The following is a 1,153,433-nucleotide window of genomic DNA, read 5'->3' as shown; positions in this document are numbered from 1 at the left end:
ACAGTGCTGGGAAGAATGGACCCTCCTTCCTATTGTCACAGCCCTAATCCAAACAACAACAACATGCTTATATACCATGCTTATATACCATGCTTATATACAACATGCTTCTAGACAGATTAGTGCCCCACTGAGAGCAGTGAACAAGTTAGTGTTATTATTATCCCCCCAATACAGCTGGGGGGATGGGGCTGAGAGGAGTGGCTTACCCAAGGCCACCTGCAGAGCTCATGGCAGGAGTGGGATTCGAACCAGTAGAGTGCTGATCCACAGCCGAACCACTTAACCACTGTGCTACAGCAGCTTATTGACCTCACAGCTCTTTTAGGGACAAATGATACATCTAGAGTTCCAGAGTCAAGGGTAATTTTGGTCTTAGGTTTATATGTGAACACCAGACCAGCAGTGGAGCCAAACACAAATGCCTACAGGACTGGGGCCACCGTTGCAAAGGGACTCTGGGAAACAGTCCGTGCAAGGTGATACAAAGAGGGCTGGAAAATGTCTACAAAGACGCTGGTGGAAATCTTGCATTGAATCTGATAGAGTGTGCTGTAGAGCCCATTGGAAGACCTACGAAGCCAAGCTGCAATGATAGGGGCAAGGACACATTCTTTCTCTTTAGCCATCGTATCTGCTGGTTCATGATGACCATCTCAATTATTTAAGATATCTCAACGTCTTCTGACTCCCAGATCTGAACCTTTACAGGCTCAAGAACAGTTAATTAGCTGTGACACCTTTGCCAAGATTTTTTGTTAACAAAGTTCGAATATGCTCTGATTGGGATACCAACTGTAATACAGCCGAGACAGAAGAAATGCTTAATACACCACTTGGACTGTTCATGAACCGTTTTGACCCAGTTTCAGTGAGAAATAATGCTGTAATTCTGGGATCTGTGAAAGCCCCTACTTGTGCCCTGGATCCTTGACCATCCTGGCCGCTAAAATCTTGTCAGGACCACTTCAATGTGCCCTTGATGTCTGCCATAAACCAGTCACTAACTCGGAGCCCCTTCCTTTGGCCATTCAAAGAGATGGCTGTCCACCTTTAAAAAAATCACTAGACAAAAATGATGCAGCCAATTTTTGTCCCTAACTTTCCCTTTCTGGGCAAAGTGGCGGAAAGAATAGTAGCTGACCAACTCCAAATCTTACAGAGCTCTGGTGCTCTGGACCCCTTTCTAGTCTGTATTCAGGCTGGGCTAGGGGATGGAGAGGGCACTGGTGGCTTTAGCTGATGACCTCCGTCTGAATAAGTCAAAGGCCGTGCTTCCTTTGCGCTCCTCCTGGCCCAACCTGCGGCATCTGATACAGTAGACTGTGCCATCCTCTTAAGGTGTTTGCAGCAGAAGCAGATATCAAGGGATGTGCCTTGGATTGGTTTAAATAGTTTCTCCGAGAATGGACTCAAAGAGTGGCTGTTGGTGACCGGCTGTCTTCAGTGTGGGAATTGTCTTTTGGGGTTCCACAGAGCGTGATCTTATCCATCATGTTATTCAACCTTTACGCAACCGGGCTCAATTTAAGGATTTGGCTATCACATACAAAGCCCTTCACGGCCTTCTGAAGAACGGCCTCCCTCCCTATGTTCCACCGTGGCAGCTTCTGAACAGCTTCCAACAGGGCCTTCTGCAGATACCATCCTGCAAACAGGCAAAATGAACAGCGGCCTGTTATTCTTTGTGCCCTGTGGAATGGCCTACTTGAGGAGGTTAGGAAGGCTCCTACTTTCTTGGCTTTCCACAGACTGCAAAACTGAATTATTCAGGAGAGATTTTTTTACTCGCGTAATAGACTGTATTGAAAGAAATGGCTCAGAGAGATGTTTTGGTAGAGGGATAGGGACTGTAGAATATACTATTGCCTACTTTTGGGGCAGGTTTGCTCCTTCTGGGAGGCTCCATGTCTTTCTGTATGTCATGTCAATTTACCTATGTTTTGTTTCTGCTGTGTTGAAGCTATTGACGCCATTGCTCCTTGTCAATCCCTTTGGCCCTTGGGACGAAAGCCAGCCCCCTGGTTTACCACAGAGCTGGTTGACTTAAAGAGGGTTGGAAGATGTCTAGAAAAATGCTGGCGAAAAACTTGCATGGAAGCAGACAGAGCACGCTACAGAACCCGCTGGAGGACCTATGAAGCGGAAATGAAAGCGGCAAAGAAACATTGTGCCGACTAGTTCACGACCATCGTAAAGCAAAAACGAATTATTCAAAAAGACCTTTGGATTGTAGGGAGAGGGTCTCAGATGCTTCGCTAATGAGTTAGGGACCACAGACTATGTTGCCTTATGTACTCTCTGTCATCTTAAATATGTGCTCCTATGAGCTACTTGTGCTTCATGTGGTCTGATGTCAGCCCTAGAATTGCTATGTTCTGTTTCAGCATTTCTTCAGCTCTTTATTGGATCCTTGCTAATGCTGTGTCTTTGTAAAATTGTGTTTATTTCCCCTATGGCATTGTTTATAGAAATGTCCTTGATGTTGACTGTACTGACCTCACACTGAGTAATCTGCCTTGCGTCTCAGAGAGAAAGGTGGACTATAAATGACATTAATAACAACAACAACAACAATAATGGACTTGTTCTTGTTTCAAATTCCTGTGCAATCTGTCTTGAGTCTTAGTGAGAAAGACAAACTATACATTAAAAAAATAAAAATAAAAATTCTTGCAGAATTGGTCTGTTATTTGCTTGCGTGAGAGTCATTTGGTGGTCAGGATAAAAGCCAGTGTGTCAATCCAAAGGAAGTCAAATGCAGTTGAACAGATGGGCCGCTGATGTCCAAGAGAGCCAGAAACCCAAGGCATAAACTAAACTCCTTGTCATGCCTGCCTGCCATTCATCCACGCCATTCATACGTTCTCTGCTCTCTGTATTGATCTGATCAATGTATTGATATCCTGTGCGCTTTCATGTCATGCTCATATACGGTAACCGTTATGCTCAAGCCATCCTTGGCCTGCCTGAAAACCAAAGTACTAATGCTGAGCCTGTTATCTCTGGAGTCTGCTTGTTGGCCTTGTACTAGACTGTACCTTTTCGCAAGAGACAGAGGGAGTTGCATTCCTTGCAATCTTTTACCTTTCTCTGCCCAGACAAAGCTATTGTGTTTCTCATGAGACTTTGGGATTTTCGCGTCCAGTTGTTAACTGCTCAAGGGGAGGGGGGAATCATGCTCCTTATATCAAAGTGCCTTTGCTTGTAACCCCATTCCTGCCAATTTATCCCTCTATGGATGTACTCATGAACTTACTGGATCTCTATAATAAAACCTTTTCATCCAATGCACTGGAGTGCTTGCTGTGAGGGGTTTGGGGGGTCTATCTGCCACGAACTGCCGTCCCTAGAACTGACACTCCTTCACAGACTGAACCTGGAACCACTTATCTCTTGGCCAGGTCAGGGACAGCTGATGGACTGTCTTGGAGTGGATTGATGTTGCTGGAGCCCAAAAAGGATAAGAAGCGCTACCTTGTCCTTCATTCTGTGATCCTGAGCGCCATCTGAGGAACGCTATGGCTTTTTGAGAAAAAGACAACAATGTTGTTGTGCAGCGGTAGAGCACACGTGTGCCTTGTTCAAGGCCCCCAATTCAATCCTTGGGGTCTTCACTTATAGGCTCTTAGATAGCAGAAAAGACTTCTCTGCATGAGATACTGGAGAGTTCCTGAAAACATTAACTATAAATACAGTGTACACTTGATTTTTAAAAATATGTGCATTGAGTAATCCTCATGTTTCATTCAATGCATGTACAAACCCCACATTGCATGTACAATGTACATTCAATGTACATTGGATAAATGTACAAACCCCACATTTATCCAGGTATTGATCCCTGGTTTCAATTGCAAAGGGTATGATGAGCATTGGCTCTTTCTTGACAACAGATTTATGCATGATGTACGTATGTGCATGTAGTGTAAGATGTGAACAGGGCTTCAGTGCACAATGTACACTTGATTTTTCGTTATACGCGTTGGGTAATTCTCATGCTACATTCAATGTGACGTGATTTAAACCCCACATTTATCCAGCTATCAGTCCCTGTGCAGGATGTATATGCTTTTGTACAGACAGATGTACAGATGTACATGCATGGTATACATGCATGTAGTGTAACGTGAACTGGGCTTCTTCTGTGTAATCTTGATTTGTCTCCATATGTGTGCGAAGTTATTCTCGCGTCATCTTCAATGGGTTAGATCAAGCATAAGATTCCTGCATGCACTGGGGTTCTCACACAATCAGAAACGGAAGAAAAAGACGGCAGCAGCTGCTGGCACAAAGTCAAACTTAACGTATCCCCATTTGCATTTCTCCTTGCACAAGATCCTGGGCAGCCACTTTCTGGGGACTCTAAAATATAGGGAAGGGAAACGTGAGGGATGGTGCAACGTCTTGTTCAGGGGGAGCTGCAGTGAGTCCACTTATGTTTCAGCTTGTGCTCTGGCGGATCCAAGTCAATGCATGTACACAGGGCTTTTTTTTCTGGGGAAAGAGGTGGGGGAACTCGGTGGGTTGCCCTCGGAGAAAAGGGTCACATGGCCGGTGGCCCCGCCCCCTGATCTCCAGACAGGAGGGAGTTGAGAATGCCCTCCACGCCGCTCTGCGGCGCGGAGGGCAATCTCAACTCCCCTCTGTCTGGAGATCAGGGGGCGGGGCCACCGGCCATGTGACCATTTTCAAGAGGTGCCAGAACTCCGTTCCACCGCGTTCCTGCTGAAAAAAATCCCTGCATATACAACTGAATGTGTAATTTATACTCCACATTTCTAGGGTCCAGGCTGGGAAATTCTTGGAGATTTGGGAGGTGGAGCCTGGAGAGGTCAGGGTTTGGGGAGGGAAGGGGCCTCAGTGCCATAAAGTCTCCCATCCAAAATAGACGTTTTCTCCAGAGGAACTGATCTCTGTGGCCTGGAGATCAGTTGTAATTCTGGGAAATCTCCAGCCACTACCTGGAGGCTGGCAACCCTATTTATCCTGGTACTGGTTCCCAGTTTCATTTGTAAAGTGAATGAGCAAAACTCCCTTCACTGGCAGTTTTCAAGAAGAGACTGGACGAATATTTGTCATGGATGCTTTAGGCTCATCCTGCCTTGGGCAGGGGGTTGGACTAGAAGGTCTGTATGGCCCCTTCCAACTCTGTGTGATTCTGTGTGATTCTGTGAGCATTCGCTCTTGCAAATAGATGCATGCAAGATGTATGTGTGTTCACTGTAATATGGTAACAGAGTTTGTATGCTTCAAATAGTCATTTCACCATGTTATGTTTGGGAGGGGCCACAACATGCTTGGCATGTTCCCCACAATCTTCAGTCCTAGGAACTCAGGTTGCTGTTGGTGGAAAAGCCCTTTCTGAACCCGAGGCCTTGGAGAGCCATTGCCGGTCAGATTAGTCGAGATCACTACAGCCATTTCCACACACGTTGAATAATGCACTTTTAATGCACTTTAGCAATCCTTTGGAAGTGGATTTTTTGTTCCACACATGGAAAATCAGTTTCAAATGTTCACTAAAGAGTATTGAAAGTGGATTATCCAATGTGTGTGGAAGCAGCCTACCTGGACTGGATTCATTATAAAGCAGCTTTAAATTGCAAAGGGTTATAAATGTGTACTTGCCATGGAAAGAGATTTTTTTTCTCCCTCTATTTTAACTGTAGGATTCTCTCTCTCTCTCTGGGTGTGTATCAGAGAGTCAGACAAACAGAGAGAGCAAGAGAGAGGGTGCCAATTAAACCAATTCAGAATGTGAAGAAAGGAAACACAATTCACAAATAACTTTTGGAATTCATTGTTATAATAATAATAGTAATAACAACAACAACAACAACAACAACAACAACAACAACTGCACATAGACCGCTCTTCTAGACAGATTAGTGCCTCACCCAGAGTGGTGAACAAGTTAGTGTTATTCTTATCCCCACAATACAGCTGGGGGGCTGGGGCTGAGAGGATCGGTGTACCCAAGGCCACCTGCTGAGCTCATGGCAGGAGTGGGACTCGAACCAGTAGAGTACTGATTCTGGCCAATAGTTTAGATGGTTTTAAACGAAAAAAAAATGGTTAGGACCAGGAATGGAGCAGAAGGCTACCAAGTCTCCCAGTGGGGGCAGGGGATCCCTTGCTCCCCCCCTCCACCTCCCGCCACTGACTTAGCCAGCGGCGGAGGTGGGGAGAAGGTGGGGGAACAGGTTTCTTGGGCGTGCTCCTGAGCGGCATGATGACATCACTCCTGAGCTGGGAATGACATCACTGCACCACCGCAGGAGCACTTCCGCACTTTGCAGTGGGCTGATTTGGGCCTGCTGTGAAGCACAGGAGCGCTACCAGGTCCTGTTTGATGATGTCACTTCCCAGAAGTGACATCATCGTGTCCTCCTGGGATAGCGCGTGTGCAAAGTGCACATGTGAAGACAGCAAGGAAAGTGAGTGCTGGTTCCCTCCGCTCCCTCTGGGAGGGTAGGGGGACCGGGCAACCCTGTGTCGCTCTTTGCTAATGATATGTAGATGGAACCTCCATGCTCAGGGGCAGTGTACACGTCATTATTGGATGCTGGAGCCATGCAGTAGGGAAGGTTTGTTGGTTCCCTGCCCTGCTTGAGGAATTCCCAGAGAGAGGATGCTAGACTCGATGAACCATTGGTTTGTATCCTTACCAGAGGAAACCCAAAATTTGTACTGTGTTGGGAAGCCCAAATCTCTTGTCATGCTGTTTTATTCCATGTTGGAATCATGGTAAGCCAAGGGAACTTGTCCCTCCCTACAACAGAAAGACCTCATTTGAATCCAAATGCCATTAGCATTCTCCACGTCATTGGGGATGAACGGGACATATTGGGAGGGGTGGGGGGTGGAACACTGTCTAATATCAGCAATGACATTTGTCTTCATGAGCAAGGAGGGGAGGAGGGGGAATAATTTAGGGGGATGGAATTGTGCCACTCTTGAATTATCCCCCCCTCCCGATCGCTCTCCACCCATGAGTGGAGCTAATTGCCATAAAAAGAATTTGCATTTTAATGGCCCCGCTCCGTGGAAGACCCCAGGCATTGTTCACAGGGGTTTTTTTCTGGGAAAAGAGGTGGTGGAACTCAGTGGTGGAACTCAGGACTGCACAATGATGTCACCGGGTCAGCTGGAACAAGGGGGGAGTTTTTTAAAGTTTCAATTGCCCTCGGCGAAAATGGTCACATGGCCGGTGGCCCTGCCCCCTGATCTCCAGACAGAGGGGAGTTTAGATGGCCCTCCGCACGGAGGGCAATCTAAACTCCCCTCTATCTGGAGATCAGGGGGCAGGGCCACCGGCCATGTGATCATTTTTAAGAGGTGCCGGAACTCCATTCCACCACGTTCCCACTGAAAAAAAGCCCTGATTGTTCAGATGATCAGGACTTGAAGGGTAGAGATGGCCAGCTTTTGCATCTGTGCTCAGCAGCTAGTTTTCTTGAAACAAACCAAACGATCGGCAGTTGTTCCCTCCTGTGTCCCAGCATGCATTGGGGCAACCTGAACTTTTTTGCCCTGAACATGAACTACTCTAGTGACTCTCCAAAGAACTTCTGGAAGAATCACTGCTGACCTCTTGTGCCCCCCTTCCCAGCTTTTTCTCTCCCTCTTCACTTTCTCTTTTCATTTAATATCCAGTTGGAGGAAGAGCCCTATGAAGCCTGAAAGTGTGCTTATAATGTTGGGATTTTCATTTGATCCTGATAGAGTTGGCTCCTGTGGTTAGAGTATTGTACTACGGTTTGGAAGACCCAAGTTCGAATCTCCACTCTGCCATGGAAGTTTGCTAGGTAACCTTGGGCCAGTCACGCACTCTCAGCCTATCCTGCTTTATCGGGTCGTCGTGAGGATAAAATCGAGGAAAGCAGAATGATGTAAGCCACTTTGAGTCCCCATGGAGAGTAAGTAAAATGAAGTAAAATAAAATAAAACAAACGCTATTTGGTGTAGTGGTTAAAAGCAGCAGGACTCTAATCTGGAGAGCCGGGTTTGATTCCCCACTCCTCCTCTTGAAGCCAGCTGGGTGACCTTAAGGCAGTTACAGCTCTCTCAGAGCTCTCTCAACCCCACCCACCTCACTAGGTGATTGCTGTGAGGATAATAATAACACACTTTGTAAACCACTCTGAGTGGGTGTTAAGCTGTTCTGAAGGGCGTTATTTATTTATTTAGGTAAGGTAAAAGTAGTCCCCTGTGCAAGCACCAAGTCATTGCTGACCCATGGGGGCATCGCATCAAAATGTTTTCTTGGCACACATCTTTGTTACGAGGTGGTTTGCCATTGCCTTCCCCAGTTATCTACACTTGGCCCCCAGGAAACTGGGTACTCAATTTACCGACTTCGGAAGGATGGAAGGCTGAGTCAACCTTGAGCCGGCTATCTGGTCTTGAGCAGAGCTTGGGCTGAAGTACTGCAGCTTACCACCCTGCGCCACAGGGCTCCTCATCTATCTATCTATCTATCTATCTATCTATCTATCTATCTATCTATCTATCTATCTATCTATCTATCGATCGATCGATCGATCGATCGATCGATCGATCGATCGATCGATCGATCGTCCGCCTTTCTCACTGGGACTCAAGGCAGATTACATAGTATGAGATGAGTACAATCAGTATCAAGGGCAATTTCCATACAGTGTCAAAGACATTTCCATAAACAATGTCATAAGATTTTACAAAGACGAAGCATTAGCAAGGATCCAATACAAAGTTGAAGAATTGCTGAAACAGAACACAATCAATTGTAGGACTGACATAGATAACATGAAGCACAGGTAGTATATAGGAGTACATATAAATTGAATGTTGTTGTTATTATTATTATTACAATCAAAGGGTAGGGCTGGAGGAACAAGGTTCCAGCCTCCATGATTCAAGTTGGCTCATCTCATGAAATGTCTGAACACCCATCGGTAGCGTTGCCCGGTGCACAGCTACAACCACTCGGAGATTTGGTGAGCATGGCATGGGGAAAATATGTCATGTACATGTTGATGTCACTTCCAGCTATAACCTGGAAATGATGCAACCAATGCTCCAGTATTTCTCTGATCTTTATGGCAAAACCATTGTGATAAGCAAAATCCTACACTGTCAGTGACATCACTTCTAAGTCCAGAGGAGTTAGCCGTGTTAGTCTGTAGTAGCAAAATCAAAAAGAGTCCAGTAGCACCTTTAAGACTAACCAATTTTATTGTAGTATAAGCTTTCGAGAATCAAGTTCTCTTCGTCAGATGCATGATACAAACTGTATCATGCATCTGACGAAGAGAACTTGATTCTCGAAAGCTTATGCTACAATACAATTGGTTAGTCTTAAAGGTGCTACTGGACTCTTTTTGATCACTTCTAAGTGTTAGCTTAGAAGTTAGCTGGAAATGATGTCAACACGTACACTGCAACTTACACCACCAAACCCCCTTCCGCACATTCGAGCAGTGTTGGTAGCTGGGAGGTAATGGTGGAGCGTATCTCCCCATCGGCCGTTAGATAGCCATCATACTCATTGGCTCAGCTCACACAGCAGCAGTTGGGCTCGGGCGCCTGCCTTCTGTGAGGTTTGCGGCATCCCTACGTATCTTCCTTTTAACTCTGAGGGGGAGAGCAGAAGGGCTGGTGCGAAGGGCTGGTTTGGCTGAGGCCCAAAGGCTCTTCGCCAGCCAGAGCCCATCAGCGCTCAGCTGCTTCCTGAAATCCTTTCATGTAGCTATGTTGAGAATTGAACGAGAGACCCTGCATGTGCAAAACAGGTGCTCCACCACTGAGCCATGTCCCCTCCCTGACTGGCTTCTCCTCCACAAACTGTGAATTGTGACTTTGGTGCTGTTGCCAAGAGATCTTTAGCCCTCAGTAGATGTTATGCTGGGATTCTGTTCACGCAGTGCGGAAAGTTGAGCCGTGTGTCTGGGAAGCATGATGTGTGATCGCCATATTTTGTGAAAAGGGCAACCAGGTGGATTTGCCATGTAGCTACACCTTCCATTTTCACAACAGTCCATTTTCATTTACCTAAGGGGGAAACTAGATGCTATGGCAGCCATGGGGTTGACCTATGGCCACTGACGCCATTTTAGAGAATTTGACTGTTTAAAAATGCTGAGAAGGTTGACTGGGCCCTTGTGGCATTTTTAAAATGGTCAAATTCTTTTCTAACAACAACAACATTCAATTTATATACCGCATTTCAGGACAACTTAACGCCCACTCAGAGCAATTTACAAAGTGTGTTATTATTATCCTCACAACAATAATCACCATGTGAGGTGAGTGTGGCTGAGAGAGCTCTGAGAGAGCTGTGACTGACCCAAGGTCACCCAGCTGGCTTCAAGCGGAGGAGTGGGGTATCAAACCCAGTTCTCCAGGTTAGAATCCCACCTCTCTTAACCACTACACCAAACTGGCTCCCAATAATAATAACATTCGATTTATATACCGCCCTTCAGAACAACTTAATACCCACTCAGAGCAGTTTACAAAGATCTTCACGACAATCACCCTAAAAGGTGGGTGAGGCTAAGAGAGCTCAAAGAAGCTGTGACTAACCCAATGTCACTCAGCTGGCTTCAAGCGGAGGAATGGAGAATCAAACCCGGTTCTCCAGATTAGAGTCCTGCTGTTCTTAACCACTACACCAAACTGGCTCTCTAAAGTGGTGTCAGCAGCCATGGTGTCAGGCTATGGATGACAGGATACAGCAGACAGATCTCTGGCCCATTTGCAGTAAGACACAAGTACTTAGTCAAATGGATTTTATTCAGAAATCAGATCATTTCCATATGCAGGTCCATAAGGCTACTTAGAAGCAAGGCAGGCATCTCAGCAGCATGAGTAGAAGTTGACAGGAATGACATCATGAGAGAGAGACTTCTCTTTTACCCTTCTGGTTTACTCCTTTCTCCCCCCTCCCAACTGTAAACAATACCTTAGTGCTCTCTTGGTGTGAGAACATTTCACATATTTGTGATATCACGATGAGTTACTAGGAGGCAAGACACAGCACTGTCTGGGAATGAGCACAAAGTCATAAACACTGGAAGCTGCTGCAGTTCAACAGATAACCACCCGTGAAAGCCTGAAAGAGAATAGTGATGACACTAGCAAAGTGACATGGAGCTATAGCTAGATACACTGTATTCAGCAGAACAGAAACAAAGTTGGCATGGGTGGGGCTCAGACATGACACATGGGTTGAACCCGTGGCTGCCATAATGTCTAATTTGGCCCATCCCATCCTCTTGGGAACACCTCCTGCTTTTGTTTTTGGCATTCCTTGGCTAAAGGCTACATTGGCTTCCTCTGCAATTGGCTGTCCTCTGTTGGTTTGAAAAGCCTCGTCCTTGCCATAGTTCTTTCTGTTAAAAATATATTTTAAGAACACAAATTGTCCTCCGATGCATTGCCTCTCAACAGCTCACAAAATCCCTTGACAGCTGCCAGTATGTGGAATGGAAGGCTGCACGTTGCACGGTGCGTCTGTGCATGTGTGTTGAGACGAGAGTCATCTATTCCCTACTCAAAGATTTAACTTCTAGAGACCCTGGGGAGGAAGCTGAACTTCAAAGAATGAAAATGTCACCATTTTTTCAGTCTTCCCAGATACAAAATAGGGGGCAGCTTCATATCAGTTTGGGGGATTCATCATGACTGGTTCTCATGATCTTTGGTGATGGTAGAGAGTGCCCTCAAGTTGTAGCTGACTTATGGCAACCCCTGGAGGGGTTTTCTTGGCAAGAGACTAACAGAGGTGGTTTGCCATTGCCTGCCTCTGCAACCCTGGCCTTCCTTAGAGGTCTCCCATCCAATTACTAACTAAGGCCAACCCTGCTTAGCTTCTGAGAACTGACAAGATTCGGCTTGCCTGGACTATCCAGGTCAGAGTTCTCCTGATTTGTAATTTAGCAAAATTTAACAAAAAGTAGCTTCGGATGTGTGATCCAAAATAAGTATCTGGCTATCTATTACATTTTTAGCCCACCTTTCCTGAGGGTGTTATACATGTTTCTCTCCTTCATTTCATCTCTTCCATAACCCTGTGAGGTAGGCTGAGCCAAGAGAGACTGACTGGCCCGAGGTTACCCAGTGAGATTCTTGGTGGAGTAAAGATTTCCTGTGGCTGCTTTAAGCTCCAACAAGGGGGAAAAAAAAGATAAGTACCCTTATTGTGCCTGTTGTTTTCCCCTTACTTGGGCTTATTGCAGCAGTTCCCCTCCTTGGAACAGCAAAATGGCAAGGGACCAGGGCTTTTTTTCTGGGAAAAGAGGTGGTGGAACTCAGTGGGTTGCCCTCGGAGAAAATGGACACATGGCTGGTGGCCCCGCCCCCTGATCTCCAGACAGATGGGAGTTGAGACTGCCCTCCGCGCCGTGGCCATGGCGTGGAGGGCAATCTCAACTCCCCTCTGTCTGGAGATCAGGGGGCGGGGCCACCAGCCATGTGACCATTTTCAAGAGGTTCCGGAACTCCGTTCCACCACATTCCCGCTGAAAAAACGCCCTGCAAGGGACTAAGAAGTGTCACCCCCCTCTTTCATAGTACCAAAGCCCTGACTCATATCAGGGCTCTGTGGCTGCTCTTTGGGGCAGAGAGTCACACCTGGGGAGAGGTCTCTCCAACATCAGGTGTGCTTGGGCCTTGATTTACCGTGATCAAGACACAGAAAACAGAGGGAAAGTTTTTGAGTTTATCAAAATGCTTCATTGGGATAAATATTAAGAAAAAATTAAATGGAGAGAGGAAGGACAATTATCCTTCCTCTGCTATGTTGAACACAAGCCACAACCAAGGTGTGGGTCTTTAGGGTGCCCAATGACTCCTTGTTTTTCCAGAGCTAATAGCTGATTGCCTCTGAGCCCGGGCAGAAATCGCCTCCATTTTCCCCAGAGAAAAGGGGGGAGGGGAGGGACTGGCGTGAGCTCTTTACAGTGACCACCATACATTATGGCTTGTCGGAAGGACCTTAACCGTCCCGACAAGGACGAGACTGTAAAGAGATGGAGCACCTGAGCCCCTCCCCCGCTTCGGAAGACCAGACCCCAGGTGTGCGATACGGAGCAGTTAAATTTCATCATTACCCTTTCCTCCATGGTCTCTCTTTTATAGTTCTGTTTTTACTACGGGCACTAAAGGTGCCGGATACATCCCAAGACCTAAGAGAGGGTATCAGTCGTCAATCTGACACGTACACACACAGACACACACACACACATTTTTTTAAAGCCCAAGCTTAATATTTCTGATAACTGTGTTCCGCAGGGGTCATTCATCTCTGCGAAAGAGGGTGGTTTTTTTTGGTGTAACTGGAAGATGAGAACAACTCGGCATCTAAGAATGAAAAATTAAGTGTCCTTTAAAAGCACAGTGGGCTGCCTATTAACTGTATCGGCCCTTTAAGGGAAGCTGTGCCTTCTGTGCATGTATCGGCTGCCTCTGCCTTCCACGTTGACTTCAACCTGTTTCACAGCAGATTGAAAGGGGTCAAAGGTTACTCCCTCCCCCCCTTGGGGGAGGGCAACCGCACCTGAATGATCTCTAGTGTGCAAACGTTGAAATGCATGCAAATTTAGTGTCATTCACTCACTAGCCCAGAGTTTTTTTTAAAAAGGTCAGATGAGGGGTGTGTGTGTTTTTAATCCATCTTCTCCAATCTGGATAGATTTCATCCAATCTGGCCATAAAAGCATGCTTCTCAAAGGTTCCTGACTTTGAAGAACAGCCTCGGTTTTAAGCTATTTTTTAAACAATGTTCCCCATTTCCCCATTGCAATCCCCTAATCCTAATTTTACCAGTCGTCATGTTTTTCCAAATATATTGATTTACTTAAAGATTTATATCCTGTACTTGGTCTTCAAAAGTCCTCAAACTGAATTTTCCTGTGACTATAAAGTACATTCTGCAAAGGTCTGACGTAATTCTATCTAAAAACGATGAAGGTGTGGTCATGCTCAGCTCCTGGACAAGGCTGGCTCCAGGTTTTGGAGGTGGGTTGTTGAGCAGAATACCTTCCAGGGACCTCCTTAAGCACCCCAACCCACCCTTGTGGAGGAGGGAGTGGGATATTGCTTCTTGCGCTGCGTTAGCCAAAGACGACAAGAGAATTGTATCGCACTTCCTGTGGGCAGCTCTAGGGTTGCCAGGTCCCTCAAGTCTCCCAGCGGGAGACCGGGACGCTGGCTCGTACCTCCTTGGTGCTTTTCTTGTTGCGTGCGCGTGCTCCCAGTGTGTGTGATGATGTCACTTCCAGGAGTGATGTCATAATGCAGGGATGACGTGTCATGCACACCGGGGAGGGGAGAGCGGGAAGCTCTCTCTCGTTGCCACCACTGCCGCTGCTGCGCCCCTTGTCCCTGCTGGCGTAGGCAGCACAGTGGCAGCAACAGCCACAGCGAGAGAGCAAGCTGCAGTGGCCACGGCCTGCTCTCTGTCTCGCCACGGCTGCCCCTGTGCAGCCGGCATTGGCAGGGACAAGGGGTGCGGCGGCGAGAGAGAGAGCAGGCCGTGGCCACCGCAGCTTGCTCTCTCGCCGCCGCCACTGTCGCACCCCTTGTCCCTGCTGGCGCTGGCTGCACATGGACGGTGGCTGCTGCGGTGAGAGAGTGGGCCGCGGCAGCTGCAGCAGTGGTGGTGAGAGGGCGTGCTCTTACAACCACTGCTTGCTTTCTCTTTGCTGCTGCCTGCTCTCGTGCTGCGGAAGCACGCCCTGCACCCAGGGGCGCACCACACCACGCGGGGAGGGGGCGCCCCAGGGAGCCCGCCCACCACTGGCCAGGTAAGTGGGCATGGGGGGAGGGAGGGTGGGATCGGGAGATCCCCCGCCCCAAATGGGGGGATGGGAACCCTCGGCAGCTCTCAAGTGGAAAAGTGCCCCTGGGGTGACATTGCAGACAATCTCCTATTCCTGGTGGAAGAAGAGGGGGGGGGCAGGCTTTTCTAGCTGGCAGTTGGCCCTTCACCAGCCCATGGATGTCAGTGGATTCCCCACCATGTTGACTCCTCCTCAGCCGCAACGGGAGACTCTCAGAGAACCAAAAGTTGGCTCTTGGCTAGAATGCTAACACCCTGGGTCACATGGCTTCTAAAGTCCACTGTCTTGTCCCCCTCTCTATTAGAAAAACATCCCAGCAGTCTCCCACCCTTCCCGTGCTCCTGGGATGGCAACCCTGGTTCATGGTAAAAGCACGATGTCTACAGGGGATTTCCTGATTTTTAAAGCTCAGTTTCTTATTTGGTGCACACACTCTTCTTTGACTGAGAGCTAAGCTACAAGTAACGAATAACACTTGAACAGCAAGTGAACAGACTCACGTGTATTCAGGGGCGGTGCCAGGGTTTCTGGCGCCCGAGGCTGCCTCTACACATGCGCACAGAGTGCACGCATGCGTGCCCCAGACTGCGTGATGATGTCACTGCGTGTGATGTCATCACACAGCAAGCTGGCCCCATTGGCCGGCAGGCGGGTAAGACAGTGCACAGAAGCTGCCCGCACTCCCAGTAGGGCATGGTGGGTGGCTGGGGAGGTGCACGTGCATCCTCCCAGCCCTCCCGCTTCATTGTTCCATACGCCGCCCTGGACGCCTGCTGCGCCTGGCTGGGGTCGTGTGTTGGCGGTGATGGCAGCTTGGGCTGGGAGGGCTGGCAGGCTGCAGCAGCTGTGGACCAGGCATAGCAGGCAGCCGGGGCGGTACGTGAATGGCTTCCCATCCCTCCCGCTTAGCCACCAGCACTGCCGCCGCCAGCTCCGTGGCACCCCCCTACCCCTGGTGCCCCCTCCAGCGCCCCCTTCAGCAGCTCAGTGCTTGAGGTGGGGGCTGGCCCTGCCTTAATGGGCGTGCTGGCCCTGCATGTATTCCTCCCTGTTCACTTGTACTCCACTTGCGCTCCACTTGATCACGTAGTGGAGCGCAAGTGAACAGGGAGGAATACATGTGAGTCTGTTCACTTGCCGTTCAAGTGTCATTTGTCACTTGTAGCTTGACCCTCAGCTGGTCATCTGGGCACAGGAAAAAGCACACAGCCCAGCCATGCTGACTGAACATCAAAATCCTGTCCAACTCTGATCAACTTGCAAATCTTTTTCTGTCCCCATGTATGTTATATTATAGTAGTGGTGCAGCAAAACTAAGGGCCAAGCTACAAGTGACGAATGACACTTGAAGGCAAGTGAACAGGGAGGAATACACGTGAGTCATTCATCACTTGAAGCTTGGCTCTAACTGGTTGATGATGTGGTAGTCTGTGACGTCACAAACTTAGATCCTAGGGAAAATTTCTGCTTATGGGAGGAAATGCGTGATGGGGGAGTCTGACTGTGGAATGAGGAAATGGGCAAAAATTACCTACCTGGTTCCATCAGAGGAAATCCTCCACTGGATTCAACCATAATCTGTAATTTTACTTTGTGATCTTAGTTCTTCCAGCATTTCTGTGTTCCTTAGGGAAGATAATGCCAGAAAGCAAGAGAAACTCGCTTGGCACAACAACAGATGCATTTGTTTGTTTGTTTATAGTCCGCCTTTCTCACTGAGACTCAAGGCGGATTACACAGTATGAGATTAGAACAATCAGTATCAAGGACATTTCAATACAGTATCAAGGACATTTCCATAAACAATGCCATAGGGTAAATAACTACAAGTTTAAAAGACATAGTATTGGCAAGAATCCAATACAGAGTAGAAAAAATACTGAAGCAGAACATAATCAATTCTAAGACTAACTTTAGACAACATGGAGCACAGCTGGTACATAGGAGTACATATTTAAAGCAGCAGATAATATGTGAGGCAACACAGTGATGAAGTCTACGGTCCCTAACTCATTAGTGAAGCATCTGAGACCCCATCCCTATGATACAGCCCTCCAATTTGAGTAAAAAGCCTTTTTGAATAGTTCGGTTTTGCATCGTTTACGGAAAGCCAGGAGAGTGGGGGCTCTTCTGACTTCTTCAGGCAGGTCATTCCATTGAGTAGGGGCCACCACAGAGAAAGCCCGTGTACGGGCTGCTGCTGATGTTGCCATTTCGTCTGAACTGGTTGGAGAGTACACTCTAATCTAATTAGCAAAGAGTCCAGTAACACTTTCAAGACTAGCCAACTTTATTGTAGCATAAGCTTTCGAGAGCCACAGCTCTCTTTGTCAGATGCAATAAAGTTGCATCTGATGAAGAGAGCTGTAGTTCTCGAAAGCTTATTCTTCAATAAAGTTGCATCTGATGAAGAGAGCTGTGGCTCTCAAAAGCTTATGCTACAATAAAGTTGCATTTGATAAAGAGAGCTGTGGCTCTTGAAAGCTTCTGCTACAATAAAGTTGGTTAGTCTTAAAGCTGCTACTGGACTCTTCTGCTATTTTGCTACTGCAGACTAACATGGCCAACTCCTCTGGGTCTAATCTAATTGTTATATTTTTGTGGAATCTGGAACCTCATCCCCTCTCACTTGGTCTTGGCAGGCTTCTGCAAAAATACACAGCAGAAGCCAAAATCGATCAGCTCGTCTGTCTCAGAAGAATCACCTAAACCTGGCGAACCAAGAGAGCCTTCGCTCCCCCCACAGCCCCTGTGGGAGAGACACCTTGGATGCTGAATCTGATGAACGATGCAATAGCTAGACCACACTGAGAGAATGAGAAAGCCCAAAAATAGATCCCGTAAATTGGTCACTGTTTCTGCATTTGTTTATCACATAACAAACAATTTCACATCTACATCCACATCTCCCAACTCGGTAGAAAAGTGGGATATAAATGAATGAATGAATGAATGAATGAATGAATGAAGAGAGCTGTGGTTCTCGAAAGCTTATGCTACAATAAACTTGGTTAGTCTTAAAGGTGCTACTGGACTCTTTTCTGTTAACCATTACATATGACCATTTCGCTAGCATCTCATTTTCTAGGGGTACAGTTCCACAGGGCAAATTCACACATGACAGTTTGGGTCTGTGGTCTCTCTACCTTGTGTAACAGTAAGATGCAAATGGTGGGTTTTCCTCAAGTCTCAGGCACGTGGTGTCCAATTTGACTGTAGTGTGCATGGAGAAGAGGATTTAGCCTCCCCTCCCCATGCTGTTTTCCTGACCTGAACCAACTGTATGTGTGTAGGGATGCTATTTGGCCCATTGGAGAAGTCCATATATATCCTAGGGTTCACGTGGGTTATGGTCATTGCGATTTGGCTTGAGCGCAGGTGTGCCTGTTCTGCACAGTCCTCCCTTCACTCAGGAAAATCAGGTTCAGTGGCACAAAGCTGGAGCAGGGACTCATACAGAGATGCGACATGGCAGCCTCTTTGGTGGATGGCTTTTTTGGCTAGGAATGACACCAAATTTTGGCAAGATTTCTCTTCTGATTGGAATAGTCTTAGTCTTTCTCCCGCATGAAATTCAAAACCCGCTATTATCTTTCCTCATGCTGAATTTTCCCCTTAAATGATTACATTTTTCAATGTTATTAATGCAATGGTGGCGATAATAGGGTGTTTAAATGGCATGTAATGGCAAAATGACATAAAACTGGGCGAAAGAAACCAAAGAATCATTGGGAAGCAAACAAAAACGGGCAGCAGACAAAACCCCAAAGCCATGAAAACATCCCGATAAGCTCCTTCGTGGCTTTGGCTGGGCTTGTGGGCGCTTCCGGTTGTGCCATCATTTTCTTGCTGCTCCTTTAGAAGATTTGGGAATCTTCGAATCAATCCCTGAACAATCCCTGAACAAGCTGCATTTACAACTTCCCCAAACGACATTTGTCTTTGGAGCTGGGAAGCCTCATCTGCCCCCTCCACCCCCAGCACAAAACTGTGATTCTGCCTGGGGTATAATCTGTTCAGCTCCTGCCTCTTAATCTGCTCACTATGGAAACCTTGTCCTTACGAAGCCACACGGAGACGGCATTATCATGTGCCAAGTGGGGTGTTCAGGAAATCGAGAAGCCCAGCCATAGAATGGCATAAACACTAAGCTTGTTTAGTTCTGCTGGGCAAAGGAGCAAAAGTTTGCAGCTGAGTAAAGTAATAATTAAAAAAAGAATCCCTAGATCTTATTAACTGTCAAGCTCAATTAAATAATAGGAATAACCATGCTGGATCATGTCAAAGCTTCCTAAAACAGCCAATTACCTGCCTTTGGGAAGCCCCAAAGACTGCATTCAGTCAACCGCTTTCATCTGCATCTGGCATCAAGAGGTAGAATGCCTCTGAGACTGGAGGTCCCATTTAGCTACCCTGGACCTGCTGAATTGGGACAAAGGTCCAATGAGTCCAGCATGCTGTTTACAAGCCACCAGCTAGATGACTCTGGGAAGGAGGCCCGCCTAGCCTCAACTAGAGCCAGGGCCTTTTCGGTCCTGGCTCCCACCTGGTGGAACGCTCTGTTGGCTGAAATCAGGGCCTAGCAGGACCTACTATCTTTTCGCCGGGCCTGCAAGACAGAGTTGTTCCGCAAGGCATATGGCTGAGGCTGGGCCTCCGCCAGCCTGGAAAAAGGTGTGTAAATCTTAACCCTCCCTGTGAAGGCTGTCCACCATCCTGTTTTAAATGTGTTTTTAATAAACATGAGTTGTTAATTGTATTTTTAATATATTGTTATCCGCCCTGAGCCCACTCGTGGGGAGGGCGGAATACAAATTTGAAATAAATAAAATAAATAAATAATAAATATGTCCATGAATGAGTAATGGCCACATCTCTTGTTTATTCCCATCACCCTACTTTGAGTGGAAAGGCAGCATATAACAACAACATTCGATTTATATATTACCCTTCAGGACGACTTAACACCCACTCAGAGCAGTTTACAAAATATGTTATTATTATCCCCACAACAATTACCCTGTGAGGTGGGTGGGGCTGAGAGAGCTCTGAGAGAGCTGTGACTGACCCAAGATCCCCCACCTGGTTTCAAGCAGAGGAGTGGGGAATCAAACCTGGCTTTCCATATTAGAATCCTGCCACTCTTAACCACTACACCAAACTGGCTCTCTTTTTTAAATAAAAAAAAAATTAGAAGGCAACCTCATCTGAACATGGAGTTTCCATTCTTAACTATTATGCTTGTTAGGCATTGCTAGACCACCATAAATTAATTTTGTTTTTTATTAGAACTGCTTGGCTGGATTAGAGCAAAGGTGCAGCTGTTCTATTTCCATCAGTGGACCAGCTGGATACCTCTGGGGAAATCAAAAAACCAGACAACAATCTTGCCCCTTTTATTTATTGCAGCATCTGGATTCAAAAATAGAGTTGCCACTAAACATGGAGGTTCCATGTAGCTATTAAGCCCAATTGGCCTGTGGACAAACTTCTCCTCCTTCATTTATTTATCTATCCATAATACAATAAACTATCTAAATAACAGGCTGTCGCTTCATCTTGGAACAGCGAGTTGCAGAAGGTATAAGGAACAGTGAGTAGCAGAAGGTATAAGGAACAGCGAGTAGCAGAAGGTATAAGGAACAGCGAGTTGCAGAAGGTATAAGGAACAGCGAGTTGCAGAAGGTATAAGGAACAGAGTAGCAGAAGGTATAAGGAACAGCGAGTTGCAGAAGGTATAAGGAACAGTGAGTTCCTGCGAGTTGGGTTAGGCTGAGAGAATGGCCCTAGGCTACCTACTAAGCTTTTATGGCAGAGTGGGGATATGAACCTGCTTCTCCCAGATCCTAGTCCAACTTCCTCACCATTACTCCCCTCTGGCTCAGAAAATCTACAGATTTACTTACTTTTGTCACCCAGTCATGTGCTTTACAATCTATCCTCAAATCCTTAGCAGAGTTAATCCAGCTTCCAACTGCTGGGGACTATTGGAGGAAGCAGCGCAGCCACGAAGTTTTCTGCTGTCCTTCTGAGGGTCCTGCTGACAGGAGTTAAAGGTGTGTGTGTGTCTGAGGGCCAAGCTACAAGTGATGAATGACGCTTGAACGGCAAGTGTATTCCTCCCTGTTCACTTGCCCTCCACTTGCACTCCACTCGATCCACTTGCCGTTCAAGGGTCATTCGTCACTTGTAGCTTGGCCCTGAGCTGGATCCTGGAACCATGGAGGGTCGGGCTGCCAGATGTCCAGTGTTCCTGGTTTTCTGGTATTTGGCCAGACTGTTTGGGGAAACAGTTCAAAAACTGTAAAGAGTCTAGTAGCTAACCAACTTTATTGTAGCATAAGCTTTTGAGAGCCACAGCTCTCTTCGTCAGATGCATGGAGCAAAAACTGTTCAAAAACTGGACACCTGTGTGCCTGTGCCAGGGGTGTGCCTGGAGAGGCATGCAGGCAGCCTGCCACACACCTAGGGAGTAGCTGGCCAGCCTGCTTGCTTACCTGCCCAGCCTCTTGCTCTCCAGTGATGATGTTACGGAAGTGATGTCATCACATTGGGGCTGGGAAGGGGGAAAAAAAGTAAGTGCTAGGGAGGGACCCCATCTGGTTGCGGGGGAACCATCTGGCATACCTAATGGAGGGGTGCCTGGCTGCTGCCTCCTCTCCAGGCCTGCTATTACCCAGTTGCAGTAGGTGATCTCTTGGTGGTGGCAGGAAATGGGGAGGGGGATGTCAGCAGCTGACGTTACTCCCTGGGCATGACCTGGTAAGTTCTCCCTGCCCTGGTTGTCTGGGGGACCCATTCCTCTCCCTGTGAGTGGCAACTTCACATAGGTCAGTTGGTAGCCTAACATACACACATGAACATATGTCATTGCCTTATACTGAATCTGATATTTGGTCAAACAAGGCCGGTATCATCAACTCTGACTGGTAATAGTTCTTTGGGGCCTCAGGCAGAGTTCTTTCATATCACCCGCTACCTGATTCTTTTTAGCTGGATTTGTCAGGATTTGAAACTGGGATCTTCTACAGGCAGAACAGATGTTCTACCACTGAGGGCCAAGCTACAAGTGATGAATGACGCTTAAATAGTAAACAGACTCACGTGTATTCCTCCCTGTTCACTTGAGCTCCACTTGCACTCCACTTGTGCACGTGATCGAGTGGAGTGCAAGTGGAGTGCAAGCAAACGGAGGAATACACGTGAGTCTGTTCACTTGCTATTCAAGTGCAATTCGTCACTTCTAGTTTGGCCTTGAGTTACTGCTAAGGTTACCAACATTAATGGAGTGCTGGAATAGGGTGGATAACTCCTATTTGGGAAATTTCTGGAGGTTTGGGGGTGGAGTCTGGAGAGGGCGGAATTTGAGGAGAGGAGCAATCTCAGCAGAGTATAGATATCAACTCCCAAAGTAGCCTTTTTATCCCAGTGAACTGATCTTTGTAGCCTGGAGACAAGTTACAATTCTGTGAGATCTCCAGGCCACACCTGGAGGCTGATCACAGCTAATCTCCTGCCTACATAGATCAGCTACCATGGACGAAACAGCCACTTCAGAAGGCAGAATCTATGACATCACATCAACAATGTAGTCCTTCCCTTCCCAGACTCCGCCCTCCCCAGGCACTGCTGTCAGGGCTCGCCCCAGGCACTGCTGCACTGAGCACCAGGGTGCTTGACTCTGACTCTGGGGGGACGTCAGGGATGCCGCAGGGCCCTGCTCTGTGGAAGGAGGGGCGGTATACCTCACCCAGGCTCCCTCTCAGTCCGCTCGCCGGCCTGCTCAACCTGACCCAGCCACCACTCTCCCTTCCCTCCTCCTCCTCCTCCTCCTCCTCCTCCTCCTCCTTCACCAGCCTTCCTTTTCCCCCTTGCATCCTCATACTTCCTTGCCCCCAACCACTCCCAATACTCTCCATCACTCCTCCTACACAACCCACCTCGAGCCCTCTACTGAGCCTGCTTTTATAGGGCTCCCTCTAGCCTCGCTGCCCGATGCGCGCCAGCTGGGTCTTCCCTCAGGTGTTCCCATTCCGGCCTCTCCCTGTTCCTCTGCCTTTCCCTGCAGGGCGGGGCTGGGTGTCGCCCAACTGGGGAGGCTCCCAGGTGTTCCTCCCCTCGTTCCAACTCTTCCCTGCCTTTCCATGGGGCTGGCAGGGCCTTTCCAGGTGATGCGCTTTGGCTGTCTCTGCTCACGAGGTGTCGGCCAGTAGGTGCATGCGCTGTTTGCCCATTGGGGCTGGGTGGGACTGTGCTTCCCTGGCTGGCTTCCCCAGCCGGCTCTTCCCCCCCACCCCCCACTTGCTGCTGGCTGGAGCTCTGTTGCCTTCCCTGGGTCCCCTGAGTCTGCCGTCGGGGTGTCATCGGCCCTCAGGTAAGGGGGCTGTGACAAGTCCGGGCTGTGCTCAAACCCTGGACAACTGCCTCCAAACCTCCAGGAATTTCCTAACTCAGAGTTGGCAACCTTAGTCATGGCCCATCCCAAAATCAGGGCTTGCAGAGACAGAACTTTGATTATATGTCCACTTTGAAAGAGAAAATTCTAGGTATTGGTCACCTGGGACAAAATCCAACTGTTCTCAGCCATTCTTGGATGTCCTACAGCAAACAGCTTCTGAGCATCCATTGCTCCTTTCTCTCCCTTGCCTTGGCCACACCTTTCCATTCTTGCTGATCTTCAAAGCTCCCGGCTGTCATCGGATCCTTCAGCAATGCCCTTGTCCAGCCTCCCCACCCTCCGTTTCTTTTTGATTGCTGCCGGGGAAGATTTTCTGCTTCGCTCTCCAATAAAGAATCCCCCTCCCGCTTGGCATTTTGACACAGAGGAGTATGATTAACGAGGAGAAGGTCCGGCGCTGTATGAGTCCTGGCAAGGAGTGGGACTTATTAATTACAACCAGCTCTATCAGCACATTTAAGATGGGGGGCAAGGAAATGGGGTGGGAAGGAAAGGTGCATTTCCCTACCCTTTCTTCTCTTTCCATTTCCCATTTTTCTCTTTCTCGCCTTCCCTTCCTCACCCCAAGTGCTGATAAATGAAGCTTCGGCCAGTGCTGGGTGCCACTGTGACCCAGCCAAAGGTCAGTTCCGGCACCAACTGGTAAGAAAACAGCTGTTCAGCTCCGCACTCCCTGAGCTCTGCTGCTCCAGTTCTCACATCCTCTGATCAGCGTTGGCAGTTTTGAATGTCAATTCCCAGAAATTCCAGCTGAGCAGCTTGGAGGGCTTCCTGTGCACGAGGAGAGAGCACAGGCTCTTCCTGTGGGCCTTGCTTCTTCTTCATCATCATCGTCCAACACCAATCCCCTTTATTAGTGAACATTTATATGCAAGAGAGACTCTAGAGAAGTGGTCCCCAACTTTTTGGGCATGGTGATCCACAAGTCTAAATTTACTTGGTATGGTGACATACTTAAACCAAAAAAGAGCAGGCTCAAGTTAGAGTTTCTCTACACGAGACACATTGGTGCGTGTTCCTCAAGTACAAGGAGACACAATGATATCCAGGAAATGTAGTTTAAAAAGACAGAGCTGGCAGAGATCACTCCTCAGAGGGTTTGTCAATTTCATCTTTGCCTCCTGGAAGGCTCTGTCAATTTCACCTCTCAGATCTAAAACTGTATGCAATTGCAACCAGAGGGCAGCACAGAATGGAAAAGGGCTGGAGCTGCCTTCCAGAGCCAGGCTTGGACCTGGAGAGGTTATAATGGACTGAAATTTCCCTTCTGGCATTTCACAGCCCCTTCACACAGCTCTGCCGCCAGCTCTGTCACTTTAAACTACCCTTCATGGCTACCATTGCATCTCCCGACACGTGTTCTTCACATGCTGGATGTCTCGTGTAGAGAGACTTTCTGTGAAGATGCAAAAACCTGGGACCCATTTTCACAGGCTTCAAGACCCAATTTGAGTTAGGAGGACCCAGAAACTGGGAGATGCCGCTTTAGAGGACCAAAACTCGGGTGGGACATCAGCGACTCCACAGAAGTTTAAGATATAAAAGAGGCTTCTGTTTAAATGTTGGAGATCCAGAAAGAGGGCATCTCAACAGGGAGTGCATTAGCGATGTTGAGTCTTTGGAGGCTTCAGACCTTGAGACGCAAGGCGTGGAACCTGAGACCAAAGGGGAGGCGCTTCGGAGGTCAAAGAATGGAGCCTGGAGGGTTGGGGGGCTGGTGGGGGCAAAAGTCATCTCTTTGCAGGTCAGGAAGGGCCTTGTTGTGCTCATCTCCCAAGAGCAGAGCCATACAGCCAGAGAGGGAGGAGCAATTCATCAAAGCTGATTTGGGCCCAGGAAACTGAAGGGACTGCTTGCTATAGTCGAAGCCTCCGCAAAGAGGGGCAGATGGTGTTCGGCATGCTGCAGGGGCTCCATGGGTGGAGCCTTGTGATGGATCCTTTTTGGTGGTTTCTCTCCTCGGGAACAAGTGGACCTGGCCCATTCTCATTTACCATTCGGGAGGGTCAAAATTTCCCTTTTCCAGCCTCATTTGGGCTAAGTTGATTGAGGATTGCCAAGTAATAGTGCCACTCTTCTGGTGCATGCTTGGCCCAGCAGCTCCTGCTAGAAATAGGAGAAGAAAGGGCTGAGTGATACTGCAGGAATCTCTGGGATGCTTGCCAAACCTGACTGGAGAAATTCCCGGAGAGTGGTGCCCAAGGAAGGCAGAATTTGGGAATGGGTGGGAGCTCAGCAAGGATGTGACAACAGAGAGTCTGCCCTGCAGCTCCTGGAATTAAAACTGATCTCTACACTACAGAGCTCAGTTCCTTTGGAGAAAATGGTAAAGAGTCCAGTAGCACCTTTAAGTACCCTCCATGCATCTGACGAAGAGAGCTGTGGTTCTCGAAAGCTTATGCTACAATAAAATTGGTTAGTCTTAAAGATGCTACTGGACTCTTTACTATTTTGCAGCTACAGACTAAACGGTGATCTCCTCTGGATCTATGACCTTGGAGAAAATAGCGGCTTTAGAGGATGGACCGAATGGGCAAGAACTTTGTATGCACAATATTGGAAGAAAGAAGAAATACCGAAAACTGAAGAGTTCAGAAATTTCATTACCTGGAGCTGTCAACCCTACCAACCAGTTGCAGAACCTCCAAAGAAAATATTAACTGGCCTAAGAACATCAGTGATAACCTGGTGGATCTGCCATGCGGTCCATCTAGTCTAGCAACCCCTTTTCACACAGTAGCCCACCAGTTGCCCTGGAGGACCACCAAACAGGGAATCAAAGCCAAGGCCTTTCTCTGATGTGGCCTCCCAGCAGAAGTTTACTGCCTCTGGGTATGGAGGCTTTGGACGCAGTTCTGCCTCAATCCAAAGTCTGGGTGATTCAGTACTCCATACTGGAGAAATTCAGAGGAGTTGAATTCTGGAAATAATTCACAGCAATCCACATCTTAGCGCACCAGCAGCAGCGAGTAGAGGGGCCGTTGTGACAGAGCAAACAGCTCCAGTAGCGTTTCCCCTTCGAGCGAGCCGTTCAACTTATTAGATTCCAGTTAGACACTCATTTGCCTTCTGCGTTCTTCTATTCCCGCCCCCCTCCAAAGCAGCAACGTGTTGAGAATGATGTTTATGAGATATAAATCAACACTGTGATCCAGCCAAAAGGTTGATGCCATCTAAAACATATCCTATGTATCATTGGTAATATGATTTCATAGGCACCATCCATCAGCCACCAAGTGGCTTTTGTTGCCTTCAGATAATTAATTACAGGTAGTAAAACGGCAACGGAGGACTATATTATTATTGTTATTGTTTCAGTATTGCTGTTAAGAAATCATCTCAAAATTGCACACAGTTTTGTTGTTCTTACAACTAAAATGAAGAAAGTGGGATTGAAAAAAGAAACTTGCAGAGCAAAACCATTTGCTGTTGCTAAAGTACTTTTCAGCCTGTAGCCAGTTGGTTTGTCAAAGACACAAAGTAAGGCCGTTTCAACATGCCCTTAAAGGGGCAGCCAACTCACAGAAGACTGGTGATGTCTCCATTTGCAAAATGTTGGTGGGCCGTTTGGCTTCCGTTTTTTCGGCACCTTTTCTGGGAACGTACTTTCCACGGTCACAGAAAAAGCACCGAAGAAATGGAAACCAAACAGCTCGCAACCGTTTTGCAAATGGAGATGTCTGGATTCCTGGGGGAAAGCTGCCAGTGTTTGGTGAGTGGGCTGTCCCTTTAAGGGCATTGTAGAAACGATCTAAGTGAGGCCCCCGCCCAAAAGACTCAAAATCAGTACGTGTTTGGTATTTCTTTTCACATTTTGAGACTAGGCCTGGATCTTTCAGATAATTAGGAACTATTTATTCACAATTTCCAACCCCAACAAGGAAGGATAGAAAAAGTTGTTGATTTTGCTGTTCTCTCAACCCAATGAAGATGAGGAAGACTAGCCTGATTTTTGAAGTTGGCAAAAGCCCCTCCTAGTAGCAAATACAGAGCACAATTTAAAGATGAAAGGGGTTTCTCCAATATATGCCGGTTGGGACCGGCATATCTTTGGGACCGCCTCTCCCTGTACGTTCCCCGGAGATCGCTTCGATCAGCAAATAAATATTTACTTGTGGTCCCCGGCCCTAAGGAAGCCCGCCTCGCTTCAGCCAGGGCCAGGGCCTTTTCAGTCCTGGCCCCAGCCTGATGGAATGCTCTGTCAATGGAAACCCGGGCCCAGCGGGACATATTATCGTTCCGCCGGGCCTGTAAGACAGAGCTGTTCCGCCAGGCGTTCGGTGATTGAAGGGGGCGGTGCCATGTCAGCCTCCCACCTTTAGGGTGGGGGAGGGTTCTCCTCACCACTGCACTTTGTTAATTGGTTTTATTGTTTGTATATTGATTTTAGTTCTTGTTTTATCGATTTTAACTGTTCACCGCCCAGAGCCCCTGGGGATGGGTGGTATATAAATTGAAATATAAATAAATAAATAAATATGCAGCTTCTGGGATGTAACCCCATTGGATTCATTTGGGAAAAAACATCGACAACCTGGTACTTACTGTATGCATGCATGTATCCTTCGTCTAGTAGGACGTTAAAGCTCAACCAAGTTCTCCAGGATATAAGATTTTTTACATTTATTTATGCCATTTACAGTCTGCCTTTCTCACTGAGACTCCAGGTGGATTACATAGGACCCACATTCAATAAACAATGCAATAGGGTATTGGATTACAGAAAATTTTGAAACAACCAGAAAACTGAGACAAAGCTAAAACAGTGCTGAAACAAAGCATGAACAAGTAGAAATCTGATACAGAACGAAACGATACGGAAACAAAGCAAAAGGCAATTTAAACATGACATGTTAAATGATTTTGAAATAACCGAATAGGAATATACTTACAGCAATAGATAGTACACAGTAATATAGTCTACAGTCCCTGTTCCTTTACCAATGCATCTTTCAGAACTACTTCCTCACAGTACGGCCCTCCTATCTGTAGAATGGCAATAATATGCATGTCCCGCCTAGTGCCTGATGATGATCAAGCTGTGGTGTTCTATACTTACTGGAGTCTCTGAGAGCGGAACCACAAGTGACAAAAGGCACAGGTTGGACACTTGTCAGCGTCCCTCAAGTTTTGATGGGAAATGTAGGCAGCTTGGCGGAATGTTGGACAAGTGACAGTTGAAAAGTCCATTGGACAGCAGTCAGAGAGCGAAGCTGCGAGACCAGGATGCCTACATTTCCCATCAAAACTTGAGGGAAGCTGACAAGTGTCCAATCTGTGCCTTTTGTCACTTGTGGTTCTGCTCTGAGTTGACTTTGAGGGGAGACATATGAAAAGTGCATTATAGTAGTCTAGTACTGATGTTATCCAGGTGGCCAGATCAGCCACATCAAGGTCGGGGGCCATCATCTGGGCTAGGCTGAGTTGGAAGAAGGCATTTTTTTTTGCAGCTGTATTTACTGGCTTATCTAGCAGCAGTGCTGAGTCTAGTATAACTCCTAGCAGGGCTTTTTTTTTCTGGGAAAAGAGGTGGTGGAACTCAGTGATGGAACTCAGGACAGCACAATGATGCCACTTTGGGTCAGCTGGAACAAGGGGGGCGGTTAAAGTTTAAATCACCTTCGGCAAAAATGGTCACATAGCCGGTGGCCCCGCCCCCTGATCTCCAGGCAGAGGGGAGTTTAGATTGCCTTCCGAGCCAAGGAGGGCAATCTAAACTCCCCTCGGTCTGGAGATCAGGGGGTGGGGCTACCGGCCAAGATACCATTTTCAAGAGGTGCCAGAACTCCGTTCCACCGCTTTCCTGCTGAAAAAAAGCCCTAACTCCTAGGCTCTTTACTGAATCAGCAAAGGTCAATTCAACTCAATCAAAAGTGGACAGCACAATATTCTTCAAGAGTAGGTTTGCCGAACGAGCGCTGCAAAAAACACTGGATGCAGGGGAAAGGAGTGAATGAACTATGGACCTAATGAGCTCTGCTTTCCCAACCAGCATCACTTCCATCTTGTCTGACAAAGAGAGCTGTGGTTCTCGAAAGCTTATGCTACAATAAGGCTGGTTAGTCTTAAAGGTGCTACTGGACTCTTTACTATTTTGCGACTCCAGACTAACATGGCAAACTCCTCTGGATCTTTGTCGGATAGGAATCTGATGAAATGAATTTTGACTCACCAAAGCTTATACCTTGGAAAATATTGTTGGGCTTTAAGGTGCTGCTGGACTAGAATGCTGTTGTACTATTACAGACTACTACACCTACCCCCTTAGACTGAATCAGACCACAGGTGGCTCCACTTGGTTCAAGATGGTTCCACCCAGGGCTTTTTTTCTGGGAAAAGAGGTGGTGGAACTCAGTGGTGGAGCTCAGAACTGCACAATGACCGCTTAGCTGGGTTCAATTGGCGCGCCAGCCCTGCATGGGACTCAGAAAAGTTTTTTGTCCATCTTTTCCTCTTTTTTTTTCCTGTGCACATTCCATGATTTTTTTGATGCTGCTGCCCTGTTGCTGCTGGCGAGTGTTATGTCTGTGCAGAATCAAAAATTCTCATTTTGCTTCTCATGTCCCCGTCTTCCTTTCCCCCTGGAGCTGATTGGTCTGTCTGCCAGTAACCACTCCCTCTCTCCTCAGCTCTCTGAACTCCTTTTCCACCATTTTTATCAATAAAGCAAGGTAAAGTTCACAAGGCTGCTTCTCCATTCACTTTCTCCCAGGTATGCATGTACTCTCTTATTTTTTCCCCAAAGCTAGGAATGAGTCATAACGCTACTGCTCATTCCTCCTGGCTTTAAGAACCAGGAAAGGGTTAAATGGCTGTTCTGCCCCCCCCAAAAAAACATTTCAGGTTTTTCCTAATGCCGAAGGGGGAAAAAGCACAAGTATTTTGCACAACCGTTTGTGAAACAAAGTGGCAGGGAATGAAGCAGGTGCATTTTAACCCTTTCCTGGCTTGGTTTAAAAAATGAGAGTGAAACAAGCATGAAAAGTATAGTTTTTTTCCAGAATTCCTCCACCAATTGCCTCTCCAGTGGGCATGGGACAAACCAATCAGCAAATACAGAGGGGTGGGAATGGGTTCTAACATTGCAATATTACCATGCATGCAATTTTTTTTAAAAAAAATGACATTAGCTCTAGCCCTCACAAAATGCGGCTCCATCTCAACTCATCAGCAGACATCGAATTGCGAGGCTGTGCAGTGCAGAATGATGGGACCCCGAGCGGTTTCAGCACCGACGGGCATGAAGGCTCAGCATCACCATCTTAAAGTGAGCCGTACGGAATGGGCCTGTGTCTCAGGAAGCAGCTTCTGGATGCTGTGGAACCCCAGCAGCTTTCCATTTCCAAAGTCCGCCCATCAGTGAAAGCAACTTCCAGACGATGCTGAGCCTCTGCAGCTCTCATTTCTGAGACAGTAACTTAAAGAAAGCAACTTCCAAATAATCTTGAGCTGCAGAATCTCTCAGTTTCAAAAATGAAGTCCACGAAAACAACTCTCAGATGATGTCTTTGCGCTTCCCAATTGAAACAACTACAAGTCAGAGAAAGCAATTTCTGCATGATGTTGCAGAAATGAAAGATGTGATCCCTACTTCTTGGAGAAGACCCCCCCCCACACACACACACACTCCTCTTCCTCATTATTATGATCTGCACACAGTAGGCCAGGCAGCATCTCATAACTCACCACCTTTATGACGAAGCCAAGCAGTTGTTTGGGAGACAGCCGCGGTGCTCGACCGCAGCCCCAGAGGCGATGTCGTGGTGGACCCCTCCTGCCAGCCACTCGTTAACGGGCCAATTTCCCCCACCCCCCTTTCCCTGAGCAAGTCTGAAGGAAATTTATGGCAGCAGGTGACTGCTGGGGGCAAACCCTAATAAAGTGCTCTTTTGTTGCCATTTGTTTAATTGACCACAAAAGAGAAGAAGCCGTGTGTGTACACATCGGAGTCCCCGGCCAGGGATGCTTCCTGCTCCATCTGCAGATGTTCACGACAGGGAAACTGACACAGGGACTGTATTTATGGGGAAAGAGCATGGAAGACCCTTGCTCAATTCTCTTGCTAGTAGGTCTCCCCCATAGGGAAGATGGGGTTTGATTTAAGGCACATTTAAACAGCTTGCTTATCTATCTATCTATCTATCTATCTATCTATCTATCTATCTATCTATCTATCTATCTATCTATCTATCTATCTATCTATCTATCTATCTATCTATCTATCTATCTATCTATCTATCATCTATCTATCTATCTATCTATCTATCTATCTATCTATCTATCTATCTATCTATCTATCTATCTATCTATCTATCTATCTATCTATCTATCTATGTGTCCTTCTACCACTACATATATTTATTTATCCCTTTGTCTTACCTACTTATCTATCTACCTCTTTCTTTCCCTTCTCTCTCTACCTCTTGCCTTATCTGTTGGTCTTTCCATCCATCCTTCTACCACTACCTATCTTCCATTACTCTTGTCTCACCTCCCTCCCTCCCTCCCTCCCTCCCTCCCTCCCTCCCTCCCTCCCTCTCTTTCTTTCTTTCTTTCTTTCTTTCTTTCTTTCTTTCTTTCTTTCTTTCTTTCTTTCTTTCTTTCTTTCTTTCTTTCTTTCTTTCTTTCTTTCTTTCTTTCTTTCTTTCTTTCTTTCTTTCTTTCTTTCTTTCTTTCCACCAGTTTGGTGTAGTGGTTAAGAGCATGGGACTCTAATCTGGAGAGCTGGGTTTGATTCCCCACTCCCCCACTTGAAGCCAGCTGGGTGACCTTGGGCTAATCACAGCTCTCTGGAGCTCTCTCAGCCCCACCCACCTCACAGGGTACTTTGTTGTGGGGATAATAATGGCATACTTTGTAAACCGCTCTGAGCGGGCGTTAAGTTGTCCTGAAGGGCGGTATATAAATCGAATGTTATTATTCTTCCTTCCTTCCTTCCTTCCTTCCTTCCTTCCTTCCTTCCTTCCTTCCTTCCTTCCTTCCTTCCTTCCTTCCTTCCTTTCTCTCTCTCTCTCTCTCTCTCTCTCTCTCTCTTTCTTTGATCAGAGTGGGCATTAGCAATCGGCTGTAAGCAAAACAATTGTTTGTGGGAAACAGGTGTTCTTCTTCCCCAACTGCCTTCACCCTGTTTTTCCCTGTCTTGTTCTGTCCAGAAAACATTTAGCAAAATGTGTGGTATTTATGTTTCCTCCTCTGGGCAGGTGGTTAATATTCAAAACTGAAAGATAAAGCTTCATGTTGCCCGGCCTTTCAATTTGTGGCAGGCAGACATACCTACAAGTCAATCTCCATGTCATTCTTCATCATCCTTAACAAAGAAGACAAAAAAATTTGCAAACCTTTAAAAATGATCTCACAGGGATTAGCTGTTCCCCATTCTAGCTGAACCCTGTCAAAAACTTCCAAAATATCCCAACCCCCCTTTACCCAGAGAAGAAGTATATTTGTTTATAGAGCACCACCAGACCAACTTTGACACTTAGAATGTCTGCAGTCAGAGTCCTTGTGGTTTATGTGCAAGTTCTGTGATCCCCCCTCCCCCCGTGCCTTGTGTAAAAGAAAATTCCAAAGCTCCCAACACAACTGCAAGACTCCCCAACCTGGGAAAGGCACTCCCCCCCCTTTCGCTTGGGAGCAATGTTGCTTTCTGGATTCAGAAAGATGTATTTCTCAGAGGTCTGCATGACAGAGCCAAAGATTTAAGGCCCAAGCAAGGACGCCGTCTCTCTCCCTCTAACTCCTTCATCCCAGTGACATTTCCTCGTATGACGGTCTCTTGTGTTCTCCAATGGTTTCTGATAATAAAAACAAAATTTAAGAAAGTTATTTAGGAGAATGGAGAGGCCATAAAACCCTCCCTGCCCACCTATATTTATAAGGCTGAATGGAATGTATCTCTAGCAGGTGATGAACTAGAACCCAGAATATATATCTATATACAGGCTCAATGCTCTTTGCTGGAGTGTCTAATACAGTGTAATGATGGAGGTGAAACAGGACTTCCCAGCCCAAAGATATCCTAAACAGTGATTTGTACACATGGAGAATATTATGGGTCTCCAAGGATTTTCCTTGATACTCATTAAGTTTTCTCTTTGCCGCATATTTCAAAGATTTTAGGCACGGGAGCTATAAGACTCATTTAAACTGAATTACAGCCCCACTTGTAGGGAGTTCAGACACCATCTTACTTTCACCGTCATACTTTTAAATTGCAGGGAGAAAGGGAACAGAGAGTGCAGTGGCAGAGCACATGTCTTGCATGTATGAGGCTGGGTAGCAGCAAAAGATATGTGTACTCAGTGCTAAACATGGCTTAGAATGATGTTTAGAGTAGACCAAGTGGTTTTGAATCCCAGCAGTGGTAGGTAGGGATGGGCACGAACCGAAATACGAACCAAAACTAAGCACGAACCAGGCCGGTTCGTGGTTCGCAAACTGCGGTTCGTCAGATCCCATTTCTGACAAACTGCCACGAACTTCAGGCTGGTTCGTTTGGTTCATTTTTTGGTTCGTGACTGCAGACAGTTTGGTGCCAATCAATCAGTTTCCTAGGCAACAGGGGATGGACTTCCTGCAGACCTTCTTCTGGCCCGGAAGTGACCTTCTGCTGACCCGGAAGTGATGGTTTTCTAACCCAGATGTGACGTTTTCACAAACCAAATGAACCGGTTCGCAAATCAGGGGCAGGTTTGTGAAAGTTCGTGGTTCGTGAAATTTGACGAACCATGAACCACATGGTTCGGGTTTTTTTCGGTTTGTGCCCATCTCTAGTGGTAGGCTTCCTTATGTATTTCTCCCTCCCTAGAACAAATAATTCCTTGTGCTATACCAGACACCCATATCAAAGGGCCACACCAGAGGGTACATGCCCTTGTATGTTGCTGCCTGTTAACTCACAAGAGTGCATATAAAAATATATGTTAAGGTGTCACTGGAATTTTAGTTCTTGCAGATAGCTGTACTGATGGCAATGAATCCTCATAAGAAAGGGGCTAGAGGGAATGGCCCACCTCCTCATTGAAAAAAATCATAAGTCCCCAAGCCTTGATGGTAGCAGGGCAAAAGTCACATCTCCCCTGGACTAGGTGGGGAGCAGGTAAAGTCTGGGTAACCACTGCCACCTACAACACACCCGTAACATTCTAAGGCAGCCCAAATTTTGCCCCAGCTGAATGACTATGCAGCTGGCATAAATTAAGCAAAGCGAGCAGACTTGGATTGATCTGTTCCTTATTTTGCCATTTCCAGGGAAGGTGGAGGAAGCAAACAGGCCAAGGAAGCCTATTCCACAGCTACTGCCAATCATATTCGTCCATCCCATGCATTTCGGCCATTTTGCCAGGGCTTCAAGCTGCTGCTTTCAAGGCCTGTAAAGCCAGTTTGGGAGCCAGTTTGGTGTAGTGGTAAAGACGAGAGCGCGGGACTCTGATCTGGAGAACCGGGTTTGATTCCTCTACAACTCCACTGGAAGCCAGCTGGGCGATCTGGGGTCAGTCACAGCTTCTCGCAGGTCTCTCAGCCCCACCCACCTCACAGGGTGATTGTTGTTGTGGGGATAATAATGACATACTTTGTAAACCACTCTGAGTGGGCGTTAAGTTGTCCTGAAGGGTGGTATATAAATCGAATGTTGTTATCATTATTATACACTTTTTTCTTTAAAAATGAAAGCTAAGTGTAATATCTGGAAGTCTATTCCATGTATACATAGCTGTAGAGTATCAGAATGTGGAGAAATTCCAAACAATATTTTATTCTCTCTCCCCCTTTCTCCTTCTAAGCCAGAACTAGGTGAGAGTGTCTCTACACAGAACATCTTATCCCGGGACACTCAAGTGATTTACTTACTGTGTGGTCTTATATTCACCGTACTCAGTCTTTCATGTGTATCCACAATGGGAGAACAAGTGTTAAGATCTTTCACTTGAGCGTCCCTGTGTAAGATGTCTTGTGTAGAGAGACACTGGGTTCTGGTGGGTCTGCTGTCTTGGACCTAATTCTCACCAGCAGGGAAGAACTGGTTGATGAGATGGAAGTAGTGGGCACCCTAGTGACCATGTAATTTTGGAGTTTAAGATCTTGGGGAAGGGAAAAGCGGAACGTAGTCAGATATATTGGTTAGATTTTAGAAAAGCACATTTTAACCAGCTCAGCCTCAGAGTTGTGCTGGATAGAATCCCATGGTCAGAAATGCTCAGGGAGAAGCCATAATCACAAACAATTCCAATGAGATGGAAAAATGGGAGCAACCTAAAGAAGCCGGGTGGCTTCATGTTCTAAAGATCTGAGCATTTATAAAGACATATTTAAGAAATGGAAAGAGGACTGTACAACCAAGAATGAATTAATAGAAACAAATTGCCGGTGCTTATAGTAGGGTTACCAGCCCCCTGGTGGAGTGGAGGGCCCCCTTGCTCCCAACCTCTGCTTGACCACCTCTCACCTAGCCCCCAAGTGGTGGGGGTGGGAGGGGGAAGTTGCAGGCCTACAAACTCTGCAGCACACTCCTGTGCGCTCCCGAGCACTTCTGGATCACTCCTGTGCGCTCCCGAGCACTTCTGGATCACTCCTGTGCGCTCCCGAGCACTTCCAGATCACTCTGGGAATGACATCATTCTCGATGTGACGTGGAAGCGATGGGTTGCATGCGGGGATGATATGGTAAAATCAGCCCCAAACATTAGTAGGTCATACACTGAGCATGAGTCAGCAGTGTGAGGCTGCAGCTAAAAAGGCAAATGCAATTTTAGGCTGTATCAACAGAAGTATACCGTCCAGATCTCACGAAGTGGTGGTATAGCTGTACTCTGCTCTGGTCAGACCTCACTTGGAGAACTGTGTTCAGTTTTGGATACAGCAGTTTAAGATGGATGCTGAGAAGCTGGAACGTATCCAAAGGTGGGCAACGAAGATGGTGAGGAGTCTGGAGACCAAGTCCTTTGAGGAAAAGTTGAAGGAGCTGGGCATGTTTAGCCTGGAGGGGAGGTGACTGATAGCCCTCTTCAAGTACTTGAAGGGCTGTCACATAAAGGATGGTGCGGAATTGTTTTGCGTTGGCCGAGGTCAGACCAGAACCAACAGGTTAAAATTAAATCAAAAGAGTTTTTGGCTAAACATTAGGAAGAACTTCCTGACAGAGCAGTTCCTTGGGGGAACAGGCTTCCTCAGGAGGTGGTGGGCTCTCCTTCCTTGGAGGTATTTAAGGCCAAATGGCTCCCTGATAGCTATGATGAGTCTATGACTCGATATGAATGTACACAAATAGGGAGATGGAGCGCATGAAGGGATGAGCTGGCTGCAGCCCTGTTCTTTGCTGGAGGTCTCCCATCCAATTACTAACCAAGGCCGACCCTGCTTAGCTTCTGAGATCTAAAGAGAACAGGCTCTCCTGGGCTATCCAGGGCAGGGCTACGCCTACTTTATTACATGGGCCCATTTTGTCTACAGCAGCCCTCCCTCCAGGGTGCTGAACCAAATGGACCCCAGTCCGATCCAGAAGGGCTCATCTCATGTTCTTATGGTCCCAGATAGAGGAAGATCTATTTCACACAAATTGGAGTGAAATCTCTTTTGGAGTAGTTTTGGCAGAGAGTTTGCAACCGAAAAGTAATAATATTTCTCCCATGTGGTGTCCAATGGAAGACGTCATTTTAAAAGTTATTTATTTCCAACAATGGACATGATACCTCTTGCTGAAGGTTACTGAAAAGTTATGCTTAGCTAGCCAATTTATAACCATGTGGTTTTTGGGCATTGACATGAATTGTATGTTGAAAGAGAGAACTGCCTTTATATAGGCAAAAATAAAATCAGATAATAACAGCAACACAGACCTGTGGCAAACTGCAATTAATGACCCGCACCCATTTCCCTGGAATGAAAAATTCAACGGCTCCTCGAAGGACACACGGCCTAAGCGCAGCAAATTATTCACCACCCCGTACATAGAGTGTCACCATCAAGCCCGTTTACCTGGCAAACAAATGGCTGCCCCTGAGCAGCAACCTCTCAGCTCCTCCTGTACCACCGGAACCATTCTGTCTCTCGCTTCCTCGCCAGTGGAACTTTGGAGATGGCAGCACAGAGGAAACGGATCATCCGTGGAAGTCAAGCCAAGCAAAACAGGAGCATACAGGCCTGCGGTTCCTAGTATGTCTGTATGGTATGGCCTCTGCATCTGGCATTCAAGGGTGCAACTGCAACCAGAAGGCTTGTAAAGTAGGCACTTGGTTGTTCCCCTGCCTATGCTGTCAGAACTTCAGGTTGAAGAAAGCGTGGACAGTGAATGGGTCAGATTGCAATACTAGGAGATCCAGTTTGGCGTAGTGGTTAAGAGCGGCAGGACTCTAATCCGGAGAGCCAGGTTTGATTCTCTGCGCCTCCATTTGAAGCCAGCTGGGTGACCTTCTAGAGCTCTCTCAGCCCCACCCACCTCACAGGGTGGTTGTCATGCGAATAATAAGACTTTGTAAACCGCTCTCAGTGGGCATTAAGTGGGCGGTATATAACTTGAAAGTTGTTGTTGTTATTATTATTATTAGGATGTACTTTTCAATAATACTACTTCAAGTGTCCTGAGCTCTGGAGGATGTGTCCCTCCCACAATCAAATGTTCTGCCTCTTACGATTGCTGCTATGTACCCTGAGCTTTGGCTCCCTTGCTGTACACAGTGCTGCCTTGCATGGCAGATTTCATGGGGTTCCTTCTCTGGATCTTCCCCTTGGACTTTTGCTTGGACTTGGTCTGCCTGCCAGTTATGCAAGCTTGTTCAGCAAACCCAAAACATCAACCATGATCTCTCAAGACATTTTTTAAAAAGTTGTGAATATGCACAGGTACACAAATAACATTCCATTTTTTTTAACCTCCAACATTTTAAACTGCCCCCAATTTGGGGTTTCTTCCAGGTTTGTAGAAACACTTCCCCTTTCTGTACAAGGTCCCATCATGCAGGTTTTTTGATCTGCATTCTGGCTCTAAGTTCAGAATTAAATAAGTGTCGTGGAAGGCTCAGGCAAGGAACTGGGCATGCCTTTGGGCTCAACTCCGAAATGTTGGAGGGCATAGCTTGCTTTCTTCCAAGGGATACACACACACACACACACACATATACACCCAAAGATAGTGTTACCCACAGAACTGCATGATGTGGGCTTCTCTAGAGGAAGTGGTTCTTTCTCCCACTGTAAACCTTATAGGAAAAGTTCCTATTCAAGCATTTCCCTGCAAAGCTATTGACAGTCAGGCAGGAGCCTGCATGAGACTCGGTGGTACTGTGGGCTCTGCAGGAGCTGCTCAGCTGGGATCTGGCCTGTGAAGAAGATGACAGGTGTCACTTTACCATTACCTCCTGCGTTCAGGTGAGCAAGCAACAGGTGAGCAGATGCGGTTGGCATTGCCACTGGCTGGGTCTGAACGTAGCAGTCCCCACAGTTTTTTCAGCTCCTCAGGGGCTGCTCTGCTTCGCTTATTCCTGGGTTGTTCTAACTTCTCAAGCTACTCCTGCATGTAAGAGTGGAGGCAGCCTCTAATTTATCTGCAAAAAAAGAGGAAAAGCCTGATTTAGCCACCAGAAGTTTAACCCACAGTCACACGCACGCACGCACATTCTGCAAATCTATGTAACAGAGAGCGGAAGAAACGAGCTCTTCCCCTCCTACGTCTGTGGCAGAATGCAATTTACACATAAAATAAGACGGGAGGCAAGTCGGAGCAACGCTACGCTTCTCAGGCTTGATTTACAAAAGAAAGGGCATCTTTCAAAATATTTATCTTGTCCTGTCCCAGTTGGATTGGCTGTAAGCCGGTGAAAATCTTCAAGGAATCACACCACAGTTAATCACCCCAAGCGATTCTGGGCTGAATTTGCTATGCAAGCTCCATCTGACTGTTTACAACAGAAGGAGCCGTGAGTCAAGGCGTCCTGGCGAGAGATTCTTTTCTTCGTGGAAAAGGATAAGAGAAGGTGGCCAGAAGGCTTAAGAGCGCCCTGCCGCCCTCCTCCTTGTAATAAGCGCATTTGGATTCATCTGGTGAACCTGTAAAAAAGAAGTGAGGTGGCTGAATCCTTCCTCCCCCCCCTCCACTGCCGCACAAATTAATTGCCCCAAACAATGCAACTACCAAATGCTGGAGGCCAGGGCTTTTTTCTGGGGAAAGTGGCGGTGGAACTCAGTGGGTTGCCCTCAGAGAAAATGGTCACATGGCTGGTGGCCCCGCCCCCTGATCTCCAGACAGAGGGGAGTTGAGATGGCCCTCCGCGCCGCTGAGCAGCATGGAGGGCAATCTCAACTCCCCTCTGTCTGGAGATCAGGGGGCGGGGCCACCAGCCATGTGACCATTTTCAAGAGGTTCCGGAACTCCATTCCCCCGCATTCCCTCTGATAAAAAGCCCTGCTCTGGATTAATGTTGGAGGGTCTCTGATGAAGGGAGCTCTGACTCTTGAAAGCTGACACTCTAGTTGGTCTTTAAGGTGCTACTGGACTCGACACTTGCTCATCCAGAAGATACGGAAAGTACCCGTCACTCAGTCTGCCAGTTTTTCTTTTCAATGCCTAGAGGCGAGGCTGGAGCACAGGCGGCATGGTGGGAAGCAGGGCGGGGACGGGACGGGACCTGGCACTGGGCTTCCATTGGCGTTAGCATTACTGAGTAATTGCTGAGGCTGGAAAGCCTCAGAGGGGCCCACTGCAGACCCTTGATCTATCACAGCGTATTTATTTCTGGGCCAAATTCAGGATAATGACTTTGTAATTTAAATGATTTGGGACCAAAGGCCCTAAAGGATCACTAAAGGTCCCTGTCTCCATTCCCAGGCCTTGAGGTCAACAGATAGGTCCGTGCGTAGAATCAGGGGGTTGGACTAGATGGTCTGTAAGATCCCATCCAACTCTATGATTCTATGATCAAACTCCCCCCCCCCCCGCAGGAACAGCCTAAAGCATCCCCAACAAGTATTTGCCCAGCCACTCCTTCAAGATTGCCAGTGAGGGGGAGCCCCCCACATCCCTAGGCAGCCAATTCCGCTGCTGAATTGCTGTTAATGTGAAGAAGTTTTTCCTAATGGCCAGCCAGTACCTTCCCTCCTGTAGTTTAAACCCATTGTTTCAAGTCCTATCCTCTGTTGCCAACAGGAACAGCTCCCTTCTCTCTTCTAAGTGACAGCCTTTTAAATACCTAAAAAGACCAATCACGTCTCCCCTCAACCTTCTCTTCTCCAGACTGAACATTCCTGTGTCCCTCAGTCTTTCCTCGTAGGGCTTGGTCTCAAGGCCTCTGATCATCCTGGTTACTGTCCTCTTCACCCGTTCCAATTTGTCCCCACATCCTTTTTGAAGTCAAGCCTCCAGAAATCCATACAGGGGCCCGAACAATGCAGTATATAGTGGGATAATGACACCTTGTGATTTGGATGATATGTCTTTGTTAATACACTCCAAGATTGTGTTCGTCATTTTTGCTGCTGCATCACACTGAGTGCTCATATTTAGCTTCCTATCCACCTGCATCCCCAGATCTTGTTCACACGCACTGCCTCCCAGATGTGTATCCCTCACCCAGTATGCACGCTTTCCATGTTTGTTGCCCAGGTGGAGAACCTGGCACTTATCCATGTTAAATTGCATCTTATTCAAATCTGTCCACCTTTCCAGTGTGTTCAGATTTCATTGAGTTCTATCCAAGGGTGTTTGCTTCTTCTCCCAGTTTGGTGTCATTTGCGGGTTTAATGATTAATCCCTTGTCCAGATCATTTATAAAAATATTGAAAAGCTCTGGGCCCAGGATTGAGCCCTGTGGCACTCCGCTGGACACCTCCCTCCATTAAGACAACTACACTTTGGGTGCGGTTATCCAGCCAGTTCCCTATCCTTCTCACCATCCTAGAGTCCAGTCTACAGTCCTCCCATTTACCCATCAGAACATCATGAGGAACCTTGTCAAAAGGAGGTTTAATTTGTGGAGACCCTGGGGAGAGAAGAATGAGAAGTTTAACATCTCACACTAGCGAAAAAACAAATAAACATAATTCTCCAGAGGCCAAAATAGGGAGAGTGGCTGACCAGGGACAGGTAGCCAAAATAGTGTCCTGCAGGGCTTTTTTGGGGGCGGGGAGAGGTGGTGGAACTCAGAGCCTCACTACAAGTGACATCTTACACACGAACGGCACTTGATCATTTTCGCAAGTCTTTTTGGGAATTGAAGTCCCTCTCCCCAACCCCTTTTCTTTCTGTCCCTTCCCCTCTCTGTTAGAACGCCTGCCTGAAGAGACGGAGAAAGCCTGCTTTTGCAAATCGCTCCTCCAGTCACAAGCCTGCTCTCAATGATCTTTGGGGGTGGGCAGCTGCGACTTTCTCAGCTTTCTCCAGAGCATCTCCCCCCCAGCAAGACGATTAGCAAGGTTGCCGCTGCCCGCCCCCAAAGATCACTGAAAGGACACTAGGACTTCACCAACATGTCAGCTTTCTCCAGAGCATCCCCCACCCTCCAGCAAGATGATTTGCAAAAGCTGCTATCGTAGGCTTTCTCTGTCTCTTCAGGCAGCCATTCTTTCAGAGAGGGGAAGGAACAGAAAGAAAAGGGGTTGGGGAGAGGGACTTCAATTCCCAGAAAGATTTGCGAAAATGATCAAGTGCCGTTCGTGTGTAAGATGTCACTTGTAGCGAGGCTCTCAGTGGTGGAACTCAGGACCACACAATGATGTCACTTTGGGTCAGCTGGAACAAGGGGAGAGTTTTTTAAAGTTTAAATCGCCCTTGGCAAAAATTATCACATGGCCTACACTCCCCTCTGTCTGGAGATCAGGGGGCAGGGCCACCAGCCATGTGACCATTTTCAAGAGGTGCCGGAACTCCATTCCACCACGTTCCCACTGAAAAAAAGCCCTGGTGTCCTGAGATGTGGCATTTCTACCTTTAGCTGTGAGTCAGAGGCAACTCAAGGCTTGAGGAAGAAAATCCAATTTTTGTAACCATAAGGTGATCAAATATGGCTGAAACTGCTGCATGTCCTTAAATGATGCTCCAAAGTCTCTTTCCTGAGGTTCACCCCTTAAAGAGCTTTAAAGGCCAGCTTGGTTGTGCTATTAATATTAATAGAAACATGCCAGCCCCCATCCTGAATTTCACACGGAAACAAATACACTTTAGCTTATTTATCAAATGTTTAGGAATCAAACGTCCAGTCCTTGCAGAACTCCTAACTGTTTAATATCTACCAATCTCAAAACCAAGTGATCCTTCATTATATAAAAATCTCAGTGGATTTTCTACTTAAGCAACTTGCCCATCTGAATCTTAAATCACAAGAATCTCACTGATTTTTCAAGTAGAGATATATCCAGAGTGCCAAAGCGGATCTTGATATCCCCTCCCCAAATTTGAGATTTTTTAAAGAATATGAAGGGAGGAATTTACGAAGACATGAAATTTGGATTGCCAGATTGGGAAAATCCTGCAAATTTGGGGTAGAGCCTGGGGAAGGCAGGGTTTGGGGAAGGGAGAGAGCTCAGCAAGAATGCAATGCCGTAGAGTCTGCCCACCAAAGCTACCATTTTATCTCCGGAAACTGATCTCTAGTTTAGAGATCAGCTATAATTCCAGGATAACTCTGGGCCCCGTTGGGAGGTGGACCGCCCTATATAAAGTTGACTGAAACAGAGAGTCTCAGACCTCTTACCCAAAGATGCTCAAGTGTTAGCCTGGAAGCGTAGTTTAAAAAGACAAAGCTGAAGGCTCTGTCAGTTTCACCTCTCTAGAGCTGGCAGAGATGGCTCCTCAGAGGGTTTATTCCCTCTTCCCCTCTCAGAAGGAGAGGTGAAACTGACAGAGCCTTCAGGGAGGCAAAGATGAAATTAACAAACCCTCTGAGGAGCAATCTCTGCAGGCTCTGCCTTTAAAACTACGCTTCCCGGCAAACATTGTGTCTCCCTTCACTTGAGCATCCCTGTCTCGTATAGAGGGACTCTCATTCAGGTCATTGATAAATCTATCTAGTCTGCTCTGACTGATAGTGGCTGCCCAGGGTCTATGGCAGAAAAAGGTGTTTCCAGAGTCCAGAGTCCTTTTATCAGAGGAGACACCTGGGCTTGGCCCAGGAAGCTTCCTGGTGCAGACTGTACCAGTGAACCTCAACTACCGCTCAACCCCCCCCTCCTTTCCAAACGAAACGGCAGTCACAGAAATGGTATGCGCATCCTTCTATTTTGCACCAAGGTCAGTCAAAAAAAAAAAACACAAGCAATCTGCTCTAAAAAACTAAGGTGTGGTCTTGGTGAATGCGGCAAAAGGATTGAATAAATTCTGGTTTTCTTGCTGGTTGCTGGTTATTCAAGAATTTTTAAAAAAGGAGTCCAGTGAGCAGTGAGCAGACTGGAAACCATTTTCTGAATGCATTAAACCGAGCAAGGCAGTGAGGCTCCAGAGGGAAGTCTGGGGAGGGGGTGAAGAAACCTGAGTGTTGACATATGAGGATAATGAGTGTTGACATATGAAGATACAGCCAAACCAAAAGCTACATCCTATTTAGCTTTTAATTTGGATGTTCATAGAGTACATTCCAAAAGCCTTCCCACTTTCATCAGCGCATTTAAAATGGATCTGACTGATAGGAAATGACCTGATGTGGAACTGCATTACTTATGAACTTGACTTGAATACCATCTCTTCCCCTTAAGGAGATGCATTAAGAAATTCAACAAGGCATTCCAGGCTGGAAAATACTTTTCGCTGGCCCTCAAAAACTCATTTCCACCTTGAAAACTGCTGGAAAGAGCCAAAGCCTGAGGTCAAGTCAAAGAAAAAGTAGGTCGGTCTGACCGCTAGAAAGGCAGAGCAGCAGTCGTCACTTGACAGACTGGACATTTAGGGGCTAATGGTTTCATCTTCTCCTTCCTGTTGTTTTGACCCTCAGATCCATTGTTCAGTTTTGTTTTGCTTCTTTCCAGTTTGAATCAAACCTACAATTCTTTATTATCATGCAGTTCTATTCTTCACTCCACCCCCCCCCCCCACCATTGACTTGTATACATTTTTTGATTAGTCTAAGATCTGGGAAACCCCAATTCAAATCCCTGCTTACCATGAAATGTACTTGGTGACCTGGATCCAGTTATTCTCTTTGTTGGGATTTTAGCAAGCTTCTTCTGCTCAGTGAAAGAGTTAAATTGCTGTTCTGTTTGTAGTTAATATAGGACCATTTAGGCCCCTACAGACAGGACTGAAAGCTGGAACGCGATGGAACAGAGTTCCGGCACCTCTTGAAAATGGTCACATGGCTGGTGGCCCCGCCCCCTGATCTCCAGACAGAGGGGAGTTTAGATTCCCACCAGAGAAGGGGCAAGTATTATGTTTAATGAAGAGATCGAGGATTCGCCATTGGGTAACCAGTTTATTGGGGGGCAGCTAACTAGCAACATATACCAATGAACAATTTTATTGCTCTTTGTTCAGTTAACCATCAAGATGTAGAGACTAGAGAGATAGCTTTTCTTTATTTTCTCATCAAATGTACCCTTTTCCCTGGTATGTATTAAAAGTATTTTTCTAGAGTTAAACGACACAGGAGTCTGTCTTTTTATTCCACTAATATTAAACCCTGCAATTTATCTTCCAACAATCTCTCAGCCAAAGTTCAACAAGCTGAGCTAAACATGCCCCTCCTCTAGTTTATTCTTGTTTTTTAGTATGTTTTTAACTGCCCTTTTTCGGAGGAGTTGCTACATTTTATCTTGATGATGACCTCATGGATAAAGTTAGGAGGAGACCAACCATGTGAGCTTCATGGAAAAATGAGGACTTGAATCTAGAGCTAAGACAAAAAGGTGGATTGGATACCCCCCCACCGCCCCCAACACATACTCTGGACTTTGCTGCCGTGTCTCTGCCTTTGATGCATATGCTAAAGTTGTCACCGAGTGGAATTCTGTTCCTTCACTCAGATTGCAGGAGTAATTGCTTCTTCACAGCCATTAAATGCAATTACCAGGTAATCTTCCTGCACGTAGAATTGCTATGCAGTTTTAAACTAGGTAACACAGGCATGCCGTTCTCTTGAAAGAAGTAGGGAACTTGCCGTGAGATCCTAAACTGAGCCAAACCCTTCTAAGCTCAGTGAAGTCAATGGGCTTAGAACGGGAGTAACTCTGTTTAGGGCGGCACTTTTACGCATATTGGGAAGACATGTGTTCAGCATTTAAAGTGAGCCAAGGACCAAATCTGGAGCAAACCTAATGTGCCGGCAGGATTCCAAGTAAAAACTGACAAAAGTTTATTAAACAAAAGTTATTCTGAAATCATTCAAAGGACAGATTTCTGAATCCTGTGATTTCAGCCCCCCAATCTCCATTTACATTTTGCTTCTTCAAAACCACAATTCTTTATTTTCATGTCATTTTCTGCTTCTTGAAACCAAATTTTTCACATAAAATGTATGCGTTTTTCACTGTTATTTGTGAAACAAGACGATAGCTTTGTACATTGTATGTATATTATAAATGGCATACATTGTACACGGAAATACTATATAAGTATTGTGGTATGTAAAGTATAAGTGGTGTATAAAATGTGTACACAATAAAACTGATAGTGAAATCCCAAGCAGAGTTGGGATTTCTGCTTGGGATTTCATTGTGAGTCTAGAGAACCAGCGAAATACAGAGCACCCAAGCCACTGATACAATGAATTTTTAAAGAGAAAGAAAATAGAAAAAATTTGCTCATTTTTTGTTTATTCGAAAGTTATCTATTTATTTAACCAAATTTCTACCCCACATATCTGAATTTACAAGTGTCACCAAGGCAGCTAACAAATTAAAACATACACAATAAAAATCACATTTCAAAACCATTAAAACCACCCCCAAACCAATTAAAACAATTAAAACTGGAACTAAAATACATACAGACAGGGCTTTTTTTCAGCAGGAACGCGGTGGTACAGAGTTCCGGAACCTCTTGAAAATGGTCACATGGCCGGTGGCCCCGCCTCCTGATCTCCAGACAAAGGGGAGTTTAGATTGCTCTGCGGCACGGAGGGCAATCTCAACTCCCCTCTGTCTGGAGATCAGGGGGCGGGGCCTCCGGCCATGTGACCATTTTCTCCAAGGGCAACCCACTGAGTTCCACCACCTCTTTTCCCAGAAAAAAAGCTCTGCATACAAAACATAAAAACGACAATTAAGGCAGGAAGAAGGGGATCACTGAGGGAAAGCCAAGTAAAATAGAAAAGTCTTCATCACCCACTGGCTGGTGATGGGAACAGAAGATGAGTTTCTCTGGGGAGCGAGTTCCAGAGTTTTGGTGCCATTACCAAAAAGGCCAACTCTAGGTTGGGACATCCCTGGAGATTTGGGGGTAGAGCTTGGAAAGGACGGGGTTTGCGGAGGAAAGGGACCTTTACAGGGTATAACGCAATATACCGGAAGAGAGTGTAGAAGGGTCAAGTCTGGAGAGATAAAGTCCCTACAACCCACTCCAGTCAACATCCTAGTAGCAGCATTCTGCACCATCTGAAATTTTCGAACACATCTCAAGGGCAGCCCTATCAGGGATGCAAAGTCCCTTGACTCCCACGGCGAGAGATGGGGAGCCTGGCACCTACCTTGCTGGGCCCTGGGTCCTGGTTTTGTGTGTGTGCGTGCAGTGTGCATGCTTGCTCCTGGCTTGTGCGATAACGTCACTTCCAGGAAATGATGTCATCACGGGGGGGGGGGTCAAAGGGCAACTCCTGTGGGCTAGATCAGCCCGCTGCGGGATGATTTGGCTTGAAATGAGGCCACTGGGGGCACAATTCAGCTTGAAACGGGACTGCCGTGGGGCGCATTTCGGCCTGCATCAGGCTGTTGTGGGTGCGGGAGCGCACTGCACTGCCCGGGGGCACACCACACTGCCTGGAGGGGGTGTCCTGGGGAAAGCGCCCCTCCCGCCAGCCAAGTAAGTGGCCATGGGGAAGGGAAGGGTGGGAGCAGAGGATCCCCGGCCCCAAGTGGGAGAATGGCACCCCTAAACCCTATGCAGAGTACATTCCTGTAATCTAACCTAGATTGAGAGCTGCTGCAGCATGTGGTTAAGTGGCTGGGCTATGAATCAGCACTCTGATGGACTCTCACTAATATCGTGAACTCTGTAGGTGGCCTTGGGAAAGCCCACGTCCTCCGCCTACCACCACGGCCTTTTCTCCATTAGCCTTGCACTAATAATTCATCCCAGAGCAATCAGAATGCCATGAACATTCCATGGCATCATCGTGACAGTCTATGCTATTGGCAGAGTTTTTTAAGTGGCACTCCACTTATACTTCCTCCGCAGGTTTTGTCATATTTTTCCTGCAGTTTCCAACACTCACACATTTATGTACGTTTTCCAATCTGTAATTTTTTTTTTCCTAGCAAGCCTATCTTGCCTATTCAAATTGATCTCACACTTCCTCCAAGTACCTCCAGATGGCATATATGGCTTTCTCCTCCTCTGTTTCATCCTCATATCAACCCTGTGAGGTTTGTTGGGCTGAGAAAAAGTGCCCGGCTGCAGGTCATCCAGAATGCTTCATGGCAAATTGAATCCGGGTCTCCTAGTCTGATATTCTTAGTGCTATAGCAGGAGGTGAAACCAGGAGATGAAAAAGAGTATATACATTAGAGAGAAAAATTGTACACAGATACGATAACTCTTAAATCATGGTGACTAAACGTTCTAAGGCAGTGCGTCTCCGAATTCCTGTTGCGGGGGGGCTATGCCCTGCTTGTAATAATAATAATATTATAATAACATTTGATTTATGTATTACCCTTCAGGACATTTTAACACCCACTCAGAGTGGTTTACAAAGAATGTTATTATTATCCTCAGAACAATCACCCTGTGAGGTGGGTGGGGCTGAGAGAGCTCCAAGAAGCTGTGACTGACCCAAGATCACCCAGCTGGCTTCAAGTGGAGGAGTGGGGAATCAAACCCGGCTCTCCAGATTAGAGTCCTGCTGCTCTTAACCACAACACCAAACTGACTTTCTTTTAGTGGCATCCGATTGGCTAGTGTGAAGGACAGGATCTGGAGTTATATGGACTTCTGCTCTGAATCAGCTTGGCTCATGGTCTTATACAAACTTTCAAAGTTTCTCTGAAAGTCAGTGTGACAGAGTGGTTAGATTGTCAGTTTAAGGTCTGGGAGACCCTTGTTCAAATTCTGAGTTTCACATGGAAGCTCAATGAGTTACCTTAGGCCAATCACTCTTTCTTAGCCTAAGCTACCTCACAGGGATGTTGTGAGGATAAAATATAGCAGGAGAGAATGTTATAAACTGCTTTGGATCTCCATTGGGGAGAAAAACAGGGTATAACATAGCTAAGTAAATAAACAAAACAGTGTTTGGGTCTTACATGCGTTCCTGAGCTGTCCAGGTTTGTACAGTTGAGCTTAAACAGAGACTTGCAACTGTAGTCTCTCAACACTCTAACCACTGCACAACACTGCCAGTTTTAGAAAGTGGTTTCTATTCACTTCCTTTCAGCTGTCAGGCCTGGCCCTGGCATAGATAATCACCATCCTTCTTTCACTTGGAATGGGGCAGCGGCATCATAAAATGTTCTTATCGCCAGCCCAGGCTCAACTTGCTATTTTATTATTTTTTTATTTTTTAAATTGATACTTGGCTTGCAGGGTAGCGAGAGAAGTCTATCTCTGATCTCTTGGGTAATGGCATGCCCTCTATGCAGAGTGAAATAGAGTTTAAACGGATGCTCCAAGAAACCCTGACAGGCTGTTTAACAAGATGTCCAACATCCTATTTCCTTGGCGCGTCCTCTCGCCTTAATCCTTTTATGCTGAAACTCACGCAGGAGTAAGCACGTGTGAAATTGAGGCCTCTCTCATACACACACAGAGCACAACAGCGCCTGGATGGAATAGAGTGTCTCTTGGCCTCGTTCCGTCAAAAGGCGCCGGGAAGCATGCCGGCTTTAATCAAAGAGTCTTTTCGACAAGGCCGAGAGATTCCTGTACTCTCACAGCCAACGTCTTTCTCAAAAATCTCTTAGGCTTTTAAGAAACCCAATATTCTTAGGCTTCCCAGTTGCCCACTAGTCATGGGCAATCTCTTGGGGGTTTGACCCCTTGCCCACCAATTGCTGGAGATTGGCAGGAGGTGGCAAGCCCCCCAGAGATTGCCTGCCACTAGCAGGCAACCCAAAAAGCATGTATCAGGCATGCTCCTGGTGAAGTGCAATGATGTCACTTCCGGAAGTGATGTCACTTCTGGAAGTGATGTCATTGTGCTGGCCACAGGCATGCTCCTGTGCTTTGCTGGAGCCAATATTGGCTCCAAACAGGCTGAATTTGCCCCGTACAAAGCACAGGAGAAGGCCCGTGGCTGGCATTACAACGTGACGTCCATGATACTGGTGTGATGATGTCATTATGCAGGCCCTAGGGGTGCTCTCGGGCTTTGTGACGGGCTGATTTGGGTCCCCAAACAGGCCAAATTGGTCCGGCAAGAATTCTCCCCAGGCCTCCTTCATTACTCACTCCCAGAAGTGATGTCATCACGCCGTGCTGGGAGCATGCCCCAGGAGGACCATTCCCACGCCTTTCCCCCCACTGGCCAGGTGAGGGGGGGTAGAGGAGGCTGGGAGCGGGGGATCCCTCACCCCCACCAGGCGTCTGGCAGCCTTCTTCCCAACCCAGACTTCTCAAGCCTAAATCTGCTCCTCTCCAAATCTCCATCAAACAAGACATTTTCAACACTATGTTAACTAGAATATAGTAAACAGGATAAACATTACCTTCAAGCATCAAATAATTAGTCTACCTGTTTGGAGAGTTTGGATCACCCCCACCTTAAAGATCAGTTCAAATTAGCCCACCAGAATAATGGTCCAATGGATTTCAAAGAAGAAGGCATAGAATAACATTAACCAATCACAGGCATCATAGGGGTGTGGCCTCGCCATAGCAATTTAGGAAAAAAACACTATAGCGGAAATCTGATGAAAAAAAGGGGGGGGGAATGAACGTGATGTCATCATCAGCGACGTCGGATCTAAACCCGCCCCATATTGCGTGATCGTACCAGGGATGTGGACGAAGTATAGCGCGAGGCAGCAGCAGCAAGAGAAGGGATGTGAACACAGACTGGGACATTGCGGGATAGAATCCAGCGCGATTAATGCACATGAAAAGCGGAAGGTAGGGAAGTGTGGATTCGGCCCATGTTCCCACCCCCACACCTTTAGCTTTCTACAAACAGTTGTGAAGGAGGTCATCACATAAAGTGCAAGGGCGGTGTGTGTGTGTGTATCTCTATGTGTGTGTCACATGTCCTTTTTAGCTCCGCTTGAAAATTCAAGCTTTGGCCAGTGCTGCCCCAGCCTCCCCCCTCCCTTCAACTCATAGACATTCTTTTCATGTTATTCATCAAGTATCTTGCAATTCCCCTGTGTAATCCTCTCGCCTCCCCCTCTTGTATAATTTTGACACATCTTCCCCAGAGGAGCCCCTTTGAGATGACGTACAGCACACCTCGCCTTTACCCTAGCAAGATCGGCTCAGAATTTAGAAGCTGTCCTGGGGAACCGTTTTCAAACACCAGCCCTGACCCTGACAAGGGCCAGCAATCTGAGCTAGAGAGCTGGAGATTTCTCAAGCAGCTCAGAAATGCAGATATTTCGTTTTAAAGCCTCCATTATTTAAAACAAGCCGGGCATTTGTTTGCTTCATCATTACCATGATGTTGAATGTGTTATTAGCATTTTATATTCCCTCCTTCAGCCGGTTTTAAAGGTTTTATCTTTACAGTGCCCTGGCCTTCATAAGTCTATGCTGCGAAGGACAATTTCATTTACAAGGTTTGATGAGAACACAGAAATTTTAATCACTCCAGTTTTTTCTCTATATTGGATAATTTTTTTTCAACAAAAAAAAAAGTCGCTGGATTTAATGCATCATCAACCGGTTGGCCATCAAAATGGCTTCTGTACGAATTCAGTGTTCCTTTTGCATGGCTGCAGAAAAATGTGTTGCTTAACCTTTCTTTAGTGGACGAAGTGATGCTCCCCACATTTTTTCAATGCAAACCAGGAGTACCATCTCAGCATTCTGTAGGACAACAAAGAAATTGGGGGTGGGGGGATTCAGCGAGGTCCACAGGGAAGCGCTAGTATGGAGGCTTCTTCACACAGTACAGAGCCTGAAACAGTCCCTGGAGGTGGTGGAGAGGGGGAACGATGAAACTCTTGGGCCGTTTAGAGAAACCCATGTATATCCCATGGAACGAATGGGTCTCTCCAAACAGCACCCTGTGAAAACTCTTTCAGGTTAGTAAAATGGTGCATTGGCGGGCGGGGTGAGGAATGGAGTCCCTTCTCCATGTGTACGTGGGTGCTATTTTAATTGGGCGCCACAAATGTCGACATTAAGGAAAAGCCACTCCTCATGTGTGTTTAGGGAGGTCACCAGCGGTGGTGAGCAATCTCCCGGGGGTTTACCTGCTTGCCCGCCGGTTGCTGATGACTGGCAGGAGATTTTCAGCAGGCCGGAGATTGCCTGCCATTTGCAGGCACTCTGGAAACACATGCAACACGTGCACTCCCAGCAGATGTGATGACGTCGCTTCTGGAACTGACTTCATTGGGCAGGTCATGGGGCTGCTGCTGTGCTTCATTTGGGGTTGAAATTGGACCCAAATGGGCCAATTCTCAAAGAATCGGCCCCACGCAGAGTGAAGGACCTCTCCCCCAGTCTGTGTGACAATGTCAGTTCCAGAAGTGATGTCATCATGCAAGCGCCAAGAGCATTCACGCCCAATAAAACACACACAGAAAGAACGAGGTAAATGCCGGGTCCCCTCTCCCAAGGTTTCCAGGCCCTCTCAACCTCCCGTCGGGGGACTTACCTTTGTTGTTGTCCCCCCCCTGGGTGCGCATGTGCGAAGCATGCACGCGCTCCTGAAGCACGATGATGCCACTTCTGGGAAGTGACGTCATCACGTGGCTCCGCAGGGGCTTGGATTGGGGCCGCTGCAGAGCACAGGAGTGCTCCTGCCCTCCACAGTGGCCCCAAACACACCCATTTTGGCCCAAATTGGGTTCATTTTGGGCCCGTTTTGGCATGGATTGGGCCCGTTTTGAGCCACTGCAGAGCGTGAGAGTGCTCCTGCCCTCCACCGCGGCCCAAAACAGGCCCAATATGTGCCAAAATGGGCCCAATTTGGGCTGAAAAGGGCCCTTTTTAAGGCACTGTGGAGGGCAGTAGCACTCCCGCACGCCACAGGGCCCCCCAATCTGGGCCAAAACGGGCCCAATCCTGGTGGCTGCTGCGCACGGGAACACACAGCACCACAGGAGAGTGCGCATGGAAAGTGCGTGCCCCCCTGCTGGCCAGGTAAGTGGGGGTGGGGGTGGAGGCGGGGGTGGGGGGGCGGGGATCCCCCACCCCTGCTGGGGTCTGGCATCCCTACCTCTCCCAGCAGAAGGGTATATGGACTTGACAACCCTATGTGTGTTATGGTATGAATGACACAACCATACCATATGTGGAGTGCTCCTGTGCTTCATTTGGGGCTGAAATCAGATCCAAAAGGGCCCCACTCAGAACTCAGGAGTGCTCCCACGGCCTGTGTGACAATGTCACTTCCAGAAGTGATGTCATCATGCAGGCGCCAAGAGTGTGCACACACAAAAAGCACAAGGTAAATGCCAGGTCCCCTCTCCTACTGGGAGGGTATATGGACCTGGCAACACTTTGTGTGTTATGGTGTGTATGACACATGGTGGAAACTCGTACCCAACCTGTGTACTCTAGAATGCATGAATGCATGTTGTTCTCAGAAAAAGAGCATTAGCTTCACAGGTCCAATATTCCAGGTTCAGGCCTCAGCATTTCCAGTTATAAGAATGCCAGGTACTAGAACTGAAATGTTGGGGGAATGTATATTGCCAGTTAGAGAACAGCATGGGTAGGAGAGATCCACATAAGTAGGCTGCTTCATTTGCATGAACCACTATGCTCTCAGATATTCTGGGGAAAACATAATGCATGTGTTATCTATTTAGGATATTCAAGTTAACAGGTGCCCATAGCAGGGCCTTCAGAGTGGTTGCACCTTGTGGCTGGGTGCTAATGTATTAATTTTAATATTTAAACCCTGCCTTTCTCTCCACTGGAGACATGCAGCAGCTTATATTGTTCTCCTCTCCTCCATTTTATCCTCACAACAAACCTATGAGGTAGGTAAGGCTGAGAGGTAGAAAACTGGCCCAAGGTTACCCAGCGAGCTTTCACAGCAGTGGGGATTCGAAACTAGAGATGGGCATGAACAGCAATACGAACTAAAAAAAGCCACGAACAGCCCAATCAGCTGTTCACGAACAAGCTGTTGGTGAGGCCCCGTTCTAAATGAACAGGTGGTCGTTGCAAGCCTCGTTTGTTGCTGTTTGTTGCTGTTTGTCAAGCCAGACAGTTTGGCACCTGCAATCAATTCCCTTGGCAACTTAAGCAGGGATTGTCTGAACTCTGCCTGAACTCCTGCTGTTGCCCTGGAAACCCCAATCTAAGCCCAATTTAGCTTGATAGGCAGGTCTTCCTTCCAAGTGTGGAGCTCCAAATTTGTTACAAGAAAGCAAAAAGCAGGGGGGAGGGGGGCTCCCAGCTCTGGTTTTGCATACAGTGAGGGAGAGACAGTTGCTGTTGGCATTTTGAGAGAGAGACAGGGAGAGTGCATTGGAGCTTGAATTTTCTTTTTGTGTGGTGGGATAGGGATCTACCTCTTCAAGTTCCAGGGCTGCTGCCAGGCTCTGGGCTAAGCTATTATTTATTACTGGTACCTTTCCTGCTGCCTGCTCAGGTAGAGTTTCTGGGAGTGGTGCAGTAGGGATCTTGATGGCTGGAGGAGAGTCTGCTGGCCCCCATGAACAATGAACAATGAACATGTTCGTGAACAGGACATGTTCGTCAATGTTCGTTGTTTGTTGTTTGTGGATGGCAATGAACAATGAACATCATGTTTGTTTTTCTGTTCGTGCCCATGTCTATTCGAAACTGGGTCTCCCAGATACTAGTGCAATATTTTAACTACTATTCAACACTGCCTTTATAATAATTAAGTAGAGTGAGATGATAGAATTTTGGATTATAACAATGGGGTATGATATTCTGAGTACTTCTTTTACATTAAGAGCAATGCATATTTTGTAAACTAATACATCAGAGACATGAGTTGAACATTGCCTTCACCCTGATATGTTTGGTTTTTTACACAGGGAAGCACAGAAAAATACGTTGTCCTATCTGCATCTGGTCCAGGATGCCACCAGCTCACTCTACACCATTGTTTTGCAGATCAGGTCTCTAATTCATTTCCCCCAAAAACTTTCTTTTACCCCCCTCCCCTTTCAGGGAAGTCAAGGCCACGCTACATATGAAACTGAGCATCTGTGATCAATTGAGCATCTAGTTGTCAATGGCGTCACATCTGATTAAAGGGAGGTGTCCAGTGGAGCGCCACAGGGTTTGGTTCTGGGCCCAGTGCTTTTCAATATTTTTATAAATGATCTGGACAAGGGTGTGAAGGGATTAATCATTAAATTTGTAGATGACACTGTGGAGAAATGCCCTTTTGAGTTCCCTTTCTATGGGCTGCAGAGGGGAGGGGTGAGTTCTGGAGTGGAATGTGATTGGAGGGAGAGCGAGTCAGTCGGTGGAGGGGAGTTGGAAGTTGACAGTTGGTGGCTGGAGAGTGGAGGGAGAGGTGGCTCTGAGGGGAGATGGAGATCTAGTGTAACCCCAGGTATCAAAGGATTGGGCCTGCCCTACACAACATCTAATTAGGGCATGAGGGAGATAGAGCAGGGGTTTCTTTTTAGGTTTTATTAGTCCTTCTGTTCACTATTTATTTACCTGTGTATAGTTAGCAGTTCAATAAATGAGTTTTGGAATTGATGACAGAGGAAAGCTCTTCTGTTCCACATAGTCCCCCAACCGCTTGGGCCCACTAGCAGAGGAGGGGGGTTAGGAGGCTGTCCCGCCTAACCAGGACCCCATACAGGGACAGTGGTGGCAGCAAATGCCCAGAGACAGGGAAGGGAGACAGCCCCTTCAAGTGCCAGGCCAGAGGCGAAAAAGGGAGGGGTAGGCAGAGCGGGGTCTACCAGTGGGAGGAAAGGCCCTGTTTTGCCACAGACACCAAACGGGGAGGAATAGCAACTCTTGAAGACAGGAATAGAATTCAATGGGATCTGAGACCCTGGGAAAACGGGCAGATTTGAATAAGATGTGATTTAACATGGACAAGTGCCAGGTTCTCCACCTGGGTCACAAAAATATGAAGCATGCCTACTGGATGAAGGATGCACTCCTGGGTAGCAGTGTGTGTGAACAAGAGCTTGAATAGGAAGCTAAATATGAGCAGTCAGTGAGACGCAGCAGCGAAAAAGGTACACACAATCTTGAGGTGTATCCACAACGGCATAACATCCAAATCACAGGTTATCATTGTCCCATTATATACCATGTTGGTCAGTCCCAACCTGGAGTGTTATGTGCAGTTCTGGAAGCCTCACTTCAAACAGGATGTGGGCAAATTGGAACTGATGCAGAGGAGATTAAGCCCTACAAGGAAAGATGGAGGGACCGGGGAATGTCCAGTTTGGAGAAGAGGAGGTTGAGGGGAGACATGATTGCTCTCTTTTAGTATTTAAAATGCTGTCACTTACACAGTGGCAGACCTACATTTGGGGGACCCTGAAGCTTGCACTGTTACAGGGGGCCCTTCTCAACCAGCAACAATAGGGCAACAGCCGGGGGGTTGGGTGCTGCAAGCCCCCGAGAAAATTTTGAAATTTGGCCAATTACAGGGACATTTTGAGGACATATGAAATGGGTATGAGAGCATATTCTAAGGTCAATATTAAGTACTTCAACCCGTTGGCTTATCACTCTGTCCCTAAAATAGCTTTATTTTATTAACAAACATAAAAAAACTTCATCAATTTTGTTGAAAAATTCACTCATTAAAAAAAAAGTTGCTTCAGGGCCCCTCCGGAATTAGGGGCCCTGAAGCTTAAGCTTTATTAGTTTCATAATAGACCCCCCCCCCTGCACTTACAGGAGGGAAGGAAGCTGTTCCTGTTAGCTACAGCGGACAGGGCTCGAAACAGTGGGTTTAAAAACTACAGGAAGGAAGGTACCACCTGGACAGTAGGAAAAACTTCTTCATGTTTAGAGGAAACCAGCAGTGGAATCAGCTGCCCAGGGATGTGCTGGGTTCCCCTTCGCTGGCAGTATTCAAGGACTGGCTGGACAAATACTTGCCGGGGATGCTTTTTGGTCTATTGTTTAGAGGGTGTATTAGGCTTTGGGATCTATTGTTTAGAAGGGAGGACTGTCTTCCGAGCTTTTTTGGTCCCATTAACTGCAAAAACAGCTGCCCCAAAGAGCCTTGAAGGTCTCATTGCAAAGAAGGAGGCTGAAACTCATGAACACAGAAATCCGCAAACAGATTAGATCGGAACCAGCAATTTTCCACCCTGGGAAAAATGATAACATAGTTGGTTCGGAAACCCCAGATTCAAAACTGAAATGGAAGTTTTCTTGGTGCACACTCCTAATAAGCAAATCCCAACAAGCCAGTCGATAATTGTGCCTGCTCTCAGAGAACAGAGCAGAGAAAAAGCCATTCAAAATGCCAGACATTTTAAAAAGTGAACAAATAGTCACTGTGGGTGAATGATTCAAGAGACAATGGGGAGGGAAGTTTGATAATCAAGCGCATCCTTTGACTCTGGGAATATTCAGGGCCCTCTGGTGCTACTCTTTGGGTAATCACTACGTTTGGATAAGCAAGCATTCCAGACCAATTGCCGAGGAGTGGAAGTTTTGTGGATTCAACCAACAAAAAAAGAAAAGAGAAAAGTTACTGAATAGCGCATGTGTTCATGTTTATAAGCCAGTGGTGCAAGGGATGTATGACTCTGGTTTCAGTGGGCTTGCTCCCTTCAGAAAGAGGGTGCTCTTGAACAGGTTCAAAATGGGTTAAACATAAGAAGAAAACACTTTGTGGGTAGGGAAGGGCTGTTGGGCAAATCAAGAGTCCCATTTCCTTTGTTGGAGTGATGAGGAATGTTCTAGACGTAGGTTTGTTGAGTTCCAACTTGAACAATGTGCGTGAAGGTGAAAGGACTAGAGAGGAAAAATGCTGAGCTTTTTGTTTCTTTAAAAAGCCCAACATCTCCTACTTTGGTCTTACCGTGTATGTATCACAAGTCCTTTCTGATGGGCCCATCTAGGCCGAGATCCTTCCAAACGCCCCAGGAAATGTACAGGTCTTTTGATCTTCTTTGAGGGAAGTGCAGCTGTAATTGGATGTAGTCATTTCCCTTTCTTCTTCCCTTACAGCATCATAGATCATGGCTCCCCCCTGCCCCCAGTGAATAGCATCCTGAAATCTATATGGGTCTTGCAATCATGGAAAGTCGAAGGCCCGGTGGGGCGGACAATTAAGTTATGCAAGGGGGTGCTTCTTAAAGGCAATTAGTTTGTTTCAAAAAGCATGAATTTAGCAATCAACAGTTAGGGATGGAGAAGGGCCCATGAGAGAGAGCAGAGGGTTTGCAGGACAAAATAAACACAATTCTTTCTGGCAAAAGGATTCTGAAAAAGCTGGCTTAGCAGACTCTTTAATCTTCCTCAGTTGTGAAAGGACAAACAACCTCAGCATGAGAAAGTGACTCTAGGAAGAGGCTCGTTTAGATAGGGTGAATGAATGAAAGTTTCGGGCAATGTTGTTTGTTTGGACAAATTTATCATTGCGAACATGGGTCTTATCAGGAGGAGCTGGGGGGGGGGGTGAGATGGGGACGTCAGCTTTTCTTTAGATCTCCTCTTTCTGTCTGTCTGTCTCTGTCTTTCTCTCTCCTTCTCTCTTCATTTATTTCCCTGCGGCTGCCAGTGGAAAATTTTCAATTTGTGTTCCACGACAAGCTCAGAAGCCCTGCTTGTCTTTCTCTACACCTGTTGTAGCATCCATCCGTCTCGATCTGTATTTTAATTCCACCATCCAAACAGGCCGTGGCTTTAATCAACACAAGCATGAAAGTTAATGAGTTCAATTGGTGTACAATTCTGCCGTGAGGCTATTAACTACTGGGGCGATTCTGGGGGGAAATTAGTTTGGGGGAGCGAAGGCCAAAGACCACTTCCTGGGGAGCAGGAATTTCACTACACATATTAAGGCACACATTAAAGAATGGAACTAAATGCATATTTAATTCCTGCTACAGGCCACCAAGAGAGTGACTCTGGCCATGTCGTGCATGTCCTCGATGTGCGTCGGTTTGGGATCTGGGGGACCCAGGTTTTGGAAGTTTGCTGGGTGACCTTAGGCCAGCCAAACACTCTCAGCTTAACCCACCTCATAGGGTTGTTGTGAGGGAAAGTGGAGGAGAGGAGAATGATGTAAGCCACTTTGGGCCCTTATTAGGGAGAAATGTGGCACACAAATGAAGTAAATAGATAAAATGTTCAATTAAGGAAGATCTGTGGGTGCTGGGAAAGATCTTAGTCTGTGGAGAGTTGCTGCCAGTCAGAACAGACAGCACTGAGCTAGGTAAACCAATTGACTTGGTATAAATGAACTTTGTATACTTGGCATACCAAAGTCTGTGAAGCAACAAGAGGAAGTATTTGTAGGTTTGGTATTGTGGTCTTGCTTGCTGTTCTTTGGGGTGCTCCCCGTTGAACTGGAAATAGTAGAAAGTACATTTCTAATGTACCAGTTTGGTGTAGATGCAGAGGAGTTAGCCGTGTTAGTCTGTGGTAGCAAAATCAAAAAGAGTCCAGTAGCACCTTTAAGACTAACCAATTTTATTGTAGCATAAGCTTTCGAGGATCAAGTTCTCTTCGTCAGATGCATGGTACAGAAACTTTCTGTACCATGCATCTGACGAAGAGAACTTGATCCTCGAAAGCTTATGCTACAATAAAATTGGTTAGTCTTAAAGGTGCTACTGGACTCTTTTCAGTTTGGTGTAGTGGTTAAGAGCGGAGGGACTCTAATCAGGAGAACCAGGTTTGATTCCCCCACTCCTTCGCTTGAAGCTGGCTGGGTGACCTTGGGTCAGTCACAGCTCTCTCAGAGCTCTCTCAGCCCTACCCACCTCACAGGGTGGTTGTTGTGGGGATAATAATAACACACTTTGTAAACCACTTTGAGTGGATGTTAAGTTGTCCTGAAGGATGGTATATAAATTGATGATGATGATGATGATGATTACATTTTCAAAATCTGCCTGCACTACCACTATTTCTTGGTGCAATTCAAAGTATGGATCTCAACCCACAAAATTATAAGTGGTCAGGGACCAGGGTGTCTAAAGAACTGCCAGTGAGATGGTTATGGTCTTTAATGGAGACTTTGTTCCTGGTGCCTCCATGCTCAGAGTTGGGTAGCCCTCATGAACAGGGACTTTTCTGTGGAGGCCCCTTGTTTGTGAAAGTCCTCCCTGAATCTGTTTGCCAGGCACCCACTAGATTACTCTTTAGTCCCCTGACAAAACTTATTTCCCTCCAAGGTTTGAGTGATGTTGGATTGATTGAGAGCTGTAGATTTTATATGGTTTTCACTTTTGATCTCTATTTTTTTCATTTAACTGTTGATGACCGAAGAAGGTGTTTTATGCTGTTCGTCACAAACTGCCTTGGGAATATTAAGATGGAAAGATGAGACAGAAACATGTTAAGATTCTAAAACAATAATTCTTCCTGCCAAACTGTGGCATGGAGGTATATTTGGGACTGTGTTTTAGTGATCAAACTTAGATGTTTTCTGAGATTCCTCCTGTGTTTTTTAAAAAGGGCTAAATGCAGCTGGGGTGGGGCATGTCTTAAGATTGGAGCTGCGGTGGTAGCAGGGCTTTTTTCCAGCTGGAACGTGGTGGAACGGAGTTCTGGAACCTCTTGAAAATGGTCACATGGCTGGTGGCCCCGCCCCCTGATCTCCAGACAGAGGGGAGTTTAGATTCCCACCAGAGGGCAATCTCAACTCCCCTCTGTCTGGAGACCAGGAGGCGGGGCCACCAGCCATGTGACCATTTTCTCCAAGGGCAACCCACTGAGTTCCACCACCTCTTTTCCCAGAAAAAAAGCCCTGGGTAGTAGAGTAGGGTTTTTACCTTTTCCTGTGTGCCATTTGGGGTATTTTACCTTTTTAACAACAGGGGACGATTTTTGACAGGAAGATTGTACTAGAAGAGCAGATTGAATAAGCCCCATTCCTTCTGTACTGGTCTCCCTCACGCCTGAAATCTCTGAGTTTGATAGAAGGAAAAGAGTCTATGGAAAGAAGCACAGTATTTCACAGAAGGTATACTTTTGCCCTTAACCATTATGCTTAGCCATTATGTTTGCTCTCGCTCTGTGCCATTACAGGATTGCAGAATCCAAATTGTTTTGTTAGATATTATTGATGCTGTATCTAAATTTTGCAGGGGAGGAGAAGGGATGGGGAAAGCAATATCTAGGGTTACCAACCTCTAGGTGGAGCCTGGAATTCTCCTGGAATTACAATTGGTTTTGAGAGATTCGTTTCTATGGAAGAAATGGTGGTTTCTGAGGGCAGACTCTATGGCATCTCATGCCTGCTGAGCCCCAACAACAAACGAACAATAACATTCGATTTATATATTGCCCTTCAGGATAATTTAATGCCTACTCAGAGCGGTTTACAAAGTATGTCATTATTATCTCCATAACAATCACCCTGTGAGGTGGGTGGGGCTGAGAGAGCTCTGAGAGAGCTGTGACTGACCCAAGGTCACCCAGCTGGCTTCAAGCGGAGGAGTGGGGAATCAAACCCAGTTCTCCAGATTAGAGTCCTGCCACTCTTGACCACTACGCACCAAACTGGCTCCAGCCCCTCCCCACTGCACTGCACCCAAACCTCCAGGAATTTTCCATTCTGGAATTGGCAACCGTAGGAATATCTGAAAGGTGAATTCAACAACGTTGGTCTCTGCAAAAGCCACAGAATTTCTTGGATGCATCCAGGGCTGATTCTCGATTAATAGAAGAATTGCGAGGGATCAATGTGGTTGCTGGCACAGTTAGGGTGCTGGGTCTCTTGAGATCAAGAGGGTGGAGCCTGGGAAATAAAGGGTTGGACATGCTGGAAAGGGGCGGTGCTTAAGAGTGAAGGTTGCACCTAGCCAATCAGGGAAGAACCAAGCTGTATCTAGTTGCTCAAAGGTGGACCCCGATGAACCTAGGACAAAAGGGGGAAGCTTTCCAGCTAAGCAGAAAATAGTCCACTTGCTTTTATTCCGGTTGATTTCCTCATATTTTGCTATTTCCTCTGGAGTCCTCATGAAAGAGGATAGTGCCCGGAAATTCTGGCCAGCCTTTTGACACCTGGCAATGCTCGGTACAACCCACCTATCAATGGGTTGCCGAAAATCCTGGGTTCTGATAACAGATTGGAATCTAGGATTAATTTTATTGTCCTTTCCTGAAAAAAAAAACCCTAGTTTTTTAAATAGTTATATGAGTCATAACTATCAGGAATGTCACAGCAAGAGGCCAAAGTGGGTCAGGCGATCAACTCCTAAAAAAAATTTCAGGGCAGATTTGTTCACCTTTTAGTCTACAGAAAAATTCCCAAGGCAGATGAAACCTCTGACTCTTACAAAACATCTCGATCAGACGGTACCTCCTGATCCCTATAAAAACTTCTGGACCTGATTTGCTCACTGCTCTGAATGACAAGGTTATAGACCTTGCTTTACTTTAGGTTACAGACCTCCTTTCGTTTAGGTTATAGACCTCTTTTCCTTTAGCTTCAGCTAGGTCTGGGTCTAACACCAATATTTGCCAGAAGGTTGAACCCGAAAGGGGCAGCAATGGCTTAAACAGTTCAAAAGTTAAACAAGACCCTTTTCTTAACCAGAATGTGTTTGTGTTTGTGTGTGCGCGTGCATGTTTGTGTTGGGTATGTGTGTGTGAGAGTGAAGTGTCTTGGTCCACAAACGTCACACACGTTGTCTTCAAAGATTGATTTTGCTCTGGTAAAAATGATCTATGCTCTCTCTCCTGTCTTCCCCGGACTGCTCTGTCAAAACGGAGAAAATGGATCTTTTAAAGATACAGGCATCCATCTACCTTTATTTACATCGTAACTTCCAAGCACACCGATGTGGCAGTGTGCAGGGGAGGGGAGGGGGGGAGGAATATAACTCAGATGGCCGTTGTGCCCCCCTCCAAAAGTCTTAAAGAGGTCTATTCTCTCCCCCGAGCTAGAATCGAAACTGAGAGTTTCTTCCTCCTCCCTTTAAAAGAGTAGCTTGAATATGTAAAAGCTGTAAGATCCAGACTCTAAATAAGCCAAACTAGAGTTGCATGGCAAATCTTGGCAATGAGGGACAGGTGAGATGGGAGCATCTGACCCTAAACAGCTATTTATATTAATGCAAAGGAGGCCTAATGTTCCTTTTTTTGATATATGCTGCTCTGGGATCGAGTTTTATCCCCAACAGTGAGAATAAAATGTACAGATCATGATAGGAAAGTGTCACGTGGACGAGATAAAAAAGCGGAGTCAGTAATGTATGTCTGGGCAATGTATTCTCCCCAGACTTTTGCTCAAGATCTGGCAATGACAGCAGGGAAACACTTACTCAGGCAAAGACAATTCTGCTGGCTTGAGCTCTTTCCTTATAGCCAGGGCTTTTTTTCTGGGAAAAGAGCTGGTGGAACTCAGTGGGTTGCCCTCAGAGAAAATGGTCACATGACTGGTGGCCCCGCCCCCTGATCTCCAGACAGAGGGGAGTTGAGATTGCCCTCCGCGCCACTGAGCAATCTCAACTCCCCTCTGTCTGGAGATCAGGGGGCGGGGCCACCAGTCATGTGACCATTTTCAAGAAGTTCCAGAACTCCGTTCCCCCGCGTTTTCCCTGAAAAAAGCCCTGCTTATAACACACACGCATGTTCTGAAAATAAAAAGCGAGGATTTTAGAACCTGGACTTTTGGGGACCAGGGCTTCCAAATATTCTTGCTTCCAGGAAGGCTGCTCGGAAGGAAACAGTGCCCATCTGCCTTGGAAGACCCACATTGTCCACAGGATTCTTGGCAAATTCAGCAGGAGGCTGTGATTAACATAATACGAGCTGCGAGATGAGGGGTCAAATCCCATTAGGCCATGAACACTGACTTGAGCCCAGTCATACTTTCTCAGCCTAACCTACCTCACAAGATTGTTCTGAGGATAATATAGACATTCTAGTAGATGCACTAAATCTGCAGAGGGGCTTGTTGGCAAGGATGGGGAGTGAGCCACAAAGAGGGATTATTCCCACATGACACTGCCTTATACCAAATCAGATCATCGGTCCAACTCACTCAGCATTGCTTATGCTGCGTGTCAGGGCTGTCCAAAGTCTCAGCGAGAAAAAGGTCCTTTGCAGCATCTCTTACTGAGATCCTTCAAGATGGGTAGCCGTGATAGTCTGTCTGCAGCTGTAGAAAAGAGCAAAAGCCCAGTAGTACCTATAAAACTAACCAGGACTTTTTTTCTGGGAAAAGAGGTGGTGGAACTCAGTGGTGGAACTCAAGATCACACACAAGTGATGTCACTTTGTGTCAGCTGGAATAAGGGGGGAGTTTTTTAAAGTTTAAATTGCCCTTGGTGAAAATGGTCACATGGCCGGAGGCCCCGCCCCCTGATCTCCAGACAGAGGCGAGTTTACATTGCCCTCTGCACTGCTCAGCGGCACGGAGGGCAATCTAAACTCCCCTCTGTCTGGAGATCAGGGGATGGGGCCACCGGCCATGTGACCATTTTTAAGAGGTGCCAGAACTCCGTTCGACTGCGTTCCCGCTGAAAAAAAGCCCTGAGACTAACACAGTTTGTAGGAGGGTATGAGCTTTCGTAAGTAGAGATGGGCATGAACCAAAATACGAACCAAAATTAAGCATGAACCAGGCCGGTTCATGGTTCGCGAACCGCAGTTCATCAGATTCCATTTCTGACGAACCGCCATGAACTTTAGGCTGGTTCGTTTGGTTCCTTTTTTTGTTCATGACTGCAGACAGCCTGGTGCCAATCAATCAGTTTCCTAGGCAACAGGGGATGGACTTCCTGCAGACCTTCTGCTGGCCCGGAAGTGACCTTCTGCTGACCCAGAAGTGATGATTTTCTGACCCGGATGTGCCATTTTCATGAACCAAACGAACTGGTTCACAAACCAGGGGCAGGTTTGTGAAAGTTCGTGGTTCGTGAAATTTGCTCACTTCTTCAGATACCATACCAATATGCTAACATGACATCTGAAGAAGTAAGCTGTGACTCACAAAAGCTCATACCCTACCACAATTTTTAAAAAATCCTTCAACTAGAGAAATCAGGGATCACCTTCTACAGACGAGTGGAGAGCTATATGAGGCAGGGAGGGGACCACTGCTTTGCATGCAGGAAATCCCAAGTTTTGTCTTTGACAGTTCTGATTAACAGATCTCAGGTGCCGGGAAAGACCTTCCTCTGTCTGAGACCCCAGAGAGCAGCTGCCAGTCAGAAGAGGTAGTGCTGAACTACATGGACCAAGGGTCTTTAAAATACCTTCGGCTGTTCAAAGAGCAGTCTGTATGCTATGAAATGCTAAATCCTGCGTCCTGAGCAAATTCTGACATCGTTTCCCACATTGTGCTAATCACGAGGGGCTGTAGCTTTGGAGGGCGCTGAAGTGCTGGAAATCTTATTCTGTCACCTCTCCGGCTTTTTGAAATGTCACCAGCTTCTGTCTATATGCTTTCAGGCTCACTTATATCAAGTTGTCAAGCTCATTCTTGTCTACCGCTGCCGGGGATTGAACCTGGGACCTTCTGCATACAACATGAATGCTCTACCACTGAGCCACAGCTCTGCTCTTAATTAGCTCGAACAAAGTACATTTTCTCTCTCTCTCTGAAGCATGGCCATGCTGTCAATTCATGCTGACAAAATTTTAACAGGACACCCTCAAAAGGCAAAAGTAGAAAAGAGGCTGTCTCTGGAAAATGGGGCTAGTCTGAGAACATGATGTGCCCAAACATGATTTCTTGTTTGCCCCTCCCCTCCCAATCCCATTCCATTAGGATGTCCAGCCTCTAGGTGGGGCCCAGAATTACAGCTGACCTCCAGATCAGAGCTCAGTTCCCCTGGAGAAAATGGCTGCTTTGGAGGGTGGGCTAGATGGCATCACATCCCCGTTGAGGTCCCTCTGCTTCACAAACCCTGCCCTCCTCACGGTCTACCCCAAATCTCCAGGAATTTCCCAATTCAGAGTTGGCAACCTTACATTCCATACATAATGTCTCATGAGTTATGAAATAATTTTAAAAAACCGACTTCATTTTGGGAATGACACAAATACCCCCCTATGGCAATAAAGGGCTTGCAGCTCAGAATGAGCTCATCTGGGTATCTGCAAAGTATGCCAGCTTCTCTCGTGCCTGACATTTTGGACTTGGATGTGCCTGGAACAGCCCATATGGGTGTTTCCTGAAATGGGATACTGTTGTTCTCAGACTTCTCCATTAGACCATAATTTTGCTTGTTGGACCTTCAACTGGCCTTTCCGAAGGAAAGCTCTGTCTTCTCCCAATGGACTGGAAAACAAATCTATGGCGTTGAATCATCATATAACCCAAACAGACATATGGGCCATTTTCACATGTCTTACTGGCCGCACAAAGTCATGCAAAACTCCCAGAACGACAACATCTTCCTGGAGCGATTTCCCATCATGACTCCGGTTTGTGGCGTGATTCGCCACAATTAAGATCATATTTCCACACGGAAACAAAAGAACAGGGATAAACATGATACACACAAACCCCAGATCTTGCCTGCTCCGCACATGATGGACTCGCCGCTAGATTTCCTAAGCAGCAATGAAACGTCATACCTGAGGAAGCATTTGAAAATGTTTGCTTAATTTGGTAGAAACAGTCCAGACGAATCGTCTGAAGGAGAAATGAGCCTGACCTATGTGAGTTTTAAGAAATGGGAAGCGTTGATGTTCTCAGTGATTTCTTGAGGGTCAAACTGAACTTGGAGTGGAGAGATTTGGTGCTGGATTTCATGAAATAGGCATGAGGCATGAGGCCTGGGCCATTTCCCCATGTCCTTATAGGGACAGCCCACTCACTTAACGTGGTCCCAGAAAAGGCACTGAGAAAATGGAAGCCAAACAGCCTGCAGCTATTTTGAAAACAGAGACATCCGGAGTCAAGGGGGAAAGCCGCCAGCATTTGGTGAGTGGGCCGTCCCTTTAAGGACATGGGGAAATGGCCATGATTGGAAGCCCTAAGGGTTTGGGGGGAGATGGGGAGGAGGAGCAGACCCCCTGATTCCAAGACTCCTAAACTGTCATTAAAGAGCCTGAAGTCTTGGGTTCAGAGTAGCCCACTCTGGTCTAGAAAACTCCTGGACTGGATTATGTGCTACCAATGAGCACAGCTGGCAAAGTCTCCCCCTCTCTTTCTCCAATCCCCATCCCCAGCCTCTAGATAGAGGCCGGAAATGGCAAGCCACCTCTGTTAGTCTCTTGCCATGAAAACCCCATCAGGGGTCGCCGTAAGTCAACTATGACTTAAGGGTGGGATTTTATTTTTCAGGCTCCAGATACCAAAACATTGGCCTTTCCATCTGTTAGTCAGTTTCATTGTCTCTCATTGTCTAATTCAATGCACAGAGTTTGGGAAATTCACTGGGGCTCCTGCCACTCAGAAGTTTTTCTTCCAGTGGGATTTCACATTCTTTTGATGATTTTTCTTTCTCTGAACTGTGTATTTTTAGCTGTCTTAGACTGTACTACTGCTTTGTAATTTAACATTTTTAAAGCCTGTATCTGTCAAATCTTTGATGTATATTAAAGGTGTTTTTTTAAAAAAAAAACTCCTGGAGATTTGGGGGCTGTGCCTGGGGTGGAGTTTGGAGAGGGGACGGAGCTCAGCAGCAACAGGATGCCACGAGTCCCTCCCTCCCGAGCAGCCATTTCCTCCAGGGGAACGGATCTTTGTCATCCAGAGATCAAGAATACTTCCCAGTGAACTCCACGCACCGTTAGGAAGTTGGCAACCTTACTTAGGCTGCCAACTTTTGAATAGGGTCATTTTTGATTTTCTTTTCTCTGCTCTTCTGAGAAGACAATCACTGCTGTGATTTTGATCAACACTTTGGCAAGTTATATCTGTGATTCTTTTATTTTCATGCCATTTTATTTTTATTTTCACACCGTTTCCTGCTTCCTTGCATCAAATTTCCCCTGTAAAAATACCCCATGTTATTACTGTGTCAGTAAATCAACATTATACATTACATACAAATGACATATGTCCTTCATGTACTTATCAGAAAAATTATTTTTAAAAAACACGTAAACTGCAAACTCACGTACAAAATCAACAGCAAAAAGTGGAGAATTAAAACTGGTGTCCAGTTATTTGATTATTCCTGCTTTTGAACTAACCTCAACAGCCATACTTTTAACAAGTGTTTGATCTGCAATAGTCCCATTATTTATTTATTTCCTTAGAAAGAAACTCCTCCACTTTAGCCCACCCCTCTACTGTAATGTCCAGGCAGGCAAAAATTAATAAAATATATTACTAGTAAAATATTACCAAACAAAACATCAATTAACAATCATAACCAGACATGCAACAATTCAGCTACATAAAACTCTATAATTCAGCTATATAAAATTCAGACTTGGAAAGAACTCAGGGAATGGGGGAATCAAACATACCCCACACAGTAAACAAATCAACCCCAAACGTGGATGATTAAAAATGGTGAACCTGAGGGCACTTGGCTGACATGAGAGGCTCTTATGAAACACTGAGAGGCCAATCACCCTCCAAGGATGTGGACAGATATTTCTGAATGGCTCAGGTTGGCCCAATCTTGTCAGATCTCAGAAGCTAAGCAGAGTCAGCCCTGGTTAGTACTTGGATGGGAGACCACTAGAGATGGGCATGAACTGGGATAATTGTGGTTTGTTGCAGTTTGTGGTTCTTAGCATTTCACGAACAATGAACTGACATGAAATTGCCCAGTTCGTGAACTGATTTGCTTGGTTCATGAATACAGCAGAAGGTCTGGAGAAAGCCCATCCCCCCCCACCGTTGCCTAGGAAACCGATTGACCGGTGTCAGGTTGTCTGCAGTGACAAACCAAAAAATGAACCAACCAACCTGGGCCAAAAAAATCATCGTGGTTTATTGCAGTTCATCAGAAATGCCCTCTGACAAACCGCTGGTTTATGAACCGAGAAACGGCCTGGTTTGTGATGAACTTTGGTTCGTATTTCAGTTTGTGTCCACGTCTAGAGACCACCAAAGAAGACCAGGGTTGCTACGCAGAGGTAGGCAATTGCAAACCACCTCTGTTAGTCTCTTGCCTTGAAAACCCCAGCAGGGTTTGCTACGAGTTGACATTACTTCACACCCACACTGCCTGTTAACTCAACAGTGACAACAAGCACCTTCTGTTCCAATGAGGTGAAGGAAGCCTAGGTTGGCTCTTTGTTTTGGAGAAGAGGTGTCTTGGGGGAAAGCAAGTAGACACCAGGAAGCACATCACTGGGCTGCATCACAGTGCCCATGAATCCCCTTTTGGGGATCACTGTGTTACAATACGCTGACTCTTGAAGAAAAGTGTATGTGTTTGTTTTACAGCATGATACTCAAACCCAAAGTTGCAATGGCAGAGAAAAAATCAGCAGGACATATACATTTCAAATAAGGAAATACAGTGTTTTATAAGCATCTTGTCTTAATGTGAACAGTGTGCACCTGCCTGCTGAGGTTTACACAGAAAGAATCACAATTTATGCTGCCTATTACTCCTTCCTTTCTTTCCCGACCTCAAGTCAGTACTATGTTTCAACGTGAAACAGACAATCTTATCAAGAGGGAATAATTTACCATAAGAGGGAAATAAACCTCCCACCAGAAACCTTAAAAAACCGTCTTTAAGTTGTTTCCTTCCTTCCTCCCTTTTACACAGAAGTCTACATTTTTAAAGTTCATAAATTCTACTGGCAGCTAATTGCGGGTTAAAAGAGCCCAGGAGACCAGCCTAGGCTCCTTTTTATCCACACATCTCAAAATGCAGAAAGGAGATCCAGATAGAGATGGTTTTGAATTTTTTTCTCCCTGCTGTTTTAATTCGAAACCCCCATTTTGATTTGGGCAAAATAATTTGTGATTCACTGGTTTTACACTATTTTCTCTTTCCTTGCACCATATCTTCCATGTATAATGTATACTTTTCTCAGCATTATATGTGCATCAACAAATTAGCAGGAAATGTATCAATGATGCTTCTTGCAAGTATATATAATGTATAAAATGTATATTAAAATTTATAGTAGACAAATATAGTGCCAGGAAGCCTACAGACCCAACAGGAAGCAGTCAAGAATTGCAGAGAGAGAGAGAGAGAGAGAGAGAGAGAGAGAGAGAGAGAGAGAGAGAGAGAGAGAGAGAGAGAGAGAGAGAGAGAGAGAGAGAGAGAGAGAGAGAGAGAAGTGGAGCAACAAACTGCTAAACCACTCAATCCAATGGGAAGATGGTTGGGGGGGGATAGGTTTCCATTTCAATTTCGGTTCTGGGGATTTCAAAATCATTCTGTTCCATTACTAGATTGTTCTGGTTGAGCTGGGCTGGGACAAACTCAGAACTGATCTGTTTGGGTTTTTTTGTTTCAGTCTGTTGCATGCACATTGGCTGCACATGCACAAACACATGCTGTTCTTTTCAGGGTGGTGGGTGAGGAAATGATGCTCTGGGCAGCTGTTCAAGCGCTTAACCAAAAACGGCGTCAACCATTAGTCTTCCTCCTAGTCTAAACCATTGATCCACTGAGTTTTTCCTCAAGCACAATAACACACACACATACACAACGACGGGCCCATAGAAGGTGAGTGTTGGGTGGATTAGCAGGGCGTTCCCAAGTAGGAGAGTGCTCCAATAAGTGCAGTGCAGCAATGTTAAAAACAAGCCTGCTTTCTTTTCCAATAATGCTAATAACATTACTTTTGCATTCTGTTGTCGCCTGCTGGTTTCACGTCTCCTTGTGCTTTGCAGTTTTGTTTCCAACTTCCCACAATGAGAGGCAAATCCAAATCCCTCTTCTTAATGCACGGCATCACCCGGCAAAAAAGGGCATTTTCGCTGCCCATCTTCAACATCAGCCAAGGGCAGGCAGGCAGGCAGTCAGGCAGGCAGAAAGAGTGATTGGCTGAATTCCCCCCTGCAAACAGTTTTCATTTTGCTGGGGCAGGCAGGTTTGTTTTTGAAAAGCAGGAGTTATGCATTTGCCATTTGACTCAGAAAAAAAGAGAGCTCCGAAAGACTATGGAAGCAATCCTAAACAGGTCTACTCAGATCTAAGTCCCATATTATTCAATAATGTTTACTCTCAGGGAAGTCGCCTTAAAATTGCAGCATATGATCAAAGTTTTCCAGAGCTTTTATCAAGTTTGATTGATTGAACAGATCCCCCTCCCACCGCAGCACTTTTCCTCACACCGATTCCAAGTGCCTTGATGTGGAGTCTGGGGGGGGGGGGGAGACCAGTGCCTGGGTATCAATGCAAAACAAACCAAGGTGTATCCCAGCAGGTCTTCTCAGAAGTATGTCCCATGTTAATCAATAGTGCTTACTCCCAGGAAAGTGTCTTTCAAATTGCAGCCTGTGATTGAGGTCTTCCTTCCAAATGTTTCCATAGCCGATAGGAAGGAATTTCCCTTTCCAGGACTGGATTGGCAGGGTGGGAGACCTATTTCCTGGGTAGCTATGGTATGGGGAGAGGGGAGATACACTCATGCCACACACATTGGTCTCATTTCCCCTTCCAGCTGACAGAATTAATTAATAACATAAAGTCTCTTTCCCTTTGGGATCCAATTGGCACTGTTCAGGAAAATGAGTGAGCCCAGTGCCTCCCTGCTGCTGAAAGGTATAAACCAAAATGAAACACATAAAGTTTTTGGTAAGAGAAACTCATTACAATTTAGTTTCCCAGATTTGGTTCAGCGTTCTGGAAGCTGCTTTAATGAGCGGAACCAGTGAGTTCTGTGTGTAATTTAGCTCATTTTTTCCGTTATGCATACCCCTAATTTTAAGCCCTGACCTGGATGGCCCAGGCTAGCCCAATCTAATCAAATCTTGGAAGCTAAGTAGGGTTGGCACTGGTTAGTACTTGGATGGGAGACCACCAAGAAAGACCAGGGTCACTACGCAGACAGGCAATGGCAAATTACCTGTTAGTCTCTTGCCTTGAAAACCCTAGCATGTGTCAGCTATGATTTGACGGCACTTTATACACACAATTTTAAAACTATCATTAGTATGTGCACTCACGCCCTAGTGATCTTCAGAGTTCAGCTTCCTCCGTCTCGGTTTCAAGAAGTTAAAAGTTACATTGTGATTGTATTGCCCATGCATGGAAAGGCATATCAAAATACTATGTCCCAACCCCAGACAATTGCTTATCTAGAGCATAAAAAATTGTGAAGGTCTTTTGGTTGCAGCAATTCTATACATTGAGCCAGTGCGTGTATGCTGGATAGATGGATTCCTGTTGGCTCTAAAGAGTAGACAAATGTAGATCAGAAGTAACACTATAATGCTGGTACCAGGGTGGAAGTTGGCTTCCACCAGCCCATGGAGACATAACTTTCTGATTCCAGGCTGTCAGCCAATTGCAAAGCATGGTTTGCCAATTCAGTCATCATGTGGAACTATGGTTAAGCTTAACCCTGGTTTGTCATGATTTTAGTGTTGTGTCAGTGGCTTGGTTCAAGCATAATGCAAAAACATGGTTTATTTGAAGTATGGCTGAACACATGAACATGTGAAGCTGCTGTGTAAGAACTGAGACCACTGCTCTCTTGAGTATTGTGTCTACTCCAAATGGTTAGTTTGTGAAACCAGAATTTGGCTCACAGACAATCATTCAAATGCTTGTGTGCCTCTACTGATATTTTCATCACCTTCTCTCTTTCCCCTCTCTCTCTTGCAGAGAAATTTGGATAGTATCCCAGCCTGCATTGCTGAGATGGTGACACCAGCGAACAAACTAGAATGTCCCCATTCATACACTGTGCAAAGCCGCAGTTAAGACTAATGATGGCTAACAAATCAACTTTGAACCATGGTTTCACATCCTGGTTTAACGTACACTAACAAACCACACTAACAAACCACATTTGGATGATCACACGAACTGTAGCTAGTTTAATTAAATGTGTGGTCCTCCTCAACCTTGTTGAATTGGCGGACGCTAATAGAATTTTGAGCAACAGGTACTACCATGAAACAGCTGCTATGACATGGCATGGACAATCACAAAATGGCAGCCATGGGATGTTGACGCCAATCATAAAATGTTGGAAGATTGCAAGCCAAGCAATAGGGACAGCTTTTTTCTGCATGGATGCTGCCTGCAGACACAAAGGTGATGCTTTCTGAACTCTTCTGAAGTACCTCCTATTCCTATGAAATGGAAGGAACGAAGGATTGGCTGTTTACTTTGGGGAAGAGGTGTTTTGGGGAAGGAGGAAGTGGATACCAGGGGGAAATATTGGCAGGTGTCATGGTGCCCATAGACTCCACATTGGGGATCACAGCATTAAACTGTGGTTTTTGTGGGATGTCTAAACTGAGCCAGGGTGTGTGAGACAGAGCGTTGGTTGCAGATGTGTGGAAAGATCTTTTCTTCCTTGAAATCAACCTCTAGTATTCAAAAACATGCCGGGTGGGGAGGGAAACCTGTTTGGATGCATCTGGGAGCACTAGAACAGTTAGATCTTCATAGAGTCATAAAGAAGTAAACAGTAGGCCTCTATGAAGATGTATTGGGCCCTGCAGTGCCGTTGTCTTCAAAAGGAATTAAAAACAAATTGCTGTGGGCCAGCACATAATTTAGAGACTCACGGCAATTTTATGACTTGCTAATGTTCCTAATTACATGCCCGTGAAAGGCTTAATTAATTGGGGGGATGTAGCAAAAAAAGAAGAAGAAGAAGAAAAGAAGCGGTTGCCTTGTGTTTGTTATCGTGGTTCCAAGGCATTGATTTTACTGCCTACGGAGAATTTAAGGCCTCTCTATTTGCACAAAGAAAAAGCTAGTCTCTCTTTCTCTCTCTCTCCCTCTCTTGGAAAAAAAACACATTAAGATCAACCCCTTGCTGCTATCTAATATACTTGCCTCTACTTAACCGAAAGCTCGGGTAATCATATTTTTTGTAAATGTTGGTGCCGTTAATTGCACCGGGGAGAGAAAATAGGTTCCGCTCGGCTGGTCGTGGAAAATTTTGAAATCTTTTCTTCCCCTTCCTGGGCCATCATCCACTCACTCACCCCACGTTCCCAATCTGGAGGACTCCAAGAAGGGAAGTCAAGCTGGAAGAGACAGCCAGGCCAGCAGGCTGACAGGCCCATGAGCAAAGGCCATTCAAGGAACAGACAATGCTGGGCTTCTACAAACCAAGGAAGTTAGGACTACACTTGCTCAACCTATGATCATAAACTTGAAGGTAGGTCTTGATAGTCCAAGGTTTTGTCTGCCAGATTTTGGAAAGAGTGCTCAGCTTCTCTTACTTTTCATGTACGGAGTTTCTTTAAAGTATGAGGGAACGGTCAATATTTGATCCCTCCGACCTGCTAACTTAATTGGTACCATCCAGTGACAGATATGTCATGTGATTCTGATGGTGGTGTGGCTCACCAGTCACCATAGAACAAACCACCAACTTGAGTCCAAAGAGTTAAGGAAGGATAGAAACGTTTTAATAAACAAGTTAGGTAAACCTTCCATATCCTTTCCTAATGAAATGTTACTCTGGCCTAGTCTATGTATGACAAGGTTAGGGTTGCCAGCTCCAGGTTGGGAAATTCCTGGAGATCTGGGGGGAAACCTGGAGAAATCTGGAGAAAGTGTGGTTTGGGGAGGGAAAGGACCTTGGCATGGCATAGTTCCATAGAGTCCACCCCCAAAGTAGCCATTTTCTCCAGGTGAACTGATCTCTGTGGCCTCGAGACCAGTTGTAATTCCGGGAGATCTCCAGCCACTACCTGGAGGCTGGCAACCCTAGACAGGGTAAGGAGGCAATAGACTGTATCAATTAAGATTTCAGGTGATGGAGGTAGGTCATAATTTTTCAATGCTCTACTATGCCAAAAAAATCCTGCAAATAGAAAACAAGCACAAATATGATAGAGTTATCTTTGCAAGAAACCAATTGTGAGACTCCCACCCTGCAATCTGACGGTATTTTTAGCATTTAATGAGCTGTTTGTATACAGCACCTTAAAACTCTGCTAGATTTCATCTCAGCAAAGTGCGATCTGTTACACCCAGCTCCATCATGTTACACCCAGCTCCATCAAGATCCAACCAACTTGCATGGAAGGGACTGCTCTGTTGGTGTCCATGTTGGGTTGTTGGCCAACAGGGTCTCAGGAGATAAAGAACAAGCCAGGGACCAGAGCTTGAGAACATGATGATATACCAAGGAAGACATGTGTCATGGGGAAGACAAAGACAGACATGAGCAAGGGTATGGATAGAATGGGAAAGTGATCCAGTTAGGGAGACCCAAAGCTGAGGTGATAGTAGGGTGCCTACTTTTCAAGTGAACAATCTGGTATTTTCTTAGACTGCCCAAGGGAAATGGAGTAAAAATACTAGACCCCTGGCTTCTCCTTTGCAATTATCTGAGGGGGCAGAGCAGGGGGACAACCATAGAAGAAAAGCAGAGTTTGCAAAGACATGAGCAATTGCAGACCTCATCAAGCTCAAGAACATAATTTACAAGCTCCAGAGCAGTTGCTAAGCAACCAGCTCTTTGCATGAATCAACCTCCCTCAGCTTCTGCCAAGTATATCTCAGCCAGGGCAAAGCATAGCTCAGCTCAGCAAGCTCAATTACAACCTGTGCAAGGTTGTACTGGGGACCGAACCTGTGATCTTCTGCATGCAAACCAGATTTTTCCAAGGAGGGGTTGTCAGGTTGCCTTACCCTCCTGGTGGTAGGGTAGGTACCTGGTACGTGTGAACTCCCGTGCCTGCATGAAAATGTTACTTCCAGTGATATTACTTCTGGGTGATGTTATCGCCCAGGCACCAGAGTGTGCGTGCACTTCACAGTGGGCCAATTGGGGCCTCAAACAAGGGAATTGGTAACCTCATTTCCAAGGGAATAGACAACGCAAACCAAGAAACACTGGCTGGTGAAGTGGACTGTTGCTCAGGCAAAGGGCGAGGCCTGACCTGTAAGATGCTGTAGACAAACAACTCATTACATCAGGTGGAGTCTGGAGAGCTGATGGAATTACAACTGATCTCTAGACTACAAATAAAAAATTCCTCGGAGAAAATGGCAGCTTAGGAGAGTTGAGCCTGTGGCATTTTACCCCACTGAGGTCCCAGAACCCCAGCCTTCACAGCCTCCATGCCAAGATCTCCAATCCAAAGTTAAGACAGACCAGGGCTTTTTTTCTGGGAAGTGGTGGAACTCAGTGGGTTGCCCTCAGAGAAAATGGTCACCCGGCTGGTGGCCCCAACCCCTGATCTCCAGACAGAGGGGAGTTGAGATTGCCCTCCACGTCGCTCGGCAGCACGGAAGGCAATCTCAACTCCCCTCTGTCTGGAGATCAGGGGGCGGGGCCACCAGCCATGTGACCATTTTCAAGAGGTTCCGGAACTCCATTCTACTGTGTTCCTGCTGAAAAAAAGCCCTGAGACAGACTCTGAAACAGATAGCAGCTTGGAATGCCACTATCTGGACTGTCTGGTGTGGGGACACTGAGGCGACAGGCAGGAGGGAGCAGAGGGCAGGCCGAGGTCACACGGTAGTTCCCTTATTTCCCCCAATGGACCAGCCTCCACTGTACAGAGTCACCAACCTCAATGGAGATCTCCAGAAATTACAAGTGATGATCTCCAGGCTACAGGGATCCGTTTCCCTGGAGAAAATGGCAGCTTTGGTGTTAATATATTTTTATTTAAACAGTAAACAATATCTAAGAAATAAAACAAAATCATCCAACAAACAAACCAAACTAACAATACATATAAACAAAAAACAAAACAAAAAAAATAAGAAGGTAGGACATGGAGAAAAATACGAAGACGTAGAAAAAGAAAATAATTAAAAGAAGAAAAGAGAAAAAACGAATAAAACCACAAGTGGGGTTCTGATTATCTCCGTGACAAATATGTATCAGAGAAAATGGTGGCTTTGGAAGGTAGTCTCCATGGCATTATACCCAGCTGTGATCCCTACCCAAACCCAACCACCCCCAGGCTCCACCCCTAAATCTGCAGGAACATCCAAACTCAGGCTTGGCAACCCTTTCCATATCCTGGTCTGGTCAAGAGGAAACAAAGGCCGTTTCCACATGGCTTACCTTCCCTCGGAATGATCCGGAACATCGTGCAAAAACCGCGGAAGATCGCGTTTTCTTGCGTGACATTTGCGCGATGTCGCATAAATCTCGTGCGAGAAAATGCGATCTTCTGTGGTTGGTTTTGGAGGGCCATCAGGACACTGAGGCTGGCAGTTCAATTTGAGCTTCTAATGTCACCTCCAGCAGTGCTTGAGGAAGCCACACACAGCAGCTCCCAAGCTATCAGGAGAACATCTTAAAGGGCCTTCAGATCCCACTCAATTGCCCTTTGGAAAAATATTTGTGGCTTTGGGGATTGAACATGGTCAGAGATCAGTTTGGTGTAGTGGTTAAGAGCGCAGGACTCTAATCTGGAGAGCCGGGTTTGATTCCCCACTCCTCCACTTGAAGCCAGCTGGGTGACCTTGGGTTCGTCACGGCTCTCTGGAGCTCTCTCAGCCCCACCTACCTCACAGGGTGTTTTGTTGTGCGGATAATAATGACATACTTTGTAAACTGCTCTGAGTGGGCATTAAGTTGTCCTGAAGGGCGGTATATAAATCGAATGTTATTATTATCGTTATTATTAGATGATATCCTGTCTTCTTGGGCTATTGCCACATGTCCTTAAAGGGACGGCCCACTCACTGAACGCTGGTGGCTTTTTTCCTTTACTCCACATGACTCTGATTTCAAAGCAGTAGCAGGCTGTTTGGCTTCTGGGTTTTTTTGGTGCCTTTTATGAGAACGCAATTTCCCACACTTCCCTTTATCCACGAAAAGGCGCCAAAATTTAATTTAATTTAATTTAATTTAATTTATATTCCGCCCTCCCCGCATCAGCGGGCTCAGGGCAGATGACAACAATTCAACATATTAAATATCACTAAAAACTTTAAAAACTCTACATCTAATCATTAAAATTACAACTATGCAAATATACAAATTTCATATATATACATATAAATAAATAAAGAGGCAGCACATAGTTTGAATTTGACGTTCCGTACAGCGGTTCTTCCCAGAGCAAATATATGAAGCATAAAGTATGGACAACAGCATCTGCATAGGAGGGCATATGATTTAACCCCATCCCCCTCAACTGGGCGGGGGGCACCGCCTGGCATCAACCATATGCCTGGCGGAATAGCTCTGCCTTACAGGCCCGGCGAAATGCTAGCAAATCTTGCCGGGCCCTGGTCTCAAAAAAATGGAAGCCAAACAGCCTGCTACCGCTTCGAAATCAGAGATGTGTGGAGTGAAGGAGAAAAGCCACAAGCATTCGGTGAGTGAGCCGTCCCTTTAAGGATATTTGGAAATAGCCTTGGACTAGGACAGCAATTAGGGGACATGGGGATAAATCCAGGCAGTGGTTAGCACAGTACCCTGTAAAGGAAGGGATGAATTGTGGAGAAAATCTATAATGTTCCAAGGTTGTCAACTTTCTCCATCAAGTCTCACAAACAGATCTTCCTGGATTTAGGGGCGGGGGGAGGACGGAATGGAGGGGAAACCAATTGTCCCATGTGAGATAAAAGAAACCCATCGTTAATACATTTCGAAGCAGAACAAGGACGGCTTCAAAGGAAGGTAAAATGCTAATTGTGTATGTCCTTCTGAAAGGAGGAGAAATAAAGAGCAAATTAACTCCCCCACAGTCTTCTATCACTGATCCGTGTGTGTTACAAATATATTATAGCATGTCAGATCAGAGATGGCCAAGCTTCTAGTGGCTGTTTAAAGGGGCTCCACGCTTTCTGTGCTCTGACAGTTATTTTGATCTTGTACTGTGTGTGTGTATTTGTCTGTCCTCAAAAGACTGATGGTGCTAGAGATTAGAAGAGTTATTTATTTTTGTTGCTTTGCTGTACCAGCAGTAAATCAGTATTTAACATCTTCGCTCTTTAGAATCTACAGCCGTCCAAGGGTGACTCTGGCCTGGGGAAGACACCTTAAACATTTCTTTGAGTGGAGAGGAACTTTTTAGAGAAGGAGACGGGAGACTGTTTGACCCAAGAGAAGCATGCTGTGTTTTAGGTTCGGGTGACTGCCAAAGCAGGTGAGGCACCTTACTGGCTTCCAGACTTCATGGGAAATATGCAAATGAACAGTAGTCTGGTGAGAAAGACCTTTGTGAAGTACAAAAGAAGTGTCAGTTCCCAGCTTTATTATTTGTCTCATTGCACCTACTTTTGTACCCCCCCTCCCCCAAAATTTGACAGACAGGAAAGCGCAACATTGAATTTCACACTGAACTGAAGAAGGACGTTATAGAATAAATGCTTTGTTGGGTCATCTAGTCTTTAAATGCATCAGGGTTCCCTCTAGCTAAAAGAAAACTGGAAGCACATTTGGGGGGGGGGGGTTGTTGCCAGTAAACACATTGTTTTATAATTTTTAAAATATTTCTATCCTGCCTTTCCAGAAAACAAACATGGAAAGAAAAGCTATGTGCCAGCAAAGTCCATATTATTCTGAGACCGATGAGAGAAGAATTGTCAGTGTTACAGACTGACAAGTTCAGCCAGTCAGTTAAAAGGCTGTCTGGAAAAGGACTGCCTCTCCGACTTTTCTGAAGGCAGGCCGCAGAGGAACCCTGTGGAAAAGGCCTGAGACTATGCTGTGAAGGTGTATCTCATCCTAAAGGAGGGCATGACAAGCGAGGCCTTATGCCAGGAACCCAGCTGCTGCAGATATATGGTGGCCCACCAGGGACTTGGAGGTCCCTTCCAACCCTATGATTCTTTGATTCTATGACTTTGTATCAAACATGTGATGGGAGTGTTGTGCCCCCCCCCACCGAGGTATGTGGACTTGATTTTGATCATGACTGCAACATTTGGATAGAAGTGGCTTCGGCCCTCCCCCCCACCCACACTATTTTCACATCCTAAAATGGGCTCAGAGAACTGGCATTGGCTCCAGTGGGAAATCCATGCAGCCATCATTACATGCAAAAGTTTTCCCAGTGCAGCAATTGGCAACTCCCGGGGCTGTTTCAGGTTGGGAAAACATCATAGAGGGAAGGCTGAAGCTTTAATTTTTTTTTAAAAAAACCTCATTTATAACCCACCTTTATCCCCAGTGGGGACCCAGAGTTTCTTACTTCATTCTTCATTCGTTCCTCACAACAACCCTGTGAAGTAGGTTAGGTGGAGAGCATGACTGGCCCAAGGACACCCGTGAGCTTCCATGGCAGAGAGGGGATTCAAACCTGTGTCCCAGATCCGAATCTGGCACTCTAACCCCTCCCCCTCTAACTATTACAACATGCTGGTTCTCACAATGACCACTTCTACCCATTCAAGATCAAAACTAGGCCAGCTTGCATCTAGGAGACACAGTACCCCAATTGCATCCTGATATAAAGTCCTTGGGGTAGCTCTGGGGACCTTTCATTGCGTGAAATGGAGTTCTGGTGCCTTTGCATTAGGTCAGCCTGCAGTGGAGCAGAACGGATCCTAACCCTTGATGAACAGGGCTGTTCTTCGGGCCAATTGGAAGCTCCGTCTATTAGGCCAAACACATGAGAAAAGTCAGAGTGGACGTTCCCTGCTGGTTTGAAAACAGACACCTCACCTCCCTTACATCTCTCCCACAGCTGGAGTCTACTCAACTGAAACACATTTGGCTACAGTACAGAAGATTAACGGCACTGAGTTTTCCCTTTGTCCACTTACACACTCATGGTTGAGACTCTCAGTGAACTCGGAGAAGTTATGTGGTTGCAAGGAGACCATCAACCAAAGATGCCAAGAAGGCTGTTTGCTGGGGGATTAGCTTACTGTCCCAGAGTTTTGGTCTCACGAATTATGGATTAGACCAATTTGAGTGCAGAAGCTTTGCCTAGAGAATAGTGTGGGTGCATTTGAGAGGGTTTTGCGGGAGATCCACAGGAAAGTGAAGAGATGATCTCAACAAGCTTTATTGCATTTATTTACTTGGTTATAAGCCACCTTTCTCACTGAGACCCAAGGCAGATAACACAGTATAAAACAGTGCAACCAAATAGCACAAGGTAGTGCAATAAGACTATGGCAAAATTTTGAAACAATGAGAAGAAATAGACATGATATGTCAAACAATGCGGAGAATGGAATCAGAGACAGCATGTCATAGGAGCAACATGACAGACAGATAATACATACCATAAACAGTGGCGAAAGGCTTAAATAGCAGTCAGCCAAGAATAATCATCCAGTGTTATTGCGAGCCCGTAAACCTCTTCATCAGGAAATCTATATTTTTACTTGGTTTAGATGTTATTTGCCATTGTGATGTACATGATGCCAATTGCCACCGAAACAGTGTTAATTTTAGCAAGAAAAAATTGGCACGAGGGAGCAGAAAATGGTACAAAAGCAAAGACTTGCAGGTTTGATTAGCACAAGGAAGAAGGAAAATTGAAATTTTAGTTCAACCAGCAGGGATGAAAAATTTGATAGTGCCTCTACTTGGAAGTAAGTTCCACTGATTGCTTTGCAAAGCACATGCTCTACCTCTGACCTATGGCCTTGGCCAGATTTTATTTTTCAAGGGTACCGGAGCATTGTTCTTATTTGAATGGCCTTTTGGGGTTGGAACCTGGGGAGTGAAATGGGACCTTAGCCAGGCAAAACTCTTAAGTTTTGTACCAAATGCAAACATGCACACCAGGAAAAAAAACCCTCTCCATAAGAAACGTAAAATGTGCTTGTCGATAAGGTAATTCCCCAGCAATCAGGCGAAATTAATTGTGTGAACATCAACTGATCAAATCCACTTAATAGGTGGGGGTTTATGGAAAGCCAGAATGTAATTTCATTAGCAATCTGTTCCATTCTAATGAAATTTTCTAATAACACTCTAATTTTGATTTCTGTTGAAGAGGTGATGGTGGGAGGTGGGTTTTCTCCTCCCCCCCTTTACATTCTTTGCCTAAGATTTTTCTGGAGTTATTAGTGGGGTCTTATATGCACATTTCCATCTATCTTTTAATTCAATGCTTTAATACCCAAGATTTTTGTAGACAACTTGGAGAAAAGAAAAAAAATTGCAAAAAGGTTGATAAATGTAAATAAGTGGGAAAGTAAAATTGTAAAGGCTAGTGGCCAGCCTAAAGGTTGTACTGGAGATCTATAACTGACTTCCTGAGGTTTTTTTAAAACTCTGCAAAGCAGCCATAGGGGCAGGGGTGGACTGACCATTTTAGCCATCAAGAAATGTCCTGGTGGGCTGATGGTCTCCCCCACAACCTGAGCTGGTCCAGCCCAAGATAGAAGGGCCAGAAAGGTAGTGCTTGATGCTTGTTCTAGCCAAGCCATATGCAAGCACAAGTTTGATGGTGAGTTGTTGCACCGGCGAACCTTTGCTTTCACATCAGATGTACTGCTTGGAGAAGGCAACTCCTACCCAGTACAAACAGTATCTGGCCTAAGGGTTGTGACTCCTAGCCCAGGCTGAGCCAGGTGGCAAAGCTGTGGAAAGTGCTCAATAGAGGTGTGCACTGAGAAAGTTTTCATTTCAGTTTTTAAACAAACTATTTACTATTATTGGTGTTTTCCGGCTGGGGTATTGCTAGTTTGGCTCAAATCTGTTTCGTTGGCCCTGTTTTTTGTAATGAGATCTTTGAGGCTTTTTGGGGCAGCTCTTTTTGCAGTTAGCAACACCAAAGTTGCACAAAACACAGTCTTCCCTCTACAGCATTGACTCACCGTGTCCGAGCACATACAACAACAGGGTTTGGTGTTTACAGATCCCAAGGGATGCTTGGGGAAAACATCAAGGTGAGTGTTGGCTGTGCACATGCACACTGTTCTTTTCGGGGTGGGGTGGGGGAGTTAGGGAAATGAGGATCTGGGGCTGCTGTTTTCACACTTAACCAAAAACACCATTGACCATTAATCCCCCTCCCTCTAAAACATCGATCCACTGAGTTTTTCCTCAGGTACACCACACACAACAACAACAACAGACCCTGAAGAAGGCAATTCTCAGTGGGCACACATGATGGTTGGAAACTGGCAAAATGGTAGTGGGGTGGTGGCAGCAGGCTGGCACTCAATCAGGAGAGCACTCCAACCAGCACAGCAACATTAAAAAAAATCCTGCTTTATGTTCACTTTTTCTTTTTCTATAGTGCCAATAAATTTTCCCTTTGTATCCCACTGTTGCCTGTTGCTGCCACATTTCCTTGTGTTTTACAGTATCGTCCCTATGATGATGCAAATCCCTTCTTTTGATGCTCAGCATTCTGCTGCAAAATGATATGTATGTGTTCTTGCATTAATTGTTACCAATCTCTATTGCCTAAGTGCAGGCAGGCAGCATGATTGTCTGAATTTCACCCCCCCCTCCCCCAAGCAGACCTCTTTTTCCTTTTGCTGTGGGCAGGCAGGATTGTTTTTGAAAGGGTAGAATGGGCCAATGGCTCACAGGAGGCTCAACTTAAATCTGATATGGAGAATTTTTTTAATGTTCTGGTAGATGCTGGTTCAGGGAGGGCCGGTGTTGCAGTAGGATGGACAATCCTGAATAGAAACCTAGATAGTTTGTTGCATAGGTGGGAACTGTGAAATAGCTGAAATTCCATTGGGGTACATGTTTGCCATTTGACTCAGAGAAAGAGAGAGACCTGAAAGACTATGATTGAAGCCTGCTAGGCTTTTGTCAAGTTTGATTGATTGAATAGATCACTGGCACCCAACACAGCAGCACTTTTCATTACAGTGACAACTGTGACCAACTGTCCTGATGGGTGTGGGGAAGACAGACCAGTGCAATGGTGCTGGAGTAGATCCTGCTCTGACCTGGATAGCCTGATTTTGTCAGAAGCTAAGTAGGGTTGGCCTTGGTTAGTAATTGGATGGGAGACCGCCAACAACGACCAAGATCGCAGAGGCAGGCAATGGCAAACCACCTCTGTTAGTATCTTGCCATGAAAATCCCACCAGGGGTCACCATGTCAGCTATGACTTGACAGCACTCCCCACCACACCTCCTAAATCATAGTCCTACACTGTAACCGCTATACCACACTGGCTCCTGCAATATACTTTTAGCTTCTATATTTATTTATTTATTTATTTATTTATTTATTTATTTATTTATTTATTTATTTATTTATTTATTTATTTATTTATAGTCTGCCTTTCTCACTGAGACTCAAGGCAGATTACACAGTGTGAGATGAGTACAGTCAGTATCAGGAACATTTCCATACAGTATCAAGGATATTTCCATAAACAACGCCATAGGTAAATAGATATATAAGATATAGTATAGTGTTAGCAAGAATCCAATACAAAGAAAATACTGAAACAGAACATAATCACTTCTAGGATTGACATTAGGCAACATAAAGCAATCATAAAGCACAGGTAGTACATAGGAGTACATATTTAAAGCAACAGATAATATGTAAGGCAACGTAGTGGTGAAGTCTACAGCCCCTAACCCATTAGTGAAGCATCTGAGACCTCATCCCTACAATACAGCCCTCCCATTTGAGTAAAAAGCTTTTTTGAATAATTCAGTTTTGCATTGTTTGCAGAAAGCCAGGACAGTGGGGGCTCTCCTGACCTCTTCAGGCAGACGTTCCACTGGGTAGGGGGGCCACCACAGAGAAAGCCCATGTACGCGCTGCTGCTGACTTCACCCATGTGCAGCATGGCTGTGTGCTTCATTTAGCCTTAGTGTTCATGTGTATGCATTGCTGCTCAGGGTGACACATTTGATCCCCTCTTTGAGATTTCGCTTTTAGCGGTTCTAGGGAGGGAACGGAATGCTGAAGAACATCAACTCCAAGAACTGCGAAATTTTAACAAGGTGTCCATGAAAGGGAAAAAGAGCAATGTGATTTACCTGGGACAGAGGCCAGAAATAGAAGACTATCTCAGACAGAGAAGCATTTAGAGCTTATGTAGATCTTGTCCTGCAGAATCTGGCCTAAAAAAATCTGAGTTTCACTGTCAAGAATACTAGAAACTGGGACAGAAAAGCTAAATTGGATCTTCATTGATGGCTAAGAAGGGAGTTAGAAAAATATGCCTCATCGCCAGGGAGTCTTTCTAGCATAACTGATTCCAGGGAGACAAGAAGACGGCGTGAGCAAATGCCTTTGAAACAGGCTCCTATCAATGACATTGCCCATTCACGGCATTGTTTTTCCCCCGCTGTAAAGTGCTGACAGGCTCAAGTTTGACGGTGAGTTGCTGCACCGGGGCACCTTTGCTTTCAAGTCGGATGTGCTGACACGAACAAGAAGCAATTCAGACGGGTATCCCAATACGCAAAGTCCTTGCCTATTTCCATAAAGTGATTGGCAGGGTGCCTGCTTCCACTACTTCTTAATGAATGCTATAAAAAGATTTCTTTAAAAAAAATCATTCTTGACAAAAAGGGCGGGTGAAAATATGTTTTTTAAATGGAATCATTTCCAGGCAATCACTTGCAAAGACTTTTGTCCCACTTTAAGAAGGACAAAGAGATCCATTTTTTTAGCCTTACAGCAACCACAAAAGGTAGATTAGATACGGAGGGAATGACTCGCACAAGGATACTCCTACAGCTTCATTACAGAGTGGAAATCTGAGAGCGAAACTACAAGAGACGAATTACACGAGGACACTCACGTGAAGGGAGTTGCAATGTTAGCTGGGAAAGTGAGTTTTAAAAGAGATCGGAAGGCTTTGTCAATTTCCCCTCTCTACAGAGCCATGGAGATAGCTGCTCAGAGGGTTTGTGAATTTCATCTTTGCCTCCTAGAAGGGGAGGGGAAACTGACAGAGCCTTCAGGAGGCAAAGAGGAAATCATCTCTTGGAGCTTAGCTCCAAGTCCAGAGTGTTGTCTTAGCACAGCATTTGTAACTGCCGCACCAGGAATCGGCAACCATTGGCTCTGGAGTCAACTGCAGCTTAGCACAGAACCAAATGTGGCTCTTTTAAAAAGAAAATTAAATATTAATGTTAAGGTATCTATAATGCTAGCAAAAGTTGAAGGCAGTAAGGAAGGAGGAAGACACAAAATGAAATGGGTTGACTCAGTAAAGGAAGCCATGACCTTTATTTTACAAAATCTGAGCAAGGCTGTTAATAATAGGATGTTTTGGAGGTCATTAATTTACAGGGTTGCCATAAGTCAGAAGTGATTTGATGGCACATAACAAACGTATCTAGCTTGTCAGGGCTTCGAAGCTAAGCAGGGTTGGCCACTTTTTAAAATATTTATTTGTGCAAAGCATAAAAGAGAATGAAAAAGAAACACAAACAATAAAAAACAATGGTGGGAAGTTATACAGAGAGTTATATAAAAGATCTCCAAAGATCTGAAGATAAGTCCATATAATATATTCAAGTGCTGATAAATTTATAAGGTCCTCAATCTAATGAGTTATGGGAAGTGAGCGTTTGTCTTTCCAATGATGTAAGTCTTCTAGCAACTGTAAGGGCACAGAAGGTCCATTTCTCTTGACTGTTGGTTAGATTTCATGAGATAGGTAAATAGTTTAAAAGCAAACACCCTCAAAAATAAATGAGTATTAAATTAATATGATTAATTTGTAGGTTAAATGAGCAGTATTATTTAAGTAAGTAAGCAATATGAGTAAAGTGTGACTTCCTCCCAAAAGGACTGAATAACTGAACATGTTTCAAGAATATGCTTAAGAGACACACCTTGTGAGTTAGTAAAGAGTTCAGTAGCACCTTTAAGACTAACCAACTTTATTGTAGTATAAGCTTTCGAGAACCACAGCTCTTTTGGTGCTACACCTCTGAAGATGCCAGCCACAGCTGCTGGCGAAACGTCAGGAACTACAATGCCAAGACCACGGCAATACAGCCCGGAAAACCCCCAACAACCAACCACAGCTCTCTTCGTCAGATGCATTATCAGCTTTCGAGAACCACAGCTTTCTTAGTCAGATGCATGGTCAGCTTTCGAGAAACACAGCTCTCTTCGTCAGATGCAACTTTATTGCAGCATAAGCTTTCAAGAACCACAGCTCTCTTTGTCAGATGCCTCATCAGATGCATCTGATGAAGAGAGCTGTGGTTCTCGAAAGCTTATGCTACCATAAATTTGGTTAGTCTTAAAGGTGCTACTGGACTCTACTATTTTGTGACTACAGACTAACATGGCTAACTCCTCTGGATCTTGTGAGTTGTAACACCAACAATTGGATACTGGACAACGCCCTTTTGAATATTTCCAAAGCTGATAGGCAGCAAGGTGTCCCCTCTTGCAAGGACTCCTCCAGGTGGGAGAGAGACAATGCTGTAGCCCAGGTAGCACTGAAAAAAGATGCACCCATGTGCATTGCACACATTCCCCTTTCCTGTCAATGGAGTCTGCAGACTGTGATGGCCCAGTAGTGATGGGGGGGGGGAGCTGCACTCATGCACGTTGCCCTCCTCCTGCCAACAGAGTTAAGTGAGGGCTCCCCTCTCTCCCCTTGGGATCCAGTTGGTGATTTGCTGTTGAGTAAAACAAGATGATACCAGTGTGGGATCTGTAGTCTTGTTGGTCAGCTCGCCAGTTGTGCAATCTGCCCATTGGTGATTCTTGCTGCCTGGCCCCTGCTCTGCCTTCTGGACTTGCTTTTGGATTATGTTACCTGTCCTTGGACTGTGACATGAGAGCCACAGCTGTTGGAGACCCTGTCAGTTGCTGGGGCTTGTCTCCCACCTGCTGAACAGGACATTAGAACATGAACTTTGCTTTGAAAACAGGCAATTGTGGTCTTAGCCTCGAGGCATTTAGTGCCGCTGTGCTGAGTCCTGCACTGGGGGGGGGGGTGCTGGAGCCCCCATTGCCCTGCAGCCAGCTGAGCTACTTCAGTTGCTGCCCTGAAACCCTCACCAGTGATCCCTGTGCACTGCCTGAAACTCAGGCAGTGTGGTGCCAGAAGCCCCTGTTGCCCATCACTGATCCAGGTGCTGCTGGGAGAATTTTTTTTAAGTCAGCATCTTGTGTGCTGTGATGTCATTTCCTGGGAAAGCCTGGACATGACATAGGGTATCTCTAGGTATAGCTGGGATCTTTATGGTTTTACCATAGAGTTTCCAGTGATTCCTAGAAATACCCGATGCCTGAGTGATCCTGAGCCCCCAAAATCACTAAGACTGCTCCTAAGAAAAGGAGTAATCCATCACTACAAAACTGGTGTGTGTGAGTAAGAGAATTTCAGAAACATCCCAAGAAGAAGGTAAAAGATTAGAGGGTCAGGTGTAGAGTGCTTCAACCAGTTCTTTGACTTGCATCTGACAAAGAGAACTGTGATTCTCGAAAGCTTATGCTACAATAAAGTTGGTTAGTCTTAAAGGTGCTAGTGGACTCTTTTTGATCTTTCTTTGACTGGAGCCTTCACTGCTCATCGGTCGGCTGCAGTGGCCTCCTCTGTATTCACCAGGCGCTCTCTTTGCACGCCCGTTTTGAGTTGAGCATCTGATGTGCAAGCGCATCAGAGGTTTTCTGTTTATGAGCTAATGTAAAAAGGATGGTGAGGGGCCATCGCGAAGACGCCACCAGCTTTATGAAGATGCTGCTCCTTGACTACTGAACTGGGGCCTAGTGCTGGTCTTTCCATTTGCAGCAATCTGATATGTTTTGGTGATTTATTCATGACTGCTGTAGTGAAAAATTGGAAAAGGCTAGAGGGCCAGCCGTGGTGTCGAGATCCCCGTGTGAGATGTGGGCCTACAACTGAACGCGGGCGGAAGCTGTCACAGGCATCAGGCAAGGATTACTTCAGCGGGTATGAAGTGGAATCTTTTTATTAAGTGGAGATGAGCTCTGAAGGGAGAGGCTGCCTCGTGCTCCCAGGGACTGCTCCACTGGTGGCAAACCAGGACCGGCTGAACACAGAAAAGAGCTCCGCATGGAAATGGCTCCGCTTGCACCACGGCCACAGTTCTAAGAGCGGCAGAGGATGCTTCTCTGCTTGGGCACAGCGTTTTGCTTCCTGACGATCTGTTTCAAATAGCAAAACTTGGTCTCTAGCCCCCATACCCGAGATGTGATATTTGCAAGCCACAGTGCTTTGTGACGGGTCAGAACCGAGAGGGGTGGCTACATTAGGGATGATCTTGAATTTCTCATTATTGCGCCTTTGACCCCAAATTGCCAAATTCTGATTTCACTTCTCTTTTTTGCAAATTGAACCAGCGATTATTTCTGTACCGTCTTCTGCTTTCTTACACTGAATTTTTCCTATTTGATGTGTACATTTTTCAGTGTCATTTGTGCATCAATAAATCAGCATTATATGTCTGTTGTACATATAAATGATGTTGATTGTATATAACGTACTATATCAATTACCTATAAAAACCTCATGACATGCAGACATAATACAGACAAGCCTCCAAAACTAGTAATGAAGCTGTTGACAAAAATATAAATAAAATTAAAACAAACCACATTGGGAAACATTTGCTCATCTGTAGGCCAAATACTGTTTCCAATGGTGGTGGGTAGGGATGTGCGTTTCGGCATTCAGAATGCCGAAAGAATGCCGAAACAAAAGTGTTTCGGCTTCTTTAGGGGAATGCCGAAACGTTTCGGGGAATGCCGAAACGTTTCGGGTAGCCGAAAGAAAAAAGCCGAAACGTTTCGGGATTCTTTCGGCTTTCTTTCGGCTTTTCAATGGGAAAATGCCTCCGTCTTCCCGGACGTCTGGGGGAGGCATTTTCCCACCGAATAAGCCCAAAATTGGTGGGGAACTTCCTCTAACCCTTCTCTAACAACCAGCCAAGTTTCAGACAGATTGGACTTTGGGGGGCCATGTTATGGCCCCCCAAAGCAGGTCCCCCCATCCTCCCATAAGAAAGCGAAGGAGCAGCATATTGTTAGCATGCTGCTGCTCATCTTTCTTCATTATTTCCTATGGGGAAAAAATGAAGAGGCAGGCTTCCTTTGCCAGGGGTGGCATTTTGCATGCAAAATGCCCCCTCACCCTCAGGGGCCCTTCTCCCACCCCTCCTCCCACCCCCCACCAAGGCTCAGCCTGCTCCCACTTGGGGGGGGGCATTTCATGGCCTCCCCAAGTAGGTGCTCTGCTCTCATCTCTACCACTGACAGCTGGGGGAGGCTTGTCTTGCCAGGGGTGGCATTTTGCATGCAAAATGCCCCCCAGCCCTCTGGGGCCCTTCTCCCACCCTTCCTCCCACCCCCCACCAAGGCTCAGACTGCTCCCACTTGGGGGGGGCATTTCATGGCCTCCCCAAGTAGGTCCTCTCAGCCCCTAAAGTCCACCCCTTACAGCCCCACACAAACCCAATTCCCCCCCAGCTGCCACACACAGACCCAAATCCCCACATTAGCCCCTCACAGACCCAAATCCACCCCCACCTGCCCCACACCCATAACCCCAGGAACAGGCTGGCAAAGGCCAGCCCTCTCCCTTTGTTCCCTATGCTGGGAACTTCTAAACTCTCTTTCCCTGGGCAATTCTGCACAGCCCAGGGGTGCCACAATGGTGGGCACACTTCTGAGTGCCAGCTGGTCCCTGTGAAAGAGCACCTGAACCACAGACACCCTCCCTCAAATTCCCCCACCACCTACAGAGATGGCTGGCCAGCCAGCCCCATTGTTCCCTATGATGGGAACCAACTGCACAACAAAGAATAAAACAAGAACAACACAAAATAAAGTTTTAAAAAAATTATTTTCTCCCTTCCAAAGTACAAGTAGGCAAAGCATTATGACACATTACACCAGCAGTCCCCCACACAGAAAAATTAAAACAAAACTCACTTAACATCAGAGAATCACAAAGCACGATTCCTGTCAAAAACACTTTATTTCTTGAACAGCTTTAGGTTACACAGCAGGGGGGAACACCAAAGGGCATGGCAGCACTATCTTACACAAAAATAACACAACTCACTTAACATCAGAGAATCACAAAAGCACAATTCCTGTCAAAAACACTTTATTTCTTGAACAGCTTTAGGCTACACAGCAGGGGGGGAACACCAAAGGGCATGGAAGCAGTATCTTACACAAAAATAACACAACTCACTTCACATTAAAGAATCACCCCAAAAAATTGCTGTCAAAAGCACTTTATTTCTGTAACTGCTTTAGGTTACACAGTAGGAAGGCACCACAGAGAAGGAAAGCAGTGTACTACACAAAAATAACACAACTCACTTCACATCAGAGAATCACACAAACACAATTGCTGTCAAAAACGGTGAAGTGGGTTGTATTATTTTTTGTAGTACATTGCTATCATGTCCTGTTGTGCCCTCCTACTGTGTGACCTAAAGCTGTTCAAGAAATAAAGTGTTTTTGCCAGGAATTGTGTTTTTGTGATTCTCTGATGTTAAGTGAGTTGTGTTATTTTTGTGTAAGATAGTGCTGCCATGCCCTTTGGTGTTCCCCCCTGCTGTGTAACCTAAAGCTGTTCAAGAAATAAAGTGTTTTTGACAGGAATTGTGCTTTGTGATTCTCTGATGTTAAGTGAGTTTTGTTTTAATTTTTCTGTGTGGGGGACTGCTGGTGTAATGTGTCATAATGCTTTGCCTACTTGTACTTTGGAAGGGAGAAAAAAAAATTTAAAACTTTATTTTGTGTTGTTCTTGTTTTATTCTTTGTTGTGCAGTTGGTTCCCATCATAGGGAACAATGGGGCTGGCTGGCCAGCCATCTCTGTAGGTGGTGAGGGAATTTGAGGGAGGGTGTCTGTGGTTCAGGTGCTCTTTCACAGGGACCAGCTGGCACTCAGAAGTGTGCCCACCATTGTGGCATTTCTTGAACAGCTTTAGGTCACACAGTAGGAGGGCACAACAGGACATGATAGCAATGTACTACAAAAAATAATACAACCCACTTCACCGTTTTTGACAGCAATTGTGTTTGTGTGATTCTCTGATGTGAAGTGAGTTGTGTTATTTTTGTGTAGTACACTGCTTTCCTTCTCTGTGGTGCCTTCCTACTGTGTAACCTAAAGCAGTTACAGAAATAAAGTGCTTTTGACAGCAATTTTTTGGGGTGATTCTTTAATGTGAAGTGAGTTGTGTTATTTTTGTGTAAGATACTGCTTCCATGCCCTTTGGTGTTCCCCCCCTGCTGTGTAGCCTAAAGCTGTTCAAGAAATAAAGTGTTTTTGACAGGAATTGTGCTTTTGTGATTCTCTGATGTTAAGTGAGTTGCGTTATTTTTGTGTAAGATAGTGCTGCCATGCCCTTTGGTGTTCCCCCCTGCTGTGTAACCTAAAGCTGTTCAAGAAATAAAGTGTTTTTGACAGGAATCGTGCTTTGTGATTCTCTGATGTTAAGTGAGTTTTGTTTTAATTTTTCTGTGTGGGGGACTGCTGGTGTAATGTGTCATAATGCTTTGCCTACTTGTACTTTGGAAGGGAGAAAATAATTTTTTTAAAACTTTATTTTGTGTTGTTCTTGTTTTATTCTTTGTTGTGCAGTTGGTTCCCATCATAGGGAACAATGGGGCTGGCTGGCCAGCCATCTCTGTAGGTGGTGGGGGAATTTGAGGGAGGGTGTCTGTGGTTCAGGTGCTCTTTCACAGGGACCAGCTGGCACTCAGAAGTGTGCCCACCATTGTGGCACCCCTGGGCTGTGCAGAATTGCCCAGGGAAAGAGAGTTTAGAAGTTCCCAGCATAGGGAACAAAGGGAGAGGGCTGGCCTTTGCCAGCCTGTTCCTGGGGTTATGGGTGTGGGGCAGGTGGGGGTGGATTTGGGTCTGTGAGGGGCTAATGTGGGGATTTGGGTCTGTGTGTGGCAGCTGGGGGGGAATTGGGTTTGTGTGGGGCTGTAAGGGGTGGACTTTAGGGGCTGAGAGGACCTACTTGGGGAGGCCATGAAATGCCCCCCCCCAAGTGGGAGCAGTCTGAGCCTTGGTGGGGGGTGGGAGGAAGGGTGGGAGAAGGGCCCCAGAGGGCTGGGGGGCATTTTGCATGCAAAATGCCACCCCTGGCAAGACAAGCCTCCCCCAGCTGTCAGTGGTAGAGATGAGAGCAGAGCACCTACTTGGGGAGGCCATGAAATGGCCCCCCCAAGTGGGAGCAGGCTGAGCCTTGGTGGGGGGTGGGAGGAGGGGTGGGAGAAGGGCCCCAGAGGGTTGGGGGGCATTTTGCATGCAAAATGCCACCCCTGGCAACACAAGCCTCCCCCAGCTGTCAGTGGTAGAGATTAGAGCACCTGCTTGGGGAGGCCATGAAATGGCCCCCCCAAGTGGGAGCAGGCTGAGCCTTGGTGGGGGGTGGGAGGAGGGGTGGGAGAAGGGCCCCTGAGGGTAAGGGGGCATTTTGCATGCAAAATGCCACCCCTGGCAAAGGAAGCCTGCCTCTTCATTTTTCCCCCATAGGAAATAATGAAGAAAGATGAGCAGCAGCATGCTAACAATATGCTGCTCCTTCGCTTTCTTATGGGAGGATGGGGGGACCTGCTTTGGGGGGCCATAACATGGCCCCCCAAAGTCCAATCTGTCTGAAACTTGGGTGGTTGTTAGAGAAGGGTTAGAGGAAGGTCCCCACCAATTTTGGGCTTATTCGGTGGGAAAATGCCTCCTCCAGGCGTCCTGGAAGACGGAGGCATTTTCCCATAGAAAAAAGCCGAAAGAATGCCGAAATAATGCCGAAAGAATCCCGAAAGTCGAAAGCCGAAAGAGATTCTTGTTTCGGCTTTCGGCTTTAACGATAGAGAATCTTCTTTCGGCTTTCTACTTTCGGCTATAGCCGAAAATTTTTGGCTTGCACACCCCTAGTGGTGGGGAGTGGAGCTTCAGTGCCCTACCACAGCTTCTTGCTCCTCCCCTTGATTAGGAAACCCAGAATAAATTATGCAAGTTAGAAAGAATGGCTGAATAAATTATGCCAAGTTAGACAAAGTATGTAGACTTAAATAGGAATGTGCACCAAAACAGCTTCTGTTTCAGTTTTGGTTCTGCGGTGTGTGTGTTCCGGAATAATTCTGTTTCATCACTAGTATGTTCCAGATCAGCTGGTGCCAGCTCAGAACGGATCCATTTGGGTTTTTTTGTTTTCATGAATTTCAGTCTGTTGTGTGTTCGTTGGCCGCACATGTGCACACACGCTATTCTTTTCAAGGGGGATGAGGAAACGAGCTCTGGGGCAGCTGTTTTTGTGCTTAACCAAAACCAGCATCAACCATTTGTCCCCCTTCTAGCCTAAACTATTGATCCACTGAGTTTTTCCTCAAGCACAATAACACACACACATACACAACAAGGGATCCATAGAAGGTGAGTGTTGGGTGGATTAGCAGGACGTTCCCAAGTAGGAGAGTGCTCCAATAAGTGCAGTAGCGACACTAAAAACAAGCCTGCTTCATGTTTGCTTTTTTCTTTTTCTATTGGGCTGATAACTTATTTCCTTTGCATTCTGCTGTTGCTTGCTGGTTCCATGTTTCCTTGTTCTTTGTAGTTTTGTTCCTAATTTCCCACAATTGGGGCGAATCCAAATCCTTCCTTTAGATGCTCAGCATTCCGCTGCAAAACAGGGTGCTCTCGCTGCCAATCTTCTCCATTGCCCAAGGGCAGGCAGGCAGGCAGGCAGGTGAAATCCCCCCTGCCAGCCCACACAGACTTATGTTTTCCTCACAAATTTTCTTTTTGTTGTGGGGAAAGGTAGGATTGTTATTGAAAGGGTTTTGTCATTTGAATCAGAAAAAGAAAGAGCCCTGAAAGACTAAGGAAGCAATCCTAAACAAGTCTACTCAAATATAAGTCCCATGTTATTCGTTAGGACTTACTTGCGGGGAATTGTCTTTCAAATTGCAGCCTATGATTGAAATCTCCATTCCAAACATTTCCAAAGATGACAGGAGAAGAGAGGTCTTCTCTTGCTAGGACCTGATTGGCAGGGAGGTAGAAAATGCCATTTTCCAGGTAGCTATGGGGTGGTTGTGGTGGGGAGATGCATTTGTGAGCATGCATCTCATTCCCCCTTCCCTCCAACAGAGTTCGTGAATAATGTAAGGTCTCTCTCCGCTTGGGATCTGATTGGCGCTGTTCAGGAAAACAAGTTACTGCCCTGCGAGTCAAGCCCAGTGCCTGCCTGCTGCTGGAAGTTACGAACCAAACTGAAACATACAAACTTTTTGACTGGAGGGACTCATTCCGATTTAGTTTCCTGGATTTGTTTCAGAGTTCTGGATGCTGCTTTAATGAGCCTAACCAGTGAGTTCTGTGTGTATTTTCAGCTCAGTTTTTTCATTATGCACACCCCTAGACTTGGACAATAGATCTGTGAATTTCCTTTACAGCTGTTGCTAAGGCAGGGGAAAGGCAAGAAGCAGATTGGGACACAGATGTGGGCTACCAGTCCATGATCTGTAGACTATGAGGAGAGGGGATTGTGGAAAGATTGTGGGAAGATGTGGGGAATTGTGGGAAGATGGCTGTAACCTGTAACATCCATGCCGAATGTTTCTTCTGCTGCAGGTATTTAAAGCCGTCTCCCATCCTGTGGGTTTTGGCCTTGATGGACCACCTCAGTAGACACCAGGGCCCTTTTTTGTTCATTTTTTTGTTCATTTTTATTGTAATTTGTTTCAATTATATTTTTGCAAGCTGCTTTGGGTCTCCACTGGGGAGAAAAAAGGGATAAAATACACTAAATAAATAAATAAATAGACCATGGAAGGAGTTAATGAAACAGTAGGGAAACTGAGTGGCTTTAAATCTAGTACACCAATTTTGGGGTCCGTTGGCCAACTTAGAACTGAAGCAGACTTTCATCCAATACTTAGGTTATGAATATAATGCATATGAATAAAATCTGGAAACTAAAGCCTATGCCATCTGTTTTTAGATGATGCATGGCGTGGCAATCAGCAGGAGACTGGGGGGCAGGGACATGGGATGTGGCCATAGAGTTTCTAACTATTTCTTGAGAGGGATGATGTCATTTCCAGTTTTCTTCCTGGAAATGAGGTCACACAATCTGGACAATGGCCATTTTTTTCCTCTTGCTGCTGCTCTGAGTGGTGGCAGGAAACAGGAGCTGGCGGAGGGTGATCAGTCTTGTGCATGCTGCATGTTAAATGAGGCCTTCCTTCTGTGTGAAAGAGAATGAGAAAAGGCCTCTTCTAAGACAGTGCTTGTGACTTGCAGTTTTTAAAAGTACTTGAATGCCATTTTTTTAAGCAACTGTTGCCCTTTTATTAATTCCAGAGCAGTGGCCTTATTCGTCTGTTGTAGCAAAATTACACAGGAGTCTGGTTGCATCTTAAAGACTAATGACATTTATTTCAGCATGAAATTTTGTGAGTCAGAGCTGACTTCCTATCTGAGGAACTGAGCTCTGACTCATGAAAGCTCATGCTGAAAGATGTTTTGTTAGTCTTGCTACCAGACTTCTGTGTAATTCTGCTGCCCTATTAATCACCCTTTTAGTTGATCCCAGAGTTTTAATTGACCCAATAAGCAAATTAATTGATCAAATGAAGCATGAAGTTTTATCTTTCAACGATTTTCAAATATTTGTTTTTAAACCTAACAGTGTGATTTTGCAAAATGAAGTTCTTGACATCTCGAGCGGGAATGAGCTATATGTTTCAATCAATAAGTAAAAGAATAGAGCTTGGTGGCATATGAGTAAGATTTCATGCCAACCAGGCCATAATAGCCAGATCAGGAGAGATTCCTGCTTCTGTAGAATGGTATCTGGTAGCATCACAGTGTTCTTGACCTCTAAACCCAATACTCTGCTGAAGAAGCGGTCAAGTCCAGACAGCCAATCAATTATCTTTATGACTCTTCTGCAGCCAGATAATTTATCCCTGGTTCTGATGCCACGGAACTAACCACTGGATTCAAAAATGCTTCTTCAACAGGAGTTTTTGTTAAGTCAAACCCAGCTCTTTATAATTGTTGACAAAATCTCGTCTCCTTGTTTAAAACTCTTGACATATTCCGATCAACCTCCCTGTCTCTAGATTTCCCTTGTTGGTTACCATCGGTCTGTGTTGCGAGCACAGGAACAGAAATCTGACCAAAAATAAAAGTCTGCTTCGGAGATCCAGGGCAAAACATAGACTGTGCAGACACGTGTTTATTTGTAACTTTCTGAAGCCATCTCATGAATATTTATACTGAGAGACAGAGTGTAAGTAATCTAAACAAGTAAATATTTCCAGCTTTTGTCTCCAGGCTGAGCTCCCTCCCAAGAGCACCTGGCTACCACTTGAACTGACTGAGGCCAAATTGCCAGTGCTGCAAAATGCTGCAAAACTGTTAGAAAATTCAACAGGGCTTTTTTCGTGGTGGGCTCACCTTGCTCTCTAAGTCCTGAGGGGGGAATTGGTGGAAATTGGTGCACCTATGAGTACCAGCACCTTTTTTTATACAAAAAGGCGCCAAGAAAAACACAACATTGTTGTCAACATTTTCAAAAGGAATCAATGTATGTTGTAGTTACTAGTTCCACATCAATTATGTGTTTTTTCATGGAAAGGCACAGAAAAGGGTGCTTGTGTTGGTCTTGAAGCCAGTGCTAGGTCTGTTTGTAGGGTTGCTGACTCTCTCTTGGGAAATTCCTGGATATTTGGGGGGGGGGGGGCTTAACAGAGCAGAATTTGAGGAGGAGAAGGAATGCAGTAGGGATGTGAGGTAATTCCAGGACTGCCGTTTCTCCTAGAGTCTCTCTACATGAGACATATTACATTGGGATGCTCAAGCGCAGCGAGATGCAATGTTAGCCGAGAAGCCTATTTTAAATGTCACCTCTCTACAGAAGGGTAGTTTAAAAAGACAGAGCCTGTGGAGATCACTGGTTGGAGGGTTTGTTAATTTCAACTTGACCTCTGGGAAGGCTCTGTCAATTTCACCACCCCTTTCAGGGACACGAAGATGAAATTAACAAATCCTCCGAGGAGCAATCTCAGCCGGCTCTGTCTTTTTAAACGATGCTTTCCAGCTAACACTGCATCTCCCTACACTTGAGCATCCCTGTGTAAGATGTCTTGTGTAGAGAGACTTCTAGACTCTGTGATATACCATAGAGCCCAGCATGAGAAGCTGCCATTACCCCCAGGGAAACTAGGATCGCCAGTCTCCAGATGGTAGCTGGAGATCAAGAATTACAACTTATCTCCTGATGACAGAGTTCAATTGCCCTGAAGGAAATGACAGCTTTGGAAGGTGGACCGTATGGCATTATATCCCATTGAGGTTTCTTGCCAGCCCAAACTCCATCTTCCCCATGCTCCACCTCCAAAGCTCCAGGAATTTCCCAACCTGGAGATGGCGACCCTAAGGGAAACTGTTATCTGTAGTCTGGCAAAGAATCATATTTCTGTAAGAATGTCAGGCCCCGCTTTGAGGTTAGCATGTGCGTGTATGCTGCAGTGCCCACTCTGTAGATAAGGCAACCACCATAGGAAAGTCAGGAAGAAGCAGGCAGATTACATCGTCTTTCTCACCCCTATGCCCTTCTGTGATGGAAGAAGGCTCTCTGGCTGTCTTGGCAGATCTCATGGTTTGACTTGACCTGGGAGAAGGATTAGAATCTCAGATCTCGGGGCCAGAACCGAGGCAGAAGGATATTTTCTGCTTCAGAGCTTTTGCCATTCAATCTGCACCCAAGCCCACCAGGAGCCACCCTGGAAACATCAGGCGCCCTCGAGTCTGACTCTGCCTCCTGATCCACCAAGCGCCAAACAGGCTACTCCTTGCTTGAGACTCAGAGATGGATTTTTAAGAGACCTGGCAAATAGGTTTGCCACCTATGGGCAAGGAGATTTGTGGGTGGAGCCTGGGGACAGCAGAATTTGGGGAGGGGAGGGAGATCAGCAGGGATTTGATGCTATAGAGTCCGCCTTCTGAAGCTGCCCTTTTCTCTCCAGCAGAATTGATCTCTGAGAACTGGAAAGCAGTCATAATGCCAGAAGAACAGTAGGCCTCACCCAGAAGGTGGCAACCTTACTGGCAACTCTAGCAGGAGCTCTGTGCCTAAGCATCTCTAGGTGGTTCATTGGACAAGAGCCTAACCTCACACCATCAAGCTTCTGGTTCAAGTTGCAGAGTGCTGGTCTGCCATGCCAAAAATCGGGGAGGGGGTTGACTATTGACTGCAGTGTCTCTCTTGGGCACAGCCAATAGGGTGAAACCCAGGAGAACTGGAGACTAGATCCAATGTTAGGTGATGCGGTGACCTTCATGTGATGCTTTGGAGCAGGTGGGCAGTAAAGACTAAGGAGCCAACAGCAGACAAAGGCTCTAAGGGCAGGACTGGATGTCCAGCAGCAAATAGGGGATGCTCAGTCTCCTTTTTTACTTCATACACAAAGCAGAGGAAGGTGACATTAGCAGGAAAGAAATGTCGGGAAAGAGGATATTTTATACCTCCCACTGTTTTTCTTCTCCTTCCACTGTTGTTGTCTCAATCTGGATTTCTTTCTCAAATGGCGAAAGGCAACTATTCCTACGAGGGTTGCCAGGTCTCTAGTCCCTCCCGGTGGGAGTGGAGGAGGCCCGGTACTCACCCTACAGATGCTCCCAACCTCAGCATACTCCAGAAGTGATGTCATCACTTCTGGCTATGGGAGTATTCCTGTGCTTCAGACATGGCTGAAATGGGCTTCTGTGAAGTGCGAGAGCACTCCTGCAGCTGGTGTGATGACATCACTTCAGGAAGTGATGTCATTGCACCCTGCTGGGAGCACACTTGCCAGACACTTGCCTGGGTTGTTGCTGGTGGGGGATGATCTCCAGGTGGCTTGTTACTGCCAGCCGATCGCCAGCAATTGGTGGGCAATGGGGCAAACCACCAGGAGCTTGCCCACCACTGGCAGGCACCTGGGATCCCTAATTCCTACTACCAGAGACAGAAGCCATATCCAAATAGTGAGGATTCTCTTTTCCCCATCATTAGTGCATTTCTCCTGCATTTTCTCCCATTGTGCCACTTGAAGGATTTTTGAAGGCTTTTTAACAATCAGTAATTGCTATCGTGCTAATGTGCAATAATGTTATAATGATCTATTGCCACAATCTGCAACTTTCTCTGAATTCTCAGGCTCCTTTTTAAAAAAAAGTAAGTCTCATTGGAACAATTGGACGCATCTGGTGGTATGCAGGGAAAATGGTGAGAGTGAGAGGGGCTGCCGGAAAGAAAATGGCTCTGATTTGGGAGGGACCTTTAACAACATGCACATTCCCATCCTGATGGCTTGCTAAACGGGCTCCGTTCTTTCCAGAAAGGCCATATCAAACCACGTTTAAGAAGGAAACTAAAGATGGAGAAAGGCTGGTAGATTAATGATGTCATGTGGATCGTCCAAAATATTTGCTGCAGTTTGGAAGCCATAGTGGAGAAAAGCTTCCATGTGGATGCAGCCCAATTTTCACTTTCTGGTTAATTGTTCTTGGTCTTTTAAAAAAATTTACATCATCTCTAGTTTTAACTTTTAGAGATGCTCTTTAAAAATAGTTGGTATAAGATGCGGATGTTATCTTTCATCTAGGTCCAGCCCCCTTCCCCTGGTCTCTAGAACTAAAATATTAATGAAACTTGGGAGGCCGTTGGAGGAGGGTTGGGAGAGGGTCCCCTGAAGGTTTGGTGATTTTTGCTTCCAAAATGCCACCCCAGCCTCCCAGAACTGCCCACTTGGTTTGGGCTGAATTCAATGGATGATTCTCTGGAGTGAAATTGATACCCTTTCACCAGTTTGGCTGTATTGAGGAAGGCTGATCATTTGTTCACTTCTAGTTGCCCACTCACTTGCTTCATATAGTTTTGTGTATTTTTAATCATTTTTTTCTTATTGTGATTCCCTGGTGTGAAGTTAGTCCTCATAGGGATTATGCGGCTGGGGGGGACCTTCTTTAGGGGGCTGTAACATAGCCCCACCAAGTCCAATATCCCTGAAGCCTGGAAGGCCATTGAAGGAGGGTTGGGAGAGGGTTCCCTGAAGGTTTGGAGATTTTTGGTTCCAAAATGCCACCCCCAGCCTCCTGGGAACATTCCCCCTGGTTTTTCCCATAGGAAACAATGGAGATAGGTGGCGGCTGAGGAGCCATAACATGGCCCCCCGAAGTCCAATCTCCATGAAACTTGGGTGACTGTGAGAGGAGGGTTGGAAGAGGGTTCCTTGAAAATTTGGTACAAATAGGGAAGAAAATGCGCCCCCAGGCCCGTGGATAGACAGGAGCAGTGTTTCCTATTGGAAACAATGGCTGAATCTTCCCTAATAAACCTGAATCTGCTTGAATACCCAAATACTGAGTAAACCAGAAGCAGGAAACCCGAATCTTTTGGGGGTGCACAACCCTAGCAGGTCCAGAAGATTGATAGTGTCCAAGGGAGAGCAACTTCAGTGACCAGTACTTCATGGCAAGAGGGAGAAGGGCTCAGACATGCCATCTGAGGGTGTGTGGAGGGTCTAGAACACACACACACTGAGCACATGGCAGGAAAGTTATATATACTGTGTAACATGCCCTGAGGCAGGACTGAGAGTCTTTGCCCTAAAACAATGCCTTAATGATGGTTGTTGTGGATTTTTCAGGCTGTATAGCCGTGGTCTTGGCATTGTAGTTCCTGACGTTTCGCCAGCAGCTGTGACTGGCATCTTCAGAGGTGTAGCACCAAAAGACAGAGATCTCTCAGTGTCACAACAACCATCATTCTCTGGCCTTAATGGATCTTCCCAGGGTAGGAAACTGTCTCCAGGGTGAGACAATAAGGCTAGTGAACTGTCTCCAAGGTGGGACAATGAACTAGGAAGGTTTGATTAGGTCTTCCTGGGAGGAAATATAGGTGTAAAAAGATTATTTGATGACCCACGATGGCTGAATGGGTGAGGCTATAAGAGGAGAGAGTGTAAAGGGTAGAACTGGCAGGGTGAGTGAATGGATTCATCCAAGTACCTCTGGAGACCTCCGTTGTTCTATGGTTATGCACAAACTCCGGGGTGTGGGGCTAAGTTAGTCTTACTTCTCTTCTCACATTCTAATACTTATCCATCTCCTGCCTAGCCAGGCAGCTTATCTGTGTTTTAAACACATGAGCAGAGGGGCTTATGATATTGTGATATTCATAAGCCTTAATATCATGAGAGCAAGTATGACTACTTACACAGTCACCTGCATGGAGTGTGCCATGTTTGTTTTCCTCCAGGAAGAGAAGGCAGACGTCACTTGTCAGATGTGTCAGCTGGTCAGGCTTTTGGAGGAGAAGATTCAGAGCCTGGAGGAGAGGATCACCACCCTTCAGGAGATCAAGGAAGGCATCAGACATACTATCCACTGTACGACCATATTGCTTTTCTGATGTATCTCACAACTGTAGTTTTCCAGAGTTGTTTGTCTGCAGGTTCACAGGAGGCAGCTGTGTTCCCAGAGCGACTTTATCTATCCGAACTAACCACTGACCTTGGAGGAGCATCCCTCGCCTTCCCAGGCCTCTGCTTTGACTGGGCAAATGGGGGGGAATGGAAAGGAGGTTTTGATATATTGCAACATGTAACTAACACATGTTACATATTGTTACATATTGCAACATGTAACTAACACATGTTAGCTCTCTAGCATTTGGATTTATTATGGACACCTGTACTTTGAACATAATCTTTCAATAAAGACCCTTTTGACTCAAGAGACCTTGGAGTTCTTGCAGCAAGGGGTGGGAGATGAAATCAGAGTAACTTGAATTCCATAAACTGACAGAAGGGGAGGATTTTATTGAGAAGAGCCTGGGGGGCTCTGCACAAGCATGAAGAAGTAAGTCCAAGAGAAGAAGGAAGAGTCGATCTCCTGTATGAGCTTCCTCTCAGTTCTGCAGTACAAACCAGAAGACATGGACTAAAGTGACGCTCTGGTCCATTGGAGGTCAAGAATTGTTTTGAGGTGCTTGAGATGGTGATGGAGACAAGAGTAGAAGGAGAACCACAAAAACCTGGAGGAGGGAGTGAGGAGGGCATGGGGCCACACGGAAGTGGAAGAAAATGGAAGGTGGTGGTCATCGGAGACTCTCTGATCAGAGGTATGGAACGTCACGTGTCTAGGCCAGATCCCCTACTCCAAGAGATGTGTTGCTTGCCAGGAGCCAGAATTCAGGATATTACAAGACAACTGCCAAAACTTATCAGACCGACTGATCAGTACCCATTGGTACTGGTTCACGTGGGAACAAATGACATGGCCGCGAATACCATCGCAAGAATTGAAGAGGACTATGATGCTCTTGGAAGGCAGTTGAAGACAACGGGGGCACAGGTGGTATTCTCTTCTATCCTTCCTGTCAAGGGAAGAGGAATGCAAAGGGAGCAGACCATACTCGAGGTGAATCGTTGGCTGAGGTGGTGGTGCCAGCAGGAGCGCTTTGGGTTCTGGGACCATGGGATAAGTTTTCTTAGAGAAGGCCTTCTAGCACCTGATGGGCTTCACACCTCTCAAGGTCAGGGAAGAAAATGTTTGGAAAGAATCTGGAGAGCTTTGTCAGGAGAGCTTTAAACTGATGCCACAAGGGGAAGGGGATGATCAACATGGGGATTTAAATGAAAAAGTGATAACAGTGACGGCCCACCTGGGTAGGGCAGATCAAACCAAGGTACAAGGCTACAAATGCCTATATACCAATGCCCGGAGTATGGGTAATAAGAAGGAAGAGCTGGAGCTTCTCTTGCAAACAGAGGGCTACGATATAGTAGGAATTACTGAGACTTGGTGGGATGATTCCCATGACTGGAATGTGGTAGTGGATGGGTGCGAGTTGTTCAAGAAAAACCAGAAGGGTAGAAGAGGGGGCAGAGTGGCATTGTATGTGAAGAGAAGGCTTGATTGTCAGGAAGTTCTGGAGAATGTGGTTGACAACCCAGTGGAAAACATGTAGGTGGAAATAAGGAGAGGGAGGACACAGGGTATTGTTGTTGGAGTCTGCTACAGACTGCCTGACCAGGGAGAGGAAATGGATGCTGCCCTCCTTGAACAGATTGGTAGAGTATCCAGACATCAGAACTTTGTAATTATGGGTGACTTCAACTTCCCCGATGTGTGCTGGGAGACAGGCTCAGCAAAGTGACAAGAATCACACAATTTCCTGACCTGCCTGGCCGATAACTTCCTTTTTCAAATGGTGGAGGAAACTACAAGGGGCTCAGCCATACTAGACTTGATATTAACCAACAGGGAAGAACTGGTAGTAAGAACTGGGGTAAAGATGGTGGGGACCTTAGGGAGAAGTGACCATGTCCTCCTTGAATTCCAGCTGCTGTAGAGGGCCAAGAAACTTCGTAGCCAGACTCGTAGTTTTGATTTTCGTAGGGCCGACTTCAATGAACTCAGAGGCTTGATGAGAGTCATTCTGTGGGGGAGTGTGCTGGAAGAGAAAGGAGTGAGTGAAGGGTGGGCTCTTCTCAAACATGAGCTTTTGCAAGCTCAAGCCCTCAGTACTCCAGCAAGACAGAAACATGGTAAGGGCTCCAAAAACCAATGTGGATGAACAGCTCCAGAATAAGCTAAGGGAGACAAAGGAAATGTTCAGGAAATTGAGAGAAGGACAGACCTCTAAAGAGGAATATATGAGGGTTACTAGGTACTGCAGATCAGCCATCAGAGAAGCCAAAGCTCAGTATGAGCCGGGTCTGGCCAGAGGGGATTCTACAGATATGTGAGAAGCAAATGCAAGGTAAAAGAGGCAATTGGACTGCTGTTGGGAGTGGAAGGGGAAACTCTGATGGAGGACAGAGAAAAAGCAGACAGGCTTAATGAATTTTTTGCCTCTGTTTTCTCCCTGAAGAACTTGAGCCCATCTAGAGATGGTAATAGACATACAGCTAGTTGATATTGACTGGGTGGCTAGTTGACATTGACAGAGAGGTTGTGGAGAGGCACCTGGCTGCACTGGATGAATACAAATCCCCCGGGCTGGATGGTGTGCACCCAAGAGTGCTGAAAGAACTTTCTAGAGAACTTGCAGAGCCTCTGTCCATCATCTTCAAGGCCCCCTGGAGGACTGGGGATGTGCTGCAAGATTGGAGAAGAGCGAATGTTATCCCAATCTTTAAGAAAGGGAAGAAGGATGACCCGGGAAACTACAGGCCAGTCAGTCTGACTTCTGTTGCTGGGAAGATACTAGAGCAGATTTTAAAGGGATCGGTCTGTAAGCATCTGAAGGACCACTTAGTGACCCGGGGAAGTCAACGTGGTTTTGTCCCCAACAGATCTTGTCAGACCAACCTGGTTTCCTTTTTTGATCGAATGATGAGCTTACTGGATCGTGGGAAATCTGTTGATGTGATTTACTTGGATTTCAGTAAAGCTTTTGATAAGGTCCCCCATGACATTCTAATGGGTAAACTGGAAGACTGTGGACTGGACTATAAGACAGTTCGGTGGATAGGGAACTGGTTAGAGGACCGCACCCAAAGAGTAGTGGACAATGGCGTTTCATCAGATTGGAGGGAGGTGTCCAGTGGGGTGCCACAGGGCTCAGTTTTAGGCCCAGTACTTTTCAATATTTTTATCAATGATCTGGATGAAGGGGTAAATGGGCTACTCATTAAATTTGCTGATGATCCCAAACTGGGAGGAGTGGCAAACACCCAAGAAGACAGAGTTAAAATTCAACAAGACCTGAATACTCTGGAGAAGTGGGTGGTTGTGAACAGGATGCAATTCAACAAAGACAAGTGCACAGTAGTACATCTGGGCCACAAAAATGTGAAGCAGAAATACAGGATGGGGGATACCTTTCTGGGTAGTAGTGTATGCAAAAGAGATCTTGGGGTAAGAGTGGACTGTAAACTACATATGAGCAGTCAATGTGATGAAGTAGCAAAAAAGGCTAATTCAGTCTTGGGTTGTATCAAAAGGGCCATTGCATCGAAATTGCAGGAGGTCATAGTCCCAGGGCCCGATCGACAGGGGAGGGCAGGGGGGTAGTCTGCCCCCGGCGCCGCCAAAGAGGGGGCGCTGGGCGCAGCTGCCAGCCCCGGGAGCGCACCTGGGGAAAGGCGAACGGCGCGGGTGGCCTTCCAGCCACCCGCACTGCCTTTTGCCTGTCTTGGGAGGCTGAGAGGCTGCCCGCGCCGTTCGCTGTTCCCCCCCGCCCCCGCGGCAAGCCGGCTGTCCTGGCGTGCCGTGGAGCTGGTGGCGGCAGCGCAAGTGGCTGGGAGGCCGCCCGCGCCGTTTGTCTTTCCCCAGGACAAGGGGCGCGCGGCAAGCCGGCCGCTCCTTGTCCTGCAGGGCAAGTGAACGGCGCAGGCAGCCTCTGAGCCACTCGCGCTGCTGCTGCTGCCAGCTCCACGGCGCACCGGGACAGCCGGCTTGCCCCGGGGGCGGGGGGGGGGGGTACCCCAGCGTGATGATGTCATGGGAGTGACGTCGTCACGCAGCGCCAGGAGCATGCGCGCACTATGTGCGCACGCACACCTAGCCTGACTACAGTTTCCCTGGGCGTTGGCAACCGTAGATCCGGCCCTGCATAGTCCCTCTCTATACTGCCTTGGTCAGGCTGCACCTGAAGTATTGTGTGCCGTTCTGGAGGCTCCACTTCAAAAAGGATGTGGACAAAATCGAGAGGGTGCAGAGGAGAGCGACGAGGATGATCAGGGGTCTGGAGACTGAGCTCTACGAGGAAAGGCTGAGGGCCTTGGGAATGTTTAGTTTGGAGAAGAGGAGATTGAGGGGGGACATGATTACTCTCTTTAAGTATTTGAAAGGCTGTCATTTGGAGGAGGGCAGGGAGCTGTTCCAGTTGGCAGCAGAGGGTAGGACCCAAAGCAATGGGCTAAAACTACACTCACAAAGGTACCAGCTGGATATTAGGAAAAACTTTTTCCTGGTCAGAGTAGTTCAAAGGTGGAATCAGCTGCCTAGGGAGGTGGTGAGCTCCCCTTCACTGGCAGTTTTCAAGAAGAGGCTGGACGAATATTTGTCATGGATGCTTTAGGCTGATCCTGCACTGGGCAGGGGGTGGACTAGAAGGTCTGTATGGCCCCTTCCAACTCTGTGATCCTGTGATCTTGACTCTAGTCAAGATCTCTGATTTTTGTTCTCTGAGCCAAATCTCTGAGTGAATACATCTCATCTTCAGTTAGGATTGTCAGGTCTCCTTTCCCTACCGGCTGGAGTGAGGGAACCTGGCCCTTACCAGGATGCTCTTCTGGAAGGGAAGTGATTGTGCCCCATAGGAGTGCGCCTGCTGCGTGCTGAGCAGGAGGTTTTTTGCCTCATGGGTCTGATCCCTGAGCCTTTCCGCCTGCCAGCAGGTGAGTAGCAGCAGGAGGTGGGAGAAGAGACTTGGAACGAGGGCTCCCCTGCCCCCACCAAGGGCCTGGCAGCCCTATCTTCAGTGCACATCTATATAAATGCACACATCTATCTGTCTCTGTCTGTCTGTCTGTCTGTCTGTCTGTCTGTCTGTCTGTCTGCCTGTTGGTTGGTCGGTCAGTCGATCAATCGATCTATTTGGCTTCTATCCTGCCCTCCCTGCGAGCAGGCTCAGAGCGTGTTATAGGGTTGCCAGCTCCAAGTTGGGAAATTCCTGGAGATCTGGGGGGTGAAACCTGGAGAAAGTGGGTTTTGGGGAGGGAAAGGACCTTGGCATGGCATAATTCCATAGAGTTCACCCCCCAAAGTAGCTATTTTCTCCAGGTGAACTGATCTCTGTGGCCTGGAGACCAGTTGTGATTCCGGGAGATCTCCAGCCACTACCTGGAGGCTGGCAACCCTAGCGGGTTACAGCAGTAAAACATATAATTTACATTAAAAATTCAAAATAAAACCACAGAATTTCCATAAAACACCACCCCCAACCAGCAACCGTTACAACCCACCACTGCCAGTAATACACGGAGGGGCGGGGAAAGGAGGGAACAGGCCATTCAGTTTAAGTTGTAACTCATATGGGAGGGCAGATGGTCTTACGGCTCCCCCTAGCTAGAGGCTGGCTGGGAGGCTCTCCGGATGACTGTTGGACCAGCCTCAACCATATGCCTGGTGGAACATCTCCGTCTAAGAACACTCTAAGGCCCTGTGCAGGGCATAGCCTGCAATTTTCCACAGTATAGTTGCTGAAATGAGAGGGAAGGTGGCATTAGATCTCAGAAGTTAAGCAGGGTCAGTTCTTGAATGAGAGACCACCACAGAAGACTCTGCAGAGGAAGGCCCTGGCAAACCACCTCTGCTTCTTACGTGACTGAAAGCCCCAGCAGGGCTTGCCATAAGTCAGTTGTGACTTGACTGCACTTTGCACATAACTTCTGAAGTGCGTTTGCAACTTTTGATCAGCTTGTATCAATCGATTGTATCTTCCTTGTCTATCTTCAAGCAAAAGAACAAAGGTTCTCTTGGCTTTTAAATCAGGATAGGGCAGGGTATTTCAAGAGCCCCGTGGCGCAGAGTGATAAGCTGCAGTACTGCAGCCCCAGCTCTTCTCATGACCTTAGTTAGATCCCGGCGGAAGCCAGGCTCAGGGTTGACTCAGCCTTCCATCCTTCTGAGGTCAGTAAAATGAGTACCCAGTTTCCTGGGGGTAAAGTGTAGATGACTGGGGATGGCAATGGCAAACTACCCCATAAAAAGTCTGCCAAGAAAACTTCGTGGTGCAATGTCCCCCCCATGGGTCAGTAATGACTCGGTGCTTGCAGAGGGGACTACCTTTACCTTTACCTAGGGCAGGGTATTGCACATAACTAGGGCCCAAGCATCAAGGTACACTTGATTGGACAGCAGACCTTCAGAAATGAAATAAACATTCTTTTCATGTCTCATGAGATTGTATGTCAGGGGTGGGCTTATGTGTGCATTTGGACCCAAGTTATATGTTGGTATGGGGCCCAGAGAAATGATCCATGGATTCTGCATATGTCAAGTGGACTAGCACCTTTAGCAGAGTGCAGTAGAGGGGAGATTTGGGCAAACATGTTTGGTATGAGACGAGCAAGCAAGTCCTTATTCTTATCAGTGAAATGTTTGGAGGGTGACCCAGTGCAATAGCGGCTGCAGTGTTCAGCCAACACCGCAGGGCTGGCAAAAGCTATACGATTTCCTCCTGTTTCCAATACTTAATAGTGAAATAAGCAGTCTTCTCCTCCATCTTTGACTACCTGAATTCTAAACCACCTACAGTGGAGATAAAAAATCCTTCCTCTCATTTTTTTTAATTGCCTGACTGGGCATTCATTTCTGCATATAGTGCAATAAGCCATTTTGCCACTTCCCTTTGAGGGCACCCTTGATTCGCCTTCAGAAATGGAAAGGAGCCCCAGATCATTCAGAGGCATTTTACTCCTTCCTGTTTGCTAACTCTGAAAAAAAGATGGTGATTAATCCAAGGGGAAGGGTGGAGACAGGTCTGCGGAGAGTAGGGAAAAAAATGAAGCATTAAAGGCAGGATTACTGTAACATCTAAGGTTTTTTTCATAATTACACTTCCAATTCCATATCAAGCCTCCTCCCTCATTACCACCCTGCCGTCGGTGCATGCCGATTCCGGATCAGCAGGACGCTGAGTTTGGCTCCGAGTGATTGTTGTTCTTTTCTCATTACTAATAGTTCACTTGTGGGATTATTAACCACTCCCCCCCTTCACTCCCCACACTCCCTGTGAGGGAGAACAGAGACTCCAAATGCTCTTAAGACCCGCCTGCTCCATTTAATTCCCAACTGGTGGCTCAGCATTCCTTTTCCTTGTGCATATTTTATACAATAAAAGTCGATGGCTGGAGGTGGGAAGCAGGACGCCAAACCTGCAGCCTTAGAGAGATGGTCCTCCAGGACAATCCTAGAGCAGCAGTGTAAGTTTCCAAGTAGGAGGAGAGGAATAGATTTTTGTAGGGGGAGAGAAGAGATTCATAGCAGCAGGGCTTTTTTTCAGCTGGAACGTGGTGGAACGGAGTTCCAGAACCTCTTGAAAATGGTCACATGGTTGGTGGCCCCACCTCCTGATCTCCAGACAGAGGGGAGTTGAGATTGCCCTCCGTGCTGCTCAGCGTGTGACTAGCAAAGTTGGGGGGGGGGAGCACCAGCCATGCGACCATTTTCTCCAAGGGCAACCCACTGAGTTCCACCACCTCTTTTCCCAGAAAAAAAGCCCTGCATAGCAGGATTCAAACTCATGGATCTATTCATGATTTAAATGGTTAAAAAACAGCTCACTTACATATTGTGTTTTTTTCTCCTGGATATCTTGTAACAATCCAAATATGAATGTGCTCCTGAGGAAGTCAGATGTGGTCTGAAACAGTGCAGTGTTCTGTGTGCTGGTTAGGCAATCTCCTGCTTCCAACTTCAATCCTCAACCCTCACTGATTTGAGGAGCAGGAGAAATGAGGTGATGGGCAGCATTGGTGGTGATGCTCCTGGAATCTTCCCATTCTCTATGGTAACAGCCATAGAGGTTGGAGGGATTCTTAGAGTGTCACCCATAAGTGATGTCACAGCCTCCAAACCTCCACCTGGAAATAATATCACATCCCATGTGATGCACTAGGAATTTCTTCAGTGTCTACTGACTTTACCATAGAGACTGAGAGAATTCCTAGGACATCGTAGAGAATGTGATGTCACATCATCTGAAATGCCAACCTTCCCAGAGATTGCCCTCCCCCCCGCAAATATCCAAGCAATTGTTGGCACAGGGATGACAATCCTAGTTGTGATGGTGGGTCAACTGGTGACTCCGAAAATCCCTGTGACTAGCAAAGTGTTTAACAAACAGTGGCTACTCAAATTGGCAGTCTCAGGCAGAGACAACGAAGATGGCGAGGGATCTGGAGACGAAGTCCTATGAGGAAAGGTTGAAGGAGCTGGGCATGTTTAGCCTGGAGAGGAGACAAATGAGAGGTGATATGATAACCGTCTTCAAGTACTTGAAGGGCTGTCATATAGAAGATGGAATGAGGTTGTTTTCTGTTGCCCCAAAAGGTCAGAACAGAACCAACGGCTTGAAATTAAATCAAAAGAGTTTTCAGCTAAATATCAGGAAGTGGAACAGGCTTCCTCGGGAGGTGGTGGGTTCTCCTTCTTTGGAGGTTTTTAAGCAGAGGCTACATGACCATCTGACAGCAATGCTGATTTGTGCAGATCAAAAACGGGAGGGCAGGAAGGGTTACATCAGTGCTTAGTTCTCATGAGCCCTTCTTACTTGCCCAGGGTAATGCCGATTGCCACTTTGGGGTCAGGAAGCAATTTTCCCCAGGCCAGTTTGGCTAGGGATCCTGACGGTGTTTTGCCATCTTCTGGGCATGGATCAGGGGTCACTGGGGGTGGGGCGGGGAGGTAGTTGTGAGTTTCCTGCACTATGCAGGGGTTGGACTAGATGACCCTGGAGGTCCCTTCCAACCCTATGATTCTATGATTTGCGGAAAGAGCACGAAAACGGCAGAGTTTGGGGAGTGCAGAGAACTCAGCGGGGAAATGATCTCTATCATATACCATAGAATCCACCCTCTGAAGCGGCCACTGTCTCCAGGGGAACTAATCTCTGCAGCCGTGAAATCAGCTGTAATCCCAGGAGAATTTCAGGCACCACCTGAATATGGTTTGTAACCCTGTTAATTTTGGTGCAAGGAAACGAAAGATGGTGTGCAAACAGACACCTGTAGGTTTCATTCACACAATGGATGAAGAAGTTCGTAACAGGAAGTTCGAGTTGAAATGGTGAGTCTGCCAAATTTGGTGGCATTACGAGCCTGATTGACTCGTCTAATGTGACCATGAAAAGCACCAATAGCTCCAGTTTGAATCAGGGGCCATTGCACCAAGAGACGAGAGACAAGCCCTTCCCACCCGCAGTAACCACACCTGAGCTGATATTGGCTTCAGTATGGAAGAAAGACACTTATCTTCATTTTATCTTTCTTTTCTTGCTCCTGCAGCTCACATTGACTTTCATGGATTGTTTCTAGAGGGGTTACAGGGCTAGGGGAAGGGGGAAAGGGTTAATCTCCCTCCCCCGGGGTGCTCCTGATTCAAATTGGAGAGGAAGACGGCAGCTTTTGAACACTAAAGAAAACTTTTGGAAATCTGACGCAGGGTTCTTAGTTCATATACAGTTTGTCCCTTAAACCTTCTCTTCCCTTGCAGGGAGGTTTCCATGTGTTTCAGCTAAGGACAAATGTGAAGGTTGAACAGGAACGTTCCTCCCTAGACTTTTGGAACTCATCCATCACTGCCTGTGGCAGGCAGCTGCTGAACTTCAAGGTGAAGAAAGTCCGGTGATGTGTATCCCTTGGCAAAAAAAGGGGACCTCCCGCTTAGGCAGCAAAATGTATGACCCAAACAATTTGGATTTTGCATGGTACGACACCGGGCACTTCTGCCGCACCCCAACTCTCAGAAATCTCATGGCTCTTTCTTTTTGTCATTAGCCACGCAACAACCTCACTGGGGGCCACGCGCCAAGCTTTTGAACGGAAATGGAAAGGAAGTGTTATTCACAAAAGCGTCTGAAGCTTGCTCATGTCTGTTGTCCCCCTGCCTGATAGTGAATAGGTTTGCAGCAGTGGAAAAGAGCAACAGTCCAGTCGCAGCTATAAGAACAGGGCTTTTTTTCTGGGAAAAGAGGTGGTGGAACTCAGTGGGTTGCCCTCAGAGAAAATGGTCACATGGCTGGTGGCCCCGCCCCCTGATCTCCAGACAGAGGGGAGTTGAGATTGCCTGCTGCAGCGGGCAATCTCAACTCCCCTCTGTCTGGAGATCAGGGGGCGGGGCCACCAGCCATGTGACCATTTTCAAGAGGTTCCGGAACTCCGTTCCCCCGCGTTCCCCCTGAAAAAAAGCCCTGTATAAGACTAACAAAATTAGTGATCGAGTCTGAGCATTTGTGAGCCAGAGCTCACTTCTTCAGAAATAGGTTTGCAGTTCGGGCACTCTGTAACTGGCTACTCAGCTGTAAGCCAATGTCCTCTTCATAGGGGATGGAAGGGTGGGACGCTAGGACCTGAGGAGACCCTGAATCAGTTCCTGATTCTTGGTGGTTGGAGGGGCTCTGACCTGATATATAAAAGCTGCCTGTAGAACTGGCTGAACGGCAAAGAGAATTCAAGCTGGAGAGTTTGTAGGAAAGTGGCCGAGGCAGTCACCTGGTGGGGGTTGTGGTTAGAGGGTAGTTCTCACTTAGCACAGAGAAAGATTTTAACCACCCCATCTTTTGCAACATTAAGAGTTCAACTTATTTTTAATATCCAGCCTAATACAGCTTGGAGAGCATGAAAACTTGCACACTGATCTGTGCCAGTAGTTTTGGGCAGAAGCATCAGTCTGAGCAGCAGGATAGGAGTCCAGTGGTACCCGAACTCTGTAGCATAATGTCTGACTTGCAAGCCCTTCCCATCCCATCAGGTAGACAAGGGCTGGCTAAGGCTCTGCAGAGGTGGGGAGAGGCAATGCTACATACTCAAAGGTACTCTGGTAATTTAAAAGGTTGTAGTTATATGCATTTAATATGAATCTTACTGGATATGCATGTAGGGTGGGAAGGGCACACACGGTTATGTGGCTTTTCTGGTCAATGGGACTTGTGAATGTGACTCGCTCTGAAACGTGGAATGAGTACCACTGTTCTAACACTTTACTGACATTATAATTTCCAGTCTTGCATGGATGCTATTATGCCCCAGCGGGGGATTGCTGTAAGTCCCAATAAAATTTTCCTCTCCTTCTTTCCACTCAAGATGCTAATTCTCAAGTTCTGCCCTTGAGAAGCAGGTTCTGCATCCTGGGGACCAAGGACTTGAGGCGAGGGAGAGGAGCTGGGGTGGATTATTGTTATTGTGGGTGAGTGCACTATTATTATTATTATTATTATTATTATTATTATTATTATTATTATTATTGTGGATAGCCACTTGGACAGGCACTTTACAGTGGTAGCAGCTCAGCCCTAGAACTTCCTCTTCACCTTGTAAATCACCCGAAGAACAATTACAAACGCCTTCCTCATAATAGCCAGCACGGTGAGATTTTGGTGTGCATGCACTGGAGGAAAGAGATCCTACGGGACTCCCTGCTGCAGGCCCCACAGCACCGCAGAAGGCTGGATCCCTTCCGAGTCTCCCCTAATGGTGGTGGTGATAGAGAGTATCATCAAGTTATAGCTGACTTACGACAACCCCTGCTGTGGTTTCAAGGCAAGAGATGACCAGAGGTGGCTTGCCTTTCCCCGCCTCTGCAACCCTGGTCTTCGTTGGAGGTCTCCCATCCAATTACCAACCAAGGCTGACGCTGCTTAGCTTCTGAGATCTGATGAGACCAGGTTCACCTGGGCTATCCTGGTTAGGGTATCCAGGGCAGGTACTTCTTAGTTACTGTGTCCTAATACCAGCATTTAGATGGCATTGACCATGTTACATCCTGCACATCGGGATGTGTTTACGTTTGTCCCATTTTGGAAAGGCAACTGATACCTTTTTTTTAAATCATATGACGAGAAGGATAGACCACTATCTTCCAGAAGAAATCTACCCTCCAAAATATTTTGCTTTAAAAGTACAGTGATGCTTGGCTGGTTGAGTTGCTGAAAGCGCATCTCCATGAATTTGATGGATGTTTGCAAAGCCCGCAACGCAGTGGGCTGCTCTGGACCCCGCCATCCTTAGAGTCCCAAAATTAATGCTCTGTAAGCCTCCATGACAAGGAGCTCCTACCGAATGATTGCGGGGTCTGCTGTATGGCAATTTTCTATCACAGTCATTCAAAAATTCTTAAGTCCTTGCCACTCTAATGGTGCATTTTGAAAAGGAGAGACTTCTCCCCACCCCCACCGGTGACTTTGATCGTGCATCGCCAGTCAATAAGGTCGTCCATCTTGTTGGCCCCTTGCAATCAAGACTTCATTGTTCTCTGTATCTACAAGCGACACTTGACTTTTTAAAAATGTATGACTTGGATAAAGTTGCAGGCTCGCAAATCGGGTGGGAGGAGGGGGGCGATGAAAAATTATTTGCGGAGCCCAATGCCCCGAAGACACTTGTAGTGGACAACAATTACAGCCCTTTAATTAACTGGAATTTCGGTTCTCCCGTCGACCGTGGCGTGTCCGGTGCTAAAGTTATGCCACTGGTGATGTCTGGGACTGGTTAATGAATATAAATCAAATGGTTTATAGTTAGTGAACCTGTAATAGGGTTGCAGTGAACAGAATTCCAATGTAAAATGCCTGAGGACAGGAACATGCCGTCCATAATATATATTTAGATACATTCAGGTACGAAGTTTCTTGTTTCTAGGACTATCCAAAGACATAAGACTGGTCCATGGCCTTTGGCAGATGGCTGTATAAAGACCAGCAGAAGTTCCATGAGACAATTTGAGGTGAACCACAATCCCAGTGCGGCTCAAAGGAACCGGGGCTTTTCGAGACCCTCCATAGCAAGCAGTTTTTAAAAACTCTGTTGGCTTTCCCTCACAATTAAATTCTTGTTGGTTCAGTCATGTGGCTGCTTCATGAGCCGCTTGGTAGCACACCCCGGAGGGAGAAGCAGGCACTGAAGGTGACTCTTGGAGTCGTAAGTCACGTTGGACAAGGTAACCAGCAAAAGCCAGAAGTCTTGGCAAAGTCCATGCAAGTACCACTTTAGCTAGGGAGAGGACAGACCTAAGCAAGGAAGTCTTTTGTGTTTCTCTCCATGATTGATTGATTCATTTATACCCCAACTTCTCCCAATGGGGACCCAAAGCAACTTACAGCATAATCTTCTCCCCTCCATTTTCTCCTCACAACAACAATGCTGTGTGGTAGGGTGGGCTGACAGAAGATGACTGGCCAAGGCCATCCAGCAAACTTCTATGGCAGAGCGGGGATTCAAATTCGGGTCTCCCAGATTCTAGTCTGCCACACGAGCCACTGTACCACAAGGGCTCTGACCTACCAATAGATGTTCACCTTCCATTCATGGTCCAGCTTGTGAATTCTATCATCCAACTTGGGAAGCTTTTAGAACTGGCTTGTACAACTTGTGATACACCAAGCACAGTAGATACCACCAGCTGTAGCCAGAGCTAGGGCTTTGCATAGTTGAGCAGTTGATAGGCCTATGGAGCCCCAAAAAGGTCCAGCACCAAAGCATTACTGCCTAACCTCCCTCTCAGTTCTGGCAGTTGTGGACGGGCTTTCCTCCCTCTCTCCCTGGACTTCCTCTTCCCAGAGGATTTCCTGTTCTGGTGCATAAACGGCGCCACAGCTACTGCCCAGACAAGCATGTGACAACGATTGTAGCAGTGCTATACCTGCCACCTCTATGGCCGTTTCCACACGGCTTACCTTATTCTGCAAAAAAGCAAAATCTCGTGCGAAATCTCGTGAGAAGACGCTGTTATCATAAGAGAAGATGCCGTTATCACGCGAGAAGATGCAATAACAGCGTCTTCTCACGAGATTTCGCACGAGATTTCGCTATTTTGCAGAATAAGGTAAGCCGTGTGGAAACGGCCTAAGTGGAGGGGAGGATGGAGGAAAGGGGAAGAAAGGAGATGGGTGGGGGCTGTGACAGCATCTTGTCGATGGTCCTAAAAGCCTGAAGCGGGCTCTGCCACCAGCCATGTCTTGTAGACTGCCAAGTGCACTCCTTCATTCTGAGGTGAACAAAAGGAGTTTCTTCCATTCCTGGTGGATTTTGTTACATGGTTGCTGCACTGTGTTCAACTTGCTAGGATGCTGCAGATATTTTCATTGACCCCGCTTCCTGTTTTGAATTCCCAGTTCTTTCCCCCAAAGCAGAAACTATAGATCTGGAAGACCCCGGTTCAAATTCCACTCTGTCATGGAAGTTCGCTGGGTGAACTTGGGCCAGTTACTTTCTCTCAGTCTAACCTACCTCACAGGAATGTTGTGAGGATAAGGGAGGAAAGAAGAATGATGCAAGCTGCTTTGAATCCTCATGGGGGGAAAGATGGAGCATATATGAAGTAAACACATAATTAAGTAAACTCAGAGTCCTTCACTGTTCCCTTTCTCTTTCTTTCTGGATTTGGTGAGGGGCACTATTACTCACCTTTGGTCCTGAATTGTGCAAGAGAAAGGTGGACACACAAAAATTTAAAATAAATAAACAATTGACACATGTAACCAGGAAATCAACTAAATAATGCCGGGGGGGGGGCAGGGTTGTTGGAAAAAATTGTGCTGACGCAGATGCTGAAAGGGGAAGTGAATAGACATGACAACTCCAAAAAAGTGGAAAAGAGCAAGAGCCCAGTAGCACCTATAAGACTAACAAAATCAGTGGTAGGGTAGGAGCTTTCACGAGCCACAGCTCACTTCTTCAGATACCCTGTAAGCTTGTGAGGTTTATTTAAAAGGGCCTGAGTCAACAATCATTTCATGATGGTTGCATTTACTTTCTGCATGGATGACGGAAGCTATGCAAGGATATGACTTTCATGGGGAGCATCCAAACGACAACATTGGGAGTACTAAATCCGACTTTCAGAGGCAAAAGGGGGACCTCTCAGGAAGGACACATTCACTCACGTGAGGGGGTCTGGAGACCAAGTCCTCTGAGGAAAGGTTGAAGGAGCTCGGAAGGTTTAGCCTGGAGAGGAGACGACTGAGAGGTGATATGATAACCATCTTCAAGTACTTGAAGGGCTGCCATAGAGAGGAAGACGCAGAGTTGTTTTCTGTTGCCCATGAAGGACGGACCGGAACCAACAGCTTGAAATTAAATCTAAAGAGATTTTGGCTAAACATTAGGAACTTCCTGACAGTTAGAGTGGTCCCTCGGTGGAACAGGCTTCCTCGGGAGGTGCAGGGCTCTCCTTCTTTGGAGGTTTTTAAGCAGAGTCTAGAGGCCACCTGACAGCAATGCTGAGTCTGTGAACTGGGCAGATCATGAGAGGGAGGGCAGGAAGGGTTACGTCAGTGCTTAGTTCTCATGGCCAGGGTAATGCCCAGGGTAATGCCAATCGTCACCTTGGGGTCAAGTAGCAATTTTCCACAGGCCAGTTTGGCGAGGGATCCTGGAGATGTTTTTCCATCTTCTGGGCATGGAGCAGGGGTCAGTGGGGCAGTCGGGGGTGGGGGTGGGATCTAGTTGTGAATTTCCTGCATTGTGCAGGGGGTTGGACTAGATGACCCTAAAGGTCCCTTCCAACCCTATGATTCTATGAGTCTATGTGGGGATTGCGCTATGCTGCATATCATGCCATGCCACTGGATGAGTACTGCACTGGCATCTGAAGAAGTGAGCTGTGGCTCACAAAAGCTCCTACCCTAATTTTGTCAGGGCTTTTTTTCAGCAGGAACACGGTGGAATGGAGTTCCAGAACCTCTTGAAAATGGTCACATGGCTGGTGGCCCCAGCCCCTGATCTTCAGACAGAGAGGAGTTTAGATTGCCCTCCACGCCACCAAGCAGCGCGGAGGGCAATCTCAACTCCCCTCTGTCTGGAGATCAGGGGGCGGGGCCACTGGCCATGTGACCATTTTCTCCAAGGGCAACCCACTGAGTTCCACCACCTCCTTTCCTAGAAAGAAAGCCCTGAATTTTGTTCGTCTTCTAGGTGCTACTGAACTCTTGCTCTTTTTCACTGCTACAGACAGACTAACACGGCTACTCATCTTGATCTAACTCAAAAAAAGGTGTGCATTTATGAAACTTGGGGTGAGGAGAATAGCATTTTGTGCCAGAAACAGCGTTGTGGAAATATTTGGCACCAGCCAATGGCATACCTGCTTGAGGGTAGTTCAGGATCCCAAATCCGTTCCACGAAGACATTTTTACCGTATATTGAAGTGAATGGGCTTTGAAGGGGTTAAACTGTGCTTTGGCTTGCACTGTTCATTACTGGCTTGCAGAAGAAATAGCATTTAAAAATGTAGGCTGTCTTTCCGCCTTAAAAAAAAGGATTTTATGCAATGTGGAGATGAGAAATCGTGTGCCTTATTTACTGTCCAAATTATAGGCAAAAAAATTATTTTCTTAATGTAGGATTTGATGGATGTTCTCAACCCTCCTCCCCTCTAACAGTGAGGGAGACACTGTTTCTCTCTCTCTCTCTCTTTCTGTGTGTGTGTGTGTGTGTGTGTGTGTGTGTGTATACGGTAGTTTAACAGCGGAAATGATTGAGCAAAGAAGACTGTGTGGTACCCTGCAGGGTTATTTATTCAGGCAAAGGAGGATTTCAAAGAGTTTGTTGACAAAAAAAACCCAAATGAAATTACAGTGGTGGTTTGAGGAAGTGGTTCTTTCTACAAACACTTTAACAGGAATCTCATTTGGACGTGGCCGGATGCTGCCTCTTGGAAGGATTGGGGAGAACGCTCTCTGGGGTACCATCAAGATCTAGGTGTTAGAATGTTAAATGGTACGGATGATATGGGCAGGGCATATCCAGATGGCGAAACAACACTGGAAAATCGCTCCAACCGAGGGCATGGCTACCAACTTAATTACATGTTGCGTTTTCCATACATTGTCCCTGGTGATCGGACATGCACGATGTGTTCTGGTCCTGGAATTCAATCCCCAGGTCTGAGCGCCAAGCTACAAGTGACGAATTACACTTGAATGGCAAGTGAACAGACTCGCGTGTATTCCTCCCTGTTCACTTGCCATTCCCTTGCGCTCCACTTGATCACTATGTGGTCAAGTGGAGCGCAAGTGAATGGCAAGTGAACAGAAAGGAATACATGCGAGTCTGTTCACTTGCCATTCAAGTGTAATCTGTCACTTGTAGCTTGGCTCTGAGAGGAAGGAGAGGATTAGAGTTGCCAACCTCCAGATGGGGCTGGATATAGGGTTCTCAGGCCCATCTACCCACCCAGCAGGAGGGGGGGGGACACCTGGGACTTACTGGAAGTTGTTTTCTCACACACATGCTTTGTGCAGGTGAGCTCCCAGTGCAGCACGATGATGTCACTTCCAGGAAGTGACATCATCAGCCCGGCCACAGACATGCTCCTGTGCTTCACATAGAGCCAGTTCATCCCTTTTGGGGACAAAATTGGCCCTAGTGAAGTGCAGAAGCATACCTGCAGCTGGTGCAATGTTGTCACCTCAGGAAGTGATATTGTTGCCCCCTGCTGGGAGCACACCTAGTGCGCACTTTCTTGGGTTGCCTGGTGGTGGCAGGCAATCTCCAACAGGATTTCCACCTTCCACTGATCGGCAGCGATCAATGGGCAACAGGGCAAACCCCTAGGAAACTGCCCGCCATTGACCAGCAACTGACCTGGATATCTCCCAGAATTACCACTGATCTCCCCCAAAGAAAATGGTTGCTTTGGAGGGTAGACCACGCTGAGGCCCCGAACCCCACCCAAATCCTGCCTCACTCAGTCTACTTCTACCAAACTTCAGGAATTTCCTAACCAAGAGTTGGCAACCTTAGGGAGGATTCTGATGAGGCCCATGGAACACAGGGAAAGGGGGCTTAAGACTTCCCTCCCACCCCATTTTGGGACTTGAAATGGCCCCAAGGGGGTCATATTTGCTCCGTTTGAGAAGCTGTGTGTCCTGATGGGCTGCCTTGAATTTCTCCAGTGGGAGTGCAATCCTTGAGTTTTGTGAGGTGCCTGTCTTATTCTTTTTTAGATGCCAGACCAAAAATACTTCATTTTTACTCAGGCTTTTAACTAAGGGGACTGGCAACCCTAAGCCATGAAAGCTTGCTGTATGACCTCCTCCTTGTCACACACTCTCAGCATAACCTCCCTCACAGGGTTGTTTCGAGAATAAAAAAAGATGCCTTGGGTCCTCAGAGAGGCGGAGTATAAAGTAGAGAGAATAAAAATCAAATCATTCAATTTTTAAAAAGCCATTTTACCACACTGTTTCAACCTAACAGAGAAAAGCTTGGACACCCCGTTAAAAAAAATCATCCAAAATGATCACTGACACCACACAGTGCTTTGTGAATAGATTATGTTCTCAGAGGGATTCCTAATTTGGTGCCCATTAAGAATCTCTTGTTTTCATGCTGGTACAGTGCAATAAGATTAGAAATTTTGATCTAATTGATTAATCCTGTCAGGGCCATTCAGGTAACTCCTGCCTGCAGTCTTGTTGCTCTTGTGGTGGCGCAATGACGTCACTCCCAGGAAGTGACATCATCATGCAGGGGAGGGGAGCACTCCCGTACTTTGCAGAAGGCCAATTTGGGCCCCAAATGGGCCCAATTCAGCATAACATCACTCGCGAGCATAGGCCTTCTGGACTGCGCTCAGGAGGCCTATTCCCTCGCCCTCCCCCCCCACCAGCCAGTTGAGTGGTGTTGGAGGGTAGAGGTGGGAGTGGGGAATCCCATGCCCCACAGGGGGTCTGGGATCTATACTTCAAACTGAAGAAGTGAAGCCCCCCCCAATTGGCACTGTGTGTGTGTAAGTAAGGGGGAAAGGGATAAAGAAAGCCTTACAAAGAGACATCAGCAAGGGAATTTCATCTGATGCAACTTCTCTCTCTCCCACTCTGCAAAAGAATCTGCAACTGCCAAGATTCCTCCTCTGACACAACTGCTGTTGCCCCAAGACTGCCAAGTAAGGGAAGGGATGCTTGGGCCTCTGTTACTAACAGTGCAATCGTAAGCAGAGTTACTCCAGTCTAAGCCCATTGAAATAACTGAATTCTCCCTAGAAGCTAAAATGGCAAAAATGAGGCTATTAGTTCTTATAGTCACATTATGAGAAGGCAAGACTCGCTGGAAAAGACAACAATGTTAGGAATGGTGGAAGGCAGTACTAAAAGATGAAAACCCAGAACAAGATGGCTTGACTCCATAAAGAAGCCACATCCTTCAGTTTGCAAGATCTGAGCAAGGCTATTAATGATAGGATGTTTTGGAGCTTATTAATTTATTGGGGTTGCCATAAATCGAAAGTGACTTGACAGCCGTGAGTGACACATCCGGGAGGAAGGAAGTGCTTTGTTTCTATGTATATTTTGTTGGGCTATCAGTCCTGACTAGACATGGGCACGAACCAAAAAAATTTAACGACTCTGCAGTTCATGGTTTGGTGCCACCGCCGATCCCGAGATCGTGAACCGCAACGAACATTTTCCGTTGCCGAACTGGTTCACGGTTCGTGGGGCACAGAATGGCCCCTGTGGCACTTAGAGAGCCCATATTCCCGGGATGTGTTTTGTAGGCTTTCCTACAGCCATCACCCAAGTTTGGACAAGATTGCAAAAGGGATCTTGGAGTTATACCCTCTCCAATCCAAGGCCCCCAGGAAACACCCACAAAAATCCAAACTCAATTATACTCTCAGTCTCTCCCCCCAAAGGCTAGCAAGTGGCAAGCAAGAGCTCTGTCCCACTCCACTGCTCGCTGAAAGTGAAACCCAGCCTGGGAGCCCACGGCTATTTATAAGCACAGGTCCCATTGAGCAACGCAGGAGGTCTGTGTTTGGCCGTCAGAGCTGCCTATTAGGGTTTGCAGGGATGAGATTGGAGTGCCCATGGCTACAGAACACCCTCTTCCCCCTCCCTCCCCTGGGTGTCTTCTCCCAACTTATGAGTGCTCCGTGGTTGGAAGGAAGACCTGCCGATCAAGGTAAGCTGGGCTTCCATTCGGGTTTCCAGAGCAACAGAAGGAGCGCAGACAGAGTTCAAGCATTCCCCTGGCTCCGTTGCCAGGGGAATTGATTGCTGTCGCCTGACTGTCTGGCTTCCCGAACCACGGCCGAAAGCACTGAACCAGGCTTCTTCCGAACGCAGGTTCGTTGGCTGAGGACAATCACGAACCGCTGGATGGCGATCGCCAATTTCATGGGTTTTTGAAGTTTGTAATGCGGTTTGTGCCCATCTCTAGTCCTGACCGTTGTGATGTTTTTGAATTTGTTTTGGTCTTAGTTCTGCTACTAAAGTGCAGGGCCGTTTCCGCACGGCTTACCTCAACTTGCACGAGAAAATGCAATCTTCCACGTTTTTTTTGGCATGTTCCGCAGCGTTCCAGGTTGAGGTAAGCCGTGCAGAAATGACCCTGATTTTACAAAATTTTACAGAATGTTTTATATCTTTTAAATAACCTACATTTTTATATATACTTATTCATACTCTGGTTTACTGCTGTGGAATCCTGTTATTGGATTGAGAGGCAGGACAGAAATACATTTACTTATTACGGAACAGTTTACATCTCTCCTTTTCTGAAAAGGAAATCCAAGGCAAGAGCAAAAGGGGACTTGCTGTCCCTCCCTCCCTCGTCTGCAGAACTGCTGGCTGCTGATGAAATGTCAGGTGGTTGGTCGTTGGTAAACCAGGCAGGTGGACTGAAAGAGCTCCCCATGCTCTCTCTCACCTCTCACACAAGGCACTGAGGCCAAGTGCAGAGAAAACGGCCCCTCGGAGGGGCTGAGCTTTCACTGAGCTCCGTGCATTGCGACTCCTCTGCCATGTTGGGAAATGAGCACGGCAGAGCAGTTGCTGTGCAGGCTGAAGTGAAGCTCAGTAAAAACCGCCTCCGAGGGGTGGTTTTCACAGTGCTCAACCTTAGTGCACACTGCGATTCTTCCATCGCTGGTGTGATGGGAGGAGTTCATGGATGCGCTTCTTCCCCAACCCAGTGCCTCCCCCCCTCCACTGGCCAGGTGAGTAAGGGTGGAGGGTAGCAGGTGGGGTGGGAGGATGGCAAGTGTGGCAGAACAGCCCCACTGACCTGCAAGCACTGCCTCTGGAGTGCCTAGGGATAATCAGTGGCAGTCTAAGTTTCCGCTTGGCATGTGCCACCCATGTGGCACCCCCTGGCACCTCCAAGCCTCAGAGGAGCTTTCTCTCTTTCTCTCTTGCACCCTCTGCCACCATTTAGCCTTTGAGGGAACTGCCTGTGGAGAGGGCTAAAGCTCCCCACTTCCCTGGGCAGGCTTCCACTCTGAGCCCGGCCTTGTGCCCAGTCTCCTGCTACCCAGCACCAGGCTATTGCACCTGTGCACCACTGGAGGATCAGCCACTTGCCAACAGACCTCCCCCTTCCTGTGCCACCTGTTTTAGGCAGCACGATTGAGTCGTGAGAGTCTATGTGGAACAGAGAACAGCTACCAGCACTTAAGAATTTAAAGGTGTCTATTAAGGAAAAGACAAAAAACGCTCATACGCTTTAAAGCACAGCACCAAAGCAAGCAAGGGAACACAGAAAGAAATGGGTAAAAACACATTCCTCTATCCCTCCCTTTGTATACGCCTAACTTTCATCTTCTGCTAAGGCAGGCGCTCTGTCTTAGAAAGTTCCAGCTCACTGAGATGTCCTCACCTTTCATGCTTCAGTCCTTCAGCCTCCACATGGTCAATGGCTGCCACCTGCAAGGGTCCGGCTCTCAGCTGCTTCAGCTTCCAGCTCAAGTCAGCCAAAGAAAGAAAGAAGTTAAAGGGGGGAATATGCCCTCAGTCTAGGCTTGCCAACCTCCAGGTGGGGGTTTACAACAGATCTCCAGGCATCAAGGATCAGTTCCCCTGGAGAAAATGGCAGCTTCCAAGGGTGGATGGTATGGCATCATTGCCAGGTCCTTCCTGCACATTTTTTAAAGTTAATTTTATTAGGACTATATAACATACAAAATTACGATATTATATAACAGTAAATAACACATAACGATATATTGCAGTAACTCAGATTATACCTTTCTAAAGTACAAGAAGTCATGCCTAGAAGGGAATCTTGATGGGAAACTGGACATGGCAGAAGGCAGAGCAAATGGCTAGAATACGCCTGGCTTTGATTGTGTCCATCTCTCACTTTTTATTTTGCCACCCTTGATTTTTATGCCATCCATGCATGGTTCTTCCTCCCCTTTTTATCATCACAACAGCCCTGTGAGGTAGATGAAGCAGATGGAGAGGGAGAGAGAGAAGGGGAGAGAGAGAGGCCCAATGTTCTCCAGTGAGTTTCATTTCCAAATGGAGACTGGAATCCAGGGCTCCTCAGGCCTAATACAGCAAGCTAACCACTACAGCCCACTGCCTCTCTGCTTCAGGCTCCCTCTTTCCATGGAAGACCTTCAGAAGACCATTAAAATCCTGTAATCTCTAGTCAAGCCCTTGGGGCCCATGCAGGGAAAGGAAAGCCCAACACAAGCATCGGAAGGGGTCCTCTTGTCGGGTTGTTGTAAATGCAGAGCTCCTCTACCTGCATGTAGAGGAAGAAGGCTCAATCAGAGCAGCATTTTTGTAAAACTGGGAAAGGAAATAAGGGGAAAGAGAGCAGAAATTTTACATTTTGAATTGGCTCCGTGCAGGAGATTTTGATATAAGCCCCCATAGCTGAACGACAAAGGCTCTCCAAGGACGCAACACGTGAGGAGGAAGCTCAGTCAAACCCCAAGTTGATAAAAATGATTTTTCTTCCCCACCAAGTATTAGAAATCCGGCTGGATTCCACTTGCCAGTCCCATCACTCACGGTTTCAACGCTACACCTGTTGTGATTTCTATTACTATGTTCCGAAGGACATAATTTATTCCAAGGAACTTGTATTTTGGCTCTCAGCAAGGAACGGGCTGAAGACCAAACCTCTGCCTTGTGTCAATCTCAGGCTGTGGGAAACTTTGGAAGCAAACTTTCTAGATGTGCTCTCTCTCTCTCTCTCTCTCTCTCTCTCTCTCTGACCCTACAGCTTGTATTCCTGCTCTGCATACCTTCCATCAGCCTTGTTCACATGTCACAGTTACCACATGTACATCCTGCATGTATATGCATACAGGGCTTGTTTTCAGCGGGAACGCGGTGGAACGGAGTTCCGGCACCTCTTGAAAATGGTCACAGGGCTCAAGGCCACGCCCCCTGATCTTCAAACAGAGGGAAGTTGAGATTGCCCTCCATGCCACGGATTGGAGGGCAATCTCAACTCCCCTCTGTCTGGAGATCAGGGGGCAGGGCCACCGGCCATGTGACCATTTTCGCCTAGGGCAATTTAAACTTTTAAAAACTCCCCCCTTGTTCCAGCTGACCCAAAGTGACGTCATTATGCGGTCTTGAGTTCCACCACTGAGTTCCATCACCTCTTTTCCCGGAAAAAATGCCCTGTATGCATATATTTGTTTGTAATTAAGAGCCAACTTGTGTTCTTGAAAATGAAACTGGGGACCAGTACTGAATAAACAAATGGTTTAAATCACAAGTTCAGCTGGGAAACCACTGGATGGGAAACCATTGGAAAACCATTGGATGTATAAAGAAAAATCAAGCGTATGCTGTACATGGATTGCATGTGTGTTCTCTGTAACTTGTGAATGGGGCATTGTTTCTTTACTGGGACAGTCCCAATTTCCCAGGACCTGTCCTTTGTAAATCACTAGGAATGATATGAAAATTCGCCACTGAACCTTTTCGGAATAGGAATGTGAATGTGTATGTGCTTGTATAAAGTTTTGTGAAAGTGTTCCCCCTTGCTCGTCTAGTTCACAATTTTGGCTCTCCTGCAATGGGGCCCTTCTTGGCAACACTACTTGTGCTCTCTGGCCATTGTTTCTGTTTTGAACAATAAGGTGTCACATACTGAGGAGATCAAGAAGCTTTGCCCACACTGTGTTTTAGTTTCAAGAAGGTGCATGCAACCAATGAGATCTGGCTAGGTGATGCTGATTGAATCCAACCTATCAGGCCCTCAAGCTCGCACGATTTGGTTTCAAATTGGCATTCACTAGTTGCAGAGAGTCAGGAGCCATCAACTGTACGTGTGTTAAAAACTTTGCCTCATCACAGCAGTTCCGGGAAAACTGCTGAAAAAAAATGGTTGAGGATGATTTTGTATTTCTCATCCTTGTTGCTTTGACCCGAAAATCCCTGTTTTGCTTTCCCTGCTCTCTTGTGCAAGTTGACCATGTGATTCTTCATTTTTGTGCTATTTTCTGTTTCCTCATATTGAACTTTGCCCACAGAATGGAAATGCCATTTGCACATCAATGAATCAGCATTGTAAATTTCATGATATTTATATGTACACTGGATATCATTTATGCATAAAATGAATGTGTGTAGATAACACATATCATATGCATAAATATCACATAAAGGACCTACCAAAACCATATATACATTCAAAATGCTATGAATCTATAACACTCACAATGCAACAGAGCAAACCAAAATCATTGACAAAATATTAATATTTTAAAAACAAAATAGGAAATTCATTCATCCGTAAAGTCCCCCCCCCTTTCATGGGTTAAAAAACAGGGCAGCAAAATGGATGTGTTCTCACTAAGCTTTCTAAAATTGAGAGTTGCCAACTCTGTGTTGGGAAATTCCTGGAGAAATGGAGATGGAGCCTGGAGAGGGACCTCAGTGGGGCATAATAATCATAGAAACTACCCTTCGAACTGGCCGTTTTCTTCCAGGGATCCCAAGATCATCTAGTCCAGCCTCCTACAAAATGCAGGAAATTCACAGCTCTCTTCCCCCCACCCCCAGTGACCCCTTCTGTATGCCCAGAGAAAGGCAAAAAAACTTCTAGGCTCCCTGGCCAATCTGGCCTGGAGGAAAATTCCTTCCTGGCCCAAAGTGGCTGTAATCTGGAATGCAGCTGTAATTCTCAGAGATACCCAGGTAGCGTTGCCAGGTCCCCTTAATCCCCTGGCAGGAGGGGGGGGGACCCAGCACTTACCTATCAGAGCTCCTTGCAAGTGTGCAAAGTGTGTGGATGCTCCCGGTGTGGTGCAATGACATCGCTTCTGAGTGTGACATCATCCCACAGGTTCTGGGCTTCATGCTGAGCCGATTTGGGCCTCCAAATGGGCCAAATTGGCCCAACATGAAGCCCAGAAGCACTCGTGGGGGCTCAGCGATGAAGTCACTGTTGGGAGTGACATTGCACCCATGCTGGAAGCTTGTCAGGGAGGCCTGTTCCCACTCCTTTTCCCCCACCAGCCAGGTGAATGGGGGGGAGAGGCTCAGAGTGGGGGATCGATCCCCCAGCTCCATCGGGGGACTGGCACCCCTTTGTCCAGGAGATTGGCAACCTTAATAAAATCACCATGCTTTTGTCTTCGGAAGAGGTTTAGGATCAGTTTGAGCTTCAGGAGGAGTTGCTGTTCTTGACCCCCCATGCTGGGCCTGATCCCATAACCCGTAAAAATCTTGGGCTGGAAACAGATGTTACAGCTGACATGGCAGCCATCAAAAATGTTAGCCCAGCATCTCCTCTTTGGTTGGTTGGTTGGTCCTCTCGAGCAAAAGTATTGCAAAAGATACAAGGTCCCTTCCCTACGTCTAATATTAAATTGACTGGCCCTTGTGTGGCAAAAGACAATGATGGGGCCACGCACACAGGCCAGTTAAGGGGAAATTGATTTTTAAAAACTGATCAAAATTATTAATAAGAAACCCCCTAAAAACCAGGCTGATGGGGACTGAGCATTCTCCAAAAGGAATGTTATGTTGAGAGCAGCTGAGAGCCAGACACAGCAGATACTGCTCATGCCCCTGAGTGTTTATTGGGTCCTGGAAGGGGAATTTTGAAGGTAGGATGAAATTTCCAATAGTTCCCCCATGTGCGATTTCTCGTGAGCCACCAGCTTATTGTTTGTTTGTTTGATTCATTTGTATCCCACCTGTCTCTCCAATGGAGATTCAAAATGGCTTGCATTCCTTTCCTTTCCTCCATTTTATCCTCACAACAACCCTGTGGGGTAGGTGAGACTGAGAATGTATGATGGGCCCTAGGTTACCCAGTGAGCTTCCATGGCTGAATGGGATTCAAACCTGGATCTGTCAAATCCTAATCCTACACTTCAATCACTATACAATGCTACAGTAAACTTATTAATTGCCATCAAAGTGCATGGCACCATATACATCATGTCACTGCCCAAGGATCTTACAATTTAAACTCTGACAGAGGAGGAGACAACTAAGAGAGAGGAAGATGGCAGAGGCATCAGGAAGAGAACATGCGCCTGTTCATTTGTTCATAGTAAGGTTTAATTTCGGGAAGGAAGGAGGACATTGCATTGAGAGAATAGCAGATTTGCCTTGTTCCATTTCTCTGTTCCAGAATGTCTCTCAGTTTGAAGTCAATGCCAGTTTAATTCCATTGAACTAGGATAATTTCGAAAAGTAATGTCTGGATTTGGAAAATGCCCCATCAAAGCTTTCCATTCTGCATTACTGATGTGTGTCGGCATTCTTAAAACAATGCATCTTTGATATGGATTTCATTGGGATTCTTCCCTCCCCCATGATGTTGTGGCAAGCATAGCAGCACATTGGTAAAACACATGGGAATTATGAAGGGATGTGCAGTAAATATCGGTTGGCAACATGGGACAAATTAGAGCAGAAAATGGGGTGGCAGAATGGATACACTGTACCAGAGTTGGGGAGGAATCCTTGTTTGGGTTTGCAGTTGTGACATTTTACACCTAAAATAGATCCTTTTTTTAATGACTCATGAAATTGCACTTTTGCAATAGGATCATGGAGGAGGGGACCCTGTGATGCAAGTGTGTATCCGGTGCAGACCAATAACCCTTCTTTCCAGGAGCACCTTTGATGTTTGGGAAACACCATGCTTTACTGTTCAGCCTTATTCAGCAATCTCTGAAATTTCCTCAGGCAATGCTTACACCCTTTCCAGCCCATCTTCATCACCTGAAGAGCTAGAAACCTGCCCTTTCAGTTTTAAAGACAGCCAAAGGGTTTCCCCCCCTAAAAACAAAGCATCATTCCATGGCCATTCCCACATCCTGTGGTTTTTCAGTGGTTCTACATAATCACAGCACAACATCACACGTCCTCAGGACAATGTTCTTCTTTAGCCATCCCTCTGAGAGCCAAGCTACAAGTGATGCCTGACACAGGATGGACACTTGTCAGCTTCCCTCAAGTTTTGATGGGAAATGTAGGCATCCTGGTCTTACAGCTTGGCTCTCCATTTAATAGAAGTTTACAGAACCACCCCCCAGCAGAGGGGAAGGGGGGCACCCGGCAAGAGCCTGATGTCTGCATTCCCCCCCCCCCGACCGCATGTTCTCCCTCCGATAGACTGCCACTCTGTAAACATCAATTAAACGGAGAGCCAAACTGCAAGACCAGGACGCCTACATTTCCCATCAAAACTTGAGGGAAGCTGACAAGTGTCCAACCTGTGTCAGGCATCACTTGTAGCTTGGCTCTGAGACAGATGGATACTCACAAGAGGCTCTTGTCATAAGAAAGATGACCTTTCGTGCTGTCCTCATGGGGAAATTAGTGATGGCAGGAACGGATGGGGGCGTGGGAGAGATACAATAAAACTCTTACTCTGGTCTCAGCTAATGATTAGTCCATTACAGATTCAGCTGATATCACGTCATTCAGTAGCTTTATAAACCTCAGCGACAATTAGATTGATGAGACCGAAAGTTCTCAAGAATCACAGAGTTGGAAGGGGCCATACAGACCTTCTAATCGAACCCCCTCCCAAGGCAGGAGACATCTGCCCAAAGAGAGAGATAAAACTTTACTCCTTTAGTTTATAGCCAAAAAAAAATATTTAAATTTAATTTAAAAAGGCTTTGAGGGGCCTGTTCGTGGGTGTCATGGTATGAGAAGGTTTTAGTGGTGTTCTTTAAACTTGTAGGGGAAGATTTCAAGATGAAGGGTCAGAATCAAGACTTGCTGAGGACCATTTTCTGTTCGATATGAAAGGTTTTGCTATTTGCTCCGTTCTCATGGCCATCAGGCTCCTCCCCTCATCTCCCAACCAAATTCCTAGGCCCTGCCTCTACCCTACCAAGCTCCATCCCAATCTGCTAGGTTCCTCCCTTTATTTCCTGGACCCAACCCTTGAATCTTAGGCTGTGAGCTTCAGGAAGCCTACCAACTCAATTAATTTTCCATGACCAACTGCCTTTGAGGAATGCGGCTGGTATCCTGTCCCCACATTTATCATTGCAGTGAAGTGAGGTCTTTGTTTTCTTTCACCAGCATGATTGTTTGGCATTCCGTTTCTTTGTAACACAATCTGCGATTGGAATGGAATTTGGTTTCACATGAGCTGGACACAATTTGACATTTCAGGATCAGGTACCTGCTTGGGGCCTGAGACCATAAGTCTCTCTTTCAAGAAGGGCTCTATTTAGCAAATCTATCAATTAGATTGACTGATTAAAAACCTTTTGATTGACTTAAAAGAGGGTCCCCATTCCACTGGACAGCAGATATTCTAAAAAGATTATTTGAAACTGAAGTTCTTATAGAAATTTCAGATGGTGAGCATCATCTCAGTAGAAGAATTCCCTCTTGAGAAAATGAGAAAAGGCCTCTTTTCAATGATACCTACTTCAGCATGAGCATATTTCCATCAAAAAAAGAATCCCCCCCCCTTTTGGGAGTATTTTTTCTCGTGTTTGCAGGTTTTATAGTATCACGAATTGATTAATTTCCTCTAATTTCTTTATTTGCTGACAGTCCTACTTTAAAGCTTGTCTATCTCCCCCCACACCCGCCCATTGTTAGGGAGAAGAGGAGGAAACACTCTGCAGCAATGTCAAAACTTGAGATGCAGATTTATAACATAATTTCCCAGTTGAAGTTCCACTATCTGCTCTCTCCCCTTCCCTGAACTATTAAAGAAGGGGCAGTAATGCAGTAATTTCTTCACTAGTTCACAAAGCTGGCCTTGGAACCAAAAATAGGAGAAGACTTGACCAGAGCTGATGCAACAGGTGTCGATCACCTGTTGCCATGACAAGGGAGGCAGGGCTTTGCCTGTTGCAGGGGATGCCATCAGAGGAACAGTGGCTGCCATTTGTTAGACAAACAAGCCCATGAGATGTGGTATATTCATATGCTCCAACTGGCCCTAGGGTTGCCTGGAAACCAGCAGGAGACCAAGGAGGAACATGGGGGGTGACTGTTGGCCAAAAGTGTGCCATCACCTGGTTAAACCCAGATATCCGGGGTGTGGGGCTCCGCCCCCAGACTCATCGGGAGCAGAGGGTGGGAGGTGGCAAGAAAACAGCAACCCAGCCGCCCCAACAGACACCCAGGTCCAGAACCTGCCAGCAACAGAAAGAGGGAAAGAGGCACCCAAGCCTCAGAGGGTCAGATGGGGCAGGTGGAAGCCAACTAGCCCCATCCTCCAGCAGGAGGCTAAGAGCCCTGACAGGGGGAGTAAGGACAGCCAGGGGGGGACCAGGGCAGAGGGAGAAGGCACAAGAGATAGAGACAGCCAGCCATCAGCCAGCCAGACAGCAACCTTACCGGCAGGGAAAGAAAGGCAGCAGAAGCAGTACTGGGCCACGCCCAACCTGCAAACAGGGAGGAAGGGTATAATAGGGACCAGCTGGGGTTGCTGGAAGCTCTGAACAGAGGAGGTTTGGCAGCCAGCCAAGAGAGCACAGCTGTAGCTGCCCAGGTGCCTGAAGCTCAGAGCAGAGGAGGCTTGGCAGCCAGCCAAGAGAGCACAGCTGTAGCTGCCCAAAGCAGCCAGACTAGCTACCCCAGGTGCAGCTGCTTGAGGTAGCCAAGGCCAAGGCTAGAGGGCAAACGAGGGGTGTGGCTGGCAGGTAGAGCCAGGAATGAGGGAAAGGATATAAGGGAAGTCCACCCACAGGGCAGTGTGGGTTATTGTGTAGGAGTGTGGTGGAGTGGAGGAGAGAGAATATGAGAGAGCAATGGAGAGGAGGTGGAGGAAAGAAGACAAAGCGGAGGACCAGGAGTAAGACTGACAGCTGGATGGGGAAAGCTGTCATAGAAGGAAGCCGGGACAATTTCAGGTTGATGGGATCTGCGAGTGGACTGAGAGGGTGTGAGGGTGAGGTATACCCCCCTCCTTCCACAGAGCGGGACCCCGCATATTCCCTGCAAGTCCTTCAAGGCTGAAGTCAGGCATGCTTGCGTGTCACAGGGCGGCACGCTTGGCAGAACCTGACACCAGAAGTGACATCATGCCTCTCTAGGAAACTGGAAAACCCCCAGTTTCTCCAGAAGTCCTTTCTAGAGTTTTGGTCAATACCTTGAGAGTTGAGACATAATTTCTGTCATGCCATAGAAGCACCAACTGGGGTTGGGGTATCCCCTGCAACCACTGCAGGGCTAGCAATTCTACCTGTTTACTAGGGATGGTCCCTATTTTCTGGCAATTCACTGTCCCTGTTTTTTTAGATCTGAAGGGTTCTTTGATTGAATGTTTTGCACTGATATAGTTGTCATTCTTTTAGCTTTAGCTTCTTCCTCATGCTTTCTAGAATTTAAATCTCAACAGGAAAGGATGCATCAGACCTTGTGCATGTATGCGTACGAAGTGGTAGAGAGTGCCATCAAGACATAGCTGACTTACGGTGCCCCCTGGCAGAGCTTTTAAGTCAAGAAGAGACTAATAGAGGTGGTTTGCCATTGCCTACTTCTGCAACTCTGGTCTTCGCTGGAGGTCTCCCATCCAATTACTAACCAAAGCTGACCCCGCTTAGCGTCTGAGATCTGATGAGATTGGACTTGCCTGGGTCAGGGCATGTATGCATATAAATGCATGTATATGTAAGAACTGAGGTGCCCTGCAGGTACAGAGCATGCCATTTCACATACTACTGAAGTATATTTTGAACTTTTGAGAACCCATTCCAGGATTTTTTTACACAGCAAGCCACAGGCCTGTGTAGAAAGGAAACTCAGTGATCCATCTGTGATAGGGGAATGAGCAGGGTGCAACTGAGCCTGTGTTTCAGTTTGTGACACACTGGAGGAGCCAGTTTAGTGTAGTGGTTAAGAGTGGCAGGACTCTAATCTGGAGAGCCAGGTTTGATTCCCTACTCCTCCGCTTGAAGCTAGCTGGGTGATCTTGGGTCAGTCGCAGCTTCTCGGGGCTCTCTCAGCCCCACCCACTTCACAGGGTGATTGTTGTGAAGATGATAATAGCACACTTTGTAAACCACTCTGAGTGGGCATTAAGTTGTCCTGAAGGGCTCTATATAAATAGAATGTTCTGTTATTATATGCAGCAATGAGGGATATGGGCAGGCAGCAGGAAGTGGTCATCAGCTGCGAAGGAAAAAGGAGTGTCTGTCTGCTGGGGAGGAAGCAGGAAGCCGGGAGGAAACAGGGAGCAGGTATCAGCTTGGAGGAAGCAGGAAATGAGGGTCAGCTGGGAAGCAGCATTTGAGGGGTAGAGGTAGCCAGTCCAAGATGGGTTCTCCTTGAGGTCAACTGGATGCTGCAAAATAAGCCAGAAAGGAAAAGAAGGAAATGGGAGGGGGTGTTTAACCATTTCCCCTTAGGCTTACAATTTGCCCACCTGCAGCAGGTAACCTATCATCTCTAGCTCCAGTCCTCTATCCTCAAGAAATTGAGCAGGGGGAGAAAAATGGTTGGGAAATGGGCCTCCATAGTGACACTAGGAATTTCTTCATGGGATTTACCGCCCTGGCAACAGGGGGAGATTGGTGTGTGTGTGTGTGTGTGTGCCTTACTTAACTGGCATGCATGCTCCACTGTGATAACATCACTTCCAGAAGTGTCATCATTGTGTGAGGGGGCAGAAGTGCATGTGCCCTTAAAGAACCACACACAATTCTTAAGGAATCAGCCCTGGCATGAAGTGTACACATGCTCCCACCCACCCCCGACGATGTCACTTCTGGAAATGATGTCATTGCACTGGGGGGGTGAAGGTGTGCATGCCTGTGAGCCTGGGGTGCCTGCCTCCTCCTCCCAATTGCCAGCAATCAGCAGGCAGAGAGGAAAAGTACTGGGAATTTGCCTGCCACTGGCGGGTACCTGGCAGCCTTGCTCATTGGTCTGGCCAATGACATCACGTTCGGCATGACCTGGATTTGACGGAAGCACAGCAGGGCCGACTCTTTAACTATCAGCTCCCCGGATAGCTTTTTTTGGCTATATTTTGGGCCAATTGTTAAAGAATCAGTCCTGGCATGATGCTGTCACTTCTGGGTTGCACTGGAAGTGATGGCATTGGCCAGGGACATCGGTGCCCCCATTTCTCAGGCTTGCCTCAGCCGGTGATCAGCAGACAGAGGCATGAATCATCAAAATATTATCAGGAGGCACCTGGCAGGGCTAGATTTACCGCAGAAATATGGGGAGATGCCTGATAGTGACGTCACATTCAAACTCCACCCTTCCCAGGTATTGTCTTCAAAATCTTCCAGAATTTGCCAAGGCAGCGTTGGCAAACCTTCTACCTGCTTGGGAGCCACACAGCCTGCATTTTCTACCAAGCCTTCCATGACCTCTGCTTTGCTGTATTTTTAACATGCTTGCAGAAAAAAAACCCTCAAAAATTCTAACTTTTGGCCCCAAGCCGTATTGCATCCTATCCTAAGCATTATGAACTCGAAAAAAAATGTGTGTGCGCACATACGGGGGGGGGGGTGTTCTTTCCTTCTCTCCCCTGCCTGGGTGACACAAGGAAGGAATGAGCAGCTGACCTGGTTTTTGAATTTAGAGTGTTCATTAATAGGATATTATACCATATGCTGAACGCTGGGGCTCTCCCCCCACCCTTCTCTCATGGAGCCACCAATTTGAGAGACTTTCTAATTAGTAATGGCATAATGAGAATATTCAGAGGCTAATGTGGTGGGTGGGGGTGTGAAATAGATCGCTTGCCCTGGACTGAAAATATTTCTGTTCAGAATCCTGGGGAAATAATGACACTGCTGTAGAAAGGCTGCAACTATATCTGACAGATGAAGGAGCCTCTTTCTTCTTTTGCTGTAGCCCTGGAGAAGTGTTCGGCAAGGAAGTGAGATGATGGGAGTTATGAAAGAAATAAAAAGGGAAATTCTTCAGGACGTAATGTCATGGTGCTTTTTTTTTAAAAAAAAAAACAAAGGTACACCTCTTTCTATGAATGCATAATTCCCATGTGGAACCAATTTATGACAAACTTATGCAGCACACTATTTGTTTATTGATTGTATTAATATCGCATATGCCATGGAACAGACGGGGGTGTACATGGGTAGGGAGAGAGGATCAAGAGGAGCTGGTTCAGGCAGGGTAGCCGGTGACCTTGTGCTGGTAGGGCAACTGCTGCTGGCTCTCCCCATTTCCCTGTTGGTGCTCAATGAAGCATCAAGGAGAAAACTGGAGGAGGCTGGCAGCCTGAGGAAATGGCAGCTTTGGAGAGTGGACTCTATGGTATACCACAGAGCCTAGGATTAGAGTTGCCAGGCAGTGCCTGACAACTGTCAAGAGGGCTGTGAGCAGGGATATGGAGTAGTAGTAGTTCTAGGAATTGCTGGAAACTCTATGGTAACCATATGTGACACTTCAGATTCTTACATTTTTTTCTCATGCCACTGCTCTGAACAGTGGCAGGCAATGGCAGCAGGGGGCAGGGCATCCCCCTCCCCCATTAGGCAAATGGGACCCCTATCTAGGACTATGGTATTCTAGGACTAGGGACTAGGACTATAGTATGCAGAGGCCCACGTTATCAATTACCCTCGCCCCCCAAAAAGTCATATTTATTTCCATCTCCAGCTTGAGGACTGTACCTCAGTAAGGCTCTCAGCTGGCTTGTTCCTCCAGTAGCAGCTGTTTCAAAGTGGGAACCAGCTGCCAACTACAGGCCCCACTGGCCAAGGGCCTTACCTGCGTTCCTGAAGCACAGGGCAAGCTCCATACTGGGAATGGAGATCAGGATAGTTCCCTATGGCTTCCAAGCCACTGAGTGAATATCACTGGATGAGGAGAAATGGAATCTTAGAGTGACATTACATACATCCTGGCTGAGTTCCTCTCCCAAGCACTTCCCCAAAATTTTAAGGAATTTCTTATCAGAGCTGGCTACACGAATCCAATATCCAGTAATGGGTGGATCCTCCCACCGAAAATTTCCTAGATCCAGCAACCATAGATTGAACCTCCTAGAGGAGAACGGCACAGAGAGCCGTGACTGCCAGAAGGAATGAAGATAGTGCACAGACACACTGGGGGAGAAATTACCCTTCGGGTCTCTGGATCTCAGGATGGGAAGGGCTTTAAGGCGCAAAACCAGAACTTCACTTAGAGCCTGGAAAACAAGCCTATGCAATCATTCCAAAACAGGCATAAGACAGTCAAAAGTATTTTTTTTTGTTACTCAAGGACAGGTTATTGTATATTAACTAACGGAAATTTCTGAGCTGTTTTGAAAGGCAGCAGGGGCCTCCACTATGGCAATCCCCAAAAATGTAATATAGTGCTTAAGGAAAGGAGCATAGAAACAAAAAAAAAATGCAGCCACTGGTGAGATTTTATGATCCTGTCCATTATGATCCTGTCCATTATGAATGGGTTATGCACCCCCTATCACTTCTGAGCAATTTTCAAGGGCAGCCCTCTGTATAGTCATCTCAGGGTGGGATTGACATGTGTAGCAGTGGCCAGGCAGGGGCAGACTTAGCTGTGGGGCATGTGGGGCAGCTGCGCTGAGTTATGCTGGAAGCTCCCACCACCCTGCAGTCAGCTGCCCCAGCTACTGCTCTGAAGCTGCCACCGCTGCAGAGTCACTGCTGATCCCCTGTGCTGCCTGAGACTTATTTATTTATTTACTAGCTTGATACCCATGCTTCGCTACAGTAATACTTATGGGTATGTAACATTTTTTTAAAGTTGGTTTTGTAGTATAATAGCTTAGTATCAGAGCTTCACGGAGGTGTTTGAATAAAGCAAAGCGTGTTATCCCTATTCAGGAATCATGTACTGTCTTTATTCAACTGTCTGCAGTTTTCTTTACCTAATTTTCACCTCAGAACACAGAGTTCCATAGCTGACCAATCAGAGACGGGGGTGGGGGTGGAGAGTGCAAGCAGGCAGAAGCCTGCCAGCCACACAGGAAAGCCAGGAGACTGGCAACCCAAGTGAACTGTGAGGGGAAGACTGGGAGGTGCATTTGACCTCAGGACACATTTGATGACTCTGAACAGCAGCTGCAGACTGTTTAGAATGTGTGAGGTGAGGCCCAATCAGGCCACATATGCAAATGACCTCTGTGTTCCAACTGTCTTGGAGGGGGGGGGGAATGAGGTGTGGAATGTTGTGAGTCCCAATCAGCCCACATATGCACATGACTTTGAAAGGCCTGCCCGATCAGAGAAGAGTGGCTAAGCAGGTAGTGGGGGGAGGGGGGAGCAGGCAGAAGGGGGCTATCAGCTTCGCTCGCCCTGCATGGGCTTCAACCCATGGGCTGAAGCCAGCGCGGGGTCTGTGCAACTGACAACCCCATTCTCCTGCCACCTGGGAGGCAGGAGAAAGGGGCTGACAGCACCACTTACCTCATTCCAGTTTCAGCCCATGGGCTGAAGCCAGCATGGGGTCTGTCAAATTAACAGCCCCCGTTCTCCTGCCACCCAGGGCAGCTGGAAAGGGAGAGAGTTTGAAGGGAACAAGGCTTGCAAGCTGCATGGGGAAACTTCTTCCCTTCAAACTCTCCCCCCATTCCTCCAGCCAGCTGGAAAGGAGAAGAGTTTGAAGGAAGAAGGTTCCCCGCACAGTTTGCAAGCGGTGTGGGGAACATTCTTCTCTTTAGACTCTCCCCCCCATTCCTCCAGTCAGCTGGAAAGGGGGAGAATTTGAAGGGAAGAAGGTTCCCTGCGCAGCTTCCTCCAGCCAGCTGGAAAGGGCCCTTCTGCGCTTCACCTGGGTCATGGGGGGTTTCCCCCATGACCCACATGGAGTTTAAAGGGCCAGCCACAAACCCTGCCAAGCAGCTGATCTGCTCGATGGAGTTTGAACTTCCCCCCGTGTGGCTTATTTCACCTGATGGGAGGAGAAGGAGGGGGTTCCCTCCTCCACCTCCCATCGGGTGAAGTAAGCGGGGGGGGGGGGAAGGAACCCGAATTTTTTTTGCACATCCCTAGAGCTGTCAGGTTCACTCAACCCGCACTGGGTTCAGCCGATGGGCTGAAGCCGGTGTGGGGTGAGTGAAGCTGTCAGCCCCCTCTGAAGCCGGTGCGGGGTCTGTCAAACTGACAGCCCCCTTTCTCCTTCTGCCCAGGGTGGCAGGAGAGTAGAAGCTGTCAGCTTTACTCAGCCACCCCCCCCCCCGGCCTCAGCCCATGGGCTGAAGCTGGTGCGGGGTCTGTCAAACTGAAAGCCCCCATCCTCCTGCCACCCACTAGAATGGGGGCTGTCAGTTTGACAGACCCCACGCCAGCTTCAGCGGGGGCTGACAGCTTCACTCAACCTGCACCGGCTTCAGCCCATTGGCTGAACCCAACACGAGGTCTGTGAAACTGACAGGCCAGTTCTCCTGCTGCTTGGGCCCACTGGCTGAAGCCAACGTGGGGTCTGTGAAACTGACAGCCCCGTTCTCCTGACACCTGAGCAGCAGGCGAACAGGGCTGTCAGTTTCACACACGATCAGCGGCACCAGCCTGTCTGGCTTCACAAACCCTGCCCAGGCAGCAGGAGAACAGGGCTGTCAGCTTCACTCACCCCGCACCAGCTTCAGCCCATCAGCTGAAACCAGCATGGGGTCTGTGAAACTGACAGCTCCGTTCTCCTGCCGCCCGAGTGGCAGAAGAACGGGGCTGTCAGTTTCACACATGATCAGTGGCGCCAGGCTGTCTGGCTTTACAAACCTCTAACAACTCGCACAAACCGGTTAAGAAAAGTTATGGAGTTCATGGAAAACGTGGTCCTACGAACCGCATTTTCACGAATCACATATCATTCTGGTTCATGCTTTTTTTTGCTTTGTATTGTGATTTTTGCCCATCTGTAGTCCAGACACGTGTCTTTATATAGAGATATTTATTTCCGTTATTTATAGTCTGCCTTTCTCACTGAGCCTCATGGCGGATTATACACTGTGAGTCATTACAGTCAATTTCAAAGACATTTCAATCAACATGTAATGGGTACATACATGCAAATTTGCAAAGATTTAAAAACCAGCAGAAATCTAATACAGGAAATTAGACAGGGAAAAGGGTGATCAGCTGTAGGGTGTGTGTGTGGGGGTGTGTGTCCTCTCTATGCCTGGGGCTTTAGAATCATTGTCTATGTCTCCAGGTGTGGAGCAATGGTTAGAATCTGGTGGAATCAGTTATTTATGGTAATTTTAGAGTTAGTATATAACATGTAACATACCTTTTCAGAGAGAAAATTGTTAGGTATTCCTATTCATATATTTTTTTCTTTTTTATTCCCTTTTTTGCTCTTCTTTTGCTTTCTTTTTAGAAATATGTCTTTTTTTCTTTTAAGGTTAAAAAATTTAATAAAACTTCGTTATAGCAAAAAACCTCAAAAAAGGATGTGGGGAAACCATATGTACAAAGGCACTGGGAGTGTTTTATTCCCTTCCTTGCATTGTTCGATCACTACATGGGTCTTCTACGAGGATGTGAAGAATGAAGGGCAAACTGTGGCAATACGCACATGATGGCAAGAATTTTGGAAATTTTCCTAGCTGGAATTAAGGAGGAGAAGAAAGCAGAGTAGAGTGAAATTTTGAAAAACAAACTATCAGTATGGTGGAAATCTTCACGTCCCCATATGGGCCTGGTGGAAGTTGGACCTGGGTCACAACCAAGCAGCTTGAAGTGTGCTAGCAGGTGCAAATACATTTGTATCACTGCACACATGCTATTTTTATAAAATAAAAGACACCAGCAATAGCCTGGGGGAGGGGAGACTGTTGCTTGTCTGATGGCAATAACTAAAAGCCAAATTATAATAAACCAAGGAAATAGGTCCATAAAACTACTAATGCTTGGCATTTATACAGCCTCCTTAAATCACAATATCTCTAGTGCCTGGCAAATATTAATGAGTGAAGATGCCTAGTCTTTCAACATGAGGAAAGAGACTGAATTAATTTTAGGGGGGGATGTGTATTCATACAGGTGGGGAGGGGGGTTGATGTAATTCTAGTATAAGGCACCGGAGGTCTTGAATCACATATTCTAAGAGTGGGAGTCAGCTTACTAGTATTGCTGTGGTAGCTTGTCAAAGTAGGGAGCTTCTGGACTGCTCGTCAGCACCACCATTATGGGTAGGCAGAATGTGGTATTGCAGCGACCAGCTCAGCACAGTCAGGAGATGCAAGGAACCAATCGGATTCCTCATCTGGTCCTCTAAACTTGCTGATTCCAGCCTGCCACCTCAGTGTGAACAAATTGCTGTATAAGTGGAGGCTGAATTTTCACTCTGCCTGTATTTAACTAATGGCTTCCCAGCTGGCCACATGCAGCTGAGACCCAAGGTTAGGCACCAATGAGGTGGCAAAAAGCATCATTTTAGGATTATGGGATTATGGATATGCCCCAGGCATGACTGAAGTGGGGCCACTCCAGATAAGGTGCCACTACTGGAAATGCCCTTTCTTTTTGAGGCACTCCTTTCCCAAACTACTCTGAATTGTGCCCAGAAACAGATGGGCAGGGCCGGCACGCCCATTGAGGTCAGGTAGGTGGTTGCCTCAGGGCATGGGGTGCCAGAGGGGGCGCCAGAGGAGGCGCTGGGGGCGGGAGCGCATGCCATGGAGCTGCAGCCTTCCAGCCCTCCTGCCCCGCGCTGCCGCCACCGCCAACACATGCCCCTGGCCGGGCACAGCAGCTGTGGGCAGGCATCTGGGGCGGTGCAGGACAACTTATCAGGAGAGCTGGGAGGTCACCAACGCACTGTCCCAACCACCCACCACAGCAATCGAGCCGGCTCGTGCGCACACCCGTGATGACGTCACACGCAACATCATCATGCAGGCTGGTGAGCGTGCATGTGTGCGTGCGCCCGGCTGGCTGCGGGCGCCGGAAACCCTGTTGCCACTCCTGCAGATGGGTAACCAGTGCAGATCTTTAAGCACAGAGGTGATACAATCCCCATATCCAACCCTGGCAATAGCCTGGCCACCATATTTCTTCAATGGATTTAAAGTGGCAGAAGTTTATTTAGCCCTGCCCTAGGGTTGGTAACAACCTTAATCTTAGAGAGCAAGCACAGGTGCTGCCTGCATTTCAGTTGTGACCCCAAATGCAATGCCTCACTTTTCCTGAGTCATTGATATGGGAGAAATTACAAGGATGCATGGTTCAATCCCGTTGCTCCGTTGAACAAGCTACAGCATTTCCTTCCATTCAAGCAGCCTACCCCTGATGCAAGAGCCCTCTTGCATCAAGGGAACACTCCTTACATCAGAGGAAGTCACTACTGCTAGACGAATGGATCTTTGCGATCCGGTCCAGAGTCTGCGTTTTTGGTGGGCCCCATAACGAGTTTGATGAGCCCAACTATTGGGAATGAAGTCTGTTTCTTCCTACAGAAACTTTCACCCTCATCTGCAGAGGCCAATCCTTACATCTGTTTCTTGGTCCCCTAAAGGTGGGAATGAATCATATGTATCACTACACACCACTATTTTATTTACCAGTTTGGTGTAGTGGTTATAAGTGCAGGACTCTAATCTGGAGAGCCAGGTTTGATTCCCCACTCCTTCACTTGAAGCCAGCGGGTCAGTCACAGCTCTCTCAGAGCTCTCTCAGCCCTACCCACCTCACAGGGTGGTTGTTGTGGGGACAATATGATATACTTCGTAAATCGCTCTGAGCGGGTGTTAAGTCATCCTGAAGGGTGGTATATAAATCAAATATTATTTATTTATTTATTTACTTACTTATTGCCTTTCTCTCTAGTGGGAACTTAAGTGGTTTATATCATTCTCCTCTTCTCCATTTCATCCTCAGATAACCTGGTGAAGAAGGTAAGTTTGAGAGTTTGTGACTCACCCAAGGTTACCCAGTGAGCTTCCACTGCAGAGTGGGAACTGAAACCTGGGTCTCCGAGATTCTAGTGTGATACTCTAACCGCTATACCATGCTAACTCAAAGGGCTGGTCCTCTTGAGAATACTCAAATCTTAGCAATAAGGCCAGCCAGAACTTTCACTGAAGGTTGTACAGAGCTGTGGAGTTTGCAGAAGAATGGCACTGTCTAAAAAAATATTCCAGTTTGGAATTAACCCCTCCCTCCAATGAATTAGCTTGTGCATTGTTGATGCCAAAAGACAACCACTGGAGTGTGGGTGTCATTTTATTCATCCCCAAACGCCACTCAAACACTGTAACGGTGCAAGGCCAGAATGAATAGTAGTAGTAGTAAGACATGAGGACAGGGGTCCGAAACCTTTTTGAGCCTGCAGGCATCTTTGGAATTCTGGCACAGGGTAGTGAGTGCACAACCACCAAGTAGCTGCCATAGACAGCAAAGCCAACCACAAGATGGCAGGAAGTTAGGTTATATATAACTCTAATAGTAACTCTGCATCATTTTGGGCAGAATTGTTTACCAGAATGTATTTTTAAATGAACATACTGCTTTAAAATATCTTTTTCAATATATACAGCTTACCTTTAGTTGCACCGTAGAAATCTTTATGCTGGGGTAGCAGCTGCTGCCAAAGCAACGTTTTTGACCTGCCAATCAAATTTCCAATAGCCAATCAGAAGTCCTGCTCAACCAAAGCCCCATCTGCCTCATTTATTTTTTTCAAAACACTTGGTGGGTACAAAGAAAGATGTTTGGGGGGGGCACCACGGCACCCACAGTCACCATGTTGGGGAACCCGGCACTAGGAGGAGGGGGTCTGGAGTTTTGAACATTTTTGATCTGCCAATCAAATTTCCAATAGCCAATCAGAAGTCCTGCTCAACCAGAGCCCCATCTACCTCATTTATTTTTTTCAAAACACTTGGTGGGTACAAAGAAAGATGTGGGGGGGGGGCACCACGGCACCCACAGTCACCACGTTGGGGAACCCGGCACTAGGAGGAGAGGGTCTGGAGTTAGCATTGAGGATTTCCCCTCTCTATGATTTCCCCTCTTCATAATTCCTTCCCCTCTTGTATGTCTATATATGTATACACATACAGTATTTTCCATTTGGGGATTGATTTTTATGTTGGAAACATTTGGGGGGTTAAAAAACAAATGTCTTCTTATGGGATCTGTCATGAAATCGTCTTCTATTTGAAATTTTCCAGTTCATTTTTTACCAGCTCTTCCAAGCCAGCATTTTTGAAACGACAGCCACAGTAGCAGCAGGAAGAAAAGAAGGGGGGGGGCGAGGGGGGGCAGGGACTCCAAACATGAAACGTTGAGATTGATCAAATAAACCATAATGAATGTTCCTCTTGGCTGGACCAATTAGCATACCCAGAGATAATTTTGCTAACTAACGAGTAACCCATTTAAATAGAAAAACCTGGGATTTCTCTCCTGTGAATTGATGTAAAGTTATCATTATTTTTACAAAAAGAAAGGCAGGAAGACTGGACCAAGCGGAAAAGCAAAATAAGCTTCTGTTAATTGTCTGAATGCGGACAAGATCTTGATGGGTGGCAGCCTACTTCCAGTCTTTCTAGCTCCTGGAAATATCTTCTGCATTGGCATGCCTGTCAAAGAACCAGTTGGTGCACATTGATAATGGAAGCCATATCCACTGCAGAGGATTCTGGGAGACATTCTGGGCCATCCATCTGGTAATGCAGGGCACTGGCTAACCAAGTAGGTCTTATAATTGCTTCCTATTCAGGTCATGCTAAATTGCACAGAATATTCCGCTACAGCTGCACATTTTAGAAGGTGGATGATAAAGATGGTGTGGTGTAGTGGTTAGAATGGGCACCCTCCAGTCTGCCAGAAAGCTTGCTGGGTGACTTTGGCTAGTCACGCTCAGCCTAACCTTCCTTGCAAGAGAACTTCTAAGAATAAAATGAGGATATGAGAAACATGTATACACCCTTAGTGCCTTGAAGAAAGGGCAAGATAAAAATACACCAGATAGATAACTTACTTCCACAGAAACTGTCTCGCCACTACTGATTTTTCTCATTGAATTCCTCATCTCTGTTGTTTCAGTCTGAAAGCTGATCTTTTGATTTTGCTTGCCCGTTGTGCCTACGAGAGGTAAGATTTTTTATTTTCTGCTTTCACAAAACTACATTTTCCCAGTCAAATATATATGTTGTTCAATGATATATGTGGTGGTAAATTAGCATTATACATATATTCGATATATAAATGACATGCATTATATGTATAAATATACTGAGTATCAAAACTATCCAACCTGCACACACAATATCAATTAATCACCATGTTAATTGCAATACAAATTAACCTGCAAAAATAAAAAGCAACAGAGAATCAAAGATAGAAATAAATAGAAAAAGAAATTACATAGGAAATATTTGCTCAGTCCTTAAAAAACTTCGAGCGTGCAACGTAACTTCCCAGAACAGTTTTGAAACCACTGTTCTAACACTATTGATGCATGAGTAACAACATAATAACTATACATACAAAACTGTGCTTTTTTGTTGGCATTTTTATTCCACCTTCCTCCAGGGAACTCAGAGTGGAGAATGTGGTTGTCCCCTTTTTCATTCTATTCTTAGCCCAACTCTGTGAGATAAGGATCCCATTCCCCCGGTGGGGGCAAGGGATCTCCTACTTCAGCCCTCTACCCTCTGCCACCACTTACCTGGCCAGCAGGGGATAAAGGTGTGGGAACAGGCTTCCCGGACATCCTCCCAGTGTGGTACGCTCCTGGGAAGTGAGGTCATCGCACTCCTGTGCTTCACAGCAGGTCGGTATGGGCTCCAAGCTGGCCTACTGTGAAGCATGCACGCACCTTTGTGCCTGCATGATCATGCCACTTCCTGGAAGTGACATCATCATGCAGGTATGGGGGCGCTGCACACAAAGTGCACACACAAAAAGCACAATGGAAGTGGTGAAAAGGTAAGAGCCAGGTCCCCCCGCCCCCGCTGGGAGGATAAGGGAACCTGGCAACTCTGCTGTGAGGTAATTTAGGCTGAATGAGAATGACTAGGCCAAATTGAGCTTCATGTAGTCTTCCCAATTGCTCAAGCCTGGCAGGAAACTCCCTGGCCCTGGCCCCAGTCTCTCATCCGTGAGAAACTGAGGAAAAGGAGAGAAAATGGCCTCCATAGTGATGGTCTAGAAAATTTCCCCGGGCTATATGGTTTTTGCCATTGAGGTAAAGGGAAATTCCTATAGCATCACCCAGAAGTGACTTCATATCTTCCCCAAACTTCATCCTCTGCAGGCTCTGCCATTTCCTGGCATTTGCCTATGTGGTAATGGGAACCTTCGCAGCATGGCTGCGTGGCTGAGAATAGGTGCTGAATTGGGCCTCCCTAAAACAAGTGATTCCCATGATTCCTTGAATGAAAGCATGAACATTAGAACTGGGGCCATGGTGTCTGTGTGGCAAATCCTGGGCTCCGTATGCATAGCTGAAATCTTACATTTAATCCAGGGCTCAGCTGCATCTGTGTTGCATAAGCATGCCAAATCAGGTTCCATGATGTACTGAACTAACTGATGTTAGAGGTAGGGCTTCCAGGCCCTAGTGGGAGGCCTCCCAGTAGCAGCCTCATTTGCTGAAAAATAAAATAAAATGAAATGAAATTAAAGAGAGACGTCTGCTACTCTGTGAGTCTTTCTACACGAGACACCTCAGCGCATGTTCGTCAAGTGTAGGGGGACACAATGTTGGCTGGAAAACATAGTTTAAAAAGACAGCGCCAGCAGAGATCCCTCCTGCAAGGATTTGTTAATTTCATCTTCACCTCCCCCAAGGCTCTGTCAATTTCACCTCCCCAGTCCAAAACTGTGAGGGATCGCAACCAGAGGGCAGTGAGGAATGGAAATGGGCTGGAGCTGACTTCCAGAGCTGGGTTTGGACCTGGAGAGGTTATAATGGGCTGAAGTTTCCCTTCTGGCATTTCACAGCCCCTTCACACAGCTCCAGTGTATAGCAAAGCCTTTGCCCTGCTGCCGGCTCTCTTTTTAAACTACCCTTCCCAGATACCATTGCATCTCCTGACACCGTGTTCTTCACGTGTCAGATGTTTTGTGTAGAGACTATGTGACATCACTTTTGGGGAAAACTAGGATATGATGTGTAATAGTTCTAAGAATTGCCAGAAACTCCAGTTTCCCTGCTCTCAGCCCTCCCAATGGCTGCCAGGCTCACCCCGGTAACCCTGTCACAGCTGCTGGCTGAGGCCCAGGGAAGCTCTCTATAGGCTGCCACCACTCTGGTGCAGGTTTCCTTGGAAGGGCCCAGAGCACCCAACCAACCCCTTCTGTTTACTCCTTCCCAGTAGGTTTGATTTATTATGTGACCGAATGAGGTGTGAGGACCCAGGCAGAATAATAAAGAACTTTATTTAAAATGTTTATTAATAACTGGTTTTCAAACATGGTAAAATGAAGAGAATAGTAAAGGTTGGTGAATAAACAAATGAACACAGCCTAATGCGTCTAACTAGACTGTTCTTAACTGTCTCCTGGCAACTGGCTTACAACAGTCTCCCCCCTTCTGGATGAAGGATCCCTCCGTCTGCAGCAGCCTCTCCTCAGCTCCGCTCCCTAGGAGTGAAGCCTTCCCACTGGGGTGAGGCCTTTTTATCCCTTCTCTCAGGCACCATCCCTCTACTTTCCTATTGGTGCAATTTCCCCCTCAGAATCCCCTTACCCAATCATAGGGGCCAAAGTGAACCTGAGAAATGTAGGCCCTGCAGTCACTTTAGTGCAGGCTTCCCCAGAGCCACTAGGCCTCACTAGGCCCAGGCTTGTAACACCCTCAATGGAAGTAGGACTGCTGAGCTAAGAGGGCAGGAGGTCAGACATTCTCCCCTTTCCTTCCACTCCTTTCTACATGGTAGGGCTATTGTATCATCCCAATGGGTCAATATATCAGAATCAGAGTTCTAATGTCTGAATCATATCCCAAACTTACTGGAACTTTTCAAAGTATTTTAATTGAGCAACCCAAAGGCATTTTAAAAAATCCATTTTCCATCCCCGTGTCGACAGGCACTTGAAAATGACGATGCTATTTGCAAGACCCGCTAGGCTGACCGATGGTCCGGTGGAATTATGTAAACCATGCTCAGAATATTAAATATTAATCACACCCATATTAAAATCCAACAACATCTTTTAGGAAAATAATTAAATGAGATTTGATTTTGCCTTTAAGAGTCAGGGGCCACGGAAGGCTACGTAAGCATCTCATAAATATTAAGGGATGTTTGAGCCAACTCTGAGCATCTGAAAATGTTTGGGGCCCAGCTTGGAGGAAAAAATGATGCATGCATCTCTTACTCCTCCCCACCCCCCAATCTTGGTGAAGGTGGATACTTGAATGCCATTTCCCCATTATTAGGATAATGATAATCATCTTGGGAAAGAGAAATTGTTCTTTGAAATGGCTTACTGTCCCCCCCCCCTCAAACATTTCACCATCCATTGCTTCCTTTTTTGAACAATTTTTTGCACTCCTTTTGAAAATGTTTGCCTGTATATTTACTTCGCCGTCTCTTGTGCTCCCTCTCACTTGACTTCACCTCCTCTCCATAATAATGGCTACCAAAATCCAATTGGTTGCATAGCATTGTGACCTATTATATTTGCTACAGGATTCTTTTTTTTTTTGAAAAATTTTTTATTGGGTTAGAACATTTTTATTTTTACATTACAATCAATTTTCCCCTAATTTTTCGTTTCTAACCCCCTCCCTTTCCCCCCCTTTTGTTGACTTCCAACAGCTTTCCCACCCTCTGTCCCTTTTCCCTTACTTCTATTAAATTCCTCTGTCTAAAACAGATATACATTCTCCGTTATATTAAGCAGTGCATCATTAACTCCTTTAATTATTATACACCCAAACTATACGTCTTTAGATAAACAATTTATCCCATTTTCCAGTTTTGAATAATTCTATATAAACCTATATATCATAAACCATAAAAATTTCCCACATTTAAATCAAACAATTTGATTTGTTCTCTATATATTACTCATTTCAACTTTTTATGGTAATTCTATATAACTCCTCAGATACTCAATCAATTTAACTCTTCTATACATTCAGTTTGGTGCATATAAATCTTGTCAAAGAAAGAAAATATTGTTAGTTAGTCAATCCTCATGTTTAAACCTTATCATTAATTATTCTCTATCAGTTGACCTATACATATCTATATATATCTCAATCAATTAATCTAACTGCTTATAAATTCACATTTCTCTTCCTCCCCCGGTAAAGTCACCCCTCTCTTTTATACTTTTATTATATTTCAGTAGTTCTCAAACTGCCACAGTTTTCCTCCCACCTCCCATTTCTTCTCCAGGTATTGTTTCAGCTTCTCCCAGTCTGTGTTGAACTGCCCTGAGTCCAGATCTCTCAGTTTTCTTGTCATCTTGTCCATTTCAGCCATATACAGCAATTTGTAGATCCAATCTTCAATAGTTGGTACTTCTTGTACTTTCCATTTCTGCGCATACAAAAGTCTAGCTGCTGCAGTCATATAAAAAATCAACGTCCTATGATGGGCTGGAATTCCCTCCATTCCCAAGTTTAGCAGCAGGAGTTCTGGGTTCTTATTTATTTGAAACTGTAAAATTTCACTCATTTCTCTTATTATTTCCCCCCAGAACTGCCTAGCTACCTCACACGACCACCACATATGATAGAGGGAGCCCTCATGTTTCTTACATTTCCAGCATTTATTAGAAGTATTCAAATTCCCTAGCGCAATCTTCTTTGGTGTCATGTACCAACGATAGATCATTTTGAAAATGTTATCTTTAATATTAATACATGTCGTTGTCTTCATTGTAGTTTTCCACAAGTATTCCCATGCCTCCATTGTTATTTCTTTATTGAAATTTATAGCCCATTTCACCATCTGTGTTTTAACTATCTCATCCTCAGTATACCATTTCAGCAATACTTGGTATACCTTGGATATTCTTTTCTTGTCTTCTTTAAGAAGGGTCTGCTCTAGTTCCGAGTTCTCTGTTCGTATGCCCCCTTTTGCAAAGTCTGAGTTGTATAAGTCTCTAATCTGTCTATACTGAAACCAGTCATAGTTAGGTGATAGTTCCTCTTGCGTCTTTATTCTAAGTTTAGATACTTCAATCTTAGTTATTTCTTTATACGTTAAACATTGTTGTTCATTATCCACAGCTCTCGGATCTATCACCTCATATGGAACCACCCACAAGGGGGTTCCTTCTTGTAAGTAAGTTCTATACTTCTTCCAGATTGTAAATAGACTTCTCCTTACAAAATGATGCAGGAACATCGAGTTGACCTTTACTTTGTCATGCCATAGGTATGCGTGCCATCCAAAAATTTTTTTATATCCCTCTAGGGCTAATAGTTTCTTATTCTTTAATGTCATCCACTCTTTTAGCCAAACTAGGCAGATTGCATCATGGTAAAGTCTCAGATTGGGCAGTTGCATTCCGCCTCTCTCCTTTGCATCTTGTAAAACTTTTACTTTCACTCGAGGCTTCTTGCCTGCCCAAACAAAATCTGATATTTTCCTCTGCCATTTTTCAAATTGTTTAGAGTCTCTGATGATTGGTATTGTCTGTAACAAAAACATTACTCTTGGTAACACATTCATCTTAACTGCTGCAATCCTGCCCAACCATGACAGGTTCAATCTATTCCATTTGATCAAGTCTCTCTCTATCTGAGTCCATAATTTTTCATAATTATTCTTGAACAAATCTATATTTTTTGCAGTCAGCTCAACTCCCAAGTATTTCACCTTACTAGTTACTTCACAATCCGTTGTTTCCATTAACAATTGTTGTTTCTGCTTAGTCATGTTTTTGCTTAATATCTTTGACTTCTTTTTGTTAATGAAGAAACCTGCCAAATCTCCAAACTCCTTGATCTTGCCTATCACTTTTGGCATGTTCTCCAGTGGGTCTTCTACAATTAACATTATGTCGTCTGCAAATGCTCTGACCTTATATGAGTAGTCCTTTATTTTTATTCCTCGTATTTCCTCATCTTGTCGAATTTGTATCATCAGAATCTCCAATACTAAAATGAACAACAATGGAGATAACGGGCAACCTTGTCTTGTTCCTTTACTAATCGTCAATTTTTTGGTCAATTCATCATTCACTACAATTGCTGCAGTCTGGTCTCTATAGATTTCCTTGATTGCTCTGACGAATCTTTCTCCCAGTTGTAGCTTTTCCATAGTGGCAAACATAAAATCCCAGTTTAAATTGTCAAACGCTTTTTCAGCGTCTACAAAGAAGAAACCAACCTCTTTGTCACAACGCTTGTCGTAGTATTCAATAGCATTGATCACTGTCCTTAAGTTGTCTCTTATTTGTCTGTCTGGCAAAAAGCCTGCTTGTTCCTCCTCTATGACTTCCGAGAGCCACCCCTTCAATCTCTCCGCCAATATCTTCGCAAAAATTTTATAGTCATTATTGAGTAGTGATATAGGCCTATAATTTTTCACGCTAGTCAGATCTTGGCCCTCTTTTGGGATCAATGATATATTCGCTTCGCTCCAAGTGTCTGGAATTCTTTGATCCCTAAAAACTCCGTTCATCACCTCTTTTAGGAATGGTGCCAGTTCATTGGCCATTGTCTTATAAAATTTAGCCGTAAGTCCATCTGGCCCTGGCGCCTTTCCTAGATTTGCGGATTGTATTGCCATATTTATTTCCTCATCAGTTACTTCACTGTTCAACTTATTTCTCCAAGCTTCCGAGATCTCTGGAAGTTTGGTTTTCTCCAAATATGATGCTATTGATTCTTTGTTTACTTCTTTTTTATTATACAGCTTAGCGTAAAATTTATAAAAGGCTCTGCTAATGGTAGTCTGCTCCAAATACGTTTTGTTTTCTTCACAAATTTTATTTATTATTTTCTTTTCCCTTTTCTTCTTTAATTGCCATGCCAAATATTTCCCAGGTTTATTAGCACCCTCAAAAGCTTTTTGATTCAGTCTTTTAAGGTTCCACTCCAATTCTTTGTTACTCATTGCTGTTAACTGTTCTTGAAGAATTTTGATTTCCTGATGTATTTTCTTTTTCCCTGGTCTCTTTTTTAACTGTACTTCTTTGGCCTTTATTTTCTCCTCAATCTCTTGTCTTTTCTCCTCTTTCTTTTTCCTTGCTCTACCATTTAAGTCCATTAGTATGCCCCTTACAACCGCCTTGTACGCGTCCCAAACTTTACTGGTTGGTACTTCTTTATTCACGTTGTATTGTATAAAAAACTTAGTCTCTCTTCTCAATGTTTCCATATTCTCACTTTCCTGTAACAGGTCCTCATTTATTCTCCAGGCTTTCCTTTTTCTCCTTTTTCCAAATTTCCACATAATTGGGTTGTGATCTGAGCCTACCATCGGCATTATTTCTACCTCCTTAGTCCGTAGCGCTAAGTCCTTTGAGGCCCAGATCATATCAATTCTTGATAATGTAAGATGCCTTGCAGAATAAAAAGTAAACTGTTTGGTTTTAGGATATTCTCTCCTCCATACGTCTTCGAGAGTCTCTTGTTGAATCAACTCAAAAAAAAGCTTTGGCAATAGTCCTCTTTTCTTTTGTGCTTTTGTAGTCTTTTTGTCTAATTCCAAATCTGTCACTCCATTGAAATCTCCGGCAAGAATTATCTGGTCATATACAAGATCGTCTAGGTGCTTCCTTAAGTCCTCAAAGAAGCTTTCCTTTGCACCGTTAGGTGCATAAAGTCCGACTACCAACACTCTCTTTAAGTTCCAATTACATTCCACTGCTACAAATCTAGCTTCCACATCTCTCATAACAAATTTTGGCTGCAGCTCCTCTTTTATATACAACACCACTCCTCTTTTTTTCTTGTTGGAAGCCGCTACAAATTCTTTGCCCAATTTTCCAGATTTTAAATATTTTACATCCTGTTTTCTAATGTGGGTCTCCTGCAAACAAACAATATCACATTTTTGTTTTAGTAGCCAATGAAAAATATTTTTTCTCTTATTCGGTGAGTTTAGTCCATTTATATTCCAAGATAATACTTTACACTCCATATTCATGGTTTTGTTGGTAAGTCTTTTTCATTGTCCTTGATAAATCTCTCCATCTCCCGCTCAGATCTGATACGTTTTTTTGCCCCTCCAAACTCAAAGGACACTCCTTCCGGTAACTCCCATCTGTATCTGATATTCATGTCCTTCAAAGTCTGAATTAGCACTCTATATTTTTTCCTGTCCAATAACACTGATCTGGGCAGTTCCTTCATTATAATAATCGTCTTGCCATCAATCTCCAATGGATCTTGAAATTGTTTGGTCACAATCCTCTCTTTCATATTTCTAGTTGTAAACTGCACAATCACATCCCTTGGTAGTTTCCTCTGGGTTGCAATTCTCGAGTTCACACGATACGCCACATCTAGGATAGCCACAATTTCCTCCTCCTCCTTCCCCAGGTAATCAGCCAACACCTCAGTCATCTGTTCTTGCGCTGACTTCCCTTCCACTTCTGGCAGACCACGAAAACGAAGCTGCTTCTCCATGTGTTTAGTTTCTGCAACTGACATCCTCCCCTTCACCAGCCTCATCTCTGTTTGTTGCGTGTCTATTAAATTCTCCATCGCGTCTTCTACTGTTTTAACTCTCTGCTGCGTTCCTTGTAATTCACTGCTAATCGTTTCCACACCTTTTTTCACTTCTGACAGCTCCGACTTTACTGTCTGTGTAACTTCCTTGACCTCTTTAATAAGCTCCAATTTCGTGTCCTTAAGTTCTTTCATCATGTCTATAAGTTTTTTGTCCAAGTTTTCTATTGCCGATTGCCACTCTTTTTTCGACATCGTGGGGCTTGCTTTAGCTCGCTCCCACGAATCTGCTCTCTTCCTCAGCTCCGTGGCGTATAATTAAACGTTTTCCTTTTTTTTTTTTTTAAATGTCCCAATCTTTGCCAAAATTAATTTTTTATATCCAAAATGTCGGGCGTCTTTTCTCTATGGTTTCTCTATGTTATTATAATCCAAGATGGCCTACTTCCTCTTCCGCTGAAGCCACGACCCTTCCACTTTCAAAGATGGCGATTCCCCACTTCCTGTCCTTTGGCAAGGGCCGCTTCCCTCCAGCCACTCTATTGTTGTTACGCACTTCCTGTCTCCCGTCTTCCCACAGCAGGTCTCGCGATGGTGTCTTTTTCCCACAGCTCCAAAACCACAGGTATTCAAAACAATAGTCCGATTTTTGTAATAACTTCTTTAAACTTAGTCTCTTTTAAAATACAACTCCTGCCGAGTCTTCACCTCCTTTTCGCTAGTCTGTTGCAGTTTAAAAGTCTACTTTCTTTCCTCTCTGTTTTTGTCAATCTGTCCCGTTTCAAGAGATAGCGATCTTTACCTTCTCTCCAGCTTTCTCGGGTTGTAATCGCTGTTTCGATCTTAAATTCTCCTCTCGACTTCCCTCCCCGATCGAAGCTTGGGTATGTAGGTCTTATGCCAGCCGAATTGGCCCCAAAATTGCCGCAGAGATTATAGCCGACCCGTCGCAAGGTGGGACCTCAAGGATCGGGGGGGAGACTCCTTGTGTAGAGCCCCCCCTCGTCCGAGATCTAACTCACCCTAGGGTCTTGAGCGTTCTTTGCCTGCTCCCCGCCTGAGAGCAGTCGGCCGCGGGTTATTTTCACCCCTCCGGCCGGTTAAAACGGCAATCCGGTCAGCTCCACAAATGGAGCTGCGTTAGACCTCCATGAATCCCAAACCGGAAGTCATATTTGCTACAGGATTCTTGATGGGCCGAGGGATGTGTTTTTGGAAATAGTTTACCTCTCTGGAACTAGGATTGGCAACTCTGGGTTAGGAGATTCCTGGAGATTTTGAGGTGGAACCCGGGAACAGCAAGATTTGGAGAGGGACCTGTGTGGGACATAATGCCATTTCATCACCCACCCTCTAAAGCAGTCATTTTCTCCAGGGGAGCTGGAGAAAATAACTGCACTTATATATCACTATATTCGTGATATATAAGTGCCCCACTCAGAATGGTGAACAAGGTCAGTGGTATTATTATTCTCACAATACAGCTGGGGAGCTGAGGCTGAGAGGAGTGGCTTACCCACGGCCACCACCTGAGCTCATGGAAGTAGTGCGATTCAAACCAGCAGAGTGCTAATTCACAGCCCAACCACTTAAACCACTATGCTACAGCAGCTTTCTTAGTCTGAAGATCTCAAGGCTCCACGTGGAGACTGGCAACCCTCTCTGGAAAAGCTATTTTTAAATTCAGAATTTGAAAATGGGGAATGTTTGGAGCATCCCTTACCAGAACGAGAGATTTTGGCGTGGTAGACATTTGTTCCTGTGAACATACACTCCCTCCTCTTTCTCTCTCTCTGCTGTTTTTGTGCTTGGCTAATGCACACTTAGTGCCCATAGCTGTTTTTTTTTTCAGGGCAAAGCAGAGTAAATGAAAATTAGGGAAACGGTGGGCAATTTAAATGAATAGCTAAAGCGTTCTGCAAGGAGGACTGAACCATTATTTTCTGGCTTTGGGGCTTCCCCAGACTCACCCGAATAGAAGCTGAGCAGCAGATGGTGACAAGAGGGCTCCATGGCCCAATGACAATGGTGGGGCCACAGCAGCACCACTGGCAGAGCCACCCATCCCTACCACTCGAGACCGTGGCCAGTAGCTGGCTGCCGACATCAGTGGCGGTGACAGCCAGAGACAGAACCCAGCCTATGCAAGGCCTAGCTGAGGCCAGATGAGGGCTCCACTAGACCTCCGGGCTGGCATGGAAGCAGACGGAGGAATTTTGCCACGAGCTGGGAGTGGTGGTGTCAGCCACACCCCTGGGAATACCAGGGCTTCTCACATTGGCCTGGGATACCCATTGGGTGTGCCTTGGGGAAGCCAGCCAGAGAAGCTAGAAGGGGGACTAAGTGGGTAGAGCAACCCTGATGGCCGATAGAAGGTATGCTGAAGAACAGGCTGGGGAGGAAGGAGTGAGCTGGCACTGTGAGCAAGAGTGCAGGTCGCAGGGAGGAGAAAGAACAAGGCAAGGTAGTGCCTACGGTTGCCAGCCTCCAGGTGGTGGCTGGAGATCTCCTGGATCTCCTGGAATTACAACTGATTTCCAGGCAACAGAGATCAGTTCTCCTTCCCCTGGAGAAAATGGCTGCTTTAGAGGTGGACTCTATGCTATTGTACCTGGCTGCTAGGGTTGCCAGGTCCGCACTGGGAAATTTCTGGAGATTTGGGGGTGGAGCCTGGAGAGGGCAGGGTTTTGGGGCAGCCCCACAATTTTCAAAAAGGGGAGGAGGCATTTTTCAGCACCGCTGAAAATGTTAACCAAAAAGATTAGTGGTCTCATGTCAGAACTCTGCCCTCTGTGGTAGAGCACCCGCTTTGCACAGACAGGCTCCCCAGATCTGTGCCTAATGTTTCCTCTAGCAGATCTGGGGGACCCTTCTGCCTGCAGATCTCGCCAACTGCAGCAGGCAGTTCTAGATTAGACGGACCAATAGCTTGACTCCTTTTTCTTACTCTTTTCTCATGAAGCCAGGAATAGTTCCGAGGCGAGCTTGAGCCCTTGCTAGGAAGGTACAAAAAGGTTCCCAGGCGAAGTCTTAACTGTGCCAGTTCCAACGTCTTAGCTACTCTGGCAAGTTGTTGGGCCTCTCTCAGGTGAAAGTTGCAGAGAAGGGTTTTTTGTGCTGCTGGAAATTACGTTGTAAAAACAAGATGTTGCAAAAGACTCCCTGGCTCTGTTCATTTTTAGGTTTGCAAGGAAATGTTCTTTGGCTGAATGCTGAGTGAAATAAATTTCAAAACCTCTTCTACAAATGACACGGCACATAAATATTCAGTAAATTAGCACCACACTTTTATAGATTTATCAGTCATGGCTGGCACAAAATGACAGGCAATGTTGTAGCTGAAATATTAATGCTGACAAATTAATGATTTCTGAGTAAATGATGTCATTTTTGCGCCATTTCATTAAAATTTACTCACTTTCAATATCAGCTTCATTCCTACGCCTTAACAAAAAAAAAATTAAAATTACTTGCATCCTTTCCCCCACTTTCTTTTGGGTGCTTCAGAATGGTCTTTAACATTTCTCACCATTGCCTTCCTGTCCCAGAACGAAGGACAAGATTTGGTTTGTCTAAAATCAAATATAGAAGACGTGGTCCGGTGTATCACTTTGTTTACCCCTAAGAGTAAATGTGGAGCGATGACTTCCATTCTGGCAACTGTAAGAGTACTCCAAACAGAGACACACAAACACACATATACACACCTGTCACTTGATGGCTTGAACATCAAGTGACAAATGTATGCGTGGACAAAATAAGCCATTGACAGAGCCTTAGGAGCCCCACAGTTGTCAACAGCTCCATCAGCCCGCCTGACTCAGGCACTCTTCTCCACCCTTTCAACAATGTCTAGCCGTTTTGCAGAGTACAGGGCTTGCCATTTTCCGTTTCTTTTTGCTATTTGGGCACATTGTGAGTCATTTCGTCCTATCTGTTTTCTTTGTGAGTTTCCTCGTATCATTCCTTTCTTCTACTACATTTCCCACAAAATTTTACAGAACTTTTAGTATCTATCTTTTTTTTAATATATATTATGCACCATTTAGATGCAAAAAGAAGTGTCAACTTCATTGTCAGTTTTCCTATTTAATTTCATTATTTGGGTTGGGGAAAAAAGATGACTGCAATTTTGAATTGAGCACCAATAATAATAATAGTAGTAGTAGTAGTAATAGTAACAACAACAACAACATTCGATTTATATACCGTCCTTCAGGACAACTTAGGGCCAAGCTACACATGACGAATGACACTTGAACGGCAAGTGGATTGAGTGGAGGGCAAGTGAACAGGGAGAAATACACTTGCCATTCAAGTGTCATTCGTCATGTGTAGCTTGGCCCTTAATGCCCACTCAGAGCGGTTTACAAAATATGTTATTATTATCCCCACAACAAAACACGCTGTGAAGTGAGTGGGGCTGAGAGAGCTCTGAGAGAGATGTGACTGTCCCAAGGTCACCCAGCTGGCTTCAAGTGGAGGAGTGGGGTATCAAACCCGGCTCTCCAGATTAGAGTCTCATGCTCTTAACCACTACACCAAACTGGCACTACACCAAGAAACTATTTAAGAAAGATCGACTTTCAGAGTAATCACAAAATCCGGAATATCCTTACATAAGAAAAGCAGGAGTCAAGGAGGTGAGATATATCCTGCAGTGCTTATTGGCTAGCATCACAGAAGCAGTCTTCAAAGATTGTGATACACTGCTACACACACATGCACAAAAGCACCCATGGTGTCCAGAAGTTCCTTCTGCTTGTCCAAGGCATAGTCGAGCAGTAGAAGTTGGTCTCAACTATCTGATCGTAATTTTTAATTTAATAATGCAATTAAAGGACGGTATTTCAAAGTGGAATGTGGTCAACACCCACAATTGTGAATGGATTATGCCACATCCCATGCCATTACTTGTGCAATGATTCTTGAGATAACAGAACATGGCTTAGTATGTAATGACCTTTGCAGATGTTTTGCTAGATACAGGCCAGAAGAGGTGGGCACAGTCCAGAAAACAGACCTAAATTTGACACGGTCCAACCCGGTTCATGATTTGTGAACACACAGTTTGTGGGACTCTCCTTTTTCATGAACTTTGGTCCATTTGGGCCTGTCCGTCGGTCTGTGGTCCATGAGTCCAAACATCCTGGCTCTGATCTATCAATTCTCTAGGCAACGGAAGGGACGTCCGCAGACCTTCTGCAGCCCTTAAAAACTTGATAGGTAGCTCTGCTAGAGAGTTCCCATTCTGCTATATGTGAGCATTCCCCTGATCCACTGCCTCAGCTCTCTCACCCACCATGCTGCTGCAATCTATTTCAAAGGTGGCTCAAGTTTTATGGTACTTCTATGATGATGATCATGATGTTAGGGCAATCATCTAGGATTTGCTGAAAATTCTCTGTTTTAACTGTATAGTTTTGGTGTATCGTAGAGCATCACCTCCAATATCAAGACATTACCTCTGGAGTTATTTGCTAGAAGTGTTGTGTGCCAGTGCCTCTGTCCCTGCCCTCCAAATCCTCCAAGGAGTGTCATTCTCATAACCCCTGGCATCTTTTTTGAGGGATCCTTCATTTTTCTGAAAAACTGGTTGGAACCAACTCATTCTGTTTTGACTGGCTAACAGACTCTAAAACCAGGCTGAAGTCCTGTAGTTGCTTTCAGTCAGACACCAAGGTGATGCTCTGTAGAGATTTTAATTGTCCATGTTCTGAACTGGGCCCACTCACAAGTAGCCAATTACACATGAACCTTGCACCAGGAGGAGCAGCAAACTCAAGCCCAGATGTACCTTAGAAGTTTCTAGAATTAAGGGAGGAGTTTTCTGAGGTGAAGAGGTGAAGGTTGGATCTATCACCTCTTTAATATAATCTCTTTGGCTTCAAGCCACTTGGCTCTTTCCCCCATCCTTACTTAGCTGCCATCTTTGACATTTGGCGGTTTGAAACGGTGGCAAATTACCACATCAGAAGCCATCTTGCCCTGTCCATCATTCTGGGCCGGATTGGCACCGTCCATGACAGGAGAGTGACAGAGATGGGCTGGAGTGGATTTAAAAGCAGAGAGAAAGAGAGAGAGGCAGAGCGAGAGGGAGAAAAGGTGTGAGAGAGCAAGAGCCCAGAGAACGTTCTACCCAGAATTCCCTGGCCTAAGCTATATCAGTCAATCTTAAGGCTAATTCGTGTCAGTGCTTGTTTTCCTATCTCTTTGAGTCTCCAGCGGAAGGTTGATAAAATTGAAGTGGAAATGAAGTTGGAGGCACAGGAGGACGCAGGCAACAATAGTCGGGCGAAATGGATTTGTAGGCCAGATACACTCAGCGGAGCACAGGGGTCCTTGGTGACCTTGACAACGTCCTTGGGAAGGGTGGGGAGGAAAAAGGGGAAATAAATAAGTGAGCATTTATGTTTATACAGAGACATTTACGTAAAGCACTCAATTTAGCCGTGCCAGGGCTGAGAGTTTTTCCACGCAATAGTCTTGGATGTGCTTTGCATCAGGCAGTTTACCTTTGATGAAGTAGATTTGATCAGGCCACATATGCATAGTGATAGCCTGCCAGGGCTGTGTCAGTGCGATCTCTTGTAAGGAAGGCTCATTCATGGTTATTGCTTCCCTTGGTAGAAAGGACAAGTTCACCACGTTACAGGCTTCCCAATTGCCTGGGCATGGTGGGACATTTCCTGCCCCCAGCCCCAATCTCCTGCCCTTGAGAAACTGAGGAGCAGGAGAGAGAAAAACGGCCTTCATAGTGACACTCTAGTTTCTATGGTCTTTACCAAAGAGATCAGGGGCAATTCATAGATCATTACTATGAAAGCCATTTTTTTCTCCTATGCCCTTTTTCTTTCCTACTATCACTTCACTCTCCATAGGTACCAGTGCTGGAAACGCTGCCACATGTGTACTGGCTTATGTGTTTAGGATTGCCATTCTCCAGGTGGTGGCTGGACATCTCCCAGAATTACAACTGATCTCCAGGTGGCTATCCTGAGATATTATTCAGGCAGCTATTAATAAGGCAGAGTGAGTTGTTCAAAAAGAGGGAACCAGTACAGGATGACAGGCTACATTGGGCTTTGGATTATATACCTTTCACATGAGGGATTAGTAATATAGTTAGAAGACACTGGCATCTGGTTGGTAACATTCCAGGTTACAGCAACATGCCAGAGATTGGATGCCGACGTACTAGAGGGCTTAGGGACATATTGGTACATGTGGAGTTTAAAACAACCAGACAGGACAGGACATCACAAATGTGGGCGGTGTAATGTGTGTGAGTTCTCAGCCAAGGGGAAGGTGTTTAAAGTCACCACCAGTAAGGGCAGGAAGATACAACTGAGACAGTTCTCAACCTGTAGTACAATTAATGTGGTGTACATTATTGCATGTTCATGCCCTCTGCTGTATATAGGTAGCCAGGGCTGGTGTGTCCATGGAGGCAGGTCCAGCAGCCACCTCGAGCGTTATGGTGCCGGAGGGGGCACAGGGGGTGGGGGTGCGCACTGCGGAGCTGGCGGCAGCAGCACTGGTGGCTGAGTGGGAGAGCTGGGAAGCTGCCCGTGCACCACCCCAGCCACCTGCCGCACCTGGCCTGCAGCTGCTGCACCTGGCCAGGAGCACATGCTGGTGGTGGCAGTGCAGGGCAGTCTGAGCGGGCAGCCTCCCAGATCACTTGCCCCATGCTCAGTTGCCCCATGCTGCTGCCTGCACACAGCTGCAGCCCAGGCACTGCAGGCGGCCAGGGCAGCACGGGGCAACTGAGTAGGAGGGCTGGGAGGCCACCTGCACGCTGTCCCAGCTGCTTGCCATGCCAATGGGGCCGGCTTGCTGTGGCATCCTGCGTGATGACGTCACACGCAGTGACATCACGCAGTCCGGGTGTGCGCATGCGCTTTGCGCGTGCTCATTGGGGCAGCAACAGCCCTGAAGCTGCCCCCGGCCTCAGGTACCAGAAACTCTGGCACCGGCCCTGTAAGTAGCACACGTCAGTCAATTAAGATACGTATACAAGACCACATTTCACATATCAGAAATAGAGTGATGAAGGCAGTACTTTGTGGAGTTCTATGATGGTGCCAGACAGTTTACATTCTCTGCTTTACATGTCTTGAAACTTATGGGTGGCCAGGATCCACATCGTGAATTATTAAGAAGGGAGACCTCTTGGACATAGCAACTCAATATGGTGGCCCCAAGGAGCTTGAATCAAATCATAGACTATTCTAGCTATTTATAAATGTAATGTACCTTTAAATAAGGAACTGTAGTTTTAAATCTTGCTAGGACATCCCCTTTCTTAATCAATCAGTCTTCATGTATTGAGTGCTTCTCATTCAGAAAAGGAAGGACAGAGGGAACTCCCTGCATGACATTGAATGAATATATACTGGTAAGTAGGATGAGACATTCTGTATGGGATTATTGTAGGATATACTGTACAGAGAGATGAAACATAGGAAATTTGGACCTTTTGCATACTTCACACAGCATACTTGATTTTGTATTTATGGCTGTGCTTGTATAACATAGGTAAAAGAATGATGGACTATGCAATCTCCTTGAGAAAGCAAAGCCAAAACATGAATAATTTAAGCTAGCATCCTGTTGGGATTACTGGCATCTTGAAATATTTTTTCCTCCTTGGGGGACCAGATGACTGTCTTTGGAGACTTCCATCTCATCTCCTTTGGACTGAGGAACCTGAAAAGTATAAATAACAACATAATTTATAGTGGATAACTTTACCTGAATAACTTCTGTAGGTGAGAGGACTTTAAATTGGTCTCCTAGAGGAGACACAGTTTACCCCTGGACTTTATATGTCAGGTATACCAGCTATTTTGCACTGTGTTGAACATTTATGATTGTAGCAAGGTCAGGTCTGGAACTTCCAGGCACAGAGCTACTGGTAGCAGGGAGTGGCAAACAAAGTTGCTTCCACACAGCTCTGCTGAACGTCTCCCTTTTATACGCTGCTGTAATGAGGTGCAGGTGTTGTGTCTTCCTCTGATAGCCTTGCCTCTTTCTCATAAGTCCATCTCACCCTGTGCTGTGCCTGCAAGTGAGCACTCCTCCATCTTTCCCACACAGCTGCCTTAGCCTTATTCTTCCTTTTCTCGGCTGGTTCGGGAGGCTCAGGTTTCTTCTTTCCTCTGTTGGAGTCTTCGTTTACAACAGCCTCCATAGAGTTCCCTGACTGCTCCTCCTGGGTTTCTTCTGGTGCTATGGCTGGCTCTAGTGTAGACCCTGCTGCCTCTTCCAGCTCCTCGTCCTCTGAGGAGGACTCTGTGGCAAGCGGCAAGACGGCAGGTCAAAGCTGATGCATGACAGATTCGATGGTGTTATACTCAGCGGAGGTCCTTCCCCTCCCAGTGGCATAGCGTGGGTTGCCAGCACCCAGGGCAACTCCTGAGAAGTGATGTCATTGTGCAGGGTGCACCTGCCCCCCAGGAGTGCTCTCACGATTTGGGTCACTCACCCCCTGCCCGTTACCCAGTCAGCAGCTGTTGCAGGAGGGCCAGCTTGGTCTCCAGTGAGCTAGCTGCCCTGTCGGCACGACAGGCAGCCAGGCCAGTGTGGGTGGTCTCCCAGCTCTTCTGCACAGCCATCCATGCTGCTGCCACCAGCTCCACATGCTCCTGGCCAGCAGCCGTTGCAGGAGGGAAGATTGGCTGCTCCAAGCAAGTTGGCCACCCTGTCAGCACAGCAGGCAGCAAGGGTGGCATGGGCGGCCTCCCAGCTCTCCCGTGTGCACAGCCACCTGAGCTGCTCCCGCCAGCACCGCATGCTCCCAGCCAGCAGCCGTGCCTGCCACCCTCTCTTTGGTGGCTCCTGGGGCAAGTGACTCCCCTGCCTCCCTAAATACGGCCCTGTCCCCTCCTGTGCTTTGGGTGTCCATCACATGGAGGGCAGGAAGCAGCTATCATGCCTGGATCCTGCTCCAGCTGAGATTCTGCTCCACTGTAACATCTGCTGCAGGGTCTGTCAGAGGCAATCAGACAGGCATGCCAATAAGAAGCTGCCTTCTGCCAAGTCAGATCATTGGTCTATAGAGCTGACTGATGTCTATCTGAATTGGTAACAGCTCTCCCAACACCTATTGCTGCCAGAGACCTTTTTAACTGGAGGTGGTAGGGACTGAACTTGAGGACTGGTACACACCAAACATGTGATCTACCATTCAGCCACAGCCCCTTTGCAGCTCAGCTGAGAATCTGTTCCCCCAGAAACATTTTATGTTGAACCCAAATTGTCACTTGCCTTCCATTTTGATTCCTATGAGTCACTTTTTGGCTGGAGAGTAGGCTCGATCGGTGAGAAACCAATAGTAGATGTGGAGAAATAAGCAGCCTCCTTGCCTCGTTTTTGTTTTGAAAGCTCATGAAAACGGTTGGATTAGAGAAAATAATGAGAAGGGTTCCTTCCGGACTTCGTAGACCTATCTTTAAGAGCTTGGGGGCTAGAAACTTATTTTTTCCACTTTAAATGAAACTTGAGATTCTTCACCAGCAGTGAAATACAGACCACACCTGGTCAATCCACCTGGCAGCGGCTGCATCTGTGTCAGGCTCCAACTGGTCCAAGAATCATCAAGCACCTTGGTCAGGCTGAGAAGGGGCCTGAAATAGGAAAGCTGGCCCCAGGAAGGCCAAAGACTGGAAGTCTGCCAGTATAAAGGAAGACTCCCGTGGCCTTGTGTTTCAGCCGAAAAGTGCCATTTTCTTTTCTTTTTAATTTTATACAAGTTGGGGGCCGGCAAGACTTGTGGAAAGGGGAATTCCATCCGTCCTCTCTGCTTGCTCCGTTGGCTGTCCAGTTGCATGCCAGCCCACCCAACTGCAACATGGCTGCTTTGCTCACCTGACCCATGTGGTGGCAGGAGTGGTGGAGATGGTTTCTGCTTCTCCTTGCCTGTTTGCTTGCTGGCACTGGCCGTGGCAGTATAGGGGTAGGGATCCCAGGTGGCACTGGCAGTGTAGGGGTAGGGATCTGAGGTTTATCATCTTGCCTACCAATCCCTGGAGACTGGCAGGAGGTTTTAGGCCGCCCACAGAGATTGCCCACCACCAGCAGGCACCCCCAAGAACACGTGTGGCCTCTGGTTATTGGCTCAATGGTCCAGGAAGCAGGGAGCCAATGCTCCCGGTCTGAATCTGGGATGAGCAGATGTTCCCTAACACATTTCTTCGACAGTTTTGTTTCTCCACCTTTCATTCTACGGTTCGTAGATTCTTTTTTGTATTGTGTCTCCATGATGTATGGATTGCATATGCAATTTATATGGTAGTTATACCTACAACATATGCCATGCATAGTACGATGTACAAGTGATATATAATATTGATTTCATGTGCAAATAATGTAGGAAAATATGTGCATTTTATGGGAAATACTTAACATGGGGAAACAGCAACATAAAGAATCACAGATGTGATTTACACGAAGGGAAAAGAGACACTGAAACAGGGATATTGGGGTCAAAAGAGCAGGGACAAGAGATTCAGAATCATCTTTGGTTTGAGACCCTCAACAGCTCTACTATTCTGTCATCCCCCATTGCCTTTTTTGGGCCTCTCTTCTGAGTAGCATGGCTTAAACCTCTTAGCTGGGATCCTGTCTTCTGGAAGGCTTCGGTCCTAGATATGAGACTGCAGCTGTTGATTGTGGTTACTCCAACTGATTTCATGAAAACCAGTTTACATAGTGCTGATTTCCAATAATTCATCCTTGCTGCTTTGACTTCCTCCCTCCCAAAAATCCCCATTTTGATTTTGCTTCTTACTTGTGAAAAAGAAACCCACTTTTTTGCCCCATTTTGTTTACATGCCAAAAACACAAATGAGCACTGATGCAGTGAACTAAATTCTTCACACAATGTTCACAAAAATAATTTAGTGAATTTGAAAGTAATATACAAGAGTGAATACAACATGTGAAATTCTAAAACATCATAATCACTATAATATCATCACAATCAATTACACACAGCAAGGTGTTACAACACCGAGTAGCATGTGTATCCTCAGAAAAGGGAAGAATCCCAAGAGTTCTCTTATGAGCTGTCTTCAATCAGTACACTGAGGATTCCCGCTGGAACCGCGGGGGCAGATGAAAAGTCCCTCCGGACAAAGTGGAAAGGAGCTGGAAGACTGGGAGGAGAATGGAATGTGCAGGTGGAGAACAGCAACCGGGAGCCCCCGAGGGGGACCTCCCCGCCCGACAAGCCTCCGGGTATCTCAAGCTTGTTTCATGAGCACTTCTTCACGGGGCGTGGTTTCTCCTACCACGATGGTATTTCTCTATACAATAAACAAAGGCAAAATGCAGCATCTGCCATCATAATCCTTACCAAACCAGGATTATGATGGCAGATGCTGCATTTTGCCTTTGTTTATTGTATAGAGAAATACCATCGTGGTAGGAGAAACCACGCCCCGTGAAGAAGTGCTCATGAAACAAGCTTGAGATACCCGGAGGCTTGTCGGGCGGGGAGGTCCCCCTCGGGGGCTCCCGGTTGCTGTTCTCCACCTGCACATTCCATTCTCCTCCCAGTCTTCCAGCTCCTTTCCACTTTGTCCGGAGGGACTTTTCATCTGCCCCCGCGGTTCCAGCGGGAATCCTCAGTGTACTGATTGAAGACAGCTCATAAGAGAACTCTTGGGATTCTTCCCTTTTCTGAGGATACACATGCTACTCGGTGTTGTAACACCTTGCTGTGTGTAATTGATTGTGATGATATTATAGTGATTATGATGTTTTAGAATTTCACATGTTGTATTCACTCTTGTATATTACTTTCAAATTCACTAAATTATTTTTGTGAACATTGTGTGAAGAATTTAGTTCACTGCATCAGTGCTCATTTGTGTTTTTTGGCAAGTTTGGGTGGGTGAGCATCTTTGATAGCCTCTTTTGGTTTAAGTTCCATTTTGTTTACATGCACCAAATTTCCCAGTAAAATGGATGCCTTTTCCAATGGTATTTAGGCATCAATAAATCAGGATTATATATTTATTTGTTTCGATTTCTATTCTGCCCTCCCCACATTAGCAGGCTCAGGGCAGTTTACATTTACATTACATTACATTAAAAATTACAGTTAAAAACACAATAAATACAATATAAATATTTACAATACAAATATAGCATAGCACTAAATTAATTCAGTTAAATCATTTCCACCGTCACTTTAAGTTTCTTTGGAGGTGAATGTTTTGATAGGGAGGGCTCCTATCCTATTCGGCCGGCAGGGGCCCGACCCAGCATCAACCATATGCCTGGTGGAACAGCTCCATCTTACAGGCCCAGCGGAACAATAACAGATTCTGCCGGACCCTGGTCTCATTAAACAGAGCATTCCACCAGGTTGGAGCCATGACCAAAAAGGCCCTGGCTCTGGTCAACGCTGGGGAGGCATCCCTGGGGCCAGGGACCGTTAATAGTTGTTTTTCACTAGATCAAAGCATCCTCTGGGGCACATATGGGGAGAGGCGGTCCCAAAGATACACGTCCCAGTCCGCATAGGGCTTTATAGGTTAATACCAAAACCTTGAATTTGATTCAGTACTCCACTGGTAACCAATGCAGCTGGTGCAGTACTGGTGTACTGTGTGCACTTCTCAGCACTCCGGTGATGACACGCGCTGCTGCATTTTGAATCAGTTGCAACCACCGAATCAGATTCAAGGGAAGCCCTGCATAGAGCGCGTTACAGTAGTCTAGCTTAGAAGTGACCATTGCCTGGATCACTGTAGTTAAGTCACGGATCGAAAGATAGGGGGCAAGCAGCCTAGTCTGTCGTAGACGGAAAAAGGAAGACCTGGCAACCGCAGAGACCTGAGCCTACATATATCACTCCCAGGCTCCTCTTGGAGCCAGAGTATTGCCCTCTGCGGAACACCGCATACTAGCAGGTAGTGAGAGGACAATTTCTTCCCCAGCGCCACCCTCTGTCCCCAACCATGGAGAAAAGGGACTAGCCACTGTAGTGCTGTCCCCTGTATCCCCACATCAGCAAGGCAGTGGATCAAGAGATCATAATCGACCATATTGAACGCTGCTGAAAGATCTAATAATATCAACAGTGCCGATCCACCTCGATCCAAGAGTCTGCGAAGATCATCCATGAGGGCAACCAGCAATGTCTCAGTCCCATGACCTGGGCGAAACCTGAACTGGAAGGTACCAGGGCTGAGGTATCCTTCAGGAAACTCTGCAGCTGTCTCTCCGCCGTCCGCTCAATCACCTTGCCCAGAAACGGAAGATTCAAAACCGGGCGGTAGCTGACCTGGTTGGCAGGATCCAATGATGGTTTCTTTAAGAGAGGTCTCACCACTGCCTCCTTCAATGCCCCGGGAAAAACCCCGGAGCTCAAGGACAAGTTGATAATGGCCTCCAAGGAATCCCGTAGTTCATCGCTACTGGCTTTCAACAGCCACGACGGACATGGGTCCAGGAGGCAAGTGGTGGGTCTCACTATCTGCAGAATCCTGTCCACCTCCTCCCCCGAGAGTGGGCTAAAATGATTGAATATCTATTCAGAAGGTGGCCAAGGGGCCTCTAGTTCACATACCATATCAACTGTGGCTGGTAAGTTGTGGTGGAGAGACTAGATTTAGTCAGCAAAAAAGCTCGCAAAAGCCTCACAGCTAATGTCCAAATTCAAGTTTTGACAGTCACTCTCCGATAGGGAGAACAATGAACGTACCACATTAAACAATTTTTCTGGACGTGAGCTCGCTGACGCAATGGAAGCTGCATAAAATTCCTTTTTCTCCGCTTTCACTGCCACTTCATAAGATTTCATAAACAACCTATAGGATGTTCTTGCCTCTTCATCCTGAGATCGTCACCACACACGCTCAAGCCATCTTAGCTCCCATTTTTTCTGCCTCAGCTCCTCCGTATACCAAGGGGCTCGTTGATTATGGGGGCGAAGAGGGCAATGGGGTGCAATATCATCGATGGCTTCGGAGAGCTGGCCTTGCAGTCCTCCACTAGCTCATCCAACAAACCGCTGTGGAGCATCGGTTCCCGCAGAGCATTCTGGAAACCAATTGGATCCATAAGTCTCCATGGGTGAGCGTAAAGTAGTTCTCTGCCCTTGGGGGGGGCACACCCAATTAAGCCTTCAGGACCGAGTGGTCTGACCATGGTACTGACTCTATCATATCCAGAACCACATCCAACCCCGCCGCGCAGATCAAATCTAGCGTGTGGCCTGCTTTATGTGTAGGGGCTGATACAAATTGGGAACATCCTAGTGCTGCCATGGCTGACACCAGGTCCGCAGCCTGGACAGAGGCGGCATCATCATCGTGGACATTGAAGTCCGCCAATACAATCAGCTTGGGGTACTCCAAGGCCCACCCTGCCACCACCTCCAGCAGCTGCGACAGGGTATCTGCTGGTGTTCTGGGCGGTTGGTACACCAAGCAGATAGCCAAACGTCAGGACCTCTGATGGTTTGTGGAAGTTGGGAACAATATGGAAATCTCACCCTCTTCAAAAACCTTTCCTTCCAGATTACCTCTAGCTGTCAAGGGTATGAGCTGGCTCATTTGTCCTCCCTTCTCATTTTTTTTCTTTTGACCCTCAGCTGGTCTCAACATTCTTTCTCTTCTGGAGCATATTTAGGCCTCATCTGGTGATCTTTAAAAAAAACACCTTCTTTTCTCTTGGTTAATTTACGTCATATATTTTTTCCCTACAAGCATAGGGAAGGCCCCCTGTGTGTGGGAGCAGGGGTGGTCAAGTTACAACTTAATAATACAGAATTACCTGACTCATGAAATATGACTAAGGTGCCATTGAGCTTCCCCTAATTTTAGCTCGGTGGTAGCAACTAACCTTTGCAGTAGGGCAGAAAATTGTTTCCAAAAAAAGTACGTATACAAATATTTGCATTTCACCCTTATTCCTTTTCAGCATCATTCTTTCCCCTCGCTCTTGCTCCTTCCTTGCTACTTGTTATTCTGTTTTTGATGTTCTTGGACTGCCTTTTACGACGCTGCTTACGGAACCTTTCTCTAGCTCAAGGAGCTTTCCTTCAACAGCTCTTCCTCCACAGCAAGAGTCTGTTCCGTTAATGGAAGGCTCCTTAGCCCTCAGGAAGAGCTTCATAGTAGGATGAATGGACTGGCAGGACATAAACCCTTGGTGTAACAATTTTATTTACAGAAGCCACCTCAGAAGCCATTTTGCTGACAGTTTTGTCGTAGGCATCCACTTTTTAAAAAGTAGGTAAGTAAACATCCTCCTTGACTTTTCCTTCTTACTCCTTATTAATCAGAGTTGCCTAAGCGATGCCATCTGTGAGGGTAAGTGAAGGTAATGGGGGAAAATGTGCAAACTGAGGGCAAGTGAAGGGAATAGGAATGAACTTTATTTTTAAAGAATACAGTGAATTCTTTGAAAAGATGAGGCATTGTTTTGGTGCTGTTAAAATGCTGCTAAAAACTGCCGCCTCAACTCTTCCTATAATGCTTACCTCTGGCACCTGACATTTATCCAACCCTCAGTAGCTTATAGAGAAATGGGAAGGTTAAGTTGAAGACACAACATCTGTGGAGTGTTGAGGAGAGGAAGATGAATTTTGGTAAAGACTGGAGAAATTTCAAAGGGTAGATTCTACACATCCTGCTCTGTCCATTTCTAAAACAGTTCATGGGTCTCATAATTTGGTAGGCCTCAGCATGCTGTTCCTCTCTGCCCCCTTCTCTTTTTACAGTGAGGTGGATTTAGCTAATAAGAACCAGCTGTTTTTTTCCACTCTGATAGCTGTGAGAAACTGATGACAACCTGTTTGACCTCTGACCTCTGAACTTGACCTCCTGCTAATACCTTCAGCTGCTGGTTGTCATGGGTGGCTGGCAAGGGGCTTTTGTCTTTTTGCTGTTTTGGAGTCCAGACAGATAAATGATTTCTATTTGTCCTTTGGCGCAACGGAAGAGCTGATCGATACCGTCCACGAATGATGTCAAGGATTTGTCGCCACAGCTTATGAATGACAAAACGCTCCCCCCCTCCACCACTGCCAAAAAACTCCACCTTTTGGGGGCAAAAGATTGAAAGCTGGAAGAGTTTATTGATTTCTGCTTTCTTAAATAGCGGCTCGGGCCACAAAAGAGGAAAGAAAGGCAAAGCTTTGTGTGGTAAAATACAGCAAAAAGCTTCCTTGAGCGCGACGATTAGATCAGCTATTGCATTTAAGTACCGTGTGCCTCAGCTGTGGACGGCTGCTCAATTTTCGCCTGCTAAAGCTCGCAGCAATTTCCCTCCATTTTCCCCTTCTTTCAAAAGCACTTCAGTGGTGGAAAAGCAAGCCCCCTTCACAAAAACACTTTCACTTTGCTGTCCATTCGGCCAGAGGTCAACAGTGGGCAAAGCTGGGGTCTGGAGGGTTTAAAAAAAAGTACTGTTAAGGGTTAGAAAGACTTTCCAAAATGGAAGATCTGAGTGGCTTCCATTTTGGAAAGCCTGAGTGGCTACAATGGCCTAGTAGCAGAATGCAGAAGTTCTGATTGTCTAGTTTCAGATAGGCTCAGTGCCTGTCCAGTGCTAGCCATAGGGAGTCCACTTTTGGTTTCAAATATGATTGGCTATTTGTGTGGCTCTAGGCAAAATCTGGACTGTCAGGAAGAAAGCAGCCAGACCCTTCAGGACACCAGAAGATAAGACTAAGAGACGTGATAGAATTAGGGTCCCAACCTCAAGGGGAGGAGCTGAATTACAACTGCTTTCCAGACTCTGGAGAGCAGTTGCCTTGGAGGAAATGGCAGCTTCAGAGTGTGGATTCTATGGTATATCATAGAGTCTAGGATAAATGGAAGTCCTGGAGTGACATCACGTCCCCACTGAGCGTCTGCTCCAAACTCTCCGGGCACTGGTGTTAAATCTCATGGGATTTCCCAAGCCACAGCAGACAATCCTAGATGGAATATGGAGAAAAGGAGTGGAGCTTGGAAGAACATCGCAGGTCATGGACAGAGCTTGGCTTTTCAGTAAAGATGTGATAGTAGAGCATTAAAATACTGGCTGATTGGAGACTGTAGGAGGGCTAAATCTCAAGAGAAGCAGCACGAAGAAGGGGTCAGTAAGCAAGAAAGCAATGCAAAAGTGGGAACTTCTAGTCTACTCGTCACACTTGGGAACTGCAAAGCATGTGAGTGAGTCTGAGTCAACAGGGAGCTGTTGTCTGAAGCTCAAGGTGTTGATAATGGCAATAAAATAGGAATGGTTAATAAAAGAAATGTGACATACATTATTTGGACACATGCACCTTGCATTCCAAGGCATGTGTTTCAGGGTAGCAGATGTGCTACACTTAAAATGTCATCACCTCCATCTTCGTCAAGCATGGCCAGCTGACCCTCAAAGCGATGTGCCGAGGAATATACAAGGGCAATTGGGAGCCATGTGTTGTGATTAGAGATCGGCACAAACTGAAATATGAACCGAAACTAAACATGAACCAGGCTGGTTCATGGTTTGCGAACCATAGTTCGTCAGATCCCATTTCTGATGAAACACCACAAACTTTTAGTTCGTTTGGTTCGTTTGGTTCGTTTTTTGGTTCATCACTGCAGATAGCCTGGTGCCAATCAATCAGTTTCCTAGGCAACAGGGGATGGACTTCCTGCAGACCTTCTGCTGACCCAGAAGTGACCACCTTCTGACCCGGAAGTGACGATTTTCTGACCTGGAGGTGACGTTTTTATGAACCAAACGAACCGGTTCACGAACTAGGGACAGGTTTGTGAAGGTTTGTGGTTCATGAAATTTGACGAACCACAAACCACATGATTTGGGGTTTTTCCGGTTCGTGCTCATCTCTAGTTGTGATGCTCTTGAATAGCTGTCCTGCTTCAGGATTCTAAGCCTGTTAGTTTCTTCAAGAGCAGGGACTTACCCTGCCAACTACAAGCACTACAACTACAACAACTACAAAGCAGGGTCTGGAGCACAAGCACAAGCCCTTGCCAACTGGTTGATCCAGCAAAGCTCCCTTCCTAGCCACAGCTTAAACAGGCTGGAGGAAAAACAGCCCCCTCTGTTGTAAAGGCAGCTTCTGGCTTTCACCTGGCTAGGTCCTAAAGGGGTAAATTGCCATTCTCCAGGTGGGACCTGGAGATCCCCCCGAATTATAACTGACCAGAAAACAGAGTACATTTCCCCTAGAAATTAGGGTTGCTTTAGAAGACATCTCCTATGGCATTATACCCCACTGAGGACCTTCCCTTCCCCAAACCCTGACCACTCCAGCCTCCACCCCCCAATTTCCAAGAATTTCCTAACCTAGAGTTGGCAAGCCTCTAAAGGGGCCAGAATCCGGCAGAGGATCACACTGACACAAGCAATGGCTGGAATATAGGGTGTTAACATGACACTGAATCTTCTGCCAGCTGCCGCTGTGTGAGCCGCCTGCCTCCTCTGTTCTTGCCAGGTGGGAAAGGATCCTGGAGAGCTAGTGGGCCAGACCCTGATCCAACATAGCCTACATGTAGCTGTCCCAGCATCTATGAAGGCAAGGGGAGGTTCTATTGGTTGAGCCTCCATAGCCAGATCCTTGAGATCAGCCCTTGGAGCCAATGGGTTGGGATCTGAGGGGACTACCAAAGAGTAGCAGTCTCTCCCTGACTTCCCTGCTCTACCTCAGGTGACGGTCCTGGTTCCTTGGGCTCCTCTTCTGAATATTCCATGTCAGAGTCCATGGACTGCCCAGCAGTAGAGATGGGCACGAACAGGAAAAAAACCCGAACATGATGTTTGTTATTCGTTGTCATCCATGAACAGGGACTCATGAACAACCACGAACATGGCCCTGTTCACGAACATGTTCATGGTTGGCTGTTCGTGGGGGCCAGCAGGCTCTCCTCCAGCCACCATCCAAGTCAAGATCCCTACTGCACCACTCCCAGAAACCTGACCTGAGCAGGCACCAGGAAAGGTTCCAATAATAAATAATAGCTTGGCCCCAGAGCCTGGCAGTTGCCATGGAACTTGATGGGGTAGATCCCTATCCCACCACACACAAAGAAAATTCAAGCTCCAATGCACTCACTCTATCAAAATGCCAACAGCAACTGTCTCTCCACTGTCTGCAAAGTCAGAGCTGGGAGCCCCCCTCCCCTCTGGTCTTTGCTCCCTTGTTGTAACAAATTTGGAGCTCCACACTTGAAAGGAAGACCTGCCTATCAAGCTAAATTGGGCTTAGATTGGGGTTTCCAGGGCAACAGCAGGAGTTCAGGCAGAGTTCGGACAATCCCTGCCTAAGTTGCCAAGGGAATTGATTGCAGGTGCCAAACTGTCTGGCTTGATGAACAGCAACAAACGAGGCTTGCAATGACCACCTGTTTGTTTAGAATGGGGCTTCACGAACAGCTTGTTTGCGAACAGCAGATTGGGCTGTTTTTGGCTTTTTTTTGGTTCGTATTGCTGTTCATGCCCATCTCTACCCAGCAGTAATCACGACAAAGTCTTTGAATTGTGTGAACACTTTTGGGCAGTTATTGGACTGATTCTGACACATCTCCCGATTTGGAGGTGGCAAATTAATTTTGCCTCAAGTGGAATTTTGAAGTGAATTCGGAAAATATTTTAAGGCAAATGTAAAAGAGTTCCTGACAAAATGTCTAGGTAGTAGGTGGGTTCCATACATTTCCATTGGGGCCCACAAAATATGATAACACAAGTTGTTAGGATAATCCAGGAATGTTAAATTGCCTTTCACTGGATCGGCCCTGGATGTCCAGAATAGCAGGACTGGTAAAGAAACTCTGAGTTCAGAGGCCAAAGTTGAGACGCTGCATGGTGGAGAAATGGAACGCCCATCTTCAGAGGGAGCGGGCCCCTAAATACCAGTTGCTGGGGAATAAATACCAGATATGTAACTGATCTCCTTTTGGACTTCTTGGAGACATCTGATTGGCCACTGTGAGAAACGGGGTGATGTATTAGATCAAAGATGGTTGTTGTGGGTTTCCGGGCTGTATTGCCGTGGTCTTGGCATTGTAGTTCCTGATGTTTCGCCAGCAGCTGCTGGCGAACAATACATCGATTAGATCAAACTTTGGTTTGATTCAGCAAGATTATGTTTTTGAAATCTTCCCCATGGGGATACTCAGATTCAGTTCTCCACGCACGTGCAAAATGACTGTGGGCTAGTCACTAACAGTGAAATCTTAAGCAGAGTTGCTCCAGTCTAAGCCCATTGAAATCAATGGGCTTTCAATGGGGTTAGACTGGAGTAACTCTACTTAGGATTTCAGTGTAAATCCCAGTGTAATATACCTCACATTTAGCGTATTTTGAAGAGTGTGATTTGACTTCAGTTGAACAGGGACCCAATTTCAAGTCCTGGTATCTGGTCTGCACATATACAAAAGGCAACTGGTAGATGGGCCATCAACTATGTGCCCTAGGAGCCTCAAGCCATAGATATGAGCACTGATGGAACTGGGTCTATGGTTCTTCTTGGTTCAATGCACTCATTACTTACACTGAGGACTCGAGAACTCCCCTCCTTCGGGCAACAATTGAGATTCCCTATTGAAGTGATTTCCTGCTCAGTACGTTAAGGAAGGAAGAATCAGCTCACAGAGTCAAAAACTGTGAAACCTTGAGGAGAGCTCCCATATTTCCCACAGGTTCCACCTTAGATCTCTGGCTTGTTTGAAGTTGGTTGAAATCTCCAGTCAACCTTGCAACGCAGGTCAAGGGTGGCATTATAAATGTCCCATGCCGCCCTGAGATGAAGTGGGTTCTTCCAGCTTCAAAGGCTGGTGCTCAATGGGCTGAAGAAGCAAGGGCTTGTCCTTAGGAAGGAAAACTGCTAGACAAGGCAAAGAGAAAAATTTGACGGCGGCTATAAGTGTGCTGATCGTGCATTTTTGTATCCGTTTAATGGTTTCCTCCCAAAGAATGCTGGGCATTGTAGTTTGGTGAGGTACTGAAAACTCTATTTTAGAGGGTGTCATGACAGAACTCAGAATATTTAGTGCCTCAGCTTTCCCACTCAGACAGCTTTGACAAAAGGAATGAAGGAAACCCGTAGGTTTCCTTCTACCCTCCTCCCTGACCTGGATGAAGCCTGCTTCTTCCCTAGCTTATTCTGTGCAAATTTCCATTTCCTCCCCGGTTCCCTCACAACTGCCATATTTTGTGAGACCTTAAACCCCATCTTCTCTAATGGAGCCTTACTTTTCTTGTCATGGTGACGGGGTGATTGACTGTAACAGGTGAGATCCTCTGATTAGGGCTGTAGGCCCAGCCTGGCACCCAGCAGGAAACTGAGTGGGGACATGGGGGGAGAGGCCATCAGCAACTGCATGTCATCACTTCCAGGGAAAAACTAGAAGCGACATTATGCCTCTATGGTAAAACCATAGAGTTTCCATTGATTCCCAGAGAGGTGTGAAATGATTTCTGGGTTTTCCCTGGAAGTGACATCACACCATTGTTCATGCCACACACACCCATGTCTCTTCCCTCATTTCCTGCTGTTTGGGAAAAAAAATAAAATGGTCATCAGGCAATTGCTTCTAGGAAAACCTGGAAGTCACATCATACCCTTCTAGGAATTGTTAGGAACTGTGGTAAAACCCTAGAGTTTTGTGCAAATCCTTGAGAACACTGACATCACTAAACCATCAGTATGGTTTTACTCTATGGTAAAAACCAGAGTTTCCAGTGATTCCTAGAGAGTTGTGATATCATTTCTGCATTTTCTGGAAGTGACATTCTGTTGCCCCGATGGTCAATTTTAAAGTTTTAATTAAAAAACATTTCTCTCACTACCAGGGTGTCTGGCAACTCTAGAAGAAAGAGATCCAAAGTTCTTGTTCTTACCATTGAGGTCCTAAATGGCTAAGTGCTAGGACACTCAAAGGACCATGTCCTCCATTAATGTCCAGCCTGCATGCTAAGATCTTCCTAACAAACTCTACTCTCTGTGCCCCCCCCATAGGTGAGGTGGCAGTGACTAGAGTCAAGGCTTTCTCAAGGGTGGCACCTCATTGTTGGAAAGCACTCCCCACTTGAGGCTCACCTGGCACCTACTCTGTTTTCTTTTAGGTGCCTACTCAGGCTTTCAATTACTTCTTTTTTTTTAAAAAAAAAAAAACATGTTTGTAGTCTCCTTTTTGCCAATTTACAGTGCACTCCTAAGTGTCATGTATGCCAGCATTCCTGCCATTATTGCATTTTGCATTTTGTACTGGTCATGGCTGTTTGCCAGAGTTATATTCTGTATACTATGTAAGTCATCTGTGAGCGTCTTAACTGCTAACATAAAATGTTGGAGCGCCAGTGGGGCATCTCCGTTATCTGTTGAAAATATATACTTTCACTTTTCCAGCAAATGTCCTTGAAGGCGAGCTGCTAGCAGAAAACATTGTAACTTTCCCAGAGACTGGGATATTTTGCTTTGTATTCCATCTAGCCCAGACTGGTCAGTTCCCATGTAGTTTCTTTGGGGTTTCGCGCCAAAATGTCAACGGACCCCAAAGGGCGGAAAGTTTCCCTATAACTAGTAATGCCTTTGTTCGAATTGTCACTTCTGCCAATTGCCACCTTTGCGTGAACACCCTGAACTGTATGGATCTCAATAACGTTACTTCAACTGGAACACCTGTGTGTTAACTGTGGAGGGATTGAGGGACCGGACTGCCAGGGACTGACACGAAGGAGAGTTCCTCCAGTCTAAGCCGATTGTTTTTGAATATTAGATTTTAGTAACTTTCAATGTGGTATAATCAGGACTTTTTTTCTGGGAAAAGAGGTGGTGGAACTCAGTGGGTTGCCCTCGGAGAAAATGGTCACATGGCCAGTGGGCCCTGCCCCCTGATCTCCAGACAGAGGGGAGTTGAGATTGCCCTCCACGCCACGATCAGGGGGCGGGGCCACCAGCCATGTGACCATTTTCAAGAGGTTCCGGAACTCCGTTCCACTGCGTTCCCGCTGGAAAAAATCCCTGGGTATAATGGTTAAAGTGTTGGTCTAGGATCTGGGAGACTCAGGTTTGAATCCCTGCTCTGCCATGGAAGCTTGCTGGGTGTATTTGGTTAGTCACATACTTCAATCCTAACCTACCTCACAGGGTTGTTGTGAGAATAAAATGAAGGAGGAAAGGAGAACGATGTAAGCCAAATTTATTCCCATTGGGGAGAAAGACAGGCTAAAAACAAAGTAAATAAATTTATTTGTAAGCTGCCTCAGGCAAGTTCCCTGGAAAGGTGTAGAAATTTTCCAAATAAATAAATAAATATACACAGAACTGCATGGTCCACATACAGCTCTTTATGTAAATACCAGATAAGCAGAGGAAATGCTTAGGAAGTGGGACAAGCGACTGGAGTATGGTAACGTAAGAGGCTGCAGGACTTTACACTGAGTCATAGCCCCGCTATGGGGTGGAGAGGGACCAACTGCTTTCCTCCCTATTGCCTCCTGTTTTAGGTTTGGGTTGGCGAAGGGAGATTAATTCCTAGGCCGGCATTTTTCACTCCATATGGTCTCTGAGGTAACCTGTCAATCCTGAGATAGAATGCCTGTAAAAACCAGCCTATTGTTCCTGGGCAGACAGATTCCACTATGACAAATGTAATGTTTTCTTTAGAGCTCTGTTTAATTAAATGTTATGCACTGATAAAATGTTTTGTGGAAATTTTACACTGTGGGGTTTTATAATAAAAAGCGAGCAAACTCAGTTCACAGGAAAGAGATGGTCTTTTTCTTAAGAGTGGATGACCAGAAGTATTTGGATTCTGCAGCTGTGGCTGACAGAAATCCAGACATTAATAATAACAGTATTAACAGCAAAGGGAGACAGAGGAGATTATCTCCTCAATTATGCAAAAAATGTATTCTGGAGCAAGACAGAACCTTTTTTCAGGCATTACATTCATTGGGTTTCTGGGTCTTGTTTGCCTTGTGCCACTTGCAGCGGTGATGGGAGAAATTTTTTTCCAAAGACATCAACTACATCGTGATGTCACTTCTGGGTAAATCCAGGAAGTGATGTATGGTAGCTCTAGGAATTGTTGGAAACACTCTGATTTTACCATAGCATAACTGATGAGTCCTAGAACCACCCTACATCACTTCCAGGTTTTATCTGGAAGTGACGTTGCACCATAGTCAATGTTGCGTGCCCCCCATGTCCCCGCAACCTTTGTAATGGTTGCCAGGCTTTGGGGGTGGGGCAAGGGTGCGCATGATGTTCAACTATATGCTGACGTCACGTTCAGGTTTTCGCATGGATGTGATGCTGTCATGTAGCAGAATGTCATTTCCGCTTCCCACTATTTTGCTGGCCACGGAGGCGAGGGCAGGAGAGGAATCCTGTGTCAGGAGAATGTCCACCTGAAGAAACCATATGGCACCCTTTCATCCAGCAACCAGGGCATGCCACCCAGTGTCCTCCCAGTGAACCCTGTCACAATGTTGTCTGAACAAAGGAGTGGGCACACATATTTTGCAAGTGTGTACAGCTTTAGTATATGTGAACCAGAGCCCTATCATAGAATCATAGAATCATAGGGTTGGAAGGTACCTCTATGGTACGGTCATCTAGTCCAACCCCCTGCACAATGCAGGAAATTCATGGTTACCTCCCCCTCCCACACACACATCCAGTGACTCTTACTGCATGCCCAGAAGATGGCAAAACACCGTCAGGATCCATAGCCAAACTGGCCTGGGGAAAATTGCTTCCTGCCCCCAAAGTGGTAATCGGCATCACCCTGGGCGTGTAAGAGGAGGCCACAAGAACTAAGCACTGATGTAACCCTTCCTGCCCTCCCTCTCATGATCTGCCTAGGTTCACAGAATCAGCATTGCTGTCAGATGGCCTCTAGCCTCTGCTTAAAAACCTCCAAAGAAGGAGAGCCCACCACCTCCCGAGGAAGCCTGTTCCGCTGAGGGACCGCTCTAACTGTCAGGAAGTTCTTCCTATGGTTGATTTGCACATGACGAATATACATGTTACCCCTGATCAGACAGCACAGCAACTGTTGGGAAGATCTATGTGCAGTTGCTAACCTCGTGGTACATGTGAATGTAACATTTTAAAAAGGTTATAATTGTTAAAATGGGCTTTGGTTTATTTTCAGTGCAAGGGAAATAGCTGGCAGTAAATAGGAATGATGTTGGATTCATTTGTGGCTGTTGCTTATTCCACGAGAACTAACGTTGCTTATTCCTATTGAAAATGCATGGTCAACCTTTTTTTTAAAAAAAAATATTTTTTAAAGTGGCTCACAAACAATATTAAAACAACAGAATTAAAGTACAAACTGGGTACAGTTTAATTAAGATAGGGATCAGTGACCAGTGCTCTAAACCTGGGACAGTGGTGGTGTTCTTTGTTGAACAAGGACTTTCAAAGCCCCCTAATTGAACGAAGAATGGCAGATTTTCAGGCTATGATGAAGTTTCTAATATTTGTGCCAAATGTCTTAGGAAATAAGAATGCCATTGCTTGCACACAAAAACCAAGGTGAGATGAACCCAGGTAGAGTTCCTGGAAGAAAGCAAGTCAAAAGACTCAACACAGCTACTGAGAAGGCTCCACTATAAATCCCGTAAGTCTTTTCCTGAGTAGGAGTGCAGCGGGAAAGAAATGAAACAGGGCGAATGAAGTCAGAAAAATGTACAATAATTCCAGGTTTCTCAAGTTTTCTTTGACATTTTAAAAAGCGACCTTAGGAATTTAACTTTTTTTTTTTTAGTTTTAGGAACTCTAGGTCTCAAAAACTAGGGACTCTTTCTAGAACTTATTAACACTGGATCATTTGTGGAGCAGAGATGACCAAACTGTGACATAGGAAGTGTGGTTTGAATCTCAGCACACTCTGCTATCGGCTGTCTAGCTGGCCTCCAGCAAGCCAATCTCTCACTCTTGTCATTGGCCTGCATGTTGGAAACTCTCCTCATCACAATTTGACCTGAATATTGGCCTACCTTACAAGGCTGCTATAATACAAAATAGTAAAGTGTCCAGTAGCACCTTTAAGACTAACCAACTTTATTGTAGCATAAGCTTTCGAGAGCCACAGCGCTCTTCATCAGATGCATGGAGGGCAAGAAGAAACTGGCCAGAGATGTATAGGTGGTGAGGAGAGAGGGGAAGCAGATGCAAATCAGCGCTTTACCTCTTTCATGACTTTTGCAACTGATTTGCATCTACTTCCTCCTCCCCTCACCACCTATACATCTTTGGCCAGTTTCTTCATGCCCTCCATGCATCTGATGAAGAGAGCTGTGGTTCTCGAAAGCTGACGATGCATCTGACGAAGAGACCTGTGGTTCTCGAAAGCTTATGCTACAATAAAGTTGGTTAGTCTTAAAGGTGCTGCTGGACTCTTTACTATTTTGCGACTACAGACTAACATGGCTAACTTCTCTGGATCTATAATACAAAATGCATTCCATGTATATAAATACTAATTTTTGTTAGTATTTGTAGTGATTTTTTTTCTTCCTCTCCTCTCTCCCTGTTTTCTGTCATTTTCCTTCCTTCCTTCCTTCCTTCCTTCCTTCCTTCCTTCTTGTCTCTTTCTCACACACCCACCACTTACAAAATCTTGGCTGCTCAGCTCGAGAAAAGTATCCTGGATAAGAATCAGAGTGCCAGAGCGAAGCCAATTAATAGGAGACATTTTCACCACCTGTTTGAATTGCTATGTTATGTAGGAAGGCGTATCAATTAACTGCTGTGATTAACCCAATCAGAGTTCCCATCTGACCAAACAGTCACCCCCTTTCAAGCTGTAATCCGGCTGCCCAAAGCCAACAACTCTGATTTCATTTGGTTCACCCTCAAAGGTTTGCTAAAGACAGAGCCTCCTTCTTCTCTCTTTCATTCCACCCCCCTCTCTCTCTTGGGAGATGAGCAAGCGTTCCCCGTTTTTGCCAGCCATGATGGCCTCGGCTTTTTTCCTGTGGGCTTCACAGATTTGTTCGCATTGTGTACACATATTGTACATTTTAATACACAGGTTGTATGACAATGCATCACATATATCATTTGCATGTGGAATATACTTACCATGCATAACTTTCTTTGATTGAATCGCAAACAACATTAAAGATCCACAAGATTTCCAGGGAATATGCTTTTGAGCATCCGAGCTCCCTTTGTTAGCTACTCTGGACATTTTGTGGGTCTTGGAAGTCCTTAAAGTGCTACTGGATTGAATCTTGCTCTTCTGTTGCAGACCAACAGGGCTAGCCACCTGAAACTACCAACAACGTTGATACAATGGTACCACCTGAAGCAGGCTTGCAAAACCTGGGCTGCTTTCACACACATTGGATGATGCATTTCTGTTGCATTTTTAGCAGTCATTTGCAACTGGATTTTCCTCTGTGAAACAGGAAACCCCACTTATAAACAATTGCTGAAGTGCATTGAAAGTGCATTATCCAAGGTGCGTGAAAGCAGCCCTGGATGACTTGGGAGAGCTGCTCGTGGGATGGAGGGTGTGCTCTTATTGGTAGGGCCTGTTTGAAATCCAGTGCTCAGGCAGCTGAGGAGGAGATGCCAAAAATCTGAGCTCGCACGCACTCCACACATTACTTCTTTTACAAATTCTGTCTGTCACACATCACCTCAGAGATTGGCTTCTATATTTAAAAAAAAACATGCAGATGACCTCAGAAAGCTGCTGCTGGGGGAGGGGAAGCTCTTACCTTTCTCCCAAGCTCCCCCCACCCATACAAAAGCAATGCAGAGGGGAGACATCCCCAATTTCTGCTGCTCCAGGTGGAGTCATTGTGTGTACATGAGGCAGCAGAAAGGGGGAAATTCTCCTTCCCCGCACTGTTTTTGAACAGGAGTGGGAAGAAGCTTGGGAGAAAGTGGCTCCCTGGCAAACTCGTAAAAGAAGTAAAGTGTAGATGCTTATCTCTGGTCAGAAGGAGGCAGATCAGAATGCCTTAACTTCTTCCCCTCTAAACAGAGAGGACAGCTGCAGCCCCAAGACCCAAACTAAGCTATCTGGATGCCAAAGGGCGCACTTGCCCAATTGGGCCAAAGTTTAGTTTTAAAATAGCTCCGCTGATTTCAGAGGGCCAGAGAGATGGCCCTGCATTGTTTCTATTTGCAAATGCAATGCATGTCTATTCAGAAGTAGGTCCTATGGTGTTCCGTTGAGCTTTTACTCTCAGGTAAGTGTATGCAGGATCTCTTCGTTGCTGTGTTTAGCAATGCCAACTGCAAGCAGAGCTACAGCCTTCTAAGCCCATTAACATCAATGGATTTAGAGCGGGGTAACTTTGCTGAAGCTTGCGCTGCAAATCTTTCCCATTAGAAACCAGCCGTTAAGGGGCTGGATTGTGTCCTTGGGTCTAATTTTAACTCCTCGAGAAACCTTCTGGCTGTCAACTGCATTGCACCAGCCAAAATGGGAAAGAGTTGAGAAGGGAGCAAAGCAGAGAAGGGTGGGGAGGGAGGGAGACGAAAGATCTGATTTCTAAGCCCCTTTGAAACCTAAGCTGCACTGTTTATAAACTCCCATAAATATTAATTGATATTTAATAAGGTAGGTCCACACAAGGGAGGGTATTGTTTTGGCCAGCTCCTCCTCTGCAGTTTTAGCGAAGTGTAAAAGAGTTTGTGTAACTTTCCTTGGGGGTTAAAAGCAGGTCAGGGAAGGTCCCCTTGGCTGGTCAGTGATCCGAGTTCTTCCTCGACTTTCTTTTTTTAAACCTCCAAGGGATCACGGTAGACTCTTGGGAACTTAACCCAAATACCTGGAGCCTGCAAAGTGAAACTGTTTTGCTTCAGAGAGCACGTGGGGATCATGATAGCAATAGGCTTAAATGAAAGGCGAAGGGCAGAGGAGGTGGGTCGGGGGGGGGGGGAGTGGTATTCAACCTATGAATACCCTTCATCAGATTTTTCTGTGTGTATGCAATTTTTTTCTTCCTGGAACAAAGCTCCCTACAGACTTAGGAACCTATTTTATGTATTAAAATGTACAGAAGATGACTGGGGCGATCTTCATGAGTTTCCAGACATATTGTGTGTGTGTCATTTTTAGCAGTTTGCACTTATGCTCCCGTACATTAGAACGTCATTCAAAAACAAGCCCTGTATGCAACTTATGTACAGTTGCCCAAAGGCGGCTTCTTTTGTAAAGTTTTTTTCCATTGAGTGTGTGTGTGTTGGTCATGTGGTGGGGGAAGACAAAAGAATAATAGAAAGCCACGGCTACCTATGCATGCGTCGTACTCTTGATGAAATTCAAAAGGCAAAATAAAAACAGACTAATTTGAAACTCAAAAACCTGGGTGAAATTTGGAAGAGGAGAATTTCAGAAGATTCTTCACAGTTGCTTTGTTAATGCACAGATTTGACGGAGAGGGAAGGAACTGAAACCTGCAGCAAACAGCATATGCTTCAATTCTGGAATGAATTTTGAGAAATGGACCTAGAATTCTGGAAGAGAGGAACACACAGCAATGCAAAAAGTGCTGGTACATCAAGCAGTGGACTGGGAGAACCTTTTAATGCTTATGTGTAACATCTAGGTACCACAGTGTGCGATGTGACGTCATTGTGCTGTGCATTGCCTTAGCTCACAACGTTAGCTGTCAGCCACAGATAGCTTTGTATGATGATATTATGTCACATGTTCCTTTATTTACCAATGGCAAGGAAGAGGGAGTGAGCTAATCTTCACGAGAGCACCAGCAGCTCCATGACTCTGGCAACATCTGGTGAATCCCAGAGGAAAGGCCATACTCGCCTTCCAGTGCAGTACAGATGCACAGCCCTCCCCTCCAAGAGTTCAAATGATAAGAAGAAATTTCCTAAGAGTAAGAGGAAATCATTAACCTGCATTTGTATGTGGGGGGGAGGGGGTACTCTTCCATGTTAGAGGTTTTGAAGTAGAGATGGGACAGCTGCCCTTGGAGGGTTAGTTTAGTTTAGTTTCATTTCTGAGATCCAGCTCCCACCCCTTGATGGGACGCCGCTGATGTTTATGCCAGAAGTGAGGAGTTTGGGCATGGTCCTGGATGCCAATGGAGACCCAGGTCACCGCAATTGCCAAATGTGCATACTTCCATCTTTGTCAGATTAGGCAACTTGCTCCTTACCTCTCAGCCCACAACCTAGCTATGGACGGTGATCCATCCAGTCACCTCCAGGTTGGACTTCTGCAACTTACTCTTTGCTGGGCTGCCCTTAGATCTGTTCTGGAAGTTACAACAGGTCCAGAATGCAATGGCTGGTATTCTGACTGGGACTGAATTCCAGTCACATATAACACCAGATCAGATTCAAGGTTTTGGTTTTAACCTTTAAAGCCCTTAGTGGACTGGGACTAGCATACCTGTGGGACCACCTCTCAGCATATGTTCCCTGGAGACTGCTCTGTTTGACAGATAAACATTTACCCCTGAGATGTGCATAGAAGTTGCCAGGTCCTGCCACGGGTGCTGCTATGGCGGTCGTCGGCACACCTGACCTCAATTCTGGGAGGCTGTCAGGGACAGTGCAGGTTCTCGCCCTGTGGAAGGAAGGGGGTATACATCACCCTCGCTCCCTCTCAGTCCACTCGCAAGCCTGCTCAACATGATAGAGTCCCAGCTGCCTCCCCTTCCTTCTCACTCTCCAAAGCCTCCGCCCTCCTTGCCTCCTCCAGGCTTGCTTTTTCTCCTCTCCTTCATCTCTCTCGCTCTTCCTCTTTCCAGCTTCTCTCCCACTCTCCTTAACTCCACCACGCTTTTACACAACCCACCCCATCCTCTGGGTGGACTTCCCTTATATCCCTTCACCCATTCCTGGCTCCACCTGCCAGCCATGTCCCCCAGCACTCTAGCCACTGCCCAGGCTGACCTAGGCAGCCACAGCTGGTGTTGTTCTGCTGGCTACTCTGGCCAGCCACACCTCTGCCTCCTTTCCTGGCTGCTGGGCTCTCTTTGCTGATTGCCTCAGGAAGTCCCACCTGAGGCTGCCTTGATCCCAGCCTCACCTGGCCCTTGCTATTCCCTTCCACACTGCTTGCAGGTTGAGGCGTGGCCCTGTGCTGCCTCTGCTGCCTTTCTTCCCCTATCGGTAAGGTTGCTGTCTGGCTGGCTGATGGCTGGTTGTCCTTGTCTCCTGTGCCTTCTCCCTCTGGTCTGGTCCCCTCCTGGCTGTCCTTACTCTCCCTGCCTGGGCTCTTAGCCTCCCACCGGAGGGTGGGGCTAGCTGGCTTCCACCTGCCCCTTCTGACCCTCTGCAGCTTGAGTACTTCTTCCCCCCCCCTCTGTTGCCAGCCTAGGTGGGGCCTGGGTGACTGTCGGGGCGGCTGGGTAGCTGTCTCCCAGCTGCCTCCCATCCCCTCCTCCTGGTAAGTCCGGGGACTGAGCCTCAGACTCCGGACAGAAGTAAAGACAAAAAGATCTCAGGGAGTTCCTAAATTAATCACTCACATCCTGCCAATTTCCCCCCTCCCTCCTTCCTAATTGGAGTTAATCAGGAACCTGATAAACTCTTCCCTTATGCTAATAACTTTTCTTACCTATAGTTACCGCCAGAATGGTATAATCAAGTCTTTCCCATTTTATTGTCTCACCTCTGGAGACAGTCATTAAGCTGTTGTTTTCTGATCACCCTCCGACACATGCCTAAGCCTCCTTCTTCTTGCCACAAAGCACTGGTTGCTCAGCCGCTTTTCTCTATGGACATCCTCTATCTTCTAGTCTGGTAAATATCACCTGACCCTGCACTCCTCTCCACTTTACGCCTTGTTTTCTAGTCGGCTCTCTGTGTATGCTGTGTGAGATTTCTCATGTGTTTGCTTTTGCTGCCCCTTTAATAAAAACCGTTTCTGTTGAACACCTACCCGGTTCATTCAGAGAGTTATCTAAGGGAAGAATCCTGGTACACATAGGTGGAGATCCTGCTAGTAACCCCCTCTCACTGCCTCTCCTTGTATGCTAGTTCCCCAAACTCACAAGGGAACTCTTTATTTAGGATAGCACCTTGGCTCTGGAACTTTGCCCCCAGAAGCTTCAAACACAAAGGGTCTCATTTAGATACAAAGTATCTCATATTCTCAGGCTTTCTGCTGATTTCTGTTGACTTTGAAAGGTTTTGTTACGTGTTGATTTGTGAGATATTTTCTCTCTTTATTATTTTTCCTTATCTGTGTTTCCTCCCCACCCTGTTTCTTCATCAATATTGTTTTTATGCTATGGACTTTTGTTTCATTATTAATGGCTGTATTGATGTGTGATTACTGGTTGACTTTTATTGACTTTTGAAAGGCTCACCAAGGAGGTCACCAAATAATGATGGTTGCTTTGAAAAATTTGAGTTTCTGACATGAAACTGCAGCCATCTCCCTCCCCACCCACCCCCATACATGTTAACAAAACCTAGTAGATGCATGTCTTAAAACTGACACCTTATGCGTCAATTGCATAAAAGTGATCTTTAATGTACAAATTGTGTATAAAATGAAGAAACAAATACATTGGAAACACCCACAACAAAATGTGCAATTTGAAAAGACCCCTAACAACAACACACAAAACAAAAAGGAAAGGGAAAGAGCAGCTTTACATTTCCATGATGATTAGCTATTGTTTTGGATTGTTTCCTTGGACAACACCTCAAGATTATAAAGACTGAAAGAGCAGGGGTACAAAAATGACAGACAGGTACCCACATTAGGTGCTTTGGCTCTTTTCATTACAATAATATATCAGTTGCATGAAAAAAGCAGAAAATTGTCTGCTGCCTGATGCTGCATTCTTGTATTTTGTTCAGAGTTTTTATACTGTTCTTGCGTTTTGCTCAGGGTTTGATACTCTACAACTTTCTCTGCTGAACATCCATGGCCCATCTTTTGTTTTGATCATAATACGTTCTGCCCAAGGGAACTTCTTTTGTTTTCTCAAAGTCTTGTGGGGGGGGGGGAATCTATTGTGGGGAGAGCCGATACTGTCAGGCAAGCCAAACCCCCAATCTTGAATTATCTGGGCTCGCTATCAAAGGAGCCATCTGAAGTGGATTAGGCAAAAGTGTCAGGTTTACAGCATCAGATACAACCCGTGTGCTGTGCTCGATCTAGAGGTTGCAATCTGAGAAAAAGACAGCTTTGGGATGGATTATTTTCTGGGCTTCTGAAAATAAACTTCACTCTATGTTTTTGAGGCATCATTCATTAGAGCAAGCAGCAAGGTTATTACTAACAGATGATCCAGAGGAGTTAGCCGTGTTAGTCTGTAGCAGCAAAATAGTTAAGAGTCTAGCAGCACCTTTAAGACTAGCCAACTTTACTGTATCATAAGCTTTCGAGAGCCGCAGCTCTCTTCGTCAAGTGTAAAGTCGGTTAGTCTTAAAGGTGCTACTGAACTCTTTACTATTTTACTAACAGATTTATTTTTATATATTTTTTTATTTTTCAATTTATAGGGGCTCTGGGCGGTGAACAGTTTAAAATCAATAAAAACAAGAAAACAACAATACTAAAATCAATATACAAAACAATAATGGAATAAATTAACCAAGTGCAATGGTGGGGAGAACCCCCCCCCCGAAGGTGGGAGGCTGACATGGCACCGCCCCCTTCAACCACTGAACGCCTGGCAGAACAGCTCTGTCTTACAGACCCGGCGGAATGATAGTATGTCCCGCTGGGCCCGGGTCTCCATTGACAGAGCGTTCCACCAGGCTGGGGCCAGGACTGAAAAGGCCCTGGCCCTGGTTGAAGTGAGGCGGGCTTCCTTGGGGCTGGGGACCACCAGTAAACATTTATCCGCTGATCGAAGTGGTCTCTGGGGAATGTACAGGGAGAGGCGGTCCTGAAGATATGCCGGTCCCAACCTGCTCAGGGCTTTAAAGGTAAGAACCAATACCTTGAACCTGATTCGGAAGTTGATACCAAAGCTGAAGTCTGTCTTTCCTAGCCACTACTGCAAATCTGTCATTGTATACAGAATGTACATCCCCCTTTACGTCTTACTGCCGGGCAGTACCTACAATCAACCATGTATCACTTCTCTACCAGTTTAGCTAGCAAAAGAATCCCAGGAATTGTACTTTAGTACAGATGATAAATAGTCTCATAGACATCCCTGAATTCGCTCACCTCATTAAAACTACAAACGATAGGAAGAATCTTTTAATACAGGCTGAAACTAGATGTTATGGCAGACTCGTGGCTGCTGCTGAAAATGGTAGACCCGCATCACCATCCTTTCTCTCCCCAGTTCAGTAGAAGATGTGATGTCACACATCCAGAAAGCTCAGAATGTGGAGAGCAGCTGAGAGTCAGTTGAAGAATAACAGAAGAAGGTGGAGGAAATTGTTTATTTGTACTGTGGCATCCCCAGCCCTGGCCCACTTCCTGGCTGCTGCTTGTGGGGATTACTTATAGGCATAGATTTGCCAGGAGGGAAATCCCCAGGCCCATCTAAAGCATGACCATCCATCATTGTACAAATGGGATGTTTGGGAAAGAAAGCTCCACTACCCTTCATTACCTATCCCAGGGCCAGATCGAGGGGGGGCAGAGGGGGTAGTCTGCCCCTGGCGCCACCAAAGAGGGGTCGCCAGGCACCGGTGGCAGCCTCCGGGAGTGCACCGGTGGCAGCACGGGCAGCTGAGTGGCCGCCCGCACCATTCGCCTGCCCAGCAGGACAGGGAGCATGCGGCAAGCTGGCCACCCCCTCAGCCAGGCAGGTGAATGGCACGGAGAACTGAGAGGCTGCCCGCACCACTTGCCTGCCTGGCTGAGAGGGTGGCTGACTTGCTGCACGCTCCCTGTCCTGCGGGGCAGGCGAATGGTGCAGGTGGCCTCCCAGCTCTCTGTGCCATTCACCTGCCTGGCTGAGGGGATAGCCAGCTTGCTGCACACTCCCTGTCTTGCTGGGCAAGCGAGTGGCACGGAGGGCTGGGAGGCCATCCGCGCCATTCACCTGCCCCGCAGGACAGGGAGCGCATGGCAAGCCGGTTGCCCCCTCAGCCGGGCAGGTGAGTGGCGCTGGCAGCCTCTCAGCTGCAACCGATGCTGCGGCTGCTCCGCTGGTGGCATGCCATCCCGAGTGATGACGTCACACAGCACTGGGAGCACGCACACACACAGCGCGCACATGTGGGTGGCCAAGATTGGGTTGTCCCGGGCACCTGGAACCCAAGATCCAGCCCTGACCTACCCAACTATTTGTCTTCTACTCACAGCAATGACACCGTATCATATGTTTTTAGGGTTACCACCAGTCCTCCGGTGGGAGCAGGGGATCACCCTCTGCCACCTGACACCATTCGCCTGACTGGTGGGGGGAAAGTTGCAGGAATGGGCCTCCCAGGCATGCTCCCAGGGCAGCGCAATGATGTTATTTCCCAGAAGTGACATCATCACGCCACTCCGAGAGCACTATCATGCTTTGCAGCGGGCCAGTTTGGAGCCCAAATAAGACCACTGTGAAGTGCTTGCTCGTTCTCCTGTGCCTACGCAATGACGTTGCTGGAAGTGATATCTTCACGCAGACACAGGCGCATGTGTGTGAGAGGGACAAACAGAAGGTGAGTGTTGTGCCCCCCCCCCGCCCCAGGAGGGTAAGGGGACCTGGCAACACGTTTTACATCATTAGATATCATTCAGGGGAGACATGGTAGCTCCCACACCTAGCAGAACTAGGCAAAAATGTATCCAAAAATGAGGAAAGTGTTATTTAGTACCTAATCATCCAAGTTTTTTTCCCAGTTGCTTTAAAACATTATGTATTCTGAAAGTCCAGGCACAGAGCAGCTGAAAAGGGAAATCTGATTGGATATATTGTTAATTTATCATCATTATGGCTAATAAAATTGAAGTCCAGTGGCACCTTCAAAACTGACTACATTTCATTCATTTATTTATTTACATTATTAATAGTCACCCTTTCTCCCTGAGACTCAAGGCAGATTACACAATGTAAGTCAAGGCAGTCAATAGAATGGAGAATCCAATAAGCAATGGAATAGGATTAGGATGTGGAAATTAAATGGTGGAAATTCATTGGTCTCCCTTCCAGGTAGAGATAAAAAAAAAAATTGAATTTGGCCATAAGCTGTGAGGCTTTTGCGAGCTTTTTTGCTGATAAATATTTGTCTCTCCGCCGCAATTTACCGGCCACAGTTGACACAGTATGTGAACTAGAGGCCCCTTGGCCATCTTCAGGGGTGATTTTTGATCACTTCAGCCCTCTTTTGGGGGAAGAGGTGGACAGGATTCTGCAGGGACTGAGGCCTACCACATGCCTCCTGGACCCGTGTCCATCATGGCTGGTGAAAGCCAGTGTTGACGGATTATGGGACTCCTTGGAGACCATTGTCAACTTGTCCTGGGCTCTGGGATTTTTCCCAAAGCGCTTAAGGAAGCTGTGGTGAGGCCTCTTTTTAAAAAGCCATCATTTGATCCAGCTAACCCGCTCAGTTACCGCCCGGTCTCGAACCTCCCGTTTCTGGGTAAGGTGGTAGAGAACCAACTGTAGAATTTCCTGAAGGAGACCATGGCCCTAGTGGGTGGTGGAGAACCAATTGCAGCATTTCCTGAAGGAGACCTTGGCCCTAGATCCCTTCCAGTCTGGGTTCCATCCAGGACACAGGGTGGAGACACTGCTGGTCACCCTCACAGATGATCTCCGCAGACACCTGGATCGAGGTGGATCGGCGCTGCTGATTTGATTAGACCTTTCAGTGACATTCAATACGGTCGATTATGATCTTTTGACCCACTGCCTTGCTGCTGTGAGAATTCAGGGGACAGCACTACAGTGGCTTGTCTCCTTTCTTCACGGTCGGGGACAGAGGGTGGTGCTAGGAGATAAGTTATCATCCTGCCGGCCGCTAGTATGTGGTGTGCCGCAGGGGGCGATACTCTCCCCTTTGCTGTTTAACATCTATATGCGCCCCCTTGCCCAGTTGGTGCGAAGTTTTGGGCTTGGGTGCCACCAATATGCAGATGACACCCAGCTATATCTGCTGATGGACGGCCAGCCTGGATCTACCCCAGATGTCCTGGAGCATGCTTTTGAAGCCATGGCTGGATGGTTGAGACAAAGTCGGCTGAAGCTAAACCCTGCGAAGACGGAGATCCTGTACTTGAGTTGCAGAAATGTGGCTTTGGGACCGCGGCTTCCTGCACTCAATGGGGCGGTGCTTACTCCAGCCCTGAGAGTCAGGAGCCTGGGGGTGATCTTGGGTGCCTCATTGACAATGGAGGCTCAGATCACGGTGGTCACCAGGTCGTCGTTCTTCTATCTTCGACAGGCCAGGCAGCTTGCCCCCTATCTTTCATCCCGCGACTTGACTACAGTGGTCCAGGCAATGGTCACCTCTAGGTTAGACTACTGTAACGTGATCTATGCAGGGCTTCCCTTGAATCTGATCTGGCGGTTACAGCTGGTGCAGAATGTGGTGGCATGTCAGCTGCACTGGCTACCAATGGACTACCAGATAAGGTTCAAGGTTTTAGTATTAACCTATAAAGCCCTATGCGGACTGGGACCAGCGTATCTGCGGGACTGCCTCTCCCCATATGAACACCAGAGGAATCTCTGTTCTAGTGAGAAACATATGTTAAAGATCCCTGTCCCTCGGAGGCCTGGCATCGACCAGGGCCAGGGCCTTTTCGGTCTTGGCCCCAGCCTGGTAGAACGCTCTGTTTGAAGAGACTAAGGCCTGGCAAGATTTGTTATCCTTTCGCCGGGCCTGCAAGACGGAGCTGTTCCGCCAGGCATATGGGCGGTGCTAGGTGGATCCCCCTGGCTGGTTGATGAGGGATTGGGCCCTCCCCACCACCAATACCCCCATTTTTAAAAACTCTTTAATGCAGAGGTGCTCTGAAGTTGTTTTAAATTTGATCAGTGGAATTCTGTGCCGCTATGTTGATATTTATAATTGTATTTTAACTGTGCAAATTGGATGTTTTTAGAATTGTTAACTATAATAACTGTTTTATATATTTTAACCTTTATGTATTTTGTAATCCGCCCTGAGCCTGCTGGAAATGTGGGGAGGGCAGAATAAAAATTGAAAATAAATAAATAAAATAATAAATAAAACAAAGTAAAAACCTGGAACAAAGCAGAATCTCTCCCTTTATTAAGCATTCCTCCTGGAGCATTCCATTAGAATTAAGTGCCGTTACCACTGTAAAAATGACCTCCTGGATAATTCAGTGTTGCATAGTTTGCAGAATGCCAGGAGGGTGGGAGCCTTCTCAACATCCTAAGGCCGGCCGTTCAATAAGGTAGAAACCACAACAGAGAATGCATGCATAAACTTTCAGGAGTTATTGGAGTAAATGCTGTCAGCAGGGGTCATTGTGTAGAAAAAGAGCTTGAGGAACGTATTAGCATAACTCATTAGCATAACTCATTAGCATATGCCACGTCCCTTGCTATCACCGGAAGTGGCTCATTAACGTAACTGATTTGCATATGCCACACCCCCTGACATCACCTATCCTGGCTGTTTTGGACCCAATCCTGGCCATTCAGGGCCGAAATTGGGCCCAAAATGGCAAAAAGGGGCCGAAAATGGTCAGGATCGGGCCACTGCTGAGTGGGAGAGTGATCTACCACCCGTCAGAGGCCCGATCCGGGCCGTTTCAGCCCCAATCCAGGCTGAAACAGGCCCAAAATGGCTGAGAGTCAGGTGGGTGGGACCACCTGACATGTGACCTCTTTGGGGAATTGCTGGAACTGCTTTCCTGCGCATTCCCCCTCAAAATGAGCCCTCACTGTTAGTCTTTAAGGTGCCTAGGGAGTAAGATTGCCAACTCCAGATTGGGAAGTTTCTGGAGATTTGGGAATGGATCGTGAGGGAAGTGGAGTCTGGGGTGGAGAGGGACCTCAGTGGGATATAATTCTTAAAAGGAGTGCATCCTGGGCACCAGAAACCTATTTAAAGGAATCCATAGTTCGGCCTTAGCAGAATAATATAGATTGCAGTGAAAACATGAAGAGTGGTTCGAGCTGGTGTGCTGGCTGGTGAAAATGTGTGAGAGAAAATAACAAACTTATGCTTGGTTTATGTTTAGAAAGGAAATAAGAGTTCTTTATTATAGGAACTCCATACTCTGATAGGAAAGGAGGAGAGATAGATTCCTATCTACCTATCTAAGAATAGACATGGATGACAGGACAAGTCCTGCATCCATGGTGGGAGAGAAGGGAGAGGTGTGTCAAAGCCAGGAAGAGAAGGCTGCCATGAAGAGGAAGTCCTGAGAATAGTAATCTACATATCAAAGGATAGTCAGAGCAGTAAACTGTAAACAGATGCCCTGACCTCTCTATCTTTCTCTTTGATTTGTCCCCCTCTGAAACCTGAGGAAAGGGGCAGTGTCAAGTCCTCCTCTTCTAACAATAATTCCACAGACTCCACCCTCCAAAGCAGCCATTTTCTCCAGGAGATCTGATCTGTATAGTTTGGAGATCAATAGTAATTTCAGAAGATCTCCAGGTCCTGCCTGGAGGCTGACAGCTCTACTAGGGAGCCCTGTTTTATTTTTGCCACTATGTACCAACACAACTATCCGTCTGGACCCAAAGAGAAGGCGAGACTTTAAATTTGGAGGCCTACTCACACATACAGGAACATATAACTTGGTAAATTAACAAAAATGAGAAAGATTCCCCCTAAACTACCTAATGAGGGCTGAGCATGTTCCAGGAAGCTGAGAAAGCAGAGGGCAGTTAAGAGATAGCTATAAGGAGAAAACAAGAACGAGAGGTGAACATTACCCTCCTCGAGTCCATGGGAGCTTGTAGAATCTTCAGGAGACTTGGTTTGGTGGAGGAAACGTCCAGACTATTTCTCTGCCCCACTCCCCTTCACCATTCCACACAGGGCTCCAATGTATAATAATGCAATCTTAAATTTAGGCCAAAACAGTGCAATCCTAAACTACGTTACTCCGGTCTAAATCCGTTGATTTCAATGGGCTTAGATGGGAGTCCCTCTGCTTAAGATTCCACTGTTTCAGTCTTGCTAATCAGCAACACTTCCCTTCCCCCCCCCATGTTCCTCTGTTTTTAACCTTCACATTTATTTTAGGAGAAGCTGGCTTCCACTTAAGCTGTTATTTATTTATTACTTAATCAGTAGAGAATCCCGGAGGCAGGGCGGCCTTGTTTGGAAGAAAGATCAGGTGCCAGCCACGGCTGCAAATTAACATGCAAACCAGTTTCTGTCGCCCTTTGTAAAGAATCGTTGACAGAAGATGCGCTATGTTTGCTCATGTGACTTAATCCGGTTAAACATACATTTTAAAACACAACAAACACATGTAAAGGGATTTAATACTCAGGCGCTGAAAAGCAACTCCACAGAGTACATAACAATGAAAATCTATCTCATATATATATATATATATATATAAAAAGAGAGATTTTTTCCAGAATGGATTCTTTGAATCTAAGGCATCTTATGTGTAGCTAAATACGGTCTTTTATGTAACTCTAGGTGCAGCATGTTAGAAGTTTAGGAAATACTAATATAATTCACGGAAAAGGTGGAGCAGACTGTTTAAGCAATGAAAAATATCCTGGTTGTTGTGGATTTTCCGGGCTGTATAGCCGTGGTTTTGGCATTGTGGTTCCTGACGTTTCGCCAGCAGCTGTGGCTGGCATCTTCAGAGGTGTAGCACCAAAAGACAGAGATCTCTCTGTCTTTTGGTGCTACACCTCTGAAGATGCCAGTCACAGCTGCTGGCGAAACGTCTTTTGGTGCTACACCTCTGAAGATGCCAGTCACAGCTGCTGGCGAAACGTCAGGAACTACAGCACCAAGACCACGGCTATACAGCCCGGAAAATCCACAACAACCATCGTTCTCCAGCCGTGAAAGCCTTCGACAAAAATATCCTGTTAAATTCTCGCTTTGCTTTGAATTTCACTCCTTCTGAATTCCAGTTTAGTTTGGAAAATTAAGAGAATTTCTCAGATTAAGTGTTGAAGTGGAGCACTCACACGTATGTTTTTAATGCTCTGGTTTTAACTGTTTTAATTTTGAGGTTAATTATTTTATAATGTGATTTTATTATGTATGTTTTCATTTGTTAGCTGCCTTGTTGGCTCTTGTCAGCAAACCAACAAAAGGAACCCCCTGGCTATACAGACAACTCTTGGCTCTTGTGACAGCAGAAAGGTGGGATAGAAATTTTGTTAAACAAACAAACTTGCTCTAGCTTTCAGTTCCTTCCATTTATTTGCACATTTCTGTTACTGATGTGCATGATGGCACTGCCAACATTTAATCTCAATGCAATCCCATGTACAAAGGTGTCAAGTCTGTGTAGGTGTGTGTGGATTGTTACTGATGCATACATGCACTTCTGTGCATTGGTAAAACACCCAATAAAGAAGCTTGTTACAACGATATGTTCCAGGAGAGACTTCTGGGGTCCTTGAACTGCACATCTCAGAGGCTGATTTACCATGAGGCAAAGTGAGGTGCCTGTCTCAGGTGGGTAGATTTTGAGTACCTTCAAGAGCTGCAAACTGGCAGATGGGAAGATTGCTTTTTTGCAGTGTTTAAAGAACGTGCAATTGTGTGCATCTGTATCATAGAAGATGGGGAAAGATAGGAATGCATGGATGGAAAGAAAATATGCAGAGAAATAAGCATGTCCAGTGTTTTATGTAATTCAGAAATAAAAAAGGAAACAAGGGATAATTCATTCAGAACTGCAGAACCTGGAGGAGACATTTGGGTGACTAGAATTTCAGCGGCATCCCTATTTAGGATGTTTGAATCTGCTCTCTGTCAGCAAACCTAAACCCCTGTGCTGGCAGGAGTGGCTTTCACCCACCAATTACTAATTTTTGGTGTCTGAAAATATTTACAGCCTCTGTCAGCGGTGGTGTTAACAACGTGACCAAACAGGGCTTGTTGTGTAATAAGGTAACATCTTCTCCCAAGCAGATTGTAAATTGTCCAAGGCCAGTTTCCTGTAGGAAAGAGGGTTTTGCGGTACCTTAGGGTTTGATTAATGGCCATACAAGCTCAGCTCTGTCACTTGTAGCTTTCTTTGCCACAGACCCTGTCAATGTTCTGGCAGTGTGTTACTGGCAGGGTTATGGCAGACAGTCATACTAGAATCTGGCATCTGGCAGTCTATCTGCCTGTCCGCCTTCCCACCTACCTACCTACCTACCTACCTACCTACTTACCTACCTTACCTACCTTACCTACCTGCCCGTCTGCCTGCCTGCCTGTCTGTCTTGGATAGGAGACTGCCAATGAAGCCCAGAGTTACTGTCTAGAGGCAGGCAATGGCAAACCACCTCTGGTGTCTCTTGCCCTGAAAACCCTACAGGGTCACCATAAGTTTATTTATTTATTTGTTGGATTTATATCCCAGCCTCCTTGCAAGAGGGCTCAGGGCGGGTCACATCATAAAACCACAGTTTAAAATACAATAAATAACAGTTAAAATCATAAAACAAAATCGTCAGATCTCATCAGACAGTGGAACAGAACAAAACAAAACAGGCTGTCTCTGTTGGCTGTGACTTGACAGCACTTTACATGCTTGAGGCAAGGTGCCTCCACTGGCTCCTCACGTTAAGAGCCCAGCTCATTGTGTGTGTGTGTGTGCGCACACACATCCATGCAAGCTCTGAAACGTTGTAGAAGCCTCTCATGATTTCCTAACAACAGCGCTGGGAGAGAGCTCCCTCATGTGAGAGCCACCTTGGTTGTTTCTAGGTTGCTCTCCCAGTGGAAAATGAACAGTTCTCGCAGGAGTCTCTGAGACTTTGCTGAGGTCATCTTGCATCCCTAGTGGGAGCAGGTGGGCCTCCAATGCCTGTTGGAAGATGTTCCCATACTGCCCCTTGGCAGATGCCTGACCATGCCAAGTCTCATCTCCAGCCCTGGAGAAAAGGGTTGCAAAGCAGGGATAAAAAATCCACAGCCTTCAAGCAACAGCAATCGGTACGCCATATTACTATGCAGAGCTCAAATGAATTGCCCAATTAGCAGCTACGATAAATTAGCACATTCAGATAAGCCATTCAAACACCTCCAACAGGACAATTACGATCCATTGGGAGAGAGACTAGGAACCACAGTCTTCGTTGGGCCTGCATTCCAAAGTGCCATTTTTTCTTGTGAATTGCAGGTCATTGCAAAGATGCCGAAAAAAGAGAAGCCAAAAAGCCCACAAACATTTTACAAACAGTGATGTCTGGATTCCTGGGGGGAAGCCGCCAGTGTTCAGTGAGCGGGCTGCCCCTTTAAGAGCGCGTGGAAATGGCCATATAGAAAACATCAGGAAGTCCACAGTAAAAGGACACGTGACTCCCAATTCAAACCTGGCCATCATGAAAGATTTCTAAAACGCATCATGTCAGCCTGGAAAACTCACGTTCATTTTCTTGTGCCCATTCTCTGGGCTGTGGCGTGCGTGCAAGTCTTCGTGTTTACCTCCCAGGGCCAAGCTACACATGACATATGGCACTTGAATGACAAGTGAACAGACTCACGCGTATTCCTCCCTGTTCACTTGTGCTCCACTTGCGCTCCACTTGATCACTACGAGCCAAACCACAAGTGACGCCTGACACTAGTTGGACACTTGTCAGCTTTCCTCAAGTTTTGATGGGAAATGGAGGCAGCTTGGTGGAATGTTGGACAAGTGACAGTTGAAAAGTCCATTGGACAGCAGTCGGAAAGCCAAGCTGCAAGACCAGGATGCCTACATTTCCCATCAGAACTTGAGGGAAGCTGAAAAGTGTCCAACTAGTGTCAGGCGTCACTTGTTGTTTGGCTCTGTGTGAACGAGTGGAGTGCAAGTGGAGCGCAAGTGAACAGGGCAGAAAGCATGCGAGTCTGTTCACTTGCCCGTTCAAGTGCCATTCATCACTTGTAGCTTGGCCCCCTGTAAGCACAGGTTTGTGATTATCTGTGTGGAACCAAAGTGTGCTGGAAGCTTATGCAGCACTTGGAGTCAGACCAGAAAAGCTTTGCTTTTCACTGGGGAGTGGAAGCAGAAGACCTAGCATTGCTGACCGTCCCTTTTTCTGTGCTTCTATGCACAATGCAAGGAAACATTGGCAGCCAGCGTCTATGCAGGCAATCATCACGCAGTTTGAGGAGAGGCAGGGCTCTGAATTCCAGGCTGCCGCAAAGGCTCATGTTATGCAGATTAGGGTGAAAACTGGAAATAATAAATAATTATTAAAGGAGAGCTACATTGAGGAGGACTCAGGCACGTCCTAAAGAAGTCCTCCAAAGATAACAGGTCAAGTAACACAAGGAGGAAATCTATCCTGCTCAGAAAGACTTCAGTTTTTTCTGGCCTCTTCTAATTAAAACTGTTAGCCCTGAGTTGAATGTTCAGAGATCGAAGGGCAGTGCGCAGTTGCATGCGCACACTCAAGTCTTTCCCGATCTGTGTTCCATGTGGATAACTGATCTGGTGACATTTTTTTTTAATAACGCATTGCAGCAGCATTGGGACTCCAGTTTGAGTTTCATCTAGGGATGTGCGTTTCGGCATTCAGAATGCCGAAAGAATGCCGAAACAAAAGTGTTTCGGCTTCTTTCGGGGAATGCCGAAACGTTTCGGGGAATGCCGAAACGTTTCGGGTAGCCGAAAGAAAAAAGCCGAAACGTTTCGGGATTCTTTCGGCTTTCTTTCGGCTTTTCAATGGGAAAATGCCTCCGTCTTCCCGGACGTCTGGGGGAGGCATTTTCCCACCGAATAAGCCCAAAATTGGTGGGGACCTTCCTCTAACCCTTCTCTAACAACCACCCAAGTTTCAGACAGATTGGACTTTGGGGGGCCATGTTATGGCCCCCCAAAGCAGGTCCCCCCATCCTCCCATAAGAAAGCGAAGGAGCAGCATATTGTTAGCATGCTGCTGCTCATCTTTCTTCATTATTTCCTATGGGGAAAAAATGAAGAGGCAGGCTTCCTTTGCCAGGGGTGGCATTTTGCATGCAAAATGCCCCCTCACCCTCAGGGGCCCTTCTCCCACCCCTCCTCCCACCCCCCACCAAGGCTCAGCCTGCTCCCACTTGGGGGGGCCATTTCATGGCCTCCCCAAGTAGGTGCTCTAATCTCTACCACTGACAGCTGGGGGAGGCTTGTGTTGCCAGGGGTGGCATTTTGCATGCAAAATGCCCCCAAGCCCTCAGGGGCCCTTCTCCCACCCTTCCCCCCACCCCCCACCAAGGCTCAGACTGCTCCCACTTGGGGGGGCCATTTCATGGCCTCCCCAAGTAGGTGCTCTTTTCTCTACCACTGACAGCTGGGGAAGGCTTGTCTTGCCAGGGGTGGCATTTTGCATGCAAAATGCCCCCCAGCCCTCTGGGGCCCTTCTCCCACCCTTCCTCCCACCCCCCACCAAGGCTCAGACTGCTCCCACTTAGGGGGGGCATTTCATGGCCTCCCCAAGTAGGTCCTCTCAGCCCCTAAAGTCCACCCCTTACAGCCCCACACAAACCCAATTCCCCCCCAGCTGCCACACACAGACCCAAATCCCCACATTAGCCCCTCACAGACCCAAATCCACCCCCACCTGCCCCACACCCATAACCCCAGGAACAGGCTGGCAAAGGACAGCCCTCTCCCTTTGTTCCCTATGCTGGGAACTTCTAAACTCTCTTTCCCTGGGCAATTCTGCACAGCCCAGGGGTGCCACAATGGTGGGCACACTTCTGAGTGCCAGCTGGTCCCTGTGAAAGAGCACCTGAACCACAGACACCCTCCCTCAAATTCCCCCACCACCTACAGAGATGGCTGGCCAGCCAGCCCCATTGTTCCCTATGATGGGAACCAACTGCACAACAAAGAATAAAACAAGAACAACACAAAATAAAGTTTTAAACTTTTTTTTCTCCCTTCCAAAGTACAAGTAGGCAAAGCATTATGACACATTACACCAGCAGTCCCCCACACAGAAAAATAACACAACTCACTTAACATCAGAGAATCACAAAGCACAATTCCTGTCAAAAACACTTTATTTCTTGAACAGCTTTAGGTTACACAGCAGGGGGGAACACCAAAGGGCATGGCAGCACTATCTTACACAAAAATAACACAACTCACTTAACATCAGAGAATCACAAAAACACAATTCCTGGCAAAAACACTTTATTTCTTGAACAGCTTTAGGTTACACAGTAGGAGGGCACAACAGGGCATGATAGCAATGTACTACAAAAAATAATACAACCCACTTCACCGTTTTTGACAGCAATTGTGTTTGTGTGATTCTCTGATGTGAAGTGAGTTGTGTTATTTTTGTGTAGTACACTGCTTTCCTGCTCTGTGGTGCCTTCCTACTGTGTAACCTAAAGCAGTTACAGAAATAAAGTGCTTTTGACAGCAATTTTTTGGGGTGATTCTTTAATGTGAAGTGAGTTGTGTTATTTTTGTGTAAGATACTGCTTCCATGCCCTTTGGTGTTCCCCCCCTGCTGTGTAGCCTAAAGCTGTTCAAGAAATAAAGTGTTTTTGACAGGAATTGTGCTTTTGTGATTCTCTGATGTTAAGTGAGTTGTGTTATTTTTGTGTAAGATAGTGCTGCCATGCCCTTTGGTGTTCCCCCCTGCTGTGTAACCTAAAGGTGTTCAAGAAATAAAGTGTTTTTGACAGGAATCGTGTTTTGTGATTCTCTGATGTTAAGTGACTTTTGTTTTAATTTTTCTGTGTGGGGGACTGCTGGTGTAATGTGTCATAATGCTTTGCCTACTTGTACTTTGGAAGGGAGAAAATAATTTTTTTAAAACTTTATTTTGTGTTGTTCTTGTTTTATTCTTTGTTGTGCAGTTGGTTCCCATCATAGGGAACAATGGGGCTGGCTGGCCAGCCATCTCTGTAGGTGGTGGGGGAATTTGAGGGAGGGTGTCTGTGGTTCAGGTGCTCTTTCACAGGGACCAGCTGGCACTCAGAAGTGTGCCCACCATTGTGGCACCCCTGGGCTGTGCAGAATTGCCCAGGGAAAGAGAGTTTAGAAGTTCCCAGCATAGGGAACAAAGGGAGAGGGCTGTCCTTTGCCAGCCTGTTCCTGGGGTTATGGGTGTGGGGCAGGTGGGGGTGGATTTGGGTCTGTGAGGGGCTAATGTGGGGATTTGGGTCTGTGTGTGGCAGCTGGGGGGGAATTGGGTTTGTGTGGGGCTGTAAGGGGTGGACTTTAGGGGCTGAGAGGACCTACTTGGGGAGGCCATGAAATGGCCCCCCCAAGTGGGAGCAGTCTGAGCCTTGGTGGGGGGTGGGAAGAAGGGTGGGAGAAGGGCCCCAGAGGGCTGGGGGGCATTTTGCATGCAAAATGCCACCCCTGGCAAGACAAGCCTCCCCCAGCTGTCAGTGGTAGAGATGAGAGCAGAGCACCTACTTGGGGAGGCCATGAAATGCCCCCCCCAAGTGGGAGCAGGCTGAGCCTTGGTGGGGGGTGGGAGGAGGGGTGGGAGAAGGGCCCCAGAGGGTTGGGGGGCATTTTGCATGCAAAATGCCACCCCTGGCAACACAAGCCTCCCCCAGCTGTCAGTGGTAGAGATTAGAGCACCTACTTGGGGAGGCCATGAAATGGCCCCCCCAAGTGGGAGCAGGCTGAGCCTTGGTGGGGGGTGGGAGGAGGGGTGGGAGAAGGGCCCCTGAGGGTAAGGGGGCATTTTGCATGCAAAATGCCACCCCTGGCAAAGGAAGCCTGCCTCTTCATTTTTTCCCCATAGGAAATAATGAAGAAAGATGAGCAGCAGCATGCTAACAATATGCTGCTCCTTCGCTTTCTTATGGGAGGATGGGGGGACCTGCTTTGGGGGGCCATAACATGGCCCCCCAAAGTCCAATCTGTCTGAAACTTGGGTGGTTGTTAGAGAAGGGTTAGAGGAAGGTCCCCACCAATTTTGGGCTTACTCGGTGGGAAAATGCCTCCTCCAGGCGTCCTGGAAGACGGAGGCATTTTCCCATAGAAAAAAGCCGAAAGAATGCCGAAATAATGCCGAAAGAATCCCGAAAGTCGAAAGCCGAAAGAGATTCTTGTTTCGGCTTTCGGCTTTAACGATAGAGAATCTTCTTTCGGCTTTCTACTTTCGGCTATAGCCGAAAATTTTTGGCTTGCACACCCCTAGTTTCATCTATGCAACTCCTTCTCCTTCCACCTTTAACTCTGGGTTAATGGTTTTAGTCAGAAAGGGAGGCAGGGCAACCTGTCCGGTCTCCCACATGTATTATTAAAAAATAGAGAAAAGACAGAGGACCATCCCTCAACTTCTCATAAATAAAAACAAAGAACCCCCACTCACCCTCTTCTCCCAATCGGATTCCCATCCCATGTTGACAACAGCGACCAACATTTGTCTGTCAATGGACTTTATCACATTTTAGGTATGATGTGAAACATTATGGCCCTGACATTAAGTCAAGATAGAGGATCAGATCGATGACGCAATGCAAAGCAGCACCGTATAGAAAAATTATGGACTGCTCTTTGGGCCCGTGTGGGGCCCAAATCGGTCCAGTGGAAAGCACAGGAATGCTCCTGGGCCCTTAGCAATGACATCACTTCCATGCCCAGGAGCATGCGCGGGAGACCTATTGTCCCCCTGCTGGTGAAGTCAGTAGTGGTGGGGGGCGGAGGGTGGGAGCAGGGAATCCCCTGCCCCCACCAGGGGAACTGGCAGCCCTACTTCGAGTTATGCTACCAGAAGTGATGTCATGATGGGATGCTGTCTTGATAAGTCTCTGTCAGGGCTTGCCGCCGCTGCCGCTGGGCGTGGCATTGGGCGGTCTGCTCCTGACGTCATAGGGGGGCCAGGGAAGCTGCAGGACCCTGCTCTGTGAAAGGAGGGGCGGTATACCTCACCCAGACTCCCTCTCAGTCCACTCGCTGGCCTGCTCAACCTGGCCTGCTTGCCCCCTGTGTCCTTCTTCATCCCCTCCTTCCAGAACTCTCCTCCAAACCTCCACTCTTGCATTGCACCGCTCTCACTCCACATTATCACTCCTTACTCACATCCACCACCACAGGGCTCTTCCCAGCCAGCTTTTATAGGGCTTCCTTCTACTGCCCCACCCCTCTTCCAGCCCAGTCTTGGGCTGCACCAAGCAGTTGCAGCTGGGGTAGCTGATCTGGCCCCACTGACCAGCACCAGCTGTGCCTTGTTCCCTGGCTGCCCAGCCTCCCTGCCTTGGCTGATTGCTGAAGGCCTGTCCAGCTGCAGTCCCCTGGCTAGCAGCTCGGCCTCCCTGGCTGAGCTGATGGCTGGTGGGTCCAGCTGCGGCTCCTTGGCTGGTTGCCCAGGGCTTCCTGCAGAGTGCCTCCAATAGCCCCACCTGGAGTGGCTTGGCTTCTGGCAACTCCTGGGCCAGGCTACTATTTTCTAGCTGGGGCGTGGCTTTGGGCTGTTGGGGCTGCTGCTGCTTCTCCTCCTTAGGTAAGGTCTTTGGGTGGGTGACTGCTGGGCCCCCAATCCCTCTGCCCTTGCCCCCTTCTGCCTTGCTTAGTCCCCTTTCCTTCCCCAGGGGAGTGGGACTCGCTGGCTTCTCTCTGTCTCCCCCTGACTCCTGAGGCCCTGGGCCTTTGCCTCTTGCCCCTGGCGCCGGCAGGTTCTGGCTCCATTTGCCCGTGGGAGGGGATGACCTGCTGTCCCCAGGCTGCCCCCTCTGCTTGCCAGTCAGACCGGTTGACCTACTGCCTGCTGGCTGACCGGTTGACCTGCTGGCTGCTGGCTGCCCCCTCTGTTTGCCCGTCAGCCCGGTTGACCTGCTGTTCCCTCTTGTCAAGTCTGGGGGCTGGGGCTCAGACCCCGGACACACCTCCCCGCTTGGCTTTGAGTTGTGGGGGTCCGGTTCAGCCTCGAACATGCGGGACATGAAGTCCGCGTCCACATGCCGCGCCCCCTGGCGGTATTTGACGGTGAATTGGAAGGGTAGGAGGGAGAGGTACCACCGCAGCACCCTGGGGTTGTGCGCCTTCATGCGATGGAGCCACTGCAGGGGTGCATGGTCTGTCAGCAGTACAAAGGGGTTGTTGGCCAGGTAGTACTGCAGGGCCCCAACCGCCCACTTGACCGCTAGGGCCTCCCGCTCCACCGTGGCGTAGCGCTTCTCGGCGGGCTGGAGCTTCCGGCTTAGGAATAGAATTGGGACATCCCCGCCATCCCGCTCCTGGGTCAGCACGGCCCCGAGGCCGGTGTCCGAGGCGTCCGTGGCCAGTGTGAAGGGCCGGTCAAAGTCTGGGTTCCATAGGGCAGTGGCATTGGAGAGGGCTGACCGCAGGTCCTTAAAAGCTGCCTCTAGTTCTGGGGTCCACCGGACTTGGTTGGGCAGCCCCTTCCTCAAGCTGTCTGTCAGGGGCGCCGCTCGGGAGGCAAAGTGGGGGATGAACCGCCCGTAATACCCCAGCAGTCCTAGGAACCGCCGAACCTGCTTCTTGGTCTTGGGCTGTGGGGCGTCGGCTATTGAGGCCACCTTGTCCGGTGGTGGCCTGACTCGTCCTCCCCCGACCACAAAGCCCAGGTATTGGAGTTCCCGGAACCCCAGGTGGCTTTTCTTTGGGTTGGCCCGCAGTCCGGCCTGTTGAAGGGCTCTCAAGACTGACTCCAGGTGCTGGAGATGGGTGGGCCAGTCCGGGCTAAAGACAATGATGTCGTCAATGTAGGCCATAGCGTATGCCCGGCACTTGCCCAGCACCTGGTCCACTAGTCGCTGGAACGTGGCTGCTGCACCATGGAGCCCGAAAGGCATTTTCTTAAATTGAAAAAGACCTTGGGGAGTGGCGAAGGCTGTTTTCTCCCGATCTTCAGGTCGCACGGGCACCTGCCAGTACCCCTTGGTTAAATCGAGCGCTGACAGGTAGCGAGCGGACCCCAGGTGATCCACCAGCACATCTGCTCGGGGCATGGGATAGGCGTCGAACTTGGCCACCTTATTCAGCTCTCGGTAATCGACGCAGAAGCGGGTGGTCCCGTCCGGCTTGGGCACCAAGACTATTGGACTCCTCCAGGCACTCTGTGAGGGCTCAATCACCCCCAGCTGGAGCATCTCGTCCGTCTCCTTTTCCACCGCCTCCCACCGCTTTCTAGGGATGGGTCGCCACGTAGCCCGAGCCGCCTGCCCTGGCTCGGTTGGGATGGCATGCTGTATCAGGCTGGTGCTACCTGGTCTGCGGGAGAAGATGCCTGGTACCCGGGCCCATAGAGCCTGTAGCTGGGCCCGCTGAGTTGGGTCAAGCTGGGGGTCCACCTTGGGCTCCTCGAATTCTGGGCCTTCTGTGGTCCACGGCAGCTCACTGGACGGGAGTTCCAGGGGGTCCTCCGCCAGCTGGCACTCCTCGCTGTCCCGCTCGTACCACCTCTTCAGCAGGTTCACGTGGAGCGTCTTCCTCTGGCGTCGACGAGGCCCACACTGGACCTCATAGGTGGTAGGTCCTAGTACCTTTGTCACCACATAGGGGCCTCGCCAGGGGTCCCCCTCCTCCCTGGGAAAAACTGTGCGGTGGACGAGGACCTTCTCCCCCAGCTGGAAGGTTCTCTGTCGCGTACCCCGGTCGTACGCGGCCTTCTGGTGTGTCTGGGCGTGGGCCAGCCGTCGGCCTGCTTCTGCTTGGAACTGCTGCACCCGCTCGCGGAGTTGGCTCACGTACTCCTGGACTGGGGGGGCTGGGGGGCTGGCTTGGGGGCCCCATTGCTCCACCAGGCGGGAGAGCATTCCTCGTGGCTTTCGCCCATACAGCAGTTCAAATGGGCTAAAGCCAGTGGAGGCCTGGGGGGTCTCTCGGAGGGCAAACATCAGGGGGTCGATATACAGGTCCCACTGGTGAGGTTTGTCATGCGTCATCTTTTTCAGGGCCTCCTTAACAGTCTGATTCAGGCGCTCTGCCAATCCATCTGTTTGGGGGTGGTAGGCAGAGGTGAACACCTGCCGGATCCCCAAGTTCTGACAGAGCTGACGCATGGCCTTTGCTCGGAAGGGCCCTCCCCGGTCTGTCAAGATTTCGCTGGGCAGCCCCACCATTGCGAACAGCTTGGACAACGCCCGGACCACCCCCGGGGTCTGCATAGTTTTCAAAGGAATGACCTCCGGGAAACGTGTGGCGTAGTCCACGATCACCAGGGCAAAACGGTAGCCCCGGGGTGTGCGTGGCAGTGGGCCGATAAAGTCCATCGCTATCCGCTGGAAGGGCACCCCCATCACTGGCAGCGGGGAAAGAGGGGCCTTTGGCGGGCGTCTCGCTGCCACCCTCTGGCAGGTGGGGCATGAGCGGCAGTATGCCTTCACGTCCGCATTCACCGAGGGCCAGAAGAAACGCTCGAGGATCTTCCTCAGGGTCTTGTGGTGCCCCAGGTGCCCGGCCCAAGCGTGCTCATGGGCGGTGCGGAGGACCTCCGGCCGATAGCCTGCTGGCACAAGTAGTTGGCGGACCTCTCCCTGGCCATTCGGGGCACGAGCTATGCGAACCCAAACCCCTCCTTGCTTCTCAATGCGAGGGAGCCGTTGGGACCTCCGTTCATCCCGCACCTGCTCCTCCTCACGAGCGGCTGTCTCTCGCAAGCGCTGCAAGGACTCATCTGCCCCTTGGGCATCACAGAATGGGCGATCTGCTGGGGGTCCAGCTGGGTCTTCAGTCCGTGGTTCTGCCCCTGGTCTGGTGGAGGGACCCTCTCCCGGGTCGTCGGCCTCCTCCACTTGCAGAGTGGTGGCAACTTGTGGGTCTGTCAATTCCCGTGCCGCCTCCCGCCGAGGCCTGGCGATCCCTGGGGCGTCTCTTCCCGATTTCTTCGCTGCCTGCTGGAGGAGCCTGAAGAACCCCGGGGCATCTCTTCCCAGCAGCATTGGCACGGGTAGGTGAGCTACCTGGGCAACTTCCATTTGGTGGCAGACCCCTAGGTACTCTACCGTGATTAGGGCCGTAGGGTACGGCTGGGTGCGGCCCATCACATCCGTCACTGGGATCCAGCGGTGCACTGGGGTGGCAGCTGGGAGGAGTTGGGGCCGAATTGCTGAGACTGCACTCCCGGAGTCCAACAGGGCTTGTAGGATCAGCTGGCCTATCCTCACGGTGGCGCATAGACTCAGCACCTGCTTGCCAGGTGGTGGGTTACTTTCCCAAGCCAACGCACATACCACTGGCGAGGAGGCTGTGGGTGTGCAGGCTTGCATCCGCTGCTCCACGACCTGCATTAGCTCTGCCTGAGCTGTTTGGAAGGCCGCCTCCAACTTCCTCCACATCCTGTCCAAGCATTCCTCCAGCCACAGTCTGAGGTCTGCTGGGGCTACGGCATTGGGATACATCCCTTCGACTGGCGCCTGCGTCGGAACGGCTTTCCCCGTACGGGCCACCAACTTGTCAGGGCTTGCCGCCGCTGCCGCTGGGCGTGGCATTGGGCGGTCTGCTCCTGACGTCATAGGGGGGCCAGGGAAGCTGCAGGACCCTGCTCTGTGAAAGGAGGGGCGGTATACCTCACCCAGACTCCCTCTCAGTCCACTCGCTGGCCTGCTCAACCTGGCCTGCTTGCCCCCTGTGTCCTTCTTCATCCCCTCCTTCCAGAACTCTCCTCCAAACCTCCACTCTTGCATTGCACCGCTCTCACTCCACATTATCACTCCTTACTCACATCCACCACCACAGGGCTCTTCCCAGCCAGCTTTTATAGGGCTTCCTTCTACTGCCCCACCCCTCTTCCAGCCCAGTCTTGGGCTGCACCAAGCAGTTGCAGCTGGGGTAGCTGATCTGGCCCCACTGACCAGCACCAGCTGTGCCTTGTTCCCTGGCTGCCCAGCCTCCCTGCCTTGGCTGATTGCTGAAGGCCTGTCCAGCTGCAGTCCCCTGGCTAGCAGCTCGGCCTCCCTGGCTGAGCTGATGGCTGGTGGGTCCAGCTGCGGCTCCTTGGCTGGTTGCCCAGGGCTTCCTGCAGAGTGCCTCCAATAGCCCCACCTGGAGTGGCTTGGCTTCTGGCAACTCCTGGGCCAGGCTACTATTTTCTAGCTGGGGCGTGGCTTTGGGCTGTTGGGGCTGCTGCTGCTTCTCCTCCTTAGGTAAGGTCTTTGGGTGGGTGACTGCTGGGCCCCCAATCCCTCTGCCCTTGCCCCCTTCTGCCTTGCTTAGTCCCCTTTCCTTCCCCAGGGGAGTGGGACTCGCTGGCTTCTCTCTGTCTCCCCCTGACTCCTGAGGCCCTGGGCCTTTGCCTCTTGCCCCTGGCGCCGGCAGGTTCTGGCTCCATTTGCCCGTGGGAGGGGATGACCTGCTGTCCCCAGGCTGCCCCCTCTGCTTGCCAGTCAGACCGGTTGACCTACTGCCTGCTGGCTGACCGGTTGACCTGCTGGCTGCTGGCTGCCCCCTCTGTTTGCCCGTCAGCCTGGTTGACCTGCTGTTCCCTCTTGTCAAGTCTGGGGGCTGGGGCTCAGACCCCGGACAGTCTCCACCCACCCCAGTCTACCAGGGGTTGCCAGCTAGGGTTGCCAGGTGCCCCTCTGCCAGCTAATCACTGGTGATCTGCAGGAGGAGGCAAGCCGCCTGGTAATCGCCTGCCAGTGGCAGGCAGCCAAGGTAAATGGGCATGCACATCTTCCAGAAGTGATGTCATCATAGTGGGTGCAGAGGCATGCATGCATGAGGATTACCAAGGTAAGTACTGCACCCTCACACCCCCATGTCCTCCCCATCTCCTACCAGCTACGAGGGAGACCTGGCAAACTTATCATCAGCCAAGGTCTGGCAACCCTACAAGAGACTGAGAGAAGAATGCAGTCCCTGTTGCCAGGCAACAGAGACAGGTTATCCAGTCTCACAGGAGATGAAAGTCTCGAGGGGGCTGCAGAATAAACAGGAAGTGTACATGGGCTGGGAAGGAAGCAGGAAATGGATTTGTCAGGAAGTCTGCACTTAAATACCAGCACCTTAAATAATTTGGGTACCAGAAAATTGAGCCAGGAAGGAGAAGGAAATCTGTCGCCTCTTTAATTGTTCTGTTAAGGTCTAACTAGGTTTTCCAACAGGCCTGAAGAAAAATGTCCCATCGTTTTAGAATAGAATTGCCAAGCCCCTAAGTGGGGCCTGTAGATCACCTTGTTTTACCACTGATTTCCAGATGACAGAGATCTGTTCACCTTAGACTTCTTAGTTGCTCTCTGCTGGTGAGCAATTTCCTGGGGGTTTGCCCCATTGCCCACCGATTGCTGATGATCGGCAGAAGTTAGCAAGTCTCCCGGAGATCACCTGCCACTGGGAGGCAACCCAGAAAATCATGCAACAGACGAACATCCAGTGGGGCAGGATGTTGTCACTTCCTGATGTGACATCATCATGCCACCTGCAGGCGTCATCTCGTGCTTTGCTGGGGCCAATTTTGGCCGCAAATGGTCCAGAATTAGTACTACATGAAGTGCGAGAGCATGCCCATGGCCAGCATGATGATGTCACTTCCTGGAAGTGACATCAACATGCAAATGTTGGGAGCAAGCACACACTTTGCACACTCATGAAAAGAACACATACAAGTCACAAGATAAGCACCAGGTCCACTAGGAGGGTATAAGGACCTGGCAAACCTAGTTCACCGGGAGAAAATGGCTGCTTTGGAGGGTAGAATCTATCCTGCTGAGATCCCTCCCCAAACCCTCGCCTGCCCCAGGCTCCCTCCTCCAAATTTTCAAGACTTTCACAACTTTAGAAGGGTAATGTGCAAAAATAGGAAGATGAAGCTTTTCATGGCATGGAAGTATGTAACATCACCTTTGTTACCCAGGGACCCAAGGGATGGGTAGGGGTAGGGGTAGGGGTAGGGGTAGGGGTAAGGCTTGCCAGATCCCCAGCTGTAGTAGGAGACCACCCCTTCACCGGCATCTGCCAGGCTCTCCTCCTGCTGCTGCTTATCTGACCGGATGGGGAGGAGAGGCACCTGGAAAGGCCGGAAACAGGCTTGAAGTACGCACAAAAAGCTTGTGCTTGTTCACCCGTAACACAAAAAAAGATGTCATTTCTGGCATGATGTGGAAATGATGGATTGAGCTAGGGGATGAGTGTCTAAAAATCAGCCCTAAACACTAAGTTTGGGGCTTACTTTTAGAGAATCAACCCCTATCACAAGCTGTAGCTTCCATATTGAGCTGGAAATGACATCATTTTCTGGCACAATGCATGGACATGGGAGCACTTGAGCTGCCTCTGATCCCAAACTCTACCCCAGTTTGGCCTCCAGGGAATCTGGCAGCCCTGCAAGGGTACCATTCCCCTGGTGGGGGTGGGAGAGCTCCACCTCCTGCTCCTGTAGCCCACAGCCAATCAGACCAGCAGTGGGGGAAAAACTTCAGCTAAAAAACAGGAAGTGACATAGGGTAGCTCTAGGAATTGCTGGATACTTTATATTTTTACCATAGAGTTTCTGGCAACTCCTAGAGCTATCTATGTCACTTCTGGGGGGGGGGGGGTTTGTAAGTGACATGACACACAACCAGCATTGTGTGCCCCCCCCCCATATCCCCTCTCACAACCATAGGAACAGGAAATTTTCTCTAGGCAATTGGGAACCCAATTTCCTGAAATCATTTTCGGCCCACCTAACAATTTAAAATTTCTGACTCTATCAAAACTCATCTTCAAAGGAATCTGCATGCAGGGTGGTGTGCCATGTGCTTTAATAAAAATAAAAATTCTGTGCACCCCCCCCCCCCCCAATTTGTGCACAGAAAACATTTGGACGTAATTATTGCTAACTCCCCCCTGTATTTCACATATTATTTCATGAAGTTTTATTTTTCAAGTAGTTGAAAGCAGTGTGGAAACCCACCTTGCTTTCCTTCTAGACTTTAAGGATTTCTGCAGGGATTGCCCATCTCCACAGCCTTGATGGCCAGAAACTTTACAAAACAAATTCTGAGGCACTCTGGATGCCGGATTCTTCGCTCACTACTGTATTGTGATAGTTGGAGAGAGATGGCCCTGATGATTACATAATGGACAATTACATGTAGTAATTTTAGAGTAATATTTATTGCATGCAGCCAAAGGCCATTACAACGGAATGAATAAAAGATATAAGTAAAACATGAACAATAAACGATAAAACTGTAATGATAAAATAGTAAAAAGTCCAGTAGCACCTTTAAGACTAACCAGTGAACGAAGACTACTTGACTACTCTCAACTAACAAAGAGAGCTGTGGCTCTCGAAAGCTTATGCTACAATAAAGTTGGTTAGTTTTAAAGGTGCTACTGAACTTTTTACTACTTTGCCACTACAGACTGACACAGCTAACTCCTCTGGAACTTTAATGATAAATACACATAAAAGTACTTTAAAACACATTAGCACTTTCGTTACACATAGGAGAAGGAGTTTCAGCTGTTAAGGGCAGCTTGAACCCAAATGTTCTTAGCTGCCTTGGCAAACTGTTCTACTCTATAAGAGATGTACAGATCCAAATCGGAAAGAAGGAAAGTTTTCCCATCAAAGTAGAGGAATCAATGCCTTTTAAGATTCTCCCAAGAAATTTATTTCTGGGTTCTGTATACAAAGGGCAGAAGTAAAGATAATGCGGATATACTTGGGCGACTAAAGTTCCACAAATACAAAAACAGGCAACAATTGGTATTTGTATGTAACAACTAGACATGGGCATGAATGGGGGGGGGGGGGAACCGAACACCCTGTTTGTCATTTGGTGCCATCTACTAACAATGAACATGGACAAACATGGACTGTTCCCGGACATGTTCGTTGTTTGTTGTTCGTGGGGGCCAGAACCACCCCCACCCAACCCCCCCTTAGCTCCCATCCCCTCAAACCCACTTACCTGCCCTTTTAAAGATCCTTTTAAACTATCAGCTGGCAGGCGGCAGGGGGGATTCCCCCCTGCTGCCTGCCAGCTGATAGTTTAAAGTGCCCTTTCCTGCCACGTGCAAGGAGCAGGGCCCTTTAAACATCCCACAAACTGACCTTCCCAATGTCCAATACCCACCAAATTTGCAGGGGACATAGTCCTCACTGTCCCCTGAAGACCCCCCCCCCAAGTTTCAGAGAGATTGCACCCTGGGAAAGGCATGATCCACGGGTCTCCCTGTTGGCTGTCATTTTCTCTTCACAGTGGCAAAAACGGGACTCTCTGCTGGAAGTACTTTGAAGGGTTAAAGCCAGAAGGAAAGCCAGAAGGAGTTCAGACAGAGTTCAGTCCCTCCTTGCCTTTGGTTGCCAAGGGGATTGATTGCAGCAGGTGCCAGACTGTCTGGCTTGCTGAACGGCTGCCTGCCGAAGGCAACGAACAAGGCTTTTAATGACTACCTGTTCGTTTAGGATGGGGACTCACGAACAGCTTGCTCACAGACGGCAGATTGGGCTGTTCGTGGGTTTTTTCTGTTCATAATGCTGTTCGTGCCCATGTCTAGTAACAAACCCCTAGAATGGCTGCGGCCATGGTTTGAAACCTCAGAGAAGTTAAAGCCATTCTAAGATTAGAACAGGTGATTTTGGTCAGATAAGAAGTTCTGCCATAGTCCTTCTTGAACAACTTGAACCAGGGAAAAAATAGGAACAAAGAATTGTATTTCTGTCCAACACAGCATCCATCTTAAAGATCCAATCTTGTATATTGAGACCAAGCAAGGGGACACCCCGAAAGCCATGCACCAGAGAATAACAATGAAAGATATTGTTAAAGCCAGCTGTGCAAACGGCATCTGAATGCAGCAATGCATTGCTCTGCCTTAAGATCGGTCTCGTGGAAAGATTCCTTTGCTTTCTCTAGAGTCTAAATAAGGCCAACTGCAAACAGACTCTGATAGAAGGTAACTCATGTTCAGCCCGCACTAAAGCTGCTGAAGTGATGTGAGGCAAACCTAAAAGTCCCTTTAAAAAGAGATTTTGGATTGGTTCTAGGGTTGAAATCAGACTTTCATTCCAACCCCAGATCTCTGTACCGTATAGAAGCTCTGAAATGGCCTTACACTGGAACAGTTTCATGGCTGGCTCAACTAAAAAGCCTCCTTTCAAGGTGTACAATTTAAAGATGGACCCAGCATTTTTCAAAACTGAGGTTTTTGTTGTCACCAGATGGACATGCCAGCTCCCCAGACTTAACTGGGGGCTCAGTCGCAGGCCGCGGGGTGGGGGGGATGGAGGGCAGGATGGTATGGGGGCCACCACATTGGAAGGGCGGTGTGGGCTCCCTGGGGTAGCAGGTCAGCCCTTGCCGCCCAGATTCAAACTGCAGCTGTCCAATCAGAGCAGGCCAGCTGGGGTGCGAAGAGGACTGCGGACCTGGGAGGCTCAGTCTCCTCTCAGGTCCGCTGCTGGCCCTTGTAAGAGTGGCAGTCCCTGCCTCTCAACACTTGGCTGGAGGCTGGCAATTCTAAAAACTTAGAAGTTCTATATTGTTCCGTGGGATTGTAATCTATTGACCATTTAGATCTTCGAGGTCTCTTTCCAAAGACCATTACTTTGGTCTTTGCAAAGTTGATGTTTAAGGCCTCATCCTTACAGAAATTGCCCAATTTGTGCACCATCACCTTTAAAGAGATACAAGTTAAGGACATCATCAATATTCTTCAACCCCGCAAGGATGGTGAAAAAAACTCAGGGCCTAACACACTTGGAACTATATTATTTAAATACGTATTGATGAGTGAAGAGGCCAAAACTCAGCCCTGTTTGACACACACACACTGAGTAATTGGGATCTCCTATGTTAAAGAGCTTGTGGGGCCTACCTTAACTCTCGCAGCTAAATTGGGATGGAATTCCCAAATCGGTAATTAAGCTTACAGGAAAATCTTAGTTGGGATCTAAAAGATGTTTATGTCACCCTTTAGAGTGACCAAGAAATGGAATTCAAATGCAGATAAGGATCAGGGTCAGTTCTTAGGGGCTTCCCTTAAGCTGCTATTACAGCAACCAGAGCCCGACCGTTGCAAAACCAAGAGAAACAGAGGGAGGAATCTTGTCCTAAGTGCTGAGGGCTTTGCTGAACCATCGGGATGTATGGCTTTCTGTATCCTGCGCTCTAACACTCTGTAATCATGCAAAGATCATTTGTGGTTAATTGCAGCGCTTTAATACAAACGTCCTTTAGGCCCCAGATGAGATTTGCTTGCGTGCTTAATGAAGACTTACCAAAGAATCCCTCTCCTCTGCGGAAAGCAACACTTTGCCCAACGGGCCACTGCCATGACCTCAGATGACGAAGGTCTAAAGGCGTCCTCTTAACCCTGGCATAAGAAGATGTCTGACACATGACCTGCCAATTGATTTACAGTTACAAGCAAGAGGGCAGTAGATTAACAGTGTGTATGGAGGCAGACCGAGGAGGTTAATGCTCCCAACAATGTGCGTGGGGACTGGAATCTCCATCTCTCTTCCCTATGTGTCTCTCTTTCCCATGGAGCGTTTGGGTTGTTATGTTAGAGAGAGGAAGGGGAGAGATCACTAGCCCGATAGGGGAAGTTCAGGCAAAAAGGCTTTGAACATGACTGGTCTATATTCCCCCCCCCCCCCATGTTTGTGTGTGGGAGGTATTAATTGATGTGCAAAAGGTACATTGTGCAAGCTAGGAGGTGCTCATTTTTAGCTTCTGGACTCCATCATCCCCATACACAGGATTCTTAAGATGTAGCTTGGATCCTGCGCATGGATGGTTGGTGGGAATTGCTGTCTCGGAGGCAAGCTCTGCCTCGATCTGGGTCCATTCATTTGAAGGAGAGTAAAAGTCTCAACACCAATGAGAACCCTGAAAAACTACACTTTATAGTATGCCCATTGGACCTTCATGGGGCTGTGCATAAATTGGGGTGGCGCTTGGCACCAGGATGCTGCGTCCTCCTCTTATGCTGTCTCCTTAGAGGGATGTGTGAAAAGTGCTCATACGTGTGCCACTTTTCAAGGATCCATCTCATTGGGAAGTGGGAGTGTTATGTGCCATCAAGCTGCCTCTGACCTATGGCGACCCTATGAATGAAAGACCTTCAAAATGTCCTATTATTAACAGACTTGCTCAGATCCTGCAGACTGGAGGATGTGGCTGCTTTGATTGAGTCCAGCCATCTCATTTTAGGTCTTCTTCTTTTCCTACTGCCTTCCACTTTTCCTAGCATTACTAACTTTTCCAGAGAATCTTGTCTTCTCATGATGTAACCAAAGTACAATAGTATCAGTTTTGTCCTTTTAGTTTCTAGGGAGAATTCAGGCTTGATTTGATCTGGTACCCACTTATTTGTCTTTTTGGCCATCCATAGCATCTGCAGAACTCTCCTCCAGCACCACATTTCAAATGAATCAATTTTCTTCCTGTCAGCTTTCTTCACTGTCCAACTTTCACACTGGGAGGTACCCAAACAATTTTGATGACCTACAGACATCAAAACCCCAATTGCCTTTATATTTATAAAGTGTAGAACTCTATCTGATAGTTCACGAGAGCACCTCCAATTTGGCTTTCGAGTCCAAGACAGTGCAAAGAGTATTAGTAGCTATTTAGTTGATTTTTATTCCACTCTTCCTTCAAGGGTGTGCACTGTCCTTGTTTTATTCTCACAACACAACCGCCCTGTGAGACAGTCAAGGTGGCCCAAGGGCTCCCAGCAAGCTTCAAAGCAGCATCGGGGCTTGAACCCTGGTCTTCCTCCACCTAGTCTGACCAGTACACTATTGTGGCTCCTCCTGCGAGGACTTCTTCTTCTTGACCGCCTGCATTCCACCTTCTGTCAGGTTGGGGCATAACTCAATCCAAAGCACTTCCCATCCCCCCATCCCCCAAGATGGTGTGCGCCTGCCATCTTATATTCCAAGGTGCTCTCTTGACCTTTGACCTCCCATCCCTCCATCATGGGCAATCTATACCATTTACAATCCAAAACTGAAAGGGGGAAGGGGTGGGGGAGCCAGGCTGTGAGTGAGGGGTAGAGACAGAATTCATCTTGTGAACTGACACCCACCATTAATTAATGACTTTAAAATCAATGAGAGAGGAGACTGGGAGCAAATGACACCTCGGTACAGACAGCCCGCCTGTCTTCAGGAAAAAGAAAGGGGAGGAAAATGAGAAAAAGAGGGAGAAAGAAAATATATCTGAGATTTGACATGCGGAATGAGAGGAAGACAGAGCTGAGTGGAAGGGGACCCTTCTCCATTGATTGCTGTCTATTAATCTAGTGGTTTTCAAATTCAGTCCTGGGGAGGCCCGGGATTTCTTGGGGAGCTCCTCACTGAGAAGATAAGGCATGATGAACCAACCCCTCTGAAAGACGGCTGGCTCCACAGTTCCTTTGCCATAGGGGTTATTTTGAGTTTCTCGTGCCTCTTAAGTGGATATACCCAAATCCCTTTTTTGATTTTTCCTCTCTCTTATGCACTCCAAACCTGTATTTTTGTTCCACTCTCTTGATTTCCTTCTCCCACCCTCCCCCATAAATGTGCACATTTTCCAATGTTTTTAACAGAGCTTTTTTTTTCCTTAAAAAAGGGGGGGGAGGTGCCTGTACTCCATGTAGGTTGTACAAATAAACATACACAAATAATGGCTGTTTCCACATGTCCATAAAGAGATGGTCCACTCACTGCATGTTGGCGGCTTTTCTCCTTCACTCCACACATCTCTGATTTCAAAGTAGTAGCAGACTGTTTGGCTTCTGTTTTTTCGGTGCTTTTATGAAAACACAATTTTCTGCACTTCTCTGCATCCCCAAAAAGACACCAAAAAACAGAAGCCAAACAGCCTGCTACTACTTTGAAATCAGAGATGTGTGGAGCGAAGGAGAAAAGCCGCCAACATGCAGTGAGTAAGCCATCCCTTTAAGAGCATGTGGAAATGGCCAATATACAATAAATATTACAAGGCCATACAATTGTATGCAATATATCTATGAAACTAATAGTGGAAAATGAAGAAAAAAATATAGACAAAAATATACACTAATATTAAAAGGAACAAAATAAGGAAGATTCATTCATAGCCCATCACTGTTCAATGACATCACTACAGGGCAAGTGAGAGTAATTAGAAAAAAACGATGGAAGTCTGGGAACCAAGCATTGCATGATGCCGCAGTTTGGATTTAAAGGAGGCTGTGACCTTATTGCTTTGTTGACCATCAAAGATCATGATGCACTTCTGTGACAGACCCACAGGTTTTCCTTTTTACAATTTGTCAGCAGTTGGGTGTGATCCACGCCTCCTCCAATTGGATCGTCTTGGTTAGACCTTGTTTCCCTCTCTGTTGCGCAATGTAATATGACACATCAATCTCTTGGATTATTTAATCTTTTGGCTTCTCTTTGTGCATGCCATGTGTGTGGGCATGTTAAAATATATGGCTCAAATTCATACAACACTATGAAAGTTGTGTCAGGCAGCTCAAGAATGAACTACAAGTTATACTTTCTGTTTATTTTAAATATCTTTTTTTTCTTTTGCAAATTTAGCTGCCAAGATTGTCTTATCAAGGATCTCTCCCTCTCTCCCTCTCCCTCTCCCTCTCCCTCTGTGTGTGTGTGTGTGTGTGTGTGTGAGAGAGAGAGAGAGTTAGACGGTCAAACAGATAGACAGGCAGACTTTAATTTAAACTTTTCCTCCCTTATTGGAAAAAAGCACTAACACACAGTTGTTACTTCTACTCAGGGCTTTTTTTCTGGGAAAAGAGGTGGTGGAGCTCAGTGGGTTGCCCTTGGAGAAAATGGTCACATGGCTGGTGGCCCCGCCCCCTGATCTCCAGACAGAGGGGAGTTGAGATTGCCCTCTGCGCCGCTCCAGCAGTGCGGAGGGCAATCTCAACTCCCCTCTGTCTGGAGATCAGGGGGCGGGGCCACCAGCCATGTGACCATTTTCAAGAGGTTCCGGAACTCCGTTCCACCACGTTCCAGCTGAAAAAAAGTCCTGCTTCTACTGAGGAAAACTTACCAGCACCCATATCCAGCCCCCTCCCATGGCGTTCAAAGCAGGCTAAGGTGCTTTCTTTCCCAGTGAGTAAATGATAGGGAGGAGAGGGTTAATTTCTTTCTTTCTTCCAGGAAGCTAAGTTTGCAAAAGAAAAAATGTTTGAAAAGAACACAAACCAAATCATAAAGGTGTAGCTGAGCCCTCAGACTAATTGACCTCACAGTGTTCTTGTGAAGGTAAAGCAGAGAGGGGAGAGCTTTGAGGAAGTAAAGTTGGGATAAAATGAGACCTCTCTCTCTATGTCTCTCTCTGTGAGGGAGGAAGAGAAATACACACTACCCTTGCCAGTTGCTTATTTATGTAATTAACTCTTGGAACTCACTGCCCCAAGATAGAGTAGTGGCTATTAACTTAGGTGGCTTTAGTAGGCAAATTCATGGAGAGCTATCCATCACAAGCTATTTAAACATGATAACTAAAGCAAAACTCCACTGCTGTGAAGAGATAGTGTTGCTCTGAATGTCTGTTACCAGCGGGCAAAACCAGAGGTGATCCTTACTCTTCGTGCCCTTCTTCTCAGCCTTCTGGGGGCATCTGTATAGAACAAGATGCTGAATTAGATGGACCATTCATCTGCTCCAGCAGGGCTCTTTTGATGTCCTTATCTCTTTTTTGCGATGTGGAGCGGGGTGGGGTGGGGGTCATCTTCTAGAAACGAGGGCGTGTTTCTAGATGCCCAAGGAGGCAAACGCTTTGCGAAGGGAAAAGCACCCACTCCAGGCCTTCCAGGTCTGCTATTATTTACGTAACATGATTGGGTGCTCATTGTGCCCAGCTGGCTTTGGCAACACTGTTAACAAAGGCACGTCCTGGAGGCGAGCTGTGTTGAGTTGCATCGAGCTGATGGGATAACGCCAGCCTCTCATGGCCCACCTGCTGGGAGGCACACTGCCTCACCCGGTTGGAAGCTTAGGCTGGCCACTTTTCACAGTCCCCCACCCCAGGCGAGGGATTAGCCACAGAGGGATACAATAGACACATATGCTCCTCTGTCCAGTCCTGTCTATTCAGCTGTATGTTACATCGCCTAATAAGGATTAGGCATAATGAATTGGAAGGAGTTAACAATATAAAAAGGCAAGAGGAAGGGGGGGAGAGAGAAAAGGTCTAAGCACTGGTAATTCCATTTCATGTCGCTTTGGCATTGCCTCGCTTTCAGCAAATAGGTGTAATCCGCTTTGAAATCAAAGGTGGTACAAAGTATGAATTTAAATTTGACATTTATAGGTCCTGACAAGATTATGGCGTCCAGAAAGGTTAGTGTGTGTGTGTGTGTGTGTGTGTGTGTGTGTACGTGTGCATGTTTGTGGCTTAAAAAGCCAAGTCCTCTGCAAGACAAAAGATTCCCAGTCTATGGAAAGTGTTGCAGATTCCCAAACTGCTCGGGTTTATCGGTTTGTCTTAGAAAAGCGGTGCTTTGATGAAAAGATAGAGTTGGAAATATAGAAATAGTTTACAGAACACATCGAAGAAGCAAAGTTCCAACACTGACTCAGAATATCAAGCCTATCCTACAGTGGGAGAGGAAAGAGGGGAGGGGGGAGGAATAGAAAGGAGGGAGAGGGAGTGGCTGGATAGACAACATTGGCCAATCACAATGAAATGGGCTGGCAGAGGGTGGGAAGGGGGCAGGAGAGGGTGGAACTCTGAAAGACGGGATAGAGAGTGTGCACAGAGAAACAGCCAACTGGAAAACGGATTTTTTAAAAAAAGGCAGGGTATAAGCGCTCACGGGAAAGTTGCAGAAAAGCTGCATAACAACCAGAGTGACTACTCATGGCATCAAATCGAGCACAGATTGTCATGAAAAAAACGCTGCAGTATAGGGACTGAACTGGAGATATTCGCCTCTGCAGAAAGGGTTATAGTGAGAAAAGACAATTGTCAGTCCTCTTTTTACAGATTTGGGAAATGAGGTCAGGAACAATGCCGTCTTCTGAAGGGTCGTGCTTAAATCAGCCACTCCATTGTACTTTTCTGCGAATCCAGCAAGAAGGTACATTGATGAGAAGGTAGGCAAGGTTGTTAGAAAAACTCATGAAAATTGATTGAATCCAAAGGGCCACAAGCAGAAAACATTGTGCGTGTGCGTAGGGGGGGGATTCTGACTGCCTTTTTCCTTTTGTGTCTCACAAAATGCTGTCCTCAAGGGACTCCCGGAGTGTGATGTTGGGGTCTGCAGTAGAAGGGATATCATCCAAATTGTCTCCTTCATTCACTGGCAGATAGACCCTTCTGCCACAGGAAAACAGGATTTGTATCTAAGCCAATAACCTGAAATATGTTATACAAATAACACCTTGATGGAGCAGACATACCACCCCTCCAAATCCCACCTTTGCGCTGGCTTGAATTTTCCTTGTAATATAAACAGACACATGCCGATGGAGAGAATAAGATGCACCTTCTAATTTTTAATTAGAGGTTCTGGAGAGGCAAAAGTTCATTTCTATTGTGCTGTAATCACTGTGCATTTCCTCCGGAAGAAATGCAGCTTTTCTTCTGACCTCTGTCTCACTCTCTCAGGACCTCGAGTGTCACTGGGACACTCAGAGAGCAACTTCTTAATTAATCGGGCTAATTAGCCGCCAAGATGACTGGACAGCTGGACGATATCGCCTTCTGCAATCTTGTCACAGAGGGAAGAATCAAATAACGTTTTGTTGGCTTGAGAGTTGACAAAGTCTTGGGACTCTCCATGATCTACTTCCCATTAATACACTTCCCAGGAGAGAAATGAAATAGAGATTATTTTGCCCCTTCGGGCTAATGAAAACCACCCGAAAGATCACAGGTTGGACATTAGAGTGCTGCCTGGTGGCCTTGCATGGTCCTGTAGAGCTCTGACTTTCCCCCGTCTTATTTATAAGAAGGGTTCTGGAAGCCTTCTTCAGTCTTCTCATCTGGCTGGACAATTCAGCATCCTTTAAAAGAAACAATACATTTTAAAAGAAAAAAATTGCAATTTAAAATCTTATTTATCATTAATAACAATAACAACAACATTCGACCTATATACAGGACAACTTAATACCCACTCAGAGCTGTTTACAAAGTATGTTATTATTATCCCCACAATAACCCTGTGAGGTGGGTGGAGTTGAGAGAGCTCCAAGAAGCTGTGACTGACCCGAGGTCACCCAGCTAGCTTCAAGAGGAGGAGTGGGGAATCAAACCCGGTTCTCCAGATTAGAGTCCCGCCGCTCTTAACCACTAAATCAAACTGAAGCGTTATCTTTCAGATGTCTCGTTTCATACTGTGAATTGCAATGTAGATTGTGTGTCTGCTTCCATCCCTTCCCACAAAATAAATGAAAACAAGGATCAAACTCAGAGTAAAATTTGACACTTGGAATTGTGTTCTGATCATGATCACCAAACTTCATTCTTGCATCTGGATGTTCAACAGAGATAATGTGTTACAAACAAAAAGAATTCTAAATGGATGAGTTAGACCAAAGACCATTCATTCATTCATTCATTCATTCATTCATTCATTCATTCATTCATTCATTCATTCATTCATAATGCACCTAATTTTGTGTTAGGTACTGCCTCAGCCTGCAACAAAAGCACAGATTTTCCCCAATATGTTTGTTTATTGTTTCAAAATTTCATTCTGCACTGTATTTGACTCTTTAATTTACTAGGAGAATTTCTGAAGTTCATTCTCAAATTGGAATATACACAGAGTATCAATTCCTTCGGTTTGTTTACCTCTTTTTTCCCTCATCAGTGCTACTAACATGCACATACATATTGATAAAACCCTGCACAAAAGCAACTTTGACTAGATCCACATATCATTGGGTACTGAAAAATTGCAATCCTTCATTGGAGTGGATATTACACTATTGAATGATTTCAATACCCTTTAAGCAATGCTGTGTCTAGTGGGTCACAAATCTTTCTATGTGCAGCTTTACTGTTCAGAAGTGTTACATCACATTAAAAAAGAACCTGTATTCAACCATGTATAGAAGCTTGCTTTTCTGCAATGTTTGTTAGCAAGCTGGCACACGTTGGTGATATGTTGTGGGGAGAGGGGGGATCAACTGGAAAGGGGTGGCAAAATAAGCACATGATGTGCTCTGTGTAAAATCTGGAAGTAAAAAATTGAACAATGGAATATTGCAAAAGCACTTCAGAAATGCTAGATAATTTGGGTGAGAAACTCCGAGGAATAATTCCTTACTGTTGCTGCTGCTTATGCTGAGGGAGATGGTTCAGCTCTCCATTTTTAAAAAAGGACTTTTTTTAAAACAGTGGTTGTTTCCACACATCCGTATAGAGACGGCCCACCCATGGAATGCTGGCAGCTTTCCCCCACAATTCCAGACATCTCCATTTGCAAAATGCTTGCAGGCTGCTCGGTTTCCGTTTTTTCGGCACCTTTTCTGGGACCGCACTTTCCCTGGCCTTTTCTTTTGCAGCAGGCTGATGGAGTGCTTCTTCTGTGTTCTTGGGCATGTGAATGATTAGAGCGCTCTGAGGAATCGTCCCATCACAGCCCAGTGATTGTGCATGTGCAGAGCAAAAAAAAAAATCGAACGGGAGGCAGGTGACAATAACAAAAATGCCCGACCTCCCCTCCCAAACTGCAAGGTAAGCGCTTTTGGGGAGTATGTGTGGAGGCTGAGTTTTCAGAGCAACTCAGCTAAACACACACAAAAAGCGGGCAAAGACTGGACACAACTGGCAGTGTGGAAATGGCCAGTCAGAGCTTGAAAGGAATGTGAAAGTGTTTATTTCCCCCCAAATATCTTGCTTAGAAGAAAACAAGTTTTTCCTATTGAATGAGATTAAAGGGCCTATCTAATCCAGCTCCATGTTGCTACATTTTTGGACGTTTCCATTTGAATGTTCCCAAGAAGCAAACAAGCAGGGCATGAAGAAAAGAAACACCCAGGAGCAGGTATTCAGATTAGACATGGGTACGAACCAAAAAAATTTAACGAACCAGTGGTTCCTGGTTCAGTGCCGATGACGAACCTGAACCAGCGAACCAAAACGAACATTTTCTGCTGATGAACTGGTTCGTGGTTCGTGGTTCGTGGGCATCAGAATGGCCCCCATTGGACTAAGAGAGCCAATATTCCCAGGGAGTGTTTCGTAGGCTCTCCTCAAGCCAGCACCCAAGTTTGGTCAAGATTGCAATAGGGATCTTGGCGTTATACCCTCTCCAATCTGAGCCCCCCAGGAAACTCCCATTCAATACAATTAGAACCACCAGTTGACATTGGCCCAGTGTACAAGGGGTTGGCCGTCAAAGCTGCCTATCAGGGTTTGCAGAGATGAGATTGGAGTGCCCATGGCTACAGAACACCCCCCTTCCCCCTCCCTCCCCCCGGGTGTCTTCTCCGTTGTAACCAATTGTAACCAATTTGCAGCTCCATGGTTGGAAGGAAGACCTGCCAATCAAGGTAAGCTGGGCTTCGATTCGGGTTTCCAGGGTGACAGAAGGAGTGCAGACAGAGTTCAGGCGTTCCCCTAGCTCCGTTTCCAAGGGAATTGATTGATGTTGCCTGACTGTCTGGCTTCACGAACCGTGGGCAAATGCAATGAACCGGGCTTCCAACGAACACTGTTTCATTGGCCATGGACCCTCACGAACCGCCAGTTAGCAAACAGACGATCAGGCGGTTCGTGGGGTTTTTTGGTTTGTAATGCGGTTCGTGCCCATGTCTAATTCAGATGCTGTAAAGATAATATTTCCGTCTATCTTGGCTGATAGATTGGTAGCAGGCCAATGGTACAGGAGAGACAAAAGGGAAGATTTTCTCACTAATTAATTAAATTGTGGGATTCAATGCTAGGGAACAGTGGCCATGAGCATAGATGGCTTTAAAAAGGGGGCTAGGAAGAAGGGGTTTAGAAGAGGTCCACTGATGGCTACTCGCCTGGGTGAGTAAAGGGAGCTTCCATCTCCAGAGGCAGTAAACCTATGAAATCCAGTGCAAGGAGGCAACTGCAGGGGGTAGTCTTGGCTTCTGTGCCCAGTTAGTTTGGTCCTCCAGGGCAACTGGTTGGCTGCTGTGTGAGACCGGATGCTGGAAGAGATGGACCACTGGTTTGATGCAGCTGAGCTTATGTTTCCAGATGCATCTGGCTTCCTGCAGTTCAGATCATGAACTCAGCAGATCTTAGGCTGATCTGTCAAGGCAATCCTATATTCTTCAAGTCAAGAGAACCAATTCTGAAGTTAAGACAGGAGATGGGAAATTGGAGGTCTCCTATTCAAAGTTGTGAAAATCTGCTGGTCTGTAACAAAGAACTCCCCAAAGGTCTGGCTCCCCTTCTGTTTTGAAAAAAAAATTCCTATAGTAACTTAGATCGAGATGGGTAGCCTTGTTAGTCAAAAATGTCCTTCCAGAACATTCCGTTGCTGACCTAAAAGTAGCAGTTATCTTACAGAGGAATTTCAAAGGGAGATTAGAAAGAGAGACTGCTGAATTGCAACTGATAACAAAGCTCAGGAGAATGCATTCACATGGATTGAATCGAGATTTAGGTTTGCTGTCTCATTACCAATGCTGATTTCTCCACACTCACTACCCCTCTGCATACCTCACCCTATTCAATCATGCCTGCTATTGTCGTTCACAAGCTATTGTCATTCAGCTTCTTCAATCACTCCACTCTCCAAGATATAAGGACAGATGGACGCACATTCTAGCTGTATCTGAAGAAGTGAGCTGTGGCTCATGAAAGCTCACACCCTACCACAAATTTTGTTAGTCTTATAGGTGCTACTGGACTCTTGCTTTTTTCTACTGCTATAGTAAATGATGGATGGTTCTCTTTCTCACCTCTAATTTTTTGACCCCTAAACCTCTGCTTCAGTTTTGCTCCCCTCTTGTGTGAAATGAACCTGTCTCTCTTCGTTTTTGCACCATTTTCTGTGTTCGTCCTTTGAATTCCCCCCACAAAATGTATGTGCATTTTCAAATTTATGTAGTAATAAATCAGCATTATATGAATAATTTGCACATCGATGATGTACATTAGATCTATTAATTGTGCATCTAAAAATATTCTGCATATGTGCACAATACAAACTAATATATAAAACCAAACAATAAAAAGTAGAGAACAGAAGCTTGTAAAAGTATAAACACATATACAAAGAAACAAAATAGGAATGTTCACTCATCCCTAAAACCAAGCCATTAACACTGGAATGTTTAGCTTGGTTTGGAAGACTGTCATGAAATAGTTACACAACTCCTGCTCGTTTGTGTTGCTAACATTATTAAAATATTGTCGGGCTCTCCCCCACAGTGTCCTCTTTTAATTTAAACCTAGACCACATTAGATTCTGAAAAATAGATACCGTTCACCTTTGTGCAGCAACACAGAAGAAGTGGTGTCACTCATACCAGATAATGGGTGGTTTTCGTTCTTTGTAGAATAAATTAGTGCACTTGTCTAATGGCCTTCTACCCAATGGCTTCCCCACTTGAGATACAGACTTGAAAAGAGGTCTGTTGAAACATGGCCTTTGGGGGATGATGTAAAAATGCTTTTGGCATATGATCTTTAAATTGTAAACTCCTTGGAGCAGGGACCTGCTTCATACATATTGGGTATGGCTGTAATGCTCCATGCACACCAGTAACTTTAGATATATGCAAAGTAACAGCGCTATGTATTGTCGAAGGCTTTCACGGCCGGAGAACGATGGTTGTTGTGGGTTTTCCGGGCTGTATTGCCGTTGTCTTGGCATTGTAGTTCCTGACGTTTCGCCAGCAGCTGTGGCTGGCATCTTCAGAGGTGTAGCACCAAAAGACAGAGATCTCTCAGTGTCACAGTGTGGAAAAGATGTTGGCAGGTCATTTATATCTACTCAGGAGGGGTAGGGTTGAGCTGAGTCATCCTGTAAGAGTTTCCCAGGGTGTGGAATGCTAATGGCGGGAGGCTTCACTGTAACCAAGGAAAAACAGTCTCCTACAGGAAAAGTGTTTTTGCCATATATCAAAGGAATTACTGATCAGATGGGAAAGCTTATGAAAAAGCATAACCTTCAAGCAATATTCAGACCCACCCGAAAAATACAACAGATGCTACGATCAGCAAAAGACAGTAGAGACCCCCTCACCTCTGCAGGAGTATACCGTATATCCTGCAGCTGTGGACAAGTTTACATCGGGACCACAAAGCGTAGCATCCAGACAAGAATAAAAGAACATGAAAGACACTGCAGACTTGGACAACCTGAAAAATCAGCAGTGGCTGAACATAGCCTAACTCAAACAGGGCACAGTATCTTATTCCAGGACACCAAAATACTGGACAACACTTCCAACTACTTTGTCAGACTGCACAGGGAAGCCATTGAAATTCACAAGCATAAGCAAAACTTCAACAGGAAAGAAGAAACCTTAAGAATGAACAGAGCATGGTTTCCAGTTCTGAAAAACACCAGGCTAACAAAACACTCTATACTCGACAATAGCCCTGCAGAGAAGATTAGCACATCAAGCACCAATCCATATGCAAAAGAACCTCCTCAGGATACAGTGAAGCCTCCCGCCATTAGCATTCCACACCCTGGGAAACTCTTACAGGATGACTCAGCTCAGTCCCACCCCTCCTGAGTAGATATAAATGACTTGCCAACATCTTTTCCACACTGTGACACTGAGAGATCTCTGTCTTTTGGTGCCACACCTCTGAAGATGCCAGCCACAGCTGCTGGCGAAACGTCAGGAACTACAATGCCAAGACCATGGCAATACAGCCTGGAAAACCCACAACAACCACCTAACAGCACTATGCTGAATATTCTCCAGATTTTATTCGGGGCAGTCAAAAAGAGTGGTTTCCACTGGGTATATATATATATTTTTTCCAGAAAAGCATTTTTAATGAATATTCACTTTTTCCAAACCTGTTTATCACCATGTTTTAAAATCAGCTATGCTGATCTGATACTGGGCTGAATCCACACACCTGCGGAGCGTCCCGGCGTTGCGTTAAATGTTTGCTAAACACCCAGAAGTGTAGCGTCTTAAAGCTGGCCGCCCCCTGTCCTGCGGGGCAGGCAAAAGGCAGCACAGGGGGCTGGGAGGCTGCCCGCGCTGCTGCCCCCGTGCTCCTGGCAGCTGGCAGCTGCTCCTGGCACCCCCTCCCTGGCGGCACCGGGGGCAGACTACCCCCCCTGCCCCCCTCGATCCAGCCCTGTCTGGAAATGACATCATAGGGCCAAGGTACAAGTGTCGAATGACACTTGTAGCTTGGCCCACAGTGTTGCCTGTTTGGAACTGACAATCCCAGATGAAACTTCCAGTAATTCTGGTCAGCAGCCTGGTGACACAGGGCGGGCAGAACCAGGGTCTAATCAAAGTACACGGCCAGTCAATCTGGTGTAGCAGTTAGAGTGTTGCTCTGGGACATGGAAGGTCTAGTTTTAAATCCTGGCAGTGAGTGCCAACTGAGTGACCATGGGTCAATCACCTTCTCTCAGACAAACCCGCCTGATAGGGCTGTTGTGCTGACAGGGAGGAAGTGCTATGTGAGCTGCTCAGAGCCCCTCAGAGAAAGAGCTGGATAAAAATAAGGGCCATAGAAGTGAACTGATGGATATTATTTATTATTATTTATTTATCATTTCATATTTATATCCTACCCTCCCCGCAAGCGGGCTCAGGGCGGCTAACAACATTTTAAAACAATTTAAAACATTACATCTGTATAAATCTTAAAACACCATTTAAAACAGCGACGTTTTGTATTGTGCGGCGGCAGCATCAGGAAGAAATGACACAAGAAATGACACGAAAAGACAAGTGATATCGGGGGAGTGGGATTGTCAGAAATATTTACCCCAAATAATGCAACTCCTTTTAGCTGATACGTTATCATCATTTTTTTAATTGTGGTTGTTGTTACTACTGCTTATGCCGTGACTATGGGTGATGGAGAGTGCCCTCAAGTCATAGCTGACTTATGGCAGCCCCTGCTGGGGTTTTCATGGCAAGAGACTGACAGTGGATGTTTCCCATTGACTGCCTCTGCAGCCCCGGTCTTTGTTGGAGTTCTCCCATCCAATTACTAACCAAGGCCGACCCTGCTTAGCTTTTGAGATCTGATGAGATCAGGCTCTCCCGGGCTATCCAGGTCAGGGCATGGTGACTATTATTCCATCTAAAATTTGTCCATTCATCCTAGGGTTGCCAGGTCTCCCAGGCAACTGGCGGGGGGGGGGGGGCAATCTTTACTGGGCTTCTTTCTTTGTGCTCGCTCAAGCACATGCACATTCTCAGCCAGCATGTAATGACATCACATCTGGAAATGACATCATAGTGTTGCCTGTTTGGAGCTGAATTCAGCCCTGTGTGATGTGCGGGATCTTGCCTGCAGCAGTGACATCACTGTGTTGGCTGGGAGTGTGTGTGCGCTTCCCATTTGCCCAGAGTGCCTGCTGGTAGCATTCAAGTGCTGATCAGTGGGCAGAAGGGCAAACCTCTGGGAGTTTGCCCACCATCAGTGGGCACCTGGCAACCCTAATTGTGCCCAATATCCACCACTCTGTCCCTTGAAACTAAAACCCAACTGAATGGTAGAGGGTGGTTGTCTCTTGAAAACAATGGGGGTCATTTTTGGTTTTGGAAAGGAGAGTTTAATTTTGTGTGTATGTGTGTGTTTCAAGGAAAACTTTGCCTCATTGTCTGCCAGAGGTCAAGACAGGGTTGCAGTTGCAAATGAGACAATTTGAACAAGTTGCTGTCAATTCCCCGACTTTGGAGACGCGCACTCTGTTTTCGCTGGCCCCAACTCACTCTCAACAAATAGGCCTGCCAAAGCAGATAATGGCATGGGGTTAACTGTCTTGCCAGGGTAAGTTTTTACTTACTCATCCCTTTCTCAGAAAACTAACACAGGAAAGCTCATTTTTAAAAAGGGAAAGGACTACAAAGTTCAGGATGGGCATCACAGCTAGCTGTCGCTGTATTTACCTACCATTTGTTGGATTCGCAAGCTAATTGGCAATGGACCCAACACTTGCTCCTGAAAATTCCCTTCTGAGCTGTCCTCTAAAGATTTTGACATCAAATATTCCTCAGCTGTTGGCTGAATTTCCCATATTCACCAGAATCAGTGTTGTCATTTAAGATACTTTATCAGAGCATTTGATTCTGCCATAATATCCCAGACCTCTTCTGTTTCTCCCAACAATCAAAATGTAGATTTTTGCAGGGTCCTTCTTTCCAGCCTGCCTGCCTGCCTTCTGTTATGATAGCGCTATACAAACAAAATGGTGGCATTTGACAGGGATGTGCACCAAAAAGGATTCTGTTTCCGTTTTGGTTCCAGGGAGTTCTGGAATAATTCTGTTCTATTACTAGTTTGTTCCAGGTTGTCTAGTGCTGGCTCAGCACAGATTCATTTGGTTTTTTTTTTTTCATGAGTTTCAGTCCATTGTGTGCATGTTGGCTGTACATGCGCAAATGTGCATTGTTCTTTTCAAGGGGAAGTGATGAAATGAGGCTCTGGGGCAGCTGTTTTCATGCTGAACTAAAAACAGCACCGACCATTAGTCCCCCTCCTAGTCTAAAACATAGATCCACTGAGTTTTTCCTCAAGCACAATAACACACAACAAAAATGGACCCATAGAAGGCAAAAGTTTTCTTGTAGAGTAGCGGCAGCAGAGCATTCACAAGTAGAAGAGCACTCCAACAAGTGCCATGCAGCAACGTTAAAATCAATCCTGCTTCACGTTCACTTTTTGTTCTTCTACTGTGCCAATAACTTATTACCAGGGGCCATTTCCTAGAAAAAGAGCTGGAGAAACTCATTAGCATAACATATTAGCATAACTCATTAGCATATGACATCACTGGAAATGTGTCATTAGCATAACTGATTTGTATATGCCACACCCCCTGACATCACCTATCCTGGCTGCTTTGGACCCAATCCTGGCCATTCAGGGCCGAAATTTGGCCCAAAATGGCAAAAAGGGGCTGCAAACGGCTGAAAAGGGGCCCAAAATGGTCAGGATTGGGCTGCTGCTGAGTGGGAGAGTGATCCACCATCAGAGGCCCAATCCAGGCCGTTTCGGCACCAATCCAGGCTGAAACAGGCCCAAAATGGCAGAGAGTCAGGTGGGCGGGGCCACCTGACATGTGACCTCTTTGGGGAACTGCTGGAACTGCGTTCCTGTGCGTTCCCCCTTGAAATGAGCCCTGCTTATTACTTTGGCATTCTGTTGTTGCGTGCTGTTTTCATGTTTCCTTGTTCTTCGTAGTTTTGTTCCCACAATGAGAGGCGAAGCCAAATCCTTCCTTTTCATGCCCAGCATTCCACTGCAAAATGGGGTGTTGTAAATGGGGTGTTGTTGCTGCCAATCTTCTCTAAGGGCAGGCCGGCAGGCAGAATGATTGGCTGACCCCATCCTCCACCCAAAAAGACCTAGGTTTTTCTCATAAGTTTTTTTGTACTGTTGGGGCAGGCAGGATTGTTTTTGAAAGGGAGGGATAGGTACACATTTGTCATTTGACTCAGAAAAAGAGAGAGCTCTGAATGAAGTAAAAATGATTCGCCCTCCCCAATCAGGCTAATTGCTAACCCTGTGAGGTGGGTGTGGCTGAGAGAGCTCTGAGAGAGCTGTGACTGACCCTAAGGTCACCCAGCTGGCTTCAAGTGGAGGAGTGAGGAATCAAACCTGGCTCACCAGATTAGATTCCTGCCGCTCTTAACCACTACACCAAATACCTACCTAAGAGAGGCAGAGCTTACTTATAAAGCCTCCACAAGCCAACCCCATTGGCTGTGTAATCAGCAGCCCTGCCAATAATATCCTATACCTTATTTAAACCAAGAAGAGGGTGGGACAAGATCCTTAACCTTAACGATGAGGACCCAGAAGCGTCTAATGATGCTTCCCTTCCTAAGGGGAGTGGCAGTAGGCACTCTTTTAGACTGTGGGCTTCAGCAGGAGCCCAAATCTACTGACCCTGGACAGTGGTCTTGTTGCTGAATTATATCCTAGAATCAGGATGGTTGTGAAGGTGAGGTGGGGGAGGGAAAACAAAGGGAATTAAGTCACTGGGCTTGCTTTTCTCATTCAATCGGTGCTCTCACCATTGTCCTCTGGAGAGGTGGAATCTGGTGGTTAAAGGGACTGCCAGTGAAAGGCAGCTCTTCTCGTCCTTGTGACTCCCTCAGCCATGCTTATCAGAATCAGAAATCACAGATCCACCTTTAGTCTTTCAAAAGATACAGGATGGCGGTGGCCGAGCTGCTTAGCGGGAAGTCCTGAGCTGTCGGATGTGTTGATTAGAACAGAAACGGAGAGAGGCTCAGCTTAGCAGGGTTCCAGCGGCTGTCCTGTGTGCTTGCGCACACATGTGAAGCAGTCAAAGTCAGAAGTGACATCAGAAAGCCCAAGAGAAAAACCTGACCTGCGATTTCTCTGGGTCAACACCCCCTTCCCCTTCTTCTCTCTGGTTTTCTTTTCTCAGATCTCACTCTGTGGGTTTCAAGCAGACTGGGGAAATAGAAGGCTGCAATGTTGTTTGCTCATGGTCTACTCTGGGTCACTCCACAGATGCCCCAAAGGCAATTGAGGTCCTGCCACTGCCTTGTCTTAGTGTCAGAGGGGTTTCTTGAAACTGCCACTGAAAATGAGACTGACGTTTCCTTTCAGCCACTGGGACTTGATTTGATTGGAAACTCCTTACTGCCCTCAACACAAACATTTTGGGCTGAATGAAAGTCCCCCCTTGACAATTTCTCAGCACTCCTTGTAGAAAATGTTGGTTGGTCCATGCAAATCGCCATCACTTGCCGTTGGGGATGTTATCACAGGGCTATACAGCATTGTACCACAATCCCATTCATGCAATGATCCCTGGCAGGGTAGGAATCAGTATGGGCCTGATGCAGGGAGAAAGAGCACCCCAGGACATGGGGCGGAGGGAAACTGGAGAAAGAGGTCTGCATGGCTGAAAGCTCCTTCAAATAGCAAACCTGCTTGCACATCAAGGCAGGACAGAAAAGTCATGGAGAAAGCTAGCCTGGGACCCTTTTCACAAACATGCTAATTTTCTAGAGGGAAGTTTTCTGCTTTTCTGTGGAGGAACATTTCATCTCATGAGCCTCCACCTGCAATCTGAGTAGCCCACCTGCAATCTGAGTAGCCCACCTGCAATCTGAGGAGCTGTGGCCCAGCTACAGGTTTAGTACCACAGTGGGAATTATAATTTGGTTTCTTTATATCCATGTTTATTAAACAACAACTTTTTGGGGGAGGGGATTAGGTTTATAACTTAGGGATCTTAAGGAACTTTGCTTAAAAACTGGGATCTTAAGGGATCTTAGGGATCTTAAGGGATCTTAGGGATCTTAAGGAACTTATGCTTAAAAACTGTCCAGATGTTCCTCTGTGAGCAGGTTTTTCCATGTGAAAAAAACATCTGTGGCGATAAACTAGAAGTGGGAATGGATTTTGTTTTTGGAAACTAGGATCCAGAACTTACTTGGGCTGTGAGATGCTCATACAGCTTCATGAGTGCAAAGTCTCCTCCTCCCTTGCACATTAGTACTGTGAAATTTTCTCCCTGGAATCCAACAATCCATTTCTTTCCCTCTTTTTAGGAAATTGGGATCCGTTTCGAAGCAATTTCATTTGATTCAAAGAGACATTCAAAGATAGGAGTAGCAGGAAGGGAGAGTCTCCAAAATTTCAGAATTTCATTCTGCTGACGCTCAAAGACAGGCAATATGTTCCCAGATCTTCCTATCTTAAGCTAGAGCATCCGATGGTGTGTAACAGCCAAGGAAGGAAGGAAGGAAGGTAGGAAGAAAGAAAGAAAGAAAGAAAGAAAGAAAGAAAGAAAGAAAGAAAGAAAGAAAGAAAGAAAGAAAGAAAGAAAGAAAGAAAGAAAACCATGCAAGGGATGAAGTTACAAAAGGTTACTTAGAGGTGTCGCAGAAACCTACAAGGAGAAATCAAAAAGAAATTGAAGAGAAATTCCTTTTTTCAAAGGAAAAAAAGAGAGTAAGAGATGTAAATGGCTATATTTTTAAAAAAGAATTTCAGAAAAAGAAATTCCACTACCCAAAACAATGGTAGTGCACACAGATTTCTGCAGGAAGAAAAACACGCTTCTCTGACAAAAGAACTAAATTAACTGTTCAGTACTATAGCTTATCCTGGGCTGTTTCCACATGTCCTTAAAAGGGCGGCCCACTCACTAAAAGCTGCCGTTTTTTCCCCTTCACTCCACACATCTCCAATTTCAAAATGGTAGCAGGCTGTTTGGCTTCTGTCTTTTCAGTGCCTTTTCTGAGAACACACTTTCCCGCGGTCCCTGAAAACACACTACAAAATGGAAGCCAAACAGTCTGCTACCTTTTTGAAAGAGAGAAGGGGGAAAGCTGGCAATGTTCGGAGAGTGGGCTGTCCCCTTTAGGATGTGTGGAAACGACCCTGGTGTACACAACTTCACATTCTAGGTACGGTGATTTTACATTTGATGGCATTAAAAAAAATCCTGCAAAAAGAAAGCTACCACACCAGGAAAACCCTTCTCCATCACTTACTTGCTTTTTACAGGAGAGACGTCTTGAATTGGAAGTAGCTGGTGCCAGATATGAACTCTGAATGGGTATATTCTTATAATCTTCAGTTTTCACTTAATTCTGCCAGCTAAGTTTATTAGTAATTTATGCAACATACTCATATTTAGTATTTATACAGGTGAAATAAATTGAACCCCACCTTTTTTCTATCAAGGAACACAAGCAGAAGGATATGGGATATGGGATATGGAATATGGGATATGAGATCTCCCGGATGCTGATTTGGGGTGGGGCATCTTGTGGGCATGCAGAAGGTTGCCGGCTCAGTCCTTAACATTTCCAATTTAGACACTCAGGTAGTGGGGGATATGAAAGACCTCTGCCTGGGAGGTCTTTCTTGGGAGGTTTTTTCCTTCTTTGGAGGTTTTTAAGCAGAGGCTAGATGGCCATCTGACAGCGATGCTGATTCTGTGAGCCTGGGCAGATCATGAAAAGGAGGGCAGGAAGGGTTACATCAGTGCTTAGTTCTCATGGCCCCTTCTTACATGCCCAGAGTAAGGCCAATCGCCACCTTGGGGTCAGGTAGCAATTTTCCTCAAGCCAATTGGGCCAGGGATCCTGACAGTGTTTTGCCGTCTTCTGGGCATGGAGCAAGGGTCACTGTGTGTGTGTGTGGGGGGGGTAGTTGTGAATTTGTGCAGGGGGTTGGACTAGATGACCCTGGAGGTACCTTCAAACCCTATGATTCTATGACTCCAATCAGAGCTTGATATAGCAGCATTCCAAAAATATTTCCAGTTTCACCTCTTAGGTTTTGAATGAGATTTTTTTTTTTAAAAAAAACCTCTTGAAATCATCAGGATTTTTTAGTACAATGTAGATCCAGAGGAGTTAGCCGTGTTAGTCTATAGTAGCAAAATAGTAAAGAGTCCAGTAGCACCTTCAAGACTAACCAACTTTACTGTAGCACAAGCTTTCGAGAATCACAGTTCTCCATGCATCTGAAGAAATGCTCCATGGAGCTCCATGCATCTGACGAAGAGAACTGTGATTCTCGAAAGCTTATGCTACAGTAAAGTTGGTTAGTCTTAAAGGTGCTACTGGATGGTGTACTGTTTCATGTCAGTCAAGGATTGGGGGAGCCAGGTTTGAACCCTCACTCTTCTGTGGCAGCTCGTTGGGTGACTTCTATTAGTGCAATGTGTTTATCTCAAAAGGGGAAAGCCAATCCTTCAGACTTGCTGGCATCTCTGTTGTGGCAGGCATCCAATATGAAATTCAAGAAGCCATCAAATGTTGGTTCCAGCTCCAGCTGAGCTCCCCGCATTTCCAGTTTGGTTGGACCATCCAAGGAATAGTGCTGGGCTCGTCCCCTTCATGCCTGGATCCAGAGGCGTTGAGAATGCCACCCACAAGGAACATTTGGCATTGAACTTGAATTATTAGTTGTATTGGGATTTAATTACTGACATGTTGTGGGAACCCAATTTGACCAAAAAGCAGAATAAAAATATAATGAATAATGCACACATTTTTTAAAAAATGAAATGCCAATTAATTTCATCTATCAAATGCCACGGATACTAAATACTGTTACACAGCAGCTGTCAAATGCTAAATAACACTATGGGTCAACTGAAGTATAATTTCAAGTATCAGCTATCCAAAAGTATGGTGTACTGTTTCATGTCAGTCAAGGATTGGGGGAGCCAGGTTTGAACCCTCACTCTTCTGTGGAAGCTCGTTGGGTGACTTCAGGCCAGTCACACTCTCTCTACGCCTAACCTACCTCACAAAGTTGTTGCTGTGAGGATAAATTGGAGGAGGAAAAGCACCGTGGATGGGCTTTCTCTGTGGTGGCCTGCCTGAGGAGGTCAGGAGAGCCCCCAGCCTCCTGGCTTTCCGCAAACGATGCAAAACCGAATTATTCACAAAGGCCTTTTTTCTCAGCTAAGAGGGTGGTATTGTAGGAAAGGGGTCCCAGACGTTCTGCTAATGAGTTAGAAACCATAGATTTCACCATTATGTTGCCTTACATATTATCTGTTGCTTTAAACATGCGCTCCTATATACTGCCTGTGCTTCATGTTGTCTAATGTCAGTCCTAGAACTGATTATGTTCTGTTTCAGCAATTCTTCAACTCCCTATTGGGTCCTTGCTAATGCTATGTCTTTGTAAACTTGTTTATATTTATCCTATGACATTGTTTATGGAAATGTCCTCAATACTGATTGCACTAATCTCACACTATGTAACTCACCTTGAGTCTCAGCGAGAAAGGCGGATTACAAATAAATAAATAAATATCTGGCAAAATTCACAGAGGAAAATTCCATGGAGCAGATTAATTTCCTGTGTCAATCGATTTATATTTGGTTGACAATTTCTTTCCAGTTGTCAAATTTGAAGCCCACACGAGGTCTTGAACCAGAGACACGAGGGTTAGAAAACAGTTTGCCCACAGTGCCCCTCCCCAGCTCTGACCAGAAGAAGGAACTGACGAAAGATTAGCCACACCAGTTGAGGTTACTTCCTTACACCAATAGGCCAGAGTAAGTCAGGTAGTTGTTAACCATTCCCAGGGCTTTTTTTCAGGGGGAATGCAGGGGAACGGAGTTCTGGAACCTCTTGAAAATGGTCACATGGCTGGTGGCCCCGCCCCCTGATCTCCAGACAGAGGAGAGTTGAGATTGCCCTCCGCGCCGCCATGCAGTGCGGAGGGCAATCTAAACTCCCCTCTGTCTGGAGATCAGGGGGCGGGGCCACCAGCCATGTGGCCATTTTCTCTGAGGGCAACCCACTGAGTTCCACCACCTCTTTTCCCAGAAAAAAATCCCTGACCATTCCAACAAAAATGTGCAATCAGGCAGGTTTGCTCAATTGAGTGAATTGGGGGCCTGTTATAGGTAAATGAGCCGCTAAGCTAAGCCCAGCTAAGCGACACACAGCCTCTCTTCCTAATTCTGCCTTGCCTTACCCTCCGTTCTGGGTCTGACACCAACTGCTGTCCATGTGCCTACCTGCTCCCTCCCTCTCCAGCAATGCTCCTAATATGCATTGCTAACTACATATTTGCACCTCTGATAATTTGTATGACAGAAAAGGAGACTAATCCTGAATCATGAAGGAAGTGGTGGGGGGACGCTCCTATGTGATGGAGGATTTACAGTCTTAGAAGGCAAACAGTGGCGGGTGTAATTAGGAAGAAAATTTGTCATGCTCTTGACTCTTGGAGAGAATGAAAGGTTTGGAATAGCAATCTCCCAAGTGTTTACCCAACACGAGCGCACACAAGATGGAAAGCGCATTTCCGACCATGGACAGATTAATATTTGATGCCAGAAAGAGAAATGCACGCTGTTCATGTTTATTTAGGATATTGTGAAATACAGTGAAATTTGCAATTTTATTGGATTCAGGGGTTTGCCGTGTGTGTGTGTGCTTTAAGTTCTAAGCCACTATATGTCATATAGGAAGTCGATATGCTTGCGGTTTAGGAATTCCAGTTGCAAAGCATAAAGAGAAAGATTTATAAATATACAGAGAGGCACATACATGTGTGGATGTGCAGATCCTTGGGAGGACTACAAAAACACTGTTAAGTTTGGCTCTTTATTAATACTGAAATGAGTACACTGGGATGAATTCAAGTGAAATTTATATTTTGGTGACTTTCTCAGATGTGAGATGGTGATATCATTGGTCCAGGTTTTTAATTTATTCACCATATAATCCCCCACCTCCAATATCAATTTGAGTGTTTTTGTTTGGCCTCTCAAACAGTTTGCTTCTTTTAAACAATTTTTACACCATTTATATATATTTACACCAGGGCTTTTTTTCAGCTGGAACGCAGTGGAACGGAGTTCTGGCACCTCTTGAAAATGGTCACATGGCCGGTGGCCCCACCCCCTGATCTCCAGGCAGAGAGGAGTTTAGATCGCCCTCTGTGCCATGGCACAGAGGACAATCTAAACTTCCCTCTATCTGGAGATCAGGGAGCGGGGCCACTGGCCATGTGACCATTTTCACTGAGGGTGATTTAAACTTATAAAAACTCCCCCCTTGTTCCAGCTGATCCAAAGTGATGTCATTGTGCAGTCCTGGAAGCATGTGCGCACTTTGCACGCGCTCATGTGATATCAGGGGCACCACCTCCCGCCAGCAGTTACTCCCTGTGCTGGCAACCCTCTGAGTTCCACCACCTCTTCTCCCAGAAAAAAATCCCTGTTTTACACCATTTCTATGTTGCTGACCTAAAACTGATATGGAAAAATTGCATAGAGTTAATGAGGAAACTCAGTATGAAGAAATAAGAGAAGATGATGAGAAATGCACTGGTTTAGTTTGCAGAAGAGAAATGGAGCTGTTCAACACAGTGTAGCTGCGACATGCATACTTGCACCGCATACACACTTACACCGGATTTTCTGGATATTTGGTCCACAAGAACTGGATCTGCTTTGGGCCTCTGTAATTCTGCAGCCCCGTGGTGCAGAGTGGTAAGTGGCAGTACTGCAGCCCAAGCTCTGCTCCTGATGACCTGAGTTCAATCCTGGCGGAAGCTGGGTTCAGGTAGCCGGCTCAAGGTTGACTCAGCCTTCCATCCTTCTGAGGTCGGTAAAATGAGTACCCAGTTTCCTGGGGGTAAAGTGTAGATGACTGGGGGAGGCAATGGCAAACCACCCCGTAACAAAAGTCTGCCAAGAAAACGTCGTGATGCGACGTCCCCCCATGGGTCAGTAGTGACTCGGTGCTTGCCCAGGGGACTGCCTTTGCCTTTAATTCTGCACTGGAGGTCGTCAAACTGAAGAAGCGTCTGTTTATTCTTTCTGCACTAGAAAATGCCCCGTTTCTGCTGCGGGCTTCCTATTTCTTTAATTGAATGGCTGAGGACTCATCAGTTTCATCGCTTGATCAGCTAATGGCAGGTCAGTTTCCTCAGCAGGACAGGCCAGTTTTGTCAGCTGATCAGCTGGGGAAACTTGCAGGTTTTTTTTTTTTCAGTGCACCGGTGCTGCAACATTGCAACATTATTGTTTAAAACAAATTACTGCTCAGTTTAGTGTGCACGCAAAATATACTTTTTAGTCTGTTCTTAAAAGTTCTCTGAGCCATATTGCAGCTGATAGGTTTAGGAAACTTGCAAGGTTTTTTGTAATGCACCAACCACCCAACATTGCAACGCTGGACCGTTGTTGTTGTTTTAATTAAAGAAAAAACTGGATTGATTGCTGTTCAACCAATCAGGACACAGGAGGATAAAGGGGCGGGTGAAAGGTAGGGCCAGGGGTTGCCAGTCTCCAGGAGGTAGCTGGAGATCTCCTAGAATTAAAGCTGATCTCTCCAGCCAATGGATATCAGTTCCCCTGGAGACAATGACCAATTCAGAGGATGGCCTCTGTGGCATTATAACTTGCTGAGTCCCTCCCCTCCCTAAACTCCACCCTCTCCAGGTTTCACCCCCCCCTCCAAATCTCCAGGAATTTTCCAACCTGGAGCTGGCAACCCTAGGCCTCACACTGAAGAAAGCATTCTGCACTTCATCAGGGTATGTGCACAGGTAGAAAAACCACAGAACCGCAGCTGATGTAGCCGTTCACCGTGCAGAATGCACAAAAGTATGTTTGGACACAGAACTGGGTATTTTGACACTCTGTGCAGCACTCTGGAAATAGATCCAGAAGAGTTGGCCATGTTAGTCTGTAGTAGCAAAATAGTAGAGTCCAGTAGCACCTTTAAGACTAACCAACTTTATTGTAGCACAAGCTTTCAAGAGCCACAGCTCTCTTCATCAGATCTGACGAACAGAGCTGTGGCTCTCAAAAGCTTATGCTACAATAAAGTTGGTTAGTCTTAAAGGTGCTACTGAACTCTGGAAAGAAACTGGTGCAGTATGGGGCCAAAACCAACGAAAAAGCCCAGTGCAGAAAAGACCTCCACAGCATCCCTACGGAGTTCAGGATATCATCTCTCAGGTTACCTGGCTTTGCTTATGCTCCAACTATTTACAGACCCTACTTCCTGGCTCCTGTCCCCGTTTTTGCCTTTTGGAGATGTCTTGCTAGAATTTTGCATTTGCTAGAGCAGTTATTCTTCATGGCCTAGCTTCTCTCCCCAGAATCCCTAAAATTTAAACTTCAGCAAGAGTGAATGGATCAACAAAGTCAAGTGCACAGTATTACATCTGGGCCACAAAAATGGGAAGCACAAATACTGCATGGGGGATGCACTTCTGGGCAGTAGTATATGTGAAAGGGATCTTGGGGTAAGAGTGGACTGTAAACTAAATATGAGCAATCAGTGTGATGCGGTGGCAAAAAAGGCCAATTCAGTCCTGGGTTGTATCAAAGGGGCCATAGCGTCAAAATCGCAGGAGGTCATCATAGCCCCTCTCTATACTACCTTGGTCAGGCCGCACCTGGAGTATTGTGTGCAGTTCTGGAGGCCTCACTTCAAAAAGGACGTGGACAAAATCGAGAGGGTGCAGAGGAGAGCGACAAGAATGATCAGGGGTCTGGAGACTGAGCCCTACGAGGAAAAGCTGAGGGCCTTGGGAATGTTTCATTAAGAGAAGAGGAGATTGAGGGGGGACATGATTACTCTCTTTAAGTATTTGAAAGGCTGTCATTTGGAGGAGGGCAGGGAGCTGTTCCAGTTGGCAGCAGAGGGTAGGACCTGAAACAATGGGCTTAAATTACATGTACAAAGGTACCGGCTGGATATTAGGAAGAACTTTTTCACGGTCAGAGTAGTTCAAAAGTGGAATCAGCTGCCTAGGGAGGTGGTGAGCTCCCCTTCACTGACAGTTTTCAAGAAGAGGCTGGATGAGTATTTGTCAGAGATGCTTTAGGCTGATCCTGCACTGGGCAGGGGGTTGGACTAGATGGTCTGTATGGCCCCTTCCAACTCTGTGATTCTATGATCTTGACTCTTACACACATGCACGTAAATGCAAGCACATGAATGCTGATTTACAGTTATTTATCTATTTAGCATATTTATATACTCCTTTTTTCCTAGAACTTATATGCTCCTTTAACTGCCCGGACAATGAAGCAGCGTCTTTGCTTATAGTAGGGAACAGTTTCTCTTTGAGGCTCCAGACCAAAAGCTCTTCACCAATGCAGTGTATGAATTTCTGGATGAACGAGAGAGTGAGTATCCAGTGGTTTTAATCATATTTATTCATATTTATTACAAATGTTTATGAATTGTTTACAGTTTTATTAGTATTGGACATGGACTATTGTATGAATGTTATGCTTTTTAGGATTAAAACATATGTCCCATGAAGACCTCTGAAATCGGCAGAATAAATAGCTAGCAAACCCGTTGGCCATTTTTCCTGTTTGGACCGGCCAATTTTACTGTTTGGATCACAAGCAACATTTGGCGTGGGAAGTCCCTTTGCCATGTCTTCACATCTAGAACAGAAAAACAGATCAGCGTTACTCATTTGGACTATATCATTATACAATACTTATCTTCTATTTGGCCTGGCAGGAACTGACTAATATACCCTGTTGATGAGAAAAGAAAATTATGTTACTGACACACGGCTATTGTGTTAGGCAATGATAAAAGCATTCTTGTTATGAATAACTATACTAAGATTTGCATTTATTTTGTTATTTGCACTTACAGCACTTGCACTTTAGGGATATAAAATTGTAAAAGAAGCATTAAGTTTATTGATCTAGTCTCTGAAGGGGGTTTCCCTCCCTTTGTGGTTACTTTGTTACTTTCATGGAGACTGCCCTCTTTGTAGTTTGCAAACCTCTAGTGAGGGCAGGGAATCCCCCACCCCAAGTTCCCATTGCCCACCACTGCCCCAAGTGGCTGTGGGGGGGATTTTTAAAAAAAGAAGTGATGGTGGGTCACGCCAGGAATCACTGGAAACCGATTTCCAGCAAATCCTAGAGCTGCCTGCTGTCGCTTCTGGGTTTTCCGTGGAAGTGATGTCATCGTGGCTGAGTGATGCCCCTTTATCATGTCCCTTCAGTCCTCTGGGCTGTTGCCTGGCTCAGCTGGCACCCTTGGCCGAACCTTGGCCATCCCCCCCCCTCCCCAATCAGGACCTCTTACCAAGGCCTGGAGATGACCAAGGTTGCTGCCAACAGAGATGTGAAGGAAGGCACAGCTGAGGTGGCCCTGAAAGAGGTGAGGCAGCCAGCATCCCCCTTGCCAGTGCCTGTGCTTGCAGGGGCAGCAAGGTAAGCAGAGCCAGCTGGCCCAGGGTCACCTAGTAAGCTTCCATGGCAGAGCTCGCATTCCATTCTGGGTCTCCCAGATATGGTTACCAGGTCCCCCAGGGGCCAAATTGGGGGGGAGGGGTAGGGACCCAGAGGTGGAAGTGCCAAGGTACTTACCTCCAGCACACGTGAGAAGCACGAGCATGCTCCCGAGGTCTCCCTGACCTGAAAATGCCTGAAAATGCCTGAAAATGATGTCATTTTCCGGTGCAATGGGAGAGTGCAGGAGCATGTGCATGCTTCCCTCCCCCCACCATGCCCCCCCCCCCCCGCTGGCCAAGTGAGTGGGGCCAAGCAACTGGTGGGAGTGGGGGATTACCCAACCGAGCCAAGGGGTTGACAAGCCTACTCCCAGAAACTAGTCTGACACCCTAACTACTACACCACACTGCCTCTCAATCTGGATATATCCAAACATATGTTGCTCACACCCCTGATACTTCCTTTCCCTTTCCCTGTAACAGCTTTCAAGCCATACATCAAGTATTTTATAAGTCGATTATAACTCCATGGATAAATCTGGCTAGATCACATGCACATTTTTTTTTATCTTGAGCGACAGCAAGATCTTTAGTTTCTGTTGTTCAGAAATATTCTGTAGATGTTCAGTTCAGGGAGTAATATATTGATTGAGAAGTAAATTCTAACTGGGGCAGCTAAAAAGGATATGGGCAATTGAATCAACTTGATCCGTACAATGAATACAATAGCACTTCTCAGGGGGAATTCTACTAAAGGAGCTCGTCATCTCAGCGGAAAGTAACACATTACATATGAGTAACATGAAAGAGCATCGATATTTTTGAACTATTAAGTAGAAGAGATATTTAGCTGGTTCAAACATTTTCTGGTAGAGTCGATGAAAATAAATTGGGGAGCAATTCTGATCAGCTTTGAATTTGAATATAGCCCAGTCTTTTTTAAATAATCAGTTTAGTACATCTTGCAAAGATTTTTTCAATGAAACCCTATGAATCAAGCTTGGGTTTAATGTGGCAAGCTTTGAATCAATTGGGCTAAGCCAAATTTTGAACCAAGAACCAGCTATTACTAATTGCAGTAGAGATGGTAAAGCAGAGAGTTGATCTGAAGTTAATGGCATGATACCACGCTAATGTCAAAATTTGAGGGAGTCTGAGTTCTAGTCGCGCCACAGCCGAAGGTACACTGGGAGGAAGAGAAAGAATCTTACGAAATAAAGTTTGCAGGCGCTTATCAAGATGGGGGTGGCATAGAGTAATTTGGGAAGAATGATGGCTTTGTATAACATTAACAGAAGTGGGATGAGTTTACCACCTTTGATATAAAAGAATTTCTTAAGAATAGTTAACATTGTTTGGAGAAATCTGAAAGTACGAGCTGTTGGAATATATGTGTGTTGCAAGGTCTGACATTCAGTCATTATGGGGTTAATGTGTTTACCTACCATGCTATTGTTTAGATTGACCTGGAAAGGGAACCTGGCACAGAGCCAATAATCTGCGAGCCCGGCAAACTGAAGAGTGTTTGTAAACTGTTATTGGTCAACAGGTCAGGTGACTTTCTTTCTAGGGTCAAGAAGAAGGAGGAGGAAGATTCTTCATTCAGTTATCCCAGCTCTTTGTTTGTAACAAGTAGTAAGAAAATGTAGCTCTAGGTGTTTGTTATTTTGTAGGCAACCTGTGACCGTTTTGCTTTAGAAGTAAATGTTTTTAAAAGCTAAACTTGTGTGCTGACTCTCTATTGATTCAAGATCGAGCCAGGCCCTAGATCTCCCGCCTGGAGGGCTGGGGGACCCGGCAACCCTAAGCGGCCCATACCATCCTGCAATGATGCATGGGGGAAGGGAAGAGGGAAGAACAGCCGTCTTGGTCAGACTATGATTCGTGGGGGGGGGGGGCTGAGATGATTATACAGCCCCCCCTGCTGACAGGAGACGAGTAGGGAGGCTCACTAGGTGGATTCAAGACCCCCCTCGACCATATGCCTGGCAGAACATCTCTGTCTTACACACCTACTGAAAGGATAAAAGATCTTGGCGGGCCCAAGTATCTGCAGACAGAGAGTTTTACCAGGTTGGAGCCAGGACTGAAAAAGCCCTGGCTCTGGTCGAGGCCAGTCAATCCTCCCTGGGGCCAGGGACCACCAGCAGATGTTGAGCACCGTCCGGGATACATATGGCGAGAAACGTAGGCAATGCCTGCAATTCAGACTTTCTGGTTTGGCTTTAGGAGAGGATGGAAGAGAAGTACTGTGCTGCATTCATACACCTGCATTTGCACAAGCACTCCCTGGAGTCAGGACAGGGAACATACAAACCGGCCCCTTTCATTTATTTTTATTCTCATTAGTTGTCGTTACAAGCCGTTTCGTTTTGCTTGTTTCTTTGTTGCTGATGTCCCTGGTTTGTTTGCTTCTTTGATGCCATTTTGAGCAGAGTGCCATCTGCTCACTTCTTTTATACACAATTGACCCCAAACTAATGTTGGAAATTGTGCTAAGTTAAATGGGGAAAATGCAAGAAAGCAGCCGATAGCATGAAAAGACACTGTAGGGTTACCAACCTCCAGGTGTAGCCTGGAGTTCTCTCAGAATTACAACTGATCTCCAGACTACGGAGATCCCGTGAAGAAAACAGCTGCCTTGGAAGGGAGACTGTAAGGCAGTTTGGTATAGTGGTTAAGAGCAGCAGGACTCTAATCCAGAGAATCGGGTTTGATTCCCCATTCCTCCACTGGGTGTCCTTCAGTCACAGCTCTCTCAGAGCTCTCTCAGCCCCACCCACCTCACAGGGTGTCTGTTGTGGGGAGAGGAAGGGAAGATGATTGTAAGCTGCTCTAAGACTCTGGGAAGTGGGTGGAATATAAAACCAACTCTTCTTCTCCTTCTCCTTCTCCTTCTTCTCCTACTGAGGTCCCTCCTCAAAATCCACCTTCCCCAATCACCGCCCCCAAATATCCAGGAATTTTCGAAGCTAGAGTTGGCAAGCCTCCTTGATGCGTTCAGCTGAAGCCAGGGAGTAGTGAAACCAAAGCAGGGATTTTTGAGCTGAACCTCCAGGAATGAGAAATTCGATCGTACCTGTAGTCAAGAGGTCTCTGTTCCCCCATGTAGATACGTGACACATCTTAAAATCTGGATGAGTGCTAGCTTAAACACGTGCATAATAACAACATTTTCAAAAAGCATCATCAACATTTCAGGAAGCAAAATAGGGAGAGTATTATATCGGGGCGAAGGAACAATGACCCTCCCTGGCTAAGATGGATAATTGGTGTGTTTGCAATGAAACCGTGAAACTTGCTGCGTGACCTTGGGCTACTGATCGTGGCCCGAAATAGATGTGGCTCAGAGTGTTCCGTGGCCGATGTTCTCAGGCATTCTTGTTTTATAAATAGCAGATATGTAAGACCCTGCTGTGGATAGGGATGGAGGGGGGAGAGAAGAGTTTTGAACCTTTCCTCTTGCCCCAAGCTGAACCATCCCTACAAAGCTGCTATCTGCCCCATTAGGGGCCTGTATCACGCGCGTGCATGCTGTCTATAGCATCCTGGCCAAAGTGCTGCATCATGGGGATGTTTCAGGTCATAATAATTGTGTGGCAATGCTGTGTTAAAGATAGGATTGTCAATGGCAGCCTTCACTTGGGGGCTGGAATTCTCCCAGAATCTCCAGGCAATGGAGATCAGTTCCCTTGGAGAAAGTGCAGTTTTGGAGCATGGACTCCACATCCCTGCTGAGTTCCCTCTCATCCCCAGATTCTGTCCTCCCTAGGGTTGCCATGCCTCGGGAGGCAGGGACGTGGGGGCGGGGTCATGGGTGGCTGGCCATCACCAATGGCGTGACATCACTTCCAGGAAAACCTGGATGTGAAATCACCTCTCTCTACGAATCAACAGAAACTGTATGATGAAACAATAGAATTTCCAGTGATTCCTAGAGATGACTGGTGGCAGTACTAGGTTTTCCAGGGGAAACCTGGTAGTGACATAGTCATCTTTAGGAATTGCCCAAAACTCTGATATTAACATAGAGTTTCTGGCAGTTCCTAGAGAGGCATGACATCAGTTCTGGATTTTTCCCAGAACTGACATCACACCATCGCAGACAGCTTAATTTTTTTTTCTGCCACCAGTTGCTAGACCATTGGCAGGCAATGCCTGCTTGCATATGACAACCCTAGTCCTCCTCAAGCACTACCCCCAAATCTCCAGGAATTTCCCAAGATAGAGTTGGTCACCCTAGTTAAACACCTCTTCTTCTATGCTGCGGCACTAAACTAGATTAAGGCTCCTTGTGGCTACCATTTACTACCATCCCCCAAGAAACTTTTGCTGGATAAGTCCAATCACAGATCTCCCTGCAATGTATCTAGCTATGCCTCCTCTAGTGATGAGCAACTCCTCAGTTCCTTGTTCTACTCATTTCTGGCTTCAGTTCTCCACTTTTTGCTGTTACTTTTGTAGATCCATTTGCATTGTGTATGCACAGTTATATGGGATTGTATACACAATAGATACTGCAAATAGATACTGCAATACACAATAGATACTGCAATAGATACTTTCGACCACAATGTATGACACTGATTTACTGACACACAAATAATATGGAAAAATGCATGTATTTTAGAGGAAATACGCTGGGATTTTAGCAAGTGTCCTACATTCAGTCATGAAAGAGTTAAATTGTTGTTCTGTTTGTTTAGTTAGATAGCTAGTTAGCATGGGACCACTTAACTGTTGAGTAAAAGTTCCTGTCATAGAAAGGAGAATCTTTAGTCTTAATGAAGGGATCTAAGATTGTCTATTGGATGAACCAGTTTTTGGGGGGCAATTAATTAGCAACATATCCTAAGGCTTTATTGCTCTTTGGTCACTCTAAGTCACTCTCAGTCTCTCTTCAAGTTAATCATCAAGATGCAGACAGCTATTTTTTATTTTCTCACCAATGTACCTTTTCCCCTGATATGTAGTAAAAGTATTTTTCTTGAGCAAAAACCACACAAGTCTGTCTACGTATTTCTACTGTACTAATATTAAACTCTGCAACATTAAACCCCAACAAAAAAATCAGTGTGAAGAAACACAAAATGGCACAGAATCTCGACAGGGAGAAACAAAACCAGTAGGAGGATTTGATGACCAGAACTTGTGGGGCAAGATCATTTCCATAATTTCCAGTTCACACACTACTGCCAGCTTGGGTCTGGATACTGGAGGCTGTTCACTTCTCATTAAGGTGAGTGGGATCCTACCCCACCATCTTAGGGTGCCTTTAGCTCTCTCTTGCCTCCCCACTTGGTTCACCAGGCAGCCCAGGGGGTGGCAGGCTGACAGCGAGGGAGGTGAGAGGGGGAGACCTGAGGCTCAGCATGGCAAAGTGTGACGTCGTATCACTCTAGGAATCACTGGAAACACTATGGTAAAACCATAGTGAACGGATATCATGTCTGGGTATTCCCTGGTTGTTTCCCCACACACACACCATGCTCTCTTCCCAATCAGGATCAGATTCTCAAGATCTTCACCCTTTTTTAAAGAAATCTCCTATGCCAAATTTCAAACAAAGGAGACACTGTCTCCATTTTAGAGGCAATGACAAATTGTGGCTTGTAGGAGGAGGAAGTTTCTTAGTACCACCTGTTAAAAAACAGCAGGTACATATAATACATAATAAAAAGTGGGGGATACTGGTGAACTCACCATTTCGCATACAAAGGAAGCTGGAGCAGAGGTCTTCTTTTAAACCCTAGCAGAGATAATGGGTATGGAGATCTGGACCCTGTCCTCTTCTGGGGCTCTTGATTAGAGATGGGCATGAACCGCATTACGAACTTCAAAACCCCACAAAAATGGCGATCGTGCGATCGCGATCCAGCGGTTCGTTATCGGACATGGCCAACGAACCAGCGGTCAGTAAAAGCCTGTTTCAGCGCGTTCGGCTGTGGTTCGGGAAGCCAAACACTCAGGAGCCAGCAATCAATTCCCCTGGCAACGGAGCCGGGGGAATGCCTGAACTCTGTCTGCGCTCCTTCTGTCACCCTGGAAACCCAAATGGAAGCCCAGCTTACCTTGATCGGCAGGTCTTCCTTCCAACCACGGAGCTGCAAAGTGGTTACAAGTTGGGAGAAGACACCCAGGGGAGGGAGGGGGAAGGGGGTGTCCTGTAGCCACGGGCACTCCAATCTCATCCCTGCAAACCCTGATAGGCAGCTCTGATGGCCAAACACAGACCTCCTGTGTTGCTCAATGGGACCTGTGCTTATAAATAGCCATGGGCTCCCAGGCTGGGTTTCACTTTCAGCGAGCAGTGGAGTGGGACAGAGCTCTTGCTTGCCGTTTGCTAGCCTTTGGGGAGAGAGACTGATTCAGCTTGTATTTGGGGGATAGGGATCTATCTCCTCTGGTTCTAGGGCTGCTGCCTGGCTCTGGGGCCAAGCTCAGTGGGCACCTCGGCTGAGGGCTCACATTGATTATCGATCAGTGCCTGTTCGGGTCAGGTCTGTGGGAGTGGTGGGCTAGGGCTCTAGTCCCTCCTTCCCTTTGGTGCCAGGGCTGCTGCCAGGCCCTGGGGCCAAGCTCGGTGGGCACCTGGGCTGAGGGCTCACCAAATGATTCTTATTATTATCACAATCCTAATCATTTTAATTATGATTCTTATTATTACTATTATTATTCTTAGTCTCTGTGCCTGTTCTGCTCAGGCATCTTGGTGTGCTGGGCTATGGCTGTAGCCCCAGCCTCCAGTTCCAGTGCTGCTGCCAGGCCCTGGGGCAAAGTTCAGTGGGCACCTCAGCGGAGGGCTCACACACTGTTATTAGTGTCCCATCTGTTAAGGTCTATGGGAGTGGTGGGCTAGGGCTCTAGTCCCTCCCTCCCTCCCTCCCTCCCTCCCTCTGGTGCCAGGGCTGCTGCCAGGCCCTGGGGCCAAGCTCAGTGGGCACCTCGGCTGAGGGCTCACACTGATTATTATTAATCAGTGCCTGATTGGGTCAGGTCGGTGGGAGTGGTGGGCTAGGGCTCTAGTCACTCCCTCCCTCTGGTGCCAGGGCTGCTGCCAGGCCCTCGCTCAGTGGGAACCGCGGCGGAGGGCACACAGTGTCATCTCCTTTCCTGTCCTCCTTAATTCTAGTTTGGTGGCACAATGAGTCTTCCTCTTGTGTTGGCTGCCAAGGGTGGTTGTGGGGTGAAGTGCGATGGCAGTCCTCCTGGTTCAGTTGTGGAAAGCAGTTTTGGGTGTGGCTCGGGGGCCGCAGAGAGTCCTCCCGCTCCCCCCAATTCACCTATGTGGGCTGTGGAGGAGGCCCAAGAGGTCTTTGTGCAGGGGGGAGAGAATCTATCTCAACATTTTGAGGAGGGGTGGGTGGGCGATGGATCCCTGGAGGAATGGTATGTGTGTTATGAAAGATCCCTCCCGTCCCCATCCCAAACTCTCGGTCATGTCCCCTCCTGCAGTCCACCCCTCACCCCGTCGTCCGTGTCCAGCCCTGAAGCACAGCCTGTAACCGTTTGTCCTCCTCTCCCTGGGACAGTTAGCGGTTGATGTTACAACGCCTCCATATGGAGGCACTTTGGGGCCCTTCCTGATGACCCCCTGTGGTGCCGTGCCGTGCCTGTGATGTCCTGGTGCGCAGGGGCAAAAACCCGAAGCACCTGTCTTTGACGGCCTTGACTCAGCACCTGAAGAGACACCACCCGAACCTGTCTCCCTCCTCACCCAGTGAAACATCCATTGGGGGGAGAAAGGGGGCCACCAGCTCTTCTGAGCGGGGGTCGGTGGGAGGATCACTTTGCCCTGAGGGTGATGCTGGTGAGAGCAGAGTGCTCCAGCAGGCTGCGCTGGAGGAGGTTGTCCCCTCGGGGTCCGGGACAGCACCGCTTACAACCTTGAGGCTGAAGGCTCAGGAGGCAGCCGCTGCCACACTGTTCCTCAGTGGGACCCTCGGGTGAGGACCCACAGTGGTTGGGGGATCAGGCCCCCGGTCCGAATGGCACGTCCTCTCCCTCCCACGCCAGGAATACCAGCACGCTCCTCTTTGGCCTGGTGGTTGCGGGGGGATCTTCCCACTTACCCCCCACATGACAGGTCCTCTCCCTCCCATCCTTACCAGCAAGGCAGGAAGGTGGGTGATGCCAGCCTCCTTTGGGCACTTGCGCAGCAGCTCAGGAACTGTTGCACATATAGTTAAGCCGCACGGTGCCCCCATCCATCGCAATCGCAGAGCCCTCTGAGCAGGGGGGAATGGGTCGCTCGACTGATGTCCTTCCTGCAAAGGCAGGAAGGTGGCCGATGTCAGCTGCTGCTGCTGCTGCTGTCACGTTTCTGTCTCCCCCTCTCAGGAACCACTCTGACCCGTCCAAGCAACGTCTCCTGTCCTGCCCATCCCCAACTTTTCTCAACGGAAGGGCGGCGGATCAGGTCAGCCCCTGCTTCACGAGGGACTATCCTGTTACTGCTCCCTCCTTGGTTACACAGCTCGGTTGCAATCGCGCAGCCGATTGTATTGTGTACGGATACAGTCAGTTGACAATGTGGTGGCACCCCTGTCAACAGGACTGACGGGACGCCTTTCAGCTGGGTGGGAATGTGTCCCGCAACTCCCGTCCTTTCCGTCAAGGCAGGAAGGTGGGTACTGTCGGCTGCCACCGTATTACTCCTCAGTGGGACCCTCGGGTGAGAACCCGCGGCTGCTGGGGGATCGTCCCCCTCCCCCTCCTCATGTCGGACAGAACAAGACAGAGAGACAAATAGAAAGATGTATTGAAAAACAAAAACAAAACCATTGGAAAAAGATGGACACACAAGCCTACATATGGATGATGATAGAGAAAGGAAAATAGAGAACAACATAGTTATTGAAAGAGAAAAAAAGACAGCTAGAGATGGAAAGAAATAATAAAGGACAGATATATACGTAGAAGGAGATAGATTCAGATAAGTAGTGGTGGAATCACATAGGAAGAGACAGAGAGAGATAGAAAGTTGCAAATAGACAGTGAGAGTGAGAAAAAGAGAAACAGATAGAAAGGGGCAGACAGATATCAACCGTTCTAGAAGTAGAAATAGAATGCGAATGCATCAAGGAGATACAGAATCGAACAGAACACGCCACATCCATGGAGAAAAGGATTGAAAATCAGAAACAGAGAAAGAGACAAACAGTACAGAATGGATTGGTATAATGAAAAAGACACTAGAATGTATGCACAAACATTAGAGAATGAATGTTAACAGTTAGAGAATGGTATATGGTTGGAGAACTGTATGTAGAGACAGATAGAGATTCCCAGCCCCTCTGCACCAGGAATACCAGCTCGCTCCTGTTCGGCCTGGCGGGCGGGCACATGGGGGTGCTGCCAGAGAGCGCCCAGACCCCCTGCCCCTGGAGGGGAGGCGGCGCACTGCCGCCTCCCCGTGCCCACCAGGCCCAGCGGCTGCCCCCAGTACACACCTTCCGGCCCTCGTCAGGAATACCAGTGCACTCCTCTTTGGCCTGGCGGGTGGACACATGGGGGGTGCCGCCAGTGAGCGGCCAGACCCCCTGCCCCCAGAGGGGAGGCGGCTCATCACCGCCTCCCCATGCCTGCCAGGCCCGGCGGCCGCCATCACCACCCACCCTCTGTATACAGGGCTAACGTCAACCGGTGGCTCTAATTGTATTGAGTGGGAGTTTCCTGGGGGCCTTGGATTGGAGAGGGTATAACTCCAAGATCCCTTTTGCAATCTTGTCAAAACTTGGGTGATGGCTGTAGGAGAGCCTTCAAAAGACTCCCCAGGAATATGGACTCTGTAAGTGCTACGGGGGCTATTCTGCACCCAACGAACCGGTTGGCAATGGAAAATGTTAGTTGCGCTTCGCAATCTCGGGATCGTTGTCGGCACCAAACTGCAAAGCGCTGGTTCATTAATTTTTTTTGGTTCGCACCCATGTCTACTCTCAATACGATCAGCATTTGTTTCCAAGTCAGTCTCACTTCCAGCATCAGAACTAGCCTATTTTTTTTATTTGTTTTTGATTTATATTCCGCCCTCCCCACATTTCCAGCAGGCTTGGGGTGGATAAAGCATAAAGATGCTTAAAGGAACAGGGTGCAGTGAGGTCAGATGTAGAAGGAACAGAGTTTAGCTTCCCTTGCATTCAAGAACCTCTCTGCACACACACACTTTCTGCATATGAAAGGGCAGACTAGTATATACTTCATTCAGTATATGAATGGCCTAAAAGAGATTATTTGTCTTTTCCCCATGGAAATTAGTAGCAGATGAGGGAGGTATGGGGAAAAGGATACAGGAGAAAGTGTTTAATGCCTCTGTCCCAATCCACATCATTCTTGCTGCTGTTTTTAAGGAAAACAGAAGATATTTGCAGATCTCAGAAGGATCCTCGTAACAAATCTCTAATTTGGTTTGTTCTAAAGTCAGGTGAAAAGAACCAAAGAAATTCCCCCTTCCCCTTCCACTCCTCTGAGCAAAGCCTGCAACCGGAGGTAAGGTTTCTAGGTCTCCATACCCTCCAGGCAGGGTCCCCTTACCTTTTCTGACGTCTTTGCATGCACACTTTCCCGAGACAGTGCAATGACATCACTCCCCAGAAGTGACATCATCGCTCAGGGACCAGGAGTGCTCCTGGGGTCCAAACCGGCCTGCTGCAAAGTGTGGGAGTGCTCCCAGGGTGGCGTGATGATGTCACTCCTCAGAATGACATCATCACGCCACCCTGGGAGAGTGCTCGGGAGTCCTATTGAAAAGGTGGGAGGACTTCCCCCCCCCCGCCGGCCAGGTGAGTGGTATCCGGGGGTGGAGGGTGGGAGCAGTGGATCCCCCGCCCCCACCAGGGGACCTGGAATCCCTAACTGGAGGCCCTTTCTCTCTCTTCCTTCTGGCTCTGACCTACTTCCTGTGTGGCTAGCCATGTGACTTCCAGTTTGGCACCTGATGGGAGAGATATGGGTTTGGCCCTGCCTACCTGTCCAGTTATCAGTACCTCCTCACATATATAAGAATATAACTCATTATTTTTGCCCTTTGTCTGTCTGGTTGTCCTCTTTAGTCACAAACTGCGTCTTCGGTATTAACGTGTTGGGCATCTTCCACCCATTCTTTCCCGTCTATCTCTCTCCTTTTTTTAAAAAAAAATCCTAACCTGTGTGGAAATACGACACTCTTTTCCTGTGTTGCCTCGGCTGAGGTAGACTTTTCCATGAACCCATCCCGGCTCACATCAGTATGAGAACGGTGGCATTTCATATATACACATATGAGTGAGTTGTGCGGCTTAGCTGTAAGTGCTATTTTATTTCTTGGCGAGAGTATAAAGTGTTTTTTCCCTTCATAATTTTTGATGTAAAGGCTAAATTGGGCCAGAGAAGAGGGACAATGCAACTTTCGAGCTCATTAGTATTCCTCCTCCGTCAGCCGACCAACGGCGGTTATGTATTTTTGCAAGTATGCATCTAATTTATTGTGGAGAACACAATTTACATGGGGTAGTCGATGCCTATTTTATGGCCTCACAAATAGATGTCTCAGCTCAAGCATATAATGGCTCAAGCAGCAGGAGCAAATACGTTCTAAATCTTCTAAATGTGCTTCACAAAAATGTAACTGAGGAATATAAAACAGATCAATTCTTGCATGTTATATATTGGTTTTTGATTTACAAATCTAATCTGGGGAAATTTCTTTAGAAATGGGGGAGGGGAATCTTTTTCTTCTGGTTCCATTTTGGGGAGGGGGGGGATGCCAAACTTCTTTTGGCACGGTTGAACCGTTGCAGAGGTTCGAGTCACCTTCCTTACCAAGCAAGACTCAAGAGTTGGGAGTCTTGCGTTTGCCAGAGGAAAGACGACACGATGAAAGGACATAAAATTATGAATGATGTGGAGAAAGAAGCCATTTCTGTCTCGTAATACTAGAAATCAGGGTCACCCCAAAAAAGTTTGATTGATGGTAGACTCAGACGAGTGAAAGGAAATCATTTTTCAATCAATGTATAGTAATTTTATTGTATTATCTAGCTGCAGATGTGAAAAGGCACTGATTTAATTTAATGAAATTTATATAATTTTGCTTTTCTCTCCACATTGGGATCCAAAGCGGCTTTAAATGTCATTCTCCCCTCTTCTATTTTATCTTCACAGTAACAGTTGTATGAGAGAATGACTGGCTCAAGGTAACCCAAGAGGCTCCACGGCAGAAAGGGGATTTAAACCTGGGTCTCTCTGACCATGCTCTGGAACTCTATCCACTATACTACCCTGATGCAGAGGAGTTAGCCGTGTTAGTCTGTGGTAGCAAAATCAAAAAGAGTCCAGTAGCACCTTTAAGACTAACCAATTTTATTGTAGCATAAGCTTTCGAGAATCAAGTTCTCTTCGTCAGATGCATGGTACAGAAACTGGTCAAATATAGAAGAGAAGGGGGGGAGGGGGGAGAGAAAAGAGGCAATTAGGGGGGGGAGGGGGAGGGTGCAACCTTTGCTAGTATGCTAGCCATACTAGCAAAGGAATGTTTTGGTTGCACCCTCCCTCTCTCCCCCCCTAATTGCCTCTTCTCTCTCCTCCTCTTCTCCTCCCTCCTCTTCTATATTTGACCACTTTCTGTACCATGCATCTGGCGAAGAGAACTTGATTCTCGAAAGCTTATGCTACAATAAAATTGGTTAGTCTTAAAGGTGCTACTGGACTCTTTTTGATTATACTACCCTGAGTATTTGTGAAACTGTGAAGGCTTTAGAAACATGATTAGACAAATGAGCAAAGGCCATTTCATGACAAAGATTCTATGTGATAGCCATGAAAGTTCCATGTGCAGTAGCAGTCTACCCGAGAATAACACATGCTGGGAGCAAACAGCAACATCAGTGCTTGAATACCTTGTTTGTGACTTTCCAGAGACACCCGAGTGGCCTCTGCTGGAAACAGAATTTGAGACTAGGTGGATCTTGGTTTGGTCTTGGAATGCATTTTTTTGTTTGAGACTTGATTGGAAAGTTTCCTCCCTTTGTACTGAATTGGCTTCAGAATACAATTTTATAGTGTTTGTTTTAAAAATAGTCACCTTGTTTTGTTGTAATGGATGAAACTGGTTGACCAGCTCCACACTTAAGGTATTTTGTTATTTGAAAAACTGTGAAAAATACCGTTTGTTTTCCAATGCATGCCCCCACCTCGAACTTGTGATATAGCTAATGCCGTCTCCTTTTCATTGGGGTGTGTGCTTTTTTCAGTATTGATCTGGAATGTCCAAGGCAGTTCACAGTAAAAGAATAAAACAATTCCTTAAGAAAATGATATAATTTACAAACAGCAAATATAGAACTATAATTTGTATGAATACAATAAAACAATCCATCAGATTTCATAGCAGCAGATTTTTAAAAAAAAATTGTGCAGAGAAGAAAAAATCAGACCAATCCAAAGCAAAAGCCAGTACAGAAATGACTAGTACTAATACTTAAATAATAATAATAATAATAACATTCGATTTATATACCGCCCTTCAGGACAACTTAATGCCCACTCAGAGCGGTTTACAAAGTGTTATTATTACCCCACAACAATCACCCTGTGAGGTGGGTGGGGCTAAGAGAGCTCAAGAGAACTGTGACTCGCCCAAGGTCACCCAGCTGGCTTTGTGGAGGAGTGGGGAATCAAACCCGGCTCTCCAGATTAGAGTCCCGTGCTCTTAACCACTACACCAAACAGGCGCCCGCCAGTGGTGGGCAATCTCCCGGGGGTTGCCCCATTGTCCACCGATTGCTGGCCATCCGCAGGAGGTGGAAAACCTCCCAGAGATCACCCGCCACTGTCAGGCACCCCAGGAACATGCACTACCTGCTTCCAATTGTGGCCCCAAATGGGCCAATTCTTAGAGAATCAGCCCCCAAATATGTTCTGTGATGTTTGAACTGCATGGAGTGCTGGAGCATTCGCAGTGCTGGTGTGATGACATCACTTCTGGAAGTGACATCATCATGCAAGCACCGGGACTTGCAAAAGACATGAGGTAAGTACCAGCTCCCCCCCCCCCCCCCGCCGCCGCCTATAGGGTATAAGGGACCTGGCAATTCTAGGCACAAACCTGCTTTGCTTTCTGGGGCTTTAGATGTTTTAATTTTGATTCAATTTATATTTCTGGGAGGCAGTCAGCAGCCAGTCAGGATTTAGAAAGAATGAACAATGAACAAAACTGACTCAATTTGATACTTTTTAGGAGGATGCAGTTGAATAATAGCAACAAATGAGCATGAGGGAAGAGACGGACATCTGGAGCGGGAGGGGAGAATTGGCAGAAATCACCTCCCCCTTTCTGTTAGTGGGAATTTTTCAGGGGATCCAGCCCAGCGTGGCAAGACAGAGGAAGCTTCAGGAAGGAGCATAACGTGGCTGTGTGGGGCAGGGGTGGCAAATGTTAAGTTTCTGGGAGCTACTTCATTTGTTTGGGATCTGCAAGCCACAAAATGGCAGCTCAACAGATGGAGCCAATCACAAAATGGCTGCTTAACACAAAGCAGGTCTGCTGTTGGGTGTGGAAACCTTTCCTCTGCTCTTTTCCCAAAGCAAATCTCCACACCCAAATTGTAACCTGCCATGCAAGGGGGAAAAAATATACCATTTTCACCATATTTTCTCTGGAATACGCAAGCAACTTTCACGCAGAGTGAAAGAGTCGATAGTATGTTCCTTTCCCTTCCTGAGCTAGGATGTATGTGTGCGCATGTGGTGGGGGAGGAGAAGTAGGTGGGAAAGGGGGCTGGTGCTGTTGTTTTTCCATCCAGAGCAAAGACTCATGCAGGTCATGCCTCTTTCTCCTTTTTCCCAGAAGAGCTGTTGGACTAGCTTTAAAGGGAAGGACAATTAAATGTTTATAACAGCATTGAAGGAGGATCCAAGAGCTACTTTCAATTGCCTGGTTGCTCCCAAGTGACCTCCTGTCCACCCTTGGTATGTAGACTAGAGATGGGCACGAACCCAGAAAAAAACTGAACCATGTGGTTCGTCAAATTTTATGAATTACGAACCACGGACTTCCATGAACCTGCCCCTGGTTTGCGAACCAGTTTGTTTGGTTCATGAAAATGTCACATCCAGGTCAGAAAACCATCACTCCCGGGTCAGCAGAAGGTCACTTCCAGGCCAGCAGAAGGTCTGCAGGAAGTCCATCCCCTGTTGCCTAGGAAACTGATTGATTGGCACCAGGCTATCTGCAGCAACGAACCAAAAAACGAACCAAACAAACCAGCCTAAAATTTTGTGGCAGTTCATCAGAAATGGGATTTGATGAACCATGGTTCACAAACCATGAACTGGCCTGGTTTGTGCTTAATTTTGGTTCGTATTTCAGTTTGTGCCCATCTCTAATGTAGACCACAAGGTTGTCCCCCACAATTGAACAAAGTTCCAAAAAGGCAGTATGTGAATTTGCATGCTACAATTATTTCTTTTTGCTTTTCCTCTTTAAAAAATAGTTTTAGGCTGTGTGTTCCCCCTCTTTGCACTGGTGGGCATAAATTCTGCTTAATAATCATTAGGGCTGTCAGCCAATTAAAGAATACTTAGTTGAGCAATCATCCACCTTTTCAATGATTAATTGATAGATTTATCAATTTAAATCTGCAAATTATTGAAAACTACAAGTCTTTGGAAGGTAACTTGCAACAAATAAAAGCTACCATTTACTATTAAGAAGGAAGGCACATTCTGAAAATTATTACATTTGACATTCATTGTTGAGGTATCATGTCTGATCCAATGTTTGAAAAAAGTTTTGAAGAAATGCTTTTGGTACACATTGACTCCCCACTAGATTAATCACCTAACAGTGAAATATTAAGCAGACTCGCATCCTTCTAACACACCTGAAGTCAATGGCCTTAGAAGAGTATAATTTTGTTTAGAGTTGCATGGTAAGTCTACCAGTTTGGTTAATCAGTGGATGTGTCAGATGCGCCCCGCTTATCTGCCATGTATGTTTATATTCTCTGTATTGTGGTCTGAGCCTCTGAGAATGTGTAAAGATCTATCTGTGAAACTGTCTTACTGTGTAGCTGTGAGTTGCTTATCTCACGGGTGGTTGCTTTCACTTTCTGGGCTGGCATGGGAAAGTGTCCTTGAGATGCCAGCCTGAGCCATAACTTCCAGAGACAAGTAATGAGCTCATCCTTCCCTCTCCTAACCACCCCCCCCATCCCCTGTGCACCTGAACTTTAATGGTCCTTATCCCAGGATGGGAACTTTGCCCTATAACTAACATTGCTTTCCTCCTCTACGTCACTTCTGCCAATGCTGTAGTCTGAGTGCCCTGATACTGATGGATCTCTAATAAAGAAACTTTAACTAGACTCTTGAAGTGTCTGCAGTGAAGTAACTGGGGATCGAACTGGCAGAGCCTGACATTATGAATTAGTGTTGATTCTAAGAAGAGCATCAAGTTATTCCTGCCCCATTTCTAGATGTGCTTTTATGTTGTTACTCTATAGGGGTGGCAAAATTTAGTTGGTACAATCAGGTCAGGTATGGAATACCTGCATAAGCTTTAGCCAGGAGAACCACAATATGCTTTACAATTTACCAGCATTGATGGATCAAGTTCTCAAGTTGTGCAGGGTCACAGGGTGGTGGAGGAGAGTGCCGTCAAGTCACAGCTGACTTGTGGCGCCCCCTGGTGGGGTTTTCATGGCAATAGACTAACAGAGGTGGTTTGCTACGGCCTGCCTCCACAACCCTGGTCTTCCTTGGAGGTCTCCCATCTAATTACTAACCAGGGCTGACCCTGCTTAGCTTCTGAGATCTGATGAGATCAAGCACACCTGGACTATCCAAATCAGGGCTGGGTCATGGGGGCGTCCATAATTTCTAACAAGAAAGTCGGGTCAGAGGTCAGGTCTGCTGTCTGTGCAGAAAGGAAGCGCTACTGCTTCATTGGCTGCAGTCACTCAGCGCATATGAAAAGACATGCACATGTTCAGAGACACAACTTTTTATTTATTTCTCAATATATGAAAAATAGTTCCACAATAACAGTTTTTTTAAACAATATGTATGAACCAACACTACTCTTAAAGAATTTTTTCTAGATTATCTCTAGTGAGAGACTGGGGGGGGGAATATAGAGAGGTGGCCGTCACTTCAGGGGGGGGGACAGAAGTGACATCACACCTCACTAGGAATCACCAGAAACTCTATTGTGAAACCATTTTTTTCCTGGCATTATGAAATAAGAGGTGAGATCCACTAGGAGACGATAAAAGAAGCCACATCATCCAGTTTGCAGGATCTGAGTAGGTCTGTTAGAATGTTTTGGAGGTCTTTCATTCATAGGGTCGCCATAGGTCAGAGACAATTTGACGGCACATAACACACACACACACACACGCACACACACACATGAAATAAGAGGGGAGATCCACTAGGAGACTGATACTCCTAAAAGTATCAAAATTTATTTGTGCTTCAATAGATTGATCTGCAATTATCCCAGCATTACTTCTAAAGTAACATATTAACTTAGACATAAATGTTCCCTTCCAGGTATTTTTTTCAGCCAATCAGAAATTTGCCAAGCTGAATAAGAAAATTTATAGCTTCAGCCAGGGCAATCTACTATTTCTTCCAGATAGTATAGAAAAATTATCTTTGGATCCAATGGCAACTGACAAACCACCGTTTTGTTATCTAGTTGAAGAAACTTATCCTAAAATATCTAAATATGGGTGCAAGTGGGGGGAAAATGGCCAAGATGTGCTTGACTTGACTTCAAGATTAATCCAAAAGTGAATGTCTGTTTGTCTGTCTGTCTGTCCACCTGTCTGAACGAATGAACAAATTGTTTATTATGGTCAAAGATCAGCACAGAAGTAAATATATTATCAGGAATGCTAAATAAAAACAGTTACATAAATGGGCCCTTTTCACACTACATACCTGCTTCCGGAACATCACGAAATGTAGCGCAAAAAACGTGGAAGATAGCGTCTTCTAGCAAGAGTTTTGTGCGATGTCACGCAAAACTCTCACGAGAAGACGCTATCTTCTACGTTTTTTGTGCGATATTTCGCAACATTCCAGGAGCAGGTAAGCAGTGTGAAAAGGGCCATGATTCATTAAATTACTACACAGCTATGATGGGCTGTAGCAGCTTCACAGAATCTGTCCACTATCTGTGATCCAAGGCCTAAGGCCCCGGAGGAGAAAGAAAATACATGATTCTTTTGATCTATTTGGCATTTTTTTTTTTGGAGAATATGAGTAATGAAATCATGTCTAAGATTGCAATAAAAAGGGCAATGCGGTAAAACATGCCCAAATGTTTCAACTGGACATTTGTCTATCATTGATAGAAATCACTGAGATGCTTTTCTTTATTTTGTAATATTATTTTATATCTCTTTAAGGAAAGACTGGCAGCCTCAGAAAGAGGGAGGGGTCTAAATGGGTGTGGTTAAATGATGAGAGACTAGACTACAAAGCTGAGAGAGAAAATGGGATATGGAAGAGATTCTCCCCACAAACATATAACACTTTTAAATTTGTTCCCGCTTGAACTGGAGGTATATGCTGAATAAAGAAAGCTTACCTAGTTAATTAACTGGAATGTGATTAATTGGTTAAACCTGCATATGTATGAAAACAGTCATTCATAAAAGGCATGAATAAGTTGATTCTCCCCATTCTCATCCTTAATTGTTCTGGATTTTTGCCTTGCTTGCCTTTCAGTCTTTCTCATTTTGGAAGAGTGGTCATCATGACTCTGTGTAGAGCCCATGACTTCCATGCAGGGTTGCCAGGTGTCCAGTTTTCACCAGGATAGTCCAGTATTTCCTTTGACTACCCAGGTGAAATAGAGTAAAAATACTAGACACCTGGCTCCTCCTTTGCAATTATCTGAGGGGGCCAGAGGAGGGGCACGACAATAGACAAAAAGCATAGTTTGCAAAGACCAGCGCAATTGCAGACCTCATCAAGTGCAAGAACATAATTTACAAGCTCCAGAGCAGTTGCCAAGCAACCAACTCTCTGTATGAATCAACCTTACCTCAGCTTCTGCAAAGCATATCTCAGCCAGTGCAAAGCGCAGCTCAGCTCAGCACGCTCAATTACAACCTGTGCAAGCAAGGGGCTCCGGGCTGCAAGAGAGGCCTGTGCAGAAGAAGAGTTTGAATTCTACAGGCATCTGAGCAAGCCAAGGCTTTTCTACTTTACAAAGGAAAAACACCTCCAACCCTCAAAAAGGGAGGGAAGGAGAATAGCAACTGGGCACAGTTTGAATTAGCTCGGAGTAGTGTTTGCCTGGAAGGGAGAAATGCCATTACCAGGAAATCAGTACAGAGAGAAAATGTACTCTTGTTGCATGGCTGGTAAGCAACTGGAAGAAAAACCAACAGATTTTTCTGAGGTGGGTTTTTTGTTATTGCAAGGATCTTGAATTTGCATTACTGTTCCAGATAATCAATGTAATGCTTTGAAACAGAGATTTCTATATATATTTTCAGCTCTAGTGCTTCCTTTTGCACTCCCCTACTGGTGTTGCCTTCTGGGAGTTGTAGTTCAGGGAATGAGAATGTGCTCCTTGTACCCCTTATGGACTTTAATATAATAAACTGGCTTCCCTTCCCATCCTTAGCTGAGCTCTAGGTTTTTTTAAAATAATTGTTAAAGCGTTTATATAGAGTTGACCTGAAGAACCACCACCATCCCATGTCCATTGGGATTTTTAGATCCTGTCAGTCCCTGGCAGTTAGATCCCCAAGTTCTCCACAGTTAACACACAGGTGTTCCAGTTGAAGTAACTTTATTAGAGATCTATTCAGTACAAGGTGCTCAGACAGTGAAATTGGCAGAAGTGACATAGGTAGGGCTATCAATGTTAATTGTAGGGAATGTTCCCGCCTTCGGGAAAGAGGACCGTTAAGGGGGGGGGGGTTGGAGTGAGACATGGTTTTAGAGCAGACAGTGAGAAAGATGAACTTATCTTTGGTTCTCAGGAAGAATTCATCTCGAGCCAGTTTCAGCTGGCAGTCAAGGACACTGGCTCAGCGGAGCGAGAAAGTAAACATTTGTGAGGTAACCTACTGGCATTGCAGCAATAAAGAACTTCCCATACTCTCACAGACTGGAGGCAGAGCCCATATACATTCATGGCAGGTATGCAGGGGGAGGAGGAGGCACTTACTTTGTTATTGTTCCCTGCTGCTTCTCACATGCATGCACTCCCGCATCTACTCAAGGATGTTAATTCTGGAAATTTGGCCCTTTGGGGGCAAAAATTGGTCCTCTGAGAAGCACAGAAGTGCTCTCAGGGATAGCGTGATGACATCACTCCCGGAGTGTGCCACCTCAGAAGCATGCCCCGGAGGCCTGTTCCCCTACCTTTCCTTCCCTGCCAGCAAGGTGAGTAGAGGAGGGGGACGGAGAGTGGGAGTGGGGGAACCCCTGACCCCAGTGGGGGAATGGCATCCCTACATGTCCAACCATCCTTACTCTTCAAGATTCTCTGCCCCTCAAAACAAGCCCCTTTTAAACAACCTCAGAGAGAGCTGGGCTGCTGCCTGCTGCCCAAACATGCATCTGGATGCAAAAGGCTCTGTTGAATCCTTGCAGCGGCTTCCTTAGACATGGCTCCAAAAGTTGTGCATGGGAGGGCCTCCTCCTGCCTCCCCTCCCTTCCTCCTGTGCTTCCAGCACAGCAAGGCCCCAGCCCAGCAGTGTCTATACCTGCAGAAGGCGTGATGATGTCACTTCCAGAAATGATGTTATGATGCCAGGAGTAGGGGTGTGCAAGGCCTGCCTGTTTCGGTAAACCTGATTCAGTTTTAACTGAATCAGGAAACCGTTTTGGAATACCGAGATGGCAAGCCGATTCGGTATTCGCGTTTCAGCTTGATTCGGCCATTGTTTTCAATGAGAAAACCTTCTCCCGGCTTTCAGGGAGTCTGGGGGAGCCATTTTCCGGGAGTCCGGGAGTCTGGGAGAGCCATTTTCTGTCCGAATCACACCAAACTTGGTGGAGACCTTCTACTAACTCTTCTAACTATCCCCCAAGTTTCAGAAAGATTGGACTTTGGGGGGCCATGTTATGTCCCCCCAAACAAGGTGCCCCCATCCTCCTACACTCTCCATGGTTCTCTATGGGGAAAAACAAGTCATCTTTCTAGGTGGCTTGGGGTGGCATTTTGCAAGCAAAATGCACCCAACTTTCAGGGGACCTGCTCCCACCTGTCCTTCCACCCTCCACCAGGTTTCAGACAGATTCCACTTTGGGGGGGCCATTTTATGGCCTCCCAAAGAAGGTCCCCCTATCCACCTCCACTCCACTATTCCCTATGGGGGAAATAAAAGAGGCTTGTCTGGCTAGGGGTGGCATTTTGCATGCGAAATGCCCCCAAACTTCAGGGGACCTCCTCCTGCCTGTCCTCCCACCCTCCACCAAGATTCCAGCATTTTATGGCCTCCCAAAGATGCTGCTCTTAGCCCCCCCTTTCTCAATTATTTCCTATGGGGGAAATAAGAGAGGCTTGTCTGGCTAGGGGTGGCATTTTGCATGAAAAATGCCCCCAAACTTCAGGGGCCCATCTCTACTACACAAAAATAACACAACTCACTTCACATCAGAGAATCACCCAAAACACAATTGCTGTCAAAAACAGTGAAGTGAGTTGTGCTATATTTGTGTAAGATACTGCTGGCATGCCCTTTGGTGTGCCCCCCTGCTGTGTAACCTAAAGATGTTCAAGAAATAAAGTGTTTTTGACAGGAATTGTGTTTTTGTGATTCTCTAATGTTAAGTGAGTTGCATTATTTTTCTGTGTCGGGGACTGCTGGTGTAATGTGTCACAATGCTTTGCCTACTTGTACTTTGAAAGTGAGAAAATAAAACTTTATTCAGTGTGTGTGTTTTATTCTTTGTTGTGCAGTTGGTTCCCATCATAGGGAACTATGGGGCTGGCCGGCCAGCCATCTCTGTAGGTGGTGGGGGAATTTGGGGGGAGGGTGTCTGTGGTTCAGGTGCTCTTTCACAGGGACAAGCTCGCACTCAGGAGTGTGCCCACCATTGTGGCACCCCTGGCCTGTGCAGAATTGCCCAGGGAAAGAGCGTTTAAAAGTTCCCATCACAGGGAACAATGGGGGACGGCTGGCCAGCCTGCTCCTGGGGTAGTGGCCGGTGTGGGAATGTTGGGGAGGGTGTCTTTGGGTCAGTGTGGGGCTGTGGGGGGAGATTTAAAAGGGGGACTGTGCCTGTGGCCATAGATGGGTTCCATGGGTTCCTGCTGTGGGAGATTTTCCCATAACAGGAATCAATAGAAAGTGGCTAGCCACAGGACAGGGGAGGTTAGGTTTTGGGGTGTGTTTGTGTGGTATTTGGCAGTTTGGGTGCAGGTGGATTGTGGCTGTGGCCATTGGCAGCCCCAATCCCATGTGTTTCTGCGGTGTGGAAGTCTTCCCCACAGTAGAAAGACAAAGTGGTGTGGCAGGGGAACCACCTTGGGGGGGGGGCATAAAATGGCCCCCCAAAGTGGAATCAGCTTGGCCCTTGGTAGAGAGTGGGAGGACAGGTAGGAGATGGGCCCCTGAAGGTTGGGGGCATTTTGCATGCAAAATGCCACCCCTAGCCAGACGAGCCTCTCTTATTTCCCCCATAGGAAATGATTGAGAAAGGGGGGGCTAAGAGCAGCATCTTTGGGAGACCATAAAATGGCCCCCCAAAGTGGGATCAGCTTGGGCCTTGGTGGAGGGTGGGAGGACAGGTGGGAGATGGGCCCCTGAAGGTTGGGGGCATTTCAAAATGCCACCCCAAGCCACCTAGAAAGATGACTTGTTTTTCCCCATAGAGAACCATGGAGAGTGTAGGAGGATGGGGGCACCTTGTTTGGGGGGACATAACATGGCCCACCAAAGTCCAATCTTTCTGAAACTTGGGGGGTAGTTAGAAGAGAGTTAGTAGAAGGTCTCCACCAAGTTTGGTGTGATTCAGACAGAAAATGGCTCCCCCAGACTCCCAGAAAGCCGGGAGAAGGTTTTCTCATCAAAAACAATGGCCGAATCATTTCAGCAATCTCTGTTTCAGTATTACCGAAATTTTTCGGTATTCAGAAAACGTTTCGGTAATACTGGAAAAAAAACCGAAACGGCCCTGTTTCGTTATCTTTAACATAATCAGAATACCGAATTGCACACCCCTAGCCAGGAGTATGTGAGTACTGTCCCTCCGTTTCCCCTTTGTCTAGTATGTTTTCCCCAAAGTATTGAACTCAGGGCAAATAACCCATGTGGAAGACCCCTAGGGGGATTTCTAAATTTAATTCCAGCATTGGAGCACATGCTGTTTGCAGCAGCTTTCAGTTCATTTATAATGTTTTACTCTATATGGACACTTGTATTGTTATGTGAAATAAGGGAACTATGATGTAATTACATATGATTGCATCAAGATTATTTTTGTGTGGTGTTTTACAGATTGCTTTTTTGCCGTGTTTTGTCACTGTAATCATAAACTTTGCTAATAGAGGTGGTGGAAAACACCGCTGAATGTGAGGTGTTACAACTTTGGCAAAGAGTAGATGCTCAGTGCTTGCTACCAGATTTCAAAATATATTTTTTATTTATTTAAAATATTTATAATCCCTTCTTTCTCCCAGATAACTGAAACTCAAGACAAGTAACTCAACAAAACTAAAGTCAGAGAATATAATACTCATTTATACACACCTTTCTCCGATCCTAACTGGCTCTAACACAATGAAGTAGCCCCCAATCTTTAAAAGTTCAGAATTCAGGAAGTTCACAAAGCCTTTAAAAGAAGAATGAAGAATTCTTTATGCATCATTTCCACTTCGGAAACAAGACCAGGTAAGCAACCGTAGAGGATTCATTCGGGCATCATCTTGGAGGAGGCATTCCCTCCTGTGTGGAAGAGAAGGGGGCGTGCCTGTTCGATGAGGGTAGCTTCCCTTCTGTACTTTAAAGAACTGCTTTCATTAATAATAATAAAACTGTTTCAAAACAATATTCTTGCTGATTTCCTGGAGACATAATTTCTATCGCCCAGAAAGCTTTTTAGTCACATACTCTAACTGATTGATTGAAAGAACTTTGTAGGTTGCAAAGGGGTACCTGTGTTAGTCTGTTGTAGCATCAGAAAACAAAAGTCTGGTCTCTGGTGGCACCTTAAAGATGAACAGCACCCTCACAGTAACCTCAAAATGGGAGAGGGGCGAATTTCAGGGATACAAAGAAAGGAATAACAATGGAAATATCCTGCCGAAATTAGAAGTCAAATGTTTGGAATCTGATCTGCAAATGGTTGTTGGGGGTTTTCCGGGCTGTATTGCCGTGGTCTTGGCATTGTAGTTCCTGACATTTCGCCAGCAGCTGTGGCTGGCATCTTCAGAGGTGTAGCACCAAAAGACAGAGACATCTCTGTCTTTTGGTGCTACACCTCTGAAGATGCCAGCCACAGCTGCTGGCGAAATGTCAGGAACTACAATGCCAAGACCACGGCAATACAGCCCGGAAAACCCCCAACAACCATCGTTCTCCGGCCGTGAAAGCCTTCGACAATACATTGATCTGCAAACTTTGGAATTCCAGTTTGGTAGATGAGGAGTCCCCCTGGTTAAATTGGAGCACATTTTCCTTTCCCATCTTCAAATCATCGGCGATCTGGGCATGCGTTTGAGTGTGTATTCATTACAGTTATAAATGTGTGCTCTGATAATTATCCAAAATGTGCAGTGGGTGGAGGGGGAGAGAATTCCACATCTTGTCATCTCACCCTTGCCTAATTAATAGTTTTAAATGTCATTATGATTGGGAATTCTCATCAGCTATGAAAAGCTGTTGGTGCCGCTTACTAGCCTGCCTCCAGCAGCTCTGAGTCATTGGCACCCTGGGATTAATGAGAGGGGGGGCACAGATGGACGGACGGACGGCTGGAGAGAGAGAGAGAGAGAGTGATCGGACAGACGGATGGATGGATCAGATGGACAGACAGACAGATGGTGTCATGTGTGCCTCCTGCATATCTGCCATGAATGTATGTGGGTTCTGCCTCTGGCTTCTGAGAGTGTGGGAAGTTCTTTATTGCTCCATGCCAGTGAGTTATCTTGCAAACGTTTGCTTTCTCTTTCTCGCTCGGCAGAGCCAGTGTCCTTGACAGCCAGCCGTAGCTGGCTCATGGTGTGCTCTTCCTGAGAACCAAAGATAAGTCCATCTTTCTCACTGCCTGCTCTAACTAATCTCTCACTCCAACCCCCCCCCCCAGGTTAATGGTCCAGGTTAAGGCGAGAATATGCCCTATAACTAACACTGCTAGCCCTACCTATGTCACTTCTGCCAATTTCTACTGTCTATGCATCTTGTACTGAATGAATCTCTAATAAAGTTACTTCAACTGGAACACCTGTGTGTGGAGAACATGGGGACCCAACTGCCAGGGACTGACATTTGGACTGACAGAGAGATCGGATGGATGGACGGACAGATAGTGAGAGAGGGACAGATGGACAGACGGAAGGATGGACAGAGAGAGAGAGAGAGAGAGAGATCGGCCAGACAGACAGATGGACAGACAGATAGATCAGACTGATGGACAGACAGATCAGACAGACGGATAGATCAGATGGATGGACAGACAGACAAACAGACTGGAAGAGAGGCAGGTCAGACGGACGGACGGACAGGCAGACAGGAGAGAGAGAGAGAGAGGGAGAGAGAATTGGTTATTCCATGCCCTGAAATATTCTGGTGCTGCGCACTCTCCTGCTGTCACTTCCTCAGCATGAGAAGTACACATGCGCTGGGGACAGCAGCACCCCCCTTCATAGGCATTCAGTTCGGAGAGGGTTAGTTGGAGGTTAGGTCCTCCCTGGCCATTTGTCAATGGATTCCTTGCAGACTGCTCTGTTTTGTGTGTTGCTGAGCAGCCGAGCCCTAAAGAGGGGCTCCTTTTACTCATCGAGTGCTCATTGTCAGACCGTATAATGTCAGTTGGGAAGAGGGAGCTGAGTGGCTGGGGCTCTGGGAGAGTGAATGGAAAGGGCCCTCCTAACCACGCGGCCTTCTTTGGAGGACCGTTTTGTGTGCATTGCCTATGCCGGGCCACTTTTCTTCCTTGTAATAGGCAACATTTAATCAATTAGCTAGCCAGTCCCCTCTTCTTCAGATAATTCCATGCTGTATTGTTCAGCTGAATTACCTACCCTAACCGTGGGTGCAGCTGAAGTGGTGAAAGGGGGAGGGCAGAAGAGCTACATCTTTTTGTGCCCGTGATCCTGGTTGCCAACTAATTATTTTAGACTGAGCAAGGTTTGGAGGGCCAGCAACACCGTGGCTCCTCCCACTGGTCCACTCCTGTATCAACAAAGGGGCTGCCAGAGACTCCCTTAAACCCATCTGCCCCCCCACCCCATGCTAACAGCAACAGAGTTTGCTCGTCATTTCAGACAAGTGAGTTTCCTGTTCTCTCTTTAGATTCTTTCATAGTTTCCTCATTGGTTTACTCTTCTCTTCTTTTCTCTAATAGTTTTGCAGCACTATGTACACACATTGTATTTTTTTTAAAGCAATATACTGTGTGTGTATAATGCATGTGTAAAATGTTGATGGAGAGAGGTTAATATAGAAAAATGCATGCGTTCTATGCAATTTTGTGCAAGGAGGCAAAAAAGACAGAATTGCACATGCAGTTTGTGGCAGGGAATGATAAAGGGGAACGGCTGTGGCTTACAGTGAAATCCTAAGAAGAGTTACTCCAGTCAAAGCTCATGAAATCAGTGGGCTTAGACTCGAGTAACTCTGCTTAGGATTTCACTTTCACTGTCTTAGCATGCAGAAGGTGCCAGGTTGAATCTCTGACATCTCTAGTTAAAAGGAGATGATGTGAAAAGCCTCTGCCCGAGACCCGGAGAGCTGCTGCCAATCTAGGGCTGCTGGTACCCTGGTGGGGGTGGGGGATCCCCCACTCCCAGCCTCCACCCCCCCGCCACCACTCCCCTGGCCATCGGGGGGGAGGCACAGGGAATGGGCCCAGGAGCTCCGGAGTGTACTCTGGAGCCTTCTTTGTCGCACTGGGAATGACATCATTCCCGGTACAACAAAGGAAGTGAAGGCCCCTGCCAGCGCTTTTTTGCTTAAAATCGGTCGATGTGAGGCCGTTCACGTCTTTTGTTGCACCAGGAATGACGTCATTCCTGGCACAAAAAGAAGGCTCCAGAGTGTGAGCATGTCCTATGTGCACGTGTGGGGTAAGGACTCCAGGAGTCCACCCCCCAACCCCCCATCTGCTGGTTTTGAGGCCAGGGGACCTGGCAACCCTATGCCAGTCTGAGAAGACCATACCAACCTCAAGGGACTGAAGGTCTGATTCAGTATAAGGCAACTTGGTGTATGTATGTTCATGTATGAATGAAATCAAAGAGAATTGTTCAAACAGCAAGGATGAGAAATCCAGAATGCTCCCGACTCCTCATGTCCGTCAGTTGGAGCTCACTCCCTGGAGAAAGGCAAACAGGAATGCTCCTCTGAAGAACGGCAAAAAAAAGCTGTCTTAGAGTGCCATGAGCACTTCTTTTCCTATGGGGTTCACTCCACTTTGGGGGCATTGTTGATGGTCTGTGTCTCTGCAGTCATCAGAAAGAAAAACAACAACTTCAGTCTCTGAAGATCCAGGTCTTTGGAGGCCCCGTAGAGCCCCGAGGTACAGAGTGGTGAGCTGCAGTACTGCAGCCCAAGCTCTGCTCACGACCTGAGTTTGATCCCGGTGGAAGCCGGGTTCAGGTAGCCGGCTCAAGGCTGACTCAGCCTTCCATCCTTCCGAGGTCGGTAAAATGAGTACCAAGTTTCCTGGGGGTAAAGTGCAGATGACTGGGGAAGGCAATGGCAAACCACCCTGTAAAAAGCCTGCCAAGAAAACATCGTGATGTGACGTCCCCCCATGGGTCAGTAATGACTCGGTGCTTGCACCGGGGGCTACCTTTACCTACCAGTCTCTGAAGCCCGTTCCTCCAAAGACCAGGGTCCTGGTAAACCTGCTGCAGAACTTCCTGTTGCTCTGGGAAGAGGGGGTGTGAGCAACCTCTCCATGCACTGTAGAGGCCTGTGAAACAGTCAACTGATGGGAAGGGCTGGCCGGTAGAATTCTTGCCTGTTTCAGTAAGTGTTGAGAGACGGTGGTGTACAGCCCCTTACAGTCAGCACCATGCCAGTGCACAGTCGCTGACTGGCTAGTATCTCTTGGCAGAGGCATGGGCTGCTGATGTCTGTGAGAGCAGCTAGCAAATGAGCTGCAGTAAACTTACACAGTGTTGACCAAAGACACCTCCTGCCTCCACGCACTCCTCCTCCTGTCAGGGAGAGGAATTCTCTGCAGTTCCCACTGCATAAACTAACTTCACCAACTGCTGCAGCCCAGTCAGCAGTCTCGTATCATTTCCATCAAGCCTCAATATGACTTGTATTCCTGTTGTGTGAGCAGAAGCAGGGGGCCCCAGCAAAAGCACGTCAAGTAGGGTGTAGTAGAAAGGATTTGGATGAAAGCAACAAGTATAATCACTACGAGAGCAGCCTGCCCCCCTTCTTCCCTTAGCATGGTAACATGCTTCTCACAAAAACTCTTCTTCGTGGCTCGAATTACACTATAGATTTTTTAACCAGTCAGGTCAGGGTTAAGGGCTACTGGATATGGCACATGCAAGCGTCTCTCCAGGGCAATTTCAGCACTAGAAAATAACACAGGGCAGAGGCTGAATTCCCTTCTCCCCAGCATTGTGGCCGTGACCCAAACCAGATACTTAAAATGATGGCAGGTTGAGTAGTGGAAGGATATTACCAAACTTTGCAGACTCTGGCAAGGGGGGCATCCCCCCAGCCACTGCCCATTCCTTGCCCTCTCCAAGGCTTCCATTCCCCCGGTGAGGGCGGGGGATACCCTGCTCCCACCTTTTGCCCCCCGCCACTGCTTACCTGGATGGTGGGGGGTAAAGGTAGGGATCACACCTCTCTGGTGCACTCCTCGGTCTGGCGTGATGACATCGCTGGTGTTATTGTGCAACCCAAGAACATGCTGGCGCTTCACAGCAGGCCGATTTGGGCCCCAAACGGGCCGAATCAGGCTTGTTTGGGGACCAAATCAGCCCGCTTGCGAAGCACGTGCATGCACCCAGCCTTGCACAATGACAGCACTTCCCGGATGATGTCATTGCACAATGACATCACTTCCTGGATGATGTCATTGTGCAGACGCGAGGGACATACCAGGAACAAGAAGATGATAAGCACTGCCCCCCCATCCCTCTGGGAGTGTAAAGGGACCTGCCAACGTTACCTCCAGTTTAAAGGAGTGAATGTTCACCACCCCCTACTCTTCTACCTTTCATGAACCCTTATGCAGCACAGCTTGAAGCAGATGGTTAGGCATTTCTTCCTTGGCCGTTATCCCAGCTATTTTAAAGAGATGGTGACAAGTTCCAGAGGCTTTCTTGGGGCCTCCACATTCCTGCAAGAACTCCCATGCTTCCAGGAAGTCAGATTCTCCTCCCATTGCTTCTAAAGAACCATCTGATCTTCGTCCTTGGCCACCACTCAACTGATGAAGCAGCCGTGCCTGAGGAGCCCCCTTCATTGTGGTGGCCTGTCCGTCCCCCCACCCAAGCAGTCAGTTGGGGTGGTTAAGTTGCCATCTCTGGGGAATCCACATTTTGATTTTGCGTGTCCCTCATGAGAAATGAACCCAAGAGTCTTTCTTTTGGGTCCATTTTCAGTGCCCCCAGATTGATATTTTCCCTGTTATATTTATGTAACATTATTATTATTTTTGCATCAGTTGCATAAATATGTCACATAACAGCCATCAAGCGGCACAAAGTACCCAAAAATAACCAAACAGGAACATGAGTAATAAAAATGGACAAAACAATACAAATACAAAAAGAAACGGGGAAGATCCGGATCTGCACTGAGCCCCAAATAAGCCTGATATTTGACTCCAGGCGTGCAATTCCAAACAACTTGTCTGTCTGTTTTGGCCCTGAGTTAAGCTCAGACAGTAACCTGCTGTACCTGCCGGGCTTTTGCAAAACGTATTAAACAAACAAACATTATATTCCCCACCTCTGGCAACTAATTCCCCCTCTTTTTCTTTGCACACAAGTATTTGCATAAATTAACTCTTTTATTCACAAGCTGGGCTTCTACAGGGGAAGAAACATTTTCTTTTTTCCCTCTTTCTGAATTTCTGTGGTTTGTTAGAAAGAAAGAAAGAAAGAAAGAAAGAAAGAAAGAAAGAAAGAAAGAAAGAAAGAAAGAAAGAAAGAAAGAAAGAAAGAAAGAAAGAAAGAAAGAAAGGTTAGCAAAAGAGGAACCCAATTCATGTCATTGTCTTTCCTTATTGTCTGCATTAACCTTCCCCATGGTTACTTGTTCTCTGTAATATTACACTTGTCTTACTGCCACACATGAATACCCGAGCCAATTTTGTCATGCAAATGAATTCAGTAGGATTGTAAATTGCGTGAAGGAGCACCAGTTTATCAAGAACCCTTTTGCATGCATGCGGTACCCAGCTGATTTCCCCTCTTCACACCAAGGGTGCAGTGTTTTCCTGGTGAATCTGAATGTCCACTTGGCAAAAAGATTCCCCCCTCCCAAAAAAACCCCTTAATATATGCAAGGTCTTTTCGATTTGCATGTCTTTGCCCATTCGGCCAATCCGCTGCTTTGTGCTCTTTTTCCATCTGGAAAACCTAATTAATACACTAAAGGGCCATTGCTTAGGCTGGCGGAGGTGGTGGGTAGAAAAGAGGGGGAAATACGATTGCCGCTCGCCTTGTGTTTATTATGATCCTAAATTAAAGCTTAGTCAACAAAGAGCAGATATGATAATATGAGAAAGCATCAGGTAAGATACAATGGTTGCCACTTGTTCTCTCCTGTTATTGGTGACAGAGATCTACACAGAGTTTTAAAAGCTTAGGGGGCCTCTGGTAAATGCGGGTAGTTGGGAAGCATTTCGGGATGCTTCCCAAGTCCTGCCTGGTAGGAATTGTCCCCAGAGGAGGCTGATGGGGTCAAGGAGTCCATATCATGCAATACAATGACTGAGCAGGGCTTTTTTTTCTGGGAAAAGAGGTGGTGGAACTCAGTGGGTTGCCCTCGGAGAAAATGGTCACATGGCTGGTGGCCCCACCCCGTGATCTCCAGACAAAGGGGAGCTGAGATTGCCCGCTGCAGCAGGCAATCTAAACTCCCCTCTGTCTGGAGATCAGGGGGCGGGGCCACCAGTCATGTGTCCTTTTTCAAGAGGTGCCGGAACTCCGTTCCCCCGTGTTCCAGCTGAAAAAAAGCCCTGTGACTGAGTATTTGTTTTAGGAAACAGCCGATATAACCATTGTTGATCCTATTTAAGTGTGAACGTTGACATTGCTTCATCTCATCTTTGTTGCTATTGCCAACTTTTTTTTCTTTTATTTGATTTCTGGCATTTTTATGCTGCTCTTATGCCTTTATATGCAATTAGTACAGGAATTACACTGAAAAACAAAAAATGATGTGGAAAATGAAGAGACGACAGGCTCATTTCTATACAACGGAGAAACATAATTAAAACGAGGCTATTTCAAGCCCTTTCTGCTCCGTGGACTTAACTCTTCCTCACTTTGCCTGAAGTCAAGCCGAAAGGCATGGAATTGGCTTGTATGTGGCCATCCGCACCTCTCATCAGAACAGCGTTATCTACATATTTAGCCCCCTATTCAATATTCCCACCAGCGCCAAAGCAAAAAGAATAAAAAGGGAACTGCCTTCTGCCTGCTTCCAAACCAGTGATTCATCCTGCGCTGGACTAAGAAAAAAAATTAAAAAGAAGGAAGAGGGGAGGGGGGACTAATGGAAAGGAGGGGAGAGGGAGTGGCTGGCTAGAAGAGAGTAGCCAATCACTATGCAGGGGGCTGGCAGGGGACAGGATCGGGGTGGAACACCAAAACCGGAATAAAGAGTATGAACAGAGAAATAGCCTACAGCAAAGTGGATTTTTTTTAAAAAAAAAAGTCGGGTATAAGTGCATCCAGGAAATCTGGGGGAAAGCCGCATAGTGGCTAGAGTGACTACGCATGGCGATGACTCTGGTGCAGGCGGTCACGGGAAAAACGCTGCGGTACGGGCACTGAATTGGCTAAATTGACCTGTGCAGACTCGGATTCAATCTAAATAGCAAGCTTGGGACCCCATCCCTAATTCTTTTCACCTGTTTTCTGTCCATCTATCCTGGATGTTTGGGGAGAGGGAAGTATGTATCAGACACACGTCATCTCTATGGGGACATACATTGCAACACAGAGAATACATACAAAAATGTGCAAAAGAAATGTGCGTCACCTGCACATCAACACAAAGTTCCCAGAAATCCACAGCAAATCTTTGGAAGGATATGGAATGGGATGGAATGCTTGATGCAGCAAAACTACAGGACAGGTACAGAATGGAACAAGAGATTCTACCAACGCTACAAATAATCGGAGGAACAGTGCTAAAAAGGTAACATGGCAGTTCTGAATTTGCAGGATTTCACAGTAGGATGTACTCTGGCAGACAAATTCAGAGATCGAGGACAGAGGCGAATGCAAAACATGCAAGAATTATATCCATGTTAATGAGAAAGAAGAACAAGGGTCCCAGGAACAAAGGTCGAACAGACCTTCGTCAGGGCGTCAGGCTGCTTGACTGAGTCACTGGTTCTCAATTCTGCAGCTTTGTAGGGCCTTCAGGAAAGGAATCAGCTTCGGAAATCAGATGAGCTGGTGGGGCTCGTTCTGCATCTTGGAGAGTGCCCTTGGAAGCAAAGGCCAAGCTTGTACGGCAACCTAGAGGGTACCTTCGATCTATCACATTCCTTATCCTGTTACATTTCTATCCCACTCTTCCCCCAAGAAGCTTGGGGCTACATACGTAGTTCTCTTAGGATTGTCAACGCTGGCGCGGGAACTTCTTGGAGATTTGGCGTGGTGGAAAGTGCTATCAAGTCATAGCTGACTCACGGCAAGCCCTGCTAAGGCTTTCAAGGCAAGAGACTAACAGAGGGAGTTTGCTGTTGACTGAGAGCAGAACCAAAAGTGACAAAAGGCACAGGTTGGACACTTGTCAGCTTCCCTCAAGTTTTGATGGGAAATGTAGGCAGCTTGGCGGAATGTTGGACAAGTGACAGTTGAAAAGTCCATTGGACAGCAGTCGGAGAGCCAAGCTGCAAGACCAGGACGCCTACATTTCCCATCAAAACTTGAGGGAAGCTGACAAGTGTCCAATCTGTGCCTTTTGTCACTTGTGGTTCTGCTCTGACTCTGCGTAGCAACCCTGGTCATCCTTGGAAGTCTCCCATCCAATTACTATCCAGTGTCAGCCCTGCTTAGCTTCCAAGATCTGATGAGACCTGGCTTGCCTGGGCTATCCAGGTTGGGGCCCTGGACTATAAAGACTATAAAGTCTATTCCCTGAAGCTGCCGTTTCCTGCAGGGGAACTGATCTCTGTAGTCTGGAAATTAAGCGTAATTTGGCCCCACCTTGTGGTTTGTACACTTTCCTCTCTGTCCATCTTATTACACAAACTTGTGGGGTAGATTATTCTGACAGACAGTGACTGGTCCAGTATCGCCAGGTAAGTTTCACGGCCGAGTGGGTTTGTCCGAACTCCACTTGGCCAGGCTTGCTGGGACATCAGATCACTAGGGGTATAGGAGGTATGGTATTTAATCTTGGGATCCCTGACTTGAGACTCCCCCTTTTTTTTCTGGTATAAATCTATATGCATCGAATTTGAAAGTTTAAACAAAATCTGAAACTCAAGGGTTTGGAAACTCTAAAAGCTGCTCGTTGTGCTTGCACATCATTTCTCACCAGTGATTAACTTTGCGTGGTCATGCTGAATGTGACAACCTGAGCCCTCAAAGAGCCTCAAGTCTGATAAGAGTGTTGCGGCTCCTGATTTCCCCCCTGCACTCCTTATTTAATTGATTGAAACATTTCCACCCTACTTTTCAGCCCCCCCACCCCAAAGTGGCTTACAAAATCTGATAGTAAAAAACAGTAATATGATAAAAATGATAGTGACCTTTTTAAAAAGATAGTGGAAATACGAAATACTAAGATTCAAAAATCCACCAAGATGAAACCATTTATTTGTACACATTGGCACAGTCGTCAAGCATTCAGTGCATACATGCAAATCTGTTCTAATCTGAAGACATTGAAGTTTATCTGGAAAGTAAAATCTTGGTCGCCCTGTTTGCATTTTGCAGCAGGAGCTGTGGGAAGATGTCCTTTAGGGCATATTGAATACTGGAGATTAACAGCTGTGTGGCGGCAGAGGCCACTTGGTCTTCTGTTGGTAAAGATGTGTCGTAAGCACGGCCATGAAACCAAAAGTGTAGATGTGGGTTGTGTGACTGTTGTGAGCTGCTGGGGCTTGAACATGTGACCTTGTAGGGGAGGAGCTTTATTGCCCAGTGGGAGGAGTTTCAGAGACTACAGACACGAGTATTCCTAGGAGTTCTAAGCCACGTTCACAGGCCACAGTTTTCCTGTAGCAGGAAGCATTACGATAGCCAATCTCAAGGATTCCAGTCCAGTCAACAGTCAGTCTCATGGTCTGGCAAGCTAATCCCCTTTCCTGCTCTTCCTCTTTCTGATATGGGCTTTCCCTGTGATGTCACTTCCCATTTAGAGACTTGGCTAAATCTCCATTTTTTGCTTCTCTTGCACTGACTACAGACTTACGTGTGCCTGTTTCCTGGTTAGCAATTCAGCATGCTCCTGCTTGGACGATGGAGGCAAATTTTAAATGAAGTATATTAAACGGTTGTAAAATTTCTGCTCTTGGTAAAGCCTGGACCATGTTCTTTTTTAAAAAAAAAAATTATTTACATAAGGGACTTACAAAACATAAAAAACATCATCAAACAAATGACAGGAACCTCCAGTGAAAAACATGTTGTACAATTTGGGCTGCTCAAACATCTACCATTTCCACTTTCATCTTGCTTACCTGTTCTGAACAGGGAATTGGTCTTCTGATAGACTGTATATTTGTTAGTCAACCCATTCATAGCAAATGATAACGAAGACAGTACATCCACCTGGACTGAATCGAGACCTAGGCTTCCTGTCTCATTACCAACGCTGATTTCTCCACACCCACGACCCCTCTGCATACCCCACCCTATCCAATCATGCCTGCTATTGTCATTCACTGGCTGTTATCATTTGGCTTCTGCAATCACTCCACTCTCCAAGACATAAGGACAGATGGATTCACATTCTAGCTGTATCTGAAGAAATGAGGTGTGACTCACAAAGGCTCCTACCCTACCACAAATGTTGTTAGTCTTCTAGGTGCTACTGGACTCTTGCTCTCTTCTACTGTTACAGACAGACTAACAGGGCTACCCATCTTGACCCATTCATAGCTGCTCAACAGGTTGCTTCAACTATTCCTTCCTAACAGTACAACTCTGAGCCCCCCAAATACCCTTGAATAGAAGTTAACTTGCATTTCTATGAAGTCTAACATTTACTATGCAACTATATTTAAATATATAGAGAAACACACAATAAAAAAAATGCTACCAGGTGACATTTATTTAATTGCAAATAAGGTGGAAATTTTTACTAGCCTACCAAGCAGTGCTTGCTTTCCAGAACTGTTAAATGCTTATTTTCATTTGAGCCATTCCAGACCTAAAATGTGCCCCCCATTCTCCTCTGTTCAAGCATTTGCTGAAAAGTCATCAAATATTTATTTGTTGTGTGTAACTATTTGATTTCAGTACATGAGTATAATGAGGGACGCTCCTGAAATTCTTTACCACCGAATTTCATTGCCAAATATGATCTGTCTACACAATACACCAAAACAGGCCTGAAGGTTTTTCTGTTTTCTCTGCTCATTTCGCTGGCTACAAAATGATGAAATAAAATATATATTCAGGGCTTTTTTTCAGCGGGAATGCGGTGGAACGGAGTTCCAGAACCTCTTGAAAATGTTCACATGGCTGGTGGCCCCGCCCCCTGATCTCCAGACAGAGGGGAGTTGAGATTGCCCTCCGTGCTGCTCAGCTCCTCAATCTCAACTCCCCTCTGTCTGGAGATCAGGGGGCGGGGCCACCAGCCATGTGACCATTTTCTTCAAGGGCAACCCACTGAGTTCCACCACCTCTTTTCCCAGAACAAAAGCCTTGTATATATTCAAATATAGGCTGCCAGGAACCATGTATGAGAAAATGCATAAGAAATACCATATTGAACAGCAAAGCCAAGTCCATATTTTGGAGACGATTTTTAATTTCTAATCCCTGCTTTTTCACTCGAAAATTCTCATTTCAATTTTGCTTCCCCTCGGCTGACAGGTCTTAATGTCATGCCTTTTTCTGTTGCCCTGTGCCAAATTTTCCCCACTAAATGGATGCAATTTTTAAACGCTGGTTTTGCATCAACAGATTATATAAAAACAGCACAAAAGCAACTACTGAATTGGGAGCATGGCCAACAAAAAAGGGCTGAATTAAAAAAAGGGCAGATTTGTACATCCCCAGTTCAAATGTACATATTTGGGCAAAATATCCCCCGCAAAGAAATTCTAAATTCTAAAGTGCGGAGGAGCAGGCAAGGGGAATGGAATGCTTGTGCACAGATAATCAGGGAAATGTTGATTGAGAGCAGAACCACAAGTGACAAAAGGCACAGATTGGACACTTGTCAGCTTCCCTCAAGTTTTGATGGGAAATGTAGGCGTCCTGGTCTCGCAGCTTCACTCTCCGACTGCTGTCCAATGGACTTTTCAACTGTCACTTGTCCAACATTCCGCCAAGCTGCCTACATTTCCCATCAAAACTTGAGGGAAGCTGGCAAGTGTCCAATCTGTGCCTTTTGTCAATTGTGGTTCTGCTCTCAAAGTGGGGGTTTGGCCACTCCCTAAGTATATGTCAATTGCACAGTATAGTATTTAATACTATTTAATACTTCATAACTATCAGTGAAATCCTAAGCAGAGTTACTCCACTGTTATTTCGCTGTATATGCAGTATCCATCGATATTAAGCAGTTGCCAGCTTATGAGATTCCATATCTTATATCCTTCCCAAAACAATAAAGTGATGCAAACCAGACTATCAACTGGCATTCACAAATATTGAGGGGTGAAACTGGAAATTTGGGGGAAATTTCTTCAACGTTTATTTCTCTCTAACTCTGTCAAAGGTGGACCAGTACCAAGTAGGCGACTCCAGCTATGGGAAACATGAACGTTCCAGCAAAGGCTTTGCTCCAGCACCTAATCTCTGTGGCAAGGCTTAGCTTCAGAAGACAAACAATTACACATCCACACAGGTGTACCAAGGGTGAATTGTGCTCTATCCAGTGCTTTTGGATTCAAAAGAATTTCTTGTAATAAGAAAACAGACTGTGCTTTCTTCCTGATGGGCTGATCCAGAAGCCTAGAGGGAAAGCATTTAAGAGTGAGTGAATGTTCACTATTTCATTTTTTTTTATAGCAACATACCAGGTGATGAATGTATCTACTTCTCAATGTGGCCAAATCTAGTAACGTCCTTTCCAGGTTCTTTTGGCCTCTGAGGAAGGAACTCCTTGGGGCCAGGGCTGGCAGCTACTACCAGGAGACTTACTACCACCCAACTCTAGGGGTTCCAGGTGTCCAGTTTTCACACGGACAGTCTGGTATTTGGGGGGAAATTCCCCAAATACTGGACACCTGGCCTGGCCTCTCCTTCTCGCTGTCACCCAGCCCAGCCATCCTCCTCTGGCTGGGCAGCACAATTGCTGGGCTGCTTGCCAGCCCAGGTGCCCAACCATCTTCTTTTGGCTGCTTGGCACTGCCCAGAAGTGGCCGGCCCGACCAGGCTGCCTAGAAGTACATCAGCAGATGACATCGCTTCCAGTAGTGATGTCATTGTGCCGGTTTGGGAGCACACACAGAGCGCGTTCACAAGTTTATTAAAGCAGTAAGTCCCATGACCCCCGCCCGAGGTCCGTTATTCTTCCGGACCCCATCTGGCAACCCTACACAACCTGCATAACTCACCCAGGATTGGCTGCTTGTTGCTATTCAACAGCAGCCACCCCACAAAAGCCAGTGTGGTCTAGTGGTTATACTTTCAGACTAGGAGCTGGGAGAGACAGGCTCAAATCTCCACGCTGCCATGGAAGCTCTCAGGGAGTGATTCCGCACACGCTGGATAATGCACTTCCAATCCTCTTTATAGATCATTTGGAACGGGTTTTTTTGTGTGTGCAACAAAAAATCCCCCTCAAACGATTGATAAAGTGCATTGAAAGTGCATTATCCGACATGTGCGGAATCAGCCCATGTGACCTTGGGCCTTCACACATTCTCAGCTTAATCTACTTCATAGGGTTGCTGCAAGGATAAAATGGAGGAGAGGGGAATGATGTAAGCTACTTTGGGTTCCCATTGTGGAGAAAGACGGGTACAAATGAAGCAAATAAGGAATATAGCGGAAGATAGAAGGGCAGATAGGTTGGTAGGTGGGTGGAAAGGAAAGAAAAAAGCAGGAAAGGCTGAGGGTATGGGGATTATCAGGAACACCTACTGGTGGTCCCTGGCCCCAGGGAGGCTCGGCTGGCCTCGACCAGGGCCAGGGCCTTTTCTGTCCTGGCCCCAACCTGGTCGAACTCTCTGTCGGAAGACACTCGGGCCCGCCAAGATCTTGTATCTTTTCGGCGGGCCTGTAAGACAGAGATGTTCCGCCAGGCATGTGGTTGAGGCCAGCACTGGATCCATCGAATTAGCCTCCCTGCCGGTCTCCTGTCGGTGGGGGGGAGCATGCTTGAAGAGTTAGAGGTTCAGCAACCCACACCTCCACCCTTTTCTTCCCTTGTGTATGGTGGGCAGGGAAAGGGGGAAGGGTGTCCCATTTGGAATGTGGATATCCGTGAGATGTCATTTTATTGGTTTTACTTATTGTATCTTATTTATGATTGTGACCTGCCCTGAGCCTGCTTGCGGGGAGGGCAGGCTAAAAATCCAATAAATAAATAAATAAATAAATAAATATAAATAAAGGAAGAGGGAAAGAGGAAGTAGTGGGGGGAAGGGAATCCAGGAGAAAACGAGGTGCCTTCTGCAACTCCTTTCTCAGTTCCCTGCTGCACAACTAGCACCCAGCACCTGTGCAATTGGATCCCTCCTAGCAGTGTACAACTGTGTCATAGTTTTTCTAGGCTGAGCATGCTTGGGGGAAGAGAAGCTGAAGATGGGGCAGGTAAAGGGAGGCTGGCTGTGGGGTGGGCAGGAGAGAAGGAAGCAGGAAAAGAAGGGAGGCTATGGGGGGATTTCAGGGAAATGAAAGAGGAAATAGAGGGGGAGGGGGAGTGAAATGCCCCCTGCAAGTCCTTGCAGGTCTCCTGCTTGTTCACGTACATTTTGGCCAAAATTTTTGTATTTTGGCAGTGGATTTTGTAGTGTTGGCATAGGATATGCATGTTGTACAGTTTTTTCTAGATGATGTATGTAGGATTATATAGTACTAACATGTACAGTGTATGCCTCTTAGTAGTATACATATAAGATATAAAACTTTTTGATTGGTGCACAAATAATATTGAACATCCCACACTTTTTACAATTGCTGTGAGGAAACTGAAAATGCACAAAACCAAAGAATCTTTGATTTGCACAAAGGAAAAAGCAAATCAGAACAGCGATTTTGCGGGGCAGTAGGGATAAGAAAGTGGAATTATCCCAAGAGGCCTATCTACCAGGCACAGTACCTGAATTCTCATACATTTTCCTGGCCAATCACTCCCTTTATTTTGTCCCAATATTTCTATTCTCACAACAGCCCTGTGAGGGAGGCTAGGCTGAGATCGTGTAACTGGCCCAAGGTCGGCCACTAAGCTTCCGTGGCAAAGTGGAGATTCGAACCTGGGTCTTACAGATCCTAGTTAAACACTATGAGCACTACAGCATTCAGCATCTTGCAACGTGCCAGGAGTGGGCTGGGGAAATGGTCCTGAAGTAAGTCAAACTGAGCAGCCCCTACAGCGCTATGAGACAGCAACTGCAGGTCTCATTCACCTGGGCAGCCACTGCTTTCTCCTGCAAACTAGTCACAGTAGGGTTGCCAGCAGGGCCGGATCTAGGGTTGCCGGTGCCTAGCGCAACCCTTGTCCGGCTCTCTGCGCACATGCACAACGTGCACAGGCTCCCGGCGCTGCATCATGACATCACTTCTGTGACATCATCACACAGGGGGGGATGTGCCACCTGCGCAGCAAGCTGGCCGCCCCAGTGCCCGGTGTGCTGCGGAGCTGGCAGCAGCAGTGGCATGTGCTGGGGTGGCCAGCTTGCCATGCGGGCAGCTGAGTGCAGGGCTAGGAGGCCCTCTGCATGGTTCGCTTGCCCCGACAGCCCACACGGCAAGCCGCCTGCCCCTGCACTTAGCCTCCCGTGTGGCAAGCTACGGCATGCTCCTGGCAATTGGCAGCTGCACCCGGCACCCCCTCTTTGGCAGTGTCAGGGGTAGGCTACCCCTCTGCCCCCTCAATCTGTCCCTGGTTGCCAGCTCCAGCTTGAGAAAATCCTGGAGATTTTAGGGGTGGAGCTTGGAGTATGTAGGATTTGGAAGGGGAGGGGCCTCAGCAGAGCATAATGCCGTAGTGTCCACCCTCGAAAGCAGCTATTTTCTCCAGGGGAACAGAACTCTGTCCGCTGGAGATCAGTTGTAATTCTGGAAGATCTCCAGCCACCACCTGGAGGCTGGCAACTCTAAATCATGGTGTGGGAGGAGGGGCTGTAGCTCAGAGGTAGAGCATCTGCTTGGCATGCCGGAAGTCTCAGGTTCAATCCACGGCATCTCCCAGTTAAGGATCAGGTATTATTAGGTGATGTGGAAGACCTCAGCTGCCGCCTGATTAGACAATTCTGACTTTAATGGACCAACGGCCATGATTTTGCTTCAGGTATTCATGTGAAGAGGCATTTGTTGAGCCGGCACCAATTCTGATTGCTGCTGAAGGATATGAAGGGTCTGAGCCCAGCGGCTCTACAGTCCCAGCAGAGCTATTGGCGCTTGGCTCTGCTCGGTTTGGGCGGGGCCGTATTATTCATAAGGCTGACTAGGCCGACAGGGGCCCGCCAATTGGTTTTTTTGCTGAGGCACACCCCCACGTAAAGTACGGTTGATTGATTCTTTTATATAACCTCTATTAATAAGACAATTAACTGCTTCTTTATTGAAGTGAAACAAATTGTTTCTTATATTAAAACAATTATCCATAAATTATATATTTTTAATAAATAAAAGTTTTATTCCCTTGGAAATATTACAATATTGAACAATTTTACCTAGGGTTGCCAGGTCCAGATTGAGAAATTCCTGGAGATTTTGGGGGTGGAGCCTAAAGAGGGTGGAGTTTGGGGAGGGGAGGGGCCTCAGTGGGATATAATGCCATAGAGTTCACCCTTCAGAGCAGCCATTTTCTCCAGGGGAACTGATCTCTTTGGCCTGGAGATCAGCTGTAACTCCAGGAGATCTCCAGCTACCACCTGGAGGCTGGCAACCCTAATTATACCTCCCATGTGCTTCCGTGGAGTTCTACTAGCACAATAAAAATATTTTTAAAATTGTGAATAGAATTCTTCAGGAGACCCTCAAAATGGATATAGGGCACAACAAGGTAAGGCAGACGGAGAAGACTTTCACTCATCTCTCTGGGCACTCTATTTTTGGAAGAAGAACTCCAGCCCCTGTCTGAGAATCCCAGGAACTGGAGGAGGGAAGACTGACTCAGTTGTCAATCATGGCAGCCTGTGTTCATTCCACAAGAGAGAATGTTAACGGGGACACTTTCCCCCACCTGTCTGACATTTAAGAGGAAGGCTCCCTCGGATGAACCTCATGGGATGGGAGAAAGGAGTTTATTCCGCTAACTGTATTTCCCCACTAAAAGTAACAGAGATGAGGGACTGCTTTTAAATTGTATAAACCGTATAATGAAATTTTATACGGTATATCAGTTGTAATCCGCCCTGAGCCTGCTGTTGTGGGGAGGGCGGAATAAATATCTAATATAAATAAATAAATACGCCTTAGCTTATAAAAAAATGGATATAGGGCAATGTACTGCAGTCTAGTACCCACTGTACCAGAGTCAGGCTGTCAGCTATAGTGGGGTGAAAGATTGAAGTGCCGGAGGGGGCCTGAAATACCTGAAAGCCTGGGGGCCCAGCCGTGGGTTAATATGGCCCTGGGTTTGGACCACCAATAGCTCACTAGATCAGTGGCCCACCAGGAAATGTCCTTGTAAATTAAATAGCAGACACAGTACAAAGAGGTGAAAAGGAATTAAAGAGTCAGGGAGGGTAGGCTTATCTCAAAAAGATTTCACAGAGATGGCAGCAGCTTCCCCATGACCACCTTGCACAAACATGTGAGTAGAGTCACAGGGAGGGTACATGGCATGAGGGAGAATTGAAGACAAGAGGCTAAGAGAAGAAGCTAAGAATATTGGAGTCTCCTGGCCACGAACTCCCAGGGCACCCTTTGAAAGGCAGCTCCTAGTGAACTATATGACACACTTCGACTTGCTCACAAATTTCTGATGTCAATTGAGCTGCTTTTTTGTTGTTTGTGTTTAGGTAATAATATTTGTAATATTGTTCGTGTTTTGGAATATTTTATTTTGTATACTGCCTTGAGTCTTGTTGAGAAAGACCACTTAAAAGTGTTTTAATAAATAGATATTTGCAATATTTTGTATCACCTTACTGCTATGAAATTCTCAAAATAGTTAGCAAATTTAATTTAATCATGAAAGCAATATATCCAGAAAGCAATATTCAGTTATTTGAGGTGCTAGGAAGATCCTAAAATGCTTAATAAATAATGGTGACGCCAGTGGGGGTGATGATTAATGATTGCAATGATTATATAAAGCAAAAGAAAACACATCATTAAAACAATTCAAACCTGAGCTAAAATAGATACAAAACATAAAAACAATAAAATGTTTTTTATAGTAACTCTGCTCGTGACCTGAGTTCGATCCTGGTGGAAGCCGGGTTACAGGTGACCAGCTCAAGGTTGACTCAGCCTTCCATCCTTCCGAGGTCGGTAAATTGAGTACCCAGTTTCCTGGGGATAAAGTGTAGATGACTGGGCAAGGCAATGGCAAACCACCCTGTGAAAAGTCTGCCAAGAAAACGTCGTGATGCGACGTCCCCCCATGGGTCAGTAACGACTTGGTGCTTGCACAGGGAACTACCTTTGCCTTTACCTTTATAGTAACAACAAGAACAACAACAAGAATAATAACTGCACACCTGTAAATGTCACTGCCACAATTGAAAAGGGTCCCAAAGTAGCCTACTTGGTCATGGTGAATGCTTGTACACAGATACAGAGTGCCTTTTAGTATACACAGTACATTGTCCATATAACTTCAGGCTCACATGTGCTCAGGGACAGTGGATCCTGAGGCTGATGTGATGAGTAGGCCAGCACATGGCAACCAACAATGCCATGCTAAGCAAAATTGCACCCTTCTAAACCCATGCACTTCAAGGGGCTTAGGAAGGTGTACTCTGCCTAGGATGGCCTGGCGAACTCTTTAGGGCATTGCTGCTCAGAAGCAGAGCTTTGAGTTGGGTGGGCTTTGTGGACGTCCCACCCCAAAATCTCGAATGCCACATGTCTTTGCACTCCCAAATGTGGGTAACCTGTCAAGATCAATCAGAGCATATATGAAAAGGGAGACAAAAAATTTTAGCAGACGTGAAAGGCAGAAAAGTTTGTGTCGGCCTTTCTGTTTTTGAAAAAATAAAATCCTGACTGTTTATTGCTTTCCTCCATATATTCGTGAATCCAGTCGTGCCAACAACATTACCTTCTCTCTCTCTCTCTCTGTCTCACACACACACACTAACCCCCCACCAACATTCAGGGAAAGGGAGGTTTGGCTGTCTTTTATTTTTAAGTGTAACAAAAAGATTAAATTGTTTACGAGCTACGAGCTCCGTCTGCCTGGATGAGCTGCCAGAGACAAAGACCGACATTGCAATTCTCCAGTGTACCCTGCGCATTCGTCCCCCAGCGTTGCCACTAATTCTTTTATCTGGCCTCAACACTCAAGGCATTATGCGCCTTCGTATGAAAAAGAGAGAGAGAGAGAGAGCTTCTGGCTGAAGCAGGCAAAATTACTGTTCTCTCTGCTGTACCTCCGATAACAATCTCTTGAATACTGATTAGTTTTTTTCCCCTCTACCCCCCTACCTCTTCCCAGCGCAAAGCGACCAACACACGTTGGTCTTTAACCCTTTATCTTTAGCAAGCAGAAAGACACGAAAACATCTTACTCAGTCGGAGGAGGGGGGCGGCCCCCAAAAAATAGCATACAGAAGAATTACTGTTATCTCCTAAGCAGAAGAGGAACAGCGGTGATAAGGAAAGCCGGAAGAATTAAAAGGAACGCAACATTCCGACTGTAAATTCACGCGCATAGCCGGCTTCTATTTGTCTGTCACCGGGGCCCATAATTTGCCGAGGTTGTTTTGATAGACTTATTGTGAAGACTGCATAGGAAACTCATCAGCATTTGTCGGCTGTGAGCGTTATTGTCAGGGCTAACCGCATGGTTATAGACTAGAGGGAGATAATGGTTGGGGAATAAAACAGATAAAGTCCAAACCTCTTCTCATTAAGAACTATCTGCACCTCTGCAGACTCCACAATATTGAATGACTGGTGGTGGCGGACCGGACATAAATTATGGCTCGGGGAGTGGGGGGAGCCAACCCCGAAAGTCGGCATCGTTCTTTCGGGAGGGGGGAGTTATAATGACATGCCACAGTCTTGAGACCCATTTACTCCCAAGAATGGCGATAAATATGAAGAGAAAGGGACTGCAGAGTGGCCGACGTTGGCTCCCAATCGATTGTTCCACGGGTCATACATCTGTCTGCAGCTGGGAGTTGAAGCTCTTCTTGTCTCTGTATTTTCGTTCTCGGCAGAACAAGTTTAAAATACCTGCGTGTTTATTTATTGCCATAGTTTTATTTCGAGGAGTTAGCCGTGTTAGTCTGTAGTTGCAAAATAGTAAAAAGTCCAGTAGCACCTTTAAGACTAACCAAATTTATTGAGGCATAAGCTTTCGAGAACCATAGCTCTCTTCGTCAGATGCATCATCATCTGACGAAGATGACAAAGATGCATCTGACGAAGAGAGCCGTGGTTCTCGAAATAAAGTTGGACAGTCTTAAAGGCGCTACTGGACTTTTTACTATAGTTTTATCTGTTTAGGAAATTTAAGTCCCGACTTTTCTCCAAGGGGTTCAGAGAGCTCTGTTTGATCCCTCCTTTTAACTGTACAACAGCCCTGCAAAGTATGTTAGATTGAGAATGGAAGAAGGTAGGTCAAAGTTATCCAGTGAGCTTCATGGCTGAAAGGGGATTTGAACCTGGATTCTATAAAACGCTCTAATTGCTGCACCATGCTACACTTATTTTTGATTGCTTATATCATAAATGGACAAAAAGGCTCTGAGGAGCATGCAGTTTAAACTGTTCGGCATGCTCTTGGCCCACCATACTGGATGCCTTGCCAAATAATCACCAAGACAAACATCCTACACGTCAAATTCAAGGAAGACCTGAAGTCATTTCAGATACGTTATGAGTTTCAGGGGCACATTAAAAACCAGTTTTGAAATTGCTAGAAGATAAAACTAAGGACATTTACGTTTTTGTGCAACTTTAGGATGCTACCAAGCTTCATCTGCAGTGAAATTCAAGGCAATTTTGAAGGTCCTGTTCAAAATATTGAAGTACTCCAGTACAGCTAACTCCAGCTGTACTCCAGTACAGCTAACAATATTTTTTTCTTTAAGAGTTTTATATAATAAAAACCCTTAAAATTGCAATTACACAAGAAACTAACAGACAAACCAAAATAGCAGATCATACAAACAAAAAAAGAAAAGAAACATAAAGGATAATGAAAAGCTATATAAACTAAAAGGAAGCTTCCAACTTTCTCTCAACAAGTTATTCGTATTTTCAAATTTTCTCTTACTGTACGTTAAAAAAAAGGCTCTCCTTTTTCTAATGTCCAAATTCCTTAGTCCATAAATCCACACATCGTCATTATTGTCTATTTCATGTAGAAAGTCTATAAGTCTATAAGGGGTTTCCATTCAATCAATCTCTCTAATCAATTAAGTAAGTTTTGCCATCATTGCAAGTTCCAACACCTTTATCAACCATTCCTCTATTGCAGGCAGTGTTGATCTCTTCCAACAACATTACTCAAGGAAGCTTTACAACTTGCTATCTGGTTCACTCATGGCTTGGTTGATCATTCCATTAACACTCTTACAGATTAACGGGTGAATCAAAACCACATTGTGTCGGGGATGATATAATTACACTCACGGTGGTGAATTGTTCATGCAGCTCATCAGTTGATCAGGTACTCATCAGGGGCTAAAGAGGCATGCATGAACTAGCCTGTAAGTTGTCAGGGACATGACCAGATTGCAAGGCCTGATAGAACAGTGGAATATTGGAATGCTCAGGGCTTTTTTTCAGCTGGAACGTGGTGGAATGGAGTTCCGGCACCTCTTGAAAATGATCACATGGCTGGTGGTCCCGCCCCCTGATCTCCAGACAGAGGGGAGTTTAGATTGCCCTCCGCACCGCTGGAGCGGCATGGAGGGCAATCTAAACTCCCCTCTGTCTGGAGATCAGGGGGCGGGACCACCAGCCATGTGACCATTTTCACCGAGGGCGATTTAAACTTTAAAAAACTCTCCCCTTGTTCCAGATGACCCAAAGTGACGTCATTGTGTGGTCCTGTGCTGGCAACCCACTGAGTTCCACCACCTCTTTTCCCAGAAAAAAACCACTGGGAATGCTAGATCCAGCAATGAGTGGCTCACAGTGCATCACTGGGAATATCCCACCCCGCAGTTGTGTCTGCAGGATATTCAATGCAACTTGTTCTGCAAACTGCTGCCATCATATCCTGAGGCAAGGGAAAAGAGAGTGTGGATATCACCCAATACCTCTAGGGGGCCTCCGAGTCACCCTTGCCACTACTGTATCCAAGGGCCCAAACAGAAGGGGATGATTGGAAATCTGAGAACTGTCCTCCCATTTTTAAAAACGGTTACTAGAACCAGACAGTGCCACAATTTGGACTATGAGCCAAGTATGTAGAGAGGGTTCTTTATCCCTACTACCTGTGTTGTCATGATTACAGGACAAGCATAAGATCACAGTCACATTTAGTTTGGCCCTCCGTTTTTTCATCATAGGGCAAAATTATAAATATCTGTATGTTTTTCTAGTGGGATAAAAAAAGCAGCTCTGCTAGAGGGATGGTGGTGATGGAGAGAGCCCTCAAGTCAGAGTTGATTTACGGCAACCCCTGGTGGGGTTTTCATGGCTAGAGACTAACAGAGGTGGTTTGGAGATGATATCATTTGTAAATAATGGCATGGGAGCATTCCTTTCCCCTTATAACTCTGCAAGGAAAATTGCAAGAGACGTACTTTTTTAGAGAAAGCTTGGACTTCAGAGATTGTGGCAATAAATCATTACAATATTAGTGTGTGCTTCAGGAACAGCAATTGCCAATTTCTTTAAAAAGCCCTCCAACGGTATGACAAGGGAAATGGTGGCCACAGCTTCAAGAAGAGCCATTTGTGCTGTCCTGCACTGTTTGGAAGGAATACAGGGAGGCAACTTGCTGAATGAACAGATTGACAAAATGTCATCGAAACACTGGATCCCTGTTTGCATCAGTGAACAGGTCATGTGCCAAACCGGCATGTGTTTGAGACTCTCTGTCATGTATTCAGCAATCTCTCATTGTATGCTCTTTGGCTTTTAGAGACCTAAAACAGAGAACCAGCCCTGTAAGGTAGGACAATGTCATCATCTCCCTATTGCAGATAGGGTTGCTATCGATACAAAAAGAAAGGCCATGTAGTAAATTTGTGGCTGTGAAAGTGAAGCGCATGTCCAGGACTGTTATCACACGTCCTTAAAATAGCGCAACACTCATGGAACGCTGGCGGCTTCGTTGCACAATTTCTGATGTCACTCTGATGCAGGCAGTCACGATGGTATCACAAAAACGGAATCATGATGGGGCGAAGTCAGAAATCGCGTGACAAAGGCGCTATTGTTCGGTGAGTGTTATGCTATTTTAAGGACGTATGATAACTAGAGGTGGGCACGAATTGCAATATGAAGCAAAAAATGCATGAACCGGGCTGATTCGTGGTTTGTGAAAACTGGGTTTGTGGGGCTGAGTTTTCCACGAACGCCACGACTTTTTTGCCTGGTTCATGCGTGTCATGAGCGGTTTGTGAAGCCAGATAGGCTGTCGCTGGCACCCACGAACCATGAACCAATTTGTGAACTAGGAAAAGTTCGTGGAAGTTCGTCGTTCATGGAACACAATGAACCATGAATCACGTGGTTCGGTTATTTCTGGTTCGTTCCCATGTCTATTGATAACAGCCCAGAACTCTGCCTCTACAGCACACCTTTCCTCAGATGAGAAGCTGGCATCAAAATCAGCCTGGAGTCATGAAAGAGATGTTGCTTCATCCAAATTTCAAAAACAAAGGTCATAGTGGAGATGTGATGTCAGATCTACACATTTCTATGGTATCAGTTTGTTCTGAATTAAGAGATACCCATTATATTCTGCTCTTGGGGACGAGAGCCTGTGTTATCAAGAAAGCCACCAGGTTGATTTCCCATAGGATCCCTTCAACACCCTGAGAACTCTCTGGGGAAGGTGGCCAATTCCTCACGGCTTACCTGAAGCTGGGATGTTGCAGAACATGTCAGAAAAAACGCGGAAGATTGCGTTTTCTCGTGCAAGTTTTGCGCGATGTTGCACAAAACTCACGCAAAAAAATGCGATCTTACGCGTTTTTTCCGGCATGTTCCGCAACGTTCCGGCTTCAGGTAAGCCGTGCGGAATCGGCCGGTGTCTCAGCAGCCATTTTGTGTGTTCCACAGTGAAGAGGCCTCCAGACAAAAAACAGTCCTCTTTGGCTCAGCCTGAATCTGTGCTAGTTGCCTGAAGTGAAAAATTTTTCACTCCGTGTTTTCATCAAATGACCTCAAGGGCGCTGAGATGACTCTGACATCTCTTCTTGCAATGCTTTGCCATCAGCTTAAACTTTTAAAAGGCCAAAAGGAATTACTTATCTTTCCTCCCCAGTCTCTACATTCTCTGTCACTCTTGACAATACCGTGGCCCCGGGTGTCATTAAAGCCCCTAGTCATCCCGACTCCTCCCTCTTTTTTATCCTCAGTGTATTTGAAACTTTCACAATGAGGTTCTGGTATTAGAGTTCTTTTTGTACCTGGGGAAATCTTCCACTGTAGGAACTGGTGTTGTATTAAGAAGGATCCTTCCAAAATCCTCCTCAGCTTACTTTCTCCTCAGATTTTGGAGCTTTGAATTATCCAGGCTTGTTATCAAAGGGGAAAACATGAATTCTCCAGGTTTTTTTTTATTTAATGGAGTTTTGTGCAGAGCAGTCGGCATGTACAGTTCACTGTGACATTCAGATACTTCAGATAATTTCTGACTCTCAGGTAGAGATTCTATTCCTCTGGTGGGGGCAGGGGGTCCCCTGCTTTCACCCTCTACCCCCGCCTCCACTTACCTGGCCTGTAGTGGGGAAAGGCCTGGAAACGGGCCTCCCGGGCACATTCCCAGGGCAGCACCGCAGTGTCGCTCCTGAGAGTAAGGTCATCGTGCTCCTCAAGAGCGCTCCCACTCTTTGTAGCAGAATGATTTTTAGCCCATTTCAGGCGCAAATTGGTGCGCCGTGAAGTGAGCACTGCTGCGCCTGCGTGACAACATCACTTACACAACAACAACATTCGATTTACATACCACCCTTCAGGATGACTTAACACCCACTCAGAGCGGTTTACAACATATGTTATTATTATCCCCACAACAAAACCCTGTGAGGTGGGTAGGCTGAGAGAGTTCCTAGAAGCTGCAGCTGACCCAAGGTCCCCCAGCTGGCTTCACGCGGAGGAGTGGGGAATCAAACCTGGCTCTCCAAATTAGAGTCCTGCACTCTTAACCACTACACCAAACTGGCTCTCGGATGTGATGTCATTGCACTGGTGCAGGGGCACTCATGCATGTGCCTAGGAAGAAGGTAAGTGCCAGGTCACCCACTTCCCACCAAGAGGCTAAGGGGACCTGGTAACCCTACTCTCAGGGCCAATTCCAGGTTTTTGAGGGGCCCTGGGAAGTAAGTGCTCTGGAGGGCTCCCTTCTTTGCTCTGCTCACCACTAGCACCTTCTTTCTTGCCTGAATTCCCTTCCCCTGTGTGCTCATGAACCCTCCCACTGCACATACAGCCATCTGCATGTCTTTTCCTCAATGGCACTAGATGGCATGTGTGGCTGACAGCGACTCTCAGGAGCATGTTTGCACCAGACACATGCTCTTCCCTGGCGGTGCTAGGCAATGCAGGCAGCCAGGTGCGCAGGAGGTAGAACACTTGTGAGCAGGTGGAGCAGGAGGTGTGTAGCCCCATGCTCTGGAAGATGCCCCACCTCAAGTTATGCCAATACCATCCCTGGAGCCTCCCTTCTACCCTCCCATCTGAGACATAGGTGTACATTGTTAAACTATCATCATGTGTTTACCTGAAAGAAGAATCTTTTCCTTATTTTTTAAGTGCACTGAGAAAATACTGCAGCCGATCATGATTTTTCCTCTCCCACTTTTACTCCAAGGAACAGCACACACTGCTTCCCCATTGTGTCCTCACAACAACCTAGTGAGGTGGGTCAGGCTGCGGAAAAGTAACTAGTCCAAGGTCAACCAATAAGCTTCATGGCTGAGCACTGATTTGAACCCAGTTTGCCCTGTTCCTGCAACCTAATCACCACACTACACTGCCTTGCTTGCAGTCTTGTATATGATTGCAACAAGATTCTTTTTGTGCTGCATTCTACCACAGTACAAAAAGAATCTTGATGCATATATTGTCGAAGGCTTTCACGGACGGAGAACGATGGTTGTTGTGGAGTTTCCGGGCTGTATAGCCGTGGTCTTGGCATTGTAGTACCTGATTTTTCGCCAGCAGCTGTGACTGGCTGAGAGGGCTTCCCATGTTTTTATTATGCCTCTTTTCTGTCGAGGGTGATGATTGGAATTTTGTGTAAGTACCAATCCATGTGAGTTGGTTTCCTGTAGACCTTGTGACCTAACTGAAAGTTTGCTTTGTGGATGACCAAGGTATCTAAAACTGGGCTTCTCAGCTTCTCAGCCCAGTTACAGCAAACTTCTATATGGAACGTTTTGAAAAAACAGCTCTAGATTCAGCACCCCACAAACCTACAGTCTGGTTCCGGTTCATGGATGATACCTTTATCATTTGGAGCCACGGTGAGGAAGAATTGATGGAGTTTTAAAACCACCTCAACAATATCCACCTGAACATACAATTCACCATGGAGAGAGAAATCGAGGGTAAACTTCCATTTCTAGATACCTTGGTCAACTCACACGGATTGGTACTTACACAAAAACTCCAATCACCACCCTCGACAGAAAGGAGGCATAATAAAAACATTAGTAGACCGTGCAAGATGGATATGTGAACCGCACTTTCTCAACGAGGAAACTAATCATCTAAACCATGCACTTCAAGCAAATGGCTACTCTAGAAATGAAATCAGAAGAGCGATTAAACCAAGGATAAATCAAACAACTAAGGAAAAACAGTCTCCCACAGGAAAAGTGTTTTTGCCATATATCAAAGGAATCACTGATCAGATGGGAAAGCTTATGAAAAAGCACAACCTTCAAGCAGTATTCAGACCCACCCACATCGGGACCACAAAGCGTAGCATCCAGACAAGAATAAAAGAACATGAAAGACACTGCAGACTTGGCCATCCGGAAAAATCAGCAGTGGCTGAACGTAGCCTAACTCAAACAGGGCACAGTATCTTATTCCAGGACACCAAAATACTGGACAACACTTCCAACTACTTCGTCAGATTGCACAGGGAAGCCATTGAAATTCATAAGCATAAGCACAATTTCAACAGGAAAGAAGAGACTTTAAGAATGAATAGCGCATGGTTTCCAGTCCTGAAAAACACCAGGCTAACAAAATACATCCTACAATAGCCCTGCAGATAAGATTAGCGTATCAACCACCAATCCATATGCAAACGAACCTCCTCAGGATACAGTGAAGCCTCCCTCCATTAGCATTCCACACCCTGGGAAACTCTTACAGGATGACTCAGCCCAACCCCACCTTCCTGAGTAGATATAAATGACCTGCCAACATCTTCTCCACACTGTGACACTGAGAAATCTCTGTCTTTTGGTGCTATACCTCTGAAGATGCCAGTCACAGCTGCTGGCGAAACGTCAGGAACTACAATGCCAAGACCACAGCTATATAGCCCAGAAACTCCACAACAACCAATCTTGATGCAGTTGTACATATGACTTCATTACAACGGGTTGTATCAATACACATATACTGAGGAGGTAGAAAACAGATACAGAGCAGAATGAACAACAAAAGAAAAAAATGAGGAAAGATAGTTGCTAAGCCAATAGTTGCTGAGAGAGACTTGAGCTCTTCTGTCTAGAGAGACAACTTACCAGATACAGGCAGACAACGGCCGTTTTCACACATCTTACTGGCCATGCAAAATTGTGCCAATCTCCCAGAACTATGGCATCTTCCTGGTGCAGGTTAGTAAACTTTGTATGACCTCTATCCTGCTTGGTTGTAAAGGCTTACTTGGGAGTAGGGTAAAAGGAACAGGACGCAGGCACAGCTGGGAGACAGAGGAAAGCTGAGAGAAGGAATATTTTGCTGGCAAGAGGAAAGCAACAAATTACCTCAGGGGATCAGACCTTTCCATGGGCAAGGTGAAGGCCTTCCAGGCTGGGGGTGCTGGTAACTTCTCAGCGGACATGTTCAGCAGCTGACAGTTCGTTTCCAACAGCCACAATCACTCCGAAGCTGAGCGCCTTATCTCACAGTCAGCCATCTTGAACAGTGCGCCGAACAGCTTCGCAGCCGTGCAATAGCTGTGGAGGTACAGCTTCCTTTCATCCTGCCCTTGCCCCTCAGTTAGGTCAGGGGTCCATGTGCCAAATGTTGTGTTGTTTGCCAGTGTGGTAGATGAAGTGGTGGAGAACTATTCAGTTTTCCCTCAAGTGAAATACTCAGGCAATTTGGCAGTTGGCTGAAGCAGTTTAGGAATTCTGAGGGAAGCAAAAAACTTTTAGGTAAAACTAGGTGGTCACATCTAATGCACTTGATGTAAGTTTGCCTGGAAAGATGCTACGGAAACTTTAATTGGTTCCAAATGCAGCAGTGAGAATTTGGACAGGCACAAATGTTGAGGAACACTTCTCTCTGTTATGAAAGCAGCCAGGGCCGGATCTAGGGTTGCCGGCACCCGGTGCAACCCTTGCTCCAGCCTCTGTGTGTGTGTGCAGCACGCGTATGTGTGCACTCCCAGTGCTGTGTGATGATGTCACTTCTGTGACATCATCATGCAGGGTCGGGAGGCGTGCCACCCATGCGGCAAACCAGCTGCCCAAGCGACCGGTGTGCCGCGGAGCTGGCGGCGGTGTGTGCATGCGCTGGGGCAGCCGGCTTGCCACGCGGGCGGCTGAGCACAGGGCTAGGAGGCCCTGCGCGCAGCTTGCCTTCCCCACTGCCCCGTGCCACCCACGCAGCAAGCCGGCCGCCCCAGTGCATGCACACGCTGTGGAGCTGGCAGCAGCAGTGCAGGCATCCACTGGGGTGGCTGGCTTGCCACGCGGGTGGCTGAGCACAGGGCTGGGAGGTCCTGCACATGTGGCAAGCCAGCCGCCACATCGGCGGGGCAAGTGAGGGCCTCCCAACCCTGCCCTCTCAACCTCCCACGTGGCAAGCTGCAGCGCACTCCCGGTGGCTGGCAGCCATGCCCAGCGCCCCCTCTTTGGCAGTGCTGGAGGCAGGCTACCCCCCCCTGCCCCCCTTGATCTGGCCCTGAAAACAGCAACCTTTCCCTTTTCTGGAGACCATTAAAAGGGCTACTGGAACCCAAAGCTTGGAACTACAGATCTCACTTTCAATTCCCTTTGGTGCAAATCGAACATGCAAGTGTTTAGTTCCATGCCATTTTCTTCTTTTTATCTATGCAATTTGAATGCTGTTTTTCCACATCAGTGGTAAGGAACATAAAATGACATATAAGAATATGAAACCAAGGTTTATTTTTACTGTGGTTAGTTTGCGAAAGCAGGGCTCAGCTCACACACAATCATTCCTATCCTAGTTGGCCTTGGAAAATGCTGGTTTTATTCCGTTTCTCTTTTATCTGCAGAGACCTGAATAGTAACCCAGTATGCGCTGTTGTTGTGATAGCAGCACCGGAGAACAAAGTGGGATTAAGCCAGAATGTCAGCATTGATATTCACATGTACATATGTTTACCAGTCCCCCTGTGGGAGCGGGGAATCCCATGCTCATACTTAACGTTGCCAGTCCCCCCCACAACCTCTCGGCGGGGGATTGGGGCCTGGCACTTACCTGTTTTGGCCGGATGTGTGTATGGGGGGGGGGGGGTGCTCATGCTTTGCGCACGTGCTCCCCGCAAGTGTGATGATGTCACTTCTGGGAAGTGCCATCATCACACAGCCCATGGGCGTGTGCTCACACTCTGTAGGGGCTGAAAACGTGCTCATTTTGGTCCAGATCGGGCTCATTTCGAGCCCATTTTGGTGCAGATTAGGCCAGTTTTGAGCCACTGCAGAGCACAGAAGTGCTCCTGCACTCCACAGCGGCCTGAAACGGGCTCGATCTAGGCAAAAATGGGTATGTTTTGGGCCACTGCGGAGCACAGACATGCTCCCACACTCTGCAGTGGCTCAAAATGGGCCAAATCCATGCCAAAAAGGGCCCAAAATGAGCCCGATCTGGGCTGAAATGGGTGCGTTTTGGGCCCCTGTGGAGGGCAGGAGCATTCCTGGACACTGCAGCAGCTCTGATCCGGCCAAAAGAGACCCGATCCAGGCAGCAGCGCACGGGAGCATGCAGAGCCACAGGGGAGCACGCACAGAAGACGCACTCCCCCCCGCTGGCCTGATAAGCAGGGGTGGGGGGATCCCCTGCCCCCAGCGTAGGTCTGGCATCCCTATTCACACCCTCCACCCCCGCTGGCCAGGGGGGAGGGTACAGGAATGGGCTTCTTGGGTAATTTCCTGGGGCGGTGAGACGATGTCAGTTCCTGGGAGTGACATCATCACGTGCCCCAAGAGCACTCCCGTGCTTCGTAGTAGGCCAATCTGAGCCTCAAATGGGCCATTTGGGGCCCAAATTGGCCCACTGTTGTCCAGCAATGCCATCCTCCTGTCCACCCCCCACCCCTCCGGTAGTATCAAGCCCCTTCTTCAGGCCCTGCAACAGCACCTCTGGCAATACCTCAGCTGCAGGTGCCTCTACTGGGCCCCAGACCTCCTCCGGCAGTAAGCCAGCTGCAGCCGACACCCAGGCACAGCCCCAAGGATCAGCCTGCAGCCACCCAGCTGACTCACCCTTTTCCTGTAGTTGCCCGGGCAGCTCTACCTTAGCCGGGTTCACAGGGGATTACCAGCAGCTCAAGCCAGGCAAGCGCAGGCCCCAAGCTGCCAAGGGAGCCACCGGGGAGGGTTCAGAAGCAGCAGGGGAGAGCCAGGCAGAGGACAGACCAAATGCCCCGCCCTGGGTTGGGATGGAGTGGGTGGGACCCCAAGACTGCAGAGTCTACCCAGCTCTCCCACCAGGTTGGGAGGAGTGCCAGTCAGGGAAGCTGGGTGGAGATTGGATGAAGAACCAGGGGGGTGGGGGCAAGGGGAGGCCTTTAAAGTCAAGTTCCTGTTAAGGCTGAGGAGGAAGTGAAGGGAGAGGCGGCTGAGAAGTGCTGTCATTCCCAGGGCAGAAGGAACAAGGCGGTGCAACTCCCTTCCATCACCATCTGAGGCCGGAGGACATCCACCGGGGGAGCTGGAAGGATGGCAGGCTGTCAGGTGGGGGCGCCAGTGAGGGAGGAGCTTCACAACTGTGACGCGTGTGCATGCCCCTGTGCCTGTGCAATGATGTTGCCTGGAAGAGATGTCACCAGAAGTGACATCATCACACAGGGAGAGTGCAGGCAAGGGACACAGAGAAGATGAGTACCGGGTACCCGCCCTCCCTCCAAGAGGGCAAGGGGACCTGGTAACTCTACATGTAAGGCTGCCACCTCTGGCCTGGGACATTCTTGGAGATTTGGGGGTGGTCCCTGTGGAGGGAAAATTTGGGATTTCACCTCAAATGTATGGTGAAACTTTGAAGATGCCATTTGCTCCAGGGGAGCTGATCTCTGTAGCTTGGAAATCAGCTGAAATTCTGGGAGAGCTCCAGGCCCACCTGGAGTTTGGCAGCCCTAATGATGCAAAACCGTAGTTTAGACTAACCGTGGTTATCAAACCCCTTTCAAACCATGGTTTCATATTCTGTTTGGATGGACTCTAGCCAGAACGAGTAAGTGGCCAGAATGAGCAAAGTCACACTAGCTGTAGTTCTATTAAACCAGGATTCCCAAGATGGTGCGCATCGGCACCCTGGTGCCTGCTGACACCTTTCCTGATGTCCACTGAGTGTTTTTAGAAAGTGGCTGGGGCTAGGTGAGCCTTTGACCAGCAGGTCTTCTAATCGGCCATTGGAGATCTGATTGGCTGGGCAGATTTTTAAAAAGCTGCAGCAACAGCCACCACAGAGTACAAAGATCTGCACTGCATGCAGAGCTGTTTTTCTGGGAAAAGAGGTGGTGGAATTCAGTGGTGGAACTCAGGACCACACAATGATGTCACTTTGGGTCAGCTGGAACAAGGGGGGAGTTTTTAAAAGTTTAAATCACCCTTGGTGAAAATGGTCACATGGCCGGTGGCCCTGCCCCCTGATCTCCAGACAGAGGGGAGTTTAGATTGCCCTCCGAGAGCAATCTAACCTCCCCTCTGTCTGGAGATCAGGGGGCGGGGCCACCGGCCATGTGACCATTTTCAAGAGGTGCTGGAACTCCACGTTCCAGCTTTAAAAAAGCCCTGACTGCATGACTGAAGGTAACCTGTGTGTGTATGAGAACATAACACTATGTTCATTTTAAAAGGCATCCCATTGAACAGAGCTCCTGCCTGAAATGTTGAAGAGGTGCGCCCATCACCTTGTATCAGAATTTCAAAGATACCTGCAGGCTCAAAAAGTTGGGGGACTCCTGAATTAAACAATCTTTTACATGATGCCTGAACCAAGTCATAGAAGGAAGTCCAGCATCTGAGACTTTATGTGGCTCCTCTTTGTAAGAACAAGTGTAAATGGGACTTTAAACCATACCAACAGGAGGGCAGATTGGGAGGAGCTCTGCTATAACATCTCCCTTATGTCTTCTTTGCTCTTCCTGTTCCTATCTTGGGAAAGGCCAGGAGTACTGAGCCCTTGCTGGGATGCTGGCTGAAGAACAAGAGCCAAATGTTTGGGCCTGTGGCCCTGTGGCCCGGCCAACCAGCCCGCTAGATTCTGGATCCAGGGTGCAGTTTTGGTTTCGTCATCTGTTTTTGCATATTTAAGTTGCATTTCTTTTATTGTGTCTAACTGTATGTGTTGTAGTTTTACTTGTTGCTGTGTGCCACTTTGGGGTCCTGTTAGACAGGACAATTGCCAAAAAATACACTAATGATATCATTGGCAGGTTACTGCTTGCAATATCATCAAACTGGTGAGTAAGACCTTTGGAGAAGAAAGTAACATTGAAAAAAACCAGTTGTTCCAAAATGATACCAGTCTAAGTGAACAAAGAATCTCTCTACACAAGATGCCTCGGCATGTGTTCGTCAAGCATAGGGAGACACAACGTTAGCTGGGAAGCTTAGTTTTAAAACACAGGAGCTGGTAGAGATCGCTTCTCAGAGGGTTTGTTAATTTCATCTTCCCCTTCCCAAAGGCGCTGTCAATTTCACCTTTCCAGTCTAAAACTCTGTGGGATGCAACCAGAGGGCAGTGAGGAATGGAAATGGGCTGGAGCTGCCTTCCAGAGCCGGGCTTGGACCTGGAGAGGTTATAAGGGGCTGAAGTTTCCCTTCTGGCATTTCACAGGCCCTTCACACAGCTCCAGTGTATAGCAAAGCCTTTGCCCTGCTGCCGCCTCTATCTTTTTAAACTACTTTTCCTGGTTACCATTGCATCTCCCAACACATCTTCTTCAAGTGTCAGATGTCTCGTGTAGAGAGACTCTCGGTTTCCCCCATGTGCTCACATGGCATCCGGCTAGAAAAGAAGAAATAAGTTAATCGTGCTAATATATTTCAGATTAAGGGACTCGAATCTCCTGTTCAGGTGTCAAAGGTTGAGCCCCTAAAAGCTTCAGTTGTAGGAAGGAGGACGGAAGCTATGATAACGGTTAATTTTAGGTGCCCTCTTTGCTATCTGTTCACTCGGCATTCCCTCCATCTCCGCTGCTGCTAATGAACAACTTGGTATTCATACAGCTCTCTCCGCGTTACTTATGTCTGATCTCTCCTAATAGTAAAGCTGATTGTTGTCGGGAAGTTATGGGGAAATATTTTAAAAGGCATGGGGGGAGGGGGGGAGCGCCAAATCAGATCTGATCCATAGAAGTGTGGCACTTGAAAATGAGGCTGCTGAACACTGAAGTCAAAGACATTTGAGATGTTAACTGGCTTGGCACTTAAGAGCTGTTTTCATTGATGGATTTTCTGAGGTTGGGACAAGTTTCAGTCCAAGAACTTGCCGACTGTGGCTTTCCTTGCACCTCGTTATCAGTGCAAAATGGCTCTGAGATTCAGGGGTGTTGGGGGATGGTTTGGAAGGCGGAGGACTCTGCGGCACCACATACCATACTCTGCCTGGCGCAGGGTCTGCCCTCAGATCTCTGGGATTTTCCCAACCCAGAGTTGGCAACCTAGATGCAAGTCACTCAAAAGTCTTTGCAGGATTATGGTAGGAGGAAAATCTTTGAGCGAGCGGGATCTATTAAATTATGGAAGGAGAAAGCGCAAGAACAGGGCAGATTGGCTGTTTTCACACTGCTTGCCAGCTATGGAGCATTGCGCCAAGTCCCCGAAGCGACAGTGTCTTCTTGGTGCGATTTCAAGCGAGAACTCCCGTTCTTGCACAAAATCGCACCAGGAAGACACTGTCGTTTCGGGGGCTCGGCATGATGTTCCATGGCCAGTAAGCATTGTGAAAACGGCCATAGTCTCCAGAGAACAAGGGTGACAAAATTAAGAAAGCACTGCAATCAAAAAGCAGGATTATTTTGAATTTTTCATCCTTGCTGTTTCGCCACGAAGATCTGTTTTGATTTCTTTTCTCCCTTGTCTGAACTGAGCCGGGGGCTCCAGGTTTTCAGGTCAGCTTCTGTTTCTTCACACGAGATTTCTCCTGTATAAAATGTGCGCCTTTTTCAACATCTGTAAATTAACGCTGTACATTGTACCTAACATACATATACAAATGGCATACACTTCATGTTCCGATAGCATATAAATTGCATAGAACAGCATGTAGACGCAGAGCAGAGGGATCTACAAAACCAACCGCCACACTAAAACCGTTGGAAAAATATAAATGAAATGCAAAAAAAAAGGAATGAGATTTGCTCACGCCTACATCAAGAATGAGGGGATCCAAAGCTGGGGGTCAAGTGGAGAGGAAATCACTGCTGCATGATCCGTGCATTAGAGACAGGAGTAGGAACGGCAGAGGTCTAATGAGAGTCAGGTATGGATATGGTTATGTAGCGGCAGGAAAAGAGCGGAAATGTTCCTTGCCCTTTTTTAACAGAACTCCCTGTTTTCTGAATACTTCGTACCTGATACACATTTTATGGTTTAAAGTTGGAGGCCCGGTTCCCTGTTACATCTCGTGCCCCGTAGTTTTCATTTAGATTTATAAAAGCAGGGCTTTTTTTCAGGGGGAACGCGGGGGAACGGCGTTCCGGAACATCTTGAAAATGGTCACATGGCTGGTGGCCCCGCCCCCTGATCTCCAGACAGAGGGGAGTTTAGTTTGCCCTCCACGCCGCTCAGCAGTTTAGTTTGCCCTCTGCGCCGCTCACCTCTTGAAAATGGTCACATGGCTGGTGGCCCCGCCCCCTGATCTCCAGACAGAGGGGAGTTGAGATTGCCCTCCGCGCCGCTGAGCAGCGCGGAGGGCAAACTAAACTCCCCTCTGTCTGGAGATCAGGGGGCGGGGCCACCAGCCATGTGACTATTTTCTCTGAGGGCAACCCACTGAGTTCCACCACCTCTTTTCCCAGAAAAAAAGCCCTGTATAGAAGTAATAACTAACCAGGCCCTCAGATGCCATGTGCGGATGATCCATCTGCATGTTGTCCCACTGTGCAGGAAGGAAGGGTGGGCACAAGTGTGCAGGCCCCAACCTTGGCTCCATATGCTTGCTGAGCACGGGCAGGCTGTCCACTGGGCAGCCCCAGGTGATCGCCTAGGGTGCCAGCCAGCCCAGCTGGGACCCCCCCTCCTTTCCACAGCAGGAATGAGGAAGCCTTCTTGCTTCCCCATAGCCTGGAAGCGGGTGAGAAGGCGAGCCCTGCTGTGCCTCACCTGTTTGCCGGGGGACAAAGATGGTGGGTGGCTGCTTCTTGCCTTCCTGCAGCCTGCTGATGGAGGAGGAGGGTGAGAGCAATATTCCCGTCTCCTGGAGAAGGGGAGGATGACCAGCACTATCTCCATGTGGTGCGGGGAGAGGCTTGGACACCTAATCTAGGACACCCAAACTGCTTTCACCAGCTCTGACGGAAATCCCCCTGTGTGTGCCGCTTCCCCATGATCAGCCATACTGGGCACGTCTTCTGCATGTTTGCATTCTGCAGATGACTCAGCAAGCAGTCACACTCAGAGGGGAGCTGAGATTGCCCTCCATGCCGCTCGAGATCAGAGGGTGGGGCCACCAGCCATGCGACTATTTTCTCTGAGGGCAACCCACTGAGTTCCACCACCACTTTTCCCAGAAAAAAAGCCCTGTTTATGAGGAGGGGAATTTTTCTTTCTGAAATTCATTTTGTTTATTTGTTTACTTCCAGCCTTTCTCCCCAAACGTGATCCAGAGCAGCTTACATTGTTCTCCTCTGCTTCATTTGATCCTCACAACAATATTGTGCGGTAGGTTAGGCTGAGAGTGTTTGACCGACCCAAGCTCACTCAGCAAGCTTCCTGGGGTTGCCAGGTCCAAGTTGGGAAATTCCTGGAGATTTGGGGGGTGGAGCCTGAAAAGAGTGGAGTTTGGGGAGGGGAGGGGCCTCAATGGGGTATAGTGCCATAGAACCCACCCTCCAAAGCAGCCATTTTCTCCAGGGGAACTGATCTCTGTGGCCTGGAGATCAGTTGTAATTCCAGATCTCCTGCCCAGCCACCACCTGGAGGCTGGCAACCCTAGAGCTTCCATAGGAGAGTGAGGATTTGAACCTGAATCTCCCAGATACCAGTCTGACACCCGAACTCCTCTAACCACTATACCTAATGGCTGCCAAATGTTTCCAACTCGGAATGTTGTTCTTGTATTTTGTTCCAAAAATACAGCGAGGCTGGAGTGGTGTATAAGACCTTGGAAAGCTGAGTTCAAACCCAGTGATCTGGCTTGATGCAAGACGGCTTCCTTGTCCAAGGATTGCCAAGACCAGCAGCCGGGCGGTTCCAGGGGAGGCTTGCAAGTCTTAGAAAGCAGCTGGAGCAAAATCACTTCTAATTTCCACCTGGGGAAGGGAGAGGCGGGCATTGCATGCTTCCTGAGCTCTTGCCAAATCTGTGCATATGATATGTATATTTGAGGTGGCTTTGCCATTAAATCCAACTTGATTGCAAAGATCAGCCTGGATGAAGATCACCGGTTGTTATTAGAGCTTCCGATTTCCGTCTTGCTCGCCCTCCCTCTCCTTTCAACATAGTTAAAAGATTGTCACAGAAAGTGAAAAAGTGTGTTCTGTTTCCTCTTGACATCAACTCACCAGCCAGGCTTTGGGTGCCCCTGACTCCTGATATGATGGGAGTCCGTTAAATAGCCTCTCACTTTGATTTGAGGCCATAGCGCCGTGGTAGAGCATTTGCTTTGCATGTCCTGGGTTCAAGCCTTGGGGACTTGGTTTAAAAGATTCCTAGGATATATGTGGTGGTGGAGAGTGCCCTCAAATCATAGCTGACTTATGGTGACCCCTGGTGGGGTTTTCATGGCAAGAGACTAACAGAGGTGGGTTGCCATTGCCTGCCTCTGCAGCCCCGGTCTTCGTTGGAGGTCTCCTGTCCAATTACTAACCAAGGGCGACCCCGCTTAGCTTCTGAGATCTGAAGAGATCAGGTTCACCTGGGCCTTCCAGGTCAGGTCCCTAGGATATGTCTTGCCTGTCAAACTAAACACACAAATGGTCTGATGGTCAAACTGAACAAGCTCCATGCTTGGAGTGCCCAGCATTTTAAAACTTCATCCCTCGGATGGACGGGGGACTGATTTCAAGACCACAGTGCAAATACGGTTGTCAGGTCCCCTGACTCCTGGCACTCACCTTGCTCCGTTTCTGAGTTCCTGTTCATGTGCACGCACAGCACGCATGTGCTCCCGGCTTGCGAGATGACGTCACTTCTGGGAAGTGATGTCATTGTGCAGGTCAAGGGGCAGCCTGAGAGTGCTCCCGTGCTCACCAGGGCGCTGAATTGGCCCACTGCAGGGTGCGATTTGGCCCAAATCAGGCCCTCTGTGGGCATGGGAGCATGCTGGGGGAGCCCTGGGAAGTATGCCCCCCCACCGACCAAGTAAGTGGAGGCAGGCGGGAGAGTGGGAGCAGAGGACTCCTGCCCAGGGCAGGTGGGGCACCCCTCAGTGCAAAAGAAGCCTGCTCCCCCCGCTCCATTTTCTAATCTAAGACTGCCCCAGGCAGCCCCTGTTTGCCATATTAGGAAACTACATATGTGTTTGCCCATTTGGGACAAATAGCTGCTCCACGGGGCCATTTTAGACTGGGAAAATGACATGGGGAGGTAGATTTACCCCCTACCCTCACACCTTGGGTCCTGGTTGGAATTGTTTCTCCCGTGACCTGATAATTGATTTGTTTAAAAATGCCAGGAGTCCTAATAATAGAATTCTGACAACCTGATCTGATTTGGACCTTACTCATTATAAGGTACATGCATTTGGAGGGAAAGGAATAATAATTTTTGCACACAGGGCTTTTTTCTGGGAAAAAGGTGGTGGAACTCAATGGGTACCATAAGCGTGCGCGCAAAGCACGCATGCCCTCCTGGGATCACATGATGACGTCACTTCCAGGACGTGATGTCATCATGTCGGCCGTGGCCACCCTGGGAGCGCTCCTGTGTTCCATGGGTGCCCTGATTTGGGCCTGAATCGGCCTGGAACGCGCTGCTGCCACATGAGAGAGCACTCCCCTGCTCGGCAGCGGCCCAATCCTCACCATTTTGAGCCTAAATTGGGCTGAATTGAGCCTGAATGGCCCAAATTGGGCCTGAATCAGCCTGGAATGGGCCGCTGCCATGTGGGAGAGCATTCCCCCGCCTGGCAGTGGGCTGATCTTGGCCATTTCAGGCACGTGGGGCACCCTGATGGGCCCAGCTTGGGGGTGAAGCCTTTCTCGCCTCCCTGAAGGAGCAGAGGGAGGGGGAGGCTCCCGGCATGAACCAGCACACCGTTCTGCCACCGTCCTGTCACGTGTGCTCCCCCCCCCCAGAGGCTTACCAGCATCCCTCCGGCCATTTCCTCCAGGGGAATTGATCTCTGCCTGGAGATCAGGGGGCAGGGCCACCTGTCACATGGGTATTTTTAAGAGGTGCCGGAACACCGTTTCACAGTGTTCCAGCTGAAAAAGAGCCCTGACCCTCCCTGAAGAAAGCATTTAAAGAGAAAAACTCACATTTTTAAGTCTTATTTGGAGCAATTAGTTTCCTGTCTCCTACAACTTCAGAGTCATTTTTTCCCTATGTTTTTTTTTTCTGGATGAATCACAAGTGTGGTACTCCCCCAGCCAGAGGCCATGTAGAGAACAGTTTTCTGACACAAAGCTACACAGTCTATAGGACCAACCGAGGTTCTGTCCTTAGCACCTTCAGTAGTTGGAGTTGAGAAGGGCTTTTCTATGAAGGTAATAGAGATATACAAAGGTGCTTTATAAAGAAAAATCAAAAAGAGTCCAGTAGCACCTTTAAGACTAACCAATTTTATTGTAGCATAAGCTTTCGAGAATCAAGTTCTCTTCGTCAGATGCCTGATACAGAGACTGGTCAAATACAGAAGAGGAGGAGAGAGAAGAGACAATTAGGGGGAGGAAGGGGGAGGGAGCAACCAAAACATTCCTTTGCTAGTATATGTAAACATCTCCTTTTAGTGTGTGGATCAGTTGGCTTCAAAGGAGTTTGCCCTGTTAGTTTGTAGCAGCCAAACAGCTAGACCATCCAACTCCAATGCAGTATGAGCCTTCGATAACCACAGCTCTCCCTGCCAGATGCATCTGACAAAGAGATCTGTGGTTCCCGAAAGCCCACGCCAGGTGTCACTGAGCTCCCCCAGACCCCGCCTCTGTAAAGGAAATCTGTTACCTGTGGTAATGTGATAACCATTCATAGTCCCTATTCAGTCCCAGCTTGACAGAGTCAAATTTGCATATGAATTCCAGTTCAGCAGCCTCCCGTTGGATTAGAAATGGAAACGTCCAGAAACCGGTGGGAGAACACTTCAATCTACCAGGACATTCCATCAAAGACTTAAAGGTCGCTGTAGTTCAACAGAAACCTTTCAAAAACAAAATCCAACGGGAGGCTGCTGAACTGGAATTCATATGCAAATTTGACTCTGTCAAGCTGGGACTGAATAGGGACTATGAATGGTTATCACATTACCACAGGTAACAGATTTCCTTTACAGAAGTGGGGTCTGGGGGAGCTCAGTGGCACCTGGCGTGGGCTTTCGGGAACCACAGATCTCTTTGTCAGATGCATCTGGCAGGGAGAACTGTGGTTATCGAAGGCTCATACTGCATTGGATGGTCTAGCTGTTTGGCTGCTACAAACTAACAGGGCAAACTCCTTTGAAGCCAACTGATCCACACACTAAAAGGAGATGTTTACATATACTAGCAAAGGAATGTTTTGGTTGCTCCCTCCCCCTTTCTCCCCCTAATTGCCTCTTCTCTCTCCTCCTCTTCTGTATTTGACCAGTTTCTGTACCATGCATCTGACGAAGAGAACTTGATTCTCGAAAGCTTATGCTACAATAAAATTGGTTAGTCTTAAAGGTGCTACTGGACTCTTTTTGATTTTGCTACCACAGACTAACACGGCTAACTCCTCTGCATCTATAAAGAAAAAGAGACTTAGGAGTATACCATGGGAAATAAGACATATTATGTTTGCTGTACATATTACCCTGTTGTCACTGCATTGTTTTCTGCTAATTTAATACCATTTTTCTGCACGGTGTCTGCACTGTGTATCTGTTAGTAAATTTTGGGGTAGCCCCCTGATATCCAACTCACACTCATTGATCTGGGCTGCTCAAAGCCTGTGAGAGAATCCTTTTTATGCCCTCTGTTTTGCATTTCTGTTCCTGCTATTATTATTATAACATTATAATGTGGAGACCATAAGAAAGGCATAGCAAGTTTGCTCCCCCGCTATAACTGAAGGTTAAGAATTGTTTATATATCCAAAGATATTCAGTCCCAGCCTTGGGTATTCTTTTCCCGTTATGTTTTGAAATTAACGGTTTAATCCAAAAATGTTATTTTTACTATGTCGGGGGGAGGGGGGGAGAGAAAAGGGACAATCAAGACCAGAATCATAACCTTTATCAGTATTAAAGAAATGATTAAAATGATTTCCCACTTATACTGCACATACAAAGTTCAAACCTATTCCTGCTTACTATTTAATAATAAAAGACTCATTTTGTTGTTACTCCAACTTATCCTTTCCATTTTTAATAATAATGGTTATTATTAACAACAACACTGTTTATTACTCAATGCATTGATTATCATAGCCTTTAGTATTAATATAAGGTACTATAAAAGTTTCTAACATTCACTGTGTTCCTTTTGATTGTTGCTGACTGGGACCTGTCAATCCACACTGTTCAGAAGATCATGTACCTCGATTGTTTGTAAGAACTGGCTTTTTGTTTACAGAACTGTATGAGATCTTATAAACTGTATATTATCTTTTTTATGTCGATTGAAAGGTATAAAATACACGTGCCGATGCTTTCCTATTTGCATTCAGTTGCCAAATTGATTACATCAGGCTCAGGGCTTTTTTTCTGGGAAAAGAGGTGGTGGAACTCAGTGGGTTGCCCTCGGAGAAAATGGTCACATGGCTGGTGGCCCCGCCCCCTGATCTCCAGACAGAGGGGAGTTGAGATTGCCCACCGCGCCGCCAGTGGCATGGAGGGCAATCTAAACTCCCCTCTGTCTGGAGATCAGGGGGTGGGGCCACCAGCCATGTGGTCATTTTCAAGAGGCTCCGGAACTCCGTTCCACCGCGTTCCGGCTGAAAAAAAGCCCTGATCAGGCTTATTGCTAAATAAACCTTTTGCTTCTAAGGTTTAGACTTACAAGTCTAAACACCTTGAGTTGTTTCTCAGACTAGTAGTGAAGTGGGGAAATCTGAAATTGGCTAAGGGTGTTAATTTATTTCCCCCATTAGTATCATGTCTAATAAACTGTATTTGTTCAGATTTCTAAAACGTAGTTCTAGTACATTGCTTATTAGAAGTCTCATCCTGTTGATGGCATTGAAGCTCACTTTGCACTTCGTTGAGAAAGGGGGACTATAAATATGGTTGCCAGATTCCCCCCTTGCCAATTGGCTGGGGGTGGGGTCTTTCCCAGGGGTCATTCTGTAGAAAAAGAGCTGGAGGAACTCATTAGCATAACTCATTAGCATATGCCACGCCTCTTGCCATCACCGGAAGTGTGTCATTAGTATAACTGATTTGCATATGCCACACCCACTGACATCACTTATTCTGGCTGTTTTGGACCCAATCCTGGCCATTCAGGGCCGAAATTGGGCCCAAAAAGGGGCTCAAAATGGTCAGGACTGGGCCGCTGATGAGCAGGAGAGTGATCCACCAGGCCAAAATGCCCCCCAAATGGCCAAGAGTCAGGTGGGCGGGGCCACCTGACATGCGACCTCTTTGGGGAACTGCCGGAACTGCATTCCTGTGCGTTCCCCCTCAAAATGAGCCCTGGTCTTACCAATTTGTGGAGGTGCTCACCAGTGATGTCTTCACGTTCTCAGTGACACATTGATGTCACTTCCCGTACACCTTGAAATTACATCAGTACATCATCAGCAGACTCCAGGGATGCTCTAGCATTTGGGAAAAACTTCCCCAGCAACAAGCTGACATCATTTCTGGATGCACAGGAAATGACATCAGCATATCGGGATGCTTACATCCCACCCCCCATTTCCCTCCCCACCAGCCAGCTCAGCAGAGGCAGGAAAGAGAGGGGAGATTTTTTTTCAAAGCTGCCAAACATGTTCACAAAAAAACCCCAAAGGATGCTGTTAAGCCTTCCTGATGAGATCTTGCTGGATCTGAGGGACTCAAACTTCAGGCACTTCAGCAGTTTTATGGAACCGGCTTCCACATCAGCCCTTCCAGTGTTTAGCTTCATAACCATCGATGAAGGTTTATAAGGCCTTTCTGTTTCTTTACAGCCTTTGTAGACCATGACTTCATTTTCACTGTGCTGGCCTCTTTCTGATATGATTGCCTATACCCGTGGCATTTGGGACAATATAAAGCTGGTTGTGGCTTGTTGGTGGGACTCGTGATTTGCACGCAGAAGATCTCTGTTTTGTGCTCAGTGTTCCTGCTTTAAGGATCTCAGGTAGCAGGTGCTGAGGAAGCCACTTCTCTGCCTGAGAAGTGTTGTAACAGAAGAATCGTACAAAACCTTCTTGAAAGGCCAATTCTGCTGCTTCTGATGGCAAATCAACAGGTCAGCCCTTCGCCTTTGCAGACTTAGATACTTGAAGAACTCCCAAGTGGGCCATGCCGGGTTCTTTGTCCCCACTTGTTATAATGGGTATTTAGAGAGATCCTCCAGTTCCCACTAAAAACTAGGGTTTCCAGGTCCCCTTACCCTCCTGGCAGGTATTTCGACATATTCACGTGTGTGCGAAGCATGGGAACACTCCTGAGGTGGCACGATTATATCACTTCTGGGAAGTGACGTCATTGCACAGGGGCTGGGAGTGCTCCCAGGAGGCCTAATCTCCACCTTTCCCACCTGCCAACAAGGTGAGTGGTGATGGAGGGCAGAGTGTGGGAGCAGGGGATCTCTCGCCCCCACTAGGAGCAAGGGGGATTTAAATGTTAAAGTGCTCCTGGTGCCGCTTGCCAGCGGGGTGGGGAGGCTTTAACGGACCAGGGATCAACGGACCGGTGAAAACTTTGTAGGGTCCGTGGAAAACAGGCATCCCATGACCTGCCGGGTCGTGAACGCCAAACCAGCCTGGTCCATGTTAAATTTTGGTCCATTTTCCAATCCATGCCCACTTCTACTCTGGAGTGCAGATAGAGCCACTACCTTCTGACATATCTGAAGCACTCTAGGGGAAAGGTCTGATATCATGTCAGTTTCAATGCAATAAGTCACCATTGGCAGTTTGGATCACATAAGATCTAGGATATGGTTGTTCCACAACTGTCCCTTCGTGATCCCAGGTACAGGTTGAATAATTTCTAATGCAAACTTTATCACCAGGTTGAAGTCTGGGAAGGTCACAAGCTGTCTTGTCAAAATGTATATATTCATTTCAGCTTCTGAATGCCTTTCATTGTCTGGAAACTGTTATTAGTAGGCTGTGGTAAATTATCAGCTATGGGTAAATTACTCCTTAAGCGTCTTCCCATTAAAGCCTGAGCAGGGAACCAACCAGTTTCTAAGGATGTACTTTTGTAAATGAGAAGTGTTTTATATAAATCTCCACCACTATCAAAAGCTTTCTTCAAGTTTTTAATAGTCTGAATAGACCTTTCAACAAGACCATTTAACTGAGGAAATTCTGGGCTAGATGTGATATGCTATGCTGAAAAACCCAGTCTTTGGCAAACTGTTGGAACTCTGTGCAGGAAAACTGTGGAACATTATCACTGAAAACCTCTTTGGGAATGCCATGATGTGCAAATATTCCTTTCAGACATGCAGTCACTGAGTTATTGGTGGTCCTTGAGAGCATACATACTTTCGGGTAAAGTGAATAATAGTCTGTGACTATTAATTAATCCTTAGATCACCATGTGAATAGATCAGTACCCACCTTCTGGTATGCCCTGTTGGGAACTGGATGTGGATGCAGTGACTGGCTGAATCCACGTGTCCTGGCATAGTGCTAAACTGTCGGAACAATAGTGTCTTCCTGGCGTGATTTCTGATGTCATCATGCCACCCGTGTGATTTCTGATGTCATCGTGCCATGTAGCACGATGATATCAGAAATTGCACCAGGAAGACACTATAGTTCTGGCAGTTCAGCACTATGCTGGGGCGTGTGGATTCAGCCTCTGTTGGAATGGCTTACACTTGAGGCCAATAAAACAACCTTCTACCATACTGGCAATGTCCTAATTAATTCTGGGCCATACAATACCTCTCGAGCCCATTGTTTATGCTTCTCCATGTCTAAATGACCCTCATGGATTTTCTGTGTCATTTCGTAGTAGAAGCTAACAAAGGTCACCACTTTGCACCCTTTAAAGTTCACTCCCTCAACCACTTTGAAGTTTACAGTTCCAAAAATCACAGATAGTGAGGTCACAGCTTTCCCAAGTTCAGGCTGCTGTCCAAAGACAGCACAAATAAGAGTATGTAAAGATTATTCATTAGCAGTCGCATCTTTAATGCGGAGCAATGCTTTATTAGACACAGAAAGTGAAGTAATAATCATGTCCGCATATGCTTGCAATTCATGTTCCACAGTTCGTTCTCTGACTGCCACGGGAGGAACAGCTCAGGAAAGCACATCAGCAGTGAACAAAAGTTTACCTGGTGTATAAGTCATGGCCAGGTCATATTTCTGTAGTTTGATCATCGTATATTGGATGCTCAGCATGCAGTCATTCAAAGGTTTGTGAAACAAAGCAATAAGTGGCTTGTGATCCATGTCCACAGCCACTGATTGTCCATAAATATATTGAATGAATTGTTCACAAGCAAACAAAATACTAAGGAGTTCCTTCTCACATGCGACAGGTGGGGTTAACACCCCCGGTTTGGCATTCACAAAATAAGCCTTGTTCGAGGCTAGCACGCTCCTCAATCCCACACCATGTAATGTTCGGGGTTCCCAAATAAGAGACGAGAAATGAGGAACTGTTCAAACAGCTTTCTGTAAAAAGCAGCTCCAGCAAAACTGTATGCAATCTTGCTCAACTAGCTGAACAGACTACGAGAACATGTAACATTAGGGAAGGTCTTAAAATTAACAGTCCTTATCATAGTAGGGTAATATAAGGGAACATCTTAAAAGTATGTTCTGTCACTACACTGTTGAGGTCCCTCTAGGGTTGCCAGGTCCAGGTTGAGAAATTCCTGGTGATTTGGGGGGTGGAGTCTGGAGAGGGCGGGGTTTGAAAAGAGGAGGGGCCTCAGTGGGGTATAATGCCATGGAGTTCACCCTTAAGAGCAACCATTTTCTCCAGGAGAACTGATTTTTGTTGCCTGGAGATCAGTTGCAATTCCAGGAGATCTCCAGCTACCACCTGGAGGCTGGCAACCCTAGGTCCCTCCCTTCCCCAAAAATCTGCTGTCCAGGAATTTCCCGACCCGGAGTAGTCACCGTAGACCTTCTATATGTAAAGCATGGCTCTACCACTGAGCTATAGTCATGTTTGTAACATTCTTAATCTAGTCTGGATTTGGTGATATGTATTGTTTTGTAATACATTTATTGGAAAAATGGGAGAGGTGTTTTTAAAAAAATCAAATAAGAACATAAATTCTCCTTTCAATGAGAAGAGGTCTAAGTCGAGACAAAGGAGCCAAATATACCTCCAGTGACACCGAAATGTTGTGTGTTCTTTTACAAATAAAACCCGGGCTGCTGAACCTCAGCTGGCCCCATTGACAGTTTGGTGTCAGAACAAGCTAGACTTTTTTCTGGGACAGGGCAGATAGTGTGTTTGTGTGTAGAATCAGGTCATCCTTGGCACATTCAGTTCTCCTGGCTGCTGAATTGTTTTGGTGTGAAAAATGTGACCTGTACTGGATTTTCCTCTTACAGCTGTTAATAAGGCAGACAGACAAATGTATTTGTTTGTTGAGAGAGAGAGAGGGAGGGAGGGAGGAAGAGAGAGAGAAGGCTACAGCTCTGTGGTTGCTTGCTTAGAGTTTTGTCCCTTAGATCTGGGCTATGCAATATCTTTTGCTGGGCAAACGCACAAGAAGTTGAAACACCAACAAACCTTGGTTTGTGGCCTTTGTCCCTGGAAGCGCCTGTCAATCACATTTGCAAGGACAAGCCTACAACCATCGCAGGAAGGGGAAACAACAGGGGAAAGGGACGATGCCGAGTACTTAGCTGAAGCTTTTCTGAACAGAAATGGCTTTTCTGATGGCTTTTTATTGTATACCTCCCATCATTGTTTAGAATAAAATGGGGAGACTCCTTTGGCTAAAAAGGTTTGAGCTGTACTCTAACCACTACACCAGGGTTAGAATAAAGACTGAGAGAGATCCCTGACAGATTCCATAGGTAATCGGTTGGCCAAGGCCACCTCTTGAAAATGGTCACATGGCCGGTGGCCCCGTCCCCTGATCTCTAGACAGAGGGGCATTTAGATCGCCCCCCATGCCACTGACGTGGAGGACAGGTGGAAACAAAATCATCTCTCCCTAGGATGAAGTCATCCTTCTCAACAAAGTTGAAATGAATGATGTGGTTAGTTCCTAGCGCTTTCTCCACTCCTTTCCCCAAATATTTGATCATTTGACTAATGATTCTCTGACCTGGGATAGGAAGCACATATGGCGCCATACGCAGCTTTGGCCCCTGGTTCAGCTGCCCAGGACACAGCCCAATCAGACAAAACATATATGAAAGGCAGCACCAGCAACAGTTGGGTGAGGAGCAGGGCTTTTTTTCAGCTGGAACACAATGGAACGGAGTTCCGGAACCTCTTGAAAATGGTCACATGGCTGGTGGCCCCGCCCCCTGATCTCTAGACAGAGGGGAGTTGAGATTGGCGTGGAGGGCAATCTAAACTCCCCTCTGTCTGGAGATCAGGGGGTGGGGCCACCGACCATGTGACCATTTTCGCCGAGGGCGATTTAAACTTTAAAAAACTCCCCCTTGTTCCCGCTGACCCAAAGTGACGTTCCACCAAAGTTCCACCACTGAGTTCCACCACCTCTTTTCCCAGAAAAAAAGCCCTGCCCCCAAATAGCTGACTGCGTCCATTGCTGACACTTCTGGCCTGGGCTCTGCTTGCAGGCCCCCAACGGCTGCATTTGTATGCAGCTGGATTTTTTCTCAGCCTTGTTCTGTCCTGAAATCCAGTAGGGAAAAGGAGAAAGAGGAGTGTGGGTGGGAGATTCCAAATGCTGTTAAATAATATAGCTGGTAACTTCAGTGGGGTTGGCAACCAGTCCGCAGACTTTTGAAAACTAGGCGGCGAGGCAGTCGAGGGAAAAGGGGAAATTACAGGCTGCACAAAAGACGGAAAGTAAAAAAGTGAACGCTCCATAAAAGAAAGTGGGTGACCATTATGGAGCAAAATGCCAACTCATTACAAAACAGCCCAATAAGAGAGAAATACAGCTTGGCCCGTAATAGCAGTTTACAAGGGAACATTGTATTGCAACATAACGGTGGCGCTATAATTTGCTCTAACAACTCCAATTATGCCTTTTATTGATTTGGCAACACATTTAATAGGAGTAGCCACACCTCTTGTGTTACAAATCATTAAAGGTGTTGAACAGTGTAATTTTAAAATTGTCCTTCTCCTACAGATGTCAGTATGACAGCGTAATTTCCCCCCCGATTTCTGCCATGTAAACACATCGCGCTGTAACAATTTCCCCTTTACAAAGCAGAAATTGTGGCAGGCTGGGAGTTTATTTTATTTATTTATTTGGGGTGTGTATGTGTGCACAGCAGAAGCCATTTAATATTTCTTAACCCTTAGCCTGTCTTCCTAATTGCTAGGATTTTTTTTTTATTCCCGTTTCTCTTTACAAAAAAAAAAGAGAGGTAGAAATCAAACATACTGTTTCACCATCTTCTACAAGACCTTAATTGCTACTTAAATCTTCAATATGTCCTTTGTGTTAAAGTGGTTTTTTTTAAGCATCTTTTTTTTTTAATTTGAACCTATTTTATCTCTGAGATGAGAATTTCAGGGCTGGGGAAAGCCGGAGAGATGTGCAATTTCTAGCTGTGTTGTTTGGTTGTCAGGCACCATGTTGCTTGCTCAATTCCTACAGTTTTATGAATTCAGAGGCAACTATTCTGCAAGGGGAGGTGGAAGCAGTAAGTTCAGCTTCTTTATGTTCAATTGCTACCATGCAGAAGCCACCAAGGGGCCAGCGTCGGCCCCTGAGCAGATAGGCCTCCTTAGCCCTGTGTGGTTGGGCAGAGTTAAGACTTAATTAAAGACTTTCTAAAGGTTTGCAACTGAAACTATGTTTCATTAGCAGGTGAGGATGGCTGTTGTGTAGGGCAAGAGAACTCAAGCACATGGCTCTTTTGGTTACCATGACAACCAGGCCCACCTATTCTTCCTAAGCCTCTGGGCTAGTTGCTGTGTGTGTGCGTGTGAGAGAGAGAGACACACACACAGAGAGAGACAGACAGACAGACAGACATTGGGGTAGAGCTACGTAAAGTTGGAATTTTTTTTTACCAGTATTATTCTCATTGAGTACGCATGCATGAATTCTACAAGCCATGGGTACGAAAGTTTCGGGTTATTGGTTCATTTGTGGTAAATTTCCAGGAGTTTGCAACCCTGTATAACAGCAGAGACAAGCTGTTTTCAGTTTTAGCTAGTTTGCAACAATAAGGGATAGTCTATATTTTCTCATCCCTCCTACTCCAACTGGGGAATCCCCATTTTGATTTCACTTCTTCCTTGTGTGAATCAAACTCACTCTATTTTATACCATTTTTATGTTTCCTCAGCCTGAAACATGCATTTGTCAGTATTATTTGTGCATTGCTAAATCAGCATCCGATTATATAAAAGGCTAAGCGTATTCAGGACAACCCACGTCCTACCCTGGTGCACCACCAGAGGGCGCTGCTGTAGAGAGAGGCCCAGATGAGGCAGCTGGACCTCCAGGCCGAAATCAGGCACAGAGCAGGCGGCAATGCCTGCACCCCGCCTTCACCCAGATGGGATCGGGAGCAGAGCAGGTGGCAATGCCTGCCCCTGGCCTTCACCCAGCTGGGATCAGGAGGAAAGCAGGTGGCAATGCCCACCTCCACCCTCACCCAGCTGAGATCAGGTGTAGAGCAGGTGGCAATGCCTACCCATCCTTTATCCAGCTGGGATCAGGCATGGAACAAGGGACAATACCCACCCTCCATCTTCATGCAGCTGGGATCAGGAGTGGAATAGGTGGCAATGTTTGCCCACCGCCATCACCCAGCTTGGATCAGGAGCAGAGTAGGGGGAAATGCCCACACCCCACCTTCACCCAGCTGGGATCAAGTGCAGAGCAGGAGGAAATGCCTGTCCCCAACTTCATCCAGCAAGGATCAGGAGTGGAGCAGGTGGCAAAGCCTGCCCTCCTTCATTCGACCAGGATTAGGTGAGGAGAAGATGACAATGTCCACCCCCTTCACCCGGCCGGGATCAGGAGTGGAGAATGAGGCAATCCCCTCCACCACCCGGCCTGGATGAGGTGTGGAGCAGGAGGCAATGCCCGGCCCTGTTCAACCTGCCAGAATCAGGCATGGAGCAGATGGCAATGCCCCTACACAGTTCACCCAGCTGGAATCAGGAGCGGAGCAGGTGGCAATGCCCACTCCCGCTTCAACCAGCCAGGATCAGGTGCGGAGCAGGAGGCAATGCCCGCCTGCCCCATTGACCCAGCCGGGATCAGGAGTGGAGCATGAGGTAATGTCTGTCCCCCTTCGCCCAGCCTGGATCAATTGCAGAGCAGGGGGCATTGCCTGCCCCTGTTCAACCTGCTGGGATAAAGAGTAGGAAACCAAAAAAAGAAAAAAATGTGAACTTTACTAACCACAATGACTCACATGTGGTTAGTGAGGTTCACAATTTTTTTTCTTTTTTTGGTTTCCTGCTTTTCGTGATACTCTCTTGTATTGTTACAGGGATAAAGAGTAGAGTAGACGGCAATGCCCACTCCCAATTCACCCAGCTAGGATCAAGTTTGGAATAGGAGGCATTGCCTGCCCCCCATTTACCCAGCTGGAATCAGGAGCAGAGCAGGTGGCAATGCCCGCCCCCCTTCACTCGACCAGGATCAGGTGCAGAGGAGGTGGCCATGCCCACCCCCACCCCCGTCTTCATCCAGCCAGGATCGGTGATGGAGGAGGAGGGAATGCCCGCCTTCCCACTCGCCCCTTTCTAGAACCCATTGTATTTTCCCCACAACGGGCTGTGATGCTAGTTATACATAAATCATTATGTAGAAATTATATATAAATAAAGTTGTATATATAAATAAGGTTTCTATTTCCCTGGTGGGAGTGGGGGATCGCCTGCTCACAGCCTCCATATCTACCACCTCTCACCTGGCTGGCGGGGTGGGGCGCAGGAATGGGCCAAGAGTAACACGCAGCACACTCTTGTACACTCCAGAGCAACTCCGCATCCCACATAGGGCTGATACAGTAAAAATGGGGGTTATTTTTTACTAAATCAGCCCTGCGTGTGACCCCGCTGCTTCTACATCATGCTGGGAATGACTTCATCCCAGCACAACACGGAAGTGCTCCGGAGTGCACACACAAGGTAAGTGTCGGGACACATCCTGTTTTCATGTCCAGGGGACCTGGCAGCCCTACTTGAATGGTGGTGGTACGAAGTACTGTCAAGTCATAACTGACTTACGGCAATCCTTGCTGAGATTTTCAAGGCAAGATACTACAAGAGGTTGTTTCCATTGCCCGCCTTTGCAACCCTGGTCTTTGGTGGAGGTCTCCCATTCAATTGCTAACCAAGGCCAACTGCTTATCTTGCAGGTATCTGGTTACTATTTCCCAGCCTGAGAACGTGGCCTTGAAGTTCCAGTTGGAGCCATATCACCCTCCCTAAAGGAGGCTCCTCCCCCCTCCTCTCTGAGATCCTGGACCCTTTGCGCCAAAACCCTAACGGACTTTCTCAGGGGCGGGAACGTTCCCCTATAATTAACCTTGGTTTGCTGCCCTGTGTCACTTTTGCCAATGCTCCTCTCTGAATATCTTGATACTGGTATACCTCATCAATAAAGTACCTTTAACTCATACCCTGAAGTGATGCAGTGAAGTGTTTGGGGATTGACCTGGCAAGACCTGACACCAACCCTGCTTAGCTTCCAAGATTTGATGAGATTGGGTTTGCCTAGGCTATCCAGGTCAGGAAAATATACAGTTACTACATGCATTAAATATAAAACCAAGCGGGGCCGGATCTAGGGTTGCCTGTGCCCAGGGCTACCCAAGTCTTGCTCCTCACGAGTGTGCAGAGTGCGTGCGTGCTCCCGATGCTGCGTGATGACATCACTTCTGTGATGTCATCACACGGGGAGGAGTGTGATGCCCATGAAGCTCGCCGGCTGCCCCAGCATGCCACAGAGTTAGTGGAGGCAGCGAGGGTGGCTGGGAAGCCGCCCATGCCATTCGCCTGCCCTGTAGGACAGGCAGTGGCTGCCCGCCCCCCGTCCTGCAGGGCAGGTGAATGGTGCAGGTGGCCTTTTTTTGGCAGCGCCGGGGGCAGACTACTCCCCCTGCCCCTCGTTCATCCGGCCCTGAAACCAAGGCAGGACCATCTCAAGAATGGAGAAGGCCATTTGACCTGGTCCTCAAGCTCAAAGAGGGCCTCCAGTGTTGGCCTCTGTTAATTCTTTAGCATTTAACAAGTTCCTTAATTTATTTTGATGTACATCACAGGGAGGTCAGGTTTCCTGCTTTGGCAGGACACCTCCCACCCACCTCCCAACCCCACCCACTCTCCCTGCTGCTGCTCAGCTGGGCAGTAGGAGGAAATTCTAGTGAAATGGGAACGTAGCCAGTATTGCAATGACACCATGACATCAGTTCCGGCATGACCCAGAAGGGATGTCATCACATCAGGCAACGCTGTAGCATTCTCCCCAAACTATATTGTTAAACCTAGTGAAGTTTTATGGTTAAACCTATCGTTAAGCTCTATGGTTAAGCCTAAGCTAGAACACTGACTAGGGCTTCAGTCCCCATGTTCTGTTGCCCACTGTGGCTCAGAGGGGAAGTAAGATAATTTTTTTAAAGCAGCCTTGTGCACTATGCTATAAAGTTTCCAGCGATTCATAGAATCATAGAATCATAGAGTTGGAAGGGGCCATACAGACCATCTAGTCCAACCCCCTGCCCAGTGCAGGATCAGCCTAAAGCATCCCTGACAAAGATTCATCCAGCCTCTTCTTGAAAACTGCCAGTGAAGGGGAGCTCACCACCTCTCTAGGCAGCTGATTCCACTTTTGAACTACTCTGACCGTGAAAAGGTTTTTCCTAATATCCAGCCGGTACCTTTGTGCATGTAGTTTTAGCCCATTGCTTCGCGTCCTACCCTCTGCTGCCAACTGGAACAGCTCCTTGCCCTCCTCCAAGTGACAGCCTTTCAAATATTTAAAGAGAGCAATCATGTCCCCCCTCAACCTCCTCTTCTCCAAACTAAACATTCCCAAGGCCCTCAGCCTTTCCTCACAGTGCTCAGTCTCCAGACCTCTGATCATTCTCGTCACTCTCTTCTGCACCCTCTCGATTTTGTCCACATCCTTTTTGAAGTGAGGCCTCCAGAACTGCACACAACACTCCAGGTGTGGCCTGTCCAAGGCATTATAGAGAGGGGCTATGACCTCCTGCGATTCCTAGAGCTACCCCTTGTCACAACTGATAAGAGCTTCTCTATGTACACAAGGCTACATTTTTAAAAAAATCTCCCCCAATCCTTCCCCCCTCCAACCCCCCGGCTAGTTGCCAGGCATTGCCTGGCAACCTTATCATTGCTCTCCAAGTGATAACTTCATGACCCAGAAGTGATGTCATCGCATTGTCGGCTGGATCCCCCAGCGGAAATTTCCCACCGGTTGCCAGCCTCACAACTAGGGTTGTAGCTGGAGATCTCCCAGAATTACAATTTATCTCCAGGTGACAGGGATCAGTTCCCCTGGAGAAAATGGCTGCTTTGGAGGGTGGACTGTATGGCACGGACGTCCCTCCCCTTCCCAAACCCCACCCTCTTCAGGCTCTGCCCCCCAAATTTCCACAAACTTTCCAACCTGGAGCTGACAACCATACTCACAAAACCATCACCTGTTGTCATTTTAAAATTTATATTATGGACCAGGACCTCAATAGCCGGAAGTGGCCCAGGCCCCTCTGGACTTTGGAGGGGGCCTAAACCTCTTTAAAAGAGTCAGCGTATTTTAGTAGTTAGATGGTGTAATTTTTTGGTTAGATGGTTAGTAGTTAGATGGTGTAAATAGTTTATGTTTTGTTTCTTCTGGTTAATGTAGGGGTTTGTAAAGTGTATTTGTAAGGTTTAAAATGCAGGCCTCTGAAGTATGTAGGGGAGGGACTGGAAGGGAGACTGAAGCATGCTGTGTGTGTGTTCTGTGCTGTCAAGTCGCCTCCGACCTGTGGCGACCCTATGAATGAAAGACCTCCAAAACATCCTCTCATTAACAGACTTGCTCAGGTCCTGCAAACTGGAGGATGTGGCCCCTTTTATTGAGCCAAGATATCTCGTTTTAGGTCTTCCTCTTTTCCTACTACCTTCCATTTTTCCTAGCATTATTGACTTTTATAATTTCAGAAGATGTCTAATCACATAGGGTTGCTAGCCTCCAGGTGGTGACTGGAGATCTCCCGGAATTAGAACTGATCTCCAGCCAACAGAGATCATTTCCCCTGGAGAAAATGGCTGCTTTTGAGGATGGACTATATGGCATTATATCCTTCTGAGACCCTTCCCCTTCCAAACCCCACCCACCTCAATCTCCACTCCCCAAATCTCCAGGAATTTCCCAACCCAGAATTGGCAACCTTACATCTAGAAGTTAACACCCCTACTCCAGACTACAAAGATCATTTCCCATGAAGGAAATGGCAGCATTGGAAGGTGGGGTGTATAGCATCATCATAACCCCACTGAGCTTCTTCTTCTGTTTCCCAAGCTCTACCGTCCCCAAGCACGACCCCCAAATCTCCAGGAATTTATCAAGCTGGAGTTGGCCACCCTAAAGGGAGAACCATGAATGCTGGGCTGGCTTCACTGGAAGAATGTTAAGTGTTAAAATGTGCTAGATAGCTGCACACTACAAACAAATCTACAAAACCAACAATGAAAACTGGAGCACCGAAAATTGACCCTGGACAAAAATATAAACAAGTATAAAAGAAATCAAATACAGAACATTTGTTCAACCCTAGCTACAATCCTCGGGAGTCAGCGAGACCCAGAATCAATCTGGGCTTAGATTTAAGCCTTGTTTTTACACTTCCTCAGTTTTGCTTGCATTTGTAGACTGTCTCTCCGGTTAATGAATATTTTATTGGTCAGTGCAAGTGTCCATTGTGCTGTTCTCACTGGACCGAGTCTCTGCAGTCCCAACAAGGAGAGCAGAGGACTTGTGTCTGACCCTCCATAGCCTGGCTCCCCTTGCTCAATGTCAAAGCATACCATGATGGCAACAACAGGTCACTTTGGGAACGTGAGAACAGGGAGCAGGTTCGACCACAAAACGGCTAGCATGGGCTGTGGGGGCAGGTGGAGGGCAACCACATCAACTGGCTTCTGTGTGATGCTGGGGCTAGTCATAGAGCCAAGCTACAAGTGACGCCCGACACAGGTTGGACACTTGTCAGCTTCCCTCAAGTTCTGATGGGAAATGTAGGCGTCCTGGTCTTGCAGCTTGGCTCTCCGACTGCTGTCCAATGGACTTTTCAGCTGTCACTTGTCCAACATTCCGTCAAGCTGCCTACATTTCCCATCAAAACTGGAGGGAAGCTGACAAGTGTCCAACCTGTGTCAGGCGTCACTTGTAGCTTGGATCCAATAGAAAGTTGAGACGTTCCAAACCAGACATTGTCCAAGAATGTGAGCAGCTGTTTTCAAACGGGTGCTCTCTGCAAGCACAAAGGTGGGTCTGCCTGGATTCTTTGGAAGTCCCTCCTGCTCCAACGAGGCCTAGGAAAGCCGGGATTGGCAGCTTGCTTTGGGGAAGAGATGCTTCCTTGAAGAAACAAATGGGAACCAGGAAAGTCACTGGTGGGTGCCAGGCTGAGCGTCATTGGCATAGCCTGCTTAACTCGTTAGTGTGCCAGAAAACCTGCTGCTATCCTGCAGCTCAAAACAAACGAAACGGGGATGTTCAGTTTCTTAGGAGAAGGTATGCGTGTCCATGCCTGCTGCCTTAGCAACAACCAATGAGAGAGAGCTTCGGGGGTCTGGAGCATGTACTGTTGGAGGCAGAGTGTGGGGATGAGCAGAGAGAGAGAGAGAGAGAGAGAGAGAGAGAGAGAGAGAGAGAGAGAGGCAGCCCAAGGAAGTGCAGCACAAGTTGTGCAACAGCCTAAGAGCCAAGCTACAAATGATGAATGATACTTGCCTGGCAAGTGAACAGACTCACATGTATTCCTCCCCGTTCACTTGATCAAGTGGAGAGCAAGTGAACAGCAAGTGAACAGGGAGGAATACACGTGAGCCTGTCCACTTGCCGTTCAAGTGTCATTCCTCATTTGTAGCTTGGCCCCTAGTAGTCTTTTGCACTTCCCCACTGTTTTGCTGTTAACTGCTTGGCAACAGCTTTCAAGGCAGCCACAGCGTAGTAGAGTTGGGACGGCAAAGCCGCTGCACTTAGCGTGTTAGGAATCCTCGAACTGACGTTACCGAACGGGCTTCAATGAAAGAAGATTGTGTCCGTATCAGCACTGCGGCACATTAACCAGTTACTGCTATAGATGTGATTTCTTCTTGGGATGCCCAGTTATAGTCTAGATTCTGCAACGTGCAAGCAAATATTTAGGCACCCTGAATGTACTGAGAGACCCCTCAAAACTACAACCGAGGAAATAACCAGTCAATATTGCAAAATATATTAAACAGTAGAAGGTAAATTCAATTTGTTCAAAAGGTGGGGAGGTTGCATGTGAATACCCCAAGGAGCCTAAATAAAAGGATAGAGTTGTGGAGAGCTTTCTTACCCTTGCAGAAAAATTCTAGTGTGTTAATATGATTTCCCTGCCCCTTCACTTTACTTACTTTACTTTATTTGGTATTTAGCCCGCCATCCCCACAAGCGGGCTCAGGACAGGGTACAACATTCATAAAATACATTATATAAAAACAATTAAAATCATCTCATAAAATCATCACTCAAATGGCCTATTGCACATGGCCATCAGCACCCAAACATGGTTGGAAACCAGGGCTGTTTTTATGAACCCCAAGGAATGGTTGCACTAGAAAGTAGAATGTGGGTGAGAGTCCTTTACTCGCCAGGGATGGGAGTTTGAAAAGCAGCAAAGAGACTTTGCTTGCGTCCCCTTAATTTTTTATTTTATTCTAGGCAGCTTTGGTAGTTTTGGCTGACCAGTGGGGGTACACAACTAGTGAAAAATAAATACATTCTCAGACCAATTTCCCTTCCCCACTTAATTTTACTTTACCCAGTTTCTCTCTGAAATCCAACAATCCTTCTCCTGTTTTTAGGAATTTGGAGTCACTTTCTAATCAATTCCTTTTTGATCAATGCAACATTTGAAGACAGGAGGGGCAGGAAGTGAGTGTTTGCAAAATTTCAGAACTGCCCTTTGTACATGCTCTGAGGAAGTCAGGAGAGCCATCAATCTCCTGGACTTCCGCAAACGATGCAAAACTGAATTATTCAAAATGACTTTTTTACACAGATTGGAGGTCTGTATTATAGGGAGATAATCTCAAAGACAAGCTTCACTTGTGAGTTAGGGACCATAGACTTCACCACTATGTTGCCTTACATCCTATCTGTTGTCTTAAGTATTACCCTACTGGGTAGTTCTATGTTGTCTAATGTCAGTCCTAGAATTGCTTATGCTCTGCTTCAGCATCTCTTCAACTTTGTATCCGATTTTTGCTAATGTTATGTCTTTGTAAACTTGCATTTATTTACCCTATTGCATTGTTTATTGAAATGTCTTTGATACTGACTGTGCTAATCTCACACTATGTAATCCGCTTTGAGTCTCAGAGTCGTTCTACACAAGACGCCTCGGCGCTTGTTCATCAAGTGTAGACACAATGTTATCTGGGAAACATAGTTTAAAAAGACAGAGCCGGCAGAGATCTCTCCTTAGAGGGTTTGTCAATTTCATCTTTGCCTCCCAAAGGTTCTGTCAATTTCAGCTCTCCAGTCTAAAACTATGTGGGATGGCAACCAGAGGGCAGCCAGGAATGGAAACAGACTGGAACTGCCTTCCAGAGCCAGGCTTGGGCCTGGAGAGGTTATGATGGGCTGAAGTTTCCCTTCTGGCATTTCACAGCCCCTTCACACAGCTCCAGTGTATAGCAAAGCCTTTGCCCTGCTGCTGGCTCTGTCTTTTTAAACTACCCTTCCCAGCTACCACTGCATCTCCCAACATGTGTTCTTCATGTGTCAGATGTCTCATGTAGAGAGACTCTCAGTGAGAAAGGTGGACTATAAACAAACAAACAAACATATCTTCCCGGGAGAACACCACTCTGGGGTATATATCATAAAACAACTACAAGGGCTGAAGTTTTAAACGGGCACCTTGATTTCCCTTTGAAGAGAAATGAAAAAGAAATCCTGCTCTTAAAAGAGCAAAAAGAAAATATAAAGTGAATTTCAGAAAAAGAAATTCCCCACCCCATAACAAGCCTCATTCCCACCAATCTTACCATTATTAAGGGTATCTCCTTGACTGCTGAGTGCCTCTAGGAGGGAATGGCCTCCTAGCACATAACAGCTGAGCCAAATTTCCACACCCACCCACCCCCCATAGCCCTTTTAGCGATGAGTCCCCCTTTGCCCTTGAAAGGGTCCGGGGTTTAGGGCACTGGCCTCCTTCAAAGCCATTTATTCATCCCTCCAGTGGTGAGCCAGGTAGACCTCCTCCCAAATCATTTAGTTGTCTGCATTGCTCCAAGATGCCTTGCTTGCTAAAATGGCCCTGCTCCAGGGAACAGGTCTCTACAAAGTAGCCGCTGAACAAAAGGCCTTTTTTGTTGTGCTTTGCACCCCCCCCCCCCAATCTATGGAAAGGCCTCCCCAGGGGCATTTTCTTGGCATCTTCATTAACATTGTTCAGATGCCAGGCTAAAATTATCTTATCCAAATTTTGACAAGCTGCAGCTGTGGCTGGCTTGTTACATGGAAGGGCTGTTGGGGAGCTTCTTTTAATGTTGGGGGTGGTTTAATGTTTAATGTTTGCGGTTTTAATGAAGTCACCTTGGACATGTATTGATTGTTTGCATGTTGGGGGGGGGGGGGTTATGTATGTGCATTTAGTAATATTCTGGAAGCACACTGGCAGTAGAGAGCCAGCGTGGTCTAGCAGTTATGGTATTGGACTAGGATCCAGGAGACCCAAGTTCAAATCTCCACCTAGCCGTGAAACTTTCTAGCTGACCATTAGCTAATAACTCATCTAACCTACCTCACAGGGTTGTGGTAAGGACAAAAGAGAGTAGGGGAGAGACATATATGCTGAGTTGTTTGAAGGAAGAGTTCTCTTCCCCACATTATGTGTTTGTTCTGGGATGGGGGGCAGAATTTTAGAAGCTTTACCTCTGATGTGGATCCTTGAACCAGCGACTGTAGAAGAAACAGACATATAGCTGATAGAAGGCCACAGGCATTCTCCTGGAAATGTATGGTGTGCACTTGTACATTTTAATCCACAAATTAATTCATCTGTGAGGGGGGGATGACACAATATTGCAGCTGTGGCTTACCCACACAAGAATAGTACAATTGTTTGGATGCGCTTCCTTTTCAAGACTGTGCTGAACATTTTTGAAGCCCGTGCCTTTTGCCATAGGAGGGGGTGTTCACTAGAGATGGGCACGATCCAAAAAATTTTAACGATCCAGCAGATTGTGGCTTGGTGCCGACGATGATCCCAAAATAACGATCCGCGCCGATCATCTCCCGTTCCCAAGCTGTGGATCGTGGATCATGGAGGCCAAAGCGGGGCACGCTAGTATTATGTGAGAAGGTGGGTGGTGCTGGCGGCCGCCGGGCCTGGCAGGCACAGGGAGGTAGCGATGAGCCACCTCCCCTCAGGGGGCGGGGGGTCTGGCCGCTCGTCTGTGCTTGGCCGTCAGAGCTGCCTATCAGGGTTTGCAGGGATGAGATTGGAGTGCCCATGGCTACAGAACAACCCCTTCCCCCTCCCTCCCCTGGCTGTCTTCTCCAAACTTGTGACTGCTTTGCTGCTCCGTGGTTGGAAGGAAGCTCTGCTGATCAAGGAAAGCTGGGCTTCCATTCGGGTTTCCAGGGCGACAGAAGGAGGGCAAACAGAGCTCAGGGATTCCCCTGGCTCCGTTGCCAGGGGAATGTATTGCTGGTGCCTGAGTTTCTGGATCCCCGATCCAAGCCCAATCACCCTGATCCAGGCCTCTCCCGACCTCTGGATTGTTGGCCGTGGACGATCACAATCCGCCGGTTCACGATCGCACAATCGCCATTATCGTGGGTTTTTTTCTATCGTAATGTGGATCATGCCCATCTATAGTGTTCACCATTCTGGAGATTCCATCATGAATGTGTGCGCATGGGTAGGCACATATGATATTGTGCAGGGAAGAGTAGAGGTCAGAGACTGTGTGATGTACTGGTTATAATACTGGGCGAGGAGTAGGAGAGACTCAGGTTTGAATCTGCGCATCAAGTGACTTCGGGCCAGTCCCGCTCTCTCAGATGAACCTACTCCACAGGTTTGCTGTGAGCACAAAACGGAGGAGAGAACCTTGTGTGTCACCCTGACCTTCCCGTGCAGGATTCTCAGCACAGGCACTCTGGGTGGTCCCAGGGAGCTCCTCCTCCCTTTATCGAGAGCATAAAAGTTGGTTTAAATTCAGCCCATGAAAGAAACAAGCTCAAATGTAACCTCTCCCCTTCCTGAGCATGCGTGCATGAATGGACCCCCACCGCCATGGCGCCAAAAAGCTCCAAACTAAGTGCCGAATATTTTGTTTTTAATTTTGAAAGTAGCACATCCAGTATAGCCAGCAGACTATTGAGCATCTGCTTGCCTCATCCAATCATTTCCGTCTTACAATGTTCTCCAGATTCATTCAGTGTCCCTGGGGCTCTCCCTCCTGGCACAGTTTTCGTTCTTCCTCTGTGACCTCACAGCCTACGGCCTCATTTGACCACTTTGACTGCAATCTGATGGGCAAAAGAAATCCAAGTGATTTGCTTTACAAGAACCTGCGATGACATCCCATCAGACGTAGCATCACGACGTTATTGATGACATGATGTGACTGAGAGCCAAGCTACAAGAGACGAATGACACTTGAATGGCAAGTGAACAGATTCACGTGTATTCCTCCCTGTTCACTTGCCATCCACTTGCGCTCCACGAATTACACTTGAATGGCAAGTGAACAGATTCACATGTATTCCTCCCTGTTCACTTGCACTCCACTTGATCACGTAGTGGAGCGCAAGTGGAGCGCAAGTGAACAGGGAGGAATACACGTGAGTCTGTTCACTTGCCGTTCAAGTGTCATTCATCACTTGTAGCTTGGCCCTCATTGTGGTCACTGAGGCTGAGGACTGTACAAGCAAAGAATAAAAAACTTGCCAAAACACACAGTATTGCACGAATGGGAATGTGTTCACATGTTGTGTGTTTCAACATTTATGAAAAATGCAAAAAAATGCCAAGGAGATCCTGCCACAGTGTGAAAGATATTTCTGAGGAAAATACATATACATTTTGGTGGCTGTTATGGAGTTGATTAAAAGATCTCTAGAAATCTGTTGCTTACACCAAATGGCCATCCATCCTATGTACAACTGTGTATGTATTTCATTTATTTTCATAGCTGTGCATGGTTGGGAAGCATACGCTCATCCTCTTTGGGAGGAAATTTCCCCATTTTTAAATGCGTTTTTAAATAGCATTTCAATGCCAGTTTACGCACTAGTTTTATACAACTGACACAAAAACCGACACAAATTGTAATGGGAACTTGCTTACTAAATTTCATTTATGTGGTTGGGAAAAGGATGAACCATGCTCTGCCCTAAAAGAACCTCAGACTTCCAAACTGAACCAAAGTTGTCATGAATTTTGTCAGTACTCTTAATTCCTCTGCATATCCGAGTGCAATCTGTATAGGACTTGACCGGGGAGGGGGGGAAATCCCCATTCCATATCCCTCCCCAGGACCTGATATTTACATGTATATAATTTAGTGGCTCTTTAACCTTCAAAAGAGCCCCGTGGCGCAGAGCGGTAAGCTGCAGTACTGCAGCCCAAGTTCTGCTCACAACCTGAGTTCAATCCTGGCGGAAGCTGGGTTCAAATAGTTGGCTCAAGGTTGACTCAGCCTTCCATCCTTCTGAGGTCGGTAAAATGAGTACCCAGTTTCCTGGGGGTAAAGTGTAGATGACTGGGGAAGGCAATGGCAAACCACCCAGTAAAAAGACTGCCAAGAAAATGTGGTGATGCGACGTCCTCCCATAGGTCAGTAATGACTCATTGCTTGCACAGGGGACTACCTTTACCTTTAATCTTCAATTTACCCTGACTCTGATAGCCCAGGTGAGCCTGATCTTATCAGATCTCAGAAGCTAAGCAGGGTTGGCCTTGGTTAATAATTGGATGGGAGACCTCCAATGAAGACCAGAGTTGCAGAGGCAGGCAATGGCAAACCACCTCTGCTAGTCTCTTGCCAGAAAAACCCCACCAAGGGTCGCCATAAGTCAGCTATGATTTGAGGGCACTCTCCACCAACCTTCAATTTACTACTGGTATGCAACATTATTCTCAAACACTACTCCAAGCCACAAGTGATTCCAGACATCAAAACAGCAGTACAAAAAAGGTAATTTTTTTATTTATATGTGCATATTTATGATATATGCACAAACCATAGGCTTTGAGTCCAGTGGAACCTTAGACAGCAACAAGGTTTACGGGTTATTATAAACTTTCAAGAGTCAACGCTCATACCCTGAAAATCTTGTTAGTCTCCAAGTTGCCACTGGACGCAAATCCTGCTGTTCTACTGAAGACCAACAAGGTTATCTACCTGAAACTATCTACGTGGAAGGCACAAACTGTAGACATATGCTTTGTGCCCGACTCCTTTCCAGCTTGATTCCAGGAATCTTGATTCCCACTTTTTTAAGAGCCTTGAGAAGAAACTAGAATCCAGGATTTTATCCTCAGGGTGAAGCGAGCACTATAAACTAATTTTGGTTGTTGTGGATTTTCCAGGCTTGTATCGCCATGGTCCACGGCGATACAAGCCCGGAAAATCCACAACAACCATCGTTCTCTGGCCGTGAAAGCCTTCGACAATATAAACGAATTTTCCTTCACTCATTTTCCACAACTGCTGTAAGTAAGGATCCTAAGATCCCAAATGCCCCCATTCCCCCCCCAAAGTTCTGAATGCCCAACTAAATTGTGCAGATTGCCCTCTGGAGGGCCCATATAGCTTCCCCTCAATAATCTCTGATACAGTGCATTACCCTAAGCTTTCTAAGTGTGACCATACAGTTCAACTCTTGACTGCAGCCCCGGTCAGCCGAGCCCTGCTTGCTTCTCCGGCCGACCAAAGCGGGCCTGCAACCCCACGCTCTTGCGTTCAGCAGGCCTCTCCATTTTCAGACGTCACTCTGAATTATTTTCAATGAACACTTCTATATCTCATGTCAGCTCTCAGTTCGAACCCATCACCAAGTGGCGAGGCTGTTGACGTGCCATCCATGCTGATTAGGTCTCCCCCCGCCACTTCCGCAGGTTTCCTATTAACCTTTCCTTTTACCAGCCTCCCCGTTTCCCCCACTCCCGCCACCCTCCTTGCTTTGGCCTGCTGCATTTTGTAATGCTGGATAAAAATAGCTGCCCGTGGCCAAACAGATCGGAACATTTTCGCCCTCTTCCTGGAAGCCAAAAATCTGAAGAAGGCAAGTCCCCTCTGTTCTGTCCCTCTGCTCAACCCCGAACTCATTTTACCATCCATCCTTGCAATCACCGTTTCTATCATCTTAGGAATGCATTGTTTAATCCTTTGTCTAATTTTTGCCTTTGGCGTTGCCAAGCCCCAGAAACTGTAACCCTTTCTCTTCCAAAGAATGCTAGAGTCAGACAATAGCCTTGGAAGCTGAGATGCAATGCAGAGCTTGAAGCATTTTAGGTTTTGGGTGGGCTTGCAAACGCCCAGTTTTGCATAAAACGAAGTTCCAAAAGCATTCAAAGTGAGCATTGTTTCCCGTAGCATACCTCTCCTCTGGTCACCTCCGGTCAAACAGGTGTGGCCGGTTTATAGATGTGTTATGAAATCTCTTGAGAAATATCACACATCGTTTTTGGCTACTCTCAAAATTCTTTAACTGTTTTCCCACAAGACAGACTCTCAGATTTGCTTGGCGTAATGGACCGAGTTTATTCTAACCTACTGCTGGACACATTTTGTACCAAGGGAGAAAAATTGTGAAGTGGGAACTAAGTTTTTATTCAACTAACGATCTGAGGCTTAATAAAGAGCTAGGCTTGTTATTTAAAAAAAAACCAACTATTTGAGAAAAATAAAATATATTTTTCTGCTCTGTCATTTTTCCTTCCTGTTGGAAAATGTTCTGGAGTGTGTGTGTATGTACCCATGTATGCACATGGTTTCGGAGGCACTGTGCTGGGTGCCTATTGAGCTGTGCCAAATGTTTCCCAGTTTATTTATTTATGTATGTATTTATTCATTTATTTTCAATTTTTATTCCACCCTCCCCACATTTCCAGCAGGCTCAGGGCGGATTACAGATGCATAGAGGTTAAAAATATATAAAACAGTTATTATAAATTAGCAACCATAAAAACATCAGAATTTACACAGTTATAAATACATATATAAACATCAACATAGCAGCACAGAATTCCACTGATCAGATTTAAATCAACTTCAGAGCATCTTTGCAGTAAAAAGGTTTTTAAAAAGGGGGTATTGGTGGTGGGGAGGGCCCAATCCCTCATCAACCAGCCAGGGGGGCTCCGCCTAGCGCCACCCATATGCCTGGCGGAACAGCTCCATCTTGCAGGCCCGGTGAAAAGATCACAAATCTTGCCGGGCCTTGGTCTCATTAGACAGAGTGTTCCACGAGGCTGGGGCCAGGACCGAGAAGGCCCTGGCCCTGGTCGATGCCAGGTGGGCCTCCCTGGGGCCAGGGATCTTTAGCAGATGTTTCTCACTGGAGCGGCGAGTCCTCTGAGGTTCATATGGGGATCGGTCAGTCAAAAGTATACATTTTGTTGTGGTGGAAGTTTATCCCCAAAACACCTAGATCATACAAGTGTTCATCTTTTTTGAGTACATGTCATTGCTGTTGCTGCTCTTTCTCTGTTGCTGCTGCTACTTCCTGGATGTGTTCCTTGGGTGATCCCAGCCAATCAGAGGTAACCTGTGAAACAGGTGATGACACACTGCTTATTCTCATGTGACCCTCCACTAGTGCCAGGAAGTAAAGGGTTGGGTCTAACCAAGTGTGGGTGGGAAAATATTTATGGACACGGATATTCCACAAACCCTCTTCCTGCAGACCCTACGATGATCCTCCTTTGAACACAAACACTTAATTCAGGAGTTGAATCACTTATAATAAACGGAACTGGTTCAGTTTGTTAAAGTGGCTTCCGGAACGGTGAACTGAATTGGGGAAAGGAAGCTGTAATGACTCCCCCCCCCCCACACACACACACCAAAAAGTTCATGTGTTTTGGTTTGGCTCTTACTGCACCATGGCAGCACAGACCAACAGGCCGACACTGGGTCAACACAACAGCAGCAGGTGGCAGCATCTGTAACCGTTCCCTTAATGACAACCAACCAATCAAATCCCAAGAGGACAGAATGAATCCTAGCATAGCGTAACTCCATTGCTTCCAAGCAAGTTTCATGGAAAAGGTGTTCCCATATTTGGACTATATTTCAAATTATGCAACGACAGACGCTGCTTTGCCAAAGAAATACTTTCCTCTATTGAATTTTATAATGCACACATCCCCTTTCACAGGCTTGTTATCGTGTCCGTGAATTACGTATTCGGAGGAACGGTGGGAGAGTTTGTTTTGTGCTTGTTACATACTTATGTTCAGTCCGAACTGTTTCACGCCCTGGAGGAAGTGAGAAGTGATACTCACGAAACGGGTTAATGTTATTTGCCTGCAAATCCCCGTCGGCGTTTTCTTCTATATATGTTTTGACTTCATGGACTGTTAATGTACCATTGGCACAAGCCCCCACCTACCGATTCTTCTCTGTTAATTTTGGCATTTGCACTTTAACTGGTGGATTTGTTCCAGACAGTGAAGACTTGTAATTACCTTATATCTGCTAATGATTGGACTCTGTATTTATGCACTTTTGAATGATATTGTATAATCTATTATGTATTTATGCATGTATTTATAGCACTTCTGCACTTTGTAATATGTGAAATTGGATTATACTTTGGTTTTTGATTGTTTGAGCCCTGGTTTGTCTTTTCCGATACCCTTGCACCGGGGTTGCCCTTGGTATTCCTGAAGTTCTAAGTGAGCATCATGGCGAGGAGATTTGTACCTGCACAGGATTTGCACCTGCGAGGAGATTTGCACTTGCAGCTTTCTCAAGCCTAAATAAGCTGAGGGGTGATCTGGCTTGCAGGTGTTGGAACTCAGGAGGCTACGTGTTGCTCTGGCCATGATCCTGCAAGGAAGTATCTCACTGTGAGCTTAACTACAAGAGACAAATTACACACGGATGCTCATGTAAAGGGAATCGCAATGTTAGCCAGGAAGCTGAGTTTTAGAAGAGCTGGGAAGGCTCTGTCAATTTCCCTCTCTACAGAGCCAGCAAAGATTGCTCCACAGAGAGTTTATTTCCTCTTCACCTCCTAGAAGGGGAGGTGAAACTGACGGAGCTTTCAGGATGGGAAGAGGAAATAAACCCTCTGAGGAGCAATCTTTGCTGGCTCTGTAGAGAGGGGAAATTGACAAAGCCTTCCGATCTCTTTTAAAACTCGGTTTCCTGGCTAACACTGTGACTCCCTTCCCGTGTGTGTCCTCATATAATTTGTCTCTTGTAGCTTAACTCTCAGTGTTCTGTTCTGAGTTGGCAGGGAAGCAGGGCATCCTACCAGCCTTACACTTTACCTCCTTTGTGCCATCTCTGCCTGGGCCCTTCGTTGCCACTGTTCCTGCAGTGTGGGAAGTGATCTGGAGGGACTATGGATCCTGGTTCACGTCCTGCCTGGCAGGGGCCCAGTGGTATTTTCTGAGGCAGGTAGCAAGAACTGGCTTGCAGGCTCTGGGAGACGGATCTCTGGTGCTGCTGGCATGTGGTCAGCCAGGGCCTCTGCAGCACCAGGCCCATCCCGCCTCTGCCGGTCCTTAGGCCTGCCCTCTGAGCCCTCCAGGTCCAAGTCACTAGCCTAGTCAGAGGCCTGCTAAAGTGGCTTTGTAGGATCATGGGCAAGCCACGCCTTGGTAAATGCAACACATTTGTAGCATGTGTTGTCGTTTTTGCCCCTGTGCAATAAGCAGTCACAGAAGGCATCTATCCCCAGGGTCATGGCTGGGTCCTTAATGTGACCTGCTTTTCAACACTGCTCACTTGCAGTTCATCTTCCCCCATGCATTTTTGCACAATTTAAATGGCCCACATTGCAGGGAGGGTGTTGAAAAATTACAGTTCCCTTGAAGCAGCGGTAGTTCCAGGAGTGGGCAGCTGCCCTAATTTTGCCATCAACAAGCACTGAACAAAGCCGTCGTAAGGTCTAAAGGAAGAAACTTCATATCTGTAAGTCACTAGCGGTGAAACAGAATTTTTCTTACAAGGCCATTATAAGCAGAGTTATGCCTGTCTAAGATCATTTACTTCGATGGATTTCAACGGATAAAGAAAAGTTTAACTCTGCTTAAGATGGCCCTGTTATATACTTAAAGAATGCAGGCTACTAAGGAATGGGGGAGGGGCCTGCTGGCAGGTAGGAGGGGCACATTTGTAAGAAAGCAGTGTGGTCATTGTGCAACCCCCCCTTTTTTTTGCATAATGACCATAAGCAAACTGTTGAAACACAACTAGTTACTCAAACATTTGATTGTATTGTTTGCAACTGAAAGCCAGTATGGTATGGCATTAGTCTCTCTACACGAGACATCTGACACATGAAGAACACGTATCAGGAGATGCAATGGTAGCCAGGAAGGGTAGTTTAAAAAGACAGAGCTGGCTGTAGGGCAAAGGCTTTGTTCTTCACTGTGGGAAAGGAGCTGTGGGAAGGGGCTGTGAAATGCCAGAAGGGAAACATCAGCCCATTAGAACCTCTCCAGGTCCAAGCCCGGCTCTGGAAGGCAGTTCCAGCCCATTTCCATTCCTTGCTGCCCTCTGGTTGCCATCTCACACAGTTTTAGACTGGAGAGGTGAAACTGACAGAGCTTTTGGGGAGGCAAAGATGAAATTAACAAACCCTCTTGAGGAGAGATCTCTGCCAGCTCTGTCTTTTTAAACTACGTTTCCCAGAGATAACATTATGTTTACACTTGATGAACAAGCGCCGAGGCATCTTGTGTAGAAAGACTCTGAGACTCAAAGCGGATTACATAGTGTGAGACTAGCACAGTCAGTATCAAAGACATTTCAATAAACGATGCAACAGGGTAAATAAATGCAAGTTTACAAAGACATAACATTAGCAAAAATCTGATACAAAGTTGAAGCACCCAGCTCTGGAAAGCAGCTCCAGTCCATTTCCATTCCTTGTTGCCCTCTGGTTGCAATCCCACACATTTTTGGACCGGAGGCAAAGATGAAATTAACAAACCCTCTGAGAAGCGATCTCTGCCGGGTCTGTCTTTTAAAACTACCCTTCCTGACTGACATGGCGCCTCCCTACACTTGAAGAACACATGCCAAGACATCTTGTATAAAGAGACTCAGCGTCAGACTATGATCTGGGAGACCAAGGTTCAAAACCTCACTCTGCCATGGAAGCCCATAGGGTGACCCTAGGCCAGTCATACTCTTTACATGTAATGTAACTCGCAGGGTTGTTGGGAGGATATAAGTGGAGGAGAACAATGTAAGCTCCTTTGGTCCTCATTGGGGCTGAAGTATAAATTAAGCAAATAAAGCTTTTCGAATCACCTGATCTTTTGAGAGGCAGTACCACTAACACCATGTTTCACCTTTTTTTAAACTTCTGAATTTCCTATAAAACAGTGCATATCTACTCTTTGCTGCAGCTTTAGTTGCTTTAGTTTGTTCACGCACACACTCCAATTCATTACACATATGCATATGTGCTTCTATGCATTGATAAAATAAAAGGAATCTTTGATGCAATTGTATATAAAAGGGAAGACAGAAAAATGTGAAAACGGCAAAGGAATGGAAAGCTGTGCAGGCGCCAATTCCCCAATTCATTTTAGAAATTCTCCCAATTAAATGTCACCGAAGGCAGTGCAGGATTGGAGGCCCAGCTAACACATGGAACAACCAGCAGGCAAAATGGGAGAAATCCACTTGCAGATATTTGAGCCGAAACATAGACTACTTATATGAAAAGATAACAATGATTTGATAATTTATGGATTTATGGATTAAGGGATTTTGACATTAGAAAAGAGAGACCTGTTAATTATTACTTTGAGAAAGTGTAGATTTTACGATATGAATATTTGTTTGGGGGAAAATCAGAAACCTTTTAGTTTAGATTGTTTCTTTTTGTCGTTTTATTTCTGTATGATGTATCCTTTTGTATGTTGTTTTTCTTTGTTTTATTAGTATATGTGTAATTGTAGTTTTTTTAGGTTTCTTTTTACTTATATAAAACTTCTAATCTAAAAAAAAAGATTTTAAAAAAGAAATTCTCCCAATTAAACTTCACCAAAGACAGTGCAGGATTGGAGGCCCAGCTAACACACAGAACAACCAGCAGGCAAAATGGGAAACGTCCACTTGCGGATATTTGAGCCGAAACAGTGTCGTAAGCAGGGCTTTTTTCTGGGAAAAGAAGTGGTGGAACTCTGTGGGTTGCCCTCGTAGAAAATGGTCACATGGCTGGTGGCCCCGCCCCCTGATTTCCAGACAGAGGGGAGTTGAGATTGCCCTCCGTGCTGCTCCAGCGGCGTGGCGCGGAGGGCAATCTCAACTCCCCTCTGTCTGGAGATCAGGGGGCGGGGCCACCAGCCATGTGACCATTTTCAAGAGGTTCCGGAACTCCGTTCCACCGCGTTCCTGCTGAAAAAAAGCCCTGGTCGTACAAATCTCCCGCACTGACCCACCTCTGCTGGATCATGCCAAAGATTCTCACGTAGGAAACTTTCAGAAATGATTCTCATGAAGAGGTTAGGGAGGTGAATGAAGGCGCCCTGTATTTACAACCCCCTCCCCCAAACCTATGTCAAGAACCATAAATCTATGGAGAGTTAATCATGCCTGCATTTTCAGTTCAGTTTTATGAGGTCAGAGCCACTGTTCTGGACCCCTTTCCACAACTGAGACCTGGCCAGCTATCGACAGCCAGGAAACAAGCAGTAAGACCTTCCTGTCTCCAGTGAGAAAGAGCTGCCAGCAACCTTTAAAAGGGGGCATTCCACTCACCATTATTCTTGTCCGGGGCTTTTTTTCTGGGAAAAGAGGCGGTGGAACTCAGTGGGTTGCCCTCGGAGAAAATGGTCACATGGCTAGTGGCCCCGCCCCCTGATCTCCAGACAGAGGGGAGTTGAGATTGCCCTCCGCTCTGCTCAGAGCAATCTCAACTCCCCTCTGTCTGGAGATCAGGGGCCGGGGCCACCAGCCATGTGACCATTTTCAAGAGGTTCAGGAACTCCGTTCCACCGTGTTCCTGCTGAAAAAAAGCCCTGCTCCTGTTCTTGTCATACTTGAAATCTTTTTTATAAAAACTGAGAGCTGAATGCTAATAAGTCCCCCCCCCGTTCCTCCTGTGCGCCTGTGCCTTATTTTCTATGATTTCATCCTTCATATTTGCAAACCTGTCCATCTATCCCCTTGACAGTAACAGCAAAGTTTGCAGGACTGTGTTCAAGGGACTGGTGACTTTTCAGTTTGGAGAGATCCGTCCTCAGTGCCCTCGTCCCCAGGAACCGTAGATTTCATTGATTCCCCCCCTCCCAGTTTTCAGGAAGCCATCGGTATCTTTATGACACGGGCAGCCATTTCCCCAACCCTCCTCTGAGGCCTATTTGTATGTTTAGCAATCAGCACTCCTCACAGGCGAAGGGGAAAGAATTCCAGGCTTAACTGGAAGTAAAAGCTTCTGCTGTTCATCTCCATGGGGTCCATAGTAGGGTATGGGGGATTATAGTGCATCTCAACCTCACAACAACCCTGTGAGGTAGGTTAGGTTGAGAAAGAGTGAGCAGCTCAAGGTCATCCCGTCCAGGGGCAGCTGCCACAGGCACTCTGCTGGGGGTGGGGGGTGGGACTGCCAACAGCCCTGCTCCTTTACAGTAAGGTGGCAAAGAAGAACAGCAGGCTCTTGCCACTCCTTGTACCTGCCCCATCTGACTGCTGGTGAAAGCACTGGCTCCTGCCCCCTTCACATAGGGTCACTGCTTGCTCGGACCTGGCAGGGGAGGAGGCAACACTTCTGGGGTCCAACCTTGGAATTTTTGCCGAGGGCCCCAGAATCTCTAAGATCAGCCCTGCTTCTCGTCAGCTTTCCTGCCGAGGAGGGGTTTGAATGTCACGCCCAGCAAGTTTCATGGTGGAGTGAGGATTAGAACCCGAGTCAGTGTCCCAACTGCTGGGCCAACACTCTAGCCACTACAGCACACTGCCTCTCTTCTGCCACTGTGCTTCCATGGTTCTATAGGTAAATCTCCTCCCAGAAAAAGCACAGGCAAACAGCACATAGCTGTCTTTGTAAACTTGTATTTCTTTCCCCTCTGGCATTGTGTATGGAATTGTCCTTGATATTGACTGTACTAATCTCACGCTGTGTCCCCCCGGTTCCTCCTGTGTGCCTGTGCCTTGAGTCTCGGTGAGAAAGGCGGACTATAAATGACACAAATAAGTTAGTAAAATGAAAGAATACACATGTCTGTACATTCCACTGCAGAACAGAATGGCGTATTCCACGGAAAATTCTCAGCCACACGTTCTTAGAGAGTCAGACCAGAATCTGGAAGAGCCGGGTTTGAATCTCTCTTCTGCCATGGAAGCTTGCTGGGTCGCCTTGGGTTTAGTCAAATGCTCTCGGGCTAACCTACCTCACAGAGTTGTTGAGAAGATACAGTAGAGGAAAGAAGAATGATATACGCTGCTTTGGTTCCCGTTGGGGAGAAAGGAGGAGTATAAATGACATGAACAAACGAATGAATTAGTGAATGAATAAAGTCCCTGGCGGACATAGCCTTCGTGGCTTCGTGGATTTGAGTCCAGGGGCTTGAGCTCTGCCTCTCGGAAGCTTATACCCCGGAAATCTTTCTGGTCTTTAAGGTGCCACTGGACTCAAATCCCGCTGTTCTGCTGCAGACCAACATGGCGATCAAAAACCAGCCTTCAGCCCTTTAAAAATTATTACCCAAGTGGCCATCACAGTGCCTTGTGGCAATGGGTTCCATAAGTTAGTGGTGTATTGCTCCAGCATGGGTAAGTGGTTAGAGTGTCAGACTAAGATATGGGAGACCCAGGTTCGAATCCCTGCTCTGCCATGTGTCAGACTTGTGGCTAGATAACGTTCTTACTCCAGACTCCCTTCTGCAATGAGACAACAGTCCATTGTTTCCAAAAGGTTTTTACTGAAGAATTAGTTCATTATAGTCCACTAGCCTGAACACAAGGTCCAGGATGGTACATGTGCATTGTTACCAATGAAAGGCAAAGCATGAGGAACAGAGTAACAGATTACAGCAGGCCCAACCTCCCCCCACAGTTCTCAAAATATCCCCTTTGAAGCCAAAAGCGCGGAAACTTCCCAAGGCCGGTTCTTGGTGGAACGATGGTAGCCAAAACAATCCTTTTCTGTGAGATAGCTGCCTGGGAACCTTGGCACCTGGAAGAGAGCACTTACACACTGAAAGGATTAAAGATGGAGTCGGTTAAGCAAGGGCACAGAGAAGGAAGTCTAGTCCTGACACCATGGACCCGGGTCATCTCACTCATCAGCCTAACCTACCTAAAAAGGTTGGTGTTGTGAAGATAAAACGGAGGAACGGAGAAAGATGCCTGCTTTGGTGAGAAGAGAGGAGTGTTAAGCATATAAATAAATAAATTCTTACCAGCAGTTATTTGACGTGAGGATTTCCAGCTAATGGTCTTATCTGTTACACCCCACCAGCTTGTCTGCGTTGTTCCTGCCTTCCTTAGTCGAAGAGTCTGCAAACATGATCGAGCACAACCAGGCCTAGGATACATTGTACTGCAGAGATCCACACTTTTGTGAATATCCTCCTCGAGCATCCATGGACTTTTTTGCACCCAGGTTGAATTTGGCTCCTTCCATTCCAATCACTAGGTGCTTGGTGAATGACCAAGCATTTGTTATACTTAGGCTGTGCTGCTTTTCAGCATTGACAGGCTGTATGGCTCCTATATAGTGCTAATATGAATGTGTGTATTAGATGGAAAAATGAGCGTGCGCACACACCATAGCCGCCTGGCAGCTATTAACAATTTGATCATGTTTATTATTTTTTCATCTCGAGTTGGGGAAGGGAGGAGAAAAATCAAATGTATGGCCCATCAAGCTATCCCTACTCTTTCTACTTTATTTATTCATATATACCCCACTTTTCTCCCAAAGGGGACACAAAGTGGCTTACAGCATTCTCCCATTCTCCTTCTTGGGAGAAAAAAACAAGTTTGTAAGAACATAAGGTGAGCATTGCTGGCTTAGTTCAAGGACACATCCAGTCCAGCAACTGGCTCCCCACAGTGGCCAAGCAGTTGGAAGCCCCCCCCCCCCCGCACCAGTAAATGCCAAGGTACACTGCCCCTGGCTGCAGAGATTTCTTTTAAGCACCATGGATAATCTCTGTTGAGGGGTTTTTCCTCCTTCCTGAATTTCTTTTTTTTTAATTAAGAGTTTTATAATAATAAAGCATGAAAATGACAGTTACACAAAACTGTTACACAAAAATAACAGTTACACAAAACAGATCACCCAACAAACAAACAAAAATATCAGCGCATACAGAACATGCAGACAAAACAGAAAAACAAAGAAAAAGAAAAAAAACTATATAAACTGAAAGAACGCTTCTGATTTTCTCCCGCAACAAACATAAGCATCATTTTCAAATTTTCTCTTACTCTGTGTTGAAGATATAGGCTTTCTTTTTTCTAATGTTGAAATTCATTAGTCCATATATCCACAAATCATTGAATCACTATGGTCTATGGTTGTTGTGGGTTTTCCGGGCTGTATTGCCGTGGTCTTGGCATTGTAGTTCCTGACGTTTCGCCAGCAGCTGTGGCTGGCATCTTCAGAGGTGTAGCACCAAAAGACAGAGATCTCTCAGTGTCACAGTGAGAGATCTCTCAGTGTCACAGTGACACTGAGAGATCTCTGTCTTTTGGTGCTACACCTCTGAAGATGCCAGCCACAGCTGCTGGCGAAACGTCAGGAACTACAATGCCAAGACCATGGCAATACAGCCCGGAAAACCCACAACAACCATCGTTCTCCGGCCGTGAAAGCCTTCGACAATACACTATGGTCTATCTCATATAGAAAGTCTATAAGGGCATTCCATTCCACAATAAACGAACTTATTGTCTTCTCTTTAATCAATGAATTAAGTTTTACCATCATTGAAAATTCCAACACCTTTATCAACCATTCCTCTGTTGCAGGCAGTGTTAGACTCTTCCAGGTTTGCACATATAATAGTCTTGCTGCTGGAATCCTATTATATAAAATGCAAGCCGTATTGGCGACGACTCACTTTTTATCCTCGCACGGGTGCATTGCTGACGATTCCGTTCTCAAGGCTGCTGCAAAACACCCACTTGCTGCCAGGAGGAGGCCCGCTGAATCGACAGCATATTCAAGATGACTCACTTCCTACCCTGGTGCACCACCAAAGGGTGCTGTTATGGAGGGAAGCCCAGATGAGGCAGCTAGACCTCCAGAGAGCATGTGGCGGCAGGAAGCCCAAGCCGGGATCAGGAGCAGGTGGCAATGTCCTTCCCTCCCTTCACCCAGCTGGGATCAGGCACAGAGGCAATGCCCGCCCCCTTCACTCGGCCGGGATCAGGTGCAGACTGGCCATGCCCACACCCTCTGCCTTCATCTGGCCGGGATCGGAGGAGGTAATGCCCACCTGCCCGCCCTCCCCTTTCTAGAGCCCGTTGTATTTTTCCCCACAACGGGCTTTGTTGTTACTCATATATAAAAACAAAGTCCCCTCCTTCCTGAATTTCAAAGCCATCTAAGCTAGTGGACATCACTCCCCCATCACACACACACCCAACATGCTATGAATTCTATGACTGAATTATGCTTTGGGTGCAGAAAGACAACTTTTTGTCTGACCCTATGTCCCTCTCACTCTGCATCCCATGTACATCCAATTCTATACCATGCTCCAGTTTCACCCATTAATTTCAATATACAGAAGTGCAGAGGACTCCGCAATTTCCAGGTACACTTGAACAAACTGAACATATGAATTGACCAGTCATTGGAATTGTGTGAAATCTCTAAAAAAAAAATAATGCCAGTCATCCAAACACTTTAGACCTCCCTTGAATATTCTTCCTATGGTTTACTTGATGAGAAACTTTTGCTTTCTAGGAAATGTTTGGTGGTTGCACTACAGATACAGATCGTTTTGATTCTTGTAGCATCTTGAAATCTTTTTGATTCTTGTAGCGTCACAGTTTCTTGTGCCAATGGGAGTGGCAAGAAGTTTGCATTTTTTTTCATCTCAGCTCTTTCGAATTCTTTGTTTGGGGTTTGCTCTTCCCACGCGTGATTCAGTTTCCTAATTTCCTTGCCAAATTTTTACCATAAAATAGACATATTTTTCATCATTACTTCATCATCATGTGCATGTTTTGTGTAACAATGATGTTTATTATACATATACAATGTATATCAGTGATACAACCTGTTACACATTCCACGGAAAGGTGCAAAATCAATAGGGAAAAGTGGGGAATCACCACAGCTGGAAAAAAGAGTTAATATTAAATTTAAAAATACTGCATATTCACTTGTCTTTGTTCCGCATTCTACATAGTCACCTTTGGTGATTCTAGCAGAATCAAAAGCTAAGTCCCGAACCCAGAACTTCTGGTTCTGCCTGACGGTGCCCCCTTCTGGGAAGCCACTCCAAGATGTCGAGCAGAAGCCAAAAGAGGTCATGCAATCCTGTTCAGACTTGAGTGTGGCTCCACCTCTGAGAGCCAATTGGCTATCTCTGACCCCGCCCACCTATAAATACTCCCTGAGTTGAGCCTGAGCAGCATATGAACTTGGAGCTCTCGCACAATGCCCACTTCCACCTGACTGCTTGTCTTTGACCTTGATCAGGGAGTGATTGTGTCTCTGATAGTTACTCTGCGCATAATGCCTTGAGCCAATCTACAGGCTCCCCACCAAGGCGGGCCCCTCACCCTGCATGAATGATGCTCACTACATCTCTATGTGAGAAAAGCCCCCTGCATTCTCACTATGTAGAATTGATAAAGATCATTCCCAGTCCCTACCAGAACCCCCCCCCCCAAAAGAAGAATCTTTGTATGTAGAAAGCTAGCATATCAGGGACGTAGTACACTTTGCCCTGATTTGCTGGTTCTCTATAGACAGGGTCTTTTTTCCCTCTTGGTAGGGCAGAGCATCGTATTCTGCCTTGGTCTCCGCTGCCTACAGGCAAATGCCACACCTATGAAGGTGAAGAGCACTGTTTTACGATGATTATTATTGTTTTATTGCCACCCGTTTTCCTGTCTTATAATTTATTTGTTAATCTGCTCTCCAGCTCATGAATTTTGTGTTCAGAGAGTAGGACGGAGAGGAACGGGCGGAGGGGGGAGAGAGAGGCTGGCCCTTTGAAAGGTGAAGGATGATCTTGGAGGACAGAAGGGCAGCGGTACCAGCCTTCCATCATCCTTGTGAAAAAGGCAAATAGGAAGCCAGCGGGGTGTGTATGTGTGTCTGTGTGTGGGGGGGGGGGGATAACAACTCCTCAATTAATAATTATTCTGATGGGTGCCCCGGGATTGTCAGTACTGAGTGTCAGAGAGGGCACACCTGCATCCTTTCTGTCTCCCTATCCTTTGCCCACCCCCGCCTCCCCTGGGCCGGGTTTTTTTCCCTGCAATCTCTCTTTGCCCTCCCCAGTGCCAACTTTTTCTCCCCCTTGTTTAATATATTCCCTTTCTCCTCCTCCTCCTCCTCCTCCTCCTCCTCCCTCTCTTTTTTATGAGTATCCTGAGTGTGAAAAATATGGCCTTCCTTTATGGTACTCCAACCCGAATGAAGCTATAAAATTATGAACAGTTTTTATGATGGCTATTCAAGGGATGCTTCTATATTGATGGTACACAGGCTGTATCTATCTTCTCTCCCTCTCCCCAAATCTTTCCTCTTCATCGCTCTCTCTCTCTCTCTCTCTTTTAGTTCCCCCTCCCCTTTTGTGTAACGCAAGAAAGAAGGGGGGCAACGTGGGGAAGGATGAGAAGGGGTGATCTGTGTAACTATTTTTCATGCATTTAATATATTAATTATGGAGTAAATGCTCCCTTGGCTCTACTTGGCTTGGCGGAGAACACCAGCTTCTGCCTGGCGCTCCAAAGGCAACCCATCAGCCTACAGTGTATTATATTGGAGAGGTCAGGTTGGGGTTAATGTAACTTTTTATTTGCTGATTTTTCAGAGGCAGAAGCCAAGCTGGTAAAGGATTGGGGTGGGGAGAGAGGGGCTTTTTTTTTTTAAAGGTGTTAAGGACGGAGAGAAGAGATAATGGCTAGTGACTTACTCCCCTCCCTCCCATAGCCATCAGCCCATTTGATTATGCAAAGAGAAGGAAGGCAGTGCCTTAGGTTGTCCTCCAGGTATGTGGATTTTTTGTACAGATCAATACAGAACAAAACAAATCTGAAAGTTGTGTAGGTCAAATCTTGAAGTATGCAAAAACACCACAGCAGAATTAATCTGTGACTTCCCTATCTGTGAATTTTGGTCCTCAAATTCAGACTAAGACAGACAGACAGACAGACAGACAGACAGACAGACAGACAGACAGACAGACAGACAGACAGACAGACAGATGATAGATAGATAGATAGATAGATAGATAGATAGATAGATAGATAGATAGATAGATAGATAGATAGATAGATAGATAGATAGATAGATAGATAGATAGATAGATAGATAGATAGATAGATAGATAGATAGATAGATAGATAGGTATCTGTAAATGTTTGTAAACATGATCCCTCCTTCTCCATTTCTTTTAAAAAACTAAACACTTTAAAATAAACATGCCAAAACCCATATTGAGGAAAATGTATAGCCTTCTCATAGGAACAACTTTATACTATGTGTTCACCCCATCACACCCTTGCTTGGAAGTGAAATTAGTCCAATGCACAGTCATGCTCTTAGTTCTCACTGAGGTAGCCATCAGTCCCTGGGCCACTATGTGCAGAGACTAATGAGGCTGTGATCCAAGCAAGCAATGTGCTCGAAAAGTGAATACTCCTGCTTGTCTCATGTTAAGCCTCCCATTCTCTCATATTGGGGACTGATTTGCAATTTAAAATTTCAACTGTATTAGGATTCACCCATCATCATTATCATCTGCCCAGCAGCTGCTTTTAGTCCTGAAACTACTGAACTGGTTGTAGTTTGTAGTTTGTTCACCTCTCCAGTTCAGCATACAGACAGAATGTTAGTCTGTCTGTAGCAGTAGAAAAGAGCAAGAGTCCAGTAGCCCCTGTAAGACTAAAAAATTATGGTACGGTGTGACCTTTTTTGAATCACAGCTCACCAAAGCTCACACCCTACCACAGATTTTGTTACCGGTGCTACTGGACTCTTGCTCTTTTCTGCTCCCTCCAATTCAGTTTGGAAGTTCCCATCCACTCTGGCAGGAAACCATACTGGTGAAGAACGCAGGGAATAATGGACAAGCTACAGAATCCTTTCCTACAGCCAGTTACCACCCTCCCTAGGGTTGCCAGCTCCAGGTTGAGAAAATCCTGGAGATTTTAGGGGTAGAGCTTGGAGTGGGTGGGGTTTGGGAGCGGAGGGGCCTCAGCAGAGTATAATGCCGTAGTGTCCACCCTCGAAAGCAGCTGTTTTCTCCAGGGGAACAGAACTCTGTCAGCTGGAGATCAGTTGTAATTCTGGGAGATCTCCAGTCACCACCTGGAGGCTGGCAACGCTAACCCTCCCCCTTGGAATTGTAAGGTTTGGGGTGGGAGAGGAAGAGCCTATAGATGCGTGCATATATACTACGTAAGCATTTTCCAGCATTTTGTCGAATGCAACCCCCCCCCCCCCCAGTGTTTTTGAGTGTTCAGTAAGGATCTTCACAAACATGATGACGGATTCAACTCTGCAATTCAGAGGACTTTTGACAGGCCTCCCCACATTCCCTTTGGACGCGGCTTTGGAATGCTTCTGGATTCACGACTGAGCCTGAATAATATATTGCTAATAAATTTTACCAGCAGAGGAAGTTTCTCTGTGATGGTCACTGGAGGCTGGAGGGAGGAAACGCTCTGCTGGAGCTGGATCGGGGTACGAGAGAGGGAGGCCTGGCTTCCTTCACTTCATCTGTTGGTCCCACTGATGGCAGATGGAAGATGGGCATGGTGCTTCTCTTCTTCATCGAATAGCAAGTCTTTGAGGTAGGTTAGGCTGAAATCCAAGTTCACTCAGTGAGTTCCTTAACAGGGAAGGGGTTGATCCGAATCCTCCCCCACCAGCCCTAATGCTCTAAGCTTTCTCAGAGTAAAACAAATTACCACATAAGAACAACAACATTTGATGTGCATACAGCCCTTCAGGACAACTTAACGCCCACTTCGAGAAGTTTACAAAGTGTGTTGTTTTTTATCCTGACGACAATCACCCTGTGAGGTAGATGGAGCCGAGAGAACTCCAAGGAGCGGTGACCGACCCAAAGTCACTCAGCTGGCTTCAAGCAGAGGAGTGGGGAATCAAAGCCAGTTCTCCAAACTCTTAACCACTACACCAAAGTGGCACTCAATAATAATAACATTCAATTTATATACCGCCCTTCAGGACAACTTAACACCCACTCAGCGTGGTTTACAAAGTGTGTTATTATTATCCCCATGACAATCACCCTGTGAGGTGAGTGGAGCTGAGAGAGCTCTGAGAAGCTGTGACTGACCCAAGGTCACCCAGCTGGCTTCAAGCGGAGTAGTGGGGAATCAAACCCGGCTCTCCAGATTAGAGTCCTGCTGCTCTTAGCCACTTCACCAAACTCGCTTCCATCTCATCAGATCTCGGAAGCGATGCAGAATTGGTCCTGGTTAGTATTTGGATGGGAGACCACCAAAGACATTTATTTATATTTGATTTATATTCCGCCCTCCCCACATCAGCGGGCTCAGGGTGGATTACATCATACACATTATAAAAAATGTTAACATTTCAACTTTAAAACCAATAGACAATAATATATAATTTAAAATCTAAAATACAGAGTACAAAAAGCAGCAGCACAAAAACAATTCATATAATCCATCATCCAACCGCCCCTAAAAGAATATCACAAAAGGGTCGGTGGTAGCTATTTCCTGATAGGGAGAGACAATCCCCTCTATTCAACCAGTGGGGGCCCCTGCCCAGCGACAACCATACGCCTGGCGGAACAGCTCTGTCTTACAGGCCCAGCGAAAGGATAGCAAGTCCTGCCAGGCCCTGGTCTCATCAGACAGAGCGTTCCACTCGGTTGGAGCCAGGACCGAAAAGGCCCTGGCTCTGGTCGATGCTAGGTGGGCCTCCCTGGGACCAGGGACCACCAGTAGCTGTTTTTCACTGGTTTGCTGCACGGAGGCAAGCAATGGCAAACCACCTCGGGCCATCTCTTGCCTCGCAATCCCTATGGGGGGGTTGCTTTACGTTGGCTGTGATTTGACAGCACTTTACATGCCCACACATCTTAACTCAGGGGGCCACAAGCACAATTCCGCGTATAATAAACTATATATTTGATAGACATCTTCAACAAGCTGTTTTTAATGCATGGAGTTTGGGGTTGATGGCAGTGGTCATTTTGAAAACTACAATTCCCATCAGCTTTGTTTTCTTTCAGCTTCTTCTATCAGCCCACTTGGTAATAAGAATACAAGGAGAGCCCTGCTAGATCAGACTAATGGTCCATCTACTCTATCGCCATGTTTCTAACACAAGCCAATCTATTGATTTCAGAAAACCTCACCGCAGGTTGTGAAGCTTGTTCCCGATTCTTTGTCCCCAGCAACTGCTTTTTGGAGGTAGCCTACCTCTGTACATATAGGTTCCATCTGGCAGCCAGAACAATAAAAAAATCATAAGAATTGCCTTGTTGGATCAGACTAAAGGTCCCTATAGTCCACCTTTCTCTTTCCAACAGTGGCCAAGCCAGAGGCTTCCAAGAAACCCAGAAGCAAGGCTTCGAGACCACAACCTTTCTCTTTCCTTAGCGTCTGATATTCAGAGTTAGACCGTCTCTGGAAATAGAAGGTCCATTTCTAGCTATGATGACTGAAAACTAAACATGGGCATAAACAGAAAAAAACCCGAACATGGTGTTCATTGTTCGTTGCCATCAACGAACAACAAACATTGACAAACATGACCTGTTCATGAACATGTTCGTTGTTCGTTGTTTGTGGGGGCCAGCAGGCTCTCCTCCAGCCATCAAGATCCCTACCACATCACTCCCAGAAACCCTACCTGAGCAGGCAGCAGGAAAGGTATCAGTAATAAATAATAGCTTGGCCCAGAGCCTGGCAGCAGCCCTGGAACTTGAAGAGGTAGATCCCTATCCCACCACACACACACACACAAATTCAAGCACCAATGCACTCTCCCTGTCTCTCTCTCAAAATGCCAACAGCAACTCTCTCTCCCTCACTGTCTGAAAAACCAGAGCTGGGAGCCCCCCTCCCCCCCTGCTCTTTGCTTCCTTGTAACAAATTTGGAGCTCCACACTTGAAAGGAAGACCTGCCTATCAAGCTAAATTGGGCTTAGATGGGGGTTTCCAGGGCAACCGCAGGAGTTCAGACAGAGTTCAGGCAGTCCCTGCCTCCAGTTGCCAAGGGAATTGATTGCAGGTGCCAGATTGTCTGGCTTAACGAACAGCAACAAACGAGGCTTGCAACAACCACCTATTCGTTTAGAATGGGGCCTCAGGAACAGCTTGTTCATGAACAGCTGATTGGGCTGTTCGTGGCTTTTTTTTGTTTGTATTGCTATTCATGCCCCTCTCTACTGAAAACACACAGTGAGAGCTGTGCTGGGTCAAACCGAAGGGCATCTAGTCAGGAATCCAACAATGCAAAGCCATGAAGGGCACACACATGGCATGAAGCAAGGAACCATCCCTCGGATGTAGCGGTGCTCACCTTCCACAAGCAGTGTTCAGCAGCATGCTACTGGTGAACCTGCAAGCTCCACCCAACACTCGTGGCTAATCATTGGAGAAAGATTTCTCCTCACAGAACGTGTCTAATCCCCTTTTAAAGCCACCGACAGACCTTGGCTGTTAAGCCTCATATCAATCCTTTGACGTGAACAGGAGCGACTGTTCTCTTCGCCCGGCTTTTATGGAATGGATCTCTCTGGGGGTCTGGAACAAACATGAGGAGTAACCTTAGTGGCCTGATCTATTGGTTCAAGTATTGATCCAAACAGTAATAGGAGATTAATTTTTCTTTAAATGCCTGAAAATGGCCATCGAGGGAGAAAATATGGCATGTACAACAGAGGAACAGAAATTATAATAAATTAACACAACAATGCTGAAGAGGGAGCTTCGACTAGGGTATTTGATAGATCTACATAATATGCTTTGGGTTGGCTTTTTGCATACAGGGTTGATGGATGTCACGTTTTCCATTCCAATGTTTTTTGTCATTTCAATGCAGAGAACATCCTGTACCATTCTCTGGTGATGATCCGCTGTGAATTTCTGATGAATTAGTTTCTTTGGGTGTGCAGTTAATGCACATTTCAACAATTTTACATTTATTATCCTGCCGTTTCTCCAAGGAGCTGAAGATTTTCCATTCCCTCTATTTTATCCTAACAACACCTCTGTGAGGTAGTTCAGGCTTAATAATAAAAACAGCAGCAGCAGCAGCAACAACATTCAATTTATGTACTGCCCTTCAGGACAATTTAACACCCACTCAGAGCAGTTTACAAAGTGTGTTGTTATTAGGGGTGTGCACCACCAAAAAATTCAGGTTTCCTGCTTCGAGTTTACTCAAAGCGGGGGGGGAAATCCAGAATCAAGCTGCTTCAGCTCGCTTCGGTATGCTCTGTAACGATTCGGAGCAGACTGAAGTGAGGGGAAGCAAACCCTCCACACACACCCTGGGGCAAACACACACACACACCTCACTTACTTGGCAGGCAGGGAGTGGGGAGGCTGATCAGCTGGGCAGCGGGAAAGGCCGGAGCCAGCTCCTGTGGGGCCGTGCTGCCACCTCCACTACTGCAGTGGCCAGCTGGGCAATGCAGAAATGCAGAGCTGGCTCCTGTAGGGCCTCCACAGCTCCACAGGGAAGCGGGGAAGGCCAGAGCCGGCTCCTGTGGGGTTCGCCCAGCATCCTCCGCTGCTGCAGCAGCCAGCTGGGCAGCATGGCAGCACAGAGCCAGCTCCTGCAGGGCCAGTGCCACCTCTGCCACCACTGCAGCGGCCCTGCGAAGCGGCAGGGAAGGCCATAGCTGGTTCCTGCGGGATCTGCCCCACCGCCTCCTCCGCCACAGTGGCCAGCTGGGTGGCAAGAAATCATGGAGCAGGCTCCTGTGGAGCCCGTGTCACCTCCTCTGCCACTGCATGGCCCCGCAGGGCGGCAGGGAAGGCTGGAGCTGGCTTCTCTGGCCCTTCTTGCCCCTCAAATGGCTGGCAATGGCCATTCGAGGGACAGGAAGGGCCAGAGAAGCTGGCTCCACTGATGTGCAGCCCCACAGGGCGGCAGGGAGGGCTGGAGCCAGCGGCTCTGCCACTGCACCGCCTCCTCTGGTCCCACAGTAGTGCCGCAGGGCAGCAGGGGAGGCTGGAGCCAGCTCCTCCGGCCCTTCCTGCCCCTCAAATGGCTGCCATGGCCCTGCTGTGCAGCAAGGAGGGCTGGAGCTGCTGCGTACCAGGGCTCACAGGGTGGCTGAGAAGGCCAGATCTGGTAGTGCGCCACCCAGCAGGGCGGCGGGGAAGACCGGAGCCACCGCTGCCGCTCCAGGGCCTTCACCACCACAGCAGCAGAGCCAAGGTAAGTGGGGGGGGGGGCTGGGACTGGGAGGGTGGGGTCTGGGGCTTGGGGGCTGTGGGGTTTGGGGTGTTTAAAAGGCCCTGCTGCTTGCAAGTGGCAGGCCCCTTTAAACTATTGGCTGTCAAGAGGGGGATCCCCTGCCGCCTGCCAGCTGATAGTTTAAAGGGACCTGCCACTTGCAAGCAGCAGAAAAGGGGCAGTTTAAAGGGACCTGCCACTTGCAAGTGGCAGGAAAAGAGCCCTTTAAAGTTGGCCCGAAGCTTCCCAAACCAACCCAAATGCTTCGGGGAAGCTTTGATTTGGGATTTCTGAATTGGAGCCATCATTCTGGCCCCGATTTGGGAATCCTGAATCTTTACAAATCGGGTCCAATTTGGGTATTTCATCCAAATCGGAAACCCAAAGCGCACATCTCTAGTCGTTATTATCCTCACGACAATTGCCTTGGGAGGTAGGTGGGGCTGAGAGAGTTCTGAGAGAGCTGTGGCTGACCCAAGGTCACCCAGCTGGCTTCAAGTGGAGGAGAGGGGAATCGAACCCGGTTCTCCAGATTACAGTCTTGCTGCTCTTAACCACTGGCCCATGTCACCCAGCAAGTTTCATGCTGAAGGATTTGAACCTGAGTGTCTGAACAGCTAGGCCAACACTCTAGCCACTACACCACACTGCCTGTTTTCTTCCACTGTGCTTCCATGGTTCTAAAGACATATCTCCTCCCACAAAAAGCACGGACAAACAGCATATAGGTGAAAAGACTACACGTTTTGATATTCCACTGCAGAACAGAATGGCGTATTCCACGAAAAATCCTTAATGGGGAGAACTCTGGAAACATCCCTGTGTTTCTCTTTTTCCTTTGAGGCTTTTTGGTCTCTAGATAGTTTTGCAGGATTCTTTATTCCAACATGGAACTGCCTACTCGGAGTCATTTCATAATAGAGATGCATGTAGAAGTGGGTCATGGGAACAGACTTCTGTTTTCAAAATTCTTAATACAGGTGCCAGGTCTTAAGGCCCCTTGTCCATAAAAAGCCAGACAGTCCTGAAATGTTAGAAAGTGCTGATATCCAGGAGCAGCGGGGAAGAAGGTGGGTCTCCTTTGAAAAGTATAAAAATCAGTAGTTAAGCAAGTTCTGTCAGCACCAAAAGGAACATACAAGTCCCTTCAAAGGCTAATTCGCAGACAAAAAAATATTGTAGATACTGTATTACCAACTCTGGAGATTTAATTAGCTGGTATGTTAGGTAAACAGCTAATGAAAGCTGAATGGATTATATGACTTAGTAGCATGGACAAGAAACCCAAGAAACACAAACCTCAGTTTTATTTTTTTATTTTATAACATAAGGAAGAGTTCTGGTGAACTCTTGTAGCTGATCTTAATAAAAGATATTAAGACTGTGGTTTGTTTTTGGATCCCTCTCTTCGTCAGCTGAATTCAGGCATGTCCAAAACAGAGAGAGGTTTTCTTTAGATCGTAAGCATTTTTATTGAAAAGTTTTTCCAAGTAAATAAAAAACATCAATTAAAAAACCACAGAGGTTTTCTTGTTTATCTTGCAGGAAAATGGGTGTGCCTTCTCTCTGAACTGCCGGATTATCTACAGACCTACTCATATTGGGAAGGTCATTGAATGCTACATGGGGCCCCAAAATTTTGTGATCTGAATTTCTCCCCTGATTTGTGAGCTCTCTCTCTCTCTCTCTCTCTCTCTCTCTCTCTCTCTCTCTCTCTCGTCATTACATTTTATCCTGCTGTGCCATTCATTCCAAGGAGCTCAGGTTATCCTGGCAAGGTAACTCTGGATATCTATTAGGAGGACAACCAAGATAACCCTGGTAGTTGCCCCTTGTCATCCTGCTCTGCCTTTTGCCCATCAAGACACAGAGATGGGGCAGCTAGGCTTTGTGGGTGAGGAAGAGGATGGTGGGGTTCCCACACATCTGTCATCCATAGTAATTGCCACATCCAGGAATCTTGGCTCGGGCTTACTCTCTCCTTTGGGATGATGTCAGTGTTCACATATTAGTGCTGCACAGGGGCCCCCTCCTCCAGGAGCACAGAGTGGTGGGTGTACTGGATATGGTGACTTTGTTTTTCAAGGCAAATTTTGAACCCTCTTGGGAAACCCCAGTTTGCACCAACAGTGGGAATGCTTCTAAACTTCTGTTCATTCAAATCCCCCGCCCCCAGTTTAGGAGTTCTATGTTACCTGCAATGCCATCCTACACAGAGTTACACCCTTCTACGTCCACGGACTTCAAAGGACTCAGAAGGCCTTGTCACTAGTAGTGGTTAAGAGTGTGGGACTCTAATCTGGAGAGCCAGGTTTGATTCCTCCACTTGAAGTCAGCTGGGTGACCTTGAGTCAGTCACTTAAGAGCGGCGGGACTCTAATCTGGAGAGCCAGGTTTGATTCCTCCAGTTGAAGTCAGCTGGGTGACCTTGAGTCAGTCACTTAAGAGCGGCAGGACTCTAATCTGGAGAGCCAGGTTTGATTCCTCCACTTGAAGTCAGCTGGGTGACCTTGAGTCAGTCACTTAAGAGCGGCAGGACTCTAATCTGGAGAGCCAGGTTTGATTCCTCCACTTGAAGTCAGCTGGGTGACCTTGAGTCAGTCACTTAAGAGCGGCAGGACTCTAATCTGGAGAGCCAGGTTTGATTCCTCCAGTTGAAGTCAGCTGGGTGACCTTGAGTCAGTCACTTAAGAGCGGCAGGACTCTAATCTGGAGAGCCAGGTTTGATTTCCCACTCCTCTGCTTGAAGTCAGCTGGATCACAGGGCATTAAGTTGTCCTAAAGGGTGGTCTATCAATCGAATGTTGTTGTCGTCGTCACTGTTAGTATTGTTTCCAAAGTAGAACCAATGAGTTGGGTACAGACTGAATTCACCAGGGGCAGAATGGAAATTCATTGCATTCCCTGCCCACCCGACCCAACCCCCGCAGCCCAGTGATCTCCATGAAATACTGCTGGGGGATAGGGAACCCTGAGGAATGACTCAAGGTGGGGGGTCTGCAGCAGGAAGGGGATTTAGTGCGACCCCCCCTTAATATATCTTCATTGCACTGTGCAAGGTGTGGTTCACTACAGCTTTTGCATCCCTTCCATCTATTTGTGTCTTCTACCAAAGCACACGTGCGCAGGGGTAGAACAGTGCAAAAAAGCAATTCTGGCATGGTTGTCTCAAGATTTGGGGGGGGGGGTATGGTGTTTTACCAACACACAGCAGAGCATGTGCCCATTGCTCAAACACCACACAGAAAGAATAACAATGCAGTCATAACTATGTTCATGCTAAAGACCTGTGTGCTTTATGTAGACATACAAAGTGGGGAAACAGATGTTCATATTTTGAACAAAGGGAACTTATGTGACTGATTATGCAAGCCCTACTTATGAAACTAGCCAGAAATTCTCAGGGTTCATCTGGAATTGTGTGGGATACAGAACTGACAGAGCTTCCAGATCAATACAGGCATCTGCTAATCTATGCCTGATGCAGTTAGGATAGACCAATGAGCTCCATTGATTTTTTTTTAACTGCCATTGGTTCATGAGCACCACCGTACCAAATACCCCCTCAAAAAATCTTGCTGAGCTCATCATAACTCACCGGACCCTTCCCACAACCTATTTGAAATGGATCACCATGAGAAGTGGCTGCAACAGGGACACCTCGTGGTGGAAATGAATCCAAGCCTGAGGACAAGAAATCTCTGGGTTGCTGTCTCTGGTGCTGAAACAGAAAATACATACAGAATCTTGGAGCTTTAATATGTTACAGAAAGGCAGTTTTCTCTTGCCCTAAAGATTCACGTGATTGTAGACCTCGTTTCAAGTTTACAGATAAGTTCAGGCAGTCCCTGACGGCAATCTGCACATACAGTCCTATTTTGAAAATTGTTCTAGATCCATAAATCTCGAAAATATATAACTAACCTTCAAGAATGACAGCAGAAGATCTTCTTTCGTGGTAATCTTTGGGGACAAATGGGGACAGATGTCTGTAAAAGTCTCCCCTTTCCAGATATATTTTCCCTAGAATTTTTGTGAAATATTGACGTTTATGCAGCATATATCAGAACCAAATGTGATTTTCCCTTTAAGGAATTCATAGGGAAGTCATAAAGTCAAAACGAAAGTAAGTCATAAAGAAAGTCTTATGACCGGGGACATATTACATACAGGAAAAAGACTCCATGTTCTGTTTGTTCCTTGATCTAACTTAATCATGTGTGGCCATGTACGGAGTACCAGAAGACAGTCGCCTGTCCCTAAGACTTTACAATATAAAATTTGAGACAAGGAAGAAAGCAAAAAATGGAACAAAGGAATAAGGTACATTCATTCCAACTGAAAATGATAAGGCTTCCTTGCAGTTAGAGTTGAGCAAATATTCCCAATTCCTTTTCTGGTTACATTAGTTCCTGTTTTTTGTGCGTGGTTCCAGTTCTTTGCATTTTGCTGTTGGTTTGATAGAGGAGGGGAGGGGAATTCTTTGGAGCAGCTCTGTCACCTGCCTCACAACTTGGCTGAGATAGGTTATTTCCCTTCCTATTGCAGGTATTAAAGTTCAGCAAGAGAAGAGAATTATTGGGAGCAACTCTGCCACCTGCATCACATTTCGTATGGTCTAAGTTGTTTCCTTCCTATTGCATGTATTAAAAGCACGTCACTCTTAGCCCACAGCTCACAGACTGTGACCTCAAATGTGCTGGTTCAGTGGGTTCAAGACCAGCCCAGAAGTTGGAGTTGTGTTGTATATTTTGTTATTGCTGCTGTTTGTATGCCTAAAGTATATTTTTGTGTTTCTCTGTGAGACCCTTTGAATCCCCAATGGGTAGAAAAGTGGGTCAGAGATTAATAAATATATTCATTTGTATTGTGTTTCTCAATTTGATCATTTTCATCTGCAGTCTATAAAGTATTCCTGCATTACTTCATCGATGTAGACAATAAACATGATGTATAATGCTGATTCATGGACGGCACATGGAACATGCACATTTCAAGGGGCATGTTTGCTGTGTGGAAATGGAAAATATCTTGAAAACGGATAATCAACAGTATAAGCCAAGCAAGGGAGAGGAGAAATCAAAAACAGGGATGTTCATGTTGAGACGTAGTAAAGTCCAGTAGTGCCTTTAAGACTAACCAACTTATTTGTAGCATAAGCTTTTGAGAACCACAGTTCTCTTTGTCAGATGCATTGTCAGCTTTCAAGAACCACAGCTATCTTCATCAGATGCATCAGATGTATCTGATGAAGAGAGTTGTGGTTCTTGAAAGCTAACAATGCATCTGACAAAGAGAGCTGTGGTTCTCAAAAGCTAACAATGCATCTGACAAAGAGAGTTGTGGTTCTCAAAAGCTGATGATGCATCTGACAAAGAGAGTTGTGGTTCTCAAAAGCTGATGATGCATCTGACAAAGAGAGCTGTGGTTCTCAAAAGCTGATGATGCATCTGATGAAGAGAGCTGTGGTTGTCGAAAGCTTATGCTACAATAAAGTTGGTTAGTCTTAAAGGTGCTACTGGACTCTTTACAGTTTTGCAACTACAGACTAACACGGCTAACTCCTCTGGCTCTATGACCATGTTGAGACAGCAGTTTCTTTAGGGCAGGGGGGGACAAGAGGTTGAGTCACAAGCTACTCAGAAAACGTGGGCTTGGAGGAAGGAGCTGAAGGAAATGTATGAAGCAGCAGAATTTAGGTGTGTTAGGAGGTAGTTCCGGGCAACAAGGGGGCAGCGAGTAGGAAAGGGCAGAGTCAAAGCAGAAAAGGTTAATGGAGACTGGTGGAACAGGAGGGCAAAAGGCCATGGGTACAGGCAGGGGTGCAACGGGGTACAAGAGCAGAAAGCAAAGGGGAGAAAAGCCACAACGGGCTTTGAAGGAAAGGGCAAGGTGTTTGTGCTGGGCTGGAGAGTGGACCAGAATCACATGGATGTCTTTAGACTCCAGAGAGCCAGCATCCTACAATGGTTAGGGTAGGATGTGGGTTCAAATCTTCTCTCTGCTATGAAACTCACTGGACAATCTTGGAACAGTCACTCTCAGCCGAATGACATATCTGACAGAGTTTTTCTGAGGATAGAACGGAGGAGTGGGAACTGTGTGTGCCACCCTCAGGTCCTTAAAATAAAAAGTGGGATAAACATGTGACAGATAGCAGTTGGAAAGAGCAAGAGTCCAGCAGCACCTATAAGACTTTCAAAATGTGTGGTAGGGTAAGAGCTTTTGTGAGTCACAGCTCACTTCTTCACTGAAGTGAAGCCACTGAAAGGAAGGGAACACATGGTGGGCTTGAAGTAAGCTTTACTGCTTGCGGAAGAGGAAAGAGGAGAACTGGAAGCAGAGCTGCCAGTTTTTAGGACCATTATTTTCAGGGCCAACCACGTGTTCCCCACTCTGAAACAGCTCCCACCCCTCATAATAGCCTCTTTATGATATATCCACTGCCCCGATATTACACCGTCTTTACATTTTAAAACAGCAATCATGGCCTGCGTCTGCCCCAAAGGCTGAGGGAAATTATCGGGAGGCAAGAGGGAAAGGAGGACGCACAAGCTAATTTTGCTTTTTTAAAAAAAAATTTAAGCAACTCCAGCTTGCTCAACACTCTTTTTAGCTCTCCTGTGCTCCATAATTACATTGCTCTGCCTGATATTTCCATGGTATATTAACCCAAGTCAGGTGACTGCCCCCTTGTGCTCTACGCCTCTCCGTTCTCCATAAGACGACCCCCCCACATGCAGACCTTGACATTATTAATAGTCCTATTCATTAAGTATTACTCTTGTAGAATGAGTAGCATAATATTGGCCTGGAGATAGGCAAAGGCAGAAGGAATAAGTCAAATTAATTTTCTGCAGCAAACGCCCCGATTCTGTAAATGACATTCTATACTGTTAGCATTTTAAATGTGACACAGAAATGGCAGGAGATACAATTTGAAAGCAAAATACTAGGAGACACGGCTCAGGATATAATGGGCTGCATAAAAATCCAATAACATCACTTACATAGAGGAAAGGAAGGCCCAACTTGACAAGAGGGCAAGGGGCTTTTTAAAATTTAATTTTCCCCACTGCTTTTCATTTCCTTTTTTTTCCCCTTTGAAAGTGAGAAGTATGATGGCCGAGTGGTGGTAACTCCAGAGTCCAAGCATTAGAAGCATCACCCCCGCGTCTTTTTTCAGGGCTAGGTCCACTTTATGAACTAGAGGCAGGGCTTTTTTTCAGCGGGAACGCGGTGGGACGGAGTTCCGGAACCTCTTGAAAACGGTCACATGGCTGGTGGCCCCGCCCCCTGATCTCCAGACAGAGGGGAGTTGAGATTGCCCTCCGCACCGCTGCAATCTAAACTCCCCTCTGTCTGGAGATCAGGGGGCGGGGCCACCAGCCATGTGACCATTTTCTCCAAGGGCAACCCACTCTGTTCCACCACCTCTTTTCCCAGAAAAAAAGCCCTGACTAGAGGCAACATGGTGCAGTGGCCTGGGTGCCTTGGTGCCCCGAGAAGCCCACATTCAAATTCCTGCTCAATCGTGAAGCACCCCGGGTGACCTTGAGCCCATCGCTCTCAGTCTTACCTACCTCAAAAGGTTGTTGTGAAGAGAAAGTGGAGGAAGGGAGACCCATACATATCACCCTGAGCTCCTTGGGAAATACTATAGAGTGAGCTTTGGTTCAGAAATGACCCACGTTTCAAAGGCAAAATGCATTTGCAAATGGTAGCCTTGCTCAGAAGTTTTCAAGAGACAGAGAACTCTTCTTTTGGGTGAGTGTTATTCAGAACAAGCTGGTAGGAAGAGGAGTGCATGGATTTTAAAAAATAAAAATACTCTCTTGGGAAAAAAATTATATCGTGGTCTTAAAATGGCGGCCTTGAAGACTGGAACCTGGTTTCCCGCATTAAGGAGGTAGCTCAGCTTAAAAATCCTGTTATTTCCTGGGCTACACGTAAGTCTCACAATGGTGCCAATAACACCTGCACTGAGCAGTTTGAGTATGTGAGAATGGCAGTGGAGGACAGTGGGGGGGGGAACTAAAGTTGCTTCTTCCTACATGCTGTGTTACAAAGAGAAAGCCGGTGTGCATTTGGGAGGCACAATGCTCCCTTCCTATATGTGATGCCAAGTCCTTGTGTTGTTCCCCAACAATCATAAAGACCTCATAATGTACAGATGGAGCTAGAGAGTGAGCTACGCATGAGGACTTTGTATCAGCCACCATTCACAGCAATCCGTGTTGTTCAAAAACCCAAGCACAATGTTAGCAAAAACACCTTCATAATTATAAACATTGTAATCATAAGCATTGTAAGTAATTCCCCACATATAATAAAGCCCTAGTTTCTCTCCTGAAATAATATGTCGTTTTTTTCAATATCTGAGTCTTGCTTCATTCTGTGATGTGGCCCACATAGCATGAGGTTGTGCTGCTTCCACAAACAATGGCCATTTTCACACTGCTTACTGGCCACGGAACATCGCACCAAGCTCCCAGAATGACAGCGTCTTCCTGGCATGATTTCACATGAGCTCATTCGAAATCACGCCAGGAAGACGCTGTCATTCCGGGAGCTTGGCGTGATGTTCCATGGCCAGTAAGCAGTGTGAAAACGGCCATCAGCATCTAATGCTGCCGGGCTCTCACATCACAGTTGGGGTTGTTTCCTTAAAAATAAATAAGTAAAAACATGTCTTTATGTAATTGTAGGTATGATTGTGTCACAGTCCTTACTGGGTGATGCACCTGCATTGGCAAAACACACACAAATCTTGATGCTATCATATGTAAGGTCAAACCAAGATTGTTTCTGTTCAGCACATCTTGATAACACAGAAGCGGGGAAGGCAAACTCTATAGCACATTTTTTACCCCGCCTTTCCACCAAAGAACTCAGGGAAACATACACGGTGTTTCTTTCCCACTTGCATACTACAACAATCCTGTGAGGTAGGTTGGTGGCGGACAGTGCTCTCAAGTCATAGCTGACTTATGGTGACCCCTGGTGGGGTTTTTATGGAAAGAGACTAACAGAGTTGGTTTGCCATTGCCTGCCTCTGCAACCCTGCTCTTCGTTGGAGCTCTTCCATCCAATTATAACCAAGGCCGACCCTGCTTAGCTTCTGTGTAGAAACACTACACAGTGTTTCTTTCCCACTTGCATACTACAACAACCCTGTGAGGTAGGTTGGTGGTGGACAGTGCTCTCAAGTCATAGCTGACCTCTGGTGGGGTTTTCATGGCAAGAGACTAACAGAGTTGGTTTGCCATTGCCTGCCTCTGCCACCCTGCTCTTCGTTGGAGCTCTCCCATCCAATTATAACCAAGGCCGACCCTGCTTAGCTTCTGTGTAGAAACACTACACAGTGTTTCTTTCCCACTTGCATACTACAACAACCCTGTGAGGTAGGTTGGTGGTGGACAGTGCTCTCAAGTCATAGCTGACTTATGGTGACCCCTGGTGGGGTTTTCATGGCAAGAGACTAACAGAGTTGGTTTGCCATTGCCTGCCTCTGCCACCCTGCTCTTCGTTGGAGCTCTCCCATCCAATTACCAACCAAGGCTGACCCTGCTTAGCTTCTGAGATATGATGAGATCAGGCTCACTTGGGCTGTCCAGGTCAGGGCGTGAAGTGGGTTAGCCAAAGCAAATGCAATCGGCCCAAGATCATTGAGCAAGCTCAGTGGTTGAGTGGAGTTCTGAACCCCGGTCTCCCAGATCCTAGTCTGACAGCCAAATCTTTTCCCAGCTGAAACTGTGGCCAGTGGCATGCACTCCAAGTTCAGAAACTCTTCTTGAGAAACCAGGATTGGGGTGTGTGTGTGTGGATGAAATGCAGAGCAGACGTACAATGGTGGATCAAAGGTATGTTTCAAAAGAGAGAGAGCATCGTTATTGTTAAGTCACCTTATTATGTCCTCTTCAATTGAAACAGGCTACTCATGAGCCCTGCATCTTCCCTTCTCCCCTCCCTGTGAGATCAGGATGTAATAGGATGGCGTCCCCGTCCCCATTTTTCTTTTTGAATGTACAGGATGGTAGAAGGAGGAACAAAGATCTTTGCCATGGATGCACAGGAGCAATTAGGAATATTCACGGACCTATTGATAGGATTAGTTGCCCGATCTTCCATAGACTCTCCTTGACCAATTTCTACTCCCGGCAGGAGCCATGAAAAGAGTCTTGAAGAGACTCGAAGGTTGTAGGGTGGAGGGATCATTTCTTATGGCACTCCTTCCAGTTCCATCCTCCTTGTTTCACTGCCAATACCATCGCTCACCCATGCCCTGTTCCATTTCCTTGGTTATGGTTGACCCGTGCAGTTTTATCAATGACATCACATGTGGTGTGAAGAATTACATGGTAAAATATTAAGAGTAAGTCCGGAATGAGGAAAGGGCTCCATTTGTTTCTGGATGGAGCTGGGCCAAAAACATTTGGGCCCCGTATCATTTCCTGTTTGGGATTAAAAAGGATACTTGCCTAGAAAAGCCTTAAATCAGTATGTTTAACGTCATACCAATAACACGGATTTTCCCCATTCCATTTCTTCATTCACTTTGCTGGATTTGCATCTCCGTAAACCCAGTTAAATTAGGAGGATTTCTGAAATTAATCCCAGAACTGGATCATGTGCGGTTTGTTTTTTTCGCTGACTTTTGTCTTCCACTAATGATACACATGTGCAAATCAAAAACAATATACTGCACAAATATGATCCTGATATGATCCAATACAGAGATCCTTTTTGTGCAATGTTTTGCTGCTGCGCATGGGCACCCCTGTGCATTGATAAAGCAGCGGCAACAGTGAACAAAAATACTGCAAGTGGCCTGAACTGAAAGCTGTGACAAATGGCTACATGTGTGCAATTTGTACACAACACGAAACTGAAAATGCAACGATGAAAGAATCCTAATGCATTGGTTCCACTTCGGAAACAAGACCTGGTTATTCAGAACTCACAAATGGACTGCTCTAATGCGCAATATATGGGGCAACTCTTAAAAGACCACTTGGGAACTTTAATTTATCTAAAATGATAAATCTGTATGATTACAGATCACACTTGTGTTAAGACAATGCCCTTGTTTGATTGAGAGTTTCTGAGTGCAACGTAAAGCTCTGGTTCTTACCTGTAAAGACCTTCATGATCTGGATATTGGAAGGATCGCCTCTCCCTATGTCAGCAACCATGTGCCATTTACATTCTTCCAGTTCGCTGTTTCAGACAGTTCCCCTTCTTGGGGTGGTTCTCATTTTTTTCCCAGCTTTATGTGTTGTGGAGCCTGCCCTGTGGAACTGCAAGAGAAGTGCACATCTGCTTTTATATCCACAAGTTTTTAATGCATTTCTTGATAAAGAATTGTTTGAATTTCTCTTTTTTTAAAAAAAAAATCTGGACTACTGGGTGAATCATTCTTTAGGCCAGGGCTCATTTCTAGTGGGAACACACCATGTTCCGTTAGTTGCCCCAAGTCAGGTGGCCCCGCCCACCTGACTTTAAAATATTTTGGGCCCTTTAGGTCTGGATTGGGGCCAAAATGGCCACAATCGGGGCCAAAACAGCCGGGATCAGCCCCGATCCCGGCCAAAACAGGCCCAAAATGGCCATTAGGTGATATTTTAGTTTTACCGTTTGTTTTAAAATATATCTTTTATCTTTTGTATTGGAACAATGAAATTGTGTTTTATTTTTATTGTGTATTGTTGTTTTAATGTATTGTATTACTGTATGGTGTTATGATTAATTAATTTTAGTTTTACTGTTTGTTTTTAAAGATTTTACTAGAGGAGTTAGCCGTGTTAGTCTGTAGTAGCAAAACAGAAAAGAGTCCAGTAGCACCTTTAAGACTAACCAACTTTAGTTTTTAGATTTTACTGTTTGATTTTATAGATTGCAGCTGTGTTAATCTGCCATAGCATAAAACAAAATTCCAAAGGCACCTTAAAGACTAACAACATTCATTTCAACATGAGCTTTTGGGAGTCAGGCAGATATGTGAAAAAAATCTTCTGTACGGGGCAATCTTATGAGGAAGGTTACAGGGCCAGGGGTGAGGGTCAAAGCTTGGTGTGAATTACACCATGAGTCTTTCAAGCATACATCTCAATGTAAGAAGGAAAGGGGGGAGTTGATGAAATGGGTTTTGTGGATATGAGAGAGTTTTCTTGCTGCAGGCTGCTGTATACCTACTTGGGGAAAGGCGGAACAGAAATGTTTTAAATAAATTAAAATGGAAATACAGGAAGAAATTTGAACACTGATTGAGAAAGCCTCCTGGAGTCACTCAGCTCCCCTACCTGTCTCCACACCATACATGAAATCAATGGGCTCAGACTGAAGTAACTCTGCTTAGGATTGCACTGAGAGACTCCTACCCTGCTGGTTTTACTACCGGTATTTACACTTGGTCCCGTCATTGGGAAACAAGAACCTAAAGGGGGCAGGGGGAGATTTCAACCATATCACCGCTGAAATGGAATGTGTAACAACATTTCCTGAGAATGGCATCAACACATGCCGTGATGCCTTAACTCTCTGCCCTTTTTTTTCCAATTTAGTATTGTTTAATATGCATTTAATCAACCCATTCAATATTATAGAGTCTATGTTGTGTGACACTTTCCCTGTGTCACCGAGGAAGCGTTTGTAGGCCATTAGGCTAAAGTAATATGTATGAGGGGCTGCTTTTCCCCAGGGTGCTGTAAGTACTTCAGCTCCCCAGTCGTCCCCATTAAATCATTAAACCTCATGACTATGCCTCCTGAACTCTACCCTGATCTTTAAAAAGCAGAACGTTAAAGGGTAACTGTCACCCTTCGATGCTCAGGCCTTGCCTCTTATATATTCCAAGCATTACGACTTTTGTCAGTCTATACATCATAAGCCACAGAAAATAGGTTGCACAAACAGGGACGCCTCGTAACCCGTGTCCCTTTTACAGAGGATGTGCAAATTGGCTGGGATTTTTAAAAATAAAATAAAATGCGCACACACAACTTCGCCCTGCTATGTGGATGATGTCCCACTTCCCCTCTGGCAACTCTTTGTCAAAAGAGCCATGCTCTCGCTCACCTGCACAGGATTTTCCCATCTTCTGTTGTTTTGGCATTTTAATTCCAAGCTGCTTTTCATGTTTCTTATTCATTCCAGTTTACGTAGGATAATTTCTAAAACAGATTCCGTGCACACATTTCCATTTCTTCAACTTCTTGGTAGCTGCTCTCCCCCTTTGTTATCCCGGCACACCTGCCCATAAATATAGCCCCCAAAAGAAACGCTTCTTCATGCAAACGTACCGTATGGTACTTCCAGATTGTTTTTGTGTGATATTTTCTCAGTGAATTCATGTGGGTCCTTCACACTGGTAAAATGATACACAAAAAGGATGTTGATCAAATCCTATACACAATGACATCAAGGTTGCTCTTTTGCAATATTTCATCAATTTGCTACGTTCATATAGGTTGGTAATGGGGTGGGGGATGAAAATTAATGGAAGAAATGAAAGTAAGTTATGAACTACTTGTTTGTTTATCTGGTTTATTTATACCCTGCCTTTCTCCCCAAAGGGAACCCAAGCAGTTTACATCATTCTCCTCTCATCCACTTTATCCTCACAACAGCCTTGCAAGGTAGGTTAAGGTGAGACTGTGTTACTGGCCAAAAGTCACCCAGTGAGCTTTCACAGCAGAAGGGGTTGGTTGAAGCCGGGTCTCCCAGATCTTATTCTGAAACTCTACTCTGGCTTTCATGGGGTGCCTTCAGTTGAGCAGCAGCAAGCAGCCCACCCTGGGTGAATCATGCAAGCAGCAAGGTAGCAAGTTTCCCCGTGGCTACTGCCAGGGAAAGGGATGCCAGACCCCCAGTGGGGGTAGGGGAACCCCAGCCCCCGCTCCCCACCCCCCACCCCCACTTACCTAACCAGCGGGGAGGTCACCTTCCATGCGTGCTCCCCTGCAGCGCTGCGTGCTTCCGTGCACAGCAGCTGCCAGGATCAGGGCCACTGTGGAGCACAGGAGCACTCCTGCACTCTACAGTGCCTCAAAACGGGCCTGTTTCAGTGTGGATTGGGTCCCTTTTGAGCCCCTGCAGTGCCTGGGTACGCTTCCAGGGGCCGCACAATAATGTCACTCCCGAAATAACGTCATCATGCTTCTGGGAGCGCACGTGCGTGCTTCACGTGCACACACTCCCCTCTCCTCCAAGGTAAGTGCCTGGTCCCTATCCCCCACCGGGAAGTTTAGGGGGCCTGGCAACCCTAGCCAGGGATAACCCCAATGAGTTCTTCCTCAAAGATCAAAATAGCCCTGGGAAGGGTCCCTCCTCCTTCCTCTGCATTTTCCTGACAAAAACCAAGGCTTGAAGCTTTGCAATACTGCTGTGGTTGCCTAGCAATGACCACTGAGGGCCTCTGTTTCTTAAAGCTACAGGGGATCCTTTAGTAATTTGTTTGTTTGTTTTTAAACATGTATTTTCTTCTTAGTTTTCAGATTTTCTGCAAACCTGGGGCTTTTCTCATGTTTGTAGAAAGATCTGTCTTGTCTGCCTATGACCTCAGTTTCTTGACTTAGGTATCCACAGATGGGTTCATGTTGAGAATTAGATATATCAATCCCACTTTTCTACAATACCTAAGGCAGCTTACCAAATATAAAAATGCACAGTTGAAAACATAGTTTAAAACACATAAAGTAACTTGTACAGTTACATTGGAAAACCTGCATTATACATTATATGTATACTCAAAAGTATCAATACCAGGGCTTTTTTTCAGGGAGAACGCAGTTCCGGAACCTCTTGAAAATGGTCACATGGCTGGTGGCCCCGCCCCCTGATCTCCAGACAGAGAGGAGTTTAGATTTCCCTCTGCACCGCAATCTCAACTCCCCTCTGTCTGGAGATCAGGGAGTGGGGCCACCAGCCATGTGACCATTTTCTCAGAGGGCAACCCACTGAGTTCCACCACCTCTTTTCCCAGAAAAAAAGCCCTGATCATGAAAACCATAGAACATGTACACAGTTCAAACCAATCTACAAAATCAACAGCTGAAAGCGGAGAGCTTTTTACGAATTCAAATATAAACACACACAACACTCTACAGAGACAAATGTCAGAGAGGTTCCTACTCTCAAGGAGCACACCAAAGCATTCAGTTCGACTGAATTTAGCACAGACAGCTTTAACTTGCAGTTGTCAGGTGTGACTGCCACACAGGCCAACACAATGAGATGCGCAGTCATGCGCTCCCTAAGACACTGGGTTAAAGATTTGCTTGGGGGCTAGTCAATAGCCCACGCCAAGTGTCTTTCTCAAGAATGTATCTGTTCTTTCCCTGCTTCCAAGGAGCAGCACTCAAATCCGCCCCCCCCAGTCCCTTGTACTTGAATCGCAACGCTATCTCCACTTCATCAGACACTGGAGACTTGAGTTTTTCTGGTGATTGTTGTGGCTTCTGGTGTCAGAGAAGTGCTTTCCCTGTGATTTCACTTCTAATCACTGATCCGCTATCAGCTTGAGCCAACCGTGGAACAGTTCAGATTGTAATTATAGGAAGCTCATCGGCTACTAGTCACAAAGCAAGCTTTACCATATGCCTTTAAAGGTGAACTAATATCGCTATGGAATTAAGGTGTGGGTTTTCTCTATTCCCTCTCTTCCTGCCAACAGCAGATTGATACCAGGGGCTCCCAAGTTACCCTCGAAGGATGAAAGTGTTGACATTTTGGAAAGAGACACGATCAGTTCCTCAGTCATGTTAACCAAACGCCTGGGTTTGGTTTGACAAGGGGTCGTATTGCCAGAGAATCAGCTTGGAAAGTTCATCCCAAAGACTCAAGATTCTCAGATGGTACTCAGGATTTTCAGAAAGTGGGGGAAAGAAAATTATGTAATTATTGTTTTTTTTGTTTTTATTGATTTTAACTGATGTTCACCGCCCAGAGCCCCTGAGGATGGCCGGTTTATAAATGTAATAATAATAATAATAATAATAATAATAATAATAATAACAACAACAACTACTACTACTACTACTACTACTACTACTACTACTACTACTACTACTACTACTACTACTACTACTGAGTATACAGTGCACTGTTCTTTCTCACAGATACCATGTTCTTTTGTCAAATAGCTTTAAGAATTCCTAAAATTCATGTGATACAGGATCTTAAAGGACCAAACTCATACAAGATGCAACATTTTGTCAGTGGTTTCTGGGTTTTGCTGTCAATGTTGTTAACTCCCTTGTATTGTGCATTACGCTGTACTATGAACAGAGCCTGTTTTCAAACGAACGGGCCCTAGAAAACAGCGCAGACTCCAGACGGGTGAACCGGCTCGCAGGGCCGGATCTACATTTTTTGGAAGGGGGGGGAAGTAAAAAATGGCGCCCCCTTGTATTTTTTTCTTTATATATACGTATATGGTCAATATAGATATATAATAAACAACTCTTTTAAACAACAGAATAAATTGCATTGACTTCTATTAATTGTTAATAATAACACTTTTACATTATCCTATCTGTCATTAGCGAAGCATTACTCCTAGAATTCCCTTTGTTGTAGGGAGCTAAGGGAGTTCATAGGCAGACATGCATGTTAGATATTAGGAAGACAGACTTTAAGGAACTCAGAGGCCTGATGAGAGTCATTCCATGGCAAAAACTCCTAGAAGGGAGAGGAGCAAGTGAAGGGTGGGTGAAGGGTGGTGAGTTATTGCAAGCTCAAGCTGTCAATATTCTGGTAAGACAAATGTGGTAGGGAACTCGCTATGATGGGGGAAGCTTAAACTCCAACAAAGGAAGCCCACTACCCAAATAAAGAAAACAGGTTCAAATTCTTTATTCCAGAAAAATAACATTTATTGGTTAGCCAAGCCAAGTTTCTGACACCCAAAATAATCCACAGCAGATACAAAGCAGAGATACAAGAAAAGTAAACTCTCTCGCTAGGGCATCATGTCCTTAGGAGAAAAAACATAAAATAGCACAGAAGAACACCTTGGTTCTAGAATAGCTGAGCAGCAAAATTAAGCCACCTCCTTTAATTGATGAGTAGCTCTCGCCACCTCTTTAAGGAGGATGTACTAAAAGGAATGACAGGATTGCCCATTGGAAATAATGGGAAATGCTTGAAGATCCATTGGAAATAATGGGAAACAGGAATGCCAATTTACTTGGGCCATTTCTACATTACTTACTTTCATCCGGAACGCCGTGGAACATCGCGAAAAAACCATGGAAGATAGCGTCTTCTCACGCGAGTTTTGCACAATGTTGCACAAAACTCGTGCAAGAAGACGCTATCTTCTGCGTTTTTTTCTCGATGTTCCACAGCGTTCCGGATGAAGGTAAGTAGTGTGGAAACGGCCTTGCTTGGGCTCCATTAAAATACATTATAGCACCCAAGGGCTGTCATTCCACTCAGGGGTCTCTCGTTGCACTCCCGAAGCCCTTCTACTATACCCAGGGCCCCTCATTCCACTCATGGGCCTGTCATTCCTGTCCCAGAGTGCTTCTCCTACACCCAGGGGCTGCCATTCCACTCAGGGGTTTATCATTCCAGCCCCAGAACCCTTCTGATACTCCCAGGTGCTGTCATTCCACTCTGGGGCTTGCCATTCCAGTCCTTGAATAATCTATCTGGGCCCAGAGACCTTTCTGTAAAATCCATTCCACATTTTCTTTGCAACTCTTTTTTTTTTGCTGTAATGTATTTCAATGGAGCCCAAGCAAGTAAATTGGCATTCCTGGTTCCCATTATTTCCAATGGGGCTTCAAGCCTCTCCCAATGGGCAATCCTGTCATTCCTTTTAGTACATCCCATTTAAAGAGGTGGCAAGAGCACAGAATACTGAGATCAGCTGAGAATCAAAAGCGGGACAGGGGAGAGGGGATCCGGGATCAATCCTAAGCAGGTCCCACCTTCTTCAGTGGGGCTTATTCACAGGAAAGTATTTTTAAGCTTGCCCTGTCACACCTGGGTGAGATTAGGGAATCCTGAAGGGGGAGATACCTAGGGGATGGCACACTTTTGCTCTGAATCCTGGCAATTTCCTCAATGTGAGGAATGTGCGTTTTTTGCCAGGCCGAGGCCAAGGGCCTCTCCGCCCCTTACCTTCCCACCTTGGCAATCATCATCTCAGTGCTGAACTCATGGAAGCACCTTCAGAGCTCTGGGCCCTGCAGGCCCACCCGAGGTACTTGCAGGGCAAACAGAGGAGAAGCAGGCGTCCAATTCGCCAGCTTGCCAGGGCCTCTGGATGACGGGGGGCGCCGTGGCCCTCAAGAAACTCTCTTCACAGCAGCTGCCTGCAGGACGGAGTGAGAGGAAGAGCATGCCACAACCCCCCCCCCCCGAAGGCGCCAAACCCCAGGCCAAATGAAGGAGGAGTCTGCTGGGGGTGGTGGTGGCAGAGCCCTTCCCCTCCCCCTCCGCATGCCTTTCCACCTTTTGGCACGCTTTGAGTTCTTCTCGCCTCAGTGTCACCAGGGACAGCAAAAACACAAGCGGGTGAGCCAGGCACACATGGAGCACCTATTTGCTGGGGAAGAGGCCTGGGCCGATTCCAGATGACTAACCTTAAGTCGCTTCATGCCGCCCTCTTCCGGATCGCGACGGGGAAAATGCAAAATATCGCGTTTCCTCGCGCGAGTTTTGCACATCGTCGCGCAAAACTCGCGCGAGGAAACACGATATTTCGCATTTTCCCCGTCGCGATCCGGAAGAGGGCGGCATGAAGCGACTTAAGGTTAGTCATCTGGAATCGGCCCTGCATGGCCACCCCAGTTGCAAAGAGGCTGACCCGCTGCTCGGGTCAGGTGACCACCCTGCTCCTCCCATAGATCCGGCTCTGCCGGCTCACCTGGCCTTCCTGCCACTGTGCCAGCCTCCGGAAGGACGGGCCAGCTCACCTGACCATCCCACTGCTGCGGTGCCCTCTGGAAGCTGCATTGGCCATGACACACTTTTTATCCTGGTGCTTCTGCACAGGTGCACCTGGATAAAATGTGTGTCGTCGGCAACACGGTTTGCCTTTTTTGTTAAAGGATGGCTTTTTATAACATTCGGTTTCTATACCACCCTTCAGGACAACTTAATGCCCACTCAGAGCAGTTTACAAAATATGTTATTATCCCCACAACAATCACCCTGTGAGGTGGGTGGGGCTGAGAGAGCTCTGAGATGCTGTGACTGGCCCAAGGTCACTCAGCTGGCTTCAAGTGAAGGAGTGGAGAATCAAACCCGGCTCTCCAGATTCAAGTCCTGCTGCTCTTAACCACTACATCAAACCATACCCAAGCTGTACTATTTATAAGTATAATGCATGTCATTGATACATATAATATAAACGTGGGTTATGGGGACTGTGCTTAGTGGCAAAGCATCTACTTCATGTGCATAATGTTCCCAGCACTCTGGCTGAAAGGATCAGGAAGCCAGTGAAGCTAAAGATCTGGATAGCGGCTGCCTGTTCAAGTACACAATACTGGCCTGGACAGACTAAAGACCTGACTCTGCAGAAGGCTGCTTCATGTGTTCCTACGATGCATTAATCCACAGATAACATAGAAACAGGTATAGATTGTAAGGGGAAAATTCAGTGCAAGTTCACAGACAATAGCCAGAAAACAAAGAATAGGCTAGATTTGCACAATGGAGAAAAGAAATCAAAATGAGGGCTAAAACCACAGGGATAAGAAATTCAAAACAATCTTTTTCCAGCAGTAGTAGTGACCCCAAGCGTACCCACTGTCTTTCATACCTAACATAGTTTCATGATAGTTCTTCACGGTGTCAAAAAACCTGTATCCTTTCCCAAATCCCTTTCCCCTTCGATGCTGCTAAAGGGAAATTAGGAGGTTTCTTTCTTGCCCTTGATATAACTGCTGCTACCCAAAGCAGTTTGCATGGTGGTTCGCTGAAGAACTGTAGCTTCCGTTGTGCCTCCTAGCTCCCATCCAAGTACTAACCAGGCCCAACCCTGCTTAGCTTCCGAGATCAGGCGTGTTCAGGGTGGTATGTTTGGGAGATTTACAAACACACCCTACCCCAATAGATTATGTCCTTGTGGGAGGATACAACCCGAATCCATACTTCACGTTTTATTTTATTGTGACTTTTATGTTCACGTGCGGGACTCCTTGATTAGCACTCTGCTGATCAATCGTCAGGGTCAATCTGACAGAGGATTAGTTTCTTTCTTACTATCAGATCATTGTCCCCAGACTACATATACGGTTGCATTGTATTTCTCAATTGCCATGTGGATTAGGGAGTATATGATAAATTCTGTTGACTGATTTTGCTGTTCTTTTGGTTCCTGCCCTGCTCGTTGTAAATTGTTTTATTGTTTTATTGAATGCCAATAAAAGGAATGTTTTGGTTGCATCCTCCCTCTCCCCCCCTAATTGCCTCTTCTCTCTCCTCCCCTCCTCCCCCCTCCTCTTCTATATTTGACCAGTTTCTGTACCATGCATCTGACGAAGAGAACTTGATTCTCGAAAGCTTATGCTACAATAAAATTGGTTAGTCTTAAAGGTGCTACTGGACTCTTTTTGATTTTGCTACCACAGAGTAACACGGCTAACTCCTCTGCAATAAAAGGTTGCTGATCGAGCCTCCTAGCTCCATTCACATGAAGGGCAGCAGCTGATCTTCCATATCTAGTGATACTTAGGTATCACCTTTGGTAGTCCTGCAAGACACCTGTGTGCTCGTTGCCTTCACAGACACACAACTAGCACACAACCCTTAGTTGGGGAGAACAATGTCTCCTCTGAAAACCATTTTCTTTCCAGGACCCATCTCCCATTCATCTTGTCTCACTGGCCAGCTAGGAAAGGCTACTGTGCACACAAGAAGCTAACTTATAGAGTCAGGCCACTGGTCCATCCAGATCAGTATTGTCTAACTGGAAGCTGCTTTCCAGGGACTCAGGTGGTGATCTTTCATACTTCTACTGGGTCCTTGTCAATGGAGGTGATGGGTATTGAACCTGGGGCTTTCTACATCCAAAGTAAATGTTTTACCAGCACTCACTTTTCTCAGCACTCACTGTCCTGAGATGCCAGATGTGAGAGGCAGAACACTGTGGTCTCCGTTGATGTCCATAGAAACAGTGTGGTGCAGTGGTTAGAGTGCTGGTGTAAGCCACATTCAGCCATGAGGCTGCTCACCTTGTATGGTTGTTGTGAGGACGAAAGAAGGGAGAATAACATGAACAGCTTGAGATCCTGGGAGAGAGAAGAAGATAATAGTGAAGATAGTTGCAGTATCTTCCCCCAAACAAGAACATCAAGGAAAGAAGATCAGCCTGGTCCAAAAGAGAAACAACTTCTCATTTCCTTCCAAAGATACTAAACTGATCTTGCTCAAATCTTCTTTCTCTATGGGTCTTTTGCCCTTTTAGTTAGTAAGCCAGGAGGGTGAAGGGGGGGGGGGCTGGCAGTTCTGCATGTCTCTTGAGGGACGTGGGCCTCTTTGGGAGGCCATTGTCTAATGGGAGAGATTTTAAAAACAGAATGGAATGAAAGGTCTCCTATGAAGGATTGTGATCCACACAGATATGTGATCTGAGCATGGAGCCTTTGCCCACCCAAAATGCAACAACAACAACAAAGTTTATTAGCCAGAGGCCATCACATTCTTGAAATCAATTCAAAATTACATGATTGCACATCAGCGAGACACACGCCATTTTAAAAATTTTCACCCCAAATGCAATGTTCTAGTGCTAGAGCAGAAGACAGAAGGAAAAAAGGAAGACCCAACATGTGACAGCTGGACTCAATAAAGGAGGCCACGCCCTCCAGTTTGCAAGATCTGAGCAAGTCTGTTAATGATAGGATGTTTTGGAGGCCTTTCATTCATCAGGTCACCATAATTCAGAAGTGACTCAACAGCACGTAACACACAGTGCTAGAGCAAAAATAAATTTAGTGGAGAGAATGCCAAAGTGTCAGTCCTAGGGTGTCAGTCCCTGGCAATTAGATCCCCAAAGCCCACACAGCAAGCAAGCAGGTGCATTGGTTGAAGGATTTTATTAGAGATCCAGATAGTTCAGGTATTCACTCATAGGTAGCAATTGACAGAAGTAACTAGGCAAACAATAGGACTACTGATATAGAGGGATGTTCTCCCACCCCTTTGCATTTAGGCGCGGAAGCCTAAAAAGTTACATGGGAACAAAAAGCAGTTTAGTCTGAGATAAGGTACACAGTGGACTCTTCCCTCCTGTGAAACAGATACATGTTAGTAGCCAGCTGCAAGCTCTTAGCCAAGGCCACACAAAAATGAAAGTGCATATTTCTTAGAGATAAGGGAGAGCTTGCCAGCTCCTTTGGGAATTAATATTCGACGTTTGGACACCTTCATAAAATGCTTAAGATACAGTACTATAATATAACATGCAGTGTAAAATGCAGGAGACCACAATTGTCTACATCATTTTCAGTATAGAGGTCAGAACACAGTGATGGTATATAACACAACAAGGGCATGGATGCAAGGCATACATGACACAAAGCAAAAGTCTTCACATTTCCGTGACGTCATCACGCAGGGCGGCACCTACCGCCCCGCGGCAAGCCAACTATCCCGGTGTGCTGTGGAGCTGGGGGCAGCAGCGCAAGTGGCTGGGAGGCCGCCTGCCCCACCCGCGCTGCCTTTCACTTACCCCGCAGGACAGGGGGCACACAGCAAGCCGGCCGCCCAGCCACCCGTGTTGCCTTTCGCCTGTCCCACAGGACAGGGGGCACGCGGCAAGCACTCCCTGTCCTGCCACCCACGCGCTCCCGGGGCTGGCAGCTGCTCCCAGTGCCCCCTCTTTGGCGGTGCTGGGGGCAGACTACCCCCCTGCCCCCCCCGTTGATCCGGCCCTGTGTCTAGGGTACCTTTCTCTCTCCTGCTTTAGTCCCCACGTGTGAAACTCGGGACCTCATTTCATGGGGCAATCCTATGGAGAATTACACTCTTCTAAGCCCATTGACTTCCATGGACTTAGAAGGGTATAGTCTCTACTGAGAATTGCATTACCGGTCTCTTAATGCAACCTCCCACTCTCAAACCTTGGTAGAGAAAAACAAATATATTTAATTAAAACAAACAAAAGGTATAACATGTACCAAACCAGGACCTGACACCAAGACATTACTCACGTTTACAATATGAAGACTGCACCACAAAGATTCTTAGTGTGTGTGTATGTGCAATTTTATTTTATTTACCGCATTCATACTCTGCCTTTCTCTCCAATGAACTCACAAAGCAGCTTATATTTGTACATTTCCCTTGCTGTTTCTCTGGCCATGCTTGCCTCAGTGCCATTGTTGGCCTCTGTTGTGGCTCTGGGTTATAGAGAACCAACTGCACAATGTGTTTGCAGGACACGAGTCCTCAGTGCTTTAGTTTGGGATTCCCAGTTCCAACCCAAGCAATACAAACCTTTCAAGAGTCTGCCTTTCTTAACACGCTTCAAAAAAATGGCGACAGGCATTATTTTGTCCCCGAAAGTAGATAGGAACAGAGATTTAACATGGCCTCCTTCAGGGAGATTGTTATCTTCATGGTTGCTGGCTTTCTGCCACAGCTAAGCTGAAACATTAATCAGGGACAGAGACTAACGGCCGCCCAGCTTGCCCTGACTGTTGAAACTAAGCCAGAGAAATCTTCTGTCCTCTCTCTGGAAAGAACAAAACAGGCAGCGGTGGTGGAAGCTTGAAGACAAGGCATCCTTTGGCCATTTCCTTGATCCAAATACTTCTCCCAGTTCTGGAGTTCCAAATATTTCCATAGTGCAATCGATGCATTAGGAATCCTCCATGGTTTTTATTTCTAAATTTGGGACAGTATGTTGGGCAGATCTTCTCTCACTTCGTGTCCCCTCCCCTCTTCTACATTATATGTGCATTGACTGATCAAACATTGCAAAAAAGCACACTGGGTGTGATTGTATATAGGATTTTTTAAAAAAATATATGGTGGTGGTGACTGCCTCATTAAAACATGGCACAAATGTAATCTTGGTGTAAGCCTACATAACATTGCATTTCAGTTGCTTTTTCCCCAAGGTTTTATCAATGCACCGATAGATGTCAAAAATGTAGAGAGGGGGGCGGATTTCAGGGTCTCGGGTGCTGGTAGAGACTTTTCTATACCTGAGACCCTGGAGAGCTTTTGCCGGTCAGAGGAGACAGGACTGACCTAGATGAACCCAGGCTCTGACTTTTTACCACCTTACAGGCCCAATAGGAAGCCGTTGTGTGTGGGCACTGGGGTTCCCAACCTCCAGGTGGTGGCTGGAGATCGCCCTGAATAACTGCTAATATCCAGGTCACAGAGATCAGTTCCTCTGGAAAAAATGGTTGCTTTGGAAGGTGAACTCTATGGCATTATACCCCGCTGAGGTCCCTCCTAGAGGATTGCTGGGGGCAGGGGATCTCCCGCTCCCACTCTCCACCCCCGTTTACCTGGCCAGTGGGGGAAAGGTGAGGGAACATACTTCCCAAGGCACACTCCCAGGCAGTGGAGCGTGCACCCAAGCTCCACGGCGGACCGATTTGGGCCCCAAACAGGCTGAATCAATGGGGTCCTAAATTGGCCCACTGTGAAGCACAGGAGTGCTCCAGGGTCCTCCTGGTAGTGCTCCCACATTCCACAGCAGGCCAAATTGGGGCCAAATTTGGGGCCAAAATCAGCCTGCTGTGAAGCGTGGGAGCACCCCAGTGCCCACCATGCCGCCCCAGCAGTGCTTCTGCGCTCCACAGCAGGTGGATTTCAGCCCCAAATGGGCCCAATTCGGCCCAATGAAGAGCATGGGAGCGCTGCCAGGAGGGGCCTGAAGCACTCCAGCACTTCACAACTAGCCAATTTAGGCCCCACACAGGATCAAAGCAGGCCAAAATAGACCCACTGAGGAGCATGAGAGCGCTGCTGGGAGGGCCCTGGAGTGCTCCAGCACCGCACAGCAGGTCAATTTAGGTCCCCAATGAGCACTCCCGGGGTGACACAAGGCCCTGCATGATGGTGTCACTCCCGGAAGTGATGTCATTGCGTGGCCCCAGGACCATGCTTCAGCAGACCTCCACAAAGGGGAGTGCCAGGCCTTCAGCCTCCTGCCCAGAGGGTGAGGGGACCTGGTAACCCTAGTCCCTCCCCTCCCCCAAACCCTGCCCTCCTCAGGCTCCACCCCCAAATCTCCAGGAATTTCCCAACCTGGAGTTGACAACCCTAGCGCTTTACATACTGCCTTTCAAAAACAAGAGGTTGCAAGAAAGCACCAGCGTTGGCCAAAGTGGATATGCCTAGCTCCGTGACTCCTGCAGAAATCCCTGCTCATTCATCTGCTCCAAAAGTAAACATTTCCACGTGTCCAAAGGGTTTATGCTTCCCGTTTTAACTCAGTGACAAACACAGGCCTCTCTGTGCCCTTAGGAGTTGGGGCGATACTGGGCTAACGTCCTTGCAACAACCAGCCGCCCACCATTTTATGCTTGTACATGCAAGACAGCACTCAGGCTCACTGACAGAAGGCTTCCTCTGCTGTTGAACAGAGAAGGGTTAAGCTGACTCAAGCGGAGGAGGGCAACCAAGGTCCTTCTCGAGCCTGCCGGGAACAATACCGCTATCCGTCTATATTTGCCCTCTGCCCCAAGATCATTTATGACTTATTCTTTGCCTCTGATGACCACGGTGACAAGAGCTCAATCTCTCCCCCCCCCCTCCACGCTCCCTTTTTCATGCCTGGAGGGGAAGGGCTCTCTCTCTCTCTCTTGCACTTTCACTCCCTGCCACACAACACTCCTCCACACACAGACACAGTCAGAATCACACCATTTGCAATTAAAAGGCACTGCTGTGCAGGAGATTTTCAACGGAGGCCTTCCTTGCCATGCCCCTCACCTCTCTAAAGGTGAAAGGTATAGCAGGATATCGTTTCTGGCACTCTCGTGTGGGGGAGAGGGTCCCCCTGTGCATCTTGGGAAAAAGATCTCGGTAGCCAGAAGACAGAAGGACGATGGAGGGATGTTTTACAAACTATGGACTCTGCTCTGTTTGGTTTTGTTGCAAGGACTTGGGCATCATGCATGCGAAAACACAATTCCTCCCCGGGTGAATAAGGATCTCCTGGAGCCAAATCCTAGATCACTTTTTTTTTTAAAGGAACAAACGTTTTTGGCAGTGATCAAAGTCAGCTCCCCTTTTAGCACATTTTTAATATTGTTTTATTTGTTCCAGGTTTCCCTACCCTTCTGGGCCCACTGAAGCGCTGTACCCCATTCAGTCAGGAACTTCTGCGGAGAGCCATGCTGGCCTCTCAACATTATCTTCATAGCAACCCCACAAGCAACTGTGGTTCTCGTACAAAATCGCGCCACAAAGACGCTGTCATTTCGGGAGCTTGGCACGATGTTCCGTGGCCGGTAAGCAGTGTGAAAACGGCCAAGGTAGATTTAGTGGCTAAAAATGTGAATAAGTACAAGTCATATTTCAGAAAACTCATCATGTATTTGGAAAATGTTTCCAATGGGTCTTTTTGTCTGTGCCTTTAACTCTGGCTGATATTTCCTTCCTATTTGTCAGTCTTAAGATTATATCTGTGACTTTTTAAGAATGTGTTTTGTTCTGTGGACAAATTTAACAGCCGTTAATTTATTTTACAGTATTTACAGGCTGCCTGTAAACATTTACAGGCTGTCTGTAAATACGCCGTTTCCACATGCTCTTAAAGGGATGGTCCACTCACTGAATGCTGGCGGCTTTTCTACTTCACTCCACACGTCTCTGATTTCAAAGCGGTAGCAGGCTGTTTGGCTTCCGGTTTTTTGGCGTCTTTTCAGGGGCACCAGAAACTGCAGGAAATTGCATTCTCAGAAAAGGTGCTGAAAAAATGGAAGCCAAACAGCCTGCTTCCACTTTGAAATTAGAGACGTGTAGAGTGAGTGAGAAAAGTCGCCAGCATTTGGTGAGTGGGCCGTCCCTTTAGGAGCATGTGGAAACGGACATATTTAAAATCAATAAAATATTAAAACATCAACCCAATTGACAAAAAAATCCTTTTAAAAATATGTTTTACAAAGTCTGAAGGAGGTGGATCATGGGGCATTCCTAAAGTTCTCAGGTTAGTTGTTCCACCAGGTAGGAGCCACCACTGAGTAGGCCTCGGCGTGGGCACTAACAGATCTGACTTGTCTGACTTGATGAAGCAGAGAGGAAAGGGAGCAGGTGGCTCTGTATATATGCAAGTCCTGGGCCATGGAAGTCTTTACTGGTCATAACCAGCACCTTGAACTGAAGCTAAAAACTAACTAGTAACGAATGGAGTGATTGAAAAATCAATGCAATAGCATCATTCTACTTTACCCCTGACTGAGCTACCGTGCTTTGCATAAGGTAAAGTATTCTGTTGGCTTGCTCTTACAGATCAGGGGCAGTGACAACAATAAAGAGAAGAACACCACATTCAAGATGAGTTTGTACAGAAAAGCCTTATAGGTTTTCACCAGTTTCCTGTTGTTTCTGGGAATTTCCTGAACCCTGGGGGAAGTGGTGGGGATGGGGGGAGAGGGCTGCAGCTAGAAGGGGCAGGTGGGAAAACTTCATGCCATGAGCAGAGGCCTGCTTGTAGTTGGTTGCATATAACCCAAAATCCAATATAATCATAACAACACAACAACATTCATTTTATATATTGCCCTTCAGGACAACTTAACACCCACTCAGAGCAATTTACAAAGTATGTTATTATTATCCCCACAAGAATCACCTTGTGAAGTGGGTACGGCTGAGAGAGCTCCGAGAAGCTGTGACTGACCCAAGATCACCCAGCTAGCTTCAAGTGGAGAAGGGGGAAATTGAACCTGCCTCTCCAGATTAGAGTCCTGCCACTCTTAACCACCACACCAAACTGGATCTCCTCTTTTTTGTTCATTATATATATATATATATATATATATATATATATATATATATATATATATATATATATATATATATATATATATATATATATATATATATATTATGAATGATATTAACTGCTGTAAAAATTATACGACTCTTAAAATAAACATAAACCATTTTCTTTTTCAAAAGCTGAGCAAGGTTGTTGTTTTTACAGGTAATGAAGCCCCAACTTTTTACCGGTGGCCAGCTTTTCATTAGAGGTTGGGCAATGGCCAGCACTAGCACCACACGATTATACCAAGAAGTCCCGGAAATAAATTATTTTGTCACTTTTCAGGCTGGCCAAGTCACTTGAGCCTTCCTGATAAGCATTGGGAGTGGCGATGCCAATAATTAAAGTAGCAATTATCCAATTGTCTTAGCAAGAATGTACATTGATTCTTTCCTAGAGATTGGCACCCTCCTTCCCCCAGTTCCTGTATCCTCCTGTTTTTGCATGATCTATTTTCACCTGATGTTAAGGGGAGTTCAGAAAACCCAATTAGCCAGGTTTTGTTTTTTATAATTAGCTTCCCTAAAAATAATCCAAAGGAGGTGTTAATAACCCCATTTAAAAATCTATTAAAGCTTTGGGGGAGAGTTGGACCGAGTCCTCTGTGCCGGTTTGCGGCTTCTCTTCAGAGAGATGGTGGGGCTTCCTTTTCCTTTCAAAAAAAATATTGCAGCACGCTAATTAAAAACAGTAGGATTTCAGTTTGGGATAATATGCAAGCAAGGTTATCATCTGCAAGGCAATGGAAGCTGCTGCTTTTCACCCCCGCCTGCCTCTCAGATACATTTGAAACCTTAAGAGTCAGCTGGCAGGGTTCGTTACAGGACAGATTGTTTGTGCAAGCCATCTGACCCCTTGGCATTTTCTGACTCCTGAGCCAATTCCAGAATGGAAATGGTAGGAAGAAGTAATTGGCAACCTAGTTACAACCAGCTCTTGTGCAGAGCCAAATTACAGAGGGGTGGGTAACCAAAATTCAGGGGGTTGCTTACAACTCAGAATTTTTGCACAACCCCAAAGTAGGTGTTACTGAATTTCATAACAACCCTAATTCAATTGGAAAGTTCAAATTATGGTTTGTCCATACTCGGGGCAAAATGTTGATCATCCCCTTAACCCCACCCCTCGGCAACCACAGGATCAAAATTCAGTATAAATACTCGCATGAAAATTGGTGCTTGCTTTTTCATCAGATACATTTTAATGATGTTAATGGGGCATGTCATAATTCTTAACCTTGCCACAAATCATGAATCAAAAAATCCACACACTGGGTTCAGGGACAGTTGGGGGGGGATTTTTCTGTGGATCTGAATCTGTATGTTAAAAAAGTGAGTTAACCCCTCTCCCCTGCAAAATAATATTAGCAGTGCCTGTAGTTTTAAGATATGAAAACCATTGAGATGTCATGAGATTCTGTTTTGAGGTCTTGAGGGCCATTTGGGGGTTGCTAGGCAACAACAATAACATTGCAAAGCCTTCCAAGCCTTGATTTCTGGAAGTTATAGGGGGGGGGGGGATGACTGAAATGGTAAAAGATGGAAACAGAGGTCAAAGAGATACCAATGGTCATCTAGTCCAATCCCTTGCATGATGCTACAGTCTTCAGGCTGCCACTTAACAGCTGTTTTAAGATGGCCTGTCTAGCATCAACCAGAGTCCCTGCCTTGTTGCTACTACTCTGAACTTGTCCAACAAACTCAGACTTCTGAAACTTACAGGGCACAAAATGGGACTTGTCCAGCTGACTGAAGCTCATGCACAGGTTTCTTTTGGAGAAGGGGTCTTTGAGCAACCCTAGCACCAAACTGTTTTGAGCTTTGCAGATCACAACCAGCACTCTGAATGGGCCCCAGAAATGAATTAGACACCAATGAGGCTGGATCAAGATTGGCATAATGTATCCACAGCAGCTGACCCCTGTCAACCGACGGCCAGCCTCATTTTGGACGACCTGAATTTTCAGAGAACTTTAGAGGCATCCCCAGTTTACTGCTGAGCCAAAGCTACTAACTGTTTTTCCACGCAAGTTTGGAGGAGAGACGCGTTTTTTGCCCCATCACCTTCTCCATTGCCCTCATTTGCCATCAATGGTGTCATCATCACATAGCCAAAATCAAGTTAAATGCTCAATGTTACCTTGTCATCCCTTTCATCCTGTGATTCACAACCATCCCCCAGCCACATAGGACCATGCTGTCATTGAAGGATGGGGGCAGACATTTTTAAGCCAGTGAATAAAACGATGAATAGATGAATAGATGAGGTCAGCCAGGAGGTGAACAACGCTACCCTAAACAGTTATACTCTTCTGAGCCCATTGATTTTGGTGCCGCTGAACAGAACTTGGGAAGGTGATGATATTGGCATAAACTAAGTAGTTTACGACATTAATTTCCACTCTTCTAAAAGCCAAGCCAATCCAAAATATCAAATTATTGTCTATATATATATTGTCTATATATAATGGCGCCAGAGTATTTTAATATAAGTTTTTAAATCTGTTTTTAAAGTTGACTATTAAATTGTTGTGTTTTAATTATGACATGAGCCGCCTTGAGCCCATTCGTGGGGAGGGTGGGATATAAGTCAAATAAAATAAATAAATAATAATAAACAAATGAATATTTGGTATAGTCCCAATTTTCAAGCTAGCCTTGTTGACTTTTTCCCCTTCGTATGGAAAATCAGCCCGCAAAGAGAAATTGATGCCCCTCCTTTTCTCTTTCACCACGATGATTAATCTCAGCCTTGGCATTGCTGGTGACTTCTATATTGAGAAATACGCCAAGCAAATATTCGGCTGACAGACAAGCAGTGTCCCCCACTGGCCAAGAGACGCCTGCCTTTGGAGCTCTCTTTCTGCATACCTCCAACGTGGTTTGGAAGGGCCAAGGCTCCCCCTTTCGCAGCATGTTCCCAAACAGAAGATGCCTCACTGCCACCTCGAATACCACCGACTGCGAAACAATAGGTGAATTTCACTTAAGGAATGCACTTCCATTACCACTGCAAGAAACCTAATGGTAACACACCGCTCTTTTTTTTTTAAATTAAATGATGTTCATTAAAGAAACATCACCTCCCAATAATTAATTTTGCTTTGGGGTGGGGAGTGCAAGAAGGAGAGGAAAGGAAGGCTAATGTAGCATGCAAGCTCTTAGAGACGCACAGTAGTTTCCTTCCTTACCCCTCCTCCTCCACAAAGGCATTTCTTGCTCATCTTTGCCTTTTTGTTTTCTCAGAACAGGTAACGGAACCGACGGCCACACAATCCAAACACAGATTCTCGCCTGACTCTGCAGCATCTTTCAAATGGATGAGATTTTTGGTATTCCTGGGCAAGGTTTCCAGTGTTCCACTCCTGCTTTCCCGAGCCCAAGAAGTCCCTGTTTCTGTCTCATTTTCCCTTGGTGCAAATCAGCTCTACAATATTTCACTTTCTGCATCATTTCCTTCTTTTTACTGTAAAATGCACATACTTGGTAATGTTGTTTGTGCAGCAATAAATTGGCTTGATCCCTTAAGTGAATGAAACAGTGTGGGCCTAAGCAGAATGAAGCCTTTCTAAGCCCGCTGACTTCAAGAGACATAGAAGGTATAACTTGTTGAAGATGACACTGGTATCGTCACATCTTGCTAGTGATCATTTCTGATCTTACTCTACGTACGACTGGTGCACATGTCTCCTGCTATATTCACCATTGCCATACTTCTGTCTGAATCAAGAGGCACTCTTCTTTCTGATCTACTTTAGAAGGGCTACCAGGAAGGTCTTTTTTCAGAGGACTCTTAAATTGTTGTTGTTTGTTGGAGATGTGGAAGTGGAGGCGGGAATATTGAGTACAGTTCTGGTTTTGGTTTTAAATAGGTTCAGCCTGGCAACCAACAGGAGGGCTGGGGTGGGCAAATGGGGGGCACAGCATCGGTGGTGTCTCCATGTTCCTTTTGGGGAAAACCTAGAAATGATATAAGGTAGCTCTAGGAATCCCTGGAAACTCTATGGTTTTGCCATTAAGTTTCTGGCAGCCCTAATTTTAAGGGATTCTTGTTATATATTTCTAGGAAATGCTGGAGGCTCTATGGTTTTGCCATAGAGTTTCCAGCAGTTCCTAGAGCTACCTTATGTCACTTCTGGGATTCCCCAGAACTGACACAGCAACACTACTGACACTGCAGGTTTTTTGTTTCTCCTGGAGCCGTTTGGAGTGGCAGCAAGACAAGAGGGCTGCCATAGCAGGAAGCCCAAGAGCCCTAACTTGAAGAGATTCTTGTTATGTGTTTCTACTGCTTATTATTGTAATTTAACAAAACCCACACTTCCTGAATCACACCAGTGCATGTTAATATATCAGTATTTGCAGGACTTGCATATTCTGAATTTCAAAAAACTGCCCCAAGAAAATCATTTTGATGCAATCTTATATACGATCCCATCAATACTGCTTTTTTGAAATGTGTTGCCAAAGCACAGGTATACATTAGTATTATAAACAGAGCAGGAAAGCTGCACATGAAGTGAAGGTACTTAGGGTTGCAGTCTTCACTCCAAGAATTACTTTTATAATGTACAGTAGCTATGTGCATATACATACAACATTTTACAATCTACAGTGTTCATATACACCTCATTTGCACATATCGGAGCACACGGGCTTCGGTAAGTGACAAGCGGTACTGAAACTCTATCACCTGATTGCAGAAATCTTGCCTCGTCTTACCTCATTACACGGCCAGGAATTACCAATTTCTTTCCAAGCTCATCTTCCTAGCCATAAAACCTAGACATTTTTCAAAAATAAAATCATATAAATACAAATCTGCAAAATATTTTTAAAATGTTTGTTAGCATGTAGAACAGCGATGCACAAATATGCACCTTTTAAATGTTTTGTTTTTGTTTTGTCATTGTGAAACTTCTCCTTTCACACTCTCCTTTGCTTGCATCCCCAATTCATTTTTTTATAAATTCTATTTTACAGCAACGTTATGGCTTTTTAAAATGCATTTTATATCTATATGCCATCAACATTATATGTCTTTTTAAAAAAGGGATACAGAAAATGGCACAATAATAATTGATGATAATAATGATAACAATAATAATAATAGCTGTGCTTACATACCACTCTTCTAGACAGATCAGTGCCCAGCCCAGAGTGGTTAACAAGTTAATGTTATTATTATCCCCACAATACAGCTGGGGACCCAAGGCCACCTGCTGAGCTCATGGCAGGAGTGGGAGTAGAACCAGTAGAGTGCTGAGTCACAGCCAAACCACTTAACCACTGTGTTATAGCAGCTCTGAGGGTTCAATTCGTTCAAGGGAGAATAATAATTGAAATGTTCACGTTGGAATGGTTGGGGCTGCAAAAAGTGCTACATCCCTAATGCAGAGTTCTGTGCCCTGTTTGGAATTTCACAGGCATGATGGCGAAACCACTGAATTCACACAACTCAGCATTCTCCTTCAGGAGGCACAGCTTCTAGCACGGAAGTCTTCACCCCATGGATCTGGACTCACATGTGGGTCATCATGGAACCCCCAAATGAGGTGTTACAAGACCGCATGCAGCTGCCATTTTTGATGATGTCTGGATGCTTTTGCCACTAGTACGTATCTATAGGCAGCAAGGACACAACATGTCCTTCATCTCTATCCTCAGAGAAAGAACAAGATGGCAGAGCAAAGTCACCTGGAGGTGCGAGGATTCGCTTTTTAGCACAAGCAGGTTCGAGGACTCTGGCTCCACCTCTTCCTGTCAGGTGACTGATGCCTTGTGATTTTGTGCTGTGTGCCTGCAGCTTACTGGGCTCCAACCTGCCCTCTGGGATTAAAGGCAGGCCCCTGTTTTTTGAAAGAGTGAAGACCGCAGTTCTGGGAAAGAGCAACTAAAAATAGTTCTCTAAACATGAATACCTGAGGGGGCTCCAACCATCTTTCCTCCAGCGTAGGGAGCTTCCCTGTCACTTAAGTGGCTCTTTCACCAAAGGAACAGCCGCTTAAGTTGGATGAAGGCTTCTTCGGTCACAGGACGGCTTCAGACTTTGCTCAGTGGGATGATAGGGTAGGAGTAGGATCCACCCCTCTGCCTGCACAACATGTGGGATGGGATGAGATGATCATACTGATGCAGGAGGAAAGGAAAGCAACAATTAGGGAATCATCCTCCAATAACAGAACCCACAGAATGCTGAAGCTCATTTATGAAAACTGGTGCAGTTCCATGTCGGCTCTGTGACAGATATAAAACTTCTCTGTCTTGGGTTGCAATCACTACATGGTGAGGAGGGAAGTACTCCATAGTAGCCAAGAAATTAGAAGTTGTTATGGATGAACTGCCAAATGAGCAGGCAGCCTTTTCCATTGGCTGCAGGGCCTGGGATGATATAACCCCTCTCCTGAAAAGCAAAAACCACAATTCCCTTTCATAATGGTATTTGCTGCATCTGCCATAGCTCAAGAGTCTTTAATTTTCAAAACTTCTGTCTGCCCCCAGAGAGAGTTTCTGCAACAGAATCCCCCTGACATAAAGGAAACAGTTGTATCAGCCTCTCAGTGGTATACGCAGATGTATCTGGCGGCCTTCTTCATCCTTAGTAGTTGTAGTTTATTGAATCACCCATAGGCAGGGCTCATTTCGAGGGGGAACGTGCAGGAACGCAGTTCCGGCAGTTCTCCAAAGAGGTCACATGTCAGGTGGCCCTGCCCACCTGACTCTCGGCCATTTTGGGCATTTCAGCCTGGATTGGGGCCAAAACAGCCCGGATATGGCCTCTGACAGGTGCTGGATCACTCTCCCACTCAGCAGCAGCCCGATCCTGACCATTTTGGGCCCTTTTTGGCCATTTTCAGACCCTTTTTTGCCATTTTGGCCCAATTTGGCCCTGAATGGCCAGGATTGGGTCTAAAACAGCCAGGATAGGTGATGTCAGGGGGTGTGGCATATGCAAATCAGTTATGTTAATGACATACTTCTGGTGCTGTCAAGGGGCATGGCATATGCTGATGAATTGTGCTAATGAGTTATGCCAATGAGTTCTATGAAATGACCTCTGCCCATAGGGCATCACAATTTAATACACCATAATACAAAACACAGACAAATAGGGTCAGAAGGACCAGATTAAAACATATTCACAACACAATTGTACTATTATACCATACATTTCAATCTAACCTTTCTTGCCGCCAATGCATACAAAGCAACTCTATTAGAAAGATAAAGAGTCCTCATCAGCTAACAAAAATATTACTTTTTCCATATCTGAAAACCCTTCCTGCAAGGACAAAATATTAGAAATAAATTTGTTTCTGGGGTCCGAAAGGAGACAGCATCTCAGGGCATAATGAATCAAATCCTCTACTTCTCCCATACCACACAAACAAAATCGTAGAGGGGCGGGAACATTTAAAAAGTGGCCCATACGTACCACAGAAGGCAGAGCTTGAAATCTTAAACTGGTAAAGGCCATCCTTAATTTCCTTTTTGTTAAGGTCCTCCTGATGTATGGTGACCTAGTATGATCTTTTTTAAAAAAATCGAAAGAAAGGGCCACTTTAGATTGAAAAATTGCATATCGATCTATATTCCCACCCATTTTAAAGACCCAATCCCTCAGCTCATGACCTGATCTATTAGATCTGATCAGGTCATTCGGTATTACATACTTGGACTGTATAAATTCCAGATATTCCTGATAGGTTTTAACATAATTCAAAAGAGAACAGAAACTTTGGCCTCCCAATGAATCCTGAAGGCACTCTAGATTTTTCTTCCAGTAAGACAGAACTCTAAAATTTGCCCGAACTTTCAGAGAAGGAATACCAAGCTCAGCCCTCATTAGTGCAACCGGAGAACCCTTTGGCAACACGAGGATCTGTCTCATAAAGTAATTTTGAATTGTTTCCAATTAATCCAGAATCTTCTCTTCCCAGCCCTATATTTCAGTCTCATCCTGGCCAGTCTTCTGGTTGAACATGCGAATCTCCTAGCCAGTCTTCTGGTTGAACATGCCAATCTCCTAGCCAGTCTTCTGGTTGAACATGCCAATCTCCTGGCCAGTCTTCTGGTTGAACATTCAGGCCACAATTCAGACTGTGAAATTATTGGAGTTCGGATATGAACTTGGTATTCACTGAAGGTTTGCCTACCAGGATTGGACTCTGTACTGTGGCAGAACAAATGGACGATTGATGAGATTGTTTTGATATATATATTTATTGGATTCACTGTAATTCATTGTACACATATTTTTGATTGCACCTAATAGAGTTTGTATGTAATTTAACACCGTGTAGTGTTTTCTTGGGTTCTGAGGCTTTATGCCTCTGGTCGATGTCTGGTTGGTTCTGGAACCCTACCGTTTGTTTTTGATTTTGACATGTGACTCTGTGGCAGGTGCAGTTCCAGTAAACCCATGAGCTGTGTGACCAGGCCCCAACCCACCCAAACCAACATGCTGAGTGCACCCAGCTGTGCAACTGTAAATACATGTAAAATGCTTCAAGCTTTAAATTGTGAAGACATGGTGCAGGTGTGTACTGTGTGTGACTCAAGAGGAAAAAATTGTGAACAGGGCAAAATTTGATTTTCAGATGCATCCAAATAGCTCACCAAACCATCAGCTCCCTGTTTGCAACTGGCGAGATCGACCTTAGAAACTGAACTTCTGCAGTCCAGCTTGCGCTGCTGAGACATAGCTCAATGACAAAGTGTGACAGACAGCCCCACCATAACTGGATCCTGCTCCTCCTCCAGGAGAGCATGGCCCACCTTCTGGGCCTGGGGGTCTGAGAACGAGTAAGTCAGAAGACCCTGCTGATCTGAGGCTGCCCCTTATGGGGGCATGCTACAATGTGCTCCTGCCACACGGGCAGCATCACGCAAAGGAACAGGGTCAGACAGAAGGAGAGCATTTTCCAGTCTAAAGGTTTTTAGACATCCCTTCCTACCAGTCTCCCATCAAGGGGGGGGGGGTGCTACCTAACCCTCTGCCCCCTTATATGTGAATTCACACTGGCAACATCAGTTTGTACCCCCTCTCCCCCCTTTGTTTATATTTTGGTTGGGAAAGAGTCGAGGGGTCTGCCACCTGGGATTTCAATTGTATTGATGACTCTGGTTTTAATGTATTTAAATGTCTATTTTTGTATTATTATATTGTTATAATCTGCCCTGAGCCCGCTCACGGGGAGGGTGGGCTATAAATTGAATAAATAACAACAACAATAACAACAACAACATAAATCAATGGCAAGCGACTGACGCTGCAGACTATGTTTTCAAAAACAGAACCTTGGATTTTTCCAAACTGCAAAAGTCACAGATCACCCATATTCAGACATAGAGATCCTTTTCCTCCTCCCCATCCATTTTAACATGGATTTTTTCCAAGTCCATTAGAGAAGGGCAGTCCAAAATGGCTCCAGGTTGGATCCACCCTCAGATGCAGATATAGGGAGGGTTCAGTCAATAAAGACATAAGCAAGAAGAAGAAACTTCTATAACCCTCGCTGCATGAAAGCCACAGACAAGAGCTTTGTTCAAACGACGACCACAAAACCTTTTTATTATAATTTTGGGAGGGGCTTTCCTCCCAGATAACTACAAGAGTCTTTTAAATATTTGCATGGGGGGAGGTGGGGGCGACCCTTTTTTGCAAATAAAAAGACTACTCAATTCATGAATATTTGATTTAAAACCCATTTCCCCCGAAAGGAAGATGCATTTTATTTAATACTGATTGCTGTACTTATTACTTTCCTAAGCCCAACCTACTGCTCAGCATTCCAATTACTGACTCTCAGCAGTGGCACTTTAGTTACGGCTGAAAAGGCATTTTCATTACAAACCTATTTTCTACTTTTTTCCCCCTCTTCAGTTTTGCTCTTCTCTAACCTTCCAGTGTGGCTTGAACCGGAAACCTCCCGGTCTGTTCCTGATACCCTTCAGCAAAAGGCTCTAGAACGGCTCTAGAATGGAGCAGAAAAGATTCTGACCATTTCCACACATGTTGAATAATGCACTTTCAATGCACTTTAGCAATCCTTTGGAAGTGGATTTTTTGTTCCACACATGGGCTGCTTCCACACACGTTGGATAATCCACTTTCAATACTCGTTAGTGAACATTTGAAACTGATTTTCCATGTGTGGAACAAAAAATCCACTTCCAAAGGATTGCAAAAGTGCATTGAAAGTGCATTATTCAACGTGCGTGGAAATGGCCATGGAAAAGCAGTTCCAAATGTTCACTAAAGAGTATTGACAGTGGATTATCCAATGTGTGTGGAAGCCATCTCTGTATTCCTCCCATGCTTAGCATGGCTCCGCCCTCCTCAGCTGCTTATTGACCCTCCCATGGCTACAAATGCTTCCGGGTGAGGCTGAAACCTTTGCCTTGCCACTGATCAGTTCCACCCTTGTCGGGCTCCCTCATTGCTCACTAGGCCCCCGTTCTCACACATATGGTAAGGTAACCCATTTGCTCTCCTGTGGCTGTCAAGTTCCCGCCCTCACCCTTCATTGCCCACACTTGAGGGGGGGGGAGGAAAATGACCTCATAGTCATTTAGTTATTTCTCCATTCTCTATGGTCCTTACCATAGAGTTGGGGAATTGTTAGAGTGTCATCTGGGAGCTGTATCAGCTCTGGCTGATCACCTAGCAGTGATGTCACAGCATCAGCAACACTAGGGTTACCATTCCTCCATGGGGGCAGGGGATCCCCCATTCCCAATTTCCACTTCCCCCACCTCTAACCTAGCTTGTGGGTAGAAAGACATGGGGAATTTAAAAAAAAAAATCCAGAGTGTACTCCTGTGTGCTGTGGAACACTTCTGTATCACTTTGGGAATGATATTGCACCAGGGGCTGATTGGATAAAAATGCTAGATTGGAGGGCAATTTTTACCAAATCAGACCCTGACATAACTCATTGCTTCCACATCTTGCTGGGAATGAAGCCATTCCCGGCACGATGCAGAAGAGTTCTAGAGCACATGTGCACAGGAGGTAGATATCTCTGTTGCACACACACATACACACCCCGCACATATCCCACTTTGAACTCTGGGGACCCGGCAACTCTATGCAACATTCCCCGTCCTCACCCCTCAAAAGTTCCTGGGATTGCCACGTGCAGGCCTGGCAGCCCTATGGTAACCTTGTGGTTTAACCAAACCATGCCCCGTCAGGTCTCAGGTGAGTAGCAGTCAGGAACAGTCCCTCTCCAAAATAAAAAGTTCAAGAAGAAGACGAGGGGCTGCAACTCTAGTCCCTGGCAGTTAGTTTTCTGCGCACAGATCATTCTTGTTGGGAGGAGGGTTCTGGCATATAAATCCATCTTCAGTCTACACATAGGTCATGAATTATCCAGACATATGAAAGGGCCTCCTATTGAATTAGACTATCTAGCTCAGCGTTATCTCCTCCCACTGACAATAATTCTCCCCGGTCTCAGGCAGAGGAGGGTTTTCCCAAGTATCACTTACGTAACCACCGCATTTATTGCCTGCCTTTCTCACTGAGACCCAAGGTGGATTATCAAGTTATAAGAACAATGCAAAAAAGACCAGTATAATGCATACAATGAACAATGCAATAAAACTGGGTTATGCAATGAAAGAATAAATGGGATAAAAATAGTGTAATACATCCAATAGCCTAGATTTCTTAGATTACAGGATCCGCTGAACTTAATCCTTCGATGGCAAGGACTGGACTCAGGGCCTTCTGTATGCAAGGCAGATACTCTACCACTAAACGATAGCCCCTCTCCTGGGGTTTTCCCTTCAACCTTGTTGTTCCTCCACCTTGATATTAGCCTGTGAAGCTGCTTTATACCATCGATCTACCTCTGAATCATCTGCTGTGACTGGCAGCTGCTCTCCAGGGTCTCGGGCAAAGAGAGTTTTTTCCCCACACCAGAGACGCTTTCACTGGAGATGCCGAGGGAATGAACTTGGGACCTTCCAGGTGCAGTCCAGGGTGCTGGCAGCGGCAAGAGGGACAAGACAGTGTAGTGAGAAAGAACCTCTAGCAAAGGTTCTCTCACACTACACTTCCCCATGGACCCTTGCAGGAAATTGACGTGTGTCCTCCACACATCAGGCGTCTCGTCTGTTTTGGCCCTTAGACTCTTGTCTACTCAGACTAGCAGCAGGTCTACTTGGACCAGCAGCAGTTCCACAGAGTCTTAGGTGGAGAAATGTCTTCCCCTATCCTTGCTACCTATGATCGTTTTAAACTGGAGAAGCCCAGAACAGAACACGGGATCTTTGCAAGTTGATCAGCAAATAATCTCATGAGCTGCCTTATTTGGATCCTAAGCAAAGGAAAGTCTTTCCTGATGGAGATGGCAAGGAATGGATACAGGAATGGTCAACATGCAAGTTCATAATTCAGTTGAGCTAAATTTGAAATGGTTTCTTAACTCTGGGCTAAATCCACACGACTCAAGTTTGCTGCTTCCCCCCCCCCCCCCGCCATTCATGTGCGTCTCAGAGGACTGTTCACACATACTCTTACCTCAATCCCGTCATTCTATCGTATCTGTTGCGTTGTGCCTCAGATGAGTTTGGCGCGCTTTCTAACGCTTCTCTTGCGCAGTTCTCACCATGGATGTGAAGAAATAGAAGCGGTTCACAAAGAGACCGCCCCCTTTTAACCACCCCCACTTCCTTTTTTATAGCTTTTCCGGAACACCATCCCTCTTTGCTGTGCAATTATTATGGTTTCTAACTCTGTCTGCAGCATGCCCCCCCCATTCATGTTTTTTTTTTAAAGTGGCCATTCCTAGTGCTATTGCGCAATCCTGTCCATCACCCTGAAGTGGGACGTTCAAAATTGCCCATGGAGACATGGGTGGGGGGGGGGGGCGTCATTTTCATTTGTGTCATTTTTTACTGCCGAAGGACTGCTTAGGTAATATCTGTGGCTAACAAAGTTGACTCTCCTTTTTTAAAAAAAGAAATGTCGAAATTACCGTTATAGCGAAAATCCACAATTCTACAATAACATTTTAGCGTTAAATAAGTAGTCTGTGCTAAGTGGTCAGCACCAACCCCCTGCAGTCTTTCCCAGTGGCCCATTTTTCTCTCCTGGGGCTCTATGACTATCAGAAGACACTGCTTCTCTTGGCCTGAGTGTGCGATGCTTCATTGTGTGGTTTATCACTGAAAGGGGTATGTGGCCTCGCCATAGCAATTTAGCAAAAAAATCGCCATAGCGGAAATCTAGTATAAAATTTAAAAAACCACGATGTCATCAGCGGCAACGGCAGATCTAAACCCGCCCCCTAATAAGTGATTCCTCAAGGGATGTGGACAACGTAGAGCACAATGCTGCTGCAATAGGAGAGGGGATGTGAACACAGACTGGGACAGTGCAGGATAGAATCCAGCGCAATTATTGCATATGAAAAGCAGAAGGTGGGGAAGTGTGGATTCGGCAGCAGCACCTATAAGACAAAAAATTGTGGTAGGGTATGAGCTTTCACGAGTCAAAGATCACTTCTTCAGACACTGTTAACTCTGGATGGAAAATGTTGGAAGCAATCATGTTAAACTCAAAACATTTACATTCGATTCAGTAGAAAGACAAACTTCAAGCGCATCAAGAGCAGGGCCCTTTTCACACTGCTTACCTGCTCCTGGAACATTGAGAAACATCACGCAAAAAACACGGAAGATAGCATCTTCTCGCGAGAGTTTTGCACGATGTCGCACAAAACTCTTGCGAGAAGACGCTATCTTCTGTGTTTTTTGCGCGATGTTTTGCAACGTTCCGGGAGCAGGTAAGTAGTGTAGAAAGGGCCCAGATCCACAAAGGTTAGCTCCGTCAATGGCTACTGGCCATGAAGACCTCCATAACCAGAGGCAGCAAATCTCTGGATGCAGTGGCAAGGAAACAGCACCAGGGGCAGGGAGTTGGCCTCTGTGCCTTGTCTGTTGAACTTCCAAGGCAACCAGTGACCAGCCTGTGAAATGGGATGCCAGACAAGGCGGGCCATTTATCTGATTCCGCAGGGCACCTCTGAGGTTTTGTGTTCAACAACCCATTGATAAAAGTCACAAGGGTTGCCAGAGGATTAAACAGGGCTGCTGGAAAATGAGATTGACAGCTGTGAGGGCAAAGAAGGAAGACATCCACACCAAGAAATCAATAGCCGTAAAGATTAAAGAGCACCAAACAACCACAAGTGTTCAATAACCGAGTTCTTTTTCTTTTGTTAATTCGTTCTGTTGTGCCAAATGTGGTTTTTGGAATAAATGCTGCCATTTTTTGCCACTGCATGACCTTAGTTATCCATTCCACCTGGCAACCATATAATCCAACTGTTCTTGATTACTTGCCTTCTCCTTACACAAGACACTTTCGCATACATTTTGCATCAGGGAAGCCTCCTTCCACTGGAGAAAAGGGTTTCTGTTACTGGAATAGATCCATAGGATCCAACTCAACCTTTGCAAATGTGATCTGGGACTTGAATAAATCCATGGACATTTCCTGCCTCCCAACCCACCTCCTTCAAATCATTTATTAATCTTTCTGTTCTCTGTATATTCATTAGATAAACATACCCTGGCTGGTGTTGTTTATTGCCTGCTCTCTGCACATCATAACCTGGGGAAGACAAGATGAATTTGACAGCTAATGTAAAAATTACAGCAGGCAATACATCTTAGATTTGGGTAGAATGCCGAGATGAGAGTTAATCAATAAAACCCTAACTTAGGTATTGTATGAAATGGCACTCCATTCATTATTGGGGCTCAGGATAAAAGACGACTTACCAGCTTGATATATTGGCCCTTTCACCTCAGGGACCTATTCTGAAATGCAGTCCAATCCAAAGTGACTAAAGATCATTCTTGCTGGAGAGAGAAAAAGAGAAAGCTTACAAGCAGGATATTGTTGTTTGGAATTGATGTCGCCTCAAATGAAACTGGAGCAGGTCCAGAAGGAGTCTGCCAGTAACAGAAGGGTTAACTCCCACTGGAAAATGTTGGTGCCTTGATGTCTCGAGGATCAGACTAGGCAAAGGAATTCACAGGACCAGCACCAGGGGTCAGGGAAGCTGGACAAATGCCAATGGGGGGCTCTCAAGCCAAAGGCGGCGCCATTTTAATTGGGGCTAGAATTCTGCAGTATCTGAACAGCTATTTCCCCCTACTGTTCCAGATGTAAGACCCAGACTTAGTTCCAAGTAGACTTAGAGCCAAACTACAAGTGACGAATGACACAGGTTAGACACTTGTCAGCTTCCTTCAAGTTTTGATGGGAAATGAAGGCAGCTTGGCAGAATGTTGGACAAGTGACAGTTGAAAAGTCCATTGGACAGCAGTCAGAGAGCCAAGCTGCAAGACCAGGATGCCTACATTTCCCATCAGAACTTGAGGGAAGCTGACAAGGCGTCACTTGTAGCTTGGCTCTTACTTTGGACTCACATAGAAGCCTCTTCAGATTTCTAAAGGGGTGGAAATGAACAAGAGGGGGATTGTGGTTGTACATTTTATGCCTAACCTACATGAGAGTTCTCCTGCTGATCTTATGCACATGTGCATAGCACTCCCTGTGCAACTGGGACCTCTCCTTTGTTAGAACTCCCATTGCACAGAGAACCCTACGTAATTGCTTAAAATGGAGATTTGAAGATTTTGATTCTTTTATATGTCATTGTTAATTTTTGCATCCCTTAAACAAAGATTCTGGTTTAAAATTATATAAGAAAATGTAAACAAAGTCCATTTTCATCAGCTCTTGGATTTGATTTTTGTGACCCACTATTAAATACATTGAACACATTAAACACATTGAGTTAAAGGTTTTTCTGTGGACAAGAGAATGTCTAGTATAGGAAACAGAGCAGAGGCAAAAATGTCTGTTTTTTAAGGTCAAACATTATGCAGCATGCAACACAGTGTAGTTACTGCCATGTAAATTAGGAATATTTATGTCCACCAGTGCGGCTATTTCCTTTGCATGCCATAGAGAAACACTGTGTGTCCGAAATGCTCCCAGTCTGCCTTTCCCTCTAGATTTTGGAGTTGGAAATCCCCTAGATATCTTTCCATAGTGGAATCCATATGTCAGAATTGCTTCATATTTTTTTGTTTCTACATTTTGTGCATGCACACTTTACTGCAGACTTCAGTTCCTTCCATTTATGTGCATATTTTTCCTCCCTGTGTTACAATCTGTTAATAAAACACTGCAAGCATGTTTTTTTTTCAGTTTTTTTTTTTCAAACTCAGGAGCACGTATGTACATGAATAGAACACTGTACAGAAGGACTCTTCATGCAATTGACTGAATGCCCACATCAAGATTTTTTTACCCCAATGTTTTACCTATGTGCATGCATGGACTGGAAACACTAAAGGAGCATAATACACAAAAGAACATATGGAAAGTTATTGAAAAGAAAAGCACAATCTTTAGTTTTAGTATTAATTTTAGACATTCCACTAGTTGGACCAGAGTAAAATGTATGGAACATATTGGAGAGTGAAATTCTGGACAATAAATGTGCAGAATGGGGGAGATCCACTCATCACAAAATTAGACCTGGGATCCACTAATATGCCCTATTTTTGCTGTGAGCCTTTTTACTTTTTCCATTTTTATTGGTTGAAGGAGGTTATGCCATTTATTAATAATTTATACACAACTGACACACAAAGAAATTTTTAACAGATAGAATTTGTTAGCATGGTCAAGAAAAAATGACAGCTTCAATTCCATCCCAACGCTCTGTCCTATGCTGGGCTTTTCAAATTGAAACAGCAATAATGAGGATGCATTTTTGTTTCGTAAGCATGGGAACTCTGATGTTGGAAAAATGATTCAAACCCGTTCTACAGAGTTGGCTTTCCTTCCTCCCCTTGGTGATTTAAATAAATAATTTTATTATTTATTGATTTCAAGTCATCCACCATGCTTAAAAACCACCTTTTTGGTTTACGCACTCCCCCAGGAAACCCAATATGGATACAATTTGGCTCTGCAACCCGTGGATTTATTAAGCACACTAAACCTGGAAGAATAAGAAACCATCAAAGACCTAATGTTTATATGATGCGGTAGCAGGGAAACTGGCAAATCCTGTGAGGACGGCACTGCAAGGCATCTCCCGTGTGCCTAGAGAGAGAATTCCTTATTTTATATATATTTGCATTTATGGGCAATCTCATGTGCATTTGGGTTGGGAGCAAATCCAGAGAGATTTACATAGCTAGGGTCAAGCTGTAGTTAAGATTAACAGTTTCTCCAAAACACAGAAGCTGGAATCGAGCTTCTTCGTTTTTCTTTCCATATAAATGATGAATTTGTAGTGAATATTCAACTTGCAGTAATTTTCCAGTTGCGAGAGGGAATCAATTGAACAGATTATCTTCATGTGTTTCAGGTTTTAAAAGTTGGCTTTGTAAGCATACTTGTACCTTACTGGCTTTTAAACATTAAAATGCTAAGAGTTTTATCGCTGCAGTAAAAATGGAGAGGCCCCTTTCAAAATCTGTAAAACAGGACTGTTAATGTTATCAGTAGGATTGGTGTTCTGGTGGGGGAGCCCCCACTCTCAGCCGCCTCCCCCCGCCACCACTCCCCTGGCTGGTGGGGGGAGGGCCAGGAACGGGCCTCCCGGGGTGTGTTCCCGGACATCATGCAGAGGTCCCAGGGGCACTTCCGGGGTTCATGCCAGCTGATTCAGGCTGTTTAGGGGTCCAAATTGGTCCAGAATGAAGCCCAGAAGTGATATCATTACGCAGTGCCAGGACCGTGTGCTTTGCGCATAAAGACGTTGAAAAGATAAATGCCAGGTTTCCCCCCTTCCACTGGGTAAGGGTTAGGGGAGGGTAAGGGGAGCTGGCAACTCTAGTTATCAGCATTGTAGCAGTCCATCCGTGGAGCAAGTTTTAGGTGAATAACAGAACAATCTCATGAAGAGTTACTCTAGTGTAAACCCACTAAAAGAACTGGGCTTAGAATGAAGTAGGACAGCATAGGATTGCACTATAAAACACACATTCAGTAAACTCAGGAGGTAAATGTCCAGCAAGACCTATAAGATTAACAACATTTGTGGTAGAGTATGAGTTTTTGTGAGCCACAAGCTCACTTCTTCAGATATCTGTTAGTCTAATAGGTGCTACTGAACCTTCCTATTTTCTACTGCTACAGACAGACTAACATGGCTACCCATCTAAAGTGGTAAAGTCCTTCCTGGACTGTACCAATTCAGATTGCAGGTAAAGGTTTATGCATTTTAATGTTTCCACGCTTTACACAGTTACTGCATTTAAAAACTGCCACAGAGAAAGATCATAATTGAACCTTGTCCTGATGAACTAGATATCTGCGTGCAAAGAGTGTGTTATTTGAGAAGTCTTGGAAACAAAACAAATGGGAAATCAGTGACTGAACTGTTTCTAATCTCTTATTCCCTACTTACATTCTTCTAAGCATGTCTGTAAAAGAAAATAAATCTTCACCCTGATGTGTTAAACGGATGTGTAAAACCTTCCCTGCTTTCCTTCCTGAGAAAATTGCCTTCCTCTGATCAAAACTGTTTTGGCGCTCACAAATTTCCTTCCCCCCCCCCCTAATTTTTATTTTATTAAAGCAAAAATAAAAAGGAGTATAGAAACAAAGAGGGGAAAGAAGGGGGGAAACCAAAACAATTATAAGACTGTGTGCTACAAGGGTTGCTAAACTACAGAGTTCAAAAAGCATAACCTTTATCAATATTAAAATAGAAATTAATATAATTATAATTCCTTTAATGTTTCATCAGTAGAAGACTTTAGACGCCTCAGAATTCCACTTTATCCAGCACCAATTCTAGAACGTTGCTTTTCGGGAAGACTCTGGTTTCATTTAGACAGTTGGGTCTGCTGTAGCTTCTGTTCATTTGGAAGAGGCCAAGATCAGACCTTGAGAGCTTGTAAGACGGAGCACTGTCCAAAAAGTCTTCACTAAAGGTCATATCACCCATGTCTACAGGATTGGCATGCCGTTTCATTTGGTGGGCAAATGTGAAGGACAATTTGGAAATAACCTCCATAACAAAATATCCCAGAAATTCTGTGGAAAGTTGGAACAGTTTTGCATAGACTAGTAAAGTGATTGCCTGGGGCTGGGTGGGGGGAACTGTCTATACTTCCTCATCTGTGACACACACACCCTGAAGACACCCCGACCACACCCTGAAGTGTGGTCTGAAAGAGCATGGAATGACCATCTTGATAAAGCAGAGCACAGGTAATTCTGATCATCATCTGGAAGGGAGATAATGGCCATTTACACACGACTCTCCTTCAATCGGAACGCCGCGGAATGTTGCGAACAAAACCCGGAAGATAGCGTTTTCTTGTGCGAGTTTTGCGCGACATTGAGCAAAACTCACGCGAGAAAATGCTATCTTCCGGGTTTTGTTCGCAATGTTCCGCGGCGTTCCGATTGAAGGAGAGTCGTGTGGAAACGGCCAATATGGCAACACTGTTCCCATCCCCTTATTTCAGGGATGCTAATCCATTTTGTTGCCCAACTTTGGAATCTTAAAAATCCCTGCTTCGTTTTTGGTTCTCCTTGGTGTAAATCAAATACACAAGTCTGATTTTTCATGCCATTTCACTCATACTAAATGGTTCCTGTTAAATTCATGCAGTTTTAAATTTTTTTTGCATGTAAATGGTGACTAATAGAAAAATGGCATATAAATGCATTAAAAGAAACCAACAAATCAGGAGTGCTGGTGACAAAAAAAAAGTGAAATGAAAAGGGGCATATATATCCATCCCTAGTTCCATGATTGAAGAAAGGTGAGATATAAAGGCAATTAACAAACAAGTAATCCAGGTTGTCAATCAAGTGATATATGTAATCTGCAACTCTCCAGCACAGGACATACCTCTGGGAATTAAGGATTGGTGGAGAAATTTTTCATACAACAGACAGCTGTAAGACCCAGAATTTAAGACTGCAGCCCAGTAAATTGGGAGTGCTTTAGAGAAAGAGTGCAGAAGTCTAAGGGAAACCTAACAAAATTTCAGTATAATGAACAATAATTCACAAGGGCACAGAACATGCCCTGAAAAGAGAGTTGCGGGTCCTAGAGGTGGGCACAAACCGGGAAAATACCGAACTGTGCGGTTCATGGTTCGTTGCATTTCATGAACCAAAAACTTTCACAAACTTGCCCCAGTTCATGAACCGATTTGTTTGGTTTGTGAAAACGTCACTTCCGGGGAAGCAGAAGGTCACTTTTGGGCAGCAGAAGGTCACTTCCAGGGCTGCAGAAAGTCCTTCCCCCCATTGCCTAGGAAACTGATTGATCAGCACCAGGTTGTCTGCAGTGACGAACCGAAAAACGAACCAAACAAACCAGCCTAAAGTTTGTGGTGGTTCATCAGAAATGAGCTCTGACGGACCACCAGTTCACGAACCACGAACCAGCCTGGTTCATGATGAATTTGGGTTCATATTTCTATTTGTGCCTGCCTCTAGAAGAAAAAATATTGCATACATTTGGGGGTAAAAACATCACCAATGAGAAATTTCAAACCATCCTGACGCATGCATTTTAGCAATCCCACGTCTTCAACGATATCAAATGCATCTCTTTCAGAGCCCATTTCTTCCCAACCACCCTGCCACAACTGACAGTGAACATGTGCATTTTCAGAGCAAGGTTGTTTTCTGTCTTCTGCCTTCAACCCTGACCACAACCCAATTACCCCTCCAGAAAACCAGCAGCCACTTGCACATCACCTGCCCGGCACACCATTCCTCCTCCTTTCCCAAACTGTGGATTTAGCTCCTTGTTGTCTAGAGGATAAACAGTTTTATTTCATTTGTTCCTGGGCCAGAATCAAAAGCTCCCCCATACGTGGGTTAACCAGATGATCCTTTAATGCCCAAAAGAGCCCCATACAGCTTAACCTTAACCCATCCATGTTAAGAGAGAGGAAGAGAGAGAGAGAAAGAGAGAGAGAGGAGATTCTGTCCAGACTGCTAATGCTGTTCTGAATTGTCTTCTCTATTATTACATCTGAAATCCGTTAAAATTTCACACAATTTCCTTCACAGCAGTGTATATAATAATACGGGGAGCCAGTATGCTACTCTAATTGGTTCTGGAGTGGGGCAGAGTCCAAAGCAATTAATCCAGCCTCTTTTCTTGTTTGCACCCGTATAAAGCTTGACAGGGTAGTGCGTAATTGGAAGCGAGCGGCCTCTATCCCCCCTACTTTAAATTAATATTTTCCTGCTCTGATTTAATTTTGCCCAGTAACAGTGACACAAAGACACGCCGTGTCAAGCGCTAAGTAATCTTCCGCAGCCTGCTTAGGAGGAAACTTCCTATTCATCAGTAATATAGTGACCTGTATATCATTCCACTCCCGGCACACAATATTTCTGTCAACCAGGCAGCTGCATTTAACTTGGTCTATAATCAACCCACAGAAAAGGGGGAGGGGGAGGGGGGGCTAAGGGACCCAAATACTCAATGATGGACACATGAATTCAATGAATTATAGGCCTCTGATGAATATTTTTCCATTTTTTATTTTGACGTCAAAATAGCAATTTCAGGGAATAGAAATATTTCCAAAAAGCACATAAATCGCATAAATATTCACCTCTTGCCGTCCAGTTCTGAGTCAACATTTCCTCTACTTGCTGTTGCTTCTGTGCTATTGTCTCTCTAGTTATCGCTCATTTGTCTTTTCTTAATCACGTGGCTGCTCCAACTAATCAGGGATCACAGAGCAAACAATAAGACCTTGCAGTGCTGCATAGCCAATTGGACATGGCTACATTATGATGTCAATGAAGACAAAATGAAGTAATTTAAAAGTGGCGATGCTCCCAGATTACTTATATTAATCAGCCTAGCCTATTAGGGATAAGGTAGTCAATGGGTTGACTTCGATATGCTATGCGCCAATTTTATCAATGGTAAAATTACTGAACTCAATTGAAAGGGGACACAATGTTCCCAGGATTAGTGATATGAACCAGCCTATCCTATCAGGGATAACGGCAAGGATTGCATCACTGTGCTAAATAGCCAATCAGATTAGACTGAGGTATAAAAATCACTGAGGACAAAAAAGCCAATTAAGAGCGGAGCATAATGTGAATGAATCAGTGAACACTTTCGCAAGCACTAGCAAACAGCTTCAAAGGGAAACACTTTTGACAGTTCAGGATCCATTCATGAGAAATGGTAATTAGGACGGAGCCTCCGCAACTTTGGAAAAGACCTGTACATTGAGCCCCCACATTTTACATGCCCCCACATCAAAAATAAAAGAAATATTCCTTAGCAAAGAGCCTATGTGTTGTCAAGAGTATATGTAAATAAACAGACAGGGGCAGACAGGGAAGCGGGCGAGTAAGAACAACTGCGCTAGGAGTCGACCCAGGCCATTAAATCAAATCACAGTGAAAATAATGGCTAAACTCTCCCTCTTACTTGTAGCACTCAATTTATGTAGTCAATATGGCAGTGAATGAATGAGCAAAGATACTAAGAAGCACAAATCTAAATCCAATATACATATCTTAGAAAACACACACACACACAAACATTCCCCCTTAATGCAGGCAAGCTGACAAGGCATATCAAATGGGTATCGGCAGAGTGGAGAAAGAAGGCGGAAAAAGGGGGAGGAGGAAGAAATAAACCGGCATCATTTAGGGTGACGGTTCCCCTGATTCCAACTATCTAAATATAGCTAGACGGTGGCTACAAATCCTTGCCTGCCAAGCAATTTAGGTGGATGTTTGGATGGAACAGGTAGGAGGAAATAAGAAACTTGGGTTCTCTTTCCTTAGCACACATGACTCAACATGGTATTTTTTAGGAACCCGGGATGTGAGTCAGGCTCACAACCAGTTTTCTCTAGAGCAGCCTCATCAGAGAACAGCCTCGCCTGGATAGGTTAAAGTGCAAGGTATGCCCAGTCCAACAGTCTAGTTACAACTTAACAACCTTAGCAAACTAGACATCGCAGGCTCCTTATGAAGGTGTCAGCTGTTCCTTTTGGGAAAGCTTCCCATAGTCAATAATGCATAGAATGAAGATCTATTTCCTTTTCACAGTCTTGGTTCCAACCATGAACCCTGCACATCTTATCACCTGCTGATCAATTCCAATGGAAAATCGCAAGTCTTAGTATTATACAAGAAGGTGACATTTTCCTTCTGCTTCGTAATACAAGCGTTCAGAGTCTTCCAATGATGTAGATTGGCTTATAGAGAGCCAGTTTGGTGTAGTAATTAAGAGCAGCTGGACTCTAATCTGGATGAACCGTGTTTGATTCCCCACTCCTCCGCTTGAAGCCAGAGCTGGGTGACCTTGGGCCAGTCACAGCACTCCAGAGCTCTCTCAGGGCCAAGCTACACATGACGAATGACACTTGAACAGGAAGTGTATTTCTCCCTGTTCACCTGCCCTGCACTCAATCCACTTGCCGTTCAAGTGTCATTCGTCATGTGTAGCTTGGCCCTCAGCCCAACCCACCTCACAGGGTGATTGTTGTTGTGGGGACACATACTTTGTAAACCACAAACAACATACTTTGTAAACCACTTTGATATTAAGTTGGACATTGTTGTCCTGAAGGGCAGTATATAAATCAAATATTATTATTGTTATTATTACTTGTGGGGGGAGCGGCATACTTCTGAATATGGGCATGTGCGTCTAATGTAGGGAGGGACCCCAGGCTGCCCGGGTCCCAGGTCCCTCCACTCCCCACCACCACTTACCTGGCCAGTAAGGGTCAGAAATATAAAGACACATTCATGGATACATATGTATGACCATTTGTCCAGTGAAAAAATAATTTTTCTTTTCTTCTCTTGCGGAGATGCTGGAAGGAAGTTTTAAGGTGACAGATACCGTCATCAGGAGACAAACAAGTAAGTGCAAGCAAGCCTCTCCACTTTGTAATTAACAACAACAACAACAACAACAACATTCGATTTATGTACCACCCTTCAGGATGACTTAACACCCACTCAGAGCGGTTTACAAAGTATGTCATTATTATCCCCACAATAATAATCACCCTGTGAGGTGGGTGGGGCTGAGAGAGCTATGAGAGAGCTGTGACTAGCCCAAGGTCACCCAGCTGGCTTCGAGCGGAGGAGTGGGGAATCAAACCCAGCTCTCCAGGTTAGAGTCCTGCCGCTCTTAACCACTACACCAAACTGGATCTCTAATGGGGCAGAGGCGTCTCCATACCCCTAGTCTGCAGTATCCAACCTGTAAAAAGAACATAAGAGCATTAATTACATTATGTGCATCCATTATGTGAATTGGCTGCATTGGAGGATATTGTGTATGTATATTACAGTAGTTGTTATTTAGATATAGAATATCACTGGTATTTATAATTAAGAGATATTTATTCACTATATGTACTTGTCATTTTATAAATATAAATATATGTATATATGATTCATTACTATTTCTGTATTCAATATTCCTCTGGTGGGTGGGGTTTTCTCTGCTGCTTACTGCGCCTGTTCTCAGAGGAGCCTCTTCGTTAGTATTGCATATTCTGAAGAGGGGCAAAAGAAATCTTTGTCTGGGAACCCTTTGTTGATAGACCTTCTCCCTGATTCTGGATTCAACTCGGAGGATTTCTGAAGTAAATTAATTCTGGACTAATAACAACAACAACAACAACAACAACAACATTCCATTTATACACCAACCTTCAGGACAACTTAATGCCCACTCAGAGCGGTTTACAAAGTGAGTTGTTACTATTCTCACAACCATCACCATCTGAGGTGGCTGGGGCTGAGAGAGCTCCGAAGAGCTGTGACTAACCCAAGTTCACCCTGCTGGCTTCAAGTGGAGGAGCAGGGAATCAAACCTGGCTCTCCAGATTAGAGTCCTGCCACTCTTAACCACTACACCATACACTGAACTGGTTCTCACACCAGACTGGACAGGATGATGCATGCCATAAATTTCATGCCTTTAATTCATTTGCACTTTTCCTTCTCTATATATCACTGATGCACACATTGATTGAACAACCAACAATTAAAAAGCAGCCTGGATGTGATTCTACATATGCTATCCACTTTCTTTCTCTGTAATGTTTCATTGGTGTACTCCTAGACACTGTTAAAAGAAAATATTAAAAGAATCTTAATGCAGCCATGCAGACATCCACATCAAACGTGTTTTTCTGCAGCATTTTTAGGAATCCAAAAGAGTGCAGGAGGGAGAAACACACAAATGATTTATTATTTATTTTATTTATTTGTTTAAATTTGTATTCCACCCTCCCCGCACTGGCAGGCTCAGGGCAGATCACATTTATATACATTAAAATTAAAACCACAATTTAAAACATAATAAATACAGTATAAATATTTAAAAACAAACACGAGCAGCACAAACAGTTCATTAATCCATTTCCAACCATCACTGAAAAATAGTTGAAGAAGGAAACTTCTTTTTTGGAGGTGGATGTTTGAATGGGGGAGGGGCCGATCTACCCTATTTCAGCTGGCAGGGGCCCTACCCAGCATCAACCAAATGCCTGTCAGAACAGCTCCGTCTTACAGGCCCAGCGGAATGATAACAAATCCCGCCAGGCCCTTGTCTCATTAGACAGAGCGTTCCACCAAGTTGGAGCCAGGACCGAAAAGGCCCTGGCTCTAGTCAACGCTAGGCGGGCCTCCCTAGGGCCAGGGATCATTAGTAGCTGTTTATCACTAGATCAAAGTCTCCTCTGGAGCACATATGGGGAGAGGTGGTCCAGAAGATACACAGGTCCCAGTCCGCATAGGGCTTCATAGGTTAATATCAAAACCTTGAATTTGATTTGGTACTCTACTGGTAACCAATGCAGCTGGCGCCATACCAGTGTAATGTGTGTACTTCTCGGCACTCTGGTGATGATGTGCACCACTGAAGGATCTGAAGGAATGAAAAAAGCAAGTTGCATGAGCCCAGTGTTATGAACAAAATTTTAAGATAAAAAGCAAAACAGGGTTGTTTCCACACAGCTCCCCACTGCTCGTAACAACCCGGAAGATCACGCAAAAACAGTGGAAGATCGCATTTTCTCACACGAGATTTGCACAATGTCATGTGACGTCGTGCAAATCTCACGCAAGAAAACACGATCTTCCGTGTTTTTTGCACGATCTTCCGGGTTGTTACGAGCAGCGGGGAGCTGTGTGGAAATGGCCCATATATATCTGTTCCACTGTGAAAACAAGACTAGGTAATTTGCTGCACCTTCCTAAGAAGAGTTGCACTTTTCTAAACCCGTTGACTTTAACGAACTTAGAAGGACATAATCCTATTTAGGATTACACTGTCTGAGCATCAAACTCTAGAGAGAAACTTAGAGCCATATAAGGGAAGAGAGCAGCAAAATCAGAATATTGTAAGCTGTCGTGACTGAGTCTAATAAACAAACACATGCTAGAGCTGTTGACCAATTAAAGGTTTTTTCACTGCTCAATCATCTGCCTTTTGACTGATCAATTGACTAATTAAATGATTACTTTTTAATATCTTTGCATCTTATCAAAGCACCAATATAGGTGGAGCGTGTGATGTTTTGATGGAAGGGTCAGATAACTTACTGTTTTCTAAGCTACGGTGTAGTATTAGAAAGAAAAGGAACTGATGAATAAGGATTAAACCCAATTTCAAAAACTGTTTGTTAAATTCGAATCCCACTATTTCACTTCTGTTTCTCTTACATGAGAAATGAACACGTGACTCAACTTTTGCACCAGTTTCTCCAAACTTTTCCCATTAAAATGAATGAATTTCTTAATATAACTTTTTCATCTATTACATATAAATGGGGTAAAAATGGAATAATAGCTGAACGGCCCCTCTCCTGGTATCAGACCTTGCACCAGCTTCAGGCTTTCCATGGACCCCCTTTGGCCTATTGATCTATGAAGCTGTCTTATACTGAGGCCGATCACTGATCTCTTTAAGTCATTATTGCCTGCTCTGACCAGCAACAGCTCTCTGGGGTCTCAGGATGCGATCTTTACATTTCCTACAACCTGATCCTTTTAACTGGAGATGGGGGGGATTGAACCTGGGATCTTCTGGAATGAAATAGTTCAAGCAAAGTGAGAGGCAGATTAGAAGATCTTTGCTCTCTTGCATTGTTCTCTTTCCATTTTTTTTTGGCATTCCCGCCCAAACAAAAACCAGGAACATGAAATATATCATTGTAATTATAGAAAAGAGTCCAGTAGCACCTTTAAGACTAACCAACTTTACCGTAGCATAAGCTTTCAAGAATCACAGTTCTCTTCGTCAGATGATACCAAATTGGGAGAAGTAGCAAACACCCAAGAAGATAGAATTAAAATTCAACAAGACCTGAATACTCTGGAGAAGTGGGCAGCTGTGAATAGGATGCAATTCAACAAAGACAAGTGCACAGTATTACATCTGGGCCACAAAAATGAGAAGCACAAATACTGGATGAGGGATACACTTCTGGGCTGTAGTATATGTCAGGGCTTGCCACAGCTGCCGCTGGGCGTGGCACTGGGCAGTCTGCTCCTGACATCACAGGGGGGCCAGGGATTTTGCAGGACCCTGCTCTGTGGAAGGAGGGGCGGTATACCTCACCCTGACTCCCTCTCAATCCACTCGCTGGCCTGCTCAACCTGGCCTGCTCACCCCCTGCATCTTCCACCATCTCTTCCTCCCAAGACTCTCCTTCAAGCCTCCACTCTTCTTCTTGCCTTTTCCTTGGCTTCTTTCCACTCCAACTCTGCTCCATCACTCCTACTCCAACCTACCACCTCAGGGCTCTTCCCAGCCAGCTTTTATAGGGCTTCCTTCTACTGTCCCACCCCTCTTCCAGCCTGGTCTTGGGCTGCACCAAGCAGTTGCAGCTGGGGTAGCTGATCTGGCCCCACTGACCAGCACCAGCTGTGCCTTGTTTCCTGGCTGCCCAGCCTCCCTGCCTTGGCTGATTGCTGAAGGCCTGTCCAGCTGCAGTCCCCTGGCTAGCAGCCCGGCCTGCCTGGCTGAGCTGATGGCTGAAGGTGGGGCCAGCTGCGGCTCCTTGGCTGGTTGCCCAGGGCTTCCTGCAGAGTGCCTCCACTAGCCCCACCTGGAGTGGCTTGGCTTTTGGCAACTCCTGGGCCAGGCTACTATTTTCTAGCTGGGGCGTGGCTTTGGGTTGTTGGGGCTGCTGCTGCTTCTCCTCCTCAGGTAAGGTCTTTGGGTGGGTGACTGCTGGGCCCCCAATCCCTCTGCCCTTGCCCCCTTCCACCTTGCTTAGTCCCCTTTCCTTCCCCAGGGAAGTGGGACTCGCTGGCCTCTCTGTCTCCCCCTGCCTCCTGAGGCCCTGGGCCTTTGCCCCTTGCCCCTGGCACAGGCAGGTTCTGGCTCCATTTGCCCATGGGAGGGGTTGACCTGCTGTCCCTCGGCTGCCCCCTCTGCTTGCCAGTCAGACCGGTTGACCTACTGTCTGCTGGCTGACCAGTTGACCTGCTGTCTGCTGGCTGACCAGTTGACCTGCTGGCTGCTGGCTGCCCACTCTGTTTGCCCGTCAGCCCGGTTGACCTGCTGTTCCCTCTTGTCAAGTCTGGGGGCTGGGGCTCAGACCCCGGACAGTATATGTGAATGGGATCTTGGGGTAAGAGTGGACTGTAAACTAAATATGAGCAGTCAGTGTGATGCGGTGGCAAAAAAGGCTAATTCAATCTTGGGTTGTATAAAAGGGGCCATAGCATCGAAATCGCAGGAGGTCATAGCCCCTCTCTATACTGCCTTGGTCAGGCTGCACCTGGAGTATTGTGTGCAGTTCTGGAGGCCTCACTTCAAAAAGGATGTGGACAAAATCGAGAGGGTGCAGAGGAGAGCGACGAGAATGATCAGGGGTCTGGAGACAGAGCCCTACGAGGAAAGGCTGAGGGCCTTGGGAATGTTTAGTTTGGAGAAGAGAAAATTGAAGGGGGACATGATTGCTCTCTTTAAATATTTGAAAGGCTGTCATTTGGAGGAGGGCAAGGAGCTGTTCCAGTTGGCAGCAGAGGGTAGGACCCGAAGCAATGGGCTTAAATTACATGCACAAAGGTACCAGCTGGATATTAGGAAAAACTTTTTCACGGTCAGAGTAGTTCAAAAGTGGAATCAGCTGCCTGGGGAGGTGGTGAGCTCAAGAAGAGGCTGGATGAATACTTGTCAGAGATGCTTTAGGCTGATCCTGCACTGGGCAAGGGGTTGGACTAGATGGTCTGTATGGCCCCTTCCAACTCTATGATTCTATGCATCTGAAAAAGAGAACTGTGATTCTCGAAAGCTTATGCTACAGTAAAGTTGGTTAGTCTTAAAGGTGCTACTACAGACTAACACAGCTAACTCCTCTGGATCTATATGGACATTGGAATTGGAGGTGTGACCAATGGTGGGGAAACCATTCTGACCAACAGATTTATCAAAGCACTTCCAAACTGTTGTGTTGTCCATCGAGATGACTTTTTCAAGTCCTAGAGTTGTTACCGGGAATGGGCCTCCTTGCAAGTAAGTGGGGGGAATTAGTGGCAAGGAGGAAGGCTATGCAAGAGGGGTAACAACGGGCTATCTCCACCAGTATTTATAGGGGTCTTTCCCCAAGGTAGCAGACGAGACTTGGTGTTTTTAGAGTGAAAGAGTATTTTTATTTAAAGAGGAAAAACCAACATACACACAAGAGGCAATTAAAAATAGTTGGTTCACACACACACAAAGTCCTAGGAAGCTAGCCAGAAATTGGAACAGAGTGAGGGAGGGGAAAGTATATTTACCGATCCAGGAGAATAAAGTAGTCCATGGAGGAAGAGAGTAGCTTCAGACGTTCCGTGTTCTCAGCAAGGAGAGAGTATTAGGGAAAGTGGCCCCAGGGGTACAACACTCAGATCTGAAGGTGCAGCATGCACAATTTTAATGGGGCAAGAGCCCTGGTTCTTATAGGGCAAAATGTGTCCTGAGGCTGGGGAGCCCTTTCAGCCATTGGAACAAAGACTCTAAAGGTCAGTTCCTGGGAATTACAAAGGTTTGATTACTTGCTGCCAGGCTGTGTGAAAGGAAATGCAAAGTCTCTCCTACTGCCTCATAAAGGGGCAGTTTGCTAATGAATCTCCCCAGAGCTGAGTTGATGAATTTAGATAGGGACGGCATCTTCCCAGGAACAAATTATAAACTTATCAGTGCTGATTGATTGATCCTCGATCTTAGGGTGGGGATTCCATCATGGAAGGAGGGTATCAGAATGTGCTAAGAGGGGTGACTCAACAAGACCGTGACTTATCAAAGCTCATGTCCGCAGTTGGGAAGGCCATAAATGCAATCACCACCAGTCACTCTGCATGAGTATGAACATTCCTTTCATGCCTTAGTCTCCCAGGCGGGACTCAGCAACTCTCTCTGGAATCCCCCTGCTGCAGATCAAGCTGTATTTAATCCAGTGGCCCTATGATTTTATATCATAGGCCTATATATTAAATATGGCAGAGACCAGGGCCAACTCCTTGGATATGAATGCCATGGTGAGCACTATTCACACATGGATAGAGAATCCCGTGAAGTTTGCTCGATCACACAGAGTGACTGTTTCACCCAGCACAAAGTAGCCCAGTTCCGATGATACCCACATACTGATGGTTGAGGGCTTTCTGCTTTACAACTACAGCCAGATGATTGACTTGTTTGACAAACGACGCTATTTGGCAGTCCCATATGATGGATGCACCATTCCTGACACACACACACATGGATTTTTTGATAGCCACATCTGGCCCATGTATCTGAAACACAGGAAGGAAATGGAGGCCAGTGGAGTTGATGTTGTTTATCTGGATGGGTTGAAGTCCAGAGACAATCTTTACATGCAAGTGTTTGAAGACATACAAAACAACCTTCTAAATGCTTCATAGGATCTGGGGAAAACTGGAAGATCCTCGTCCAAACTTGATGTAAATACTGTATTGGTTATTAATCTCTATATATAAAGACTCATCAACACTCAGCGCAAACCCCTGGACGTAGAAACGTGAAATTTGGGGAGAATGTTCCTTTTGTGATGTAGAGGCTCACTAAGAAGGGATTTTAAGAAATTCAACCCCTAAGGGGGTAAAAAGGGGTAAAATGTGTTTTCCCCTAGGGATACAGCTTCCCTGTGTGGCTGGGAGGCTGCTCATCCCCCTCCCCCACCAACTGCCAACTCAGCCACTCTGCCCTGAGGTAATTTGCATATGCGGCCTGATTGGCTGAACTCTGTGTTTTGATGTAAAAAATCAGTTAAAGGAAACTGCAGACAGTTGGGCTGCTTCCACACACGTTGGATAATCCACCTTCAATACTCTTTACCGAACGTTTGGAACTGCTTTTCCATGTGTGAAACAAAAAATCCAATTCCAAAGGATTGCTAAAGTGCATTGAAAGTGCATTATTCAATGGGAAATGGACTTGAAGAAATACAGTACAAGACTCTTGAATAGGGATTTTATATAAAAGTCAGTATGGCAGCTGAGTTTTTAAATGTTCATGGGAAGATGGTATACATTTCTAGGGGCCATTTCAATGCAAACCTCTCACATGAACCTGCCAAAGTGCCCACCACACCACCCCTCCCTCAGTCCAACTCCACCTCGCACCTCTTCAGCCATAACCCCTTACTGTCTCCAAGAAGCCTCCTGGCAGACGTCATGCAAGACACACCGACGCTAAAAGGAGGAAGCAACTTAGAGATGCAGCAAAGAAATATACACATCCTACTCTTGCGGTGCACCGAGCAGCAATGGCCGAGTACCAGCAAAATCACGCCAAGGTGTACAGAGTCTGTGGTGCAAATGGATGATGCAGGCCACTACCCTGTGGAGTTCCTCAACATGCTCAACCCTCCTGGCTTCCCAGCCCACAAGCTTCTACTCAAAGTGGGGGCTCCAGGGATGCTGCTGCAGAACCTCAGCCCACCCAAATTCTGCAATGGCACCAGACTATGAGTGAAAGCCTCCACAGGAACATCATCGAGACCACATTGTTCACCAGCAGTGCTCGGGGGGGGGGGGGGGGAGTCGGTGTTCATACCATGCATACCAGTCATATCATCAGAGAACCTCTTTGAGTTCAAGAGACTGCAGTTCCCCCTCAAGGCCTGCTTTGCTATGATGATCAACAGGTCCCGGGGCAGACACTGAAGGAGGCCGGAATTGACTTGAGGGAGGTCTGCTTCTCACATGGGCAGTTCTACGTGGCCTACTCCAGAGGGAGCTCACCCAGCAGCCTGGTGATCCCAGCACCTGAGGGGGAAACCACCAATGTGGTCTACAAAGAGGTCCTTCAGCAGAAAAAAAATCCGGCTGTATATATTTTTTACTTTATTTATTTCACTACCATCTTTTCCTTTTAAAATCTCTTCAATAAATGTTACATTTCAAAATTCCATCGGTTTTCAGCATCAACGTGCTTTGCTTTATTCAAACATCTTTGTGAAGCTCAGGTACTATGCTATTATACTACAAAACCAACTCAACCCCCCCCCCCCCAACCAAAAAATGTTACATACCCGTAAGTATTATAACTGAATTTAAATACCGTAGCGAAGCACGGGCATTAAGCTAGTAGAAATATATAGGATTTGGACTTTCTGATGCTGCCCTTTGGAAAACAAAACTATGCATATAAAAGGTTTTTTAAAAACCTTTTATATTTCATTGGTTCATATGTATTCGAAATGTGCATTTTTTATATAATGGAGCACTTAGATTCAGTGTGTGAAATACTTTTGTCTATGTCAGTATCTTTGTGTCAGTTGTAAGCCTCTGTTGAATTGCTTGTATAAGCCAAAGTCCAAAGTCCAAAAGAGTTTATTGTCTATAGCCATAGGCCGTCACAAATTTTCCAAACATCAACTAACAAACAGTTAAATCCAGTATCACAGTTTGAAAAGGTTAATTAAAATTAATTAAAACAGTACAGTATACCACGCTATCCCAGGAATCATGAAACAGCCTCATTCAATACCACCTTAGATCTTATCTTTTTGGCTGCAAGTGCAGACTGTATTGTACACGGAGTAAAGAGACATATACATGTTTTTTAAAAAGAACCTGGTGCCTTCTGTATGCAAAATAGATGCTCTGCCACTAGAGATCCTAGTCTCTCACCCTTCGCCCCTTGCCACCTCTCACTTGGCCAGCGGGAGAGAAAGGCACGGGGAATGGGCCTGGGAGATAAAAAAACCTCCAGGGCAAGCCCATAGCAGGTGAGCCTCCTCCGGGGCACGATGATGTCACTTCCCCAAGTGTTGTCATTGGGCTAGCAGCAGACATGCTGCCGAGCTTCACAGGGGCCAATTTTGGCCCCCAACAGGCTGAACTGGCCCTGCACAAAGTGTGGGAGTTCACCCACCACCGATGCAATGATGTCACTTGAGTCATCCCATATGAACAATATCCTCCTGCTAAGTACCAAGTCCACAGGGAGGATATAGAGACCTGGCAAGAGGCAACCCTGTCTGCCACTGAGATACGGCCCAATTTGCCTAATGCTCCTTCAAACTGAATGGTATGCATGTCCTCTGCGAGGAGTGGTGTGCATTCTCTCTGACTGCTCCTTTGTTTTGAAACAATCTAGCAGAGCATGTGCAAAAAGATCCCTTTCCAATGGCATTTGGGAGGGTCTGAAAGAGCTGTTTGGAAGGACTATGGGAGGGTATGGATTTTTTAGAAAACACTCCCTCGTAAACGTCCACATCTTCCACCTCCAGGACCAATAAGCTTTCAGAAGCTTCAGCAAGCCAATTTCTCCGTCTCTTTCTGTTTCTTCTTCTTTTTATTGATTCTCAATTGCTCTCAACATTCCTGGCCTTCTGGAGCACACTCAGTCCCTGTTGCACTGTTTCTGGGTTTTCTTTTCTTTTGGTTAAGTGACAAAATTTCATTTTTCTGCATACAATGGGAGTCTCAGAAGTATACAAAAATCTCTGACCTTATCTGTAAGTAGCCTGAATGTTCTGCTTTTTTTATTGGTGTGAGCTTTACTTTTAAATAATATAACAATACAACACAGAATATATGTAGGGATTAGAGATGGGCACGAACCGAAATATGAACCAAAATTAAGCACGAACCAGGCTGGTTCATGGTTCGTGAACCAGCGGTTCATCAGATCCCATTTCTGAAAAACCGCCACAAACTTTAGGCTGGTTTGTTTGGTTCCTTTTTTTGGTTTGTCATTGCAGACAGCCTGGTGCCAATCAATCAGTTTCCTAGGCAACAGGGGATGGACTTCTTGCAGACCTTCTACTGGCCCGGAAGTGATCTTCTGCTGACCCGGAAGTGATGCTTTTCTGACCTGAATGTGACATTTTCATGAACCAAATGAACTGGTTCGCGGACCAGGGGCAAGTTCATGAAAGTTCATGGTTCATGGTTCGTGAAATTTGACGAACCACGAACCACATGGTTCGTTTTTTTCCGGTTTGTACCCATCTCTAGTAGGGATACATTTTTACAGACTTTTGAGGGTATATTAAAGCTGGCTAATGGGGGGAGAAATGGGGGGATGTCTCCATGGGGCCCTTCGGGGCAATGTTGTGACATCATTGACAATACAATGACATCACTTCTGGTATGTCTGAAAGTGACATTATGTTTCTGGGTGAAACCCTGATATTTGGGCAAAAACCATAGAGTTTTTGTGCAAACACCAGTGTGGTTCTGGCATGGAGGTGACTTAACATCACTATCATAAATGACATCATTACATCACTGGCAAGAGTGTATGTGCTGATGTTCCACATGAGTAAAACACCCCACTGCCTGCCATCCCCCCTTGCCCCCTGCTGGTTGCCCAGGGCAACCTGGCAATGCCAGCTGTACACCTCCAAAGAATTATCTAAAGGCCAGATAAGGGCATCCAGAACATCTTTTCCAATTTAAAGATGTCTCTAACACACCGTCAGTGACATGTACACAAATTCTACAGCAAGAATTATCTTTGGAAATAGCTTTTGTGTTCTGGGTTTCCAGCCCTACACCCACCCGCACACACACACACAAACACACACACCACATACTTCGATTCTGATGTACACTTTGAAACAAATCAATAGCAGTATAATAATACTCAGCATGCTGTGTAATTTTTATATCATTAGTTTTCATTTTCCGCTCCCCATGCATCAAAAAACTTACAACGGCCTCGTAAAGTTTATTTAGTATTCCATGAATTCCTAATCAGTTTCATTTCATAATGATTCAGAGCGGCCGTTGCCAGGGCCCCAGTGTCAAAAAATCGATAAAACCAACACACTTTTTCCTGATGGCGGCTGCAAAAGGGTCTATTGTGAGGGAATTATGATTTATGTCTGGGCTGCCAGAAGGCAGCAGAGAACAACAGTATAGCCCAAAAAGCTGAGGTGTTAGCCAATAATGATTTATATGCATGACTCCCCTCACACTGTTGTACACACACACACACAGAGAGAGAGAGAGAGAGAGAGAGATCTTTTCACCCATTCCTGGGTTATTCCATCCATCCCAAAATATCAAGCACTTCCAGCACAGGCTTCCTCCCTAGCAAGGATCTCAAAACCTGTGGGAGAACCATTTTTTTCTCCACAGGCCTGCCAATTTGAGGAAGGCAAGGGTATAGAGCTACGTCTGGAGCAATGTTATATGCGAGTGAGTATGTGCACATGTCTCCCAGCAGCCTTCCTGACTATTTATTTCCTCACTCTCCTGAGTTGGTCTTATTTAGTTCTGAGGAAACCTGAGCATGGTTTGATTTTTCAGCCTCATGAAAGGTGGGACTATTTCTTGAGTCGGCAGCTATGTTAAATAAATGCGTTCAAGTTTCAAAACTTGCCTGGTTTGATTTTGATATCTCCACTTTGATTTCATTTTTCTGTTGTGAACATTTTCATAGTGATTTCCTCTTTACTCATGTAGAACTTCCACCATTAAAATTAACACGTTTTTCTGTCGTATTTTTATCTTGCATGTCCTCCAAGGAGGTTAGGTGGTGCCGGTGGTTCTTCTTTCTCCATTTTATCCTCACAACAACCCTTTGAGGAAGTAGAAAAGAGCAAGAGTCCAGTAGCACCTATAATAAATTTGTGGTAGGGAATGAGATTTCATGAGCCACAGCTCACTTGTTCAGATACTTTAGCTCATAACTAGAGATGGGCACGAACCGCATTACGAACTTCAAAAACTCACGAAATTGGCGATTGCGCAATCGCGATCTGGCGGTTCGTGATTGTCCTTGTCCAACGAACTAGCGTTCGGAAGAAGGCTGGTTCAGTGGTTTTGGCTGCGGTTCAGGAAGCCAGACAGCCAGGCGCCAGCAATCAATTCCCCTGGCAACAGAGCTGGGGGAATGCCTGAACTCTGTCTGTGCTCCTTCTGTCGCCCTGGAAACCCGATGGAAGCCCAGCTTACCTTGATCGGCAGGTCTTCCTTCCAACCACGGAGCTGCAAAGCGGTTACAAGTTGGGAGAAGACACCCAGGAGAGGGAAGGGGAATGGGGTGTTCTGTAGCCATGGGCACTCCAATCTCATCCCTGCAAACCCTAATAGGCAGCTATGACAGCCAAACACAGACCTCCTGCGTTGCTCAATGGGACCTGTGTTTATAAATAGCCGTGGGCTCCCAGGCTGGGTTTCACTTTCAGCGAGCAGTGGAGCGGGACAGAGCTCTTGCTTGCCACTTGCTAGCCTTTGGGGAGAGAGACTGAGAGTATAATTCAGGTTGGATTTTTGTGGGTGTTTCCTGGGGCCTTGGATTGGAGAGGGTATAACTCCAAGATCCCTTTTGCAATCTTGTCCACACTTGGGTGATGGCTGTAGGAGAGCTTGCAAAACACTCCCCGGGAATATGGGCTCTCTAAGTGCCACAGGGGCTGTTCCGCGCCCCATGAACCACGAACCGGTTCAGCAATGGAAAATGTTCATTGCGGTTCGCGACCTCGGGATCATCGTCAGCACCAAACCACGAACCGCAGAGTCGTTGAATTTTTTTGGTTCGTGCCCGTGTCTACTCATAACGTACCAAAAATTTTGTTAGTTTTATAGGTACTACTGGACTCTTGCTGTTTCCTACTGCTACAGACAGACTAAAATGGCTACTGATCTTGATCTACCTTTGAGGAAGGTTTGGCCAAAGGTCATCCAGTGACCTTCTTGGGGCAGTGTGGGGATTTGAACCCAGGACTCTCCTTAAAGTGTATTACTGTTTACATTACATTAGCTTTTGCATATGACATCAAAGTGGTACTTTAAAATGCATGAAAGCTTTATTGGCTGCAAAAATAAATGAGGGGCAGGGCCACTGAGAGGGCAGGGCAGGGGCAGGAAAAGCTCCTGTGTCCGCCCTGACTTCTCACAGGACTTGCCACTGGGTCTGCGTGGCTTGTTGTCACCCAAGCCTCAAAAGGAGGGCATGATGCCTGCCAGGGACGAAGGAGGAATCTCTCCCCAGGCTGCAAAAGAAAGCTCCTGAGAGGAGGAGGAACCAGCTGAAAGCAACCCCCTCCCCTGTCCATTCTGAGGCCCAGCAAGCTCCAAAGGGGGACCACAGATGGAGCAGTGGATGCACTCAAAGAGGCAAATGCCACCTCGCCCCTTGGGAAGTGAGCACAGGTTGCACGTATACCATCACCAGGAAACGTGCTGAAAGTAAGTTCTCTGATTTGCCTTCGTGACATTGTCAGGATGTCAGATTTGATTGGCATCCCATTGCTTTGTGATCGCTATTGTCTAGGATCGCCTACAGGAAAATCCCTGTTTGGTTTTAAAAGGGGAAAAAACCTGGTGCCAAAGTTGCAGGTTGGGAAAAGAATCATCTATATAAAGGGAGATCATAAGAGAAAGCAAGCAAGGTGGGTTCTTATGAAACAGCCTCTTGAACATCCCGTCCCTTTTGTCCTGTACATTTGGGTGGGGGAGGATTCAGTCCATCCAAGCAGATGCGGGAAAGGAAATACTTCTTTACACAAGTGACTGACATGTGGGATTCACTGCGAAATCAGCAGCAGGCCATACACGGGCTTCTCTGTGGTGCCCCCCCCTACCCAGTGGAAAGGCCTGCCTGAGGAGGTCAGGAGAGCCCCCACTCTCCTGGCGTTCCTCAAATGATGCAAAACTAAATTATTCGAAAGGGGTTTTTACTCAGATAGGAGGGCTGTATTGTAAGGAAGGGGTCTCAGATGATCCACTAAGGAATTAGGAACCATAGACCAGTCACCACTATGTTGTATGCAATGTCTTTGTAAACTTGTATCTATTTACCCTATGGCATTGTTTATGGAAATGTCCTGGATATTGACTGTATTCATCTCACACTGTGTAATCTGCCTTGAGTCTCAGTGAGAAAGGCAGCTAATGAATGAATGAATGAATGAATGAATGAATGAATGAATGAATGAATGAATGAATGAATGAATGAATGAATGAATGAATGAATGAATGAGAGATTGTAATGATAGCCACAGACACAGTTGATTTTAAAAGGGGATTAGACAGATCTGTAAAGGATGGGTCTGTCAGTGGCTAATAGCCATGATGACTAAAGGGAACTTCCACATACAGAGGCAGTCATTCTCTGAAGACAAGTGCCAAGAAGTAACATCAGGGGAAGGTCTCGGCCTCTATGAATAACTCCCTCCAGAATGACTCTTTGGCAACTGTGTGAGACAGAATACTCGGTGAGATGGACCTCTGGTCTGATCCAGCAGGACTCATATTATATTCTTATGCTTCTTGGGTATTCAGGTGGGTATTTGCTTGGCATTTTTGTTGTTTTAGGGTAGGGTTGCCAAGTCGCCTTACCCTCCATGGCACCATGACGTCCCCTATTGGAGCATGCGGTAGCGGGGACCCGGCACTCACCTTTTGTTTTTTGTTTTCTCTTTGTGCATGTGCAAAGTGTGCACACTTTGTGCATGATGATGTCACTTCCAGGAAATGACATTATTGTGCAGGCCCGAGAGCATGCATGTGCTTTGCACATGCACTTGCACATGTACTTTGCATAAACACTTTGCACATGTGCTTTGCACATGCACTTTGTATACGCATAAAGAGAAAACAAATCTTCCCAACTCACCCCCGTGCAAAGAGCAGGAGCACTTCCGGGACTGCACAATGATGTCACTGCCGGTAGTGGTGTCATCGCGCCATCCTGGGAGCACACCCGAGAGGCCTGTTCTCCCATCTTTCCCTCCTGCTGGCCTGGTGAATGATGGCAGGGGTGGAGGGTGGGAGAGGGGGATCCTTCCACAGGGGGAACAGCAAACCTATTTAGGGTGAGGTCTTCCCTACTTTGAATTTTCCCTATGTTGCTAAATATAAAATGGTTAGGAGATGAAGGAGAGAGGGAGCATGGTCAATTTCTAGTTCTGTTTAGAGGTGGGCACGGACCAAAAAATGGACCAAAATTTTACACAGACTGGCCCGGTTTGGCATTCACGAGCTGGTAGGTCGTGGGACACACCTTTTTTCACGGACACGATGAACTTTAGCCACTCCATCTGTCCGCTGGGCCATGAGACCAGACATCCCGGCATGAAGCAATCAGTTCCCTAGGCAACATAGGAGCCGCCTGCAGACCTTCTGCTACCCTTGAAACACACCAATCTTACCCTGAAAACCTTGATAGGCAGCTCCAGCTGCCAACCAGAGAGCTTCCATTTGGCTATGTGAGCGTTTAGGATATAAGACACAGTGTGGAGCTGGAGTTTCACTTTCCAGCTGGTTACCGGCTCAGAGGAACTGCTTCTTATGGGAGTTGGTTGGGTTTTTTTGGATTGCGCCAGAGGGAGGCTTGGGGCTTGTGTTACAGCAAGGCTCTGGGTGGGAGCAAGTGTATTGGGTTTCCTCAGCTGAGGGCTCACTCTTGTTTCTCCTTTTTTCCCTTACAATTCTTATTTGCTTGTGGAGCAGTGGGATAGCCTAGGGCTGTTCCCCAACATAGTCTCAGAGCTGCATGCGAGCTTGTTGGTTTCCGTGAGAGTTCACTCTGCTGTTTCATTTTCCCCCCTTTCAGTTCTTATTGATTGTGAGATGTTGGGCTAGCCTAAGGCTCTGCCAACTGCTGCAAGCCAATGCAAGTCAATTGGCATTTATGGCTCCTATTCTATGTACTGTATTCGATCAGCTAATAAGCAGTTGCTGATGGTCCCTGGCCCCAGACCCAGGGCCTTTTCGGTCCTGGCTCCAACCTGGTGGAACTCTCTGTCTGAGGAAACTAGGGCCCAGCAGGATTTGTTATCTTTCTGCCAGGCCTGCAAGACAGAGATGTTCCACCAGGCATTTGGTGGGGGCTGGGCTGTCCTCTCGCCGGCCATACCACTGAAGACCGTCCACCACCCATGCAGGAGCTCATAAGTGTGACGTAGGGAATGATGTAAGAGCTAAGCCCTGTGCCTAAAATGCTGTATTTTAATATTTATTCTACCAATCGAGAAATTTTATTGCATGTGGAATAGTGTTTTAATGTTTATTAATAATATTTTTTATTGTATTGTCGAAGGCTTTCACGGCCGGAGAACGATGGTTGTTGGGGGTTTTCCGGGCTGTATTGCCGTGGTCTTGGCATTGTAGTTCCTGACGTTTCGCCAGCAGCTGTGGCTGGCATCTTCAGAGGTGTAGCACCAAAAGACAGAGATCTCTCAGTGTCACAGTGTGGAAAAGATGTAGGTCATTTGTATCTACTCAGGAGGGGTGGGGTTGAGCTGAGTCATTCTGTAAGAGTTTCCCAGGGTGTGGAATGCTAATGGCGGGAGGCTTCACTGTAACCTGAGGAGGTTCTTTTGCATATGGATTGGTGCTTGATGTGCTAATCTTCTCTGCAGGGCTATTGTCGGGTGTGGAGTGTTTTGTTGGCCTGGTGTTTTTCAGAACTGGAGCCCATGCTCTGTTCATTCTTAAGGTTTCTTCTTTCCTGTTGAAGTTTTGCTTATGCTTGTGAATTTCAATGGCTTCCCTGTGCAGTCTGACAAAGTAGTTGGAAGTGTTGTCCAGTATTTTGGTGTCCTGGAATAAGATACTGTGCCCTGTTTGAGTTAGGCTATGTTCAGCCACTGCTGATTTTTCAGGCTGTCCAAGTCTGCAGTGTCTTTCATGTTCTTTTATTCTTGTCTGGATGCTACGCTTTGTGGTCCCGATGTAAACTTGTCCACAGCTGCAGGGTATACGGTATACTCCTGCAGAGGTGAGGGGGTCTCTGCTGTCTTTTGCTGATCGTAGCATCTGTTGTATTTTTCGGGTGGGTCTGAATACTGCTTGAAGGTTATGCTTTTCCATAAGCTTTCCCATCTGATCAGTAATTCCTTTGATATATGGCAAAAACACTTTTCCTGTAGGTGACTGTTTTTCCTTGGTTGTTTGATTCATCCTGGGTTTGATTGCTCTTCGGATTTCATTTCTGGAGTAGCCATTTGCCTGAAGTGCGTGGTTTAGATGATTAATTTCCTCATTGAGAAAGCGCGGCTCACATATCCGTCTTGCACGATCCACTAATGTTTTCATTATGCCTCTTTTCTGTCGGGGGTGGTGATTGGAGTTTTTGTGTAAGTACCGATCAGTGTGAGTTGGTTTCCTGTAGACCTTGTGACCTAACTGAAAGTTTGCTTTGCGGATGACCAAGGTATCCAGGAATGAGAGTTTTCCCTCACTTTCTTTCTACATTGTGAATTGTATGTTCAGGTGGATGTTGTTGAGATGATTCAAAAACTCCCTCAATTCTTCCTCCCCATGGCTCCAAATGATGAATGTATCATCCACAAACCGGAACCATACACTGGGTTTGTGGGGTGCTGATTCTAGAGCTGTTTTTTCAAAATGTTCCATGTAGAAGTTTGCTATAACTGGGCTGAGTGGGCTCCCCATGGCCACCCCATCCATCTGTTCATAGAATTCGTTGTCCCATTGGAAGTAACTGGTTGTCAGACAATGATGGAATAAGGCTGTTACATCCTCTGGGAAAACAATATTTTTTATTGTTTTTAAACTGTATGTTACAAATTGTATGTTGTTACACCGCCCTGAGCCCGTCTGACGGGAAGGGCAGTCTAGAAATGCAATAAATAAATAAAATAAAATAAATACTGGAAATTTCCTGGGGGCAGCCACTTTGGGGGTCTGTAACTCAGATGTCCAAAATGCAAACTTGGCCAAACTTGGAAAGTGGCTGGAGGAGAGGCTGCTAAAGACACACTTTGAGTTTGGCATCTCTGAGTGTGAAGGGGGCAGTGCTAGGGCCCCTGGAAGTGACGGACCACAGACTGACAAACGCATCCACGAACTGGGGTGAGTCCGTGAATGGTCCATGGTGTGTGAAATGCGACGGACCACGGACCAAGGGTCTGTGCCTTTTTCCCAGTCTGTGCCCATGTCTAGCTCTGTCTGCTTACATGAGTGGAGATTTCCTTGCCCCTTCCCTCAAAATGGGTCTGTCCTGTGTGGGTTTTGTTTGTGACGACCCTAGGAAAAGCTTCTTTAAGCAGCTGCTTCTTAAGGCCTTCCCCAGACTGACAGGAACTTTGGATTTAAAGACCTGAGATGCTCTGAGTTTTCCTTTAACTCTGCCAAGGGTTAAAACTCTTCCCTTATGGCACAATAAAAATAAATTACACATAAAAATAGCTACTGTGGGTAGAATGAGCAGGCTGTTGGTGGTAGAAGGGTGGGGGCCTCAGCATCTTAAAGTGCAGTCACTTGTAAAGGCTGGGGGGGGGGGTCGAATTTCCAATCCCACATTATCTAAGTGAGCGTCCATATTTTATCATGACACTGGCTTTGAGACTCATTTCCTTGGGTTAAGTAGCGCGGGGTGAAGTATCTCCCATACTCCTTTTACCTATTCATCTGCAGCGCTATTGTGGGCATTTAACCTGAAGCGCCTGCTGATGTATGACCAAATCAGAGGAAAGAGGCCGTGCTGGTTAACCCTCTCCGCTATAGCTGCACTTAATGAATGTCACATGGACCCACTATAGAAATGATGGAAAGTCCATTCTGGCAAACACCACCGGCACCTGCTGTTACAATGGTATGGAGAAATATGCTGAAGATATTCACAGGAACTTGCAACATAAACCTAAGATTATTATTCCCCCCCCTCCTTAAATCACAACACTTTAGCTGGTTTTTTCCTCTTTCTAACAATCACCACTAGCACCTCAAAGTCACTCCAAGCATATTTCATTTTTCATTTCTTTTTTTTTTAAAACTCTTCCTGTATACCCCATCAGTTTGCAAAGTTATGTTTTTTTAACAAGCTTACTTCCATTGGCTTAGGAACAATCCTAAATCTCTTTTTTCATAGGATTTCAATAAAGGAGGCTTTGGGGTTTCCAAGGTAGAATCGGTGTCACCTGCCTCTGCTTAGCCATTCTATGAGCCTGTAGAGTGGTAAGTCAGTCCTGGTTAGGAATGACCTTCAGTTAGAGTCACTCCATTGCAGAATCCACATTCCTGGTCATATATCAAGGGGGGTTAAGTAAGGCCAGATTCAAGAAGAACTGGACCTTGGAGAGCTCACCGGAAAGACCATTGTACCAGCTGTGAACTATCTATCTCAGGGCTCGATAGCTGAAAGAGCTCCTTCCCTTGATCAGTATTTCAGGGAATTTAAAGGGGTAGCATGCAGAAATATGTGGAACATCCTCTGACGGTGTTCTAGAAATTCCTCAGAGAACCATGTACTTTGGGTAGCAGAGAGCTCCGTTCCGATTCTGAAAGGTCTGAGTTGCCTTCTCAGTTCTGATAATTCACCCTCCTTTTCAAAAACGTTTATGAGGGGGTCTCCTGAAGACCATGAGACCTCTGGAGCTGATGGTCCTAGTTTGTGAGCAAGAATTGTTCAAAGAGGGTCTAATTATGTTACACCCTTAAATATGGAGGCACCCTGAGGTGTTCCGAATGAGAATACTTTAGTTGCCTGCCTTCAATGGATGTCTCATAACCAAGTATAGGCCCTGTATGGTAACAAAATCCACAAGGAGAATACACAGGGAGAGATTTCGTCAAACCTGGTAGAAAGCCTGGGTTTGCAGGAACATTTTAAAAAGATTTAAATTAAATACAATACCAAAAAGAAATGAAGTCGCCCCCATTTCACCCACTATGGGCTCCTTCTAGTTGCAAGGCAACCTGACTTCTGAATACGGGGGTTTCCTTTAGCCACTGAGGCTAGTAGCCATTGATGGACCACTCCTCTGGAATTGACAGGTACTGCCACACAACTGGCGGGAATCATGGGGACAGCAGGGACATGGAGACCCCTTTGGGCATTGTCATGATGTCACTTCTGGGGGGAACCCAGAATTGACATCACTCCTGTGTAGGAAGTGAGTTCCTAGAATCAAACCATAGAGTTTCCAGCAATTTCTAGAGTGATATCATTTCCAGCTTTTTCCTAAAAGTGACATCATGCTGTCATCAATGGGTTTTTTTGGGGGGGGGACATTATTCCCCTGGTAGGAATCTAGGAACCCTATTTTCCTCCATGAACCCGTCTGACCCCCTTTTAAAGCCATGCAGGTTCATGGCCATCACTGCCTCCTGTGACGTGATGAACCCCACAATTTAGTTGCTCATTGAATAAAGAAGCAGGGCTTTTTTTCAGCAGGAACGCAGTGGAACGGAGTTCCAGCACCTCTTGAAAATGGTCACATGGCCAGTAGCCCCGCCCCCTGATCTCCAGACAGAGGGGAGTGTAGATTGCCCTCCGTGCCACTGGCGTCACTGGCCATGTGACCATTTTCGCAGAGGGCGATTTAAACTTTAAAAAACTCCCCCTTTGTTCCAGCTGACCCAAAACGACATCATTGTGCGGTCCTGAGTTCCACCCCTGAGTTGCACCACCTCTTTTCCCAGAAAAAAAAGCCCTGTAAGGAAATATTTCCTTTTGTCTGTTCTGGGAAACATGGTGCTTTCTGCTGGCACAAGGAACCTTCCCAGATATAAAAAGAATGGGCCTCTTTTGCTCTTGAAGCTGATCTGCTGGATTGCTCCAGACTGAACAGCTCCACAGGGAAAAGTGGGATTGAGATTAAGGAAGGGGGAAATGCACAGACATCGTCAAGCCTAGCCGTGGAGAGTATTGTAAAAAGCCTTTTCTAGAGCTTAGCAGGGCAATTGGCTCTCAGCAGATGATCTGAGCAGGAACCTAGGATCACACGATTCATGGAGCCTCAGAGCCAAGCTACAAGTGACGCCTGACACAGGTTGGACACTTGTCAGCTTCCCTCAAGTTCTGATGGGAAATGTAGGCATCCTGGCCTTGCAGCTGTAATGGAGAGCCGAGCTGTAAAACCAGGACGCCTACATTTCCCATCGAAACTTGAGGGAAGCTGACAAGTGTCCAACCTGTGTCAGGCGTCACTTGTAGCTTGGCTCTCATTCTCCAAAGCCTCAGAAAACTCCCATGTAACCAGGGCAAAGGGGCAAGGCAGACACCTTCAATCAATGGTCCCCTAGCAAAAAGTGACTGAGGGTGTGATTCTCTGGTTGGCAAGGCAAGCTACCAGGTACTGACAGGTGGGTGGTCAGGCATGCAGGAGGTTGCATGCCAGAAGTTGAGGCTTTGTCCTCTGCGGTTATGGGAGAAAGAAGCCCTTGGGGGTCACATGAGCCATGATAAAGTTCCCTGGTTAATCTTCGGCAAGCGCCTCTCCTCTCAGCCTAGCCTACCTCCGAGGTTTGTTGTGAGAATATAATACATGGATTATGAGCTCCATGCAAGAAGGCTGGGAAAAAAATATGATAGTCCCTTACTAGCTGGTGTCTATTGATCATCTGTTTGGAGAATTTGGGAGTGGGTGGGAGGCAAATTCTTTTCAGCTCTCCGATGAATCCAGCTCTGAAAAGAAAGATTGTTTTTTGAAAAGAATCAACAAACTAGCACAATGCAAATGAGAACAAAGTCAGCCATGTAAACAATTTGTATTTGGCGTGCTGCTGCTAGGTCCTCCTCCCCCAGGCGTCTGACGTGACAAAGTGCAAAAATAAATTACTGGATTGTCACTTGTCGTCTCCCTTCCCCTTTAATAAGCATCACAGTGAGCGGGGGGTGGGGGAACCAATAAATGATTATTGTGGCTTTTTTTAATATCACAGAAATAATTGCTAATCAAAGTGTCGTGCAGCGGGGCCGGTTGGAAGTGTCTCTGCATCCTCGCCGCAGAATTTTCCTGTGAGCCGAAGGAGTGGGAAGAGGCAGCCCACCTAATTTCCACCTTGCAAAAAAAGATTGCCCAGCGGTCAAAAAAAAATCAAAGTCGCGCCATCCTGGGGAGTGCTGGAACGGTGACATGTCCTAGCACGCCGAGTGAACAAGCATGCAAGCAAGTGAAAATTTGGTCTCCACTAGGTGAGGAAAGTCAATGCATCTCGTTTATTTTTTTTCAAAGTTATTTTAACAAATGTGTAGACTTGGGGTATTTTTTCCTCTCTCTCGCTTTTCTTTCCAGCGATTCTTTTCTCATTGCCAATCCTGTACACAGTAGGGTCTTTTAGCTTATTAACCTTTGCAATTCTTTCCCATCATTCTTTGATTAGTCATTACAATAGTTACTTATTATTACAGAGCAGTGATGCTTTTCTCCCCAAAACTTGCTGCCATGAGGGAACCCCTTTAAAATCAGCACTGCGGAGGGAAACTTGATTGGCAGCCCACGGGCCCTTGCTTGTTGTAGAGGATTCTGGACCAAAGAATGTTTTGTGGAAAATTTTGCTCCCTGAAAAATAGAGGCGCCCCCATTTTGTAGGAAATTCAAGGAGCCTGTGACACGGGGAGAAAAGTATCAGAGTGAAGGCAGGAGGCAATGTTCTAATTTGGCTTTGTGGTGTTATGACATCACCGAATCATATTGGCTATGCGGCACCGTGACGTCCCCAGTAAACAAAAAAAAATAATCCCTCACTCCAAATATCACAAAGACATGTGCAAAGAGATGCATCAAACAGAAGCAAAACTGAACAACATGCAAAGTAGGGGGGAGTTTTGAAGAATAAATTGTGTCGCTCCGCTTTTCCGTCAAAAATGTTCACCCATGAATTTTCAGCGTGATACGGGGGTTAGAGTGTTGCACAAGAATTTGGGACACCCGGGTTTGAATCCTGACTCTGGCATGAAGTTTACTGGTTGACATTGGGCCAGTCCCTCTTAGCCTAACCTACCTCATAGGGTTGGTGTGAGGTTAAAAATGGAGAAAAGGAAAATGATGTCATAAGCCACTTTGGGTTTCCACTGGGGAGAAATGTAGAATATGAATATCTAAAGAGATAAATAAACTAAACCCCAACTCTGACATGTTCAGGGGTGTACACCAAACTCATGCAAGGTCGGCCTTGGTTAGTAATTGGATGTGAGACCTCCAATGAAGACTAGGGTTGCAGAGGCAGGCAATGGCAAACCACCTCTGTTAGTCTCTTGCCATGAAAACCCCACCAGGGGGCGCCACAAGTCAGCTGTGACTTGACAAAACTCTTCACCATCCATGGCCAAGTACGTGGATTGGGTGAACTGAGCACACCCTACAACACAACTAACAATTCTCATTAGTGATTAGTTGCTCTGCCTCCTCAATCTATTTCTGTCCCATCATATTGTTCTGCCCTGTGTTTCACTCTTCTTGACAGAATATATGATTGAACCGCCAGGATTCTTTTTTATGTGGTGTTTAATCGATAGCTTTTTGAAGGGTTTGATCAAAGCATTCTTGTGCACTGGTGAGCTGAAGTGTGTTGTTTGCCAAATTTAGAGCTAAACTACAATTACACAAGGAAGGCACACGTGAAGGGAGTCGCAATGTTAGCCAGGAAGCTGAGTTTTAAAAGATAGATCAGAAGGCTCTGTCAATTCCCCCTCTTTACAGAGCCGGCAAAGATCGTTCCTCAGTGGGTTTGTTTCTTTTCTCTTCACCTTTTAGAAGGGGAGTGAAACTGACAGAGCCTTTCGGAGGCAAAGAGGAAATTAACAAACCCTCTGAAGAGCAAACTTTTCTGGTGCTGTAGAGAGGGGAAATTGACAAAGCCTTCCGATCTCTTTTAAAACTCAGCTAACATTGCGACTCCCTTCACGTGCTCCTCCTTATATAATTCGTCTCTTGTCGTTTAGCTCTTAGAAATAAAAAAGCAGAATGGCGAATTCCTAATATAGTGGGCCCATTTCAGAAACAAGGGTGAACAGCAAAAGGCATGGAAAATGTGTATGCAGAGAACAAGGATGTTACAGATCTTTGTGAACGTGCTGTTAGGATCCCAAAATCCATATTTCTGCCCTAGTTCCCCCCACTCAGATGAAACTGCAGTCATCTTTCTTTCAGCACCAACAAAATTCAAAGTGGATGCCTGTTGTTCTACAGTGTCATTTTGATTTTTCCTCTGAGTTTCATAGATTCTTTTCTATGCACCTTGTAAGTTTTTTAAAAAAATATGTAAGTTAGGATGTGTGTGTGTGTGTGTGTGTGTATTAAAAAAATCTTTTCAGTTTATAACCACAATACAGATTTAAGAATTATATGAAAAGTACTACTGAGCCAATTCAGAAAGTCAAGTAAGGAAAAACACACAAAGCTGCATTATACAAAATCAGACCATTTGTCCATCAAGGTTTGTGTTGTATACTCAAACTGGCAGGGGCTTTCCGGGCAAGATCTCAAGTAGAGCTATTTCACAATCCCTACACCGTGATCATTTTAGCTGGTGATCTTGGAGGTTGAACCTGGGACCTTCTGTATACAAAGCAAATGCTCTACCACTGAGCCACAGCCGCTCCTCAAGTAGCTTGCTGGCATGGATTCTCTTCTTGGATATGCAGCCATTAGAGATGGGCACGTACCAAAATACGAACCAAAGTTTGTCACGAACTGGGTTTTTTTTGGTTCTCAAACCAGTGGTTCATCAGAGGGCATTTCTGATGACCCATGATGAACCACTATGATTTTAGCCTGATTCATTTGGTTTGTTTTTCAGTTGGTCACTGCGAATAGCCTGGTGCCAATCAATCAGTTTCGTAGGCAATGGGGGGAGGAAAGGGGGTTTCTGCAGACCTTCTACTGCCCCGGAAGTGACATATTCATGAACCAAATGAACCAGTTCACGAACCAGGCAATTTCATGCTGGTTGGTAGTTTGTGAAACGCAACAAACCACAAACTGCAACAAATCACCACTTTTTCAGTTCGTGCTCATCTCTAGCAGCCATGCTTGCAGGCTAGCTGTGCGTCTCCACTACAATGTGTATTTGTCTGCAAAGTTTCCAGTGTAGTTTCCATTCACACTACATGGTGACTAAATTGGTCACCCTTCCACTCACACTGCAATCTGGCTGTCTTTGGATTACCTTCCCATTTAATGTTTGTTTGTTTGTTTGTCTGTCTGTCTGTCTGTCTGTCTGTCTGTCTGTCTGTCTGTCTGTCTGTCTGTCTGTCTGTCTGTTTGTTTGTTTGTTTGTTTGTTTCAAATATGAATATGCCCACTTTTCTCCTGACACATCAAGTCCCAGGTAATAATAATAATGTAGAACATTAAAACCTCATTAAAGTTAAACAACAATGTAAGCAGCCAGAAAAGATTTATTCTGCCCAGGTTCTCCCCAGGGCCGGATCTAGGGGGGGGGGGTGTTGCTTGCCCCAGGTGCCACAAAACAGAGGGCGCTGGAGCAGCTGCTGGCTGGGAGTGTACACTCCCGCCCCTCCAGTGGCAGTGCAGGCAGCTGAGCTGGAGGGCTGGGGGGCTATCAGCACCGCACTGTGTGCCTGCTGCACAGACTGGGCGGCCGGCTTGCTTCATGCTCCTGGCCCTCTGGTGGCAGGACGGGCAGCTGCACAGGAGGGCTGGAAGGCCACCCACGCCATGTTGGATGCCTGCTTCACTGACCGAGCAGCTGGCTTGCCATATGCTTCCAGCCCTCCAGCAGCAGCATGGGCGGCTGTGCAGGAGGACTGGGAGGCCACCTGTGCCGTGCTGGGTGACTGCCATGCTGACCGGGCGGCTGGCTTGCCACACACTCCTGGCCCTCCAGCGGCAGCGCGGGCAGCTGTGCAGCAGGGCTGGGAGATCTGCAGCAGTCAGAATGGTGGGCACGCTCCTGGGGCACCTTGTGTGATGATGTCACAGAAGTGACATCATCACGCACTCCTGGGAGCTCGTGCTTATGTGGGGATGGGGCGCTGCCGGACTTGGATTGCCCCAGGTGCTGGCAACCCAAGATATGGCTCTGGGCTCTCCAACTGCCCCCCAACGTTCTTCAAAATAGTTCAACAAAAGCCAAGAGGATAGAGGGAGGCCTCTTTGGGGAGGCTTTTGCACAAATACAGGGCTACTACATTCATGAAATCCAAACCCTGAATCATCTCCAGAACAAACCCTAAACAAAGAAGGCACAAACAAGAGACACTGCTGAGAAAAGCAACAATGTCACACAGCAACATGCCTGGAGAAACTGTCCTCTTGTATCTAGGCTTGTTGGAGTTGGAGAGTACCATCAAGTCATAGCTGACTTATGGCGACCTCTAGTGGGGTTTTCAAGGCAAGAGACTAACAGAGGTAGTTTGACATTGCCTACCTCTGCAACCCTGGTCTTCCTTGGAGGTCTCCCATCCAATTACTAACTAATGCCGACCCTGCTTAGCTTCTAAGATCTGACAAGATCAGGCTCACTTGGTTTGGGCTTAGGCCTTCATGAACTCAGAAGACCAGCAGCCATCAAAAAACCCAATTAAAAGTTGAAGCCATCATATTTGTGCACTGCTGAGATGTGCTTTGAAATGGAGCACATGATGTGCAGTGTGCATCGGCAGGTAACAAATGACTTGTGATGCATAAAAATGAGTCAGAACAGCATTGTGAAAACTGTGCCAGCTTTTGCGGGAAGGTGGCCTGAATATGCAACACTGAAAAGGAGAAATGAAAAAGAGACCATTTCCTATAGCCCTAATTTGCTCTAAGCTGCAGCTCTCTCTTCCCTTCCCTCCCTCTCTGTCTCTTTTGAAGCTGCAGAGATCTACAAATTCTACTTGTACTCTTCCTCCCCAACCCCCAGGTAAATGATTGGGGAGCTTGTCAGTATTGTTTTCAGAAATGTGGCATCGTTTAGCTTCCCTTCCCCTCCCCACATAGTCTGAAGGGGCCCTCTCAACCTCTGCTTCCTTAGGAGGAACAAGCGGTTACGGGAGGAAGGGTTTCCCTGGACGGCCTGCTGTGGCCATCTGTACAGGCAGACCCTCATCCAGGCTCACCCATTGGGCTGCACCTATTGCGTTCGAGGATTCTGACAAGAATATGAGGTTCCCGTTGGGATAACAACCTGCCTGCAGGGGCAGAAATGGGTTGCCTGGATGGATTATGAATCTGAGTGACAGTTTATTAATCCTGGTTTAGGTCCACCTCCTCTCCAACGAGAAGTCTTCCCCCCCCCCCACCCCAAACAGGCATGTTGATAGTTTCTCAAGGTAATACCTGACGATGAGATGCAGATGGATTCCTGGGCATGCCACATTTTCACCTAATTCTAAACAGGAAAAACAGATGATACTTTACTGTAAAAAGTAGGACTACAGCCGTATGACCCTCCTCTTTTCCAAGAAGGCCATCATGGATTGCTTCTATGCTGCCTCACTCTTGTGTTAAATTTTCCCTTGAAGCTTGCCTCTTCCTAAAACTCTCCAGCTTAATCGAACTAACTCCTGTTCCCAACAGCGGTTGGGGGGGGGGGTGGAGAGTGCCCTCCAGTCATAGTTGCTTGGTAGCAACCCCTGGTGGGGTTTTCTTGGCAAGAGACTAGCAGAGGTGGTTTGCCATTGCCTGCCTCTGCAACCCTGGTCTTCCCTGGAGGTCTCCCATCCAATTACTAACCAAGGCCGACCCTGCTTAGCTTCTGAGATCAGGCTCACTTGGGCTATCCAGGCCAGGGTGCTCGCAAGTCGCAACAGTACAGAAGCCTACATGTTCAGTTGCACCTGCTTAAGAAGACGTCTCTCTCAATCGCCATCCGCAGTGGTCTCCTTGACTGTTAAGATACAGATTGTGAATATTTCGGGCAGGGACTTCTTTTGTTTTATTTGATTTGATGTGACAACTGTGTGGCCTTCATGGGTCATTGTATCCCCACAATTCACAAGTTTAGCAAGCAAACATACTGTCTTTAGCAGCTAAAATCACTCCGATCTCCTCACTTAACTGTCGTTGGACTCAAGCAACTGCCAAACAGCCTTTCAGCTGAGTTACAGATGTGGTGGCGGTTTCATTTCTTTGTCTCTTGCGACCAGCTTTATATCTGCACAGTGGGTAGGGTGACCAACTCTGGACTGGGAAATTCCTGGAAATTTATCCGGTGAAGCCTGGGGGTGGTGAATTTTGGGAAGAGGAGGGACAGCATAGTATAATGCCTCCAATTCTACCTTCCAATTTCTTCAGCGGAACTTATCAAGACTGTCCTCCACAGCCATTCCATTGCTCTCTGGGCCGAGCCATTGCTCTGTGTCTTGACCAATATGCATCTGTTTAACTTTTGCTTCTACAGCTTCCGTTTCTTCAGGGCCTGGGAACGCAGCTGGCTTATCTTGAGTTGGAGGCTCACCGCTCTGGCCTTGAGATGCACTATTATTGTTCACATTGCTGTTGATACTATACTCTGTGGTCTAGTTGGGAGGGGGTGCAGGGAGTGGGTATTTAGAGTCTGTACTGTATTCAAGTTGCTATTCTCAACAAAGGACCTGTGTACAGCCAGAGGCCTTTTTATTGCTTCTGATTATCCTGTGGACATATATATGGCAAAGCCTGAATTTCTGAATAAAGCCACTTACTCAAGAGCTTGGATTTCTTGATGCAATGGTCCAGAGTCTGGTGCCCCATATCCTGTCATCCGTAGTCTGACAGAACTGATCTTTGTCAGCTGGAGAACAGTTGTAATTCTGGAAGAACCCCAGGCCCAACCTGGAGGTTGGCAACCCTACAAATAGGTGAAAGTGATTCTTCCTCCAAGGTAGTGGATGCTTGGGGCAGATAATTAAATGGCATGAGGGGGACACCCTATGACTCCCATCATGCTATGTGAAAACTTGCATGTGCAAAATAATGTTGATAACGTAGCCAAATGCCAAAGAGTAAGACTTTTCAAAAGTGTTTTATTTATAAGTGACCGACTGATTTGCTCATTCTTTATTTAAACAATTGGCTCCTGAGTGGTGCACAGCAATGACAGGCATGCATGCAGGGAAAACCAGGACTCCCATTGGTCCCTGCGAGAACATACATGCATGAAATGCTGCTGTTTGCAGTGATCTGTACTGTTTGAAAACACAGGGTTGGATCCAGTTTCCAGTGGCAGTTTCCACCCATCCCCTATTCCTGCTCCAGTGCAGGCTCTCCCTCCTAGCATTCTTCAGAGTCCCCTGTCCCCTTGGCCCTGCGCAACATTTCATGGAGATCAGTGGCCTCCAAGTGGGAGGAGGAGGCAGGGAAGTTGTATTAGCCTAACTCAAACAGGACACTAAAATACTGGACAACACTTCCAACTACTTCGTCAGATTGCACAGGGAAGCCATTGAAATTCATAAGCATAAGCACAATTTCAACAGGAAAGAAGAGACTTTAAGAATGAATAGAGCATGGCTTCCAGCCCTGCAAAACACCAGGCTAACAAAATACTCTATACCTGACAATAGCCCTGCAGAGAAGATTAGCATATCAAGCACCAATCCATATGCAAAAGAACCTCCTCAGGATACAATGACGCCTCCCTCCATTACCATTCCACACCCTGGGAAACTCTTACAGGATGACTCAGCCCAACCCCACCCCTCCTGAGTAGATACAAATGACCTGCCAACTTCTTTTCCACACTGTGACACTGAGACATCTCTGTCTTTTGGTGCTACATCTCTGAAGATGCCAGTCACAGCTGCTGGCAAAACGTCAGGAACTACAATGCCAAGACCACGGCTATATAGCTCGGAAAATCCACAACAACTATTGTTCTCCAGCCGTGAAAGCCTTCGACAATACATCGAAGTTATATTCTGCTGATGCGAAATTTCATCTGGATCCATCCCCTAGAAAGCAACCTTCTATACAGGTTCAAAGTGCTTACAAACAGCTGGTGAAAAATCAGCTCCCTGTGTGAGCAGACCATAAGGTAAATTCCCAGCCGTTCAACTATCCCTCCATAGAATCGCATGTGAGAATATCACTCTTTCAGGAAGCCATCAGTGCCACTGTAACGCTGATCGCTGTCCTAATTTCAGAAAGATTGGCATGCCTGCTAGCCCCCATATCTTGCAATAAGGAAATGCACAAACGCACCACGATAAACAGGCAACCTGAAGGCAACCTGAATGCATAGTTTAATAATTAGGGACATACAAAACAGTAAATCTTTGGCTATTGGGGGGTTAAATAGCATTTGGGGACCCCTCCTTAAGTTTCTTTCCCAAATGTCAGAATTTGTGCTGGTATAATGTTTGTTTTATTCTATTCACTGCCATCTATTCTTAGCTATTGGCCTAATTTTAAAATCAATTTAAATGAGCTTTTTATCTTAATGAAGTCTATGTAAAATTAGTGATTACAAGTTTCTCATACACATGAATATCTTTTCGCCCTCAATCAATACATCTATCCTTGAATCATCACTCCTGTGAAGTTAGACATTCCTGCCATTCTCAGACATTCCTTGCACTACTGATATTGGTTCGATGTTGGGTTAGATGTTGGGTCTCCCTGGCAACCAGCAAAGGGGGGTGGTAGTTACTGGTATTCTTTTCGTCACATGAGCTCCATCCTAGCCTCTGCATGACAATGGCATTGTCTCGGAGAGTGCTCCCTGCACTTTGCATGGGGCTGATTCTCTGAGAATAAGTCTTTGAGGGGCCAAAATCAGCCCCATCAAAGGGATCAAAATCAGCCAGCCAGGGCCAGGGCCTTTTCGGTCCTGGCCCCAACCTGGCAGAACTCTCTGTCTGAGGACACTTGGGCCTGCCAGGATCTTGTATCATTTCGGTGGGCCTGCAAGACGGACATGTTCCACCAGGCTTACGGTTGAGGCCAGCGTCAGGGCCATCATTGAGCCTCCCACCGGTCTCCGGTATTCGAGTACAGCTCGTGTGTCTGTCTGCCTCCTCTTTGTATGCTGGGGGCAGAAATGTGTAGCCAACCATCGGAGGTTTTTGTATATATATGATCTTAATTGCTGAATTTTATTATAAAATTTGTTATGCAATTGTATTTTATGACTGTTGTACCCGGTCCTGAGCCCACTTGTGGGGACGGCGGGTTACACACCGAATAAACTAAACTAAACCACACCATGTGGCTAGCATGAAACCATCACCTCTGGAAATGATGTCATTGTCCCCCACTGGAAGCATGCACATCGTGCACTTGCCAGGCTAGCCTGCTGGTGGCCAGTGACGGTATTTTTAAAATTCCTACCATTTGGTGTTCAATTAAATAGTCCTAAATAGTTACTGGTCTCTTTGGTCTGGCAGCATGTTTGCGCATGCACGGTTTTGGGGAAAAAATCGGATGGAAACCTGTTTTCCATGTATTTAAATCATTTAGTGCCAAACCAAGCAAACCTAGTAAGTTTTGTTTGTCCCACCGATTCCCACCCATCCCCAACCCACTTTTTAATGATTGGACATTCATTATCATTGAACCACTCCTCCACCCACATTCCTTTCCACCCCCTTGCTTTGTTTTGATCTTTTAAAACTCAATTTTATATCTATAAATTGACCTACCATTGCAATAGTAGGTGCAGCAGGTTCTCTGAATTTCCAGCTTTCATTTAAAAAGAGAGAGAGAGAGAAGAAGTAAGCCTCTAGTCACTTCTCTTGCAAATATATGCCTTTCCCCTTATATCTCCACAAAGGAAGAGGCTAGAGACGTAACTTTTTTTTAAAAAAGGAGGGAAATCAAAGAACCTGTTGCACCTTTTATTATAATGTTAGGTGACAATTTCTTAAAAATGAAAAAGATCTGGTGGCCTGGGGAGGGGGGTGACCACTACTGGCAACAGAAAAAGCTTCTTGGTTTGTAATGCACATCGACACCGCTGCTCTGGGTTCTGTCCCAACAGAGGTCACTTCGCCCCACTTGTGCCGGCCTCCATCTCTGGACTCTGGGTTTGGACAGGTGGGTCTCAGGTATGGGTGGTGGAGCTGTTCCCCTTTTCGTCTTTCCCATGCAAAAACTTCCCCGTGTGTTCACTCTCAATCTTTTGTTAAAATTCAGCATGAGGCAAAAGGACAGGGGGAACGGTCCCAAACTCCGAGGCAAAAGGCACACGAAGGACGCGCCGAAAGACCGCTGCTGCAATCCAAAGCTTTATTCACAAGTGCCGAGGGTCAAATCAAGAAGACAGGGGAGCACCCACACTCTCCGGCTGCTCCCAGCGGGAGATTGGCAACGGGTTTGCCTGGCTGAATTGTCCCGTTTCGCAAGGCTCACAGCTTCATCAAAAGCCACAAATGAATTCTTGGTGTAAAGCGTATTTCTTTTACTGAAAAATAACCTGCTAGACAAGAATCAAGTTTCTTCTTAGTTTCAGTTAAACAGAATTTCCTCTCTTGGAGAAGTGCTGTGACATCACTGATGATGCCACCGATGGCAAGTACCCCTCACTTGAAAATCGTTATTTAAGGCACATGCAGAACAAAATAAACCTACTCCGCAACTGTAAAAATGCAAAGGGAGGGCAGATATGCGGAAGAACCGTACCCAAATTGATTTCAATGCCTGGTGATCAATTGCTTCGAAAATCAGAAATAAATCGAGTGAAAAGTCCAAAGAAACAAATACAGGGAAGGATTTTTTAAAAGACCCAGAAAACCAGAATAAAATGTAAAATGGAGTAAACAATCCATTTTAAACATCAAAAAACAGAAAAGATGTTTGTTTTCCGCTCGAACTTCAAATTGGAGTTGAACCAAGGATCTATTCTATAGCTCAAAACAATCTATTCAAAACAATGTATTTCTAATAAAATGACAAGTTTAAGAAATTGTTTTACATCCCTATTCATAATAATAACATTCAATTTATATAATAACATTCGATTTATATACCACCCTTCAGTACAACTTAACAACCACTCTGAGTGGTTTACGAAGTATGTTATTATTATCCCCACAACAACAACACCCTGTGAGTTGGGTGGAACTGAGAGAGGTCCTAGAAGCTGTGACTGACCCAAGGTCCCCCAGCTGGCTTCAAGTGGAGGAGTGGGGAATCAAACCCGGCTCTCCAGATGAGAGTCCCTGTACTCTTGTACCCTGTACACTACACCAAACTGGCTCTCTTGTAAGTAATAAGCTGGGAGCTTATGAGGAACTGCAGAGGGGACAATTTGGAAATCCTGCCAAACTGCCCAATATCGCCCTTTCCAAGATTCTCTAAGCACTTGAGTGTCCTTCCTCTTTCCCCCTCTTAACTGATTCTCCGTGTCTCTCAACATTCTGTAGCTCCAGAAGCATGCACAGTTCTCATCAGATACGTAGCCACTAATCCATTCCTTGATTTTTCCTTGTATAACAGTAGAGTCCTCCAAGTATGTACAGACCTTGTCTGTGAGTGGTCCCATGGTATGGCTTTCATCACCTACAGAATCAAAAAGAGTCCAGTAGCACCTTTAAGACTAACCAATTTTATTATAGCATAAGCTTTCGAGAATCAAGTTCTCATCATCAGATGCCTGATCAAAACTGATCTGATGAAGAGAACTTGATTCTCGAAAGCTTATGCTATAATAAAATTGGTTAGTCTTAAAGGTGCTACTGGACTCTTTTTGATTTTGCTGCTACAGACTAACACGGCTAACTCCTCTGGATCCATCACCTACAGAGACATCTTACTATCAGATAGCATACCGAGGCAAGCATGAACAAGACCAAGCTACATATACGTACACCATTCAGTGGGCTAGCAATATGTTTAGGATTGCTGCTCCAAAGAGAATCTTTAAATTCACACACACACAGGGCTTTTTTTCCAGCTGGAACATGGTGGAACGGAGTTCTGGAACCTCTTGAAAATAGTCACATGGCTGGTGGCCCCACCCCCTGATCTCCAGACAGAGGGGAGCTTAGATTGCCCTCCATGCTGCAGCACGGAGGGCAATCTCAACTCCCCTCTGTCTGGAGATCAGGGGGCGGGGCCACCAACCATGTGACCATTTTCTCCGAGGGCAACCCACTGAGTTCCACCACCTCTTTTCCCAGAAAAAAAGCCCTGCACACACACAACCTTTATTGGCATGTCAGAGCGAAAAAGGTACAATAAAATTAGTTGATAGCTTCCCTGATACAGATTGCAGATTGAAGAAAACTAGCCACGTTAGAGGTTACAGAAAAGTTGTGACCAGATAGTAATCGCTGGACCTTTGCATTATCAGAAAGGCTGCACCATGAATAAAGAAGGGAGTTAAAAAGTTTGTCTCGGATCTTAGAATACAATCAGCAGTATAATAGAACATGGGAAACAGATTCAATGACACCCAGGCCACAAGGGCATTTTCTGAGTTCGTAAGGGGTCCCTTGGCATCTGCCAACAAAAATGGCTGAAGGCAGTATGTTGAATCTGGCCAGCATTAGTGCCCTTGTTTGAGAGCAGAAATAGGCGACTAACTGGCCAGATGACAGAGGCAGTCCCAAGTGAATTGGGGAACAGGTTTTCCCAGCCGCCTCGGTCAGGCGCTGGAACTGAATGTCTAAGAGCCTCCATTTAATGGTCTGAAATGCTGTTGGAGCAGACGCAAGGTAAAGTGATTCTAAAGATATACCCATCCACCTAACTTTTTTGTGGATTAGCTCCAACCACTTGAATTCGTGGAAATCTGAGAGCATTAGAAAAGTAAAGGAATTTGAGTCGGAATTAAATAGAAGGCGAAGCCAGAATTTGATAGTTAGAAGCCAGGCCCGAGTTTCCAAAAACGTCTGTCCGGTTTCAAGACAGATTGCGGTGTATGGGACACAGTTAGGAAGACCCAGAGTTTTCCATAGGAAATAAGATGGTACCCCCTCTATTGAGTGATTGATTGCACTGATCCATATGGGCACTCCATAAAGGAGTTGAGAGCTCGACTTGGCATTAAAGGCTTTTAAAGCCATGAGAACGTACCTATTGCCTCTCAGATAGAAAAACCGGGTGATAGTGGCTGCACCATTTCTTGCTACATTGATATGAATTCAAAGCATTGGTCCATCTATCTCAGCATGTACTACTCTGGCTGCAGCTCTCCAAGACCTCAGGCAGAGATGTCTCCCAACCCTTAACAACAACAACCACAACATTTCATTTATATATCACCCTTTAGGACAACTTAACACCCACTCAAAGCGGTTTATAACGTATGTTATCATTATCCCCACAACAATCACTCTGTGAGGTAGGTGGGGCTGAGAGAGCTCCAAGAAGCTGTGACTGACCCCAGGTCACCCAGCTGGCTTCAAGAGGAGGAGTGGGGAATCAAACCCAGCTCTCCAGATTAGAGTCCCGCTGCTCTTAACCACTACACCAAACTGGCTTTCCAGCTGAGTTCTTCTAACTGAAGGTGCCATCCATAGAACGTGGAAGCTTGGCTCGTTAAAAGCATTTGTCCTTGGAACTCGAATCATTCAAAACATGAAATGATGAACTTTCTCCAATCTAATAGGTGCAGATGAGCTTATTAAATTTATGATAATAATAATAACGCTCGATTTATATACCACCCTTCAGGACAACTTAATGCCCACTCAGAGCGGTTTACAAAGTATGCCATTATTATCCCCACAACAAAACACCCTGCAAGGTGGGTGGGGCTGAGAGAGCTCCAGAGAAGTGTGACTAGCCCAAGGTCACCCATCTGGCTTCAAGTGGAGGAGTGGGAAATCAAACCCAGCTCTCCAGATTAGAGTCCCGCGCTCTTAACCACTACACCAAACTGGCTTCCACCAAGGCAAACCACAGGTCCACCTAGACAAGTATTGTCCATTTCAAACTGCAGTAACTCTCCAATGCCTTGGTGCCTTTCCCACCATCATTCAGCAGCCTCTGGAAGCACCCGGAATCTAGGATCTTCTACATGCAAAGCATGTTCTCCAACACTGATCTCTCTGCCAAGTTGTTCACCTTCCCAGGTCAGGGACACAGCCTGGTTCTCCCATTCATCGCCACCTGAGAGCCAAGCTACAAGTGACGAATGACACTTGAAGGGCAAGTGAACAGACTCACGTGTATTCCTCCCTGTTCACTTGCGCTCCACTTGCACTCCACTTGAACATGACATGATCAAGTCGAGGGCAAGTGGAGCACAAGTGAACAGGGAGGAATGCACGTGAGTCTGTTCACTTGCCGTTCAAGTGTCATTCATCTCTTGTAGCTTGGCCCTTACTCTACCGGACAGCTCCTGTGTGAGCTCAGCATTCGTTTTCAGTCAACTGGTGTTCCCAGCAGCCAGAGGCAATCCCTCGGAAGAGGCTATCATTTAAAAGTACAGCCAGCCAACACAATCTCTTGTCAAAGACATCAACAAGCAACAAACACCCCTCAGGAAGGACTCTTGGCAGTTTCCAGTGGCAGCAGCCAGATGTACCAGCGTCCAGCATCCGTGAAGCTGTTGAGTGCAAACAGCCTACAAAGTGGGAATCAGCCAGCATGAACGGCACTAGGAAGAGGTTCCCGGGGAAAGCAGGAAAGTGCCTCCTATTTTCCTCCCTAGCATTGTTGGAGATGTGGCTTGTTGGAGCTACAGAAGCCTGTTAACGGAATATGCCTTGTTCCAACATATATAATTGTCAAGACCTCGGCGAGTCACTGGGCTGCCTTTGGTGTGATGAGCACCCCGAGGGAAAAGAGGGAAACTGTTAGAAATTTCCACTGAGTCTAGTTTTCTGATCCTTCCTTTGTTGGCAAAGATCCAATACAAGCATGCAGCAAAAGAGCACGGCACTATATTCCAACAAAACTGTGAGGAATGATATAGGATTTAGCAATGCTTTGACCATTGCAAATAATGTGCTCGAAAACCAAACTAGCAAGGCTTGCAATGCCTGTTTCCTTTCAAGTCAAGCATCCTATTTGCTTGCATTGATGATTTGTTAACTGTTTTAAACGAAGCAGTATTTCCAACTGATTCGGCTTTGGATCGGGTGGGGGGGCATTCAGTCATTGCAACTGCCTTGATACCTGGGTCAAATCCACATTCACCCATTACCCGCATGTTTATCGGTATCTTCCATTTGCCTCCAATCCGCGATTTTTTCCTCTTCGTTCACATTCCTGCTTCCAATCCGTCTTTCTCGCGTGTCCCTCCGGTCACACGACCGCTCGAAAACTGCTTTTTTGGGCGGGACCTTTTTTCCCTGCCCATTTTTTAAAATTTTTTTAGCGCACTTTTCCGTTATTTCAATCTTGCCTTATAAAGAAACATCATTGAAGATAATGATGCCTCTCTTTACCCCACTGACAGCACTGATGGCTCTCTCCCGTTTCTTTTTTGGAAATTTGGAAGCATGTGGGAAGCTTTCGTGGGCATTTCCTATGCAGGACAGTTCAGTGCCTGAATTTTACTGAAGTTTCCCTTCCTTGGAGTGTCATTATTTCAATATTTCATAATTTCGATATTACAGTAATATAAAATAAAAAAATAAAAAACAGTTAAAAAGGAAGTTTCACGAGTCTGTACTGAGGATGGATTCACTCCAAAATGATTTTTCAAACTACCAGATTTGATTCAGAAACAGCATAATCAATAAATCCAATGCTATGAAGTTAAAAACAGTCTTTTGCAGACTACGGAGCACTTGCAAGTTGAATCAGCCAATAGGAACTCTTGGAACGGCCGGAGAGACAGGAAGGGGGGTGGCTTTTTAAAAAAACCACGTAAATTGCGCATTGGCCCGTTCACGGCCACCGTGAAACTCCCGTTGAAAACCTGTGACCACATATTCGGGAGAAATGCAAATGAAATGCGTCTGTTTAATGAGGTAATGTGACCGGCACTCGGGATTGCGCGGGGAATGCGGGGAACATGCAACTTAGAATGAGTAATGTGGATTTGCCCCTGCTTTTGGCACCTTGTTCATAATTTACTGCACCACATGGATAAGGGATGCCCCCTGGGTCATCATGTGCAAGTCATGCATGATTTTGAAATAGCTTTATTTCAAATTTGGCAGAGACATCAATGTGCCACTTCAAACATGATTTGCTTTCTTATAGGTTCACTTAGAGATCCCAGCTATGTTTTTTTTTAAGTTCCTGGTCAACGGGTACAACAAGAGTCAAGACCAAAGCCAGGCATGGTTACAGGCATGGAATCTGTAGTACTAAATCATGAAGTGGAAAACTATGAGGGTTTCTTGTAGATCAAGGGTGGGCTTTGGCCATTTGTTGACAACTGGAGGATCAGTACACTGGAAACTATAGAACAAAATCTAAACAGTGTTATAGCTCAAAATATCCATTTTATGGAATAAAACACACAACAACAAACACACTAAATGGGCAGGATAAAAACTTAGAATCACAGAATCATAGGGTTGGAAGGTACCTCCAGGGTCATCTAGTCCAACCCCTACACAGTGTAGGAAATTCACAACTACCTCCCCCACACCCCCAGTGACCCCTGCCCCATGCCCAGAAGATGGCAAAACACCATCAAGATACCTAGCCGAACTGGCCTGGGGAAAATTGCTTTCTGGCCTCAAAGTGGTGATTGGCCTTACCCTGGGCATATAAGAAGGGGCCACAAGAACTAAGCACTGATGTAACCCTTCCTGCCCTCCCTCTCACGATCTGCCCAGGTTCATAGAATCAGCATTGCTGTCAGGTGGCCTCTAGCCTTTGCTTAAAAACCTCCAAAGAAGGAGAACCCACCACCTCCCGAGGAAGCCTGTTCCGCTGAGGGACCGCTCTAACTGTCAAGAAGTCCCTCCTAATTTTTAGCCAAAAACTCTTTTGATTAATTTCAAGACACTGGTTCTGGTCCAACCTTCTGGGGCAGCAGAAAACAACTCCATGCCATCCTCTATAGGGAAGCCCCTTCAAGTACTTGAAGATGGTTATCATATCACCTCTCAGAGCCAAGCTGCAAGTGACAACTTTTTGGACACTTGTCAGCTTACCTCAAGTATTGATGGGAAATGTAGGCGTCCTGGTTTTGCAGCTTGGCTCTCCATTACAGCTGCAAGACCAGGATGCCTACATTTCCCATCAAAACTTGAGGGAAGCTGACAAGTGTCCAACCTGTGTCAGGCGTCACTTGTAGCTTGGCTCACAGTCTCTCCTCTCCAGGCTAAACATACTGAGCAATTTCAACATTTCCTCATAGGACTTGGTCTCCATACCCCTCACCACTTGTTCCAGCATTCCTGTATTCACAAAACAGCATTTCTGCCTATTATCTTTTTATCCTCCTACCCTACACCACACACACACACACACACACACACACACACACACACCCGTGAGAAACACAGCACAGGAAGGAATAAAAGCCGAAAAAAGGAATTAGTTTGAATGCCATTCAGATGGAAATGAAGCCATAGCCTTCCAGTTCTCCCTCCCCCCCCCCAACACCACCCACCTTGGAGACAGGAGCACGATCCTCTATAGATCTTTGGGTCGATAGTGCATCATAGCAACAAAACAGTGTTGGGTGGAAAGCAGAGGAACAAAACCAAGGAGTGTAAATTTTAACTAAATTAGTTCTTTCAGAGGGCCTCCCTCCCCTTTTCATCTTGGGGGGAAAAAGTAGAACGATCGATGCCCCTGGCAAGGAAGGTGACAGAAAAGGCCTGCCGCTTCCTTCAAAAGGGAAAAAGTCTAGATTTCCAAGGTCATATTGGATGGGTCTTCCCTCTGATCCCTCAGGCATACACCACACCCCATTCTTATGCCTTTCCCCCCCTTGAGTGTTGACAGAGAGGCAGAGAGAGAAAAATGAACCTCTTGTATTATTTCTTAACAATCCACTAAATTGCCAACAATCACAACAGGAAGAAAGGCTTAAATTGGCACTAGCTCGCGCGCCACTGGAATCCCGTTTCCTGTAAGACGATAACTGCCGTCAAAGGTTAAAAAGGAGCAACGGGGTCCAGCACAGAAAAGTGAGGGGTCTGCATGCAGACAAGTATTCTGTTGCCCCATGGAGGGATGGTAAGCCATTCTCCTCCCGACCAACTCTACCACCTTGAGAGCCAGACCTACAATTTGAAAGCTAATCGCCTACCCTCCTGTCTCTTCTCCAAATCTCCCCCTAACCTGCCACACCAGTTTTCATTCCCTCTGGCCTCCCATCTGCCACTCTTCTTTTTCTTCTTTTTTTTTGGTTATGTGCTATAACAAATTATTTTCCCCCTGCCCTCCGCCAAGTGCCAAAACTGCTTTCACACACACTTTTTCAAGATGGCTGCTGGCTGTAAACAAAGATGGCAGTAGCCTATCTTGACATTGGCAGCCATTTTGAAGCCTTCCTATCAGCAATAAAAGTAGCAGAGACTGCTGGAAGCTTACTTGTTTTATCCAGACTTTTTACTACTTAGAATCCTAGACATTTTCAAAGTGGTTGACAAATTACATTAGAAATAGCTTCAGAGAAACTTTGAAATGAATAACAAAAACCTTGTGTCATCGCAGTCACCTGCAATCCTCTCAGACTGCATTTCCAGCCCTGCTCCAGGACAATTCTCCATCAGGCAGCTGTTCAACCTGCAAGTCTGCCTCGCTTGCTCACAAGCAACACAAAGGATGGCTCAACCTGCTTCCAAAAGACTCGTAGGAGCAGCCCACACAGGCACAGTTGCCACACTGGACGAAGTGAGTTGGCAACTTGTGTCCACACATCACCTTCACATTTGGCAGTTCGATAAAGTCTGCATTGTACCACAATTCTCTCCTTGTTTGTTTTCTTGCATGTGGATGACAGCAGCTCACGTCCCTCTCTGCCCCAATTCCTCCCCCACACACACAATCTGTCACTTCCCCATAGGGCTGCCCCTTCACATATCCCAGAGGGTGGCCTCCGGCTCATAAGAATGTAAGAGAAGCCATGTTAGATCAGGCCAATGGCCCATCCAGTCCAACACTCTGTGTCACACAGTGGCCAAAAACCCAGGTGTCATCAGGAGGTTTGCCAGTGGGGAAGGGACTCTAGAAGCCCTCCCACTGATTGTCGCCCCACAACCACCAAGAATACAGAGCATCACTGCCCTAGACAGAGAGTTCCAACTGTACCTTGTGGCTAATAGCCACTGATGGACCTCTGCTCCATATGTTTATCCAGTCCCCTCTTGAAGCTGTCTATGCTTGAAGCTGCCACCACCTCCTGTGGCAGTGAATTCCATGTGTTAATCACTCTTTGGGTGAAGAAGTACTTCCTTTTATCCGTTCTAACCCGACTGCTCAGCAATTTCATTCCCATGAGTTCTTGTATTGTGAGAAAAGGAGAAAAATACTTCTTTCTCTACCTTCTCTATCCCATGCATAATCTTGTAAACCTCTATCATGTCATCGTTTCTCCAAGCTAAAGAGCCCCAAGCGCTTTAACCTTTCTTCATAGAGGAAGTATTCCATCCCTTTAATCATTCTAGATGCCCTTTTCTGCACTTTTTCCAGTGCTATAGTATCTTTTTTGAGGTGTGGTGGCCAGAATTGTACACACAGTATTCCAAATGAGGCCATACCATTGATTTATACAGGGGCATTATGATACTAGCTGATTTGTTTTCAATTCCCTTCCTAATAATCCCCAGCATAGCGTTGGCCTTTTTTATTGCCGTCGCACACTGTATCGACATTTTCAGTGAGTTATCTACCATGACTCCAAGATCTCTCTCTAGGTCAGTCTCCGCCAGTTTGGACCCCATCATTGTGTATTTGTATTTGGGATTTTTGGCCCCAACGTGCATTACTTTGCACTTGGCCACATTGAACCTCATTTGCCACGTTGACGCCCACTCGCCCAGCCTCGACAGATTCCTTTCTGTCCCCTTGCTAAAATGGGGTTTGAACCAGGGACCCTGGAAATGCTATCCCAGCAGTTTCCCACAGACCCATACCGATTAGTGTGATATTCTGTGCCTGGCCCATGTGGCTGGTGGTGATGTCATAGTTGCACCAAGGTGTCTAGTCCCTGCTGGTATCTTGGGAATCTGTCCTCCTGGCTCTGAGGCTTGGGGGCTGAGCATCAGGGGCTATGGGTTTGAGCCTGGTCTGGTCTTTTTCATCCATTTGCATTTCTGTTTGTTTTTGTTTTTTTTAAACAAGAGCGCATGATCTGCTGCCTGTGCCAGGCCGGGCTTGCCCATGGACATATCCCCCTGTCGAAAGTCCTTTGGGATCAGACTGGCACCACTGAAGCTACACAGGCATCTGTACACCCCTGCCCCAGGGCTGCTTAGGATTGCTCTGCCCATCTTGTGGCAGTGAGTTCCACATGTTAATGCTGAATTGTATGTGAAGAACGACTTCAGTTTGTCTTTTCTGAATTAGCTGCTGCTGTATTTTGGGAGAAGTAGTAGTTCTATCTACTTTCTCCACTTCATGTATAATGTTATAAATCTTTATCATGTCCCCATTTAATCATCCTTTTTCCAAATTGGAAAGCCCCACACTCTTTAGCCTTTTATTTTAAGGATATTAAAAGTACAGAGAAGATGACAGGCTGTCCCTGAAAAGATGGAGGGGAAGGACAGATACCTCGGGATGGGGGGTGGGGAACCTGCAGCATTCCCAGGGGTGGCACTATGTGTTTTATTTCATACGTTTGAACCATTTTCACCTTGTTTTTTGGCCCTTTCTCCCACAAAGCATTTGACATCCAGTTAAAATCCTAGCTCTGTTAAAAGGAGCAAAATATTATTTTAAAAAACCAGCTTACTAAAGAACATTTAGTAACATTTAGAACATGGTATTTTAAACTGTGGTATGTAGTATTTTATGCTTTTAATGGTATTAATGGTTTGAACTGTGTAATGTGTTTTAAGCCTTGTTGTGATCCACCCCGAGCCTGCTGGTGTGGGGAGGGCGGAGTATATATTGAATAAATTAAATTAAATTAACAACAATCAGGGAAAAATAGAAACTGGGTCATTTAACAGTAGTTTATTACCTGGAGAGAAAGGCAGGGCTTTTTTTCAGCTGGAACATGGTGGGACGGAGTTCCGGAACCTCTTGAAAATGGTCACATGGTTGGTGGCCCCGCCCCCTGATCTCCAGACAAAGGGGAGTTTAGATTGCCCTCCGTGCCGCTAGCACGGAGGGCAATCTCAACTCCCCTCTGTCTGGAGATCAGGGGGTGGGGCCACCAATCATGTGACCATTTTCTCCGAGGGCAACCCACTGAGTTCCACCACCTCTTTTCCCAGAAAAAAAGCCCTGGAGCAAGGTGCCAGCAATCTTGGTGTGGCTGCCAATTTGATGCAGGGGGTGTGGGGAGGACAGGCCATTGTCCTCTTCTAATGACCTAAGCATCCAGGTAGGCTCCAGTTGGAGAAAACTTTGCTGGAGTTATCCTGGTCCCTGATTGTTTATGCTTGTTGAATTGGTGAGGACAAATAGTAATCTTCTAACCTTGTGTGTGAGAGAAATTCTTTTTCACTTTTTCCATTGTCGTGTTGGTCTGCCATTCATCGCCCATTTTTTTGTCTTCATTTATACTTTGCCTTTCTCTCTGATAGGGATCCAAAGCAACTTACATCATTCTGCTGTCCTCCACTTTATCTTCACAGTGACCCTGTGAGGTAGGTTAGGCTGAGAGAGTGGGACTGGCCCAAGGTCACCCAGCAAGCTTCCATGGCAGAGCGGGGATTTGAACCTGGGTCTCCCAGATCCTAGTCCAGCACTCTAACCACTACACAAGACTGGCTTTCTACAGCCATTCTGGAATCCTGTAACTTGCCGGGAGAGACTCAGGAAACAGCAATGCCAGCACCAGGCTGGATGTCAATGCCCAATTTTATTTCCTACACATTCTAAATTTTGCCCTGAATTTTCCAGAGAGGGATGGGGTGTATTTTGGTAAATATTTATTTTTATCGCTAAGGGTTCTACCTCAGTCCCTGATATCTCCAGATAAGGGATCTCAGATGTTGGGAAAGACCTGTATCAGCTTCTGACCTTGGAGAGATGCTGTCAAAGGAGGCGATACTGAGAGTCTGTCTACACGAGACATCTTAGAGTCTCTCTATATGAGATGCCTCAGAGCCAAGCTACAAGTGACGCCTGACACAGGTTGGACACTTGTCAGCTTCCCTCAAGTTTTGATGGGAAATGTAGGCATCCTGGTCTTGCAGCTTGGCTCTCCGATTGCTGTCCAGTGGACTTTTCAACTGTCACTTGTCCAACATTCCGCCAAGCTGCCTCTATTTCCCATCAAAACTTAAGGGAAGCTGACAAGTGTCCTACCAGTGGCAGGCATCACTTGTAGCTTGGCTCTCAGTGTGCGTTTATCAAGTGTACAGAGATGCAATGTTAGCCAGGAAGTGTAGTTTAAAAAGACAGCGCCGGCGGAGATTGCTCCTCAGAGGGTTTGTTTATTTCATCTTCACCTCCCCACAGGCTCTGCCAGTTTCACCTCTTCAGTCTAAAACTGTGTGGGGATCACAACCAGAGGGCAGCAAGGAATGGAAATGAGCTGGAGCTGCCTTCCAGAGCTGGGCTTGGGCCTGGAGAGGTTATAATGGGCTAAAGTTTCCCTTCTGGCATTTCACTACAGCGTCCCCTGTGTAAGATGTCTTGTGTAGAGAGACTCACAGGCAGCTGTTATTTCAGTACAAATGCAGGATCAGGGGAACCTCATCCTCACTAACTGAACATCCTCCCTGACGTATCTCCATTTCCCTCCTTCCCTCTTCAGCGGCACTCCTCTGGTTCCACCCCTCCCACCTCCCTACCTGTCTCATTCCATCCACCACTTTTCCTCTCATCCTTTCTTCCCTCTACTAGCTTTGCTGTTTTTCCTGCCTTCTTGACTCCCTCCAATTCACGTTCCTCCCCTTTTGTTTCATTTCCTTTACCATCCTCCCACCCCTCCCCTGTCATCCTTTCCAGCCCGCCCAGCTGCAGTCACCACTTGGGATCATCAGAGTAGCCTAGGCAATCTAAAATGGCTGCCAATATCTTGGGAGGAAATCCTGTGGGATCTTGGCATTTTAATATTCTTCTGTATTTCTCCCCACTTCTTTATTGTTTTACAATTTAATATTCTTCTGCAAATTGGGTCTGCCAAGTTTGTTACTACCTCCCCCAACATACATGGCCCTAATCTGTAGATTGAACAATCCACATTGAGAGCCATTATACTATGCTTCATGTGTTCCCAAAGGCTCATGAGAATAGGGAAGGGCTGGATCAGTATAGAGCATATATTTGGCATATCGGAGTTCCCAGAGTCAATGCATGGCATTCCAAATTCAGGGATAATCACAACAACATTCGATTTATATACTGCCCTTCACTCAAAGTAGTTTACAAAGTGTGTCGTTATTATCCTTATGACAATCACCCTATGTGGTGGGTGGGGCTGAGAGAGCTCCAAGAAGCTGTGACTGACCCAAAGTCACCCATAGCTTCTCGGAGCCCTCTCTGTCTCACCCACCTCTAGGGTTCCCAGGTGCCCACTGATGGAGGGCAAACTCCTGGGGATTTACTCCCTTGGCAGGAAGTAGCAAGCCCCCCAGAGTTGCCCGCCACTGGTAGACACCCAGGGAACACTCACTGTGCATGCACTCCTTGGGGGCACAGCAACACCACTTCCAGGAAGTGATGTCATCACGCCGGCTGCAGGAGCATTGCCATGCTTCATTTGAAGCAAATTTGGGCCCCAGACGGGCCGAATCAGCCCCATTCAACGCATGGGAGCACTCGCCCAGCTGGCGCAGCCACAGAACTTCCAGAAGTGACATCACCACATCATCCCCAAATAACAAATAAGCTCGTGCATGGCACAAGGTAAGCACAAGGTACCCTACCCTCCCGATGGGAGGGGAGTGGGACCTGGCAACCCTACCCACCTCACAGGGTGATTGTCGTGAGGATAATAGTAACACACTTCCCTTCTGCCTGAGGCCCTGGAGAGCTGCTTTCAGTCAGCAGAGACCTGTGTTGCATGTACCTGTCTCAGGTTCAACCCCGGGCATCTCCACTGAACAGACTTTTCTCTGACGGAGAACTTGGAGAGCCGCTGCCAAGCAAAGGGGCAACATTGCACCAAATGGATCAAGGGTCTGACTCAGCATTCAAGGGTCTGTTTGTTGCACTTTTCCCAGAGCTCAATAAGGACAACCGCCATAAATGGCAGGATTATTTACTTCTCAATGAAGCTGCCACCTTAAATGACTTAATCCCCCACCCACTATTGAATTAACGTAACTCCTGCACCTCAAAAGTCAGTCGAGGATAAAAAGTTGTAGCCAGACAAGATTTTGTCTGAGATTTCTGCTGTCATCCAGCCCCCCAAAACACACAGCCAGTCAATTAAAACTGCTGACATAAATGGCGATCGGTGTTGTGTCAGATTAACAAATGGAAGGAGGCATTAAACCAACCAAATTGTTACAAAGCCACACGGGAGGATGGAGAGGGCGGGTCTCTGAGGGAGAATTGGTTTCTGAAGTTCATAAACATTAAATTGAGTGGGGTGAGAGTTATCGTTTGCATAGAAACCACTGTAATTGCATAATAATTCTGTTTACACTCTCCAATCCTCATTTGCTCTTCCCTGCCGCAACTTCCATCTGAAATGATTTTACAGAACTCCATCAAGGGGCAACGATATAGAATTTTCCAGACTGCCGGCTTCCCTCCCCCGCCCCACCCCCGGCTGCCTGCCATCTTGTTCTCTGCTTTTACGAACCAAGGTTTTACAACACACTGTATCTTTCCACAGAGAGAGTGATTTTTGCCTAGCAGTCGATAGCACACGCTACTGTACGCCTGTCTATAGGATTGGTGGGGTTATTTGTCTAAATTTTGTGGGTCTGCAGATCGGAGAATCTGCCCCCAGAGGATAAAGGATTCAGATTTGATTGTACACCAAATCTAGGCTTTTTGCAGTGGTGGAGCTGAGGGAGAAACTGCCGGAAGAGGTTTACTGCCTAGTATGCAAGGTTATTTATTTCTCCTTAAATTGTCTTATCTGTAAACAGTTTGCCTTACGGGATCATCTCTTCCCCTGTTCAACAGCTTCCTGTTTCAGTTCAACCGTAGCTAAAAAGTTTCCTTTAGCAAGTGCACAGGTAAGGCAAGAAAGCAACAGCACTCCTCTGGCGTTGCTTCTCAGCAGGGCTTTTTTTCAGCAGGAACGCGGTGGAACGGAGTTCCGGCACCTCGTGAAAATGGTCACATGGCCGGTGGCCCCGCCCCCTGATCTCCAGACAGAGGGGAGTTGAGATTCTGACGAAGAGAGCTGTGGTTCTCGAAAGCTTATGCTACAATACAGTTGCATCTGACGAAGAGAACTGTGGTTCTCAAAAGCTTATGCTGCAATACAGTTGCATCTGATGAAGAGAACTGTGGTTCTCAAAAGCTTATGCTGCAATACAGTTGCATCTGACGAAGAGAACTGTGGTTCTCAAAAGCTTATGCTGCAATACAGTTGCATCTGACGAAGAGAACTGTGGTTCTCAAAAGCTTATGCTGCAATACAGTTGCATCTGACGAAGAGAACTGTGGTTCTCAAAAGCTTATGCTACAATACAGTTGCATCTGACGAAGAGAACTGTGGTTCTCAAAAGCTTATGCTACAATACAGTTGCATCTGATGAAGAGAACTGTGGTTCTCAAAAGCTTATGCTGCAATACAGTTGGTTAGTCTTAAAGGTGCTACTGGACTCTACTATTTTGCGACTACAGACTAACAGGGCTAACTCCTCTGGATCATATTCCTAGCGAGCGATTTTCCACACTCTTCCATAAGGGTGCTATAATTTAAAAGGAATATATTTGACAAGTGGAGGTGACATAAGGAGTCACACAATGTGGTCAACTGTTGGAAAATATCCCCACGTGTATACCCAAATCTCTCCCACCAGGATTTTATGAGCTCTCCCAGGACTAAGCCAATTTTCTGATCTCTGACCCTTCCCTTTCTCTGATTCTCAATTGTCGTCAGCATGGTCTGCTCTATGGCGCATGCTCAGGCCTTGGCCGTTTCCACACGTCTTACTGGCCTCCGGAACGTTGCGCAAAACACCCGGAAGATAGCATCTTCTCGCTCGAAATCACGCCAGGAAGATGCTATCAGCCCCACCTCTCCCCCCCCCGAAGCTTTTTCTTCCAGTTGACAAAGTCATATTTTCATGCATATTTGGAGAGTCTGCTGAGTATTGCCTTACCTGTGCTCGACTTGGTTTTGCCATTTTCGTGAAAGACATGAGCCACCCACTTTCTTATTGGATAGAACAACTGTGATGCTTCCGCCTTCTCATGCATGTGCTAGCTCTGATATGCATCCCAAGCCCACGTCTCCTCCAGAAATTGCAGAATGCAATTGCAGAATGTGCAACAGGAAACGTTCCACAGCTCACACCAAGAACCAGGCTCTATGCACGCCTAGGAAACGTGCAGGGATTTGGATCAGACATGCAGCAATGCATGCAGAAATGGGGCATCTCCAGTCGAAAGCATTCCGCCCCGTTTATTTTGAAGCTGTTGCTGCTTGTGGTGAAGGGGGAGGGGTATGGTCTCAGACAGGGGCAAAGGGAAATCGGAGGCTACTTTTACAAAAGTGTGAGGTTTCACCCAGTGATAAAGGTAGTTGTGTTACTGTAATGAGAAGGGGGAGAAGTGTACAAGGAGGAATTAATGAGATCACGAAGAACAAAGACAAGGAACAGAACATACGGGAGGAACCTGAAGGTTTTAAAGCATCCCTGCTGACCAAGAGACATAATAGAGTGGGAAAGAAATAGACTAGATCCCTGTGGTAAAAACTATTAGAGGCAGCGAATTATAAAACTATTAACCAGAATGTAACTCCCAATTAAAAGATGATTTAACACTGGAATCTGATGGATGAATTTTGATTAAATGGAGGAACTATTAGGAGCGGAGGGAAATGGACTTCTCCCACCATTTCAGAAAGTTAAAAGGCAGTTTGATATAAAAATTTATAAATTAAGGTTAATTACTTTAAATAACATGGCTGGAAGCAATAAAACTGAATTTATCATATTCTCCAGAGTTGGGGGGAGGGGAGATGTAGTTATTCCCACCTCTCGGTGTGGGGGTGGGGTGGGGGGAGCTATTGAATTAGCACAGTCTCCGGTACAGGTTAGGAATGACAAAAGGGAAGAAAGGCCACATTTGGTCATCACAACATGGATTGTGTGGGAACAGCACAGTGCTGTCTCTTTATGTGGCTCTCTTTATGTGGTGTGGTGGTTTGCATGGCATCTTGCTCTGACAAGCAATTCTTCAGCCTGAAATGGACCAGAACACGAGATGAAGATCACAGTTCCTCGTCCACCAGCCAAAGGTAAATTGCACACCTGTGCAGGTACAAATTTGCATTGGACCTTGTAGGAAAGGGAAGGGGTATTTAACCCTTAGACCGCTGTTCACTTCTTTTAATTGAAACTGGAGGTCCCTGCACTTTTAAGGGTGTTTAGAGGACACATCATTTCCTCCACCACCCCTTTAAAATGCTAAAAAGAGCCTGGAATGCCCTGAACAGGAATTGGATCATCCCACTCCCCTGCCCCCACTTGGCTTTCAACCCAAATTCAGTTTGCATGCATATAGAGTACCTTTTGCAGATGGATAGAGATCTGTGAACCTCATCAGGTCTCTCTTGGGCCTTTGTCAATCATTCTTGGAACATGGCAGTAGTTTGGAGCAGTAGCTAGTAATTCAAGGCTAAAGTTACGGGTGAGTGAATGGTCTCATTATCTTCGAAATTTTAAAAAATATTTTTGTTACCAATTTCAGTTTTCTGTTTTTCATTGCTGGTTTCGTTGGATTCATTTGTATTGTGTATATTCATAGACTGTGGGGGGCATAATTTGGTGTAGTGGTTAAGAATAGTGGGACTCTAATCTGGAGAACTTGGACGGATCAGTGAAATCCAGGTTTATTCAGCCATTATTCCCAATGGGGAAAACTGTTCAAGGCTATCCAGGGGACCTGGGAGTGGTCATTTTTTGAGCAAACATTAGGGAATAATAATAACATTCGATTTGGTGAAGTGGTTAAGAGCAGAAGGACTCTAATCAAGAGATCCTGGTTTGTTTCCCCACTCCTCCGCTTGAAGCCAGCTGGGTAACCTTGTGTCAGTCACAGCTCTTCCAGAACTCTCTCAGCCCCACCCACCTCACAGGGTGATTGTTGGGGGGGGGTAATATAACATAGGTTGTAAACCACTGAGTAGGTGTTAAGTCATCCTGAAGGGTGGTATAAATCGAATGTTGTTGTTGTTGTTGTTGTTGTTATAGTGCTGACTGGCAAACAGTTACTGAGATATATGCACAGAAAAGTGAAAATGGCATCGAAATATAGGGTGTGCAATTCAGGAAAGAAGCCAGATTTTGCCAATTCAGCAAAATCTGCTTTCCTGCATCACATTAGAGAATCCTAGATCCAACCTATGTACCCACATTGAGATGCCAGAATAAATCCAGGTAAATCCAGGTTAGTTCAGGAAATGTGACTTGGCTGTTTTCCTTGATGCTGCCTGGCAATGATACTGCAAATAAACAGCATTTCCCACCTTTATTGGAGAGAGAGGAGGGGAACGAGGGGAGGGGGAGAGGCAGAGGCAAGAGGGAGAGGGAAGGAGGCAGGGAGGGTGTCAATGAATGACCAATCTTTGCAGGAGCTCTCCTTTCTGGCCAATGAGATTCTCTGAGAAGGAGAGAACCTTTTTTTTCAAATCTTCCTGCAAGGAGTTAAAAAGGAAGGCTTTCAACCTGAGGTCCAGTGGGATGCCTCTTATACAACAACTGTGCTTGTGCCATCGCCTTGTGTTCGTGGCTGGGTAATTGCTTGGTTCTGATCTGTGTTATTCCCCTTCTGCTTAGCTGCTGTGAATACCATGGGTTCTGTTGGGCTAAGTTGCAACAGTGCCCCTTGCTTCAGTTTGGTTTGGGTGTAACTGATGGGATTCTCTGGTTTGATGTTGGTCCCCTTCCTCCAATTTGATTCTGAGGGGGGATTCCATTCCCTTGCTTTAGTTTGGTTTATTGGCCTTTTTCTGAGATGAGCTTGCATTCGGGAGTGTGCCTTGGCCTTGACATCCTCGCCCCAGTGTGTTTGTGCCCCCGAGAACCGCCTTGGAAACTTCCCCATCATAATGGAGAGTGGCTGGGCAGCTTGTTCAGAGGCACTTGGGTCTGGGCAGGGGGGGGGGCTTCAGTTTGGTTCTGTTGGGCTTTCCCTGGGTTGATCTTGCATTTGAAGTGTGCTTCTGGTGACTGGCATCCTTGCCTTGTGTGTTTGTGCCCCGAGAAGGAGCTTGGAATCTCTCTTGTCACAGGGAACAATGGAGAGTGGCTCTGGACAGCTTATTCAGGGGCACTTAGTAGTGGGGGGCCTACGGTTTGGTTCTGTTGGGCTTGCATTTGGGGATGTGCCTTGGTCATGACAGCCTTACCCCAGTGCCTTTCTGCAGTGGGACTCAACTTCTTTGACTTTCCCCCCAAACAATGGAGTGGCTGAGAGCACCTTGTTCAGGGGCCCATAGATTGGAATCTGGGGTCCAATCTTCCTGAAACTCATGCGGTCTTTAGAGAACAGTCAGGAGTAGGTTCCAGTTTGGTGTAGTGTGGTTAAGAGCAGCAGGACTCTAATCTGGAGAGCCATGTTTGATTCCCCACGCCTCTGCTTGAAGCCAGTTGGGTGACCTTGGGTCAGTCACAGCTCTCTCAGAGCTCTCTCAGTCCCACCCACCTCACTGGGTGTTTGTTGTGGGTATAATAATAACATACTTTATAAACCACTCTGAGTAGGTGTTAAGTCATCCTGAAGGGCAGTATATAAATCGAATGTTATTATTATTCCCTGAAAATTGCCGAAGTTTGCTGAAAAATGACCACCTTCAAGTCCCTTGGACAGCCCTGGACAGTTTTCCCCATTGGGAACATAGGCTGGATAAACCTGGACTTCACTGATCAGCAAATTTTGGGAATCCTGGATTTTGGGGGATCCCCGAATCCTGGATCCTGATTGATTGATTGATTGATTGATTGATTGATTGATTGATTGATTGATTGATTGATTGATTGATTGATTGATTGATTGATTGATTGATTGATTGATTGATGCCCACTCCTAAAGAAATATAGAACCATGGATCTTAGTTGCATGAAAAAGAAGTGAAACCAAAACAGGGATTTTCACAATAATGTACAGATACTGTAAGCTTAACAGAGAGTTGATGATTTTGTATATGATTTTGTTTGTTTGTTTGTTTCTCTAGAAAATACTTGTTTAGATTCACTCTTGTTTACAATACTGTTAGTTATAATTTCCTTTGTATGAGATCAAACTGCATGAAAGAGAAGGATGAGAAAGCTGAAACCACCCCCAGCTCGGAGAGGGATCCTGTCATGCAAATGATGGTACAGCAGGTTGCAGCCAGTGATGTGTGAATGGAAAATCAAGCTCACTTGGCGCTTTGCTGCTTGTGTGAGCAATAATGCTAGACGTAGTGCAGTGTAGACGCATAGCCAGTAATTATTTGTACAATGTCTTGCAAAAGCTGCATTACAAGTTGGGTGACAAAAATTTTTAATTTAGCACAAGCTGCCTATGTAGTCTTTTTAGTATGGTTCAGCATGAACATCTTCCCCCCCCTCCCCCGCTCCCAGTTTTGGCCTAGTTCTTGGTAAACTTCTAGATCAGATTACTGCAATGCGCTCTGCAGGGAGCTGCCTTGAAAAGTGTTGAGAAACTTCAACTGGAGCAGAATGCTACAGCCGGAATATTAACTAGAGGGGGTCATAAGACCCATAACCCTCCAGTCTGGGCTCATTTACACCACCTCCCAGCGTGTTTCTGGGCACAATTCAAGATACAGGTGTTGATTTTTAAAGCCCTATATGGTATACAAAAGGACTGCCTACGCCCTTATGAATCTACGCAGTCACCAAGGTCATCTTCTGAGGTCCCCATCCTCTGAGATCAGTTTGGTGGGAACCAAGGAGAGGGCCTTCCCGGGACCAAACTACAAGTGACGCCTGACACTAGTTGGACGCTTGCCAGCTTCCCTCAAGTTTTGATGGGAAATGTAGGCAGCTTGGCAGAATGTTGGTCAAATGACAGCTGAAAAGTCCATTGGACAGCAGTCGGAGAGCCAAGCTGCAAGACCAGGACGCCTACATTTCCCATCAAAACTTGAAAGAAGCTGACAAGTGTCCAGCCTGTGTCAGGCATCACTTGTAGTTTGGCCCTCAGTTGTGGCACAAAAACTCTGAAACTCTCTCCCCAGAGATACTTGCCTGTTCCCTTCAATTGCTGTCTTTTTCTTTGGTCCAACATTTCCTCAGTGATCCTTTCTTCCTGCCCTGTTTTTAATTGCTTTTATGTTTGTGCAATTTCTGGAATTGAATGTGTATTTAACTTAGTTTTGATGGTTTGAATGATATGTTTTTGTTTATTTGTAATGGTTCTTAAGATTGTATTTGGTACTATGTTTGTTTTTATTCTGTTAGTTGCATTCATGAACCGATGACAGCAGAAAGGTGGAGTATAAATTTTGTAAATAAATTAATTAAAACCTGTATCTGGGTTGACTCAGGGCCAAGCTACAAGTGACGAATGACACTTGAACAGCAAGTGGATTGAGTGGAGGGCGAGTGACCAGGGAGAAATACACTTGCCCTTCAAGTGTCATTCGTCACTTGTAGCTTCGCCCTCAGTCCTTGTCCACAGCACTGCAGAAAGTTCAGACTGCCAACGCACTGTGAGGAAATCCAGACCCTGAACCTCATGGCCTGTGGCTTGAGTCTGAGCACCCTCTTTAGGCCCCAAATAGGGTTGCCGGTTCCTGTTTGGGGTGAGGGATCCCCCACTCCCACCCTCCACCCCTTCTTACCTGACTGGCGGGGCGGAGCGCCTCCCGGGCGGTGCAGCATGCTCCTGCATGCTGCAGCGGCCCAATCCGACCTCAGATCAGGGTTGAAGCTGCCTGAATTGGGCCACTGTGGAGCACAGCAGCATTTCCGTGCTCCACAGTGGCCTGATCTGGGCCCAATCTGGGCTGGGTCAGGCTGATCCGGGTTGGATTGGGCCCAAATTTGTCCAATTCAGGCCCTTGCAAAGGCCCACACAATGATATCACTTCCTGGAAGTGACATCATCGCACAGGCCAGGAGCATGCCTGCATGTGACCACAGGATAGCAGCTAGATGCCGGGTCTTCCACCTCCTGCCTGGGGGATGGGGGAACCTGGCAAAGGTTTTGTGCTGATTTTTAAAGAATCACCCCCTGGCATGATCTATCACTTCTACGTCATGCCAGAAATGACATAATCACTGAGGGACACAGGCATGCTTTGTGTGCATGCACAAATAAGTACTTGTTGCACCCCCTGCAACCAGGTTTTTAATGGGGGGACCTGGCAACTTTGGCTGCATGCAAGTTTTAAAATGGAAGCCAGATCAACTCCACAGTTTAAGGAGGAAAAGGGGCGGGGGAGGGGGCTGAAGCCATTTTCACCTGAGCACTGCAGTTCTGAGGAGAAAAGGGCCTGTGTGAGTCTGGGAGGAGACACAAAGTTACAAGAATCACATCTTATTCTGCCCTTAGAGAACTTTTTTTATGGAGTACAAAGCCCTAAATTTCTCCATCCTTCCTTGTAGGAAAAGGGCTCCAAAGAGTTGCACTAGATTTTTGGCTCCTCTTACAGATCACCTTTTTCACAGCAGCCGCTGTTCCCCCTCTCTTTGAAGGACTAGATCCCTGGCACAGTCCATACCCTTTATCTTCTTCTGACAAAGGAGAATCATACAGTCCAACCTGCTGCAAATCTCCTTCTTTATGGCTGCTTTTAGAGATGCCGTACATTTCTACCCCTTTTCTTGTGACCCAAAATGATTGCCAAAACAGGAGGAAGGACTCTATTGTGCAGACGGTGAAATGGTTTATATTATATAGTGCAAACACCCGGTATCCAGAAACCCTATTCGCTAGTTCATTAGTCTGTAGGGGAATCCTGATTGGCCGGCTCAACAACCCGGCCAATCGGAATGCAGCTGTACAGAACCTTACTACTAAAGCCTTTTTCTTGAATCTCCCAGTACACTACAGTTTACAAAATGGAGAACGCTCATTTCAGCTCCTGTGAGCTACAATTCTTGGCTCCACTACATTGGCCTTTTGTCCTCTGTTTCCTAGCTCTAGGTTATCTTTTGAGAAAAGAGGTGCTCCAAACTGTACCCAGGATTTTTTAAACATGGCTGATACATGGATTTCTGCCATAGCACATGGAATCTGGCTGTGTTGAATCTCGTGTCCTCCCTCCTTTGTCTCCGTTCTTTCTCCGTTCTCTTCCCTTCCAAGAGTAAATGAACCCCTACTTTTCTTTCACTGGCGCGGTGCTAGGAAGTGATCATTCTTGGCCTTCACTTTTTCTATATCAAATGTGTCACAGTGAAGAATCTTCAACCTTGACTCTTCGAGCCGCCCTAATTATAGGACATATTTTTGGCGCTGCGCCTTTATTCCTTTCTGCTCGGGCCCCCTGACCCCAGCGCTTCCTCTGTAGCGCTTGTGTTAACAAGGTTGTCCATTCCTTAGCTTCCTCTCTCTGATTTGTAACTCAGAATTACCATATCTGGCTTTCACTCGCTGACAACCGTCACTTTAAATAGACCTTTTAAAGTTAATACGATGGTCATTTGAAAGTGCCAGATTACTTTCCAGTGATGTCAAATGAGCTATTTGAGGAGGCAGAAAGGCCTTATATCGTCCTGTCCCCTCCCCAAGAAAATAAAATAATTAATCCCCCCCCTTAATTTATGAATTGACATTACCCTGAACAAATTACTAAGGCCCAAAGCAAAACAAAACATTTCTTTTTGCAAATATTTTTTCAATGTGGTCCACAAACCCCTACTCTTCTCAAGCTCCCTGCAAAATGTACTTGCTTCTTTAAAGTGCCTTAGGTCTTGATCGCCTTTCCATGCCAGCATTAGTACCTCCAGATCTGTTTGGCTCCAGGGCATCATGACATTTGTTATGACATGCAGAAAAGGGCAACTGCAATGATCACGTGATTGCCGAGCCTTCCAATAAGGAAAGACTATGGGGCCTGAGTGTTTTCAGTGCACAAAAAGTCGGGGGGTGGGGGTGGGGCGGAAGGGTGAACTACACAGAGGTAAAAACAATTATTCATGGAGTGGAGAAATTGGGTAGAGAGAACTTTTCCTCCCATCTCCTGCCTACAAATAGGCAGGACCGGCATCCAATTCAGGACAGACTGTTAATCTGAGTCCTTTATCACCCCAGTGGGTAAAGACTCTGGTCAGCGCAGTTTCACTGATACAAATTAAACCATTCATTAAGACACACAACGTATTACAAATGCAACTCAATTAATGCTTAATAAATGACAAAGGGCAAGGAAATAGGAAAATTATACAGTATATATGAACCTCTGCTCAATCCTCCATAGAAGACATATTCAGCAGTGCAGAGGGCCCATAATGAACTGCAAAGCCGGTTACAGAAGGAGGTTTGGTTCCTCCGCCCAGGGCAGAGGAACCCCACCCCCACTTGCCACGCCCTGGCCCCACTCAACTGGCCAGTGGGGGAGGCACAGCAGAAAAAAGCATGTGCACGCACTCCCACGCTCTCCCATCACCATAGGAATAGGCCATTAGTGGCCATTAGCTATGACGACAAAATGGAAACTCCATGGTCATTTTCACACGTCGTTAATGTTGCACGACATTGTGCGACACTCATGGAACAGTGGGGTAGATGCCATTATTCTGTGAGTGTTTCGCAATGTTTCGCAACATCATGGAGCGATTTGTACAATCATGGAGTGTTTTGCACATCATGGAGTGTTGCACAATGTTGTGCGACATCATGGAGCGATTTCTGACGTCACCATTCTGTTTTCGTGGTGCAATGGCGTCAGAGATCATGCCATAAAAATGGTAGCGTTCCATGAGTGTTGCGCAATGTAGCACAACGTTAATGATGTATGAAAATGGCCCATGTTCAGAAACAGTATACTTCTAGATACCAGTTGTTGGAATGCAACAATTGAAGGACTGGGTCTTTGTCATTTGACTGTGGGCTTCTGGGAGGCATTTAATAATGATAACATAATAATAATAACATTCGATTTATATACTGCCCTTCAGGACAATGGCTGGCCATTGCTGGAAACAGGATGTTGGACTCAATGGGCCAAGGAGCATCTGCTCCAGCAGGGCGCTTAGTGTTTGTTGACTGAGTTGATGTATGGAGGATCCCCGCTTTGGGGGCAGAATGGTTTTAAATGCAGCTTAGGCTCTCTCTCATTTTGCTGTATCTGGAGAAGTAAGCACGAAAGCTCAGACTCTACCACAGCTTTTGTTAGTCTTACAGGTGCTACTGGACTCTTGCTCTTTTCTACTGCCACAGAAAGACTAAAACAGCTTGATCTCCCTCATTTTGAAATTAGAGTTGCTGAGATGCACAGTTCTGTTAAGGGGGGGCATGTTTGTGTGTTCTCTCATACAATAAACAAAGCTTCATTAAATGGTGAGATTTGCAGACTTCAGATGGTAGAGATCATCATTTTATCCACCATCACCACCACGCACACACACTTTCCAGCTACCATTGGGATCCAATACCTGGACCTTATGGGCATGCCTCCTGGAAGCAGAGCCCAGTAAAATTAGCTTGCGTACCACAGGCAGCCATTTGCAGGAGTCAGGGCGGCACGCCCATTGAGGCCAGGTAGGCGGTTGCCTCAGGGCGCGAGCCACCAGAGGGGGTGCCAGAGGAGGCGCTGGGGACGCGAGCGCACACCACGGAGCTGCAGCCTCCCAGCCCCCTGCCCCATGCTGCTGCCGCTGCCAGCACACACTCCCAGCCGGGCGCAGCAGCCGTGGGCAGACGTCCGGGGCGGCGCAGGGCAACCGAGCAGGAGAGCTGGGCGGCCGCCCGCCCGCCGTCCCAACTTGCCAACATATCATTTCTGGTGATTTTGTCAGCAACGTATAGGGAAGAGTCCTGTTCCTGAAGCACTCTTGCTTCTAGCCTAGGGATGCTTAAATAACTGGTTCAGCTTGCATCCTGGTTGCCATTCACAAACAGGGATCTGATTTTTCAACCATTAGTCCAATAGCTGGTCAATCTATTCACTGGTTTTCAGCAAGTTGCTTCACAGTATTCCTTCACTGTATTCCTTTGTAACCATGCAGTATAGTCTTCACACAGCCCAACTGAGGGCCAAGCTACACATAACGAATGACACTTGAACAGCAAGTGTATTTCTCCCTGTTCACTTGCCCTCCACTCAATCCACTTGCCGTTCAAGTGTCATTCGTCATGTGTAGCTTGGCCCTGAGTTCTATCACTACCACCACCACATCTTTGCTGTGTAATTACTCTGCTCAGCAGGCAATAGTTTAAATAGACATTTAAATCAGACACAATTCATAGGCATCAGTCATGAACAAATGCTTTGTTTCAATAAAATTCTACCTTTCAGTGTTCATGTAAGTAGTCCTTAGTGATGCAAATGACTGCTGATGGTAGACTCAATTCTAAAATGTGTTCGTGGTGAAAATCACGGGATTCCTAATCCGGACTATAGAAATTAGCAACACTGAAACAATTCCCAAAATTGGAGCTGTAAGGTCTATCCTAATGCCATTTTCCCTTTTTTTACTTCTCCATCTACTTTCAAGTTCCTAGTCCTGATGAGTTTTGTCTTTTAACTTCAGGAAGGTGAGGATGACGGTCAATTGAGTCTCTAAATATATCGATTTTACAACCATACTCATTTGATTTGCTGATCTGAGCCCTCCTTCATGAACTACAAAATTAATTAAAACAGGATTGGGGGGGAGGGGGGATGCAGATTTTTCTAACCAAATTTTAAAATACAGTCAGAGAGAGAAAACACAATCTTCTTTAACGGTGCCCTAAGGAGTCTGGTTGGGGGAATTAGACTTTGAAATGATGTTCCACATTGATTAGCCAAACACACAGAAAAGATGTTCAAACATTTGTTACTGGATGCATGAGGATAGCATGTACAACAGCATAAGTGTATGCAAGAGAGAAAGCGAAAGAAACACTACAGTTTTTCAGAGTGTTCTATTTTTTCCCTTTGAGGAACCTTCCCACAGCCCAAGTTTTGTGGCTCTAAGCTAATGGAATTTTTAGACTTCCCCACAAGAGGTTGCCTGTTCCGTTTTAATAAGGAGGAAAATCAGCATGGTATTGTGGGACTGCAGAGCTGAATTTCTCCACAGATTTTGGAGTTCCAGATCAGAGTCCTGTTTGTGAAATGAAACTGATGCCCTGGGAACTCTCCACACTTCCGTTTCTGATTTCCAGACTTTGTGCATTTGTAGTTTGCTATAGACAATTCGGGGGCACCTCTCCTCCGCCCTGTACATTGCTAATACACACGCGTGTATTGAAAAACACTGCCCAAAACAAATGCAACCTTAACGAAATAGTATTCTGCAGCATCAAGTTTCTTTCTTTGTTATTGTTGTGTTTTATCAATATGCAGAAAGGCAAGAGCGCATTGGAACATAGGCATGGCCTGGCAAAAAACAGGAAACAGGGATGATAACATGGGGGGGGCACCTTCAGCTGATGTTGTGACATCACGTCTGGGGAAACCCCTCTAGAGTTTCCAATGATTCCCAGAAGGGCTTTTTTTCTGGAAAAAGAGGTGGTGGAACACAGTGGGTTGCCTGCAGAGGGGGCAACTCTTGGTGGGAGGTGGTGCCCCTGGTACCACATGTGTGTGCGCAAAGTGCACGCATGCTCCCAGGACCGCACAATGACATCGCTTTGTGTCAGCTGGAACAAGGGGGGAGTTTTTAAAAGTTTAAATCGCCCTCGGAGAAAATGGTCACATGGCTGGTGGCCCCGCCCCCTGATCTTCAGACAGAGGGGAGTTGACATTGCCCTCTGCGCCGCTCAGCAGCATGGAGGGCAATCTCAACTCCCCTCTGTCTGGAGATCAGGGGGCGGGGCCACCAGCCATGTGACCATTTTCAAGAGGTGCCGGAACTCTGTTCCACCACGTTCCAGCTGAAAAAAAGCCCTGATTCCCAGAGAGGACTGACATTGAGGCAATATCCTCTTCTTTAAGTTTTTTTTGTTTTCCTCCTGATGCTGCTTTGAGCAGGAAATGAGACCTGGGGGCTAGGGATCCCACTGCACCAAAAAGCAAGAAATTCAAACATCACTGCACATCACACCAACTAGTTGACAAAACCATCTTAGAATTAGGAAGAATTAGAACCGGGAAGAAGTAAAACACAGCACAAAAAGAAATCCCTACAAACGTGGAATTCTGCTCAGCTGCCCTTCCTCTTGGTTTCAGCCCGTGTAGTTGTGGTGGGACTCAGATGTGATGCCTATTACAGTCTTCACCACACAACCTAAGTTGTTGCAACAAGCCATGGAGGAAACAGTTTGTTGTCCTTGCTTTTTCCCCAGAAAAAACTGCAAACCTATTGACTTATGCAGATGTATGTTGCCAACATTGCAAGGTTATTGTGAGAACTGACATAGAAGATAGATGCTTGCTTGGGCCCTGGATCATTTAAAAATATGTTCTAGGAGTTAAAATACCTATTAAGAGGAAGGGACGTACATAGAGCTGAAATGAATTCACTCCCAGAAGTTCTTGATAAAGTTTTCCTGTTGCAAGCTGAATCTTCCCCAGATATTCTCTAAATCCTTGAACATTTGTTAAATATTAATAGAATATTCAATATCCTTCATAATAACAACAACAACAACAACATTCAATTTATATATCACCCTTTAGGACAACTTAACACCTACTCAGTATGGTTTACAAAGTATGTTGTTATTATCCCCACAACAATCACCCTGTTAGATGGCTGGGGCTGAGAGAACTCTGAGAGAGCTGTGACCAACTCTAAGTCACCCAGCTGGCTTCAAGCAGAGGAGTGAGGAATCCAACCCGGTTCTCCAGATTAGAGTCCCGTCGCTCTTAACTACTACATGAAATTGGCTTTCTCATACTTGACATGTGGCAATATAGGCCGGTTGACATGTAATTGCACTTTGTATTTAACAGCTGACATAGAATGCCATTTCATACTTTAAGAAAACATATGACTGTGGTACGTGATGGCTGGCCTACAATGCTGCTCGTTTATGAATGGAAACCCTTTCTACTGCTAAGTATTCGTAAATATTTCTCAGCTGACGTTTGCTTTGGACCCACTTATACGGACTGCACACACTTTTGAGCAAAGATGAGGGAGGAGGCTTGTCCAGTATTCACTTATCCTTACATACCCTTCAGTGTACACAAAATATATACTGTGTTATCAGGAGCTAGCATTATTCTGCCTATGGAGAATTATGGAGATCCTAACCTTCCAAGAGGAATAAATGATTACACGAGGATTATTTTCCTTCCTAACAATATCTGGTGCATCTCTTTGTCTGTCATAAATTACAGGGCATGCACTCCACTCTCTTAAGATACAATTCATGCACATTCATGCAAATTCAGGCATCCTGCTATTTCCCCCCACACAGAATCAGTTCTAGGACTGACATGGATAACATGAAGCACAGGTAGTATATAGGTGTACATACTCAAAGCGACAAATAATATGCAAGGCAACATAGTGGTGCGGTCTATGGTCCCTAACTCATTAGCGAAGCCTCTGAGACCCCCTCCCTACAATACCATCCTCCTATCTGAGTAAAAAGCCTTTTGAATAACTCAGTTTTGCATCGTTTGTGGAATGCCAGGAGAGTGGGGGCTCTCCTGACCTCCTCAGGCAGGCTGTTCCATAGGGTAGGGGCCACCACAGAGAAAGCCCGTGTACAGGCTGCTGTTGATTTTGCCCATGTACAGGCTGGCACCTGCACGAGACCCTGTTCGGATGAGCAAAGCTGCTGTGGAGGGACATAGGGAGGGAGGCAGTCCCCATAGGTATGCTGGGCCAAGGCCATGAAGAGCTTTGTATGTAATAATAACCAATCCCTTGAATTGAGCACGGTAACAGATAGGTAGCCAATGGAGTGCCTCCCAGACACAGAATGACTTTTTTTTTTGTATGCAACCAAAGCATGCAGGGAGAAGGGGCTTTAGTCCACCCACCCATACTTTTTTATGTACACAAGCTGCCTTCTGGAACCACTATCAGCTCTGTTGTACAACTTATATATATCCATATAAATGATGTGATTTTTACAACTGAGCCACTCTATAGGACAGTTGGAGGACGAATTAGCAGAGGGAGGCTGCAGCTGCTTCTCCCTGTGTGCTGTGGTCTCAAACAGAAAAGAACAGGTGCGCATCAGAGGGCCAAGCTACAAGTGACGAATGACACTTGAACAGCAAGTGGATTGAGTGGAGGGAAGTGAACCGGGAGAAATACACTTGCTGTTCAAGTGTCATTCATCACTTGTAGCTTGGCCCTGAGATGCACAAAACTCCTGTCGCAAGTGTAGTACAAAGCACTTGTGTTTTTCCTCACTAAAAATAAGAATTGTGGAAGAGATGCAGTTAGGGACTACGAATTCTGCACACACATAGTATGCATTAGCAGTGATTTGGCAGCGGCTTCAAGAGAAAGTTGTGGTATGTCTGCAGAGGAAGAAATTGAGGAAAAGACAGAAAATTAGATTCTGCTTCTCATGCCTTCCTTCTAAGTGCAGAACTCTGGAGATCATGAGTAGAGATGGGCACGAACATCAATATGAACCAAAAAAAGCCACGAACAGCCCAATCTGCTGTTCGCGAACAAGCTGTTTGTGAGGCCCCATTCTAAACGAACAGGTGGTCATTGCAAGCCTCGTTTGTTGCTGTTTGTCAAGCCAGACAATCTGGCACCTGCAATCACTTCCCTTGGCAACTTAGGCAGGGATTGTCTGAACTCTGTCTGAACTCCTGCTGTTGCCCTGGAAACGCCCATCTAAGCCCAATTTAGCTTGATAGGCAGGTCTTCCTTTCAAGTGTGGAGCTCCAAATTTGTTACAAGGGAGCAAAGACCAGGGGGGAGGGAGACTCCCAGGTCTGGTTTTGCAGACAGTGAGGGAGAGACAGTTGCTGTTGGCATTTTGATAGAGAGCTTGGAGCTTGAATTTTCTTTGTGTGTGGTGGGATAGGGATCTACCCCTTCAGGTTCCATGGCTGCTGCCAGGCTCTGGGGCCAAGCTATTATCTATTATTGGAATCTTTCCTGCTGCCTGCTCAGGTCAGGTTTCTGGGAGTGGTGCAGTAGGGATCTTGACTTGGATGGTGGCTGGAGGAGAGCCTGCTGGCCCCCACGAACAGCCAACCACGAACATGTTCATGAACAGGGCCATGTTCGTGGTTGTTCATGAGTCCCTGTTCATGGATGGCAATGAACAACAAACATCTTGTTCATTTTTTTTTCTGTTCGTGCCCATCTCTAATCATGAGAAGTACAATGGAGTCTGAACCACTGCAATCTGACCATGCAGAAAGGCCCGAGGACTAGAGAGACATGGGTTCAAACATCTACAATGAAGTCCTAAACAGAGTGACACTCTTCTCAGCAAATTGACCTCAAAGGACTTAGAAGTGTGTAAGGATTGTGGTGTTATGAAGCTCACAAGGAGACCTTGGGCTAGTTACTTTCTTTCAGTCTAACCTACTTCACAGGGTTGCTGTGAGGATAAAATCAGCTTCTTGGAAGAAGGGTGAGATACGAACGTGACAGATCAATTTCCTTCCATTGTTCACCAGTCTGACATTTTCTTCTCTAATTTCCTAAAGCAAGTGAAGTGTGTACTTTCATGACACTGCAACAAAAAAAAAATCTTAAGTGATTGCAATGAGATTCTTTTGGAGAATGTTTTACCAAGATGTTCTGATTGATTTGATTGATTGATTGATTGAGTGAGTGAGTGAGTGAGTGAGTCATTTGCATTATTTATTCCTTTCTCACTGAGACTTAAGGCGGGATACACAGTGTAATTCAATATGACCATCAGCTACGATATTCAATAAACAATCCAATAGGGTATAGATTGCAGAAATTTGAAAACAAGCAAAAATCTGATACACAGCTGAAATAATGTTGAAATAATGTTGAAACAAACCACACGGCAATACAGCCCGGAAAACCCCCAACAACCATCGTTCTCCGGCCGTGAAAGCCTTCGACAATACAAACCATAAGAACTTTGACATGACACAATAAACAACAGTTACAGCCAATACACAGTAGTATAGTCTACAGTCCCTATTCCTTTATTGAAGCATGGCCATTCCATAAGATGGTGGCTGCCACAGAGAATGCGTGTGTACAGGCAGCTGCTGATTTTGCCCATTGGCAGGATGGCAGCAGCAGAAAGCCTGTTCAGATCACTTGCGTTCAACCACTGCACCATTTTTTTTACACAACTGTATGAGTAGTTTTGGTTAATTTTATTTTAAAATGTTTGCATCCAGCATTTCCTCCCATAAACCAGAGGCAGTTAACAACCAGCAAACCAACAAAAAATTGACAAGAATTTTTCGTGAGTCACAGCTCACTTCTTTAAATCTGAAGAAGTGAGCTGTGACTCACAAAAGCTCCTACCCGACCGCAAGTTATAGGTGATACTGGAATCTTGGTCTTTTCTGCTGCTACAGACAGACTAACACAGCTACCCATCTTCAGGAATTCTTCAGTGTCTTTATGAGACAAATACAATGATACTGCCTACATATCCAAATGTATCATTTAAAATGCTCCTTAGAATTTGAACATTTTAACTGCCTATCTGAGGGCCTATAATGATAGGGTTATCATTAGTGGGAAAGGTGAACTATAGATGAAATAATTACTCCTGGGATTTCATGACAAAGAGATGGGGCCACAATCAAGAAGGCCCAGCAGCTGGTGTTGTCAGATCACACCACTCTTCTAGAGGGCCCAAACAAAACATTATGTTTTGGCTGCCAGTGGAGTACCGAATCAGGTTCAAGGTTTTGGTGTTAACCTACAAAGCCCTACCCAGACTGGGACCGACGTATCTGAGGGACCGTCTCTCACCATATGAGCCCTGGAGGACTCTCCGCTCTGGTGGAAATCATCTTTTAAGTGTCCCTGGCCCTAGGGAGGCCCACCTGGTGTCGACCAGGGCCAGGGCCTTTTCGGTCCTGGCCCCGACCTGGTGGAATGCTCTGTCTTGCGAGACAAGGGCCCGGCAAGATTTGCTTGCATTTCGCCGGGCCTGTAAGACAGAGCTATTCCGCCAGGCATATTTCTGACACCAGGCAGTGCCTGCCCCCCCCTGAAGGGGGGGTTAAACCATCACCCCTATGCGAACACAGAGGCATGTATGAACCACTATGCAGCATGAATTGTAATATTTAATGTTTTTAAAATGTTTTTAAATGTAGTATTTAATGTTTTTAAATGTTTTTAATGATATTTGTATTTGTTATCCGCCCTGAGCCTGCGAAAGCGGGGAGGGCGGAATATAAATATAATAAATTAAATTAAATTAAATTAAATATAGAGAGAAATTATACCAGCATTCCCTTATCCCCCTCCCTTATAGCATTTAAATCCATGCTGAGCTTATGTATCCTTAAATTCTGCTTGCAGAGCAGGTCCTATAAATTAGAAACCCTTCTACTACACTCCAAAGAAGTTAGTTAGTTGTGGATACCCAATAGCAAAGATAAGGCACTTTGTACATTCTCAGCTGCACTGGCTCTCCTCTTCCCCCAGGATCAATGAGTGACTGATTTGGGAACATCCATCACACTCCTGTAATGCAACACACAAGGGCCCCTATAGACTACCCACAGCCCAATATTTTGGTTAATTAATTAAATTGAATTATTTATCACCTGCCTTTTCTTGTTTCTCAAAGCAGCTTACAAATCACAACTAAATGAATAATAATAATAACAACAACAACAACAACATTAGACTTATATACCACCCTTCAGGACAACAACGTCCACTCAGTGGTTTACAAAGTGTTATTATTATCCCCACAATAATAATCACCCTGGGAGGTGGGTGGGGCTGAGAGAGGTCCTAGAAGCTGTGACTGACCCAAGGTCACCTGGCTGGCTTCAAGGGGAGGAGTGGGGAATCAAACCTGGATCTCTTGATTAGAGTCCTGCTGCTCTTAACCACCACACCAAACTGGCTACCATTGAAAATGAACAAAACAAATCCTCAAAAATCCCCTCCTCACAAAATATAAACGTTTTACAGTTTTTAGAAAGGAAGCACAGGGGTGTGATTAAGAGAAATACATGAAGAAGATTGTCAGATGATTAAATCACAGACGGGTATCGATTAAGGCTGGAGAGTTGTTCTTTTTCTTAAAATCCCTTCCCCACAAAAATGCTATGAATTCTGTTTTAACCAGTTGAACCACTGAGGAGGGGAATCAATTTTACCAAATCAACAAAAGAAGAAGAAGAAGAAACTAAGCGTCCAATCTGGTACTCATTCCATAAGACGGCAATAAAATGAGGGGGTGGGACAATAACAGACTGGTCTGTTTAGAATCCAGAACCACCCCCAAAAACCCTTTGGGGGGGCTTTATTTTCAAATAAATGTGAGTTGTTCCCACAGCTGAAGATGACAAGAGGGGCTGAAAGGGGGGGAGAAAGCACACCCGGCCATTCAGTTACATGATCTAAATTCTAATCAAACATCATTTAAAGCATGTTTTATTTCTGCCTCTGGAGAGATAGTTCCTCCAGAGCCCTCGCCATGGCAACCAGTGTCTCATTTCAGAAGTGTCATGGCACATTATCATCCTAGCAGCTCATGCAGGCCTGCCTGACAAGTCCTCTATGCCCCTTGCGACAAGAAACGTTCTGGGCTTATGCTGTTTATTTTCAGAGTCAGGCGGCAGGCGGCAGATTGAAAGGGAACCCTCGGCCCCTTCAAACAACAAGCATCACACCCCGTTTGGCGATAAGAGATAATTTGAGAAGATATTTGCCTACGTGAATATGCAATTGGCTATATGAAGAAGCTTCGGGGCTCCTCTTCTTGTGTGCCAACCTGCTGGCGTGAAGACAAAATATTCTCTGCTCGAAAGGAGAATAACTCATTTTTTTAAAGCGAGTCTTTATGTCTTACAACATATATTAGATTCGGTCACAATTTATACAGTTGTTCACACAGGAAAAAATCCGAAATGCAGTGCAAAACCAGTATTGTTTTGTGTCATGATGATGGTAGTTAGAAGAACTAGATGCTACTAGTGAGGGGTCGTTGCCACTGAAAATAGCAGATCTGTATTCTTGATCTCTCCCCCATCCAGGGCACGGTTAAAATCTCATAATTTAAAAATGATTTGACGTCATCACACTCTGCATTACCACATTCCTTGCAAGAAGCAGCCGGACAGAGAAACACGTCGCAAATTTGGGATTATAGAGGAAAGAGGAGGAGCAGATGTAGGGCTTCAGGTTTTGCTGGCAGCCACAAGTTTTCCATCATGTCTACTCTTGGCGTTATTAAATCATACAGAAAAAAAATCAGACATATAGTCAAAATCACCATGGTTTCACCTCAGATGATCTCCCAAACTCGGAAATGTCACCCAGATATGGAGAAGAAATGAACTAATGCTCTCCATTTCCTTTCTTTTATATATGCAGTATGTCTCTCAACTGCAGCTTATAAAGAGTATAGGCATATAATGTCCATCATTTGTAGAGATACGTATGAGGTGAGGGCGGTTTAATGTGTAAGTAACACTGGGGAAAGTTGCACATTTTATGGAATGAATTTGATGCGATGGAACAGAAAATGGCCTGAGAATAAAGAATTGTGAGTTTGATTTGTATATGGTGAGAACAAAATCAAAATGGGTATTTTCTGAGTGGGATGAGATATCTGAACTGAAGTCCGCCCTCATGTGGAGCAATGTTCCACATGAGGGAAATGACTACCATCTCGTAATATTTTTGGTAAAAATTTTGATGTTCACTAGTTATGTCAAACTTGTTCCATTATGGTCCCTCAGTTGTACAAGCAGGAACCTGTAAATGTATCCCCCCCACACACACACTCACACTAAAATTTCTTCTCAGAATTCCAAAGATGTTCAGTCTAAGCAGGGTTTTTTTCTGGGAAAAGAGGTGGCGGAACTCTCAAGAGGGAAATACGGAAGAAACACACGGGATTCTTTGAAATCATATTATTTTCAAGCGCTATTGCTGAGTATTTTCAAGAGGTGCCGGAACTCCATTCCCCCGTGTTCCCTCTAAAAAAAAGCCCTGAGTCTAAGTAATGAATAAATTATCTCCAGATTTCACTTTCTGTCCAATACGCACATTACAGAATACAAAGAAGAATGGCACGGAGTCCCATTCTGAATCGAGCACCTTGCACACAGAAACTGAGGAGAAACCACAACTCACAATTGTTATACACAGTGGAGACCCAGCCCCAACCAGTGTACTGTGTGTGTGAATCAGCCATTTATGTAACATCAAGGCAGAAGTAGCATTATGTGCATGAATCAGAGTGAAACGTACAATTGATCGCTGTGACCCTGTCTCTTGTCTGGGTGTTCACTTAATTTGCTCAGATGAATTCATGTCTTCTGTGTGAAAGCAGCAAGCTGTAGGTCTTCAAGGAATCACTGGGGAAGGGAAAATATTTTATTTCTTTTTATTTTGTATTTATTTTCCACTTTTATTCCGCCCTCCCCGTGTTTCCAGCAGGCTCAGGGCGGATTACAAATACATAAAGGTTAAAATATATAAAACAGTTATTATAAATTAACAACATTCAAATTTACATAGTTAAAATACAAGTATAAATATAAACATCAACATAGCAGCACAGAATTCCACTGATCAGATTTCAATCAACTTCAGAGCATCTTTGCAGTAAAAAGGTTTTTTAAATGGGGGTATTGGTGGTGAGGAGGGCCCAATCCCTCATCAACTGGCCAGGGGGGCTATGCCTAGCGCCGCCCTTATGCCTGGAAGAACAGCTCCGTCTTGCAGGCCCGGCTAAAAGACAACAAATCTTGCCGGGCCTTGGTCTCTTCAGACAGAGCGTTCCACCAGGCTGGGGCCAGGACCGAAAAGGCCCTGGCCCTGGTTGATGCCAGGCGGACCATCCTGGGGCCAGGGACCTTTAACAGATGTTTCTCACTAGAAACATCTATTTAATCAATAAAAGGTTTACAAGTTTCTCCCTCCCACAGGTGTATAAACCTTCTAGAATCCTATAGGCGCTCAGAAGGTTTTCCCATTTGCCTCTCAGATTTCAATCCTTTGGTTGATTAATTCTCATCTGCAATATTCTATGCTTGCTACAGCACATTCAGTCCCCACAAAGCTGTTTTGCCTCCCTGCCATTAGCTAAATTTAAAACACCCTAGTGTAGAAACCTTTACTCTTTTTTGTTGAACAGTTCAGCTGTTCAAAGACATTTTGAGCCTGTTTGTTGAGTTACTTTTCACATATTCAAAGAGTTCAGTCCAGCACAACCATCAGTGTTTCATTCATGTGCATTCTCACACAATACAATGGGAGTCTTACTTCCCCCCTCGGCCACAGATCTGTCATTACTGTAAAATTAGTACCAAAAAAGAAGAGAAAATATCTCGCGGGAGCCACAATATTGAAACACTCAGTTGTTTAGTTATTATAGTTAAGTATTTTCAAATACAGTTACTAAATTAATAATGCAACCTGCTCAAATACAGTCAATAAAGATTGTCCAGAATGACTACCGTCTATGTATGTTCTTTAACAACGGTGTACAGATGAATCTTCGCAAAGTCTTCTTATGTGAGAACAGTTGAAAGATATAAATAAAAAGAGAGCGCCACGCCCAATCTGGGGCCGGCTACATACAGATTTCGTCCCCTTCGTCAGGGGCGTGGTTCACAACTGGATGTAATAACATACTGAGACCCCTCCCATAAAGCAAAGGTTAGAACTTACACGAAAGAAACAGACCGAAATTCCTATCTGGATTTTGGATCTTTTCATCCTCGGCACCTTAGACAAAATATACCATATGGCCAATTTTTGCACATCAGACGGAATTCCACTATAATGGCTGATTTTGAGAGGGATGGTAGGCAGATGAGACAAGCCTTTTTAAATAGGGGTTATCCACCTAAAATTATTTCTCAAGCCCTATCCAAAGCTAGAGTCATAGACAGATCTTCATTATTTCAGACCCGGATAGGCCAGCCAGATCAGAGAATCCAATGGGCTCTGGATTATACACCTTTAACAAATCAAATAAAAAGGATTGTTGCCCATCATTGGACTTTAATCCAGAATATTGAAGGTTGTGAACAACCACCGCTATGCGGTTTACGAAGATCAAAGAGCCTAAAGGGTGATTTAGTACATGCAAACATGCGCGCTTGGCCACAAGAAACATCGTTGGCTATGTGTAAGCTAATGCGGGAGGGGAAGGAAATTTTTGTTAAGGAGCGGAAACTGACTGTTAAACACTTTGCATTGTCAGGTCCAGTGTATATCTAGACTGTACTGACTCCATTTTCTAATGCTTCTAGTGTTTAAGTGCTTTCTTCCCAGGTGCACCAGTTCCCAGGCAGCATTCCCACCGGAGGAGACTGTTTTGTCTAACACCGTTCCACCAAGCATTGGCCTTGAAGGAGAGCAGCTTCCCAGGACTGAAAGATGTTGTTTTGAGAACTGTGGGGGGAGGCTAACTCAGATGGGTTCTTGTTACTCTGTACCTCATGCTTTGCCCTTCATTGGTAACAATGATCATGTACCATCCTGAGTCTCCTATTCAGGACCGTGGACTATAATGGACCTTTTCTGCAGTAAAGTTTCCTTATTCAAACAATGGACTCGTGTTTGCTTCTGAAGGGAAACCTGTAGTGAGAGCCTTATCTAGCCACAGTCTGACATTTTGTTACCAATCATGCCTGAGTCGGGCCCAGCGGAATCCAAGGTTGTCCCGGACAGGGATCCTTTGTTTGATCCGTATGCGTCTCCCGACAGTCAACCAGCGCAAACCCAAGCCGGGACCGGAGCTTCCACCTCCACCCCGCCTCTCATCGACCTCGGCGGTGAAGGGACAAGGCCGACGGCGGCCGCTCTCCCCTTGATCTCGTTACCCACCCCGTCGGAGTGGGGAGCCAGACCCCGAGAAACGAGAGAGCGCCGGGCCGGTGGACTACATCCACGAATTTCGATGGAGGGGCGCCGAAGCCTAGAGACTGTCCCGGAGCTGGATAGCAGCCAACCATGGCAATATTGGAACAGGGCGACCGAACAAACGGATGGGGACACATCCCACCGTGGCGCCCTGAGTTGGGATTATTCGGAACTTGCCCCGTGGAAAGAGCCAACGGAAGTTCCTGAACAAAGTTGGGCGCAGATGCAAAGTCGCACCCATGCTGTAGATACCGGCATCTCGGCAGTGACGGGCCTAGCCAAGGGAATTCTAGCAGCGAGATCGCGAGTCGATCAAGGAGACCCTCCGCCTTGGGGCCCGTTTTCCCCGGTGAGTGCAGCGGACGGAGGTTCCATGATGGGGCAACCGGGTCCAAGTCGAATGCAACAGTTAGAAGCTAGACTGATCGACATGGAGGAAAGTTTGGCTCATGCCATTCACCTAATCTCAGCGATGGGGGCAGGAGAGAGACTATCACCTGAAGAGATGGCGGTACAGATAGCTACCCTCCAAAGTGTTATATCCTATCCGGTGGAGGTCGTTCTGCAACAGCCGTCACCCTCGGGAGAGGAGGAATCCTGCCCTGGAGAACCGGGAGAACAGCCCGCTGAACTTCCCAGACTAGACAAAATTTCACCTAGAGGGAATACTCCGGCGGAGTCACCGGGGGAAACTCCAACAGAACCCCCTAAATCGGACGGGGATCTACCTCCGGAGGAGACTCCAGCTGAGACCCCCGCTGAGCAGCCTACAGAAGGGGAAGAAAGGCCAACCGAGACACCGGTGGTACCCCCTCCTACTTCTCCAATAACGGTCCGGCCGGATCAATCGGAAGAGCGTCCGGCTCCGCCGGAGGAGGAATCGCCACAACAACCGCTGGAAGTTGTCCCCATCCTGCAGACTCCAAGGGACGGTCTACCGGCGCCACAAGACCAGCCTTTGCTTCCCAGAATAACGACGCCGGGAGGGGCAAGCCCTCACGGCCCGCCACCCATCCGGCCTTCGCCGCTGCGGCCCCTTCCGCTTCGACCGCAGCTCCTACCTTTGCAGCAGCCAATCCGTTGGCCACAGGATCAGCCCGTATTACCACCTCCGAATCAACCGGTGGGGCCTACACCACTACGACCCCACCAACCCGCCCCTCAGCGGCCGCTCCTCACTCAACCACACCGGCCTCCTCCACTTCGGCAGCGAGGCTAGTCAAATTGAGCATCTCGGCTCCCGCTTGCAAGGCAAAGCAGCGGATTGGTATGTAGGTCTATATAATATCGGGGCCCCCGAACTCAATACTCTCCAGGGGTTGGTGGATGCTATCCGAGCCCAATACGAAGACCCCTTAGAGGAAACCCGGGCCCGAACAGAATTGCAAGCCATTAAACAAGGCAGCATGTCGGTAAGAGACTATATTACCAAATTCCGACAACTAGCTGCCAAATGCCCTAGGTGTGAGGAGTCCACCAAAATTATCTTGTTCAAGCAAGGGCTAAACCCGAGGCTTCTGGACAGAGCCCTTATGCAAGACAATCCTCCGACGTTGCTAGGCTGGATCCAGCTAGCATGTGAAGTCGAAAATCGCATTTTGGAAGTCCGTTTGGTTGAACAACAACAACAAACGGGACAAAGAAAACCCTTAACTTTGCAGAAGGGAGGACGAGGAGCTGGATACGCCACCCGTGGAGCGAGAGATGCTAGATGGCAACAAGGGCTGTGTTTGCAATGCGGACAAGCCGATCACTTTGCAGCACAATGCCCCTACCGGCCTGTGCAAAGACCCCCGCTTCAAATAAGGCGTCCAACCCTCGCTCCATTTCCAACTCTCCAACGCCCTGTGCCCGCTCCACGAGCGAACAGAGGTCGGGGAGCTTCCCAACGACCCGCCGCAGAAAGGGGGCTGGAAGCGGAAGAAATTATGGAATATGACTCCGCTTCCCCTAATGCCGAGGGGAATCCAGAAAGCCCCCAGTCGGGAAACGAAATGGATCTGTCGTAAAGGGACCCAACCGACAGATCCACCCCAAGCCCGTCCCTGCACGGAACCGGCCGCCTGGGTCCATCTTATTCATGCCAGTGACTTTACTTAACCCAGAAAGGAAAATGCACATCCGAGTGCAAGCCCTTATCGACTCGGGCTGTTCGAGAGACATTATCGCCCCAGCCCTAGTCAACGGGCTAGTCTTACCAACTCGGGAATTGCAAAATCCAGTAATATTTGAACAAATGGATGGCACCAATATGAACCCTGTTACCACTGAGACCATCCCAGTGATCACAGGCATGGGACAACACTGGGAAAAGAGGTCTTTTGTCATCAGCTCCACTGCCAAATACCCGTTAATTCTAGGCAGCAAGTGGCTATGTGATCACAATCCCTACATAAACTGGGCAGAAGGATGCATCACTTTCAGTCACGCCAACTGCAAAAACCATCGTTGGAACCAAAACTGGGGCAATGATCCAACTCACACTGAAAAGGCCCTTCTCACTCAAGAAGAAATTAACCAAATACCCGAACCGTATTGGCCTTTTCTGAATGCTTTCTCCGAAGAAGGAGCTGATACTTTACCCCCACACCGACGAACTGACTGTGCGGTGGAAATTTTACCCGGAGCCTCACTGCCCAAAGGACGACTCTATCCCATGAGTCTCCATGAACGAGAAGAGCTCCGGAAATTCATCGACACCAACCTTCAACGAGGGTTCATCCACCCAGCCAACAGCCCCCACGCCGCTCCGGTCCTCTTCGTGAAGAAGAAAGATGGGGGACTCCGACTGTGCACGGACTTTAGAGGACTTAATGCAGTATCCACCAACAACGCCTATCCTATACCACTCATCCGAGACCTTCTCAACGTCGTGGCCCAAGGTAAGATCTTTACAAAATTAGACTTAAAAGATGCTTACTTCCACGTCCGTATCAAGGCAGGGGATGAGTGGAAAACCGCGTTTAATACGCCCCTCGGACAATATGAATACCTAGTTATGCCTTTTGGATTGACGGGAGCCCCGTCTGTATTCATGTCCATGATAAACGAAGTTCTGCACGAATTCCTTTATAAAGGGGTGGTGGTGTACCTTGATGATGTCTTAATTTATTCGGACACGGAGGAAGAACACATTCAAATGGTACAAAAAGTCCTGGCCACCTTGATGAATAATAAACTACCCATCAAGTTGTCCAAATGTGAATTCCATAAACCTGAACTCACTTACCTTGGGTACTGCATCTCCCAAGAGGGTTTAAAAATGGATCCAACCAAAGTACAAGCTATCCAAGAATGGCAAACTCCCACCACCCGTAAAGAACTGCAATCCTTCCTGGGTTTTGCCAACTTCTATAGAGACTTTATAGCAAACTTCGCCCAAATCACGCTCCCCTTAACAGAATTGTTGAAAACAAAAAATAAAGGGGACCAGGCTAAAAAACCCTCCTCCAAACTACAATGGACCTCCGAATGCCAAACTGCTTTCGATTGCCTCAAAGAGCAATTTGTAACAGAACCCATCCTCTGCCACCCCAACGAGAATTCCCCTTTCATAGTGCAAGTCGACGCCAGCGATACGGCAATAGGGGGGGTATTATTGCAGAAGGGGGAGGATGGAAAATTGCGGCCTTGTGCATTCTTATCTAGAAAATTTTCGGAGGCAGAAAGGAATTGGAATGTGTGGGAGAAGGAAGCTTTTGCAGTAAAGGCAGCCCTTACTAACTGGAGACATTGGCTGGAGGGGGCATGACACCCCTTCGAGGTCTGGACAGATCATAAAAATCTGGAGGCCCTCCGAAGCCCACGCAGACTGAATGCCAAGCAATTGCGATGGGCGGAATTCTTTTCCAAATTCAACTTCACTCTAAATTACCTCCCGGGCAAAACTAACTTTCTGGCAGACGCCCTATCGCGCATGCCCCAACACAAAAGCAAACGGGAGGAGACTGTAGACACGGTCTTCTCACCTACGCAACTGGGAGGCGTGGTGACTACCCGCAGCCGAGCAAGTCAGCCCCTCCCGGCCAACCAGGAGTGGAAATCGAAACTTAAAACTGAGGTGGAAAAGGAGGGGGATAAAGCTCCACGGAACAAACTGGTCCAATCCCCACAGGGGGATTGGCTAGCTGGGAGCAAGTTTTATGTCCCAGACAGCCTCAAGCGGGAGGTATTACAGCGCTGTCATGATGCTCCCACTGCTGGTCATTATGGGTATCTGAAAACGTTGCATCTAATTCAAAGGCAATTCTGGTGGCCGGGCATGCGCAAAGACATTTCCCAATATGTTAGTTCCTGCCCTGTTTGCCTCAGCGCCAAAACCAGAAAAGGAAAACCTCCGGGTCTCCTACAACCTTTGGAAACACCTAACAGACCTTGGGAAATAATCTCTATGGACTTTATCACTGATCTACCCCTTTCAAAAGGACATAATTGCATTTTAGTCGTGGTAGATCTATTCTCCAAACAAGCTCATTTTATTCCATGTACTGCTATACCCACCGCTCGAAAACTGGCGGATTTATTTTTAAAACACATCGTAAAATTACATTCTTTTCCGTCCAAGGTGATTTCGGATCGCGGCGGACAGTTCGTTGCCAACTTCTGGCGGGAGCTTTTGATAATGTTGAATATTGAGCAAGGCATCAGCTCAAGCCATCACCCACAAACCGACGGACAATCCGAAAAAACAAATCAGATCCTAGAACAGTTCCTCCGTTGCTACATCAATTTCCAACAAGATAATTGGGTGGACCTTCTCCCCCTGGCTGAATTTTCATATAACAACAGTGTACATGCTTCCACTGGAGAGGCCCCTTTCAAAATTGTATATGGAGCTCACTTCAATCCCTTCCCGCTGGACGCTCCCCCTCTCCATTCCTCAAGTTCGCCAGATGTATCTTCATGGTGGGGGGAGGCAGCGCAACAGTGGACTCTTATTAAGAAACACCTCGAAAAAGCCAAACTGGATTACAAAAAGTACGCAGATCGCCATCGTGCGGCCGAATGGGATTTACAACCTGGAGATCATGTGTATATTTCCACCAAGAACCTGAAACTAGCTCAGACAAGCCGCAAACTCGCGCTGAAATTCCTTGGACCTTTCCCTGTGCGCAAAGTAATAAATAAAGTGACTGTTGCTGTAATTTTGCCCAAGAACTTGCGCCATGTTCATGATACGTTCCATGTCAGTCTTTTAAAAAGAGCTCCCACCGACGACAAATGGCACATCAAAGCTCCACCCATTCCAACTTTAATAGACGACCAAATACACTATGAGGTACAACAAATTTTGGACTCTAAACTCAAACGAAATCAGCTTTTTTACCTCATTAGATGGAAGGACTTTGATTCTGGTTACGATGAATGGGTGAACTCTGTACATGTTCATGCTCCTAGATTAACCAAAGCTTTTCATACTCGTTACCCATATAAACCAGGGGGGGATCTGTTTTAAGGGGGGCAGAATGTCAGGTCCAGTGTATATCTAGACTGTACTGACTCCATTTTCTAATGCTTCTAGTGTTTAAGTGCTTTCTTCCCAGGTGCACCAGTTCCCAGGCAGCATTCCCACCGGAGGAGACTGTTTTGTCTAACACCGTTCCACCAAGCATTGGCCTTGAAGGAGAGCAGCTTCCCAGGACTGAAAGATGTTGTTTTGAGAACTGTGGGGGGAGGCTAACTCAGATGGGTATTGTTACTCTGTACCTCATGCTTTGCCCTTCATTGGTAACAATGATCATGTACCATCCTGAGTCTCCTATTCAGGACCGTGGACTATAATGGACCTTTTCTGCAGTAAAGTTTCCTTATTCAAACAATGGACTCGTGTTTGCTTCTGAAGGGAAACCTGTAGTGAGAGCCTTATCTAGCCACAGTCTGACATGCATCATGTTATATATCAGGTGTGGTATATTTGATTGAATGTCCTTGTGCTATGTTTTACATTGGTTGTACTATAAGACCTTTAAAAACTAGGTTCTTTGAACATATGTCTAGGATCAGACATAGAATAATGGAGGCGCCCCTGGTCCAACACTTTACTGAGTATCAACATGATGATACTTCTTTCAGAGTATCAGTACTGGAGGTTTTAATGAAGGGACATGTAAATCAAAACAGGTTATTGAAAAGGGCAGCTTTTTGGATTGTCTACTTACAGACGGTCAGACCTCATGGCCTCAACACGGAACTTTCATTGAATTGCTTTTTATAATTAGTTATGTTCCTTTAAAGTTTTTTAGTGGATAATGAGGACGTGATTTAAGCTTTGAATGGAGTAATTGATGACACGCAGGAGAAAATACAGCTGCCGCAGTCTGGATGTTGGGAATACACGCGTCCTTGATAAATGCTTACTAAAATAATTTGTTTTGTGTGAATACAACAGGTCAGTTGTTTTGGTGTTATATAAAGAACCTTATGTGATATTAACTGTATATATTAATATAAGAATGTTATTTTGTTGCAGTTGTGAACCACGCCCCTGATGAAGGGGACAAAATCTGTATGTAGCCGGCCCCAGATTGGGCGTGGCGCTCTCTTTTTATTTATATCTTTCAACTGTTCTCACATAAGAAGACTTTGCGAAGATTCATCTGTACACCGTTGTTAAAGAACATACATAGACGGTAGACATTCTGGACAATCTTTATTGACTGTATTTGAGCAGGTTGCATTATTAATTTAGTAACTGTATTTGAAAATACTTAACTATAATAACTAAACAACTGAGTGTTTCAATATTGTGGCTCCCGCGAGATATTTTCTCTTCTTTTTTGGTACTGGTTGCAACGGGAGCAGCTTTCCCCCCTTTTTCTTCGTTCTATTACTGTAAAATTGGCACCCTTTTGCAAGCCATCCAGAGCAATACATTGTTGTTGTCGTTGTTGTTGTCGTTGTTGTTGTCGTTGTTGTTGTCGTTGTTGTTGTCGTTGTTGTTGTTGTTGTTGTTGTTGTTGTTGCTGCAGCTGCAGCTGCAGCAGCAGCAGCAGAAAGGCTGTGAATGATGTTTTGATGATGGTAGCTGTTTTACTGAGGTGATGTCTGTTACCAGGGCTTTTTTTCTGGGGAAAGAGGTGGTGGAACTCAGTGGTGGAACTCAGGACCGCAAAATGATGTCACTTAGGGTCAGCTGGAACAAGGAGGAAGTTTTTTAAAGTTTAAATTGCCCTCGGCAAAATCTCCAGACAGAGGGGAGTTTAGATTGCCCTCCACGCTGCTCCAATCTAAACTCCCCTCTGACTGGAGATCAGGGGGTGGGGCCACCAGCCATGTGACCATTTTCAAGAGGTGCCGGAACTCCGTTCCACTGCATTCCAGCTGAAAAAAAGCCCTGTCTGTTACTGAGTGCTGTTTTCAGGATTTTGATTGTTTTGATATATTGAGAATTAGTGTTGAGTAGTGGTTAGAATGCTGATCTCAGACCAGGGTTCAAATTTCCACAAAGCTCACTGGACAATGCAGGAAGTGAATGTCATGGACTGGAATATTTTTATGTGCCTTTACTATTTTCTGGTGACTGTTTTTGTATCCTCAGGTGCACTTACTATATTTTCACTATGCATGGTAAAGGGTAAACACTGAGGTGAAGTAATCAGAGAGAGAGAGAGAGAGAGAGAGAGAGAGAGAGAGTAAGCCACTTAGGTGATGCCAGCTAAAGTGGAAAGTTTTGAAGTGCCTGTTATTTGTAGGTTGATAAAAGGTTATTTTATCTTTTATCAAAATAACTTTAGGAAGTTATTTTGAAAGGCAAGAGAACAACAGCTGGATTTTGATCAGGAAAGCAAGGCAAATGGGGAAAGGAGAAAGTTACAATTGGAATGCAGGAAAGGGGGCGACCAGGGAGGCGAGCCATAAACATCTCAGCAGAAAGACACAAGTTTGCTTCTGCACTCGATATCAGCAGAGCTCATCAAGGTCTTGAGGGCCTCCCATGACATCCAGGTGTCTGAGATGGGGAGCTTGAATAAGATCGCTCTCCCAACAACATATGGCTACATACAATGGAAAGACTGTTTGTTTAAGAATCACAAAGTACAGAATATTGCAGATCTAACAGTCAAGGCGCCCTTGGCAAATGAGACCCTTTCCATAAGACAGGAACTGATAATAACTCTATGAATGGGAACGTAACAAGGGAGAAGAAGATGTTCTTTGACATGATAATATTTCTGAAGTGATAAGAAATGTTAATTGAAAAGTATGCATGGCTAATGATGACCAGCATTGTTCTGCCAATGTGAGACTGCCAGATCATTGGGATGGTCACTTGGACGGACCAATGTGGTCCCCAAGATAGTAATCTGTACTAATGAACCAAAGGGTACAAGATGTCTTGCACGGCCATTGGAGCCTCGAAGAGCGACAGGCACAGAAGGGCCTTCACTTTCTGTGTGTCTGTCCTCCTCCACGTTTAAATAAACGTTGTAGTCTTGCACTCACTCACAGGACTCCTTGTGTGTCTCTTCTTAAATTGGCCGAGGGACACTCGGTCCACCAGTTGTGTGGAACAGTAACCATCCGGGCCAGTCATTCTCTCTCTCAGTCTGACCTATCTAACCGAAATAAAATGGAGGAAAGAAGAAGAAATGTTTTGGAGCTCTGAGCTTCTTGGAAGAAGGGGGAATTAAAACTGTAGTATTGTGTTATTGATATCTAGTTTGTGATCCTATTAACTACTTCGGGTCTCCTACTGGTCAGACAGATGTTCGTATAAATTAACAAACTGAACGTATTATTTCTACATATACTATAAAATGCGAGTTTCCTGGTGCACAAATAACATTATTATTATTATTAACAACAACAACAACATATTTGATTTATGTTGATTTATATAGCGCCCTTCAGGACAACTTAGTGCCCACTCAGAACAGCTTACAAAGTGTGCTATTATTATCCTCACAACAGCTTTGAGAGACTGTGACTGACCCCAGGTCACCCAGCTGGCTTCAAGCAGAGGAGTGAGGAATCAAACCTGGCTCTCCAGATTAGAGTCCTGCTGCTCTTAACCACTAAACCAAACATTGAAAATGCATACATTTTACTGGAAAAAAGAAAATGGCACACAAATAAATACTCATAAAGTTAATTCATACACCAAAACAAAATCAGAATCTCAATTTTCAGGTCAATGGATGAGAAAACTGAATTAATCTGCTTACACACGGTCTCTGTACAAATCTGCATAGGACTATATAAAATTCAGAACACACATGATAGAATAGCTAGCTAAAAGCAAGATCAAAATCTTTCTGGACAGAATTTGGTCAAATGCAGGCAGTCTTAGGGTGTAGCATGATAGGTCATGGGTGGAGCCTGGCTGAGAGTGACAGGTTATGGGTGGAGACTGGTGGGATTTGGTAGGTTAGGGAGGACTTGTCTATCAAGTGCCGGGAGACTCAATGTTAGCTGAGAAGCATAGTTTTGAAAGTGAGAGCTGGTGGAGATCGCTCCAGAGGGGACAGTTTCTCTCACAGCTCTCTGCTGCCTCTGGTGTGCTGGACTGTCTCTCCTTCCAGAGCCTTTACCCTACCACTTTCGCTGCCTAAAACGTTGAATTAACTGAGCATCAGCAGGGAAAAGCCTCTGAAAGGGGAGGTACCAGAGGTGATGGAGGGCCGTGAGAGAATCCGTCCCCTCCAGAGCAATCTCCGCCAGCTCTGTCATTTAAAACTATGCTTCCCAGTTAACATTGTATCTCCTGACGTGAAGAACATGTGTCAAGAGTATTGTGTAGAGAGACTCACATAATCTGTCTGGTTGCAGGAGCAGCCTAGCAGAGTCTGGTTGGTTGTGTGTGCAGCCTGGAAAATTTTTGTCTTAACTAATTTTTCAGACCCCCACACTAGCTATTCGATAGAACATTCTGACCAGCCTGGCAGGCACAACCCAGTTCCACAGGTACTTTTGCTCAAATACAAACATCAATGAGTATGGAGCTTTCTAAAGGAGGTGTCAGTCTATGCAGCCCATGCAAACAAGCACTTCTCCAGTTTTATCATCTCACATGTACAATGAGCAACACCATTCCCTTTGGTGCTTTAAAGCAGAAGGGGCATAAAACTGCTAAAAGACTTAACAGCCAGCCATCCTCTTCTGAAATGTCTGATATAAAATAGACAGCTCTGCAGTGCTTCTCCTCTCCCGAGGCATGCATGCATCCTTAAAGTTAAGTATGTCATTTAAGAGCTGCACTGGATAAGCCCAGGATGGCAGCGCTACGCAGGATTTGACTCCTTTGCAGAACATTCCATTTGCTCATTGATAACTGGGTAGGGTTGTGCACCAGCTACCAAGTTCCTCCCCCTTCCTCAATCTCTGTGCCTTTAACAGCAGTCAGACACATCAAAAAGTAGGAGGTGGAGGTCCCCCCCCTTCTGGTGTGTAGATTAGGAGGCAAGCTTTCTGCCACTTTTTCTGTGTGACCGATAGACATGGGCACGAATGCGAAAAAACGAACACGCTGTTCGTGGTTCGTTGTTGTCCACAAACAATGAACATTGACGAACATGATGCTATCACAAACATGTTCGTTGTTCGTTGTTCGTGGACGGCATGAACAGGCTGTTCGTGGGCTTTTTTGCGTTTGTAATGCTGTTCATGCCCATGTCTAGTGACAGACTGCCTTGAAAGGCAAAAGATGCTGGACCAGTTTTTAATGGCAGTGCTCACTAAGGGGTGTGAATGCTCTTGAAGTGTTTTCACAATTATCCATATTCAAACTGGTATCTAGATTTTGGAGATCTAGATTACCAGATCCTGTTTCTGATGTGAAAATGATACCTCAGGCATGATCACTGTTCCTTTTTTTAACAGCGCAATTCTAAGCAGAAGCATATCTTTCTAAAGCCGTTGAAGTCAGTGGGCTTAAAAGGCTGTGTAGCTCTATTTAGAAGTGGTTTCAGGTGGGTAGCCATGTTGGTCTCCAGTAGAAAAGCAAGACTGGAGCCCAGTAGAACCTGAAAGACCAACAGATTATACCCTGGAAATCTTGTAGGTCTTTAAGGCACTTGGACTTGAATCATGCTCTTCTGCTAGAGCAGAACTTGGAATGCCATCATTTCCAATTCATTGGTCTATTTCCGTTCTTTTGATTCACAGACCCAGGGCTCATTTCGAGGGGGAGCATGCAGGAACGCAGTTCCAGCAGTTCCCCAAAGAGGTCATATGTCAGGTGGCCCCACCCACCTGACTCTCTGCCATTTTGGGCCCATTTCAGCCTGGATTGGGGCTGAAACAGCCCGGATAGGGCCTCTGACGGGTAGTGAGTCACTCTCCCCCTCAGCAACGGCCTGATCCTGACCATTTTGGGCCCCTTTTTGGCCATTTTCAGCCCCTTTTTGCCATTTTGGGCCCAATTTCAGCCCTGAATGGCCAGAATTGGGTCCAAAACAGCCAGGATAGGTGATATCAGGGTATGTGACATATGCAAATCAGTTATGCCAATGACACACTTCTGGTGATGTCAAGGGGTGTGGTATATGCTAATGAGTTCCTCCAGCTCTTTTTCTATGAAATGATCCCTGCACAGACCTATGTAAATAAGTGATCTGGGTTGGATTATATAGTTGGTTTATTAAGGGTTTTTTCCTGTGTGGTTTTTCACCAGTGCACATGTCTGCGCCAGTAAAACACTGCACTGAAAGGACATTAATACATAGTGCAATCCTAAGCAGGGTGATACCATTCTAAATTCACTGGCGGTAATGAATGGTCTTAGAAGGGTATAACTCTGTTTAAGTTTGCATGTGCTAACGATCACATCAAGATTGCTACTTCTTTGAAGATTCTTATCATTGCACACGAGCACATTGGTAATGTATGTGTGAGGAGATGCAAAGGAATTGAAGGAGCTCAAAGCACATTGCCCATGTCCAGAATAAATTTTACAAATTTGCTAATTCAGAGTGAGTGGAATATAGAGCAGAGCAAAATCACACACAAAAATTACACCCTTGGAATGTTATGTTTACGAAAAAAGTACCAGATTTCTGCATCAAAGGGACTCAAATTCTATTGCATGACCGACTGAGTTGTGTGCTCTGAATAATTATGCAACTTTATGCTCATTTTATATAGTCTGTTGAACTTAATGACATTTACTTCCAAGTAAATATATACGTGATTGGGTCACTGGGCTATTCAAATGAGATTCAGAGCACTCTCTATGGGAGAGAGCAGTTAGGGGAGCTGTTGCTGCTGCTGCTGAGGTGGTGAGTTTTGCCTTTTCTTAACTGTTTAACTTTTCTTAACTGCTGAGGAGAATTGGCTGAGTTGCTACTGTGTGGAAGGAGAAAGTCTGAGGGGTGAGTTGGAACTGCTGTTTCTCTTTGCCTGTTGCCTGGGCTGTAGCTGAGTGTTGCTGAGTGTCTCTGACTGCAGCTGATTGCATGAGCTGATTGTTGCCGAAGTGTGTGTGCGAGAGCCAAAGGGCTCTTGGCCTGGGGTTCTTAGCCTGGGGTTCTTAGCCTGGGGGCTCTGAAAGGAGCCAAGGAAGGACCCAAGGGGCAAAGGCCTAGTCTCCTAGTGTTCCCAATAAGGTAAGTAAACTTTCCACAAGGAGAGCCACGTAAATACGTAGGGTATTAAAAGGGGGAATATATATATTTATATTAAAAATTAATAAGAATTTTTTTTAAAGAGAAATTATGAAGGTAGTATGCCTGCAGGTGGTTGGGGGCTATCCAGTGTTTTGCACTGAGTGTTACATGTACGACTATCTGCCCCCTGGGCAGAAGTCTTGAGTGTGTGTTCGGTGCAAGGAGCTCCTGGTTCTCAGGGCGTGAGTTCGCACCCTTGAGGCCAAGGTGGCTGACCTGGAGAAGCAGACACAGTCAGTCAGACACATGGAGAAGACTCTCGGGGACTTGTTAGATGTGTCCCACTCTGAGAATGGCAGCCCCACCACTGCCAGGGAGCATGAGGGTAAAGAGGAGACAGGGCACTGTGCTGAGGATAAGGGGAATATGCCCTCAGGAGAGACCTCTTCTTCAGTTGGTGAACAGGTATCCTTTCGCACCAAGGAACCGTACCTGGCAGGGAGGAAGGGGGGCTCTTGGTAGTTGCTGATTCAGTCCTTAGGCGGGTAGACAGCTGGGTGGCAAACCCACATACTGACCGTATGGTGACTTGCCTGCCTGGTGCGAAGGGAGCAGACATCACATGGGTTCTAGATAGGTTGGCAGACAGTGCTGGGGAGGAGCCAGTGGTTGTGGTACATGTTGGTACCAACATTGTGAGGAAATGCAAGCGTGAGGTCCTGGAGGAAAAATTTAGGCTGCTAGGCAGGAAACTCAAGGCCAGGACCTCCAAGGTAGCCTTCTCAGAAGTGCTACCTGTGCCACGCACAGGGCCAGAGAGACAGGCTCAGATTAGGAATCTCAAATTGTGGATGAAACGATGGTGTGGGGAGGAAGGGTTCAAGTTTGTGAGGCACTGGGATGCTTTTTGGAACAAGTGGGATCCATAAAAAAGAGATGGTCTCCACTTGTCCCGATAAGGAACCAGGCTGCTGACGCTTAAAATAAAAAAGGTAGCAGAGCAGTTTTTAAACTGAATCTTGGAGGAAAGCCAACAGGAGACGAAATGTCTCTGGTTCAGGACAGTTCATCTCAAAGAGATGAAGGGATAGCTGTTACTAGAGATGGGCACGAACAGCAATACGAACTAAAAAAAACCACGAAAAGCCCAATCTGCAGTTCGCGAACAAGCTGTTGGTGAGGCCCCATTCTAAATGAACAGGTGGTCGTTGCAAGCCTCGTTCGTTGCTGTTCGTTGCTGTTCATCAAGCCAGACAGTCTGGCACCTGCAGTCAATTCCCATGGCAACTCAAGCAGGGATTGTCTGAACTCTGTCTGAACTGCTGTTGCCCTGGAAACCCCAATCTAAGCCCAATTTAGCTTGATAGGCAGGTCTGCCTTCCAAGTGTGGAGCTCCAAATTTGTTACAAGAGGAAAAGACCAGGGGGAAGGGGGGCTCCCAGGTCTGGCTTTCAGGGAGAGACAGCTGCTGTTAGAGAGACAGGGTGAGTGCATTGGAGCTTGAATTTTCTGTGTGTGTGGTGGGATAGGGATCTACCCGTTCAGGTTCCAGGGCTGCTGCCAGGCTCTGGGGCCAAGCTATTATTTACTATTGGTACCTTTCCTGCTGCCTGCTCAGGTAAGGTTTCTGGGAGTGGTGCAGTAGGGATCTTGATGGCTGGAGGAGAGCCTGCTGGCCCCCATGAAAAACGAACTACGAACATGTTCATGACAGGATCATGTTCATAAGTGTTCATTGTTCATTGTTCATGGATGGCAACGAACAATGAACACCATGTTTAATTTTTTTCTGTTCGTGCCCATGTCTAGCTGTTACTTTTCTACAGGGAAATGGATTAGAATTGTCCACTGAGATGATGACAAACAATATGGATTATGGATGTTCATATATGAATGCTAAAAGTGTCTGAGGTAAAATCGGAGAGTATACAGTCCAGTAAGACTGAGAAGGTAAGAGAACTAGATTATATATATATTATGATGAAAGAAATAAGGATAGCAGTTACAGGAAATAACTGAAGTAACGGGTGATTTCAATTACTCACACATTGATTGGGTCAACATGTGTTCACGTCTGGAGAAAGAGACTGTGGGCCAAGCTACACATGACGAATGACACTTGAACAGCAAGTGCATTTCTCCCTGTTCACTTGCCCTCCACTCAATCCACTTGCCGTTCAAGTGTCATTCGTCATGTGTAGCTTGGCCCTGAGGACCAAGCTACAAGTGACAAATGACACTTGAACAGCAAGTGAACAGACTCACGTGTATTCCTCCCTGTTCACTTGCACTCCACTTGTGCTCCACTTGAACACGTAGTAGAGCGCAAGTGAACAGGGAGGAATACACGTGAGTCTGTTCACTTGCCGTTCAAGTGTCATTTGTCACTTGTAGCTTGGCCCTGAGTTTCTAGACCTGAGTCAGATTGAGGTGATGAGAGAGGAGGTAGACAATTTAAAAATTAATAAATCACCAGGCCTGGATGGCATACATTAGGGGTGTGCAAGCCAAAAATTTTCGGCTATAGCCGAAAGTAGAAAGCCGAAAGAAAATTCTCTATCGTTAAAGCTGAAAGCCGAAACAAGAATCTCTTTCGGGATTCGGGATTCGGGATTCTTTCGGCATTATTTCGGCATTCTTTCGGCTTTTTTCTATGGGAAAATGCCTCCGTCTTCCAGGACGCCTGGAGGAGGCATTTTCCCACCGAATAAGCCCAAAATTGGTGGGGACCTTCCTCTAACCCTTCTCTAACAACCACCCAAGTTTCAGACAGATTGGACTTTGGGGGGCCATGTTATGGCCCCCCAAAGCAGGTCCCCCCATCCTCCCATAAAGGAGCATCTTCTTCATTATTTCCTATGGGGAAAAAATGAAGAAGCAGGCTTCCTTTGCCAGGGGTGGCATTTTGCATGCAAAATGCCCCCTTACCCTCAGGGGCCCTTCTCCCACCCCTCCTCCCACCCCCCACCAAGGCTCAGCCTGCTCCCACTTGGGGGGGCCATTTCATGGCCTCCCCAAGTAGGTGCTCTAATCTCTACCACTGACAGCTGGGGGAGGCTTGTGTTGCCAGGGGTGGCATTTTGCATGCAAAATGCCCCCCAACCCTCTGGGGCCCTTCTCCCACCCCTCCTCCCACCCCCCACCAAGGCTCAGCCTGCTCCCACTTGGGGGGGCCATTTCATGGCCTCCCCAAGTAGGTGCTCTAATCTCTACCACTGACAGCTGGGGGAGGCTTGTGTTGCCAGGGGTGGCATTTTGCATGCAAAATGCCCCCCAGCCCTCTGGGGCCCTTCTCCCACCCTTCCTCCCACCCCACACCAAGGCTCAGCCTGCTCCCACTTGGGGGGGCCATTTCATGGCCTCCCCAAGTAGGTGCTCTAATCTCTACCACTGACAGCTGGGGGAGGCTTGTGTTGCCAGGGGTGGCATTTTGCATGCAAAATGCCCCCCAACCCTCTGGGGCCCTTCTCCCACCCCTCCTCCCACCCCCCACCAAGGCTCAGCCTGCTCCCACTTGGGGGGGCCATTTCATGGCCTCCCCAAGTAGGTGCTCTAATCTCTACCACTGACAGCTGGGGGAGGCTTGTGTTGCCAGGGGTGGCATTTTGCATGCAAAATGCCCCCCAGCCCTCTGGGGCCCTTCTCCCACCCTTCCTCCCACCCCACACCAAGGCTCAGACTGCTCCCACTTGGGGGGGCCATTTCATGGCCTCCCCAAGTAGGTCCTCTCAGCCCCTAAAGTCCACCCCTTACAGCCCCACACAAACCCAATTCCCCCCCAGCTGCCGCACACAGACCCAAATCCCCACATTAGCCCCTCACAGACCCAAATCCACCCCCACCTGCCCCACACCCATAACCCCAGGAACAGGCTGGCAAAGGCCAGCCCTCTCCCTTTGTTCCCTATGCTGGGAACTTCTAAACTCTCTTTCCCTGGGCAATTCTGCACAGCCCAGGGGTGCCACAATGGTGGGCACACTTCTGAGTGCCAGCTGGTCCCTGTGAAAGAACACCTGAACCACAGACACCCTCCCTCAAATTCCCCCACCACCTACAGAGATAGCTGGCCGGCCAGCCCCATTGTTCCCTATGATGGGAACCAACTGCACAACAAAGAATAAAACAAGAACAACACAAAATAAAGTTTTTAAAAAATTATTTTCTCCCTTCCAAAGTACAAGTAGGCAAAGCATTATGACACATTACACCAGCAGTCCCCCACACAGAAAAATAACACAACTCACTTAACATCAGAGAATCACAAAGCACGATTCCTGTCAAAAACACTTTATTTCTTGAACAGCTTTAGGTTACACAGCAGGGGGGAACACCAAAGGGCTTGGCAGCAGTATCTTACACAAAAATAACACAACTCACTTAACATCAGAGAATCACAAAAGCACAATTCCTGTCAAAAACACTTTATTTCTTGAACAGCTTTAGGCTACACAGCAGGGGGGGGACACCAAAGGGCATGGAAGCAGTATCTTACACAAAAATAACACAACTCACTTCACATTAAAGAATCACCCCAAAAAATTGCTGTCAAAAGCACTTTATTTCTGTAACTGCTTTAGGTTACACAGTAGGAAGGCACCACAGAGCAGGAAAGCAGTGTACTACACAAAAATAACACAACTCACTTCACATCAGAGAATCACACAAACACAATTGCTGTCAAAAACGGTGAAGTGGGTTGTATTATTTTTTGTAGTACATTGCTATCATGCCCTTTTGTGCCCTCCTACTGTGTAACCTAAAGCTGTTCAAGAAATAAAGTGTTTTTGCCAGGAATTGTGTTTTTGTGATTCTCTGATGTTAAGTGAGTTGTGTTATTTTTGTGTAAGATACTGCTTCCATGCCCTTTGGTGTTCCCCCCCTGCTGTGTAGCCTAAAGCTGTTCAAGAAATAAAGTGTTTTTGCCAGGAATTGTGCTTTTGTGATTCTCTGATGTTAAGTGAGTTGTGTTATTTTTGTGTAAGATACTGCTGCCATGCCCTTTGGTGTTCCCCCCCTGCTGTGTAGCCTAAAGCTGTTCAAGAAATAAAGTGTTTTTGACAGGAATCGTGCTTTGTGATTCTCTGATGTTAAGTGAGTTGTGTTATTTTTCTGTGTGGGGGACTGCTGGTGTTATGTGTCATAATGCTTTGCCTACTTGTACTTTGGAAGGGAGAAAATAATTTTTAAAAAACTTTATTTTGTGTTGTTCTTGTTTTATTCTTTGTTGTGCAGTTGGTTCCCATCATAGGGAACAATGGGGCTGGCTGGCCAGCCATCTCTGTAGGTGGTGGGGGAATTTGAGGGAGGGTGTCTGTGGTTCAGGTGCTCTTTCACAGGGACCAGCTGGCACTCAGAAGTGTGCCCACCATTGTGGCACCCCTGGGCTGTGCAGAATTGCCCAGGGAAAGAGAGTTTAGAAGTTCCCAGCATAGGGAACAAAGGGAGAGGGCTGGCCTTTGCCAGCCTGTTCCTGGGGTTATGGGTGTGGGGCAGGTGGGGGTGGATTTGGGTCTGTGAGGGGCTAATGTGGGGATTTGGGTCTGTGTGTGGCAGCTGGGGGGAATTGGGTTTGTGTGGAGCTGTAAGGGGTGGAATTTAGGGGCTGAGAGGACCTACTTGGGGAGGCCATGAAATGGCCCCCCCAAGTGGGAGCAGGCTGAGCCTTGGTGGGGGGTGGGAGGAGGGGTGGGAGAAGGGCCCCAGAGGGTTGGGGGGCATTTTGCATGCAAAATGCCACCCCTGGCAACACAAGCCTCCCCCAGCTGTCAGTGGTAGAGATTAGAGCACCTACTTGGGGAGGCCATGAAATGGCCCCCCCAAGTGGGAGCAGGCTGAGCCTTGGTGGGGGGTGGGAGGAGGGGTGGGAGAAGGGCCCCTGAGGGTAAGGGGGCATTTTGCATGCAAAATGCCACCCCTGGCAAAGGAAGCCTGCTTCTTCATTTTTTCCCCATAGGAAATAATGAAGAAGATGCTCCTTTATGGGAGGATAGGGGGACCTGCTTTGGGGGGCCATAACATGGCCCCCCAAAGTCCAATCTGTCTGAAACTTGGGTGGTTGTTAGAGAAGGGTTAGAGGAAGGTCCCCACCAATTTTGGGCTTATTCGGTGGGAAGATGCCTCCCCCAGACGTCCGGGAAGACGGAGGCATTTTCCCATTGAAAAGCCGAATGAAAGACGAAAGAATCCCGAAACGTTTCGGCTTTTTTCTTTCGGCTACCCGAAACGTTTCGGGATTCCCCGAAACGTTTCGGCATTCCCTGAAAGAAGCCGAAACACTTTTGTTTCGGCATTCTTTCGGCATTCTGAATGCCGAAACGCACATCCCTAGCATACATCCAAGAGTTCTGAAAGAACTCAAATGTGAACTTGTGGATCTTCTGGCAAAGATATGTAACCTTTCAATAAGATCTACCTCCATTCCTGAGGACTGGAAGGTAGCTAATGTCACCCCCATCTTTTAAAAGGGTTCCAGAGGAGATCCGGGAAATTACAGGCCAGTCAGTCTAACATCAATACCGGGTAAGTTGGTGGAAACCGTTATTAAAGAGAGAATTAGTAGGCACATTGATGAACAAAAGCTATTGAGGAAGACTCAGCATGGGTTCTGTAAGGGAAGATCTTGTCTCACGAACCTATTAGAGTTCTTTGAGGGAGTGAACAAACATGTGGACAAGAGGGAACCAATAGATGTTGTCTACCTGGACTTCCAGAAAGCTTTTGATAAAGTTCCTGATTAAAGGCTGCTAAGTAAGCTCAATAGCCAAGGGATAAAAGGACAAGTCCTCTTGTGGATCAAAAACTGGCTAATGAATAGGAAGCAGAGAATGAGTATAAATGGGCAATATTCACAGTGGAGGGTGGTAAGCAGTGGGGTACTGCAGGGCTCAGTATTGGGTCCAGTGCTTTTTAACTTGTTCATTAATTATTTGAAGTTGGGAATAAGCTGTGATGTTTGCGGATGACACTAAATTGTTTAGGGTGGTGAGAACCAGAGACAATTGTGAGGCACTCCAAAGGGATCTGTCGAGGCTGGGTGAGTGCGCGTCAACATGACAAATGAGGTTCAAGGTGGCCAAGTGCAAAGTAATGCACGTTGGGGACAAAAATCCCAAATATAAATACACAATGATGGAGTCCAAACTGGCGGAGACTGACCAAGAGAGAGATCTTACTCACTGAAAATGTCGATACAGGGAGCAACGGCGATAAAAAAAGGCCAACGCTATGCTGGGGATTATTAGGAAGGGAATTGAAAACAAATCAGCTAGAATCATAATGCCCCTGTATAAATCAATGGTACGGCCTCATTTGGAATACTGTGTACAATTCCAGTCACCTCACCACACCTCAAAAAAGATATAGCACTGGAAAAAGTGCAGAAAAGGGCAACTAGCATGAAGAAAGGTTAAAGTCCTTGGGGCTCTTTAGCTTGGAGAAACGACGACTGAGGGGTGATATGATAGAGGTTTACAAGATTATGCATGGGATAGAGAAGGTAGAGAAAGAAGTCTTTTTCTCCCTTTCTCACAATACAAGAACTCGTGGGCACTCAATGAAATTGCTGAGCAGTCGGGTTAGAACGGATAAAAGGAAGTACTTCTTCACCCAAGGAGTGATTAACACATGGAATTCACTGCCACAGGAGGTGGTGGCAGCTTCAAGTATAGACAGCTTCAAGAGGGGACTGGATAAACATATGGAGCAGAGATCCATCAGTAGCTATTAGCCACAAGGTATAGATGAAACTCTCTGTCTAGGGCAGTGATGCTCTGTATTCTTGGTGTTTGGGGGTGGCAACTAGTGGGAGGGCTTCTAGTGTCCCTTCTCTACTGGCAGACCTCCTGATGACACCTGGTTTTTTGACCACTGTGTGACACAAAGTGTTGGACTGGATGGGCCATTGGCCTGATCCAACATGGCTTCTCTTATAGTTCTTATGGCTTATTGAAGTCCCATGTTTGCACTGGCATTCAACATTATAACATATTTGTATGGTTTCCAACTCCAGCTTAAGAAATTCCTGGAAATTTGGGGCAGTAACTGAGGAGGATGGAGTTTGGGGAGTGGCATTGGTGATGTAACGCTATAGAATCTGCCCATCAAAGCTGCCATTTTCTCCACAGGAACTGATCTCTGTAGATTGCAGATCAATTGTAATTCCAGGAGAACTCTAGGCCCCATGTGGAGTTTGGCAATCCATCATCATCATCATCATCACATTCGATTTATATACCACTCTTCAGGACAACTTAACATCCCCTCAGAGCAGTTTACAAAGTATGTCATTATTATCCCCATGACAATCACCCTGTGAGGGGGGTGGAGCCGATAGAGTGCCGAGAGAGCTGCGACTGACCCCAGGTCATCCAGCTGCCTCCAAGCGGTTCTCCAGATTAGAATCCTGCCACTCTTAACCACTACACCAAACTGGCTCTCAGTTTGGTTTAGTGGTTAAGAATGGATATTTTTAATACACATGAAAAGCACATTACTAATACTTAGAACTGCAAAGATAAAATCATGAATCTCTAACGGCCAAACCTAAGTTCCAAATAACAAAACATTTAGTTTTCAGTACTTGACACAGTTTTTTGTCCCACCCCATGATAAGAAGCAGGAAAATTATATCAAATAAGCCCTCCTCTGCAAATGCAATCCTATGCAGAGCAAATCCTATTTCTCTGCATAGGATTGCATCGTAAGTGTTTTTAGTACAGAAACCTGTTACTTTTATCACCTCCCATGATTAATGGTGGTTAGGGAAGTACGAAAAAGAAAATGGTATAAAATCCCTATCCTTTCTCACTGTTTAAAAATTGCCTACAAACCATCCCCTTTTTTGGCCAAAGGGGAACCTTCTAATCAGAGCCAGCCACACCATTATTCAAGGTGGAGCTGCCTGCCTCTCCTCCGCTCCTCTAGTGTGCAACTGGGAACTTGGAAACCCAGTCCGAATCCCTACGCTTCCATGGAAGCTCACTGAATGTCCTTGAGCCAGTCACTCTCTCTTAGCCTTACAGAATGGCAGTTGTGAGAATGGAGGAGAGCATTGTAAGCCACTTTGAGTCTCGATGGGGAGGAAAAAAATGGAGGAGAGCATTGTAAGCCGCTTTGAGTCTCGATGGGGAGAAAAAAAATGGAGGAGAGCATTGTAAGCCGCTTTGAGTCTCGATGGGGAGGAAAAAAATGGAGGAGAGCATTGTAAGCCGCTTTGAGTCTCGATGGGGAGAAAAAAAATGGAGGAGAGCATTGTAAGCCGCTTTGAGTCTCGATGGGGAGGAAAAAAATGGAGGAGAGCATTGTAAGCCGCTTTGAGTCTCGATGGGGAGGAAAAAAATGGAGGAGAGCATTGTAAGCCGCTTTGAGTCTCGATGGGGAGAAAAAAATGGAGGAGAGCATTGTAAGCCGCTTTGAGTCTCGATGGGGAGAAAAAAATGGAGGAGAGCATTGTAAGCCGCTTTGAGTCTCGATGGGGAGAAAAAAAATGGAGGAGAGCATTGTAAGCCGCTTTGAGTCTCGATGGGGAGAAAAAAAATGGAGGAGAGCATTGTAAGCCGCTTTGAGTCTCGATGGGGAGAAAAAAATGGAGGAGAGCATTGTAAGCCGCTTTGAGTCTCGATGGGGAGAAAAAAAATGGAGGAGAGCATTGTAAGCCGCTTTGAGTCTCGATGGGGAGAAAAAAATGGAGGAGAGCATTGTAAGCCGCTTTGAGTCTTGATGGGGAGGAAAAAAATGGAGGAGAGCATTGTAAGCCGCTTTGAGTCTCGATGGGGAGAAAAAAATGGAGGAGAGCATTGTAAGCCGCTTTGAGTCTCGATGGGGAGAAAAAAAATGGAGGAGAGCATTGTAAGCCGCTTTGAGTCTCTTTTTTTTTTTTTTTTTAAATTTTTTTATTGGGTTAGAACATTTTTATTTTTACATTACAGTCAATTTTCCCCTAATTTTTCGTTTCTAACCCCCTCCCTTTCCCCCCCTTTTGTTGACTTCCAACAGCTTTCCCACCCTCTGTCCCTTTTCCCTTACTTCTATTAAATTCCTCTGTCTAAAACAGATATACATTCTCCATTATATTAAGCAGTACATCTTTAACTCCTTTACTTATTATACACCCAAACTATACGTCTTTAGATAAACAATTTATCCCATTTTCCAGTTTTGAATATTTCTATATAAACCTATATATCATAAACCATAAAAATTTCCCACATTTAAATCAAACAATTTGATTTGTTCTCTATATATTACTCATTTCAACTTTTTATGGTAATTCTATATAACTCCTCAAATACTCAATCAATTTAACTCTTCTATACATTCAGTTTGGTGCATATAAATCTTGTCAAAGAAAGAAAATATTGTTAGTTAGTCAATCCTCATGTTTAAACCTTATCATTAATTATTCTCTATCAATGTTCTATCAGTTAAGCTATACATATCTATATATATCTCAATCAATTAATCTAACTGCTTATAAATTCACATTTCTCTTCCTCCCCCGGTAAAGTCACCCCTCTCTTTTATACTTTTATTATACTTCAGTAGTTCTCAAACTGCCACAGTTTTCCTCCCACCTCCCATTTCTTCTCCAGATATTGTTTCAGCTTCTCCCAGTCTGTGTTAAACTGCCCTGAGTCCAGATCTCTCAGTTTTCTTGTCATCTTGTCCATTTCAGCCATATACAGCAATTTGTAGATCCAATCTTCAATAGTTGGCACTTCTTGTACTTTCCATTTCTGCGCATACAAAAGTCTAGCTGCTGCAGTCATATAAAAAATCAACGTCCTATGATGGGCTGGAATTCCCTCCATTCCCAAGTTTAGCAGCAGGAGTTCTGGGTTCTTATTTATTTGAAACTGTAAAATTTCACTCATTTCTCTTATTATTTCCCCCCAGAACTGCCTAGCTACCTCACACGACCACCACATATGATAGAGGGAGCCCTCATGTTTCTTACATTTCCAGCATTTATTAGAAGTATTCAAATTCCCTAGCGCAATCTTCTTTGGTGTCATGTACCAACGATAGATCATTTTGAAAATGTTCTCTTTAATATTAATACATGTCGTTGTCTTCATTGTAGTTTTCCACAAGTATTCCCATGCCTCCATTGTTATTTCTTTATTAAAGTTTATAGCCCATTTCACCATCTGTGTTTTAACTATCTCATCCTCAGTATACCATTTCAACAGTACTTGGTATACCTTGGATATTCTTTTCTTGTCTTCTTTAAGAAGGGTCTGCTCTAGTTCCGAGTTCTCTGTTCGTATGCCCCCTTTTGCAAAGTCCGAGTTGTATAAGTCTCTAATCTGTCTATACTGGAACCAATCATAGTTAGGTGATAGTTCCTCTTGCGTCTTTATTCTAAGTTTAGATACTTCAATCTTAGTTATTTCTTTGTACGTTAAACATTGTTGTTCATTATCCACAGCTCTCGGATCTATCACCTCATATGGAACCACCCACAAGGGGGTTCCTTCTTGTAGGTAAGTTCTGTACTTCTTCCAGATTGTATATAGACTTCTCCTTACAAAATGATGCAGGAACATCGAGTTGACCTTTACTTTGTCATGCCATAGGTATGCGTGCCATCCAAAAATTTTTTTATATCCCTCTAGGGCTAATAGTTTCTTATTCTTTAATGTCATCCAGTCTTTTAGCCAAACTAGGCAGATTGCATCATGGTAAAGTCTCAGATTGGGTAGTTGCATTCCGCCTCTCTCCTTTGCATCTTGTAAAACTTTTACTTTCACTCGAGGCTTCTTGCCTGCCCAAACAAAATCTGATATTTTCCTCTGCCATTTTTCAAATTGTTTAGAGTCTCTGATGATTGGTATTGTCTGTAACAAAAACATTACTCTTGGTAACACATTCATCTTAACTGCTGCAATCCTGCCCAACCATGACAAATTCAGTCTATTCCATTTGATCAAGTCTCTCTCTATCTGAGTCCATAATTTTTCATAGTTATTCTTAAACAAATCTATATTTTTTGCAGTCAGCTCAACTCCCAAATATTTCACCTTACTAGTTACTTCACAGTCCGTTGTTTCCATTAACAATTGTTGTTTCTGCTTAGTCATGTTTTTACATAGTATCTTTGACTTCTTTTTATTGATGAAGAAACCTGCCAAGTCACCAAACTCCTTGATCTTATCTATCACTTTTGGCATGTTCTCCAATGGATCTTCTACAATTAACATTATGTCATCTGCAAATGCTCTGACCTTGTATGAATAGTCCTTTATTTTTATTCCTCGTATTTCCTCGTCTTGTCGTATTTGTATCATCAGAATCTCCATTACTAATATGAACAACAATGGAGATAACGGGCAACCTTGTCTTGTTCCTTTACTAATCGTCAATTTCTTGGTCAGTTCATCATTCACTACGATTGCTGCAGTCTGGTCCCTATATATTTCTTTAATTGCTCTGATGAATCTTTCTCCCAATTGTAGCTTTTCCATAGTGGCAAACAAAAAATCCCAGTTTAAGTTGTCAAACGCTTTTTCAGCGTCTACAAAGAAGAAACCAACCTCTTTATCGCAACGCTTGTCATAGTATTCAATAGCATTGATCACTGTCCTTAAATTGTCTCTTATTTGTCTGTCCGGCAAAAAACCTGCTTGTTCTTCCTCTATAACTTCCGAGAGCCACCCCTTCAGTCTCTCCGCCAATATCTTTGCAAAAATTTTATAATCATTGTTAAGTAATGATATAGGCCTGTAATTTTTCACGCTAGTCAGATCTTGGCCCTCTTTTGGGATCAATGATATATTCGCTTCGCTCCAAGTGTCTGGAATTCTTTGATCCCTAAAAACTCCGTTCATCACCTCTTTTAGGAATGGTGCCAGTTCGTTGGCCATTGTCTTATAAAATTTAGCCGTAAGTCCATCTGGCCCTGGCGCCTTTCCTAGATTTGCGGATTGTATTGCCATATTTATTTCCTCGTCAGTTACTTCACTGTTCAGCTTATTTCTCCAAGCTTCCGAGATCTCTGGAAGTTTGGTTTTCTCCAAATATGATGCTATTGATTCTTTGTTTACTTCTTTTTTATTATACAGCTTAGCGTAAAATTTATAAAAGGCTCTGCTAATGGTAGTCTGCTCCAAATACGTTTTGTTTTCTTCACAAATTTTATTTATTATTTTCTTTTCCCTTTTCTTCTTTAATTGCCATGCCAAATATTTCCCAGGTTTATTAGCACCCTCAAAAGCTTTTTGATTCAGTCTTTTGAGGTTCCACTCCCATTCTTTATTACTCATTGCTGTTAACTGTTCTTGTAGAATTTTGATTTCCTGATATATTTTCTTTTTCCCTGGTCTCTTTTTTAACTGTACTTCTTTGGCCTTTATTTTCTCCTCAATCTCTTTTCTTTTCTCCTCTTTCTTTTTCCTTGCTCTACCATTTAAGTCCATTAGTATGCCCCTTACAACCGCCTTATACGCGTCCCAAACTTTACTGGTTGGTACTTCTTTATTCACGTTGTATTGTATAAAAAACTTAGTCTCTCTTCTCAATGTTTCCATATTCTCACTTTCCTGTAACAAGTCCTCATTTATTCTCCAGGCTTTCCTTTTTCTCCTTTTTCCAAATTTCCACATAATTGGGTTGTGATCTGAGCCTACCATCGGCATTATTTCTACCTCCTTAGTCCATAACGCTAAGTCCTTTGAGGCCCAGATCATATCAATTCTTGATAATGTAAGATGCCTTGCAGAATAAAAAGTAAACTGTCTGGTTTTAGAATATTCTCTCCTCCATACGTCTTCGAGAGTCTCTTGTTGAATCAACTCAAAAAAAAGCTTTGGCAATAGTCCTCTTTTCTTTTGTGCTTTTGTAGTCTTTTTGTCTAGTTCCAAATCTGTCACTCCATTGAAATCTCCAGCAAGAATTATCTGGTCATATACAAGATCGTCTAGGTGCTTCCTTAAGTCCTCAAAGAAGCTTTCCTTTGCACCGTTAGGTGCATAAAGTCCGACTACCAACACTCTCTTTAAGTTCCAATTACATTCCACTGCTACAAATCTAGCTTCTACATCTCTCATAACAAATTTTGGCTGCAGCTCCTCTTTTATATACAACACCACTCCTCTTTTTTTCTTGTTGGAAGCCGCTACAAATTCTTTGCCCAATTTTCCAGATTTTAAATATTTTACATCCTGTTTTCTAATATGGGTCTCCTGCAAACAAACAATATCACATTTTTGTTTTAGTAGCCAATGAAAAATATTTTTTCTCTTATTCGGTGAGTTTAGTCCATTTACATTCCAAGATAATACTTTACACTCCATATTCATGGTTTTGTTGGTAAGTCTTTTTCATTGTCCTTGATAAATCTCTCCATCTCCCGCTCAGATCTGATGCGTTTTTTTGCCCCTCCAAACTCAAAGGACACTCCTTCCGGTAACTCCCATCTGTATCTGATATTCATGTCCTTCAAAGTCTGAATTAGCACTCTATATTTTTTCCTGTCCAATAACACTGATCTGGGCAGTTCCTTCATTATAATAATCGTCTTGCCATCAATCTCCAATGGATCTTGAAATTGTTTTGTCACAATCCTCTCTTTCATATTTCTAGTTGTAAACTGCACGATCACATCCCTTGGTAGTTTCCTCTGGGTTGCAATTCTCGAGTTCACACGATACGCCACATCTAGGATAGCCACAATTTCCTCCTCCTCCTTCCCCAGGTAATCAGCCAACACCTCAGTCATCTGTTCTTGCGCTGACTTCCCTTCCACTTCTGGCAGACCACGAAAACGAAGCTGCTTCTCCATGTGTTTAGTTTCTGCAACTGACATCCTCCCCTTCACCAGCCTCATCTCTGTTTGTTGCGTGTCTATTAAATTCTCCATCGCGTCTTCTACTGTTTTAACTCTCTGCTGCGTTCCTTGTAATTCACTGCTAATCGTTTCCACACCTTTTTTCACTTCTGACAGCTCCGACTTTACTGTCTGTGTAACTTCCTTGACCTCTTTAATAAGCTCCAATTTCGTGTCCTTAAGTTCTTTCATCATGTCTATAAGTTTTTTGTCCAAATTTTCTATTGCCGATTGCCACTCTTTTTTCGACATCGTGGGGCTTGCTTTAGCTCGCTCCCACGAATCTGCTCTCTTCCTCAGCTCCGTGGCGTATAGTTAAACGTTTTCCTTTTTTTTTTAAAATGTCCCAATCTTTGCCAAAATTAATTTTTTATATCCAAAATGTCGGGCGTCTTTTCTCTATGGTTTCTCTGTGTTATTATAATCCAAGATGGCCTACTTCCTCTTCCGCTGAAGCCACGACCCTTCCACTTTCAAAGATGGCGATTCCCCACTTCCTGTCCTTTGGCAAGGGCCGCTTCCCTCCAGCCACTCTATTGTTGTTACGCACTTCCTGTCTCCCGTCTTCCCACAGCAGGTCTCGCGATGGTGTCTTTTTCCCACAGCTCCAAAACCACAGGTATTCAAAACAATAGTCCGATTTTTGTAATAACTTCTTTAAACTTAGTCTCTTTTAAAATACAACTCCTGCCGAGTCTTCACCTCCTTTTCACTAGTCTGTTGCAGTTTAAAAATCTACTTTCTTTCCTCTCTGTTTTTGTCAATCTGTCCCGTTTCAAGAGATAGCGATCTTTACCTTCTCTTCAACTTTCTCGGGTTGTAATCGCTGTTTTGATCTTAAATTCTCCTCTCGACTTCCCTCCCCGATCGAAGCTTGGGTATGTAGGTCTTATGCCAGCCGAATTGGCCCCAAAATTGCCGCAGAGATTATAGCCGACCCGTCGCAAGGTGGGACCTCAAGGATCGGGGGGGAGACTCCTTGTGTAGAGCCCCCCCTCGTCCGAGATCTAGCTCACCCTAGGGTCTTGAGCGTTCTTTGCCTGCTCCCCGCCTGAGAGCAGTCGGCCGCGGGTTATTTTCACCCCTCCGGCCGGTTAAAACGGCAATCCGGTCAGCTCCACAAATGGAGCTGCGTTAGACCTCCATGAATCCCAAACCGGAAGTCCGTAAGCCGCTTTGAGTCTCGATGGGGAGAAAAAAAATGGAGGAGAGCATTGTAAGCCGCTTTGAGTCTCGATGGGGAGAAAAAAATGGAGGAGAGCATTGTAAGCCGCTTTGAGTCTCGATGGGGAGAAAAAAATGGAGGAGAGCATTGTATGCCGCTTTGAGTCTCGATGGGGAGAAAAAAATGGAGGAGAACATTGTAAGCCCCTTTGAGTCTCGATGGGGAGAAAAAAATGGAGGAGAGCATTGTAAGCCCCTTTGAGTCTCGATGGGGAGAAAAAAATGGAGGAGAGCATTGTAAGCCGCTTTGAGTCTCGATGGGAGAAAAAAATGGAGGAGAGCATTGTAAGCCGCTTTGAGTCTCGATGGGGAGAAAAAAATGGAGGAGAGCATTGTAAGCCGCTTTGAGTCTCGATGGGGAGAAAAAAATGGAGGAGAGCATTGTATGCCGCTTTGAGTCTCGATGGGGAGAAAAAAATGGAGGAGAACATTGTAAGCCACTTTGAGTCTCGATGGGGAGAAAAAAATGGAGGAGAGCATTGTAAGCCGCTTTGAGTCTCGATGGGAGAAAAAAATGGAGGAGAGCATTGTAAGCCGCTTTGAGTCTCGATGGGGAGAAAAAAATGGAGGAGAGCATTGTAAGCCGCTTTGAGTCTCGATGGGGAGAAAAAAATGGAGGAGAGCATTGTAAGCCGCTTTGAGTCTCGATGGGGAGAAAAAAATGGAGGAGAACATTGTAAGCCACTTTGAGTCTCGATGGGGAGAAAAAAATGGAGGAGAGCATTGTAAGCCGCTTTGAGTCTCGATGGGGAGAAAAAAATGGAGGAGAGCATTGTAAGCCGCTTTGAGTCTCAACAGGGAGAAAAAAGGGCAGTATAATGTCTGACTGGGATTTTCTGCCTAAGACACCAGAACATCTTTTTACTTCCAGTTCCCAATTTCACCTGAGTTGAGTTTCAGGCAAAAAGCAACTCCAGATAAAAAGTGTCCTAGAGGGCCATGAAACCCTCAGGGGTGAATTTAGAAAATCTAGTTTGTGGGGAGCAAAAGACTAGTAGAGGTCAGGATGCTGCTGACTTCTACCATGTCAGCTTATTGGTCTCTGTCTAGCTCTGCATTGTTTCCTTTCACAATATCTGTGATTCTTCTTAAATGTGGAGATGCCAGAGGTTGAACCTCGGAACTTCTAACTTTGAGCTATGGCTCCTTGTAAAAACAAGCTGCTTTTTAGAAAACAGATCATTGGTCTACTCTGACTGGTAGCAGTAATAGTGTTGTTGTTGTTGTTGTTGTTGTTGTTGTTGTTGTTGTTGTTGTTGTTGTTGTTGTTGTTGTTGTTGTTGTCTCACAGTCCACCAGATATTTGTGCTGGAATTTTTGGTCCCCCACCAACTTGGTTTTATCTGATGTTGTTGTTGTTACTACTGAATTTAGTTATTTTGCTCACCAAAACAGGAACCTGTTGTTTTTATTGTTGTTGTTGTTGCTATCTCATTTTGTTATTTTGCTAAAAAAAAAAAAAGCTAATAGCAATTTCATTCCAAGTGCCAAAAAATTATACAAAGAACTCCTACATTCGCAGAACAGTCAGAAAATTTGGAAATGCCCTACTAGGGAAATTCTCTCTAAAAATTACACTTGGAATTATCCAAGATGTTGGCACTTCCTTTTGAATCGTTTGGATTTTTACCTGAGAAAAAAACTTCAAATTCACCTCACAAAGTAAAGTTAGAGAGCCACGACAAGTGTAAAGTAATGCACAGTAAAACAAAAAAAATCCCAAGTTTAAATATATGCTGATGGGTTCTGAACAGGCAGTGACTGCTGAGGAAAGAGATCTTGAAGCCATGGCAGACAGCTCAATGAAAATGTCGTGTCAGTGTGCCTTCCTGGTGAAAAAGGCAAATTGTATGCTAAGGATTATTAGGAAAAGCTTTGAAAATAAAACAGCCAGTATTGTTGTAATCCCTTTGTATAGATCTATGCTGCGGCTGCATTTGGAATACTGTATACAGTTCCATCCACCACAAAAACAGCCTTGTACGACTGGAAAAGGGCAAGCGAAGTGTTCGAGACGGTGCCTTGATTCTGAAGATTACCTAGGACATGTGGAGCTATTTAGTTTAGAGAAGAAATGACCAAGAGGACACTATAGAGGCCTACAAAATTATGCATGGGGTAGAGAAAGAATATATAGAACTTTTTCTTCACCTTCCATAATATTAGAAGTTCTGTGTGTCCTGTCAAATACACAAGCAATACATTCAGGACAGACAAAAGGACTTCTTCACCTACAGAGTAATTAACTTGGGGAATTCACTGCCACAGGGTGAAGAGACAGCCGCTCTTTCAATCAGCTTTCAATCTGCCCTGAGCCTGCTGGAAATGTGTGGAGGGCGGAATATAAATTGAAAATAAATAAATAAATAATTGAAATAAAAAAGGGAGATTGGACAAATTTGTGGAGAAAGGTCCACCAATGACTTCTAAAGTTCTACTCATGAGATCCATGCAGAACCTCCAATGTTCAGAAGCAGAACCCATCTGAATACTTGTTCGGGGGGCAAAATCAAGGGGAGGCTTGTAGGCCTTCCGCAGATATCTGATTGGCCTTTGCGTAGGGATGCCGGACGATGACTGCTCTTCTGTAAATTCGTGCCAATAATGAGCTGGAACCAATGGGGTAGAACTAGGATTACAACTTTGAGTTGGGAAATCCCTGGAGTCAGGGGAGGAGCCTCAGTGAGGTGTAATGGCATAGAGGCCGTCCTCCAAAACAGCCATTTTCTCCAGAGGAATTGAATAGTCTAGAAATCAGTCGTAATTCCGGGAGATCTCCAGACTCCATCTGGAGATTGGGAACCCTAGTCTGAGCTAAGAGCAAAAACACTAACTTTTTATTGATCTGTACATATCAACTCTTTAGGATGGTTCCCATCATAGCCGAGCCAGCAAAGATGGCCCCAAACCTTCGCAGCTGGTTGTATTTGGCTAAACTTCTAAGTATGACTGTTTGCATGTCTGTATCTATTTTTGGAAAGGGCAAGATGGCATTCAATTTCCACTCCTCTCAATGAAAAACAGTGTTTACAGGCAACATGGATTCAAGCCATTTCTGGCTTGCCCTCCGCTTCATTGAGGATGTTTGCAAAGACAAAGGATATCATAGAGAGGTGTGCTGTGTTTGTCCAGAAAAAAAATTCAAAACCCTGAAAGCATAACTTATTGAAGAGGGTTTGGAAATTTCTGCTTCTGCAGAATGCTGCTGCCCATATTAATGTGTTACTGGCAAGACCGGTTTGAGTATAACAGCCACCTGGAGCATCTCTGCTATGCTTATTTATGGCTGTAGATCCAGAGGAGTTAGCCATGTTAGTCTACAGTAGCAAAACAGCAAAGAGTCCAGTCGCACCTTTAAGACTAACCAACTGTATTGTAGCATAAGCTTTTGCGAACCACCGCTCTCTTCATCAGATGCATTGATGCATCTGACGAAGAGAGCGGTGGTTCTCGAAAGCTTATGCTACAATAAAGTTGGTTAGTCTTAACGTGCTACTGGACTCTTTGCTATTTATGGATGGATGCACATGCACAGAGATTCAGTAACCGCTAGGAAACCAAGACAAAATGGCCACTGAACGATCTCACCCTGATGTCCAGTGAAGGCCTTCACCTTCTGAATCAGTCAACTAGAATAGTAAATGTCTATAAGGAGTTTATACGGACTCCTAAATACATATTAACTCCGCCTCAGACAGTACCTGGCAGCAGCCACTTTCTTAATTAATTACCTACTTCGTTTATGTATTAATGAGGTGTGTGGCAGCCTCTAGTGGTAGAGAGAGGAAACTCTGTTGTTACAATAAACTAATTTTGAAGGTTTTCATATAGAAATATGCCTATTTACTCAAAGATTCAGAAGGGAGCTGTTTGTTACCAGTGATGGAAAAGGACACCTTTAGTCATTCGATACCTCCAATGCCTCATGAGCTTCATTTCAAAGGAGGCTTTTATTGTAAAACAAATTGTACTGACCATTATAAAGAAGGGCCAGCGTGGTTAGAGCATCAGAGTATGGGTGAGAGGGGCTCAGGTTCAAATCGCTCAGCGTCAATGAACAACTTGGAGCTAATCATTTTCTCTCAGCCCAGCCTACCTGACAGGGCTGTTGGGAGGCTAAAAAGGGAACGCCATGTATGCCCCTTGAAAGAAGGCTGGGGCAAATAAATCTTAAATGATATAAAGCAAATGTGAAAACAAATGGAAGTGACAGTTCAGAGAAATTTTAATTTAATTGACACATTACAATTTCCCCACAAAATGGTGGCTTCTCTCACTGACAGGCATCAGACCAACCAATTGCTAAGGGGCATGCATTTCTCTTTCACGCACACACTCATATCACTTAGGCAGTAAATGGGTGGGAAGTAACTGTGCATAACGCAACACACACACTTCAGTGTGTGGTGCACCCCACATAGCAGCTTCCACAACCATGGCTGAACATTCAAGATGGTGTTGATGGCATCCTAAAATGACCAGTTTCTCATGGAGAATTGGCACCCTCAAGGGAGCCCACAGCAAAAGGGGAGACCAAGGGAGTCTCTATGGGTCTGGGGCAAAGTGACAGTCGAGGCCTCCCTGGGATTGCGGCCTCAGGTGTCAGAACTTCTAACATCATCCCTGCATTTTTTTCTATCATCTTATTTTTTCCAACTCCAAGTCAGTCACGTCAGAGGAATTCTTTTCTGAATTGCAATGGCATACCGTTAAGGGGAGGCTTTGGGTGCTGTAATCACGCCCATAAATTATACTTTTTGGCTAGATCTGGTCTTTCTATTTTAGCAAAGTCCTCACAGCCTTCTGTCTGATTTTGTCTTCCTTTCTTCGCATGGGTCTTCATTTATGCATCTTCCGCTCTCCCCCTTCTTTCTTAATTAAAAAACGTAACTTTTAATTATTTTCTTGCCATAAGAATGATTCACCAGGCCCCGTATCTTCGGAGGCATAGAAGCTTCTTTTCCACTAAAATGTAGCTTCTTACGTTCCAGGCTGCCTTGGTGACCTTTGGCTATGAATGTTGCTCTTTTGGCTTCCATTCCCTCCCCTCCCCCCCCCCCCCGTCTCAAACACACACACAGAGCGGGAGATTTTTTGCAAGCATTAACTAGACAGAATAGTTTTCTGGTTATGAGCCTGAGCAACAGATGACATAAAACCAGGGCTTTTTTTCTGGGAAAAGAGGGGGTGGAACTCAGTGGTGGAGCTCAGGACCACACAATGACGTCACTTTGGGTCAGCTGGAACATGGGGGGAGTTTTTTAAAGTTTAAATCGCCCTCAGCGAAAATGGTCACATGGCTGGTGGCCCCGCCCTTGATCTCCAGACAGAGGGGAGTTTAGATTGCCCTCCGCGCAGCGCGGAGGGCAATCTCAACTCCCCTCTGTCTGGAGAACAGGGGGCGGGGCCACCAGCCATGTGACCATTTTCAAGAGGTTCTGGAACTCCGTTCCACCACATTCCCGCTGAAAAAAAGCCCTGCATAAAACCATGCTCATTTCCTCACTTTGAAAGCATGTTCCTAGCTCTTATGGTCATAGATTATCCATGATGATGTGTCAGGAACTAGCCAATCAGCTCCTTCAACTGTAGTCAAAAATATGGGCTTCTTGGTATTCGAATGGAGCTAGTGTGGCTTTTTTCATCTGTTTGTGTTCATTCTATCTCTTTTTGGTTGCTGCTGTTGATTATTCTTTTGTTCCTTTTATGGCAATTCAAATGCCACGTATATGCCACAAATAACATGGGAAATGTATGTATTTAAATGGAGAAAATTCTGTATCGGGAAATATAATATCGCATGAAAATAATGGCCATTTTCACACGGCTTACCAGCCACGGAACATCGCGCTGAGCTTCCAGCATGACAGCATCTTCCTGGCGTGATTTCGCGTGAGAACTACAGTTCACGTGCAAAATTGCGCCAGGAAGACGCTGTCGTGCCGGGAGCTCGGCGCGATGTTCTGTGGCCGGTAAGCCGTGTGAAAACAGCCAGTGTTTCCTTCTGGGTTTGTTTCTCTCAAGGAAGATCAGATCTGCAACGGACAAAAGTTGGTCTCCTCCCTAGATACAACCCCGTGCCTGCTTTACTGGGAATGGGTCTCATTGAACGTAATGGCTCTTAGTTCTGAGTAAACACACATTGTCAGAATCAGAATAATGTTTATTGCATGTGGTGAAAGGCCATCACAATTCAGCAAATAAAACACATAAATAAAACATAAACAATAAAAATATAATGATAAAAACTCATTAAAATACATTAACACACATTAGCACCTTCATTATATACAGGTGAAGGTGTCTTAACCGTTAAGTACAGCCCTAGCCCAGATTTTCTTAGCTTCCAGGGCAAACTGAGCTTTCTATAAGAGATGTATGAATCCAAATTAAAAAGAGGGAGGGTCCATTTTTCGACCACAGGAGAGGAATCAGTGCCTTTTAAGATTCCCCCAAGAAATTTATATCTGGGCTCTGAATACAAAGGGCAGAACAAGAGATAATGTGCAAGGTTTGGGAGGGAATGAAGCTCCAGAAATACAAAAATGGGCAGCACGCAGTATTTGTGGTGGTATTTGTGTGTAACGGCTTTCTAGAATGGCTGCGGGCATGGTTTGAAACCTCAGAGAAGTTAAAGCCATTCTAAGACTAGAAAAGGTAATTTTGGTCAGATAAGAAGCTCTGCCATGGTCTTGTTCATGGTCTTGAACAACTTGAACCAGGGAGAAAATTTGGAACAGAGAGTTTTATTTCTGTCCAACACAGCGTCGATATTGAGGCTGGGCAAGGGGACACCTCTTAGATCAGATGCTGCAATGAGAGGTCATAAGGGTGAGATGGGGAGATCTTAGAGTGGTGTCTGCCCCGTTGTCTCATTCTCCTGAACGGAGTGGTGGTGGCAGCGGTTTGAATACCTGGCTATAGTGAGCATGCCAGTCTTTTGCTGAAATTTGAGCCTCCAACAGAGGGGGGATTTGCCTAAATTGATAGAAACAAGTTCTCAGAACTGGGACTCCCTCTTTTCTTGGGCTGCCTAGTTCCTGCTATTGCAATATATCAGGCTGCAAATGATTTCAGTGCCCAGCATTGCTGCAGAAAAATCCAGAAACAGAAAGCAGCCCCATCTGAGACCCTTCCTGCAGGCTAAACAGAAGTAGACGTGGACACAAACAGGAAAAAAAATGGACATGGTGTTCATTGTTCATTGCCATCCACGAACAACGAACAACGAAGACTGACGAACATGATCCTGTCACGAACATGTTCATAGTTTGTTTTTCATGGGGGCCAGCAGGCTCTCCTCCAGCCATCAAGATCCCTACCACACCACTCCCAGAAACCCTACCTGAGCAGGCAGCAGGAAATGTGCCAGTAATAAATAATAGCTTGGCTCAGAGCCTGGCAGCAGCCCTGGAACTTGAAGAGGTAGATCCCTATCCCACCACACACAGAGAAAATGCAAGCTCCAATGCACTCTCCCTGTCTCTCTCTCAAAATGCCAACAGCAACTGTCTCTCCCTCACTGTCTGCAAAGCCACAGCTGGGAGCCCCCCTCCCCCCTGCTCTTTGCTTCGTAACAAATTTGGAGCTCCACACTTGAAAGGAAGACCTGCCTATCAAGCTAAATTGGGCTTAGATGGGGGTTTCCAGGGCAACCGCAGGAGTTCAGACAGAGTTCAGGCAGTCCCTGCCTCTGGTTGCCAAGGGAATTGATTGCAGGTGCCAGACTGACGCAACGAACAGCAACGAACAAGGCTTGCAATGACCACCTGTTCATTTAGAATGGGGCCTCACGAACAGCTTGTTCGCGAACAGCTGATTGGGCTGTTCGTGGCTTTTTTTAGTTCGTATTGCTGTTCATGCCCTTCTCTAAACAGAAGACCTTCCTCAATAAATATAGCAAGTCATACCACTGGTCCATCTAGTCTATCCTGGCTCAGTGTCCAGGGTCACAGGCAGAGACCCAGGTCTTTCTCGATTTCAACTACCTGGGTTTTTTTAACTGGGTATGCCACGGATTGAACCCAGGACCTTCTGCATGCGCAGCAGGTGATCTATTACTGAATCATGGAAGAAGAAAATATATGGATGTGCCTTATACAGAATCAGATTTTGGTGTATCGAGCTCAGTAACACCTGCCTTGACAAGCAACAACACTCCAGGGTTTTAACCAAAGAGACTCCGCTCCTTCGACCAGAGGTCCTTCTAACTGCTGACTCAGGAGTTGGACTGCATCTGAGGCTTTCCGCATGCAAAGTTTGCTTTCTGTCAAAAGCCGCTTGAGTTGCCACTATGCCAAGAGGTTATCGTTAACGGCATAGGGAAATTAGAACACTCAAGGGCAGTTTGTATTCTTAATAACACCTTTCGTGAATTGGACCACCTCTGGCTGAAAGTCAGAGAGAGGTTGGCTTGAAAAGGGAAAGAGACAGATTTGTGATCCATCAAAGGCTACTAGTCATGGAGAGTTAAAAAAGGATCTTCCACATTCAAGGGCACTCAAACTCTGAATCCCAGGGCTAGGAGGCAGCATCAGCCTTGGTGTCTATGCCTCGTTTCATGGCCCTGTGAAACAGAATGCTGGACTAGATAGGCCACAGGTTTTAGGGCACCTCTTCTGTTCTTATGGAGCTCCATATCCTCCTACCGAAAGCGCCAAAGCAGGATTGCAGCTGAACATCAAGAAGACAAAAGGAATGACTACTGAGGACTTACACAAGTTTCAAGTTGACAATGAGGAAATTGAAACTGTTCAAGATTTTCTATTTCTTGTCTCAATCATGAACCAAAAGGGAGAGTATAATGAAGATTTCAGAAGAAGACTGAGACTTGGAAGAGCAGCTGTGAAGGAGCAAGATAAGATCCTTAAAGATAAAGATATCTCTCTGGGGACCAAGATCAAGAAAATCCAAACAATGGTGTTCTCTGTAATGATGTACGAATGTGAAAGTTGGAGAGTGAAGGAAGCTGAGAGGAAGAAAATTGATTCATTTGAAATGTGGTGCTGGAGGAGAGTTTTGCGGATACCATGGACAACCAAAAAGATAAATAAGTGGGTACTAGATCAAATCCAGCCTGAATGCTCCCTAGAAGCTAAAATGACAAAAGTGAGGCTATTATACTTTAGTCTTAGGCCTTCCTCTTTTCCTACTGCCTTCTAATTTTCCTGGCATTATTGACGTTTCCAGAGAGTCTTGTCTTCTCGTGATGTGACCAAAGTACGATAACCTCACTTTTGTTATTTTAGCTTCTAGGGAGAATTCAGGATTGATTTGATCTACAAAAGTGAGGCTATCATACTTTGGTCACATCACAAGAAGACAAGATTCTCTGGAAAAGTCAATAATGCCAGAAAAAGTGGAAGGCAGTAGGAAAAGAGGAAGGCCTAAAATGAGATGTCCGGACTCAATAAAAGAAGCCATGTCCTTTCAGGATCTGAGCAAGTCTGTTAGTGATAGGACGTTTTGGAGGTCTTTCCTTCATAGGGTCACCATAGGTCAGAGGCGACTTGATGGCACATAACACACACACATATCTTCCTACCTACACTTTCCAGCACATGCGGCCTTCAGCTCTTCTCAGAGCACTCCCCTGCTTATTTAAAGGTGCTGAAAAAGTGTGTTTTAAAGAGTGGCAGTTAAGCCAAGTCAAAGTCAAAGCCGGTGATATTTAAAAGGAAAGCAATTTAACTATCCTGAGTTTTGCCTTTTCTGATCTTTTCTGATCTTTTGCTCTGTTCTTATTAATGTGCATCCCTTGTTATATTCCCATAGATTTTCTTCAGTTGGGCACATTAGCACTGGGTTTTGGATGCTCCGTAGAATGCAAGAACTCATAAAAAAAGAGGAGAGGCATTTGCGAAAATGACCGTTTTTTAGGGGCAGATAAAATATTCTGTGAAATGGATTTGCTGGCACTCCTCACCAAACTGAGTACCTATTAAATTACAGGCACCATTATTCCTCTTCTGAGTGGAAAAGAATATATATATTCTGAAACTTTCTCCTCCAAAAGATAGATTTTATTATTTTAAGTGGCATTTAAAGCCCACTTTTCTTCTTTATGATAAATCTGAGACAGGCATAGCTTGGGAACTAGACATACAGAAAGCCACAAAACATGTTAAAGCTTCCACGGAGGTCTGGGTGCAAATCTATACTCAGCCATGATGTTCATAGAGTGACCTTGGGATAGCCAGTAGGTTGGAACTGTTGGAAGAGGAGGTTCTCAGCGCTGTTTCTTTCCTCAGGTTTCAGAGGAGGACAAAACAGAGTCCAAAAGACAGAGAGGTCAGGGCATCCTGTTTAGTGTCTACTGCTCTGACTATCCCTTTGATATGTAGATTGTTATTCTCAGGACTTCCTCCTCATGATGACATCCTCCGTCTCCCTCTTCCTGGCTTTGTTCCAGGCACCATCTCTCTCCTTCTCCTCCCTCCATCTTGGAACGAGGGATGCAGGACTTGCCCTAGCAGCATCCATGCCCATCCTTAGACTAAATAGGTAGATAGGATCTATTTCTTCTCCATTCCTATCAGAGTATGGAGTTCCTACGATAAAGAACTCTTATTTCCTTTCTAAATATAAACGTGTATGCTTTCTTATTTTCTGTCCTGCACACACCAGCCAGCACAAACCAGCTCACACACCACCTATAATCATGCTTCCACTGCTAAACGATAAACTCTGCTAACGGCCCAAACATGGAATCCTTTAATTATTTATCAGGAACCACTGCAAGGGTTCAGGGAAGGTGCAGGTGGAGCAGATCTTCCCTCACTTCCCCTTCCTCAAGCAGCCTGCTCCTTATCCCTCAATGCCTCTCTGAGGATTAAGACAGGCTTGCAAGCAAAATGCACCACAGGAGAGGAGAGCTTCAGGTAGAGATGGGTATGATCCAAAAAAAATTAACGATCCAGCTGATCGTGGATCGGCACCAGCGACGATCCCGAATTAACGATCCACACAGATCGTCTCCCGTTCCCGAGCCGTGGATCGTGGATCGTGGAGGCCAAAGCGGGGTGAGCTGCTATTCCCAGCTATGTGGGAAGGTGGGTGGTGGTGGCGGCTGCCGAGCCTGGCGGGCATGGGGAGGCGGCGACAAGCCGCCTCCCCTCAGATCCCATTCAGCAACACAGGAGGTCTGTGTTTGGCCGTCAGAGCTGCCTATCAGGTTTGCAGGGATGAGATTGGAGTGCCCGTGGCTACAGAACACCTGGGTGTCTTCTCCCAACTTGTGACTGCTTTGCTGCTCCGTGGTTGGAAGGAAGCCCTGCTGATCAAGGAAAGCTGGGCTTCCATTCGGGTTTCCAGGGCGACGGAGGGCAAACAGAGCTCAGGCTTTCCCCTGGCTCCGTTGCCAGGGGGATAGATTGCTGGTGCCTGAGTGTCTGGATCCTCGATCCGAGCCCGATCGCTGGATTGTTGGCCCTGGACGATCACAATCCTCCGGGTCACGATCGTGCAATCGCCATTATCGTGGGGGGGTTTATTGTAATGCAGATCGTGCCCATCTCTAGTTTCAGCAAGGTGGGGAATTCAGTAAAATTGCTTCTTTTTTGTCCCTTTTGCTGTTGCAAGCGATTAGTAGAAGGTGGGGGGGAGAGCTGTTGCTCAATTCATCATTGTCACTGCACCTCTTAGACCACGGGTATCCAACATGCAGCCCTTGGGCCAAACGTAGCCTGCCTGAGCCTGGGGCACAGTCCTCCTGAGATGTTCAGCAAAAACAATTTAGAGCAGTTCATGTTTAATTCTTCACAAAACTGGGGCATTGTGATGAATTACTTTGCCATCGTTCTCAATACAAAAATTAATACAGCCAGCAGACATATGGATTTCTGATCATGTGGCCCACTATTGGAAAAAAAAATGGACGCCCCTTACTTGTATGAACACTGAAGGGTAAGATTTTATTTAAGCACAATTTATTTATGACTGATTCAAAAGATCTGCGCATGATCTAAGTGTCTATTGAATCAATTATGCAGCAAGGATGGAGAGGGAGTAGAACTCAGTTTGGCTGGGTGAGTCAAGCCACATGTGCAAAAAGCAAATGGCACTGGACTGCATGATGAGGAAGGGAAATGGTGCAGGAAGACAGTGAAGGAACGTGTCAGACACCAACAAACAAATTGACAAGCTATCAAACCCATCATCAAAAAATCAGGTCCCTCTTCACAAGCGGCAGATGGGATGCAGGCCTGGCAGGGATTCAAGCATCCCTAGAAAGCAGGAACATATTTGCTCCTCCAACCAGGGCTTTTTTTTCTGGGAAAAGAGGTGGTGGAACTCAGTGGGTGGCCCTCAGAGAAAACGGCCACATGGCTGGTGGCCCCACCCCCTGATCTCCAGACAGAGGGGAGTTTAGATTGCCATGGCGCGGAGGGCAATCTAAACTCCCCTCTGTCTGGAGATCAGGGGGCGGGGCCACCAGCCATGTGACCATATTCAAGAGGTTCCAGAACTCCATTCCACCACGTTCCAGCTGCAAAAAAGCCCTGCCTCCAACATCAAAAAGATGCCTCCAACATCAAAACACCTTCAAGACTAACCAATTTTATTGTAGCATAAGCTTTCGAGAATCAAGTTCTCTTCGTCAGATGCATGGTACATAAACTGGTCAAATATAGAAGAGGAGGGGAGGAGAGAGAAGAGAGAAGATGCAGTTAGGGGGGGAGAGAGGGAGGGTGCAATCAAAACATTCCTTTGCTAGTAAATGTAAACATCTCCTTTTGGTGTCCTTTTGGGGTCAGTTGGCTTGAGTGAGGCTTCAAGGGAGTTTGCCCTGTTAGTTTGCAGCAGTAAAATAGCTAGACCATACAATTCCTATGTAGTATAAACCTTCGATAACCACAGCTCTCCCCGTCAGATGCATCTGACAAAGAGAACTGTGATCCCCGAAAGCCCACGCCAGGTGCCACTGGGCTCCCCCAGACCCCGCCTCTGTAAAGGAAATCTGTTACCTGTGATAATGTGATAACCATTCATAGTCCCTATTCATCAACTACACTGTCTCTGGCTCTTACAGCTGCTCATCCTCCAATCTGATATATGCCCTCATGTGCCAACAATGTCCTTCTGCTCTGTACATTGGACAAACCAGCCAACCTCTACGCAAAAGAATAAATGGACACAAATCTGACATTAGAAATGGAAACGTCCAGAAACCAGTGGGAGAACACTTCAATCTACCAGGACATTCCATCAAAGACTTAAAGGTCGCTGTAGTTCAACAGAAACCTTTCAAAAACAAAATCCAACGGGAGGCTGCTGAATTGGAATCCATATGCAAATTTGACTCTGTCAAGCTGGGACTGAATAGGGACTATGAATGGTTATTACATTATCACAGGTAACAGATTTCCTTTACAGAGGCGGGGTCTGGGGGAGCCCAGTGGCGCCTGGCATGGGCTTTCGGGGACCACAGTTCTCTTTGTCAGATGCATCTGACGGGGAGAGCTGTGGTTATCGAAGGCTTATACTACATAGGAATTGGATGGTCTAGCTATTTTACTGCTGCAAACTAACAGGGCAAACTCCCTTGAAGCCTCACTCAAGCCAACTGACCCCAAAAGGACACCAAAAGGAGATGTTTACATTTACTAGCAAAGGAATGTTTTGATTGCACCCTCCCTCTCTTCCCCCCTAACTGCATCTTCTCTCTTCTCTCTCCTCCCCTCCTCTTCTATATTTGACCAGTTTATGTACCATGCATCTGACGAAGAGAACTTGATTCTCGGAGGCTTATGCTACAATAAAATTGGTTAGTCTTAAAGGTGCTACTGGACTCTTTTTGATTTTGCTACTACAGACTAACACGGCTAACTCCTCTGGATCTCTGCCTCCAACACATTTCATGAACTCTTCCAGCAGATCCAACCCAACCACTCTCAGGCTAACCTGCCTGGTGTTAGCTGTGAAGGTAAAATGAGTGAGAGGTGACGACTGCCACCCTGATCTCGTTGAAGGGAAGGGAAGATGGTAAGATGGACATGTCAGAATTAATTTTTCCCGACTTTCAAAAAACTCATCTTGCCACCAACCCCAGTCTGCCCTCTTAACTTATTCTTTTGATATACTTACAGGCCAAACATTCAGCCCAAAAGCTCCCTTTATGGCTCATGAAACACAGAAAGCTACATAAAAACAATTAAGATTGCAGCATTAAAATATAAACTAATTAATGACAACAGCCCCTTTGGGGAAAAAAATCAGTAGCAGATGATCAATTTAAAAGGAAAATGTTGCATGGTGTGTGTGTGTAGGGTGAATACTGGACTGTACAAGGGGGCTGTGGGGACGCACTGATGCACCCTAGTTCATTTCTTTTGGTAATCATTTATATTTTTGCCATCCACTTTGATTCTTTGCCTTTTGCTGTCAATTTTGTAGACTTGTTTGTGTTATGTATTTGTGTTGTACTAATTTCTATATGAAATTTATACAAACAGCTCACGTTAGTAATATATATAATGTACACATGAGGTGTAGCACTGGTCTATTAAAACACAAAACTAAGGTTGAAAAAGGTATCCATTTTATGAAGAAAGGTGATAAAGCAAGAAATGGCAATATATATATAATATAATATAAAGGTGATAATATAAATATATAATATAAAGGTGATAAAGCAAGAAATGGCAATATATATATATATATATATATATATATATATATATATATATATATATATATATATATATATATATATATATATATATATATATATATATATATATATATATATATATATATATCATGGACTGTATTCATACTAGGGAGAAGCCGGGAGTTGAAACTATAGAGATGAGAATTCAAAATCATTACCGCTAAGCTTATCAAGAAGTATTTCTTTGATAGAAACCAATGTTTGTAACCATGGCAGTTGATAACTGTGGCCTTAAATCTTCTGTTACAGAATGGCAAGGTAAAAATATCCTGAACAAACAAGCAAACTAGGTTGCCAGTTCATTAAACCAACAATTTTGGTACCTAGGTAACATCTTTTGGATGAAGGAGAGGAGGGCAGATTCAGGAATGGGGTCAGGACAGAGGAGGTGGAATCCAGAGACCAATGGAAAAGTGGCCCATTTACCTAAATCGGTCAATTCAAAAATGGGGTGGAAGGGATAAGGTCTGCATTTTGGCACTACCGATGGAATTAATCAGCCATAGATTAAGGACAGTTAAAGGAAGTATTTCTTCAGCCAATGAGCAATACATTGCGAGGCTCATTGCCTCGGGACAACAGAGGCAGTTTGAAAAAGAAGATTAGATGGATTCATGGAAGAACAGTCCATCAGTGTAGCCATGATGCCTAAAGAGAGCATCCATATTTAGTAGCAGTCAACCACCAAATATAAGTGCTAGGAGCAACTTTAGGGACAGCTTTAGCCTCTACACCCTGTCTGTTGGACCTCTGAGTAGGGTTGCCATTCCACCGGTGGAGGCGGAGGGACTCAGGGGGAACAGGCCTCTTGGGCATGCTCCCAGAGAGCATGTGACATCATCGCTCCACCCCCAGAATGCTTTGCAGTGACCCAATTTGGGCTCTAAATGGGCCGAATCGGGCCTGTATCGGGCCCAAATCAACTTGGTGCAAAGCTCACGTGCTTCTGGGCCTGTGAGATGACATCACTTCCAGGAAGTGACATCATTGTGCAGGCACGGAAGCATGCACACACTAAGAGGAAGAGTAAGGTGAGTGCCATCCCTCCCCTCCCGCTGGGAGGGTAAGGGGACCAGGCAACCCAAATTCCAATTATACATTATAAATAAATGCATTTCATAAGCAGTGGTGTATACCTTCATTTCTATCATAGTAAAATGTACTGGCAATGAAACATTTCCATGTAAATTATTCTCAGGAATGTCTGGTCACATGTAGCGAAATTTTAATGCCTCAGAAGCACAGGTGTACAATTGGGATTCAGGAAAAAAAACTGAATTTTTGCCAGTCCAGCTAAATCCACCTTTCCTGAATCAAACCAGATAATCTCAGATCCAGACCACCAGATAAAGCCATCTTTATCTAGGAAATGTTGCTTTGACCTCAGGCTACTCTCTCCTGGACTTCTCCAGGGTTTTTTTCCCAAGAGGGAAGAGGGAGGAGGGAGGTGGAGAAATAGGGAAAGGCAAAAAGGTGGGGGAGTGAGGCAGGGAGGGACGGTGAGTGGCCAATCTGTGCAGGAGCACTCCTTTCCTGCCTGGCTTCTGAATGTCACTGGTTCTGTTGGGCTAAGTTGCAACAGTGCCCCTTGCTTCAGTAAGGTTTGGCAGAATTCACCGTTGTGACGTGATGCTCTGGTCTGATGTTGTTCCCCTTGCTTCACTTTGGTTCGGGGAGGATTCCATCCATTCCCTTGCTTCAATTTGATTCTGTTGGGCTACCTCTGGCGTAGTTGCTTGGCTATTGTTTGAAACAGAATGAGGAACTAGAGGGACTGTTGATGTGATCCTGTAGGACATTTCTGATGTCCTTATTTTTCCAACAACTGGCCCAAAAAACATGTGAAAAAACATAGTTGTGCCGGGGTTTTTTTCCCCCTAGTCACTTGACAATCTTGCATTAGATACAATAGTGATGCAAGTCAAAGAGGAAATTGGTAGATGCTTCTACTGTCTGAGCATAGGGGAAAAACCCAGAAAGACCTGGATCCACCTACCCTGCTGTTCCCCCCACCCCCTCCGGTAGTGTTAAGAATGTGCAAAGAACCTGCAGTGGGAAACAAAAGGTTAATTAAAAAGAACCCAAGTCTCTGCACTTTAAGCTGATTGCCGGTACGTCTGCCAGCCAGGGAAGGTTAAAAACCTCCAGCTTGGTGCAGGCTGAGGAGGGGGGATGGCTAGAATTTACAGCTGTTTCCCTGGAAAGTCACAGTTCAGCTGTTCTCCTGGAGCAGGGGCTCATGGGAACGGGCCTGCCCCTTTCAAAGCCGGAAGATTGATGAAGCCTTCGTTCCCACCAACTGTAAATATACAACCAGCCTTGTCAGAACAGGTCCGGAACATCACTCCCTGACAGCACAGGGATTTTTTTTTAAAGCCACCTAAACACGTACATACAAACACCACGCAAGTTGTCTTCTGCAAACAGAAGGCATCGTATAAAAACTCGGGGGCACTCACGGCAATCAGGCCAAGAAGGTTGATTCACACACATCGAATACTCATTTAGGCTTATCGTTTGCCTGCTTGTGGGGGGCAAACCCCCACCTTTAGCCCCAAGCTTCCACCCTCAAGAAATTGAGGAGTGGGAGAAAAAATGGCCAGAAAATTGCCTCCAAAATGATGCTCTGGAGGAATTTCCCCATGGCTCTATAGCCTTTACAACAGAAATTAGGAGAAGTTGGTAACACGTCACTCAGGAAATGACATCACGCTCACAGACTCCCCAAATTCCCCAGGTTCGCCTGGTTCACCAGTTGCGTCCTTTTCTGGATCGGGATGCCTTGCGCACAGTCACCCATGCCCTCGTTTCCTCCCGTCTGGACTACTGTAATGCTCTCTATATGGGGCTCCCCTTGAGGACCTCCTGGAGGCTGCAATTAGTGCAGAATGCGGCCGCACGGGCGATTATGGGAGCGACATGGCACGCCCATGTAACACCTCTCCTGCGCAAGCTATACTGGCTTCCGGTGGTCTTCCGGGTGCGCTTCAAGGTGCTGGTTACCATCTTCAGAGCGTTCCATGGCTTAGGGCCTAGGTATTTGCGAGACCGCCTGCTGCTACCGATAGCCTCCCACAGGCCGGTACGCTCCCACAGAGAAGGCCTCCTCAGGGTGCCGTCGGTCAAACAATGTCGGCTGGTGACCCCCAGGGGGAGAGCCTTCTCTGTCGGGGCCCCTGCCCTCTGGAATGAATTGCCCCCGGAGATACGTTTGGTCCCTGACCTACACACCTTTCGCCGTGCCCTTAAGACGCTATTATTCCAAGAAGCGGGGCTGGCCTAAATGTGTTTTAATTGAGTTGTCCTGTTCTGAGTTAAATTATCCAATATGTTTATATTTTATATTCTTACTGTTTTATATTTGTATGTTTTATTTTGGCTGTACACCGCCCTGAGTCCTTCGGGAGATGGGCGGTATAAAAATTCAATTAAAGTAAAGTAAAGTAAAGTAAATTCCACATTCCTTAAGCATCTCCCTCAAAATTTCCTGGCGTTTGCCATGGTAGCGCTGCCAACCCTATGCTCACTGCTAGAGGGCATCAACTTGCCAACTGGCACGTATAGAGGAGCCACCGCAGATCCAAGAACATTCACGTTTTTTCAAAACTTTCAGGTCACTGACGTTGCAGACTTGCTTGCTTTGTACAGGACGGTTGGGCTGGTTTTGTATGCAACTTTCATCTACCTTTTATCTTCCTGAAGAGAGAATGTCATTATTTTCCTCTTCTTCATGTAGGGCTACCAGGTCCCCTTACCCTCCCGGCAGGAGGCTGGAGACCTGGCAATTACCTGATGTGCTCTTCACTCTAAGACTGCATTATGATGTCACTTCTGGGAAGTGACATCATTGTGCAGGCCACTTACCACCCCTGGAAGTGCTTCCAAGCTCCACAGTGGGCCGAATCAGAACCAAATTGGGCCCAATTCAGCCTGAACTGGACCACTGCGGAGCAGGGGATGCTACCAGGCGGCATGAAGGGCCTTGGAGTGCTCCTGTGCTCCTCAACGACTTGATTCGGGCTGAATCGGGCTGGATTCAGGACAAATCGAGCTGCTGTGGAGAGCAGGAGCACTGCTGCACTCTGCAGCAGCCCAGTTCAGGCCAGAATCAGGCCACTGTGGTGCACAGGATTGCACCACGCAGCCCAGGAGCACATCCCAGGAGGCCTGTTTCCCCCTCCTACTGGCCAGGTAAGTGGGGGTAGGGGTGGAAGATGGGAGCAGGGGATCCCCTGCCCCAGTAGGCAACTGGCAAGTCTATCTTCATAGCTCCATAACGCAATGACGCAGCTAAGTAAACCTCCTTTGCACCAAACACCACGTTTTATCCCGCCTCGTCGGCTGTATTCCATTTCAAGAGCAGAATGGCTTCCCCACCATGCCCAGCCTGAGACAACATGGTCCCTCTCACTCTCTTATTCAGAGGGAAAGTCAGAGTTAACATTCAGCCTAACAGAGAAAAGATTCTAGAGAACCTGAAAGCTTACACATTGTTTTGAGACATTTTGGTTACTCCTAATAAAAGAGACTTTGTGACTTTGGAGAATAAGCTCTCTTAGAGCGCTCTCAGCCCCACCCATTTCACAGGGTGTTAGTTGTGGGGATAATAATGGCATACTTTGTAAACCGCTCTGAGTGGGCATTAAGTTGTCCTGAAGGGCGGTATATAAATTGAATGTTATTATTATTATTAACTATGGTCAGTGTAGGAGACCAGTGTCCAGCTTACAGATAAGAGTTCAAATCCTAGCTGACCTTGACTTTCCTCATTTCCTCACATTTTCTCTTTCCACCTACTTCCGGTATCTCAGCCCGCATTGTAGTGTGGCTGGTGCCGGGGACAAGTCAGATATTCACATTCACATGTCACATGAAACTGAAATTTAACATCCTGGCTTGATGCAACCATCAGTAGTTAAGCTGATGACATCACTTCCCGAACTGACGTTGTTGTGCCCACCGTGGGTGTGGCCTGTGCTTTGCTGGGGCCAATTTTGACCCTAAATGGGCTGAAATTGCCCTGCGCAAAGCACGGGAGCATGCACATGGCCAGCATGATGACATCTCTTCCCGGAAGTGACATCATCATTCAAGCACTGGGAACTTGAGCGCAATGAGGAAAAGACTCCCGGGAGGCATACGGAAACGGCCGGGTCCCCTTCTCCCACTGAGGGAGGATACAGGGATCTGGCAACCCTCTCAGTAGAGGCAGAGTGGTCCATGTTCAGACAACCGCACGAACCACAGCTAGAGTAAACTCTTGTTTTGCAGCATGTTAGGACCAAAAGCCCACATTGCTCTACTAGTTCAATTTTTCCTCAGGAACAGGCCTCACGTACAACAGCAATGATTCTCAGTATTAAGTATTGAGCCTTGTGCTCATAGTGATTTCAGCCAGGCAGTGATTTCAGCTCATGCTTTATTGCAAACAGGGCTCATTTTGAGGGGGAACGTGCTGGAACGCAGTTCCGGCAGTTCCCCAAAGAGGTCACATGACAGTTGACACCGCCCACCTCTCAGCCATTTTGGGCCCGTTTCGGCCTAGATTGGGGCTGAAACTGCCCGAATCGGGCCTCTGATGGATGGTGGATCACTCTCCTGCTCATCGGTGTCCCAATCCTGAACATTTTAGGTCCCTTTTCAGCCATTTTCAGCCCCTTTTTGCCATTTTGGGCCCAATTTTGGCCCTGAATGGCCAGGATTAGGTCCAAAACAGCCGTGATAGGTGATATCAGGGGGTGTGGCATATGCAAATCAGTTATAATAATGACATACTTCCGGTGCTGGCAAGGGGTGTGGCATATGTTAATGAGTTCTGCTAATGAGTTCCTCCAGCTCTTTTTCTACGAAATGACCCCTGATTACAAATACTATATACATGTGCTCCTGAAGGAGCCAGATATATACACCCCAACAACATCCCCTTTTAGTAACCCCCCCATGAGAACACAGACAACTAGGATCCTTCATTTGCATGTGCTGACAAAAGGTAACATGTTTACAAGGCAGCAGTTGGTTCCTATCCCGGAGGAATGATTGGCTGCTGCTAACCCTATTTCCCAATAGGATTGTAGACCTGAGGAGCCCCGCTTTACTCAAAGCTAGCCCAATACATAACACTCAGGGCCAAGCTACACATGACGAATGACACTTGAACGGCAAGTGGATTGAGTGGAGGGCAAGTGAACAGGGAGAAATACACTTGCCGTTCAAGTGTCATTCGTCACTTGTAGCTTGGCCCTCAGAGCCAAACTGCATGTTACGATTTTTAACTGTAATGTTTGAGTTCCGCTAACCTGATATGGACTCTGTCGTGTATTGGGCTGAGTTAGGCCGGACAAGGCCTCTACTGTATCATATTAAATGTTATGCATTGTGTTGAGCTCCATAACATGTCAAGGTTCCTATCAGACTTCATTCTCATTGGTTACATTGCCTGCACTCAACCCTCATTGGGTACATTCATATGCATCTTCATTGGTTACTTTCCGGGGGCAGCAGCCAATTGGTCCTCTCATATAAAGACCAATCAGAGGCCTGCCTGCCTGCACACTACATTGTATATAGTTTATGCAAATGATGGCATTCTAACATACATGTTCTTATTGGTTGCTGGCTATTATTGGGGCGGGGTTTCTGTGTATATAATGAGGGCTTCTATTCAGCTAGTTAGTGTGTGTCTAGTGAGTAGTATTCTGCTGTCATCTGTCTGTTCTGGTTTGCAATAAAGAGCATTGTTTTGGCTGAAATCACTCTGGGCTGCAATCATTCTGAGCTCCAGGCTCAGTACACAATAGACTCAGCAGGTCACACATCAGGTGTGAAGTTGCATGTCCAATAGGGTCGCCCAGCCAAGCCTGGCAACTGGTGGGAGGGTCTTAGGAATGGAGACACGGGGGCAGAGGTGTGTGTGATGCAACACCATCGATGTCACTTCCTAGAGCTACCACCATATATCTCTTCCACGTGATGTTAGCAACATTGCTTTTTTAAATTTTCCTTCCGCTACCACTCTGAGCATTGGCAGGAAAAGAGGGCTGCCGGCAGAGGACCTCCCACCATTGCAACGGGCAGCCCTGATGTGAAGCTCCTAAATGTAGCAAATGATGCCCCCAGTGCTGTTTCAGGTGATGAAAACAAGACAGAGGGAAGAATGAAGTCTCGATGTCCCCCTGTGTAATAGTCCCAATCAAACCAAGGTCCAGGCACTTGGTAAACAAGTTCCCTCGCACTGGACATCTGAGGGTCTCCATCACAGTTTGGTTGGGAAAACCCAGACATTACACATTACAAATCATACCATGTAGTTTGGCCCTCTCAGGTGGGGGTTATCCTGGACAAAGCCAGTGGGTAACATGGACCCATATATTTGCAAATTTGGAACAATGAATCTCCCGGTATTGGATTGGGACACAGGCTTTTTCTCCCATTACAGATGCTAATTTTCTGCACTTCATATCTCTGCCCTATCACAACAGCTTCCTGACACTCTGATTTGCAATACTCTTCCCACCCTCTGCCTGGATTATAAAGACTCCTTCCTTTTCCCACTCTTTGTATCTGATGAAGGGAGTGTTGACTCTTGAAAGCTCATACCTTGGAAATCTAGCTAGTTTTCAAAGTGCTATTGGACCCAGACAAGCCAAAACACAGAGGCACTCACAGGTAACAAACAACAGAGCAACTATTCTTTGCACTATTGGACCCATATCTTGCTCATAGACCCGGTAATATTTCTTTATATGGTGGTGGTGGAGCTTGCCATCAAGTCATAGCTGACCTATGGTGACCCTTGGCAGGGTTTTCATGGCAAGAGACTAACAGAGGTGATTTGCCATTGCCTGCCTCTTCAACCCTGGTCTTCGTTGGAGGTCCCCCATCCAATTACTAACCAAGGCCAACTCTTCCTCCAAGAGCTGACGAGATCAGGGGCAAATCCACACTCACTCATCTTCCGCTTATCTTGCACTGTCGTGGCAATCGCCTTTATTCCGCTACCAGGCTGTGCATCCTCACATCCACCCTTCCGGTGCGTCTTAATGGCTCAATCAGTTCTCCACATGCCACCAAATACAGCGTTACTGTGGGCGGTTCCATCCTCTGCCGTCAGAATTGACGGCGCACGTCACTTCCCTTTTTTTTCAAAAAAGGGGTCAATTATCTGGTATACCGATACCTTGAATTTGTTTGCCGCACTTGCCGTTCACTGGAGACGACCGTTGTTGGAAATACAGGATTGCTCAGCTTAGCACCTCGCACTCTTGAAAATTGGGGAACTCAATAGGGAAACGGTCCCCGTGCGACATGCGCATGCTCCGGTGACCGTTTCTTTTCCCGTGCAAACCGCTGCTCGCTAGGGTAGGTTTACCGGTATACTGACCATTATGCACTGTTAAAAAAAGGGAAGAAAACGGATTTCCTCGAATATCACGTGGTTTGGAGGGAAGGCACAATAGTGGCGCGGTGATGGTGGGGCGCACGCGGAACGGGAAAGCGTGTGAGTATCTGCGTGAATAGCGTGCCGCTTACGAAAAAGCCGCAGAATCAAATAGGTAGTGTGGATTCGGCCCAGGTTCACCTGGGCTATCCAGGTCAGAAACATGGCACTATTCACTCACAAACACGCACAGTCTTACCTGGAATTGCTCTTTGTTCTTACCTAGAATTGTTTTTTCCACTCAAAATCTGTACCCAGGGACTGCCTGTTTCACAACATGCCACACTGTTCTCCGAATTTCACAACCTGTTCTTGTCTCGCATCCTTGCACCTCTTTGGAACAAAACAATTCCAGAGAGACTCCATTTTTTTCACCTTTCCTTTTAATTATATAAAACCACAAACATTTCCCAGCTCTTAAGCTACATTCTTAATTGGAGATGCAGCTCATAAAAGGTAAAGCCATTTTTTTTTAAAAGGTGGGCATTTGCTTCCTTACTTTTTAAAAACAAGTTGGAGTTAATGGAGCCGAAGGCAGAAAAGGGATCCCAACGCCACTCAAGCGTCTGAAAAACAAACCAATTTCCCCCTCAGTTCTTTCAATTGTAACAATGGAGTACATTGCGATTCCTTCAATATGACACTGTCTCTAAGCTCTTGGTCCACAACTAACATTAAAACACGGCTCATAAAAGGTCAGTGATATTAGGTCAAGTCGCTAGCTGGACAGCCAAGGCAGGGCAAAGGTTCCTTCAACCCATTATCTTATTACGCACCCTAGAAGCTCATTCCTATTTGCTTAAATCTAGGATATGTCCTTCACATGATACAACACGAGGTGATAGAGTTATGGACTGTACCATACCATGGAAGAGCTAAACTTTCCTCCAAGTTGTCCTCGTTTTTTGACATGTAGCAATGTTAGCTTTTTATTTATGGGAGAAAAATAGGAAGGCCACACCAATCAAAGAAATTCCTCATCTTGGCAAAACGCACGGGGGTTTTTTAATCTGAATAAACACATTTTTTTCCTATTTGCACCACTGGATCTTTTGCCTGCTTTTTTTTATCCTTTTTCATTATGGGAACGTTGAAAATATGACCCACACATTTACAGCAGTGGACGGTGGTAGGAAGAATTCTGGATTGTAGGGCCAAACTACAAGTGACAAATGACACTTGAACGGCAAGTGAACAAACTCAGAGCCAAGCTACAAGTGATGCCTGACGTCACTTGAAGTTTACAGAGCTGCAGTCTATGGGAGGGAGAACATGCGGTTGGGAGGGGATTGCAGGCATCGGGCTCTTGCCAGGCGCCCCCTTCCCCTCCACTGGGTGTGTGTATGTGGGTTTCTGTAAACTTCAATTAAATGGAGAGCCAAGCTGTAAGACCAGGATGCCTACATTTCCCATCAAAACTTGAGGGAAGCTGACAAGTGTCCAACCTGGGTCAGGCACCACTTGTAGCTTGGCTCTCGCATGCATTTCTCCCTGTTCACTTGCGTTCTACTTGCCCTCCACTCGTAGTGGAGGGCACATAGTGATTGAACAGGGAGGAATGCATGTGAGTCTCTTCACTTGCTGTTCAAGTGTCAGTCGTCACTTGTAGTTTGGCCCGTAGAGTCCAGATTTCTTCTTACCAGTCTGTCATTAAATTTGCATACCAGACTGAGCAGCCAAGGAGCAGGCAAAGGAAATCCTGACAGGATCTAAGAGCCAAGCTACAAGTGATGAATGACACTTGCCTGGCAAGTGAACAGACTCACGTGTATTCCTCCCTGTTCACTTGAGCGAAACCACCTGGAGGTTGGCAACTCTATGATACATTTTTCACCAGGGTTGTCCTCAGGTCAATGGAGTCCTGAAGTTCCAAGCTTCCCAGGTATATGCAGTCTTGATTCAGAGTGGGAGTGTGATCAGGGCCGGCACACCCATGGAGGCCAGGTAGGCGGTGGGCATTGGAGGGGCACCGGAGGGGGTGTGAGGGGGCGGAGGCGCACGCAGCGAAGCTGGCATGACTGGGCTGCAGCTACTGCTGCAGCCAGCCAGCCAGCTCCGTGCTGCCACCACCGCCACCACCGCCACCACACACCCCAGCTGGGCGCAGCCTCCGGGCACCACCCCAGCAGCGGCTCGCGGCATGTGCGCCCAGCTGGGGTGTGTGGCGGTGGTGGCACGGAGCTGGCTGGCTGGCTACAGCAGCAGCTGCAGCTGGCCACACCAGCTCCACTGCGCGCTCCTCCACCCCAGCTGGTTGCAGAAGCCATGAGCTGTTGCTGGGGTGGCGCACTGAGCAGCCTCCGCACGCCGCCTGAGCAGTGGCTCGCAGCTTCTGCGCTCGGCTGGGGCATGTGTCAGCGGCAGCACAGGGCTGGCTGGCTGGCTGGCTGCAGCTGCTGCAGCCAGCCAAGCCAGCTCCGCTGCGCGCTCCTCTGCCCCAGCCGGGTGCAGAAGCCGTGAGCTGTTGCTGGGGCGGCGCACGGAGCAGCAGCTTGAAGCTTCTGTGCTCGGGGCTCCGCGAGCTGCCCAGCCCCCCGCAGCACGTGATGACATCTGTGATGATGTCATCACGCAGTACGTGATGTGCGCTCGTGCGCAGAGCGCACACACGCCGCCTCGGGCGCCAGAACCTCTGGCACCGGCCCTGAGTGTGATGTGCACAGAGAATGAACTTAGAGCTTCCGTGTGCACCATTTTCTTGACCTGAAACAGCCCCTAGGGGCACTATTTGCCCCATATGTACTGATGAGCTATGCGTTATGTTTCCACAGTGCGGCAAATGCTGCCCACTGGGATCATTTCAGGTTTGTATAACAGCATGGGGAATGCCTCCTCTTTCCATGCACTGTAGTCCAAATTAGTGTTGCCAGCCCCATCCCAGCAAAACTGAAGAGTTTTTGGAGGAGGAGTCTGTGGAGGAGGGCCATCCCCAAAACCGCAATGCCACTTCCAGATGTTCACAGCCCCCATCTCATGCAGCTCTAGGAATTCCCCCAGTCTCTATGGTAAAGACCAGAGAGATAAGAGAAATTCCTAGATCGTCGCAGAGGGTCACTCAAGTGATGTCACAGTTCTGCGATGTAGTTTCCCCTCTTCCATTTTTTTCTTCTGCTGCTTTGTTGAATGAGCAATGGCAAGGATGTGGGTGGAGTAGGAGCTTACCTATCACAGGTGAGCAACTGGGAACCCTGGTCCCAATCCAAATGAGGCTGGTGAACTTCAGAACGTGCCTATCCTTTAAATCATCCCTGGGAATGTGTGCCTACATTCTCAGTGGAGAAGAAAACTCAGAAACACAGCTATTGAAGAGCCGATAGACTCTCGAGAGGAAACTAAGAGTAGTAGGAGAGTGAAGAAGATGGATGATCATGATGCCAAGAAGATTAGCACATGAGTTAGGGTTGCCAGCCTCCAGGCAGAGCCGGATCGAGTGGGGCAGGGGGGTAGCCTGCCCCCAGCGCCGCCAAAGAGGGGGCACCGGGCACGGCTGCCAGCCCCCGGGAGCGCACCATGGCTTCCCGCGCAGGAGGCTGAGCGCAGGGTTGGGAGGGCCCTTGCCAGCCCAGCCGATGGGGCAGCTGGCTTGCCGCACGCGTAGGACCTCCCAGCCCTGTGCTCAGCCACCCGCGCGGGAAGCCAGCTGCCCCATCGGCAGCACACGCTCTCGCTGCCGCCAATGCCACCAGCTCCATGGCGCTCTGTGTGCTGGGGCAGCCGGCTTGCCACATCAGCAGCAAGGGGCAGTGGGGCAGGTGAATCGCACGGAGGGTTTCCTAGCCCTGCATTCAGCCACCCGCGCGGTAAGCTGGCCACCCCAGCACACAGAGAGCCACGGAGCTGGCGGCGGTGAGGGCGTGCGCTGGGGCAACTGGCTTGCCGCGCGGGCGGCTGAGCGCAGGGCTAGGAGGCCCTCCGCGCACGGCAAGCCGGCCAGCTGCCCCAGCACACACCCGTGCCACCACTGCCAGCTCCGCAGCGCACCAGGCGCTGGAGCGGCCAGCTTGCCGTGCAGGTGGCATGCTTCCCGCCCTGCGTGATGACGTCACGACATCATCACGCAGTGCCGGGAGCGCGCTTGTGCACACACACAAACCCAGGCAGGGTTGCACCGGGTTCCTGCACCCATAGATCCAGCCCTGCCTCCAGGTGGCGGCTGGAGATCTCCCAAAATTACAACTGATCTCCAGCCTACAGAGATTAGTTCCCTTGGAGAAAATGACTGCTTTAGAGGGTAGACTCTAAGGCCAAACTTGCTTAATGTAAGAGCCATATAGAATAAATGTCAGATGTTTGAGAGCCGCAAGACATGATGCATTGAAGCAACTTCAGATGAAGAGGTGGGTTGGGGGGAGTGTCCTGAAAGTGACATCACAGGAAGGGGTGGGGTTTTGGTGCAGTATGCTGGAAGTTACACCATCAAAAGGGGTGGAGCTTGGGAAGAGCCATCATCTGATCTTTGACTTGGAAGTGACATCACAAAAGTGATGTCACATCCTTGCTAGGCTTCACACCCAAAGTCCCCAGGTATTTTCTGAGTCAGACCTGGCAACCCCAACATTTTTATTAAAAATATGAAAGACATGGAAAGAAAGAAGGAAAAAGGAAAAGGAGGGACAGAAAGACATAGAAAGAAAAGAGGAAAGGGAGGGAAGGGAGAGAGGTAAATAAACTAAAGTAAAATAAAATGTATGGCCATGGCGATACTCAGAGCCAAGCTACAAGTGACGAATGACACTTGCCTGGCAAGTGAACAGACTCACGTGTATTCCTCCCTGTTCACTTGCCATTCACTTGCTCTCCACTTGATCAAGTGAACGGGGAGGGATACACGTGAGTCTGTTCACTTGCCAGGTAAGTGTCATTCGTCACTTGTAGTACGACCCTCAGAGACCACCGGGAGCCGCACAATATGTCTAGAAGAGCCACACGTGGCTCCCGAGCCACAGTTTGGCCACCCCTGCTCTATGGCCTTATATCCTGCTGAGGCCCTTCCCCAAACCCCATCTTCTCCAGGCTCCACCCCCCCAAACCTCCAGGAATTTCCCAACCCAGAGGTGGCAAGCCTAGCACATGTACAGCAACACCAGCCATCTGATCTCGTGCAAATGTGGAACAATTTCTACTACTCCGTCTTAGGCCTTCCAGAGGAGGCCATCACTCTAGAGACTTGATTTTTTAAAAAATGAGAGCTGGGACTTCAGAAAACCTAATGCACAGATCATTATAAGGGTATAACTATATTCAATTGCCGATTTTAAACAAATTGAAAAAGCCCAGGCAGTGCAGAGTGAGGGGGGGTGGCTGCTGCCAGGGAACTGGAGCAGGGAAACTATGGGGAAACCTGCCATGTGGAAGTCTCATTGTGGCTGAATATATCGACAGTTGCAATAGCAGCTGGGAAACTACGCGAGCCTGTCCCTGTGTAGAAAACACCAAGGATACTTTGAGCCTCTGACCTTCGACTTCACTTAATGGAGGGATGTGGGGCGGGGGGGGGGAGACTGCACAGAGTCCCAAGTATTCCCCAATGGAAGCATGCTGCTGCCATGGACCCCCCCTCCCCCCCCACACACACACACTTCATAATCCCTTGTAACAAACCTTTAATTGAGACATAACAGGGACATTAGTATATGTTAAATAAATACTAATTGATTATTTTAAATATATGTGCTAAGGGTCTAACAGTCAAGCACTGAACCTTTCACCTTTAATACAGTACTTAAACGTCAATTATGATGCTTTTAATAATCAATTGATAGTTGCCTTCATTCTCCTTGCTTAGGTTCACTGGGTCAGTGTTTGTATGTTAGCCAAAACAAATTATGTGCAGGGGGGGGGATAGAATTCAACTGAATAAAGAGGTAAAGTGGTTCCTGGATTGTACCATTTCAAGCAGCAAATGGTGCGGACTGGCTGAAAGTCCATGGTGGCTACTAGCTGCCCTGGGGAGTCACTGGTGGCTAGTAACAAACTGAGCCAAGTGACTCCCTCCAGCAGCATTACAGCTAGACATGGGCACGAACCAAAAAAAATTACAGAACCAGAGGATCGTGGTTCGGTGCAGAGCACGATCCCGAATTCCTGAACAGCAACGAACGTGTCCCGTTCCCGAACCCGGATCGTGGATCGTGAAACCCAGCCTGGGAGCCCATGGCTATTTATAACCATGGGTCCCATTCAGCAACACAGGAGGTCTGTGTTTGGCCGTCAGAGCTGCCTATCAGGGTTTGTAGGGATGAGATTGGAGTGCCCATGGCTACAGAACACCCCCTTCCCCCTCCCTCCCCTGGGTGTCTTCTCCCAACTTGTGACTGCTCCGTGGTTGGAAGGGAGCCCTGCTGATCAACGAAAGCTGGGCTTCCATTCGGGTTTCCAAGGTGACAGAAGGAGACCAAACAGAGCTCAGGCATTCCCCTGGCTCCGTTGCCAGGGGAATAGATTGCTGGTGCCTGAGTGTCTGGATCCCCGAATCAAGCCCGAACGCCACGATCCAGGCCTCTCCCGACCGCTGGATCGTTGGCCGTGGACGATCACGATCCGCCAGGTCACGATCATGCGATCGCCATTTTCATGGTTTTTTTACGTTCGTAATGCGGATTGTGGCCATCTCTAATTACAGCTACCAGGCCTTCTTCACCTGGAACACTAGGAGCTTCTGGGAGCAGGGCACTGGGGAGCAGGAGAGGCATGGGAGCATTGTGTTGTGTGATGCATCAATGTTATTTCCAGGTGAAAACCCAGAAGTGACATCACCATATCCAGCAATATTCTAGGAAACACCCACTCTATGGTAAACACCATAGAGAATGGGACAATTCCTAGAGTAGTATGATTTTTAAAAAAACTTTCCCCAAATGTTTATTTAGTTATGCTTAATAAACAGTTACAATATTAAAGGAAAGTTGTTACACAATGGTATTTAATAAATTTTCTATTTCATATGTTAACGATGGTTTACATACCATGATAACAATGAGTTTTTTTACAAGTAGGTGTTTCATCTTTGGATTTCAAGTAGAGGTTAATATACTTAAGTGATAGTCTAAAACCTGACATTACTATTGAGAATTCTTTATATATACATAAATGATTGTATTATTTTTGATAATAATCAGATTATTATTGAAGACAATATTTGAAATAGATTCTTTTACAGTAATGACTAAATAGGTATTATTATAAAGGCAAACGTTTTATGGATCAATTACAGATATTAATAAAAAGAAAAAACCAACAATAATTTGTAACCATTATTATAGCCCTTATAAACCTTGCTAAAACAACCCCCCTTCCCCCCTCCCTCTCTTATCCCCTCTTGCTTACTGATTAATACACTATAAACTAGATTAAGTGATGTCATTAATTTGAGGCTTTGGGGTGGGGAGGGAAAGAGCTCACTTTCCAAGCGTCCTTCTCCCTTGGAGCCCTAGAGGGTAGTTTGATTTGATTATGTCATTCGCACACCCCACTATTCCGTTGAGCTAGCACAGGGGACAACAAGCTCAGGCTGGAGTGTATGTGCCCAGACCACACAACTGGTAAGCCTAAGCAGAGCCACAGGAGTCATTTAGCTCAGTGATACCCAGAGTTGTTTTCCCAGTCTATTACCAGAAGCTGACACGGGTTTTAAAAGGGGAGATGAAGACCACATGCTCATGAAAAACAACAGCCCAAGAAGGACAATTCAGCCTAGTCTGATTTCTGGGAAGTTGATTTTCTACACAAAGGGAGATTTTAATTTGGTGGCTAGCATTCTAAAGTACACCAGCAGCACTACAGTTGCCAACCTCCAGGTGTGCCTACAGTTCTCGTGGAATTATGACTGATCTCCAGAGGACAGAGATCAGATCCTCCAGAGAAAATGGCAGCTTTGAGGGGGCAGACTCAATAGCATTACAATCCCTACTGAGCTCCTTCCTTCCTTGGTAAGGTTACAAGGTCCCCTTATCCTTCTGGGGGAAGGGTGTACCTGGCACTTACCCTCTGGAAGTAGGGTTCCCAAGTCCCTATACCCATATGGTGGAAGGGGGGACCCGGGACTTACCCTGAGTAGAGTCCTTGCATGCTCACAGACAGGGCCGATTCCAGACGGCCCTCTGCAATCCAAAACGTTGCACATTGTCGCGCGTCATCGCGCGGAAAACGCGAAATATCGCATTTTCTCGTGCGAGTTTTGCGCGACCTCGCGCAAAACTCGAGCAAGAAAACGCGATATTTCGCGTTTTCTGCGCGATGACGCGCGACAACGCACGACAACGCGCGATGTTTTGGATTGCAGAGGGCCGTCTGGAATCGGCCCAGGTGTGATGACATCACTTCCAGGAAGTGACATCATCACACCAGCCACAAGCATGCGTCTGCATTTAGCGCGGGCCTAATTATGTCCTGTTTGGGGCCAAAATTGTCCCCCACTGAAGAGCAAGAACACGTCCATGGCCGGTGTGATGATGTAACTTCAGGAAATGACATCTTCATGCCCTGCCGGAAGTGTGCCTGGCGCATGCTTTCCTGAGTTGCCTGCTGGTGGTGGGTGATTGCTGAGGGTTTTGCCACCTCCCACTGATGGCCAGCAATTGGCAGGCAACCAGGCAAACCTCCAGGAGATTGCCCACTACCGGCAATCTGGAAGAGATGTCATTGAGACAGGTGGGAATGCACCTGCGCACGCAAGTGGCGGCAGGGGGCAGAGGCTGGGAGCGGGGGATTCCCCGCTGCTACAGGAGGACCTGGCATCCCTGTTCCCCGGGCTCCACCCCAAAATCTCCAGCAATTTCTCAACCCAGAGGTGGCAACCCAAACCCAGAGACCAAAACAGTGTAGCCCAGGGAAAGCTTTACCACTTGAATCTAATGGATGTTTATAAACTGGGCCTCAAAAAGAAAGTTAGTTCAGGTATTTTAGGAGAAGGCCTAAAATTGCTACGTGGGAAGCCTGTAACACGGATGAAAGCTGTTTTGCCCATAGGGCTGCCAGTCCCCTGATTGGGGGGGGGGCATTTTTTTGCCAATTCCAGGTTGGGAAATTCTGGGAGATTTGGAGGGGTGGAGCCTGGGGAGGGTGGGGCTCTAGGAGGGGAGGGACCTTAGCAGGATATAATGCCAGAGACTCCACCCTCCGAAGTAGCCATTTTCTCCAGGGCAACTGAACTCTGTGGCCTGGAGATCAGTTGTAATTCCAGGAGATCTCCAGCTACCACCTGGAGGCTGGCAACCTTAGGGGGGAATAACAACAACAACAACAACAACATTTGATTTATATGCCGCCCTTCAGGACAACTTGATGCCCACTCAGAGCGGTTTACAAAGCATGCCATTATTATCCCCACAACAAAACACCCTGTGAGGGGGGTGGGGCTGAGAGAGCTCTGAGAGAGCTGTGACTGACCCAAGGTCCCCCAGCTGGCTTCAAGTGGAGGAGTGGGGAATCAAACCCAGTTCCCCTGCTCTCAGCCTCTTCCCCCTCCCAAGCCAAAAATCATCCATTTTGAGGCTTCAGCAGGGCTTTTTTTCAGCTGGAACGTGGTGGAACGGAGTTCCGGAACCTCTTGAAAATGGTCACATGGCTGGTGGCCCCGCCCCCTGATCTCCAGACAGAGGGGAGTTGAGATGCTCAGCGGCGTGGAGGGCAATCTCAACTCCCCTCTGTCTGGAGATCAGGGGGCGGTGACCATTTTCTCCGAGGGCAACCCACTCAGTTCCACCACCTCTTTCCCCAGAAAAAAAGCCCTGGGCTTCAGCATGTCCAGCATTTTACTGAAGCCTCCATATGGGTGGTTTTTGGCTTTAGCGTGCCCTGTGCTCTTCCTTCATGCTGGAAAATGACATCATGACACCAAATGTCATCATTTTCCAGCACACGAAAGGAAACGCCAGGTGCTCTGAAGCCAGTTCAGTGGGAGGGGGAAGCACATGCATGCACTTCCTGTGCCTTCCCCCTACTTTAAATGTTTCGATTTGCTGTTTCCTCAGAGAATGCAATCAATCCTCGTTGCTACAGTGTGAGAAAGAGACAATCTACTGGTTAGAGAATCAGGCTTGGACTGGGGCAATCCAGGGTCCAAATCCCTATTCGTCCATGAAGCTCACTTGATGACCTGCGACCTCAGGGTGGGTGTGGGATGAAACAGAGGAGTGAAGAGCCCTGCGCTCCTCGAAGGAAGAGCAGTGGACAATGCCCTCAAGTCAGAGTTGACTTATGGCATCCCCTGGTGGGGTTTTCATGGCAAAAGTCTAACAGAGGTGGTTTTCCATTGCCTACCTCTGCAACCCTGGTCTTCCTTGGAGGTCTCCCATCCAATTACTAACCAAGGCCAACCCTGCTTAGCTTCTGAGATCTGAAGAGACCAGGCCCACCCGGCCTATCCAGGCCAGGGCAAAATCCTGCCCTCGAGTCATAGAAGACTTACGGCAACTCCTGGCGGGGTTTTCATGGCAAGAGATTAACAGAGGTGGTTTGTCATTGCCTGCCTCTGCATAGCAACCCTGGTCTTCTTTGGTGGTCTCCCATCCAAGCACTGACAAGACCTGACTCTGCTTAGCTTCCCAGCTCTTGACAAGCTTGGGTTAAGTGTGTAGAATGAATAATTTGTTGTATTTGTCCTAGTTGTTAAAAAATTCAAAAATATTTTTTTTGTGTGTAGAATGAATATAATCCTGCCCTCAAGTCATAGTTGACTTATGGGGACCCCCTAGTGAGGTTTTCATGGCAAAAGTCTGAGGGGGTTTGCCATCGCCTGCCTCTGCAACCTTGGTCTTCCTTGGAGGTCTCCCATCCAATTACTAACCAAGGCTGACCCTTCTTAGCTTCTGAGATCTGATGAGATCAGGCTCACCTGGGCTATCCAGGTCAGGGTGGAAGGAAGAATAAGATTTTTTAAATGAAATAGGTAGTAGACAGGTGATGCAGGTTCAGTGTTTTCAGCAGTAGCCATACAGCCTCTGTAATATCCATATACTGAAAAGGGTAGGGAGGTGTAATAGTTTCTAAAAACATTTTAGTACACAAAAGGAAGAGTCCTTTCTCTCCTACTCCAAAGCCAAGGATGGGGGGAGGGGGGAGCAGGGCAGAACTGGTTGGTGATTATCACTGAAAGCCTGGGAGCCCCAGCTAACCTAACAATGAAATATGAGAATTTACCTTCATGGTTCAATGCCTGCTATTCAGCTGTCTACCGGGGGTCTAAATCAACGGTTCTACACCCTCCAGTCAAGGTTTCTCTTTCAAGCCCTGCAGGGACGACCTCAGGTTCATCCTCTGAATGAAGCACTTGCCATTTAATTTCATTAACCTAAGATCTCCCATAAAAATGGCAACAGAGCACCCCGTACTTTTTTGAGCATCTCTGTATCAGTCTCAGATCCCATGCATATCAATGAAGGCACGCTGACTGTTTATTAAAAGGGAGGGGGGCGGGTTGTAAGACGCTCGGGCTTTTCCACCACCAATTTTCAAAAGACAACGCGTGCTTTTGCGTGAATGCAGATCTCTGTTTTGCCTGAAAACTGTCTCGAGAAGGAAATGGGCTTTGCGGCCATTTTCACACTGCTTACCGGTCACGGAACATCGTGCCAAGCTCCCAGAACGACACCGTCTTCCTGGTGCAATTTTGCACAAGTTCACGCAAAATCGCACCAGGAAGACGCTGTCGTTCCGGGAGCTTGGCACGATGTTCCGTGGCCAATGGGGGGCATGCCTGAGGAAGAAGGATTTTGGAGGGAGGGTGATGCCATAGAGCCCACTCTGGAACTGCTATTTCCTCCAGGAGAATGGATCTCTGTGGAGCTCCAGGCCTCACTTGGAAGTTGGCAACCCAGTTGTGGCCTCAAGCCTTTCTGTAGCAGCTGTGAGGGAAATTCTTACACAGATAATATTTCACCACACCAATGTGTCCAAGTGACTAAGAGAAGGAGCGGTGATGCTAGCAGTGACTATCTGCTGGATGGGTTTACTCTGCAGTAACTGAGCCTCTAGTGATGTCTGAGCTAAGAGGGTTTGGGGCTTCAGATGTAACTAACAAAACCCAGTGATCCAAATATAACAACAACAATAACAACCATGCTTATATACCACTCTTCTAGACAGAGTAGTGCCCCGCTCAGAGTGGTGGACAGAGACAATGTTATTTTTACCCCCACGATGCAGCTGGGGAGCTGGGGCTGAAGGAGTGGATTACCCAAGGCCAACTGCTGATCTCAAGGCATGAGTGGGATTCGAACCAGCAGAGTGTTCACAGATAGTTTACAATTCCCTAAAACAGGACAACTGTGCCAAGGCTTACAGGTTCAAAGATGGCCCATTTCCAGGGCCAGTGCCAGGGTTTCTGGCGCCTGAGGCCGGGGGCAGCTTCAGGTCTGCTCTTGCCCCCTTGCACCTGCACCCGGACAGCAGGGTGGCGAAGGACTGGGCGGGAGGGCTGCCCGCTCAGACTGCCCTGCGCTGCCGCTGCTGGCGTGCGCTCCCAGCCAGGCACGGCAAGTGGCTGGGGAGGCACGTATGCGTCCTCCCAGCCCTCCTGCTGCGTTGATCCGCACGCCACCCTGGACACCTGCTGCACCTGGCCCATGGCTGCTGCTCCTGGCCGGGGACGCGTGCTGGCAGCGGCGGTGGTGCAGGAGGTCTGGGAGGCTGCAGTAGCTGCAGGCCAGGCGTGGCAGGTGGCCAGGGCGGTGCGGGGGTGGCTTCCCATCCCTCCTGCTCAGCCTCCTACGCACTGCTGCCGCCAGCTCTGCAGTGTGCGCCCTCGCCCCTGGCGCCCCCTCTGGCGCCTCAGGGCTGGAGGTGGTTGCCGGACCTGCCTCAATGGAGGCGCTGGCCCTGCCCATCTCATCGTTTTAAGGAAAATGGGATCTATAACCCAGCAGCAGCTGTGTAAGAAATGACGGGCTATGCACTGCGCTGCACATTAATGTCCATGCACACACATTTACGTGTGCAAGAGATCAGACACACCTGTTCACTACTTGGAGACCCTGCAGAAAATAACAAACCTTGAAGAAAGACAACACCTCAAGCAACTGACGCTAACACAATTTTAACGAGGTGTCCAGAAAAGGCAAAACTCGTAACACAGGGATAAGAAGACAGGAGCTGTGGCCATTTCCTCCTGCGTTGTCCGCCCCCTGGGTCAATGCTGTTCAGAAGCTGGTTTTTTTACTGATTTCCCACAGTGTTGTGGTGCAGCCAGGCATCTCCCGAGGCTTGCCCAGTTTTCTTGGATCTTGCTCAAACCTGCTTTGCTCCAAAGTTTTGGGAAAGATCACAGTAAAAACCTGGGCCGTTTTCACACTACTAACCTGCTTCCGCAACATTGTGCAAAAAACGCGGAAGATAGCGTCTTCTTGCAAGAGTTTTGCGCAATGTTGTGCAAAACTCTCGTGAGAAGACGCTATCGTCCATGTTTTTTGCGCAACGTTGCACAACGTTATGGAAGCAGGTTAGTAGTGTGAAAACGGCCCTGGATAGTTATTCCATGGGTGGGGAAATTCGGGAAATTCGGGCAGTTGGGAAATTCAGGTTTTCCTGCCCATATGGCAGCCATTTTCCCTGACACTGTACCCCTCCTCCCCCAGGGTCTCCTTTATTTTTTTTAAAATTAGCACAAGAATATTGTTACCATTGTACCTATATGTACAACAGGTTTTCTGAATTCCCAGCTTTCATTTTTTTAAAAAAAGTCTCTAGCCCCTTCTGTTGCAGAGATATAAAGAGAAAGGTTTATCTCTGTAACATAAAGGGCTAGAGAAATTTTGTAAAAATTGGGTGGGATTTAGAGAACCTGTTACAACTATTATTATAACATCATATCTCCATAAATTAGAGTTGCCAACTCTAGGTTGGGAGATTCCTGGAGATTTGGAGGCAGAGTTTGGGGAGGGAACTCAGCAGAGATGTCATGGGGTAAAGTCCACCCTCCAAAGCTGCCGTACCCTCCAAGGGAACTGATCTCTGTGGTCTGAAGATCAGTAGTAATTCCAGGAGAACTCCTGGCCCCACCTGGAGACTGGCAGCCCTAAAATTAGAAATATATTCTAGTTCCCCCCCCCTTTAAAAAACAAAACAAAACTGGGGACTCTGCTGGGGGACTGGGATGGAGAAACTGTGGGAGACCCTACCGTATAGAAGCTCCATTACCACCACTTTATCAGCCACCTCACCAGCCACGGAAAACCATATAAACTCATCCCTGTATGGAAATCACCCATGTCTAGTAAATAGGAACAGTTGGAATGTATGTAAAGTTGATACAGAGAGTGGCTCTGTTCCGTTGTTGGCTGGGTACCCCTGGTTTACATAATCTACCTACCCTGGGAACAGAGGGGTAAGTCTACAGTTGCCAACATCTAGGTGGGGTCTGGAGATCTCCCAGGATTACAACTGCTCTTCAGACAATTGGGCTGTTTCCACACTACTCACCTTCATCAGGAACGCTGCGGAACATCGCGAAAAAACCGCGGAAGATAGTGTCTTCTCGTGCAAGTTTTGTGTGAGATCGCGCAAAACTCACGTGAGAAGATGCTATCTTCCGCTTTTTTCCCCCGCAACATTCCGCAGTGTTCCGGATGAAAGTGAGTCGTGTGGAAATGGCCCTGGTCTCAGTTGTCTTGGAGAAAATGCTACTCCAGGGACAAAAGATCTAAACCAAGAAAAAACCCCAGAGTTCACAACCATCAATCTAATAATTGTAAAGTTGTATAAACCTTTTTAAAGTGCTCTAAGTGCAACAGTGCCTAGCTTATCAATGATTGTATTGGATATATATTGGATATATATATATTGGATATTCATGTAAAGACTTTGTAAAGAGTGGTATATGTGTCGTTCGGTTATTTATTGTATTTATTAACAATCATTGATAAGCTAGGCACTGTTGCACTTATAGCACTTTTAAAAGGTTTATAAAACTTTACAATTATTAGCTTGATGGTTGTGAACTCTGGGATTTTTTCTTGGTTTAGATCTTTTGTCCCTCGAATTATACCCTACTGAGGTCCCTCCCACACTCAAACTCTACCATCCCCACTTTCTACCCACAAAAACTCCAGGAATTTCTGAACCTGGAGTTGGCAGCCCTAGGTGGGTCCAAAGCAGCTTGCTCTTTCCAGGGCCCCTTGTAGCTCATGGCTGCTCCCTGTTTCTCTCTTGGAACAATGTCGCAGAGGTTGGAGCAGGTGCAGCAGTTGCTATCCACAAGAACCGATCATATAAAAACCTCTCGAAAGGCCTCTCACAAATAATACACCCCCTTGGCTTTTTAGGCTCTTCCAGCTGCAGCCGCTCGCTTCCATAATCCATCGAGCTGATGACATTGAGACACCGGGACAAGAGAGATCAGCGGTGACAATCCTTCTGCAGCTAATATTACTTGATGATTTCAACCTTGTCTCCTTCCTGCCTCCTGCCATTCAAAGTAAACAAGCCAAAAGAAAAAAAACCCCACCGAACTCCAAGGTGGGTCCACGGCTGTCCTCGCAGCATAGCATTACTAAGAAGAAGCAATTACTCCAAGGCAGAGTGAGGGGCTAGGGACAGGTCACCTAAATGAACTGAAGTGGGATGGGTAGGGGTGGGGGAAGAGAAGAGTACAAGGGAAAACAAGAAAATGTCTTCATCGCTTTCCAGGCTTCAAATTGGAAAAACAGAGATCAATAAAGCAGAACTTCATTTAATGGTGTGCGAAACTATCCAGAACGGAGACGGGCAGGAATCGCTTATTACAAAACAAACAAGCCAATTAGAACCCAGCAAGGAAAGAATGAGGGGGGGATTGTGACACCAAAGGCACATTCCCTTGGCAAAAGGAAGCTTCCTTCTCATTTAACAGTTGCTCTGGAACAATTCGAGGTAGCAGTAGACAAACTCATGCAAAAGTTTGTCGGAAATAATCCAAATTGATTTGCCGGAGGCCGGATCAGTCCAGCACGGGCGGGCTGGGATGTTAAAACAGCCCTGGAACACGGTAAGCCAAGCAACCCAGGAGGGTCTGCTCAGCTCAGCCTTGAGCTCCAATGACAATGACATATAATGTAAAAGCATCGTTTCTCTTACGTCCCAGCCAAACAGACCCTACAGGGACTGCTTGGCTCAGCTTGCTCCTGGCTGCTGGCTCGGGCTGCCAACCTCTAGATGGGGTCTGAAGCTCTCCTGGAATTACAATTCATCTCCAGCCCAATGGGAACAGTTCCCCTGGAGAAAATAGCTGATTTGAAAGGTGGAGTATATGGATTATACCTTCTTGAGGTCCCTCACCAAACCCTCCCCTCCCCAGGTGCCAACCCTAAATCTCCAGGGATTTCCCAGAGTTGGCAACCCGACTTCTGGCAGTCCTACAGGAACTTTCCTAGTACGTTTAAAGGCTAGTCAGTCCTGGTGTCCAGAAATTCATCTGGATTTGGGGTTGTGTCTGGAGCAGATTCGGTCGTCAGTCCCTTGTCCTGCCACCTAGTGATGACATCATCTCACCGAACACTCGCAGCTTTTCCCCTTGACTCCAGACGTCTCCATTCTTCAAACGGTTACGGGCTGTTTGGCTTCCAGTTTTTTTGGCGCCTTTTCTGGGACCACACTTTCCCACCTGTAACCATTTGGAAAACAGAGACGTCTGGAGTCAAAGAGAAAAGCCACCAGCACTTGGTGAGTGAGCCATCCCTTTAAGGACATATGGAAATGGCCTTTGATGAAACTGCCTTATAAGATCATTGACCCATTATCTGCCTTGATTCTCAGTGAGAAACGTAGACTATAAATAAATAAAAATAAGTAAATCTGCTGCCTCCCAAGATGATTCCTTCAGTCTGAGCAATTCGTTGGTAGAGTAAAGACCAGCTGGATCCAGGGACCTACCTGACCTCTGTCTGTGTTTGGCCTCTTGCCTTGCCTTTTCTTAGGACTACATGGCTGCTTCTAACTCTCCATTCGCCTCATTTCACAGATGGAGTGGTGGATCCAGACGGAATGGAAAGTGCTTCAGACTACAGAGCAGAACTCTCCCACTTTTAGGCTGCAGCCCATCCATTGCCCTCAAATGCCATTTCTGGGGGAAATATTGTAAGTAGCAAGCCAGGTGTCTGCAGCAAGAAGGGCAAGCGGCAGAAATTCCACTTCCTTTTCTGTTAACAGAAAATTCAGTCTGGATCCAACCCCTTGACGTTAAGCCTGCCCGGGCATTTTTCTGCCATACCCCATGGGTCTGTCATCTGCTTCACATCGTCTGTTAGACTCCAGCATGACTTGAAATTCTCTACTCTGTTTATAGATGCAGAGGAGTTAGCCGTGTTAGTCTGTGGTAGCAAAATCAAAAAGAGTCCAGTAGCACCTTTAAGACTAACCAATTTTATTGTAGCATAAGCTTTCGAGAATCAAGTTCCATGCATCTGACGAAGAGAACTTGATTCTTGAAAGCTTATGCTACAATAAAATTGGTTAGTCTTAAAGGTGCGACTGGACTCTTTTTGATTCTACTCTGTTTAAACAGCCTTGCACCTTTGTTACCTGAAAGAGCAGCTTAAAAAATGTTTCCGAATCCTAGAGAGCCCGTCTGGCATCCCTGCCTGCTCTGAACCTTCCAAGATCTTCTGTACTTCCACGGTCTGGACTGGGGTGGGGTATTAAGGGGCACGGTTCTTGGCTTTTCCTCTGTGCCAATGGACAGATGGGTTGAGGGATGGGTGGAAGGAAAGCCAGATGGGAACTCAGCTTCTTACCTGCCTGCCGGCTGCCCATTCAGCTCCAAGTCACTGCATACCCTCCAAAATTTCAGAGATTAAAATGTGAGCATGCTTGTAACAGACCTGTTGGCATGACAAGGGTCCAAGCTTAAGCCACATTTCCTCGCACCCAAATTGTTGGAGACTGTGTAATATGTTTATTCACTTTGCAATAGAATCTCAACATTGATCTAAAACATATGATAGCTGTTCTTTAGGGTAAAAATGGAGGAGAAAGATGGTCTAGAGCTCTTACCGTCAGGTGAAGCTATGCCTCACCAGTGGCATGCTGCACACTGCGCCCTTCATGTTCAAGTCTGTGCATTTATGTGCATGATACATCCAGATATTCCTCCCCACAAAATTTAATTTTTAGAAACCCTGCGGAGAGCACTGAACCCCAAAGAACAGCAATCTGCAGATGTGTAAATGTTCCCCGTTTCATTTCTTTTTATATTTTTGTCACCTGTTTCTGCTCTCTGCTTTTCACTGTAGGTCTCAGAGACCCATTGGTATGATTTATGCACATTGTATAGTTTTGATACCCAGTGTATGCATGTTATTTATATGTATAATGCTGCCGAGGACTGATGTACAAATAGCATTGTGAAGTGCTTTCATTTTTCTAGGAAAACTCGGGCCAAAAAAACAAAATGTCCTGAAAATAAAGAATTGCAACTCTCCTGGGGGAAGCAATATTTAAAAAGGGATTTCTGAGTCATAATAGCAGAGATGGGGAATTCAATATCATCCTACTAGAATCTCTCTCACACACACAAATAATTAAGGAGGAATTTAGGGACACTAAATTGCTAGGGAAAGGAGGCCAGAAAATAGGGATAGTTAGGAGTATATGTGCTTGTGCTTTTTTAACCATGAGATGAGGATCTTTTTTAGCTCCTGGACCTAGGCATTTCAGAACATTTCCAAACTGTGTGCAGGGAAATGGTGAACACTCCAATGCATGCATTAAAATGCTCGCGGCTACTACAGGCTTTCAAGAGCCCGTTAGTAATGTCCATATTGTCAGAAATGCTCCAGCCAGGCAGCGTAGATTTGCAATAAATCTAGATAAACTGGAGTGTGGGGAGGCGTGTCAAAGCTGGAAGAAGGGAAGAAATATGAAGCTACTACATTCTGTCCTGTGGAGGTTTTACAGCCTCTGCTGCCATTCATGGAACAGCCATCTGTAGCATATTAAGCATATTAATTGGAATAACCTAGAGGGAGTAAAGAAGCTGCCAATCTCCACTGTAGCCATTTCTGAAATTGCAGCAGGGAGAAAGAAGAGCGAGGTTGAGAGGTGACATTTGCAAATGTAAACATTGTGATGTCAAGTGGGATGGAACAAAATATCACCTCTCCTTACCTAAAACTCAGAAATCAGAATCAGAAGAATATTTATTGCATGAGGCCAAAGGCCATCACAATTGTGCAATTAAAACATACAAGTAAGACATGAACAGAGAGCAATAAAGGACAAAACTATAATGCTAAAAACACATAAAAATACATTAAAACACAAAGCATCTTCATTATACAAAGGTGATGGAGTCTCAGCCATTAAACACACAGCAAGGGTGAACTCTGCTATTTTATAAGAGACATACAGATCCAAATTGGAAAAAAAGAAAGTTGAATATACCTAAAACTAATTTTTCTAGGCAGTCAGCAATATCTGAAGGAGATGTCTGAAGCTGAAAACAAGATCAGATGTTTGCATTTGTAGTTGATGCATGGGCTGGAATACATGCCTGCACTACAAAATGCACATTGTTTTTATACTGCTTCAACTGTCATGGCATCCTACGTTCCCCAACAAGAATTCTGGGAATTGTAGTTTGGTGAGGATGCTGAGAATTTTCCTCTAGCAACCCTGACAGAACTACATATCCCAGAATTCTCTGAGAAATTATTCCAGGATTCCTAGGTCTAGGAATATTGGCCCATTAAGCCAGTTCAAGTCTCAGTAGAACAACACACTCAACGGAAATATACCAAAATCAAAAATATACCCAAAATGCTGTTGCTGTTACCATTTTACGCCTCATCACAAGCTACCCTAATATAACTAACATAGGTCAAATAGCTCACAAACACTTTTTAAGCAAATGGATTTGTTCCTCTAACACACAATAGCTAGGACCTAGGGAAATGTAAGTTTTGTTGTCACTGTCAGTATGTTGAACTATGCAGAAATCTCCAGTGAGACGTAACTAATGTGTTCTGAGGTATGCGGGAAGGAGATTACCCTCCTTAAATGGTTGACAGGGTCATAGATCAGATCAGACCAGTTCAGTATCCTACACCTAACAACAGCACAGTGTAGAATCAATTATGGCTGGCAGTGGCCTTATGATGCCAGTTAACCACATGAGTCACCCATCATGGCTAGCAACATCCATGACACTGTGTCACTGAGATTCTCTCTCCATCTGACAGGTGAAGAACACGTGTCGGGACTCGGGAGATGCAATTTTAGCCAGGAAGAGTAGTTTAAACAGACAGAGCCAGTGACAGGGCAAAGACTTTGCTATACACTGGAGCTGTGTGAGGGGGCTGTAAATTGCCAGAAGGGAAACTTCAGCCCATTATAACCTCTCCAGGTCCAAGCCTGGCTCTGAAGGCAGCTCCAGCCCATTTCCATTCCTCGCTGCTCTCTGGTTGTGATCCCCACACAGTTTTAGATTGGAGAGGTGAAATTGACAGAGCCTTCGGGAAGATGAAATGGACAGGTCTAGAAATATTGACACACTTGTTGCCAGGGACCCGCCTCCTCCTGCTATGGAGGCCTGCCATGGACTGTGTTGTGCCATGAACTGTGTCAATTTCCTGCATTGCTGTTTAAAGATCCACCAAAGACTCTGTTATGGGGCAGTATTGCCCATGCCTATATCCTGTTCTTCCTGCTGCAATAGACTATGCCATCCATGTCTGTTTCCTGCCTCCTTGGGCACCTATCTCACTTGGGTCCGAAGCCATGCTGCTAGCAGCACAGTTCCAGCTGGAGGGAGTCTCCACGAGCCTGGCCAGGCACCCCCTGGTCAGTTCCCATGGAGAGCCCCTTGCAGGCCGGTCACTGAGTCTGCCCTCACCACTGGGCAGCCTGCTAGCAAGCCCAAGCTGAGCCAAGGAAGAAGCCATGTTCCCATGCAGTAAAAGAGCCAGCCTGGACAGTTTACCTCAAGGCTGCCATTTCGTGAAAGCGAGCTGGTCACGTCCGCAGCGGCCAACCTCGCCCTGCTCTGCATATCTCGGAAGCCACCCAGAATGGAAGCTAAGTGCCAATTGCCCAGAACATTTAATGGACGCATGAGAAAAGATAGCCCCCTGGACTATTACAGCCCTTAGAAACCCCCTCTCAACTATGGGCAGTGGTCTCCATGGATTTTGTCACAGACCTCCCCACCTCGAAAGGAAAACAATGATTTTGGTGGTGGTGGATTTATTTTCCAAGCAAGCTCATTTCATCTCATGTTCTAGAATCCCCACCACAACGAGACTGGCCAATCTATTCATACAGCACATAGTAAGGCTGCACTCATTTCCTAATATGGTAATTTCAGATTGCGGAGTACAATTCGTTGCCAACTTCTGGCACAAGCTATTGAAAGCAGCGGGGATTGAACAGGGGCTCAGCTCCGCTCATCATCCCGAGACCAATGGTCAAACCGAAAGGGTTAATCAAGTACTGGAACAATTCTTAAGATGTTATATCAATTACCAACAGGATAATTGGGCTGAATTTTTAGTTTTCGCCAAATATTGTTATAACAACATGGTCCATGCATCTACTGGTGCCTCCCCATTCATGGTGGCTCAATGATATGAAGACCTTCACCCAGACCCCAGTAACTAAGCAACCAGGTGATTTGGGGGAGTGGTGGTCTAAACTGACAAAAGAAAGGGACATGATTAAAGAAATGCTGGGGAAAGCCAAAAAGGATTACAAAAAATATGCTGCTAAAAAGAGATCAACTCCTTGGGAATTACAAATAGGAGACTATGTATACATCTCTACTAAACACTCAAGGGGAAAACAGCCAAGCAAGAAACTAGGCTGGAAATTCTTGGGACCCTTTCTGGTTGTAAGGATTATAAATGAAGTGACAGTGGAGGTAAAACTACCCAAGAACTTAAAGAATATCCATCCGGTGTTCCATTTCAGCCTCCTGACGAAAGCTCCCCATCCTGACAAATGGCATCCAGACTGCAGGATTCCCGCCCACCGCTCTTGTCGTGGATGGACAACAGCACTATGAAATCAAAGAAATCCTGGACTCAAAGCTAAACAAGGAGCATTGTTTTACTTAATACGTTGGATGGATTTCGATGAGGGGGAGAGGGAGCAGGTGAAAGCCTCTGATGTAAATGCCCCAAAACTGATTTGCAAATTCCATAAAGCTTTCCCTCATAAACCAGGACCCATGTAAGGGGGGGAGTTAATTTTGGAGGGGGCAGTATGTCATGTACGCCAGCCTGCAGCACATGCCATGAGTATGCTATATGCAACTTGTTGGTCCTCTGACACTATGCAGAGTTCTCTGAGTACCATTCAATGCCTGTTATTTGCAAGTTCAGTGTGTTATCTCTGCTTTGAAGTTAAACACTTTCATTTCTGCAGCCAACAGCCTTGAGACCGGCTGCACCTAACACAAATGGGAACAGGGATGATTTCATGCTTACTTTGTAGATGTAGTCTAAACTGTGATTTTTTTTTCTCTCTGGCATTTGCGCCAGAATTTTCAATGGGCTTCTAACCTGCGGGCGGGACATTACACTATATCTAACCATGCTTTTCCTTAACACCTCACTTCTGCCAATTCCACTGTCTGAGCACCTTGAACCTGATAGATCTCTAATAAAAGTTACTTCAGCCAATTCACCTGTGTGATTGCTGTGGAGAACTTGGGGATTTACTTGCCAAGGACTGACACCACCACCACCACCACTACCACTACCACCACTACTACTACTTCTACTACTACTACTACTACTACTACATTTGATTTATAGATCACCCTTCAGGACAACTTAACGACCACTCAGAGCGGTTCACAAAGTGTTATTATTATCCCCACAAGAATCACCCTGTGAGGTAGATGGAGCTGAGAGAGCTCCAAGAAGCTGTTACTGACCCAAGGTCACCCAGCTGGCTTCAAGTAGAATCAAAACTGGTTCTCTAGGTTAGAGTCCTGCTGCTCTTAACCACTACACCAAAATTCTGCATCCTGGGTTGTCCTCTTGAGGGTTAAAAATACAAAGTTAGAGTTGGGAAGAAATCCTTCCAGTAGTTTTGATGTCTATAAAATAGGTGGTGATCGCAATTGGAGCTTAATTTTGATGCTACGCTGTACTTCATAACACCGACAGAGTCTTAAAAATGTAATGAAAGAGTTTGATAGATTACAGAACTAATCCATTTAGTGCTCTAATAAATAAAGAGAGAGGGAAATCTCCAGGATTTCAGAAAGCAAGGAAAGGAAATTGGCAATACCTGTACATTTTCCAGAATTATTCAGGACAGCAAAATTCAAAGGAGATCGGGAAGAGTTTGGACAAAGAGCTTTACAAAACAGAGCAAACAGGCACCCCCAGTGCAAGATTACACGCAGTGCAAATGCACTTATGGGGGACAAAACCAGCCCCCACCAACAAACTTCACATACACACTGATGGAGTCCAAATTTGGTTACCCACAGACAAGATCTGATTGGGAGCTGGTGGCCAAGAGACAAAACCCAGTCAACAAAGTCCCAGTTCATATCTCAACTCCAATGTGAGCTCACTTGCTGACTTTAGCCATGCCATTTGCTCAACATCCCCCCACCCAAGAATATAAAGGGCCCAATGAGAGGAAATGCTGAGAACGTCCATGAATGGATATTCCCAATAGTTCTTTTCATAATAAACTGGAGCTGTAGAGATAAAAGGCAATCGGGATGCAGCCTCCACACATGGGGGAGAAGGGAGTTAGCCTTTCTTCTCCCAGGCATGTTATATGCTCAGTGGAGGAGGGGGGGAGACAGGTATCCCTGCCTCACTATTTTCCCTTTGTAGAGCTAGTTTCAATTGGCAAGACCCTGTAGGAGGGAAGAAAGTCTAAAGCCCTGTGTCAGATTGGGGCCACCCATTGCTATTTGCCATTTTAAAAACACGAGGAAGATCCACTTATGAATTTCCCTGCATTCCTAAAGCAGGAGGTACCTTTCAGGGGTGTTGTAAATAGAGATGGGCACAAACAGCAATACAAAAAAAAAGCCACAAAAAGCCCAATCAGCTGTTCGTGAACAAGCTGTTGGTGAGGCCCCATTCTAAATGAACAGGTGGTCATTGCAAGCCTCGTTTGTTGCTGTTCATCAAGCCAGACAGTTTGGCACCTGCAATCAATTCCCTTGGCAACCGGAGGCAGGAACTGCCTGAACTCTGACTGATCTCCTGCTGTTGCCATGGAAACCCCCATCTAAGCCCAATTTAGCTTGATAGGCAGGTCTTCCTTTCATGTGTGGAGCTCCAAATTTGTTACAAGGAAGCAAAGAGCAGGGGGGAGGGGGGCTCCCAGCTCTGGTTTTGCAGACAGTGAGGGAGAGACAGTTGCTGTTGGCATTTTGAGAGAGAGACAGGGAGAGTGCATTGGAGCTTGAATTTTCTTTGTGTGTGGTGGGAAAGGGATCTACCCCTTCAGGTTCCAGGGCTGCTGCCAGGCTCTGGGGCCAAGCTATTATTTATTATTGGTACATTTCCTTCTGCCTGCTCAGGTAGGGTTTCTGGGAGTGATGTAGTAGGGATTTTGATGGCTGGAGGAGGGCCTGCTGGCCCCCTCAAACAATGAACATGTTCGTGAACAGGTCATGTTTGTCAATGTTCATTGCTCGTTGTTCGTGGATGGCAACGAACAACGAAAACCATGTATTGTCGAAGGCTTTCACGGCTGGAGAACAATGGTTGTTGTGGATTTTCCGGGCTGTATAGCTGTAGTCTTGGCATTGTAGTTCCTGACGTTTCACCAGCAGCTGTGACTGACAGCTTCTTTTCCACACTGTGACACTGAGAGATCTCTTTCTTTTGGTGCTACACCTCTGTGGCAATGGCAAACCACCCCGTAAAAAGTCTGCCAAGAAAATGTCAGGATGCGACGTCCCCCCATGGGTCAGTAATGTCTCGGTGCTTGCACAGGGGACTACTTTTACCTACCTTACTACTTCAAAAATAAGCTGTACAAGAACTGTTTATGCTGAGGATCAAAGCCAGATTTATAGGGCTAGGTGGACCTTATTAGCTGTAGGATTGCCAGCCCTTGGTGGCAATCTCTAGGAGACTGTCGAGGGAGGGACTTGCTATAACGGTGATCTTCTGACACTGTGACATCACTTCTGGCTATGTAACTGGAAGTGCCATCATCTTGTTGCAAGACACTCTGAAATTCACCCAAAACTCTATGGTAAAAACCATAGGGTTTTGGTTGAATCCTAGAGCATCCTGAGATGTAGCAATGTCCACTTCTGGTTACAAAGTTGGAAATGGTGTTGTCATGTCGGAAGACTGCTGCCCCTCCCCGTTTCCCCCAGCTTCCCCACTGAGTGCTGGCAGGAGATGGGGGAGTGCCCGTGGGGATTCCCTGCCAGCAACATGCAAGTGGCAACTTTCAGTGGCTCCAGTGTGTCACCTGATCCTTCCTGGGCTAATCATTGTAATATCCCACTCTGCCTATTTGCTGGGTGGCAGCAGCCGGATGAACCTTTCCTTTTGCCTGGAAGCTAGGAGACAGCCAGGGGGGTCTCAGATTTTGGCATTGTTGCCCAGGCACCTTGCAACTGTAAGTGGGACAGGTGAGACAACCAGATAGGAACTGAGCTGGGAACTAATTATCACTCATTAATAGCACCAGACTCATTTAGTCAGCCCATTTCTTTGCAAAACTTATTGGAAACATTAGTTTGACTTCTCCCCACCCCCACCACCACAGAAATAAGACTAAACTCTCTTCAAGCCACCCCACACTACACCAGCTGTCTGCAAACCCCAGATGATTTGCATTCATTGCAACACAGAAAGCAGGAGAAAATAGACTGTTCCCCTGGCAGATGATTGACCAGTTTGTGAGCTGCTGTAGCACAGTGGTTAAGTGGTTCGGCTACAAATCAACACTCTACTGGTTTGAATCCTACGCCTGCCATGAACTCAGTAGGTGGCCTTGGGTAAGCCCCTCCTCTCAGCCCCAACTCCCCAGCTGCTTTGTGGGGATAATGATAAAACTAACTTGTTCACCGCACTAATCTGTCTAGAAGAGCGGTATATAAGCACAGTTGTTGTTGTTGTTGTTGTTACCTACTGCTTTGGGGGACTTCTGCAAAACCAGTGAGAGAAGTAGAGTTTGGGGCAGTTGAGATGTTACTTTCCAGGTGACTTTCTAGGAATGCCTCCTATTCTTCATAGTAAAGACCATGGAGACAAGGGGAAATTCCTAGAACAGCCCTATGGAGGTCATTTTTTTCTTTTACCCCTAAATTTCTCAAAGGGGCGATTAGAGCTGGGGGTGAGAAGCCAACTCCGGGTTGGGAAATTCCTAGAGATTTGGGAGGGAGGATGGAGTTTGAGAACTAAGATCAGCATTGATGTGATTCCATACAAGCCAACCTCCAAAGAAGCCATTTTCTCCAGGGAATGGGTTTCTTTGGTCTGGAGATCAGTTGTAATTGTGGGAGAACTCCAGGCCCCTGGCTGGGAATGGGGAATTCCTATTGGGCCTGAGCAACTGGGAAGCCTAGCCTGATCCAACAGTACATTTTTGTAGGTTCTTGGCATTGCTGTATTAACTGCTCTGAGATCCTGCAAAACATACTTCTGCTTTTAAAGAAATTAGCAAAATAAAGTTTGTTTATTGACGGCCTGATTGCCTTTATGTACTCTCTTTCTGTCCAAGTGGCAGTTTGAAGTTTAAAAAAATAGTTTACGATCTGATAGTTTATTTATATCATTGACTTTATGTCTGCTAGGGACACCCAGTGCAACTAGCAATCAGAAGAATAACATTGCACATTAAAAATACATTAAAACCACTAAAACAATCATATCTTGCAAACATAGGCTTGCCAGAGCAATGGCAAGAGATTTTTTTTTAAAATGGCTGTTGACGCAACATGACATGACTTCCAAGGAAAACCCAGTTGGCAACAGTCCTCTCTATGAATCACTGGAAAGTAAATGGATTTACCATAGATTTTTTTGACAATTCCTAGAAGAGTGTGATGTCAGTTCCGGGTTCTCCCCAGATGTGACATCATGCTGTCATTAATGGACCCCCCCCCATGTTCCCTCCTCCCCAGTCTCCTTCTGGCATGGCCTAGCAACCCTAAAAAAGCAACAAAATCAAATTCTTAAAAAGCAGTAAAAAGCCATCAATTTTAAAAAGGAAGCAGCAAGACAATAATAAAACATCATTCCAAGGCTTTCTCAAATTAAAAAAAGAAAGAACCGATGATCTACAAGGCCTGCTGTGATAGATCAAGTTTCGCCTCCTAGAGGGAGGGAGTTCCATAGGCTGGGAGTGAGTGCTATGGTTCTGTGTCAAGCTTAACTTTAAATAACATGATTCTTTCCAAAAGAAGTAAGGATAAGTGAATGCTTCCTATTTTGTTTTGTTGTTCGTTCATTTGTTTGTTTCGATTTTCATCAACCATTTCAGGTTCTCCATTTTTCATTGCTGGTTTCATGGATTTGTTTTGTACAACTGCCAGGCAAAATGGCGGCCAAGACAGACCCATTCGAGAAGGAGAGAAGCCCAGAGGAGCTTGGTCCCAACAAGGCCCGTGGAGTGAGTGTCATTTTTGCTCCCTCTGATGCAGCCATCAGGACTTTCAGTTGATTGACTGCATGAGTTTTGGTTGATTAATAAGTTAATCCATTGGTTTCTTTTCCTTAAATTTCCATTGGTGGGATCCTATTCAAAATCTCCACAGATAAAAGGGCTTCCATCCGTGGGTTGGGGCTTCTGTACATGCCCTCCCACTACAGCTCCAGATACCAGATGCTTTGTTGCGAGGGGGGGTGGACAGAGGGACCCGTCCCCGTGAACAACATGAGTGGTAGTTAGAGGAATCGGGAAAATGGCTTCTCTTTCCGCCAGTGGAAATTTCCACTGGATTCATTTCCATATTTTTATTTTTACTTCATTTATACCCTGCTTTTCTTTCCAATGGGGACCCAAACTGGCTCACAGCATTCTCCTCCCCTCCATTTTATCCTGACAACCAAACTGTGTGAGATAGATTAGACAGAGGAAGTGTGACTGGCCCAAGGTATCCAGTGAGCTTCCATGACAGAGCAGGGATTTAAACCTGGGTCTCCTAGATCCTAACCGCTGCACACTAACCACTATACAACACTGTCTCAGTATGAGGAGGAGCCCATCCCGCTATAGCAACCAGTGTTTCTTACCTGATTTTAAGTGATATTTATGTTATGATTACTCATATTTTTATTTCACCCATTTTGGAAGGCGCTCAGGGCTGCATACACGTTTCTTCCTTCCCTGTTTAATCTTCACAACACCCCTGTAAGGTAGGTTGCAGCAAACGAGAGCAACTGGCTCAAGGTGACCCAGTGAGCTTCATGGCCCAAGACAGAATTTGACTTCCGGTCTCCCCAGCCTACTCGGACACTCTAACCGCTAGTTTACTCTTTGCATCTTATAAGAGAGGCGTTCTGTCCTGTCTGAAAAAGAAGGGAGGAACGCCTCTCCTAAAAGGATGCTTGTCGTCTGCTGTTTGCATTAACACATTATTTTACATAAATCTACTGTTTAATCTTTTTAGTCAATTAAAAGATGGGGTCCCTTAACCATCTAACCTTAAACGTTGCAGCTCTGCTTCAAACACCTTGATGCGCCCTGCAGATGCTGTTGTAACAAAACAAGCAGGCCCTGCCAGGTTGAAGTTAGGCCAGCCCTGTGCTGCAGGCCCCCCCCCCCCCAATCCTCAGCCGAAGCTCAAGGAGTTAACCACATATTGCAACTGACAATTAATGTGGAGCTCATTCCACGGATCTCTTACCAGAGAGCACAACAGGGCAATTAACCCAGTAATACACTAGGCTATTATATTGCTATGTCTCTTATTTTAGCCCGAGGTGATTTGAAACGCATTGGATTAAAGGATATTACAGGAGATAGCATGAAAAATAGTTTAACGTAATGAGTCGTCCCGTGATGTCTGCTATTAAAGATGATTTGCGGTCAAAAACGACAACATACAAGAGTTCAGCCGTTTAGAAAACCCCTGGGAGGGAGGGGGCTTAACTCTTTCCTGGATCCCGGCAGTTGAGTGAATAAAAAGGTCTCCCTTATCCGCATCACACTCGCCTTCCCCAGTGCCTGGTTTCTTAATGAGGAGGGGGGAGCAGCATCCAGAAACCTCATATTCGCATCTGGAAGGTTTTTTCCCCCCAGTCTGTGATGCCCGCGGGCTCCCTGTGGATACTAAGTAGCTAGGACTGTGGTGTGCACTGTTTTTCCATCATGCCTTCCAGGACTGGCCCCGGCACTGGAAACAGGCCTTTGGGAGTTTAATCAAGGCTTTTTGCCCCACTGTGCTTGCACAGGAAGGAAGGAAGGAAGGAAGGAAGGAAGGAAGGAAGGAAGGAAGGAAGGAAGGAAGGAAGGAAGGAAGGAAGGAAGGAAGGAAGGAAGGAAGGAAGGAAGGAAGTTATAAAGAACAAGGAGGGAAGGAGAAATAACAGCAAAAAGGCAGGGAGTAAATTATAGCAAGTAGGACAAAGAAAAATATTAATCTTCATTCTTAATTTCTATTTGGCTTTTTTAATTTCCTTTTTCTTATCTATTTACTGTAAGGAAGTTACAAAAATTCTTCTGAAGAACCAGTTCTTACCTAAACTCTCTGGCCAATCTTCCCTTTCTAAGGAAGGGTTGTTAGGGCTCCTGGGAACAGTTTAGTCAGTCCAAGATATTCTGGATTCCTGAATTTCCTTAGGAACTGACTGGTTTATTTGTGCATGCTCCAGGAATTTCCAAGATGGCAACAAGAGGCACAGCTATATTTCCATGGAACAGCGTACTAAGAGATGCACTCATTCTACAAGGAAATGGCCTCTTCTCTACACTAGGGGCACACACTGAATAGAATTCCATTTCAGTTTCAAATCCAGGGTTTCCAAACGAATTATGTACCATTGTTGTTCTTTTCCGGATGGAGCATTGCCAGTTTGCATCTAATCCATTTGGCGTTTTTTCCCCATTATCATGAGTTTGGGCCCCATTCTTTGCAATGAGGGCTTCCAGGCAACTTGAGGCAGCTGTTTTTTCAATTAATAGCACCAAAATTGCACAGAGTGCAGTCCTGCCTCTAAACCATCAATCCACTGCACTTGAGAGCACACCCAATAATGGGGTTTGGTGCTGACGGACCCCCAAAATGCTTGGAGAAGGCAAGTGTTCTTTTCAAGGGGAGCTGGGGAAACAAGACTCTGGGTCAGTTACTTTTGCTCTTAACCAAAAGTCGCGTCAACCATTAGTCCCCCTCCCTCTAAACCATCGATCCACCAAGGGTCGGCAGGTTCACACTATGGTGGGAAACTGGTTGGCAAAGTGGTAGCAAGGTGGCAGCAGCATTAAAAACAATCCTGTTGTCAGGCTATGGATGAAAGGATACGGCAGACAGATCCCTGTACCATTGCAACAAGAAGTCCAGGCTCTTGGTTAAATGGTTTTATTCAGAAATCAAATCATTTCCATATATATGTCCATAGGATTACTCAGAAGCAAGCTAAGAGCAACAAATTGACAGGAATGGGAACCTGTGGAAAAACTCTTCCTCTTAACACACGTTTGCTCCTTCCCCCTCCCAACCATAAACATGATTTTGGCAGGCACTTTGAAAATATCCCACATATTTGTACTATCAAGCAGAGTCACTGGAAAGCAAGACATAGCAATGAACGGGAGTGAGTAGTATACAAGGTCATGAGAACTGAAAGTTTCTACATTTTGCTAAACGCCTGCAATCATTCTGTGAAAGCATTGAACAGAAGAAACATTTATGGCACTGGTAATAGGATATCAAGGTACAGCAGGAACAATTGATTTAAACAGCATTAGCATTGGCATGGATGGGGCTCAGACATGACACCTGTTCCTGTTCACTTTTTTCGTCTTCTAAGTGATGATAGTGCCAATAAATTATTACCTTTGCATCCCACTGTTGCTACCAAGTTTCCTTGTGCCGTTTCATTCCCACAATGAGGGGCAAATATTTCCTTTCGAAAGGTGTGATTGTTGGAATCCTTCCACACACACGCTTAAACAGACCTGCCCCCTCCCCATAAGTTTTCCTTTTGCTGTAGGCAGGCAGGATTGTTTTTGAAAGGGCAGAGTGGGCCAATGGCTCACAGGGGCTTGACTTAAGCTTGATGTGGAGAATTTGTTTTTAAATAATGTTTTAGCAGATGCTAGAAGGGGGAGAGCAATCCTAAAAAGTTCTACTCGGATGTAAGTCCCATGTTATTCAATAGAGCTTACAGAGCTTACTCCCAGGAAAGTGTCTTTAGAATTGCAGCTTATGATCACTGCCAGCGCCAGGGTTTCTGGCGCCCACAAGCCCCCCCCCCCACGTGCACGCACACACAGTGCGCGCATGCACCCCTGGACTGCATGATGACATCACCACGTGATGATGTCATCATGCAGCAAAGCTGTGCCCATTGGCCGGCAGGTGGCTAGGGCAGCACACGGAGGCTGCCTGCGCTCCGCACGCCGCCTCAGCCACCTGCCATGCCTGGCCCACGGCTGCTGCACCTGGCCAGGGGCGTGTGGTGGCAGCAGTGGTGGTGGCGTGAGGCTGGCCAGCTGCAGCAGCTGCGGGCCCAGCTCCGTGGTGCATGCCTCTGCCCCCGGAACCCCCTCCAGCACCCCCTCCGGCGCCCCAGCACCCGCGGCGCCCGCCTCACCGCCTCAGTGGTGGTGCCAGCCCTGCTTATGACTGAAGTCTTCTGGGACTTTTAACAAGTTTGATTCATTGAACAGATCACTCCCCCCCCCCCCGCCAAGCAGCACTTTCCCTCATCATGACCGACCATCCAAGTCCCCTGATGGGTGTGAGGGAGACAGGCCAGTGCCTGGGATGCAATGGAAACAAAAACCAAGATGCGCATTCCCCTTCCAAGCTGAAAGGCAGGGAAGAGTCGATGCTTGCAAGGTCTAGGGATCCTAAGTCCCCCGGTAGGGGCAAGGGATCCCCTGCTCCCACCCTCCACCCCGTCACTACTGGCTGGTGGGGAGAAAGGCATGGGAAAGGGGCTTCCTGATGTGCTCTCAGGGTGGCGCAACAATATCCCTTCCTGGGAGTGAGATCATCGCACCATCCTGAGAGCAACGCTTCACAGCGGGCTGATTTGGGCCCCAAACGGGCCTGCTGTGAAGCACACATGCACAAGGAGCAAGGACAAGGTGAGTGCCAGCCACCCTTTCCCTCCGGGAGGGTAAGGGACCGGCAACCCTAACGAGGACCCAATAACCAGGGAGAAAATGACGGGGGGGGGGAAGATGCACTCATGCACATTTGCGCATTCCCCCTTCCCAACAACATTAATTAATAACATAAGACTCTCTCCGCTTGGGATCCAATTAGTGAATGCTGCTAAGGAAAACAAGATTCTGCTGTGCTGGCCCAGAGGTAAGAACCAAAATGAAACACACAAACTTTTCAGTGGGAAGTTGTCATTATAATTTGGTCTCCTGGTTTGGTTCACCATTCTGGAAGCTGCTTTAATGAAACAAAACAGGGATTTCCATGTATATTTCTGGCTCATTTGTTTCATTTTGCACACCACTACTCTACACTGACACATTCCAAGAGTGGGAAAATGAAACATCCCAGCCATGGAGGCATGTCAGCGTCTGGATTCTTATAACCTCACTAAGCCACAGAGAGCATTTATTGCATGAAAAACAAGACATATTATTTTGCAAGGGTCTGTCTTTTAACCCAGGGATACCCAAACTTCTTGACCTTATGAGCGTTTTTGGAATTCTGACTCGGTGTGGCAGGCACAGCCGCAAAATGGCCACCACAGGAGGCAGATACAAGTGGGAAGTCCAATTGCAGGGAAGAAGAAAAGTAATTTTTTTAAAAAAAATACATTGGAAAAGAGGTGTGTATGAGAGAGAATAAAACCAACACTGTGGTGGCAGCTGCCGCTGAAACTTTATTTTGATCTGCACGGCCAGCTAGATCTTCAATGGCCAATCAGAAGCCCTGCTGGGCAGCCCACTTGGTCCCACCCATTTTCTTAAAATGCCAGGAAAGGTGTCAGGAGGCACCTTGGCACCTGTGGGCACCACGATGGAGATTCCTGCTTTAACCACACAATTCACACTTTTTCATGCATGCACTCACATTTTATTTGGCAGCAGAGCAGCTGCTTTGTATGCAAAGAATGCCAAGTTCTGTCTCCACCCCATTGAGTTAAAGGACCTTGGGTAGTAGGTGTTGGAAGAGACCATGAAGATGAGATGTTTCTGTTTACTTGCAAATCAGGAATAGGGTATTCAGGCATGTTCCTGCTCTTAGATGCACACAGCAGAGATGGGTATATTCAAAACAATGTCCATATATTAGCAAGAAGATACAGGGATGGGAGCAACTTGTTCCAGGACGAGGGAGTTCATGCAGTCTACAATTTTAAGTAACAGTCAGAACTAATGAGCCTGAACTACACCCCACGAGACTAAACCAACACACACAAATATCAGAGGGAGGAACTGGTTGTTCCATTGTAATGTATACAATAAATATACCGCAGAAGAGTAGATTGATCTAGGGAGATGTCCACCTAGCTTGAAGTTGTCTAATTGGCAGCAACTCTTCTGACAGAGAAAAGTCTTTCTCAAGATGGGCTGGCGAAGATCTTTTAACTGGAGATCCTGGGGCCTGAACATGGGATCTTCCCTATGCAAAGCATGCGCTCTGCCACAGAGCCACAGCTCCTCCCTACAGACAGGCCACTGCTCAGGCTCACACGAAGACAGCTCCATACATTTAGTGCCGTCTTCATTAAATAACGGAACTGAGGGAAGTCATCATGCCTGTTGACCAACGCCTGTCCTTCAGTGGAACTTTCCAGCCAATGGAGGCCTTCTCTGGACTCCTCTAAAAGCAGAGAGGAAAAGAGCAACCCCTCCCCTTCCTTCTAATCAAAGAACTCGTCACTGTCGCTTTGGCAGTAGCAGATGCCAGTAACAATAACCAGAATCTGGCGCCTTTGGAATTCATTATTAGCAAGTAACATTCATTGCCATCTCTCTCGCCATTCTAACGAGCTTTCCTTTTGGATGTCACTCTACGTTGGTGCCGATCCCCGAGTGGCAGGAGAAGCTGTCATTTCTGATTTTCTTCCAAGGGAACAAGCGATTTCGGAGGAGGGGAGAAGATGACCAGCCCTTCCTGACCTTTTCTCCTTCAATTTCGCTCCTCTCCTTTCTTTGGGGGGGAAAAAAACCCTCTGGCAAATCACACTACGTGGAACTGACAAACTCATCACTATGTCACACCGTTACATATACAATAGCTGTGTCACTTGGCATCAGGCAAGAATAGGTCCTGATGGAATTACAGTCCCATCATGGGTTTAATCGGTCAGTAGATTTAACTTTTTTTCCCTGCTGCCTTTTCCGTTTGCTGGGAATTTCAGGTGTTTCCTGCGGCCAAAAGCTATTTCAATTTGCTTTTCACAGCTAGGGACATTACCAAATTTCATGAACAAACCGACTTGGATTATTTCACTAGTCTTTCCTCTGTTGGAAGAAACCTTCTTCCCCTGATGCAAGACATTTGGATTATCTCGTGACAGGGGATATTTCCTTCCACTAGGAGGAAGGCAACTCTGCTAGCAGAACTGATCCTATTTTTGATACAAGTTCTTCCTAGGGCTGCCGCAAAACTTGAGGCAAACAGGTTCATCTGTAAGCAGTTGGCCCGGCCTCCACCATCTTTAATAGCTATTTAATATAGTTCCCTGCGATATAAAATCACAAGGCCCATGGATTAAATGCAGTTTGGTTTGAAAACAGGGGAATTCCAGCTAGCAGTTGCTGAGTCCCACCCAGGAGACCCAGGCATGAATGGAATGCCAAATGTGAATGCAGAGTGACCAGCAGTGATTAGTTTACAGTCCTCTCAGCTCCGAGTGGAGTCCAGAGCAGGAAAGGTCTTGCAGTGTCATCCCACTTAACACATTCTTTTCCCCTCCTTCCATGATGAGATCCCCAGACCATGCTTGAGGAGAAATCAATTAGCATTCATAAGTTCTTATAATTCATTCCTGGGAAAGGTACATTCTCCAACTAAATTCATCAATTCAGCTGCAGTAGACTCCATTAACAAACTGCGCCTTTTGTACAGTTCCAGCAGAGACTTTGTATTCTCTTTTACACACCCCAGCATCAAGCAATCAAAGTAATCAAACCTTTGTTATTCCCAGGAACTGACTGTGGAGTCTTTGTTCCAACAACTGGGAGGGCTCTCCCACCTCAGGGCACATTTTACCCTATAAAAATAGTGCCCTTGCCCCATTCAAATCTTGCACACTTATTGGATCCGAAGTGCTGCTCCCTTGAGGTTACCCTAAGCCTCTTGCTCTCCTGGCTGAGAATGCTGGCATTTGAAGTTCTTCCCCCGTGGACTTCCCTGCTCTCCAGATAAGTAATTATCACCTTGCAAACCCTCAAATCTATTCCACCTTCACTACTGCTTTTCCTAGGCCTCTTGTGTGCTTGTATGCAATCTTGTGTGTGTATATGCATTTGCCCCTTGAATAAAACTATCCTTTAATTATGAACACCAGCTTTGCATGCCTCCTTGCAAAAGGACTTAGTAAATGACTGGTGGAGATCCCGTTGTTACCCCTCTCATATAGCCATCTTCCTTGCCGCTAATTCCCCCACTTACTCACAAGGAGACCCGTTCCAGGTAACACAGCAGGCAAATATACTGCGCTTGATAGCTGTGATTGCTTATGAGCTGATCCTCAGACCTGTTGCTCTTTCCTTAGGTAGAAAATCAGCAAGAGGGACACTTTATCCAGTTGGCATGTTACATAAATGCACACTCCAACTTGGAATCTTCCCCATGATCCCCCCAAAAACACCAGTCCAGCCAGCACATTCCTCGGACCCTAAAACAATCCTGCATAGGAAATTGAGAAAAGCAGCACCAAAAATGTTGTTCTCTTGCACAGGAACAGGAAGATTCAAAGAGATGGTAGGGAAGGTCTAGAGCAGGGGTCCCCAACCTTTTTGAGCCTGCAGGCACATTTGGAATTCTGACACCATTCAGTGGTCACAGCAACAAAATGGCTGCCATAAAATGGCTGTTACAGGCCAGAGACAGAGCCAGCCACAAAATGGCTGCCACAGCTTACCTTCAGTCACACTGTGAAGATCCTTGTGCTGTGGAAGCAGGTTTTTTTGCAAAGCAATGTTTTTAAAAATCTGCACAACCAGTCAATACTCCAATGGCCAATCAGAAGCCATGCCTTGCAAAAGCCCCCCTGGCCCCCCTTCTTTCTAAAAACACTTGGTGGGCACCAGGAATGATGTCGGTGGGCTCAATTCCACCTCTGGACTAGAGACCACACTGCCAATGTTTTAAATCTAGCAGAAGCCAAACCCACAGAGTCACCCCAAATGAAGCTAGTGAATGCTATTATATTGCTCTTGTGTACTGTGTTAACTTCCTTCTTTACAGGTAGAGGGAACAGGGGGACCAATGATGAAGGGCAGTTTCTGCTGCTCTGCCTCTAGGCTCCTCTGATTCATTGTGGCGGTGTAGACTTCAAACTGCAGAGAGGAGAACTTGGCATACCCAAAAATATGCTCCCTCTCACTTTCTGAGGCCTTCCTTGGGAGATGGATCTTATACTAAGTTACTACTGTATTTGCTTGCCATTGCCAAGGCTTTTGCTGGCTTGGCAGTTCTGCTGGATAGTTGGTTCAGTTCTATGGCATTCCCACATTGGCCCTGGGTTCTGCCTGGCTTCTGTGAGTGACTCTGATTCTGTTGGGCTTCCAACAGTGTCCCTTGCTTCATTTTGCTTCTGTCTGTGGGGGAGATATATATAAATGTCCCAGTCAATCCTCATTATGGAGCAATATCCATACTCATCAGGTGCAGGATATTCCACCTTCTTCATATATATATATATATATATAATTTTCATTTAATAACTTCATTTAATAACTATGTACAGTAAAGCAAACTATGAGATAAAACTTGTTCATAACTTGTACATAAGATAGACAGTTACAGTAACAGACCTTTTTGAACTGACACAAAAGGAATGTTCATTCACAGCAGAGAGGGGCCACTTAAATGACAACAGATAAACTGACACTATACAAAGTATCAAGCCCCATTCCCCTCTGCAAGTACTCTTCACTTTTTCTATTCAAATTAGGCTACAGTGATTTATTCCAACACTGCCGAAATTCTCTAGTTTGACTTTGGTTCTGCTAGGAATCTCTGGTTTGACATAGGTGCAGTTGGGATTTCTTGGTCCAGCTTGCATTTGGACTATCTTTTGGCCATGGGTTGCCCCTGTGTGCTTTGTTAAGGTATTTTTGCCCTGGAAAGCCTTGGAATCCATCCTCCATAGGAAACAAAACAGAGTGACCTGGGGCACCTTGTTCAGGGTCCCATAGAACGGAGCCCCTAGGTCCAATCTTTTTGAACTTGAGAGGTCTTTACTGGACAGGAAGGACCAGGTTCTCTGCAATTTTGGTGGTGTTTGCTTGAACCCTCTCTCCCAACCCCCAGATAGGTTCCACCATAGGGAATAAGGGGCAGAATAGATTCAGATTCCCAAATTAAAAACAAATCCAAATACTAAATCGTTAGTTTTGGAACTGAATATCAGGAATACTGAATATTTATAGTATTTCTGATACTCATATCCGAATGATACTACTCTTGATTCCTCCATGCATATGTTTGTCAAATTTTCCCTTCCTGCAAGGTCTGATCAATGTGTACATCAATAAGATTGGGAGGGGGGGGTTAGAAGAAGCTCAAAGATGTGGCAACCTGTTCACCCCTCTGTCTTCAATAGAATTTACTCCAAAGTAAATGTACAGGTGACGCTTCCTTACACCAAATCAGATCATTAGTTTATCTAGAGCAATACTCTCTGACTGGCAGTGTCTCTTCAGGAGCTCAGTCCCAAGAAAGGCCTTTCTCAAAAACGTAAACCCACTGTTATTGCCAAATATAGCCTCTATGGGCCACGCTACAAATGATGAATGACACTTGAATGGCAAGTGAACAGACTCGCATGTATTCCTCCCTGTTCACTTGCACTCACGTGATCAAGTGGAGCGCAAATGGAGCACAAGTGTACAGGGAGGAATACACGTGAGTCTGTTCACTTGCCATTCAAGTGTCATTCGTCTCTTGTAGCTTGGCTCTATATTCTGAATTAGCGTACCTCTGTATGTACTCCACATGTTCATATTAAGCCAGGACAACTCCCATTTTCCTGCTTTGGGGGAAGATTATGAAGAAGCCTTTTGAGAAAAGTAATTTGTGTGTACGCGTGTACATTCAAAGTACCCTATTTTTGTTTGCAGCATCACTGCAGGTGTTTTCAAGGTTCTTACACCTGCTGCTTAAACTTAAAAATTCCTGTTCTTATTTTGCTTCCCCTTTGAACCCATGATACTTTATATTAATGCCAATTTCCTTCCATTGCATTTTTTCCCTGTTAAAATGTATACCTATTCCAATGTTCTTTGTGCATCAATAAATCAGTATTGTGTATGTTGCATATATCATTGTATCTAATTGTAAAGGCCTGGCCTCCATGTGGATAGCAAAATCCACACAATAGAACCAGTTATGAGGAACAATGAGGGTACTGCAAAAACAGAAAAACCCTTAGGTTTGCAGAACAATCTAAAACAATATGTTCAGGCTTATCCCTTCCCCCTAAAAACTCCTAGTGACGCACTTGGGGGGGGGGAGCCAGTGTTTGGGCACTCTTTTAGGTTGCCATAGCAACCATAATGCATACCATGGTATCCCCCTCAAGAGTCGTAATGGGCCTTGGCTGTCGCTGCCGGGATGCCAGCTTTCCTGAGATACCATCTAGGTCCCCCTCCTATGAAATGCCTAAATATTTTACATTATGCATACATAACATGTTGATTGCATATTTTAGAAACACACAACACGAACACACAGTACAAAACAGTACACGCAGTACAGTATCTGAAGAAGCGAGCCGTGACTCACAAAAGCTCATACCCTCCCACAAATTGTGTTAGTCTTATAGGTGCTACAGGACTCTTGCTCTTTGCTACTGACACAGCACAAAGAAATGTACAAAACAAATAGGGAAAAGCAGAGAATCAAAATGGTTGAGGAAAAGGGAAACAAATATTTGCAAAGTAATGAAAATAGAGTACATTCACTTGTCCCAACTACCCCCCACTAAAAATCCCATGTTCTGACACATTCTGGCCACTTATTTGAGCACAATACCTAGCATGAAATTCCACATTAAACGTTCGTAATTTTTGCCTTTTACATTTTTTCCTTTATTTAAACTATAAACTATACACCATAACATAATAAACAATAAACATAGAGAATAAGAAAAAAAAACACAATTATAAACATGACACACTAACAATACATATATCTATATAATTAAAAGGGAAAGGGGAAAAGAAAACAACAACAAAACCCCTAGATTACACTACAGGTTGAGTTCCGATTTTCTCCACAAGTATATATCATTTCTAGAGTCACACTTATTCTAGGTCAGTCACAAAACCCCTCTTTTTTCTATTGTTCATGTTTCTTAATCCTTTCGTAAGTTTTGACTTGGTTTACTAGTAAAGTCAGCGAAAAAAACCAAAAGATGCATGAGTGAATCTTTATTCAGACTTTTTTTAAAAAAGCTGGGCCGATTCCAGACGGCCCCCTGCCTCGCGAAACGCCGCGCGTCGTTGCGCAGAAAACGCGAAATATCGCGTTTTCTCGCACGAGTTTTGCGCAACGTCACGCAAAACTCGCGCGAGAAAACCCGATATTTCGCATTTTCTGCGCAATGACGCGCGACGACGCGCGGCGTTTCGCGAGGCAGGGGGCCGTCTGGAATCAGCCCTGGTGGCGGGGTGTGTGTTGAATTAGACCAGAGTAGTGATTCTGTGGTTAACCTTTCTGTGTGCTGCTGTGCTGATGCAAATCACTTGAAGAGAGAGGCATTTGCAGCTGGACAGCACCACGGCTTGCGCCAGAAGGCAACGAAGAACAGGTTGTTATAGGTACAGATGGAACTCTGGCAATGTGTAAAGAGGGAGAGATTCGTTCTTGGTGTGTGAATAGAGTCGTTCCAGAGAGTATGCTCCTTTTTTCAGAAGTGGACCATTAGAAAAGATATGATTCTGATTACCAGCCACCGCAGACAAACACCATAAAACAGCCGTTGGTTTTCATACCCTTTTCATGAGGTTTGCAGAAACATTTAGCTGGAAGTTCTTGGGTCAGATCCAGCAAAGCAAATCATTTTTTATTATGAGATAGGATAGTTTGGGAATTGATCTTTTATAGCTAGAAGCAGTCTACCTGAGACTGCCCAATGTTGGGAGCAATCTACTGGGGCTGGGAGATGCTGCCTTCATGTTTATCTTATTAATGCCTCAATGACATCTTGCTGTTTTTGGGAACAGATATACCAGGACAGATGCTGGACTAGTCTAATCAAGGAAAATAGTCTTGTGGACGAAGGAGTTTCATTCTTTTTTTATTCTTCAGCACAGAGAAAGTGTACAAGGAAAAGAATGAACAGGTCAGAATGGAGGCGTTTAGTATATCTATCACCTGCCCAGGGATCTGAAGGCTTGCAAGGGGTGAAATTCAAATAATCCGAGAAGAGACCAGGCAGAAATGGAGAAGCTGCAGCCCCGTCTGCCGATTATCATTTGAAAAGATTCTGTTGCTGCATTCTCTCGTCCACCCAGTGATGAAAATGAGATTGTCTGATGTGCACGCCGGGCTGGATTTAGCTTTGCTGGGTTTGCCCCCAATCAGTAGAGAGGGGTCATGCCACAAAAAATGTCATCCCCCGGCTTCATCAAACCAACTTCAATTTCAGCAAGGAGGTATTATGCATTTCAGGGGGGGGGGGATACCCCTTTGCTATCCCCATGTGTGGCTCTTGTTACAGATCTCTAGAGCTGCATGGTACACAGCAAAGATCGTATCTACTGCCAACAGTTTATTTCTTTCACTTTTTTCTGAGAGATGTTTCTTAAAGATGTGCAACTTCTGGGGCTTCTTGACGTCCCTCCCCCCACCCCCCCACCCCCACCCCGCAGCATCTAATTTGAAATCTGAACTGGAAGAGAGAAAAGGAGGTGAGAGAATTGTCCATGCCCTCCCCCCTGAAAGAATCTTAATAATCTTTCTCTCCCGTGTGTGTTCCTCATTAAAGAAAAAAAAAATCTCCATTTAAATGCAAATTTGAGTTTTAGCTGGGGACTTCCCCCAAAAGTATCTCTGGAAACACTGGGGGGGGGGGGTAGACTCAGAAAATCTAAAATGGCTGACGGCCGCAGAATCATTTGCCCTCAAAACTGTCTCCTCCAGAGCCACTCAGAGCAAAATATGCAACTTGGCTAAGCTGACATACTGATGGCTAAACTAGACGTGACCAATAGGGGAAGGATGCAAAGCTGTTTCTTCACAAATCTCATATGTTTACATATACAGTGAGGAGGTCTGATTGCGCCACAGAAAGATTCAGTTAACACTCTCTTGTCATTATCTTCCCACATTCCATCACTTGAGGTAGTTTTCTGTCAGTCCATTGAAGTTCAGGTTGCAAAGCCAGAGGAGTTCTGGGCATGGACAACAGAGAGATAACATTGGGGGGGGGGGCATGTTCCGTTCTTCTCGTGTGTGGATTCATTTCATGTAAAATCAGGTAAGCTGTCCCACACACATTATACAGGAATAGGCAGAGAAATAAGCAACAAACATGGTTGCTTGTGTAAAGTTACCAACTTCAAGGTGGGAGCTGGAGTTCTCCTAGAATTGCAACTGATCTCTAGATGACAGAGAGCACTTCCCTTGGAGGAGATGGCGTCTTGAGAGCGGAGTCTACAAGAAAAAGGAGTAGCTACGGAGTATGGACACCATGCAGGTGCTATGGCATACCGTAGGGACTAGAAGAAACGGATTGCCACCTGTGAAGACACTAAAAACAGGAGGCCAGCTGGAGACTGAGAAATAGATGGGACTTCTGTTGGCTGGCATCCTCTTGTGAGCCATCGGAGAGGATTTTTCTCCTGAGAAAAAGCTGAAGGGGATTTTGAGAAGTTTTTCAGGTTGAGTGGAACGTAACTGGCCAGCATTCAGTTATACCAGCACAAATGTTTAGGATCAACAGGTTAGTTTAATATACAGAAGTCACCAAGAGATGTAAGATGAGAGAAAAAGGCAAGAGTAAGTGATGTAGGGTTGAAAATCTAAATTTAAAAATTAAAGTTTGATGAGAGAAAATCACCTCACAGAAAATAGAGGAGTTGGAGTTGCTGACCTTTTACCTGTATGTGACATCACAGGATGTGACATCACAGGTCTATAATGTTGTCGGGCCCAAACTGGCAACCAGTGGGAGATCATGGGCAGGGATATGGCAGCAGCCATCTGCAACAGCATGACACCAGAAGTGATGTCATGTCTCTCTAGGAATCACCAGAAACTCTATGGCAGGCAACCCCAATGGGGAGGGGGGGAGATCTTGCACACCCAGCTGGAATATGGCCAAACTCTGCCTTGCCCACACATTGCCCCCACATCTCCAGGAATTTTACAAGCTGGAGCTGGCAAAAATATGCCTCTGTCATGTCAGTTCTAGCCTTGAGATTTAAGGAGAAATTTGCCGGCTTGGAAATCATCAGAATTGTAATTTCTGTTGTCAAAGAAGCATTCTGATGAACACTCCAGTGGAAACACAAGAAAATCCAGACATTATTGAGTACTCTCATAGTTGTTGTTTACTGTATTGGATACTGTTCTTTGGCAGAGAATGCAGCTTATAAAATTTGAAAATAAAGTAGCTGACCAAGTACCAAATATATCTTTATTGAATTTTTTTTAAGGAAAAAAATACTATCAGCTGTGTAGGATCAGATCAATGGTCTATCTAGTCACATCCTATTTTGCAAAGAAAGGTATACAAGCTGGTCATGGAGGCCCAAAGCAGAAAATGTGTGGTTAAAAAACTCACTTGCCTTCCCAGTTTTCAGGGCATCCATTGTCCACACACCATTTGTGTGGTGGGTGGCATCACATGACAGGGCCTTCTCAGTGGCGGCACCACTGCTCTGGAATCCCCCTCTGAGAGAAGTTGATATGGATCCCTTAGTGTAAGCAAAAGGGTACAGTTTTTACATCATTTTTTCCATTTATGTGTTTACACCATTTAGATGCCAAAATCACATTTCTAAAACTCATTTAATTTTTAATGTGAAAAAACTCTAATGCTAGGAAACAGTAAAGAGCAAGAAAATAAAAGACTTGCAGCTTCAATTCACACAAGGGAGAAACCAAACTGAAGGAGGCATTTTCAAGCTGGAATGGTGGAGCTGCAAAAATTCGATTATGTCCCTTAAAAAGAAGCAGAAAGCTACACACCAAGGGATTGTATGAATTGCTCCTCCATCAAGGGTAAGGGGAATGGGGGAGCCGAAATGGTGTCATGCAACACCATGATGTCACTTCAGACTACACAGTGTAGTGATGTCACAATGTTGTGGGGTGCCCTGAGATTCCCTCAGAACTCTATAGTTGCTATCACAGAGTTTCAGGGAAATCCTAGACAGTGCTGTGACAGCAACAAGGCCCCTTCTGGTCACACAGTCAGATGTGGCATTGTGGGACGTCACTTGGGTAAATCTCTGCCCTGTTTTGTTTCCTAGGGGTTGCCAGACATGGGCTGGCAGCCTACATAAGGGGAAATACAAAGGATGGCGCTATGGAATAATGTTGCAGGTTTAGAGAGGGAGTAAAAACTCAACACAAGGTGGCCTGACCATTTTGGGTAGAATTCTCAGGGCAAGTTTGGAAAACAGGTCAGGCCCATCCCCTGGGCAGATTCTGGGGGGGGGGGTTGGGGGGGAGGTTACTGGGCAGGATAACCCCTCTGGTTTGGATGCATGCACAAAAACGTTCCTGTCTCATTCCTGGAGAAGAGGGCAGAGCAAGTGCCCAGTCCCCTTGAGAACCCAATCCCTTTGCCAACCCCTGGAGAAAAAGTGGGCAGGCACTACTTGCTACTGTGCAATCTTTGGGCCTTCCTGGAGTACCAGAATCTCCCCAGCAAAGCTGATGCCAGATGCACCTGGCCTCTCCCCACAGTATCAGCCATGGATGGCTGGGGAGTGGAAGAAATAGAGGAGTATGGTTAGGAAAGGACTGGGAGTCTCCGGACTACCCCACAACACATGCAATGTGACAGGCCTCCAGCTGGTAGAACTAACCATCACACAAATAACTGGTACATGAGCCAGTCGCCAACGTTCTGTCACCCTGTAGTGTAACCAAGAAACAGAGCCTAGGATGATGCTATGCGGTTGAAGAAATTTGGCTATGCAAACAGGCACAGGTTTGAGTCCTAGTGGATGAAATCAGTGGAGTCAGCAGGAATCAGAAAGCAAGTTTCACTCGTGTTCGGCTTTCGCTCACTTGGGGACACTGTAACAGTGGATTCAAATACAGCGAGAATTCATACAAGGCGAGTCTCTGCGCATACAGGACACACATTGCATCTCAAAAGTTTCCTTGCAGTACACTAGCTCTCCCTCCACACACGCTCTGCCCATCACCATGGAAGTCATGTGATGTTGGTCATCATAAACAAGCTCACCTTCTCCCACCCACCACCATTCTAGACCTCCAGAAATCAACGGGGTCAAACTAGGCAAAGTAGATAGTACAGTTACCAGCTTTGGGGGAGGCGCGTTTTTAAAAAGCGGTGAATAAGCAATGTATGGCGAGAGCAAAATGAAATTTTATGCAAATGGCCAACCTGGGGGAAATAGCTTTCTCCACAGCTCAGGCAGTGACTTGTTAAGTATTTTTTGCTTAAGTGCAAAATCTTTGTCGTATGGGTCATTAAGTTTCTGCACAGCAACGATAATCGTTGGAAGGATAGCTCGGAAAGGGGGAGGGAACCTCCTAGGGCCTGCTTCCGATCTTACTTGATCCCGGAGTACATCCAAAATAACCATCCATAAATCCCAATTTGGATCTTTCTCTTGCTCCACTGCCAATCAAGAATACAGTGCAAACCTCATTTATTCAAATCATGGGGGAAGACAGACCCGCTGAGCTCCCCGCTGCTACTCTGCTTGTGCTAAAGGATCAGCTGAGGGTTACTGACTGATCAGCACAATGGCTCAAGTGGACCCTCTCTCTGAATTTGCTCTCTCCCTCAGGGCCCAATCCACACAGAAGGAATAGGTTGAGGTGAATGTTGCTATTTGCTCCTCCACCTACTCACTCCCCTTACGGCTGGCAGACTCATAATGTATGCAAGCAGACCATGGCTGCAAGGGAGAGAAGTATGGTTGCCAACTTGGAGTCTCTCTACATGAGACTCCTCAACGCATGTTTGTCAACTGTAGGGAGACGCAATGTTAGACGGGAAGCATAGTTTAGAAAGACAGAGCTGGCAGAGATCACTCCTCAGTGGGCTTGTTAGTTTCATCTTTGCCTCCTGGATGGCTCTGTCAGTTTCACCTCTCCAGTCCAAAACTTCATGGGATCGCAACCAGAGGGCATCAAGGAATGGAAATGGGCTGGAGCTGACTACCAGAGCTGGGTTTGGACCTGGAGAGGTTATAATGGGCTGAAGTCTCCCTTCTGGCATTTCACAGCCCCTTCACACAGCTCCAGTGTATAGCAAAGACTTTGCCCTGCTGCCGGCTCTCTCTTTTTAAACTACCCTTTCTGGCTAACATGGCATCTCCCGACACATATTCTTCACCTGTCTGATGTCTTGTGTAGAGAGACCTTCTGGCTTGGGATATTCTTGGAGGTTGAAGGGGGTCCCTAGGGTGGGTGGAGTGTGGGGAGAGGAGTGAGCTCCATGGCAAGGTCAAGCCAGAGTCCACCCTCTGAAATAGCCAAGCAAATGCTCTGCCTCTGAGCTATGACCTCCTCTCACAAATCTAACCTGGGAAAATGAATATTTGGAGCAGGATTGTACTGAGTTGGATCTTTGGTCACTCTATAGATCCAGAGGAGTTAGCCATGTTAGTCTGCAATCGCAAAATAGTAAAGAGTCCAGCAGCACCTTTAAGACTATCCAAAATTATAGTAGCATAAGTTTTCAAGAACCACAGCTTTGTCAGATGCATCGTCAGCTTTCGAGAACCACAGCTCTCTTCATCAGATGCATCAGTTCTCGAAAGCTTACGCTACTATAAAGTTGGTCAGTCTTAAAGGTGCTACTGGACTCTTTACTATTTTGGTCACTCTAGTATTGTTTCCTCAGACAGGCAGGAATTTTCTAGGCTCTCAGGCACACAAAGATCTTTCTCAAGAAGAAGCGTATCTGGACAAGGTGTAGGCTTGCTATTTGCCTGTCCACAGCTGTTAAACCCCTGCCCTTGGTCTCAATATCTTGCTGTCAAGAAATAGAGGAGCAGGAAGAAAATGGCTTCCACAGTGACATTCTAGGAATATCCTGATGACTCTATTGTCTTTACCACAGAGATAAAGGTAATTCCTAGAATCTCACCTGGAAGTCCTCCCCAAGCTCCACCCTCTCCAAGCTCTACTTTAAAAAAAAATCTCCTGGCGTTTGTTGAGGTACTGCTGTCAACCATAATGGGAAGCAGAGCAAAAACAGGCTCAAGTCACAACAGGGGATCAGAAGGGCAGGCTGAAAGTCAGCTGGGTCTTGAGAAGGAGTCTTCTCCTAAAAAAAAATAAATTTAAACTGTGTGGTCATTCTGAGAAAGAAAATGCAAGCAGAAACTGTCCCACCAATGTCCTTGTAGCCCACTAGCCTCTCCCCACAATGTATGTTTTAGGACCGGACATTATGCAGGTATTATTTTCATCTGTTGCAATCACACTGTGAACGGTGCACACTGAAAACAAAACCACGGATATTTCATATTGGCAAAAGACACAGTCGGTTGCACTTTGCCCCTGAGAACACCCCATTTCTATGATTAACAAATAAATTATGCAAAGTCAATTTTGTATAATTTATGAAGGTTGCAGAATAGCACTTTCCTTGATGCAGAATATGTGCCACCTTGGATCACAAGTTTGGTTTCTTTGTTAGGTGGAATAGAACATGTGAGAAATCTGGTTGCAGAATCTGGTGGAGTATTTATTTATTGATTGATTTGTTTACATTTGTATTCTGCCCTCCCCGCACCAGCGGGCTCAGGGCGGATCACATTTATAGACATTAAAATTACAAGCACAATTTAAAACATAATAAATCCAATATAAATATGTAAAAACAAACACGAGCAGCACAAACAGTTCATTAATCCATTTCCAACTGTCACTGAAAAATAATTAAAGAAGAAGGAGACTTCTTTTTTGGAGGTGGATGTTCTAATAGGGGGCCCTCGTTCTACCCTATTTTGGCCGGCGGGGGCCCTAACCAGCATCAACCAAATGCCTGGTGGAACAGCTCTGTTTTACAGGCCCGGCGGAATGATAAATCCCGCCAGGCCCTGGCCTCACTAGACGGAGCATTCTACCAGGTTGGAGCCAGGACCGAAAAGGCCCTGCCTCTGATTGACACTAGGCGGGCCTCCCTGGGGTCAGGGATCATTAGTAGCTGTTTATCAGATCGAAGCGTCCTCTAGAAAGTAGAAAGGACAGTAGAAAGCCCTGTCCTTGCCACTCCCCCTCCACCCCACCTAGGAGAATGTTAACACTTCGTTTCGATCGGCCTTTATTGGCATATAACAAACAAAACAGGATGGAACAATGCTAATACTTGTGTTCTGCCTCTCCTGTGCTTTTTCTGCTCCCTATGGATTGGGTGCAAGGAGATGCTTCTCGCTCCTGCTGTCTAGGGCCTATAATGCACCAGCGGTTAGGGGGCGATGGATGTAAACTTAAAATACTTGCCTAGCAGGTGAAGCCAGGGTTGGTAAATGGGTGAAACCAGGGCAGGTTTTGACTGATGGGGCGCCTGGTGTACTCTTGGCTAGGGATGCCATGATCTTCATGGTGGATGAGTTTGCCAGGTGAACTTACTATATTAGATGGCAGCGATTCTGGAGAGCTGATCCCAGGATTACTACATTGGGGTGGCAAACATCCCAAACTCCTTCCAAACAGGTTGGTGGCTTTTTTGCTACTAGACATACTAGTGAGTTGATGTCCTCCCCTTATTAACAGTTGTACCCAGCGTCATGGTCAACCAGGTTGTTCTGGATATAGGAGTGAGTGTGTGTGGACAACGTGGGTGTTAGAGAGTTACTGATCCAGAGCAGCTGCAGCTGCATCCAGTGGTGCTGGCAAGGAAGTGGGGTGGACTATTTATGTGCCACTTCCTCCCATTCATTCCTCTTCTAATTGATGAAAGTATCTTGTTCTCCCTGAAGTTACACTGCAAAACTCTGCCCATTTGTGCATTGATAGCAGAAGTTACCCCAGAGCTGTTCTTTCGTTTCCTGTTTCACTCGAGTACAGCAGTGCACTTAGAGAGCCAAACTAGACGTTACATCTGCCACGAGTTGCCGATTGTGCATGTGTGTGTGCTGTTATGCTAAATGTGCAGCCACCCAACAAATTCTGGCAAATGATCCAGCAAACAATCCGATCATCAAGAGATCGGATATATTCAACAACTGGTCATTATGATGTGATGCAGGATTTCAGGCACCCCTAATTTTGATAGGGTCAGGTGGCGAGTTTATGTCAGATCAGGTGAGTGGGTGTTTTTCATGGGTACCCAGTGAGGTTCTGGAGGGTTGTGGGGTGAAGGATAATGTGGGTTAAGGTGGATCAATGAATGGAACCAGGTGAGTATATGCAAAGTATATTGAGACAGGTGAGTTTATGACAGGCCAGAAGGTGCAATTGGGTTTTTCGCAGGTTAGACAATGGAGTTTGGTGAGTTTTTGGAGGGTTGGGAGTTGGAACCTGGTGGGTTTGGGGCAGGTCAAAGTGTGGACTCAGACAGGTTTATGGCAGATCAGGAAGCGGAGCCAGGTGAATTTAGACAGGTAAGAAGGTGTCTGGAGATCAGGGGGCCAGAAGGTGGAGCCAGGTGGACTTTTGGGAGCTGGGACTGGTGGAGAAACAAAATAAAATCCAGTGGCACCTTAAAGACTAAGAGCCAAGCTACAAGAGACGAATTACACAAGGATGCGCACGTGAAGGAAGTCGCAATGTTAGCCGGGAAGCTGAGTTTTAAAAGAGATCGGAAGGCTTTGTTAATTTAACCTCTCTTCAGAGCCAGGGAGATCTCTGCTCAGAGGGTTTGTTAATTTCCTCTTCACCTCCTAGAAGGGGAGGTGAAACTGACAGAGCCTTCGGGAGGCAAAGAGGAAGTTAACAAACCCTCTGAGGAGCCATCTTTGCTGGCTCTGTAGAGAGGGGAAATTGACAAAGCCTTCCAATCTCTCTTAAAACTCAGCTTCCCAGCTCACATTGTGACTCCCTTCACGTGCTCCTCCCTGTGTAATTTGTCTCTTGCAGCTTGGCTCTAAGAATAGAGAGTGGTTGCAGGTGGTTTGGGAAGTCCACCCAGATCAGAGTCAACAGAAGTTTTTGACAGCTTTTGCCCCTGCCCCAGCATAAATGAATGGATTCATTCAACAAAATATCTGCTACCTTTTGTGAGGATGACCTTGCTACTTTACCAATGCTTGCATTGTGCAGACCAAACCTGCAGGTGCTTTTGTGGCTCTCAATCCTACCAGGAACTATATGACCCCCACCCTAGGATTGCAAGCCTCCAGGTGGGGGCGGGCCTGGTTACCTCCAGGAATTGCAACTGATCTCCAAGACTACAGAGACCACTTTCCTTGGAGGAAATGGCAGCTCCGAAGGGGGCGCTGTTTGGCGTCACATCCCTGCTGAGCTCCCTCCCCTCCCCAAATTCCACCCTCCACAGACACCACCCCCAAATCTCCCGGAATTTCTCAAGCCAGAGATGGCAATCCTCCTCTTCCCTCGAAGTCTGATGGGGTCTTCTAGCAACATCAGCTTATGCTGGTACAATTGATTATATAGCCCTTTCCCCAACTCTGGCCGTTTCCACGCGGCTTACCTTATTTTGCAAAATACCGAAATCTTGCACGAAATCTCGCGAGAAGGCGCTGTTATTGCGTCTTCTCGCGCGATAACAGCGTCTTCTCGCGAGATTTCGCTATTTTGCAGAATAAGGTAAGCCGTGTGGAAATGGCCTCTATTAGAGCAAGTATATTACTTTGAAGTGGGTGAAAGTATAGCAAGTGATCACTGCCCATTAAAGCTAGTATTAAATTTTAGCAACAGAATTTTTTTGAGGCCAATATCTGAAAACCATGAAGATATGTAACTCGCTGCCAGGAGACGCTGATGGTCACAACAGCTACAAAATGATGTAGCAAGAGCTCTGAGGAGCTCCACTCTAGAAGCAGAACGACAAGCCTTGCTTGTTTCGGATCGGAATACAATCCAACGTTATGAAGAGATAATCCAATCTCTTAAACCGCTACTTGTCAACAGCAAACCTCCAAATCAGAAACTGCACCCCAGCAACAGCTGGTTTGATCAGGAATGTAGGGCCTTCAAAGCCAAAATATCTAAGTTCATGAAGATCACACAGGGTAGAGTTCAGCATATAGCTAAATGAAGATCTCAGTATAAGATCTTGCCTAAAAGCAAGAAGGCTGCTCATGCCAAGCCATCATGGAATAAGCTGGCTTAGGCTGTTGCCAAAAAGAAAGAATCCCAGTTTTGGGAGTTAAGAGCCAAGCTACAAGTGACGAATTACACTTGCCTGGCAAGTGAACAGACTCACGTGTTCACTTGCGCTCCACTTGCCCTCCACTTGATCACATAGTGAACAGGGAGGAATACACGTGAATCTTTTCACTTGCCAGGCAAGTGTAATTCATCACTTGTAGCTTGGCTCATAGTCTCATTTGGTATGGGTGTTCTAGCCCCCCCCCACACCTCCTAAGAATGGAAGTCTGTCTGTCTCTCTCTTTCTTTCTCTCTCTCACACGCACTCACACACACAAATTGCCGTCACGCACTCAATTCAAGCCTCACTACCTCCAAAGCTTCTAACATGACGGGTGGAAACAATGGGATGAAACAGCCCTGGGAAAACATCTTTTAATACGATATTACAATCTGGTTTCCAAATTTGATTTTGCCACAAGGAAATACAGTAAAGCACATTTTCTTTTTTAATTTAATTATATAATCTCCAGTTTCAGAAGAAATGATTGAGGGAAGGAGGGAGGAGAGGAGGAGGGGTTCGTGTTGTGAACCATACCCTGTTTGATTTCCAATGCCCAGGCAAAACTGGCTGAAATTAGCAGGCCTACATATGTGCTAGAACTGGGAATAGGGGGGGGTGTATTAATGAGAGCATTCCTATCAGGAACTGAAATTCCAGGAGCAAAAGGAATCAAAAGGGTGAAGGTTGGGGGCTGGATTTTTTAAAGAGCTCAGTGCTGAGAAATAAAGGGTTGGAAAACCGAATTCTGGATTTTATTTTTTTTAAGGCTTTGTTAATGTTTTGCCGGTTCATCACGCATGCTCCACCGATAAAAACTGATGGCCTGCATTTAGTTTCTTCCAGGTGCATTAAATTCCCATAACATGAACAGGGCCCTGTTAAGTCTACCATAGCCTCTCTCCCTCTCTCTCTCCTTTTTCATTGTACAGAGATTACATTTCCAACCTAATGACAAGAGCGGTTTGTTCAGACACTGGAGGCTCGAGCAGAACAGTCATTGAACTCTTCCTACCATCCGTCACAGACCACGCGCTACTGACGGCACACTTCGCAAGGAGCCTCCTGAAAGAGCTGCAGAGGCACAATGGTTTAAGAGACGCCTCCCCTTGCCTGACCTGCAAAGGTTCTGCCACCCCAATTAAGGTCCATCCCAATAAAAGGACGATGGGTTGAAGGGGACTGTACCATTTCAGACTGCAAGTAGAAGGGATCTCATTTCTTTATAGAAGTTTTTTTTTAAAGGCAAGTCTCCTGCAAGCAGAAAACTAATGCAGCAAGGAGAAAGCTGGGCTAGAACCATTCTCCCTGATACACTACTTTTCTATTTGCAGGGAGTTTGTTCTTAATTTAAAAAAATATCAAACCGCATTTTTTAAAAAAAAATATATCCCTCACCAGCCGTCTGAAATGGCAAAGTCCATCCTATCACCTTATTCCTTTGTATGTAAAGATCCAGCCATCCATGTGTTCCTAAGCAAGGGGGGAAAGGGGAGGGAAATAAGTTCAAGAAAAGCAAGTCAGAACTGTGTTTTTTATTATTTATTTTAAAGTTTTTTAAGAAATCTTATATCCTGTCCTCTCAAGCTATTGTTTCTTAAAAACCAAGAGCACCATACACATAAAACACATAAAACACACACAAACTCTTCCTCCACACACTGTTTTCCTGACCCAAGACAGCCCTGGGTGAGGAATGCTATTTGCCTCACTGAATCGGCTTTACACAAGACATCTGACAGGTGAAGAACACGTGTCGGAAGATGCAATTTTAGCCGGGAAGAGTAGTTTTAAAAAACAGAGCTGGTGGCAGGGCAAAGGCTTTGCTATACACTGGAGCTGTGTGAAGGGGCTGTGAAATGCCAAAAGGGAAACTTCAGCCTATTTAAACTTCTCCAGGTTCAAGCCCGGCTCTGGAAGGCAGCCCCAGCCCATTTCCATTTCTCGCTGCCCTCTGGTTGCGATCCCACACAGTTTTATTTTTATTTGTTTGTCTGTTTCAATTTCCCCACACCAGCAGACTCAGGGCAGGAGAGGTGAAATTGACAGAGTCTGGGGGAGGCAAAGATGAAATTAATAAACCCTCTGAGAAGTAATCTCCACCAGCTCTGTCTTTTTAAACTATGCTTCCTGGCCAACATTTACAGTGAATTCCTAAGCAGAGTTACTCCAGTCTAAGTCCATTGAAATCAATAGGCTTAGACTGGAGTAACTTTGCTTAGGATTTCACTGTTAGTCTCCTTGTACTTGACAAACACGTGCCCAGGCATCTCATGTAGAGAGACTCGTAGTGTATTTGCAAATAAGGCCTGCGCAAGGCCATTTGGTTCAGAAAGGGGAGGGGGACTGAAATTCATACCCTAGTTCCAATGCGAATTGGGGCTCCTCACACTGGGGAAAGAAGTTCTCTCACACAGGAAGTCTGAGGGCCAAACTACAAGTGACGAATGACACTTGAACGGCAAGTGAACAGACTCACGTGATCACGTGAGTGCAAGTGAACAGGGAGGAATACACGCGAGTCTGTCCACTTGCCGTTCAAGTGTCATTCGTCACTTGTAGCTTGGCTCTGAGTGCCTCAGACAAAGTCTGGTCAGGGGGACCTGGACCCTATACATTACAAATTCTATCGTGCATTTTGTCCATCTAATATTGTGAGAGAGGCAGAAGCATTTCTCTTTCTCCCCCCCCTGCCCCCACTTACACATTTCATAATTTTATAGACTTCAGCCATGTCCCTTCCACAGCCTGTAGTTGAGAAAGAATCTCATTTTTAAAAAACGTTCCCTTGTCTTAAACAGCTCCTTGCTAATAGCTGATTGCCAGAGCAGAAAGCAGACTGGACTAGAAATTTTTTCTTGCTGTGCGGTGTGTGTACATGAAGAGCAACGTGGAAGTTTCCTCTGTGGGCCAAACAGTGGCTCTCCAGTGTGACTTCAGGTTTGGAAAATGGTGCAGGGAGAAGGCTTAAGCCCCACCTCCCTATGTACCAGAATACTAGGGTTGCCAACTCCTGCTTGAGAAATTCCTGGAGATCTGAGGGTGGAGCCTGGGGTTGGTGGGGTTTGGAGAGGGGAAAGATTTAGTGGCATACACTGCAACACAGCCCACCCTCCAAGACAGCCATTTTCTGCAGGGGAACTGATCTCTGTAGTCTGGGGATCAGTTGTAATTCTAGGAGATCTCCAGGCCTCAGCTGGAGTTTGGCAACCCTACAACGTACTGATCTAAACCCATTTTGTACATAAGTTCTGAACACGCTCCCAGAGCATGTCTGAAGACTGGACCTACAGAGGACACAGGTCGACGCAAGAACTTTATAACGTGGAATTAGGCCTGATTAAGGTTGCTGGATCTGGGTTGGGAAATTCCTGGAGATTTGGGGGAGGGTGGAGCCTGGAGAGGGTGGGGTTTGGGGAGGGGGGCCTCACTGGGGTATAACACGATAGAGTCTACCCTCCAAAGCAGCCATTTTCTTCAAGGGGAAATGATCTCTGTCTCCTGGAGATCAATTGTAATTCCGGGAGATCTCCAGCCCCCACCTGGAGATTGGCAGCCCTAGGTCTGATCATGTCAGAGAGTGACAGACCGGCCCAAGGTCACCCCAGCGAGCAGGACACTCACCTGGCACAGGTGGATGTGGAGTATCAGGTGGAAGTCTCTGTCCAAAGGCAAGCCTTCAGTACAGAGAGAATCACATCCGTTGGGGGTCCTTCCAAGACTAGGCACCTACCATGCATTGACTCCTCAACACCCGTAGGCAACCAGTCTGGAAAAGAAGAGTGGGGGATGAGCAGCATGCCAAAGCAGGCTGCAAATGTGTTGTGATCAATAGAATTGCCACCAGGGCTTTTTTTTCTGGGAAAAGAGGTGGTGGAACTCAGTGGGTTGCCCTCGGAGAAAATGGTCACATGGCTGGTGGCCCCACCCCCTGATCTCCAGACAGAGAGGAGTTGAGAGTGCCCTCCGCACCGCCGAGTGGCGTGGAGGGCAATCTAAACTCCCCTCTGTCTGGAGATCAGGGGGCGGAGCTACCAACCATGTGACCATTTTCAAGAGGTTCCGGAACTCCGTTCCCCCGCGTTCCAGCTGAAAAAAAGCCCTGATTGCCACTATTATTAACTGGCCTTCCTCTTCCGCTTATAGCAGCTAACCAGTTCTCTCCCTTGCCAGCAACAGCCCGGGCTGCCGGTTTCGTGTGTATCAGGCTGCTGTTCACGGCATTTGCTTCTAAACCAGAGAAAAAGGAGGAGGTGGTAACCCTAATTTTAAAAAAGAAATAGTCAGGCAGACATTAGAACAAAGCAATATTAATCTCCGTTTTTTAAAAAAAAATCAAACTAAGCTTTACAAATGTTGAACCAAAATGTCATTCTTTCAGCTCATAAATCCAAGGCTAGAGAGACAACTCCTCCCTCCCCTTACCCCGAACTCTCTGCACGCCCCCATCTTCGCCTCAGGGGGACAGCTTCTATGAATTCACAATACCCGCTTGGGATCTCGTAAGTAATTGTGTCTGAAATATCCATTGCGCCAGAGAGATGCTCCTCTTTAGAAGCAAATCAGATCATTTGAATGTAGTCCCCAGAGACACGGCAAGATTCGTTCGTCTTTTGTAAAGTTTCAAAGCAATTCCATTCCCCCATCCCGCTTGCTGGAAACGGGTTCAAATTGGCTTTTCAACTGAATTTATGAGCAAAATCCATCCTCCGCCCGCCACCCCAATTTTGTGTGCGAGAGTGAGAGAGAACCCCCTAATCTCGACGTCTTGCATTTATTTACGATTGCTACCGATAACACCCGAGGAATCTCGGCCACTGCCTTCATTATAGGTCTCCGCCGAGGCAATGCATTTATAATTTTTATTGTTATATCTTTTAATTTTATTTTGCTTTCCTTGCTGGGCTGAAGAGAGGGGGGATGATAGGGGCCTATATTTATTGCAAGGGAAACGATCTACCCTTGGCGAATTGCATGTATCAGTTAATTTAATCTGTACCAGTTTTATTTAAAACTGTTTCTGCAGCTTCCAGTCCCATCCTCTCCTTACAGCGGAATGAACAGGCTGAAGTCGTTTGGGTCTGATTTTTAAGGAAACAAAATCATACACACATGCACCCACACATATATTTGTGTGTGTCTATGCATTGAAAAGCTTCACACACACACACGCCCGTTGCTACGGAATCACGCTTTTCCTCGCTACTTACTTATGCCTGCACGCCTCCAGTGGTTCCCCTGCACTGATTGACATTTATAAATTACCCAGCAGAAAGTGTTCAATCTTTGACCCGTGTGTTTCTATTCAGCAATGAGTAAGATTTGCAAGCATTTTGTCATATAATTACTGCAAATCCCTTGAAAATTTCCACAACAACGCCTAGATGAACGGTAATTTGGCCTGGCAGCTGCTGATGCCTTTACAATAAACCAGGATGCAGAACAACATAATATATTTTCCTACTCTTCTTTGGATCTAAGATTTCTGGAGAGGATATATATATTTGCACGGTGTAAAATAACCAGAGATTTATTTCCAAACCAAACCTAGATTTTATTCTATTGATAGGATGCATTCGCTACCCCACCCCACCCCTGAGATAGCTCTACATTTTTATTATGCTCCGTAATATGCATAGATCACTGGCGTTGTTCTCCGTGAAATTTATTCCACCTTTCAGCATGCTCTTGATGGGACTTATTGCATTACTGGTTGAGCGAGGAGATTTGATACTACAAAGGTTCAGAACAGACCCGTTGTAATGCGTAGATGCCAACCGAGACGAAGATGATACGCCGTCTCATAACGTGAACGATGCTCCCTGTGTTTTATCGACCTTCGTGACGGGCCTGCTTTAATACCTAGATCCTGCCCAGGATGAAGGACAGCAGCTCCCTAGATGGGCTGCCACTTCCAGGAAGCACGATCTTGCTAGTTTTAGAAACGGTAAACCTCAGGCTTTACCATTTTTAAAATCAGCAAGAATCTCCTTCCTGGAAGTAGCAGCCCACCCAGGGAGAGCAGAAATGGGCAAGTCAGCACCTAAACGGGCCAGCCTGCCAGGAAGCCCTACCTAGACTTTAGCCTTCAGCTTGGAATACCCACAGACCAGGCTCAAAAGCATCCACTGTCCACAAAGCCATCTGTGGCTTCCACTCTCCACCGACACACACACCATTTACCCATTTTGATACCCCCAAATATCTCCGGATGTGACTTCCACTACTCCAGTTCCATCTCCATCAACCGCCTGGCCGTCTCCGGTTTCCTTAAAGGACTCCACGCCCCTTCTTCCTTGCTGCCTCTTACACCTAGGCTTACCAAGTTCCCACTGGTGGCAGGGGATCCCCTGCTTCCAGCAGGCCCTTCATGCCGCCACTCAGCTGGCTGGTGGGAGAAAAATAGTGGCAAAATGGGAGAGAGGGTGATGAGCAACATTCTGATGTGCTGACGTCATGCCCCATGCGCCTAAAGTGACATCAGCATGTGACTGGGATGCTCCAACTTGTCCGTGGTGATTCACTTATGTCACTTCTGAGCACACAGGGACTGATGTCAGCAGCTATCTCAGCAGCGAGCCCTCTGCCTCTGTTTACACCTGGAATGGCTTCCCTGAATGCCTGGGAATGTCTCATTTCCTTATCCCCCCTCAGGCATAAGGAAATGCGATGTTTAGCATCGACCAGAGCCAGGGTCTTTTTGGTCCTGGCTCCAAACCGGTTGAACGCTCTGTCTAAAGAGGTCAGGGCCAGGCTGGATTTGTTATCCTTCCACCAGGCCTGTAAGACAGAGCAGTTCTGCCAGGCATATGGTTGACGCTCTGGGCCTCCCTGCCGGCCACCTAGAGAAAGCTGTGCCCCTATAAAGGGATATCTACCACCCAGCCTTTGCCATCTATTTCTGGAGGTGGTTGGGTGGTGCTTGCTGGTGAAATCCGCTGCCATATGTTTTTCAAAACCTGCTGCTGTAATGCCTGTTGTGTGTGTTCTTTTTTAAATATTTAAGATGTGTTATTGTTTTTAAAGATATTGTATTTTATATTATTCTATTAATTGGAAACTGCCCTGAGCCTGCTGGTGCGGGGAGGGCGGAATACAAATCCAATAAAATAAAAAAATAAATCAGAAGACAGCTTTTCCCACAAAGTCCTTCGCTTAACCCCTTCTCTGCTGAAACTCGCTACGTGCAACTGAGATGTGCCCAAGATTGCCAACCTCCAGGTGGGTCTGGAGTTGTCCTGGAATTACAACTGATTTCTAGAGATCTTTTTCCAGAGATCAGTTCCCCCTGAGAATGTCAGAAGTGGACTCTACAGCATCACCTCTGCCAAGGTCCTTCCCCTCCCCAAACCCCATCTTCCCCTCCCCAAACCCCATCTTCCCCAGGCTCCACCCTCAAATCTCCAGGAGTATCTGTATCTGTATCTGGAGTAGGTAACCCAAGATCAGCCTACAGCCTTCTGTCTATACATTATTCATTTATAGATTGTTATTCCTCCAAGGAAACAAGGGTGACATACATGGTCCGCTCTCATTCCAATTTTGTCCTCTGAATAAACCTGAGAGAGGACAGCAAATACCCAATGAGTTTGGTGGCTGAGTAGCGATTTGAATCCAGAACTTGCAAGTTCTTGTTCAACATTGTAACCACTACACAATGCTGCCTCATTCTTTTAAATTGTAAGTTCCTCAGGGCAGACAGCTGTCCTGTTGCATAAAGCATTGTGCACCAATTACTTTTACAATGCTAAACTGTACCGAGAGAAAAATAGGACATAGGGGCTTTTTTCTGGGAAAAGAGGTGGTGGAACTCAGTGGTGGAACTCAGGACTGCACAATGACATCACTTTGGGTTAGCTGGAACAAGGGGGGAGTTGTTTAAAGTTTAAATTGCCCTGAGCGAAAATGGTCACATGGCTGGTGGCCCCACCCCCTGATCTCCAGACAGAGGGGAGTTGAGATTGCCCTCCACACCGCTCCAGCGGCACGGAGGGCAATCTAAACTCCCCTCTGTCTGGAGATCAGAGGGCCGGGCCATCGTCCATGTGACCATTTTCAAGAGGCGCCAGAACTCCGTTCCACCACGTTCCAGCTGAAAAAAAGCCCTGGGGGACCCTATTTTTAACAGCTGTTAGTGTCTAACACGATATTCAATGCTTAATTTGTGACCTAGACATGGTTGGATAGCTCCATACTCCTGGTTACGTTAATGCTTTGGACTGATCCTTCCCTCTGTACCACCCCACCACCATTCTTATGTTCTTAAGGAAGGGTAAGTAGAAACTTTTTCACTCTTATTTTTTTGTAGTATATTTTTTCTCTCTTCCTCCCAAAAGATCAGAATGGTGCACATCATTCTTCTTTCCTCCATTTTCATCCACACAACAACCCTCTGAGGTAGGTTAGACTGAGAGAGAGAGGCTGGCCCAAGGTCACCCAGTGAGTTTCCACAGCAGAGTGGGGATTCGAACCTGGGTCTCCCAGTTCTTAGTCTGGCACTCTATCCACTAAACCACGCAGGCTTGTGATGTGCCATAGTCACGGAGTTGTACTTGTTAAAGTGATGTTGTGCATGCCTCCAAATGGAAGTGTCCGACATAGAGAGGGGACTGGGTTCAGAATATCGCCTGGTGCATTTCGAATATCCCCATTTTGGTATAGGCTGTTTTCACACTGCTTACCGGCCATGGAACATCGCGACAAGATTTGATTGCTTTTGTTGCAAACTTTTTAGATTCCATTCCAATTCTTTATTTATAAAAGCCTTCAACTGTTCCTGTAGTATCTTTATTTCTTGTAACAATTTTTTCTTTCCTGGTTTCTTTTTTAATTCCTGCTCCTTCTGTTTTATTTTATCTTGAATTTCTCGCATCTTTCCTTCTTTTCTTTTTTTTTCTTTACTATTCAAAGTAATCAGGTTCCCTCTCATCAGCGCTTTAATGCATCCCAAACTGTACTTATTGGCACTTCCTTTTCCAGATTCGATTCGATTAGAAAACGGTCATAATTTCTCCCTTTTTCAGAAACAAACTTTTGTACCACTTTCTTTTCCCCATTAATATTTTCACAGTTCTTTTTGTGTCCATTGCATAAAAATGGACAGCCAGGGTGATGTGTGAACGCCAGTGTGGTGTACTGTTTAGAGTGTTGTGTACTGTTTAGACAGACCTGGGTTCACATCCCCCTTCTGGCAGGGAACCCTGCTGGGCGACCTTGCCCCCCCCAAACACTCTCAATCTAACCTACCTCACAGGGTTGTTGTGAGGATAAAAATGGAGGAGAGGAGAATGATAGAAGCTGCTTTGGGAGCCTATTGCAGAGAAAAGTGGGGTACAAATGAAGTAATACATTTGATTTATATACTACCCTTCAGGGCAACTTAACACCCACTCAGAGCGGTTTACACGTATGTTATTATTATCCTCACAACAATCACCCTGTGAGGTGGGTGGGGCTTAGAGAGCTCTGACTGACCCAAGATCAGCCAGCTGGCTTCAAGCAGAGGAGTGGGGGATCAAACCCAGTTTTCCAGATTAGAGTCCCATAAGTCCCATAAAAAAAACCAAAAGAATTTCCAAAGACTACAAGGGAAATGTGATAGAATGAAACCAATGACAGTGTATGAAACCCCAACAAAATGAAAAGGGAGTTATTGGAGCCTTCTTAGTCCTATAGATATTTTTAAAATAACTTTTGGGAGATGGGCCGTTTCCACACAACTTACTGGCCTCCAGAGCGTTGCACAAAACACGCGGACGATAGCATCTTCTCGCGCGAAATCACACCAGGGCCGTTTCCAGATGGCTTGCCTGCCTCCGGAACGTTGCGCCATCTTGTGGGCAAAACATGAAATATCGTGTTTTCTCGCACGAGTTTTGCACGATGTCCCGCGACGTCGCGCAAAACTCGCGAGAGAAAACGCGATATTTCGCGTTTTCCCTGCAAGATGGCGCAACGTTCTGGAGGCAGGTAAGCCATCTGGAAACGGCCCAGGAAGACACTATCATCTGGGAGTTTTGCACGACATCACATCTTCCTGGAGCGATTTCATGCGAGAAGATGCTATCTTCCGCATGTTTTGCACAACGTTCCAGAGGCCGGTAAGTTGTGTGGAAAAGGCCATGGTAAAAATCTGAGATCCCATTTTTAGATCCATTTTGGGACAACATCACTACAGTAGCACAGTATTCCACCACTGAATCGATGTTTCATGCCCACCCATCATTAAATCTGGGCCATGTTCCTTCTGATGTAATATCTTGCAAGTCTGGGAAAGTTAAAACAAATCTTCGCCATTCTCCAGGGAGCTTGAGGTGATCCCTACATGTTTTATCCTCACAACAGCTCTGTGAGGTACCTTAGGCTGAGAACCAGTGACAGCCTTATGGCCACCCTGTAAGCTTTCCTTGCAGAGTGGGGATTTAAGACCAGGTTTCCATGGACCGAGGCTGACACTATACTAGACACGGGCACGAACTGCATTACGAACCAAAAAAACCCACGAACCGCTTGATCGTCTGTTCGCGATCCAGCGGTTCGTGAGGGTCCATGGCCAACGAACCAGCATTCACTGGAAGCCCAGTTCGTTGTGTTCGCCCGTGGGTTGAAGCCACATAATCAGGCACCATCAATCAATTCCCTTGGAAACGGAGCTGGGGGAATGTCTGAACTCTGTCTGCACTCCTTCTGTCACCCTGGAAACCCGAATCGAAGCCCAGCTTACCTTGATCAGCAGGTCTTCCTTCCAACCATGGAGCTGCAAATTGGTTACAATTGGTTACATGGGAGAAGACACCCGGGGGGAGGGAGGGGGAAGGGGGGTGTTCTGTAGCCATGGGCACTCCAATCTCATCCCTGCAAACCCTGATAGGCAATTCCGACAGCTAACCCCTTGTACACTGGGCCAACGTCAACTGGTGGCTCTAATTGTATCGAGTGGGAGTTTCCTGGGGGCCTCGGATTGGAGAGGGTATAACTCCAAGATCCCTATTGCAATCTTGACCAAACTTGGGTGCTGGCTGGAGGAGAGCCTGCTAAACACTCCCTGTGAATATGGGCTCTCTAAGTGCAACGGGGGGGCATTCCAATGCCCACGAACCATGAACCGCGAACCAGTTCGGTAACAGGAAATGTTTGTTACAGTTCGTTTGTTCAGGTTCATCGGCAGCACCAAACCACAAACTACAGGTTCATTAATTTTTTTTTGGTTCATGCCCATGTCTACTCTATACCACACTGCAAAAAAAAAAAGGTGTTTCTCAATAGCAGCAACCTCAATGGGGAACTTCCTTCCGAGCAGGTTCCTTTTAGCTTCTCTCCCATTGTTTTCTCTATATTTCAAAGGCACTTCTTTCATCTGATCAGGAACCTGCGTCTTAGTCTCCGATGGCAGATTTTGAATTGATTCAAACGCAATACTCTGCAGGAATTTACTCTGGCCGATCTACCCAGTTTTTACTGCTGGGTTTATGCTATCTGAGAGCAAGAAGAAAACAGAACCAATAACAGAAGAATGAAAATAGGCAAAAGCCAATGGAGCAAGGAAAGAAGAGCATTTATTAGCCAAGTAAAAATTCCCTACATGTTTTACTATAAAGCTTTTTCAGGGGAATCCGTGAGTCTTTCCGTTATCTTATATAAAGAATACAAAAACAGATTTGGAGGCTGTGCCTGGAGATGGTGGAGTTTGGACAGGAGAGTGACCTCGGCGGTCACCTCCATCCTCAGCGGTCACCTCCATCCTCTGCAGCAATAATCTTCTCCAGAGGAACTAGGGTTGTCAGGTCCAGGTTGGGAAATTCCTGGAGATTTGGGGGGTGGAGCCTAGAGAGGTGGGGTTTGAGGAAGGGAGGTGCCTCAGTGGGGTATAATGCTATAGAGTTCACCCTTCATAGCAGCCATTTTCTCTAAGGGAACTGATCTCTTTTGTAATTCCAGGAGATCTCCAGCTACCACCTGGAGGCTGGAAACCCTAAGGGGAACTGATCCCCATAGTCAGGACGGAGATGAGCTGTAATTCCAAGATAACTTCGGGCCCCACCTGGAGATTGTCAACCCCAGTTGCAGCAGATCTTCCCTAGCACATGAAATTCCTTAACTGGAGGTGCTGGGGACTGAATGGAGGGCCTTCTGCATGCAAAGCAAGTGTTATAACCTTCAACCACAGTGCCTCTATATTATGGCTCTATTATTAGAAATGTGTTTTAATTGGGCAGGGGGAGTTATGTTGTAAGCAGCTTTGACCAGGGACTAAAAAGGGTGTTAAGTCATCCTGAAGGGCGGTACATAAATTGAATGTTGTTGTTGTTATTGTTGTTGTTATAACAACAACAACAACATTCACTTTACCTATCACCCTTTAGGACAAATTAATGCCCACTCCGAGCAGTTTACAAAGTATGCTATCATTATCCCCACGACAACCACCCTGTAAGGTGGGTGGGGCTGAGAGAACTCTGAAAGAGCTGTGACTGACCCAAGGTCACCCAGCTGGCTTCAAGCGGAAGAGTGGGGAATCAAACCCAGTTCTCCCGATTAGAATCCCACTGCTCTTAACCACTACACCAAACTTGTAAGTATTCTCTCATTGTTTTAATGACTGAGGACTCTGATTTTTAAATGGAGGGAGGTTGCTTTATTCCTAGACCTACAAAATTGGTCTGGTTTGTTTGGAGAAAGGGTATCAGGAACAACATGGTGTGCTTCCAATAGGCGCCCACCACAGCTGGATCGCAATGAGACTTTATTTCCATTTTAGAACAGACTGTTCCCCAGTTCACTCGGAACCACTCCCCAAACCAACAGAAACTGGATTTTTCTCCTCCACCTCCCAATGCTCTGCTTGGACAGAAGAAAGATGTAAGAGACCTGCAAGGACGCCGGCAACCCATTTCAAACCCTCCTAAACCGTCAGCCTTCACCTTGATTCTCTGAGGCTGCTCCTGGCTGCCATTCTTAGCTCCACCCCTAAAGGAGGTTAATGAAGGGGGGGGGGGGAGATGAAGTATCATAAAGCTGTGAGTATCATAAAAGGTACAATGAAACCAAGGGAAGCTATTGAGTTATAAATACAACCGATATATGCGGTATCACTCAGACAGCAGAAAGCAGCCATAAAATAAGTCATTTTAAGTCCTCTTTCCACAAGTGACTAAAGTCTCTTAATTCTCAAGGCACGCTTGCCTTTAATGCATCCAATCCTCTCGTCTGTACCAAGAATTTTATAACTTATAACTTTTTGTGGCAGGTACAAATACTCACGCACAGAAATATACATACATATATTTGCCTCTCAGAGAGAGGATTTTTCATGTATCCCATACTTTTGATACACGGGAACACAGTCATTTCTGAATTAAAACAGGAGGCTGGACATCAAAACTAGACTATTGGTCCCCCTAGCTCAGTATCATCTACTCGAATTGGCAGAAGCTCTTGAACTGGTAGAAAATCTGGGCCTTCCAAACTGTAGATTAGGGTTTTCTGCTGTGCTACTGAGATATGGCCTTGCCCCGAAAGAAATAGAAATGAAAACATGAAACTGTCTTAGAAACAGACCCTTGTTCCATTTAATTCAGAGCCAAGCTACAAGTGACGAATGACACTTGCCTTGCAAGTGAACAGACTCACGTGTATTCCTCCCTGTTCACTTGCACGCCACTTGCACACTACGTGATCAAGTGGAGCGCAAGTGGAGCACAAGCGAACAGGGAGGAATACACGTGAGTCTGTTCACTTGCCAGGCAAGTGTCATTCGTCACTTGTAGCTTGGCCCGAAGTGTCATTTGTCACTTGTAGCTTGGCTGTCAGTATTGTGATCAACAGTCGCTGTACAATACCTGTGCCAATACCTACTACCTTTTTTTTAACCAGAAAAAGTCTTCCCAGTACCAGCTGCCCGAGAGCCTTTAAACTGGACATTCCAGGAATGGAGCCAAGCGATCTTTGCATGCAAAGGCCCGGCATAGTGGTTAAAGTGCTGGATTAGGACTTGGGACAACTGGGTTCGAATCCATACTCTACCATGGAAGCCTGCTGGGAGGCCCTGGGCCCATCACAATCTCTCAACCTGACCTACCTCACAAGACTGTTGTTATAGGGATTACGTGGAGGAGGAGAGAATGATGGGTCCTTATCAGGAAGAAAAGCAGAATATAATTTTTATAAGCCTAATATATGAAGCTTTCTCATACCATGGTTCTTTCTGGACAGCCATCTTCAAATCTCTTTCTTATTTGTCTTTAGTTACATTCAAACCTGCCAAGCTGCTCCTATTATCTTCTTTCCAAACAGCTCTCATGCAAGGTACAGGGGAGGGGGGGGGAGATCTTGATACAACACTGCAGCATCCCATAACACAACTGATACAAAAAAAGTCCTTACCTTTTTACAGTCTTACAGTAAAATGGCCAGGCAACACTGCCCTTGGTTCTTTTGCTTCATTCAGCGTAACTGGCTGTCTGCCCCAAGTTCTGTTCACATAAAGGGGGAAAGTTGCACCCCCAAATTTAAACTTAGGGAAAAGGCTGTCGCATATCTCCACACATCTTTGGTTACCCCTCCTTTCTCTGTCCAGGACCCTTGTTTGGCCTTTGGGGGACACCTGGTTAAACATGAATAAATTGCTAAATAAATGCTAAGCATTATTTTTCAAAGAAGAATGCCTCGTTCATCCTGTGTCAATAACATGCTTGCTAAAGAGCTCCTGCTGTTATTTCTTGAAAAAAGAAAATAATCTCCAGAAACTGACCTTTTAAAAAACACCAGAGTTTAACTCTGATCAGTCCACGATAAGGTCACCAGTAGGGAAGCACAAAGCTGCCCTTCTTGTTTTCGTGTTGTTGCTATGAGCCTGCGGGGCCAGTGTTTTCATCACTGGTTTTTCTGATCCATTGGTTTCTTTTTTCAACATTTTTTATAGATCCAGAGGAGTTAGCCATGTTAGTCTGTAGTTGCAAAATAGTAAAGAGCCCAGTAGCACCTTTAAGACTAACCAACTTTATTGTAGCATAAGCTTTCGAGAACCACAGCTCTGTTTGTCAGATGCATCGTCAGCTTTCGAGAACCACAGCTCTGTTTGTCAGATGCATCGTCAGCTTTCGAGAACCACAGCTCTCTTCGTCAGATGCATCTCACGATGCATCTGACAAAGAGAGCTGTGGTTCTCGAAAGCTGATGATGCATCTGATTAAGAGAACTGTGGTTCTCAAAAGCTTATGCTACAATAAAGTTGGTTAGTCTTAAAGGTGCTACTGGACTCTTAACAATTTTTATGGCATTTATAGGCAACGGACTCAAAAATTCTGGGCTGGATCCTACATCACCTTCCCTTCTGCTAAGCAACGAGTCTTGCTCCAGAAGAAGGTGTCCTTCCAGGGCAAAGTATCTCATTTTTGGAAGAGAGTCATAGAGATCCAAACCTGCATTAAATATATATATATATATATATATATATATATATATATATATATATATATATATATATATATATATATATATATATATATTATATAAGTGTAATGGGGGGGTAGGAGGAAAGAGAAAATGAAACAAATTTAAAAATCCCAGTTTGAGTTTGTCCATGTGAGGACAGCAAAATTGAAATGAGGATTTTTGACTCAAAACAGAGAAGCTGTGACATTTGCTAGCATCAGTTTGCTGCATTTCCTGAGTTTCAGACCCGGAGCCTCAGAGGGTGGAGCTTGAACAGAAAGAGCCTACTGAGATGGGGCGGAGTCTAAACAGGTTAAGAAGCATGCACCTGGCGGGCCAGGAACCAGAACTCAGTTGAGCCAGAAGCACGAGGAAGAGCCTGGAGGACATGAGCACAGAGCCAGCAGCCAAAACTCACACGCCACAAGTCTGTCCAGCCTTCTGTTCCTTCACCCTGAGATCTTAAGCCCTGGTCCCAAGTTACAAGAAAGGCATGTACAGTCCGTGGACAACATACACTGGATTGGTCTTTATACACGTGTCAAGTAATTCTCATATTCAATGCATGTACAACCAAACGTGATTAAAATTTCACATTTATCCAAGTCCTGGACTTGTAAATGAAACCGTATATGTACCTACACATATATGTAAGTTGTACGTATATGTAGGTTGTATATGTTTTCACTATAACATGTGAACGGGCTCCGATCTCCCTGGAAATCTGAGAAGAAAGCTAAATCAGCCTAGAGCAGGCTAGTGGGACTTTGGGCCTTGCAAAAATCCCTCCTCAACAGCAAGAATAAAAAGCTTTCTTCTGCCAGGCTTGTGAGCCAGTATTGTATAGTGGTTAGAGTCAGAGACTGCAAAAAGAGCTAGATTCAAATCTCCACTCAGTCAGGCTGCTGCTGGAAGGGTTGCCAGCCTCCAGGTGATGGAGGGAGATCTTCTGGAATTACAACTGGTCTCCAGGCCACAGAGACCAGTTTACCTGGAGAAAATGGTCACTTTGGAGGGGGGACTCTATGGAATTAAACCATGCTGAGGTCCTTTCCCTCCCCAAACCCCACTTTCTCCAGGCTTCACCCCGCCCCGCCCCCCCCCGCCCCCAAATCTCCAAGAATTTCCTAACTTGGAGCTGGCAACCCTATGTGGTGAGGAAGATAAAATGGCAGGGGGGGAGCTGATCATCTTAAGGGTCCATGGAACTGCACAAGCCATGTGATTTGTTTCCTTTTGATGATTGGGTTGGATCTGGATGGAGAAAAGAGGGGGGGTCCAGAAGGAACGTTTGTCAGGGGTAGTCATGGCAGCAAGATAGGTCTTAGCAGCCTTGCCACTTGGCATGAAAGCTCAGTGGGTAATCTTGGGCTCGCTATTCTGTCCCAGCCAAACCTACCTCACACGGTTGTTGCAGAGGAAGAAAACTATGCACATAGCCCTGAATTCCTTGGAGGAGCATGCAATAAAAATATACAGATAGATATTTTTTTCCTATTTGCTTTATCCAGTAGGCAGTGCCCCATGAAACAAGGCACTTCCTCTGACCTGCCACATGCCACCCTCTACCCTCACCACATACGACTGGGCTTCACCCACAGCCATACCAGCCTGCCTGTCTCCACCCTCTGTGTCCAGTTATCAGCACCATGAGAACTGGCAAATCTACTGAGCTTTGATTTTTCAGTCCGCAGAAATTATTTCACCTTTTGAGTTGCTTTATATCTGAGGGGAGGGAAGGCAGCTGACTACAGGTTTAGAGAATGGAGTAGAAAACACAGAGGAAATATCAAAAACCTGTGATGGATAGTTTACTGTGGTTGTTTAGAGGAGAGATGACCAGGCCCAAACATACACACAAGCGGGGGCTGGGGCCATTTAAAGGTCCCTGCCGCTTGCAAGGAGCAGGTCCCTTTAAACTATCACCTGGCAGTCAGTGAGGGCGGGGATCCACCCTGCCTCTTGCCACCTGATAGTTTAGAGCGACCTGCAGCTTGCAAGCGGCAGGAAAAGTTTAAATGACCATTTCCCCCAGGGAAATGGGCATTTAAACTGGCCCTTTAATACGAACCAAATGAACCAGCAATCCAGTTCGTGGAAGTTCATGGAAACGAGCTTCCACAAACCCTGGTTTGCAAACCCCAAATCGGACTGGTTCGTGGGTCTTTTTGGTTCATATTTAAGTTCGTGCCCATGGCCGTTTCCACACACGTTGAATAATCCACTTTCAATACGCTTTAGTGCACATTTGTAACTGATTTTCCATGTGTGGAACAAAAAATCCACTTCTAAAAGGATAACTAAAGTGCATTGAAAGTGCATTATTCAACGTGTGTGGAAACGGCCCATGTCTAATAACAACCCTGAAAGGCAGGTTAGGTTAAAAGACCATGACTGGCACAAGGTCACCTGCTGATCTTTATGGCTGAGAGTGGATTCGAACCCAAGGGTCCCTGTGTTTAGTGGCTTTAACCACTATACCACATGACACCATTTGTCTAGATGGATCAGTGTTCTCATTCAAACCTGATCTACACTCACAGAAGAAGGAAGTGATAGAATCTGGCAGTCATTTCCTGCAGCACTCCAAGGTCGTTCCCACGTGTCCTAAACATCACACAACACTCATGGAACAAGGATGTCTTTCTGGCGCAATTTCTGACATCATCATGCCACAAAAATGGGATCATGGCATGATGACGTCAGAAAACGCGCCAGGAAGACGCCCTGGTTCTGTGAGTGTTGCGCGATGTTAGGACATGTGGAAACGACCCAAGTGTGAAGGGCAATCTCCTTTTGCGGAGGATTATTTTCTTATTCAAAAGTATTTATTAATGCAAACGTTTCTATCTGGCTTTTCTCTCCAGAGCAGTTTTTGTAGAATCATAGGGTTGGAAGGAACCTCTAGGGTCATCTAGTCCAACCCCCTGCACAATGCAGGAAATGCACAAATACACCCCCCCCCCCCGACTGCCCCACTGACCCCTGCTCCAGAATGGGGTAGACCAGACCTTAGTAGAAGGCAACTTTTAGGGATGTACAAATCGGTGCTTTTTGGTGTCTTTTCATTTTCAGATGTTATCATTATGAGCCTGTTTTGTTCTGCTCAGTTTCTTTGCTGACATTTCCAAGTCATTTTGGTTTTTTTTTTTTAATGAACTCTTATACATAGCCAATACACACACACACACCAATATTAAAATGGACACTTATGGGATTTCATTGGCACAGTTGGGGGTGGGATGGGGATTGCAGCTTCATCCCAAGTGAAGAAAAACCTCGTAAGAAAGTGGGATTTTTTTATTCAGAAGGGTGCGGCCACAAAAATCAACCCCAGCACTTGTACAGGTGACATATTAAAAATATGGGATGTTCATAGCAGGAACACCGCCCCCCCTCCCGTGACCCATATATTTTTACCCCGCCAAAAGGAATGGTAGAGGGAAGGCTTTCAAAATAAATGGATAAGGCGGCACCCCCAGCGCCACAATCTCTCTCACCCGTCTTCCTTACCGCTGCTGACAGGAGGTAAGCCATGCCAAACGTAATCTGAAATTCATCAGCCTAAATGGCTGCCATTCTCAAGTGGGCAGTAATCAGGCCTTCTGTGTCCATAATTGGTTGCTACAATCCATCTCTCCTCTCCAGCCTGTAAACATTCCACAGCATTAGACAACAGCCGAGTTAATTTCAATACCGCCTTTTCGCGATCAAATGAAATTGGCAGGGTAAATAGAGAACTGAGGCTTATTTGCTACTTTGCCTCTGTCCCGTTTGGCTTAAATACTGAGTGAAATGCAAAGGGCCATTAAAGGTCAGGAAGAAATTATAGAGCCCCTCCAAACATCTGGCTGCAAGTGAAAACGATATGAAAAGGTGGGGAGGAGGGAAAGAGGCCAGGCACAAAGGGGGGGTGGGGTGGAGACGAGACCACTTTTTTTTTAAAATAGCATTTTTAAACAGGGTGCAAACATTAGGACAAAAATTCCCAAGCAACATTGCCAAGGCATGCTACCAAGTCAAGGTAAAATTGCTAAGTGCTATGTTAGATGCACTAGTTACATTTTTTAGGAAATTTGGCATGCCCGAAGCACTCGTTCATGAAGGAAGCTGTCCAGCCTGATTCTGCATGATGTGTCGATGTGGCCAGGCAATTAAGGTTGCCAGCTACAGGGGGGGATATTCTATCCATTTACCAAAGACTTAATGGGTTATCTACCAGGTGACATGATTTCCCTCCACCCCATGAAAAACTTCAACTGCGCTTTTCTACACATTAAGCTTCTGTTAAAGGATGTTTTCCTCCAGGCCAGCTGGCAACCCTACTTCCAGCCAGCCTTAGTGGTTAATGCTTTTCCACCTCTGCTTTTCATAAAAATTCCTCTTGGACAGGAGGCTGTCTATCGCATCTCTGAATGAGTCTGTGCTCTAACCTCATCTCCCACCCACCAGGTGGTATTCTCAGCTCAGCAACATACAGAGAAAAAAGGGATGCAAAACTCTGGGGAGGGGGTGTCATTCTTCTTTGGCCCTTTGCAGAACAACATCTGCTTCAAATTTAAATTCAGGGAGTTTAGAAGCATGCCTCTATCAAATGTTTGGAAAATCTGGATATTTAGAAATCACAATAATATACTGTTCATACAAACCCATCAATGTGCACAGTGCTTTGCATAGTTACATAAGTGAGGGGGGTCTCTGCCCCAAGGAGTTAACAATCTAAATGGCAATTGGACGCACGACCAGGGAAAGGTGGGAGGTGGCTATTGAGGGGTCAGTTAACCTCAGCAAATATAGTTCCATATACTAAACTTCGGTTTCAGTTGGGGACGAACAGGAGTTGTGTAAGAATGAGGGGCCTGGAGGTAAGGCAGGACGCAGCCAAAGCAGTTCCCAAGGGTAGCTATTCCAATGGGACTGTTCAGTCCCTCCCATAGAAATTAACGGGACTGGAAGGAAGTGATTTGATAATAGCTGGATTCAGGGCAGACGAGAGACACCCCATCACACACCCTGAAAGCTGACGGCAACCACACAGAAGACAAAGAGCAGAGCCAGGGGCTCGATTAGGGTTGCTGACTCCAGCTGGGGAAATTCCTGGAGATTTCGACCCGGGGTCTGGGGAGGGAAGCTGCCGATTCCTCTCTGCAGTCTAGTAGGGTTGCCTGGTCCCCTTAACCTCTTGGTGGGAGCAGGAGGGACCTGGCACTTACCTGCAAGATCTTCTCGTGCATGCACTCCCAGCAGGCACGATGACATCACTTCCTTTTCCCTCCACCAACCAGGTGAGTGGTGACGGGGAGCAGAAGCTGGGAGCGGGGGAACACCTGCCCCTACTGGGGGAGTGGCAACCCTATTAAGTCTAGAGATCAGTTGTAATTCCAGGAGAAGTCCAGGACTCACCTGGAGGCTGCTAGCCTGAGGGCCAAGCTAGAAGTGACAAATTACCCTTGGGAATGGCAAGTGAACAGACTCACATGTATTCCTCCCTGTTCACTTGCACTCCACTTGCACTCCACTCGAGTCTGTTCACTTGCCATTCAAGTGTAATTTGGCACTTCTAGCTTAGCCCTTAGGCTCCACAGTTGGGCAGCATCACCCCCTGCTGGGATGTGGGCCTCAGCAGGTGTGCAGGGATGTTCATCCTTGACATCAGGCCCTGGTCCCTGGTCAAGATCAGGCCAATGCTTCTACATAGGATTTGGGTCAGATCCAGAAGTGCAGATGTTTTTAAGACACGTTTTTTCTTTTGTCTTACAGCAAATTTGTGCATAATTCTACAACGTCTCACCATTCTAACAGCAAGTCTATCTGCTTCCACCTCCTGAATTGCTTTGCTGACATGGGTGAGAAAGAAAGATGGTGGCAATCATTGATATCTGATCCAAAGGAGTTAGCTGTGCTAGTCTGTAGTTGCAAAGTAGTAGAGTCCAGTAGCACCTTTAAGACTAACCAACTGTATTGCAGCATAAGCTTTCGAGAACCACAGCTCTCTTCGTCAGATGAAGAGAGCTGTGGTTCTCGAAAGCTTATGCTATAATAAAGTTGGTTAGTCTTAAAGGTGCTACTGGACTCTTTACTATTGATATTTGAGGAATTTGAAACCTTTCATACCTGGGAACAAAAGCCCAGAAGAACCAAAGCCCTTTCTTGCAGGAACTGCTGAGCCAAGTGTTGTTTCCCTCTGCTTTAAGGATGTTTCAGTGCCTCTGTGACATCAGCAATCTTTGCATCAGTCTCCACCTTTGCCTCAGACGTAGCTTCATGCCCAGCAACCAGCATATCTTACACTAAACAAAGGGGCAAAGACTGCCATGCTTAAGAGGTAAGCCTGGAAGTTTTTCTTTAAAAATGGCTTACAGAAGTGATTTTGGAAGCCATCTTTCTAGTGATTTGATCATATTGATAGAAAATTTTCTATGACCATTTAGCACAAACAGCATGCCTCCTGATTTGCTTACATGAAATCAACATCTAAATCAACAGAGTGACTTCTAAGTAAATATGTCATTATAAATATTAGATCGACAAGGACAACGTAAAAGGAGAAGCTCTTTTCCTCGTTGCTAAATTAACCCAAGGAAGGATAACCATTCAGCCAAATTAATATTTCTAGTACTTAAAGGCAAGCACTAATAAAATATTGCTCAGGGAAGCAATTGCCAGGTACCCTAATATTTCTGCAGCTTTCTGAAATACTTTCAAATGACTTTTAATTTTTTTTTCACCCATCATGAGAAATAATGAATCACAGCCATGAATAGAAATGTTTGTGAAGTCAGATTGAGCTCACATTAAAACACTGGATAATAGCTGAGAGGGGGGGGGGCGGGGGGGAATTGGGAAGACAGAGAAAAAGTCAGTGGGCAAAATTGCCGGCCAAGGAGAAAAAATCATATTTGGATTGCCTCCCTCCAAGCAATTAAACGGAAAGAAGTGAGTGGTCTGCTAATGAAATAAAACAATTATTTCTGTTCCTATATTCCTTCGTATTCTCCTTTCTTAGAGAAATTGTATTTTTTTAAAAAAAAGAAAAGAAAAACATGTTGGCCACAGTCCGGGGAGAAGGGGGAGAAGTAGAGCGCCCACCAGCATTTCTCAAAGTACTGCACCTATGAATTTTTCTTCAAGAGGCATAAGAAATGACCATAATTACAGTTACAATTTCTCCCTCTTCAGACTACCTTAAATAACTCTATTATATGGCGCACAGCTTCATAATTTTCCGTGGAATGAAGAAGAGGGCAGAAGACAGAAACAAACCAATTTACTTGTTTATGTTCATTCTCCAAGTGATTCACAGATGAGAACAGTCAGTGCCCACCATGCCCCCTTTTCCCCCCAGTTTAATACAAGTTCAACCTCTACCACCCCCTGCCAAAAATGTGATTTTTAAAAAATCCTGAAAGTAAAACACTAATTTATGATAAAAAGAGGTTGGGTAGGTTAAATTTTGTTATCTTACTCAATATTGTTAATTTCTCGAATTCAAACAGACATTTATGAAATGGTTCAATCAATCCATTTATTCAGTCAAAGACCAGCACAAATTTGAAGAATACAGAATATGGAAAGTTCAACCAGAATATCCATTGTACAAAAAGATAGCTTTTAAAAAGACACTGGCTAAAATGTCGGTACCATATGCAGAAAACGTCAGCCAGAATTCCATTGTACAAAAACAGAACTTTTAAAATGAAATTTCCTAAAATTCTAAAATTTAGGTTCCATGCACATAATTTCATTGTGAATTTTACAGGCTGCTGCAAAAAAACCTGTGAACTGGGGGTTAACAATGAGAGGCGTGCAAAAACTCTCTGTTTTTTAAAAAAACCTCTTCTTATCTTATAGTGAAACTCTTCTGATCTTCCTTGAAATTCCTCAGATTATTTTCTGAAGAGGAACCCCACAAATATGTTATTTTGGTCGCAACTTTGGAGGTGAAAATCCCCCTAATGGAAATGTATTGCTAGGCTTATTAAAACCCATCTGGCTCCCCCCACCCCAAATTAATTGGAGGTGTCATCCAAAGAGACCCCCTAAAGGACCTTTTTTCCAAGTGATATAGTGTTCACACATTCCTTAATATATGTATTGTGAGGAGACACAACTCTGATCAAGTTGCTTTTGTCTGCAAACAAGATTTCTCATCAAATCCAACACACTCTGCACTAATACTCTCAATGATACATTTATTTGTTTTTAAAAAGAGGCAGTTTCTAGCCCTCAGGAAAACAGCAATATATATTCCTGCAGGCAACATCTACAAGATTTGGATGTTTAAAAACTCTAGGCCCTGCAACAACGTATTTCTCCTCCAAATAAAGATGTGGGACACAATTTCCCTTCTACTCTCCCTTTCTCCTGCCCTCCCTTTGTTGCAAACAGGCTCCAAATCTGCAAAATCAAAAATGAGCCTCATGCTTACAAAATAAGCTTTATGAAAAATAAGCACAGAACTGCAAAAAAAAAAAAAACAAGCTCGGGTCTTCTTAATGTTATAAGCAGTCAGGGCTTTTTTTCAGCTGGAACGCAGTGGAACGGAATTCCGGAACCTCTTGAAAATGGTCACATGGCTGAGTTCCACCACCTCTTTTCCCAGAAAAAAAGCCCTGTAGGCAGTGTTGGAACAAGGAAAGTAAGTAGGTCCAGTATAGATTTGGAACTGGCAACTAGACGCTCTCAAGTCAAATCTGAGGCATATCAGTAACCTCACCGTCCAAGCTATCATTCCAGAGGCAAAAGAGGTATTCTGTGGCAATGGGATTTACTAGCAGTCCGCTAGAGTTGCATCTGGAACTAAAGGAGAAACACCAAATGAAAAACAATACCCTTGACATACATGGTGCCTGTTTTTCTTTCCTTCCTAGGCTAACAACAGCCTGAGAAAAGGGAAATTTCACATACTGAAAACATGCAGGACTTGGAGTGGAAGCTTATTGACCTATTTGTGGCTGCATTCAGATGTCATGATGACATGGCACAATTAAAGTGAGATTGGGCACGAACGCAGCTTGTTTGTGGCGCTTGCCTTCCCTCCTCCCAGCTTTCTCTGCATGCAGAGTTTCATTCAAAAGTTTCTGGTTTGATCAATCTCCAAGACTCCATGATACTTGAATGCAAGCACCTCAACAAAGTGGAGCATGATTTACTCTTCACAAACCAGGATTCTAAACTAGGTTTAAATAGGGTTGCTGTCCCCCACTCAGGGCAGGGGATCCCCTGCTACCACCCTCCACCCCCTGCCCCCATTTACCTGGCCAGCGAAGGAAGCACGGGCCTCCTGGGGGCACGCTCCCAGGTGACGCGGCATGCTCCCGGGTGACGCAGCATGCTCCCGGGTGGCGCAATGCACTCCTGGTCATTCCTCTTGGGGGGGAAGGGGGGAAAAAAGGGGGGAAACAAGTCTGTATCGGATGTATGGATAGTTAAATTTATTCTATATGTATATGTACATGAAGTATAGATTGTATGTGGATATAATGCATACATCAGTAGAATAAAAATAATAACAATAAAATTTAAAAAAATGCACTCCTGGGCAGCATGACGCACTCCTGCGGGACCAATCTGGGCCCACATTGGCCTAGAACATGCCACTGCAGAGTATGGGAGCACTCCAGCGCTCCACAGTGGCCCGATCCAGGCCTGAACTGGGCCAAATAGGGCCTGAATTGGCCTAAATCAGGCTGAATTGGGCCCAATCTGGGCTCAAATTGGCCCAGATCCAGCCACTGTGGAGTGCAGGAGCGCTCCCATGCCCCGCAGCGGCCCAGTTTAGCCCAAATCCAGCCTGATTCAGGTCTGAATCGGTCCCCCCGCGGAGCACATGAGCACTCCCAGGGACGCTTGTGGCCCACGCAATGACATCACTTGCCGGAAGTGATGTTATCACGCAGTCCCAGGAGCATGCACGCACATGACTTCAGACCAGGTCGGTGCCGGGGCCCGCACCTCCTGCCAGGTTTAGAATCCTGACTTTTGTGTGAAGTGAATAAACTATACATCACCAAGATCCTTGCACGTGGACATCACGACAAAGTGGAGGTTGTTAAAGCCTGGAAATTTTTAGTCAGCGAGTCACAAGCAATACAACAAGATGTGTTCATGCCCGGTCTCAATGAACTGCAACTTGTCATGAATTCTGCCTGTTGAGAAGCGGTATTGTGGAGTGGACAGCACTGGATTTTGGTCAAATGGACCTGGATTCACTTCCCTACTCAACCATAGATCCAGAGGAGTTAGCCGTGTTAGTCTGTAGTAGCAAAATCAAAAAGAGTCCAGTAGCACCTTTAAGACTCAACCATGAAGCTCACTGGGTTAGCTTAGGCCAGTCGTTAGTCTCTCTACTTGAGACTTCTTACATGAGGATGCTCAAGTGTAAGGGGACGCAATGTTAGCCGGGAAGAGTAGTTTAAAAAGACAGAGCCAACAGCTCTGTCACTCTCTACACGAGGGTAGTTTTAAAAGACAGAGCTGGCTGAGATTGCTCCTCAGAGGGTTTGTCAATTTCATCTTTGCCTTCCTGAAGGCTCTGTCAATTTCACCTCCCCTTCACCTCCCCTAACCTACCTCACAGGGTTGCTGTGAAAAGGAGGCACTCCCATATATGCTAGCCAGAGCTCCTCAAAGGAAAAGCAGGATAAAAAACTGAGTCATATACTCCCACCACCCCATAATGCTGTGACTCTTGTCCCAATTTTGGGCCTAGGCAGGTGATATTTGTCTTTTTAAAATGCCAGGGAAATCTAATCATGGATCTCCTCACAGCTTGTGAAGCAACTAGGAGTGCCTAGGCCCCCAGGGGCCAAACTGGGGGTGGGGGCAGGGGCCTGGCAGGCCAGGTCAGCACGGTACTTACTTCATGCACTTCCCCATCACACTGAAAAATGACATCATTTTCTGGTGCAATGGGGGGGGCACAGGAACATATGCGCTTCTTCCTCCCCCCCATGCCTCCCCCCCCCAGCCAGGAAAGTTGGGGCAGAGGGTGGCAGGTGGGGGTGGGGGATTCTCCGCCCCAGGTGTGGGAGTGGCAAGCCTAGAGCCAACCAAGTATTCCTCCAAAGTTCAGGGCTTATACTATGTGAATCTTCCATCACCAATCGTAAGAGGACATCAAGGCTTGAGTATTGCTTTTCAGTGCTGCCATTTTGGTCTCTGGGTCTGGGAGCATATGATTTTTAAAAACTAGGTTATTCTAAAAATGGACTGTTTGCTACCTCGTACAGTTACTCATATGTGTCCCTGTGCTAGAAACTGTACATCAGAGCAGATGTGACTAGGATCCCAAAAGTCTGAAGTCTGTGTGAGGAGCAATATGAAATATGGGCTCAAGTTAAAAGCCAAATCATATATTCACAGAAACCTGCAAGTTCACCAAATTCTCAAATGCTGAGCACGCACACACAATTGAAACCCAGTGGTCTCAGAAGAAGATATAACCCGGTTACTACTCAGATGTCGAATCCTGGAAAGCAGTAGTGTTGACTGTCAAATTCAGACCTCAAATATTTGAATGTCAAAAGAATATCCAGCGATTATTCAACATTGGCATTCACATAGGAGGGTCCTGAGGAGAATTTGGGGGGACCAAATTCATTTCAGAACTACTTTGAGTCCTTGTTCATCTCTAGAGATCCAACATGTAATATTTCCTTCTTAATTCATCGTATACATTGTGGACATTCTTCGAAATTGTCTAATATAAGAGCACCATCTAGTGCCTCAGATTAAACAGCATCTGTTAGCAGGAGACCCCACAGTCTATAAGCCGGCCTACTAATTTGACAGCAAGAGGGGGGGAATTAAAACATATTAAAGGTGTTAATAAGTGACTTATTTAAACGGGGTATTGCATATTGAACATTAATCACCATGCCGTTAAAACTGTAATTAAGGAGTCACTCTGCCTTCTGGGGAAGGCGCGCTTGGGAGCCGAGAGAAAATGGCCTCTTTATTAATACAAATTATTTTATTTGGCTAAAGCTAATAATTCTAAGTGAGGTCAACGGGACTTCTTGCGCACGGGAATCGGCCCCCTTGCCCGACCAGCGTTTCCATGGCAACGGAGCTAAGTTCATCTGCCATTCTGTAATGGCTTTGGTGCCTTAGCCAGGGGTTGGAATTGTTTCTGAGAAAAACGGAGCGCTACGGCCAACAGACACATTTTTTCACTCTTGCCTCCAAAAAAACAGGTGGGCTGAAGGGAGAAAGACTAGAGATGCGCCACTGAGTGAATGAGATTTGGAGTTTCAAAAAATGCCACACAGATTTTTTTCCCCACCCAAATGCGCTGCTCTTTTTTTAAAAAAAAAAAGAGGTCCCAGGTGATTTTTTAAAAAGAGGAAGATCGTTAGAGAAAAGGAGAAAACCTAAACGCTATACTTGTTTACCTATTCACCCTAAAGTTTAAGGTTTTTGAAGCATGTTTTAACTGGATTTTTTAGATAACCAAATTTAGCCATCCAAGAAAGAGATTGAACCCGTAAAAGAAGATGACGTTCTAATGACATTTTTATTCTTCCAAGGAGCTTACAGCTGCATTCTGCCTTCTCTATTTTATCCTTACTACAATTTTATGAAGAAGGTTAGGCTGAGAGAAAGAGAGGTACAGTCAGTCCCAAGGTTACCTACAGTGCAATCCTAAAAAGAGTTACTCTAGTGTAAGCCCATTGAAATCAACTGGAGTAAATCTTTTTAGGATTGCACTGCTACTGACCTCCATGGCATAGTGTGGATTTGAATTTGAGCCTCACAGATCCAATTCTGACAGTCTAATCATTACATGATGCTGGCTCATAATGGGACTGGTTGTTAGATGGCCCTCCAACGACCAGATAATGCTACCCAGTTTGGTTTCCATTCGCTCTTAGTGCATCACCTATAATTAACCTCAGCTTTCTTTCCATGAGATAAGGGCTCTCACATTTTAATTTGCTCCATGCCTTCCAAGGAACCTGTATATTCTGACTGGAACTGGAGATGGATCTAATGATCTGCTAGCTTTTATATTTTTGGTGACTTACCCATCCCAATAATTTCTGCATAGGGTTTCCAAGCAAAGCCCAGCAACCAGCAGGGTGCGGTGTGGAGAAAAATAGATTTAAAAGACTGGGTCCATTGTCAGCGTTTCACTTCCAGGGTACAGCCTGTAAGTGACAATGAGTAGCACTAGGAAGTGCAGAACTTGTCATTTCTGGGTTGTATCTGTGAAGGGATGTGCCAGCAACTAGGCAGGATCCTTATTTTTATTTATTTTTCTTCTGTTGCTGCGGAACAGAGAAAATTACCTGGAGATTGTCTTCCATAAGTGGACAAAAGGTAAGCCTATTTCTGGGGTATTTTGACACCTATTTTGCAACACCTCTTGGTCACCATTCCATGCAAGCTACAGTCTACAAAATCCGAATCTTTCCAAACATCTTTTGGTAACATCTTTCCCATTTCCCTACTCCCTTCATTTTTTTTCCTGGCTAGACATTCGGCATGACAAAGAAATCCAAAGAACTCACACAAAGCTGCCTAATGTTGAAGCAGACCATTGGTTGACTCTGGCAGAAGCGCTCTTTCTGACTTCCAGGGTCAGAAAGAGGTCTTTCACATCACCTCCTATCTGATCCTGCTACCCGGAGATGCCAGGAACTGAACACAGGACCTTCTGTGCATCAAGCAGCATGTTTTACTACTGAACCATGGCCCCTCCTCAAAAGCTTGCGCTCAATATTTCCTCATACTATGGTTGGTCCCAGGGCTTTTTTTCTGGGAAAAGAGGTGGTGGAGCTCAGTGGGTTGCCCTCGGAGAAAATGGTCACGTGGCTGATGGCCCCACCCCCTGATCTCCAGACAGAGGGGAGTTGAGATTGCCCTCTCAACTCCCCTCTGTCTGGAGATCAGGGGGCGGGGCCACCAGCCATGTGACCATTTTCAAGAGGTTCCGGAACTCCGTTCCACCGCGTTCCAGCTGAAAAAAAGCCCTGGTTGGTCCTAATGCAAAGCTATTACACTACTATTGTTTATTTGGGGGGGGGGTGTTCTATGGACCAACAATAAATGTCTATCAGACGCGAGTAATCTCTCGCTAAATCAACAAAGCCACCACATAAAAGCAATTTGTTTACTTACTTACTTCATTTATACGCCACCCTTCTCCCCAGCTGAACCCAAAGCAGCTTATATCATTCTCCTCTCTCCTATTGAATCCCCACAACAACCCTTTGAGGTAGGTTAAGCTTAGAGAACTTGACTGACCCAAGGCCACCCAGCAAGCTTCCATGGCAGAGCAGGGATTTGAACCTGGGTCTCCCAGATCCTAGTCCAACACACTAACCACTACAGCACACTGGGTTTGTGGAGGCTGAACACTTTCCAAGAAGTAGATCCAGAGGAGTTAGCCGTGTTAGTCTGTAGTAGCAAAATAGAAAAGAGTCCAGTAGCACTTTTAAGACTAACCAATTTTATTGTAGCATAAGCTTTCGAGAATCACAATAAATAACCAATAAAGTTGGTTAGTCTTAAAGGTGCTACTGGACTCTTTTCTACTCTCCAAGAAGTGACATCAATCAGCAATTATCATGATGAAACGGGAACAGTGCCATGGGAGCAGGGGCTGAACTGGGCTATTTTTATTGCAACGTCTCTTCTCCCGGTGTCCAAACCTGCTATTCTACCTGGACCACCAGCATTTGCAAAAGTAATGGAAGAACCATATCAAGGGGCTGGATCCTGCAGAACTGCACTGCTGATAGTAGCGGTTTCCTCCAGTGCAGTGATGGAAGAGAAGCCTCTAGCAACAGTGGGATCCTTTTTGTACTGGAAGAAAGTGCCACCAGGGGACTGAACCCAACCCCTTGATTTATACATGAGTCTCTCTACACGAGACATCTGATATGTGAAGAACACACGTCGGGAGATGCAACGGTCGCCGGGAAGGGTAGTTTAAAGACAGAGCCGGCAGCAGGGCAAAGGCTTGGCTATACACTGGAGCTGTGTGAAGGGGCTGTGAAATGCCAGAAGGGAAACTTCAGCCCATTAGAATCTCTCCAGGTCCAAGCCCTGCTCTGGAAGGCAGCTTCAGCCCATTTCCGTTCCTTGCTGCCTTCTGGTTGCGATCCCACACAGTTTTAGACTGGAGAGGTGAAATTGACAGAGCCTTCAGGGAAGTGGAGATGAAATTAATAAACTCTCTGGTGAGCAATCTCCGCCGGCTCTGTCTTTTTAAACTGTGCTTCCTGGCTAACATTGCGTCTCCCTACACTTGACAAATATGTGCCGAGGCATTCTGTTTCCAGAAGAATTAAGGCAGATGCTCAAAACCAACCAGAGCACAAAGGTGAGCAGTGTCTCTTGTCTATTTCTGCCTGCATATGGAGCTTGGAAGCTTCAAAACACTCCACTCTCATGACCAAAATACAATAAGATTACCTGCCTTCCATGATTTTGTCTAAATATTTTTAAACATTTGCCTTCTTTTGTTTCTTTTTGCTTTCATCTATATTAGTTGTGTGAACATTTTCACACTGCCAATTTCCCCTGCTATTTCTACTTTATTTATTTCTTTTATGGCACTTTTTAAGAGTACACATATGATATATACATTTTTAATGCAATTCATACACAAAAATAGGCATCAGTTTTGTTAGCTGCGTTCAGGAGAAGAAATTTTGTACCAAGAAACTGTAAAAGAAACACCAGCAATTAAATGCCATCAGAGTGGTCAAGAAATTTGGGGACATCTTTATTCTTTTCCACAACAAACTACGTATGATAGTCACTGTCCATCATATCTTGTGACAGCAGAATACTGATCAATCCACTGAATGTGTGGATTATTTGTGTCCCCTGATTTCTTAACCTCAATTGTAAAAGCAATGCTACAAGAATCAGACACACCCCTACGATATGCAGACCAGGTGGTTAAAATAAAACCATCACTTTCCCCACATACTACACCTCAGTTCCCTGGTTTGCCAGACCTGTGTGTTATTCAGTTTCCAACCAATTACTTTCTGAACGCTGCAGTGATTTATCTCCGTCCCTATGTGATGTCATTCGTTTATGTACAGCATTACCCAGAATACGGCATTAACATTTTACTATTAGTCTTACCTTTCAACACAAAAAGATAAAAGTGTAAATCTCAAGACACAATGGATGTGTCAGCAGCGTTGATCTAGTGTTAAAAGTTGGGTTACTTTTTTTTTTTTTTGCACATCTTCACACCTTGAATGATGGCAGCAAAGCTAATATCATTTTTCTTCCCGCTACAAGCTAAGGACGGGCTTATCGGGGAACCCAACCTAAGTTTAATCGCTGATTGGCTTGCCTAAGGGGGCACAAGGATAGACTTCCTTGTGGAGAAGCTTCTAGCTCTGAGAAAGCAGTAGCCCTGTGAAGAAACAAGGATCTTGGGAATTTTGGAGGCGCTGTCTATGGTACAGTTTCGCACTCTCCATTCCCCAAGCAATGGATTGAATAAATCAGCATCGAGCACATCTGCTTCTGTAGGAGAAGAAATGTGTGCAATGGATAACAACAACAACATTCAATTTATATACCACCCTTCAGGACAACTTAACACCCACTCAGAGCAGTTTACAAAGTATGTCGTTATTATCCCCACAACAATAATCACCCTGTGAGGTGGGTGGGGCTGAGAGAGCTCTGAGAGAGCTGTGACTGACCCAAGGTCACCCAGCTGGCTGCAAGCAGAGGAGTGGGGAATCAAACCCGGCTCTCCAGACTAAAGTCCCGTGCTCGTATCCACTACACCAAACTATCTATTTACAAATGTATAGGTGGAGCAGGTGTTTCCAAGAGAGAGATGCAGAAGCTAGGACACTGACAGCCAACGCTAGTCCCCAAATACTGGCCCAGTTTCAAGTGCTGGACCAAACCTTTAAAGCAGAGATTCCCCAACATGGCGCCTGCTTGCTTCTTCCCCAAAGCAATGAGTCAATCCTGGTTTTCCTTCCCCTCAATAAATACAAGATGCTTCAAAAGAGCTCAGGAAGCATCACCTTTGAGTCAGCAAGAAAAACCCATTCAGACACAGTGGCACCTAATTTAGGAAGACACTCGGCTTGGACCAGGGCCACATTCAGGGGTCATTTTGTTATCCGCCCTGAGCCTGCTTGCGGGGAGGGCGGAATATAAATACGAAAAAATAAAATAAAATAAAATAAATAAATAAAAAGAGCTGGAGGGATTCATTAGCATAACTCATTAGCATATCTCATTAGCATATGCCATGAGTCTTGCCATCACCGGGAGTGTGTCATTAGTAGAACTGATTTGCATATGCCACACCCCCTGACATCACCTATCCTGGCTGTTTTGGACCCAATCCTGGCCATTCAGGGCTGAAATTGGGCCCAAAATGGCAAAAAGGGGCTGAAAATGGCTGAAAAGGGGCCCAAAATGGTCAGGATCGGGCCACTGATGAGTGGGAGAGTGAACCACCACCCGTCAGAGGCCCAATCCGGGCCGTTTCAGCCCCAATCCAGGCCAAAACGGGCCCAAAATGGCCGAGAGCCAGGTGGGCGGGGCCACCTGACGTGACCTCTTTGGGGAACTGCCGGAACTGCGTTCCTGTGCATTGCCCCTCAAAATGAGCCCTGGCCATATTATTCATAAGGCTGACTAGGCCGAAGCGTAGGAGCCCCACAGGGACTAGGGGCCCATCAGGGGGATTTTTGCTGAGACACACCCCCACATTAATTACAATTAATTGATTCTCTTATATAACCTCTGTTAATAAGATAATGAACTGCTTCCTTATTGACGTGAAACCAATTGTCTCTTACATTAAAACAATTATCCATAAATTAAATATTTTTAATAAATTATAACAATTTTATTCACTTCAAAATATTATAGTATTATACCCCCAAAATGTGCTTTCCTGAAGGGTTCTACTTGTGCAATAAAATATTTTTAAAATTGAATTCTTCAGGAGCCCCTCAAAATGGATACAGGGCTATGTGCTGCTGTCTAGTACCTACGGTACCAGAGTCAGGCTGTCAGCTGTAGTGGGGTGAAAGACTGAAGTGCCAGAGGGGGCTTAAAATACCTGAAAGCCGAGAGACCCGGCCATGGATTAATACGGCCCTGCCTTGGACCCAGCCCTTATGGCAGCCATTTTGTTGCATGAACGTGCTCTCCAGGCTGCAAAACCTCTCCTTAAAGAGAGCCTTAAAAAGGAGTCAGCATACCCAAGGGAGCACCTCCACATAAATGAACCCAGGCACACACTCAGGTCATCAATTAGTAGCTGTGTATTCTGCCTCCATGTACGTCACTTAATCCACCGTGCCAGCCAGAGGGAGAGAGTAAGGTGACCTGGGTTAGCTGTTCCATCTCCGAGCTCTTCTCAGTGCTCCAAGACGAGATGGGGAAGCAGGCAGTAATAGGAGGGAAGGAAAGCAGGAGGGACAGAGTGCTGGCAATAAGCTCCCTGCCGGTGTATGAGCCTCAACAGGCGCCCAAGGAGGTTAACTCCTGATACCACCGATGTGTCTTCACACGCATATATTTATCAGAGTATGTGTTAGAGACGAGCTGCATCCATGCGTTTACCTGGTGGGAGGGGACCCTGAAAGGGATGCTGCAAGACACTCACACTAACTCAGTTTTAACAAGGTATTCCCCAACGGCAACAATCAGGGGCAGGACATAGTGGGAGAGTAAGCCATTTTAACTGTCACTAGCAGTCATGGGTTAGCAACCTCAAGGCGGAGCCTGGAGTTTCCCTGGAATTACAACTGATCCCCAGACGAGATTCATTTCCCCTGGAGGAAATGACAGCTTTGGAGGGCAGAGTCTATGGCATCATCATATCCCCCCCTGAACTCCCTCCCCAGGCACCACTCTCAAATCTCCTGAAATTTCCTAGGCAACCCTAAGTCATGGGGACCCCGATTCAATTTGTGCCATGGAACAAAGAGAAGAGGTAACTCTCTCTGTGCCATTTTTTTTTTTTTGCAATCTCAGTCCCCGCTTGAGTTGCTGTTCACCTCACTGCAAAAATATGGGTGCATGAACATTCCCTTCCTCTGTCATGAGAAGCATTCAGCCCCGGAAGATGGCAATTGCAAAAGTATATACAGGGTGGGGGGGCACACAAATACGGTGGGAAATTTGTTCCCCAAATTGCTTATGGTTAAATTTCACTTGGTTTTCCGAGGTAGACAGGCCCCAGTAGCCAGACCCAAGAAGGATTCGTCACTCCTCTGGCTTCCGTGTTAACAGAAAACACTTTGGTTGAGCGGGGTGAGCCCTCATCAAACCATAGGAGAAGAGCTGTGGCTCGGTGACAGAGCACCGGCTGTATATGTGGAAGGTCCAGGGCTTTTTTTCTGGGAAAAGAGGTGGTGGAACTCACTGGGTTGCCAGCACACGGGGCAACTCCTGGTGGGAGGTGGTGCCCCTGGTACCACATCCATGCGCGAAAAGTACACACACGTTCCCAGGACCGCACATTGACGTCACTTTGGGTCAGCTGGAACAAGGGGGGAGTTTTTAAAAGTTTAAATAGCCCTTGGTGAAAATAGTCACATGGCCGGTGGCCCCACCCCCGATCTTCAGACAGAGGGGAGTTTAGATTGCCCTCCCCTCGGTCTGGAGATCAGGGGGCAGGGCCACCGGCCATGTGACCATTTTCAAGAGGTGCCGGAACACCGTTCCACCGCGTTCCAGCTGAAAAAAAGCCCTGGGAAGGTCCCTGTTCAATCCCTGGCATCTTCAGTTTAAATAATAATCAGGCAACTGGGGAAGTGAAAGGCTTCCTTACTCTCCTGGTGGGAGGGCGGGTACCCAACACTCACCTTCTCTCTGCACATGCCCCATGATGATGTTACTTCCAATGACGTCACTCCTTGGCAATGTCATCATGCAGGCGTGTGCTTCACAGAAAGCCAATGTGGCCCATTTGGGGCCCAAATTAGCCCGCTTTGAAGCGCAGGAGTGCTCTCAGGATGGCACAATGACATCACTCCCAGGAAGTGATGTAATTGTGCTGTCCCAGGAATGCACCCTGGAGGCACCCTGGAAGCAGGAGATCCTCCGTTTCCATTGGGGGACTGGTAACTCTGGAAAGGCCTCTGCCCGAGACTCTAGAGAGCCATTGCCAGTCCAGGTAGACACAGGGCCGGATTGACGGGGGGGCAGGGGGGTAGTCTGCCCCCAGTGCCACCAAAGAGGGGATGCTGGGCGCAGCTGCCAGCCCCGGGAGCACGCAGGCAGCAGGACAAGGGGTGCACTTGCCACATGCCCCCTGTCCTGCAGGGCAGGCAAAAGGCAGTGCGGGTGGCTGGGAGGCCGCCCGCGCCATTTGCCTGCCCCACAGGACAGGGGGCGTGCAGCAAGCCTGCTGCCCAGCCATCCGCACTGCCTTTCGCCTGCCTTGCAGGACAAGGGGTGGCCAGCTTGCTGCGCGCCCCCTTCCTATGGGGCAGGCAAATGGCGCGGGCGGCCTCCCAACCACTCGCACTGCTGCCACCAGCTCCACAACACAAAGGGACAGCCAGCTTGCCATGGGGTAGCACGTGCCGCCCTGCTTGATGATGCCACAGAAGTGACATCATCATGCAGCGCCAGGAGTGTGCGTGTGTTGCGCGCACATTTAAGTGGCCGGTCTTTGGTTGCCCTCGGTGCCAGCAACTGTAGATCCGGCCCTGGGTAGACATCACTAGCCTTGACAGACCAATGTTCTAATTCAGCATAAGGCAACTTCATGTGTCTTCATGTAGTCGGGGAGTCCAGGTAGAGCTGCTTTAGAGAGATGCCGGTTTTTTTACCAAGGTTGCATATCTTTCATAAGGTCACCCTGCATGGGTTGTTACCCCCAGGAAAAGACAGCCTCACGCCAGAAAGCATGGTAAGTTCCATACACCGTGGCTCCAAAAAAGCAGCTAAAATTAGACAGCCCAACATTTTTGCATAAAATAAAGTGTATAATTGCTGCGTTGGCTCACGTGCTATATGTGTGCTCCTGGGGAGATGATCGTTCCACCAAGGTAGACAGCAAAGCAAATAGTATATATTCACAAGTTACAGCCCATCTCCCATAACTTATTAACACATAGTCAGGATTAATCAAGCACAGAATGCTCAAGCAGGCTCTGCTAATTAGTCGGCAATGATAACTATATTTGTCATCCCTCTACCCAATTAGTCTCGTGTACATTTCGGGAGTTCTAATTGCACCTTGTTCTCCATTTCCATGTCACCCCTGTGCGTCTCTCCTCCTAACTCTTCCACAAATTTGACAAAAATTTGACGTTAAGTATAGATTATCTTTAGATTTTCATAATTAATGCAAACGAACCAGCCTTTGGTCTAAACACTTCCCCTTGAACTATAAATCTCAACATTCCCGCAAAGATGCATGCTTATTAAACGAGTGGCAAAGCGGTGGCTGAGCTCTCAAAGAAGGCTTCGACTGTGCGGAGGCTGCTGGGCCCCCAGGGGCCAAAATTGAAAGACCACAGAGCCAGAGCTAGAATCCCGTGTGGCAAGCCATCCATGCAACAGAAGGAGGTGAATTAATGTTCCTAAGCGGTGGAGCGATGCCATACCCACAGGCCAGCCTTGGCATGGAAAGATAAATAGCCTTCCAGGAATGTTTGGGATCTTGTGTGGTCAGTTATCTACCACCAGGGCCACATCCAATCTGTGGGACCTTTTCGTTCAGCCCTTGAGCAGCTTAACAAGTTGTCAGGACAGAGCATGGAGTCATTGGTCGTATTGCAAACATCAAGGTGGAGTCAGAATTTTTCCGCAAATTAAAACTGATCTCCAAAGTACAGAGATCAGTTCCCATGGAGGAAATGGCAGTTTCAGAGGGTAGAATCTTATGGCATGACATCTCTGCTGGGCAACCTTGCTGAAATCCACCCTCTTCAAGCAACACCCCCAAATCACCAGCTGTTCTCTCTCAGACTGCCCTAGCTGGCAGGGTTATTGTGAGGATAACAGAGAAGAGGAGAATCATTGAAGCTTCCCTGAGCTCCTTGGAATAAGCTCGAGCCAAAGGAGTTAGCCGTGTTAGTCTGTAGTTGCAAAATAGTAAAGAGTCCAGTAGCACCTTTAAGACTAACCAACTTTACTGTAGCATAAACTTTTGAGAACCACAGCTCTCTTCTTCAGATGCATCTCTTGTCGTTCTGGGAATTTTGCACGATTTCGTGCAGCCGGTAAGACATGTGAAAACAGCTAATGTGTCTTGTCATCGTCAGCTCTCAAAAGGCCTAGATTAGAAAATACTCAATATATGGATTGACAGGGGAAAGCCAGCTGGGAAACACAGATGCCCACTGAGTTGTGCTTCTACGTTCCCTTGCTTTTTAAATATATATATATATAATTTAATAGTAATGGTTGCAATAACTTTCAAAAACAAGTAAACAATAAGAATGATTTAACAGAACTATATAACAGAAGCAAGTTATAGTTGACAGTTATACAAACAGTTGCAGACGTGAAATATTTACAAATAGAGCAAGGCATCATAATATTTATTGGTTGATATAGATTCTTTTACCGGGTCATTTTCAGTAAAATATTGCAACACTGGAAGCCAGAGTTCTGTAAACTGGGATTTGTAATTGGGAAATTCTGTTTGCACAATCTGGTCTGAGAGCTTCTCCCAAACTCTGGTAAGCCAATTTGAGACTAGACATGGGCATGAACCAAAAAAAACCCGAACCGCGAGGTTCGAGGTTCATTCATTTTGACGAACCACGAACTTTAACAGACTTCGGCCTATTCACAAACTGGTTTGTGGTTTGTGGGGGCCCAGGACAGCCCCCTTCATGCTCAGAGAGCACATACTCACAGGGAGTTTTCAGCAGCCCCTCCTCCAGCCACCCTTCAAGTTTGGACAAGATTCCAATACTGATCTCCGAGTTATAGACCCCCAAAGCTGGCATGCCCCCACGGGCAGCCACCTTGAATGGACAACGGGTTTTGTTGATGACCACCCCCTCTTTGTGGGCTCGCAGAGGTGGTCAGCACAGGCCACCTCCCTTCTAGGGGGCAGAGGTTCTGGCCACCACCAGGAAGCACCCCCATTTGCCCGCCCGCACACACCCACCAGCGGCCACCTTGAACGGACAACAGGTTTTGTTGGCAGCCGCCCCCTCCATGCACGCTGGGGGAGGTCGTTACCACAGGCTATCTCCTTCTAGGGGGTGGGGTGGTCTGGTTGCCACCAGGCACCCCTCAGGCCAGTGAAGGCTGCAGCCACCAACAAAACCCACTTTTCGGCCATGGCAGGCAGCTGGCACCGACGCAGACCCCTCTCCACCCCTGTGGAGAGAGGGGCCGATGCACCCCGGGCCAGGCAGAACACGGTCACAAAATAAGGCTCCTCTCCATCCCAGTGGGGAGAGGGGGTGATGGACCCGGGGCCAAGCAAGTCAGGGTCACAAAATAAGGGCCCCACACCAAGACAAGGGGATCGTGGCCCTCTCATTTCATGCATGGGGGCCTTGAAGCCTGCAGCCGCTAACAAAACCCATGGTCCAGCCGTGGCGGGTGGCAGGAGTGACTGGGACAACAACACTGAACATGATTAGAACAGCATCAGGCCCCCTGCCGCACAGCACCATCAGTGACACTGATGGAACACTGACATCACCCACCTGCCGGCCGTGGTGACATGAACAGAACAGAGGAGACATGTACAGAGGAGACAGTAGGTCCCGTTAGGGACTGTAGAGGGCTGCAGCCGCCACCAAAACCCACTGTCTAGCCGTGGCGGGCAGCTGGTAACGATGCAGACCCCCCCCCTCCACCCTGGTGGGGAGAGGGGCCGACAAACTACGGACAGGGCAGGACACGGTCCCTAAATGAGGTCCCCATCCACCCCAGTGGGAAGAGGGGCTGGCGCACCCTGGGTAAAGCAAGATAGAGTCACAAAATAAGGCCCCATAGGCCCGTGAAGGCTGCAGCTGCCAACCAAACCCACTGTTCGGCCATGGTGGGTGGCAGGAGTGACCGGGGGGGGGCAACAACACAGAACACATTCAGAACAGCATCAGACCCCCCACTATCCAAGAAGACATGGCCGCTGACAAAACCCACTGTCTGGCCATGGTGGGCAGATGGCAACGATATAGACCACCTCCAGCCCAGCAGGGAGAGGGACCGACAAACTACAAACAAGGCAGGACAGGATCACCCAATGAGGTCCCCCTCTACGCCAGTGGGGAGAGGGGCCAACGCACCCTGGGTAATGCAAGACAGGGTCACCAAAAAGGCCCCTCAGGCCCAAGAAGGCTGCAGCCACCGACAAAACTCACTGTCCGGCCAAGGCGGGCAGCTGGCACCGATGCAGAGGTCTGGACAGACAGTAAATTTTCTGGCCCAATACTCCAGGGGGTTCGAGCGGGGGGCTCGGGGGGCTCAGCATCGTACTCGTGCACCATGGCCCCCGCAAAGTCCTCCGCCGTGACAGACGCACCTGCTCTGCTGCCGCCAACCACCCAGCTGACCAACAAGGACCAGATTTCGAGTGGGCACGTCTGGGGTGCGCTGGCTCGTTTACCTCCTCCTCCTCCTCCTCCCCCCCCCCTCACCCCTGCCCTGTTCCCTCCATCCTGCCTTTTCGGCCTGGAACCTGCGCACTTGGCTGCGGAGCTCCTTCTTCCACTGCTGCAGCTTGCCTTCCCGCATGGCAATGCTGCCCTTGATACGGCCAGTCTGTATGGCGCCTCCTGACAGAGAGGATGCAAGCAGGTGGCCATGCCCACCTGCAACCTCCTGACCAGGTCCCTGACCCTGGGGAGAAGAGCTTCCTCACGCTCCAGCTCTCTGCTCAGCACATGGTCCAGCCCGTGGATCAGGGGGATGACCTGACCCAGGGTGGCCTGGTAGCAGCAGAGCACCTCGGTGGCGTTCCTTAAATGGTTTCAGGATACGCACCACCTGGCACAGGACTAGCCAGTCCGCAGAGCTGAGGCTGAGCTCCTCTCCCTTCTGCAGAATGGCCACCGATGACATTATGTCCTGCATGGGGTTTTTTTGCTCCACTAGACAATAGATCATGTCAGCTATGAGGCCGAAGTACCCGTGATGGCAGCTGTTTCACACCTCTGCCGTGAAGTGCACGATCCGGCCTCTGGCACCCGACAGCTCCCTATAGACTATGTCCCGCACACACTGGTAGAGAGCAGGCACGACTCACCAGCCAATGGTGTGCCACGAAGGCATCTGGAACCACGGGGCGAAGTGACAGAGCAGCCCTGGAAGTGAAGGAGCAGCCTGTGAAAGCCCACACCCTCCACGATGGACAGAGGGAGTCCTTCCAGGGCAATCATCTCCGCCACCACGCGAACGCCCGCCTCCTAAGCCTTTGAACGCACCCTTTTCAGGGGCGCTGTCCCCGACCCGAGGGAACAACCTCCGCAAGGGTCGCCTGCCTGGGCATCCTGCTCCCACCCACCGCAACCTTGGGGCAAGGCTTCTTGATCGGGGTGGACTCCTGTTCCTCTCCCACTCCTCCCTGATCTGAACTGGAAGCCTCCCTTTTTCTCCTCCTGACGGACGTTTTGCAGGGCAAGGCCAGAGGCAACAGGCTTGGGTGGTGCCTCTGCGGGTGCTTGTGCAGGGCCGAGGAGGACAGGTGCTTAGCGTCACAGCCCGTGTGCACCATGCCATCGCAGGAGTGGCACCGTGCCACACAGGGGTCATTGGGAACGGTCTGAAAGTGCTTCCAGATGGCGAGATTGAAACGAGAACCAGGAGCTGGGTCATGAGGGTAACTGAGGATTACTGGCCGCGATGTGGAGCTAGGCCAGGAGGACGGAGTGACGGGTGGACTGGTCAGGGACAGCCCCAAGGGTTTGGGATGTGGAGGGGTGGAAGTAAAGCCCCACCATTCCTCCTGAGATCCCTCCTTCTCCTCCTCCAACAGTTTTTGGAGATCCTCCTCTCCCCCCAACGGTAAGACTGCTCCTGCCTCCTACACCGCCCCCACAGGCAGATCTTCTTTAGTGGGAGTCTCTGGTGCCACCAAGTCTTCCCTCTCAGCAGCGCTGGTTGATGGGCAACCATGACAACTTTTGCAGTTCCCCTCACGACTACCCTTAGCCCCTGCTCTAAGCCTCATAATGCAGCTAAACAAGAATAACTGGGAAACACAAAAAGTGTGAGCCCTCCTCAATATGTGCCCACTGAGCTTGGCCCCAGAGCCAGGCAGTGGCCCTGAGACCACGGGGGGTAGAGCCCTACCACCCCACACAGAGAGGCCTGATCTGACCTTTGCACCTCGGCTGAGGGCTCACACTGTGCTTTGTTTTATTTGATTACTATCTTTAATTTTTATATATATTTTTTGTGTGTACCAGTCTTGCCTGCAAAGGTCAGGTCAGGTCTCTCTGTGTGGGGTGGTAGGGCTCTACCCCCCTGGCCTCAGGGCTACTGCCAGGCCCTGGGGCCTAGCTCAGTGGGCACCTCGGCTGAGGGTTCACACTGTTCTTTGTTTTATTTGATTACTATCTTTAACTTATAAAGCTAACAAATTTGTGACCATCAGTACATTGGCATCGTACGGCAACGAATTCTCTGATGTAAATGCAAGTTGTGTGAAGAGTTACTTCCCGCTTTGCCTCTGGAATCTATTGTCCAGCAATTTTCCTGATTGCTCACAAGTTCTACTATTATGGGGGAAAGTTCTATCCACTTCCTCCTTGCCATCGTGGTGGAAAGTACTGTCAAGTTGCAGCTGACATGGTGAGCCCAAAGACAAGAGACAAACAGAGGCGGTTTGCCATTGCCTGTGTGTACCAGCCCTGGACTTCCTTGGTGGTCTCCAATCCACGGACTAACCAGGGCTGACCCTGCTTAGCTTCCAAGATCAGGTGACATTGGGCTAGCCGTTTCTATCCATTTCTGTTATGATCCCCCTAAGCTATCTTTTCTCTAAATTAAACTCCTCCAAACTTGCTGACTCACCTTGGTGTGACTATTGAAAAGCTACCATGGCTGTGAAGCACACAGCTGAAAAAGTACAGTAGTGATGACGTAACAGTTTCTATATTTACCGGGCTAACTGTGTTTTCCATATGTCATGCACAGCCAATCTAGTCAGGCCCTTGGAGTCCAGCAGAACAAGTAGTTCTCGATACCTGGAATCAGATGGTTTCCCTGAATAGGGTACCAGCCTGGGAATCTCTAGACGTTCTTCAGCATTGTTAGGGTTAAGATCGCAAGGGGACTCCAGCACTGGAAAATGGGCAACCTTACTAGATTGTGTGATGTCATAAAAACAGGCAACCTTGCTAGATTGTGTGATGTAATAAAAAAAAATTGGGAAAAAATCAAAATTAGAACAGAAAGCAAGCACAAAGCACCTTTGGCAGGGCTTTTTTCAGCAGGAACATGGAAGAACGGAGTTCCGGCACCTCTTGAAAATGGTCACATGGCTGGTGGCCCCGCCCCCCGATCTCCAGACAGAGGGAAGCTTAGATCGCCCTCTGCGCCACTGAGCGGCGCGGAGGGCTATCTAAACTCCCCTCTGTCTGGAGATCGGGGGGTGGTGCCACCAGCCATGTGATGATTTTCTCTGAGAGCAACCCACTGAGTTCCACCACCTCCTTTCCCAGAAAAAAAGCCCTGTCCCTTGGTATGAATATCTTCAAATAAAACACCTACTAGTGGATCCCAAATTCAAGGGTGCATTAGACAAACCAAACACAGTTTTTGAAAACTTGATAAAGCAAGACATAGGTAACAAGGGCACAATTTCTATGATTTATAACATCCTTTCTAATGTTGCAAAACCTAAATTGCGTACCAGAAATTACGGCACAAAGACTGTCACATCAATCTTAGCAATGACCAGTGGGAAGAAATCTGGCAATGTTACACATTATCAACAAAAAATATCAACATTAAAATGCAATCTATGAAAATTATGACCCACTGGTATTTAACTCCAGCTAAACCACTTGTGAAATCCTAAACAGAGTTACTCCAGTCTAATAATTAAAACAATTTTTTTCACACTTTATGAGATTGTATGTATGGGATAAAGAACTAACTTGTTGGTGTGTGGGGATATCTTTTCAACTCTGTATGGGATTCGATTTTTGCTGATGTTATATATTTTTTTTAACTTTTATCTATTTACCCTATGGCATTGTTTATGGAAATGTCCTTGATACTGATTGTACTTAATCTCACACTGTGTAATCTGCCTTGAGTCTCAGTGAAAAAGGCGGACTATAAATGACATAAATAAATAAATAAATTTTACAACCAGAAAATCTAGATAGAAGCTATTTGAATTTTAGCATGCAGGTAAGTTTTGTGTCACTTTGAAAAACACAATTTTATTTTACGATTTAGTATTGACTTACATATGGAGAGGCACCATAATCTTTTCACTACTTAGAGACTCTAAAGGTCTTAATCCATTCGTGCTGGCAGGGATCCCAACACTGCCTCAGCCAAGGGCAGAGTTTGGTGAGGATGTAATGGCATTTCTGGATGCTGCTCTAGGCTGCCTCCCTTAGTCTCTATGGCTTTACCAAAAGTAAAGGGATGGGTTTGGGTGATTCCCAGCCCTGAGCAGGTAAATGGGAGGTTTACTTTCTGGTCCTGTCCTGCCAGCAGATACGTTCAAGCCAAGCCCCTTGCAAGGACTCATCTGCCAGTCGTACAGGCCCAGAAAATGATGCTGGCTGGGCATTCCATATTATGGGGCTCGTGAAGACAGAATTCTCGTGGCGCAGCGTGGTAAGTTGCAGTACTGCAGCCCAAGCTCTGCTCATGATGACCTGAGTTCTCGTCCTGCCAGAAGCCGGGTTTAAGTAACTGGCTCAAGGTTGACTCAGCCTTCCATCCTTCCGAGGTCAGTAAAATGAGTACCCAGTTTCCTGGGGGTAAAGTGTAGATGACTGGGGAAGGCAATGGCAAACCACCCCGTAAAAAGTCTGCCAAGAAAACATTGTGATGTGACATCCCCCCATGGGTCAGTAATGACTCGGTGCTTACACAGGGGACTGCCTTTACCTTTAGTAGCCAAGTCTGATTAAAGCATACTTTTCTCATCACCAGTCCCTAAGCTGGCCAAGATCCATAAATCCAGAGGAGTTAGCCGTGTTAGTCTGTCATTGCAAAATAGTAAAGAGTCCAGTAGCACCTTTAAGACTAACCAACTTTATTGTAGCATAAGCTTTCAAGAACCACAGCTCTCTTCGTCAGATCGTCGAAGAGAGCTGTGGTTCTCAAAAGCTTATGCTACAATAAATTTGGTTAGTCTTAAAGGTGCAACTGGACTCTTTACTAAGATCCAGTTTATTGCACACCTTCATTCTGTGCAAGGTCTGGCAGGTGGGGCTGGTTAGGAAAGTATGTATGGGATGCAGAAAGATTTCCTATAATGCTAGAACACAAGAGCACCCAATAGAATTGATGGGCAATAGTTTCAGGATGGACCACAGGAAGTATTACTTCACAGAACTGGAGGAGTTGGCCATGTTAATCTGTAGTCGCAAAATAGTAAAGAGTCCAATAGCACCTTTAAGACTAACCAAATTTATTGTAGCATAAAGTTGGTTAGTCTTAATGGTGCTAATGGACTCTTTACTATTTCACTGAACTGGGTAGCTGACTCGTGGAACCTACTGCCATGAGATGCGATTCCAGTCATGTTCTTAGATGGATTTCAAATGGGTATTAAATTGATTCATTAAAGGAGAGTTCCATCAATGGCTACTAGAGACAGTCAATCTCTGAACCCCAGTGATTGGGCGCAAGAGTAGGAGAAGGTCTTTGCCTATCTGCCCTGTGGTTGGCCCTCCAGGGCAGTTGTTTAGCCACTGTATCAAATAGATGGACCACTGGTCCAGGGAGCCCATTCCTCCAGTGGGAGCGGGGAATCCCCTGCTTTCACCCTCCACCCCCTGCCCCCACTCATCTGGCTGATGAGAGAGAAGGGTGCAGAAATGGGCCTCCAGGCATGCTCCTGGGGGTGGTGCTAGGCTTGCCATTCCACTGCCCGGGGTGAGGGATCCCCTGCTCCCACCTCCTCCCCCGCCCTCACTTGCCTGGCTAGCGGGAGGCACACTCCCCGAGGTGCCCCCCAGTGGTGCAGTGCACCCTCGCCCCACTGCAGCATGCTCCCGTGCCCCGCAATGGGCCTGTTTCGGGCTGAACTGGGCCCACTGGGGGACGATACAGCCCTTTGGCAAGCGCAGGAGCGCTCCTGGGCCGCTCTTTGACCCGCGTGATGATGTCACTTCCCGGAAGTGATGTTATCACACATGCCAGGAGCGCTGCACACATGCGCAAGGAAAGATGCTGCAGCCTCCACAGGGTAAGTGCCAGGCTCCCAGGCTCCTGCCAGGAGACTGAAGGGACCTGGCAAACCTAGGTGGTGCAAAAATGTGACTCCTGGGAGTGATGTCATTGCACTAGGCGTGCATTGCAGTGGGCCAAATTGGTCCCCAAAAAGGCTGAATTGGGCCTGTTTTAGGCCCAAATCAGCCCATTGCAAAGTGCACACATGCTCCTGCACCCACATGGTGATGTCACGTGGAAGTGACATCATCGTGAAAGAAGCATGCTGGGGCCATGAGACAGGTAAGAGCCAGGTCCCCAGCCTCCCACCGGGATGGTAAGGGGACCTGGCAACCCTATCCTGGTCTGATCCAGCAGAGCACTTCTTACCGTCTTATGTTTTGGCATCTCTGTTTCTACATCCTTTGTCAGCATGAAATAATCACAGCTTCTCTCCATTATTAAAAAAATGCTCCATCTTCTGTTATCAGAATGCCAACATTTTCTGGGATTTGAAGACAACATTGGGAAATGTAATATGTCACCAAATGCCCCTTCTTCATATAATAAACATTCTTAAACGATGCTCGGAGAAGAGGGGGTATATTTAAATGCCCAGGAACCTATGCTTCCATTTTGGAGACCGGGCATCCTCTAAAAACCCTAATTTCCCATGAAACCCACTCTCATTAAGGCCAAGTTCATCCCCAGTAACACTGTAGTACTAAAGTTCGGGGCAATACAATGTAGATTGCATTCGAAGGAACCTGGGCTTTTTTTCAGGGAGAACGCGGGGGAACGGAGTTCTGGAACCTCTTGAAAATGGTCACGTGGTTGGTGGCCCCACCCCCTGATCTCCAGACAGAGGGGAGTTGAGATTGCCCTCTGCACCACTGAGCAGTGCGGAGGGCAGTCTAAACTCCCCTCTGTCTGGAGATCAGGGGGTGGGGCAACCAGCCATGTGACCATTTTCTCCGAGGGCAACCCACTGAGTTCCACCACCTCTTTTCCCAGAAAAAAAGCCCTGGAAGGAACCATAGAAGAAAACAAGGTACTCAAAAACATATTAAAAGCAAACTTGAAAGGAATCAAAGGCATGTGAATTTACTTTAGCTGATTCATTCATAATCTCCCCCATGTAGTTTGGCTGAGAGAGGGAGGCTGTTATAAATAGACTTGTTCTCTGGAAGGAGAAAGGAAGATTCAGCGGTATGAGAATCCAGGCGTCTGAGCCAAAGACGAAGCCACGAAATCATGACCCTTTTCACACTTGGACTTTAACGTGTTTCAATATCTGTTCTGCTGCCTATGTTTACAGGAGTTTCATATTTGCAAGGTAGTCATGGGACGCAGTACCAATGTTTGTCTGTGGTATCCCTGATTTTCCCCCCTGCAGACATACCACAATGTTATTTTGAAGCCCACTGCCGAGTCGCGGCTGGTGCAATTAATGTCAGTGCGAACTCTATACTCCTCTTCTGCTTCTCTTCTCCCTCCTCTCCTTTTCCCCAGGAGATGATTGGTCTGTGCAGAATTAACCACTCCCACTCTCCTCAGCTCTCTGAACTCCTTTTCCTCCATTTTTTTCAGTAAAGCGAGGTAAGGGTCATAAGGCTGCTTCTCCATTGGTGTCAGTCCCTGGCAGGTAGACCCCTCAAGCCCATCTACAGTGAACACACATTGGTTCCAGCAGAAGTAGCTTTATTAGAAACTGTGCAGTTCAGGTCTGTACTCCATCACGGAGTTTGGCAGAAGTGACAATTCAAATCAAGTGATCTCTGTTATAGTTGATTTTCCTGTGCTACAAATGACAGTTAAAGTTTTGGTGCACAAGCCTACAAGAGTCTTGTGAGAATCTATTTAGTTATGACTATATCTCAGGTATACAATAGAATGTTCCCAGCATCTGGGAATAGCAGTGAAAGCTGGCATCTAGACACCCCAGGATCATGGCTAGCCGAGACTCACATATTTCTCAAAGATAACAGAAGAGGCCTGTTCTGAGACATAAGAAAGCAACATCTGCAATATGGTTATGACTGAGCAGAGAGAGTACACAGCACTAGTTAGCAATCAGTATACCTTCAGTATATTGTGGCACAAGCAATACAACAAACAAAGAATTACGGCATGGAAGTATACAGACATGACATTTGGCTTCCTTCCTCCCAGGTATGCATGTACTTTCTTATTTTTTTTCCAAAGCCAGGAACAATTCCTAATCTGGTTGCTTATTCCCCACTGGCTTTAAAAGGCAGGAAAGGGTTAAATTGCTGCTGTGTCTTCTGCCAATGGGGGAAAAAGTGTTTTGTACAGCTGTTTGCAAACCAAAGCGGCAACAAAGGAAAGAAGCAGCAGCATTTTAACCCTTTCCTGGCTTGGTTTAAAAAAAAAAATGAGTGTCAGTCCTAGGGTGGCAGTCCCTGACAGATAGATCCCCAAGCCCATCACAACAAGTACACTGGTACATTGGTTGAAGAAACTTTATTTAGATATCTATTCAGTTCAGGAGTGCACTCGTAGGTAGAAGTTGGCAGAAGTGATTATTCAAAAAATAAGACTACTGATTATAGGGGATGTTCTCCCGCCCTCTGGCCCATTTGCATTCAGGCGTGAAAACCCAAAAAGTTACATGGGAACAGAGTAGTTTAGTCTAGACAAAGTACATGCGGAATCATTCCCTCCTGTGAAAAAGATACATTTCAGTACACAGCTGCAGCTCCGGTCCAAGGACACTGAGAAGTGAAAGCGCATATTTCTTAGAGATAACAAACAGGCCCCTGGCTCCTCTGGAAATTAGTATTAGCAGTCTAGACACCCTCAGGTGACTTATATAAAAAGCATAAGATACAGTATTTAACTTTGACATTATATCAGTATGAGTGTAAGATGGAGTGTAAGATGTAGAACACAATAATGGCATGCAGAACACAACAATGGCATGGATGCTTATATCACTCTCAGTATAAGATGCAGAACACAACAATGGCATGGATGCTTGCATACATGACAGAGAGTGGTACATGTTTTCCCCCAGAACTCCACCACCAATTGCCTCTCCAGTGGGCAGGGGACAACCCAACCAGCAAAAGCAGTGGGGATGGGTTCCAACATTGCAACATTACTATGCATGCTCAAAGTTTTTTTTTAAAAGTGTGATGTGAATTACAAAGCCCCGAAAGCCCGAAACTACACCGAAGCTTCAAAGCCAGTCTAAAATGAAAAACAGGATGCCAAATTGTAACTGCCTCGGACAGTATGGAAGATGGGAGTGCCATGCCGAAGCCACTGCAATCGAGGCAAATGCTCATAAATAGTGGTTTAAACTGAAAGTGTGACTGCCCCATCATGGCACCCAGGAAAGAAACAGACAAAAGAGGGAAAGAAAGGGTCAGTCTCCTAATATTAAACGCCTGTGTGCAAGGTGGAAATACATCTATTAATGAAACTCATAATTTAGTTTCAGAGCCCTGCTTGAGGCAGCTTACAGTAAAAAAAATCCACAGTATAAAAACACAAGCTATTTAAAAAAAACCATTAGAAACAAGCAGCATAAAACTTTCCATAGAACAGAAGCAGACCATTTAAAAAGCAATAAGATAATCCCGCAATTAAAATCCTGGGTTTTAGCCTGGCACCTAAAAGAAAGTAAAGTAGCCACCAGGTGAGCCTCAAGGGGAAGGTCATTCTAATGATGTCACTACTGAAAAAGACCTGCCTCTGGTTGCCACCTGCCTCACCTCTGAAGGCAAAGGTGCAGAGCTTGAGAAGCAGATCTGAACTGGTGGGCTGGACAGTACGGGAGGAGACAGCTAGCCATGAGCCATTTAGGGCCTTAAGCACTTTGAATTAGATGGGTAACCAGTGTAGATCTTTCAGCACAGGGGTGATACAACCCCTGAAACCTATTGTGTTTTAATTAATACTAGACATGGGCACGAAAAACCACGAACAGCCCATTCACCTGTTCGCGAACAAGCCGTTTGTGAGGCCCCATTCTAAACGAACAAGTGGTTGTTGCAAGCCTCATCCGTTGCCTTTGTCAGCTGTTCATCAAGCCAGACAGTCTGGCGCCTTTCAATCAATTCTCCTGGCAACAGAGGCAGAGACTGAACTCGTCTGAACTCCTTCTGGCTTTCCTTCTGGCTTTAACCCTTCAAAGTACTTCCAGCAGAGCATCCCGTTTTTGCCACTGTGAAGAGAAAATGACAACAAAGGGGGAGACCTATGCATCATGCCTTTCTCAGGGTGCAATCTCTCTGAAACTTGGGGGGTCTTCGGAGGACAGTGAGGACTATGTCCCCTGCAAATTTGGTGGGTATTGGACATTGGGGAGGTCAGTTTGTGGGGTGTTTGAAGGGCCCTGCCCCTTGCACGTGGCAGGAAAGGACCCTTTAAACTATCAGCTGATAGTTTAAAGGGATCTTTAAAGGGCCACGAACAACGAACATGTTTGTGAACAGGGTCATGTTCGTTACTGTTCGTTGTTCGTTGTTTGTGGATGGCAACGAACAATGAACAACTTGTTCGGGTTGTTTTTTTTTTCTGTTCATGCCCATGTCTAGCTAAGACACTAAACAAACTGCATGCAGAAAGCTCTCATCCAAGTTAGAGAACCAATAACTGTTTATTTATCTAAATATTTACATAAGTTTAGTGGAGAGAAAGAACTAGTAACTGATCTAACTAGCTAGGCTGGCTTTAGATTGAAAGTGTCATATGTGCCTCCTGCATATCTGCCATGAATGTATGTGGGTTCTGCCTCTGGCCTCTGAGAGTGTGGGAAGTTCTTTATTGCTCCGTGCCAGTGAGTTATCTTGCAAACGTTTGCTTTCTCTTTCTCGCTTGGCACAGCCAGTGTCCTTGACAGCCAGCCGTAGCTGGCTCGTGGTGTGCTCTTCCTGAGAACCAAAGATAAGTCTCTCCTCAGGGTTCTCCCTTGTTGCTCTTTCATCCTGGAAAAAGTAACAGTGTGGACAGTTACTTAGATCCAAGCTACAAGTGATGCCTGACACAGGATGGACACTTGTCAGCTTCCCTCAAGTTTTGATGGGAAATGTAGGTGTCCTGGTTTTACAGCTTAGCTCTCCATTACAGCTGCAAGACCAGGATGCCTACATTTCCCATCAAAACTTGAAGGAAGCTGACAAGTGTCCAACCTGTGTCAGGCGTCACTTGTAGCTTGGCTCTTAGTGTCATTAAAGTGTCAAGTTCCAAGTTCCACAGACCTGTGGAAATTCTTGAGACCAGATTTTCAATTTAACCTTTTGTTGCTAGAGCAAAATATTTTTCCACTCTGTCATTGAAAGTTCCTTCTTCCAGATTTAAACAAGAGAGTTCTACAAGTTTAAAAAACTTAACCCAGCTTCTTTTCTTGTTATTTTCCCAAATGGCCCAAATCTGTCAAACTGCCAATAACATTTTGCATTGCACATCTACTCGATATGTAAATACAGTCAAATGCAAGATGCAGTGCTCCACCCCCACATATATCACGTCCCTTGATTGTATTATTTGATAAAATGGTTACAGATGGTATCTTCCAGCAGCTTGACACAGGTCTATTTCATCTTAAAAAGAGACAAACTCACTCTGCATTGCATTCACTTCCTAAAGAGCTTTCTACAGGAGATGTTTCCGGACTGGAAGTCAACATTCTGCAAACAAAACACCCAGCATATTACCGGGCGACCGGAGAAAATCAAAATTTCCTCCCTTAGATTTTTCCGCTGTCACAAACAGACATGGCCCCATCTCTCAAGATAAGTTGCCCTTTTTTGTAAATGTTTAGCTCAGTTTGCTGGTGGGGAGGGAGAAGAAGAGGGAATTCCAGAGACATTAAATGATAAACATGATTTTCAGGTGCAATTCATTTCCCCCCTCCCTCCAAAATAAAGACATTATGCACGCCAAGATAATTTCACACAAACACAATGCTCTTGTCAGAAGGCATTCAAAAGAATCAACATAAACAAGTTTTCTTCTGTGCTCTCCCAAGGCTCTGGAGAAGTGGCAACTGTATAAATTATATATATTATATGTATTCACCACAGACATCAACTAGGGTAAGAAGTTAAAAAAGATAGCTGGTTCTTAATGCTGGCTATATTTGCATAACAATTACCTGCTCAGTAGGTTACATTCTCCCGCTCTGGAAGATATCAAGCCCATCACAACAGTACCTCTTTCCTTAATACACAAACATATGCACACTTTTAATCCATGTTTACACTAACCTTGTTTTCACCATTGTAATACCATAATATAGAACTTTTAATGACAAACTCAGTCCCCTCACCTTGATGTCTGAGCAATTCAATTTCCATTTTGAATTTTCTAGATTTCCCTGTCTATCCTCAAACACACAAATACACACAAAACCCAAGATGATAAAAACATTGGGCATGACCCAAGGCTGTGCACTATGGCTGCAAGCTTAAGAACACTTTCCTGGGAGTAAGCCCTGGTTGTTGTTGTTGTTGTTGTTGTTGTTGTTGTTACTGTTGATGATGATGATGATGATGATGATGATGATGATATTTCTAATCTGCTCTCCCTGCAAATGGGCTCAGAGAGGAATAAAACATATATAAAATACATAAACATATTAATTTAAAACCGGGAAAACATCAATAAATATATAATACAATTTCTAAAAGGCAGCAGCACACATATTGTACAATCCAAACAACAATTCATGGGACCAGATGGTCAACTATTAGATGTTAACAGAACCGGGGGTAACCCCCCCCCCCGCCCAGGGCAGGAGGCCGGTTTCACGGCCCATCCGCCTCAACCACCATATGCCTGGCGGAACATCTCTGTCTTACAGGCCTGGTGGAAAGATAACAATTCCTGCTGGGCCCGGGTCTCCACAGAGAGAGAGTTCCACCAGGTAGAAGCCAGGGCTGAGAAGGCCCTAGTCCTGGTTGAGGCAAGGCAGATCTTTTTGGGACCATGGACTCCAAGAGATGTTTGTCCATTGATCTAAGTGTCCTCCAGGGAACATAGGGTGAGAGGTCCAGAGGAGTTAGCCGTGTTAGTCTGTAGTAGCAAAACAGAAAAGAGTCCAGTAGCACCTTTAAGACTAATCAACTTTACTGTAGCATAAGCTTTCGAGAATCACAGTTCTCTTTTGACGAAGCATCTGACAAAGAGTACTCTTTTTAGTCCACACATGTTACATTTGCGCATGTGTGAGCCTACAGAATAAGCCATTGTCTGAATATGTTACTTTTCAAAAATTCCTTTCTGCCTGAATGTTTCTGGCAAACACACAATGCTACTGTACCATTATCTCTGAGACAAAGCTATGAATTCTTGCCTTCAGTACTCAATGTAACAAAACACAGCTTCTCAGAATAAGCAAGCAATTGTGAATTGCTTACAGCAGACACATAAGAAATCACTGCTTGTATTAGGTCTAGAGTTGCCAGCTCCAAGTTGTGAAATTCCTGGAGATCCAGGGGGTAAAACCTGGCGAAACCTGGAGAAAGTGGGGTTTGGGGAGGGAAAGGACCTTGGCATGGCATAATTCCATAGAGTCCACCCTCCAAAGTAGCCATTTTCTCCAGGTGAACTGATCTCTGTGGCCTGGAGACCAGTTGTAATTCCGGGAGATCTCCAGCCACTACCTGGAGGCTGGCAACCCTAATTAGGTCTATCACAATTAATCGTTAATTATTATCACTGTTACGCCACCTCCATGCACCTGTTCGAGTGCCAAAACAGCTACGGCAAAGACGAGATATGGAAGGAGGACATCGCTGGAGTGCGTTGCACAAGTCACACAGCCTCTCAGACGTAGAATTCACTGCCACCAGGGCCCAAGGGCAGCCCACATGGGACAGCACAGGAGGAGGATGCTTGGAGCAGAAAAATGTGCCCTGGAAGGTTCTCCAACTCGATTGTTTGCTCTTTTTTTGCACCTTTCCAAGCTCTGTGATATGGTAAGAAAGCCAAACTTAAAAAAAAAATTAATGGATTTTGAAAATTCATGGAGGATAAGTCCACCCATGGCTATTAGCTGCAAGAGGCTGGGTTCCCATGAGAAAGATCTTGGATGTACCATTCCCGAAAATCTCCCCTCCAGGATTCTAAGCTTTCAAAGTATCGGGCAGCCAGATTCCCTCTCACATTCCACTGATGTTCAGCTCTTCTCAATGCCTCCTAAAGCGCGCTCAATCTTCCTCCGCCTGTTTGGGGGAAGAGTTAACATTTTTTCTGCATACCTGGGTGAGTAGAAACCTCCTTGTTGCTTGTGAGCACCCTAATTTTGCTGCTTTCATGATTGACCAAAGGGGCAGATAGGGTATTTTCGACATGAAATCACCAAGGATGAAGGCAGGCTATCCCCTTCACATTTGGGTCGTGAGTTTCCAGAGGGACCTGGCTGGCAACTGTTGGAAAAAGAGAGCTGGACTGGGCGGCTCTTTCAGCAGAGCTCTTCTCCTGTTCTTAACTGCCCCACACCGAAGCCTGCTAGATCGAGCAATGCAGACGGCACCATCATCCAGGCATACTCTTCCCACTTTAGAAATTAAAACAGGAGAACACCTCCCCACCCCCAAACAGGAAACTCTACCCTTTAACCTTGAAAAAATTAAGCGAAAGTGTTTGTTTCTGTACACATGACTTGGTAAAATAAATTGCGCCCTTAATTACGAACACCGTCCGTTCTCCTGTGCTCCAGGCGACACTGGATCAGTGGATACCTCCCCTCTTTAATGAGGAGTTATTGAACATGCTAACCACAATCAGCCCTAATTAAATACTCGGCTGTCAAGAGGAAGACAGCAGTTCCCAGAAATGCAAAAAAGGGGAGACCCGGTCTTCTGTTTTCAATAATTAGTTAACAATATTCCCCGGGCAGCATTTGGAAATCGAACAAAGATTTATTCACATCTGTTTTGACACCCACTCCAAAAACAAAAAAATAACCCCAAACCCCACTTTTAACAACCTCGTAACCTTCTCCTTACAACTTCACCAAGCCTAAAAAGCAAAGGGATAATTGTGTTTTTTTATTAACAAGGTGGCAAATTCCTAGAGATTTTGGGGATGGGAGAGACTTCAGCAGGGAATAATGTCTACTCTCAGCAGGGAATAATGTCTACTCTCCAAAGAAGCCATTTTTTCCAGGAGAACTGATCTCAGTCTTCTTTTAGATCCGTTGTAATTCTGAGAGTGTGGGGACCCTAGTTCCATCTTCAGGTGCTACAAAATCCCGTTTCCTGCTCAAGAAGACCTCAGAGAGTTACAGCCTGTCAAAGTGGACATTACTGAGCTGCAACTAGTTTGATTGTGCCTTACAAGGTGCCTTACAAGAAGACGCCTTATAATAATAACAACAACAACAACAACAACAACATTCTATTTATATACCGCCCTTCAGGACAACTTAATGCCCACTCAGAGCGGGCTACAAAGTATGCCATTATTATCCCCACAACAAAACACCCTGCGAGGTGGGTGGGGCTGAGAGAGCTCCAGAGAAGTGTGACTAGCCCAAGATCCCCCAGCTGGCTTCAAGTGGAGGAGTGAGGAATCAAACCCGGCTCTCCAGATTAGAGTCCCACGCTCTTAACCACTACACCAAACTGGCTCTCACCAGAAGGTACCTCTCAAGAAGTGGTAATAAGACCAGCCCCCACCTACAATATTGTACCTTGAGTGGGCTCCACAACATGGCTTAGAATCTCTACAATGCACTGCATTTCCTCAGCACCCCTATCTTTGCAGAAAATGTCCCCTGAATATCAGTACTCTGAAGATCTCCAACTCTTTCCCACAATGCCTAGCATAAAGGGGCCATTTTAAGCATTATAAAATGGGATTCCTAATTAGTTTTGTTTGACACCATAGTCCCTAGGCCATATTACAACCTACTTTTAAAAGTTCTGCTTTTCGGGTATCAATAGGTTATAATTCACAGTCCTTAAAAAGATTTTAGCCAAACCCATGATCTTTAGAAATATCTACAGATAATGCATTTTAGGAGTCTCTACAGAAAACATCTACGCGGTACCCATCAGATGGCAGTGTATATAGATAGGCGGGGAGCAAGCCAGAAAAATGGTTGTTCAAGTTAATATTTATTTATTTATTGCTTTTATACTCTGCACATATATTCATCATATACAGTCTCAGTCCTACTCAGCTGTAATCCTGTGCTATTGCAGGCCTACCTTACAGGACTGTTGCAAAAGCAGGACTGAAATAAGGTATGTGAGGCATTTTTGGACATTTTAATGTGAATGTCCAGCATTACTAGATTTCTGTTCTGCTTATCTTATTATGGTTGGGGTGGCATATTTTACAGGAATCTAGATGCACCTTCCCTCTCCCTGGGCTGGCCTTCATGCCAGCCCCCCACCCTGACCCCTCTCTCCTCCCCCACTCACCCCCTACTCAATTCCCATCCAGCAGCCGTCTGCTCCCATAAAAGAACCCTGATAGCCAATTCAGCTTGTCAATAGTCGGCCCAGTTCACCAGGGAGAGGGAGCGCGTTGCTTGCTCCGAGCATCTTTGCCCCAGCTGCCTTGGGAATCGATAGTCAGCTGCAATTGCTATTGATGACTCTGTTGGTGATTTCATTTCAGTTTTGTGCAGAGAGCCTGGCCGGCAGGCTGTGTTGCCAGCCGCAACTTGTTGACTGAGCTGTAGCCACACCATCACATCACCCCCAAAAAGTCTGTATTTTGATTCCTCATATTATGCCCGCTTTCAATGGAAATGGCTAACATTATTTAACCGCCCCCCCAAACAGCTAAAATTATTTTTCAAAAGAGAAAGCAATGTTGTTGTTTGTGCCGTGCCCTTTCAGGGGAGAGGCCATCGCTCAGGTCTAGAGCCTTTCTTTAGTAGGCCAAATGACCAACATTCAATCTCGAGTATCTCCCATTCAAGGATTTTAAGGATTTGACAATTTCCAGATATTATAACAGAAAACAAAGACCAAATTTTATTACATAGGATTAGTAAAAACATTAAGGGAACTTGTATTTTAATCAAAAATTGATGTCAGTTGTAAAAGATAGTACTATTGGTTGTAGTTTATTGGAAGTGTAATATTAAATATGTTATATGTTTACTGTAAAAGAATTTGCAACTAAAATTAATTTTTTTTTAAAAAAAAGGTCAAAAAGAAAAAGATTTTAAGGAGCAGGTTTGGGGGACAGACCCACCTCTGCCAGTCAAAGAGACAACACTGAGCAAGATGACCCGGTAGTCTCCAAATTCTTAACAGCTTAGAGATCAGAGTCCCATTCCCGTGAGGAAAGGAAGAAGAGCCTGGGACGCTTTCGTTTAGAAAAAATACACCAGGGGCACGGAGAACGTGATAGAGGTTTATAAAATTATGCATGAGGAAAAAAGTAGAAAAAGAGAACTTTTCTTCCCTCTCCCGTAATTTGGTGGCACCCAGTGAAGTGGATGAGTAGGACAGACAAAAAGAGATATTTCTTTACTCGATGAGTACTTAAATTGTGGAATTCACTGCCAGTGATTGAATCTAGTGATGGCCAGGGCTTTTTTTCTGGGAAAAGAGGTGGTGGAACTCAGTGGGTTGCCCTCGGAGAAAATGGTCACATGGCTGGTGGCCCCACCCCCTGATCTCCAGACAGTGGGGAGTTGAGATTGCCCTCTGGTGGGAATCTCAACTCCCCTCTGTCTGGAGATCAGGGGGCGGGGCCACCAGCCATGTGACCGTTTTCAAGAGGTTCTGGAACTCCGTTCCACTGCGTTCCAGCTGAAAAAAAGCCCTGGTGATGGAAGGTTCCCCATGACATTCTAATGGGTAAACTGGAAGACTGTGGACTGGTCTATAGGACAGTTTGGTGGATAGGGAACTGGTTAGAGGACCGCACCCAAAGAGTGGTGGTCAATGGCATTTCATCAGATTGGAGGGAGGTGCGCAGTGAAGTGCCACAGGGCTTGGTTTTGGGCCTGGTACTTTTCAATATTCTTATCAATGATCTGGATGAAGGGGTAAACGGGCTACTCATTAAATTTGCTGATGATACCAAATTGGGAGGAGTGGCAAACACCCAAGAAGATAGAGTTAAAATTCAACAAGACCTGAATACTCTGGAGAAGTGGGCAGCTGTGAATAGGATGCAATTCAAAAAAGGTAAGTGCACAGTATTACATCTGGGCCACAAAAATGGGAAGCACAAATACTGGATGGGGGATACACTTCTGGGCAGTAGTATATGTGAAAGGGATCTTGGGGTAAGAGTGGACTGTAAGCTAAATATGAGCAGTCAGTGTGATGCGGTGGCAAAAAAGGCTAATTCAATCTTGGGTTGTATCAAAGGGGCCATAGTGTCAAAATCACAGGAGGTCATAGCCCCTCTCTATACTGCCTTGGTCAGGCTGCACCTGGAGTATTATGTGCAGTTCTGGAGGCCTCACTTCAAAAAGGACGTGGACAAAATCGAGAGGGTGCAGAGGAGAGCAACGAGAATGATCAGGGGTCTGGAGACTGAGCCCTACGAGGAAAGGCTGAGGGCCTTGGGAATGTTTAGTTTGGAGAAGAGGAAATTGAAGGGGGACATGATTGCTCTCTTTAAATATTTGAAGGGCTGTCATTTGGAGGAGGGCAAGGAGCTGTTCCAGTTGGCAGCAGAGGGTAGGACTCAAAGCAATGGGCTTAAATTACATGCAGAAAGGTATCGGCTGGATATTAGGAAAAACTTTTTCACGGTCAGAGTAGTTCCAAGGTGGAATCAGCTGCCTCGGGAGGTTTGAGCTCCCCTTCACTGGCAGTTTTCAAGAAGAGGCTGGATGAATATTCGTCAGAGATGCTTTAGGCTCATCCTGCACTGGGCAGGGGGTTGGACTAGAAGGTCTGTGTGGCCCCTTCCAACTCTGTGATTCTAGTGCTGTCTCTGTCCCATGCCCTGGTCTGAATCCAGACTGGAAAGGGTCCAGAGCGCTAGAGTTTTCCAAGAAGATCTGGAGTTGGTCAGCTACTGCTCTCTCAGTCACTTTGCCCAGAAAGGGCAGATTAGAGACTGGACGATAATTGGCCACAACAGCTTTGTCTAGAGATGGCTTTTTAATTAGCAGATGGATAACTGCCTGTTTGAGCAGCCGGGGGAAGGTGCCCTGAGTTAGCGATTGATTTACAATAGATCTCAGTGGTTCACTTATGTGATGTTTACTTGATTTTAACAGCCAAGATGGGCAAGGATCAAGCGCACAAGTAGTGGCTTTCATAGATGCCAGGATCCTGTTAAGGTCTGTCATTGTAATTGGTTCAAAGCAGTCCAAATATAGGTCAGAGGGTGTATTAAGCATTTCTTCTGTCTCGTTTGTATTGCAGCTAGCATCTAGATCAGAGCGTATTTGTGCTATTTTATCAGCAAAAAACTTAGCAAAGGCCTCACAGCTGTCTGTTCTTGGGTCTGTAAAGGTTCAGATTTAGGGGTTAGATATAGCCTGACACTATTTGAGAGAGGCCCGAGGTTGCCAGGGAAGCTATAAATTCCAGAGCTGGGCCTGACTTTGAACACTCAGGTGTCTGGATACCCTGAACAATTGGGACGGTAGCGAACTAGCCAATGCAACGGTCGCCGAGAAGTAATGTTTCTTTGCCGCTTTCATTTCCGCTTCATAGATCCTCCAATGTGTTCTGTAGTTGCTGTGCGTGTTTTACACCAACGTCTTTCTAGATGTCTTCCAGCCCTCTTCAGGTCAGCCAGCTTCGCGGTAAACCATGGTGCCGGCTTCCGTCCCAAGGCCGGAGGGGTCGACAAGGAGCAATGGTGTTGATAACTTCACGGAGCTTTGCATTCCACGCTCCTACCGCAACTTCTATGGAGCCTGTGTCTGGAATTCTAAAATCCCCCAAGGCATTTTGGAATCTCTAAGGGTCTATGAGCCTTTGTGGGTGAATCGTTTTAATTGCACCCCCTATTTTGTGGGGTGTTGGGGCCATATTCACTTTTGTCCTCAGCAGATGATGGTCTGACCATGGTTGAGGCCGAACCTCCAATGTTGAAACAAGGTTTTCTCTTAAAGGCTCAGCGCAAAATATTAAGTCTAGTGTGTGGCCTCTTTCATGTGTAGGGCCTGACACTATTTGAGAGAGGTGCAGGGTTGCCAGGGAAGCTATAAATTCCAGAGCCAGGCCTGACTTTGAACCCTCAGCATGGATGTTGAAGTCTCCCAGAACAATGAGAGCCAAGCCAGAAGTGATGCCTGACACAGGTTGGACACTTGTCAGCTTCCCTCAAGTTTTGATGGGAAATGTAGGCATCCTGTTCTTGCAGCTGTAATGGAGAGCCAAGCTATAAAACCAGGATGCCTACATTTCCCATCAAAACTTGAGGGAAGCTGTCAAGTGTCCAACCTGTGTAAGGCATCACTTGTAGCTTGGCTCTAAGTCCAGGTGTTTCCAACACCATGTCTGCTAGCAGCTCTGCCAGCTCCGAAGGGGTGCTTACGGGGGTGCTGTTCTCAGTTACATGTTCAGTTTCAACATTATGTAGAGGATTCAGAGCAATGTGGAATATCCCTCTCTTTGCTTTGGAAACATTCCCTTGCCCTGTCAAGTGAAACAACGTGGACATTTTTTTAACTTACACTTGTTTTCAGTCTGCAGAAGATGCCAGGTTCGGTTCCCGGCCTCTCCAGTCAAAAGCCAATCATGGGAAAGACTTTTCCCTGCCTGAGACCCCAGAGTGCTACAGTCCCTCAGAGGAGATAGTAATGACTTATACGGACCAATGTTCGAACATGGTCTGCAAGGCAGCTTTCTATGCTCATAGTCTCTGTTAACAGAAGGAGAAGTTTGTGAGGCCTCAAACTTTGATAGGCAAAAGGCAAAAGGCACAAGCGTGGATGCTGTATCGAGTTTCTAGCAAAATTCAACTTAAAAGAAAACTTGAAGCTTGGGGGGAAAGTTTTGAGATCCCTCCTCAGGGAAATATGCATTCTGTCCTAGGAAGGACAAGAAGTAAGAGCAGGAAGAGGCTCCTCGTAAGCAGGAAACAGGCAATGCCCAGAATGACTGGGCGGCTGAGTGCTTCAAAACTGGGCTGCAACTGAGAGCCTCGCTACAAGTGACATCTTTCACGCGAAGGGCACTTGATCATTTTCGCAAGTCTTTCTGGGTACTGAAGTCCCTCTCCCACACCCCTTTTCCTTCTGTTCCTTCCCCTCTCTGTTAGCATGGCTGCGAAAGCCTACGACAGCAGCTTTTGCAAATCGTCTTGCTGGGGGGGTGGGGAATGCTCTGGAGAAAGCTGACATGTCGGTGAAGTCCTCCCCTCTCTGTTAGAACTGTTAGGATCGCTGCCTTAAAAGTCAGAGAAAGCCTGCGTTTGCAAATCGTTTCTCTAGTCACAAGCCTGCTCTCAATGATCTTTGGGGGCGGGCAGCTGCAACTTTGCAAATCGTCTTGCTCGGGGAGGGGGGGATGCTCTGGAGAAAGCTTAGAAAGTTGCAGCTGCCCACCCCCAAAGATCATTGAGAGCAGGCTTGCGACTGGAGAAACGATTTGCAAACGCAGGCTTTCTCTGACTTTTAAGGCAGCGATCCTAACAGTTCTAACAGAGAGGGGAGGACTTCACCGACATGTCAGCTTTCTCTAGAGCATTCCCCACCCCCCCAGCAAGACGATTTGCAAACGCTGCTGTCGTAGGCTTTCTCCGTCTCTTCAGGCAGCCGTGCTAACAGAGAGGGGAAGGAACAGAAGGAAAAGGGGTGTGGGAGAGGGACTTCAGTACCCAGAAAGACTTGCGAAAATGATCAAGTGCCCTTCGCGTGAAAGATGTCACTTGTAGCGAGGCTCTGAGCTACACGTCCGAAGTTCTGCATTCAAATCCTGTTTCTGCCATCCAAAACGAGTTTCGTGTTTGTGTGAGTCAGTGCCCACTTGTCTGATGCATGAAGTGTCAGGACAGATCCCATTTCCCAGGGCAGGGTGCGGGATTCCACTTTTCAGAGCACATGATCCAGCTGAAAGCGTGAATTGTCCACTCAGAGTGGACATGGAGGACCATTTTCAATGGAGGATGAATTGGCAACCATGAAGCCACCTTCTACTGACCAGAAAGGTGGGACGTAACTTTCAATAAAATTAAACAGGAGTCCAGTCGCACCTTAAAGACCTGACTAAACACTAAAGGGAGGTCTCCAATGAAATTGCAATGTATGAGCAGTCACCTAGGACTGCAGGGAGGCTGTGTAGTGTATCTGGCCTCCCTGCAGTCCTAGGTGACTGCTCATACATTGCACCTTAAAGACCAACAATAAGCTTTTGAATTCAATTGCATCTAATGAAGGGTTATGCTGGAATAAATACTGCTAGTCTTGAAGATGCTATTGGACATTTGTTTAATTTTGCTGCAACAGACTAGCAAAACTGCCTCTCTAGAATGACTTTGTACAGTGAACTAACCTCTCCAAAGATCTATTGAGTCCAAGAGTTTCCGTACATGAGACACCTCGGCATATGTCCGTCAAGTGTAGGGAGCCGGGAAGCATAGTTTTAAAAGACAGAGCTGGCAGAGATCGCTCCTCAGAGGGTTTGTTAATTTCATCTTCGCTTCCCCAAAGGCTCTGTCAATTTCATCTCTCCAGTCTAAAACTCTATAGGATCACAACCAGAGGGCAGAGAGGAATGGAAATGGGCTGGAGCTGCCTTCCAGAGCCTAGTTTGGACCTGGAGAGGTTCTAATGGGCTGAAATTTCCCTTCTTGCATTTCTCAGCCCCTTCACACAGCTCCAGTGTGAAGCCTTTGCCCTGCCGCCGGCTCTGTCTTTTTAAACTATCCTTCCCAGTTAATGTTGCATCTCCCAACACGTGTTCTTCACGTGTCCGATGTCTTGTATAGAGAGACTCCAAGTCTGATGCTATCAAATTTGCATATGAACACTGTCATGATCAGGCTGTGCCAGGAAGGCCTAGCAAGGCCTCAGAAGCCTGTTAGCAGTGGGAGTAGGCCTGCCTACAATTCCTAGGAGCCCCTGGGCCATTTTGGCACCCTTTTTGACTAATCAGAACACAGGGGGCTGGTGCTATATAAGTCTGGGAGGAACAAAGCCTGTGTTCTTCTTCGCAGGGAGCAGCAGGCCAGAGGAGATCTCTGCTAGGGAGAGAGGCCCTCATCCAGTAGGGTGAGAAGACAGGCCTGGCAGACAGAGGGACAGGGAGTTCAGTCGGGCTAGGGCCTTTTGTTTATTTTGCTTTCACCCTTCTATTGTTGCTAAGGCACCTTGCTTCTTGTTTGCTTGTTTGTTTGTTATTAACTGACCTCCTTGTAAATAAACTCTTTTGTTTGTTGTTACTCTGCTGGGTCCTCACGCCTGTTTACTGGCCAAGCCACAGAGGTCAGAAGGGTTGGGAGGTACTCTGGGCCTTCCCCAGGGACCCTAAATCCCAGAGTGGTGGCAGCGTAAGGGGGCTCACCCCACCTGAGGCATGACAAACACCAGCTTAGCAACTTTTCACTGGAATATTTCTCTTTTTGTTCCACACGGCTACAACAAACACACAAATGTTATACATGATGCTATTTTGGTGAAAAAGAAAGCTGCTCTCCCAAAAGCATGGAAAGATTCCAAATATCAGCAAGAGTGTTCTTTTTTATATACGTTAACAAAGATGGTAAACCTAGTGCTTTTTCAATACTTGTGGGACCACAGCCTTTTTATAGATTACAGCAAACCTTTGAAATGTCTTAAACAATATGATGTTTCCTACATTTGAAGGAATACAGCTGGCCCCTCGCTGACTCATTTAAGAGCCTAAGAATTATACAGGATCCAGCATTATTACTGCAGAAATAAGTTAGTCAGCAGCCAAAATGCATTCTGTCAGCTTCGTGTAGCCTACCTTGACTCAGCCGATCAGGCCACATGGATCTGTGTCACAGTAACCTCATGGTTAGAGTACTGTCACGCACTCTGCACAGGTCTGCCCAGAAAGTGAATGCAAAAACTCCAGTTGGAACAGAACACTGCAGTCCAGTTACTATTAGGAGCAAGGCAGAGCATGCTTATATTCAGGGCTTTTTTTCTGGGAAAAGAGGTGGTGGAACTCAGAGGGTTGCCCTAGGAGAAAATGGTCACATGGCAGGTAGCCCCACCCCCTGATCTCCAGACCGAGGGGAGTTGAGATTGCGGCACGGAGGGCAATCTAAACTCCTCCCTGTCTGGAGATCAGGAGGCGGGGCTACCTGCCATGTGACCATTTTCAAGAGGTTCCGGAACTCCATTCCACCACGTTCCAGCTGAAAAAAAGCCCTGCTTATATTACATCCAATCTGCAATTGCTCCATTGGTTCATCAGTCAGTAGCTACTGGTTATCACCCACAAAGCCCTTAACAGCCTTGGACCCAGGGACTTACAGGACCACCTCTCTTGCTCTGCTCTACCACAACAGTTTTGATCATCTGAGCAAAGCCACCTGAAGGAGCCACTATGCAAATCAGCAACTCCTCATAAACATGCATTCTCGGCGACGGTTTCCACCTGGTGGAACACCTAGCCTGAGAGGGTGAAAGAAGGATCTCACCCTTCTGTCATTCTGTGCAATCTGTGAAAAAGAAAAGTTCTTTTTAATAAAGGGGTTACAACTGTAGTACAACGGAACTGTTCAGAATGGCATATTTATAAGAGAGTTGGATTGCAGTCTATTGCCATTTTTACTGCATTGCCTTCTACCTTTATAACCGTCTTTCTGTGCCGTTTTCATACATCTTACTGGCCGCAGAACATCATGCAAAGCTCCCGGAATGACAGCGTTTTCCTGGTGCAATTTCCCATCATATCTCCGGTTCTCGCATGATATCACACCAGGAAGATGCTGTCGTTCCGGGAGCTTTGCGTGATGTTCCACAGCCAGTAAGGCATGTGAAAACAACCCTGGTTTGTTTACAATATACCATTCCTTAGACAGTTTTGTGTTTACATTTTTTTCTAATTATGTAATCCACATTCTATTGCACTGCTTATTAGAAGACTTATGCAGTTTGATTCCATTGCTTTTTATATATTTTTAAATCTGCCCTGAGTCTCCACAGGAAAGGCAGAAAGGCGATGTCATGGTCCAGTCTGGGCTCAGTGATAGCGAGGACTCCTCAGGAGAAGAGGAGCTTTGTGTAGACAGCTGAGACTCCTCAGGAGAAGAGGAGCTCTGTGTAGCTAGCTCTGACTCAGCAGAGGCCAATCAGAGTTCACAGCCAGCAGCTGAGACAGAACCACCAGTACTCCCAAGCTCTAAACCCACAGGGGAAGCCCAGCCAGGGGCTTCCACTCCCCCAGGTTCACCCACGCCCAGAGAGCGCCACAGGCAAAGGCAGAGGCTGGAGCTGCAGGAGAGACGGCGCAGTGCTCGTCTCCTGAGCCGACGCAAGCTGCTGGAGAGTGATGATGAGTAACATCAGGGTGAAGCCCCAGCAGCTGGCTGCAAACCACGCCTGGCTATAAAAGCCAGCCTGGAGGAAGCACCAGGCTTGGAAGCAAAGTGTTACACTACCTGTAACCATTCTGTGTACCTTGTAACTTGCTCGTGCCTGCCTCTAGACGTGACGCCATTGGTAACTGACCTTGGACTGTACTTGACCTAGCTTTTGGATTCTGGACTCACTTCCTGGTGCCTCAGGCTCTGGCTAGAAATGGGCATGAACAACAATATGAACAACAACAACAAAAAGCCACGAACAGCCCAATCTGCTGTTCACAAACAAACTGTTCGTGAGGCCCCATTCTAAATGAACAGGTGGTTGTTGCAAGCCTCTTTTGTTGCTGTTCGTCAAGCCAGACAGTCTGGCACCTGCAATCAATTCCCTTGGCAACTTAGGCAGGGATTGTCTGAACTCTGTCTGAACTCCTGCTGTTGCCCTGGAAACCCCCATCTAAGCCCAATTTAGCTTGATAGACAGGTCTTCCTTTCAAGTGTGGAGCTCCAAATTTGTTACAAGGGAGCAAAGACCAGGGGGAGGGGGGCTCCCAGCTCTGGCTTTGCAAACAGTGGAGGGGGAGAGAGACAGCTGCTGTTGGCATTTTGATAGAGTGCATTGGAGCTTGAATTTTCTTTGTGTGTGGTGGGATAGGGAGCTACCCCTTCAAGTTCTAGGCTTGCTGCCAGGCTCTGGCCCAAGCTGTTTTTTATTATTGGTACCTCTCCTGCTGCCTGCTCAGGTCAGGTTTCTGGAAGTGGTGCAGTAGAGATCTTGACCAAACTTGGATGATGGCTGGAGGAGAGCCTGCTGGCCCCCACGAACATCCAACCACGAACATGTTTGTGAACAGGTCATGCTCGTAAGTGTTCGTGAGTCCCTGTTCGTGGATGGCAACGAACAACGAACATCATGTTCATTGTTTTTTTTTCTGTTCATGCCCATCTCTAGCTCTGACTACGGACTGGACTTGGCTTTTGACTCTTGAACTCCCCCTGAGCTTTGTGTTGGTGTTTGGACTTGGACCACCCTGCTTGGGCTGGCCCAGCCCGTGACAGGCAGCAAGAAAGGGAAGAACCAAAAGAACCCAGCACAGAATCTGTACAGCAGATTCTGAATTTCTTTCAGGTTACAGAATCTCAAAGCATGTGCCTTCATTTAAAGAAGTTTCTTCACATAAAGAAAAAGAGAGAGAGCCACTGGTTGCTGAACTGGAGGTGTGGGTCTACTAAACGTGATCCTGAATTTACAGCAGAAGTGGCAATGAAAACTGGCCAACTTCAAAATGGCTGCCAGGATTCAGTGGAGATGGCCATCCAAGATGGACTATTAGAAAGTAAATGCAGCCTGCATAATCTCGTAGCAGGTCTGAGTATTTAACTCTCCAGGCTTTAGCATTACAGATATCTATCAAATGGATTTGAAAATAAATATATAACCCTTACATTCCACTGTAGTTGATCCTAAACAGCTACCATACTGAGGGGTGGGGGAGTAAACAGTCTCCCCAGCTCATTTCTTAGAGCGCCAGCAGATGGTCAAGAGCATTTCCTGAAATTGAATATTATAATCATTTCTGGATGGGGAAAAACAATTTACATAATAATCTTTTTTAGAGTCCAGTAGTGAAAATACCTAGCAAGAAAATGCTTTTTTTTTCAGCGCATATATATGGCATGATTTGGAGTCTTTTAATTATAAACAAACTCCATGCTAGTTCAGATAGCTGGAAGAAATTGGAAAGGTTCACTGCCTGGGCAAAGGTCCAGTCCGTGTGTTGTATTTAATTCATCTGTGAGGAATGTGTGGCAACCCTTAGACTGGGGGTGTGATGCCTACCAAAAAGATGAGACAAGAATAGACCATTAAAAAAAGATACACCCCAAAATACAGGGACACAGTTTGGCCTGCCAAAGATCATCCCAAGATTAAGTGTTTTTAAAAGGGTCAGTCTCCCATAGACTTGGCTCATATCTTTTGTCTTCCACAAGCATCCAAAAGCACCTCCTATTTATGACAATTTTGGGGTCTTGATATAAATTTCCATTCTTTGGCCTCACCCTGCTGAGCCTCATTGGCCCATGCCGCCACTTAATCCTACCAGCTAGCAATCTACATGCTTTTGTCAAGGAAACTCTGATACTAACTACAAGCAGGGCTCATTTTGAGGGGGAACGCGCAGGAACGCAGTTCCGGCAGCTTCCCAAAGAGGTCACATGTCAGGTGGCCCTGCCAACCTGACTCTTGGCCATTTTGGGCCTGTTTCAGCCTGGATTGGGGCCAGAACGGCCTGGATCAGGCCTCTGACGGGTGGTAGATCACTCTCCCGCTCAGCAGTGGACCAATCCTGACCATTTGGGGCCCCTTTTCAGCCATTTTCAGCCCGTTTTTGCCATTTTGTGCCCAATTTCAGCCCTGAATGGACAGGATTGGGTCCAAAACAGCCAGGATAGGTGATGTCAGGGGGTGTGGCATATGCAAATCAGTTATGCTAATGACACACTTCTGGTGATGTCAAAGGGTGTGGCATATGCCAATGAGTTATGCTAATGAGTTCCTCCAGTTCTTTTTCTACAAAATGACCCCTGACTACAAGCAATATGAGGTCACAGGTGCGATGGGATGTCATCACTGGTGTTCGGAAACAAAACAACTTGGGTCATCCGAGCCAGTTAGATAAAGCAATATTGAAGAAAGTTCGGACTGTGAGAGTAAAAAGGGAAATAGCACTAAGAAGCCATGGCAACTGGGGCAACAGACCAGCTCCGAACTGGTCCCAACAACCTGGGAGCGCCTTTGCTATGACAACAAGCAACATCACTGGAAACTTTCAGTTTGCAGAAAAAACAACAACCAAAGGAGGCATGATAGGGGTTGACAACATGATGCACGGCAGGGAGAAAACGGATATAGAGAAATGTTTCTTATTCTCCAAAATATTCCAAATTGGGGGGGGGGGGAATACAAGAAGGTTCTTCTTCATCTAAATAAATGATATAATACGTTGTGACAAGATGTAGTGACTGCCCCAGCTTAAGACAGACTTAAAAAGGGAATTATATTCATAGAAGACAGCTTCATTAACATCTTCTTTTAATTATTTTTTTTATCGAGTAAAAAAAAGGGCTACAAAAAGAAAGAAAGGGGGAGGGAAAAGTTAATAAAGTCAAGAGGATTTTGCAACTTATCGCTACAAGAATTCTTAGAATGCACAAAAACTTAATCTTTTTCAATATTTATCCATATAGCAATAAAGATTGCAACTGTTAAGTCTCTTTACTATATATTATTCCTCTGTACTACACATACTTAGCACCTCCCACCTCCCACCTCCTTCTCTACACTTAGTAATAAAAATTAATAATCAAAAAGGAAAAACTCCTCATTCCATTATTACGACAATATTTCATCTTATCTCTTTATGTAACTGATTAATAAAGCAATCCTCTCTGCTTATCCCTAGCTTTATCAATGTTTCCATATCTACAAACTATTTTAGCAATTATATATTCGATTATATATTCATACATTTCCCCCCTTGTCCAACTGTAACCTCTTATAAGGTATATATACAATAAATCAGTATGTGATCTTATTCCAATTTGTAAAACTGCAACATCTTATTTATTCTATTCTTTATAAGCTTCATTAATATCTATTAGCCACAATGATGAAATGGAGCCTCCATATTCAGAGACAGTGTACCTGATGCTGGGTGTGTGTGTCAAAAACAGCAAAGGATTTGACCTCTATACTCTGCTTATAGACCTTCCAGGGGAACTCATCGGCCACTCTGTGAAACTGGATGCTGGGACAGATAGGACCATTAGTTGGAGTTAGCATGCAGACCTCTGCGTATCACCTCCAGGCCAGAACTCAGACCCCGCTCTCCTCTCCTCCGTTCTGTCTTTCAGCACATGTGGACCATTCCCAGATGTCATTGACCAGAGAGTGACTTCCTTCTCATCAGGAGAGAGTCTGAAGACTCAAAGGGAGAAGTGGCCGGGCACCTAACACCACCACAGAAGGAGGCATTTGAGACCCTTTCAGGATCTGGAGCCCCTTTCAGTTAGCAAGACGAGTGCCCGGAGTCAGCCCATTCATCCTGGGATACAGCTTTGCCTTCCAAGTTGGACTTGGACTTTGAACCCTCCACCCTGGAGCCTGCTGCCACGCCAGAGTTTTCTCCTCAACTGCCCTGGTCTCTCTCAAGGCCCTGAACCACCTCAGCCTCTTTGCAGTACTCACTGCCATGACCAAGAGCGGAACTACAAGTGACAAGAGGCACAGGTTGGACACTTGTCAGCTTCCCTCAAGTTTTGATGGGAAATGTGGGCATCCTGGTCTTGCAGCTTGGCTCTCTGACTGCTGTCCAATGGACTTGTCAACTGTCACTTGTCCAACATTCCACCAAGCTGCCTACATTTCCCGCCAAAACTTGAGGGAAGCTGACAAGTGTCTGACCTGTGCCTTTTGTCACTTGTGTGACACCTTTAAGATCAATAGCTTGCTTCTGGAGGGAAGCCGCCTTGCTTGAGTTTTTAAGGCCTCCGTTTGCCCTCACCTTTGGCTGGCACAACACCTATTCTATAGTGCTGTTGGCTCCAGCTCCCAGCATAGACCGCAGGACCTCAACCTCAAAGAGGACATCTGGCCCTTCCCCCTCTCTTTTACACACACACACGCACACGCACACGCACACGCACACGCACACGCACACTTTCTCTTTCCAAATCCGTCTTGTCTTTGAACTACACGCTTAACCACACCGTATAAACACATACATGTACAAATGGGTTCCCTCCCCCTTGGAGAAGCTTCAAAAGCAGTCCCAAAGCATTCTGGGTTTATTCCCTTTGTGTAACAGTTACTCCACCACCTCCAATTCCACTTCACACTTTTGATGAAGGTGGATTCCCCCCCACCTTACAAAAACCTGCATTTAAAAAAAGACAAAACACATCTTTAAAATGCTCCTGAAGATTAAACGGAATAAAATACAGATGGCACATATAAGACTTGGAGCCTAATTAAAGTAAGCCTGCTTGGAGAAGTTGTGCCTTGGTAAAGGGTTTTCAGTACCAGCGAGGAAATCCTTCAATGTCCCCAACCCTCCCTCATCCTTCATACAGAACCTTCCATTTAAAAGAAACATTAGGGAGGGAGCCAAGCAGCCATTTAGAACCAGTGTTTATATAAAAATGTATATTAGCCAGCAATGCTAATGGAGGAAAAACGGTCCATGATACACCCGCTCAAATAAGCACCTCTTATTCAAGAGAGGCACTTAATGAGGCCAGGTGAAGCTGTGAACACACTGACAGAAACAAGCACCTAATTTATTCTGGTGGGTAACGCGCAGCCTGGCATATCCCATTCCCCTCCCTGCCTGCTTTTAAATATCACAACACTGGCACGCACGGGTGTGTGTGTGTGTGTGTGCGTGCGTGCGTGCGTGCGCGTGTGTGTGTGTGCGTGCGTGTGCGTGCGTGTGTGCGTGTGTGTGTGTAATCCATTGGGAAAGGGTCTGAGGTTTTAGGCCTCAGCAAACTCAGGCCATGGGGAAATCCTAGCACCTCAAGGTCTCGTCATAACCCAGTGAGAGAGCATAAACTTTGCATACATACATACATTTCCCACGTTCAATTCCCGGCATCCTGCAGTAGTTATTATTGTTGTTATTTTCATTTATAGTCTGCCTTTTGCACTGGTGCTTAAGGCAGATTTTACAAATATGATAAAAACTTTTCATTTAGTCAGTAAATGGATTACAAAATATGATAACATTTGAATTACCAGCAAAGATTCCTAGCAAAACAGAATTATGCAGCTGGACTGGGAATGTAGAACAGGAGAACAAATATAAAAAAGGTTTGCAAACATAGCTGTTTTAAGTTACAAAGATGATCTACATAGGAAATGTCTTATTCTATATAAAATGCAAGCTGTATTGGCGATGGTTGTTGTGGGTTTTCCGGGCTGTATTGCCGTGGTCTTGGCATTGTAGTTCCTGACGTTTCGCCAGCAGCTGTGGCTGGCATCTTCAGAGGTGTAGCACCAAAAGACAGAGATCTCTCAGTGTCACAAATCTCTGTCTTTTGGTGCTACACCTCTGAAGATGCCAGCCACAGCTGCTGGCGAAACGTCAGGAACTACAATGCCAAGACCACGGCAATACAGCCCGGAAAACCCACAACAACCATCGTCCTCCGGCCGTGAAAGCCTTCGACAATGTATTGGCGATGACTCACTTTTTATCCTTGTGCAGGAACATTGTTGGCAACAGTAGCTTCGATGCCACTGTAAAGCGCCTGCTTGCTGCTGGGAGGGGGCCTGATGAATTGACAGCCTAAGCACTCCTCCCTGTGCCTCCCCTCAGTGTCCTCCCACTCTGTCCTCCCGGCCACTGCGAAGTGCCTGCTTCCCACTGGGAGGGGACCCGCTGAATTTCTAGAGCCTGTTGTATTTTTTCACACAATGGACATTGTTGCTAGTCCCTAATAAAAGTCACCTCCTGAGCTAAACCACTACAGCACAACTTTGCTCCCTCTACAAGAATTGCCTCCTGAACAAATTCCATTTTGTGCATATTGCAAAAAAGTAGAAGTGTTGAAAGGACCTCAGAGATGGATTTCTCAACACAACCCCCACCCCCGGCATGTCTGCCCCAGTTCTGTCAAACTAGATTTACCAACCTCCAGGTAGGTATTGGAGTTGTCCTGGAATTTGCATACAATGCCATCCTGTTGAGGTGTTTGGAGGCTGAAGTAGGTATCAGGAGATGTGCCTTGGACTGCTTTAAATCATTCCTCATGGAACAGACTCAGAGGTTTGCTGTTGGAGACCAGCTATCCTCAGGGTGGGAATTATCTTGCAGGGTTCCAGAAGGTGCAATCTTATCCCCCATGTTATTCAACCTCAATGTAAAGCCTTTAGGAGAACTCAGTCATAGCTATGGAACTGGATGCCATCAATATGCAGATAATACACAGCTCTATATTTCATTATCCAACTCCCCTGGTGATTCAGTAGAAGTAAGTCACTGCTTGACAACTATTGTCCATTGGCTAAAAGCAAACAAATTGAAACTGAACCCAGACAAGACAGGAGTGATGCTGGTGGGGAAAGCAGAGATCTTGAAGGATGTTGTGCTTCCCATCTTTGATGGGGTTCAGTTGACCCTGGCTGACTCCGTTAAGAGCCTCAGGGTTATACTCGATCCAGCACTGCTGCTAGAGAAGCAAGTAAATGCAGCTGCAAAAAAGGCCTCCTTCCTACTTAGACTAGCCTGAAAGATGGTCCCCTACCTGGCTGATCTGGTCACCTGGATTCATGTCACAGTAACATAGAGACTAGACTACTGTAAGGCATTCTACATAGGTACCCCTCAAGGTCAACTTGGAGACTGTAGCTGGTGCAGATCACTGCTGCTCGTTTACTCTCAGAAGCTAGATGGATGGAGCATGAATATCACTCCCATTCTGCAGACATTCCATTGGCTTCCCATCAGGTACCAGGCCCAATTCAGGATCATGACCATCACATTCATGGCTCTGGCCCCTCGTATCTGTGCAACCGCCTCTCCTCCTATGTTCCGCCGTGGAAGCTTCACTCATCCGTTCAGGGTCTTTTGAAGATACCACCCTGCCATTGGGCAAAATCAACAGCTGCCCACATATGTGCTTTCTCTGGAAATGGCCTGCCTGAGGTAGTCAGGAAAGCTCCCACTCAGGGCCGGATCAAAGGGGGGGCAGGGGGTAGTTTGCCCCCAGCACCGCCAAAGAGGGGGTGCTGGGTGCAGCTGCCAGGCCCGGGAGCACGCAGGCGGCAGGACAGAGGGCGCACTTGCTGCATGCCCCTTGTCCTGCGGGGCAGGTGAAAGGCAGAGTGAGTGGCTGGGAGACCACCCGCGCCATTCGCCTGCCCCACAGGACAGGGGGCGCGTGGCAAGCCGGCCGCCCCCTGTCCTGCGGGGCAGGCGAAAGGCAGCACAGGTGGCTGGGAGACCGCCCGCACCATTTGCCTACCCCGCAGGACAGGGGCCACACAGCAAGCCAGCCACCCCCTGTCCTGTGGTGCAGGCAAATGGTGCAGGCAGCCTCCCAGCTACTCGCGCTGCCGCTGCCAGCTCCACGGCGCGGTGGGATAGCCAGCTTGCCATGGGCCGGCACACGCATTTCTGGCTGTTGTTCATCATTGAACTTTGCTCAGTGAATGTCCTAGCTGGTGATTATATTGTATTTCCACTTTCAGTATGTAATCTGACTTGGATCTTAGTGAGAAAGGCAGATGATGATGATGACGACGATGACGAATAATAATGATGATGATGATGATAAAATAATGATAATGATAATGATAATGATAATGATAATGATAATGATAATGATAATGATAAATGTTTCCCTGAATAAAATGGCACCTTGGGAGAGTGGACTCTATGACATCACATCCCTGCTGAGCCTCCTTTCCTCCCCAAAGTCTTCCCTTAAATCTCCAGGAACTTCTCTGTTCAGAGTTGGCAATGCTATGTTGAACAGACATGTGCCAGTTCTGTGCTTGGAACTCAACATTCATGTACATAGGGATCCAATTCAGATTGTGACCACTGTCTGCTGAGATAGTAGAAAAGAGCAAGAATCCAATAGTACCTATAAGACTAGCAAAATTTGTGGTAGGGTGTCAGTTTTCGTGAGTCACAGCTCATTTCTTCAGATACAGCTAGAATGTGAGTCTTATCTGTCCTTATATTTTAGAGAGTGGAGTGATTACAGATGCTGAATGACAATAGAAGGTAAATGACAATAACCGATGAATGACAATAGCAGGTGTGATTGGATAGGAAGGAGTATACAGAGGGATGATGGGAGAAATCAGCATTGGTAATGAGACAGGAAGCCCAGGTTTCCATTCAATCCAGGTGGATTCATTGTCTTAAGCTTCGTTATCAGCTGCAATTCAGTAGTCTCTCTTTCTAATCTCCCTTTGAAATTCCTCTGCAAGAGAATTGCTACTGAATGTCCTAGAAGGTTAAAATGTTCCCCCTCTGGTTTTTGAATGCTGTGGTCTGTGAGAGAGTTTAAGAATGTCCCCAGTGCTGTTTTCATGAGCTGAAATGGGCTTGTGGAGCTGCAAATGCCTGGCTGAGGAAATTTACATGCCCTGAGAAGTCGATGGGCTACACAGAATTCATTTATTTATTTAAAACAGCTCACAACCTACTTCAGAGACCTACCTGAGGCAGTTCAGAACATAAAAGATAAAATCATTAAAATCAACAGCCATTAAAAACAAGTGAATAAAATCCAGAAGCATAAATGCACATAAAAACCCATTGGGCAGGCCTATAGGATGCTCAGAACAGTTCTCAGTAGAAGCAGATTGTAAAAATAATTTGGGGGGAAATCAAACCTCTTGGTTTAAAACATGTGTGAAAAAATGTTTTGACCTGGTGCCTGAAACAGAAAAAAGCACCAGGAGTGTCTCAAGGTCCTGGCATTATAAAGTAGAGGTGCCACCACCGAGAAATCCCTTTTCTCAACACCCACACCCACACACACATCTATAGGTAGGGGCACCAAGAGAACACATTTCTGAACATGGAACTCCCAGGGCACAGCGGGTCAACAGAACCAGACAACCATGGGGGGGACATATACAGGTAAAAGGTGTTGTATATTTAAGGGCCTTAAATGGATATGCTGGGAACTGAACACAGGAATCTGTGAGTGGGAAACAATCTATCATCTCATTAGGCCCCCAAAATAGTAAAGAGTCCAGGTAGCACCTTTAAGACTAACCAACTTTTTAGTAGCATAAGCTTTCAAGAACCACAGTTTCCTTCATCAGCAGGGCCAGCGCCACCATTGAGGCGGTGAGGTGGGTGCCGCAGGTGCTGGGGGCAGAGGCACGCACCACAGAGCTGGTGTGCCTGGTCCACAGCTGCTGCAGCCGGCCAGCCCTGCGCCGCCGCCGCCACATGCCCCTGGCAGGGCGCAGCAGCCACGAACCAGGCACGGCAGGCAGCCGGGGCAGCATGCGGAGCACGGGCAGCCTCCGTGTGCCGTCCCAACCACCCGCCGGCCAGTGAGGCCGGCTTTGCTGCGTGATGACATCATCGCGCGGTGACCTCATCACACAGTCCAGGGGTGCCAGAAACCCTGGCACTGGCGGTGTTCGTCAGATCTCGAAAGCTTATGCTAGTAAAAAGTGGGTTAGTCTTAAAGGTGCTACTGGACTCTTTACTATTTTGCGACTACAGACTAACACAGCTAATTCCTCTGGATCTTAGGCCCCCAGGTATCAGGTGTTGGAAAAGACCCTCCTCTGACATCCTGGTCACTCCGAGATTGGGTAGATGGACTAACGAGATGATGGCAAGGGGCCATGGCTCAGTGGAAGAGCATCTGCTTTACACGCTGAAAGTGCCTGGTTCAATCCCTGGATGGAATTTCCGATTAAAAGGAATTTTAGCAATGGGTCTGGTAAACAGCAGAATGAGATCTTAGAAGACCTGCTACCAATATGTAGAACTGGGCAGGAGGGACCAATGGTCTGACTTGAGATGTGGCCGTTTCATGTGGTTAGATACTTTGGAGAGACTCAGTAGTAGAGATCTCAAAGCGTGATCCTACTGAAAGGACCTTGGGTTAACGGGCTGCTTTGGGCTAGGCAGGGTGCAGATTGAACAAGATGGTTCCAGGGCAAGAAAAGCGACTCTACAAAACAATGCACATGTCAATTCAGCAAAATTAATTTTGCATACATCTTTTTAAATTTTTATAAACTTTATTTAAAAGAGAAAAAAAGAGACATTTGAAAGTGCATAAAGGATCTTGAACAGAATACAGAATAATAAGTATCAAAAGAGTTTATTGTCTATAGCCATAGGCCGTCACAATTCACCAAACATTGACTAATAAACAATTAAATCCCTTATCACAGTTTATATAGGTTACTAAAATTAATTAAAACAATACAGTATGCCAAACTATCCCAGGAATCACGAAACAGCCTCATTCAGTACCACCTTAGATCTTATCTTTTTGGCTGCGAGTGCAAACTGACTCTATAGGACACACAAATTCGTGAGTGCAGAATAATAGATTTGTGCTACAACAAAAAATATAAGCAAGATATATAATGACACCGCTAAATTTATATTACTCCTCTCCCTCTCCTCAATTACTTATACCCAAAGTTTTCTAGGCAACATTCTAAATTCAATCATCTACATCACATTTTATATGCAACATTTTTAAAATCCTAGTTTTATAATTGATCTATATCCATGTTAACTATTCTTAATATTTTCTAACTTCCAGCTACATATTCAAACAAATCTCAATTTTACCTGGAATTTCTGTGTTGGTCTGTTATGCATATAAGAAGTTAATTTAGCCCTAGAGGCATATTCGTACAATTTGTTTGTCCGTTCAATCACATCCGGACAAGATTCAGTCTTCCATTTTGCTGCATGTCAGTCAAGAGGACAGCCAAAGAGCTCGGCCCCCAAACCAGGAAAATCTTGCTCAGATCTGCCCCTCTGAAATTCTATTGGGTACTTCCAAGACTATTTTTGTGACCAAAAAGACTAGAATCTTCAATGTATTGTCGAAGGCTTTCACGGCCGGAGAACGACGGCTGTTGTGGGTTTTCCGGGCTGTCTTGCCGTGGTCTTGGCATTGTAGTTCCTGACGTTTCGCCAGCAGCTGTGGCTGGCACCTTCAGAGGTGTAGCACCAAAACCCACAACAACCACTAGAATCTTCCTTTACTAAAATAAAAACCAAGTCCAAAGTCTCTCTCTAATGCAAATTTCTCTGCTTGAGTGAGATGAATGAAAAATTATGGCCCAAACACTGCTTGGTCCTTCCCCTCTAGACCAGCCATAAGGAAGACTAGGCCAGAAGCTTGAAGCGCGTAGATCATTTTCAAATGTGACTGCATTTATCTTTCTAAGCTAATCCGCGAGCTGGCCATCCAATAATTTATACCTACAGCAATCACCACCAATGCACACTCACTAGGGGTTCCACCGGTTAGGTGCTAACAGCATGAGCCGAAATGTCACAAGTTCTAATCTCATTTCAGCAAGAAACTCAGTAGTTGGCTACCCACTTGCTTTACAAAAAAACCCAAAACATTTCTTAGGATGTATAAAGGATGTGTGCAGAATGCATATAGGCATAGACAGGGCTTTTTTTTCTGGGAAAAGAGGTGGTGGAACTCAGGACCGCACAATGACATCACTTTGGGTCAGCTGGAACAAGGGGGGAGTTTTTTAAAGTTTAAATTGCCCTCTGCAAAAATGGTCACATGGCCAGTGGCCCCACCCCCTGATCTCCAGACAGAGGGGAGTTTAGATTGCCCTTAGCACCGCTCCAGCCATGTGACCATTTTCAAGAGGTGCTGGAACTCCGTCCCACCACGTTCCTGCTGAAAAAAAAGCCCTGGGCATAGATATACTTAATACTTTAAAAAGAGAAATGCAAGCCCTCTCCCCTTACAAGCCATTAGTCCCCATGTTCCTTTGCAACTTCAGTCAAATCACACGCCTTGTTCCACCATAACGCAAACATTGCCAGTTCATTAACACGTCATTTCTGGGGCAATCAGTTTGTTTTTTTTAAAATAACTTTTAAAGCTCACCATATGTTGATCCCAACTGAGTTTTATTTTTTTCCCCTCCAATTCACAGTTGGCACCTCGATTCCTTTGCAATTAGGTTCCACTTAGCAGCGGTGACCCCCGGCTTCAAACCTGTCATCACTACAGCTGGTTCTAAGTTGAATGGCACTTTTAAATACTGAAAACAAAAATGTTCAACAAATTAACAGGAGGCCACGGGGCGCCCTCCACCGGGAACAGTTTCAGCACCTTAATGGGACACGCAGACGGTCCTTACCAAAGCAAAGCGAGATGTGCCAGGCAAGAGGAAGGGGGGTGGAACCAGGAAATGCGCCAACGTATTTTTTAACATGTTGTAGCATATTTGTAAACATCGTTAATCATGGATTAGCAGATGGTAATGTTAATTGCACCTGTGAACGTAACAAGACCTCAAGGTTGATTACATTTACAAACGCCGATTATCGCTTTGACGCGGCTTGAGGATTCCACGGAACACCCAAAGGTATCATTTATTCAGGTAGAACTGTTGGGAGGGGGTGGAATTAATACTGAGCTGCCACACGATTTTTTAAAACGTGATGGCCTTTTTACAAAGCTGTCACCAAGAGAACAAGGGAGGATATCGGAGTCAGACAAGTGGTCTGAGTGGAATTCTGGGTTCTGATCACTTATTGCTGTACGCCATCAGAATTGCATAAGTACAACAGCAATAATATTCACAGAAGCACTTTCAGCTCCCTAAAGCTCAATCGTAACGCAGAATGTTAATAGGGATGGTTCTCAGATTTCTCATCCCAGGTGATTTGTTGCAGAAATCCTGGCTTTGATTTTGCTTCTCCGTCGCAGAAAGCAAATCCAAAAGTCTGCTTCCGTCCCATTTTCTGTTTCTTTGTATGGAAGGTTTTTTCCCCTGTACAGCAGAAGTGGTGGTGGTGGAGAGTGCCCTCAAGTCACAGTTGACTTATGGGAACCCCTGGTGGGATTTTCATGGCAAGAGACTACAAAAGGTGGTTTGCCATTGCCTTGCAACCCTGGTTTTCCTTGGAGGTCTCCCATCCAATTACCAATCCAGGCCAACCCTGCTTAGCTTCTGAGATCTGATGACATCAGGCTCACTTGAGCTATCCAGATCAAGGTACAGCAGTGTTATTTCTCAACATATTACTGCGCATAAATTGCCTTAAAAGAAACAAACAGATCAAGAACACCAGTGGCAAAAATGCTCACAGTGGCAAGATACCAAAAACAAACAGAAACCTGAAAGGAGGTATTTCTATATTCCAAAGCTGCTTTTATATCAGTGGTTTTCAAAGTATCTTCTGGGTAACTGAAGGACTGTCATCTTATCAAAGGTTCCTTGATGACGAGACCACAGCTCAAATCACTCCTGATCTTCTCTTTCTATGTCTAGCTTCAGGAATGACTTAGGTTGTTCTAGCTGGGAACCTTCCGTTGTTATTGTGTAGGAGCTTGCTTTGTTTAGCCCGGAGACGACTGAGAGGTGATATGATATAACTGTCTTCAAGTACTTGAAGGGGCTGCCTTATAGAGGATGGCATGGAGTTGTTTTCTGCTGCCCCAGAAAGCTGGACCAGAAAAAATGGTTCAAAATTAATCAAAAGAGTTTTCAGCTAGACATTAGGAGGGACTTCTTGACAATGGTTGTTGTGGGTTTTCCGGGCTGTATTGCCGTGGTCTTGGCATTGTAGTTCCTGACGTTTCGCCAGCAGCTGTGACTGGCATCTTCAGAGGTGTAGCACCAAAAGACAGAGATCTCTCAGTGTCACAGATCTCTGTCTTTTGGTGCTACACCTCTGAAGATGCCAGCCACAGCTGCTGACGAAACGTCAGGAACTACAATGCCAAGACCACGGCAATACAGCCTGGAAAACCCACAACAACCATCGTTCTCCGGCCGTGAAAGCCTTCGACAATACATCGACTTCTTGACAGTTAGAGCGGTCCCTCAGCGGAACAGGCTTCCTCGGGAGGTGGTGGGCTCTCCTTCTTTGGAGGTTTTTAAGCAGAGGCTAGAGGCCACCTGACAGCAATGCTGATTCTGTGAACTTAGGCAGATCGTGAGAGGGAGGGCAGGAAGGGTTACATCAGTGCTTAGTTCTTGTGGCCCCTTCTTATATGCCCAGGGTAAGGCCAATCACCACTTTGGGGTCAGGAAGCAATTTCCCCTAGGACAGTTGGGCCAGGGATCCTGACGGTGTTTTGCCATCTTTGGGGCATGGAGCAGGGGTCACTGGGGGTATGGGGGGTAGTTGTGAATTCCCTGCATTGTGCAAGGGGTTGGACTAGATGGCCCTGGAGTTCCCTTTCAACCCTATGATTCTATGAGTTAATGGTGGCGCAATGGACAGAAGACCTCTGCCCTCAAGAGCTTACTAGGTATCCAATACTTGCCAGCACAGAGACCGGGGGGGGGGGTTAGGGGTGGCGGGGGCGGGATATACAGGAGCAGAGGATGCATGTATTCCCGTTAAACTTGCTTAGTTTAGTGCCTGGTTCATTCATGCAATAGACAGAGTAATTGATCGATGTTTCAAATCAACAAATAACTCTTGAATTATTCAGCATAAAAGAAAAATTTGGCTGAGCCAATACAACAAATGGTATTGAGAGAAGTGAGTGAGTTTAACGGGCAACATTTTTTTCTTTCGTCTTCAGAGACCCTTTGTTATCCCATATTTTAAAAGTGCAATTACAAAAACAAAAAAAATTAGATCATTCCGGTTTTGGTAAAAAAAACAAATCTGGGCCAAGGAGCCAGGGACAGAAAAAGCGACTTTCAAATTACAGTCACCCAGTTGTTACTCCTCGCTGGGTATCAAAGACTGGCTTTGTACAAAACACAAGTAATCAGAAAGCACGTTTCTGATCTTGCTGATGTATGCAAAAATGACAATTAACGTTCTCCTTTATGATCCAAAGCTAGAAGCGTGATTCTTTTCTCTTTCTCTTTTTTTTCAGAGTTATATTTCAAGGACAATTATATTTAGGCTTAAGGCAAGAGAGAGAGAGAGAGAGAGAGAGAGAGAGACTATAAAAATGACATTTTGACATTTAAAAATATCCAGGAAAATAACTGGAGAAGGCAATGATCCAATTAATGGATCACATTTATTAAATTAGAGGTTGAATGCAACTTTATCTCAAAAGGGTGAAATCCTGTGTCGGGAGGCATGCTGACCTAAGAACAGCCCAACTGGATGAGATCAGAATTCCAGCTAACTCAGCATCCTTTTTCCCTGCAGCGGCCAGTCAAATGCCTCAAAGAAGCCAAAGACAGACATATAAAGAATAGTTTTCTACCACTGTTGCTTACCTGGCCACTAGTCTTCAGAGGTCTACTGCCCCAACTATGAAGTTCCACTTAACTATCTCAGTTAATAACTGCAGCTAGAGCTATTGTCAGTGCTTGGCAGGTAGAATCCTTCAGTTCTCCACAGCAAACATGCAGGTATATTGGTTGAAGTAACTTTATTAGAGATCCAGCAAGTTCAAGGTGCTCAGACAACTGAATTGGCAGAAGTGACGTGGATGGGGTCGGTAGTGTTAGTTATAGGGAAGGTTCCCGCCATCAGGATAAGGACCGTTATAGTTTTGGGTGCGAAGGAGCAGGCTGGGGCGGGGGGGGGGGGGTGAAAGGGAGAAGCTAGGTTTAGGCTAGACAGAACAAAGAATGAAATCATCTCAGTTCCCAAGAAAGATACATTTTGAGCTGGCCGCAACCAGCTGTTGCTGGAGGCAGCTCTTGCTGGACACTTGCTGGAGGCAGTGGGGAAAGAGAAAGTAAATACTTGCAAGATAACCTACTGCCTTAACATCAATAAGAAACTTCTCATGCCCTCAGAGGACTAGCACATAACACAGAATACATTCATGGCAGATATGCAGACAGGCATACATGACAGCGATCACCTTCCGTACATGCATCAGACCTCCTTTTTAAATCCATATCAACCAGCGGCCATCACCACTTCCTGTGGCAGGGAGTTCCATCAGTTAGCTAGGCATTATTTAGAGGAGTACTTTTGTCTGCCCTGAACCTTCTGATCATCATTTTAATTAGGTGATAGACACTCCTTCTAGTAATATTGAAGAAAAATACTTGTTTTCTCCACCTGAGACATAGTTTTACAAACCTCTCTCATATAGCTTTCTCCTTTAGTCAAATTATTTCGAAGTCATATGAGAGCAGGTGAGCAAGATGGAGTTCAAAGGGTCTCAAGAGGGTTTCCATATCTGGGGGTGTGGGCTGAAGGACTTTTCCTGGTACCCAATATATTACGATGAGCATTTATGGGGTGAAGTGAGTAAATAATGGGGTCCATGCTGATGTGACTACAATTAAGGCGTGCTTTGGAGGGTCCGGTAACACCCCTATGGCACAAAGAGAAAGAATATCCAGATCTGACTGGGGCTGAGATTTTTCAACCAAACCCTGGCCTGAGGAACAAAAGGGAAACCTGGACAAAGGAAACCTTGTCTGAGGACAAGTCCAGAAAGAGAATCTATAGTTTGAAAACAGTCTCTCAGGAATGAAAAGTCAGAGCAGAACTTTATTGCAGTGTTCACTGCATGTATTATAGGAGTCCTTATTGCATTGTTTTTAGAACTCTGTAATCTGCCTTGAGTTTCAGCAACAAAGGCCAATGATATATGAAGTAAATAAATAAGACAAGCGGTACAGTTGGAAAGTTTTGAGGCAGAAACCAAAGCCACGTTCTCTCTGAGACAGTCGACCTATGCCTGGAATATACCACGTCAGGCTGGGGCTCACACATTTCAAATGCTCCTCTATACAAAACAAAAAATCCCTGCACTTAGAAACGTAACGTACTGGAAGCAAGACATTTTCCTGGCATGCTAGTTTTCTGCGTGTGGGGGTGGGGAATGGTTGTCTAGACGAATACTGGACTGTGTGATAGCCCCCACCCACACTCCAAGTGATGTGACTTCGCATTTTCATAGTTCTCACAATTTGGTGGGTAAAGTTCATAAAGAAAGGGTGGGGACCAATCACAGTGGGATGGAGCACAACCAGGCAAATCTTGTAGGCAAAGAAACTGTTTAGGCAATGGTGTGTGAGAGCATACCATCCAATCTTGGGTTGTATCAAAGGGGCCATAGCATCGAAATCGCAGGAGGTCATAGCCCCTCTCTATACTGCCTTGGTCAGGCCACACCTGGAGTACTGTGTGCAGTTCTGGAGGCCTCACTTCAAAAAGGTTGTGGACAAAATCAAGAGGGTGCAGAAGAGAGCGACGAGAATGATCAGGGGTCTGGAGACTGAGCCCTACGAGGAAAGGCTGAGGGCCTTGGGAATGTTTAGTTTGGAGAAGAGGAGGTTGAGGGGGGACATGATTGCTCTCTTTAAATATTTGAAAGGCTGTCATTTGGAGGAGGGCAGGGAGCTGTTCCAGTTGGCAGCAGAGGGTAGGACCCGAAGCAATGGGCTTAAATTACATGCAGAAAGGTATCAGCTGGATATTAGGAAGAACTTTTTCAGGGTCAGAGTAGTTCCAAGGTGGAATCAGCTGCCTAGGGAGGTGGTGAGCTCCCCTTCATTGACAGTTTTCAAAAAGAGGCCGGATGAATATTTGTCAGAGATGCTTTAGGCTGATCCTGCACTGGGCAGGGGGTTGGACTAGATGGTCTGTATGGCCCCTTCCAACTCTATGATTCTATGATTCATACTTGTAGAGGAATGATGGAAAGAGAAGGCTAGCGAGGAGGTGGCAAAGGAGAAAGGGAGACCGAGAGGAACATCAGAGATGGCCAGGAACTCCAGCACTGAGAAGCAGGTGATTGGACAGAGCCAGTCTCACCTCAGCTCCTTTTCCCAATCATTCAGACAGAATGATTCAATGCCCAGCAGGTCAACCTCAATGGGGCAGCTAAAATAATAGAACTGGGGGGTAGCCAATGGTCACTGGACAACAGTTTCACTATACAGTCATCTAGGACAGGGAATCTGCCCTGCCCACATCTCGCTGTAACCATTTCAGCTGTCAGAGTAAGCCAAGAGTCTCTCCAGACGAGAAAGGTGGTTATTCCAAGTTGCCAGGCAGAAGGACAATCTTTGCCCTCCAAAGTCTGTACTAGTTTTGAAAAGGGGGATTTTATGTAATGAAATTTTCCCCCGTGTGTGTATACATAAACAAACACACATGTACTTATCTGGATGCCAAATAAACAAATGGATTTTATTTGCATCCCCTTGTGCTAACTAAAAATGTTACAATGTCATGCTTTTCCTTTTCTCCTAGAATATAGCAAATCAAAATGTGTATCATTAGCACCACCTAGTGGGTAGAGGAGGGTACTTCCTCCATGACGACTTTGGAAAAGCGGGTTGACATTTCAGACCAATTTATTAAGAGGGTTTCAGCATCCCTGGGTGTTTATACTATGGCACTGAAAAGATTTCTGCAAAATGTATAATTCAACATACATTCTCATACATTGTTCAGAATGAACATCTGTACCAAAAAAAGGGCGTGAAATCTTTGGTCTCCGGTCCTGGTAAAACGGCATCCATGCTTTGCCTTTTGCTGAGTTGAGGAGGTATGAGGGAGATGGAAGGAGAGGACACAGCAAGGGAAAATGGCCCTGTTAAAGTTGCGGGAACCTACTCTACTCTTCCAGTAGCTTTGATGGGTGAAGTATCATTTTTAACAAACACTAACGTTAACAGCAGCCCATACAAGGGCATTCTCTGTGGTGGCCCCTTTCCTGTGGAATGGCCTGCCTGAGGAGGTCAGGAGCGCCCCCTCTCTCCTGGTTTTCTGCAAACAGTGCAAAACCGAATTATTCAAAAAGGCTTTTTACTTAGATAGGAGGGCTGTATTGCACGGAGAGGGTCTCAGATGCTTCGCTAATGAGTTAGGGACCACAGACTTCACCACTATGTTGCCTTATGTACTATCTGTTGCTTTGAATATGTACTACCTGTGCTTCATGTTGTCTAATGTCCGTCCCAGAACTGCTTATGTTCTGTTTCAGCATTTCTTCAACTCTGTATTGGATTCTTACTAACGCTGTGTCTTTGTAAAATTGTGTTTATTTACCCTATGGCACTGTTTATAGAAATGTCCTTGATATTGACTGTACTAATCTCACACTGTGTAATCCGCCTTGAGTCTCAATGAGAAAGGCAGACTAGAAATGACACGAATGAATGAATGAATGGATGGATGGATGAATAGCTCACCTAAAAGCCATATCCTAGAAGATTAAAAACCTACGTTGGATGCAGTTGTAAGGACCAGGCCTTGTACCACTCAATACAGAATGCTAAGTTTGAAACTTTGCTTCAGGCCTCACGTCCCGCCGATTTTTTACTAGACCTGTTTGCCAGGCAAGTCCCAGGCTCTGTTACCTAGCTGCACCTGGGCTGCTTTCTCCCCCGTGAGAGAGTGACCCTGGAGAAGGCCAGAGCCTGGTGCTGATCTCCGCTCTCGCCGGACTCCCTAAACTTTCACAATGCTGTAATAGCCACTTTAGTAACCGCGCCCTGATTGGTTCTTTGAGTGGGCCAATGCCCCTCCGGGTTTCAAGAAGCCTCTTTGTCTTGAGGCATTTTATCCGTCTTAGTCTTGCTACCTCGTAGCCGTTACCAACTACCTGTAATGCAAGAGAGACAGCTCTTCAGCTCCATGCTGCCATGATGTCTAGAGACAGCCGGCATGGATGGACTTTGGTTATTTGTTTTCTGCCTTGCCTAAATGCTTAAGAGCGATTTCTGCCTCGCACACACTCCTATGTTCTTTCTTTAATAAACTCCAATGATATCTTTTACCAGCCTGTGTCATGAGTTGCTTGACAAGGAGGTACACATACAAGAACCCAGGAAGCCGGGGTGCTTCAAAACAAACGACCAGCGCTCTTAGAAGCTCCTGGGGGACCTGAGTGGCTAGGAAAGCCATCAGGGACGGGGGATGAGAGTCTCTGGGTCAACACAGCAATGAATCAGCATTTCTACTTCCAAAATTATACCCACCTTCCCTGCACAGGATACGGAAGAGAGACATGGATTCGTTCCGTTCAGTTGGGACATGAAAATTAAAGGGAATAATGACAAGACAGCCAATACCTTCATTCTTCCGTTTTATTCATCCTCCCTCCTCCTCTCTCCTTCATGCCATCTGGACAGCTGCCGTGGCACCTCAAGACTGGTACCAGAGGCAAGCAACCCACCAAAAGGACAGGAACGTGGAAGGGGAATCCGCCCTTTTACACTTTTCTAGGGCCTTGGAAAGCATTTCTGATGTGTCTGAGGTAACCAGTAAGCACTCTTGGACGAAGGACGGCAGAGCCCTGAGGCAACTTTGTAGAAGCAGATTCTGGATTTGTAGATAAAGTTCTCTTCAGTGGGCGTGTGCCAGAGGGAGAGCCGTGCTTCTCGCATAACCAAAGTCTTCAAGGAAGTCCACTGCATCTAGCATGGTTGTTACACTGCTCAACTTCAAGGAATTATCCAGCTTCCCAAAGACTAGAACCCTTTCTTGCCTAGTATGTATCTTGATGGAGATTCCCTGCTGGGGGAAGCATCTTCAAGGACATGTTACTGTTTTTCTCCAGTCAGAAGAAATGAAAGCTTCAAGTAGCTTTAATTCTTTGACTGCATAGGGAGTGCAACAGAATCCCTGCAAAGAAATTTTTTCGTAATTTGTTAGAAGGGTTTAAACTGTTTGATTGCACAAAAAGCAACAGGAAGACGTGGGGCGGATCTAGAGGGGAAGTCCTTACCAGCCGCAACAGACACATTTAGCGATTCGATCCCAGGGGGCAGTGCTCTCCCCGGGAAGATGCTTAGCATTCTTCGGCACAAGCTCCTCGTCTCCGGGGAAAGTCCATATCCTTCATTCCCTGCCAAAAAAACAGTCCCACAAAATGATTTTTAACAATGGAATTTGAGACAGTCCAATGAAATCAACTGACAATAGTTTTAGGACGGAATGGTTCCATCCCACCATGGAATTCATTGACGGATTTTGTTGTCGCAACATGCAGTGATGATGACCAATGGACAGCTTTAAAAGGTAATAGACACGTGCATGGAGGAGAAGAGGCTTACTGACAGCTGTGAGTACGGCAGGACTCTAATCTGGAGAGCCAGGTTTGATTCCCCACTCCTCCACTTGAAGCCAGCTGGGTGACCTTGGGTCAGTCACAGCTCTCTCAGAGCTCTCTCAGTCCCACAGGGTGATTGTTGTGGGGATAATAACAACAATACTTTGTAAACCGCTCTGAGCGGGCATTAAGTTGTCCTGAAGGGAGGTATATAAGTTGAATGTTGTTGTTATCATTGATTTCCGGGAATTAGGATTTATCCCAGTGGTTTTCAAACAATTCTTAGGGTCAAACGACACAATGGAGTTCCGATCACGGAACTCCTTTTTCCCAAACTGCTTTTAGTCCTGATTTTAATCCGTTTCCCTTCACACTTTGTGCTTCCCAACAATTGGAAGAAGCGGGCAGGTCTAGTTTTTGGGAATCCTGGATTTCTAAAAGTCAGGAGGGAGAGAGACCTCTTTTGGCTGCACTGGCATCCTAAGGCTGTTCATGTGGAGAGAAGCGTTCAAAAACGCAGGCCTGATCAAGAGTTCTGTGGGTCTGAGGAGACGGGTGGCTATGACTGTATCAGCTTGCTCTCCTCCGTTGTGATACTTGGCTCTTTCATTGAATGGGTTAGAGATTGTGCAGTGGGCCACATGGGTAGTCTACCCGGTACATCTTTGTTGTCGAGTTGAATGCCTAGGAGAAGACAACTCTCTCCTTATCCTCCCTTGTTTCCAATTTGTTCCGTCACACGAGCATAAGATAGATGTAGATATGACCAGGACTTTTTTTCTGGGAAAATAGGTGGTGGAACTCAGTGGGTTGCCCTTGGAGAAAATGGTCACATGGCTGGTGGCTCCGCCCCCTGATCTCCAGACAGAGGGGAGTTTAGATTGCCCGGCGTGGAGGGCAATCTCAACTCCCCTCTATCTGGAGATCAAGGGGCGGAGCCACCAGCCATATGACCATTTTCAAGAGGTTCCGGAACTCCGTTCCACCGCGTTCCTGCTGAAAAAAAGCCCTGGACATGACTCATCCAAACAGATAAAAATCTTCCCTCCACCTCCAAAGGATTTATTGTCAGCTGTTCTCTTCTTCGTTGGCAACAGTACGAAGCGCATTGGCTGCTAATGACCTGGGATAGATTTCAGCTCTGTTTTGCTGGTGTATCAGAGCCTGTTGCGTGGTTTAATTGCTAATCAATGGAAGCCACTAGTTAAATATTGGGTTTCCATGTTTCCCTGATAGTAACATGGACATTAGACCATGCAGACTGTGGGTGTCAGTCTGACATTATCCTTTTTTGGTGTGCTGAAGACCGGGGAGAGTATTTCTAGAGGTGATACTGGATCTTCGGTTTATTCTTTTAAGACAAGAGGTGATTTCCACAGAAGGGCCTCCAACCTATTCAACAGAACATTCAGCTATTCTGTGTTCTTTGAACTGCTCTTTCTCAGCTGACCGAAGTTTGGGAAACCTATTGTGTGGAATGATGATTGAGCTGAGAGAGCTGTGACTGACCCATGGTCACCTAGCTGGATTCAAGCAGAGGAGTGGGGGAACCAAACCTGGTTCTCCAGATTAGAGTCCTGCCACTCCTAACTAGAGATGGGCACGAACCGAAATACGAACCAAAATTAAGCATGAACCAGGCTGGTTTGTGGTTCGCAAACCAGCGGTTCATCAGATCCCATTTCTGATGAACCACCATGAACTTTAGGCTGGTTCGTTTGGTTCGTTTTTTGGTTCGTCACTGCAAACAGCCTGGTGCCAATCAATCAGTTTCCTAGGCAACAGAGGATGGACTTCCTGTAGACCTTCTGCTGACCCGGAAGTGAACTTCTGCTGGCCTGGAAGTGATGATTTTCTGACCTGGATGTGACATTTTCACGAACCAAACAAACCGGTTCATGAACCAGGGGCAGGTTCGTGAAAGTTCGTGGTTAGTGAAATTTGACGAACCACATGGTTTGGTTTTTTCCCGGTTCGTGCCCATCTCTACCCTTAACCACTATACCAAACTGGCTCTCAAGAAAATGTTTCCTCCAGAGCAAGCCTGAACTGTGTGTGAGATGCTGGCCTCCCATTCCCAATCCCACCTTCAGGAATATGTTTCTATTCAGATTCCACCATTAATTCCCATGGGGAACACATTTCCCAAATTCTTCTGTACCACACGCAGTTCAATTTTCTTTTCTGCCTAGAGGGAGCGCTCAGTGGAGATGGAAGACCATTGTTAATGGTAAGATTGGTAAAGGTATGCAAACAGTTTGCCCATCAGCCTCAGGTGTCCCTTAACAAAAAAAAATTATTTGGACTTTCTCGCAGAGAGGTCTCTCATTGTTCAATGTAATGATGCCAACAGTTGTCGTCTTCCTCCCAGTCCAGGTTCATGCTGTCATCATAGCTCCTGAGATGGATTTCTCTGGGGTCCATTCATCTCCCCCACTTGCCCCACATTTGCCAGTATTCTTATTATCTTTGCAATACAAAGGCAGCCAGTTCTAGGGAAATGCTGCCTTTTGAGTTCAATAAACATGTAATTGAAGATGAGTGTTACAACCAACAGGAAACGGGGCCGCTGGGCAATACTGTGTTGCCAACAGGGGGGAACAGCCCAAATCACTCCCTGTGTCTCCGGATCCCGATGCAAACAGCACCTGTCGTATCACTCAGGGCCAAGCTACAAGTGACGAATGACACTTGAACGGCAAGTGGATTGAGTGGAGGGCAAGTGAACAGAGAGAAATACACTTGCCGTTCAAGTGTCGTTCGTCACTTGTAGCTTGGCCCTCAGGAATGGCTCCAATGCGTGGAACAAAGATTGCAGTAGTCTATCATTGAGAATAACTGATTGGCAGTGCCTCCCCAAGGTCTCTGGAGGAGAAATGTCTCTCCCACCACCGGCTACCTGCCATCTTTTAATAATCAAAGAATCCCAGAATCATAGGGCTGGAAGGGACCTCTAGGATCATCTAGTCCAACCCCTTGCACAATGCAGGGAATTCACACCTACCTCCCCTTCCCCCACACACCCCCAGTGACCCCTGCTCCATGTCAAGAAGATGGCAAAACACCATCAGGATCCCCAGCCAAACTGGCCTGGGGTAAATTGCTACCTGACCGCAAGGTGGCGGTCAGACTTACCCTGGGCATGTAAGAAGGGGCCACAAGAACTAAGCACTGATGTAACCCTTCCTGCCCTCCCGCTTATGATCTGCCTAGAATCAGCATTGCTGTCAGGTGGCCTCTAGCCTCTGCTTAGAAACCCCCAAAGAAGGAGAGCCCAGCACCCCCCAAGGAAGCCTGTTCCACTGAGGGACCACTGCAACTGTTGGGAAGTTCTTCCTAATGTTTAGCCGAAAACTCTTTTGATTTAATTTCAACCCGTTGTTTCTGTTCCGACCTTCTGGGGCAGCGGAAAACGACTCCGCGCCATCCTCTATCTGACAGCCCTTCAAGAGTACCTGACTTCTCAAGGCAGGAGGTAGGGAGGTGGAGCCTGGAACCTGCTGCATACAGAGCAGAGACTCTGCCCCTGAGCGATGGCCTCTCCCTGCTTGTGCGCTTCCCGGGGGATGTCTGGTTGGCCCCTGTGGGCAACATCGTACTCAGCTAGATGGACCTTTTATTACTAACAGTATGCAGCTTATCTAGCTTGTTGGAGGCTCAAGATGGTCTCTGCATGTGTGCGTGTATTGTTTGTTCTTCCTTATCCCAAATTATTTTTATGTACTTTCAGTTTTATGTACCATCTCAGTTCAACTTCTTCTCTGAGCAAGAAGTGACATGGGGCTAATATGGCTCCCTCCTGTCAGGCGCCCCAAGCCTCAATCTGAGACTTGTGCTCTGGCTTCAGCTGGGCAGAACTGCCCATGTGCTTCCAACTCACAGAACAGCCCATAATAACCCTCTTGCTTTGAGAAGTCAGGTACAATGGAAGGCCCATCGGTGCCACGGTAGAGAGAAAGCCTGTCAGACTGTCCGGCTTCCTTTAGTCTAGAAAAAATTGCCCTGAACATAACATAAGAAGAGTCCTGGTGGATCAGGCTGGTGGTCCAACTAGCGCGGCATCCCATTTCACACTGTGATTTACTACTTGTTCTGGAGGGCCAATGATCAGGGCAGAAAGGCCTGCTAGCACTGGTATTCAGAGGTTTCCTGCCTCTGTACATCTTCTCCTTTATTCACCATGGCTGATAGCCATTGATAGACTGCTCTTCCATGCATCTGTCTTATCCCCTTTTAGAGCCACTAGTGTTCAAGGCCATCATTACATCCACTGGAATCGAATTCCACAATTTAATTACTTGCTGCGTAAAGAACAAGGACACCAGGATGTTCTCTGTGCCTCCAGACCATGGGACTATCTCTAAAAAATTAACTGACTCAAGCACCTGACCCCCTCACCCTGCTAACACCCTCACCAAACCCCTTGTTACCTTACTTGCGGTAGCTTCAGCCATTACAGTGCCAAAGAAGGCATATTACGAAGGTGAAAATCAGAGAGATGGAAAAGTTCTCTCCGATACCAACGAGATAATGGACAACGCCCCCATAGCATGGAGAAAAGGGATCCAGCAGGAAAGACGTAACAGGCAGCGATGGTACCCAAACTTCTGCCTGCAGTGTTCCATTTACCCTACCCAGAACTCACTCCAACGAGGAGACAGGATATGAAACTTTCCTTTAGAACTCGATTGGTCCATTACTGCAGTCGGAGGTATTGATAACCCACCTAAGCCACCCAGTTGTATGCATATAGCAATATCGTTCTGCTCCCCTATCATGTACATTCATCTTGTAGCAGTGGAAAAAAGCGATAGTCCAGTAGCACCAGTAAGACTAGCAAAATTAGTGGTAGGGTATGAGCTTTCGTGAGCCACAGCTCACTTCTTCAGATCCATCTTGTAAGCATCCAACTTGTGCTTTCACAGCCATGTGCGCCTCCACCCCGGGCCCTTCCCTGGTGGAGAAGGGAGAACTTCTGAAAGATTCCATTTGCTTTGACTGCTGATGTATTTCATACGCACTGTCTATAAAACTAGCTGACTCTGAGTGAATTCATTACCAGTCTCCTTCACTTCTTTCTTCGGTCATACCCTCCTTGCAAATCCCCATTTCCAAATGGAAAACTTCAGCTTTATCCTATTGCACTTCTCAGCCTTCAATAGCAAACTGCAATTTTATGCTTATTAATAAAACAACAAAGTACTAAACAAAAGCAAACTGCACTGTGGGCACTGACCTTCCACCACAATTATACACCATGGTTTTAGATCCAGAGGAGTTAGCCGTGTTAGTCTGTAGTAGCAAAATCAAAAAGAGTCCAGTAGCACCTTTAAGACTAACCAACTTTACTGTAGCATAAGCTTTTGAGAACCACAGCTCTCTTAGTCAGATGCAACTTTATTGTAGCACAAGCTTTCGAGAACCACAGCTCTCTTTGTCAGATGCAACCTGGACTCTTTTTGATTTTACACCATGGTTTAAATACCAAGATATTACGTACCTAGTAACAAGACGGTGGGCTTCATCCAGTGGAAATCTAAGCAGCTCTCAACGGGGATGTCATTCTGGGTTTCGCAGTGGCCAACTGTCCCAACGATATCCCAACCTTGTTCAGATTTTGCCTGCAAGAAGTAAAGAAGTCAGGAAGAGAAGTGGAAGAAGTGGAGAGGCACAAATCTACCCCCTTCCAGCATGCTTGGATCCAGCTTAGCTGAGAGCCTCCTCCACCTCCCAGTCCCAACTAAACCAACTGGAGCGTGCAAGGGATGGTTGGGTGCAGCCAAGTGCCCCTCCGCCAAGCCAGGATCCAGCTCCAACCGAAAATTATTTTCCCAAAGATGATTTACAATGCATTTTAATATCACTTGTATGCAGGGGTCATTTCGTAGAAAAAGAGCTGGAGGAACTCATTAGCATAACTCATTAGCATATCTCATTAGCATATGCCACGCCTCTTACCATCACCAGAAGTGTATCATTAGTATAACTGATTTGCATATGCCTCACCCCGACATCCCCTATTCTGCCTGTTTTGGACCCAATCCTGGCTATTCAGGGCCGAAATTGGGCCCAAAATGGCAAAAAGGGGCTGAAAATGGCCAAAAGGGGCCCAAAATGGTCAGGATCGGGCCACTGATGAGCGGGAGAGCGATCCACCACCCGCCAGAGGCCCGATCTGGGCCGTTTCAGCCCCAATCCAGGCTGAAACGGGCCCAAAATGGCCGAGAGTCAGGTGGGCGGGGCCACCTGACATGTGACCTTTTGGGGGAACTGCCGGAACTGCGTTCCTGTGTGTTCCCCCTTGAAATGAGCCCTGCTTGTATGTCTTAATTCTTCTAAGCCACTTTGAGAATGAATTTGTGGTCGAAAAGCAGGATAAAAAAATTAATAAACAAACGAACACACTATTTTGTCATCACAAAGTTCTCCAAGAGGTTTTTGGTAATCCATAAACAAACTATCATTAAAAAAAAATCCAGGAGGTATTTTGGCCAATTGATCATTGTGAATGAGTGACGGGGGACTCATCACAAAAGAATGTTTCTGAGCCTAGACAGGTGAGGATTTCTTACCAGGTCAGAGGCATATGTATGGTCTACGTCCACCTCTACTATGGTGGCATAGGTCAGAGGAAGTGTGGTGTTGTGGATTGCACACTGGACTTGAACTAGAGGAGTCAGCCAAGTTAGTCTGTAGTCGCCAAATAGTAGAGTCCAGTAGCACCTTTAAGACTAACCAACTTTATTGTAGCATAAGCTTTTGAGAACCACAGCTCTCTTCATCAGATGCAACTTTATTGTAGCATATGCTTTCGAGAACCACAGCTCTCTTCGTCAGATGCATCTGACGTCAGATGCTTATGCTACAATAAAGTTGGTTAGTCTTAAAGGTGCTACTGGACTGAATGAGGTTAGTACAATAAAGTTAGTCTTAAAGGTGCTACTGGACTTGAACTGGCAGCCATGGGTTCAAATCCCTATTCATTACTGAAGCTTCCGGGATGACCCTGGGCCTTCTGCCATCTCTTAGCCTAGTCCTTGATAAATTTTCTTTGGCTCTAGAAGCCAGCACAAAACATTAGAAGTCAGACTCATATTTCAGCCTTCAGGGTTACGGTACGATCGAATTTTCTAATTATTGCTACCAGACAAAATACCTGGCACCACAATGAAGTTTCTAGGCACCATGGCTACCTGGTGCCTGGGATTTCTCAAGTCCTGTCTTGGCCTTAAAATGTCTTGCAGAACTGTTATAGATGGAAAAGTGGGAAACTGGATAGGAAAGACTGGAGAAAGGGAAACTAATGAATTACATTTGTTACCATTTTTAAGTATATCCCTCAAAAATGGAGCCCTGCATGTTGTCATTTCACAGATAAGTAAGGCAAGCAAAAAGCCATGCAGGGTATTTATTTTAAATATTTCTATTGCTTATGCAAAACTCCCGCCATAACAAAAAAACAACCTACTGACATTAAAGGGGGGCAAGCGGTTCAAAAAGAAGCAGGAACCAGCAACCATTATCTAATTAAACACCAATTAAAATTAATTAAAATCTCAGGAGCACAGAGGTAATAGCCACCCAGCACTCAGGAACACAGAATAATATCCACCCAGCAACTGAGCGCCAACCAAGAAGGCACTGGCTGTGTTCCATTCTGGAGAGTAATCCACAATTGGGGTGCCACCACAGAAGAGGCCCTCGTTTCACTGACTACCCATTTACCGCACCTCAAAAAGCAGGGGCAGTCAAACAACAGCCCACCAGTGGGTCTTAATTGACAGTTAAGTTTGTAAGAAAGCTGGCAGTCCTTCAGATATAATCATTGAACGGGTTAGATGGATTTCAATTAGATCCAGCAAAATTTGGCACAAGTTCACCTTTTCATTGCATTCCTTGACATAGAAAGAAGAGCACCCAATTAACTACAAAATTCATTTTAGTAAAAGCGGAGGGTGGGGGAGCGCTTCCCTCTGGCCTCATTTTTTGAAAAATCGGCAGTTTCCAGGCAATAAGAGTATCGAAATTTATGCATGCCCAGCAACGAAGGTTAGGCTGGCCAATGAGGACCCAATTAAAGAGATCACCGTGACGCCCTGCATGTTCATAAATTGCACTTTATACTAAAGAAACTAATTCCCCCAGATGTTTCAATTAAGCATCAACACTTTTTTACAGGCTTTTTATATCAGTTGGAAAGGGTTGCTGGCAAGGATCGGTGCTCGGACGAGACTCTGAAACAAGCCAAAGGGAAGGAGAAGAAGGTAAGACAGGCACTTGCCAGTGTATATGCTGCATAAGCACCGTCTATGAGTGCTGAGAGACCTCCCACCATTTCTCTTGTCTTGGGTCTCCCCTACGGAGTGCAGGAATCCAAATTCATTTGACATGACCCCATCCGACAAGCTCCGTCCTGTCTCTCGATCTCCATTCACCCAGAACTTCCTTACTCTTGAAACCCTCCCCCCCCCCGCACCGCCGCTCGCAATTTTTAAACCTTGTGCAATGCTGCCATCATGAGACCAAGCACAGCACAACACATCTCTTGGGGAAAAGAAGAAATATCTAAACTTGTTCGTCAAAGAAAAGGAAGTGAGCAGAATGCTGCTAAATGGGTTCAAGACGTTTTGCAGTTATCACTAGACAGTCTTTTGTGGAGGGTATCTTTTAAATTGTCATTTAGTTTCAGGATCATAGTAACACACCTTGAAAATGGTCACAGAGAAAGGCACGTTAAAAATGTTCCTGTGAAATAAATCTTTCTGAACTTTATGAATATATTATTGGGGTCCAAATAGACCCCGATGACTTAAAAGTATGGGATATAATCAGGGCTTTTTTTCTAGGAAAAGAGTGTGCAGAAAGCATGCGTGCGCTCCTGGAAATGCATGATGACGTCACTCCCGGAAGTGACGCCGCTTCCCAGAACCCAGCACAATGCATTACGACAAGATAATTGTTAGTAAGCTTGGGGAACTACACTATTATGAGAAACGGGTTTTTTTTTCCTTTCTGTATCCTCTACAAAAAGTGCAATCTTCCATTCCCTTTCCCAAACATTTCATTTCTTTAGAATAATATTTTAAAATATGCAAGAAAGAGGGGACCTCTAAAAATCCAAAACCCATCTCACAAATCTAAATTCTAACAGATTCCCTCTGCCAGCGTAGAAAAAAAAATGGCTAAGTTGTTGGTGACATTGTGAAATGCTCATAAATATTCCAATGTCCCAGACAAACAATATTCATAAAAATACCCATATGTCCACTGCAATTTCAGTGATGTTAATCAGCTGAGGGTGGGGAGAACCATTTGAGTTACAGCTATTAAGACATAAGAACTCCTATATGCTGATGAATATATTGATGAAAGCCTTCTGTGACTTGGACACAGCTATCCATTCCTAGCATTAAACTGGAATAACCATAACTGATATTTTAACTAATACAAATAACCATAACTGATATATTTAACTAACACAGAACCAATCTGCATTCAAAAGCTGTGGGAACCATAACAATGTCAATTTCAGTCAACAAAAGAATGAAAGCAACACACACACAAACACATGCATAGTCCGAACCACCCCATGAAAAGAAAGCAGGATGAACTCAAAGCAGCACACATACACACACCGCCCCACCCACCCCCAAATGAAACTAAAACAGAATGAACTCAAAGCAGCACACACATACAGAAACTCCTAAATGAAATGAAAGCAGAATGAACTCAAAACAGCACACACACACACAGAGCCCTGCCCCACCCCCGAAAAGAAAGCAGAATGAACTCAAAGCAGCACACATACACACACAGCCCCACCCACCCACTCCCCCAATGAAAATAAAACAGAATGAACTCAAAGCAGCTTAACCCTCCTCTGCAAAGCCCGCACTGGGCCCCAGCTCACTTGCTCTCTCTCTCACTCACAGAGGAATGAAAACAAAGCAGAATGAACTCAAAGCAGCTAAACCTCCTCTGCAGAGCCAGCACCAGGCCTGAGCAGCATCTGCTTACGCTCTCACTCAAGAGAGCAGAATGAACTCCAAGCGGCTTAGCCTCCACTGCAGAGCCAGCAGGGCCAAAGGAGGAAGGAATCACGTGGGCAGATTCTAAAGCTGCTGGAACGCCGTTCCAGAGCATTCCCCCTCAAAAAAAGCCCTGGATATAATGAGATCTACATAGAATAAAATGACGTGGATTTAGTATGATTTAAATGTAGGCAGTGCCCAATAGATAAAACACAATCAAAACCAATACATGCTCAGAAACTGCAGTATTAAAATCAAACTAAAAAAAAGCTGTAAAAGAATCTCCAAAATAAGAAGCAACCAAAGCCGAACCAACCTGAAAAAGCAACAAACACTCAGAAGGAAAGACAGAGATCCACGGATAGTGGTGGGTTTGGTTTCTGTTGGTGTTTTTAAATTGTGTCATGTTACACGTGACAGACAATCCTGGAAATTTCATACAGTTAAGCACTACAGGATAGGGCAGATTTTTTTAAAAAAAACTCCTCCAACACTTAAATGCTGGGGGAAATAGGAAACTATATTCACTGTTGATGGGATTGTAAGCATTCACAAAATTTTTGGAAAACAACAATAAAGGCTATTACGGGTTAAAGGGAACCAATGACAACGGAAACCGTGCTATTGAATTATTGGAAGGAGCCATCAATCCCAAAGATTAGGAAAAATCTTATCTCAATACTGTTGTCTATAGCCAAGTCCGTTATTGCTTCTAACTGTATATCCAACAACCCACCATCAATCACAACATGGTACAGCCATCCATGGGAGTATTTTATAATGGAAAAGCTAGCAAACCATAAAACACACTTAGAAATGGCAAGATATAATGATAACTTTTTCTATCAATGGTTACCTGTACCTGAATTCCTTATTGATAATGAACCAATGAACCTATCAATTCCAAATGTGGTCTACTTATAAAGCACTAATATCTTATTGACGTTGCCAACTGGCATATATTAATAATTTTGTGAAATGTGATACCAAAATGTTTACTATGATTGTCTACCATGCAAGGACGAACAAAGCGGATGCAATCCCAGTCTTCCAGAACCTCAAACCACGGGCTCAGTCTGCTCACTCAAGTGAAGAACCGACTCTACGCGCTGTGCAAAATGGCCTACCGAGTAGCTGTTCAGCACCGTGTGCCGGGAACTGCCTACCCAATATCTTTTCTAAAAAAAAATTATTTATTTATTTTACCTGGAGAAAGCTCTGGAGATTGTCCGTGCCAAACACATCCAAGACTTCCATGGCCCCAGCGCTAGCTTTGCTGACGACAGGTGTCAGAGGGCAACTGCAAGCGGAAAAGTCCAGGGGGGGGGGAAGAAACATTATTTGAGATTTCAACATCAGCTGAGAACTCCCCATTAATAATTCCCTCCTCCAAGGGCAAAATTCCATTTTGTCACTTGCTCTCCTTCATGCCCCCCACTTACAAACACCCACTTTATCATAGTTTTAAAACAGAAGATGAAACCCAAACAAAACATGAAAACTGTGGTTGTTGTGGATTTTCCAGGCTGTATAGCCGTGGTCTTGGCATTGTAGTTCCTGACGTTTCGCCAGCAGCTGATTGAATTGAATTCCAATAAGGAATTCAGAAAGACTCTATACCCTACAATAGCCCTGCAGATAAGATTAGCATATCAAGCACCAATCCATATGCAAAAGAACCTCCTCAGGATACAGTGAAGCCTCCCTCCATTAGCATTCCACAGCCTGGGAAACTCTTACAGGATGACTCAGCCCAACCCCACCTTCCTGAGTAGATAAAAATTACCTGCCAACACCTTTTCCACACTGTGACACTGAGAGATCTGTCTTTTGGTGCTACACCTCTGAAGATGCCAGCCACAGCTGCTGGCGAAACGTCAGGAACTACAATGCCAAGACCACGGCAATACAGCCCGGAAAATCCACAACAACCATTGTTTTCCGGCCGTGAAAGCCTTTGACAATACATAAAACATGAAAACGTTTATTAAAAAAAAGAAGTATGCCAAAAAATAGGCATTAATAATATAGAGATATTAATAATGGCCTCAAGGTATAATTTTCTAAACAGATGGATCTTATCATGAACATTTGTATACAAAGGAAAATGGAAAGTATTATCTTCAGACTGAGAGCATTATTAAATGGTCAGTAATCGACCAACGCAAAGCAAAAGATTTATTCCTAAATGGAGCCTGTGATTTGTATTTAAATTCAACATACCATGGAACAATTTGGGAATTAAATGGTACATTTAAGATTGTTGTGAAATAAGGAGAAGCAGAAAGAGGCATGTTTAAAATTTATGTGGCTGCTTTGGGGGAGGGGGTTATATTATTAATACATTATCCCATTAATGTATCAATAATACATTATTAATACATTAATACAGGTTTCCAAACTGGGGAGGGGCTGTGGCTCTGCGGCGGAGCATCTGCTTTCCATCAGAAGGCTGCAGGTTCAATTCCCAGCATTTCCAGGTAAGTGATCAAAGCTGCAGGGCATGCCAAAGACCTCTGTTTGACTTCCGGAAGAGCGGCTGCCGCTCAGCATAGACAATACTGACCTTAACAGACTAACACTGCAATCCTAAGAAGTATCAAAAAGAGTACAGTAGCACCTTTAAGACTAACCAACTTTACTGTAGCATAAGCTTTCGAGAATCACAGTTCTCTTCATCAGATGTGTGGAGGGACCCTCCATGCATCTGAGGAAGAGAACTGTGATTCTCGAAAGCTTATGCTACAGTAAAGTTGGTTAGTCTTAAAGGTGCTACTGGACTCTTTTCGATTTTGCTACTACAGACTAACACGGCTAACTCCTCTGGATCCTAAGCAGAGTTACTCCAGTCTAAGGCCATTGATTCCACTGGAGTAACTCTGCTTAAGATTGCACTGAAAGCAGGGTGGATTTGATTTAAATCACTAGTCAGTAAGGCTTGATTTAAATCATAGTTTTCTACATAAAGACTAATTCTTGCTGGTATAACTCTAATATGCAAGTAGATGCCTGCCTTACCAGTAGGTAAAGGAACTTCATTAAAGTATTCCCAAACTGGGTCTCTTTTACGGCCTGCTGCCATTACAGGTTTTTTCCCCCAAGGAAAGAATGTGATAAACCTCGGGTCATACACACAAAAGATCCAAAGACTTGTGCAGTATTGTGCTCAAAAAGTTTCACTTTCATTTTGTACTGCTTGCCCCTCCCTCCTCACACTTAGTTTCTTCTTGTGCAGATCTATTCCACTCCAAACAATCAGAAAAATATTGTTTCTATTCACTGAACTTCTTGAAACTTAGCACTGGAGGGGTTGATTCTGTCTTCATAGGTTTGTAGAACAATAGGATTAAGGTCTTTTTCTCAACTCTGTTCACGTTATAACATTTTTGCTGTGAAGAAGAGGCATGTGAACTCTGCTGAGCTGACACAAATTCAGTTTTGAGAACTGCAAAACCAAGCATCTGTGATAATATCTTGTAGGCAGAGAAACTGCCCAATAATCTTACAAAAACCTCTGGAAGAGCATGACATTGTGAATGGATTAATGGAATTTATTTACCAAAAATATTAAACATATACAGCCTTATTCTACATAATTAAAAACTAATCTTTATTTCATGATGGAATAACCTTTGGATGGTAATATATTTTCCTCAAAAAGCATTTTATTTTAAAAAATCCGATTTAAATCAAAAAAATCCGATTTAAATAAAAAAAATCTGATTTTTTAAAAAAAAATTTAAAAAATTATTGATTTTTATCCACCCTGACTGAAAGATTGTAGTCCTGTGCAGATGACCTTTCTCCACGCTGCCTCACCATGCAGGGAGGCGCAAGAGTCCAGTAGCACCTATAATAACAAAATTTGTGGTTGGGTATGAGCTTCCGTGAGCCACAGCTCACTTCTTCTGATATCTTCTTCAGTATCTGAAGAAGTGAGCTGTGGCTCACGAAAGCTCACACCCTGCCACAAATTTTGTTAGTCTTATAGGTGCTACTGGACTCTTGCTCTTTCCTACTACTACAGACAGACTAATATGGCTACCCATCTTGATCTCATGCAGGGAGGGTTAAAGTTGGATTGTCTGTTTAGGCAAGCAGGCAAATTAAAACCATTGAGGACTAGTAACTTTTGTAGGTCTGTGTGGACGGCTGTACAATTGCCTGCACCGAACCTCCACGAGAGGATGGGATTTAAGTCCATGTTGGAGTTGGACTAAGAAGATCTGGGCTCCAAGCCCTGTTGGTCATGAAGTTCACAGCTTAAGTGCTGGCCGGTAATTCTCTCTCTCTAGCCTCTCCTAGCTTACAAGGTTGTTGTGAGGATAAAATGGGAACCTTCTCATCTGCCATGCTGAGCTGCTTGAAAGAAGGAAATAATAATTATGCATCTGAATAACTCACCTGTTCCTTTGACTCATCACGATCCCATCGACACCCAAAAAATGAGCAGACCGCAGAACTGCCCCCAGGTTCATGGGGTCTAATATTTCTTCCAAGGCCAGCCAGAGGAGCTGAGACCCCTCACTGGCAGCTCCCTCAAGCTCTTGCTGCCACAGAATGGGGTGAAGGGGAGTGGCCTCCAGGCAAACACCCTGGTGGACCCCTCCCTTACAAAGGCCATTCAGGACCTTTTGTGGAACCAGTTGCACAGGGATCCCACGGGCCTCAGCTTGCCGGGAGAATTCCTCCATCACAGGCCGGGAGCTGGTGCTGCCGGACTTGAGGAAGAGCCTGAAGAAGTCCCTCTTAGACCTTGCCAGTGCTAAGGAGCAGGGTGCAATCCCAAACAAGAACTCTGAGCCTTTCGTCCTTACAACAGACAAAGATTTTTGCTGTGATTGTCCCTTCTTTTTGGAGAAGTCGTCATTTCTCAGGTTCCAGAATTCCTCCCCACTGGCGGGTGCACTTTTGGCAGGCAGCTTCCGACGGTCAGCGTACCGAATCTGACGCATGCGGTCTCTGTTGGGTTTGCCAGCTAGCAATGGTTTTATGTTTGGCTGGTCAGCTTCCCCATTTTCGGCCCCATCCAGATGAGAGTCAGAGCGCAGGCGAGAAACTTCTTTGTGGCCAGCCCTGCTGGGGGACCCGTTTTCTGGCAGCGGCTGTTCCTCCCATACTGAGAAACCGCGGGCGGCCTGGGAAGAGGGGCTGCGACCAGTAGCAAGCCTCCGTCTCACAGCACTCCGGAAGCAAAATTTAAAGGGCTGGAAGGACTCCATTGAGGGTCTGGCGTCTCTTCGTCTCAGCCTTAAGAAACAAGAAGCAGCAAGCGGTAGATCAAGAGGAGCCATTACCGAGGGCCCAACTATAGAATGTTTTTTGATGAGGCCTACATGTTTGGCCCTTAGACTGACCAGAGTTTCCATTTGGGCAAAACAGCTCTCTCTCTCTCTCTCTCTCTCTCTCTCTCTGTTTGTGTGTGAAAGAGAGAGAGAATGCAAAAGCACACACACACACACACGCCATAAATGTAAATCAAGATGGGTAGCTGAAGAAGTGAGCTAACACGTTTTGTTAGTCTTATAGGTGCTGCTGGACTCTTGCTCTTTTCTAATGCCATAAATGTGTAAGAAGAAAGAAAAGCCACAAAAGATGTTTTTTTAAAAAACAGTTTGGTGTCATGGTCAAGAATGGCAGGGCTCTAATCTGGAGAACCGGGTTTGATTCCCCATTCTTCCGCTTGAAGCCAGCTGGGTGACCTGGGGTCAGTCACAGCTCTCTCAGAGCTCTCTCAGCCCCACCCACCTCACAGGGTGAGCGTTGTGGGGATAATAATAACATACTTTGTAAACCTCTCTGAGCGGATGTTACGTTGTCCTGAAAGGCGGTATATAAATCAAATGTTGTTAATGTTATTATGGTGCAGGACTCAGAACTGAGCATGCCAAGAACCTCAAATTTCAATTTTTTAAAAGACAGGTTTCTAGTTCTTATGATCATAAAAATATGTTTGAAAGAAAAGTGAAAGATCCATTTTCTGGGACTCTAAAGCACCATTGCCAGAGATTCTTTTCACAGTTTGTTAATTTTATATGATGCTTTTATTGCTTTTTAATCATGTTTTACTTATTGAGCCGCCTTGGGCAGGTCTCTTAAGAGGCAGCGCATAAAAATTTCTTCATACAGAAATACATGCACATTGATGCTGAGTAAACGAGAGCCAGGTGTGCACTCTTAGCCAAACCTACTTCACAGGGTTGTTTTGAGGACAAAATGGTGAAGGGAGAACCATGTATGCTATCCTGACAGAAGGGAAGGGGGAGAATAATAAAGTACTGGGGGCGGAAAGCGCCATCATGTAGCAGGCAATTTCTGGCAATCCTGTAGGATTTTCAAGGCAAAGTGCCATTTAGAAGTGGTTTGCCATTCACTACCTCCACATAGCAACTTCCGTCTTCCCGGTCTCTCATCCACGTAGTAACCAGAACCAACCCTGCTTAGCTTCTCAGAGCTGACAAGAGCAGGATAGCCTAAGCCATCCAGTTCAGGACAACAGATAGATAATGATAACAACACTGTATCAGCATGTATTGAATATATACTCCCACAGGGCTTTTTTTCTGGGAAAGGAGGTGGTGGAACTCAGTGGGTTGCCCTCGGAGAAAATGGTCACATGGCCAGTGGCCCCGCCCCCTGATCTCCAGACAGAGGGGAGTTGAGATTGCCCTCCGCCACTGAGTGGCGCGGAGGGCAATCTAAACTCCCCTCAGTCTGGAGATCAGGGGGCGGGGCCACCGGCCATGTGACCGTTTTCAAGAGGTTCCAGAACTCTGTTCCACTGCGTTCCAGCTGAAAAAAAGCCCTGCTCCTATTCTTATTTACCAGGGACAGTCCCAGCTTTCTGTTCACTCTCTGAAGTTGAACACGCCTCAGTTTTTTCCCTGTAGTGCCCACTGAAACGTAAGCCATGTGCTTCACCTTTCGGACCTCCTTCCTGAGGTTTGACGAGTTAAATCACAAAGGGAGGAGGCAGAGAGAGCGGCATCTTGACTCTGGACTGATGGACATCAAGTGCCTGGCCAGCTCACGACTTCCTCTCTGTTTCCTGGAACTGCACAGGGAAGTGCAACCAGAACCAAAATGTGAAATCAAAAACAGACCTTTAAAAAATGTGATGGGCACTATTAGCAACCAGGCCTCTGAAATGGCTGCAAGGAGTAAAGAAGGCAATACAGAGTAAGAAGATAACTTCCAGTTATGTTTGACAGCCCCAAAGAGAGAGGGGCAGCCCAGCCTATTTTCCCCCATTCAGGGTCAGGAGATGTGGTGGAAAGAGGCTTCACTTGTTCACACAGCTGCAAAAAGCACAGTGTCCCCAAGCATGCGTGGGAGCGGGGCTGATAACTCAAAGCAGATAATGAACTCTGCAGATAATTCCCCTACATAATTTTTTTAAAGGGACTGTGGGTCCATTAAAAACAACCCCCAAGTAGCACAAATACCTTTTAATTGGGCTCACATTGTCACAAAGCCTACCACACTTCCCCCCTCTGCATTACATAGGGGTCCCATCACTACTTTCTGACTTTTACATTTTCAAAGAGGGGTCTTTGCTTTGTTTTGCCATCTCAGTAACTTTTAATGGTGCCAGTCTCAGATCCTAATCTAGACCCAAATTTTATCGGCAAATCCTTCTAGTCTCCATTGCCCGAGGGCTACAGATCGGTGTCGGGGCTTTTCACCTGCCCTGAAGCATTTTCTCCCCCTCCTCCCGCTCTGTATTTAACATTAATGATGAAGAATTCTGTGCCACTCAAATCTTGCTCGTTGCTTTTGTGACATTTTGGTTGATCTAACCCCCCCCCCCCCCGCTTGCTGCTGTTTAGGGGATCTTTACAATAAGACGCCCATCAAGCCGAGGGATCTGCAGCCCCCATCCTCACACTCCAGAGGCTCCACGCTACATCCTCAAAATTATTGCAGAAGCAAAACCTACCTTGCCACCCACGTGCACCACTTTCTGCTTCCAGGGTCTCATCTGACAGGGAAGTTCCACCAGCCATAGAGACAGGCTGGGGAGGAGAGGCGACGTTATTCTACAGCGCCACCTGCTGTCCACAAAAAAATATCTTCATTCAATTTTCCTCCGGTGTTTTGCACATTTAGCCCAAGTTTGAGCTCGGAAGCTAAGCAGGGGCAGCCCTGGTCAGTATTTGGATGGGAGACCACTAATTAAGACCAGGGACGCTTTGCAGAGAAACGCAATGGCAAGCCACCTCTGCTCATCTATTGCTCTTCAAAACGTGATGAAGCATAGCCATGAGTTTGATTTATTTATTTTATTTTTGTCCGCCTTTCTCATTGAGACTCGAGGCAGGTTACACAGTCTGAGATTAGTACAGTCAATATCAGGAACATTTTCATAAACAATGCCATAGGGCAAATAGATACAAGTTCACAAAGACATAGCATTAGCAGGAATCCAGTACAACACAGTGGTGAAGTCTATGGTTCCTAACTCATTAGCGGATCATCTGAGATCCCCTCCCTACAATATACAGTACTCTTATATGAGTAAAAAGCCTTTTTGAATAATTTGGTTTTGCATAGGTTGCGGAAAGCCAGGAGAGTGGGGGCTCTCCTGACCTCCTCAGGCAGGCCATTCCACAGGGTGGGGGCCACCACAGAAAAAGCCTGTGTATGGACTGCTGACGATTTTGCCAATGTGCAGGCTGGCACCTGCAGGAGACCCTGTTCAGAAGAGCAAAGCTGCCATGGAGGAGCATAGGGAGGGAGGTGGTCCCGTAGGTATGCCGGACCAAGGCTGTGCTCAGCTTTGAACTAAGCACAGTAACTAATGGGTAGCCAATGGAATGACTGCAGAATGGGAGTGATATTCATGTTCCTGCTCGCTCCTGAGAGCCGCAGCGTTTTGCACCAATTGGAGTCTCTTAGTTAGCTTGGAAGGGAGACCTATCTATGTATAATACTTTACAATAGTCAAGTCTTGATGTTACGATAGCATGGATCCAGGTGGCTAGGTCGGTCATGTTGAGGTAAGAGGAACTTGTGTTGGCTGCTTTCCAAAAAGAAATAAAAAGCATTGGGACCAGTTTGATCATGTAGATTGTAATACGAGTTGCAAAAATGCCTTGACTGGTTACAGACTTGTAAGGGTTGCTCAATCATGCTGGCAAAAGCAGCAAGTGGGGGGGAAGTGTGTGTGTGGGGGGGGGGATTAGAGCAGCCAGAGGAAGAACTTTCCCCCTCCCCGCAATTATCTTGATTACTTAAGATCCCTCCTCCACTTAGCTCAGCAAGTTAGGGTCGCTCTACACAAGACACCTTACGTAGGGACACTCAAGTGAAAGATCTTCCGCTTGTACTCCCATTGCCTTGGCCGCTAGGAAAATAAGAGCAGATGTGGTACCCAAGAAAGCATCTCATCGGTCTGAGCCGTAAATCTGGATCTTGCTTGTGATACGAATAATTTTAACGTCGTCTGTAATTTTAATTTTTTTAAAAAATTGTTGTAATTTGCTATCTATGTTTTGTTTTGCAAAGAGCATATACAATAAATTTACCTACCTACACAAGACATGTTACACAGGGACACTTAAGTGAGAAATCTTACACTTGTTCTCCCATTGTGGATACACATGCACTGCTAGGGAGACAGAGGACACTTGAATATAAGACCACAGAGAAAGTAAGTCACTTGAGCATCCCTGTGTACGATGTCTTGTATAGAGACTCTGAATTGCCACTTGATGGTACTAAATTAATATTATTCTACACTCTTTTATGTTATGGCTCCTTGTTTCAATTTTTCCCTCTTGCCCTATCTAATTAAAGAATTTTCACTATTTGTTGTTGTTACTGTTTTCATTGGTGGATTACTGCATGGACTCCACAAGCCACCCTAAAGATCATGTTTGATAAAAGGGTCATGTCATGTAAAAACAAATAAAAACTGAATAGATGTATTATGGGCTGGCGAGTTTCCTGGACTGGAACCCAGTGCATCAGATTTATTGAGCGAGATCTTCCGAGGGGCAGTTGTATATGCTCCAGCTGTGTTTACCAAGAAGGGTCCCTGTTTTCTTCTAGTCCCTCTAGCTATGTGATAAATCACTGTCAATGTGTGGACCTTTAGGGGTCAGCTGCTTAAAATATTTATTTTATCTCTTTATTCATTTATACACCTCTCTCTTCAATGGGGACACAAAGCAGCTTATATCATCCTCCTCTTCCTCATTTTAGCCTCACAAAAACCCTGCGAGATAGGTTAGGATGAGTATGTGTTAGTGGCCCAAGGTCACGCTAGGCCTCTGTGATTCTAGACTGATGCTTTAACCACTATACCACACCGGCTCTCAAGGGTCTGTATAGTCATTCATCCTCAGGGGTCATTTTGTAGAAAAAGAGCTGGAGGAACTCATTAACATAACTCATTAGCATATGCTACGCCTCTTGCCATCACCGGAAGTGGTTCATTAGCATGACTGATTTGCATATGCCACACCCCCTGACATCACCTATCCTGGCTGTTTTGGACCCAGTCCTGACCATTCAGGGCCAAAATTGGGCCCAAAATGGCAAAAAGGAGCTGAAAATGGCTGAAAAGGGGCCCAAAATGGTCAGGATCAGGCCGCTGCTGAGCGGGAGAGTGATTCACCACCTGTCAGAGGCCCGATCCGGGCCGTTTCAGCCCCAATCCAGGCTGAAACGGGCCCAAAATGGCCGAGTCAGGTGGGCAGGGCCACCTGACATGTGACCTCTTTAGGGAACTGCGTTCCTGCGCGTTCCCCCTCAAAATGAGCCCTGGCCATCCTACATTATCCTGGGCACAATTTAAAGCACTAGCTCTGACTAATAAACGTACTGTATATGGTAGATGTGTATTGAATGTGAAAATGAAATAAATTCTCCATTTAACAGCCCATAACAACAACAACAAAACCATGATTTTTGTTTTGTTCTTTCATTATTGCAGTCTTGCCTTTCTCCGGCTACTTGTTTTGGCTTGAGTGCCTTGAGGGGCAGTCGTCCTTCAGGCTTCCACTCCCCCTTCAAGTTCTCCGCGATCCTAAGCCAGTCACACCTCTCTTTGTTGAAATCAAGGGGTTTAGAAGGTTGCCACTCCCTGAAGAGATTCATCTGGTGCTTGGGTGCCCACACATATAAAAGTTTGTACATGAACAATCAGTCCGTGCGCAGCCTGCCATTTCATTCCCTGAAGCTGCTGTTTGGACACATTCATCACATACTGGGGGACCCTTCTATCTTGCTAATTACATTGGAAGCCCAAAAAACATCCACACCTCCCTTGGCTTTTAAAATAATGGAGTCTCGGTTATTGTAAGGTAAACAGTATGCAGCAGATAGATCAGAATTAGCTGCCAATTGCCTGAAGGAAAAATGTCCTGTTCCTTTATAATACAGGCTTACTGGAATGTTCCACATGGTAAAAAGCTTCACGGCCCATTTCCTCATATTAAGCCTCCATTAAAGGAACAGGACATTTTTCTCCAGGACTGTTGGCAACCCAGACTCAGCACCTTCAGTAAGTTATCATGAAAGGGGCAGGAGGGCTTGATAACTGGACTGACAATTTAGGTGTAACCAGGGGTCATTTCGTAGAAAAAGAGCTGGAGGGACTCATTAGCGTAACTCATTAGCATATACCACACCCCTTGCCATCACTGGAAGTGTATTAGGATAACTGATTTGCATATGCCACACCCCCTGACATCACCTATCCTGGCTGTTTCGGACCCAGTCCTGGACATTCAGGGCCGAAATTGGGCCCAAAATGGCAAAAAGGGGCTGAAAATGGGTGAAAAGGAGCCCAAAATGGTCAGGACTGGGACGCTGCTGAGCAGGAGAGTGATCCACCACCCGTCAGAGGCCCAATCCAGGCCGTTTCGGCCCCAATCCAGGCTGAAACGGGCCCAAAATGGCCGAGAGTCTGGTGGGCGAGGCCACCTGACTTGTGACCTCTTTGGGGAACTGCCGGAACTGCGTTACGGCGCGTTCCCCCTCGAAATGAGCCCTGGGTGTAACAAGCATGTCCCCTCTTTTCACCTGTGAAAGGGTGGACAGCATGGGATTATATGTACCGATACGGGCTTAGAAGGAAAAAATGGGGGGTCAAAAGAAGACAGGAAATGGAAGAAATATAATCTGCCCATCACTCATTTTGATTTGTATGTCACGTTGTTGCCTTAGGCATGTTTTCTGTCAGCAGTACTGGCATAAAAATACTCTCCCACCTTAGAAAGGTTACAAGCATCCGTATCATTCCAAAGAAAACTAAAAATGAGACCTTATCGAACTTGATACCAGCACCCCCCAACACCCCACGTATTCTAGTCTGCCTGGCAGCTTACCTAAGAAACCTCAGATCAGAACCTGAAATATCTTTTTTGTTTTTTATATACAGGCTGAGGAACAGTTCTGATAGAATTCAAACGCTTGCACTCCGTTTTGTTATGTTGGTTGGTCATAATATACAGTATTACATGGCTTTTGCTGTTGAATCTACCTCACATGATTATTGTACAGATTATGGAAATACATGTACAGGCAGCATTTTTGCATTCTATTGGTAGGGTTGCCAACTGCCTGGAGGAAAAGCCCCTTCACATAGTGTAATCTGCCTTGAGTCTCAGGGAGAAAGGCAGACTATAAATACTGTAAATAAACAAACAAAAGAGGCTTAATGGGATGTATTTACCTTGATGCCATGATGCCTGCAAATTTCCACACATTCAGCCTCTATAAAGAGACAGGACTTTTCTTCCCAGATTGTTGGCAACTATCTATTAGCAATGCTATGAACTCAATATGTCCTTGTTTTTACATATGCCCTAATATTCATTTAGGCATAAAAAATGTATAACAGAAACAGTATTTTCCTTTTTTTAATTATACAATTCACAGTTAAGAAACCTATTGATAATGTACACCGTTCCTCTTATTGCCGTCATGCACTCTTGAGGATCTGTTTTCAAAAAGGAAATACACATGGCTCTTGGTTGTTTTTAGTAGAGATGCCAGAATACTATCGTTCCAAGAAGCTGGTGCAAAGTGCAAAGTCAACCAAAGGCAGACAGCGGAGGGGTCGGCCGCTTTAAGGAAATTAATCAGTCCAAAGTTCCAAAAGCAATAGGCAGCAGATGACAAACTAAAACACCAGCGTAGAACAAATCAAAGAACGTGGAGGAGTGAACACTGAAATTGGAACGCGGACCAAAATCAGCTCATGACATTCAACAGAGATTAAAGCGTATTTGGAACCTTAAGTCTGGGGTGGAGAGAACACAGGCGACCAATAAACCGCTGGCTGATTCCCGACTAATATGGCATGCCCATAGGTTTTGGGGCGTAAAGACTGAAATCAAAGGAGCGTGCTGCCATTTTTGTAAAGGGTTTCACCACGATGACACCACTTTTTCAACTGTTACCATGTATGTGTGCAAGAAAGTGTTTTTAAACAATATGCTTATTTTAAAACTCCTTTGGTTAAGCAGAGCTTCTGACTGAAAAACTGAAGTGTTACTATTAGAGTTATGAATAAATTCACTCCCTGACATTTTGTGGTTGGCTCCATCTGCTACGATGGCCATTTTGTGGTTGCACTCACAACTTTGCGTCAGAATTGCAATCGTGCCTGCAGATTTGAAATTCCTTCACCTTATATTCGATCACCTCTTTCTGCTGCGTAATGCCAGGTCTCCCTTTCTACAGATATACACAGCTGCAAACATTTCGTTTCTTTTTAAAGCAGGAAACAGCAGCTTTAAAACCTCATACACACACAACCATCTCCCCACAACAATACAATTACTCCTCGGCCCAAATCCACATCAACTGGATAGGACATTATTACCAAATGATGGTTCTCTTGCGCTACGGCTAAAACATGGAAAGTGTACGCACAGGGGAGAGGGGTCAATCTATATTAGAAATTGAATAGCTGTTCCTTCTTACGAAATCCTAGGAATCATTGTTCTAGATGACTCAAGTAGATGAGCCGTGAAAGATCCACAATTGAAGATGGAATTGCACTGAAGATCTCAGCAGACTCACTGGGTGGAAAGGCATTGAACCTTTTCTTCCTAGGCTATGATTTGAAACTCCAGAGCTGCAGTGAGCCAGGGGAGTGAGGCAAGACAAGGTCAGGAGCAGGTACCTATCTTTTCCCCCTTTGCTGAGTTTCTTGCAGCTTCACAGGGGCATGTTCAGGGCTTTTTTCCAGGGGGAACACGGGGGAACGGAATTCTGGAACCTCTTGAACATGGTCACATGGCTGGTGGCCCCACCCCGATCTCCAGACAGAGGGGGGTTTAGATTGCCATCCGTGCCGCCAAGCGGTGCGTAGGGCAATCTCAACTCCCCTCTGTCTGGAGGTCAGGGGGCGGGGCCACCAGCCATGTGACCATTTTCTCTGAGGGCAACCCACTGAGTTCCACCACCACTTTTCCCAGAAAAAAAGCCCTGAGCATGTTAAATAGCAGATGAGGGATGAAAGGAAAGAGTTAAAAACCTTCTCCGCCTCCTCCCAATGATGCTTCACCAATATTCAAAGCAAGATCGCAAATTAACACCTTGCCAAGTTTGGCTTTTGTTGGGAAAAGACTTAAGGGATCGCTTACCCAGAATTCTCAGCCCATCAGTTCTAACAGCAACTCCCCAAGATTCTTTGGGGGATGCTACGACAGGAAAAAGTGGAACGAAACCACTTTAAGAGTTTGTAGTGTAGGTTACAGAAGCAGATGGACAACTGACATTCAACCAACAGTTCTGTTGCATGGATTTTAAGGCAACTCCTCGGCAATGGGATCCCAAGGGGGAATTTTCTTCATGGTCCCATCTGTAATCCTGGCTGAAGAGGAGAGATGCAGAAACCGGTTGTTTGGCCGTTTATGATGGTTTGGCCAGCCAAAAATGAAACAATAGTCCATGTGGCATTTAATTTCATTACGACCATCAGGAAGTGGGATACACACTGGCGATAGATCCATGCTGTTGAAGCTAGCAATTTTCTCCTCCAGTGTCACCTAAACTCACCTGGAACCTCTGAGGATCACTGCTCCCTCAAAAAAGCAAATTCAGTATCATAGGGACTAGCTTCTTCAGGTGCACTCAAATTGATTTCAGGCATTTAAGGAGTGCAGCACGTTGGGGACAGAGGGGAAGATCCACAACCAACCAAAGCTCTTCGTTTTAGTTTCCGCAGACCTGACAACAGCTCAAAAAGGAGAAAAATGAGGGAAGAAACTCTTTGTATCCGGCCCTAAAATGTCACCAGCCAGCAGAGGAAAATGCCTAAGTGGATGGAGGCTGCCCTCCCTGCGTTGCGCCGAGAGCAAATCTTGTTTTGCTAGGAGACTTGCTCAGTAGGCCTCATCTGAATATCCCCAATCTGGAAGAAAAGAGTTTTCAAAACAGTCAGTGCAGCAAGATGAATGAGGCGTTTCTGTCGATTTATGCTTCCTCTGGTGACTGACATCTCCCCTTGCTGAAATTCCTTTTCAGAAAACCTCCCTTTCTCATCTTCCAAGAGTTTATGGCTGGAGGGGCCATGGTTCAGCGGTAGAGCATCTGCTTGGCATGCAGATGATCTCAGTCTCCGTGATCTTTAATTAAAAGGATCAGGTAGCAGCTGATGTGAAACACCTCTGCCGGAGACCTGCCAGTCACAGTTCACAATCTTGACCTGGACAGACCAACCCCCTGACCCAGCAGCTGCTTGGATACAAATGTTTCATCACCACAACAGCCCAGTCAAGTAGTTTAAGATGACTGATCTAAAGTCATCTAGTGAGGTTCACAGCTGAATCCAGGGCTCCCCAGTCATAATATCGCTAACCAGGGCTTTTTTTCAGCTGGAATGTGGTGGAACGGAGTTCCGGAACCTCTTGAAAATGTTCACATGGCTGGTGGCCCCGCCCCCTGGTCTCCAGACAGAGGGGAGTTTAGATTGCCCTCCGCACTGCTCCAGCCCTGTCACTAACCACTACAGAACACAGCTGCCATGCCTCCCTCTTCCAGATGTTTCAGTGCCCATGAAACCACTGGAAAGGGAGTCTAAGGAGACATCTCCTGGCAAATCTCTTGGAAGAGAACGTGTTGAACCTGGTGAAAAATCTCCGCCAACCATCCCTTGAGTTCCCGATCGCAGAAAGCCTCAGCTACTACTCAAAGGTATTTGGCGGCCCCCACAAGGCATTGTTCCAATACTGCCCCTTTCCTCTCGTGCTGTTCATCCCAGATCTTGGGTTTCACCAAAGAAATTAATGAGCAGTAGATTCAGGATAGAAAGAAAGACGGCTGTTCTTCGCACAACATATAGTTAAAATTGTGGGGCACCTTGCCAAAAGGGGTGGTGACAAGCCAATGGCTTAGATGGCTTTAAGAGACAATTCATGTCGGGATGGTTACTAGCAGGGCTCATTTCCAGGAGGGATGCGCCGAAACGGCGTTCCAGCAGTTCCCCCAACCGTCAGGTGACCCCACCCACCTGACTTTTGGATATTTGGGGTTGTTTAGGCCTCGATTGGGGCCAAAACGGCCCGGATCGGGTCACTGCCGGGTGGAAGAAGCCTCCCCTGCCTGGCACCTACCTGATCCAGGCCGTTTTGGGCCCGATCCAGGCCAAAACGTGCCCCAAATGGCCATTTTGAGCCCATTTTGGCCTGGATTGGGGCCAAAACGGCCCTGATTGGGCCACTGCCAGGTGGGGGAACACTCCCCTGTCTGCCAGCAGCCGAATCCCGGCCATTTTGGCCCAATCAAGGGGCGTGGCATATGCTAATGATTTATGCTAATGAGTTCCTGCCACTCTTTTTCTACAAAATGACCCCTGGTTACTAGGCCATGGTAACTAAATCCCACGTTCGGAAGCAATGTACCTTTGAATACCAACTGTTGGGTGGCAAACAGGGAGTGCTTTCATGCCTTGCTTGATTTCTACCCCTCTCTCCGGCTAGCCCCTTTTAGAAACAGGATGCTGGGCGATGTGGACTTCTGGTCTGTTCCTGAAGGGCTCTTCTATGTTCTTACATTTAAATCCCTTTTACATGTCATTCCAAGGTGACAAGGGTTTTGGTCACTAAACATGACCAATAGATATATATGCACATGTTTTCGGGGCAGGGGGGTGTACAGGAGCCAGCCAGAGGAGCACATCAACTCAGGTGAAGATAGTCCCTATGGCTGAGGACACATCTAAGGCAGAAGCTTAGAGGCACTGTTAGCAGATGTGCGGCCTAGCGGAGGGAAAGATGTTCCTTCCTCTTTCAGTCTTGAAGTACAGAAAACAAGAGGCACGCTTTCACAAAGGCCTACCTGTACATGAGGTGGAGCACTGAGGACGTATATGACAGCATTGGCCATATCCTCTGCTTTCAGACACTGAAGAGAGAAAAACGAGAGTTGGCACTTGTGTCATGAAGGCAGGACAGAGATAAGACTTCCACTGTCCCTCCTCTGTATTCATGATTAACCCTCACTTTTAAAGACAGACCCTCAAGCTTTCCTCTATCAAATTTGATCCCAGCCTTCTTCCAAAGAGGTCAACGTGGTGCACAAGGTTATGCCCCCTCCCGCATTTTATCATCACAACAACCTTGTGAGGTAGGTTAGGTTGAGCATGTGTGACTGGTCCAAAGTCACTCAGAGAGCTTCCATGGCAGAGAGGGAATTTGAACCCAGGTCTAAATAATTCTAGTCTGACACTTTTGTCAATTACATCACCCAGGCTCTCAAGGTGTTATCTCTTCTCCAGCATGGGGGTGAGGGATACTCCCATCATGCCCTGCTGTGAATTTCCCAGGACCGTTCTGTCAGTCTTAGGAGCTAGGGGCTTCAACTTGGACCCGGAACAAATCCCTGTATCCTCATCTGACTGGAGGAGCAGTCCAAGCCCAGATACGGACACTACAGAACAGACATCCTCCTGATACTGAGAGGTGGGGCTTTTTTTCTGGGAAAAGAGGTGGTGGAACTCAGTGGCTTGCCCTCGGAGAAAATGGTCACATGGCTGGTGGCCCCGCCCCCCTGATCTCCAGACAGAGGGGAGTTGAGATTGCCCTCCGCGCCGCATGGTGCAGAGGGCAATCTCAACTCCCCTCTGTCTGGAGATCAGGAGGCGGGGCCACCAGCCATGTGACCATTTTCAAGAGGTTCCGGAACTCCGTTCCCCCGCGTTCCTGCTGAAAAAAAGCCCTGCTGAGAGGTAAGCAATAGCCAATCTTCTGCTCCTGCCTACTATCAGCGTTGAGGCCAGCCATACTCCTTCAGTCCAGGCAACCAAGACTGTTTCCCTGCCTACTTATCTGGGGTCCCTCACGCCTGCTTATCTGGGGTTTCCCATGGCCTACTTGGCACGTCTGGAAGTGGCGTGACCTCTCCACGCTGTCTCTGAATTTCAACCCATCTTCCCTCCACTGCTTTCAGGTCCCCCTCTATCCATTTTTATTCCACCCTTTCTCAAAAGGAGCTTAGGATGGTGTGCATGCATGCCACCTGCCACTCACAGCCTACAATACCCTGATGAGGGAGGTCAGACCGAGAAGGAACGATGGGCCCAAGACCACCCAACGTGGCTCGGGGCCAAGTGAGGATTTGAACCCAGGCATCCGAAGCCCGAGGCCAATCCTCCCACCACTACGCCACACCGGCTCACGCAGAGCCCTGCCAGCTGATAGGTCTGCCTCTGTCACAACTCGGGGCAAACCAGACATCTGAGGTAACCCAGCAGAGCAGCATTCATGACCGCCTGTTCTTACTGACTCATTAGATTCATACTTTGCTTCTTTTGAGCCAAACTGGCTTCAAAGGCAGCTGGAAATTCAAACACTGTAACACTCCACTAGGCAACCATGGTTGCCCCTGAAGCAAACTGCCAGAACTCTGACTGGCTGATGCGAGCGGCAGTTTGAATTTTTGGAGAAGAGAGGAATCCTTTCCCACACTGGAGAGACAGCTGCCCTCACGGGTCAAGGCAGTGAAAACGGGGAGCAGGTGACTGAGGGGTGGCACCTTTGTCTTTGCTCCAACTCTTGTTCCAAGCTTGTCCCTTTCCAGCACCCCCCTCCCCAAACCTCCCGCTGACCCAGTTTCCACAAAGACCAGGACATTTTTGAGGAGCCTGTCTTAATGCACACAGATGCCAAAAGGTTTTAAGAAGCCTTCTCCCCACCACCAATGGATGAAATCACTTCATCCACAGATGGAGTTCATAGTCTTCATCGGTAGACCGAAAGGATTCAAATCAGTCTTTGTTTTCCCCACCACATTTGTTCGCTCGGTCACTTACACGAATGCTCTCGTACGTTGCTGCAGCTCTCTCGGGATCGTTATCATGGAGTTTAAAAGCAAATCCAGTCTCTACCAGTCCCGGCGATATGCACTAAGAAGAGAGAGAGAACAAAAAAGCAACATCCTAACAGGGTTTGTAACTTACTTTTTCAACAGAGAAAAGAGTCCAGTAGCACCTTTAAGACTAACCAACTTTACTGTAGCATAAGCTTTTGAGAATCACAGTTCTCTTCATCAGATGCATGACACATCTGATGAAGAGAACTGTGATTCTCGAAAGCTTATGCTACAGTAAAGTTGGATAGTCTTAAAGGTGCTACTAGACTCTTTACTATTTTGCTACTACAGACTAACACGGCTAACTCCTCTGGATCTTTTTCAACAGAGGATTCAAACCTGGTTCTCCCAGATCCTAATCCAACACTGTAGTCGCTACACCACACTGGCTCCCTCTATCCAATTGGTAGAGACTTTGCCCTCCAGGGAGGAAGGCTGTTGCACTTCTGCATAAACCAATGTGCTGGGTTTTTACATCTCAAACAGCCACTCGTGTAGAGACAAAAGAGGCTCATTCTTACCCTTCCCTACCTTGTTAGGAGCAAAAGCAAAGTACACCTGCAATTTTAATTCAGGGTTGGGAGAGTGTCATCTCTATGAGCAGTTGAAGAATTCTTGAGGCACCCTATTAACAGATCTGTTTTTTGGGGTACATGTTGTGTAGAATCCTACCGGCCTGTATTCCCTAGACTTGTTTTCACAAACTGCCAAGTAACTCCAAGCTAAGCTCACCGTGGCTCGTATGTGTGTCTTTGCTTCTCGGAGTTCCTGCCGTAGCCCTTCTGTCAATGCTGTGACGGCATATTTTGTGGCACTGTAAAAATGCACCACAGACTGAGGGACCACGCTATGGCCGTTCATGCTGTAGAGGAACCAGAAAAGAGAGAAAGAGGAAAATAACAGAAACACCCCAAAAGCACAGATCCAAAGCCCAAGAAACTCCTGAAAATGACACCAATCAAAAGGAGAAATCCACTACACCATCTTGAGCTTTTGTGGCCAGGCTCTTTCTCTCGCAGCACAGGATCCAATGAAGGTTTCACGATATCTGATTTGCCAGAGCGTGGAAGCTGGTGGCTAGGGGTTGCTTTGGTCCTCATGCAGGACTGGAGAGCCTGCTGGCTTCTGGCCCCTCCATTGCCTGCCCAAAGGCTCGGGTGCACAGATGAAGGGGCTTGTCTTAGCATCCATTTCCTCTTCCTGTTCTCCACACTTGAATCAGCTGTTGGCATAGAGCTGTGGACTTGATCCTATGTGTTTACCTCCTTCCTTCTGTCCAACATCTGCTTGCAAACTCTACCTCCTCCAGCCTCGCCTACAATGTCTGGCTCTCAGCAAAAAAGCAGCCATGTCCCCACTGCCTCAGCAACCAGGCCATGTCCTTCTTTGAGGCTGCACAGTTTCTTGTCTCACTGCCACTTCTGCTGTGAGAGATGCAGTCTTTACCTCCTTCTAGGTGGTGTATATGTGTGTTTGTGTGTGTCATGGGAACGATAAGGGTCAAGAAACCTGCAGGAATTTCTCAACTGGCCTCCAATACAACCTTCTACCAAGAACTTCCCTTGATCATCCTCCTCCACTCCTTTCTACCACGCAGAACGATGCACAGGCAAAGGGCTTGCCTCTCTTGTGTGCTCAGTAGAGCCCTTTGCCTGCCTCGCTTGTTCTCATATACAGGCAAAGGGCTCTTCAACCTTCTCTCCAGAATGAACCAAGTTATCTCCTAATCATGTACTTTAGCTGCTGAGTCCCATTCAACAACCCAAACGGGAGTGGGTGGCTGAGATACGTTAACTGGAGAATCCTGACAAAGCTGCTCCTCTTCAGACAGGGAAGCAAAAGAGCCCTATGCCTATATCTCTGTTTACACAGGAATAATTCGGGGGTCAATCTGGCCCTTGCTTAATTCAAGAAATGGCCCTTGCTCAAAATTAGTTGCCACCCAGGACCATAAGGTGTTTCTTGCTCACAAATGGACCTTCTGCCCATGGAGCATTTCCCACTGGGAGCAAAAGAGAATTGCCATTCATCTCCCCCACCTATTAATGTTAATGATATGGCCATCGTCAATGTCTCGCTCCTTCATGGACTGGTACGCTTCTCGGGTGCAGATGCTCACAGCCATCACGTTGACCTGAAAGAGAAGATAGGAAGGGGCAGCTAGAACATCTCAGAAGCGCTAGAACATTTGGGGGGGGGGGAGGTAAATATTCAGGGCCCAGGGAAGTACAATATTATTCTCTTAATGGCTTTTATTGATTTATTTATTTATATTCAATTTATACTCCACCCTCCCCACACCAGCAGGCTCAGGGTGGATCACAACAAAGCTTAAAAACACATTTCACAGTTCAGGCCATTAAGACCATTAAAAGCATAAAATACTTACATACTGTAGTTTAAAATACCGTATCTATATAAATACAGAAACAAAAACATAGCAGCACAAAATCTGGATGGCCACCTTTTCGCCATCCCCAAAGCATTTTTGGAGACCAGGAAGATATGTGGGAGACGGAAGGTGTCACAGGAAGGGAGGGCATATACTTTCTTCCCCCTGGCTGGGGGGCGGGGGCACTGCCTAGTATCAACCATATGCCTGGCAGAACAGCTCCGTCCTACAGGCCCGGCGAAATGCTAATGAATCTCGCCGGGCCCTGGTCTCATAAGACAGAGCGTTCCACCAGGCTGGGGCCAGGACTGAAAAAGCCCTGACCCTGGTCGATGCCAGGCGGGCCTCCCTAGGGCCAGGGATCTTTAATAGATGTTTATCGCTCGAGCGAAGAGTCCTCCAGGGTTCATATGGGGAGAATTATCTTCTACTTACTTATGCGTGGAAGCTTGTGGGAGGGTTCTGTTCTGTTTTTAAAACATCATATAGAGTGCTATTGTATGGATGTCAAAGTTGGAAAATGAAGAAAGAGGACAGGAACAAAACTGATTTATTGAAAAGGTAGTGTGGGAAGAGAGTTTTACAGATACCATGGACTGATGCCCAGTTATATCTGTTGATGGACGGCTGGCCTGGCTCAGCCCCAGATGTCCTGGAGCGGGCTTTTGAAGCTGTGACTGGATGGTTGGAGCAGAATCGGCTGAAATTAAACCCCACGAAGACAGAGATCCTGTACTTGAGTCACGGGTGTGTGGATTCGGGGCTCCAGCTTCTGGCCCTCGATGGGGCACTGCTCACGCCAGTTCCGAGAGTCAGGAGCCTGGGGGCGATCCTAGATGCCTCCTTGAAAATGGGAGGCCCAGGTTGCAGCGGTTGCCAGGTCTTCTTTTTTCCATCTTCAGCAGACCAGGCAGCTTGCCCCCTATCTTTTGCCCTGTGATTTAACTACAGTGATTCAGGCAATGGTCACCTCTAGGTTAGATTACTGTAACACACTCTACGCAGGGCTTCCCTTGAGTCTGATCTGGTGGTTGCAGCTGGTCCAAAACGCAGCGGCTCATGTCATCACCAGAGTGCCGAGAAATGCACATAGTACACCAGTACTGCACCAGCTGCATTGGTTACCAGTGGAGTACTGAATCAAATTCAAGGATTTGGTATTAACCTATAAAGCCCTAAGTGGATTGGGACCTGCGTATCTTTGGGACCTTCTCTCCCCATATGTGCCCCAGAGGATGCTTTGATCAGCATCTATTAGTGGTCCCTGGCCCCAGGGAGGCCCGCCTAGCTTCGACCAGAGCCAGGGCCTTTTCAGTCGTGGCTCCAACCTGGTGGAACAGTGTGTCCAATGAGACCAGGGCCTGGCAGGATTTGTTATCTTTCCACCGAGCCTGTAAGACGGAGCTGTTCCACCAGGTGTATGGCTGAGGCTGAGCTGGGCCCCCACCGGCCGAACAGAGGAGAATGGGTTCCTCCCTACTAGAGGCATCCACCATCTAACTTTTTAAGTAACTTTTTAAGTGACGGTTGGGTAGCAGATTGATTGATTATTTCTGTGCTGCTTTTTGTATTATTATTATTGTTGTTGTTGTTGTCGTTGTTGTTGTCGTTGTTATTATTAATGTATTACATTTCTAACTCGCCCTTCCCACGAGCAGGCTCAGGGCGAGGTACAACAGTTAAAAAATATAATACAAATATTAAAACAATTCATAAAACAACAGTTTATCATAAAATCAACAAACAGATCATTACTGTCCCAAGATGCGGTCAATTCCAGATTCCTGCCCATCAGCATACAGGAGGAGGGAAGCGGACAGATAATGTGCTGCAACCCATACGTGGGTTAGCAAACGAATGGGCACTACATAGCCCCGTGCTGTACCCATATGTTGGGCAGCCGGCCGGTGGACACTGTATAACCCCACACTTAGTGGGGTTAGTGGGGTTGAATCCTTAGTGGCCTGGTGGGACATCTCCGTCTTACAGACCCGCCGAAATGATAGAACATCCCAATGGGCCCGGGTGTCCTCAGACAGAGAGTTCCACCAGGTTGGGGCCAGGACCGAAAAGGCCCTGGCCCTGGTCAAGGCCTGTTGTACTGTTTGATATTGTTGTTTTAAATTGTTAAATGTAGGTTTTATTGTAATGTTTTCATGGAATGTAATCTGCTCTGAGCCTGCTGGTGCAGGGAGGGCGGAATAGAAATTGAAACAAATAAATAAAATAAATAAAAAAGACAAATAAGTAGGTTCTAGTTTAAATCAAGCCTGAATTCTCCCTAGAAGCTCAAATGACTAAACTGAGGCCTGCATACTTGGGTCACATCAGGAGAAGACTAGACTCTCTGGAAAAGACAATGAGGCCGTAGGAAATGAGAAAACCCCAACATGAGACGGTTTGACTCAATAAGGGAAGCCACGGCCTCCAGTCTGCAAGCCCTGAGCAAGGCTGTCAATGACAGGACATTTTGACGTCATTCATTCATAGGGTCATCATAAGTCAGAAGCCGCTTGATGGGGCTTAACATTCATACAGAGTGCTAAGTTAAGAACATAAAAATCTGGGTCAGACCAAAGATCCATCTGAGCCCAGTATCTTCTTTCCAACAGTGGCCAGCAAGATGCCTCTAGGAATCCTGCCCACATGCAATGAAGTCAGCAGCCCTTCCCTTTATGTTTTACCCAGGAACCTGGAATTTAAATGCAGATTGCCTCTGAATTTGGAGGCCCTATTCTGTTTGCAGTAGAGCACTCTGGAAAGCCTCATGCAACAGCATGAAAGCCTTTACTCCATCTTAATTGCTTGAGCCCAGAACCTGGTACTTGGGAGGTAGATTGTTCCTGAATATGGAGGTTCTATTCCTGACCATGACCCTTTCTATGTCCATTTTCTTTAAAACAATCCAATCAGAAAGAGTGAGATTCTGGAGCCTGTTCTAGTGGTACAGATCAGCAGGCCTCCCATTCATTTCCAACGCTCAGTTATGCAAATAGAGCCCCTTTCCAGAATAAAAATGGTTTTGCCTTCACTTGTAGCTTAAGGTGCACCATTTCTGATCTTAGGCACTGTTGATGCTGACATTATCTGGAACATGTTCTCTGAAAATATCTGGGTACAGGGATTCAATGCTGTGTTAATCTCACCTTTCATTTAAAATCAAGGCAAGCTGCTAGCCCTCATCACTGCAAAGACCACATGTTGGTCCAAATAAAAATAAGTTCAGCAGGCTTCCTTGATGAATTGGTTTGTTTGCATTTTTAAAACCTTTTTTCTCATCCCAACTTTTGCTTCTAAAGTTGCTTGTAGGCATCAGAATTGAATACAAGGGGTAACTGAAGTCTGATACTAAAATTTGAGGAGAGGAGCGGTCAGCTGGACCTAGAGCCAAGCACAATGGAGAATGCCTGGATGCTTCATTCTTTGGACAGCTTTGCCAATGACAGGTAATACAGAAAAATGGTCCATTAATTTGATTTTGCTGACCGTGGGGGAGGTGTATGCGCGCTCAACCACTGGGAATCTTACAGTGCAATCTTATCCTGATTTACTTAGCAGCTCTCAACAGAATAAATGGCCATTGTGTGTTGCATTTTTACAGTGCCACAAGATACACTGTTGTGGTATTGACAGAAGGACTACGGCAGGACTCCGAGAAACAAAGACACACACACACGAGTTGAGTGCTGCCTGGATGTTTGCTGTTGACACCTGTTTTAACAAACTGCTGCAGGCAGGGGGCACCCTTACTCTGTGAAGTCTAACTGAAAACAAGGCCTTAACATTTTTGGAAAGTTCAGCCGTCAAAAAGATTTTCTAAGAGGGGAACTACACAACACAAATTACCTGAGTTTGTGCCAGTGTACAAATTTGTGTGTGGTCTTACATTCATGTGCGGGCTTTCCCCCAAGCAGAACACGTGTCGGCTAATTTCATGGAATCTCTGGGTGTGTGGTTGCATTTGCAAGTGTTTGGGCTCGCAACTATAGAGTCACTAGCGCAGAGCATCCGTTTTGCTCCGTTTCTGCTCTCTCTCCCACAGTGTTTGTGTCGTTCTTTTCATTCTTGTTGGGAACAGGGTGGTGCAATTGCTCCAATTAACTTGTTTCGCCATTGCTTCTCTAGCGTATCCTCCCTGTTCTGTTAAAAGCTGTAGTGGCCACAAACCACTTTCATTTTGTTTTCTAACATGAACTTTCTTTTTCATGATTTTTAAAAGCTCTGCAATTCCATGCTTGATCGCCGCCGCCTCTTTCATCTGTTATCCCTCACTTGGTTGTTGTTGGGATGGAGAGCGTGATCCAAGACTGCATGATGTGGCTGGTTTAACCCTTTGCTTGGCAGGATGCTTTTTGTAAAAGTCAAGTTAAAAGGTAAAGGTAGTCCCCTGTGCAAGCACTGAGTCATTACTGACCCATGGGGGGACGTTGCATCATGATATTTTCTTGGCAGACTTTTTACGGGGTGGTTTGCCATTGCCTTCCCCAGTCATCTACACTTTACCCCCAGGAAACTGGGTACTCATTTTACCAACCTCGGAAGGATGGAAGGCTGAGGGCCAAGCTACACATGACGAATGACACTTGAACAACAAGTGTATTTCTCCCTGTTCACTTGCCCTCCACTCAATCCACTTGCCATTCAAGTGTCATTCGTCATGTGTAGCTTGGCCCTGAGTCAACCTTGAGCCAACTACTTGAACCCAGCTTCCGCCAGGATTGAACTCAGGTCGTGAGCAGAGATTGGACTGCAGTACTGCAGCTTACCACTTTGCATTACTTGGTTGAAATTATGGCAACTGAGGCATTTCTCCCCTTTCCTTCTTCTGAGCATTAAAAAATCCCCTAACAAGGATTTTACATACTGCTTTTCTAGAAGACATGAACGTGTTTAAATGATGTATTACAGCCATCCTTTCCCTGTTTCTTTTATACTACCACCCCCCCCCCACACACACACCAATAATTGTTGCAAAAGCTCAAAATTTCAAGCTGCCCTTCTGGTAAAGAAGCCCCAGTGTGGCTGTGCCTGGAGGACTGAGCCAGCCGCCCTTCCCTTATCATCCACATGAGCAAAGACAAGGCGAACATGGAATTGAATGCCCCCACCCCCTGTCTCGGAGGACCTGGAATGAAACTCATGCCCGTCTATCCACGGGATCGACAGGTGTGTGACTGCATGAGCAAGCGCACAGAAGAATAATAGGAAAACACATGTAAGTTTGTTCACTTGCACAAACTCAGATAACTCGTCTCAGAGCCAAGCTACAAGTGAGGAATGACACTTGCCTGGCAAGTGAACAGACTCACGTGTATTCCTCCCTGTTCACTTGCCATTCACTTGCTCTCCACTTGATCACTACGTGATCAAGTGGAGCGCAAGTGGAGGGCAAGTGAACAGGGAGGATTACACGTGAGTCTGTTCACTTGCCAGGCAAGTGTCATTCCTCACTTGTAGCTTGGCTCTCATGGAGTTTCCCTCTAAGAGCCAGCTTGCAAACAGGAGAGATGGAGACTAGAATGGGGCGGCAAGAAGAGGGATCCCGTCCATCCAGTTGGCTATGAAGGTGTTCAAAATACTCCTCCAAACTTCTCCCTGAATTTTGGTATTCCAAATTATTTGATCTTAGTTCCCAAGCAGCACCAACGCACCAGTGAACTTCTAGATGTCGAAACTCTGTTCAGGCTGCTGTTTGTGTCCTGTCTGTGATTGTTTTCAATTCACATTAACCACGTGCTTCAACACATAGATGCATTAATTAATGTGCGGAACAGCAAAGACTTTTGACATAATTGCATCCAAGTTCCTTTCCATGCTGCGACTTAATTCAATTCACACTGATTAAACTCAGCACAAAAGGAGAATATTACTGCACTTTGTTCTAACCACTGCACTCAGGCACACTGCAAAGAAAAAGGGAAGAAACAATCTGAAAACTACAGCAGGTTATGCCAATTCTAAGTTTTAGAAATTTTCAAAGGTATGAAAATGGGCCAAGCCTCTCACCCTATATACCCCGGAGGGCACTTCACTCAGAAGGGAAACATCTTCTGGAGATCCCCGGCCCCAAGGAGATCCATCTTGCCTCGACCAGGGCCCGGGCCTTCTCGGCCCTGGCCCCAACCTGGTGGAACTCTCTGTCTGAGACAACTCGGGCCCAGCGGGATCTTTTAGCATTCCACCGGGCCTGTAAGACAGAGATGTTCCGCCAGACTTTTGGTGCTTGAGGAGGGCGGGTCTCCTCTCGGCGTCCTACTGAGGGGCAGGGGGAGACCCCCCTCCTGGTTTTTAGCTCATTGCTGTATATTAGCCTCCGCAGACCCAGTGATCTTGCAGGACTGTGAAATCCGCTGTCTGTTTAAATTTTGCTGCCAGTTTTAAATTGTTTTTAGCTATATATTATTTATTGTATATTGTATTGCATCTTAATCGGGTTGTGATCCTCTCTGAGCCAGCTTTGTGGGGAGAGCAGACTATAAGCCCAATAAACAAACAAACAACAACAATAATAATGGAATGGAATGTGCTAAGGGCATCTATTCATCTCAACTTCCATCTACCTCACCCTGGCCACCTTTCTTTCAGACAGCGCTTAATTGAGAGGCATACCTGGACACCAAAGCTTCTCATTTGGAAGCTTTTCTAGGGATTACCTGTTGGATCTGGTTGGGGTTAAGAGGAAGATGGCCCATAAGTCCCAAAGGGAGTGCATGGGGGGGAGTTTAGGGATGGTTAGGTTTTGAAAAAAAGCAACTGTTGGGGGGGGGTACGCAGGAGAGGGTTATATACTATACAAAGAAATCGGACAGATGACTTGGAGAGACAAGATGAAGCTGAGGGGCAGTAGATTCAGGACACAGAAAATGTTTATTTTATCTGAGGGGGGTTCTCCAAAAACCAGCCATGATTCAATATTATGAATGAGGTGTGTACAAACTATCACCACAAATCTCTACATGCAAACAGCGTGGTTGATGAGTAAGGAATCATTCACCAAGCAGCAGCTAAAAAGGGTAAACACATCATGCACGGGAGTTCCTGAAGGGACTTTGCCCAGGATTTTCAGGCCTCAACACCATAAAGGAACAGGGGTCAAAGAGGAAGTGGAGTAGAGGCACAATGCCTGCTAATTTTTAACAGGGGCTATTGAACTGAGTAACAGCTGGCAATGCTGACCCCACCCACTGACTTCCATAAGGCAAAGGGCTCCTTAACCCCTTCCTTCCCAGAAAAAACAACCACCGAGGCTTTGGCCAATTTCTCCCCTTATATTCCTCATTAGTGCCTTTCTTTTGCCTTTAGCACGGCTCACCAAAGTGGTAACTAAGGCTCCACTGCTTTCCATGAAGGCTACAAAGGGGTTAAGGAGTCCTTGGCCCGCATCTTGATGCAAGGGCCAGAGTTGCAGAACAGAAGGGGGAAAGAAGGGTTAGAGAGGCCTTTGCTCAAGTCAGAGAGAAAATGGCAAAGGTGTAAAATGGGATACAGCAGGGGTCCTTGGGAACCAAGGCCTTGCAGGGGTGGGGGGGAAGTGAGAACTCCTTGAGACAGCAGGGGCCATTGGGCTGCCTACCTCATTTCAGGGCACATTTTAAGATTCTTCTCTGGTATTATCACTATTCTCTATCACAGACTGAAGGACTAAAAGATCTATTAATTAAAATCATAGAATGACATGATTTTACGCAATTGCCGGTAATGGCTTGGGCTCAGCTGAACCTTTAGTGGACACGCCCCCCCCCCTCACTGTGCCAGCTCCCAACAACATTAGCCAACATCAGCCCGCTGTATGACTTCCAAGGCTATATGCTGAATTTCATGGATTGGCCTCTACTAGATGGGGCAATAGCAGACGAGAGCCATTGCTGTCAGGCCCTGCTTGCTGCCTTCACAGGAACATTCACTTGACTGCTCTTAGAAAAACAGTTCTGGACTGCACAGAGCCTTTGCTTGAGCCTTTTAGTCAACCCGTATCCTTGAAATGCCAATTTTCTGCATGCAGGGAGGGGTTTTCTGGACAGAAAAATCATGTGATACCCTACATGCTGTCTGCAGCCCAGACCTAGTTCTCACTAAGATAATAAACTGCATCTGAGTTGTACCGCTTCAGACTGCAGATAAAAAATTCACACAATACGTCTTCCAAAAATCCCCTCACATAGAAAAAACTACAGTCTCCTAACATTCTCCCTGACAGGTCGATTTTCTATGTGGAGGGAAATTTTTCTATACAGAGGAGTGTGCCATGTAAGCTCCCTGAAGCAAAACAGCACACATTTCTGCGAGAAAGAGGCCTCTCTCTCATCTCAGACTTGTTTTGGATCGACTCGGTTTCTCCTAAAAATCACATTTCTCTCCTACTCACGTCAAGCATTGTCCTCCAGCCCTCCGTCTTGCCAGACAGCAAGGGCTCCGGGCGAGCCAGTCCAGCGTTGTTGATGCAGACGTCAACCCCCTGGTGGAGCGTCTTGATGGCAGAGAACATGGAGAGGATCTCCTCTTCCACGGAGAGGTCGCACTTGTATGGAATGAGGGTGCCCGGGAATCCAGCACTCTGACACTCCGCTGCCAATTTCTTGAAGGAAAAGAAAAAAGGAGAAATGGGATGAGGAAATGGATCAGAATATAGCCCGGTTTGGGGAATTCAAGACAGCGGAGCATTTTTCAAACACGCTGGCTGATATTAATTTATTTGCTTCATATAGACCAGGGGTGGCCAAACTTGCTTAATGTAAGAACCACATAGAATAAACGTCAGATGTTTGAGAGCCGCAAGACACGATGCATTGAAGTGACTTCAGATGAAGAGGCAGTGTCCTCAAAGGGACGTCACAGGAAGGGGTGGGGGGTTGCTCTAGTGTGCTGGAAGTGACATCATCGGAAGGGGTGGAACTTGGGAACAGCCATCACCTGACCTTTGACTTGGAAGTGACAACACAAAAGTGATGTCACATCCTCGCTAGGCTTCACCCCCAAAGTCCCCAGGTATATTCTGAGTCAGGCCTAGCAACCTCAACATTTTTACTGAAAATATGAAAGACATGGAAAGAAAGAAGGAAGGAAAAAAGGAAAAGGGAGGGAAAGACGCGGAAAGAAAGAAGGAAAGGGAGAGAAATAAACTAAACTAAAATGTATGGCCACAGCGATACTCTGAGACCTCTGGGAGCCAGTATGCCTAGAAGAGCCACATGTGGCTCCGGCCACCCCTGATATATACCTTGCTTTTCTCCTCAGTGGCTTACATTGTTCTCCATTTTATTCTCCTAACAACCCTGTGAAGAAGGTTAGGCTGAGAGCATGTGACTGACTCAATGTCACCCAGTGAGCTTACATGGCAGCGAGGATTTGAACCTGGGTCTCTCAGTCAGTCTGATACTCTACACCACTGTAGTGATGGGCACTGGCAGTTAAAGAACTGTATTTTAAAAACACAGGTTTAAGAAAGGACCGGCAGGCAAAGATCAGGCTGGCTATTTCAAACCAAAGAGAGAGTTCAGTCCACACCAAAAAAACCTTCTCCTTCCTTTACCTCTTGGTTCTCCTTCCTCTCCTTGCAAAAAAACCCTCCAAATAAATTTGCAGCTTTTCAAATCTCTCTCACTGTCTCTTGTACTCGGTCCTGCTGTCCTTGGGAAGAGCTCAGAAGAAAGCATGCTTCCTCTCAACCTCCATTTTAGCTTCACAACAGCTCTAAAAAGTAGGTCAGGCACAGAGAGTGACCTGCTCAAGGATACTTCACGGCTGAGTGGGGTTTTGAACCCAGTACTTGCCAGTCTTAATCTGTAGCCAATATTCCACAGTAGCTCACAAAATTTGGAAATCCTTGGGGGATAAAAAAGCAATTTCAGGACACAGGTTTCGGAATTGAACTCTGACCTTAAAATCCATGTTTTAAGTGATTGGAACAACATTAACAGAATATCAAATTAAAATAGCTAGCTGTGAAATAGGAGACGTGGTGAAAGTGGCAAACTTTTCACTCCCTGAGGAAGTCCCCCCTCAATCATTTTTCATAGGGTGGGCTTGAGAAAGTGTGAGACTCCAATGCAGAGATGGGTCTGGTGGGATGCTAAGGCCGCTCTGTTACCAAGGCAACTTATACCCCCAGCCCATGACCTCCCCCTCAAGAATCACATTTTTATCTTCCCCTTTCTCTAAGGAGCTCAGGGTGCCATACATGGTTCCCCCCCCACACTACATTTTATCCTCACAACCATCCTCTGAAATGTACCAAAGAAGGTCTTCTTCACATTATGTCCAGTTAAGCTGTGAAACTCACTGCCGTAAGATATAACAACAGCCAGTAGCTTGGAGAGTTTTAAGAGACTTAGCCAAATTCATGGGTGCTCAAAGCCGGCAACCAGCTAAAACCTACATCGTATTTACCTAAACCATCATCAATAGGTAATACTGGTTGAGCATCCACATTTTCTCAACATTTCTCATGAAGAAATTATCATGAAGAAATCCTGAGTCATAAGAGTCAGGTTATTTTTAAAAAAAAAAAAAAACTTAAAGAGCACAGGACAAAAATATTTTATATATATATAATTAAAAATAAATAAAACATGGAGCATTGATCCATTTACCTCAGTGTTGAATCCACATTCCTGCCCCCTGACATCCTTTCAGAGCAAGGGCACTATATTTGCCTTTGCTTTCCCTCAGCTATGCCATCAGGTAACTATCCTGATTCGCTAAGCGGCATCATGACATTCACCATAAACCAGGCTCATTTTGAGGGGGAACGCGCCGGAACGCAGTTCCGGCAGTTCCCCAAAGAGGTGACATGACAGGTGTCCCCGCCCACCTGACTCTCGGCGATTTTGGGTCTTTCGGCCTGGATTGGGGCTGAAACAGCCCGGATCGGGCCTCTGACAGGTGGTGGATCACTCTCCCGCTCAGCAGCGGCCCCGTCCTGACCATTTTGGGCCCCTTTTCGGCCATTTTCAGCCCCTTTTTGCCATTTTGGGCCCATGGCAAGAGGCGTGGCATATGCTAATGAGTTATGCTAATGAGTTACTCCAGCTCTTTTTCTACAAAATGACCCCTGTCATAAACTGTCAAACAGGGTGGGATCATGGACTGAAGGAAAAGACCCTGAAGAAAACTGGAAAATGATGCCAGAGAAGCAGCAAATTCGAAGTGCAAAGAAGGGATGTCCTTAAAAAGGGAATCGAGTTGTTCTGCCCCCTCAAAAGCCCTCTTTAGAACTACCAAATTATTCAATGTGAACATTTGGCAAGAACCTGTCAGAGAGTGTTAATTACCACATGTCACCTTCAGGTGGTGTCACACATTCATTCCTACACTGCAAGTGTGGTGTGGTGGAGAGTGCCCTACAGTCATGGTTGACTCATGGTGACCCCTAGCGGAAGTTTCATGGCAAGAGACTAATAGAGGGGGTTTGCTATTGCCTGTCTCTGCAATCCTGGTGTTTGTTGGAGGTCTCTCATCCAATTACTAACCAAGGCCGACCCTGCTTAGCTTCTGAGATCTGACAAGATCAGGCTCACCTGGACCATCCCAGTCAGGGTACACTGCAAGTACTACTACTGAATATACCATCTTGGCCACAAGTTAAATGCCTCTCCCTACACCCTGCTTTCTGTGCCCCTGGTTTTAGAGGAGAGGAAGGTGGTGACCAGAAACAGAGCTTTCAGTTGGGGCGCCTCATCTTTGGACAGCACTCCCTGCCCCTAAGACTTGCCTGGAGCCTACCCTACTGTTAATATCCCTTTACCAAGCTTTTAATTGATGTTTTAATCTCATCCTTTTTGTGCCAGTTGCATACAGGTGTTTTATGACCTTCTAATTTCTCAAACGGTACTAAGGTTTAGCACCAATTTTATACCTGATTATTATATTTTCTATTGTTTTGTTTTTACTTTGTTAGCTGCCTTGAGCTGATCTTTGGAAAGGCAGCCTATAGACCTCCCAAACAAATAAACAAAACAGGCAACCATCACGGATGGGGTCTGGTTGACAGATGAAGAGCGCTCATTCGTCCCGCCTCTTGCTAAGAAACTTATATTCAGTTTTAATTGTCCTCCGTACTTGAGCTTTGATTCGTGCAAGTCCCTTCAGGAGCCAATTTGGACAGAAAACCAGGATGAATGTGTGTGCGAGTGCACATGTACAAACATAAAATTAAAATATAATTAAGAAATATTATTAAACTGCTCTAGACCAAAAACTACCAAACTGTGATAGTTCTGCATGTCAGGTGTCAGACACCACCTAGAAAGCTTTCATGCAGTGAAAATAGCTGGCATTCTTATAAGAAACAATTCCTGTAACAGGGCCATGGAAACAGGAGGCCAACAAGATAAAGCATCCAAGTTAGGACAGAAAAAGGCACAGGATGAAGGAGGTCCATTTTCTCTCCTCTTGCCATTGGTTCCCACAAGGGACAACGACAGTCTCTGTGGCCAGAGGAATGAAAATTGTAATATGGTTACAACAATATTTTTCACTTTACCAGCAACAGAATATGCAAGCATTTCCATTTACACAGAAATCTTTGTCAAGAGCGAGACGTAACTCAAGTGCGGGTGCCCATTTCCACCAACAGAAGCAGAGTCAGTATTATTCTGCTACCGGTTGAAAACTAGAAGAGGGATGCAAGCAGGGCTTTTTTTCAGGGGGAACGTGGGGGAACGGAGTTGTAGAACCTCTTGAAAATGGTCACATGGCTGGTGGCCCCGCCCCCTGATCTCCAGACAGAGGGGAGTTGAGATTGCCCTCCGCGCCACTGAGCGGTGCGGAGGGCAATCTCAACTCCCCTCTGTCTGGAGATCAGGGGGCGGGGCCACCAGCCATGTGACCATTTTCTCCAAGGGCAACCCACTGAGTTCCACCACCTCTTTTCCCAGAAAAAAAGCCCTGGATGCAAGTAAAGGTGTGCAACGTTACCAAGTCTTATTAGAGCTTCCTCACATAAAGGAATCTTGAAAGCTTCATTTACTTTTTTTTTAATGCCCAAGAGCAACCCCTGGGAAGCAAAACAGTCCCAGAGCAATCAACCACCAACCAGGAGGACCGTGAGTACCACAGCTTTGTTTAGGGAATTATGAGTATTATTCCCCTGTGAATGTTTAATCTCTCACACTGAGATGCTAAATGTCCTGGCACAGATTCAGCAAAGCACTCCAGAGCAAATTGAGATCCACCCCGCCCCCCATAATCGTATTGATGGGAAGGGGGGGGGGCAAATGCAGGATGTTTGATCTCGGACTTTTGAAGTCAACTATCTGAAAGCAAACGAGTCAGCAATGCAGCCCTGAATTAGTGAGAAGTTATTTTGAAGGCTATGGATTCATCAAGCCAGGCTTGTCAATAACTATTAGCAAGGTCACTAACAGCGAAGAACGCTGGCTTCTAGGGGGCCAGGCAGGGCCGGATCCAGGTTCTGAGGAACCATATGCCGTTCACCCCACAAGCTTGTCATCTCCCCCTCTTCCACACGACTCTTTCATTCTGCCACTGCTGGCAGAGCGGGAACTGAACCAGACTTCCCCAGGTCCCACTCTGAGGGCCAAACTACAAGTGACGTCTTACACAGGTTGGACACTTGTCAGCTTCCCTCAAGTTTTGATGGGAAATGTAGGCGTCCTGGTTTTACAGCTTGGTTCTCCATTACAGCTGCAAGACCAGGATGCCTACATTTCCCATCAAAACTTGAGGGAAGCTGACAAGTGTCCAACCTGTGTAAGACGTCACTTGTAGTTTGGCCCTGACACTCTTTTATCTGCGTCTATCTCTGGGAACTGGCCCTGCTGTTTGGATTTTGTGCTGGTTTCATAAGATGCTTGGACAGACTGTTACCATTCTCTGCCGGTGTCAATGGATGCTTTGGATCTGCCTGGTTTTTGTGCCTTTTGTGTGATGGTTTATATTATCAATAGTTTTCTAAATTTTCATTTATTTTATTTGGAATCGTCACAAGCCGTCTCAAGCAGTTTTCTGGAGAAGCATCAAATAATCTAAAGAAATAAGTATAATAATAAACAACAGGCAAAACCTTTTCTTGTCAACACCGTTTTGTGTATCCTTTGATCCCTGATTACTGGAAGAAAACTGACAGAATGCTTAGGTCTGCCTCATTATTTTTTGCAGTCCGGCAATTGACATATAAAGCCTGTTCCTTTACCAAAGTAGATTTGCCTTGCTGAGTTTTTTCCCCCAACAAAACATCTCATAACTGTGCAAATCAATGTTCTTTTTCAACTTCCTAGGGAGGGTAAAAACTGTGCTTTTCTGGAGGGCTTCCAGCAGCAGTTGGATCAAACCCCGCTGGAAGATTAGCAGTGCCGAACGGAGATTTTAGTGTCTTCCTTCTCTCTCATATTTCAGCTTTCATAATCGGATGGGTTCATACCTACAGCTGCTAATTTCAGTTTATTTCTGGCCTTTTAATTCGCTCTTTGGATTGCACATCTTGCTTTTTATTACCGCTGTGTTGTACTACCAGATCCGTGGATTGTAACCGCCATTCATTTCCTGGAAATGGCTTTTACGTTTTGCCAATAACCCGAATGCTGTAGTGGCTGAAGACCGGAGGGAAATATTTTCTTACACAAATAAATTTGCAATTCTGCCCTTCTGAGAACTGGCTTGCCTGCCCGTTATGATGAAACATCCTCCTGTCCTAATCAAATGATGCTAAATGTAGGGGGGGGGGCAGATACTCCAAGACTGGCTTTAAGAGATCATTCAGCCAGCTCCACAACCCTGAGGAAGCTTTCCTTCCACTCTGCTGCTGGGCTTTGGTGGTTTGACACTAACAAGAACAAACAACCCTGTCTCAGACATGTCAGCCTCAGAACGTGCAACGGACTTCTAGCCAGAGAGGAAGAATCACATGGTGTCTGGACCCACAGCCTGGAGGGGGAGTGGAGAAGAGAAGCAGAATTCCAGGATCTGCCTCACTGACGAAACAAGAAAATTAATTCACCACTCGCGCTGTTCACTAGTCAAGAACTTCTGAACTGGAGAGCCAGTTTGGTGTAGTGGTTAAGAGCACGGGACTCTAATCTGGAGAACCCGGTTTGATTCCCCACTCGTCCGCTTGAAGCCAGCTGGGTGACCTTGGGTCAGTCACAGCTTCTAGCTCTCTCAGCCCCACCTATCTCACAGGGTGTTTTGTTGTGGGGATAATAATGACATACTTTGTAAACCGCTCCGAGGGGGTGTTATGTCATCCTGAAGGACAGTATAAAAATCCAATGTTGTTGGTGTTATTTTTATGTTTATTATTATTATAATAGACCATACTTTCCTCCCTGATAGAGACCCAAAGTGGCTTACACTGATCTCCTCTTCTTCATTTTATCCTTACAACAACCTTGTGAGGTAGGTCAGGCCGAGAGTGTGTGATGGTCCAAGATCACCCAGTAAGCTTCCATGGCTAAGTGGGGATTTGAATCTGGGTCTCCCAGATTCTAATGCGACAATGTACCCGCATTACATCCCGTTTTGATTCACATCCCGTTCTATCCTTTCTATCTATGGACAGGTGACAGAAACTGAGAACTGGGGCTTCCCTAGGATGCCACGCTATGTCAGAAAGGATGGGCATTTTACTCTTCTATATCAGTAACCGTGGAGGGATTCTTCTGGTTTGAAAGATAGGGTGGAAATCAAATATAGACATGTCAGTGTTAGCATAGTGTTAGCGGGTAGATTGTCACATTAGAATCTGGGAGACCCAGATTCAAATCCCCACGCAGCCATGGAAGCTTACTGGATGACCTTGGACCATCACACACTCTCGGCCTGACCTACCTCACAAGGTTGTTGCAAAGATAAAATGAAGAGGAGATCAGTGTAAGCCACTTTGGGTCTCTATCAGGGAGAAAAGTATGGTCTAAAGGAAAGAAGGAAGTAAATAAACAGCTGTTCCCAACTTTAGCAACTCAAACCCGACATTTTGATTCAAGTTCTGTCACAGACCCCTCCTTGCCTTCAACTTGGTAACACCTGCCACACACCGGACTGCGACACTTCAAACTGCGAACAGCCAGTCACACATGCCCCATGGAGGCCTCCGTCCTCTCATGTCCTCTAAATAGCGAGAACCTTCTCAGCTACACTTTAAAAGCATCTTTAAGCAAAACATATTGCCTGTACATGGTCGGGTCTCAAACAGATGATTCTACAGAGCCACAACTAGAAAAGCCCTAACCCAAGTTCTAATCTGCTCCTGCAAAGTTTTGGCAACGCAGCAGTATCAGAAGCTCTCAGACCATTTACTGCCGCTTTTAAAGGACAGCTTAGCTTCACGAGGAAAAGATGACTGGCCTCTTGCCTCCAAGGAGCTTACGGTCAAACTAAACATGCAGGTTTTTAAAGAGTCGAGTTCAAGTTCCCCAGACCCAGCTTGGGTTCCCCTCCTCCCCTTCCTCCTTAAACTGTTTTCCAAAATAGCCAACTGGGAGTGTCTCTGCTTTTGCTGCTCCGTATGGTGTACTCTGTGCAATAGAAACAGAGAAATACCTTCCCCCTTGCTATTTTGACACAGGAAACAGCTTGGGGGGGGGGAGGCAAAAGCCCTTCCTCTCCCCCCCCCTCCAGCGACGTTCTGAGGCCATGTGGGCTCTGCTTTATTTTTTAATAGCCATTCCCCACAGCTGCTGTGTGGCGAACCTGAGTTGTGTCTGGGAAACCTGCATCCAACTCTTTAAAAACCTGCACATTTAGTTTGACCCTTAGAGAACTAGGGTCATATAGTGGCTGAGTGAACAAGCTAGGATCCAGGAAGAACCCAGTTCAAACCTCACCTCTGCCATTAGATTGCTTAATGATCCCAGAAAGCCACTCTCTCAGCCATTCACAACAGGGACTGTAGACTATTCTACTGGGTGCTGTCTGTTGATGTAGATATAATCCTACTGGGGAGTTTCTGCATTGTTAAAGATGTCATGTTTAATTACTTAAGCTTTCTTCAGCAAGGTGGATAGCTGTGTTAGTCTGTCTGTAGCACCAGAAAAGAGCAAGAGTCCAGTAGCACCTAGAAGACTAACAACATTTGTGGTAGGATATGAGCTTTCAAGAGTCACAGCTCAATTCTTCAGATACAGCTAGAATGCAAGTCCATCTGTCCTTATATCTTGGGAGAGTGGAGTGATTTCAGATGCCGAATGACAATAGCAGGTAAATGACAATAGCCGGTGAATGACAAAGCAGGCGTGATTGAATTAGGTGGGATATGCAGAGGGGTAGTAGCTGTGGAGAAATCAGCAGTGTTTCATCTCTGTGTTTAGATTTATGCTATTTTCAAATTTCTACAACCCGTACCTTACTGTATTTGTTCACTGAATGTCCTAGCAGCTGATTCATTGACTTGCAATGTATAATCCATGCATGAATGAAAATGCTGGCCTGCCTTATAGGGTAGTTGTTTTTCACCATTATGAAAGCAAAAGAGAAAGGGATCTTGAGAAATGAAGCTAGAAAAAGGCAAATGCAACATGTCAGAAGAGAATCAAACTGGCTTTAAATTAAAAAAAAAAAAAAGATGCGTGCCTAAGGGAACTTGCAACTGTTATTTAAAATGTCAGTTAATGATTTTAAAGAACCAATCAATCTTCCCACTCCAATGTGTTTTAGCCCAGCACCTTCGCCAGCTTCCCCTACTCTAACCCTTCTCAAAAGATCTCTGCATCCCCAGGTACTCCCTACCTAGCCTTCTAGTTCACATGGAAGCATCGAGACTTGTCTCATTATAGCAAAGTCCCTCCAATATAGACTAATATCCAAGGCCAAAAGAGCATCTTGGACTGCAGCTGTGCGCTATTTGGTCAAAAAAAAACACCCCCCTTTTCAGACCTTGGACTTTGAGCAGAGACTCTTTCCACAGGCGTGTGCCTGTCTAAGAAAGGAGGGGGCAGAGAGCATCCGGCCCATTTAAATGCCTGGGTGAATAAAAGCCCGGACTGAAAACTTGCTTTTCTGGAAGGCCTTTCGAACTGGAATGAAACGGGAAATGGTGCTTGTCACCCTTTGTTTTATTTGAATTGTTTTATACAACGTGAGAGCCAGTTTGGTGCAGTGGTTAAGAGCAGCAGGACTCTAATCTGGAGAGCCGGGTTTGATTCCCCACTCCTCCGCTTGAAGCCAGCTGGGTGACCTTGGGTCAGTCACTTAATAGCGGCAGGATTGTAATCTGTAAAACCGGGTTTGATTCCCCACTCCCCCGCTTGAAGCCAGCTGGGTGACCTGGGGTCAGTCACTTAATAGCGGCAGGATTGTAATCTGTAAAACCGGGTTTGATTCCCCACTCCTCCGCTTGAAGCCAGCTGGGTGACCTTGGGTCAGTCACTTAATAGCGGCAGGATTGTAATCTGTAAAACCGGGTTTGATTCCCCACTCCTCCGCTTGAAGCCAGCTGGGTGACCTTGGGTCAGTCACTTAATAGCGGCAGGATTGTAATCTGTAAAACCGGGTTTGATTCCCCACTCCCCCGCTTGAAGCCAGCTGGGTGACCTTGGGTCAGTCACTTAATAGCGGCAGGATTGTAATCTGTAAAACCGGGTTTGATTCCCCACTCCCCCGCTTGAAGCCAGCTGGGTGACCTTGGGTCAGTCACTTAATAGCGGCAGGATTGTAATCTGTAAAACCGGGTTTGATTCCCCACTCCTCCGCTTGAAGCCAGCTGGGTGACCTTGGGTCAGTCACTTAATAGCGGCAGGATTGTAATCTGTAAAACCGGGTTTGATTCCCCACTCCTCCGCTTGAAGCCAGCTGGGTGACCTTGGGTCAGTCACTTAATAGCGGCAGGATTGTAATCTGTAAAACCGGGTTTGATTCCCCACTCCTCCGCTTGAAGCCAGCTGGGTGACCTTGGGTCAGTCACTTAATAGCGGCAGGATTGTAATCTGTAAAACCGGGTTTGATTCCCCACTCCCCCGCTTGAAGCCAGCTGGGTGACCTGGGGTCAGTCTCAGCTCTCTCGGAGCTCTCTCAGCCCCACCCACCTCACAGGGTGATTGTTGTGGAGATAATAATGGCATACTTTGTAAACCAATCTGAGTGGGTGTTAAGTTGTCCTGAAGGGCGGGATATAAATTGAATGTTATTATTATTACTATCAACAGAGTCTGTTTTTTAAAAAACGGGCCCTAGAAAACTCAGGAATGCTGGGCTTCCCGTGGTGGTGGCTCCCTCTGGAGAGGAGGGTGGGCTTGCCCGGCCATCCCACAACGGTGGCTCCCTCCAGAGAGGCAGGCAGGCTTGCCTGACTATCCCGCAGCAGTGGCTCCCTCTGGAAGCCACACTGGCCAGGACACACTTTTTATGCTGGTGCTCCTGCGCAGGCGCACCAGGATTAAAAGTGTGTCGTCGGGAAAACGGTTTCCCTTTCATATAGACAGATTTTTATTAAGCACAGTCCCAAAAGGGGATTCCAGCCCCTTCCTATGCCATTGATCAGCAGGGCAAGCTGGGTTCCTGTCGTGTATCGGCACCACCACCACCCCATTCAGCAGCCAAGACTCAGCCAGACAACCAACCCCACTAGACAACGGCCAGAATTAGTGGTCTTTTCCTTGAGAACCCCTCCGTGAGCTTCCATGGAACCCCCAAATAGCCAGGAGCACTGTTTCCAGTGCCTGAACAGCCCGACAAGCTTTGTTCCAAAACGCCCACTGAGCCATCAAGACAAAAACACAGCCCTGCCTTCATCAGAGCAAGTTTCTGAGCCAAGCAAGCCCTCTTTTCGCAGAAAAGGCAGGCACCAGCTGTCTCGGCAGCCCAAAGCCGTTTGATTTATGAGCCTCCTGGAATGGAAGTGATGCTTTGGCAATGCTTACTTGCTGCCACTTCGTAACACCGGATTTGGAAGAAATCATCACGGTGATTAATTATACTCACAGTCTATGCCTGAAACTCGCTTAATCATTTTGAGAAAGGGCTCAACCAGCCCTGCTGGAAGTCAACAAGGGCGTACGCTCACATAAAAATCTGCCCCCACTCCTCTGGCACATCAAAAAGCAAAACCCAAACATGGACAGAGTTGGACAAGCCCAGGTCGAGTTCTCTTACTTGGGTCCCCAGGAAGCTCTAAATGCAACCATTTATTTTCTCCTCTGCCAGTAAATTTCTCTCTAAGACAACTGCTCATAGATGCTGTCTCCCACAGTATGAAGGGAAGCATTGACTAGATTGGGGGGGGGGGGGACTTTATCGCAGCATGTGCAAAATTTGCCCCTATGTCTGGATGGTCTAGCTGCCATCGACAGGGGTTTCAATAGGGTGTGCGCACACAATGTTCCTCTCAACACTTTACAATGTGCAGGCCCTATCTCTACGCACGCACACAATTATGGGAGTGTGGCTCAATGGCAGAGCTTCTGTTTTGCTTGCCGAATGGTCCCAAGTTCAAACCCTAGCATCTCCAGATAAAAGATATTACATGATAGGAAAATCCACTGCCTGAGACCATGGAGCGGAGGTCTCTGTTGCAACCTATGGTTCCAGAACCAAACGTGGCTCCGTATGGAACCAAATATGGCACTTAAAAGAAAATGATATATTTAAGGTACACTGGAAGGGTAAGTGGAATGCTAGAATAACCAGTACGTGAACAGAATGGCATGCCAACATTGTTATGGGCACATTGAGAGATGCTTTACAGACAGGGAAATGATAGAGAGGGAAAGTTGCCAGTAGTCCAAGCGTGAACCATGTGCAGATTTATGCCAGTTCAGTAAAGCAATAGGCCAGGGCCCTCTTGTGTGTATTACTCACTATGAGACCTTGTAGAAAAGAGCAAGAGTCCAGTAGCACCTATAAGACTAACAAAATTTGTGGTAGGGTATGAGTTTTCGTGAGTCACAGCTCACTTCTTCAGATACCACTAGAATGTGAATCCATCTATCCTTGTATCTTAGAGAGAGGAGTGGTTGAAGAAGCCGAATTATAATAGCTGGTGAATGACAATGGCAGGCGTGATTGAATAGGGTGGGGTATGCAGAGGGGTACCATTCATTCATGGTTTACACATTCCAAGTCAATGAATCAACAGCTAGGACGTTCAATGAACAAATAGGTATAAGGGTTGTAGAACAAATAGGTATAAGGGTGGTAGAAACTTGAAAACAGCATAAATCCAAACACAGAAACACTGCTGAAATACTGCTCATTTCTCCACACCTACTACCCCTCTGCATACCCCACCCTATTCAATCACGCCTGCCATTGTCATTCACTGGCTATTATCATTCGGCTTCTGCAATCACTCCACTCTCCAAGGCATAAGGACAGATGGATGTACATTCTAGGTATATCTGAAGAAGTGAGCTGTAGCTCACGAAAGCTCATATCCTATCACTAACAAAATTCTATCATATCCTATCACTAACCAGGGCTCATTTCGAGGGGGAACGCACAAGAACGCAGTTCTGGCAGTTCCCCAAAGAGGTCACGTCAGGTGGCCCCACCCACCTGACTTGGCCATTTTGGGCCCGTTTCGGCCTGGATTGGGGTCAAAACAGCCTGGATCAGGCCTCTGACAGGTGGTGGATCACTCTCCTGGTCATCAGTGGCCCGATCCTGACCATTTGGGGGCCCTTTTTGGCCATTTTCAGCCACTTTTGGCCATTTTGGGCCCTGAATGGCCAGGATTGGGTCCAAAACAGCCAGGATAGGTGATGTCAGGGAGCGTGACATATGCAAATCAGTTATGTTAATGACACACTTCCGGTGATGTCAAGGGGCATGACATATGCTAATGAGTTGTGCTAATGAGTTCATCCAGCTCTTTTTCAACTAAATGGCCCGTCACTAACAAGAAGTCTTCTAGGTGCTACTGGACTCTTGCTCTTTTCTACTGCTACAGACAAATTCGGCTACTCATCCTGATCTATGAGACCTTGTGTGTGCCAGCTCCTGATAAAGGACTTGCAAAAACTAGTTTTGCGGTTTGCTAAAGCTTTATGCATCAACATGCCACTTATCTACAAGCTATATAGTTCTCAGTTAATTCAAGAGGACTTGCTTATACAGGCCCTTTGTTGATCTCGTTTGGATCCTTAACTGGAAAAGTTGATGGCCCTGGGGAGCCGCTGCCAGTCAAAGCAGACAATACGGACCTTGAGGGACCAACAGCTTGACTCAGTGTGTCCCATGTGACGTGATCACCATAATCTAATTTGGCTAGCATACATAGAAGGGTTGTTTTCTTATGGTATGTTTAGCCTGAATAGGAGACGACTGCAAAGATATAACCATCTTCAAGTACTTGAAGAGCTGCCCTATAGAGGATGGCGTGGGATAGTTTTCTGCTGCCCCAGAAGGCTGGACCAGAACCAACAGATTGAAATTAAATCAAGAGAGATTTTGGCTAAACATTAGGAAGAACTTCCTGACAGTTAGAGCAGTCTCTCAGTGCAACAGGCTTCCTCGGGAGGCGGTGGGCTCTCCTTCTTTGGAGGTTTTTAAGCAGAGGCTAGATGGCCATCTGACAGCAATGCTGATTCTATGAACCTGGGCAGATCATGAGAGGGAGGGCAGGAAGGGTTACATCAGTGCTTAGTTCTTGTGGCCCCTTCTCCCATGCCCAGGGTGATGCCAATCAACACCTGGGGGTCAGGTAGCAATTCTCCCCAGGCCAGTTTGGCGAGGGATCCTGATGGTGTTTTGCCATCTTCTGGGCATGGAGCAGGGGCCACTGCGGGGAGGGAGATATTTGTGAATTTCCTGCATTGTGCAGGGGATTGGACTAGATGACCCTAGATGTCTCTTCTAACCCTATGATTCTATGTTTACAGAGAAAGAACTAACATCCTCCCAAACCTATGAAGCTGCCTCGTGCCAAATCAGACCACTGGTCTGTCCTTATCGCTATGGTTGACGTTGAGTAGCAGTGACTCTTGAAACAGAAGGGTCTTTCCTACTGCAGCCCAAGCTCTGCTCACGACCTGAGTTCGATCCTGGCGGACTCAGCCTTCCATCCTTCCGAGGTCAGTAAAATGAATGCCCAGTTTCCTGGGGGTAAAGTGTAGATCACTGGGGAAAGCAATGTCAAACCACCTCATAAAAAGTCTGCCAAGAAAACGTTGTGATGTGTCGTCCCCCGCATGGGTCAGTAATGACTTGGTGCTTGCACCTTTACCTTTTTCCTGCAGAGGGCGCTGCTCAAGGGACTGCCGAGGGTTTGATGCCCAGCAGCTGCTAGGAGAAATACTTCTCCACCCTGAGACCTTGAAGGGCCACTGTAGATCAGAGTAGACAACACTCTGCAAGAAGGACCAAAGATCCAAACTGCATGAAGGCAGCCCCATAAGGTTAAAGAAAGCACAGGGGCAAAACGAAATTGCAACCATCTGCATCGGGCACTCTGAGATAGACAGCCTCCAAACCTGGACGTTCCATTCTCAGCTATCAGGGTTAACAACCGCCGATGAACTCTGACCCTCAGCCAGGCACACAGGCTCGCAAATTCGTTCCAAGTTCTGCACCACACGCAAAGGCACTGACTCGGGCTGGCACCGTTTTGTTTCTGACTCACCAGTATTGTTGTTCTCCTGGACTTCCTATCTCCTCCACAAGGTCTGGCCCAGACCCAGGGTGATTTACCTTGAGCAGCAGGATTACAGCACCACCTGATAACACCTTATGACTGCTTGGGTGTGTGATCTGTGTGCTAAATATAAACTGGACACTGAACTGGAAGACAGGCATGCCCCGTGCTATTCTGGGGATTGTTCCTGCTTAGGCCATGTGGCGCAAAACAGGTTAACAAAGGAAAAGATCTACAAGGCAAAGCCCCCTGCCAAGTCAGTTTTACCAGCTCAAATTTATTTCTTCTCTCAGTTAGAAATTGGAGGCACGCTTCCATCTGGCTCCCTTAAGGTTTACTTTTACAGAGTGTAATGGACAAGGAGCCTAGGCCTTGTTTTCTGAAAGAGACATTGATTGGGGCTCAAAGCAGTGGTCCATGCATGCAGAGATGCAGCAGGCAGCCTCTGCAGAGTGTGAATTAGTTCTGCTGTGCCTCTGTATCTCGAGGAGTTGGGTGATCCAATCTCACCCAAGGCACAGAGGTGGGAGAATCAACCCCATTTTCCTGGCAGAAGTTGCCTGGGAAACGATAACAGCAGGACAGTAAAGCATGCTGAGAAACAGCAGGCAGCCTCCGCACGAGTAGCAACTTTGGACTTATGTGATTTCCCCCAGTATGCTAACTGGTTGTTGAGCAGCACACAACCATGTCCCAACACAGCCTGGTAATTCTCAATTTAAGTATCAGGGCAATGTAAACATTTTAAATTTATTTATTTAATGGCACCCACATGCTCCGCATGATAGGGGACTCCTACTACAGCACAACGGAAGTAAAATAGCCAACGGCTTGTAGATGCCGCTATGGTCTAAAACAACCCCATTAAGCTTCTGAATTCCCCCTGAGAGACCATACAGAGGTGGCCTTATATCAAGTTAGTCCATTGGTCCAGTGAGCCCAGTATTGTGTAATCTGATTGGCAGGATCTCCCTTCTATCTTGGGGAGAGGTCTTTCCTAGCCCAATACCGGAGATCCTTGCATCTGGAGAAGCCAGATGTTTGGCCTGGGACTCTCAGTGTACAAAACACAAACTCTGAATTGGGGGTCACTTTTTCAGGGGGAGGGGAAACCCTTGGCCGCTCATTTTTATTTTAACTCAGAAATTTCCTGATTCTTAAAAAGATTTCAATCTTTACCTGGAAGCAGTGATGCCTTTTTTTGACAACATACATACGTGGGGCTACATTCTCCGCCCAGATCTCCACAATATACTGACATGATGCCACTTAATTCCTACAATCTTTTTTCACACACAAGCTCCAAACTGGGCAGTGGCCTTCGAGGATCATAAACATCACCTTCGATCGACAACTTATCATTAACACCTTTTTCTCATTCCCTGTGCCCTTTCACACACATACCTTTCTGTTTTCAGATTTGAGTATTACTGGAGTGCATGTGGTACGAAGGCTGAAATTAAATACTATACGTGAATTCTACGCAGAACCCACTTACAGTTTTTGAGCTCTCATTTGTTCACTGCCCATATATAAAACAGGGCTTGGAGAGGAACAAAAAACAGAAGATGTTGAGAATTTGTGTGCCATCTTCTTTGGGTGTCATTTTCTTTGACTATCTTGATTTCTTTTGTGAGACGGGCAGAGATGGACAGATCATCTGGATGAGACTGTCCCTTCCTCCAGCTCCAGTGGGAATGGGGGTGAAGGACAGGTTTCTGGTTCCCAGAACAAGCTCTTTGCAAGATAAGATCAACAGCAGAAAAGAAGACATGGAGGAGCAAGATTACAGACATCCCCTGCTTGCTTATTTTGGAAAACGGCTTGAGGGGTCCTTCCTCTCTCCATGACGACATTCTAAGGCCCTCTGGGCTGTCCTTCATTTTTAACAGCTATTCCCCACAGCTGCTGTGAGGCTGTGGGAAACCCGAGTTGGGTTTAGGAAACCTGGACTCAAAACCTACACGTTTAGTTTGAACCTTGGTAACAGGCAGGGGTCATTTCGTAGAAAAAGAGCTGCAGGAACTCATTAGCATAAATAATTAGCATATGCCACACCCTTTGATCAGGCCGAAATGGCCGGGATTTGGCTGCTGCCAGACAGGGGAGTGTTCCCCCACCTGGCAGTGGCCCGATCAGGGCTGTTTGGGCCCCAATCCAGGCCGAAACAGGCCCAAAATGGCCATTTTGGAAACATTTTGGCCTGGATCGGGCCCAAAACGGCCCAGACCGGGCCCAAAACGGCCCGGCACCCGATCCGGGCCATTTCAGCCCCAATCAAAGCTGAAACAGCCCAAAATGGCCAAAAGTCAGGTGGGCAGGGCCACCTGACGGTTGGGGGAACTGCCAGAACGGCATTCCGGTGCGTTCCCCCTCGAAATGAGCCCTGGTAACAGGCAACAAGATTCTTCACACAACACAAATATGGCTTATGATGGCAGATCATAGGCAGCTTTAAATTATTATGTAAGAGCCAGTAGACCATCATGGTTAGAGTGTTAGACTAGGAGCTCAGAGACACAGGTTTGAATCCCCACTTTGCCATGGAAGCTATCGAATGACACTGGACTAGCTACCATCTCTCAGTCTAGCCTACCACACAAGTTGTTATTGTGAGGGGAAAATGGAGGAAGGGAGAATGTTGTTGTAATCCACTTGCGGTCGTCATGGGACAGAAAAGTAGGGTGGGAATACCTACACAGATAAAGTCGAGGAAAATGGAACCCCGTGCCAGAGAATCTCCTGGCCTGCACTACTTCTCAAACAGAGTCCTACTGCTGTGAGTTTTTAATAAACAAAAATGGTCAAATTTCCTCAACAACAGGCCTGGTTCAATTAATATTATCCCGTCACACTTTGCCACTGGCTGTTCTCGCCACCCGGTAAGAAGACCATGAAGCAACGTCAAGTGCATTCTCAAACCCCAAAGCAGGCTACATTGTTCTGTTCATCTCAGTACCGCAAGCACCATCTTGCATAAATTAAATTTTCTCCTCCATTCTCATAGAACACACAGCCCCGAAGTACGAGCGACAGGCCAGTGCCTTTACACTACCGAGTTACAGCAATCTGATGTTATCAGATCATAAATTCTCTCATTTCTGGAAGAGTAAAAAGATTTCTTAAAATCTTTACAGCTAAGGAGGATACACACAAAGTCCCAGCTTCGATCCCTGGCGTCTCCTGTTAAAGAACTCCAAGTACTAGGAAAAATCTTTCTCTGCTGTTGCCAGACCGACGAGACAAGCTTGGGTGGACCCATTTTGGACATGGAATATGGCTTATTCGCATCGTTTTCAAGCTCAGCATCCACTACTAAAATAATTCCAGGCAGCATGGCTGAGAAAGAGCTCTATGTGAAGCCTTGTCAGATTAGACGTAGCTGAGCTGGATGGAGTAACCATCTGACAACATATAAAACAGCTTCATCTAGGGAGGGATCCACACACCACAGCTCTGTGGTAAAGCACACGTTTTGCATGTAGATCGTCCCAGGTTCAAACCCTGACATCTCTAGTTAAAAGGATCTCAAGTGTGGGAGAGACCAAAAGAGACTTGGGAGAGCCAATTAAACTATCAAACGGGCAATTCCGAGCCATGGTCTGGCCTGGTACGGCAGTATCATATAAAATAGGCCAGTCCCAGTACCTCTCTCTTAATCATAAGCCTGTGAACAAACCATTTCTTAAAAACACGCTACAGACATTTATTGGGAAGAAAAACGATTTAGATGTTGAAAAATCTCAGTTTTATGTGTGAAGAGCTACAGATCATGGAAATCCCAGAATTTGCTTGTGTCATGATTCTTCCCTGTTATCTTGGCCACTGCCTTGGAAGGCCAATAAAGAAGCCCACAAACCTTTCGCTCCTTGGCAAACTTTGTCTCAAAGGCCATTCTGATTGTTCAAAGGGATTACATGGACCTCAATCTAATCTCCCTGCTAAAACTCTCCCCTCCTACAGCCTCCTTCAAGGCCTGCAATAGGGGAAAGGTGAGGGTAGCAATATTCTCACTGCTAAGTAAGTCCATCTATGCGTTTGGAGAGCCGTGGCTCAGCGGTAGAGTATCTGCTTTGCATGCAGAAGGTTCAGTCCTTGGTATCTTCAGTTAAGGATTAGGCCTTAGATAAGGGGAAAGACCTCCATGTGAAACCCTGGAGAGCCAGTGCCAGTCTGAACAAACAGCATTGACCCTGATGGACCAAGGGTCTGATTCGCTATAAGGCACTTTCATGTCTGTTCATGCCTGTCTGTTGAGGATCCCTCAGCGTCAGCCTCCTCCCTCCCCACACCATTGCAACATGCTGGTGAAACTGGCCTACTGTACAAGATTGTTGTAAAGATTACCAGAACTACATAAACGTTTAGCAATACTAACGATTCCCCTTCCTCCACACAGGGAGAGGCCATCCGCATGGCAAATGTGAGCATGTTCCAGGCTCCCAGCACCACTATAAGAGGATTCTGAGGTTGCATTTTAAGAGGAGCCCTGCGGGATAAAATGAAAGTCCATCCTGGTTCAGTCTTCTGCTTCCAAGGGTGGCCAGCTAGAAGTTTCATGGAAGCCCATGAACAAGGTACACAAATAAACAGACCTTCCTGCTTTCTGGCCCCAGTATTAGGTATTCAGAGGTATACTGCCTTTGTACATGGAGTTTCCATCTAGCTATCATGCTGACAGACCTCTCTCTTCTTCCTTTGTGAAACTGTCTGATCCCATTTCAAAGCCAGAGGGCATCACCAAATCTTGTATCAGGGCAACTATGTTGGGGGCACCATGCCAATAGGGCACCTGTTCAACTGCACCCCCCCCCCTGATAGATGCATAGACCAATTGTATGGCAAAGCCAGTCTCACACATAGCAAGGACAATTGATGATATGGTGATGTACCAGGATGGGCGGTGGAGGGTAATTTGGAAGCAGAGGTACTGAGAGGAGGAGGAGAATGCTCTCAAGTCACAGCTGATGCCATGACACCTGGCAACAGACTAACAGAGGTGGTTTGCCATTGCCTGCCTCTGCAACCCTGGCCTTCCTTGGAGGTCTCCCATCCAATTACTAACCAAGGTCAACCCTACTTAGTGTCTGAGATCTGATGAGATCAGGCTCACCTGGGTTATCCAGGTCAGGCTACCGGAGAAAAGGAAGACTGAAAGAGTTAAGGAAAGATTACCCAGATTGAGAGCCAGTTTGGTGTAGTGGTTAAGAGTGGCAGGACTTTAATCTGGAGAGCCAGGTTTGATTCCCCACTCCTCCGCTTCAAGCCAGCTGGGTGACCTTGGGCCAGTCACAGCTCCTCAGAGCTCTCAGTGCCACTCATCTCACAAGGTGATTGTCGTGAGGATAATAACAACACACTTTGTAAACAGCTCTGAGTGGGCATTAAGTTGTCCTGAAGGATGGTATATAAACCAAATGCTGTTAGTGTTACTATTATTATTACCCAGGTCTCTCAACTTCTGCTACTTAATGTAAAGACATCATTTGAGAAGCACAATGCGGACAGGGGGTAAAGAACGAGCCACTCTGACCCAGTATCTCTACGGTCACTGCCTTGCTCGCTCCACAGATGTGGCTCCTTAAAGAGCACAAGAGAGAAAGCTAATGAAGAGATCTATATGAGGGGAAAGGCCCGCAGAAAAAAAAGGGAAGGGAAGGGAAGGGAAGGGAAGAAAGAAAGAAAGAAAGAAAGAAAGAAAGACTTGATGCTCTGGCAAGAAATACACCTCTGTCCCCGGATGGCATCCTTCTGTACTTAAGAAGGGTAACCTGCAAGTTGGTCGCAGCAGGCGTCTTCTGGCCCCTGAAAGACTAACATTTAATTCCCGCACCAACTTTTGGGGGACAGAGCACTTTTAAGGGAGCTCCTTCCCATAAAAGTTTACATTGGGACACATCTTCTTAGTCCTCAAGATGCCACAAAGCTGCAGCAGGTTGACCCTGTATGTAAGAATCCCTCTGCCACCGGCCCGCAACACAAAAGCAAACACAAGGAAAATTAAAGTTTTTACAGGCTCCTTTGGGGATCAGCCCCTTTTTTCAAATGAGCTCGCTGAGGGTTTGCCGCGGGTGGGGATCGCTCTGACCGCGGAGAAGGACAAGAGGAGCGGCGTCTGGCGGGGGCGTCTCCCCCTCCCCGCCTCGCCCAGACAAAGAGAAAAGGGGGCCGCGCCCCCCAGCCCGGAGGCACGTGCTGTGGCTCCCCCGCCCTTCTCGGCCGCTTCCCCACCCGCCGCCCCGAGGCGCGCGTCCCTCCCGGCCAGCGCCAGCGCCGCCACGGCGCGCCCACCACGAGGCGTTCCGCGCATTGTCTGCGGAATGAATGAATGAATGAACGGGCGAGGCGGAGGCGCTCCAAAGGCGCTCGGCGCTTCTCCTCCCAAGGAAGGGACGGGGACCGCCGGCCGCTCGCTCCGTGCCCTTCCTCCACCTGCCCCGTCCGCCGCCCCTTCTCCGGCTCCTGGCGACGATTCCAAGGCGCGCCCCGGCTCAGCGCCGAGCGGTCCGCCGCCGCCTCCTGCGCGCCTTTCCCCGCGCCTGCCATGTTTCTTGCGCGCTCCTTCGCCCCTTTCCTCTCACCTCGATCTTGTCCACGCTCCGGGCGCAGCCCACCACCTTCATGCCCTGCTGCACCAGCGCCCGCGCCACGGCCGCGCCGATGCCCACCGAGGCGCCCGTCACCAGCGCCACCCGGTCCTTCCAGCGCTCCATGGCGCACCAGCCGCGCCACGGCCGCCTCCCCTCCGGCCGCCCGGCGGAGCGCAGCGAACACGCAGCCCGGCCGCCGCCGCCGCCTCTTGCAGGCGCAAGACCCCGGCGCGGCGAGGAGGAGGAGGAGGAGGGGAAAGGGCCGCCCGGGCCCTCCTCCGGCTCCGTCTCCTCCTCCTCCAAGGCCGGCCTCTGCCGCCCGGAACCTGCGCTGGGGCGGGCCGGCGAGCGCGCAAGCGGGACAGGCCGAGCGGCGAGGAGGGGACCCCGACGCTTGTGGGGAAAGGCTGCCCGCGGACCTGCGGGGCGAAGCGGCTGTCTGGCAAGGCAGCAGGGCAGGCCGGGAGGTCTTGGGGCGCCTGCCGAGGCCCTCCCATGCCGGCGCCTTCCAGTGGCATCTGCAACGGAGCCAGGTTCGAATCCTGCAGCTCATGCGAGACCAACAAGATTGCCAGGTGTAAGCTTTCGGGAGCCAAATGAGAGGGGCCCTCCGAGTGTAGAACACTCTCAAATTACAAACCTCGAAGGTTATATTTATATATTTAATATATGTTGTAAATTTTTATATTTTTAATTCATACAAAAGTGCAAGTGCTCAAATGTGATAAATATTCTACAATAAATATCTAAAATCTACAACGAATAAATATTCATAAATATTCATCAAGCGTCCAATCCTTTCAGTCCACTTTGAAAGATCAATTCCAATTTCCAGAGTTGTAAACTGTATTTTCTTTGTATTGTCGAAGGCTTTCACGGCCGGAGAACGATGGTTGTTGGGGGTTTTCCGGGCTGTCTTGCCGTGGTCTTGGCATTGTAGTTCCTGACGTTTCGCCAGCAGCTGTGGCTGGCATCTTCAGAGGTGTAGCACCAGTGCTACACCTCTGAAGATGCCAGCCACAGCTGCTGGCGAAACGTCAGGAACTACAATGCCAAGACCACGGCAAGACAGCCCGGAAAACCCCCAACAACCATGTATTTTCTTTGTTCTTGTTCTGTTTCAAAGCTGTTAATATCTGTGTGGAGCTTGAAAGCTATGAATATCTGTGTGGAGTATCCTCAGATCATAACATTGCCCAGTGGTTACAGCTGAAACTCTCCAAAATTGGGCTATGAAAGCCTGTATTAGCTTGTTCTTTGTGCTGTTTCAAAGCTGTTAATATCTGTTTGAAGTTTCAGAACTGTTCATAGCTGTATGGAATATCTTCAAACGACAACATTTCCTAGTGGTTACAGCTGAAACCATCCAAAAATTGGGCTGTACGAGCCTGACGGGTGTCCCCAGCCTGCTTTCCCATGTTGACAATGTGTTTTTCAAAGGCTCAAATCAACATACAAATCACTCCAACACCACCACACTCATTTCCTGGAAAATGAAGGAGCCGACTGACCATTGCCGTCTATATATTATATATATATTAAATATATAACCTTTGAGATTTGTAATTTGTTTGAGAGTAAGCTTTTGGGAGGCAAAGCTCCTGTGCAGGGCTTTTTTTCTGGGAAAAGAGATGGTGGGACTCAGTGGTGGAACTCAGGACCACACAATGATGTCCCTTTGGGTCAGCTGGAACAAGGAGGGGTGTTAAAGTTTAAATTGCAGAGGGCGATATAAACTCCTCTCTGTCTGGAGATCAGGGGGCGGAGCCACCGGCCATGTGACCATTTTCAAGAGGTGCCAGAACGCCATTCCACCACATTCCAGCTGAAAAAAATCCCTGCTCCTGTGGATCAGGGAGCGTTACACCGAATTCACAACTTGATCTATTTATGTCCGCCTCTTTCACTGAGACTCGAGGTGAATCACGCAGCCTAAGGCAATGATCCACAGCAGGGACATCTGATCGGTAACACAATAGGGTGGAGTGGGCACTGCCCTCAAGTCGTAGCTGACCTATGGTGACCCCTAGAGGGGTTTTCCTAGCAAGAGACTTACAGAGGTGGTTTGTCATTGCCTGCCTCTGCATAGTAACCCTGGCCTTCATTGGTGGTCTCCCATGCAAGTACTGACAAGGCCTGACTCTGCTTAGCTTCCCAGCTCTGACAAGCTTGGGTTAAGTGTGTAGAATGAACGAATCCTGCCCTCAAGTCATAGTTGACTTATGGCGACCCCTGCTGGGGTTTTCATGGCAAGAGAATAACGGGGGGTTGCCGTTGCCTGCTTCTGCAACCCTGGTCTTCCCTAGAGGTCTCCTATCCAATTACTGACCAAGGCTGACCTTGCTTAGCTTCTGAGATCAGGCTCTCCTGGGCTATCCACGTCAGGGCTAAATGAGGTAGGTTAGGCTAAATGTGACTGCCCCAGTCACCTAGCAAGCATCCAGAGATTCAAACCTGGGTCTCCCAGAGCTCTGTCTGGTACTCTTATGCTACACACTGGCTCTGGTATCCCAGGAAATCTTCCCTCCAGCCCAAGGGAAGATGGGCAGAGAAATAAATAAGATACTGAATATCTTCCTCCTAGTTCTCCACGGGCGTTACAAGTTTTTTTTACAACTGGCCCATTGCCAGTTTGCTGCCTGCAGAACTGAGTGTATTAGAGATGCGGGTCTACCATACATATTATCTCAAATCAGATTGTATTAAAATTTTCCTCCGAGTGGACACACACAACGTGGCTCTGTGGATCACAGGCAGGTCTTCTGCTGGCCTTGTTTTCACCTGAGGGAGTAGGGTTCAAATCCTTCCACCCAGTACGTTTTAATCCCGCCATTCCTCCAAGGGACCCAAAAGCAGTTTACAAAACAGGACTCTGTTCTTCTATTTTACTCTCAACACCACCCTGTGGTGTAGGCCAAGTGATGGAGCTAGGGTCACCCAGCGAGCTTTGGGGCAGAGAACCATCTTGCATTTTCTCTTGAAGCAGCTTCGTGCCTGTCTCAGAGGGAGCATAAATATCAGTCTACTGGGACTTTTGTACTACAGGTGATGCAGGGCTTTATAGCTTAGAGAGCACAATTGGGAATTGCTGCAGGGGTCTGGATGGATGACCTTTCCTCCTGGCAGCAGCCAGCAACGAGCAACTGTGCGTTAACTGAAATCAGTTTTATTGGCAGACTGAAACAGAACAGTGTTTCTGGTACTTCTGAAAGAGGACATTTCAGTTACGCCCACAAGATATAGTTGTGTTCAACAGCCTTCATGTACTTCTCCCCCAGGCCTAAAATCCCCCCTTCCAAGAATTAACAGCAGTTCCAGATTTCTCCTTGTCTCTCGTTCCCCACCATACTGTTTACCTCCTTCCTACCCACCCCTCAACAAATACCAAAATCTCATCTTGCTGTAAGGGCAGAGGTTCTCTCTAACCCTTAAGACCTCTTGATGGTAAAAAAATACCAGCTGGTCCCTAGAAGAGGCAGGAAACCTTCACTAAACAGGGGCTTGTTCCCCAGCCGGTCTTCTGCTCTTTTATCTCCATCAATCTGAACTGACATCTTGCTACCTTCAGCAAAGGGAAAGCTTGTTCCGCAACCTTTTGTCTACTTACGAGTTTTGTTTAATTTAACCTCCAAACATTTTAGAGGGAGATTGAAATGGGGCCTGCCCATTTCCACTTGCCATGCAACATCTGGTTATAAAATTGATTTTTATAAAACATCTTCCTATCTTGAAAGCCAGTCTCTACCAAAATCTCAAACCCCAATTTTGAGTCTGGTGTACACCCTCCTTCACTCTGGGGACAAGCAAGCGCCTTGCATTATTTGAGAATTCTAAGGTGCATCTACCCTAATAATTCCGTTAGCTCAGAAGTCAAACTAATCAAGCTTTAAATTGCATAGAAATTTTCCAAACACTTCCTGACATCTTCTCACCCAGTCAGTCTCTGATAATATGCATTGCTTAAATGGATTGGTTAACGCTGCGCAGGTTTATTAATCATCCAAAATCACTGTAAATCTTTGTGTCTCCAACCTCGTTTTCAAAGTCCCTGGTCTAGGCAAACATTTTTGTCTCTTAGAACACTTTATGGTTGGGGGAAGTGGTAGGAAAGAACACTTTAATGAGTTTTCTTAGCAGCAAATGGTAAATTGGGGGGGGGCATCTTTTTAAATTAAATCTTCCTTCCTTCCCCCATTTATGTGAATTTTTAGAAAGGAATTAGTAACTTTACAGTAAAACCCTCTTAATTTAGCTAAGAATAGATGGCAGCCCAAGGGGCAACAACTCCGTAAGCAGCAGCGCCTTCTCTCATCCAAAGGGTTCTGCAGAAGGAAGCTGGCAGCTGTGGTGTGGTACTAACAAGAAGAAAGAGACCAACCACAGAGCACCAGCAGACACTAAACCAAGTCAGGCTACCTGTGATCCAGGCTACTACGTATGATCTGGGCAATGGGGCACCTCACTGCTGAACCAGAGAGATCTAGCAGGTATGCAACCCATTGTCAATCGACACTGCACCTCTTCTATGAGCAAATAATTTTTATAGACTGCAATTCAGTCCCTCCCCATGCATGCTTATTTATGTATCGTGTCTGCACCAATCCATGAAGTTACAAAAACTTAAGTGCCCTTGACTTCTCTTAGGAGGGGGTGGCGATTTCTGCCAATTTCCTTCTCTGGTTGCATTCCACGAGCCACCTCCCCGCCCCTGAAATTTTGTTCCTGGAGGGGAGGCAGCAGTTCCTCAGAAACATCATGCCAGGGTGAGGGGAGAATCTGCGCTGCTCCTTTTTAATAAAATGTAAGGGTAATTAAATGTTCTTAACTACATGGTTAGATATTGTATGCTGACTACTGGAAACCACACCTGGTTTTAGAGATGTTTTAGGACCTTTTGGAAAATGATCACCACGCCACTCTTAGAAACATGCAAGTCTTTTCCTCTTTGTTTACTATGCATATTAATAAATATTCTTTATTTTAAATTTTTGCACATTGCGCTTCAGCATATTACATCCTGAACATTTTTGCAAATGGATGTCTAACTCTGAAAAAATCTTTATATCGAGTTCATTGTCATTTCTGTACAGAATTATAAGTACAACATTACTTTTGCCACTATAAGTTGCTTATTTTTGTTGTTATGTGTCACAGTTAAGAGAAACACCGAATGAAGAGAGAGAGAGATGGCTTAAATTATAAAGATTCTAGGCGTTCCCCAATCTAGTCAAAACTAAAAAAAAATCCAATCTTGAAGAAAAAAAGACGATCAGAAATTAAAGATACCGCCTCCACCAGCCTCCTGTGCAGGAAATAAAGGGGGCAGGGTGGGGAGGGAGAAACAAAAAAGAAAAGCCACGTTGATTTTAAAGGGTAAGATTGTTAGGTCACTAAGAAAATGCTTTTGAAAAAAAAAGGAGAAAGGCGCAGTAGTCATCGCAAGAGTTTCGTTCAAAGACAGAGCTAATTTTATTGGGTTTAGTTCGCTCCGGCTGCTGTCAGCCAGCTGCTACAAACTGGCCTTTTGTGATCATTCAAGCGGCAGTATTTGTTGAATTTCTCCTTCAGATGCTGCCGGTATTGTTCTCTATTGCTGTAGAAGGACTTGTTGTTTGCCATGAAGGACTGGATCTCATCTTGAGAGATAAAGATTTCCTCATCTGAAGTGCATTCAGATTCATCCTGAAAATAAAACAAGGGAGAAGTAAAGAGGGGAGGAGAAGGAGAGATGAAAATGTCAGCAAGTCTGCCATCACGTATCCTTCTCCCAAACCCTAGCCTCCAAGTCCTTCCCATTTAACATCCTTGGGAACAGTTATTCTGGCAGCATCTGAAAAATCAAACTTATCACACTTTTACTCCATCCATCCTCCATGGTGGTATCCAAGGTTTTCCCCAGCCTCACTTTATCCTAATAATCCTATGATGTAGGCTTGGCTGCCAGAAAGTGACAAACCTAAGATCACCTGAGGACTTTCATGGCCTGAAACCAGGTCTTCAACCACTTCACCACATGAAGGTCTCCCATTCGTCCCTGGCATCTGGTGATCAAGTAGACTGCCTCCGTATACGGAGGTTCTAAGGCAGTAAGTAGTAGAGCATCTACACCTTCCAGGCAGAAGGGCCCAGGTTCAATCCCTAGTGTCTCCAGTTAAAAGGAACAAGTAGTAAGTGATAGGAAAGACCTCTGCTGCCTAAGACCCTGGAGAGCAGCTGCCAGTCAGAGCAGACAATACCACATTGTGAAGAGTTGAATTTCTTCCCTATGGAGTAAGCCCATTCCAATACAAAGTAGTGGCCAAATTGCATCTGAACATCCTACAAGGTCTTCCAAGACAAAAGCCCTGCCAGGTGACCAGACAGAGCCTGCAGGTTAGGGGAGAAGGAAGAGGAAAAGTCCTCTCCATTACTTACAAGAAGTTCCACCAAGCTCTTGGCACCCTTTCCCGAATCAGGAACGGGGGCTGCTTCTGGAGGTTCTGCACACAGTGCTGCTGTCTTCCTGTGCTCCAACCAAGGCACCGGTTGCCCCCCTTTTTCTGCACGGCAGCAAAGTTCAGCATGCGGATCTTTGGTCTTGTCTCTGAGGAACTCCATGGGCACCAGATTTCCTGAGTTCTCTCGATTACTTGAGTCTACAAGGCAGCTACCCAGCTTATGGATCTGGAAGAAGAAAGCAAGGCAAGTTCTCTCCTGCTCTGCAGAACTGCGTTGCAATTAGTTTCAGAACACTGGGTAACTGCTCCAGTTTTTATTATCTCCTTTTTTAAAAAATGATTAATACTGGGTAGAAGGGTGCAATACCACATACTGAAGAACCAGACACAAAGAGATGAAAGGATGACAGATTCCTCCAAAGACGGATCTTTTGAAGAGGAACTTGCCATTTTAGAAAGTGAAAGCTGCACTCAAAGCAATCGGAAACAAATCACCAGGAGTAGAAGGTGTATCAACAGAGCTATTTCAAGCTACAGAAACCATCAAAATCTTAATGAGACCATGCCAACAAGTATGAAAAACAAAACAATGGCCCACAGACGGGAAATATTCTGTCTACATCCCAATTCCCAAAAAAGGAGACCTCAAAGATTACAGCAGCCATCAGACCATTGTATTAATTTCCCAGGCATGCTCAACATTTTACAACGAAGCCTGTCACCATGTATGGAACAAGAAATGCCAGATATCATACTGGAGTCAGAAAAGGAAGATGAACTAGAGATCACATTGCAAATTTATGATGGTTACTGGAGTATACCAGAGCATTTCAGAAAAAAATCAGTGGGTGTTTTATAACATTACAGCAAAGTTTTCAACTTTATGTATCATGAAAAGCTATGGGTAGTTTTAAAAGAAGAGGATATACCACAATATCTGTTTTGATGAGCAGCCTGTACTCTAGACAAGAGGCTACTGTTAGGACGGAATATGGGGAAGTGGAATGGTTTCTCATTGACCAAGGTGTCAGACAAGGATGTATACTATCTCCCTATCTGTTCAACCATTATGCAGAATGTATCATATAAGGAAAGTTGGGTAAGATTTAAATGAAGGGGGAGTGAAAACTGGTGAAAGGAACATTAACAATTTGAGATATGCAGATGAAACCACATTACTAGCAGAAAATAATAAAGACTTGAAACTACTTATGAACATTAATGGAGAAAGTGCCTAAGCAGAATAACAGCTGAACATTAAGAAGACAGAAGTAATGACTATACACTTTTAAGGCTGACAATGAAGAAACTGAAATTGTTAACTATTTCCTATTCCTTGACTCATGAACCACAAGGGAGAGAGCAACCAAGGGAGAGAGCAACCTCTGAGACTGAGACTTGGAAGGGCAGACAAGAAGGAACTAGAAAATAGCCGTAAGAATGAGGATGTGTCGCTGGGGACCAAGAGCAAGATAATACTATGATATTTCCCATTATTATGCATGGATGTGAAGAAAGCCAACAGGAAGAAAACTGATTCATTTGAAATGCAGTGCTGGAAGAGTATCTTACAGATATCGTGGACAGTCAAAAAGACCAATAAGTGGGTTCTAGATCAAATCAAAACCTGAATTCTCCCTAGAAGCTAAAATGACTAAGCTGAGGCTATTGTACTTTGGTCACATCATAAGAAGACAAGACTCACTGAGGAAGACAATAATGCTAGGAAAGGTGGAAAGCAGTAGGAAAAGAGGAAGATCTAAAATGAGATGGATTGACACAGTAAGGGAAGCCACGTCCTCCAGTCTGCAAGACCTGAGCAAGACTGTTAATGACAGGACGTTTAAGAGGTCATTAATTCATAGGGTGGCCTAAGTCAGAAGCAACTTGAGGGCATGTAACACACACAAGAGAGTGCGAAAAGACAAACTTGTGCACAGAGGTAAGGTTTTCTGCCATATTTCCTCCCACCTTCACTCCTCAAAATGGCACACATACAGTCTCCATCACAAAGGAAAGTGATGTGCCTTCTCCAACCCATCTCACCCCACACTCTATATATCCTTCAGAGACCCTCCTCCAAGAATCTCCATCAACACAGGACAGGTGAACAGCAGCACTGCCACTCAGTCTCTGGACCACTTTAGGTTGACATTTTCAACTGGGGAAGACTTTAAAAAACAACATTTTGTTCCACTCTTCATTTGATGATGATAATAACAAGAAGATTCAATTTATACACTGCCCTTCAGGACAACTTAATGCCCACTCAGAGCGGTTTACAAAGTATGTCATTATTACCCCCACAACAAAGCACCCTGTGAGGTGGGTGGGGCTGAGAGAGCTTCAGAGAGCTGTGACTGGCCCAAGGTCACCCAGCTGGCTTCAAGTGGAGGAGTGGGGAATCAAACCCGGCTCTCCAGATTAGAGTCCCACACTCTTAACCACTACACCAAACTGGCTCTTGACTTGCTCCTGACTGAGGCTACAATCCATCTGACCATCAAATAGTGCGATACCCGGCAATTCCACTTGTTGATATTTTAAAGTTCTTTTCTCATTCCATTTGTTTTGTTCAAAATCATTTTTCTATAAGCTGCTTTAAACAATACAGAGAAGCGGGACAGAAGCATCAACACAGTTTTCTTGAATCTTAAGACACTACAGAAGGAGGAGGGAGGGTGCTGTGATTGACACTAGGGCAAGCAAATCAATAGTGTCCCCAGCCCTCAGTCTGATCTGTGGAAAGACACCACTAAAATGATGGACATCTCTACAAGCAGGAAGCTGTGGCTCAGCTGTGCTCCCACACATGAAGTCAGGTGCTACGCAAGAGGATTCCCCCCCGACTCCTTGAATCTTGACTCACATGCTCGGCCTCACACTTCTTGTTTTTCCTCTTCTTCTTCCTGCTTTTCCCTTTCAGGTGGTCTTCAGAATTGGCCCAGCACTCCACACAGCTGTCCCCGTCCTCCTCCTTGAGGTCGCAGTGATGAATGCATGGGTCCTCGCCTGCAAGAGAGACGGACAGAGTTAATCCTCTGAGAAAGGTGGAGGCAGAGAAGACAAGCAGAAGAGCACAGAGACGGTCTGGTACACACAAGCTATTCTGGAAGGTATGAGGGGTTGTAAAAAAGCTGATTACACCGCAAGAGAAAAATGTATCAAGAGATTTTACTAGGGGAAGGGAAAGAAAAGGAAGATTCACAGGAACTGGGAACGGCAGTGGGAACAAAAGAAAGCAGCAGTTAAGAGGTTGGGGGGGGGGGGCCTCCCAGCTCAGGTAGTTAACAAACGTTAAGATCTCACAGGGGGGAACCCTGCAGTTACCCTTCCCCAGTGCAGCGAAGTTAGAGGGCACGTGTGGCTTTCACAGACCAATACAGAGAACCAGGGAGTGAGGATGAAAAGGTCCTGAAAGCAAGGTTTTATAAAAAAGAAACGAGTCAGCAGCCCACAGCACTAGATGCCAAGGTAAGGGATGTGCTGACAGGAGAAGTGGCACCACCCGGTTTCCACGAGTTGGCCCCCGAGAACACTTGTGCTCCTCTCCACCCCAACACAGGCCTACCGTTTTCATCATGGTTGCAAATTCCCTCCGTGCAGGCGACATCTGAACCTTCTCGAGATCCTGTTTCGCTGCCCTCCATGCTGGATGAATAACCACAGTCACTGCCGTTACAGTGTGCCGATAACCCTGGAGAGGAGACGGAGAAGACCATTACCCTATTCAAGTGGCACAGGACGAGGGGGGATGCCCCTGGGCCCCAAGCACGGAGACGGAGCAGCCTGAGACAAGATGAAGCGTTTTAAACACCGTCTCTCTTGAAACAGCCAGTTTCAAGAATGCAAGAGAAAGATGCACCCATCTACTTCACAGCCACCGATGTTCCAGGGGAGAAGCACAGGACCACACAATAACAAGGTGACTGACGGGGTGCCAAGAGTGCTGAAAACAGAGACAACCACAGCAGGCGTTTCTGAACATCAGAGAACAGGAAGAAGCAGACACTTCGCAGGTAAGCATCACTTTTAAATGGACAAAATAAGGGTACACCCCTTTTGTTCACTGGAATAGCCTACGTAAGCTCATTACCTCTCCAGAACAACGATGATAATAACATCTGATTTATATACCGCCCTTCAGGATGACTTAACACCCACTCAGAGCGGTTTACAAAGGATGCCATTATTATCCCCACAACAAAACACCCTGTGAGGTGGGTGGGGCTGAGAGAACTAGAAGCTCTGACTGACCCAAGGTCACCCAGCTGGCATCAACTGAGGGAGTGGGGAATCAAACCCGGCTCTCCAGATTAGAGCCCCGCGCTCTTAACCACTACACCAAACTGGCTCTCCAGTTTGAAATGCTACGCATCAGTTAAATGGGGAAGGGGGGGCCTGAGATGAAAACTGACCTGCACAAGCATGTAACAGCTTAGAGTACCCAAGAGTGGGTGGTGTGCATCTCCTCCCCCCTGCCCAGTGAGACACATCCTAGTCCCCAGGCTGTATCAAGGCTTCCTGCTCCCTTAGCCTCAAGCTTCAGCCACTAGTTTTAAATTTAGTTTCCCACTCACCTAGCCCTATTCATCTTGCCCCAGCTGTCTACCAATATTGCATTCTAGGGGAAGGAGCAAGTGTGCCCCATGGTTTATTCTTCATGACTCTACCATAGCCCCTGGAGTACCCCTGCTAGCGAGAAAACAAGAGAAAGGCTGAGGTTGAAAGGCTTGCTGTGGAATTTTAAGGTTGTCAAGAGTAAGTACTGGAGTGGCATACAGCTATTTTCACAATGCTCCATTGTTAAAAAAAGACAAATGTTTTCCTAAAGAATGGAAGTACTTGGATGCTCTAAAAGAATGGTGAATCCAATGTAAGAATCTCCATGCACGGTGAGCTGGCCCACAGAGAACATTAAGTGTTGGAAGAAACCTTGGAGGTTACCAAACCCAACCCCTGCTCAGTGTGGGAATGCAAAACTACAGGGTCCCCAAAAGACAGCCGTCTAGCCCCTGCCTATGGCCCTCCAAGGAGAGTCTACCACCTGCCAAGTCAGTCCGTTTCACCAATGAACAGTTCCTGCCATTAGGAAGGTTCTCCTCATAGCGGAAATCTAGTTTGTTGTAGCTTCCACCAGCTTGATCTAGTCTTGCTCTCTGAAGCAGGGAGAGACGAAACCCTCTCCATCTTCCGTGTGACAATCCTCCAGTTCTCTGAAGGCAGCAATCTCTTCTTGGATGCTGCACCAAACATACCTGAGGAAGTGAGCTGTGACTGTCGAAATCTCGTGCTGAAATAAATGTTCGTCTTTAAGGTGCCCCGGGCCTCGTTTTCCCCAATGCCAACCAGAAGTTCCCAGGAGTGAGCGGAGACTGACCTGTCTTTGTTTTCGGCAAACCCAGTAAAGTGCCACCAGCGGGGCAGGTGCAGGAAGTGCTTTCATTGGGGACCAGGACTTGGACGCAGCTGCCGCCGCCGCTGTCTTCTGTGCTGCCGCACGCTTTGCAGCTGCTTTCCAAAAAGTTTTCCTTCAGGGAGAGCAGCAAGAGAGAAGATTCAAGGGGGATCCAAAGAGAGGGCACCACATGCACACTCTGAAACCTATGGGGTTAATCACAGGACTCCTTGATTGAGGCAGGAGCATCAGTTTGATACATGGGGCCTCTCCAAGGTCTTCTCCAGATGTAAGAGATGACGCCCTGCCAACTAGCTGAGAAGCTTTTGCAATGAAATCCAGACACCTCTAACTCTCCTGTTTATCTTAACCAGTACTGTTAAATGCAGAGGCAGGAACTGGGCATTGACTTGTGATCCCCAATATGGTGCCCATGGATGCCACGGTACACACTGATGCATTTCCAGGTGCCCACTTCCTTATTCCCCAAAGCAAAGAGCTAGTTCTGGCTTTTCCCCAACTCCTTGGAAGAGGTGGTGCTTCAGAAGAGCCCTGAAGGCACCACCTTTGGATCTGCAGGAGGAAGCACTCATTCAGAAATAGCTGCCCCAGCATAGGAGGATGCTTGGCTTGCGAACCAGTAAACCTTTTTGTGACTACCTCCCCTGGCTGCCCTTTTGTGCTGGCACCCACTACTCCTTGTAAAAACTGCAAAAGTGCCCAGAGACTCATTAAGACTGGGGGTTCCTGCCTTATAGTGTACAGACCACCACAGCCACCTGGAAAACTGCAGCCATGTCTGCACAGGAGACTTTCCCGGCAGTTTCCACTCTAAGAGTCCGAACTACCTCATCTTAAATCCTCCATGCCTAAGAGGACGTCTCCTCTTGATACAAGCCCTCAACTCAGATCAAGTCAGCAGAAGCCACATCCCATTTGGTCCTTGTCAGGAGTGGGGCATTTCTACCCTGGCGCCTCCTCTCAGGAGCTCATGGTCCTCTCCCATCTTTATTCTCACTCACTCACTCACTCACTCACTCACTCACTCACTCACTCACTCACTCACTCACTCACTCACAGTCTGAGACAAAGTAGCCCACGGCCAGCCACTTCATGACTGGGGTCTCTGAAGCCTCGTGTCCCCCGGTGTAGCCTAACATTCTAACCTCCACACCACACTGGCTCTCAAGTGCACACACAATCCCCACAACAGGCAACCTAGCATGCTCCCCAAATACAGTTAACAGTACTGTTTGTTGCTGCACTGTACTTTGGACCAATAGCCTTGTGCTTGCTCTCAGGCCTGAGCTTCAGCATACGGGCTCCCATCCTGCCCAGATGGTTTGATTCCACAGCATCTCATCTCCAAAGGGACATCCAATTCCACATTCTTTCGCGGAACTACATTTTCCTCCCTGAAGATAACCGGTTTGGCTCAGACGTTCGTAATAATGTCAACTGCTGGGGAAGGGGACGCAGGTTCCTAAGCTGTACCTTTCATGAGCCTCCCCAAGCCAAGAGCGAATAAAACAGTCCTTGGGCCACAAAACTGGAGGTGTTTGATGATCCCAGGCCAAGAAGGCACCGGAGGACAGAGAGAACCTTTCCAGGGGAGTTGCTGAGCTCCGAAACAAGAATCCTGAAACCCATCAATTTGTGGCATTTACTTCATGCAATGAACGCCATGAGTGAATACAGTGACTGTCACTGGCTTGACACGCTTTTTAAAAAGGATTAGACAAGTCCACAGAAGATGTATCTAATGGCCACTAGGCAGGCGTCATAACAGATCTGCACGTTCTGACTCAGCAGCTTCTTATACTCAGAAGAGACACTCCATTATAGATTATCAAAAGCGGCACAGTTCAAGCGAACTGTCGTGTGACATTCCAACAAGAACGTGGCTTACCTTTTCTTGACTGATCTCCTTCTCCTCAGGGGCCTGCAAGGGAGCTGGGATCTCGCAGGCACACTTGTTTTTCCTTCTGTTCTTGCGCTTCTGGCGCTTCTTCTCCTGCTTGAGCTCTCGCACCCTTTCTTCTTCAGAGAACTCTTCAAAGAGCTGCTCCAGCCGGCTAATGCCCTGCACTTCCTCCACAGCCATCTGCTCAAAGACAAAACACCCAAGTGGGTCAGGTCAAAGATGCAGGTCCCACACCCTCATGCTTCATCCCGCAAAGGAGAAAACAAGTAGGATAAGCTGCACAGCTACATCTTCCCACCCTGCCAGCATCTCTGGGCTTACACACACACACACACACTTTTTGCTTCGGTTACATTCTAAAAGTGTGTATTCCATTACCATTAAGACTACAGTTTTCTCAACTGCATTCTCAGGAACCCATGGGTAAGGGGCTCCTTGTACATAATGATCAGCAATTTCACAAAAGCTTCCCCTCTACAACCACTACAACAGGCAGGAGCAGGAAGTGCTGCGCGTGTTCTAGGATGGCTCATGTGCCCAATACATTTTTTTCCTGTATGAGCACACATGACTTGCCCAAGGCCACCTAGAGAGCTCCATGGCAAAAAGGGGATTTGAACCCATATCCTAATAGTACTGTAGCCACCACACCACCCCCTGCAAAATATCAGTATGTGAATTTTGCTAATCCATTGCAATTTTTGACAAACTTTGTAACTTGTGATGACATAGTGAAAAGGATGAGTACATCAAATCAAAACAGATCTTTTAAATAAAGAAACATGGAGAAATTAACAGACCTGCCCAAGCACCCTGTGAACTGCGCATGCACCTCAGACACACAGGGTTCCTGCAGCTGATAAGTTAGACTACGGAAAAGTCTGAAAGCAACTGTACAAAAGGAACTTGGAGGATTGGAGAGAAAGACTGTTAAGAGTACCTTCAACACACTAGCATTATACCTACAGTTACTAATTCGGTGTGTGTTTGCACTAGGCAAATACTGCATGTTTTATGGGCTGCATTGATACATGATGCAATGCTGGGGGTGGGGTGCACGGCATAAGGGAGAGGAAAGACGTTTAAGCTCAGCCCAAGGGGCATTCATCTTACATTATATATGAACTGCACTTTGTCGCTCGAGGGTTCGCTATGCTCAACCTCTTGCCAAACCTTGGCAGCTGGGAGTTGCTAAGCTAAACAATGCCCCTTTACTATGAATGTTTATTTGAATATTTCTGGGATGGGGAAGGTTCTGCCACCTGTTTCAACACACCAGAATTGAAAAATATGCTAATTTGGATGCAGTTTTTAATATCATGGCAACCGATTCTCCAAGTGCTACGCATGAGACCAGATTCCAAAGACAGCCTTCACACTGGCCTGATTTGCAAGATGATTTGAACATGCACAAGTACAGTGTTGTCTCTTTTAAGGTAGGTTTCATTTCAACACAACCCTGTTAAGAGAGAACAGGCCAGGCTCTCACCCTCTCACCAAGCTGCTTCTCTCGACTGGCATAAACAGCACCACGACCCTAGAAGCATCTGCTTATTAGAGGAAAATTATTTAGATGCGAGACATGCTTCACAATACTTATTAAAAGCGCCTTCACTTCTTGTTGCTGACAATTTGTGAACAAAAGGAAATACAAAATCACAGGCGACCCAACCGAGAAACCCCACGATGGGCTCCCTGGTGGATGCTCCAAGTTTGAGAACAAGAACCTACTTGTACACTGCTAAACTGGGTTGCTCCCACTTCCTGTGAAAACTTGTTTTTTTTAAGTACTTTGCTAAATGGAGAAGCAGCGATTCCAGGAAAGGACACCCAACGTATTGCAATAGACACAGGAAAAAATAAACATGCCCACAAGATCTTTACACATCAAAAACACTCTTTGAGGCCCCCACCCCCCCCCCATTATACAAGGGTTCATTTTTGGAGGGTTTCTTCCTCTGTTCTTTTGCAGTACACGGGAGTGCTTTCCTCGAGATCCCTGAAACTCAGGGTCACAGACCTGCAAAACCAGAAGAATTGGGGGAGAATTCTGCTGTGTGCACAGCCTCCATACACATTAGCTACAAAAATCAGAGAGGCAGCCCAAAGCCACAACCCTTTTGGGACTGTCACAGACTGAGCTTCAACCTAAAAGCAATGAAGGGATAGGCGAGGGGAGACGGGGACTCACCTAAGCAATCCGCTCTATTCGGGGTTTTGCAGTCATGCCCACTTACCATCTTCCAAAAGCAGCAGCAAGCGCAAAATACCTTACCTCAAAGCTTTTTCGTAAAGCATCCACGCCGAGGTAGAAGAGCATCTGCCATGTTTGCTCCTCCGCCCGGAGCTTTTGCCAGATCCGGTGCAGTCTTTCATAAAGGTGAATGCCCAGGCAAGTGAGGACTTCTTCTTGGGCAATGTCTATGGTCTTGGCGTGCCTCTCTCTTCGCCTAGATACACAAAGCCAAAGCCAGTTGTTGCCCGGTGCAAAGGACAGTGTGGATGCTCCGCCCCAGAGCAGGCAGCCTTTCTACAACTCGAGCCTTCTTCAGGAGCAAGAATGGCACAGCTTGGAAGAGGGCCACACATCCCACTATTATTAAGCAAATGTGTTGCTCTCATTTGCACAACATGCTCTTACCATTAAAACTGGGGGAGGGGGAGAACCCGCCCTTGTTCACCTTTGTGACTAAGGAACAAATTCTGGTTAGTGTACCAGACATAAGCGGTGATTGCTGGTCTGAGGGTCAACCCCCAGTTCTCAATCTTTTGCTCCCTTCCAACCTCCTGACAGCCATTTTCACTATACTTCCATCTCTTTGGCTAGGCTGGTGTGTGTGTGCGCGCTATTCAAACTGCAGTTTGTGAATTCAGATGTCACCAAGAAACCACAATTAGTACAAATTATGATAAGACTTAACCAGGTTAAGACTTAACTTGAAATCTCGGTTTGTCAGATAGATAGTCGGGGGGGGGGGGGAGTGGAGCATATCATGGCCTTCAAAGCACATCTTACCGTGATGTCTGAATACAACCAAAGAGTTAAGAAATATGGGCTTTGTAAAGTTTGCTTCTAGTTCTAAAAATATTTGACACATTTTGACACTACATTTTCAAGTTCTTCTCTAGGATCATAAGCATCATTTGCTGATTAACAGAAGATAGTTTTCTCACTATGCTAACAAAAGCTGGCACCACTATATGTGCCCCCCCACTTTTTACATCGTCTAGGATTTAGAAATCTGCATAACTAATTTCACATGGTTAAGGGGAGTTACGTTTCTTCAAGAGCAGCCCCTCCCTTTCCTATATCAAATGGCAAACTGATTTTGAAGCATAAAGCACTTCCAGCAGCAGATGAATACCACATAGGATGAGCGAGAGACTCCCGTTCAAACGAGTAAGAGTCAGATATCGGACAGCCCTTGAACATGTTTGGACTCACTGTGGACATGGATCACGTGCTCTTAGCTTTCCATTCAGCCACGTCCACTACACTCAAGACTGCAATTTTAGTGTTTAAAACCTCCAACTTAAGCCATGCGTTTGACAAAGAAGAAGAAACAGAACCCAGGAACACATCGCCTTACCAGTGAGAGCACGGAGCTTGTGCAGCTTTCAGGTTAGAGGCAGCCTCTAAACCGCAGCTATTATACCACCACCAAGGCAAAAAAATTGCAAGCTGTCATCATGCCTTCCCCGGCTTTTGGCAAACTACGGTTTATACATGCTTAGTAAACTTACAAATATTTTGATGTTCAAATCTGAACATCCGAACACCACACCGGTATATGAATATTTCTTTCCAACCCCTTAATTCACAATATATCCAAGTGCAAAGCCACCCTACACTGCCCCAAACCCCTCCATCATTACTGGGAGGTGGATGCAAGTTTGTGAATTTGCAAGAAAGCTACTCTACTAGAACACAAACACCCCCCAAATATTATTATACCTTCCTACCCACCTACCCACCCTGGTCACAAGCAACCACGGAAGAAAATTAGACGGGGGAAACTGTGAAATGCAGAACCATATGAAATAATGCCTGTGACTTGTGTGGCATATTCATGATTTTAATCATATGTACGCATGTTAATCTGTGTACTTTTACGTAGCTTCATAACCCCTGCAAGTTTTGGCAGCTGGGGAGAAGAAGTACAGGACTGCCTCTTAGCTTGACTATTAGTGTAGTGGAAGAAATAGTAAATTTACTTCTCTTTAATTGCAAACAAGCGTGAATTTTAACCTTATAACCTTGTTTTGAGAAATTAATGAGAGTTATCAAGATGTAGCTTAGTCCACCTGCTGATTATCTTCATAATCCCTTAAGGGACCAATTGTTTTATTCAGAGGACAATCACATGTTAGGAACAGAAATAAATCTTTCTAACTCTGTCACCTTCTCTATAAAAAGTGTCAAATAAGGGGCTAACCAGGCTTTCTGTGGGGAGCCACTAGTCAAAGAACACCTTATCTAAGTACGCGAAGTCTGAGACATGTCAGGAGGCCTGATTTTTATTGCATGTGCACCTGTTTTAACTTATCAATTTCTTGCCTAATAAGAGCTTTGCTTTATTTTAAATACAATCTTAACTCAGAAGTTACCTGTCTATGTCACTGGTGAATGATCTACTGCCAGACCCCTATTTCACTGTGCACAAGAGTTGTCTCTCTCAGAGAATCTGTCTGGTACAGACCTAATAACTGGGGAATTTTGCAGCTGTGTAAGCTAATGAGAAGAACTCCCCCAGAGATGAGCAGTACAGATCCATAGATGGGCTGCAAATTTGATAGTTCATCACAACTGGGCAGGGCTTTTTGAAAAAGGGGGAGGGAGAAGCCAGGGTAGCTACTCCAGGAAAAAGATAAATGGCCTGCTGGTGTGTTACTCCCAACATGGCTAGCAGTGTCACAGTGATTTAAGCAAAAACAGGAGCACTGATTCAGGTTCATATTACCTACTGGCCCTTTTCTAAAACAAAGAGTATCAGGTGCACCCTTAAGGCCTGAATCATCTATCAAAAAATGTAATTCAGTAATCAATTTCCCCAATATGCCAAAGAGGTGGCATCCCACAGGAAGCAGCCAATGGCACAGGTGCCACTTAGGTTTGGTCCACTACTCAAAATGGAGGCAGAGAGCAGACTACAGGTGGCAACGCAAGTCATTTCAGGTCAGAATACTGATTTTATGGGTTCAACAGAACTTGCAAATGTTTCTCATTTCAGAGGCCCTTTTCTTGAGACTGCTGGCCCTGCAGCGTTCAAAAGTTATGTAGCAGGGCTGAATATGACATTCTAAAGTTATTTGCATGTGTTGTGTTTAGTATCCGGTACAGGGTGCTAGCCTTGGAATATCTTTTCATCTATTTTTATTCCACCCTTCTTCCAAAGAGCTTAGGACAGCATGCATTTGATCAGCACAAGAGTTCCATGAGACAGATTAGACCAAAGGCAAGTGACTGGCTCAAGATCACCCAGTGGGCTGTACAACAGGCTGGAGATTCAAACCTGGCTCTCCCCGGCTCTAAGAAGAAACTCGATGCACTACTCTACAACGGCTCTCCACTGCACCAGTCTCTAAGCAACCCTCCTAATAAATTCCTCCGGTATTACCTGCAAGCCATAAATGCCATTCAAGCCATGAGATGTACAAGACTCGGAAGCACATCTGGCACCAAGGCGTGCACATCCCCACCCTGGAGGCAGGGGATTTAATGATGCAGTTGCAAGGTTTGGATAGATACACATGTATATACATCGCAGTCGAAATATACATTCAGTAATTCAAGAAAGAAAGCAAAGCGCTAGACAGCCCATTCTAGCCAATTACATACTCATACCCTCCTGCAAACTCGGGTTCAGCCCGGCCAAGGAGGTGCGCAATGAAGTCCGTCTCGCAGCAGACGTGGATGTGGCGCTCATGGGGGCAGCAACGAAGCCCTTCATACAGCGCAGCGCAGTAGCCCTTCTCTTTGCTGCAGTCCAGCTCACCAATCAGAATAGTGTATGCCCGCAGCACTTTGTTTTTGCAGTCGGTGCAAAACCTGTTTTAAAAAGTGACCAAGAGAACAGAAATTGGGTAGGGCTGTAATCAAAGAGCAGAAGATATGCTGATCTCCAGCACGGAGGCAAGAACAGAGCGACAACCCAACCCAGAAGTCCCCTGGAGCCAGGAGACAATCGCACTAAAGTACTACTAACCAAGAAGAGCTCATCAAATGCGTTAAAATCATTTTAAAAAGTGAAAGCCTTAACCAATTTGTTTTTTACAGTTTAAAACATAAACCACACTTCGTACATGCAAGTTTAATTTACAAAGACTGCAATTCCCAAGACTGCATTAGTTCTAAAGAGCAATAGCAAAAAATTTTAGCTTGCTCATGGTGAAGCACTTAAGTAGTAATTAGACATTTTTTTATTTGTGTTTGTCAGGGTACAGGATTTTTAGCAACAGTCAATGGATCTAAGTAATCACTTATCAGCATAAAGAACTCTGCTCAAGCTTAGGAAACATCGAAACAACAACTCATACCCTCCTGCAAACTTTTAGTTCACATCGCATTTAATAGTAAGTAGTCTTAAGATACCCCCTGGCACACCCTGCTAACAAACTTCTCAAGTTTTGCCAGACACTCACATACATATCCCAGTGATAAAGGAGTGCACATTTTAAAACCAGCTCCTCTGACTGCAACGCTGCACAGCACATGGTGCAACAAAGCAGCATTCTAGATGCGCCACCACCACTATATCAAGAGGCTCCCACCAGCCCCTTCAGACACTTTTGCAGCAGCTGCAGTTAAATGGACTCAAAAAACTTCAAAGCTGGCCCAAGCAGCTTCTAAAGTCTTAATGGACTCCTTTGAGTTGCTCTATTTCCTTGAACAAAGATACACTGGAGTCTCACAGCAGAGGCACACAGGCTCTCCAAGGGCACAAGAGCTGATGTCAGAATTTAAAAAACCCTTAACCATTAAGATACCACAATTCATTTTTTTCTGCAATAAACTAGCACAGCTATCCCTCTAGAGTTACTTCCCAAACAGAGACTCAAGCAACAGGAGGGAAAGAGGTGCTGTACAGCTTATTCTCTTACCTGTGTTTCCGGAGATACGTCTCCAAGGTTTCTAAAAGACAGCTAGAATCAATTAAAACTACTTCGTCCCTGCACTCCTGGGACATCAGCTCCCACACATCCATCCAGCATCCCCTACGGAAGAAAGAAAAACAGAAGAGACAGCGCATGGGAAAAGGTATCGCTCATGCCTTGGAACGTATTAAAAAGTTTGGAAGTACAAGAAGGGACCACGCAACACCCCAAATAGTTGAGATTCCATTTACCTGGCTGTTGCCTGGAAAGGTCCATAGCAGAAAGTGATCCTACACCTGCTCTCCTTCCTGTCGTCTTCACTACTCCTCTTATCTGCACCTAACTTCTCTGTACTCGGGGTGCTACCGTTCCCTTCTCTGGAGCACAGCGTTAAAACAAGAATTTAATGGCTATCACATACGTGCAGCACTTGCCCTAAACCTTTAACACAACTAAAAACAAAGTGGAGGAGACACAGGGTGAACCAGCCAGACAAAGAACTGGAGGCAGCAAGACATCCACTCCCCATAACATCTTTCATTTAGTGAGAATAGCGATACTTGTATGGATGGACTTTTGAGCAACAAATACGCCCCTGTGAGAATGGGGGTCTTGAGAGCACTGGCTGTGTGCAGCTTATTACTGGAGGAATATATGTTTTGTTAATGTGGCTGTAATGTATATTATAGAACAACTTTACTGCATTTTTTTTCTAGTTGGAAAACAACATTGAACTTTTTGTCACTACAGTTATTAGCTACCAGGTGCCTTTTGGAGGGCGAGGTTCTTGTTGCTTCACATTTCCCTGGACGTTGGCTTACCCCAGCTCCTATGGAGATTAGAATATCTCCAACCCCCACACCAAGCAGTTTACTCCCTGATACACTTCTAGAAAACTCGAGGGGATTAAGGAAATGGATACAGGCCATGAAGGGAGGTAAGAATAAGTTTCAGTCAATTATGCAGGGAAGGAGAAGTGCACCATTTTCCTTTCCATAAGCTAGGATGTGAATTGTCTGAAATGTAATAATCATCAACTCTCTTGTTATCAAGGTAACCAACTTTGGCTTGACTGTACGGCACAAGGCAGGTGGCAGTCAGCTCAAGGTATCTTTTGACAGACTGGTTTTGACATTTATTATCAGAAAGCCTCACTGCTCCTAGCCATGAGGGGGAAAGTACCACCCTGGGAGCTCAGTGAGCAGACAACGTGTATGGCAGAAAGTTTCATGTAAGCTGGCAAGAGAACTCTACATATTACACAAGCCAGGGATGGACTGGCAAAGGTCAGTCATGGAAGCTTCTTTCGCCCTTGACCTCCCATGATACACTAGTAGGTACATACACTACCACAGACTCCCCGAGACTTAACCCAAGAAACACACTGTAACTGGAAATTGTGGAAGATCACACCTCTGGGCTGGATCCTCCCAAATTTTCATGATTTCCCAGCCAGGAGATAGAAATAAAATTTTAAAAGTTTCAAAACAGACGGGGAAACAGAAAGATGCCTGACTTCAGCTCAAGTTATCTGGCCTCCTACTGAACAGGTTACAGGCTGACCGTGCCACAAGTGGAACAGAAACCAACAAAATACCAATGAAGAACAATCACTTCTTGCTACACAAGCTAGCAAGGAGCCCTAAAGCTCAGGGGAACTGAAACCTCGCATGAAACACCAGTCCAGTAGCTCCAAAAGCAAGCAACACATGATCTTCCCCTGACATGTGCTCCACCAAGGCTAGAACTAAGCCTTCAGAGAAACCTGGAAAGGGCATATGAAAGGAGTCTAAGTGGGCCCCTACCCGGTCAGAGATAGACCTGCTTGACTCTAGAGGACATCCAACTAGGGGTGGGCACTAGCAAAATTATCGTTTTAATTCTGCATCAAGAAGGGCACAACTATCATTTTACTTAAATATTTAGAGCATCGTTCCAGAAGTATCAGAACAATACTCCCGGTATTTAAACTAAACCTATAATAATCCAACACAGAATTAAAATGGGGGAAGGAAAGGAAGGGAAAGCTCCCCTGTGCATCTAACATTTAAAGGGCCATTGCTTACAAAAGGGGTAGGCCTGGCCTCCCCATTGAAAGTAATGGCCCTTTAAACATTTAAAGAGCAGAGGCACCAAGAACCAGTTGGGGACCAGCTGGCCAACCCACTCTGTCCTCCCCAACAGGATTCCTAATTCTTTATTCCCAATGTTATTGGGAGTGGGAATACTGGAATTGGGAAATTTATCAGGTCAGCAATATCTGACTGCACACCCCTACATCCAAAAGAGCTGCCCCAGGCCATTTTGCAAGCCAGTCCAGGCTTCAAATCTTGCTGCAAGCTCAAAAGTGCGTCAAAGGAAGACTATTCTATGGATTTCAGTGGAATTACTATCAAGTAAGCAAGTATCAGCCACGAAATCATTTCTTGAAAGGCAAATTTCTCTTCTAGACTGGATTACAGTGCACTAAACTGTGCCAAGCAGTAACTCCTGAAATAAGAACCAGCTAGAGAAACAAACTCAGGCAAACTTACAGGTAGCATGGGTCAAAAAGTAGTTCCCCACGGCTGTTTCAGGATGGGGAAATAACACCGCATTAGGAGAAGCTTGCGCCACCCCTCCCTGCAATGGTGATCTGAACTGGACTCCTACAAACCTCGCAATTCAGTTTCAACACGGAACTCTCAAGCGTCTGTCTGTTCAGCAAGACACAGAACAGATCCGTAAACAGCGTTACACATCATCTGGCCAACTGAAACTTCTGCAGCCCACTCCACTGGTCTCAAACGCAGCAACTAATAGCAAGAATGTTCAAGGCTGGTGGCAAAGGGGACAACCTGAGGCCATGCCATCACCAAGAGATTGGGCGACTCAAGCCGCCAGCTTTCCCTGAGCTCACACTTTGCTAAGTGGACCTCATTGAACTCATTCTGCTTTCCAAGATACACAATAGGAAGAGTCCATTCACAAGGAGAGGGCTGGAGAACATATATTTAGGCATCCCTAAAGCAGCATTTTGCCTGGGCTTGGGACCTCTCTTCTACCCCTCTATTTCCCTGCCCTCCTTTCCAGAAACTGGCAGGTTAAGCTGTGGGAAGATCCTACGTGCACTATGGAATTGCTTTCAGCACTTAAAAAGCACTTTAAAAAAAAATAGGCTACTCAGCTCAGCAAACTTACCCCAAAGGCTTGGGTTTGTGTGTGTCCAGGGAGTGCAACTGACATCTCTTGTTCTTCTTACTTTTTGGAATTGCATCTATCATTTCATTTAATTTGGACCTTTAGGGAAAAGAAGAGTTGCAGAAGCTAGTTCAGGTTGCTACTTGGCAGACTTTTTTGGTGAGGGTGCACAGCAAAAGGAAGCATCAATCTGGTTTCTGTAAACATTGACCAATTCTGTAAGCTCTCCCTTCTTCCTGCACCTTACTTCCTATTTTTTAATTATTTCATTCTTCCTTAATGAAAAGATAGTTTAAAAGTTATTGGGAAAAGCCTCTGTGAGGCCAACAAAGTGAACCTCTAGATCAGAATTCTAAAGTACATTTTAGCAAGTTACTCCACGAGAAGTTTCAACCTACTAAGTACCAGGAGAACTGCTTCCCATGCAAATGACCAAGGACAACTTCTCAGGGCTGACCATGAGGGACAGGAAATGATGCAAGCTTACTTTCTCCCTAGCAGAGATAACACATGCCACATCAGGAGAAAGCAAGCTAAGTCCCTATGTTTTTTTTATTTCAGCTAGGGGAGTCCTAAATTTCAACCCATGTGAGACCACACTCGGAAGCTCGGCTAGCAGGTGCAGCTTCATTCACACCCACCGTCTCCTTTTCTCACAAATGCTTGCTAACCTGCAGAACTTGTGACTCACCCAGATGAACAGAGCTTACCAGCAATGCATGTTGGTGCAGCTGCAACCTGATGAGTCTCCTGGCTTTTTTGGTATTTCCAGGAGCAGGCTACAAAGTCCCTCAGCAGGCCACAGTATACAGCTGGTGAGCTCGATCCAGACTGACGAGTGACAGATTATACACGGAGACTGGCAGTTCTAGACTGCAGATCAGGCTCTGGCTTTCCTGTCCTGCCCCAATGGCCCTGATTTCCAGCCACGCTTACCCATGCACGTAGAAAAGCGTGTAAAGCTTCTTTGCATCCATCATACAGCTGCGAGTGACAGACAGGACTCCCTTGGGCCCAACTGTGAGGGGCTCGAGGGCTGGATTCCCTGACTCCACCAGCTGAGAGAACAGGCGCTCCACGCTACGGCGACAGCCAACACATGGGACAAGCTGAGAAAGTGCACTCAAGACTTCACGCGACGTCACCATCATGGCAAGATTCATATCCTGCTGTTTGAGCAGGCTGTGCTGCTTCAGCATGCTATGCCGCTGGAGAGGAAGGAGGGGGAGAGAAAGCAAGTTAAGGGGTTTCTGAAAACAGAATGACTGAATACAGAATTCGATACATTTAAAAAAAACATTTTCCTCTTGAAAATAAGAGCTCAAAAAGGAAACTGTTTCTAGAGGTTCTACAAGGTGCACCCCTCACAAGCCTCTCAAATAAAACTGTCCTTGGGCCACAAAATTAGGGCTGTGCTACCAGAGGCCAAGAAGCCCCCAAAGAAAAAGAAAAACCACTGAGAGAGGGACTGGGTTTGAGAGGTCAAGTACTGAAGCCCTTCGACTTACTGTGCTCAGTAGCTTATGGAACTTGCTGCCACAAGATAAATATGGTGATTGCCATGAGTCTATGAGGGCTTTTTATTAAAAGGATTGACAAATCCGTGAAGGAAACATCTATCGAGCAACTGCTAACCAACCAGAATAGGAACGTTCAGGCTCCATTTCTAGAGGCACAGTCTTTGACCATCAGGAACTACAAGCAAACAACAGAGGAAGGCTGGAGCTTTAAAAATGCCCCAATTGTCATCGTCACTTACATCTACTTTATAGGATGGCCAGCTCGGCCACATTGATCCATGCTTCTGTACCCTAGAGGTGGAATACTGCAATGTTCTCTGTATGGGACTTCCCTTAAAGAAAATGCAGAAGCTTCAACTGATCCAAAATGCTGCAGCCGCCCACCCCCTGCTTTCAACTGGAACTGGCCAATTTGAACATTTATCTATTTTATATATACTGGCTTCCTATTTGTTTCTGAGCTCAACTTCAAGTGCTGTCTCTAATCTAAAAAGCTCTTTGTGATCTAGGACCCACATATCCGAAGGACCTTCTCTCGCACTCTGTAGTTATGGGCTCCCTTCTGATATGGATGCAGAAACTGTGGTGGCCCTTTCCAAGGCTTTATCCTAGGCTAGCCCTACTGGCGTGGAATGAACTGCCTCTAGATATGGAGTTCACCCACTGTAGTAATTTTTAGGAATGTTTCTAACTCTCTTGCTATTTTAAAGAACTTACTTTTAACTGATAGGTAAGATTTCAGGGGTCTCCAGTGCTGTTTTTTTGGTTTATTGGTTTTGATTTCTGTGGTTTTTAAACTGATTGTATCATGAATAAATTTTAGCTACACCACCTTGAAAGGTAGTTTTATACACACTTTAAGTTTTTTAAAATGTGGAACTACCAGAGGCATCTGGTTGGCAGGGGATGAAAACAGAAGGCCAGGCTATATGGGTTTTTATTCTGACTAGACAGGGCACTTATTAGATCCAATAATAAAACTGAGGAGCATTTTATCTCGGTTGGTCTTTGGTAGCAGCTGTCTAAACAAAAAGATGTCCCTGCGTTTTAAAACAAAAATACATCTCTTCCTTGTCATTTGTTGTCTATTGATCCTGGCTTATTTTCTTACCTGCAGATGCTTTTATGGATTTGGTTTAGATACTTGATTGGTTTATGCTACTGATTTAACACATACACTGGGACAGTAGAAAAGAGCAAGAGTCCAGTAGCACCCATAAGACTAACAAAATTTGTGGTAGGGGATGAGCTTTCGTGAGCCACAGCTCACTTTTTCAGAACACTGAGACAGTTTGACTGCAACATTTTATTGAATCGTTTCAATGGCTGTATTTACACATCTTTTTTATTTAAGTTTTCTTTCTGTAGTCTCTGCTAGCATATCTGGAGAGGCAAGGAGATAAAACACACCTGAATGAACTGTTTTAATTGTGCTCCATTATTCTGATGTCCATCAAGGTTTAGCACATTATCAGGAAACTCCATCACCATCTGCACAAAAACAGAAAAGCAAGACTTTCAACCAAAACAGCCCCCACAGCCTGATGTTAAGCCCTCATACCTGAACTCTAAGGTTTGCTAACAATGAGTCAGCATACTACAGAAGCAAGCCACTCTGCGCAACATGCTATGCAATCGGCTGGGACCCACCGTAGTCACAGAACTGGATACTATCAAGCGTCATGTAGCCCGAGGATGGCCAAAGAAGACCAGTCACATGCAGCTAAGGGGACATTGTAAGAGGCCAAAGCACCAACTCACTTCACTGATTGGTACAGCCAAGATCGTGCTACAGCCTTCAAGTACGTTCTGTGGACACTTCAGAAGGTACAGTGCAACACAGTTTAACAGTGATGGGTAGTAAAACTTCCTTGAGGAACACCATCCCCTAATCTTGTCATTCAGCACCAGTTTAAAAATTTCAAGGATGTGTATACTAGCCAAAGTTTTCTACTAAAAAGAACTCCTGCCATCCCCAACAGAGGCCTCACTTACGACAACTTGAACTCAAATGCTCCTTCCTTCTGCAGCCCGGCTGAATAAAATCTGGGCTGAAAATGTGCCCCTCCCCTTTCTGCAGGTGGCTTAAAGCCCGGGCTTGGCCAGAGAAAAGCTGAAGGACTCTAAGCCCATGGCTTGCAGCCTGTGGTGAGCTGTGCCAGCGGAACAAGCACCAGCCTGGGACAGCCCTGTTGTAACTTTGTATTGGGGGCCTGCTGGGTCGTAAAGTTTTGCTTAAAAATGTATAGTTTGTATGTTGTGCCACTCTTTAACACCCTCGCCCCCAGCGCAGGACAAAAGGAGGATGAAAAGATTCAAGTATTTAAACATTAGTTTGTGCCTTTCCCAAATAACGAAAAGAAGAACTATTATATCTTCCCCCCTGTTTAACCAGGAACAGGCCCTCAATTTATACTGAATTAGAAGCCAATCAGCTTTTGTCTGTTTCCAATTTTCTAGCACCCCTTTGGAAATACTGGCAGCTGCCAAGCTAGACGGCCTTGATACTAGTGAGGTCTACAGTAAAAATTTTAAGCAGGCCTCAGCATCACTGTACCAGGCAAGGGAAAGTGATCCTACAGCTTAATTACTGCATTGAAATTACAGAGCAGCAATCACACAAGTGTAACAGCATAATGACTTGGGGAAAAAAGTAGATTCTCTCCAAGTGCCAGTTTAGGATTATATTAATTAAGCAAGTGGCTCCAAGGCACAAGGCTTTCTATTCCTGTCTCTGCAGACCACAAATGATTCAGAGACTGGCCAAAGCCACAGAATTACTGTAATTAGTACAGCGCTTTGTGACATTTTGTTTATTTATTTGTACATACCAAAGGCTAACAGACCTGGGTATGGAGCAGAAAGCCTGGCATTCAGAGATGCACAAGTTTCTAGATCTCATGACTGTAGAGAAAGCACAATCATACATTGGAAGTCTGGATAAACCTGGGGGTGGGGGAGATCCAGTGGATTGATAGTTAAACAACGTCTTAGAAGTCTGGCATAGTTTTCCCAAATAATAATTCTGACTCCTACTTCCGAGCATCTTTTTAAAAATGGTTTCCTGTTTATCCAATGTATGCAATCCATTCAAAATATTAGGTTTTTTGGACAAATTTTAGAATTGTATGGTACAGCAGCCAACAGCATTAAAGGTCAGCTAAGAAGTACGACCTCCACAAAGCACACTCAAACAATATTTTAAACACGATACACTCAAAAGTACCTTTAGAATGTCAGTGCAGCAATAGCCTGCCTGCATGTTAGAAATTTGGGGAGGGGGAAGTTCACTTTGCTGCAGATTGCAATGCTGGGAGGATTTAGGTTTCCTTTTTCAAGTGCTAATGCCGCACTTTGACAAACATTTTAGAGGTGTAAAGACTTGACGGAACAGCAAGGCACTTTGGCAAAGAGGAAGAGGAGGAAAGGGATAAAGCAGTCCTTTTTAGCCACTTTGTTGAGAAGTGTCACCAAAGCAGCTTGCAAAAAGTTAGTCCTCAGTGGTTTTTAGGAGCATTCCTTTGTTACTCATTTGGGACACCCAGAAAGCCCTAAAGAAAAGAACCAACTCCTCTTCCAGCTCCCAATGCATTCTTTGTCAGGTGGCACTTGCCATAAGCCAGGGCGACCCAGCAAGTGGCTATTTACAAGCTAGAATTCAAGTGTTATCAACACAAGATCCTTTTTTAAAATATAAGGGTCTCAAAATGGCATAGGTGCAGATAAGTGTGTTGGGGGGGGGGGGGAGGTACGTATCACTGCTTTCACAGACCCAATGCCTACAACATTCCCGTAGCTGTACTCTACAAGGCCCAGACAAAGACTGCATTATCTGGAGAAATACTGGATTTTGTATTTGGGTACAAAGTGTTGCAGTATGAGTAGCTAAATTGTAAGATACCCCTGTAACAGAAACGCAACCTTGTCTGGACTGCTCAAGTAACAAACGCACAATTTTGGGATGGGAGGTGGGGGGCTGACTGTATGGCAAGGCCTATTGAAATTTATAAACTTCATTCAGGAAACAGGTACCTTTACACAGAAGCAAAGAAGAACTAGCCCCCACAGAAGGAGCAGTGGTGCACCCTTGTCCAGCCTGCTCAAGGCTCACAGTTCACTTTTACTCTGAAAAGCCTAATTCCTCCAGCCTGAGCATGAAGTGAGCCTGTCAAGGAGGAAGGTAGCCAAAGAGCCTTTTGCTTGCCTTCAGTAACCTAGCAATTTCAGGATCTCTTTGTGGATCACTCACTTTCACAAAAATGCACATTCTGGCCAGGATCTTCTTTCAGCAGGGATGCTCTTGCTGTATGCATGCCTCACGTGAGCACCCAGTTACCTCACTGATGTAGTGCAAGGCTAAAATAATGGGCCAAGGCTGAGAAAATGGGGCAAAAATCCCCACTCATCGAAGAAGCTCACAGGGAGTGATTCGTCCAAGATCCCCCACTCAGCCCAGCCTACAACACTGGGTTGATCTGAGGACAAAACAAAGGGAAGGGGGGAAGCTGCATATATATTACCCTGATTTCTTTGGAGGAAGGGCAAGATGAAAACACAACAGGTTGCTCACCAAGTACACTGGCTTTGCTTCAGAATACCCAACTAAAGGTGCAGAGGGGAAATAGAAGGTCCACAAAAAAAATTGCTCATCTGAACACCCAGTTATTGAACTATGTCCTAAGACATCCACATGAAAAGCACATTGTGGGCCTGTCTTCACAAGCAAACATTTTGCCACTATGGCTTTAGAGAGGGCTGCCAGTGGGATATATTGAAAACATTTTGTTAGTCGAGACATACTTGCAGGGTCAGGCCATAGGCTCACAGTCACAGTAAAAAAAATATATTAGCCTTATTGCTCATTACAGACTGACAAAAATATCTTCTCCCTACTCCAACCCCACCACTGTTGACCTCTTTCTCCTGAAGTCTCTTTCTTCCATTATTTACAGAGATACACACCTACTGATTTCACCCTCCCTGCCAAATCATCTTCCCAGATACATTTTCCTATACAAGTGAGTGGTGAGGCTCCTTCAGAAGGCACCTGAGAGAACGATAATGGCTCTGATTCCAGAGAGCAACTAAGTGAACTTTGGCCTCATCCAACATGCTTGAGCCTTGTAACAAAAGTACAGGCCTTTGCAAAGAGTAATCTGCTGACTGTTAAGCTCCATTTAGCCCAATATATGGGTGACTGAATTAGAAGACAAAAAGGCTTCTTCCTTGGAGGCAGAACCACGACAGATGGGCAAAGGTCTAGCACGCTGGGAGACCACTACCACATCATGCAATCAGAGGACACGCTCTCTCTTGGCCATATTAGCCATCCACCCACACTATATATGGCACCGTCTCAGCTGAAAGAGTCAGGCGTGTTGTGCCACCCTCTCTCAGCCTAGTTGCTAAATTCCTCGATTTCTGCCCACATCTGAGAGTTCAGATTCACTTCACTTTTGTGGAAAACGCAGAAACTGCCCTCCCAGTTTTGCCTTTAATTTTTTTTTTACTCCATACAGATCCCAACATAAAGGGAAGCCTTAACCGGGTCCCACCACCTCTGTCACTCTGAAGAGCCTCCAACACATCCGTTTCCTTCCAAAGGCAGTGGGAAGCTAGTTTCAAACCCATGCTCAGCTGCACTCCATTGCAGTTGCCGTATCTGAGAAATGGGTTCAATGACCTACCTCACAAGGATAGAAAATCACAAGTGTTAAATACTATGCAGAGTAAAAGTTATTTACCAGTGGTGGTAACAGAGAAGTAACTGCTACTAAAAAGGGACAGGGTATTCCCCTGGTTTAGCATGTTGATTTTTCTCCTTCCCAATATATAAAAGGCATTCTGTTGGGCAGCTGTGCAGAATATGAATGGCTTCCAGGATGCCAGACAAGGAAACCTCTGTAAATTGGGCAAGTCAGGTTCTCTCTCCCTGCTCCAGCCCATGCTGCTGGCATGCCACAAGCCAATAACACAGGTACATATAGGCAAGTGGCTAGCAAAATTTTATTATGATTGGCAAGACTGTCTTAAAACAAGGAAGAAGTGCCATGTGGGAGAAGCCACAGGCTCAAGCAACCTCTCAGCACTGCAATAAGACAAAAGGAAAGGTTCTCTGTAGGAACTGTGTCATGAATAAAGCAGCCCTGTGATCTGAGAGTATAAAAGAAATTTTTTAAACACTGGATTTACTGTAAACTAGTCTACGACCGGGACAGTGTACCCTTATGAAGTTAGTCTGCATCTAGCAGGAAGCCAAGATATTTGGCTAGAACACATAAGATGCTTTCCTTTCACGCCTGTAAGCAAATGGCTGGTGTATCCATTTAGCAGCACAAAATCTAGTGTTAAGGCAAATTGTAATTTTTTTTAACAACTGAAATCTAAGAAGCCCGGGGAGGGCTCTGTACCACAACCAACTGCAGGGTGTTGCAACTGCTAACCAGGTAAAAACAACTGTCCTCTTTCTGCTCTGTTTTTAATACAGGGGGACTCAGAATTATTTGTTCAGCATGCCAAGGCAAACATACCTTTAGGTGTGTCCTCATTTTAAAAAGTCACAAACATGAACCCATTAAATGCAACAGAGAAGCTGCGTCATACACAGGATGTTAGACTAGAACCAAAATCTGCGTTCAAGTCCACACTTAACCATGATGCTCACTGGGCAATGTTGGGCCAGTCACTGTCTGTCAATCTAACCTCTCTCACAGAATTGTTAGAGAGGACAAAATGGGGGGTATGGGAGAAGAACCACGCATGCCACCTTTAACTGCTTGGGCAGAATGGCTGGATAAGCACGTATAGACAGACACACCATCCAAATGTGCAAGACTGAGGTATCCACAATGCTGAACAAGCAACTCTTTAGACAGCAGAATCCAGAACAAGGGTTCTCGGGAAGCACCAACATGTCCCAGAATGCTAGTCATCTCAGAAGCTCAGAGGAATTTGCCTTAAACCAGGACCAAACTCCGTAACAAACGTAGCCTCTCTCGGGCACCAAAAGCTGGGGTGGCGGGGGGAGGCACTGCTCAGTTCACCAGCCTCTTCTTCCATTAGCCCATCCCAATAGTCTTGTCTCCAAGCAAAGCTCAGAGAGAACAATAATAGGGTAGTGAGTAAGGGCCAGTTGTGAAGTAAATCCAAAGCAGGCATGCATAAACTCAAAGCTGGGACAGAGGCAAGCAGAAGCAAAATCACTGGTAATGCTGTGCACTGTTCAGGCTGCCCTAACTGAAGTAGTACAAAAAGGGGTGGGGAGAGACAGTACAAAAAGGGGTGGGGAGAGACAGATGTAAAAAAAAGGAGGATCAGGGAAATAGTGAAGCACAAGTCAAATTAAAAAAAATATATATGGGTATTATGTCAATGCTTGAAGGTCAGAAAACTGGAACTAAACTTCCATATGGAGAAAAGATTTTAAGTATTCCTTATACCCCTCTCCCTAAGCACTACTGAAACTCACTTGAGGAAAAGTAACCAGGCTACCAAACTATTGCACCATGAAGAATGCATGCAGCACAAATCATGCAAAAAGTTGCAGCAGGCTTGAAAACCCCGCTTTAAAAAAAAAAACTGTCCCCCCCCCCTCAAAACCCCACAGCTATCCAATATCATTGGAAGGAGCACAGACACAGCAAACCAAGTCCAGAGAGTTCGTGAACCTACTGGGGACAGAGGCAGCCAACAGAAAGTGACAACTAACGCTGTCACTGAAAATAGAAATCTTTGCTTTGCACGCACAGGCAAGAGCACAAAACGCCTAACCCTTCTTACAGATACACAGGTTCCAAAATGGCTACGACTATCTCCTGGTTAGGCCTTTTTTTTGTCGTTGTTGCTCAGATAAGAGATGTGAAAAAGGAACAAGAACATTATGTGTATTTAATGCAACACCGCATACCAAAGCTCACCAATTACTACAACTGGGAGAAGTCCAAGGCGGGGCCCGAGGCCTTTCTAAAGGCTGAGCAGGGCGGGGGAATGGGGGGGGCTTGCTTCAGAATTGCAACACACCATCTCAGTGTGTTGCAAGCACACAGTGCATCAGGCACGCAGTTAAACTTGCAAAGGAGCCACTCACTGTTAGGGTGTCATCGATGTAAAGGGGTATCTGCCGCTTCTCGAAGAGAAATTCTTCTTCTCCGTCTCTGCAAACTGCCACCAGCCGCGCCATCTCTATTGCTGCCGCTCCACTCGCTTCTTCCTCCCAGCTTTCAGCCTGAAAACAGCCAAACCCCAGGGCAAGTAAATACAAGCTGCAGTTCCAGTAACACACTTTCACCAGAAGGGGAAAGGAGACTGCCTTATTGTGCTGAATGATTCGACACGGAGGCAAGGAATCCTCTGTTGCCCACACTCTAAAGGAGTATTGCATCTGCACAAGCGCTTTGAGGGCAATGCATGAACACTGAACCAGTTCCGGAGTTATTAGGTTAAGTGCAGCTTCTTCCACCATTGAAACTAGAGACTGAGTGACTTCTGACAAATCAAGAGGCAATGGATGATGCTGGGTACAACTGACAATCAAAGGGGCAGGGACTTGGTGAAGATGGAAACAGATAAGAATAAATGGGCGAGGACGGGAGATCCCTTGTTTGGCTGAGCATTCCAAAGGCTAACATCAAAGGCAACAGCTATCCCTTGTTTTAACAACTTTGCTTCCTTCTACCAACATCCTAGCACAGCTAAACCTAACAGGATCTTTTCCCAGAACATCCCACCCCTGAAACACACCATGGGGCAGACATTACAGGCCCAGAAAAGTCCTCACTCCAGAATACAGTATAGCAGCTGAAAAATAAACCCTGCTGGACTTTAATATCCTTTCCCGTTGGCAGCTCCCCCTTAGTAATAGTGACTAGCATCACAAAGGGAGTACACACATAAATGAAACACAATTAATGTATTACTGAAATTGCCAGTGCAATAGCAACATTGGGTACAATAGGAGAGAGGAACATTACTGGTAGACAAGTTAAGCTTCACAAATTGAGGGGGGGGGGGTTCCCTGTAATTTTTTTTTAGTTCCCTCAAAGCCCTTAACCCTACTGTTCAGAGCAGAAGTCTCTCACTTAATGAGACAAGGAACAAGCTGCCCAAATAGGTGAAGATTTAAACCCCAAATTAATCACAGCCTTTAGACAGACAGAAATACTATCCCAAACCCAGCAATGTTTAACCTTGCAAAATCCACATCACCGCTAACCTTGAACCCACACTAAAAACAGGTTTTCACTACCAAGATTCCTACAAATTGAAGTGCTCTCAGAGGCATATTTTACTATTGTCCATCACAAATAATAGTTATCTCCTGCATATATCAGCCACACTGAGGGCTCTTCTACATGTACACGCAAGAGGTTACACATCTTAAAATTTGAGTTTGCAAATGTCACAGGCAGAGATTATATAAGGCTGCTGCACGAGGAGCCAGAATTGGTTGCAGGTTCCATTTTCAGCACACACATTGAAGCAAATTATATACATCTGCACATAAAATGTACAGATCCTTGGAAAACTATATTGAGGGGGGGAGAGCTCAGGTTTCATACTACATATATGATTGACAGCTGTATCCATATGCATCTTTGCAAAAACATGCTCATTACATTCATTACATTACATATCTACTCCTGTAGCAACTCCAGCATTTGAAGCGGCGGCAGCATGTAGGGAGACCTATGGCCACAGGAAAATACAGGGATGGGGTGGAGTTTGGTGTTTTATTTAAAAACAATGATTTGCTTCTGCATTGTGCAGCACACATTCACAAATCAGTGAAAACTCAGATACATAAAAAGCTGTTTCACCTCCCACTGTCTTTGCATCCCCAGTAAAACAGGGATGCCCTGTGTGTGCTGTCCTATAATGTTTTTAATATAATGAATTGCTACCTTTGTTTTTTATCTTTTACATATATTGTTGTGCTCCGCTCTGAGCCTGCTGGCGGGGAGAGCAGACTACAAATCTAAATAAATAAAAGAAGTTGTAAAGCCACCACCCACCAATTTCACCCCCCCCAGTCAATTAAGATTAAAACCCATAAAATTTCTATACTATACAGATCTATGTATTAATAAATTTTCTCTTCTTTTAATCCTAGTGTGACACTGTTCAGAGCCAAACTGGCTGTATGAGCAGTATCATTAAAATACTGCAACTCGAAGGAGGGGAAACAGGCCCCCTCCTCTTGAAGAGGCTCCACCTCTATTTAAATTTAGCTGCCCCATGAAAACCAGTCCATGCTATTGCTATAGCACAGTGGTTAAGTGGTTCAGCTGCAAATCAGCACTCTACTGGTTCGAATCCCACTCCTGCCATGAGCTCTGCAGGTGGCCTTGGGTAAGCTGCTCCTCTCAGCCCCAGCTGTATTGTGGGGATAATAATAACACTTATTCACCGCTGTAGGTGAGGCACTAATCTGCCTAGAAGCGCAGTATATAAGCCTAGTTATTATTATTGCGGGGGGGGGGGTCTCCCTTCCGTGTGTCTTATTTTACCTCTAAACCTTTCTCCTTTTTCCTTCAGAGCCTGATCTTGAACATTTATTCAAAAACCTCAATAGGGGAGACTATGACTGTGCCAAGCCTAGAAAGGAGTGCACCACAGCCAAACAGCCCTTGCAGGTATAACCCAATGCGGGTTAGCGCTAGGGAAGCAGAGGGCTGCCGCCTCGAATTTCCTTAAGATCCCCCTCCCCGCCACGTAGCCTTGCTCGCGGCCTAACGCACCCCTCCCCCTTCACATGTCGCCCTGCCTGACACCTAAAGGAGACCTTGGCTGAGGGAAGCAGCGGGCCCGGTGGGCAACTCGCGAAGGACGAGGCGGGCTCAGCGAGGGAGGGCAAACAGGCCCCCTCCTCTGGAAGATTTAACTGCCTTCCTCTCCCCCCTCCCTCCGGGGCCGCCCCCGCCGCCCCCTGTCACCTGCGGCCGCGCCACGCACCTCAAGGGGCCGCGACGGCGGATTTTGGCCTCTCGCGCTCTCCCTCCCCAACCCCCCTCTTCAGAGAGAGCAGCTCCAGCCCCGGGCCTCCTCGTCCCGCTCTGACCACGCCTTCCTCTCGCGAGAAGGAGGCCGAGCCCCTCCTTCTTCCCCAACCGCTCCCCCAGCTCCGCCCCTTCGATCGCCCCCCACCTCCTCTCAGCCAATAGTCCGTGTCAAAGCCCCGCCCCGCCTCTCCAAAAGCTGGGCCGTTTTTTGTCGGCTCCGATGCCGAAGTCCCGCCTTCCGCTTTTTTTTTAAAAGGTTCCACCCCTCTGCGGAATCGTTTCACCCTCAGCGGTTTCTTCTGCCTCCGCGCGGCTTCACATTCTACGGGGGCTTCCCTCAGAAAGGGAGGTGGAGTGGGGGGAGAAAAGTTCCGGTCGGCAGCTTCTTCAGGCTCATGTTGCGTGCGCACGGGGAGGAAAGGTTAATAGACCGGAGAAGCCCCGCCCAGAAGCCCCCCCCCATCCCAACTTCGCGCTCTGAGGTGTCACAAATAGCCGTCGCTGAGAACGTGGCGCCGCTCGTAACCTCGACACCGGCTCCTTCCGCCTCGAAAAGTAGTTCGCAGCTGAGGGGAAAACAGGGAGGCTTCTCCCAACCCTTCAAGTCACTCTCCGAAACACAAAAGCGGGGCGCTTGAGCAGCCCCAGGCCTCTTCCCTCACGTAGTTCCACAGAGCAGGGTTCGAGCCTAGTAGCGCCTCAAGGGCCGACGCGATTTCTCTTTCCAGAGTCAAAGCTCCCGTCGGAGCCAAAGTTCTCCCTCCTAGGAATGCTTCCAAACGGTGTTCTCCTCCTGCTCACGAAAGGGGCGATATCTTTTAAAGATAGCATTTATTTTTATTTATTGCATTTCTAGACCACCCTCCCCGTCAGACGGGCTCAGGGCGGTGTAACAGCATACAATTTGCAACTCAGTTTAAAAACAATAAAAATATTATAAATAAACGTTAAAACACTATTCCGTGTGCAATAAAATTTCTCAATTGGCGAAATATTAAAATACAGCATTTAAGGCACAGGGCTTCCCTCATGCCCAGCGTCACTCTTATGGCCAGGGACCATCAGCAACTGCTTATTAGTTGATCGAAGCGACCTCCGGGGAACATTACAAAATAAGTTTAAGATAAAAATAGTGCTTTTTTTACAATGACCAATTTTTAGTATATTTTTAAATTAATTACACACTCAGGCCATGCTCTGATGTCTTACAAATGGTCTTAAATATATTATTCTAGCAAGAGAGTTAATGTAGTGTTGAGGGAATAAAACTACAAAGATCTGGGAGACCCAGGTTCGAATCCCCGCTCTACCATGGAAACTCACTGGGTGACCTTGGGTCAATCAGTCTCTTGGCCTAAACTACCTCACAGAGTTGTTGTGAGGATAAAATGGAGGAGAATGGTGTATCCCTACTGGGGAGAAAGGTCGAATATCAATGAAGTAAATAAGTAAGGCTTACTGAATCTAGTGATGCTTCCCTTTGAGGAAACATGCACAGATTTGGGACATGGTAAGAAAAAAACGGCATAGAAGCACCTCTTTTGTCTTTAAAGGCAAGCTTGCAGATATCTAATGAAATGTCTCCTTGGGGTGCAGCAGCAGTTGATAAAGGCAAACTCCAAGCTTAAGATGATTAGAAAAGGAATCAAAAATAAAATGGCCAATATTGGAAGACCCTTGTGTAGAGCTATGGCACAGCCCCATTTGGAATACTGTGTATAGTTCTGGTCCATATCAAAAAGAATATCGCAGAACTGGAAAAATGCAGAAGGCGGCAACCAAAATGACGGGGTTACAGCACCGTTCCTGTGAGGAAAGGCTTTACCGAAAATGGCCAAGGGGGCAACTTGATAGGTTTATAAAATTATGCATTGGATCAAGAAATCATAGAAAACGTTTTTCTCCGTCTTCTGTAATACTTAAACTTTTTGATACCCAGTGAGAGTGATAAGCAATGGGTATCAGAACAGACAAAAGGAAATACCTCATTACTCAAGAAGTGATTAAAATGTGCTGCTACTGGATGCAGCAATGGCCACAAGAATAGTTGGCTATAAAAGTGGACAAGGCAGTTTGGTGTGGTGGTTAAGAGCAGCAAGACTCTAATCTGGAGAACTGGGTTTGATTCCCCACTCCTCTGCCTGAAGCTGGCTGGGTAACCTTGGGTCAGTCACAGCTCTCTCAGAGTTCTCTCAGCCTCACCCACTTCACAGGGTGATTGTCGTGAGGATAATAATAGCACACTTTGTAAACCGCTCTGAGCAGGCATTAAGTTGTCCTGAAGGGTGGCATATAAATCGAATGTTATGTTAAATAGGGAAGGTCCATCAGTGGTGACTAGCCATTGTAAGCAAAGGGAACTTCTGAATATTTATTTATTTTTATTTATGTCATTTATAGTCTGCCTTTTTCACTGAGACTCAAGGTGGATCACATAGTGTGAGATTAATACAATCAGTATCAAGGACATTTCCAAACAATATCAAGGACATTTCCATAAACAATGTCATAGGTTTTTACAAAGTCATAGCATTAGCAAGGATCCAATACAGAGTTGAAGAACTGCTGAAAACAGAACTTAATAAATTCTAGGACTGACATTAGATAACATGAAGCACGGGTAGTATACAGGAGTACATATTCAAAACAACAGATAATATGCTGAAACAAAACACAATCAGTTCTAGGACTGATATTAGATAACATGAAGCACAGGTAATATAGGAGTACATATTCAAAGTAACAGATAATATGCAAGGCAACATAGTGGTGAATTCTGTGGTCCCTAATTCATTAGCGAAGCATCTGAGAGCCCCTCCCTACAATACAAAAGCCTTTTTGAATAATTTGGTTTTGCATCGTTTGCAGAAAGCCAGGAGAGCGGGGGCTCTCCTGACCTCCTCAGGCAGGCCGTTCCACAGGGTAGGAGCCACCACAGAGAAAGCCCGTGTGTGGACTGCTGTTGATTTCGTTCATGTGCAAGCTGGCACCTGCAAGAGACCCTGTTCAGATGAGTGAAGCTGACAGACATAGTGAGGGAGGCGGTCCCATAGGGATGTTGGGCCAAGGCCATGAAGAGCTTTGTATGTAATAACCAATACTTTGAATTGAGCATGGTAACTGATAGGTAGCCAATGGAGTGACTGTAGGATAGGAGTGATGTTCATGCTCCTGCTTGCTCCTGCTAACAGTCAAGTTGCAGCATTTTGCAGCATTTTGCTCCTAGTTAACTTAGATGGGAGACCAATGTATAGTGCATTACAATAGTCAAGTTTTGATGTTACCATAGAATGAATCCAGGTGGCCAGGTCGGCCGTGTAGAGGTAAGCAGCCATCTTCCAGGCTAGAGTGAGATTGTAGTAAGCATTTTTTTGTGGCCGCCTTAACTTTTTACTAGCGCTAGGAGGCAACATTGGGGCCCTGGCCTCTAGGCCATGTTTGTTGTTGGCCCTGCAGGGCAACTGGGTAGCGTGCTGGCGTAGATGGACCTCTGTTTTCATCCAGCAAGGTTCTTTCTATACTAGCCGGAAGAAACTCTGTCAGGCCAGGCAGCAATCCTGCCAGGATCATGAAAGAAAAATGAAATGGCAACATTAAGGCAGGGCTCCACAACTGTTTTGATCCTTATTGGCATCTTTGACATTCTAATACAGGGTGAAGGGTGCAGTCACAAAATGTCCGAGAAAGAGGTCATGCAGACCTCTAATCGGGGCTTTTTTCAGCAGGAACGTGGTGGAACAGAGTTCTGGCACCTCTTGAAAATGGTCACATGGCTGGTGGCCCCGCCTCCTGATCTCCAGGCAGAGGGGAATTGAGATTGCCCTCCATGCAGCCGGGCGGCGTGGAGGGCAATCTCAACTCCCCTCTGTCTGGAGATCAGGGGGCGGGGCCACCAGCCATGTGACCATTTTCTCCGAGGGCAACCGACTGAGTTCCACCACCTCTTTTCCCAGAAAAAAAGCCCTGTCTCTAATAGTAACACTTTAATATTTCAGGCAGAAGCTGCTTAGCATGATGCCTTTTAAAATGAAAATGGAGTTTTCATATATTTCCTTGCACATACCTTCAGTCACACACTGAAGACCTTTGTTGTTCCATAGCGCAACTTTTTAAAAAAATGCACAGCCAATAATACCTCCGATGGCCAATCAGAAGCCCTGCTTGGTAGAAGCCCCTCTTAGCCCCACCCACTTTCTAAAAACACTTGGCACCACTTTAAGAACTTCTGCATTAGAGTTATACCGTGTCATCGTTATAAGGCCAGTGAAGTTAACTGCAGTAAATATTATGTGCGTACATACTAGTCTCTCGCCATGAGAACCCCATCAGGGGTCGCCATAAGTCAGCTATGACTTGAAGGCGCTCTCCGTCACCACATGCATGTATGTGCACACAATCATTTGTACATGTGTATATACACCCGCTGCAATGCCTACAGACTTGCATACATTATGCATAGACTTATATAATATACACACAAACACAGAGATGAATATGAAAATATATTATATACCTCTGTACAAGCACACACACATTTACATGCAATATATAAACAATGTTTTCATACATATACACACATGCCAAAGTGAGGGCACTGTCTTGCAAGCATACCGAAATCAATGCCAAGACCACGGCAATACAGCCCGGAAAACCCACAACAACCATACCAAAATCAGTTTATTTGCATTTACAAGTTTTTACATTCAAGTACACAAATTTAGGACCATGGCTTTTTCAACACTTATCCCTGAAAATAAAAGCATTTCATGGATTCTTCAGTTGAATTTAACTTTCCCATTGGGTACCACAATGGCATTTCTACACCAGGTTACAGTGTTTGTAATGTTTTGTATATGTTGCAGCAATCCTTACAACAGCCCCCAGAGGTAGACCAATATGATAATTCTCCCATGGGAAGACTGAAACTGCAAGGGGGCCATGAAGTGAGACTGTAGCTGAGGTGACAATTTTGCACAAGCGCGGGACTTTCATCTGGAGAGCCGAGTTTGATTCCCCACTCTTCCGCTTAAGCCAGCTGGGTGACCTGGGATCAGTCACAGCTCTCTCAGAGCTCTCTCAGACCCACCCACCTCACCGAGTGTTTTGTTGTGTGTATAATAATGACATAGTTTGTAAACCACTCTGAGTGGGCATTAAGTTGTCCTGAAGGGTGGTATATAAATCAAATATTATTATTATGTTATTATTTATGCCTCACAGCTTATGCTTAGCCATCACGTTATGGTAACTCCAAAAGTGCACCCAGGAACAGCAGCCTGAAGAGGAAGGACACCCACAAATCAAAAGGCAAAGAAAAGAGGCAAGACAATATTTGACCCTCACAACTCCAAATATCTTCCTTGTTCAGTAAATGGCTGAGAGCTGCAGAGGCTCTTTTAGCGGCAAGGCTTTCAAAACCATGCATTTAGAAGTTACTACAATTGATGGTTTTAGTACGTCTAATCAAGAGTTCAGCAGAAGTCACGCACTGGCTTTATGTACAAAATGGTAACCATAGTTTCACAAACACACTATACATAATGTACCATGAACATTACAGCCCCCTCTGGCCAGGAGTTGCGCAATTAATTATGGACAAGCCACAAAATAATCAGCCTTGCTAATTCAGTACAGAATGACTTACCTTAATATACAGCTTTTAAAATGGTAGCTTATCCCATTAATGAATTGTGCTGGCCCAGGTGTGCCCAGCACAACAGTTCTATTGTAAATGACAACCCATCAGGCTGTCAGAGCCCTATTCGTTTATTTTCTTGCCAATGTAAACTCTAACCCACTAATGATGGTAAGCGAGTGGTGTCCTGAACGCGGGACAGCATCAATCATGGCATTTCTCAAGTCTCACCCCAAACAAGGAGGCACCTATTGCAACAGCTTTAAGAAAGAGTTCCCATTGGGTAGTGGCTTCCACAACTGAGTGTTCTCTTTGTTGGCAGCATGCAGTCCATGAGTTTTACTAGAGATCCAGGACACGAAATATTAGTTGCACACTGGCCCAATCAATTCAAGGAATTCAGTAACGTGGTAATTCCTATGGAAGCCCAAGAATTCACAAAAATAATGCATGATGGAGTTTATATGCTAAAATCGAGCAAGAGGTGGGATAGCCACCAGTCCTATATTCAGCCTTCCAACTACAATAAAGCAAAATGTAAAATTCTCCTCACTGATGTAAATGGTGGAAATGACCAGACGAAAAGGGCGGGGGGCGGGGGGGGGGGAGAGACACAAGAGCAGCCCTAGCAACCTTGTCTTCCAATTGATTACAGACTCAAGAGCGAGCATCTTCCCTTGTCAAATGCACCAGTTTGGCAACCCGAACTGGAATGAATGTGCTGCAGGGGGAGGGGGAATGTCAAAACAGCCCTGTCCTTGTTTACACAGAAGTAATTCCCATTGTGTTCAATGAAGCTTACTCCCACATAAGCGTGCATAAAGCTACAGCTTAAAAGTCGGGGGGGGGGGGAGACCAAAATGTGGGATTTACTTCTGAGTAAATATGGGCTGATTATGCACATGTTGGATAATGCACTTTATCAATCATTTGAGGTGGATTTTTTGTTCCGCACACGAAAAAATCTGTTCCAAATGATCTATAAAGAGGATTAGAAGTGCATTATCCAACGAGTGCGGAATCACTTGTAAAATGTGCCCTGTGGCGCAGAGTGGTAAGCGGCAGTACTGCAGCCCAAGCTCTGCTCGCGACCTGAGTTCGATCCTGGCGGTAAAGTGTAGATGACTGGGGAAGGCAATGGCAAACCACCCCGTAAAAAGGCTGCCAAGAAAACTGTCATGATGTGACGTCCCCCCATGGGTCAGTAATGACTTGGTGCTTTGCCTAAATATGGATAGAAGAGGGATGGAGTCAAGAAACCTTTGAATGGAAATCTTGTTAAAACAAATCTAGAATTGCTTTGTTATCCTGCCTTCCCCAAGAGACACAGCATAGGTGGTATTTTTATAAATAATCCACACAGACAAGAAGTACCCACTGCTATAAACATTCAATTCCAATCATACCCTACACAAATCAGAAATCCAGTTCAATTTTATAACCCAAGAAACCAAGGCTCCCACAAACCTTAAAGTATAAGACGACAGGAATTTACCACGTTTTGTACTGACTTGTGCTTTTTAACAAAAATAAACAAACAGATTAAGCTTTTCCTGGGATAGAAGCATGCAATGGTAAAAACCTGACCTTCTTGAATTTCTCTATTGGAAGGATGCTGTTCCGAGAGGAGTACAGCTGGTAATAAAGGGAGAAAGCCAGGGTAACTGCAGCTTCCTCGATAGCAGCACATTACCAAAGCATCTTAATTTTTTTTTACATCTCCACAGGCTGTAATTAACATTCAGTTGATTTTGTAATTGCACATCACTTATTTTTCATTTTATAATATCTTCAAAACACGCATGACTTTATAACTCATTTCATTTAAGTCTCTATTGCCAGAGATAATTTGCCCTTATTTAATTCTCCGTTTTTTCCTCCTCGTTTCCCCCCTCTCCTCCTTCCATGCATTTGGGCATAAAACTACATAAAATTATGTATCAGCCTTGCTCCTGCAGAGACTTCTACATGCATAGCTCTTTAGCATGCATTAGCTAAGTGCCCATCAGTTTGATGGCCTGTATTTATTGCCCTATGAAATGAAAGAGACTCCATTGGCTTCTATGAGAAAAACACAATGGCACAGTTGAGGTGGAACAACCACGCCCCACCCCACAAAATCAGACTGACCAGTTTCTTGAGTGGAGACTAGGTTCCCTCCCAATCTGTCTCTGTGATGTCCCAGGTGATAGCTCTTTTCATCCTGCCACATCAGTCAGTGGCTTCCATTTCTTTCTATATGAAAGTGACCCTAATTGGGGATACAATAACTTGTGAATCAGGAGGAGGAATGACCCCTCCCCACCCCCATGGCAAACATGGGTCACTCCACTGTCAGGTAATTCTTGCCCCAACCTGAACACTATGCAAGGCATCTAGTCTGCAGGTACCTTTTAGGGCATGGTGGAGAATGCCCTCAAGTCATAGCTGATTTACGGGGACTCTTGGTGGGGCTTTCATGGCAAGAGACTGACAGAGGTGGTTTGCCATTGCCTGCCTCTGCAACCCTAGTCTTTATTGGAGGTCTCCCATCCAATTACTAAGACCGACCCTGCTTAGCTTCTGAGATCTGATGAGATCAGGCTCACCTGGGCTATCCTAGTCAAGGCTACCTTTTAGGACATGCTCCACAGGAAATCCAGTGGGACGAACAGACAATCTGGCTTTAAGTCTATACATGCATATAATCTAGATCTTTGGTTCCAATTCTACAATCATCTACAAATAGGCAATGCAGACTGACATGAATACATATTTTAATAGCCCCTTTCCCAAGATTCAGAACTTGAAACATTAAAGCCCTTAAATAAGAAAGTTCCAGTCCTTTTGCAAACATTTATGCCTTATGGAAAATGTGTGCTTTTTATAACCAGCACTGTCTAATGAGATCTGTTATGCCTACCCAGAATATGTATTGATATTTTATTGTTTTATGATTTAAAACTTTAATTGTGTGTGTGTGTGTGTGTGTGTGTGTGTGTGTGTGTGTGTGTGTGTGTGTGTGTGTGAGAGAGAGAGAGAGAGAGAGAGAGAGAGAGAGAGAGAGAGAGACCCACCCTGAGCCAGCTTGCGGGGAGGGTGGGATACAAATCCAACAAATAAATAAATAAATAAATGTATAAATTACCACCACTTTAAGATGACATTTTTTGCTTGCAATATATACATAACCAAACAGTTTGTAAGCATGTATACATGCAGAACAAACATGGCCAAAACTGTGTTACTGTGAATTGTATCAACCATCATGTTCACAAGGCCAGTCAAGATATTTGCTAGCAAGAAATAAAGCAGCTGGTTTTTGTTAACGGCACTGACCATGCACACACTTTGGGGTATCGTTTGTCCATCCCGAAGTTCCAAATCATGCTTTTTATTTGTTGCAGACAGCTGGACAAAATTCCAACTGCAAGGAACACTAGCCCCATCCACTAGAAACTTTGCAAAAACCAAAACAAGATCAGACACTAAAAAACAGCTAAGGAGTGACAAGCCATGAGCTACAACCCAGACACAAAACGGCAGATTTGCCATCCGTCGGGATATGGTTTCCACGTATGTTTGAACTGCATGGAGAAACAAAAAGAGAACAAGAATTGCCAATAGGAAGGAGTGTATCACTCCCACCCACTCTCGGACAGAGCCTCTTTTTTTTTTAAGCAAATACAAGCCCACTTGCACACTTGCCATGTAGATGGCAAGGTAGCCAATGACAGAAAAGACACCCTCTCTGTTGGCATCTAAAAACCCAGCCCTCGAGCCTCGCCCATCACTCCCATGTAAGATAAACATCTTCAAGGGTGTAAAGGCAAGAAAACATTCATAAACGACAGCAAGGGTTGTGGCTACAATCCATGCTTTGCGCACAGGAAATAAAGACAACAGCAAAGATGCTGCCATTCGTACGACGGCTAGAGTGAAGAAGAAGTTCCAGTGGACACCATACTCCGATGTGTGTTCGTGGTACTCCGCCACCTTAACGCTCATCAGTCGTCCAAAGCCAAGGAGGAACAGAGGCCACACAGCAAAGAACTGCCTAGCAAGGTAGAAGAATTTGCTCTGTACCTCACCCCCTTTTAGCCGAACTTCTGGACAAACCACAGCATTTCCAAAAACAAAAGCTCCAACTCCAAAATCCATAACTCCTGTTCCATACGTCTCCGTTTTGGCATATCGGCGAGGGTACTGTGGAAAATCCACAGCCAGAATGCTGATGGATGTTAACACATTGACATACACTCGGAAGACGGTTAAGGAAGGAACATACTCTGGTTCTAAACTTGCCCTCAGAAAATCGCTTAGGATTTGCCAAAATGGCACTTTGACGTAAGTCGTTCTTCTACAGTATATTTTATAAACCAAGCCTGCGCAGAATGCTGCAATGCAGAGTATTACCCAGGGGAGGATGGGAGCCAGAACTGTACAGCAAAGCACAGGAGGGACCACTAAAACACTGAAGTCCAGGAAAAAATGGGTGCTCCTTGAACCTAACGGTCTTCCATTGTGCAGAAAATACAAGATCAACAGCAGTCCTCTGGATAGCAGACATAATGGTGCCAGGGTTAAACCGATGGAAATCTCAAGCAAGGATGTTCCATTTAGGTTACTTATAAAGTCTTCTTTTAAGAGTTTCTGTGACATTCTTGGACCTGAACAACATTTTTAAAAAAAAGAAAGAGAGAGAGAATTTCAAAACAAGCAAAGCAAACGAGAATCAGAGCTGGGCAACTGAAACTTCTCTTGGCCCACCTCTGCGTTCCTGAGCCAGGAAGAACCATATCTTGCTTATGAACCTTCCAAGTACAGATTCAACCACTATATGGGACTACTCAATTGATCCTAGAAACTGCTGGCCCACCCTCTTCATATGATGAATGGCCCCTTTGTGCTAGCGGGCACCTGGTCTGGAGTTAAGAGAAACTGGATTGCTAAGCCTTCTCTTCAATGGCTATGCTAATAAGCACCAGGCTGAGGCAAATGTCACTGCAATCAAAAAGAGCAACAGCTGCGGCAGAGAATATGTGTTAGTGATTAAGAGGAAGATGGTAGGACTGGGAGGAATTCCTGAAAAGGGGAGGGGGGATGTACTAAGTCTGCTATGGATATAGCAGAATCTAAAGGACCGTATATCCTCGTATTTCCCCATGCATGAACTACAATCTTCAGGCTTCCACCTTACAGCTGTTCCCTCATTTAAGGTATCCCACCGGGCGTCAACTACAGCCCGTGCTTTTTCGCCTGTAGCCCACCCTCATGGAAATTACTCCCTGAGGAAGTGAGGCAGGCACCATCTCTAGAAATGTTTAGGAGTTGTTGCAAATTTATTTGCTAGGGCTTTCAATGGAGTGCAAGTCACTGCACGTTGTGGCAGGTGCGGTTATTGGGTGTTTTGGTTGCAGCTTGTAGGTTTTAAATTTTGGGTTTGTAAGCTGCCTTGAGCCAAAAACAAAAGGCATGGTATAAATATTTTAATAAGAATTAGTGGACAGGGCTGTACATGCCAGAGGTGGTGGAATGGACGCCACTGCTTCGAAGAATAGGCGAGAAACTTGGTCCCTGTTAGTGGAAACCTAGCAGAGCAGGGTGTGGCCCGGCCTAGAACTTTCCTCCCTGCTCTGCTACTTTAATTTGCAGGAAAACTTTTTGCTCTTGATATGTGGGGCAGGGTGGGGGGAGGCATTCATATACAGCATACCCCAGCAGTGGCCTGAAATAGTTTAGTTCATTCCATCAGGTCAGCATTCTATCATCTTAGTCCTTAAAAGCACAGGAGAAAGTAGGATGTCACAGTCAGAACAGAACTGTAAATAAAGTACAACGTACGTGGCTGTAGGCTGTAGGAATAAAGTACAGCCATGTACGTTATACTTTATTCCTACAGTAGAAAAGAGCAAGCGATCAGTAGCACTTATAAGACTAACAAAATTAGTGGTAGCATATGAGCTTTCGTGAGACACAGCTCACTTCTTCAAATACAATCTGAAGAAGTGAGCTGCGGTTCATGAAAGCTTATACCCTACCACAAATTTTGTCAGTTTTATAGGTGCTACTGGACTCTTGCTCTTTTCTGCTGCTACAAACAGACTAACATGGCTACCCATCTTGATCTTTATTCCTACAGTCACGTACATGGTACTTTATTTGCAGATCTACTGTAATAAAGTACAGTAATAAAGCTACTGTTCTTATCAACACTCAGAGCGGAGGCAGGTCAAGAGGACAGAGTAGGCAATACTCTCTTTTGTTCACAACAGGGACGAAGCGGTCTAAGGCAGCCTGCATCCCACCTTAACTCGACAGTGGGGGAAACGGGAGAAAAGGAGCCTAGGACCACTAAGGGCGATTAATACTGGCCAAAGATCTGTGAAGCCTCCTACAATCCAGCCATTGCCTTCAGCTTCCCCCTGGAAATATTTCTGCAATGCATACTTTGGTTGGACAACTTTTAGCTTGTTGGGAGGAGGCTCTTCGGAGCAAGGAGCTGTTTTTTACTAAATAAACTGCAAGTCTCCCTTCAAGTGCTGCCAATCTGCAACAAGAAAGCATCCTTGCTGAACTGCATCCCAGGGTCCCTTGATGAAAGAACTCCTGCCCGAGTCCAGCTCAGCACCCCTCTGCCCAGAACCCCTCTGCCATGGCTGGAGAAGCTGGGTGCTCAATAAATCAGCCATGAAATGCACAATTGCTTCGTACACATCCACAATTCATACAACAATTTTACATAGTATACAAATGTACATTCCTCATACAAAAGAAAGTTGAGCTGAAGCCGCCTGCAAATCCGTCGCCAAAAGTCCTAAATTGAAAATCCACAACCAGAGCACACTCTCTCTTCCTTGTTCAGAAGCAACAGCAGATCCAACTCAACGGCAGGAGCCGGCACGGCCACCACTTCAGACCTTGTATCTGGTTCCCAAGATGGGTTTGGAGAAGTGAATTGTAACTACCTGTCTTGGCGTTGAATATAATTGCTGTCTTTAAACGCTCTTGTCAAAGATCTCATGAAACAGGAGTACAGCTAGCCCCCTGTTGAGCGTTCCCGATGGTCATGGTATCCACCCCTGGGTCCCACCCTGTGGATTCTCCTGACCGGGAGGTGGTGGCCGTGCTGGTTCCTGCCGTTGGGTTGGATCTGCCATTGCTTCTGAACAAGGAAGAGAGATTGCACTCTGGTTGTGAATTTTCAATTTAAGATTTTCAGCGACTCTTGGACTTGAAGGCGGCTTCAGCTCAACTTTCTCTTGTATGAGGAATGCACATGTAAAATAGTTGTATGAATTGTGGATGTGAACGAAGCAATTGTGTATTTCATGGTTGATTTATTGAGCACCTAGCACTTTATATAAAGAGAAACTTTTTGATAAATTGATATTAGAGTATCCTTGTCCATTTAATAGATCCAGAGGAGTTAGCCGTGTTAGTCTGTAGTAGCAAAATCGAAGAGAGTCCAGTAGCACCTTTAAGACCAACCAACTTTAATGTAGCATAAGCTTTCGAGAATCACAGTTCTATGTATTGTCGAGGAAATTAATCATCTAAACCACGCACTTCAGGCAAATGGCTACTCCAGAAATGAAATCTGAAGAGCAATCAAACCCAGGATGAATCAAACAACCAAAGAAAAACAGTCTCCCACAGGAAAAGTGTTTTTGCCATATATCAAAGGAATTACTGATCAGATGGGAAAGCTTATGAAAAAGCATAACCTTCAAGCAGTATTCAGACCCACCCGAAAAATACAACAGATGCTACGATCAGCAAAAGACAGTAGAGACCCCCTAACCTCTGCAGGAGTATACCGTATACCCTGCAGCTGTGGACAAGTTTACATCGGGACCACAAAGCGTAGCATCCAGACAAGAATAAAAGAACATGAAAGACACTGCAGACTTGGACAACCTGAAAAATCAGCAGTGGCTGAACATAGCCTAACTCAAACAGGGCACAGTATCTTATTCCAGGACACCAAAATACTGGACAACACTTCCAACTACTTTGTCAGACTGCACAGGGAAGCCATTGAAATTCACAAGCATAAGCAAAACTTCAACAGGAAAGAAGAAACCTTAAGAATGAACAGAGCATGGGCTCCAGTTCTGAAAAACACCAGGCTAACAAAACACTCCACACCCGACAATAGCCCTGCAGAGAAGATTAGCACATCAAGCACCAATCCATATGCAAAAGAACCTCCTCAGGATACAGTGAAGCCTCCCGCCATTAGCATTCCACACCCTGGGAAACTCTTACAGGATGACTCAGCTCAACCCCACCCCTCCTGAGTAGATACAAATGACCTGCCAACATCTTTTCCACACTGTGACACTGAGAGATCTCTGTCTTTTGGTGCTACACCTCTGAAGATGCCAGCCACAGCTGCTGGCGAAACGTCAGGAACTGCAATGCCAAGACCACGGCAATACAGCCCGGAAAACCCACAACAACCAATCACAGTTCTCTTCGTCAGATGCAGCACGGCCGCATCTGACAAAGAGAACTGTGATTATCGAAAGCTTATGCTACAGTAAAGTTGGTTAGTCTTAAAGGTGCTACTGGACTCTTTTCGATCTTGTCCATTTAAGTTGCTGTACTTTAAGTTGCTGTACGGTGTCCTTTAAGAACGTTCAGGTCTTTAAGATCTTACCGCCGTAGGTTGTTATTTTCCTGTGTGCAGTGTACTACGCGGTGCCCCCTCTATTATTATAGTATGGCTGAAAAAGCAGCAGCTAGGCATCCTTGCTACTGTGTCTGGATCCTCTCTTCCCAGCTGCCATTAGCAAGATCAAGGGAGAGAGGCAGCGGTCAGGCACCCCCCCCCAACACATCTGGCTCCTGCTGCAGATCAAAGCCCTGGCTAAGGACAGAGGAAGCCACCAGGCACCAGTAGAGAGCCACTGTGGAGTAGAAATTTTGGACTAAGGGCTCAGCAACAGTCTAAGATTGATTGTGTGTTTCAAAACAACAATTTCCTTCCTTTTGCAAAGCTTGTACCGCTGGCATTATTTGCAGGATCAAACAAACTCGGGCATGGCTTTTTCCAGCAAGAAAATGGCAAGGAGGAAAGAGTTAACCTCACCCCCACACCGTTCTTCTCCTTGGTAAAGCAGTCTTGGCAGCTAAATTTGCAAAAAACAGAACAGTTGCTAAAAATATGCATGGAAGAAATCATTAACATACAGTTGAGCATGAAAGAGCCTAGTTCAAATCCTGCCTGAAGTGATCTTGGGCCAGCTATTATCTCTCCTTACCAGGGCTTTTTTTCAGGGGGAACGCGGTGGAACGGAGTTCCGGAACCTCTTGAAAATGGTCACATGGCTGGTGGCCCCGCCCCCTGATCTCCAGATAGAGGGGAGTTGAGATTGCCCTCCACGTCACTCAGTGGCGCGGAGGGCAATCTCAACTCCCCTCTGTTGGGAGATCAGGGGGCGGGGCCACCAGCCATGTGACCATTTTCTCGAAGGGCAACCCACTGAGTTCCACCACCTCTTTTCCCAGAAAAAAAGCCCTACTTCTTACGCTAGACTGCAGGCACAGATCTTTGTCCAGGTAAAATGACCTCTCAGATTTCGGCATGAGGGGGGCGGGTTAGACAGAAATACACTTACACCTTGATTAGGAGTGCTTGCTCCTCCTGGTGTTCCACTTTCTTGCTCTGCTCCTTCCTCTCTCACGGCTGTCCTTGGAAGTAGGTGCAGAATTTTTCCAGCCTCTTTATAAGGCAGGTACAGAGACTTAAAGGCTTCATGATTGCTCCAGCCAACCTGTACAAGTCTCAATATAAAAAAAACATATATATTGTTGCAGCTGTGGGCCATAACATCCTAACCCCATAGCACAGTTCATTTCAGTACAAGTTAGACAGTCCATCATAACAAAATACAAATAACACAATTCATTTCAGTACCAGGTCTCAAGATACTTTTTGCCTGACTGGCACACTCTGGTCATAACCCAGAAATTCACAGCCTCCTGAAAGGGAGATCCCATTTACCCTGGACACTACATTTGGGGGGACAACAGTCACAAGTCAGAAAGGTAGCCCTGTTTCTCTGTAACAACAGACTCAACTAAGACCATTCAAGACTAATGGGTATACAGTATGATCCTAATCAAGCAAGCAGCAACCTTTATTGGCATTACATCCATGTTAACAAAAAATCTCAGTGCAACCAGAGCTCAGTCTACAAATACACAACTCGCCTCATAGATGCAAGATACAAAAATTTAGCTACAGTTTCGATAACTTTTTGGTTCTGAGTAGCCAATAGGAAGATAACCTTACATTTATCAGATTTTCCAATTTGCTCTCTCAACAACGGGTCAATGAGTGTGGGACGGATATCACAGTAATAAGTACAATACAAAAAAACATGTTCCAGGGTTTCTATGTCTCGCTGAGCACAAGTGCATAACCTGTTAGCATATGGTGTTTTATGGAATTTCCCATAAAGTATCGCAGAAGGTAGCACATTAAACTGAGCTAACGAATAAACTCTGTGATAATGTGGGGCCACTAAACAAGTGAGATATTCTGCCCTATACCCATGGGGTAAAAACCCCAAACCTAGGGGTGGACATCTGCCTGTTGCAAGACTCCTGAGATTCTGAATCTCGATGTCGAGGAGTCTTCGTCTGATCAGTGCATAAGCTGATTTTTCTGTGAGGGAAAACAAATCTTCAATATTAATCCCTATTGAGTTATTTTTTTTCTATGTTGTTAAGCCACATGGATAACTGAGACTCCACCAGCATGTAAAAGATGAGGCTATCCTTGTTATTCTTAAAATGTAGATGTAACCAAAATTACACTCTTAGAATGGCACTTAAAAACACAGTTTTCATAGATTTGAGAACAAGAGCAAGCCTGGCCAAAACCATTTCCCCCCAAATCTTTCAAAACTCTTGAGGAGGTTTTTTTTACAGTATATCCAATTGAAAAATTAGAAATTTGGGGGAGCATTAAAAAAAACACTATGAAACAACTTTTGGAATCAGTGAAAGCTTCCAGGCCAAGTTATACTTACACAGAATGTATAATATGAAGATTTGTTCATGTAAGAAAATCCACACCATTAGGAAATAACAATTCCTTCTGGCCCAAAGAGATATTTCTTTTGTTTATTACAAATCTTGTATTTTACATATTTAAGATTTTTCCCTACCTCTCAGATAATGCACATATCTTAGTTTTTGCAAAGGCAGCAGAGAATGAAGTGGTTTGCAGCTCTTGATCGTACTGGCCATGTTTAACATTTTGCTTCTAGACTACTATGGCATTTATCAATTTACATTTCATAAATATACCAAATCATATATTTTTTGCATAAAAGGTTATAAATTATGCATTTTACGTTGTTAAAGCAGTAAAATAATTTTAATAAACGTTGGCTATATTTCGGTGTTCACAAAATCTCCATTCCACCTTCCTCCCCAAAATACCCTATGAACACACCTTATGCCGAGTCAGACCACTGGTTCATCACAGTTAGTCTTGTCTACTCTGGCTAGGACCTTTTGCATGCTAAATATTTTTGGCACAGACAAACAATTTGTGGGGGGGGGGTTACTGTAGTTTGATGTGGGTTTATTGCTATAAATATATTTATGTGTTTTATCCTTGTTGTGACCCACCCTGAGCCTGCTTGCAGGGGAGGGCTAAAAGTACAGTTGCCAGTCCCCCGCTGGGGGCAGGGGATCCCCGCTCCCACCCTCCACCCCTCAAATCAGCCCGTTCCAGGCCAATTCTGGCCCATTCCAAGCCAATTCGGGCCCAAATCAGGCCAGCACAGTGTGTCGGAGCGCTCTCGCTCCACTTAATTTGAAGGTGAGGGAGTGTTGATATATTTAACCAGGGCTTGAGAAGAAGACTTTAGAGTACCCCAGATAGCTGCAAACTAATTGCCCTAGTACCCCTGATTTATTTTATTTCAGAAATAAAATCTACATTTGTCTCCAATGGCTCATGAGATCCTATGTACAAGATGGGACCAGAGCCTGCATTATAAGTATCACAAGCTGAGAAACTATTCTTAGGCTAAGGCTTGATCAAGAGGAAAATTTCACTTAATTTCAGCTCATCAGCCATTAAAGACACAGAAGTTGTGCCAGAGGAGGTGGAAGAAAGTAATACAGAAGTAATTTAGAAACACTGTAACAACCCTGAAGAACATAATTTGAAGACAAAACGCCAATCCTATTTCAATTCAAGGTCATGACTTTCACATTCAATGGCCTCAGCCCCTCATATCTGTGCAACCGCCTCTCCTCCTATGTTCCGCCATGGCAGCTTCGCCCATGTGGACACAGCCTTCAGCAGAAACCAACCTGCAGTTGAGCAGAATCAGCAGCCGCCTGCAAGTCTGCCTTTTCTGTGGTAGCCCCCACCTTCTGGAACGGCCTGCCTGAGGAGGTCAGGAAAGGTCCCAGTCTCCTGGCTTTCCACCCAGAATGCAAAACTGAATTATTCAGGAGTGCTTCCTACCTAGATTGCAGGGCTGTACTTTAAGAAGTATCTCAGAGAGATGCATTGGCAGGGACAGGGGCTATATGTTACTCTGCTGGGTATGGACGGCTGACATAGACATGCGCCTACTAGGGATTTTCCATGCTGCTAAACATGCCATGTAAATTCGTATGCTTTGTTTCAGAAAGATTTCATCTCTGGGCTTGGTTTTATGCTTGTTTTTTGGCTTTTTGTTTTTAATTTTCTGCTACCATAACCCGTTGTATCTCTTTTACTGAATGTCCCTAATATTGTTCATTATTGTACTTGCTCATTGAATGTCCTAGCTGTTGATTATATTGTATTTTCACTCAAACAGTATAATCCACCTTGGATCTCGGTGAGAAAGGTGGAATTAATAATGATGATGATGATGATGATATTTTCACTTACTTTGAAGGTGAAAACCGTCTCTTACCCTCTTTCAGACCATTAGTAATTTTTTTTTTGCATTAGTAACAACACAATGGAAATTCAAACATTACATAGATCAGAAAAGGATACTGATTCAGGCACTTAGGTACAGGTAGCACACAGGATGCTTCCTTTTAATAGTAGCTTAATATGTGGAAAGGGGCACGTGAAGTTTTTCATGGTATGGAGGTAAACTATAACATCCTATTAAGTCTCAATTAAAGGAAAAGAACATCAGGAAACCCTAGAAACAAGCTCTTCCTGTTGGAAAGCTTACCTACAAGAGTTTAAAATAGAAATACATTTTAAAAATACAAAATACCAAGACTATTTACATATTAATAAACCAGCAGATTATTTTGTTTTTAAAAAGGTGCAGGTACTCATAGATCTGGTTGCACTGATTTCCAGGTAATACCTCCTCAGGCCTTGGGAGAGCCCCCTCCCCAAACGTACCAGTGCTCAGTAACAGTGAGTACCCACCATCCCCCAAAAAGCCCTGCTTATATCAAGGTCATAGCATCTAAATACTATACACATCTACCCTTCCTAAAAAAAAAAAATCAATTAATTATTAAATGCATTAAACACCACCTTCTTAACCAAAACTGATGCCTTAAACAAATTCCAATATCCAGTTAATATGAGACCCAATTTTTTATAAACCTGTCTCAAGGCCAATTTTACTTTGACTATATATATATTCAAAATCTGTTATTTTAGCTACAAGCATTATATGCCAAATCTTACATAGCCAGAATCTTTTACCTGGAAGTATTTGCTGTTTTCTGACATGATCTCCCCCCCCCCGCTAGTGTTGCCAGCCTCCAGGTAGAGGCTGGAGATCTCCCGGAATTACAACTGGTCTCCAGGCCACAGAGATCAGTTCACCTGGAGAAAATGGCTACTTTGGGGAGTGGACTCTATGGAATTATGTCATGCCAAGGTCCTTTCCGTCCCCAAACCCCACTTTTTCCAGGTTTCACTCCCCAGAGCTCCAGGAATTTCCAAAGTGGAGCTGGCAACCCTACTTCCCTGCCCCTACACTGCAATGGCTAAATATTTATCCAAATATTTTTAAAATGCCTGTCTCGACATATCCTAAAAGATAAAACATTGAGAGTAAGTCCAATACATACCATAATATAGATACTATTTTTTAAACAAAAAGCACGTGTGACTTGGTAGTCTCCCCAGGCAGTGCAACCTAAACAGAAGACTCTTCGCATGTTCTTAGAAGTGCCTCCCTCCAAAAGCATCACTCCTGCAGCTGCAATCCCTCCCCTGCCGGGCGCTGTTGGCTCCAACTTCCTGCAGTCGAGACAGCCCTTTGCAAGGAAGTAAATAAGGGATCTGTTTCCTGCCGACATTTTCAGCAGAAAGTAGCCTGCCAAAGCACATCGCCTGATTCATCAGACTACTGCTCTCTCCTTTTTAAAAAATATTATAAACAGATTACTTGGGGGAAATAAACTCTCTTATGCATGTTCAAAGTAAGTCTCACTAAAATAAGAGTTCTGTGCAGGGCTTTTTTTTAGCTGGAACGCTGTGGAAGGGAGTTCCGGCACCTCTTGAAAATGGTCACATGGCCGGTGGCCCCGCCCCCTGATCTCCAGACAGAGGGGAGGTGAGATTGTCCCTGTGGAGGGCAATCTAAACTCCCCTCTGTCTGGAGATCAGGGGGCGGGGCCACCGGCCATGTGACCATTTTCACCAAGGGCAATTTAAACTTTAAAAAACTCCCCCCTTGTTCCACCGTCCCAAAGTGACATCATTGTGCGGGCCTGGAAGCGTGTGCACATTTTGCATGCGCACATGTGGTACCAAGGGCACCACCTCCCACAAGAGTTGTCCCCTGTGCTGGCAACCCCCTGAGTTCCACCACCTCTTTTCCCAGAAAAAAAGCCCTGGTTCTGTGGCATATTAAAAAGGCTTACCAACCTCCAGGGGGTGCCTGGAGTTCTCCCAGAATCTCCAGAGATCAGTTTCCCTGGATAAAGTGGCAACTTCAGAAAGTGGCATCACATCCCTATTGAGCTCTGTTCCCCATTTCCAGCCCCACTGGGCACTGCCACCGACTCTTCAGGAGTTTCCCATCTGCAGCCTCAGGGGAGCCCCGGCCTTTTTTCTTTCAAGTTTTTCCCTTAATGTATTGTCGAAGGCTTTCACGGCTGGAGAACGATGGTTGTTGTGGGTTTTCCAGGCTGTATTGCCGTGGTATTGGCATTGTAGTTCCTGACGTTTCGCCAGCAGCTGTGGCTGGCATCTTCAGAGGTATAGCACCAAAAGACAGAGATCTCTCAGTGTCACACAACAGATCCCCATCGTCATAGTGACCTGTTATTCCCTCCTCCCAGAGGCATCTGACGAAGAGAACTTGATTCTCGAAAGCTTATGCTAAAATAAAATTGGTTAGTCTTAAAGGTGCTACTGGACTCTTTTTGATTTTGCTACCACAGACTAACACGGCTAACTTCTCTGCATCTATGAGAGATCTCTGTCTTTTGGTGCTATACCTCTGAAGATGCCAGCCACAGCTGCTGGCGAAACGTCAGGAACTACAATGCCAAGACCACGGCAATACAGCCCGGAAAACCCATAACAACCATTTTCCCTTAATGTTCAACAAAACAGAGTTGGGCTTACCTGTAACTGTTGTTCATTGAGGTCTTAAGTGCAGGCACGCATGTGGCATTGCATAGGAAGACGGACAAGGAACTGAAGAACCCCACTGCTCAGCACCTGAACAAGTTACCTTCCCCTTCTCAAGGCTGGGGAAAAGGCTGAAGGAAAATATTCTCCTCCCTAACACTCAGAAAGGAGCTTCTCTCGTCCTTCCTAAGCAATAAAATTTCCTTGGGAGACACACAAGTCTCTCTCCATGAGACGCCTGGGCACGTGTTCGTCAAGTGCCAGGAGACACAATGTTAGCCAGGTGTCCGGGGTCTGAGTCCCAGCCCCCAGACTTGCCAGGAGGGAGCAGCCCTACCACCCCAGCCAGCAACCCGGTCCAGAACCTGACCACTCCAGGGGGAAGGGGCGAAAGGCCAAAGCCTCAGAGGGCTGGAGGGAACAGGGACAGACCAGCCAGTCCCACCCTTCAGGGGGAAGAGAGGGGGCTAAGCAGGCCAGAGAAAAAGGGCCAAGGCAGGGGGAATAGGGACCCAGCAGCAGCCCAAACAGAGCCCTTGCCAGCCAAGGAGGAGAAGCAGCCACTACAGCCCAGAGCCACACATTGGCTGGAGGACAGCAGCCTGGCTCAGGAGCTGCTAGGAGCCAAGCCCCTCCAGGTGGAGCTGCCACAGGCATTCTGGGGGAGGAGATGGGTAGCCCCGCCCAGCATCAATGAGCAGGCTGCCCAGAAGCTGGCCAGGGCAATTCCTTGCAAGCAAGGCCAGGGAAGCTCAGCAGCACAGAAGCCGGCTGGGGCAGCTCCTCGTGAGCAAGGCCGAGGAGAACTCAGCTGGGGATGGCTCACACTCATCCCCACCCTGTCAGCAAGGCAAGGAAGCCTAGAAGGGATTAGTGATAGGAGGGAAACACCTGAGGGAAGGCACAGCTGGGCCAAGTCAGGAGAGGGAACAAGCCTGGAAGGAGGGTGGGGTGGAGAAAGGAAAGCCTATAAAGGGTGGCTGGGAAGAGCTCTGAGGTGGTGGGTGTGAGTAAGGAGCGATGGCGTGGAGGGAGAGTGGAGCGGAGGCGAGTTCTGGGAGGAGATGATGGAGGACGCAGGGGGTGAGCAGGCCACGTTGAGCAGGCCAGTGAGTGGACTGAGAGGGAGTCAGGGTGATGTATGCCACTCCTCCTTCCACAGAGCAGGGTCCTGCAGCATCCCTGGTGCCCCTCTGATGTCAGGGCCAGCCCAGCCAGCGCCCTGCCCAGCGGCAGCAGCGACAAGCCCTGACACCGGGAAGCGTAGTTTTGAAAGACAGAGCCAGCAGAGATCATTCTGGAGGGGACGGATTCTCTCATAGCCCTCTGCCACCTACGCGTCTCTTCTTCCAGAGCCTTTGCTCTGCCAAGGCTTGGTCAATTCAAAGTTTTAAGCAGTGAGGACAGCAGGATAAAAGCTCCGGAAGGGGAGACTGTCCAGCATGCCAAAGGCAGCGGAAATGAAAGGGTGAGGTAATCTCAGATGTGGTGTTGGAGACACCTAGACTGATTGTTCTGGGGGATTTCAACATCCATGCTGAATGCTCCACACCAGGACCAGCCCAGGAATGTATAGCTTCCCTGGCAACCCTAGGCCTCTCTCGAATAGCGATAGGCCGCACACACGACAGAGGCCACACCTTGGACTTAATATTTTGCACTCAGTCTTGGAAGGAAGGTCTTGTTTCAGGAATGGACATTCAGCCTAAACCATGGACTGGCCACTGTCTGCTGAAGGCAAAAGAGAATATGGCCTGCAAAAGGAGGGACCCATTAAAATGGTTCACCCACAAGGCTCATGGACCCTTCTAGATTCCAAAATGCCCTGAGGGATCTTAGGATTCCAAACAATCTGGCGGTTTACTCTTTCCTGAGAGTGCCACTGATACAGTTGCCAGCTCCTGGTCAGGACATTCCTGGAGATTTAGGGATGGTGCCTGGGGAGAATGGGGTTTGGGAAGCAGAGGGTCCTTAGTGGGGTATAATACCGGACAGTCCACCCTCCAAAACTTCCGTGTCCTCCAGGGCAGAGGGAAGGGGAAGGGGTGCAGGGCGTCCTGGGGGTGTTGCTTTTCCTGCTGGCGCAGCAGCTCAGGGCAGAGCGTTATTACGCAATCAAGCATTCTCTATTGGCAATTTTATTTTTTTTTATTTATTTAATATTATTTATAGTCCATCTTTCTCACTGAGACTCAAGGCGGATTACAGCGTGAGAGTTGTACAGTCAATATCAGAAACATCTCCATAAACTATGCCATAGGGTAAACAGAATCATGCATTGCCTATGGGCAATTTATTTTCTATGGGTAAGCATGCATTATTCCCTATGGGCAAGCATGCATTCTCTATTGGCAATCATGTATATGCAATCAGTATCCTTACTGGGCAAGTGTGGACTGCATTATTCCTTATGGCCAAGCATGGTCCCCATTATTCCCTATGGTTAAGCGTGGTCTCCATTATTGCCTATGGGCAAGCGTGCATTCTCTATTGGTAATCATGTATTGTCTATGGGCAATCGGTGTCCTTACTGGGCAAGCATGGACTGCATTATTTCTTCTGGTCAAGCATAGCCTCCATTACCATTATTCCCTATGGTTAAGCGTGGCCTCCATTATTCTCTATGGGCAAGCGTGCATTCTCTATTGGCAATCATGTATTCTCTGTGGGCAATTGGTGTCCTTACTGGGCAAGCATTGCCTCTAGGGTTGCCAGCTCTGGGTTGAGAAATTCCTGGAGATTTTAGAGGTGGAGCCAGGAGAGGGTGGGGTTTGGGGAAGGGAGGGGCCTCAGTGGGTATAATGCCATTGAGTCTACCCTCCAAAGCAGTCATTTTCTCCAGGGGGGCTGATCTCTGTTGGCTGGAGATCAGTTGTAATTCTGGGAAATCTCCAGCCACCACCTGGAGGCTGGCAACTCTAGTTGCCTCCATTATTCCCTATGGGCAAGCATGCACTCTCGAGTGGCAATCATGTATTGTCTATGAGCAATCGCTATGCTCAGTTTTAGTATGTCCCCTCTCCAGCTTGTCCTCAGCACAGCCCTGCGAGGTAGGCTAGGCTGAAGCAGAGCGATGGCCCGCCTGGGGTCGGGTCGGGGCCCTGGGCGCTCCCAGGTGTTCGGCGGTGTTGCTTTTCTCTCCCTGGAAGCGCGGCTGGTCCTGCTAAGGGGTGCTGGCCCGAGTCCACGGGCGTCCCAGCTAGGGTTGCCAGCTTCAAATTGGGAAATTCCTGGAGATCTGGGGGGTGAAACCTGGAGAAAGTGGGGTTTGGGGAGGGAAAGGATCTTGGCATGGCATAGTTCCATAGAGTCCACCCCCAAAGTAGCCATTTTCTCCAGGTGAACTGATCTCTGTGGCCTGGAGACCAGTTGTAATTCCTGGAGATCTCCAGCCAGTACCTGGAGGCTGGTAACTCTCGTCCCAGCTGGCGAGGCGCTTCGGGTTCTTTCGTTTGCGATCCGAATCCGGTCGCCTCGAATCCCGCCCTCGGCGCGCCTGGCGTAACCGCGTCCCGCTGCGCTCCGGATTCAAACCTCTTGGCCTCCGCCCCCGGCTGCAGCTCCGCCCTTCCCAGGGACTGATTGCCCGGCCTCAGCCTCTCCTTCCCGGCTGCCGCTGGAGGACGTTTCCTTGGGGCTCGGTGGCTTCGGCGCCTTCCCTTTTCCTTCCTATGGGACGGGTGAGTCCGCTTCGCCAGAAATGCGCCCCCTCCCCATAGGCTGCTCTCTTTCCGCCTCCTTACGCTCCTCGCCGCTTCTCGCCAAGCACTTATTCTGCCCCCCCCCCAGCTCTCCCTGCACGTTGTAATGCAATGACGGATAAAGGAAGAAAGCAAAGGGTGCCTCTGAGCGCATACAAAGTGCCTTTCCGCTCGCCCTTGTGGGTTGGAGCGGCTCTTGCTCGCATTGGAGAACGCAAGGCAAGGCGAAAGACCCCGTGGCCAAACAGATTTCAACTCAGGCAACTCTTAGGTTTGTTTTTCTTCTGACAAAATAATTGGAAGCCTTAAGTTTAGTTGTAATTTTTTCTTTCTTCCCTCCAACGCCAGCAAATGTTCGATTTTAGATGCGACAAAAGCCCCTTTCCTGTATTTTTTTAACAATATGACCTTTAGATTGGATGCTACCGATCTCCCCTTTTGAATCACATTCTAATGGATTTGATTTTAAACTACTCCCCCCCACAGCCCTTGCATCTGTAGAGCATCACCAAGCGTAAACGTTTTACAATAAACATTTTAAAGACTATAAATATCTGTTATTTGCTGTACCTTCTTGCAATATTTGCCCTTTGTTAGGTCCCTTCTGAAAAGGTCCCAGGGCTCTGCTTGCAAAGTGTATGGCTTTTCCTGGCCTCCGATGCCCTGGTCTCGGGGTGAGAGCTGCTTATGGTGCGTGAATTAAAAGCACTCTGCACATGCTTAAAGGTGGGGTTTTTTGTAATTAGCTCTTAGAGTTGGGCCTTAGCCAGGGAAAACAACCTGGACCCTGGCCCAGAATAAAATCCGACTATGCCTAGATCAGGTGTGCCAAGTTGGAAATGGATTTTGGGGAAAAAACTCCACTCCCTTTTTTAAAGACCAGCCAAAGTTCTGCAAAGTACGGTTGGGGGGGTATTTTTCTCCCTCGGTCAATATTTGGCAATATTTCATAGATTCACATCAGCCATCCCCCACCCCTCCCCAGCTACATGAACTCATTGTCCATTTCCCTAATTCATTCCCATTGGCGTTTCCAAAGTTTATTTAGGATTTGGCAGTGACTGGTGACTTTATTTTTTAGGTAAAATGGTGCTCTCTTATGATTTGGTTTTTGTTTTGTTTTTTTGCCAAGCTGTGATTTCTAAAAACAGTACTGGCAATAATCATTGGCAAGGAAGGGAATGAAGATAATTGCCAACTCTACATATAGCCAGAGGATTCAGCATATGGCCTGGAGACAAATTTAGATTGGCTGTAAGTAACTGTACCAGTGGTACATTAAGAGCCGGATTTATATAGAGATGTCCTAGACATATTAATGGGATTTGCTTCCAAATAAGCAAGTTTGAGACGGTGGCATAAATGCAGATGTGTTTGGGGAGAAGAACAGGAATGTTTCCAATGCTGGGGCCCTCTGAAAATGCTGGAACATCTGGTCTATTGAAAGTGTAACCTTTTCCAAACTGGAGCATTATTTATGTAGCAGCATTAGTGTTTTGACATAGTAGCATAAGAGGGAAAAGGGACGGGTCTCTTCCCCCAAAGAGGTTACAGTCTCAATTTCAGCAATGTATTTCAGCCCCACTGTATTGCTGCCCTGGGCAGCTCCCATCTTTCATCTTTGCTGTTTTGAGGACTGTGTTGCTTTCGAGGATATCTTTCCCAAGGCCTACCTTAAGGAGTTGCTACAGAGGCTGTGAACGCTGAAAGTACTATGTAAATACTATTATTATTCTGTTTCAACGCACACAATAATCAATGGAGCATGTAGAAGTGCCACGGTGTGGGAAATTGTGGGGAGGACAGACACAGTTGGCCCCCTGCCCCAGACCGCCTTGTGCTTTTGGGGCGGGGGGGGAGGAGATGGGGAAACTCCCGGTCTTCTCTAGAGGGCTTCAAAGGCACTGACCAGTTACTTCTACTGCCTCTCGGATTGTATCGGTCCTGTTGCAGTGAGGTATACAACAGAAACCAGCAGGAGGGGGATTTTGGCTTGGGTTGGGAATGAGAAGTGAGTGACACATTTCACACAAAAAAAGGTGAGTAGGATGGGGGCAGTGTAGGCAAATGGGGGTAGGGAGAGAGATTCAGGTCTAGACAAAAAGGGTGAAATGGTGAAGCTTTTAAAGAGATCAGTATGAAACAACCCGGGGGGGGGGTGCTATTTTGCAAGGAATTGCAGGAGACGGCCAGAATTTGAAAATCCCTCCAAGATTCCCCTTTCAGCTTCTCGGGTGCTTCCGTCGACTGAATTCCCCTCTCTCGGGCCACCCTTTTCCTTTTAACCAACTCTCAGCAGCCATCAGCATTTGGGGCCTCCTGGCACTTGCTCAGTGATTTGGGCCAGGGTCTGTTGTTCAGTGTATAGAGTTACAATTTTCTGTTAGTCCTCCAAAATGTATAGTTTAGGGGTCTTTGCTGTCCCCACAGGGGCCAGCCGTTTTACTGATTTTATCATTGCAAACGGCTGTCCTCCGTCAGAGGCTTGGCATTCAGGGTGGTTGGCTTAGATGTTGCCTTATTTGAAATATCACCCACATTCCCTTTGTGCAAATCCCAAAAATGTCTTCTGGTAGCCCTGTGAACTGAGTGGGGGAAGAGGGAGAGAGGAGGGATTTGTTTAGGCCAGGCTTTTTGAACTTGGTAGTTGTTGACAGAAGTGAGCTTGGTACACATTGTACGCTAGAGGCAGTTGGAAAGTTCCATCATTACAACAACAATGTATTGTCTTCCTTAATAAGGGTACATAGATTTCCAGAGGAGTCAGCCGTGTTAGTCTGTAGTTTCAAAACAGTAAAGCATCCAGTAGCACCTTTAAGACTAACCAACTTTATTGTAGCATAAGCTTTCGAGAACCACAGCTCTCTTCGGCAGCTTTCCAGGCGCCTCACAGAATGGCCTCTGGTGACAGCAATCCTGCAAGGTATTGTTGTAGTTCTTGGGAAAGATGAGATTTGAACCTGAAACCTTTTGGAGTTGCTGTACTACACTAGCTAGCTTTAAAATGTAAATTCTGAACATAGGTCACTTTGTTGCACCAAACCAGAAACCCAACATGGGTTAAGCAAGATGTCTCTGGGAGCCTGCATGAAGGTGAGGATCTATGCACCTGATGTTTAGAGGTATGCTGCCTCTGTACATGGAGGTTCCGTTTAGCTACTATGTCACTGCCAGTAGAACCCCTGAAGCTGTCTCATTTTTAAAGCCATGTAAGTTAACTTCCACTTCTACTTCTTGAGGTTGCAAATCCCATCCCTCTGTATTTGCATACCTCGATGTGGTTTGCAGCAGGGCTTTTTTTCTGGGAAAAGAGATGGTGGAACTTAGTGGGTTTCCAGCACAGGACCACACAGTGATGTCACTTTGAGTCAGCTGGAACAAGGGGGGAGTTTTTAAAAGTTTAAATCGCCCACGGTGAAAATGGTCACATGGCCGGTGGCCCTGCCCCCTGATCTCCGGACAGAGGGGAGTTTAGATTGCCCTCTGTGCTGAGCGGCGCGGAGGGCAATCTCAACTCCCCTCTGTCTGGAGATCAGGGGGCGGGGCCACCGGCCATATGACCATTTTCAAGAGGTGCCAGAATTCCGTTCCACCGCGTTCCAGCTGAAAAAAAGCCCTGGTTTGCAGGCATTTGTACTTCTCTTCTAGGAGTTGCATTTGGGTAGTAAATATATCTGATGAAGATGCCATTTCCATATTTTTATTTATTTTATTTACATTATTTATAGTCTTGCCTTTCTCTCTAAGACTCAAGGAGGATTACACAGAGTAATTCAATACAATATAAAGCTGGAGCATTCAGTAAAGAATACAATTGGTTATAGAGTGCATAAATCTTATGCAGAGCTGAAACGCTACTGGAACAAAACATAAGCCATTTGACATGACAAAATAAACAGCAGTATGAGCCAAGATGAATATCCAATAGCAGAGGAGGGTCCTTTTCCTGCGGTGATACTTCCTCCCCAGTGAAATCTGCCAGGCCCACCCCATTGTGATTTGGGGGACATTTAAATAATAACTGTGCTCCTAGACAGATCCGTGGCCCACTCAGAGTGGTGAACAAGTTAATGTTGTTATTATCCCCCCAATACAGCTGGGGAACTGGGGCTGAGAGGCGTGGCTGACCCAAGGCCACCAGCTGTGCTCATGGCAGATGTGGGATTTGAAACAGCAGAGTGCTGATTTACAACCCAACCACTTAACCACTGTGCTACAGCAGCTCTCATTTAGGACCTGTCTGTCTGTCTTGTGCATTTCTTGTGCATTTCCTCCTCCCTTTCTTTGGGAAATATAGTTCTTCCTTCCTATTGAATCCCCATTACCACCTGCAAGGGTGGGGGGAGTTAGGTTCTAGGCATCTCTAGCTGGGGACTGAACCGGGGACCTTCTGCGCTCAAGGCAGATGTTCTGCATCTTAGCTATGGCCCCTGTTGGCTCTTGGCTGCCTAGGTATCACCAGCCCATCACATAGTGAACCAAAGTGATAACTGGGAAAGCAACAAAATGGGACCACCTGCAGCAGGGCTGGGGGTTTCTGCATGCTCAGGGGTGTTTGTGTCCTGTCAGTTTGGTTCTACAATTTCTTGTGAGCTCCATTATGACCTGATTATGGCCTTCCTAGATACATCTACCTGACCGCTGTTGGAAACCATACTGTTGGATTTTCAAATATGGTGCCCATTGGAACCTGCCACTACATCTGCTGGCCCCACTGAGCTTTTCAGAAAGTTGGTAAGGCCACCGGGCACCAGTACTGGTAAGCACCATGATGGTATGGGCACCACATTGAGGAACCCTGTTCTAGTCATAGAATCCAGAAAGCCAGGCTATTGCGGGGAGCGAGAAGTGTTCAAGAGTAGAAGCCCACCCACCCTTTGTTTTCCCAGCTTCCTCCCAGTAGCTGGACCATGTGTCCAACCAAAATATAGATAGCTCTGCCTCCTGCTGAAGCCATTTTGGGATAACCCCACCCTCTCCCAAATATCTACGGGCTCTGAAAGGTTGGGGATCCTTGCCGTATTGGGTGGAATTCTAGTTTGATCCAGCAAAGTGGTGCTTGCTTGGCTCAAATCCTGAAGAGCTGTCATATCTTAGTTCCCTATTTACTTGCATTAGGAAGAGAGTTCGAAACTTTGCCAGTCTGAGGCATGTGGTAAAAGGGGTAAAAAAAGAAGAATCCATGGATAACTTCTCTTTGCAAGGATAAGTTGATTAGTTAAAGGGTAACTCATCCACAAGGAGACAATAGTAGATTTTAAGGGAAACGCAGATGGTGGCTGACTCATAGGGGACTGTAGCATCATAAAATTATTATGTGATTTTCATGTTTGTGGGGGTCTTCATCAACAGAACGATAGAGAAGAGGGGACGAAAAAGTCAGCGGTGAGCTTTTGGCTGACTCTGAATGCCGGCCGCAGCTTGCTATGAGTTACTAGAGCAGGATTAAATTAGCATTTGGCAAGTATGTCTAGTGTTTTGCCCTCGCACAGAACTTTCCATGAGCCACACCCTGTGCAGAAATGCTCTAGAGTCAGTTGCCTTTCAGAATACCTTTCCTTTTTTTCTTGCAAGCCGTGTTTTTTCTCCATTATATTTTCAGTTGGCTGTTTGTTTGTTTTCCTGTTCAGCACATTCACCTTGCACTTCCAGCTCTATCTCATGCTTCCAGTGGATCCCAGGGAGGCTGTGGGAAACCATGAACAGGTGCCTGGAGGCAGTTCTGGGATGGATGAGAGATTAAGGCCAAGGTGTGGCTCTTTTCATGTGTGGGGCCTGTCACAATTTGAGATAGGTCCAGGGCTGCCAAAGAAGCTATGAAGTCCTGGGCTGGCCCTGGCATGGAGCATTCACCCAGAACCATCTATTGACTCCCAATCTGATTCCAGGCACAATTCAAGGTTCTGGTTCTTCTTCCATAATTTTGGTTAAATTCTGTTTTGTTAAGTAATCATTCAGTTTCTTCTATAGAAATTTGAATAATACTTTAAAAATGTCTTCTGGATGGCCCCGTTTTCTGTTATTCCCGTCTTGCCATTTTAAAACCATTTTCTGTCTCTCTTTTCTCAGTCTGTATGCCAACCACTTTCCTGGTTTATTAGCAAATTCAAAATGTCTCTGCTTGGCATAATTCAGTTTTTTCTCCAGGTCCCTTGTTGTTAACACTGATAACTGTTGTTGAATGCATTTTATCTTTTGTCATTCCCTGGAACACTTCTTAATTCTCCTTCCTTTTAAAAAAAAATTCTTGCAAAATACCTTGCATTTTTCCTGCTTTTCCCCCTTCAGTTCCAAATTATGACGTATAAGTCTAGGTGTCTCCAGTACCACGTCCAAGAACACCTCTGTCAGCTCAGAAAGGGGAGCTAGGTGGCCAGTAGACTAGCAGGATACCTAATCTAACTTTAGTCCCCATTGTAAAGAGCATACAGTCAATGCTTGCTATGGTTTGTACCAGGAATCTATAGAAGCTGAAAGTGTCACAGAGTACAATAGCAACATCACCTCCCCTGCCGGCTGTGTGCGGTTGGTGGACTGTATAATCAGGTGGAGTTAGCTGGGACACGCACAAGACATCATTTTCTTCCAACCATGTCTCAGTTATGCAAGCAAGGTCAGTTCAGTTCTCTCCTCTTGCAACAACATGTTTAGGCAAGCAGATTTGTGCCTCATCAATCCGGCCTTGCATAGATTTAGAGAGAAGGTGGGGGAAGAAGACAGCTTTGCCTCATCAGCTCTAGGGATGTTATGGAGGTTGTGTAGGCAGGGAGCAACCTTGCCTGATATTGGCCATTTTTGCTAAAACATGCCCCATATATACCAGTTCCCATCTGTACTGTGATAGTGCATACATCATACATTTTCCAGTGTCATCCCCTCCCCCGCCCCTTTATGGAATGGCTGCCTGAGGAAGTCAAGAAACCTCCCCCTCTCCTGGCAAACTATGCAAAACTGAATTATTCAGGAGGGCTTTCTAACCAGATTATAGGGTTGTGTCATAAGAAATAGCTCAGAGAGATGATTTGTTAAGGACAGGGACTCTATGCTACACTGTTGGGTACTGTCCGCTGGTGTAGATATGTGCCTGCTAGGGAGTTTCCCTGTTGCTAAACATGCCATGTTAATTTATGCGTTGTTTCAGAAAGATTTCATCTCGATGCTCAACTTTATGCTTGTTTTCAAATTTTCGACTTTCGTACCCTATTGTATCTGTTTACTGACCTGGTTCATTATTGTACTTTGAACAGTGAATGTCCTACCTGTTAATTACATTGTATTTCACTTGCACTGTGTAATCTGCCTTGGGTCTCTGTGAGAAAGGTGGACATTAAATAAATAATAAACTGAAACTTAATCCTGACAAAACAGAGGTGCTGCTGGTGAGGGAGGGGGGGTGACCCAGCAGTGGGGGTATCTCCTGTTCTGGAGGTGGTTGCGCTCTTCTTAAAGGAACAGGTTTCTACCTTGGTGCTTCTGCTAGACCTGGGCCTCTTGTTCGATAAACAGGTAGCAGCAGTGGGCAGAGGTGCCCTTCGCTGGTTTTGAGTGGTGAGCCAGCTTCTGTCCTTCCTGAGCAGGAAAAATCGTGGCACTATGGCTCATGCCCTGACAACATCTAGGTTAAACTACGGCAATGTGCTCTTTGTAAGGTTGCCCTTGAAGACTGTCCAGAAGCTATAGTGTGACAGAATGTTGCAGATGGAAAGCTGACTGGTGTGGGTTTTAAGGACCACACCAGTCCAGTCTTGGCCCATCCACAGTGGCTCCCAATCTGATTCCAGGCACAATTCAAGGTTCTGGTGCTGTTTTAATGCCCTACATGGTTTGGGACCAACATACCTGAAAAACCGGCTACTCTCTTATGAGCCTCCCTTCTGATCACCAAGGTTGTCTTCAGAAGCCTTGCTTTGGGTGCCTCTGCCGTCTGAGGCTAGATGGGTGGCAAGGAAAGGGCCTTCTTAGACATGCCGCAAAACAATTTCCTCCCCAGGGAGATCTCTTGGTCTCCCTCTGTTGTTGTCTTCTACCAGCGGGGGAAGACTTTTTCGTTGGTTTGGCATTCTCTCAGTTGTGTGTGTATATATATATATATGTGTGTGTGTTTGTATTTTATGCTCTTTTTAATGTTTGACATATATTGATGGTTGCAACCTTGGGGACCCTGAGGTGGATCTAAAGGCGGCATAGAAATGCTTTAAATAAATAAAAATAAATGAAAGTGCATGATACATCAGAGAAGGTCCCCCTATAATGCCTTGGTGTGATCTTATGGCAGCTAATCGCCCAGGCACGTGGGAAGTATTCCCTCAGGAAGGGTGGCATTGCAAGTACTTGAGGCAGCAGTTTGAGCGGTTTTGGTTTCTTTGAGGCAGAGCAGCCTGCATACTCATAGGGGCATCATAGTTTTTGTTTTATTTATAAATACCCAAACAGAGTGGAATTGAGGCAGAAAGATGGGCCTTGCCCCACACTCTGAGAGAGAGAGAGAGAGAGAGAGACTTACCAAATTTTAATCCTGTGAGAGAATTTTCTATTCAGGAATCATCCACATTAGCAGTACAATCATATTCAGTCTCTCTACACGAGACCTTTTACACGAGTGAAGGGAGTCGCAATGTTAGTCGGGAAGCGTAGGGGAAGGAGAAGTGAAATTGAGAGAGCCTTCGGGGAGGCGAAGGTGAAATAAACAAACCCTCTGAGGAGCAATCTCTGTCTGCTCTAGAGAGGTGAAACTAAAACTACACTTCCTAGCTAACATTGTGTCTCCCTTCACTTGAGTGTCCTTGTGTAAGAGGTCTTGTGCAGAGAGACTCTCAGAGTTAAACCTTTCTGATTCGGTTTCGTTTTCTCAGCCATGCCGGACGCTCCTCTCGGCTGGTCCGGGAGGAAACGACCGGGCACCCTGACCGGGCGGCTGATCCGCAAGGATTAGCCCCCAGGACTCCCAGGGAGGGAGCCAGGGTCCGGGACGCGGCGGGAAGAACTCCCCGAAATCAATGCGGGGGGGGAATTGCCCGTTTGTCCCTATGGAGGCCGGCAGATGTGCGCGGCGCCTCGAGTGCCGCCGGGCAACGAGAAACGGCAAGTAAAAGAAACAGGCGGAAGCCTGTAAATAAGCGAATCCCTTCTGTTTTACAAGCGTTTGTGAAGGAGAGGTTGATCTGAAGAAGACTCGCTCTTCCCCTTCGTTGAGTTCCAGAATTTTGTTGGCGCCCCCCCCCCCCAAAATGGCAGCAAGGAAGCAAAGTCCCGCTCTCGGTAAGTCAATCTCGGCTACTTTGAAGGGGGAGTCGCTCGAAGAGTTGGTGCGCAGGGCGGTGGTGGAAGCCATAAAACCCTTTGTTGACAAGCTGAACGAAACTGATCAAAGGGTGGGCTTAATTGAAAGCGAGGTGAAAACCATTAAGGCAGCAGCGGGGGGGGCAGAAAAGTCTGCTCTGGAAAGTGCGTCACTTGTGAAGGCTACAAAAAAGGAGCTGAAGTTGGTGGAGAACCAGCTGATCGGGCTACAGGTGGAACGAACGCAGACAATTTTGCGTCTCCAAAACGTGAAAGAGGAGGAAAATGAGGATCTGTGGGATTTGGTCTCGGAACTACTGGCGACACCCGCGAGGACGACTAAAGAAGAGGTTAAAAGCGCCATTTTGGAGGTCCGTCGGGCTTCTTCAAAATATGCAACAAAGCGACAGTTGCCTCGTGAGATCATTATTGACTTTTCATCTAAAAAGATTCGGGACACCATCCTATATAACTCATACAATGCGGATTTGGACTTTATGGGTTTGAAAGTCAAGATCTTGAAGGACGTTCCATTTCTAGTCCGGAAACGGCGTTTTAAATATAAAAAGTTTGCAGCTCTTCTGAGGGACCATGGAATAAAGTACAAATGGTTATTCCCGGAAGGAATATGGTTCAGATATAAAGATCAGGCCTATAAGATATTATCAGAAGATCAACTAAAGGATTTTGAGAATAAAAACCCAGAACTCTGCTGCACCGAGAACGAAGAAAAGGAGGAGCCGGAGGGGGGGGAGGAGGAGGAGGAGGAGAGCACCGCAACAGCGGTTGCACAGAGAGAATTGCGTCCGGGACCTAGAAGGGGGAGGAAAGTTTAATCAGAATTTGAAATGTTTATTCTCTGTATGATTAACCACTCCATCATTATTCTATGGAGCTATTTTTGTATTATGACAGTATGAAGGGAAACATTGAAGTGTAGTGTTTAGTGTTTGTAGTTCATTCCCCCCCCCCTTTTCTTTTTCCACCCCCATTTGTCCCTTCCCTCTCCCCTTTCCTTGTGATAGTCTGGTGTAGTGTTTTGTAGTTATGAAAATAAAAAATTATAAAAAAAAAAAAAAGAGTTAAACCTTTCTGAGCCCACTGATTTAAGAGTGTGACTCTACTCAACGCTGCAGTGCAAAGCTTTTGTGTCAAATTCCTCTCTTCCCATCAAGAATCAAAGGTTTAGGAAGGGACTCGTTCGTAATAAGAGAAAAACAAACTCACCAGAATCTTAACCCGGGCAGGTGGAAGTGCAGGTGCTGTGCTGCAAGGCAGAAAGTTCAGCATCTCGTGAATCTCTTCACTTTCGCTTAAAACCAAAAAGCAAGCTCCTAGTCCTCGCGTTTTTGAAGGCAGGATCGAATATCCTTGTATCTTTGAAACCAGCGGGTGGCTGAATAAGGTTTCCAGTGGTCCGAGGGACAGAATTCTGTGCCCTGTAGTTTCTTGCCCCACCACTTGACTCACAGAATAAAACCATGCAAATTAAGCCGGTGTAAACAAAGTCCTGCAATGGTTGGATTGATGGTCTGTACAAGAGCATGACTCCCTGACAATGTGCTTGCTCCGTGTGTGTGGAAGGCAGCAGATATCTCCTGCTTGCTTGAGTGAAAGACTTTCTCTGCCTGAGACCTCAGAGATCTCCTAGCATCCAGAAGAGACCATATTCTACTAGCTTGGCTGGTTAGGCCAACCGTTTGACTCAACAGAAAGCAGCTTCAAGCTACCCAAATGAAATGCACTGAAAAACTGCATTGGGATCCTAAGCAGAATTACCTTTTCCTAAGACCATTGAATTCAATAGATCTCGAACGGCGTGCAGCTGCTTAGAATGGCAGTGTAAGTTTAGAGGCGTAGTCCTGCAATGGACGGGATGGTTTTCTTATCTATTTCCCACATCAAAGCTGCTTTCCACTCTATCTGTGCCAGCCATATAAATGCGTCCTGCATGCTCTTGTGTGACCTGTGCGAGGAATGTGGCTGAAAGGGGGGACCAATGAGATAGGAGGTGGGTTGAGTCTAAATAATTGGAGTCACCGGCAGGCAGAGGATGAGTCTAGCCCTAGTGGTGTCCCATACTGACTTCCATATAAGTGGGTGGTTGCTGTGTCGGGAAAAGGAAGCCCTGACCTGGGTAGCCCAGGTGAGCCTGATTTTGTCAGATCTCAGAAGCTAAGCAGGGAGAGCCTTGGTTAGTAATTGGAGGGGAGACCTCCAACAAAGACAAGGGTTGCAGAGGCAGGTAATCGCAAACCACCTCTGCCAGTCACTTGCCTTGAAAATCCACCAGGGTCACCATAAGCCAACCATGACTTGAGGGCAGGATTTCATTTAGCCCTGACCTGGATAGCCCCGGTGAGCCTGATCTTGTCCGGTATTAGAGGCTAAGCCGGGTCGGCCTTGGTCAGTAATTGGATGGGAGACCTCCAAGGAAGACCAGAGTTGCAGAAGCAGGCAATGGAAAGTTACCTCTGTTTCTCTTGCCGTGGAAACTCACCAGGGGTCACTGTGGCTGATTCCGCACACGTTGAATAATGCACTTTCAATGCGCTTTATCAATCATTTGAGGTGGATTTTTTGTTCCGCACATGAAAAAATCAATTCCAAATGATCTATAAAGACTATTGGAAGTGCATTATCCAACGTGTGCGGAATCACTACATAAATCAGCTATGCCTTCAGGGCACTGTCCTCCACCACCAATTTGGAGACTGAATGGAATTCAGTGGAAATAGCAGTGCCTGTTTGCTAGTGGGACTGACCATTTGAGGAGCTTTTTGAGGTCCTTTGCTTGCTACAGTTGTCTTGAAGTTATTACTAGCAGCAGCGGAGTTCTAATCGCTTGCGGGACTCCTAGCAAATCACATGGCACGCAGCCGAAACTGGCTGAACCAGCTCTTGAATCCCTGGAGGCATTCCAGCCCCAGCAGATGACGCCAGTGGCAGCGTCACATGGAAGAACTGCTAAAAGGACGGCCAATAAGGAAACACTTTGAACAATCCAATTAGATTACAAAATCTCTATTTTGCATTCTTTATTGTAAGTGCTTTTAAATCTGTCTGAGTGGGTGGGAACCTTCCCACCCACCCCCAAACTATAAACCCTCCATATGCATCTCACTTGTTATAAATAACAATTGATTTTGGTTTTTTAATAAAAATACTATACTGCAGCTTTCCACAGGAGAACCATGGTGGCTAACCAAATCAGTAAAATAGTTCAATGCCAAAATTATAGACACGGCAAAAATATAAACAGCAGAGGAGATCTGCAGTAGAGGAAGAGGGCGGGAAAGTGAGGGAGGCATTGGCACTTTAAGTGACTCAGGAAGTGCAAAAGCTAGCCTGGCACATGCTTCAAAACTGAAACTCCTGCTGCTGGAAGAGTAGAAAAATTTTCTATCTCAAGACTTTCTTGTGTGAGAAGAAGCCCTGAGGCAGGACAAGAGAATTGCTATTACAAGCATTGCCCATGAGGAAGTCCCAGTACAAAACGGGGATTAGAAAGTTGCTAGCTTAGACCCGTAGGGCTGTTCTTGGAGCAAGATTCAGCTCTAGGTCGCTTCCATCTGACCAAAGTCTGGCGGTTCTCGAATCAAGAGTCCCAGCTACAAGCCGTTTTCCTTTGTCATTGCACTTTACGTTGGATATTTTGATTCTTCACCAGTTGGACTATTGCCTAACCAGTCATTGGATGTATTATACAGCTGCTAGTTTTGTATGTCTAGCTACTTATGCATGAAATGTTATTTGTGATACTGACATTGATATTTACGAGACTGAATGACACACATTGTTGTTGCACTTAGCACTTTATTATATAATTAAATTGATACATTTCATATCTATTAGAATTAGTACCTCTCAGTTGTTTCAGATTTACACGGTTCTCTTATTGGAGGTCCCCTAGTTGCTTTGCTTAAAATTATAGACACGGCAAAAATATAAACAGCAGAGGAGATCCAGCAGAAAGAATCGAAATCCAATAGAAATTATCAAGATCAAATTGGGGGAGGGGAATTGGATGACCACAAAACACAGGAGAAGGTGCAGAAACATGAATAGCCCACCCAGACTAGTGCAAGCCCCAAAAGTTCTCCTTGAAAGCATACCTTTAAGCAGGTAACAAGATGTTATTGAAGGACAGGCAAGATGAATCTCCTTGGGGAAGGAGTTGCATACTCTTGGTGCCACCTCTGAGTGGGTGTTTCCTCGTAACCTCCCGCTGGATCTCTGCTGTTGTGGGCACACAGAGGAGGGTGTCTGGGGTTGATCTCAGTGAACAAAATTGTGTCGAGAAACAGACCAGCAACCAGTGTGGATCTTAAGACAGAAATAACAATAAGAGGAAACTCTTCCAAAGACAAAGACGATAAATACAATATATCCAGTCAAACAGTTGTATAATGTTAAAGTGCACATGCTCAAAGTGAAAACAATATTCTATGTAACTGTATGTAGCAACAACTTAAATATTAAAAACCAATCAATATATACAAATGCAGGCATGTTTTTGACCGTCAGCCTCTAACCAACATGGTTAGGCATCAAATGTGTCTGGCATATATGGACTACCACTACACCAGTTTGGTGTAGAGTGCGGGACTCTAATCTGGAGAGCCGGGTTTGATTCCCCACTCCTCCGCTTGAAGCCAGCTGGGTGACCTTGGGCTAGTCACAGCTCTCTCAGAGCTCTCTCAGCCCCACCCACCTCACAGGGTGATTATCGTTGTGGGGATAATAACGACATACTTTGTAAACCGCTCTGAGAGGGCATTAAGTTGTCCTGAAGGGCGGTATATAAATCGAATGTTACTATGTTATTATTATTAAATATCATTTATGGCCACTGAGGAAGTACATCGAAACAGGCCGATTACAAGCTGGCAGGCTCGCTGGCAATTAACAATTTGGATTTTAGGAAGCAATTTTTGTCCTGAACTTATGAGCTGGAACATAGTCCACTTCTTGCAGGAAAACATCTGTAAAATAAGATAAAGAACACCATTCATTAAATGGACGTTATCATCTGGGTTATACTTACCTTGAGCGCATCTAGGAACCAGTTGGTTTAAAGGATCTTGTGATGTAAGACATCTCTATGCAGGAAACTTTGAAATTGCCATTCTGCAACTGCATTTGAATATATTGATTGGTTTATGATATTTAAGTTGTTTTCAGGCTCAACAAAATAAAGCGTTTAGTAGTTGAGGGGGAGGAAGTCCCTGGCAATTGTTTACATCTGATGAGACAAACCTAGGCAGCTTCTAGTATTTGTAGCCACTTGAAATAACCTTTGTTCTGTTTAGGTCTGCCAGTTTGTTTTGCACGACCTTCTGCAGTCTAAATACTGCTGTTGTAGAGATTGCATTCAGCTCCACTGTCAAGATGAATTCACTTGGGCAAGCTTTGAAACACAAGGAAACAAGCGGGAAAATGCCAACACAGGTATGTTGACGAGAAACTAAAGCAATAATGTGAAGAATCTCTTGTCTGGGTAGCCGCCCTCAATGCATGTTACTGGTCATGGGAATACACATGAAGCTGCAGGAGACAAATGTTCTCTGTATAGCAAGACAAAAAATTAAAAGAGTATTGCAGTAAATTAACAATGCAAAGAGAAACCCCACTGCAATAAAGCTGGACGTCTAATAAGAATATTACATACTTTATATCAAAATATAAGTGCTCAGTGAAAGTGCTTAATGCAAAATTCACTACGTAAAGTCACAGTATACTCATGATTATTTCCATTTTAAATATAACAGCAACCAAATACAAAACATGTCATTGTATCCATTTTGAATTTAACAATACTATATTTCCTGGTTAAATGTATTCTGGTTTAGCAGCCTAAACCAGGTAAAATCTTAACAGTCCAAAAAGCATTTTAATACGTTGTAGTTTCTTTGCTCGTTTCAGATGGTCTTGATAGGCTGTTAGAACAGACTGGAAAGACAACTTCAAGGGCAAGTCAATAACGTAAATCAATCCAGGAAAGCCGTGCAGCTCAACAAAGGGCCAGCTCAACCTTTGTTTCATCCTCTTCCTCAAGAGATGCAATCAGCCTCACTCAGGTGACCCGATTGGTCTTAATGAATGGCTTCCTGGTGTGAGAATGAAAGAATGAGCAGACTTTACGGAGTGAGACTGATTGCGTCACTTAAGGTGAGGAAGAGGACGGAACAAAGGTTGAGTTGGCATCTTGTTGAGCTGCATGGCTTTTGCAATTTTTATTTACGTTATTGACTTAGGGCCAAGCTACAAGTGACGCCTGACACAGGTTGGACACTTGTCAGCTTCCCTCAAGTTTTGATGGGAAATATAGGCATCCTGGTCTTGCAGCTTGGCTCTCCGACTGCTGTCCAATGGACTTTTCAATGGTCACTTGTCCAACATTCCACCAAGCTGCCTACATTTCCCCTCAAAACTTGAGGGAAGCTGACAAGCGTCCAACCTGTGTCATTCGTCACTTGTAGTTTGGCCCTCAGAATCATAGGGTTGGAAGGGACCTCTAGGGTCATCTAGTCTAACCCCTTGCAAAATGCAGGAAATTCACAACTACCCCCCCCTTCCCCACACACCCAGTGACTCCTGATCCATGCCCAGAAGATGGCAAAACACAACCAGGATCCCTAGCCAAACTGGCCCGGGGGAAATTGCTTCCTGACCCCAAGGTAGTGATTGGCCTTACCCTGAGCATATAAGAACAGGCCACAAGAACTAAGCAGTGATGTAACCCTTCCTGCCCTCCCTCTCATGATCTGCCCAGTTCACAGAATCAGCATTGCTGTCAGGTGGCCATCTAGCCTCTGCTTAAAAACCTCCAAAAAGGAGAACCCACCACCTCCTGAGGAAGCCTGTTCCACTGAGGGACCGCTCTAACTGTCAGGAAGTTCTTCCTAATGTTTAGTTGAAAACTCTTTTGATTTAATTTCAACCCATTGGTTCTGGTCAAACCTTCTGGGGCAACAGAAAACAACTCTGCGTCATCCTCTCTGTGGCAGCCCTTCAAGTACTTGAAGATGGTTATCATATCACCTCTCAGTTGTCTCCTCTCCAGGCTAAACATTCCGAGCTTCTTCAACCTTTCCTCATAGGATTTGTTCTCCAGACCTCTCACCATCTTCGTTGCCCTCCTCTGGGCTTATTCCAGCTTGTCTATATCTGGACGCTGTACTTCTGTTGATACAGCCTAAAATCACATTTGCCTTTTTTTAGCTTCCACAAACAGCTTGCCCTTGAAGTTGTCTTTCCGAACTGTTCTAACAGCCTATCAAGACCATCTGAAAAGAGAGAAGAAACTACAACATATTAAAATGCTTTTTGGACTGTTAAGAATTTACCCGGTTTAGGCTACTAAACCGGAATACATTTTACCAGGAAATATTGTATTGTTTCATTCAAAATGGATACAATAACATGTTTTGTACTTGGCTGCTGTTTTATTTGGAAATAATTACTAGTATACTGTGACTTTACATTGTGAATTTTGCACTAAACCCTTTCATTGAGCACTTACATCTTGATATAAAGTGCGTAACATTCTTACTAGACGTCCATCTTTATTGCGGTGGGGTTACTCTGTATATGAAGGCCATGCTTGTCTCCTCTGACTGGATGTCGCTGGCCTGAATCTCATGTCAAGGTCTTTCACATCTCCTGATGCTTCTAACTAGACATGCTGGCGATTGAACCTGTGGCCTTCTGCTTACCAAGCTGCTGTTCTACGACTGAGCCACAGCTCCTCCCCAGTGCAGTGGCCTCTGTGTGAAAACATTTCACATGGCTGACCACCTGCCATCTAGGCAATTCTCCCCTCGTGCATTAATTCTTGTGATTAGAGTGCACTGGAATGCGGAAGGAGACAATTTAAGATGGAAACCTTTCCAACAGCCTCCCTTATGGAGGCAAAGAGCTGTGTGGTGTTTCTGAATGTTTAAAGCGTTTTACAGAGACCTTTGCTTTTAATTTTAATCTTGTGATTAGAGTGCCCAATACAGGTGAACTGGAATGCAGAAGGAGACACAATTGAAGATGGAAACCTTTCCAACAGCCTCCCTTATGGAGGCAAAGAGTTGTGTGGTGTTTCTGAATGTTTAAAGCGTTTTACAGAGACCTTTGTCTTTAAGAAAGAAAGGTTTGGTGGAGGGCAACAGAATTGGTCAAGGGTCTGGAAGACAAACCCCAAGAGAAGAGGTTGAAAGAACTAGGTATGTTTAGTTCCAAGATGGATGGATGTGAACACTCTCTTTGACTACGTGAAGGCTTATCTCATGAGGGGGGGAAATGCACCAGAAAACAAGTCTAGATTAGCGCATAGGGTAGGTCGGTAGAGGAAGCTGAGACACAGAAGGAGAGAGCAATACTTGCTGAAGTCCACTCAGTGGAAGCAATATTCAAACCAGGGGCTTTGTGATTCGTAACTTCAGGGCTACTTTTATATAAAATTTTCAAGCCGCTGGTCTGCTTTCAATGCAATTTAAGTTCCGCTGCTTTTGCAGAATTGTGAAAAGCTCTAGCCTTGCATTTAGTCCCTTTGTGTCAGGATCTGTCATAATATAACCTATGTAACGCCATATTAACTTCTGTAGTGTGTAGTCTTTCTCTTCCTCCAGGTGCTTCACTGTGTACCGCAGCTTCCATGGGAGAGAACACAGCGTCTTATCTATTTCTTCCTAGGCGACCTTGAGCCAGCGTTCTCACACAGAAATCTCCTCTTCATGAGAACTCTGGGGGGAGGCTGGAATGTGAGGGTTTTGATCTGTAACAACTTTCATTCTGTAACTCATTCCTAACAAAGCTTTGCTCAGCCAAGACCATCTCGGTCCTGGATTATGGACACCTGGCCTGAATGCTATCTTTCAAAATAAACCTTTTGAAACCAAAAGACCCTGTCTTCTTGCAGAAGGGAGGAAGTTAGACTCGAGCCGTATGGAATGCCATAGCCTGACACTTTGCAGCATTCTCCATCTCTGCTTCCAGGTAAATGGCATAACGAGCAATCTAACCAACAGAAATGGTATTGGCGACCATCTTGGGGAGGAAGTGGAGTCTTTCCTGGGTGATGCTGGACCACTCCACAGCTTTGATGACCTTACCAAAGTGAATCCTGTAACCACTGTAACAGGTATGGCCTGAAAGGACCATCGGACATTTTCATGTGATGTAGAAAGTCATTTTGAGAGCCAGTACTGTTTTCTTTTCTTGACATTGCTTGGTTTAGGGCTTCTTTATATTGTGTTAGATGTTTCAGGGCTCAGCCCTGCCACAGATTAATCAAAGCTTGTCACCTTTCGTTTTTGAAAGGGTAAGATTCAAGAGTATCCTTGCTATACTTAGGTAATGGTTACTAGCTAATCTTTCAACAGGGGACATATTTTAAATTGGAAAGGGGCTGAAGAAGAGCCCGTGTTGGTGCCCCCTACTGACTAATTCCGGCATGAACCAAGATATGGGCAAAGGGCTCTTTAATGTATCCACCGTAAACGTCAACAGAGGCTTTTGACAGAACTTCTCTTTAGTTGGGCTGTTTTCATGTGCTCACCTGAACAGAAACAAAGAGCAGTAATCCAGGTCAAGCCAGAGAGGAAAGGTTTAAAGAGCCTTTTGCATGCCCCTTGAAGCAAGCATTTGAGCTGGATGAGGCGGGAGGGCTCTGCCAGAATCTCTCAGCCCCTCCCCTGAGTGACCAGCAGTGGAATCTTTGGCACTTTTTATGTAGTTCAGATGTGCCTTTCAATACACAAGCAAAGGGCTCTTTAAGCCCCACCCGTCCAGTGTGATCAGAAGCAGGGACTTGTGGCAGAGCCCCTCACCTATTATACAGGTCATACCTCATCAAGAGACAGGCAAAGTGCTCTGCTGATGGTCACTTGGAAGAGGAGGGCCTCTTGGAGCCCTTTGCTTGGGTCCTGAAGTGAGCGTTTTAACTGTGCAGTAGGGGAGGGTTCTGCCAGAGCCTCTACTGCCAGTCAGTCTGGAGAGGGGAGGAGCTGTGAAGCCTTGGCAGAGCCCTTCCTTGTTGTGAACATGAAACACTAAGTTCAAGACATGGGCAAAGGGCTCTTAGAGAGGGGATGATGTGCTAGTATGTGAAGGGGTCTTGGTATCAGAGGCTATCACACCCCTGCCTCCCCTTATGTTATTGGGGAGGTTGGAGTGAACATTCACAGGAACAGTTGATGAGATGTTCCATTTTCTTCTTCAGTCTTGAAGTGCTTGCAAGAAAGGTACGCCGTAGACATCTTTTACACCAATGCTGGCTGCAGTCTCGTGGCTGTCAATCCCTTCCGGCCGATACCACTACTGTACTCGTATGAGCTCATGAAAGACTACCATGCTGCCCCCCACCCTCAGGTGAGAGAGGAGACAGTAGAAACAGCTGGTCTCAGACAACTAAAATTACCTTGTTGAGCTTGTACCGGGAGGCAATTGGCTACCCATCAAGTTTGCACATCGTGGACCTCACACGGAGGCCGCTTTGAATCCCTTCCTGTTGTCTGTGGGCTGGCATCAAGGATCAGTGTGGCATGTTGCCTGCTAAGGCCCCTGGCCCACCCAAAGGCCCAGCACCAGCCAGAGATGCAAAGTTCACCAAGCCACCAACAACTTTATTTATTTTTTATTTATATTTAATTTATATTCTGCCCTCCCCACATTAGCAGGCTCAGGGCAGATCACAACCAGGTTTAAAAACATATTTCATCATATATACAATTTAAAATCATAAAGCATCCCAATACATAGATTAAAATACATGTAAACATATTCACACACATATATATGTGTGTGTGTGTATGTAAGCACAGCGGCACATATTCCAGACGACCCCCTATTTAGCCATCTCCAGAGTATTTTGCCAGGGATGTATGAGAGATGGTGTCACTAGTAGGGAGGGCATATACTGTGCTCCCCCGGCTAGGGGGCATCGCCCGGCATCAACCGTATGCCTGGTGGAACAGCTCTGTCTTACAGGCCCAGCGAAATGCTAATAAATCTCGCCGGGCTCTGGTCTCATTGGACAGAGTGTTCCACCAGGCTGGGGCCAGGACTGAAAAAGCCCTGGCCCTGGTCGATGCCAGGCAGGCCTCCCTAGGGCCAGGAATCTTTAATAGATGCTTATCACTAGAGCGAAGAGTCCTCTGGGGTTCATATGGGGAGAGGTTAAGATAACACATGGGAAACGTTTTCACCAGTGACAGCACCATATCAGATTGCTGGGTGAAACGTGTAGCAATTGTCTTTGGGTCACCCAAGCCCATAAGTCGCTCTGGTTCACGTAGGGCAACTTTGCCAATACACACAGACCCAGAAAGTGCTCGTTTCTAAATTAAAGATTCTTCCATTCCTATCAAGCAGCTGGTTCTCACTGATCCAAAAACCAGCTCTAGATTATTTGAACTAAGGTCACGTTGGCAACCAGACAGCTTTAGACTGTAATAGGTTATAATAGGTTATCTGATACAAAACGTGGATCCATCTATTCAAGCAACAGTCCAACAAAGGTGGATTGAATGTTGTTATCTAAACATTGCAGATAGGGAATTGATGCAGAGAGAGAGACCAGGGCAAAAGTGACATTTGAATTGGGGGATATTCTGGCTCACTCCTTCAGCCTCTATTATACTGCCCTCTTCCAATCCGCATTTCAGTCTACATGATCTAATTCCCCTCCTTAAGATCCAAGAGCATCCTGCTTCCCCCTTCCCTTCAAATATAATTTGCCCACTCTGATTTTTCTAGGAATTAGAACCACATGTTTTTGCGGTGGCTGAAGAAACCTACAGAAATGTCAAAAGCCAGATCCCACCAGTAAACCAGTCCATCATCGTTAGTGGTGAAAGCGGAGCTGGGAAGGTAAGGGAAGAGCTTCCTTAAACACCCCTCTGGCTGGCTGCGTGCCCGTCACTGGGTGGCCCCTCGGGTGGCAGCTTGTATGTGTGTGAGTGATTCTGCAGACAGAACTTTTTCATAATATGTCAAAAATCGAATGCTTTTTACAGCTGAAAAAAGCCCCATGGGTTGGATCCAGCAGATCTGTTGTGGTAGTGGAGGTGCTGTCTTTGAGCAGAAGCGGCCTTCTGCAGCACAAGGCAGCAAGTGTGCCTTGCATCAATGGAAGGCTCCTTCTACCAGAGAAAGCCTTTCTGCAGTAGATCTGTGGAATGCAACCCCCTGCCACAGTAATCCAGCACATGCAAGAGGGAGGTTTAGCATAGCCCTCTCCTTGATGTTCTCATTTTGTACATGCAAGGATCATGTTATGTATGGGAACATGAAAGGAAAATGCAACAGAAACACACACTTCTGTGCAATCTGAAGTGTTACAGTTCAGACATCTGGTGCTTTGAATAGCCCGGCACGGTTCAGCCAGATCTTCTGATAATCTGCAGCTTGTCAGCAGTGTAAACTGTATCACAACCAACCCTCCTCATGTGACCTTGTCAAAGCAATCTTGCTCACTCCCTCATGAACACCTTGCTGAATGAATACCAGCCAACGGCTCCTCTCTCTGGTTGTTTTTCCAGACGTGGACATCGCGTTGCCTGATGAAGTTTTATGCTATTGTGGCCTCTTCGTCCTCTGCCCCCCAAGGCAGCATCGATGTGGAGAGGATAGAGAAGAGAGTATTGGATTCTAACCCAGTGATGGAAGCTTTTGGTAAAGATGAGTGCATGCATGCAGAATACACTTTGGTGGATATTTTCTATTGATAATTTTTAGTGCCATTAGTGAACACTATGCTGTACAGAGTAATAAACAAGACCAGTCTCTGCCCCAAGGACTTTCCAATATCAAATCTACTGTAGAGGAGAGGAAGATGGGAATTAAAAAGGGGAAGTGACAACCTGACTCCGCTGATCTTCAAATTTTTTAAAGCAGCACGCACTTCCTCAACTTACTGCGCTTTTTGGGAATCCCTTCCATGTGTATTTCCATGCTATTTTCTCCCTCCACCACATAAAACACGAATCCCAAGTCAGTCATTTGGTTACCTCTCTGATTACTTGCATCTTAGATAAGTGGGTTTTTAATAGTTCATTTATCAAATGTCTTCACTGGCTGTTTCAGTAAAAATATTTTGTAGAAACATACGCTATCTTTTCCATGTAAACGACATTGGGAGAGAGATCGATCAGGAAAATGGCTTGAATGAGGCTGTTTTAATCAGGAAAATTGCACGTACCCAGCACCAGGGCTTCTTTCAAGGGGGAACGCACCAGAACTCAGTTCCGGCAGTTCCCCAAAGAGGTCACATGTCAGGTGGCCCCGCCCACCTGACCCTCAGCCAATTTTGGCCTGTTTCGGCCTGGTTTGGGTCCGAAATGGCCTGAATCAGACCTCTGACGGGTGGTGGATCACTCTCCCGCTCATCAGCGGCCCAGTCCTGACCATTTTCATCCCCTTTTCAGCTATTTTCACCCCCCCTTTTTGCCAATTTGGGCCCAATTTCGGCCCTGGATGGCCAGGATTGGGTCCAAAACAGCCAGGATAGGTGATGTCAGGGGGTGTGGCATATGCAAATCAGTTATACTAATGACACACTTCTGTTGATGGCAAGAGGCGTGGCATATGCTAATGAGTTATGCTAATGAGTTCCTCCAGCTCTTTTTCTACAAAATGACCCCTGCCCAGCACCATGTTCAATTTCAAAAGCAAAGAGAACAGAACATCACTTTCCAAAGTCTTGTCGTCTTTGGTCTTCACTGTAAGACTTTTTTCTGCATTTTCCTTTTACGCAGAAGACTTGCGCCAATTCATGTTTTCATGAATCCGATGGAAATTTTATCTTAGCCTGTTTCCCTTTTGTGGCTCGCTTTGCAGGAAATGCATGTACTCTGCGGAACAGCAACAGCAGCCGTTTTGGCAAGTACATCCAGCTTCAACTGAACAGGTAGTATTCGAGTTCCAAGAGGATGGTGTTATCTCAGAACTCATTAACGTCACTGTCTATTGCTTGAGCTGTGTTTCTAGGGGGGCCTAAGTCTGCAGTGAAAACATGCTCAGGAAATTGTGCAGGGCCCAATTATCTGGACCCTGGCTCTCCTTTCCTGAACCCTCACTGGATACGCTAGGTGAAAGACATCTGCTTGAGATCCCTGAGAGCCCCTGCCGGTCTAAGTAGACAAAACCAGCCTTGGTGGATTGATTTATCTGATTCATTGTAAGGCAGCTTCACATGTAGTAGATGTGATTCAGAATACGTGCCCAAGCCCTGCTGAAACCATGAGGGCTAGGCACTTGCTTCCTAAATTGCATGCCAATCCTATGCAGGATATGCAATCTAGTGGCATGGGTGGTCAGAGTTTTAAAATGAATCTAGCAACAACAACAACAACGTATTGTCGAAGGCTTTCACGGCCGGAGAACGATGGTTGTTGGGGGTGGCTGTATTGCTGTGGTCTTGGCATTGTAGTTCCTGACGTTTCGCCAGCAGCTGTGGCTGGCATCTTCAGAGGTGTAGCACCAAAAGACAGAGATCTCTCAGTGTCACAGTGTGGAAAAGATGTAGGTCATTTGTATCTACTCAGGAGGGGTGGGGTTGAGCTGAGTCATTCTGTAAGAGTTTCCCAGGGTGTGGAATGCTAATGGCGGGAGGCTTCACTGTATCCTGAGGAGGTTCTTTTGCATATGGATTGGTGCTTGATGTGCTAATCTTCTCTGCAGGGCTATTGTCGGGTGTGGAGTGTTTTGTTGGCCTGGTGTTTTTCAGAACTGGAGCCCATGCTCTGTTCATTCTTAAGGTTTCTTCTTTCCTGTTGAAGTTTTGCTTATGCTTGTGAATTTCAATGGCTTCCCTGTGCAGTCTGACAAAGTAGTTGGAAGTGTTGTCCAGTATTTTGGTGTCCTGGAATAAGATACTGTGCCCTGTTTGAGTTAGGCTATGTTCAGCCACTGCTGATTTTTCAGGCTGTCCAAGTCTGCAGTGTCTTTCATGTTCTTTTATTCTTGTCTGGATGCTACGCTTTGTGGTCCCGATGTAAACTTGTCCACAGCTGCAGGGTATACGGTATACTCCTGCAGAGGTGAGGGGGTCTCTACTGTCTTTTGCTGATCGTAGCATCTGGTGTATTTTTCGGGTGGGTCTGAATACTGCTTGGAGGTTATGCTTTTCCATAAGCTTTCCCATCTGATCAGTAATTCCTTTGATATATGGCAAAAACACTTTTCCTGTAGGTGACTGTTTTTCCTTGGTTGTTTGATTCATCCTGGGTTTGATTGCTCTTCGGCCCGGAAAACCCCCAACAACCAACAACAACAACATCTGTTTCCAGGTCTCAGCATCTAACAAGTGCTTCCATTCAGACGTTCTTACTGGAGAAAACACGAGTTGCCTATCAGGCCCCCCAGGAAAGGAACTTCCATATTTTCTACCAGGTTTGTGCCAGGATTTGAATACAAGACTTTTCCATGGCTGGGGCGGGGGAGCTTGCACAGTAAATATCCCATTGCTTTGTAGAAGATCCCCAAACGGGCAACCGTTGGGCTAACAGCGAGTTGTTTGCAGACAGTCCTTTGCTGTGCTTTTACTTTAGCAAGCAAGCGAGACAGCTGCCCAAGGTGTGTCGTATGAAGCTGTTAGCCATTTTTAGGCATGTTAGAGTAACACAGTGACTTTCATTGTTAAGAAAAATATCAAGAAGGACAGGGAATCTCCTTTGCCTAAAGGAAGAGCCCTGTTGGATAATAACATTCAATTTATATACCAAAGGTCCATCTAGCCTGGCTTCCTCTTTTCTACAGCAGCCAACCAGATGGTCCTCCGAAGACTTGCAATCCGGGCATCGAGTCAAAAGCCTTCCCCTGTGTTTGTCCCCTCAGCAATTGACTCTTAACATAAAAGTTCTGTTTAGCTGTACAGGCTACTAACGACTTACACAAATTTTCATGAATCCATCCAATCCCCTTTTACAGCTGCCCAGCTAGAGTCTTACCTTGCTTTCTAGATCGCAAAAGGTGCCACCCAAGAGGAACGACTGGAATGGAATCTTCCGGAAGGGTCAACCTTCTCCTGGCTGCCCAATCCTGAAAAAGCTCTAGAAGGTGATATTTTAAAACAGGGTGCCTTAAAATGCCTTGAGTTGTTGGTAAAGGCTGATGTTTGGAAATTTACTTAAGTAAATTATGCAGCTATTATTTCTGTAACATTACACCGCTCAGTATGAGACAGAGAACTGATAAAAATGAGCTTGGCAGCGGTGAAATCGAAATGAAGGGTTCAAATAATTTAAAAGCATTTCCTGGATTTCAGTTTATTTTCCTTACTTTGTAGTAATCCTTTGTTTAAGTGGATTGTAGGTTGCAAGATCAAAAGCACATTGAAGTTTATGACAATTTTATAGCAGCCAGGAAGGGTTCCTTGTATTATTTCTTGAAAGATATAAGGTGGTAAGAGATCCATCACCTGACCTGTCTGGCATTTGAGGAGGAGGACAGGTTTCCTCCAACGAAGAGAAGCTGAACGCTTTAATGATGAAGACTGTAAATCGTTGTACATCTTCCAAACTTAATCTCCCACTTTGTTAATATGAGAACTGTGATTACAAAGGAGCTTCTGTGTTCTGCATAATGCTAGAGAAGGAACTGATTAACTGCTCGGTTTTATAGTTTTTCCAAAAGGCCATCTTTTGCTGATTGAAATGTGTTTTTCATCCAGCACCAATCACCCTAATTAAGTCTGCAGTCTCTCCTAGCAAACCCTGTTGGATGATGTCATCTATTGGAGAAAGCTACAAAATGCAGGGTTGATGTTTTTCTTATCATGACCTGAACCTATTTTTCTCATCTTGCTTGCTGAAGAGTCCTGGGGAATTCTAATCCCTTGTGCATCCTATTTATGACAGTTTAGGTGATCAGAATGCTGGGCAGGGAGGGGTAGGTGCTTTCCGTTTGCCTTGTTGCCAATGCTAAGAGTGCCGCTGACGTTGGTCAGAGAGGAAGGCAATACCATCTGTCCCTTTCTCCCATAGGATTCTCACTGCCATAAAGCCAGCTTGTTGGTAGGAAGAAGCAAGGCTGAACCCCAGCCATTGCCAGAGGGCTAATACCAGTGCGGTATAGCGGTTAGTGCTGACAAAGTGCCTAAGCAGTGGTCAGGACATCTGAACTCATTAAAAGTAACTAAGGATTTATTTATGAAAGTAGCAAACTAGGTAGAGCTGTTTTATATTATATTTTGTTCTTTTTTTCCTCTGTACCATCCTGTTTTCTTTGTTATATGCCAATAAAGGCTGATCAAATCGAAACTAGATAGAGGAGATAATGTGGCTGCCTTGCTAGTTGAGAGTACTCAGAGTTCTAGAAAAAAGACCCAAGAATAGCATTCTGCAAACAGACAAGGAAACCCCCTTATTAGAAAGAAGTACTCCCATACAGTCCTATTTAACTACAGTTTGCTGCCCCCTGCAGGATTTTCTTCTCTATACAGAAAAAATTAAAACCAGCCTTCAAGTCTGTTGGAAGGAGCCATACAGACCTCCTAGTGGGGGCCATACAGACCCTGGCGGGGTTTTCATGGCAAGAGACTAACAGAGGTGGTTTGCCATTGCCTGCCTCTGCAACCCTGGTCTTCACTGGAGGTCTCCCATCCAATTGCTAACCAAGGCCGACCCTGCTTAGCTTCTGACATTGCTATACTCCAACAGTTAGTGTTGCACTATGCCATAGGAGAACCAGGTTTGAATCCTCATCTTGATATGGACGCTTGCTGGGTCGCCTTGGACTAGTCACTCTTTTTCAGCCTAAACTACCTCGCAGGACTATTGTGAGGATAAAATGGAGAAGGGGAACTAAGTCACTTAGGGTCCTCATTGAGGAGAAGAGTGGAGTATAGATGAATTAAACGATAAAAATAAATCCCAAAGGAAAGAGGCCCTCTGTTCTGGACTTGAAACATGAGCAGAAAGTCATTCTAGGGTGGGGGACCTGCATGTGGAAGCCTCTCGTGGCTGGGATTGGAAAGAAATCAAAGTGTATTTGCAAGTCACCTTAGAAACCTAAATAGCAGAGATGCAGGATACAGAACTTTGAAATAATTCCAGGGTCTAACTCCAGGGTCTTTTTTCTTCCCCCAGAGGACTGTTTTGATGTGACGCGAGAGGCCATGTTCCACTTGGGTATTGACTGTTCCATGCAGAATAATATTTTCAAGGTCAGACAAAACACAGTTCAGTAGCAGCACCTTTTTAATAACTGAATAACAACTCGTGGAGATTTATGAATATGCTTCTTCCCAGTGGGTGCCTTGCAAATATCTGTTGTCCTGGCGCTAGTGGCTTGCTTTTCCAGGGTCTCAAAAGATTCCCAGGTTATAACCTGTACAAAGGGGCTTTGTTTTTCCAGTCTACTTACACCTTGGAGGAGAAGTACTGGCAAGTGCCTGTCCAGCTTTCCTAAGAATGTCTGAATCCTGGCGGTGGGTGACTTGGAAGCAGCTGCCCGCTCCTGAACCATCTTGTCTCCCTTGCAGATATTAGCCGGGCTCTTACACTTGGGCAATATCCAGTTTTTGGAAGCAGAAGATGAATCGCAGCCCTGCAAAACAGAAGGCTGCGCCAAAGGTGAGAGGCCAACAGTGCCATCCTTAGCGGGTGTCCCCAAAAGCCTACCCAGTGGGGATGCAGGCCCCCCCCCATCTCCCATTGTTTCTGTTTTAGGGGCTAAGCTAAGCGAAACACAGGGAGCTCTGCAGTTTGATCTCCATATAGGGAGGTGGTAGTTTAGAAAGCTAAAAGCCCCCATGGGGAGCCCCAGATTGGGGCGAAAGCATTGGCTGTTGTATATACGCTAATCCATTGCATCTTCCCAATACATTGCATCTTCCCATTGCATCTTCACAACAATAGGACCGCACAGGTCTCCAGGGAAATACCTCAGTATATATACAAAATTTAATTTGAATCAAAAGTGCATAGTGCAAGGTTCATGTGAGGTAAATACCACAATTCATACAAGGTAATAAATACAAATTACAAAAGGTAAGTGTTATAGCTACATAGCCTTCTCCACTCCTTTATATGGAGTGTCTGTGACTGTTTATAAGAGGAGGTTTTGTATGACCTTGCTATAACACTTACCTTCTGTAATTTGTATTTATTACCTTCTATGAATTGTGGTTTTTACCTCACATGAGACTTGCACTATGCACTTTTGATTCATATTAAATTTTGTGTATATACTGAGGTATTTCCCTGGAGACCCGTGTGGTCCTATTGTTCTGCAGTTCACTTTTCCAGGGTTGCTCCTTTCTAGCTAGCAGTCTTCCCAACACACGCCTTGCTGTCCATGCCAACCAGTTGATTTCTTCTTCATGACCTCCTGCTGGGGCCTTTTATCCCTGTTCTCCTGGCTGCTTCTGGTTCCTGCCTGCCTTAGCTTCCCCTAGAGGATGCCCTTTTATGTCAAGGAGACCTTTACACCAGAGGAAGCCTTTACAGCATAAAGAGCTAATACTAGCTGTTATTCCTCTTTAGTTACCCCCGAGGACCCATCTTGTCCTTCCTTCTCCTCTGTGTCTGTGCCACTGCCTCCTCTAGGGCTACACTCCCGTTCCCCCTCCCCCCCCCCCAAGGTTAGGATATCTTAGAGTAGGACAAGAGAGGGACAGATAGCTCAGAGAGTAAGAGCTGTAAAATCTCCAGTTCGAAGCTTTACAGACTAAGGGTCCTTAGATGGTTTTCACTCAAGCCATTTATGACTGTTGTTGTTAGCTTATTTATCCTGCCTTTCTCACTGAGACTCCAGGTGGATTACAGAGTACAGATAGAGAGAAAAGTTAACAGATGAATAATGCAGTAGGACTAGCAGTACAAAACTGAACAAAGCAAGCCACAATGTGATCATACAATACAGGATATATAACAAACAGTGCAACTGAAAACTGCAATAATCGCATTCCCCCCACCAAAAAATTTAGCAAGATTTTTTAGAAAGTGTCCTGAGCTGTTTTTTTCCTTTCTCTCTTTTGGATGGTTCTGCTCAAACAAGACTTTGCAAAGAGCACTTCCAAATTGCTAGAAATGCCTGTAGAACATCTCTTGGAAACACTGAGTATCCGGACGATTACAGCCGGGAAACAGCAACAAGTCTTCAGGAAGCCGTGCTCCAGGGCTGAATGCGGGATGAGGAGAGACTGTCTGGCTAAAGTCATCTATGCCACGTATGTGCTTCGCACCTGCGGACTTCTGCCCACCTTCCTTCTGTGGCTTCAGAGTCTGGCTGAGTATTGTCTAGTCCTGCTCTAGCCCTACCCTGATGCCACGTTGACAAATGGCGGCATTTCTGTTCCCAGGGCCTTGACTAGTGGCAGTTTGGTTATCACTGTATGTTGCGCTCCCCTGGGAAAGATTCACTCATGCAGCCCGTGACTCCCCGCTCACCGCTTGGCTTGGCTTGGCTCTGAGTGTGAGACCTTTGTCCCAGTTACTCCAGTGTTTTCACGTAATAGATACAGGATCTGGGAGACCTGGTTTGAATCCCCATCGCCGTGAAAGTTTGCTGAGTGGTCTTGGGCCAGTCACGTACCCTCAGCCCAGGGGTCCTTTCGTAGAAAAGAGCGGGAGGAGCTCATTAGCACAACTCATTAGCATATGCCACACCCAGTGACAGCATCTGAAGTGTCATTAGCATAACTGGTTTGCATATGCCACACCCCCTGACATCATCTATCCTGGTTGTTTTGGACTCAATCCTGGCCATTCAGGGCCGAAATTGGGCCCAAAATGGCAAAAAGGGGCTGAAAATTGCCAAAAAGGGGCCCAAAATGGTCAGGATTGGGCCTCTGCTGAGCGGGAGAGTGATCCACCACCCATCAGAGGCCCGATCCGGGCCATTTCGGGCCCAAAATGGCTGAGCGTCAGGTGGGCGGGGCCACCTGTCATGTGACCTCTTTGGGGGAACTGCTGGAACTACGTTCCTGCGCGTTTCCCCTCAAAATGAGCCCTGCCTCAGCCTGCCTCAACAAGGTTGTGAGGATAAAATGGAGGAGAGTGTTGTAAGCCGCTTTGGATGGTTCTTGGGGAGAAAAGTTGGCTATAAATGGAGTAAATAAACATTATATGCATTATATCCGAGGAATCTAACTTTACCCTTGGAGGTAGGTTAGGCTGAAAGAGAGAACGTGAGTCTTCAAGGCGGATTTGAACCCATAGCCTCCATAGCACGGCCTCTGCTGTCCAAGTCCAATACGCTGTTCACTACACTGGTATCCGGATGGTAGCTGGATCCTGTTGTCCAGCATCCTATTTCCCAGGTGCCACTTTACAAGCAGGGCGTGAAGACCCAAGCTGCTTCCCTTTCCCCATAGCAACTGACATTCAGGGATATGCTGCCTCTGAATATAGACATCTCATTTTGCTGTCATGGCTAAGGGCCAAGCTACAAGTGATGCCTGACACAGGTTCGAGACTTGTCAGCTTCCCTCAAGTTTTGATGGGAAATGTAGGCATCCTGGTCTTGCAGCTTGGCTCTCCGACTGCTGTCCAATGGACTTTTCAACTGTCACTTGTCCAACATTCCGCCAAGCTGCCTGCATTTCCCATCAAAACTTGAGGGAAGCTGACAAGCATCCAACCTGTGTCATTCGTCACTTGTAGTTTGGCCCTAATAGGAGTTGATAGTTCATGCTCTTTTAAAGCCGTCTGAGCTCGTGGACATTGCGCGTGGTTATCTTGTGACAAGTTCCCTAAGTTATTTGTCTACCTGAAGTAGCACTTACGTGTTCCGAATCTGCTGCCTGTCAATTTCAATGAGTGCCCCCCCCCAAGTTCTAGTATAATGGAAGGGTGGGGATGAGAAAAACTCCCCAGCTCCTGCCCCTTATATTAAGTGGAACCTTGCTTTTCCAACTAACTGGGGTTGGGTGTTTGTATTTTGCTTACAGGGTATTTGATTGGCTGGTGTCCGTGATCAATGGAAGCATATATGCCGATTCTTCTGTGTGGAGCAATTTCATTGGTATAATTTTAATCCTTCTTTACTGTTAGACAGAGACCAGGCAGTATAGACTCCATGGTTTCAATTTTTTATTATGACCTATATATATTATGTAAATCATCTATTCTGCATAATTCTGATTTTAATATAATAGGGAGGGCAAGGGGGTATACAGTGCGTGGCAACCCACCCCCTAAACTATTGGAAATCTTGTTTGCTGCCTTTCTGATTTCAGCCAACATTTCCCAAATTTTCAGTGCATTCCTAAAGACTAGAAACTTGATTTTTACTTAAAATGAAAACTGCAGTTCTCCAGAAGTTGAATATTCTATCCAGCAGCACAGTTTGTATTTTTCTATACTCTCATGGAACCAAAATTATACATACAAACTTCGGCTCTCTCTCCTCTGTGTAGTCCAGATTTCTTTGTAAAAAGCATAATCTCCGGAAATACTCAAACAAAGGGAACTAAATCCAGATTTTTAGATTAATAGGAATGTTCCTGTTGATCTATAATCAAGTCAGTCTACTGACTACATTTCTGCTCTGTTCAAACTTTAAGAACAGAGGTAGGGAAATCACAGCATAATGTGTGTGCGCGCGCGCATGTGCGCATGCGCACACACTCAGATCTTATCCATTGGAGCTGCTTAACAATTTGTCAGGAATGTTGGTTTACTGGGCTGTTGCATCCCGTAGCCAGCTGATGCTCCTGAAAAACTGGTTAACAGCTCAAGGCCATTAAGAGTAGCAGAGGTGGGGAGACGACCACACAGGTGAGTCTCCACCAGCTTTGGGGGTCTGGGGAATGCCAGGTCTTCTTGATTCCAGTCCTGGCTAGTACTGGAAATGGGAAGAGCTGTTTCCGACTTGGGGGTCCTGAAGAACTGGAGGAGACCTAATGTGGACCAAAAAAATGACCCTCTTCGGTTTTAAATTGTCTGATCATCCTTGGTTATCGGTGAAGGCATGGCTGTTTTCGCACGTGAGCACCGATGTTACATACAGCTGGATTGGAGAAGTTTATTAAGAGAGTTGACAGAGATTCAGTGTTAGTCTCTGAGAAGCCTCTACTGGTCAAGTCATTTCAGACTTGAGACAAGACCAAACGATCTGAAGCCAACCAAGTTAAAATCCTTTTGCATCCGGATACCTTTCTGTGCACTTTGATAGAGCCATACCCCAAAACAGGTTCTGTTCTCTTCATTTAATACTTAAGTTGCTTTTTTTAAAAAGATTGTGAAAGTTGTCATAACATTTTGAATAGAGAAATGAAACCTTAGACATGAAATGGCTAGTTGGAAACTGGGATACATACTTCAAAGTAAAACCTTCAGATTCATAAAGATAGTGTCTTGGTGGGTTTTTGTTTTTCAAATAGACATTCTTCAAACAGAATAGTGAATTCTGTCCCCCCGGGGGCTGGTGTTCAGGGGAATGGGAGAGAAACCGTTCAAGGCCTTGGGCCTTCCTTCCTTCCTTCTTCCAGGTCTGCTGGATGTTTATGGCTTTGAGTCTTTTCCTGAAAACCACCTGGAGCAGTTGTGTATCAACTATGCCAACGAGAAATTACAGCAGCACTTTGTAGCCCATTTCCTGAAGGCACAGCAGGTAACGCCTTTCAGATGACCTCCCAGGGACCAGCACTCCTGTTGGGCTCACCTTCCCATGTAGAGAGCATTCTTGTGTTTATAGCCAAGTCATCTGGCCCGTGAAGTGGTAGGAAGGTTGGCTTTGAATGAGACATCCCAGCAAATCAAAGATGGTGGAGAAGGAACACCTGGCTGAAAGGAAGTGAAATGCTTGTTGCCTTAGAAACATGGGGCTAGTTTCTAAGGCAACAAGCATTTCACTTCCTTAAGACTTCCCGTCTTGTGCCCCAAGTTGACCTCAGAAAACAATCTGAAGGTTTCCAGGGACTGGTCAGAAGGCAGCTGCGTTGGTCACCTTGCTAAAATGAGGCAGATTTGTGTGTTCAGTGTGTGGATCACAGACCTCCTGAGGTATTGCCGTGTCCTGAGTTCCGTGAAGGACTAAAAGCAGGGTTAAATGAAATGAAGAAGAAGAGTGTAACTGTGAAGCCAAGAAAGAGCTGGTCTTGAGCACTGCCCATGTCCCAGGAGACCAGCAGGGCTGCATGCTCAGAGAGAGGAAAAAATGAGCATTCAAGTCAACCAGTGCGGTGTAGTGGTTCGAGTGCTGGCCTAGGAACTGGAAGATGCAGGTTCGAGTCCCTGCTCCGCTGTTGGGGAGAAAGGCAGGGTATAAATGAAGAAAATAACATAAATAAAAACAAGACTATTGCAACATTAATCAAAAAACTTTTTGATTGATTGAAGAGTTAGTCCCAATTAATCAAGCAGCAGATTTTTAAAAATGAATTCAATAATTTTAAAAAATTAATACAAAAAGGCATCCTCTTAGAAGAAGCATTCCCTCTTTTTGTTTCCAGGGAAAGCCTCTTCTAAAATGGCACCTGCTGTGAAGTGGGCATGCATAATCTAAAAATGAAGCATGGCTTGTTACTTGGGTAATATTATTTATTACTAAAACCCCAATGATTAATAAAACTTTTCATCACAGAATAAATATTTAAAGGTACAGTGTTAGAATAAAACTGGACATTGTCAATGCAGTCTCCACTAACTAAGCAGTTATGTGCCTCTGTTTCCCTAGGAAGAATATGCCACGGAAGGACTTGAGTGGTCTTTCATAAACTACCAGGATAATCAAAGCTGCCTAGATGTGATTGAAGGCAACCCCATTAGTATCTTTTCTTTGCTGAATGAGGTTGGTCCAAAGCGCTTCTGTGTTCCTTCAGTGCTTAACATGTCTTTTCTCCATCACTTTTAGAATTCTGGATCATTCTTGGTTTTCAGTGTGAACTTGGACAATTGTTCTTGGGTCTTTCTACTACCTGTCCATTAGTTATTTCTCAAAGTCAACACTGCCCTGATAAATGTTTCTGTAAGCTATTTGAGACCTTTTGGCTGGGGAGAGTGGGGTAGAAATGTTTAATTATAGATTATTGGGGTCAGTGTGGTGTAGTGGTTAGAGTGTCAGTCTAGGATTTGGGAAACCCCGGTTCAGTTCCCCACTCTGCCACGGAAGTTTGCTTTGCTCTCAGCCTAATCTATTTTACAAGGTGAAAGAATGGAGAAGAAGAAAACATTGTAAGCCATATTGGGTCTCCATTAAAGAGAATAGGTGTATACGTGAAGTAAAATAAAATAATAAACAGAATGTATGTTGGCTTTCAGCCTGTTTCTGTAAGCCCCAAATTAACGAGATTCAGCTTAATTGGATGAAACAGATTTCCATATTTTTTTAACGTTTCTTTAACCACTTTTCTAAAGCTGTAGACACAGTATATGGGCATCCAATCAAATGTGTTTAAAATTTATTTTATTTTTTTAAAAAAACAAGATGGGTAACCATGTTAGTCTGTCTGTAGCAGTAGAAAACAGCAGAGTCCAGTAGCACCTGTAAGATGATCAAAAGTATCTGAAGAAGTGAGCTATGCCTCACAAGAGCTCATATCCTACCACAAATTTTGTTCGTCTTATAGGTGCTAGTGGACTCTTGCTCTTTTCTACTTTAAAAAAACACAGTCGCCAGTAACACAAATCAGCTTGTAACCCCATGGCAAAACAATTCTAAAAGACCAAATACAACGAACTGTGTTAACTGGCATCTAAAAGGAAAAAGGAGAGACATGCTATTCCACAGCTGAAAAGGCCACGCTCAAGTGCTATCAGTGAGCGTGAACCAGGGCTTCAAGGATGTGCTGCTCCGTGCTCTTTCCTTCCTCTTCACAGGAATGCCGTCTCAACAGGGCCTCCAATGCCTGCCAGTTCCAGACCCGGATTGAGGTGGCTCTGTCACATAACCAGTGCATTAGACAGGACAAGTTTAGCAAGAAGCCGAATTTCATCGTTTCTCATTACGCCGGCAGCGTCTGCTATCAGGTGGAAGGGATGGTAGAAAAGAATAAGGTACGGATCCTGTGTGGTTTCGATCACACCAACATCCTCTTTGCGTCCAACATCAGTCCCTCTTGCTTCTTTATGTGAGATGAAGCTCGCAGTGGGCGGGAGATGGTAGACCACTGGACAATTTCTGGTGCACCTTCTAAGTGGATTCTGGGGGTACTTGTGAAGAATGCTGGCGTAGATGAACCTTGATCTTGTTGGAATTAATTAGTAGAACGCAGTGTTGTGCATTGGATCATAATAAGAACAAACTCGCATGCTTAGCTCTAGAAAAATACTACATATTAGGGTAAAAAGGTTACATTGGTAAGAAAACAAAAGAATAGCTATCTAATTGGCTACATCTTGATGGTAAGACTTAGAACGTAGAGAGTGAACTCTGACTGAGCACAGAGCGAACAAAGGGCAATATGTTTCTAGCTAATTGCCCCCCAATAAACTGGTTGCCCAGTAGTGAATCCCAGATCTTCTTCATTAAGCATAATCCAGAGGAGTTAGCCTTGTTAGTCTGTAGTTGTAAAATAGTAAAAAGTCCAGTAAAAAGACAATGCATCTGGCAAAGAGAGCTGTGGTTCTCGAAAGCTGACAATGCATCTGACAAAGAGCTGTGGTTCTCGAAAGTTGACGATACATCTGATGAAGACAGCTGTGGTTCTCGAAAGCTTATGCTACAATAAAGTTGGTTAGTCTTAAAGGTGCTACTGGACTTTTTACTATTAAGTACAGGGCTTTTTTTCTGGGAAAAGAGGTGGTGGAACTCAGAGGGTTGCCCTCGGAGAAAATGGTCACATGGCTGGTGGCCCCGCCCCCTGATCTCCAGACAGAGGGGAGTTGAGATTGCCCTCCGCACCACTCGGCAGTGTGGAGGGCAATCTCAACTCCCCTCTGTCTGGAGATCAGGGGGCGGGGCCACCAGCCATGTGACCATTTTCAGGAGGTTCCGGAACTCCGTTCCACCACGTTCCTGCTGAAAAAAAGCCCTGATTAAGTATAATGACTCCCCTTTCTGTAGCGGGAAGCTTAACAGGTAAATGGTCCCATGGAGCCTCCATTTACAAAGGCAGCAGACGTCTGAATGCCAGTTCTGGAAGCCAGGAGTAAGGGAAGGCCTTGGCCTTTACGCCCTGTTTATTAGGCCCTCTAGGGCAACTGGTTGGCTGCTGTGTGAAACAGGATGCTGAACAAGATGGACCGCTGGTCGGATCCAGCAGGTTCTTCATACGTTCTTATCCAGCAAGGTGCACATTTGGGTCATAAGCTGGAGGGCTTGACAAGAACGGTGGCTTAGTGGTGGTAAATCCTTGGGTTTGCATACAGAAAACTGTGTCCTCTACTGTTGTTATTGCATGGTTTTCTAATCTTGTAACCCAGTCTTTATTACACTGCTGGTTTGTCTTCTCCTGTTCTTGTTGCATCTTTTTTTTTAATACTTTTATTGCAGTTAAACCATTACAACATACAAAGTTACACATATATAACAAACAATTAACCAGTACAAAACTGTTTTGGTACAGGAGGGAGTTAAGCACATAGAGTTAGAACTATGTAATTTAACAAAACTTATAAGCTATAATGTAAAGCCTCTAGAGAGAGTTATTGTTTGAAGTATTTTTGATCTGGGCTGGATGTTATTTTTATCAACATACTCGAAAAATGGAAGCCATTTTTCCATGAACTTGGAATTCACAGGAAACTGTTCAGCTATATAAAGGTCATTATGAGTTTTTTCCAATATGAAATGATTCCACACTTTTTCAAACCATGAATCCACGGAGGGTGCTTTATCTTTTTTCCAAACCAACGCTATCTCATTTTTTGCTACTACAAAAAGAGTTGCAATCAATTCTTTTCTTGTTGCATCTTTTACATTTTTGTAATGCACCCTGAGCCTCAATGAGAAAGGAGGACTATAAAGTAAATAAATAGTCGGCCCAACTGTCTGATTCTGTTCAAGGCACTCATGAAGCTGCCTTATTATGAGTCCAAAAACAGAACCGCTTGGTCTGTCAAGGTCAGCATTTCCTACTCTGGCTGGCAGCTGCTCTCCGGGTCTGAGGTTGAGATTTTTTCCGTCGCCTCCTGCTGAATCCAGGGGCCCATTGCATGCCTGTCTAAAGCCTATCCCTTAAGGTCACAGGAGAAAGCAGCTCTGTATAGTCCAAGCAGCAGAAGGTGTCTATTCAATAGCCTGCAGATTTGGCCGTTTTGAGGATAGAGATTCTTGCACCTGTTTCTGTTTACTGAGATCTGCTACTCACAGATTCTGGTTATCATAATCTGAATTTACCCGACTTCCTTCCTTTCCAAGCTGGACAACTCCCTGAGCCTGCTTGCGGGGAGGGCGGAATACAAATATGATAAAATAAAATTGAACAGGAACTGAATCAAGCTGCCAACATGGTCCTTAATTCTATACACCCGTCGTAAACCACAACTAATATTGACAACTGCATGCTTTTTATCATTATCGAAGGACCCCGTGCCCCCAGAACTGGTCCTCCTGCTTCAACAGTCCCAGGATCCTTTGCTTCGGAAGTTGTTTCCTGTGTCAGCAGTGAGCCAGTTACCAGATCAAAACAGTGTCAAGATTCAGACCAAACCAGCTGTTGTTACAGTGGTATCTAAATTCAAGGTTTGTACACTTACACATTGTTGTCATCAGTCTTCATCAGCCTCTAAACACAACTCCCTTGTTTTCCAAGTTTCTGCCTGCAACAGTGAGGGCTAGGAGCTTGCATCTGATAAACAAAACGAAAGCTGCGGTTCTCAGATGAAAAGGCCCCTCTTGTGTTGTCCTTTACTGCTGATGAATTATAGTAGGCAAATGGATATAGTGTGGGTGGTTCACATTTTTTCAGTTTTGCGGGAACTCTTTCCAGATTGATTTGTCGCCCAAGTTGGGTAGCTGTGTTCATCTGTAGTAGCGGAACAAAAATTGAGCCCAACATTTTCCTGGGTACAAGTGTTTGTGAGTCAAGGCTCACTTTGTCAGAGACTAGGTACCTGGTACACAATTATGGCTGATCGCCTCCTTTAAGAACCTTCAGTAAACATCTGAGGAACTGCCCCCTTCTCAGGGTTTTGCAGAACATAGTTTTAAAATCGATTGTGCTAACCAGGATAAGTGTATCAATGGCTATCAGCCCTGGTGTCTAAATAGAACTTCCATGGTCAGAGGCAGTATTTCTGCGAACAGCAGTAGCTGGGGAGGGAAGAAACAGGATGCTGGACTCGGTGGACCTTTGGTCTGATCCAGCACGGGCTCCTCTTACATTCCCACAGTGTACAACAGTAAGTGCTGCTCTCCCCTCTCCTCTGTTACACTCTCGTAGGGCTCTCTAGAGCAGCTGATGGAGATCCTGAACAGCACCACCCCTCACTACATCAGATGCATCAAGCCGAATGCGGATTGCGAGGCTGCGGTTTTCAGGAAGGACGAGGTAACGCTTGCCCCAAGCAATTGTGATCAAGCGTGGAAAGCTGATTGTGGCTGAGTCCAGCGAATGGCAGTTGGCGCACAGCCGATTGTTTCACCCCCTGGCAGCGTAACCAGAAGCTTGCGTGAATGGCTGAAACCACTGGCACAGAGGCCATGCAAATTACATCTGCAAGAAGGGAACCTTGGAGGATATATAAAACACCCGTGTGAATTTGAAACAAACCTGGCTAGTCAACGCATGCCAATGTGTGTCATGATTGGCACACTGACAAGCTGAGAGGAGGTCTCTCTCTGCAGGAGTAGCCCTTCCAGGCCACTTTGCTGCTTGTTTCATAGAATCATAGGGTTGGAAGGTACCTCTAGGGTCATCTAGTCCAACCCTCTGCACAATGCAGGAAATTCACAACTACCCGCCCAACTGCCCCAGTGACCCCTGCTCCATGCCCAGATGACGACAAAAAAGAATTATCTGATGGCAGCTCTTTTTCATTGCAGGCAATCAAACAGAAGGCTGTTGGACAATAATAATCCTTAAGCATTTTTATATGTTGCTTTTGCATGTTTGGGTGGAGGATTGTGCGAGATTGTGACTTGCCTAACAACCCCTAATGAAATCATGGCAGGGGGAGAGTTGAACTGGGAACTTCCTAATTTTTAGCAGTCAGTTAGCTACTGTGCTACACCAGCTCTTGAGTCCGTTTTAAGTCTCTAGTGGTTGGGCCAGGCTTGGCGAGAGCTGAGTTCCAACCCCGACTCTGCCATGAAGCTCCCGGGATGTCCTGGGGCCTGTCATTCTTTTTGAAAAAGTTTTTATTTGAAAGCAAAGAAAAACAATAAATAACAATGACAATAAGCAATGGATAAAATAATATAACAATGCACAAACACAGAATATATAACTGCCTATTATGCTACAAAACTATTTCTCCTCGCCATCCCCTTACTTACATACACTCAACATTTAATGTCAGGCTATGGATGACAGGCTATGGCCGATAGACCCCTGTACCATTACAGCAAGAATCCAGGCTCTTGGTTAAAAGGTTTTATTCAGGAATCAGATCATTTCCACAGATATGTCCATAGGATTACTCAGAAGCAAGGGAAGCAACTAAGCAGTAAAAGCAGGTTGACAGGAATGGCAACACGTGGGAAAACCATTCCTCTTAAAGAACACAATTACTCCTTTCCCCCCCTCCCATCAGTAAAACATAACTTTTGGCACAAACCCGTCCTGAGAACTTCTCACGTATTTTAACTATCAAGTCTAGACACCGAGGAAGCAGGAGATTAAAGTTGAATGGGAGTGGGCAGTGTACAAGGTCAGAAGCACTGAGAGCTCCCAAAGTCGTGCAGCTTCAGTAAGCCTGTGAAAGCAAAGCAGTTATGGCATTGGCAATATAACATCAAGGTACAGCATTAAACACTGGTTCAGAATAACAGGTCAGCATCAAATAACGGCATGGCTGGGGCACAGACATGACATTTATAATCAAAGTTTTTAAATATTAATTTTACAGTTGGTCTACTTTAATAATAGCTACTCTTAGTTTTTCTAAATTTTTAGCTACATAGTCAAAAAAGTCCATTTTTCTGAAATTCTAAGATTGCTCTATTATGTATAAAAGAATTTGGCCATAGATGCATATTCATACGATTTGTTCATCCACTCAGCCACATCTGAGCAAGATTCTGTCTTCCATTTGCTGTATATGCCACTCTCGTTGCCAATACCAGGGCTTTTTTTCAACTGGAACATGGTGGAACGGAGTTCCGGAACCTCTTGAAAATGGTCACATGGCCGGTGGCCCCGCCCCCTGATCTCCAGACAGAGGGGAGTTGAGATTGCCCTCCACGAGGGCAATCTCAACTCCCCTCTGTCTGGAGATCAGGGGGCGGGGCCACCGGCCATGTGACCATTTTCTCCAAGGGCAACCAACGGAGTTCCACCACCTCTTTACCCAGAAAAAAAGCCCTGGCCATTACCATATATTTAAAGGGCCTGTCATTCTCTCTCTCGTTCTGTCTCAGCGTAACTCTGCTTGTAGAGTTGTTGTGAGGGCAACAGAGGAAGAAATTCCCACTTAGCCATGACAACTTAGCCATGACAACTTAGCACAGGACAACTTTGGGATAGATCACCGCTCTCAGCCTCACAGGGTGATTGTGACAATAAAAGGGGATGGGTGGGGAATGGAACCCCATGTATTTTGACCTGAGTTCCTTGGCAGAACGGCAGGATGAAAAGCAAAGGAATAAATGATAAATACAGCCATCTTTACCTGGCAGGTTCTGTGCCAGCTGGAGGCGTGTGGCATCGTGGAAACGATCAGCATCAGTGCAGCTGGCTTTCCAATCAGGTACGGCTAAAAAAATTGCCTTCCCATGTTGTGGGCACGCTGCCATTATTGCCACAGCCTCTCTCTTTCATGTGCACTCTTTCAGCGGTGGAGATGTAGGCGATTAACAGAATGATGATGGGGTAGAGCGGATTGCACCTCTTTGGACTGCATGTGGGGGAAGAGACTGCATTGGAAAACTTCCCTACACCAAAAAAATACATCCCTGCAAGTAAAAACTTGTCAGGGAGTCTGGTTCTCGCTCTGCCCTCTGTTTCTGTAGGAGCTTACACTGCCTTGCGCTGAGGGATGCTTTCAAAGGCAGATGTCCTGTTTCTTATGTTACCTGCAATATCTGTTGGCTCACCTGTTTCACCATCTTAGAGCGGAACTACAAGTGACAAAAGGCACAGATTGGACACTTGTCAGCTTCCCTCAAGTTTTGATGGGAAATGTAGGCATCCTGGTCTTGCAGCTTGGCTCTCCGACTGCTGTCCAATGGACTTTTCAACTGTCACTTGTCCAACATTCCGCCAAGCTGCCTACATTTCCCATCAAAACTTGAGGGAAGCTGGCAAGTGTCCAACCTGTGCCTTTTGTCATTTGTACCGCTCATAGAGTCACTGTACTGGCCATTGTTGGAAGTAGAATGCTGGACTGGATGGGTGTGATCCCAGCAGGGCTTACAATTTCCACCTGTCAGGTTTTGAAGTTGCTCTCTCCCACTCACAAACAAGATCTCATTTTCTACAGGAGGCACCCAGTGGGACCGTTCTTGGTGTGCACTGTTGAATGAATGAGTCTCACCAGAAAGGGCAGCCAGGTTTTTGCAGGAATTCTCATAGGGCTTGCACTCCTGGCTATGTCATACCCTCAACAGTGCTTCAGACTAACTTTTCCTCTCTGTTTTGACTGGTAGGATCTCCTTCAGAAGTTTCATTGAACGGTACGAAGTGCTGAAGAAATCCTGGAAGCGCAACTCCAGAGCTGCACAGAACGCAAACGGCCCTTCGGACCATGTGGAAAATGGTATGTTCTTTAGTAGAGCTTCTTTCTCTGGGAACTTGGAGGATGTCTGAACTTAACCAGTCTTCCCAGCTTGACATGTTCACATCACCTAAGTGCTTTGACGGATTCCTTTTTTTGCTTTGACTGTCCATCTTCTAGAAGACGTTTTCTGATACATTTGCAGGAAAAAAAAGACCTTTGGGCAGCAGTATCTGTGCATGATACCTGAAAATTTCCTCTTTTCATTAAATAGAAATGCAACCTCACCTCAAATCCAGCTCAGGTTATACTTTAAGTGCCTGAGTACCGCAAGAGTGTGGATGTGTGTTCTGAATGTGCATTTCAGTATATTGTTGCCTCATAGATGTGCATCAAGATTGCACCCACAGTTCCAGATCCATCAAGTTACATATACAGGATAGCCTGCTTACCCAGGTGGATCTCCCTTTACCGGGGTACTTGCCCTTACAGCCGTGTGTTAGCCAAATTCTGACTGCTGAGCATTCTAGAGAGGATCATAACAGTCTTTTGGTACCTTTCTCTCTTATGGCTGAGAAGATATACCTGAAAGCATGCAGGTAAAGCTTAACCAGTTGCATGTTACCCTTCATGTATAAGCCTAGATAAAACTTGAAGAGGTACAGCCTCTAACCACCTTGCTCCAATTGTTTTATCTATGCTTATCCACGCTGTGGCTACCTTGAGACTAGACTACTGTAATGCATGCTGCACAGGTCTGCCCTTAAAGACAACTCCAAAGCTTCAGTAGGTACAGAACACCCGCAGCCCCTACTAGAATTGGGCAATAAATGGAATCCTCATGTCACTGCCATTATACAGATGCTCTGTTGGTTACCGATCAGTTACCAGGCTCAGTACAAGGTTCTAGCTAACACGTTCCAATCCCTTCATGGCCTTGGACCCACAAACGTGCAGGACTGCCTTTGCCTGCTGCGTTCAGCTAAGACAACTTCGCTGAAAACTTGCAAACAAGTAACTGCATTCACCTGCATTCTCTGTGGCTGCTCTCACATTATGGAGCGATCTGCCCGAGGCTGTTAGGAAGGCCCAGCTGCTTCTGTCATTTTGCAAAATGTGCAAAAGAAAGTTGTTCACGAATGCATTCTTGTAAAGGAGCAGGACTGTGAGTTGTGATGCAATGAATCAGCTCAAGATGTGCCCTTTATTAGGGATTCTGTGTTTTTAATTCCACTTCTTGAGTCCTCCTAGTCCCAGCACCACGGCATTACGTTGTTTTACTCGGAATCTTTGCTGTTAGATTCAAATATTGTCATCCTTCAAATGTTATGTTTTGTATTCAGTTTATTGATAGAACTAATCAGTTGATTGTACTTGCCGTCTCCCTTGAATCCCAGTAAGAAAGATGGACTGTAAATGAAAATAAACTGCATAACCACTTCTCTCCTTAGCTAATGGTCCCTACTGCTAGTTCTCTGAACTCTTTAAAAAGTTTAGCTGCGGAAGAAAGATTAAGTGAGATAAACAAGGAGAAAAGCCGTCAGAGTTTCTGCAGCACTTTCTAGCTTTCTGCACCTGGCCGCTGTGAAGTTTCAGAACGTTCAACCAACTGGTTTCACTCTTCTCCTTTCATATGTAGTTCCCAGTGAGGGCTGAGCGACATTTCCAGCGTCTGAGGCAGGGCTTCTGCGTGCTGCCTTACTTCCGTGCCACTCCTCAGGATTATAAGCAAGTGAAGTAGAAAACTGCACGTGAAGGAGTATAAGGGAGTTTTACAAAACCACCGTACTGGCGTAGAAATTCACTTCAACAAACCAAAGTACTAAATAAATATATAGTCAGTATTTCAATGTATCTTATCACGATATTCATATTCCCACAAAAACGGTCATAACCAGTATACACAATCCATGTATCACTCATATGCACATGGATTGTGTATACTGGTTATGACCATTTTTGTGGGAATTTGAATATTGTGATAAGATACATTGAAATATTGACTATATATTTATTTAGTACTTTGGTTTGCTGAAGTGAATTTCTACGCCAGTATGGTGGTTTTGTAAAACTCCCTTATACTCCTTCATGTGTAGTTTTCTACTTCACTTGCTTATGTTTATGAGTGAAGGTGCCTCTTAGATGGTTCATGTATAACTCCTCAAGATTAGCCAATAAGAATTATGCAAATTATAAAAGAACCATTATGCAAAATGAAGGGAGGGCAGGTGACGTGGGTATAGCCTGATCTCGTCAGATCTCAGAAGCTAAGCAGGGTCAGTGCTTGGATGGGCAACCACCAAGGAAGACTCTGCAGAGGAAGGCACTGGCAATCCACCTCTGCTCCTCACTTGCCTTGAAAGCCCCTTGCTGGGGGTTGCCATATGTCGGTTGTGAGTTGATGGCACTTAAGTACGTATGCACAATGAAGCACAGCATGCACGGGTACCAAAACTGAACAGTACTTGGTCTGAAGTTGATTTCCTTTGGCACAGCATTTATTTTAAGTTGATTCCACTCTGGCCCTGTCTGTACTGCTGTGATGTCCTGTTTTTCATGTTGTCTCTTTCTGTGCCTGTCAGATTTCTTGCCTGACACCCTTTGGGCCTTCCTATCTTTGCTGGACTCTTCTGTTCCTACAAACTGCTTCTCTGCAGGACTCTCTCCCACAAACTGCCTCTCTGTCTTAGGCTGTTCCTTTAATAGATCCAGGTCGGCTCTCCAGCCAAAAGAGGTAAGCTTAGATTAGATAAGATCTCTCCGTCTTGGGATCAAACCGCTTGCACTGGCCGCAGACCTATATGCCCAGGGCAGCCCAAATCACATGGGAGGCATGTGTGATTTTTAAAAGTGCAACAGAGGGGGGGGGGTTCTGTGCTTCACCCCCACACCCGGTCTTATCTTGCAATCTGTTTCACAGGGTCCTCCCACCCGTACATTTGGGCTCTAAGGCTGGAAGTAACACAGTTGGAGGAGAGTTGCTGCAGAAGAGAAAACGGTGGATGGGAGGAGGGTGAAGCACCCCCTGCTTCCTTCCACCCCTTTGGCACTTTAAATTGCACCCTGCTTTCCATGTGATTGTGGCAGATCTGCTTTACAAGGCTCCGGTCTGCCTCCCCTGCATGTGGGTTGGCCCTTGGAAGGTGCACAAATCCATGGATGCTGGCCCTTGATGGCCAAAAGCTCAGAAGGGCAGGGGAAGCCACTTGCTGACATCAGCCCGTTTGTTTCTTCTTTTGCAGGGGGGACTCCAACCCCAGAGGATGGCAACACTTTTTGGTCTGCTGTTCAGGACATTCTCCAGCAAGTGCATCCGAACTCTCCTCCACTCCAGCCAGCAGGGAAGAGATCCTGCAGCGTAGCTGTGTTTTGTGGCAAAACCAAAGTATTTATGACTAACTCCATGGTAAATTCAGCATGAGCAGTGCTATTCGTAATAAAATGATGCAGCATTTCTGTGGAAGCAGAAAACAATTCAGCTACCTGAGAATCTCAGTTCTCCATTTAAAAGGAATGAGCAAGTTTCTAGGCCTCGTGGTTGTAATGAGAGGTCTGAATGCATATGAGCAATCTCAGAAATTAGAAGTAAAACTGAGCTTCCAAGAGGCCGGGGGTATTGTGACCCTCTATTGCTGTTCCTTTCTCATACAAAATCTATGCGTATTTACATAACTTACCCAGGTCACAGAACTGGGCAGAGGTGGTGGAGTTCAGCGTACACAGCTGTTTCAATTGACGGTCACCTTTACAGGTACTACTTTGTTAAAGGGGGACAGCAGAACTGCACACTTAACTTTATTTAAGTGACTCTTAGATTTTCAAACTCTTTTCACGCTAGATGTTAAGTCATTCCTAAATATTAGAAACAAAGATATGGCTTTGAAAAATCAAAAAGAGTCCAGTAGCACCTTTAAGACTAACCAATTTTATTGTAGCTTTGAAAAGTATTGGAGAACCAGCAAGTGCCTGACTGTCCATGGGTCCAACCGGAGGTTTTATTTTTCTCTTGCAGTTGGAGCTGCTCGAAGCCAAACGAGCCCAAGCCTTATCCGAAAGGGCTTTCTGCATTCAGTGTTGCTGGCGGCGGTTTAAGAGGCGGAAGCAGGTGGAACAGAGACAGGCGGCTACTGCCATCCAATCAGGTGAGAGAAAAGGTAACGGGCAGGGGGAGTTCACCAATGAAGATAAGTGTTAAAAGTGTTTGGAACTGAAGGTGGGTTCAAACAGATAGCAGGGCAACTTCCAGTGGAGCTCCTCGGCCGCTTCTGCTAAGATCCTTGCAAGGAATGTCAGACTGGGATGGAGCTTGGCCAAATCCTGCGAAGTGCCGTTTCAGGCTCACGGATGGTATTAATTAGTTTATATTATTTATAGTCCATCTTTCTCACTGAGACTCAAGACAGATGACAGTGTGAGTCCATACAATCAAAAGCCGGGACATTCAGTGAACTTGCATGTCGTGCCCTTTCTCTGAAGAGATTTAGGAGGGAGGTACACCCCTTTTATTCCTCGCAACCAGGGCGTTTTTTTCTGGGAAAAGAGGTGGTGGAACTCAGTGGGTTGCCCTCAGAGAAAATGGTCACATGGCTGGTGGCCCCGCCCCCTGATCTCCAGACAGAGGAGCACGGAGGGCAATCTCAACTCCCCTCTGTCTGGAGATCAGGGGGCGGGGCCACCAGCCATGTGACCATTTTGAAGAGGTTCCGGAACTCTGTTCCCCTGCGTTCCCCCTGAAAAAAAGCCCTGCTCGCAACCCCCCAGTGAGGTGGGTTAAGGCTGGAGGGTGCATGGCCCAAGGTCAACCAATGGGAGACACGGCACACTGCTCTGCCGCAGAACCAGTTGGGTATCGCTGATTGCAGGAACACCGGAAACAGTCTTCTGCTGAGTCAGACCGGTGATCCTTCTAGCTTGGTATTTCCTGCTCTGATTGGCAATGGCTCTCTGAGATCCTTTTCACGGGGGATGCTTGAGACGGAGAGCCCAAAAGTACCCATCAAGAGGAGGCTGTCCACTCCCTGCCTGCCGAAGTCCTGTTGCAGCCCATTCTCGTGGACAAGTGACCATCCCTCAGAAGAGTCTGTCTGTTGTGTTTCTTGCATGAGTCTCTGCTCTAGGCAGTTTCCCTTCGGGAGGCCTATCCCTTGCACGGCTGTAGGGAAGAGGCTCAAAAGTGGGTATTTTTTACACGTTAAAACTTTTTTGGGTACAAGAGCAAAAGGAAGTCTCCAACTTTTAATTGGGAGGGTGCCTGAAATATTGAGTGAAGGACGGTGCGTGGCAAAGGCTGGAAACAGTGTACTGGGGTGGGGATAATTTCATTTTGCCCGTCACGGCCGTCGTTTGCACATGAGATTTTGGCAATGAACTTTTTCCATTTTGCAGAACACGCTCCAGCAGATTCTCTTACTGCTGTCATGTATGCAAGCATCCATGCCATTGTTGTGTTCTGCATCTTATACTGAGAATGATATAAGCATCCATGACATTATTGTGTTCTGCATCTTACACTACATCTTATACTGATATAATGCCAAAGTTGAAAAGAGTCCAGTAGCACCTTTAAGACTAACCAACTTTACTGTACCATAAGGTTTCGAGAATCACAGTTCTCTTCGTCAGAGGAGTTAACATGGTTAACTCCTCTGGATCTAATGCCAAAGTTAAATACTGTGCTTTAGGCATTTTATATAAGTCACCTGAGGGTGTCTAGACTGCTAATACTAATTTCCAGAGGAGTCAATGGCCTCTTTGTTATCTCTAAAAAATATGTGCTTTCACTTCTCAGTGTCCTTGGACCAGACATGCAGCTGTGTACTGAAATGTATCTTTTTCACAGGAGGGAATGATTCCACTCTGCTTTGTCTAGACTAAACTAGTATGTTCCCATGTAACTTTTTGGGTTTTCGTGCCTGAATGCAAACGGGCCAGTGGGCGGGAGAACGTCCCCTATAATTAGTAGTCCTATTGTTTGAATAATCACTTCTGCCATCTTCTGCCTACAAGTGTACACCCGAACTGAATAGATCTCTAAATAAAGTTTCTTCAACCAATGCACCTGCATGCTTGCTGAGAGGGGCTTGGGGATCTAACTGCCAGGGACTGCCACCCTAGGACTGACAACCACAGTTCTTTTTGTCTTCCCTTTTTTCAGCCATTCGTTCATGGTTAGCCAGGAGACGGTTCCAGAAACTGCGCAAAGCTGTTACGGTTATAAAACGGACATGGAGAAAATGGAAGGTGAGGGAGCCAAGTTGTTATAGCTGACCTGCTTTTTGTTGGAAGTTGGATGTATATGCTGTGATTTGTGTGCTGTGATTCCAAAGGAGGACAGCAATAGCACAGGGCAGGGCATGTTGCTCAGGTTTCATGTTTCTATGACTCTTTAAAAAGAAACTCAAGTTTCTAGACCATATGATTGCAAAGACTCTAGAAGGCGTAAAAATGCTTGGTGAAATTGGAGCATCCAGGATGATAGTGAAGGGTGGGTCTTGAATGCCTTATATAGCCTTCCACGCCTGACCTCCTTACTTGCAGGCGGAAAATGGTAAAAATTGCAAAATAAAGTATGCACACAGAAGTACAACCACATTTGTTTTGTATACACTGGACAAAATGAGGGTTATCTTTGTGTAAAATATGAATTTGGATATTTCAGAGCGTGCACCACCTTTGTAGTTCCCCATAAGCAGCTGTGCCCAATCTCTCCCATGGATCAGGATCTTGGCATTCATCCAAACGACCTGCTTTTGTAAGACATGCTTAGCTGTGTTTGCGTTGCTGGCAAAACAACCTGTACAATTTTCATTGATTAGAGAACCCAGGTTTCATTAGTGCAGAATTTTATTTTTTTTAAGTGCTAGAACATACACAGCTCTGGCTGGAAACTGTTTCCTGGAACCACAATTTCACCTTGCTCTGATTTATCATAGGCTTAAAATCCCTTCCTCTGCTCTGGCGTAATTTTTCCAGAAGTAGTACCTATCTCTCACTTCTCTGCTACCATTCATTAGGGCCGTGGATGAGCGTGATTTTCAGCCACAGTGGGCTTTCTGTCTTTTTCTGGAGGCTCCAGGTTTGATGTTGCCCGTGCTGGTACCAAGCCTGCACCTTCAAAAGCAAGCAGAGACCCAGAGGTGGCCCTCACTCAGAACCACCCTTAAGCTGTTTAACATTTTTTGAGACCATTAACCTGCTAGCCAGTGCTGCAGTTTGGCAGATTCACTCCCCAAAAGTGGATAAACAGCTCGAGGGCCGGATGAAGAGCCCTCATGGGCTGAAGGCGGTTAGAGATGGAGAGGAGACGAGCGTGCTTACCTCTACACTGCCACGAAGGAGTTAAAATGCTTTTTTCTCCTTAGGCAAAGATGGATACTCTGGCTGCAGAGGAACTAGACGACATCAAAGGGGAGTCCTTTTTCTCTGTTTCCTCAAGTCAGGGTTTCAGCGAATTGGAAAAATCCAGGCCATCCAGTACAATTGTTCAGTTCTGGCCCGTTGGACTGGTGCTGTCGAACTCTCCTGTGACGTTGGGTGGGTTTCAGAGAAACGTCACGTTTCTGGTATGCCTCCAAGTCCTACAGCACAACCGCCATCGCACGGTCGAGACCAAGGCATTGGACAGGGGCATCACTTCCATCCGAGCTCCACCACAGGTAGGTGCGACGTTCTTGGTAGAAGCTGGCCATGTCACACAGCAGTGTGATGGAGGAAAGTTAATCTGCACTGAAAAATCAGCTTTGAGGCACAGGTCAAAGAGCTGCTGTTTTAAAGCCATCAGTGCTCCCAGCAGAGGCCGTAGTTCAGTGGTCATATATTGGAGGTACCAGATTTGAGATGCAAAGGAGTTAGCCGTGTTAGTCTGTAGTAGCAAAATCAAAAAGAGTCCAGTAGCACCTTTAAGACTAACCGACTTTATTGTAGCATAAGCTTTCGAGAATCACAGTTCTCTTTGTCAGATGCATGGAAGGCAAGAAGAAACTGGTCAGATATATAGGTGGAGAGGGGAGGGTGGAGTAGATGCAAACAGTAGCTTCTGATATGGAGATCAGGTTGCTTCTGTTAAGGAAGTCAGTTACTTCTGATAATGAGATAACCATTCATAGTCTCTATTCAATCCCAGCTTGACTGTGAGCGGGACCACAAGTGACGCCTGACACAGGTTGGACACTAGTCAGCTCCCCTCAAGTTTTGATGGGAAATGTAGGCAGCTTGGCGGAATGTTGGACAAGTGACAGTTGAAAAGTCCATTGGACAGCAGTCGGAGAGCCAAGCTACAAGACCAGGATGCCTACATTTCCCATCAAAACTTGAGGGAAGCTGACTAGTGTCCAACCTGTGTCAGGCGTCACTTGTGGTCCCGCTCTGAGTCAAATTTACATATGAATTCCAATTCAGCAGCTTCCTGTTGGATTCTGTTTTTGAAAGGTTTCTGTTGAACTACAGTGACCTTTAAGGTTTGAGAGTTCAGTTAAAAGAGCACAGGTATTGGGGAAAACCCTTCTTTCTCTTGTGGAGGCCTGGCAGAGCTGCTGGCAGGAAGAGGACACAAAACTCAGCCTGGGTACCAGAGGCCTGACATGGTATGAAGCAGCTCATGTGTATTTGAGTGAGACCCGTGCCATTCACTGCTGGATTATGGCACCCCATTTGTGGAATTCCCTCTCTAGATCTGATGCCAAGCAAAATCTGTCCTATTTCTCCAGGTTTTGTAGTTAAGCATGTCTCTTCCTCAATAATCTTATATACTAATAGCCAAGAGACCCTGATCTGAGGATCCAGAGATTGGAGCCATGAATGCACAAGACAGGTCTTCCTACGCACCTGAAAAATGTTTGTTGAAAAAAATCTGGAACCTAAAAAAACCCCAAAATGATAAAAGGAGCACTGATAGTTTTAACCAAATGCCCTCAATGGCAGTTGCTAGGCAACTACAACAGTTTAACTAGCATTCCAGGGTTGGTTTCTGTCAGTAAAAGGCAGGAGGGGGCAGGGCCATTTCCAAGGCTGTTTTGGCCTCTGAGGGAAGACTCAGTGGGGCCAGGCCCAGAAACCACCACTGGATGACTTGAACCCACATTACCTGCATGGCTCACCCTGACCCTGCTTATTACTGTTCTACAGCAGCTCCCCTAAAAGCCAGTGTAGCAGAGTGGTTAGAATCATAGAATCACAGAGTTGGAAGGGGCCATACAGACCATCTAGTCCAACCCCGTCCAGTGCAGGATCAGCCTAAAGCATCTCTGACAAGTAAGAGTTTCAGAGTAGGATCCAGGAGATTCTGCTGTGGAAGCTCGCTGGGTGCCCATGATCCACTCACACACACTCAGTCTAATCTACCTCTCAGGGTTGTTGTGAGGATAATGTGAAGGCAAGAAGAAAGATGTAAGCTGCTTTGTGTTCCCACTGCAAAAAATGTAAGTGAAGTAAATTATGAAATATAGGTGAAGATGGGAGGCAGGTAACAGTAAGTTAGAGATTTTGAAGGAAAGGATGGTGAGCATGTGGAGGCTGCCTGAAGGAGGGAAAGAGGAAAAACACACACACACACACACACACACACACACACACACACACACACCATGCAACTGGAGGGGGGGAAGGGGAAAGGGGAAGAGAAGGGAGCAAGGAAAAGGGGTAGAGGCTATGGGAAGCAGTGAAGGACATGGGAAGGACATGGTCAAGGAAGGGGAATTGCTGTGTCCCCTTCAAATCCTTCTGGGTCCTCACTTGTCACATTTTCTTTGCGCCATTCTGTTCCTCAGTTGAATTGTTGTGCTTATTGGTTTGATGTCTGGTGTTGTGTTAATGGTTACTTAAAAGGAATAATGCTGTTGTTTTAAGCTGCCTTGGGTATTTAAATAGAGAAGTGACATTGGCAGGGGCAAGTCATTCTGCACCTTTCCACAGATCATTCGGTTGTAGTCCATACAGCCGGATTAGCCACACCTTTTAGCTGAGGGTCTTTTCTTTGAGTCCCTGCCCAGTCAGATAAAACAGCAATTTTTGCTTGAATGCAACTGATAGGCGCTTCTTGTGCATGCTGAAAGAATCTTTTCAGGGTTTTTTTAACGTGGAACTTGGCTAGCAGAAGTTGGCGAAACTGTGTTGCGGGGTGGGGGGGCAGCCCCACTTGTTTTACAGACTAATCCTAACATTCACGTTTTCTGCCTAGGGCTCGGTCAAGTTCCACTGCAAGAAATCACCGCTGCTTTATGCCAACACCAGACCTCACTGTCACGACTGCCCAAGGACCGGCTTCAACCAAATTCTGCTCGACAACCACAAGTTGCTCGCTACCTAAAAGTGAATTTCTGTCCACTAGAAAGCTTTTAATTGCACTCTTTCATCGAAAAAAAGTTCTTTTCTATCTGCCTCCTTCTCATGGCATTTTAGTTGACACTGCCCAGTTCATGCCACCCTTAGTAAAGTCTACACATGTTGGGGCGGGGGGGGGGGATGACAAACAGCACGTGTTCAGTTCCACCACACGCCCATACTCTAGGACGGGTCCTCAACATGGCACTCCCCAAGTTTTTTTTTAGAAATTGGGTGGGTCCAGATGGAGCTTTGGAACAGCAGGGGTTCCGAGTGGCTGCGCAGACTCTTTAAAATGTCACTTTAGCATCAGCTGCTACCACAACATACTTTAGTGTGTGACTGATGTTTTGTATGTATACAAAAACAAATTTTTAAACAATGTTAATTTTAAAAGTCATCCTGTTTAACAGAGCTTCTGCCTGAAATGTTGAAGAGTTTCTATTAGAGTTACTAGCTTTACTCCCTGACATTTGTGGTTGGCTCCACCTCTTGTGGCAGCCATTTTGTGGTTGGCTCCGCCTCTTGTGGCAGCCATTTTGTGGTTGGCTCCGCCATTTATAGCAGCCATTGTATGGTTGGCTCCGCCACTGTGTATCTGAATTCCAAAAGGGTCTGCAGCCTTAACAAGGTTGGGGACCCCTGCTCTAGGACACAGGACAAAGACACCTTCTCAATTAAGAGCGCAAACCAGCATCTTGTTACACTAAAAGGCTCACAATTTCCTGCCTCTTTGTTCTCTGCACATTTGTGAATGTGTCAATCTTGAAAGATGTCCCCATGCACTTGGGGTTCAGCACCTCCCCACGGGATAGTAAAAGGGATACCCCCATCCTTTCTCCCCTTTCATGGACCAAAGCACGTCTCCGTCCTCTACCTCAGTACTAAATCTTCTGCTCCAAAGTTTGCAGGTTGGAAACAGGCAGGGCTAAATGTCCAAGGGGGTTTGCCGTTCAGAATTGGGTGTGAACATTTGTAATTGCAGCTGTAAGATGTAACAATTGCACAAGAAATTTTCTAAGAATATACCAGAACTGTCATAAATTAAAGCCAAAGTTTAATATTATTGTTTTCTGACATTCTTGAACAAGCTTTGTCTGCTACAATCCAAGTTTGGTTCCCACCCACCCCGCACCCCCACAAAGAAAGATGACCAAAAAGTATTTTTAAGCATCCCCTCAGCTATAAAGAATTGGGCTAGACAGAGGGCTACGGCCACTGCACTAAAACTGTCACATGTTCTGAAAAACCACTGGTACATGGCCTAAGAGTTGCCACGCAGAGCTTTAGCCAGGAACACCAAATGGTCAGTATTCCCCTACTTCTGGATTTATCTGATTTACACAAAGAGGTCTTAAAAGTCTATGATAAATGTGTTAAGATTGTTGCTGCAGTTGTTCCAACTAAACTTGAACCTCCATTTCTCATCTGCCAAAGGCCAGGTGAAAGCGGCCCCCGTCTAAGTCAGAAATAAATAAATAAGAGTTCCAGTGGGGCGCAGCAATCCATGCTTGCACATGAACACCTTGGAAATAGCGTTCCCATAGGAAACGCTTGCCAGTGAAACTCATTGGATGGTACATATCCATCGCATTGTCACCGAAACAGATTGCAAAGCTCACCACAACGGTGGGGGAAACTTCCACCCATCCATTCTACTCCTTTCCGAGAGGCAGATGTTTTTGTTAACTGGCAAACGCCAGGATTCGATTCATCCTCCTGGTCCCATGTCTGTCCAAACAGGTTATGGGATGGTAAAGTTATTCCTGAATTGTTACCCCCTTACTGAATTAGAAGGACCTTCATTTGTGAATTCTGGAGGGGGCAGTCACACCTCCCCTACCACCAATCGGAAATGGTACAATCCAGGAACAATTTTTAAACATGATGAGCCGTTTTGTAAGTACAAGATATGATGAGCAACCTATTTTTGCTTAACTATATGGAGTGACTTCACTACCACTTCAATGAAATGTAAAATCAGGGTTTTAAACTGGTAGGGAAGCTCTTTTTTAAAAAAAAAAAATCATAAAGCAGAGTCCTCCATGTTACAAATGGAACACATCATTTCCAAGATGGTAAAAGCTGGAAGATGGATTTCAAAGCTTAAAAAATCTGCTTCTGGCATATAACTGCTCCCATTCCCCCAAATCTGGGAGAAGAGAGCCACAGACAACAGCGGAATCCACTCAGAAAGAAAGGGACTGAGAAGTCAGCGGTTAATCATCAGAGGAGAGGTTCCATTCCGGCCTGGACAGTCACAAACTGCCTTCCACCCTCTCTTCTTATCCTTGAACCTGTTTCACTCAGGAAACTCGTTCTCCTTCTCGGGCGGCTCAACAATCCGCAGGCAGCAGTCAGCAAACTCCACAAAGAGTGGCTCTTGCATGTACTCTCTCATGAGGGAATTCTTGTCTGCGGCCTGGTCGACGGTTCGAAGCAGCTGCCGGAGGTGGGGGTTGAGGAGAAGGCCGTGGAGTTCTTCCGATTCCCCTGTTGGGAAAGCAGCAATAAGAGACTCGCGTTCAGAACCCAAAAGGACTAGTCAGGGATGACTAGCCTCCCTCCCTTAAGACAAACGGAGCTTCCTATGTCTTTCAGTGACCACCACCAGTCCTAGAACATTGACCTTACACTCTTGCAAATTCAGGTTGATGGGCACTGATCCATACAGCTTTACAGTGGCTTAGGTGCTTACATGCCCGAACGTCTGAAATCTGGTCTTGTTTGAGGATAAGCTTCACAACAGGGAACAACCACCACAGTCACAGGCTGGCCTGGGTTGAACAACTGCTATCTGTTTTTGCTGAGCTATAAGGAACCGCAACAGGAACACAATATTTATTAGCAGAAAATGAGAATATTGTCTTAGTGAGGATATCCACAGGTCCGCACAAACAGGGTGAGGGGTATCCAAGAACAAAGAAAGCCCTGGTTCAGTCTTTGCTCTGTTATAATTTTGGTCCCCTGCAGGTCCCCTTATAACTCCACAAGAAAAAGGGGCCTTTACCCAGACATGCTCATGATCCATCCTGGGACCTTCCGCCTGCAAACATGTGTGCTCTACTACTGAGCCAGAACTGCCTCGTCGCCAAATATGGCTTCTAGTGTTTAAGAACCGAATTACATATTTCCATCCAAACACATTCCTCATAAGGCTTGAAGTGGGGGCTTACAAGGAAGAATCGGAATGTGTGGAGGGCGGGTGGGGGTGCCTTTCCTCAACACTTCCCACCACTTTGTTTTAAAATTTCATCTAGCTGGGCTGTGAAACAGGAAAGCTTGGTTAAGAAACAATTAATAGACCTTCAGGAATGAGTTCCAAAGAAAACTGTCTGGGATGGAAGTGGGTAAGCCACCTGACACTCCAACAAATACAGTAACAACAACATTCAATTTATATACCGCCCTTCAGGACAACTTAACGCCCACTCAGAGCAGTTTACAAAGGATGCCATTATTATCCTCATGACAATCACCCTGTGAGGTGGGTGAGGCTGAGAGAACTCTGAGAGAGCTGTGACTGGCTTCAGGTGGAGGAGTGGGGAATCAAACCCGGTTCTCCAGATTAGTCCCGCGCTCTTAACTACTATACCAAACTGACTCAGTGCAAGTGCAGAAAGCTCCACATGCCACACCTAATACATAACACAGCCCTAAGAGATGTGAATAATTGCCAGTTAGTAGTTACATGATCTAATGAGCCGAGATATCCCTGTACCCTTTACCGTGACTAGCAGCAGTTCTCAACGAACTCTGGCAGCCTAGAGTGTGTCTTAACCAATGCTAACAGGACTGAATATTTCGGTTTCATCCCCAGCCAAATTAAAATACTGTTTCAGTTTTTTGTGATCATCCTTCTAATGCCAGCTCAATGACCATGTACACATGCCAGGTAAAAAAATTAGGGCTAACATTGTCTCATTGAAGGAGGAGCGGTGAATTCACACCTTTCTTTGGTTTCACAGCAAAAAACAACAGCTTACTTAAGCGCTGGAGGTTGTGTAAAGGCACCTTGTCTTCCTCCTCGTCTTCTGTCAAAGTGTCACCCACTGGCCAAGGGCTTGCTGAAGAAAATCAGGAATAAAACGGTTAAATGAAGACAGAAAAAGGCTGGGAAATAACCCCTGGGGCCTTAATGTACTTAAAAGACAATGTGGAATGGAATAATGGTTATCGTACTGGGCCTTACAGCTGGCGAGACCCCGATTCGAATCCTCTCCATTGTGAGGCTCACTGGGTGACCTTGGGCTAGTCACAATCTCAGCCTAACCTACCTCACAGGGTTGCTGTGAGGACAAAGGAGAGGGAGGAGGAAGCATAGAAGGTGCTCAGTTCTGTTGAGGAAAGGTGAGTGAGGAATATATACATAACTAGACAGGGGCAAGGTTTGCCACATAGCAAAGCTTCTCTTTGGGACCTGTGGCCTTTTTGACCACAATGGCCTTGGAAAAAAGATTTTTACCAATTCAACTCGTCCTTAAACATGAGCTTTTCCCACGGAAAGGGCCTCCGAAACAGCCCACCCAGGTAAGTTTTTCCCTGCACCCATTCCCAAATAAACCCCATTTTCATACAACAGCATTGTGAAATGTGAACTGCTGAATTTCTTTTTAACTTTTTATTAATACTTCATTCCTCTCTGTTGTGGGGACCCGAAGTGGCGTATCACATTGTTTTTCCTTCCTCCATTCTTTCCTTACAACCACCCTATGAGGTAGGTTATCCTGAGAGGTAGTGATGGCCCAGGATTACTGGCTGAGCTTCCACGGCAGAGCAGAGATTCGAACCCAGTTTTCCTTTACTAAGACCTAAACACCCCTGTCAAGGAGAGAGAAAAACGGTTTGTTTCAGCAAGCAAGATGGAAAAGGTGTAAATACCTTCAGCGTTTGAGGATTTCTCCTGCTGAACCCCTGTCAAAATGTCTGTCCTTTCAGGCTGTGGAACCGGATCTACTTTTGGCGCACATTGTTCTGTTCAAAATGCAAAGAGTTTCAAATGAGGATTATTCAAGTTATAGAAGATAAATGGATGTTACTTGGGACTGTTTAAAACTATGGGGACCCCTCCAGTTTGTTTATGCATAACCCTCTCTCTCTCTCTCTCTCTCTCTCTCTCTCTCTCTCTCTCACACACACACACACACGTTCAGTCCCCCTTAGCATGGAGGAGGAACACACACAGCAAGATCTGGCACAACACAGTGGCCAATGGCAAGCAAACGGGCCAAATCACACAGCAGGTGATCCAAGGACCTACTCCAAAACCGACAAAAGATACGGGGCAAAAAAAATTTCAGAATATATTCCAATCCTTTTATTTTTCCACAGAATTTTTTCCCTGTCTAATGATTCATTCTTTGATGAAAATAGTAACAATGAAATGGATGCCATTGCCAATAACGTAAAATATCAGGCCAGCGTGGCAATTTCAAAGTTGTAATTGTTTTTCAAGTGAACATCCCAAGGAACTTGTCAAGAATACGTGTGTGCTCTACTGGCTTGTAAATTGAGTGGTGGGGTAGAGAAAAAAAAGCCATAAATAATAAAGATAAAAAAGGGGGGGGGAGGACAAGGTACGTATTCACGATTCACGTCAAATCAAAACACAGACTAAAATAGTGCATTAACAGTATTCACTACCTTTAGGGTTTTTTTCCCCCTTTAAGCAAGGTATATGCTGTATTGTCTTGGTATTTTTACTAGTATTATTGTAAATAAAAACTATTTCCACATAAAGCTTTGAAATCTTTTGAAAATAACAATTAAAACACACAATGTATTTCTTTCCTGATCGACTATTTCAGTTCAAATACTTGTTGCTATTGAGACATAAAATTAAGACTGGCACTTTTAAAACTTGTTTTTTAAAAGTAAAGTAATTGTGCTAAATCAGGATATCGGATTAAATGCCGTGGATATTTTCCAGAAACATTTTCTGTTCTAATTTCCCCAGAAACCAACATCTCTGAATAGGGAACAAGGGAGGTAGAGGAAAACCAGACTACCTTTGTGCTTCTTGTAGCAGGGCACGGAACAACTGCAAGAAACAAACGGAATTTAAAACTTGAAAATGCGTATCAGAACGTAAGATCAGTAGTCCAGAATCCCGCTTCCCAAAGCAGGTAGCCAGATCACTACTGCATGAAGAAAACAGCCCTCCCGTCACCCCCTGCCCCCAGCAGCTGGGATCAGGGGTAGACTGCCATTGAACATGGAGACTTCACTCTTTATTACCATGGCAAATAAGAACTGCTCTGTTGAATCAGATCAAGAGCCCATCTAGTTCAACCGCCAGGATAGCCCATCAGCAGGCCAGGAAGGCAACAAATTTTCCTATCCCATTTACTCTCCAGCAACTGCCATTCAGTGATAGACTGCCTCTAAAACTGGAGGCACAATTTTGTTACATTAGGTGCCCAGGACAAAAATGGCATTTCTTAGTATATAGCAGCTGTGTGAGATCAAGAGCAAGTCTAGCGGTTTTCAAGCTGGAGGGGGTGACAGAGAGACCTAAAATGTGTAAAGTTTCATGGAGGGAGTGAATCTTGCCACAAACGGGTAAAGAAAGTGATGTCAGGTTTTAAAGCACACTCATACCTCCATACTGGAGTTGCCTCACTAAGGTCAAAGCATGGCCCCAAGTATCTGGTGGGTGGGAGCTGATGAAAAAGAGGGCCATGGCTCAGTGGTGGAGCATCTTTGCCTGAAGGATGTCCCAAATTTGGCCCCCACCATCTTCAGTTAAAGGGAACAGTTGTTGGTTCCAGTCTACACAAGGCAGCTTTCTGTTATGTTCACTCTGCACGGGCACAGAGGCAGCCTGCTGCTGCTGCTTCTTCACAGGGCTTACAGCCTCTAAGACTGAAAATAGGATCTGAAGCCAAGCCTTCGGGATTCCTACGGGCAACACAATTTTATTTATTTATATTCAATTTATATTCTGCCCTCCCCACATCAGCAGGCTCAGGGCGGATTACAACCAGAATTTAAAATCACATTTCACAATTTATACGATTTAAAACCATAAAACATTTAAATACCTTAGATTAAAATACATATGTATCTATATATATAGACACAGCGGCACAATAATCTAGACGACCACCTCTTTTTAGCCATCGCCAGAGCATTTTGGCAGGGAAATATGTGAGAGATGGAAGGTGACACTAGTAGGGAGGGCACATGCCATACTTCCCCGGCTAGGGGACACCGCCTCGCAGCAACCATATGCCTGGCGGAATAGCTCTGTCTTACAGGCCCGGTGGAAAGCTAACAAATCCCGCCGGGCCCTGGTCTCACTGGACAGAGTGTTCCACCAGGCTGGGGCCAGGACTGAAAAGGCCCTGGCTCTGGTCGATGCTAGGCGGGCCTCCCTAGGGCCAGGGATCTTTAATAGATGTTTATTGCTGGAGCAGAGTACTCTGGGGTTCATATGGGGAGAGGCAGTCCCACAGATACACAATAAAAAGCAACAACAACACAATAAAGAGCAAGAAACTCATCCACCCCCCACTTATAGGGAGGCAGAAATTTGGAGGGAACCCTCTCCCAAAAACCCCACAAGACCACCACCTCATTTGCTTCAAGCCCTTTCTCGACACACCTTTCCCACAGTCTTGTGACTGGTTGAAGGTCAACCAGTGAGATTACACGGCACAGCAGGGAATCGAACCTGGGTTGCCCAGATCCTAGTCTGCCGCTCCAGCCACTACACTATGCTGCCTCTGGTCCCCTCTTGATGTTAGTGGTGGACTAGGGCCCCCTTTAATTAGATGGGAGCCCTCCAAGGAAGCCCAAGGTTGCGGGGGCAGGCAACGGCGAGCCACCACTGTTAGTCTCTTGCCATGAAAAGCCCAGCAGGGGTCGCCATGTGTCAGCTATGTCTTGAGGGCAGGGTTTCGTTTCCCCAGGTCCTGACCCACACCCACGTGCCTGCCTGCAGACTCTGGGCAAAGGAATGCATGCCGGGGCGTTAGGGGGCTCAGGGCGTTTAGGCTGTGTGTGTGTTTGGGGGGGGGGTGCTCAAGTCCAGGAAACTGAAGCCCACCGTAGTTTAGCTGAAGGGGATGGAAATCGGTCAGGGGGTCGCGCCAAAGCCCCCGTGCTGTGGGTTAACAGAGCGCCCTCGTGTGCACTCAGACCCAAGCTCTCCCGTCACCTCCCCAAGGAAATTCCGGGAGTTGTAGTTTGGCACTCCCCCCCACCCCCGCCCGGGCTGGGCGAACTGCAACCCCGTGCTGCCGGGGCGGGAGGGCTGCTTCCCCGCCTCTCCCTCCTGGTTCGGACCTTTCCGCCCATAACGGGCCGTATCTGATCCCTGCCCCTAAAGCGCACGCAAAACGAGATCGACTCTGAGCATTTACAGAGGGCATTTTGCCACCGAGAAGCCCCCGTCTCGAGGACAGACGCAAGGGACGCTTATTGAGGCCGCCTGCTGGACACGTGCGCAGAGGGCACGTCTGGGCCTGTACAGCGTGCACAACCCAATCCTTACTGCACCAGCCGCAGCACCTCTGAGCATATACAGAGTCCCCCTTCGCTCCCTGGGGACGAGAGGACGACCCGCCCTGCGCATCTGGGGCTGCTAAGGGGAGAGGGCCGGTTTCCTGGGGAGTAAGCCCCCCCGCCCCGGGCCTCCGCAGAGCTCCCTCCCAGGGAAGCGCGCTGCAAGAGGCGGGCCCCTGGACGGAGCCGCCCGCCCGCCACTCACTAGCGGGCCCTGCAGCTGGGGCAGCGGTACTTGGCCGGCCGCGGGCCCCCCTCCGAGCAGACGCTGCAGCCGCGCGCCTCCTGCATGGCTCCGCCGGGCTCCACGTGGGTTCCGGCCGGGCGGGGCTCCGGCTGCGCAGCTCGCGGCCCTCCGCCCACCGGTCCGCCCCTTCGAGGCGCCCGGCCGGATGGCGCCGCGCGGCGGAGGCTGCGGGAGGTGCGGGGCCGGCTGAACGCGAGCGGTTTCCTGCTCCGCCTCCCTTCCGAAAGAAACGCTCCGGCCGGCCGGGCTCTGGCCTTTCCAGACCGAGCAAATTGCACCCGCCGGAAGAGTTTGCAGCTTTTTAATTTCGTTGAGGGGTTTTGGACCAATCGATCACTGACCTCTCTTTGGGGGAAGGGATAGGGTTGCCAGCCTCCAGGTAGTGGATGGAGAGCTCCCGGAATTACAACAGACATCAGTTCACCTGGAGAAAATGGCTGCTTTGAGGGGGTGGGTTTTATGGAATTATGCCATGCCGAGGTCCTTTCCCTCCCCAAACCCCGGTTTCTCCAGGTTTCACCCCCCCCCCTCAGATCTCCAGGAATTTCCCAACTTGGCAACCCTAGAAAGGGATCTTAAAACTCTAGAATCTGAACGCAATGCTACGGCACCAAGGCCCTTCCCAGCCCCGGCTTTGATAGAAAGGATTTTCAGTAGTCAACCAATGGAGACCAACAGCGTAATCCTAAACAATAGTAAAGAGTCCAGTAGCGCCTTTAAGACTAACCAACTTTATTGTAGCATAAGCTTTGGAGAACCACAGCTCTCTTCGTCAGATGCATCGTCAGATGAACAGGCCTGTGGTTCTCGAAAGCTTATGCTACAATACAGTTGCATCTGATGAAGAGAGCTGTGGTTCTCAAAAGCTTATGTTACAATACAGTTGCATCTGACGAGAGCCTGTGGTTCTTGGAAAGCTTATGCTACAATACAGTTGCATCTGACGAAGAGAGCTGTGGTTCTTGGAAAGCTTATGCTACAATACAGTTGCATCTGACGAAGAGAGCTGTGATTCTCAAAAGCTTATGCTACAATACGGTTGCATCTGACAAAGAGAGCTGTGGTTCTCAAAAGCTTATCCTACAATACGGTTGCATCTGACAAAGAGAGCTGTGGTTCTCAAAAGTTTACGATGCATCTGACGAAGAGATGCATCATGGTTCTCAAAAGCTTATGCTACAATAAAGTTGGTTAGTCTTAACAGTGCTACTAGACACTTTACTGTTTTGCAACTACAGACTATCATGGCTAACTCCTCTGGATCCTAAACAGAGTTACTCCAGGCTAAACTATTGATTTCAAGGATTAGCTCTGCTTAGGATTGCACTAAAAATGTTACCTACCTAAAAGAAGTATCATTGCTCCTGTTAGGGACGGGATGCACTGTGTCTTTTGACAACAACCCTACAAGGTAGGTTTGGCTGAGAAAGTGACTGCCAAAGGTGACCCAGGATTTGAAATGTTTGAAACCAGCTTTTCATGTTCTTGTGCTGGTACTCTGGCCAGTAATAATAATATAATAATAATAATAACATTCAATTTATATACTGCCCTTCAGGACAACTTCAATCTACCAGGACATTCCATCAAAGACTTAAAGGTCGCTGTGGTTCAACAGAAACCTTTCAAAAACAAAATCCAACGGGAGGCTGCTGAATTGGAATTCATATGCAAATTTGACTCTGTCAAGCTGGGACTGAATAGAGACTATGAATGGTTATCACATTATCACAGGTAACAGATTCCCTTTACAGAGGCGTGGTCTGGGGGAGCCCAGTGACACCTGGTATGGGCTTTCGAGGATCACAGTTCTCTTTGTCAGATGCAGCTGGCAGGGAGAGCTGTGGTCATCGAAGGCTTATACTACATAGGAATTGGATACTTTCACTGCTACAAATGAATACGGCAAACTGACTGCACACCAAAAGGAGATGTTTACATTTCCAAGCAAAGGAATGTTTTGACTGCCTCCACGCTAATTGCATTCTGTCTCCTTGTGATATATGTCCCCTTCTTTCTCTCCCCTCTCTCCCCTCCTCTTCTGTATTTGACCAGTTCGGATCATGCATCTGACGAAGAGAACTTGATTCTCGAAAGCTCATGCTACAATAAAATTGGTTAGTCTTAAAGGTGCTACCGGACTCTTTTTGATTTTGCTACTACAGACTAACACGGCTAACTCCTCTGGATCTATGACCATGATTAACTCCCACTCAGAGCAGTTTACAAAGCATGCCATTATTATCCCCACAACAAAACACCCTGTGAGGTGGTTGGGGCTGAGAGAGCTCAGAGAGCTGTGACTAGTACGCCACACTGCCCCTGGTGAATCTCTACCTGCATTACAAAACACATGACTTTTCCAGAAGTTGATGAAATCAAACAGTCCTTAAGGCCAGTGAGCATAAGGAGTAACAGCTGTTTTTGCTGCAACAGCCTAAGCTACGATATGCAGAGGTGATAGAGTGCCTCCATACATGGAGGTTCAATTTCTGACTCATAATAATGGCCTTGTTGGGTCAGACCAAAATTCCATTTAACCTGGCATCCTGTTTCCAGCAGTGGGAAGGAAAACAAAACGCTTTCCGCTCTTGTTGCTCCTCAGCTAGACTGCCCTTGAAGATGGAGTTTTCGTTGTTGCTGTTGTTGTTAATGTTGTGTCTAACAGCAGAAGAATGAAATGCAAAACCTGGTATAATGTTATACTAGAGAAGCTGGAGAAGCAGGTACCAGACGATGAAGGAAAAATCATTAGCAGCCAACGGAAAAAAAACAGAACAGAAAAAATGAGATCAAACAACCGAAATACCCCCATCACCGTTGGTCTCCAGGTTGCCGCTGATGCTGGACGGTGAAATTAATATCCATAAAAGTACTAACGTTTAGTGATCGGCAAACATTGTGAAACATGGTTATTTCCTATGCAGTAATGCACTTGCAAATTAAATTAAATAGGGCAGGCTAAGCCTTTGGCTAAAGGTTAATAATACTGGAAGAAGAAATTCTTTATTCAAAAAATCAATGCAGAGCTAGAGCAAACAATTCATTTCCCTGGTGAGCTCAAGTGTTGAGAGGAGAAGGGGGCGGGGGGGGGGGGAAGAGATCAATTGTTTTATCAAAAACCTCCAAAAGATTATGGAGAGTTTTTTGCTGCATATCTTTGTTAAAGATTCTCAAGTGAATTTTATTCACCATTATATTTACTTCATGTATATTCCACCTTTCTCACCCAACGGGTACCCAAAGTGACGTACATCATTCTCCTCCCCTCCACGGTATCCACACAACAACCCTGTGAGGTCGGTTAGGCTGAGAGTGTGTGACTAGCCCAAGGTCACCAGTGAGCCTCCATGGCAGAGAGAAGAGTTGAACTTGGGTCTCCCAGATCGTAACCCAGCACTCTTAACTATTACACCACACTGCCTTTAAGACATAGGTCATTCCACACTCATCCTAAGCATATAGTTAAGGTCATTGTGTTTCAAAGAAATACTCGACACAATCCATATTCAAATATTAAATAACATTTTTTTTAAAAAAACTGTAAGTATGTGTCTGGGGTTGCTGGAAATATTACAAAATACATGACTTTTCCAGAAGTTGATAAAAGACAGCCCAGCATTAAACAGTCCTTAAGGTCAGTGAACCTTAAGAGGTCAGAGCGATAAAGCAAGCAGAGCTGCAGCAGGCATCCCCCTCTTCCAAGCCCTTGGTTACTGAACAAATGGATTTATTGTGGCACATCAGCAAATCTCTCATAATAACACAAACAGAAAATTAACACATTAATATATGCAAAACTACATTTCTCAATGAAAAATAAATGGAGAGGCTTAATTCATTTAAAAACGTTGACCTAAAAGATTCCCGCCCCAACACAAAATGCATAAGTAAGCTAGTCAGTCATGCACAAGAAATATATTTGTATAATAAGAATGTTTGTGAAGCAGTGTGGTGTAGTGGCTGGAGTGTCAGACTAGGAATGGGGAGCTCAGAGTTCAACTTGACACTCAGCTGTGGTGCTCACTGGAAGATCTTGGACTGGTCACCATCTCTCAGCCTAATCTACCCCACAGGGTTGCTGTGAGGACAAAATGGGGAAACAATTATTCTGCCCTGAGTTCCTTAGAGATTTGTAAAAAGATAGATCTTTGTGGCTGTCTCCCTGGATACGATCAATCGGATGTTATGAAACTCATTAATCTGCACACGCATTCTTTATAAAGTAGGAGTGCTGTTTTTCTGATCAAAAGAAAATAGCCGTTGGTTGAGTTTCTGTGCTCGGATAAGTCACGGCAAAATGATTCACAACAAAACTGTATAGTTTGCACTGAATAGCCTACCATATTCTAAACTTCAGAGCAAGATCATGTTCTCAGTAGGAAACGGACAATACAATTTCTGGGTACTGGGGAACTGTCCACCCATCCTGGTGCTGAAATTTACTAACTGGCGTGCTAAGGTAGGAATTCAGCTCCCCAACAGCAAAGCGACCTGTAGCCCTCATCAAGAGACAGGGTCATGCCTGCTTGGGTATTTCAAGATGCTTGGAAGGAAAGCTGCCGGACTGCCTCCACTGTGCTCACCGCAAGCAACGCTGTGTGTTTCCAACCACCTGCACGTGGATGCGATGGCTGGAGGGGCTTTTCAAAAACTTGAGTCTGTGCCTCAGTTTTTTCATTTTTAGAGTGTATATGATGGGGTTTCCCAGCGAATTCATAGTTATCATCATAGCTGTAAGGTTTCTGAATATGTAGATGCCACGAGAGAGATCGCCTGGGCAGTCTTGATGAGCAGAGTCAAGCAGAACGCCTACAAAGAAGGGTGCATAAGACAGCAAAGCTAGGAGCCAGATGAACACGCTAGTCCGGGCTACCTGGATTTCAGCCAACTTGTAGGTGGCTTGAGCTTGTCCCAGGGCCACCATGGTCATTGTCTGCTTTCTCAAGAACCCAATGATGTTGACATACGTGAAGAGCGGTAGGATTAAAGCCACTGCACAGTGGGGGACAGTGATAAAGATCAGATAGTCAATGCAAAGAGGGCTATAAAGAGCAGAGACGTTGGCCTTCTTCAGGCAATTCCACCCCATCAGGGGCATGAAGCCCAAGAAGAACGCGAGCAGCCAAGTGACCAACACAATGCCCAGGGTCTGCTTTCTGGTGACACTGTATCTCACCCAGAGACATTCAGCCACCGCCAAGTAACGCTCAATCCCAATGACGACTAAGTTATAGATGGTGGCCAGAATCGACATGGTGTAGAAGGCATACGGCAGGAGGATGTCCTTGGACCCGACAACGGTACTTTCTGGGTCGGTGAGAAACCAAGTGGTGATCCAGAACCCGGAGGAGCTGGAAAGAAGATCGGAGATTGCCAGGTTGCAGAAGAGAATGAAGATGGGTTTGTGGAGGTCTTTGGAAAGCACAACAGCGATGATGACTGTGGAGTTGAAGGCCATCGAGATGATGGTGAGAGTCAGCTGAGGGATCCCCAAGGAAAGAACCAGCCGCCTGTTCCAAACATTAGTGGTGCCATTGAAACAGATTGGATATTCACTCATGATGGGGGGAAATGAAAGAATCAGATTTTAAGTGGCTTAAAATTGTGGCTCTCTTGATTCCCATATATCTGGTAGCTCTCTGCTGGATTATGCAGGTAGAATCTCTCTCTGTCTCTCTCTCTCTGTCTCATACACACACACACACACCTTGCAGTTATGTAGAGAAAAGGTTCAGCTTTACATGTTTCTGTTGCCGTAATATCACCCCAATTATAGGTTAAACATTAACTCTCCAGGCACCTAAACATTTGGCTTATTAATTCAGGGAGATGGATTTCCCAGGGTTGCTAGGACGATGCTACGGAGCAAAAGTATTCAATAAGTTCCCACTAAATTCAGGCATATTGTTAGGGCCACCTTCGTGGGAATTGTGTTAATTAAGCGCTCAACATAAAAGGCCCTGAAAGCAAGGTTGGCTTTTTTGTACAAACCAAAACCACAAAGCATGTGCATAGAGTTCAAAATGCTGCATGTACATTATGTCCTCACGACCACCTTGTAAGGTAGGCAGCTATTCTTGGGTCAATAGTAAACACATGAAAAACCCCATACCAAGTCAGATAATGGGTCCACATATCTCAGTAGTGACTCTGAAGTAAGGGCTTTGGAGGCATCTATTGCCTAAAAGTATTTCATTTGAGATGGCAGGACTAAAACGGGGCCTTCTAAATAAAATGCTTTTAATTCTTCTCAAAACAGAATTGCCTTGCAGAAATGGTCCATCAGTTTCAATTGTGTTGCTTTAAATTTTGTTTTTAAAAAACAATAATAAAAGGAATGCAGAAAGGGAAAAGGGATTTTATAACACAGTTGCATAAAACAGAAATAGTTACATATAACAGAATATATAAACCACAAAGTATTTCTCCCTACCATCCGCTTTATCAAAAAAAAATAATAAAACACTTTCTGTGAGACACAGTAGTACTTGCTTATGTTAAAGTACATTTATATTCAAGATTTTATATTCTGTATTTTAAGTTACAAATTTAATAACTAACCCATTTACTGATGATTGTTCTTAGTTGATTTACTGATCATTGTTCTTAGTAGAGAACCAGTTTAGTATAGTGGTTTAGAGAGGCAGGACTCTAATCTGGAGAGCCGGGTTTGATTCCCCACTCCTCCTCTTGAAGCTCGCTGGGTGACCTCGGGTCAGCCACTGCTTCTTGGAGCTCTCTCAGCCCCACCCATCTCACAGGTTGATTGTCGTGTGAGGATAGTAATAACACACTTTGTAAACTGCATTAAGTTGTCCTGAAGAGCAGTATATAAATTAAATGTTTTTGTTGTTGTTGTTATAGTTTCAGCTACATAATCAAAAAAAGTTTCCATTTTTCCTGAAATTCTAATATTATGTATGTAAGATGTTAATTTTGCCATTGTTGCGTATTTGTATAACTTATCCATCAATTCTGTCAAATCTAGACAGGATTCTGCCTTCCTTTTTGCTGCATATACTACTGTCACCAGATATTTAAATAGTTCACTGTGTATTTTTATGAGATTACTTAGTAAGATATTTAATAACATATTTGTAGAGTTCAATGCAAAGTGAAACTTTAATATCTTTTGAATTCATGTTGTCCTATCCAATAGACATTAGAGATTGATTGAAGACACCCCAAGCCAGGAAACTTTCGAGCATGCTGCACATTTTGGTGGGCGGAGAAGCAAATGAGTGTGCCAGCACGGCAAACAGACCCTGTTTGTAAGTATCACAGATAAAATGATGGCTGCTGTAACTTCTGAATGTTGTCTTAGAGAGTCTAGAGAGGGAAAAATCAGAAAGAGTCCAGTAGCACCTTTAAGACTAACCAATTTTATTGTAGCATAAGCTTTCGAGAATCAAGTTCTCTTCGTCAGATGCATGATACAAACTGGTCAAATACAGAAGAGGAGGGTGGAGAGGGGAGAGAAGGGGACATATATCAGAAGGGGACAGGAAGCGCATCCTGTCCCCTTCTGATATATGTCCCCTTCTCTCCCCTCTCCACCTTCCTCTTCTGTATTTGACCAGTTTGTATCATGCATCTGACGAAGAGAACTTGATTCTCGAAAGCTTATGCTACAATAAAATTGGTTAGTCTTAAAGGTGCTACTGGACTCTTTCTGATTTTTCCACTACAGACTAACACGGCTAACTTCTCTAGAGAGGGAAACAAACCCTAAAGAATGACAAGGTTCGCAACTTGCCTTGAACAAATCGGCCCCCAAAGGCAAACACAGAGACACTGACAAAACTAGGTAGCCAAACATAGGGACCACCCCTGGTAAATAGGGACAGTGGGATCCTGTGAAGTCCGCAAGGCTGAGCTTCAGTTTTGAAAGTTTGAAATCCTTAGCAGCGGCAGGCTTGCTTGTTGAGTGAGCATTCTCAAATTGCACATGACCACTAGAGGGCGATGTTGCAAAAGAAAGCATTCCTCTGCCACTTAATTCCATGAGAGGTCTGCGAGCCAAACTACAAGTGACGCCTGACACAGGTTGGACGCTTGTCAGCTCCCTTCAAGTTTTGATGGGAAATGTAGGCAGCTTGGTGGAATGTTGGACAAGTGACAGTTGAAAAGTCCATTGGACAGCAGTCGGAGAGCCAAGCTGCAAAACCAGGACGCCTACATTTCCCATCAAAACTTGAGGGAAGCTGACAAGTGTCCAACCTGTGTCAGGAGTCACTTGTAGCTTGGTTCTGAGTCTCTCTACACGAGACCTCTTACACGAGGATGCTCAAGTGAAGGCAATGCTAGCCGGGAAATATAGTTTAAAAAGACAGAGCTGAAGGCTCTGCCAGTTTCACCTCTCTATACAAGGGTAGTTTAAAAAGACAGAGCCCGCGGAGATTGCTCCTCAGAAGGTTTGTTAATTTCATCTTTGCCTCCCAAAGACACTGTCAATTTCAAAATTACCAAACTCTCTGAGGAGCGATTGCTGGCCCTATCTTTTTAAACTACACTTCCCAGCTAACATTGTGTCTCCTTACACTTGAGTGTCCTCGTGTAAGAGATCTTGTGCAGAAGGACTCTATAGACTTGAGGTTCGGGAGGAGCAGCTATCTCAGCGGCCTATAGCCAGAGATTTTGTGCCCTGGAAGCACCTGGAGGACCCAAGTGTGGGAAGAGGAGCTATCAATCAATGCAAATCAGCAGACTTCTCAATGGGAAAAAAGAGACTCTTGTGCACCTTAAGTATTTATTATGATATGCAATGGGGAGGGGGGTGTACAACCGACATCTGACTGCTCCCATAGCTGGGATTCAACTCACCAGACCTACATTTTATTTCAAACCCTGAGCACATAAGAGTTTACAGTCATCCTGAAATAAAGGTTGCCAACCTCCAGGTGGAGCCTCCAGATCTCCTGGAATTACAACTGATCTCCCATCGACAGAGATCATTTCCCCTGGAGAAGATAGCTTCTTTGGAGGGTGAATTGTATGGCATTATGCCCTGCTGAGGAACCTCCCTTCTCCAATCTCTCCCCTCCCAAGTCTCTACTCCCACATCTCTAAGAATTTTCCTAACCCAGAGTTGGCAACTCCACCCTAAATAGAATCTCATGAGTGGCGAAGGAAGCATTTTCTGTTTTATTTTGGAAGTTCCTTAAAGGGAACATATTATACTAATGGGTTTGCAATATACCTCTGAGCTCCAGCAAAGTGTACCCTTCCGTTTCTCCCCTCCCCCCACTCTCTCGCGCACACACACACGCACACACACACTCTGCATGTTTGGGCTCTGGCACCCACAGTGCCTCCAGCTGCATGTAGAGAGGGGGAAGCATAGACTTTGCCACTTCCTGAACTTGTCAACTTGCACGTCCAACCATCATCCGGGTGGCATGACCGATGCCATGTGTAGAATGGCACACAGTTCACTGCTCTGGCTTGCTTGGCGTGTGCTCTGCTAAGTAGAGCAGCGCTGTCAGATTTGACAGCACAAATTGCCTGCTGGAATACAGAAGGATCAAAGGGCAGGCTTTGTGAACGGCACACCCTTCCGTTGTGTACATGCAAATCACGTCACATTTACTTCTGTCTCTTAAATTGGTATGTGGAAAGCCAACTTAAACCAGACAAATTGGGACAAATCCCCAAACTAACACACGCCCCTGGAGTGGAGACAAAAATAGAGGCACCTTAAGAACAACTGTCACTCTGTGGCCTGCTGGGGACGGAAGGCCCAGCAACACAGCTCTTTTAGGGCACCCTACATGGCCAGGCCTGCCAAGACCACTGCCTCAGCAGAAGATCCCCTGCCCCAATCCTCAGCGAGCCTCTGCCCCCTGCCATCACACACCTGGCTAGGGGTGGGAAGGCACCTGGAAGAGCCCTATTAACCCATGGCCAGGCCTCTCGTCTTTCAGGTATTTCAAGCCCCCTCTGGCACTTCAGTCTTTCACCCCACTACAGCTGACAGCCTGACCCTGGTACGGTAGGTACTAGACCGCAGTACATAGCCCTATATCCATTTTGACGTTCTCCTGAAGAATTCTATTCACAGTTTTTAAAATATTTTTATTGTGCAAGTAGAACTCTTCAGGAAAGCACATTTGGGGGTGGGGGCGGTATAATTGTCCAACAGTGTAATATTTTGGAGTGAATAAAATGTTTATTATTTATTAAAAATATATGGATAATTGTTTTAACATAAGAGACAATTTGTTTCACTTCAATAAGGAAGCAGTTCATGATCTTATTCATAGAGGTTATATAAGAGAATTAATTAATTGTAATTTATGTGGGGGTGTGCCTTAGTAAAAAAAATTCACAGGCCCCTAATCCCTGCAAGGCCTCTAGACATCGGCCTAGTTAGCCTTAGGAATAATACGGCCCTGCCTGGAAATGGTGGAGGCAGCCCTGAGGTAACCAGGGCCCACCTGTGGTGCCGGAAAATGACATCATTTTCCAGTGTAACGCCGAAGCAACAGGTCATGCTGTGGGGTGATTCTCTAAAAATCAGCCCCCCAACACTGACTTTTGTGGGGATTTTAGAGAATTGGCCCCCAGCATGACCTGTTCTTCCATATAATGCCGGAAATAACATTATTTTCTGGTGCCAATGGAACACAGGCACAAAGGTTAGTTCCCTAGTCTGGCTCCCAGGCAGGGCTTTTTTTAGGGGGAACGCAGGGGAACGGAGGTCCGGAACCTCTTGAAAATGGTCACATGGCTGGTGGCCCCGCCCCCTGATCTCCAGACAGAGGGGGGTTGAGATTGCCCTCCGCGCCGCAGGAGCGGCGCAGAGGGCAATCTCAACTCCCCTCTGTCTGGAGATCAGGGGGCGGGGCCACCAGCCATGTGACCATTTTCTCCGAGGGCAACCCACTGAGTTGCACCACCTCTTTCCCCAGAAAAAAAGCCCTGCTCCCAGGAAACGTTGCAACCGTGTGTGTATGGCTGCTTGCTCCAGGAAAGGTAAAAGGGTGCCTGCAATGGAATTTCTCTGCCACCAACCAGTTCCCTCCCTGCAGAATAAACCCTGTCAGGACCAGAAAGAGATTTCTGTGTTCACAATCAGAATTCCAATCTGGGCCACCTGGAAAAGGAAGAGCCGATTTCAAGCCCAATTGGGTTGTTAATGAATTGAGTAGCTTCCACAAGGGGACAGGATTTTGTGGTTTGCATATTGCTGGTTAGGAATCCCATTCCGCTGGTGGGGATGGAGGATCCCCCACTCTCAGCCTCTGCCTCCGTCCCCCCCACCTCTCACCTGGCTGGTGGGGGGAAAGGCAAAGGAACAGGACCGGGAGGCAAAAAATCTCCAGGGCAGATGCACAGTAGGCATGCTCCCGGTGGGGTGCAGCAACCTCACTTCCTCAAGTGATGTCATCACACCGGCAGTGGGCGTGCCCCCGCACTTCACAGGAGCCAATTTTGGCCCCAAACAAGCTGAACTGACCCTGCATGAAGCTCAGGGGCACTCCCACCGCCAGCATGATGACGTCACTTGAGGAAGTGACATCATCATGTCTGTGCTAGGGCTGCATGCGCACAAGCATGAACAAGATCTTCCTGGTAAGTATAAGTTCTCTCCCCTCCTGCCGAGAGATTGCTGAACCATTCAGCTGCCGGTGCGAAGGGCATAACAGAGGCCCATCCTGGTTTCCCACGGCAGGTGGTTCAAATTCTGCTGAATTTCTGCAAGCCGTAGAACTACACAAACAACATGCGTTGCTTGTCTTATTTTGCATCACATACTTTGGATTTTTAACTACCTTGCATAATTAATAATAATAATTGCTTGGGGCATTAGTCGTTGTGAGAAGAGGCCAAGGAAGTGTTGCGTGATACCAGCCCTGTAGACCACCGGCGGAAATCTTCTTCATTCCACCCCCCTGGCTTTTGAGTTTTACACTTCCAAGAATCTCATCACAGCTCCCTGGACTCAGTTTATCAGTTCTCAAAACCACATCAAGCATTCTCACAAAATTGCAGTGGACGTTTATATCTGTTGTGTTCTTGAGCAAAAGGATTTATATTGGAGCAGAGCTTTTTTTCTGGGAAAAGAGGTGGTGGAACTCAATGAGTTGCCCGCAAAGAAAATGGTCACATGGCTGGTGGCCCCGCCCCCTGATCTCCAGACAGAGGGGAGTTGAGATTGCCCTCTGTGCTGTTCCAGCAGTGCGGAGGACAATCTCAACTCCCCTCTGCCTGGAGATCAGGGGGCGGGGCCACCAGCCATGTGACCATTTTCAAGAGGTTCCAGAACTCCGTTCCCCCACGTTCCCCCTGAAAAAAAGCCCTGTATTGGAGCCTTGATTTGTCTGCAGTTCAAGCAAATAAGCAGCCCAAACTCTCGTATCGTGAGGTTCAGATTCCCAGCTGTAAACAGAACTCGGTCACAATGCTGGATGCAGGATTGCCAACCCAGGGTGGGTCCTGGAGATCTCCTGGATCTACAACTGGTCTTCAGATCATCAGATTTGGAAGGTGAACTCTATGGCATTATATGCTGCTGAGTGTCTCTCTCTTCCCCAAACCCTGCCCTTCCCAGGCTCAACACCCCCTGTCTCCAGGAATTTCCCAACAGAGTTGGCAGCCCTACCCAACTGACTATTATAGTGCCTAATCCAGAGAGAGAAATAACCAGAGAAGCATCTCATGACATCTGTGGTAATAAATGACAATTAAAAGGATGGGGGAATTGTTTACAATTTATTGAGGTTGCAACAACATTTTTGAACTTTAGAAGGAAGTGTGCAGATAAGAAATGAAGAAGCTGTATTTGGAAGACATTTGTGTTTGGAGGGCTAAAAGACTCCCCCCTTTTTCCTTTCATTTGGGAGGGAGAATGCTAGAATAGCAAACCGGAAGGAGGCCAAGGCATAACATTATCAAAGACGTCCAGTCCTGTGATTTTTCCTACAGGCAAGAAAAAGCAGGTGTGAAATCGGAAGCAGAGGACCGTTTTGTTCTTCTTACCTCATATGATGTTTTCCAACTCCTACCCAGGGCAGATGTTATAACCTCATGTAATAATGAATGTTTGTGGGGACTCAGAGGACGGGGGTGGGGGGGAAGTGGCAGGCTGGCCTAGGGCACAAAAGGCCCGTAAGCTAGCCCTGCTTGAAGGCAAAAATCTAAAACGGTATTCCTGGTATTCAAAACATGGCCCTAAATTGAAGCAACCGACGGTGTCCTGCCCTTTAATGGTGCTCCAAAACCTGCCAGTGGAAACCGGACTCTTTTCCCATCAGGAAGTTGATTTGCCTTCCTATAACATGTTCATAAAGCCTTGTTATCCAATCGGGTTTTCTAAAGGTTAAAGTGGATTAAAGCCTTCCTCTTTGCCACAAAGGCAAGAGCGGGGCTTGTGATCTCTTTCCAGCTTTTTCATTAGAAAAGGCAGATTTCTTTTGTCCCAGACTCGGAGGAATTCTTGTGAACTCCTGGGCACTCCAGCTCCTAGAGGCCTGTTTGCTACTTTCTCCCTAAAATCCCAAAACTGGGCAATTCCTGGACTTGCAACATCTCATGGTGCTTTTAATGGGATGACCTTACAGACTGAGGATGAAATCATAAATAGCGATACACCCTTCTAAATCTGTCGAAGCCCATGGGCTTAGAAGGGTGGAATTCTGCTTAGAGATGCACGGAAAGTCTAGGAGCAAGAAGCATATCAAGAATGAAGACAGACATGTTCAGCTCATTCCAGGTACAATGTGGACCACGCATCACTCTCCTCTAAAGCATGGAGCAAATGAGCTTAGAAGGGTGTAACTCTATAGAGGATGACCATGTTAACCAGCGAAGGGCCACACTAGATGTGACAGGATCCACGGGTCTGACTGGGGCTTTTTTTCTGGGAGAAGAGGTGGTGGAAATCAGTGGTGGAACTCAGGACTGCACAATGAGGTTGCTTTGGGTCAGCTGGAACAAGGGGGAGTTTTTTAAAGTTTAAATCGCCCTTGGCGAAAATGGTCACATGGCCGGTGGCCCCGCCCCCCTGACCTCCAGACAGAGGGGAGTTTAGATCGCCCTCTGCGCCATGGTGCGGAGGGCGATCTAAACTCCCCTGTCTGGAGATCAGTGAGCGGGGCCACCGGCCATGTGACCATTTTCAAGAGGTGCCGGAACTCCATTCCACCGTATTCCAGCTGGAAAAAAGCCCTGGGTCTGACCCACAGACTTGGCCGCCATTTTAAAGGGATTAAAAATATGGTGGGTGTTTCAGCACTTGCAAACACACAGAGGGAACGGCAGCTCTTGAGCTTGCTGCACACCTAACAAAAATGTAGAGGTACTGATTCCCTGGTGGGGAGATGGGATCCCCTGCTCCCAGCATCCTTCCTGCTACCACCAGTCACCTGACCAGTGTGGGAAAAGGCGGGGAAGCAGACCTCCCCCCCGGACATGCTCCTGATGCGGCACAGTGACATCACCTCCAAGAGTCATGTTATCTTGCAAGACCAAGGAGTGTTCCTGGGCTGCGCGCCAGGCTGATTTGGCCTGTTTGGGTGACCGGATCAGCCCAGCATGAAGCCCAGGATCACTCCCGGAGCCTGCACAACGGCATCACTCCCAGAAATGATGCTGTCGCACTGCTCTGGGAACATATGCCTGCTTTGTGCTCATGCAAGAAGTAACTGAAAATAAGTGCCGTGTTCCTTGGTTCCCACTGGGAGGGTAAGGGGACCTGGCAACACTACCAGAAGAGATGTGAAACCAATACAGTTACACAATCATAGACTAGAAATTAAAGACCTCGATGGATTCAAAGCAGGATGGGTGGAGAGGTGGTACCACGCAGATGCTCTGCCAGCGAGTCCCCAGCACAAGGGGAAGCAAAGAAGTATTTAACGAAGCAGGGGAGCTGAGGGATCACAAGGCCCACAAAGAGAGAGACAGAAAAGAGGACAGCTGGTATCCTGCTTGCCCTCTGAGCCCAATGGAAGCCTTCCTCCAGCCTAAAGAGTTCCCATGAGCCTCTTCTGTCAGAAGAAGACCCCTTAGGCCTTATGAAGGCTGCTAACTTGGCCAAGCAGAGCAGACAGTACAAGCCAATGAGGGGCAGGACTATGGAGAGATTCGAAGGGAAGGTCAAGGAATGCAGAAGGGGGAAGGGAAGCCCGTGTGGGATTTTCAGAGGGATGCCCCATATACTTACGACCTGACATTGTTTAGACTGCACCAGTTTGGCTGAGAGCTAAGAGCTAAACTACCCAACATTGCTCGACGTGTCAGGTTCCCACACGTTTACCTGGGAAGTGTAGTCCAGCCAGAAGCCAGCAGCAGCTAGCCGCCTGTCAGATGTGGGCTCCCCTCGCTGACTTTTTCCCCCCTGTCCTTCTGGCCCTGCTGCTGCTGGCCGAACTACACTTCCCAGGTAAACTTGCGGGAACCTGACACATGCCAGGCATCTCATGTAGTTTAGCTCTAAGAGGAAAAGGGTAAGTTAGTGTGTTGCATCCACTTCAACCGTTCTGCGTCCCATTTGCCTTTGGTGGTTTAAAATCCTCTCCTATTCCCTCCATTCCTTGGCCCACCCAGGGAACATGATTGAGAGATGTTTAGCACAACTCCTGTTCACTGTACTTTATGTGGAAAACAACGAACCAAACAAAAGCAGGTTGTTGTATCGTACGAGCAGACATCCTGGAATCCGACGCCAGGAGCATTTTTTTTTCATAATGGGAAGCTTGTTAATCATTTGTGAATTCCCTCGTGGCATATCCTTTGAAGAGTTATGTGTACACAGTAAGGTCAGAATGATGGACAGATTCTTAACGTGGGATCTGAGCGGCAGGAAGACATTTTTCCACATCCATCACTTTGAAAATGGCAAATCAGGCTGGACGGGGTCACCTCGCCAAGCCAATGTTTTAGGGCACCGGTCCTCCACCTAGAAAAGGGAATGTCAGCCATTTACTTAGGGTTGCTAAGAGACTGGGGGGCGGGGGGGGGAATGAGTAGTTATTTACCTCCATGCCATGAAAAGCTTCAGTTGTGCATTTCCCACATTAACCTTTATTTTCCTCTTCCAGGTTGTTTGCAATCCTAAATTTACTGCAAGTGATGGTAAGATCCTGGCAGCCTCCTTAGGGATATAAAAATATTAGCCATTCATTGAAATATATGTTATGCCTCACAATGAAAACCTCCCCATTTTTCAAGGGTGATTCAATGCAGTCCAGAGAACAGCCACCTGAGAACAAACAGAGGAATAAAATCAAAACAGATTTGGTGGCTGTAAATAATAAAAGGGTGTCCGGGGTCTGGGTCCCAGCCCCCAGACTTGGTAGGAGGGAACAGCGGGTCAGCCGGGCTGACGGGCAAACAGAGGGGGCAGCCAGCAGACAGCAGGTCAACTGGTCAGCCAGCTGACAGCAGGTCAACCGGTCTGACTGGCAGGCAGAGGGGGCAGCTGGGGGACAGCAGGTCAACCCCTCCCACAGGCAAATGGAGCCAGAACCTGCCGGTGCCAGGGGCAAGGGGCAAAAGCCCAGGGCCTCAGGAGGCAGGGGGAGACAGAGAGAGGCCAGTGAGTCCCACTCCCCTAGGGAGGGAAAGGGGGCTAGGCAAGGCGGAAGGGGGCAAGGGCAGAGGGATTGGGAGCCCAGCAGTCACCCACCCAAAGACCTTACCTGAGGAGGAGAAGCAGCAGCAGCCCCAACAACCCAAAGCCATGCCCCAGCTAGAAAATAGTAGCCTGGCCCAGGAGTTGCCAAAAGCCAAGCCACTCCAGGTGGGGCTATTGGAGGCACTCTGCAGGAAGCCCTGGGCAACCAGCCAAGGAGCCACAGCAGGGCCGTTTCCAGACGGCCCCCCGCCTCGCGAAACGTCGCGCGTCGTCGCGCGTCATTGCGCAGAAAACGCGAAATATCGCGTTTTCTCGCGCGAGTTTTGCGCGACGTCGCGCAAAACTCGCGCGAGAAAACGCGATATTTCGCGTTTTCTGCGCAACGACGCGCGACGACGCGCGACGTTTCGCGAGGCGGGGGGCCGTCTGGAAACGGCCCTGGACCCACCTTCAGCCATCAGCTCTGCCAGGGAGGCTGGGCTGCTAGCCAGGGGACTGCAGCTGGACATGCCTTCAGCAATCAGCCAAGGCAGGGAGGCTGGGCAGCCAGAGAACAAGGCACAGCTGGTGCTGGTCAGTGGGGCCAGATCAGCTACCCCAGCTGCAACTGCTTGGTGCAGCCCAAGGCCAGGCTGGAAGAGGGGTGGGGCAGTAGAAGGAAGCCCTATAAAAGCTGGCTGGGAAGAGCCCTGTGGTGGTGGGTGTGAGTGAGGAGTGATGATGTGGAGTGAGAGCAGTAAGATGCAAGGGTGGAGGTTTGGAGGAGAGTTCTGGAAGGAGGAGATGAAGGAGGACGCAGAGGGTAAGCAGGCCAGGTTGAGCAGGCCAGCGAGTGGACTGAGAGGGAGTCTGGGTGAGGTATACCGCCCCTCCTTCCACAGAGCAGGGTCCTGCAGAATCCCTGGCCCCCCTGTGACGTCAGGAGCCGACCGCCCAGTGCCACGCCCAGCGGCAGCGGCGGCAAGCCCTGACAAAGGGCAGTGCCAAATTAACTATGGCCAGCAGAGTTAATTACATGATAGTAAAAGAAGTAGCGGCTCAGCAGTGAATAGCCGTATCAAATAATGGGTAAAAGAACCACATACATTTAGCAAGTGCCTACTGTCTGGGGAAGTTTTTAAAGCTGGCACAAAAAAATCATCCCAGGCCTCACAAAAGCAGAGGGAAAAGATCACAGGCTCGCAGAATTAGCTGCAAAAATGACAGCAGCAGCAAACTGGACTCCAAAAACCATTCCCGCCTCCATTGGGGGAAAAAAATCCCCCAGTTTATTTATTTAGTTAGTTACTTCTACCTCGCTTTTCTCTCCAGAAGGGATCCAAAGCAGCCTGCAACATAATTTCCCCCTCTTTTATTTTATTTTCAGAACAACAATCCTGTGAAGTAGGTTAGGCTGAGGGGGTGTGACTGGCACAAGATCACCCAGAGAGCTTCCATGGCAAAGTGCGGATATGAAACTAGGTCTCCCAGATCCTAATTCCAAGCTAACTATTACCACACACTGGCTCAGTTTGGTTGCCAGACTATGCAAAACTGGCTTTCACCTAAAACCAGGGCTTTTTTTCAGCTGGAACACAGTGGAACGGAGTTCCAGAACCTCTTGAAAATGGTCACATGGCCAGTGGCCCCACCTCCTGATCTCCAGACAGAAGGGAGTTTAGATTGCCCTCCACGCCGGCAATCTAAACTCCCCTCTGTCTGGAAATCAGGGGGCGAGGCCACCAGCCATGTGACCATTTTCTCCAAGGGCAATTTAAACTTTAAAAAAACTCCCCCCTTGTTCCAGCTGACCCAAAGTGATGTCATCGTGCGGTCCTGAGAGTTCCACCACCTCTTTTCCCAGAAAAAAAAGCCCTGCCTAAATCCAATAGGTGGAGTGTGCCTAAACATCTATGCATACACAGAACAAGTTTCTTGATGTGACCAGTTTCTCACAGCTGCCCGTTGCACCCTTCAGCAGCCAGGCTTCCATGCCCCAACAGGGCTATGTGACTCAGAGCTTTGACATTATAACCTTCCAGACTTCAGGAGTGTTACCGCAAATAAATGAGAAGGGGGTAAACAAGGCTGACTCAGGGCCAAGCTACACATGACGAATGACACTTGAACGGCAAGTGGATTGAGTGGAGGGCAAGTGAACAGGGAGAAATACACTTGCCGTTCAAGTGTCATTCGTCATGTGTAGCTTGGCCCTCAGAAGAAATTCCAGGCTCTTCAGGCGAAAGGGGGGAAATTCACATAAGGAAATGAACTTAATGGTTTGGACAGGTCGGGCAGAGGTGAAGAAGCAAGCGCAGAGCAGGCTGCGCTAGTCCCAAAGAGATGCACAGAAGAGCTCACTGGGGGATAAATGCAATATACAGATTCCTTCAATAGCTATATGGAAAGTGCAAAAATGCTCAATGTGACATATTTTTCTATCTGTCTATTTTTACAATAAATATAAATATAATAAATAGAAATAAATATAATAAATACTATAGATGCATGAAGCAATTAATTGTAATCTTCTTCTTCTTTTACACAGCCCTCCAAACCAAGTGGTTATTGAGTTCCCACTGCCGTCAGGGGTAAGCATTGCAAAAATACTAATCCAATGTATAACGATATTCTTTTCTTCTGTAGGTAAAAACTCCAAAAGAAGAGGACAGAACCCCGAGTTGTAATCCGGGATTAAAAATAGATGGGAACTGTTCAGAATCCAGACAGGATGCTCTAAACCATGGTGAGTGTGCAAGCTTGACATACCACATCTACCCATACCCTTGAGTTGTTGCTGCCTCCGCCTTTGACCTGAGCATGCTCCGGAACTCCGACTCCCTTCTGCCTGTCTAGGTCCCATCTCGAGTACAATAGCTCAGGGCCAAGCTACAAGTGACGAATGACACTTGAACGGCAAGTGTATTTTCCCCTGTTCACTTGCCCTCCACTTAATCCACTTGCTGTTCAAGTGTTATTCGTCACTTGTAGCTTGGCCCTCAGTCATTATCTATTGAATACCTGAACAATACCTTTACCTACCTGAATAAATCAAATCTGCTGAGAACTCAACACTGCAAAAATTCTCACCATACCAATAACCATGCGCCTCTGCATTGAAGCAACTAGATAGTTGTGCTAGGATTGGGGTAGGGTTCAACTCCCCAGAGCCATGACGCTCACCAAATCTCAACCTAAGTACTGTAGGCTCCTTTGACTTGCCAATTTGCATTTCTTTAAGGTGTGAGGAAGTGTCCAGATCTGCATTTCAGTGAATGGATGTGGGGGAAACTGAGGAGGAACTGATATTGGATGCGTGACTGTATTCACAGGGAGCAAACTGAGATGTGACTATGAGAGCCAGGGCGTGGAAAGCTGGAGGGGTGACATGCGAAATGAGGTTCACTTGAGCATCCCTTGGTCCTTAGTAACGTGTATTTCCACCCACGGAGCAAGGGAGAACCACGTATTATTGAACTCCTCTCATGATGGGTGGGGGAAAGTAAGAATGGCAGAACGGAGAATGAAAGTCCCTCCCCTCTGACTCAGAGAAAGTTAACATTTGCATGCAGGGCTTTTTTTCTGGGAAAAGAGGTGGTGGAACTCAGTGGGTTGCCCTTGGAGAAAATGGTCACATGGCTAGTGGCCCCGCCCCCTGATCTCCAGACAGAGGGGAGTTGAGATTGCCCTCCACAACGCGGAGGGCAATCTCAACTCCCCTCTGTCCGGAGATCAGGGGGCGGGGCCACAGCCATGTGACCATTTTCAAGAGATTCCGGAACTCTGTTCCACTGCATTCCAGCTGAAAAAAAGCCCTGTTTGCATGCAAAATAGTCCTAAACAGATGCCAGAGAATAATTCCAATGAACAATTAAGTGCAACTGATGACTAGATAAATCTGAACAGTTCTAAGATTCCCAAAGACTACAGTGGCTGTCGGGAAATAAGGCTTGCACTTGCTCAATCTGAGTTTCCCGATTTACACAGACTGTTCTGTACTCAGAAAGAGGGAGGGTTGGAGCCAGCAGAGTGAAGAGGGTGGAGTAGGACGGGGGAGGTCAGAAATAGCATGGGAGTAGCAAAGTAGAAATAGCATGGGAGCACATGGGGTAACTGAGGGTGGGGGGGAGGCACCACAAAGAGTTGCAGGAAAATGCATAGATCCAGAGGAGTTAGCCGTGTTCGTCTGTAGTAGCAAAGAGTCCAGTAGCACCTTTAAGACTAACCAACTTTATTGTAGCATAAACTTTTGAGATCCACAGCTCTCTTCGTCAGATGCAACAGATGAAGAGAGCTGTGGTTCTCGAAAGCTTATGCTACAATAAAGTTGGTTAGTCTTAAAGGGGCTACTGGACTCTTTACTAGGAAAATGTGCATGATACAAAATTCAGAAATAAAAACAAACCAATGGAGGACCTCTAAAGAATCGGATTCTACTTCAGAACAAAAACAGATTAGTCAGAACCCGAAAATCTGGCGAGAAATTCAGATGAGAATTTTGGAAGCATCCCTAGTCCTAAACTTGCCTTGGAGTCACACCCTGTACCTTCCTGTAGGCGTACCTGGAATATCACTTTTAACCACAGGTGATAAAAGGCATTGTCAACACCGGGAGGCAAAATAGGTGGAGTGACATTACATTTCCCTGTGAACGAATTGGGAGGAGTGCTTTTAATAACTAAGGTGACTTCAAGTTCATTTCTAAAGAAATTGCACAAGTGGGACATTTCCACACCGCTCCCCTCCCAGCCCCTTATCCCACCTTGGCAGAGGCATGAGTAAAATCAGAAGGCTGACTAGAACGAGGAGGCACACTGAATCATGCAGAGGTATAGCAGGGGCCCTCTTCATGGCCAGAGCCTTTAATCATCCCCTTAAACAAATCAAGATGGAAACAGGTGGTCTAACTCGTGCTGTTCTCAGGCAGAAAGATTCTATCCCTGGAAGATCCTAACTGGGTGATGCAAAGCTATCCCGCGCCTGTGGAAAGAGCTACCCCCTCTTCCTCGTTTGATGTGCTTTGCCCAGGTGATGCTCAACAGATGAAGCTGCCCTGTGTCGATGTCTCTGTCTTTGTACTGGGCTTTGCTCCTGCCAAAGATGTCCTGGCTGATGAGTCCATCTGCATTAGTAGGAATTGTCTCACTGAACAGTTGTCTTTCCATAAGCACTTCATCCTGCCTGGAAATAAAAGCTTCAGGTTTCTCTTTCAGATTTTCCTGGGCCTGTTTCCCTTCTACGGATGCTTCTGTGCAATATGAAAAAAAGTGGTGTGATGTTGTGGCTGAGGTCATCTCTCCTGCTTCCCTTGTTCTGTTCAATAGACAACTTTGGACAAATGTTTGAAATTCCGAGCACCTCATGCTAGAGAGAAATCACTGAGGACGACCTTCGTGACCTTGATCTCACGGAAGGAGGAATGTCCAGATGGCATGTTGAGATGTGACAAGCAGGCTCCTTCCTCTGGATCAGAACACCACACAAGGATCTCCTCCCAGCAGAGAATGAATGGAGGAGACGCAGCCAGTGTGATACCACATGCAGGCAGGGCTCATTTCGAGGTGGAACGCACAGGAACGCAGTTCCAGTAGTTCCCTAAAGAGGTCACATGTCAGGTGGCCCCGCCCACCTGACTCGGCCATTTTGGGCCCATTTCAGTCTGGATTAGGGCCGAAACGGCCCGGATCGGGCCTCTAACGGGTGGTGGATCACTCTCCCACTCAGCAGCAGCCCAATCCTGACCATTTTGGGCCCGCTTTCAGCCATTTTCAGGCGGTTTTTGCCATTTTGGGCCCAATTTCGGCCCTGAATGGCCAGGATTGAGTCCAAAACAGCCAGGATAGGTAATGCCAGGGGGTGTGTCATATGCAAATCAGTTATGGTAATAACACACTTCTGGTGATAGCAAGGGGCGTGGCATATGCTAATGAGTTATGCTAATTAGTTCCTCCAGCTCTTTTTCTACGAAATGACCTCTGCATGCAGTGATATATTGTGCAGCCTCTTCTGTGAATGAGTGCTTTGAGCTCAGAGGAACATCTAATTGTTTAATTTCTTCTCATGGTACATTCATAGCATACTATATAGAAATTGCTGAATGAGAGAGACTGATTCAGCTAGGCAAGTTTTGTGAGTAAGCCCAGGGCTCTAGCCACTGCACTGTATTTCCTCAAAGCAACATGGTGTTGTCTGTCTACTGAGAATGATATGCACAGGAGCAGTAGGCAGGGCAGGGTCTACCAGTGGGAGGAAAGGCCCCATTTCACCACCACATAAAAAAATTGTGCAGTGTGAAATCAATTTCTGTGGCCACACATAGGATTTAACAGGGAGCTAGACTGTTTCCTTTAAAAGAAATTGATGAGAAAAAGATAAAAAGAGATGGAAAATGAAGATGAATACTGTTCCCTTTCAGTCTTCATAACCTGATACCATTAATATATTATGGGACTAATTACTGACACTATTTATCAACTTACAATAACATTGACTTAAACTCTATATGTAGATCTATCCGTGTTATTTAGCAGGACAAGACAAACTAGGAAAATACGATGACGTGATTCTTCCAAGTTGCCCCCTCTCCCATTAAACAGTTGCCAATTTCCAGGGCCTGGAGGTCTACCAGAACTACAACTGCTCGCCAGGTGGCAGAGATCAGTTCCCCTGGAGTAAATGGCTGCTTTGGAACATGTACTCTACAGCCTTAGCAGTTCCTCTCCCTCCAAACACTGCCCTCCCCAGACTCAACCCCTCAAATTTCAAGGAATTCCCCATTCCAGAGTTGGCAACCTGGCAAAGATGTCAACAGCCGCTCCTATTCTCCCCAGGCCTTGACATCACTTCTTCCTGCTTAGTTCTTCAGCAAGATTTAGCCCGGGTAGCACAGCTCTCTCTCCTTCTCAGCAGGCAGCTTGGCAAAGCACAAGCCACTCTACTTCGTGCGGCAGACTCCCCTTGGCTTTCCTTCTCCAGCCCTTCTGCTTTGCCATGTAGGGTAGGTTTCTGTCCCATATATTAAAACTTCCAGGAGCCTTTGTTTTTTTTAAAAAAAATGCCAGTTTGCAAATGTACATGTGGCCCAAATATTACGAACAAACACGTAAATAGTTCTCTCGAAGAAAATTCATACCCCCTGACTAGACTTCTGGAAGGTCTAGGCTGACATAGGGTCTGATGCAGGAGTCAACGTCTCAACGTTTTAGGCTCAGGGTTTGGGATTTGGGGGTGAAGCTAGAGAAGGGCGGGGTTCAGGGAGGGGAGGGACCTCTGACAGGTATAACGCCACAGAGTTCACCCTCCAAAGCAGGCATTTCCTCCACAGGAATTGATGAGTTCTAATTCTGGGAGATCTCTAGGCCGCAGCTGGAGGCTGGCCACTTAAAGCTCCAAATGGACACTAGTGCTCAGCTAGGCTTTATGAACTGAAGTAGATAGGCCTGGAGGCTCAAGGGATCCAGACGAACTGGGGGACTGTCAGAGATACTTTCGTTCTGGTTAATACTGTGCCCCAGATCATATTCCAGATAGTGCTGTTAGTACTTAAGTTCATTCCCAAAACATTGTGTGTATGTGTTTGTCCCTTTTCCCGTTCTTTTGAAGGGATCTACGTTTTTTGTGCTCCCTTTCTGTTTTTCTTTTACTTTTTTTCCTCATTTCCCTAGCCTTCCTTACTCTTTCCCTTCCTTTTTCTGTTATTTTCCTTTGGTCTTGTCTGTGTTTTTCCTTACCCCTTCCCAGGGCTTTTTTTCTGGGAAAAGAGGTGATGGAACTCAGTGGTGGAACTTAGGACCGCACAATGATGTCACTTTGGGTCAGCTGGAACAAGGAGGGAGTTTTTTAAAGTTTAAATCTCCCATGGCGAAAATGGTCACATGGCCGGTGGCCCCGCCCCCTGATCTCCAGACAGAGGGGAGTTTAGATTGCTCTCCGCACCACTGGAGGGCAATCTAAGCTCCCCTCTGTCTGGAGACCAGGGGGCGGGGCCACCGGCCATGTGACCATTTTCAAGAGGTGCCGGAACTCCGTTCCCCCGTGTTCCCACTGAAAAAAAGCCCTGCCCCTTCCTATTCAATCACACCTGCCATTGTCATTCATCATCTATTATCATCTGGCTTCTGCAATCACTCCACTCTCCAAGATATAAGGACAGATGGATTCACATTCTAGCTGTATCTGAAGAAGTGTGCTGTGGCTCATGAAAGCTCAAACCCTACAACAAATTTTGTTAGTCATATAGGTGCTACTGGGCTCTTGCTCTTTCCTACTGTGTCTTTCCTTATTCTTTCTCATTTTCCCATTTCCTCATTGCAGAGGAGGAGGCAGTGTACTGCTTACTTGCATAGTACAGAAAAAAACTTAAATCTTGAAGTCCAGCTTCCTATTCCCCCTGTCGCTTTGGGGAGGGCCACGAGAAGGGCACAGAAGGCAAAGCGCTCTCCAGCATCCAAAGGTACACTGCCTCCAAACATGGAGGTTCTATTTAGGCATAATAATATTTAGTGTTTATAGAGTATCGTCAGCGTTCACAGCACATTCACCTACATCTGTCCTCAGTCTCTTGCCCATCAATTTTATTGGGTTCTCCTAAGTTCTAGTATTATGGGGGAGAGAAAAAGTTCTGTCCATCCACATTTTTACACATAACATGTAGAATCTATAATCTTCTACCAGCTCTTCCTTAGCCAATTTTTTTCTACCCCGCCCCCCAGCAACTCAGTTGCCTTTGTCGTAGAGAAGGTGTGTTGCAACCATTCGATCCTTTGGTGTGCACCTTTTTCTGCACCTTTTCTAGAATACTTGAGCTGAGATTCCAGTTCAAAGGAAGGCAAGTGGAACGATACTCCCAACAGAGACAAGGAATTAATCTGGAGATGGTTTCACTTATCTTCCAATAACCCTTGTTCAAGAATGATAATGGGGGTGGGGGAGAGTTTTACAGAAGTAATAATTGACTACGTTCATTCTACAGGGCTGGAAAAAGGAAATCTGGTTCCTTTCTACGGTAGCTGTGGTAAGAGGTGTGGAGGAAATTAAGCCGTTTGAGAGAGAGAGAGAGAGAGAGAGAGAGAATCATTATTGCAGTTTATAGCTGGAAGAATTAAAAAGGGGAGGAGCCTTCACCTCCCTGCTTCTTCCCAGCCGGGAAAGGTGACCAAGATTGCCCTTCTCCTGTATAAAAAATCTGGAGCAGGTCAGATCATGCACACAACATCGTAAAACAATGCATCCTCCCAGTGCATCTGGAAGAAAGCAGGGAGAAGAGAGGATGGGGCTGTTTCAATGGTTGTTCCTCTTCTCCCTGTCCCTGACTGCAGCCGCTTCAGACGGTAAGTCCACCTCAGGGATGCTAAACTTTATAAGTTGCTTTATTTTAGGACTTTCTTTTTGGAAGACGCTGCAGCATCAGCCGCAAACCCTGTTGTGGGGTTTAACATTAAAGGGGTGGGGAACCTTCCCAAATAGTTTCATTTTATAATCTGTGCCTTCTTCTGGCTCAGTGGATCAATTTCCCCCTCTTTTGCTGCATATTTAGAATGCTATTCCTGTGCATTATCAGGATTTCTAACAAGGTAGTGTGTGTATGTTTGTTTTTTAAACTGCAGGGATAATTAGAAATGGTTTTGGGAAATATGCGATCAAAGTAAATCGGATTGATAGGATGCCATATACATTTTGTGGCTGTTTTGTTTTTTTTCTGCAGTTTGTGTCGTGCTTTGGTAACATAACATGGTATCGGATTCTCTCGCAAGAAAAAAAATGCAATTTTATCTCCTGCGTGGTTTCTCTAGTCCCCCTCACCCTATAATAATAATAACAACAACATTCGATTTATATACTGCCCTTCAGGACAACTTAATGCCCACTCAGAGCGGTTCACAAAGTATGTCATTATTATCCCCACAACAAAACACCCTGTGAGGTGGGTGGGGCTGAGAGAGCTCTGAGAGAGCTGTGACTGACCCAGGGTCACCCAGCTAGCTTCAAGTGGAAGAGTGAGGAATCAAACCCGGCTCTCCATATTAGAGTCCCATGCTCTTAACCACTACACCAAACTGGCTCTCCATATGAAAACCATCACATTTTTATCTTGCCCTTCCTATTTTCTTAGTTTATCTTGTCTCTCCTTTTATCTTCACAACAGCTCTGTGAGGTAGGTTAGAGTCAGCAAGAGTGATTAGTCTCACTTTATCTTGAGCAGAGGTCTCCCCAGTCCTAGGAGAGTCTCATCACTACCCTCCTCTGGCACATAAACCTCCTGTGGAAACCGTGTCAGCTCTTGATTTGGAAGAATTAAATCAGGGGTGGGCAACTTCCCTGCAGTTGGGGCCACCCTATACCCCTAGAAAGCGATCTGAGGATTGAATGTGTGTTTTGTCAAACTGACCTCCTGGCTGCAGCTCCAAGTCTCTGCAAAACTTGCTGCCAGCAAATTTGCTAAGCTGTCTGAGTTCCACCAAGATACAAGGCAGGTCTGCTTGGCAAGGGCAACCTCTACAAAAATATCGTTTGGATGAGCAAAGGGGTAGTGCAATTAGGGGACCAAGGGTTCTGCTAAACACAAATCCAATACGCACTTTATAAAATAGAAATGAATTAATATTTTGATTTATGCTATGAGGCTTTCGTATATATTTGGACTGAACAGGAGGGGGAGGGGTGCAAGGGGGTCATTTAAAATACCCTTGGGAGCATCCTGCTACTTCTTGGTGCCAACCCCAAAATCTAGGCATGGCCAGAGCATTGCATAGAAGAGAAGCCGCATAAATGTGAGGTCTACGTTTACTAAAACCAAAGCCAGAAACTTATTCACTGGATCTTAATTTGAAATTTGGCATCGCTGTTGGGAAGCAGATGGCTTTGCTATCGAGGACAAATCTGGTTCCCTCAGCTACCTGGTAGCCATCCCTGAATTAAATTAATGAATCACTAGGGAGTATATTTATAAGGGTTTTTTTAAAAAAATCCTTATCTGATATGCCACTATTGTTTAGGGAAAAGGCAGACAGGTTGGGAAGTTTTTGTTGGACCAAGAAGAATGGCCCCCTTGAGTAAATATCCTATGCCGTTATCAACAGCGGCATGCAGAGATAGAAAAATGTGTTTTTAAAAATATAATATAAACAGCACAATGTTTAGGAAGGAGGACAGCAGGAGAGCCTGAAGAGGCAAAACTGGCCTTGACTCAGGCAAGGGGGAGGGAACCGTGGTTCAAACGGCATCTTTCTTGCAAGACAACTAAAACATGATAAAATTACGCATCGGGTAGAGAATTGTTCTCTCTGCACGTATTTTGGTTTTGGGAGAACACTTCACTCTACCAGGACATTCCATCAAGGACTTAAAGGTCACTGTAGTTCAACAGAAACCTTTCAAAAACAAAATCCAAAGGGAAGCTGCTGAATTGGAATTCCTATGTAAATTTGACTCAGTCAAGCTGGGATTGAATAGAGACTATGAATGGTTATTCTGGAAGCAGCTGAGAGGAGATGCTGACTTCCAGGTAGCTTTAACGCGCTGCCTCTTTCAACCCAGATTTTAAAGGAATCCTTACATACAGTTGGAGCCAGTGAACAAAACATGGTTCAATCAGAAGCAAGATACATCTTTATTGGTCCAGACTTATTTGTAGACAAGCGGTAAATTCATGATAGCTGTTGCATCCTTGCTTGAGGGGGTAAGATGCCGAACAAAGGGAGAAAGATAGCCCATAAACTAACAGGAAGACCTACAATAAATTTCTCAAATGTCCCGCTGTCCCAATGTTGGAGAGGGAGCTACAATTCCCATGAGTACCAATTGTTAAAGGGACAGCCCATATGGTTGTTGTGGGTTTTCCGGGCTGTATTGCCGTGGTCTTGCCATTGTAGTTCCTGACGTTTCGCCAGCAGCTGTGGCTGGCATCTTCAGAGGTGTAGCACCGAAAGACAGAGATCTCTCAGTGTCACAGCTGCTGGTGAAACCTCAGGAACTACAATGCCAAGACCACGGCAATACAGCCTGGAAACCCACAACAACCATCGTTCTCCGGCCGTGAAAGCCTTCGACAATACATCGGACAGCACATAGTTCTGACTATGCAGATACCGAGGCTTTCTAAGCTGTGGTAACAGTACAATGGTTATGTCATTATCAGAAGTAACTGACTTCCTTAACAGAAGCAAACTGATCTCCGTATCAGAAGCTACTCTTTGCATCTACTCCTCCCTCCCCTCTCCACCTATATATCTGACCAGTTTCTTCTTGCCCTCCATGCATCTGACGAAGAGAACTGTGATTCTCGAAAGCTTATGCTACAATAAAGCTTTATATGGCTTTTCTAGGGTATTCGACAAATTCATGGAGGAAAATTCTATTAATGGCTGATAGCTGGCAGAGCATAGAGAATGAGCTATGATCAGGCAGGGCTCATTTTGAACACAGGAGTGCAGTTCCAGCAGTTCCCCAAAGAGGTCACATGTCAGGTGGTCCCGCCCACCTGACTCTCCGCCATTTGGGCCCGTTTTGGCTTGGCTTGGGTGGTGGATCACTCTCCCGCTCAGCAGCAGCCCGATCCTGACCATTTTGGGCCCCTTTTCAGCCATTTTCAGCCCCTTTTTGCCATTTTGGGCCCAATTTTAGCCCTGACTGGCCAGCATTGGGTCCAAAGCAGCCAGGATAGGTGATGTCAGGGGGTGTGACATATGCAAATCAGTTATGCTAATGACACACTTCTGGTGCTGTCAAGAGGCGTGGCATATGCTAATGAGTTATGCTAATGAGTTCCTCCCGCTCTTTTTCTACAAAATGACCCCTGTGATCAGGGATGACACCAGTTCAAATCTCACTTCTGCTACAAGCTCCAGAGGCAAGCCAATTCTGTCTGTTTCAGACCCCTCTCCCACTGCTATATGGAGTTGCAGACTGCCAACTGTAGTCTGGGAAAATCCTGGAGATTTGGGGGTGGGGGTGGAGCCTGGAGGAGGTAGGATTTGGAAAGGTGAGGGACCTCAGCAAGGTAGAGTGCCATACAGTCCACCCTCCAAAATTACCATTTTCTCCATGATCTCTGTAGTCCAGAGACAAGCTGCAATTCTGGGAGATCTCCAGGCCCCATCTGGATGGTGGCAACCCTAGGCTGATAGCCCTGCCTATTTGGATGGCTGTAAATTGGAATTAGACCTATTCTACATGAATGTACCTAACAATGGCTATTGGCCACAATGGCTCAGTGGAATCGCCAGGTTAAGACTTGAGTGGGCTTCTGAATTCTTGAAGGCAACAGTACGAGAAGGCTTGGACCTTTGTGCTTTTCCAGCAGCTTCTGGCTGGGATACAGGAAACAAGATATGGGATTAGATGGACCTTTTGTCTAATCGAGACAGGCATTTCTTGTGCTCACTTCTATCTTGGGTGATGGCTGCTTCATAAGATAAAAATTCCTCAAATAGAAAATACTTAATTTGTGGAGATAAGGGATTTATTATAAAATTAGATCCAGAAGAGTTAGCCATATTAGTCTGTAGTTTCAAAATAGTGAAGCATCAGTAGCACCTTTAAGACTAACAAACTTTATTGTAGCATAAGCTTTGGAGAACCACAGCATCGTCAGATGCACCGTCAGAAGAGAGCTGTGGTTCTCAAAAGCTGACAATGCATCTGACGAAGAGAGCTGTGGTTCTCAAAAGCTTAAGCTACAATAAACTTGGTTAGTCTTAAAGGTGCTACTGGACTCTTTACTATGATAAAATTGTTTACATTATTTTTGTAGTCCATTTTTCTCACTGAAGGCAGATTACAGATGTGAGTCAATGTATACATCATACATAACAGTTTTTATGAAACTATTTGGAAGCCATTCGTACCTCTAGAGCATATCAGTCACACGTATACCCCTCAAATACAATAAAACCAGAGAATCACAAACTTCGCAAATACACATCAGCAAGCAAATGTAATCTCATGGCATCCTCTACACTGACTTGTTTCATCCATCCACATTTAAAACTGCACGAGGTCTTTTGAAATGGTTTTTAATTTTAACATGAGGTCTGTAAACTTTAAAAAAAAATACTTGTGTTCACATCAGATAATAGCTTCTACCCTTGCGGAATCATGAACACACAAAATCTTTCCGCCATCAAGCCCCCAGTGCTGAGATGTGGCAGGAGATCTGTTCCCTAGCATGACCTGAAGAGAAACCAGAGTATATGTTGAGTGATTCCGCACACGTTGGATAATGCACTTTCAATGCACTTTATCAATCGTTTGAGGTGGATTTTTTGTTGCGCACACGAAAAAATCCATTCCAAATGATCTATAAAGAGGATTGTAAGTGCATTATCCAACGTGTGCGGGATCACTCGTCTTCTGGGGAAAGAAACAAGCTATCACAATTTCATTCTGGATTTTATGATTCTTTTCTCCTTTGCAAGGGCTGTAAAAACATTAACAGATGAACCTTGTCATTAAACATCAGAGAGCTAAGCAAACATTAACTAATGAAGCTGAAAAGAAAGGATCACTAAAACTCAGCAAAATGGGTGTCAAGTTCATAGTCAGAAAGAACAAAAGTACCCCTAACGCCATTCCAGAAAATCTGCCTCTCTGGAGTCCACAGGTAGAATGCCTGTTTTGTATGTTGCAGGTTCCAGATTATGTCCTAGTTCAAAGGATCTCAGGTAGCAGCAAAAACCTTTGTCCGAGATCTTAGACACCCAGTGCCAGTCGGAGCAAACAGCTGCAGTTCTGCATTCAGTGGACCAATAGATTGACAAAAGATAAAGCAGCTTTATTTGTTCAAGGCTGGCCCAAGACCCTGCCTCAGTCATGAAGCAAATTTAGGGTACAATTGAAGGCCAGCATTTTGGGGAGAAATGTGAGTTTCTACTGCTCTGACAGCTGCTCCAGATGTTTAGAATCTAGCATTCTTGCTCACATGTAGGGGTAGGATTAGGGAAAGGAAGAGGAAATTGCCCCAGTATTCAGATTTCTTGTGACTAGTCCTCAGAACCACCTGTCTTTCACTGATCCCAAACGGTAACTGGTGATTCTTATAAACAATTACATCAACTCTCTGTCCTAGTGATACGTGCCAAAGGCACAAATCCCTTCGCTTTAAATGGGTGTGGCTGCTTTACTTGTTCTGAGAACATTTCTATAGTTTTTTTAAAATAAACACCAATTGTCTTAAAATATACTGGGTTATTTTTGCAATTTAATCATTTAAAACATTTATATCGCAAGCAAAAATATTATTAACATGAAGAAACAGAACCATAAAATTAAACCACAGTGTTGCCAGAAACCCTAAAACCCTTCCAGTGTCTCATTCGACCCATGTGACTCATTTAATGTGTACGCAGTCACCGACAATATTTTTACAAGCCACAGAGAGGGGAACAGGGCAATTGAGTCTGGTTACTGTCTTTGCCGATTGCCATTCTTTCTGATAAACAAAGCAACAGTGAATCTAACACGTTCAGGAGAATTACTTGTACAGATCCTAATTCAAGTGCAAGGTCCTTTCAGCCCTTTTGGCCATACTGAGATGAGGCAGCAGCTGGAGCATTCTGCACATGCTCGAAAGGCAATTGCTCCTTTGGTTGTTGTGGGTTTTCCGGGCTGTATTGCCGTGGTCTTGGCATTGTAGTTCCTGACGTTTCGCCAGCAGCTGTGGCTGGCATCTTCAGAGGTGTAGCACCAAAAGACAGAGATCTCTGTCTTTTGGTGCTACACCTCTGAAGATGCCAGCCACAGCTGCTGGCGAAATGTCAGGAACTACAATGCCAAGACCACGGCAATACAGCCCGGAAAACCCACAACAACCATCGTTCTCCGGCCGTGAAAGCCTTCGACAATACAATTGCTCCTTTATTACTACTTCACTGTTTCCCCTTGTCATTGGAAAGAAGATGGAGGAATTTACCCCTGGTTCAAATTAATCAACAACAACAACATTTGATTTATATACCACCCTTCAGGACAACTTATTGCCCACTCAGAGTGGTTTACAAAGTATGCCATTATTATCCCCACAACAAAACACCCTGCGAGGTGGGTGGGGCTGAGAGAGCTCCAGAGAGCCGTGACTAGCCCAAGGTCACCCAGCTGGCTTCAAGTGGAGGAGTGGGGAATCAAACCCAGCTCTCCAGATTAGAGTCCCATGCTCTTAACCGCTATACCAAACTGGCTCTCATAATCGTAATCGTAGTCGTAATGCCGTTTCCACACATCCTCAAAGGGACAGCCCACTCCCCAAACACTGGCGGCTTTACCCCTTGTCTCCAGACATCTCCGTTTTCAAAATGGTTGCAGGCTGTTTGGCTTCCATTTTTTTTTGGCGTCTTTTCTGGGAATGCACTTTCCACAGTCCCAGAAACGGCACTGAAAAAACAGAAACCAAACAGCCCACAGCCGGAGATATCGCCAGTGGGCCACCCCTATAAGGATGTGTGGAAACAGCCTAATAGTAATATGCCATGAAATCACAACCAACCTACGGCACCCCCCCCCCCGGAGGTCTTTAAGGCAAGAGGTGGTTTGCTATTGCATGTCTCTGTAGACCAGCCCTGGTCTTCCTTGGTGGTTGACCCATCTAAGTACCCTGCTTAGCTTCCAGCCTCTAACAAGCTCATGTTAGTATAGGCTCTTCAGGGCTCTTCAAATACCTTTCTACACTCAATATAATTGAGGAGAAAGGCAGGTAAAACTTCTTTAAATAAACAACTAAGTGGAAAACGCCAGCGTTAAGCTCCCAGTCAGAAGGTGCTGTCAGCTGGGAGTTCACTGAATTTCCCCTCCCCACAGAGTGTGAATGTTGCTTCCGGCAGTTCTAGTTAATGAGTGGACTGGCTTTTCTGTCATCCTGTACCGGGCAGGAGAAGTGCTGATCTGGTTCTTTAAGAGACGCATCCTTTTGCATTCTCTCACCTTGGCAAGATTGCTGCGTCCCTCTCAACCCTGAGTTCTCGTCAAGTTTAGGCTTGGTCGCAGGCTTTGGCCAGGCTGAGATGTTTCATTTATTTGGGAGAGTACTGGCAAAAGCCTCTTATGAAATGTTTTCTGCTTTGAGATAAGTAAAAGTCTTTTTAAGGCAAGGTTTTATCAAAATATGCGGCATTCATATCTTTGTGGAAAAAATTCACAGCATTTGAGAATGGTATTTTTTGTGCCAATTGTAGGCATATACAATGTTTTCAAAGAAATGTTCATTGTTTAAATGTGACTAATTCTGTTCACAATTAATATGCTAAGGTAGGAAAGGATGCAGCTTTTTTCAGTATGGAGTGTATTTGCAATTTTATGTATAGAAAACTAAGGCATTTACAGAGCAATCCTAAGTAGGAGTGATTCTGCACACGTTGGATAATACGCTTCCAATCCTCTTTATAGATCATTTGGAATGGATTTTTTCATGTGCGGAACAAAAAATCCACCTCAAACGATTGATAAAGTGCATTGAAAGTGCATTATCCAACGTGTGCAGAATCAGCCTAGGTCTACTCAGAATCTTACTTAGGTCTACTCAGATGGGGCTTACACCTAGGAAAGTGTCCTTAGGATTGGGGTTACACCAAACAGTACAGTTTTCTAAGCTAAGTCATCAATGATGCATTTGACATCAAGTAGTAACAAGTTTGTTTGATAAGAAAATAATTATTGCATCTAGTTCGATTTCCCCCCACATTACCATTTTTAAAATATCCATGGCTTTTTTAAACAATCCAGAAATTTTACATCTCTAATCCTGACATTGTCACATACATTTCCTGGTTACCATCAACTGCAGCCTGTGAAATGCAACAAAGTTGTTGAAACATACAATATAATGATGTCAGGATTGTGAGCAAGTTGTATGCTGCAGAAAGGAAGGGGAAATATTGCAGGGCTGCCATTTTCAGCAGCTGTCCTGTGCTCAGCTCTGACCCGGGAGATTGCAACCATCTTTGCTGATTGTAGGTTTACCTGGTTATCAAGGCAAGCCCTGTTTCTGGCCATGGTCTCTTCCCTGTTTGTCTTGGGAAAAATTTCCTTCCTGTCCCCAACCCAATCACACCCAGAGTATGGAGAAGATCTATCTCTGGAGCCATTTCAAGGACATTTCAAGGTTATGCAACATGCCACTCAACACTGTCAGAAGAATCCTGCTAAATCAGACCAAAGATCCATAGAATACAACATCTTACTTTCAGGGGGCCAGTGAGATATATCAGGGAAGCCCATAAGCAAGGCATGAAGGCAACTGACCAATTTATTATTATTAATGTTATTCCGCCTCTGATCACAGAGTTTACTTTCAACTGTTGTGGCTAATAACCGTGGATGGATGTAATCCTCCATGATTTGGCCTAATCCCCTTTCAAAGCTGAGTAAGCCAATGACCAACCTCCTACCTTGTGGCTCTGAGTTCCAGGGTCATCTTTTTAAAGCCCCAAACGCCCTTCCTCACAGAGAAGGTACTCCTGCCTCTTAATCGTTTGGGTGCCCTCCCTTGCACATTTTCCCACCTCTAGTTGCAGCGTCTTGGTGGATTCCAGAGAAAAGACCCCACCAAAGATCCAAAAGCAGGGGAGGGGTTAGTTGATAAGGAGTCCATGGCAAACCAGCAGAAAAGATCAGTTCACCACTGTACGCACAAAACATCATAACTGACCTTCACATCCTTCCATCTGCACTCTTTCCTTGTTCTGTAGGGAAGGACAGACCTTGACTTCTTATTAATTGACAAAAAAAGAAACACACGCACGCCTTCTATTGTTAAGGTTACTACAGAGACTCCCTTCCAAGCCTGAAACCCATAAAAACAAGGAAATATAAGCCAAGACTCCAAAGAGAGTTCTCACAGCAATCCACACGGCCATAGCTGTGGCTGTGAGTGGTCCAAGGACCTAAGAAGGAAATTTGAAATTTGAATCCAGGCCTCCATGATTCAAGTGTGACACTTTGGCCACCACCCCATGCAGCCTTTCCCCTGTTATTTTGCAATACAGTGAGTTCACATGCTTATTTGCAAGTGACAGGATTAGAGATGGGCATGGACCAAAATTTTGCACGGTCCAGCTCAGTTCATGGTTCACGAACACACAGTTCATGGGACTCACCATTTTCACGAATGTTGGTCCGGTTGGGCTGGTCCATTGGTCCATGGTCCATGAGTCCAGACATCCTGGTGCCGATCTATCAATTCCCTAGGCAATGGAGGGTACGTCCACAGACATTTTGCAGCCCTTAAAAACAATAGGAAGCTCTGCCTGCTGAGCAGAGAGCTCCCATTCTGGTCTATAGAGCAAGGAGCAAGAATTAATTCCTTAGGCAACGGCTGAGAAGGTATCTGCGTGGTGAGTGAGGGGGCTCTTCCTCCATCCTTTTCTGCTTGATTTTGCCTCATTGCAACTTTTTGGTGCTTCTAGCCAATGCAAGTCAATTGGCATTAGCGACTCCAGTATCTACTGGAAGTTTCCTGGGGGTGGCTGCCTTGGGGGGTCTGTAACTTGGACATCCAAAATGCAATCTTGACAAAACTTGGGGGGGTGGCTGGAGGAGAGGATGACGAAGATTCTCTGTGAGTTTGGGCTCTCTGGGTGTGAAGGGGTGGAGACAGGGCTGCCAGAAGTGACGGACCATGGACCAACAAACTGGTCTGTGAATGGGGCTGGTCCATTAAAAGTTCGTTGTTCGTGATCCGTGAAAATTGACAGACCATGGGCCAGCAGTCCATGGGGTTTTCCCAGTCCATGCTCACCTCTAGACAGGATGGATTGATGTGTGAGCATGGGTGAATCAACATTTATTGCGAAATAAAACAGGAATACACTGGTACCTTAAAGTTAACAACATCTGTTCCAGCCTTATGGGTCCACTACATTCCTGTTTTATTTTGCTGCTACAGACTAACATGGGAAGCCATCTGAAATGAATATTAATTTCAGCTTCAGGTTCTGTTTTGTGGAGATCAAACCACCCTGCCCTCACATTAAAGTATTAATTGATTTCATAATAACAGTAATGTGCCATCAAGTGGCAACTGACACATGGCAACGACAAGACCGTGGGATTTTCAAGGCAAGAGATGAGCAGATAGGGGTTGCAATTGCCTTCTTCTGCATAGTAGGCCCAGTTACCCTCGGTGGTCTCCCATCTGGGTACTAACCATGGCCAACCCTGCTTAATTTCCAAGATCTGATGAGATCAGGCTAAGTTAGGCTATTCGGGATGCTATTAAGTGGTTTAGAAAAATACTCCCCCCTCTTTTTCATAAGTAGAAATGGGGGGGGGGGTCACCGGTCAGGCTAGGCTCCATTTTGCCAATGGGTTGTACTACTTCAGAAATGCATAAAGTCAATTTTTAAATATGATTTAGATTATTCTGTTTAGTTTTTATGCCTGATTTAGAAGATTGCAGATGACTGTAGCAGTGGATGCTTGAAGAGGTATGATTTAGATGATTATATGATTGTAATTCATGCTTTGCCTTTTTGGTGTTTATTAACTGAAATAAAAATGTATTTTAAACAAAATGTTACTATGAGAAGGATGAGTCTTCTTGCCATGGGACCTTTTTCATAAGTCACTTATGAAGTCACAAGAATATAGAATCACAAAAAAAGAAAGAAAGAAATGCATAAACAGGGCTTTTTTTCAGCTGGAATGCAGTGGAGCAGAGTTCTGGCACCTCTTGAAAATGGTCACATGGCTGGTGGCCCCGCCCCCTGATCTCCAGACAGAGGGGAGTTGAGATTGCCCTCCGCGCCACTGGCACGGAGGGCAATCTCAACTCTGGAGATCAGGGGGCGGGGCCACCAGCCATGCGACCATTTTCTCCAAGGGCAACCCACTGAGTTCCACCACATCTTTTCCCAGAAAAAAAGCCCTGTCCATAAATACATGAAACTTGCTGCCACAAGTAGACTTTCAAAAAGAAACAGGCAGATTTGCAGGTCTATTAACCTCTATGATCCTCTATGACCAGAAGCAATCCACCTCCACATGCCGAGTGAAGGGACAGATGCTGCTTTGATACATCTTTGTGAATACCCAGGAACATTTGCCTTCTACTACTTTTGGGAATCCAGTTGGTGGACTAGCCCGTGTATCTCAATCCAGTGCCTTACTGAGCTGTTGTAAGTGATCGATGTGAAGTCCTTTGAGCACTGAAATATAAATGCCAAGCATGATCTAGCAAAACAACCTGATGTTGTTTTGTAGGCAATTTGATGGCATTGTTTTGTAGGCAAAATAGCACTCAACACAACAAAAATGTAAAACATTAAAACAAAAGTTATAATATGTTTATCTAAATTCAGGAACCAGGGGAAATAAAAAGTAATAATGAAAGCACCAATAAAAAGTGATCCAGTAACAAAGACAGCGATAATGAAAACAACAATCAGCAACTGGCAATGAAATTCAGAAGTTAATTAAAACACCAAAGGGACAAAAGTCCAGGATGCCCTCCAGAATAAAATTATTGTCAAAAGTCTCCAGAAGGCCAAAAGGGAGGGCCTGCTTGGGTGGGTTACCAGCCTCCAGATGGAGCCTGGAATTTTCAGGACTTAAAGAGATCAGTTCTCTTGGAGGAAATTACAGCTTTGGAAGGCAGACTGTATAGTAACACCATATCACTGCTGACCTCATCCCCAAACACCACCTTCCCCAAGCATTGCCTCTAGGAATTTCCCAAACTGGATGTGAGGTCTTGCCAGGTATTTCCCCAAGGACTTCACTGCATCACTCAGGTGTATGAGTTAAAGTTACTTTATTAAAGAAGAATACCAGTATCAAGATGGTCAGACAGGATCATTGGCTGAAGTGACTCAAGGTAGCAAAGCAAGGTTAATTATTATAGGACAAAGTCCACACACCCCAGTGGGAAAGAAAGCCCATTAGGATTTTGGTGCACTGAGCCAGGGAGCTAGGGAAGACGGAACGGATGAGCTCTGCTCAGTCTCTTCAGAGGTTGGTGCAGTCTCTGCTGGAACTTCAAGGCCACGTTCTCAGGCCTGCCAGGAAATTGTAACCAAAACACCTGCAAGATAAGCAGCTAGCAACCAGTCAGCAAAACTGGTTCCCTCTGCATGTTCTCAGAGGTCCACTACACACTGCAGCAAGAAATCCATAACCCATGGCAGATATGCTGGAGGTGTATCTTACACTGGAGTTGGCAACTCTAAGACAGGTTCATATGGGCAAAGGGCATCCCAAAATATTCCCCAATTCTAAACCACGTAAAGTCTTGAAGGTCAAGAGATCAATATTTTCATTGGGTCCGGAAAGGGACTGTAAACCAACTGTTATAATGTTAGTGTAACACAGCCTTGTGGTGGGTCCCAGTTAGAATGTTTGGGATCTTGCATTCCCTATGTTTCTTACCCAACCTGAGATTATTTAATATCTTCTATGTCACAACGTTTCATTACATCATACAGATCGAAATTTTTCAAGCTAATGATGTAATAGTATGTGAAAAAGTCTGGTGTGGCTACACTGAAGCAAGACAGCACTTGGGGAAATGTTTTGTTAGTAATGAGCAACATTTGGTGATATGAGAGCCGTTTGGATCCTATATTATTTCTGATAAGACAGTTTGTGTGATGTACTTTTCCTTTCAAAACTGGCAAGTTTTTGACTTCCAGAATGAGACAGTGAAATCATGACAGGGGAGTTTTATGAGCTCCCTGCCATAACCTTCTTGGTTCCTTGGGAGCCGAGAGATCGGACCCCCCAAGCCCTCCCCCCAGAGAGGGGAGGCAGGCTGGAACAAGGTGAAAGAGCTTAGGGGGACTGGCGAACCCCCAGAAGCCCAGATACCGATTCTGAAAGCGAGGACCAAAGAAGGAGCCAATATGGCTATATAGCTGCGAAACCAGGAGCCCAACAGGAGGAAAGAAACCACAGTGAATCAAGCAGATTCTTAACAAGACAGATAAAAAATAATTCTAAGAGAGCTCAACTGACCCCACAGCCTTCCATCAAGTAAATGGACAGATTCATGGTTTTACGAGGGCAATTCAGCTTAATTGCGTTGCGACTCCGAGCGAGCTGGGAGGGGCAGAGATGGGAGAGGAATTCTAAAGAGACTCTCTCAGCAATTGCTGGAAAGCCATAAATCTTTGAACATAATTAACCAAAACAAAGCTTTTTACCATTTTTTGAAATGGCTTCTTGGGAAGAAGAGGTACTCGCTAATTTGCAAGAAATATCTAAAATAATGACCGAATTACTAATTAAAGCAGACGGGATATTTGGAGCGGAAAAGGACAAAAGGATCACAAGAAATCACAATCCAGAAAAAAATTCTAAAGGGACAGATTTAACTGAAAGAAAGACAGAGCCAAACAAGGGGGGAAACAGTCTGCAACACACTTTGCAAAATGGACAATCTTACCAGGACGTCCCCTTCAAGGCACAAAACTCTAGCAAAGAAAAGGCGGGGCCACCAAGCAGACCTGCACGGAGAGAATCAAGCATCCCAACACAGAAAGGGGAAAAAAGAATGCAGCGGATTTTAAAGCAGAAAAACAAGCAGAGGAGCAACTACATTCATACTGACCCCCTTCAGAAATGGCTGGAAGGCAAGGGAATCTACCTTTGGGGGCCCAGATGGATTGAGGATTGGATGTACTACTTTTCATGAAGAAAGAAGAAGAAAAAAGCAGACCTGCACGGAGAGAATCAAGCATGCCAATACTGAAAGGGGAAAAAAGAGTGCAGCGGATTTCAAAGCAGAAAAACAACCAGAGGAGTAACAACACTCACATTGGCGCCCTTCAGAAATGGCTGGAAGACAAGAGAATATACCCTTGCTGGCCCAGATGGCTTAAGGATTGGATGTAATACTTTTCATGAAGAAAGAAGAAAAAATAACAATCAGAATCTTAGGACACATTAGGACTCATTAATGCAGACCTAACCTCTTACTCAAAGAGCTTTCCCCTTCTTTTCTTATTTTTTTCTTTTCTATATAACACTACATAGTATATGTTAATGGGCCTTTGGAGTTTATTAATTGTACTCAGACTGTACTCCTTCTCAAAATATAAAATACTGGTTACGTTAAATGACCACCTGCTCTTCTCAACCTTACGAGTATGAGAACCTAAGTAAATAAGTCCAGATGGTCAAAATAAAATAGATGAAGGAGTTATTATTTTTAAAAGGTAAAATTGTGTTTCAACTATATAGTTATGTGCTCACCCTAGTCTTATCAATATGAAAACTTAAGTAAATAAGTTTGGCTGGAACAAAATAGATGAAAGATACTTTTTTAAAATAGAATATAAAATTGTTTTCAAACTATTGATTTGGCCTTTACACCTTACTATTATGAAACTCCAAGCAGACAAGTTTGGAAGGCATGGCCAGAACAGATATAAGAAAGCGAGGAAATTAACATAAAAATCGCTCTTTTTTATGTCAATGTATATTACTGTCCTGCGGATATTGTATGTTTTACTATATCCCCACTCCTGTAACGATCATGGATCTAAGATCCCTGATTAAAAGGTAAAAGAGGTGAAATGTGATTTATCTATAATATGCACAAAAGAAAAAAATTATTAGAAATATAAGGTACAGAGTAAGTGGATTAAAAAGTATAGAAATTGAATAAAGACTATAGAAAATAAAAGGGAATTTTGAAGGTATATGGGTCGCTAATTACATATATAATGGCTTTTTATATCGACGAATGGTTATGTGTCTTGTATATGAATCTCATAAATGCGTATGGCCTGTTGTAACCCCTCCCTGTATATTATAAAAACCCAATAAAAATTTTTTAAAAATTTATAAACTGGAAAGCTTACCCTAACCCTAACCCTAACCCTAACCCTAACCCTCTCTTCCATTTTGACCCTACCCTTCCTTCAAAGTGCTTGGGGCAACATATTTGGTTCTCTCTTCCTTGGCCTCAACCGCTATGCCCTATTCGCTTGCCATATAGAGCAACTGGTTGGCCACTGTATGAACCAGGATGTTGACTAGAAGGGCCAGTGGTCTAATCCAGCAGGCTCTTACCTGCACAACAACCCTGTGAGGTAGATTAGGCTAAGAGAGTGTGACCTAAGGCAAGGTTCGTGGCTGAGTGAGGATTTGAATACAACTCTCCCTGATCATAGTTTGACACTATGCATAATCTCTAACCACTGCACCATGTTGGTTCTGTTTTAGCAGTCGTAAAGGAAAATGTGCAATTAACTCGAATGACATTTTAAAACTTGAATAGTATTTTTAAAATTGGCATGTCATAACTGCTATCACTGTTTTGATGATGGGTTTGAACAAGTATAGGTTTCTCAAGAACAAGTCATGTCAGACTAACCTTATCTCTTTTTTTTGAGAAAGTTACTACCTTGCTGGATCAGGGGAATGTTGTAGACGTAGTTTATCTCAATTTCAGTAAGGCTTTTGATAAGGTTCCACATAATATCCTTGATGACAAGTTGGTAAAATGTGGTCTGGATCCTATTACGGTTAGGTGGATCTATAATTGGTTGACAGATCACACCCAAAGAGTGCTTGTTAATGGTTCCTCATCCTCTTGGAGAAGAGTGACAAGTGGAGTGCCTCAGGGATTGGTCCTGGGACCTGTTCTGTTCAACATTTTTATAAATCATTTGGATGAAGGAATAGAGAGAATGCTTATTAAATTTGCAGCTGATACTAAATTGGGAGGGGTAGCAAATATGGTAGAAGACAGAGGATACAGGATGATCTTGACAGGCTGGAAAACTGGGCTAGAACAGATAAAATGAATTTCAGTGGGGATAAATGCAAAGTTCTGCATTTAGGTAAGAAAAATCAAAGGCATAATTACGGGATGGAGGAGACTTGTCTTGGCAGTAGTATGTGGAAAAAGGATCTAGGGAACTTAGTAGACCATACACTGAACATGAGTCAGTCAGCAGTGTGATGTGGTAACTAAAAAGGCAAATACAATTTTAGGCTAGGAGCCAAGCTACAAGTGACGAATGACACTTGCCCGGCAAGTGAACAGACTCACGTGTATTCCTCCCTGTTCACTTGCCATTCACTGATTCATTCATTGATCAAGTGGAGAGCAAGTGAATGGCAAGTGAACAGGGAGGAATACACATCAGTCTGTTCACTTGCCAGGCAAGTGTCATTCATCACTTGTAGCTTGGCTCTATATCAAGAGAAATATAGCATCCAAATCACGCAAAGTGATTATATCACTCTACTCTGTTCTGGTTAGACCTTACCTAGAGTATTGTGTTCAGTTTTGGCCACCACAATTTAAGAAGAATATAGACAAGCTGGAATGTGTCCAGAGGAGGGCAACAAACATGGTGAGGGGTCTGGAGACCAAGTCCTGTGAGGAAAGGCTGAAGGAGCTTAGTACGTTTAGCCAGGAGAGGATATGACTGAGAAGTGATAAGATAACCATCTTCAAGTACTTGAAGGGCTGTCATATAAAGGACAGCACAGAGCTGTATTCTGCTGCCCCAGAAGGTCGGACCAAAACCAATGAGTTGAAATTAAATCAGAAAAGTTTTCAGCTAAACATTAGGAAGAACTTCCTGACAATTAGAGCAGTCCCTCAGTGGAACAGGCTTCCTCAGGAGGTGGTGGGCTCTCCTTCTTTGGAGGTTTTTAAGCAGAGGCTAGATGGCCATCTGACAGTAATGCCGATTCTATGAACCTGGGCAGATCATGAGAGGGAGGGCAGGGAGGGTTGCATCAGTGCATAGTTCTCGTGGCCCCTTCTTACATGCCCAGGGTAAGGCCAATCGCCACCTTGGGGTCAGGAAGCAATTTTCCTGAGGCTACTTTGGCTAGGGATCCTGATGGTGTTTTGCTATCTTCTGGACATGTAGTATGGGTCACTGAGTGTGTGGGGGGAGGGGGAGGTAGTTGTGAGGGGGGGGTTGTGCAGGGGGTTGGACGAGATGACCCTGGAGGTACCTTCCAACCCTATGATTCTTTGATTCTATGATTAATTTAAAAATGAAAAGAATAAAGAACAAAGTACTAAATTTAAACTACAACATAAATGTATATTCAAATATGTGACAGCACAACTAGCTTATGGTTCTCTCCCTCTCCTCTTATACCTAAAATTTAATATCCATAGTTTTTAATCAATCATCTCTTTCGTGATTTGTACTCGGTATTTTTAAGGTTTTTGTATTACAATTACTCTATTTTCATATTAACTACGCTTGATTTTTCTTAGCTTCAGACTATGTAATCAAAGAAATCTTTCAACTTTTTCTGGAATTCTGATGTTGGTCTATTATGGACATAAGCAGTTAATTTGGCCATTGGTGCCTATCTGTACACTTTATCTATCTAGTCAGATATATCGGGGCAAGATTCCACCTCCCGTTTTGCTGCCTATGGAAAATGCAGCTGCATTCTAGACCACATGACATTCCAGGCATTTTGCAGAAGCTACCCCGTACAGAGTGGTAATGTAATCTAGAGGTTACCAAGGCATGTGTGGCCAAACCAGCCTTTTCCTGGAATGCTCACAGTGAAGTAAACCCATCCCTAGCTCCATGCGCCCTTACAGAACCCCTGCGCAGATAAGCAGCTTCCAAACTTTATTGAATCAGTTGCCAAAAATCTGATGTGTTAATCCCATCGCAATGACCTCTACCTGAGGCAGGAGGTGCCAAAGCACCCCTGCAGTGAATGCCTTTGTCACGTTTTTTGGACAATGCATCATAGCAGAACAATCTCCGAGGAGAAACTCACCCTTTGCCCTGATTTTTAAAAAATTATTGTTTGGTTAAATGCTGGCTTCCTTCTTGGCCAAGGGAGAACAAAGACACCTTGCAGTGCTCACTGACTGGGCCAAAAGCATTTTATTGATGGGAGGTGGCCAAAGATTAGAACTTGGAAAAGGAGCAGAAGGACACAATGATCCCCCAACATTCCCTTCCCAAAGCAGCCGCAGCACAATAACAAGATAACTGCAGGCTGGTTTTGCAATCCCGTGGGCAGAAACGCAAAAGGAGAGAGCACCCAAAGGACAGTAGGAGAAGGGGGAGATAAAAATCTAATATAAATATGTTTAAATAAACAAGTCAACTTTTGCAGTGCAGATGTACCCCAACCCATATGATACGCTGTTTATGGATCTGTCGTGGAAATTTCACACTGAAACCTGGGGCCAACTAAACATTTCTTTAAGGTTCCCTGGACCTTAAACCCATCTCAGGTTTCCCACAGCCAAATGGGGAGTTATTACTCTGTTTTGCTGCTCCACGTGCACAGACTATTCCCATACAGCAGCTAAAATGCGGAAATGACTCCCACCTGCAGTGTTTCAGCAAGGGAAAGGGGCTTGGGGGAAGGCAGGAACCCTTCCTCCTGCCATGGCAGCATTCCAAGCCCAAAGGGGCTCTTCTTTATTTTTTACAAGCCATTCCCTGCAGCTGCTGTGTGGCTGCAGGGAACCTGGATCCAATGCTTTAAAATGGTAAATATCTGGTTTGGCTCTTTATTGCAAGGCATGTGAGGCCCAGTTCAAACTGGGACCAGGCATGCATGGAATGGGGGCTTATGTCCTCCTCCCACGCTGTTTTCCTGACTTGAAAAGGTCCTGGGGAGTTACTGTTTACTCCACTGGGGAAACTAACCTGCCGCCCATCAGTACATGCAAGTTTCCCAGACAGGGCAAATAGCAGTTATCTGAGAGCCAAGCTACAAGTGACGCCTTACACAGGTTGGACACTTGTCAGCTTCCCTCAAGTTCTGATGGGAAATGTAGGCGTCCTGGTTTTACAGCTTGGCTCTCCATTACAGCTGCAAGACCAGGATGCCTACATTTCCCATCAAAACTTGAGGGAAACTGACAAGCGTCCAACCTGTGTCAGGCGTCACTTGTAGCTTAGCTCTGAGACTCTTTCAAGTAGGGACAATTGTGGAGGAGGGAAGGGGAAGGGTCCTCTCCCTGCATGTTATGGTCCCAATCCAAATCATGCGCTCTGGCATTAAGTCTGAGCACAGGCTCTCAGAGCACAGCTGGACTTGAGCAGAGCTGTAAATAAATGTCTCATGCCACTAGGTTCTGTGTCTTTGGAAGCCATACAGAGACCATCATCTGTTCTGAGAACTCCGCAAGGAAGCTGGCCCAGCGATCTTCTTAAAGGCACTTCATAAATTCTTCAGAGAATATGCAGAGGAGCGTGTTATGGTTGAGGAAGGAAAGATGTAATAATTGTTTAATGCAGGAGGAGTTTGAATTACTAGGTTTAAGCAGCAGATGCAAAATAGCAAGCTTTTAGAAACAAAACCAGATTTGTTTGATCAGACAGACCTGTCCCGAGACAAAGGCGCCCTTAAAACAAACTCAAAGCCCTCTGTGGTGAGCAGAAGCACAAAGCAGAAATCACCTGAAGAATACCTTTACTGGCAGGCAGGGTTGCCGTATGTCTTGGTTGTCCAAATGTTGTGCATGCTACTTTGTGCCTATTTGAGCCACTGGTATGGATTCCCGGCATGAAAATAAACATTAAGTTTCCAGTCCTTGCAGATCCTGAGGTGCAAGGCAGCATTTGGTGCAAACATTTTGTGCTTCTGCCCATCCTGCTTAAAACCAGGAAGAGTCACAACTATCATCGACACAAATCACTCTTACAGCTGTCAGAGAAGGAAGCTGGAAGCCAGAAGGTGTCTTCAGCTCCTCCTTTCACACCCCTGCATACTTTAACTATCTGAGAAAGGTGATGAGGGAGACGAGATGGTACAGGAAGGTCCTTGGCAGACAAGTGGAATCTTCAGTCATGCACAGTGCCCTCCCCCACAGCCTTTCTCTGACATGATGCTCGCCACAATGTGCTCAAGGAAGTAAATAACAATGATAAAAATCTTACCCCAAGCTAATACAGAAACTGCGGGTGTCAGACTGAGAATGTGCGCCCCGATATCCATAATCACCCACCCACCCCCGCGCCAAAGAACTTCAGACACTCCCCAAACATACTCATGGTTGTCAGAACAGTTCAATCAATAGCCTTGCTCAGGGCTCTTTTCCTAAGAAAAGAGGTGGTGGAACTCTGGAACAAGCTACAAGTGATGAATAGCACTTGAACGGCAAGTGAACAGACTCACGTGTATTCCTCCCTGTTCACTTGTGCTCCACTTGCGCTCCGTGATCAAGTGGAGCGCAAGTGGAGCGCAAGTGAACACGGAGGAATACACATGAGTCAGGCCACTTGCCGTTCAAGTTTCATTCATCACTTGTAGCTTGGCCCTCAGTGGTAACTCAGGACTGCACAAATGATGTCACTTTGGGTCAGCTGGAACAAGGGGGGAGTTTTTTAAAGTTTAAATCGCCCTCGGCGAAAATGGTCACAAGGCCAGTGGCCCCATCCCCTGATCTCCAGACAGAGGGGAGTTTAGATGGCCATCTACATCGCAGAGGGCAATCTATACTCCCCTCTGTCTGGAGATTGGGGGGAGGGGCCACTGGCCATGTGATCATTTTCAAGAGGTGCCAGAACTCCATTCCACCACGTTCCCGCTGAAAAAAAGCCCTGGCCCTTCATCCTGCCATGGCCGAGAAGATACTTTACTTCACCTTGGTTAGATTAAGGCTCTTAGTCTAACCAAGTCCAGGTGGAGTGTCCTAAAAGAAGGACCCTCCAGAGGGAGAATCTGGGTAGACCTTGATGAGAGACCATATGCCGGGAGGGGTCTTCCCACCCTCTGATAAGGACCCAATCCAAATCTGGTCCCTGTGCAGCAACGTACAAAAAGCTCACTTGGGAACATCAAACATGAAATGCCCGTAGTCTAGAGAGAGACCATTACATATAGCGGGAAGGGCTGTGGTTATGGTTGCCAATTACAGCTAGGGAAATTCCTGGAGATTTCAGAGTGGTGCTTGGGGAGTGCAGAGTTTGGTGAACTGAGAGAACACAGCAGGGATGTGAGGCCATACAGTGTGCCCTCTGAAGATGCCACTTCCTCCTGCAGAACTGATCACCCTATTCTGGAAATAAGTTATAATTCTGGGAGAACACCAGGCCCCTTCTTGGGTTTGGTAACCCCAGTTGTGAGGTGCACAGTGGACAGGGCATTGCAGTCAGTATATGCTGAGAGGTAGTGATTAGACATGGGCACAAACAGAAAAACAAACCCAACATGGTGTTCGGTGTTCGTTGTTCGTTTCCATCCACGAACAATGAACTACGAACATTGATGAACATGACCTGTTCACAAACACGTTCGTTGTTCGTGGGGGCCAGCAGGCTCTCCTCCAGCCATCAAGAGCCCTACCACACCACTCCCAGAAACCTTACCTGAGCAGGCAGCAGAAAAGGTACCAGTAATAAATAATAGCTTGGCCCAGAGTCTGGCAGCAGCCCTGGAACTTGAAGAGGTAGATCCCTATCCCACCACACACAAAGAAAATTCAAGCTCCAATGCACTCTCCCTGTCTCTCTCTCAAAATGCCAATAGCAACTGTCTCTCCCTCACTGTCTGCAAAAGCAGAGGTGGGAGCCCCCCTCCCCCCTGCTCTTTGCTTCCTTGTAACAAATTTGGAGCTCCACACTTGAAAGGAAGACCTGCCTATTAAGCTAAATTGGGCTTAGATTGGGGTTTCCAGGGCAACAGCAGGAGTTCAGACAGAGTTCAGACAATCCCTGCCTAAGTTGCCAAGGGGCTTGATTGCAGGGGCCAGACTGTCTGGCCTGACGAACAGCAACGAACAGCAACGAACGAGGCTTGCAACGATCACCTGTTCATTTAGAACGGGGCCTCACAAACACCTTGTTCGCGAACAGCTGATTGGGCTGTTCGTGGCTTTTTTTAGTTCATATTGCTGTTTGAGCCCATCTCTAGTAGTGATCTGGAGTTATATGCCACAGGCTGACTTTTACTTGCTGTCACATTGTAATGCCTAAAGTTCATAGAACTGAGTCACGAGGAATTAAAATATGAAGCTGGACGGAACAGCCTTCTCCCTTCCACCTCCACTAATTAATGGAATATATGTCAATATCCGTGATTTAAAAAGCATCCAACCTTGCATTGTCCTGCTGCACAGGAACCAAAAGATATTATTTTAATTCAGGAAGCAGTGATTTTGTGCGTGTATAGCAACTCCAGCTGCACAGAACCTCTGATTCCAGATGACCGGGAGAGCTTGTCACTAGCTAATTGGTCCAGCAAGCCTATCAGTAGGAAGGAAGGAAACATGGAAAGGGAATGGGCCCCCCGAGGCCAAAGGTCCCCTTGGGTACAAAACAGTGGAGCAGTTTCTAGAATCACACTGCAACTTCTGTTTACATCTTCCACGGAAAGAAGACCGCATGGAGTGCAGGGGCTGAATGCTGGTTTGGAGAGCCACTGCCAGTCAGCGTTAAACAGATCAGTGGTCTGACTTGGTGTACAAACGATGAAGCTGCTTTTGTCCAGACTTATCTTCAACATGGGATCTCAAGAGCATTATGGGTTGGATTGGCCCTTCAGTTCTACAAGAGTGAGGATTAACACACCTTGGTTGCTCGATGGCTGCAAACCAAGCATAGACGGAGGATTCCCCAGAAACAAGAAGCCAAGGAAGGGAACAACCCTGGGAACCCCAAAAACACTACAAGGTGGCAACAAACTTATTTACCAATGTAATCAAGTCAAGTACAAGTATTTACAACATAATTGAACAACAATAAATACACCATTTCAAAATTACACAAGTCATAATACATCTACACAGTCCATCATATCTACAACGGAACTCTCCTCTGTTTCTTCAACGGGGTCAGCCTCTGTGTGAACCCCACATCGATATTCCAAGCTCAATCGCTGTAATGATATCCAAAGCCTAATGGCTACAGTGGCGAAAAGTTTCCAAATATTGGCTTTTACCCAAATGTACTTATATTTCCAAAGCTCAATGGCTTAGGTGGCTGGGAATCACCAGGAGGTTGGCAATGAGTCTGCTAGCTTCTTGCTCTACTCGTTTCGTCAATTCTTCTTCTTCACAGCCAGTAATTGCACTCAGCCAGCATGTACACTGTAAAAATACAAATACCAAAGCCACTACAAAATAATTGTGACACTGAATTATTAGTACAAACAAACATACATACAATTTCCATACTCACATTTCAAAGGGTACTGTATGTTCTGTCCTAACCAGACAACGTAATTCAAATGCGGGTACGCCCATGTATTATCTACCTTGTTAAATACCTATACTCTTCAGATTGGGCACTAATCCTTACAGGAACTACAGAAACACTGCAGAATTAATCTCATTGTTTAGCCCCCTAGGGGTTAAACAGTCCATGCGATGTATCCACTGGGCTTCTGCTTTTAGTAAATAGTTCTTATTGTTTGTGTTGGATTTAATGACCTCCAACACTGAGTATTTCAGTTCCCGTTCATTCCTATGAAAACTCCAGAAATGTTCCACTAAGGGCGCTGTAATATATTTCATTCTTATTTTTGCACCCGAGTTCTAACAGTCCTGGTGGTGCTGCCTACATAACATAATAGGCACGGGCATCTAATGATGTATACCACATTGGTGGAGGAGCATGTAGAGTAAGCTTTAGGGTACAGTGGCCGCCCTGTTTTAGGGTGCACGAAAGATGTTATGGGCACACTTAAATCGCAAACATTGCAGTGGCCGCAGGCGAAATGTCTGGCAAGGGACATTTGCCAAAGACATTTGTCTTCCTTTCTGCTGCTACTGTATTTCAGGAAGGATTCCCTAGGTGCCGAATCGGCACGACTTAGGGCATGTCTAATACTCTTCTCAGGATACCCCCTCCTGACAAAATCCCCACTCAGTCTCTTAGCCTCCCTCTTAAAATCCTTGGAGTCAGAGGAGTTGCGCTTTAAACGCAAGAATTGTCCATAGGGAATATTGTGTTTTAAGTTTTGTCTATGGAAGGATGCATAATTCAAATAGGCAACCCGATCTGTGGGCTTCCAGTACGGCCTGACTCCCAACCTGATTTCTGACCGTTTATACACTACAACATCTAAAAATGGTATACATGTTAAGCTGCCCTGACCTGTAAAATGGATATTCTGATCAATGCTGTTCAGCCAGCTCACAAATTCATCAGCGGTGGCTGGCCCTTTAAGAACGAAAAAAGGTCGTCAATAAATCTTTTTAATGTTATTATCTGTTCAAAGAAAGGATTGTTATCACAATCTAATATATATCTATTTTCTAAATCCACCATGAACAAATTGGCAATAGATGGTGAAGCAAGGCAGCCCATCGCCACCCCTTTTACTTGATAATAGAATTGTTGTTTGAAACGAAAATAGTTTCTTTCTAAAATAATGTTCAAGATGTTCAACAAAAATGGGGTGGGCGGCGTTTCAGATGTTCGGGTTCTTAATACATTTTCAACTACCCTCCTTGCCTGATTGTGTGGAATTGTGGTATATAATGACTGCACGTCGAGAATCATGAGATAGGCATCAGGTGGGACACAAAGTCCCTCTATAAAATTAATAAAGGATGCCGTGTCTTTTATGTAAGTAGCCAAGTTGATTACAAAAGGCTACAAAATATTATCCAGGCAGATCGCTGCATGGATAGAATAGAAATTGGCCTATTAATTAAGGTTTAGGATTTGTCCCTTCCCCCAGATACGATCCCTTCCAAACAAGAGTAGATCATTTCAAGTTATTTCATTTAATTAAATTAAAAAACATTTTGGAAATACCACCATCCAATCTAATGAGAGTTACGGGATAAAACAATGTTCCACATTCACCCCGAATGTCAGTGACGGTCTGATTGAAAGCTTTGAGAGGGTGGTAATTAGAGATGTGGCTAAATTGGAAAAGACAGACACAAAAATGTGGAATAACTTGACAACTCGAGAGAGGGTAGTTTTGAAAGGATTATGTAAAGATGATACCATTGTACTAAAACCAGCTGACAAAGGAGGAGGAATCGTTATTTTGAATGCTCGGGATTACGTGGAGGAAGTAAAGAGGCAGTTGGCTGATGAGAGCTCTTATAAGTCCATCAATTATGACCCATTAAAAGATATCACTAGGGTCACCAAAATAGTTTTAGATGAGGCTCTAGGTGAAAATAAGATTTCCCAAAAATTACATCAGAATCTTTTGAACACCAACCCATGCACACCTGTTTTCTGAGAAGAGTATTAGACATGCCCCAAGTCGTGCCGATTCGGCACCTAGGGAATCCTTCCTGAAATACAGTAGCAGTAGAAAGGCAGAGAATGTAGGCATCACATGGGCTTTGGACCATTCCCAATACTCAGGCAGTATCGCAAATATAATTAAAAAGAATTGGCACATTCTAAATGACATACCAGGGTGTGATTTGCCACTCAGAATAGGATATAGGCGAAGTAAGAATCTGAAGGACTATCTGGTCCATTCAGATTATAAGCGTCTTGAACCGCCTAGTAATTTGCCAAAGGGACATTTCGCCTGCGGCCACTGCAATGTTTGCGATTTAAGTGTGCCCATAACATCTTTCGTGCACCCTAAAACAGGGCGGCCACTGTACCCTAAAGCTTACTCTACATGCTCCTCCACCAATGTGGTATACATCATTAGATGCCCGTGCCTATTATGTTATGTAGGCAGCACCACCAGGACTGTTAGAACTCGGGTGCAAAAATAAGAATGAAATATATTACAGCGCCCTTAGTGGAACATTTCTGGAGTTTTCATAGGAATGAACGGGACCTGAAATACTCAGTGTTGGAGGTCATTAAATCCAACACAAACAATAAGAACTATTTACTAAAAGCAGAAGCCCAGTGGATACATCGCATGGACTGTTTAACCCCTAGGGGGCTAAACAATGAGATTAATTCTGCAGTGTTTCTGTAGTTCCTGTAAGGATTAGTGCCCAATCTGAAGAGTGTAGGTATTTAACAAGGTAGATAATACATGGGCGTACCCGCATTTGAATTACGTTGTCTGGTTAGGACAGGACATACAGTCCCCTTTGAAATGTGAGTATGGAAATTGTATGTATGTTTGTACTAATAATTCAGTGTCACAATTATTTTGTAGTGGCTTTGGTATTTGTATTTTTACAGTGTACATGCTGGCTGAGTGCAATTACTGGCTGTGAAGAAGAAGAATTGACGAAACGAGTAGAGCAAGAAGCTAGCAGACTCGTTGCCAACCTCCTGGTGATTCCCAGCCACCTAAGCCATTGAGCTTTGGAAATATAAGTACATTTGGGTAAAAGCCAATATTTGGAAACTTTTCGCCACTGTAGCCATTAGGCTTTGGATATTATTACAGTGATTGAGCTTGGAATATCGATGTGGGGTTCACACAGAGGCTGACCCCATTGAAGAAACAGAGGAGAGTTCCGTTGTAGATATGATGGACTGTGTAGATGTATTATGACTTGTGTAATTTTGAAATGGTGTATTTATTGTTGTTCAATTATGTTGTAAATACTTGTACTTGACTTGATTACATTGGTAAATAAGTTTGTTGCCACCTTGTAGTGTTTTGGGGGTTCCCAGGGATGTTCCCTTCCTTGGTTTCTTGCTCAATGGCTGCAACAAGATTTTTGCATGCCAAGTGGCCATCCCAATGAACCAGATAGGCAGCGTTTTCATTATGACCATACATTACCACAAATCCAAGACTTTTCCATGGAGGCTAGGCCTAGGCTCATCACTGTCAATTCAGGCACACTATTTGGTGAGACGGCCAAAGTTCCCTGCAAAGGGCGAGGAATCTCTGTGTGGCTTTCATCGCTGCTGCAAACGCAGAGGCGCATGCGTTGGGAATGGCGCTTCCCCACATGGGCATTTTCTGCACACTGTTCTCTCTCTTTTCCCATCTTCTTTCTTCCACATGTACCCCACGGAAAGTCCATATTGGTGTGATTGTCGTTGTGGCCATGGTGGCTTGCTTATTCTTTTTTCTCTTCCCCAGTGTGCTATAGGGCTATAACAGTTCTATTAAAATTTGAAAGAGATCAAGTGGCAATAGATCATTATAGTGCTACACCAAAATACCTTGCAGCTTCCTCTCTCTATTCCTTCCCAAACAATTGGGACTAAAACAGATTTACAGGAACCTGTTTTAGTAGGGTTGCCAGAGGGCTTCCCCAGAAACACCGGACAAAGCGCCTACCTTAAATTTATTCCTATGACTGATGTGGGTTGCCAGGTCTCCTGGAGCCCAAACCGGGGATGGGGGGGGGCGCATTGGGAGTACTCACCTTTTATCAAATCAGCCTCATGCAGGGACCTTCACTTCCCTGTCGCACTGATGAGAAAGCGCGTTGCAGAGTTCCTGGGCTCATTCCCTGCACCTTTTCCCCCCGTCGGCCAGATGAGAGGTGGCAAGGGGTCGAGGCTGGAAGCACAGGATCCCTGGGCCCCCCAGGGACTGGTAATCCTAAGTGACATCATCGCTGGAGCAAGAGGCTGGGTGGGCAAGAGGCCTAGGACTGCAGCAGACCAGGCAAGTGAGCAAGCAGGGTGGGTGGGCAAGCTAGCGGGCAGCTGCTCCCCAGGCACTCAGCAGGCTAGGTGGTGTCAGTTCTAAGGACAGCAATCCATGTGAGATAGACCCCCAAAACCCCTCACAGCAAGCACTTCAGTGTCTTGGTTGAGAAAAAGGTTTTATTACAGAGATCCATTAAGTCCATAGGTGTTATCCAAATCAAATCAAATTTATTTTTACGGTCCTTGACCAGCAAAAAAGTTACAGGAATGATCAATGTAACAGAGATAAACTAGAGAATTCCGATTAAAAAATACCTCAGTAACATAATAGATTACATTGCCTTAAAATATTTAAAATATTTAAAAATGCTTAAAATTTAAATTTCAGCATATCATAAAAACCAGGTACCATAAAACCATAGGACAAAACTGTCTTTAGTTGGTAGTAAACGAACTCCTGTTCTTTATTGCCATCCAACCAAACTTAGCAACCTTATGTGTTATGTCCTGGGATATATCCGAGAGCATTTTTGAAAGTAGAAAAGCTCTTTGTCTACCTGGATGGGCAGAAAGTATAGGCCTTATGTAAATTTCTCGAAGTTGCATATGTATTTTGCAGTCGAAGATTACATGTTCTAGCGATTCTATTTTCCCATCACCACAGGGACACAGTCGTTCTTCCAGTGGCGTTCTTTTGTATCTGCCTTCCAGTACAGCTGATGGGAGAGTGTCCCAACGCATTAACGTAAAGGTTCTCCTGTGTTCGTGACTGGCAAGGTTGAAAAGATAAGGCATAGGGGTTAGCCTAACCATGGGGTCAGGATCAAACAGTAACACCTTGAATCTGTTTAAGTCGTGTTGTCTCTCGACCTCTATTATTCTCTGCTTAATGGCCTTTTTGGCTTGATTATAACCCATACTGAGAAATAATTGCTGTGATAAGCCATAGGAGGCTAGTTTACTATCTATCTTGCTGGCCCAAGATGGTGCACAATGATCAGTTAGCATTAAATTTACAAGTCCTTTAGGGAAAAAAAGTTAACTTTAACCAATGAAGAATTGCTCCAATCCATAATCTAGCCTCTACTGTTATCAGGCCTGAGTCCAGTCAGATTGCAGCATTTGTAGTACAAGGGGGGACCTGAAAAATACCTCTCAGAAATTTTGATTGTGTTATTTCCATCAGGGTACAGTTGGATTTAATACTAAGCAGAGCGCCATACGTTAATTGGGCTAATGATTTTGCAGAGAATAACCTGAGTGCAGCTGTCAGGCATCTGCCTCCCTAGGTGTTATCCAAAGATGAATAGGTTGGCAGGAATGAGACTACAAGCATATGCACTTTGATATAAGAAACAGGAGCAGGATTCCCCCTTCCCTTGGGCATTTAGCAAAAGGTGCAAATATTCCAAAGTCTCATGAGAAACACAATAGCTTTGCCTGGCCAGAGAAAGCCAGAAGATTACAAGGAATTCAACTCCCTTTGTCTCTTGCTAAGAGTTACAGTACAAGGTTAGCAAGCAGGCTCAGCATTAGTACTTCCGTTTTCAGGCAGGCTAAATTAAGATATGAGTATGATGGTTACAGTACATGAGCATAATATGAGAGCATACAGGTACACAGTGTGATCAATTCAGTACAGAGAGCAGAAAACATATGAATGGCATGGATGACTGGCAGGCACACATGACAGGCAGGCTGACTGCTCCCCAGGCCCGCAGCAAGGCAGTTGGGCAAGTGGGCCAGCTGCTGCCCAGGAAGGCAGCAGCTGGGCAGGTCAGCAGCTGGGCACACAGGTGCCTAGATTTTTTTATGCTGTTTCCCCTATATAGTCGGACAAAAACTGGACTGTCCATGGGAAAACCAGACACCTGGCAACCCTATGTATTAGCTGACAAAAAAATTGCTTGACCAAAAACCTTCTGTATATGTAGCCAAGTATCTGTACTTTGCAATGAAAATACAGGCAGAGATAGTGTCTTATGCATAAGTTATTTGAAATTTTTAGTTAGATTGCCAGTTATACTAGCCCACTGATGTATGTCGAAATAGCATTGATGGTATTTGTTCAATTGTGTTTTCTTCTTGTTTTTTCTACTTCTGTGTGGCTTGTTGGCCATAATAAAAAGACTGGCTGAATGACTGACTAAAACCGCCCACTCCTTTTCCCTTATATCTGTGCTTTCCAAAAAGATCGGTGTAAAACAGATTTGGGAATGAAAGGAAACCTGGAATGAGTACAATTAGACTGTGATGTCATATAGATGCTCCTCAAAAATGCTCCAGTTTAGAAGTCAAGGCAGAGGAAAATGCGTCAAGTGGAAGTAGCCCGAGTGGTGCCCATTCACATGTAAGGGCCAAGCTAGACATGCAGGTTTTTAAAGAGTTGAGTCTGAGAGCTAAGCTACAAGTGATGCCTGACACAGGTTTGACACTTGTCAGCTTCCCTCAAGTTTTGATGGGAAATGTACGCAGTCTGGTCTTGCAGCTTGGCTCTCCATTTAATTGAAGTTTACAGAGCGGCAGTCTATGGGAGGGAGAACATGTGGTCAGGAGGGGAGTGCAGGTGTTGGGCTCTCGCTGGATGCCCCCCTTCCCCTCCGCTGGGTGTGTGTGTGTGGGATTTCTATACAATTAAATGGAGAGCCAAGCTGTAAGACCAGGATGCCTACATTTCCCATCAAAACTTGAGGTAAACTGACAAGTGTCCACCCTGTGTCAGGCATCACTTGTAGCTTGGCTTTGAATTCCCCAGACCCAACTCAGGTTTCCTCAGCCCTACAGCAGTTAAAAAGTAAATGGATGTTAAAAAATAGAGTCCAAATGGCAGTAAAATGCCTCCAGGGGGGGAGGAGGGGCTCTTTTCTCCCCCCTCAAGCTGTTCCTCCATCGCAATAGCATGAGAGGAGTTTCCCCCTCCATTTTTACTTCTCCACATGCACATGTGGAGCAGAAAAAACAGGGGGCGGGACTCCCTCCTCTGCTATTTTGACAGGGGGAAACAGCTTGAGGGGGGAGAAAAGAGCCCCTCCTCCCCTCGCAGAGGCAGTCTGAGTCCATTTAGGGTCTCCTTTATTCTTAACAGCCACTCCCCAAAGCTGCTGTGTAACTGCAGGGAACTTGAGTTAGGTCTGGGGAATCCAATTCTTTGAAAACCTGCGCCTCTCGCTTGGCCCTAAGTCAGCCAGCTGAAGCCCTCTCTCCAGGAAAACCGTCACCAGCAGTCATGCCCAGTGCCACACGGAGGGCACCAGACTCAGAACAAGTCAAGCTCATTCAGGTTTAGTTCTGGAACTCAATATCATTAGCAACCCTTTGGAAAACCACATGAAGTCAGAGTAAAAGTCCCTCTCTGCATTAACAGAGTGCCTTGGAAACACCTCTGAGTTTCAAAGAACCTATGCTTTAGGGATTCAGGGCAGGAGCTTCCTGCCCGAAGGGCACTGACACACCCCATAGTTCAAGGGGAGAGCACGTGTTTTGCATGCAGAGTGGCCCAGGTTTGGTCGTGAGCATTTCCACTTTCCACCCAGTTGTATCTGATGACGGACGGACAGCCCGACTCAGCCCCAGATGTCCTGGAACGTGCTTTTGCAGCCGTGACTGGTTGGTTGAAACAGTTGGCTGAAATTGAACCCGACAAAGATGGAGGTCCTGTACTTGAGCCGTGGGGGGGTTAGGCTCGGGGAACCCAGCTCCCAGACCTTGATGGGGCACCGCTAGTGCCAGTTCTGAAGGTTAGGAGCCTGGGGGTGATCCTAGATGCCTCCCTGAAAACGGAGGCACAGGTCACAGCAGTCATCAGGTCCTCTTTTTTCCATCTGCGCCAGACCAGGCAGCTTGTCCCGTACCTGTCAACCCATGACTTAACTACAGTAATCCAGACAATGGTAATCTCTAGACTAGATTACTGCAACTCATTCTACGTGAGGCTGCCCTTGAGCCTGGCCTGGCGATTACACCTGGTACAAAATACAGCAGCACGCGTCATTATGAGAGTGCCAAATGGGGCACATATAACACCAATATTATGTGAGCTGCATTGGTTGCCTGTGGAGTACTGGATCTGATTCAAGGTTTTGGTACTGACCTATAAGGCCCTATGCGGACTGGGACCAGCATATCTGCGGAACTGTCTCTCCCCATATATTCCCCGGAGGACACTCCGATCAGGGGACAAACAGCTGTTGGTGGTCCCTGACCCCAAGCAGGCCCGCTTAGCTTCGACCAGAGCCAAGGCCTTTTTGGTCCCGGCTCCCACTTGGTGGAACGCTCTGTCTACTGAGACCTACTATCTTTTTGCCAGGCCTGTTAAGACAGAGCTGTTCTGCCAGGCACATGGCTGAGGTCTGGGCCTCCGCCGGCCTGAAACAACAAGGGGTGTATAAAATCTAATCCTCCCTGCGAAGGCTGTCCACCATCCTGTTTTAGTTTGTAAGGCTGACTGTATAACTAGAAATATGTTTTTATTTTAATGATGTTTTTAAATGTTTTATGGAAATGGAATTTTATTGTATTTTAATGGGTTGTGGTGATCCACCCTGAGCCCACTCATCGGGAGGGCGGAATAGAAATGCGAAATAAATCAATAAATAAAATAAGATCTCAGCGAGCAGGAAATAGGCGAGACCTTTCTCTGCCTGAGATCCTAGAGAACTGCAACTGACAGTCCATGAAGATGAGTTTGACAGACCAATGCCTGAGTCAGAGCAACGTAGCCTTCCATGTTCATATTAGGCTGTTCCACCACTAATCCATAGGGGAAGCAGGTTCAATCTCCAGTGTCTCCAGTTGGGCTCGGCCGTTCTCTCCCTGAGACTTGGGAGAGCAACTGATGATGTGATCTAGGCTAGATGGGGAAACAATCTCTTTCTTTCTACTTCACATTCTCTTGCACTTCAGATGGCACCATGCCTCAGAGACCGTGGATGCAGAAGGTACGAGTTCAATACCCCGTTCGAAGGAGTTCAGATGTCATGCTCTGGGAGGAATCTGCTCTGCCTAAGTCCTTGGATAGCCACTGCAGGTCAAAGCAGGTTGCACCAGGTTTCACCTTAAGGCCACATCCTGTGTCCCTATGGCTTCAAGCAAGTTTCTTAAGCTTCTTTTGGGAATTTAAGGAGTCCAGTTTAACAGCTGGCTTGCTGCTTCTTCCTCTCCTTTCCCTGCCAAAAACCTCCAAGGACACAGCCTGGATCGCTGGGAGGCTCCCACCCAACCACCCCTGCCTGCTTGCACAACTAGGCTCCGCACCTCTTAAGACTCCACTTGACTTTTCATTGTTAACAGATTCACGCTGAGCAATTTGGCAGACACACACACCTGGAGGGAGGCAATGTCGTTTCCTCGGAGGGAGGCAATGTCGTTTCCTCGCATTGTCCTATACACGGACGGCCGAGAACAGACAAAAAATGGGAAAAGCAGAAGGGCTTGTGGGAGACGAACGCTCACTGTGGATGAGAATGGAAAATGGGCAGATTCACACGTGGGATTCCCCCTTCCTTTGTTTGCTCTTCCAGCTCTGTGACCCCAGGATGCCTCCAATGGTTGGACGTGTCTTGATAAGCATCGCTTTCTCCACTCCTGTCTGTAATCAGTGCGTTTGTGTGTGTGTGTTCAGTTCATTTTGAACAGCACAAGAACAGAGGAGCGTGCACTCTGGATTTGGGGCAAGCGGATAAGCAGAATCACATATGCCTCTCTGCAAAGTTCTTGGGCTCCATTTATCTATAGGCCTTGGGTTTTCTGCTGGTTGATTCTGCTTCCTTATTAAAGTTATGTCTTGGGGGGTTGTGAGGAGATGCTCTGGTGTGCCGATTTCAGTATATTTGATATAACCGAATCAGACCGTTGGTCTAGGGTTGCCAACCTCCATTTGGGACATGGGTTTCTCCTAGAATCTCCAGACTGCAGAGATCAAGCCCCCTGGAGTGAATGGCAGCCTCTGCGTGTGGGCTCTGTCATCACACCCCCGCTGGACTCCCTCCTTCCTTTCCCCAAATCTCTAGCAATTTCCCAACCTGGAACTTCCAAGCCTACAATGGTCTGTAGAGCTGGCCACAGGAAGTGACATGGTGTGTCCAGTAGAGGGCACACTCCCACGCAGAGATGCTTGACTTACCCGCTCCCACCAGGTAAAGGAAGAATGCCCGAGTGGCCCTAGTGACATCTCAGGGGCCTCTGGGGTATGGGGGGCAAGACCAGTCCACGAGTGGACAGTCTTCGGTTGCCCTGGGTGCCGGCAACCGTAGATCCAGCCCTGATTCCTGGCAACAATGGAGCAAGCTCATGAACCTAGCAGCTTTCAGTAAAGTTCTTTTACTACCTGCAGTGAAGTCTTTTGAAAGTTGCTCCTTACAGGAGACAAAATACCTTGAATGGGTCCACCCAGAGCAGATGGTGGAACTCAGCTCTGTCATGCCACAGGTGCTCTGCAGTCCTTCCAGGAGGCTCTCCCACCAGGAAAAGGGAGGCTGGGATACCGCAGCTGCCTCTGGGGCAATCTCCCATTTCCTGATGGGAGGCGATGGGAAATTCTCACCTGCACGAAAGAGTCACATGCCACTTCTTCTCCCAGCAGGAAATATAAGCTTGTTCCCCAATCCCCTGCAAATTACAAGCCTCTAGGCATATTTCTCATTCCAGGTGGGAACAATCTCTAGGTGGGGGTGGGCCTTCTGCTGGTCTCTGGCCCTCAGTGGATGTTGGACCCTGCCTTGAATTTGTGAGAAGTGAAGGACTTTCTGTGGTCTCTTGTCTCAGGTTGAAAAGGGGGACATGCAAAAGAGACGGGTAGAGAGATCAGGGCCTGTTCATCCCACCTTCCTACGGCGCTATGATATGTAGATTGCTACTCTCAGGGACTTCCTACCTTCTTCCTTCTCCCCCACTTGCTAGCATCTCTTCCTCATCTTGCAACCCTGGAGGCAAGTCATGCTTCCTGCATTGACCGGCGTCCTAGCTTAGATAGATAGACTAGTCCCTATCTCTTTTCTTTTCTATCCTCCTAAGTGGAGTTCCTAAAATAAAAGGGCTGTTATTTTCCTTATTAAAGTAAAGCAGGCATTGTGTAAGTTTATTATCTCAACAGCATGGATGCACATCGCTTCCAGCCTCCACTCCCCACCACCACTTACCTGGCTGGTGGGGAGGAGGCACAGGAAAGGGCCTCCCATGGGAGCAGCATACCAATGGCGGTAGCATCAATAGAGGAGGCACACCGATGTCACTTCCTGGGACTGACATTATATCACTGCCCTGGGAGTGCTCCTGTGCTTTGCAGCAGGCCCCCCATGCCTGTGTGATCACATCACTTCCTGGAAGTGACATCATCGTGGAGGCCTGGGTAGGGCTGCCAGACCTCGGTGGGGGCGGGGGATCCCCTGCCCCCACCCTCCCACCCCCGGCCCCACTTACGTGGCCAGAGGGGGGGCGCAACTTCAATGCACGCCCCCCCTGCGGTGCTGCGCACCCCTATGCACAGCAGCCGCCAGGATCAGGCCTGTTTTGGCCTGGATCGGGGCCCCTGTGGAGCGCGGGAGCATTCCTGCGCTCCGCAGAGGCCCACAACGGACCCAATCCACGTCAAAACAGGCCCGATCCACGCCAAAACGGGCATGGATCGGGCCCATTTTGGTGCGGATCGGGCCCGTTGTGGGCCCCTGCAGAGCGCAGGAACGCTCCCATGCTCCACAGGGGCCTTAAACAGGCCCAATCCGCGCCAAAAGGGACCCGATCCGTGCCAAAATGGGTGTAGATTGGGCCCGTTTGGGCATGGATTGGGCCCGTTGTGGGCCCCTGTAGAGCGCAGGAACGCTCCTGCGCTCCACAGGGGCCCACAACGGGCCCGATCCGCACCCAAACGGGCTGCGTGGTGACATCACTAAGTGACTTCATCGCGCTTGCAGGAACGCGTGCACACACACACACACCCCTCAGGTAAGAGCCAGGCCCCAATCTCCCACTGGAAGATCAAGGGGGCCTGGCAACTCTAGGCCTGGGGCATACGTATGCTTTGCATGCACACAAATATGGAACGTTTTAAAATGATTTTAAGGTTGTTATCTGCCCTGAGTCCGCTTGGAGGGAGGGCAGAATACAAATATGATATAAACAAACAAACAAATGATGGGAGTGGCAAAAAGGAAGCACTGGGAGAATAAAGGGACCTGGCTTACTAAGCTATTCTGCTAACAGACTTCAGTGCCGTTTCCATTCGCTTCAAGTATATATCGCCCCTGCTCAATCGATTTCCAGGCTGCTCAAATTAAGCTTATGTTAGGATGTTGCTTATGGGAGAAAATGCACAGCATTTTCAGCATTTAATGCAGCACTCTACCTGTACATTATTACAGGAATATTGTGAGCGCCCTTCAAGGGAGGTGTGCTTAGTGATGCCATATTGCAGGTGGGAACTGAGAAGGGTTTGCCTCAGACAAACCCGGTGTTTGTGTGGGAGATCTAAGCCCAGAATGGGCTTAGACTGGAGGAACTTTGCTTCAGATTTCACTGTCAGATGCTGAAGATGACATCAGCTTCACAGCCGAGGGCCCTGAGCAAGCATCCTCCAGTAGCCCCCACAAGCACATGTCCATCTTCTCCATGTGCACATTCACACATACTCCTGGAGGGAGTGCATGCCTGTGTGCGTTTCTCCTCTTTTAAAATTCCATTCCTGGTAGAAGTGGGTCAGCCATGCAAAGAATCAGCAAAGAATCTGCTGGCCACAGCAGATGCCTCACCATGTCAGCCCTCGAGACAGCTGCAGCGGAAGGGGAGGAGCCTTGGCTCAGTGGGAGAACATCTGCTCGGCATACAGAAGGTCTCAGGTTCTAAAGTTCAATCCCCAACATCTTCAGCTCAAAGGATCAAGGGCAGGTGACGTGAAAGACCCATGCCTGAGACAATGCAGAGCCACTGCCCATCTGCGTAGACAGCACTGACCTTGATGGACCAACGCCCTGTCTCAGTATAAGTCGGTTTCATGTACATGTGTGAAGAGCTTGGATAGCCCAGGTGAGCCTGATCTCATCAGATCTCAGAACCTAAGCAGGATCGGCCTTGGTTAGTAATTGGATAGGAGACCTCCAAGGAATACCAGGGCTGCAGAGGCAGGCAATGGCAAGCCACCTCTGGCAGTCTCTTGCCATGAAAACCCCACCAGGGATCACCATAAGTCAGCTATGACTTGAGGGCACTCTCCACCACCAAGAACATCAGAAGACCCTGCTGGATCTGACCAGGGGTCTATCTAATCCAGCATCTTGTCTCACACAGTGGCCAACCAGTTATCTGGAGGGCCAAGAACAGGGCATAGAAGCTGAGGCCTTCCCGTGGTTTTGCCTGCTAGCGCTGCTATTCAGAGAGCTGTGAATTTACCTGGGGATACGCAAGTGCAGGATTTTATGTGTGGTCCTCAATTGACGTGCAGGCTGTCTCTTGCTCGGCACATGTGAATGCCGCTTACAGAGGAGCTCCCTTTGTGTGATTGCATTTGCAAGTGAGTACAAATGGCTTCACTGAGTCTTAGCTCTGTTTTCACAGCAAGAACTCTCCGGGATGGACACCGTAGAGCAAGTACTTGAGGCTCCTCTGACTTGCCAATTTCTTTAAAGTGTGAGAATATTGTAACCAGCCTGGGATACTTTTAGAAGTTGAGGAGGAACTGATGTCGAACACATGAATGTACTCACCTGGAGCAAATTGAAGTGTGACTGTGCGAGCGAGTACATGGGAAGTTGGAGGGGGGACATGTGAAATGAGGCTCACTCGAGCTTCCCTCTTTGTAACATGTATTTCCACCCAGAGGTTTACTGCCTGTAGAGGTTCCCTTTAATCACGATGGGTTGTAGCCAATGATAGACCTATCCTTCATGAATCTGTCTAATCCCCTTTTACCTGTGCCTTTGGCCTTCACATCTTCTTGCATCTTCTTGCAGCGAATTCCACATTTTAATCAACTAACATATTAAGAATTACTTCGTTTTGTCCACCCTGAATCTACTCCCCATCAACTTAATTGGATGCCTTGTGTTCTAGTATTTAGGACGTACCACTGAAGACTCCACATAGCAAATTACAGCTTTGAAAAAGATGGGGTGTTGGTACTAGTCTGCAACCAGAAAGCTAACTCAGCAAGGACAAAGGTTCTGCACACATATCCCTTGGCTTGCCAAGCTGGTTTTCTATTTGCAGGGAATTTTTAACATAGGGGAGCAGTCTCAAGCCACTCAGGCAGTGTCCTGCATTTGTAAGTCAAGTTATCCCCTTTTCGGAGGAAAATCTAGCAGCTAGGACGGGAGATGTAGAAAGAACTAGAAGAGAATTGCAGCCCCTCTTGAGAATCGCTCACTCAAAACACTCAGGAAACTGATCCCCTGAGGCCCACCGCCTCCAGCACACAAACGCTTGGCACCAACCTCCTTGAATTACATGTGGTTTAAACAGAATCTCACTTCCTCCCCCCCAAAAATTTCAAACAACCTCTAACCCACTGCTGAAGTAGCAGGAACTAAACACCCCAGAGGGGGAAATTTCACTGAATTATTGAGTGCGATCAAAATTCTGCTGACTAGGAAGTGTTCTTAAGCTGCTCAGATGATCTCCGATGACCTTTAAAAGACAGAGCACCTTTGAAAAGATTTTTTGCCTTGGTTGGGAGGTCTGACGGAACGGGGCATCACTGAACCTGGAGAACTGATTCGTTCCACTGAAGAATGCCTGCCCTCCTCCAAAATCCATCTTTTTTATTTGCTGTGTTTCGTTTAAAGCACAAGAGCTTCTTTTTAGGATAGGAACCGTTCTGGTTAAAATTAAAATAATCAGTGGCGGATTATCCCTCAGCCTAAGTAACAACGTTCCAGACTCCATCCATTTCTCCTCCACCGCTCTGCCCACCCAAGATTTCTCTGAATGAATGTTTCCAAGGTCTTTGCCCCCTTATCATATTTAAATGATCTTGTGGGGAATGTCCCCCTTTCGTTACCATGGTAGCGCACATGTCTCGGTGCTTAAGGTAACCAAAGGAAGTTGTTATTGATTTAATGAAAATGTTGTAAATTGGGTCAAAAGCTTATGATCTCAAACCATAAAGGTAAAGGTAGTCCCCTGTGCAAGCACCAAGTCATTACTGACCCATGGGGGGACGTCGCATCACAACATTTTCTTGGCAGACTTCTTATGGGGTGGTTTGCCATGTGAATTTATTTGTATAGTGAATTAATATGTTTCTAAAGTTGCCCTATTACATTCATTTCCTTGAGACTTTGGGTAAAATGGCAATAGCAGTTAAGGTACTGGGAAAGACCTTCCTCTATCTGTGATTCCGGAGAGCTACAACCAGGCAGTGGAAACAATACTGTGCCTGATTGACTGACCGACCGGCTGTCTTTGTATAAGGCAGCTGCATTTCCTATGTTTATACGAGAGCGTTGTATGTGTTGGTGGGATGCATTCTACAATGAGATCCGAATGGCTTGATCAGAACCATATTGTGAACTGTGTGTTCACAGTTTATTATTCGTTATTACACACGAATATTACTCCAAAACCTCTGTAACGCACAGAGAGATTCATGGCAAATATAAAACGGTTGCTCGGCAGGTGAGCCAATATGGAAAAGAAGAAAGGTTGGAAACCACTGCTTTCAGGTTCTGCGAACATCACTTGGGTCTCTCCTGTCTCTCGCTCAGTTGGCACTTGATAGTGAATATTTTCCACTGACAAGACCTTTGTTTTAAGAGGGCCGCCTGATGATTCATTCCCACTTGCAGGTCACCACTGGAACCTATGCTCCATGAGTGACTGACAGGCACATGGGAATTCGCCCGGTAGTTCATGCAGTTCCCTAAGATATTGTTCCTTTCTCCCACAGACTGGTGCTACCAATCACAGGAGTGTCAGAATCCAGGATGTAAAGGTAATTTGAAAGAGTTCTGTTTTTTTAAACCTCCCCATGGCTATTTGTAGTGCCTTGGATTGGGGCCAAGGAATCTAACCTCCTGGAGGCAACTGAGACTGTTCATACATATATATCCACTACCATAGACATTGTAATTTATGGTAGGGTATGAGATTTTGAGAGCCACAGCTCACTTCTTCAGATACCAAGGAACCTGAAGAAGTGAGCTGTGGCTCTCGAAAGCTCATACCCTATCACAAATTTTGTTAGTCTTCTAGGTGCTACTAGACTCTTGCTCTTTTCTACTGCTACAGACAGACTAACATGGCTACCCATCTTGATCTAGACATTTTAATTTTTTATCAATTATGGTAGGAACCAAACTGTGTGAAGAGTGCCTGTGCAAAAGGAAGCAGTTCTGCGTGACACACACAACCAGGGAACAGAAATGCATTAATTTACTTTATTTATACCCCACAATTCTTTCCAGTGGGGGGACCCAAAGCATTTCATATCATTCTCCGTGCCTCCATTTTATTCTCACAACAACCCCACGAGGTAGGTTAGACTGAGTGTGCGTGATTGGACCAAGGTCATCTAGCAAGCTTCCAGAGAAGGGATTTGAACCTGGTCTCCCAGATCCTTGCCTGACACACTGATCACCACACTATGCTGGCTCTCTTAAGAAAAATAAACTAAATCAACACCCATTTTGATACCATAGTAAAAGTTGTACAATTGCATTCCTTTTGCTACACGTTCCTGTCTCTTGTTTACATTGTGTCTAAAGATCCAGAGGAGTTAGCCATGCTAGTCTGTAGTTGCAAAATAGGAGAGTCCTGTAGCACCTTTAAGACTAACCAACTTTATTGTAGGATAAGCTTTCGAGAACCACAGCTCTCGTTGTCAGATTGCATCTGATGAAAAGAGCTGTGGTTCTCGAAAGCTTATGCTACAATAAAGTTGGTTAGTCTTAAAGGTGCTACTGGACTCTTTACTGATGTGTCTAAAGTTTGCAGCAGTAAATATTACAAGCGTAGCTTAACCCAAAATCTGAGTATCTAATTTAAATTAGATTCTTCCTGGGAAGATGCTCAGCCTTGGCTGGCATTGTTGAGCAGCTGCAGAGGCTACGGTTCCTAAAGGCTTGCCCCTATGCAGCAAGAGCAATCATAGCTTGACCCCTCTGTGAGTGGTGGCAGCTGTGGCTTGAAGCTTGCCCACCCCTTCTCTCTTCTTAGGGTTGTCATCTTGCCACCTTCTTTCTTCTTAGGGTTACCACCAAGTCTAAACTAGCACCTAGAGCTCTTCTGGAATTGCAACTTATCTCCGGCCAACAGAAATCAGTTCTCCTGGAGGAAATTACCACTTCAGAACACATCATACCCCCTGCTGAGCTCCCTTCCAAGATTTGCCCTCTCTAGGCACAACACACACACCTGCCCCAAATATCCAGAAATGTCCTCAATCCAGAGTTGTCAACCTGTCATAGGGCTGCCAGGCACAGTTTGGCAACCAGTGGGAGAATGGGGTGGTGGTGGAATTAGAGATAGCATGATGGCACTTCTGGAGGAAATGCAGAAATGACAACTCTAGGAACTGCTGGAATCTCTATGATAAAACCATAGAGTTTTCAGCATTTCCTAAAGAGGCCTGATGTCACTTCCAGGTGACATCAAGCCTCCCAAAACTTTGGCGTTTTTGCCTTTGCTGAAATGTTTTCTGCTCTTGAACAGCGCCCCGCAACTGGGTTGAGATAAACGAAGAATGTGGAGGGACGAATCAGTCCCCCATCAACATTGTAACTAGCAAAGTGGAAAACAACTGGAACCTCAAGCCGTTTGAGTACACAAACTACCATATCCGCCAGCAAAGTAACTGGAACGTAACCAACACCGGCCATTCAGGTGAGAAGCATTTCTTTCCTTCTGCAGTACAGGTCAGCTTCAGAGCCAGCCTATCAGGTCAAGGTGGTGAGCCCAGAAGTTCTGGGTCCAGCAAGGAAGAGACTTTTTACAACCTCAGCAAAGAGCAAAACTAGGGGTTGGATGCCATAGGTCCGTTCTATGCGCAGAGATGCACTGGCAGAAAGAGTCTTCTCTGATCCACTTCTCCAGCCGTCTATGTGAATAACCATAAGTGCACCCTGTGGTGGTAAGGGGGGAGCCGTGGCAGCCCGCAAGCTTCGCATGCCCCCTGGCCCTCCAAGAGAACCCTGCTGAATGCCATTACTCTCTTTTTTTGCCTCTGTCAGTCCAAGTGGATCTGGATGGCTCTGCAAAGATAAGCTCTGGGGATCTCCCAGGCCTGTACAAGGCCGTTCAATTTCACTTCCACTGGGGCCGGTGGAACAACGTGAGCAAGGAGATGGACCCCGGATCAGAACACAGTATCAATGGGGAGCGATACGCCATGGAGGTAAGGGGACCAGGAATCCACAATGAGAGCACAGAACTCTCAGTGCTTTGGGCTCCATGTAGCTCCCCCTCCAGCGTCACCTTGTAAGCAAGGGTTTTCCTCATTCTGGGCAGCCATAGACATGAGCCGGGCATGATCACCCTGCCGCACAGCCAGGTGGCGAAAGGCAACTTACCACACCTTTAGCAGGGTTAAGTGGAACACTCATTGAGTTATTTAACATATTTATAGGGCCTGCCTTCTACTTAGACAAGCTGGGAGTCCCAAGGCCTGTAAGATTTGCTTCCGAGGCCCATATCTGATGATCCACGTAGTAAGACACGGGTTCAGTGTGCAGTGTCTCAGGAAGCCCTTGGAGGAATCTGGATTTCTGCCATAAATACACCCTTAGGCAAAAGTTTAGACCCCTTCTCTACAACAGGGGAGTGACAACAGTGGTATACATTAAAGGGTTGTTGTAGAGATTACACAATGTGTGCAAAATGCTTTCTAAACTCAAACACATTATATAAATGCAGAACATTACAGAACTAGGTACAAAGTCTTTGGAAAGATTACATGCTCTGTATTTGCCCACCGACTACAATATCAGTGCATTTACGCACACACATACACATGCTCAAGATGCTGTTTTGAGGGGTAAAACAGACCCTTTTCCTGCAAGGACACATTGTATTTCCACAGCACTCAAATAACCCTGTATTGTTCTTTGGGAGATAAAAGTCTTTAAACATGTATATCCTGCGTTTCTTGCAGTAAATCGTGACTCAGCTTATAAAGCTAGCAACAAGACTTTAAAATAATAATAAAAGTTGCACAGAAGCTGAAACACAATCCATCAACCCCCATCGAGTCTGCCTCCCAGCTTAATACAAGGGTTGCCAGCCTCCAGGTAGTGGCTGGAGATCTCCCGGAATTACAACTGGTCTCCAGGCCACAGAGATCAGTTCACCTGGAGAAAATGGCTACTTTGGGGGGTGGATTCTATGGAATTATGCCATGCCAAGGTCCTTTCCCTCCCCAAACCCCGCTTTCTCCAGGTTTCACCCCCAGATCTCCAGGAATTTCCCAACTTGGAGCTGGCAACCCTACCTAATACCCATCAAAGGCCCACACTGAAGGATAGCCTTACTGCATCTGAGAAACTGAGCCAGGGCAGTGGCCCTTCCCACTTCCAGAAAGTTGGAGGCATTGTTATAAAGTAGCAAGCCTTGGGAAGTGTTCCAATAGAAGGAGATTCTGTGGGTACCTGTGGAAGCCTGAAAGTTCATACCCAAGGAGGCGGTCCTTTGGGTGGGCAGATCCTATGCCATATAGCTAGGTTTTAAGGTACTGCAGCCCAAGCTCTGCTTGCGACCTGAGTTCGATCCTGGCGGAAGCCGGGTTCAGATAGCCAGCTCAAGGTTGACTCAGCCGTCCATCCTTCCGAGGTTGGTAAAATGAGTACCCAGTTTCCTGGGGGTAAAGTGTAGATGACTGGGGAAGGCAATGGCAAACCACCCCGTAACAAAAAGTCTGCCAAGAACACATCGTGATGCGACGTCCCCCGCATGGGTCAGTAATGATGCGGCTTGCACCTTTACCTAATAAGATAATTAACTGCTTCCTTACTGAAGTGAAACAAATTCTCTCTTATATTAATTATCCATAAATCATATATTTTTAATAAATAATAAAAAATATTCAAAATATTATGGTATTGAACAATTATACCCCCCAAAATGTGCTTTCCTGCAGAGTTCTACTCACGCAATAAAAATATTTTTAAAAATTGTGAATAGAATTCTTCAGGAGACCCTCAGAATGGATGCAGGGTTATGTACTGCAGTCTAGTACCTACTGTACTAGGGTCAGGCTGTCAGCTGTAGTGGGGTGAAAGTTTGAAGTGCTGGAGGGGGCCCGATGTCAGATTTATGGATAATAAGATATGGCAGACGGATCCCTGGACCATTTCAGCAGGACACAGGTCCAGGGTTAAATGACTTTTATTCAGAAATCAGATCTGTCCCTATGCACAGGTCCATAAAATTACTTAGAGCCAAAGAAGCATCCAAGCAGTACAGCTTCTTTGAAAGGAATAAAGGCTTGATGAAAGTACAGGTCTAAATACTCAAACATTCCCCTCCCTTCTAAACCACAAGTCTGAGCGGGAAGAAGTCTGGGAAACTTTTCTGGAGTTTATACATTAGTTAGACAAGGGCCATCGTCACACGGCCATAAATTTAGCGCCAAACTAGCGCCATCTCCTGCTGAATGCTCACCTTATTCCGGTTCTCTTGCGATTTCGCCATTCTCCCCAATTCACGTTTTGTGACTCTTTATGTCGTCTTTATCCTCTTCCATGTGAATGCCCTGGATCGACTATGAACGCTTTCATCTGTCTCACCTAACACTGATTCTCCTGCCCTACACTCCCACAAGCCCCAGCACAACCCGCAATTAAGCCTCAAAGTAATTTTTTTAAAAAAAACGTCAGCCTTATAGCGCTATAGCACTATTCTGCCATGGGCAGGAAACCTCTGCTACCTATCACAGTTGGCTTTTGGGTTGGCCCAGCACAACATTGGTATAACAGAAGAGTGATATAGCGTAAATATGTGAAAAAAGTTTTTAAAAAGGGGCAGGATTTTTAGGGCCCCATTTCTAGAGGCACTTTGACTGACCGTCGAATTTCGCTTTCCCCTTTTAATGTGACTGACTGGAAGCGCAAGCAGTCATCAAAAGATGGGGGAATCCGTTCTAATAATGATAACAGAAGAAACTATTTCTAGTGCAAAACTGACGAAATAAGGGCCCGTGTGATGACAGCCATGATATAGAGAACTGTAACATTTCAGACATTACAGACACTGCAAGGTCATTCTACTGAGCTTCAAAGAGACAGATTAACCACAACTCCCCCAGCTGCGTTCTCAGGCCGTGAGAGGGAGAAAACGAAATTGATGCATACAAGTCTATGAAATCAAACAATGATGTACATAGCAGTTGCAATATCAGACAGTAACACAGTATTAGCATTTAGTACCCCTGGGACTTACGACATGGGTGTAGTGGCTACAGACCTATGACATGGGTGTAGGGGCTACAGACATGGCACCTGAAATACCTGAAAGCCTAGGGGCCAAGCCATGGGTTAATATGGCCCTAGGGAGGGACAAGCCCTTAATTAACCCAGTCTAAATGAGTAGTGTGATCCAAACTAAGCTTGTATTTCCCAAACTGGAGTGCCACCACTCCCAACAAAGTTTACTTTTAAATACTTTAAAAAATAAGACCTAGGCCGATTCCAGACGGGCACAAATAAAGCGAGTGCTTTCGCTTTTCCAGCGACCTCACTCGTAAAAACCCGTAATGTCCCGTCCCTGCTTACCTCCGGTTCATGGCGCTGTGTTGCGCTCCAGAAGCGGACGGTGTGAACGCCGTATTGCGGGTTTGCACACTTCTGGACGCTTCGTTGCCGTGGAGAGGCCCTCCCCTTTCCCTCCTTCCTTTGCCGGCTGGCCGGCAACAATATTCCCTTAATTTTTTTTTTTAAACCGAGTGCCATTTGCGCAGTTGCACATTTGCGCACATCAAACTGCGCAAATGCGCACAAATGCACAAATGCACAAATGCACAAAAGTTGACGCTGCGTATTCGCATACCTGCACATTTGCGCATTTGCGCATTTGCGCAAAACTCGTAAAAAATTTTTTTTAAAAAAACCGAAATGCGAACCAATGAAGGCCCCCGACGTCAACTGTGACGGGGAGGAAACAACCAATCCCGGGTACCTCAGTTGGCCGTGCGAACATCCGGAAGCGGGATGGCACGGCACGCTGCGAGACAAAGCGGATGGAGACGAAAGTGAACGTGTGGCCGGTAAGCGATTATTTCCGCAGAAAAACCGCAATTTCTGGCCATCTGGAATCGGCCCTACTTGCTTGCTGAGAAGCCCACCCCTGTGTCAGTTTGAGTCAGGGATCTGGGTATGCCCTCTATCCATGCAGAGATACAATGGGCAGCCTCCTCAACCAGCTGACCTTCTCACGTAATTCTAGCAGCACTTTGGTTATGCTCAGACACTTGCAAGTAGCTGGTAAAAACGGTCCCCCCCACCCCCGCCAGGTGCAAATTATCTCCAATTCCACCTGTTCCTAGGACTTTCACACCAAATTTGGCTTCATGGAAATTGTCGAGGATGCCTGCTGTACTTCCAAACGTCCTGCCAAGCCTACAACAACAGCAACAAAAAAGAAACTGGGGACATAATCTTTTTTCTCCCCCGTGCCCTTTTTCCTTCTCTTACAGCTTCACATAGTCCACATAAAGGATGAATATGATTTATCAGAAGCCGCCCAAAAGAAAGGCCTGGCAGTGTTGGGATTCTTTATAGCGGTAAGGAAGGAAATTTGCCTCTTTTAAAACAAGGATTAGAAATGAATCAAACTGTTAGGAACTGACCTGAGCTCTGGAAGTCTAGCAGCCTCAGGCATCGCTCAGCCTCGTAGATATCCTGGGCTGCACAGTTATCATCACTGCAGAAGTTGATATCGGGGTGCCCTCCTAAAATGCCCCTTTGTAATACATTCAAGTGTCCTTTATGTGGCAAGGCAGGATCGAGACAGTGTGATGTAGTGGTGAGACTCGGCCCAGCTTCAAATTCCCACTCCATGAGCCACGAAGCTCAGTGGGTGACCTGGGTCCAGTCACTCTGCCCCTCAGAGCAACCTACTTCACAGGGTTGTGAGGCAAAAATGGAGGAGGGGAGGGAGAATAACAGATTTCTTTAGAGGAAGGGCGAGGTAAAAAATGTAATCTATACCTTTCGATGGGTTATTTTATAGACGTTATTGTTATTGGCACAATATTAGAAATAAGCTTGCCCAAAAAACCTGGCATTTAGCTTTACAGCATCAATCATAAAGGATGGTTTATGATGCTTATGGGTAAGTTTAAGACTTTATTTATTTATTTGCATTATTTATAGTACACCTTTCTCACTAAAACTCAAGGCAAATTATGCAGTGATCTCATCAGATCTCAGAAGCTAAGCAGGGTCGGCCTTGGTTAGTAATTGGATGGGACACCTCCAAGGAAGACCAGGCAGGCAAAGGCAAACCACCTCTGTTAGTCTCTTGCCATGAAAACTCCACCAGGGGTCACCATAAGTCAACTATGACTTGAGGGCCCTCTTTACCACCACGTAGTCTGCCTTTCTCACTGAGACTCAAGACGAATTACACAATGTAAGTCAATACAATCAACTCTAAGGACATTTAATAAACAAATGTGACAGAGTATACAAATGCAAATTTACAGAGATTAAAAAACAAACAGAAATCCAATGCAGAGCTTAAGCAATTCTAAACTTGACATATTAAACAATGCAGAAACCACTCAATAGGATTATACTTACAGCAACAGACAGTACATAGTCCCCAACCCTTTACCAAAGATTTATGGAAGAAAAGCTATCATCAAGAACCAGGTGTCCGGGGTCTGAGTCCCAGCCCCCAGACTTGCCAGGAGGGAGCAGTGGGAGGCAACCGGGTGGGCAGCGGCCCTGCCACCCCAGCCAGCAACCAGGTCCAGAACCTGCCCACTCCAGGGGGAAGGGCGAAAGGCCAAAGCCTCAGAGGGCTGGAGGGAGCAGAGGGAGAACAGCCAGTCCCACCCTCCAGGGGGAAGAGAGGGGGCTAAGCAGGCCAGAGAAAAAGGGTCCAGGCAGGAGGAATAGGGACCCAGCAGCAGCCCAAACAGAGCCCTTACCAGCCAAGGAGGAGAAGCAGCCACTACAGCCCAAAGCCACACCCCGTCTAGAGGACAGCAGCCTGGCTCAGGAGTTGCAAGGAGCCAAGCCCCTCCAGGTGGAGCTGCCACAGGCATTCTGGGGGAGGAGATGGGTAGCCCCGCCCAGCATCAATGAGCAGGCAGCCCAGAAGCTGGCCAGGGCAATTCCTCATGAGCAAGGCCAAGGAGACCTCAGCTGGGGATGGCTCGCATTCAACCCCACCCTGCCAGCAAGGCAAGGAAGCCAGGAAGGGATTAGTGGTAGGAGGGAAACACCTGAGGGGAGGCACAGCTGGGCCAAGTCAGGAGAGGGAAGAAGCCTGGAAGGAGGGCAGGGCGGGGAAAAGAAACCCTATATAAGATGGCTAGGAAGAGCTCTGGGGTGGTGGGTGAGAGCAAGGAGTGCTTGTGTGGAGTGAGAGCAGAGCAGTGCGAGAGTGGAGGCTTGGAGGAGAGTTCTGGGAGGGGGAGATGATGGAGGACGCAGGGGGTAAGCAGGCCAGGGTGAGCAGGCCAGCGAGTGGACTGAGAGGGAGTCTGGGTGATGTATGCTGCCCCTCCTTCCACAGAGCAGGGTCCTGCAGCATCCCTGGCGCCCCTCTGATGTCAGGACTGGCCCAGCCAGCACCCCGCCCAGCGGCAACAGTGACAAGCCCTGACACCAGATACCAAAAACTGGCAACCATTCATTCAGTACTGGAATAAACTAAGAAGTAAATTGTATTCTGTATGTGATTAAATTTGTACTTAGTTTTTCAGATGAATTTATAGTAATTAATTATTGTTATCTTCCCCCCTTCATTTGCTGTTATGAATATTGTAAGTAGGTGTGTATGTTGTGTAAACTGATATTAAAAATAATCTAATAGTTCAGCTTTCTGTTGGTGGTTGATGAGACTTGTTCCTGATCAGCAAAAGCAGGATAAATCATAAATGCCAAGTTCATAGAGCCCTTGTAGGCCGCTTGGATCGGAGGTTTATTAAGTATGGACTGGGCTTTTACGAGGATCAAAAAGCTACGAGGTGGGAATCCAATAGTGCCCATCACATTTAGCTCAGCTTTATATGGGTGAGGGGAAGAAGAGCTGTTTTCACACTGCTTACTGGCCACGGAACGTCGTGCCAAGCTCCCGGAACGACAGCAAAATCGCGCCAGGAAGACGCTGTCGTTCCAGGAGCTTGGCACGATCTTCCGTGGCTGGTAAGCAGTGTGAAAACGGCCAGTGTTTCAGCTGATTTTTTTTTCTTCTGCAGATTGGTGAGAAGAACAAGAATTATGATACTTTCATTTCAAAGTTAGCAGATATTCCCTCCCACGGTAAGGAGCTGAAGTTACTGTGACGATCCTCTGCAAAAAAGAGAAACCAGATGGGAAATCTGAGAGTTGACAAGGAGGGAAGGAATTATGGGGACTGGCAAACCAGAAGCTGGGCATAAGGAAAGGTCAGGACAGCAGCTCCTGCCTTAAGAGAAGGGTATGGGGGGGGGGTGTAACTGTCTAAATGAGGCCTTCCAGCAGTGTACTTTTGTACACTGGTTGCTGGGGAGGGGGCAATAGTGGTTAGCAAGCCACAGAGGGTAAGAAGAAGCTGGACTAGATGGAATTTTGGTCTGATCAGGTGGTAGAACTGACCTCCTGGCAAAGCCTTTTGTTGCCTGAGTGGTGGACACTTGGATGTCCCATTAAAAAAATCAATCACCGATTCAAAGAACCTTTCCTTTGGCCCTAAAACTGGCTGTCAGCCTTTCAACTACTTAGTCCTAGAGTGTCCCTCACCTGATATCTTGGTATTACTTCTGGTCCTCAATGGAAGTGATATCAGCACGCCATCCCTGCCTCCAAAAATCTCCCGGAGTTGCCTGCTGTGGCCTGGCAACCCTATCTCGTGTTAAAGAGTGTAGTGTCTGTAGATATGGTTCCTTACCTTTGCTGCTTCGGTAGGTTGTTGAAGATTGTTGCCAAACCGATGTTCAGAAAGACACGTGACAAGATTAAATCCCTCAAATAATTCTTCCTAGGAAATAAGACAGAGATGGCACCTTTGCCCCTGTTTTCTCTCATCCCTGAAGAGGAGGCTCTCAAAAATTACTATCGCTACACTGGATCTCTGACCACACCTAACTGCAACGAGGGTGTCGTCTGGACCTTATTTCAGGAGCCCATTCAACTTAGCTCAGAACAGGTGAGTCAAACCACAAGGGGCACGGTTGCATGGGGCAGGGCTGGCCTTCTGCTTCTCCCCTCTTTCAAAACTCCTTGCCCTCAAGGATGCTCTTCCTTCAGATCAGTGAATGTCAAGGAAATCAGTAGCTCCACCTGCAGACAGTCCATAACCTGGGGGTGCGCTTCTGCACAGTTTGCTGCTACCCAGTTCACTCTAAACGGAGGTTTCCTTGCGGGAAACCATAGTAGAACTTGTACATCTCTACCCTGGATCACCCCAATGATGCCCTTAACGTGATGTCCCGGTGCCTGGAGGCCGTGCGGATCTGGATGGGGAGAAGCAGGCTCAGACTCAACCCTTCCAAGACTGAGTGGCTGTGGTTTCCGGCGCCCCGTTATAGCCAGCTGGTTCCATCGCTGACTATTGGGGCGAGATTTTGGCCCCCACAGAGAGGGCTCGCAACTTGGGTGTCCTCCTGGATGCGCGGCTGTCATTAGAAGATCATGTGTCGGCCGTGGCCAGGGGGGCTTTTTATCAGGCTCGCCTGGTTCACCAGTTGCGTCCCTTTCTGGATCGGGACGCCTTGCGCACAGTCACCCATGCCCTCGTTTCCTCCCGTCTGGACTACTGTAATGCTCTCTACATGGGGCTCCCCTTGAGGACCACCCGGAGGCTACAATTAGTTCAGAATGCGGCCACGCGGGCGATTATGGGAGCGACATGGCGCGCCCATGTAACACCTCTCCTGCGCGAGCTACACTGGCTTCCGGTGGTCTTCCGGGTGCGCTTCAAGGTGCTGGTTACCATCTTCAGAGCGTTCCATGGCTTAGGGCCTAGGTATTTGCGAGACCGCCTGCTGCTACCGATAGCCTCCCACAGGCCGGTACGCTCCCACAGAGAGGGCCTCCTCAGGGTGCCGTCGGTCAAACAATGTCGGCTGGTGACCCCCAGGGGGAGAGCCTTCTCTGTCGGGGCCCGTGCCCTCTGGAATGAATTGCCCCCGGAGATATGTTTGGTCCCTGACCTACACACCTTTCACCGTGCCCTTAAGACGCTATTATTCCAACAAGCGGGGCTGGCCTAAATGTGTTTTAATTGAGTTGTCCTGTTCTGAGTTAAATTATCCAATATGTTTATATTTTATATTCTTACTGTTTTATATTTGTATGTTTTATTTTGGCTGTACACCGCCCTGAGTCCTTCGGGAGATGGGTGGTATAAAAATTCAATTAAAGTTAAAGTTAAAGTTAAAAGACTATGAGACAAAGGTGGCATTGCATAACCCCGGGGTAGGACACAGGCAGAGGGAAAGCATCGTTGGTAGGAAAGGGTGTAGAAGGGAAAGACTTTAGCCATGAAAGTTGGGATTTAAGGAGGAAAAACACATTAGCAATAGGCTCTTCTCCTCTCCCCCCCCCCCGCCCCCTCAGACCCCCTGGTTTCAAAGGGAGGAAAATAATTTTCTGATTGGCTCATGGTTTGCAGGTACAAACATTTGTGCAGAAGATCTACTTTGACAAGACCAAAAACTTGCCAATGGAGGATAACTTTCGGCCCGTTCAACCTGTGGGTAGCCGAATTGTCTACAAGTCAGACTCAGATGCCCTTGTGCCTCCCGCAAAGACATTAGTGCTGCTTCCGGTGGCTGCCTACCTCTTGTTTTCTTCTATTCAATGAAGAATTAGGTTTTGTTTTTAATTTGCCTCTAAATCCCAGCGGGAACAGTCTTTGATGTCAGGAATGCTGCACACACACACACACAAATACGCTCTCGAGACTGGAAGCCTCGTCTGGCTGACAGGACTGTAAAGCCGCAGCTAAGATATAGAACAAGGATGGGGCAATTTCACCATGCAGTAGAGCCAGAGATCAGAAACAGGGCGACGGTTGCGGGGAGAGATTCTACACCGAATCCTTGAAACACAAATTTGCATGCAAAAGAAAAGCACAAGAAGATTGTAAAATCAATTAACCCAATCAAGTGTACAACACAGCCTTCTCTGAGACTGGTTTGTAAATGACTTCTTTATCTGGTTTATTATTTCCTTGCACCAAGGTGACGTGAGAATGGCAATTACATTGATTTTTTTTAAAACAAATTGGAAACAGGGTCTCTTTATGCTAGAAACACTGAGTCATGCTTCCTTTAGAATAATCATTGCTGGAATGATGTGTCATTTTCTATGTGTTGCCTCATGCAAGGTGAATACACCGCTGCTTCCACAAGAACAACAGAAAAATTATTTTCTTACTTGCTCTAATTTAATAGAAAGAAAGCTTTTTTTTTTAAGCCAAAAAAGAGAGCAAGGGCATCAATTAAGAAATAAATGAAATGGATATTTATATATTCGAGGTGAATTCACAAGACTTTATCTGTATTTTTATATTATTTAAAAGCTTTGTTGGGGGGTGGCGGTTCCGTTTTGTTTTGGTTGGGGGAGCGCAGAAATAAATGAAATCATGCAATTGAATCATGCTGCCAGTTTCTTTCAACACTACATTCCCACTAAGGTTGGCAGATCCCCTGAAGCCCAAGCCTGGTGAAGAGGGGGTCGTGGGGGACACGGGGCAACTTTCCCCATCGTCAAATCAGCCCTGCATGGGAGCCTTCACTTCCTTGTCACGCCAGGAATGATGTCATTCACCACACAATAAGGAAATGCCCCATTGCACACAGGAGCGCGCTCTGAAGGTCCTGGGCCCATTCCCTGTGCTTCCCCCCACCCCCTCCGGCCAGGTTGATGGTGGCAGGGTGCAGAGGCTGGGAGCGTTGGATCCCTGCTCCCACCGGGGTACTGGTAGCCCCATTTCACCTATATTCAATGCACAATAACAACCCCGTTGAAACCACTGGGTTGGCATGCAGAAGGTTTGAGGTTCAAGCCCTGTTGTTTCCAGTGAACAGATCTCAGGGAGTAGAGCTAGAAAAATCTACAGCTTGAGACCAAAACATTAGACTAAAATCAATATGAGCTGGTTCATTATAGAACAGCTCCTTATTCTTAAGAGGTACACAAAAGTCTTTTGTGCTTTCAACTGCTGAGTCTTGCCTAAAATTGGGTAAGTAGTTGTAAATCCCAATCCCTTGACCACAAAACCCTAGCATGCACATGGCCCTGAGAAAGATCCATAACTTTTAAAAATACTTCCGCTCAAAGGAATAAACACACATCCCTCCATCCAATCAACTGCCCAAAAGGCAGTTCGGACTCCTGATTTCCTGGTCGCTTTTCCAAGGGAGAGGATTCCAGAGAGATCAGCTGGACACTATCCAGATCTGTACAGGAGATTTGGGTGCTAGTGGACTGGTCACTCATGCTCCATAGCACCTGCATAGTCTCCTTCATTTTGCAATTGAAAATAGGGGCGTGCTTTTTACAGTCCTGTTCTTGTAACCAGAATCATTGATGAAGCACAAATACACACGTTATTATGCATGGGGAGGCACCAAGAAAATTTCACTTCCAGGGATTCCGGAATAATTCCATTCCATTATTGGTTTGTTCCAGTTGGGCCAATGCCAGCTTGGATCTGATCTGTTCTTTCGTTTTCATGTGTTTCAGCACATTGTGTATAGAGGTACACTGTTCTTTTTGGTGTTGGGTGGGGGTGTTGGGAAACAAGGCTTCGGGGCGGCTGGTTTTGCGCATAACAGCACCAAAATCACACAGAACACAGTCATCCCTCTAAACCAACAACATACCGAGTCTGAGACCAAGCAACAATGAGATTCTGTGTTTATGGACCCCGAAGAATGTTTGGGGAAGATGTGCGTCAAGGCACTGTTCTTTTCAAGAATGGGAGACAAAATTCTATCCTGCTTAATGAAAAACTGCACCATTCAAAAACCCAGTAATCCAGTGAGTTTCTCCTCAGGTATATGAAAAATGCCCTCAAAGAAGGTGAGTGTCAATAGGTGCACACAATGGCAGGTTAACTTACTAGCAAAGCAGTCCTAGCATGGCACACAAGCAGGAGAGGGCTTCATTGTCAACTGGCACAGCGAAATTTTTTTTTAAATCCTGCTTTAGTGACTCAGGAAGTAGAGGGAGGATGGCCCACTCCCCCCCCCATTTTTACCACTAGTAAAAGTGGGAGACTAAACAGGTTTCCAGCTGCCAATCTCCCTTTCTGACTAAGGCCGTTTCCACATGCTCTTTTTTTTTTTTTTACATTTTTTATTGGATTAGAAACATTTAATATCCATTACAATCAATTTCCTTTAAATTCTAATATTCCAATTCTAACCCCCTCCCTTTCCCCCCCTTTTATTGACTTCCAACAGTTTTCCAACCCTTTGTCTATTTTCCCCCTACTCATTTCAAACTTATTTTATCTATTAAACATATATTTTCACTCTCTTCTAAGCTTATCTATTATAACACAATGCTATCTCTATTTCCCTTCCCTTTTAACTTATCAACTAAATAATACATTCCTGGCATATATTCTTCAATAGTCATTTTAGTAGCCTGTACTCTATCTTACTCATTCTAGTCTCGTCTATACGGTACAAACAATTTGTCCCTCATTATACATAACTTTAAGTACATTATAAGCATTGCATACATTCAATATAAGTCAATCAATTTGACCCATACTCCATATGTTACTCTTTACTTCCTTCTACATATCTTATCTTCATACTATTTTAGTTATCTAATTTCTCCATTATACAACTATCTACCAAAAATAGTCAATCATTTTAACCCATATACACATTCAGCATGAGTCAATCAATTTAACCCATATTCTGTATGCTACTATATATTTTTCCCCCCTTTCTTGCATTCATTCATTTTGATTATATAAGTTCTCCATTATACAATTATCTGCCAGTGATGAAATTAATTAATTTCTATCCTTATAGATCTTATAATAACACCTCTATTACTTAATACTATGTATAGTAGTCAAATAGAATAATTGCTTAGAAATTTTCAATTAACTCTCCACCCCCCGGTATAGTCACTTCCCTCTTCTTTTGTTATATTTCAGTAATTTTCAAACTGCCACAGTTCTCTTCCCACCTCCCATTTTTTCACCAAATACTGTTTCAGCTTCTCCCAATCCGTGTTAAACTGTCCTGGATCAAGGTCTCTCAGTTTTCTTGTCATTTTATCCATCTCTGCCATGTACAGCAATTTGTAAATCCAGTCCTCAATAGTTGGCACTTCTTGTACTTTCCACTTTTGCGCGTACAAAAGTCTGGCCGCTGCTGTCATATAAAATAGCAACGTCCTGTATTGTGCTGGAATGTCCTCAATTCCCAAGTTCAGTAGCAGGAGTTCTGGGTTCTTATTAACTTGAAATTGTAAAATCTCACTTATTACTCTTATTATTTCCCCCCAGTACTGCCTAGCTACTTCGCAAGTCCACCACATATGATACAAAGATCCTTCATGTTTTTTACATTTCCAGCACTTATTAGACGTATTCAAGTTCCTTAGCGCAATTTTCTTTGGTGTCAAATACCAACGATAAATCATTTTATAGACATTCTCTTTAATATTGGTGCATGTCGTGATCTTCAACGTATTTTTCCACAAGTATTCCCACGCCTCCATTGTTATTTCTTTGTTAAAATTTATAGCCCACTTCACCATTTGCACTTTAACTGTCTCATCTTCAGTGTACCATTTTAACAACACCTTGTAGACCTTAGAGATTTCCTTTTTGTCTTCTTGTAAAATTACTTCCTCTAATTCCGAGTTCTCCATTCTTATCCCTCCCTTTGCACAATCGGAGTTGTAAAGATCTCTAACCTGTCTATATTGAAACCAGTCATAACTTAAAGACAACTCTTCTTGCGTCTTTATTCTTAATTTAGAAAGATCTGTTCGTGTTATTTCCTTGTACGTTAAACGTTGTTCATTATCAACAGTTCTCGGGTCTATTACTTCATAAGGAACCACCCAGGAGGGAGTTCCTTCCTGAAGGTAATCTCTATACTTCTTCCAAATTGTGAAGAGGCTTCTCCGGATGTAATGGTGCAAAAACATAGAATCTGCTTTTACTTTTTCATACCACAGATATGCATGCCATCCAAATATTTTTTTGTATCCCTCTAAGGCCAGTAATTTGCGGTTTTTCAGTGTCATTCAATCTTTCAGCCACACCAAGCAAATTGCATCGTAGTATAGTCTTAGATTGGGCAGTTGCATTCCACCTCTCTCTTTTGCGTCCTGTAATAATTTCATTTTCACCCGAGGCTTCCTGCCTGCCCAAACAAAGTCCGATATTTTCCTCTGCCATTTTTCAAACTGCTTAGAGTCCCGGATAACTGGTGTTGTCTGTAACAAAAACATCACTCTTGGCAACACATTCATCTTAACTACTGCAATTCTTCCCAACCATGACAAATTCAATCTATTCCATTTAATCAGATCTTGCTCTATTTGAGTCCACAATTTCTCATAATTATTCTTGAATAGATCTATATTTTTTGCAGTCAGTTCAATTCCCAAATCTTTCACCTTACTTGTTACTTCACAGTCTGTTATTTCCGTTAATAATTCTTGTTTTTGTTTAGTCATATTTTTACATAATATCTTTGACTTCTTTTTATTTACATAAAAACCTGCCAGATCTCCAAATTCTTTGATTTTTTCTATTACCTTAGGCATGTTCTCGATTGGATCTTCCACAATTAACATTATATCATCTGCAAATGCTCTGACCTTATAGGAAAAGTCTTTTATTTTTATTCCACGGATCGCATTATCTTCTCGAATCTGTATCATCAAAATTTCCAAAACCAAAATGCACAACAGTGGAGACAGCGGGCAACCTTGCCTTGTACCTTTGCCTATAGTCAATTTCTTAGTCAGCTCGTCATTCACCACAATTGCTGCACTCTGGTCTCTGTAAATTTCTTTCACTGCTCTTATGAATCTTTCAACCATTTGTAGCTGTTCCATAGTGGCAAACATAAAGTCCCAGTTCAAATTGTCAAATGCTTTTTCAGCATCCACAAAGAAGAAACCAACCTCCTTATCACAATGCCTATCATAATATTCAATAGCATTTATAACTGTCCTTAAATTGTCTTTGATTTGTCTATTCGGTAAAAAACCAGCTTGTTCTTCTCCAATAACTTCGGATAACCATCCCTTTACTCTTTCTGCCAAGATCTTCGCAAAGATCTTATAATCATTATCGAGTAAGGAAATAGGTCTATAATTTTTAACATTAGTCAAGTCTTGTCCTTCTTTGGGGATCAATGTTATATTAGCTTCACTCCAAGTATCTGGAATTCTTTGATCTCTCAAAACACCATTGATCACTTCTTTTAGGAATGGTACCAGTTCATAGACCATTACCTTATAAAATTTAGCTGTAAGTCCATCAGGTCCTGGCACCTTTCCCAGGTTTGTTGACTGTATTGCCTTCCTTATCTCTTCCTCTGTTACTTCACTATTCAATTTGTCTCTCCAATCTTCCGAAATTGCTGGAAGCTTCATTTTCCCCAAATATGTCGCTATTGAGTCTTTATTCACTTCTTTTTTATTGTACAGTTTAGCATAAAATTTGTAAAAGGCTCTACTAATAGCAGTCTGTTCCAAATGTGCTTTATTGTCCTCACATATTTTATTTATTGTCTTCTTCTCCTTTCTCTTCTTCAATTGCCATGCCAGGTATTTCCCAGGTTTATTTGCACCTTCAAACGACTTTTGGTTCATTCTCTTAAGATTCCATTCCAGTTCTTTGTTGTTCATTGCCGTCAACTGCTCTTGAAGGATTTTAATATCCTGATAGATTTTCTTTTTCCCTGGTCTTTTCTTTAGTTGTATTTCTTTGGCTTTTATTTTCTCCATAATCTCCTGTCTCTTCTCCTCTCTTTTTTTTCTGGCTCTTCCATTTAAGTCCATTAGTGTGCCTCTAATTACTGCTTTGTAGGTATCCAATACCTTATTGGTTGGTACTTCTCGATTCATGTTATGTTGTATGAAGAACTTAGTTTCCCTTCTCAACATCTCCATATTTTCTCCCTCTTGTAACAAATCCTCATTTATTCTCCATCCTTTCCTCTTAGTTCTTTTTCTGAACTTCCACATAACCACATGCTCTTAAAGGGACGGCCCACTCACCAAACACTAGTGGCTTTCTCCCAGGAATCCAGACAGCTGTTCGCAAAATGGCTGTGGGCTATTTGGCTTCCATGTTTTCGGTGCCTTTTTTGGGAGCATGGAAAGTGCATTCCCAGAAAAGGCGCCAAACAGAAGCCAAATGGTCCACAGCTGTTCTGCAAACAGAGCCATGTTGATTTCTGGGGGAAAGCTGCCAGCATTCAGTAAGTGGGCTGTCCCAACCTAAAACGTTTAACCCAGAACCAAAAGAAAGCTAAGAAGATGAAATGACAAGCAGAACTGAATGAGAGAGTCCTGTTTGCGTGTCTGAAAATAAAAATTCTGACAAGTTTTGTCCTTCCATGTGCAGACAGACTTGCTGCTAAGGAAAACAAGATTTCTTGGCCTGCCTGCATGGCTGCTGCACTGGTAAAACGGAAACAAAACACACAATCTTTTTGGTGGTGGGGAGGTTGTTATAGCTCCATTTCCCGAATGTGTTCCGCTGTTCCAGAAGTCACTTTAACAAGCGATTTTTGTGTGTATTTTTAGTTCGGTTTTTTTGTTATGCACACCCCTATTATGCCAGGTGTACCAGATGTGCTACCTTTCTGGCTGCCTGATGATTTCATGTGTCATTTCCTCTACTGATTTCAAAACCTGAATTGTGCTTATTTTTTTGTTTAAGGATATAGTAATTCCCCCCCCCCCTTTGCTGTGAATTACCAACACCTCAAAGTATAATTCGGCCCATGCCCTGCATGAAATGGCAAGATGTGCAGTGCATTCCCCCATTCATGCGCATATGTACATTGCAAGAAGCAAGATCTATCCGCCACTAATAAAATATTTTGCTTCTAAAGAGTGGAGGGAGGGTGCTGAGTCCTAAAGAATTACATACAGTGCTTTTTTGTTTTTAAAAAGAATACCAGTATTCATATTATATATAGTTGCACTCAGGGATTTTTTTCTGGGAAAAGAGGTGGTGGAACTCAAGGCTGCACAATGAAGTCACTTTGAGTCAGCTGGAACAAGGGGGGAGCTTTTTAAAGTTTAAATTACCCTCTGCAAAAATTGTCACATGGCTGGTGGCTCCGCCCCCTGATCTCCAGACAGGGGGGAGTTGAGATTTAAACTCCCCTCTGTCTGGAGATCAGGGGGCGGGGCCTCTGGCCATGTGATCATTTTTAAGAGGTGCCGGAACTCCGTTCCACTGCGTTCCAGCTGAAAAAAAGCCCTGATTGCACTGATTTCCACCCATCCTTCCTCCAGGACTTGGAAAAGGTCCCATTTGCCCTTGAGTGGGTGGGGTGAGAGGGAGAAATTTACAATACAATACAATGTCTAATCACATTTTTTTCATTTTGAAACAACTCACCTGCAACAAACAAAAAATTATAAACTAACAATCATTACAATGTTGCCATTTCAAAATGTCAAGCTTGTTGAGGTAGCTATTTCAATTAACACTCAGTCTTAACTATTTATTCGCGTCTGTTATCCTGTTCAATGTAAAATCGAGGCCCAATTGTGCAAATCTAATGGTCATATTTAATTTCTTCCTCCACAATTTAAAAAAGGATTTCCAGCTCTCAGAAAAACGTGCTTTGTTAATTCGGCCATCTCTTAACTGAAGATGTTTTGACAATTTCATGATACCCTGGACATTTTAAACCCCAAATTTGATTGTGAGGTGTTTATTACTGTTCCAATTTTTTGCTACTAACAATTTTGCAGCTGTAAACATGTCAAAAATCATACAGACTTCTGCACTATTTGCATTAACTAGTCCTAATACTACTACCTTGGAATCTTTGTGTTTATTTTGCTTTGAGAAATGGTTATGATAGATTAATTCACTGCTCTATAAAATGCTGGGATGACAACTCTCCGGATTCAGCACGTGTCCTGCATGCAGCTGTTTATCATCTGTATATTCCTCCCACCGTTTAGCAATGCAAGCAATTACACAGGAGGAGAGAAATGGAAGCTGTTTGCAGGTGCTCCTACTCCCGTGGAATATTTTATTTATTTATATATTTACATTATTTATAGTCTCTCTTTTTCACTGAGACTCAAGGTGGTTTATATAGTGTGAGTCAGTACAGTCAGTTTCAAAGGCACATCAATAAACAATGTAACAGAGTATATCAATGCAAAGTTGCAAAGAACCAGTAGAAACCCAGTAAGGAGTTGAAAAAATGTTGAAACAGGGCATAAGCAATTCTAAGACCGACCAAATAAACAACACCACTCAGTAAGATCATGCTCGCAGCAACAGGCACTACATAGTAGTAAAGTCTATAGTTCCTATCCCTTTAGTGATGCATCTCTTCGAGACCACTTTCCTACAGCACAGCCTCCTATCTGAGTAAAAAGCCCTCTTGAATAATTCACTTTTGCAGAGTTTTCAGAAAGCCAGAAGAGTGGGAGCTTTCCTACCCTCTTCAGGTAGGCTGCTCCAGAAGGTGGAGGCCACCACAGAGAATGCACGTGTATGGGCAGCTGCTGGTTTTGCCCATGTGCAAGGGGGCACCTGCAGAAGGCCCTGTTCAGGTGAGCGAAGCTGCCGTGGAGGGACATAGGGAGGGAGGCGGTCCCGTAGATTTGACAGACCGAAGCCTTGAAGACCTTTGTATATGATAACCAATACTTTGAGTTGAGCCCAGTAAATAATAGGTAGTCAATGGAGTGACGACAGACTGGGAGTAATATTTATGCTTCTCCTAGCTCCCGTAGTAACCAAGCTGCAGTGTTCCACACCAACTGAAGTCTCTGCGATAACTTAGAGGGGAGACTTACGTACAGCAATCAAGTCTCAATGTCACCATGGCACGGATCCAGGTGGCCAGATTGGTCATATCAAGGTAGGGGGCCATCTTCCAGGCTACAGTAAGCTTGTAGAAAGCATTTTTTGCAGCTGCCTTAACATGCTTTTCTAGAAGTAGCTCTGAATCCAGTATAACCTCTAGGCTCTTAACTGAGTCTGAAAAGGTCAGACAAACTCCATTGAAAGTGAGGAGAACAGTGAACTTCAAGATCTCTGCCTGGAAATCTTGTTGGTTTTCAATGTGCAGAATCTTGGTGCAGACCAACACAGGAAGTGCCCTGAAACACTCTTCAAAGTGATGTGTCAAGACCTCAAACTGGTCACACCAGAAGCTTCCAGTGGGTTACCCCCTCCCCCTGTAGCATAGCTACCGTTTTCTTTCAGATCATTTTGAGAGTTTGCCACCCATTTGGGGGCAATCAGTGAATATGTCCAACTGTTAATGGAAAGATTGGTGGTTCGAGCACACCCTAGAATGCTACACGTGTGCTCACAGAATGCCAGACTTGGACTGGAGAGACTGAAGTTCAAATTCCCATCCAGTTTCCTGGGAAACCTTGGGCCAGTCCTCTTCTCTCCACCTGACCTACCTTAAACGGTAGCGGTGGTGATAAAATAGGCCTATGTGTGCTGCTCTCAATTCCTTGGAAGAAGGGAGGCACAAAAATATAATAGAAAGAAAAAGAAAAAGTGAAAGACACAGATGGGCAAGTGGAAGAGGAAGAGAGACAGAAAATTCAGTTAACATGCAGTTTGGAATTCAGTGTAACAAACTATGGGCTAGAAGAACCAATGCAGCACTTCTATGGGTGCAAAGATCCCTAGGAGCAGGGCTTTTTTTCAGCTGGAATGCGGTGGAATGGAGTTCCGGCACCTCTTGAAAATGGTCACATGGCTGGTGGCCCCACCCCCTGATCTCCAGACAGAGGGGAGCTTAGATGGCCCTCCACGCCGCTTTGCGCAGAGGGCAATCTACACTCCCCTCTGTCTGGAGATCAGGGGGCGGGGCCACCAGCCATGTGACCATTTTCTCTGAGGGCAACCCACTGAGTTCTACCACCTCTTTTCCCAGAAAAAAAGCAGTCTAAAATCTAGTTCCAAGGGGGGGTCCCTTGTCCCCAAGGATCAGAATTGGGATGGGGGGATTTCATGCTGCTATGGGAGGGGAGAGATGAGAAAGTCACAGTCTATGGATGCAAGATTTTGAACCCGTGGAAATGCTGTGCTGGATCCAACATAATATATTGATCATTTCTGCAAGTATCTTATTTTTTAGGGTTTTTTTTTAAAAGCAGGTTTCTTGTTCTCAATACTGTAAAGATAGGTTTGAAAATGTGAGTAAATCCTAGTGAAATTCCAAAAACCAGTGCCCTGTCCGCTATAAATGGGCTTTCCAGTGAGAAAGGGAGGGTGGCACTTGAGAGTGCAGCATTGCTCCCCCACAGCAGAAAACTTGAAATGGGTTTCCTCTCAATGCAATTTTTGTGCAATCAAAAACTTGGGGGGCCTTCCCCCACCCCCACCCCCACATCACTACAATATGAATTGGTGATGTAAATTGAACACATTGTTTAGAAAATGAAACTTAAAATATAATGGTCTAAAATTAGAATAGGAAATTTAAAATACAACAACAAAAGTCACAGAATAATCAGCAGCCACAGATAACAATAGAGAAGCTCTCCATCTAAATCCACCCTTTCTTTCCCCTCTCTCCTTGAGTGGTGGAGATAAACAGGAGCAGCGGGTGAACTTCTATGCCAAGAATGAGCCGCAACTGTTGATGTTGGACGCGTGCCTTTTCCCCCAGCCAGGCGACACACACACGTGGTCCATTCTCCAAAAAGTATGTTTAGACTTCGATCCGCAGTCAGGACAACTCACCTTGAGGATAAAGCTAGCTCGTTTATTTTATAAGGAATAAACTTCCTGTTCTGGCCTATTCAATTGGCGCCAATTTGGGCCTTCGAAGTTTAGGTTGCGTGCGTGCATTGCCTCTTGTTTCCTTTGGGCGTTTCTCCCCAATATCTTCCATGACCAGAAGTGAATCAACTCTCTAAAATCCGTTGTTAAAACAGAGACACACAGACAGGGAAATACCATCCCTTTCTGGATAAGTGGACATTAAAAGTTGCCTGGATAGCCCAGGTGAGCCTGAAGCTAAGCAGGGTCAGCCTTGGTTAGTACTTGGATGGGAGACCTCCAATGAAGATCAGGGTTGCAGAGCCAGACAGTGGCAAACCACCTCTGTTAGTCTGGTGAAAACTCCACCAGGGGTCTCTATAAGTCAGCTATGACTTGAGGGCAGGGTTTCATTCATTTATAGTGAATCAGGTGGCCAATTGGACATCGAGGCCAATATTGGGTCCTCTGACTGGCAGCTGCTCTTCAAGATCTTGAGAAGAGGTCTTTTCATATCACCTCTGACTTGATCTTTAAATTGGAGATGCCGGGTATTGAACCTGGGACCTCCTGCATGCCAAGCAGACGTTCTGCCCCTGAGCTGTGACCTCCTCCCACTAGTGCTCCAATTCATCTTCAAACATTCAAACTGCTGGCATGATTGAGTAAGAACCCTCAAATAAAGCAGAGCAATTGCAGAGAAGTATCTCAAGCAACTAGTCCTCAAAGTCCAAACCGTGATTCACAAGTTTGTGTGTACACAGCTTGGCTCTGGGATCCCCGCCTGGGTCAGATATAAAACAGACAAGAATGGATGGTTCTCAGTTCCTGCTGGTGTAGCGCTCAATTCAGATCAGAGCTGCCAATTTTTCAACCTCAAACTATGTGTGTGTGTGTGTGGGGGGGGGTGTTATTGGCCAATTGAAGAAACCCACATGCATCTCAAGGAACAGCTGGGTTTTACAAAATAATACCTCCCTAATACTGGCTGTTTTCACATGGTCAAAGCCTCCAGAATACCACGGAACGAAGCGTCTTCCTAGCGTGATTTCCCAGCACGGATCCGTTTAATGGCGTGATTTCTGATGTCATTGCGCCATTAAAGGGGATCGTCCCAAGAAATCATGCTAATAATAATAACCTTCGATTTATATACCACCCTTCAGGACAACTTAATGACCACTCAGAGCGGTTTACAAAGCATGCCATTATTATCCCCACAACAAAACACCCTGTGAGGTGGGTGGAGCTGAGAGAGCTCTGAGAAGCTGTGACTGGCCTAAGGTCGCCCAGCTGGCTTCAAGCGGAGGAGTGGGGAATCAAACCCAGTTCTCCAGGTTATAGTCCCACACTCTTAACCACTACACCGAACTGGCTGTCAGGAAGACGCTTCGTTCCATGAGTTTTGCACGATCTTATGGGTGTGTCTGAAAACGGCCACTGTTTCAGGTTGGGAAAACGCTGCAGGGGGACAACAAACGCCCCTTCCCCGTCTGTGCTGTGGTCTTGATCCAAATCAGGCCCTACACTTGCAGGAAGTGAAGAGAACCCGCAGGCTGGGGCCCCCCAGAAGACCCAGGCCGTGCACGTATCTATCGTCTAGTCGCCTGGAAGGATATTCAAAACAGGGGCCAAATAGAGGCAATTTTGCTTGCCAGGAGCTCAAGCGGCTGCCGTTTGAGCTCCTGGCAAGCAACACTGCCTCTATTTGGCCCTTATTTTGAATATCCTTCCAGGCGACTAGACGATAGATACTGATGCTGTCTCTTCACAGTTGGTCGATCACTGCCCAGGGGCAGCGTGAACCCCCCAGAAGGAGCCCACAAAGTCATAAAGATGTGGAGCCCTCGGAGCCAAGCTACAAGTGACGCCTTACACAGGTTGGACACTTGTCAGCTTCCCTCAAGTTCTGATGGGAAATGTAGGCGTCCTGGTCTTGCAGCTGTAATGGAGAGCCAAGCTGTAAAACCAGGACGCCTACATTTCCCATCAGAAGTTGAGGGAAGCTGACAAGTGTCCAACCTGTGTCAGGCGTCACTTGTAGCTTGGCTCTCAGATCAATTCTGCTAGCAATGGGACTTCCCTCTGGTGCAAGGAACCTTCTCCAGATGCACGGGCCTGCTACGAGTCAGGGAGAGTCTTCTCGCACAGCGGGAGAGCTCTGCTGCAAGCGTTTCAGCCCAAAATATTATGCAACAAATTACATTTCTCAATGCAAATGAGGCGACTGAACTTCTCTGCTCCCACAGGTTGACTTCACATAACAGACCCTGTAGCTGCTGGTGTTAACCCAGACAAGGAGCTACCATAATATTCTGCACCAGAGTCTGTCTCAGCCCAGAGCTGGTTTCTCCTACCTCATTACCCCTTTGCAGGGCTTTTTTTCAGTGGGAACGCGGTGGGACGGAGTTCCGGCACCTCTTGAAAATGCTTGGCAATAGTGCGTGAAAATAATATTATTTCAAAGAATTGTGTGTTTCTCCCTCATCTCCCTCTTGAGAGTTCCGCCACCTCTTTTCCCAGAAACCCACCCCCTGCCCTTTTGTTTGTCTGTACCTGTGAGGAGGCGGCTGGAACCTCTGACCTCTCTCATCATCCATTATGTGTAATCACCTAATCTGTTCCAGTCACTTGCACAGAGAAGCACACCTGAAAGATTTATGAAGGGATTCACACCAAGCCTCTCTCTTCCCCCAGCCCCTCCCTTTCTGTAATTTTCCTCATAAAATGTGGAATATCATTTCTACCACATAGCCTCTGAAGAAGTGAGCTCTGACCACAAAAATGTGTTGGAAGAAACCATGTCTGGTGTACAAAGAGAAAGAGAAGAAGACCCCATGGGGGGCAGCAAAGGCTAGTCAGACAGGAACGTGAGGTCGGCACCTCTCTTTCTATTGAGGGCCAAGCTACACATGACGAATGACACTTGAACGGCAAGTGTATTTCTCCCTGTTCACTTGCCCTCCACTCAATCCACTTGCCATTCAAGTGTCATTCGTCATGTGTAGCTTGGCCCTCTGTGTCATTTCTTTGGCCATTTCCACACGTTCCAGAATAGCACTAAACTCACTGAACGAGAGCATCTTCCTGGCGTGATTTCTGACATTATCACGCCAGTGGCGCAATAGCATCAGAAATCACGCCAGGAAGATGCTCTCGTTCTGTGAGTCAAGCGCTATGCCGGGACGTGTGGAAATGACCCTGGTCTTGTCTCCAGAGTGGTACTCTCAGGGCAATATCCTGCTTCTTCTTGGAACCTCTCTCTCTTAGACAGCTGGATATTTAGACATCTCTCTCTCCACTTTACTATCAAGTATGTCAGTTCCTAAATAAACTTCTAAAACTCTTTAATCAGTTTGCGTGACTGCTGTTGTGTAGATACTTTGCCAACAAAATGCATGCTGGAATAAGTGTTTTTCTGTTTCATACCACTGTAGAGATCCCATTCCCCAGGTGGGGGTGGGGGATCCCCTGCTTTCACTCTCCACCCCCCACCTCCACTTACCTGGTGGGCGGGGGGAGGAAGACACAGGAACAGGCCTCCTGGGTAGGCTTCCAGGGCAGCGCAATGATGTCATTGACAACATCACATCACCCTGAGATCACTCCTACGCTTCGCAGCAGGTCAGTTTGGGCCTCAAAGAGGCTGCTTCAGTGTCACCAGAAATGACGTCATTGTGCAGCTGTGGGACTGCATGCAAATTAAGCGTGAAGAAGGAGGTAAGAGCCAGGTCTCCCCCCCACACACACACACACCAGAAGAGTAAGGGGACATGGCAACCCTAAACCACGGGACCTGCTAAGATCCAACACTCTTGGTAAGATCATCACTGGGCCACTCTGGGACTTGCCCACCCCTCCTTCCTCCTCCTCCTCCTCCTCTAGCTAGTTTGACAGTCCCCCTTACAGATGACCCTTACTGCCCCTTTGGGTTCCCAGATCAGTTTTTCTAGCATTGTTCTTTTTCCAGGAAAAGATGTCAGGGCTTTATCACAAAGTTCTGGCATTCAACCCGGACATTGCTAACCTTTTGCATGCTCATTAACAATTACAACCAGCTGCAAAGTCTGTTACAGCTCCCAGCTGGGATGTGCACGGACTTCAAGATTTTAGAGTTCATGGGCTGCACCTTGAGACATCAGGAGGACAGCATATAAATTCTGTGCCAGGATGCAGCTGTACAGGGCCAGATTGCATTTTATTAGCTAATGCTCACAGTGTGTGTGTGTGGGTGGGTGGGGGGCAGAACTGAGACAGCAATCTCACAAAACCACATAGATATAAACCCCAGACACAGAGATTTCATAGTGTCTCCTTCCCGGTCTCACACCAGGATCAATTGCCCAAGTTGCTCCCCAGTTACTATATATTGCAGAAATCTCTTCTCTGCACACCATACATTGTCTTCATGGATCATTATTGGTGATAATTATTCAGTCTATTGTATTTTTACCCCATCCTTCCTCCAAGAAGGCGCATGTGGCTCTCCAGCTCTTGTATTTTATCCTCACAACGATGCTATGAGGTAGACTAAACCTGAGACAGAATAATGGCATGAGCAGAGTGAGTATTTTGCCTTAAACACTCTAATCCTCATACTAAACTCTAACCATTACGAAACATTGCCTCTCAATCATCAGTATCCCCCACAAACCCCGAAGAGTGGCTTGGGGCTGCACCAGAAAAGAAGGCTTCAGAATCCCCCCCTCTGCCCCCCCACACCATTTGGGGAAGGGCTGAGTTCAACTGAATTGAACCTCCGCAGATATTAAAAGATATGAAGTTGCATCACAAGGTGGTTTTGCAACAAATAATTGAAAAATGAAGCCTTTCCCCGGCTGCAAGAGAGGGTAAGGATAGACGCAGAGAAGATCAAACCTAGCATGGCCTTTTGAGCAGTAACTGATGACATACACACATTCAACAGCGGCAAGGGATTTAAACTAACCAGACAGACATGGGTCATGCATGTCTACCTATAAGGGTACATGCAGTTTACAAAGTGTGTTATTCTCCTCCTCACAACAATCATACTGTGAGGTGGGTGCAGCTGAGAGAGCTCCGAGAGAGCTGTGACTGACCCAAGGTCACTCAGCTAGCTTTAAGCAGAGGAGTGGGGAATCAAACCTGGCTCTCCAGATTAGAGTCCTGCCACTCTCAAGCATTACACCAAACTGCATTCACACCCCTGCCCTACCCAAATGCATGCTAGCATGGTTCCAGCTGACCCAAAGTGATGTCATTGGCCCTGGGAGCATGCATGCACTTTGCACATGCACATGTGGTACCAGGGGCACCACCTCCCACCAAGAGTTGCCCCCTGTGCTGGCAACCCGCTGAGTTCCACCACCTCTTTTCCCAGAAAAAAAGCCCTGCCAACAGGCAAAAATAGGGACAGGATTTGACCTGGAACAAGGACAGGGAAAATGGGTGCCGCTGGAATATCGAACGATAGCCTTATGATCAGCGCAACACTCCAAAAACTGGAGGAGTCTGCAACTGGCAGCCCTTGGGCACATTCTGCTGCCCCCCAGATTTTCAACTTAGATACGAAAGAGGACTCTGGAAGCAGCTGCCACCATGGGAATAGGATTTGCTAGGAGGGCACTGCAGCAAGTGAACTTTTATTTGTTTAAATTACAAGGTGGCATGCAAGTCCGAGAAGACTGGTCACACCACCATGATAAAGCAATAAAACAGTAAAACAAACCAGCTACAAAGGGAATAAAACATATCGGCGTCTAAAGTGGTGCCAAGTTCCGGTATAGCACAGGATGCAGAGTTAAGAACAGCACGTTGCTCTGCACATCTCTTGAAGGTTGGCAGGCAGGGCTTTTTTTTCAGCTGGAACGCGGTGGAACGGAGTTCCGGCACTTCACAGACCTCCCCACAGAGCTCAGATGAGTTCCTTCGACAAGGACAAGGTCAAAGCAGCCCCATTTTGCTCCTTCCAGGTGTTTTGAAGTTCATGCTTTTGATGTAAAGTAACCCTAGCTGAAAATCCAGCCCTAACAGGCACGGGTGGGTATGTGGAGAGGATCGTTCCCAGTGGGGGCTGCCATCTTTGTTAGCAGCCAAGCTGCTCTGCCCTTAACAGACTCTGAAAGCCTTTCCTGTCATGAGTGAAATCTCCCGCTGAACTTGTGCATGGTTGGCCTCAGGATGGAAACTGGTTGGGGTCTCTTAATACCCTGCAGTGATTCCAATAGTCACGCCCAGTCCAAAACTGGGCTGGTTTTCCAGTTTCTCCTTATAGAGGGTTTTGCCAGGGACACCAGCAAAGGCTTAAGAGACAGTCCTGCTTCCAGAACGTTCCCAGGCCTTGCAGAATGGGATTTACTGACTGCAAGTAACTGGACTGGGGCCACCATACCTATGGTGTCAGGTCCAGTATGTATCTAAACTGTACTGACTCCATTTTCTAATGCTTTTAGTGTTTAAGTGCTTTCTCCCCAGGTGCACCAGTTCCCAGGCAGCATTCCCACCAGAGGAGATTGTTGTGTCTAACACCGTTCCACCGAGCATTGGCCTTGAAGGAGAGCAGCTTCCCAGGACTGAAAGATGTTGTTTTGAGAACTGTGGGGGGAGGCTGTTCCAGATGGGTATTGTTACTCTGTATCCTATGCTTGCTCTTCATTGGTAACAATGATCATGTACCATCCTGAGTCTCCTATTCAGGACAGTGGACTATAATGGACCTTTTCTGCAATAAAACTTCCTTTGTCAGACACTGGACTTATTCTTGCTTCTAAAGGGAACCTTGCAGAGAGTGCCTTATCTAGCCACAGTCTGACATTTTGTTACCAATCAAGAGCAAGCATAGGATACAGAGTAACAATACCCATCTGGAACAGCCTCCCCCCACAGTTCTCAAAACAACATCTTTCAGTCCTGGGAAGCTGCTCTCCTTCAAGGCCAATGCTCGGTGGAACGGTGTTAGACACAACAATCTCCTCTGGTGGGAATGCTGCCTGGGAACTGGTGCACCTGGGGAGAAAGCACTTAAACACTAAAAGCATTAGAAAATGGAGTCAGTACAGTTTAGATACATACTGGACCTGACATTCTGCCCCCCTTGCTGAGGTCGATGAGAGGCGGTGTAGGCGTCGAAGCACCAGCCCCGGCTGGCACCTGCGATTCTTGGGGTTGCACTGTTTGACTGTCGGGGGACGCATACGGATCAAACAAAGGATCCCTGTCCGGAACTACCTTGGATTCCGCTGGGCCCGACTCAGGCATGATTGGTAACAGGCAGCTTCCCAGGACTGAAAGATGTTGTTTTGAGAACAGTGAGGGGACAAGGCCGAGGGCTGCAGCTCTTCCCTTGCTCTCGCTACCCACCCCGTCGGAGTGGGGAGCCCGACCCCGAGAAACACGGGAGCGCCGGGCCGGAGAGCTACATCCAAGAATTTCGATGGACGGGCGCCGAAGCCTAGAGACGGTCCCTGAGCTGGACAGCAGCCAACCGTGGCTGTTTTGGAACCGGACGACCGAACGGACGGATGGGAACACATCTCACCGCGGCGCCCTGAGTTGGGATTATTCGGAACTTGCCCCGTGGAAAGAGCCAACGGAAGTTCCTGAGCAAAGTTGGGTGCAAATACAAAGCCGTACCCATGCTGTAGACTCCGGCATCTCGGCCGTGACGGGCCTAGCCAAAGGAATTCTAGCAGCGAGATCGCGAGTCGATCAAGGTGATCCTCCGCCCTGGGGGCCGTTTTCCCCGGTGAGTACAACTGAAGGAGGTTCCGTGATGGGGCAACCGGGTCCTAGCCGAATGCAACAGTTGGAAGCTAGGCTGATCAATATGGAGGAAAGTTTGGCTCATGCCATTCACCTAATCTCGTCAATGGGGGCAGGAGAGAGAATCTCGCCTGAAGAAATGGCGATACAAATCGCCACCCTTCAAAGTGTCATGTCCTATCCAGTGGAGGTCGACCCGCAGCAGCCGCTACCTTCGGGAGAGGAGGAATCCTACCCTGAAGAACCAGGAGAATCGCCCGCGGAACACCCTGGACTAAACGAAACTCCGCCGAGCGGGGATACTCCAGCTGAGGTGCCCGGAGAGACTCCAACGGAAACCCCTAAATTGGACGGGGATCCGTCTCCCGAGGAGACTCCAGCGGAGGAGCCAAGAGAAGGAGAGGGACCAACCCGTCCAACCGAGACGACAGTGATACACCCTCCCGCCTCTCCAACAACAGTTCGGCCGGGTCAGACGGAAGAACTCCCGGCCCCTTCTGAGGAGGAATTACCGCAGCGACCGCTAGAAGTGGTTCCTAATCAGCAAACCCCGGGAGAAGATCTACCGGCGCCACAAGACCAGCCTGTGCGTCCCAGAGACACGACACCAAGAGGGGCAAGCCCGCGCGGCCTACCACCCATTAAGCCTTCGCCGCTGCGGCCCCTTCCGCTTCGACCACAACTAACCCCGCCGCTGCAGCCGATACGTTTGCCACTGGAGCAGCCCGTAAGACCACCTCCGAACCAACCGATGGGGCCTACACCACTACGACCCCACCAACCTACCCCTCAGCGGCCGACCATTACTCCGCCGCTCCGACCACCTCCACCTCAACCGCTACGGCCAGCACCTCCTACATTGCCACCAGCCAGACCGAGATTGCAGCCGCCTGCCCGACCCAGACTGCAGCCACCAGCCCAGCCGAGAGCACCACCGCCAGCCCAGCCGAGAGCACCACCGCCAGCCCAGCCGAGGCCGTCACCCCCGGCTCAACCGGTGATGCCGCCGCCAGCGCAACCAGCACCGCTAGCACCCCCCATACCTCAAGTGCCATTGATGCTTCCGGCGGACTTCTACCCAGCACCGGCTCCGAGGCAAGACCTCCCAATGGGTTGGGTGAAACTGGAAGCCACTTTTGATGGGGATCCCTCCAAACTGGGCTTTTTTCTAGTGCAAGTCGTGCAATTCTTCAACCGGTGGGGACACCTCTTCGGCAGTGAGGCCAGCCAAATTGAACATCTCGGCTCCCGCTTACAAGGGAAAGCAGCGGACTGGTACGTAGGACTATATAATATCGGGGCCCCAGAACTCGATACTCTCCAGGGGTTGGTAGATGCTATTCGAGCACAATACGAAGATCCCTTAGAGGAAACCCGGGCCCGAACAGAATTGCAGGCCATTAAACAGGGCAGCATGTCAGCGAGAGACTATATCACGAAATTCCGACAATTGGCTGCCAAATGCCCTAGGTGTGAGGAGTCCACCAAAATCATCCTGTTCAAGCAAGGTCTAAACCCGAGACTTTTGGACAGAGCCCTCATGCAGGACAATCCCCCTACCTTGTTAGGTTGGATCCAACTTGCATGCGAAGTTGAGAATCGCATCTTGGAAGTCCGTTTGGTTGAACAACAACAACAAACGGGACAAAGAAGACCCTTGACTTTGCAGAAGGGAGGACGGGGAGCTGGGTACGCCACCCGTGGAGCGAGAGATGCTAGATGGCAACAAGGGCTGTGTTTGCAATGCGGACAAGCCGGTCACTTTGCAGCACAATGCCCCTACCGGCCTGTGCAAAGACTTCCGCTTCAATTAAGGCGCCCAACCCTTGCTCCATTTCCTACTCTCCAACGCCCGATTCCCGCACCTCGAGCGAACAGAGGCCGCGGCGCCTCCCAAAGGCCCGCCTCAGAGAGGGGACTAGAAGCGGAAGAAGTTATGGAATACGACCCCGCTTCCCCAAACGCAGAAGCCAATCCAGAGAGCCCCCAGTCGGGAAACGAGATGGATTTCCGGGGACTGAACGCAGTGTCCACCAACAACGCCTATCCTCTACCGCTCATCCGAGACCTTCTCAACGTCGTGGCCCAAGGTAAGATCTTTACGAAATTAGATCTAAAAGATGCCTACTTCCACGTTCGTATCAAGGCAGGGGATGAGTGGAAAACCGCGTTTAATACACCCCTCGGACAATATGAATACTTAGTTATGCCTTTTGGATTGGCGGGAGCCCCGTCTGTATTCATGTCCATGATAAACGAAGTTCTACACGAATTTCTGTACAAAGGGGTGGTGGTGTACCTTGATGATGTTTTAATTTATTCGGACACCGAGGAAGAATATGTTCAGATGGTACAAAAGGTCCTAGCCACCTTGATGAGGAATAAACTGCCCATCAAATTGTCCAAATGTGAATTCCATAAAACAGAACTCACTTACCTTGGGTATTGTATCTCCCAAGAGGGTCTGAAAATGGATCCAGCCAAAATACAGGCGATACAAGATTGGCAAACGCCCACCACCCGCAAAGAACTGCAATCCTTCCTGGGTTTTGCCAACTTTTATAGAGACTTCATAGCAAATTTCGCCCAAATCACGCTCCCCTTAACAGAACTGCTGAAAACCAAAGATAAAGGGGACCAAGCTAAGAAGCCCTCTTCCAAATTACAATGGACCCCCGATTGCCAAACGGCTTTCGACTGCCTAAAAGAGCAATTTGTAACAGAACCCATCCTCTCCCACCCCAATGAACAATCCCCCTTCATAGTACAGGTCGACGCCAGCGATACGGCGATAGGGGGGGGTTTACTACAGAAGGGGGAGGATGGAAAATTGCGTCCTTGTGCGTTCTTGTCTAGAAAATTTTCTGCCGCGGAAAGGAATTGGAATGTGTGGGAGAAGGAGGCCTTTGCAGTAAAAGCAGCCCTTACTAACTGGAGACATTGGCTGGAGGGGGCGCGATACCCTTTTGAGGTATGGACAGATCATAAAAATTTAGAGGCCCTCCGGAGCCCACGCAGACTGAATGCCAAGCAATTGCGGTGGGCGGAATTCTTTTCAAAATTTAACTTCACTCTAAATTATCTCCCGGGCAAAACTAACTTTTTGGCGGACGCCCTATCGCGCATGCCCCAACATAGGAGCAAACGGGCGGAGACGGTCGACACGGTCTTCTCGCCTAAGCAACTTGGGGGCGTGGTGACTACTCGCAGCCGCGCCAAGCAGTCCCTCCCAGCCAACCAGGAATGGAAATCGAAACTTAAAGCTGAAATAGAGAAGGAGGGGGATAGAGCTCCGTGGAGCAAACTGACCCAATCCCCACAAGGGGATTGGTTGGCCGGGGGCAAATTGTATGTCCCAGACAGCCTCAGACTGGAAATTTTGCAGCGCTGTCATGATGCTCCCACTGCTGGACATTATGGGTATCTAAAAACTTTGCATCTCGTCCAAAGACAATTCTGGTGGCCGGGCATGCGCAAAGACATTTCCCAATACGTTAGTTCCTGTCCTGTTTGCCTCAGCGCCAAAACCAGAAAAGGGAAGCCTCCGGGTCTCCTGCAACCATTGGAAACGCCAAACAGACCCTGGGACGTAATATCCATGGATTTTATTACTGATCTACCTATCTCGAAAGGACATAATTGCATTTTAGTGGTGGTAGATCTGTTCTCCAAACAAGCACATTTTATCCCCTGTACTGCTATACCCTCCGCGCGAAAGCTAGCGGATCTGTTTTTAAAACACATCGTGAAATTACATTCTTTTCCGTCCAAGGTAATTTCGGATCGCGGCGGACAGTTCGTTGCCAACTTCTGGCGGGAGCTTTTGAAAATGTTGAATATTGAACAAGGCATCAGTTCAAGCCACCACCCACAAACCGACGGACAATCCGAAAAAACTAACCAAATTTTAGAACAATTCCTTCGTTGCTACATTAATTTTCAACAAGATAATTGGGTGGACCTCCTCCCCCTAGCCGAATTCTCCTATAACAACAGTGTACACGCTTCAACGGGAGAGGCTCCATTCAAAATTGTGTACGGGACTCACTTCGACCCCTTCCCGTTAGACGCACCCCCTCTCCATTCCTCTAAACTGCCAGATGTATCTTCATGGTGGGGGGAGGCGGCGCAGCAGTGGACTCTTATTAAGAAACACCTTGAAAAAGCCAAACTGGATTACAAAAAATACGCAGATCGCCATCGTGTGGCCGAATGGGAATTACAACCTGGAGATCATGTGTATATTTCCACAAAAAACCTAAAGCTGGCTCAAACCAGCCGCAAACTCGCTCTAAAATTCCTAGGACCTTTTCCTGTGCGCAAAATAATAAATAAAGTAACTGTTGCTGTAACTTTGCCTAAAAACCTGCGCCATGTGCATGATACGTTCCACGTCAGCCTTCTAAAGAGAGCTCCCACCGACAACAAATGGCACATCAAAGCTCCACCCATTCCAACCTTGATTGACGACCAAATACACTATGAGGTACAACAAATCTTGGACTCTAAGCTCAAGCGAAACCAGCTTTTTTACCTCATTCGCTGGAAGGACTTTGATTCTGGTTACGATGAATGGGTGAACTCTGCACATGTTCATGCTCCTAGATTAACCAAAGCTTTTCATACTCGCTATCCATATAAGCCAGGGGGGGATCTATTTTAAGGGGGGCAGAATGTCAGGTCCAGTATGTATCTAAACTGTACTGACTCCATTTTCTAATGCTTTTAGTGTTTAAGTGCTTTCTCCCCAGGTGCACCAGTTCCCAGGCAGCATTCCCACCAGAGGAGATTGTTGTGTCTAACACCGTTCCACCGAGCATTGGCCTTGAAGGAGAGCAGCTTCCCAGGACTGAAAGATGTTGTTTTGAGAACTGTGGGGGGAGGCTGTTCCAGATGGGTATTGTTACTCTGTATCCTATGCTTGCTCTTCATTGGTAACAATGATCATGTACCATCCTGAGTCTCCTATTCAGGACAGTGGACTATAATGGCCCTTTTCTGCAATAAAACTTCCTTTGTCAGACACTGGACTTATTCTTGCTTCTAAAGGGAACCTTGCAGAGAGTGCCTTATCTAGCCACAGTCTGACCGCCACTCCCATTATGTCCCCTGTAGGGCTTTGTGCTCTGCTGCTAAGCCATTACTGGTGATCCCTGGCCCAAGGGATGTTCGTCTGGCCTTGACCAGTGCCAGGGCTTTTTCGGCTCTGGCTCCAGCCTAATGGAACATACTGGGGTTGCCAGGTCTCCTCACCCTCCAGGCATGCACGGTGACATCTGTAAGGTGAGTGCCTGGTCTCCAACCTCCCGCCTGGAGGGTGAGGAGACCTGGCAACCCCAGTATGTTCCATGTGCTTCCAGAGCTACATGCGGGTGAGAGGTGGAGGGTGGAAGCAGGGGATCCCTCACCCCCAGTGGGGGGCTGGCAACCCTAACATACTCCCAAGGTCCGTGGGATTTACTACAGTTCTGCAGACCACATGCCACCCCTGGGAGTGCTCCAGCACTCCACAGTGGGTCAGTTTCGGGCTGAATCAGGCTTGTTTCGGGCCACTGTGGAGCGCTGGAGCACGGGAGTGCTGCAGGTGCGGCACAATGGGCCCTGGAGTGCTTCTGCACTCTGCAGTGGGCTGATTTTGGCCCATTTCAGCACAAATCAGGCCCGTTTCAGGCTGAAACCGGCCCGCTGCAGCGTTTGGGAGAGCGCCGCTCTGTCTGGTGGCGCGCCCCAGGAGGCACATTCCCCGCCTTCCCCCCCCCCCACTGGCAAGGAAATTGGGAGCAGAGGGTGGAAGCGGGGGACTGGCAACCATAACCCAACCCTAACATGCTCGTATTCGAGATCTAGGCCCTGTGGGATTTACTACAGTTCCACAAGGCATGTAAGATGGAGATAACAGCAACAACTGTGCTTATGTACTACTCTTCTAGACAGATTAGTGCCTCACCCAGAGCAGTGAACAAGTTAGTGTTATTAATATCCCCAGGGCTTTTTTTCTGGGAAAAGAGGTGGTGGAACTCAGTGGTGGAACTCAAGACTGCACAGTGACGTTACTTTGGGTCAGCTGGAACAAGGGGGGGGGGGTTAAAGTTTAAATCACCCTTGGTGAAAATGGTCACATGGCCAGTGACCCCACCCCCTGATCTCCAGACAGAGGGGAGTTTAGATTGGAGGGCAATCTAAACTCCCCTCTGTCTGGAGATCAGGGGGCGGGGCCACCGGCCATGTGACCATTTTTAAGAGGTGCCGGAACTCCATTCCACCGCGTTCCGGCTGAAAAAAAGCCCTGATTAGCCCCACAATGCAGCTGGGGAGCCAGCATTCTGTGTCCCTCAACTGCCATGCTCTGCCCCGACACCCTGGATGTTGCGTCATGGTTGCGCTTGTAGTCTTTTATATAGCAGTTTTATTCTCTGATGTTTGACACCTTTATCTATGGATTTTGTGACTTTTAATTTCTGCTTTCTAAAATTGTATCATTCTTTTATTGTTGGGAGCCACCCTGAGCCTGTTTGCGGGGAGGCAGGATGTAAATATGATTAAATAAATAAATACATAGACAAAGAGATAAATAGGTTTAAAGAGTGGAACTTTCCAGTTTGTCCTTATCGACAGCCATTTTAAGGAGGCACAGAGAGCTTTAATTACTCCTCATAACAAGAACATCATATTTCTGTGCTCATAACCTCTCACCTGGTAGAGAGAGCACAGGTCCATTTACAGACCTCCAGAATGAACTGGGTTTGGTACTGGCCGCAGCCAGAACTACACATCACCACGTTCCCATGACCATATGAAAAAGAGCAAAGGAGAACATGTGTCAGAGGCGAGCCAAGATGGCTGCCTGTTTGTGCTGGTGGGTCTGGGGCTCCTTTAAGGACCACAGAAGAGGAAGACGGCAGACTTGAGCCATTGGCACCTTGAAAGTTACCAACGTGTTATTTTTAAGATTGCCTGACCAATGGGTGGGGCTCCAGGTGGCTCAATGTGCAGAGTATGGTTGCCAGCTCCAAGTTGGGAAATTCCTGGAGATCTGGGGGTGAAACCTGGAGAAAGTGGAGTTTGAGGAGGAAAAGGACCTTGGCATGGCATAATTCCATATAGTCCACCCCCCAAAAGTAGCCATTTTCTCCAGGTGACCAGATCTCTGTGGCCTGGAGACCAGTTGTAATTCCGGGAGATCTCCAGCCACTACCTGGAGGCTGGCAACCCTAGTGCAGAAGCAGATATGGGGGCAGATGGTCGGGCCTAATAGGCTTTGGAGGTTAGAGGGCAGAGCCTGGGAAAGTTTTGTGCATAGGAAACAATAATTATTTTGATGCTCAGAAGCCAGAGCTTGGGGTGGAGGATGGCATTCACTGGTGATTTTTCAAAAAGGTATCTGAAGCTGATACTTGCCCCATTTCCCCACAAGTCTCCAAAATCAGTCTCCCACACAAGCTTTGGACTAGATCTTTCACTCATGTTCATCGGAAAAGGGGGGGAAGAGAGGAAGACTGGAGAGGCAGCAGGGGGGTGCTGTCCAGAGCGGCAGGCCAGAATCTGGGATGTCTGACTCCGGACCCCCCTGCAACTTGCTAAGTAGGGTTGCCAGGGACCTGGAGTCCCTCGACATGGGATCCCCAGGTCGCTGGAGTCTCCTGGTGGGGGATTGGGAGCCGGTGCTTACCCCAGCTTCCCTTCTCTGTGTGCATGTGTGATGACGTCACTTCCGCGAGTGACATAATCATGCAGGGTCAAAGGGCACCCCCAGGTCAAAGGGGGCCCTTGGTGCCACTGCTGCTCACTCTTGCTGTGACTGCGGCTGCGCACTTTCGCCGCCACTGCCTCTCGCTCTCGCCCTCGCCATGACCATGGGCCGCTCTTATTTGGTCACAGGGGCTGAGGAGGTGATAGGCGGCAGCGGCGATAGGCGGTGGTGGTGGCAGCAGTGAGAGCGGCCTGCTCTCACTGCTGCTGCCGCCACCGCCTGCTCTCATGGTGCGGGTGTATGCCCCCCTGCCCAGGGGTGTGTCATGCTGCCCTGGGAGGGGGCACCCCAGGGAGCATGCCCCCTTGCCAGCCAGGTAAGTGGGTGTGGAGGGCAAAGGGTGGGATCTGGCGATCCCCTGCCCCTGGCGGGGGAATGGCAACCCTATTGCTAAGTAACCTTGGGCCTGTTACTCTCAGTTGTAGCCTACCTCACAAGACTGTTGTAGGACAGAATGGGAAAGGGAGAACTCACATCTGCTGCTTTGAGCACCTTTGCAGTTAAGATGCTGATGTAGGAAACCTGTCACATGTTCTTATTCTACTCTTCCTCAAAAGAGCTCAGGGTGAAGTCCATGGTTCCAGACAGCTTGTGCTCACAGCCCTGTAAAGTAACAAGCTGAGAATGGCTGAGGGGAGTTGAATTCAGCTTCCTGGAGAAAGGAAAAGGCAAAAAAGGGACGGGTGATAATTCTTTCCCACTGCCTGACATTTTGATGATGTTCTTTCAGCACCAAAATGAGTTATTCCACATTACACTATCATATACCATGGCTGTATTTTATTGCAACCACAGGATACAAATTAACTTGTTTAATATGTGAGTCAGTCAGCTAAAGTTTTAGTTGACTCAACAGAAGAGGTCAGTTTTATAATCAGTGAAGTTAAAATGTAACTGGTGTGGCTGAAAATTGTTTTCTTGGAGCCTGTTTGGTTCTGCTGCGTGGCTGCAAAATGAATTTTTGAACACAATTTACATGGCCTTTCTCTCTAGGAAGCAAAGTAACCTTGTCTTTAACATTTGTTAAATTAAACAAGGCAACTGGTCGCAGGCTTTGACCCTGGAGATGCAGTTAGTACTTGTCCGTTTCTACCACAAGCATGAACAGAGGAAACAAGCGCATTTGAAAAACAGCATGTCTGTGTGGGGTGAAGGAATTGCAGAGAGGCTTCAAGTTCATGACTTCCAGACAGTTTTTAATCCATGTTTCATTTTAGATTCTGAATATGGATACCCATCCCATAGTCCCAAACCTGAGGGTACTTTTTCCTCCTGAATTCGATATTATTTACATAACTCATGTAACTCATTATCTACATAACTCATGTAACAAAAAAAGATGAAGAACTGCCTAATCTTAGAGGAGTTCCTCCCTATGTGTTTCTGCATTAGGCACGGTTGTGCCCAGCTGAAATGAGACACATCCAGTCTGTGGACTCATATAGAGTTGCAATGGGCAATGACCTCCTCTGCAATTACAACTGATGTCCTGACAATGTCAGCACTACCTAATGAACTAACAGAGGCACAATGCACAGAGGAAAGCTCAGAACGGTGACTCCTACAGAGACTCACTGGATAGCCTCTTTTGTAGGTGGGTACTGTGCTAACGGGATATTCTCAAGGATGCTACTGTGCTCCAGCACACAGCTTGAGAACAGCTGCCTTCATGCCTCCATAAGACACTCCCAATTTTAATCGGCGAAGATTCCAAGAAGAGAACACTCCAATCTATGGCGGCTGCACAACAATCAATCAAAAGATGTGGATGTCCTGTACTGGTTTGAAACATCCAAGATACACAATATTTAGAGGGGGCAGAGTTTACGCCATAAATCATAAATTGCTTCTGGCTGACACAGTGAGAGGAGTGAAGATATTCTGCTCTCATGGTTTTATTCATCATCATAAAAACCTAAAGATACTCACAGTGCTATTCTTCAATATCACAGAAAGCAGAAGTCATGGAGAATCCCAGCTGTTTTTTTAATATCTTTGAGAAGAAAACAACTACAGGTCTGTCCTACCATTAGAAGAGGGTAAACATATACAACAAAATTCCATCAGGTTTATTTTTTTTAAAAGAGACGCTGCTACGGGGTGGCAACTTAGAACAAGGAGGGGCACAGCGCTTAATCCATGCTCTGCGGTGCCAAATCACACGCCATCAAGATTTAGAGGAAAGAAATGGGAAACGAAGTTCAGCCTGTTTTCTAGCCCATGTAAAAACAATTTCAGCACTAAACTTTACACGCTTTACATGCGTAAACATCTGAAACCGAGCTGGAACAGAGCTGGGGGGAAAGCCCTAGTATTAACATGGTATATTTAATGATGCAGAAATTAAATAATACAGGGAGCAACAGATAGTACATACTATACACAGCAGTATAGTCTTCAGTCCCTATCCCATTACCAGAGCGTCTGTCTGAACCATTTCCTTACAGCACATCTCTATTACCTATGTAGAAAAGCCCTCCTGATTAACTTGGTTTTGCATCATTTTCAGACAGGGAAGAGAGTGGGCGCCTTCCTGACTTCATCAGGCACACAATTCCCTACGGTGGGGGCCACAACAGAGAACACTTGTGTGGGGGCAGTTTGTCAATCATCCCCATTTGCAGCGTGGCACCTGCAGAAGGCCCAGATTAGATGAGCAAAGCTGTCATAGAGGGGCATAGGGAGAGAAGCGGTCCTGCATATATGAGGGACAAAGGCCATGAAGGGCTTTGTGTGTGAAAGCCAACACATACATTTATTTATTTATTTACTTATTTACTTATTTATTAGACTTATAGTCTGCTCTCCCCACAATGCAGGCTCAGAGCAGATCACAACCTGATTAAAACACAATACAACATACAATAAATAATATAGAGCTAAAAGCAATTTAAAACGGGCAGCTAAATTGAATTGAACCAGGCAATTGATGGGCAGCCAGTGGGGTGATGGCAGAAGGGGTGTAATGTGCATGCTCTGGCTAGCCCCTGATAATAATTGAGCTGTGGCATTCTGCAATAACAGACTTTGAGGGGAGACCTATGCAGAATGCTTTACAGTAGCCTAGTCTTGATGTTACCAAGGTGCAGATTCTGGTGGCCAGATTGGTTGTGCCAAGGCAGGGAAGCCATCTTCCAGGCTAGACCGAGTCGGAAGAAAGCATTTTTTCAGTTGCTTTAACTTGCTTCTTCAGTAGTAATGTTGGATCCAGTTTAACCCTTAAGCTCTCAAGTCAGCGAGGGTCCGGTGAAACCCATCAAGGGTGAGAAGCCTTCCCAACCAGCGTTACCTCTGTCTTGTCAGTATTTAGTTTCAATTTGTTCGGTCTTAGCCATTTAACTACAGCAGATAAGCAGTGATTCAGGACCTCCATCGCATCACCAGGAGCTCAGGATGAGATGTAAAGCTGGGTGTCGTCAGCATGGCGACACTAGCCACCTCCCAAACGACAAATGCATAGTCCTAAGGGCTTTACACAAATGACGAGTGATGACAACTGGTCTCTGACAGCAACCCACAGTCCAGTCTGTGAGGAATGATTTGAGGCAGTCAGGGCACAAGCCCCGATAGCTAACTTCTGTCTCTAGATGCCTTGACAAGATGGCATGGCCGACAGCACTTACATGGCACGTAGCCCACTGACGGACCCTCGCCTCCATGAATACATCTAACCCTCTTTTCAAATCTAATCAAATTTATTATTATACGGTCAAAGACCAGCATAGAGGGAATGCTACAAAATTACAAAGTTAAAATTATTAGTAAAAATAGCACAAAATTAAAATAGTTAATTAAAACTGTAATATAAAAGGGTGGCATTTACATAAACCCTGCTAATGCGAGCATTTGACAGATTTTATAGGCTATTGCACAAAATTTTGCGACTGAAGCTGTAGTCACCACTGGCGCCAGGGTTTCTGGCGCCCGCAGAGATCCTCACGTGTGCTTGCGTGCAGCGCGCACGTGCACGACCCTGAACTGCATGATGACATCATCACTCAGCAAAAGCCGGGCCCATTGGCCGGCGAGTGGCTGGGGTGGCGCACGGAGGCTGCCTGCGCTCCGCATGCTGCCCTGGCCACCTGCCATGCCTGGCCCGCGGCTGCTGTGCCTGGCTGGGGGCGTGTGGTGGCAGCAGCGGCGGCAGCAGCACAGGGCTGGCTGGCTGTAGCAGTCACGGGCCAGGCACACCAGCTCCATGGCACGTGCCTCTGCCCCTGGCACCCTCTCCGGTGCCCCCTCCAGCACCCCAGCACCTGCCTCACCTCACTGCCTCAATGGTGGCGCCGGCCCTGGCTGTAGTTGCCGGATTCCCGTCTTCTAGAAGTAGCCTAACGTATTCCAAGCTCATTCTTCCAGGTATTCTATTGATCAAAGGGGTAATGACCTTGATGCGAGCATCTTGATAGAATGGACAACGTAGAAGAACGGGATCTACAGTCTCAATTTCTCCTTCATTGCAGGGGCAAAACCTATTATTGTAGGGAATTCTGTTAAACTGCCCATCTAAAACAGCAGAGGGGAGTGCAGTACACCTCGTAGGTGTAAAGACCCTGAGCGGTCTAGGAGAATTCCTGAGGAAGCAATAACTTGCGAAACAGACCTGAGCCAGCAGTCTGTTGAGCTACATATGCTTATTCGAGCTCTACACAGAAATTCAGCATACAAGAATATTACTGGTGGATATGAGCTCGACATAGAACCGTCAGAATGGAACAACATTTGATTGAATCGCCGTTTGTATTTTTAAACTCCCAGTCATTGTGACTACTGAATATGAATGAAAATAGACTGATTGAGATGCAAGAGTGAAGTTAATTCTTGGTACCTTGGTTTGGAATATATTAGCAAAGTATTTAGAGATGATAATAATTGTTGTGCATTAACCTTTGTATATTTCTGGAAAGTTTTGTGTATGGTATCACACATTTACTACGGAGCACTTTAAATGTAAGTAAACATTCTTGTTAAGTTGTTAATTGATGTGGACACAAGAGTTTTTTTGCTGAGTCTTAGGTATTGTGACTCTCGAGTATATAGTTTCTTGGATTTGTGAGATTATGGTCTGTTTTGCCTGGTGAAAACCCATGGTTAAAATCATGGAGGGTGAAAAGCCAAGGCTCGCCAGTGTACAAAGGACTGTGCTAAGCCATTTGGGCTGATCCAGGAGGAGCAATGGGGGGGGGGGTCAAGCCTGATCTTAAGCCAGTAATTTAAAGAGGCAAGGCACACCTGAGCTTCCACTCTGACAGTGCTGGTCTCCAGGTGTAGTAACGCATTTGGTACGCAACCCTCTTCTAAAGTTCATGGCTATCGCTACCTCCACTTGGCAACTAGGTAGGTAAAGGTGCAAGCCCCTGTGCAAGCACTGAGTCATTACTGACCCATGGGGGGACGTCGCATCACGACATTTTCTTGGCAGACTTTTTACGGGGTGGTTTGCCATTGCCTTCCCCAGTCATCTACACTTTACCCCCTGGAAACTGGGTACTCATTTTACCGACCTCGGAAGGATGGAAGGCTGAGTCAACTGTGATCCGGCTATCTGAACCCAGCTTCCGCCAAGATTGAACTCAAGTCACGAGCAGGGCGTGGGCTGCAGTACTGCCACGGGGCCACCTCACTTGGCAACTAGGGCATAGAAACAGACAGTTGCAAAGAACACACACCATCACCTTCAATTTTCTGTTCATTTCTTGAAACATGGCAGCTTTGCTGAATGGGCAAGGCCAGCTTGTAGTCCTTTACCAAATCCCAGGAATTTTAAGACAGTGCAAACAAGGCTCTAGCAATAGGACAAGAGCATGCTGGCTGAAGTGCAAACTGTACAAACAGAGATTTGGGAGGCAGATGAAAGAAACAATCAATTAGGCAAGAGGGGGTTTGATAGTTAAGGGAACTCTACAAGAACGCACCAGCACAGCCTCCTCCTTCAGTGGGTGCCTATGAAGATGGACCTCAGTTTCCATGAATGCAATAAATAAAGTACTGGTTTAAGATTAAGGAGTTTATGGCAAAGTGGGCAAAATACTAAACTCTGAATCCCAGATATAAACTCCCCCACCCACCCCCTCTCTTCCCAAAGGGCTGGTGCTAGCAGCTACGGCTCTTGGCTTAACTGTTGATACAATAAACAGAAGCCACAAAGCGCCTGGGAGCAAGATGGTCGAATCTCTTATCGTTGTCTGTCTGTCTTCCCTTTTCACAGAGGCAGAAGGGCAGAGAAGGGTCAAAGCAAATGTGGAAAAGTTGACTAGGTAGTAACTCCAGGTAGTAACTTCAAAGTTAATGCTGCCCTCTCCTGGCATCCCAGCTCACTGCACTTACCTCCTCATTCCTTTTCAATATAACTTCACGACCAGTTAGATTTTGTAAAAGAAACACCACAAACTATTCCGGTCATATCTGAGTACGGCAATTTAATAGGTGGTGGCTGGACTAGGGATGTGTACTAAAAATTGGGTATTTTTCAGAATTAGGTAGCAGGAAGGCCATAAATATCTGTATTCCCGATATTCAGGTCCTCCCATACTGAATTTGTATTCAGGCTTGGGTTTTTCAGGGTTTTGAAATTAGCTGGGTCTACCCTTCCCTACGGGGGAGGTTCAAAGGTGCTGTTTTTCATGCAAATTAGACCAAGATTGCAGCACAGTGAAGTTTGCCTGCTCTCTAAAGACCCCCAAAAGTTTCAAGTAGATTGGGTCAAGAGGTCCAGATCTACAGGCCCCTGAACAAGGTACACACCAGCTAGTCACCATTGTTTCCTATGGGGGGTGGAATCCAATGTTTTCTCCAGGGCAAAGATGCCTTAGCCAAACATACAAGAGAAACTACTGACCAACAGTGCAATTCTAAGGAGAGTTACTCCAGTCTAAGCCATGGAAATCAGCGAGCTTAGATTGGAGTAACTCTCCCTAGAATCTGAGGAGTTAGCCGTGTTAGTCTGTAGTAGCAAAATCAAAAAGAGTCCAGTAGCACCTTTAAGACTAACCAATTTTATTATAGCATAAGCTTTCGAATCAAGATCAAAAATTCTCCCTAGAATTGCACTGCAAAATCCTTCCGATGCAAAAACAACCAGCAAAGCCCAACAGCATCCCAGCAGAACCAATGCACAGAAAGATGAGACCAGAGCAGCCAAAAATGCACACTCCAAAACATACTGCCCTGAAGCTGCAGCCAGGAGGGCAGCTTGTGTGTTAAGAGAGAATTGCTGTCATTGGACAGGCCGTTGAGCTATCCCTACCGTTCTACGCCTCTTGCCTGTGAGAACCTCCTCCAGTTGTCCAGGAAACTTGCAAAAGGAGAAAACAACCTTCTGCGATCTTTAAAATGATGGCCCCATCGATTCCTGAATATTTCCAGGATTAATTGTGATAGGAATATCAGAGATGAATATATGTCAGGTATTTTTCATGTATATTTTTCAACCAGATATACCAAATCACACACATCTATGATCTGTCTCTGTATCAGGCATCTGACGAAGAGAACTTGATTCTCGAAAGCTTATGCTAAAATAAAATTGGTTAGTCTTAAAGGTGCTACTGGACTCTTTTTGATTTTGCTACCACAGACTAACACGGCTAACTTCTCTGCATCTACATCTATGATGGACATCTTCAAGCTTTGCTAGATGAGGCAAATTGTTTAGATCCTTTCCAATCTGGTTTTAGGCCTGGTTATGGGGATGAAACAGCCTTGGTCACCCTGGCGAATGACTTGCGCTGGGAGATGGGAAGGGGGAAGGGGGGGGGTCTGTTGATTCTCCTAGACCTCTCAGCAGCCTTTGCTACTGTTGATGATGGTATCATTTTGGACTGCCTTTCTGGGCTGAGATTGGAAGGCACCATTCTGTGGATTCCAGTCCTACCTGGAGGGTAGGTTTCAGAACGTGGTGCTGGGATATTGCTCCTAAGTCCCTTGGCATCCTATAATGTTCCATCTTGTCCCCTGTGCTCTTTAGCATCTACATGAAACCACTGGGTAAGGTCATCTGGAGATCTGGGCTGGGTTGACACTTATCTATGATGCTGACTTGAATGGGTCAGAGGCAGGGCTTTTTTCTGGGAAAAGAGGTGGTTGAACTCGGTGGAACTCAGGACCACACGATGATGTCACTTTGGGTCAGCTGGAACAAGGGGGGGAGTTTTTTAAAGTTTAAATCACCCTCAGCAAAAATGGTCACATGGCCAATGGCCCCGCCCCAAGCTCCAGACAGAGGGGAGTTTTGATTGCCCTCTGCATGGCTGGAGCAGCGTGGAGGGCAATCTAAACTCCCCTGTGTCTGGAGATCAGGGGGTGGGGCCACCGGCCATGTGACCATTTTCAAGAGGTGCCGGAACTCCGTTCCACCACATTCCGGCTGAAAAAAAGCCCTGGTCAGAGGGATCATATCACTCCAGCCCTGGTCCAGCTATACTGTCCCAATTTGTTTCCAAGCATAATTCAAGGTACTGGTGTTGATCTTCAAAGCCCTAAATGGTTTGATACCAACATATCTGAAAAACCGTTTAGTCCCTTATGAATCTAGTCCCCAAACCAGACCATCTTTGGAGGCCTTGCTTTGGGTGATCCCATCTTTCTGAAATTAGACAGGTGGCAACCTAGGAGAAGTCCTTCTTGGTTGGGGCACCAAAACTCTGCAATTCTCTCCCCAAGGATTCTTGCCTGGCCCCCTTGTCTTGCCAACATCCACTGTGGGTGACGATTGGTTTTGTTTGGCATTCCCCCAATAATCCCTCCTTCCTGCCCAACATTTTTGTTGTTTTTGTATGTATTTTAATTGTTTTAATTATGCATTTTGTCAGTTTTAATGGTTTTTAAGATGTGGTATTTTATTATGTATATTTCAATTTGTAGTCACCTTGGTGGCCCTTATGAAGGTAAAAAGGCAGGGTATAAATTTTGTAAAATAAATACTGTTTAACACAGGGGGGGAATGTGTAGGGAGGAACATCCTGATCCAAATCATGCTCCCCATCCACACCAAGTAGCTTTTTCAAAACAGGAGCGTATGTGCAAAAGTTATGGGTGGCAACGCCCTCTTCCCCAACTCCTCTACAATTGGAGCACTAAAGCAGGTTCAGAGTTCAAATCACATCGACTGCTCTGAGCTTTGGATGCTCTGGAAGATTAGGCACTTCTATGCACAAATTAAAAATAGGAATCCAGTTGCTAAATAATTATTCCTGCATAAACTTTTGTGAGTCACAGCTCATTTTATCAGATTCACCAAGTGTTCGTCCATTCGTTCCAGGACTCGAAAGCTTATGCTGGAACATAATTTTAAGCTGTCACTGGACTCCTCCTACCTTTTGCTGCTACCAAACTGATTAACATGGCTCCTCATTTGGAGCTGCAAGTTCACAACCCTCTGCATCTTGACCCTGGAACAAATGAAGCCTCTCTGCTTTGGGTTAACCTGCTGTGGAGTTACAGCCTATGTTATTGATTCCAGATTCCAGAATCCATTGATATATAGTTGTTGTGGATTTTCCGGGCTGTATAGCCGTGGTCTTGGCATTGTAGTTCCTGACGTTTCGCCAGCAGCTGAGACTGGCATCTTCAGACGTGTAGCACCGAAAGACAGTGATCTCTCAGTGTCACAGTGTGGAAAAGATGTTGGCAGGTCATTTCCTTCAACATCTTTTCCACACTGTGACACTGAGAGATCACTGTCTTTCGGTGCTACACCTCTGAAGATGCCAGTCACAGCTGCTGGCGAAATGTCAGGAACTACAATGCCAAGACCACAGCAATACAGCCTGGAAAACCCACAACAACCATCGTTCTCCGGCCATGAAAGCCTTCGACAATACATTGATATATACTTAAGAGTTTAGATGGGTCTTTATTGCAGACTTCACCTGTTCATGCTGGATCATGTACATTTTGCAGAGAAACATCACAGAACTCTCCCCTGGTTGCTGGGGGTTCTCTTCCTTTGTAAATAATCTCCTCCCCTGTATTTCGGAGACCCAGCGTGGCATAGCTGGACTCGGGCAACAGAAATCCCCACTCTGCCAAGGAAGCTTGCCGGGAGACCATAAGCCAGACACTCAGACTAACCTTCCTTACAGGGTTGTTGTGAGAATAAAAGGGAGAGGCAGAGACCCTGCTGTACCTGTTTTTCCTCAGCACCTTAGAAGAAGGCAGGGATAAAAATCAAGCAGGAAGTGAGGGGTCCAACTGATCGGATGGAGTGAGTTCTGGCCTCACCACGGATCCTTTTAAGATGCCACAAGAATTATCATGGTTTTAGAGAAAAACTTGCCAGAGGAACTGCGGCACCACACGACAACTGCATCCACAGTGTTTAATTTGCTTGAATAATATAGGTACAGATAAACGGGTTCACTCCATAGACAGCTGACTTGTACTCTCTCTTTTATACAGTCCATACATTAATACTTAAGCTTTTCATTTATTTACATGATACTTATGTACATCGTCTTTCTAAATTCAGTGCATTATCAATAAGTTTTATACAATAATTTACAAAGTGAATGTGGTTAATAGTTAACTTAATAAATTTTCCCGCTAATTTAGGAATTAATTTAATTTAAAAAACATTACAGCCAATGTAACAAAAGCATGACAGATTAAAATGACATTAGTAAGTCATGCGACCTGCTTAAACAAAACAAAAAAAGGGGGGGGAATATGTTTCAAAAGGAAATGAAATCGGAAGAACGTATCTGGAAGAGGAATTCACAAAGGGATGGAAATAGCAGGAGTCTCAGCATCACCTTGCATCGAGAAATCCCACCATTAAAGAAAAATAATAAAAATGGCAGGCTTTTCTCTAACCCAATAGCTGTCAGGAAGAGGCCAGTAACTTGGGGATCAAACCAATTTGAGAACTATTTCCTCCCACTGGGAGAGCTCCTGCCCAAGTGGCAACGAAACCAGAAAGGGTTGCACCAATAGATTCAACAATTTGACTAAATGTACAAATGATGTTAGAAAGTACCTGGCTGAGGGGGTGGCATCCATTTAAAAAAAGACAGGGACAGACAGAGGTTGGTGCCTGCATGAGAGCCCAATTTAGTTCCTGAAAGGAGCAGACACAGTATCACTTCCAAGGCTGGCTCAGACAGTTATCCAGGCATCGGTTCCACAAATGGGGTAGAAGAGCGAGGAGCATCCCCAAACCTCCCCTGCACACGTAAGGTAACACTGGACAGGGCCAGAGGAAAGAATGTCTCTAGCAGACTTAGAAGGGCCAGGTGTATTTGTCAAATACCCACCCTTACTTTGGGGTAAAGAGGCACACGAATCATGCCGTTGTAGGTAGGGTCACCACATGAAGTCCCTAACCACACACTGTATTACTTTTGCATCAGAGAAACAGGGTGCAAACTTGTACCAGATTCCTCAGTGTCTGAACCAAGAGCTTAAAAACAGAGGCTTATAATTAGTGGTTTTTTAAAAAATACATATATAAAACTGCCTAAGCACTGCCAAAAAATTCAGGGATGTACAAGACATTGCAGACCTCAATACACCTGATGTCTGAAAAGAGCAGGCAGATACCAGCAGATATCCATCCCAGGCAGTTCATCAAGGAACAGCAGTTAAAATGAACTTGATGTGTGAAGAAGAAATGAACTTCCTAAAGAAAAATGTGGAAACTCTACCGAAACTCAGCCAACAAGAAGGTTGGACAGCAAACCCCTTGGCCTCAGCGCAGAGCAGCTCAATGCTTTTGTTTTGGAAGGAAGTGTGCACAACACACACGCACACACACCCCTCCCAAGTACTTTAAAAAAATGTTACTTTGACTTGATCCTCAACAAGATGGTTAACCTGTGCCTGGTCTGAACCACTTCAGGCTGCTCACGGAGCTGAATAGTCCAAAACACTCCTACCACATGAAAGAACGTGCAGGCCAGCAACAAAGCCGAGCCTTCTCTGATGTAAAAGTTTTCTGTAGGAAAGAACTGTGGTTTTGCACGGAGAAACATTTCGGCATTTGCGCTTCCCTCCTGTGGTCTGATGGGGGCCCGTCGAGGCAAGATTAGTCACCTCAGTGAGAACTCAGACGTTGTGTTCCAGTTTTCAAAAGTTTCCAGCCCTGCTATCCCTCACTCAGGTACTCCACAAAGTAAGAAGTGATAATCCCGCCCTAACCACTTGCTTAGGAGTAATCCTATTCAATAACCTGCTTCTGAAAGCATGTTTTAAAAGTATAGGGGAATATGGAGTAAACAATTAAGGGATCAAGTCTTTAAAGTTTCCAAACAGGCGCCTGGGGAAACTCTCCCAAATGTTATTTCAGAACTTGCTCTCCATGGACTTGGGGGGTGGGTGGGCAGCAACTAGAAGGAATACCCTCTGTATGGCTCGTTCTAATTAGGAACTTTAGCCTAATCTCTTCTTCATTTACTTCTCCAAGCGAGTTCCCAAGGAAATGGCCATACATTTATTTGAACAACAAAGATGGTTGCTAAACATTAATTGTTTCTTTGCAAGTTAATGCACAATGTTACTTTACAGTAAAAAGTGTCCCCCCTTCTCCTCCGGAACAATGAGTGACCCATTTCATTGTCAGATTGAATCGCATGGCCTGACAAAATTTCTTACCCCTTAAACTGGAAATGATCTTCGCACCAATTCTTTTAAAAAAAACCTTTTACATTAGCAAACTATGCTTAAGCCGAGGGTTCTCTTTTCCTTTTATTATTTTAAAAGTGCATTTAAAAAAAAAAAAGGTCTTAAAAGGTGAACTCAAATCTGGGGTATTTTCCTGCTTCTTAAGGCTTACACGGATGCAGCGTGAGCCACCTCTTAGCTACAGTCCAGCAGTCGAGTGTGTACAATAAAATGTTGCACCGGCACCAAGTTGGGCTCCCCCTCTCCACTAAGCTTTAAAAAGAGGGTCCGAGTGGTTCAGCTGAAGGGGGAGTAACTGGGGAGAAGGTAAAATGGGATCCCATCTCCCAGTCTCTGAACTGTGGCTACACATCACCCCACCGGCACGACGCGGGCATCAGCTTCGAAAGCAAACAGCTTCTGTGTCTTGGCATAGGAATTTAATATGGAGGGGATGCTGCTAGCCCCTTTAAGGGGAAAGGTCTCGTGGAGATATCAGGGAATGCTTGGCTGCATGCAGCCTAAAACTAAAGTGAACAGGAAAATCCTTCATTATAACCATGCCATTACACACTGGTGACCTCCCCCTCTCTTTCTCTTGGGGCTTCAGATTATGAATGCAGATCATCATTCTCTTCTTCCCTCCCCTCCCTGCAGAACTCCGAGATTCCCCAGCAGCTGAGGTGAGAAAAAAGATCCCTCTGGCTGCTCCTAAAGATGTGCTGCACAGCCAAGATGTCAAGAACATTCACCAGAAAGCAAGTCTGTTCACAGACAGTAACAGGCTGTCAACTACCACAAGAGAAAGGAAGTGGGAAGGTGGCCAAGAGGGGTGGAAAACCGCAAAGGGAAAAAATTGTCAGCCCACCTAGAGCTTTTGTGCACATTGCCTAACTTTGCCTTTCCCTTCTGGCTGCAAAAATGGAATAAAACTTCAGAAAAAGGAGGTAGCCATTTCATGCTGTCGGCAGACAACACTACAAGTTAATTGTCTTGAAGCTAAACGGAGCCTTAAAAAGGTTTTATTTTCCCTTTTTTAAGCGTAATTCGTTTTTAAAAAACTTGTGATGTTCCCATGGGTAAGCTCTTCTTTGAAGTTATTTAAAATTTAACGAATTTGGTCCTAGTTTGATAACATCAAACCAGCTTAAAGGCCAAAGGCAAACTGAAAAAAAAAATCCAACAAATGTTTTGGGGCATGCAGCGAGAGATCTGAACAAAACCAATGCTATCTCATGATACGAACTGCTATTTAATTAGGGTTTCTTTTGCTTCTCTCTCTCTCTTTAGTTGTGCTTTCAGATCACAAGAGGGAAAATAAAAAAATAAAAACTACATTTAGCTCTTCCGCTCGGCCCAAACCGGTTTCCGCCAAAAGGCGCGGATGGAGCCAACGCCCTCGGGAAGGTCCCCTTCTTGCTCACTGCAGAATACAGTACTTCTTGTAGTCCGACTCAAAGTCCTCGTCCATACTGCTTGTGTCTGCCATGTTCTTGCCATCGATCTTTGGCAGAAACTGTGCATAGTCCACGCCCTGCTGCTCGTAGAAAAGGATGTAGGCGGAGTCCGTGTCAATTTCATCGGGATGCAACTCCTGGAAGAAAGAAAGAAATCACAGATTTTTTTTGCCTTACAGGAAAAGCCTCCACTTAAAACAAAACAACGCCAGTCTTCTAAAAATCCACCCGGTATAACCACCTCATGTGTGGGCCTTTCCCCTTTCAGGCCTCCTGACCTGCCCTCTCCACTTGTTCTGAACAAAGTGCTGACATTCAACCTGGAAAGCCGATGGAGGATGTGTCCCGTTCGGCACTGGACTGACCCTCTCAAAGCGAGGTGTCCCGGCTTATGCAAGGTATGAAAAAGGTAGATAATTTTTATTAGTATAGGTCTGCCAGCTGGAGAACTGCATGGGGAAGGGGGAAGAAATTAGGAATCCCACCCTTGCCTCCCGGGATCCTTTGTGCTCACTTGGGTTTAAAACAGGCTGATTCCCTGCCTTCCCCTTTAACCACCCTTCTCAATGTTTTCTGCCTCCTGGAGCACAACCCGCCCACTTTCAGTTCCTCAAGGGATTGTCTTCCCCCTTCTCTCTTTTGGTTAATTTTACAAAGCCCCAGGGCTTTTTTTCAGGGGGAACGCAGGGGAACGGAGTTCCGGAACCTCTTGAAAATGGTCACATGGCCGGTGGCCCCGCCCCCTGATCTCCAGACAGAGGGGAGTTGAGATTGCCCTCCGCGCCGCCGAGTGGTGCGGAGGGCAATCTCAACTCCCCTCTGTCTGGAGATCAGGGGGCGGGGCCACCAGCCATGTGACCGTTTTCTCCGAGGGCAACCCCCTGAGTTCCACCACCTCTTTTCCCAGAAAAAAAGCCCTGCAAAGCCCTATTTTTATGCACGCCCGGAGAGTCTATCAAGTACATTCCTCATGTATCCCTCCCCACCCCAAACCGGTCTGTGAGTGATCTTGCTTTGCTGCTTTTATGGTGGATGTGGAGACAAGCAACGTCACCTATTAAGGATTTAAAAGTCCTCGACGTGCCAAGAGGTTTGTTTGATGAACACAAATGTGGCTTACCCCACAGGTGGAGCCGTGATTCAAAACTTTGCTGGTTTACAAAGCCTACAAACTAACCCCGGTTACATCTTAATCGGGGTGAAATGAAAAACCGGGGTTCCTTTCCCACTCAGGAAGATTCTACACAAGGATTCAACAGTGTTTGTGAGGTCTGAATGTCAGGACACTTTTATCAACACGAGGACCCATCTGGATTTTCCACCACAGGCAGGAAAAATCACCCTTGGTCTTCACGGGACTTGTTTTTCTAATTCCTTTCCCCACTTTCAGAAAAAGAGCAGTGCAGGGCAGGAAACCACAAGAATCCACGTACTGCGAGGTCACAACACTCCATTGGCTGAAGAGCCCCCAGAGGCTGCGCATCAGGCAGAAATCCCCAGTCATGCCCAACGAGTAGACCCTGAAGATGTTCTATAGCTACTCGGTCACATAAACCCTCTCTTAGGTGTGAAAATCCATCAAGACCACTTCGATTATCTCTGGGGCAATGAAGCCATTACCTTACAACTGCTGTCGTTGTAACAGTACCACTTGTCATTTGGGTTTTTGGCATAAGTGACGTAGTGACCTCCTCCCATAATTCCTGAATGGCACTGGAAAAGAAACATATGCGTTACAAGAAGGGAAGCCCTTCCCCGTCTTAGTACCCCAAACTCGCAACAGCGTATGCACTTTCAACGCTAGTTAAAAGTTTATAATATAGCTTTTATGCCCTATAAGACAGAATTCTGCATTAATGAGACGGACAAAAACAATACGTAACACCTGTTCTTTTAAGGATCATGCCAGATCCACGTGGGGCTGCAAGTAGAATCGCTATGCATTGGATTGCCGGCACAAAGAAAGAGAAACCGAATTTATAAAATTGTTTATATCCTGTCTTTCTTACTAAAGGGGGGCCAACGCAGCTTACATCATTCTCCTCTCCTCCCATTTTTTCTCCACAACAACTCTGTGGAGTAGGTACAGCCGAGAGTCTGTGACTGGCCCAAGTTCACCCAACAAGCTTCTATGGCAGAGTAGGGAATCGAACCCGGGGCTCCCAGATCCTAGTCCAACACTCCATCCTCTACACCAGGGGTGGGCAATTGTTTTGGCTCGGGGGCCACTTTGTGGGAGCGGAGGTTAGTGGAGGGCCGCACCTTTTAAAATGATTGCATTCATTAGTTAACTTTGCATTTCAGAAAAGGTATAAATTGTATCATAAAATTAAATAAAATAGTGGTAGTTTTACTCAATTTATTTATTGTGCTAATTTCATATCATCTATAGCTGCAAGCACATTTAATTTTAGAATCAGTTTAATGAGACAAATGTACCCTATCACACTTTTCTACAATTTTTTTGAAATCAGGAGTGAGATTGCTTGTTGAGATTCTCATCACAGCCTGCAAGTTAATGTCTGTCAAAGAGCATCTATATTTACTCTTGTTGATCTTCATGCAAGAAAAACTTTCTGACTGTCTTGGTGGGCCACAAAAAACTCTGTAGCGGGCCGCATGTGGCCCGCAGGCCGCAATTTGCCCACTCCTGCTCTACACTACACTGGCTGTCAAGAATGACAAGACGCAAGCAATGAAGAAGCCTGAGCCACTGACCACGGGAAATACTGTTTATCCCTTCAAGATTTCACAAAGCATTACTCACACACATTCAAAGCCCATCTCTGTTGTCATAAGGACTAGAAATCTGGCACTTAAAAAATAACAAAGCATCCAATCACACTTTCCGCGGCTACAGTGGTACAATCACAGAACTGCAAAAACGCACAGAGTCTTGGATGTGATCTCTGGCACACTGCAATGTAAATCTTATCTACAGTACCCTCCTGAAAAGAAGTATATGTTTTCCAACTCTCTCATTATACCCTGGATGTGACACTCAAAAGTTAGTGATTTGCAACACAAGTTTAATATCGCACCTGTGGCTTCCTGGTTCTTAAAAACCAGCAAAGTAAACAACAACCGCCCTTAGCAATGCAGCTGTGAAGGGGTGTTCAGCATGGCACAAAAGCTTCCTTGTAACATTTGAATGCACAAGGAAGTCCACTACAAGGATCTTCCCACCCCACTCAAGGCAACGAGGCATCTACTTCCTACGGTAGCTAGGGGTGCATGGATGCGGCATCTGACCAAGGTGATCCAAAGGTTGTTCCCAAGAAAAATGAACTCTGTCACCCATGAGGCAAGTTTACACGTATGCTTATATTCTGCACAATTTACTTGGGTTCCATCCGTTGTGGGGAAGGGCAAGGAGTTGTACAGTCACCGTACTTTCTCCCCAGTCACTGGGAATCTTGTTCAGTTGGGTACCCTCTGGCTTCCTCTTGCATATTTTCAAGCATGCCTTCACTGTCCCCGGAGCTAGAAACTCCATTTTTAGTGAAAGGCGAGTCTCTCCCAAAGCTGAATTCTGTACCCAATGCCATATTTCGGCACCCCTGCGGCGTTTCAGCACACAGATGGACTGCGCAGGTGCCACAAAGGGCAGAGGGAGTTGGAGGCACATCTTGCTCAGCTTATGCCACCCCCTGCTGCTGTTCAGTGGACAAGAAGCAAAACCCTCAAGGCCCCGGGAGCTCCTCTGTAAACTGGAGTGTATGCTGGAGTAGCCCCATTGTGTATCCTGCTCTTCTCCTACGACTGTTTACAGAGAAGGACGGCTGCCACTTTTGGGAGACAAAGAAAGGAGTCTTGTACCACTTAAAAGGCAGAACGGAAAACAGAAGCTCAAAACCGGAACCGAAAGGAGGACTTCGCTCCTGCCGTTCAGTGGATGCCTTTCTCGGGATGACGACGGCCGCGTTCTCCTGGGTCAAAAGGCACTTCCACAAAGTGTTTGCTGATGCAGCACGTGCCTTCCAAACTATTACTGGGTGACAGCAACTGGGTCAACCGGAGGCTTGAGGAAAGGGCTAGAACAGAAGAGGTCTGGAACAAGGGAGATGACGGTGCCCTTCAGTCACGCGCTCATCATTTCCAAGTCATCAGGCACCAAAGCCAGCCCCTCTCTTCAGTGAGGACCAGGGTTCCCGCCCTTTCCAAAAGCCAAATTCTGTGACTCTGACAGACAGACAAGAGCTACTCTGGAGTCCTCAGGGAGGTCGTTAAAAGAACAGGGCCTGCACTGCTCCTTGTAAGTCCTGTCAAAAGGTGCTGAGCCTCGCTGGTTCAAAGAAGACAATTTAATTGTACGAACATATTGACCTTCAGCACTTGCTTGAGGGCCACCCTCTACCATTTTTTGCCACTGACCTAGCCCACCCGTGCCCTTTATGTGGCTGCACAATGGCAGAGATTCCTTCTCACACCCCACCCGGCCATCTTTTTATGAATCCTTGGCTTGTGGGGACCGCTGTGGCTCCTTTGCGGACACACCTACCGAAATTGCATATAGGTTGTAGATGGGGTTATTACAGACTTCTCTTTGGTCGTCCCCAATCTCCTCTTCCCCGCAGGTTTCCAGCTGACCGTTGAGGCTGCCGTTGCTGTGCGAGTTCTGTGCGCAAAGGTAGCCGTTGGCTAAAGTCCCTTCATTATCCTGAGCAGAAAAGAGTTCGCTCTGGCTGCCTCCCAAAGTGTGTCCCTGGCCCAGGCTCTCTCCTTGGTCAGGAGGGAACTTCTGATCGGGGTCGCTGCCATTCTCACGCCCAACGTCCAAGTTCTCTTTGCTACTTGACAGTTTGTTTTTGTACAGCTGAGGAAGCCGAAGCCGCCCCTTGCCTCTCCCCAAAGTCCTCGGGCTACCAGTCGGGCTAATGATTTTGCTCGATGCGCAGCCTGCCGTGCTCTTCCTCCCGGGAGATGGAGAGGCTGGGAAGAGAAAGCAGGAAAAGAGACTGAGACAGACCAGTTGGAGCTACCCAGGCTTTCAAACACAGCCACATAACAGCAGAAAAAAGCAAGAGTCGAGTAGACCCTATAAGACTAACAACATCTGTGGCAGGGTATGAGCTTTCGTGAGTTACAGCTCACTTCTTCAGATACAACTGTGACTCACAAAAGCTCATACACTACCATAAATTTTGGTAATCTTATAGGTGCAAACACAACACAAGGGAGGTCCCCACTAGAAAATCTACTGCAAGGGCAATCCACCGATTGCATGGAGACCCAAGACACTGCCTGGTGTCAAGCTATTAAACAATTTATACAGTTAGGAGCATTATTCTTTCTCCAAAACTCTGTTATATACATTCACATTTGGACAAAATTAATTCCACCTCGTCCCTTCACAAGGATTTCACAAGGTAAATCCATGAAGTATTAGTTCCTAGAAGATACAGTAGCAAGGTGAGTCATTAGAATAACCAGTTCGTGGAAGGTGTAATCCGTTTGTAATATCTGTCTTTTATAACCTATAATTAAAAGACCTATAATTAAAAGACAGATATTACAAACGGATTACATCTTCCACAAACTGGTTATCCTAACGACTCACCTTGCTACTGTATCTTCTAGGAACTAATACTTCATGGACTTACCTTGTGAAATCCTAGTGAAGGGATGAGGTGGAATTAATTTTGTCCAAATGTGAATGTATATAACAGAGTTTTGGAGAAAGAATACTCCTCCTAACTGTATAAATTGTTTAATAGCTTGACACCAGGCAGTGTCTTGGGTCTCCTTGCAATCAGTGGATTGCCCTTGCAGTAGGTAATCTTATAGGGGCTACTGGACTCTTGCTCTTTTGCTACGGACAGACTAACACAGCTACCCATCTTCATCTACCCACATAACACACGGTTATGAGGGCATACTGCTCGCTGTTCTACTGAGAAAAACATTAAGGAGGCTTAAAAATACAGACATACAGAAAACAGACAAAAATTAAAAACACAACATTAATGATTCAACTAACAGAGGCAAGAATCAGATCAATAGTATGAAATCTAGCATATCTATCTCTTGCCCTTTCTCAGAGGAGCTCAGGTTGACACAAATGGTTCTTCCTTAGGGGTGTGCAAGGAAAAAACTTTCGGCTTTCTTGTTTCGGGATTACCCGAAACAAGATTGTCTACCGTTAAAGCCGAAAGCCGAAACAAGAATCTCTTTCGGGATTCGGGATTCGGGATTCTTTCGGCATTATTTCGGCATTCTTTCGGGTTTTTTTTTTGGGAAAATGCCTCCGTCTTTCAGGACGCCTGGAGGAGGCATTTTCCCCCCTAATAAGCCCAAAATTGGTGGGGACCTTCCTCTAACCCTTCTCTAACAACCACCCAAGTTTCAGACAGATTGGACTTTGGGGGGCCATGTTATGGCCCCCCAAAGCAGGTCCCCCCATCCTCCCATAAGAAAGCGAAGGAGCAGCATATTGTTAGCATGCTGCTGCTGATCTTTCTTCATTATTTCCTATGGGGAAAAAATGAAGAGGCAGGCTTCCTTTGCCAGGGGTGGCATTTTGCATGCAAAATGCCCCCCAGCCCTCAGGGGCCCTTCTCCCACCCCTCCTCCCACCCCCCACCAAGGCTCAGCCTGCTCCCACTTGGGGGGGGCCATTTCATGGCCTCCCCAAGTAGGTGCTCTAATCTCTACCACTGACAGCTGGGGGAGGCTTGTGTTGCCAGGGGTGGCATTTTGCATGCAAAATGCCCCCCAACCCTCTGGGGCCCTTCTCCCACCCCTCCTCCCACCCCCCACCAAGGCTCAGCCTGCTCCCACTTGGGGGGGCATTTCATGGCCTCCCCAAGTAGATGCTCTGCTCTCATCTCTACCACTGACAGCTGGGGGAGGCTTGTGTTGCCAGGGGTGGCATTTTGCATGCAAAATGCCCCCCAGCCCTCTGGGGCCCTTCTCCCACCCTTCCTCCCACCCCCCACCAAGGCTCAGACTGCTCCCACTTGGGGGGGCCATTTCATGGCTTCCCCAAGTAGGTCCTCTCAGCCCCTAAAGTCCACCCCTTACAGCCCCACACAAACCCAATTCCCCCCCCAGCTGCCACACACAGACCCAAATCCCCACATTAGCCCCTCACAGACCCAAATCCACCCCCACCTGCCCTACACCCATAACCCCAGGAACAGGCTGGCAAAGGCCAGCCCTCTCCCTTTGTTCCCTATGCTGGGAACTTCTAAACTCTCTTTCCCTGGGCAATTCTGCACAGCCCAGGGGTGCCACAATGGTGGACACACTTCTGAGTGCCAGCTGGTCCCTGTGAAAGAGCACCTGAACCACAGACACCCTCCCTCAAATTCCCCCACCACCTACAGAGATGGCTGGCCAGCCAGCCCCATTGTTCCCTATGATGGGAACCAACTGCACAACAAAGAATAAAACAAGAACAACACAAAATAAAGTTTTAAAAAAATTATATTCTCCCTTCCAAAGTACAAGTAGGCAAAGCATTATGACACATTACACCAGCAGTCCCCCACACAGAAAAATTAAAACAAAACTCACTTAACATCAGAGAATCACAAAGCATGATTCCTGTCAAAAACACTTTATTTCTTGAACAGCTTTAGGTTACACAGCAGGGGGGAACACCAAAGGGCATGGCAGCACTATCTTACACAAAAATAACACAACTCGCTTCACATTAAAGAATCACCCCAAAAAATTGCTGTCAAAAGCACTTTATTTCTGTAACTGCTTTAGGAAGGCACCACAGAGCAGGAAAGCAGTGTACTACACAAAAATAACACAACTCACTTCACATCAGAGAATCACACAAACACAATTGCTGTCAAAAACGATGAAGTGGGTTGTATTATTTTTTGCAGTACATTGCTATCATGCCCTGTTGTGCCCTCCTACTGTGTAACCTAAAGCTGTTCAAGAAATAAAGTGTTTTTGCCAGGAATTGTGTTTTTGTGATTCTCTGATGTTAAGTGAGTTGTGTTATTTTTGTGTAAGATAGTGCTGCCATGCCCTTTGGTGTTCCCCCCTGCTGTGTAACCTAAAGCTGTTCAAGAAATAAAGTGTTTTTAACAGGAATTGTGCTTTGTGATTCTCTGATGTTAAGTGAGTTGTGTTATTTTTGTGTAAGATAGTGCTGCCATGCCCTTTGGTGTTCCCCCCTGCTGTGTAACCTAAAGCTGTTCAAGAAATAAAGTGTTTTTGACAGGAATCATGCTTTGTGATTCTCTGATGTTAAGTGAGTTTTGTTTTAATTTTTCTGTGTGGGGGACTGCTGGTGTAATGTGTCATAATGCTTTGCCTACTTGTACTTTGGAAGGGAGAAAATAATTTTTTTAAAACTTTATTTTGTGTTGTTCTTGTTTTATTCTTTGTTGTGCAGTTGGTTCCCATCATAGGGAACAATGGGGCTGGCTGGCCAGCCATCTCTGTAGGTGGTGGGGGAATTTGAGGGAGGGTGTCTGTGGTTCAGGTGCTCTTTCACAGGGACCAGCTGGCACTCAGAAGTGTGCCCACCATTGTGGCACCCCTGGGCTGTGCAGAATTGCCCAGGGAAAGAGAGTTTAGAAGTTCCCAGCATAGGGAACAAAGGGAGAGGGCTGGCCTTTGCCAGCCTGTTCCTGGGGTTATGGGTGTGGGGCAGGTGGGGGTGGATTTGGGTCTGTGAGGGGCTAATGTGGGGATTTGGGTCTGTGTGTGGCAGCTGGGGGGGAATTGGGTTTGTGTGGGGCTGTAAGGGGTGGACTTTAGGGGCTGAGAGGACCTACTTGGGGAGGCCATGAAATGGCCCCCCCAAGTGGGAGCAGTCTGAGCCTTGGTGGGGGGTGGGAGGAAGGGTGGGAGAAGGGCCCCAGAGGGCTGGGGGGCATTTTGCATGCAAAATGCCACCCCTGGCAACACAAGCCTCCCCCAGCTGTCAGTGGTAGAGATGAGAGCAGAGCATCTACTTGGGGAGGCCATGAAATGCCCCCCCAAGTGGGAGCAGGCTGAGCCTTGGTGGGGGGTGGGAGGAGGGGTGGGAGAAGGGCCCCAGAGGGTTGGGGGGCATTTTGCATGCAAAATGCCACCCCTGGCAACACAAGCCTCCCCCAGCTGTCAGTGGTAGAGATTAGAGCACCTACTTGGGGAGGCCATGAAATGGCCCCCCCAAGTGGAAGCAGGCTGAGCCTTGGTGGGGGGTGGGAGGAGGGGTGGGAGAAGGGCCCCTGAGGGCTGGGGGGCATTTTGCATGCAAAATGCCACCCCTGGCAAAGGAAGCCTGCCTCTTCATTTTTTCCCCATAGGAAATAATGAAGAAAGATCAGCAGCAGCATGCTAACAATATGCTGCTCCTTCGCTTTCTTATGGGAGGATGGGGGGACCTGCTTTGGGGGGCCATAACATGGCCCCCCAAAGTCCAATCTGCCTGAAACTTGGGTGGTTGTTAGAGAAGGGTTAGAGGAAGGTCCCCACCAATTTTGGGCTTATTCGGTGGGAAAATGCCTCCTCCAGACGTCCTGGAAGACGGAGGCATTTTCCCATAGAAAAGCTGAAAGAAAGCCGAAAGAATCCCGAAACGTTTCGGCTTTTTTCTTTCGGCTACCCGAAACGTTTCGGCATTCCCCGAAACGTTTCGGCATTCCCCGAAAGAAGCCGAAACACTTTTGTTTCGGCATTCTTTCGGCATTCTGAATGCCGAAACGCACATCCCTATTCTTCCTTTCCTTATTTTATTCCCACAACAATCCTGCGAGGTACAGGAAGGTGCTACTGCTGCTACAATGAATAAGGAGACTGGGACATGAGTTTCACAGAACGCAACCAGGAAACATATTTCTAAGTAGATTTTAACAAGGTAAAAGATGTCCAAGGTGATTTTTAATGCAAGTATTATGAACAACAATAATTCATTCCAGTTACATGTGATTCACTTCTAGAACCTCAGCTGGGTCCGTCAGGCATTCACTTCTCTAGTATACTAGAAAGGATCAGTCACAGCTCCCCCCTCCCTACCTTTGATGTTGTTTAAGATGTTGGAAGCATTGAGGGAGGAGGGACTCCGGGTCAGAGCATCGCCCTCCCCAGCCACGCCGCTGTTCTGTGTCTCTGCCCGCCGACATTCCTCCTGCAGGGTCTGTGGCAAGGAAAGATCTTCGGCTGGGGGGGTCAGCGCCTTCTGCCACCAGCAGCTGGGATCTCTTGGCACCAGAAAGGCACTCGGGTCAAAATTCTCGCGGGGAAACTTGACGATTTTCTGGGATTTTATCCAGCGACCGTTGACAAACTGGAAGCGTTTCAAGTGGATTATCTAGGGGGTAGAAAAGCAAACAAATGTTATGTTAAAAACCATTATTTCAGTTATGTCTTAGCCGGGTGCTTTCAATGCCTTTGTCTTTATTTATGAATTTACAAGTCACCTCGAGTGCCCCCTGCTGAGTCAATAAGACCGCAGTAAAAAAAAAATAAGCATCATAAACAAGACAGGAACAGGACTAGAAAGTATCAGGGCAAGGAAAATCCACTGAACGTAACTTAGCTGCCCAATCTATGTCTATGATTCATTCATCAGCAAAATATAACCCTGGTGAGGCAGGTCCATCCATATTCCTATTGTACAGATAGGAGAACTGAGACCAAAAGATCTTTACGTTCTTCAGACCACCATACTCTTAACTCTAACTCACATTCTTTCTTTCATTCTTGCAAAAAGGTTGCAAGGAATAGATAAGCAAGGGGCACAAGAAGCAGTGGAGACACGTGCACGCAGTCCAGATATCAGAGCGGCGTATATATTATCCCAGAACTAAGAACTCTCACCTATACGTCATACTGAAGGAATAAAACAAACACCATGGTGACAGCGGCCACTGAAACAATGTTATTTTAATCTGCATAGCCGAACGGATCTTCAGTGGCCTCACCTGTCCCCATCCACTTTCTAAAAACACTTGGTGGGCACCAAGAATGGTGTCAGTGGGTGCCGTGGCCTCACGGGCACCACATCGTGGACCCTTGCACTAAAAGATCCCCCTCTTTTCTCCCCAACAAGGGACCGAAAGTGGTTTATAACATTCTGCCCTCCTCTAGTTTACCCTCACGACCACCCTGCGAAGCAGGTTCCACTGAAAGCGAGTGACTGGGCCAAGATCACCCAGCCAGCTTCAATGGGAAAGTGGAGACTTGAACCTGGGTCTCCCAGATCCTAGCCCAACACACTAACCACTCTACTAAGCTGGTTAGTTGGCCTTTTAATCTGAACAAGGAGAGTTCTTATACTATTCCAGGGCCTGGCTTGGCACAAGTCAGCTTTGTGTGTTGAGAATGGGTGAGGACATAGCTCGGGGTAGAGCATGAGCTTCGCATGCAGGCGGAATCCTTGGCATTGCCTATTAAAAGAACCTTGGACAGCAGGCACGAGCAAGACCCCTGCCTGCTTCCTTGCAGAAAGGACTCTGCTGGATATCGCAGCGCTCTGATTCAGAATAAGGATGCAACTTCATATATCTTTAAAGACCCGTTAAAGGAGAGGTGCTTTAAGACAAAGCAGCTTCCCGGAGGGACTGGGATGGCTCCCCAACGCTACCAGGATAGGGGGAAGCCTCCAGAGGTCCAGCTTCTTCGTCGCTAGGCAGTGAGTCTTGCACTTGGAGCAGTAGTACATTTCGTCCTCGCCCAACTCCTCCTCACTGGTGAACGCCCGTAAGCAACTGTCCAGGTTGATGGGCTCAGCCTGGCCCCGCTGGCTTTGCTCCACACTCCTGTGCTCCTCCGCGATCTAGGAGAAAGAGGAGAAACAAGACGGTAGAATTTGTTTGGGCTCCCCCTCCCCGCCAAATACACAAAAACGAGACGTATCAAGGGGAAGGATAATCCTAGAATCTTAAATGGCACACTAGCAAGGAGTCCTCTTTTCTTAAGTAGGAGAAAGCATTTGAATCCGAACTCGCTACATGCAGAAATCTAGCTTATCAGGGAAAAGGACCAGAGCCTGACCTTCTCCACAGTGGACTATTTTTCTCTGTGCAGGGAGTATCCAGCCCAGCACGGAAGAACAATCATTTGGTCCCCTGCATGCAAACTACAACAATTTGATGAAGCCAGAAGTAAACTGTCGCAAGGGAGTGCCTTGTGCTTGTGCCTGGGTACTGCTTGGTTCTGTTCTGTGGTGTTCCCCCTCTGGCTGAACCCAGCATCCGGCTGCTGTGAATGACACTGGTTCTGTGGAGCTAAATTGCAACAGTGTCCCTTCAGTTTGGATCGGATGGAATGGATGTGATTCTCTGATGTGATGTCTGTCCCCTTGCTTCATTTTGGTTCTGGAGGAATTCGTTCCTGTGCTTCAGTCTGGTTCTTTGGGGCTTTCTCTGGGATGAGCTCAGCTTGCATTTGGGAGTGTGCCTTGGCCACGGCAGCCTCGCACCAGTGTGTTTCTGCAATGGGAGTCAGCTTGACTTTTCCCCCCGTAGGAAACAATGGAGTGACTGGGGGCACCTTTGTCAGAAGCGCACAAAATTGGCCCCTGGGGTCCAATCTTCCTAAAACATGGGGGTCTTTAGAGGACAGTCAGGAGTAGGTTTCCACCAAATTTGGTGAAGTTTGGTTGAAAAATGACCCCTCCAGACCACTGGATATCTTCCAGAGTGATTTTCCCATAGAAAACAAGGGCCAAATTTTACTGAATTTTTTTGAAAATTCAATTAAAATTTGAGATATCTGATTTTTGATCCAGGATATCCGATTTTATCGAATTAGCCAAAATTCAGTATTTTAATCCAAATTCTGAACCGAATTGCACATCTCCAATCCTGTGTGCTAATTATTATTGCATTTAAGACTTGAGTTCTGAGTAGAGATGCTTGAGCAACCACCAGTTTGGCATGCCCCCTGTTCATACAAGCAGACATTAGGTAAGCTGTTCAGGTGTGTGTGTTTCACACGATTAAGCTGTTTTCTTGCATATCTCAGAAAGTACAATGTCAGTTGCCAACCTCCATCTAAACTGCTTGTCACGGTCACCATTAAAAAACAAACAAACAAATTTACACAGCATTCCTGGTTTCAGGCCATAATAGCACTAAATGGCTCAGTAAACAGATGGAGAAGCACTATTAGGCCACTGATTTTTTTGCTGCAGCAGCACACCCACCTCCATCTTGTCTGCCAAAAGGCACAGAGTTGAATGGAAAATGTTCCATTGGGATTGAACTGAATTGAGTAGTATCACAGCATGCCTTCAGTATCTGCTCCTTATGTTCATTAATTTGCTCCATGCTCTGTTTACTGATGTCCACGGAAAATATACATCTGTTAATTTTTTTTCAGTTTGAGCGGGTTAGCACTATTCTACAATGACACCACTAATAACGCCAAAGGTTTTTTAAAAGAAGTAACAGCAGCAGGGCTTTTTTTCAGCTGGAACGCGGGGGAACGGAGTTCCGGCACCTCTTGAAAATGGTCACATGGCTGGTGGCCCCACCCCCTGATCTCCAGACAGAGGGGAGTTGAGATGGCCCTCCGCGCCGCTAAGCGGCGCGGAGGGCCATCTCAACTCCCCTCTGCCTGGAGATCAGGGGGCGGGGCCACCAGCCATGTGACCATTTTCTCCGAGGGCAACCCACTCAGTCCCACCACCTCTTTTCCCAGAAAAAAAGCCCTGAACAGCAGCAATTTCATTCTTTTTGAAAACCGTGACTGCAACCAGCAGTTGTGATATTAGAAACCAGACCTGCAAGAAGCTAAGGTCCATCAGCCTGCAGGCCATGCAGAGGGAGAGGCTCCTGTGCAGGCCTGAAGCTGGTCAACACGAACCATTGAGGCAATCTGATCTCAAGGCACCGGGAGGTAAGTTTTCCGGGTGACCACATTTGTACTGAACGCCCCGGTATGCCTGTTCCTCAGTTCTCAAGCATCTCTGTCTGCTTTGTGCTTGGTAAGCACTAAGACACTTCGTAAATATCTTAAGAAGCCTTTTCAGAATTACTCTCAAGACAGACACGGTAGCCTTAAGTGATGCGGCAGCCAACTAAACTTTTTTTTGGCTGGAGTTCCCAAACGGCGAGAACGGCCAAGACAATCAGGAAAACGATTCGAGGTCATATAATGCGGACTTGGACTTTCTGGGAAATAAAGTCAAGATACTGAAGGACGTTCCATTTCTAGTTCGGAAAAGAAGATTTAAGTACAAAAAGCTCGCAGCTCTCCTGAGGGAACGAGGGATAAAGTATAAATGGCTATTTCTGGAAGGCATTTGGTTTAATTATAAAGATCAAGCTTACAAGATAAATTCAGGAGATCAGCTAAGGGATTTTGTGGACAAAAATCAAGAATTTGGGCAAGACACCATGCAAAATGAAGAAGATTCGAAGCCTGAAGGGAGGGGGGAGGCAACGAGCGCAGTGGCTGCAGCTGCTCAGAGAGAACTGCGTCCGAGGCCTGGGGGGGGGGGGGAGAAGAAGATTTAATATGGGTTGTATTTTGTATTTTGCAAGGTCAACCACTCCATCATTACTTTATGAAGGTTTAAATTTTTAACTATGGCAGTATGAAGGGAAAACATTGTAGTGTTTATTGTTTGTATGTTACCTCCCCCACTTTTCCAGCCCTCCTTCCCCTTTTCTTTCTTCTTTTCCTTTTCCCCTTCCCTTGTACTTTTGTAGTTTTTTTTCTGTAGGTTTTTGTCTTAGATATTAAAAATAAAAAATTTTCCAAAAAAAAAAAAAGGAAAGCGATTCGAGGAAGGAACTAAGGCAGTGAGCCCAGCAGTTCCCTACTGGGGGGGGGGGTCTCTATTGACCCAGCATCTTCACAAAGACTGGTTTCATGAACACCCGCACTGTGGATCCACCCTAACAGAGGGATGTTCCCAAATTTTCGTGCATCCTCTGGGAAGAGGAAGAGATCCTCACCAGGCTCTTCAAAATTAGTTTAAGGGCTGACTGAGACATCACAGTGGGAGCTGCTGTAGTATAGTGTTTGGGCTGCAATTCAGCACTCTGCTGGTTTGAATCCCACTACCGTCACGAGGTCAGCAGGTGGCCTTGAGTAAGCCACTCCTCTCACCACCACAGAACCTGAAATGCTAACCCAAGAGGGGCAAGCTGTGGAGGAGGAGGACACATTCCAAGCACAGATGGGGGGGGAGGGATGTGTGAACATTAGCAGTCACCAGGGGTCATTTCGTAGAAAAAGAGCTGGGCCGATTCCAGACGGCCCTCCGCATCCCGAAACGTCACGTGTTGTCGCGCGGAAAACACAGTATTTCGCGTTTGATGCGCGACGTTTCGGGATGCGGGGGGCCGTCTGGAATCGGCCCTGGAGGAACTCATTAGCGTAATTCATTAGCATAACTCATTAGCATATGCCACACCTCTTGCCATCACTGGAAGTGGTTCATTAGCATAACTGATTTGTATATGCCACACCTCCTGACATCACCTATCCTGGCCTTTCAGGGCCAAAATTGGGCCCAAAATGGCAAAAAGGGGCTGAAAAGGGGCCCAAAATGGTCAGGATCGGATCGCTGCTGAGTGGGATAGTGATCCACCACTCGTCAGAGGCCCGATCTGGGCCGTTTCGGCCCCAATCCAAGACAAAACGGGCCCAAGGCTGAGAGTCAGGTGGGCGGGGCCACCTGACGTGACCTCTTTGGGGAACTGCCGGAACTGTGTTCCTGCGCGTTCCCCCTCGAAATGAGCCCTGGAAGTCACCTTGTAATGGATCAGGAAAACGGGTCATCTAGCTCAGTACAGCCCAGTCTGACTATAAGTGGCTCTCCAGGGTCTCAGGCCGAGGCAGGCCTTTTCCTGACTGTTGCTACCCTGGAAGAGGTAAGCCTCCTGGGGAGCGAATTTCACAAACCAGGTGCCAATGAGAAAAATAAACTGTCCCTACAAGCCACCGGTATCACCTCTGATTGGAATGGAATAGGGAATACAGCCTCGGAATAAGATCTGAACATGTGGGTAGATCCAGATGCAGAAAAAGAGCATGCCATTGGAAACACTAATGCGCCTACACACTCCCATGGCGCAAGATTCGGAAATTATGTTTGCAACAGAGAACCAACATTACAGATAAACAGCTGAAGAGCCACGCATTCATAAAAAGGCAATTACTCTACAAGGACAGAAAAGACAATCTTGCTAGGGTGTGTATGTGTGTGTTGCTGCTTTTTTTACCCGCTCCTGTGATGTCTGGTAGCGGAGATGTAGCGCTGTGGGGTCCCAGTCAACAGCAATGTACGCATTGCCAAGGTAAGCTCCCTCTTCCGTGCAGTCAATTTTACAGCCACGGCAAAACCTTCATGGGGGGAAGAAAGGGGCAAATCTGAATACAAAGCGAAGGGTTGCAAAGAGAATACCCTTCCCAAAGATGTGACTTTCCACCCACATAGGGTACTCAAGGCAGCAATCGCAAAAACATGAAAACGTTAGAACGTTAAAACGGTATTTAATATATAAAATAATTTAATAAAAACATACAAATACAAAAACACACAACACCAAAACCTAGAGAGAAGGCCAATAAGAGCTATTGGTGGTATGCCAAATGAAATAAAAATGTCTTCACACGCTGGGGGAAGACAGCAATAGAGGGGGACAGACGAAATCTCCTACGGGGGCAGGGGGAGAGTTCCAAAGTTTTGGTACCATGAGAAGAGAAGGCCCTTCCTTGGGCTGCCCCCCATCTAGCCTTAGGTGGTGGGAGCACTCGAAGCAGAGCCTCTGAAGATGACTGGAGTGGACTGATGGGTACATATGGGAGAAGGTATGCTGGCCCCGAGCCACATAGGGTTTTAAAGGTCAATACCAGCACCTGGAATTGAATCTGGAAGCAAACTGGAAGCCAGACTAGATGGAACATGGCTAGAGTGATATGGTCCCTGTGACCTGCTCTAGTCACCACTCTGGCTGCAGCATTTTGTACCAACTATAGCTTCTGAACACATTGCAGTAATCTAATCTGGATGTTACTAGAGCATGTACCACCGCAGTGAGATCTTTCTGGCCCAGAAAGGGCAGCAGCTGGCTCGCTAGCTGAAGCTGATCAAAGGCACCTCTGGCCACTGCTGTCACATCCTCTGGCAGCACCCCCAAGCGACAAACCTGCTCCTTTAGGGGGAACACACCTCATTCCAGAACAGGAGACAGACCTTCCCCCCACCAACAGCACCTGCATTTTGTCAGGATTAAGTTTCAGTTTGTTAGCCCCCCACCATTCCAAACCTGCCTCCATTCACCTGTTCACAGTTCTCAGAGACTCGCTGGGATCTGCCGGCGACGTGAGATACAGCTGAGTGTCATCTGCCTACTGGTGGCCACTCAGCTCCAATCTCTCCCAGCAGCTCTACACAGATGCTGAAAAGCATGGGCGAGAAGACGGAACCTTGTGGGACCCTGAGTGGAGCAGCAGTCGCCAGCACCGCACGCAAATCGTACAGCTGCTCTCAGTGTTTTGACACAAGTTAACCAAAACTGGCTTTGAGCAACTTTCATCAGTGTGGCAGAGACTGAACTGATGCAGGACTCACAACACTTACCTGTGCACACCATTAATACTGGGAAATTGTGCAACAGGGTTGAGGTAGCTCAGCTCACCTTCCTCTAAAAGAGGAAGAGTCTGGTTGTTTGTGTGCAGATCTGCACAGAGTGGCTTCCCTTGGCCTAATTTCATGCGGGTAGCTGTGTTAGGCTATAATAATTGAAGAAAATTTGAGTTCAGGAGCACTGCAAGAGACCAACATGTTTTTCCACAGTATAGGCTGTTAAGAGTCAAAACTCACTTCTGGTTAAATGGATTTTTTTTTAGTACTTAAGATGCTACTGGACTCGTGTTTTGTTTCCCGCAGCCTCAGGACACTAGAATGAGTTTTGCAAAACCCAGCTCCAGTCTCAGAAAAACTCCCACTTTTACCTCACGCTTAACTAGCCTGGTTTTATGTACAAACTGCGATAATGGATGTAATTGTTTATTAGTTGATGTTTGGTGAATTGTGACGGCCTATGGCTATAGACAATAAACTCTTTTGATTGATTGTTAGATTGATTGATTGATTGATTGATTGATTTTACGTAAAGAGTTCCAGAGGAGGAGATTTACCTGTACCACGGACACCAGGCACACGAGTTGCCATCCTTCTGAACCAGTCGTAGCGTGAACGGGTATTGGTACCCCATGCTGTCATCACTGGGAACAGACAATTATTTTTAATGTGTAAAGACCTATTATGATCATTTGTATATCTCCTAAGCCCCTGTAATGCCCAGGAAGGCAGACCCTCCCATATTTCATTTTCACTCCGGTCCTGCTAGGCAGGATCAAGCCGAGCACATAACTGGTCCAGGACATCAAGTAAGCTTCATGGCTGAGTCAAGGTCTCTAGGATTTCAGCTGAACAGCGAGTTCTTCTCGTCTACCATGCAGAGTGGCTCCCTTGCTAGATACCTTCAGCTTTCTCCCTGTCGCCACCAACCTGTGGCTCAACCCCCACTCCTGCTGCTTGAAGTGCCCCACTCACCAGTCCTGAGCATGGTTGCTGGCTTCCTGGGGAGGTAGGGGGCTTGCAAGGCGAGAGACCTGGATCCAGACTGCATCATACAAGTCTTTCTTCCGCGTATGCACAGTGCACGGAACGATCAGAGGCATTCCGAAGAGGCTGGGCCGATTCTTCTGGGACGAAAGGAAGTACAGTTCTGTCCGCATCTATGTTCAAAATGGCAAAGAAAAAATTTAAAAGAAAATTTAATTAGAAACAAAAGGAATGCATAAGAGACAGCACATACATACATGGTTTAGACACAGAAAGCAACCCAACTCTGTTTCTGGGAACACGAGGAACGGCTATCGTCTGCCACTGACTGCTCTAGATGGAGCCTTTGGCCGTGTTCATTAAGGTGGTTCTTGTATTACTCTCGCACTTTCGCAATGAACAAATGTACGAAGCTGCCTTCCAACACACTATCCACAATGTTGTGCTGGACCCATTTACTAAAACTGGAGGAAAGGCCATTACTGAGTGCAGCGGTAACATGCTGTGACTGCATTAGTTTACTCTTAAGAGAGTCTAAAGTCTTTTAAGAGGATTACTCTACCCTAGCCTGATTTATCCGCAAAGAATACCTAGGATTGCTTAAAACTCATACTTGTCACACATTTTCTACCCAGTGAAAAAGGCACTCGCACACTGACAACCATGCGAAGGATCTTATAGATGCACATGAACGACTACTTTCTACTAACCATCTTTCTGTGGATGGCAATTATGTAGCCAATGAAGGGGCTGTCTGAAGGAGAGGGCCCGTGACCGTTCACCATCCCGTTGGAGAGGCCGTTCTCTGTCCTGCATGGCACTACTGTGTTCGGTATCCCATTCGGGATCAGGGTGGGCCGGGGAAGGTCACCGTTCATCATCAGCATGCTGATCATACCATTAGCCGCTGGCCCGTTGCAGAAATCTAAGCCTAAGTAAGTATAAGGAACACAGATTTCAATAGCTGGTAACACTTAAGAACGAGGAGAGCAATCTGATCATCATCAAGCGATGAGTACTCTACACAAAGAAGCAGCCAAATTCTCCGATGACACTTGAATTCTGCAACCTGTATAAATGAGCCCAATTTTTCTTTCTTTTTGTGTGTGCATGTGTGTATGCATGTAATTAAGCAATGGTACTCAATTCTATTGGGAAGTAGCGTTTACGTTCAGTCATGAAAGAGTTAAACTGTTTGTGTTACTTAGTTAGTAAACTTATTTATATGTAACCACTTAGGCTTCGAGTGAGGATTTCCGCCATAGAAAGGGGAGTCCCTCTACTTAATGAAGTATAATTAGGATTCTCTATTGGGCAATCAGTTTATTGGGGGGGCACAATTAAGTGGAAAGATATGCTGAACTTTTATTGCTTTTTGTTCAGTCTCTTCAGTCTAAAGTCAGTCTAAGGTCAATCTAGGATGTAACAGTCAAAAGAAAGACTCTGTCTAGTCCAGAACCTGGCAAAGATGTAGCCTAGTAAGGCGTTTCTTATTTTGTATTGTCGAAGGCTTTCACGGCTGGAGAGCTATGGTTGTTGTGGATTTTCCGGGCTGTATAGCTGTGGTCTTGGCGTTGTAGTTACTGACATCAGGAACTACAACGCCAAGACCACGGCTATACAGCCTGGAAAATCCACAACCACCATTGTTTCTTATGTTATTCCAATGTAACCTTTTATCTTTTGTGCAGTAAACTATTTTTATAGAGCTAAACACTGGAGTGTGTGTTCTCATATCCAATGTGCATTTCTGCTACTCCGCTAATCCAAAATTGAAAATATCCCTACAAATTCTTCACTTGAATTTTGTGGAATCTTATTCCTAGAGCTCTCGCTGAGCTGGTCAGCCTCTTTAGAGAGTGCTGGACGAGGATCCGGGAGATCCAGCCTTCAATCCCCTGCTCTGCCATGGAAACTTGCTGGGTGGTTGTGGGTTTTACGGGCTGTATTGCCGTGGTCTTGGCATTGTAGTTCCTGACGTTTCGCCAGCAGCTGTGGCTGGCATCTTCAGAGGTGTAGCACCAAAAGACAGAGATCTCTCAGTGTCACAGTGTGGAAAAGATGTTGGCAGGTCATTTGTATCTACTCAGGCGGGGTGGGGTTGAGCTGAGTCATCCTGTAAGAGTTTCCCAGGGTGTGGAATGCTAATGGCGGGAGGCTTCACTGTATCCTGAGGAGGTTCTTTTGCATATGGATTGGTGCTTGATGTGCTAATCTTCTCTGCAGGGCTATTGTCGGGTATAGAGTGTTTTGTTAGCCTGGTGTTTTGCTGGGTGGCTTTGGAATGGTCACATACTCTCATCCAAACCTACTTCACGGGGTTGATACGAGGATAAAATGGAGGAGAGGAGAATGATGGAAGCTGCTTTGAGTTCCCACTGGGGAAGCAAACAAACAATAAGCAGGTCTGTCTTATGGGCCCTAAAACACCATGACCCAGTTCTGAAGCGATCTTGACTGTTCAGGTTCTAAGTACTTCAGCGTGTTGATATTCTAGTTGACTAAAATTAGTTAGCTAGCTAATTAGCTAGGTAATGTACTAGTTTCATCCTTTTATTGTGTGAACTTTTTGATTCTAAATTGTGTTTATATGCACATACAGGGGTCATTTCATAGAAAAAGAGCTGGAGGAACTCATTAGCATAACTCATTAGCATATGCCACGCCCCGTGACATCACCTATCCTGGCTGTTTTGGACCTAATCCTGGCCATTCAGGGCCGAAACTGGGCCCAAAATGGCAAAAAGGGGCTGAAAATGGCCAAAAAGGGGCCCAAAATGGTCAGGATCGGGCTGCTGCTGAGTGGGAAAGTGATCCACCACCCATCAGAGGTCCAATCTGGGCTGTTTTGGCCCCAATCCAGGCCGAAACGGGCCCAAAATGGCTGGGTCAGGTGGGCGGGGCCACCTGACATGTGACCTCTTTGGGGAACTGCCAGAACTGTGTTCCAGCATGTTCCCCCTCGAAATGAGCCCTGTGCACATATAAGCAGGTCTCCTTGGAAGTAAGTCCCATATTATTCAATGGGAGTTAGGACCAGAAAGTGTCCATAGGACTGCAGCCAAACTGATGACATACTATTTGATACTGTTTTATTGGCCATTTCATATGACATTTTAGTGTTCCATTATTAACTGCTCTGGGTATTCCCTTTAGGAAAGAACGATGGGAATATAAATCCTCAACACAATCCATTAGCCTCAAGGAGAAGCTCCAGCACAGATATAACAGGCACCCAAGCACTGCAGGTATTGGCTGCTACCTGCTGCCCTGTGAACCCATATCCCACGCCATTTTCTATCAAACTGTTTTCCCCCCTTAGCTTAATTCCTTTTTCCTCTTCCTTCCCAAGTGAGGCCCTGCGCACATCTGCATTCTGTACAGCATTAAGTTATGGTATTATTGGTGCCAAAAAAGTTGACTGGCAGCCACCCACAGGTGCCCCCCCTCTCCCCAGCTTGATGTCTCCTCAAGGGGAGCATCCAACCAGGGAAACCAATCATTTTTATTTTACCTGTTTGCACTGGACTAGGAGAAGCTGATGTAGGGGATCCAGGGATCGGTATCTCGAATGCACATAAGCCACTCCCCGAGCGAACCTTCTGGTTGTCTTGAGGAAAGTTCTTTGGAAAGAGGAGGGGGAAGCAAGAGAGGATGAGATGGGTCAATATTATGAAGCCTTTGAAACTTTTTGTCGTTTTACAAAGTTAAGCTCTATGTCACTCTGAATTTTGTCACTCGTTTCAAGTGGACCTGTTAGTACCTGGGCTAACAGGTACTCCTAAGAAAGACAGCTGCAATTACTTGTTTAAAAGATTCTTACCCTGTCTTTCTATTGTGTACAGCTCCTCAAAACACAATGTAGCTAATCGCCAAGCAAGCAAATAAATGGCAAATATACCTAGCACCCTTCCAAGATGCTCACCCTTTGGGCATCATCTGTGGCAGCCACAGGTACCCCCCCACCCCCCGGAAATAGGCTTATGCTTGGCAATCGGAAGTTACCAGTTTTTTTACAAGGTGGGGCTTCTCCACCACTGCGGGCTGCCACTCTAATTCACCAGTAGCATCATGGCTCAGAAATACATGGTGAGTTGCGGGGGGGGCAAGCTTAGGGTCCCTCCCACCTCATCCCTGCCCTTCATGGTGGCCTTGAGCACTGCTTAATGCTCCTTTGAGGCTCAAGAGGGTCCGAAAATCTGAGCGTGAGCAAGAACTCGTACAAGCCGGACAGGCCCTGGAAGCTACCAAGTCCAACCCACTGCTTAATGCAGAAAGCTCATCCCAGGTCCGTCCCGGCAGCTGGCATTAAGGGGGCAGCCTGTATGCGCGAGGCAACAAAAGCAAGGCTTACTGGGCTGCAGAAAGGGTCTCTGCCCAGGCCTCCTGGCAGGCATCTTCCGCAGTAGCCCACTACGCTCTGGAAGGGCCTCGCAGAAATCCTCTTGCCTCCTGCCGCCCCTCCTGATAGCTGTGGTTTTTGACAACTGGGGTGTATAATGCCATTTGCCTCATTTTAATGCATGGATATTTCTCAGACAACAGTTTGGACATATATGTTTACATAAACTATTTTAGTCCCTCGATGGAGGGGGAAACGATTCAAACGTTACAATACAATACCTTGTACTTAATGACAGTTTGCCCAAACTTTAAAAATGGGTCCCAACTCTGCTCCCGTCTGCAAGCTTGAAAAAAAGTTTTGCAAACAGTCGGGGAAAGCCCCCGTGCCAGAATCCACAATCCCCTTTCTCTCAAGTTATGCACCTACTCAACGTATCGGCGCTTCTTGAAAGACTGACACCCATTTCTCATTTGGTTTTGAGCTTTAGAGGAACAGGTTATTCTCAGCATTCCGGCTTGCGAGCAAACAGCTGCAAGGTTACCTTGATGTTTGAATTGAGAACTTCTGCAAGGAGGATCTGCTCCGGCTTCAGCCCGCAAAGGTCACTCAACTGTTTTTTCAAGCCAGTGTACTTTTCATCCATGTTCAGCCTCAGCCCATATCGAACGGGAGTGGTACCATCTAACTTAATCACTTAAGAGAACAAAAGGGGAGGGTGGGAAAAGAGGCACTTTAAAAAAAGCAAATTCAATAACAAACAGGGCTGGTTCGTCATCTCTATGAGATAAGCAGGTGGCTGTTCTGCACTTATTCAATTGTGATGGAAAATTGTATCCAAGGCAGGGAGTTCTTAATGGATTGGACTCGTGATAATTCTGTGAATGTCAGCTTCCAGTTAAAAAAGGCAAACTCTCACGACTCAAAGAGCACAGAAAAAAAGATCAGCCGGGTTTTGCAGTAATCCTTTGTCAAGTGTGCAACTATCTGAAGGCTGTGCATTAATCTGAGTGTTTATTTGGTATATATTCAAGGGATGGTAGTCATATGTTTATTATTATTGTTGTTATTTTTTATATTTCTAATCCACTCTCCCCGCGAACGGGCTCAGAGCAGAAGACAACATATATAAAATGCATAAACACATTAATTTTAAACCAGATAAAAACATCAATAAATATAGAACGCTGAGTGAAACCTGGAAGAATTTCTTTCTGGAGACTGCAGAAAGCACATCTCACATTTTTAGCAAACAATACTCATCCGTAACTGATATTCCTTTCACTTATCTCTTCCAAAATGTTACAGTACATTTAATTATTACTGTATTAATTTCGTGCTGCCATTTGCAAGAAACACACACACACACACTCTTGCACACATCCTCCAAATAAACAGGTATGTTAGACAAAGCACAGGGCAGGCAGAGGCTAGGAGACTGACGGTGCAATCCGAACTAGAGTTACACCCTTCAAAGTCCATTAAAGTAAATAGGCCTACTCTGCTTATGGTTGCACGGTGAAGCTCTCAATTTGCATCTTGCTCCAGCCATGAGCTAGCTGGTGAGCTGGAAGCCACCCTCAGACTCCCGCCTGACCTCTCTTAGAGTTAACTAATATACCAGAACCACTTTCAGCCTCAAAAGAGCTATGCAAGTTTATATTTAGTTCGTACTCTAGAAGAAGAGTTGCGTCCATGTCTACCTTATGCACAAATACGACCATCAGTTCATCAGCAGGGCAGTAAAATAGGACCACGCACAGACAAAGGAACGGCTTCTTAACATTTGGAGGACCTAACCAGGTATGCGGAAAAACATTCCTTTGAAAACTTCTTACGAAATCCTCTGCTGCCCTTCTCTTACCATGCTCATTGCTCTTCAGGAGCCAGTGAATATTAAGGGGGCTTGAGCTGCAACACGGAGAGGGGAGAAGAAATCAATCCATACAAACAAGGAATCAAGCTGTTACCAAGGTGTTTGCAAAAGAAAGCAAGCCGGCTACAACTCATCACCATGGAAAACAGAAAGACAAGAAACTTTCGGGCCTCTTGCACATGGCAGGCCGCAACGACATTTCCTCCAACAATACTGTCAACCTTTCGGAGCAACGCTCAGCCTGGAAGAAGAATCTGTTCTTTCACGAAGACTGCCCTTCTGCTCCACTAAATCCAAACACATGATACAGTTCTTTGGTGACTTGAGAGGCCCTTTTTTGCCATCTGCATTTAAAAGAGCACTTTCATAAAGCCTTGGAACGGAACATGGATGGACAGACAGCATCGTCACAACGTGATCCACAACCCACTGCTGAGCAGCTGCCAGCTCTCCAACCCACCAACAGACAACACAATGACTGCTAGTTGCCACCCACCCAACACTACAGGAAAAAGGACTGTACGGGGACAACCCCTGGATGCTCGCAATACCACACTACATCTCTGCGTAGAATGCTTTTGCCGCCAGGCGCAAACATGATCTTCTGCAACACAACCTCATCCACGCTGCAAGGAATGCAATAAACTGCCTCAGACACAATCCAGACATCATTATTAAAGAAGCTAATAGAGGAGGAGCAGCTGTCATCATGAACAAATCCACATTCGGGAAGACAAAAGACGACTCTCCAATACTGCTTTCTGCAAATGACTATCCTCGTACCACACTCGGGAACACCAAAAAGAACTAAACAGAATTATAAAGGAATTACCTACACACATACAAAATAAATCTATATGGACACACCACAGGGACCTCAACGGAGGCTTTCTATCTTCTGCCCAAAGTACACGAGACTGGCAACCCGGGACGCCCTCTTGCCCCTAGCACAGGCCCGATGACTGTTGGGAGGTCTGGATACACGGACTCCATTCTCAGACCTTATGCCATCAGTGCCCGCAGTTCTGTGCACAGCACCACAGACTTTCTAAGGAAAATACAATCGATTAACAATGTTCCAGATAACACTGTTTTGGCCAACATGGATACTGAAATCTCTCTACACCAACATCCCTCACAAAGATGGACTACAAGCCATTAGGAATACCATTTCTAACACCACCACAGCTGACCTTGCTACCAACCTCTGCCAGTTTTTCTTCACCCACAACTACTTCAGATTTGAGTCGTGGGTGTTTAGGTTTGGAACTCTGGCTCCCGACTCTCGATGGGGCGCCACCTGCGCTGGTTCCGAGGGTTAGGAGCCTGGGGGTGATCCTGGGTGCCTCCCTGACAATGGAGGCACAGGTCGCAGCGGTTGCTAGGTCTTCTTTTTTTCATCAACGACAGACCAGGCAGCTTGTTCCTTACCTTTTGACCCATGACTCAACTACAGTGATCTAGGCAACGGTCACCTCTAGACTGGATTACTGTTAACTCGCTCTATGCAGGCTTCCCATGGGTCTGGCCCGGAGGTTACAGCTGGTTCAAAATGCAGCTGCGCGTGTTATTGCAGGAGTGCCAAGTGGGGCACACACAACACCTATATTGCGCCAGCTGCATTGGTTGCCAGTGAAGTTCTGGATCAGATTCAGGGTTTTGATATTAACCTAAAAAGCCCTATGCAGACTAGGACCAACATATTGGCGGGACCACCTCTTCCTATATATACCCCGGAGGACATTTCAATCAGCAGAAAAACAATTATTGGTGGTCCCTGGCCCCAGAGAGGCCCCCCAGGCCTCAACCACAGCCCAGGCTGTTTCGGTCCTGGCTCTGACGTGGTGGAACTCTCTGTCCATTGAAACTAGGGCCCGGCAGGATTTGCTATCTTTCCGCTAGGCCTGTAAGACAAGAGATGTTCCACCAGGCATATGGTTGAGGCTAGGCCTTGTAGGAAGAGGAGGGAGGGTGCTACAATCATAAAGGCCTTTTTCCTAGTGGAAGAAAGTCTACCCTGGGACCAGGAACCACTGGGCAAGCCCTGCTGGTTCATAACGGGAGAGGCTGGACCATGAAGGTCCCAGACTCTGAAGGGCCTTAAAAGTGAAAACCAACACCTTGAATTTGGTCCAGAAATTAATTGGCAACCAGAGCAGTTGCTTCAAAATTGGTGACTTGGGTCAACAACCTAGCAGCTGCATTCCGCACCACTTGGAAGTCTCTGGAGCGTCTTCAAGGATAGCTCTATATAGAATAAGTTGCAGTCCCTGCAGGCCAGGGCTTTTTTTCTAGGAAAAGAGGTGGTGGAACTCAGTGGGTTGCCCTCGGAGAAAATGGTCACATAGCTGGTGGCCCCGCCCCCTGATCTCCAGACAGAGGGGAGTTGAGATTGCCCTCTGCATCTGGAGATCAGGGGGCGGGGCCACCAGCCATGTGACCATTTTCAAGAGGTCCCGGAACTCCATTCCACCACGTTCCAGCTGAAAAAAAGCCCTGGTTGCAGTAGTCTAGATGACCGTCACATGGATCAATGTGGTAGGTAAGATTGAGACAGATATGGAGAAAGTTGTCGGGCCTGGCAAAAATGGAAAAAATGCCATTCTAGCCATCATGGACACCTGTTTGTCCATGGAAAGATTAGAATCAAGCCAACCCCCCCTCCCCAAAACTCTTCACAGAGTCCACAGAAGAAAGCTGGGATCCGTCGAGGAATCGGAGTGACAAATTCTCCATAACCACAGTCCTTCCCAGCCACAGGACCTGAGTTTTCAAAGGCTTTAGCTTCAGCCAACTACCCCTCAGTCATTCCACCATGGCATCCAGGCACTGGGCCAAGGAAGAGAGATCTGTTTCCAGTTGCTTATCTAGTTGCTTCATGTGTGGGAGCCGACAACCTGGGAGAGAACCAATGTAGCCATGACAGCCATAAAGTACAAGGCCGCCCCTGACAAGACGGCCTCCATGTGGATGTTGAAGTCCCCCAAGACCACTGCCCTGGGGAACCACCACCGGTAACAGCCTCTGACTGCCTCAGTAGGGTGTCAGCTGGCGAGCTGGGCAGACGAGATACCAGCAAAACATCCATTCTCTCCCCAGCTTCCCAGGCCTACACGTCCAAGGCCAATGTTCGTATCTCAGCCCACTTCCTTGAATTCCATACTTCCTCCCATCGCCATACCTCCCTGCCCCCAAATGACTGTGATACTCCAATCCCAGGGGCACATGCCAACCCACAGACCTGAGATGTAGGCAGTTAAAACTAAAATCGGTCGATCACCAAGTGAGGCATATGGCAAGTTAGTACTATTCAAAGCCTATGATATCCATTAACTCAGGACAGAATCGCTCGTCGCATGCCTGTCTATGCAGAGCCATCACTTGCTCTTGCCAAATCGGCAAGGCAGGCAGGCCAGAACAGAGGCTCTGACTCGCCATCACTGTTCCTACGCAGCAGTGCTGGTTATTTGGCTGATGGTATTAGGCTGGCTGGCTGGCGGCTGTCCCAGAAGAAGGGGGCTCATGCTGTGAATCAGCGGCTGCTGATGTTCCAACACAGACATCAATCGGCTGCTATCTGTGAGGCTATCAACTGGCGGTCAAAACATCAGAAGTGGAAACTCAGCACTCATTATTCTTCCCAGTAAATTCAACTGGAACTTTACTCTTAGGACTAAAGCTGATCTCCCACAGCAATCTTCTACCCAGGACTAGGCTGGCATTATCAGTAAGTAGCAATAAACTTACAAAGGAACAGTGAAGTTCTACCTGTCTATATAGACTTTCTTCTTATAGATCTCTCTCAGGATATCATATTCAGCCGTATGTTTAGCAGAGTCCTGTTACCAGTAATCAAGAGTCTATATTAATGGAATCCGTCATTAGTTAATGGACCCTAACCACCAGGTGTCTGGACTTCTCTTGACCTGGTGCCCAATTATCCATCTCTTGTTTCCCATTGCATGCTTGAAGACCCCGATTTCCAACCCTAGCCCAAATTAGTCTATAATGCCCAATCTGAATGAAAAATATATCAAATGTCCATATTAATTGCTTCGTGTTCATCGTGTATAGGCGCCCTATAGTATAAACATAGCATCCTGTTAGGAGTTTTGGGGGGTGGGGGGTGCCATTTACTCCCATTTGCCTTTTTCCTGCTGGCTCATTCTTCGTGCCACTAGTACCTTTCGTTGTACCCTTTTTGCACTTTTAATATGCTTCTGTTGTGTCCGATGCAATTTGTGAGCCTCGACATCAGGCAACTTTTTCGGCTTGTGAGTAGAACTAAACGCAGTTCCATGCATCCGGTTTTTCTAGAGTTTGTTTGGGAGTCTTCCATCTCAGACTCCCCCATTGTTCTTCAGAACAGGCCAGATGTTTTATTATTGCACCTATTCTTACATATACACTAGCATATTTGGGAACATCTGGAACATCATTTCAACCGGGAAATCTGTAACATTCTGTTCGTTATGGCTGTGTATGACTTGTAACTGTGTATGATGCCAAGTGTATGTAAGTGAATATCCCATTCTGTGTTTTTGTAGTATTCTTTCTAATTTGTGCCTTTGTAGCCATTCCATTGTTTGTTTGTTTAGTAGTAGTACTAAACTATTGTATTCGAGTGCCAAGTCTTTAATTCCTCACAATCATAATAACATAAAGGAGGCAGTCCACTTTGTCTGTCTTCTCCTCCCCTCTCTCATTCTGCTCCCCTTGCAATGTTGGTTAGCACTGCCCACAGGACCCTAATATAGCACCCGGTTTATATGTCAACCCCTTTGGTGCCGGTCTGCACTCTACACGTGACCAGAGGGGCATCTCTTTGGTCTAGAGTAAAGACACAGGAAGCCATTCAGGTAACAAGGCGTGCATGCCCATCTCACGCCCCCACCCCCCAAAAGACACTCTCCCATGCAGAACTGGGAGGAAGAAATCCACCACCCTCCTACCTACATGGCACCATTCTGATTCACGCCTTTACACGCAGCTTCTTTCTGAGTGGATGCTGCAAGGCTCTTGTGATCTCCTGCCATGCTAGCAGAAAGCTGCTCATCTAGCCCAGAACTAAGCTGTCTTGTGCTACGCTGGGGAGGAGAAACCTTCCAACAATGGCCCCTCTCACCACAGAGCAATTCCTTGAAGGACTAATACTTAAGCAACTGGGTTTCGGTGTCTGACTGCCCACCTGTAATCTCTAAGTGCATGTAGCTGTCCATCGGGAGGGGCAACGATAAAAAATTAAAAGGGTCAAAGCGGACGCTGACGTGCCCACAGGTCTTGCACTTCACTTGAGAACGAAGCTGCCCATGGAACAAGTCCACCACAATGGAGCGGTTCCTCCGAAGATGATTTTCCCAGGCCTGAATAGGAGAAAGAAAGCCAGGCAGAAAGACCTTCAGTTCCAATGAGGGGATGCCAAGAACTTCTTAGAAGAGGGGACATGTAAGAAATGGGTGTCCCCATATCAACGGCCAAGGCTCTTTTTCAGCTGGAATGTGGTGGAACGGAGTTCCGGAACCGCTTGAAAATGGTCACATGGTTGGTGGCCCTGCCCCCTGATCTCCAGACAGAGGGGAGTTGAGATCGCCCTCCGCGAGGGCAATCTCAACTCCCCTCTGTCTGGAGATCAGGGGGTGGGGCCACCAGCCATGTGACCATTTTCTCTGAGGGCAACCCACTGAGTTCCACCACTTCTTTTCCCAGAAAAAAAGCCCTGTCAACGGCAATCCAATCACTTGCCCACCGGATGATGGGCCTGGATCAAGCTGAGGAGCCCCCAGTTTCTTCAGAACTGAAAAAAACAATTCCTGTACTTCGAAAACGAGCTGCGTTCAACCTCCAGGCATCCCTGCTTGTGTTTTTATTACCATAGGGGGAGTCACTTTTGCTTCTGTATCCCAGCATGCCTTGCTGCAACTAGAGAGGGTTTTTTTAAAAATGCAAAAGGCGCATTCTAACTAAAGTCTGCAAAATATCTCCTCCATCCCGTCTCAAAACTAGTCTATGTAGAGGCTGGGGGCTTCTATCATTCGCATCAGTTTCTCTTCTTCTCTTTCTCCCTTCTCCTCCTCCTAGTTCTGGATTTTACTTACCTTCAGGCCTGAAATTAAAGTTCTTGTGAACAGCACCGGATCTAGGGTTGCCCACGCCTGGGGCAACCCTTGGCCGGACACGTGCGCGTGCTCCCCATGCTGCGTGATGACATCACTTCGGTGACGTCATCACGCAGGGTGGAACGGAGGCAGCATGCGGGGCTGGGAAGCCGCCTGCGCTATTTGCTTCCCCGCAGGCGAATGGCGCGGGCGGCCTTGCGGCCCCCTGTGCTGCTTTCGCCTGCTCCGCAGGACAGGGGGCGGCCAGCTTGCCGGGCACCCCCTGCCCTGCAGGGCAGGCAAAAGGCAGTGCAGCCCCCTGTGCTGCTTTCGTCTGCCCCACAGGACAGGGGGCGGCCGGCTTGCCGCACACCCCCTGCCCTGCAGGGTAGGCAAAAGCAGCGCGGGGGGCTGCAAGGCTGCCCGCGCCATTCGCCTGCCCCGCAGGACAGGGGGCGACCGGCTTGCTGCGCACCCCCTGCCCAGCAAGGCAGGCAAAAGGCAGCGCGGCCACCCTGCGCCCTCTGGCAGCTGCTCCCGGCACCCCCTCCCTGGTGGCGCCGGGGGCAGACTACCCCCCCTGCCCCTCCTTGATCCGGCCCTGCTTGCGAACTCGAAAATGGGCAAAGTTCTTTGCGATTTTTAGAGACAGTATTAGAAAGACCAAAAGGTAAGGGTAACTATGTGACCCTTTTCAATGGATTGGTGCATTCTTTTTCTTGCTGCCCAGGAAACTGCAAATATCTGGAGGCAGTCCTGATTAATGCAATCAAAAGAACTTCAACTCTGATGGGTTTTCTTAACAATACAGAGTAGGCCACAGTCAAGAAGGCATATGATATAACTGTATTTTTAATATGTTGTTATCCGCCCTGAGCCCGCTTGTGCGGAAGGTGGACTACAAATCATAGCTAGCTAGACAGACATGAAAGCAGCCACGCACCTCTGCTGCCACTTCCCAATCTGGCCGTCCATCGCTGTCTTTCAGTTCTACATATGGCTTATCGTGAACCCTGTTCAGATCCTCATGAAGGCCATCCAAGAGAAAAGCCAGGAGCTCTTGGGAGTCTTGCTGTTGGAAGCCATTAAACCTGGGTGCATATTTAGCAATCGTCCACTGCAAAACGAAGCAAACACAACCAAGGTCCGGGCTGTTAAGCAGTCTCATCCGCTGCCCTTTAATCATGATAAATTTTGAGGCCAATTCAAAAACGCAGCCCCCCCGTTACTTTCAATCTGAAGTGGTACATTCTGCTCTGGTCTATATCACAATCCCTGTTTCTTCTTGTCTGAATTAAAAGCAACTTTGAACTGCTTTGGCCACTGCATTATGTAAGAGCAACTCCAGGATTCTAGAATTAAAACTAAAATGTGAACAACTGGGCAGCAGGTGATGAAAAGTCTCAAATCATACCATTTGCTGAATGTGAATCACATGCAAATCTTACCCGCAATTTCAAGGGAGCGATGTTCTTTTGAGTTCCACTCCATAGCTCTTGAATCAAATCCCCGTAGCACTTGGCCATATGCCCCTTCATACCTATTGGGTTAGTCCTGGAATTCATAAGAGAATGTAACATAGTCAAATAGTTTTGCGTTGCATTTTTCAAACGGAAAGGCACAAAAAACCAACCTACATATTACACAGTATTAGGCAGCAGAATTCTAGATCAAAGGGGTACAATCTTCAGGAGAAGAGGGAGTGATCGTTAAAACATTTTTTTTTGAAACATCAGAAGCTTCCCTGCATGCTGAAAACTTAGCACATCAGGGAAAGGGCTACATTAAGTTTCTTTGTGCCTTTTCTACACACAGGGAAGTTTTATTTTAAATGCACAAGACCATAAAAAACATGTAATTATCTCTCTCTCTCCCTCTACTCCAGTCTGAAGGTATGTGCAATCCAATATTCTATCACTTAAGCCTGTGCAGGACAGTACTAAGGAAATAAAGCACTCACCCAAGCTGAGAAGCTAGCTTTTCAGCACCAGGCGAAGACATGTTTACCAAAGCATTTCTTTTTGTTGTCAACAGATTTCAAGATACTGTCTCTTGATTGCTCTTTAGTGTATATTTTTGTAGAAATTCAATACTGCCTTTCCAAATACTCTTTCAGAACCTGAAACTTGCTCTGGTTGCCAGGAGCCATCCTAAACACTGTTTAGCCCGCTTTGTTTTTCATCATGATTTAAATTGCATTTTATGTACATTTGCATTTACATGCACACAGGGCTTTTTTCTGGGAAAAGAGGTGGTGGAACTCAGTGGTGGAACTCAGGACTGCACAATGACATCACTCTGGGTCAGCTGGAACAAGGGGAGAGTTTTTTAAAGTTTAAATCGCCCTTGGCGAAAATGGTCACATGGCCAGTAGCCCCGTCCCCTGATCTCCAGACAGAGAGGAGTTTAGATTGCCCTCCGCGCCACATGGCGCGGAGGGCAATCTAAACTCCCCTCTGTCTGGAGATCAGGGGGCGGGGCCACCGGCCATGTGACCATTTTCAAGAGGTGCCAGAACTCCATTCCACAGCGTTCCAGCTGAAAAAAAGCCCTGCATGAACATAAATATACATACTATGAGCTGCCTTGAATGGCCTGCTATGGCAGAAAGTTGGCATATTGCTTCCAATAAGCAAACCTATTTGATAAAACTTTCCTTTGTCCTCGGGGTTTTGGATTATCATAACAAGGTCGCTTACCTGTTTAGCTCATAGAGGTGTCTGCCTGAGATGAAATACCGTGTGAGGGGCTGTGTGTTGCTGACGCACTGGATGCTGGAGTTCATGAAACAGGTGTTACCGAGGTTGCTCAAGCCGGTGGCACCCTTTTCGGTAGGAACTGGAAAGAGAGAAAAAGTGGAGATGGTGAGGGTGCATTTGGCAACGCGAAAAGAACTGGAGAAGGTGGGGAGTCAGCAGAGAGGAAAGGCATCAGGACTGGCCACACCAGCACCGCGGCCTGACAAACTCTCCTTTACAGAGCCAGTCTGGTATTGTGGCTAGGGAGCTGGACTAGGATCTGGGAGAACCAGGTTTGAATCACTGCTCTGCCATGGAAACTTGCTGGGTGGCCTTGGGCAAGTCACACATGTTCTGCCTGACCTACCTCACAAGGTTGTTGTGAGGATAAAATGGAGGCGAGAATGATGTAAACCAGTTTGGTTCCCCATTGGGGGAAAAGGTGGAGTATAAATGAAGTAAAATAAGTAAATTAATAATAAAAGTAAATACAACCCTCCCCAGCTGGCCTGTAAATCAGTGGTGTCTCTGTGTTGCCAAAATCTAAAACTCTGCTTTGGGAAGAAAAAGCCCACACCAGCAAGGATGAGTACGTGTAGGCAAAGTCTACAGAGAAGACTTGCTCGAATGGTCATGCACCACCATCTCTTCCCCCAACTGTTGAGACTCAGGCTCCATCCAGCTCTGACAAAAACATGGTAGTTTGAACTAAATCTGATGCATGCATCTGTATAGGTAACAGCATCAAAAGTGCCATGGAACCAGACAGGAATGCATGCAAAGGCAAGAGGGGCATAAACTGTCAGGATTCGGCTAGGCAGAAGCACAGGTACCCACCCATTCTCCACCTTCCCCTGACCATACTGAAAAGACTGCAACCTCCACCTCTCCTGACCAAACATTCTGGCCTGGTCTACACTTGTACCGGAACAAAACAGTGCTTCAGACCGCAGTTGGGGACAGGCCCTATTTGAAATCTCTCCCAAGTTTTCTAAAGAACTTAAAAAACCCACTAGCATAGCAAAGAGCAGCCTGAGCTAGAAAGAACATGTCTTCCTAACTTGTTAATTTTCAGTGGTTTTAACTTGCCGTTTTAAAAAATAAATGTAGATAAGCATTCAGAAAACAGGGTTGACATACCTGTAACTTATGTTCATCGAGTTCTTCTGTGCTGACACACATGGGGACTGCGCAGGCGCAGGCCAGCCGCCGGAGAATTTTCCATAGCTTCTATAGCTCCGAAGGGGCCGTTTGTCGCGCGCTTCAGCGACCGTTTTCCCGCCCAAACGGTCACGTGCTCCTCCAGCGACCAACGGCCCCTTCCCTCAGTTCTCCTTGCCGCCGCTTAACCAATACACATAGCCACAACCTGCATAGACACCAATATTTGTTATAGCCCACACAGCATTGTGCATTGGAATTCACAGCGGGGTAGGAGGGAGGGTTGTGTGTCAGCACAGAAGAACTCGATGAACATAAGTTACAGGTACGTCAACCCTGTTTTCATCTTCGTTCTTCTGTGCCTCCACACATGGGAGTGTACCAAGCTTCACACAATAAGGAAGGTGGGGTGAAGTCCAACACAATTTTATTGTATCACACAAGAACCATCAACAAGTGTAAACAACATATAACTATACACAAATATACATACAAAAATAACACATATATACAATATACTCCCATATATACACCACTTGTATAAGGATATATTCAATAAATATATATATAAGCATATATACATATAAAACATACAACTACAAAATTGTAGCATCATAGCGTAGCATCTCAGAACCCCTTAGAAAAAAAGGGAATGCAATACAGCCCTGGCCACAGCCACATCTCGCCCTGTATCCACATCCACAGCATAATGCCTGACAAAGGTGTCAGCCGTGGACCAGGTGGCTGCCCTACAGATGCTAGCCAACGGAACCCCCCGGAGGAGAGCCGAAGAGGCAGCCTGGGACCGCGTGGAATGGGCCCTAACCTGCAGCGGGCAACTCGCCCCAGCCAGGGAATAGGCCTTACTAATGGCCGTCACAATCCACCTGGACAGAGTCTGCGAGGAAGCCCTATTGCCCTTGTCCTTGGCCCCAAAACACACGAACAGGTGAGGACACTTTCGGAAGCCCTTTGTCCTGTCCAGATAGAAAGCTAGCGCCCTCTTCAAATCCAGAGTGTGCAGCGCCTTTTCCCCCTTGGAAGAGGGGTGAGGAAAGAATGCAGGAAGCGATATCTCCTGCGACAGATGAAAAGTGGACACTACCTTAGGCAGGAAGCCCAGGCAGGGACGCAATACTACCCTATTGGGATGGAATAAAAGGAAGGGGGGATCAGACCGTAGCGCAGAGAGCTCACTGACCCTCCTGGCAGAGGTTATAGCCACTAGGAATGCCACCTTGTACGATAGCAGGTCCAAGGGGCAGGTCGCCAAAGGCTCGAAGGGAGGCAACATTAGCCATGCCAGCACCAAAGACAGTGACCATTGTGGTACAGGAGGCGACACTGGTGGGTAGAGGTTGAACATTCCCTTAAGGAACTGGCGGGACTTTGGGTGGGAAAAAACCGTGCTACCATCAACTCGAGAGTGGGTAGAAGAGATAGCTGCCAGGTGAACCTTGAGGGAGGTAACCCTTAATCCCTGGTCCCTCAGGAGGCACAAATAGTCAAAAATCAGCCCTAGGGAGCTATCCGTAGGCACCACCCCTTTCTCACGTGCCCAGGTCTCAAACCTCCGCCACTTGGCCTCGTAAGAGCGCCGGGTAGATGGCTTGTGGGCATTCAGGAGGACCCGTTCCACCTGCGTAGAAAAATTCAACGAGGAGGGACGATCCGCCAAGCTGCCAGATGCAGCTTCCCGGGGTCGTGGTGAAGAATGTCCCCGTTCTTCAAAAGATCCTGCCAAGGGGGCAGCTTCACATAGGTCCGCTGAGATAGCTGCAGGAGCCTTGGGAACCAGACTTGCCTCGGCCAAAATGGGGCCACTAAGATGCAGTCTGTCCTGTCCTCCTCTATTTTGCACAGGACCTTGGCTATCAAGGGGAAGGGCGGAAACATGTAATGCAACCCCCGGTTCCACGTAAACAGGAAGGCATCCCCAATAGAGAGCGGGTCGCTCCCTGCTCGGGAACAGAACGTCTGGGCTTTGGCGTTCTCCGCCGTAGCGAACACATCTATAACCGGGTGTCCCCACATCTGGAAGATCAGCCCACTGCACCCGTCGTTGAGCTCCCATTCGTGGTCTATCAACAGAACCCTGCTCAGGGCGTCCGCCCGAGCGTTGTCTGACCCAGCCACATGTATGGCTCGCAGAGTGACGCCATTCTTGACCGCCCACTGCCAGGTGAGCGTGGCTTCCCGACAGAGAGTCATGGACGCTGTGCCCCCTTGCTGGTTCACGTAGTACATGGCAGTGGTGTTGTCTGTCTGTACCAAAACGTGACGATTTCGCAGCAGAGCTGTAAGGGACACAAGCGCAAAACGAATGGCTCTTAGTTCCAAAACATTGATATGGAGCGCCTTTTCACCTTCAGTCCAGACGTCCTGGACACAGACATCCCCACAGTAAGCCCCCCATCCCAGCAGAGAGGCATCAGTGGTCACCGTGATGTCAGGATGTTGATAACCGAAAGGGAAACCTCCAAACAAATTGCCCTCAGACAACCACCAATCCAGCGAGGACAGTACGCTCCTAGGAACGGAGAGCTTGAGGGACGGAGGGTGCCGAAAGGCATCATACCTTCGTACAAACCAGTTCTGGAGAGGCCGCAAATGCAGCCTGGCGAGGGGGATTACAGAAGTGGCAGCAGCCATATGGCCCAGTAAGCACTGGATAGTGCGTACCGGTTGAAAACGGTTCCTCTTAAACATGGACACAAGAACCTTTAGGGACCTAGCCCTCTCCTGGGGGAGCAGAGCCTTACCCTTCACAGAGTCCAGAAGTGCACCAATGTAGGAGACCGTGCGACTGGGGACCAATTTAGATTTTTCCAGATTAACCACGAGGCCCAATCGGTCGCATGTGGTAAGCACCAGATCAATGTCCTGGACTAATCTGGGCTCAGACTCAGCCACGATGAGCCAGTCATCAAGGTACGGGAAGATTGAACAACTCTGCTCCCGAAGGAAGGAGACCACAGGAGCAACACATTTAGTGAACACCCGTGGGGCAGTGGACAGGCCAAAGGGGAGCACCTTGTACTGGAAGACCCTTTGCCGGTAGACGAAGCTCAGGTATTTCCTGTGTTCTTCACGTATCCCCACATGAAAATATGCGTCCTTCAGATCCAGGACCGCAAACCAATCCCCCTTCCTGAGCAGGGCAATCACAGTTGCCAACGTTACCATTTTAAACTTAGTCACCCTCAAATAGGCATTAAGGCCTCGTAAGTCCAGAATGGGACGCAACCCCCCGTCCTTTTTGGGGACTAGGAAGAACCTGGAGAAGAACCCCTTCACAGAGCCGTCATAGGGCACTTCCCCTATAGCCCCCTTGGCCAAGAGCGATGTTATTTCAGTGTCCAGCTCGGCCATAGTGTTATTGACAGCGGTCAGCGGTGAACCGCATCTCGGCAGTTCAATGAATTCCAGCCCGTACCCGTTCTCAACAATAGTTAAGACCCATGAGTCAGATGTTATTGACTCCCACTCCGAGAGGAATGGCCTCAGTCTGTCTGAGAAGTTCGGTGGTACGGCTGGGTTGACCCTTCAGTACTGCCTCCCAGGGCCCTGCTGCTCCTTCTGCTGGGCTGGAGGCTGCGAGGAACGAGGTTTGAACGGCCTACGCCTCCTGGGCTGCTGCTGAGGAGGGTAGTGTCGCTGCTGATAAGCCGGGAACGGTTGGTAACTCGGCCGCTGCTGCTGGTACCTGCCCTGGTAGTGGTAAGGGCCGTACCTGGGAGCGTACCGTGGCTTGTAGGCGGGTTTGTCCGTGGGAGCTAGGCCCAAGGACCGTGCCGTCTGCCTGTCCTCTTTCTTTTTCTTTAAGGCCTCATCGGTCGATGCGGAGAACAGTGATTCCCCTTCGAAAGGCAGGCCTTCCACCCGGGACCTCACTTCCTGGGAAAGGGCCGTAGACCGCAGCCATGAGTGGCGTCGGAGGACGATGGCGGAAGTCATCCCACGAGCTGCCGTGTCGGCCGCATGGCTCCCTGCATTTAGCTGTTGTTTCGACAGGCGGACAGCTTCCGTCTGCAGGAGCGACACCACTGCCTTCTGTTCAGGGGGGAGGTTGCCAACATAGGATGCCAACTTTTCCCAGAGGTAGAGCTGGTACCCAGCCATAATCGTCTGGTAGTTGGCAATCCTTAGCCCTAGGGACGCGATGGAATACTGCCGTCGACCCAGGGCATCTAGCTTCCTTCCCTCGTCAGGTGGCGCTGAGGGTGCTCCAGAGCGGCGAGACTGGAACTCCTCCGTGACGAGCGATGAAGGCGGAGGGTGCTTCAACAACGACGGCCAGGTGCCCTGTTTAATCTTGTAAAGCTGCTCAATCCTCCTCGAGGTGGCAGGTTGGTCACAGGGCACCTTCCACACCTTCTCGACAATCTCCTCTATCCCCTCAAGCATGGGGAAGCCGATGGTTGCAGGATTGTCCGCATAGACCCTCCTGAGCAGCTTGTCCTTGGTTTGGGGGACGGCTGAGGAGATGTCCATTTCTAAAGCTTGAGCCATCCGAGCCATCTGATCTGCGTAGATTCTCAAATCTTCATATGGAGAACTACTGCTCGGCGCCACGTTGTCGTCCGGTGAAGGCTCGGAACAGGACTCGGAACCGTAATCTCCGACGCTGCCGATGTCCTCCCCTTCGGAACTGTGCGATTCCTCTCCCCGGGCCGGCGGAGGGAACCATGCCTGCCTAGAGGTCAAGGGCCTCGGTTCCGAGTATGCAAAACCAGGAGCCCCTTCCCATTGGCAATGGAAAGCGGGAGGCAGATCCGAAGCTTGACGATGACGGGAGGTCAACGAGCGCACGGAACCGACACTCCCCTCCTCGGACCGACGTCGCTCACGACTGGAAGCAGCTGCTGGCGAGCGGTGACCAGAAGACGACCGATCCCGGTGACTCGGAGGCGGGCCTGGATCAGCTACCGGGGAAGGTGCCGATGGTACGACCTCGAACGCGCCCGGGTCCGGCACATCCTCCGGAACCGGAGAGCCCAGGTGAGGAGATGGTGTGCGCGGTATCAGGATGACCTCCTCCGTCGGAACCGAGCGTGGAGAGCGATGACGGTGTTTGGTCTTCTTCTTCTTAGCCGGTGGCTCCGAAGAAGATCTCGGTACCGACGCAGCTCTGGATGACGACGAGCGCGGCTTAGCCACCGGAATCGACCCAGCCGTCGGTTCCGACCGAGGGCTCGGAACCACGATCTTCGGTCCCGAGGCGGCAGCTCTCGGATCCGACGCGGTGGAAGAAGCGCTTCGGGGCGGCCGCGCCGAACCCTGCGCTGGAGAGGTTGTCTTCGACGCCGCGGCACTTGCAGGGCGTGCAGACCGAGCGGAGGACACCGAACCCGCTCTCGAGCGCCCTCCGACAGAGGGGCTTGGGCCAGCCTTGGGGGAGGGCAGCGGTGTTGCCGTCGACATGACCGCTTTCCAGAGCGAGGAGTTCAGCCGGGCCTGCCTATCTTGACGGGCCTTATTCGTGAACCCCTGGCAGATTTTACAGGCGGTCACATTATGGGTCTCCCCCAGACAAAAAAGGCACAGGTCGTGGCCATCGGTCTGCGCCATTTTAGTATGGCACTTCAGGCAACGCTTGAAGAGCGCCTTTGAGGCCATCTTCAGGGGCGCGCAAATAAGAGAGGTCAACCAGTCCGAGTCAAAAACCGTTCTTTAATTACCGTCCAAATCAGTATCCAAAAAGCGAAGTCCGAAGTCCAAACCGATGTCCAAAAAACCAGAAGATCAATCACAAGCAATAAGCGCAGAGCAACGAAGCTAACGTTCTCCCCAAGCGGCGGCAAGAAGAGAACTGAGGGAAGGGGCCGTTGGTCGCTGGAGGAGCACGTGACCGTTTGGGCGGGAAAACGGTCGCTGAAGCGTGCGACAAACGGCCCCTTCGGAGCTATAGAAGCTATGGAAAATTCTCCGGCGGCTGGCCTGCGCCTGCGCAGTCCCCATGTGTGGAGGCACAGAAGAACGAAGATGAAATATGATTCCCATTCACTGTCTGAAGTAATACAGTCCATTCCACATCCTAGCTGTGCATCTCAACCAGGCAGTAACTGCTGGTTTGTTTCAGGTCAACTCTTACCTTTATGCCGGTCAATTTTACTGCTGTTTGCTATAAAGGACATCTCTTCTGGCCAGCTCATGTCTTTGTTTCGGACTGAAAGAGAGATACAACACAGAAGTTTAGATGATACCAAAATTCACAACATAGCTGCAGAAAGAGGTGCAGCCATCTGTCCAAAAAGCTGTCAGGTATTCCAAGGAACTGGCTCGTTTCTAATCCGCTTCAAATCTGGACAAGAACGTTTCTGAACTGGAATTGAGCTGCAAAATCAGCTGGTGGGACTTTTATGGCCTAATTCTAAAAAAATGCATGCAAAACAGAGAATGCTAGGAAATCAGAGAAACATACACACTACAGACTCCAATGACAGCTTTAACCCCAATAGAAAGTTCATGCAGAAATCAAGACCTTTTCTCACACCCATTCCCTTCCTCTTGGTCTCCCTTTCCCAACCAATTCCCCAAGTTTATGTCCCTGTTTCCAGGTGGCTCATTGCAGCCCCAACTTGCACTCTTACCTGGAGAGTACAAATGGAAAGGAGATTTAGTCAAAAAGCAAAAGATCCAATAAAGAGTGGGTGTGGACCACTCCCAATGGGTGATGAAGTAGCAAGGCCAGATTAAGAGTGTCAGACACCTAGAAGAGCAAAATTCGGGTCCAGCAGCACCTTAAAGACCAACTAGATTTCCAGGGTATGAGCTTTGAAGAGTCAAAGCTCCCTTCTTCAGATCAGAAGCTCATACCCTGGAAATCAAGTTGGTCTCTAAGGTGCTACTGGACCCAAAATCTTACTTTTTTTTTACTGCAGACCAACATGGTTTCCCACCTGAAACAAAATCAAAAAGAGTCCAGTAGCACCTTTAAGACTAACCAATTTTATTGTAGCATAAGCTTTCGAGAATCAAGTTCTCTAACTTGATTCTCGAAAGCTTATGCTACAATAAAATTGGTTAGTCTTAAAGGTGCTACTGGACTCTTTTTGATTTTGCTACTACAGACTAACACGGCTAACTACTCTGGATCTTCCACCTGAAACAAGACACTGAAAGAGGGACAATTACTTTCTGTAGGGAGCTGACCACTCCCAATCTTGAACTTCAGCCGCTTCGTGCTGAGAACCTCCTTTTCTAACTCCCAGGTAGGGCAATGTGCAAATTTGGTACAGAACCTCACCCCCACAGCTTGCACTTCTGGGCCTTCTGTGCATCACAAGTGTTTCCCCTCTCTGATTCGCTAAGGTGTCACTGTCATGTATGCAAGCATCCATTGCCATTGTTGCGTTCTGCATCTGATACTGAGTGTTATAAGCATCCATTGCCATTATTGTGTTCTGCACCTTCCACTACCTCTTATACTGATATAATGCCAAAGTTAAATACTGTATTTTATGCATTTTATATATGTCACCTGATGGTGTCTAGACTGCTAATACTAATTCCCGGAGGAGCCAGTGGCCTCTTTGTTATCTCTAAGAAATATGCGCTTTCACTTCTGAATGTCCTTGGGACGGAGCTGCAGCTGTGTACTGAAATGTATCTTTTCCACAGGAGGGACTGATTCCACTCTGTGCTTTGTCTAGACTAAACTAATCTGTTCCCATGTCACTTTTTGGGTTTTCGTGCCTGAATGCAAGGGGCGGGAGAACGTCCCCTATAATCAGTAGTCCTATTGTTTGAATAATCACTTCTGCCAACTTCTACCTACGAGTGTACACCTGAACTGAATAGATCCCTAAATAAAGTTTCTTCAACCAATGCACCTGCGTGCTTGCTGAGAGGGGCTTGGGGGTCTAACTGCCAGGGACTGGCACCCTAGGACTGACAGTCACCAGATCCCTTGTCCTTTACACTGAAAGGGTTTAACCAAGCTTCAGTACAATGCTTAAAATGCCCTTTTAAAAAACCCACAATAAATGTGAAATTAAAAACAAAACAAACAACACCCCCCCCCCCCAAAAAGTATCTTTGAACAGGTCTGGTCCCAGGAAAACAAATAAACTGTGCAAAAGGATCCAACAACAGGCCATATTTTCAGGTAATGGCCAATACAGATGTACTTCTGGTCAAACTTAGTCTGTATCACAGAATCCAGGACTGGGTCCCTTTTTTTTTTACCTTCTATTATTAAGTGCTGCTCATCTTGTATGTTCAGGTACTCCAACATGTGGTCTTCATCATCCAGAAGAGTAAGATAGTTCTATGTCAAAAAAACAACAACAGACCATCAATCCATGAACCCTTAAAAAAAAAGGAGGAAATGCCACTAGAGACTCTCTGGTGAAAGAATTATTTGGGGAGATGGGGACGTAATGTGTCAAAAGCGTTTTATACATCCACGCCACTCTTGCCCTGTGTGGACCAATGCTGGCTCTGCACAACCCACAAGGCTTTGCACATGTCGTATAGATCACTGGGTGGGGAAGAGATCAGGTTCAGCTGTGTATGGAAGCTGTACATGTTCTGAGAACCAGTTCCAAAGGAATGCATCGAGGGCTCCAGGAAGATAAGCCTTCCTGTTCCATCGGCTCACCATCCCGTTTCCTAGGTGCTGTGATCTCCAGAGGCAGAATGACAATCCTAACTATAACCCACCAGCTCAGACGATCACCACAATCTTAGCTGCAATAAGCCATCACTTGCAAAATCCAAGTCAAGCTACGGCTGATTCTGAGTTGCCTGCCAAATGCAAATCAGGGTTTCTCTGCTCAGCTTCCCGCTTAACCATGACTAAGTACTCCTTCCCTGTGGGGTTTGACAAGATGGCCGAACTGAGCCTGTCCAAAGGTAAAGCACTTAGCCAGATGGACCCACTGCATGACTTGACATAGTAATTCTCAGCTCACCTAGCTCCGTCCTCAGTCTCCATTCCTTTCCTCTCTGAGCTAGCTTTCTTCGATCAAGCTCAGACCCATCATTCAAGTATGCCAAAGAGAAGCTGAAAGCTGTATGTTACCCGTGACCTCGGCCTGTCCCTAGGCCGAACCAGTTAGGCATGGGAGGGTGTTCGAATGGGCGGGTGAGATAAACGATGAAAGGATGCCAGAGATGCTTAGGTAGCCTGCTCTCACGTTTTTAGATAGGCAGATTCTATGTAGCAACAGTAAGGTTTTCTTATTTTAATGTCTGCTGTGTAAGAGTGCTTCAGGCTTTTTGCAAACACCCCTTAAGCAAATAAACTTAATTTTATTCAAGCTGAGCCTGGAATTCATGACTTAGGCATGGGTACATCCCAGAACAAACCTGGAGACTGGAAAGCCCAGGCCTTTGGGAAAGGTAGAGCTTTCAGTCTCACAAAAGAGAAAATGCTCCCCCCCCCACCTGCCTAACCGCTGAAGTGGCTGTGATCAGCGCTCTGAATTAGGAGACAGGGAGGCGGCCTCCCCTTCAACACCCAAAAGACTTTCAAGCTCCGCTGTTACCTCGCTGTTGTACAGCCACAAGCGCATGTCCTCCTCCTTTATCCGCAACCTCTGTGACAGGTACTCGTGGATCTCCTTAATGGTCTGCATGCGGCTGAAGCAGCCTGTGTAGGCCAAGACTCTCTTCAACGGCGCGTTGGGAGAGGGCACGTTCCCTGCAGTTGCAAAAGGGGAAAGGTAGTTGTTACAAGAGGACGGGGGAAAGGGAGAAAAGGCGCCTGGCTCAGCAGCTGGCAACATACGAATGCCCTCCCACCTCCAGTTGTATACACGAAGGCCGTGTGAATTCCTGGCATCTTAAGAACTGCTTCTGACTGTCCTTTCCCTCAAGCTCACATCATCAAGATGTATGTAGGGAAGCGAGCAGGGACTGCAGGAAGATGAACCACCACAGAACCGGTAATTGAGAGTCTAAAACACAGAGCTTGCGAAGAACATGGGAGTTGGCGTCGCATGGTGCATAAGAGCGCCAATGCGCTCATCAGACAGGCCACTGTCAAACCAGACCCAGACTTCCTTCTGTACTACGGGGATAATCTGGCCTTGCCAGAGAAAGGCAGAGGTGTAGTGGGAGGGCACCAGCTTTGCCAGGAGGAAGTCCCTGGTGCAATCCCTGACACCTCCACTCACAAGTGCTGGGGAAGACCCTCTCTCTGCCCAAAGATCAAGAATAGCTGTGGCCAGCAAAAGTGAACCAGTGGCCTGACTTAGGCTGAGGACGCTTCACAAGCTCAAACACCTCCATTATGACAGAGATGTTTTATTAGGCAGTGTCGTTTTAGACTGTATTAAACGCCTGAACTAGAAATAAAAATCTGGGTTACCCAAGTTTCAGGAATCCCCCCAAAAGCTGGGATCCTTGCAAACTGGGTAAAATTCTCTAATCCAGTTCAGCAAGATTACAGAATCCTGGATTTATTCAGCTATCATTCCCTATGATACCACTGCCTAACTATCCCAGGGGCTGTGTGTGTGTGTGTGTGGTATTTTTCAATCAAACTTCACCAAATTTGCAGGGAACTTACTCCTGACTGCTCTCTAAAGATCCTCCAAGTTTTAGGAAAATTGGACCGCAGGGTCCAATTCTATGGGCCCCTGAACAAGGTGCCCCCAGCCACTCTTCACTATTTCCTCTGGTGAGAAAATGTCCAATCTAGCTCTCAGTTAGAACCACACAGGAGTGGGGAAGTGGGGGGGGGGGAGGCCAAAGGTACACTCCCAAATGCATCCTCAACCCAGAGAAAGTCCAACAGAACCAAACTGAACCAAGGGAATGGAATCCCTACAGAAGCAAAATGAAGCAAGTGGACCAACATCAAACCAGAGAACCATGTTAAACCAGCACATTCCACCATAACCAAGCTGAAGCAAGGGACACTGTTGCAACCTAGCCCAACAGAACCAGTGTCACTCACAGAAGCCAGGCAGAACAATCAGCAAATAAACGAACATGCAACTGTCTAGAACACTAACACCAAAGTTCAAACCACCTGGCAAAAGGCCAAAGCACTCCCCTCACACACAACAGCAAAAGCAGTTTCTAAAAGGTTAACTGTAAGTCAAAACTTGTCCCTCGGATCCAGAATTCTCTAATTTTATCCAGGAAAGCTGGATTGGCATAAATCCATCTTTCCCCCTCCTCCGGCCCAGTTTTTGGACCTGGATCGCACACCACTACACCTGAATATCTCTCTCTCCCATCACTGTAAGATATCCCACTTAGTTAAAATATTTACACACATCAACTCACCAGCACTGCTATCAAAATGGGTACTAATAACTATAGATCATAATGAAAACCTAGCCACCAGAAACTACATAAAACTAATTAATTTAGATCAAATTGGATGGCATGGTATGCTACGTGATTTAAATGTTCTATTCTTTGCTCTTCTCCCTATTTATCTTTTACTGTATATCAAATCTAAAATACTGGTTTTGTGGTTTAAATTTATTCTAAATAAAGTTCTGTTATTAGGCTCTCTGCTCCACTTTTAAAAATATTTATTTATTTATTTTCTTTACTTATATCCTGCTTTTCTCCCCAATGGGGAGCCAAAACAGCTCACATCATTTCCCTCTTTTCCAATTTTATCCTGACAACTACCCTGTGAGGTAGGTTAGGCAGAGTGTGACTGGCCCAAGGTCACCCACTAAGCTTCCATGGCAGAGCGGGGATTAAAACCTGGATCTCCCAGAGACACTAACCACTATACAACACTGGCTTTAAATACTATATGCATCAACTCTTAGTCTGACACTGCACTATAATTGCGTAGTTAAATTAAAATACGTTTAAGACACCAAGTATGAAATCAAAAAATCCAGACACTTCTAAAAATATTTTACAGTTATTAGAATATCATATACAAGTAATTTTAAAATCAGTGGCATCTACCTAAAAATAAAGGGCACCAAAGGGGAAAAAAGGACAATATCAACAAATATAGACGGGGAAGGCAAAATAATGTATTCGCCAGGAACATACAGCACAATGAGCGAGGACAGGGGTCCCCAGTCTCACTGAACCTGCAGGCAATTTTAGAATTTTGAGAATAGGAAGGAAGGTGCCATAACAAAATGGCTGCCATAGGGAGTGGGACCAATCACAGAGAGTTGGAAAGTTCCACACCAAACATGCTCCGATAACAAGGGCAGCTGTTTCTGAATGCACACAGAAAGGCGATTCCTCCTGGACCCTTTGGACATGCCTCCAATTAATCCAAAGGAGATGCATCTGACAAAGAGGGCTGTGGTTATCAAAAGCTGATGCTACAATAAAGTTGGTTAGTCTTAAAGGTGCTACTGGACTCTTTGCTATTTTGCCTCCAATTAAGCAGAGGAAAGCCAGATTGACTTCTTGCTTTAAGAATGACGCAAAAGGTTACCAGGAAACACATGAATGAGTGCCAAGACGCACCCTAAGCTGGTGATCGCAGTGCTAAACTTTGGTGGGGAGGGAGCTTCATCACACAGGGGCCATAATGAAGATTTGAGCGCCTACAATGGGTATCCCATCTCTGATGCTGTCCCACTTTACCTCTGAAGGTAGGATCTCTGACGCTAATCTAAACTGATGGGTAGGCCAATAAGTGGCCCCTAAAATCCATCCCTTTGTTATCCAGGCTGGGAATAACAAAAAGTCTAGTACAAGAGAGTGATGAATCAAATAAAGCCTTTAATTGGTGATGGTAGATTAATGTTAATCAAACAATACAAACCTAGAAGGCGGCTCTGCTAGTTGGCGAATGACAGAAACAAGGAGGTATTTTAGTACTAGATAAGAAAACCAGCTGACTCCCTAGGACTGAGGGAAAAGAAAAACAAGTGCCTGATTCTACTTAATTCAATATTTGAAGAGGAGAGTACTAATGAATGAATCTCTCAATTTATGTTACCAGGCACGGAAGCGCTTTGACTAGTCACTTTTTCTCAGACCATCATTGAGATAAGATGGTCTGAGAAAAAGTGACTAGTCAAAGCGCTTCCGTGCCTGGTAACATTTATCCTCTTGTGAGGATAAATGAAGGGGGAAGAAAAACCACATGTTCTCTCCTGAGTTCTGCTGTAGGGCATGTGGAATGAAAATGGGACAGATCTGGTACAGCCCAGCAAAGATACATTACGTAAAGCTAACCTGTTTAGGGGTTAGCTTTGGAGCAGACCCACGCAGTTCTCCACCACAGTGACGACCACCTGGAGCCGACCCACCCAGCTCTGAGAGGCTGCATCACATAATGTAGAGAGACACACCAGCAGTTGCTGTGGTGCGTATATGACACAGCTTTGTATCGATCAGGCCATCGGCTATCAAGGTCAGCGCTGTCTAAAGTGGCTGCCAGCAGTCCCCCTGGAGATCAGGGACAGGCTTTTCAACATTGTGCACTAGCGGATCCTTTTGACTGGAGATTCTGGGGGCTACACCTTCAGCGTGCCGCAAATGCTCTGCCACTGAGCCACAGCCCCACCCATCTCCAGCTCCCAACCACTTTCCCGGTGACCGACAATGCATTTTGCCATGTCTTATTCGGTTGGGAGGGGAAACAAATTGTATGTTTCTGGGAAGCTGCAGCAATTGCTCTGTGGGTTGACTGAGCGCTGTGAGTCCCTTAAAACCAAGGATCAGGACTGTGTACACCCCTCTCCCTTGCACATTCCTCCATGCTCTCTTCACAAATGCTCTCTGCCCTCAGCCACCACTGTCCGCACCATCATCAACCACAGCTAGTGCTAATGGGGGGTTCACTCTTCAGCAAATTCCAACCCTGGTCAAGAGCAAGGCCCCGCAACTAAAAATTGATGATGGTGCTGGTAACAACCAGGGAGGAAAACGTTTACATATGAGGAGGAGGGGGAGCTCGCGGTCCCCTAGCGATGCTGAACCATCAGATGAGGGGGTTGACTGTGCTAAACTTCCCTGATTCCTGTGAAGGCAAACAGGGGAGATACAAGAGAATTCTGACCTGGCAACAAATGACAGCCGAGCTGAAATGCCACGCAGCATATTCCCTTCTGTTTTTTCTCCGTCAATATGTTTGCAAGAACAACAAGTTCTCATCAGGGCAACATTTTTTGGTAACAATTCTGCATTTGCAATAACCAATGGCTTATATCCACTGAGAGCCATGAACAGAGAAAAGCGCTCAGGATGGGATCTTCCCACCTCCCCCCCCTCACATTAGAGAGCCACATGCCCTCAAACACTGTTTCCAGGGTTCAAGGAAGCCTCTAGAGCAGTACTGGAATTTATAGGTCAGCAGGGGGGGGGAGAACAGAAGCAATGGAAATAACTCCCCCCCCCCCAGCTTTTTGACAGGAGAAAGCAACTGTTGGATTCAAGCTGATATATTTTATTCATATCTATAACAATCACTTTAAATGCACAGTTTGATACAGACAAGGCCAACTGCAAACAGTTTGCACGCAGCTGTAACTCGAGAGCACAAAACCAGTGACAACAGCTTTGTAAGTCAGTAAAGCAGCTATCTTTTACCTTGACGTGCCAAGGAAAACATTCGCTCTCCTTAATAACAGACACACACACACACACACATATACAGCATTTTTCGGCAATTTAAGAAGAGAGGATTAGGAATAAGATTACAGCAAGAAAGCGGACAGGGTTGGGGACACTCAAGATTAATAATTGATTTTTAACAATTAGCACAGAGCAAAATCAATTTCCAAATTGTGATCTAGTACAGCGCACACTGAGGGGGACCCCACAAATTTGAATTCAGAAATTTGACGTGTCCAATGCAAACCAGCTCCCTCCTTAGGATGCTCAGTTAAGATTTCGGAGGCCTGCAGGCAGGTTCTTCCATACAAATTTTCTCAAGCAAACAGGCGCCGATTAAAAAAGATTTCGGGGTGGGGGTGGGGGGTGCTTGCAATGCAGCTCTTTCTCTTGTAGGCTGGCAGAACGAGAGGTTAAGGCAGACACACCCTGGAGATCTGGTGTGAGAGTACAGAAGCAAACTCTTATCCGAAAGGTCCATGCGTCAGCAAATGCTTCCTTTGCAGGAGCCTGGTGTGATGAATTGGAGCTAATGGTTACAGGAATCTCACAGGTCTTTTGTGCCAGCACCACTCTGGGTGCTGCAAAGATCGCAGAGGGTTGGCAGTGAGACAACTTTCCTCCTCCTAGCAGGTACACGTGCCGGCAAGGGTCATGGGGGAACGCAAAGTCCACACGGAATTCTGTGCAGCTGGTGCCCGCAGATGGCGAAGCCAGACAGCCGCTGGGAAGGGGGAGGTGGGCGTTTAAGGGCATTTGAGCACAACAGCAGACTCGGCGTGAACTCAGCCTTCCCCCGACAAGAACAGCAGTTTCTAATGCCTTTGCTGGGGCTTGCTGGGCTCAGCTTAACCTACCTCATCGGACAGTCACAAGAATTAAAATGAAAGGATCCCGTGGACATTACCCTCAGCGCATAGGAGCAAGAGCAGGATTCAAGTGTAAGCAAGGGCACAGGCACAAAATCCCACAAGCTCCTGGGTGTGTGTACATCCTTTTCTCGCAGCATGGCATGGTTTATTATTAAGCCTGTGATTTTTTGCTGAGTAACTGGGGTTTGGATTAATTAAAAAACACTGCTCCCTTATTAATCTGATCAAACAGGGCTTTAATGTAATTGAAACATATATATAAAAATTCTGGGCAGCAAGCAGCAGCTCAGGAGAAGGATTCTCCTTTGCCTTTCAACAAAGGAGGGAATGCCTCTCCCGAAGGGGTATTTGACACACAAGCTACCTAATACTATCATCATGTTGGAAGAGGCATTCCCTCCTGTATTTCACACCAAGAAATATGTCTTTCTTTAAATGGTATCTGGTGTGACACATCACCTGTTTAATGGCAACGCTTTAGAAGAGGCATGCCTACTCAAACTGGGAGGGAAGTCTCTTCTAAGATGGAGTGAGCCTGACACCTAACAACCCCGTGTCCCAGAAGCAGCATTCTTCCTCCTCTGTGCCTGCTGGGAGACAAACCAGAAAATGGTGTCCCATGCCAAGATACAAAAATAAACTTGGCTATCGCCCCTTCTAAACTATTGTATTTGTATGCAAATGTATTCACATTTTTTATCAATTCATGCTGACTAACTTGGGTTTAACACTACCTGGTCATGTTATGATATAAAGTCAACCGCTTGCTGCCTTGACTATGGACTGCCACCAACTGCGGCTGATTTCAGGTCACCCAAAAGCAACCACTTGATCAGAATTCAAGATCTAGGATTTGGCACGTTGGGGTTGCTGAGGCTGCGTAACTGCAGCACAGGCTGCCTCGGGAGAAGGGATGAGGCCGTGCATGCGATAGGCACAGCAACAGCGACACGTTTCATGCCGCCTGAGACAAACGGTGGAGTGACTTTGTGCAGTAACCATGAAACAAACGGTGGAGTAAATATATAAACAGATATCTGAGAAGCTACTTCTTTCTTACAGATAAGGTAGCAAAATAAAGGCTTCCCCTGGTGTGACACAGTCAAGAGAAACAAATTGTAACCAAGGGCAAAAAATCAAAAGTCGATAATTATAACTGATAGATTGTTATTAGGGTGAAACCTTCTAGCATTCAAGATTATTATATATGCACTGTATGATACAAACAATGTACAAGTATAATTCCAGAATTATTCTGACAAGGAGTCCCCAACCCTGGGACCCAGGGTAGTAAAGGCAAGCGAAGATGTAACTGACAAGTCTTTAGAGATGTGACTGCAAGGACTTCTGTAACGTATCTTCTTCTTCTCTTTTGTTGACAGAAACATTCCAAGGTGGAGAATGGAATGCAGAGATCACAGTCTCAATACAAGCCCGGAACCAAAGCCGGCAATTTTTCTTTCTTTTAGTTCTTCGTCCTTCAAGACTTCCTCAGGGGTTACACTTCATGCACGCCTAATACAACACCCATTCTGACGTAGGATTCGTCCACGTCAGAACTAAAAGAAAGAAAAATTGCCGGCTTTGGTTCCGGGCTTGTATTGAGACGGTGATCTCTGCATTCCATTCTCCACCTTGGAATGTTTCTGTCAACAAAAGAGAAGAAGAAGATACGTTACAGAAGTCCTTGCAGTCACATCTTTAAAGACTTGTCAGTTACATCTTCGCTTGCCTTTACTACCCAGGGTCCCAGGGTTGGGGACTCCTTGTCAGAATAATTCTGGAATTATACTTGTATATTGTTTGTATCATACAGTGCATATATAATAATCTTGAATGCTAGAAGGTTTCACCCTAATAACAATCTATCAGTTATAATTATCGACTTTTGATTTTTTGCCCTTGGTTACAATTTGTTTCTCTTGACTTCTTTCTTACAAAGCTGGGTGACGCATGCAGGAGAATGAAACAGGCAGAACCCTGAAGTAGTATAATGGACTGCAGGCAGAGGACCACACAGAAAACTCCATGCAAATAAAAAACGGTTCCCTACATGATTTGCCTGTGCTGCTTTTCTACCTGCAGGGAGCTTTTATTATAGATGATTAATCCAAAGTGGGATTTCCCTCGATCCCATCCTGGCAGTCAGTTCAGGCCATTCCACCACCTCGTTCTCTTGCATGTATGAACTAGGTCTTTTCCTCCGGGACGGAGTAATGACCAAGGTTATTGAGAACACGTAAGTCTCATCTTTATGCTGCATGTTGGTTCTTCTACAAGGAAGAAACTCTTCACCAGGTCAGCCCTAGACTATAACAGAGCACCCCCGTATTCTGTGCCAGCGCAATCAACGCAGAGGGACAGTTTACCTGCTCAGCAAAAACAAATGATAATGCTTTTCTACAATGATCCCACTCAGACCTGGTTCACACATGCAGGAGAGAGACATTATATAACGGGGAATTGACAGAATGGACTGCAGGTGGAGATTCCAAATTTGAAGGCACTTTTGCATTTAAAAAAATCCTCCTGCAAAAAGAAAGCTAGCATAGCAGGGAGGAACGTCCTACTCTGTCTCTTCACGGGGAGGTTTTTAAGGTAGTGAAACATTCCAAAGTGTGATCCTCCCCCTCAGGGCTTTTTTTTCAGCTGGAACGCAGTGGAACGGAGTTCCAGCACCTCTTGAAAATGGTCACATGGCCGGTGGCCCCGCCCACTGATCTCCAGACAGAGGGGAGCTTAGATTGCCCTCCATGCCGCAGCGTGGAGGGCAATCTAAACTCCCTTCTGTCTGGAGATCAGGGGGCAGGGCCACCGGCCATGTGACCATTTTCTCCGAGGGCAACCCACTGAGTTCCACCACCACTTTTCCCAGAAAAAAAGCCCTGCTCCCCCTGTAGCCTGAAATGAAGCAGTCTGTTCTGCCGCCTTATTCCTTTTCGTGCAATTCAGCTCTCAGCCTGCAGATGAGGCACAGTGTATTTAGCTGTTCCATTAATAAAAAGCCAACGCTGTTAACGACCTGCTAGTTTTCCTGTGTGCAGGGAGATACAGCGAAGCATTCCGAAATGCAACCTGACCCCTGCGGCAGGATGGCCACGCCGCTTAATTCAGCTAGCATCCGCATAGCTGTAATTTTTTAAAAGAGGAAAGCAAGTGCCATTAACTTTGTGGGACCTTTGATAAGAGTTTGACAGTTTGGAAGTATTGAGGAGGAGCAAAGGGACTTATCCATCACCAGCCCTGCTTCAAGGTCTCATAGAAACCACTTGCAAGCAACATGGCAGCGAAAGCCTCGGGCCACATGGGCAGCAGTGCCGGTCTCCCCACAGTGCACAAGGCAGCGGCGGGGGGGGGGGGTGTTCTTGCTGTAGTCTTGCGTTACCTCTCGGCAAATGGTGAGGAAACATCCTCAGGCTCATCATACCCAGGTTCACCCAGATGTTCGACTGCTGCGTCCGGGTGGCAGGCTGCTGCCGAAGGAAGAGCAGGTAGCGGGGGGAAAGCTCCAACTCAGGCCGGTGCGTCATGCTGTTTCGGATCACCTGGAGAGGCAACAGCGAGGACTGCTTTATTTGGAGAGCTCTGCTGGTTTTCAGACATTTTGTTTATTGCCCAGTGATGATACAATGGGCTGCCTCGGGTACAGATTCAAACAGGTGGTTCGTGTGGCCCGCTGGCCTCCCACTGACGGAAAGCCACGAGCGCAGGCCACAGGCAGTTGCGCTGGGAAAGACCAGAGAGAGCTACCTTGGGTGAGTAACCCCAAGCTCAATGGAGTACACATTTTGCATGCAGAAAGATTCCAGTTCAATCCCCAGCCCCTCTCAGTTAAAAAGAGCACGGTCAGGAAGGACTTCTGGCTGAAGTTTGGGGAAATTGATTTAGCACTGTACTCAAAAGAGTCATATCACACAGGCCACAGCTAAGAGGCACGTCCTGATTTTGGAAAGGCTGAAGGCCAGAGATTCAGCCCATTGCTAACCCCATGGAAAGCACCTTGCGGAGCCAACATGCTCAGGATATAGGTCAGGATAGAGCCACTCCATGTCTTTGCCTATCTCGTGTATACCTGATATGCACAACTGACATGCAGCAAAACTGTTGCACGGAAACATCCAACGTCTTTCCCACTGCAGCTGGCTCTAACCACTCCTACACGTGGCTCTTGCCTACTGAGAGACTTTGAGCTAGAGAGAGCAGGGATTGCTTTTGCAAAGGGTAGAGAACGTGCTCCAACACGGGGCTACCTCCTCCAAAGTGTACTAGGCACAGCATATTCTGGGTGTTTCTTGCGACACACGCGGCCTTTTCCAGGCCATGAAAGATGCTTGTTTCCATGGAGAATGTGTGGGAGTTGTGTGGCAAAGCTGGGTCTTCTGGTGCTCCAGAGGAACAGTCAGTATCAAAGCTGTGCCAGTCTGCCTGCAGCCTTCTTTCCTCAATGGCTAAAAATGGTTTGGCTCTGTGTACCCCACCCCCTTGAAAAGCCACCCTGAATGGCAGCAATGCATCATTTTATTTTGTGCCTTTTTAAAAAGGAAGATGTCTTCATGATTCTGAGCCCGTCTGCTGAAGAGGGATGGGGGCAGGGAGAAGAACCCAGCAAACAACCTGTCAGAGGAGGTTTAATGCCAATTACGGAGTTTCCCTGTTGCTCTGACAGAGGACCTGGGCTTCCCTTTTGGAAGAAGGGCGGGGTGTGTGCATTTCAGCCCTCCCACATATTTAGAAGGTCGTGCCTGATCTCCTTCCCAGGTAGTCAACACAGTTGCACCCTCCCCACCCCGGACTTCACCATACTCCATCTATTCCCACTCTATAACCAGTTGTTACGAGCTATTTCAAATCTCTCTCTTTTTTCAATTTGAAGACTTTGCTAAAAGCTCATTAGGATCAGACCTCCCAATTAAACTGAAAGAGGGGAAATGCACCACTTCCAGAAAGGCAACAGAGTTAAATCTTGTGCAGCCGAAACAGCAAAAAGCCTTGAGGCACCTTAAAGACGAATCTTAATTTAGCATTAGCCAACAGCATTGGCTGTTGGTACAAAGCAGATGAATTATACAGCCCAGCCAGCCGGAGAGGGGAAGTACTGAAACAATGTCACGATCCCAAATTAGCTGGACATTTTGGATATTTAAAGACTCTGCACCTAGCACAGAACTTAATGGGTCTCTATAATAAAATCTTTTCAACCGGGACCCTGGAGTACTTGCTGTGAGGGGTTTGGGGATCTATCTGCCATGGACTGCCACGCCTACAACTGACAACAGCCCTGTCAGCATTCAAAGCACTTCACGTGGGTGCACACATGGGCAAACCCAAAGCATCGCAAAGCAAGCTCTGCTCATGGAACAAAATTTGCCCATTGTAACTGGCTACGTTTCTTGTAACCTCCCTCCTGGGCTGGGGTAGGGGTACAATGCACAGTGCCCACAGGGCAACAGTGAAATTGGTGGAAATGCACTACAAGCAGAAGCATCATTGTCTGAGCAGAAGGAGCTTTGGGATCCAACCTAATAGTTTGGTGCAATCCTCACAACCGCTCTGGAATGCAGATCAGTATTATTGTATATCAGAGGGCTACGCCTTGGAGAGACTGGTTTGCCTTAGGGCAAAGCGTGCTCAAGGCAGAGGTGAGATTTGAACTGGAGCCGTGCCAGATCACAGCTCGTTCTCTTAAGCATTATGCTACACTACCTCCTTAACAGAATAGCAGCAGCATCCTCTACTGAGTTATACGCGTCCCAAACCACAGATTTCAATAGACTCAGACTGGATTAACTATACCTAGGATAACAGTGTTATTTCAGAAGAAGCTTTCATGGACTTACATTTCATGCCTATTTGAGCTTATGTATTGCACATTTTTACTGTTACATTTCCCACCTCTATACATATCTGTGTACAAGCACACAGACACACCCACCCTGCTGTCTAGTGAGAAAAATACCCCCCTGCATTAGATGAAGCAGGATCCAGCCCACGCAAGCTTCGACTGCATTAGTCTTCAAGGTGCCAAAAGACACTTGGCTTGTTTTTACTGTACTTGCAAAAACAGAATAGCTACCATATGGTGACACAGTCACTCACCAAACGCAAAGACGGGCTTACGATTTTTCATTATTCATACTTCAAGGAGGCTTTGAGTGAAAGGGGAAATTGCACTGGGATCTTTGGAGACTACAGATAATTAGGACAAAACCATATGCAACTGTATTCTTGTTTTGAGTTCAATAAATTTCATTTTCTAAAACTATTACTTGGGCCTATTTGATTGCAAAACCTAATTTGCAAAACGCAGCCAGGATTAAAAAAAGAGTTGAAACAGAACTCTCCTTCAGCCACCCTAACAGAATTTGGGCAGATAGTCCAGGGTGATGACAGCAGCGTGGTTTCAAGCACTTGGTCTGGGCTGCAAAGGAGGGGAAGGGGGAAGGGGAGAGGGGGGGGGGTGCGTGCATGCGTGCGCGTGCGTATGAGGCTCACAAAAGTAGACAGTCTCTCATAAAACTAGAATTCAAGAGACACCCAACAGGAAACTGACTTTTCAACCAGGCTTTTAATGAAGGGGTTGATTTTTTAAAATACGATTTTGGATTGGCACCTGTTGTTATAAGCTGTCAGTGGTCCATTTTTATTGTTATATTATTATGCTGGGCTGGGTTTTTTAATGCTAGATTTTAATTCATGTTTTCTTTTCTTTTTTATTTTGTAAGTCTCTTCCTGGAAAGGCAGCATAAACATTTTCTAAAATAAAATAAAATACGATCAATTAATGACTACTTATTTATTTACTTCCTTTATGTGCCACCTTTCTCCCCAATGGAGACCTAAAATGACTTACATCATTCTCCTCTATTCCATTTTATCCTCACAGCAACCCTGTGAGGTAGGCTAGTGTGTGACTGGCCCAAAGTCATCCACCATGGTAGAGTAAGGATTCACACCTTGGCCTCCCAAATCCTAGTCCAGCACTCCAACCACTACTCCACACTGACTCTCTGAGGGCCAAACTAAATGTGATACCAGACACACGTTTTTTAACATGTTGGGGATGCAGTTTTACCTGGGAACTGTAATTTTCAAAAACAGAGCCACATGGGATTGTTGGGGGAGACAAACTGGCCAATGGTTTTCTTGCAATCTGAACAGAAAGAGGAACTACTAGCTCTTCCCCTCCCCTGCCTCCCCGCGCTAGGGACAATGCTGAAAATTTGCTTGGGGCCCAAACAGGACAATAATGCAGGGGATCTGAGAGACCTTTGTTTTTTAAAAAAACTTTAAAGCAACTACATGAGGCTGCTAATTTGATTGCTAGAGAAGCTTTAAACCTTTCCTCCTGTACTGTTTTCATAGACTACATTTTCCTCCCCAGGTCCTGGTGTTAGTTCTGTAAGGGAACGTTCAATAGTACACACACACACCAGTTCAGAACCTTGTCCCTAGCGTGGGGAGGCAGGTGAGGGGAAGAGCTGGTAGTTCCTCCCTCTGTTGAGATTGCAAGAAAACAATTGCAGAGTTCCTCTCCCCCTGCGATCCCGTGCAGCAGTGTCTTTGACAACTGTCTTTGAAAACTACAGTTCCCAGGTAAAACTGCGTCCCATGACGCGTCCATGCCGGGCATCATGTTTAGCTTGGCCCTTAGCCATGACAGCTAAATGGAATCTGCGTGTTCAAAGGCAGCAACTGTGCATACACCAGTGTGTGGCTTGGGGGCAACAGCAAGGGGGGGCACTAACTTCCATTTCCTCTGAGGGCCTTCCAAGCATATCTAGCTGGCAACTGTGTGGAACAGGAAGCTGGACCACTGGCGGATCCAGCAGCAGGGCTGCTCTTTATATACTTACCGGTCTTGGTAAAGACAGGTTTGCGGTGTACCAGTTGTAAAGAGCCCTCCAGACTGGCTCCGGGACAATTTCATAATGCTTCCCTTGAATTAACGGGGGGGACTGCCGTAGTCGACCTCCTTCCAAAGTTAACGATGGAGCCTTGAAAAAGGAAGGGACGGGAAGGTCAGAACCTTGGAGTACCAAAACGGCAAAATCTAAAATGGCACAAGTACTGGGGTAAAAAAATCATTGGTACCTGACCTGATGGAGAACGTGAGCTGCCTTCTTTTGCAAGGCTGAATTGGCCTGGCTCTGCAGCCTTCAGGATGGCACGGAAACCTGGGCTAATTCTGGCAAGCTTTGAGGGTGAGGAAGGTGAAACGAGCTTTTGCCCGTGTCTGAAACTAAGCACCTACTAGCCAAGAGAAAGATGTATCTGTTCTCTTGGAAAGCTTTCAGCAATTAGTTCTCAGACCTGTCAAGCAGATAAGTTCTTTGAACCACCTGTTTATCAGTACGTTTATTTATATAGGGTTCAATCTTGCTTTGCAACTCTTCATCAAACACACAGACACCTGTCTAGAGTTTATTTCACTTTATTGAAAATACACCCTAGTTTTTTAATGAAGCAAGTAATCAAAATATAAATGGCTATTAATATAAATCCTATAAAAACAGAACACAGAAAGGCAGTAAGAAATAGGTTTGCTAACATTTCTTAATAAATCCTAAGTGTAACATGCTCAAAGTTTCTATGAAATGCATAGGTAGAATAAGTTCTCACCTAAATTCTCTCAAGAGGTTTCTTCCATCAGGACCCTGCCATTCTTTCTGTGTTTGCAATTATATACCTCGTCATATGCAAATATTTAAGGTCTATCCACATGATAGCACAAACAAACGATAATTGGTCTGATGCTTCATTGAATATTCACAGTTTCTATTGTATAACCTTCCAATTTGTAAAAAATTATGTTATACTCAAACTTGCAAAACAAAACTATAAATCTCTGAGAAGTGTCAGAAAAAGTTAAGTTGAGAGATCACCATTGGTTGAATCTCTGATAGAGGAACATTAATCTCGATAGATTCCACTATTTTAATTAACTGTCAAAAGATTAAAGCACACCTGTTAGAATTACCTAACGCATAGAAAAAAACACAGAGACGATTCATGCAAAGCCTGAATGTTAGTTTAGAATACAAGTGCTTGGCCTAGTATTGCTCGCTATTGATTATTGTCATGTGCTTTTATCTATATTGGTGCAACAAAGGGGCTGAGACAAATGGGATACCACAGATGTTTTCTGGGTATAAAAGGAGCTAAAATTACTTGGGCCATGGATGTGGTTTACCTGAAATAATCCAACTGTAACTCAGACTTATATTAAAGCCAGGTTTATATCTAAATTACTGACCAATACAAGCCAAACCTTGGCACAAAACTGTTCCCCAAAGTTCCATGATGCTCAATCACACGAAAGGTAAATAAGATTTTTCCACTGGCATCAAAGTGAAAGGTCCTTCCCCACCCCAAAAATTCCAATTAGAGGCTACAAGTTTACCTTCATTGGTTCTTGAGTTACAAGAGGTTGGTTATCGATAGCTCCAGGCGGCTGGGGATTTAATTGGCCTAACATATTCCCACTGGAGCCAAGCAGGCACTGATTGTTATTGTCTGAAGTGTTAAGTTGCCGAGGAAAACATATTTCAGTGCCTGATGTGGATCCATAAATGAAGCCTGAAAAAGAAAGAGAGATGGGGTGGAAACAGAGGTGTCAGCAACAACAGCCCATTGGTAACGCATGAGAAGTTTCTGTGTTCACTGTTTATAAGAAACTAAGATCCAAACTATGATGACCCCCTTTGTATGGGGAGTAGATAAACACAACTAATCTGGGCATTCTAATAGATCTTGGTGTGTATAAGCTTTCCCGAGTCAACGTTCCCTTTGATGTGCTATCTGTTTCAAAGGAGCAGCATTCCAAAAGGTGATCTCGAACCACTTACAGAACCCATTCTGCCACTTCATTCTGCCGAATGCATAGATGCATGCTTGCTCTGGCCCACAGACTTAAACAAAAGCTACTGAGGATAGAGCTATGCTATGCTATAGTAACAACATTTGATTTATATACTGCCCTTCAGGACAACTTAATGCCCACTCAGAACGGTTTACAAAGTGTGCTATCGTTATCCTCACGACAATCACCCTGTGGGGCTGAGAGAGCTCCGAGAGAGCTGTGACTGACCCAAGGTCACCCAGCTGGATTCAAGTGGAGGAGTGGGGAATCAAACCCGGCTCTCCAGATTAGAGCCCAGTCTCTCTTAACCATACACCAAATTGCATACCTCCTTATCTGCATAGTTTTATTTTCTAATCCTTGGAGCAATACTAGACTACAAGGGAACATTAAGTGCGCACAAAAAAGTGGCTGACCATCTAGGCAATTATTTCCCATTGCGCCACAGCCCCTTCTCAACGCTTTTATTTTTAAGAAAATTCTGGCTCATTCTGCTGAGCATCAAACACCTAATCCAGATCTCTCTCACATTCGTATCCCTCCCATCCTTCCAGGCAGCTCAGGGCAGAGTCTGTGGTTCTCCATTCCCCGTTTGATCCTCAGGAGATACTTTGTGAGGTTGCTTCAGCGGAGAAAGCCACCCATGTGAGCTTCATGGAAGAGCGGAGATACGAGCCGAGGTCCCCCAGATCTTACATCAGGCTGCCTCTCTTTAAACCTCTTTCAAAACATTTTTAATGCTTACTGCTGCTAGTGGTCTCTGAGACGTCTGATGCAGTGGAAATGTTATCTGAAAACTTTTCTTCTGCAGCTCTGAAGTGATTTAAACTGCCTGTTTTGTCTTCTCCCTGCTCTGGCGTATGGGATGCGGGAGCCAGGAGCAAATTCTTACCTCCATTTACGACTGATGATGGTGCTAGCGCAACAGAGTTTGCTTCCTGAAATTGGCAGAGAGAGAGACAAAAGAAATATATGAACATAAACTACAAGCCAGGATGTGTTAAAGTTAAGATACTAGTACCTTCCATATCCTTAATAATATTGCATTACGGGACGCTGTATTCGTCGTTTCAAAAATGAATCCTACTTCTTAAGCTACCTACAGTCCTGAAGGCTGGAAGCCTAATATCTTTACAAAACAAACTGCTGGGATGTACTGAGATTCTCATTTGCCACACAATGGATCCCCCTCAAAACTCCAGTCTGCCTTGCCAAGTGCATCAAAGGCTTGCCGGGAAAAAAAATGCATTTATTCATTATGTTCCAGCACTGAAATTTAAATGCAGGCAAAAAATTCTACATTACCATTTCCCTCTTCTCTCTCCCCACCACTTTGATTCCAAAAACACCCCAATAGATTTCATGGCTGGTAATGTAAAATCCTCTACAGAACAATGATCTAGCCTTTGAAGACTGCAAGCCCAATCAGAAGGGGGTTAAGGAATGAAAAGATGGTTTTATCCAAAGAGATTGGGTGGGGAAGGGGGAGAAGCAATCCAAAAAGGAAAGATGGCACCAAGAAAGGCGTACGTGAGCTTAACAGGATTGCAGAGCTAGAATCTGATACATTCCCCCCTCCCATTCTGGAAAAGGGCCACCTCCCCCTAATACAGCGGTCTTCAACCAATGGATGAGGTGTGGGGCACCACCTGCTGCGTCATGAGCCTTACAAAGCCACCATATCTTTCTGCTCCTTTTGGAATGATCTGCTGGCTTTGCGCAACTGTAGAGCGTGAACTACCTAAGAAAGGCAGCAGGACAAGCAAGCAAGGCCACTCAGCAGTGGACAGGTTTCCTCCATGGCTCTAACCCTTTGCTCTTTGCTTGCCACAGTATACCTCTTCGATGGCTGGGGCTCTTGTTCCCTGTCCCAGTTTCCTTTGGGCTGTGGCTTTGTATCCTGGCCTTGAGGGCAAACTCTGGCTCCACTTCTTATTGCCGCATGGCTTGCAGCCTAGGAGTTAGAGGGGGATCTTGGTTCTGGAAAAGTTGAGGTGGGGGCACCTGACAGAGGTGGGGGCACTTTAATTTATTCATCAGCTTACTGGTTCAACACCTTCCCACTCCAAATTTCAACGTGACTTACATATTTGACATATTCCTTCCACTGCTGCCACCACTGTGACGCAATAAGAAACCAATTGTGTCCTGGCTGGAGACCGTACCGGCTCTCTCTTTCTAACCAGCCCCTAAGCCAAGGAAAAAGAAAGAGAATGAACAACTTTCGAGCATATTCACACAAGCCCGTAAACAGTTACTGCTGTGAGATAACAGCTTCCAGGTTACCAGAAAAATGAAGCTTTTGGAAAAGGGGATAGGACTGGCTTTGTTTTCTCCACTTCAAAACAGTATGTCTAGTCCAGACAAAGTATTTGTGGACTAACAACATTCAAGGCCTTGGTTGTTGTGGATTTTCCAGGCTGTATAGCTGTGGTCTTGGCATTGTAGTTCCTGACGTTTCGCCAGCAGCTGTGGCTGGCATCTTCAGAGGTGTAGCACCAAAAGACAGAGATCTCTCAGTGGCAAGGTGATACTGAGAGATCTCTGTCTTTTGGTGCCACACTTCTGAAGATGCCAGTCACAGCTGCTGGCAAAACGTCAGGAACTACAATGCCAAGACCACGGCTATACAGCCCGGAAAACCCACAACAACCATTGTTCTCCGGCCGTGAAAGCCTTTGACAATATTCAAGGCCTTATTTGCAAGAATGTGTTAGCAGAATTAAAATGGAGGAAGGGGGGGAAATTCCAGAGGTCACTTAATCTGACTTCCTGCTCTAAGGCAGGGCATCCTTTTCAAAGTCAAGGGAAGTCACCAGAAAAAAGTGTAATAATAGAGGGGTTTTAGGTAAGCATACCTAATTATCTGACCTTCCTCTTCTGGAGTGGCTGGCCTTAATCCTAAAACTATATGACACACCTGAAGAAAAAACAACAAAAAGAAAGACACATGAACATCATGGGAGAACAGGAAAAGGACATTTGAAGAGTGAGCAGGGCTTTTTTTCAGGGTGAACGCGGGGGAACGGAGTTCCGGAACCTCTTGAAAATGGTCACATGGCTGGTGGCCCCGCCCCCTGATCTCCAGACAGAGGGGAGTTTAGATTGCCCTCCGTGCCGCTCAGCAGCGCGGAGAGCAATCTAAACTCCCCTCTGTCTGGAGATCAGGGGGCGGGGCCACCAGCCATGTGACCATTTTCTCCGAGGGCAACCCACTGAGTTCCACCACCTCTTTTCCCAGAAAAAAAGCCCTGAGAGTGAGTGTTGGTCCTATTCATTGCTGTGCATTGTCTCTGATGCCATTGGTTGACACCTGAATGATCTTCAGCTTATGAGGGACTCCGAGGACATGGGAAATTTTTGGCCTCGAATCCATGTGCATGCATACCAGCAGGGGTGTCCCAAAAAAAGGTTCGCAAGAAAAATTAAAAGGAAAAGTTCCACCACATTAACAACAAACATGGAATTCACTACAGGCATGGATCTACTTCTTTGCTCCAACAGTCATATGTACTGCAGTACATGAGAGGAGCGGGATCATTCTGGGGTTCATGGAGAGCCCTGTTTTCAAATCCCATCAACAAAAAGAGCCACATGATTCGTGTATGCCTGCCTGCATACCTGCCATTAACGTGTTTTGCATTTTGTGATCATAAATGTTTGCTGAGGTTGTATTCTGTACACGGTGTTGGTCGTCTGAGAGTGTGTAAACTGCTAACATGAAATGTACTGGGCCAGTGGGGGTTGACTGTTATCTGTTGAAAGTATTTACTTTCACTTCTGTAGCAAGTGTCCTTGGATGCAAGCTGCGGGCAGCGAGCAATGTATCTTTTCTCAGAGACTGAGATGATTTCATTCTGTACTTTGTCTAGCCTAAACTAATCAGTTCCCATGTAACTCTTTGGGGTTTTCACGCCAGAATGTTAACAGACCCAAAGGGCGGTAAGTTTACCTATGACTAACACTATCCCTGTTTGAATAGTCACTTCTACCAATGTATTCGTATAGATCACTTGGACTGTATAGATCTCTAATAAAAGTTACTTCAACCAATGCACTTGAGTGCTTGCTGTGAGGGACTTGGGGGTCGACCTGCCAGGGACTGACACACATGACTCGTGTATGCCTTGGGCAGCACCCCAAACACACACACACTCTTTGAATGACCAGAATACCTCTGAGCATCTAGTGTTATCTTTCCCCCTTCCTGGGAGTTATTTTTCAAATGGGCAGGCAGGAAACAGTGGTATGCCTCATTTCCACCGCCTCATGCAGTTGCATATGTTGACCCAGCCTCCAACACAAAATCCTTGCATTTGCGCAACCTTGTTATACCAGTCATAGGCAAGTTGTGCTGTGTTTCAAAAACAGAAGCTTTATCTTGGGCCCACTGCAATGATGACATTATTCCGATTTCTAAAGAAACTGCCCATTTTCCTGGAATGCAGTGCAGGTGCCATGGGATACACTGCTCAGAAGGGCTACATGTGGCATGTCAAAGAGCCACACTTGGCTCCCGAGTCACAGAGTATCAGATTTGTACTTTAAGGCATCAGGATGCAAAGAAAATGAGCTTGGCATGAGTCAGGCAAGGCAAAACATCTCTGTGAAGTTTGCAATTCAGAGAACTGAGAGAGATCATGAAGCACTCTGGCAGAAACAGCCAATGCAGGACTTGATATTCCACAGCCACAAACATGTAGACAAGGTAACTAGAACTGCCACACACCAGAGGTTTCATATTGTGAGAAATGTACCTGAAAAAGCAGATTTAAAAATTCGTTGGCAAGAGCACTCTTCACACTCCAGATCTGATAATCCTCCAGCGTGAGGTGGCCAAGCTAAAGCAACAGATAGAAGGCAGAGGGTGAGTATTTCATCAAGTGTTTGCCTCATACTTCACTCTCACACACACAAATAAAAACTCACTCATTACCCATATGAACCTGCCCAACTGCTGAGATCTCTGGCAGAGGCACAGCACTCTGCCCCCGCCCCCCATACACAAACACCTTCTGAGGTGAAACAGCAGCCACAAACACAAGGGCTGTTCTATCCGCTTGACTTTAAAGAACATATTTCATAAGTGGTCAAGAAAATGACCACTTAAGCCTTGTTCCTACTGATACTAGTCTTGAGGTCTTGAGGTTTCAGACCACAGGAGGGAGCTCATTTATACGAGCACATTTTTAGGCCTCATTCCCACCCAATTTAGGGTCCCCAAGGTAGCAAAACAATAAAAACATTAAACATTAAAACAAGCTTTAAAATACATCTAGATGTATAAAAAAAATTAAAACAAGACATTTGACCAGGAAAGAGGGCCAATGAAAATTAAGTGAGGGGATGCCGGACAAAATGCCAGGCCTGCTAGAGGAAGACCGTGATAGAAGGGAGCAGTGGAATCTCCCTGGAGAGGATATTCCATAATTCTGGGGCCACAACTGAGAAAACCCTTTTGTGGATTGCCACCTGTCTAGTCTCAGATGCCAGGGGCACCCAAAGACAATTATAGTGGTTGGGTAGGGTCATAAGGGAGTATACAGTCCTTAAGAAGTAAATATGCACACATGCACACAGGAAACTAATGTGACAGGTTCATAGCTAGGCTAGATGTCCTGATATCCTAATTTCCTACTTAAGAGGGAGGCATTCCGTCATATGAAGTCCCCTCTTACAGCCTCAAGTGCTAGTGTTAGACGGAGGTTTACCATCTTTGTGAGAGAAAGGCCACAATAAAAAAGTTAACAAGACAGCTACTGCTTTTCTGCCCTCCTAATTAACTTCCCTGCCACTGTAGGAAACGGAACGTGCAGAGATGAGGCAGCAGATCCAAACTCGTGGTCTTAGAATTCAATAAAACGTTTCATTTGATTTTACATTTGATTTATATAACATCTTCAGGACAACTTAATGGCACATTCAGAGCGGTTTACAAAGTGTGTTCTTATTGTCCTCACGACAATCACCCTGTGATGTGGGTGGGGCTGAGAGAGCTCTGAGAGAGCTGTGACTGACCCAAGATCACCCAGCTCTGGCTTCAAGCAGAGGAGTGGGGAATCAAACCCGGTCCTGCCGCTCTTAACTACTACACCAAACTGGCTCCATACATGATGACCCTGCCTGCTGGCTTCTCTGACACTCAAGCGTTTCACTTGTATCTGAACCACAAAAACACAGTTGAAAGAACAGATGGTTCTTCAGCCATGTGATGAACAGGAGAAAGCACACAAGAAGTCTCCTACCTTGGTGGTGTCATGAGTCTTCAAGACACTCTCTACAATGTCAGGCGGACTCATGTGCAGCTCCTTGGAAAGAGAAGAAGAAAGATAATACATAGCTGACGGTTTCAAGAATGAGTCATGCCTACATACAAAGCAGAAATATTCTGATTCTACAACGTTTCTGGATAATCTGTCAGTTTACAACGAGCCTCAACAATCAGGTTGCCACCAAACTCCGATCAGCACTTGGTAAAAGGGCCGTTCACTCTGCATGAGACTAAAATATCTTAAAATATATGATTCCGAGTTTGCTCGTGGCCTTGGTTCTTACAAATGAAACAAATCACTTTAAATGCAGCTTACAGAAATGTCATCTGTACGGTTATCCTTCCAGACTTCCAAAAGGGCAACCATCATTTCCTCAAGCTCAACACGAGATAAAACCCCGTCACGATCAACATCGAAAACCTTGAAGCAAACTGAGAGAGAGGAGAGAAGCAAGATTATTCTGTGAGCTAGACTCACAGCATGCAGTCACCGCAGGAGAATGTTCAATGCCCTACACAGGGCTTTTCTTCTGGGAAAAGAGGTAGTGGGACTCAGGAACGCACAATGACGTTACTTTGGGTCAGCTGGAATAAGGGGGGAGTTTTTTAAAGTTTAAATTGCCCTCGGCGAAAACGGTCACATGGCCGGTGGCCCCGCCCCCTGATCTCCAGACAGAGGGGAGCGGCGCGGAGGGCAATCGCAACTCCCCTCTGTCTGGAGATCAGGGGGCGGGGCCACCGGCCATGTGACCATTTTCAAGAGGTGCCGGAACTCCGTCCCACCGCGTTCCTTCTGAAAAAAAGCCCTGGCCATACATAGTCACCCCAGCTTAAGAGGTGTGCTTATGTGTAATCATGTACATGCAACACAGGCTTGGGCTCTTCAGATTTTTAAGTATTCATCTTTGGCACAGATGTGCTAGAGGATAATTTGGGATTCATTTCTACCAATACTAGTTGTGATTGCATTGCCCTCTACTGGCTTCATGATGCTTCAAGTATTCTGGCGGTGGGAGGCTTTGCCCATTTTACTGTCTGAAACTTCCTTGAAAGTTATACACTAAAATAAACAAATAGACCCTGGGCATCTAAAAAAGAAAATAAAAGATGAATTTACCAGTTCCTGAACCCTGCTGTAGCATGCTGGCTATGAAACCAAGGTATGAATTAAGAAATCCCTGGTTTGGATCTTGCCTCTGCCATGAATAACAATAATATAAATAATAATAACATTTGATTTATATACCACCCTTCAGGATGACTTAACACCCACTCAGAGCAGTTTACAAAGTATGTTATATTATCCCCACAACAATAATCACCCTGTGAGGTGGGTGGGGCTGAGAGAGCTCTGAGAGAGCTGTGACTGACCCACGGTCACCCAGCTGGCTTCAAGTGGAGGCGTGGGGAATCAAACCCGGTTCTCCAGATTAGAATCCTGTGCTCTTAACCACTGCATCAAACTGGCTCTCTATGCAGTGGACTGAGGCAAATCAGAGTCCCTCAGGCTCAGTCTGATCATCTGCAATTTGGTGACACTAAGACCGACCCACCTTACAGGGTTGTGGTAAGAATCACTAGAAGATACCATATACCTGAAGCACTCTGAACACTTGATAGTGCAAAATAATGGCAACATCATCATGTGCTGGTGGACAGGTGGCAACATCTGGGCATCATAGTCTCAGGACAAACTACAAGTTAGCATTTTCATCCACTGCTGGACTTTGCAAATATAACACAGCCAGGGTCATTCAAGGCCATTCAAACCCGACTGATTTTTGGACTGCGGGATTATTTGAAACAGCTCCTAACTAATCGCTCTGAGATCAACTGACAAATATTCACCTTTGGACTTTAATGGTGGCTCGCTCTGTACTGTTCATAATCTGATGTTAAAACTAGCGACATGTTTTATTTTTAATGTAACAGTGACAGATTTGTATTTTAAAAGGTACAGCTGACACAAAGCTGACAACACTGTTATACTTGCTTTGTTTGATTTTTTATGGTGGGCCACATCTGGTCACGTTAGACTCTTTGCTGATTACAGAAAGGATGTTTTGCTGTATGCGTGCCAGCTGTTTACCAGCCAGTTGCTATATGGCCAGTGGATAAACAAGGTATTTAATCATTCACTGGCAAATGCATTTCGATTTTATTTTCTGTCTTCCCACCTGAGAGCTGATCAGAAATCCAACCACCACCACTAACATATAATTCCATAAAGTAACACAAAATTCAACCGCATAAACCAGTGATTTATTGATTGTGAGAATTAGGAAGAAGACCTGAACATCCAGTGGACAAAAGGGAGCCAGACTGTAGATCTCTGAAATACCAGTGCCTGCCTGGCTGGTGCTTCTTTGGGGCACAACAAGGATCACACCAGATTGGGGGCCGCAAGGATGGGCTATGGATGCAGAGGAAATTCTTCCCAGGTCCCTCTCTAGGCAGAAAGAAAGAGATGGGGAGAGAGGCGGTGCCCTCAGGTCCAGAAGGAAGGTATGGACCACAGTACCGTTTATCAATGAGGACAAAATAGCAAACTAACCAACTTTATTGCAGCATAAGCTTTCAAGAGCTACAGCTCTCTTTGTCAGATGCATCTGATGAAGAAAGCTGTAGCTCTCGAAAGCTTACGCTGCAATAAAGTTGGTTAGTCTTAAAGGTGCTGCTGGACTCTTTGCTATTTTGCTACTGCAGACTAACACGGCTAACTCCTCTGGACCAATGCGGACAGAGGGCCAATATGGGCCCGGATCCTAGGTATGGCTTTGTCACTCTTTGCCCCCCGTATTGTTCCCAGAAGTTCACCAGCCCCAGAGCCAGCCAATCCAGAGGGCACAGCAGGCTGCTGCAAGGGGCGGAGGCAGAAAGTTCACTCCTTCAAGCACCGTTCCACCCACAGGAAAGAGGGCCCATGCCATTATTTTTTGTTTATATGCCAGGCTCTCAAGACGGTCAACATGCTAGAACAGTAAAATGCAAACAAATGAATAAAAAAATACCAGAATTAAAGAATCTGCGCTGCTCTGAAATAGTGGATGCAAGATAGGCAAGTTAGTTCTGAATTTAAAAGAATAAATCACACAACAGACCTTGTTGGGTAAAACCCAACAAGGACTGAACCTGACTGGTCTTACTGGGAGTTCCCAAGGATGGGGAGCCACCACGGAGAAATTCCTGCTCCACGTGGTCACTTGCCTGGCTGCGTAAGGATGTGACACTCTTGGGTAACATCTTGATAAGCTGATTAAAGCATACAGGAAGGGCCACCTGGCAGTAGCCATTCCCTAAAGCACCCTGGACATTTGTTTAGGGCTTGATGAGGGACGTTCCAGCCCCTTGAACTGCAGGGGTCAACACAAACTTGAGGCCAACAAGCTAGGCCACTATCAGCCATGAGCAGGGAACCTCATACCATCCTCTAGGAGCTCCCTGCCTCATGAAGTTACAGTTAGAGGTGTGCAACTGGATACTGCCAACCCAATAAAACGTCTGGGATGGGATCAGCAATATCCAATACTATGGAAGGCATGGCCAATATTTCCCAATTCTGATACTTCATTCTCAATAAATACCAGAAATACCTGGAACTGGGTCAGAAGGCCCTTCTCCTGTTCTGCAGGCAGTGGTGCATCGACCCTGTAAACTTTAAAGGGCCACTGTTTCAATGGGTGACTGATCTTGTCTCCAAAATCTAGAGTCCAGGGTCTGCACTGAAACAGCATCCCTTTAAAGAGCCAGAATGCCAATGACCAGCTGGACGCACTTCCTATCCCTCCTGCTACATGCATGTATCTTAAATACGTTTTAATTTTCATTCTGTAGTTTTGGAAAGGGCATCATTTTCATTTTCACTTAGTTTGGGAAAGTATTGATATTTTTCAGGTATTAAGTTAAACAGAATTTTTTTCCAGTCACAACTTTCTGATATAATATCAAACTATCAATATTTAACAAAAAACGATAATCTTGCCTGTAATATTTTGCAGGTAAATAAGTTCTTTCTGCTGGTCAACGTAGGGTTTTTAATATTTGTTACTCTGGCTTTAAATGCACACCTCTGAGGAAAGGAAGAGGGGAGCTGGATGGGTGAATGGAGTGTGCTGTTATTAAATGGTAGCTATACCTAGGGAACCGCAGTTTTTAGTCAGTGTGCTGAAAGGACGTATTCATCCCGGCTAAAGTCAGGCAAACTGCATGGAGCCTGAGCTGTCTGTCTGTATCTCAGAGAAAGTATTTATTCAGAAAGGCAGATATAACAGAATCCTTTATCTGGAAAGTCTTTGTTCTTGTCCATTAAGGGAGGTGGAAACTATAGATCATATGTTTTTTAGTTGCCCATATTATAAGGAAGCACATGATGAAATGATTATAGCATTATTAGGTAAAATGTCTGGTTTCGCTGAAAAAGCTAGACTTCATTACCTTCTCTCTGATAAGAATGTCAAGATTACCTATCAAGGAGCCAGATACTGTTTGGTGATATTCAGGTCTCAGAAATCATATCGTACTGTAACCAGAACTTTTTTTCAGCTGGAACGCGGGGGAACGGAGTTCCAGCACCTCTTGAAAATGGTCACATGGCTGGTGGCCCCGCCCCCTGATCTCCAGACAGAGGGGAGTTGAGATTGCCCTCTGCGAGGGCAATCTCAACTCCCCTCTGTCTGGAGATCAGGGGGCGGGGCCACCAGCCATGTGACCATTTTCTCCGAGGGCAACCCACTGAGTTCCACCACCTCTTTTCCCAGAAAAAAAGCCCTGATTATTTATATATATAACATATAAATAATTTATAATTTATAATATGAGGGCAACCCACTGAGTTCCACCACCTCTTTTCCCGGAAAAAAAAGCCCTGACTGTAACTAGATCTTAACTACAAATATTTTATTTGTTATATTTTATGCTTTGAATTTTCTTTTTAGTGCAATGGTGTTACATGATTGGTCAAATGACCGTAAATAAAGAAATGAAATATTTACTCTGTCTAGGTCAGGTGAGTTGTGTGGGAAAGCCTGGGTGAATCTGTGTCTCGGTGGATGAGAGGAGGGGCAGCGAAAACCTTTTGAGGAAGTCAGGGAGGCAGCAATATATAGATCACACAAACAGGGCAAAACTCCACATATGGGTGTTAAGTAGTAAGAAAGTGTTCTCGAGGTATAAGCCCGGGTCAAGTAAAGAACACGTGAAACTGTGTGTGCATGGAAATAAAAGGAGTGTTGGTTGCGTGACCAGGGTGCTCCTGAGGTAAAAGTTTAAGGCAACGAAAGAAGGAGGTGCAATAAAGGTCCAAAAGCAAGATTTAAACAACAAAATCGTTAACACTGCCCTTCTGGACTTTCTAATACAAAATTTAAGTAATTCTTGAAGACCACACAATCCACACAACTGATAGGATAGGTGCTCAGAAGTTCATTAGTGCAGATGGGAAGCAGGAAGTGAACCCACCCCCTCACTTAGGTCTTGCTTTGTGCCCCCCCCCATCCCCTGAAATGCTGCAGGTGCCTGGACAAGGTTTGGCCCTTTCACTGGTGGTGCACAGCCTGTGGAATTCTCCCCCGACAGAGATTGGCTCAGCTCCCTTGTTACGAGGAGTCTGAACGAGTCAAAACTGTCAGTGTAATTCAACTCAATGCTTTTGGTTCCATGTCTGGCGGATTGTTTCACTGCTGTTTAATTTAATTTAATGGATTAGATTTATATTCCACCCTCCCCACGCCAGCAGGCTCAGGGAGGATCACAACGTGCACACAAATTTAAAATTGCATCAAATAATTCATACGGTTTAAAACTATCGATTATAAAACATCCGAAGATTAAAATACACACGCACGCATACACACAGTGGCACAATAAAATGCACTATGCATATGCACAGGGCACAACTCTTCAGTCAGCACCAGAGCATTAGGGAATATTCAACAGATGGAGGATGTTACCAGTGGGGAGGGCACAACCCATACTCGACCAAACAGGGGGGCTTCGCCCAGCATCAGCTATATGCCTGGCGGAACAGCTCTGTCTTACAGGCCTGGCGGAAGGATAACAAGTCCTGCTGGGCCCTAGTCTCATTGGACAGAGCGCTCCACCAGACTGGGGCCAGGACCGAAAAGGCCCTGGCCCTGGTCGATGTTTACCTGCACTTTGACTGTTTTTTGTTTTACGTTATGGTTAACCCCTTAATTGACAGGGAATAGAAATGGGAGAACAACAGAGATACACACAGACAGGCTTTTGTGAAGAGAAGCTCCTCTGAAAGGCTTTAGAGAAGGAAGCTATCTGGTGAAAGAGGAGATGCAAACAGAGAAAAAGAGAATGGAGAAACAAAATACTCCATTTTGCTCTAAATGTCTAAAAAGCAAACATTTGTTTTTCCAGCACAGAAAAAATCTCCTGTTCTAAATATACATGAGTGCAGGCATCAGCATCATAAAACAGTGCAAACAGTTTGTGTTCATGAATATTTTAACAGAGAAAAATTAAAATCCAGCCAAATACACACCCGGCTACTAACAAACAGGGAAATCCAATATACAGAACTGATTATAATTGGCATAAAATGAGAAAGTAAATCACAATAATATATTGAATTAATAGAGCCTAGGCTTGATCAGGAATTAGTATTAAGAAGCCTTCATATTTAAATGTCACACAAGACCACATTTTCTGGAGTTCTGCACCCTTAAGTGAAGGAAGGTTAGAGAGAAGAAAAGATGACTTTTAAAAATCGATAAAAGCAGACTGATAGATTCTGTTTAATGAAAAAGCCAAGCGCTGCTTCAGACATTAAGCAGGTCAGCGCTGGATTTGCCACTGACTGTATGTTTGGTAAGATGCTGCAGCCGATTCTAGTTCTCCAAAGACATATAATGCACATGTCTGCAAACACATGTTGGTTGCATTCACACTTGGCACTGTTCAATGCCTTTAGCACATTTCTCTAAGTGGAGTGCAACATTCTTCCAATCTATCAATTGGCTAAAATGCCATAAAAGCAATAAAAGCCAGTACAGCTACAGAAATCGCACTGCCAGATGATAACCCCATTGATGAATTCCATCATCAGCCAGCGAGTACTTATGAAAGCCTGAGACAGGCCATGCAACAGAGTGAAGCAACAGAATCATATGATGGAGGAAGGGATTGTACCACTTCAGACTGGCAGTGGGGGAAGCAATTCCTGAATGCTCCCGTGAGCAAAAACATCCCTGCAAGAAGGAAACCAGCACAGCACACGGCAAGGTAGAGTAGAACTTTCTTTCCTGGTGTGGTGATTTTTAATTACAGGGGTTCACTTACATAAAGATTCAAAAAGGGCTTTCTTCACCTGCAGTCTGAAGTGATACATTCCACTCTAGAACCTCCAGATTCAACCATCTCATTCCAATGGATGTTTCGTCCAGGCCTTTAGGCTCTACAGCTATGGAACCGGCACTGCACAGGTCCTGATTCGAGATCCCAAGATGACAACCTTAACTGGTGAATTAATTCACCTTCATTGGTGATGGGAGAGATGGTGCCGCAGAGATCCAAGGCTGCGGAGGGCTTAAAAGGGTTAATACAACTTAGGTGTGCCCCTAAACAGATGGTTTGTGAAGAGGCCCCTGAACAATCGGCAGCACACACTCACATTTTTGCCTTTCTGCCAGCGGTCCCCTGCAGCAGGCCGACAGCCCACAGGAGATTTCTTTGAAGTCTATGTGGTTGTCACGGTTTTCATCAAAGGCATTGAACAGACCTGCAAATGAGGGAAGCATTGGCAAATGTTGAGCTCAGCCCCGAAAGCAGAGAATATGTGCACGTGCCCCACATTCAGTCAAATGCTAGCTCGCGGCTGACGAAATTCCGAGCTTGCAACTTCCGTGCCCATCCCTCAAATCACACACGAGCAGAAAACCAGGGGAGCAAAAACAGGGTCTTCCCTGACACCTGTCATGCAACCAGTTATCCCTTCCCATTATAACTTAACCATTTTGATGAGATAACCTGTATGTGTGTGCGTGAGAGAGAGAGAGAGAGAGAGAGAAAGAAAGAAGGAAAGAAATGAACTCAGATGGGGAGCAAAGCAAGCTGCATCCATGAACCATCCCAGAGAAATGTCCTGTCTTCAGCACTGTTAGCTTACTATAACACCATCTCTTCCACGTTCCAATAAATGGGGATTTTTTCCCCATCCTTGGCCAGTCTGCTCCCCCTCACTCCCTCCTCCCCTGCAGCAGCTTCCTATAGTGAACATGCTTTTAATAACACATCCTCCACAAACAGAGAGCTGCCTGCGCTTGTTCCCTGTGGAGCCAGGAGGAAGACGGTCTCTCCAGAGAAAGGATAAGGTGCCTCCCAGTCCATCCAGATCTTCCTTTTTTTGAAAAGAGAAATCCCAATTCTAAATGGACAGACCGAACTTTCCTGTGTTGGACTAATGACCGACACCCCTTCAAACGGATTATCCACACTGAGCTTTCAAGATGGAAATGATCTCCTCCTCCCAACTACAATTTAGAAAGAGATAACACCATGAATTTTTCATACCTTCGCCCAGAGTTGGATGGATGGGAGGAGAAACCAAAGGGCCAAACGTTTCCAGATCAAAGCGTCCCGTCCTTGACTGAGCTTTCAGGAGCCAATATCGTTTCTCAAGATCAATGATATCCGATTCTTCCACTGTGTAAAACCAGAATGATCAAAGTTAGCCAACTGAAAGGGAGCGCTGAAACCGTATTACCCATCAGGCATGGGAGAGGCAGACATCTTCTGCAAGGAGCAAGCATAGAGCTACTCCACAAGTCCAGATCTTTCACTGGCAAGCTGAGCTGGGCCAGGGGAAGCCACAATCACAAGAAGCCACAATCTGAACAACTGATGCTATGAAGGAGAGGCAGCGAAGAAGGAGAGGCCTGTGAAAAGAGAGCGGTAGAACAAGCCTAGCAAGTGGAAATTTGGGCCTTGCAAGGCATCAGTCTTTGAATGGTTCTTGATTTAATTTTAACTTTAATTTGAATTTTAGAGAAATTAGAGAAAAGGCATTTTCTACATTTTTGGCTGAATGGAAACCTTGTCGAGTTTTTACAAGAAATAGATAATAATGATTTGATGATATCTGGATTTATGGATTAAGAATCATGAACAATAGAAAAAAGAGGGCTCTTAAATATGACATAGAATAAGTGAGACTTGGAAAACTATATATTTGTCATGGATAAAATCAGAACTCAACTTGTAGTTTAGTTTCTTTTCTACTTTTTCCCCTCTTTTTCATACCTTTCTAAGTTGTATTTTCTTTTATTATTATTAGTTGCATCCGGTTTGTTTTTCATGTTTGTATGTACTGTTAGTATAGTTTTTTAGACTGTTGTGTTTTTTATTATCTTTTATGCTTACGGTTTATTGTTTAAATAAAAAAAATTATAACCAGTCTTTGAATGGTTCTGAGGTCTCCTGTCTACAAGCATTTCTATACCTAGGTTCCACAAGTGACTGAGGAGCGCTCTCCCATCCTGGAATAGTTTGGCTGTTTGTACCATCGAATGGAAAGAAAAACGTACGTAGCATACAAGCAAATGTACAGTAAAGGCAGCCTTTAAAACCTCATCAGTTTCTCTCAGGCTTCATGTGAAGAACTCCCAGCCATCTACGGCCATGGGCAAAGGGCCCCAAATCATCAATATGGGAACCTGCAAGCACATACCAAAGGGAGAACAGAAACTGTTTGCATATCACAGTAGAGCATAGCAATCCTACTGTGGATTCGAAGGTGGTTCTCCACACATACATGCATGGTCTGCTGCTTCGCCACTGCAAATCCCCTCAACAGCTAATACATATATACATACATATACACAGGGCTTTTTTTCATCTGGAACGCAGTGGAACGGAGTTCCGGAACCTCTTGAAAATAGTCACATGGCTGGTGGCCCCGCCCCCTGATCTCCAGACAGAGGGGAGTTTAGATTGCAATCTAAACTCCTCTCTGTCTGGTGATTGGGGGCGGGGCCACCAGCCATGTGACCATTTTGAAGAGGTGCTGGAACTCCGTTCCACCGTGTTCCAGCTGAAAAAAAGCCCTGCATATACACACTACTCTATGTGTGTCTGTATATGCATGTGTGTGTGTGTGTGTGTGTGTGTGAGAGAGAGAGAGAGAGAGAGAGAGAGAGAGAGAGAGAGAGAGAGAATTTGCATAGCCTCTTTGAAAAAGGAGTGTGAAAGCCCAACCTTGTCGGCTATTAGACAAAATATAAAGCTACAAAGTTCAGTCTAACATCGTGGGCCCCTGGCTATGGGAAACGGAGCAGGGCCAAGCCATAAAAGGTAGCCACAGGCTTGGTCTCTCTTTGTATGTGCCTCTTATTTGAGGGGCTGTTAAGATGCACACTTGATAGTTTTTAACACTGCAATTTCTGTTTCCAACGGAGCATTCAGCCTTTTCTTCCCCCTCCACTGTCCCCTCTCAAATCTGGTACTCCTCCCATTTGAGTCTTCAGGAAATGAAATTGAATGTGATTTCCTTTATTAATTTACTTTTTTTATTATAGCCATAAAATGGAGAGCAAAAACAAATAATACTTTCTTCTGAACAAGAGATACAAAATCTGTAAGGTTACACAACCAGTGTGCTATAAATAAAATCATCTTTCACAGTGAATCTGTTTGGAAGACAATCTTTTTTTGCTTTCTTGCAACATGTCAATTTGGAGAAGAAGATAAAATACTGAAAACGGCCAAAGGCTACCATTGGTGATGACAAAGCAGCAGAAAACCAATAAAATATAGTTGTTTGGATCCCACCTACGATTTCTGCAAGTAGAAGGATTTCTGTGGGTGGAAGTGCAACTTCTCCACCTCCCTCTGCCCCACAGCAACCCGAGATGCCCACCAAAGTAGGTAAAGGTAAAGCACCGAGTCATTACTAACCCATGGGGGGACGTCGCATCACAACGTTTTCTTGGCCGACTGTTCGTTACGGGGTGGTTTGCCATTGCCTTCCCCAGTTATCTACACTTTACCCCCAGGAAACTGGGTACTCATTTTACCGACCTCGGAAGGATAGAAGGCTGAGTCAACCTTGAGCTGGCTACCTGAACCTGGTTTCCACTCAGATCGAACTCAGGTCATGAACAGAGCTTAGGCTGCAGTACTGCCGCTTACCACTGTGTGCCACGGGGCTCTGCGCCCACCAAAGTGCTGCTCCTACAGTTCAGTGTACAGAAGTACCAACACCAAATACAAAATTAATAGTATTAAAAGAATAGAGAGCCTAAATTTCCTAAACTTAACAACATAATTATGAATGAAACATTTCAAATACACTAAAAAAATCAGTATGAACTGTGGAGACATCAAACATTTCTAATGTAACTTTGGGGGGCTGTTAAACAATTCCAGCTCATCAATAAATCCTACCTAAAATCTGGTTTCATGAAGGCTGAATAACATCAGTATATGTTAAGTGGAAGTGCCAATGGTTACTAAACATGCATTCCCAAACTCAATCCTGCAAAAGTTTGTTTTCAGCTTCAGGTGGGTAGATTTGGGTCCATAGCCAGGGCATGAGTACCTGAGAATCAGAGCTCCCTTCCTTGGAAGCTCTGACTCTCGAAAGCTTATACCCTGGAAATTTAATAATAATAATGACAATATTCACTTTATATACTGCCCTTCAGAACAACTTAATGCCACACTGAGAGTGGTTTACAAAGAGTGTTATTATTATCCTCAGAACAATCACCCTGTGAGGTGGGCGGGGCTGAGAGAGCTCTGAGAGAGCTGTGACTGACTCAAGGTCACCCAGCTGGCTTCAAGCAGAGGAGTGGGGAATCAAATCTGGCTCTCCAGATTAGAGTTCTGCCACTCTTAACCACTACACCAAACAGTCTCTTATATTCACCTAAATACAAACAACTTAGTAAGCAACTTCCTTGTTCATCGGGACAAGAGCTTCCACAGGGCACATCCAAACTTTAGAGGTACTCAGTGAACGGGAAAGAAGGCAGATGCATCTACACAACTGCAGGAAGTGCTCGCCCAAGATAAATCACATTAACCAGGTAAAAATTTAAGCCAGCAGGAGTGCTAAAAATCTGAATATAACACGCAAGCTTCATTGTGATGACATTAGCTACTTTTCGGATTAATTTTGATTGGGCAGCATTCTGATAGGAACCGCTTAGCCTCGTCAGCCACGATCTTGTGCACTGCAACCTCTCCCATGTATGGTAATGTAAACTTTGCTGGAAAATGAAACATGACTGCCAGAATACCCAACAAAGATAAAGCATGCACCTAGCTTCAAAAGGTATGAAACCGTATACATGATCGTGGCTGATGAAGATAAGCAAGTTCCCACCAGATACTGCTCAATCAAAATATAAAAAGCAACTAGGTAACCGCACTGAAGTTACTCTAGAGATAATGCAAGTTCTTAAGCAAAGCTCCCTACAGCCCTGACCATTTCCTTACTGATATCGTTTTAGTTTCTGCTAGAAGGCCCCTGCCTGAAAGAGCTTAGGGCTTAACATTGGCCGTAACAGAAACAACAGAGATAAACCAAATAAATCCAGAGGAGTTAGCCGTGTTAGTCTGTAGTAGCAAAATCAAAAAGAGTCCAGTAGCACCTTTAAGACTAACCAATTTTTTTTTTTTATTGTAGCATAAGCTTTCGAGAATCAAGTTCTCTTCATCAGATGCCTGATCCAAACTGGTCAAATACAGAAGAGGAGGGGAGGGGAAAGAACAGGACATATATCACAAGAAGACAGGATGCAATTAGTGTGAAGGCAATCAAAACATTCCTTTGCTTGTAAATGTAAACATCTCCTTTTGGTGTGGAGTCAGTTTGCCGCAGTGAAGGTATACAATTCCTATGTAGTATAAGCCCTCGATAACCACAGCTCTCCCTGCCAGCTGCATCTGACAAAGAGAACTGTGGTCCCCGAAAGCCCACACGCACTCAGGCTGAGATAAAAACACACATTCCATCTCAATAACCCAGCTTTGGCCTCAATTCAGTGGGAGATGGGGACCAAGGGCTTGTGTCCAAAGCATCCTGCAGAAGGTGGGCTTAGACAAGGGATTTGAAAAAAGAGAGATAGCATCACACCAGGCATAAGGGGCAGTAAGGGAGAAAGGGTGAAGTCGTTTGGGGAAACGGGAGATATTTGGAAGATCACGCGTGAAGAAGCAAGTATCGTTAAGCAGGAATGTGCTGGGATACAATAAAGGAAAGAGGCAATTCTAGTAGAATTTGAACAATCCTAGAGTAGAATTTGTCAATAGTAGGATTCAAGTAGATTTGCCCATTGTTCCAGCTTCTACCATTAGCATTTAGTGTCCTTAGACTTTAATGGAGAAGCACAGAAAGATGAGAGGAATACTGGGAATGAAGAAGGGTGACAAGATGCACCTACTAGCAACAGAGCTAGGCCAGGACAGTTCAGTGCCTGCAACAATCCAACATGGCAACCTTCCCAAGCCAGCTATTGAACATGAAACACTTTCCCCCATGTAGAGGTCACCACGGAAGCCCAAGTCATGCAGAATGGGCTAATAAAGGCAGGTTCTTCCTAATGCTGGTCCCATTGATGGGGGAAATATCTGTTTCACTGACCCCACCACACAACTTGAGCAATGTTGGTGCAGTAGAGCTATGCTGCAACATCACAACTCTGGCGCCCAAAATTTACTGTGCAAGGCCACTATCACCCTTTGGGAGTGCTACTAAAAGCATTTCTAGTGGTTACCAGCAAAAGGAGAGTTGCCACACATCCCTAAGCAACTACTGAGAGGTTGAAAAATAACTCTCAGGGTACAGAATGTAAATACAAATCATATGGGGATCCTGGTCCAATAAGGAGGCCCTTCTTTGGGTCCCTGACTAGCTGAGGTGAGGCAGGGTCTCCTACAGAGTGGCTCCCGGCCTTTGGAGCTCCTTCCTCTCTGAAGTTCGCCAGTCACCTTAGATTAGGCAGCAATTAAAAACGTTTAAAAATTGTTTTTATTTCTACATGCTGTGGATCAACTGCTCAGCTTCCTCGGTTATACTTCTTCATGCTCTGCTTTCCTCTGAACAGCGATTTAGCTGGTCTTTAGCTTTGTAATGTAAAATGGCACCATTTGCAGTTAGCATTTATTATTTTTGAAAGCGCCTTAGAAAATGTTTTTGAAGTGGGATATACAGATGTAGCACAAGTAATAAATATATTGGCACAATATTTATATAAAAGGGACACGGAACGAGTCCCTGGGGTTCCATCACATGCCGCCATCAAATTCTAGTGAGACCGAGAAATAAGAACATCCAGTTTAGCTATGAGGATCTCGGTGGGGTCTGGTCACAATTGAGAGCAGGAAGGAAATATCTTGCAGGACCCCACACCCTACCCTGGAACCATCAAGAATAAAGGCAGGTTTGTCCCCCATCCCAGCATAGTCTTTTCCCTTCTGCTGATTCTTTTGACAATGGGTTGTAACAAAAAATGTACCTGGGGGGGCAACACTGCAGTGGTTGCAAAGTTTGCATGCCTGACACCCAGCGGGCTGACCTCGACTAACACTGGGTACTACAACGAGGTCAATATGCAGCACTTCCCTCCATAAACACCACCCATCAAACCAGAGATTGCAGCGCATCCATTAGCCAAGTCACAAACATGACAATCTTTGGCCATCTGAACACTTCTTGAAGGCGTTCTTGTATTTTTGTGAATTCCTAAGGCTACGGCACTTCGCCAAAAGCAAAGAATATGGCTGCTCTGGGCATCAGAGCACAAACTTCAGACAGTGCGCCCACCATGCTTGTATCATGCCACTCTGTTTTTCTTATTTTTCTACATGGACAGCAGCCCCCTGTCCAAATGCTCTATGGAGAGCCAGACCCAAACTGCAGCACACGGTCACTTATTAAAGGAAGGAAGAACACAAAGAGAAGGTGACTTGTTTCTACACTCAACTGCTACTATTCTAATGTCTGCGGAACACGTCTGGCCCCGCCACCGGCCACGTGACCATTTTCGCCGAGGGTTATTTAAACTTTTAAAAACTCCCCCTTGTTCCAGCTGACCCAACGTGATGTCATTGTGCAGTCCTGAGTTCCACCACTGAGTTCCACCACCTCTTTCCCCAGAAAAAAAGCCCTGGTTGTGAGTATAAAACTGGAGAAGGGCACGAGACCCTCTGAGCTCTCCAGAGAAAAGGCAGCACAAATACATAAATGACTTTAAATTAGATGATGCTGGTTTCAACCAGCATGGAAGACTACTGTGAAGGAAACAACTGCTAATTTCAGTTGGTCCTAATAAATGTATGCTTTTTTGTTTTTATATATTTTGAAAATGAACCAAAATGGTTAACCATAGTTAACCAACATGGTAATCTCTCTAGGGGTCAGTGGACTATATTTCACTTAATATTGCATTGAATGGTTTCCCTCCAGTGTAATTCCAATTGCTTACATTAATATAATCCAAGTGGGTATATTGTTTTATCCAGGGCTTTTTTTCAGGGGGAACGCGGGGGAACGGAGTTCCGGAACCTCTTGAAAATGGTCACATGGCTGGTGGCCCCGCCCCCTGATCTCCAGACCGAGGGGAGTTTGGATTGCCCAAACTCCCCTCTGTCTGGAGGTCAGGGGGCGGGGCCACCAGCCATGTGACCATTTCCTCCGAGGGCAACTCACTGAGTTCCACCACCTCTTTTCCCAGAAAAAAAGCCCTGGTTTTATCTGAAAAACTGTCAACGCAGGGATTGAAAAAAAAAACAAGGTCAGAAAAAAGAAGTTTGCAAATTTATACTCAGAAGACTTACTACCATGACAGGACAGAATATCCACTAGTTTCAGAGAGCAGTTGGGTCAAGCAGGCGTGTTGTTCTGACAGTGCACACACATGCAATCATGTAGGAAAAGAGTAACTATAGTGTAATCCACTATAGCTGAGTAATTAGCTGAGTTCCTATCCAAGCCAACTACAGATTATCATTGAAACAGTTATACAACTAGAGAACTGCTGGCAGGTGGTTTGACTTTTTAACAGATTGGTCAAGTTTTTCATACAAAGTACTCCATGTTTAATACACCACCACCACCACCACCACCACCACCACCACCACCACCACCACCACTACCAACAACAACAACAACAACAACAACAACAACAACAACAACACCCTTAAATTCTGCACCTGCCATTCAAGGTGGCTAGCAACAAGAATAAAATATTAAGCATTCAACCACCTAAAAATTGCCTACATCGCAATGCCTTGCAATAACCAGCAGGGAAAGTACCACCCAAGTCTCTCTCGAGGGCATTCCATAACGGTGTCACCGTCCTAGCTAAGCTGCCAGGGAAGGCAGCTGTGAGATCACCGCTTGGTGGGACCCGCACAGAAGCAGCTTGGCCAAGGAAAATCCAGGCCACAAGCTGAAGACTTTGGCCACCTCACCCACCGAAACTAACCTGCAACTTCAGTAAGTTGCTTGCTGTCTCAGAATAAGTGTTTCAGGCATGCTTCGGCCTCGTTGCAAACATATGACCAACCCAGTTGCCTGGACTGGTCGTACGTGAGCAGGGGATGGAGGTTTCTAGCAGGCCATGTTGCAGTAATATAGATTAAAGCACACTGCAGTAAGCAATACTAAGCAATACAAAGCAATGCACTTGTATTCTAGGTGAACTTCTGCACTTTGAATGAACTGTCTCTATGGGTTTTTCCCCAGAATGATAGGTAACTAAAACAGGTGTTGCTTTAATCTTTGACAGCCAATGAAAAATAGTGGACTCTATCTACATTAATGTTCTTCTATCAGAGAATGGACCTATTATGATCTACCAATTTAACCCTTTCTGTCATTTCTCATAGATTTACAGTTTTGTTTTGCAAGTTGGATATAACATCACTTTTTGGCTAATTAGAAGGTTATACAATAGAAATTATGAATATTTAATGAAGCATCAAGCCAATCATAGTTTGTTTATGCTATCACATGGAAAAGATATTTGCATAAGGTAACCTATAAAACATGCAAATTCAGATAGCATGTTAGAGTTCTTATTGGAAGAAATCTCATGAGAATTTAGGTGAAAATCTTATCTTTGCACTGTATGCTATGGGACGCTTAATGCAAATCATAGAAACTTCGATTGTTTTAAACTTAAAGTTAATTAGGAAACATTAGCAAACCTAATTCTAATTGCATTACTGTGTTCTATTTTTGTATGGATTTATATTAATGACCATATACAGGGCTTTTTTTCTGGAAAAAGAGGTGGTAGAACTCAGTGGTGGAAAAGACCGCACAATGACATCACTTTAGGTCAGCTGGAACAAGGGGGGGGGGTTAAAGTTTAAATTGCCCTCGGCGAAAATGGTCACATGGCCGGTGGCCCCGCCCCCTGATCTCCAGATAGAGAGGGGTTTAGATTGACCTCCATGCCACTGGAGCGGTGCGGAGGGCAATCTAAACTCCCCTCTGTCTGGAGATGAGGGGGCAGGGCCACCGGCCATGTGACCGTTTTCAAGAGGTGCTAGAACTTCATTCCACTGCATTCCCGCTGAAAAAAGCCCTTACCATATATATTTTTGATATTTTGCTTCGTTAAGAAACTAGAGCGTAATTCCAATAATAAAGGAAATAAATAAACTCTAGGAGGTGTCTGTGTACTTTGATGAAGAGGAGCAAAGCAAAAAAGACCCTGTAAATAATGCACTGAGGAGCCGAACTTGTTCGAAGAACAGTCCTGTTTGACAGGCCTTACTAACTGCTGAAAGCTATCCAAGAGTAAAAGATAAATCTTTCCTTTGGGATGGTGGAAGCTTTGGTAAGGTGCAAATAAGAGAGTCCGTTACAAGGCAGCCCCTGTCCACATTCCAGCAGTGCCAGGGGCCACCCCGACAGGCCCTGAAAGGGGGCGCTCATTTCTGGCCTCTGAGACAGCCCCCAGGCCTCTGCAGGGCTGGACACAAACTCAGCCCCATAGCCCCCCAGGACCCACTCCCACTTCACAGCAACAGCGGCTGAGGCAGCACAAAGGTGGTGAAGAGTTAGACGGCAGCCCGCAATCCCAGCCTGGATTCAGAACAGGGCTCTGAGAGTAACATTTCCTGACCGGATCCTGGCCAAACCACAGGGCCACCTAAGGAGTCTCCACACCTGACAGCGGGTGCAGCTGAGCCAGATTAGCTGCTGGCCTACTTAGGCTGAGGTTTAGGGAGGCGACCTTGCTGGATCAACCAGTCCACCAAGCACACGCCCTGCGGGTCCAGCTCCAAGCAACCGGCACAATTCTGAGGAAACCGAACTGACCTTGACTGCAGAGTGCAGGACAATTCGCCCACATCCAGGCATTTGTGCAGGGCTTTCACGAACCTTCGCGACAAACAGAGTCGGGCATCACCTGCATATATTTTTTTTAATGTATTTATTGTAATTATAAGGAGATACCAGAACAATCAACGTCATGTATAAGGAAACAGAGAAACTAATTAACATTTGTTTAGGCAATCTAAATGGATGCAAATACAAAATTATGACTCCGTCGTCATAAAGATTTATACAGTTTGAATAAAGACGCTCTTACAAACTAAGTAGAACATTAAAATAATCTTTAGGTTTAACAATTTGTTTAGTATAGTTATCTGTTGACAGAAATTCCAGAACTGGAAACAAAAATTCAATAAAATGTGATTCATAATCTGGGTTTTCACGTTGTTTGGTGTAGTCAGTCAACTTGGCTAAAATAAAGAGATCCCAGACTTTCAGCAACCAGTTGGAAATGGTTGGGTGGTTTTCACTCTTCCAGGCTGCTGCCAGAACGGATTTACCCGCTGCCAACAATTGAGCTATTAAAGCTTTTCTTTCTTTTGGGATGGGGATATCATGCCAATCATTTAGTAGTATCACCTCTGGCTGGAGAGGTAACTGATACATTGTCATTTTCTCTATATATTTAAGTACATCACTCCAAAACTGCTTGATATAGACACAATCCCACCAACAATGCATGTATGTCCCTCTAATCCCACATCCCTTCCAACACAAAGGGGATCACCTGCATATTGATGGCACCTCAGTCCAAACCCCCAGATGATCAAGAGGGGCCCCGGTAAGACCACTCGGCCTAAATGCTACAGGGCCAAGTAGCAGTCCCACAGCACAACTTTCTGAAGCCTGCCAGTCACGTAAAAGCTGAACCACCAAAGCATGCTCTCCCTCCCCCCCAAAACCACATCAGCTTCTTGAGAAAGACACCATGGCCAATGTGGATTAAAAGCTACACAGAGGTCCAGGAGAATAAACAAGGAGGACGTTCGTCTGGGTGACCAAGGCCGTTCCTATCCCAAACTCGGACCTGAATTATTTAAAGTCACTCTGGTCCAGGGTTGCCCTCTTCCAGAGGAGTCTCAAGACCGCTTTCTTTCACAACTCCCCACCAGTGAGATGTTCATTACCTCCCAGACCCACTCACCAAACCTAGTCCAGATACATACCATCACCCATGAAGGGCAAAGCTTGAGCCTAGACATGGTGGGCCCCACACTTACAAACAGCTTGTTCTATTTCACCAGCCCTCATCAATGGAAGGTCATCCATTCAGCTTGGACCAGACTGTGCTCCAGTGGTATCCTGAGGCGGAATGGAACGAACTCTGGTGTTTAAGCTGTGGCGGATCTGTGAGATGGTATTTGCAAGAGTCCCAGCAAGCTAATGCCATTTTCCAGTTCTACATCCTCTGGGGCCTGAAACACCCACAAAAGGCCCAGAAATTTCAGCTCAGCTTAGAAGTCATCTGTTATTTGCTATTACTACCAAACTGTTCCCTTCCTCCATCAAGCATGGTGAAAAAAAGCAAGGAGGGTGGAAAGAGACGGAATTAACTCTCTCTGGGGAAGACAGAAGCATTGAGATGCGCCCAAGCCCTGGATGTAAAGCTTGACAAGCCGCCCCCTCTCCCAAAAGTACTCTGAATGTGGCAAAGGACTTGGGGGGCAGGCAGGGCCTTCTTGACCACACACCAGACTATGGATCAACAAAGCAGCAGCACAAGAACCTCTTGCAGCTTTCCTCTTCCCTCCTAGCTGGCGCAAGTGGGCAACCCCTCTCGTTCCCCAGCCGGCCCTCCCTCACCTCCAATCTCCTCTGTCAGTCTGAATCACAGTAAAGCACTGCATTAGCACCCAACACTAGCCAGGATTTGAAAGAAAAGCTCAAAGCTAATCAGCAGAACCTGGTTCCTGTTAACTACGTCTAATGCTGGCACTGCCTGAGCACATCGAGGCTGTTAAGGCTGGAGGGAGAACGGGGGATGTGTGCACCAGAGGGAAGGCAGGCGGTCGATTCCCAGTGGCTTTTCTAGTTACACCTACCCTGGCGCCGTTTACAACTCTTCCACTTTCAAGTTTACTCAAAAGCAGCAACACAACCATGGACAGAGTTGAGTAAGCTGAAGCACCAAGGAAACGGCAGACTGCGTTTTGCATCAACCACCTAGTTGCTCTGAGCATTGGTTTTGCAAACCGGCCACCTCTGGAGCAGCCTTGCCAGAATCAACAGACCCACTGAGGATTAAACAGGCAGTAAATGGCTCTCTGAAGTCCTTGGTACTCTCGCCCTGTCAGTTCCAACCAGCCCAACCAGGACTCAGTTTCAGACAAGAGTATTTCCACCGGGAACATCCAAGACAGCCAGGATGGTGTGGAGGTGAGAGTGTTTGAGAAGGGTTTTAACGGCTTGTTTTGTGACAGCCAGCGTGGTGCAGGGGCTAGAGTGATGGACTAGGATCGGGAAGGTCCAGGTTTGATTCCCCATTCGGACATGCAAGCTTGCTGGGTGACCTTGGGTCAGTCACACCCTCTCAAGCCTAACCTACCTCTCAGGGTTTTGGGGAGGATAAAATGGAGAAGGAGAGATTATTGTAAACGACTATGGGTCTCCACTGAGGAGAAAAGTGGGGAGCAAGTGAAAGAATGAATACGTTAAATAATGCCTTAACCCAAACTCAACCCTCACGGTGGGGTGGGGAGCTAGCACAGATGGTTTTCCCGTTTGTAGAAGCAATGTACAGTGATATAGCAAACAAACAGTGAAAAACAGTGACCAGCCAACAGGCAGTTCTGCTCAAAAACTAAAGCAAAAACCAACTTGAATTTGCCTTTTACGCTCCAGTTGGTTGTCTATGTAGGATTTTTTTCATTCAGATTAAGCTGTTACTGAACATGCCACAAGGGTAAGCCTGCTTAGTACTTTATATTTTTCTCTGCCTTGAAAATCAGTTTATTGCAGGATTAAAAGGAAAGGTACTCGGTTTCAACAGGCACTGTATTAAGTCAACAATCTGCACCTCAGAAGTTTTATCTAAAGCCGAACGTCTCTGAATAAACCTCTATTTGAATTTTCCATTCAGATCCAGACAATCTGAATAGGTTATACTGAATGTAAACATGGAACAAAAAGGTAGAGAAGATAAGTGTTAAACCGCTGACACCATCCACGTCCAGTTCCCACAACACCTTGGTTTGAAAGGACTTTCCCTGACCCCAGTCATTCCAGATATAATAAAGCATCATCATCATCATCATCACCACCACCACCACCACCACCACCAACAACAACAACAACAACATTACAAGCCATCATGTATCTCATATCCCCAAGCTCCTCCCCCCTTCTCCTCCTTCATCTTACCAACCTAAAGGGGCAATTCTCCTTGGCTCACAGCAGCAGCAGCATACCATATTCCCATCATTTTAACCAACCCGCAAGCCTGCGCTGACATTCACTGTGAGAGTTTCCAGCCACGTGCAGTCAAGTGCCCGTAAGAGCCATCCCGCATCACTGAACAAGCAGCCGGTGGGCCAAAAGACGGGGGAGAGAGATCTTTGCAATCTTGGGCTGCCTTGTGTCACTTTTAAACAAACAACCTGTTAAGGGACGGGAGGAACCAGGACTGGTTACGGTGACACGCAATGACCCAACAGCTAAGAGGATCAGCAGGTAGAGCGATGCAGATTAAGCCATGCTAAGGGTGTTTACATACTGCAAGGAGCTTTTCTTCCTCTCTCCCCTTTTGCTGTCAAGCACGTACAGGAAGGCCTCTCTTCAAATATACACGTTGAGTCTTTCAGTCCTCAATAGGGACATTTAATAAAAAGTGCACCCCACTAAGGCTTGTAAAGATAACAACAACAACAACATACGCTTCATGTATCGCCCTTCAGGACAATTAACACCCACTCAGAGCGGTTTACAAAATGTGTTATTATTATCCCCACAACAATCACCCTGTGAGGTGGGTGGGATTGAGAGAGCTCTGAGAGAGCTGTGTGACTGACCCAAGGTCCCCCAGCTGGCTTCAAGTGGAGGAGTGGGGGTGTCCATTACCCCAACTGCTCTTCCTTATATTATTGTGTTTGTTTCACTGAGGGCTTAAAAAAAAATCTGAGGTCTTAAAACAAAAAAGTCTGCCAAAGATTAAAGGAATGGACTGGGAGTGGCTTGCCCAGAGCCACCTGGTGAATTTGCTTACTTCATTTATACCCCGCCTGTCTCTCCAATGATGACCCAAAGCAGCTTACATTGTTCTCCTGTCCTCCATTTTATCCTCACAAGAACCCTATGAGGTAGGTTAGGCTGAAAAAGTGTGACTGGCCCGAGGTTACCCAGAGTGTTTCCATGGCACAGCAGGGCTCTGAACCTGGGTCTCCTAGATCCTAGTCCAACACTGTAACCACTACACCACACTGAATTTGTGGTTGAAATGACATCTGAACCGGTGTCCTCCCTGGATCACAGCCCATACTCTTAACTACTATGCTACACTAGCTGGAGGTCTAGAATCTAGTCGGCATACATATAAAGGAATCAGGGGGGAAATGTGCCAATCAGAAAAAAGAAAAAGGAATTGGAAGTTTCTAGTCCTTATGATTATAAGGACAAACCTAAAAATGTATGGGCAATATCATGTTGAACTCTCAGAAACTCATGATTAGAGAAGCCCTTTTTCCTTCCTTATGGCTAGCAGAAGGAAAATAAATAGCACAACAAGGGCAGAATAGCTCAGGCAAAAGAAAACGATAGATTTACACATTGCTAAAAATAACAAAAAGAATCCTGAGATTGAAGAACTCTAAAACCTGAATAAGCTGAGTATACACAGCCCTGGAAATACCCCAAGGGCACCTTACTTTGCACACACAGCCTGACATTATTACAAGTCTGCACACGAGAAAAAACATTGGACATTTACTGCCCCTACAAAGGTGGGGAAGGAAACCAATTAATTAAACAAAACCCAGGCCACAGAACTGCTGTGCTAACCTTCATTTGTAACAGCCACCCTGGAAGAATATTTATAGTTTAAATGAAATGGAACAAAATTTGATTAAAAATGGCAAGTGAGTGCAACTTAGCGTGACTTTCAAAAATTCCCTTTGTAATTCTGGGCTGGGGAAACATAGTCTTCTACCTTCCAAAACATAAATGTTATTTACAAGTGAAAAAATTATAATTATGTTTTATTTTTTGTTAACTTGGGTCATTAAGCAAATTTAAATGGAGCCATTGAAGCTTCACAATAAACGCTCGCTGTCTTCCGTTCATCTCCCCCCCCTCCCCGCCCCACCCCATCTAAGTTAATAACTTTTTGCCTATTTTTAATCAGGGCTATTTTTCATTCATCTGTCAGCGTTACTTGAATGAGTTTTAACAGAAATGCCAGCAAAAGGCTCTCAAAAAGCAGTTACACCCACCAGCAGAGGGCAACATACAAGGCACCACTAGCTGTGACCTGCCATAGATGGTTTACACCACAACTGATTCTTTTACAGAAATACAATCATCATCCCAAACTCATTTGCATTTATAACATCAGAATTTGTTGGAACAGCCAAGAGCAACAGAACAGACTGATTCTGAGAGGTTGTCTAAAACCTCCCTAAACCTCAACCAGAAAGAACGGGAGGTGCTGTGGCTCTGTGGAAGTGCCACTGCTTGGCATACAGAAGGTGCCAGATTCAATCCCCGGAATCTCCAGTTGAAAAAACTTAAGAACTCCGTGATGTAAAGCAGCGATCCCTAACCTTTTGGGGACCAGTTTCGTGGAAGACCATTTTTCCACGGACTGGGAGTGGTGGTTTCAGAATGATACAATTGTGCACTTTATTTCTATTATTACATTATAATAATGAAATAATTATACAACTCACCACAAGGCAGAATCAGTGGGAGCCCTGAGTTTGTTTTCCTGCAACTAGACGGTCTCGTCTGGGGGTGATAGGCGACCACGTACCTCGCCAGCCCTGGAGCCAGCTCTGCGCTCACCCGCCACTCACCTCCTGTGTGGCCCAGCGGCTAACAGGCCACGGACTGGTACCGGTTCACGGACCGGGAGTTGGGGACCTCTGATGTGAAGTACCCGACCTGAGAAACTAGTGAGCTCCTGCTGATCAGAGGAGATAACTCTGATTCAACTTTGATTCAGAATAATGCAGCTTTGTGTGTTCAGTTCTGATGCACCTTCTCTAGAACCTTCGCCAGAGATTCAGGAAAGGCCTTGGGTTTTACTGCTACCAATCCAATCTCCCTGGAGAACGGTAATCAGAGCAAGGCCTTTACCTCCATGGACACAAGATCAGGTGCTTCTGTTTTAGCACCTGGCACCTCACCAATGCCTCCAAGAGGCCCAAAGGAACAATATACAGGCCCACCCCTCCTGTTGCTCCCTAGCAAACAGATTTCAGACTCACACTATCTCTAAATACGCAGTTCATTTAGCCATCTTCGTTAACAGGCTCACCTGTGGACCTTTTGCCTCCATAAATGGATCTTATACTTTCTTTAAGGAAGAAGCCAGCAACGAGTACCGCAAGTTTACAATCTGCTGTGTGAAGCAACACTCATTTGCTTTTCCTGAATCTACTGCCAATCAATTTCACTGGGTGACCCTTCGCACCCCACACCCAGTCCTATCATTACGGGAAAGAAAGAGAAGGATCTCTATCCACTTTTTCAATATCACACGTAATTTTACAAATCCCAACCTAGCAGTGCCGTTCTGAACAAAATCAGTTATTTTGGTTTTTACGGGAACAAAACAACTTTGCAAAGAGCGTGAGCCAATTTCCTCCATGCGATTCTCGCACAGGAAAAATTCCAGGGCTGCACAAACGTATGAGCAAAAAACTAGAAACCAGCTTTGGCCCTGGGCGAGATTGGAACCCGCCAATTGGGCCTGCAAAGGTCCTGGTGCTGGCTCAGAAACTGTCCCGCCTTTGGCCCTTTATACTCTCTCAATGCCCTGCTTCTTTTCAAGCTTTCCATTACTACCCAATTTGTGTTGTGCATGTCATAAGGTGACTTCTTTTTATGACTTTCAGACCACAAGGGAAATCAGAGGCATGATAATAAACGATAAGCTTTGCACAGATGAGGGAGGGAACAGAGACTCTCTCACAATTCCTTGAGGCCTTAAGCCCTGTTAGGCAAGTTCACTATAGTCTTCCATAAACTCTCTGAGAAGGCAGCGCGGGGGGGGGGGGGGTAGCAGCAGTTGCTTGGATACTGGCTTAGGCCATTTGCAAGCAGAGTCATAAATGTCTGGGTGGTCACTTGAGGAAGAACGCAGACAAAAGACAGCCGACTTTCCATATGCTTGGGACAACTCTGTTCTGCAGGCAGCCGTCTGGAGGACAGGAAGTATATTTTGTTGGGAGCGCCAAGTGCCCCTCAGGTGGTCAGGGTCTGCAATGAAGCCAGAGCAACCCAGCAGGAAGAACTATGCGGTTTGGAGCACATGCAAGGCGCTTATGTCCCAAGCCTAAAGCAAGAAGACGATACTGAGTGTAGAATCTCTTTAGTGTTTTTTCTCTCTTACAAAGGGAAAACATGGGCCAGCTTCTTGCCACACCTAAATCCAAATTTGGCAAGACTACTGGGAGCTGGATCTGACCCACAGGCCACTTGCTGATCCTACTGGGTGTCTCCGGGACCAGGCATGAAAGCAATAGCCCTCCTGTACCACTGGGGGTGGTGGAAAGTGCCATAAGTTGTCTGCTACTTATGGGGACCCCGCAGGGATTTCAAGGCAAGAGAGGTTCAGAGGTGGTTTGCCACTGCCTGCCTCGGCGTAACAATCCTGGAATTCACTGGTGGTCTCTCATCTAAGCACTAACCAGGGCCAACCTTGCTTTGCTTTTGAGATCTGACAGGATAAGCCGCGCCTGGGCCATCCATGTCAGGGGGGGCCTTCTACTGCCGCCTGCCAGCAAAAGGAATTCTGAGGCAGCTTGGCTAAAAGGTCCATCGGGAGGGCCCATCCCGCGGGAATTTTGTCTAAGCCCTTTTCAAAGCCAAAGCCAGCGGCTGTCTTTCCACAGGTTGCTCCCTGAGCATCGCTATTCTAACGGCATTCATCACTCCACAGAAGCAACCTGATTTACTCAGAGAGTGCCAACCTTCATGGGAAAAAGGGGAGGGGGGAAGCAGTACCTAGCAGCGTATCCAACAGCCTATGCGCTCAGCCAGCATGAAGCTTTGTCTTACCAGGGGCAATGAGAAATTAACATGCTTCCCTAAATGATCACCATTCAAGAGGCAAATTGGCACTGGTCCTTTGCTGTTTTAAACTGCCCATGAGACAGAAATACAATAAAATGCACACAAAGCAAGCACAGATGCAGTGTTTCTTTTCCTCCCCAGTCAAATTTTTCATCACGCTTGATTCAATGAGGCAGGGGAGGCGGATAAGCTGCATCAAGGGGCTGGGATTCTGGCTACAGGACACCACTTGGCCAACCAGACAATCACAAAAAATTAACACTTTCTACAGTAAACAGATCTGTCCCAAAAGATGGGTCTTTTGAAAAGCCACAAACACAAAAATGAGAACGCAAGCCAACCAGCTAAGAAATATTTGTTTCTCTTATTTCCTGGGCCTCATAAATTCCAAGACAAATTGCTCTGTTTCATGGCACTTGCAATTCCTGCTGAAACGGCCAACAAAGACTGTAAATCCCATGACGAACACAGATATTTCAGAAAGCGATAAACTTCTACTGGCTTTTGCCGGCCCGACCAGACGCACCTTCAATACCGCAAACTCAAATAATCAGATTTCCTCTGCTTCCTTGTAAAATAAAAACGGAGGGCTCTGGTTTCTTCTAACAGTGCAATTAAATAGCAATGTAACGAATCTTGCAGACGGAAGTCAGCAGCACAGGTACACAGGAAAACACTGAGAGGCAAGAGAAAGTGTTAAAACAAAAATCAGTGGATGAGGAGCGAACGACATTATTGCAGCTCCTGAAAGTTTTCCTCCCAGTCTTCGAGAGCTTCCCCAGGGGACCAGTTGGGGATACTGGTACCATGCTCACTTGCAAAACATGAAGGAACGTCACAAAACCCATCATGATTGACATCTGTCTGATATCCACCAGGGAGGGGGGAAATCAGCATAGAATGACTTCCATTTTCTCAAAAGAAAGAGTGGGGTTGGATAAAAAAAGCTCAATAAGCGTTTCAGGAGACAATTAAAATGTAAAGATTATTTTTGTTTCCCTAGTATGAATCCGATGGCTTAAGTGAATGTATTACTTAAGGGCAGGAATGATGGGAGAGGGAAGCGGAAACATACTTGCTAAAAAAGAAACATCCATCAATCATAATGACACGGCCTGCTGTCCCTGGTAGGGAACATCACCCACCAGTTTGGGAACAATCTGCTATTTTACTTATGTCCTTGGGATGGTGGTAGGCGGGGGTCATTTCGTAGAAAAAGAGCAGGAGGAACTCATTAGCATAACTCATTAGCATGCCTCATTAGCATACGCCATGCCCCCTGACATCACCAGAAGTGTGTCATTAGCATAACTGATTTGCATATGCCACACCCCCTGACATCACCTATCCTGGCTGTTTTGGACCCAATCCTGGCCATTCAAGGCCAAAATTGGGCCCAAAATGGCAAAAGGGGGCTGAAAATGGCCGAAAAGGGGCCCAAAATGGTCAGGATCGGGCCGCTGCTGAGTGGGAGAGTGATTCACCACCCGTCAGAGGCCCGATCTGGGCTGTTTCGACCCCAATCCAGGGTGAAACGGGCCCAAAACGGCCGATAGTCAGGTGGGTGAGGCCACCTGACTTGTGACCTCTTTGGGGAACTGCCAGAACTGCGTTCCTGTGCGTTCCCCCTCGAAATGAGCCCCGGTGGTAGGATTCTGTAGGACACTTAATGGGATGCTCATCTCCCCCCTCCCCAGGGATACCACTACATACTGATTCAATTCCGCCGTCATACTCTCTCCACCCCCATCTGCATGTCGGTTTTCTCCATCACTTGCTGGATGTCCAGTAATCACAGCTTGCTGTGATAACTCAATTGGCACATTATGACTGGCAAACACCGAACTGGATTCCAAGCTCTGATATGCAAATTTATTTAAATCACTAACTGTAGGCATGGGGTGGGGGCGTATGTCAAGCTCATGGCCATTCCCGAAACTTACAAATCACAGTTTTAAAAATAAACTGAGTCATATCAAATACCCTGTATTCGTCACAGTATTTGTACATCTGGAAAACACTTAAACTCAGTGTGCTGGAAGGGGGGGGGTTAATGGAAACAACCATAAAGATTTTTTTTAATTTAGTGAGAATGTACAACGCTCAATAAAACCCAGTATGTTCTTTGTGGTGGTATGCCATTCATTTATAGAAATTTGAACATTAACTCCCTCATAAGCCCCAGGAGAACTACAAATATCTGAGTAGCCAAAAAATTATTAAGGAAACTGTCTAAAAGTATTTATCAAATTATCTATAGGCTAACCCCATAGATACACAAAATTACACTAATGTTTAGAAGTACACCTCCCATCTTCCCCAACTGCGCCATTGGAGACATTGAGAGGAGACAAAATTCACCTTCCCCCAGCCTTATTAATTAAGGTAGATTAATTTACAAAATGTATACCCTACCTTTCTGCCCTCATCATGCCCACTAAAGTGGCTAACAGGTAAAATAAGCCACTGAGCTGCGCCACAGCCCCAGCTCCCCTCCCTCGCTCTGCGGGAGGGGGGCGAGGTGAGCCATGTAGCCAAGCTGATCCGCAGCCTGGCTTGCGCTGCCCAGCCAAGCTGCAGCTCTGGCTTCCCACCCCGCTCTGTGAGGCAGGCGCCCATGCCGCCCAGCCAGCCATGGCTTGAGGTCTGGGTGATGGGTTGGCTCCGCAGGGCGGGGAGGCAAGCACACAGCCCAGCTGATCCGTGGCCTGGCTCCCCATCATGTTGTCTGAGGCAGCTGCCAGGCAAGTGTGGGCAGCTGCAGCCAGGCCACAACCCCCGTTCCTGGCCCCTGCTCAGCTTAAGAAGGCAAGGCAGCTGCTGGACCACAGACCGACGAACCAGTCCACAAACCGGGCAGGGTCTGTGAACAGTTCGTGGTCCGTGGTCTGTGAAACATGACAGACCCCAGAGCAACGGCCCGTGTTTTTTTTTCCAGTCCATGCCCACCTATATGGTGGACCATCACACCCGCAACACCAGAATTACTAAAATATCCAGTACTATACAGGCAGTTGTTTGAACAAAGTATAATGAATAAAGCCGTTTGGTCACAGTAATTAAGTTAATATAGCAAGGAAAGAGTTGGCTGGCTGATCAGTCCCGAGTACGAGCTATATATTCAGCATCATGAAATCAAAGAAACCTGGAGGCCCGTTGCCCACATGAAATAAGACCACTCAATTGCACAGCAGTTACTTACAGTGTGTGACTCCAGCAAGGGTTTGATAAAAGGTGGGGGTATCACTGTCATCCGTGAGGGTCACATACACTCCTCCAGACAGCAGCCAGCGGGAAAATGTGAAGGCTTCTTTGTTGTGCAACAGCCAATTCCTGAATTTGTCATAGTTTACCTTTTCACCCTATAAACAAAAGGAAAGTTGGAAAAATTAAGAAAGGTGGTTTGTTTTTAGGGGCACTTCCATCAAAAAAAAAAACAGATGCCCAAGGCAGCTCGCAAGACAAACAAATACAAAAGCAGAAAAATCAAACATAAAAACCCATGATGTCCTAATAGCCAGGGGACTTACTGGCTTAGGGCTGGAAAGAGTTGCCAGGCAATCAAGAATGTCACTGCAGGCTGATCCACAAGCTGCCTCTGCTGCTCTGCTACTGAAATGATTACTGAGATCGCTTTTCACAGAGCATTATAAAAATGCTGACACTGCCTTCCAAGTCAGCTACTGATCTACTCTGATAGGAGGTACCTGTTTGGGGATCTGAGATGGGGATTTTCCACAGCCCGGATCTACTTTGATACCTGGAACATGCTTCTATTGGCAGAACAAGTGCTCTGCTCGCTGTAGCCTAAGCATATGGGAGAAATGAGCAGGCAGGATTTTGGTGGCTGAGGTCAAGCAACAAGGTGCTATGTTCATGCATTTAATTTCATTATCTGCCTGAACCTCTAGCCTAAAGGGAGGCAGAAGCTCAGCCGAACGAGTATCTTAAGACATGTGGAGTGTCTGGGGCCACCATAACAGAAGAACTGGGACTCATCTGATCTGCTGCAAACTCAGCAAGGCCAAGAGAGTTTCTGAAGATATTGTCACTGCTCCAATGATGTAGATTCTCCAGAAGTATATGAATTGGGGGGGAAATCCAGAAAGTTTTCCAATGCCCTAAGTTAAGCAAGATCTGATCAACCACTGTCTTAGCTAATGGGCAAGAGGACAGCTATCTCAGGCCCTGTGCTGGGGGGGGGGAGCACCACCCTCTCAAAGAAAGAGGAGGAAAAAAGAAGAGCAGACTCTTGCTGCCACTTTTACCTGCCCAGTCTGGGTCTCAGGCAGCTAGCTTCTGGGGGCAGTGGTGCCTCCCCCCACCTCCTTACTTGGCCCTGGTGGCAGGGGGTGGTTCTGGGACCCCCACTCGAGATAGGGACCCAGAATCCCTAAGAACGCCTGGACCTGATTTAATATGCTTACTTTAACTTCCACTTAGTGAGCTATTTTTTTGAATTACTGCATGTTAATGTTATTAGCAACTCGTACTGAAATATTTGCTTAGAAAAAAATAAAATCAATGAAGCATGGTTTAAAAGTTATATTCAAAGCTTTATGTTATGTGGAAATTGTTTTCACTGAAATACTTGCAAAATTTTAAATGCAATATAGCATGCAGTTTCATTACATTGTATATATCCTAATATATAAAAGACAACCTGTGTTGCCAACAACTCACTTTTATCCTGGCGCAGGCACAATGTGTCATAAGCAACACTGTGCCTGGATGAGCCCGAGAAGCAGCCCTCTCAAGGAAGTCTCTGGAGAGCCGTGCTGGCATGGTGACCTTAGCCATCGCTGTGAGGCCTTGAGAGGGGCACTGTGCCACGCCAAGCCTCCCCATCGTCTCCATGGCCACAGAGGAAGTGGGAAGGCTCGGCGTGGTGGCGTGGCCCTCGAGAAGCCCAAGAAGGCCCAGTCATGACCCCACCCCCATGCAGACTGGGAGTATGATGGGTGGCTGCAGCCATGTCTCAAGCCCTCGACCCAGCAGGGGATGGGCAGAGAGCAAGAGAGAAGGACCCCAGGGCTGAGGCTATCCCAGCCAGCGTCCAGAGCACGGGGCCCGGGCTTCTCCCTTCCTCCCTCCATCTGGACAGCCGCACCCAGCTGTGGAGAGCTCAGTGAAGCCCAGCCCCTCCCAGCCCCCCTCTGTCCCCATAGGCGCCCTGGCAGTTCCCAGGAGGAGAGGCTCGCCAGGGCCAGCAGGGGGAGACCTCGTGCAGCTTCCGGAAGGGGTGCGCGGAGGGGCCCTCAGGAGGAGTCGGTGGGGTGGTAGCGGCAGCCAGCCCCAGCCTCCCTCCCTCCAGCCAAGGTCCCGCACCGGGGGTCCCATGAGGAGGAGGCCTCCCCTCTGGTCCTGCCCGCCGTTCTCCACAGACGTGGTGCATGGAGGAATGCCTTTTTTTTAGTGTCCGTTGTTTTTGCAACGGGCTTGGTTGCTAGTTTAAGAATAAAACCAAAGCACTGAAAATTGTGGACATTCTAATTTTAGCACTCCCAAAGGAGTGTACATGATGTGTCATGGATCTGGCTCATGTATTTCAACAGAATTTAACTTTTCCATGGCAATTACTGTGGGACTTCTGTTTCAATACCATTCTCTGCAGTATCACTTGCATTACTGGAAAGTTTCATATCAGCTTGGGAATTACAATATCCTTTTCAACATGTGAGAATATAAAATCAGAATTTTAGTTTGTTTTTTCATTTGAGCTGAATGTGAACCCATAACTGGTTATTTTTTTCTCTAGTGGTTTTATTCCCTTCCTTCTCCACTTAAAATCAAATATACATGCACTCTGTCTCCCAAAATTCTTAGAGGTAATTGCCTGAAAAGCCATGTGAAGGTAGGAGGCCATCTTCCAGGCTAATCTGAGCCTTACTTACAAGATGCATTTTCTTTCTTCTCTAACAGCAATGCTGGACCCAATATAGCCCCTAAGCTCTTAACCAAGTCAGTATGGGTCAGTCGAACCTTGTAAAATTTTGGAAGCACAATGTTCTTCAAGATCTCTGCCTTCCCAGCCGGCATCACTTCTGTCTTGTCTGGGTTCTGTTTCAATTTGTTTGCTTTCAGCCATTTGACCACAGCTGTCAGGCAGCAACTCAGGACCTCTCCTGCATCACCACGGGATTTGGATAGCTAGATACAGAACTGCGTATCAGTGATATCCAATTCCATAGCCATAAATGATATCCCCTAAAGGTTTTATATAGAGATTAAGTAGCATGGGGGATAAGACCACACCTTGTGGAACCCGCAAAATAATTCCCACACTGAGGATAGGTGGTCATCAAGAACTACTCTTTGAGTCATTCCCAGAGGAACAATTTAAACTAGGGGTCATTTCGTAGAAAAAGAGCTGGAGGAACTCATTAGCATAATTCATTAGCATAACTGATTAGCCTATGCCACACTCCTTGCCATCGCCGGAAGTGGTTTGTTAGCATAACTGATTTGCATATGCCACACCCCTGACATCACCTATCCTGGCTGCTTTGGACCCAATCCTGGCCATTCAGGGCCAAAATTGGGCCCAAAATGGCAAAAAGGGGCTGAAAATGGCCAAAAAGGAGCCCAAAATGGTCAGGATCAGGCCACTGCTGAGTGGGAGAGTGGTCCAACACCCATAAGAGGCCCAATCCAGGCCATTTCAGCCCCAATCCAGGCTGAAACGAACCCAAAATGGCTGAGAGTCAGGTGGGCGGGGCCACCTGGCATGTGACCTCTTTGGGGAACTGCCGGAACTGCGTTCCTGCGCATTCCCCCTCGAAATGAGCCCTGATTTAAACCAATCCAAGGCACATCCCCCGATATCTAGTTCTGCCTCTAAATGCCTTAACAGGATGGCATGGTCCATTGCATCAAAGGCTGCAGAGGAGCAACAAGGACGCATGGCCCTGGTCTCTATTCAGAAGGAGGGCATCAACTAAAGCCGGCATTCCTGTCTCCATCCCAGTCTGATCTAAAAGTTGGGAATCCCCCCACTCAAGTGTAACATTCATTGTATTTCAGGGGGGAAAGCCCTTCAGAACCACTCTTGTTACTGCAAAGTTTCCCCCCCACTTGTTATAATGCATGCACAGCAGCAGACAGCCTGATTTTAAAAAACCTCACAGCTACTTCTCCAGCAGAGCAGGTAGCGTGCTTTTCAAACACAGGACCTACTGCTGCATTCAAATTAAATCCCTGCCTCCCCCCACCCCCACCCCCAAAAGCAGCCATCAGCATGCACACACTTTTTCAAACTCTTTGGCACAAGGTGATTGAACTCTGCTCAGAAAACTCTTATCAGCAAAACACAGCATAGCTAAGAAATAATGTGTTCCACATACTGGGCAATTTAGCAGCTGGACTCTCTCTAATGCAATTATCATGACAAAGTCCTACAGGTCAGTCTCTCTTCTCAGAAAGACGGGGCGGGGGAAGAGGTGCATAATGTGAGGGAGATCTTTCCTACTATAGATGTTTGACAGCTCTTAACAGGTTACTCACTGAAGCTCATGAAATGGCAGAAAGTCTTTAGGTTTCAGAAGTTTCAGTCTGTAAGGGGGATTTTGAAACAAGCATTATACAGCTTCATTTAAAAAGGGAGGAAGACAGGAAGGCTGGTCTTCTTGGGGGAGCTATCCACACACCATCCTCTCGAGGCAAGAGTTTCAACCAAGTCCAAGCCTCGAGCTAAAGATGGAGCTCTTCTGAAGGACCTTTGGCCCTTCAAGATGACTGCTCCAGAAGCGCTTCTGGGTTTAAAAGGAGTTTTTCCTCGCTTGCAGTTTTCAATTTGCTGTTGAAAAGTCATGCTTCTGTATCATTTTTATTGATGTTACCCACCTTGAGACCCAGTTATTTGGGGAAAAGGTAAGGTCTGCAGGGGCCAGGGGGAACTAGTGGAAATTAGTGCAACTTTACTAGTGCTCACTCTTGCCAGGGTCTTCAAGATCTGGGTGGGAAAACTTGTCATCAAAAGTCTAGCCTTCTGAGCTGGGACCAGGGTTAAGAGTTCTCTTCAGGAAACAGGGCATGTGTGGGTGCCCCACAACTGGCAGGCAGTACAGTTTTTACTTGCATTTCTTACTTTTATGGCTCACATTTCTTCTATCCTGGAGCTGAAGAGAGCATAACTGAGGTTCCCTGGAGGTCTCCCCTCCAGGTGCAACATGCTTGCCCAACTTCAGCACATGAAGAGCATCACTGTGCATGTGTTACGCTGCTTACACATATCCAGGGACCACCTCGATTGGCCAGGCATGTTCTTAATGACTAGGAGGCCACATCATCATTTGGCCCTCAGTCCAAAGAGCCCCAACGTGGTATATATGCTTGTCATCCCCCTCCTCCATTTTTGTTACCACAACAATCCTGTGAGGCAGGTAAATCTGAATCACTGGGCCCAGAAGAGCAGGGAGATGAACCCAGGTTTCTCCAGTCCTAATGTGACACACACTTCTGTACCCCAAGCTGACTCTTGGAGAGGCTCTCCAGCACGCAGAGCTCAGGGCCTCAGCAAAAGCCTCAGTTCCAGCATCTACCTTCACGGACCTCGGGCTTAAGGATACCAGGCCCAGGTCTACATTTGGCCCTGCTTCTGCCACAGGGCTCCCAAACTCTGGGTTGGAAAATTCCTGGAAATTTGGTGGTGGAGCCTGGGGAGGGCAAGGTTTGGGAAGGGGAGAAACTCCAGTGGGGTGTAATGTGATAGACCCCACCCTCCAAAGATTCTACCCTCCAAAGCAGCCATCTACTCCGGCAGAACTGATCTCTGTAGCTGGGAGAACACTTGTAATTCTGGGAGATCTCTACCCACCTGGATGATGATAACCACCATACAGAGAAGGTCATGAGTGAACCAGCTTACACTGTGTTTATTTGCAAGCAGGCCCTGCCCCCCACCCACCCAGGTCCCATTTTTCCCCCTGGAGACAGATCTAAATGATTTGAAGGGACACCACGTTCAAATCAACATTCTAGAGACCTCCGCTGATCTGTTACTTTCTCCCTGAAGAAGCAGGGCCTGCGCCATGGTGAGATTTCTCCTCAGAAAATAACAAATGAGTGGCCTCCTCAGTTGCTGTTCCCATTTGCCCATGCCCAGGGTGGAGGGACTGCCATAACACACGGCCCTATTTGAGAAAGGGAAGAGGGAATACAATTCTTGTCTTAAATGGGGGAAACAAATTTTTTCTGCAGGAAATGATTAATATCTCCCCCAACACAAAATATATGAACAGCATAGAACACACAGCTGCTTCGGGTCTCCCTGGAAGAGAAACTCTCAACAGAAGCATAAATTTTTCTGCCATCCAGAGCTGGTGACAGAAACTTCCTCCTGAGATTAACAGGTCACGGAAATCCTGTGGAGAAGGTTACTGCAGTCCGTTTTCATTTCAAAAGAAGATTCACATAAGATATTTTTGTAGGACAGAAGGCTAGGGCTGCATATATTAAAGCAGAATCTTTTCACTTCCTCCCAGATCTTCACTGAAACTGAGCTTGGCAGACATTTGAAGCCTGCTTTTTCATTAAGATACACAGCCCGGGCTTCCACGTTTGCGGCAAGAAGGGAACCTAAATACTACAAAATCCTAAGACTTTATTCAACCACCCAAACCATGCACGGTTGGGCACACTAGCACAGCCCGCTTTTTGGCATGACGTCTCCTGCTTCCAAAGCAAAGGTCTTCTTTCCTCCTCAAAGATTTCAGAAAAACTTGGATGGGCCAACAGCAAGAATGGAGGCAGAAAGGAAGAAGCCAGGCACAGAGGTCCAAGATGGGCTGACCGTAAAGGGCAAAATAGGCACACAAACATATACCTTGGCCTCATTATATGCACCAAATTCTGACCAAATAACCTTCTTAGATGATAGTCTGAATAAATTAATTCAGTTTCAGGAAAGAGAATTGGTTTTAGGAGGGGATCTAAACTACATAATAGACTAAAAACTAGACAGATCCAAACCTAAAAATAAGATGGGCTGACCAGTGTCAACATATGGTGGGAAGTCCTGACAGAGGGGTAAAGAAAGGGGTTCAATTTACCCGCTAAACAGAATTTGGTGTTACAGTAATACAGATTAAAGCACTTTATACTATAGCAATATACATGTATTCTAGTGAACTTCTAAACTCTCCATGAACTTCCTTGTATTTTTTTCTTACTTGTATAACCAACACAGGTGTGCTTTAATCTTTGACAGCTAATTAAAAGTAGTGGACACTATCTAGATTAATGTCCTCTAATCATAGAATGGACCAATGGTGATCTACTCACTTAACTTTTCCTGTCATATTTACTGATTTATAGTTTTTATTTTGCAAGTTGGATATAACGTCATTTTTGGCTCATTAGAATGGTATACAATAGAAAATATGAATATTTAATTAAGCATTAAGCCAACCATACCTTATCTATGATATCACATGAAAAAGATCTTAGATTTTTGCATAAGATAACCTATAAAAACGCCAACTCAGATAGTATGTCAGAGTTTTTATTGGAAGAAATCTCACGAGGACCTAGGTGAAAATTTTACCCATCACTATGGGAATCTTAATACATTTCATAGAAACGCTGGTTGTTTTAAACTTAGAGTTAAGAAATGTTAGCAAACCTAATTCTTATTGCTTTTTTGTGTTCCATCTTTGTAGGATTTATATTAATACTCACATATGTTTTGATATCTTGCTTCTTTAGAAGACTAGAATGTATTTCTAGAAGGATTCGATGTCTCTTGATGGGGAAAAGCTTTGCAAAAATAACCCTATAAATAATTTTGTACTGATAAACAAACTTGTTCAAACAGAAGGTTTTGTTTTACAGGTCTTAACTAAGTGCCAAAAGCTATCCAAGAGTAAGGATGAATCTTTAATTTGAGGTAGCAGAAGCCTTAGTAAGACACAGATAAAAGTCAGTTACAATGGTTTTCGTTTAAGCCTGTGGTATGATCTACACCACTCCTGCCAGAGTTTCATGGGGCTTTCCTATTCTGCCAACATCCCGAGATACAGGAAGGGGAAGAAGATGATGTCAATTCGCTGAGAAGAGAAGGGATCAACAGTGGCAGCAAAAAGCCTGCCAAACAGTTGGTCATGTCCCATTCCCCCCGCTAGTGGAAAATCAAGTTTGGATATGACACTATTTCCTCCATTCAAGGCTCTGCCATTAAGTGATCCCTTGCTGGTGATATAGCCGTTACACATCAATGGAAGGGAATCCACGGGATCTAACACTATACATTTAAACAAGGACTAGAACACTCTTTTTTTAAAACCCAAAAGCTGGATGTTGAATTCTAAACTAGGTAATGGATTCAGCAGTTGGTGGTAGAGTTGCCAGACATATGAGAGATACTCACAGCTCGACTAACAGTTCAGCCATTTGTTATCAGCCACCTGCCTGCCCGAATTGATTAAACCGGAGAACTCTTTGCCAGGCTTAGGAAACTAAGTATGTTGCGTGCTGAACCTCTGGTAAATAAAGTGCTTTCTGGCTGCGTACGGAATTAATGGTGCTTGGATATTACTTTTATTGACGTTCTCAGCACTATGACTTCAAAGGCATTTCTCTGCTGAATGGCTCGCCTCTTGACAGGGCTGAAGTTTAAACGTTCCTAGTCTTTGTTTCGTTGGAAATTCATTTCTCTCACTTAGGCACTACATGGCTACTAATCACGCCAGCCCAACTGGGGAGGGCAGAAGGCGACTGACTTCTCCCTCTCCAAGCTAACAGACAGGATGCTGCTGTTATTTATAGAGCACCTAATATTGTGCCAGGTGCCTACGAATTAACACTTGTATGAAAGTCACATAGCCAACAGCTCAATATTTTACAAAATGAAAAACCCAAGGGGTAATGGACAGAAAGGTGAAAGAATGTATGAGAACCTCAGCTTTTGGTTTTAAAAAGAGCAAATCTCCAGTACTCATGCCTTCAAAAATATGACTGATGCTGTGTGGGCCTAACTACAGAGTAAGATTTCTTGTGGTTGAAAGGCTGGGGCCTCACAGCTCCAAAGAGTTCTCTTGCCCTATTCTTACAATGAGCACACTGGAATAAATTTACAGGTTTTGCTTCATTCGTGCAACTTTTGTTGTTGCAGAAATACTTTATTTGTAGAGCGAAGTTCACACAGCTTTGTTTGTGAACAGTACTCTGTGTGCTTCGCTTAAAACCCTCCTTAAACAAACGGCACCAAGAGGAACCGAGCAATTCCACCAAATCCCCATGCAGTTGCCAATCTGGCATTGTTCTGTGATTCAAAGGAGAGAAACGGGGGAGGGGCATGGCTCGGTGGCAGAGCACAAGCTTTGCAGACCAAGTTTCTCGACACGGTGCTGAGCATCTCCAGCTAAAAAGATGTCAGTAGACAAGTGCTGGAAAGACCTTCCTCCGCTTGAATTCTTGGAGAGCTGCAGCCTGGAAACCTTCCATCCAAGGGAAATGGGAGGAGTGCTCTGGAGTCCCCAGGGCCCAGTCAAGGCAGACCTGAAGGAGGAAAAGGACTCCCGTATGTTCCTGGAGGGAGGGAGGCTGGCGGCGGCAGAGGGGGAGATACGGAATGGAAAATTCATTGCGCGTGGTGGAAAGAGCTTGATCTAGTCAGTGGTGCCAGACGAGAATCTGGCAGATCCAGGTTCAAACAGGCATTTCGCTATGGAGGCTTGCTGGGTGATCTTGGACCAGTTGCTCTCTCTGTCCAGGGGCCTCCCCCCAGACTCTGAACAGGTCCCCCTCCCAGATTGTGCTGCACAGGACAGCGACGGCACATGACAGCCCAACAAGCCCCAGTCACCTCCCGAGGACCCACAGGTGGTGGCAGACGAGCCAGGGAACCCCAACCTATCAGGGAAGAGAGGCAGCAGCGGCCCAATGGCCAATGACATCATTAGCTGGCGCCCAACCGGTCTCCTTGACACTAAGTCTCCACACTGCCCCGGAGCAGTAGCTGGGAGCCACCTGGGAAGCCTCAGGCAGGGCAGGGAGAGGACCAGGTGTGCACAGAATGTCATTTGGGGGTGGAACCTCAGGCTCAGGACAGCCCTTGGGGTTACCCGGCCAACAGCTGATGAGAGCCCTGGGAGGGGCCTGCAGGAGTGAGGAAACCTTCTCAGCCTGGTAGTGCTTCAGCCCCTGGCTGGCAGAACAAACCCCAGGGTGGAGCTGGGGGTAAGGCCAAGGAAAGGGATGCCAATAAAAGGGGGTCTCCAAAACCAGGCCAGAAAGGAAGAAAGAGTAGCAGGCCAGGGTGCTAACAGACCTGGGCTCCTGGGAAGCAGGCAGAAAGAGGACCTGGGTGCTGGAACCCACCATTGTGCCCTTGTGGTCTGAGGCCTGCAGAGGTCCAGCATGATGCTGCAGCACAGCTGTGGCCCAGGGGTGAAGGCACCTCACCCTTTCTTAACCCAACCTCTCTCAAAGGTTTGTATTGTGATAACATAGAGGAAGGGATAACAGTGCTGTAAACTATTTTGAGTCCCAATTGGGGCAAAAAGCAGAATATAAGTACCTAAATAAATACACCCAGTCAGCTGTCTCCTAGGTTTGAGCACTAACTCATAGGTTCTGAGTTGGATTCTGAAGGGAGGGTAGAGAGGGCTTTCTGTAAACTTAAGACTGAGTTGTTCAAAAGGGGGAAAGACAGAACAACTGGGTTGGAATGAGGCAGGCTGGACGTGTAGCTTACTAGTGGAAGTTCCCAAAGGGCCCTTTGCCGTGGAGGGCTGCAGGCAACGTACAGCATTGGCAGTTCTGCAGAGGCTGCCTGGTTTGGGTGGCAGCAACAGGCACCCCCGAGCCCACCGTTGCTGCCACTGGCCAGGTCCAAGCCAAACAGACCCTCCACTTCATCCTAAGCCATTTTAATGACTCAACCCACCTCTAGAGGCTTCCCTCAGCTCAGCCACAGGCCCTTGCCCAAAAAAAAAAGAAACCACAACAACCTATTTAAATAAGATTTGCCTTGATTTATTTACTGAATTAACGTTTACCTTGCCCTTCCCCCAAAGAGCTCAAGGTACTGCCTATGCTTCTCTCTCACTCCATTTTATCCTAACGATTCTGAAAGGTAGGTTAGACCAAGAGTGAATAACTCGCCAAAGACGAAGTAGTGTGTTGGGATAGCAGGGATCTGAATCCGAGACCCCCCCAGGCATAGCTCAATACACCACTCTGGCACCAAAGGCCAAGACTACTTATAACCACAGATATGCAGCAAGGAAACATTTCAAGTAGCAGTGAGAAAGTACGTAGGCTGGAGCTAACGGCACACAGCACTCAAACTTGCTCAGGGCGCCTTCTTCTATCTTCATCTAGCCTGAAGGACAGCTCTCTACCTTGACCTGCCTAATCTGGCCTCGTGGATCCAAGGAACAGTAACCATGAGGCTAGACTGTTATAACACACTCTACATAGCTCTGCCTTTGAAGACAACTCAGAAACTCCAGTTGGGACAGAATCCCACAGCTTGATTACCACTGGCAATTATGAATACTACACCTATTTGATAGTTGCTCCATCGGTTGCTGATTAATCTCTGAGTTCAGTTCAAGGTGTTGGTTATTATCTACAAAGCCCTTTACGGCCTAGGACCACCTCTCCCCATAGGCTCTGCTACAAGAGCTTTACCCATCTGAGCAAAGCGTTTGGAAGGTGCCACCCTACAAACAGGTATGACTAACAGCTGTCTCTACCCAAGCATTTTTGTTGTCGAAGTGGTAGTTTTAATGTCTTTAAATTTTAGGCAGTTTTCATTGCATTGTTTATTGCATGCATTATTTAGCTTGAGTTCTACAACCTATAAGCGTACTGCACCCGGTCAGGCCAAAGCCCAGCTTCCTCTCAGCAAATCTTCTCATGTTTCAACACAGTTACCTGGTTACCTGTAAATGAGGCCACCATTCACCCCCCCACGGACCTCTATATTTGTGCACCCCAAAAGGACCCTGCAGCTTGGCTGCCAGAGACCTGGATAAATCTGATGTGATATCAAAGTAGAGGCCCCTGAACTAGCAGGTATTTCCTTATCCCAAGTGGAAGTAGCCCACCTGCTGGATTGCTCCACATAGCAAACTGATTTAAAGTGTCTTCAGCCTCCAGAAGCTCCCTCCTTACTCTACAGCCTATCCCAGTAATTTATTTCCATGGCCAGGCAAGTGTAACCAAGCCACTGCTCAGCCTTTATCAGACAAGCCCAAGCCAGTTCATCATTCCAGTTAACTCAATTACTCTACTGAAACCATTCTGCTCCCCACCTAGACGTACCACCTGTGCACCTCATCCTTTCCAAACGCATAAAGAGGGCACCTCAAGCCCCTCCAACGTTGTAGCTGGTTCTGCAACTGAGCCTCATTCCCCAGCTGGCTGATTTCCCAGAGCTCTGATCACTTCCCCTTAGATCCCAAACTTCATAGCCAGTTTTGGTTTGGGTATTTCCTTCCTCTCAGACAGGATTTCCTTCTTCCTGCCCCAGCCCTCTGAGCAATGGACTCTGCCCTGCAGGATAAGGCAAGAAACTTTTTCCTGTCACCAGGGCTTTTTTTCTGGGAAAAGAGGTGGTGGAACTCCGTGGGTTGCCCTTGGAGAAAATGGTCACATGGCCAGTGGCCCCGCCCCCTGATCTCCAGACAGAGGGGAGTTTAGATAGTGGCGCAGAGGGCAATCGAAACTCCCCTCTGTCTGGAGATCAGGGGGCGGGGCCACCAGCCATGTGACCATTTTCAAGAGGTTCCAGAACTCCATTCCACCACGTTCCAGCTGAAAAAAAGCCCTGCCTGTCACCCTTTATTTTCCCCATTGACCCCATATGGGCAACAACCGAGGGCAGCTTCACTAGGATCCTGCTGCTTTGCAACATTGTCTTATGTCTTTGCTTACATTTCATCTTTCTAGCCTCATGTCTAATTAGGGGAACAGAGATGATAACTTTTGAGATTAATTCTCTCTGCCTTGCTCCTCAAATTGGAGCCCTACCTCTGATCAGGACCCGAGTACACACTAGACTGTTCATCCTGAAAGGACTACCCCAGGGACAAAGTTTGACCCTACAGGTGTAGAGGATGCTTGTGTTTCAAGCCAAACGTGCACCAGTCTGAGTAAAAATGGTTGCCGCATAGTGTCAGAAGTGATAACACAACATTCTACTTGGCTGGGTTGTCACACGATGCAAACCTTGCCTTCTGTACAGAGGTAGCAGGGTAAGCACAAGACGTGAGCTGGAAAATAAACATGTGCATTTGCAGAAAACCAGTGATTTTGAGGGGATACAAGTTATACAGTAATAGACAGATGTATCCGCATCTTTTTGCAATATGGGAAGTGCCCCAAACTTTATGGCAAAATAGCAAGTGTCCCAAACTTTATCTATATATTAAGAACAGCCCTAGCAAGGATTTCTAAAGAATCGCTAGGCGGTAAAAGGAGTTTAAATATTTCTCTTTTAATACACAAAACCACAGAAAATACCTCTGAGAAGCATTTCTTAAGAGCTTCCGGGACTTTCCCATCAACCACCTGGAGCATCCTCTCCATCTCTTCACGGACAACATGGCTTCCAGATTCGTTAGCGAAGAGGCTAAAGATGTCTAGGTGAAAGTACAGGAAAATGTTAAACCAGTCAAGTTCAAACTGCACTTCAGAAGAGCAGCTTAGGAACCGATGCTAAAGTCAACATCTCCTTAGAACTCTGCACTCATATACAGCAGCTGTTTTGCTGAATAAGATTTTCCCCCCTATTGGGGGTCATATACGTCCCACAAATCTTAGCTATGCAGTGTTTCATCCTCTATCAATCATTTTAATTGGGGTCTGACTTCAATGTAACTGTAACAAAAGTGACAGATTTCACACACACACACACACACAGACAAATATGACAGGATTTAACAACCACGGAATAACCCTTTTACTGTGGGAGAGTACAGACAGTATAAAATGCCTGTAGTGGAAATACCGGAAGATCATTGTAAAAACGAGGAGATAGGTGGTGAGCCACACAGCCCTTCTCCATGTAAACAGCAGCCTCGGGGTAGCAAGGAGTTAATCTCCACACAGCACAGTAAATTAAAAGCACCTGGTGATGGGAAGGGTGAACAGATAAGGGGGCCGGCTTCTCTAAAAGAGAGACCCAGCTGCTGAGTGACCAGCCTGCCTGGAAGACTAAGGTTATTGGGTGGATGGAGGATTGCTGTTATTGCTGTTAATAAAGCTGCTTCCTTTTGTTAAAAATTATTGCTTCTTGGAATCTATTCGAACCATGGGCAATACGACGCCACAAAGGAAAAGTGGAGGATTAGGAGAGAACATCTGGCTGATCATCGTTCCCCCCACTAAATCTCCACACTGCAGCAGCTCCCCTGTTGCACACCCTAGCCTTTGCGTACCTGTACAAAACATCCCTTGACATCCCAACAAGCAAGCGGAAGTGTCAGAAATCATACTCATTTTCTAGGCTTTGCTAGCAAGAGGATTTATGTAGCTGAAACGGAAACAAACAAAAACCTACCAGAGAAAAATGGGATTGGAGCCCACAGATCCGTACTACTAATGGTGGTGCTTTCCACGAATGTAAGCTGATTCCAAAGGAAAGAGCCACTGTTAGCAGAACCGATCTGCTAGCTCCAAACCCATGAAGTTCAGACTTTCTATTAAGCATTGCCCATGAATGCAAAAAAATTAAGGATTACACTCAGAATGTGGTGTTTGTGTTCAACTTGAGGAGGAGCTGGCTGACATGAGCCACAAGAATGTCTCTGTTCATCTTAAGTAAAAACTGGGTTCCTTGAGAGAGCTCAGAGGCTGAAGGAACGAGCCTTGGGGTTACACGTCAGCCTTCAGGTAGTCACATTCAGGGCTTTTTTTCTGGGAAAAGAGGTGGTGGAACTCAGTGGGTTGCCCTCGGAGAAAATGGTCACATGGCTGGTGGCCCCGCCCCCTGATCTCCAGACAGAGGGGAATTTAGATTGCCATGGTGCGGAGGGCCATCTCAACTCCCCTCTGTCTGGAGATCAGGGGGCGGGGTCACCGGCCATGTGACCATTTTCAAGAGGTGCTGGAACTCCGTTCCCCTGCGTTCCAGCTGAAAAAAAGCCCTGGTCACATTATAGAAACCTTTTGTGCTTTCTGTTCCCACCTGCACACCCACACCGTAGCACTCCTTCCCAACGCTACTTACATTTTGCCTTCTCTTCATCTCGCCCTCTTGTCAGAAGGACCAAGCCCACTATCAGGTTATTGAAATGTAGTCCTTTGGATGTGCCGCCAAAAGAACAGTATATGACCTGGAAGTGAAAAACAGGGGGGAAATTCATTTGTACAGTTCTGTTCTGGTAGATGATTTTTGAGTCGTCCCATGTGGCTGCTACAGCCCTCCTGGATAACAAGATCACAGAAACTGCCCCAGCAGATCGCATCAGGAACTTCCTAGACCAGGATTCAGCGTTCCACCAGAAGCCATCCAGACACTCACAAGCATCGTGGTGCGTGGCCGATCCCGCATGCTCTGGCACCTGTCATACAAAGGTATAATGTGCCCCAAACATGGGATATTCTGTATACGACATGAGGCTAAATCCAACAAGAGAACTTTGCCTGATGCTAACCAGCAAGTGACATAAGCCAGTGCGACACCGTGGATAGACCAGAGCCAGAGAGACCCAGGTTCAAAACCCCACTCAGCCCCAAAGCTTATGCAGAGGAGTTAGCCGTGTTAGTCTGTGGTAGCAAAATCAAAAAGAGTCCAGTAGCAGTGACTTTTAATTTATTATTACATTTATATTCCGCCCTCCCCACTTCAGCGGGCTCAGGGCGGATAACAAAGATATGGGCCAGTTGCTGTATCTCCCCATAACCCATTACACAAGGTTGTCATGAGGATAAAACAGAGAACAGAAGACCTGCGTACACTGGCCTGAGCTCCCTGAAGGTCAGAATAAAGATCTAATTTTAAAAATACAAAGCAAGACGGCCATTTGAGGGAGAGAAATCTCACAAGCCAGCCCCCCGCACTCCCACAACCTAAGGAATCCTCCAAGCCTTCCATCACATGAGTATCAAGTAGCAAAGCCCAGCACCAACCCCACTGCCTGTGGGGCAATGCTGTGGCTCCCTGCACAGAAGTGCTCCCACTCACACAAGGATGGCCCAAGAGACTGTCGCAGAGGATTATTATTTATATAAATACTGTAATTCAGCTGCTGTAGGGCTGCAAGTCAAAGATGTTCACCCATTCCCCCCCCCCCCACACACATACCCAGAGGTCATTTGCAATGCCACAGAGAACGCTGGGGTGCACTCCCTAGCCACACGATGTACCAGCCTTTTTGTCTATTTACTGAAAGCATCTCTACTTCACCTTTCTGCCATTAGCATCCAAGGTGGCTTAAATAAAGTTGCACTTACCTGTAACTATTGTTCATCGAGTGGTCTTCTGTGCAGGTACACATTGGGACTGCGCACATGCAGGCCAGCCACAGAGATGATTTCCAGAGCTTCACACGACCAGGAAGAGAGGTGCTACTCCCTCAGATCTCTCCATGTCACTGCCAAAGACCCCCCAGAAACTAAGGTTCCAGAGAGTTCACAGCGGGGAAGGAGTCAGGGACGCGTGCTCGCACAGAAGACCACTCAATGAACAACAGTTACAGGCAAGTGCAACCTTGTTTTCATCTTCATGGTTTCCGAGGAGTCCCACACTGGGAGAGTAGCAAGCTCACTTACTGAAGGAGGTGGGCGTGAAGCTCTCAAAGCAAGAGACTATGGAGGACCACCTTCCCGACAGATGCTTAGCATCTCATTGACATTCACCCAGAGGTGCATCTAAAGAAGCTGGGAGCTCCCAAAAGGGTCTTTGCCAAAGTACGAGCAGGAATGCAGTAAGGAAAAAACAGTGCTCTGGTGAGGAGACCCATGCTAGGTAAAGGGCATTTAACAGCCAACCCACAAAGGAAGGAACATATGAGGACACTGTCAGGTCCCTTTTGGAGCCTGAACAACTAATACAACCAATAGCGTTGCGAGACATGAGAGCTGAAAGCCAACCCCTGGTAGGGAATCCTGGCCACGGCATCTGACACATGAACATTTTGAAGCTCTATGAATGGGGGGGACATAGGCTAGCAATCCACAGTGTCCCCATTCCACAGGTGGAAGTGCTGTATACTACAAATGAAGCACCAGGGAAGTGCAAAAAGTTAACAAGGGGTTTCACCCTGTCTTAAGAGAACCATTAAGGAAGATAAAAATTTAGAGTGTTTGAGTCCCATAGTCAATAGCACAAGAAGAAGGGGCCAAGTCCTGCTATAGCCTCAGTAGAAACTCTTGCCTATTACTGCAATGCATTGCAAAGACATGGAGCATTTGCAATAGAACAAAAGACAAAGAAAGATAAGGTATGCCTTAGAATTTAGGTAAAAGGAGGAGGAGTATTGCAGAAGGCACACCTTCATAGTAGGGCCCCCAAACCATAGGTGCAGTCTCTGAGATAGCACGATAGCACTAGAGAGCCACTGGGCTTTTATCTTATTCTACAAAGATGCAATCTGCTGTTGGAGATGTTCAATGGTCTCAATTTATAACACTTTGGCCAATATTCTCTATGCCTCAAGATAGAGTTAAAATGTGTTTCACTCTCCCTTCGAAGAAGATGGTAAAAGGTCATAATGGCCTGCTGATTAGCAGCTTAAAAGGGAAAAATGCAACAAGAGAATTCTGCTTCCCACATAAACTAACACCTTACAGCATTCACAGTCTACAGTGACTGAATGAGAGATGACGTGCTATTTAATCTGCAGGCCATCAACAATAATGACGACCACTGGAATGAAGTATAAATTTGCTAAAGAACTGCAGCAGAGGCATTCATAGAAGCCAATTCAATGAAAGTTTGTGTGTCAAGGATCTCTTGCCCTGGACCACCCTTTCTGACTAAAAAAATGACGTCCTTTAAAAAGATGGGTGTCGAGTTGATCTAAACCCCACCTTTCAACCCCAGTGGGGACTCAAAGTGGCTATAACATTTTATAACTTTCCATTCCATCCACACAACAACCCTGCAAAGCAAGCCAGGCCAAGAGAATGTGACAGGCCCAAGGCCACAGGCAAGCCTTTCAGGTAAAATGGCATTAGAATCTGGATTTCTCAGATCCCAGCCCAATGGTCTAACCACTATTCGAAACTGCCTCTTGTTAGAAACGTTGTCAAACAGGAATGACCACAGAGACAGGATGAACACAACTGCAACAAGAACTCTCTCCTACCAGTGCAACTGTAATGCTGTGGGGTTTGTTGTGTGTTTTACGTGAGTCCCAGGATACTAAAATCTGGAGCAGTTCCAGTCCAGGTTTTACTCATATCTGTGTAAACTGGCTGAAGGACTGCTAGGGAAGGTCTATGCTAGGCTAGGCTTTGTGTTCTTTTCTTTGTTTCTGCTGAATAAAGTTACTCTGAGCTGACTAAAAGAGACCTTCTGCACATTCCTACATGACTGCTGAATCTTACAGCAATGAGATTGAGAACTCTGGGGAGATCCAGCACCATTGCCGGGTAGAAAAATGGGAGTGTGGGCATATATGAAACCAGCACGAAAAAACTGCCTTCAAAAAGCACTGGGCTGAGAGGCGCATCTCTGTTCAATCAGAAGCAGCTGAGGAGCCCCAGTCATTGCATTGATGGTTCCAGGCTACGTCACTGTATTAACTTCTGCCTCCAGATGTTAATTAACCTCTCAGCCTCCAAAAAGGAGAGATCTGTTATGCTACTCCTCCGTGTGTCTCCCCTCAGAGCTGATACAGCCAAAGAGCGGAGGGCCCTTTATCCAGGCAGGTACGCAGGCAAAATCTTTGGCTTGGAACCGAGGGTCCTGTCAGGCCACATTTCCAGGCTTCTCTCCTTGGAACCAAGGCGGCAGGTGCCTTTAATCAGGCTGGCATGCAGATGAAACCTTGAAGCAAGAGCCATTGTGGGAAGGCTCTGACAGACCACACCTCTGGACTTAGCCCTTGCTACTCAAGGATACAAGAGAAGAAATCAGGCTGGAACAAAACCACAGCCTTGTAGAAGGAGCCATTGTGCGGAGGCTCTGACGGGACACACCTTCAGACTTAGCCCTTGCTACTCAAGGGTGCCAGGGAAGCAATCAGGCTGCCATGAAACCCCAGCCTTGGAGAAGGAGCCATTGTGGGGAGGCTCTGATGGGCCACACCTCCAGACTTAGCCCTTGCTACTCAAGGGTGCCAGGGAAGCATCAGGCTGGCACAAAGCCATGGCCTTGGAGAAGAAGCCGTTGGGAGGAGGCTCTAACGGGCCACATCTCTGGACTTAGATCTTTGTTTTCAAGGGTGCCAGGAAGGGAGCAGCTGCCTTTTAGTCAGGCTGGTGTTTTCCAGCATCTTGAAGAAGCCTTTCTTGAGCCATAATGACAAAGGGAAAGAGAGAATCTTTTTCTCTTTAAATGTAGTTGTATTCTTCACTAGAATGTCTATTGCAGATTAAAAACTTTAAAAAAAATAATTCTCCTCAGCCTCAAGGATGAGGTGAGGGAAAAGCAGAGAACAGCAATGAAGATCCAAAAAGAGAACTGAGGGAATGGCGCCCCTCCTCTTGGTCATGTAATGTTTTTGGTGGGAAATGCCAAAGGGGGGGAGGGGCACTCCTAGTCTTCTAGAAAGCTCTGGAAATCTTATCTGTGGCTGGCCTAAGTGTGTGCAGTCCGCATATGGGACTGCACAGAAGCCACAAAGATGAAAAATATTTAAGCAGTATAAAAACACATACAATTATGACAACCATTTAATAACCAAACCCACAAACATCATTCAAAGCTGGAAAGACTATTATAATGAGAGTATTTCAAAAGTCCCAAGAAAACAGAATCAAATTATTAGTGTCAGAAACAGGTACTGATGTAGAATCTAGGAGTGTCCACAAAGGGGCATGTGTGCAGGGGTCCCCTTTGGTATGATGGTTCCAAGACCCTTGAGAGCTTTGTAGATTAACCAGAACTCTGGTTTGTATTTGGAAATAAATTAAGAGCCAAAGAAAACCTTTTAGAGCAGGAGGGATGCCCTGATTAACACCCGTGCCCTTGTCTTAGACTAGGGACATTTCTAAAACTGTCTTCAAAAGACAGATCTGCCTGCAAAACACTGCAGTAATCTATCCTACATATGAGCAGGGCTTTTTTATGGGAAAAGAGGTGGTGGAACTCAGGATCGCACAATGACATCACTTTGGGTCAGCTGGAACAAGGGGGGGAGTTTTTTAAAATCTAAATTGCCCTAGGTGAAAATGGATACATGGCTGGTGGCCCCGCCCCCTGATCTCCAGACAGAGGGGAGTTTAAGACAATCTAAACTCCCCTCTGTCTGGAGATCAGGGGGTGGGGCCACCAGCCATGTGACCATTTTCAAGAGGTGCCGGAACTCCGTTACACCGCGTTCCTGCTGAAAAAAAACCCTGCATATGAGCAGCACATAAATTATTGGGGCAAGATCATCACTGGACAAAAGCAGTCTGTTGTAGCCTTATCAATAACCATGCTTGTGCTCATATCAGCTTACTTGCTCAGGGTTCAGCACTCAGTCTCAACCCAGAGGTAGCAAGATTTCCCTTAACCCCACCCCCCCAAAGGCCTGAATCATTTGTGTACATACGCACTCACACATACGCAGCATCATATTACTTATTAGCTACCATTCAGGTTGAAGTGCTAGGTGATTATTTATAGATCTGACCGTCAAACAAGAAGTCACTGCAGGACAAATCTCCTTTGCTTTTAATAACTCGGAGCTGCTGCCTTGCTTATCACAAAGCAGCCAGAGGTGCAACAATCTCATGTACCTAAAGGCATAATTATTTGAGGCAGATACCTAGGATATTTTTGTTGCACCAATAGGGGTGTGGGGGGAGCTGCTGCCTGAAAGTCCAGTGCTGGACCTCCTGAAATGTCAGAACTGGCACATAAGAAGTGAAAGAATCTTTCTAGACCTGGCAACCATAAGCAGCTAATTTTCCTAAACCTTTTTGGGGCTTCTGATTCCTTGTGGCTGAAAAATATCAACTGCAGGTAGCAAAGAGAGCTGCCCCCCCCACCTCACTTCGCATATAGCTGCACAAGCAGCTGCTGAAAAAACCCCTTGTGTTTACATGGACTGCACCTGGCTCTCTCACTTATTCAACAACATACCCTGTGCTCAGCCTGCTTTGTATGCACGCACAAGTTCTCCCTGGACTCTGCAAATCAGCCCACCCACCTACCCCCGGCAGACCAAGGAGCAACCCTTCACTTTCTCTACAACTGCTACCTCTGACTAGGAATGGTTTGGGAAGGGCCATAGAGAATGCAAAACGGGGAGGAACTGACCTCTGAAAAACTAAAGGGAGGGAGATAGTTAAAAATTAATTTAGCTCGACTTCAAACGTATGGTAGTATGTATGTAAGGTGGGATCACTGTTTACAGTCAACTGGCAAATGAGAGATGGTGCAATAGTGGTATCTGTCCCCCTCGAAACTTTCAAAAGTCTATTACAATTTTACCTAGAAAATGTTGGAATTGCGGAAGCAGTAAAAGTGACCTCCTACATATCTGGGGGTCATGTGAAAGAGCCCAGGAGTGCTAGAATCAGAATTATGGGTAGTTTTACCCTTTAAAGCTGAGGGTTGTTAAAAAAAACTATGGACGGATGGTACAAAACTTGTATCAGGAAATCATTGTCAGGTTCTGGCAGTTAGATCCCCATAGTACTCCACTGCACACACTCCAGTGTATGAGTTAAAGTTACTTTATTAGAGATCCATCAGTATCAGCAAACACAGACAAGGGTATTGGCAGAAGTGACATGTGTAAGGTTGGAGGGATTAGTTATAGGGAAAGTTCCTGCCTTTAGGATATGGACGGTTAGGATTCTGGAGCGAAGAAGCCAGAAGGGGGGGAGGTGGGTTGAAACAGGAGGAGAGAAGAACTGTAGAAGAGATGAAGTTATTTTCAGTTCCCACGAAGAAGCCAGCACTCAAGGACACATTCTCAAGCAGCTGTGAAAACTAAAGTAGATATCACAGCAGGCACCTGTAAGATAAGCAACTCACAGCTAAACAGGCCCCCAATATACAACTTCACATACTCTCAGAGGATCAGCACACAAGACAGAGCACAGAGAATACCCATGGCAGATATGTAGACAGACATATATGACAATAATGTTCAATTTGGTGACAGCAGCTAGAAGTGTTCATGCGTATTTCTGGAAATTTCAATATGTTCCAGGAAAAAAGGACTAGTTAACAAAAATGTGGGAAATGAAAATGGCAAAACTTACTGCACTACAGGGCTAAGGAGATTAGAAATTGGGAAATATGCTGATGTGCCATAATGAAATACACTGGGCCTCAACTGATGGGTTAATATGGTGGTGTGTGGCTGTAATCAAATATTTGATTATATGCAGCTGCTAAATTAATGATGTGTGTCTATAATTTGCGTTTTTCTGAAATAAATGAATGTTTAAAGCTCAGCCTCATTCTCACACACAATTAAAATAAATCTACCTATATGGCAAGGTAGGCAAGGAGTTAAGGCTGCCTAGTTAAGGGAGGGGACAGGAGCACCCAAAGAACGAGCCGGTCGTGTATCAGACAGTGTGCTTGGACGCACCTGGCAAGGTTTCACCATCGCTCCGGCAAACACGTTAGATGATGCCGGAAAACACAGATCCTGCAAACGACCTCTCAGCTTCTGGTAACTGGCTCCACTCACAACTTGGACAAGTCGAAAGAACACTTCTGCAAGTCGTCAGCACAGCCCATGTATGTATTTATGGTCTGGCTTTAATGAAGATCTTGGCAAGCTGTAAACCCAAACCCCCAAAAAGCGCTTTCAAAAAGGCCATCATGCTGCAGAGAAGGGTTGCCGGATTTCCCCCCAAAAGGAGGGTGTTTTAAAGGCAAAGATTGAGGAAAAAATCAGAACCCACTTTTTGACACCCTGCCCCCCACAACACAAGCGTAGGGGTGCTTCTCCTAAAATATGCCCGTCAAGGATGCCGAACTGCATGGATCAGATCGGGGGTACAACCCCGGCCTCACGTGCCCCTGAGGTCTTGAAGAAGAGTGGTGGAAGATAGAGTCTCACGACTGGCAGGCTCCGTGAAGTCTCTGGATAGGTCAGCTCTGGTACGAATACGAGAACCTGCTGTCTGCCTAGTCAGCAGTGCAGTACTTTTTGCTTCCTGTATTTCAGACTTCTGCCCAAGTCCCCAGCTCCAGCAACTGACCTCAGGAACTTTGTGCTGGTTCTCAGACAGTTGCCACCCCCCCCCCCCCGGCCCTCTTTTTAATATTTTGTGAATTCCCATTCACCAAAATACTAGCACTTGGAAGGGAGGCACCTATGTTAACAGGCCGCAGATTCAGTACAAACGAGAACGTGCTTCTTCACAAAATACTCAATTAACTTTTAAAACTCACTGCCACAGGATGTAAAGATGACCACCAGCTTAGATGGTTTTTAAAAAGAGATTAAAGAAATTCACAGTGGAGAGGTCTATCGGCAGCTATCATGGACTTCCCAAGTTCACAAGGATCTTCTTTAATTGGCTTTCAAGGGGGTGCGTGGGAGCCAGATGATAGATGAACCAGGCCTTTCTTGTGTAATTATCAATCGACCACCACGTGCCTCCAGGTCTAGAGCTTCCCACAGCCCCAGCCACCGTAATGCACACTGGGGTTCCATATACTGAATACACACTGCCTGACAAAAACTCTTTTCTAGGCTTCCTTCCATCCGAGGAAGGCTGAAAGGCAGCCTTCAGTGTCTAGCCAATTACTGAAGCTAGTCCGGGCTAAGATTATGATTTCATCAGCAGAAGATTAAAAGAGCAGTTAGCACTAATTTTATCGGTTTATGTCATCGCTTTCATCAGGTAGAGGGGAAGGCCCACTTTTGAGAAAGGAATTCAGTCCCGAAAGGATCCCATTCAGCTCTTTTTACTTTCCAGCAGTGCCTGGTCTCAGACATCACAGCACGAGTGACTTCCTAACACTGGTATACACAACCAGCTTTAGAGTGGCTTATGCATTCTTGCAAGGCACTATGAGACTATTGCAGTCCAAATGCCTTTTTATTGCTTTCCTCATCGGCTCCAAAGCTTCTAAGAATCTATGAGAATTAATTCTTTTGCTTCAAAATGCTAAAGCCACTTATACACAGGCTTTGGGGAGAGCCCCGGGTGCCAGCAGAGCTCAAGCTCTGCACACAAAAGTCCACAGGTTCAGCCTCTGGCGCCTCCATTTAAAAGATCACAGAGAAGCGGTGCTGGAGAGAAACCTCCTTCCGCTTCAGATTCAGAGTGCACAAAAGATGCACCAATGGTCTGGGTTGGTCTAAAGCAGCTTCAAAAGTAAAACCAGTGTGCTGTAGAAGTAGAAAAGAGCAAGAGTCCAGTAGCACCTATAAGACTAACAAAATTATGGTGGGGTATGAGCTTTCGTGAGTCACAGCTCACTTCTTCAGTGTGCCCTAGTGGTTAGCGTGTTGGACTAGGTTCTGGAAGGCCCCGGTTTGATTCCATACTCTACCACAGAAGCTCAGTGGGTGATCTTGGGTCAATTACACACTCCGCCTAACCTACCTCACAGGGTTGTTGTGAGGATAAATGAAGAGAATTATGTAAGCCATTCTGGATCCCTATTGGGGAGAAAGGCGAGTACAAGCAAATAAATATGTGTGATGAACTTAACAGACACATTTTGAAACCTGGCACCCAAATGCAGAAGATCCATATTGGGAAGTTTTTAATTTCTAAATAGGCACAAGAAGCTGGACTGGGAGTCAGAGGTGGTCCTTTCACCCCAGAATTGTCTACTTTGACTGCCAGCACTTGCTCAACCCTGCACTCGGAGGAGGATCCTTGAACTCAGGGGCGATACCCTCCACTTAAGCTCTGCCACTCAGCTACCCCCTCACAAGCGCTGAGAGCACAGAACATCACTAGATGCCGCGCCTCCTCTCACCTACCCAACCTCAGATGCAAAGCCGCTGGCTGCAGTTGCTAGGGCTACACGAAGAGGCAACCCTGTACATGCCTGACGGCTCTCTCGCACATACCGTGGCCGAGTTGCAGAATGGGGGCAAAGAACATGCATGTCTGCTTGGTTACCCAATGCACTTAGTTGTCCGTCCTGCACGAATATTCGGTGGCAGTTCTTTACAAGCAAAGGCCTGAGCCGCTTTGGCTTCCCGTGACTACACAGCTGAGGAATTTGAGGAATGGCTCATGTGCTGAAAACGTGATGCCTCTTAGTGCCGGCTGAGGCACGGCTCCCACTTACTCTCCGAGAACCAGACTGCACGGCAAGAGGGAGAAAGCTCTTTCAAGACAACTTCCAGGCAACCCGCAGGACCACACACAAAGCCCTATGGACAGAGCACGCGGCGCTACTTCTTCTTCGCCTGCAGCTTCCACCTCACTTGCAGACGTGACACTGCTCAGACCAAGCTATTTCTGGTTTTCAAGATGGAATGCAAGATATCTAGGTCTCACCTGTTACCAAATGCCACCGAAACGGGGCTGCTTTCTAACCCCCTCATACCTCCTTCCTTCTCCACACTAAAGGCCAGGCTGCCACATCCTGCTCCCTCGTGCAGTAAATTTGCCATGATTACAGGACGAGGCAATACTCCTATTTTTGTAGCCCCTTAAGGACCAAAGTAGGATGGCAGGCAGTAAATCTGGCGCTTCGTTAACATCCAGTGCCCCACCGTCGTGTCTGAGGACTTCTTGGGGTGCAGGCTGACTCATGCACGGAGCAGATTCGTCTCAAACTTTGTGTGTGTGTGATGACAAGTCATCTCTCTCTAGCACATCCCAGACACTGGGCCTGCTGAGATGCCACCTGCCTGCCCCAACCAATGGGGAGCAGACTGCAGGTCTGCACGGCTTCTGCCCTCGTTATCAGGGCAACACTCGACTGTCAGGCTTTAACTGCAAGCACAGCCAGTTATGCGCTGCTCCCCCGCAATTTCTGCACAACAAAACACCATTAGCACTCTGCAAGTGCCATGATAACCTCTGAGCAGCGAGCACAAGAGGAGGGGAGAGGGGAAGATGCCCTTCCTCAATGTATCATCATGCCTATACCATCTTACACATGAAGCTATTTACAAAGACACGATTTGAAAAAACGCAACACAGTCCTGAGTCTCATACACAGGCAAATAAAGAGGTTGGGCCGAGGGTTATTGCCTGTCTTCTCAAAATCTTCCTGGAGATCTGGAGTTCTCCATTTCAATTACAACCTTTTCCAAGTACAGCTGTACAGGTGCCACTGAAAACACGGGCACCCTTTAAGCTGACAAGGGCAGGCAGTGAACATGTAGCGCCCCCCCCCACACACAAAAGTTCCATTATGCCTGTATACGGACTCCCAATATTTGTCTAAATAGCCTGCTCCTGGACTATTTTAATGATTTTTTAAACATTATTGTTGATTTTACGTTTTTGTGATTTTAATGTGTTTTTTAATGTTGTTAGCCACCCTGAGCCCATTTGTGGGGAGTGTGGGGTACAAATCGAATAAAATAAATAAATAAATAAATTAAACAGAGCTAGCGAGCTCCTTTTCCCAGGCTGTTTGGTGCATGCACTCCTTGTTTCAGACCGCTAAAAATATTAGCACATTCACCGTTGCAAGCTTCCAAAAAGATTTCACTGTTGCTGACCAGGCGCCAAAGTACAGTGATTCCCGATTCCTCTGCAGCTCTATACTTACTCTCCCTCCCTCTGCATTACTAAGTGTGGTTCCTTCTGGGGACAGGTGAACACCATACCCGGGATCCACGTGGTCTTGAAAGCCCCAGCCCAGTCACTGTTTTCTTGCCTGGCGGAGTTCATTAGAAATTGACCAGTCCAAGGCACCTGAAGGCATGGCTGGCTTCACCAACCTCAGGGTTACACTCCATGACAAGGGAGTACAGCCACGACACTATAGCCTGCCTCCTCACCTAGGAAGCTCCAAGAGACCACTCCGCCACCATCTTTGGCTTCTTCCTCCTCCTCCTCCACCTGGCTGCTTTATTTTCCATTTCTATATCTGCTCCTGTTCCTCTCTCTTCCCTCTAGCCAGCCTCCTCCCTTTTTATAGCCACAGCCCCAGACCCGGTCCTTGTGCTAAGCTCCATCCCGGCTCTTCTCTGTCCCCTGCTCCTTTGCCAGCTCTTCCATTCCATAGCCATTCCCTGCTATCGCTCCCTTGTCCAGGCTTGCCCACCGCCTTCAGAGACTCCCTGTAGTCGACTTCCACAGCTGCTCTGCTACTGAGGCAATTCTGGCCGTGCCAGGATTGGAGAACCACGCGTGCCATTCCCAGCTACTTGGAGGTACAGCAGGGCAGATGCTGGAGAGACAACATCCTCGTGGGATGGACACAGACACACACACTCCGCAACATGGATCCCATCAAAATTGAGAAAGACACCCTTCTGCTCCAAATGTTACAGATCCACCCCGAGACACAAGCCTTGGATGTGCTGAAAACACATTTGCCGCAGAGAGACAAAGAGCAACCCCCTCGGTCTACTTTGGAGCAAAGTGACAATCACTGCACTTTAAAGTTAGGCATCACTACCCAAACCCCTTCCGTGAGCCCTCTTAAGGTGTTCCTGTACCAGAAAAAAAGCTGATGCCTTTAAAAAAAATCTGCTTGCACTGCAATTACACGTGGCTGCCACATTTACAGTTATGGGAAAGGGAAGAGAAATAAGCATTCGACTGTGGCGGCTAAGCACCCACAGCAAGCAGCAATTGTCAAGCAGCATGCTGAGAGGAGTTAAAGTCTCTGCGCAGCCCAAACATGAGGCCGCCTTTTGTAGTTCTGTATGAGTCACTGCTCTGGCCTGGACTCCTTCCTATTAGCGCCATGTGCGGGGTAGCCAAGTCTCCAGGGGTTGTGTGCAGGGCTTTTTTTCAGCTGGAACACAGTGGAACGGAGTTCCGGAACCTCTTGAAAATGGTCACATGGCTGGTGGCCCCGCCCCCTGATCTCCAGACAGAGGAGAGTTTAGATGGCCCTCCGCGCCGCTCAGTGGCGCGGAGGGCAATCTCAACTCCCCTCTGTCTGGAGATCAGGGGGCGGGGCCACCAGCCATGTGACCATTTTCTCCAAGAGCAACCCACTGAGTTCCACCACCTCTTTTCCCAGAAAAAAAGCCCTGGTTGTGTGACTAGATCATTCAATTGCTACTTGCTTGCAAAGGCTTTGCACCCAGAAATCGGGAAAGAGTCTTCCAGGGGGACACGGCGCAACTACAACATTTTAGCTCTAAGAATTAGTTGTGTCCACCACTTAAGTTCAGGAAATGACCAGAAATTGGAGAGACCCTTCTTTAGGTGAATGAAGCGTAAGGACACAAACCACGAGGACTTCTCAGACAGCCAAGCTGTTCTAGGGCCACAAGAGGCATACCCTGTCCCATTCCTCTGTCTATCATGCTTGACAGATAAACACACTGAGGACATTCACATTTAAGAATTTTGTTGCCCTGGTTCAATGTATCTGATCCACAGAGTACAGAAAAGCAGTCCGGGTGAGGGAACCTCACCCGAACTGGACTACTGCAATGTTGTCCAGCTTGGGGCTGCCTTGAAGCCTGTTTGGAAGCTGCAAATAATTCAGACTGCAACAGCCAGAATGAGCTCTAGTGTTGGCTGCAGGAGAAACAATACAGAACCAATTTGTCCTGAGCTTGATCAATTACCTATTTACTTCTGAATGAAAGAAACAAAAGGGGCTAGTGCTGGTCTTGATATAAAGCTCTTTATGGTTGAGGACCAGGAAACAGACGAGAGCATCTTTTCCCACAGGCACCTCTTTACTTCAGTAAATCAACTGGTGGCTCCACCATCCTTCGGGTACAAAACAGGCACTCTCTGCAGCGGCCCAGAAACTCTGTCCACCCTGATGCATCCAACAAGGAGCTGGGTCCTTGTAAATGGGCCACACAGGCTGGCTTTCCACAAATTTGTCTGTGAATTGTGGCATTTGTTGACAGCTATATACCGAGTCTTCTGCTCTTTGCTTTCCGAAGGGCTTCCCTGATGCTTCGTCTGCCTCCAGAACCATTGCATCCAAAGATCAAGTCGGGTAGCCGTGTCAGTCCGTCTGTAGCAGCAGAAAAGAGCAAGAGTCCTGTAGCACCTAGAAGACTAACAAAATTTGTGGCAGGTATGAGCTTTTGAGAGTCAGAAGGACTCACATTCTAGCTGTATCTGAAGAAGTGAGCTGTGACTCACGAAAAATCATAGCCGACCACAAGTTTTGTTAGTCTTAGAGGTGCTACTGGACTCTTGCTCTTTTCTACCATTGCATCCAAAGGTGGGTTTTATGTTTTATGTTTTCTGTACAAAAAACTAATCCATGTACCTGAGCAGGGCTGGAGCAAGCACCGGACTCCACACACCTGGCTTCCCAACCAGCAGAGTCCTCGTCAAACAAACAAGAAACCATCAGCCATGATGTGAGGTGGAAAATTTTCCAAAACCAAACATTTTCCAGTGCTATTATTTTTCCATTCCACATATGTAAAATGTGGCCTGTTGATCTATAGCTGTTGGAAGCTGTTATGCTGCAAACTGACAAACCCCAGTTGCTCACGGAGGGAAATGAAAAACACCCCCACCCCACCCCCCGGGATACAATGCAGTTGTGCCTCTATCAGGGCTTTTTTTCTGGGAAAAGAGGTGGTGGAACTCAGTGGGTTCCCCTTGGAGAAAATGGTCACATGGCTGGAGCCCTCCAGACAGAGGGGAGTTGAGATTGCCCTCTGCACCAAGCGGCGCGGAGGGCAATCTAAACTCGCCTCTGCCTGGAGATCAGGGGGCGGGGCCACCAGCCATGTGACCATTTTCAAGAGGTGCCGGAACTCCATTCCACCGCGTTCCGGCTGAAAAAAAGCCCGGGCCTCTACCACTCAGGAACAAGCTGGAGCAAAACTGAAACGAAAACGGTGATGATTTTTTGTTCGTTTTCCTCAAACGCGCAGAGCAGTCCTCTGTTTTCCCTCTTGAGCTGTGGAAGCAGAAGCAATTGCGGAACATTTGTCAGCTTTCTGGTTGTGTTTGTTACTGTAGGAAGCTCAAAAATTCAGACACAGTCTTGGGTGAGGCAGGCATTTAGAACTTCAACACGTTCTAACCTCCCCCTTGCAGCTTCAGGCCCCTCAACTTGCTCCCAGGATACCAATATGGCGCCATCATGCCTCTGCCTCTATTCAAATCCTTCCTCAAAACTTCTCTCTTCTGGAAAACCTTTGGCTGAAGCCCTCTGGGGTCCTTGTTCCCCAGCCAAGGGTATGTCACTGCGTTTGCATACCTTCCTCCCCTCTTGCAACCTTTCCCTCCCTTCATCACCTTCCCACTGACATTGTAACTTCCCCGGGACAGCAAGATGTCTATGTAAATGATCACCTAGGAGGTTGAAATATTATTCCAGCCTTCAGTTAAACACTCCTCTCATCCAGGATTATTTATAGCTTGCACCAAAGATCCCAATTTGCATGGCTGGGAGCCAGCATGGGGCAGGAGCGTAAACAGAACGTCAGCTGCACAGTGGATTTTTCCCACTCACTCCCGCTGAAGGGCAACTCCGGACCCAAGCTGTAGCCCAGAGATCAGAGAAGCCTGCAAATCTTTCTATGGGAAAAAAAAAAGGATAGCATTCTGAAAAATAAACCGATACCCGCGGCTCTTTCTTGCAAGCTACTGGGGCAAGAGGCATGGCACGAGTCATCAAAAGCCAGTACAGATGAAGAATTTATTTATTATATATCACCCTACCAAGGAGCTTTAATTGTGCACACGGCTCCCCCACACCCAGAACCCTGCGAGGCTAGCCTCCTAACAAGCAACAGATCCAAGGCCACTGAGCAGGTGTCTGAACACAGGTCTCTTGGGTTCAAATCACGGTACCTCACAGGGCTTCACAAAGAAGCTTTAACTTGCTCCCCCCTCTTTAACTCCCCCTATAATCACTTGACCAAACCTGTCAATCAAACAATGAGATCTAGAAGCCTGATCTGCCTTGCAGGAGTCCAAACTCGACGTCAGACATCCAACTGAACACGGGATGGGAGATAATGGTGCATCCCTGCACTGCTGGCTCGGTTGTCTCTGCAGACACCTGATGCTGCTTTTGTTTTCTCAAATTCTTATTCTTATGCACATGGAATAAAAACATGCGCAAGAGCTGCAGGCCGATCCATCAGTAATTGCTTCTCAAGTGACAGCAAAAAAAATCATTAGCCCATTTCGCTTGAGATAAATAGGTTGCACCTAGTTCTGACTTCGCTTAATGGGAAATGCCAAGATACCTAATCATTCATACCAGAGAAATCAATAGCTGTGTACATCACAGATGGCCTCCAGGTTGAAATGGGTTTTAAAAATCATGAAATATGAGCTGCTGACTTTTTCGGAGCTGTTATGAGAGGCTGTGCATTCCTTCCAAAGCTGTTCTATCACAACCATGAGGGCTAGTAGCTTTCCTTGTAATAAAACTCAATTACTGATTATCCTCAGAACTTCCCATCAGACCTTAGACTCATCAGCATTTCTACTGAGTGCATTCTATTAAAAAAACTGTTGAAGCTTGGGCAAATAAAGAAAATTCTTGTACTTTAATCCAAAACAGCACTCACGTAGCATAATCAGCTACAAGCCTTGCTAGAGAACCATAGGACATCTCTCCTAGTTGCCTGTAGCCACAGTTCCACTGCTACTGAGGGCTTCTCATCCGCACCTCTGTTTTGCCTCTCAGTCACCATTTGGAGGTCTAGGCTGCCAACCCTTAGGGACCAGATTTAGCTCAAGGGTGCAAGCTGCTGATTCCTAGACAAAAAAAATAAGGTATGTACCCTGCATTTTCACACACACAAGGCATAAGCAAACTTGCGGGCCACACTAGATTGCTGTTCAAGTTTTCACTACTGAAAATTGTGTTTAGAGGAAGAGCAAGCCAAGACTTTCTGTAAAAGAGCAGGACATGACACAGAAAACAACAATAAAAATATTTATCTCTCTCTCTGCTGAGGCCAAAGCATTGCTCAAATAGAAAATGTGCACTCTTCGGCCTGTTTCAGCTCTTACTGAAGACTTAAGCAGAAGAGGCAATGAACCAGGTGAAGCCACCGTCACACGCCTGCTCCTGGATGAAGTGAACATTATCGTTTAAGCTAAACACGCTCTCCCCCCTTCTGCCAGAGGAATCACGGGTTCCCCACGTCTGGGAGGAGTTTCCTGTTACAAACAATTCAGATTACTCTCGCCCCTTCTGGATCCATATATGCAATCTGGCTTTAGCACAAGTCTTTTAATTAGGGATATATATCAAACTGCAGTAATTGCAAGCCGCTGCCACCCCCACCCCCCAAACTCTTGGGGTGGGTACAGGATGCAAATCAAAAAGCAAAGGGTCACATGCGACTGACCTTCATGACAGCCTTCCATCAGCAGAACGATTCTCTCCTGTTCCCAGGGCTCATTTCGTAGAAAAAGAGCTGGAAGAGCTCATTACCATAACTCATTAGCATATGCCACGCCCCTTGGCATCACCAGAAGTATGTCATTGGCATAACTGATTTGCATATGCCACACACCCTGGCATCACCTATCCTGGCTGTTTTAGACCCAATCCTGGCCATTCAGGGCCTAAATTGGGCCCAAAATGGCAAAAAGGGGCTGAAAATGGCCAAAAAGTGGCCCAAAGTGGTCAGGATCAGGCCGCTGCTGAGTGGGAGAGTGATCCACCACCCACCAGAGGCCTGAACTGGGCCATTTCGGCCCCAATCCAGGCTGAAATAGGCCCAAAATGGCCAAGAGTCAGGTGGGCGGGGCCACCTGACATGTGACCTCTTTGGGGAACTGCCGGAACTGCGTTCCTGCGCGTTCCCCCTCGAAATGAGCCCTGCCTGTTCCTATCCCACAGGTCTCTTTTTCAATCTCAGGGAAATGGATTTTATGCCACTTTCACCACAGTCCATTATCTTGAAGTGGCCTTAATTGTTTCAAACAGCATGCAAATACCTGGAATTTAGCCAGTGATGTTGCTGGGTTTCTGCTAATTTCAAGGAAACCTCGAGGTTGGATGTGATCCAACAGTATTGCCATGAAGTGTTTGGCCAAACGCCTCCTGCCACGGCTCGGCAACAGAACACCAGCTCTGCAGGTAGGGGAGTGGTCCTAGAAAACTTCAGTTGGATTGAGCTGCTGGGATTCATTCATTCAACATTCTTCTCCTCCCCTCCGTGATTAACCGTGCTTCTGGAGCCACATTTCAAGTGACACCGCATACAGTTTACGTGGCTGAAGGGCCCACGTCCAATCCACCTCAGGACAGCACAGCTGCCTTGCAAAGTCTCTTCTTTTTGCTAACTTGCACGATTCATTTTGATTTTGCTAATCATGAGGAGGCGAAAGGAGTTACTGAATTGCCACCCTCCCAATGATCTAAATCACCTCTGGGATTTTCAGTGGCCGTGTTGCTCTCCTGCTTTCTTTGCAGTAATGAGGACTAGAAGCTTAATTGCTTCTACGCATTTGTGTCCTATAACTGAAAAAGGTCTTTTGCAATTTTTACTGCTATTGCTTCCTGCTTTAAGAGCCATGCCTAGCCAGCTTTCCTGAGACAACAACACAGTGCCATTTTATTTGGGGAAATGAGAATATGATATTCTCTGGACCCAAGGGGAGGTTTCGGCAGTACTACAGCAAAGCAGGGCAGGGAGGGGGGGACACATCTTTCCCCTTCTGCGGGATCATAACGTGGCAGAGAGAGAAGCGGCTCCAATCACTGCCCTTGGATATTCTCTCAAAATTCATCCCGTTTTTATCCTGCCCTTCCTCAGAGAAGCTCCGGGCTGTGTACATGAATCCCCTTACCCCACTTTATCCGAATGGTGCTGCAAGGTAGATCTGCTCAAGAGTAACCGGTCCAGGCTGGCTAGATTATTATGCTGAAAGTCAGGTCTAAGCCACAAACATCAGCTTTTATACAAAAATTAGTTCTGCCTCAGACAATATATACTTTATACCGAATCAGGTATTTGGTTTCGCCCAATATTATTCACTCTGCCTGGCAGGGTCTCGGGCAGAGAAAGGTCCTTCCCAATACCTGCTACTGGAGATCCTTCTGAACCAGAGATGTCAGGGATCAAACCTGGATTTTACATGTGCCAAATCGACACTGTGTGAGCTCTCAAATGTCATGCGTGCAAATGAGCTGCTGAGCCAGACCCTGAGTCCACGTAACCCAGCACTGTCACCTGCGGGTCAGGCCAGGGGCCCATCTGTTCAAGCACCCTGTCGCCCACCACGGCCAAACAGATTCTTACTGAAAGCTTCCTGCCATCCCACCTCACCCAAATCTGGACATGAAGGCAACACCCTGATTGGTTGCAGATCCAGAGGAGTTAGCTGTGTTAGTCTGTAGTAGCAAAATAGTAAAAAGTCCAGTAGCACCTTTAAGACTAACCAACTTCATTGTAACATAAGCTTTCGGGAACCAGAGCTCTCTTTGTCAGATGCATCTGACGATGCATCTGACAAAGAGAGCTGTGGTTCTCAAAAGCTGACAATGCATCTGATGAAGAGAGCTGTGGTTCTTGAAAGCTCTTGGGCAAAGGCGCCTCCCATCCCTGCTACCTGAAACTCTTCTTACTAAAGATGCAGGGGAACTAAATTGGATAGAAGCTGGGATCCTCTGCTTGCACAGCATACCCTCTGCTACTGAGCAACGGGACCCTCAACACTATATGGCCTCTGTCCAGTAGATTCTTATGGAGACGATGACAACAGCAACGACAGTGCACTTATATACCGCCCTTCTAGACAAATTAGGGCCACACACAGAGCAATGAACAAAGTCAGTGTTGTTATTAGCCCCACAATCCAGCTGGGAGGCTGGGGCTAAGAGGAGTGGCTTACCCAAGACCACCTCCAGAGTTCATCATCATCATCATCAACCACCACCAATTTATATACGGCCCTTCACGACAACTTAACACCCATTCAGAGCGGTTAACAAAGTGTGTTGTTATCATCCTCACGACAATCACCCTGTGAGGTGGGAGGGCCTGAGAGAGTTCTGAGAGAGCTGTGACTGACTTCAAGAAGAGGAGGAATCAAATCTGGTTCTCGCCTCTTAACCACTACACCAAACTGGCACTGATGGGAGTCCAACCGGCAGAGTGCTGATTCTCAATCCAGCCACTTAACCACTACGCTACAGCAGCTCTCAAGCCCCTCTCTGCCTGGGAGGGCCACAAGAAGGAAAGTGATCCCACACCCCTCGGAAGCCAAAAAGAAAAAGTACTGATTCAGCATGCTCCTAGAACTGGCTTACTTCCTTGTTTTGCCCATGGACAAAAAGCACGTGCCTCCACACGTGGCTGTAGCTTGTGCCCTCTATCCCCACTTCCCGCACGCACGCACACACATTGCCCCAACAACCTGCTTGTTATGGTGTTGTTTGCTTCCCCTGGGAGCTGTAAGGAAGAAAACAGATGCTGACAGAGCAAATGAGGTACTTCTGTGATGAAAAAATGGAAAGGGACTACCGGTTTCGGCAGAAGGAGGCTAGAAGCGCTGACCATGTTACGGGCAATTTCTCTGGGCCAGGATCGAAAATACATCAAGGTCACAACCTTCACCAGCAATGGCAGCCTCCTCTGGGAAAAGGCAGCCAGCACAGGCAGAAGGGAGCTCTACACCTACGGCATGAAGTAATTCCCAAACCACAAATCTAGGGATCCCACACCTCCTATAAGAAAGGAAACTAGCCAAACGTTTGATCTGCCCACTGAACATTATGTTCCCCTCGGTTCCATGTAAATATTCCAAGAAACACAATACAATTAAGCCAACTCAAGCTAAAAATTTTTGAGGGCATTTGTGGAGGAAAGAACAGTTGTGATGCTTTCATTCTCTGCCCACCCACCCCCAGCCGCCCTTTAAGTCAGATGACTCGGACAGCACGTGACGGAGGTCTGGCACTATCCAGGGAGCTTCACCGTTGAGCAGGAATTTGAATGTATTCTAACACTACCTGCACAGATTCTTTGAGATTACATGGACCATGAGGGGGAGGGGGATTGTATAAATGCAATAAAAATTTAAAAGGCCAAAGATAACAACTTAGGGTATGAAGGAATCCATTAAAATTTGCCCTCCCACCCACCCTCTCTGTCTTTAGGCAAGAATATGACATGAAATTGTCCTAAGCCAGATAGCACACGGTGGAAGAAGAAAATGGAAAGGTGCTTTCATTAATGGGCTTCTCCTTAATCCCATTAGCCAGCAATTTTCTTCTGTGCCTCAGAGGCATTACCTGCCACCTGGCCTAAGAAAGCCAGGACTGATTTATTTTTGCTCTCACATCAACCTTTCCATATTTGCAAGAATGTATAAAGCCATGAGTCCATAAACCCCCTTGCCAGTTGCCAGGGGTAAGCATGCATGCACCAGTATCCCCCCTCCTGAAGCACATGCAGAAAACTGGGGCAGGGGAAGCATCCAGAAAAACAGTGTTGCACTTACCTGTAACTGTTGTTCATCTAGGTCTTCTGTGCAGGCACACATGGGACTGCACATGCGCAGGCCTGCCGACTTCGGAGATTCTTTATAGCTCAAAACCACTAGGGGGCGCTCTCGCCTCTCAGCATACATGCGCGGCCGCTTTTCCTGCCGAAAATGGCCTCTAAGAGGCGGGGCACCCCCGACTTACCCTCAGTCCTCTTTCGCTGCCGTAACCCAAGGTAAGTACCAAGAGAGTTAGCGGGGAAGGAGGGAGGGTATGTGTGCCTGCACGGAAGACCTAAATGAACAACAGTTACAGGTAAGTGCAACACTGTTTTTCATCTACGGTCTTCCTGTGCAGTCCCACATGGGAGATTACAAAGCTTAAATACCTGGGTGGAGGTAGTGAAGTGTTGTTACAGAAAGATCGACTGCAGAACCACTGTGCCCACTGCCATCTCTTTTCTATCTAGGACGTCCAAGGCATAGTGCTTGACAAACGTGTCAGCTGAGGCCCACGTCACTGCCTTGCAGATATCCTGGATCGGAACCCCTTTCAGAAGAGCTGCCGACAACGCCTGGGACCTGGTGGAGTGAGCATGCACTTCCAAAGGACGAAGTCAGTTTACAGTTCTATAACATAATAAAACAGCCTGAACTACCCAGCGAGCCAAGGTTTGGGAAGTAGCCTTCCTACCCTTTTTTGGACCCGAGAAACACACGAACAGGTGAGAATCTATTCTAACAGCATTTAAGCGATCTAGATAAAAGAGAATCGCCCAACGCACATCTAATGACTGAAGGGTCTTTTCGGCTTCCGAATTCTGATTACAGAAAAAAACTGATAAGGATATTTCCTGAGAAAGGTGGAAACTAGAAACTACCTTCGGCAGGAAATCCACCTAAGAACCACTTTTTCAGCATGAATTTTCAAATAAGGGGGTTCACAGCATAATGCAGCCAATTCCCCCACCCTCCTGGCTGAAGTAATGGCCACTAGAAATGCCACCTTCATAGACAGAAAATGCAAGGGGCACGTTGCCAACGGCTCAAAAGGTTTAGACATCAGTCTGGTCAGAACCAAGGGTAGTGACCACTGAGGGACTATAGCCTTAATGGGGGGAAATAAATTATTCAAACCTTTTAGAAATAATTTGGACGTATAATGGGAGAAAACTGTCTTCCGATCTATCGGAGGATGGAAGGCAGAAATGGCTGCCAAATAAACCTTCACAGAAGAATTAGACAAAAACCCCTGTTTGAGCTCCCACAGGAAATCCAGGACTTCCGATAAGGAAGAAGTCAGGGGATCTAAACCTCTTCCCTGACACCAGACACCAAATCTGTTCCATTTAAGAGTGTACAACTGGTGGGTGGACAAACACCTCGCATTTAGTAAAATATGAGTCACTCCCTCAGAGAAGGCGTGTCCTGAAGGATCAGCCAGGCCGTCAGCTTGAGCTTGTCTACTGTGTGGTGAAACACTCCTTTCCACGACAACAGATTCAGTTATGTCAGGAAATGGTACAGCCAAGACTGCAACCTCAGAAGAGTGTGGAACTATGGTTGCCGAGGCCAGTGCGGGTTTTTTAGAATGGCTGATGTCCCCTTCGCCTGAATTTTGCTGATCACTTTGGCCAGAAGTGGAAACGAGGGAAACATGTAAAAGAGGTGATTGGACCACCTGAGTTGAAACACATCCCCAAGAGACTCGCGGCCTACGTCACCTCTGGAACAATAGCAGGAAGTCGTGCGATTTTCTTCAGAGGCAAACAGGCCCATGTCTGGAAAACCCCACTCGGTAAAGACAGGGCGTAAGTAAACGTCCTGCAGGGACCACTCGTGGTTGTCCCCCTGCAGCCTGCTTAAATGATCCACTACCGTATTGTCTACACCCGGAATATGGACCGCTTGTAGCCCAGTTCCAGAGTTTCATCGCTTCCTTGCACAGAGTCACTGACGCTGTGTCCCCCTGCTTGTTTACATAAAACGTAGTTGTCATATCGTCCATAAGGATCTGGATGGTCTTGTTCCATATGGTATCAGCAAATGAAATTAATGCATATAACACTGCCCTCAATTCCAATAGGTTAATATGCTTTTGTTGTTCAGAGTCATCCCATACACCATGAACATAGGACCCATCACAGTGGGGCCCCCAACCAAGAGTGGATGCATCCGTAGTAATACAGACATCCAGTTGTTTACAGCCAAATCGAACCCCTTTAAACAGATTAGAATCACTCATCCACCAATCTAAAGAACTTAGGACTCGTCGAGGCATGTTGAACCTCCTGTACTGAGGGTCTCACTCCGGACAGAAGACAGAGCTAAACCAAAGTTGTAGGGGCCGCATACGCAAACTTGCTAGAGGCACCACAGCAGTGGTAGAGGCCATACAACCCAACAAGGTCTAAATAAGCAGGGCAGACTGGAATCTACATCTCTTGAACCTTTTGATCAACGCCTTTATTTTTAAGGCTCTCTTCAGAGGTAAGAACCCCGCATCTTGCACATCATCAATAATGGTCCCAGTAAAATGGATAACCCGGGAAGGATCAAGCTTGGACTTCTTGTGATTAACAAACAGACCCAACCTTAAACAGATGGACAACGTAAGGGAGACCTGCTTTGTCACATCATTAGCTGACTGTCCAACAATCAACCAATCATCCAAATATGGAAAAATACAACACCCCTGGATTCTCAGAAAGGCTATCACCACTGCCACACATTTAGTAAAAACCCGTGGAGTCATGGCTAACCCAAAGGAGAGAACTCTATATTGAAAAACTCGCTCCCCATAGATAAAGCGGAGGAACTTCTTGTGTTCCGGAATGATCGAAATGTGAAAGTAGGCATCCTTCAGGTCTACAACCGCAAACCAGGACTGTGACGGCAGCAGTGTGAGCACCGCCTGCAACATCACCATCTTAAACTTATGAACTCGAATAAATTTATTTAATTTACGGAGGTCTAAAATAGACCGGAGACCCTCATCCTTTTTCTCTGCAATGAACAAATTGGAATAGAAACCCAAAAGTGAGGATTGATCTGTAATCTCCTCAATGGCTCCCTTCTCCAGAAGGGCTAACAATTCAGCCAACACCCCGGGCTGAGCCCCTTTAGAAGTAAAGGCAGGGAGTCGTAGATCAGGTAACTGCAAAAACTCAACTTTATATCCAACTTTAACAATTTTCAACACCCAAGCATCAGAGGTGACATTGCACCGTTCAGCATAAAAAGAACTCAGCCTGACCCCAAACATATTGTCAGAATTGTTTGTGGGAGTGGGTCTGCTCCTTAGGATGCTGTTGGTGAGCTCCCTGTTTGCCCTTGTGATTTTGCTTCCACCTAGGAAAAGACAACTGAGGGCTCTGAAACGACCACTGGGCATGATAGGCGTACCCATGGTAAGGGTGGAAACGATGCTGACGTCCCCGCAAGGATCTGTATTGGTATCTGCCAGACGAATGTTGTTGCTGCTGTTGGGGAAGGACACCATACAAGCACGCAGTGAGCCTGTCCTTTCACTTCTTAGAATGGTAGTCATCTGTCTTTTCTGAAAAGAGGGTAGGTCCCTCAAAAGGGAGATCCTCCACCTTGGTTGTGGTCTCTGCCGGCAACACTGTGGATCTCAGCCAGGTGAATCTCTGTAGAACAACTGTGGAAAGTAAGGACCTCGCCGAAGTATCTGCCATGCTCCTGCGGGCGTTAATCTGGTGGCGGGACAAACAGACCACCTCCTCCTGGATGACCTTGAGGAAGATTCTCTGGTCTTCAGGCAGCTCTGGGACAAAAGTGGCAACCTTATTTCAGAGTAACAACTGGTAAACCGCCATCATGACCGCATAATTAGCTATTTTGATACTGAAAGCGGCCGAGGTATACATCTTTCGTCCCATGGCATCTATCTTCCTGCTCTCCTTGTCCAAGAGTACAAAGAGAGAGCCTTGCTTGGGCCTAGCCTGCATCTCCTCAGTAACAAGTGATGAAGAAGGAGGATGCAAAGACAGGAAAGAACAAGGATCGCCCTTGGTCCTGTAAAGGTTTTCGACCTTCCTATTAGTGGCGGGAGTGGAGGCCGGTTTTAGAATCAGACCTTTGAGGAGAGGGCAATTTAAACTTTAAAAAACTCCCCCCTTGTTCCAGCTGACCCAAAGTGACTTCATTGCACAATCCCGGGAATGTGCGCGCACTTTGCGCATGTGCATGTGGTACCAGGGGCACCACCTCCTGCCAGGAGCTGCCCCCTATGCTGGCAACCCACTGAGTTCCACCACCTATTTTCCCAGAAAAAAAGCCCTGTTTTCTTGTATCTGCCTCCAAAACTGCAGAGGGAAGAGCATTCATTCGTGCCAGAGTAAAAGCTCTTCTGAGCTTTGGTACTGTCAGATGATAAAAAATACTTCAGCAGTTGCATTGGGAGGGCAATACCTAAGTAAAGAGTTGAACATACCCTCCATGCTCTAACAGACGTACTAGTAATGTCCAACTTACTGACACGCATTTTTATTTGCCTAATTATATCTTTGGGCTCTGTAGTCTTGACCGTATTGTTTGTTATTCCTTGGCAACTCTAATCAGTGTAATATCCAAGTATTTTAGTCCTTGATCTATTTATATACTGGGCAGGCCAAAGGTGCCGGTCAGAGAGGCTTTTCCCGGAGAAACTTTTCTGGAATTTTAGCCCTCTACGGCTTATTTCCCTCCTCCCCACACACACCTGGAAAAGTAAGCTTTTAGCAGGAAATCTTCTGATAAAGGGAGCTCTGACTCTCGAAAGTTCATACCCTGAAAATCTAGTTGGTCCGTAAGGTGGTAGTGGACCCGAATCTTGCTCTTCTTCTACACACCTGCACAGCTACCCACCTGAAACTGGCCACATCTGCATGAATCAAGCCCCAGGCCAGGTGCAGCTTAGAAAGCACCTGGCTTTCCTTCCCCGCTCCTACCTGTTCTCCGCCAAGAGACACTTCTTAAACTGAGGGTGAAGATTTTAATACAGTTCACATCTACAAAATAAAGGCTTTTCTCCACAAGCATATTCTTTCATTAAACCTTTGCTTGCTCCCAAGAGCCACTAAGAACAGAGGTTTCAAGAAGCAGAGGCTCCAGATGAACAAAGAAGGAGTGAAGAAATCAGCAAGTGTTGCCTAAACAAAATGATCTCTACCCCTCTCTGCTCCCTGTAGTGTGTGTACATTATTTTTTGAGGAGAGGATGAGAACGTTACACTGTCGAAGGCTTTCATGGCTGGAGAACGATGGTTGTTGTGGATTTTCCGGGCTGTATAGTGTCACAGTGACACTGAGAGATCTCTGTCTTTTGGTGCTACACCTCTGAAGATGCCAGCCACAGCTGCTGGAGAAACGTCAGGAACTACAATGCCAAGACCACGGCTATACAGCCCAGAAAATCCACAACAACCAGAACGTTACACTGTTTTTTCCAGAGAGAATGATTACTAATTATTAGCAAACTATTCACTATTACAATGAGAGGGAGGTGGTTTTCTACCCTACAAGGAACTCTGAGGAGCGAAGTACAGGCTGATCAAATATTTATTTTGCTTTCCTCCAAAGAAGCGAGGTGCCGTATTTATTCTTCCCCACCTCCAACCGGTATTGTCTCAACAATCCTGTGAGGCAGAATAAGGGAGCACACATGCGGCAATCTAGAGGTTGTCTAGTCAAACCCTCCCCAAAATATCCTCTTCTGTTTGTTTGTGCAGCATAAACCGAGTCTTGCTCCAGCCATAAAACCCCAACAATATGGCCAGATGGCCAGGGGACACAAAGGTTCCCTGCAGAGGTTCTCCCAAGCCCTTGACCAGACTGTCACCAAGTGATTGCTTCCTTCGGGATAACTCTTAAAACAGCTCCCAGACACACACACAACCACACTCCTGCAAATGAACAACTATGGCTTTTCAGATCTGTAGACATTATAAAATGCAAAGGGCTCCCTTTGTTCCTGCTGTTCTTTGTTTACCGAGGAGCACTGCTCAGTACAATCATGGGACTGGGCATTCGATCAAAGGAAGGACACCCTGAGAAATTTCCCAAAGAATCTGGGTAGTTAGGACATAATTCACTGGATTACTATTTAATCTCTCTTTCATGCTTGTCTTTGAGTAAGAGGCACTTAAGAACTACTTTGTCTCAATTAGAAGGGCCCATTCTAATCTCCATTCCTTTTCTTTGCGGCTTAAAGCCTGAACAATTTTTTAAAAATAAAATAAAACTAGGCTGGCTACTGAGTGCTAAGCATTTTTTGCCCTCTGCACATGCTCTGAAACGGCTCAGCAAAGCTATGCCTGAAACAAAGCACAGGTTAGCTTTTTTGCAACAGGTCTCTGGTTCAGAGGGCTCATACAAACTTACTTTCCAGGGTAGAACACAAGAATAGCCTGTCGTTCCCTCCCCCAGTCTGACGGGCCTAACACTGCCCAGCGAGCATCAGACTGGGGATTTGAACCCAATCTGCCCTGATTGTAAGCCAACGCTAACCACTGCACAATACCGGGATCACAAAGACGTCCTATCTGCCCTGCCTAACCCCATAAGGTACAGCCCAGCCGGAAGCAAAGAGAGACCTTACCTCATAAAACTTTACTCTCCTGCCTAAAATGAAACAGCAACCACACTTCTACAGGATGCGTTCAAGAGATGTACACGGCAACACCCTGCTGATGCGAAGACTGAACCTGCTCCCTCCTCCTGGTGATCTCGGCCATTAAGAACCAAGCCTGCTCCTCCCACCTGCATAGCTGGATTCCCTTCACCTTTACTGGCCCAACCTGGTTTCTATCCCTTGGTCACATCGCAGCTTGACAGAACACTGGCCGCTGGCTTTTATACTACAGATAGGGACACAGATCCCAGGATCTTACCTACCTAGCCTTGGAGACAGTGGGATTCTTCACCCGCCTAATCCAGCTTCCTGTACCAAAACCCTCCCCCTGCTCTGACATGACCAATCAACAGTAACACAATGGCATATTCGGGGTGGTTTCAAGCAGCTACTTTAGAAAAGCCACCATTTCCACAGCAGCTCAAAGCCCGCATGCCCTGGCCCCACCTGCCGTCTCAGGAAAAACAGCCATTACCTCTGCCACCTTCGGAGGGACTCCGTCCCCGAGCACTTCCCTAATGAAGCACTGCTGGCTCATGTAGCACGAGAGTCCGCAGGTCCTCTTGAAAGCATCTTTCAGCCGCTTCAGCTCTATATCCGTAACTGCATTGAAGAAGAAAGGAGAGAAACTTCTGTAAATCAAGGAACCCGCTCAGGTAAAAGTGAGCCACTTTTTTAAAGACAGCCTTCTTCGTCAAACATGCTCTTAACAAAAATAAAAGGCTTAGGAAAGAGTGTTAACCACAAATAGGTTCAAAGCACGTATTGCAGCAACTTGTGTTGTCAACCCAGCTGTCGTGATCCAGCGTTCCCTTCTGCATGCACAGAAGGCAGAGCTGGTGGGGCACGCTCAGAAGCCTCCCACCCTCTCCGCTATTTTTATGCGGCTTTTGAAATATCACATAATACTCTTGTCACAATCTTGAATTTGGTGGGACTATTTTTTTTCCTTTAAAACAAAAGCTTCACATTTTTGGGAATTGCAGTTTCCATCTTTGGTGTGCTAATGTCAGAGCCGCAGTCATTCAACGCAAGCGGTGATCCAGAACTCTCAGCATAAGAATGTCAACCTTCTGAAGAAGAGAAAACATCTCCATTTCTGTTCTTCACTGGGTATAAGACAACGTCACTCCATAGCGAATTAGACTGTCACCACTCCCCACGCACAATACCACAACACCTCATGGCAACCAGCACTGCTAGGAACTCAATTATGGCCACCCCTTTGTGTTCTTCTCACACCATTCATGTTTCCGTAATCGCAAAGTTCTCAACATTTATTATGGTCAAAAGACCAGCCAGATACAGACAAAAGAGATGGTTTTTAAGTAATCTTAAGGCAACATGGAGTCCAGGACGGAGTCACTGACAACCTCTCTGAACACATAAAGTGATATTGGGCCGACAATGGTGACAGGGGAGAGAGACAAGGAAAGGCTTTGAGGGCCACGTGGAAGCCTGATATGGCCCACTAGCAATTTTATGTAGGAACAAAGATCCACAAGGAGTTGCAATCGCAGCCTTGGGTACAGTCAAGTTAGATTACTGCAATGCACAGAAGAGGACATGCAACCCTCAGGGAATGGCCATGTCGACTGTGACCTCTTTTTGGCATTCTAAAAACATTTGTTTTCATTTCAGAGACAGAGCAGCTACGTGAAAACCCCTAAATTTGTTTGGTGTGATATCTGAACCGAGCCAGTCTTGCTTTGCAGAATGCTAAGAAGAAAATGACTTCCAATTCCTAACCACTGGCAACCAATGGCTAGGTTGCTGGAATGGTCCAGCCTCCTGAAATGCCAGTTGCCACTTCTGTGTATCGTTCACAATGTTTTCACTTTACTGGAGCAGACATTCAGATGCTAGCAGTGGAATAACACCCCACCCCCCTCCAGAAAAAAACTCAAATTCAACCAGGAGGCCTGATCTTCTGAGCGCTCTTGCAGGCACAGATGTCGGGAGCTAATTATACAGATTAGAATTTGTCCCCAGGAACTGAAATCTCTCCATTCCAACCGCAGTCAGCCTCATGAGAGAACGCATGGACTTTACAGTCTCGACTGCCATTCCCTTACCTCTCTCCACCCAGGGAAGACAGGTGGGCAAACATGTGCCTCTTTTGACACAGCATTTCAAGAGCCGGTGATAAATACCTCCAAATGTATCCCACCCGCCCCCCACACACAATATTTATGAAGCTTCAATTTTTAATTTGTTGTAAGAGCTGGAGCTCTGGGAACAAAGAGCATTCTCATAAAGCTCCGCTGCTCAGGGCCAAGCAGCTAATTCAGCACTGAAGGTCAGAGTTGGAGATGGATTGTGAACTGAACTGGCTGTGACTCGTCTGCATATTTGGAAACAGATGCAGCAGGAGTGTATCATTTTCACAAACACAGCCAATGCCAGACTGCAGGTGTAGGCCATCCAGCATTCACTCCAAACTGCCAGTGGGCAAAGTCCTGAATGCCAATAATTGTTTTGCATGGTGGCAGTCAAGGGGCATTTAATCCCATCAGTTTCAGAGGCCCTTTGGGAAGAGGACCTCAGCTCAGGCATAAGCGCAAAACATCCAAGCAGCTGGCAAAGGCCACAGGTGTCAAGGCTATGACATGTCAACTAGTGACTGAATGTCTCTTCCAAGGAAGAAAAAGTCTTGAAAACTGTACACTTGTACACAAGGTAGAACTTTTTTTGTGACCAAAGCAGGAACTGTTCCAGTAACCCAGATGTCCCATGCCAATAGTAATGAACTTGAAAGCATTTTCTTCTCAAGTTTACACGAAAACAAGAACCTAAAAATATGGTGCTTGTATAGCAAGACAGGGTCAGAGATATGATTTTGATCATATATACTCTAGTTATACACATGTGTTTTGGTGAACTGTATAACTTTTAATGCAGTTCCTTGTCAGATTAACTGGAAAAAAGGGTGGATAAATTATTTTTAATTGCAGAAAGACTAAACGTAATCTGTTTATCAAAGCTTGTAATAATTTTAACATCTTTTAAAGACTGATAGAGTCTTATCTATGCAGGGGTGCAACAGCGTCATAAGGTGGCTTTAGCAAAATGTCACAATTCAAAAGATGAAGAATCGGCTAAATCTAAGGCCAATTCCATTTTTATATTATTGTCACATGTAAAAGATCTTAGAGATGTCATTATAGGTAGCAAATGTCATTTAGTATAAAAGTATGTCATCAAGAAAAGAAACGAGTGCTTTCAGAGAAATCTCATACAAAATATTTTTACATGACAAATGTGTCTGTGTTTCTATGTGCCTGTGCATTTATGGAAATGCCAATGCACTTCATAGTAGACTAAGTACAATCTGCTTTTAAAGCATTCATTTTAAAGCATCTGAGGAAGAGAACTGTGATTCTCGAAAGCTTATGCTACAATAAAGTTGGTTAGTCTTAAAGGTGCTACTGGACTCTCTGATTTTGCTACTACAGACTAACACAGCTAACTCCTCTGCATCTAAAGCATTTATGGTTATGACTGGAAACATTAAGAGAATTTTTTATTGCATGCATGTATTCATCATTAATTGGAGTCATTTTAATATGCCTTTAAAGTGTATGTGTGTGTTACGTGCCGTCAAGTCGCCTCCAACCTATGGCAACTATGAATGAAAGACCTCCAAAACATCCTATCATTAACAGACTTGCTCAGATCTTGCAAACTAGAGGACGTCACATCTTTGACTGAGTCAAGCCATCTCATTTTAGGTCTTCTTCTTTTCCTACTGCCTTCCACTTTTCCTAGCATTATGGACTTTTCCAGAGAATCTTGTCTTCTCATAATGTGACCAAAGTACGATAGTTTCAGTTTTGTCATTTTAGCTTCTAGGGAGAATTCAGGCTTGATTTGATCTAGTACCCACTTATTTGTCTTTTTTGGCTGTCCATGGTATCCATAGAACTCTCTTTCAGTACCACATTTCAAATGAATCAATTTTCTTCCTGTCAGCTTTCTTCACTATCCAACTTTCTCATCCATACATCGTAATGGGGAATACCATTGTTTTAACCTTTAAAGATTAAAGTTTATTTCAGTAAAGAATAACTCTAAGGAAGTCTCTGTGTTTCTTGATGGCAAACAGATAAACAAGAAGAACCCACAGAAATAATTTGTACTAAGAAGAAGGTTCTCTAAAAGAGAGATCTTTATTTTCAGGCCTTATCTGAAGCATTGAGTCTATCCAGAATTTGGGAAGTGAAATTCCATACTGGACAATTCAGAGTCCAGCAGCACCTTAAAGATCAACAAGATGTCCAGAGTATAAGCTTCTGAGAGTCAACCCTAAACCCAGGATATCTGGGTGGCCTTGAAGGTTCCACTGGACTTGAGTCTTGTTCTTCTACTGCAGCCCAACACGGCTGATCACCTGAAAACATCCAGATGCTAGCATCGTATGCTTCCCTAACATGCAGCTCCCCAAAGGGGTTTAATTCCCTCCTCTTGGGCATATAGTACCACCGAGCAAAATCACCTCTTGCCAAGCTCAAGCAGTTGATAACATGAAGGCCACTCGTCTCCCAATTTCTCTTAAAGGTAAAGTCCCTGCACAGTTTCACCTGTTTTACCACATGCACAGCTATCGTTTGGTAGGCTGCAGTCTTTAGTATATGCATGAGCAAAGCGGTGGGCCGAGCCCGTGTTTTTGTCCCTCCAAGCCCACTGAAGAGGCCTCTGTGCGCTCAAAAATCAAAAGGAACAGAGCCAGCCAAATTTCTTCACCAGTTCCACGAGTAGCAGAAGGGGGATGTATTGTACAATGGTAAAAAAAAAAAAATGTTACACATTCATGGGATTCAGATTCTCCTCTGCAACCTGGGCACAGATTTCGTTTAATAACGCGGGCACAGCTCTGCCGTCCTTACTCCACCAGTTGCTTCCTGAACAAGGAACTGCTCCTCAAACATAAACTAGGCTTGACAATAAAATCGTCAAGCCACTTTTCCTATTCATCAATCCAACGGCCACTCCTACTTAAGATGTACCTGCCTTAATTATTAATACGACTCCTGCTGCTGCAGCAGCCAATCCAGCCTAGCCTCTCAAACTACAGCATCATTCATTCTGAACGCTTTATGAAATTATCCAGAGAGATGATCGGCTGGGGGGGGGAAGACGGCGGGTTTGTAGAAAAACAGCTCCCCCCTCAAACCTGCACTGCATATGGGAACTGCTTACTGAACATACTAGTCTCTGCGCTGCACCATCCACCTTACTAGAAAAACTAGTGGCGATACCCTGGTGCAAAGCACAGTCCCCCCTCCCTCCCCCCGGTAGATATGGTCAGCAAGATTCCTCCACCACAGGTTTGGAACGGTCTGAATTCAAGCCAACCCAAACCTGCAATTAACCCGTGGAAGTCACCCATTTGCACGGCTCCAGGCTTTCGGACCTCTCCTGGATGACAGTTTCAAGCCTGCAGTCCCCAGATCTACATTGTCACAAGACAGCAACTACGAACACAGGCCAGCTTTTCTTTCTTTAAAAACCTGGGCCTGCAGACTCTTAGCCGCTGCTCCAAGCTGATTAGCAATCTAGACAGCTGCTTATCACAAGGGCTTACTGACCACAAGGTAAACACTTGCTCTCCAGTGAAAGGCAAATGGGGAGTGTGTATGTGTACTGCTCATTTCCTCTTCTTGTTTGCTTGCTATGACAGATTTCATGTTTCCAAGGACAACAAAGTTTTTAAGGACTTCGCACTCATTCTGAAATTTTTTTGCCTAAAGCCAATCTCCTAACTCCAGGGGAGCAGGAAAGATTCATGCAAAGCAGACACAGTTATATACACCACGCTTCCCCCTCAAGACAAGAGGAAAATGGAATAATCTAACACCATATTTCCTGCAGCTTCAGGGCTTTCTGTGCCATCACAACCTTTTTCTCTTTCCCAAAAAGCTTAGGGCGTTTTTTACAAACCTACTGGGCAAAAGCACCAAAGCAATTTAAAGGTATGTTACCTTTAAACTGCTTTGGTAGCTTGTTCAACGGTGAATGCAGGAATATAAATCACTGCAAGTGATTAACCCCCAATCTGGAACATAGAGCTGACACCAATTCTGAATGAACTACCCTTGAAATTCACAGATCTTAACAATTACACATGAGAAACCAACCCACTTTCCAACACATGGAGAAATTTAAATTGGCCCTGGGCTGGGTATGCCCCGTAATTTTTGCATTCACTTCTACTGAACGTTGCTTATTTGCTAAAGACAAATTTGTTGGGATGCAACAAAAAGCAACGATTCTCATTCAACCATCTGGGGGCCCCTGGTGCTGCAGAATCGTAAACGCCAGGCAGGCAAGGATCTGGATCAGCACTTCAGTGGGAGACCACATGAAGACTCCCTGAAGTTGCCTCGAGTTTTCAGAAGGAAGAGCAAAATATTTTGAGAGGCTGAGTAGCGGAGTGGGAGACGTGCATGATGCACAGATTAGCTCATTTCACAGAATCACTGCAAGGATAACACTGAACCCGCTGCAAGAATGACTTTCTGAACTCCTGGGAGGAATGACAGGGCACAAACACAACGAATGGCAGGGATATATCCTTGAGATCTAAACGCCCGGGGCCTTGTGCATGGCGCATGCACAGACACACTGGACTGCGATCCTAAAGAGAAGTCCAGTGGCTCAAACCACCACCTTGTCAGGCGGTAATAAGTCTCCTAAACATTCCATTTCAGCAAATCTTTAATGTGCTGCTTTTGACAAGGCAAGCAATACCAAGACCAAACAGCTTTCTGTTCTGTACAAAGGCAGATGCCGAATGTGGGCATTTGTCTCACTTTCGCTAAAAACGGTTCGCCGGCAGATAAACTTTCTGCAGAGCAAGGCAGTCGCTTGTTGTAGAAACATCTGAAGTGTGCAAACTAACGCAATAAAAACGGGTTATTTTTGAAATTGTTTCCCCCCCCCCATCCATTCTCTGTTTCTTAGGGGAGGGGCTCAGCTCAGTGGGGGGAAATACACTTGCAAGCAGAAGACTGGAATCCAAGAGTGAAGGAATCCAAACTATTCAACAGCAGTCTTCTGGAGGGCAGAGCTTGTGCTCTACCATGGAGAAGCTGAGCTGACCGTCTATAGGTGAACAGGAACACAGAATGATGTACTACATTCCTATTCACAAATAGGCAGCTCACGAAGCTTCCCAGTCCACAGGTCTGTGGCAGAGCATGTGCTTCGCATGTAGAAGATCAACGATTCAGTCTCCTGCATCTTCAGGTAAAAAGGTCAGGCAGGGCTCAGAAAGTCTTCCAAGATCCTGGGAAGCTGAAGACGCCGCTTGCTCTCAGGGAGGAAAACACTGTGTGATATTTGTAGCCCCACCATTTCAGAAGCCACGTGGTGATTTATATTCATAGAGGCTGGAGAGCCATAAAGCCTCTTGATTTGCATCCAACCCCTTCTGGCATAATTTTCTTCGCAGACAGTATTTTAATAGATATGCTGCTTTGTGTTTACAGACTCAAAAATGATATTGATTTAAGTTTGAGTCGGCAAACTTAAATGTGTATTTCCGCTCAGACATTTTCATATTAAGATTTAAAACCCGTTTTTATGGCTGCCGTTCCTCTTGCAATCCTGCCGCTGTGAATGCAGAAGAGCAACTAAGCTGGCTGGCTGGAAAGGCTTTAGCCATTGTATGAACATGCAATGATTCCCGATGTCAAGGCAGACTGCTGACTGACAACGGCTGTCCACGTTGTCAGGCACTAGTCTTTCCTCGCCCCGCCACTCAACGTTCTTCTAAATGGGACGCCAGGACCGGCTCTGGGGCACATGTGCACTCTGTCAGGGAAGGTGATGATCACCAGGCATTCCTGGACCCTTTTTTGTACCTCAATGTGCTAAGCATAAGCACCTTTGGAAAACGCAGTGCATTCCCATACCATCACACAAGCACAGGAAATTATAGAGAGGGACTCTCACAAAACACAGATAGTTAGGAAAGTATAGCCATACAGAGGGGGCCGAGGAGTCCTGCTGCTAGTGCGTGGCACAGGAGATCGCAGCACCTGTTCTCTGCCACCAGAAGAAACCATGGGAGGAACAGACAGGGGGATTCTGGCCCCCACTTACTACTGACATCACCATCACGGAGACCCCCCCCCATAAAAACACTGTGGAAGGGATTTCTCGGATGCTGGAAAGGTTGAACACCCTCTGAGCTAAAGCTTCAACTGATTCACCTTCCAATTAAAATCCACAGTGTTATTATACATGTTTCTTAACAGATTTTAGGGCACAACTTTTCCCCAGGCAGGACTGAAATTCAATGACCATGAAACTAACTACCGGGATAACGGGGGGTAAATGCGCTCAGTCTTTTCTCCCAGATTATCCGCTCTTTGCTGAAAAGCCAGAAGCGAGGCTGAATAGGCAAGAGCAGCAGGAACGGCCCACCGCACCTGAATCCTGGGGAACTAGAACCAGATGCCCACTAACTCTGAGGGATGAGCAACACCCCAGAATGATCCCATTATTACGTCAACAGGGGAAGGTCAACTGGCGCGACCCAAGGGTCGTATCAGGTGCTCAATCTGACATCCCGTGGCACCACCAGAGTGTGATCACATGGCTGTGACTTGCTACGTAACAAGCGCCCCTCATTTCCCAGAAGAGGATCTCAAAGGGAAGAACTGATACAGTGTCCAGTGTTGCCAGTATGGCACAAAGAGAAGGGAACAGTGCTTTCCACCAGCTCATCTCCCATCAGGAAACAAGAGGCCGTCCCAGATGAAGAGAATCTCTCTTTGGCCAAAGACAGGGTTGCCTGCAGGGCCTTTTCTGGGGAAAATGTGGTGGAACTCAGGACCACACAATGACGTCGCTTTGGGTCAGCTGGAACAAGGGGGGAGGTTTTAAAAGTTTAAATCGCCCTTGGTGAAAATGGTCACATGGCCAGTGGCCCCACCCCCTGATCTCCAGACAGAGGGGAGTTTAGATTGCCCTCCATGCCGAAATCTAAACTCCCCTCTGTCTGGAGATCAGGGGGCGGGGCCACCGGCCATGTGACCATTTTCAAGAGGTGCCGGAACTCCGTTCCACCGCGTTCCAGCTGAAAAAAAGCCCTGGTGTTAGTTGTTTTTACACTTTGTATTTTAAAAGCTTATTTTAATTTTTTTATTGTTTGCTGCCTTGGGGATCTTATGCTAAGCGGAAAGGAGGCATAAAAATGCCTTTAAATAAATATAATAAACGTTGTCACGGCAACACAAAGATGCAACTTATCAGAATCCCCTCTCCTACTAATACAGGCCTGCCCAGCTTCTTTAATATGTTTCGCTGCCAAGCTTGAAGTGATTTACAATGCAGTTTAAGTGAAAATCAGAGTTATACCATTCCCTTGGTGCTCCTTAGGGATTATTCACACTCAAGCCCTTCCCAAGCTCAATCAAGTTTAGGTGAAACTCCACAATCTTGCCAGACACTTCAGCCATGAAATACAGCAGTTCTAACGGATCTTCAGCCTGGTCACTTTGCAAAATCAATTAGAAGTTGACACTCGAGGAACACAGCTTGCACAAATTGATAGTTTTAAAGCATATGGACATGTATTTGATAAAAATTGCAAAGGATCCCGTTAGTAATAAATAAGTGGCCCTCAATTACAGTCTCGCCTTCAAGACTTCAAAAGTGTGCCTATTTTTTTTTAAAGGAAAGGCTACCCAATGCAGGCATGGAAGCTGAATTCAAATAGCATCTATGAGAATATTTTTTTGTCACCCAAGACCTTGAACATTGTTTTAGAAAAGAAAAGCAAAACAAGATTTCCCTTCCTCAGAGTGTAAGTGCCATCACGAAGGAACAACCCCCCTCCTCCCCCAAGACTAGCCTATATTTGGGTATCCACAAAATTTGCCTGGGCTTGGCATGCCATGTTAATCTGTACTTGCAAAATACAGTAAAAATCCAGTGGCACCTAAAAGACCATCAACATTTATTGCACTATGAATTTTTTCCATTTATTTATTTCCATATGTTGAAATGCTGTTAGTCTTTAAGGTGCCACGGGATTTTTGTTTTACTGGGCTTGGCAGCTAGCCATTCCTCCCAGAAGCTAGCCAAACTCAATTCTTTGCTTCCTGCTCCACAGAGACCGGTAAGTGCAATGATTTTGAAATGGCTGCTCAGTGAGGAGTTACAGCTGTGAGGAACAGCATGCAGGGTGTATCCATAGCACACCTTTTCCCCACAGTATTGATCTATCTTTTAAGTATTTCCCAGGTGCCCACCAGTGGTGCGCAAACTCCTGGGGATTTGCCCCCTTGTGCGCCAATCGCCAAGCAATCGGCGGGAGGTGACAAGCACCCGGAGTTTGCCCACCACCAGCAGGCACCTCAGGAATGCGCATCACGCACACACTCCCAACAGGCGTGGCAACATCACTTTCGGATGTGACATCGTCACACCAGCTGCAAGAGTGTTCTTGCACTTCATTTGGTGCCGATTTGGGCCCCAAACGGGCTGAATCGGCCCTGTGCAGAGCATGGGAGCACTTGCGTGGCTGGCGCAATGACAGCACTTCCAGAAGTGATGTCACTGCATCAGCCCTGGGGCATGTGCACGCCTGGACAGCATGAGGTTAAGTGCCAGCTGTCCCTACCCTCCCGGCGGGAGGTGAGAGGGACCTGGCAACCCTTGGTGGAGGGTGGGGAGAGACACTCACAACCCATCCTTGCTGAAGTTCATTTGGAAGCAAACTTCCAACAGCAGGAGAGAAAAAACCAAACAAATTTCAGGCACCTGAAGCCTGGCAGATAAAGTCATGCCATATTATTGCAGCCCTGTTTGCCAAAGTTAAACAAGGAGCAGCAGGCGCTAGAAGATTCATTTGCTATGGAAGAAAACTGTACACATATTAACTATAACAAGGCAAACAATAAAAAAAACTTCTATTACAAGGCTTTGGAAATTGTCGCCCTCCTCAAATACATGCCTAGGTGAAGGTCACATTTTTCACATGCCACAGCTGCGCCTTCGTAATCCCAAGCCATCCCTTCACATGTCCACAATACACTTCCAATGCTCAGCCCTCTTCACCTGCTGTGGGGCTTAGAGGCAAACATCCTGCAAACAGAGGGCAGAACTTTTAAGGCCACAGTAAAATGAAATACAAAACCGAGGGACAAAGAGTTCAGGCTCCTGCTAGGAAAGAAGATCCAGAAGTATTTTTGTGAAGCTTTCTTCATATCCCATTTCTATCTCGCGCTTCTTCTCAGGAGCTCAGGAGAAGGGCGTTCATCATGGTACCACCCTCCATCTTAAAGTCACAGCCCTGTGAAGTAGGTGAGGTTGAGAGAGAACAACAAGGGCCAAGGTCACCTAGAGAGCTCCACAGCTGAGTGGAGACTTGAGCCCAGCTGTCTCCAATCCTACTCTGGTGCGCTAACCATTACACCATACTGGCTCTTCATAGAACAGGGCTGGAAACATCCTCTGATTCCAAGCAACGCCAGAACTTGATACTGAATGAGGAACTGGGCATTCCAAGGATTTCTGTTCACTGTTTTAAGGAAATTTCCAGTAGTAGAGACTGAAGCATGGTATAATTAGGTAAACAATAGTAATACTTGATTGTTTGCCCTGTAAATTATATTTCTAACCCACTTTTCAAACAACTGCTTCCCAGCTTACTTGAGAGCATGTGTGTGAATAGCTGGTCAAGTTGCAGAAACCAGAGGGGAGGCTGACAAGGATTTGGAGTGATCAGGGCAGGATCTGCATACCTCTGTTTAAGCTCTCCATGCGCACGCACGCACACTCGCACACATTCCCACTTCTGACTATCAGAAACAGAATTAAGTTCCTGCTTATGATGTTCGGTGTCCACTCTGCTTATCAGAGATCCTGCCACTCTCAAAGACGTGGCTTGCACATACATGAGACACCCTTTTCAGCTGTGGCACCTAGCCTCTGGAACTCACTGCTCCAAGAGATTCGGCTGGTTTCCCTAATTGCTCTCATCCAGAAACCAGGTCAAGGAACTATTAGGCCAGCAAACTTCTGACCTGACTTGAGAACGCATCTTTTCTTGGCACATCAATCTGAATTATTCTGGCAAAGAGAATGTAGGGGAGAAGGAAATGTTCCAACCAAGGAATGCCCCATTTCTCTGAACTGTACCGTTCATTATTAATTTCAAATCGTGGTAAGGGGAGCAACATGAGGGAGAATGTATACATGAGGACCACCTTCAACCTCACATTGGACAGAACCCACCACAGCCAAGCTGAAAAGGACAAATGTGAATACACCCCGGTCAACAGGAGAGTAAAGGCAGTTCAAAACAAACCAGCAAGCTGTTAACTGGCAACAGTCACTAAGCGAGCAGCAGCCAAAAGAGTGTCCTCCTTACAGCTCAACAGTACAACACATATACACAAAGTCCTAGGTGCACACCCAACAGAGGGGTCCTTACAAAATTCCATTGGTTCGCTCAGTACACAGACTGTGGGGAAATGGCAGATGAGTGAAGACCTGGTAAATTCAAGATGGCTGACAGCACTCCGGCATTATCACTGCTGTACCACATAGCTCAGGCAAGCCCCATCTCGTCAGATCTCAGAAGCTAGGCAGAGTCAACCTTGGTTAGTAATTGGATGGGAGACCTCCAACGAAGACCAGAGTTGCAGAGGCAGGCGATAGCAAACAACTTCTGTTATTCTCTTGCCATGAAAACCTCACCAAGGGGTTGCCATAAATCAGCTATGACTTGATGACACTCTCCTCCACTACACAGAGCAATAACGGCAAATAGTCTCTGTAACTATTGCACATTGCAAAATTATTTTGTTTACTCATTTTTTATCCCAACCTTCCTTCCCTCAGAGCAGCATACATCAGTCTTTCCTCCTCCATTTTACTTTCACAACAACTCTGCAAGGCAGGATCGGCCGACGGACTGACTGGCCCAAGGTCATCTAGGAAGCTTTATTTTTTCTATGTCCAGATTTGAACCTGGGTCTCTTAGATACCAGCTCACACTTTAACCATTACACCACACTGTCCCGTTTTGGCCATCTTCTGTGCTCCCAGCACAGCCGAACCATGTTCACTGTATTTTCTATTTGTAATCCACCCCTTTCCTGCCTTGCTCCACTACTCTGCAAAAAGCACAGGGAAGTCCCCATAACTTCCCCATTTTATCACAACTCCCCATATGAGAACGCAGGCAGCATCCCCAGTGAGTTGCCTACGGCCAACCCCGGAGCAAGACTGGATGTGAATTTGGCTTTCCTCCAGCCCACAACCAACACTATAGTCTCTACTCCGCACCAGTTCTGTCAAGGCTTTTACGCAGGCTCCCAACGTGAGCTGCCAAAACTCCAGAACATGCAGCAAGCAGAATTTCAAAGCAAACTGGCAGGGCCACAGAAGGCATGGCACCATGTGATGGAACAACCCAAGCTACGTGTTCGAGTAAACAAGAGTGAACCAGCTGCACAAGCACCTTATGGCTCTTCAGCTGCGTGGACAGAACGATCAGCTAACAGTTTCACACTGCAGGGTACCATTCTCTTTGGGTAAGGGGGCACAAAATAACTTGCAGAGCATATCATTTATGGCTGTTGTGGATTTTCCGGGCTGTATCGCCGTGGTCTTGGCATTGTAGTTCCTGACGTTTCGCCAGCAACTGTGACTGGCATCTTCAGAGGTGTAGCACCGAAAGACAGAGATCTCTCAGTGTCAAACTGTGGAGAAGATGTTGGCAGGTAATTAATATCTACTCAGGAAGGTGGGTTTGGGTTGCATCATCCTGTAAGAGTTACCCAGGGTGTGGAATGCTAATGCTTCACTGTATCCTGAGGAGGTTCTTTTGCTTATGGATTGGTGCTTGATATGCTAATCTTATCTGCAGGGCTACTGTAAGATGTAGAGTATTTTGTTAGCCTGGTGTTTTTCAGGACTGGAAACCAAGCCCAGAAAACAGCCCAGAAAACAGCAACCATCGTTCTCCGGCCGTGAAAGCCTTCAACAATGTATCATATCATTTATCCTGGCAAACTCAGTGGTAGCCCTCAAAGAGTGAGAGATGAGAGGACTTCATTGCTCAACTAGCTCTGACCTTCAGAGGCAGGCAGAAGCTGCAAAATGTCTCGCTATAGTCCTAGAGTACAGTGCAAAGGTAGGCACAGCACCCTTCTCCCAAGTCTGCCTCCGAAGCCCACGACACAGTATGGACCAAGAAACTGCCCCTCCCAGAGGATGAAGAAGTGTGGGTATTGGGGGGTCATGACAAATTTTGGCTTCCATAGAGGCCACACTGAATCTGGGTCACACCGCCCTCCAGAAAGCAGAGAAAGAAACAAAGACTGGAAGGGGACTTGCTCACAATACTACACAATGCCAGTAGCAATAAAAACATTTAAAGCACTGCGCTCGAACCGGAAATAAAGCCCTCTTCTTACATGAGCACAGACCTGACATCCAAAAAGATAGACACCAAGGCAGCAACCAGAGGAAGCAAAACACATTTTATTCCTCACAAACAAGGACCTTGCAAAGTACTGTTAAATGTAATTTGCTACACAAAGTCACAAGATATTCATCTAAAATAAAAACACCTCAAACTCTGAAATGGTTTTGTGCCAAACGACAGATATGAAAAAAAATGCAGTGAAGGGTAAACTGACGTCTAACCACTCACTGGATCCTTTTCCACAAAATCCTGAGTCAAACTAAAAAATGAAGTGCAGCCTATACTAGTCCTCCACCCATCAGTAGGGAAGTAAATAAATTCAACCAGGGCTTTTTTTCAGTGGGAATGCGGTGGAACGGAGTTCCAGAACCTCTTGAAAATGGTCACATGGTCAGTCGCTCCGCCCCCTGATCTCCAGGCAGAGAGGAGTTTAGATTGCCCTCCGCACCGCTGGCGTGGAGGGCAATCTAAACTCCCCTCTGTCTGGAGATCAGGGGGCGGGGCCACCGGCCATGTGACCATTTCCACCAAGGGCGATTTAAACTTAAAAAAAAAAAAAACTTTATACCAGCTGACCCAAAGTGATGTCATTGTGCAGTCCTGAGTTCCACCACTGAGTTCCACCACTGAGTTCCACCACCTCTTTTCCCAGAAAAAAAGCCCTGAATTCAACACCAACACACAGCCAGTGGACGGGGACACCACAAGACTGGTGTTCATTTAGCAAGCCTATGTGGCCTAACCATGGTCGCCACAGTCCAAAGACGGCATCGCACCAACAGAAAGACCCTGAGGCAGGACACTGAAAATACGCACATCTAGTTCGTTGCATGGTTTTTAAAGGTTTTTGCAAACCATCTTGGAGGCCATATATGGAACGACACAGTCAAAAACTTTGTAAGTAAAACAGCTTGGGGAGTTTTGCTCACTCCCTTCAGATACTCCTTGAAATAGGGTAGGCTGAAAGGGAAAACTGAAGAAAATCCACGATTTGCCTCAGCTTTGCCCTGACCTGGATGGCCCAGGCTGGCCTGAATTCGTAAGGTCTCAGACGATAAGCAGGGTCAGCCCTGATTAATATGTGGATGGGAGACCACCAAGGAAATCCAGCGTTGCTACACAGAGGCAGGCAATGGCAAACCATGGCTGCTTACCTCTCGCCTTGAAAACTCTATAGGATCTCTGGAAGTCAGCTGCGACGTGACAGCACTTTACACACACAGCTCTTCAGGCTTTGTTCAAGAAAGAGAAGGGCAGGAGGCGGATACTCCCTACCACCACCAGGTACCGAAAAAGCTGGGAGCCAAAACACACGAGAAGAAATACCCAGGTTCAGCACGTGTTCTCTTACCTCAAGGTTTGCCGGGATCTGTAGGCGTCCTGGAAGCTTAAAGTTTAGCATTTACAGAGCAGCAGGGAGGGAAATACAGGCCCCTGTATTTCCCTTCCCCTTCCTGCTGCTCTGTAAATGTTAAACTTGTTCTCTTACCTCAAGGTCTGTTGGGAAGTGTAGGTGTCTTGGCAGCTTAAAGTTTAGCATTTACAGAGCAGCAGGAAGGGGAAGGGAAATACAGGGGCCTGTATTTCCCTCCCTGCTGCTCTGTAAATGCTAAACTTTAAGCTTCCAGGACGCCTACAGATCCCGGCAAACCTTGAGGTAAGAGAACACGTGCTGAACCTGGGTATTTCTTCTCGTGTGTTTTGGCTCTGGCTTTCATGCAATCCCTTGAAGGTAGAATATTGAGAGAGAGTTCTCCACCCCCTCAATATTGGACTTAAGGTTTGTCTTTTAAACTAGGGGGATTAAGAATTCCTTTATCACCAGTTTCTGAGCAACTCAGCCATTGAATCCTGTTAATTAATGTTAATTCCGGGAGGGTAGCCATGCTCATCTGCAATAGAAGAGCAGGCTTTGAGTCCACTAGCACCTTAAAGACCAGCAATATTTCCAAGGTACAAGGCGACAATCAAAGCTCCCCTCACCAAGTATAGTATCCGACAAAGGTCGTTAAGGTCCTACTGGACTCAAATCTTGCTGTTAATTAAACAGTAACCATTTTGCAAGTACAGTTTCAATCTTGTCAGGAATTAATCAAATCTCTCTAATGACTCAATTCTCTGTAATTAACGGTTCAGCATCTCCCCCAGGAACCTCTGTCCTAGTTACACATGGAAATGGCGGCTTTATTCAGGATGCTATTGCGAGTCGATGACCCAGACCAGTTTACGGGGGAGGGGATCGACCACAGAAAGGAACAGGAAATAGGTAAGACTAATACCCTCCCCTCAAAGACAGCAAGATGCACACATTCTGATGGTGACCTTTTAGGGACATGTATTTCTTCTGTGTGGCAACTTTCCAATTATTAAGCACTCCCAAATTTATTTATACACACATGCGCACACCCATGCAGACGCGCACACAAGCACCTCAACCAAGCAACCAAACGGCAACTTAGGGCCTTACCATTTCTCGACCTTTCGAACATTTTTCCACTTTACAAAGCTGCTGCATTATAAACTGGGTAAAACGCACCTGGGCACCACGACTCAGTACAGCCAGGCAAGCCTAACTATGGTTCGACTTTAAAGACAACTGGCCAGAATCAGAAGCTACAGCTTGAAGCGTGCTCCCACAACTCATGGCCTGTCCTAATGTCCCAATTCACAGGCTGGCCTCACAGCCATTGCCCCACTTTCACGGGCTGCAACGCCATGGAAATGGGAGGAAATTTAGGAACAAAGAGGATGGAATACGGAAACCGAGCAGCAGTTCTAAATCATGATTTGCTTGCTCTACATTTGGCTGCTGAAACAAACTGTGGCGTAGATTACAGACCACGGTTAGCACAAGCCACAGTTCAGCATTATGTCTTCACTGAGACCAGAGCACAGTTTCAAAAGCAACAAACCGTAGGTTGGATGCTGCGATCAAACAGCAGAGCACTCTGATCGTTGTTAATCTTTCCCACATTCCCTTCTTCGTAGTAGCCCTTTCCAACCCCTGGAAACTTTATTCCTGGAATCGCAGGACTCACACACACTAACAGTCATGTCGGTTGAGAGGCTGCTGTGGGAAAGGGAAGAAATTGCTGCCTCACTTGCCCGTGTTTGTTTATTTTTATTTTGTTTTAATTCATTTATACCTAGTCTTTTTCCCCAATGGGGACCTGAAGTGGCTTAAATCATTATCCTTCCCACCCCCCACCACAACCCTGCGAGGTAGGTTAGGCTGAGAATGTGTGACTGGCCCAAGGTCACCCAGTGAGACTCCATGACATATAGGGGAACTGAACCTGGCCGCCAGAGCCAAGTCTGTCACTCTGGCTACCATACAACACTGGTTCTCTTGTGTGAAACAGATTGCTGGACTAGGGAGATCACTGGTCGGATCCTGAAGGATCCTCATTATGGGAACAGAGGAAAGATCCATGATCCTTGTTTATGCAGACTGTGGCTTTCAGCCTAGCTTTAGGTGGCTTGCATGCTCCCCCTCCCCCTTCTCCTTCCATTCACCTTGAAAAAGGAAATACTTACATTTTTACAGAAAACCATGCTTTGTAATTTTGTCCAAACCACAAACTAGTTCATAGGGAAGTTCTAGTTCATAGGGAAATTCTAGTTCATAGGGAAGAAACCAATCCACACTCAGGGGGTCATATTTAACAATAAACTGTAGTCTGCATGCTCAAGCTGTCTGTGAGGGGAGGAGATGGGAAGGTGCACACTTCTAAATATCTCAAGTTCATTCATATAACAGCAAATCATGGTTTGTTTGAACCATGACACATTTTTAAGCTTTCAAATGTACAGGCAAGTCATGATTTAGAACTGTTTGTCTTCTCAGCACTCCTGTCTCTAGGTGCAAAGGCAAGGCAGCTGCTGTATCTGTGGGTTGGCAGTTCAGACACCACATCAAATTGCCTAATTTTGCTTGTCGTGCATCGTTCATTCTGCTTTTGGTATGTAATTGGATGGGAGACCTCCAACGAAGACCAGGGTTGCAGAGGCAGCCAATGGCCTCTGTTCAAACCACAGTTTTAAACTGTGGTTTGAATACCTTTCCAGACGGACTGAGGTTATTTTAGCCTTCCCCTGTCCAGGGTCAATCTTCTCTGAAGATACAATTTCTTCTGCCAAATGTAGCCACTTCTCACCTGCCTAGCTTTGAGGCATCTTTGGAATATAATCCTAATGCGCTAGAGCCTTGCTGCACCTGTGCACGGAAGGCCACAATAGCGCCTAGAGAAGTGTTAACCCTCTCTCAGTCGTCTCATTTGAAGTTCTAGCCTTGGAGCCAAAGGGCTCTCACTGAAACACAAACCACTTAGCTGCTGAAGAGAGTTAAAGAGCATCTATCATACAGTCCCTATCTCACTACAATATGTGGATGCCAGCAGAACTACAGGCTAAGATCTAAAGGGTTTCTTTAAAGAGGCCTGAAGGATTGCCACCCCTTCTGTTTCAGGAGCTGACCCTGCCTGTATCGCAAACTGGTTTTGAAAGCCCCCTCGATTTGCCACAGGGTGAATTCTGCCATGAAACACAAGGACCTGGAAATGAAGATTAGAGGGCCGCAGGAGCTGATCTGGAATTCCGACACAGATAAATTCTCAAGTTCACGTCTAATCCTTGACTCTGGTTTTGCTACCACACAACCAGCAAGCCCTAACAGAGGTGGGCTTCCTCACAACCATGCTTACCGGTGGGCTCTTCAACGAAGGGAGCAGTAGCAAGGGACAAGCTTCTCTGAAAAAGACTGCCATCCACTACGTACCACCTTCCCCTGCAGCACAGACCCATCGTCTAGGACCAGCGTCTCCAAAGGTCCAGCTACTCCCATAGGAACCCTCGCTTAAAGTCTTCTTCCCCAAAGGCCCACCTCCCAGTGCCTCCGCACTCATGGAGATCAAATGAGCAGCCACATGCAAGAAGGACCTTTTCTACAGCACAACCTTGGCTGGAGAACCTTCTCCCTAGAGAAATTTATTTGGGTCCATCTTTCCGTCCACTTTCCATGCCAGCCAACAAGGTTTGTTTTTTCACAGCCTCTATCATCAGCTGTACTCCAGTTCCAATTCAGTACTTCCATTGCTGCCCTGCTTTATCTTTTTAATTGGTACTGTTGTTTCAGTCTTGCTTTTATGATCCCTCCTAAGCAGTCTTGAGGGCTGCTATTAGTGCAAAGATATGATTTTAAAAACATTTAAACCATGCATATGCAGCAGAGAGCTGGGTGTGTTCCAGGGCATGTTTTTAAGTTCATGTTAGCAGACAGTGAAACTCAACAGGCCTGCCAAGTGCTCCTGATGTATTAAATATGTGCCTTCAAACACAACCCAGGAATGAACTGCAATGCGCAGGGGGTCTGTGGCAGACAAATCTAGGTGGCAAGAAGGAGGCAGACAGGCTGAAAAACTGAGACTTATCAAATGGTCCAACCACACACGGCTGTTTGATGTGAGGTACAAGGCAGGTTGTTTTCAGATTTCTACCCCACCAGGAACATGGCACAGGTTCCTTTGCCATGTGACAGGCAGGCAGCCAGCACAATATTGGCAGTGCAAATTTAAAGGGAGCTAGGCAGACATAAATCCACAAGACAGGTTCTCTTTAGAAAAGATCCTTTTTCTATGTCCTAATCTGCACCATCGTTCTTCCAGTCCTGATCAGTGAAGAAAACACTTAGCTTTTCAGTCCACATCCCCACTTTCAACCTGCGTGACCATAACCCAAAATACAGGCACCCCCCCCCCCCAAACTCCACTTGCATAATGCATAACTGTTTTGCATCTGAAACTCTGACTCAAAGGGTAAAGGCATTAATAACTTTTCCAACGCTTTGAATTAAAAGCGTGGGGAGGAGCCTTCTGGGTTCACAGAGAGGGCAAGAAATCCCGGAGAAACTCCTATGCAAGACCAAGAAACGCAATTCTGTGAATGAATCAACACGAAACAGCAACAAGCCTCTATTACGACAGTTACTCAGAAGGGACAAAACCCCAAGAGGGAACGCACTGCCTTGCTGTTTCTAAGTTTTACTTCCACTGCTGCTCAAGAGACTCCCATCTACAAATGTCTTAACTTAAAATTATTGTGAAAAGGGCAACTGCCCTGCAGCAACTTCTTTCAAAGCACTTTCGTTCACAAACGTTATCTTAATCAAGGTCTTTACATGTACTGTCATTTCTCCTTTTATGAGCTATGTACCTCAATCTGGAACGCAGTACTATTTGAAAGCAGGGGGCAATACATGGGTTTGAAAAACTTGTAGAGAAAACAGAAGGGAGAAGAAATTCCAGCTGGTATTTCAATACAGTCCTTGCAAATTTCGTGTGATTTCTATTCCCAGCCTTAAGGCTTCCCTGTATTGGTCATAATGCTTGCGTTGGGGAGCAGGAGGGGGGGGGGGTTGCACCCTGGAGCACAGTCAGCAAATGGATTGCCACAGGAGAAACTGTGATTTACAGAATTTATGTTTGATAGTGAGCTTATTCTGAAAAGCCAGAAAGGAGGCAGGACAGCGCAATCTAGGGTTGCCAGCCTCCAGGTAGTAGCTGGAGATCTGGAATTACAACTGGTCTCCAGGCCACAAAGATCAGTTCACCTGGAGAAAATGGCTACTTTGGGGGGTGGACTCTATGGAATTACGCCATGCCAAGGTCCTTTCCCTCCCCAAACCCCACTTTCTCCAGGTTTCACCCCCCAGATCTCCAGGAATTTCCCAAGTTGGAGCTGGCAACCCTAGCGCAATCTCCAGTGTGTTGCAAGCCCCACAAGCAAGAAATCAGCCTCCCCGAAAGCCCCTTCCCCTATCCTCCTCAAAGAGCCAGAAGAGAGTATGGCCTGGGGATCAGCTCTCGATGGCCTTCACGCAGCCCTGGGCACCCGCCAACTGTGCCAGCCTTGAGCAAGGGCGGGAGCGGGAGGAAGCAAGCAAGCACATTCCTTTGCCTTTGCAAAACTTGAGCAAGGGCCTCCACCCTCCACCACCTCTGCCACGGCTGCCGCTTTCTTCCCTTTCATTTCCCAACAACGTGGCCTAACCAAATCACCCGGTTCATCAGAAACGCCTCTAACCTGGCCAACAGGAGATACCAAAAACCCTTAGTATACTTAGTACAGTTTCCTAACCCTTTTTGCCATGAAGAAACTCCTAAACTGATTGTTCAAATCCCAAGGAACTCCTACTTATGAAAACATTTGTAGGCCTGAAGAAGTGGGTAAAAGGGAGCTCGATTCAGTTACTGCTGAACTGTTGCCATTTGTATTGCCAATGCTCTGAAACTATACGAAACAAAGATACGAAACAAAGATATACTACAAGTAAATATAACCTTCATCAGGGCTTTTTTTCAGCTGGAACACGGTGGGACGGAGTTCCGGAACCTCTTGAAAATGGTCACATGGCTGGTGGCCCCGCCCCCTGATCTCCAGACAGAGGGGAGTTTAGATTGCCATGGTGCGGAGGGCCATCTAAACTCCCCTCTGTCTAGAGATCAGGGGGCGGGGCCACCAGCCATGTGACCATTTTCTCCGAGGGCAACCCACTGAGTTCCACCACCTCTTTTCCCAGAAAAAAAGCCCTGACCTTCATAAATGTAGAAAAGAGCAAGAGTCCAGTAGCACCTATAAGACTAACCAAATTTGTGGTAGGGTATGAGCTTTCTGAAGTATCTGAAGAAGTGAGCTGTGACTCACAAAAGCTCATACCCTACCACAAATCTGGTTAGTCTTATAGGTGCTACTAGACTCTTGCTCTTTTCTACTGCTACAGACAGACTAACATGGCTACCCATCTTGATCTGTCTTCATCAATGTGATATTTTGAAGGTTTCCATAACTCATAAGAACCTAGTTGGGAAACACTGAGTTAGTATTTACAGAGCGCTGTTTTGGATAATTCAGAGCACTCCACATATATTCCCTCTGCCATAATTTGCAGCCAAAAATGTCAAATAGGTCAAGTTTGCAAATATAGGTGAGGAGGAGGGTAAAAGAGAGCCAAGGCTAGAAAACTGCAGTAAGATGATGGCAAACAGTTATAAGGGTGGAACACTCTGGCTCGCCCTTAACCATTACACAGCATCAAGAACTGAGCCTGGCAGCCTTTGGGCCAAGGAGCATCCTTCAAGGGAACTGTATTTAGCATAAAGGCTGCCAGTTGCTAATGCCCTTGCAAGCTCTTCACACTCACACACACACACAAACACAAAGAGGAGGGTAACAGTGTAGGTTCCTTCTCACTTCTCTGCCTGGCCATGTCGACCCACAAGACTGGTGTAGAAATTTAATGCAGGATGGGACCCAACAACCTGTAAGAACCTGAAGACCTTGGGAGGTGCTACAGCGCACTGGGAGTGCTTGTAGAATACACGACATGCCACTCTAGACAGGCACGCTTCACAGCTGCCCTACAATTGCAGACAACCCCCCTTGCCACGTCTGCCAGAGCCCACGCTTGAATGTACTCCAGAAGAGCTGCAAAATTTTCCTCTTCCAGTCAACCCTCAGCAGCCAGGATTTAGCAGGCTTATTTCCTCTGGAGTGCTTCATTTGGGAGTTTTGTTTTTGTGACACACATTTTGTTTCTCAGTCGTCTTCTCCAACCACAGGGCAAAAAGCAGAGATGCAAACTTCAAGCTGACCACAGCCGTAGGACCCTCAAGTGATTTATTTTATTTAATTAAATTTCTATCCCACCCTCCCCGCAAGCGGGCTCAGGGCAGATCACATCATTTAAAACACAGTCACAACAATAAACACAATAATCCATAAAACTCATTAAATTCATAAAACATTTAAAATCCTTCATTAATTAACATAACAGAATAAATATCAAAATGACAGCAACCACGATATAGCTATTTGCTTAGCTTCACTTGGATAAAAACCTGTAGGTAATACAAGTCTAAACAATCTAAACAAGAATGCCCTTAACAAGAGGGGAAACTGGGTTCCAATCCTCAAGAGCTCACAATACACGTTAGTCAGTTTTCAAGTTGCCTCAAGAGCCCATCTTGCTTTAACCTAAAATCATTTCACAAAACCAAACAATTCCCAATATAGTTCAGCCCCCGTACTCACTTGCAGCATGCAAAAAAAAAAAATAGCTACCAGGAAATCAACCGGGAAAGCTTTACAAAAAGTTGCTTCTCCTTTCTTAAGTTATAAATGACTACAGTGGGTGCTCATGGGCAGGCAGGAATATTAAGATCTTGAACATCTGAGAACTTGTTTGTAAGGCTATGACATTAACCTTTTGGGCAAGGGGGAAACACACGGGACAAGCAGCTGCTTCCTTCTATGCGCTGCCAGTAAACTGAAACGCAGAATAATTCTACTCACTGTTTGCAAGCAGCACCTAAAACACCCCCATTCCGTTCTCTTCCCCTCCAAGCCTTCTAAACAAGCGAGGCAAAAAGACGTGTTAAATGCTGCTTGGCACAGCTGGGCTTATCAGGGGAAAGAAAAGGAAGAACAATAAATAGCAAGGAACAGTGAAGTAAGACGCGAACACAACACCCAAGAGGGGAAAAAAAGCAGAGTGTGATGTGGCAAAAGCTAAAGCTATTCTCTGGAGCAGTGGAAGCCACAGTTGAGGACATGTCTGGCAATCTACAGCTAGGGCACCAATGTGGAGATGCCCCCAGATGTGATGCCCCCCTGAATTTTCATTTGCTAGAAAATTAGGTTAACTACTTTCTGTCCACATCAAGTTTCACAACATGATTTGAAAGCTCCTTGTGATATACAGCCCCCAACCCTCTCTTCTTGGCCAAAGGGAAGTTTCTCTAGTCATTCTCGACGTTCATTTGGTACCCTTTTGCTGGTTCCAATAATAATTGTTTGAGCTTCTGTCACTTGCTGTCTCCTTTGCTCCGCCAACTCTATTCTGAAGTGTCTTTAACAGAAGGACTTTGTCAAAGCATCCTGCCTGGCTTGAAGTTCTGGCTGCAGTCAGTGAAGGAAGCCTGTATGCTATTATTGCTGAATGCCTTTTGTTATGCTTGTAAGCTCTGGGTTTTGTTTTTAACCTGTAAAAGCAAAAAAAAATCTGATTTCTTTTTCTTTTGTTACAAAGGAATCATTTTTGAGTTTTTAATTAGACTTCTGTGCCTAAGACAGTGATGGCAAACCTTTTTGAGCCCAAGTGCCCAAGCTGCAACACAAAATCAACTTATTTATTTCAAAGTGCCAGCACTGCAATTAAACCTGAATGCTGAGGGGTTTTAGTTAAGAAAAAACAACTCATACAGTTGTCCCAACTAATTAACATCACTCTCTCACTCACTCACTCACTCACTCACTCAGGAGCCACGACTGAAAGTAAAGCAAGTTAAATCAAAGCAGTTTGCCCTTCTTTAGACCAGCAGCTTGCAACCACTCTCTCTCTCTCCCTCACTCAAGAGCCACAACTGAAAGTAAAGCAAGTTAAATCAAAGCAGTTTGCCCTTCTTTAGACCAGCAGCTTGCAACCACTCTCTCTCCCTCTCTCTCTCACTCACTCAAGAGCCACGACTGAAAGTAAAGCAAATTAAATCAAAGCAACTTACTCTTCTTTAGAAAGCCAGCCCGAGCAGCCCGGCTGCTGCCTCCCCTTCCTGCTGCTAAAGAGACGGGCAGCAGGGAGGCAGCGTTGAGGAAAAGGAATCACGTGGGCAGGGCCAAAACCCATGTGATCACTGCTCAAAACGCCGTTCCAGGCGTTCCCCCTCCAAATGAGCCCTGGAACTAGTGATTCGGCGACTTGGCTCCTGTGCCCACAGAGAGGGCTCTGCGTGCCAGCTGTGGCATGCGTGCCATAGGTTCGCCATCGCTGGCCTAGGATTTTCAAGACCTGCACATCCAGGGCCAGTTTTGTCCTGTGCAAAAGATCTACCCATATAGGAAAGGAGTTAACTCCTGCTACAGGAAGACCCGTGGACCAGACAGTGACAGTTAATATGTGGCAGGCTCTGCCAGTAGATCCCCAGTTGCTTCACTGCAGACACTCCAAGAGTCCAGTTAAAGTTTCTTTATTAGAGATCCATCAGTATCAGTGCACTCAGACTACAGCATTGGCAGAAGTGACAAAGGGGTAAAGTAATGTTAAGTTACAGGGCAAGGTTCCCACCCCGGGATGAGGACCGTTAGAATTTAGGCGCACAGGGCCTAGAAGGTTGGATGGGGGAGAGAAGGATGAGCTCATTTCATGTCTCAGGGAGATACAGCTCCAACTGGCGCTTCAAGGACACTTTCCCATGCCAGTAGAGAAAGTGAAAGTAGCCACCTGCAAGATAAGCGATTCACAGCTACACAGATATTTCTTTAGACATTCTCAGAGGCCCAGAATACAATACAGCGTATAATAGGCACAGATGGCGGATGAGCAGGGTGCATCTGACATAATGATTCTTTTGGGTCTGATCCCTGAATTCAGTCAAGGAGACCGACTAGAGGGGGTGGCAAACATATTGGAACTCTTTACAACCCTATACCGTTCCCTATGGCCACAAAAATAAACTGCTACCAAAAGACTGCAGCAGTGGAAAGCCTCACTTAAAACTATACCTGGGATTAGCCAGAACTTGCACAGGAGCAATCAATAATGCAGAGCAACAGCCTCAGACTGGGTCCTAATCTTTACACAGGGCCAGAACTTTACAATCTTGTTCTCTCCTGAGTCAAGAAAGGGCACCGAGGCCTTTGCAACCATAGGCCCAGGCATGTACACTAGGCTAAACCCCAACTCCAAACCACAAGAATCCAGAGTCTTGGATAAATTCTGGCAGCGTACATCAGAAGTGAGATCACCACATCTCAAAGATCACTCACGGTTCAGCAGAAAGTGGATCACCTTCAGAATCCATGGTAGACTACTCAAAGGATTCAAGACCCTGGGCCCCAGATATGGCTCAGCAACCTTGCTGAAACTCAGGGGTCATTCCATAGAAAAAGAGCTGTAGGAACTCATTAGCACAACTCATTAGCATAATTGATTTGCATATGCCACACCCCTGACATCACCTATCCTGGCCGTTTTGGCCCCAATTCTGGCTGTTTTGGGGCAGATCCTGGCCATTTTGGGCCCAAATTGGGCCATTTCGGCCCCAATCCAGGCCGAAACAGGCCCAAAATGGCCAAAAATTGGGTGGGCGGGGCCACCTGACATGTGACCTTTTTGGAGACCTACCGGAACTGCGTTCCTGCGCGTTCGCCCTCAAAATGAGCCCTGCTGAAACTAAGCATCAATGCTCAGACAGGAAACAGACAGACACACAAACACACATACACCCGTAGGCTGCCTTGAATTCCCATAAGGGAAGAAAGGTGGACATCAGAGCAATAGAAAACTAAAAGGCAGGTTTCGAACCAAATTAGCCCATGGGGGCACAACACACACAGTCTCCTCTGCTGAGGCAGGAGGGGGCGGAGCAGGGCTCCCCAATGTGGCACCCACTAGCACGTCTCCTGGCACCCACCAAGCTTTTCAGAAAGTGGGCGTGGCCATTGTAAGCCGGGCCTTGTGAGTGGCCACCTCGTTCAAAGGACGGGCTTTTCCACAGCTGGAACAGCAGCCAGAGCCAATGGAGGATCGCCCAGTCATTTCACGGGCCAGTCTGTAGTTCCATCCCCCCTGCAGCCTTTCATCTTTTTGCCCCACCTTCTCTTTCTCCCTGCCTCCCTTCCTCCCCCAGCTCTCTCTTTCTTTTTATTCTCCCTGCTCCCTCTCTCCTTTCCTCAGGCCTTCCTTCATTGCTTTTCATTCCTCTTCTGAGATTCTTTTGCAAAGTGAGGAGGAAGGTATGAGATCTGGCTCTACCTCCTGCGCCAGCCATTTTGGGGTGATGCTCACTGCCCGTTTTCAAAATTCCAAAGGTACCCACGGTATCAAAACAGCTGAGGGCACCCGGCTTAGGAAGCAGCTGAAGACAGAAATCTCCCCCTTCAGCATAGCTTCAGGGCAGCAAGGGCCCTCTCAGCAAAAATAACACGGGTGCAACAGATTCCTAGAGTCCGTATGTGTCTATGTCTAACAAAAGTTTTTTGGAGTGAGCGTCTATGAGAAAAGATTCCAAAGATAAAAGAAAAGGAAGCAAACCTAGTTAACATCTGGAAGGTTCACATTCATAACTGAGCAAGTATAATGCAGCCCAGAATTTGCCTCCAGAAGAGACTTTTACAATTAAAGCGCGGTGAGCAGATGCTGTCTGCGGAAGGCAAAGAGGACCGGGAAGCCAAAGGCTGCATTCCAGAGGCACGTGCCGTGTGCCACAATCTGGGTAGGAATTTAGCATGAGAATGCCGAGAAGGAAACCAAGTGGCAGGCTCCGTTCTGCAGGCAGGCAGGCACACACAAGCACCTCTCATTACTAGAAACTGGGATGAGCCAGACCCCAGTGGAAGTTATTTAACCTCTTTGTCAACGCAATCAACACTACGCCAAGAAGAACTCAAGCAAAGTTGGATTTATTATGCAAATTCAGCAGCTCCTTCCTCAATCTAGAAAATGAAGGGAGCGATCTGTAACAGGCTCGGAATCAAGGTTCAGGGTTTCCCAAATTAGGTTCAACACTGAAGGACAAAACAGAAATCTTCCACCTCTTCCAAAATGAAGAGGGTTGTACAGGGGTCGCAGGGAAAGAGGGAGGGCTGAAAGGATATGTGCCTAGGAGCTGGACAAAGACAAGAGGGTGACACGGGGGGGGGGGAATCTACCTCTGAGACTTGCATGCCTGTACATATGGACTAACTATTAAGATCAACAGGTAAAGCCCTGCCCAAGGAGATGAGATCAACAGCAAGAAAGATCTGAACTTGACTTCAATTGCATCAAGCCTAGTCTAGAACAAGCTTCCAGAGGAAACACACAGCGGATGCAGGCTTGCTCTAGTGTTAGCAGACCTCTGAAGGCCAAACTTCTTATATAAACTTTTGACAGCTTTTGAGAACTTATCTGTTGAGAATTTTTTGCCCTTTCAACAAGTTCCAATTTTATAGCTACTGGTGGATGAATTTAGGTTTGTTTGTATTGCATTTGAAGTCATGCCAGAAACTGCTTCAGGAGAGGAATAAAGAGATGCCCGCTGGGTCAGTTTAAAAGTCTGTCCCACAAAGGTCAACCAAATGCCCCAAGGAGGCCTCCAAGCAGGATACAGAGGCCGAAGACTCCTTCCAGTAACTGGGATCCAAATATATATTACTTCTGAGCATAAAGTTACTGTTTTGACCCCAAACCAACACAGGCTCAGGACAAGACCTGGGCAAGGAGCAATGGTTTCTGTCAGTTCTATACGCCTGGTGCAACGTCTAACAGTTAGTCCCCAGCTTTGCTAATACAAGGAGTGCCAAACATTTCTGTACATCTGCTCTATCTTACAAAGAACCTGTGTGGTTAGGGTTGGAGACAAAGCCAAACAACTGCTGGCTTTTTATGTTTTCCCAAAGGCAATGTCCATTGATTCTTGATAAGAATTTTGATGCACTCCAGGGATTTTTGTACTCAACACAAAGTAAGTTAATCTTCCGAGAGCGAAAGACTAATCATGTGTTATAGATAGCTCGTCATCAAATATTTCTCTCTCTCTTTTCCCTTCAACAGGAGTAAGAGATGTGTGAAACAAGAGATTTCTGCTGTGCCCTAGAACACACGGACTCTATGCACACGGACAATGTGATCCCAGCAGGTCAGGCCAGAACCCTCCAAATACATTACAGCAGACATAGCAAGTTTGTGGTCAACCAGCAGAACACTGGCCAATTTCTGGCAGATCTCAAGCTGCCTGCTGGGGTTCTTGCAATGAACAGTGGACTGGGTGGGACTTGGCCTGATCCAACAAGGCCTGCCATATATTCCTAAACAAAAGTGTGTTCTCAGGATCATACAGATTAGCTGCACCTTAACTGCTCTGGCATCTTGAGGAAGCATTTTTGCTTTGTAAGCTTAACACACACACACTTTGGTGGACCACACAGATGCCAGTCTTAAGGGCATCTGAAGTCAGCCCAAGAACATGCCGCCCCTGAAACCACTGCAACTGCCTGGGGTTCTTGAGGAGACAAGTTATTGTGGAAAGGGATCCCCTAAGTTAGACCATTTGAAAGTCATTGCTCTACATTGATCAAAGTCAACAAACGCAATCAAGCGAAGGTCAGCAAAAAAGATCCTGGCTCTCTGGCTGGCTCATAGAGGCTTGTAAAATATATGTCCTGCAGATGGCCTCTCATAACTGGCAAAGAAGCTTTTCTAAGCTGGAAGACTTGGTTCTTTGGGGATCTCAACGCGCCTCAAAATGAAAGCTTAAATGTGCAAGCTTTAGGCTTTGTGGGCCAATACATATAGACTTACTTGTAAAGCCGCTTGTCTTCTTGAAAATACTGCCACTTTACAAAGCTCATGTACAAAGCTCATATACAGCCGTGCAGTATATGCATGATCCAGTTTTTTATTATTATTCAGCTCTACCTACCATACCCAATCACTATCTTTTTCCTAATCATGCCAGGAAGTATATAGTCCACCTCTCCTTTCCCAGTCAGATCTAGTAAGTTACACAATTTGGTGGTCTGGTTAAACCTGCTCTGCTGAACTCTATCATTAGTGACTCAGGTCTAGGACTTTGGAGGAGGTTTGACCTCACCACCACGAAGGTGGAACTGGTTTCAGTTTTAAAAGAGACAGGACCAATAGCTCATTCTCCCCTTCTGTGCGGTGCCCGATGCAGCAAGCCGCATGCCATTTCTTGAAGACCCACACAGTCAACGTCTACTTAAAGATTTTCTGAAAAGGCCTGAACAAAGAAGCATCAAAAATCCAGAAGTTCTGAACCCAGCTACGGCTGCTTCCACACACGTTGGATAATCCACTTTCAATACTCTTTAGTGAACATTTGAAACTGATTTTCCATGTGTGGAACAAAAAATCCACTTCTAAAGGATTACGAAAGTGCATTGAAAGTGCATTATTCAACGTGTGTGGAAACGGCCTACCGCTCCCACTCCAACCAACCAGTGACAAACGACATCCAACTAAATATTTCGCTACTTTTAATACTACATTTCTGCTTCTCTTCTATAATAAAACATTTTATGAAAATAAAATATAGTCTAGAATAGACTTAGAATAGCCTAAGTCTTGAGCTTCCCTTGCCCATCCGAGCATATAGCCCTTTTTTGAGAAAAAATATAATTTACCTAAAGTTTAGTTACACCACAGTCACGTATAACTAAACTTTAGGTAAATCACGTTTCTTCCCAAAAAAGGGCAAAAAAGGATTGGCAAGGGGAACTCGGGACTTAGGCTACGACAGAAAAGGTGGCTTTGGGCTTTGAAACAGGTATTGCACACGGCCCATGTTTGTTTTGGGGCATCTAATCCTCTCGGTAATGGTGACTGCAGAGAATCAGCCACACAGGTTTGGACAGACTTCATACTTGTGCAAACACATCCTGGACTTTGATGGTCATGGAAAAAGAGAGGCAAGACGGTGTTGCTTTGGTCAATGTTGAAAGCCTAGCTGGAGTTGCAAGAACCTGGTTTTTGGGCTCTGCCAAACCACTGTCATGGCACGTGGCACTAAGTATATCGTGCCAGTTAGAGACAAAAACTTCAGCTTGGCAAGACAGCCTGCCCCCCATTTCAATCTTAAAGATCAACCGAGAGCAGACACCCAGTGACGCCAACCTGCAGGCAAAGCGTGCAACATAAAAAGCCCGTCGCCTAATATCCTTGGTGAACCGTCCATGACAACACCTCGGCCAGAACGGAAGGAAGACCTCCTTTTCTAGAGGGCTCACACTGACGCAGAAGTGCAGCAGTTTTTTATTTTCTCAGCTGAATACAGATGGGAAGGGAACAGTTCCTCGTTGCCTAAAATGGACCATGGGGAACTGATCTAGCAGGCAGAAACCACCAAGTTTCCTCCTCCTACACAAGGGTAGAAAAGGGAAGCTGTTCAGGATGTTAGGGCTTGGCACAGAGGCCTGCAAGTATTCATTTCTCAAAGATCCAAAAAGAGGGTCTACAGGGCCGATCCTAAAGATAGGCTGAAACCTCGATCCCTTTCTACACATTCCATTTTTATTCCACCCTTCCTACGAGGAGCTGGAGAAAGGAGATGCCGCCATAATCCTCCTCTCTGGCTCACGACTCCCAGCACTGTTGCGCCCATGCTCACCCGCTCCAGCTCCTCCTCAATGGCTCTGCCATTTCCAGGCACTATTGTACTTCTCCCTGCCTGCCAACCCCATCATGGCACAGGGTTCAGGACAGCAGCGCACCACAAATTTTCCCTGTGGAGTTAACGGCTAATCCACCCTTGCCGCCTTTCTTACCAAAGCCGGTTGGGACGATAGTGAATGGCCCATGGAGAACCATAAAATTCTGTGGCCGAATTAGGATTTTTAAAATTCTATGCAGGCAAGCTATAAATATGTATATTTAGAAACAAACATCCAGGTCTTCTTCCCAGGCCTAGTCTGACATTCTAACCACACAACCTCTGGAATTCAGGAGCGGGGTGGGTGGGGTGTTTGTTTTTAAGAAAACAAAGAGGCTTGGTTTAAATACAACATGAAACCATGGTTTATTTTAACTACAGCCAGGTTTGTAAAACCAAATTTTGCTCCCAGAGCACCACACAAAACTCAGATTTAATAAATACTGATTTCATCTACCAGGGACACTCCTTGGGAGAAGCAGGGAAGGCTGGAAAACGTTTCCATTTGGGGCAGTTCTGAACAAACACGTCTCTTGACCAGGGAGCGAGTAAAGCAATGCTGGGCACCAAGGCAGGATTTAGACGTCCATCCACCACAGGAAACCATAAATAAGACTAACAGTAGTTAATAAACACGATTTGATAGACCTTAACTGGCTGAAGTTAGCAGGATCTCCTGCCCTTCAGATAACTAGGGAAACCACGCTTTCCCCATGATGTCTGAACCTAGAGTTGCCAGGTCCCCCTGTCCTCCCAGCAGGAAGTGGGGGACCTGGTACCTACCTGGTCCTGTTGTCTTGCACAAGCGTGTGCTCCCAGCCTCATACAATGATGTCACTTCCAGGAAGTGATGTCATTGTGCAGGCTGCAGCTGCCCTGGGAGCGCTCCCGCGCTCCACGGTGGGGGCTGAATTGTGCCCAATTCAGCCCAGTTCAGGCCGGAATCAGGCTGCTGTGGAGCACGGGAACGCTCCTGCGCTCTACGGCAGCCTGATCTGGCCAGATTTGGGCCTCATCCGGGCTGGATCAGGCCTGAATAACAGTTTGGACCGGTGCAGAGCATGGGAGTCCTCTCACGCTCCACAGCAGCCCAATCCAGCCCAAATTGGGCCTGATCCGGGCCTGGAGCAGGCCCACGGATTGCACCACACTGCCCAAGAGTGCACCCACAGGAGGCTCGTGCCTCCCCCACCGGCCAGGTAAGTGGGGGTGGGGTGGAGGGTGAGAGCAAGGGATCCCCTGCCCCCAGCAAGGGACTGGGAACCTTATCTGAACCAAGCCAGTAAACTGCCAGCTGTATTCATCCCTCCTCCAATTTTAGTCCAAAGAAGAGCCTCGTGCAACATTAGTACATACTATTCCAAAAAAAGGAACCACTTTGTGGCCTGTCTGTGACTTGGAAGCTCCTTTTTGTTCTGTAAGAACCATAAGCTTCTTTTTGCTGGTGAAACCCTTACACTGCTTTCCGTTTTTTAAGCTGTTTCTTCTCGCAAAAACTAAAATATTTCAAGAGGTCACTCACAGGAAGTGCACAGGATAAGGCAGTCTAGAAAGTCAACAGCCTAGCAGTTCCTTTGTGCTGTCAAGCTGCAAACGATTCATGGTGACCCCAGGACCATGGCGCTTTCAAAGCAAGAAATGAGCAGAGGCAGGTGCTGTTACCTTCCCCTGAATAACAGCCCCAGTCTTCCTCGCTGGTCTCCCATCCATGTATGAACCTCGGCTGTCCCAGTGCCTAGCTTCCAAACTCTGACAAAATCAGGCCGCTGGGCACCTTTAAGGAACGCTAAGCCCTAGTAGTTTTGTAGTAGTTCTTTAGTTGGAACGCAGACAGGAGGGAACTAAGTCTAAACACCAACTAATTTTATGTTTTGTCTGGAACACAGACAGATCTGATGGATTAAACCCTACAACAACTCCACTGAGGCAATTTTTAAAAGGCTAAATAAAACAAGTTGAGATCATAGCTAGCAACACACCAAGGGGGAGTAACAATTCTTTCCAAGAAAGGCAAGTGCGGAGTAAGTAGTTAGAATACTGGACTCTGACCTAGAATCCCCCGTCTGCCATTCTGCAGTCACTCCATCGGCTACCCATCAGTTACCATGCTCAATTCAAAGTATTGGTTATCACAAACAAAGCTCTTCATGGCCTTCGTCCAGCATATCTAAGGGACCGCCCCCCTCCCTATGTTCTGAACAGGGTCTCCTGCAGGTGCCTCCCAGCACAAGAGTAAAATCCACAGCAGCCCCTACGCAGGCTTTCTCTGTGGTGGCCCCCGTCCTGTGGAATGGCCTGCCTGAGGAGGTCAGGAGAGCCCCCACCAAATTATTCAAAAAGGCTTTTGTATTATAGGGAGGGGGTCTCAGATGCTTCACTAACGAGTTAAGGATCATAGCCTTCACCACTATGTTGCCTTACATACTATCTGTTGTTTTAAATATGTACTCCTATGTGCTATCTGTGCTTCATGTTGTCTAATGTCAGTCCTAGAACTGCTTATATTGTTTCAGCATTTCTTCAGCTCTGTATTGTTTATGGAAATGTCCTTGATATTGACTGCACAAATCTCACACTGTGTAATCCGCCTTGAGTCGCAGTGAGAAACGCAGACTATAAATGACAAAATAAATAAGCACGCTCACTAGAGAACCTTGGGCCAGTCGATCTCTACCTCTGTGGAAAGGGTAAAACGGAGGAGGGAAGAAAGATGCTGTAAAAGCTACTCCGTGTCCCTACCAGGGAGAAAAGCGGGATATAAATATATAAATAAGTAAATATCCCACTATTCAGACATCTTGCAAAACAGAATGGACGGATATACCACCAAAAGTTCCAGATACATTTACAGTGAGCCCATTCGTTTTATATATATATAAAATTCAGAAGTACAGTTGACTTCTGACTCAGACACATGGTGGCTTCCTGTAACCACAGCAGGTAACTCCTCTTAGTTCCTGCTGTCACCTTCACAATCTCTTAGTCTCATCTTGACCACGAACTCCTCTCTCTCTCATTAAGGGAGGCAACAGGGCTACAACTGGAATGCCAGTAAATCAGTTTTTTTCTGTGGCCTGCCAACCAAGAACAAATGCCCAAAGAGACCAGCAACTGGGCAAGGCACCCTTAGCAACAGGCAATTATTAAATGCAGCTGTTCATAATCCTTCCTCCAGAATATCCAACAGAGGTGACCCAGATGACATTTTTAAAAATAGAACATAGAATAAAAGGTACCAAGCATCTCCACCTGGAACACATTCTGGATGTTTGGGTTTGTGGAGGTTGTGAGTTTTCCTTTGAATCCACTTCCAAGACTGAGGTTCACATGTCGTTACAGGAACTAACCTGCGGGGCCACAGCGCTCAACCTGTCCCTGTCCCCTGGTCACTCCTACGCTGCTCAGAAATTAAACTTTTCTGCAACCAACTAACCCCAATGGATTGTCCTCTTGCCTCCAAACCGAGATTACAAACCAAATTTCAGCTGTTGTTTGAAGGAAAGAGTACAAAGCGCTGCTAGGAGTTTGGACTTGGACTATGTTTTGCTGCAGAAGTGACAGGGTGTGCAATCTGAGCTATACATGCGGGGGGGGGGGGGGTGGGATGTAGGAGCTCAAGGACACCCCAGGCTCCTTTCCATAATGATAAACCATGATTTGTCCTTGTGTGTGAATCGAGTCTCTAACTTTTCAGTTTATTTAAGAACTTGGGCGGGCGAGGGGGGGGGGGGAGCACAAACTAAGGATGACAGCAAGGCCTCAGAACCTGGCCAGTACCCAACAAACAGCAAGGGTATTCTCTAGGACAATGGTCTTCAACCTGTGTGTCAGGACTTTCAAGGGGACCCCCGATGGATCACAAACTCCCAAAGAGCTGCAACCTTTTCTGCAGCATTTGGGAAGCACCTGGCAGTACTGCGCATGAGTCAGCAAAGGTGCCACGGCTCCCTGCCTTGGTGGGACGGAGGGTGGTGTGGTGGGAAGAATTTGTCTTTGCAGACAGACCCAGAGGCAGGGTCCTCCTCTTTCAGTCATACAACTGTGATGTCATGAGATTTCTTTCCACGTGGTCAATGGGTCCCACGCTGTCACCGAGGGATCCATTTAGGTCACTGGTGTGGAAAGGTTGAAAGCCATTGCACTAGAACATGCCCTGGAATCTTTTGCAATGTACAGAAGGTTTGCAGCACAAAACCACAACATGCACACATTCTCCAAAATGCAGGAAGTTTGCAATTCCTTATGCGGCTGCATGTGAAGCAATAAGTTCACCCATGTTTCTGAAACCTAGCCTGAGTATCCTAAGTCAAACTCCAAGGGAAGCAAAGAAAGGGACCAGAAACAATTCTTTGTGTATGTGTTGCCCAAGCTAAAGTGACTAAATCCACCCCCCCCCCCAAAATTTAGAATTCTAGCTAAAACATTTAAATATTATGAAGTCTGGGGCTGAAAAGACTAATGAAAAGACTACCGCAAGCTAACAAAAATCAAGACATCCCTGAATGTGCCACCCCAAAAGGTAACAAACTGACATTCTTCTGCTGAGGTAAAGTGAGAATGGTTTTAATTTACCAGTTATCTTGCCAAGTGGCACAAATTAGACGCTGCTTTTAGAAAATCGCATGTAAAATCCTGTATTAATGGTTTTTTCCCCCCTACAACGGCTATTTGTGCCAAAAGGCTTATAGTCTCATTATGTAAATGACCTTTACATGTGAAAATGAAATGTTAAAACTTGCACAAAGCATCTTTCCAAGTACAGATAATATTACACAGGGCATTCAAAGCCACTTAGATGTTTAAGGGCAGACGAAGGAACCACTTCAGCTAAGACAACAGGAGATAGCAGGAGGCAGCTTGATCCATCAATTACCAACCATGCCAGAATTCAACTGGGACATGGGAGACCTGCAGAAAAATCTAGCAATGCAACCTTATGCAGAGTTACCAGATTGAAATCAGGGAGCCTACCGGAATAATTCGGCACGCAACTGTACCATAACTGCCTCAGAAGGCAGGATGTTAAACATGCGTGCACCCTTTTGATGATCAAGGCAGGACTCATGCTGCCTGTTCCTTTTTGTTAAAGTGCTACACAAAACACAGCAGAGCAAAGCCACTTCCACAGCAGCTGCACATAACACCACCAACCAGCTGAAGGACTCCTGGCTCCTGAATGTTAGAAGAAGGGGGAGAGCGCCATGCACACACAACGCACCCAGGGCAGCTCTGAGCTCTGCAGCAGCTACCCAAACTGCAATCTCCACAGCCAGGACAAGATGAATGAGTGTCCAGGCTAGAAAGCCCAGTGGCACATTTATTTATAGTCCATTTTTCCGTTTGCGAGAAACAATGTAATATGACTAGGATTGCAGAAATCTAAGGCAAGGCGTATGTATTAAACATGACATTTTTAACAATGCAACCAAAGGCATTGCAGAAGTAGAACTAAAAAGCAGCGAGAGCAAGATAAAACATACAGCAGCAGACACTGAAGCATCTTCCTGAATAACTATGTTCAAATGCAGCTCTATTCCCTCTAGGAAAACGCCCTCCAGAACAGTTTTGTTGCACACAGTTGGCGGAATGTCAGAAGCGTGGGAGCCTTCCTGACCTCCTCAGGCCAGCGATTCCAGGAGGTGGGGCCACAACAAAGAATGTGTGTGTACAAGCAGTTGTTGAGCTTGCCCATTTGCAGGGTGGCACCTGCAGAACGCCTGGCTCAGATGAGCGAAGCTGTCGTGATAAGTCATAGGAAGAAATAGTAAGCAGAGGAAAGAGGGAACTCGGGGTTCAGAAGAGAACACACAGGCGCCATTTCAGTTAGCTTCTCTGCATGGAAACTTTATTTTAGGGATCCTTCAGTGCCGCTCACCATTGCATTAGCCAACTTCTTGACAGATCATAGAATTAGAGGGCTGGAAAGGACCTCTAGGGTCATCTAGTCCAGCCCCCTGCAGAATGCATAAAACTCACAAATACCTCCCACACACCCAGTGACCCTTACTCTATGCCCAGAAGATGGCAAAATCATGACAGCTAGAAGTTCCAGAAAGACCAAGTCAAGCCTCTGAGTGGCTTAATGTGTTACAGATATGCAGCGACAGAGGAAAGCTCCCGCCAAGGCGCTTCAGCAAGGAATTTCTTGGTCCCAGATCAGTTCCATATTCAGGCAAAGAAATTAATAGGGGAGTCTATGACTGCAGACAGTATGAAACCTCTGGATTGGCCAGGCCTAGGATGAACACTAGGAGCATGGATGGAGTTCCATCCGTTAGAAGAATAGTATCTTCTGCACACCATGCAACTCAAGCTACTGACTTCAGGGACGCTTTGGGTACAGCCATGCACAGCCTCAGCATAACTCTGCCAATTTCCCCTTCTGGTGCTCCCCCAGCCATGTGCTAAATAGGTACTTGTTCATTTCCTCTACCCTACAGGAAGTACAAGATCCCAATGTGGCTAAATTCCAGGCCCAACAGTCTATGCAAAAAGTGCTTGTGGCCAGGGTTTGCCCAACCACCCCTGTCAAAATATAATGAGGCAACTGTGTACAAGCAGTGAAAAATTAACTTTGGAAATGTGAATCCTGGTCAGACGTACCGGCTTCAATGACTCAAGTATGAACGACCCGCAGCCGCTTACGTTAATAGACTTCAGGACAAATGTGACATTTCTAGACAACTCCAGTAAATTGCTTAACTAATTCAATTACAAAACCAAGTTACTATCCATCAGAACTCCCCTCGTAGGATGGAAAGGAACAGCGCCGACAGGGATTGAAAGCCAAAGGTTGACAAGCCTTCAAACCAATCCACAGCTCCAGTTCCAGTACAGTAGAGAAGACAGCTGTGGAGTCCAGTTGCAGACATCTAATGCAGCCTGGCCTTTGACTGGGCAGCACTCGGTAGGGAGCACTCCCTCCCTACCGGTGGCCTGGGACTTCCCATGAGGGGACCAGCTCTTGAGACACGCCTGTGTTCACACAGCTCATTTGGAACATTTTACGCTTTCATGTACCCCGCAGCCATTTTCACAAGATAGCCTTCTGTCCTGTTTAAAAGCTTCTTAACATGGAAAACTACACACCTTTGTGCCCCTGACTTAGCACATTGATCAAAAACATCCTATTAAACTTGCCAGTTCACCTTGGTTATGATGAAATTGAGGAGGGGGCAGTATTTTAAACCCAACTCTCGTAAACAGCAGCCTAGGTGGCAGCTTGTTTCTGGTGCCAGGGAGGGGGGATTGCACCTGGATGCTCTCCCTCCATCTAACATATACAAGTCGCTCCCCAGAGAACGCTGGATGTCCAGGAAGAGTAGACAAGGCCAGCCATCACCCCCCCCCCAATCCCATTGTTCTCTGTGGCAGTACAGAAGGGCGTTCGAAGGTATGGGCCTGCGGTCTGGAGTCACAGAATCTACTTGACCAATCTCACTGGCTGCTTGCCAGAACTTAGCCTTGGAAACCTTTCGGTCTTAGTTGGTTAGCAGCATGAACTGAAGCTAGAAAGCAACAGCCAGCTCAGTTTCGTGTCAAGTCCTTCACGTCTCTGCTTGAAACGCTTCAATGCCACACAGAGGGGCTCAAAGAGGGAGGAGCACAAGAGGTTTTCATGCCAGTTTCTATCTGCCACCTCCATCACTGGCAGGGGCTGGCTTTGGAGACTGTCTCAGCGTTCTTGCCAAGCTCAGATTCTTGCCCTGTGCCCCTGTTCTGGACTGGCACATTGCAAAGGCTTGCTTCTCAGATTCAACGCTGATGGGAATTTAATAGATGCCACCTGCCACTTTCCTGTACAGAGATCTAGGAATCAACAGCCTACCACTGCAGCCACCTGCACGTCCTGCCTGGATCTTTAGAGAAGGCAGGTGGAGCCTGAACAGCCTATACCAGTGGCCTTTTAAATCAGGACACAGGGATCGCCACCGTATAGCTGCACTGCTTTATCCTGACCCAACCTCCTATGATGGCTCGGCTGATAAATCATTGTCGCAGAAGTGGCAAGCTCCCACTACAGGTCACTTTATATATATTTAAGTGCTCCGGCACCTATTGTGTACTCCCACTCCTACAACTAGCAGCTTCCTCCCCCCCACCTCCACCCTGCCTAAACACAGGTAGTAGCTGTCACCTCCAAAGGACGAAAAATTAGCACAAACTCCTCCCTTCCAAGGGGACAATTGGTAAATTTTTAGAGGACTGGAAGGAGATGGCAGACCTCTCCTCAACAGGCGTGCAAGACAAGGCCCCCGTAGGGACCATCATACCTGGGTGCAATCAATCAATACATCTGATCACACATTAGGAAGATAACATCAACCCTGATCATCGGCTGCTAAAGCAGTCCTAGCAAAAAGATAACCTGCTGAAAACCTTCTCAAAAAGACTTTTTAAAAATGCTTTCCTTTAGATCGCAAGTTCATTAACAAAAACTTACCCAGCCTGCCAACGGAAAGCGGTATAAAGAAGACCGCTTTTACAAATGTGCGCATGTTTTCCCTCTGGGCCACAGAATATGCTTCAATACTGCCTATCAATTGCCAAGTTTCAGAGAAAGATTCTTCTGCATCCCACTCAACATTTATACAGGGGGGGAAATAGAAGTGCTGTCACTCACAATTTAAGGATATCAAGATACGGTTTGAATTACACCTCTGGTTTGTCAAATTACACACACACACAGCTCTTGAGAGGGGGAGTCTTTCCTTCCTCTGCTTGGAGAAGAAACACCGCAAAGGTCTGCAATTACTTTCATCAAGTATCTCTCAACACTTGAAAGGATTCTTACTAAGTATAGTAGTTCATTATGCTGGTTTCTGTTGTGTATATACAATATAAATTTGTTAATGTTCAGCTTCCAGCTGTCTTTGCTTGTTTTACTGTAAATTGCTTTGAGCAACGAGAAAAAGGGGACATAGAAGAATAGTAAATAAATAAATATACACACAGGATAGGGGACTGAAGATGATTCTCCAATGTACAGAATGCTCAGATGACTGGACCAAAAGCCTTGAAGCGTCATCCTATACAGTGTTTCTCCAGTTTAAACCCACTGAAATCAGTCGGCTTAGACTGCACATGACTGCACTGGTAGAACAAATGTTTTGTCCTTTGATAACCTAGTAAACAGTTACAGAACAGACACTCGCCTGGCAGGCTCTGGTGAGCCAAGATTGTGTACAGAGAGCCTGGCAAGGAAGACTTTGCACACTGAATGCAAACTGGTCTGTTTGAATTTCACATGGGGTTTGCAAGGCCAGCCTTATGTACCGTGTTCAAATTTAGCTCTGCATATTGGTTTGTTCTTTCTTGTCCCCACCCTTAGCTTTCACCTTGTTTACATGTTCTTCAATGTCCTTCAGTCCGTATGTGCCTAGATATAAGGCAAAAAAAATTACCAAAGATCTCAACTGGATGCTTGGATCCAGAGACCAACACTGCAGGGGGCATTAGACACTTGTCTCTCCAGAGGAAGAATACCGTATCTCAAGTCACGTATGTGATATGGCAGGGTGTGTGGCTGATAATATTTTTTTTAAACCCACAAGGCATGTGGTGAACAGTTCACACTGCTCTCAAGATCGAGTATGAGAACACTATATATCTTCCCGACTCAGGGCAGGGCAGGCCACCCAAAGAAATGTGAGGTAGTTTCCTAGGAATGTATAATACTATCTATAAATAGAGTAGCTTAAACAACTTTTAAAAAATATTATCCTTGCTATGAGGAGCATGCAATCTATCCAGAAAGAAGCAACAATAAGGGTCGAATGGAAGCAAATGTATACATGTACTGCCGTTATTATTAATGTATTATTTTCTCCCATTGGGCTTTCCATGCAGCTGGTGAAGGAGGCTTTTGCCTAGCACAATTAACCATTTTATCCCTACAGATTATTTACAATGCAATTGGGAGTGGGGGGAGCGTGCACAGGGAGCCAGCTAAGCAACTAGGCATGTGTCTGAGATGTGCCGGTGGATGGCCTCAACAACACCGGGCCCTGGCCGGGCACCACTGTAGAAATGCCATGGAGTAACACCCGCACAAACCACCATGCTAACAAAGAAGGGGTGGACTGTCTCTAAGCTGTAACAACTGGCAGAGAGTTCCTCCATCAAAAACCACAGTGCAGCCCCAAAGGCTCCCAAGTGCCCCCCCAGGCATGTTTCTTCCAAATATAGCCGCAAGCAATCACCCCTCCCAGCCGGCAGCGCTCCGCTGATGGGGGGGGGGTCTCTTGGCCACACACTCCCCCCCCCCAGCACTGCTAGCATCTGAAAAGCCATGCAGCTTGGCATGGCAGGAGCAGGGGGCCTGGGGTGGACGTGAGTGGGCTGCTGCCCTGGGTGCAGCCTAGAGGGGCTATCTGTTGCTGAGTCTGTCCTCCCGGTCCACTGCCTCTCCATGGGGAAGGGTGGCATCAAGGGTCATCGGCCGGATCACTGGGCAGCGATTGCCTGTGCCTCTGAGTGCCACGCACAGGGTATAACCAACTGCTGTGGTCTGATGGGTGGGTGTCGTTATGCCATCTGTGCCTTGCAGAGGGGCGCATGTTCTTTCACCCTGTGGACTGTCCATAGGGAATGGACCAGCAATGACACTTTTGCATCCGCGGCCTCCACAGGCCTCAGGATTGTGCTCCCTATCTTTTATCCGGCCTGAATTCCTCATGGCTTCTACAGTGGCTGACACAATCAAAACAAAACTGGAAAAGTTACTGGCGGTCTGCAAACAAAAATGTTAGCCTGTTAGCCTAAAAGTTATTTTCAGTTGCGGGTCAAAAGGTAGGGAGGCACATCCCAACTTTCCTAACATGTCCCAGCCTCCTGGAGATCCTTGCTTACTGCACACGACCGGCCAAGAGGCAATTCACAAGCCTGCCCTAGGGAAACACACCAGCCAGCCTTTTCATCAACAAAGACGTTAAATGCCCCCACCCCTACATGGAAGCTCAAACCTGCTACAAGAGCATACACTGGTCATCTTTCGGCGCAACATCTCTCACCTGCTGTCTACACAGCCAACACACAGCAATGCCAAGAAAGAATCAGCACTGTTTTTACACACACATAAACAAACACAGGGAATGGTTCACTTGCTGAGAAACAGGCAAGTTATTCATCCAACCATCTACCTGTCCAAAGCAACCAAACGGCTCAAAGAACCCTTGGAAACCGAAGACTACAGAATGCACATCTCTGGCTCTGACACCACCCATATCATTAAGCAGATACTGAGATACAACCTCTGAAATCCTTTAAAATATATGGCAGGGCTACCACTTACAGAAGCTATGTCCAAAATGAACGCAACTGGTCTTTTGTGTACCAAACACTGCCCACACCCCAGCCACTGGAAGGCTGCAAATAAATCTGCAAGACGTATTAAGACACAGATTAGGAATGTCACTGAGTTCCGCAGCCCCATCTCCCCTGTTCGGCCTTCAGAATCTACCTTTCACACAAGCAAATTCAAACTGAAACAACAAATCTTTATTTTCATGCCATCTCCTTCCACTGGATGTTTGTCATTACATTTACATCATTTTTAATGTTTGTGTGTGCGCGTGCGTGTGGGTGCATCTTCAGCATGAAAGAGGCATGAGAGAAAAGCTGGGAACTCCTGTCATATAAAGACTCACAACAATGGATTAAAACAAACAAACAAACAAACAAAAAAGATAGCCCACTTGCCCATAATTATCTAAACAAATCATTTGTGTCCTAGAATCAAATCGTACCAGTAAGATTCACTAATCTCCCTAACCTGGTCATTTGGAAACTCTCCCTCCCCCAGTCCTCTAGGCAAGGTGTATAGCAAGCACGGCCAACTTCACATTCTCTCCCCCACCCGCCAAATAACGACCTCCTATCTTACAACGTTTTATGCTCCAAACCCTAGCAGCTTAACATCTGTGGCTTCTTGTCCTCTTTTTAAACTACTGAGAGATAAGCCGCATAGTGGAAACAAAACAGGAATTTCTGACACAGAAGTAATAAATTCTCTTTGTCTAGTAATGGCTTCCTACCATTGCACTGCTCAGTTGTGCTTTTGGGGGGAGGAGAACTGTAGCTACCAACGCTAAACAGCAAAACTAGGGGGCACTTCCCTAGTCAAAGCAGGCACTCACACAGACCCAAACAACTGATACAAGCACTCCAGTATGGCTGGGATAACTTTAGGGAGACACCAACACTATTTCAAAACCAGAAACTTCAACTCTCTGTGGAATGCACTGGCAAATTTATTTTATTTATTTATTTTATTTACGTCATTTATAGTCCGCCTTTCTCACTGAGACTCAAGGTGGATTACATAGTATGAGGTTAATACAATCAGTATCATGTAAGTACATTTCAACACAATACCATAAGGTAAACAGATTTAAAGACATAGCATCAGCAAGGATCCAAGACAGAGATACTGAAGCAAAACATAATCAATTCTAGGACTAACATTAGACAGCATGGAGTGATGGTTGTACATAGGAGTACATAGCAGCAGATAATATATGAGGCAAAAATGGTGATGAAGTCTATGACCCCCAACTTGTTAGTGAAGCACCTGAGACCCCATCCCTACAAGGCAGCCCTCCCATTTGAGTAAAAAGCCTTTTGGAATAGTTCGGTTTTGCATCGTTTACGGAAAGCCAGGAGAGTGGGGGCTCTTCTGACTTCCTCAGGCAGGTCATTCTACAGGATAGGGGCCACCACAGAGAAAGCCCATGTACTACATCACTCAGAAATGTTTTAGTTATATAGCTAAAAAGTGACTCTTCACCTAAGCCGGGTGTGCTCCTGTTGCTTCCAATTAAGGACCAACATGCACACAAGTGCCAAAAGGACTGCACAAGCACAGTGGTGAATATCGCATCATATCAAAATGGTCATATGGAACATTTCAGCAGGTTGGTCACCCAGACTTCCTCTCTCCTGCCCCTTTTGGCCTTCAGAGCAAAGCTGAGAAAGTGCAGCTGTGTGGAGCGGGGTGGGGGGGTGGGGGGAGAGTTGCCAAGAGTTCAAATGGCAATGGGTCAAGCACCGTTCTACCCATACTCATTCATTTCTCCATTCTATGAGTATTTGTCTTAATGTAATTCTTAAACACGTTTTGTATGTGACCAACACATATAAATGTGATCGGCTATAATTAGTGCAACAGACGCTTTCTATCACCTTACCCTAAAGTCACACACCTCAAGAGCTGCTGCAAGAATATGTACCATGGGTGAGAAGCGCACAGGAGAAGCGCATTGGGATAAGCAGCAGCAGCTGGAGAGGCAAAATAAGGCAGCGCCTGTCAGACGAGGAAGCAAGATCCTCTCACGTCACTGCATGTAACACAGGCGGCGTGGCAGATGCCAGGCAATGTCGTGGGAAGCCAGCTAAGCCAGCTGCCAAAAGGGATGCGCTGGGATCGGGGTGGGGTCTCGCAGCAGCAGGAGCTGTCCATCCCCTCCCTTTGCAGCGCAGTCGAGACTAGCTGGAGAAACAAAATAAAGGGGGCCAAAGAGTGCAAGGGGGCAGCGGGCACTCCAGTCGAGGGCTGACATGCAAACAAGTGCCAAAAGGACACGACGACCCGGAGGTCTGGAGGCAGCTGCCGCTTGGCCCTCGAAGCACAAGGTGCAGTCTGAGGCAACAGCAGAGTCAGGAACTCGAAGCGCTACACGTTGCTTTACGCTGACAGACACTGACAGCTCCGCTGGGAGACGCCGCCGCACACTGCCAGCTCCCTCGGCCCCAGAGGAAATTTCCTACCCAGCCTCTCCTCTTCCACCAGTAGGAACAGTCCTCAAGAAGACTCATCTCCCTCCCCCCAGACACAGGCAAAGACTCCGTCTCTCTCCGCCCAGAGCACTTTCTGATCAGGCCTCTGAGCCTTCACGTACCCCCAAGCCTTCTCAGGACACAAGCAGCAGCACCTCATACCTCACAGCCCTGTGTTCCCCAAGATCAGCAGGAAACCATGCCCTACCAAAGCCCCCCCTGACTATCTCACCCCCCAACGTCTCTTGCCCATTCCCCACACATGCGCCCTTCTACAAGCCCCTCACCCATCTCCCTGACCTTTCCTCGGCCAGCCAAACCAGGACGCTTGCTCTCTGCCCTCTCACCATGTGGACCCCCCTTCCTCAGTATTTTCTCGGCAGTTGCCAGCATTTCCCACCCCCCTTAATTTCTCCCCTATCTCAATCAACAGCACTGCCCTGAAATCCGCCCCCCCCCCACTAGCCACCGCCATCTGGAAAAGCTCTTCACCACCATCCCAACCAACCAGGCCCCGAGCCCTGCTCTCCCCACACTAAGTCCCCAGAAAGTTTCAATTCCCACCTTCTATCCACCACACCTCCACCGGGCCCCCCAACATCGAGGCCACAGCTCCCTCCTTGCTCCTGCCCACCCTCAAAGGCCAATCTCCTCCCCTGGGCCCATCCATGCAAAAGGTCACCTCTCCATCCGCAGCCATCTGTGTGCAAAGCCTGCCGCTGCCCTCTTCGCTCACCCTAGGAGCAGCCCCAGCTTTCCTTTCCATTCCGCTCCCAAATTCCCATGCGTATATCATTTCAGCAGCAAGTGACATTCCCAAAAAGTTATTCTGCCAAGTCCAACCCATTTCCGGCCACATCCCTTCTACCCTGGTGGCAAAGCTTCCTCTCCATACAGTTTCTACCACTGTAGCCCCTTTTGCCCCACATACTTCCCCATTAACCTGAAGCAGCGTCTGCAGCTACAGCTGCAATTGGAGGCTGGCACACCTCCCCAGTCTCAAGTTTCCTCAATGACCCACAAGCTAGACCAACTACAGTTCAAGGCCAAAGAACCTACCAATCTCTCCAGCGCACAGGCTGCCATACGCTTTCCTGGGTGCTACCTCATGAACCTCACAGCCCTCAAAACACTGATCTTGCCTTCCCCTTGCAGCGCAGCTCCCCAAGCAGCAGCCCAGGCAGGCCTCCTGCTCCACACCACTGGGCGACAATCCCACGCCCATCTCGGCATAGCTGCACAAATCCTGGTTATTCGAAGAAGCGAGCTGCAATTCACCAAAGCTCACACCCTACCACAAATTATGTTCGCTCTTTTCTATTATTTGTAGCCATTATATTATGGAGCGAATGGTTAACCTTTTCTGTTTCATCCAATGTATTTACCCCTTTTCACATGGTACCTGTACTCAGAGAAGCGGGCGTGATTCCCAAAAGCTCCTACCCTGCCACAAATGTTGTGAGTCTGACAGGAGCTCCTGCTCTTTTCTCCTGCACAATTCCTGCCACCGCCACCGCGGCCCCTTCACCTGACGCGCCCCTTCCCCTCCAGCATGAAGCCCTCCCCTTCCCCTCGAGTGCAGCATCCGTGCAGGCAGCGGGGGTCCATGCCAGCCTCCTCCCCACCCACCCACCCAGGCGATCACGCCACTGGGCAACGAAGGGAGGGCGCTGAAGCACTGGCAACGTGTCCCCTCCCTGATGCTGAGAGACCGCTGGCCAGAGATGCTCCCTGCCAGCCCCAGGCGTCGGGTGGGCCCTGGCAGCCCACCGGGCATGAGCCCCTAAGGGTTGCCAGGTCTGGGTTGGGCAATTCCTGGAGATTTGGGGGGTGAAGCCTGGAGAGGGCAGGCTTGGGGAGGGGCTTCCACGGGGTATGAAGATGCAGAGTTCACCCTCCGCAGCAGCCATTTTCTCCAGGGCAGCTGAGCTCCGTCGCCTGGAGATCAGCTGTAATTCCGGGAGATCTCCAGCCCCCACCTGGAGGCTAGCAACCCCGCCCCAGAGGCAGCCCCCTCACAGCTGAAGGCCCCCACTCGCCCCGAGCCCCGCCCCTCGTCCGCTTGCCCCGCCCACCGCTCACCCCTCCGCAGGGCCTCGTCGTAGGTGAGGAAGCCGATGCGGGACTCCTTGTTGCCCATCCCGTCGCCCTCAGTCCATGGCGGACGCAGCCGCCGCCAACGCTCGCCACGCCGGACTGGACCCCGCTCGGGTGGGCGGTCGCCGCCGCTGCTGCCGCTGCTCCGCGGCCGGGCGCCCCTCCGCCCCTAGCGCCGCCGCCGCCAGCGCCGCCGCCGAGGAGGAGCCCGCAGAGGAAGGCTGGCCGCCTCGGCCGCCTCCATGCCGCATCACGTGACGCCGCCCGCCCCGCCTCGACCCGCCCCCCGTGGGAGCGCCGGGGCACGTGACGGCGGAGGGGGCGGGCTCGAGAGGTAAAAAGCGGGAGGGGAGGAACCCGCGCCCGACACTTCCGGCTGCCGCGGGAGCGCCGCCTGGAGGCTGCGAGGCAAGGACTCGCGGCAAGGCGACATTCACATGGATAGGGAGGATGTGATTTTTACGCGCACGCCTTTATATGTATATATGTATATATATGTATATATGTATATATATAAATCAATCCATTTACAACAAATGCACCTATTTATTTATTTATATCCGGCGGTTTGCCCCGCACAGTCAATCGGGAACCGGAACTGTCTAATCATCGCGTTGTATCAAGTCAGCTGCAGCTCCTTGGCTCAAAGCGTGACTCCGCCTCTCCCACCTTTTCTACGTCACTTGACAGGAAAGGGGGCGGGGCTAGTCATGTTGTGGTTCGATTCCGAAGGCGGGGCAGGGGGCGGGGCCGCGTCAAGGCCTCTTTTGTCATAGAAACGGTGGGGGAGAGCCGACTGCTTAAACCATAGAGTAGAAAAGGCTAGAGTGTCTCCGTTTCATACGCCCCAAACGACCTTCCGATACCAAAACGTCTATCCCGGAAGTGCTTTTACTTTGGGGAGAGCCGGAAAGGTTCCCTCCCCCCAGCTTTTCTTGTTACCCTCTCAGCTTTCTGTGCCTCCCTGAGAGTGCTCAGTCCTCGTCCATTTTTTAAAATTGTTTCTTTTTA

The 1,153,433-nt window shown here is 46.2% G+C and overlaps 9 protein-coding genes and 1 pseudogene across 20 annotated transcripts; 3 read left to right on the top strand and 7 right to left on the bottom strand.

Annotated features, from left to right (window-relative positions):
• The first annotated feature begins 407,875 nt into the window (after positions 1-407,875).
• Positions 407,876-409,422, top strand: LOC129344948 (nicotinamide riboside kinase 2-like; annotated as a pseudogene).
• A 252,820-nt stretch (positions 409,423-662,242) lies between these two features.
• On the bottom strand, positions 662,243-681,019 carry MRM1 (mitochondrial rRNA methyltransferase 1). Its single transcript, XM_055001745.1, has 6 exons — positions 681,000-681,019; positions 677,465-678,310; positions 674,267-674,360; positions 668,530-668,650; positions 662,706-662,825; positions 662,243-662,602 (listed from the first exon to the last, which is right to left on the bottom strand). Exons 2-6 carry the CDS (start codon positions 678,280-678,282, stop codon positions 662,556-662,558), a joined length of 1,200 nt encoding a protein of 399 aa, XP_054857720.1. The 5' UTR covers positions 678,283-678,310; positions 681,000-681,019; the 3' UTR covers positions 662,243-662,555.
• A 6,424-nt stretch (positions 681,020-687,443) lies between these two features.
• DHRS11 (dehydrogenase/reductase 11) lies at positions 687,444-725,015 on the bottom strand. Its single transcript, XM_055001053.1, has 7 exons — positions 724,884-725,015; positions 703,147-703,356; positions 694,429-694,523; positions 693,122-693,251; positions 692,331-692,423; positions 690,359-690,424; positions 687,444-688,433 (listed from the first exon to the last, which is right to left on the bottom strand). The coding sequence occupies exons 1-7, from the start codon at positions 725,013-725,015 to the stop codon at positions 688,392-688,394; spliced, it is 768 nt and encodes a 255-aa protein (XP_054857028.1). The 3' UTR covers positions 687,444-688,391.
• Positions 725,016-729,816: 4,801 nt separating this feature from the next.
• On the bottom strand, positions 729,817-761,481 carry GGNBP2 (gametogenetin binding protein 2). 3 transcript variants are annotated; one of them, XM_055001315.1, is made up of 14 exons: positions 761,397-761,481; positions 758,533-758,670; positions 751,857-751,937; positions 749,863-750,134; positions 748,927-749,025; positions 745,753-745,866; positions 744,491-744,700; positions 740,927-741,101; positions 738,637-738,831; positions 736,710-736,860; positions 734,901-735,026; positions 734,199-734,341; positions 731,307-731,555; positions 729,817-730,574 (listed from the first exon to the last, which is right to left on the bottom strand). In XM_055001315.1, exons 2-14 carry the CDS (start codon positions 758,623-758,625, stop codon positions 730,371-730,373), a joined length of 2,112 nt encoding a protein of 703 aa, XP_054857290.1. In that variant the 5' UTR covers positions 758,626-758,670; positions 761,397-761,481; the 3' UTR covers positions 729,817-730,370. The 3 variants fall into 3 exon arrangements, with proteins under 3 accessions (XP_054857290.1, XP_054857292.1, XP_054857291.1); XM_055001317.1 differs by having other exon boundaries at positions 744,497-744,700; XM_055001316.1 differs by having other exon boundaries at positions 761,378-761,401.
• MYO19 (myosin XIX) lies at positions 760,745-839,705 on the top strand. Of its 4 annotated transcripts, none has more exons than XM_055001311.1 (25): positions 760,745-760,793; positions 800,939-801,077; positions 804,615-804,759; positions 805,840-805,988; positions 807,375-807,488; positions 808,160-808,292; positions 809,457-809,526; positions 810,908-811,010; positions 811,580-811,676; positions 813,707-813,783; positions 814,102-814,192; positions 815,619-815,790; positions 817,513-817,586; positions 819,055-819,176; positions 820,242-820,355; positions 821,384-821,560; positions 824,031-824,189; positions 824,890-824,997; positions 827,286-827,356; positions 828,255-828,364; positions 831,565-831,728; positions 832,335-832,464; positions 834,477-834,562; positions 835,684-835,977; positions 838,497-839,705. In XM_055001311.1, exons 1-25 carry the CDS (start codon positions 760,771-760,773, stop codon positions 838,623-838,625), a joined length of 3,051 nt encoding a protein of 1,016 aa, XP_054857286.1. In that variant the 5' UTR covers positions 760,745-760,770; the 3' UTR covers positions 838,626-839,705. The 4 variants fall into 4 exon arrangements, with proteins under 4 accessions (XP_054857286.1, XP_054857287.1, XP_054857288.1 ...); XM_055001312.1 differs by lacking the exon at positions 760,745-760,793 and adding an exon at positions 786,239-786,326; XM_055001313.1 differs by lacking the exon at positions 760,745-760,793 and adding an exon at positions 786,544-786,618.
• Positions 770,202-786,119, bottom strand: PIGW (phosphatidylinositol glycan anchor biosynthesis class W). 2 transcript variants are annotated; one of them, XM_055001319.1, is made up of 3 exons: positions 786,046-786,119; positions 776,684-776,849; positions 770,202-771,727 (listed from the first exon to the last, which is right to left on the bottom strand). In XM_055001319.1, exon 3 carries the CDS (start codon positions 771,717-771,719, stop codon positions 770,202-770,204), a length of 1,518 nt encoding a protein of 505 aa, XP_054857294.1. In that variant the 5' UTR covers positions 771,720-771,727; positions 776,684-776,849; positions 786,046-786,119. The 2 variants fall into 2 exon arrangements, with proteins under 2 accessions (XP_054857294.1, XP_054857293.1); XM_055001318.1 differs by lacking the exon at positions 786,046-786,119 and adding an exon at positions 781,134-781,285.
• A 61-nt stretch (positions 839,706-839,766) lies between the features above and the next one.
• ZNHIT3 (zinc finger HIT-type containing 3) lies at positions 839,767-847,444 on the bottom strand. The gene is made up of 5 exons (XM_055001320.1): positions 847,353-847,444; positions 844,648-844,679; positions 843,521-843,613; positions 842,626-842,706; positions 839,767-841,132 (listed from the first exon to the last, which is right to left on the bottom strand). Exons 1-5 carry the CDS (start codon positions 847,436-847,438, stop codon positions 840,942-840,944), a joined length of 483 nt encoding a protein of 160 aa, XP_054857295.1. The 5' UTR covers positions 847,439-847,444; the 3' UTR covers positions 839,767-840,941.
• Positions 847,445-851,976: 4,532 nt separating this feature from the next.
• Positions 851,977-852,957, bottom strand: LOC129344946 (lysophosphatidic acid receptor 1-like). The gene has a single exon (XM_055001865.1). The coding sequence runs from the start codon at positions 852,955-852,957 to the stop codon at positions 851,977-851,979; it is 981 nt and encodes a 326-aa protein (XP_054857840.1).
• Positions 852,958-873,019: 20,062 nt separating this feature from the next.
• CA4 (carbonic anhydrase 4) lies at positions 873,020-926,065 on the top strand. Its single transcript, XM_055001546.1, has 8 exons — positions 873,020-873,284; positions 913,213-913,257; positions 914,976-915,146; positions 915,494-915,657; positions 919,948-920,034; positions 922,684-922,747; positions 923,449-923,612; positions 925,080-926,065. Exons 1-8 carry the CDS (start codon positions 873,179-873,181, stop codon positions 925,269-925,271), a joined length of 993 nt encoding a protein of 330 aa, XP_054857521.1. The 5' UTR covers positions 873,020-873,178; the 3' UTR covers positions 925,272-926,065.
• A 36,127-nt stretch (positions 926,066-962,192) lies between these two features.
• USP32 (ubiquitin specific peptidase 32) lies at positions 962,193-1,152,636 on the bottom strand. Of its 6 annotated transcripts, none has more exons than XM_055001294.1 (34): positions 1,152,408-1,152,636; positions 1,105,375-1,105,502; positions 1,076,881-1,076,986; positions 1,075,173-1,075,291; positions 1,061,905-1,062,064; positions 1,040,690-1,040,821; positions 1,039,791-1,039,898; positions 1,032,468-1,032,583; positions 1,032,126-1,032,188; positions 1,030,638-1,030,721; positions 1,028,739-1,028,800; positions 1,027,967-1,028,069; positions 1,026,626-1,026,818; positions 1,025,422-1,025,597; positions 1,023,875-1,024,015; positions 1,019,407-1,019,566; positions 1,010,133-1,010,287; positions 1,008,829-1,008,910; positions 1,006,733-1,006,807; positions 999,439-999,577; positions 998,188-998,293; positions 997,683-997,856; positions 995,833-996,007; positions 989,313-989,464; positions 987,941-988,049; positions 985,137-985,357; positions 984,415-984,599; positions 983,997-984,083; positions 982,076-982,196; positions 977,482-977,673; positions 975,912-976,206; positions 970,444-970,874; positions 967,563-967,655; positions 962,193-966,079 (listed from the first exon to the last, which is right to left on the bottom strand). In XM_055001294.1, the coding sequence occupies exons 1-34, from the start codon at positions 1,152,463-1,152,465 to the stop codon at positions 965,906-965,908; spliced, it is 4,875 nt and encodes a 1,624-aa protein (XP_054857269.1). In that variant the 5' UTR covers positions 1,152,466-1,152,636; the 3' UTR covers positions 962,193-965,905. The 6 variants fall into 6 exon arrangements, with proteins under 6 accessions (XP_054857269.1, XP_054857270.1, XP_054857272.1 ...); XM_055001295.1 differs by having other exon boundaries at positions 1,019,449-1,019,566; XM_055001297.1 differs by having other exon boundaries at positions 1,026,773-1,026,818; positions 1,152,408-1,152,635.
• Between the last annotated feature and the right edge of the window lie 797 nt (positions 1,152,637-1,153,433).

Source organism: Eublepharis macularius, chromosome 17, assembly GCF_028583425.1.
Source record: "Eublepharis macularius isolate TG4126 chromosome 17, MPM_Emac_v1.0, whole genome shotgun sequence".
Taxonomy (NCBI): domain Eukaryota; kingdom Metazoa; phylum Chordata; class Lepidosauria; order Squamata; family Eublepharidae; genus Eublepharis; species Eublepharis macularius.
This window is presented reverse-complemented; position numbering and strand designations above follow the sequence as displayed.

Excerpts from the sequence above, each read along its gene's own strand:
- PIGW (XM_055001319.1), bottom strand. The coding sequence starts at position 771,719 with ATGTCACAGAAACTCTTAAAAGAAGACTTTATAAGTAACCTAAATGGA.
- DHRS11 (XM_055001053.1), bottom strand. The coding sequence starts at position 725,015 with ATGGAGCGCTGGAAGGACCGGGTGGCGCTGGTGACGGGCGCCTCGGTG. Across the intron at positions 703,357-724,883 it reads GGAGCGTGGACAAGATCGAG|AAATTGGCAGCGGAGTGTCA; the intron begins GTGAGAGGAAAG and ends TTTTCCTTCAAG. Across the intron at positions 693,252-694,428 it reads CATATCATTAACATTAATAG|CATGAACGGCCATAGCGTGG; the intron begins GTGGGGGAGATG and ends GTTCCTCTACAG.
- USP32 (XM_055001294.1), bottom strand. The coding sequence starts at position 1,152,465 with ATGGGCAACAAGGAGTCCCGCATCGGCTTCCTCACCTACGACGAGGCC. Across the intron at positions 1,032,584-1,039,790 it reads GCTGGCAGAAAGGCAAAAAT|TTTGCTTCAAGGTTTTCGAT; the intron begins GTGAGTGTGTGC and ends CCTCTCTCTCAG. Across the intron at positions 1,006,808-1,008,828 it reads GCAGCACTTAATAATAGAAG|TCCGAAACAAAGACATGAGC; the intron begins GTAAAAAAAAAA and ends TCTCTCTTTCAG.
- CA4 (XM_055001546.1), top strand. The coding sequence starts at position 873,179 with ATGCATCCTCCCAGTGCATCTGGAAGAAAGCAGGGAGAAGAGAGGATG. Across the intron at positions 913,258-914,975 it reads TCAGAATCCAGGATGTAAAG|CGCCCCGCAACTGGGTTGAG; the intron begins GTAATTTGAAAG and ends GCTCTTGAACAG. Across the intron at positions 915,658-919,947 it reads GGGAGCGATACGCCATGGAG|CTTCACATAGTCCACATAAA; the intron begins GTAAGGGGACCA and ends CTTCTCTTACAG.
- GGNBP2 (XM_055001315.1), bottom strand. The coding sequence starts at position 758,625 with ATGGCGCGGCTGGTGGCAGTTTGCAGAGACGGAGAAGAAGAATTTCTC. Across the intron at positions 751,938-758,532 it reads ACATCGATGACACCCTAACA|ATGGTGATGGAGTTTCCTGA; the intron begins GTGAGTGGCTCC and ends GTTTTTGTGCAG. Across the intron at positions 735,027-736,709 it reads TTTGCCGAAAACAAAGACAG|GGTTATCGGCACACTGTAAC; the intron begins GTCAGTCTCCGC and ends TCTCCTCTCCAG.
- MYO19 (XM_055001311.1), top strand. The coding sequence starts at position 760,771 with ATGAGCTCTGCAGGTGGCCTTGG. Across the intron at positions 760,794-800,938 it reads AGCTCTGCAGGTGGCCTTGG|GTCTGCCAGTTTGTTTTGCA; the intron begins GTAAGCTGCTCC and ends TGTTCTGTTTAG. Across the intron at positions 834,563-835,683 it reads GGACATGGAGAAAATGGAAG|GCAAAGATGGATACTCTGGC; the intron begins GTGAGGGAGCCA and ends TTTTCTCCTTAG.
- ZNHIT3 (XM_055001320.1), bottom strand. The coding sequence starts at position 847,438 with ATGCAGGAGGCGCGCGGCTGCAGCGTCTGCTCGGAGGGGGGCCCGCGG. Across the intron at positions 842,707-843,520 it reads GAAATCCTCAAACGCTGAAG|CAAGCCCTTGGCCAGTGGGT; the intron begins GTATTTACACCT and ends GATTTTCTTCAG. Across the intron at positions 841,133-842,625 it reads ACACAACCTCCAGCGCTTAA|GGGAATCGGAAGAACTCCAC; the intron begins GTAAGCTGTTGT and ends CTTTCCCAACAG.
- MRM1 (XM_055001745.1), bottom strand. The coding sequence starts at position 678,282 with ATGGAGTCCTTCCAGCCCTTTAAATTTTGCTTCCGGAGTGCTGTGAGA. Across the intron at positions 662,826-668,529 it reads GCCCACCGTCTTGTTACTAG|GGAATGAAGGATATGGACTT; the intron begins GTACGTAATATC and ends TTTTTTTGGCAG. Across the intron at positions 662,603-662,705 it reads AAATGTGTCTGTTGCGGCTG|GGATTCTGTTGCACTCCCTA; the intron begins GTAAGGACTTCC and ends ATTTCTTTGCAG.
- LOC129344946 (XM_055001865.1), bottom strand. The coding sequence starts at position 852,957 with ATGAGTGAATATCCAATCTGTTTCAATGGCACCACTAATGTTTGGAAC.